Below are 1,037,938 nucleotides of genomic sequence, written 5' to 3'. Positions count from 1 at the left end.
ATCTATCGCACTCACTCTATGTATCGCCATCATTCTATCTATCTGTCTATCTATTGATCGCCCTCACTCTATCTATCTATCTATCTATCTATCTATCTATCTATCTATCTATCTATCTATCTATCTATCTATCTATCTATCTATCTATCTATCTGTCTATCTATCGTCCTCACTCTATCTATCGATCTATCTATCTATCTATCTATCTATCTATCTATCTATCTATCTATCTATCTATCTATCTATCTATCTATCTATCTATCTATCTATCTATCTATCTATCTATCTAATCTATCTATCTATCTATCGCCCTCACTCTATCTATCTATCGCCCTCTATCTATCTATCGCCATCCCTCTATCTATCTATCACCCTCTATCTATCTACTGCCCTCACTCTATCTATCTATCGCACTCATTCTATCTATCGCATCACCACAGCATCATTCAGCACCCCCACAGCATCACTAAGGGGCACCACAACATCACTATGCACTACCACAGCATCACTGAACACCACAGCATCACTCCTTGCCACCACAACATTACTCAGCGCCACCACAGCATCAATCTGTGCAACCATTCAACAACAACTGGTTCAAATATGTTCTCTCAATGTTTCAAGCTTTATTACAAATGTCACAAAAAGATGTTAATATTTCACTTCTGTTCTTGGATTTTTGTCACTATAAAATACACTGAACATAATCTTCACAAAAGTTATTTACAAAAGTTTAAGCTATTGCCATTATAAATTACAATAAGTTTTATTTAAGTATAATTTTATTAAAAAAATTAAAAGCCATTGTTATTTGTAATATCAATACATTTAAGTCACGTAAATACAACACATATTGCATTACAAATGCTATAGCTGTCACATTTGCGAAAGTTAAAACGATTGGCATTGTAAATAACAAAGCTATTAATTTCGCTATTTTCAAAACCAACACATAAATAAAAATGTGTCACTTACAATACCAATAGCTCAAACTTTCCTAATGCGAGACCTATTGCATTGCAAATGCTTGTTTTAAGTTTTTTAAAGAAGGAGGGCTGTGTGGCCCCCTTCTTTTACTAATATTCTTGGCCAAAAATTAGGAAGGGGGTCTTGTGGGCCCCCTCCCAAGGCCATAATCTGCCCCGTGGACCCCATTCCGCGGGGCATGGCCATTTTTTAAATTTCTTTTTGGAGGGGAGCTGCCTTGCCCCCCTCCTTAGGCCATTTATGGCCCCGGGGACCCCATCCCCGGAGACGGCGTTTGTTTTTATTCTTTATTTTTTTTATATTTGAGGAGGGGGGCCACGTGGCCCCCCTCCAAGGTTTCCCTGCTCTCTCTTTCAAAATCCAAACCAAGTAGCAAACTACAGTGACCTGGGGGTGGGCACCCCGGGACACTGCAGGAGCCCTGGGGTGGCGGTCCCCAGGGCCTTCAAGGTCTCCAGGAGGGGGGCCCCAGGGAGGAGGTGGTCCCCAGGGCTGGGGGGTCCCTCATGGACCCCCCTATTTTGAATACGTGGAGCCCCGGGGAGGTGGCGGTGCCCGGGGTGTGGGGGGAGCTCGAGCCCCCCACACAGGTTATTTCTTTTTTACGATTTTACCTAAAAACAAGCCCTGGGGGGTGGTGGTTCCCGGGGCTGCAGGTGCCATGAGCCCCCCGCATATATTGTGATAAAACCCAGGGGGTGGTGGTCCCTGGGCTTGGGGGAGCTATTTTCCCTTATGTCCCTTCCTTTACAAAAACAACCTGATTTCAACGCAGGCACCCATGCGGCATCGTGCAAGGGTGCTTATGTTGGTGTTAGGCAACATTTGTGCAACAGTGCAGTGTAAGAGGACAGGAATGTGCTGTTTCTAGATACGGTGCATTCCTGCCCTTTTCTTTCGAGGCAGGGCAGCGCAGCAAAGTGACGTGCAGCGCTGCCCTCAATGTGTCCTCTTTTGCTTGAATTAGTTGATGGAGGATTAGTAGTCTTTTCCAAATATGTAAGCAGGCTGAGAGGAATGTTCTTTGCTCGACCATACTTTTTTCCAGCCATATCTCATGAAAGCAAATCTTTTTTAAAAATGGGGGAAATTACTCGTGAGGACGCAGGTTACTGAAATTAACTTTAGATAATGTGGGGCAGATTTACAAGCCCCTTGCGACACTTTTGCTTCATTTTTAACATGGGAAAAGGGACGCAAAAGTAGCGCAAGGGGCTTGTAAATCTGACCCTGAGTTTATAGGAATTGAATTCCATTGTATAATAAAACATGTAGGTGACTGAAAGCGCTGATACCAAGCCTGATTATGATGAAGGCAGACATGCTGAGCTAGTATAACAAACAGAGAAAGAGGGGTCATAGGGAAAAAGAGACATTCTACTGGTTCACTTCCCCAGCTACATAGTATGATTAGCAATCAAGAACCTAGGAGGTCGATAAGCCAAATATATTAGCCTAACTGGCATGTATTGCACTATGTCAGTGGGTGCTATAGTCACCATGAAACAAATTCTAAGGAGCAAGAAAAAAGAGCAAGAGACACATGTGTAGGAAACACGAACTCTATTATCCAGAGCTCACTCAAACTGGTCAACAAAATCCAGAACAGCTTATTTATGGATAACCATCAAACAAAAAAAGTGATCAGTCCTATCATTCGGCCATCCACACTGTGACCTGGCAGGTCCTTAGATCATCTAGACCCCATGCCACACAGTAAGTTGTTAGTACTGGATCAGGTCCACAGTAAGCTATGAACCACCAATTGTTGGGCAGTTTATGATGGTTGAAGAAAAGTAGTGAAAACGCAGTGCAACCTAACAAAAAAGTGGTGAGTGTAAAATAGGGTGATATGTCTAAACAGACTCTTTAATGGGAATAAGGCACATCCCCTAGTTAAAAACACGAACAGCGCAAATTACAGTATGGAACAAATGAATGTCGCAATTAGGGCCAACATGTTTCTGCCTACCGGATAAAGCGTCCCTTGGCTTTCATCAGGGCCACTGCTCTTAGATAGTTGCTACTGTCATAAATGTGTGAAACCGATAATACACCAACCTAATAAGTGAAAAGAGTATATATAAAAGTTGTAGGGACGATACAACCTGTACCTACAGTTATGTACTCATCCTCCTTGTCAAATGGATACTCAACGTGATCTAAAGAAAATATATATATGTTACTCTTATTAGTGCAACAAATCTTACATGATTCTCAAACACACGTGCTCACATCATCTCTTATATACATTGAAATAATTAGAATTTTTTTGCTCACCCAGAATGACAGGGGACTGGACCTCACCTCACCTGGACCGTGCTCAGGTATACGAGGCCCCTCACTGTGGAACAAATGTATGCAAACAGGGGAAGGCATCAAAACTCAACTCTTTATGTAGAATCTAACGGTGTCTATCTACAATCCCTGCTGAATTTTTTATTTATTTATTTGTGGTATTTGTAGAGCGCGGCATTCATCCCAGGGGATATCAAGGCGCTGAATAAGAAAGGGCTGCTGAGGTTTGAGCAGGGGGGGTTAGTATTTGGGAAAAAGATGTGTTTTGAGTTTTTGCCGGAATGAAAGAAGGTTCACAGTGTGTCTCAGATCCATCGGTAGTTCATTCCATCGTTTGGCCGCCAGGTGCGAGAAGGCTCGTCCTCCTGTTCTTGTTTTGTAAATACGCTTGGGTTTTGCTAGGGCTAAGTTAATGGATCTTAAGTTCCTGTTTGGAATATAAAATTCAATTTTCCCTTGCAGGATTGTAGGGCCTGTTTTATGGAGGGCTTTGTGCGCATGACAAAGTAGTTTGAATGTGGCGCGCTGGCGCATCGGCAGCCAATGGAGTTGTTTTAGACATGCCGATGCAGAGTCTCGTTTGCCTTTGTTACATACCAGCTTGGCAGCCTGGTTTTGCAAAACCTGAAGGCGGGAGAACAACTGCTCGTTCATTCCTTCGAACAGAGCATTGCCATAGTCCAGGCGGCTGACTAGAAGGGCCTGGGTGATCGTACGACGACAGTCAAGTGGGATCCATGTGAAGATCTTAGCGAGGAGTTTCAGGATTGCAAATCCCTTACCCCAAAGTGTGCGCACGTGGTCCTTCATGGATAGTGCGTCGTCCATCATAATGCCCAGATTCCTGGCATATTGTTTCGGGGCGGGGGCTGTTCCCAGTGACGGTGGCCACCAAGAATCGTTCCACGAGAGTTTGGCTCCTCCGAACAATAGAATTTCGGATTTTCCGGCATTGAGCTTGAGACAGTGGTTACGCATCCAGTCCGCCATTTCGGAGAGGCAGCTGTGGAGTTTGTTTTTAGTTGTTTCTAATTTTTCCGATCTTTCATCCAAGGTCACCATCAGCTGCGTGTCGTCGGCATATGAGCAAATGCCGATGTCCCACTTTCTTCCGATGTCAGCCAGAGATGATACGTAGGCATTAAAGAGAGTGGGGCTTAGGGAAGCCCCTTGTGGGACTCCACAGCCAATGGGACGGGGTTCAGAATGGAATTGGCCCATATGCACTGCTTGGGTGCGGTTGCACAGGAAGGATTCAATCCATTGCAACGCTATGTCTTGTATTCCTTTGCTCCGGAGAATGTTCAGTAGACATTTGTGCGACACTGTGTCGAACGCTGCCGACAGGTCCAACAGTATCAGAGCCACCGAGCCCCCTTGGTCAGTGATGCATCTGACACTGTCCGACACTGCCAGCAGCGTAGCCTCAGTGCTATTGTTGGATCAGAATCCAGTTCGGGTGGGGTCCAGAAGCGAGTTGTCCTCGAGATATTTGGATAACTGTAAGTTAACCATTTTCTCCAATGCTTTGGAGAGATAAGGGAGTTGTGAAATTGGCCTATAGTTCTCTGGGTTGAGAATATCGGCCCCAGCTTTCTTCAGGAGGGGGGTTACAGATGCGTGTTTCCAGCAATCTGGAAAGGACGCGGAGGCAAGAGATTGATTAAAAAGTTTGGTGATGATTGGGCATAGAGTCGGTGCAATTTCAGAGAATACAAAGTGTGGGCAGGGATCTGCAGGGGAGCCGGATTTTATTGCTCTAAGGACTGTTAGTACTTCCTCTTCGGAGAGTGGTTGGAAGTTTGATAGGCGAGGGGAGTTGCCCAAGTCTAGGCGATCGTTGTCGTTGTCGGATGTAGATGGGCGTACGTCAAAGTTATCATAGGGGGAGACGGTATGGGAGGGGGTGAAGGTTGAATAAATTTTGTTGATTTTTTCAGAGAAGAAGGAGCTAATCCGTTCGCATGCTTCTGTTGAAGGGGTGAGGTTTTGCGAGGTGCAGGATGGGTTGCTGAGCTCTTTCACAATTTTAAATAACTCTTTTGCCGAGTTGTGATTTTCGTTGATTCGTTGCACGAAAAATGCCTTTTTTGCCTCTCGGATGGCAAGGATGTATTGTTTCCTTTTGGCAGTGTAGTTGGCTCTGGTTGTGGGGTTTTTCGCTTGTCTCCATTGGTGTTCTGTTTTTTGGCATTCCCTTTTAAGGCTCTTGAGGGAGGGGGTGTACCATTTTTCGTTAATGGTTGTTTTTTTTCTAACATCTCGCAAGGGTGCTATTTTGTCCAATGTTTGGCGGATGCTAGTTTCTAGCCGGATGACATTGTTACCAATAGGTTCCTTATCTGGTAGGGAGACATCTGTATCGTGAAAATGATTTTGAAAATTGGAGTCTTTGATTAGTTTCCAGGCTCTATTGGAGGTGAGGGGGGAGGATCTGATTTTCACGGGTTTGCCAGGAAGTTCAAGTGAGAATGAGAGCATGAAATGGTCAGACCATGACAGAGGGAGAGTTTCCTTGAGAGTGGTCGACTCGATGTTCGTAAAAAGGAGATCCAGGGTGTGCCCTGCTATATGCGTGGGGCCATCAACCAGTTGTTTCAGTTGGAGGATTTCCATGTCGTATTTGAGCTGAGCGACTCCAGGGGCATTGGGGTTTTCGTAATGGACATTAAAGTCTCCAATGATCATGTAGTTTTTGTGTTTTAGGCACAAAGGGAGTACTTGATTCAGGAGTTTCGCACTGAGGTTAATTTGTTGTCCAGGTGGGTTATAGACGACTGCGCCCGCTAGCATGACATGATTCTCAACGAGAATTCTAAATGGTAGTAGCTCATGTTCAGGCTCCGCTTTAGTTGTATCCATTAGGCAAGTTAAGTGGTCCCTAAAAATTACGGCGACTCCACCTCCTTTTTTCTTGCTTTGTCTGTTTTGTGTTATTATTTTATAATTGGGGGGGAGAGCGTTGGCTAGGTCCGGGGCACTGGCATCGGATAGCCACGTTTCGGTGACAAAAACCGAATCTGGCGTTTTGGAGGTTAAGGTGTCCCATATGTCGAGTGCATGCTTGGGTAGTGATCTGGCATTAAAATATAGACATTTTAGTTCATACTGGGGGTTGATAGGGATCGTTTGAGGATCCGTTGAGGATTGACCCAAGCTGGTCCAATGACAAGAATGGCATGAGATGGGGCCGTGGGATAGACCTGGGTCGGTTTGGGTGCAGTTTGTTGTTTCAGTAGGTTTACGCAGGGCTAGTAGATCGATACGATTATAGCGAATGATGACTGCCTCAGGTGTACTGGAGCCTGTAGGGGGTATGGCCCCTGGTCCCAGTCGGTCGCGGACGGGCGCAGACGGGCTTGCCTTAGGCGCGCCTTCGGCGCGCAATCGGCGCGCCCGCTGCGCTCGTCCGCTGCGCTTCCAGGGGAGGCACATACTTATAGTTGGTGGGTAGATGGTCGGTGGGCGTGGCCTCCGGTGTGGGCGTGGCCTGTCGATCGGCCGAGGCGCAGGCTAGCGTTCAGCCCGCTGGTTTCTAGGCAGCGGAGGTGCCGCTTAAGGTGCAAAGAGCTTGGGTGAGTGAGATATTTCAAATTTTAAAAGCACAAGAAGTAATGACAATTTTTAAAATCGGTGCGCTCTCCCGGCTTTCCGCCTCAGGAGCAGCGTTTTCTTAAGATGGAGAGGCTGTGAACAGCGTCTCTTTTAGGCTGTGGGCGGTGGGCGTGGCCTCCGGTGTGGGCGTGGCCTGTCGATCGGCCGAGGCGCAGGCTAGCGTTCAGCCCGCTGGTTTCTAGGCAGCGGAGGTGCCGCTTAAGGTGCTAAGAGCTTGGGTGAGTGAGATATTTCAAATTTTAAAAGCACAAGAAGTAATGACAATTTTTAAAATCGGTGCGCTCTCCCGGCTTTCCGCCTCAGGAGCAGCGTTTTCTTAAGATGGAGAGGCTGTGAACAGCGTCTCTTTTAGGCTGTGGGCGGTGGGCGTGGCCTCCGGTGTGGGCGTGGCCTGTCGATCGGCCGAGGCGCAGGCTAGCGTTCAGCCCGCTGGTTTCTAGGCAGCGGAGGTGCCGCTTAAGGTGCTAAGAGCTTGGGTGAGTGAGATATTTCAAATTTTAAAAGCACAAGAAGTAATGACAATTTTTAAAATCGGTGCGCTCTCCCGGCTTTCCGCCTCAGGAGCAGCGTTTTCTTAAGATGGAGAGGCTGTGAACAGCGTCTCTTTTAGGCTGTGGGCGGTGGGCGTGGCCTCCGGTGTGGGCGTGGCCTGTCGATCGGCCGAGGCGCAGGCTAGCGTTCAGCCCGCTGGTTTCTAGGCAGCGGAGGTGCCGCTTAAGGTGCTAAGAGCTTGGGTGAGTGAGATATTTCAAATTTTAAAAGCACAAGAAGTAATGACAATTTTTAAAATCGGTGCGCTCTCCCGGCTTTCCGCCTCAGGAGCAGCGTTTTCTTAAGATGGAGAGGCTGTGAACAGCGTCTCTTTTAGGCTGTGGGCGGTGGGCGTGGCCTCCGGTGTGGGCGTGGCCTGTCGATCGGCCGAGGCGCAGGCTAGCGTTCAGCCCGCTGGTTTCTAGGCAGCGGAGGTGCCGCTTAAGGTGCTAAGAGCTTGGGTGAGTGAGATATTTCAAATTTTAAAAGCACAAGAAGTAATGACAATTTTTAAAATCGGTGCGCTCTCCCGGCTTTCCGCCTCAGGAGCAGCGTTTTCTTAAGATGGAGAGGCTGTGAACAGCGTCTCTTTTAGGCTGTGGGCGGTGGGCGTGGCCTCCGGTGTGGGCGTGGCCTGTCGATCGGCCGAGGCGCAGGCTAGCGTTCAGCCCGCTGGTTTCTAGGTAGCGGAGGTGCCGCTTAAGGTGCTAAGAGCTTGGGTGAGTGAGATATTTCAAATTTTAAAAGCACAAGAAGTAATGACAATTTTTAAAATCGGTGCGCTCTCCCGGCTTTCCGCCTCAGGAGCAGCGTTTTCTTAAGATGGAGAGGCTGTGAACAGCGTCTCTTTTAGGCTGTGGGCGGTGGGCGTGGCCTCCGGTGTGGGCGTGGCCTGTCGATCGGCCGAGGCGCAGGCTAGCGTTCAGCCCGCTGGTTTCTAGGCAGCGGAGGTGCCGCTTAAGGTGCTAAGAGCTTGGGTGAGTGAGATATTTCAAATTTTAAAAGCACAAGAAAGTAATGACAATTTTTAAAATCGGTGCGCTCTCCCGGCTTTCCGCCTCAGGAGCAGCGTTTTCATATTTGTCCACAACTAGACTCAATGACAGAGCAAAACCCCCTCAATAACCTGGCTGCTACCCCCTAGACTGGCATTACAAAAACGCCTGTCATTCATCTCCACATCACACACTACGTCTGAGAACAACAAAGATGTCTCACTTAAAGGTAGTGAGCAATGCTTTTGTATTTACTCCTTTACTCTATAGTTGATCTATTCAATCCTAATCATCCCTTGCAATAATCAGAGTCAATTAACCACTGTATATAGCAATAAAATGACTAGCCAACTAGCCTACTCTCTCACCTCTCCGTCGGTGCCACCAAACTGTCCTGAGGTTTGGGGGAGGCACCGATGCGGAGAAGGTGTGCATATTAATCCTATTGCATCAAAGGGGACTACTTTTCTTTCGTGTATCACTGTCCCATAATGGCTTATTTCTTCAACTTCTTTTATTAGTTATTGTCTTCCGTCCTGCAATAACCCAAAAGACACATAACACCGGGTCTCATGGTTAGTTAGAAAAACGGGCGCACAGAACCTTCCGCGGAACTACAAAATGACGACATAGCGGCCATGTTTGTAGTTCCGGAGGCGCGCGCGCTCTAAAGGGTGCCAAAGTTTATGAAGTCGTTTAGGAACAGTGTCTATTATCCTGTTCATTTGTTTTACATTCAGAGCCGTATTATGTGTTACTACTCATGACCTCTGGCTCAAAAGTACAAGAAGATTAAAAGTAGGACTGGAACTACAAGATGACCACAAAGCGGACATCTTAGTAGTTCCAGTGGTAAGTGGTAATATTTAATAGATATTGTCTCTACTGCAAATATATTGTCAAACCCCCTGATGTGTTCAACACTAGCCCAAGTGGTAATGCTTAGTAGATGTTGTCTCTGCTAAAATTATATTGTCAACTCCCCATATGTGTTAAACACTAGCCCGATCACAACTGATCCACTCAAGAAATGTACCAAGCTGCCTATCAACCTCATTTCAGTAATTGTTAGAGATAGAGACAGGTACTTAGATAAAATCTCGAAATCTTTGTGGGTGTCATGGAGGCGGGGAAAGAAAGAGGGGAGGGGGGTACCTAAGTAAGAGCAACTTGATTATCTCAGGTAGATGTCTGCTTTACTCACACTACTGAGGCAACCACCATGAAATGTCCTAAAGAGTAAAACTCAGGATATAGTATCCTCAGGTCTATTCAGGTACTGATTACAGTAATGTCATGGGGGAGCTATAGAAAAGGAAAGCAGCCTGGTTACACTCAAGTGAACACAAGTATCAAAGTTAAACAGATAATAATCTTAGTTAAACAGAGTTTTACAATCGCGTGCACCAGGAAAACGGCCCTGCAAGCCTTTGAAAATACTAGAAAAAAGATCACCAGGCAATTGTCTGGGTGACCTGGTGCACTGCTCAAGTCACTTAAAAAGTGTACATAGAAAACATTAGTCAATGTGAACTAAATAATATACATTTGAAATGCATAATGAAAAACAATCAAAACTTTCAGATAGTAGGTAGCGTGAAGTCTTCAGGCTTTGTTCAAAAGTTTTTTTATTGAATTAGAGAGTTCATGGAAGTTGTTTCAAATTTCACAAAATCCAAGTTGTAGATATTCCATATAAACGTTAGGTTTTGAAAATTGAAAGTCCCAATGCATTTCGGGCAGTTACATTTGCCCTTCTTCAGGGGAATCTGTGAAAGAGCAATAATAAACAATTTGGAGTCTGTGTCTCTAGTGCAGCAAAGACAGATGCAATCTTACAATTGGGTGAGGATAAAATGATCTATCTGAATCAGAAATAGAAGGGTGAAGTAAAATAGATGAAATAAACACTGTCACCATAGTGAAAAGAGAACGGAGAGAGGTAATGGAGGCGGGGTGGCAGAAAACGCTAGATGTATCACCTGTGTGTAAAAGAAACAGGCGTTGTTGAAATGAGTGCAAAACCGAGTGAAGAAAGGTTGTGTTCATGCAAGTGGCTGGAGTGTCAAATAAAGTGTGTTAAGTTTAGTCTTACCAGTTCAGGTGGTGAACTCGACAAACCGGGAAAATTACGGTATCCACGCAGTAGCGCGTATTAAATAAAGTAGGTGCGGAGACTGCGATAGAGTAATTGAGAATAGCAGTCAGTCGATGGAAAATGAAAGTGGTGGCAGTGATCATGCAAAGTGTGAAATAACGGACTTATCGAACGTTAAAGCAAAAAATGGCTGGTTACGAAATGTGATGTGAAAACGAAGTCGTCCTAAAATAGAACCAATACATTTCTGTCTAAGTAAAAGCAAACACGGGAAAAGTGCTCAGTAGAAGAGGCAATGTTTGAAAGCCACTCAACACGAAAGAACGCTAACCGGAGTGCCAAAAATTCACCAAAAGTTACAGCAACCGTCAGGAGGTACGCAATGGTGTAAACTAACTGTGCGACAGCAAGTGAAAGTTATAGAAGTTGTTAGGGAAAACGGACTAGACCTAAACCATGTGAAAAATAGCGGCCATCTTAGAATGGTGAATTATAGAAAAGAGAAAGAGAGATACATAATGAATAAACGAAACAGGATGAGATAGATACATCAGGGATAATCCTGCAGTATATGTTGGGGAAAATACAACAATGTCAAATGGGAACTGGTGAATATAATACAATAAGGGGTCTAAAAAATTCACAAATGTTGGATACAAAGCGGGTAAATACAATTGAAAATACACAAGCGAACATGTAAAAGAGGTCAGTAATGGCATAATCATTACAATCATCTAGCCTGAATCTGATCAGAACAATATACAGAAAAACATATAAAGAGGCTGATAATGACAAGCAGATAACAATAATTAGATGTTCAGTGTTATAAAAAACATGCCAATTCGAATTTGTCATTAAGCCCTAGAGGGGTCAGTGATTGCATAAACCAGATCCAATGTGTCTCTCGCTGAGACAGAAATGTACTTGTATCCCGGTCGGGACGATGTTCAATAACCTCAAGTACCCCACATTTAAGTTGTGCGATATTGTGTCTGATTGTGCGCCAATGTTGGGCAATGGGGGAGCTAGCGGTGTTAGTTCTGATGCAACTTTTGTGTTCAGTTATATGAGTGCGCAGGGCCCTCTCAGTTTTCCCTACGTAAAACAAGTTGCAAGAACACTTGAGAAAGTACACTAGATGATGGCTGTTGCATGTGGCGTTGAATTTCAAGGGGATGGGTTTACCTGACCTAGGATGTTGTATAACTTTACCAGTGATAACATTGTTACAATTGGAGCAATTCATACAGGTCATCATACCTCTGAATGTAGTTGTGGGTTTAGGTGATTGATTTAAAATTTCTTTCAGATTAAGTGAGCGTTTGTAAGCAAACATGGGGGATTCCTTAAACATCCCTTTAAAATCAGGTTCTGATCGTAAGAGTGACCACCTTTCTAGAATTATGGACTTCATCATTTTTGATTGAATAGAGTACGTGGAGACAAAGACCTCTCTCTGAGGAGAATCATGCTTAATGGCTTTTTTAAGTAGATCTTCACGATTGAGGAGGGAAGCCCTGGTGGCTGCTTGTTCTATCACTGTGGTAGGGTAGCCTCTTTGTACATATTTCTGCTCGATGGTCTGCATGCCTATTAGCTGATTTGAGTTTATGCGTTTAATGCGCAGAAATTGTGAAAAAGGTAGGTGGCGCTTCAGTGACCATGGATGAAAGCTCTGGTAAGCCAGAGCGTTGTTGCGGTCTGTTTTTTTTACGTGTAGGGAAGTCTCTATGTTACCATCAAAGTGATTGACACATCTAAAAAAGGAATGTTAACTGCCTCGATTTGATGTGTGAATTGAATACGTGGATTGATGGTATTGAGATCATGTATGTTATTTTCAAGTTCAGTGCGTGATCCATGCCATATAATTAGGATGTCGTCTATATAGCGTTTGAATACTATTAGATGATCAGTCCATTGTGCTTGAGACAAAATGTTTTCGTCTTCATACTTCATCATGAAGATGTTGGCATAGCTGGGGGCTCCATAAAAGCCCATAGAGGTACCGTTCGATTGGAGGAAGAAGCGACCTTTCCATTGAAAATAGCTGTGAAACAAGCAAAAGTGTAAAATCTCCAATAAAAACACACGGTTTGCTTTCACATTTTCAGATCTTAATAAGGCCCGTTCTATGGCTTCAATTCCTTCAAGGTGAGGGATGGAAGTGTACAGTGAAACAACGTCCACTGTACATAGCCATACCTCATCGTCAGTGGGTATTTGAATATTACTCAAGATGTTCAATAAATGAGTGGTATCTTGGACATATGTAGAACTTGATTGAACAATCGGCTGAAGAAAAGTGTCTAGATAACGTCCAAGAGTGTCATGCAGAGAATCACATCCTGAAACAATGGGTCTCAGGGGAGGATCAGTGAGAGATTTATGTATTTTTGGCAACATATACAGACGTGGTCTGCGTGGGAATTTAGCGAACAAATATTCTTTAGCTTTCTTATTAATCCATTTCATCTCAATTGCCCTAGTTAAAATAGTATCTAGAACTTTTAGAAAATCATTGGTGGGGTCGTTGGGAATTGGAAGGTATGTAGAGGTGTCTTGCAACATGTCCTCAATTTTTTGATCATACTTCAATTGATCCATGACCAATAGAGCGCTGCCTTTATCAGCTCTTGTGAAGTGCAAAGAAGTGTTTGATTGCAAAGAGCGTAATGCGTCTCTTTCGCTTCTCGAGAGGTTGGAGGTTGAATGGGAAACTAAAGGTAATTTAGCGATGTCTTGTTTAACCAAAGTTTCAAAGAGGTCGATAGCCTTGTGTGAAATAGGCGGTAGAAAAGTGCTTTTTGGTTTAAACTCCTGGTATTCAGCTAACTCAGGAGTAGGTGTTGTCATCTCAATAGTTGAAAAGAAGTAACGTAATCGCAGTTTTCTTGTAAATCTAAAAAGCTCTACTTGGGAGTCTAAACTTCTTGCTTGATTTGTCGGGACAAAAGAGCAACCTTTACTAAACGCAGCCATTTGGGTCTGAGTCAGTTGTTTAGATGAGATGTTCACAACTAGTGTTTCTTTTTTCTGCTTCGTTTTCCCGTATCGGTGACCTCGGCGGGTTTGGTTATGGAGGTTTCTAATGGTGGTTGGTTGGCGGCTGGGCTTATGGCTAAAAAAGACTTCGATGTGGTGGGGCCGCCATTGGCAGTCTCGCTGACTACAATTGCTGATACTGGTGGACGAGTCATTTGGGTATCAGTGACTGAAACTACACTCTCTTCAGACGAGGTTGTGCCTGTTTTTTTCTGCCATGTTCTTTTTTGAGCGTATACTTCGGCCCAAGAGTAGACTTCGTCAAGCTTGTAGTCGATTGTGTCACAACGGAATTTTCGAATTTTACGTTCATGTAGGTCTTTAGCGTAAGAATCCAATCTAGTGTTAATGTCTTCTAGGGTAGTAGACCAAGACTCTGCTTCCATACGTTGAACTAAAGCAGACTGTAGATCTTTAATTTCAGACTCAAGGCCTATTAAAACCTGAGATAATTCTTCAACTATCAAGAGAATAAGATCGAGGGAGCATTTATTAAGGATGGCGTACCATCTCTCTATGAATTTTTTATTTATTTTAAATAACATGGGTTTGATAGCCAACCGTAACCCTCGTGGAATCCTACTGGCTTTATGGTATTGAATAAGCGTAGTGGCATGCAGACGCTGATTTATTTCATGCCACATTAAGTATTCTAATTGTTTAAGTTGCTGCTGGATCGGACCTGAGGTGACGTCAAACGTCCTCACTTCCTTTATAAGTTCGTAAATGTCTGCTGCCTCTGCAGCAGTGTAGACTTTGGTTTGTGCTTTGTTATCTGTAAGATGCGCTATATCTTCAAAAGATGCCATGATAAAAGTTAACAAGATGAATCTATAATGGTGCAGAAAATGACTGCGGAGCAGGATTATTTTGAAAATAGAAAAGGAAAGCAGCCTGGTTGCACTCAAGTGAACACAAGTATCAAAGTTAAACAGATAATAATCTTAGTTAAACAGAGTTTTACAATCGGGTGCACCAGGAAAAAGGCCCTGCAAGCCTTTGAAAATACTAGAAAAAAGATCACCAGGCAATTGTCTGGGTGACCTGGTGCACTGCTCAAGTCACTTAAAAAGTGTACATAGAAAACATTAGTCAATGTGAACTAAATAATATACATTTGAAATGCATAATGAAAAACTATCAAAACTTTCAGATAGTAGGTAGCGTGAAGTCTTCAAGCTTTGTTCAAAAGTTTTTTTATTGAATTAGAGAGTTCATGGAAGTTGTTTCAAATTTCACAAAATCCAAGTTGTAGATATTCCATATAAACGTTAGGTTTTGAAAATTAAAAGTGCCAACGCATTTCGGGCAGTTACATTTGCCCTTCTTCAGGGGAATTTGTGAAAGAGCAATAATAAACAATTTGGAGTCTGTGTCTCCACTGCAGCAAAGACAGATGCAATCTTACAATTGGGCGAGGAGAAAATGATCTATCTGAGTCATAAATAGAAGGGTGAAGTAAAATAGATGAAATAAACACTGTCACCATAGTGAAAAGAGAACGGAGAGGGGTAATGGAGGCGGGGTGGCAGACAATGCTAGATGTATCACCCGTGTGTAAAAGAAACAGGCGGTGTTGAAATGAGTGCAAAACCGAGTGAAGAAAGGTTGTGTTCATGCAAGTGGCTGGAGTGTCAAATAAAGTGTGTTTAAGTTTAGTCTTACCAGTTCAGGTGGTGAACTTGACAAACCGGGAAAATTACGGTATCCGCGCAGTAGCGCGTATTAAATAAAGTAGGTGCGGAGACTGCAATAGAGTAATTGAGAATAGCAGTCAGTCGATGGAAAATGAAAGTGGTGGCAGTGATCATGCAAAGTGTGAAATAACGGACTTACCGAACGGTAAAGCAAAAAATGGCTGGTTACGAAATGTGATGTGAAAACAAAGTCGTCCTAAAAAAGAACCAATGCATTTCTGTCTAAGTAAAAGCAAACACGGGAAAAGTGCTCAGTAGAAGAGGCAGTGTTTGAAAGCCACTCACCACGAAAGAACGCTAACCGGAGTGCCAAAAATTCACCAAAAGTTACAGCAACCGTCAGGAGGTACGCGATGGTGTAAACTAACCGTGCGACAGCAAGTGAAAGTTATAGAAGTTGTTAGGGAAAACGGACTAGACCAAAACCATGTGAAAAATAGCGGCCATCTTAGAATGGTGAATTATAGAAAAGAGAAAGAGAGATACATAATGAATAAACGAAACAGGATGAGATAGATACATCAGGGATAATCCAGCAGTATATGTTGGGGAAAATACAACAATGTCAAATGGGAACTGGTGAATATAATACAATAAGGGGTCTGAAAAATTCACAAATGTTGGATACAAAGCGGGTAAATACAATTGAAAATATACAAGCGAACATGTAAAAGAGGCCAGTAATGGCATAATCAGCCTGAATCTGATCAGAAAAATATAAAGAAAAACATATAAAGAGGCTGATAATGACAAACCGATAACAATAATTAGATGTTTAGTGTTATAAAAAACATGCCAATTCGAATTTGTCATTAAGCCCTAGAGGGGTCAGTGATTGCATAAACCAGATCCAATGTGTCTCTCGCTGAGACATAAATGTACTTGTATCCCGGTCGGGACGATGTTCGATAACCTCAAGTACCCCACATTTAAGTTGTGCGATATTGTGTCTCATTGTGCACTAATGTTGGGCAATGGGGGAGCTAGCGGTGTTAGTTCTGATGCGACTTTTGTGTTCAGTTATACGAGTGCGCGGGCCCTCTCAGTTTTCCCTACGTAAAACAAGTCGCAAGGACACTTGATAAAGTACACTAGATGATGGCTACTGCATGTGGCGTTGAATTTGAAGGGGATGGGTTTATAGAGCATTCCATGGTATCAGATCATTGAGTCCAGCTGTATCAGAGGAGAGCTTGTAAATCCATGTTTGCTCCCTCAAGAAAAGGTATCTGGAAACATTGTTCACATGGGACGGTATGAAAGGCTTCTCCAAAACCGTCCATTCGAAATCTGATTCCCCATGTTGTTTCTCAAAGGAAATGTCTGTTTAATCGCATCAAAGATTTCTTACAGCGAAACGAGCTCTTATGCTCCAGCATGCGCATTCGCACCTTACGGGTAGTCATTCCTACATACTGAGAAGAGCACGGGCAGGTCAACAAGTAAATAAGGTTGTCACTATTACAGTTAGTGAAGTGAGTTTGTGACCAAGGCCTGTCTGTGCCTATATTTATCTCAGTAGAGTGTTTGGTTTGTGGGCTGACTGAACAGTTACCACAAGGGTGGTGCCCAACTACAGGTGGTAAATCCCACAGGGTACCCAACATTCTCCTCGGTGTCTCTTTGGGGCGCGTATGTACTAGACGGTCCCTAATGCTATTTGATCTTTTGAAAGCAAATAGAGGTAATGCAATCTTATCGTTACCATGATTAAGGATACGCCAGTGCTTCCTGATGATTTTCTGCAGACTATTACTTCTTGTGTTAAAGGTACTCACAAAAGTTAGTCTTTCAGTGGGAATTTTGGGAACTGGCGGTTCGAGGAGCGCCTCCCGATTGTTGTTGTTCGCTCGCTTGAGAGACCGCTTAATAGGTGGTCGCGGGTAATGTCGCTCCACTAATTGTAAAGACAAGTTCCTGGCATGACTCCTGAAGTCCTCAACCCTAGAACAATTCCTCCGAACCCGGAGGAACTGGCCGTATGGTAAATTGTCCCGTAGGGATTTAGGGTGGTGACTCTCGTACAGAAGTAACGAGTTTCTCGCCATCGGCTTCTTATACAGTTCGCTACGCAGGCCTGTTGTTGTCACATAGATCGAAAGATCCAAAAAGGACAACCTCTCCCTGTGGGCCTCAAAGGTGAATCTGAGGAATTGGTTCCTACTACTCAACCAGAGATGGAATTCACTCACAGATTCAAGACTCCCTCTCCACACTACCAACACATCATCGATATAGCGTTTCCACCATTTTATCGATGATCGAAATGGGTTGGTAGGTGCGAGTACGTGCTGTTGCTCGAATTGGTGCACGTACAAGTTAGCTAGGCTCGGCGCAAAAAAGCTGCCCATGGTCGTTCCAGAGGTCTGTAGATATATTTTGTCCTCGAAACGAAAGTAGTTGTCTTTCATGGCCAGTGTAGCCAAAGCCATAATGAAGGCTATCGGTGTAATGGTTTCGCAGATATTCTCCCCCAGGATGGATGTAACAACTTCAAGAGTTTCATCCTGGGGGATGAAGGTATATAGTGACTCGACATCGAAAGAGAACAATAGATCTCTTTCAGGGTCAAGATCAATTTCCGGAAGTACCCTCAGCACATCCTTTGTGTCCTGGAGGTAGGTCAGCATCTTCTGCACAATGGGCCTTAGAAAAAAGTCCACATCAGTGGAGAGAGGTTCCAAAGCTGAACCTAGCCCGGAAATAATAGGTCTCCCTGGGGTGGGTCTCTGTGGCTTATGTACCTTTGGGAGAAGGTAAAAATAGGGCATAACGGGAAACTCTGTTATCAAAAAAGACCCCTCATTAGGAGTGATCCATCCTTCCACTAGGGCTTCTTCTACCAAACCTTTCATCCGTTTCATTAAACCCTCGGTGGGATCTTCCTGTAGGGGCAAATACGCATACCTGTCACCCAATTGTCTAAGGCATTCCGATCGATAATCAACAGTGTTTAAAATGACAATTGAACCGCCTTTGTCGGCAGGCTTTATTGTTATTAGCTGGTCATCCGACAAGCTTTTCAAAGCCTTCTGCTCTAGTACTGACAAGTTCTTACAGGACCTATCTTGTGTCTTCCATAGTCTTGAGACTTCGTCACCTACAGCTTTCTCAAAAGCTAAAACCTGTGGGGGAACTATGTGTACGGGTGGTTGGAATTTAGATTTCAACTTCAGCCCCGTGTTCACTTCATGAGCGCCCTCTAGACCATCAGATTTGTTCTTGAAAAAGTAGTGGAGTTTCAATTTCCTGTAAAATTGGCTCAATTCATATTGAAGTGTGAACGGGTCTCCGGTGTTAGTCATTACAAAGCCCAGCCCCTTATTGAGTACTAGTTCCTCAAGAGGGGTTAAGACCTTAGTAGAAAGATTCACTACGAGGGTAGATTTGCCGATGTCCCTGCTTTCTGGAGATTTTTGGCTGTCTGGCTCCGGGTCCCCGATGAAACTCTTGAAGTTGTTACATCCATCCTCAGGGAGAATATCGGCGAAACCATTACACCGATAGCCTTCATTATGGCTTTGGCTACACTGGCCATGAAAGACAACTACTTTCGTTTCGAGGACAAAATATATCTACAGACCTCTGGAACGACCGTGGGCAGCGTTTTTGCGCCGAGCCTAGATAACTTGTACATGCACCAATTTGAGCAACAGCACGTACTCGCACCTACCAACCCATTTCGATCATCAATAAAATGGTGGAAACGCTATATCGATGATGTGTTGGTAGTGTGGAGAGGGAGCCTTGAATCTGTGAGTGAATTCCATCTCTGGTTGAATAGTAGGAACCAATTCCTCAGATTCACCTTTGAGGCCCACAGGGAGAGGTTGCCCTTTTTGGATCTTTCGATCTACGTGACACTAACAGGCCTGCATAGCGAACTGTATAAGAAGCCGATGGTGAGAAACTCGTTACTTCTGTACGAGAGTCACCACCCTAAACCCCTACGGGACAATTTACCATACGGCCAGTTCCTCCGGGTTCGGAGGAATTGTTCTAGAGTTGAGGACTTCAGGAGTCATGCCAGGAACTCGTATTTACAATTAGTGGAGCGAAATTACCCGCGACCACTTATTAAGCGGTCTCTCAAGCGAGCGAACAACAACAATCGGGAGGCGCTCCTAGAACCGCCAGTTCCCAAAATTCCCACTGAAAGACTAACTTTTGTGAGTACCTTTAACACAAGAAGTAATAGTCTGCAGAAAATCATCAGGAAGCACTGGCGTATCCTTAATCATGGTAACGATAAGATTGCATTACCTCTATTTGCTTTCAATAGATGTAAATGTAAATGTAGCCGTACTTGTAAAGCGCACTGATACTCCTGAGTGTCCTGGCGCTGTACTCATACCGCTAGGGAACCCTTCCTGGTTTTTCCCCGTGAAATGTCCACTCCTGGGCATCCCCAGGGTGCAACCAGGCATCCCTAGCGCTGTAGGGGGCCGTTGTGGAGACTAAGCAAGCTATTGCCCAGAGTTGCAGCGTGGGACCCATGCTTAGAGTAGGCACCGTGGCGAGAAATCAGGTCCGAGGAATTATGAGCCCAAGATCCGCCGAGACAGCCAAGGCAGGAATTGAACCCTGGTCCCGGGCCAGACCTCTGCATCAGGGTCTGCCGCTCTAACCATTGAGCCACACTTCTCCACTAAAAAGATCAAATAGCATTAGGGACCGTCTAGTACATACTCGCCCCAAAGAGACACCGAGGAGAATGTTGGGTACCCTGTGGGATTTACCACCTGTAGTTGGGCACCACCTTTGTGGTAACTGTTCAGTCTGCCCACAAACCAAACACTCTACTGAGATAAATATAGGCACAGACAGGCCTTGGTCACAAACTCACTTCACTAACTGTAATAGTGACAACTTTATTTACTTGTTGACCTGCCCGTGCTCTTCTCAGTATGTAGGAATGACTACCCGTAAGGTGCGAATGCGCATGCTGGAGCATAAGAGCTCGTTTCGCTGTAAGAAATGTTTGACACGATTAACCAGACATTTCTTTGAGAAACAACATGGGGAATCAGATTTCGAATGGACGGTTTTGGAGAAGCCTTTCATACCGTCCCATGTGAACAATGTTTCCAGATACCTTTTCTTGAGGGAGCAAAAATGGATTTACACGCTCTCCTCTGATACAGCTGGACTCAATGATCTGATACCATGGAATGCTCTATAGTTCCCCCGTGACATTACGGTAAACAGTACCTGAATAGACCTGTGGATACTATATCCTGAGTTTTACTCTTTAAGACATCTCATGGTGGTTGCCTCAGTAGTGTGAGTAAAGCAGACATCTACCTGAGATAATCAAGTTGCTCTTACTTAGGTACCCCCCCTCCCCTCTTTCTTTCCCCGCCTCCATGACACCCACAAAGATTTCGAGATTTTATCTAAGTACCTGTCTCTATCTCTAACAATGACTGAAATGAGGTTGATAGGCAGCTTGGTACATGTCTTGAGTGGATCAGTTGTGATCGGGCTAGTGTTTAACACATCAGGGGAGTTGACAATATAATTGTCAATAATGATGCAGAGACAACATCTACTAAGCATTACCGCTTGGGCTAGTGTTGAACACATCAGGGGGTCTGACATTATATTTGCAGTAGAGACAATATCTATTCAATATTACCACTTACCACTGGAACTACTAAGATGTCCGCTTTGTGGTCATCTTGTAGTTCCAGTCCTACTTTTAATCTTCTTGTACTTTTGAGCCGGAGGTCATGAGTAGTAACACAAAATACGGCTCTGAATGTAAAACAAATGAACACAATAATAGACACTGTTCCTCCCAACTTCATAAACTTTGGCACCCTTTAGAGCGCGCATGCCTCCGGAACTACAAACATAGCCGCTATGTCGTCATTTTGTAGTTCCGTGGAAGGTTCTGTGCGCCCGTTTTTCGAGTACCGGTAGGTGCCACGGCGTTATGTAGTTAAATGAGGTTATCTAACTAACCAAGAGACCCAGTGTTGTGTGTCTTTTGTGTTATTGCAGGACGGAAGATAATAACTAATAAAAGAAGTTGAAGAAATAAGCCATTATGGGACAGTGATACACGAAAGAAAAGTAGTCCCCTTTGATGCAATAGGATTTATACGCACACCTTCTCCGCATCGGTGCCTCCCCCAAACCTCAGGACAGTTTGGTGGCACCGACGGAGAGGTGAGAGAGTAGGCTAGTTGGCTAGTCATTTTATTGCTGTATACAGTGGTTAATTGACTCAATTTATTGCAAGGGATGATTAGGATTGAATGGATAACTATAGAGTAAAGGAGTGAATACAAAAGCATTGCTCACTACCTTTAAGTGAGACAACTTTGTTGTTCTCAGAAGTAGTGTGTGATGTGGAGATGAATGACAGGCGTTTTTGTAATGCCAGTCTAGGAAGTAGCAGCCAGGTTATTGGGGGGGTTTTGCTCTGTCATTGAGTCTAGTTGTGGACAAATATGATGAATCCAGCAGGGATTGTAGATAGGCACCGGTAGATTCTACATAAAGAGTGGAGTTTTGATGCCTTCCCCTGTTTGCATACATTTGTTCCACAGTGTGGGGCCTCATATACCTGAGCACGGTCCAGGTGAGGTGAGGTCCAGTCCCCTGTCATTCTGGGTGAGCAAACAATTCTAATTATTTCAATGTATATAAGAGATGATGTGAGCACGTGTGTTTGTGAATCATGTAAGATTTGTTGCACTAATAAGAGTAACATATATATATTTTCTTTAGATCACGTTGAGTATCCATTTGACAAGGAGGATGAGTACATAACTGTAGGTACAGGTTGTATCGTCCCTACAACTTTTATATATACTCTTTTTATTTATTAGGTTGGTGTATTATCGGTTTCACACATTTATTACAGTAGCAACTATCTAAGAGCAGTGGCCCTGATGAAAGCCAAGGGACGCTTTGCTCGGTAGGCAGAAACATGTTGGCCCTAATTGGGACAGTCATTTGTTCCATACTGTCTTTTGCGCTGTTCCTGTTTTTTAACTAGGGGATGTGCCTTGTTCCCATTAAAGAGCCTGTGTAGACATATCACCCTATTTTACACTCACCACTTTTTTGTTAGGTTGCACTGCGTTTTCACTACTTTTCTTCAACTATCATAAACTGGCCAACAATTGGTGGTTCATAGCTTACTGTGGACCTGATCCAGTACTAACAACTTACTGTGTGGTATGGGGTCTAGATGATCTAAGGACCTGCCAGGTCACAGTGTGGACGGCCAAATGATAGGACTGATCACTTGGTTTGTTTGATGGTTATCCATAAATAAGCTGTTCTGGATTTTGTTGACCAGTTTGAGTGAGCTCTAGATAATAGAGTTTGTGTTTCCTACACAAGTGTCTCTTGCTCTTTTTTCTTGCTCCTTAGAATTTGTTTCATGGTGACTATAGCACCCACTGACATAGTGCAATACATGCCAGTTAGGCTAATATATTTGACTTATAGACCTCCTAGGTTCTTGTTTGTTATTCAGACATGCTGAGCTTACAGGACCTCTCAGGATATGAACAGTGCCCAAAAATACTATAGTCCTGCTATGTAAACCACAAGATATGTGCCGTTTTACACACACACTTTTGTTAAAAACTAAAGGTTTAACCTTGTATTGCTTGGTTTACATTGATCGTTTTCAGTTTGCTTATGGGTGACTTTTTGCCCCTTATTGGCATATGTCACGGCGGGGATTCTTTATACTTTGGTATCCAGATTCCATACGCAGCTGTTTGTATTGAATAAATATACATTGAAACTCACAGACATTTCTATTATATATAATTTGATTTACCAGTTCCGGTGGAGGATGTGAGGAAGTCGGATGGAGCTGAAGCCGAATCCTCCTTCATGGTGAGGGAGTCCGGTGATCCTGCAGTCACTGAAATGCAATGATAAACTAAGGGGGCCATAATTTTCTTTCCTGTCTGCTTGAGGGGTTCTCCTGACAGATCAGTGCTTCTGCGCTGTACCATAGTTTTACTGTTGCTCTGCGGGGTCAAAGTTATGAGCTTTTGAGGAAGTGCTGGAGTTGGAGGAACCACTATAGAACAAAGATTGACATTTGTGGTATGAAAGGTGTGTTAAGGAGGTTCAGTCATGCAGCAGCCCTGGTGCAGTCATGAGTCCCACCTAATTAAGACTGGCTTACACAGAGTGCAAGGGTATGTCTTGATGTAAGTATTTGTGCTTTTGTCTCATGCTTTCCCAGAATATGTAAAAACAACTAAAAATGCAGGGCAGATACGGTCTTTTGCCACCCTTCCTTAAATTTCAACCTTAATTTCCCTACCCTATTTCCACAGGATGAGCCCTGAGTGTAGAGGTCCTATTGTATCAATTAACAAGAGAGAGTGAGAGTGCCCAAGCTTTGTGAGTCTAACAACCAAAATGGTCACTTTCCCCTCAAATAAAGCTGGGAATGGCAACATGCTTATGGCTTAAGGAACTGCATACATGGGTGTAGAGAAATGCACAACTGCAGTTCCCATTAAAGAATATATTTCATTTGAAGAAGGTAGAATATCTGAGACTAGTATTAGGAGTAAAGTGTCAAAAAGGGTAGACCCCTTCACTGGTAAGCTTTCAATGAATGGGGTTCGGAAGCTAGGAGTCTTAGATTTATATCGGAAGTAAAAGGCCAGGTTAATAAGAAAATAGATAAGGTACAAGAGACCTTTTGGGGATATAAAATGGGAGAGACAAAGGAGGAAATATTGGAGGATGAGACAATTAAAGGTTATGGGTGTGTTTGCTTCTGTTCTTGACCGAAGTGCACCAGAGTGCGTTGAGGAGGAAAGAATTGATTTGTTACTGGAAGGCCAGGCCTCCCTCCATATAACGCTGTGGATACATCACAGGCGGTGGAACAAAAGGTTGAGAAAGGAGAGGGGGTACCAAGGGAATACCGATCTAGATCTGTTACAGGTCACAAGCAAGAACGTTGGTAACGGGGCTAAGTTAATTTGGTACTAAAGAGGGGAAATGCAGTAACAGGGGCGGGTCCTGTATGAGGGTGTTGGGAGCGGAGCCCCGCTAGTTTTGGAGAAAGGAGAAGGAGGAGATTGGAAGATGGTCTGAGGCATTCATACTGCCCAGCCCGTAAATAGCAGTGCACCACAGCAGCTTACAAACATACACTGCGCATGTGAGGTGGGCGACTTCAATATTGCCAAAATCCTGCATGCGCAATGTGTGTTTGTGAGGCACAGGTGAGGGCAGTCAGGCGCTGCTTAAAGCAGCAGTATTTTCAGGGCTTCGGTCGAGAAATCAGGTCGCCCAGATCTGCTAAGTAGGATATTGTCCTTCCAGTATCCCGCCTCCTCTTCTGACTGGCTGGCCCTTGATACTGTCAGCCTATGAGAATAGGAGGCAGGATTATGGTGGGGCAAAGTATTTCACTGGTGACTAAATTCTTATCTCTTGCTGAAACCTTATGCCTCCTGGTCACCCTTCAGCCTCTGTAGCCCTCTGTCTTCTCACTCTGGCCGGGCCATCGACTTTTGACTCACCTGCATCGAAGCTGGAAGCATTTTCTCCGTCTTCCTACACCAGCTGCAGCTGAGAGACACCTCTCAGAGCAACACCATTGCACCTGTTAGCCAAAAGCGTGAGTACTAGTATTTGCCTGCTCTGTCAAGCTGCCTTAGAGGCCCGAGTCTCTATCCGACGTCATCTGCTTTCAGGGTTTGCCATCGCTCCCAATTCCCCCCTCCGGCCACTTACATCTCTCTTTGGAACCCTTATCTGCTCTTATTTCCAGTACAACTCTCCACAGACACCATTGTCTTTAAATACGTGCGTGTCCGAGTACAATGCATCCATGCATGTGTGAATATTTGCAGTCGTGTACAGGCCTTTTGAATTGCTTATCTGATGGGAGCTAATAGTAGAGGAGAGTGTAAAACGCTTTCTTTTGACATTTAAAATAATGTATGTTAAAGGTAAAGCAACAAATTTTCTTATGAAGGAATAAAGCAATAAAAATCACATTTTAACGCAAATGTTTGTGTAAAAAAGTTCGCTGGGAGAAGCTTAAGGAAGCCAGCTTGGATAGTTATTTTTGGCTCTCCACTTTCGGAGTTCACCAGCATCAGGAGAAAAAGTTACCATTTAAGGTAACAATGAGAGGCAAACGGATATCAATTTAGTGGCTGATTTGTACAAAGTAAAACCATAAAAACTGGATTAATTGTGGCTACCCCACTCCAAAGTGTGTGATCTTAGGCAAATAATGTATTTTACTGATCTTTATTTTTCTTCACAATCGCACATGAAAGCAGCTTCAAATACTTAATTTAGAAAGCAAGCTGTACATAAACATATTGTGTTTCATTTACTAGACTATAATATTGCTCTATTAGAATCCGGGCCACATACAGGGATCAGATGCCTACTGTCTTGTCCCTTAGTTAAGGCACTGTCACCCCTGACCGGTTCGCTTCAATTGCTCGCTATAATTCATTTATTGCTCTTGCGCCTCACCATTTTCAAATTCCACCAGACGCCACTTTGCAGTAATAGATGATCTTAGAGGAATGTTACAATTTGCCTCTGGAATGGGCATGTGGAGCCTCTACGAGGACACTGGGGTACGGTCAAAGACATAAGCTACCTCACAAGAACACAATGACCTCAGAACAAAGAAATGGATGATAAGGAAATATTAAAGATGACCAAGAAAGAGTTGTGGGTAGCCATCGAGAAGGAACAATATTATGTCCTTGTATTTAGGAGCCAACAGAAGTTTGATCCCAGAATAGAGGAACTTAGGTTTTTGGCAGTAGAAAGGGATCTAAGTAGGTGGTGAGAAACAGATGTAGGGTTCAAAAGCGAACCAACAGCTTGGGGTGGGCTATTATTTATTGTGAGACATTCCTCCACCGGGAATGAAGAAACATTTTTATGTCCATGTGCCATGGCTAATACAAGACATTATGTTATTTACAACGTTTGTTCTGAGGTTACAGGAGGTACCATAGAAATGGAACCAGGATGTGCAGAAATTAGTGGCAATGTGTGGGTTGCTCTTTAAAGACTTTGATAATTTATTTAGCATTGTAGTGCTGAAGGACTCGTGGGTAGAGTGTAAAACAGACATAGGGTGACCCTCCTTGAAATATATTAGAACAGATGAAAATGAACCAAATGATGAGGTAGATGGGCTGTTGAAAAAAGTGCCAAAACATTTACAGAAGGTGCAGGTAGGGAAAAATGATTGGGCTAAGTTAGCACACACTGCACAAAATTAAGGGAAACCCGCTCATTCCTAGTATGAACATTTATTATAGGTGTACAGACAGAATGGTGGTATGAAGGACCAGACCAAAAGCAATATGTCAGCGTTCACCAACACTTTTGATCATGAATTGTGCAGCAAATTGAGTCCCATTCATTAAATGCCCTTTGATTTTTCACCTTTGACTATCTGATTTTTGGGACTTTAACTGTGAGCCAGTCTCACCACCTGAGTCTCACTCACTGTGAATTCACAGTAATTGGACTGAGCGTGTTAACTGCCAGTGTCTGTTTTTTCAAGATAGGATTGCTGCTGCACAGCTATGGTGGGTGACTTTGGGCTACCTGTAAGAACACATGTGCAGGCTGATTGATTGAAACTACCGGCTTGCACAACCGGGTATCTACACACAGGTATCCTGTCACAGACAGGACACTTCAGAGATTGTTACTGATCTGTGGTAGTAGGCCTGATAATGTGTTAGGGCATTCATAGTTCAGGTCTGTGCAGCTTACTGAAGATCTGTGGGGCTTACAAGGTATTACACATCATAAGCGGAATCTGCTATAACATACAGTTCCCTTCTACATGGTTCGGCAACGTACCAATCTGGGATAAATATGGACCTTGTATGTGAATTTACATACCTAACATCCCACATAAACACCTTATGGCACTGTAAGATTTGTCATATTTCCCTGGCTCAACTCAGAGTCCGATTCCAGCCCTTTGTCTCTTGTCCCTCCCTTCTGGGCCAAGTTAATTACTCTGCTTCCCAGTGGAGGGATAACAGGCCGCCCACACAATAGGACTATTAACAGTTCTTGACCCATTACCTGGGTAAGGAAGAAGGGGAGATAATTAGCATCTGTTATTAGCTATTCACATTGCACCTGGGCAGGTTTGGTTTGGGACAGCCCAGGCCTACTGCAGCAAAGGAGTGGGGCCAGAACTCTGGAGCTGACACAGGCAAGACTCACCTTTGAAGTTGATGTGGGAAGGAATCCGGATAGCTGTGCCTCTGGAGCAATGTTTTCCCCACTGGTTGCACTGTTCACTCCTGTGCCAGTGTCTGGGGGGATGTGGCACAACAGCCTCTTGTTCTCCCTGCCTGCCAGGATGTAGACAATATACAGATCCCCCCACCAGCTCTTCTGCTCCACAGGTGGGAGCAGAAGACCTTTTCCAGATGTGGAAGGAGCAGAAGAAGGAATACCACCTCAGGCACACAGCCCAGAAGGTAAATATGCTGGGGTTGGTAGAACCACAGGGGCCTTGGGACTCTTCCAGAGTCCCAAATGACCTCCAAGCCTGTTGGGGCCCCAGGTAGGACAGGACCACAATATGTGATAAAGAAACAATACTTGAGGCAGAATTCACCAAAGAGAACAGCTTTTGCCACTCATGAAATATGCATGGAGCCTGACCTGGGAGCATCCCATATTGGCCCCCAAAGGGGACAAACATTTGCATATTATTGACTGTTGTGGCCCCAAAATGGGCAGGGACACCAACGTTTTTCCAATGTGTTGTGGAGGCTGAAGAAAGTGCAGCCCCCAAGAAATGGTTATAACCCCTTTGCCACGGGGCTAATTCCCCCAAGGTGTGGGGGGTGGGGGGAGGGGGGGGTCTGCGGCGCCACGGTGTTCGTGACGAGCCCAGCTCGTCCTGAGTCACAGTGGAGCTGTGCTCATGACGAGCTGGGCTCGTCACAACCCCGCCCACTGATTAATTCTCCTGCACAGGTGGTGAATCAATCGCGCGTTGGCGGGCCGCAGCTGTTATGACAAGCCCAGCTCGTCATGGGCACAGCTCCACAACATGGAAGGAGTTCAAAACGAACCCAACATTTCCTACAGGATTGAAATCTTGCTGCTGGGAGGAGTTTAAGCACTCTTTGAGCAGGAGATTTTGCTCTTGGGCTCTGGAGTGAAGGGGTCACTTTTGGTGGTTCTTAAGACTTCCGTTGCAGTCTAATAAGTGCTAAAGAAAGACTCGGACACACATGCTTTGAATTTAAAGTGCTTTATTCATAATGCTGGTGATGAACACCACAATGTTTACCATTGTAATAAATGTATTGAATATTGCTACTGTCCCCATTAATTTTAGTGGTGTTACAAGGCTATATCCTGACATGTGGCTGCTTTCACTGATGTAATTACACCTTGACAAAGCAACCTTGTTTATAATGACATCCCTTGTATTCTTGCATATGGAATAGGTGGAGTGTGAAATGAGTCGTTGCCAAAGGTATTTCAGTTTACCTGATGTACTTATTTTAAAATGCACTTTTTAAAGAAAAAGCACTGACTGCACGATAATTTATATAGTGTGGTTGTTACGTACTGGACTGGGGTTACAAGCTACACCTTCTCCCACCAATAGGTTCTGGACTCCTCTGCTCCGCCATGCTATGAGAGAGTCAAATGCTACAATGGGGTACCGTGGTTCCCAGTAAAAAGACAGTTCACAGAATGAGTTTACTAATGACGCCTTCAATAGCAGTAACCACCTACATCTACTCAGTTAAATACATCCCATTAGATAGCCCAGGCTACCTCTGCCCATGCACCCCAGCCTTATGTCTCCATTGTACAGCCTGTTCCTCAGTCGCATGGCAATAGTTTTGACCAGTACTCCCCAAATAAGTACTCCCCACCATCACAGATCAGCTTTCAACCCTTAACACCACCATCAGCTCAAATCAACTACTAGGGCATCTGGACGGATGACAGCCTGTCTGCGCTGGTACTACTAGGTAATCAGAAAGGTACTCGTGTGAAAGGGAAGATATGGGTAAGGTGGTCCCCTTTCTGGTTGATGCAGGAGCTGCCATCTCCAATCACAGTCACATTAACAAATAGTGAAATAGTAAGGACCATCACGGATCCATTAACAGTTACTATATGTCTTTTGACAAACAACCACACTTTTTTTGCTTAGTGACAGTTGCCTAATAGATTTGTTGAAAGAGATCTTTTGTGCAAGTTACACTGTGTCATTTATTGTATTCCAGGGGGTATTTATTTACAAAGTAAAAGCATTGTCCCTGTCCTTCAAGCCCTGCAAATGAGTGCGGAACTGCTAGAAAAAACACAGATCACCATATTCCACCTAACTTATTGTGGATGGTCCAAGAGGAAGTATGGGCTGTCTGTGCCAATGAAATGGGCAGTATGCTAGCCATCCTGCCTAAATACATACCCTTGAGGAGAGGGGCCCACATGCCTAGAATACTGAGATAACTCGAGAGGATGAGGAAAGTATAACACCGTAGATATGATCTTCTCCGGCAGTGTGTACTCAAAGAAGTATCAGAGAGATCTTGTAATGCCTCTAGTTTCCCAGTCTGAAAAGAGGGCAAAGGTCCTGAGGGGATCAGATGCCTGGAAGTTCGTACTGGACCTGTGGTCTATTATGCACATTGTAGTGCCCCGTTTTCCAGTGGTTCCAACACCCTACAACAATATTGCCAGCTATACCTCCCACTGCTACCTACTTTATGATAATGGACTTATGCTCTCTATTTTTCTCGAAACCCCTGCACTGTGATAGTCATTACCTCTTTTCTTCCTAATTTTCAAATAGATCTCATTGTTGGACACATTTGCCCCTTTAAAATTTTCACAAGTTCTAATAAAGGGTTTGGATCTTTTGGAATTATCATGTCAGTGTCCTTGTGCAGTATGTCAATGTTATCCTCCTTACCCCCCCCCCCCCTTGGCTAAGGCTTGCAGGGAGGACATAAGTTTTCGGTTATAACATCGAAGGCATTCACCTAAGAAACTGCAGTATTGTGAAGAACAGATCACTTATTTGGGACACATATAAAGAAACGGCCGTTAGAAGTTGTCTCCTAGTATCAGGACAGCATAGTGGAAATTACGTAGTTTCTGGGAATAGCCGGCTACTGTAGACAGTGAGTGCCTAATTCCTCTTGGGACGATGATTGTCAGGCAGCAATTTTAGAATTGAAACAACCCTCTGTACAGTCCCTACTTTTGGTACCTACGACTATACAAAAAGATTTTCAGTAGTTCACATAGAGAGAATTATTTTCCCATGTAGTGTTAACACAAAAGCAAGGGTCTCATCCTTGTGCAGTAGCATATCATTCCTTATTTCTGGACCCTGTAGCCACTGCAATTCCATCTTGCTTTGGGTTGTTAGGGGAGTAGTGACCGCAGTGGAATAATTTTACAGCATAGTGTTGGAACACCGATTGACTCTTTTTGCACCCCATAGCATTGAAGTACTTTTAACAATGAGAAAGACACCACACTTGACAAATGCTAGGCTGACATGATAAATATATTAGTTTTGTTGTCAGCACCAAGCGCAAGCGCGACGCAGCTCCAGCAAGGCTCGGGGGTGCCCCATCTTCACAATGCTGCGTCAAGACCTACGCCTGCTTCAAGCAGGCGCAGGGTTTTGACGCAGCATTGTCCTGAAAGTGACTGAGTGAAATCTCATAGATTTCACTCAGCCACTTTTAGGAGGCGTTCCTGCGCAGGAACGCCCCCCCCTGCGCAGGAAAGCATCCTTATGGCGCAGGGCTTTACAACGTGACGCATCTCCTAGATGCGTCACGTTGTAAATAGGGCGCATTGTTTGTGCCGCCGTTGCGTCAAATAAAGTGACGCAATTGCGGCGCAAGGGCCTCATAAATCTGCCCCAAAGTGTGACTTCCAGAGGATCAGAGCTATAAACACTAACAAAGCACTCAAACTCCTTTCGCTCTGTGATTGCACTGTTGTGGCTCAGGAGGAAGAGGAGGAAGAGAGGAAGAGAGGGAGGGGGTGCTATTTCCTGGCCTCTCCGTGATTTGAGTGTGCAGTGTGGCATTGCATAATGTCCTTGCTATCTTTGACCTAATAAAAACACCCCAGTTGTAGTAGGTCCCTGGCTTCACCTCCTGGTGCAGGGTGGGCTGTATTTTATGGCAGGCATGGAGCGAAGGAGGGATGGTATTGGCTGCAGCTCCGGCTCGTACAGTGCCTCTGCTATTACTAGTGAGCGACAGGCGCTGAGGTGGTGGTATTGGTGGTACTGGTATTGGTATTGGTGGTGGTGGTATTGGTGTTTAGTGGTGGTGGCATTGGTGACGGTATTGGTATTGGTTGTAGTATTGATATTGGTGGTGGTGGTACTGGTATTGGTGGTGGTGGTATTGGTATTGGTGGTGGTATTGGTTTTGGTGGTGGTGGTATTGGTATTGTATGGGTGGTATTGGTGGTGGTGGTATTAGCGATGGTATTGTTGGTGGTGGTGGTGGTATTGGTGGTGGTGATATTGGTGGTGGTATTGGTGGTGGTATTGGTGGCAGTATTGGTATTAGTGGTGGTGATATTGGTGGTGGTGGTACTGGTATTGATGGTATTGGAGGTGATATTGGTATTGGTGGTGGTGGTATTGGTGGTATTATTGGTATCAGTGATATTGGTGGTATTGGTGGTGGTGGTATTGGAGGTGGCATTAGTGGTGGTGGTGGTATTGGCGGTGGTGGTGGTATTAGAATTGGTGGTGGTATTGGAAATGGTGGTGGTATTGGTATTTGTGGTGGTGGTATTGCTGGTGGTGGTATTGGTATTGTTGGTGGTGGTATTGGTGGTGGTATTGGTATTGCTGATGGTGGTACTGGTATTGGTGGTGGTATTGGTGTGGTGGTGGTATTGGTGGTTTCTTTGTTGTGATGGTGGTGATGGTGGTATTGGTGGTGGTGGTGCTATTGGTGGTGTTGGTATTGGTGGTATTGGTGCTGGTATTGGTATTAGTGGTGCTATTAGTGGTGTTGGTATTGGTGGTGGAGGTGGTATTGGTGTTACTGGTTTGGTGGTGGTGGCATTGGTGGTATTGGTGGTGGTGGCATTGGTGGTGGTGATATTGGTGGCAGTTTTGGTATTGGTGGTGGTGGTACTGGTATTGACATTTGTGGTATTGGTGGTGGTGGTATTAGTGGTATTATTGGCATTCATGGTATTGGTGGTGGTGGTATTGATTGTGATATTGATATTGGTGGTGGTGGTTTTGGTGGTGGTGGTATTGGCTCCCATATCACAGGAAGTGACTGCTCTAGGTCCCCTGTTAAGATCATAAGATCGTCAGCATACAGCCGAATTTTCTTTTGCCAGCCATTGCATCTAAAAGGGTGAATATTCTGACAAGCTCTTAATTTACATGCCAGTGGTTCAATGTACATGTTGAAAAGTAGGGCTGAAAGACGGCATCCCTGTCTAGTCCCCCTACCTTTTTTTTGGCCTTGTGAGATGTATTAGTGATCCTTCCACCTTGTCCAGTCGTTTAGGTAAAATCTGGGTATATATTTTTGGGTTACTGTTAAGAAGGGAAATAGGCCTGTAGGACACACTAGACCTCAGGTTCTTATTCGGCTTGAAGAGAATAGTTATGGTGGCTTCATCCCAGGATGAAGGGAGGTCTTGGGCAAATATAAAGGCAGAATTAAACATTGAAGCATAATTGGAGCTAGCTCTTCTTTTAAGATGGTATATATTTTGCTTGGGATGGAATCAGGACCAGCGGCTTTCCCTTTTATTTAGGGTGCTAATGATTTGAAGAATTTCCTCCAGGACAATGGGGCCACTCAAGTTGTCTTTTTCTGAGTTCAGCAGCGTGAGGAGTTCCAGATCTGCAAAAAAAGTCCATAAATTCTTCACTCACCGTTGTTGAGTCCTCTGAGTAAAGACCTTGGAAGAACTGGGCGAAGGCATCCTCAATCCCAATATCCTCAGTGATGATATTACCAGAGATTGAGCATCTGAGGTCTTTTATTATATTCCTGGACTGATCCGTCTTGGTTTTCCATGCAAGGAGTTTGCCACACCCCTCCCCATATTCATGGTTGAAAAACCTACTGACTTCCCACTTACTTTTAATTATTGCTTCAAGATAATCAGCGAGATCGTGTTTTGCCTCAGTTAGTTTTTGTGTAATATTTATGTTATTAGGTGTCTGTTTTAACGCAACCTGATTTATATACATTTCTGCTCTCACTTTCTTATTTTGAGCGATAGACAAGGAAGTTAAAATACCTCTTAGAAAAGCTTTATATGAATCCCATACAATATGAGGGTATGCTGAGTTTACGTTAAAAAGGAAAACTCATGTGTTGCTGCTTTCAAATTTTCAATTACTGATGGTTCCAAAAGTAACGTGCGATTTAGAGTCCATCTACGAGAAAGGGGTCTCTTCACAAGGATAATTTCCAAAACTACAGCAGAGTGGTCAGACAAATGTTCTGGAACTTGGCTGACCTTATCGTATTCTCACTAATGGAGAAATTTACCAGGAAGAAGTCAATCCTCGAACGGTGACCACACTTTTTATTGTGAAACATTAAGTTTTCCCCTGATGTCCCAGCTTTAAGTTCCATCACTCTCCAGATATCTAGAAGCCCCATGTCTGCCATCAGCTGTTTCAGGGCAGTTCTCATATTTTGAGTTGCTGCCACTGCTCTCTTAGATGTTGAGTCCTGCCCTGGGTCCAAAACTACTTTAAAGTCACCACCCACTATAATAGGGTCTTTAATATCAATTAATTTAAGAAATAAAGTATGTAGTGGCCCGGATCATCTAGGTTGGGGCCATAATAGCCCACAGAAGTGAGCCAGGAGCCATTAATTTTGGCCCTAGCGATTGCCCACCTTCCAAGTGGATCCACAGCACAATCTCCAAGTATTGCTTGGGTGTTTTTTTAAATATAAGAGCGGCCCCTTTTACTGAAAATGACTGCATAGTGCAAATACAATGTTCTATCCATTTCTGTTTTTTAAGTATCGCTGCCCACTACTCTTTACGTAGATGTGACTCTTGTACAAAAAAAACATCACTATCTGAAAGCCCCAGATATTCTAAAATGTTCCTTCTTCTGGAGGGGAACCTGAGGCCATGTACATTCCATGATAAAATGTTCAAAATGTTTGGCTTCTCAGGTCTACCTGGATCTGTCATAAAGATATAAGTAAATACGTAATGACCTGAGAAAACCTAATAATGATACACATAATTAAAGAGATAGCAGGTTGATATGAGCCAGTTTAGTATGTTTACATTTTATTCATAAATGAGGACAGTTTTTTTCTTTTTTCCCACATGCTACCCCACCCAGTGCACAAAAACAACACCTTTGGTTTTTGTATTTTATTTTTACTTGTGTCCCACCCACCCTTTTCTTCCAACCCCGACCCCCCCCACCACCCCAGGGAACCCTCCCACAACACTAGAGGTATACAGAGGTACCACCACTTCAGACTCTTTTCCTATCTAGTCAGAATTAAACCTTATCATTTGGATGTGCTTTTTTATCTGGTCAATCAGGGAACTAACTTCGGAGGGTCCCTAACATTATACATTTTATTGATCCACATAACCTTTAGAGAGGCGGGGAATCAGAGGTTTGCAGTAGCGCCCTGCCCCCTCAGATCTATATTTCCCTAATTCCCACTGCCTATCTTGTGTGGTGCGTGAAATGTCTGACCTAATGTGAAAGGACCAGTCTCCTTTGTTGTACGCACCTGCTTTGAGCCCCCCGGCAAGGATCTTTTCTTTAACTAAATACGTTTTAAAGTTAACTAGGATACTTCTCAGGTTTTTCTTCCCTGGTCTCTTGGAAAAAGGGTCTCAGTGGACTCTCTGAATGTCATCTTCTAGGGACTGTTTTTCTATGTCTAGATGAAGTTCTCCAAGAAGACTAATAAAAAAAAGACCTTATGTCCCCTTCCTCAAGGTCTTCTGGGACATTCAAATTCCTAATATTATTCCTTCTGGCTTTGTTCTCTAGAATTTCTAGTTTATCCCTCAGTTCTCTGACATTTTCTTTTAACCACATGATCTCCGATGTATTTTTGTCCACTTGTTTTGAGAGGTCTTCCAATGGCGTCTCTATCACTCAAACTCTTTCCATGATATCATTAATTTTTCCTTCCAATGTTTCACATGCCTCTTGGATCTTTTGCTGGTTACCTTCAGAGACTGCACGTTTTTCTCTGATTTGAGTTAGCAAGGTAGCTAGAAGGCCCTCTGTGGATGATTTCTCCCCCGTACTGGGCCCAATACCTGGTTCCCTCAACCCATCTCCCTGTCGTGGCAGCTGGGTCAAAGGGGTCTCAAGCCTAGGGTAATGCTGAGTATGGATGCTGTCCTCCTCTACCACTACCAGAGGGGTGAACCTGTTTTCAAGCGTCACAGTGTTATTTTCTGCTTCCATTCCCCCAACGTTTACCATACTGGGCTGCTTACAGGTATTCATAGGAGTAAGGCCAACACTCATGCCCATTGCTGAGGTAGAGGTAAAGGTAAAGGTACATTGAGTAGCCTGAATGAGCTGCGTGAGTTGGGTAGGCTGGGAAGACTGAGCTTGAAACTTAAAGTAAGACCAGAGTGAGGGCATGATTCGATATTGGCCAGTTTGCTTCTGGGCACTTTTTTACCCACAGTCGAAAGGGTCACTTTTTTGTTCTGTGGGGGGCAGAGGGCAGGTACGGGATTCTGGGGTTTTCTGGGAATTCATTTGTACTGCTGGCGGAGCAATTTCTCTAATCAGTACCTCAAAAGGGGGCTGACCTTGGCCCCAGATATCCCTATTTCTGAGGTTATACCTGTTTAGCCTATTAACCCCACCTGTATGTATCTCAGCCAGATCCTTTCTCCTTGTAGCCTGCTGATCTTTGACGCTAAACCCTTCCCCTCATTAGCTAAAGACCCCCATCCCCCTTCTTCCTCCTCCTTAACGGGGGCATTTGGGGGTACTGTGCCACATCGCCTGTTGTTATTCCAAATGCCGTTCTGCTGCTGCTGCTGTGGTGTGATTCATTCACCAAGATGTGGGCCAAAACGCACGGGGCTGCCACCAGTCTCCCGCTGCCCCGGAAGCCAACTCTTGCCCCGGCGCGCTGGCCTCTAGCAATCCGCACTGCAGCCTCCACCCACAGACTGCCCCGCTGCAGCCCCACCACCACCCCCGCCACCGTCACCTCCAAAAACTACAAACAAAGAAATCGGGAGAGCAAAGGAATCAGCCTGGCATAACCCTGACTCTGCTACCAAGGGTGCCAAGTCTGCCCCACATCCGGGTCTGCAGGTAAACTATGTTTATCTGCTGAGAATCGGGAGAGAGTCCGCGACCACTCTAGCTAGCAGACGCTATGTCCCCCGCACTCACGGTCTGTGCCCCACCAATGAGAAGGGTTTACCGGTGGTGGTGGTATTGGTGGTGGTGGTATTGGTGGTGGTATTGGTGGTGGTGGTATTGGTGAAGGTATAGGTGGTTGTGGTATTGGTGGTGGTATTGGTGATGGTGATGGTGGTGTGGTGTTGGTATTGGTGGTATTGGTAATGGTGGTGGTGGTATTGGTGGCGGTGGTGGTATTGTTGGTGGTGGTATTGATGGTGGTAGTATTGGTGGTGGTTGTGTTGGTGGTGTTGTTAGTAAAACAGGCTTTTGAAAACAACCCGTCAGGTGGCTTTTATAAAGATGACATGTAACACAGATGTGCTGTTGTCAGCTTCAGCCCATTAGCACAGGATTATATGCTACCTGAATTTCAAATGACTTAATATGCTAATCATTTCTTTTTTTTCATTAACAAAGCTTTAAAAAATATATCATACAGAAGCAATACCCTGAGTACATCAGGAATCAGACACAGAAGAATAATGACAGTATAGCAGTAACTGAGAGAGAACTACACCGTTTCCCTCTGACACCCCATTAGTCCCCCTCCCCAGCTCCCTGTAGTTTCGCCATGGTGCCCATACCTTTTCCCACTTCTTGGCACATCCCCAACTTTTATACACCGTCTCTTCTGCTCTCTGACACCAGTCAAGATCTCGCTTCCAATAATCCACCTGCAGGGGTGTAGGCGCCCCCAGCTCCTGGCTATGTTATATTTTAAATAAACAATGGAAGAGTAACTTCTGGAGGCTCAGGGGAGGGAGCATGGGAAGGGCACGCAGATCCCTTCAAGTCTGTATTAGAAGTGTATAAATCTCATTAGATTTATATAGAAGGCCCTCACTCACCAACCTGGTTGGTGACATGCTTCATCATAGGGCCCCACCGGGAGAGACCGAGTGCCTCCCCGGTGTGCTGCGACGCCAGGTTACTGCGGAGCTGGTTTTGTGTTTTGTGAGGAGTGATAACTGGTGTGGTTAAAAATGTCTGGATTGTGTCTTTCAAAAAATATTTTTATTAAGTGACCAATCAGACATATTAAAATCAATGTGTAGGAAACATGCCAACTAAATTGTTCGGCTATTTCCTTTAATGTGGTGGGGTCAATGTGACATTTTGTCACCCCCACAGACAGAGCCAGCCATATTTCCACGCGTCTGGACCAATCCACCTCACCCTATATCATTAATAGAAGCCATTTCGGGTCCAATGGGACCGTTTCTCCCACAAATTCAGTCATAGTGTCCATGACTCCCCGCCAGAACCTGCATGAACAAAACGTGCATGAAGGTACCGTCCTCCCCGCAGCCCCTTACACACTGCGCTGATAGTGCCCGCACCCATGAGTGCGTGGATAGTAGGAACGGTGAAGAATCTTGAGCTGCACTAGGCAGGATCTAGAGTGCATTGCAATTTCTCTAGGACTCTGGATAGCTTGCTGACACTCCTCGTCGTCTATGGTCCCCAGATCCGTAACCCAAGCCGCCCTGCGAGTAATCAGCGGAACAGGCATATTGTTTACCAGTTTACGATATATTGTGGAAGTTGGTTTCTCCGCGATGGGGTCCAGCAGAAGCCTATCCCCGCTAGAAGATCCCCACTACGTATGTGTGTGCGGAGAGCATGTATCAGATGTAGGTACAAGTACCTCTAAGATTTGTGTAAGTTATATTCTTTCTGGAGTTCCTTAAATGTAAGGGGTGAATCCCGTTTCCACACATCCCCCAAGTATTCTATACCGATCAATTTCCACCCTCTAAAGCCCGTCAGCGCTGCCACCTCGCTTAAAGGGTTACCCACCCAGCGGGTTTTTTCCTGTCAATTTACCCTCCCAACCCAGGAATTTATTGGCCTCCCACCAGCACCGGATGACCACTTTGGTGTGTACAGGCCAATCCGGGCGGGATCGTCGTGAGTACAGGAGAGGTTCACAACATCCTCCAGGTATTACTGCTCTATCCACGCAGTATGCGGGCTCCTCCCTGCGCACATAGCCTCAATCATTAATAACCTGCAACTGGGAGGCCCAGTAATATAACCTGATGTCTGGGACTGCTATACCACCATCATAGACCCCCCTTCTGCAACGTATGCAGTTGGGGAGACCGTAAATGAAGTGTTTTGCATGACATATAGTAGCTGTGGTAGCACCATCATTGTAAAAAGGGCCGCCCGTACCATGAGAGAGAGCAGAAGTGTGCGCCAATGACTCACGTCTGCCACCAGGCGATGCATCTGGGGGGGAAACAGCCATTACAACGAAACTTTTACAACAAAGTGCTATTACAACGCAACTTTTACAACGCAAACTATTACAACGCATTGCTGTAGGGGGCGCTCTAGGATAGGGAATAGGTTAATTTACTATCCAATAACCTTCCCTAGTGTCCACGGGGACTGGAGTTGGAATAGTAAATTAAACTATTCACTATCCAGCACCCAAAAGCATTATGCGTTGTAATGGCATGCGATGTAAAACCTGCGTTGTAACAGCATGCGTTGTAAAAGCATGCGTTGTAGTGTCATACATCCCATCTGGGGTCCTAGATTCTTCTCCAGAAACTCCTTCTGATCCCTTGTGACATGTATACCCAAGTACTTGAAGCCCTCCGGCAGCTAATCATTTCTAAAACTATTTTACTTGGGAGGGGTTGAAACAGACATGAGATAATGCCAGGTCATGGTGATTGAAATCGGGCATCCATGTTGCGGGGGGGGGGGGGGGGGGGGGGGGTGATGCTTAAAAAAACACAAGCGTTTTCAGCTGAAGCAGCGCATGTCAGGCCTGCAGTAAGAGAAACTCAATAAAGTAAATAGTGCTTACAGACTAAATAACAGGTCCCGTGTAACAACCAAAGTAAAGGGTCCAAATACACATTAGTTTAACTTGTATGACTACTTTAAAAAGGACCTTTTGAAAGTAGTCATACAAGTTAAACTAATGTGTATTATTTTGTGTATGCACTACCCTGGTAAACACTTCTAACACTGATTTGAAAAGAGTCCGGATAGCTCACCTTTCTTTTGCCTGAAAAATTCTCTTCTCTCTCACTAAGCTATCCTTTTTCTTCCACTGTGCTTCTGGTTCTGAGTACGGTACAGGATTGTGCCTTACGTTTATGTAATTATTGTTCATGTATTGTTATAAATTTCATGATTATTGTCAAAATAAACTCCCTGTCCGGATGGACACGGATAAATATATAGCAGCCTACCATGGTCTATATATCATCACTTCTTAATTTTGAGACTGCTTTGGACCTCTGTTTTCTTTAATTTGGTTAATGATAGAGCAGATAAAGAATAGAAAAATGCACCTCTATCATTCTGCAACAATTTCTTCCTTCCTACCACTGCTAACAAATGTTGAAGATGCCATCCGATCCAGTGCAATTGCACAGTATAGTGCTGCTAAAATAAAAAGAGAGATGGGGAAGGAAGGAATATATTCAGAATGAAAAAGGAGCATGGAGGAGCACAGGTAGTAAAGTAGTACTGGTAGATTGTTTGTTGTCTTTAAGGGCTTGATTGTTTCATACCCCATCACGCAAGAAGAGATGGCACGTTTAGATTATTTTTCCTATATTGGGACCTTGAGGGGTTTTGCAAAAAGGCTAACAGATTGTGCAAAACATCTACTGTGTGTGGATTATAATCGAGGCTAAGTGTAAGTAAAAGGACATCTCCGGTACAAGAACCTTTCCGTCCTTCTTGGGGACCGTTTCATCATTTGCTGATGGATGTTAAAGAAACATCCACTTCCATAATACAGATATGTGCTGCTAATGGTATATATGTTTTCCAAGTGAATGAAGGCATACCCCACTGAAGTGAATGATGGTAGCCAAATGTTTATTGAAAGAACTGATGACACTCTTTGGTAGGCCAAAAACTCTCTCTTCAGACTAGAGAACACACTTCATAGTTGTGTGGTTGACTCGATCTGCAATGGTTTGGGGTGGTGCAGAAAGTCCACTGCATGTACCACCCACAAGTATCAAAGGTCCACCTGAGAGAACACATAGTATGTTTAAAGCAAAATTATCTAGAATAAATGCCATCACAGACTTAACATGGGTAGATGCTTTACGCTTGCCATTAATGAGTATGAGGAACATGCTGGAGAAAGTGACAAAACTAATGACATCCTTATGGAGTCCCAAATGCCAATGCCTGTTCGCACTGCCACTATGACTAATTTTGAAATTACTGGGGTATTAACAGAGGAAAATTGTACCAAGCTCACTAATATTATTTATTGCATCTACTCCCCATGTCAAGTAGGCCCTGCCTATAGTTCCAGGTTATATATTGCAACCAGGTGAGTGGGTAAGTCTGAAAACCATCTGAATTGCCCAAATCCTTTCAAGCCCAAGTCCACATTCAATCCCACATTGCCTGCATATTGATACCTTTGAAACCCTTGTCATTAATGATTTCAAAAACTTGGCCAAGAAGAAACAGTGGTCCAATGATAATTTAAGCAAACAAGAGAGGCTTGCTGTTAAATCATTGGAATGTGATTCTTCAATTGTCATTCGCCAATCGGACAAGGGGGGGAATGTTGTTTTAATGAATGTGGAAGACTATATCGAAGAGGGTATGAAACAACTAAACATGAAAGATTGCTATGAAGTATCCTCGCTCCAGTTAATTGAAAAGAGCAATAGCAGTTACCATGAGATGTTAAACAATTGGCGGTCAGATGGCATTATTGAGTGGGATGAATACTCTTTTTTGTTAAATCGTCATCCTAAAATAGCAATTTTATATTTACTGCCCAAATTGCACAAGAACCCCATCAAGCCCCTGGCAGGCCAATAGTATCTTCGATTGGTTCTCTCTTAGAGAACACGTCAAGATACATCGATTTCTTTTTGAGACCCTTTGTTGAGAGTGTTCCTTCTTATCTTAAAGATAGTAGGGATTTCATTAGCAAACTGACAAACTTTGCATGGCATGATGATTACATCCTCATTTCACTTGACGTATGTAGTCTCTACACGTCGATTAGACATGAGGACGGCATGGAGGCGTGTCGGAAATTCCTGAGATCGAGATCAATTTCATATTTCTGTCATACGGAAAAGATCATGCAGATGATAAAATTTTGTTTGGAAAACAACTTTTTTGTTTTCAACGAGAAGCATTACCGACAAAGACAAGGTACGGCGATGGGAACTTGTTTTGCTCCCAGCTTTGCCAATCTTTTCATGGCAGGTTGGGAGCAGCAAGTAGAAAGGACACATCCGATGTATCGTGGCCATGTCAGATTATGGCTGCGATATATCGATGATTTGTTCATTATCTGGGAAGGGTCGCAGAGGCAGGCTGAGAGTTTCATTGAGGATTTGAACAAAAATGATTTGAATATCGTTTTGGATGGTCAGATCCATGCAGAAACTATGGTGTATCTGGATTTACTGGTGAAGGTACAGGAGGGTAAACTATCAACCAGTCTATACCGCAAAGAAACTGCCGGCAATACTCTTCTGCACGCAGAGAGTGCACACCCTAAAGCCCTAATAAAGAGTATTCCGTTTGGTGAGTTCCTCCGGGCTCGGAGGAACTGTAGTACAGATGACGATTTCAAGATGGAAAGTGACTGTATGAAGGAACGTTTCTTTGAAAGGGGATACCAATCCTCAGTCATAAAGACAGCACTGAATAAAGCGTGTAGTATCAGTCACTCCTCTTTGTTGATTGCCAAAGAAATTCCGAAATCCATTGTGAAAAATGAGGTGATTAGATTCATATCTACTTACCATACAAGATCTTGGCAGATACAAAGGAGTCTTAAACGTCACTGGAATGTCCTGAAAACTGAGCCTACTCTAACTGATGTTTTGGGTGATAATCCGAACATGACGTATAGGAAGGCTCATTCGCTGAAAGATAAACTGAGCAGGAATGACGTGAATACTATTCCAGTGAAAAGCATGGATATTCAGGGTTTTTAGACCTGTATGAAGTGCAAGGCGTGCAGGTACAGCAATAATATAAAGAAAGTCTTTTTCCCAGTAGAAGCTGTAGAGAAAACTATCAATAAACATCTTACTTGTCTGTCAGAGTATTGTGTGTACGTACTAATGTGTCCTTGCTCCAGGAAATATGTGGGTAGCACAATGTTCCCAGCGAAGAAACGTGTCCTGGAGCATATGAGATCAATTGGCAATAAAGATCAAACCTCCCCAGTTGCTCGTCATTTCGAGGAGCTCCATAAGAGCAACAGAAGCCTATTGAGGTTTTTTGTGATTGACAAACTTCCAGCTATGAAAAGAGGGGGGGATAACATTCGCAAACTCAGACAGATGGAGAATAGATACATACTCGAATTAGACACCCTGATGCCGAGAGGATTGAATTCGGAAGAAGAGATGAAATGGCATCTGGGGGAGTAATAATGTCGAGGGTGTGAATATGATGTAAGACCTGCCTATGTAACGTAATGCAAATTAACATTGGATTATCTTATGCATTTGATGGTACCTGAAATCGACTAAGTGCTTTTCTGCTGATTTTAATTTTAATTACTATTAACTGTTTCACTATTATATACACTAATTTTGAAGACCCATAACCCTGATAGGACCTATATGATGTTATATGAGAGATAAGAGCTCTGATTGGCCCACTTCTTTACATTTCAGGTATGGAAGCAGAATGAAAAGAAATGAAACCTCACTGGGGTGTTGAGCACTGAAGATCATGTGGACTTGTGACTATAATTTCTCACTTGAGATTTTTTCAAACAATGAACTGCACAAATAAGCACACATGTGTGGATTGAATATCTTAATTTCCTATATGGGAGGACACTATTTATAGACTAAGAAAATACCATACATTTGTATAGATTAGCTCACTTGAGTCTGCTAATTCTGTGAACATAAATTTATGTTTATTGTGGTGACAGTTCATGTATGTCGTTACAAGCCACATTTTTCACTTGATTAATATCACAAATAATATTCCTTCATGAAATGTTTATCTTAATACCTGATTTATATGACTGGATTGTCTTTAGTTATTAAGTTTTTGGATTGTATAAGCGGATGCGTGGGGTACAATGATGTTAATACTACACTCTAAGATGGCCGCGATATTAGGGTCTTGAGTCCTTTGTTTATTTTGGGCACATTTTCACGTGAAACTTTATTTATTGTTTGGAAGATTGACATTGCAATTACCCTTGTCCAAGGCGAAGTTGTCGCTGAAACGCGTTGGGTTTTTTCCGTGTTTATTTTCACGATGCTGCAACTAAAAGAATAAATACTTTTGAAATGCACACACAAGATTGGGACTGATTACCTTTTCGTTGTTGTCAAGGAGAGTGCATCTGCGTAGCTGTTGTGGCTACACGCTGTGAACCTGCAAGTCTGAAAACCATTGCATGTTTTCACTGTCCTAGGTCCCATTGGAAGGGGCCACACCTGGTCTGAAGTTCTGCTGGACTATCCTCCGGGATTCATGGTTCATACACAAAGGAATATGTTGTGAAGACAACACCTGCAACAAAGCTGTTATCGCCACTGCAAGCCTCGGTGCCAAAGCATACCTTCAGACTCAGAAAGCTTTCTGATACCGAACCGACAGTCATAGAGACCAGGATGAGTGTGTGTGAATGTACTGTATGGCTAAATTAAAGATAATCCAGAAGAGCCCCGTTTTCAGGTATAAGTGAATGTTTTCACTGTAAACATCATTTGACTACTAAGTATGAATATATAATGGCTTTGGGACAGTGAGTTTTCACAGCTGCTTGTGGGATGCTCAACTATGTTTAACATCCCTAATGGTGGAATTTGTACCAATATTTCAGGATGTTGAACAACTTTTTATCATTATGTAGGTTGCAATATTTGTTACATCACGTAATACACCACCAGTACCGCCAATCTGGGAACGAATCACAGGACTACCAGTGGCACATTATGAATGCACTGAAAAATAGTTTCCTAGCCATTTCACAATACAATGAAGGTTGAATCCTAGCCACTAAGAATGTCAATAATATCAAGCACCCATTTTTTTAGTTTATCATTCATTATGCAAGGATCATTATGCTTGACGAATAATGGTTTTATGTTTCTAAGCAATTCGGAAATTATAGTTACAAGTTTAGACACACCATGACAAATGCAACAAAACAATGTATGTGCTATTTAGGACTACATGGAAAAATAGTTTATTCATGGCATTCTGAAGACTAGGGTGGTTCTTGGTATTTACGTACACCCAGCTGAGTGACACACCTCTAGGGATCTCTGGGGAAAAAGGATCAAAAGAAATTGGCAGTGACCTGTCCACTTTCTTAAAAGCATGATACCACCAGCAGGAGTTGCATTGAACTTTGTGTAAATACATTTGGCTAGATTAGTGGAGCATGTAGCAAACACAACTGCCATATCAATAGGGGTATTGTCTTCATACATTTTAGCCCTTAGAGCAACAGCAATACAAAATAGTATGGTTCCAGGCTTAGTATTGGCAGCTAAAGGAGGAGTATGTGGATTAGTACGATCTGAATGGCGCACCTTTATCCTAGGCATTAGTGCCAATATTTCTTTTCTATTAGACAGTATGAAATAAAATGTACAACATATACATGAAATGGCCACCCCCAGGAAGTGATATTTGTGGATGTGGGATAGGGAGGAATTCACTGGGCTGCCTCTACTGAAAAACAGATTTCTTATTTTCATTCTGGGAAACTCTGTAATACTTTAAAATGGATATCAAGAACAGAAATCATAGGATTTGAATGGCATCTGCGAATGAAACCATGTAAAGAACAAGTTACATATATTCGCTAAAGATCTTTCTGGTGGATACTCTATTTAACTGCAGATGCTTCACCTATGTAATATTTTACCAGACATCGAACTAGATACGGAAATTCTATAGCAGTACACGTGCATGTTGTGATGCAGCTCCTTGCCAACATTGTTCAGCTCCAGAAGTGACAAGCTGAGCTGCATTTAAGCACCACCTATGTATGCTACAGTCAGGTAATTTCTTAGGCCATCTATGCTCTTAGTTGTAAAGCCTATTGGTAAATTGCCATGACTAGTGTGCAGGTTTTTAAATTCAAATCTTTTTCAATAGAAAAAGAGTAAATTTCTCAGAACGGGGAAGTGGAAGTTTCGGTGAGGAATCTGCAGTCAGATAGCGTATCCACCATGACGATCGTTACCGAAAGTAGGTAAATTGTGCTTCTGATGATCATTCTAACTTCAGATTCCTCATATTTAGATTTACCAAAGGAGCTCTACCAGTGATGGGTCTGCGAAATGATGCAGGCCAAAAGATCCTGCAGAACCGAGCGGCTACAAAGCCCCTCTCGACAGGTCTGACTGCCAAGGTAGTAGTGTTTCTTAAAGGTATGAACTGACACCCACATAGTTTCCTGATGAATGTCCCGGAGAGGTGCCCTACATGCTAGACCAGTGGCAACATCCTGAGCTTAAGTGGAATGAGCCTGTTACCCTTCTGGAGGTTGCTTCTTAACCAATGCATAGCAGATCTTAACGCAGAGAACAATCTATATGGATGTGGTCTGTTTTTGCATTTCCTTGCTCGTATCCCTTCAAGGTGAACCAAAAAAGTAAATTAATTAATCTGTGCTTAATCCTTGAAAGCTTGGCACAAAAAGCAGTCAGGCTTAATTTAGAGGCAAGGTGTAGGGTATTTATGCAGCACACAAACAGTAATAAAGTAAAAACACAAACAAGAAAATCCCAAAGCAATTTAGAATAGAGTACATTTGAATAAATTATTTGACACCAAAACGACAAAATCCAATCAGTAGAAACGGAGTTAAGAAATGTTAAAGTTTTTGGTAAAAACTAGTGCCAAAAGATCAAAGCACCAAACATGAACATTTAGCAATGAGAGACTGAGTCAAAGGTGAAAAATAATGCCGACCACGATGTAGCCTGGTTCAGATACAAGAAGTGGTTTGTGCCTAGTTAGCGCTTATCTTCGGACTTTCCGATAAAAATGTTCTGAGAACCTAAAATTCAGCAGGGCAAGACTGCATGAGGTGCCCAAGGAGGGAGCTTCACTGTTGGATAGCATTAAATTGAAGCTGCGGTGAAGGTTTGTACGTTCCCGAACTTAGGCCCAGATATATCAAGCCATTTAACATTTTTAATGGCCCAATCGCATTAAGGAATGCTAAATGGCCTTTTCAGATGTACAGAGGGCCAAACCGGTCCAAATTTGCAATTTCTACCCGGTAGAAATCGCAAATTGCGACAGTGATTTTGGAATCGCAAATAGGGATAATCTATTTGCGATTCCTAAAGCACATGTACGTAGCAGTTCCTAAATGTGAATCAGGAATTTAGGCAATGCTAATACCATTGAAATAAAAAAATGCATTTAAAAATGCATTTTTAATGTGACATGAAGAGCAAAACACTTACATATGGACTAGAAAATTCTGGATGCCTCCCAGGGGCCTTAACCTCAGAGGCACCCTTGGCTTTGCATTTCTTAAATTGCAATTTTCTATTAGGAAATCGCCATTTAGGAAATGCAAACCATTTCCCATTTTGCCCATAGGCAGTAATGCAATGCCATTTCCTATTTGCAATTCCATTACAGCGATTCCTACTTTAAATGAATTGCTACTAGAGAATTGCAAATTTAGTACATATCCTTTCGCATTTCTTAAATAGCGATTCTTATGGAGTCGCTATTTAAGAAATGCAAAGTGAAGCTTTGTACATCTCAGCCTTAGTCTCTGAAATGAAAGTTGAAAATCTCCTGCTGGAGAAGCCAGATGGCTGTAGCCGAAGAAAGTTCCATGAGTCCGAATACCCTTCTGGTGAAGAACCGCTAAAAAGGATTTGCTGCTGCAGACAAGAACACAGCGGGAGAAGCTGTGAAGTCAATCTGACCGGCGATGCAACTCGGGCGGATAGGCGAGTAGATTGGTCTCAGTCTCCTCCTCATTGTAGTGCATTTTTTGGCCAAAAAGTCCCCTGTTTTGAGATTTGACCATATGGGAATATTTAGCTGGGGTGGTGGGTGTAGCTCTGGGAAATTAGCTATCTAGTTGTCTGCTTACGTTGCAGCCAGTTGTTCATGTCTCCTCTCTGCTGCATGAGAAGTGCTGTGACCAGTGCAGCATGCAGCAAGAAATGCTGACTTTAAGCATAGTGGCATTTAGTGAGGGTAAAACCATACCAGTATGGGCTAGAGGGGCCTGCAGGGGAAGAGGAAAGTAAAATAGGGGATGGGTGTCACAGTAGGCATTGCAGCCAGGTATGTCTATTAGTAGTAGTCGGGTGGCTGGAAGGAGTCAAAGAGAGGGCATTGTGGAATGGATACCACCCCAGAGCATGGGTCTCCAGAGCATCCACAGGGTGGATATGTGGTTGGAGACAGGCACGACAGGCCCCTATCGAAGCAACGGGGTGTTGCCAAGAATGGTGGGTGTATACTGGTGAGAGATGGAAACTGGGTGCAAGGAGAAGTGACCCATCAACTAAGATGGACAGGGTGGCAGGGTCATCCCCAAGTACAGGGAGGCATAATGAACAAGCATTATAAGACATAAGAGATAAGATAGGAGGGCAATATCAGCAAACAGTACGGCGAATAAAACAACAATAGCACGTTTATGGGTGTCCGATACTCATCTATTCAGCTGCTCGCAATGTTGAAAGTATTTAAAAAAGGACAGTTCAGGTATCAATGGGTGACAAAGTCAAAGAGGGTGTCTTGACAGTAGCCACAAGCTTCAATGGGGAGCAAGATTTATCTTGTGGAAAGGCCTGACTGACCTCCACCATTTTAATCACCTTATCTAGATCAGATTTTCCCCAGGAGGAGTGTTTATTGGGCTTGCCACAGTGGCAATCTTTAGCTGAGTTGTGTAGCTTTGGTTGCTGTGGCAAGAGTGGATGTGCCATGCCCACAGTCGAGTTGTGAAGCTGACTATGGAGTCTACCAGGGCCTGGGGCCGTGTAATCTCTGGATTGTCCATTGATAGTTATCTACAATGTGGCAAGTTTTAGGAGGCTATACTTGAGATCCCATTTTTTAAATTGTGGACTGAGAGCCAGGAATGCTTTCCTTTTGGTCTTCCTGTCTGGCAAAAAGTACCCTACAGCATGGATCTTGTGTCCTTCCAGGTCATAGGGTCCATGATGGGGTGCCTCCATAAGAATCTGTCAGGCTTAGGGCATGGCAGAGGAAGCAGGGGATGATGTGCCTATAGTTATTGGCTTCCGGAGAGACGAGGAACAGACCTAATCCTATGGGCTCTTTGTACATCCAATGGTAGAGAAGGAAAGGACAATAACTTTCAGTGTGAGATGACTCTTGAGTTCTCCATTTTTGATTGAACACCAAATAGGCTGATGTTGTCTCGCATCGAGCAGTCCTCTGGGTCCCCAACTGAACTTCAGTGATAAATGCTTCCAGACTGCCTAGTGTGCTCTCAGCAGAGGTCAGCAGAAGGTCAAGACCATCAATTTTAGAGCGGAATGCCCCATGTCGGCTTTAATGGCTTTCGTGTCCTGTATAAGGTCGGTCATCGTTGAGTCCATGGTATGAAGCTTGGAGTCCATTGCTGTGAATTCCATAAGAATATCCTCCGGCTAAACTTCTGGCGTAGGGGTGGTGGTGAATGATGTTTGGATCCCCAGACTACCTCCTTGAAGAGGAGCTGATAGGAGGTTTTCCCTGTGGCCATCGTTAGTCCCCTGGGGCTAGTGGCCCAATCACAGGTCTGTGGTCAGAGAAGTATAATGATGGAGAGCTGGTGGGTGCACAGAAATTCCAGATATACAACACGTGAAAGAATTTGGGTCACCTGGACTTAGTCGTGCTGTTGAGTAAAGAAGCTGAATGGTTTAGGGCCCGGTGGAGGTGAAGATACCTTCATGGTCATGTCCCAGTAAGGAGAGTGCTCCGATCTTTGCCAACAGTCCGAAGGAGGAAAGAGTTACTTACACAAGAGGGCTCATTGTGGATTGTAGTTAGAAGATCCTACACCTGTTGTTACACTGTTGACAGGCAGGGTGAGAGCAGTATCCAGGTCTAGACCTCACCCTGGGCACATCTGGATGTCTCAGTGGGCCTCCCAAGAATCAGATGTCACTCAAGGTCACCTATACACAAAGTCCCTCCGCGACACTTGACAGCACTGAGTTGCTCAAGGCGTGGCAGAAAGAGATCAGGTCCAATGGTGGCAAGACTGCTGCAGATGGGTGGTGTGATAAGCAATGCTCTGTGTCTGGAGAGAGCTGAATCATTGACATAAAATATGTGTCACTCACAGAGGGGAGAAAAGGGCCAGCCCTCCTTTAGTCCTGATATCCCGTGAAGAAATTGTGCAATGGGCCTTTAGTGGAGCAGCTGGCTCTCCGAGCCATCAAATCCTCAGTAACCCTGGGTGTTAAAATCTGCTCCGCTCCTGGAGTTTGCAGATTTTTGGCAACTCCACGTTCTGTGTAGAATGCGGAATTACCAAAAATTCCCCACTCTGCAGCGGAGCGGAGTTTTTTCTTCTTCGCACTTTAAAAATGCTGTTTCCCGCACGCCGTAGCAACTTATCAGGATTTCTGCAATCACCGACGAGATTTCCTATCCATCCATTCTTGCGCCAAGAGATTTGGTAGCCAGCCGCACAGTCCTGCGAGAGTGTGCGATTGCGAACACGTCATTTGGACACGCCATCGGACATCCAGCGGAAGTTCCGTGAAGTTCGCGATGCCGAACACTCAGAATTTGCATAAAACTTTCTCGAAAATGATAATTTGGATGAAAAAAACTCCTTAGATTGACATTTGGCTGTACTTTTTTGTGCAAGGAGTCCTTTTTCTTTTTTTACTTTTTTGTTAAGAGGAAGGAAGTGCTCCAGAGTCTACAACTTCCTGTTCCTGTCCAGCAGGCTCCTCCTAGTGCTTTGTCCATGTCCTATTCCCTTTTCATTTGGATTTGGAGCTTGAAGGATCACTCTTTGTGCCTGCTGCATCAGATATCATCGGATTTGAAGACTTTTGGATTTGAGATTTTACAAATAAGTTGGAGAATTGGTATTGTTTGTTTGATTGGGGCACTGCACCTACATTTTTATGTATTTTTCATAGTTTTTTTTAATGTATTGTTTGGGTGGCCTGTAGTTTTGGTAGGGGCCTAGTTGTTTTTCTTTGTATGTAATTTTTGTACTACTTTTATTTTATAAAGGAAACATGTTGCAAAGTTCACTACATTTTCTCCACCTTTTACAATCAATTTGCAATATTTATTTAATTCACTAGCCCAGTAGTCTGGCCCAATAGGACTTTCAACCAGTAGACCCAGAGCTACTCATGGGTGCATGAAACAACTGCTTCTCTGGTGTCTGTTGAATTTAAACATTATATAGGGCATGAACGGCATTGGATTGAATTGCAGAATGTGTTTCTTTGGGGTATTTCACTTTTTTGGTGTGTGTTTTTTGCCTTTGTTGAATGTGTGTGTGTGGTGTGGTTGTTGTGTAACTTGCAAATCTTTTTTGCAATTTTGCATTAAAGCTGTGTTGTTTAACATGCCTCCGTTGTCTGGCTATATAGGCCTGCTTGAGTTCATTGTTTTCCAGTCCTCCTGCTGGTTGTGACTGTAAGTGATCATGTGGCTGGTGGCCATTTTGTGGTGGTAATTTAGTAGTGTGCTGCTTTTGCCATATAGGCCTCCATGTCTTTCCTTTGTTTCTCTTGGCTTATGCTTCTTTTTGTTGTGGCCTGGCCATGTGGCTGGTGGCCATTTTGTGAAACCAGGCAGTGTGCTTTTGCCATAAGCCTGCATGGTCTGTCTTTCCTTTCTTGTTATTGTGGTGGCCTGGCCATGTGGCTTATGGCCATTTTGTAAAGCCAGGCAGTGTGCTTTTGCCATATGCCTGCAAGCTTGTGGCCTAGTCTGGCAATAGGCCCTTCATCCAGTAGGCCCAGAGCTACTCATGGTTGCATGAAACAACTGTTTCTGTGGTGTCTGATGAATTTAAACATCATTCAGGGCATGGATGGCATTGGATTGAATTGCAAAATGTGTTTTTGTTGGGGGTATCTAACTTTTTTTGATGTGTGTTAAATAAATGCCTTTGTTGGATGTGTGTGTGGTGTGGTTTACTTGTGTTGTGTAACTTTGCAACCTTTTTTACCCCTGTGGATTTTCGTTTTTGCATTAAAGCTGTGTTGTTTAGCATGCCTCCTTTGTCTGACCATATTATAGGCCTGCATGAGTCCATGGTGTTCCAGGCCTCCTGCTTGTTGTGACTGGGAGTGGCCATGTGGATGGTGGCCATTTTGTGGTGGTAGTTTAGTAGTGTGCTGCTTTTGCCATATAGGCCTGCATATCTTTCCTTTGTTCCTCTTGGCTTACTGCTTCCATCCCCTTTGCCAGCTTCAGCTCCCAGAATTACTTGATGCGCACATTAATGCCATACATGTTCCACTTCCATTACATTTGTATTTTTGTTTTTGTTCTTCTTCTTTCCCATCCTTCCTGAGTGTACACAGTATACCATGAAAGCACTTGTTGTCAAAGTTTCACAAATGGCTACACTGTTGTTATGTTTTTTTACTAACTGAGTTAATAAAATGTAATAATATAACATCAACAAGGGTGACCACCACACACATAAGTCATATATTATACTTGTTTGTTTGTACCAGTAGTAATTGAACCACAACAACAAATGCCACATTTTACTGATGTTCTTCTGGCTTCTTTGCTTTTAGTTGCACAAAAGACTAAGGAGGAGGTGTCATCATCATCACCCGTTGTACTGCCAGACAGAAGTCCTGCTGCACACGACGTCACGTGACCTGTGACCACAGACATCTCTGCATCTTGTGCAACTGCGTTCTGCTGACCTCTGAAGAAGTTGGTCTTTAGTTGTCTTTCTGTATAATCACAAAAAATCAATCACCCCGTCTTCTCTTTTTATTGCCATATTGGAGTTGCAGCTGTGTGCATGCATTTATTAAAGAGGTCCACTCCTCTGAGTCCTGCTCCATCCTCCTGACTTGCCCTAAATCCATTTCCCTCAAGCCAGACATTTGATGGAGAATAGTACAAGAAATGTTGCCTCGTCTAGTCCCTCCAAAAGAAGTGGAACTATAGCTATCCTCCTTTCCGAGCTGAGAGGGACTGCCGCTTAACTTAAGATGAGAAGGAATAGGTAATGATGGCATGCAATGGACGCTGACTCTGAGTGATTGGTGTTTGTTGTTGTTGTTTTGCATACAATCGAAGTGTACTAGTATTTAATCTACAAACTAAAAGTGACTCAAGTCAATGTTTCCCTTCTTGTTGTTTAATAGCAAAATTGTACGTCTACTGCAGGCCGATCCATTGCATTTTTAATATGGAATCTGGACTCCCTCGGTACACTACGGACTGAGTTGGACATCACCATGATGATGACCACATAGTATCTTCGCAGTCAGTCAGTTGGATCGGAGATGATTGATGGAATAACTCAGGGTGTTTCAAATCAACAATAACCACAGCAGACCTACATGTCTGTGTAGTGGTGGAATCGAGTAGTCACAAGTGTAGTAGTGGTATTACTGACAACCTTGCATTGATTTAGTTACTTACTTTGAAAAATGCTATGTTGCTGTGTATGAGTGCTCTGTGGCTGTCTGGCTCAGTCAAAATCTAATCTAAGTGGAGGTATGGTGGGCACCGTGGGCCTGCTCTGTCCTGTTGCTCTTGTAGGTTAATGCTGGAAACAGACAACAGAGTAGACATAATTTAGCCATGCCGCCCCTGAAAGTGTTTGAACTCCTCAGTAATTCATGCTTTTTTCTCCTTGCTTTTTAAATATCCCTTTTGTTTTTCCATCTACACTTACTTTACCCTGTGCTAAACAGAGAACAACAACTCACACTCACCTACCAATCTGCATCCGTCAGACAGGCAGTGGCATCCAAGATTGACGGACGCAGCGTCCATGAAAGGGAGGACCAAGAGGAATGCCGAGATGCAACTCCCCACTTTGACCAGGATAACACACAATAACTTTAGTATCATTCATCATTTTTTAAATAATTTGATTTAATTTTTCTCTCTAATCATTACGACTGTGTGTTGTTGTTATTATGTTTGCTCTTTGCTTATAATTGATCCCTACAGCTATTGTTTAATTTTCTTTGCTAGCTTTAAAAGGAAGCCCGGTACAGCAGAACATAAAATGTATGTAATTTGGGTCTCTCTAAGGGCAGACAGGCAATGCAAATTGCATAATATTAATGATTAATACTATACTGCTGCCCTGTACTGTCTACTAGTCTAGTTAGTAAGTACTACTTATCATCATTAACCATCAAGTCATCATCATGCATGCATTTCCTTTTTCTCCCTTACCAGATGGTCGTCTGCAAAGATTGTGTGTGTGTTCATGTGTAGTGTTTGTCTTTGTCAAACCTTTCTCTCAAATACCCCTTCCCAAGCATTCATCAAACCCTAACCCTCTTCCCCCTGGCTGTGTGATTTATATTGAGGTATGACTAAATTAAATTTACACCAATAATTTATCACACACTTGCTGGGGAGGATGTGGTACAAGCAACACTAATTCAATTTCAAGGCAGGGCGAGGATCTTCTTCTGCCTGACCACCCATGCTCAGTATATTTGCAAGTCAATTTGTTTTCCAAAGGAACATAATCCATCATAATTAATTGCCAGCATCAATTGGATTCATCATCCTGGTCCTTACAGCACTTAAGGTTATGCTTGTGTCGAGTGACTTGAGTCAACTACAGTTTGTAACTTGTTGTACTAGGCTATCCTCACCACCATTACGTTTTATTTTACTTTAGCATTGATTTTTTTTTTTTTGTAAATATATTTTTATTGCAGGAATCATTCACAGTTACAATTTGGTCGCCCGTATATTGATCTGTAGTGTGATCACCAACATTGTATCAGTACTCATACACGGCCATTCAGCCCACAACCCGGAGGTCGGGCGGCGTTTACATCGAATTGGTGCATACGGGCCCAACGGACCATCAATGTTGAACAGGCGACAATGAAAGGTTCTCTTCTGCTTTTCTAAACAACCTGAAAAAAACCCCTTCCCTTCCCAAATAGACAAACCCCCCAGAGGATCAAGTCTCAAATCGTCCGTGCCATAAGTCTCCAATGGTGATGGGAGCTGGTGACGCTCCCCTTACCTCTATCCCCCTCCCTCCTCCCCCCCGCCATCGGTGATCTAGTATACGTTCAAAGAGCGTGTGGTAAGAGACATTGTCCTTTCTGATAGGAGCACCATGTCTGTGTTACTCTACAGGGGTGAAGGCTGGTCACCATCAACACTATCAGTGTCAGTGCGTGAGTCATGATCGCGCAGGGCCTGCACCAATGCCTCCCACGCCCGAGCCGCTTCCAGCGCCTGCTCATTCTGTTGCCGCCTCGCCAGCTGATATCGCAAGGTGCTCTCGGCCCCTGCCCATTTAAGAAGTTCATTGCGCCATTTAGTGCCTGTAGGACCAACCCGTGCCTTCCATTGTCTAGTTATTTCCCGCTTCGCCAGGAGCAGCCCCAAGTCAATAAACTTACTAGAAAGTTTATTTTTGGGGGTATGTGGGAACCAGTGCAGGATCCCCACCGCGGCATCAAACTGCAGGGACCTTTCAGTCACCCTGTTCAGTGTGTCCCCTATGAACGTCCAATATAATGTCAACGCGGAGCAGGACCATAACATGTGAATGAGGTCAGCCCCGAGCGTCCGGCATCTAGGGCAGGCTGCCGTGTCCGAGGCGAAGTATTTCTGTATTTTCTCTGGGGTTAAGTAGGCCCGATGCAGTATATAAAAGTGGACCAATTGGAATCAAGCATTCCGCGTGCTCTTCCAGGCCCGGCGTATTAGCTAGGCCCATGTGGTCTCCGGGATGGCCCTCCCTATGTCCACCTCCCATCTGGTCCTGAGCGTGTCCTGGGGGGATAGCCTCTCGTTGACCATCCTGGAATATAAGCACGTCACTGCTTTGCCGTTCCCGCCGTCATCATGACGTAGTGACACGCCGCTGATAACTGCGGTTCCTCAGGGCCAGTCTTCCAGTGAGCCTGGAGAGCCCTTGTGACCGCCGCGTGAAGCAGAAAGTCGCCCCGGGGGATGTCAAAGCGGTCCAAGAGCACCTGAAAAGACAGCAGCATTCCTTCCTCATAGAGGTCACCCATGAGCTGTATACCCGCAGCTTCCCAAACCCGCAGCTGCGACCAGTCGCCACCATGCGGTAGTGCAGTGAGCATCCCTAGCGGGATCTCTGGGGCATAAGGGCGTGCCACTCCCAACTTGCGGTGTACCCGGTTCCAGCACGATCGTATAGTGCGTTCTTCCTGAGTGAGGTCCCTCAAAGCTAGTCTTTGTTGCAGCACGATATAGGATAGAACGTGCCTGGGTATGCCACGCCCCACTGTCTCCTCCGGGCCGCGAAACTCCCGCGCTATCTCCTGAGTGTAAGTCTGCAGTTGGGCAGCCATATAATATGTTTCAAAGTCGGGCACGGCCAACCCCCCTTCCGTTTTCGGTCTCATCAGGGTCTTGAGCGCCACTCTGCGGCGGCCCGAACCCCAAAGAAACGCCACAATCAAGGAATCCAGGTTCCGAAAGACAGTCGGTGGAATCCAGACCGGGAGTGTCCTAAAGTAATATAATAGCCGAGGGAGCGCCACCATCTTCAACAGTGCAATCCGTCCTGCCACCGACAGTGGCAGGGTGGCCCAAAAGGTCATACTACCCTTCAACGCCCGGATGCATCTGGAAATGTTGCCTTCAAGGATGGCAGCAGGGCTATGATAGATGTACACCCCTAGATATTTGAAGCAGCTAGGCTCCCATCTGATCGCTCTGGGAGTGTCCGGCCGGGACTCTTCTCTGCGAACCGGGAACAGGCAAGTCTTCGCCCAATTCACTCTGAGGCCTGATATCTCGCCGAAAGCAGTAAGTACTGCATCGGCCCTGGTCAAGGCTGCGCCCGCATCCTCAAGGAAAAGCAATAGGTCATCAGCATAGAGGGAAATGTATTGCTGTCCCGCCGGAGTCCGCAATCCCCTGTAATAGGCCCCGGTGCGGACTGACAGCGCCAAAGGTTCCACCGCAAGGGCAAATAGCAACGGGGAGAGCGAGCATCCCTGTCTCGTGCCCCTTTCCACTGGGTAATGTTGGGAAATCAGCGGGCCCGACCGAACTCTAGCCACCGCCGAGGCGTATAACACCGTGGTCCATCGCAGGAATCCCTCCCCTAGGCCAAAACGGCCAAGCACTCCTCGGAGGTAGTCCCATTCTAAGCTGTCAAAGGCCTTCCCTAGATCAATCGAGAGGATCACAGGACAAGGGGCCTCAGCGTGGTCCTCTTCCAGCAGACGGAGCAAACGGCGGATATTCATCGTAGTATTACGCTTGGGGATGAAGCCCGCCTGGTCGCCATGTACCAAGGAGCTCATGTGACCCAGCAATCTCGAGGCTAAAATGCTGCTCAAAATCTTATAATCGACTGTAAGCATCGAGAGCGGCCTGTAAGACGCTGGTTCACCGCCCTCCTTATCGGGCTTGAGCAGGGGGATCACTAGGGCCTCACACATTGAGCCAGGCAGGGCGCCTCGCCTCCCTGTAAACCGCCAAGAGTCGTGGGGCCAGGAGATCTATGTAGGCGGAGTAAAACTCCACCGGGAGTCCATCTAGGCCTGGCGTCTTGTTTCGCGCCATCTTTTTTATGGCGCCGCGGATCTCCCCCAGTTCCACATCTCTCCCTAAGTCCTTCGCCTGTTCAGGCTCGAGGGCGGGGGATCGGCAAATCCTGTAGGAACGCGTCAAGAGGAGTAGTGTCTAGTGGCAATCTACTGCGGTATAGTGCCTCATAGTAGCGACGAAAGCAGCCAAGGATCTCGGGTTGGGTGTAAACCTCTGCGCCCTCCGCAGTTCGCATGGCCACCGTGGGCGAAGCACGCCTCGCCGGGTTGGCCAGCCAAGCTAGAAGCGCCCCCGATTTATCACCCTCAGCTAGTGACCTAGTCAGGTAAGCCTTGTGGTCAAAGCTTCGTAGCCGTTCAACTTCCACAGCTACCTCCTCCCTCGCCGCCGAGGTCTGTTGCTGGACAGCCGGGGCGGAGGAGCTCCATCTCACGGAGTTTCTGATCAGCCTTGGCCAGATCTTCTAGGAGGACCTGACGCACTCCCACCCTCTGTGTTATGTAATAGCCCCTAATCACCACTTTAAATGCATCCCATTCCATTTTTGGAATATTCCTTCCCAAAGTCACAATCCTCCCCTTATTCCGCCTCAACCTTGTCCCTCTTGGAAGTTTATTAGTATCAATTGTCGATCTCTCGCGAAACACAAGAGAGATATTTTCGACCTTTTGGAGACAGCTAGCCCAGCTGCCATGTTTGTCACCGAAACCTGGTTAAACGATAGCTCTGGCCCTGACATCGCCATGGCTCTCCCCAATGACTACACCTACATTGGGCGAAACCGGGTTCTTAAAGATGGTGGGGGAATCGCTATCATTTTCAAGAGAGAATTCTCCTGCAAATGGGAAGATCTCGATTTCCCAAACTGTGAGGCGGGTTTGTTTAAACTCCTACTCACTCCTCATTTTACCTTAACCGGCACGCTGATCTATCGCCCTCCGGGTTCGGCTACTAATTGGGCTTCCTCCCTCCCTGAACTTATTGCCCCATTCTTGGCGCAATCAACTAATTTTATCATCGTTGGTGATTTAAACATCCATTTTAACTCTACGTCGTGCGCTATTTCTACACGCCTCTTACAGGACCTTGCAGCCTTAGACCTTCACTTGCATAATTTTGACCCCACTCACAAAGCCGGTAATCTTTTGGACCCCATCATTTCCAACCTCACTGGCATTTCCTATCAATCTTCAACGCCGGTCATCTGGTCGGACCATTTCATTGTTAATTTTTCTATTAAAACAACAATGGCTATATCCTCAAACCCCGCTCCCCCTCACAAAGCCAGTAGGAACTGGAAACGTCTAGACATGGATACATTTAACTCCCTTCTTGCTAACTCAAAACCTACGTTTTCCAGTATAACTACTAATGAGCTACCTACTGTCAGACGATGGTTGACAACAGCTTTGGATTCTTGTCTCCCGACTCAAAAAAAAAAACCTCAAATCCATCATCCACCAGCACCATGGTTTACTGATGCCCTTCGCCTAGAAAAATCCAACTGTAAAAAATTGGAACGCATTTGGCGTTCCAATTATAATTCTGATCAGAAACTAAAATATAAGGTTGCCCTCAAAGCTTATCATTCGGCTTGTGACACTGCCAGAGCCAATTTTGCCAATACTACTATCCTTATGGCGCAAAATAGACCCAAGGCCCTGTTTAAAATCGTCAAAGAGCTTTCAGGTGCGTCTTCTGTACCCAATGACCCCTGCTTGGACACTGCCCAGTGTGAGATGTTAGCTAATTTCTTCGTTGAGAAGATTGATAAAATTTATGACACTTTTAATTCTACTTCCGTTGTGTCCACTAACTCTGATCCAACCATATGTAATCCCACTCCGGCCACTACTCTCTGTTCCACTTCCGTGACTCCCTCTCTACACGCTTGGGATCTCATCTCCCCTACACTTTTAAAAAAGTATCTGCGAGACATTAAATCTGGTTCCCCTCTTGATCCAATACCTCCACAAGTTCTGAGCTCCTTGGATCCAGCCTTACTGCATATCATTCTGAAGGTCCTGAACGCGTCTCTAACTGAAGCGATCGTTCCTAATGAATGGAAGCACGCTATGGTGGTTCCATTATTAAAAAAGGTCAACGCAGATCCCAATAGCCCATCTAATTTCCGCCCTATTTCTTTGCTTTCATGTTTTTCTAAAATCTTAGAGAAACACGTTAATTCTTTGCTTAACTCTCACGTTGAATCTTCTAATTTTCTTCATGGTTCTCAATCCGGGTTTAGGGCTGGCTTCTCCACTGAAACCACCCTCCTTGGTGTGTCGGAATCCATTAGACAAAAGGTGGACAATGGGGAGACAGTGGCGCTCATATTACTTGATTTGAGTGCCGCATTCGACACCGTCTCCCACTCCATCCTGTTGTCCACCTTGAAATCTGTGGGTGTCGGTGGTTCCGCCCTGGCTTGGATTGCTAATTTCCTTTCTGATCGCACGTTTCAAGTTTTTTCCTCTACTTCTGTTTCATCAATCTTTCCCTCTAAACACGGTGTTCCACAAGGGTCTATCCTTAGTCCCCTCTTTTTTAATTTGTATGTGAGACCTCTTGCTTTTCTGGCGGAACAGGCAGGTCTCACAATTTACTCATATGCCGATGACACTCAAGTCATCTATTCACTCTCCACCAACAAAAACTCTCCTTCTTCTTCTCTTCAAATGGGACTTCGACAAATATCTGCATGGATGCTTGAGCACAAATTAAAACTGAATGGGGACAAAACAGAACTGCTCCTATTTGGCTCTGACATCTCGCTATGGGGCCCACAACATTGGCCGCCAGAGATGAGTCCTCTTCCTACCCCAACTACGACTGCTCGTAATCTTGGGGTCCTCCTTGACAACCAACTGTCCTTCAAGCAACACGTCGTGAAAGTTTCCGCCACCTGTACTACCATCATCAGGTGGCTGAGGAAAATCACGTGGATGCTGCCTGCCGACACCCTTAGGACTGTAGTCCAGGCTCTTGTCATCTCACGCCTGGACTACGGGAACATCTTACTCTTGGGTGCCTGTAAGGAGGTAATTAGGAAGTACCAGGTGGTACAAAATATGGCTGTTCGCCTAATTTGTAACCTCCCTGCTAGAACATCGGCCACGTCTCATATGCGCAAATTGCACTGGCTGCGAATTGAGAATAGGGTCAAATTCAAGGCTTTATGTCTCATGCACAAAATCATGACTAGAAGAGCCCCGCACTACCTATCTGTCTTAGTGCAGCACTATGTCCCCTCTCGCACACTTAGATCATCCACCCAGAATAAATTTAAGATACCGCGTGTTAAGAGAGCAAAAATGGGAGGCCGTTCGTTCTCCCTGTTAGCACCTTCTCTTTGGAACTCCTTACCCTTACCTCTGCGCTCTGAAATGTGCTTCTTGACTTTCCGTAAAGGAATCAAGACTTGGCTCTTTAATATGTAGTTTGCTGGTCTGATGCTCCTCTCATCTTGTATGCCTTTCTGTCTGCCTTAGCGCCGGGAAACCTCCGGGTAGCTGCGCGCTTAACAAGTGTAATTATAATAATAATAACAACAGAACATCCCCAAAACATTCACCCCCCTCCTCCCCCCCCAGAACAGGTTCCAAATAGTACCATCTAGTCCCCATCCAAACTGTACCCACAGAAAAATCCCCCCAATCTAACCTGACGGTAGCCACCGCAGGTGCACCTTAAGGGCTAAGTGGGGGCCGAACGTCGATAGGGGGTCTCCGCACTTCGATGCTACCTAAGTGCGATCGAGCCCTAAATTACGAGGGCCGAAAAGGGTGCAACCGCAACCCACCACATAATCAGATACCCAGCAGTTCCCATATCAAGACCCCATCGCCTTCCCCCTCCCAACCAGAGCCGGCTCACCCGAAGTCATCATTGTCCATCAAGCAGGCCTTCCGCCGTCTCTGGAGTGATCGCAGGGAGTTTCACGCTGTCAGTCTCAGAGCCTTCTGTGTCCGAGTGGCCACCACTCTCGCCAGGCTCCGAAACATCAAGAATGGGTCCACCTTGGGAGCCAGATATAGTGGAGACCATCTCCAGCGCCCCCCGTCGCTCCGCCTCAGCCTCCATCGTCGCGGGTCGAGCAGACCTGCCTCTGCGGTTCCGAATCCTTTTAGACTTCCGTTGTAGGTTGGCCTCTGAAGTGGATTGGGAGGAGGCCCCAAAGCCATCCTTGCCATCTCTGTACAATTCAAGCCAATTGCATGCATCCTCTGGAGTATCAAAGAACTTAGTTGTACCGTCTAGGATGAGACGGAGCCGTGCTGGGAACAGCAAGGAATATTGGATGCCCTCACTCCGCAGTTCCCGCTTGATCGCCAAAAAAGAGGTCTGTCTCCCCTGAGTCTCATATGTGTAGTCCGGAAAAATGTTCACTCGACTGTTCGCCACTTGGTATGGCCCATTCTGTCTGGCGGCATTGAGGAGGAAATCCCTGTCGCGGAAATGAAGTAGCCGCGCTACCACCGGACGTGGGGGCCGGCCCTGCTGCGGCGGTCTGGCCGGCACCCTGTGTGCCCGCTCCAAGGTATAGAAGGAGGAGAGCCCCTCCGGCGCCACCACAGTTCGTAGCCAATCCTCCAGATACGCCACCATGTCCTCATCCTCAATTTTTTCCGGTAGGCCTACTACACGAATGTTATTCCTCCTATTGCGCCCTTTCGCATCTTCCGCCCGTCTCTCTAGTGCACCTATATGGGTCAGAGCGTCCTTCATGGTAGCGTCCAAAGTTTTTTGTGCGGGTTCCAAGAGTCCCACTGAGCTCTCCACCTCCTTGACTCTGTCCGAGAGCTTGCCGTGGTCCGCCCTGAGCAAGCCCAGGCTCGTCGCGACTTGAGCAATGTCCTGTTGAAGGGCCGACCGTGTATCAGTGATCGCCACTAGGATCTTGTCCAGCTGCTGTTGAAGGTGTGGGCTTCCCGGCCTCTCCGGATGTAAACGGTCGTCGTTATCAGGCGCCTCCACGTCCGAGGTAGTCTGAGTGCCTCCCTTAGCACCCCTCGGCTTCCCCATTGTGGTCGTGGCCTCCAACAGAGGTCTTGGCGCGCCCTCAGTCAGGGGAAGGGCAAGAGGGGTGCCCCCAAGCGTTGTTGATGGATCCGCGTGGATGCGGTATAGTTGTAGCCTATACCTCAGCTATCAGAACATCCACTGCGTAGAGACGGGGAGTCGCCCAATGAGGTCTGACCCTCCGTCGAAAATCCAGAGAGCCAAGGAGAGTGTCAGCGAGGTTTCGCCGGCTCGGCGAGGGCACCGGGGCCAGAACACAACGTCGGCTACCGCTGGCGCCACGTGGCGCGGGTATCCAGTGTGACCGCTCTCCCCACAGTTTGCAGAGGGAATAGGTCGGGCAGGAACCAGCAGCCTCTTAATCGGAGGTGAGGAAAGAGGGGGGTAAGGGCCTCTGCCAGGCAATAGTAGTATACCGCCGAGGTCGACTGTTCCACGAGGCACCGTCGCCTCCCCCACCAGTTGTAGGCCCCGCCGACTGTACGGCAGCCAGCCCGAGCTCCGCGCCGTCGCTCATGCTGCCTCTCCGATCTTGGGCGGGGCTCGGGCTCCTCTCAGTGTTGTGGGCTGAGGTCCGCTCGTCGCCGAAACCGGGGACCAAAACGGTGGCAGTCCGTGCGATTTCGAACAGCGAGACGTGAGCATCCGCCCCCCCTCTCTCACGAGGCTTCGTGACGGGGAGCGGCAGTCCCGGAGGGCGTTGCCCGGCGAGCTTCTAGGCGTCCTCGGCCCCTCAGGCAGCCGGCGGCGGCTCACTCCCCCAGGGGGGAAAGGAGAAAGTCAGTGACGCCGAAGGCGCCGACCTCTGCCAGGTCCTCGAGCCGCTTCAGGGCCCCGGGGACGAAGCGGGCGCCATCTTGAGCTCCACGTCGATTGCCTCGCGGGTGCTCGTTCACCCCGAGCGAACTTCGTTTCGGGCCCCAGCGTCGCCTCCTAGGTCAGGACCCACAGCGGTCACCTATATGGGGGTCGGGGCGCCCGTGGTGCCCGGAAAGCAGGATAAAAGGCGGCTCGATCGCGGAGCCGAGCGCTCAGGCGACCTCCGCCATTGGCGTTCAAGCCACGCCCCCTTACTTTAGCATTGATGATCATCATTATTATGGTTTCTTGTTTGACAGTCTTATTGTGTACTGTACTGTACTTCATTCAACTCCTCCTTCCAGAGTCTCGTTCAGGCGATTGACTGTCTCATTTTTTTTTTTTTTGCAAATGCTACTGCCAGTGTCTACTGTACTACCACCACAACCATGGCATTTAGGGAAACCAAACCTTTATCACCATGCAGCCAACGCTGTGCCTAAGTTTAAACATCAATCACAGGTAAAAGAAAAAGTTTGGGGAGGCATAATTAAAAATGGAAATTAATTCATTAATTCCCACACCCTTGAGTCCAGTAGCAGACAGCATAGACTACGAGGAGAGACTGACAGTACTAGTAGGACGAGTGACTCAGTGAGGATACTGCACCTATCTGTGCCTGTGTTAAAAAATCTGCAGAATATTTAAATCAAAAACTGGCTGTGGCCCTGAAGCAGCAAAGGAAGGAAACCGTGTGATGTAAAAGAGTAACCCTCCCACAAAACATTTACCTCTTACGTAAAGTTTAATTATAAATACAATTTAATCCCCTAACAAAATAAACTAATGCAAAAAATCACACAACACCTGGCCCACCCCTCTCCCTTACCCCAACCAATGTCCAAACAGATAAAGAAAGAGTCCAACCAATGTCCGTTAAATTCAAAAATAAAATTGTCCATTAATATATAAACCCCAACTTTTCTCCAACGTACGCTCAATGCCCACCCACCAAAAAAAGGAATACAAAATGGGCAATCCAACAGGATCTCTATCGGCTGGCTCAGAGTCGCCGGTTAATCATCAGGACCTCCTTTACCTGCTCCTCTAGGCGTGCCATTCGGAGGAGCATGCAGCGCTTAAAAGCTCGACAATTGCATCCACGGGGGGGGGGCAGCAGTGTTGGATGAAGTGCGACGGGCGGCTGCCAGACTGCAGTGCCGTACCCCTCAAGGGGCCTGGCTGGGACCCGGGGCATTAGAGGAGGGTGCAGCTGCTGCCGCCTCCTCCTCCTCCGCCAGAGCCACCAGCCGCCGATCTTCCCTGTGGATGGCTTCAAGATTCCGGCACCGTGCCATGGCTGCCAACTCCTTCCTGTCTGGTTTTGCTTTTGGTTGGGAAGGAGTAGCTATATCAACCAAGCATTTACAATGCAATGGTCTCGGCATTATTAAAGGTAGAGCTATTGGCATTGCTCATGAATTTTTTTTTTTTTAAATCATAAATAAATGGCATTGTCATTTACATTGCCAATAGCTTCATCGTTAAATAAATGTCATTGTCATTTACAATGCCAATAGTTTAATAGCTCGCAAATGCATGACCTATTGCATTTACACCCACACAGAGCCACAGACACACACACAGAGCCACTGACACACACACAGAGCCACACACACACACAGAGCCACACACACAGAGCCACACACACACTCACACACAGAGCCACACACACACAGCTACACTCTTACCCCTTCCCCATTATTTTCACACTAAGCATAATTTAACTTGCCTTAGTATTTGGTATGCAGATTTCAAATATCACAAACGCATGTAATTCTTTCTTTGTCAAACAGTACTTGTAATGCACCGCTCTCATCAAGAATGGAACCAGTAATGGCACAATTTCCCTGTTGCTCCACACATAAATACATATAAAGAACAAATCAGAACAGTTCCTTTATTTTTTCGAATTGCAAAACCTCTCTTCATTGGTTACTTTTCAACTTTCCATATAAACAGTTTAAAACTTTTTTTAAGAACACATACAGATGAGACGTTGAACGTTTTCTATCAACACACTTTCTACAACATTCTACAACACCTGCAGGTTAAAAGTTCATCATTTTTTCAAACCTGCTGATATTTTTTTGCAACATTTTATCCAACACTTAACGCACCTGCAGGTTAAAAGATCACCATTGTTTTAAGTTTGAACTGTGCCTTCCAAATGCAAATAGCAGGTGTGGTTGAACTGAGCAAATGTTATCACCCAATCAGTTATCGTTTTGTATGGGGAAAAAAAATCGTTCCCCATCTTCAAACATATCTCTTATTCTACAAATGGACTGCATGAGCTACAGACATCTATCTATATCTTCCAGCTATACCTTCAAAATGCTAGTGTGGATTTTAGGACATATCTATGCAGAACAGAGACGTATTAACTTAGAGCTAGGTTTACAAAATGTGCACATTAAATGGCTTGGACGAAGAGGATTAAATTGGCACCAATTACTCCCTTTGTTTAAAACCTGTTTGCATTTCCAACACCCTGACCTCATGATTGTGCACTCTAGTGGTAACGACCTAGGCACATTGACTGGCGTAGGTTTGGAAATGCTAATGAAGGACACCTTTCGACAATTGATGTTGCTTTTTCCTCAAACTGTCTTTGTATATTCCAATATATGCCAAAGACAGAAGTGGAAATGGTCAAACCAATTTTGTCCTCAGATTGAAACATCTAGAAAGAATGTCAAAAAAGCTGTGTCTGCATACCTGAGAGACCATAGAATGGGGTCGATCCACAACAACAACATACGTTTTGATATGGATGATATCTACAGAAGTGATGGAGTACACTTCACAGATCAGGGAAATTTAGTTTTTCTGAATAACTTGAAACTGTGCATCCGCACTTATATGTAGCTCCAAATAATAAAAAAAGGGCTCTTTGTAGAGCCGCCTTATATTCCCAATATCGGTTTTCAGAGTGGCAGCTGTGATCCGGCTAGCACAGGGAGACCTGCGGGCTGTCGGGCAAGCTCGCAGAGGAAGAGCTGCGTCCCGTCGACTCGGCTCACACAGAGAGAGCTCCGGGCCATCGGCTTGCAAATGCACAGCAGCGTGCTGGCTCGCAGAGGGAGAGCTCAAGTCTAACTTGCAAAGGGAGAGCAACGGGCCAACTGCCATGCTAGCAGAAACATACCTATGTCCTAACGGACTGGCTCGCACATGTACAGCTAGGGACACCACGGCTCGCAGGCGCAGACCTGCGAGCCCATGGACTGGTACTGTTTTATGCTTTAGGGTTGTGCAGTGGTGTTTGTGTACTGTACGGGATTGTACTTTGCGTACTGTTTTAGGATTTAGAGTAATGCAGTGTGTATGTGTAGTGTTTTGAGATTTGTGCTGAAAAAACAGTTTTACAGTTTAGAGTAGCGCAGTGGTGTTTATGTAGTGTAGGGGGTCACACTGGGAGTAGTAATTTAGGGTTTAGGGTAGTACAGTGGTGTATGCGTACTGTAAAGGGTCATGCTGGCAGTAGTCTTTTAAGATTTAAGATACTACAATGATGTTTATGTACTTTAGGGGTTGTGGTGGGGTTCACGGTACTGCAGTGGTGTTTGTGTAGTGCAGGAGGTCATGCTCGGGGTAGTCTTTTAGGATTTAGGGTAGTTCAGGGGTATTTGGGTAATGTAGGGGATCGTGCTCGGGTAGTGTTTTAGAGATTACGACAGTGCAGTGATGTTTCAGTAATCTTTGGGTACTGTAGGGGATCATACCGACAGACCAACTCACAGAGCTCCAAGCCAACGGACGACCTTCTAAAGGCATAGCCGCGACCTGGTGATGTGGGGAGAGGTAGCGTGAAAGGGGTATCTCACCCAGAAACAGATGCCAGTGTTGCCTTGCACTGGTAAAACTACTGACCCATTGGCTTGTTGAGGAAGCGATGCGAACAGACAGACCGAATCACAAAATGACTGCCAACACTTACTGGTTTCAACAGTTCACAGCCAATGAGCCGCAATCTCCTGCTCATAACCTGTCAGCCAATAACTTATCACAATCCTCAAATATTGATGTCATCAATTTCATATTTCTCAGAAACTACTGAACGAATTTACACCATTTAAGCAAAAGCATGCTTTCTGGACCATCACCTTTCTCCCTGCCAAATTTGGCGTAATTCCATTCAGCAGTTTCACCTGCAGTCTTCTGTAAAGTTTTGTATCGATATTGCATGGAGAAAACACGTTTTGGGACCCTCTTTTTTCTCAGTCCCTCCTTCACCATTCACCCCAAATCTTTCAATATAGGAGCTAATTAAAAAAAGCGAAACTGTTTTAATAATTTCATACTTAAAAAGGAAAGAGAGTACCCTTTGGACCCATAGGAACTGGGTAAAGTATGATCAAAGGAGAAAGTGTTCCCTGGGTTATGTCTTCTACTGGGGAATATTGTCACCACATTCACATTCTATTCCTATCTACACCTCAATCAGTCCGGTTATCATTCATACAGTGCTTATTAAGCGATAGTAGAACCACAAAGGCAAAATATATATAGAAAAAATCACAGTATAAGGCCCAGTTAAGCCAAGAGCGGGCTGAGTGCCTCAATTAGATGCTAATGATGATTAAAAAGCCATCCTGTATGACATGTGGCTCAAGGGGCAACACTCGCCGAGTAGTGCCATCCGTGAATGAATATGTACAGTGAAAAGATGTACAAAGGTGCGTCTTCGTGTTAACAGTGAACGGCGCATATATACAGTGATCGGCGCAAAAAAGTGCTATGTAAAATGACTTATATCTAAATAGGGATCGGCGCATCTATACAGTGATCGGCGCATATAAGTGCTATGTACAATTGTTAATAACTAAAAGGGCCGTGATAAGGATTACAAAGTGTCGCGTATCTATTTACAGGTGTGAGCAGTCATGCGACAAGGTGCGGACTGAGATAAGGTAATGTCCGAGTCTATGTGGTACAATTGATCAATGCAGCCCGTCGACCTCGCGCACTCAAGGGCCTAGATTACAGTGCGGGGTCGCTCGGTAGACAAACCCAGTCCTGTCTTACCTATGGATGGTTTCCAAGGATGGAGCTTCTCAGTGCTCGTGTCTGCTCCATGGATCGAGGAGCAAGACACCGGAGCGTCTGGGAGAAGGTTAAAAAGCCGGCCAGTGCGTGCGAGATGTGCGCGCTACTGGCGGAGTGTGTGTCATGGCTGGGAACTGCCCCGGGGGACTGAACTCATACCATGCCTGAGTGATCTAGTGGTGCCCGAACACCACGGGATTTCTTAGTTGGGCACTAATGCAGTTGGCAAAAGGTTGTGGCAATTTAATGCAGAACACAAAGATATTTATAAACAATGCTATGTCCAAAACAATATGTATATAGAACATGAGGTCGTTGCAATTTCACACAGACAACAAAACATATCTAAACAATGATATGTACAAAATATTATGTGTCACCTGTGACATTGTGAAAAAAGGAAAAATTATTACACCTTGATATACAAGTACGTCAGACAAGATAGTTGAAGGATACACACATTATGGACCCGATGGAGTTGATTAAGCAGTATACCACTAAAGAGAACTCATGTGTATCCTCCGCAGGCGCTAAAAGAGGTAGTGGTGGGATTACCCTATTCTCAGGTTCACGGCCTGTCTCGCAATCTCCTCATACTCGTTGAGGCCCTTATGTATGGTATCAAAGGTATGCATCCATTTGCATTCCCTGCGCCCCTGGGGTTGATGTGTACTTTCTCAATAACCCACCATTTGAGGTCAGTGGAGGAATGTCCAAACCTGATGAAATGTTCCACTAATGGTGCCCCCTGTGTTTTGCATCTGATTTTACTGCAATCTTGTAACACCCGGCATTTGACTTGCCCAGTCAACATGGCAGTACCAGACTGCACACAGGCTCTGCAATGGCAGACCTGAGACACACTTTTACAGGCTGCTTCTGTGGGTGACACATCCAGTGCTGCAGGCCCACCAGCAGCATTTGGTTTAGAAGCCCTGTGCTCACTCAGTGCACTGTACTAGGGTCTGACAAGTAAACCAAACCAGCCAATCATGGAGTCACTAATCCATACATCAATTTACCATAGGGAGAGCATATGCACTTTAGCACTGATTAGTGTCCTGAATCATAAAAACAGCCAACAACAGGTCAGGAAAAATACAGGAGGAAAGCAAAAAGTTCAGGGATGACCCATCAAAAAGGGCCAAGTCCAAAAGTTGTGCTCTGTAAGGTCTAATTTTATTATATATTATGTTGGAATGAGAAATGCTTGTGTGTAGCACGTAATATTCCATGAAGTATTGACTTTTACTCGATACTGGTAGCTGACTCCTGCAGTGAAAAAAAGCTAATTTACTTGTGAGCCGGTAGAACGGTTGATGCTGCTCTAGCTCCTCAAATTTTTCGAGAAGTTGAGAACTGTAGTTGCTTCGAAAAGTATTTTGTGGCCGTTGTTTAAAGCAGTGTCTTGTTGATGAAGGCCTTCAGGTCTTTATTTGTTGGTATTTCGGAAATATTAATTAGTAAAAAAATAATAAGCCGTGCACTCATAACTTAAGTATATAAAAAATAAACTGGCATCGATAAATTAAACATGGTCCAGGATGATAAATTGATTTTCGATTCAAGCAAACCACTTACCTCTGAAGTAAAAGATCTAGTAATATATATAACCATGGACTTCTAAACCAAGAGACCTTGATTGTAATCCTATATTGATGATGTTTAAATTGTGTAAATTTTGTGCACTATAAAAAAGTTTCAAACAAAAAAATAAAAAAATGGTGCCTATAGTATACCTTCCGACAGATGGGATGGTAATCACTTTTCACTTTCAATTTGATTTGCACATGATGCCATTTTGCTGCAGTCTTTAATTCTGGCTTTTGGTAATTTGGCTTGTGAATCTCCGCAGGCACCAATCTTTCTGTGGCAGACGTCTTGCAATAGCTTTTCTTCTCTGGTAGTTTGGGCCATCTGCCACTTTCTTTCTGTGGTAATTTTTGCAATACCTTCTCTTCTCTTGTAGGTGGCACTTTTTGCCTCTCTCGATACTCCACCCTGTCCATGAACTTGATGACAAGGATCCCCATAATGGTACCAGGTATGTGTCTTAACATCAGTTTTTCAGTCTTTTTTGGTCACCAAAAAAGCAAAGCTATCCACAAAGTTCCACACCAGAGAATTCATCTCCACACTTTTCCAAGCCGCACCAAATAATTCAGCAGCAACCCACATAATTCAACTCAACAACAGAATTACATAACAAACCACATACAGCCAGTCCACATCTCAGAATTCCACATCATGCCACAAAATCCAACAGCACAACACATAATTAAACCCCACTGCATACCACTCCACAACACAAAATATCATTCCACATAATTACACTCAATAACACAAAATACCACTCCACATAATTCCAATACACTGATGTACGTAAATCTGATTTACCGACTCTAGAATACCGAATTTGTTATTTACCATGACATAGTATGTCATGGTAAATAACGAAAATGAAGGGCCGGTGGCACTGTTTTCAGTGCCACCTACATCACAAATTTGCGATTCGGTAAATTTACCAATTCGGTAATTTACAGAATCGGTAAATTTACCGAATCTGTAAATATACCGAATCGGTAAATTTAAGGACCCCCACAGCTGAAACTCAAAATACCGGTCGGTAACGTCTGAAATCGGCCGTTACCGACCGGTATTTGGCCTCCCACATCTGGCCCTAAATGCCATATAATTACTATACACATAATTTCACTGCACACCATGTCACACAATTCCACTATACAAATTCCCTCCATACAATTCCAAGCCACATAATTCCACAAATAATTCCTATCCAAACCACATAATTCTACTACACACCACATACATACACTCCATAACACATGAATAAAGGACATTGACATTTACAATGCCAATAGCTCTAACTCAAGCAAATGCTTGTTGTAATTTGGTGTAAATCCCATTGGTAGTTTTGAAGTTATTTAAGAAAAACAAAATATATATATATATACTAAGCTTGTATCCTTATATTGATTTGTGGGAGCACTGAAAGTGCATAAAACACAATATAGTGTGGACGATGGATGACTGCAATTGAATTTATAAAAGCTCCAATCTTCATATAATTACATTGTTAGATTGGGGAATAAATAAAACATTTAATCATTTTATATTTATTTGATGAATGCTTGATCCTATTGTAAGAAGGAGGGGGACTCTAACATAACTGACGTTCCAGCCCATGCCACAAGAGAGGAAAGTGTTCCAGCCTACCCAGAGGACAGGGCGTGTGGATGGCCAAACACCCTTTTTGACTATAGGGAGGGCGATAAGGAGGAGGGACGCGCGGAATAAGGAGCATCCAAAGAAGGTTTCGATTTGGAAGCCAGAAACGAGGACAGAGAAGCTGACAGTAAAACAGAGGAGTTCTCTATGGCAGTTCCACCCAAATTGGAAACCCGGCTGAGGAAGCGTTAGAATTCCCTGAGAAGACCGGAGCAGGGGACCCCAAGGAGCAAGGAGGAGCTGACCTGCGGCCTCAGCTACGGTGCCAGTGAACGAAGGAGTGGAACCGACGCCGTAGTACCTACCACCACGACTCAGGAGATGGGTCTCGGTCCAAGGCAAGTACCCTCATCATAGACCGTGCTTTTGGTGCGGCTGGTGGGGCACCACACAATTAGGAACACTCCAGTAACAGGTGACATGCAGGAGTGATGCATGAGAGGTCGGGATAATTTGCTCACACCTTCCAACACGAATTCCATGTTGTGCACTACGTACCCTGCCTGATGATGGTGGCACATAGGTACAGCGCCCACTCACAAGTTGACCTATGTCAATTTATTTTGTTTCTAATTCTTTTTTTCTATTGTTTTTTTTACAACGACGTGCAAGGAGTGAAGCTTCCTGAAGGAAAAAGGGAGACCCCTCAATGCTCACTTATGGACAGAAGAAGCTACTTGGGACTTATTCTTACTTTGGTTTCTATTGACTGTTTGGTTTTCTCAATAAAAAAAGGAATAGTAATACCCACCTCAAAACCATATTGCTTGTGTCCCTGCCTTGTACACTACTTCGCCTATATTTTTGTGTATTGTTTTGCAGTTCAAATCATCGAATCCTGGTCATTTGGTCAACAGATTCCAATAATGACTCAGTGGAGGACCCCGGATTCCAATAATGATTCAGTAGGAGGCCCCGGATTCCAGTAATGTTTAAGTGGGGGTCCATAGCAGCCAAAAGGTTAAGAAACACTGCTTTAGCAGATACAAAAGAGTAACATGCTGTATGAGCCAAGTCTACCAATGTGTATTTGAGGAATATTGATTGTAAGAATGAGTAAGAATGAGGCAAACCCTTGGGTATCTCCTAATAATGAACGAATAAAATAGCTATTCTTGTGCTGAATCATACGTTGCTTAAACCATTTCCAAACGTGGAAATTAGAATAAATGATTGTCAAACATGAATCATATTAATGAACAATGTACAAATTTCTTCAATGATATTTATTAATAACTTACACTATTTTACTTCAAAGATAAATCTTTTTGCAAAGTATAATATGTTAAGGAGAAAACAGAACTAAATATACAAAGCACATCTCTAGATACATACAAATTTAAGTTTGTTAAATTACAGTGTACCTATTTACTGCCCTGGCATTTACAACGTTAAATATATGAACTATCCTTAAAATTGTATCGATGCACAGGTTGATTTATGGATAATTGACATACTATAACTGGCAAAAGCAGTAAAACTGGTTGTGGGTTGAATTTAATTTCTATATACATTGCATGGGTACTTGCCTTTAAATAAACTGTAGCAATCTTGATGACATATCCTCGTTTAGAACGTGATCAGTTGTGTAGAATTGGATCACATCTGCAGTTGGTTGAAGAGAAAGATGGGTGGGGGGTCTATGAATTTATAAACTATTCTAGTTAGCATATTTCTTCTCAGCATGGCTGTAAATTGTTCTGAATGTGAAATAAATTCTTTGGATTAACAATGAAATGTTTCTTGTGACATATAAAAAATATTCTGATAGGACAAGATCATTAGAACAGCAAAATATTGACGGTGGTGGCTGGTATGTTGGTGAAATGCCTCTATTTTTTACTGAAATCCTAGGCTCATGTCGTTTTAACCTATTGTCCTGCTGAGTCTGTTTCATCATTATCCTGTCATCAGAAAGGATTGAGACGTATTCCTGTTCCTAAAGGCGAGAAGGGGTTAACTTTTGCCCACATCAAAGCATCGTTCAATGATATGGCTGATTTCCCATCTTCCAGAAAGAATACTGGGCCCTGCAAAATTCCAAGAAAAAATTACTGTAAGACATCAAGCAAATAATGCAGAACATGAAAATATCGACTGCTTTTATATTTATACGCACACCCACAAACGCAAACACCCGCCAAAATCATCTTCATTTCTCAGATATATGGTAACACATGAGTAAGGTGGGTGCAAGGTCAGTACATTTGGTAACATTCTCTTTGGTTAAGGGTCTTCCTCAGCATAAACCCTTTTTGTTTGTTGTTAAGCTAGATTCATGTTTCTTTTCTACTCATTGTGGCATCAGTCGTGGGCCCTATATAGGCACCACTTGGCACTGATGACTTCAGTTCTGTCTTATGTGCAGTGACTCATAAAGGTAAGGTCATAAATAAAGTGGAAAAATAAAACAGAACATACAAGGATACTCGAAAGATCATTGCCAAACAATATAAAACATTTTCAGGGGAACTGGAAGGTTAGACGACTTTTCAGGATGTTCCATATTTAAGGGACCGAATGTTACAGAAGGTAAGTAACTGGGAGGCATATTTACAAGGACGGCGTTAAAATTATCGCCGCTTTAGCGGCAGGAAACTGCAGCTAAAGCGACGATAATGGCCTTGATAATAGGCTCTTGATAATTCCAGAGAATTCCAATAGAAGCCCATGTTCTGGTGTAAACCTGAGCTTCTATTGGAATTCTCTGGAATTCTCAAGAGCCTACTATCAAGCCCATTATCGCCACTTTAGCGGCAGTTTCCTGCCGCTAAAGCAGCGATAATTTTAAAGCCGTCCTTGTAAGTATGCCCCATGTTCTTCTAATTGATAGTCCTACTCAGATTCCTCTTCTTTAACCAGTCCCAAAGCAGGAGATGTGTTTACGCTATCTACTGAGCACGTTTTAGGAAACTTAGAAGGACCACATGGCCAAATACATACCTTTTCTTCCCGTCTTTTGTGAATTTCTGAATGTATGACAAAATTCTGCTTAAAAATACTGACAATAGGAGTGCAGACGTAACAGTCATTCCTCATCCCCCAAGTAAACTCTTAGGCTTATATGGGCTTCCATTTTGCTAAACGTCAACAATCTAAAGAGGTACAAGGCCCAGAAGTCGAAAGAGCCTGTAATTTGTTCATCCTTCTTGAAGAGGTGATGCACACTGGACAAACAGGCTACATAGTAAGATAATGAATATGGCGAGTGCTGCGGCTCAAATAAACATGCAATAAGAGATGTCAGTACCAATTCCAGATCCTAAGGTGGAACCACAGAGTGGAAAGGGTTCAAAATGCTTATGTCCTTAACATTTAAAAATGAATGCCAATTGAAAAAAGTTGACTCTAGAAGCAGGCACATTTAGAGTTGTCAGCAAGATATTGAGCCTTTTGTCTCCAGAACAACTGAAGAAGGGGTCACCTTCTTCTGTTGAACAACCCAAATGACTACATTCTCCAGCTCTGGAAGTTAACAGCCTTCAATGAAGGATGTCTGACTGCTAGGACAACCTCCAAAACATCTGACTGAAGAGAGAAATATAAGAGAACCCGACGTTCAGTTTCCAAGCGTATAAATTGAGGGGTTTTTCAGATCCATTCCAACTGTTTTGAAATAAGATTGTCCAGTGAAAGCTGCAACGAACGTTCTGAACAAAGTTCTAGTAAGACTGATTCCAAGGTCACTGTGCAGTGGGATGCAATGAGGATCACCTAGGCTGACTTAAAGCTGATCTTCTTACAAACTTCTTAAATGAGGAGAAATGCGAAAAGGCATAAATGCCAAATGCCATAAAGACACCCTAAAGAAACTGCTGCAAATGTTGTATATCAAACAAAAAGAAGCTGCACTTTTATTTGCAAGATATGACAAAAATATCGAGTTCTGCCATCCGGTAAAGATGCAAGGAATTCTTTTTCAGGTTCTCAACAACAAGTAAATGAGTAGCAGGCAGCCCAGTTCCTTATCTATTGTCCATTGCCAGTGGTTGGAGCCTCTGTAGAGCGATGTCTTGGTCTCACATTTCCCACTTTTTCACAGAACACATTCTGACTGGGTTGTCCTTCAGCCGCTGCAGCTGGTTTGATTTCACAATTGAAATTGAAGACTTCACAGTAGAAACTACTATTCTTAGCTCCATAAGATTTATTGCAATAAGTACTTTTATGTACCATAGACCATTTGCTTCCCTTCCCTTTAGATGGGGGTCTTCATCTCATTAGGGCGGCATTGTGTATTGACGGGTTGAGGTACAAATGGTTCTCTGGAAATTTACACTCAAAGACGAGACCACCAATGAAGCTGACAAATCAAACACCAGATATCTGAAATTTGTACCATAGACGATTGTAAAACCGGAAGCAATTGTCCCACAGGTGCCACTACAAAGTCTTCTTGTGAATACAGGCAAAAGGTAAAAAAAATGCATGAAGCCATAAGACCAAATAGTTTCAAAGTGGATACCCAAAACTGCTACACTGTGGTGAGTCAAAGGGAGGGAACAGTGCAGCGCCATACGTGCCTAGATATGGCTCTGCGTCTCACTCTCTCTCCAGTGGCAGACCTTCAGCTACATTGCATCACAGACACACTCCTGCACCAATATACAAGAGTGTGAACTTCATATCTAGCAGAGGTTTTGTTTTGGAAGAGTACCCTTCCAGTACAAAATAGTATGTTATGTGTATTACCATTTTTGTAAAGTGCACAGTTATGCACAAATCATGCTAGACTACCAATCCGGAGATATATTGTTAGAATATGTGAATTAGTCTGTAAGCAAATAGGTTATAAGTATCTTCTTGAAAATCAAGTGATTTCCAGTGAGGTGTAAATGGCAAAGTAGGGTGTTCAGCAAAGCTACTACACATGATTGCGATCATCCTCCTAATCTTAGTTTGCACATTTATTTTGGGAAGGAGGGTTAGATATAGGGGTGGCCATTAAACTGGCTATAGCTGAGTGCAGATGTCTTGAGGGCTATTCCATAAATCCTTTTATGACAGCTGCAGAGCGCCTTAAATGTAATTCTTTTTTGACCTGGAGGCCAGTGTAGATGACTGACATGCCATGTTTTGAATAATCTTATTTTTTTCATTCAAAATTTCAGAAGTGCCAGATTCGGTGTGTTCTTTTTTATTGAATATTTCGGAGTTGCCAGGTACAATGTATTACAGTAATATATGGCTTTATCCTATAATTGCTCAAATTACTGTAAATTTCCGTTCTTCTGGCATGAGAGGCAATAACTTTCTTAAAACACACAGATCTAAGAAGTAAGATGATGTAAGCTGTGGTGAACAGTTCAGCTTGCTGTCAAATATGTATAATCCTATATTGCGAACTGAGTCAAGTGGAGTAGGGTGGTCACCATACTCAGAAGACCGCCATGATTTAGGTCCACATCGATTGGGATCCTCCTTCATGGTTTTTCTGAGTTGAGCTTCAAGCAGTTTTGGTATAGCCATGTGTCTACTTTCGTCATACAGTCAATGAAATTAAACTGTGTTGGCGTGGACACACCATCAATGTACAGAAAAATTTGAGTATCAGCTGCTTAGGTATAAAATCCTGCCTAAATGATTGGATTAGCCTGGCAAGATGGGCCACATAGATATTGGACTGAGTAGGACTTAGTGATAAGCATAGCGAGACACCACACTCTGTTCTGTTGTAGTAGGATGCATCCGGAGGCCTTGTATCTGCCTGGTGACAATTGTTCAGCAAGGATGCAAGCCCACCAAAGTTGCATCCTTTATGCCTAAATCATCAAGCCAGGAAATGAGTATATCATGTGATACAGTGTAAAGGGGTGCTTATAGAGCCAGCAAGAGGAGATTTGCAAATCCACCCTTGTCTTGGATCATCCGCAACCTATCCATCACATCTCAAAGTACTAGTTCTGTTCTATGATGGACCTAGAATTCCAACTGCAAATCATCCAGGGCTGCATTCTCATAAATAAAGCCGGGGGCTTATAAGCTTCCGCCACTTTAAACATAAAGGGCATCAAAGAAATGTGCTGAAAGTTGCTAAGCATCACCAGATCGGTATTTTTTTTTTTTCAGTGAAGGCATGATAATTGTCATTTCATGTCTTTGGGGAACACTGTACTCCTAACTTACAGGCTGAATACTTAGTTAGGCATGTCCATTCCTAGATGATAGATTTTTACAGGACAATGATTTCACGGAGAGACAGATTTTACCTTTAGGACTACCTGTTCTATTTCTTTTACTGAAACTGAAAAATTCAGTTACATTCAAGCATGACCGTTGGAACGAGCTCTGGTGGCCAAAGAGTCTAGGCACTGCCCCTGTCCCTAAGCCAGTAGTGAGGAACCTAGGCATCTGGATGGATACTTCACTCAACTTTCAGACTCAAACTAAAAAGGTGGCGGGAACCTGCTTTGGTCTGTTAGGCAGACTTAAACCCATTCTGGGCTTCTTTGATGCTCCGAAGAGGCAGATCATTATACAGGCTCTGATCATGTCTAGACTCGATTATGCCAGCTCATTGTATCTGGGAGTCAACAAGTCAGAAACACAAAGGCTACAGAGGGTCCAGAATGAAGCTGCTAGAACCCTTTTTGGTCTGCGCAAACCTGCTCAGTGACAAGTGCCATTCACTGTCTCCACTGGTTGCCTGTGGCCAGGCGAATCGAGTTCAAGGCACTGTGTATAGCCTTCAAAATCCTGAAACTGGCATCCTCGCAAATATTAACTGACCTTCGCTTACCCTACACTCCCATGCGATTGCTTCGATCTATGGGACAATGCCTGGTAGTGATCCCCCGCGTGAGAAGGGTTTGTGCCGGAGGTCTTCCTTTCGGAACAGAGCTGCCATCCTCTGGAACTCCTTGCCGGCCCATATTCAAGGGCTCACTAACTACCTCGAATTCAGGAAAGCCATTACAACTTTTCTTTTCTCTTCATTGTAGGCCATCCAGTGCCTTTCCGTGCGTGGCCATTCTTCTGCAGTTCAGCGCCGGGACGCCCCTTAGCTGGGGCAGCTGTTGCGCTTTACAAAAGTTTAACATACCACATAACATAACATTTATGCATGCTGGTTTAGGATGCCTATTCGGGTCAGGTATCTGGTTAGTAGCTTGCAGCTTATTGAAAGATTCATAAAGTGTTTTAATTTTATTGGAAAAATACTGAACTAGTGACTCACATATATTAGGATGTGCTGTATCAGGGATCTGCAGCGACTATGAAAACATAGTTCCTTCACAATGTTAAAAACTTTACCTCAGTCACTTGCTGTGAAAATTCTATTTTCATAGAATATTGCCCTAGTTTCTTTAACAATACCATTTTCAAAAATATTTCCTCAGTCTTCCTACATAACTAACTCTACATTCTGCACTATGGTCCTTTCACCATTTCCACTTGAGCTCATTACACTTACGCTTAAGCGCTTCAAAGTTCTCATTGGTGTCTTTCAGAATAACTCTATGGGCTTGAGAAGGCCCAGGTATGTTACTGCATTTCCAAACCATTGATTTGTTTCATGAACTATGTTGTTTGTATCATCTGTTGTACCTATTGGGTTGTGCTTTTTAGGCTTAGCTTTGAGTCTTTCATGCACTATTATGACAATAGTCGCAAGTGGTTGATCGGATTGTCTCCAGTGTTTGTCAGAGCTTTAACAGTCAAATTTGAATTCAGCCAGTATCAATGACTGGTCAAGCTAATTGGTTTTATTTCACAAACCTTTATCTTAGAATTATTGTGATATGTGACCAATGCAATCTTTCACCCTTGTGTTAGTCAGAAGTGTGTTGGTAAGTCTACCCACTGTGAGAGCCCCAGAATAGCAAGGGTATCTAGGTAATTTCTAGCGTTATTTGAAACATTTAGGACTAAGATTTTTTCAGGCTTTAACACAACAAAGAAGTTACTTACCTTTGCTACCACACTCTTCTGGCCCAATCTGGAGCTACTATAATGACTTGGGCTATATCATTTGTGATGTTCTTCATAATTCAAGGCAGGAGAGAGGCAGCAGTGGGGAGGTGTACAGGAGTCCCACACTCCACTCTAGGTGTAATACAGCTCCAATAGAAAACCTTCTTGCGTACAAAAGTGCTGACACTGAATGTTTTTGTCAGTGGTGAAAAGATTGAGCCAGGGTTCACCCATTATTGGAAGATACCCTGCGCCAGCTCTGAGTGTAACTTCCACCTATGTGCCAGTAGGCCCTCCACATCTGTAACTGGCAGAATCATCAGGCCATTTCCCTTGTCATGCACCCCTGATGGGAACTCTAAACACCATTGAGGACCATGTCCCATTATGGATGGCAATAACTGCCCTGAAAACAACTGGTGTTAAGCGACAGAAGGCCTAGGCTCATTCAGCAAGACATTTGTTTCCTGGATGCCTCAGTTCCCTACGATTCTCTGGAGAGGAAATGAGTTAGGATTAACTTTGATGGTAGATGCCCAACCTACTAGACTCTCAGAAGATAGGGTGAAGTGTCAGGAAAACAGGATCACCTGGAGCAGACCTGTGGCATCAAACTACCTGTATATTCACAGGTGGGCAAGAGCAAAGCATAGCCCAAGTGCCTATCAGAATGTCAAACAGGGCTTTGTTGACCGGAAACAAGGGCTCAGACAAAACCTGAGTATGTATTAAAACTTCTATGAGGATATTGGTCTTTACTTCTATAGTATGTAACTGTAAGTCAGCTTGACTACAGCAAATGAGGTTGTCTCGTCAGTTCCATGGGTCTAAATACCAGGCTACATGTGACTGAGATGGTGCAGGGAATATTAAGATAGCCACAAGTACTTCAGCCATGTTAAATGAAGTAAGAACACCTCTTTTCTTATCTTTTCTATACTTATGGAATATTTAAAAGTCCACTGGGACTGCGAATGCAAGTTCTGGTTTACAAGAGTCAGTCAGCCAGGTCTGAGTATTAAATATCACATCCAATTTACTATCAAGTTAGCTTTTCTTATTTCCAATTTATGTTTGGGGAGAGCTCTTATGTTAATTAAGCCCAACTGGAAACTCATGTGCTTCGCTTTAATCTGATTTCCAACTGAGTGTGTAGTAGGTAACAAGTAGCTAATCTCAATATTGGAGGAAAAGGACATGGTCAACGAATTTTCTGTAAAATTGTAACTCATATCTCTTCCTTTCAGTATTTAATTCCTGGAGCATTATAGTCTGACCCCTCCTTGATCGTTTTGAAACAGCCAATGGAACTGGTTGTAGCGTCGTCTGGGTGCAAATGGGTTTGCCTTTGGCACGCCTGCTGCGCGTGCCCACGCAGCGAGTTTGTGAGATACTTTCCCACCAGTCTGCGAACGCTCAAAGGGAGCGCAAGACCAAGGGACTAGAATGCTGATTCTTTTTACCCGAATACGGCATCCGCTGGCTAAGACAAACTCCCTTCAAACCTAGTAACTTAGTGGAGAGCGTCTAACTGTTAGATGTCAGACCCCAAGCAATCTGCTACATGAAATCACATATATGAAATAAAGTTTTCTATTTTGTATGTGTCCTGTACAGTACAGCACACATGCTACCTTAGAAAGGTTTTGAGACGCCTGCCTCAAGGAGGTGTAATTTTTGGCGCAAATCCTACTGTACCTTTTTTAGTAGATAGGGATTTGCGTCAAAAACCATGAATGATTGCATGGCAAGCAATGCAAAGGTACCATTCAGAATACCGCCCCTTTACGCAAAGTAGTGCATAGCACTACTTCGCGATACTTTAGGGCAAATTACATTGCAAAACAAGTTTAGAGATAGAAAGTAAATATCAAAACAACAGTTTGCATTGGTTTGCAGCACTTCAGTTATGCAAACTGCTGCTAAGTACTAGTAAATCTGGGCTGAAGATTCTGCTGAATGGAAGTCATACTGAATTTCTGATTCCTCCAAAATTTGTTCAGAAAGTAAAGGTTAACACTAGTCGGGAGCTTGTCTCCTTTTTTTAATACAAAAAAGTGTTTGAAGTAGCACTCATTCCACTTCTTTTATAGAATCTATAAAGCATCCCATCAACATAATTTTTTGGTGGAGAGAGAGAGTGCCATGGCAAAAAGCGTTCAGACATTCTGCAAACTGGAAGAGAGTTCCCCAAATATTCTATCTTACACACTTTTTAGATTAGTGAAAGAAATCCCTCATCAGTCACAGAATTGCAGTACCAAAGCTGTTCCTGACAAAGAACCCAGACTTATTTTTGAGGGGTCTGAGCTTAGGAGGAGAATGAAGAGAAGTGGCATCTGAGACCTCATCATTTGCTTATGTGCATGGCTTAAAAAATGGTATTAGTCAGTTATACGGTTTATGAAATCCCTAAACCTCTGTACTGTTGTGGGAAATTTCTAGCCGGCCAAGTCCATCCGCATGAGCTGTAGCTACTTTCTTTGAAGCTCTCTAGATTTATTGCTGAAGAGGACCTTGCTCTCAAAGGACTTGTCAATCGCTCCGACCTGGACGTGCTTTGGAACACCAATGGGGCATATCCAGGAGTGATGATGCTAACCACCCCCAAACCTTTGCCGTAAGGCCCAATGCATTAACCATCTTTACCTCCTGATTCAGTGGCACTGAATGATAGGTGGTGAGAAAGAGCTTGTCTGATGACACATTTGGCGCTGGAGTGGTCTATACTAAGGCAGATGGATCTAGCTCAAGGGGGATGCTGTCCCTCTCACCACAAGGGGAAACAAAAAGAGGTTCTAAAAAGCTAACAGTGACATCAAAGTTGGCAGTGAAGGATGCAACTGGAATCAGAACTGAATGAAGGTTGACCAGATACAATAAAATCTTCAGTAGGTGCAGCAGGGTGGCGCTTTGCCACTGATAATGGATGACATGCTTCACCCTGCTCTGCCGGATCCCCAGAAAAAGGAGAGCTTTACTAGCAAGACAGTTTCTCAAGAAATGGGGCTGACTTAGAGGATGTGGACTCAGATCATTCGCCCCTCTTACTCATTCTGCGCTTAGAGTCATGAGAAGAGCAGGGCTCATGTACTTTTTATGTCATTTCCAGGCAGGTGGTATCAGTAATTGGTTTCGTCCTGGAAATCTGGATTTCGATTTAGATGACTCCGATGCAAAGTAATTAATAGTGCATAGATGTCACAACATACTACACCATGACTGGTGCACCAGAGACAGCAAATTCGCATCCGTAGAGGACAGCGGCCCTGGGCCTGCACCAGGAATAGGTCTTAAAGCTATTGAGGAGATACTGAAATAAAAGAAATGTTGAATGCGATAGGCTCCAAGTCCTAGGGTGTATGAGATGCAGAACAAAAACATCTAATTTTCACCTTTTATCTCTTGTTTGGTGCCTCAGAAACCCACAACTGATGCACCAACAGTGCCAGCAGGTGCCGGGGACAGAACAATGCTATAAAAAATCAACAGCCAGACTGATCAATCGGAGAAATTTTAAGAAGAGAAATCTACAAGAAGGTATATTCAATAGAAGAATTGCTTACCTATGTAAATATTTTGGTTCAGATTTACAAAGCTGCTGCGGCAAACTTTCATGAGGATCTTGCTTCTCGCCAGTGCCGGCTGCAGTTTCAAAATCGGTAGCATCTGGTTTTCTGATGGAATCTGCGGGGCAGAGAAGGGCTGAGCAGCCTTCAACGAGTGCCAAAGGCAGTGCACGGAGCTGCCCCTTCATGCAGAAGAACAGCCGCTGCTGCGTTATTGATAAGCCTCTCCGAGCCAGGTATGCATGGTAATGGGGCATGCGGATGTCAGCAGGGCCCTACCCCATGCCCATGTCTCCCATGGGCGCAACACTGATACGGACTGGCAATATCTCGTTTTGCCTCGTTTTGTGCCTTGTGCCCCTCTCTCCCCGTTTTCCTCTGTGCCCTGATCTTGTTTTTGCTTCGTTTTCTTTGCCCTGTGCCCCCCTCCCCTGCCTCCCTCCGCACCACCTTCTCCCGCCGCTGCTTCCCTGCGGCCCGGCCTCCTGCTGTCCCCATTCGCCACCCCGCTCCCGCCTCCCAGCTGCTCCTCCCTCCCACAGCCCTTCTTATGGAGGCCGTGCAGCGGCCGCACAACAGCTGCGCGCAGCAGGCGCGCCTAGACCATGCCCAGCGCCAGAACCCCTGTCCCCCGCCGCACCCAGAGCCCCCGAGTGAGATACGACACCGCTGCCCTCACCGCACTCAACACCGGACGAACACCCGCCTGCTACCGAGCCACCCCGAAGCGAACCCACGGACCCTTCACCTGCCAAGCCTGCAAATACACCTGCCTCCGAACCTGCAGACCGCCCACCGGACCTCGCAACAACAACAACCACCTCAAAAGCATCCTCCCCAACACACGGTCTATCCACAAGCACGCCGTCGAACTCTGGGACCTTTTCGACACAACAGCATCAGACGTCGCCTTCCTCACGGAAACCTGGATGAACGCCTCCTCGGCCCCCGACATCGCCATAGCCATCCCGGATGGCTACAAAGTCCCCCAGAAGGACCGCGTCAACCAAACCGGGGGAGGAATCGCCATCGTCTACAGGAACACCATCAACATCACAACCATCACCGAAGACTCACTCTCCGCCGCCGAACACCTACACTTCCAGATTCACACCGACCCCAAGACCACCCTTGGAGGAACACTCATCTACAGACCCCCGGGCCCACGCACGCAATTCAGTGAAACCATCGCCGACTTCATCAGCCGCATGCCCTAGCCTCACCAGAATACATACTCCTAGGAGACCTTAACTTCCACCTGGAGAAAAACAGCGACAACAACACCACCACCCTACTCGACAACCTCGCCAACCTCGGACTCAAAAAACTGGTGAACACCCCAACCCACATCGCTGGCCACACGCTCGACCCCATCTTCTCCGCCAGCAACCACGTCTCCTTCAGCCACTCCTCCGGACTACACTGGACCGACCACAAATGCATCCACTTCACCTTCAAAAAGAATACATCCCACCACCGCACGCAACAAATCCCGCACAGACACTGGAGCAAAATCACCACAGACCAGCAAGGAACTCTTCAACATCGTCAAAGAACTCTCCAACCCCAGCGCCAGCAACAACGACATCACACCATCACAAGAACTCTGCAACTCCCTCGCCACGTTCCTCCACCGAAATATTGCAGATATACACGCCAGCTTCGGACCCCAGACTCCGCCTCCAGTCACCGAACCAACGACCCCCACCACCACCCTCAGCGCCTGAACCCCCACCAGCACTGAAGAAACCACCAACGTCATGAACTCCATCCACTCCGGCTCCCCCTCGGACCCATGCCCCCATCATATCTTCAACAAAGCCGACACCATCATCGCACCCCATCTCCGGAACGTCATAAACATCTCGTTTGCGTCAGCCACCTTCCCCGAGAGCTGGAAGCACGCAGAAATTAACGCCCTTCTGAAGAAACCCACAGCAGACCCCAAAGACCTCAAGAACTTCCGCCCCATCTCTCTTCTTCCCTTTCTGGCCAAGGTCATTGAGAAGACCGTCAATAAACAGCTGACTGCTTTACTCAAGACAAACAACTCGCTCGACCCTTCCCAGTCCGGTTTTCGAGCCAACCACAGCACCGAGACCGCCCTCACCGCAGCCACCGATGACATCAGGACCCTGACGGACAACGGAGAAACAACGCCCTCATCCTCCTGGACCTCTCAGCAGCCTTCGACACCGTATGCCATCACACCCTAATAACACGCCTCTTCAACACTGGGATCCAAGAAAAGGCCCTGGACTGGATCACCTCGTTCCTCTCCGACAGAACCCAGAGAGTCCGCCTCCCTCCCTTCCGCTCAGAAGCCACCAAAATCATCTGCAGCGTACCCCAAAGATCCTGCTCAGCCCAACGTTCCTCAATATCTACATGAGCCCCCTCGCCGCCATCGCACGCATACACAACATCAACATCATCTCCTACGCCGACGACACCCAGCTGATACTCTCCCTCACCAAAGACCCAGCTATCGCCAAAACCAACCTACAGGAAGGAATGAAAGACGTCGCAGAATGGATGAAGCTCAGCCGCCTGAAGCTGAACTCAGACAAGACGGAGGTCCTCATCCTCGGACAATCCCCCTCCGCCTGGGACGACTCCTGGTGGCCCTCAGCACTGGGCTCCGCACCAACACCCTCGGACCACGCACGCAACCTGGGATTCATCCTGGACTCCACCCTCACGATGACCAAGCAAGTCAACGCCGTCTCGTCATCATGCTTCGAAAAATATTCCGGTGGATCCCCACCGAAACCAGAAAGATGGTCACCCAGGCCCTCGTCACTAGCCGACACGACTACGGAAACGCCCTATATGGAGGAACCACCGCCAAACTCCAGAAACGACTACAATGCATACAGAACGCCTCCGCACGACTCATCCTCGACATCCCTCGCCATAGCCACATATCCGCCCACCTGAGAGACCTGCACTGGCTCCCCGTCAACAAGAGGATCACATTCAGGCTCCTCACCCACGCACACAAAGCTCTCCACGACAGGGGCCCTGAATACCTCAACAACCGCCTCACGTTATACCCTCCCACCCGCCGACTCCGCTCCGCCAGCCTCGCCCTCGCCATCGTCCCACGGATCCACAGAGCCAAAGCCGGAGGAAGATCGTTCTCCTACCTGGCCGCCAAGACATGGAACTCCCTCCCCGCACACCTACGACTGATCCCGGACCATCTCACCTTCAGGAGGCACCTCAAGACCTAGCTATTCGAGCAGTAGCAGCACCCCCCCCCCCCTACCTTCAGCGCCTTGAGACCCTCACGGGTGAGTAGCGCGCTCTATAAATGTTTTGATTGATTGATATAGGGGCCTAAAACCGTAAATGATTAGATTTACTCCTCCACCTCCAATGTAAGGGTGGAAATGTAAATTCTGAATCCACTAGTATATTCAAGAAGTTTTAGAGCGTGTGGTCTACATTGGGCCGTGGCAGACCACTGCCTGTAATGTTCCTTCTCTGCTGCAGGCCTAAGCTAAGTCCTAACTTTAGTAGGGGAACAGTGCTGATTTAAATGGGATACACATGTGCTCCGAGCTTGACTTGAATGGAGATCACATGTGTCTTTGGTTTTGAGAGAGACACTCTCCAGTGCTTCTTAATCTCACCAATTCTCCCTGAAATATTTAAATCCAATTATTTTGGAATTGATTATAAAGCAAAACAATAAAGGGGCAGAAGCCCGATTGGCCCCCCCAAAGTAATGCATTATATGGCTAGGTGTGGGGGGCGGGGGGGCAGTCTCCAGGATGTCCAGATTTTGCTAATTGTATAAATCACTGGTGGACCAAATCCATCAGTCTACCATGATCTAGCCCTGCTACAGCCCTGCTACCCAAACAGCTCCACCTCCAACTTCTAAGGATCTTCAAAGGGGTAGTAACTTCTCAATTACTGTCGAAAGTTCATCTTGCCCTTTATGAACACTGACCATGTCCAGTTTCTGCCTGGTCTCCCCCTTTGCCCCTACTTTCTTTGGGTGCTGGACTACGTCTCCTTTGGGTGTTGCATAGTTTGTGATGCGTAGTCACCTAGGCTTGTTCTTGTGAAGTCTGCCAGCTTCGAGTGTAGCCACACTTAGGCCTTCCCATCTTGTTCTTGTTGCAAATACAGAAGTGTTTTGGGCTCTAAGAGCGACCGCATGGCTCTCTGTTTGCCTTTTCAGTGGAACATGGGGCGGGAAGCAAACTTCTGACCTGTATTGGGCAGAAGCCTCTGCGTTTTCTCAGGGTCACTGCAGACACATCATACAGCTTGATTTTAAGCCCACTGAAAATGATGTCTACTTTCATCCTCATTCATTATATATTATTTCTCCTCAAAGAAGTGCACCCGTTTAAAAAATGTCAGTGGGGAAGTCCTTTTGTTCTTTTGGTGAGTAGATCCTATGTGTGAAATCAAGCTTGATCTGGGATGCGTGTATGTGGTCTATGACAACATGTAGAAGGTCACAGACAAATCCCTATATGTCCTCCTTACCTGCTCTTCTGGGAACCCCGTAATTTGAATGGCGCTTTTACAGGTCTACTTGCTTGTTTGTATTTTGATGTTTTGTTCTTCTAAGGCAGTGACCTCTTCCATAGTTGCTGTTGTTCCTAGGATCTTTCATCAGTTACTCGTTCAAGTTCATCCACTCTCCTTCAGTTCTGTGATCTTGACTCAGTGGCATTTTGTCCCATTGTCCTGGTGGGGTCAACTGTGTTAGACCTCCCAGCTCCTTTCCTCTTTCATAGCAGGACATAGGGACCGCATGTTGACGACGGAATGCTCCTTCCAGGTTCTACCCTCTATTATTCAGACTCTGGAGCTAGCTTGAGCATTTAGAGGGTAACATGGAGGGTAAGGTCTTCTGTCGGCTTCGGATGGTGAGCGATAGCCAAGGGCCCCGTGGACCTTGATGGGTTGCTAGTGTCTCCTTCCCACTGACTCTTTAAGGGCACTTCATTCGAAGAGCAGTCCCCATGGAAACCCTAGAACATTCCTCTCCCGAGCCACAGAGCAGATGCTGGTGCCATAGTTCTAGTCTGGTCCCAGGCTCCAGCAAGGACAAAGTAGATTGCCAATGTTTAGATGTCCCTGAAGCATATTACCTTGGTTCTCCCTCTGCATTAGTTGGTGGAAAGGGGCAGGCCTGAAAGTCTTTGCTCCTCTTTTTATGAAAAACAAATCCCCTTCAGGCAACTCCCTGCACTCCTCCACCCACAATAAATGTCACTCGGTCAGTCTCATGGTCCAGGCCTTGTCTCTGTGTCGATTTTCAGTGCCCATTAGCACTTTTGGTTCTACTAGCTCACTGGATCCCTTCACCATCTCAAAGTTGAAGGGCGATCTTCTGTGAGGTCCACCACACCCTGGTATGTGCTTCAGGGAGGTCCAGGTTTGTGTTTTTTTTGTTTTTCGCTGGTGGCCCAGGACCTACTCAGCGTGCACATCTTAGTTGATCTCCCTGCCCAGGGCCTCTTGCGTGATCGATAAGCTCTCCTCAAAGTCCTCCACCCATGGCACCCTCCTTCTTGGCACTTGTTAGCATGGATGGCATCCCCGATATTATATTAAGGGGAGCCGCCCTCTCTGTGGCTTTCATCACCGGGGGGACTCCTTTCTGTCCAGGCAACAACCTCCAATCCCCTTAGGCTGCCCTCACTGTGTCTTCTCAGCCACCTTCCACACAGCCAATGGGATTCAAGATGGTGGCCACCGCCTGGGTAGGAGCACTGCCATGGGCTGTGCAGTCATCCTTCTCTAGTCGGGGGCTCCAGTTTGGAACTAGGGCTCCCAGAACCAATACTTGCCTTTAGCGTTAGGGGGACTGGCTGGATCTTCGTAGCTGATTGGTGCAAATATTCAGAGCTGAGGTGCAATGTAGCCCAGGACATGGAATCTTACTTCATGCTTGGTAAGGCCTAGGCCCTCCCCCCTCTTTGCACTCTTGAATTCGTTTTTTCACAAGAAAAGTCACATTTGAAAACAGCAGGCAGCCCTAATATTGTGGGTACTGCAAATATCCTTACAAAGACAGATTATATTGCTAACTATTTAAGACCTGATCCGGTAATCCTCTAGCTATAGGAGCAGAAAAAAAAATCTAGCATTTCTAAACATTTCATGGGGGCTAAGGGTTCCCTTAATATAGTAGAGATATACATTAAGCCTTGACATATGGGATCTTAAGCTACTAGCTGGTTTTGGTATTTGGTGTCAGGAGCAGATTTTTTTAAACTATAAATAAAAATATTTTTGCCAATTTGTTTTTATTTTCACAACCCTCCCATGTGGTCTGAACCCTAGATATTTAAAAAAAAAAAATGAAATAGGCTAATGAACCTAACTCATTTGGTTAAGGAATTTCTCAAAGTGTTTGTCAACAAAAAGTGTGAGGACAAACCCTGGGAGAGGAGTGGCATCTACAGTGAACTACTAACTGGCTGCATCAGAACAAGTGCTACAATGAGTACGCCAGATGACATGATCACTTGTGTGACAACCATCACGCCTACCTGAAACAAAATCCAGAAGATTATCAGGTAACATTGGTCGATACTGAAGTCAAGCTCTCTTAACATCCCTAGTCCAAGGACACAACAACTTACCCTCTGGGGTCTACCACCAGTAATGGGACACTACCCATGTGGAATGTGCACCGTGTGCCTATTCACTGCAGCCACTGAGGAGATCCACCTAGATGAATCAGACACTTGGACACAAAAGGGACACACCAACTGTAATGCCAGAAACTGTATATATTTAAACACAGGTACAACAAGACCAATAAAGTCCAGAATAATGGAACATTGCAGCAACGTGTGCTGCACTACCAAGATGTCTGTACACTTTTTCATTGTCAACCAAACCCCAGGTTTCATCAGGTAGACTGTCTTGGAAGCTAATGATCAATGGGAACAACGGTTGTTGTTCAACAGAGAACAACACTGGGTATTTCATTTGAAAACCCACATGTGTGGATTGAACAATGCCATTCCGTAGCATGAATGTAACAGATGATGCTGTGAATCAAATTACCCAGGATAACCTAAGATCACGAAACCCCTTGGACACGACAGTCCCATCCAATAATATGGGTAAATACCACAACATTACCCAATTCATATCTTTCTCACAGAGGTATTCTAGTTAATACCAAACCTGGAGGAGTCTATATGAATCCAACATGGGCAAACTCCACAACACGAGCTAATTGGTGTCTTCCCCACAGAGCCACTTTTATGAAGACCAGCGCTCTCCTCCTGAGAGGTATCCCAAAGGTATTCACTCAATAACTCTTATCCCCTCTTTATTAACTAACTTGTGAGCCATTACATTAATACAAATATCTTTCCAAGAGGGCCGCCATTCATCTCCCAAATTCCTGGGCAACACACTGGGTCTTCTGTGTGCTCTTCCAAAACATCACTCAGAAAAGCCATGGGGGAGGGAGCCAGGAATCCAAAATAGCCATGTTAATGATGTATGTGGCTCTCCCAAAACACACCAAGGACCAATTCGCCTGTCACACATACGGCTGGATTGGCCCATCTCTCGATGTTGTAACAACCTCTTTTACATATTTTTATGCCCACGCATCACAGTAATTTTTACTGAGCCATGATGGCTGCACGGGTTTGTCAATCCTGTGATCCATCACTCCGGGTACTCGCCCGAGGTGTCCAACCATTCCCCACTCTTTTTCTCTCTAGGAACAGCTACCATCCACTTGTATACAGATTCTGAATTCTAGTCTGACCCTTCAAACAAAAAGTGCAAACTAGATAGTTCTTCTTCCGTGGGAAACTCTCAAATTCCTAGCCCAAATACAGAAGTGGTTGTTGTCTTTTGTCTGGAAGGACCTAGCACCAAGAGCCTCTAAAACAACGATGCTGCATGGCACACTCAAGGAGGGAATGTGTCTTCCTAATATTAGGGCTTACATTCAGGCAGCCCAGATCCGACTTGTCCTTAATTGGAATTACAATCTCAATGGTAAGGGATGAGTCATGGTACAGCAAAGCTTCTCTCTGATTCCGATGTACTATGGTTGACAGACAACAGATACCATTGTGCAGGTCTCATCAATACTCTTGCAGTATTGACACAGGATCACAAGGAGATCTACGCCATTCCCTCACCCAATGGCCCTGATCATTTATAACTCAGATTTTATGCCTGGCATTACCAACCAGAGCCTCAAACACTGGAGAAATGGTGACTCTCCACTTCTATGAGACCTTTTCTTTAAAGGGGCCCAAAGACCTGAGAGGTAATACGAGAGGAGTTAGGGTTGGAGCAAGGAAATGATTTTAGACTTACACAACTCTTACATTGGGTAGGATCCCGTGGTATGGTGGGCATGGCTGGGAGCCAGAACTTTAAAAAATGTTTAATAACAAACAGATCCAGAAAGGAATATCATGGCTCTAGTGACACATCTCTTTACACTCTAAATTAAAGCCTAGGTATGCTTCTCAATGAGAGGAATACTTAGGGGTAGAGATACCAGAGGGTACCTGGGGCAAGATTCGGCATAGAATGAGTTCCCCAGCCTCATGGTGGCTTCACTGAAACTACTAATGTTTGGCATCAAACATCTCATATTAATAAACACGTACAGACTCCACTGAATCCAGTGATGATTTATTAACACATGTACCCAGAGGGCACCCTGAAAATCCACTAACTACTAGTGTGCTGACTGACTGGTCCTAGCCAGCCTGTCACCACAGAGGAGTTTCTGACCCGCAGGAGTGAGGGTCTTAGCTCTCAGGAGGTCAGGAACAAAGCCCACAAACGCTTCCTCCCACTGGATGACCTGCAAATGAGCATTCCAAGGCAGAGAAGTTCAAAAAGCCCACCGCCTTAGGTATGCAAATCTGGCTCCCCTCACAAGAGAGGATGCCAAACTACCTTGTCCAGGGCCCATTTGGTGCTTCGACAAGCAGGAACATTAGTAGTCACAGAGGTGTGTTCACCTTCAGGTTAGTACTACCCCTAAGGTAGGCTAGCGGAAGTGATTACAAAAATCAGAAGTCTGCCATCTTTGTGACTCTGGGATAGGGTTATGCCCACTTCCCACAGGAAGTGGTCCTATAGGGGGTGTAGTAACCCTAGGGGTAAGTAGCTCATTGGCTACTACTCTACACTCCCCTAACTCCCCAAAATATAGTGTTTAGAGGAGCGCCTGGCACCAGGTAATCAGATCCTGCTGACCTGAAAGAAGAAGGACTGAAGAGCCGCAAAAAGCAGGAACCGTGAAGGAGCAACTGACTAGGCACCAAGCCTGCCAGCCTCTGCGCTGTTCCCTATGATTGCACCAAAGTCGACTCACCCTGTAAGCTGTTGTGCCTTCAAAAGCCTGGGAGGATGACCAGCCCTTCTGCCAAGACTCAGGAACTCCAGTGGGGCTGCGGAGCTGCTTTCCTGCATGCTCCATATACCAATGAAAGAGCTGAGAGGACTCTGGACCTTGTAAACCCAACACCGGCCAGTATCACTGCACCTGTCGCTCCAAGAATGACTGGGAGTGGGCCAACGGTGCCTGTGTGGAGTCCCAGCCCTCCAGAGAAGAAGCTCATCTAGGGGTTGCCAGAATTGGACTCCCTAACGCCGCCTGCAACCTCTTTGTGCAGCCCCTCCTGACAACGAGTAACTAGTCTGTGAAAAACCTGGCGCCTCAAGACACCTCTGCACCTGGAGCACCTAGCCCGAGTGGAAGTGGACTGAATGTGTCCCCATGTCCCAGAGCATTGTGAGACCTGAGTACCCCTGTTGGTTCAGCCTGACTGGTTTCCCAGTCCAAGCCTGCAGCTTCTTTTCGACCGGACCAGTCCTCATAGGATAATATTGGGAACTCAACAATGAAAAGCACCTCTGCACCTAGCCGCCCCAGTGTCGCCTGAGGTGACCTCTTGGTGCTGGCTTGGACCTTGCCCCATACTTAACTTAAGTCCAGGAGATTGGTCTTGTAAGTCACATTGAAGTGCCCAAATGCAGTCCATACTGTCCTCATAGAATAAACACTGGACACCCGACGCTGAAAAGCAACTCTGCACCCTGCTATCTCATTGGCGCCGGAGCTGACCTGTTGGTGCTGCCTTGGACCTTGCCCCATACTTGTATGCAGTGTATGCCTTTCCTCCATAGGATAACATTACCGCTTCAGAAATTGTTTTGATTTTTCAAACCAGTAAAAATGAATAACTCAAAACGTACTTAACTGATTTTGATCTTGGTGCCAAAAGTTATATAACAATAAGAGTTATTTTGATACATTTGTGTGGATCTCCTTATTGAGTCGTGTGCATCATTTATTGACTGTGTGTGTTAATTGCAAATACTCCTCTCTGATAAGCCTAAAGCTGCTCAAGGACACTTCCCCCTGAAAGAGCACCTAGGAATTGCTAGAGCAAGCCCCTGGCCACTCATAATTGATACCTGGACTCTTTACACAGTATGCCTCTTTTTGGTATGCTATACAAAGCAGCATCCTACTACAACTGTTATGTTAAATTACATCTTCCTCTTCCAGTTCATCAGAGGTTGAGGACTAGTAAATGATACCCTACCCTTCTTATGATCAATAATCTGTGTATAACCAATGCATTCAAATATCAACCTCACTTAGATTTTTGTATGCTATGTAACCCCAACAAAGTGATTAGATTTACAGTGCTTGTCCCTATATCAGTGATGAAAAGTTATAAAGTGTTTAATAAAACATGATCAAATTGACATATTCCTAATTGGTACATTCAGTTTGCTTAAAAGTCCCTAGAATATCATACTACATCTACCTAGTACCTGTAAATTAAATGCTACTAGAAGGTTGCAGCATTCATAGTGCCCCCCCCCTTCTACCCACTAAAGTAGCACTATGCAACATGTGCGCCCAGACCTGCCCCTGCAGCCTGGGTATGGAGTTGGAAACTGCCATTTCAACCTGACAAAATAAACCTTTTGCCAGGCCTAAAGCCTCCTTTGTAATACCTATGTCACCCTTAATGTAGGATCACAAATGTAAACCTACACTTGCTTAACCCCTCCCATGCTCGTGCCGGAACCGCTCCGTCACGAGCCTTGGGTGGGCTGTACTGATGACGGAGCGGTTCCGTCATGGCCCGCTCGGCGTGCCTGCGCGGCGCTGATTACGCGCCCGTGCGGCGTGTTCTATTGAGCAGGCGGGGCCGTGACGGAACCGCTCCGTCACAAGCACAGCCCACCCGAGGCTCGTGACGGAGTAGTTCCGTCACAGGTATGCGAGTGCCGCGCGGCCACCCCTCCCCCCTAGCGATGCGGTAGAATTGCCGCCGCAGCGAAGGGGTTAAGTTTACTATTGTTTTTTTTTCACTATTTTCGACTGTACAGTTGGGTCGGAGAACTCTACATATAAAAAGATAGGCCAGGCCTATTGGTCTATTTTATTTTATACATTAGGAATTGCCTTAATTAAAGATGGACATCTAAAATACATTCCTTGAAACACATTTTCTATGAAAGGGAAAATTACCAGCAAATAAAGAGAAAACTGTGAATATTCACCTGTATCCTTAATCCTGTCAAACAGGAAATGTGAACGTCGGAATGGCTTGGAAGGTTTGATCCAGTCACGTAATCATGTCCAATCATCCCTTTAAGAGGCTCTTCTTTTATCTGACTTAACAAAGTTGCATACACCTTTCGCTGCAATTCTGATGGAGGGGTGTACGGCAGGTCTTCAGTAGATCTGTTTTCGAGAAATGTGATTAAAATGATTTATGTTTGTGTTAAAATGTAGTTAGTGCAAGATGCTCCACAAAAAACACTTGTCCTTAAACTTTTTGTGGTATCCTATTTCCGATCCTACCAAGATGCTTGGCTGTGCTATTCAATCTCTATTTGTTTTCTTTTTCAATTGTTCTGTCTTTTAGCTATCGCCTGCTTTAATTTCTTTTATCATACCATCAAAACTGCATCATTGGAACAATTCTAAACTATACAAAGGAGTTCAAGTTCAGGACATTTACTGGTTTGACATTAGATGAAGACATTGTGATATTCCCAGGATGTATTCTGTACATCTGACCTCGGTCTCTGTCCTACAGGGCTGTTTCTTAAAGGGGAAGGGTAAAACTAAGAAATGTCCTGCCGTAGAAATACGTGAACCTTTGTGACAAGCTCAGTTAGAGTATAGTTCTGATTTTAAATATATTCTTAAGTATTCCTGGCATACTCTTCGAAATATATGATATTCATATTTTACCGGTGTGCACATGAGTAAAAGTTATGCTTGTATGCCGATAAAAAATTCTGCACACGGAAGTCAAATGCAAATGTGTGTTTTTTTGTTTCTAGACCAGGGACTATTTTTTACAGATGGGCAGTTCCTTTCAAAAATACCCCATAAGATGGGTTCCCACTGCATTGCCATCTTGGATGCCCACTTACTATTACAATTGACTTGACCACGTTTTACAAACATTTCCAGGGTAGGACCTTACCATTGAGCAGTTATATATCAATAACCACAAATTTACTAGATCAAGGGTATTAAACAATTTTTACAATTAGAACCGCTCTGGAATGCGCTCAAACATTCCCCACCCATACATGTGCAAAAGTGGAAACTCCAACATAATGGGGGAATTTCTACATTCACAAATCGTCTCTGTGAGGGTAAAATTCCAGCAATACTGGATTTGTAAATCATATATTTATGTCTACATCTAACCTGAACTTAACATCATGTAGGTACATTCTCGCTCCCCACAAAGTATCATTCTGAACCGCGACAGCTCAGATTGAGGGATAGCTTGCTGACTCGGTTATAAGATCCACATTCTGTTCTGTGCACTTTTAGACCTGTTTCTCTTTTGCACGTTTTGACAGGTATCACCTGGTGAAGTGTACAAATAGAAAAGTTGTGGGGGTGAATAATTACTGCAATTCTCAGGATACCAGGATTGGGCCTGATTCGGGTATTGATCCAGTGCTCAGAATGAGAGCCCTATGGTTTTAACAGGCTAAAAATAGTTAAGATATTCCTTTTTTCTCTGTCACTTCATACCTCCTAGATCTTAAAACGAGAAAATTGTAACATTTTGCGTAACATTTGATGCCAAAAGGTTGAGTAAAACTCACAAAATGAGGTAACGGGTAAAAAAATGTCATGCATTCTTGTTGCGTTGCTCATTCCCTTTTCGGTTGGTTACCTTCTCGTGACCTTCTTTTCTTTGTTACAGCTTCCTTAGCCGCACATGTGTTTAAGAAATTAAAGGTCGATGGGGACCAAGATCGTATTGTAACTGCAAAGACTGGCACTAGTGGTGGTTGGTGACATGACCAGAGCTTTGCATTTCGCTCAACTTTTAGCCTGAAAGGTGATAACATGACTGCATAAAGGATTAGAGCATGGAGGTACGAACAGCTATAGGTTGGTCAATGCAAATATTAAAGGAATGATTTACCTATCTAAACGATACAGATATCTGTATCCCATGCCTGTTCAGTGAGTTATGAATGGTGAGAGACAACAGTTCGAGGGCCAGAAGAAAGAGCACACTCATTGATGTTTGCCTCAACTTATTGTGACTGGCCAAAACAAACACCTTCCATAATTGATTTGTTAAGTTGGAGCATTGTACAGCCAACATACCTGGAGGTGATATCCTAGCCAAGGCAAGCCAAGGCAAGAGTGGGAGGTTCGAGGCTGCTGCCCGCTTCTGCGCCTGCTGCCTGTTCCAACTGGGACCAGACTGCCTGCAACCACCGTAACCTTTCTCAGCCATTATTTTCTTAATTTTTCCCTGCTGTGCCACTGTTATTGTGCCCATCTGTGTCTTGCTCTAATTCCACCACTGTTTTAATTTTCTCGTGCCTGCCTGTTCCTTTCACCTTTTGCCGCTGCAGCCCCTCCCCCCTGGAATTCCCCTGGGAATTCCCCCCCCAGAATACCCCCGCTCCCGCTTCCCAGCCTCTCCCACCTCCCATACTTAATGGAGGCCGCACGCAGCTGGCTCGCCACCGGTCCGTGACCCAACTGCGGCCAGGGCCAGGAACCCTGGACCTCCCACTACCCATCGCTATGACACCAGCACCCTCCTCGCACACAAACCCTGGAAGTCTTAGAGAATGCCAACAGGCCTCTCCGAACACGACCCACGGCCAGTTCTCCTGCCTTCACTGCCACTAAACACTCACCGCCACCCCGGGCTCCAACACCGCCGATGCCAGCACCGTCGCCACCCTAAAATGAATCCTCCTCAATGTACACTCCGTACGCAAACACTCCATGGAAATCTGGAACCTGCTCTATTCTCTCTCTCCCGACGTCGCCTTCTTCACAGAGACCTGGACCAATGTATCCTTCGCCGCGACATCAGCACCGCCATCCCACACGGATTTAAGATTCAGTAAAAATACTGCCCCAACCACCCAGGAGGCTCACCATCGCCCACAAGAGCACCCTCCACCCCACCACCTCCAGCAAAACCTTCCCCTCCACCAAACCCTGCACTTCCAGATCCAGATCACCCCCAAAGCCACACTCCAAGGAACCCTCATCTTCAGACCCCCCGGCTCCCGAACACCCTTCGCCACCACCATCACCGACTTCATCGCACCCCACGCCATCGCCTCAACAAACTACATACTCATTGGAGACCTCAACTTCCACCTGGACAACCCCAGTGACCCCAACTCCACTATCCTTAATGACAACCTCGCCAGCATCGGACTTAAACAACTCGTCAACATACCCTCGACCCCATCTTCGCGGCAAGAAACAGCGTCCAATTCAGCCACACAACGCAGCTGGCATGGACCAACCACCACTGCGTACACTTCGCCATCAACAAACTCAAGCCACCCAAAGCAGTCCCACGCCCCCCACGAAGGAACTGGAGCAAGGATACCGATGAGCAACTTAACTCCACCCTCACCCGAGACAACCACACCTGGGCACCCGACGCAAACGACGCAGCCAGAGAACTCCACACCTGGATCTCTGACTGCGCAGACAAGTTCGCCCCGCTGCCAACACCCCAGGAAAGCTGCCTGGTTCACAATCGCTCTCCAAGAAGCTTGGCGCACATGCAGACGCCTGGAGAAGAACTGGAGACACACCAAGAAAACCCCAAACCACACCACCTATAAGGACGCCATGATGGACTACCACAACCAGATCAGAGCCACCAAGAGGAACTTCACCCACAATAAAATTCTTCTGGCCACCACAACCAACTCCAAGGAACTTTTCAGTGTCATTCAAGAATTCACCAACCCACACAGCGAAGCCACAGACATCGCCCCATCCCAAGACCTCTGCGACAAGATTAGAACATATTTCCACCTCAAGATCAAAAACCTCTACGACAACTTCATTGACCATCCACCAGGCACCACAGACGGCCCCCAGAAACACCAGCCATCCCATCATCTCCAACTGGACACCAATCACGGCCAAAGACACCACTTCAACCATGAAAAGCATCCACTCAGGGCCCACACCGACCCCTGCCCCACCACACATCTACCACAGAGCCGCGGCCGCCATCACACCCAAACTACAACGCACCATCAACACCACCTTCAAAACAGGCGCCTTCCCAGATGACTGGAAGCGCACAGAAGTCAGAACTCTGCTCAAGAAGCCCACAGCTGACCCCACCGACTTCAAGAACTATCGGCCCTTCTCGCTCCTCCCCTTCGCAGCCAAAGTTGGAGAGAAAACAGTCAACAGGAAATTGACACGATTCATTGAAGAGAACGCCGTCCTTGAACCATCCCAATCTGGATTCTGAAGCATTCACAGCACAGAGACTGCCCTACTCGCCGCCACAGGCGACATCCGCACCCTCCTTGACCAAGACCACTCCTCAGCCCTCATCCTACTCGACATTATTAGCGGCATTCATCACCGTCACCTAACGCACACCAGTCGTCAGACTACACGATGCAGGCCTACAAGGAACAGCCCTGGACTGGATACGATCATTCCTCACCAGAAGAAGCCAAAGGATCAGACTCCCACCCTTCCTCTCTGACCCTGCGAAAATCACCTGCAGAGTCCCACAGGGTTCATCCCTGAGCCCCACCCTCTTCAACATCTACATGGTCCCCCTCGCAGCCATCATCCGACAACATAGCCTCAACATCTTATCCTATGCCTATGACAACCCGGCTCAGCCTCTCCCTCACCAAAGACCCCACCACTCGGGGGGCGTGGCTAGCAGCCAACGATGGCGGCAGCGTAAAGGAGTAGCTCCGCGGTCGAGGCAGCCTCTCCAGTAATCCTGCACACCATCCGTGAAATATTTTACCCCAGGAGGAGACATCCTGAGCCCGGAACCGGGGGGTGCCGAAGGGTGCGAGTGCGGTGCCTGCCTGACGACCGAAAGCCGACCTACACCCTGGCGCCGGCTCGCGGGGTGAGTGCGGGCTGATCCGGGCTCGGAAACGGCCGGCAACACTGCGACGGAGCCTGGTGGGTGCAGCCTCACTCCTCCGTCTGCTGAGACCACCAGTGGGCGGCCGCCCTGATTGACTCGCGGCTGCTTGCCGCCATTTGGTGGAAAGCCGGCGCTGCTCTGCCGAGCCCGGCTGAGATCCGGACCTTACCCGCCACACCACAGGCGGCGGTAAACCCGCTCTCCGCCTCACCGCCATACCCACTTTCTGGACGGCAGGGAGCGTGTGCCCTATTCGCCGGAGGCCTGATTGGGCGGTCCTACCATCACCGGCACAACGTTTGGGGCGCTGTGTGCTCCTTTCCCACTGATTTGCCTGGGGCTGGAACTACCCCATAGGACAGCGGGGGGCTACTCTGACGGCGCCCGGCACTGCGGGACACGAAGCCCCACGAGGTACAGACGCGTCCTTCACCTGCGCCCAGTCGCTCATCTCTGCGACACCTGCTGAGCGGTGCCGGCGCCTGGGGGTGCCCCGGGAAACCGGCTCTCGCCCCCTTGTCTGCGGGCGCGAACTACAGCGACAGCACCTGCCGGAGACGCGGGACCTAGATCCCGTCCATCGTTCTCCTCTCCGCACTCCCGGCTGGGCATCGTGAGGCGGTGCGGCGGTCCCCCCCATCAGATGCGTCCCAGAACAGCTGCTACAACCCCAGCCTGCCACGGACTTAGCCTACATCATACGCCGCAGAAGGGGCAGGCGTGGTCCCCCGTCGCTGGCTTGCCCGGGGGCCGCGGATACTGGCGACATGGTGGGGAGAGGCCTGAAAAGTGGCCCTACGCAAACTCGGATAGACCGCTACGCCAGTGACAGGCTTGCAGTGTCCCCGATTGCACGGAAAGAGACGGCTGGTAAATCCGTGGAGGTGCAGGGGGCGAAAAAAGCGACCCTGGACGACGTGATGCAGGCCCTGGCGCATTTACAAACAACAGTGGGCACGATCTCCACGGACATTACGCTGATCAGGGCTGATTTCCACAAGATGACGGAAAAGGTCAACGCCATGGAAGTGGTAACGAAGTCCTTGGTGGAAGACGTCTCCGAACTCCAACTGGCGGTCGAAAAGCTAACTACGGACAATAAGGTGCTGCGTGAGAAGCTTGACGATCAAGAAGGGTGCTCCAGACGGAACAACATCCGCATACTCGGCGTGCCGGAGACAGAGGGGACGAGAGCCATGGATTTGTACGTGGAGGGCCTAATCACCAATGAACTGCGACCCAAGGGACTATCCACCTTCTTTTCGGTTGAAAGGGCGCACCGTGTGCCGGGGGGCCAACCGAAACCTGGAGCACCTCCGAGACCCATCGTTGCCCGGCTGTTCAATTTCAGGGACAGGGACGTCACTCTACAGGCAGCCCGAACATCCCCTCCGATAAAAATCCAGAACTCTACGGTGGCGTTCTTCCCTGACTACACGGCGGAGGTGGCCCGCAGGCGACGGACGTTCTTCGAGGTCAAGAAAGAACTCAGGGCGAGAGAGGTCCCTTACTCCATGCTCTTCCCCGCAAGACTGCGAGTGGTAGCTGAAAACAAGACCTGGTTCTTCGACAAACCGGAATCCGCAAGGGACTGGCTGGACGGCTGGAGAACGAACGCTCGCCCTCGACGGCCTCATCGGCAGCAGAAAGATCGCACGACCGACAGCCTCCCGGCTTCCCAGGCCTCGAGAGGTAACAGAGAGAGTGAGGGATCACCACACAGCGAGGCCGCGGATGCAGACCACAACGATGAACAATGATTACCGGCTTAGCAATGTTTTTGGACTTACTGTGCTGAGCACCTGAGGCGCGCTCATGGACACTGGGCGAGGGGCCTCCGGGGAGAAGATTGAGGGGCCGCTGGCCTCGGAGACTCCTTCACCCCAACGCGCAAGTACACTGGTTGGGTTTGGGGTAAAGCACTCTGCTAAGTTGGGGAGGCGGGCAGGTTCACGTCCGTATAGCAGGGAAGCAGGGAGGGGGGTAGTTGGGAGAGGGGGGGTGTTTATGTATGTAACCGGTTTGGTTCTACAGGTTCTTGGTTTGGCTCGGCACTATATGCCACTCTACGACAAGCGCAATACACGACACGCCTTGATCCGTTGGGTTACTCACACTGATGCCCTTGTTGTTGCCCATGTATACGACGGGACATGCACCCGGAAGTAATAGTGGGACGCAAACACACCTCACTGCCATGGCCGGACTAGATGATTCCGTTCTGATGGCCCCACTACACATTATGTCGTGGAACGTCAGAGGCTTGGGCGATAAAATCAAACGAGGCCTGGTTCTTCAGGGAATTAGGAGGGTGGGTCCTGCCCTGGTCTTGTTGCAGGAAACACACATGATGGGCGCTAACACACGGGCCATGGATAGACGAGGCTACCACATGGTTACACATGCGGAATTCACTCCGGGGTCACGTGGGACGGGCATACTAATGCACAAATCCTCGCGATACATCATCACATCCACCAAAACAGATGATCAGGGCCGCTTCGCAGCGGTGTCCGGCCAATGGGAGGGCAGAGCTCTGTCCGTGGAATCGGTATACATCCCTCCAGCGCTACACACTGTGGCACTGCCCGACCTTGGCAGGTTCCTCTTAGAACTCCCGGAAGGGGATTTGATTATTGGGGGGGATTTCAATGCGGCACTTCACGACACACGTGATAGACTCCCCGGGCGCTCGCACTCACCTGGCACCAATAAACTTAGCGGGTTTCTGGACGCACAGGGCCTAGTGGATGTCTGGCGCACACTACACCCTGATCAACTACAATATACGTACTACTCTGCAACACATAACAGTCTGTCCAGAATCGATTATTTCCTCACATTGGGGACCGGTTGCCTCACCATCGAAGACACACAAATAAAGCCACGGGGTGTCTCCGATCACTCGCCTATTACCCTGACACTGTCCAGCCATGCAGCCGCCCGCAGGAGGCTATACCCGATATATCCTGGCTACCTCAAGGTCCCGGCCATTCGTAAAGATCTGCAGAACACTACCAAACACTACTTTGTAGAAAATCAAGCTTCAGCGAGCTCGCCCTCCATACTCTGGGAGGCCTACAAGGCGGTTTTTAGGGGGCAGGCGATAGCAGCGATCTCACACTACAAGAAACGACAGGGAGAGGTGACGTCTGAGTTGGAACTGCAGCTCGACGAAGCCAACACAGCACATATGGCAGACCCCTCCTGTGCTAACCTCCATTCCCTACAGCTGCGTCAAAGACTTCTCACAGACCATGTGCGACGCCTGACCAAGGCGGACATTGCAGCCACTAAACACAGGGTGTATGATATCGGGGACAAAGCCAGTAAACTCCTAGCCTGGCTGGGTAAAAAACAGGGAGGCAACAGGAACATACTACAACTTAAGGATACACTCGGGAGGGTACACACTCGACCAGGGGACATAGTGGATGTCCTAGCCGATCACTTCAGTGCGGTGTACACACCGACGGTGACTGTCACGGAGGATGAGGCCCGAGTTGCCCTGAGCCGCGTGGCACTACCCAAATTGACTGACGACGCGATGAGGGACTTAGATTCTGACATCACTGCGGATGAAATTCAATTGGCAATTGGCGCTCTCCATCCGGGGAGGGCTCTGGGCCCCAACGGGATACCCATCGAATGGTTCAAAACAATGTCTGAATCTTTGAGTCCGCCCCTCTTACGGATGTACGCGGATAGTAGGGAAAGTGGCACGTTACCACCAGACCAGCGGATGGCGACTATTGTAGCCATACCGAAGCCGGGTAAACCGCTTGACGAATGCACGTCCTATAGGCCTATCTCACTACTGAACCCCGAGGCTAAAATTCTGGCGAAACTGCTGGCGACCAGACTCATGCCCCATTTAGGTCAGTTGATCCATCCGGATCAATCTGGATTCATGCCACGCAGAAGTACGGCCCTGAACCTACGTAGGGTGCAGGGAGTCATGACAAGAATTCCGCTGCTGACGGAACCGGCGGCCATCCTGTCATTAGATGCCAAGATGGCATTCGATATGGTGGAGTGGAACTACCTCTTCGCGGTCCTCTCCTCTATGGGGTTCGGTCCTAACTTTCTTGCCTGGATCCGGCTGCTCTATAAGGATCCGATTGCACGTGTAGTGGCGAATGGCCACATATCCCGAGAGGTACAACTGGGGCAGGGATGCCCTCTCTCACCTGTCCTGTTCGCGTTAGTCTTATGGCCTCTCGCGATCACTATACGGACTACGCCACTGCTGAAGGGCATTACGTGGGATTCGAGCTGGGAAGACAGGGTGTCGTTGTATGCTGACGACATGTTGATCTATCTTACTGACCTGGATGACGGCATCCCTAACCTTCTAGCCATTTGCACTTCCCATGGCCGAGTGTCAGGCTACACCATCAACTGGTCCAAATCTGTCATCTATACTCTCAGGGGTCCTCTCCCGATCCTACCAGACGCATGCACACTAGAAGTAGCTGTCACGTCCTTTAAATATCTGGGAATACACATTACCCGGGATGCGGCGGAATTCTCTGTTCGTAATCTACAGCCTCCTCTCCTCCGATTGCGAAATGATGTGCAACACTGGCAGTCGCTCCCGCTGACGCTATTGGGCAGAGCAGCTCTGTTCAAAATGATGGCGCTCCCCCGCTTTCTATACGTCCTCGAAAACGCTCCGACACTCATCCCCCCCCAGCTATTTTCAAAAGGTGACAGCACTGATGTCGAGTCTACTGTGGGGGACTCGGCCGGCGAGAATTGCACACGTAAAACTTAATAGGAGCTGGTATGATGGTGGAATTGCACTACCTAACGTGCTGTTGTACTACTGGGCGGCACAACTAAAAGTTCTCAATAGGTGGCTACACGCACCACAGGACGACCCAGCCTTTAAGGCGGATCGGGCCCAACTGGGTACCAACAGCATGTTGGCGCCTTTATACCACAAGGGCATTGCGACGAAACTGTTGGGGCCCACCAAACACACGGTGCAACTATGGTACAAGGCACAATCGAAACTCCGCTGGGCGGGGATAATTACAAAACTGACACCATTGTGGGACACTAAAGCACTGGGCCATCTGAGACGCACTAAGGGTTTCGACCAGTGGGATGCCATTGGAATTTCGACTGTGGGAGACATGTGGTCCAGGGAGGGGGTGGTCCCGTTCACTTCCCTCCAGCAACAATATGAATTAGGAGACACGGAACGATACAGATACATACAAATCAGACATGCCCTCCTAGCAGCGATTCCGCCGGGCACCACGCCTCCGGAGTCCTCCCCGCTGGAAGACCGCCTGCTCACGGACTGTGTGCTGGAGGGTGCGACCTCCCTGACCTACCGGAAATTGCTTAATCACATGCCTGAGCCACTGGGTAAACTTAAGGACAGGTGGATGGAAGACCTTGGGGATTTCGATGAATCCGAATGGAATGCAGCTCTGTCATCCCCACGAGAAGCCGGTATCTCGGCTAGGTTCCGTCTCATACAACTGAAGGTCCTCCATAGAATCTACTACACTCGAGTGACATTGCACAAATTGCAGAGGGCTGATGACCCGCTCTGTCTGCGAGGGTGTGGGGAGGAGGGCACGCTCCTGCATACTCTCTGGAGCTGCACATACATATTGAGCTATTGGCAGCGGGTGCTCCGTACCATCGCACAAACACTGAATTCCACCATACCTCAAGATCCCAGGGTGTGTCTGTTGAATGTCTGGGGTCCTACTGATCTAACACACTATGGCAAACTGTGGGTTACGATAGGCTGCATGGTGGCAAAACGCGACATTGCACAAAAATGGGGTGCGACTGAGCTCCCCACGCTGACACAGTGGCTCAGGAACATGGACATGCTCATGATAACGGAGAGGGCGGTATATAAGATGAGAGATAATCCTCGTAAGTGGAATGGAGTGTGGTTACCATGGAACTCATACAGAGGGGACATTTGTGATCCGTTGCCAGAGAATGAAAGTGAGAGCTCTGATGAGGACACTGATACGGACTAATTGAGGGGGGCGATTCCAGCTATAAGCGGGGGCCCCGCACAGGATGCATTGTGGTGCAGGCAATTGTAGGAGGGTGGATACATTACAGGGTGGTGGGGTGGGTTGCACACGGAATTGGCGTTTGCCACCAGCCTCTTACCTCGATATTCCATGATTGTGGATGTGCTGATAGATGTTGAGCCGTATGTTTAGTTCGTAGTTTTGTTATTTCAAAAAATACAAAATGCAAGCGGAAGTTATGTATGATACCAAATGGGTTCGAAAATGTTCCTAATGCCTCGTATATTGTACGTAACAAATGGTCAGTTTGGTTTTACGTTTATGGATGCTTTTCTCACTGTAATGATTAATATATCTGGCCTTTCCATTTGGACACACTTGAATGTACTGTGACCAAACGAGGTTAATAAAGTCTTGCTTTAATTAAAAAAAAAAAAAAAAAAAAAAAAGACCCCACCACTGCCAAACTCAACTTCCAGAAAGGAATGCAAGACGTCGCAGTCTGGATGACCAACAGCTGCGTGAAGCTCAACGCTGAGAAGACATACGTCCTCGTCCTCGGTACCACCCCTTCTGCATGGGACAGCACCTGGTGGCCGACCGCCCTCGGAAGCCCACCTACCCCCTCAGACCATGCCAAGAACCTCGGCATCGTACTCGACTCATCACTCACCATGAACCGACAGGTCAACACCGTCTCCTCTAGCTGCTTCAACGCCCTCCGCATCCACCGCAAGATCTTCAAGTGGATCCCCCTTGAGTCAAGGAAGACAGTCATCCACGCACTCATCACCAGCAGACTGGGCTATGGAAACGCATCAACAAGTCCCTACTCTGCAAACTCCAGACAATACAGAGCACCGCCGCCAGACTCGTCCACAGCATCCCGACACAAACACATCAGTCAACACCTACGAAGTCTCCACTGGCTCCCCCGTGGAGGAAAGAGTCACTTTCAAAATCCTCACTCACACCTACAAATGCCTACACAACAACAACAATATGCTGTGTACATATGTGTGGTTATGTTTATATTTCATGTATAAGTAACTTTTAATGGTTGTATAGCGCTCTGATATCCGTCAGGATCTTGTTCGCGCTCTATAAAAACTTTCAAAATAAATAAATAAATAAATACATAAACGGACCCAAATACCTCAACGACAGAATCAACTTCGACGTACCCAAAAGAAACTTCTGATCTTACAACCTCGCACAGGCCGAAACCCCACTCATCCACAGAGCCAGAGCAGGCAGAAGATCCTTCTCTCACATTGCAACACCAGGAACGAGCTACCGGCAGACATCAGACTAGCGCTTCCCCTGAACACCTTCAGGAAGACCCTGAAGACCTGGCTCTTCGGCTAAACAGATCTGCCCCCCCCCCTCAGCACCTTGAGACCATTACGGGTGAGTAGCATGCTTACAATTCCCTGATTAATTGAGAGTGTGGAGATAGTACACCCCTTCAACTCTAACACAGGACACACAAGCAGCAATAACACAAAGTGATGCCCTCTCCCAGCAGAATGTGGTGAGCAGCCCCTGAATCTCTCATATATCACACATACTTATTGGCTTTGGGCTGATGGGGGGGGGGCCTAAAGGGCTTTGGCCCCTGAAGGGTTGGGGGGGGGGGAGGGGTGTCTATTCCACTGGGGCATGCGAAACACCCCTGCAAACAAAAGGGTCTGGGCATTTCGTGTAATGCACCTTCATGCATAAAGTGGAGTGGTTTCAAAATATTTTTAAGTGTGGACAAATGTAATGGATAGCATATTAAACATTTAAATCTAAATATTTCGTATAAAAGGTTTTTGCATGTTTACTTATAAATAAGTCATTTAATTATATTTAATTATAACGAGTATTTAAGTATGTTACAGATTCAAACAAGGGTATTTGAATATACTGCAAAATACTTTCATGTATTGTTGGGTTACAGCAAAAATACATAACTATGGAGAGTTAAAAAACAAGCCTGCGTGGTTTTCGAACCACATTTCCCTAGCCTGTAAGGTGCTAAACGAGCTGTGCACCACATCTTTTCTCTTCCCATGTCTGTGGAACACTGTATCGGTAACCCACACAAGCCCATTATAAAGGAACTATAGCAGTGAAAATCTGTACAATTGTCCTGTTACTTTAACAGGAAACGAAAAATTATAGTGTTCCCAATTTAAAACACATTTTACAGGCTGATAAGTCTATATCTGTTTTCAAACTAGAAATGCAAGTACACCGAATAGGTTGGAACCTTTTCTGCTTATAAAACCTATGACAGGGCTTAAATTATTTTTTTACCTACATATTCAATATAATACAAAGGAAAGTTTATAATTTAAATGTATGCTTAATTTTGGTACAGAGAGGTAGGTTAGCTCACTACTTTAATTTTCACTGTCAAGTGTCAAAAGGATATGCCAATCCATAATATTTAACTAACAGAAAGGATTGTAATTGCATTTAAATATTGCGCTTACGATCCCTGACCAGGCATTGAAGCACATTGTAGCGAGTAGCAAGCTTTTGCAGAACCCAAGGTTAGATGCAAATAGGTAGCAGATTAGTAATATGCGCTTCCTTTTCCCTTGTAGGAATGGTTGTGGTAAGTTTGTTAAGTTTGTGTTCTGGTCATCTAGTTCATTTACTCTAGTGCTTTGAATAGATATGGATTAGTTTAGTAGATTAGTACCGGGAAAATGTTATATATATTATTGGGAGTAGTGGACATGTGCCTATCTGTTAGTTGGATAAACTAAATAGGATGGAAAAATGTTTGGAAGAATGTTTGTGAGGCTACAGCAGTAAGAAAGGTTAGGGATAAGTCAGTGCGTCTAATGGAATGGAATGGAACGAATACTTATATTGCGCAAAACTGCCACCCTACGGGTATCCTGGTGCTTGGATCAAAGAAGGGCCCTGGAAAAAACAGAATCAATTATCCATAGAGACAGACTAAGACACATTCCTTGGGAAGAGGCAAGTTTTCAAGCTCTTCCAGAAGCCGATCAGCGAGCTGGCCTGACTTAAGGTCAGGGGCAGTTCATTCCAGATGCGGGAGGGAGGAAAGTCAGAGGTGGAAGGGTTTAGATTTTTTTTTTAGTTACTAAAAAATGAATATATGCATATACACAGACATACCCCAGCATTTATGGCCCACATTTATGAAATGTGATGCATTGCTGCGAGAAAACAGCGATGCAACACTTTTCATTGCACCCTCCTTGAGACACCAATGATGCGTCATATTTACAGTATGACGCATCATGTCGGAAAGAGTTACAGATACGTCAGTATTTCTGATGTATCTGTAGGCGCAAAAATGACACATTGCTGGAGTGTGTCACAAAAGTGATGCAACTCCAGCAATGGGTCATTACACATGGGCAAGTCCCATGTTAAATGTGCCTGCGTCAGTCTTACGCCTGCCATGATGCAGGCGTATTATATTGATGTATTTGTGTCCTAGAAGTGGCACAGTGAATACTTATAGATTTCACTTTGTCAATTCTACAATCCTTTCTTGCATCGTAACGTCCCCTCCCCCTTCATACATTATACCTAGCGAAGGTATAATGTGGCGCAGGGGTTTATGAAGTGACCTAGATGCGTCACTTTGTAAATATGGCGCAACACAGCGCATTTTTACTCTACTTGTGCGTCACAAAAAGTGACTCACCGGAGGCACAAAAGTGACACAAGGGCCCATAAATAAGCCCCTAAATATCTACAAATATGCATCACTATATACATACATACACACATACAGCCATTATATTTAATAATATATCTGTACATGGCATAAATACATGTGCATACATGTCAGACATACACATACATCTATGTTGTGTATAAATCTATATAGATTTTTTTTGCTTTTGTATATCTTAAATACATTGTAATACCCTCACAGGTGCCTTCTCTATAAACATGTTTACCTTCTCTGACATAAATGTAATATCATACAAAGAAAAATAAAACCATATATGGACACCGAGCTAGATACTATAACATATATATGTATGTAAAGCATAAACATACGCTTATTGTCATATACATAATCATGTTTTTAAAATATATTTGATTTCACACATACATGATTATACACATTTTTCATATATACATATGTAATTGGGATTGTATTTATATAGCGCTTACTACCCCTGAAGTGGCGTTGAAGCACCTTACACTGAGCAGCACGCTGCTAAGGAACCCAAGGTTAGTGGTTAGTCCAGTGTTATTGGTTAATGTGTGTTACTGGAATTAATATTGTAATCTTAAGGAAACCATTCCATGTTTTTAGTTAAGTTTGTTTGTAGTAGATGGAATTATTGTGACTTGGCTGTAATCATTAGTAGTTGGTTTGTGAGTTCATGCCGATGGTTGATTAATAGGTGAGCTAGAGTGGATTGAGGGGTATTACTTAAAAAGTAGTTTATTATGGTCTTCGAAAGAAGGTGTGGACAATTTGCATAAATGCAATACGAGAGATGAAGGCAAACACAAATGACAGAGTAGGCTGTGTTCTGAGAGAGGAAGCTTGCAGGGATGTTAAGTAGGAGCATGTCATTAAAGGAAAAAAGAGAGGAGAAAATAAGGAGTTTTGAGAGAAGGTTGTCTTTCATGCATGGTTTTAGGAGTATAGGAGGCTATTGCAGATAGCATGCAATCTGAGGATGCAACACTTTAGAAAGAAACAACATTATTTGCATGTGATGTAGTGTTCTATTAGATACTTTTGACTGACACTAGATTCAAATGAACAGTACATTCACTGCTCAAATACCACTGCACCACCTCTTCAGCAAGTGCAGGGGTTGGAAGTGTAAAGTAATGATTGACTGAAAATATTAAGAAATATCGAGATATTTAGGCATCACCTGAAAAGTAGGAACCTCATGATTGTAACCATAATAACAAATAAAAGGGTAACTAAAGCAACCATTGAAAAGCGATTAAGCACATGCTGAAACAGATTTCTCTTAATGTTCACCAGTACAGTTTGGCTCACAGAATGATAGTGGATTCTTCTGGATGTTACTGGTGAGCATGGTATAAGATGAGGGAGAGAGAGGAGACTTCCCAGAGAATGGAAGTGTACTGCCGCATTCCTGTGGGTGGGAGGGGGTGATCAAGACATTAAAGTGAGAGGGGTGGAGACAGGACCACCGTTAGAAATTCATGGCACTTTATTAGAAAGGGGCAGCAGATGAGTTTTTTCTAGGCACTGTCCTTTGGTAGCCTTAGTGGTGAGGGAGGGGCTGTAGTTTCTGTTGTTCAAGAGGAGGTTGTTTCTGTGCTTTTTTTGTTTGTAAGTGAAAAATTGCTTTTTAGTCAGAGGAGTAATGTGTGTCAATGATATAATGTCTGTAATTTCTCTGCACCTCGCAGATATATGTATATCTACTGGTGGTCGCCAGTAGGTAGTTATAGTTAGGATCTAGTTTCCATAGGAAAAGCATTTTTTGTTTTGCCAATAACTTTAGCGGCATTTGAGGAATCCTCACATAATTTTCAATACTAGTTTGCCACTCACTCCAGCTGCTGTTATCAAAGTTTTTGGGGTGATCCGTCAAGTGGGGGATGAGAAAAAAGGGGGTCCCAAAACGCATTTTCCCCTAACAATTTCCCATGGGGATTTTATATACAGCTACAGCCCAAACCACTGAATGGAATTAAACCAAATTTGACAGAAAGGGAGATATTGGTCCAGAGATGTGCCATTTTCTGATTTGGTGTAAATCCGTTCAGTAGTTTTAGAGATATTAACTGAAATCCCAATTTGTATATATAGGGACGCAGATTGTCCGAGGATCTGACAGTCCCCGTGTCGAAATGTGATTGGCTGCCAACACTTCAACCAGGAAGTGGTAGCAGCCATCTTGGAGCTTGAGTCCACAAACAATAGTTTAAAAAAAGAAAAGGGGCAGGGTAGGAATACCCTGACCCCCTAGGCCTCTTAATGGGGGAGGGTGGTACTTCAGGGACACCGCGTGGGACAAAAAGCATTTAACAGAAAAAATATTTTGGCAGGAGTCATGCTGGCTCTGTGGCTACCACCGGAAAAAAAGCGTAATGTTTAGCCCCGAGTTGGGCCTGGTACCGGGGGCATGCGGGATTAAAAAACTATGCGGGGTGCCCGCACAGCACTGCCCACGTACTGGGGCCCTCCATCTCCACAAAGAAAATGGGGGGGAGAGTCACAGTCTCAGGGAACCCTCACCTCCCTGGGGCATTTTAAAATATGTGTGCAAGCTGACCCAATTGGCCTGCCTGCGCCCCGGGAACCGTCAACTCCCCAGGGCTTTAATAAATGAATGTAAGAGGTCCGTCGTGGGCCCTGGCCCTGGGTATTGCCACTTCCCCTGGGCTAAGTTCTACGATGGAAGGGAGACTGCGCCGCTTCCCTTGTGTGGCTATTTATGTCCCTGGGGTGCTACCTCCTGAAGTACCAACCTCGGGAAGTAGCTGTTTACTTTTTCTTGGTGGGTGCTGTCAGCTTCCGCCAAGCAAAAGCATACCTAACTCCGTTTTTTGTGAGCCGGAGCTACCAAACAGCTCTGGCTTGCAGAAAGCAAAGTCTTTAGCTGCTTCCCTGCATGCAAATATGTGTGCAGGGAAGCAGATGAAAATATTGCTTCCACAAGCAGGGAGCTCGTATTTAAAGCAGCTCTCTGCTTTCCGCAGCAACGCTGGCGCCCCGCAGGTGCCTTGAGGCTGCCCCCGCAGTCCTTTTGCACACTGGGTGCCTTGGGGGCACCTAGGTGACAAGGCCAGGCTCTGGGGATGGGGTCCTCAGGCTGAAATCAGCCAGGAAACGGGGGCCAGACATCCCCCTCCCAATAGTATAAGGGCCTAGCTCCGGGATGAGATCTCCAAATCCAAAACCGGGTCAGAGTGGGAGGCCACGTGGCCCCCCTCCCCCATTCAAATTAGGTCAAGCCCCGGGGGAGAGAGAAAAATGGGGAAAAGAAAAGATAAAGCAATAAAAAACGAGGTAAAAGAAGGACAAGGCACTCAGAAAAATGGGGGGGATGCCCTGTGGCTAAACCTCACTGAAGTGTGGGATTGTCAACCCCCTCTGCATTTAAAAAAAACCATACAAATTCACCAAAAAACTAATGTTACAGGGCCTTTATAGTTAGGAATTAGCATTTGAAAAACCTTTAAAATTCACAAAAAACCAAAAGTTACAGGGACATTATAGTTAGGGTCTGAATTTATACGCACAAAACCACATAAATTCAGCTGTCATAGTTAGAGTTATTACAAGTAACTATGACTCGTGCACTAAGGTAACTATAATTCGCGTCCTCACCATGCACAGCTAATTAGCCCACATATTACATCATTGATCTTCTATGGCATCATTGATATTTTCACTGCAACATTAACAATAAAATTATTGAGGTGAAAACTGTGCATGGTGGGCTTGAGAGTTATAGTTACATTAGTGCATGATTTATGGTTACTTTAGGGCAAAAGTTACATTTACTTGAGATGGCTATAACTGGTGAATTTCAGCGGTTTTATTAGTTTAAAACAGTATGTTGTAATTGACATTTGACCCTAACTAAAACGTCTGTTTAGCCTTAGTTTTTATCAATTAATTTCTAAGGTTTTTTAAATACTGCATGACATGAGGTTGGTCGCAGGGCCTGGGCATCCAAACCCCCTCTCCAGTGCACAAACTTGCATTGGTTGTAGAGCCTGACTTGTGGCCAAGCCAGGTGCCCAAGTCACCCACATTGCGTCCCCCCTGTATGGCTGGCTATGTCATATAATTATATAAAAGGTGTAATTTTTTGTAAAGCCGACCTACTGGCTTTGTGAGAGGCTAAAAAAACAAAATAATAGTGGCAGGGCCTATAAGCTTTATAAAGGGGTCAGCACATTAACATACAATAGGTAGAACTATTACTTGTGTCAAATAGTCACTAATAACCATAAACAAATATATATATTCATTAATTCACACATTGCAATGTTTAATCATAGTGATTGTGAGAAAATGTTTTCAAAAAAGCCTTTTTAAAATCGATTATAACTTGTTTGAGTTTTCTTGCATTTTTTAGGCCACAAAACAATAATACAAAACATAGCAAGTGGATATAGTGAGCAACAGGTCAGCATCACAGAGTTGCTGAATGTAAAGCATCTGGTCCGAAAGGTCATGGATGAATGAATGTGTTAGTGACTCTGTGAATGCATTGCAGACAATCCAGATCCTATGGTTTACAAGACTGCAAAGGTAATTACCTTAAGACATGGAGACCAGTATTGCAGAGGCCTCTGGGAGAGCAGCACTTTTAACCGCAAAAAGCTGTTTTTGGCTGTCTATAGCGGGGCTTACGATTTTCTTGCACTATTCAGATGGACCAATGAAAGGATATGATCTGTCTTCAAGAGGGCACAACTTGTGGTATCTGGACACATGGTCTTCATGTCCTCCAAGAAGTTAAATATAAATACCACAGAATTAGCGCCTGGAAGAAGTGCTAAACTCACCATTACAATCTGCTAAGGCAAAATCGACAAGAACGATGACCCTTACCAGCAGTAAGATTCCTGATCAATAAATAAATCATTGTACTGAAGAGGTAGAGTAAGCTCCCGGATGGAAATGCAGAAATGACAATTTGCAGAAATCTACCCAGATCTAATGTTTTTAAGCAAGAATGGGAGTCCCAAAGAGAAACGTAAGGATAACACTGCTTGGCTGAAGAAAATGTATTTCTAAGGAACCAAAGACCCAAAAAGCACCGAGCTGATAAGGATACAAAAATACACATAGAGGAATGCCAATAAAACAATGTAGTAATGAGGGCAATAAAGAAAAGAGTAGTGAGTGAAAGAAAAGAGTAGTGAGTGAAAGCAAATAAAACAAACATCTCGGCAATGTTTTAATTGGAGCTGGGTCAATTACTCCTTAAATGCCATGATTTGCATGCGTGGCAAAATGCCATGGACTGGTGTTCAAAGATGGAGGAGCCAGTGTACGCAGCCCATGGCTGCCCGCAGAAACATCGTAAAATAAGGGTATATTGTGGAACCATTTTGGGCTCATGGGAATGTGATGTGAATCCTTCTATTGTTCTATGATCGGGGTTCATCACTGTTCGCCTTTGTCTGCAGGTATGCCTTATATCTCTGAAAACACTTTATCAAAAGAAAACTTCAAAATTTGGCAAAGGTGGGTCAGAAATTCTGTTATGAGTTGGGTTTCTAGAGGAGAAAATCACAATAAGTCTAATTTTCTGTGGAAATGTTGCTGCAAAATCTTTTCTTGGGGCAAACGTCACATGGAGGCAAAGCAATGTAAAGTAGGCCCACTTCTCAAATTCAAAGATTGTAAAATTTGTGAACTTTACACAACTTTGCAACTGCGATTTGTATTTCACACTCCACTATATTAAAGGCTGAAATTAATAACCTGTATCTGCGTCAAGGATACTCACTACCAGCCGCGGGCCGTGGAGGGAGTTACGGTGGGGCAGGGAGGTGGGGAGGGGGAGGGGCAGGGTGGAGAGGGCTAAAAACTGGCATATGGATAATTACAGGTAAGTAAACAATTTAAATAATAAAACGAATTTCGTAGCGCGCACGGAAGGGGCATGAAAGGGGAGTCCCCTCCTAATTGCGATTTGAAATGGTATGTATCAAAGGTTTGCAGCCGCAACAGTGGTTTCAAATCATTGAACAAGTACCCAAATGGAAAACATTGCCTTTTTCTTAAGCAGCACGGTCTGGGAATGCAAAGATAGGGATGGTGGACTGCTGTTCCTTGCAAGCCATCACCCATGTGTCTTCAGCCAATCACAGGTGGTCGCAAATGGCTACATACCTAATTAATATTTATTAGGTAGATCGTTGAGCCACCCCCTGCGACTGGAGATTTTGTAATATGACCTAACTAATAGGCCGCATCTCAAAATATCACTGGGCATTTGCACCCATTTTTTATGACCAGTCGGTTAGTACATCAGGCCTTAGGTTCCATACAAATCAATTGTGGGCGGACGTCATAAAAATGTCTGAGACCTGTGTAACCTAAGATGTTCCATGTAACTCACATTTGGATTACCCCACAAATAATGCTGGACTCAAATAAATGTCTAGGTTTAACATTAGTCATGTATTAGCGGACTCGACAAACAATGTATACAACTCTGTAACTCTTGATTTATAGGAACAAAGTAACTTTCCATTTAAAAAAAAATTGGATTGATGCCAGCCCTGCTAAGCATCACGAATCAGGCGTTAAACTAACACATTTCGGTGCTGTTGTGCGCATCACCATGCATTAGTCACGTATAATTAGAGATTACCGGTCACTCCCTAATGTGCTGTCAAAAGGAGATGCAGCAGTGAGCTGTGCAATGGAAAGGGTGCATGCGTGGACTGTATCAGAAAATGAAATAAATACATGATGAACTCGGGTACCACTCAGCTTGGCGGATCAGTAATCAACACCACCTCCTAGGTTACCATGTGTGTCTTTAGCAGCTCATCATCGTCAACAGATTGCCCCATGTGGATCCGGGGGCGGTACCTTGCTTGTTGTTGTTTTCTGGCAACTGGCAAGGTGCCCTTCCCTGTGATCACGACACGCAGCGTGAATGGCCTCTTAGGCGACAAGACAGACAATTCACGAGACGGTGGCAGCTTTGTTTTTCCTAGTGCACCCAGCCACCTCAGGCAGAGAGGTGTTTTTTGTACACTTGCGACCTGGAGCTGGAATTGCACTCAAACTGGTGTTGAACAAGACTATGAGGTAGGGAGCCAGTTTTGGTTTTAATTTGTGCAGCCGCAGTCCGTGCAGGTCACAGCGTTGGGGCCCAGTAAGGGGGATTTAGAGGGACGATGCAAAGTGAAAAATAAATAAATATCGTCCCTCGAAATCCCCCGATACCCAGCCCCCCGATGTTACCTGCACGGACTGCGGCTGCACTCATGTATGTCCCGATAAAAGCAACAATCACCTGCCCAGCCTTCAAAATGCTGTTGGCGCAGGTGGAACACACATCCGCTGCCTCGCTGGTTCATTAACATCACCAGTCGATGTGTTGGATGACAAGGCACACTTGTTCGGTCCCGCTCATGAGTACTTGAAGAAGATCAGCAAAAATGGTCAGGCGATTTAGTCGATGTTTCTTAAATAATTTTGCCCGGCGTTAAACGCCTCTAATACCTTATGAAGATTATCAAATAAAGAGGCAGGCGCTGGAGACAGGAAGACAGGAAACACGTTTTATTCCGACGGAGCAGAACACATCAGATCGGACAACAAGGTATCGTCTCGAGGTGCTCTCTGACAGCCTCTCTGAGACCTGGTCTTTTATACACTGGTTTATGACATGTGACCGTTCTTTATTACAGTAAAGACATTGTGAAGTATGAGGATGACATCCCCGGCACCCCCCCAGTTCCGGCCCACTCCAACACATGACAACAGTAGAGGCCCTTACCCCCCATACAACAGGAGGGGGCTATCACGCAGCTGAGTGTTTCGCCGATTCCTTTGGAATGTGTGTGCCTGATCGAATCTCAAGGGGTGGGGAGGTCATGATCAATAGTAGCTCCTTTGAAAAGGGTCGAGTGCATGCAGTAGTGGGCAATAAACTGTACCCTCAGGCCAAGGGATGACCAGCGGTTCGTACAGACAATCGGGCTCAGAGGAAGGGGTCATCAAAGGAGAGGTATTCATGGAAGGAAAGGATCAGTGTGATCGGTGTGGATAATCGGAAGGAGGTGTTGGTCAGGCGCGGGGTGTGATTCCTAGAGACAGAGTCATGTGGAAGAGGAGGTCATGACTTGTGCATGTGAGAGCGGGGGCAGCCAGGGTGCATGGGGGAGGCTTGCAGGGTCGGGGAAGTGTGCTGAGGATCGATCGTGAACAGGGAGACCATGGTACCTAAAATGGCTGTCGTGTATGTTCATACGTGAGTCTGCAAGATGGCGCAGATGATGTTCAGTACACGAACTAAAATTCCACAGTCCTCCCTTTTAACATGTCTCGCCAGCTTGTCAATTCGGATCTATCCCCATAAGACCACGTATTTCTACCTCATAGAGGGGGCTCATGTGTTCAGTTCGAAAGTCCAAAGTCTTAGGGCACATACAGTTAGAAATGAGTGAACACAAAGGTGGCAAACATTGAATACCTAAGCAGCACCCACACAGTACTACAAATGGTATCAGTATAAATGTAAACAATCTCCATCCCCAGTCCTTCAAAGTATCCCAAAACCAGCCTCCAAGCGACCATCCTTCTTGCTCTTGGTGAACCTCTGAGGATAGTCTGTGGAGGTGTTCAATTGCTTTGTAGACTGAAGGCGAGTTATCTGGCACGTAGGTGCAACAGCTGGAGCCGATGATGCGGCATGCTCCTCCACGGTCGGCCAGAATCACATCTAGAACAAGGCGGTTTTGGAGAGCCACCAGGCGGACTGCCTGAAGCTCAGCCGTGTTGTTAGCAAGGATGCCAGCCGTGATGTTAATGGTTGTTTCTATTGCCTGAGTTAGGTGTCGGATAGCACGGCTGTTTGCCATTGGTCCCCACAGAGGAACAAGTCCCTTTGCTGCATCCAGGAACTGTGCTCCGGTGGAGTCGGCTTGTTCAATGTCTCCGTCGCGCTTTTGCCGGTGATGGTAGGCTGAGGCCACATACGTGGGAGGAAGAATGAAGGCGATGTAGCACGTACCCCTCCAACCTTTCGGGAGCCAGGTGTAAGCTTTGGTGCCACAAACAAAGTACATATTCGGAGAAGCAACAAAGGAAGGAGGATCAACTGAGACCAATGTTCTGGTGATGCGGCAGGAACTGTGTCCCACTAGCTGCGTTCCCTGGCCTTCGAGACACACAAGTCCTGTGACATTGATGACAGACAGAGCCACGGTCAGGGTGGCAGCTGTTTGCTTCCGCAGGTGGGAGAAGGTGGGTCTGGCTGGATTGTGGAGTACTTGCACTTCGACTCTTTCTTTGGCAGGGATGTTCATAAGGAAGGCGGAACCTGAGACCGCAGGACAAATGGGGGCAGACGTTCTTCCTGTTTTGTTCAGCCAGAACCCATAGTAGAAGTGTGACACTGTCTGACCAGAAGCGGCGTTGTCCTTGTTGCTCTCCTGCAAGAGGATCAACCAGGCGAGGCAGGAGCCGTGAACCGAGAAAGGAGAAGGGATGAAAGGTATAGAGTGTTCAGTGGCATGCAGGAGCAACCCGCAGATCCAGCAGTTCGTGGCATTTGTAGCAAGGTTGTGCTGGTGCAGCAGTTGCACGAAGGAATTGTTCCAGAACTCCCTACGCCTCTCTCGGAGCTGAGGCGAAAGGGGGATCAAGTGATGCTCTTTCATGGTGGTTGGCTGTACAGTGGCCAGCCATGTCTGGTGAGCGGGTGTGCTGTCTTCCAAGATCCAGAAGGAAGTCATGAGGAGGAGGCAAAAGAGGAAGACAATGAAGAAGGCGATTGTCTTTGATTTGTGCAAATTGTCAGTCTTTGGGTTCCTGTAGTGGGTATTTCCTGTTGCTTTCATTATCTTCTTATCTGGCGCTTCCATCATCTTCTGATCTGGCGCTTCCATCATCTTCATCTTCAAGGTGCTCGGTAGTGGGCAGAACCACAGACTTCGTTTAGCTTCTCTCCGGGTAACCCTTGGTTGGTTTTGGGTCACCGTTCTGAGATTTTAACTTAGTCAGTGGCCTACTTAGCCGAAGCTCCCCCCTTTCGACGCAGGAAATACCCTTCCTGGGATGGCACAGTGGGATCAGAGAATTTTGCAAGTTCAAGTGCCTCTGTATCAGGATAGCAGTTCAGTGATGGCCGGTCTTTGTTCAGGAGCTCTTCTTGGGTGTCGACGTTTTCTGTCGTGGCCAGGGTCGAGGAGACTTTCTTGCAATGATGGGCGTGCAGCCAGTGCTTCTTTCCTTCCACTCGAAGAGCCGTCCGAGTGGTGATCAGTACTTGCCAGGGGCCCGTCCACCGGGGTTCCAGACTCTTCGCTCGTTGAAAGTTCCGGACTAGGACGTAATCTCCCGGTTGGATATCGTGACCGGGGCCCCTGGAAGCATCGGGGATAGCCTGCTGCACCTGTTGATGAATGACAGTCAACGTTTTAGTTAATTTGCACAAATAATCTGACAACAGGACGTCGGGGACGTCGTGAATGGAGGTTGGTTTGGGGGCAGTCCAGAGGTTCATTGGTCGTCCAAACACCACCTCGTAGGGGGTCAAGTGGTGCTTAGTGGGAGTGGAGCGCATCAATAGCAATGCCAGTGGGAGGGCATCTGGCCACTTGAGTCCTGTGGTGGCCACTATTTTTGACAGTTTCAGCTTCAGTGTAGCATTGTGTCACTCAACTAGGCCAGCGGATTGGGGATGGAAGACCGCATGGAACCTTTGTTTTACTCCCAGCACCTTCAGGATTAGTTGGATAACTTCAGCTATGAAGTGGGGGCCATTGTCACTCCATAAAATTCAACAAAGGCCGTAGCAAGGGAAAAACTCTTTCAGTAGTACTTTGGCAGTAGTCATGGCAGTGTTATCACGGGTTGGATAGGCTTCCACCCATTTGCTGAAGGCGCATACAATGACTAGTACATACTTCAAGCCTTGGCATCTCTCCAGCTGGATGTAATCCATCTGAAGGACTTCGAAGGGGTGATCGGGGGTCCCAAACCCTCCCCGGGGTACCACAGTTCCTTTCCCGGGGTTGTGTTGTAGGCAGATAAGGCACTGCTGGACCAGGCGTTTAGCTGAGTCGGGGATTTTGTTGTTGTGCCAGACTTTGGAAATGAGTTCAATCATGGGGGCAGAACCTATGTGTGCAGGGGAGTGTGCCATTGTCAGTATGGGGATCAAGTATGAGTCAGGCAGCAACCATTTGTTTGTGTCTTTTGTCCGCCAGCAGCCTTCGTCGTCCTTTAAACCCACCCGTGCCCACTCAGTCAGTTTGTGAGGTGTGCTGGCCGACTGGATGTCCCTAATCGTTTCCCTAGCGTCAGTCCATTTTTCTGCTTGTGACCTGATCACATACATGCATGTCGTCGTCCTATTCTCAGCTGTGGTTCGGGCAGTGATGTCGGCCAGTGCGTTTCCCTGTCCAACTAAGTCCGTCACCTTCTTGTGTGCCTGGCATTTGATCACTGCTAATCGTTCGGGGAGGAGAACTGCTTCAATCAGGGCGGAGACTAGATCTCCGTGGAGAATGGGTGTGCCATGGGACGTCAGGAATCCCCTTTCCCTCCACAAGAGCCCAAAATGATGAACCACCCCGAAGGCATACTGGCTGTCCGTGTAAATGTTCGCTGTGGTTCCTGCCGCTATGATACATGCTCGTGTGAGGGCAATTAGCTCTGCCGCCTGTGCGGATCGTTGTGTGATGCGGGCGGTTTCAACTACTGTTCGGGCTGTCGTCACCGCATAGGCAGCTGAGCTGGTGCCGTCTGGGAGTTTGATACAAGAACCGTCTACCCATAGTTCTCCATCAGGGTCTGTAAAAGCAGTGTCTCTAAGGTCAATTCTACTTCTGGTCTGTTCGTCCGTGAGGGTCACACAGTCGTGTATAGGGGGCACTCCGGGGTCATTGTCAGGCAAGGGCAACAGTGTAGCAGGATTCAAAGTCGTGCATCTCTTAAGAGTGATATGGGGTGCAAGCAGAGTCAATTCGACCCCGTCAGTCGTGCACTAGTCAAGTGTTGAGTCTTGGTCTGGTTCAAGAGGGTGTCAACTGCGTGGGGTACTAACACCGTGAGAGAGTTCGAAAGTACAATTCCCTCACTCTGACGGATAGAGACAGCAGCAGCGGCTACTGCTCGAAGGCAGGCAGGTAAAGCTCTGGCGACTGGGTCAAGAGTGGCAGAGAAGTAGGCACAAGGGCGTTGTTTGGAGCCAATGGGCTGAGTTAGAACAGACAACGCGCATCCCTCCCTTTCGTGAGTGAAGAGAGAGAAGGGCTTGGAGTAATCTGGTGTTCCTAGGACGGGTGCCGAGCAGAGGGCATCTCGCAACTCCTTAAAGGACGCTTGGCATTCGGGGGTCCAAGGGAGTGGGAAAGGAACATCTTTGGCCAACAGGGAAAGTAGGGGTTTTATGATGAGACTGAAATTTGGTAACCACTGTCGGCAAAAAGAGGTAAGGCCCACCAATGAACGGACTTGCTTCTGCGTTTTTGGGATGGGGGTGTCTAGGATGGTCTGGATTCGGTCGGGTGTAAGTTTCCTCCCTTCTTTGGACAGGAGATGGCCTAGGTAGGTCACTTGAGGTTGACAGAACTGCAGTTTCTTTTTGGAGACTTTGTGGCCATTCTCCGCAAGAAAGTGCAATAGTTGGATAGTGGCTGCGATTGCAAGAGGAGTGGTGCCGGCCGCCAAAAGGATATCATCGACATATTGGATCAACACCACTCCATCTGGTAGCTGGACGGCGTCCAGCTGTCTTTTGAAGGCCTGGCTGTAAATGCTGGGACTTTCTGTGTAGCCCTGAGGAGCTCTACAAAATCGGTACGAACGGTTTTTTAAGGTGAAGCCAAAGAGATAACGGCTGTCTGGATGGATGGGGATAGAGAAAAATGCATTCTTGAGATCAATAACGGTGAAGGTGGTGGCAGTGGACGGGATGAGGGTCAGAATGGTGGTGATGTCTGAGACTACGGGGTACTGTGGTACTACCACTTTGTTGATTTCTCGCAGGTCGATGATGAAGCGGTACGCTTTCTCATCTCCCTCACCTTGCTTTTTAACAATGGGTAGGATAGGGCTGTTGCAGACATTACTAACCACTTCCTCTACCACTCCTGCATCGACCAGGGACTGAATAATCGCTACCAATGCCTTCTCGCCTTCGGGCGATATCCGGTACTGTGGGAGTTTCGGGAGTATTGCATCTGGTCGAACAGTTATGTGTACAGGATCGATCATCATTCGTCCTACATCCGAGTCGTTTCTGGCCCATAAGTACAGGGGTAGGGTATCGAGCAAGGATAGGTCAGCATCTGTTATGGTGTACATATGTCGTGCGGGGTAGGGTCTGGACATGCTCGGGTTGTCGTACAGGATGACTCGGACTCCATCTGGGGAACACCTAATAGTAGCTCGGAAATGTTTTAGTAGATCAATACCCATAATGGCGTCAGGGGAGTTGGAGGAGAGCAGAAATGTTGTGTCCGTGGGGTTGTTTCCTAGGTCAAAGGAGATAGGTACCGACAGGGGGTTAGTGGAGGGCGTTCCATCGAAACCTATCGATGTAAGGTGTGAGCCAGACAAGGGTGCCCTTGGAATCAGTCGTTTTGATAATACACTACGTGTCGCTCCAGTGTCTACCAAAAATGGAGACTTTGTACCCAGGACCATAGCGGTGACGTAAGGACCTTGCTGGTCAACACAGAGCTCGACTGGATCCCTCCCTCGCCCTTGGCAGTCCTATGCAAAGTCGTGAGCATTGTCGCAGCCGGACTGTTGGCACTGATTCTGTCGGGGGCGGTCAAATGTGTTCGGTCTGTCAGGTTGGTTACTGTTGGCGTCGTGGGTGTGTCCTCGTCCCTGTCCTCTTGTCCTGGGGCCATTTGCCATGTCCCTTGTCTCGTTATTCTTGATCGCTTCTCGGAGGACCGGGCATTGAGACTTCCAGTGGCCAAATCCTTTGCAAAACGCACACTGGTTCTCATCGAGGTCTGTTCGTGGAGCGCCAGGTGTGGGTGTGCGGTCTCTAGGGGGTGGATTTCTAGGGGCATTTGACCGGTGATTTCTCCTATACTGCTCCCTTCCTCGAGTCACTCCCTGTAATTGAGCAATCATCACTCGTTCTTTTAAATCCTTTTTCTTTCTCTCAGTTGCCCTCTCGTTTTTGTTCTTTTGGTGTTCGTAATACTGAGCCATCTGAAGGATAGCTGCAGGTTTTGAGGCCCCCCAACTACTCTCGCTTGTCTGTAACTTCTGGGAGACCTCCTGTAATAGCCCCTTTACGTAGTTTTGCACGAATAGGTGTTGTCCGGTTGCGGTGGTCATGTCTTGGCCACTGTAGTCGGAGAACACTGTCTCAAATCGGGAGAAATATTCTGATACGTCTTCCTGGGGTTTCTGACGGCAAGCCGTGACTATCGACCAGTCTACCTTTCTCTCTGGGATCAATGTTTTTAACTTCTGCACTATTTTGTCCGGGAGTTCCAGTATGTCTTTTACAGGTTTCTTACCGGGCTCTCGCTGCCTATCTAGTTCACCGAGTTGATTCCAGGTATGTCCAAACAGGTCTGTGTGGTTGGCCTTCCGGATTTGCTTCCACACGTCAGCCGGCAGACATAACCCAAAAAACAAATCAATGTCCGCTAGAGTCATTATGGTTGAGCCCAAGGCTGTACTTAGTTCGGTATAAAAGGCTGTCGGGTTCTTTCTTAAATCGGGCAGGGTTTGCCTAAAGGTTAAAATATCTTGTCGATCCCATGGTTGATAAACCCAGTTGTACACAACCCTCCCTTTTGCATCTGCGTGGTTAATATCGTCGTTTGTTCCCTGACCTCTTGGGGGAACCCAGTAGGGGGCGGCTTCTCTGATAGGCATCATAGTCTAATGGGGGCTCATCCGGGACTGAGACAGTGAGCTTAACCTCTGGTTTCTGTTCAGTGATGTGGCGGAAGACCTCAAGCGTTTGCATGAAGAGGTCCGTCACGTCATGCTCGGTCCCATCTCCAACATCGATCTTTCTATATAGAGTCGTCAGCTTAGCAGGACCCTTAGTTTGATACCTATCCTCATATGCGTTCAGAGTGTGGAAGCTGAATCGTAAAATAAAATGCCGTTTTTGGCTACCAGCATGTGAATTGCACATATCCGTCGCATATTCTTCGCTCTCTTTCCGTTCTACCAGTGTCTTTGCTATCTTATCAATCCCATCCCGCTCATCTTTGCTCAACCTATTCGGTCTTGCCGTTAGCTGCTTGCTAGTCTCGAGTTCATCTAATGTTGTTACCAATGTGGCCGGTGCGAAGGCCGTAAGGGCCGGGGCACTAGCGCTAGAGTCACCCTCGCCCGTGCTCAGGACTGGTAGGTGCTGTGCCTGTGGCTGGCAGGGGGCATAAGGAGGGGGCATGTAGATGATCGGAGGACCTAGCAGTAACTCGTCGTTTGCCCGTTGTTTGGAGGGCATCTCTGGGTAGAGCGTAGAGGGGGTCCTAACAGGGCATTGGCCTGTCGACCCTGATTCTTGCGTTAGTCTAACTTCCTCTCTCCTTTTTATCTCTTCATCTAGTTCCTTCGCGGCCAGGTGGGCTGCCTTTCGTAATTCTTTCCCTATTTTTGTTTCTTCTCTTTTTCTTTGTTGTTCTGCTACTTTGCGCCACATGCCGATACTATCAAGCATAGTGGGTGTTGCCTTATTTATTCTAACAGCTGCTTCTAGCGCTTTTATTTTATGATCATCAAAGGAACCTATCAGTGGCCACTGATTTTTGGGGTCCCTTTTCGTATATTTATGCCATAGCTTACTATAAGCTATGGCGACTAGTCCTTGTTTAGTGAACATGTCCTTATTAGGGGTGCCTTCCAATGGAGCTGGATGGTTCATCTCTAATAAGCGGTCCGGGTTGATCCAACTACTGACCAATGGGGAGAAGATAGGCATGACGGGTTACAACGGGGACAAAAGTCTGCACTACCTATCCTTCACTACTTCGCGAAGAATAGACAGAATATTTTTATTCTGCAGTATTTGCAAATAGGGAATACCCAAAGAGAGACCCAATATCGAACAATTAATGTTCGTTCAATCAAACAATCAGTGGCGAGAAAGAAATAGGCGCGACGGGTTACAACGGGGGCAAAAGCCTGCACTACCTATTCTTCACTATCCGCAAAGGAGGACAGAATACTTTTTACCCTTCCCCGTTTGTAGACAGAGAATTCTCGAGAAAAACAATCCTCGAACAAACACTGTTCGGGCAAACAATCAATCAGTGGGGGAGAAAAGATAGGCACGACGGATTACAACGGGGGCAAAAGCCTGCGTTACCTACCCTTCGCTGCATGCAAAGGAAGAGAGAATACTTTTATCCCTCTCAGTTTGCAGACAGAGAATCTCCAAGAGAACCAACAATTCGAAGAGTAATACTAGTATTTTCAATCAAACAATCAAAGTATTTCTTAGTTTGTCGTGTTACACGACCTTACCCGGACCGTATGGGCAGTTTCTTGTCTTCCGTTTCCAGCGCCCGATCGTCCTCTACTCTCTGCTGCTACCGTGGCACTCCTGATGGTTCCCAGTCAGGACCGAAGATCACTCGGGGAGAGGTCTGCTCGGAACCAGTGAAGTTCAGACGATCGGCTGTCAGACGAGGGTCTATTGGACAGGCGCTCTTCCGATCGTTGCAGTCGTTCACTCTGTCGTTGGGACCTCTCCCACCGGATCCACGTGTCGCTGATGGGCCCCACGTTGGGCGCCAATTGAAGAAGATCAGCAAAAATGGTCAGGCGATTTAGTCGATGTTTCTTAAATAATTTTGCCCGGCGTTAAACGCCTCTAATACCTTATGAAGATTATCAAATAAAGAGGCAGGCGCTGGAGACAGGAAGACAGGAAACACGTTTTATTCCGACGGAGCAGAACACATCAGATCGGACAACAAGGTATCGTCTCGAGGTGCTCTCTGACAGCCTCTCTGAGACCTGGTCTTTTATACACTGGTTTATGACATGTGACCGTTCTTTATTACAGTAAAGACATTGTGAAGTATGAGGATGACATCCCCGGCACCCCCCCAGTTCCGGCCCACTCCAACACATGACAACAGTAGAGGCCCTTACCCCCCATACAACAGGAGGGGGCTATCACGCAGCTGAGTGTTTCGCCGATTCCTTTGGAATGTGTGTGCCTGATCGAATCTCAAGGGGTGGGGAGGTCATGATCAATAGTAGCTCCTTTGAAAAGGGTCGAGTGCATGCAGTAGTGGGCAATAAACTGTACCCTCAGGCCAAGGGATGACCAGCGGTTCGTACAGACAATCGGGCTCAGAGGAAGGGGTCATCAAAGGAGAGGTATTCATGGAAGGAAAGGATCAGTGTGATCGGTGTGGATAATCGGAAGGAGGTGTTGGTCAGGCGCGGGGTGTGATTCCTAGAGACAGAGTCATGTGGAAGAGGAGGTCATGACTTGTGCATGTGAGAGCGGGGGCAGCCAGGGTGCATGGGGGAGGCTTGCAGGGTCGGGGAAGTGTGCTGAGGATCGATCGTGAACAGGGAGACCATGGTACCTAAAATGGCTGTCGTGTATGTTCATACGTGAGTCTGCAAGATGGCGCAGATGATGTTCAGTACACGAACTAAAATTCCACATACTATCTCTAAAAGACACCATTGTCTTCATCCTGTTAGTATCTGTCAGCACCAGGAGGCATCAATTACTTTACTACCATAGAAACTAAGAGACAAGCACAACACTGACAGTGTCTCAGCACAGAAATCCTGCGGCGCTGACCACAACAACACAGACCTCCCCTGAGCTCACCCAGGACCCACCCAAGGACTTTAGTGCTTCCCACTGGACTTGTCTCTTGGGGTGAACCAATGAAGTTGCATCACTTGAGTAAAGTCATCCAGTCACAGATGACTGACACGAATCTACTTGTAAAGGCTTTTACTCAGAAGTTAGTACAAATACAGAATGACGTAATGACAGTTCAAAGTACATCAAAGAACCATAGACAGTACCCATAAAATTGGGCATAGATTCACCTTCATAGAATGGGAAACGGTTCCCCTACGTTGCAGAAGATACTACACTCTTTTATAGCAAGTTAAACAAGGACTTCAACCAGTTCCTACCTTAGTGCGAGGTTCTCATGGTATAGTCAAATAGGGATTTCTTCACAGGAGAAACATCGAGACCTGTAGCAGTTCTGTCTTATGTCAGTGCCTGAGACGACTCTGGCACCTCCAGCATTTAGTTAGTGCTAGTGCCCTTCCGTTTCTGGTGCTTTAAAGCACTTTTAAGATCTTCTTAGAGTTTCTCGTTGCTCAAATGGGTGTACTTTCTTATATTTATGTTTGCCTCATCTTCGTTGCTTAATTTCGCACGTGATACAGCGTCCCTTATAGTTGTTGAAATGTCACTCATAATTACACCGAAATTATGAAAATGTCACACATAGCAATCTGAAACCTCGCAGCTACGTTGACCTAAAAAATACGAGCCTTAAGAACTGAGTAAACATCTCTGAGCGACCCCCATATACTTGTAAGGGCTGAATAATTCTACAGTTTCCACACAAATCATATCTGTGAGGACCTGAAAAATATTGAAAAATTGCAAGTCTGCATTACACAAAAACCAAAAACAGCACACAGAACCAGATTTAGTAAGATGATGACATCATCGTTGGCCCTTGCTCTCAGTTTTGCTGTTCTTCCCGATGTTCAATCACGTGGCGTCGCGCAAATGGAAACCAGCAGTCTTCAACCTAGGATATGTACATGAGGTACATCCTCCAATACAGATTTCTACATGTAGGCAACAGCAAGAGGGTGTCAGGTATGTAAAATGTATGATTTCGGCCTGGCACAAACATTTTTACACTTAGGTTAAAGAGTCAATATCCATCCTGCTTACACCTCATTGTCGTGGTGTTAGAATATAGCCAGTTTTGGCTTTGCGTCAAAACCCAAGGGCTTTGCACTTGTCAACCCCTGACACACCCCTTCCTTGCATAGTGTCACGATTCGCTCCCTGTGTTCTCTTGTCCCCCACCAGGGGGCTGAACTGTGGGACTCTCCAGTGTTCTAATATGCTACCTGACACTCCCCTGCATGCATATCCTGACTTGCAGCCATTTGGACACTATTTGGGAATTGACATCCATTCCCAATCCATGCCGGGTTTTGTGAAAGCCAGCCTGCTTAGACTTAAAGCCAGCCTACTCATGCCTGAAACTCCATTACCCAGAATTCCCTGCTCACTGCTTTATCTCCACCCCTGCAGGCCAAGGATGGGTGGAGGAATTCAGCTCACCTGTGGCTGGCTGCTGCTAGCATGCTCACACCAGCTGCATGTGATTACTGTGAGCTCTTTTAAGCCCCAGCTCCGTTCAGGCAAAGGTTGGTCATTGTAGCTGTTTACCGGTGAGACCAATCCTTGGTTCCAGCGTTCCCTGAGGTTTTATTATGCCTTGTTCCTGACCTGCTGTTGTTTTCCCTGTTCCTGAATTAGCACTGCCTGCTGTGCTACCCTGACCACATAGCCTTAGTATTCCTTGTTCCTGAACTGCAGCAGTTTCCCTTCTCCTGAATTAGCACTGCTTGCAGTGCTACCTTGTTTCCTGAGTTCCTGTGCTATAGCTATTCCCTGTACCTGAATTAGCACTGCCTGCAGTGCTACCTTGTTTCTTGAGTTCCTGAGCTATAGTTATTCTTTGTTCCTGGGCTTAGCTATCTCTTGTTCCTGATTTGCACTGCTTGCAGTGCTCTCTTGACTCCTTGTTTCCTGAGCTGTAGCTATGTCCTGTTTTTCTTGAACCAGTATTTCCTGCAGTGCTACCTTGACTCCTAAGCTCTAGTAATTTCCCTGTTCCTGAACTAGCACTGCCTGCAGTGCTACCTTGACTCCCGAAGCTTTGGTAGTTCCCTGTTCCTGAACCAGCACTGTCTGCAGTGCTGCCTTGACTCCTGAGCCTCAGCTCACTTCTTGTTCCTGCCCCAGCACTGCCTTCTCTGCTACTTTGTTTTCTTGATCCCTTAACCTGCACTATTCTAGTATACCCTTGTAGCCTCCCCTTCTGTATATCCCTTTACAGTCCCTGCCTTTCTTCCCAATTCCTTAGTTCCAGTTCCTAGTTTGCTGTCTTTCTATTCTGCTGTCTTACTTCTGTTGCCTTGTATGTTTGTTACCTGCTTTCTGCCAAGTGTGCCATGTGATTCCCATCTTTCCTGTTAAGCACTCCTCCTTGCTGGCTCCTTGTCTACTGTGCTTGTGTTTAGTTTTACCTCCTTGCTGTTACTGCCTTGTGAGTTCCTGTTTGATCACCAGGATCCGTGGGCTCAGCTGACTACCTAGGTGGTGTTTCTTGTTCACTGTGAGTATTGTCTTTGAGTTACATTTATAACATCACCATAGGTATACGCTCCCCAGACCCTGCTTTTGCATGCATATCCTACATGTGGATATTTGCAGTCAGTATCTGTAACAGCAATTAGGCGTAAGAAACTCACTGAGATTTAGTCTTACCATGTGGAGCTTTACCCTACACCCCACTTTATTGTTAATGTTGTTTCATATATATGTCTTGCACATCCGTCCTGGGTGTAGTTATTCTGAATGCTAAATTGCCTTGTGAGTGCCCTTCCTTTCTGAGACTTACCCATCTTGTTCACTTGTACAGGCTTCCCCTTTGGATTCCTTTTTCTCCTCTGACTCCCAGTATGATCCTGGGCAGCGCTGTACTCCCCTTCTATCCAGTTCCTAGTCCTTGCCCAAGTCCCTGACTGTGTTCACCACATTGTCCCGGACAGTCCCTGACACATAGGTTAACATGGCATTGGCGCAGAGGTTTAGGCATTGCAGGAGTGTCAACTTTCCATGCCAAATAGCTTTTGCACTTCAAAGTTGATCCATTGCTGCGGTCTGTGCTGCTTTGCAACTTACAAATGCAAAGCTGTAGCAAATCTGGGCCCAAGTGTTTTAACATGTAAATAACAGTTGACTGTAGATCACATATATATTTAGAGAACCAACTGCCCCTTCATGTTACACATTAACTGCATTGGGGGGAGCCACCCAAATACCTTCCGTGTCAACTGAGGTATGCTCTATGCTCCATGTCAATCTCAGTTTGGGGGAGTTGTCAAACACAAAAGCCAGATAAGGGAAATGATCATGGCTAAACATACTGAGAGTCTAGTGCTCCACCTACACTCATAATCAAATTCTTCAATCATATCGCTCTAGGTTCCATATTGTTTGCATATGGATGGATTTTTCTGAATCTCTCAAGAACCAATTGCATTTCTATGGTTCATTTAAGTCATATCCACGTGGACTAACAATTTACTCTCCCTCAGAACTCCCCATAGTTCTTGTACTCTGCATAGGAATGGAGTTTTCCAACACTGGACCATATGAATACAAACATGCTTCGCAGGAACTGAGTAACTCTTAATATTCAGATATTAAAATGGGCAGACTTTACAAATACCTTCCTAAGAACTAAATTACTTTCTATACTCCGAGGATGTACATTTCGTGTGGACTATAAGATATTGGTCCCACATACCAAATAACACTTTATTATTTCTGAATTTAACACAAGGGAGGACTTATTTTACACACCCTCTGTTAGTCTTGGTATCTGGACTTACTCGAAATACGGTAACTACACTCCTCACCTACTCTGACCCTACATGAAGACAGACCTTTTTCAAATGAAATTATTGACGCGAGTCAGTAATAATTCTATTCCATTTCTCAAAGATCTTTTGTACACCGCTCATCAAGAGCCCCATAGACACTATTCATAAAACTCAGACCACATGGGTACATATAACACAATTGAGTATTCATTCTATGAACAAATGAGAAGCTCATACACCAATTAAGAACACAATGAGGCAGTAACACTCTACTACTCAAAACTACACAGAGAAAAATCTGCAGAATATTATGCAAAATATTATTAATCCTTAATTGCATTATGCATAATTTATTCTGGGAATTATTACTCTTACTCATTCCATCTCTTCAGCGTTCTCAAGCCAGCCACATAAATATAACCAAGCTTTCACTGAATATTTGACACTATTTGCCACTGCTGTGACTCTGCTTATCACTCCTAAACATAAAACTGAGTGTCACTAGATGAAGACCCACTCTGATCATGAATTCGTTTCTGCTTTATTGTCTGCTACTACACTTATGTCATAAAGCATACAGTAAAAATCTGACCATCACTGTTTCTCTTAATCCTATATTCTCAGTTGCATTATCAATCTGCTTCCTTATCTGCTCTCCTGATACAGCCCTGCCGACTCTTCTTCAAATTCTGCCAATTGTTCTTTCAAAATCACTCTTTTGTGCTCTGCCTTTTCCACTGATGGTTCTATAAACTGCCTTGTCCTCAACTTTCTTGTACTCCCCCACAAATGGACAAACACTAATGCAGCTCCACCAGACTGGAGTCTTCTCTAATTTCTCATAATCTATTCTTTGAGTTTCTTCCATCTAACCTCCCTTCTCAATTTTCTCTACTGTAAGGTATCTTTCTAGAACTACTCTGGGATGCTGTTATTCTTCTTCTTTGGATCCTATTCAAAGTAAAAAAAATTAATCTCCCTTGTTCCTCCTCTCTAATCCCTTTCCACAGGTGAATTGAACCCACACTGCACGATTTCATGACTCTCTTTAAAACCTCTACCTCTTGTCATGCTAATTTGTGTTCTCTCCTTATCTTATTAGACTTGTCCCTTGCTTTTGATTCAATAGGTCATGTGATTCATGTTAACACTCTTTCTTGCTTTAGACTGTTTTGATACTGTGATCTCCAGATTCTCTTCTTAGTAATCCTATTGGCATTTGTTGGACTTGACCCTTCTGTCAGGTTCACCCCTAAACGTTTTGCTTTTAATTGTGACCTGGTGTTAGTTGTTTTTGGCTTCTGCGCACTTTCACTGTGTCCCAGTGTAAAATGCGTGCGCACTCTGAGTGCGTGTGGTAAGATCGGCCTGCCCTGCCGTAGGAATGCATGGGGAATGTATGTGTCCATGTTAGTTCCTGATGTGTGGGGAGGGCAGGGTCGAGTTTGGTATGTGCAGACTTGTGTGATTAAATGCTGCGCGATGATGTGTGCGGCTTTAATGTGTCTCGTGTGGAAGTGCCACTTCTAGAAGTTGGCCTGTCTGTGCAGTAAAGGTGAATTCATTCCCTGTCTGGCTTGGGATTAGCTGGAGCTGGCTGGTGTGCCTGGCTCCATGAATCAGGATGGGTCTGCCCCGGTGGTGAATAGAGAGATTAACAGCCAGATGGGTGGGAGGAGTGCACCTGGGACCTGAATAGGGCTGGGCTTTCCCTACACAATGCTGGCTCCGCCCCCTGTGGTGCGACTGATGACCCTAGCCTGTCCAGTGAATGGGAAGAGGGGCTGAGCACAACAGAGTGCTCCAAAACCAGCTGCAACTGGTTTTTCCCTTAACCCTGCAGCCTAGACAAAGGATTTAGGTGTATAAAAAGGGGATGTGACCCCTTGCAAAAGGTTCTCTTGTTCCTGACCTGAGAGGGGGCCTGCTGCTGCTGGGCGCCAGGAGAATACCGCCACTAGGGACTGCATCCCTACCTGGAGGGCCCTGTGAGCTGGCCACTGGGTCCAGCCTTTGCCTCCCCTGCCTTCCTAAGGACTTTTGGAAAACTTTCCTGGACTTCCTTTTGCCTATAGCACCTGGGAGCGCTTTGCTTTTCATCCTAGGAGGACTGCTGGGGGCCTGCAGGGCAGAGAGGCTGCCTGGGACCCCCCCCCTTTTCTTAATTTCAGAGCGCAGGTGCCCACCCTGCGTCTGCATTATTTACAATACACGGGTGCCTACCCCGTATTTTGCCGAGTTTTGAGGCGCGGGTGCCCACCCCGCACTGCCTGCCGCAGAAGTGCTGATTTTGGCGCGGATGCCTACCCCGCTTATTTGCCGATTTTTAGTACTATTGCGGGTGCCCACCCCGCTGCTGCAGTTGCTTTTGCCACGCTTATATTTTAACTTAAGAGGGAGCCTACCCCTCGTCTGCCTCAAGAAATTCACCACCGCGGCTCGGGTACCGGGGAGCGTGAGAAACCGGAAGTCAGACGTCCTTCCGCCTGGCGGCTTGCGGGAATTCCGGTTTGCGTGAGGAAGTCCCGCGCACGCCGCCATTGCCGGAGGAGAGCCCGTGTGAGGAGAACGGAGGCAGACGGGTGCCCACCCCGCCTGCGTGGCTGCTGCGGAGGGCTGCCAGAGAGGAGCGAGTGCGGGCCAGAGAGAAGAGCAGCCCGTGAGCGTCACGGGGTCTGGGGGTTGCTCCGGCGTGTTCATTTGAGCGGCCCCACTTGATAGCGGGCCGCTCCAGCGAGATACCGAGTGGTCCCACCAGTGAGCGGACCACTCCAACATCGGGGGCATTTATGCTTTAGAGCCCACGAGGCTCCAGGGGGCATTTGGCTATTTCGAGTCCCCCAAGCGGGACTCCAACAACGGTGGCATTGTTTATTTTTTTAGAGCCTGCCGGGCTCCAACGATCACTCGGGCATTTCTAGTGGTAGAGTGGCCCCAGCTGGCAGCGGGCCGCTCCCACAGTAGTGGCAGAATTTTCCTGGCACTACAGAGCCCCGTGGCTCCAACCTGGGGGCATTTGTTTATTTAGAGCCCACGAGGCTGATTTGGTCATAGAGCCTGCAAGGCTCCCACGTTGTTTTGGGCCCTATTGTTTATGTGAGATCCCAGAAGAAAGCCAGGAGGCACGCTGGTGCCAGGCACAGTTCCCAGCTGCCCAGCACTTAGTGGGCAGCTGCTCCGTTTAGGCCCTGAGAACTTTTGCGCATTCTTATTTGGCTGCCTGCGCAGCCGGCCCAGACATTCTGGACATTGGGCCGGTAAGCCCCTGAGAGGCCAGGTTGGCCTGGGGTCAGTTCTGTGTACTTTTTGGTGCAACTGTGATGACCTACCTAATGTGATTTCTGCATAATATGCAATGCCTTTTTGCCTATACCCCTAAATGTATTTTTATGCCTAGGAGGTTGTTTTACCTAGTATAGTTATACTAGGGAGTTCATGGTTCCCTGAGTGATATTTGCCTAAGGTGTTTAGGATTGCGTAGTGTGTACTTACCATTTACCAGTGGTTCCTGGTTGTGTGCTACATTTGCTATTTGGTGCTACAATTATTCTATGTTCTAAGTGCTAGTCCTACAAAGTGCTATTTCCAGAAAAGTGCTAGTTCTACCAAGTGCTATTCCTGACAGTGGCCCACATGGCCCTGTCCTGTATATATAATCCCCTGTAAATTCTGCCTGTGCCTGTGCCACCTTGTAAAGTGTCTGTTTATTATCTAATGTGTTTGGTATAATACAAAGGCAATTTGTATATATAACCTTGTGTGGAGTTTCCTTTGTGGTGGGCCTTGGGTGTTGTAGCTGGGTGCGCGCGCAAACACTTTACACATCGCCTCCGGGATAAGCCTGACTGCTTGTGCCAAGCTTCCAAGGGGTGAGCAGGGGTTATCTTTGGCGGGTGACTTCCTTGCCCTGACTAGAGTGGTGGTTTCTGCCTGGCTTTGGCGCAAGCCTTAGCCAACCGGAAATCCCCATTTTTAACAGCATTACTCTAAGTCATCTTACATTTCTCTATTTAAACCTGCCTTTCATCTACAATCCTGTCATAGTAATACCATTTCTATGAGAACAACCCATCAATTTTTATTTATTTATGCTCCTCTACCTCTCCACTTCAGAGCTCTATTTCTAACATTCTGTCCCCTCCTAGAGGTCTTTCTAGTCTCAACATCTTAATCATGTATAAAAAGCAACATTGTATTCTTCCAGGCTCACCATTGATGCTCTGCTGTATCTCCCAATACTCTCCGCTTCTAAACTACCCATTTTTCGAAGGAAATATCTGCATCATCTTTGGCTCCACCCTTATTTATCTCCCCATTATTTCTTGTGAAAAATATTTGCAAGTACAAAGACAGTATCTGTCACGCTGTTCATCTGGGGATAGTTTGGGCTCACAAGAAAGGCAACCAAGTTGTACAGAAATGAAAAGAATGAACAGTACCTCAGCTATTTTTTAGATGCACGAGAACGATGTGCTACACCACCAAAGATTTGTCCTTACAGAGGGATAGACTAGGTATGACAAAAGTACGCAGCACACATTTAAAATGGAGGGCAACATATGGAATGTGGCAACATGTGAAACAATATCAATGTGGGGATGACAGGATACAAACCTGATATGTTTGTTAATAAGTATTTTCAAGATGTTCCGAAGCAACACAGTATGCGTGCAGACCAGCGCTGCGCCTTGCCCCACTGCGTAAATGAAATATTTCTGAATATGTGGAGCTACAGTGAGCTCCATCTGCCTGTCGCACATCCAATGCAAAAAATCTTCAGCAAATTTCGTTATCAATGTAATCATCCATTTTTAATCCATGTAAATCCGTGTATTCATTCCATTTATTCAATTTCCCATTCCTTTCAAAAGTCATATAAAAGGCTGCTTATTTCCTCATTGGTTTCAAATGCTTTTTCTGATGGACACTATTTCTAGCGTTTAAAACAGCTGATCTCTTCCTTCTCACACCTCCATGCAAGTGCTCGACAAACAAACTGAAACCTCCCGTTTCCCATAAGCCCCACCTATCTACTGCCTTCCCTGTGCGGCCAACCCATTACCCCTGACTCAAAAATTAAGCCTGCTTGTAGCGTTTTGCAGAAAAATGTTTCAGTGGGACCTCGTGATGAAGGTATGCAGCCTTGTTAAGTCCTGGTAGGCTACAGCTTCCAGCCTTGACCCACTGGAGGTTGAAAACCCCCCAAAACACAAAAGGGACTAATTCAAAACTTACAATCTTGAACAGGGGTGAGGTGGCAAATTTACCACAGCAGCAAATCAACATCAGTGGCTACTACATCGTCCTTTGACCTGATTACAGCTTTTTGCACCAAAACTAATGGCTTAAGTGGGAGCCCAAAAAAAACATAAGTGACGTTGAGGGACCCTAGACAAATTAAGCACCCTACCTAGCCCCACTGGAGGACTTTGTATGTTCCATAGTAAAAACTTTGACCCATGTGACAGGCTTTGCTTACCCAAACTACGAGCGATCATGCTAAGCCTCACATTAAGCATAGGTCCCAGCTAACTGTGAAGTGTGACTTTAAATTAGAGATGTTCCTTTGCACTTTTTTACCCTAGAAACTTAAAAATATATATCGCAGGTAACCCTTATATGATTTTTATTGCTTTGATGTCTGTTTCCTAAGTGAATTGTGCTTGAGTTTCTAAATTAGTTTGGGAATTATGGTATTTTGTTCTTCACTTTAACAGGGTTCAGTGCTGCTTGAATTTAAAACACATTTCTCAGAGGAACTGCCTGCTGCTTGTGCTATTGCCTCTGTGGTGGAGCAGATATTCTATATGAAGTGTGCTATGAAATAACCAGATTGCATTTATACATTTGGGAGGAACACTCCTCTTCCATATTAATATCCATATCTATCTGAGACCATTTGTCACATAGTCATGAAAAAGTCAGAAAGGACAGAAACATTTACTGAGGACTACCTTTGCACCCGCTGAGTACCACTTTGATGTTTGGGGAATATTAGACCATTTCTATGGTAAACATCAAGTTATTAGTCTGCTAATACAAAGCTTTAGTTGAGTTAAATAGTACTCTAAATAAATAAATAAATAAAATTATTGTCCAGGCATTAATAACTTCTCACTTGGATTATGCCAACAGTCTGTACCTTGGCCTTGCTTCAGGCCTTTGCCATCGGTTACAGACAGTCCAGAATGCTGCAGTCCGGCTGGTCTGCGGCATCTCCCTTCGGGAGCATATTTCTCCTTATCGACGAAAGCTTCACTGGCTGCCAATTCAAAAAAGGGCAGAATTCAAAGCACTCACCCTGGCACACCGCGCAATCAAGGGAAAGGGCTCCGTATATCTTTCTTCCTGTCTCCGCCCCTACAGCAATGCGAGACATCTATGATCGAGCTCAAAAAATTTGCTGTGTACCCCGAGATTTAAAAAAGAACGTTATGGTGGAAAAACCTTTCAGGTTCGCGCTTCCCACCAATGGAACAAACTGCCTAATTCCATCAGGCAGATTCAGGAGTTGCCTTTTCGTAAGGCCTTGAAAACATTCCTTTTCTGTTAAAATTTCCTACGAGTGAGACTCAGCAAATACACAGAAGCGCCGGGACACCCCGTTGGGGTATCTGTGCGCTATATAAGATACACTAAATAAATACAAATAAATAATCAAAAATTTAACCACAACACAGTTTCCTATCCTAATGAGATGTTGATAAAAGGAATGAAAAGTACTGAACATTAGGAACAAATCGTATGGAATAAATAAATAGGCAAGAGTACTCTCAATATATGTAGTTCCTATGGCTTAAACTTTAAGTTGTGTATTTTCATATCTGATCATCTACATATTTGGAGTCTAAAGGAGTTGGACACATGAACAAAATTTGCTGTTGTGAACAGAAAATTCTGTAACTCGAGGTTCCATACATTTCCAGTAACATTAAGTATTGATTTTTGTAATGGCAAGTGTACATTACTTCTCTCTGTACTTCTTATAGAAACATATTCTTCGACATTCTGTTATTCATTCTAATTGACGTGCATAAACTGTCTAACAAAATCATGACATTCAACAGAAAGGTTTTACATCAATGTATTAAGTAGTTTACATAGTGTGCTAAAATGTGTTTTGCACTCACTTGTTCACTAACTGGGTGCAAGCCCTCCATGCATCCAGTTCAACAGACAGTTGCTCAATTTGCAGGGGTACTGACACCTCACGACGTTTCAAAAGCTGACTAGAAAGAAAGAAGAGGAGAATGTGTGATGTTTTAAATACAGAAAACAGTTCTTTATACATTTATTATACCATAAGCTGTAAAATATGTTTTGTTTTCATAACATAGAAATTATTACTGAAGTACAAGAAATTCATCATTTCTATAGAGCATTTTTGGGTAAAAAGAGACGCTGCTGGTAAACTGACTGTCCAAGATAAACGGTACGGTTGATGTCGCACTCACCTTTGAATTCACGAGATGTGTTGGTTTTCCTACTGGTGCGACAGGAAACGGCTTTTATAACTGATTCATCACAGATCTTTTTGTGTTAGTACCAAGTACACTTTCATACCTCATAGACCGCATCCCCTCCATCGCTGCATGTATGCTTGTGCTCTAGTTCAATTCAACTTGAACAAGCATTGGCATAGCCAATAGGTCTCGCTTTTGGGATCTTATAAGTATTTATTTATGCAGCACAATATCCTTTGTGCAACAACATCAACCGTTGCATGGCTAAACAGTTATAATGTCCCAAAGGCAAGCCCTATTGGCTATGCCAATGCTTGTATTCCTTAGATTTTGATCCGTAAAATGTGGAGACGTTACAGTATTTTGCGACACAAAATCACAACATTCTGAATCCCCTCTAGCTGATGCTGTGGTGGTGCTGTGTGATGCAGTGGTGGCCCTTAGTGATGCTGTGGTGGTGCTGAGTGATACTGTGGTGGTGCTGACTGATGCTGTGGTGTTGCTGAGTGATGCTCTGGTGGTGCTGAGTGATGCTGTGGTGGTGCTGACTGATGCTGTGGTGGACTTGAGTGATGCTGTGATGGTGCTGGGTGATGCTGTGGTGGTGCAGAATGATGCTGTGGTTGCACTGAGTGATATTGTTGTGGCCCTGAGTGATGCTGTGGTGGTGCTGAGTGAAGCTGTGGTGGTTCTGATTGATGCTGTGGTGGTTCTGAGTGATGCTGTGGTAGCCTCGAGTGATGCTGTGGTGGTGCTGAGTGATGCTGTGGTGGTGCTGACTGATGCTGTGGTTGCGCTGAGTGATGCTGTGGTGGTGTAGAGTGATGCTGTGTTGGCCCTGAGTGATCCTGTGGTGTTGCTGAGTGATGCTGTGGTGCTGCTGAGTGATGCTGCCGTGACACAGTGTTTTTGCTAGTTAGAGTGGGTAGAAGAGGGGTAGAGGGGTAGAAGAGGGGTAGAAGAGGGATAGACGAGGGGTAGAGGGTTAGAGGGATAGAATAGGTGTAGAATAGGGGTAGAAGAGGGATAGAGGGGTATAAGAGGGGTAGTAGAGGATAGAAGAGGGGTAGTAGTGGGGACTCCAGGATAATCTTCCTTTTTGACCATGGGTGGGCACACTGATTTTGCACAGGTACGTTTTGTCCAGAATAGGGCTCGGGTTGTTTCCAAAAGTGTGTTTTATTGCAGGGTGCCCATGTCTGTGAAAAATAAAGCATCACTGTCCTGGGAGGGCCACACAAGAGCCAAAATGCAGCTAACCCGAGACAGACTGAACCCTGGGTGCCTCGCGCTGAGACAGGGAACACCTGGAAGTGTATATATTAAATCAGTCCCAGAAGACCTTTGCTATAATGCCCTTATATGGCCATTTTTAGATTCAGGTGACATTAAGAAACCCAACACCATTAATCATGTCGCCAGACACCCTCCTTAATAGTGCCCACAGTCCTTTTTCGTAGCCGTTATTTCAGACAAGGTCATACAGTTTTCGCATAAAATGGCTGGTCACAAAATGTTGCTCTTCCGGTTCAAGGGGTGTCCGCTGGTAAACATAACATCCAATTAATGGGCTTCTTAGTTTGTTATTTCGTCATCGGCAGTGGGACATTGTTTATTTTTCGCAGTGGCAGACATCCTTTCTTTAGATTATTTTTGTATTGTCTCATGTCCACCTTCAGACTCTTGCAAGTGCGCTTGTGTCAGAAGTCTATCTTCAAGCTAGTCGACAAATACTAAAAGGCCACTTGGCATGACCTTCAAATGCTGTAAGGGCATTATACATCCCTGACTGACATCAAAGTGCTGTAACAAACTGGTACCGTTGTTCTTATACATCTGGCACCCAAGGGTTAAGCCGTCTTCCTCCCCTTACCACGCACATTCTGACAAAAATATATAAAGAAAACGCATCTTTACTTGCAACACACACAAAAATGTCACTGTAAACACAAAGCCAACTGGTAGCTTGATCCTGACCTTTTCAACTACTGAATACTACACGCAAATTGTTTGCTCTCTGGTTTAGTTGTGCTGGTGTGTTATAAAAGTTCTCAATATTTCCGGTTCATTCTGTCCTGGTATTTTCTTTGGATTGTGGGACTAGTAGTCCTGGATTTATAGTGAATTAAAAGGACAGCAAATCAATGTATGCAACAAAAAATACCTGGACTTGATAAACTACTCATGCAGGGAATAGGTAAACTTGAGTTCTATGTGGTAGGAGACAGTCAATGATTTTGTGGCCATGGAATTTTCCCCATAAATGTTGATTTGCCACATTTACCACATAATCCAATATCTGGGACATCATTTGCAACTTTTATTAAAAATTGTTTATAGCTCATACGGATAAAAATGTACAACAAATGGGGCTACATGTGTTGTCGTGCAGTAGAAGACACTACTCAAAGGTTGACTTGTTACCTTTAAGTTGCTTATTACTGTATTTGTGTGTTAAACTGGCACCAATGTGGTGAACTCTTTGCCCAAACAGTGGTTACATGTCTAAATATGTCGAGATAAAGAAATAACGCAAACACAAAATGTGTTACCTTACTCTGCATAATTTGCCTCCGAAGAAGGTCTGGTTTAACCAGACTTCTTCTGCTCCTCGTGGCGCTTCCCACGCAGCTATCCACCGCACCACCCCCGTGTCCAAAAAGAAACCTCAGCCGTACTCTTGTGCAGCAGGCCTCACCACAGGGCCCCCTGCGTCCTCATGAGAAAAAGCCACATCCAACGCCACATCCAGCTGTTGTGTTCATCTCTAATTTAGACTAACAGCAGACTGTCATAAGTGCCGGTGCTGAGCACCGGAAACCACTGGCTTAAATTAAGCACTGGAAAAAGAAACATGATCCTACAATTGTCTTCTTGCTCCAACCCCTTACATATTTTGTGTATAGATTCCAAAGCACCTTAGAAGCAGAAAGGTGATGGAGAATGTGAATATCACGTTATGTGGGTATAGGTTTTGCAGAACATAGTGCAGCCTGACTCACGCCATCGGAAAGCAGGGACTGTCTGCCCGATCACATGTTAACGTGATCGACGCTCCCCTGCCTTCCCGTGACCCCAGGACACCTCCAGAGCGAAACGTACAGGTACCGGAGCCATCTTCAGCTGTCAACATCACCCTCCCCGCAATCCTCTAGTTGATGCTGGATCGTCTACAATTTGGCTGTGTTCAAGGACTCTCCTGCTCGCGGACACCAGATACAACCTTGGTGAGTCGCGTCACCTAGCGCAACACCGTAACTTAACGAAGGTACTCTCACGCCCTTCACTACCTTCAGGATGGCTCCAGACCGACCTTCCACTCCCCCTCAAGTATTATCTACCCACCTGAAACCCCAAAGCCGTAACTCCTTCACCATCATCTTCCCCTCCCTCCTCTCTACTAAATCGAGAAGCTCTTTCAAACAGAAACTTATCCGTCAACATAGGGAAACCCTAATCACAGACATCTACCACTCGTCTGCAAATGGTCCGACTAAGATGGACCTTATATTCCATACTGAGAGACCTGATTACTGGATCTCCATGATCAGAACGCATCTGCTTATCGCCAAAACCACATCCACTCCCCATAGCTGCAAATTTACCACTATACTCCCTTTTAGATCGGTCGGTAGAGGCTACACTACGATGACCATCTACACCAACGGCACGGTCCTTATCCAGGCCAATAACGAGAACCTTGAAGCCTTCGACGTCCTTTTCCCCACATTAAGATCAACCTCCCCAACCCTACCTCACCACGCCGCAACCCCCTCTCCGCCCTCCCTCACTACTAACAGAGAAGACTATGATCCTCTCCTCCGTGATATCTTTCCTGCCTGCTATGCCCCCCCTGGCCCCGTTGTCTCACAACGGGCATTTACTACCAATCAGCCGCAACAGGAAACTCCAACCCCTCCTTCAATCCCCTCTTCCAACAGCCACACCTCCCCCAGTTACCGCCTCCCTCATCCCCCCACTGACAATACTTCCTCGCCTCCAGGAACTTCACGCCCCACGAACTTCATCCCAACTCACAGTCACTCAAAGCCTCCCCCTGTCCCTTCCCTTCCCCGTCCTCCGTCTTCAGTAACCCCCCTCCCCTCGAGTCTCATCCCTGCTCACAGTCACTCAAAGCCCTCCCCTGTCCCTTCCCCTCCCCTCCCCCCGCCTTCTCCCCTGATCCCTCAACCTGATCCCATCAACCGCACCCTGATCCCTCAACCTGATCCCATGAGCCTCATCCCAGCTCACAGTCATTCAAAGCCTCCCCCTGTCCCTTCCCCTCCCCTTCCTCCGCCTTCAGGAACCCCCCTCCCCTCGAGTCCCATCCCAGCTCACAGTCACTCAAAGTCCTCCCCTGCACCTTCCCCTCCCCTTCCCCCGTCCTCTCCCCGGACCCCTCAACACCCCAACCCGAACCGCAACACACCTGGCGCTACCCCAGATACCCCCATCCCCTCCCTCAACTCTGTGTCACAACGCCTCGCGGCTCTCGAAAACCAGATTGTCACAATCACCCAGGACCTACTGGAGATCCTTTCTAACACAGGTATAGCCCGCAGACCCTCCAAATGCCCCCCGCTGACGGCTCACTCCGGCAACGCTAACAGCTCTCCTAGGCCCACAGAAACCTCTAGTACCCAGCTTCACTATCCCCCCCTCAAGATCTCGGAATCCTGCTTACAGCAGACTGCAAAAACCGGAGACCCCTTCCCTAGGTCCAAGACTCATACTCCTTCCCACACTCCTCCAAACCCCCTATCAGACACCAAACACTTGACTTCAAGGCCTTTAACATCAGCAGCACCTATGTCACACAGCGAAGCAGCCCTACTAGCCGCCACATACAACACCCTCGCCTTAGACTCTCCCAAATCCAAAATCCAAGTAATCACAGGTCACCGGAAAGTCCCTCCCAGCACGAAACCTCAGAGATACCCGGTCCTCACCGCCATACCTAGGGAGATCAAAGATAAATCGGCCAGCAATCAGGAGCAATTCTCCAATTGCTTGCTAATCAACTGTAGATCGGCCTCACTGCACGCAACAGAACTAGCTGAAGCCATCCTCACTCACGGTATTGACATTGCGTTCCTCACAGAGACCTGGCTAAATAAGATATCCCCTTCCTGCCTTTACTTGCTGGTACCACCTGGCTTCTCCCTCATTACGAAAGACAGGATAGAGCATAGGGGAGGAGGGGTGGCTATCATCCACAAGGACAGCCTGGACATCTCGGAAACCACCTCTTTTGACTACGATACATTCGAATGCCTATCCACCATCATCAAGACCAATGACAAAGACTCTCTATGGTGTCACCTGCTCTACCACCCCCCACGTAAAAAAAAAACTTTTGGAGAACAACTTTCCGACCTGATTGCACAAGGCGCACTCCGCGACTCCAATAACCTAATTCTTGGGGATCTGAATCTTCGCTGGAATGAGACACACAATCCCCTAATCCAATCGTTATCCAGCCTCCTTCATGATAACAACCTGCAACAACATTGCACCGAGGAGACTCATTACAAAGGAGCCACACTGGATGCTATAATCTCACAAAAGAAATCAATCACGATAAACCACATCCTTCCCGTCGACTGGTCAGACCACCACATGATCCTCTTTCATATCAATCACCCCATTACCTCACATAAACCCCCCCAAGACCCTCCCAAATGGACAAGAAACCTCTCTCAAATACCCCTGGATATCCTGGATGATCAGTTAAGCTCTCTTCTTCCGGCCAATAAAGCGCACCTTTCCACCAATGAGCTCATCGACTGCTACAACTCCGAGCTAGTGTCCATACTCGACAAACTTGCGCCACTAAAGCTCAAAAGAAGCAGAGTTATCCCTTCCAGAACGTGGTTCAACGCTGACCTCAACGCAGAAAGGAGAACTCTAAGAGCCAAGGAAAGAAAGTGGAGAAACAACCCAACGGCCATCCTTCGTGATCAACTGAAAGCAGCCCGAAGGAAATACAACAACCACATCAAAAACAAAAAATCCAGCTTCTTCCGCGAGGCTCTGGACAAAGCCAAAAATAGACCGAAGGAACTTTACAGCATCATCAGGCAACAAACGTCCAAACCACTGTCTTCTTCTATGCTAGCGTCCAAAGATCTTTGCGACAATTTCGCCCACTTCTTCAACGAAAAGATCACAAAAATTGAACTTTCACTTGTCCCCAACAATTCACACCCTAAGAAGACCAGTTCGGCTGCTCCTCAGGCTCTCTCTCCCGGCTCTTTGAGCACCCCTTGGCTTAGCTTCTGCCCCGTCCCAGACGCAGAGATAATCTCGCTGATCTCGTCCTCCAAACCATCAGCTCATATCTCTGACCCCATTCCTCCCTCACTACTCATGAAAATGAAACACTCTCTTGCGCCTATATGGGGCAACATCATAAACAGCTCCCTAAAAAACGGAGTGGTCCCTGACTGCCTAAAAATTGGGCAAGTTACCCCCCTGCTGAAAAAAACAGGTCTTGACTCAACAGACCTGAACAACTTCAGACCAATATCTAACCTCCCTCTACTAGCCAAAACATTGGAACGCTGTGTACTCCTGCAACTGACTCATCATCTGGACAACATCAATCTCCTAGACCCCCTCCAGTCTGGCTTCAGACAAGGATGCAGCACAGAAACAGCGATGCTGAACATCATAGATGACAAATGCTGCCTCCTCATTCTCCTTGACCTTTCTGCAGCATTCGATACGGTGGATCACAAACTCCTCACCAAGGCTCTTCAAGAAAGAGCTGGCCTCGGCGAAGTAGTTCTCAATTGGTTCTCCTCATTCATACACAACCGAACACAAATAATAAAAATCAAGAATTTCACCTCCGAAATCCAACAGGTCAATAAGGGCGTCCCCCAAGGTTTGGTGCTCTCGCCTCAGCTCTTTAACATCTATATGGAACCACTCTCCAAGCTACTCAGAAAAGCCAACATCCGCTTTCACCTCTACGCGGACGATACACAAATCTATCTGGAAACTTCCTCTCTCACTGACATACATAGACTAAATGATGTCCTGAAAGATGTTCAACAATGGCTGACAAACAATCACTTGAAACTGAATCCAGACAAAACTGAGACACTCCTCATCTCGAACAAGGAAGACAACCCTCAAATCACCGAATGGCTAAAAGCTATCGATGCGCTTAAAGGAAATCTTACTCTAGCCGACTCTGTTAAATCTCTCGGCATCATCATAGACCCCAAACTAAACATGGTAAAACACATCAAGAATGCAGCCAAAAGTGCTTTCTTAACCTCAGACTGTTGAACAAGATCAAACCCTACATTCTTAACAAGGATCTCAAACTGGCCACTCAATCTCTGGTACTGTCAAGGCTAGACTATGGGAACGCAATCCTAACAGGCATCCCGAAATCGAACTTGGCACCGATCAAAATAACACTACATGCTGCAGCTAGAATGATTACCGGCATCAAAAAATCGGATGACATCTCCCCAGCACTCAAGGAACTGAAATGGCTCCCAGTAGGAATGCGTAGTAACTTCAGAACGGCCTGCCTAACACACAAAGCCCTCCATACCGGCAAACCCGAATACCTGGCAAATAAACTCAAAAAAGCAGGCCAAGCCAGGAATCTGAGAAGCTCTAACTCCTTCCTGCTCATCCTACCCAAAACCAGAAAGAAAAGAACAGCGGACTGCTCCTTCACTGGAAACGCCCCCAAAATCTGGAACTCCATACCCCCGCACATCAGAACTATTCCTTCTTTTGTGGAATTCAAAAGGCAACTCAAATCCTTGTTCCTGATCCGCTCCCTTGGTTGTGGATAACCGGGGTCAGCAGGCAACCCCTGAACTATGTGACTACAGTGAATCCCATAACCAAAGAAGCTCGGCAACTCACCCATGTTCCGCTTACAATGTCACTCATTGAATGCTTATACCTTACATATGTTATGTTCATGTTTAAGTTTATGTTATGTATATGTTTATACAGATTTTTGTCATTCTATTACTTTAAAGCGCTCTGCTACCTCCGTAGTCTTGACAGCGCTATAGAAAACTTCCTAAATAAAATAAATAAATTTTACATTGCAGAATATGTGTGGGTAATCCATGTAGCCGACCTGCATGCATCACTAATAACACACGCTTAGAGAATGTGACGGATGCTGCCTAGAGTGTAGCGGCGGCTGATACAGGATGTTGCCTGCTAGCAATGGTGGGGATAGCAGGCACCCTGGCTGATTGATTTGCCCCCAAATGTAGCAAATGGTTTGTCACACTATCACAGATACCTGATTTAGTCCGATAAAAGTGCAATGTGTGCTTCAAGCCCAAGTTTAGAAGAATCTTCTCAGCTTAGGAGAAAGGGGGACATATCGTAAACATGTCAAGAGAACAATTGTCTCATTCAAAATGAATAACAGTGGTTTCAAATGAAGGAAGACTGAGCCCAGAGACCAATCCAGTACCTAAGAGACACTGTCAAGGGCTCTGAAGCACAAAGGGCTTGTTGCTCGCTACACACTATACATCATAAAATGGCCACAAAAGACATTTTAGGTTTCAGGATGTCAAAGGTTTGTATATCCAAATCAAGTTCTCAGGGGATGGTGTAGGGTTCTGTACCAGAGGATAGAAATGTATCAAGCTTATCAGATGTCCCCTAATGTCCCCATTAGCAGTGGGAAATGATTGCTTAGATGAGTTTATGCTGCTCCTAAGGCCATAAGGTGGTCTATCTACTTGCAACTGTGACTCAACCAGCTTGCACAAAAAGACATTTCATTGCCAACTGAGCAAATAGGATGCTGATGTTCTTTGCTAATGCATATTGAAAGAACCACAGCCACGTTTACTGTTTTCTAGTGGAGCATACACTGGCAACCAACAACACATCCAGGTTATCGAACTAGAGGTGCAGGTGTTGAAAGGTCAACTCCTTAGAAACCAAGCGCTCAAGCCGAACAGTGGTAGGTATGGCTGGTACTCTTCGTTCCTCTATGGAAAACAAATCTCTATCCTTGGAAAGGGCTACATAGTCTCTCTTCAAATGGTGGTGTAGATCCAAGTAGCAAACCTGACAAGTGCAGGCCAGAACCAGCAGGACAACACTAAAGATTCCCAACTGATGTTGTGGCGAACTCCCAGAATAAGATGGGTCATGAGGAAGTATACAGAAATGCTCCTATTCAGTCCATTCTCAGGTTGCCCTTTAGGGAACCAGGTCCTCTGCTGCAGTTGCTGAGGAGAAAATATGTGTGCTACAGATCAAGTCTGCTCTTAGAAATGAACTTGAGGACTTCTTGGAAAAGTTGTTGCTTTTGTGATGAGTAGAGATGCCTGTTTTGGTTATCCACTGTGGCGCTATCATTATTCACTTTGTGTTGAGCTACTAATGCCAACTCTGACAGAGCAAAAGCCAGCTAACAGAGCTGTGGAAAGTTAGTGTCCTCATGCTTCCTGATGGAAAGGAGGTTAGGGGTATTGTATGTTTAGACCATCACTTCCTTGGATCTCAGCACTGGTGGAAAAGCCTTTGTAGTCATGATGACTGCATCAACTACAGCATGGCTATGTGCATGAAAATATCTGATTGTACAACAGGTACTGAGGAAGAGTTCTTGTTAATGTGTCCTACAGCCTTGCTCTAAGAGATTGGCATATCTCTTCATTGCCACCCTGGTTTCAGAGGAAGAGGACTTTCCAAGATGGGCTTCGGCTCAAGAGTACTCAAATCCTTCAAAAACTGGAAGGCCTTTGGCGGCTAGAAAAGACATGGAACCCGGACAGCTGTACGACACTTAAAAATTGAACTGGGACCATGGCTGTTTTGCACTATTAGAGGACCTCAAAGGTTGTGAGACAATCTGTTTCTTACCCTTAAAAGGGGGCTGATGGCTTTCTCCTGGGCTTTCAGCTTCAGGATGTTTACGTTGAGCTAGGCTGCATGTCCAGTGGTGGTGCCTGGTAGTCCTGGTGGCCTTACTGAGAAGGCACCTGAATATCACCAGTTTCTGGTTCACAGCTTTCTTGCCCAGGTTGAAAATCAACTGGCAATCTCATGGAAGTAGTCCAGGAGGAAGGAGGCATAGCAGTTGAACTAGTGCTTGAGTTAGAGGCTGTAAATGGCCATGCTGAGAATTGCATTAGTCTGATATAGGGAGAGACTACACAAATATTAAATTTTCCTATTTTTCACCATTCACCAGATATTTTTCTCATTATGGTAAAATGTTACTTTGACTTTCAGGAAGATGCCCTCACTATCACAGGGAGATTAAGTACATGAAAGACTATTCTGTCCTAGGGGAATTTACTTAGTGTCCAAATGACTTGTAAATGGCACTTAGTGTTCAATGACTTAGAAATGGCCCATTCCAAGATATACTTTCTCCATAACTTCAGAGCTTTCCTCAGAAGCTCGAGATTTATGGCAAAGGTTGGTTTTGGAGACAACAATAAAATTATTTGGTAGTCTTCCATTGGGAAAATGAAACTGTGTACGGGTCTCACTCCCTCTAACAAAAGACACTGCAACAGGGATAGCATCTACTCTATCAAACTAATAGGAAATACCTCTTGTTAAGTGCTCCTGTATTAGATCCCACCTAAGCAAGAAAATATTATTTATCTCTGGTGTGGAGGAGACCTTGTGATGAAGCATGGTTGGTGGGTGAGGGTCTTGGGTTCTTTAAACAAAACTGTCTATTGGTGGACTCCAATTTAATGTGAATAATTGAACGCTACATTTCATAATCACCTGTTGCGTCCAGTAGTACCATTTGTTGAGTAAGGCCTCTTGGATAGACAACTTGCTTTCCAAGAGAGGTTGAAGGATTGAATACTGTGTGCCTAGGAGATTCACATTCCACTCCTCCATCTCCAAAAAATTATGCATTTTAAGCTTGTCATTCGAATAGTGGAAGTGTTTACGGTGCCCCTCAACTAAGTGCCTGGAAGTGTGTGGTAGCTATGATGACCAGGTCCTAGTAGGGAATAAAGACATTTTCAGCTTAGACCACAGAAGCTGAAATGAGAGCACTGTGGACTTTGGAATAGTTCTCAACATTTAGCAGCACATTCCTGAGAAACATGAAGTTCAATCAGTTGTGCAAGACGCATCAATGCAATTGAGAGTGCAGCTGAGGACAGTGTGGCTCTGCTCCAAATCCTCTACAGCTGTACCAATGTGCACTCCCAGCACCTATGAAAGAATTGAGGGTGACAGGTTGCTGTAACAACCTGAGAGCCTCATATTTGCTTCGGCCTTACAGGCTACCTACTTGCCAGTATTTACGTTTTTTTGCAAGACACTCTCTTTGATATCTCACTGAGTTAATCTGAGCCTATCAAATCATCTTTAGACATCATTTGGAGAACACTACTTTGATTTGAACAGCTGTAAGGAAAAGTACCAATCGGGTAAACCCAGCAATACCATTTTTTTTTTTTGGTGTAAGAAGTTTATTGCACTTTCCAGAGAAAATAATACATGTGTTTCGCCTACAACCTCAACAGGCCGGCTGTCTTCTTGCACATCAGAGAGAAAGAATGTTAGTTGTACACAGCCCATCAGCCGACATCCAGCGGACCGGCGGCGTCATGATTGAAGACCTCAGGAACGCCGATCAGTGCTATACTCGCTTACAAATACGTTATTGTTCTTACTTGTTTTTCCCATTGTCTGCATAAGGTAACTAAACTTAACAATATACAACAGAAATTATAAGCTTCTTCAAGCTACAAGTGCTCTGTGTCACGGCATCCTCCCCCCTCAGTACCATTTTACCATACCTTGCTCCATTATATGTGTTAACCATCAGACCTAACTATTAACCATTATCTGATTCTGATTCTGTCTCGCCATGTTTCAGCAAATAGGCCCGTAAGAAACCCCAATAGTCTCTGGGCCGAGATCTGACCGGCAACTCTTCTTCGTATGTATTCAGTGTGTCTTGACAATACGTCATGTCTTCTAGCCAGTTTTTTACCTCCGGGCCTTTCCTGCTGTTCCAGTGGAGGGATACCCTTCGCTTTGCCAACAACAGTGCAACAGCACAAAATTTGCGCTTCAGCGCTTTCAATTGCAGAACGATACCCAATAGACAGACTTTCGCTTCACATAACACGGACGCCCCAAGCATTTCATTCAGTACTTGTATAACCTGTTCCCAGTATCCCGCTACCTTACGACAGTGCCAGGCCAGATGTATGAAGTCTGCATTCTCTTGTTCACACCTGGTACACTTTGAGTCCTCCCTCAAACCGTATTTGTATAGTCTCTGAGGCGTATAGTACACCTGATGTAGGTACTTATAATGTATGATTCTGAGGTTACCGTTTGGTGTCAACATGCTGGTAAGTGTACAAGAGGTAGCCCATTCTTCGTCGGACAGAGGTGCCTCCAAGCTCGCACTCCATTTGTCCTTAGCCTTGTCTGTGTTTCCACCCACAGCATCTTGTATACTTGTGTATAGTTTGGATACTAGGTGAGACGCTGTGGGCGTAGTGAGGAGTAGTTGTAATGGTGCAAGTGTCTTTGACTCCTCTGGGTGTGTAGGATAGTGTTCCTTAAGCGCCCTTTGCAACCTGTAGTAGTTAAAACTGAAAAGTAAGGACGGGTTGCTGATGTACTGTAGCTTGTCCAGGGTCTGAAAACCGCCATTGTTGTATACATCGCCTAGTGTGTCTATGCCAGCCCGCTTCAACAGTTCCATGCCAACCTGCTCTCGTGTAACCGAGATAGCTGGGTGGTGTTGAGGTAACGGGTTTTTAGGAACCCGTTTGGTGCCAGGGGATAACACCCGAAGACCTCTGAGTTCTCCCTGTTCCGGACCACAGAAACACGGAGTCTTCTAGTCGCAGTCAGAGATCAAGTTTTATTGGTAGCTACCAAGTAACAGGTGTCCTAGAAGCACGACAAACACGGGTCATGTGTTCTCAGGAGACTGTTCGTTTTTACAGAACCAGCCTTCTCCTTATATACAGAAATAATAGCTGCAAGCAAGAATTCTTGAGTTTATGATATGGCTATACACATATTTCTACAATAATACAAAAGAGCGAAGTCATGTAGGCAAGCCCGTATTTTAGATGTCCAAGTCGTGATAGATTACCTAGCCAGGCCCGGAACTCCCATCAGATATCGGTGAAACCCCAATAAAAGAAGGCACCTCCTAGTCATAAAACTGGCCATAAACAGGGAGCGTGGACAGGTGTGTATGTGTGTAGAAAACATGATCTGTACGCGGTGAATGGTTTGTGGTATGTTGTGCATTGATGCTATCGTGTTTGGCCACTGGGCGAGGAGCTGCCCAAACAGGTTCGGCTGGAGGCGATGGAGTCAGTTGGGACAGGTCAGGGGGGGAGTCAGGGAAGGTGGACGTGTCCTTTTAGATCAAGCTCGACCTTTAATTGACTTATCATGAGGGCAAGACACAAGATGGATACCGTTTACAAAATGGAGTCTGAGGGGTCGGGACGGAAACTACGATTCAGGGGTGTTAGCATGTCTCGATCATGACGCAAATGCATAGGAATGATGCCCTAATCATTATCGGTTCGTCGACACCAAATTCGTCATGGTACGTTGATGTTTCGGGACACGGGTATTGGACCTCGATACCGAGACAACAGTAGGGTCCAGAATTTTCAGAACCACAGACCCTCCTTTTGCCCTCATATAAGGCAATAATTCATGTTAATCCGAGTCTAAATCTGTATGAAGGAATTCGTGGAGATGCTGCTGTAGCATCATTCTGTTGCTCAGTTCGTCCCTTGACACAGGCTTCCGTACACATGAGGTAGCACAGAGGCCACATAGTGCAGGAGCGCACTGTACACACAGGCAGAACATAAACAGAAGTGCTAAGATTATCCCAATGAAGATCAGTGTTTTCCATCCCCAGGTAGCGATCAGTTCCCAGAACCACCCTAGTAAGGACCAGTCCCTTTTTTCTAAGTGAAGGGAACCAGATATCTCGTGTAGCTTAGAGATGGCCTGGTACACTGTCGGTGCGTTATCAGGGATGAAAATGCAACAACTGGATTGGATCACTCTACACACACCACCACGATCGGCGAGTATGATATCTAGGGCAACTCGGTTCTGAAGGGTCATAAGTCGATCCGACTGAAGTTCGGTCGTCAAATTGCCAAGGGCTCCGGCCGTTGTAATCACGGCGGATTCAACTATCCTCGATAACTGGCGAATATTCCTGCTGTTCACCATAGGCCCCCAAAATGGCAGGAAACCCTTTGCGAAGTCAGCGAATTCCTGACCCGCGGTGTCGTCTTTACTCACGACCCCTCTAGCTGTCCTTGTCCGATGGTAATCTGCTCTGGCCGTGTAGGTGGGAGGCAGCAGAAATGAGATAAAACATGTACCTGAAAAGTCAGGGGGCAACCAGGTGTAGGCTTGGTCATGGCAGACGAAATACGTGCCTTTGGCTGCTAATAGTATAGGGGAAGTTCGGGAAGCGAACACATAGGTTTCCGTGCAAATACTCTTTTCTAATTGTGCTTTGGGATCCCTGCCGATACCTTGTAAACATAAGTGACCTCGGTTGGGTACTATCCAAACTGGGCGGGATTTCTTTGCTGACTGGCTCTTACTCAGGTAAACCCCATATTTAGTTACGTTCCAACGAGTGTACGGAGTGAGTTCATCTTTGGGAATCGTAAGCTAGGTGTCGAACTCTCTACTCATATTTCTTATCCCTGCTACTAGTGCCTTGTTACTGGAATCACTTTCAGTAGAACGGGTCGGTGTGGTTCTAGGGCGAATAGGAACATGGTCTGGAAAGCCCACAGAGAACCATAATAACTGAATGGCAGGATGAAGTATGGGATACCCTTATCAGTCGTTAGCGGCATGAGTCCACATACCCAACAGTTCGATGTGTTCATTATGGACTGGTGTTGGTGTAGAAGTTGAATGAATGAGTTATTTACAAATTCGAGTCTTCTGGCAGACTCGTGTTCAGGTAGAGGGTGAAAGTAGTGTGGAGAGATAGTAGGAGGAGGCGGTGGCCGGGTGTCATTTGAAAAAGTAACTTGGAATACGAATAGAGTATAACCAGTCAAAACATCGTTATGCTACACAACATTAAAATACATGTTATCAAAAACCTTCTTTTGGCCAGTACAGTGCATAATTGTCTTTCAAAGTTCGTGAGTCTGGTAGGTCTCTTTACCCTAGGAAACTCCATCCTCTAGTTGCTGCCCGTGGTGGTAGGTTGGTTCTGCCAGGGAGTGCGCTCTGTTCAGTCCGGGGTAACTCCCTTGGACCAACCAGAACCGTTGACCTAGACGTCCCCAGTTGCACTCCCCAGACTTCAACCGCGACCCTAGCAGCAGAACCGGATGGCGGTTCGAAAATCAAAAAATGAGCAAGTTTCCTGAGAGTGAGAGAGCTGAAAAAATCAAAAAAATAGTTCTTGGGGGAAGGGAAATCACATTAATTTGCTTTTTTTTTTTATTAGTCTCTTTGTCTTGACCTTAGATTATATTGTTGTTTCCCAGGTATGGTGTGGTCTTCAAACAATGTCTCAGGTTCGGTAGTGTCCAACTGCATTGACGGTGGCACAAGTCCTTGTAAAATATGATCCCTCTCCTTTTCGGTACTAGTTTCTTTTAAACGTGCATCGCTGAAAGGGATGAAGCGAGGTATGGATTCTGTCTCGGAGTCGGCAATTCCTTCGTTGACCCACTGGTCGTATGGAAGGGGCAGAGGGACCCGTTTACAATGGGTCCCGTGCACCCAGTTCTTTTTGCCTTCGACCCGAAGAGCTGATCTCGTGGAAAGAAGTACCAGGTACGGTCCGGTCCACCTCGGCTGTCCGTTGTTTGTGCGCTGGAAATTCCGCACCAAGACCCACGTGCCGGGTTCGATGGAGTGACCTGGATCGTCAGAGGCTGGCGGAGAGGAACTGTGAACCTGTTGGTGTAAAACACGCAATTTAGTTGTTAATTCGCACAAATAGTCAAGCAGTACGGGGTGCTCTATTTCGCTGAGTTTCTTTGGCCTTGGCACGCCCCAGACGTTGGCTGGGCGGCCAAACACTATCTCATGGGGGCTAAGTCCTAATGGACGGTCATTCTGGTTGACAAGAGTGCTAGGGGCAAGGCGTCAGGCCATTTAAGACCTGTACAGGCTTGGATCTTGGCTAATTTGAGCTTTAAAGTGCCATTGTAGCACTCTACTAATCCAGCTGATTGGGGGTGATTCGCAGAGTGGAACTTTTGTTGTATGCCTAAACACTCACACACTCTCTTCATCACGCGTCCTACGAATTCACTTCCATTATCACTCCAGACGATTCTAGGCATGCCGAATCTCGGGAAGAACTCTTTGACAAGGGCTTTGGCAGTTGACAAGGCAGTATTGTCCTTAAGGGGGTATGCTTCCACCCACCTGGAGAAAGCGCAAACAACAACGAGCACATACTTCAGATTGTTGCATCTCTCCATGTGAATGAAATCGAGCTGCAAAACCTCGAACGGATACGTTGGAGGCGCAAAATGACCAGCTGGAGTTGGGGTTCCCCTACCGGGATTGTACTTCAAACACACCATACAGTTTCTGACCACATTCTCTGCATATTTCGGGATATTGCTATTTTGCCATACTGGGGCCAATACTTTACAGATTCCTCTCGAACTGATGTGCGCAAATCCATGAGCCATTGTTACTATTGCAAGTACATAGGTGTTAGGTAATAGCCATCGCTGGTGTTCTGACAATTCGACCCAACAACCATTCGCATCTAACCTACCCTTACTTTCTCTCCATTCATTCACCTCTTTCTCAGTTGCCTCGGCTTGTATAGATTTCACGCTTTCGATGGTGTCCTCACACATTCCCACATCAGTAATCCATCTAGCGGGACCTACAACATACATCCGACTCATTGTGTTCCTTGCAGTCTCTTTCGCAACCTCGTCTGCAAATGCATTCCCGCGGCCAACATCATCCTGAATCTTTTTGTGTGCACTGCATTTTACAATTGCAACTTGTAGTGGCAAGGTCAGTGACTCGAGGAGTTCATTAACTAACTGACCATGTTGTATCTTTGCACCATGTGACGTAAGAAACCCACGTTCACGCCACAATCTCCCAAAACTGTGAGCCACACCAAAGGCGTATTGGCTGTCAGTGTACACATTCACTCGCTTTCCTTTCGCTAACACACATGCTCTGGTAAGCGCAATTAGCTCTGCAGCTTGTGCAGAATTATGGGAAATGCGCGCGGTCTCTATAATGGTGTGTAATGTCGTTACGGCATATGCTGCAGTCGTATCACCATTCGGCAGCTTGAAACATGAACCATCAACCCATAAAGTATCGTTGCATTCAGGAAGGGGAGTGTCCTGTAAGTCTACTCTCCCTTTTGTCTCTTCTTCTGTCCTAAAACAGCAGTCATGGTTATCAATCTTGTCTGTTTCTGTCGGAATGGGTCATAACGTTGCGGGATTCAGTGCATCGCACCTCTTTATGTGGATGTGACTTGCTAGCAGTGTAAGTTCGTAGCTGGATAGTCGAGCGCTAGTAAGGTGTTGTGTCTTCGTCCTGTTTAGTAAAATGTCTACTGCATGCGGAACCATAACGATCAGAGTATTGTTCATGACTAATCCAGCGGATTGTCGGATGCAGACAGCTGCTGCGGCGGTAGCCTTCAGACAACTTGGTAGGGCTTTAGCCACAGGGTCTAGAGTTGCCGAAAAATACGCGCATGGGCGCTGTCTGTCCCCAAAATGTTGTGTTAAAACTGATAATGCACAACCTTCCTTCTCATGGACATATAATGTAAAAGGCTTACTGTAGTTGGGGTTTCCCAACACAGGAGCCGAACATAATGCATCACGCAACTCGTGGAAACTCGTCTGGCAATCTTCAGACCAAGGCATAGGATTTTGCGTGTCTTTGCAGAGTAGTGCCAGCAAGGGTTTAGCTAGTAGTGAGAAATTCGGTATCGATTGTCTACAGTACGATGTAATGCCCAAGAAGGCTCGAACCTCTCTCTGTGTCCTTGGGGCACTCAGTTCTGCAATTGCCTGTATTCTTTCTGGTGTCAGTCTCCTTCCCTCCTTCGACAAGATGTGACCTAAGTAGGTTACTTCTTGTCGGCAAAATTGTAGTTTGGAAAGAGAGACTTTGTGCTTCATGTCACATAAGTTACGTAATAATGATAACGTAGCTTTCTTGCAAATCTCTTCAGTGTCTGCAGCGATCAGCAGATCGTCTACGTACTGAATCAGTGTTGAACCATTCGGTAGAATAATCGTGTCTAGTTGTGTTTTCAGGGCCTGACTGAATATTGATGGGCTTTCGCAGTAGCCTTGAGGAGCGCACTTGAAGCGGAAGCTTCGTCCTCCTAAATTGAATCCAAAAATATCTCTACTCTCCTCGGCAATCGGGATGCTGAAGAAAGCGTTCTTCAGGTCGATCACCGAGAACCAATTTGCTGAAGCTGGAACCATCGTCAATAAAGCAGTAATGTCGGGGACAACTGGAAACTGTGGGATAACTATCTTGTTCACTTCTCTGAGGTCGATCACGAACCTGTACACAGGCGGTTGTAAAGGATCAGTACGCTTTAAGACGGGCAGAACTGGACTGTTACAAACATTTCCTGTTGTTTCTTCGATGACGTCTTTATCAATCAGGTCATAAACAATCGTCAATAATGCATTTTCGCATTCGCTAGATATTTTGTATTGGGGAATACGTGGCAACCTAACGTTGGCTTTCAATGTTATGACATACGGTGCTATCTCCAAACGACCTACATCATTAGAGCCATTAGCCCAAAGTATATCAGGAAGTGATGACAATTCAGTCGGAATATTGTCCTTTGACAAATACATTGGAGAAATGACTTTCTTACCTAAAGTAAGTTGTACTCCCAAGGGGGAACAGTACAAAGTCACATATAACCTTTTTAGCAAATCCAAACCTAACAAATTTTCACCGCAACCTGTTGTAAGAATGAGGGGTGCTTCTAATTCGCACGGGCCAATAGAAAGAGATATAGGACTGGAGATCGGGTTTCTAACAGGGGCGCCAGAGAAACCTACTGAAACATTCATTTCGCCAGACAAAGGTGCGCCAGGAAGTTTCGAGTGCATGATAGAACTTTTTGTAGCACCAGTATGCAGCAGAAATGGCTCTGACACTCCTGACGTAATTACCTTGACATAAGGTCCATTCTGATCTACTGGAACTGAAACAACTCCCTCTCTTTGTCCATGGCTGTCCTAGCAATCGTTACCCTCATTTTCGTGTTCGGTGTAATAGTCGTCAGCATAGTACTGAGCTGACCTGGACGACGCATTATTCTGTTGGTCAAAGCTGTTCATCGAATTCTGAGGCGGAAAAGAAGTTGTATTCTGGGTGAAATTTCCACGGCCCCTACCTCTAGGGGCATGTTGAACACCTCGTCCCCTTACACCTGAAGCACCGCTCAAACGTTGCGCAAGAGCCGGACAATTACCTTTAAAGTGACCCTCTTCCTTGCAATACGCACATTGATTCGGGCCATAAGCAATACGCTGATGGGAAAACTCGTTTCCTTGCGCGTTTCTCGAATACTGCTGTTGTTGTTGATAATTGGGCTGACTAGTCGTACGAGGCGGATAGGCTTGCTGGAGAAGAACTTTAGTTTTTAAATCTTTTGTCTTTTTGTCGACTTTATCTAGCTCGTCTTTGCGCCTATTTTCATAGTACTGGGCTGTAGCTAAAATTTGCGCCGACGTAGAGACAGCCCAAGCACTCTCTGAATCTTTTAGTTTATTACACAGTTCAGGCATTAAATTATGTACGAATTTGTCTACAAACAATCTTTGACCACCCTCGGTAGCCATATCCTGACCACTATGATCGGTGAAAGTCTCCTCAAATCTTGTGAAAAAGTCAGACACATTCTCATCTTTCTTCTGCTTGCACGCAGATAGCTTGTCCCAGTTTACGCGTACTTCAGGCATTATCGTCTTCATGTACGCGATAATTCTACCGGGAAGTTCAGCTATTAACGGCTCAGGTTTAGAACCACCAATTTGTCTAGCATCTATAGTGGCAATGTTCGCCCATGAGTCACCTAGTTCTTGGTCATGGTTCGTATGACGTATTTTGCTCCATAGAGGATGTGGAACAACGTTCCCAAACAACATGTCGATATCCGCTAAATTCATTATACATGAGCTTGCAGTTTGTGATAACTCCTTATAATACCCAGTCGGGTTTTTACGAGGATCAGTCAGTGTCTGCTTGAGTGCTAAGACATCGGATCTTTTCCAGAGGACATGTACCCATACACGCTGGAAATGAGGCAGAATTGGTGGATTCGCATTCGCATCACCTTCCCTCCAAACCGGAGGAACCTCTCTCATGGGGTACTGTCTTGCTCTTTTCCCACCTGGTGCATCGTCTTCGTGACATGATCTAGAGACGTTTCCCTTACTCCTATAGGAGAGCAATAACTCTATCGCTTTCTCAACATCTGCACCTATAATCATACCTTCATAGAACTTAAAGCGTGTACGCCATAGTTCGTTCATTGTGTATTTGGGATCATTTGTCTTCACATCTTCGCCCAGATATACACACATTTCTTCGAATACGTATCTCTGAGTGGGTGCATTCCATTGACGGAAAACTTCCATAACAGACTGAACATCATATCTAACAGTATCCGTAATCCATTTACGGGCTAGTTCATTCAGCACTTTTCTTTCCTCGTAATCAGGCAGTTGACTACGTAACTGTCTATCTTCTGTTTTAGGGGTCGTTTTAGGCGACCCGAAGAAAGGTGAAAGCAGACCAGTGACGGTACCTGTCACTCTTTGTCTAATAGAAGGAGAACCTTGCGGAGGAGCAAGTGCATCGGAAAAAACAGGCTGAGGCAAAGAAGAAGTAGAGGCGAAAGCAGAGGAAGTTGAAGTAGTAGCAGACGTAGTATCATAGACAATAGCTGGAGCTGTAGGCAAAGTCATAGAAGTAGATGGAGTAGGTAGCAAAGATGGCGGCCCTTGAGAGGGCTGCGCCGGAGAAGTAGAAACCAGCTGAAGAGGAGCTGGCGTTCGTGCAAGAGCTGGGTTACGTGCGCCGGGGCGCGGTATAGTAAAATGCTTTGGAGGTGTGGTAGCGTCTAACGCATACGGTGGAGGTGAGCTTAATAAGTGGGACATTAATGGATCTTTCTCGGATCTCTCCTCTTGACCTTGTCCCTTATTTGGTAACATCGGGTAGCATTTATCTACTGCTAGTTTCTTGCTCCTAAGTATTTGTTCGCTTTCTTGCTCTTCCTCGTTATCCCTGTATGCAACGGCAGCTTGCACCATTGACATACCTCTTTTATTCTTTTTTGCTAATTTTATTTCTTTCTGTTTGGCTTCTTTGCGCCATAAGCGGAAAGAGTCAAACATCGCCGGCCGGGCTTTTCTCTTAAATAATTTGACCTCTAGGTTATCTAATATTTCTGAGTCGAAACTACCATATTGGGGCCATTTTAAAACACCATCCTTGCGGGTGTATTTTATCCACTTCATTATATGTGATAGGACCTACGCCGTGCTTTACATAGAGCTCATATGTTGGAGTTCCAATCGGAGGAACCGGACAGGAATCCTCTAATCGGGAGTCCTTACTATAACCAAGACAAAACAAGTTTCCAAGTCTGCTAAAACCAGGCATCTTTGCTCACTAGTCTAGCTTCAAACTTCAAAGGATTATCTGTTACGATATTTCTCGTGAATACACAAGTCCTTCGGCTTTGGGGCTTGCAAGTACCAAATCAAAGCGTATCTCAAGGATACCAAAAACTAAGGACAAACTAAGGACTGGGAGACGCTCCACTTATACTTAACTGAAGTATTTGAAGATCGGTGACGTCGCTAGAAGACTCGTGACGTCGCTAGAAGACTCGTCTATCGTTTCGCTCTACCAAGGATCACTGGGTCCAAAACAAGGCGATAGTCAGGGCAGCAGTCCTTCGTAGCCGTCGGGACGCGGGGAACCTCGCAGCAAAGACCTTCGGAACCACGTCGACATACAGGGGTCGCTGAAGTGGCTGGCCGTCCTCTGGAATTTTCACACGAAGCTCCTCACGAACATCTGGCTTGGACCGTCGCCGCTTGATACCGCCCCGAGTTGGGCGCCAACTGAGGTAACGGGTTTTTAGGAACCCGTTTGGTGCCAGGGGATAACACCCGAAGACCTCTGAGTTCTCCCTTTTCCGGACCACAGAAACACGGAGTCTTCTAGTCGCAGTCAGAGATCAAGTTTTATTGGTAGCTACCAAGTAACAGGTGTCCTAGAAGCACGACAAACACGGGTCATGTGTTCTCAGGAGACTGTTCGTTTTTACAGAACCAGCCTTCTCCTTATATACAGAAATAATAGCTGCAAGCAAGAATTCTTGAGTTTATGATATGGCTATACACATATTTCTACAATAATACAAAAGAGCGAAGTCATGTAGGCAAGCCCGTATTTTAGATGTCCAAGTCGTGATAGATTACCTAGCCAGGCCCGGAACTCCCATCAGATATCGGTGAAACCCCAATAAAAGAAGGCACCTCCTAGTCATAAAACTGGCCATAAACAGGGAGCGTGGACAGGTGTGTATGTGTGTAGAAAACATGATCTGTACGCGGTGAATGGTTTGTGGTATGTTGTGCATTGATGCTATCGTGTTTGGCCACTGGGCGAGGAGCTGCCCAAACAGGTTCGGCTGGAGGCGATGGAGTCAGTTGGGACAGGTCAGGGGGGGAGTCAGGGAAGGTGGACGTGTCCTTTTAGATCAAGCTCGACCTTTAATTGACTTATCATGAGGGCAAGACACAAGATGGATACCGTTTACAAAATGGAGTCTGAGGGGTCGGGACGGAAACTACGATTCAGGGGTGTTAGCATGTCTCGATCATGACGCAAATGCATAGGAATGATGCCCTAATCATTATCGGTTCGTCAACACCAAATTCGTCATGGTACGTTGATGTTTCGGGACACGGGTATTAGACCTCGATACCGGGACAACAGTAGGGTCCAGAATTTTCAGAACCACAGTGTGCAAGTGGAAGTGCAGGTGCGTAGAGTGGTAGACTGTTCGCCGCCTTTCCCATCAATCTCCACGCCTCCGTGGTGGTGTTTACTGGATTAATGTCGTGATCGTGTAGCCTAGGGTGCCTATGCGGTAGTATGTTAGCCAGCGGGATCGGGTTGGTATCCCCCGCTTCTACTGCCACATGTGTTAAAAAGGGTATCTCGTGGTACCAGTAATGCGCGAACTGTGCCTGAGCGCTTAAATAGTAAAGATAGAAATCCGGAACCTTGAAACCACCCCTGGCATATGGCAGTGTCATGGTGTGTAGGTCCATCCTCGCCTGTTTTCCTGCCCAAAGCAGATTAAGCACCAGCGTATTTATATTGCGAAATACTGCAGCTGGAGGTTTTATCGGGATATTGTTGAACAAATATAGGAACTTGGGCAGAAGTACCATTTTGACAATCGCTGCTGTGTCCGCTAGGGATAGTGGAAGTCTATTCCATCGTCTAATTTTTTCTTCAAGGGACGTTATGGCTCTTCCATAATTAGTGCAGATGACCAATTCAGGATCCCTATGAAACCATATACCTAAATATTTCGTCGGTTCGTCCTGCCATTCCAGTGGGTAGTCTAATTGTGTTGGGTGTGTGCTATCTGTTAGTGATAAGATAAGAGATTTATCCCAGTTGATCTGTAACCCAGATTGTTGACCGTATTTTATGTATTCCCTTAGAAGCGGATTTAAGTGCAGTTCTGGATTTTTAACATATAGCACCATATCATCCGCGTATAGCGATATGTGTATGGGACGCATAGGCATTTGTAGGGCAGAACAGTGATGGTGTTGCCTGATTTTACAAGCCAGCGGTTCTAAGATTAATGCGAACAACATTGGTGAGAGCGGGCAACCCTGCCTGGTGCCACGGCATATCTGAATGGGTTCAGAAATATACTTGTTTATTTAATGCGTGCTGTCAAGTTAGTGTACAACATTGAGATCCATCCTAGAAAGATAGGGGGAAATCCCATACGTACCAAAACCGCTTGAATAAAGGACCAGTTAATAGTGTCGAATGCTTTAGCAGCATCTAGTAATACTGCCACTGCCTTCGTCTCAGGGGCCAGATAATGCGCCAATGCAAACAGTGTGCGTGTGTTATGGGTGGTGGCCCTATCTGGTATGAATCCGGATTGATCAGGTCTTATTAATAGGGGCATAAGCGGTTTCAGCCTATCAGCCAGCAAACTAGCTATGATCTTTGTATCTACATTTAATAGCGATAGTGGGCGATATGAATCACATTTATCCTCCTCTTTGCCTGGCTTTAAGAGCGCAATGAGTAAGGCTTCCCTCATAGATACTGGCAGGGTCTGGGCCTCATGTGCTGCCCCATACAGTCTCACTAGGTGTGGAGCGAGCACGTCTGCAAACATTTTATAGAATTCCGTCACGAAGCCATCAGGCCCTGGTGCTTTGCCGTTAGGCAATCGCTTAATGGTATCTGTGACCTCTTCCACTGTTACGGGACGCGCAAGGTATGCCCTGTGTCCATCTGCCAGCCATGCTATTTCAACATCTTCCATATATGCTAGTAAATCTGTCTGCGAGGGTGACGGGCGCGCTTCATACAGCGTACCGTAAGTTGCCATAAATTCTTTCATTATCCCTTTAATGTCACTTATCACCTCTCCTGTCGGAGTACAGATGGACGTCACATTTTGTGGCGTTTTCCCTGAGCATATTTTGTCTGCCAGTGCCTTGCCCGGCCTGCCCCCCTCCCCATATCGCCGAGCGGTCGCTCTCTTAGACACATAATTAAGTTCGTCAGCTGCAAATTTTCTATGTTCTACCAATAGGGCCTGAATTTCCCCCAGTACCTTGGTGTCTCCTGTCTGCGTGTATGTCTGTTCTAATTCTTGTATGGCCTTTTCTCGTGCGTGTAGCTGCTGTCTTATATCCTTTAGGATACCTGAGGTTGTACTAATACACACCCCTCTAATCGTGGCATTAAAGGCTTCCCAAAGTAGACCTGGGTCCTCAGTTGTTGGGCAGTTTACATCAAAATAATCTATTATTGCCGTATGTATGGCGGTGACATACAAGGGGTCTCGCAACGCGGCCGCGTTAAAACGCCAAGTGAAAGGTGGTGGCTCATATTGCGGGATGTCAACCTCCAGCATCACCGGATTGTGGTCGGACAGTGTTCTTGGCATGTGCTTGATACATTTAACCCATGTTAGTACTTGCGTGCCCAGCCAGTAGTCCAGTCTGGACCAACTATTATTTGCCGCATTAATGTGTGTTGCCGCTGCCTCCCCCGGGTTACCAACCCTCCACATATCCACCAGTTGCAAATCGTCCATGGCGTCCTGGAGCATTTTTCTAGCATTCCCATGTTGTTCCAACGTGTGTTTCGCCCTGTCTAAAGTGTTCTGCAGCGTCACGTTAAAATCGCCTCCCCATATTATGTGATCCGTCTGTACCTCAGCTATGCATTGCCACACATCCCTGAAGAACCCCGGGTCATCGATGTTTGGACCATAAGTGTTGACCAATACTATCCGCTGTCATCTAACCATACCTGCCACAACTACGCATCTTCCCTCAACCGCTGTGTGTGTGCGTGATCGCAAAGTGCGTCCCCTTCCTTATTAGAATGCTTACCCCCCTGGAATAGGATGAGTAGTTCGAGCTAGTTACAGATTCAGCCCATTTAGCGCCTAATGTGGATGTGCCTTTGTGTGCCATGTGCGTTTCCTGTAAGAAGACTATGTCAATATGTAATCGGTCAAAATATGCAAACATCTGCCTGATCTTTTTCGGGTTGCCCAGGCCTCGTACATTCCATGTGAGGAGTTTCAGCGTATTATTATTTCGCGACATGAGTATGTTTGTACATGGTTTCATTACTTGTAAGGTGTTGTCTTCGCATCTGATAATTTAGGTCTGCATGACCATGAGATACACAATTCAACAGCAACAATGGTTTGAAATGAAGCAAGTCACTATTTGCATGATATTTCACGACTAAGGAGTTTGCCATGCTTCTCAGACACAGAGGTTGTAACTTCTTAAAACCCTGATTCCCTACCCTCCCCCCACCCACTTTAGCTCCCAAACTTTGCCAAAGCCATCCCTCAACAACTGTTAACTTCATTAGAGAACATGTTTTGGGGCGCACCCGCCTGGGGGTGTCACCAGGTTCACACATCTCCATCCACTTAGTGGATGTGGACGGACGCATGTGTTATCGTCAATGTAGCGTTTATAGTAATCCTTCTCTCTTCCCCCATCCCGCCAAATAGAAGAAGTGGTGCCCAACAACTGCAAACATAGCTCTCCAGACCAACAACAGCCCAGTTACCTAGTACGGCAGTATATTGTACCCGTGTCACTCATATACCTGGCCCAGTTAAACAGCTAGTCCGACGACGTGTGCAACCAAATTGTCTTCTAGAGGTACACAGCTTACCTCCCGTGCCATGTGGCCTGTCTCTCCCTCTCCTATTTGTGCTTGCTCTCCGGGTACTCACTGTGTATATGTTCCTCCAGCGGCATAACTCTATCAAAGACAGTGTGCACAGTATGATAGTGAGTGCACCGCCATGACCATGACTATTTCAGTTGCATTTTCCGTAACGAACAGTAGTCACCGCACGTGTCCATAGCTACTTCGGGTCGATATCATTTTTGTCTGACCTGTAGAGTTGTCTATAATTTGTCATGAACAGGTTCGATCAGTCCACGTCGCTCGTTGGTTCATCACGATCTTGAGCCTTCCGCCGCTTTCCCTGGTTCTTGAGGTAGTCCTGTGCGGCCTGCACCGTCTGCAGAATAACAGGTTTTCCTACATTAGTGATTTTAAGTTTCGCCGGGTATAGCATGGCATACTCCAGACCAAGTTCGCGCAATTTCTTTTTTACCGGAGCGAATTCCTTCCGTGCTAGTTGCACCGCCATGGTGTGATCAGGATAGAACTCCAGTGTGTTTCCCTGATGGGTGACCTTACCCATTTCCCTGGCAAGTCGTAGGATCGTGTCTCTATCCCTATAATTTAGCACGCGGGCTATGATCATGCGCGGGGCAGCACCAGGTTTCGGCACAGGCGCCAGGGAGCGATGTGCACGTTCTATTAAGAACACCGAGGACAAATTTTCTGTGCCAAAGATCTCCTTCAGTAGTGTCTCAATGTAGGTTTCCATTCTCCCAGTGTTGGTGGACTCCGGCAGGCCCGAAATTCGGACGTTATTGCGCCTAGACCTGGCTTCCTGGTCCTCCACCTTAGCACGCAGGCTCTCCACCGTTTTTTCCAGACCACCGCAGACCTTCGATGTGGTTCTGTGGTCGTCTTCCACCTTGGATATCCGCTGTTCCGCCTCTACTATCCGCCCGTCGTGCTTTTCAATCTTCGCCGCCATATTGTCCACTCTCTGCATCACATTATCTAGCTTGCCATTCATCTCCTGCAGACTCTGCTGGATCGCTCGCAGTACCAATTCCATGCCGTTTCCCTCTGTCTGTTCTTGGTCGCCTGCTGCTTCTGGGTCAGGTGCGTTATTCTTAACCTGTTTCCTTGCTTCAAACGGAAGCTTGGTCTGCTGCCTGTCAGGTTTCCCCATGTCCCAGTGCTGCAGAGGCGAGTTGTGCCCGTTTGTCCTTGGACTGCCAGCCGTTGGAGTGCTGTTATGTGAGATGGTGCGATGCGCTGAGTTCGCGGTCCCCCTCTTCGCAGCGTGTCTAATTATCAGCCGATTTATCCGCGTGGTGTTACTGCTGGGCCCGTGTTTGTAGTGCGCTTTATTGTTTTACTGGTCGCCGCAACTCGGGGTCCTCCTGGTACATGCGTGTGTCATGGCGCGTTAACTCAGTGCCCACCTGACAAGAGAAATCTTCCGGGGAGCTGGGCGTGCGTGATGCTGAGATTGGGAACCCCCGCAGGGTGTCTGCGCTGACCCGCGTGCCGCTGGTAATCTGTTCACCACTCACCCCGCGAAGGTCGCTGTTCTCTCCTCTCGCGGTGTGCACAGTGCCCCAGGCGCGCTGCCCTAGGGATCTCAGTCCTGCCCTCTTGGCCACAGCTGTGGGGTGCGCTCGTTCCGCGATTGTCTTCAGAGCCCCTTCCGTCTGCCAAGTAAAGGAGAAGGTCTCCGCAGTTTCCGCTCCATTTTTCCGCTCCCCGGGCAGCCGTCGCCTCAGTTCAGATGCGTTCCAGCGTCGACGCCATCTTGTTGTCGCTGGAACGCACGGCGAAGTGCAGTGTTTCCTCGCTCAGTTGCAGGTCCCAGTCTCCGTACAGTCTCGCATATTTATGCGCTGCTTCCTTTCCGCTCGGTACCAGGAAGGCAATTGTCCGCACTTTCCTCCGCTCGTCTCTTAACAGCGATGTCGCCAATAGTCAGGCGCGGCCATTTTGTAACTTCTCCGGCATCGCTGCGCTTTCCGACCTTAAAGTCACTCCGTAGTCCTTATAGTGTCACATATATGCCATGGCTGTATCGGTCCCGTGTTCCGACACCGATTTCTTGCTGTGTCTTGGCATTAGCGGCGGTTTGGAAGGGTCAAAGGCCGCTAGAATTTCGCCCGTCCGGCGGAGGTGTCACACTAGCCAGCCATTCCGCAGTGCGCCCTCTAGCGCCCCCAACCCAGCAATACCTTGTTATAATTGGGGGTCTCTAGTTGGCACAGGTATGCACCTTTGTCCAAGTAGGGACCCTAGTCAGGATAAGGGAGTTGCACACTTTACATAACCACTGCTCACCCACTTGGTAGCTTGGCATGTAAATGTAAATGTACAGGAATTTATATAGCGCAAATCACCAAGCGGTTTCTAAGCGCTTGCTTAGGGAACCCGTCCTGGTATTCCCCTGTGAGATAACCCCGGCAGGGTATCCGCAAGGTGAAAGCCAGGCATCCCGCCGCGAGGGGCCGTTGTGGAGATTAAGCAAGCTATTGCCCAGAGTCGCAGAGTGTGAACCCGTGAATCGAGTAGGCACCGGAGCGAGAATTGTCGAGTCCATGGACATTTTAAGACTCAAGACCCCGCCGAGCCGGGAATTGAACCCTGGTCCCGGGCTGACCTCTGCTTCCAGGTCTGCCTCCTCTAACCAGTGAGCCACACTTCTCCACATAACAGACAGACTTATCCCAAAGGCAATGTGTAAAGTATTTGCACCCAGTCACACATTAAAACAGCGAAAACACTACAGATGGACACTACACCCGTTTGGAAAAATAAAGTATCTTTATCAAAACCAAACAAGACCAAAATTACAAAATTCAGCACACAAATTTAAAAATTTGACTTTTAAAAGAATTCAAGCAATTCTGTCCATTGGAAACTATGGATGTTTGACTTTTACACAAAGCACCTCAAATACGTCAAAATCCACAAGGCAAAACAGCCACAGAGAGGGGAAGCATAAAAAACACACAGCGATGCTTCAGTTCCTGAGTCCTTGGGGAGGGGATTCAGCAGTTCTACTGCACACAGGAGAAGTGATGCGTCGAATCAGGTCTGTAAGGGGGAAGTGATGCATTGATTCCAAGACGGTCGTGGTCTGCGGGTGCTGTAACCTGGCAGCACAGATGTGATGCATGGAAATCCAGGACACGCTGGAGGTCAATGCGGTGGCGGCAAACAGGCACTTCATCAATTTTGAGCAGAACCTGCATCGGAGATGGTGTGGTGATCTTGGACTTCGAAGGTCGGTGAACAGGACTCAATATGCAGCATATTTTTCAGCTACTGGAGGGTAGCAAACACAAGCCCTTAGATATTCTTCACAAGCAGGTTCACGGCAAAGTTCCAGTCTTTGTCCTCTCCTTGGCAGAAGCAGCAACTGCAGATCAACCCAGCAAAGCAGCACACGGCAACGGGTCAGTCTCCTCCTCACAGCTCTTTGGCTCTTCTTCCTTGGCAGAGGTTCCTCTCGATTCCAGAAGTAATCTAAAGTTCTGGGGTTTAAGGCCTAATATTTATTCCCTATTTTTTCTTTGTCCTCTTTATTCTAAGAGTCTCAGAACTCAGTAAGAAGCAGGTCTGTCCTCCCTGGTCCAGCTTCACTAGAGGAGGTGAAGAGAGGATTGTGCAGAGCAGACACAGCCTATTAAGGTGCTAGTGAAAAATCCTCCCACCACCATAAATGCAGAAAGGTCTATTCTGCCTGGCTATGAGTCACCCAGGAAAGACAGTACCCACTACAACCCCCGTTGTGACTGTCGAGAATGAATGGACAATCCCAGCTCCTGTCACTCCAAAAACCAGACAGTGAATACACAAACAGGCCGAGGCACACAGGATGGCTAAACAAGGAAATGCCCTCTTTCTGAAAGTGGCATTTTCAAAAACACAATTTAAAAAACACTTTTACTAAAAGGTGTGTTATTAAATTCCGAGTTCAGAGAGCCTAAACTCCATTTCTCTATCTTGTCCCAATGGAACGTTACACTTGTAAGATGTCTCAAGGCAGCTCCTATGTTAACCATAGGGACAGACAGCCTTTCAATAGTGAAAAACGGAATTGGCCGTTTTTCACTATCAGGACATTTAAAACAGACCAGCACATGTCCTTCCTTTCACATACACTGCACCCTGCCCATGGTGGTACCTTGGGCCTACCTGAGGTGTGCCTTACCAGTAAAAAGAGGGACTCATTTGAAAGGCTACTAGTGTGGGTGGCACAATCAGTGCTGTAGCATTTGATTTACAGGCCCTGGGCACACACCATACACATTATTAGGGACTTACCAGTAAATCAAATATGCCAATCATGGATAACCATCATAATCTCAATTTACACAGGGAGCACTTGCACTTTGGCACTGATCAGCAGTGGCAAAGGGCCCAGAGCACCTAAACCAGCAAAAACAAAATCCAGCACACAGTCCAAAAAATGCAGAAGGTAGAGGCAAAAGGTCAGGGAAAACCATGCCAAGGATGGCAAGTCTAACAAAGATCCAGTTACCATGCATTCTGCTTTAGTCACAGAAAACAACTTCTCAAGCTTAGAGATCTTTCTTCGCCTCAAGCAGCCTTTACTGATAGATCGCTCAAGTGATTGGGGGAAGCTTTCTCCTTTGTAAGTAAACTGAACTCCATAATCTTTCAAAGTTCTGCAGTAATATTTTCCACCAACCCAAATCTACATACACATGTTGTTGTTCATTTGTAGCCACAGAAGTGTTGGAACACAAAAACCCAGCCACTTCTAAAAGAGTGGTTTCTAAACACACAATGCTAAAATCACCTTCACAAAAAGATGTGTTATTAAATTGTGAGTTCAGGCACACTAAACTTCACCTCTCCATCTTAAGTCTATGGGGAGATAGGCTGGAAACGTATTACACAGCCTTCCCCATTCTCTCCTATGGGCAAGATGGCCTTGCAACAATGATAAACGAAATGGAGAGTATTTCACTGTCAGGACATGGTACACACCTTAGTACATGTCCTACCTTTCACATACATTGCATCCTGCCCAAGGGGGTACCTTAGACCTACCCTAGGGGTGCCTGATGTGCATAAAAAGGGAAGAGTAAGGCCTGGCAAGTAGGTGCACTTGTCAGGACAACATGGCAGTTTAAAAAACTGTGTGCTGGCACTGCAGTGGCAGGCCTGAGTTCTCTCTTTAGGGCTACTTGTGTGGGTGGCACAATTAGTGCTGCAGGCCCACTAGTAGCATTTGCATTGCTAGCCCTGGCACACATAGTGCACTTTACTAGGGACTTTACTAGTAAGGCAAACATACAAATCGTGGACAACCAATTACCATTACACTTTACACAGGGAGCACTTGCACTTTGACACTGATCAGCAGTGGCAAACTGCCCAAAGCATATAAGCCAGTAAAACAAAATCCATCACAGCATCAACAAGGATTGGCATAGCCTTTGGGACCTTATAAGTGTTTAGCCATGCAACAGTTGATGTTGTTGCACAAAGCATATTGTGCTGCATAACTAAATACTTATAAGGCCCCAAAGGCGAGACCTATTGGCTATGCCAATGCTTGTTTTCTCTGTGTTCGTCCAGTTCAACGGGAATAGCTCCCAGAATGCAGTGATTTGTTAAATGATAGTGCATGATTTGAAACAGGCTGTCACTGGGCATGGAATCATTTAACAAGTGCCGGCACGGCACTCCCACCAGAGCATTGTAAACCATTAAAGAAATTACTGCTAACAGAGCCTTCCATTCTCCACCACATTATTAGTCGATGCACTCTCTCCTTCATTTATCCATTCACTTACTCATCCCTTTACCAGCCATCATCCTTACACCCATCGGGTCATCTATTAATGCACTGAGTCACTCAGTGCACTTGTGTGCCCATGAATCCATCTATACACTCATTCATTAATTCATCCCTCAGTGCACTCAATCATTCATCCAAACATCGACTTTTTCACACATTCACCACTCACATGCTAATAGTGTTGTCAGGGAAGGAGAAAGACTTGTTTCCTAAAGATATTCTCATGACGTCACTGCTCATTTTTCAATCAAATTCAATGAAATCATAAATAGTGAAATGACTGGAATAACACCAATCGCCTCAAGTGCAATGAGGCTTTCCGCACAGAACCTACCACTGCTGCTAGATAGGTACAAGGGGTCTGGGGCTGCATTCATAGGAGGTGAGGGAGTTTGTATTCATGAGTGAAGTTCGAGGACTTCCGGTTCTGATGATGATGTCACGCCCCGAGTTGGGGATCGGGAGATGTCACAGCGAGGGGGGATCAGTGAGAAGGACTTGGAGGGAAGTCATGCCTGGAGGCTGTGAACTGAGGGGGATTTCGGGAGGTCCAGGAATCAATATATTAATGTGCCGGGATGGGCAGTGGGACGGGAAGCGCTTCTACTTGTCAAGAGTAGAATGGCTTTTTTAATCCTGTTACATTCCTGTATAACGGATTTGAAACGGTAGAAAGTGTAAATTGTAAGTATTCTTCGAGCAATTCATAAACTTGAAATAGGTCATTTCTCTGCAGTGTATAACAGCTGTCGTAACATAGGAAGGAGTGGATTACTGGACAGTACTCGAGAGGAGGAGCAGGGCAGACAGGGAGATTTTGTTGTTGCAGTTTTTGATAGCACTAACTCAACTCGGAGGTACCAGAGTGCTTTACTTGAGCACCAGTTATATGACAGAGGAACACATTCATTATTAAGGCATGGGGAGGTTTGCCCAAAATCACAAGACGTGTGAGCCTTAGACCCGAACCGCGTCCCCGAGCTTCAAGGTCGAGCGCTCTAGCCGTTAAAGCACATCCTCTCCCGTATTGGAGATGGTGATGTCGCCAGTGGTCGAAGTGGGGAAAAAAAAGTAGGGGAACTGTGGGTGGAGAATCAGGGGGCGGGAATAACCGAAGATTGGATCAGTGGGCGGAATCAGGGGTGTGGCTAGAAGTAGCAAAACATACCAATTTTGTGTACGTTTAGCATTTCACTGACCAGTTACAGCTTATAATGTTATTTAATCCAAACAATGGATAAACATGTGTATTTGAGGTTTAATTAAGGAAAAAGCAAACACTCATAGGGAATACAGGTTTATGTAAAGCGTGCAAAATATAAGCAGGAACAACATGTTACCTTAATGCCTTTACTCTCATTGTTCAGAAATCCATGAGTATTTTTTGTTTCAAACATTGAGGACATGAATACAGGGCTCCTCCTGTACACATGTATTAAGGAGGGCTCAGAAAAGAAAGGGACTCTTCAGGAGAATCTAGACTCAAGGAAACCCACAAAGGCTCCTTCATATTCATGTCAGCCAGCCAGCTGCTCAATCATAATATAGCAAAAAGAACAACTGGTAGATAGAATGCAGAATAATGTCATACATTTACACCAGTACAGAGATCTGGGCCTAAATCCATAGTTTTTTGCTCACCATGCCATTCCAGTTTGGACCCAGCCATATGCAAATCAGTCTTGATGCTGCACCCAATGGGAACAGTCCAGGCCGAACTGCCAGGCCAGGTCCTCCCTGGACTGGAAACAAGCATCCTAAGACCCGTTTTGGGCTTTCAGCCCTCAGCAGCCAGGATAGCTTGATTCCAGTGGCATGGAGAGCACAGGACCTGCGTCTGGGCATACCCGTCCCACTCGGGGTGACGAAAGCAAAAAGAACAACTGATGGACAGAATGTAGAACAATGTCATACATTCACCCCAGTACAGAGATCTGGGCCTAAATCCATTGTTTTTTTGCTCACCATGCCATTCCAGTTTCCTCTTCTGGCCCATCACTTCTCCTGCCCAGTTCCTTCTCCTGCCCCGTCCCTTCTCCTGCCCCATCACCTCTCCTGCCCGTCACTTCTCCTGCCCCGTCACCACTCCTGCCCCGTCACCACTCCTGCCCCGTCACCACTCCTGCCTGGTCACCTCTCCTGCCTAGTCACCTCTCCTGCCCGGTCACCTCTCCTTTCCTGTTGCCTCTCCTGGCCCGTCACTGCTCCTGGTCCGTCACTGCTCCTGCCCCGTCACTGCCCCTGCCCCATCACTTTTCCTGCCCCATCACCGCTCCTGCCTGTTCACCGCTCCTGCCCGTTCAGCACTCCTGCCCGATCACCGCTCCTGCCCCATCACTTCTCCTGTCTCATCACTTCTCCTGCCCCGTTCACTGCTTCTATGCGTTCACTGCCCCTATCCGTTCACTGCTCCTGCCCGGTTACCGCTCCTGCTCATGACTAATCACCGCTCCTACCCCGTCACTTCTCCTGCCCCGTAACCTCTCCTTTCCTGTCGCCTTTCCTGTCCCGTCACTGCTCTTGCCCAGTCACCGCTCCTGCCCAGTCAATTCTCCTGCCCCTTTACTTCTCCTGCCCCTTTACTTCTCCTGCCCCGTCACTTCTCCTGCCCCATCACTGCTCCTGCCCCATCACTGCTCCTGCCCCATCACTTCTCCTGCCTTGTCACTTCTCCTGCCGTTACTTCTCCTGCCCTGTCACTTCTCCTGCCCATTACTTCTCCTGCCCGGTCACCTCTCTTGCCCCATCACCTCTCCTTTCCTGTCGCCTCTTCTGTCCCGTCACTGCTCCTGCCCAGTTCACTCTGTGTAGAACATTGACAAATTACACAAGGGGGGCAAGTTCCCCACAGTACTCTGTTTGGGGAAAACTCCTCTGTTATGGCCTCCTCTTTCTTGAGCTCGCCCATGTGCTTCTCCCCATTATTTCCCCACAAGCGGCCTCCGTGTTGCTTTCCACCAATCCTTGAATTGATTTTTCTCCTTCCTTTCCACTCTTGCTTTTGTGTCCCCTTCAGCTCTCTCCATCTGTTGCTCCTGCGTCCCTACTGTCTTGCTGCGGTGCCTCCCACCCTCCCGTTCACTTACAAAAAAAACACACCTTTGCACATTCATTTTTTTATTTTAGTTACCTGGAACAACTTGTATCAGTAATAAAAAGGTTTTTAAAGCAACACGTAATTTTGTAGGGGCTCACATGTATGGTGCGTGCACCTATAAATATACACAGGTGGCCATGTTGAAGGCTTTCGTATTTTTATTTTTTTACTTTAGCCACCCTGCATTGAATCACTGATGCTGTGAAGCGTTGCTGAAAACCATTGCCATTTATAATGGCTCACACAGGCGAGACCTAACGGCTTTGTCTGGCACATGATATGCAAAAAGGCGGGCAGCGGGGCAGGCGCATTGTCATTCCAAAGGGGATAATCGGCCTCAATCGGAATCACAATGGGCCTGCCCACAGTCTGTGAGAGCTCAGGGAGGGGCTGCTGCAGCCTCTGGAGCTCAACAGAGAAGTGCGAGCCGCCCCAGGGCCACCACACAAGCTGAATGAAACAGTTATTGTTTTAATAAAGTACAACTATTCTTGCCGTCCCGGGATGCTTCTTTGAAAGAAAGAAGTAGGGGAACGGACTGAAATATTTTTTTTAAGTAGGGGCACGCCGTGCCCTTCCGTCCCCGCCCACTTCTACCATTGGATGTGGCCCAGTAAAAATCATTTCATTTGTACAATGAAGGAGCGCTGTTTGAGCAAGTTATGAGAATACTGCCTATGATAAAAAAGTTTCATTTATTTTAAATGAAGTCTGAGTAAAACCTACATTTTATATTGACTTGAAAGGCGCGTGCCTTCTCAGCGGCACCAGAAGCAGAATCCTGTGAATGGAACGCTTATGATGTAACATCACTGTGATGTCACAGGGCGCTGGGCAAAAGCAGGGGGGAGGCCATCCCCGCAGTAGAGAGGAAAGGAGAGACCACTGCTGAGGAAGGGTGTCGGGTAGGAGGGGATTGATAAAAGCTCTGAAGCAGGTAGAGTTGTAGAAGGAGCTTTATTAATGCAACCATCAACCAGGAAAGACAGCAACTGACTCTTCTGGAGAAAACATAACATTCTGACAATGATGTCAAGAAGGCGGAGCAAGTAAAGTTCCATTAAAGAGACAGTAACCAAAGAACAGTAACCACAACACATCCCCCTTCCAATAAATGAAATAGAAAAGAAATTGCATACATCTTAATAAGAATAAAAACAGGGAAAAGAATAAGGTTAGGTCATTACATAATCATTAAATTTCCGAGGAAGGTGAGTAGCCCTCTCAGAAACGGTTCTTTGATAACGAGGAGAAGAAGCAACACTAGGATTGCAAGAAGAACTGGAAGTGCTGTTGGGATAGAACTTAACAGCATCACATTTGGCCAATTTAGACATGTTCCAAGTGCAATTATTGTCTAAAGTGACAACATTCTTCTTGATGGAAACAATGGTGAAAGGACCAGTGAAGTTTGAAACACCCTTATGACTACACTTGGATTTCTTCACTAAAACACGATCACCCACATTCCACTTCCTGAGTTTGACATGCATCTTAGTATCATAACGTTGCTTATATCTCTGCTGGTAATTTGTCTACGCTTCCCTCCTTCTCACCTCTCTTTCCACACTGTCATCACAACCCTTCTCGGGAAGCCAGGTAGGATTAAGTTTGGAACAAGCTAACCTACCTCTCAAGGCTTCAAAAGGGGATCTCTGCATGACAGCATTGGGAGTCGTGCGATGCGCCCACCACGTCTCCCTTAAGACACTGCTAAAAGAAACTTTGGATTCCAAAGCCCTCTGTGCACAACTCTTCACAACTCTATTCATCCTCTCCGTGAGACCATTAGCTTGTGGAGAGTAAAGAGCTGTCTTCTGATGGATGATGCCAAGGCCTTTCAAGAAATCATCCATCTCCCTGGAGGTGAACTGCACCCCATTGTCAGTGAGCAGGAATTTAGGAACACCCTCTGACCCAAATACCTCCTTCAAAAACTCAATCACTGTTCTAGAATTGACAACACTCATACACTTGGAAACAACCCATTTGGAAGTAAAATCAACTAATAATACAACAAATCTTTCATGCGCAGGCATAAGTTCAAACGGACCCGCAATGTCCAGGCCTAATTTAGTCCACACAGCAACAGGAACATCAATCGGTGACAAAGGAGAATGACTAGTGGTGCGTGATTTGTCATTGACAGCACATAAATGACAATCCTTGACAACAGCCTCCACCATGCTATCCATACCGGGCCACCAGTACCTTTCCCTGGTACGAGCTTTCGTGAGATTCCTACCCAAATGCCCTTCATGAGCTATGTTAACGATTCTCTCTCTCAAATCACCTGGAGGTACCACTCTGTCACCCCTCATCAAGTTGTCCTGAATGAAAGTTAAATCATCCCTCACTGACCAAAAAGGCTTCAAAACACCCTCAAGAGTATCATAATTAGGCCAACCATCTCTAATCACACCCTTAAGTAGTTGAAAACTAGCATCATCAGCCACGCTCCGTGACCATTCCTCTTTGGAAATACTAGACTCCAAAACCCAATTCACACAAACACCTTCAGTGACACAATCCCTTACAATAGGAAGACGAGAAAGACAATCAGCAGGTTTATTGTTCGATCCAGGAATGTACTGTACCTTAAAGTTGAATTCTTGCAATCACTCCATCTTTTCAACCTAGGCGTCATATGATCACTTTGATGACATGAAAAGATTTGTACCAGAGGACGATGATCAGATTTCACAACGAAAGGAATTCCCCACAAGTAAAATTTAAAGTGAAGCACTGACCAAAACACCGCTAATGCTTCTCTCTCGATACAAGAATAATTAAGCTCAGCCTCTCTCAAGGCCCTTGAAGCGAAAGCAACGACAACCTCTTCACCATTCACCACTTGTGAAAGCACAGCACCCAAACCCTTAAGACTGGCGTCAGTTGTGAGAATAGTTTTGAGTTTCGAGTCAAAATGACCCAAAGTAGGCATTTTACCAATCTCTTTCTTCACCAACTCAAACGCCCTCTCACAATCAGCAGACCAAGAAAAATGTACACCTTTCTTTAAAAGAGATTTAATAGGTTCGACCAGACTGGCAAAACATTTGACAAACTTCGAATAAAATTCTGCCATCCCTAAAAATGACTTGACCTGATCTTTGTCCACAGGAGTCGGTGCTCCAACAATGCTCTCAGCTAACTCCAGTTTAGGCTGAATCTCATTCCCAGAAATGACATGTCCCAAATATGTAACCGACTTTAAACCAATGCGACACTTTTCCTTTTTCACAGTAAGTCCACTCTCTCCTAACTTTCTCAAAACAGACCTTAATACTTTGTCATGTTCACCCTCATCCACACCATACAGCAAGATATCGTCCTGAAAGAACATGACGTTTGAAAGACAACCCAAGACCATCTTCATTACTCTCTGAAAACACGCAGCAGCTGAAGCTAAACCGAATGGCATTCGTAGAAATTGGTAAGCACCCAATGGCGTGACAAAAGAAGTAAGATGCCTGCAATCTTTATGTAATACAACTTGATGGTAAGCTGAAGAGAGATCAAGTACACTAAATACCTTCGCACCCTTCAAAGTACTAATGCTCTCAGCTATATTGGGTAATGGTTGCCGATCCACCCAGATCCACTCATTCAAACCGCGTAAATCCACACACATCCTAATTGATTTTCCACCATCCTTGGGTGCTAGAACCACTGGACTCAACCATTCCGAAGATTCTATTTCTTCGATCACTCCTAAATTCAACAATCTCTCAATCTCACACTTAAGTGGCTCAAGCATCATGTTGGGTACCTTTCTCACCTTGTGCACACATGGCCTGGCAGATTTCTTGAGAATAATCCTATGCTCAAAACCTTTTAAACATCCCAGGGTATCTGCAAAGACTTTTGGATAATCAGTAAAGTATGTCTCAGAACTAGACACATAATCTACCTGAGGAGAAGTGGCAACATAAAAGTGTGCAGCAAGGAAATCTTCCTTCAACATAACTTGATTTTTTGGATCCTTTGCTCCAGGATCAAGGATAATCCCCAAATCATGCTGATGTCTCCATCCCAGAAGATTATCACCTCTGACAGCAACATACTCCTTACCAGAGATGCATCTTCCTCTGAAAGAAATGTTAGCTACGGTATAACCCAGTACCTCTATCCTTGACTTGTTGTAACTCAAAGGAGAGATATCAGAAGGTAAGAGTTTAACATTCCCTAACCCCACCTCCTCATCCCAAATTTTGTTCCCGATTAAGGTAAAAGGGGAACCTGAGTCAGCCATAAGTTTGAACACGAATTTGTCAATGGCAATATCACAAAATGGCATAAATATGTGTTCAACATCAACCATACCTTCACTAACACTAGAAACCACAACTGTACGTATAATATCAGAACTCGGTTCGTTACCCTCTTTCTTTTTACCAGACCTGCACACACGTGCATAGTGTCCCTTGATACCACAATTATTACAAATGCTGTCTTTAGCAAAACATTGAGGAAAATTCGAAGTGTGAAAGAAACTTCCACACCTAAAACAACGCATTTTTTGGCTAGTGAAGGAACGTTGTTGACGAGAATCTTGTTCCTTAGAGTTAGTCGATTCTCTAGAAGAAGAAGGGCGTGTTTCAGAAAAACTTTTGTGCAAAGATGGGTTCTTTTGAAAAGATTTACCCTTAGGTCCAGCACTAACTTTGGCAACATCCTGACATTCAGAGGAATCATCTTCTCCTAACATATGCACAGAGTCAGGAGTTTTCTTCTTATTATCGCTAACAGTTTGACTCTCATCCTCTTTATTTTTTCTTATTTCTTTGACCCATGTAGAAGTGTTTTCCATACCCTCTACAATGTCTACTGCATCGTTTAGTGTAGGATTTCTTGCCAATAATTTTTCTTGCACTCTAGAACTGTTCGTGCATCGAACAAGTTGATCTCTGACAAGAGATTCTGAAAGATCACCAAAATCACAAGTGCGTGAAAGAGTTTTTAAGGCAGCAACATAGGTTCCCACACGCTCACGAGCGCCTTGAACTCGAGTAAAAAATCTATGTCGCTCTAAAACAACGTTAATCCTTGGGCCAAAATACTGTTCCAACATAGTCATAGACATTTCGAAAACATCCGCAGTTTCACCATCAGCTCCCCCATGGGTATAGTGTCCATACTATCATATGTGTGTCTACCCTCAACACCCAACTTGTGCAATAAGATAGCTTGTTTTCTGAAGGCTGAAAACTTCTCTCCCCCAATAGCAACCAAATACGAGTCAAACAAGTTCCTCCATCTCTTCCAAGGAAGAATGGGTTCACCCTCCTCTGAAAGGAATGGAGGTGGCTGTGACATGCTAGATGTAGTAGCCATTATGAAAACAAACTAAATAATGAAAAGAAGTAAATATAACAAAGTATGACAACAGGTGAGAAAAATGTGCAATTTTTTAAAGTTTCCAGTAAAATACTCCTGCTTGATATATATTAATCAACTAATGTAATAACTGTCCAAACCTTGGGTGAAAAACAGTTAAAATCCTGTAGGAAATGCACATAAAGAATGACCAAATAAGAATGTTGTGCACATCAACGAAGAGAAAGATAGTTTTTTTTTTTAAATTGCGTTGGAGTCGTTGTGCGCATCAACGTGGTAGTCTGAAAATCACAAATGCGCTGCCGTGCACATCTGCGTTGTTGTCATGATAATCCAAGTGAATGAAGTGCGCTGCCGTGCGCATCGGCGTGGTTGCTAGGGAAACCTAAAATGGCCGCTGCGTGATGATGTCACGCGTAGGACATCAGTCGTCAGACGTCAGGAAGTCAGAGTGCAAATGGAGCTGTCGGCGCGTAGAAGAAGGGCGGCACTCGCACAATGGCACTCGTTCTTTTCAAGTGCCGGGGCGAGAAAGGGAACGAGGCGCACGCTCACTTGGAGCTGCTGGAGCGTGGAAGAGAACGAGGCACTCGCGCAATGGCAGGCGCAACGATGGCACACGCGAAGGCGATTCAAACAACAACAGGTAACGGTTGCCTCAAGGCATTACCAGTGACTGTACCTGTTTAGTGAGATTTCGCAAGTTTTCCATCAAATCGGGAAGGCACTGCACAGCCTGCCAATGTAAAATATAAGTAGAATGGCATCAGGTGTAGTCCAAAACGAAGAGAAGCCAGTCAGCCAATTTAGTGTACAGAGTCTCAGTAAACGATAAATCCAATCCAAGGAAGGGAATAAAGTCTGTAGATTAAAGATCCAGACGATAGAGACCAAATCCAAAACAGGTACACTGTAATCAATGTAGTCCAAAGGCAGAAAAAACGAAATTTTCGTAAAAAATTCCAAATCCAAGTTAAAAACGAAATTCCAAAGGTAGGGGAGTTGATGGTTGCAGGTGCTTGTCCCCAATCAAGCCTTGACCCTCGTCGCCAGTGATAAAAGCTCTGAAGCAGGTAGAGTTGTAGAAGGAGCTTTATTAATGCAACCATCAACCAGGAAAGACAGCAACTGACTCTTCTGGAGAAAACATAACATTCTGACAATGATGTCAAGAAGGCAGAGCAAGTAAAGTTCCATTAAAGAGACAGTAACCAAAGAACAGTAACCACAACAGGGATCTTCTTTCAGGTTCATCGCAGGAGCTTTTGTCATGAAATAGTTGGATTTACTTAACAAATTCTGCAATACCTTCCGAAGGTTGAAGTTAGAGTCAGTGGGACAATAATACGGTACTTACTTCAGGAGAACGGGGGCAGTGTGTGAAAGAGTGAGGGCCTCTGTTAGTCCCACGCCAGGCATCCCGTGAGCCCCCGCCAGGTACATGTAGCTATTTTTGGCTGTAAGTTAAGGTTCGCGTTTTCACATATTAAAGAGGGGGTCACCAGCCTCCCGGAGCCTACCCTCGTCCCCTGAGGACAGCGCCCACTCGCTCCTCGAACACACACTGCAGGGCAAATTTACAAGCCCCATGTGCCGCTTTTACGCCGCCGTTGCGTCATGTTTGTGACGCAGTGGTGGTGCAAAAGATGCGCCATGGTGCAGGGTATTTACAACGTGACGCATCTCCCAGATGTGTCACGTTGTAAAGCACTGCGCCAGAAGAGGCGTACCATCACAGGGGGAAGCGTTCCGGTGCAGGAACGCCTCCCAAAAGTGGCTGAGTGAAATCTACAAGATTTCACTCAGTCACTTTTGGGCCCATGCTGCGTCAAAACCCTGCGCCTGCTTGAAGCAGGCGTAAGGATTGACGCATCATTGTATAAGTACAAAGCTTTATTTCGATATAGAAATATCTTAAAAGCACATAAGGATAAAAATACAATTCATGTTGTTAATAAAAGCACTTAATAAATAATTAAAAAGACAAGATAAAACAATATTAAACCATTTACAGCTTTGAGTTTTTTAGGAAAAATAAGAAAAGTACAAGAAATTACCTAAAAAGAAGTTCATCACATAGCTTTAAATCTGATCACCCATGCCCAGCTAAGAAATTTGGCTACCCCACACGCCAATACTGTATTAGGGTTAGATTGTAAAATTCTTAGCGCTGCAGCATAGCCTCTGGTCCAAAGTAGGCGACAGACAGGTTTTAGCCATTTGGATCTGGGCTTTTCGTAAGCACTGCAAACAAAAAAGACATGTGGGATGGATTCCAGCTCAGTGCTGCAGTGCGGGCAGGTGGCAAGCGTTTGGTAGGGGAGTTTCCATTTCGAGGTGCGTTCACGGACTGGTAGGGTTCCCATTCTAAACTGAACATATAAGGCCCTATCTTTGGGTATTCTGATGAAGTCCATATAGGGTGCAAGCAGGGGTACGGTCTTATGCAGTCGAAACTCATCAGTAAGTCTACCCAAGTTATCCGCTCTAGATTCTTGGGCGTCGACCCACAGCCAGTAGGCCCGCTTGACTTCCAGTTTAGATATTGGAGCACCGGACTCCCACACGACCCATAAACCAATGGCCTTAAGGAGTTCCTTCATTTTAGAGAGCCAGACAATTTTGTGAGACCCCTGCAGGTTCATAACTTCTTTAAGGCCGCCTGCGTAGCACTCTAGCTCTGGTGTGCGCCACAGGCGGGCCCAATAAAGAAGCGGGCGCAGAATTATAAGATCTTTAATGGATCTGCGTCCAAGATCATATTGAATGGGCTTGCTAGGGGTACTCCTGGGGATAGACAACAGCTCCATGTAAAATTTATTTTCAGCCATTACGAGGGAGTCAACATTATTAAAACCCCAGAGCTCTGCCCCGTACAGTGCACTGCCTACTGCTTTAGCGGAATAGATCTCTAAGGCAGGAGCTATGGGTCTTGATACTGAAGATCTATGCTCCCTGCTTATGACGCCCACAACCCGTTTATGGTTTAGAGCCATTTTTTCGATGTGAGGATTCCACTTGAGTTGGTCGGATATCCTAATCCCAAGATAGTCAAACATTTTAACCCGTTCTAATGGCTCTTCATTAAGAGTGAGCGTGCGATTGGCTTTCCTACTGGGATTAAAATAGAGGAGCTTGGTTTTAGAAGTATTAATAACCAAGCCCCTTGAATTACAAAAGACACAAAACGGATCCAACAATTTTTGGAGCCCCATGGGTGTTTTAGAGACTAGCAGCGTGTCGTCAGCAAAGAGCATGGCGGGAACTTTTACACCAGCCAAACTTGGGGCATCAGCATCAATATCAGATAAAAAGGAAACCACCCCATTGACAAATAAGGAAAAGAGGGTCGGCGCCAAAACACATCCTTGGCGGACACCTCTGTTCACCGGGATTTTATCAGTTATCTGCTCCTTCGTGCCCCACTGAATGCGTGAATATGTTCCATCATGCATGCGGGCCAACAGGTGCAGGATGGGCAGAGGGAACCCCATCTCTTGAAGAACCGCCCACAGGTGCCCTCGGGGGACCAGGTCGAACGCGGTCTTCAGATCGATAAAGGCCAAGTACAGACCACCCTTGCTAATCGAGACTGTCTTCCAATGAAGTAGTAACAGCCTGAAAGCCTGATCTACAGTGCTAGTGCAGGCCCTGAAACCCGCCTGGAAGGGGGAGATAATATTATTCTCCTCTGCCCAAGAGAGGATTCTTTCCAGAAGGACTCTGCCAACCACCTTCTGACCAGCATCGATCAAGCTGATCGGACGATAGTTGGCAGGGTCACCCCTTGGCCCCTTCTTGTAAATAGGAATCACTTCTGCCCCCCTCCAAGAGTTTGGGACTGGGGACCCAAGGAGGAGGGCGTTAGTCAAGAGGGAGAAGAATTTAGCCCATTGCCTAGTGCTGGCACGGAACAGATCACCAGGGATGCCATCCTGGCCCGGTGCCTTACCTTGGACGATTTTACTAATCGCAGACTCTACCTCACTCTGCCCTATAGGATCGATGGATGGGAATGAGGGTCGGCGCCAAAACACATCCTTGACGCAGCATTGTGCACATAGGGCCCCCCTGATCATTGCTGGAGCTGCGTCGCGCTTGCAACGCAACTCCAGCAATGCGCCGCATTTACGGCACAGATGCGTTACGCATCTGTGCCGTTTGTGCCCCATGGTGCGCCGCATTGTAAATGCGGCGCATCAAGGGTGGCGGAGCAGCGGCGCACAATTACTGGCGCATCCCTGCCGATATGCAGGGATGCGCCAGTAATTGTAAATCTTCCCCTGCCTCTCTTTCCTTCTTTCATTTAGTTGTTTCCCTGTGAAATGGATCCAAAAAAATTTGCAGCGCATGTGCAGTGCGTAGGCGAGACTTAAAAATAGAGGAGGTACAGGCAAAAAGTCAGGGGTAAACACCCCAAGAAATGCCAGGTCTAACAGCAACATGCTCAGCAGCAACATGCTCAGCAGCGGTTCATATTTAGTTAACAAAAGGAATGGAAAAAGAAATAACTTTAAAAGGTAGGATAGAATAAGGGTGTGAACAAATGGGGTAGGTGAGAATTTGCCTAGAAGGAAGACTGTACTCCACTATAAGAGTTGGGAAGTCTACGATTTCACCATTGACAAAAAGGTCTCCCACTGTGGATAAACCTGCATTCTGCCAATGGTGCAACAATCCCGGTCATAGCCACCCCGTTTTAGTGGGAAGATGCAATAAAGGGGTGGCAGGTCCATAGGGTGCCAGTGTGTTTGTCATTTCTTCGTTCTGGCCAAGCAAGCCCAATCTGAGAGAAGTAGCCTTGTAGCATGTGGGTCTGAGTGAGTGGTGGACAATAAGGAGTGGTGTAATGTACCCTCCCATCATAAATCCAGATTTATAAAGGGAGTGCCCGATAAGCCAGAGAGTCAGCCATTGCAGTTGAGCAGCCAGGTAATAGTGCTCAAAATCCAGAAGGATCGCCCTACCTGCAGTTTGAGGGGGTTTTAGTGTGGAGAGGCCCACACAGCACTTTCCCGCCCCCAGATCAATGTTAAATACGATGAGTCCTTTTGTCGATAAAAGCAGAGTGGAACAAGCAATGGGAGATTAATAAAATAGTATAGGAAACGAGGAAGGACTATCATATTCACTGAGGCAATGTGACTCAACACTGACAGTGGGAGAGAAGACCAAAAGGATATCTGGGTGTGACTTCACATTGCCTTGCCTAAATTTCTATCACTTAAGTTCTCTGGGGAATGATAAATGTTGATCCCCAGATTTCGAAATGTAACCAGTTCATTCTGTACTCTGGGGTCCATATGCATTTAAAGGGGTATGTTGCTGGTTTGTTTAAAGGGAAAGTACAGGATTTTGCTAAGTTCACCTTAAGACCAGATATAGTCGCAATGTAGGCTGATGCCTGAGTAACTGAAGACAAACCCATGTAGGCAAATAGCATGTATAGGAGTAAATCATCATCACAAAAGGATATTGCTTAAGTCGTGCCTCAGAATTGGTATCCCCATTGCACTCCTAGGAGGCATAATTGAGTTTCCAGAGGCTCCAGGTTTTAAGTAATTGTCATAATTTAAAATGCAACTTCCAACATAATGTTTCAGAGACAATAATTATTCTGTCTTCTTGTTCCCCTAGTCACTTATATGGAACATGGGGTTCTAATGGGTGTAGGATTAGAAAGCCAGGTGGATTTGCATGAGTAAGTCCCAATGGAACCTCCAGCTTTCTTGTTAGATGTGTGCTGCACCGTGAAATTGTCCTCATAGAGTTTGCCCTGCCCAGTTGGCAAATTAGAGAGACCTTCAACGACTGTCAGGCACAAATATCTCAGAAAAACATATTACTGGGTACAGGCACTTAGAAATCATGGAAAGTCGTAAACCAAAGGAGAGATGGAAAGCTGCACATCCTACTGTACAGAGACCTGAAAGGGACCAGTGGTACTTAATTCAAGGCACTATGTGCGTAAACAGCATTGATAACAAGAGACAGTCCAGAAACTTGGTAAATGTTGGTGGAAAAATGATCAAATATGATGACTGAAAACACTGAGCAAAAGGTAGTGATTCACCTGGAACAGAACACACTTACTGAATTGTGGCGTGTTTGTTGGCATGTAAGGTTGTACAGTATGTAGGTCATGTCTCCTGGGTATAAAAATATTTAGACCGTAGCACGTAAGAGCTGCTGCAGGCCCTGGCATGCTGAAAGGGCTTCTGATAAGGCTGATGGAAGTGGCTGTACAAATGCATACCAAACTGTCCTCCTACACATTATATTTCCTTTGTCACCCAATCAAAAGCTCAATTACGTTTGTCACTTATAGCATCGAACTTGCAAAAACTGCCATGGGATATTAAACTTCTGATATTTGACTATTTCCTATATAACGGATTTCACTCATTTCCTAAAAATTGCAATATCAAAGAAACAGTTATAGCATTGCCAGGCTTCTAGATGACCGATTTACACTTTTCCCCAAAACTGAATCCTAAAATATGGTTCTTAATCACGAATTATTTAGTAAAATCTTGTGAAAAAGCATGAACAAGTGTAAACTGAAATCACATGACAATCAATACAGTTTAGTCAATAAACTTTGATGACAGTTTGGTGACAGTTTTTCTGCAGAAACATTGAGATCCAAAGTAAATCAAATGTCAATGCAATGATAAATTGTGGAATATTAGATTCTTTGCAGGTCAAAATGGCATCAAGCTCACTTTCATTAATCCTTTGCATTATTTTCCTTAAGCCCTTAGGTAGGACAATCCATTCAGAGTCAAATGTATAAGACAAAAAATTACTGAGACTTAATACGAAGTGCTACTACTCAAATCACTTCAGCCCCAAATTATCTCGATAATTTAAAGGAATCCTCCCCAAATACATACTATAAAATGAATTGGAGCAAGGCCAGCATTTTTATTTTTAGCCCCAGCATATTCAACTAGAGGCACTGTGTGAAGCTACGGTTGTGGATACTAAGGAGCAAGTAGCACATTTTGGGGCATTGTTACTTGGAATCTAGAGACAGCTGCAAATTACTAGGGGTGGGCGCAAATCACAGTTCTACTCAGCGGAATTCCTTGGAGTTTACAGCGGCAGAGCCATCCTAGGAAAGCTACATCAAAACAACTTCTGCTTCTAGCATATGAATCTGATTTGCTTACAATTTACAACAAACAGCCGGTCCAGGATCCTTGTCAGTGCAGCGCTTGGAGAAGACGCGTCTGTGGTCAAGGGGGAAGATGTTCAAGCTACCTATGTCGGCCGGCAGCTCCTCAGGTTGTAGATGCAGTAGTCGCACTGCACCAAATATCTCGGGGCATCAGGTTGGCCCTTTCTCACCGCTGGGTAGTAAGGAACCTAATGCCGCCCAATGGGCCACAGTGCACAAGTGAGGCAGCTCCAGGTTCCCGCTGGATCCCTGGGGTGCTCTAAGGCTCAGCTAGCAGTAGTCACATCTGCGCACTTGGCCTAGTCCAGGACACCTGGCTCTCTCAGCGCTACAACCCATTCCCACCAGCCAGCTCGTTGGGGTCTCCCCTGGCCTCGGGGGTGAATGGCCAGGGTTTGTTCCACCCCCTTCTTGTATACTCCGGACAGATTCTTGCTGGCACTGACGGGAAAGAGGCACAAAACAAGCCGTGCCCACAACAGAGGTTGACAGCCAGAGCAAAAACTCTGCTTGGCACCTGTAAACCCTGGTCTGCAATGTAAATGTGTTGTACTTGTAAAGCGCACGGCTGCCTCAGCAACGGGGCGTCCCGGCGCTGCACTCATACCACTGTGGAACCCTTCCTGGATTTTCCCTGTGAAATGTCCACTCCTGGGCACCCCCAAGGTGAAGCCAGGCATCCCTGCACTGTTGGGGCCGTTGTGGAGATTAAGCAAGCTATTGCCCAGAGTTGCGGCGTGGGACCCATGATTAGAATAGGCACCAATGCGAGAATTGTCAGGTCCGAGGAAATTGAGCCCAAGTCCTGCCGAGGCGGGAATTGAACCCTGGTCCCGGGCCAGACCTCTGCATCAGGGTCTGCCGCTCTAACCATTGAGCCACACTTCTCCACCTCCACCAATTGGTTGGCAGAGTCTTTTTTTCAAGAACGCCAAAATCTCTGAACTATGCCGGCAGAGTGGAGTTCACCGCCAATCACTACAAATGACCCCTTTTTAGCATCACAATACTTATTGCCCTTGGGGCAAGAAAGTAAAAGGCGATTGTAACCCACCAGCCCTAGGCGACATTGACTTTACCAAAGTCTTGGTATTCTTGTATTACTGATAAAAGCCTGGAAGCAACTTTCACCTAGAGGTATTACCCCTGTGGGACCTGTATATAAATTTGAACCTTTGGTGTTTCATGTATAGTATTTTGTTTTGGCACAAGATTAAATCTCTTTTCCTTTTTTAAAAAATCCTTTATTTTCCTTTTTTCTATAAGCATACTAGTATAACAATATATTCACATATTACCAGACAGGTAACAGGATGAATAAGGGGAGGGGCACAAGAGAGCCGGGCTGAAACATGGATGCACCTTGGTAGAGCTCTACCAGCTGCAACCTGTAATCGACACTTGCTGGAGTTATACCTGCCCAGGAAATCCTGCCTTTGCTTGAACAGCCAGGGCTCGTTGGGAGAGGATACTTCTGGCAAGTTCTGTGCCATGACTCAGCAGCCCATGCTACTGTGATTTCTGGACGCAAGGCCTGCTGTGCCAGTTGCGTAGCAGGCCTGCCTCAGGAGGCCCAGGTTCCGGAGTCAGGCAGTGGAGCGCAAATAGAGAGTGGTGGACAGGTGTGGCTCCTGTGTAGGGAAGGTGCCAGGACCTCGCCTGGTGACTACACTGGCTGTGAGGATTGCCATGGGGTGCTGATTGCATGCCAGCCTTGGAGTGCAAGGTGGGCAAAAGTTGAGGAGCGCCCACCTTCCCAGAGAGCTGGGGCCTGCTTGCGGGGAGGACTGAAACAGATTGATTTGAGGCCCAGTGACATGTGACTTTGCCTGAGTGGCTCTGTCTGCGACCCTGCAAGTATGGGGATTGGGAGCCTCCACTAAACTAAGAGGCCTGCTGTGTTTGAAAGGTGGGGTCAGGAGACTTGTGACTGCAGGGCCCAGCATTCACCTGGTGGTGGAGTCCTGGCACTCTTGCAGGTGTGAGACAATGAATGGTGAAATCGGATTACTGTACTGAGTACAGAGGGGAAGACCTCAGATTTGCTCATAACCCACTGCTCTGGGGGCTGGCAGGATCTGAACCTGACACATTCACATCTACGACATCGCTGAGTCGAGGATCTGCACGTGTGGGACACCGGGTTATACCCGTTTGCCCCCTGCAACAATGGGTAAGGTGGACCAGAAACAAACAAAGCTCCCATTTGCGAGCAAACAAACCACTCCCACAGCATAGGAGAACCGGGATCGCAAGTAGGCGTTTCACGTGCCCAGTCCTGAGGCACTCCATGACCAAGATATTTGGTAAAGCCCAAGTACACCAGTGGTAAAAAGCTTTCATAGATACAATTTAAATAAAATACCCCCTCCCCATTGCCCTGGGTCTCCTGAAAAAAAGGGTCCCACATTCACTCTTGGCAGCCTGGCATAGTATTTCTCAGAGAAAAAATGAAACAAATGAGTGGAAATGGATGAATTCCAGTGAGAACATCAATTAAACGACTTTTGTTCACTCAAATTAACTGGTACTGTGCTATCTTCTACTATCAAGCAAAACATACCCATTGATGGGAGTGAACTACAACATTGGGAAAGGAGGAATACATACTCGCAACCCCTTTTTAAGACTGTATACATGCACCTGGGATCAGGGCAAACAATCAGTAGCACTAAAGGTAGCGAGTGGTATGTCAGAGGCAGTAGTGTCCCTGTGTCAGCACATAAACTGTCCAATGACATACCACAATGAGGAAAGTACAGAAAGGATCAGAGGTAAAGAACAGAGAAGAGTAAGTAGAAGCTCAACTACAGCTGACAAGCAATGTATGGTGCCAGAAATCTGAAAACAGGGGCTAGTAGATACACACTCTCAGAAACACCTTGCAAGGTTTAAATGTCAGACAGCAGACTGCCATACGTCAATAAATAGTTCATAGCTCAGATTTAAAAGGTGGCAGCCAACCTAATTATTTTCCAGATTTATTTAGTTCTCTTGGGATGATTATGCAGGACAAACCCTTTGTCATAGATCAAAAGGCATGTGAAACTTTGCCACTCAACTACTGGATGGCTAAATATATGGCCCTCCTTTTAAGGTTACAAACATATTAAATTTGCTTGCTATCTAATTGCGATATCCATACTGTGCTGACGGGTCTGGAGATGCCTGCACAGGCCACATCCCTATCTAGTACCAGTGGATGTTCTGTCACATAACTTTTGTTTTACTGAATAGCCTAGAGTTCCCAAAATGCATGTCATCTCTATATGAGTGTATAAACCCTTTTTTGAATCATTAAGCTTATTATTCATAATATATTTACAATGTACTCAACATGTATCCTTTTTGTAAAAAAAATACTGTAAATATCAGTAATCGGGAAATAGTTAAAGAGACTGGTCAGTTCATTCAGAGAAGAGCATGGTTTTGTGTCTTTTCCTGAAGAGTAAGTGTGGCCGTCTTGATCCTTAAAGGTAGGGAATTCCATGACTTAGGAGCAAGTATTAAGAATGCTTTACACCAAATGAAGATTTGCAAAAGCCAGGAGCCTTTATAAGATGTTGATGAATTGATCACAGAGAAGGGTGGTGGCTGCTGATTTTTGACGTAAGAAAGCCAAGTGCCGAGCCAGTTAATCATCTGTGTACCAAGCAGTGTATTTTAGAATATATTCTCCCTCTGTTCAGGAGACAGTGCAGATGGGTTAGAATAGGTTTTCTTCATGAAGAATTAGGTGATAAGGTAATGAGCCTAGCAGCATGATTTTGAAAGGTATGGAGATTTGGTGATAATATTTTGTTTAACCCCAGATATATTGCATTGAGTAACTGAGCCTAGATCCGATCAGAACTGACATGGCATTCTTTTCCCTTCCATGGTCAGGTATTGAGGAATAGGCTTGAGCTTCTGTAGCTGGAAATGGCAAAACAAATATAAAGATGAGAACTGAGCATTGATTTTGAGATGAAAATCTATTTTTACTTCTAGGTTTTTGATGCAGGTGGAAGGGCAAGAAAATGGTCCACATGAAGTACACACAAATTGAGAGGACCAAGGGAAGAGCTTTTCTCCAATTATTAAACCTTCACTTTTTCATGTTGATTTTAAGCCAATTTTTCTCTGTCCACTGGTTAACTTTGCAGAGGCCCACTTTAAAAAGAGGACAGGAAGAGGGGTAACCCAGGTGACTGACACTTGAAAGAGCATGTGTTTCATCTGCATATGTAAAGAGGAGGATACCAAAAAGCTATGCCAAGGTGACTAATAGTTGTACATAAATGAGTGCACCACATGGACTGAGCTTAGAGAAATGCCTGTGGTTACTTCTTGAGTAGATGTGTTTAAGCATAGGGAAATTCTAGGGAAGCAGTCTTTCAGAAAGGAGAAAAGACTAAGACCTTACCAGCGGGATAACAGTGAGAAAGCCTGTTTATCAAGAAACTCTGGCAGACCAATCAAAGGCCGCAGACAGGTAAAGTAAGAAAGGCACTGATATCGTTTTGGTCAGTGGCAATATGAAGCTCCTCTGCCAACCCTGTGAAAGCTGTTACTGCAATTTTCTTTGGACTGAAGGTGGTTTGTGCATTGTCCAGATAATGGTTATTTAAATAGGTTGACAATTGTGAAGCAACATATCTTGCTAGGATTTTACTGTAGGTGAGAGTGTTTTGTTTGGCAATGGATCTAGAGGTAAGCTGGATTTGCATTTTGTAATCCAAGGCTCTGTATCTTCTGTTGAATCCATTTGGAAAGAATGGAACCAGGAGGTAATAGATGAAGCATGGTCTGAAATAACAAAAGCTTATGGATGCAAGGCTTGGGTTTACATCATGGGAGGGTGGTGATCCAGGGAGAGGCCAGGAGAGCAAAAAGCCCAGGGGGCAGATTTAGGGTAACGTTATTCCAGATATGTACATTTTTTACCAATGTGTTGCATAGTAGTTGGAGGGATGATTTGGAGAGAGTGGATAGCTGTATCTGTCAGCTTCTAACATGCAAAGGTTTATTTTTGTTTATTTCCGGCAGAGGGAGAACATTTGGAGAAGTACTGCTTTGGTGCAACAGTAATAGCAGCATAATAGCTTTTTTATAAAGAAGGAGTTTAGTTATATATAATATTTTGAGGTTCCAGTAATATGTCGTGCACCATTTCTGTTCCACTTGTCTGGGGAGGGAGCGAACCAAACAGAGCTTTCTATTTTCCTTCAATTACGTTTTTGAATCTGGGTCAATGGAATCTGTTTTAGCAGATGACAAATTGCAATAGACAGTGCAAATTTGTGATGGATATTTTATTTCAGATGGATTCTGAAAGGCACTGGAAGACCTTGAGTGGTGATCTTCGCCCATGTCTATGGGTAACTAATCTTATTATCAAGCTCCTCCTTCATCTAAAAAATAGGAGCGGTGTATGTTATTAAGCAGTAATTGGTGCAAGCTAGTGAAGTTACCTGTGGTGAATGGAAGAGCCCAGAAGGGGCCCACGAGTCATGTAGCAAGTGACTGGCTTGGTGTCTAGGGAGTTGCATCATTTCGAATATACCAGTCTTTTTAGTGCTGACAGAACACTGCCAGAGGGTCAATGGTTTAGGTGTTGGTTGATATGTCCTAAAATAACAGAGTATGTGTTATTTGCAGTAAATACGGAGATACATTTGATAATGTATTCTTTAAAAGTAGGTAGATATTAGTTGGACAGTGAATTAGTATTATAGGAACAGTGTGTTTAGGTGAGAGAATGTATTTATAGGTAGGGTATACTGTAGTATCCCCACTCTCGGCTCACACTCAGTGTGGAATGTGTCGGAGGCTGAGAAGAGAGCGCGGTGGGGCAAGCAGTGGCAGTTGAAGCCAGACCTTAATGAAGATGTGCTGGTCCTCCGATGCTGCATCGTAAATAAAAGACAAAATACTTTAACCACCTGATCTCCTTGTTACAGTGGTGATGAGCAGGCGAATGAGTGAAGACCAGCTGAGGCATTCTGTAAAGTGATGTGGGCATGTCCACATGAATCTTAAAGGAGAAGGGCCTCATTTATGAAAAGTGACGCATTTCTGCGTGAAAACAGCGATGCGTCACTTTTCACTGTGCTCTCCCTGCGACACTAACAATGCGTCATATTTACAGTATGACGCATCATGTCGCAAGGAGTTACAGATACGTCAGTATTTGTGACGTATCTGTAGGCGCAAAAGTGACGTATTGCTGGAGTGTGTCACAAAAGTGATGCAACTCCAGCAATGTGTACTTTCACATGGGCAAATCCCATGTTGTTAGTGCCTGCATCAGTCTTACGCCTGCCTTACGGCAGGCGTAAGATTTTGACGCATTAGCATCCAAGAAATGGCGCAGTGAAATCTTATAGATTTCACTGCGTCACTTCTATGACGCTTTCTTGCATCAAAACGCCCACCTTGCATACATTATACCTGGGTCAGGTATAATGTGGCGCAGGGGTTTACAAAGTGACGCATCTACCTAGACGCGTCACTTTGTAAATATGGTGCAACAAGGCACATTTTTTACTCCGCTGGTGCGTCACAAAAAGTGACGCACCAGCAGCGTAAAAGTGACGCAAGGGCTCATAAATGAGCCCCGAAGAGTCTTCAGCAGTAGCAGGGTGACGCGCACACCTTAAAGGGAACATCGTGCTGTTAGCCGATCCAACTATACTGATTGTTTTCAGAAAGCCAAAACACAGCAAGGTGAAGTGCACACCCTAAAGGAAACCCCCTTAAGCCCACAGTCTACCAACGGCCTGCAAGTTAGTGCCGATTGATTCATAAACCAAATAACAGCTGAGTGACTCATACACCTTTAAGGACAATTCCTCATGTTGCTTGCTTACCAAGATCTAATTTTGTGCATTAAACAGTACATTATCAAGTGACATGACGGCAGTGTCATTGGGTGGCATTCTCCAAGGCAGCTATCTGAAGAGTAAATGAAATTTGCTTTCATTACTTACCGTCAAGAAATTTTAAGCAGCATTTTATTTTTATTAAACATGGAAGGGGTAACTGTTCTCGCAGCCGCTTTCTGTAAAGACGACCCGGGTGAGGACGAGTGACACAACCTCTAGATCAGCGCTTGGAGCTCTGAGAGTATACCAAGTTTAATCAGGAGGCACACAATTTAAAATCACACCGGGGACCACATCGCAAAGGGAGGACAAATAACACCCTTTTTTTAAATAGCCATCAAATAGGGGTAAAAATTGCTGAATCTCCTCCCAGTCGCCATACATAACCTGGCGAGGTGAAGAAGACGATTCTCTATATAACGCAAGCAAAAGGAAAGCTATGAAATAGGGGTTAATTTGCTGTATCGCGTCTCAGTTGCCATACATAATCTTGCGAGGTGCAAAGGACAACTTTATATATAGCGTAAGCGAAAGGAGATAAAAATTATACAAAAAAAGAGCATGAAAGGAACATTTATGAACCAATGACCAATGGATTAAGAATACTAAGAATTAAAGAAACTATCCTGATAACCGAAAGTTGAAAAAATATGAGATGTGGAAGAAGTGCAATGCAAATGAATAATATGATTTAAGGATTCCTTTGAAAGTGGCAACCATCCAGTGCCCTTTGTAGGAGAGACGTATCAAATTTGTCTTGAAAAAGATGATCTATTATAACTAAAACCATCGAAACACGTCGACACCCAGATCTACACAATTAAGGGACAGAGCCTTTTCTGTAGACACGATAAATTGAGTGTGTCCAGGATCACCTTTTTAAAAAATTGGGTTCCCTGATGTGTTTACATATGACAAATAGAATTGTCTGTTGTTTGTCTCTCTTTTTGATTACATATTGTTTAGAAATATTTTTAGCATAATTTTTATTGTTGTCTTAATGAAGTATAGATACAAATGTGGTGCTAATGTACATGTTTTCAATGCAATCGTAATGTACTGTTTTTAAAATTTGTAATATTTAGCTACTGCTTTTAACCAAAAAATAAAAAGAAAACTATAGAATCTATTGATTGTGTATTATCTCATGCTAGTGATCACTTCTAATACATGGGCTAATATTGGTGTAAACGGCATATTAATCGATCAGTTCAAGCGATGCCATCAAGGGATCTCCCCCTTTTTAACTGTAACTGTTCCAACACGGTTTTTACAGTCACCAGGTCCAGCAAACTTAGAGTGGGGAATATGGAAAGAAGGTTTTTTTAGCTTATCTCAAAGCTATTGGAGGGGATATATATATATATATTTTTAATTATTTTTATTGGTATTTACATGTTACAGAATATAAAAAAGAACAGTGACATACTACAATTATATGTTTGTAGGTATTAACATTTGATCATACGGGTTTGGTGGTTGTTATGCTCATATCTGCCCCCATTTTTTCCGCATGTCCGACATTATTGAGCACGGGTTGGTGCAGTTGGTTGCTCCATCATTGAAACATTAAACGTAACATAGAACATAAACTTGACGGGTGGATGTTTGTTGTCAGGTCAACCGGACAATTTGGGGTCTGTTTTGGCTGGATTGGCTCTAGTTCTTTGGTCTTCATGGCGGTTTGTATGCATTTAGGTATATGTCTAGTTTCTCCCACATGTTCCTGTTTGGGTTCCTCCATGGTGTGTGTCTGAATGCGGTGTTGTCTGTTCCTCTGAGGAAGGTCACCCAATTCAGCCATCCCTTGAATGTTACTTTGGAAGTATCTTTCCATTTGGCTAAGACCGTTTTCCCTGCTGTAGTCAAGAGGAAGTCTAGGAGGAGTCTGTCCTGTTGAGTGGTAGCATCTGTTGTGATGTGGGCAGTAGTGGTTGTGGCAAAATTTCGGGCAAGAGTGCAGCCTACCGTTTTGTTAATGAATTTGGTTACCCTCCTCCAAAATTTGTAGATTTTGCTGCAATGATATATGAGGTGTGCGAGGTTGCCTACTTCTGTCTCGCAGTTCCAGCATCTATCATTCTCTTTGAGCCCTATCAATGCTAGTGTCCAGTATGCTTGGTGAAGTAGCCAGAATTTTGTTTGTGCTAGCACCGGCGATACCATGTTTTTTGATGGGGCTGCCCAAAAGGTTTCTAGTTATCTTTCTGTGAGTTTGGTACCTAGTTGCTCTTCCCAATAATTGGTGTTTTTGGCGTTGAGTTTGGTGGAGGTGGGGCAAAGAAGTTTGTACAGGTGTGACACCTGATGGCTGCTTGCATTTATTGTGTCCATGTAGTGGAAGATTGAAGGTCTGTGTTTGGCTAACTTTGGATAACTTATATTTTGTTATGGCTGTTTTGATGGCAAGAAAGTTATATAGTTCACTTTCTGGAAGTGTGTGCTGGGCTTTCAGGCTGTTGAAGGTGTGTGGGGATCCTTCTACCTCTATCTGTGCTGGGTACAAGAAGCCTAGCTCTTGCCATGATGTTATATCTCGGGGTTTCCCCTTGTATTTGATCTTGGAATTTGCCCAGAGCGCTTCCCAGTTTGAGTTTCTGATGCTGTGTTTGAGTTTTTGGTCTACTTTGAGCAGTGCTTGTCTTGTGATCTTAAAGATCGGGTTGACCAGTTGTGCATGCTTGTTAGCGGTGAGGAGAGTTAGGGGCTCGGTGTTGTTTAGGATACCCCTCTCAATATAGAGCCATGTTGGTTTATATGGTTGGCTAGGGAGGACTCAGTGCATTCCTTGTCTGGCTATAAAGGCTGTTTGGAAGGTTCTTAGGTCAGCCAGGTTGAGCCCTCCTAGCTTCTTCTCTAGTCTAAGTTTTTTTAGGGCTAATCTGGGTTTCTTGTCTCTCCATATGAATTTGTTTTGCACTTGATACATTTTTCTGTGGAATTCGTCGGTGAATGCCATGGGTAGCATTCCTGCCATATAGTTCGCAATGGGCGTGATCATCATTTTGACTGTCTACCCTGCCCCACCAGGTATTGAACTTGGGTGACCAAGCTTCTAGTAGACCTTTGATCTTGTCTAGTGTGGCTTTTTTGTTTAGTTCTAGAGTGGTTCTCAGGTTTTTTCCAAAATGGATGCCTAGATACTTTACAGATTTGGGTTGCCAGGCTAGCCCTGAGTTCCCTATTACTTCTTTGGTTGTGTGCACGTTGAGGGGCATGCATTCCGATTTGTCTCTATTGAGTTTGTATCCTGCGTGTCTGGCGTATGTTTCGATTGTGTGCATTAGTGCTGGAATGGACTGAGCTGGGTTTTCCATTACTATGAGCAGGTCATCTGCGTATGCTGCAAACTTAGCTGTAGTGTTGTTGATAGGTACTCCCCCTATGTTTCTATTGGCTAGAATGTCTTTAATCAAGGGTTCGAGTGCTAGCAGGAAGAGTAGCGGGGAAAGTGGGCACCCTTGTCTTGTACCTCTTTCGAGTTTAAAGTGGGGGGATGTAGTTCCATTGATAGCTATCTGTGCCTTTGGGTTTATGTACAGTGCCATGACCATATTCGTATAGCTGTCTCCTAGGTTGTACGCTTGCATACTCCTCTCTAGGAATCGCCAAGATACTCTATCGAATGCCTTTTCTGCATCTAGTGTGATTGTTACAGTTGGTTTGTGTGATTTAGAGGAGTGTTCTATTATCTGACAGAGGAGTCTGGTGTTGTCGTGGGACATGCGTGTTTTGAGTTAGCCCACTTGAGTGTTACCGATCAGTTGAGGGAGCACTTTGTTTAGTCTTGTGGCTAATACTTTGGCGTATAGTTTGCAGTCCAAGTTTATTAGTGAAATGGGTCGGTAGTTCTTGGGTAGTTGTGGGTCTTTGCCGTCCTTGGGTATTACCACTATGTTGGCTAGTGAGATGGATTCGGTTACTTCTCCTTATGTGGCGCAGTGGTTGAAGACTCTTGTCATGACCGGCAGTAGCTATGGCAATGGGAAGAGTTGCCTGAGTCCAGAGCTCCGCTACACCTTGGAGGGGTTATTTTCACAGAAAAAAGAAACTTAGCTCCTTTCAAACATTGCGTATCAAAAGAAAAAATTAGGTAGCTGAAAGCCTCAGATTTTTAATGCGAGCGCAATTGCTGGGAGAGTTTGATGATTACTTTGTAACAGTGTTGAGGTGATTAGCAGCAAGCTGTGGCACGTGCAGGTAAGAGCGGTTGGGAGGGGGGTTTGTGGGGGTATTTTCAACAGAAGACCTTGAGGGAAAATAATTCATTTATTTGATTTTCCCTTGTGGTCGTCTGTCGAAATCCCCCCCACACGGTCCTACCACCCCTCCGCTCTTACCTGCACAGGCCACGGCTGTGAGCATCTTCCAGTAATTACAGGACATTTCATGAAAAAATGCTGAGAGATAAGTTGGTACTCAAACTAGCTGACAAAGAACTCACAAGAAACATCTGATGGTAAAAGCTCATGGATTGGACAAGGCTGTGGAAATAGCCAAGAAATTGGAATATAGGTCGGAGGACTTTAAACTGTTAGATTTGAGTACAGATGAATGTGCGTCAATTCATGCAGTGAGAAACAAAGAGATAAGAAGAATGAACTGGAAATGACTGAAGAGCAGAACTAAAAAGGACAGTGAAGTCGGCCGAGCCAATTTAAGAATATGTTGGGAATGTGGCATAAAAGGTCATGTTGCCAATGACAGAATGTGTAAAGTATTAGGCCAGTATTCAGAAGGTGCACACAAAAAGGACATTATGCCAGGATGTGTAGGGGCGCTTACAAACACAATGCGACATAGAAAGATATATGAACACAATACAATCTGAGAAGGACTCATCGGATGCGTGATGTTAGCGGCGATCTGAAGTCTCTGTTTTTTAAAGTGGACATAAAAGGTAAATCAGTGAAAATTATGGCGGACTCAGGGCCAAGGCACACTATAGTAGGAGAAGATCAAACACGATTGTATCAGGATGAGACATTGGTGCCATCTGATATATGACTGGTGGCGTATGAAAATGTAAGTAATAAGTTGTTTTGAAGCGAATAAAAATTTCAAGGGCCACTCTACCCAGACAAAAGTATCTTGGGCTAAAGATGGAGGATGCTTGCTTGGTTGGCCGCAGAAAAGGGAGTTGGGAATTATACTAGATCCCAATCATAATGACCAAGTGTTAAGGGTGGAAATGAATGGTGATCTAGATGAAAAGGGACTGTGGAAAAGAAGGCATCTAGAAGTACTTTGTGGCAAAGTTGACTTGTTGAAAAATGTCAGACGTAAAATAAGATTGTGTGTGAATGCAAAACTGTCGGTGCATAAGTCTGAGTCCGGTGCCATTGGCTTGAGGGAGGAGATGAGGACATAACTTGAAAGGTTGTGTGTAATTGAGTCTATTGAGGCATCAGAATGGCTTGCTCATACTGTGCTGGCACATGAAACAGGAGGGGGTTGAGGATTTGCATGGATTTGGGAGATTTAATCAGAGCATTTGGATCAATCGCCATCCTCTTACTAATATAGAAGAGATGCTTAGTACCCTGGGTGGGGCGAAGGTATTTTCGTCCTTAAACCTGTCCTCAGAATATCATCAGATTGCCCTGGAGGATGAACCCAAAACATTGACCTTCTTTGTAAAACCTGAAGGACTGTACAGATTTTGTTACATGCTGTTTGGGCTTGCTTCAGCTTCAATGGTGTTCCAGAGAGCAATGCATATTTTATTAGGAAAGGTAGAGAATGTTACATGCTTTCAGGATGACATTCCTGTCTATGGAAGAATTTGGGTTGAGCACCATCACACTTTGAGGGTGGTGTTGAACATTCTAAAAAGTAATGGTCATACCAGCAAAGCACGTAAATGTCACATTGGCATGTCTAAGGTTAATTTTTTGGGTCACCACTAACCCTGGGCGGAGTTCGCAGAATAGCACTACGCGGAACTCCGCAAAGTGGCAAAAAAATCTGTTGCACTACGCAGAGCTCCACGAGGTGTGGAGTTCCATAGAAAAATGCCATTTGTGGTGATTGCACAGTGCCGGATGCTTGTCCGCACTGTGGAATCATTGCGAACGGCACCTTGCACAGCGCAAGCGGTCCCTTTGAAGAAAAAAAAAACTTCGTAGGGGTTCACTGATCCACCTGGTACTTAAAACCAACAAAGAAGAGATTGGCACAAAGCTGTAATATCAAGAAAACGTATTTATTAACCTCACATGAGGCATACTGCGTCATACAGTACCCTCAGATCACTGTAGGAGACAGTCTAAGGAGTATAGAGAACAGGACCCTTATATATGCATTTGTTACATAGTCAGCATAAAACAAAGGGGAGGTCCTGGCACATACAAGCATGGTTTTTGAATAATATGGGTATACAAAATCTGCTTGCTCCACAAAGTGGGAGGGGAGACTAAACTGAACACATCAGTAAGAATAGTCTGACAGTTATACACTAGCAGCAGGTGCATTCTACTAGCTAGGCCTTTCTGAGCATGTGCAAGGCTCTGGAAGAGGGAGAAAGCACATGGCGAGCACTATGCTAACTAAAATGGCTGCAAAGAACAAAATATCTTTCAGCTCATGCTAACATTCCTGCAATCTTTAACACCTTCTTTCCTTTTCTGCCGCTCAAGTCGATTTGTATTCGAGCGGCAGCTTTCTCAACGTGAACGGGCAGTTTCTCAATGCGAGCGGTCGCGAGCATACGCGACCACTCGCAATGAGAAATCTGACCATCCCCCCGCGTTGAGAAATCTCGCCGGGAGGTTTATTTTCCATGCTCACCCTTGCCAACTTTATGTTGACGATCGCGAATGAGGAAAAATCTCGCCGGGAGGTGGATTTTCCGCAAAGCAGAGTTTTTTGGGAACTCCACGAGCTCCACGTAACGCGGAGTGCGGAAAACTCTGCAAACTGTGCGAGCGGAGCGTAGTTCACCACCCAGGGTTAGTCAACACACTCATGGGAGTAGTATAAGACCAAAGAATAGTTTGATGAAAGCAACCCAGGATGCTTCGAGACCCAAAGACAAATAACAACTCCGATCATTTTTGGGAATGGTGGAGTATTTCAAAAAGTTTATTTCAAACTTCTCTGACAAAACTAATAACATGCAAAAGCTTTTGAGAAATAATGATAAATTTGAGTAGGGTGGATTGTGTGAAGATGAATTTGTCAAGTTAAAGGGAAATTTCAAATGCTCCAGGCTTTAATCCGTTTAATATTAGGTTGCCCACTATCATAATGAGAGATGCAAGCAATCAGGGTTTTGAGGCCATATTAAAGCTGAGGTTTAAAGGCAGAGATGTGATTGTAGCCTATACATATAAAATGTTAAGATAAGTTGAACAAAATTATTATCTGATAGAAAAGGAAACACTGGCGTGTTATTGGGTATTTCACATTTCAAGCAGTATGTGTGGGGAAGCAAATTTGTCCTGAAGTTGGATAACAAACCCTTGATAGATGTGGTTACAACTAAAAGAGTGGGAAGGGCCATTCCCCACATTGTTGTTGGTGGTATAGGTTTTGAAGTGCAGTATGTGCCTGGTATCAAGAATTCTGTGGCGGATTGTTTGTCACGCGTGGCAACTGTAGGAGAGGATATGAGTGAAACTGATGAAGAGTGTGTGGTCATTAGTGTGGCTTAGGTTGTAAGTTCAAGATATCCCATGAGTTTTGGGAGGAGGATACGAGGAGGTGCGATAGATACCTGGAGAAGGTCATGCAGTTTATAAAACAAGGGTGGGTCATAAAAGATACTTGGAGGATGAGTTAAAGCCCTATGAAGCTGTAAAGGATGAGTTATTTTTTTACAATGGGATTTTAAGGAGAGGCGATGTGTTGGTGGTGCCTGTGAAACGTAGAGAGGTTGGCTCGAGAAGGGCACATTGGGATGAGTGTGGTAAAAAGGAGGATCAGAAAGGATTTTGTTGTCAGCGTCTAGACCATCACACAAAAAACATGGTGAGACAATGCATGAGTTGTAGCTGGACTGACAAGTTGCAAATGACAATGTCATATTCTACTCAGGGGATTGACAAGAGTAAGGGACCTTGGGAATAATTACTGTGGATAAAATTAGGCCTTTTGCTACATTGGGCTCTGATGTCATATTTGCTATAGTGGCAACTGAATTGTTTTCACGTTGGCCAGAAGTAATGTTTGTGAAGCATATTGAGGTCAAGAATGTCATAGAGTGTTTGGAGAAAGTTTTTGTCAGGGAAGGTGTTTTGAAGGAAGTTGTCATCAACAACTGGGTTCAGTTGGTTTCAAAGCAGAAGACGCTATTCTTGAGAAATCTCAATATACGTCCTACAAGGATGTCGGTTTATCATCCTCAGGGAAATGCTGTGGTGGAGAGATGGAACAAGATGTTGAAAGAAAGCTTACAGCTAGCTCTGGGTGAGGGTAGAGATTGCAGAAGGGAAGTAAAAAATTTGGTTTGGGCCTATAGGACTATGGCCAACAGTGTTACTAGTAAGACACTGTACAAGTTGATGAGAGGTAGAGAATTTTGGACCGTATTGAGACCCGGATAGATGAATAGATTGAACAGTGGTGATGTTGGTGGTGGAATGGGTGAGAAGCATGAATAATGCAGGTTGCAGGGTGTGCAAGATAGTGATTGGGTTGGAGTAAAATTGGAACTTTATGTGAAAAAAGGATTGTTACAATTTTCATGTCCTTTGTGGGTGAAGCGAGTTGGAAGATTTGTTGAGGAACTGTCTGACAGTAGCGTATGGAATTTCTAAAATGTTGTACAATTACCTGAATACCTAATGATGTGAGGTAAAAATGACAAATGGAACAATAATGAAGGTCATGAGGTGAATCTGGGGAAGAAAACCTCTGGGAAGTTGTCTGAGCAAGGGAAAAATAGACACGAGTGGAGGAAGGATTACAAACTGTATTAATGGTAATAGTTCTGGAGTTTGTAGGGTTTATGCCTCCAAGTACTTTGCAACCTGTAATACTTAAGTAATTGCTGTGCTGGTGACTAACCTTTTTTTTTTCAGGGATGTTTTGGCTCAAATATATTTCCATGTTATTATGCTGTATGTTTTGGGGGGTCTGTAGTTTCTTGTACCTTTTATTGTTTTTATGTTATTCTGATGAAGAGGAAAGATGTGTGGTGTCCGCTCAATCGCCTCAAGCTCTGCGTGGAATGTGTTGGAGGCTGAGAAGAGAGCGCCAGGTGGGTGCAAGCAGAGGCGGCTGGAGATGGACATTGAGGAGGATGTGCCAGTCCTCTAATGCCAGATAGTAAATAAAATAATCTTTAATTAGCATATAGGGTTGAGAAGTGTGAAATGAGAAGGATTGGGACAGAAAATGGTTTTCTTAGGGTATTATTTCCAGCATACTTTTAGGTCAGACGTGAAAGTTCAGCAGTTGAAACATAATGCATAGGGTTGAGATGAGATGAGATGAGATGCGTGGAAGATGAAGGGTTGGGAGGGATGATGATTTTCTGTGGGTATTTATTAAGTGAAGATGGTTGTGTATTGCTGGTAAAGGCTTTAGTGGAGGGAGACCGAGGTAGTATCTTTAGAACATAAAGGTATAATATTCACTTGTCTTGACTGTTTAAATTGTGTTGAAGAGTTAGACAGAGTTGAGGCGCTTTATTTGATGGATGCTGGCTCTGACAGTGTAAACCTAACATAATCCCTGGCAGCTTATCTCATCTGGGCTGCATACGCTATGCAAACACATGGGCAGGTTGTTCATAAAGTGTTGAGACTGCATCAGCGAAATACATGATGGTGTAAAAGACCACCTCCTGGCTCATCCAATAAGAAGTCACATTTTATTAATTGTTTCAACTGATGTGCGATGGACATGTAGGTTTTAGGGTATAACTGAGGTGCCTTTAGGGGTGTGATTAGTTCATCTTCGGGGAGAGAAGCGAGCGTTAGGAGAGAGGGATGATGAATCCCTGTCCGTCGGTTTGCAGAGAGGCCTAGCTGTTTCCTGTCCTGCCCCATTCCTGGGTTCTGAAGTCTTTGTTCCCTGACTCTATTTTAGGGGACCCCTAATACCTCCTTGTCCAGGGGGGTGGTATTTCATTGATCTTTGGGTTAGTATATCCGTCTGACTCTTACTTTGCATAATTATTTGCAAATTTATTTTGGTCTCTGAAACTTATGCCTCTTCATCTATCCCCTCCATCATATGTATATCATTTCACATTATTTTGCTGAAACTAATGTCTCTTCTTCTAATTGATGATGAGTATGACACTGTTTGCATTTGCCGATGTTTTTCTCTCCCTCTTGTGAATTTCATTGTTTGCATTTGTAACCTGTATGCGATGAGCATTATTAATTCACAAATATTTGAGATAAACTTTATTAATCGTACGAGAGTTTGTGTTTATTTAGCTAACTGGATAGTTAGTTAGATAGTATTATCATTACCATCAACTACTCAACCAATTGGTCCATCAACCAGAGGAAAGAGAGTTAATATACAGGTTTAGTTATGTATTTAAAAATGTTAGACATGAACCTGTGAAGGAAACGAGATCTTTACTTCATTAAAACATGACCCCCAGCACATCAGGGATTTGGGTGAATGTTTATGGGCCTTTGTACGTGATGTTATCTAATATTGATCCCTGATTAGCAAGTAGCGCTGGATCAGTGTTAAGACTGCATCAGCGAAATACTAGAATAGTGGTTCTCAAAATGTATTCCGTGGAACCCCCGGGGTCCGCGACGCCTATTCAGGGGGACCACGAGTGTTTGGATCATTAAACATTATTGACAGATTAAGAAAGGAGAAATGCAAGGAAATGTGAAAATTTGAAGTTTTAAAATGCCCTCTAAATAGAAAAGGAATTTGAAATTGGAAGTCAAAAATTAAGTACACATCCTAATCTTGATTTGTGAGTCCAGCACTAGTATAGCAAACAGAATCTAGTATGGACCATTAGTGGGCCTCAACCAAAGCAACGCTGGTATGTGCTGACAAAAAGGGGGCATGCATTAAGAGCAAGATAGACAAAGTGACATGCTAGAACGTAGCATACCTCTTCATCTTTAAAAAAAAAAGTACATTTCGAAAAACTTTCCATTAAAATTTCCATTGTCACAAATTTTTGGTTTGTGAGTTCAATAAACTAATTCATAATTTGTGTATTTGTTTGATGTGTACTTGTTGCTGATATTTTGGGATAATGTTTTGAGGTTCAAGTTACAATAAAGCATGTAATGTTTCAGTGAGTGTCCACAGAAGTGAAAATGTTAAAACCTCCTGCACTAGAACACAGAATATAGATTAAAAAAAACAAATATGTATACATATACATATATACATGTATATATATATATATTACCTACTGGCGGTCGCCAGTAGGTATATATAGTTAGGATTTTTTCTCTATGGGTTTTTTGAAAATTCTATGTCTAATAACTTTGGCGTTTGTGGACGGAATTGGCTGAAATTTTCAGGAAAATGGCACATTTTGTTTCTGAGCAGCCCTTGAAAATTTGGGGGGGGTTCGTCAAGGGGGGGCTGAGAAAAAAGGGGGGTCCCAAAACGTGTTTTTAACATTGAGTTTTCCATAGGGCGGTTGGCCTCACTTTTAGCCCGAACGGCTGAATGGATTTGCACGAAACTTGGCAAAATTGTAGGGACTGGTAGCCCGATGTGCCTTTTGTAGGTCTCAATATATGTGCTCCAGTGGATTTTGAGAAATTAACGTTTAAAAAAAGATATATATCTGTAACAGCGGACCGGGCAGCGCTCCAGGACGCGTACTTTTCGCGCAACGGAGCTTTGTGAAGCGAAGCTGATTGGTTCTCCGGCGTCTGTCAACATTCCAAACAGTCCGTAGCGGCCGCCATCTTGTCTCTCGGTAGGATCGAGAGACAAGAGGAGGCCAAAGCGAAGGGGCAAATGACCATAAGGGGGAATAGTAGATCCTCGCTGACCCCCTACGTTTGATGTGGAGGTTTTAAAAGGGCCCCGCGGGGCAAAAAAAATAATAATAATAATAATCGAACGGCTGAATGGATTTGCACGAAACTTGGCAAAATATTAGGGACTGGTAGCCCGATGTGCCTTTGCTAGGTCTCAATATATGTGCTCCAGTGGATTTTGAGAAATTAACGTTCAAAAAAAGATATATATCTGTAACAGCGCTCCGCTTCGCGTACTTTCCGCGTTACGGAGCTTTGCGAAGCTGATTGGTTCTCCGGCGTCTGTCAACATTCCAAACAGTCCGTAGCGGCCGCCATCTTGTCTCTCGGTAGGATTGAGAGACAAGAGGAGGCCAAAGCGAAGGGGGAAATGACCATAAGGGGGCATAGTAGATCCTTCCTGACCTCTTAGGTTTGATGTACCATTTTGCCAAGTTTGGTGTAATTCCGTTCAGCCATTCAGGCTGTAGACGTATGTAAATGTCCTATGGAAAATTGCATGGGGAAAACACATTTGAAAGTGTTGAAATTTAGAACCAATTAAAATGTTACTTTGGTTTTGTATTTGTGTGTGATGAAAGTTAATTGGTTATGTATATATTTCAAATGAGAGGAAACCACAGCCATTTTGTGATACTACTGTCTGAGGTACATTTGTGAGGAATTTTTGGTGGTGAATTTCTGGTGTTTGATTTACACAGTACTAACACTTCTCCTACTTTTAAAAAGGTGAGTTGTTAATTTGTAAGGGGAACTATGTTGTACACTTGAAGATAATTTGAAAAATGTTTTCTGTTATTTATTTGCAGTCCTTCTGTTATACTAAATACTTGATAAAGTTAGTTTTATATTATGTATTACTAAAAACGATAAATGAAAGTGATTATTTTTTTCTGCAATTTACAGCAAGCAATTTCAAAATAAAATGGCTCACAATGAAGAGACCGTGGCAATTTCTTTTGAATTGTCCACTACATTGATTGAAATTGAGAGCACCAATAATGAAATATTGTCACAAGGAGGACATGACTTGTATGATTCCATTAGATTGATTGAAATGGACAGCACCAAGAATGAAATATTGTCACAAGGAGATGACTTGAATGATTCCACTACATTGATTGAAATTGAGAGCACCAATAATGAAATATTGTCACAAGGAGGAGATGACTTGTATGATTCCATTAGATTGATTGAAATGGACAGCACCAATAATGAAATATTGTCACAAGGAGGAGATGACTTGAATGATTCCACTACATTGATTGAAATTGAGAGCACCAATAATGAAATATTGTCACGAGGAGATGACTTGAATGATTCCACTACATTGATTGAAATTGACAGCACCAATAATGAAATATTGTCACAAGGAGGAGATGACTTGAATGATTTTTTTGATCAATCTCTTGATGGCGAATTTATCGAGTGTTTGGAGACCATAGAGTTACAAGAATCATCATTGGAGACTTTTCATGAGGACATTGCTGATGAGGACATGTTACTAGTTCTTTCAAATTTAGAAAATTCTGAAGAATAAATTTATATTTAGAAATCAAAAATTGTTTGAGACATTATTCATTTTTATTTTTAATTTATGAGGTTGTAGCGAAGTGATTGTAGTATAAAATGAGACTTATAGTATAGAGTGCAACATTTTTATGTTACATGGTAAGTTTACTCATATTTACTTCCCTTCTGCCACTATATTATCTCCAATGTGTATTTGACATCTCTTCTTCATCTCCGGCCTCCTTTCTCTCACTGTGTGTCTCCGATGCATCTTATCGCTGCTATTTTGTGTAATTACAGAAGAGAGTAAAATAAAATAGTTCGGAACGTGAAAAGGGGGCAAAGTAGAGTACTCCTCACCCCCTAGGCCTTTTTAGGCGGTCCCAAAAGGATCAGTTTCTGCTTTCCTGAGAGATTATGGTATGAGTTCCATATACCACAATAACTTGCATTACAACATGCAAGATATCTATCTCCTATTACCAACTTTTGGAGATATTCGCGCTAAGCGCGAATATCTCCAAAAAGTAACACCTGCCCTGAGCAGTTCTTAGCCATGTTATCCAATGGGAGGTGGATAACATGGCTAAGAGCATTAGCTCGGTAATGCATGAATATCGCTGAGTTTTTAGCGATATTCATGCATTGCGGCCGTTTATTATCGCATTTGCGATAAACCTTGATAATAGCAAGGTTTATCTTCGATAATTTCTGACGATGCTTAGTGGTAAAAAATTAGTTGGTAAGCATCGTTAGCGATAAATATCGCTTAACTTTGGTAATATGCCCCAACGTCTGTTAACGTTCGATTCGAAGGAAATGAGGAAGTGTTGAAAAACATTGTCTGCGCCATCTTGCCTTTTTTGAAATGCCACACTTTTGTCGTGCACGGCAGCCATTTTAGATGTCTTGACCAGACCCACTCTCTGCACGCTGTCGATTCGTAGCATGGCTCCTCACCCACGCACGCATCTTCCCCAGGCACTGGTCACCACCGCTCTCTGTCTTATGCATGGGCAATAAACCTCCCCCCATCTGCGCTGCTCTTCCCTGAGAATCACACTCTGTGCCCGCCCGACACCTCCCTTTCGCTCTATTCACTACCGCACCCTCTGACACTCCTCTTCCTCTGTGTCCGATTGTCCAGGCTATCAGCTAGCCCTGCAGATGTAGTTTATGGCCCCAGCTGTAAAGAATCACCCCTCTTCAAAGGAGTTATAGTAGATCAAGGCCCACACCCGATGAGATCCGTCACACCACACGTGTTCCTACTATCTGAAAACCATCCTGTATTGTGATTGGGGAGGGGACCGAGCCTGAAGCGGAAGATTCCAGGAATGACTCTTTGTACATCAAAGTTTTTACAATTATGTGTCACATTAAAAATATATAGCACTCCAACAAAGTAGTAGGAATATAAAACTTTAATAACATATAAATATATACAACAAAACAAAAACAGTAAAAACATTTAAACAACGAAGAGACCGTGGCAATTTCTTTTGAATTATCCAATAGATTTATTGAAATTGACAGCACCAATAATGAAATATTCTTGTCAGTAGCGGTCTGTTGTGCGAATAGTTCCAAGGCAGCAGAACGCGCTGAAATCTAGATGGCACGAAGGTGATGTCTAGTAAGTTGCCGCCCAGCAAATAACGGCGTGGGGCGCCGCGGGGGTGAGTGAGTCCAGTAGGCACCACAGCTATTCTTACCGGCATTGCAGAATTACTGCTGGGGACAATGCCTGTGCTGTAGCAGGGTCACAGCAGAAACAAAAAGGATTCTGTTGAAGATGTTGTTGGTTTTCAATTTGAAAACAGTTCTGGTGTCAACTGCTATGCTAATGTAGTGGTTAATGTTTTGTTTTCTCTAGAAAATGTAAAAGAGGGGGAGGCAGTCCAAAGTTCCGTTAAAAGGGCAAAGGAAAGGATTGGTGGTTTGAACTATCAGTCAAAAAGGGGAGGGGGGTGCAATAATTTTTCCTACCGGGTCACACTGTGCTTTCACCGGAAGTGAGGTCTGCAGGATTCTAGTAATTCAAAGTGAGGCTGTCGCCAGCATGGGAGCGCCGATGTCCCGCGGATACAGTTTCGTCACTCCACGGGCGATCATGGCAGTCATTCCCCATCGGGGGTCGGAGACTCCCGCGGCTCCTCTAGAATCTTCAAGGTCGTGGAGGACTACGGTGGTGGAGTCAACCAGTGACCGGGCCATTTCTTTATGCTGGGCCCGCTCTTGCCAGGTCGACCGCCATTTTGAGAGTTCGGCAGCTACCGGCGATCGCGGGGTCACATGAGCGGACGGGCTCCACCCTGCCGGGCGAGACGTTGCAGCATGGCCACAGTGGAAGAACCCTTTTCCGGGCGCCTGGAGCGCTGAGGGTGCAGCTGGGAAGCCTCCACCTGGGGAGGCGGGAGAGGCCTGTTCGCACCGTCTCTCCCTCCCAGTGCACCCCACGGCGTCTCGCTTGAGATTTGTTATGGCCGGACCAGGCGATGAGGACGAGGGGGGGGGGTCGGAGGCATGTGCAAGACATCCCCCCCCAGTGTTGTCGCAGCCATTATTCAAGAAAGAAGAAGTGTCCCGTCCGTCTTCGGGCCGGGCTTCCGGTAGATGTCGGCCGGACGCCCCTGGCTCTGGCCCCATGAACGGGTTTCTTGGTTTATCGGCTGCAGCCGGATCCCGTCGGCCTCGGCCCCCCGACCGTTGGTGGCCGGACCGGAAGAGCATGTGGCGGGACTACCTGCAACTCTCAAGGGCCACCGCGGCCGGACTGGGAGAGAGAGGGGAGGGTCGAGGAGACATTCCCCCCCCCTGCAACTGTTCAGCGTTGTAAAGGCAATCCCCTGGCCGGGTCCCGCTGGCCTCGGCCTCTCCTCCGGCTACACCCTACGTTAGGATCTCCTGGCCGAGGCGTGGCAGCAGGACCTGCCTTATATGGGCTGCTCCCGGCTGGGCGTAGTCGGAACCCTGCCCCACCTTGGAAGTTTCCAGAGTGGGGGCGGATGTTCTACTGACTTGCATTTTCCGTAGTCTATCGATTTTTTGGGCGTGGCAGGCGGTGGGACAGCGAGGGGTGATTTGGTTTCTCTTACTGTTTTTCTGGTCTCTCACCACTGGCATATTTTAACGTTTTCTTGTTTCTAGGACATTAATAGGTTTTATCATTACGTTATGTTATCGTTTCTTTGTTCGTTGTTTAATAAAAGTTCATGTTCATCAGTGGCCTACTGATTTTCGTTTTCCTATTCTTTTCTTTCCAGGTTGTTTCATGCTAAAGTTTCTGTTAACAGGATACAGTGATCACTTCGTTATTATTGCATATGTCCTTTTCACTAGGGGTGCTCTCTGGTCGGGCCAGATGACGTATCTCTAGTAAATGGTCCGGGTGAAACAGGTGCATCAATCAGTGGGGAGTAGATAGGCATGACAGATTACAACGGGGGAGAAAGGTCCGCATTACGTACCCTTTCACTACTTGCAAAGATTTTCCTACGTTTATTTGCAAACAGGGAATACCTCCAAAAAGAACTAATTCCCAAACAGTCAATGTTAGGACAATCAATCAATCAATGAGGAATGAAATAGGTACGACGTGTTAAAGGCTTGCGTTACCTACCCTTCACTATCTGCAAAGGGAGAGAGAATATTCCTATTCTTCCTAGTTTGCAGGCAGAGAAGATCCTTAAGAGAATTAACTTCGAACAATTCAATGCTCGATTCAAACAATCAACAAGGGGTACTGTGAACACAAATGAACGCCGCTTATGTACATACGCATTGCTATTTTCAACAGGTTGTTCCTAATGTTTCTATTTTAGCGAGGTCAAAAAGAGATCCCATTAGTGGCCTACTGATTTTGCTCGATTCCTTTTGTTTTTTTACACGATTTTTCGCTATCTGCAAAGACTAAACAGAGTATTGCGACTCTGTGCTTGTTTGTAAATAGAGAATGAACCAAAGAGAACAATCAATCAAATGGAGAGAGAAGCAGGCACGACGGATTACAAAGGGGGCAAAGGGCTGCGTTAACTACCCTTCACTATCTGCAAAGAGAGAGTACTCCTAATAGAAATGAGGGGTGGGGGGCAGCATTCAAAGCAGATCAGTGTGCATAAACACGAAAATGTTTTTACTTACCACGTACTTGACATTCGACAGCTTATGATATTTGCTATTAAAAAACCATTGAAATTCACTGAAAAAACCATAGGTTATAGACCATATATAGTTAGGAATTAGCATTTACAAAACCTTGAAAATTCACTGAAAAAACCATAGGTTATACACCATATATAGTTAGGAATTAGCATTTAAAAAACCTTATTTTACTCACACAAAACCATTGAAATTCCATATATAGTTAGTTGCACTAACTATATATCGCGCACCCGCAATCCACTGCTGATCATGTCACATATTACATCATTCATGACATGGTCAGTGACATCACTGATGACATCTCAAATGACATCACTGATGAGATCACTGATGACATCTCATTTGACATCAATGACCACATCACTGATGATATCATTCATGTGACAATACAATGCATCTCCTCACGTTTTAATATAACCTCTGTTTCACCCAGTGTTAAATACAGAGTATAATTTTTGAAACCATTGACACACCAATACTAGTTACTACATACGTACTCACTGATTCCTACGTCTACACACACATTCACTCATTCACCCATACAATCATTCATACATACAATCACTCATCTTTACAACACTATCATATGCACTCATACACCTATACAGACACTTACACTCTGCCACTCATCCATGGAGTTACTCACACACCTAGTCAGTCCTGTAAAGAATCAATCACACTTCCATTTTCTTGTCTATACAGTTAAACATAGAGCACCTTACATTTTCAAACATATACTAACACATACTTACTTTCTTATACAATCATTGATACAAGTACACATTGATCTGCACAGAGTCACACACCTCCCAGCCAGCCACACACACACTCAGTCTCCTATACAAATACTTGGAGAATCAATCAATAACCCATATAGTTAATCATATAGCTACTGATCAACACATGCAGCAGTTTACAGAACAACAGACATAATGATGCACAAATTAAGACAGTTTAGTAACTAACCCATGCACTCAGTGAGACACATTTAATCACTCACTCATACATTCAGTCATGCGCCTACTAAATCCTTCGTCCAGACACTTATACATCTACTCATTCTTCAATATGTAAAACATATTTAAACTTTACAGAAACACACAGTCACTGGATGATGTCATCAGTGATCTCATCAGTGATGTCATTTGAGATGTCATCAGTGATGTCACTGACCATGTCATGAATGATGTAATATGTGACATGATCAGCAGTGGATTGCGGGTGCGCGATATATAGTTAGTGCAACTAACTATATATGGAATTTCAATGGTTTTGTGTGAGTAAAATAAGGTTTTTTAAATGCTAATTCCTAACTATATATGGTGTATAACCTATGGTTTTTTCAGTGAATTTTCAAGGTTTTGTAAATGCTAATTCCTAACTATATATGGTCTATAACCTATGGTTTTTTCAGTGAATATATATATAGATATATATACACATGTTACACACAGATAACAAGGAGGAAGAAAAAGGAAAGTATAAAGAAGTAAAGGTGTAAGCATCAGACTGAAGCTTTTTAGACCAAGTACCATGCTGCTTAACTACCACGTGAGGAAAGAAAGCTGGAAAAGAAAATGTGAGTATTTAAAATACAGTTTCCCCAATAGCAGTTCAATATCGAGTTGCTTAACATGCACTGTGCAGAGCTTTCCTAGAAAAAACAAAACAATAATACATTATTTAGCACGGATTCAAATTAATTTTGTTATAGGTATGTATGTAGTGTTGGCATTTATGTATTGTTTTGTCAACAAACGTGAGAAATAGATGTGGGCGATGCTGTAACACAAATACATAAAATATCGTATACATTTACATCAGTGTTTCATCCTACTTTTAAAAAGAAAACCATATAATCTTACCTTGTGTACTCGTAAAGTGCAGGCACTATGCTTGTATACTGTCTTCTGATGGCTAGGAGAGCACCAGTATAACCACATAATATCAGGAGCTCATTACGAACTCTAGAAAATAATAGTATTAATTTGGTGTTACCAAAGGTAAAGGGGACTCAATATTTGCATTTTTATCAATGGATCAAGAAAAAAATACTTTATTTCAGCCTCAATATTCAATATGAAATATAAAATACACTGTTACCATGGTAAATATAAGTTGGCCAAACAGTGTCGGATATATTTATACTCTCAATATATGGGGACAGGCAACCAAATTGGAACAGCTAGGAGTTAAAAGCATAAGTATGATAGATTTCAAGTAAAGAGGTTACCAATAACAGGTTGAACAAATAGGGGTCCCCTATAGAAGTGACATCCTGAGACTAATGCTTGCATACTGCATACTACCGGTCCAGGTAAGACATGGCTTGGCAGTTCCGGCTGGACTGTTCCCATGAGGCACAGGGTCAAGACTGATTTGCATATGGCCATGTCTGAACTGGGGTGGCTTGGTGAGCAAAATAAAAATGGATTAAACCCAGATCTGTGACTGGGGGTGAATGTTTTGCTATTGTGCAACATTCCGTCCATCATCTTGTTTGTTTTGCTATTCACCCTATGTGGGAATGGTATGCCCAGACGTGGGTACCTTGCTCACTACGCCACTGGAGTCAAGCTATCCTGGCTGAAGACGGCTGATAGCCAGAAACCGGTCCTAGGATGCTTGATTCCGGTCCAGGAAAGACATGGCTTGGCATGTCGGGCTGGACTGTTCCCATGAGGCACAGGGTCAAAACTGATTTGCATATGGCCATGTCTGAACTGGGATGGCTTGGTGAGCAAAATAACAATGGATTAAATCCAGATCTGTGAGTGGGGGTGAATGTTTTGCCATTGTACAGCATTCCGTCCATCATCTTGTTTGTTTTGCTATTCGCCCTATGTGGGAAATGTATGCCCAGACGTGGGTCCCTTGCTCACTACGCCACTGGAGTCAAGCTATCCTGGCTGTAGACGGCTGATAGCCAGAAACCGGTCCTAGGATGCTTGATTCCGGTCCAGGAAAGACATGGCTTGGCAGTTCGGGCTGGACTGTTCCCATGAGGCACAGGGTAAAGACTGATTTGCATATGGCCATGTCTGAACTGGGGTGGCTTGGAGAGCAAAATAACAATGGATTAAACCCAGATCTGTGACTGTGAGTGAATGTTTTGCCATTGTGCAACATTCCGCCCATGATCTTGTTTGTTTTGCTATTCAGCCTATGTGGGAAGGGTATGCCCAGACATGGGTCCCTTGCTCACTACGCCACTGGAGTCAAGCTATCCTGGCTGAAGACGGCTGATAGCCAGAAACCGGTCCTAGGATGCTTGATTCCGGTCTAGGAAAGACATGGCTTGGCAGTTCGGGCTGGACTGTTCCCATGAGGCACAGGGTCAAGACTGATTTGCATATGGCCATGTCTGAAATGGGGTGGCTTGGTGAGCAAAATAACGATGGATTAAACCCAGATCTGTGACTGGGGGTGAATGTTTTGCCATTGTGCAACATTCCGTCCATCATCTTGTTTGTTTTTCTATTCACCCTATGTGGGAAGGGTATGCCCAGACGTGGGTCCCTTGCTCACTACGCCACTGGAGTCAAGCTATCCTGGCTGAAGACGGCTGATAGCCAGAAACCGGTCCTAGGATGCTTGATTCCGGTCTAGGAAAGACATGGCTTGGCAGTTCAGGCTGGACTGTTCCCATGAAGCACAGGGTCAAAACTGATTTGCATATGGCCATGACTGAACTGGGGTGGCTTGGTGAGCAAAATAACGATGGATTAAACCCAGATCTGTGAGTGGGGGTGAATGTTTTGCCATTGTACAACATTCCGTCTATCATCTTGTTTGTTTTGCTATTTACCCTATGTGGGAAGGGTATGCCCAGACGTGGGTCCCTTGCTCACTACGCCACTGGAGTCAAGCTATCCTGGCTGATGACGGCTGATAGCCAGAAACCGGTCCTAGGATGCTTGATTCCGGTCCAGGAAAGACATGGCTTGGCAGTTCGAGCTGGATTGTTCCCATGAGGCACAGGGTCAAGACTGATTTGCATATGGCCATGTCTGAACTGGGGTGGCTTGGTGAGCAAAATAACGATGGATTAAACCCAGATCTGTGACTGGTGTGAATGTTTTGCCTTTGTGCAGCATTCCGTCCATCATCTTGTTTGTTTTTCTATTCACCCTATGTGGGAAGGGTATGCCCAGACGTGGGTCCCTTGCTCACTACGCCACTGGAGTCAAGCTATCCTGGCTGAAGACGGCTGATAGCCAGAAACCGGTCCTAGGATGCTCGATTCCGGTCCAGGAAATACATGGCTTGGCAGTTCGGGCTGGACTGTTCCCATGAGGCACAGGGTCAAGACTGATTTGCATATGGCCATGTCTGAACTGGGGTGCCTTGGTGAGCAAAATAACAATGGATTAAACCCAGATATGGGACTGGGGGTGAATGTTTTGCCATTGTGCAACATTCCATCCATCATCTTGTTTGTTTTGTTATTCACCCTATGTGGGAAGGGTATGCCCAGACGTGGGTCCCTTGCTCACTACGCCACTGGAGTCAAGCTATCCTGGCTGAAGACGGCTGATAGCCAGAAACCGGTCCTAGGATGCTTGATTCCGGTCCAGGAAAGACATGGCTTGGCAGTTCGGGCTGGACTGTTTCCATGAGGCACAAGGTCAAGACTGATTTGCATATGGCCATGTCTGAACTGGGGTGGCTTGGTGAGCAAAATAACGATGGATTAAACCTTGATCTGTGACTGGGGGTGAATGTTTTGCCATTGTGCAACATTCCGTCCATCATCTTGTTTGTTTTGCTATTCACCCTATGTGGGAAGGGTATGCCCAGACGTGGGTCCCTTGCTCACTATGCCACTGGAGTCAAGCTATCCTGGCTGAATACGGCTGATAGCCAGAAACCGGCCCTAGGATGCTTGATTCCGGTCCAGGAAAGATATCGCTTGGCAATTCGGGCTGGACTGTTCCCATGAGGCACAGGGTCAAGACGGATTTGCATATGCCATGTCTGAACTGGGGTGGCTTGGTGAGCAAAATAACGATGGATTAAACCCAGATCTGTGACTGGGGGTGAATGTTTTGCCATTGTGCAACATTCCATCCATCATCTTGTTTGTTTTGCTATTGACCCTATGTGGGAAGGGTATGCCCAGACGTGGGTCCCTTGCTCACTACGCCACTGGAGTCAAGCTATCCTGGCTGAAGATGGCAGATAGCCAGAAACCGGTCCTAGGATGCTTGAGTCCGGTCCAGGAAAGACATGGCTTGGAAGTTCAGGCTGCACTGTTCCCATGAGGCACAGGGTCAAGACTGATTTGCATGTGGCCATGTCTGAATTGGGGTGGCTTGGTGAGCAAAATAACGATGGATTAAACCCAGATCTGTGACTGGGGGTGAATGTTTTGCCTTTGTGCAGCATTCCGTCCATCATCTTGTTTGTTTTTCTATTCACCCTATGTGGGAAGGGTATGCCCAGACGTGGATCCCTTGCTCACCACGCCACTGGAGTCAACCTATCCTGGCTGAAGACGGCTGATAGCCAGAAACCGGTCCTAGGATGCTTGATTCCGGTCCAGGAAAGACATGGGTTAGCAGTTCGGGCTGGACTGTTCCCATGAGGCACAGGGTCAAGACTGATTTGCATATGGCCATGTCTGAACTGGGGTGGCTTGGTGAGCAAAATAACGATGGATTAAACCCAGATCTGTGACTGGGGGTGAATGTTTTGCCATTGTGCAACATTCCGTCCATCATCTTTTTTTTTTGCATACTGCATGTGGCAGCGGCGGCCGGCAACATTACATTATAGTGAGGCATGATGCCCAAAACACTTGCCATATATGCTGGAAGAGCAGGCTCTGAATAAGGTCTCCTTCATCCCGGCGTCCTGCCACTCTCCTTGGACTTGGGAGGAAAGGGAGGGACTTCCTCATTTGTACAATGCGAAACCAACCAATCAGGATTGGTTAGAGTAGGTTAACTCAGTGCTAATTTTGAGGCTGGGGTCTGCGGCTGCAATCCCTCGGCTGTTTCTCAGCCCTGGGTTTACAGGCTCTGAACTGCGCAGGTCAGATTGGCTAGCTGTAGGCAGCCGGACAATATAACGTGCACCATAGCAGGGGCTGGAATAATAGTGGAATTTCAATAATCAGTCCCACCCCCTGCCCTCCTGCTGTACCAGCTTGAGCCTGGGACACATTAATAACATTGTATTTATTACCATTTCCTTAATGTGTGTGCCTGCGGCCTAGAGGGTAACGCTCCTCTACCATAACGGAGGAGCCGCCACTGCATGTCAGGTAGACACCCCAGTAATTTCCTTTATACCCACATGTCTGCCACAAACAAATGTTGCCATCTTAATCCTTAGGGAGCATCCAGGGCCCCCCCTTGGTGTTGATAATCCTGTATACCATACAAGAGACAGATTTAAGCAGCCATGATACAGAATTAGTTGTAAGCAGGAACAGGTTGCAGGGTTGGAGAATTACCAACTAAAGGAAAGTGCAACTGTTCTAGAAGAAAAGGCTACTTATATTATTTAAATGTTGATTCTGATACAGTTCCGACTGGCAGTAGTGGACACCGGGTGTTTTCCCTTTGGGCCCGAAGGCTGGGGGATGTTTTTGTTATTTCGGGCCAATTTTGCATCAGTTCTGCATAATCGACACCCTGTAACAAGAGCAACAGCAGTGTCTCCCACCAACCCCCCTTCCCCCCTCCTGGGTGGTAGGTCAGATTTTAAGGTTCATAAACCATTGTAGACAGTTTTAAAGAATCCAAAGAGGCAGAATAGCATCCATTACAAACAATGTTTGCAAAACTAAGTAACTTTTCCTTCTAATGGATGTGTGCATTGACGATTCTTTATCTTTGAAATATTTCCCCAGCAATACCTACCAAAATTGTAAGGAAGCTTTTGGAAATTTCTAAAAAAGATAATATATACTGACACTGATTTCCTAAACAAAGCTTCTAATGTAGCGCCTAAACTAATACAACAATGATTAGAGAAACTGTGTAGTGAGAAACAGGTATATGCTTTACAGAGACTGCCTTTTCAGTCCTTCAAGAACCAAACATAGCAGTCCTCATCACCTATCACAAGCTTTACATTCTCTTCATCACGGAAGTGATTAAGGGAAGAGTCCTTGCTATCATTCTTAAGTCCTCTTGGACTTGCACCAAAGGCAAGCTAGTGACACTAAGCTCCATGGAGATCCTAACATGCCACTTCTCACTGTCTGCAACTGAGACCACTACCTTCTATTCCATGCTTGTTTTTGCAGGGTTACATTACATCAAAAACGAACTGATACAATTACTTGCTTTCAAAGGATTCTTTTTTAAACACTAGACATTTTAAGAGCCGTAAAAATGAAATTCTAAATTAGCAAAGTAAGCAAAACACACATAATCAGAGAATAGGAAAGCATTCCAAAGAAAAATCACCATTATGAGGAGAGAAGACATTTGACGTCACTTACCTGGGTAAAAGATAGTCTGACCTCAGCCCCCACGGGCTGAATATTGCATGTGGCCGGGTCCCGACTCCTGTTCCGACGTGGTGATTGCAGCCCAGTTTATTTGACTATATTGTTTTTAAAGATGTCCTAGCTACCACCATAGACACACATTTTGCTGAAAATTCCAACACTGCTTCATCCCCGTTAATAGAATGGGAGGCGTTTGAAGTCGTAGTTAGGGGTGTGTCAATTACCACATTCATTGGGGCAAGGCCGAGTGTCCTACGAGACCGTACACATACAAAAACACAACTAGGGCTATTCGAGCATGAAACGTTGCATGATGATACATACGTAGACCGACTCCAGGACACCAGAATTAAATAGGCAGAGCTCTTGGAGTGTTTGCGAGTCCTAGGGCCCGATTCCGAGAACTAACTTAAGGCAAAATCCTAAACTTACTACCATTTTGGTATTCACAGAAGGCACTTACTCATTTTGGTATTCACAGAAGTTAGGAGTCCTAACTTTAGTACTCCTAAATGCCTTCTGTGAATACCGAAAGTCTTAAAGTTAGGATTTATCTCAAACAGAAGGCATTTAGGAGTCCTAAAGTTAGGAGTCCTAACTTTACTACTACTAAATTGAGAAAAGACCTAATTTTAAGACTTTCAGTATTCACAGAAGGCATTTAGGAGTCCTAAAGTTAAGAGTCCTAACTTTACTACTACTAAATTGAGAAAAATCCTAACTTTAAGACTTTCGGTATTCACAGAAGGCATTTAGGAGTCCTAAAGTTAGGACTCCTAACTTCTGTGAATACCGAAATGAGTAAGTGCCTTCTGTGAATACCAAAATGGTAGTAAGTTTAGGATTTTGTCTTAAGTTAGTTCTGTAAATCGGGCCCTTAAACTATATTGCCTATACTCAAAAATTACACATGCTCGGTGATAGAGCAGGTACACTCTGTATGATTAGGCCGAAATCGCCACCTACACCTGTTCTTTTAGTAGCCACATCCGCCTATGATTAATGCACCACCCAGTTAGACATTAAAACAGCTTTCGCAAATATTACGCTGGGCTCTATTACAGTCATTCCCACCAGTCCTTTGAAGACAATGAGGCTTTTATTGATACTTTACAGGTACTCTGGGTTTCGGATAACCTACGGGAAGGATTATGAGCACCTCTAACACCTGAGGAGCTCTGCCATGCTATCAATGAACTGGCACATGTTAAGTTGCCTGGGATGGATGGTTTATACATCAAATTGTATGCCACATTCTACCACCCATAACATGACAAACCCTGGTTACATCACTGCTCAAACCTGGCCGGGAATCCGAAAGACCTGTCCTCCCATAGTCCTCTGTCGCGTCTGAAAACAGAGTATAAGATATTAAGTAAGGTGTTAGCTAGACGATTGCTTACCTAGCTAACTGGGCTAATAAATATTGATCAATATGGATTTGCCCCACGGTGAAGCACTTTATTGAATATACAGTGTTTGTATCAGGTTATGGAAGTGGCGAAAAATCTTCAGGAGGCATTTGATACCATCCTCCCACTTTCATTTGCTGGGTCAGGTTCCTATATACTAGCCCTACTGTGAGAGCGAGAACTGGAGTACATATCTAATCCCTGTACTCAATATTTTGGGGAACCAGACAGGGGTGCCCACTATCACTTCTAGTATTCCTCTTAGTGATGGAACCTCTGGCACAAAACCGTAGGCAGCTGGTAGGAGACTGGGGCATCACACAGGGGCCTCAAATACATGCTGTCCCTATGTGCGCAAAGACATGATAGTGTAAGTTCCTGACCTCAAAATAGACTTAACACCCATATCTAATTTACTCCATTCATTCGGCACACTGTCTGGTCTATGGGTCAACCACGCTAAGTCTTATGCATTTTTGTTTAAAGGTCATATAGCTCAAGATACCCTGCTCTTAGGTGTCACGACCCCCTCCTGCAACCTCTGTGTAGTTGGTCCTGCATGCAGGCCCCGTGTTGCATTACTCTTGTGGAGTTTAATGGCTTGCTATGATACCATGACTGATATTCCCCAGAGCCCTACGTACCATTTCACTTGTCTCTGGCAAGCATTTCTCCAGAACAAGTGAACTAATAGAGTACCTCGCCCTCTGTTACTAGGGCCTTGGTGTTCTTTTCCATTGTCCATATTTGGTTAGAAGAGATACATTTGTTTCCTGGCTAATTGGTTTCATCCGTCCAGTTGCACCAACCCTTCCTTTAAGGTCAAACTATTAAACTAGCATGTGTTTCCTTCAGGGATCCTTGGGAGCCTTCCAGTTTTCCACATACCACAAGTTAGCCAGCTACATTTATTGGTCGTCCAACATGGTATACAAGCTGCAACCAAATCCAGATCGTGGCTTGGCCTTTATCCCTGCTTGAACACACTTCACCCATCCCACTCACCTGCTGAATCACCCAGAATCGAGCAGCACTCTAGTTTTCTTCATTCCATGCTGAACCGGTAGTCCCAGTAGTCCCAGGTCTGTCTGGTCTTCGTCATCTCCGTTTCCTGCACTGTGACTCCTGTTCCCCTGCAGCTCTCTGTGTCAAGGCCTCAAGATCTTCTTCGAACTGCTGGTAAACTGGACAGTAAGGCCAGGTACTTCATATCTGGTTAGTGCGCACTAATCCTTCTAATAGTGTTAGGCAAGACTGAGTGATCAGCACCTTCAAGACCGTAGACATTATCTCCAGGCCACCCCTTGATTTCTTCCAGTGCTTCAGGTGTTTTCACACTCTGGACAGTTCTTGAAAACTTGGTGCTTGTACTGTAATAGCGCAAGAACTAAAGACACTACGTTTGTGTTTCTCTGATGAACAGTTGTGACAAGAAGAAGCACACAAGGGCACTTGATATATGTGCAGGTTTGATACAGAGATCTGTATTTGAAGTTGATCCTTGGGAGCGCCAGAAACTCCACTCTGTGTTTTGTTTTACCCTTGGGAGTACCAGAAACTCCATTCTGAATTTTGGCCTAATTCTAGGGAGTACCAGAAACACCAATCTGTGAATTTGGTTATTCTGCTCTAGTGCCGTGTTTCTGATTGAAGCCTTTAAGTGTATGTTAATGAAGTCAAAATATGGTCATAGTATATTGAGGTTTGTTCACTCTGATGGTAACTGCCTTCTCTTGTTATTTCCACCATATTGCCCTTCATAAAACCCGAGGTCCTGGTCCAGTGCATAACTACGTCACAAATACCATAGGTCTCGGGAGTGCCAAGTCCTGCTATGCAGTGTTGCAAAGCCACTGAGCAGATTCAATATCACAAGTCTCTCATTCCTTATTTTATTCCAACGTTCCTTCCCCCTCTTCGGTAGTGCGTGATTTACAGAGTCTGGTACCTTGATCTAGTGCAGCCCGAGAGGGATAGGAGGTACAGCTTCAGCTCGAGTATTGTCTCCAGGGTTGGGACTAGGTGAGTGCATGACATTAGACACACAACATATATCAGTAGCACATCATATGTTTAAATAGCTTGGTATCCAAATTTATAGAACGAGCGCATAATTAATTGACAGGAACTTAATAACAGCATTATATAGCTGAAATCCCAAATACACTTCTGGATCACATTGCCTTTGTTAGTAGCAGCCCTGTTGGTATTGGCTAAGATGGTAATGTTGCCCCGTCTATTGTGCTATTTTGTCAATTTACCAGTTGTCATCCTGGCTGAAATTTTTTTAACTCTTGATTTGTTGCTGATAGAACTAATCTGGGGCAGTGGGAGGTGCAGGGTTGGCCTACTTAAGATGCAGTTACCAGCTGAAGAGGTCAGGATGAGTGCCCCAGACGTCAAGACTTATTGCTTTGCAGGACAACTACAATGGCTGTCATACTGGTTGGCGGATTTGCACTTAACTTGAAATGGGTATATCTTACATATGCTATGACTTGGCTCACTACATAGACTGTAATTACCGGGAGTGACATGGCCCCCTTACATACCCTTGCTGCTCATTAATGCATAAACATACTACAGATGTGCTCTCCAGTACACTAACTCACCCAGAATTATGCTCCTTATATATATCATTGAGAGACCTGCCCACTCATGTGGGTATGCTCACAGCAGCCAGGTTGAAGTCATGGGAGAACTGTGGGGTCACGATGGTGGGGGACCTCTTCTCCAAGGGTGCACTACTGCCCCATTCAGAATTTAAACATTTGCTTGGCTTGCCAGGCTCACTTCTCTTAAAGAACGCTAACCTTCTTCACTATGTCCGCACCCACTGGACACAAACAGGCAATTAACCTGAGACTCATATGCTCATACAAGCAGTCTATGAGATGGGTACCTGTAGATATCTAATTAAGAGGATGTACAGGGGTTTACATGCCCATTTATGTACCCCTTTGGCCCCTCTATGGGCTGAATGTGAATAGGACCTGATTCCAGTCTTACATGTTAAAGAATGACACTTCCTCCTCAAGTACCCAAACAGAGTCTCACGCAATACACATTTTAAATGTATTCAATTCTCACCCTTACATAAAGCATGTTTAACACCATTAAAACTTCATAAAATCTTCTTCACAGCCTTGCCTAATTGCCCTAGATGTCGGTAGACTCTGCAGATCCCGCTGCACATGTTATTGGCATGCCCTCTACTGACATCTTATTGATAGATATAAAGAGTGCGCTTTTGGTGCTTACAGAGGTCCCCCAGTGGGACAATGTAGAGCTCTGTTTATTGGACCTCTACCCTAGATCTAAAAAATCTGAAACCACAGCGCGATTGTGGACCTGCCACTTCTCCTGTCCAAGAAGCAGATTACCAGACAATTGAAACCCCTTAGAGCATCACTTGTATCTTGCTGGTGGGAAGAGGTCATTTGTTGGGTGACTTTCGAAGTTATGCATTGTAAAGGGCGTAATATCAAGGTTTATGTATAAAGCCTATTGCACTTGTCTGGGATGACCTGTTGGAGTCATTTGAATCTCAAAAAAGACTCTGACTGATTACCACTATCTAGATCACAGTGCCTCTATGTCAATGGCACCTGACTCTCACCAAGGCTACACATACATTTTGCCTCGACTTCCTTTAGACCTCCCAGAGAATGTGTGGTCTCACTCACTTTCTTATATGCTTTATTGAAACATGGATTCACAATGGCAATTTGGGATTAGGGTTGTGTGCAGGGGGTTTTACATTGTTTTATGGTTGTTTTTTTCTTTTATCGCTTTTTTTTTTTATAATTGCCAATAGAGGGCCACTATAATTCTTGGAATTTCTCCATTAAGTTACAGTTTTTTTATACAATTGCCCCCTAATGGCTGCTTGTTATGTTCTCTTGTGTCCGACCAACTCAATTGTATAGCTTTATTTGGACTGTATGTGATTTTTCCCCCTTCTTTTATTTAAGATAAAAATGCAATAACATTTGGTATTAAAAATTTTAAAAATGAGAAGAGAAGCCTTTTGAAAAAAATCCATACCATAAAAAAGACCAGAGCACGATAAAAAGTTTAAAAAACCTATCATAGACCATTTGAACATACATTTCAATGTCTTCATAAGAACTGGAAAATCTGTGTGGCTGCCCCTTTTCCCCCAGATTGGAGACATGTCAGGTCATTCTCCAACCCCTAACTGGATTTAATATATGTCTTGAAGGTTCTCCATGTTTTTTCAAATTTATGGATTTTGAATATATGTACCAGATATTCCCCACCATCTCCCCAGTGGGGTGATGTATTTTGCATTGGGCCAGAGTTAGTCTACCAGCTAAGAGGGAATGTGTGATATGGGTTTTCCCATATGGGCATATGTGGAATATAGTTTGTCCTTTACTGGGTAGTCCAACAATATTACAATGCGATCTAATGGCAATTCTATGCCTGCAATATTTTGACAATGAGCAATAGTGATCCTTAGTATGGTTGCCTAAAGGTTAAGACCACAAGACCTGTTTCATTATGCCTCCTGTTTGACAATATCTCCAGGACATATTAGAACTCTTGAACTTGGGCTTGACCCTGGATGATGTTTATAGGCCTTCTCTTTATATTTAGTACAGATTAAAATTGTTGCAGCTCTCAACCAAATGGCCTCCCCATCCTCCTTATCCAGACTCTGTTTGAGTTCTTTCATCTACTTCGTCATGTAACTCTGTCGAGTCTGAGTTGGGCTCATACCTAAACCCCTTTCCAAGTTGAAGCAAGCACAAAAATGGTTTCCACTGGGGTCAATTATGAACAATTCTAGACCCAGATATCACTGGTCCCAGTCCAGTTTAATACCTGTATTTGTTTAAATCTAATTCATGTGAAAATATAACTCTTCACACTAAATGTAACTTTCACACTTCTCCCTAGTTTTCAGGTTTTCATTGTTGAAGAAATCATGTATTCTTTATGAGCATATACTTTCTTCCTCCAAGTCAAGAAATGTGGGTCATGCAGCCATGATAGGAGGACTGGGTGAGTCAGTGGGAAAAGGGTGATGGGAATGTTGTTACCTAGTTGCTTTTAATCAAGTTGTTCCAATGGCCTAATAGTGAGTCAATGGTGTGTGATAGCATGCTATGTTTGCTCCTGTAACAGGTGGGAAGCCATAACAAATACTGAAGTATGAGCGAAATATTGGCACCCAAAGCTCTGTCTTATCAGACCTCATCCCCTTGAGTGCTAGCCGAATATGTGCAGAAAAAATGTAATGTGGGATATTTGCTGCTCTTTTGGTTAATTCAAGTCAACCCCATCGATATAGATACTTGAGTAGAGAATCAAGCAATGTTGGTATACTGCTATAGTTAGCAGGTATTTGAACTCCAGGATAATATAAGAGTACTCCCTTGTAGTTAAAACCTCCACTTTGTAAATATTGTGTACCCCTATGAGTAAGATGCACCACACCCATACCTGAAAATCAGTAGAGTTAACTATGACTGCCAATATCTTTGAAAAAGCTTCTGATTCCTTGACTGGAATGGAGGTTGCTGAAATTTCGTCGAAAAAAGGGAACATTTTGATATGTTATTTTTTTAGCAGTCCTTTCTGTTATTGATTAATAGTCATTGATGAGGGGCTCCATATCCAGAATTTTTTCAAGATTTCGATTTCATACAGATTAAGTAGAGTTAGGTGTGACGTGCATACTAACTGACAATAACATAATAACTGTTTACCAGCAGTATCCGTTACAATGTTTGGATGTACAGATAAAATAGAGGGTTTGATAGAATTTCTCCGTTAGACACTCAACGTTTTAAGGTGAGAGAGAAAGGTCCAAAAGACTCCAGTTTCCCAAATTATAATTAGGATGAAAGGAAGAGTCAGGCCATTCAAAGACCTACCCTTCAACTTTGAACTCATGGAAAATATGGGAGCAATGTTTCATGATGTAGGGTGTTGAAGGCAGCTGATGCGACAATAATCCTATCGATAGGCTCCCCTTGTGTTACTCCCATTCATCAGTTGTTCCCTTTTTGCCCCTCATCGCGGTGGACCAACAGCCCTTTCTACACCTTCCCCCTCCTGAAGATATCTTGGCGCCAGGTTGTAGCAAGAGGAATGCTTTCGAGACAGTTCGGAAGTGGGTCACGATACTGCGTGACTCTTTTATGTTTTGAGACCTGTGGGTGAACTTCCCGAGTGGCTGCTAAATTCCCCCTATTTATGTCTACCTCCTAATTGAAACTGCTATATTTTCCCACCTGCTTCCCGAGGACTCAGACTAAGTGTGACTTTGGTTGTGTATGTCCCAGTGTCCGGGAGGCAAGGTTGGTTATCTTCCAATCGGAGTATAAGACAATTGGGATGAACTAGAGGGTGGAGGGAAGCTGGGACTATGGAGTCTGCTGGGTGTGATCCATTGACCGGCTGGGTACAAGTGGCACTACATTAGCTTTGCCAGGTGTGAATGTGTGTGTAAGAGCGTGCTGTGCGGACTGGGTGAAACCTGTTGCACTGTGTAGTGGTGTTTTGTGAGTGTGTGTGTGTGTAAGTGGAAGTGATTGTGTGCAGACCGCCTGTGATTCATGTCACTGGCCAGCGTTGCTGTATTATACGTTGATTGTATGCCAAAAGCACAATACTTTTGACATTGGGTTTACGCGCATTGCTATGGGCCAGGTCATGCTAAAAAGTGTTCTATTTTTGTGTATGTGTATATATTTGATATCGTGCACTGCATAAGGGTGCTTTCTCTCAATTGGGGGAGAGAGGGTTAGATTAGGAATTGTACACAGTGTGCATACTCATAACAATACAAGTGGGCCCAGTACTGCTAGTGATATTTCCAAATGTGTTTTATGCCTAAAAGTATATGCGGTTCATGTTATTATGATTGAATATGTGTGTTGAATACAAACGCCTTTACATACATTCTGTGTGGTCTCTTTTGTGGCACTTAGTGTAATTATCGTGAGTGATTGCTGTGCCTTTGCTTTACACATTGCCTCTGATATAATCCTGGCTGCTCAGTGCCAAGCTACCCAAAGGTGAGCACTGGTTGTACAGTGAGAGTAATCACCTGCCCTTGACAGGAGTTGTAGGTTCTGCCTGGCTGGGGGCATCCCTTCAGCCAATCAGACACTGCCGGTTCCAACACCAACCTAAGTGTTGAGTGGAACGTTTGTTCTTCCATAAAGTATTGGCAATCTGTATGGATTTATATTGGTCTTTTTATCATTTTAGTCAGTTTTACTTGCCATTTTCTTAGTACTCTGAGAGGTATATTAGTAAACAGTAATGCATGGTGATCAAACTAGCCAGCTTTGATGTGGCATGTCATGATTAATGATCTTTGAGGGACAATTTAGGTCATGATTGTTACCTTATTTATGTTGTAGTGGTGAGGTGAGAGTGATCATATATACTGCAGATTTCTTTTAGGGGTTGCTGATGGTGGGTTTGTAGTGATTATCCAGGAGATATCACAATTTGATGAAACGTTGTTTGCTTTATGCTGGAGAAGGTACAGTTTATTGTATGAAGGCAGATGGTTTTGTTCTGAGTTAGGTTGATGGTTGTCAGCATAAGTATTGAAGAGAAAGATCATGTATCATTTGAGATACAGTTCCATTTGTTTTTATCAATGACTATAATGCAGTTTTTACCATGTTAACAATTGATCAATGCCATCAAAGTACCTGAGCCATTAGATAGAATGTTGCATATAGTTTTGAACTGAAGACATTGTTTAAAGCGTGATCAAACTTCATGTTGCCTAGGTATCATCAAACAGTTTAGCAGCTCATTGTGATCAAGTGAAAAAGTACTTTATACAATCTATGGCACTTGCGTTATGACTGGGGCACTAGGTAATGTGGAAATAGACGGTTATATTGTGCATTTAAATTGTCTCCATTTTATTTGTCTTTGTGAATGATAGCAAGGCTCTCTTTATTTCTGTCAGTTCTGTTTCTGCCTCAGATAATGAGCAAGTCTCCTATGTATCTAAGTCAGTCATCAAAAACGTGTTCTATATGATTTTTTATCTGCGGCTATCAGTTCAAGCTTTAGCAAGTTGACAGTGCCTAAATAATATCTAGACACAGGCATAGGAAGACTCAAAACACTAAAAAGTGCCTTAGTTGACAAAGCATTTTCCCAAGTGTACAACAAATTGTCAGAGGTCGAATAGGGCATCTTTTCCTAAAGTGACTCGAAAGGAGGGCTAGCAGCTGGGACATTGTAACTCCCATGCAGAACAGTAAACAATGTTAGCTGTATCTGATTCCGCCTATCAACTGGTGGTTTCTTTCACTTAATAATCGAAAGCAGGGTATCTGGGATGTTGCTTCTGTCTTACGTTCAAGAGAAATGGCAAGGTTCCTAATGGCACAGGTCACATAAGGTGCAGGCATTAGTTATGATCTGTCATATGAAATGCCCGCTGATCAAACAAGGCATCTGTCTGATTATTACATTAATGTAGCAAATATCATTATTTCACTTCTCAGGTGTGACTACTGTCAACAATTTGAACTTCTCAACATGTTGCAGAAATTAAACAGAGATAAAATATACATGGAAAATATAGCATGTTGATACACTATCATTGTGAAAGAACGGGATACATTTATCCCTAGCCTAAAGGTGTTCAAAGTCATTGCTCTAATTATGAATATGAATGAAGAACAGGATAGAATACTACATATTAAATTCAATTAAGTTTAAGAAAGATAAACATATATCTTTAGATTACCAATGGCCGAACTGCTATTTAAGAATATTTTTGTTGGAGTATACTGTTTCATCTCCAGATGTGTCATGCTCAGGAAAATGGCAATTGTTTCAACAGTGAAACAAATTGTTACCTAAAACTATATTTCAACCACTGCCAATCAAAATGTATGAAAAAAATAAGTTGTGTTTTTACATAGATTGTCCTGCACTTGGTGAACAGCTTTGGAAAAGAAACTGACATTAAAAAGTACAAAAATAGCAGTCTATACAATATTTACAGAAGTAACAGTGCAAAGTAACACATTGTATTCAGTTGTTGTTGGGAATTAAAAGAAAAGGCAACTGTGTGTTGATTTCTGCTCTCGTAATAATGTGTGAGGGGAACAGAGCAGACAGTACTGGCAGAACCTGCTAAACAACCCAAGCGCAACTGACACCAAATGGAGAAGAGATGGTGTTCCACAAAGAACCCTACCGACCAAGACACCCACAAACTAGCCCTCTGCATCTATCAGCACATCAAGGAAGCTAAGAAAGCAGCCATCACCACCAGGATCGACACAGCGGTCAACCGCACTAAGGCACTCTTCAAAATAGTCAAGGAATTCTCCAACCCGACAGCTACAGAGAACACTGCCTACCCCTCCCAAGAACTCTGCGACACACTCTCAGACTACTTCCACGGCAAGATTGCTGCTATGTACAACAACATCGACCCCAACCCAACAACCTCAACAACTACGACCTGCCAGCGAACACAACCCAAATTATCACTTACTGGTAGCCGCTCACCACCCAGTCCCCCACAGCCTTTATGTCTTCCATCCACTCAGGGGCGCCTACCATTTCCTGCCCCCAACACCTCTTCAACCTTGGAACCAACCCAATCAGCATGGAACTCACTAGTGTTCTCAACACCTCCAACAACACAGCAAAGTTCCTAGACAGATGGAAACACACAGAAGTTAGACCATTTCTTAAGATGCCTTACACCGACCCCAGCGATCTAAAAAATTATTGACCAATCTCCCTTTTTCCCTACCTGGCCAAAGTTGTTGAGAAACCCATCAACCAACAGCTTACTGCATTCCTGAACCACAACTACCTACTGGACGCCTCATAGGATTCCACGCCAACCACAGCACTGAGAATGCGCTAATTGCTGCCACAGGCGACATTAGAACTCCATTCAACCATGGAGAAGCCTTGGCCCAGATTCTCCTCGACCTCTCAGCGGTGTTCAACACCTTCTCTCACAACACCCTCATCAATAGACATTACAACTTAGGAATACAGCACAACACCCTTAAGTGGATCGCCTCCTTCCTTCTTTCAGGATGCCCATAGAGCATTTGGCGACCTCCCTTCACCTCCACACCCAAGAACATCATATGCAGCATACCCCAAAGATCATCACTCAGCCCCACCTTATTAAACACATATATGACCCCCCTTGCAGACATCGTCAGATCCAACAGCCTCAACATAGTCTCCTATGTGGACGACACTCAACTTATACTCTTTTGCAACTTACTTTTCTCAGGGCTCTCAAAACCGGGCTGTTTAACAACTAGCTCAGTATTGTCATCTATTTCTCTGTGCCACACTGTTGTCTGGCGTTTTTCTTTACTTTGGACCACCCTCTGGAAGTCAGCGCCTAGACACCCACGGGTAGTAGTGCGCTTTAGAAAACCTAATTTCATTTAATTTCATTTCTTGCTCACCGAGGACCCCAACAACGCCCAAACCAACTTTTCTAGCACCTTGACCAATGTAGCCAACTGAATGATTAAACTCTGACAAGACAGAGTACTTACCTTTGGGAACAAAACCTCCGCCTGGGAGCACAGTAGCCAACTGAACTCAGACCAACTACCTCACGAATAGACCATGTACACGACCTAGAGATCATCGTCAACTGATAATGAGATGACAAGTCTACAAAGTTGCATCCTCCTGCTTACACTCTCTTCACATGCTATGCAGAATCTTCAAATGGATCCATATCAACATCAGCAAAACCCTCACTCAGCCGCCTTGACTACGGCAATGCTCTCTACTCCAGCATCTCCACCCAGCTCCTCAGAAGACTCCAGATCATACAGAATGCAGAGGCCAGACTCATCCTGGACCTTCCTAAGTGGTCACAGATCACTCTCCACCTCAGAAACCTCCACTAGCTCCCCATCCAGAAGAGATGCTAGTTCAAGATCCTCATGCATGCCTTTAAAGCCCTACATGATCAAGGACCATCCTACATCAATCAGCGACTGAAAGTCCATCAACCCTCTAGACACCTGCGCTCCTCCTCACTCGCCTTAGCCCACTCCCATCCGTCAAAGCCGTAGTGGGGGCCACTCCTTCTCCTACATGTCCACCAAGACAGGCATGACCGCTCCTTCTCCCTCTGAACAGCACTCTCCTTGGAGGTCTTCAAAAAGAGACTCAAGTCCTGGCTTTTTAATGGAGACTCAGCATCCTTAGCACCCAGATACCCCTGGGGGTGGTTGTACCCCGCTTTACAAATGCTGATTGATTGATTTAACCAGTGCTAAAGTGTATGTGCTGTCCCCTCAAACATGATATGTTATGTTATGTTACCACAACTTGTAAAGCGCAACAGCTGCCCCCGCAAAGGGGCATCCCGGCGCTGACAGCAGAGCAACTGACACTTTCAGATGGAGCAGGTGCAAGGGCTACGCTGCAGGAAACAGGTGTGTTTTAATGGCCTTCCTGAATTCTAGGTAGTTGTTGAGGGTCCGGAAGTGATCAGGGAGCGAGCCCTACTGCGGAAGGAGCAGCTCTCCGTGTGCTGGGGACCACCACCAGGTGTTGACCTAGTGAGCGGAGATGGCGTGCGGGGTACAAAAGGCGAAAGCAGATTGGCCAGGATGCTAGGGGTGGTGAAAGCTTTGAAAGTGATGCAGAGCGCCTTGAATTCAATGCTCCTGGCCACCGGCAACCAATGCAGCCGATGAATGGCGTCTGATATACCTGTTTGGCATACTTAATTTATTTGTATATCCCTTGTAAAGCGATGTACCATATACCCAGGGCCTGTAAATGAAATGCTACTAGTGGGCTTGCAGCACTACTTGTGCCACCCACAGAAGTAGCCTTTCAAACCTGTCTCAGGTCTGCCATCGCAGGGCCAGTGTTTGTAGTTTTCTGCCATCCTGACTTGGTATTTAAAACTACTTGCAAGCTTTTAACTCCCCTTTTATTTCATATACGTCACCCCTAAGAAAGGCACTAGGTGGTCCGTTAGGTAGGGTGCTGTGCAAGTAAAAGGTACGACATGTGCCTTTATGGTTGGCATGTCCTGGTAGTGACGAAAAGCCTATTTTGTTTTTCAGTGCTGTGAGGCTTACTTCTCTCATTGGCTAGCATTGGGAATTCCCTTATATACTTTTGAGTGGTAATTCTTGACCAGAAAGGAGGAGTGACAAATCCTTCTTAATGGTGTGCTTGGATTTTACATTACTACAATTATAAATGCAACTGGATTCAAGCTAGCCTGGCTGATGAATCCAGATCCGTTGACTGGGTGAGAATGCTTGAATCATTCATCATTCCATCCATCATTGGTTGCAGTTACACATTTTGCCCTAAGTGGGATGGGTATGCCCAGACGTGGGTCCCCTGCCCAATGAGTCACTAGATTCAAGCTAACCTGGCTGATGAAGGATGACGTACCCCGCAACCGTTTCCAGGATACTTGTTTCCGGTCCAGGGAGAACCTGGCTTGGCAGTTCGGTCTGGACTGTTCCCATGAGGCACAGGGTAAAGACTGATTTACATATGGCTGGGTCCAAACTGGGGTGGTGTATTGGGAAAAGAACAATGGATTTAATTCAGATCTCTAGTCTGGGGGAGAATGTTTGAATCATTCAGCATTCCATCCAACATTTGTTGCAGTCACACTTTTTTAGAAAGCGGGGATTTCTTTGTGCTTATGACTCTTTGTGTTTTGGAGCCTATCTCTAATACCTTCTGGGCTAGGTGACAGCTACACTCTGTACATAATTTCTAGACAGCCACCACACAGGAAGGACTGAGTGTGATTGGGGATACATCTGCATTGATCTACATACTGATAGTCTTCCTGAGCTGGTAGTGGTGGTTCGTACTTAACATTTGTATAGGTTGTACCCGGACGTCACACAAAGGACTGATTTATCACAACTGATCATCTGGAGGCAGGACAGGGCTGAAAGGGATTGTTGAGAACTTCTAAGGGTTCCTTTGAAGTCACCCCTTTATCAAAGATATTTTTGAGTATGAGTACTGAGGCTCTGACAAAATTATTTTAGACACTGAATGGGGCTGCATCGGCTCAACAATCTGCACATTGCCAGAAGACTGCTGGGCTGCCAGGAGGAACCGCCATTTGGACTACATGCTTTGTTGTGTTGGCCTGCTGCCTACTGGAATGTGGGAGAGACTGCCACACTACAACTGGACTATATGTGTTGGCTTCTCAGCCTGTTGCTCCCTGTGTGCCCCAAGGGCTTGTTGGGTTGCCCCCAGTTCTTGCAATCTAAGGCTCATAGAAGATTGCCTCCCAGCACCTCTGCTGTGGGACTCTGCCTCTAGTGAGTCCAGCAGCCTTGTGCTGACTGCAGAGCCATGTTTGACTGCTTCCTGCAATGCTGTGTGAGGAGAGGAGTTCCCTGACAGAGAAGCCACCTTAAATGGACGATGCCTAGGTAAGAAGCGACCTTGGGGGTGGCCAGGCCAAACAATACTGTGCTGTTTTTCGGCCATCTTCATAGCACACTCATGGACAGCTGCATTTGGCATTCTGAATGCAGGGAACTGAACAAAGTCTCCCAGTTTGATTCCTCATTGTGTGCCTCCTCCCTTTTTTTCCTGTGGGAAGTATCATGGGGGCACCTGTTCTTCTATTAGCATTGCACGGTAAAACCTTGATAGAAGCCCCCAAGTGCGGCGTGCAACCGCTGTAAGGAAGACTTTGGATTACCGTATTGAAGGTAGTAGAAGCGCAGGTGCTTCTGTGCCCTATGTTTGGTGCCTGATTACCACATAAAGTTGAATAGCAGCGTAGGTGCACTGTGCTCTATGTCTTTATGGGTATATATTGTGATTCATGTAATTTTCCTTAACCTAACTTAAATTACATGCACTAATGGTATGATGTATATTGTTTTGGTCTTGCCATGATCAGGATGACAAGTACTGTCTGAATAATTACATAGTGTGAAAAGTATGTTTTCATAATCCTGTGTTAAGCCTGTTTTGTGGTGTATTCATTGTGTTACTGTAGAAGTGTGTTGCACAAACGCTTTACACATTGCCTCTGATGATAAGCCAGCCTTCTCTGCACCAAGCTACCAGAGGGTGAGCACGGGTTATCTTTGGCATTTAACTGACTTGCCCTGACTAGAGTGGTGGGTTCTGCATGGCTGAGGTGCATACCCTAGGCAACCAGAAATTCCATTTCTAACAATGCTTCATTGAAAAATTATATTTTAGAGACAACACCACTAACGTTTCTGTCCAATAAAATTAATTACCACATGAAAATAATAAAGAGGCAAAATATTACCAATCCAACAATCATTAAGAATACTCACTCACTACATTTATGCAGTACTAGTCTTTCAGTCCGAATATAGCTTAGAAGATCAAGAATTGGACAGATGGAGCCCAGAGTCCAGTCTGAACTGCTAATTTGTTCTGTTGAAAATGGAAAAGAAAAGCAGAGGTGAAAAAAGCCACCCACTGAATGATATATTTTGCGAATTACAAATGAAGTTTTAAGTTTTACCTTTAACAAACTGGATTCCAGTAGGAAGGGCCTTTTCTGGCTCTGTACTTAATAAGTAATATTTTATGGCCTGAAATATATCTCCATCTGTGTGAGCAGCTTCGGCTAATTGTGCACATTCTTCCAATCCTGGCAGATTACACTAGAAATAAATACTTTGTCAATACAGAAGGTAATTATCATGTTTAATATGCAATAAAATATGATATGACAACAAAACCTTTTTTGAGTTTTATTACTTGTTTTAAACATCTTTCGTAGCTTTCTACTAATGCAGTGAAATATTCTACAGACAGAACTTTTAAGTAAACTTTAAACAGATAATTAAAAAAAACAGTCAAACTCGCTTGATGGAGGCAATTTCAGTTACTTTCTAAAAGTATCCATTCAATATTCTGGATCAGTGTTTCCCAAACTGTAGGTCCCAGGCCAGATTTGAGAGGATCGTGAACGTCCATTCAATAAATATAGATGCCTTTAAATCCTGTATTTATCTTGTCATATTTGCTGCACTTCAAGGACAGAGGTCAATGTCAGGTATGTCTTCTGACAAATTGCTGCTACTTTTTAAAATGGGGATTGGTGTTTACAGACTCCTCTCAATTTGCAGTCAAAGAAAGAAAAGTAAAGTGAATTATGTGAAAATCTTGCAAGGTACAGAGTATGAAAGGAAAGTCGGTGGGATGTCATTTTTTCTAACACATAGCAAAATGTAAGTACCTGCAAATGAACTATACACATTCAACAATTAGGAAAGCAAAAATTAAGGAAAATGTTTTATAATTCTGAAGTGCGATGGAAACAACGATTTCAATAGGATCAAAATGAATCAAGACACTACTTGGTGATGCACAAATGATAGAAATTCCCTTACACCTGATCTACACACATAATAATTTGTGTGCAATATTGGTTAATTAGTGATCAGTAGTGGGAAGAACATGGCGGCGGCAAGCTAGCCTGCCGCGGTGCTCCGTGTGGATCACCCTGCAAGATCGTCTCCCGCGTTGTTGGGAAAGAGTGTCTGAGCTTGAGGATGTGAACGAACCTCTCGTGGATAACTGAGAGCGTTCCTTGTTGAATTCCTGGCTGCGGTTGCGGTAGAAATATATCGCCTGTATTCTATACCGCATTAATGGTGGGTTCTTTTCTGATCAGCCGGCGGAGCACGGGAGTCCTCTTTCTACCTCCATGGTGTCCCGGCCTCGGCCTCGGCAGAACTGAGAGCGGCGTTGGAGACCGAGACGGAGACGGTTAATGCTACGGAGGTAGCGGGTGGTGTGAGGGGTATCAAGCGGCCTTATTCGACGCAGGCATGTCAGACTTTGACAAGCTAAGCTCCGGGGTTTGCCTGATTCAGAGGGTTGGTGTAGCGGGGGGGTTGGAGTGTAAAAATAAAATGTACACCCGTTTCACTGTCCACCTAGTGAGCAGCTGCTCAGCCCCTTTCTCTCCCCCCCGAAAAAAAGCCCAGAGTTACCAACTATTCTAATATCTAGCACGAGGATTTCTGTAGCAGCGCTGGAGCTAAGGAAGGGCAAGAGATTGAGAAATCTGTTCTCTCCTCGAAGTGCTACAGAGTTGGAGACGCACACTAACGCTACTACAATCTTAATCTCTAAGGAAAGACTACAAGGTCAGTCCCAATATTTACAAGACTCCGCTACTTTTGCTGCAGTGGAGGGGTCTTTAGGCCATGAATTGGCCAGTAGAAGTCCTACAGACTTGTCATTGGTAGAAACCACTCCTACTACTGCGGATGAAAATTATAATTCCTTGTACACCAGTATTTCATCGGTCGTTGACTCAAGTGCTCCTCTAAAAAATCGCATCTTTAGAGGTAGAGATTCTGCTCCTTGGTTCAACGACGATCTCAAAACAGCTAAACTAGACTGTAAACAAACAGAGAGGAAATGGAGACGCGATTATAATGAATCCGCAAAAGAAATATGGAAAACTAAGATCCTTGTCTATAAAAATCTTATTAAAAAATCTAAAGCTGACTACTACTCCTCTTTGATATGTAATACCACCAATAATGCCAGGAGTATCTTTAACATCTTAAACAGTGTTACCAATCCGGACGCCTGCAAGAATGTGATTGTCCCTTCCCAAGACCTGTGTGACAATCTCGCCATATTCTTTAAAGGAAAAATCGATCTGATTCTTAAAGATTTGGACACTCCCCTTGACAGTGACTCCCCTCAGGAACCTGGCCCTGTCCCATCGGTTAACCTGGCACCCAACTCGGCTTTGGCTCTGGATAGATCTCTGCTCAAGTTCCTGCCGCTTACTTTTGAAAAATTCTCTAATATAGCGAGGGGGATTGTTTCTGGCTCGCCTTTGGACCCAGTCACCCCAAAAAAATGGAAGGAATTTGCAGACGAGCTTTTTCCGTCACTCCATCTCGTCTGCAATCAATCCCTGGTGACTGGCACCGTCCCTGCTCGTTGGAAACGGGCGTTAGTCTCCCCCCTGCTAAAAAAACCCTCGTTGGATCCTGAGTGTTCAAAAAACTACCGGCCCATCTCACTGCTGCCGTTTCCCGCCAAGATTGTTGAGCGGGTGGTTAGTAATACTCTTTCCGCCCACCTAGAACAACTTCTCCTTCTTGACGAGGATCAATTCGGATTTCGGCCGGCCCATGGGACCGAGACTGCTCTCATCACCGCCATGGATGAACTTCAAAGGCGTGCAGACAGAAATCAGGCTTCTTTTTTGATTCTGCTCGATATGTCTGCCGCCTTTGATACAGTTAATCATAAGATCTTGCTGAGGCGGTTGTTTGAGGCAGGGGTGAGAGACTCGGCTCTGAATTGGTTCCATTCTTTTCTGCAGGACAGGCAGCAGGCGGTTTCAATGCCTCCTTTTCAATCTCCTTTCTCCCCGGTCCAGCATGGTGTGCCTCAGGGCTCTGCCATCAGCCCCATTCTTTTTAATGTTTACCTTAGGCCACTAATCTTGCTTATTAAAGGATTCGGCATTCGAATTGTTAACTATGCCGATGACACGCAGATGATCCTCTCCTTGGAAGGAGAGGAATCTATCTCTGTGGAGGTCCTACATAACTGCTTAAGGACTACGGCAAGCTGGTTGAAGGCTAACTCGCTTCAGTTTAATGCCGGGAAAACTGAAGTGCTCTTTAGTGCTGGAACAAGGATCCCTCGTCCGTTTCCCAACAATTTCTGGCCCCCGGAATCCAGCTCCACCGTTCGGCCTGCGGACTCTGTCCGCAACCTAGGAGTTATGCTGAACCACGGGCTCAGTATGGACACTCACGTACAGAAAACATCGGCCGGCTGTTTTGCCATCCTTCGCTCACTCAGTAAGGTTTTGCCCCTCTTACCCCCCCCATGCCCGTGCACAAGTGGTTAGATGTACCATCTTGAGCAGGTTGGACTATTGTAACGCCCTCCTGCTCGGGTCCCCTGAGTATCTACTGGACAGACTCCAAAGGGTCCAATCTGCGGCGGATAAATTGGCATTGGGGCTGCCTAGGAGATCTCACGGACCTTTCGCCCTGGCACAATTACATTGGCTTCCTCTTAGACAAAGGATCCAATTTAAAGCCCTCTTTATAGTGTTCAGGGCTCTCCACGGATGCGGCCCAGCCCCTTTAAGGTCCAAGTTTGTCTGGTACACTCCCTCCAGACACCTCCGTTCATCGGATGCTAAACTGGTAGTCGTTCCTAGATTTAGGAAGGTCAGAGCTGGTGGTAGATCCTTTCAGGTGACTGCCGCCAGACTCTGGAACACTCTCCCCCTCGAGATTAGGGCCACTAATGAACTTCTGCAGTTTAGGAAAAAGGTAAAAACCTGGCTTTTCCCTGGCTAACCTCTCTCCATTGGTTTACCCTACTGCTTCGTTTTCTATCTGGGTTTGGATTCTATTAGCGCCAGGATGCCTGTAATGGTGACAGTCGCGCTCTACAAGTTCTTAAAATAATTAAAATAATAAATAATACTATACCTGACTCCTTTATCGATACTGTCGACATCGAGGAACATATACATACTCTCTCAAGCAAGAATATTTCAAGTATCCCTGGTGCATTTAATACTACAGGCAGCTTACTAAATACTCCCAAAGGTGAGCCTAAACGAGGTCGAGGCCGCGGGCGTAGAAAGAAAATAGGGCTAAACAAAGGTGGGGTTCCAGAAGGCGGAATAGAAGTTGTGAAAGGTGTTAATACATCATCCAAAACGAAATCATCCACTTTTTTTAACACTGAATTTAAGTCTAAAACCCCAATTGTGAAGAGTAAAACTAAGGGGAATTCCAAGGACTCTAAAATACTACATCCAGCAGGTTCAAAAATTACTCCTTCACTTCGCTCTTATTTTAAAGCCATTCCACAGATTTTACATCTACCTGAAGGCTTAGACGATCAAGATATGGCATCTACCTCTGAAAGCAACCCCTCATCTTCTTGCCAATATGCCATACTAGCGGATACGTCAGTATCTGGGGTGACAGACCAAGCTGAAAAGTGCCCTGCTCAAGTAACAGAAATGGCTCATACTACGGATTTAGTAGCAAATGCACAGGGATCACTAGACCCAGAATCAGAGCGACAGCTGGCGCTGTCCACGCAGCTCCTCCTGCCAGGACAATCTCAGCTTCAGTCTTCATTCATGCAGGAGTTGAGTTTACCTCAAAATCTTATTACAGTTTATACTGAAGAGGCTGAAGAATTAGACTCTACTGAATTGGGAGGTGCATCTGGGGGTCCAGATGAAGATGACTCTGTTAACCCTGTCCAACTTGACACTAACTCATTATCGGCCCCTTCCTCTTCCTTCTAAGCCCCGTTGACGGCAGCCTCTGTTCTGGAAATGTTTTCAGCTCTTATGTTGGAGATAAGGAAGGGATTTGCGGAGTCATCCACTAACCAACTAGAGTTCAAAAATTATTGTGAAACACTTGATAATAAAATCGAAGGTCTCACTATAAGAACTGGAGTGTTAGAAGAGACGGTTGGCATTCATTCAGTCCATTTGGATCAGGCGAAGGAGGATATTAAGAAACTTACAAAGGAAGATCTGGCCCTCAGTGAGAGGATGGAGTCCCTTGAGAACAAAGCGAGAAGGGGGAACATCCGTATTTTGAATGTTTCGGACGGATCTGAAGGACAGATATTAAACAGTATATCGTCTCTCTACTGAAGGAAGCACTGTCTCTAGAATACCCTCCTGCAGAACTGTCACTTGATATTCAGAGGGTACATAGAGATCCTTTTAAACTGAATCCACAGAGATCTAAACCACGCAAAATTTAAGTCAATTTTCACACCTATGTCCTAAAAGAACGTATATTAAATATGGCTTTAAAACAAAAGTCTTTGTCTGGAAAAGGCTTTACTTTTTTGATAAGATCGGACCTTTCCCGAATAACTCTTGAAAAGCAATAGGAATTTGGGAGGCGCTTGGATGCCTTTAGAAATTTGGGCGCAACAGCCCAGCTTATGTTCCCGGCAGCCCTTAAAGTAATGCACAACAATAAGATATATAACATTAGGTCTGTGCAAGCAGCTGATGAGCTATTAATGGATCTGGGCTCGCTAGGTTTAATATTAGACGCCCTCTCTTCAAAATTCTAGTTGCTTAATATAGGTCCTGCTATTTAATCCTTCATGTTCTCAATATGAAAATCATAAGGCAGATGTACCTATATATATATGCACTATTTATGCACTACACTACTTAAAAACCTCATAGATTCAATTAATTTTTTCTCTTTGCTTCAAATTTTTTATTCACTCGTTATTAGTCACTTGAATAGTTAGCGGTTAGACTTTCTTGCAGGTGGTCAACCGGTGGGGCACTATCTACTGGACATTGTTCCGGTTAGATAATGCAAGGGTTCTTCACGGGGGGAGGGACTCTCACCCTGAGGGGGTGAGTGCGAACGGGTAGCAAAAAAGTAAAAAAGTCCTCAATAACCTAAATAACCTGAATGGAAGCTTTTGGAATGGTAATTCATATTTCACACATAATTGCTGTACGCAAGTATTTAACATTACTATAAATATCTTTTTTGGTATAGTATTAATCACTGTGTTTTATTGGTTAGGAGATGAGTAATGTAGGTTTCCTTTCCTGGAACGTCAATGGCCTCCGCACCAAGTCCCGAGCCAGTAAGATTCTGCAATATCTGAAGGACTCGGATGCGCAGGTCATGGTGTTGCAGGAAACCCACCTTACACATTCTGAACTTTCGGCACTTATTAAGAAGAATAGATGGATTGATTTTTCGGTCTCTACCACCCAAACTTCTCATACAAGAGGCGTCGCGATTATCTTTAAAAGGGGAGTTAAAGCTAAGTTAATCTCACAGGCTGTAGATTCTTCTGGCAGATGGGCCATAGCCTCGGTTCTTGTGGCTGGCTTTTCAGTTACAATAGTCGGCTATTATGGTCTGAATAAAGATGACCCCTCTTCGTTGGAATCAATTTTCTTGTAGTTACTCTCCATTTCTGGACCTATAATTTTAGCCGGCGACTTTAATATTGTGTTGGACCCCATCTTGGACAAGTCCCCGAATAATAGATCTATGGTTTTGTCTAAAACTAGATCTTTTTTACTACATGCTATGAGACAGCACAGGTTTGTGGATGTCTGGCGACAAAGGTCGGGAAATCAACAGGGGGTTTCCTATAGGAATTTCAAATATCACCATAAGTCAAGGATTGACTGTATTCTGATTACTCAAAGATTGGTTGATTCTGTCAGTACAATAGAATATACTCCTTCGCATCTCTCAGACCATTCTGCGGTTAAATTGGTGTTAGGTCTCTGTAGTAAAAAAACCCCGACTACGTGGTCCTTCGATCGCTCTTTTCTCACCAATGAGGAGGATATCTTGTATCTAAAGTCAGAGACTCACAACTTCTTTTTGTCTAATAATGGTACTGCCTCTAATAGAACTATTTGGGACTCGTTTAAGGCAACGTTGAGAGGGCTGATTGTTGCTAAAGTTGCCTTTCGGAGGAAGAGTTATAACGAATCGATCTCCTCTTTAGAATCAGAAATGGCTCATGTTCAATATGAGATTGACCTTAACAGTATAGCCTCGAGGTCTATTTTAGATCCTCTTCACAATCAGCTGGTGGCTCTGAAGGGAAGTTTGGCTTCGATTCTAAATCTGAGGGTCCAACAGAGATGGGAGGCCAGTAAGCTGGCTCACTTCGAATATAGTGAAGGCGCTGGCAAATTACTGGCTTGGAAGACCAAAGTAGACCAGGTCCGGAACAACATTGCATCTATTAAAGTAGGAAACATCAAGCTCTCTTCAGATGATGAAATTAGGAAGGCATTTAGAGAATTCTTTCAGGAAATATATCAAGAGGACAGAGTAATATCGGCTGAATCTGCTAAAAGTTGGTTGAATAAAATTACTCTGCCCTCTTTCTCTCCTGAACAATCCCAATATTTGGATAAACCCATTACAGAGAGTGAGGTGATATCTGCTATTAAGAGATCTAAGAAGGGGAAGGCGTCTGACCCGATGGCCTGCCAGCTGAGTTATACAAGATTTTGGACTCAGAGATCACTCCTTTCCTCACTAGCCTGTTTAACCAAATACTTTTAGAAGGAATGTCCCCTCCATCATCTTGGGATAATGCCTCTATTACCCTCATTTTAAAACCGGGTAAGCCTAAGGAAGAGTGTGGGTCGTATAGGCCAATTTCCATTCTAAACGTGGACTACAAAATCTTTACCACAGTTCTATCTTCAAGACTGGCCGATATTGCACCTTCTGTCCTTCATTCGGATCAAAAGGGGTTCCTGAAAGGCAGACATTTATATGAATTGACTTATGATTTAATTGGAGCCATAGATATCGTAACATCCAATAATCTTCCATTGGCGGCCCTTACGCTAGACGCAACCAAGGCTTTCGACAGGGTTAATTGGGTGTACCTGTCGGAGGCCTTGGCCAAGTTTGGCGTCGGGGAGAGTGTCCGTAGGGCAATCAGCCTGTTGTACAGTAATCCCTCTGCATCTCTTCTCGTTAACGGTGATCTATCGAGCCCTTTTTCTATCACTAGGGGAACCCGACAGGGGTGTCCGCTATCCCCCTTGCTTTTCGACTTTTACATTGAGCCTTTTGCGCAATATCTAAGGGAGGAGGTTTCCATCAAACCTTTCTATTATCAAGGCTGGAAGAGGAAGGTGGCATTATATGCCGACAACGTGCTTATCCTAACATCAGAAGCCGCTATGGCTCTTCCGGCTATTGTGAAACTGGCTCATGCTTTTGGACAAGTGTCTGGTTATGAAATTAACACTGCCAAAACTGAAATGCTTGTTTGGAATGATGTGAACCCTCCAACAGAACTCCTACCGGGCATTTCAATGCGATATCTAGGTTTGACAATAGTTAAAGATATTAATAAAATAGTCCAAGTTAATTTGTCCACAGTATTTAAAGATTGCCGTAAGCTTCTCCAATCTTGGTCACACCTCCCTTTGTCATTAATAGGTAGGGTCAATCTTATCAAAATGTCTATTCTTCCAAAAATCTCGTTTCTATTTAATACCATTCCTTTATATTTCGATCCAAAAATCCTAGCCAAATTTCAATCAAATATCTCATCTTTTATCTGGAACAATCATCTTCCACGGATCGCCTGGAAAAAACTAAGACGGCGACGTGATAAGGGTGGTTTGACAGCACCGGATATAAAATTTTACGCTTGGGCCTTTCAATTATCCCACTCACGAATGCTATTGAAGGGTCTCGTAGCCTCGGGGGTGGGTCTTATGTATGCAGCTATGTTGGAGGGGGAAAAAAGTAACCATTTTAGTTTTCTTTTTAAGTTTGGAAATCCTAAGTTTTAAAAAAAAATTAAATTGAAGACTTTACAAGGTTTTGCTAGAACATGGGCTGAAATTATGAAATGTATAAAAGTAAATTACTTTTGTGAGAAAACTCCACTGTGGGACTTGCCAGAAAATCCTGCCTGGCTTGATGACACCTTAGCAATCCCTCTGAGAGAGGCAGGCTTGGAAGTATGGGGTGACCTCTTTTATGAGGGAGATCTATTTTCGTGGGAACATCTGCAAGCCAAGGTTGGCCCTAATTTCTCCCGCTTTAAATACATACAGATTCACAGTTGGACGGTAGCTTATAGAGCATCTCCTGCCAATAGGAATAAGTTTAATCTTGGAGGACACAGCCCATTTATTACTGACTTACTAAACAGAGGCCCAGCAAAGAAAGAAATATCTAAATGGTATAATTTTATTCTGGAGGAGTCAGATGGAGACTTTGTTACATGCCAGACTCATTATGGGGTTCGGTTATGACGGATTTGGATTTACAAAATCTTTGGAAGTCCTCTCTTGAGCTTTTGTGGAGTATTGTCAAGTCGCCCTGGCTTCGCAGAAATCATATTTTTACCCTGCATAGGGCGTATTATTCCCCTTTAAGACTTTCTAAATTCACAGCAGGCCAGTCAGTGTCTTGTACTAAATGTGGTTTGATTGCTGCCTCGGATACACATATGTTTTTTAAAAGTCCGGGATTAACTACATTCTGGCAGGATATCAGCAATTCCCTTACAGAATCTTTAGGAAGACCTGTCATAATGGATTTGTCTCTAATAATATTTGGAGTCTTAGAAGGTGTACAATATCCACTTAGGTGTTTAATTTTTTATTCCATCCTGCTCGCAAGAAGAGAGATCTGCAGGAAATAGAAAGACCCTCTACCTCCCTCCTTTAGAGATTGGCAAAACTCAGTACTGCAGTCCTCAGTCACTGATCTGGCTAGCTAGATCTGGCAATTACAGAAAAAGGGCCTTTTGGCATTTATTTTCATGGCTTCAGTGATTCACTCGGGGTTCCCCCCCCCCCCCACGAGTCCAATGATTGATTTCCTAAGGTGCTTCTATAATTTGTACCAATGGAACAGCCGATATCCGGTTCATGCCCGGCCCCCACTTGGCTGTTAAAATTACCCCAATGTTCGCCATAGATTGGCGAATTAAGGACTCAGTGCCTCTTTGGAATACGGTGGAAAGCTGAGGAAGTGGCGGCCCCCATAAGATTTATATCCCTTCCAATTGTTTGGTTAAACTGAGACAGCTACTTCCCGTTAATTCCTTTGGTACTTTGTCTATATGGACGTTATGAGGACAAAAAAAATAAAAAAATTAAAATATATTGTTTAATTAGTAAAACTTTATGTCTGCACAAATGTAGTGGTCATTACAATGATCAATGTGTGCCCTGTAAATGAAAATGCACAAGCACACGATGATTCATTAAAAAATTGCCTGCTTGGTGTCCAATAAAGGTAAGTGAGTCACGAAAGTCTGTCGTCCTAAAAAGTGAGTTGTGCTTCTAAAAAGTCTAGGAAGCACGGGCCTCACATTCTTTGTGTCAGCATACTTGGATCCCTGTTTACCAGGTTGTTTGCTTCGCTCTTTGCACCATGGGGCATGGTGCAAGAGCGACGCAAAGCTTAAGTCAGAGTTATGTAACCACGCAAGTCGACATTGTGTGGCCCTGAGCGGCTCAATAAATCTGGAGTAAGGCAATGCAGTGCCATGGGCAGGCCTTGAGTGGGTGTTTCCATGCAACTCCATTGGTTGTTGATGCGTTCTCAGATTTATCAGAACAGGTAAACCTGGGAATGCACCAAAAAGATACGCCTTTCCAGGAGAGGTGTAATTAAGAGAGAAGAATATCATTCTTTCTCCTTGTTACTTCCTCTTTCTACGTGTGCTGCATTCTGCAGCGCACATTGGTAGAGGAATATACCTATCAGGATATTTTTTGTGCAGAAAGGTGCAGCTCCCTACACAAAAAAATCCCGTATGCTACGCAGGGTTCCTTACACCATGGCGCAAGGCTGACTGCATTGGCTCTAGTCTGCCAAAAGGGCATCAGCAAAGAAGAAAAGGCAGAAGTTCCTGCCCTTTCCCTGTAACCCAGTGCAGCAAAGTGGCTTGCAGCAATACTCACTGCGTGACTATTTGATATACAGGACCCTTGGTTCTCTACAAGGAGTATGGAAAAGTATTCATCAGCTTTCCTGAACACAATTTTAGTTTAATTGCCATATTTTAGTTTTACCTTAGTTTGGTAAGCAGTGTGTATATGTTTTCGTGATCCTATTTTTGGTATCCAGTAATAAATCTACAAGTGTTTATCAGAAGTGGTGATCTTTTATTTATTTTTTAAAGGAGAGCTTGTTTTCAAGAGTGTTTAAATAAAACAAACATGACTGAAACTGAAAAAGAAACGGGTTGTACATAATCGGAATTGTAATACATACAAATGCACACACCTATTCTATTTTTGAGTTACATGTGTCACGTTGCTCCTTAATTGGTATGCAAATAGAGAAACGTTCTAAATGAACACTTTTTTCGTAAAAACAGCAGACCAAAAGGCACAGTTTTACAGCAACAAATAAACGTTATTCTATTCACAACTTCTTCCCTCGTCCGGAAATAGCTCACCAAAAATGATCATCTACCTCGTCATGAAAGGGTAGCAATGCTGTCTGTTAGTGAAATGTTCCCAAGTATTCTTGCCTAGAACTGTTGTCCAATTCTTGTTCCTCAATATGCAAAATTATTTGCATGTATGTGTCTAGTGGGTTTGCAATCGGATTGGTAGAAAGTTATTCATATTTTAGTATTTCACTGACCATCTTCTCAGATTTAATTTCTTCTTTTTCACTCCATCTGTAGAAGAATGTTCTCTTAAGCTCTTGTTTTTCTCCAGCTCTTCATGTTCTTTTGGTTCACTTTCAAATGCTTCTGCTCTTTCTACCTCTTTCTTCTCTTTTCCTTCTATCTTCTTCCCACTTTTAATCCTCGTCTTCCAGATTCTGCTGTTCAGTGTGAATTTGACCAATCACTGGTTTCTGATGCTAAGTGGCATTGGCTGGCAAGGTGGAGACGCCAGGGCCCCTATTGTCTTTCTTCACAGACGGATGCGATGAGTTACTTGTGAGCTCCTCCGAAGGCCTCTCAAGGATGATGAAAGAATCAGACTGTTCAAAGTCATCCCGATACAACATCTGTGACCACATTTTGGTCGCAAAAACTTAATACATACTATAAGAAATCGATAATTTGGAAGAGACTAAACACACGCCTTCCAAATTCAGATGTCTTATTGTTTCCTAATTCCCATTTAATAATTTGGAAAACCTTTTCCGAAATGTTAATTAATTTTAATACATTTCGAAAAGTGTTTTAGAGGTCTAAACCCCTTAGATGTACCAAATCTAAGAGTGTGTGACCTTTAAAACTCAATGTAAATGAGGCCCTTCATGCTTAACCTTTTTAGGCAAAGGTTGCGTTTATGTTTCTCACTGGAAATTTCTCTACACTTTTTTTTTCTTCATGCCGTTTTTCTGAAAGTGCACATTTTTACATCGATTGCTTGTCTGCTTTTCTATTTCTATATGCCTCACAATATTTTGTATTTCTTTCTAACCTTCCTTCGCATTAATCTCCTGATGCTGATGAATTATTTCAATTTTTAAAGACAACAAGGGTCCTCAGGAGATTCAAATAGACAAAAGCAATAAAAGTACAGACCACAATTGGTACTTTAATCAAGTTTCCGAACCCAGGGTGAGGAAATGTTTAATTTAGAATCAAAAAGGATTTGGTTGACCTGGAGAGGGTCGTATACAAACATTTAGATAAGGCACAATCCTGTACCTATCCTAAGAGTGGGAAAAAACATAGTAGAAGAGAGAGATAAGGAAAGAAAAGGGTTTTCTCAGGCAAGTGGTTTGGAGCCAAATGTCGCTTGTAAATTATTAATCAATTCAAACAAGTTACGACATACAGTTTTTACAGAATAAAATACAATTGAATTTCCTGTAATACTGTTCAAGTGTCAACGTTTCGATCCCCTGGCTCCTAATGAAATGGGATCATCATCAGGACTATTTTAATCATTGCCTGTTTTCACTACGAATGCCTGTAGGAGTAAAGGGGAAAAAATAAAGAAACAAGATAAGGCATCCGCCCAGAATAGGAACATAGGAGCGATTATCATAGCGAGGACCATGTGGGTGGTTCCGTGGCCATAACATGCATGTCATGGTGCAGGGTTATGCGGCCGGTCTGTGGCGCTAGCATGCAGGCGGGGGCGACCGCCAGGAAAAAGATGAATTGAACTCACCAGTGTCAGTGGTCCGCCGAGGTGCTTAGATTTATCGTGATCAGGCGGCGATGGTAATGGATTCAGTGAACTGCTGGGTGACTACGTAGTTATTAACCTGTTCAGGTGGTGCAATTGGTGGCCAATGCGTGGCACCAACAACGGAGATTTCGTTCGTGGTGTGCGTGCAACACAATAGTGAAAGGTGGTGCCCGTAAGTTTTATTTTAACCGGTTCCGACCCTAGACTTTTCCATAGTTGGCACAGTTGAATGAGAGAATTAATTGAATTGCATTAGTGGCCCTTGGGGGTGGGTGGCTAAATAGTGAGGCATTCAAGGGCAGCATGCACCCGCCAGGTCTTGGTCAAGGGCAGCACTAACCTGCCAAGCGACGTGCTTAGTCCTGGTCAGGCGCCGTTGTGGGTGAGCAAGGTACTGAGGGTGTACCAGTACCTAGAACAACGGAAATAGTGGGGGTCAGGTGCGGAGTAATTCCGGGTGTGAATCCTCGTCCGAGGGTGCCCGGGCTAATAATTACCTTCTCAAAGGCGAGGTTTGTTTTGCCCCGCTGTCGAGTAATCCAGAGTGGTGTTACTCAGGAGAGGAGAGTGTGTCCTTAGTTGTGGAGCCGTGTTATTTCGGCATCCAGGAAGCTGCAATTAAAGAGTTGGAACGTGGGGGTCAGTATCGTGAGCCCGTGGGGATGTGCTTGACCCACCATAAGGGCAACGGCTAGCGGTTACCTTCAATAGCCGTGTTCGTGGGTTGATGGTGGAGACTCGATGGTCTCTCTCCACATCGCTCTCAGCGCCGGTCCGCTGTTCGCGTGTGGGCTGGATCACCAATGCATGTAGCTAAGGGGAACCAGCGTCGAGGAAGGACTAGCCACGCGTTGTCCTTAGTTGTGGAGCCGTGTTATTTCGGCATCCAGGAAGCTGCAATTAAAGAGTTGGAACGTGGGGGTCAGTATCGTGAGCCCGTGGGGAGGTGCTTGACCCACCGTAAGGGCAACGGCTAGCGCTTACCTTCAATAGCCGTGTTCATGGGTTGATGGTGGAGACTCGATGGTCTCTCTCCACATCGCTCTCAGCGCCGGTCCGCTGTTCGCGTGTGGGCTGGATCACCAATGCATGTAGCTAAGGGGAACCAGAGTCGAGGAAGGACTAGCCCAGTGCGAAGGGAGAATTCCGGGACCATTTTGGAGTGGTCAGATCTGTGACCCGGGGCCAAAGTGTTGACGTGATAGTGATTAGGAGGTGTGAATGAGTCACTTAAAATGACGTGATAGTGGTTAAAATAGGTGACCAAGTGAGTGGGTTTGAAGAATACTACTTCCAAGTGATGAAAAGTGCTCCCAAAGTGTAGACGATCGTCCTGTGGACCCGAGCCTTTAAGCACAAATGGCTATTAGCACATGCCCAATTTTCAGTGCATTAAATATACTCAATATGAATTCAAAAAAGACTTACAGAAAAACATATACACTTATTAAGTGTGATAAAATCAATTGTTCATATTAGAGGTGGAGCCTCTAGCAGTTCATCCATATTTACAATATCCATATTACTGAGTGGGGACAGTGTTGCAGATTAGTAAAAGACTCAGAGGAGGGAGGTCCAGTCCTCTGTTCGATTTAGTCCATTACGGATCGAGTCCAGCAATATTATGCATTTCAGTTCTTCTTTATTAAGGAGACTCGCCATGCTGCCTCCTCTTTGAGGTAGTTTCAGTGCCTTTAGTACTGTTCAGCGGATGTCATCCTCGTCATGGTTTGCATCAGTGAAGTGTTCTACCAGCGGAGCGTTCGGTGTCTTGCATCTAATGCGGCTTCTATGCTGGCAAATACGCGTTTTGATTTTTTGCGACGTTTGACCCACATACACTTTTTTACACGGGCATTGAATGAGATAAACAACATTACTGGAGTTACAGTTTGTTAGAGTATTGCATCTAAACGTAATTTCGTTAAACTCTAGTGTTTTGCCTTCAATGGTCAGATTACATACAATGCACCCCCCACATTTCACATGTCCAACAATGGGGGACAGACCCCATGTAGCTTCAAGAGTAGAGGGTTGGTTAGGACAAGGTAGGGCTGCTCGGACCAAGTGGTCCTTTAGATTTTTACTTTTTTTGAAAGCAAAGAGAGGGCGCTCTATCTCAAGGATGCCTGCATTGATCACAGGCCAATGTTGTAGAATCATTTTCCTCAGTCTATTAGACAAGGGGGAGAAAGTTGTTACGCATGCTATCCTGTCCTGATCTTTCTTTGGGTTTGATACAAGTAGTGTTTCTCGGGGACGGTACCATGCCCTTTTCAGAGCGTTTTTTACAACTTTTCTAGGGTAACCCCTTTCTTTAAGTTTGTTGGCCAGGATGGCACTCTCTTTGAAATAGTCCTCCCTGTTTGAGCAATTTCTCCTAATTCGAAGGAATTGGGAGAAAGGTAGCGAATCCCTCAGGGCCCTGGGGTGATTGCTAGTGTATTCCAACAGCGTATTCCTCTCAGTGGGTTTTCTGAATAGGCGTGTTAGAAGTTCACCTTCATGATGGAAAATTGTTAGGTCCAAAAAGTTGATAGAAAACTTATCAGACGAGGATGTGAAGTTAAGCCCCGAACAGTTATTGTTCATCCAGTGCATAAAGTGGCGTAGAACATTGACTTTCCTTTCGCAAACTAATCAAGCCATACAACTTCACCTCATAACTCTTAATAAAGATCTAACATTTCCTGTCTAGATGTCTCTTTCTCAACTAGTCGGAATTTGGCAATCTAAATGTCTTTTAAAATAATATACCTTTTAGGACAGTCCTGCCTGGAGTTGCTGTTTAGTTGATTTCTTCTCAATACGTTACTAGTTTTTCTTCAAAAGATTAGAATTTTATGATACTTGGGATGAATGTCCGCAGCCTGTTCATTGATCAGGTGCAGTTTTTTAATTACTAGTTCTTTGGAAGGAGGTACATGAACCAGAATCTATCTTCTGTTATCTTTTTATTTCGTTAAGGCCAGATACTTGTATAAAGTAGATTTTTGTTGACTTTCATCAGATGCAGAAGATATCATATAGCAAAAGGCCACTTATTTTCCCACTCAAAGTCTGCATAGAAAACCAGGAGTGTGTATTAAATCCAATGTTACCCAGAGGATCAGCCATCAGGGTGTTTAATGGTCTGAGAAATTCAGAAGCAGGGATTTTCAGTTCATGGAACAGCAGGTCATTCAGCTGGATTTTACGAGTGTAGAAAAAACTGTCTGTTCTTAAAAAAATGCGGATATGTTTCCATAGTTCATCTTGGGACAAGACTTGTATTTTATCAGAAGACAGTGTGGTCTCTGTCAAGGGGATCTGCTGGTCACGTGAGAGAATGCAGTGATGGTCCCATGCTTAGCTTTACAAAAGTAGAGCTTTGCATCCTCAATTATCAGACAATGTTGAAGTAGGTAGATGTCTGCATTCAACGCTGCATATACTTGCTGTGCCTTTCCACAGGAGTAGAGAAGAACAAGTTACTTAGCTTTGGTAATATTATTCTGATGGATATAACGACTCCTGCAGGTTCCTTATTCAAGCCTGTTACCAGGCATTGGAGTGGTTACAGAAATTATTTCATAGCCATCCTTCATCACCAGCCTCACATAGCAATGCTTGGAGTTGACAATGGCGGCTCACGGCTCCCCCAGAAATGATGTTCTGACCTCCATGTAAGTAACTTGCCTTCTAATGGATGAAAACATCAGCAAATTTCTTTCTTACTTACTGGTTAAGTATATTTTCCTTGTAGAACCTGCAACACTGCCCTAACAAATTGAGACTATGCATTGCTTACCAGCTCAAGGCCATGATGTTTCGAGAAATGACCAAATAGTCACTCGACAATTTGACTTCACCGAACAACTCTGAGATGTAGCAATTCTGCAGCCATGCCTCTTGCAGAATAATCCCTTTACCTTTCTTGAGGGGACGTCCCAGCTAACCATTAACAGTTTTCATAATCAGAGAAATCCAACTGAAAATAATTTGCTTTTGAACAGTGCAACCCATCTTTAGCCTTGAAAGGTAACAAATAGGTTATCTTCCGTCTTAAAATCGCTGGATATACAAATATAGTAATGCAAACGCCTTCTGGGGTCTAGCCTAGGAAGAATTCTTTTATCTTTTGGGAGATAAGGTAGAGAAAAAAAATCTGGAAAAACATCTAACTCTGATACAACTTTTCAGAAAAAAGAAGGCTTAACTTGAAGGATCACTTTATCCCTATGGAGTACTGTAAAAGGATGAGAAGTGAACAGAGCTGAAGCTCTTCTAGCCAAAATAGCAGGGAGTAATGATGCTACTGTCTCACAAAGTAACTCTAGATCACAAGCCCACAGGGGTTTGAATGGAGACTCATCCGAAAGACAGTATCAAATTCCAATACCAACAAGGAGCATAAAAGGGACTCAAGATGGAACCTTTATTTAATACCTTAAGAAACCTGCTAACTAGATGCAACCCAAACAAAGTGCGCTCCTCAGCCAAAAACCAGCTAGTGCAGCAGCTAAAAAACATTTAACAGTACTGATATTAAGCTCCTTCTCTGCTAAAAGAACAGCATATTATAAAAATGCCTGCATCTGCTATAAGAAGTTAGATTATGCATTGAGGGGGAGTAAACCCTTCTCAAGCAACAACCACAATCCTTGTCAGGGTGAACCACAAAAATCAGCAAAGTAACCAGTGCTTTACCCTCTGGCATATTGGCACAAATGCAGTAAGGCTTAGCTTAGAGGAAATGGGTAAAGTATGTGTGCAGCAGACAGACAGTAATAAAGTGACAACATAACACAAGAAAAATCCCATAAAAAGGAAGAAAAATAGAGTACATTAAATGATACAAGAACAACAAAGAATCAGTAGAGCTGGAGATATACAATTTAAGTTGTCAGTAAAAATAGTGCCAAAGAACGCAAGTCTGACTGCGATGGCGCACAAGCCAGCCGTGGTCGGTAGTGGGAGTACCTGCCACGCGGTGACGTGGGGAGGGGGAGGGGCAGGGTAGTAGGGAGTAATCCATGGATTTCGGAGGTTTACAGGTAAGTAAACATATAACGAAAGAAAACGAACTTTGTTGAATGCACTGGATCTCCAAATGCGATGCAGTGTGCGCAACACAATTCGTTTTATTTATTTATGTTTAATTACCTGTAAACCTCCGTAATCCATAGATTACTACCCCCCACGCTGCCCCTCCACCTCCCCACGTCACCGTCCGGCAGGTACTCCCACTACCGACTGCGGCTGGCACAGGTCAGGTACATGACTGAGTTCAGCCTGCTGGAAAGTGTACCTGGATGTACTTGCGCTGAGATGTGAGGTCCTGTGCCGATAAGGTCGCTGATCAGGATTTGCAGGGGACTGTAATGAAAGGTCCTTCGCAGAGTCACATCGCTCTGCATCGGTTCCGATGGGGCATGTGATCAAGAGCTGCGAGTTGCTGTGATGCAAGGACCTGCATTACACTGTGTAGGTTTTTATGAGGCCATTGATCAGATAATGCAATGTGGTATGATAAGAGGTCCTGCGTCGAGTTGCATCATGCTGCCACCAATGAAGAGATTAGCGGTGCTGCGATACAAGTCCGTGTGTTGAGTAGCTTTGCACTGTGTCAGGTTTGAGGAAACCCTCAGTTGGACAAAGAGGAGTACACTTTGTTGCCTGCCAAGGTTCCAGAACCTTGAGGGGCACCTCTTGTGGATCAGAATTCACTCAAGCAGAGACCGGCAGCAGGGCAAAGGCAGGTCGAGTTGGGTCGGGTCTGGTCAGCTTGGCAGATGCAGGACAGGTCTCTGGGGCTTGTTATATCTCTGTAGGTCACACAGGAGGCCAGCCAGCTAGCCCTTGGAGTCACTCTAGAGGTCCTGGTTTCAAGGAGCAGGTCTAGGCTTCCATCGGTAGGCAGCAGGGCAGTCCATCAGCAGCTTGCCAGCAGAGTAATCCTTCTTATGAGTGTTCCACAGGAACAGAAGTTTTGTCAAGAGGTGGTTGAGGTGGTCCCATATTTCTACCTGATGCCAGCCTTTAAAGTAGGAGTGACATCCTTGCTACTCCCACATCTGATTCTGAAAAGTTCTCCCCTTCCCCGCCAAAGCTCTAAATTGTCTGAGGTGAAAAAGACTAGTGTTGAGTTCCTGTGCTGGAGGCAGCCCTTTGAAATATAAGTGGGGCAGGGAAAAGCTCCACCCCATCAATCCCAGCAGATTGACCCAACTTGCCAACTCCTAGTCCCCTTTGTCTCAGTGTCTGGGAGGAATACACATTCATGTGACCTAGGCAGCTGGCATCAAATGGTTAGGTCAAGAAAATGCAAACTTTCTAAAAGTGTCATTTTCAGAACTGTGACTTAAAATATGACTTTACCATTAAACATGTTTTTACATTGAAATTCATTTAGATCAAAACTTAAGTTAGTACCTATTAAATGTAAGCTAACCCAATGTTATCCAAGGGGATAGATAAGCCTTGCAGCAGTGAAAAACTCATTTAAGAGTTTTTCACTGCCAGGACACGTAGAACTTAAAAATACATGTCTTACTTTCTATATAGAATGAACCCTGCCATGTGGGCTGTTTAGGACCTACCTTAGAGGCGACATATGTAACATATGTATTAAAATGACACACTTAGTCTTAGTGTAGGATTTATTTTGCCAGGTCGAACTGGCAATTTTAAAACTGCACCACAGACTGCAATGATAGGCCAAAGACATGTTTAAAAGTGCTACTTAAGCAAATATCACAGTGAGTGCTGAAGGGCCACTATTACAGTAGCATTAATAAATGGGCCAATTAGATGCAAGCTAATTGTACCAGATTTTAGGGAGAGAGCACAAGCACATTATCACCTAGTTAGCAGTGGTAAAGTGCACAGCGCCCTAAAGCCAACAAAATCAAATTCAGCAAAACAAGTAAGATGAAGGTGGGGCAGGCAGGGTGGGGGGTAGTGGAGTCCGACATACGACAGACAGGAGTAAGGTAAGTAATTAAATAAATAAATCTATTTACCGTGCGCACGCTGCATTGCCAACTCGGCGATGGAGTGCGCGCAAGGTAAATTGTCCGTCATATGTCGGACTCCACTATCCCCCCACCCTGCCACTCCCCCGCCCGCCCCTCCGCCCTGCAGCACTTACTTGGCGAGCCGCCACTGGGCAGGTCTACCACCTGCAATGTATTAACAAAATGTTCAGAACACAAAGCTGCAAACACAGACCAGCTGCTTAAAAAACAACTCTGTTTGATGGTCTATGTGTAGCTAAAATGTCCAGAAAAAAGCACTAGGAAAAAAATGCTAACCTCTCAATTTCGAAGCTCAACAATTGGATATTCACACAGAGTCCCCTAATTGATACATCATTCAGTAATAGTACTAACAATACCTGCTGTCCCAGGTAGGAAAAACGTCTAAGTAAAATCCGACTACTATAATATCATATGAGATTGTCGTAGAAAGGCTGCTCAGAAAGTCTACTGTCCTGTTTTCCTTTCCCCCTAGAAGAGCTACTGTTAGGCCAGTCCCTCTGTCGTTAGATCTCTATCAGAGTTATGGAGATTCATTACACAGGGAACAAGAACCCACCCACCCTGCTTGTCCAAATACCACATTGCAGTGGTTTTGTCCACCTGCCATTGGACTTTTAAAGCCAACTTGATATATCCTGATCCAACATGTTTATCTACAACTTCCTATCATGCAGATGAGTGCCCCTCTCCTTAAAAAGAAGAATAATCACTACTATTATCTCTGGTAACTGGGGGTTACAACATTCTCAACTTCAAACATACTCTTCACTCTTCCACCACTGTAATTGCCTTAGCACTGCAGGAGGAGTAAGATTGTTGTCATTTAAGTCCCAGCAGAACTTGTTCCATTGAAGATGTAGATCCCACTTTTGCATCCTTAAATGGACTTCAGACATAAGGAAGATACACAAGGCCCACAGGCCTAACCCTTTTGCAGGTTAAACAGGGTTATTTGTGAATAATTGTACCATATCCTGAACCCTCTCTAAGGGTGGGAATGCTTGAATAAGTTGATTGCCTAGTACTGTTCCTATGTAACAAATTAAATGAATTATGATGAAGACCTTGGATCTCTGTTCTACCCGTTGTTCCTGCCGTTATTTTACCAACAGACCTAAGCCTAAGCCTCGCGGAACCCGCTTCGCGGGTCCCGCATCGCCCCGTGGATTGAGCGTCTGATTCCTGTGGTGCCTGAGGGGTGTGCGACAGGGCAGGGCTGCGAGCGTGGAAACTGGGACTCGCTTTCCCAGGAGTCCCGGTTTTTCCACTGGCCGAGTCACCTGGCCCGCTCTCCCTGACCGCCCCGCCCAACCTCCTTACGGCCCTTAACCTACATATACGTGAGAGCAACGCTGCGCGGGAGCCCCCGGGGCTAAGCCCGGGCAAAGGGCGGGCCGTCTGTGGCCGTCTAGGGCTGGATACGGCCGGGCTGGGCCTACCATCTAACATTGGAACTGGGGTAAGGAAAAGGTAATTGATTATCGTGCCTGCCATTGTGAGTCCCTGCCCAATCATCTAAAAAACATGGCAACAGACAACTTGAACTCGTCGCTTCCTACGTCTGTCACTACAAGTATACTGAGCCCCTTGGATAAATATTTTGCACGTGCCAAAAGGGACATAGACAAAGAAATAGAGATGGCAGAAAGGAGAGCAGAACGCCGCCTCTCTATAGAACTCTTAAAGCATAAACCTTTGATCCCCGTAAGAATTGAGCTAAAGACTCCACCTTCAAATAATAATGTCACATCTGTAGGAGAGTCTGATATGGACTTATTTAATATTAATGATATCCCCCGAATTTTTAAAGAAGGCCCCCTACAAACAAATGAAAAGGAGACCATTAACTTAAGCAACACGATACAGCCATCACTGGGTACTGAAGCCCTGATTGACCTTAATTCTCCCATCATTGTGGATCACGATTTGCCACATGTCCCTACTCACTCTTCCCCTGTACCTATTTGGACGGTGGAGGAGGGCTCTCAAGGTGAAGTACACTCACTCCAAACAGCCAAATCACTTGAAGGGAAAACACAAAAAAAGAGAAGCCTCAAAGTGTGCCGTTCGCCACCGAGGAAAAAAAGGAGGAATACAATGGGGAGAAAAAAGTCTCTTAACATAAAAACACCATGTCTAGTAAAGAACTCCCCGGTTAAAGTCAACAAACCTACTGCTAAAAAGGCAGCAAGTAAACCACAAGTGGACTCGAATATACCATTAGGAGATCACTCGTATAGAGGGATAATCGAGGACATTGAACGTCTCCTCAGATCCTACATGTTTCCCCTACTAGAAAGAGTTAAAAAGTTGGGAGAGACTATGGACCGCATTTTAGCGGAAAGGACAATAAATGAGGCCACAGGACAAAATATTTTTAAAGAAACTGAACAAGTACAGCTGCAACCAACAGCGACCCAAAGTAAAGCCCTCCTGGAAAAAACCCCCGTGAACAGTAATATAACGCCCGGCCTAGCGGACACACAAGTATCACATGGGGGAAAAACCAAGACTATGCCCACGAAGGTTCTCACAGCCACAGATGCAAGTAGAAGGAATGTACCACTAGATAAGCGGGTTAAAATAAAATATAAGGGTAATGTCGACCTCCCCCCAGAGTCAACAAACTACGTCATTATCCTGACTGGGGTCCCTAGGTTACAAACAGGTAGCATAGAGTCAGATTCCAGCCTAAAGAATAGGGTCATACACTGGCTAAGGATGAACAGACCATTGCCACCACACCTAAATGGGGACATAGTGTCTGTGAGAAGATGTGACTGGGTTGGTGTGAGACCAAAAGATATAGAAGGTGACGTAATTATTATAAATTTCAGGGACCACCGAGTTGTTACTCACATCTTAGATTGGTACTCAGGAAGAAAGGAGGGGAGTGTATCTACCCGCAATTTGACCTATTTTTATCCACAAACAATGATGAAGCCCCATGTACACTCCTTAAAAGAGGGGCACTCCAACTTCTACGCTTTTGGTAAACATAAACCATATTACACCGCAGTAAGGCAAAGCCTTAATGACCCCTTATTTCCCCCATTTCCCCCTATTCACCAATATTCTAACAGACATAACCCCCGTTTTGATTATAATCATTATCCCACCAACCCGAATCATTACTGGAATGTTCCACTACGCAACCTCCTTGACCCATTTTCGGGCATAGATCTAAATGACTGACTTGATGATTTCACAAGGAACACAAGCAGAAAGCCAGGGAGTATAAGGGAGTCTGTACCCAAGATATCTATAAGTGGACAGACATCAGGTAGTAGGTTAAACACAAACCGAGTTAATGAAAGAGGGAAGATTCAAAACAGTAAAACTGAAAATCAGATTAGGGAGGAGGAAATCACAAATATAACAGATGGGGTACCAAGGAGGGAGGTAAGGGGAAAAGTACCCCCGATAACAATTAAAGATGGAAATACTCTCAAGATAAAGAACTTAACCACAGAAGCATGCCAAATAAGCGTAGTAACCTGGAATGTATGTGGGATTGCTAGTAAGGTGTCAGAAACATCATGGGGAGAGCTTGTAAATGATATGGACATACTCTTTGTTTAGGAGACCTGGGCATCAAAGGAGGTGCACATAGATGGCTTTAAGACATTTCATGTCCCTGCAGTACCTTCCAGTCATGGTAGGCATAAAGGGGGTGTATGCGTCTATGTGTCTAACCGCCTAAATACTTCCACTAGTTCGGGTAGATCAATCTCACCTCACTTCCAAGTGGTTACCATTCATTTAAATTGTAGAAATGTGTTAATAGTGGTAAACTTCTATAACAACATTGAGAACGTCGCCTTTAGGGATGAACTATTGAAAATGTCAAAAGAAATGAGGGCGGTAAAACCTATACTAGGGAAGGACTTAATTTGGGTTTGGGTAGGGGATTTTAACGTAAATCTATGCACAATGGAAACATGCGGCTATCAAGATTATGGCATGGACGAGCACGGGGATTGCAGCCACTTTCAACATCATATGAAAGGGGAAATTTTAAATAACATCATGGCCAAGTTTGATCTTGGGTTTGCAAATAGGTTATGCCACCCTAAGGTAAAGTTCACCCCCACTTTTTTGGCAAGGGGATTACATTCTATCATAGATTTTATTATCCTGCCCAATAGATATGGTAGTCGGGTGATGAACTTCGAGACCCTTGTCTCTGGTCTGAGTGACCACCTACCAATAAAAATCCTTCTTAGTGTAACGGGAATAAACACCCCCTCACTAATTGAGACCCTGGCTTGGACGCAGAACTTAGCGGTTGCACGCCAAAACGGTATAGCCATAAAGTGGAGAATGCTAGATCCCGAAAGAACTTCACAAAAAATTGTGAAAGAGGCACTCCCATCATTACTCATATGCTTACAGGACAACCCTAGAAAAGGCGAGATCCTGGAGGCATTTAGCAATATCACTAGGAGTATACAGGGAGTGCTGACTAGGACGTGCTCCAGGAAGAATTTTGTCAACAAGGAATGGTTTGATAATCAATGTAGAAAGACACACAAAGCCCTTAAATTGGCATTAAAAGAAAAAGTAAAGGACCATGCCACGATCACAACACTTAGGAAGGCATATAATTTAGCAAGGGTCCAAAGAAAAAAGGCCATAAAGGAAAAAGCATGGCTAGATCTAACAAACGCGGCGGAGAATGGTGATTCTAAATTATTTTGGCAAGTAGTCAATTCACCATTCATTAATAATAAAGCGATGGCCAAAATGGAAATTGCCATTGATGAGAACTTATGGGTTGAGTTTTTCTCAAAAGTATACTGCAATGTCCAGGAGGAGCCCGAAGCTCAATGTAATTACTGCCCCATACCGCTAGAGTTTAATTTAGAGGAGGTCGTGACGGCCATAAAATCCACACAGAATAATAAAGCACCGGGGCCAGATGGGATCCCAAGTGATCTTTATAAATTAAATGTAGATCTGTGGGCTCCCGTCTGCCTACGTGTAATAGAGGCCTGTTGTGAAAAAGGATTTGTCAAAACATGGGCGGAGTCGTTAATCATCCCCATATATAAAAAGGGTGATAGGGATAGCCCATCAAATTACAGGCCAATATCACTCTTAGATTCACTATCGAAAATTGCAGGTAGAGTGGTGTTGACTAAGTTACAGGTTTGGGCAGAAGAGAAGAATATCCTTACGCCAGTGCAATATGGATTCCGCCCAGGGATGGGCACAGTAGAGCAAGTCTTGAACCTCGTCCTTTTGCAGGGGAAATACATTAGGGCAAAAAAGGGTTGTTTTTACGCGGTCTTCGTCGACCTTTCGTCGGCGTTTGACTGCGTGATACACAACAAATTATGGGAAACTCTAGAAGAGATGAAGGTAGACCCAGCAATTGTCCTTTTTTTGAGACAATTATATATGAATGCTACTGCTAAAGTAAGGTATGGGCTGAGCGGGGAATGTACTAGGTCTTTCCGCATACAGAAGGGGGTGAGGCAAGGATGTGTGCTGGCCCCATTCCTGTTCTCATTATATACCAACAGTCTGAAGAGGGAATTGGGAGCCAGCGGCATCGATTCCCCTAAGGTTGGGAATAGACAGATCTGCTCCCTACTGTATGCGGACGACGCTGTGCTGATGGCAAGAACTAAGGTTGGTGCCCAAAAAGCTCTAAAAAAATATGTTGACTACATGGGGGAGAGGGGCCTCATTCTTAATGCCAAAAAATCCTTTGTGATGGGATCCGGCAAAGGTGGGGCAAGATGCAAGCAACTTAGTGTGGCAGACTTTTACTTACAGGCTACAAAAACATTCCCATACTTAGGTGTCACATTTGAGGCAACGGGGGCGTGGGCCACTGAGGTGAAAAACCGATCCCTAGCATTTAAACGTTCGGTTGCGGCTGTAAAGCATTTCGCAAGTAAATTGGGGGAAAAAACAACCAGATATAATGCTTAGGATCTGTGTGGCTAAGTGTAGAAGTATCGCCCTGTACGGAGCGGGAATATGGGGATATCATGATGTAACAGTTCTCCAAATTATCGAAAATGATTTCTTCCGATACCTCCTGTCCCTTCCAAAAAGCATTTCAGTCTATAATTCCCATATGGAACTAGGAATGGCGCATCTGACAGACTTGATTAAAACGCAGCCAATTCTACTATGGAGGAGAATCTGGGTGACACCAGAATTGGCTCTGAATCGAGAAGTAATTAACGATGTCATGGCTCTGGACAATGTAAAAAGCATTAAATGGCTTGAGTACGTGAGGAAAGTCTTCGTGGATATTGAAAGGCCTGAATGGTACTATAAACCTGAGCTAATTGGGAAAATCCCCAAGAAATCTCTAAGAAATCTATGTATGGAGCACTTTAATAACTTGAGGTTTGCGACTGAAGTCAGTAAAAGAACTGTGATGGATCATCAATCGCTACTGACTTCTTATAATATTCAACCATACTTGACCATCACGACCTTGGGGTTTGAACGTTTTGTCTTATGCAGATTCAGGTTTAACATTTTTCACCACCTGGTCTCCTATCCGGATAAAAATGACTGGAACAGATCTATGGCCCCCTGCCCATGCGATAATGTATCTGTTCAGTCTACCTTCCATCTCGTACTACTATGTAAATTGTACAAGAAAGAGCGCGCTAGATGGTTGAAACACTATTTGAAAAGTGGGGCATGGCGACAATGTAGGGTAGCTTACTCGAACCTCCAACAATTAGGAAATCCTCTATGCATTAAGATTATGGCAATGTTTTTAAAAAGTGTGTTAAAACAACGGAATTCTCTATGTATCAAGGCCTAATCGATTGCTTACTTTTAACAATTTAATACTCTTTTTAAACTATTATGTGTACTTTGTAATTGTGAAATATGAAATGCTTTTATGATTTTTAAGTATGGAGAAAATCGAATAAAGCTTTGAAATTGAATTGATGAAGACCTTTTCATATTTATAGAGAACTATTAGGAAAGAGTAATGTTTACTGACAAACTTCTGCTCACACGAGCTGATAACTCATTATGATCAACCAGTTATCCAGATATGACTAGACAATGAAGCTAAACAACCTCCATGACCTGTAGGAAGACTCTCTGTGCAGAGGAGAGACAAAAAGCAATACACTGAACCTAGTTTGTGATTTGTTTATCAAAATGTGGAAGTACGCATCCTGAAAATCATGGGGTGTATCAAGTACTGCTTTTGCAAAACAGAGACACCTTGGTGTAAAGTTCATATCTTGAGCTTCTCCTTCCTCATTATTCTATTTAGGAACTGAAGATTCTAAATTGGACATTGTACGAAATTGGGATGTTGGTTGAATGGCGGGGTGACCCTTGTTCAAGCAACAGCCACAATCCCTCTCAAGGTAAACCGCAAAAGTCAATAAATGAACCTGTGCTAACCCCATTGGTAGCTTGGCACAAAAACAGTCAAGTTTAACTTAGAGGCAATGTGTAAAGTATTTATGCAGCACACAAACAGGAATAAAGAGTAAACTCAACACAACAAAAAATGAGTACATTTAAAAAAATAAAATGTCACCAAAATAAATTAAATCTATCAGTACAACTAGAATTTACAATCTTAGTGAAATCTAGCTCACAAAAGATCAAATCGGATATGGGGTAAGTTGTTCACTGTGGTGTGGTAAATCAAAGAGACCTGCCTGTGACCAATCACACCCATCCGTTGGTTATTTGTTGGTCTAGCATCCAAAGGGTTGAACTCAGGGGGCTCAGTCAAGCCAGAGACATAAGGAAGTAAAGCATGGTGAAGTTGGGGCTAACGGGCAAATTGCTGTTTGTACATATTTGTGCATGTTAAAGGAGACCTGCAAATGCTTAACCCCTGCGGGGCTGATGACGAGCTGAGCTCGTCATGGGCATAACCTGCGCTACGCGGATGACGAGCTGAGCTCGTCACGTAACGCGGGTTTTTTTAAAATACAGCGCGCAGCGGGAAATCCGCTAGCGCGCATGCGGTTAAGGGAGACCAGCTGTGCCCTCTGTTATATTCCCCCAGTGAGGATATGCCAATCCTGTTCAAAACTATAAAGCTTGCAAGTGTTTCAGTTTCACAGAGGGCGACAGCCACCCACAATGGGGTCTTTCTTGTAAGTTGCTTGTTCCAGTGCATGTCTCTGAGGATTTTTTCCTCATAGCTTCAGAACTCTCTTTGTCGCCAGAGGTATGGCTGATGGGAGGCATCCCCCATATAGATTATGAAAGACGTTGGTATCTCCCATGGGCCCTCTCACAATGGCGAAGGCTGTATCTGACCATTAAACTATACTTCCCAGTATTTTATTAAAGGAGACTGTGCAGTTCGGGCAGAGTTTGCTGCATGGTATAGTATATGGAAAATGTAAAAAACAAATTATCCTCAAAAATAGTATTAAAAATAGACCAAATGCTACAGCACCATTACATTAATTTTAAATTCAAACTATAATTAATGGAAATATATTAAAATAAATTCAATTTTTTTTTGAAGTTTAAATTAAAAAATAAGTTCTCATTAATAATGATTAAAAGTGTATAGATTTAATTAATATGAATGTAATTGTTTTAATAAAATGTAATGCTACATTATGTTTAAATTTAAAAATAGATTATAATTTATAATTGAGTAACAATTATGTACTATTTTTATATATTTTTAACATTAATTTACAATTATTTCTATTTCTTACTATTTTAAATAATCTAATTTATTTTAACATTATTTTCTTTTGGGGTTTTATTTCAATTCCATGCCTCGATTATTTTCTATGGGAGAGTTTGCAGTACCATGCACAGTGCTGGAGTTAGTACAAAGTTAAGTTACAACAAAAATGTAAGGGCCTAATTACGACTTTGGCGGTGCGGCAGCGGGCCTGCCATGCCACTGCCCTGCTGCCACACCACCAATGCTGCGTAAACACTGCCCGCTAGATTAGGAGTTTCCTCGTGAGTGGCGGGAGATGCTTTGGTGGTCCCACGGCAGTGCCTATTGAAAAGGCATTGCAAAGGGAGTGTCAAAGGCCATTCTTGCATGGCATGCACTCTGCAGTCCATGCCATGCAGGACAACGGGTGCATGCACACGGGCGCACAACATATGCCCCCCTGCATGCATTGAATAGCCCTGAGGGCACAGGGGGCCTTGTAGGGCCCGCTTTGTTTCCTCACTGCCCTTAGTTTTCATGGTGTGCTCACCGCCATGAAAACTGAGGGGATGAGTAAACTCAGAATATGCCTGGCGGTGTCGCAGCAGCAACACCAGCATATTCCTCGGCCAGACTGCCCTCCCACCGCCGAGGGATCACGGATCCCCGGTGGTTGCAGCGGTCTAGTGGAGGCGGGACCGCCACACTCAAAATGCAGCCGTCGGGCCACCAGTGTGGCAGTTCCAACTCCACCGCAAGTACGGCAGTCATATGGACCGCTGTACTCCTAATCAGGCCCTAAGTTACTACAAAAGAGCAGTTTTTGAATACCGAAAAGCAGAAAACATACTCAACAGTATAAATGTATTCAAAAGTGTAAGTTACCTTTGTGAAATAAGCACAGAGTCTTTTTGAATAAACATAAGTATTTTGTAAATCTCTGTGGTAAGTGTGAGTTCATTTATTTGGGTCCACAAACCCAAAAAAGTATTAAAGAAGACAAATTAACTTTTGAATGGCATTTTGACCCTACACTGGATTACTGAGAAATAGTTTTTTGGGAGAACAAAATGATTAACCTTGGATTTACAAGGAAGCCTTAAGGGTGTTTGTTAAGCCTATGGCATAGCATGTGGGAGCTGGTAAAACCATAACTTTTCCCACAGGTAAGAGAGAACTAAAGAATGACACATGCACATTAAGCTAAGGTGCAAATTACATCAGGTATAAGAGATTCAGTCAGGATACAATTTCAAAATGTTTATACTATAACAATGAAGCAGAATCCAATGCCTCTTATAACATCGACATCATTTTATCCCCAGATAGTAGAGAACTAAATAAAACATGCACATTAAGAGAAGGTGCAAATGATATCAGGCACAAGAGATCCAAACAGGATACAATTTAAAAATGTTTACACTGTAAAAATGAAGCAGAATACAATGCATCCATTAAAACCGACATAAGGTTTATAAAGGTTTCCACTTGAGTAAAAAAATATTTTTCTATTAAACCTACTTTAGTGTGTAGATCATTGATCTCCGCGGTTGAACCGGGATAGAAAGCACATAGCTTTACTAACAGCAGCTCGTTGTTTGGAATCATCAAGAGAAGGTCTGCAGCCAACTCCCTGTGTAAAATGAAATGAAATATGTCAGTGCATAGTACAGCAATACCTTAGAGCCTTTTCAAACTAAATGCTGAAAATTAGGGTCCTCAAAATTACCTGTTATGATTTATGACAAAAGAGTTCTCCCTTGGAAAGAATATCATACACTGTGTTCAGGTTAGCCCTATATACTTCTGATTCCTATTCTGCAAGTTGATTTTGACCCTCATTTAATGATTCTGGTCATATACTAATAAAGAAGCCTGGGAGGTTAGGATACATTCTTTTATATGAATTATTACTCTTTCTGAAGAAAATGAACTGTAAATGCATTTTGCATGGATTTACAGTTGCTTCACAATAGTGTGTGTGTATACTAGAATTTCTAGAATTTCTACGGCAAGCAGAAGGATGTTTGGTTTGATGATCTGTTATTTATCTAACATAACATGTGCTTGTAAACCATGTGTTTACACAGAAGGGTATCTTGGCACAGAATAACAGATGTTTATTGTTACCCAACTCAATGGTACTCATTTTATTGACCTCAGAGGGATAAAAGGCTGAGTGGACCCGCTGGGATTTGAACCTGTGACCATGAAGTCAAAGACAGGCCCCACCAGGTGACACATTACTCCACTAAGCCACCAGACCCATACTAGAAGTTCTGCTCCAAGATCCATGTCTGTAAGGCTTTTCCAAATCTGAAGTGCTGGAATATGTCCTAATGTCTTCTGGCCTGGAGTCCACGTGTACTTGACTTTAGATCCCTGGTATCGGTCATTGTCCATTCAATTGCAGCTAATTGGATACTATCTGGTGCTACTTGTAGCCATCGGATGCCCTTAAGAATTCAGATTATGAAGCCCTTCTATAGAAAAGGTCCAGTTCAAGGCATTGGTTGGTCGGACATTTGCACTCACTGAACCTTTCTGAGAAGCCCTCTATTGAGAGGTTCATGCTTCGTTGTTGGAATATTAACCTTCAGCATCCCTATTGATCCCCTGATGGGGAACGCAGCTGTATTTCATCTTTCATTAGGCTGCAATGTGTATTTATTATATTTGAATTATGTAGCCAGGCTAACATTGTATTGCCCTGATGATAATTATCCCATATATTTAGGGGATCGAAATGTTGTCAACTAATTCACTCGGACCCGCATAAATATGCAAAAGTTTTCCTTTGGGTGCAGTAGTGTTGGCTTTAACAAGTGTGACTTTTTATTCTATATATTTCTTGATATCACACACCTGTTCTTTTGCCTATTTGTTTGTGCAATACATGTTGTGGTGCGCCCTGTAGGGGTACATCTCCGTACAGAACCTATTTTAATTTTTATATAAATAAACAACTGATTGATCGAATTCTCACTGTGCATTATTATTGTACAATTAGAGTATTATTCCCTTCATGCTTGCTTAGGGCCCCTTGTTCCTTATAGCTCTAATACTACCCTTGGTCAATATGTATCCTTGGGATTTCCTTGTCTAATCGTAGCACTGTAAAAGTGGCATTTTCAGAAAGGTAATTCAAACTCTGACTTTACCATTGAAGAGGATTTTTAATTACAACTCTTTAGACATCAAACTCAACCTGTCTACCGTGTCCAAATTGGAAGTTTCAGCTTATTAATGTAATAAGGTAACTCCAATGTTATCTAAAGGGAGAGGTAGGCCTTGCATTTGTGAAAACAAATGTAACAGTTGTTCACTAACAGGTCAAGTAAAACTTAAAAGTCCAACGTTTTAAATGCACTGCATTCTGCCCTCTGGGCTGTCCAGCGCCATAGGGGTGACTTACATGTATTAAAAAGGAAGGTTTATTTGCCAGATCAAAAAGGCAGTTTGGAATTGCACACACAGGCTGCAAGGGCAGGACTGAGATATGTTTAAAGTGCTACTTAAGTGGGTGGCACAATCAGTGCTGCAGGTCCACTAGTAGCATTTATTTTACAGACCCTGGGCACAAGTAGTGCCACCTTACTAGGGACTTAAATGTACATTAAATATGTCAATTCGGTGTAAGCCAATGTTACCATGTTTTAAGGAGAGAGAACAAGAACGGTAGCACTGGTTAGAAGTGGTAAAGTGTGCAGAATCCTAAGGCCAACATAAACAAATTCACAAACAAATAGGAGGACTGAAGGCAAAAAGTTTGGGATTGACTCTGCAAAAAGAACCAAGTCCAACAAACCACGAGTTACATTTGTAAGTTTTGAATGTGCTTTCTAACACTTAAACAAAAATACATTAAGGCAGCTGCCACTGCAGAAAACATGATGTAGAACTTCCTGGCACATGACCCATTACCCCATGCTGCACTACTCGTTGCAGTACCATATGGATGTCCTGTTGTCGATGAGAAGGTGTGTCCTTTCCCCCCTGGTCGAAAGCAACATCTTAAGTGGCAAGCAAATCATTTGCACTCTTACAAGTTGATATAGACACGGGTCTTGACCTGTCTTAGATGACCTCGCCAAACTAACAACGATGCATCCGTCACAAACGTTGGTACTGGGTAGGGTCAGGAGAGGTGTCTGCCACCAATAGCGCACAAGCAGCCACCACAGCAGTCCCCTCCAACACCTGGATGGAATCTGAAAGGTTCCCATGGTGCTGTAGCTCTGAGATTTCAGAACCCACTGCAGAGCCAGCATGCATGTGCCACCTGGCATGGTCCACAAGCAGGATTCAGGAGACCAAGAAGCCTGAGACCCGCTGATACAGAGAACCATGTCAACGGGTGAAACATATGGATCATAGCCTGAATGTCCTGGACTCTTGAGGTAGAGGGAAGACTTGGAAGAGCACCATATTCAGGAAATTTGAAGGGAAGTAATTGTCAAAGAGTCAGGTGTCACTTCTGCATGTTGATAGAAAAGCCCTATTATGTCAACAAGTTGGATACTGTCTGGAGGTGGTTTATGTCTGTTTGAGGCAAGACTACCTTCAGCAAACAGTTGTTGAGGTATGGGAAGATTGGTATTCCCAACCTCCGAGATGCATTGCTAAGGACAAAGGGGACACTGAGAATATAAAGTGCTCTTGGCATGCTTGAAACTGCAGGTAACACCTGGGGTATGTGGAAAAGGGTACCTTACAGATCTAATGCCATGATCCAGACTTCTGCATCCAGGGCAGACAGAACTTTGGGCCAGGATTAAGATTTTGAACTTGTTCCTCTGAAGGAAGAACTTCCTTGGAAGATGATCTAGGAAGGGGTGAAGACACCAGGAAATATTTGGAATAACAGCCAGTCCCTATCTGTGATGCCAGCACCCTCTCTATAGCTCTCATGGCCAAGAGAGTCTGGACTTTACCTTTAAGTATGGACATGTGGTCCTCCAGAAGGTTTTGTGGTGTGAGTGGCTTATTCAGGGGATGTGACAGGAAGGTTAGAGAGTAACTGTATTCCACAAGTTGAAGCATCCATTGATCAGAGGGTAGGTGCAACTACACACCGGGTAATTGTGTGCTGCCGACATATGATGGTGACATAAAGTGGTTTCGCAGTAGCTGCAGTAGGAGGGGCTTGTGGTTTCGGTAGGTCACTGCCTCTGAGGGCCTGGGCGCTGGAAGCCTGCTCCACTTCCTCTAACTTGTAAATATTGGAAGTCCTGACCGGAATCAAGCTTCCCAGGACCGGTTTCTGGCATTACAGCCGTCTTTTGCCACTGGAGTTAAGCAAGCCCGGCTGAAGACGGCTGTAATGCCAGAAACCGGTCCTGGGAAGCTTGATTCCGGTCCAGGGAAGACATGGCTTGGCAGTTCGGGCTGGACTGTTTCCATGAGGCACAGGGTCAGACTGATTTGCATATGGCCATGTCTGAACTGGGATGGCGGAGTGAGCTAAAGAACGGTGATGGATTAAACCCAGATCAGTTGACTGGGGGTGAGTGTTTGTATTGTCAACGCTCCGTCCATCACCACCTTTGGTTTTTCTTTGTTCGCCCTAAGTTGGCAGGGTATGCTCAGACGTGAGTCCCTTGCTCACTTTGCCACTGGAGTCAAGCAAGCCCGGCTGAAGACGGCTGTAATGCCAGAAACCGGTCCTGGGAAGCTTGATTCCGGTCCAGGGAAGACATGGCTTGGCAGTTCGGGCTGGACTGTTCCCATGAGGCACAGGGTCAGACTGATTTGCATATGGCCATGTCTGAACTGGGGTGGCGGAGTGAGCTAAAGAACGGTGATGGATTAAACCCAGATCAGTTGACTGGGGGTGAGTGTTTGTATTGTCAACGCTCCGTCCATCACGACCTTTGGTTTTTCTTTGTTCGCCCTAAGTTGGCAGGGTATGCTCAGACGTGAGTCCCTTGCTCACTTTGCCACTGGAGTCAAGCAAGCCCGGCTGAAGACGGCTGTAATGCCAGAAACCGGTCCTGGGAAGCTTGATTCCAGTCCAGGGAAGACATGGCTTGGCAGTTCGGGCTGGACTGTTCCCATGAGGCACAGGGTCAGACTGATTTGCATATGGCCATGTCTGAACTGGGGTGGCGGAGTGAGCTAAAGAACGGTGATGGATTAAACCCAGATCAGTTGACTGGGGGTGAGTGTTTGTATTGTCAACGCTCCGTCCATCACCACCTTTGGTTTTTCTTTGTTCACCCTAAGGTGGCAGGGTATGCTCAGACGTGAGTCCCTTGCTCACTTTGCCACTGGAGTCAAGCAAGCCCGGCTGAAGACGGCTGTAATGCCAGAAACCGGTCCTGGGAAGCTTGATTCCGGTCCAGGGAAGATATGACTTGGCAGTTCGGGCTGGACTGTTCCCATGAGGCACAGGGTCAGACTGATTTGCATATGGCCATGTCTGAACTGGGGTGGCGGAGTGAGCTAAAGAACGGTGATGGATTACACCCAGATCAGTTGACTGGGGGTGAGTGTTTGTATTGTCAACGCTCCGTCCATCACCACCTTTGGTTTTTATAGTTGCCACAATGTCAAATCCAGCATGGGCGGACTGGGCACCACCTACCGGGAGCGAGGAAGTTGCTATGGAAATCTGGTGGATCCAGTTTGATGCCTGGGAAATTTCCCTAGGTGAGGAATCTGCAGTTGGCGTTTCTATCAGAAAGACCTGTTCCAGAGAGGTTGCCTGTGTATGTGACTGATGACTTATCTGAGATGATAGTGCCCACTTGCTTCATGAATCTGTACAGAGTGATGTGGGCTATACAGTTTGCCCTAATGAAGGGGTGCAATCTAGCAAATTGTGCAGGCAATTAGTCCCAAAATAACAGATACCTCAGGTTATTTTTGTGTTAAAACCTGAATAAAGTAATTTGATTGTTAAAAGTGCTATCCCAGATGGTTAAAATAACTATGATAGGAAGCTGAGTCTATTTGGTCTAGGAACACCAGGCTTTACAAAACTGGAAAAGGTATCAAGGTTGTTTTTATCTGGCTTAGTCTTTAGCTCTGTACTCATTAATTTAATATGACAAAACACATGACATAAAACGTAAAACCCAAACAGACTAGGAGATGCTAATTGGATGGGTCTGAACTTTACTCAAAAGGGTCACTCCATATCACATTTGTGCTGAAAACAAAAAGAAAACGGCAAAAACCATTATAAATGAAGAACAGTTTAGTGCCCGCTTACACCTAAAATGATGCACTAATTTTAGCTTTGTGTTTTATCATTTAATGTTAGTTGATTGTTAGTCAAAAGCATATTCTTTCTGCAAGATTTTCTAAAACGGTCTGTTAAAATATCAAAATACCTGTATCCCAGGGAAGGAAAGCTAAAAGAAAAATAAAAGCAATAATGAATGTCAAAGATAAGTCAGTGAGTTCTTATTCTCCCCAGTTTCTGAAGATTAGATAACACATTTTAACTCAAGTTAAAATATATTTCGAGGCTGAGCCACATTCTTGTCAGGAAAACCCAGCTTTTGTGTAATTTGAGATGTTCCAAATTCAATACACAGTATTTAACAGATTTGGTATATATTTTGCCAGCACGTGAGGTGGAATCGATTGATGTTACAATAAATTAATCAAAGACATTGATACACTTTTTCAAAAACATTAATTATAGATTCGCTTTTTAGCAATTTACCACCAAGTGGAAGCAGGTGGTAAATAGATGTAAACTATAAAAGGAAAGAAAGAATGCATTTTACTTTTCACAATGGTAGCCCTGAGAGTGAGCGTGAGGAGGATTTACCTTTGTGCAGCCTAATCATGAAGAAAGAAGACTATTTATTTTTCAATGTGTTAAACTTTTAGAACTATCCGAGAGGAAAACATTATGGAAATTATACATTCGGTAGGCATGTTTTAATGGATTTAATAGATGAATATAGATGATTTAAAAGCCATTTTAAATTTTAAAAAACTCAGCAAAGTCAAGCAATATCTGCCCACATACAGAAAATGTACTCAAAACATTTTCTGGCCTTGGGTAGCTTTTCGAGGATAATAGCTGTAACAATGGGATTTCTCAAAGTGCTCTTTCTTGTATTTTAACGGATTTTGTAGATGCTTTCTTACCCAAAATTCATATGTACATTTCTTATACAAACAACCCACATTATTTATTTATTGGCCGGAACTCTGTGGTTGGATTTTACAGAATAGCAACAAACCAGGATGCATTGATGAAACTCATGTATTAATATGTCTTCAATCAGACCGTATGGAACTGCAAAATTCAACAAATGTTAAAAATCCAAGTAGTTTGTAATTCTGAATGCCTGATCACAGACCCTGTTGCAACCTACTCAGGCAACCGTTATGATTCATTTATGTTACGCCATTGTAGTTTTCATGAACGTTTCAATCACACAAAAGGTGATGGAGGAAGGCTTGTCCACTGCGCCACTCTAGACAAAGACCTGCCTTACACAAATCAGAACTTAACCTGCTCCTCAAGGGAACAATCCAGCAGAACCTGCCAGATGAAACCCCCTCCAGAAGGGAACATAAGTAACCCCAGACTGATTTTGGCTTTCTTAGATGTCATCAGTCAAGGTATATCTTCAAACCTAAGGCATAGTAAGCAAAGGGACCCACGTCTGAGCATACGTTTGGCCACCAAGGTTTTAACATCCATCCCACAAGAGGTGATGGGAGGAATGCTTGCAAAAAGTCTAATCACTGGAAATCACTCGGGGTAGGATTCCAACCCATTGTTTTAGACCCACTGTGCCACTCTAGGCAAAGGCCCAAATTATGCAAATCGGTACTGATCCTGCTCCTCTTACGAAAAGTCCATCCCGAACTGCCAGTTGAGGCAAAATCCAGAATGGAAAATAAGCATCCTAACTGGTTTCGGTCTTGTTAGGCATTATCAGTGAGGTATAGATTGGATCGTATGGCACAGTGAACAAGGGGCCCACTTCTGGGCATACCTGTGGCTACTTAAGGCGTAATATCAATCACACAACAGATGAGTGGAAGAATTCTTGTAATAAATCTAACCACTGGAAATCCCTCGAATAGCATTTCAACTCATAATTTCTCACCCACTCTGCCATTCTAGGCAAAGAATCAGTATTGACCCTGCTCTTTATGGGAACAGTCAATCCTAACTGCAAGATGAGGCCACCCCGCAGAAGGGGACACTTGCAACCCCATACCGTTTTCGGTCTTATTAGTTCACGTCAGTGAGGTATAACATGGATCCTATGGCTTTGCCTCTTTAGAATCATAATCACTATTTTATTTGGGATAAAGAGGTGCATTTATTCCCTTGATGTAACAAATAATTAATTCTCAGTCTATGGACATATGCAAAGTGGCTTTGCTGGTTTTAAGGAGACTATTTTGAGTGCTCGACTTGATAACTAGCAGAGGGCTTGAATCACACTCCAGTCCAGGTTTTGAGTATACTATTTTGATGTGCGGCAGAACATTGCAATATAAGTAGCGTGTGTTAACCACATTGTATTGACCACAGGAATAGCTCTCAGTTGTACTGACTGGACACTACATAGAAAAGACAAATATAGGAGTTTTAGGTAAAAAATTCTGAGAAGTGAAAGAAATGTTTTGCATTTATTTTTAAATGTACGTGGTCATACGTATTTTATAGAAGCTGCTGCTAAATAGTTTTGTATGTTTTGTATATTCTCTTATGTTTTTTGTTTCTAAAGTTTAAATAGAGCTTCAAGATGGTGGGTTACAGATTGAGAAAGGCAGCTGTACTGCCGAAACCTGTCTCTGTGTCCCTGCGCCCGGGGCAACCTGAACCAATAAGCACGTTTGATTACCTTGACTTCGAGTGTTGGCTTTCATTCTATTATTGGAGTTTGAATTTTGTTTTGATACATTAGCGCTTGCAGTTGCATTGTATTTGAGAACCACCAGTGGGTAGGCAGCACACCAGCATTTCTGCATTTTCTGTATTTCTGCATTTTTGCAGCTCTGTGGCGCCTACTGGAGGTACCTGGTGGGCTTGTTGGCCCCCAGGGACCCTCAGGATTCAAGGGGAATTAATCCCCCAACTTAAAACCTGCCAGGAGGCACGTGTTTGCACAGTGGTGAAGGGTGGGGGCGGGACTGATGTGACATGTGTGTACTTATCCAATCCCTCCGCTAAACCCCAAGCACTTATAAATGCACCATGCAATCTCCTTGCAGTACTCTAATCATCCAGTCAGTACCCATGCACTCATGCAATGACCCATGCACTAACTCATGCACTACTACAATACACTGAGCACTACCCATGCAGTCCAGCCCATGCCCTGTCAGTACCCATACACTCCTTCAATCACCCAGCCAGCACCATGTACTTATCCAATCACTCCACCAAAACCCAAGAACTTATAAATTCCCCATGCACTCTCCTTGCAGTAGTCTAATCATCCAGTCAGTACCTATGTACTTATGCAATGACCCAGGTACTAACACATGCACTGCTACAATCCCCTGTGCAATACCCATGCAGACCTCTAACCACCCACGCAGTACTGATTCACTACTGCAATTACCCAGGTAGTACCCATGCACTCTAGCAATCCCTTTGTCACTACCCATGCACTCCTCCAATCACCCAGCCAGCACTATGTACTAACCCAATCACTCCGCCAAAACCCAAGCAGTTATGAAATCACCATGTACTGTCCTTTCAGCACTCTAATCATCCAGTCATTACCCATGTACTCATGCAATGACCCAGTCACTAACACAATGCAATCCATTGAAGACTACCTATGCAGTCCAGTAAACTTCCTGGTACTACCTATGCAGTCATCCAATCACCCAGCCAGTCCTGTGTCCTTATCCAATCACTGCGCCAAAACTCAAGCACTTATAAATTCACCATGCACTTTCCTCGCAGTACCATAATCATCCAGTCACTACCCATGTAGTCATGCAATGATCCAGGCACTAACACATGCACTGCTACAATCCCTGTGTACTACCCATGCAGTCCTCTAACCACCTACACACTTCTCATTCGCTCCTTCAATTCCCCTGGTAGTACCCATGCAGTCCAGCAATCACCCTGTCACTCCCCGTGCACTCCTCCAGTCACTCAGCCACTACTATGTACTAATCCAAACACTCAGCCAATACCCAAGCACTTATAAATTCCCCACGCACTCTCCTTGCAGTACTCTAATTATCCACTCAGGACCCATGTACTCATACAATGACCCAGACACTAACACATGCACTGCTGCAATACCTTGAGGACTACCTATGCAGTCCAGTAATCTCCCTGGTACTACCTATGCAGTCCTCCAATCACCCAGTCAATCCTATGTGCTTATCCAATCACTGCGCCAAAGCCCAAGCACTTATAAAATCACCATTCACTCTCCTTGTAGCACTCTAATCATCCAGTCACTACTCATGTACTCATGCAATGACCCAGGCATTAACTCATGGCAAATACAAAAGAGGTCATGCTAATCACAGGGGTACCCCAATGCATAGTGTTCCCTAGTGTATGTAGGTGTCTTCATTGTATTCTAAGTGTCTTGTAGCATAGCACTGGCTCTAGGCCTGGTTAATCAGAGTCAGTTAACACCAGTTGGGGCACAGGAGGACTTTCTGCTCCTCAGTTGGTTCTTTCTGCACATCTCTTCTTTTTCTTGCACTTTTCTTTGTCTTTCTGGACTTCTGTTGCCTCTTTCTGCATTTGTCTTGCTTCTTTTTTGCACTTTTCTTCCTCTTTCTTCAAATGTCCTACTTTTGTAGGCATAGTTAGAAATTAGCATTTAAAAAACCTTAGAAACCTTAGAAATGTCAAAATTAACATTTAAAAAACCTTTGAAATTCACTGAAAAAACCATAGGTTTTAGGGACGTTATAGTTAGAAACTAGCATTTAAAAAACCTTAGAAAATCACTGAAAAAACCATAGGTTTCAGGGATGTTATAGTTAGTTGGCGATTTCACTCGTACAAAACCATAGAAATTTGGCCGTTATAGTTAGTAGACCTAACTATAACTCGAGCTCCCACAATGCACTGCTGATGACATCACATATTACATCACTCATGACATACTCAATGACATCACTGATGACATCACTGATGACATCATCAATGTGATCATCTGATGCACTTCCTCATACACTAATAACACCTTTCATACACCCACTCTAAAATAAAGACCACCAATATAGAAAACATAGACAGAGCAATAGCAGTTAGTACATACCTGCTCAGTGATTCATATGTCTACACACACATCCACCCACTAACCCATACAGTCACTCATACACACATTTATCTATACAGCCACTAAGATATCCACTCATACACCAATATAGACACTCACACACTGCCACTCACCCAAAGAGTTACTAATACACCTGGTCAGTCATGCAAAGAAACTATCACACACCCATGTCCTTGCTTACACAGTTATACACACACCACAGCACTTATTTATACATATACTAACACATACTCTCTTAAACAATCACTCATAGAAACACACACGCATCCATACAGATACTCTTGCAATCACTCACTCTCATATATAGTCATTTATATACTCCAACACTCACATATACTGCTTTAAAACATATGTAGTTATTCAATCATGCACCACCAGGACATCTATTCACTCACCCACACACCCATCCACACACTCACCCACCCATACAGCTGTTTCCATATGCACTCTTGAACCCATACACCCAGTGAAACAACCACTCACATATCTATGCACAGAGTCACACACACACCCACCCACAAATACACTCAGGCGCCCATACAGATAGTCAGACAACCATTAAATAACCCATATAGACAGTCATGTAGCTACTCACCAAGCCATGCAGCGGCTTACACACCAATTAACAGACTAATAAAGACATTCACACAGTTTAGTCACTAACCCATGCATTCAGTAAGACACATTTAATCACTCACTTATACAGCCAGTCACACACCTACTAAAACATCTATTCAGACACTCATACACCCACTTCAATACACCTTGGCATATATATATATAACACATATTTATATACTTTACAGAAACACACATTCATTGAATGTTGTCAGCAGCGATGTCACTGAGCATGTCATGAGTGATGTAATATATGACATCATCAGCAGTGCATTGTGGGGGCATGAGTTATAGTTAGGTCTACTAACTATAACGGCTGAATTTCTATGGTTTTGTATGAGAAAAATGTCCAACTAACTATAACGTCCCTGAAACCTATGGTTTTTTCAGTGTATTTCTAAGGTTTTTTAAATGCTAATTTCCAACTATAACGTGCCTGAAACCTATGGTTTTTTTAATGAATATATATATATAATATATAATATATAATATATATTATCTGTACCAATCCTCCTGAATTAACAAGGAGAAGAACACCAACGAGACTCCAGGTATAACTGCAAATAAATCAATTTATTTTCGGCATTCATGCAGACGCGTTTCGTTTTATCCAAGCTCTTTCAATGCTGCCGAGGTTTTGACACAAGTGAGTCTCCCGCCCTTGTTTTAAGTCAGTGTTTCCCGTTGAGGTTTAATTGATGTGAAATGAACATCAGGATCTAATTCGAATCTAATTTTTTTAAGAAGAGCCCAAAGTTTTGTGAAAAATGTGTACTCATCTATGTTACTTTCTAATGGGGAATTAGTTAATATTTTATCATTGTGAAAATGTCTACTTCATATTATACACTACGCCTGCATAATGGCCTGCCCATGTATATATTTCTCTGCGCCACTCCTTGTCATTTGTTTCATTAGCTCAATGACTGTGTTTTTTTCGGAGTTATTTATTTGTTGTGAATTTGTCACAAATCCATATCGAATTATCGAGATACATATGTTCTGGCTTCACCGAAAAAGCCACAACGACTGCGTATTTTTGAAAAAGTGCAAAACTCATATATACACATATTGGGATTTATGTTTGCTAATAGCTGTTTACTAATATAGTGTTTAAGCCTCTATCTTTGTAATAATTTTTTATGTAAAGCACATGCCCGTCTTCGCGGCAATGCAGGTAGTTGCGATGACGTTGGTAGAGCAAAGTTCATGCAACCTAGAAACAAAGAGATATGAATGGATGTGCCCACCCATTTCTCTCTTCTTGTATCTTCTATTAATTTTTGGATCATTATTTGGAGCTGTCCTGTGCTTCTAGTAAGGAACTCTGGGTAGGGCTTTTTTGGTCATTTTTCATCATCTAAAATGGCAACCAGATGCAGTGACCAGCAGAGGAGCAGGGGGAACAACAGTATGACTTTGGTGATGATGGCCTGCACCGAAAAGGCAAAGAACTGCCTGCGATTTTTTTACAATCCAACTGGAGAATCCAAGACTGTAGCCAAGTTTGTTAAACACAGTTTGTGCAAGAAGACCCTCTCAACATAAGAACCAAACAAGAAATATTCCTGTGGTAAAACCTGTATGTTGTACCACTGAAAGACCTACCACAGGAATAGCTTGAAGAGGGCTTGGAAGAAGAGAGGGGCCATCTACATCTAGCGCTGCACCTTCTGCTCCTGGGGAGAAAGTGTCATCATCTTAAGTGGAGAGATGTCGTACACAAATTGTACTAGAATCTAGGTGTTTTGGTACACATTGCCTTGACTGTAGCACCACACTGACAGCTGGTGAGCAGTTTGGCAATGCCATCCTAGAAGTAGCAAGGTAACATACAATTTATTTTTTATTTATCCAAGTCTTTGCAATGTTTTTGTGTTTTTGTAACAATTTTGTTCCTCCTATTGCCTTTTTGTATGATAAAAGATTTTTTTTAAATGTGTCAGTGGCTGTATGGGTGAGTGAGTGACTGCATCAGTGGTGCAAAGGTGACTGAATGCATGAGTAAATGTATAGGTGATTGAGTGGCTGTGTGAGTAACTGTACGGGTGAGTGATTGGGTGTGTCAGTGTCTGTATGGGTGAGAGAGTAGGTGCGTGAGTGGTTGTATGGGTGTGTGAGAGGGTGTGTGGATGGCTGTATGAGTGAATGAGTGGGTATGCGAGCAGCTTCTCAATAGAGTGGTTGTGTGAGTGGTGTATGGGTGACTGAATGGTTGTGTGAGTGGCTGTATGGGTGAGGGAGTGGGTGTGTAAGTGGCTATATGAGTGAGCGACTGCATATGTGAGTGGCTATATAGGGAATGAGTACCTGTGTGAGTGGCTGTATGAGTGAGTTAGTGGCTTTGGACGTGGCTGTATGGGTGACTGAGTGGGTGTGTGAGTGACTGTGTGAGTGTTTATATGAGTGAGTGAGAGGAGCCTGGGTGGTTGTATGGGTGAGTTAGTGCCTGTGTGAGTGGCTGTTTGGGTGAGTGAGTGGGTGTGTGAGTGGCTGTATGGGAGAGTGAGTGATTGTTTGTTTGGCTGTATGGGTGAGTGAGTGCTAGTGTGAGTGGCTGTCTGGTTGAGTGAGTGCTAGTGTGAGTGGTTGTATGGGTGAGTGAGTGCTACTGTGAGTGATTGTATGGGTGAGTTAGCAGTTTTGTAAGTGGCTGTGTGAGTTTGTGAGTGGATATGTGAGTGGCTGAAATGGTCAGTAAATGGCTGTCGACTGTCTGCATTGGTGAGTGAGTGGGTGTGTCAGTGGCTGTATGGGTGAGTGAGTGAGTGTGATAGTGACTGTGTATGTGAGTGAGTGGCTGTGTGAGGGGCTGTATCAGTATCGAAAAGGGTGTGTGAGTGGATTATGAGTGAGCAAATGGGTGTGCCAGTGGCTGTGTTAGTAAATGAGTGGGGGTGTGATCTACTCCATGAGTGCAATGGTAGGTATGTGAGTGTCTCTCTGTCTGAGTGCATGGGTAAATGCTTGGTTGTGTGAGTGCCTGTATAAATAAGCCCCTGAATGATTAAGAGTAAGTTGTTGTGTGACTACCTCTAAATCTGCTGTATTACACTATGAATGAATGGATTATTTATTTATTGTTTCAATTAATTAAAATTGTTACAAAAAGATAATCACAACACAACACATTAAGGGCCAGATGTAGGAAGCCCAATACCGGTCGGTAACGGCCGAAAATCGGTATTTTCGGCCGTTACCGACCGGTATTGAGCTTTCGGGATGTAGGAAACCAAAAATAGCCCAAATCTGTAAATTTACCGAATCGGAAAAGTTACCGAATCGGTAAAATACCGAATCGCAAAAGTTACCGAATCGGTAATTTTACCGAATCGGAAAAGTTACCGAATCGGTAATTTTACCCAATCGCAACGGTTTGCGATTCGGAAAATTTACCGAATCGGTAAATTTACCGAATCGGTAAATTTACCGATTCGGTAAAATACCGAATCGGTAAATAAGAATTGGTAAAAATGGAAATTGAGATGTAGGGAAGCTCTTAAATACCGAATTTGCTTCAAATTCGGTATTTAAGAGTCGGTATTTACCATGGATTGAAATCAGGTGGTAACCAGGTGCAACCTATAAAAAAGGACCCAAAATGCAATTCTGTTTGCACAATGGCGGCATTTTATGTAATTGCAAGACGGCTACGGCTACAGGAGGAAGGAGAGAGGGAATGGCAGAGAGAGGAGCAGGTCTACAGGCAGAGGGTCACCTTGTTCATGCTCACAGAGGCAGAGATACTGCAGAGGTACAGGTTGGCCCCAGACACCATCTTGGAGCTCATCAGGGACCTCCAACCACTGTTGCAGCACACTACCCCAAGGGCACATGCAATTCCACCCCATGTGCAGGTGCTGTGCAGCCTCCACCTGCTTGCGTCTGGGAGCTACCAGAGCGTGGTTGCTGCGGTAGGTGGGGTGACACAGAGCTGCCTGTCAAGGTTTTTCCACAAATTCCTTGACGCCATGTTACACAGGATGGAGCATTACATTTATTTTCCTGCTACCCATGTTGAACTGGTGAAAACAAAATCTGACTTTTACCAGATGGCTCGATTTCCAAATATTATTGGCTGCATAGATGGCACACACATTCCCATTTGTCCCCCTGCTGACACAGAATATATCTACAGGAATAGGAAGTCAAGCCACACCATCAATGTGCAGGTGATTTGCAATGCAAAGTGCACCATGACTGACATTGTGGCAAAATTCCCTGGGAGTACCCACGACTCCTATATTTTTCAAAACAGCAGCATCTATGCACGGCTGACTGCAGGGGAATTTGGTGAAGGATACCTCCTAGGTAAGACACAATGTCTTACCCCCATAATTGCAGTAAGAAATAAATGTATGCATGGGACTAATGTATTACCTTTTCCTTTTAGGAGACAGTGCATATGCCCTTCGCTCTTTTATACTCACCCCCTACCTCAACCCCTCAACACCCAGCCAAAGGAGATATAACCGGGCCCACAAAAGCACACGGAATGTTGTTGAAAGGACCTTTGGTATCTGGAAAAGCAGATTCAGATGCTTGCACAAGAGTGGAGGTGCAAGGCAGTATACCCCCATCACCTGCTGAAAGATAATTGCTGCCTGTGCCATGTTGCACAACCTTGCTGTTAAGAAGGGTACTGAGGTGGAGTTGTCTGACTACGAGGATCATGACGACGACATTGCTGTGCCTGACACACCACCTGCTGGAGTGACAACACCAAGTGATGGCAGATACAGACGTGAGGAGATTACACGCAACTATTTCTGAGTAAGTAATGAGACACAGACAGGTTGTGAATGAGAAGAACGTCATTTAATGTTGCCACAACATTCATGCACTGAAGTGCAACAAATTAAAGAAAAGAAAGGTGGGGACTACATGTCCTGGGTTACATCACCCACACTGGCAAAGTCATTTGCGCCAGCGCTTCCCAGAGCCACTGGGATGTTGCTCACTGCTCCCCTCATGGCCTGCAGGCTCAGCTGGGCGCCTGCTGCTCCTACGTGGCTGAACCACAGCGCTTGCCAAGCTGCTGCGGCTACTGCTGTTGTCTCCCTCAGCCACATCCAGGGCAGGATCCAGTGCAGTGTTTGATATTATCATTGACTCGAGGGCACTGGTGATCCTGGCCATGCCCCTGGTGACCTCGGCCGTGTTCTGAGTGAGGCTTTCCTGCATGTTAATGCCTCTACGGCATAGCTGTGATGTGGCAGTGGCCAGACGGTTCATGGCCCTATTGTTCACACGGGCGTCCCCGCGCCTTGTGTGCTCCAGGCTGTCCAGTTTAGAGCACAGCTGGGTTATTGAAGTGCTCATTTGCTGCATTCCTGCAGCTAGGTCAGCATTGGTTTTGGATATCTCCCTGTTGCTTTCTACCATGTCTCTGATGCCCTTCCCCATTTCTCCAATGTGTTGGTTTAGGACACGAAATTGGCGGTGGCAGGCCTGTATTGATTTCCCCTGCATGCGTTGGATGCGCACCATGCTCCCCTCCAGCCCACGGAACACAGTGCCATCTCCAGGAACACCTGCACTGCTGGGCCTGCGTTGCCGTCTGCGCGAGGTCAAAGACTGTGTGTTGGGCTGCAGTGCAGCAGAACTCTCAGGTGCATTGGCTTGGGCCTCTCCCTCTACTGCCTCCATCACTGGCAGTGGGGCCACGACTCGCCTCCTGGCTGGTGAGGTTGCAGGTGCAGACTGTAACAGTGATGGTGAGGTCTCAGGAGAGAAAAGCAATGGAGGGGATTGTGAGAGGTGTGGGGAGTGGGGAAACTCGGGTGTCTGGACTGTCTCCTCTTCCTGGGAGATGATAGTTGTGTGTTCTTCCTCCTGCGAGGCATGGACATGGCTTGGCCCTGCCTCGTCACTCTCCTCCCTCGCTGGTGCAGTCCCTGCTGTTGCTGAAGCTTGACTGGCTGATGTTGCCCCATGGTATAAATAAGCGTATGTCAACTGAGTGCTACTGTGTCACAGTCACTAAAATAAATGCTTTACACATTTTACTGTCATTCTGCATTACTTTCACTGCCTTGCTGATGTCTGTGCAGTTACACATGGTCTTATATTAGCTGACTACATTTCCCATAATGCATTGCTCCTGTATAGTGCTAGCAGTACTGGACTGGGGTTGGCCTGTGCACAAAGGGTTAAGGGAAGCTGGTTGGTATGGGGTGTCATGCTGCGCATGCGTCTTACCTTTTCCTTTGGCTCTGGCTGAGCTGTCCACATCTCCCAGTCCCACAACACTGTCTGGCTCTATGGTTGACGCCACCAACTCCTCCAGGTCAGTCAGGGGGGGCGCTGGGTTCCTGCCTCCACCGGTGACACCAGCCTGCTTATGTAGCTCTGCCATCTTTTTCTTGGTGAGGCTCCTGATGTCGTAGAAGCGTTTCTTGAGGTCATCAATGCTCCTGCTTGTCACTCCCACAGCATTGACCCTTTCTCCTATATCAAGCCACAGCTTGCGTTTTGCTGACTCTGCTACAGTGAGGGAGTGCCTGCCAAACAGTTGTTTGTGGGCTCTCACCACCTTCCTAGTACTTGCAGCTCCATGCTGCTAAACTTTACTTTCCTTTTCCTCTCTGCCTTCTGACTCTCACTGCTGCTAGCCATTTTCAATGAGGTAAAGGCACAAAAATCACTCCCTGCTGCTCTGTGTCTCTGCTCAGCTCTGACTGCCTCTCCAGAACCTTCTAATGAGTTGCAGCTGCCTGGGTAGCCACTTCCTGGTAGGGAGGGGGGGGTGGTAGCACCTGATTGGCTGTTTTCATTGGTTTCACTTTTGCTTGCTTCCCGATTCGGAATTTACCGATTCGGTATTTACCGATTCGGTATTTACCGATTCGGTATTTTCAATGCATTCCTATGGGCCTTTAGGCCCTTAGGGATGAATGGGAAATACCGATTCGGTAAATACCGTATCGGTAAATACCGATTTGGTAAATTCCGAAAGTCCGATACCGACTTTTACCGAATCGGTAAAAAATACCGATTTTTTACCTACATCTCATTTACCGATTTTTGAATACCGAATCGGTAAAATTCGGTATTTAAGAATCGGTAAAATCTGATTACCTACATCTGGCCCCTAGAGACAAATACAATTAGATGTATATTCACTAATTTAAGCTCTGTTCGGCCTCTAGTCCTTGGCTGAGTCTTTGCTTATATGTTCTTTCAGCTGGTGTGCAAATTTCGTTAGTCTGGCCAGTTCCATTGGAATCTCCAAATTGAAGAGAAGTTTCATTGCATCTGTGCAGGTATGAGTGCCGTATTTTAAAAAGAGAGGTTTCAGTAAAGTGCGACGTGCATGATTCTGTCGGTGGCAGATGCAAACCAAGTGAGCCATAGATTCCTCGTACTGGTAACACAGTCTGCTGGAGGTGACCGCCTCTAATGTTTTCCAGTAAGTATTTATATCTTTTCTTGGTAGTACCATGAGTCTGACTAACAAAATTTGCTTTAAAATTGTTTTATTCAAGGCTGCCTCAGGGTATGGCTGTCTCAGTTTATCCCGGAAGGAACTAGCTAAGAGCCTGATGTTACTACTGGAGGACTCAATTACCTTCATGTCGTCTTCCTTAGATTATAGTCTAGCTTGTTTCCTTAAAATGGATTTTAAAATTCCGGGTTGGTTGATAAAATCCTGCCAGCTGGACAGGTAAAGGTGGAGTTTAGTGCAGGCCGTAAGAAGGCCGTTTGCCCAGGAATGTTTACCTTTCATGAAAATATCCTTTAAAATTGCTTTCATTGTATTTGGTGGTGCTGTGCAGGCCCCTCGATAGAACCGAACAATCGATGCCAAATGTTCGTAAGATTGTTTGTTTAACCAGAATTCCAGCCGTACCAAGGCGTTCCGGGCATTAGTGGGTATCTGAAAGATCTGTTTGAATGCTCGGCAGCTGGTAAGCCCCATGGTGTTCATTAATACCGTGAGAAATACTAGTTGGCCATCTGCGATTGGAGGAAGTAACTTGGCTCTTTTGACCTTTCGGATGGAGTCAGTTGTCGGGCTGCACAGCTTGGAGTTCAGTTTGCATAGGGGGTACATCACTGCCTTAACTTTTGATTCTATGGATGCGGTGTGTGCTGTGGGCTTCCCATTGGTCATGATCCAGATCCCCCAGGTATTTGTATTTGGTTGTTGTTGCTATTTTCAAATTGCCCATTCTCCATTGTTGTTTGAGTTTATTAGCATGCTTCCCAAAAATGACTACCTTTATTTTGCCTGCGTTTGCTGTTAAATCATTTTTGTTGTTATAGATGCTTAAGCATCCAGTACTCTTTGCATACCCGTCTTAGTATGGTCCATTAGCACTATGTCGTCTGCATACTGCATTAGAAACAGTCTAGTCGACTCAAATTTAGAAGCTGGCTTTTTATATTGTTTTGCCATGGTCTGCAGTGTATAAATTAAAAAGCAGGGGCGCCAGTACACAGTCTTGTTTCAGCCCCTAGCCATGTAGATTTTTTTTGTTGCTGTGTTCATGGATAATTTCACATGTACCCAGGTTCCGGTGTAGGGGACAATGATGGCTTTCAGCAGCATGCTCGGGATCCCCCAGTTTTGTAATTTCTGCCAAAGCAGATTCCTGTTAACACAGTCGAATGCTGCAGAATAGTCTATGAAGCATGCAAAAAGAGGGTGCTGTTTTTTCTGGGTAGACTGTTCTACCAGATATGCGAGGGCTAAGGTGTTATCGAGTGTTGCTGCTCCTGCCCTAAAGCCAGATTGATAAACTGATAGGATTTCATTGTAATTGGCCCCGTTTTGCAGATCTTGCAAGAGGAGGCTTGCGTATCCCTTTGCCTCAATATCAAGAAGGGCTATCAGCCTATAGTTGGTTGGTTCTCCGGTATCACCTTTTTCGGCAATTGGTTGTAACAGGGAACCTTTCCAGGTTTTGGGGATTGTTGAGTTAGCCATACAGAACTGGTATAGCAGGGTGAGTATAGTTTCCCAAAATTCACAGTCTTCTTCGAAAAGATATCCAGGTAGGCGGTTGGATCCCAGAGCCCCATCCCTTCTGATGTTCTTTAGTATTAATGCCACACGATTGCCCACATCAAAAGTTTCAGTTGTTTCTTCAGCGATTGTGTGATTGGCATTAAACATGCTAATGCTTGTAAAGGGTCGTTGGTGGTGTGGCAGGATATTATCAGAAGATCTGCAGTACAATGAGTTCACATGGTTAATCAATGTGATAATGTTGCTGATGTTATATTGCTGCGTATTCTTACATATATAGATAAGCCCCCTGATGGCCTTCCAAATACATTGAGCTTTTTTGCTGGCTGTTGGAATTCTGTAAAACCTGGAATGACCAATGGAGCAAGCAGCCACATTTCTTGGAGACACAGCAGGCCCCCAGTCTGTAAAAATTCAAATGCAACTCTGTTCTGTATCGTGGTTTTTAGTCCATACACATTCCATGAAATTACTTTTATGATCTTATTCATTCTGCTCACAGGCCAATTGCTTCTCTTTGTGCTAGGAGCAATTTGATTTTTGACCTGATCGAATCATTGCGACTCCTTCCTAGGGGAATGTGTGTTGATTGAGTTTTCCTCTTTCTGAGATTGTATGCCCTGTTCGTTAGAGTTAGGCAAAAGGTGTATTCTTAAATTCAGGAACGATGTTCGACAAGAAACTGGGTTTTTCCCTCTTAAAATGGACTTTATCTGCAACTGTGTCTTTCTGTTAAGAAGTGCACGTCCTGGCATGTATGGATATCTTTCTCTTCTGATTTGTATACACGGATCCCCCATTTTGGAAATTGGTCCTTTTCTTTCATGATCTTTTGGACTATTGTGTTGTTTTTCCATGTTCATATTTTCTACTCTCTTATTGTGTTGCTGCTCGGAACCTTGAATTGTACTTGAATTAGATCTTCAGTGTTGGTGGATGATAACTCTAGGATACGTTGGAAGATTTGTAGAATGTTAGCCCTGTTTGGAGTATCAGAACTTACCTGGGATGTATATTCAGGTGTAAAGATTGTGATGTTGTTCTCCAATTCCCTTTGCACATGAACCCTTTGTCTTGCGGTGAAGGAGTATGTTTCTGAGCAGTGGACGTTTGTTGTATTTGCTCTGTTGTCTTTACGGGCAACCTTGTTCCTCCATGTCCCAGCGCCATTTATTAAAGGGAGTAGCGTCCTTTCACTGTCCGTAGTGAGTGGCAGTGCATCTTGCTCTTGTCTTTTTGAGTGCGGTACTATATGGTAGCTTCCTCTGCTGTCTGTTGGTAGTGGAAATTTGATCCCCTGTGGGAGCAACTTCCTCTCTTCATTGACCTGGCCATCCCCACAGCTTGAAATTATAGTTAGTTGTGGTACTGGTGCTGTAATTAACTGGTCATTACCTGGCCTGACACCGAGCCTAAACTTTTGAAAAACTAGTTAAAGTTTCTGAGACTCCGGGCAGTTTTGTACTTGAACCTCCTTTGGATAAATTTTTTAACCCCGATTGCCGTCTACTGTAGCCAGGCGCAGCTGTAGTTCCTTTGCACAGCGCCGGTGTTTAATGTTTTTTGTTCTCCTAGATAGCGATTTGCAAGGTTCTGTGGCCTCTTCGAGATTATCTGCAGAGTCAGTCTTTCTGAGCAGAATGTTGCCAGTTGCTATCTCATCATGTTTATTTATATTTTGGCTCATCGCTAATGCCAGCTGCGAAGATATTGGAGGAGTATCTGGCCCTAAAGTATATTTACTAGCTTGAGTCTTGATATACATAGGGGACTTGGCTTGCTGTTCGCTGTGACAGAATGGGGGAGATTTCTGCTCCAGCTGTGGCATTACTTCCATTATTTCTTGCATAACTTAGAGCTCTTTCTGCTATACATTGGTTTAGATAATCTGGGGTCATTAGTTATCTTTGTTTAAGTTCTATGACTATCGATGTTAGAACTTCTGGGAGCGAACTGAGCTTCTCAACAATTGGGAGACAAGAGCACCTAACAGTTGGCCGCAACTTCAGAAATTCCAGATTTCCCTCTAGGTTGTCGATTTTAGCTTCTATATTGGTCATAGCTATTGCAATTTCCTGCATGGTATCCAATTGAATTTTGAGTTTTTGTGTTTGCCAAGTGAGGGCATTGATTGCGGTCGTTATTGTAGAGTTTACTGAAGATAGCAAGGAATTTTGATTGTAGCACCCACTTTGAGTTGTGCACTTTGTCTGAGCGGTTTAATGATGAGAGTTCTGTTCCCCTAGGGGGCTATCATCTCCCAGTCCTAGTCCCAGCAAAAGTGATCTTTGATTAAAAGTGAAGAGTTTAATTTCTGACAGGCTCCGTGACAGGAACAATTTGTGTTGAGAGCCTCTGCCTCCTGCCTGCGGGGTTGCCCTGTTTTTCCCTTGCATGTTTTGTGTGTCCTCTTTTGGGGAGTCCAGTGCTGATGATATTTCTAAGACTTCCTGATATCCGTGCCCTATCGCATCTTGCCGCGTTTCCTGAGATAAACAGTAATCTGCTCCGTTGTTCAAGGGGCGGATCAAATTCCCATTAACCGGTTTTTCATGGTGATGTAGATTTAGATTTAGTTCCTGGCTCGGGCTGTTGTTTGCTTGTTGCTTTGCCTGCTTTTATGCATTGCCACAAGACTCCTCTTTCCCCAGTGTTCTCAGTCCAGATGGCATTGGCATGAAGTATTTGCAGGTTGTCATAGCATTTGAATTTTATTGCTTATTTTACTCATTTTAATGCCTGGCCTCCTCTTTGTCATTTTCCTACCCTGTAACGCACAAGCTTGTTTTTGAGTACTTTGTGCGGCCCTACCCCCCAATTTATAAGGTAGTTTATAGACCAATTTGCAGCTATATGCCAAAAGTTTGCGTTCTTTATCTATGGTTGCTTCTCTCCTATTTGCTCTGTTTTCCGTACTTTCCTGGAAGTTATTTGATGTCATTTGGGGTAGTTGAGCTGGGCAACTTTCTTTAATTGTTTGTTATTCTAATTCCACGGATCTATTTGCTTTGGTTGCTCTCGCTGTCCCGCTGTATGACTTAAACCGGGATATTTTGGGGACTTAGTTGTCCACCCTGGAGCAGGGTGTTCTCCCCTTAGTTGGAGGTGGAGAGTGCTCCCACTCCCACTATGTCCTCCCTCTGCGTGCTACCTTTGTGACCGAGGGGGGCCACAGTGCTACAATAGCCATCGGGGGGAATGTACGCAATGTGTGCCATGTGCGGTTGGTGGACCTCTCCCCTCCCCCAGAGGTAAACCCTACCCTGGTATTTACCTTGGGGCCTTGAAGATTGCAGGTTGCGTCTGGCAGGACAGGGGCAACTCGATGGTGGCAAACCGGTGATGGCAGCAAAGCCGGCAGGCTCCTTATCAGAAAGTGGAGGCAGGATCTTAAGGGCCAACAGGGGTGGGGCCTGCAGAGCGGGCGCAGGCTGCACCCGGATCTAACCAGGCCGCCTCCGCGTCCGTCTGCGGCACACTCTCAGCAGCTACCGTCGGACGGCAGCTGAACTCGTTGGGCTTGCCGTGCCCCCTTCGCCCGCCGCAGTTCCAACAGTGGCAAGACCCGCCACAGCTACCACTTGCCGCCTGCTGCTCAGCCTAAGTTTCGTCTCGTCGGCACTGGTGTCTGGCGATGCTAGAGTGAATGCCAAATTCCAAATGCCTGATCTGTAGTCCTGAAGATTATGGGAGACTGAGGCCGGGGAGTAATACACTAAAAAATGTAATTACAAAATGGGCAAAATAAACTAATGGGAACCTATAGCAAGAGCACTTTATATTTAAAAACACTCTCCATTAATATCTCTAAGTAATATGTATGTAGTAGAAGAAGTGTTTTGAGACACCTAACAACAATGAACTGCAGCCGCTATTGAAAAAGAAAAAGTACATAAAGATATGTTAATATTTTATCTTCAAAATGACAGAAACATAACAATACATATTGCTTGTACTGTAACACTGTATTACAATGTAGTAAAAATATAATTTCATCATAAATGATGGTTTGTATGAAGCATCATCCTCAAAGAGTGGGGAAAAAACAATCAATGGATTGTTAAAAAAAAAAACCAAAGGTTCACAGTAGATCACTACAAATAGGAGATACTCTGCATTGCACTCAATACAATTCATTCATCAGTTGCTTTTTTGGACTTACGGCAGTAATCTAAACAAATGTATGTTAAAAATGTTCTTATATTATTATATCTGGTACAATATCATAAATAAATGTGAAACACTCTTCAATTTTAGGAGATTCTTTTGAAAACGTTACCCCAGGTACGCCAAATTATGTTTAAACTGCTGATGATCCATGTTGACAAAATCCCACACAGTAGTTCTTTTCCACAAATAGAATGTAGAAGGTTGGTTGGAGAAACAACATAGGGTCAAATTTTTAGTTTTGAAGGCTTTTTTTGGTTTTAACTAAAGGCTGTTGTAATTGGAGTATATTCATCCCGTTTCAGACTTTAATTAGATGTTATATTAACTCCTTTCTGGAACATCGTGTTGCAGGACATTGTAGTGACGATAGGGGCTTCACCATATTAATAAGGCCCCTTTCATGCTAAACCTAAACAGTGCACAGACAGGGTCTGCACTAGTAGGCCAGACCCATGTTTAAATGACCATTTTCCTGGATGGATGATGAGGTTGTGTCACTACTTGCCTACATATCTGAGTGAGTGTAGGAGTCTACCTGTAGTAACGCCATGAGATGTTTAAGTAAATGTGCCGGTATGTGAGCGTGTGTTGTAGTTCCTCCATGGCTCTCTAAATATGTATGTAAGTGGCTGAACAAGTACCTCAGAGCCAGTGTTACAGAATAGAGGGGTATGTAGGTGTGTCCGTAATGCCTTTGATACTTCTGGATACATAATTAGTTTCTGAGTAGGTGACTGAATGTATAAGTCTTTCTCTAGCTGTCTGACTGGGTGGGAGAGAGTATATTCCTTTGAGAACATGTATGTCGGTTGTTGTATGGGTGGCATACTCTGTATTACTTGGCATAGGAGCATGCAAGTGCATGATTAACTTATTGAACTCAAAAGGACATCTCTTATCTTTTAAGTACAGTGGTTTATGGCATACCTAGAGCCTAGGTTAGAGGTGAGTTATGTGTACTAAAAACATAGGTTTTAGACTTGAGAAACAGCTATTACATGTTAGGTGAAGCTGGTAGTGAGAGTGCACAAACAGGGTCTACACTAGTAGGTCTGACCCATGTTTAAAGGTCTATTTCACTCGCTGTATGATGAGGTTTTCTCACTGCTTGCATATATATCTGAGTGAGTGCAGGAGTCTACCTATAGAAGTACCATGATATACTGCATACAGAAGTTGTTTCTGAGTATGTGTCCTTCTCCAGCTGTGTGAACTGAGAGAGAGAGAGGGTCTATGCTTTTGTGAACATGTACGTCAGTTGCTTTAAGGGAGGCATACTCTACGTAGTACTTGGCAGAGGGGCCTTCAAGTATACTAGTAAGTTATTGAACTTAAAAGGACATCTCTTAACTTTTAAGGACAAGGCAAAACTTGACAAAGGCATTTCACAGGCCACGTCAAGTGGGCAGTGAGAGTAAACTAGCAGTGCACGAATGGGCCACACCCATGTTCAAAGGACTTTTTGTCTGGATGGATGACAAGTTTGTGTCAGTACTTTCCTACATATCTGAGTGAACGTAGGAGCCCACCACTAGCAGGTCTGCAAGTTCATGAGTAACTTACTAAAACGCAAAAGGAAATCTCTCCTCTTTTAAACACAAAGCACTGTGCTTTATATCATACTTACCTTGCCACTGGATTCAAGCAAGCCGGGCTGAAGACGGCTGGAATGCCAGAAACCGGTCCTCGGAAGCTTGTTTCCGGTCCAGGGAAGACATGGCTTGGCAGTTCGGGCTGGACTGTTCCCATGAGGCACAGGGTCAGACTGATTTGCATATGGCCATGTCTGAACTGGGGTGGCGGAGTGGGCTAAAGAACGGTGTTGGATTAAACCCAGATCTTTTGACTGGGTGTGAGTGTTTGATTGATTCAGATGCTCCGTCCATCACCACCCCCTTTTGTACCGCTTATATCATACTTACAGCATATCTCATAGGTGAGTTATGTGTACTAAAACATGGGTTTGAGGCTTGAAAGCAGCTTTTACATGCCAAGTGAAGATGGCAGGGAGAGTTCACAGACAGGTCAGAAGAGGTAGACCTGATCCACGTTTAAACACTGCATGATTAACTATGCCTACGACTCTCATACTACACATGTGACTCAGCATTAGTTTTAAGAGCATGTCTTACCAGCTAAGCACATATATACCTGCCCTATATTGTACCAACACGTACCCTAAAGGGTATCTAATACATAGCTGTAAAGTTTTACAGGTTCATGCATCTTCTACACATACAGTGTATGCTTTTTCTTTCTCTTGTAGTCTTGTAATGCCTCATTTAAAATAGAATATACAGGTCTACAAATCCCAGAATTAAAAAAATAACATTCTTTGTGAGCAGCACATCATGTATAGACATGTAAAACTTTCCACATCTTCGAATACTTTGTTAAGTATAAGTTTAACCCTTAGTGTGCAGTTTTTTTTCTAGCAATTAGAGCATGCAATAAAAGAACACATGCACAATATGAAGTTCTAGGGCAACACATTGCGAACCAACTTCTCACACACCTAGGGCCCACATGCATCAACGATAATTGCATTCGCAAACGGTGCAAATCGCAATTTTCGGCCGTTTGCGAATGCAATTATCAAAATTGCAATGCATCATGTATTTCGCAATTTTAGGAATCGCAATCATGTTGCGATTTCAAAAATTGAGATTGCATCAGAAATCGCAATATCAGATTTCTGAAATGTAATGCATGAACATTTTTAAATAGCGAATTTTCAATTTGGAAGGGGTAAATTAGCATGAGGTTGAACCTCGTGCTAATTTACCGAAAACCTTCAAACATGCAAAGAAAAGCATTTTTGAAAGTTGAATTTTACACACACACATGTCCTTGGGACATGTGTGTGTGTAAATTGCAGTTAAGTTTAATTTCAGGGGTGCAGGGAGGGGTTCTTTGGACCCCCCCCTGCACCCTTGAAATTGCATTTTCAATTTGCGATTCGCAAATTGAAAATCGCAATTTGTAAATGCCTTCCCATTGATTCCTACGAGCCTCTTGGCCCATATGAATCAATGGGAAGGGTTTTCCTTAATTGCGATTCGCAAATTGTGAATCGCAATTATGGAAAAATACTGAATCTCAAAAAAAAATGCGAAATAATCAAGCATTACCGTTTGCGAATCCTTAATTGCGATTCCTTAATTTTCGCAATTAAGGATTCGCAAACGGCAACATTGGTGAATGTGGCCGCTAGTCTGCACTTCCCACAAATTGTTACATATTCACACACTCATAAAGCATCTTACCTTTTAATAAATATATAAAACCACTCACACTACCACTCATAGATCTCATGTAGTTGCAATACGTGCTATATATTTCATACTGTCTTTTTTTTTTTTTATCAAATATATTTTTATTGAGTTCCACAAAGCGATATCTTACATACAACATATGAAGAAACCAAAGGCTACGCAGTGGCACCCGTCCCCCCCACTGCTGAGTACCCCACTGTGCGTCCAGGAAGTGAGGCGAGTCCGGGCGCCCGAGTATGTCCGCTTAGTGGGGGACACGCCCCCCCATTGACCACCAGAACTCTTTTCCACCAACCTCCCAAAAGGCCCACCCCCCCAACCTACCCCAACAGTGCCCTACCCCCTCCAACAACCCCCTACCCCCCCAGCCTCCCCCCTCCCGCCCGGTGTGTTCCTTGTAGCGCTTAAAGGTGGATGTTCGGGGGACCGGTTAGACTTTGTGCTCCACTCGAGCAGCATCCTCCCTAAACCCTTCCGCCAGTTTCAGGACTCTGAGATATCTCGGACATGTAAGCTCCGTAAATTCTTGGGAAAGTAGAGAGGTGAGTGGCTGCCAGGTTTCTCTGAAAGTTTTGGATGACTGAGTGAGCGAGGCCTGTATCCTCTCCATCCCCATGATGTACCATAACCTGTGTAACCACCCCGTGTGTGTGGGCTGCCTAGTGGACCCCCATAGCGACAGAATATGCTGAGTTGCCGCCCCCATTGCCAATCCCATCTGTTTACCCCGCATGGACTTGAGTGGGAACGTCAGGCTGTTCGGCAGGCCAAGGACAGCATAAGCCGGGAATCGCGGAATGTCGGTGTCAAAGTGAGTGTCTATGTCCTTAAGTACTTCCTCCCAATATTCCTGTACCGCGGTGCATTCCCACAGAATGTGTAGCATGGTCCCCGTGTGCCCGCAACCTCTCCAACATTTAGGGTCTCTGCTCGGGTTTCCCTGGTGTAGGCGTTCAGGGGTCAGGTGCCAGTAATAGGCGATCTTGACCGCCGCCTCCCTGCTGGCGGTATTCCTGGCCGTGTGGTGAGCTCGGTAGTATACTTCCCGCCATTCTTTTGCAGAAAGAGTGCGTCCCAGTTCCCTCTCCCAGCGCCTCTGCCCAGCATATTTCTCCGTAGAGGGGGGTGGGGACAACATCAGATATAAGTCAGTGATGGACCTTGTGTCCGACGTTTTGGTCACGATCCATCTCTCATAGGGGGTGAGGGGGCGGCCAGCCAAAGGCGCCACGTCAGTGTGCATCAGCCAGTGCCTGAGCTGGAAGTACTGGTAGCGGAGTGGCTTATCCAGTGTGTAGTTCGCTATCACTGCGTCCCAGGTCATAAAGCCCTCCGTGTCGAATAGGTGGCCTGCAGAGCGGCATTCGGATTGTCGCCATTGAGGGAACGAGCTTGGGGATCTGCCCGGGGGGAACGCCGGATTGTCCAGCAGAGGCGTCATGGGGGAGGGAAAGGTCGTCAGGCCTCTCGAAACCGCGGTTGCATCCCACACCTGCAAAAGAGTCCTGGTGATGGGGGATCTCTTGAGGTACGGCGGTCTGTCCGGCCGCGCCAGGAAGGGAACCCTCCAAAGGGGCATGCCCGCCATGGCCCTGTCCTGGAACAACCAATGCTTCCCCGAAGTCGGTCGGGACCACTCCAGAAGGAATCTAAGCTGGGCCGCTTGGAAGTAACGCCTCAGGTCCGGGACCCCCAAGCCCCCCTCCGCCGTCGTCCTTGTGGCCAGGTCTCGCCGCAGCCTGGATCTTTTATTCGCCCAAACATAGTGGTGCAGGGTGTCCTGCAGCTTCTTCAGCATCCCCAATGGGGGAGTGACGGGGATGGTCTGGAATACGTAGAGGATCTTGGGCAGCAGGGACATTTTTATGGCCGCCACCCTACCCAGCCACGAAAGCGGCTGTTGCTTCCACCTCGCAATGTCTCCCTGAACGCGCGACAGCAGCTTGGTGTAGTTAAGGTCGACCGTTTGGACTGTCGCCGGTGTCAAGTCTATCCCCAGGTACTGCACGGTGGTGCTGACCTCAAGCCCCCCCACCTGCAGCGATGCCCTGTTAGCTGGTCGGGTATTGCTACCCAGTGGCAGGACGACGGACTTCTGGACGTTCATTTTGAAGCCCGACACTGCTCCGAACGCGGTCATTTCCGACAGGAAGGCTGGCAAAGAGACCCGCGGGTTATCTACCGCCACCAGAATGTCGTCCGCGTAGAGGCTTATGGTTTGCTCCACTCCCCCGAACTTGATCCCGGCTATGGCCTTATTGTCGCGGACACGCTGGGCAAACGCGTGCCTCTCTGGATGTTGAACGGCTTAGAGCTAACCCCGTTGACTTTGATGGTCGCCTTCGGGGATGTGTAGCATCCCGCCACCCATGAGCGGAAGCGTGGACCCACGCCGAACTTAACCAGCGTCTGTTCCAGGAACCTCCAGTCTACCCTGTAGAACGCCTTCTCGGCATCTACCGAGAGCAGTGCTGTGTCCGAGGCGTTGGCGTGGGCTTTATCTATGACATGCATAATGCGCTTCGTATTATCTGCGCACTGCCGGGAGGGGACGAAGCCCGCTTGGTCAGGGTCGATAACGCCAGGAAGACATGGACCCAGTCGGGAGGCCAGAATGCCCGTGAAGAGCTTAAGGTCCACGTTGAGAAGCGAAATCGGCCTGTACGCAGCGCAGCACGAGGGGTCCTTACCGGGTTTCGGAAGGACTACGACTTCCGCCTCCAACATCTCCCTCGGGATTGAGCCCTGGCCCTCGAACGAGTTGAACAGCTTCGTGAGGACCGGTGCCAGGAGGGGGCAAAAGGTTTTGTAAAAGCCCGCGGAGAAGCCGTCCGGGCCCGGAGCTTTCAAGGGTTTGAGACGGGCGATGGCCGCTATGACTTCCTCCAGGCGGAAAGGGGCGTCTAACGCAGCGGAGTTCTCGTCGTTAAGAGCAGTGACCTCCATAGTCTCCAGGTAGGTCCTCCCCGCCTCCTCCCTCACAGTCCGATCGGCGGCATACAGCTGCTCATAAAAGGTTCGAAATGCCTCCGCTATGCTGTCATCCTCCCGGACCTCAACGCCACCGTCTCCGCGTATCACAGGGATCTGGGAGCGGACGGTTTTGGCCTTAAGTTTGCTAGCCAGCAAGCGGCCTGTCTTGTCTCCCCCTACGTAGTACGTGTGGCGGAGGCGGAGCGCCGCGTATTCTGCCCTGTCCAGGTCCAAACTCGCCAGTTGTGCCCTGACCGCCTTCAGCTTGCGCCAAATCCGGGGGGCTCCCGTCCGGCTGTGAACCCGCTCTAGTTCTAGCACCTGCGTCTCCAGGTCACGTCTCCGATCTTTCCGCTCCCTATTTTCTGCCGCGGCGATTGCCATGATTTCGCCCCTTATGACCGCCTTAAGCGCCCCCCACAATGTCGCCTGGGTTACCTCTCCCGTGTCATTGTGAGCCAAGTAGGTGGTAATGCTTTGGGACAGTTGCTGCACCACTCCCTCGCGGGAAAGTATACTTTCCCTGAGTCGCCACCTGCCCCTATGAGGAGGAATATGCGGGACAGTCAGTTGAAGGATCACCGCGTCGTGGTCCGAAAGTGCCGCTGGTGTAATGTCGATGTCCCGAACCAAGGGGAGTACGTCCGCTGAACCCAGGAAGTGGTCTATTCTAGCATATGTGTGGTGCACATGAGAATAAAAGGTGTATCCCGGGGCAGTAAGATGTTTGTCCCGCCAAATGTCAATCAGCCCCCTGTCCCCTAACCACCGCTTCCCGGTCGCCGACAACGCTCCGGTATCCCCAAATCTCTTCCCAGACCTATCCGTCTCGTTATCCATGACCAGGTTCAAGTCCCCTCCCACCAGCACCAGCCTCAGATCACCCGAAAGCGCTTCAGACAGCGCACCTTTCAAGAAGACCTCCTGTTTGGTGTTGGGTGCATAAATGGAGCCTAACGTGAAGGAAGAAGTACCTATGTGTATCGTGTGTGCTAGGAGCCTGCCCCTGATTTCCGCCACCTTGCCCCCGACCCGCCCTTTGAAGTGTCTGGCCACTAGTATTGCTACGCCCGCCTTCTTCTCGTTGGTCGCGGAATAGAATTGGTGGGGGAAGGCCCTTGCTTTCATACGGTGCCAATCTTTCGCCAACAGATGCGTTTCCTGCAACAGACATATTTCGGCCCCAGAACGCTCAAGGAAGGAGATGACTGCCCTCCTTTTGATGGGGTTATTGAGTCCCTTAACATTAAGAGAAAGGATATTTATGCTGTCAGCAGCCATGCGCGTGCGTGCGTCCCGTCTGCCGCGGCACCGACCCCCATCCAGCCCAACCCCGTGTACCAATTGCTAAACCATAGTGAGCACACCGAGCTCCCCCCCCTCCACCCTCCCAAGCCCCAACTCCCCCCCCAACATTCCCCCCAACCCCTCCCCCCCAACTGGTGAACATAGTCCCAGGCCAATCATGAGACAGTCTAGGCCTGTGGTAGATGAGTCAGTGAGTGGGTGTGTGGCAGTGGCGGCTCATGGCCCCCCGACCCCCCCAACCAAGAGCCAAAACTTAGCTGATGACGACCTTCACCAGAATCAACTCAAGAGGCTGCGCCGGTGTCTTTCGATACTTCGTGGATTGCTGCGGCCTGTTCCAGGGCCACCGTGTCCGGGTCGGGCCTGAGAGGTTTCTTCCGCTGCCTGTCTCGACGCACTGTCTGCCATCCGTCCCTCGACGTCCCAGGGGAGCCCGACGCGGCTCCGGAGGTCCGTCGGTCCGCCAAGTCATCCTGGGGCGGGTCCTCGTGGGGGATGCCCAACACTTCACACGTGTCTCGCAGGGAACGCAGCCGGTGGAGGACGCCATTCCACTTAAAGACCAGGCGAAAAGGGTGTCCCCAGGAATACGGGACCCCCTCCTTACGCAGGAAGGTTGTGGCTACCCTAAACGCCCTCCGCTTTTGTAAGGTGGTCGCATCCAAGTCCTGAAAGAGTTCCACATTGTGGTCTTGGAAGCGGAGGGGTTGCTTGTGACGTGCCTCCCTCAAGATGCGCTCCTTCAAAGGGTAGTCCGGCAGAAAGGCCAGTATGTCCGGCGGGGGGCCCTGGGACCGGCGGGCCGGGCCCACTCGGTGGGCTCTGTCGATACGAACCACAAAGTCATCTTCTTCCCCCAGCACCATTCGGAAGAGCGCTTGCAGGTACCCTGCCATGTCTTCCCCCTCCGCCTTGAGCGGCACATTCCGGACTCGAATGTTATTCCGCCTGGAGCGGTTCTCCAGGTCCTCCGTATGGGTCTGGAGGTCCAGTTGCTGGTCGTGAAGGCGGACGATCTCCTGCCGAAGGAGCTCAATTTCCTCACTTCTGGCCTGGCCCGAGAGCTCATTGGCCGCTACTCTCTCCCCCAGGTCGTCGACGTCCCGTCGGAGTTCCTTATACTCCCCTGTCATTTCCTGTCGGAAGGTTTGAATATCGTCTTTCAGGGAGGCGAAGAGGGTTTCCATAAATGCCTTGGTCGCCGGTGTCTCGCCTTCTGGGAGATCCTTCCCCTTGGGGGGGGGCCCTGGCGCTGGCTTGTCCGGGCTTTTGTCGGTCTTGGGGGGTCCCCTCACCAGCATCTCCGAGATGTTGCGGTTCCCCTTGCGGTTCGACATGGCAAACCCAGCTGTTGGCCTCAGCCCAGTCGGGGCTCTAGGTGCTTCCACAAGGTGCCTCAAAGTGCTCCGGCCGTGATTAGGGAAGGCCGATAACGTGTCCCCAGGGCCTCACTCCTAGGCCTCAATGCTGCCGCTCCTCCTCGCTCTTGGGTCAGAGCCTGGCACCCGTGTGGTACCAATCTCCTACTCCCCGGGCCTGCCGCCTCCACGGGCTGTCCCAGAGGTGTAGCTGTGCCTCAGCCTCGTGCCATGTAAGTCTCTGGGGGTCACCCGTAATCGCTCCCCAGCCGCCCCCTGAGCGCCGCTCACCTCCTTCTCGTGGACGCCGGGTCCCACCTCTGCCCGATGACTATAGGCTCCGCCGGGCCACAACACAGCAGGGCCGCGCTCCCTCCACTGGGCCCACGCCGGGGCCTCGCGTAGTTCCAAAGGCCGGCGGGCCCGGCACCGCCCTGTCCGCCGTCAGATGCTGCCGGACTGTGTCCGCTGTGCTGCGCGGGATCCCGTCCCGCCTCCTGGCAGCAGCGCGTGTCACCTCTACACTCGGTGGCAGCCAAGCGTCCCCGGTCCTCGGCACCCACTTCCACCAGGCCCATGCCGGGGCCTCGCGTTGCTCCGGGGGCCGGCGGGCCCGGCGCCGCGCAGTCCTCCTCCGGTCCGCCCGAGCCTCTGTCTGTAGGTGTCGGCGTTGCTCTCGGGTCTCCGGAGCCGCTGCAGGGGTCCCCGACTCCCCCTCACTCGAGTCACAGATGGTGCCGGGGGTCTCCCGGGGCCGCCTGGCACTAGCGCCCTGGTCACTGCTGCTCGCGCCGGCCTGCCGCAGGCCGGCCTCTCCGGTCCCCGGCGCTCTATGGTAGCCTCGAGCCTCGCCACCGGCTCCTCGTTAGCAGGGCCTCTCCCGGACCCTGTCCGCTGGTAATGGCCGGCTCGGTGAGGGCGAAGGTCCGCAAGGTTCCCTGGCGGGGGATCAGGCCTGGGGAGCCTTACCGAGCCGCCATCTTAGCCACGCCCCCCATACTGTCTTTTAACATTCTCACATACACATATGCTTTTTCAATAACTTTTTTTCCAAATTATGTGTAACTCACATACCTGAAAATTGAGTTTGTTGATCAAATATTTTGTTTTGCTGCTCTTATCCCATAGATTTAAAAGTCTCAGGAAATGTGAAACCTAGGCATGAAAGTGGCACACCACTCTCATACAAAGCAACCATAAATAGCAACCTTTTCAACTTTGCACTGTCTGATACTGTGTAAGGCAGCAAATATAAACATGCCTTTCATATTTCAGTCTTGAAAATCCACTTCTGAATGGTTAGTATGTAGTAACCCTTGCATGCACTTTCATAACGAAGCCCAATATGGTAGAGTGTCTGTGCATAGTTGTGACTTAATTTTGATCATCGCAACAAATTCGCAAAAAAAAATGAGTGTCCAAAACATAGTTAGCTTGGTAGTTTTATGACTTTAAAACTATGGTACACTTTATTAGCAAGCCCTCACTAGGAACTCAAACTCTTATTGTGCAACAATGTGTCTAAATGCCTCTATTTTCTAAAAACAGGCACCTCTCTCTTTAACATCCTTCCCTAATACAGCCTTAGCACACTCTCCAGGGCAACCCACTAGTACCAATAGGTCACAAGTTTGCACAACATTCTAGAAGGTTTACTGTACAGAATACAACGCACATCTAGGCCTGTATTACAATTTTTTTTATTTTACTAGAACCAATAATAGATCTTTTTACTGATCCTTTGAAGACACTACTAATTTTATTCACCTGTATATTCACAGCATGCAATGAAATATTTATTTTTTTAAACTTGGAGCACACCTCCATTTGCACTGCATTTCATTTTGAAAACTGCCTCAAGCTGCTCCAGCCTTCTCCTGTCTGTTACTGCTGCTTTACTTCAAAATCGTTAGAGTGTGGATTGTGGGCCACAGCTATGTCTTTTGGGTTACAGAGGCTGCTAGAAAGAGTAGTATTGACAGAGACTTTGGTTTGACTAATGTGGACATTACTTGGATTGGTCAGAGAGGGTTCAAGTGGCATCAATTGCTGCATTTGGTTAAAAGCATTGTGGATTCCCAACCCCCAGACCTCATGATTGTGCCTTATGATGGCAATGACCAAGGTACCCTGACTGTGGTAGGACTGGAAATCTCCATGAAGGATACCTTTGTACAATCTAGGACACTTTTCACTCACACTGTCTTGGTGTACTCCAACATATGCCAAAGGCAGGAATGGAAGCGGTCAAATCAATTCTATACATAGACTGACAAAACCAGGAAACATGTTAATAAAACTATTTATGCATTCCTAAGTGACCATACCATGGGTTCTATCTATAACAACAACCTGCATTTTGACATGCATGGAATCTATAGAAGTGATAGGGTTCAGTTAACAGACGAAGGCAACATAATGTTTGCATCCGGTCTTATGTGTAGTTGGCACATACTCACAATGAACACAACAACTGTTCTCAGAGACACCCTATTGCCCAGAATGTTAATTTTCAATATAAATATCTTTTTGTTCAGGTTTTGAAATATTCGTGACAACCTTGCATTATTCACGACGTAATCGAGAATACGCAAAACATAAGCAGACATTCAGTATACACCAGCACATTCAAAATTCATAACTATAAATAAGTAATTATGTGCATCACACTAGGTACATCACTATCTAAATAACTCTATAAAACATGTACAAGTCTCTGAGTGTCTATGAGTGTGTGTATGAGAGTTTGAGCGGGTCTGTCAGTGGGTGCATAACTGTCTCAGAAGCTCTTAGAGGGTTATGTTATGTTATGTTATAAAAAATGTATAAAGCGCACGTACACCAAGGTTTCATGGCGCTATTCTGAACTGGTCGCAGCCCAAAAAAAAAGTGTTAGTCGGGTGCTAGGGTGAGTGACAGTTTTACTAGGTGTGTGAGTGCATCAGTGAGTGAGTGCATGAGTCTCTAGGAGGGTTTGTGAGTGGGTACATGAGTGTCTGAGTGGGTCTTTGAATGGGCAATAGGCCTCTGATTAGGTCTGTGAGTGGGTGCATGAGTCTCTGAGTGGGTCAGTGAGTGAGTGTATGATTTTTTTAGTGGGTCTGGGAGTGGGTGCATGAGTCTCTGAGTGGGTGTGTGAGTGGGGTAAATGAGTGTCAGAGTGGGTCTATGAATGGGTGCATAGGCCTCTGAGTGGGTCTGTGAGTGGGTGCACGAGTCTTTGAGTGGGTCTGTGAGTGAGTGCATGATTTTCTGAATGGGTCTGGGAGTGAGTGCGTGAGTCTCTCAGTGGGTGTGTGAATTGGTGCATGGGTAACTGAGTGGGCCTCTGAGTGGGTGTATGAGTGTCTGAGTTGGTCTGTGAGTGGGTGCATGAGTCTCTGAGTGGGACTGTGTCTGCCTCTATTAGTCTCTGAGTGAGTCTGTGATTAGGTGTGTGACTGTCTGGGTGGGTCTGTGAGTGGGTGCATGAGTCTATGACTGGGTTTGTGAGTGGGTGCATGAGTTTCCGAGTAGGTCTGTGAGTGGCTGCATGAGTATCAGAGTGGGTCTGTGAGTGGGTGCATGGGTGACTGAGAGGGTCTGTGAACGGGTGCATGAGTCTCTAAGTGCATCTGTGAGAAGGTGCTTAAGTATCTGAGTAGGTCTGTGAGTGGATAGGTCTCTTAGTTGGACTGTGAGTGGTTGTATCAGTCTCTGAGAGAGGCTGTGAGTGGGTGCATAAGTCTTCGAGTGGGTGCACAGGTGACTGAGTTGGTCTGTGTCAGTGAGCATGTGCATGTGTCTCTGAGTGGGTGCATCATTGCTTGTGTGGGTCTGTGAATGGGTGCATGAGTATTTGAGTAGGTCTGTGAGTGAGTGGTTGACTCCAGAGTGGGTCTGTGAGTGAGTGCAAGAGTATCTGAGTGGGTCTGTGAGTTGGTGCGTGGGTGACTGAGTGGGTCTCTGAGTGGGTGCATGACTCTCTGAGTGGGTCTGTGAGTGGGTGCATCATTGTCTGAGTGTGTCTGTGAATGGGTGGATGAGTCTTTGAGTAGACCTGTGAGTGGGTGTGTCATTGCCTGAGTGGGTCTGTGAATGGGTGCATGGATCTCTGAGTGTGTCTGTGAGTGGGTGTATGAGTCTCTAAGTGGGTCTGTGAGTGTGTGTGAGTCTCTCAGTGGATCTGTGAATGGGTGCACAAGTGTCTGAGTAGATCTGTGAGTAGGTGCATGGGTCTCTGGTGGGTGCATAAGTCTCTGAGTAGGTCTATAAGTGGGTCCCTGAAACTCTGACTGGGTTCAGTAAGTGGCATCATGAGTCTCAGAGTATGTCTATGAGTGACTGAATGAGTCTCTGAGTATGTCTGTGACTGGGTGCATTAGTCTCTGAGAGGGAATGTGAGTGGGTGCCTACGTCTCTGAGTGGGTTTGTGAGAGGGTGAACATGTGACTGAGTTGGTATGTGAGTGGGTGCATGAGCTTCTGAGTGGGTCTGTGAATGGGTGCATTATTGTCTGAGTGGGTCTGTGAATGAGTGCATGAGTATCTGAGTGGGTCTGTGAGTGGTGCATCATTGTGCTGCCTGAGTGTGTCTGTGAATGTGTGCATGAGTCTTTGAGTGGACCTGTGAGTGGGTGCATCATTGTCTGAGTAGGTCTGTAAATGGGTGCATGAGTGTCTGAGCAGGTCTCTGACAGGGTGCATGGATCTATGAGCGTGCCTATGAGTGGGTGTATGAGTCTCTGAGTGGGTCTGTGAGTGAGTGTGTGAGTCTCTCAGTGGATTTATGAATGGGTGACCAAGTTTCTGAGTGGATCTGTGAGTTGGTGCATGGTTCTCTGGTGGGTGGATAAGTCCCTGAGTGGGTGTATGAGTAGGTTCATGAGACTCTGACTGGGTTCAGTAAGTGTCATCATGAGTTTCAGAGTGGGTCTATGAGTGATTGAATGAGTCTCTGAGAAGGTCTGTGACTGGGTGCAATAGTCGCTGAGTGGGTCTGTGAGTGGGAGCATGAGTGCCTAAATGGTCTATAAGTGGGTGGATGAGTCTCTGACTGGGTGCATCAGTCTGTGGGTCTATGAGTGGGTGCGTGGGTGACTGAGTGGGTCTCTGAGTGGGTGCAAGACTCTCTGAGTGAGTCTGTGAGTGGGTAAATGAGTCTCTGATTAGGTCTGTGAATGGGTGCGTGAGTGTCTGAGTGGGTATGTGAGTGGGTGCATGAGCCTGTGAGTGAGTATGTGAGTGGGTACATGAGTCTCTGAGAGGGACTGTAGATAGGTGTATGACTCTCTGAGTGAGTCAGTGACTGGGTGTATGAGTGTCTGAGTAGGATTGTGAGAGGTTGTGTGAGTGTCTAAATAGGTCTGTAAGTGGGTACGTGACTCTCTAAGTGGGTGTGTGAATAGGTACATGAGACTCTGACTAGGTCTGTGAGTGAGTACCTCACTCTCTGAGTGGGTCTGTGAGTGGGTACATCAGTCACCGAGGGGGTCTGAGAGTGGATGTATGAGTCTGAGTGACATTATGAGTAGGTGTGTGAGTCTTTGAGTGGGACCGTGAGTGAGCATATGAGTTTCTGCATTGTCTGTCACTGGATGTGTGAGTGTCTGTAAGTGGGTGTATGAGTGTTGAAGTGAAACTGAGGGTGGCTCTGTGAATATATAAATATTTAAAAAAATGGTTTGCCAATACTCCTAAATTTGTCACTATGATACACAGGGGCCATGTTAACGGTTGTGACGAATTTGCAAATATTCTGCAAGGAAAAATAAACCTGTTTCTCTACATATTTAACACATCACAGTTCCCTCAAACACCCCTTTATGCCAAACATGGCATCAGGGTACCTCTATCCTGACCCTTTATACCACTTTTGATTTTAATATCCAGCCCCAAGGACTGTTTTCCGTTACCTAAAATGGCGGCTGCAACTTTCTGCTCAGGTTTCAGCCAGCCAATCACAGAATTGCTGTTGGCACGCACATTCGTGAATTAGGCAAGATAATTACGAATTAGTCGCGAAAGATCTGTGGCCCTAGATATACAAATTAGATTTTCCTAAAACTCCTCGACAATTTCTTAAAAAAATAACAACAAAACCTAGCTTCATTCCAAGTCCGGTGTAATTCCGTCCAGCGTTTTGGGCAGTAGTCATGTTCAAAACTCCTATGGGGATAAATAAGGGAAATTCACTTTTTTGACTCCCTTTTTTTCTCGGCCCCCACTTAATGGATCACCTCAAAACTTTCCATGTGCAACAAGAATCATGACACATTTTTTGGAAAATTTCAGGAAGACTCATTAAACGACGTCAATTATAAAGGTAAGTCATCATTGTCTGAGTGTGTCTGTGAATGGGTGCATGAGTCTTTGAGTAGACCTGTGAGTGGGTGTGTCATTGTCTGAGTGGGTATGTGCATGGGTATGTGAGTGTCTGAGTGGGTCTCTGAATGGGTGCATGGATCTCTGGGGGTGTCTGTGAGTGGGTGTGTTAGTCTCTCAGTGGATCTGTGAATGGGTGCACAAGTGTCAGAGTAGATCTGTGAGCTGGTGCATGGGTCTCTGGTGGGTGCATAAATCTCTGAGTAGGTCTATGAGTGGGTGCATGAAACTCTGACTGGGTTCAGTAAGTAGCTTTTCCTATGGAAACATGATCCTAACTGTATCTAACTTCTGGCGACCGCCAGCAGTTAATACGTATGTATTTGAAACACTATGGAAGAGTCAACTTTAAATGTAGAATTATTTATTAGTTTGCATGTGTATATTTTGCTTTTAGGAATTGTTACTTATTGGGATAAATGGTGTGAAGACATAATTATTGCATTGGTGTGTGAGTTACAGTTAGCATGCCTGCTGTGTGAGTTATGGATTGTGGTCCCAAATATAACTTGTACATTTCTGTGTTTTTCTAGTTTTAATATGCAACCATAATTTTAGTTTAACTGTGTTTTTACTCCGTACATTTCTAAGAGATTAAGTTGAGGGGTGATAAACATAGCTTCCCACAGTGTCACTTTAACTTAGGTTTTTCAAAGAATTCTTTAAGCTTTTGATCATATACCATGTAGTTTCCTGTGCCCAAGTAACTATGGACAGTGAGCTTTTGGCATGCACAGTTGGAGTTGGCTAAAGGGCCTGGCTTGGGACCAGGTCCTGTGCCCATCCAACCATTGACATTTCAACCCAGATGTGCACCTTTAGCTATCTTCACTGGAGTTTGCTGCAAAGCATGGCCTTTGGTAAGACCTGGCACACAATCCTCAACTAGAGGGAAACCCCCACTGCAAACAAATTTCAACTGTGCACAGAGGTTTTGACTGCAGGCAGCCAGTTCATAAACCCAACCTGCAAGGAACGGCCAACCGCCTCTGGCTATGCACAGTAGCATTGACTGCAGGGTCAGATTCCTCCACAGTTGGCACAATCCCACTGCACATGGGCTTTGGCTAGGTGAAACAGAGGTTAGGAGCAGGGCAGGAATTGGACTGCGGCCAGGCCCTGCTCTATACACACCATGTGCGGCCAACCTCCATATGTAACCATTGGCCAAGCACAACCATAGAGAAATAAACACTTTTTTATTTTCTTTCATGCTTCTTGAGTCCTGTGCAAAATGTGTGATCTTGTGGACCCAGAAAGGATTCACAAATCTGATATGGAATTTACAAATCCTGAAATAAAAATCATAATTATTGAATTGCCAGGGGTCCCTTTGGGTAATGCTCTTTTTCGTTTATATTTTCCCAACACAGTGCTTGGTGCACTGTGTTTGGTAATTGTATCAGCAACAGAAACTTTTCTGTGATGGCCAGTCAACCAGAGCACAGCAGATTCATGATTCTGAAATGCACAACAGCATAAAAAGTTCTTCAGTCTAATGGTGTGCCTTTATTTTGTGAATTGTTTCCATAAAACCAAGGAAGATCCTCAAACTAACAGTCAACATACCCTAAAATGTAAACTCTTCGTGCCCTGACAGAGCATTTTTTAAAAACAAATTATTTGTTGTTGTAAAAGCTTTTATTCGACACTTTGTCATAAAGCCAACACACACATATAATACATACAACATAATCATCATTAAAAAAAAAATTGTTTAAAATTAATAATATATTAGCAACATTCATAATGTGCAAAATGCAATAAGTGCAAGTGCATAGGGTACAGGTCCAGTACCATCATTTCAAAAATTGTGAGGTGATTTTTTACTCATATATTTGTGAAAAATCTACAATCCGGCTATCTTGCAAGACCAAATATTAAGAACAATTAGATACAATTATAAATAATTAAAAATGCCAGCAATAAAAACAGTTATGTCCTAGAATAGCATTCCAAGTTTCTTTCTAGTTATACAAACACCATGGAGATACCTACTCAAACCAAATGTTATTAGCTTAATGGTTGAAGATCTAAGTATACGCTCTGCCTCTTTGAATGATCGTGTGCCCAAGTTTTTACAAAGGGGTATGATCCATTTCTTACGCAGTAATACATATAACGGGCAGAAAAAGAGGATATGTGCCTCATCTTCTTTAAGTTTTAGATCACATAGTTTACAATTTGGATCTTTGTTTGCCCCTCCCCACCGGCAAGTGTTTGCATTTATCTGCAAAACTCCATATCTAAATTGGAGGTAGACAGATTTAGCCAGGGGTGGCTCAATTTCGTCCATAAAATGTTCAAACGAGGGGTGATCCTTAAATTGCAAAAATGTATGCGTTAAAGTACCAGTAGCACGTTCATATACGTTAATGTTCACATAATTCCAGTAGGCAGATTTTACTTGTTCCTTACAAGTGTTAGGCGAGGTGATTGACATTGCTGGTGTTTCCCAGAAGTGTGATAGGCCTATTTTTATGAACCAATAGGATACATGTCTCAGCCACTTGATTGAATTAAAAGAATCCAGCTCCCTTACTTCCAATAATCCTGCTCTATAATCAGCAAGTTCCGGGGTAGACCATAATCTCACCCAATAAAGCAATGGCCTCAACAAACACAAATGATCTGTACGTTTTAGACTAATGTCTAAGTAGACCGGCACTAGAGGTGTTCTTACTGGCAGTCTTAATAGACGTCTAAAAAACATATTTTCATCGATATCAAATGATTTTTTTGTGTAAGGCCCCCAAATCTCGGCCCCATACAGGGCGGCAGATTGTGCTTTAGCTTTGAACACTACAATCGCAGGAGTTATAGCTTTTGATGTACTCCCACAATGAATTTTTAGAATAGGAAGGGAGTTCTGCTTTAGTATTAACCTGCTTTTTACTAATTGATTTGTCCAAGACATTCTGCTATCTAGCCTGATACCAAGATAATCAAAGGAGTCCACATAGTCAAGTTTAGTATTATTTAAGGCCAAGTTCTTCTTAAATGTTTTAGGAGGATTGATGGCCATGTACTTAGTTTTAGATGAGTTGATTTCTAACCCCTTTAACTCGCAATAGCTATTAAATTTATTTATTAGATTTTGCAAGCCTTTTGGTGTTTGGGATATTAGGATGGTGTCATCCGCAAATAACAGTGCTGTGACTGCCTCATTGCACAATTTGGGAGAATCGTGGTTACATTGTGCTAGGTAGTGGGGGATATCGTTTACAAATAAGGAAAAAAGGGTTGGGGCCAGTACACACCCTTGCCTTACCCCCCTTTTTACTGGGATGGCTCGGGTAAGTTCACCATTTCTTCCCCACCGTACTTTAGCAAAGTTATCAGTATGGAGTCTTATACGGTTGGAATAAGAAACACACAAGGAGAAGACCAGGTCCGAGATGGTGGGATGTCTAGGGTGGTGAACGTGGATCACATGGAAAAATGTGCGTAAAAGAAAAGTTTTTGAGTATTGACTGGGCCAAAAGAACCATCAGACCACCCATGTGGCGGTATATCATCATATGGAATATGTTTTTAGTGGTCGCCCCATATACCACCTGTGTCGTCGAATGACGGCGTAGGGGAAAGCAGTGCCACATTGCGGCCCAGTCACACTCAAAGGAATCTGGAAAGAGTGCAGTGCTGTGCCCTCTTTTTTCTTTACACATCAGAGCGGGGCCTCTATTTCCCGAGCGGTTGCCGGGTGAGGTGAGGTCTTCACCCACACAAAGCTGGGTGAGTATCACTAGGAGGAAATGCCTCCTTGTGATTTAGCTAATATGCTTAATTAATGTATAGAACGCAAATTGTTCTTACAAGGTGGTCTTTGTTTAGATGGTGTCTGTTGGGTTACGTGGTTTCCTGTGTGAAGATAAATACATTGTATTTTCTGGTTTTTTTGACAGGGAGAAGATCTTTTCCTGTCATCATTGGAAACTAAGGTTCCATATGTTGGGGTGATACTTGAGTTTCGATAATACACTGCAAGATTTTGATGTATTTCTTTCCTACTCATTGTTGTACAACCCCTTTCTTTGAGTTGCAGTAGCATGTTTCTTTACATAGGTCCTGATGAAAGCTAGAGGAAACACTCTATATAGCTGAAACTAGTCGACCGACCACTCTACACAGCGCAACCATGTAGTTTCACTTTTTTACTACAAGGCGTTCTTTTTAATCTTGACACCTACACATCCCCCTCAGTTTAGGTAGTCAATTTTAGCGAGCACATTCTCTATGAGCACTGCACTCTTTCCAGATTCCTTTGAGTGTGACTGGGCCGCAATGTGGCACTGCTTTCCCCTACGCCGTCATTCGACGACACAGGTGGTATATGGGGCGACCACTAAAAACATATTCCATATGATGATATACCGCCACATGGGTGGTCTGATGGTTCTTTTGGCCCAGTCAATACTCAAAAACTTTTCTTTTTCGCACATTTTTCCATGTGATCCACGTTCACCACCCTAGACATCCCACCATCTCGGACCTGGTCTTCTCCTTGTGTGTTTCTTATTGTCTCCAGGGGCATGGGTTGACAGGTCGTTAAATTATATCCCCTTTTGACCCTCTGCACATTTGTTTTTTCGTCTTATAAGGTTGACCAACAATTCATCCGGGACACCCATCTTCCATAAACATTCCCATAGTAAGTAGCGGGGAACTAAGATCGAACGCTGAGCGTAGGTCCATAAATGCAACATATATGCTACACTTCTTTATCTTAATGTATTTCCAGCATATACACATAAATCTATACACCTGATCTACAGTGCTTGTCTTGGTTCTGAATCCTGCTTGGAATTTAGAAAGGATTTCTGATTCCTCTATCCAATTTAAAAGCCGGTTTAAAATATGTCTGGCAAAGATTTTTTGTAAAATGTCAATTAAACTAATTGGTCTGTAATTACCCGGGTTGTAGCGATCCCCTTTTTTATAGATGGTTACTATTTCTGCCCCTTTCCATGTTTCTGGGATCGGGGTTCCCAACAAGATGGAATTACACAAAAAGTTTATATAGGGGCACCATACATCAATGTTATGGGTAAATAAATCACCAGGTAATTTGTCCGGGCCTGGAGCCTTACCTGCCTTTATTGCTTTTATTGCACACAAAGTTTCTTTAATGCTGAATTTCACTGTATTAGAGCACTGGGTAGAAAAGCCAGGATCATTGTGCTCGGAGGGTGACCCTGCCTGGTCATACAGAACCACAAAGTGATCAAACCAGACATTTTCATCCAAAAAGAAATCTCTATTGGAGCTGCCTGTTTTATTATTTTTGGCTATCAAGTTCCAGAAGGTGCATTGGTCGTGCATCCTAGTGGCACTCAAAAGATCTACCCAGATTAAGTCATCCCATTCCCTTTTTGCATTATGCAGAAGTCTTTTATATTCTTGCCTGCATTCTCTAACCCTCAACTGGTCTTTAGATTTCACTGCAGTGATTAAGTTAGTTTTAGCTAGATGACACTGTTTATTGTACCATGGTGTCTCTAGTTCCAATTGCCTCCTTGTGTTATCTTTTTTATTTTTACAACTTTTACTCAGAAGGGGAGTTAGTGATTCCACTAAATGATAATGCATTTTCAGGACCTCATGGGATCCCAACCTTAGATTTTCATATAAAGGGATAATATCTGTGAAGATGTTATAAATTCCCAAGAGCGTCTCCTCTTTTGCTAGAATATGAGGCCATTTAATTGCTTTCCTGTTGTTGGAAACAACAACGTCAGCCACCTCCCTCTCACTTTCCATCTTACTATCGTATGCCATAAAAGGATCCGATAATAGCCCTAATTGTAGTGGAAAGTGATCACTCTCCGGTCTGTTCACGACCTTAAGTGCCAACAATAAGTACCAGAGGTTAGTTGAAATCAACATAAAGTCGATCAGTGATTTAGACGACCCTTTGCTGAATGTGATGTTGGCTGGCTTATCCGGATCTAGTCGCCCATTGCATGCCCTCAAGCCATGGGATACAGTCAGTTCGTATATCTGCATAGCAGCCACTGTACATTTTACCGGCTTTGCATTATCTAGGGGGGGGATGTCAAGCGCTCTATCTTCATTTTCCAATAGATTTACGAGCCCCACTATGGGCTCAAACTGACAGTTGAAATCCCCGCCTATAAATATTTTGGAATCGGGCTCTAAATTACACAAATAAGAGCTAAGTTGTTCTATAACCAATGATTCCTTATTTTGCGGGAAAGGTCTATTATAGACATTTATCATGTAAACATCGCCCATGTTTTTCGTGGCTAACTTAACACCAAGTAAATCATTGGAAGCAAGATACAAGGGCGATACAACAACATCCAGGGATATACTTATCCAAATTATTAAACCCCCTGAGGGTCTACCTTTCACTGATGCAATTGCCCCACAATAAAATGCTTTATAACCAAGTCTGTGTATGATGTTAATGGCCCATGTTTCCTGCAGAAGTATAATGTCGTGCTCCTCCATAAAGGAGCTCCAATTTCCATCACAAAGGTTTCTAGACAACCCTGCGATGTTCCATGACATTATTTTTAAATCTCGATTAGGCTTACAATGAACTTTATAGGATGGGTGGCAATTACTTGTAATCGATATTTCCCCCTCGTTAAGTAACTCCATGGGTTCTTGTCCACACACCTGATCCTGGGATACTTTGTTAGACAGTGGTGATGAATCATGGGCCTGAGCGCTACTATCATCGATTAAGTTCGGCCCTTGATGGCCAACCAATTTCCTTCCGGGCAGTTTCCCTGCCTGCCTTGGCTTGATAATTCTTATTTCAGGGATCATTACCCCAGTACATATCGTTGGTGTTTTGCTTGATTCATGCTGGTGCGCACTAAACGTAAGGAAAGACAATCCATTAGGCTCATAGTCCTCATTTGTTTGTCAATGGCCCCACCATGACCAGTTATTATCCGATCCCAAGTTTGTCGGGTGTATTCTTTCAATTGGAGTTGGGAGATCAAAAAATGAATATCTATTGGCCATCGGACCTGGCTGTTGAGGGGCTCTGCTATCTTGCTTCCATTGCATTGGGTAAAAGTAGCTAAGATCGCAGGTTCCAATTCCTCGGTTACCTCTTTGTGGTTGTTGGCTATATACAAGTTGTGCTGCAGAGGGATCTTTAAAATTAACCAGAATACAATCCCCTTCAATATCTTTAGACCTAGTGCCCACTCTTCGGACTTGAATGACTTGACAATTGACAGAGTAGGGTAGGGGTCTATTTTCCCTTAGCCAGTGTAAGGTCTTATTTTTTAATTCGTCGTAAGACTCTCTTTTGTTGGGTTTCAATGGGGGAACCCCAGTGAGAACTACCACATATGGTTGGCACCCTGGTGGGAGGTGTGCATTTGGGACCTTCTTTAGCGCCTGTAATCCTATGCTGCAGTCAGATGTTTGAACATTAGAGTTATTGTTGTTGATTGTAGGTCCCATTCCAGTAGTTGGTTTTATGGGTACCGATGTTTGAAGAGTAATAGAATTTGGTAATTGTTTTGTTTTACGCGGTGCAGGCTTTGGGGGAGCAACCGGTTGTTTTCCGCCATTGGGCGGTAAATCTTCCGGGGGCTCTGAACTTAATCCTCCCAATACGGTGTTGGTCCTACTTAAATCTGCTGCCCTGTCATTCCTGGGTGGGCAAGATGGTTGCGCAAGTTTGGTGGTCATAGAGCTCTTCTCCATCCTTACAGTGTCTTGGCCGATCTTTGAATGAAGTTTAACTAGCGTTTTTAGGGCAAAGAAATTGTCCAAGGATGTTTGCTCGAATTTGTCCAAGCGGTCTGTTAGCCCTTTCAGTTTGTCAGTTACTGGCAGCAATAAGGATGTCATAAGGGATTGAATACGCTCCATCAGCAATTCTGATGCTGATAATTCTTCAGAATTGTTTGCTGGATCAATGGCCACAGCGGTACCAGAAAAAACATTTGATTGGTCGCACTCCGGAGGATCACTACATTCTATCACATTGTTCGTGAAGTCATTAACTACTGCTTTACAGTGCGTTCCCACATTCATGTAATTCTTGCGAATTCTTTTTAGGGCCTTTAGTCTATAAGCTTTACGTGGGGTAACTAATCTTTTCCGTTTTACGGCAGCCCTGCCTGTCTTCTGCGGAGGTGATTGAAGAATGTGTTCTGTGGGGATATCGTGTATCGTTATTAGGGGCAAGGCCGGAGGTGCGGGCACTACAAAATTTGTAACGTTTCTAGTTCCAGCGTTAGTTGATGTTTTGTTTAGAGGTACTGGGTCGGGTACAATTTCAAAAAGATCACTATCCGGTCTCAAATCGACGACACATGGTTGCTGGTCGCTAGGAATAGGGGGGGGGTATTTGGTTCCGCTTGAATGATGTTTGGGGGAGATATGGCCTGTGCAAGAGACCCCATAGAGGATCGCTTGTGCGCCAATTATTCACGTGATAGTCTACGTTCTGCTAAAATGATCTCCTTCTCTACGACAGAAACTGCACGGGTAATGAAATTATCCATGGTCCCCAGCGTAGCATTTCCCCCTCTCTGTGAGCATCTACCTGAGCGGGTGGCCATTGGGGAATATGTAGACATGTAAAAATGCTTAACAAAGTTAGTTGTGTTACTCTATACCCCTGCGCGATGGTCCTCAGGTTTACCTATGATGTTGGGGGGGTGGCCCGTCCCGGCCCCTGCTGGCCCCGGAAGGCCACAGACGGCCCGCCCTTTGCCCGGGCTTCGCCCGGCGTCCCGCTTGCGTCCCGCAAGACGGCCTCACCTCTGATGTAATAGGAAAGCAATAGGGGCGGGGCACGCAGGGGGGCGCTGACCGATGTCACGTGGTCATGCAGGGACTCCTGGGATAGTGAGTCCCTGCCGCGCTTACCCCGGCAGCCTCCTCAGGTGTTCGTCTCCCTCGGCAACCATGTAGGAGCAGACAGCGTTGGTGGGTTGATTGATCCTCCCACAGGCGAAGCGGCTCCCGCGCAGCGGGAGCGGCGAGCAGTCGTCAACAAGGCAAATGGACAGGCAAGCTCCCACGTCGTTCCCAAACGCGGCAAGAAAAGGGTCACACAGTTGGTTGTTCCAACTTCACTCTTAACGGTTTGCCGGTAGGGGCGGGGCACGCAGGGGGGCGCTGACCGATGTCACGTGGTCATGCAGGGACTCCTGGGATAGTGAGTCCCTGCCGCGCTTACCCCGGCAGCCTCCTCAGGTGTTCGTCTCCCTCGGCAACCAGGTAGGAGCAGACAGCGTTGGTGGGTTGATTGATCCTCCCACAGGCGAAGCGGCTCCCGCGCAGCGGGAGCGGCTAGCAGTCGTCAACAAGGCAAATGGACAGGCAAGCTCCCACGTCGTTCCCAAACGCGGCAAGAAAAGTGTCACACAGGTGGTTGTTCCTACTTCACTCTTAACGGTTTGCCGGTAGGGGCGGGGCACGCAGGGGGGCGCTGACCGATGTCACGTGGTCATGCAGGGACTCCTGGGATAGTGAGTCCCTGCCGCGCTTACCCCGGCAGCCTCCTCAGGTGTTCGTCTCCCTCGGCAACCAGGTAGGAGCAGACAGCGTTGGTGGGTTGATTGATCCTCCCACAGGCGAAGCGGCTCCCGCGCAGCGGGAGCGGCGAGCAGTCGTCAACAAGGCAAATGGACAGGCAAGCTCCCACGTCGTTCCCAAACGCGGCAAGAAAAGGGTCACAAATTATTTAAAAACCAATGAACAGAATAACATAGAACCAAGCTCAGGCATTTACTTTAGTAAAGCTCAGTTCACGGCCATGTTTGGTATGATTATCTATCTATCTATCTATCTATCTATCTATCTATCTATCTATCTATCTATCTATCTATCTATCTATCTATCTATCTATCTATCTATCTATCTATCTATCTATCTATCTATCTATCTATCTATCTATCTATCTATCTATCTATCTATCTATCTATCTATCTATCTATCTATCTATCTATCATCCATCTATCCATCTATCTATCTGTCTATCTTTAGGTGTGTGTGTGTGTATAGGAAGCTGGCTTTCTATATAGTGCACTATAATGAAGTACACTGTGCGTAGAAGCACTACCTTAGCCCTGATTGGAGGTTTTCTCACCATCTCAAGATGGTGGAATTTCAGGAGAGTGCTTCGCCTTGCCTACCCTGCCCTTGGAGTAGTGCAGGCTGAGGGGGGACCCTTCTCCTCATCTAACTAATTTTTCTGCCTTTCCTCCTGCCAAAAGTGGGAAAGAGGGCGTGGCCTCCCCCACTATCTGGAGGTTCCAGGGTTGGGTTTCAAACGCAGCATTTGCCTATTTGCCTTTTAAGCTCCAGCTCTGAAAGACCATCCTGGACTGGAGGAGGTGTGAAACACCCCAGTCCAGAGCAGTTATTGTTTCTGTCCTCTGAAAACGCTGGCTTTCACCCCATGAGGTCTGAAACATGTCTGGTAAAAACCAGCCAGAGCCCGCACTAGTGTTTGGTTAGGTTTCCGTGGACCCTCAAAAAAGGGTCTCATGTGTGGTTTTATTAATAAATCCAACACTGGCATTAGTGAGGGTTTATTAAGACAATATGTTTGGTACTAAACATCTCAGAAATCAGTAAAGCCATCATAGAGTGTGACAACAAGTATCCAGCCCATGTGCTTTTTATGGCTTCACTGTTCATTTGCAACATCCCAGAATAGACTGGATATTATAGGGGCATATCTGCTCACTGATATGACCACACAAGGGATGTATTGCACCATGCCTTAGGGCAGAAAGCCTGCAGTACAGATGACTTACCGATATCGTATGCAGTGCATGGGGAGGCATGGCACACAGGGCTGTGTGCCATGTCAACTCTTCGGTTTTTCCCGACCCAAGATATGCAGCCTGCAATGACAGAGTACATAGCCTTGGAGAGGGAGCCCTGGTGTGACCCAACAAGTGCTGTAGCCCCAGATGACTCTCTTCAGTACCCATGCCTTGGGTAACAGGGGTACCACTTACAAGGGACTCACAGGGGTAGCTGAAGTTGTGGCAATCATGGTGGAGTATTTTTGGGAAAGAGAAATGGCTATGGGAGCCTGATTGGCAGGGACCCAGTGCACTTACAGTTTGAAATCACATCATACATCAGGCAAAAAGTGGGTGATAACCATGCAAAAAGAGGCACTTTCCTACAGTGTGTGTGTTTGAGAGAATACATGACAGACACTCTATTCTTGGCACTTATAGTGTATCACTCTGGAAGACTGTATATTTGAGGCTGTATTTGAGTGTGAAAGTGTTCATGGACAAAACATTTGAGACTTTTAAGCCTATAAGAGTTCCACTGTACGTGTGTGTGATGGACTTCCTAAATGTTGAGACAATCATGACTGTTTGTGGCTGAAAGGCTCTCCTGCATTTTCATTGGTACTACCTGTTTTAGGACATCAGCCTATGTGTTCTCTGTGTGTACATGATTGTGTGTAACATTGTGAAACTCAATACCTAAGTGAGATTCTACATGTGCGTGAATATTTTTGTCAGCGGGTATGGGTTTTAGATTTTCTGGGAGTCTCTGCTTGTTTCAGACTCTCTGCCTCTGAGGTTTATTTTGTCTGTCAAATACACTGTCAGTGTGAGACTCTGTGTCTGTGTATTATTCTCTAACTCCCATGAGTCTCTGCAAGAATTGTGCATGTGCGTCCATGCATGCACATGTCTGACGGAAAGCTACTACGTGGAAAGAGATGAACTGCACCATTAACAAAGTAAGCTGTTAGAATATGCTGTTGCATAGATTAAGTGCTGTATATTGTGCATAAGGTTTTCTTTCCTCACCAAGCATAAATTACAAAGCATACAGTTCTCCATACCACAAGCATATGTATACCAGTAAAAAAGTAAACTGAAATAAAAGATTCTGGCTAAAGTCATACTTAAAGGGGATAATCATGCAACCCACTGCCTCCCAGCCAACTGAATGTACAGTTTCTAAAAAGTGAAAACAAAATGTATGTACAGCTGCAGGTGGTGTACAGCACACTGGGCCTGATGTATATACCAACAGGTAGTAGTTAGTGGATGCAATTGCATACCATCTTTTTGCAGCGTGCCTGATATTTTGTGAAGCAAGCTACGCACTAATAGATGGTGTAGTGTCTTGTTAATATGAATAGAAGGACCCTTCGGGTTCCTGATGACCTCATCAGAAAATTATGTAATCAGTTGGGTGTGTCTGGGTGTGGTTCTTAAAGTTTTACGCATTGCTTGCAGTTAACGGTTGCACTCTGACGAATAAAGAAGTGTACTACAGAGCTCCATGTGAGGCGTGGTCATGTGCATGCTGCTGGGCTTGGGAGGATGTGACAGATAGCGACGTGTAGGGAATACATGCCCCAAAGAATAAAGACTGCTCTCCTTGAGAGTATGCTGAGGTCCAGGAAAGGTCCAGCAAACTACATGTGCGTGCCACATGCACCTCAGTCAGAGTGAAGCAGTCTACAGATGGCGTATGTGAAGTCAAAGTGCCACTCCAGCCAGAGCAAGATTTTCGATAAAGGTGAAGGCCTTACGGAGAAGCCTATTCACAGTCTGCCAGGAACCTGCTGGTGAGGCTGAAAAAAGAGGTACTGCGCCACAACATACCAGGTAGCCATCATTTGTACAGAACGATAGCGCTTAAGGCAGCGACAGCCAGGTGTAAATGCTTGCCAAAAGCAGAGGTATTCAGGCTCAAAGTAATGCTAAAAGCAGTAACAAACAGGTGTGAAGAAAACTGTACTCGCTGGAAAGAACGAAGAAAGAATCGCCCAACATTGAGTCGAGCCCTGGTCAAAGAACAGTGCATGCCAAGTGGCAAGTAGCATCCACAACGATCCAAGTGAATGCACAGGCATTGTGTGTATGGAGCCTGTGGTATTTGAACCTCAACCACAGAGGTCACCAGTTGCGCTCAGCACAACCCCCAAAAAAGTATTCGAGAAACGACTGCCAAATATGGTGCCGCCGCCTGCCTGAAATCACCACATCCATTCAATAACGCCAAAAAGCAGAATATTGGTACCAGATGGACTGCATGGATCGAAGCATTCGATGATTTCATCAACGTGCTAGAAGAAGCACACAACAAAAATATCATCAAATACTTGCAGGTGATGAAGTGAAAGAAGTGATAAGGAAAATACCACAAGCTGATGAAATGTCTTACCATCAAATTAAGGTGGCATTAGACAAAAGTTCAATCCAAAGCCGAATGTCAACTATGAAAGGTAAATCTTCAACAAAGCAAGACAGGAAGCTGGAGAAACGATGGATGAGTTTCCTGAAAGACTTGAAACCCTCATTAAGCATTGTAAATTCAACTAATTGAATGATTGAGAAGCCGTACATCTCAGAGACATCAATTGTTGCCTGTCCGACTCGTTCAGACGATGTATGCTGAGAGAGACACTCATTCTAGAGAAGGTACTCATGGTTGTGAGTGGAGGAACGTGCCGATAGACCAGCAGCTTATATAGAAGCTGGAATAACTTAGAGCGAATCAGCATTGAACATGAAAGTAAACAGAGACAAAAGGTTGAGGGTCATAAAGTGATGTCTCAGAGGAAAAAAAAGTTGTGTTTCCAATATGGATTCTCCTTCCCACACGAAGGTAAATGTCCAGCCGTTGGACAAGGATGGAAAGGCTGCGGGAAAGAAAATCATTTCATAACAATTTGGAAAGCGAAAAAGAAATCAACTGCGTCGTGTCGAAAAGAGATAGGAGATGCAGGAAAATTCCAGTAGCACTCTAGCCAGGCTCACAAGGCCAAACAGAGACATCAATTGAGGCAAGTAGAAACTGTATGAAGTTGACCGTCATCAAAGCCATCTTCTAAAGGTTCTTCAACACCATTGGCGAAAGACAGTGGAGAAGATAAGATGGCTGTGTGATGATGATGTCAACCACTAAATGATGTGCACATGAAGGTTTGGCAGCATAAAGAGAAGAGCCCAAGTCCAAGTGAGATCACCACGTGAAACAACCAAATTTATCTAGGCAGTGCCCTAAGATCACAATAAGGGTGAATGGTGGCTTCATACCATTTATTATTGACAGTGGTGCATCGATAAACCTCATGGCAGAAGAAAAATACAACTAACTGTTCCAGTGACCCGTCTCACACCGTTGAAGACAAAGGTGCACATGTGGGCTGGCTCCATGAAATTGCAAAGTCAAAGCTCATTTGCAGCAACAATGTGACATAAGAAGACGAAAGTAAAAGGGCCAATTCATGTTCGTCAAGGTACTTTGTCAAGTGCAGTTTTCTCAGTTTCAGTACTGCTGTTGACATAGGGCTGATCTCTGTCAATTATAACCTGAATGAACATGCTGAAATAGTGAATCAGTTCCTATCATTGTTTCATGGACTAGGAAAGCTTAAGACATTGAAAGAGCAACTTCACATTAGTGAGGACATTCGTCACGTTGCTCAACGGCATCGTCAAATTGCTTTCCATCTACAGGAAGCTGTTGAAAAAAACCTCAAAATGCTCTTGAAGCATGATATTACTGAATGCTCTACTAGCTGACACCATGGTTTTTGCCTATAGTGGTAGTGCCAAAAAGGACAGTGGAGGTGCTGTGTGCATTTGTATTGATATGCACCAAGCTAACTAGGCAATTGAGAGTGAACGACATCCAGGTCCCCACATTGCAGACATGTTTACAATGCTGAATTGTGCCAAACTCTTTTCCCACTTTGATCGGAACAAAAGATAACATCAACTTGAACCAGAAGAACAACAAAGGAAGATAAACAGCACTCAAATATAAGTCCAAAGAAGTCAAAGTCAATAAAATAAGGATTCTTGTGAGGTAGATCCAAGTAGATGGTTTTATTGGGACATGGAGAGTTCCGTAATCCCCAGTGTATATGTAATAACAACAGCCTACATGTGTTTCACAGCCTACATGTGTTTCATCATGAGAGTGACTTTTTCAAGGCTGAACTAGTCAAAGAAAGCCCATGCAGGGGTTAACGGCTGACAGTGGTATGCATACCAAGATTTGGAGTAATATCAAGAACCCAAAAATAGCCAGCTCCACAAAATTTGCTGTGGTATAACTCCAACTAGTCTACTGGGGAATAACTCCACTTGCTTATTTGATAAATATAAAAAGGTTCATGAGTCATACATTATTAAAAATCATTTATTGAGATGATACTCTCATATTTTACATATAATGTTTATTTCGATAATTTCACAAAGGTTCATCGTACCACAAAATCCTTCATATCTTAAATGCCATAGCATCTCCCAATTGAATATGTCAAAGGGAGATGTAGAATTCAAAGTATTTCATATACAAACAATTTATGACAGGATCCCCATTATTTCACTCATGCTAAAATACCACACCAATTCTGACATCTGACATTCTACATACAATCTATCTCATTCATACCCAAACACATTAAAATATAACATAATATTCAACAGATTCATCGCATGAGATGCACATTGATGTGTCCAGTAGTTTAATGCATACTTATTTTTGAAACATTCATGCAATTGTAAACTCAAAATATTCTCTTTAGATCTAGATCCTGGTTTTAAATCCAGGTTAAAGTTTCCGCCAATGCACATTACAGATTGTGGCAACCTTCTTCAGGGTGCTGGACATGGGGCAGGAAAAATGGCAGCAGCCGGGTTTTATCAGGCTTTATATACGAGCAAACACACAGTAAATTCAGTACATACAGGGAGTATTTCAACACAGGTAGGCGTTGTTAAATACACATTAATCATTTATTGGAGACACAGTATTAAGAAAACAATATCCAGTTCCTTATATAACGTTTGATGTTTCTGTCATCTTAGTTGGTTTTTGACTTCCTAAATGGCTAAATGGGCATCTCGTTTATATCATAATAATAGGAGGTTATAACAGGCATCTCCTCTCGCATGGAGAATTTTTTCTACAATCATTTGGCCCTTACCTTGGACCATTACAAGATGGCTGACGTGATTTTTGACGATGTGGCCATCTCTTGGTCGGGACCGTGTAGGCTACACAGGTGCCTTTTATTGTCCTCATTAGGACAGGTATATATAGAGTTCACTTTAGCTTGTTTCTTACGGACCTCCGGAGGAGTCATCACGTTTCGGACGGAGGACCCTGCTTATTATGGATAGAACAGTCCTATCTAGACTGGTAAGAAGCCCCTATGTCCTAATTTTTCTTCTCTTGGATTGTGCCTATGGGGTTATTATACCCCTTGGTTCTTTCTCCTGAAGCTATGACTGGATTTTGTGCACTTACCTTTTAGGCTATGTGCCTCCAGGCCTGTGTTTCTATATTCTTGAAGTCTATGCTTAGTTCTATTGGCTGTGCCAGAAGTAGCACTTACTCTGTGCGACCCTACACAGTAGGATGATTTAAGTGGTCATGCATGTACTTATATTTCTCAATATATATTTATCATCTCCCTTGCAAGCAACCTTACTTTTATTAAAATGGATAGTCACTTACAAGCTAGTGTATAGATTTCTCATTATGCCTTTCTATTTTTATAGGGTTTTTGAATTACTTGATATATCGATTCAGCCCGTGGACTCTTTGGACCACCATGGACATGAAATAGACTGAGAAGGTAGTGATCCTAGATGTTTTTATTTTTATTATACATCTGCCATCGTTGTTTGAAGGATACTTAGCCTTCTTTGTTAAGACAGGGGTTTATCCACCATTACTGATCTTTGATCTTCTGCTATTCCAGAGATCTACATATATCGCTCTCTGAAATGAAATGAAATGAAATGAAAATGCGATTTATAAAGCGCGAAATAGTTGCCCGGAGGCGTCCAAGCGCTAAGACTGCTGGAAGTTTTAAACAGAGAATAAAAAACCAAATAAGACCAACAAACGAAAGAATTTATTTATTAAACAGAAAAGTTTTCAGGTGTTTCCTGAAAGAAGTCAGATCTGGGTTGGACCTTAGTTGAAGGGGTAAGCTGTTCCACAGCTTCGCAGCGTTCAAGGAAAAAGAGCGGCCTCCTGATCTAGCCCGGTTGACTTTGGGCACCGTAGCCAGGAAGGCACTAGCTGAGCGCAACTGTCTTCTAGGGAGATATGGAGTGATTAGGGAACGACTGATCAAAGGGCCAGTTGACCAAAATGACTGATGGGCAATACAAAGGGATTTAAAAGCAATCCTGTCTCTCACAGGAAGCCAGTGCAGTCTTGTCAATCCGGGTTTAGTGGAGGACCTACGAGGGATTTGGAGTAGAGTCCGGGCTGCACAATTTTGGATCACTTGTAGCTTCCGCAGTGTGAAGTCAGGGGCTCCCAAATAGAGAGCATTTCCAAAGTCCAGCCTAGAATGGATCAATCCCTGTACAACAGTCTGCCTAGCTTGGAAGGGTAACAGAGGAAGGATCTTCTTCAGAAGTCTAATAATACCAAAGCAGGTAGCGGACAGCTTCACAGCCTGGTGATCTAACGTTAAATCCTTGTCCAACCAGATGCCCAGGCTTTTGATGGTATCCTTTGGAACTGGGGGAGTGCCCAGGCTGGCCGGCCAGATGGAATTCAGCGAGGGAGGGGCTGAACGTCCCAGCATCATGACCTCTGTCTTGCTCCCATTAAGTTTGAGGCAAGACAGGGTCATCCAGCTGTGTACCTCGCTCAAACATCCGGCCAGGTCCACTGTGTCCGAGGAATTCTCAGCCCGCGTCAAAGAGACCACCAACTGGGTATCGTCCGCATAGGTAACGATCTTAATACCATATGGGCGGACGATACCTGCCAGCGGCCTCATATAGACATTGAACAATGTCGGGCTGAGCGAGGAGCCCTGCGGGACACCACAATCCAACGGTCTACTAGTGGAAATGATGTTACTCTCGAAAACCTGAAATGATCTGTTGGACAAGAATGACCTTAGCCACTTCAACGCTCCTCCTTGGATCCCAATGTCATGGAGGCGCTGCAACAAGATCTCATGGTTCACAGTGTCAAAGGCGGCACTCAGATCGAGGAGGATGACTGCCACCGATCCTCCCCGATCTAAGATGCCCCTTGTTTCCTCCAGAACTGACAACAAAGCCGATTCTGTCCCATGTTTGGGGCGAAAACCAGTTTGTGATGAATCGAGCAGTTGATGATTTTCCAAGAAATTGGTTAAAAGGCTGTTAATATATTTTTCCAATATCTTGCTGATCCAGGGGAGCAGAGAAATGGGACGGTAGTTGTTAAAGTCGTTCATGTTCATATTAGGTTTCTTTGCAAGGGCCCTCACCCTAGCCTGTTTCCATGCTGGTGGGACCGTATTGGTGGAAATTGAGGCATTCAGTACCTCCAAGATGATCGGGAGGATAATGTAATTAACTGTTTTTAAGGAGCTCGGGGGGGCAGGGTCACTAGGAGAGCCCGTTTTGACCTGTGCCATTAAAGTGGCCAGAAGGTCCAAATGTAATAAAGGGAACTTGTCCAAGACAGGTGGCGGATTGTCTGTTATCTCTTGCTTGGGATTTTCCTGAATGTTAGCTGAGGCTGAGGTATAGGGAGCAGTGGTTGGAGGTGATGGAAATGATGAATAAATGAGATCCACTTTTTTATAAAAGAAGTCAGCTAGCTCATTGCATCTGGCTTGTAAGTCATCACAGTTTATAGGGGGCTGAGGAAGTTTAGTGAGACATTTTACGATCCTATAGATCTCTTTAGAATTGGAGCTGGCTTCAGAGATCTTATGTGAGTAATACTGTGTTTGTGCCTTTTTTATTTCGGTCTTATAAACCCTAATTGATTCCCTATATAGATTTTTGTCATGGTCCGTATAGTCCAGGCGCCATTTCCTCTCTAGCCTTTTACATTTGCGTTTAGTGACCCTAAGCTCATCAGAATACCAGGGAGCGGAGGTCCTGGATCTCTTGGCCCGAGTAGTCTTAGTAGGGAGAATGGTGTTCAGTGATCTTGTTATCCAATTATTGAATTCCTCGTTGGCCAACAGAGGGTCTGCACTAATCGACGGTGTAGTAGCTTGTAGCTTGTCTGTCCACTTGTCTAATGGGAGTTTAGCCCAGTTTCTGGCGTCCCAAGATCCTGGCATCAAAACGGGGGGTTTGTGCATATGCCAGGTAAAAGGGACCAAGCAATGATCCGTCCATGGAAGTATAATAGGATGTTCTACCTCTAGATCAGCACAGTTACTGAATATGGGGTCCAGCAAGTGCCCTTTCATGTGTGTGGGAGATCGGACACGCTGCAGTAGCTGTAGAGAGGCCATGTCGGCGACAAGCTCTTGCGCCATGTGATCATTGAGGTCCTCAAGATGCAAGTTTAAGTCGCCCAATAATGTATAATTGGCGGAAATGGAAGCTAGGTCTGCAACAGCTGAGGATAACGAATGTACAAACTGTCTAGACGGCCCCGGAGGGCGATAGATCAGTGCACCAGCAAAATTAATGTTAGGCGAGAGTTCAATACTAAAAGACATGCTCTCACAGTCTAAGAAAGGACTGGGGAGACAGCGGCAAGAATAGGTTTCTTTGAACACTATTGCTAGGCCGCCTCCTTTACCCGGAACGCGATCCAACCTTGCTATTTGATATCCTTGAGGCAGAGCCTGTATTATATCTGGCTCTGATGACGAGGTAAGCCATGTCTCAGTAAGAAACACTATATCCGGGGTGTGCTCCTCAAGTAGCAAAGATAATTCTATTTGGTGCTTCGGTAATGATCTGCAATTGAGAAGGAGCATTTTAAAAGAGTGCTGAGGTTTTGCAGGGGGAGTGGTTTTAGGATAAGAGTAACAATGCGGACATTTAATGGGTAGCTTCAGCGGATGGAAGAAGTGATTGCAAGCTGTCTTAACAGGTGGTCTTAAGTTGAGCAAATCACTCGCACTGTAGCTCATTATATTTCCTAGTAAAGGGGCAGGGGTTGTGGCCCCTGGTCCCGTGCGGTCGCGGACGGGCGCAGACGGGCTTGCCTTTGGCGCGCCATCGGCGCGCCGCCGGCGCGCCGGCTGCGCCCGCCCGCTGCGCGGACGTGATGACATAGGACATTTATAGGATTTTGAGGAGGGTGGGAGGCGTCTGCAGCTAAACTGCAAATCTCTTACCCCTCTCAATGTGGCGGCTCTCTGTGGTGATAAGCCCTGTTTCTATGTCACAGCGCCAGCCCCTACTCGGCTGCGCTGAGATCGGTAAGGGAGTATTGCAGGATGACACAAATCAATTACGTGAGCTTTCAAGTAAGTAGTCTACTTGAAAGACTTGCGGCGATTTAAAAATACGTGACAATAGTGGTTTAAAAATAAAGGCAGCGAGATCGCTGAAAGGGCCCCCGGCTTCCGCCTCAGGGGTGGAAAACAGTATAATGCAGTCAATCAACAAGCTGTTGGAGAGGCGTGTTTTAAGTACTGCGGGAGGGCGGGAGGCGTCTGCAGCTAAACTGCAAATCTCTTACCCCTCTCAATGTGGCGGCTCTCTGTGGTGATAAGCCCTGTTTCTATGTCACAGCGCCAGCCCCTACTCGGCTGCGCTGAGATCGGTAAGGGAGTATTGCAGGATGACACAAATCAATTACGTGAGCTTTCAAGTAAGTAGTCTACTTGAAAGACTTGCGGCGATTTAAAAATACGTGACAATAGTGGTTTAAAAATAAAGGCAGCGAGATCGCTGAAAGGGCCCCCGGCTTCCGCCTCAGGGGTGGAAAACAGTATAATGCAGTCAATCCCAAGGAATTGTTGAAAACTGCCACCTTTTTTGCATCTAAAGACAAGGAAAATGCTTATAAAATATTATAATATTACATATAATATTATGTGCAGGAAGGGACACCATCCTGCACATATACAATCAATGGCATTTGGCTGTTTGCACAATGCAGCATACATGGAAATAGCAAACACGAAGAGAGATATTTGGAGAATTTAAACATTTCTTAAGACCATGTTTTCAGTGGTCTTAATTTTTGCGCTGGCTCTTATTTACGCCCCCCCTTGTAAATACGGGGCTGCGTCAAAATAAATGGGTGTTGCGGTGGAATGCCCACAGCAACATCCATTGCCCACCCCTTTCACTCTAAGTGTAGTGTGAAAAGGGGCCTTATTTACAAGGCAGCGTTAAGCCATGTTAAGTGGCTTAATGCTACCTTGTAAATAAGACAAATCCGTTATCGCCACTACAAGGTCCTGAAAAGTGACACTGTGGTGGCAATAGGTGCTTGTAAATATGCCCCTTCGTTTTGGGATGTGGTCAGCAGCAGAGCTTTTTCAGGATGTACTTCACTGCATAATACAGACTGTCACACATGCTTTTAATTACAGTGATGACACACTGGAATTTGGGGCCACTCGAAAGGAACATGACAAAGCCTTTACACAAGTATGCCATTTATTTGTTGATGCAAGTCTCAATTTGAATACAGAAAAGTATGAGTTTCACAAAACCAAACTCAAATTCTTCTGACATATTTTCTCTGAGAAGGGGAAGACAGCAAATCCTGCTAAAGTGCAAGCCTTATCATCCAATTGTACCCCACAGGAAATGCCATGCTGCAATCTTTCTTCGGCATGGTCAGTTACTGTTCCAGGTACATTCGTGACTTTGCTACAGTCTGTGCCCCATTGGAAGACTTTACAAAACAGAACTCTCTGTTCAGTGGTGACATAAATGTGATCAGAGCTTTAAGAAACTCTAACATGCAATTGAGAACATAACTTAAATGGCCTATTTTGATTCAAAATGACATACTGAGATTGTGGTAGATGCAAACCCGGTGGGGCTGGGTGCGATCCTTGCTCAGGACAATGGACACAATAATGCTCAGTGACACACTGTGACTTATGTGAGCAGGAGTCTGTCGCAGACCGAACATGCTTATTACCAACTTGAGAAAGAAAGCCGAGCTGTAGTGTCGGCTTGTGAACCCTTCAATGTGTATCTATAAGGAAACCACTTCACCTTTGTCACTGATCACCAGGCGTTGCTCACTATTTTCAGAAATCCGAAACCCAAGATGCCCCCTCGTATTAAAGGTGGGGGTTGCAACTGCAAGATTATAGTTAAACTATTGTGCTTAGCCCAGGGAAAGATCAAAATCCTGCTGACTAATTTTCATGAGTACCATTTCAGTGTCACAGTACAAAATATAAACCCACGTTCACAAGGCCCTCCATGACACCAGACCAGCATACCTGAACAGCCAACTCAAATTCCACGCACCCCAATGGACCCTACAATCAGCCCAGCTCTCCTACGCCGTGGTCACCCGCACCAGAAAGACCAGATCGGGAGGGTGTTCCTTCTCCTTCTGCGCGGCCAGAGCCTGGAACGACCTTCTGCTCCACCTCAGAGAGATAACATGGCTCCCGATCTTCGCAAGAAACCTCAAAACCTGGCTCTTTGACAAACCCCCTCCTTGATGGACTGGAACCTGCGACCCCCTCCACCCCCCAGTGCTATGAGACCCTTATGGGTGAGTAGTTGCGTTTAACAAACACCTGACTGATTGACTTGATTGTTGAGGCATATATTAAATTTATAGTCAAGTCAAGCAAGCCTACGGCTGAATCTGTGAAACAAATTTCTGACTGAGATATGCTTGCCCTCAAAGATATTTTTTCACAACAATCCTGAGGAAACATACTCGACCTCTTACTATCAAAAGTTCAAAAGATTGAGAGGAACTTTCTGTTACTCATAAAAGCATTTTATTACAAGTTTCAAGAATTGTCCTTCCCAAGAGTCTGACACAAGAAGTCATTGAACTAGCAAATGAGAATCATCATGGCAGTTTCGTCATTATTCCGAGACAGAGTTTAGTTTCTTTACCTTGATCAAAGAGTTCAAAGAGAATTAAAGGGTTCTCATTTGGGCAACTGCTTATCTCCCAAAAACACAGCATTCACTAGTTATGTATCTTCTGAAGCAAGTGTTGGAGAGGATTAAAGTTGATTTCTTGGGACCCCTCAACAATGGACATTATCTCGTGGTAGTCATTAATGACTACTCACGATTTCCCCTTGTGGAAGACCTATCATCAACCACACATGACAAAGCAATAGGGACATTAAATGACATTTTTGCAACATGGGGTGTTCCCTCCATTCTTAAGTCTGACAATGACCTTCCTTTCACTAACTGAGACTTTAAGGCAGTGCCGTAATGAAACTTGAGGGGAACACCCAGCAAAGTATCTGAAGGGGGGTCCCCCACACTCAAGACCCAGTAAGAAGCTCTCTTGCTAGGGGCCCGCTGCTAGTGCACTGGGCCAGAGGGGTCCCCATGAAGCTAAGGCCTATTGTTTCGTCACTGGTTTAAGGACTTTCTAACTAATATCAATGTTAAACATCAGAAAAGTACACCGTTCTGGCCACAGGCAAATGGTGTTGTTGAACAATTCATGGGCACCCTGTGCTAGAAGGAAGTGAGCTCAAATCAGCTTTATGTTCAAACCTTAGTGCTTACAGTTCAACTCCCCAGTCCACAACAGGTTAAAGCCCCGCCGCCTTGATGTTTGGGAGAGCCATGGGAAGAATATTGCCACAATGGACCACTAACAGGACAAGAGATGCTGATGAGATCCATACAACAGATTCCTGTCACAAGTCCAAAATGAAGGCCTATACTGACAAATACTGATGTACTCTGGACACAGTTTTCAAGGAAGGAGATTGGGTCCTGGTCAAACAAAAATGCAAAAGCAAGTCTGATGCTCCATTTGATGCTCTCCCACTGAACGTTGTGACAAGCAAAGGACATATGTTGTCTACTCACCATCCCGGAAAGTCCATTGCAAGAGACTTGTCACATTTCAAGCTCCTGAATCAATGGTCAACACAGGACACCATTTTTTAAAGTTTTGTGAGCATTTTAGCTCCATGAGGAGAACGTTTTTAAGTCCTATTTTAAAGAGGAGGGGTTTTGTGCAAGTTAGACCTGCATTATTATATTTGGAGTTGTTAAATAACCCCTGGGAGATGTTTAATGCAGCAAATTTCTTGATTGCAGCAGTTAGACATAGGAAGAAAGAGTGCTTGAAACCCTAAAATGTTGTTTGATTTAAATATTGATATAATATTTTTATTGCCTCATCAATGATTTATAAGACACTTTTTATCAGTATTTTTTATTGTTTGTATATGGAATATTCCATTGAACCCAAAATGTACTTATATGATTGTATGTATTTTTTGTATGATAATTGTTGTTTGTGGTCTACTTTTATGGCTTTTGTTAGCCGAATAAAGTGGTTTGACTGACTGACTGACAAGCAAAGGACATATAGTGACTGCTCACCATCCCCGAAAGTCCATCACAGGAGACTTGTCACATTTCAAGCAATTGCAACAATGTTCCTCGGCTCCATATGTTAGAAGTGAGACATGACCACATGAGAGTCTGGAGAGCCCAATTCATACACCTGCCTCTTCATCACCTGTACATGAGGTAGGCCTCTCTCTTTTGCCTCATCAACCTCACACGATGAGATCTGGAAGATTGGCTCAAGCACTTCGATGTCTCATTGAGGAACTTTAATGTATTGATGTAATATTTGTACATTTATTTAACAAAAGGGGAGATGAAGTATCTCCATAGGAGAATGACTTAATCTTTTAGGTGTGTCTGGGTGCGGTTAATAAAGTTTATGATGCAGTACTTGCAGTTAACGGTTGCACTATGAAGAACAAAAACGTGCACTACAGAACTCCATGAGTGGCTTCGTCATCTGTATGCTACCAGGCTGGGGAGAATGCGACAGATGGTATCATAAAATGCCAACAAGGAGAGGCCTATTGCTGCCCAAAATGCCCATTGTTTGAAAAACAAACTGCCTAATGGATATTAATAAGGTCACTATTTGCAATACCCTGTAATTGGCTACAAACACAGAGATGGTGGCCTGCAGAATACAACACACCTCCATCCTTGTGTTGATATTCTCATGTGGGTAACATTTAACTTAATTAAAGCATCCTCTATCCCATGTGAGCCTGCCCAACACGAATCCCAGAGTATCTGCTGTGAGGCAGCTTTCCTTGAGCAAATCAGATACTAACCCCAACTCATAATTTGATCAATGATTTGCAACTGCCACGGTGTCATAAACTATTGATAGATGTTATTGCACATCGCAAATAGGAAGCCTCTTCACACTGTTTCTTAATTGGGATTCAAAATGAGTTGCAGAACCCCTTTCACAAGTTGGGAAAACTTTTCCATCACCTTTCCATCACAAGAAAGTATTTTTTGCATTCACAAACCCTGAAGTTAGGCCAAATGCAAGCTTGACAACCTCCTTTAGCACCTGAGGCTCACTATTCGGAATACATGTTCATCAATAAAGCAAACTCATTAATTTAAACAATATCCTTTTAAATGGAGTATCTTACCATGTTGTCACAGTCATACATTTCCTTGCTAGTAATTCAAGTGCATAATATGTTGCTTGTGATGCACTCTCTCCTATGACTGTACCCACACAGACTGCCAACTCAAGTTCATTCCCACGAATAAGGTTGGCCATGGCGAGCTGCAGAAATAGAAAAATCATAGCTTCAGTTACACTGGTACTGCTCAGGAAATGTATGTGACATTTTGTATCAAAACAAAAAGATAACTCTCCAACAATGGATGTCATTTAGAGGTCACAAGGCATTATAACTGCTATCGCTGGCGTGCCTCTTGCAACCCCAGTGGCTTACACCTTGCAACCGTTGACCACACAGGATGGAAAGTGAGACTGATAGGGAATAAAGGAGCGAGTGGGTGAGAAACTGTAAGTAAGTCAGAGTAAGAGCAAGTGAATGTGAACACGTGAGTGTTAGTGCAAGACAGTGAGAATGCATAAGTGTAAGTGAGAATGAATGAGTGAGTGAGAATGAATGTGAGTGAGTGAATTTAAGTGAGCATGAGAGAGAATGGGGTGTTAGGCTTGAATGTGTGCCATTGGCCCTGGGATACTATGTAATTATTGTCTTACAGAGACACACATGACAAAAAACTAGAGTTGGCATACTAGCTGTTATTTTAAGTATGACAGGTACCTGTGACAAAATTCTGATAATGGCATACCAGTGATACTAGAGGTAATTAATGGCAAAATGGGGCAGTTGTGGAACACTGAGGGCACTGGCCCATTGGAGATAATTCTTGGCACAAGGGAGGACACTCGTGGTATTTTGGAGGGGCGCAACCATGAAAAAATGCTTGCCCTGACATAGTAGAGGCTAGTTTTGACATACATGTACAGGATTATTGGCAAAATTATTGTATATACTTTTTGGCAAAAGGAGTCACTCATGGCAAGTGGGGGTATCCATGAAAAAATGTTGTTCCCGGCACAATGGGGGTATTATTTGACATTTGGGGCACACATAGCATGTTTTGAATAAAATTAGGTAAACCTCTGTAGAGCCTCAGATTTTATTCACTTGGCTCACCATGAAAGGATTTGACTTTTTCAAAAGTACCCTTTCAGAGTCTACAGCTTTTTAGCTAATGTACGTGAAAATTATGCTTTAAAATGCATTATTATTAACCATGTTTTTTAAAAAACGTCTGATAGGAAGGAACCACCAGAACCATCCTAGAAGAAGTCTGGCTTGCTCGCTTTGCTCACAAGCTACAATTAAGGATTGTATTAAGCTACCCCAGTCTGAAAGATCATATCAGCAAACTAATGTAGACACTATCTCGAACTGAGGTTTGTCTGTAATTGGTTGTGATAGTAATAATGTACTTATGGAACTTCAGAGGTGTCAGTTATTGTCTATTCAACAGGGTAAATCTGATGTGAATTCACTGCCTGAAAAGATTCAGGGTCATAGGTCATAAAATGTCTTTGTGCGATGTCATTAAAGACAAAGGGTATATGATGTCACTACCGTCTCTTCTGGCTGTAAGACCTTTTGTCATTAGGGTGGTCTTCCCACTAACGTTTTGCCTTCTTACCTCCTCCTTTTGCTGTTGCATTATTGCATTATTTCAACAGTCGCTAGGAGTAGTGGAAAGAAGGGGCTCCTGAGTAGAGCGGCTGTTAAATCTGACCGCGTATTGTGGGAGAAGGAGCCATGAATGGGGTCCTTGCTCAAATGGGAGATGTATGGGGCTCCTGAGTAGAGCAGCAGTTAAATATGACCGCGCATTGTGGGGGAAGGAGCCATGAATGGGGTCCTTGCTCAAATGGGAGACGTATCGTCTCCCATTTGAGCAAGGTCCCCATTCATGGCTCCTTCCACCACAATACGCGGTCAGATTTAACTGCCGTTCTACTCAGGAGCCCCTTCTTCCCACTGCTCCTAGCGACTGTTGAAATAATGCAATGTTTACAGGCATGTATGCTAATGTCCTGAAGATGATCCCTTTATTCCCAGTTAGGGATCGAAACGCCTTTGACAAAATATACACTATATGCCTTTTGAATACGCTGTATAAAGTGTCGCAATAGTGTACAATCACCATATCAGTCTGCAATTACTCATTGTTCGCCGATTCTGTTTCCTTGCCTGAATCTTTTTCACTCCTGTGTGTAACTCCTTTTTGTGTATGCTGTACAAATGTGGTAGTAGGATGCAGGTTGTGTCCCACTTGAATTTGTATAGATATTGACTTCAAATCTACATCTCAATTATTAAATTCTGTCCAGCTGGACAAAGAATATAGAAACTATTGAGCCTATATTTATTTTTATACGTTCAACTTGACTGTCTAGGGACCACTGTCTTTAGAAATAGTATCTTTTTGTTGGTCTTAGGGCTCTGAGCACTTTTACCAGTGCTAACCAGTGCTAAATTGCAAGTGGTTCACCCCTAAACATAGTAAGTTTTGGTGTATACACAATTGGCATATTTTGTTTACTTATAAGTCCCTTGTAAAGTGGTATACCATATACCCAGGGGCTGTGATCTAAATTATACTAGTGGCCTGCAGCACCAGTTGTACCACCCACGCAAGTAGCCTTCCAAACCTGTGGCAGGCCAGCCATTGCAAGGCCTGTGTGTGCAGTTTACTACCACTTCGACTTGACATTTAAAATCACTTGCCAAGCATTAAACTGCCCTTTTATTACACATTAGTCACCCCTAAGGTAGGCCCTAGTTAGCCTTAAGGGCAGGGTGCTTTGTAACTAAAAGGTAGAACATGTACTTTTAAGTTGTACATGTCCTGGTATTGCCAAAAACTAAAATTCTTTTTTCAATACTGTGAGGCCCACTGGGAATTTCTTAGTAGATTTTGTGAGCTGTAATTCCTGAATAGAAAAGAGTAGCTGAATCATGTTTCATATCTTTGGAATGATAATTATGAAGCCTTTTTACTGGTAAAGTTAGATTTAACATTACTGTTTTAGAAATACCGCATTTAGAAAGTGGACATTTCTCTGCTCTTACTGCTCTGTGTGCTGCAGCCTGACTCCAATACACCTATGGGGTGGGTGACAGCTAAACTTTGTGCATCCCCTCTAGACAGCTACAAACACAGGAAGGGTGGGTGTGAAAGAGAACTCATTTGCATTCTAATAGGTCTACCTGGGCAGGGAGGGGTAGTTGACATACCTGAATAGGTAGTGTCCTTTTTCCCACACAAAGGGTTGGTTACCTCATACTGATAGTCTGGAGCTAGGGCTGGGAAGAAGGGGAAACCTGTGCACTTCAAGGGCTTGCTTTTAAGTCACTCCCACTTCAAATTCACAACTGGGTATAAGTATTGTGGTTCTCACCCTACCAACAGAGTACACTACTCGACCTGTGAGGAACTCTGCCTGGAGTAAAGACTGCTGTGCTAGAAGGATTGCCCCTCTCCTTAACTGCTGCTCTGCAAGAACTGCTTTCTGGCTTTGTTGTGGTGCTCTGCTGGCTGCAGATCTCTGCCCTGCTGAGGACAAGGACTGGACCCATCTCACTTGAATCCAGAGTGAACAAACAATTAACCAAATACATTGAAAACAGTAACCTCCTGGATCCTACCCAATTCGGATTTAGATATGGACACAGTACCGAGACAGCTCTCATTAAAGCCACAGAGGAGGTAAGAATCTCTGTAGATCAAAGAGGAAGAGAAGTACTCATCCTAATTGACTTATCAGTTGCTTTCTATGCGCTTAACCATAGGTTGTTGCTCAGTTGTTTTTCTTGGCTAGTAGATCTGCTCAGCTCCTTCCTCACAGGCCGTGAACAATCTCTAGCCCTAGGTGATTTTGTCTCACCTTCCATCTCTTATAAATGAGGGGTCCCTCAAAGATCATCGCTAAGTACAACTCTGTTTAATGTCTATGTCACATAACTCACCAATTTATTTAGGTCCTTTGGCTATTCCCTCACCTCTTATGCCAAAGACACTCGAATAATCATCTCCCTGGCCAGCAATGACACTAAAGCAGACAGACAGAGATTCCACGACTGCATGTTAGTAGTCAGTGGTTGTATGAGCAAAAGCTGTCTGAAACTGAACTCAGGGAAGATGCAGCGTCTTCCATTTGGTAATCAAACTCCTTTTGTCTCTGAACTGGTGGCCACAAGACCTGGGCCCACTCCTGGCCCCAGTCAGGAAAGTCAGCAACTTAGGGGTTATACCAGATAGCAAACTGTCATATATTGACCATGTAAACTACTCACTGATTTGCTCTGCATTTTATGTCCTAAAAACCATTAAAAAGTTCTCCTCTAGATTTCAGCTTACCATCAGAAAACAGTTGCTACTTTGCTTGTTCTTGTAAAACTTGACTAGTGTAACAACTTATACCGTAACATGCAACAACGACAATTGAATAAATAACAAACGGTACAGACGCAGCTGCTCGACTGCTCCCAAAATTCCCAATTTTCAGTCAGCATCCAAGGCACTCAAGAAATTGCACTGGCTCCCAGTCAAACAGAGAATCATCTTTAAAGCACTATTCATCACCAAAAAAGTGTTGAACAATCTGGGTCCAGCTCTTTAAAGAATTCTCTTAACTGGCATATCCCAAAAAGGACCATACGATCAGGTCTATGCGAAATTTTGGTTATCCCCAGATTTAACAAAACCTCCTGGGGTGGCCACAGCTTCGAGGTCAGAGCCACCAAAGCCTGAAAGTCCCTGCCTCTCAATTTAAAAACTTCACCAAATCTTGTTGCTTTTCAAAAAGCCTTAAAAACCAGGTTATTCAATTTGTAGAGTGTCCTCCATCTCAATGGACAACAGAGCGAGTGCCAAGACATCGATGGGTATTCGAGCGCTCTATAAGCATCTTTAGCATTAACATTTACGTTAACCCCAAGAGCTTTCTGGCTTGCCCCCTGTTCTGAAGTCTCAGATCCATGAAAGACTCCCTTCAACTCTGCAATAGCACCTGAACTGCATCTGTGAGTCCTGCCCTACCAAGTGGTGCCAATTGAGACCTGAGCTCTTGAAAAATGATTTATGCTGTCCGGAACCATCGAAAATGACTTTGCACCAATCAAAACCGCTGCATTGCCCTTCGATGGCGATACCAATCCTCAACTTTGCCTCAACGATGATGGACAGTGCAGATCGACGACAACACAGTTTCTGGATCGTAAAGGGGTTCATCCATGTAGCCTTCATCGCCCTTTTGTTAATCGGAATTAATGCATTAAGGAGCATATTTACTAGAAAATGTTGTGGCATGGAGCAGTGGTAACTTTGGCAGCGCTGCGCTCTGACAATTTCAAAATGCAGGGATGCACTGTATTTCCTACAATATGGTGCACCCCTGTGTTTTCCCTAGAACTGGCGCTAAAATTAGCTGCCTGGCGCCAACGCAGGCACCATAGTGCAAGAGTGCCTTTGTTTCAGGCAATGATTGTTTATTTGCAGGAAGTTGTTATTTGAATTCTGCATCACACTTAAAAGTAGCAAGTCGCCATTGTTTAATGATTGTTTATGTGGAGGAAGGGACACCTTTTTTTACAGAGGAGCATGGGGAGAAGCGGTGGGCATTCTGTAAGTGCGCATGACAGTTTGGTGGCTGAATTGGGCTGGCTAAAGAGTCATGGGCACTTAGCATGTTCTCCACTAGGCTGCATAACAGCCCAGTGGAGAACATGCACAGGCATAGTACTGAACCACGCCACTTAGACCAATCATGAAGCTGTTGACATCAGCGTTGTAATTGGCTTTGGGGAGCCTGTGTGCTTCACTGCTTCCTGCTTCAGTTCCGGTCGCAGAGAGACAACAGAGGGAAGACACGGTAGTAAGGTAAGTCCATTTTTATTTTTATTTTTCTAACGTCCCCGCCGCCACCTCCGATCTCTGCCAGCTGCCACTGGTGAGTTGTGTTAATCACATTTAAATGTGTAATTAAATGTGTTTCGATGACGGTTTAAAATAAATTTACCCAAAGTCACTAGTTTTGATCCATGGAAAAAGAAATCACAGAAAAAAGTGGTGATAAGATGACTACGAGATGGCTACAAAGGAGACAGGTCCCAAGAAGTGTAAAAAAATCTGTTAAAAATAAATAAAAATAAAAATCAATGATGAAAAACTATCATATTGCAAAAAGAATCTAGAATGTGTGACCACAGATTTAGATTTAGAAAAAAGCATCCTTTTCTTGAGTGCACAAGATTCAATGAATTCATAAACTTCATGTGCACAAAACAAAAGTCAATACTCACAGAAACAACTATTGTAGAAAAGATCAAGTTACCAACCCTCAATAATGCTCTTTCTGGTGGATACTCTATCTAACCGCAGATCCCATGTGCCACAATTTTTTCAGAGATCGTCAAAGAAAAGCTCCTGCTTTCTTGCTGCCAGACGTGCCACATGGTTTCGAGACAACCTCATATCTCCCCGGAAGTGACTGAGCAGAGCTCTATGAAGCCGCCACACCTGCAATTTCTGCATTGTTCTGTATCTGTACCTTTAGATCCACTGTGACAAACTGTAGGTGACACAACACATGAAAATGCTCATAGGCCAACACTGCAGCACTGCAGAATCTTCTTCTCTGGCTGAGAATAAGCAAATTCTGTGCCAGACAGGCTTCAACTAGCATAGGTCGCAATGTGTCTCTGAGCATTCGGATGACCATTATGTTGAGCAAGGATTGCGCCCCGCCCCACCAGGGCTTGCATCAACAGTGAATTTCTTATGCAACTTGGGGTCAAAATAGGCCAACTCAGTGACATTTTCAATTGTATGTTTTATTCTGTTGAAGCTTTGAACACATTCAGCAGACCACTGGAAAGGGATGTCTCGTTTTCTCAAGTTTCTCACTGGGGCACTTACAGAAGCAAAGTCACAAATTTACCTTGAGCAATAACTGGTCATGCCTACGAAGGATCACAGCATGGTGGCATCTTGTGGGTGGAAGGTAGCTGACAGTGCTCACACTTTATCTGGGTCAGAAGTCATTCCCCCATCAAAAAATTTGTGCCCAAAGAATTTGTGTTTGGTTTTGTGAAACTCACACTTTCTTGCATTTAGAGTGAGGCCTGCATCAGCAAGTAACTGGCACCCTTGCGTAAGAGCCTTGTCACGCTCTTTTTATGTTGTCCCAAACACCAGCATTTCATCACTGTAGTTAAAAGTATGTGTGACAGGTTGAATTATACGAGATATAACATCCTGAAATACTTTTGCAGCTGACAACACGTCAAGCTCAGCATTTTGTATCTGAACAAACCAACATGAGTTGAAAAAGTAGTGATGTACCTGCAGTTTTCTTCCAACTCAAGTTGATGGTATCCTTTGTTCGGGTCAAGATGGGAGAAGACTTTGCCACTGTTCAGTTGCATGATCATGTCTGCTTTGTGTGGACCATGATGTCTTTCTATCTCAATTGCTATGCTGGCCTGGTGCATATCAACACAGATGCCCACCACACCTCCACTGACCTTTCTTGACACCACCACTATGGGCGAAACCCATGGCATAGGACTGGTGGAGTGCTCAATGATGATATGCTTCAACAGCGTTTCTAGGGGGAAAACAAATTAATGGTCAACCTAGAGGCCCTAGGCACTCAGGTAAGTGTTTATTAAGAAAAACAATGTTTCCCTTGGGGAAGCTTGAGCATGTGGTACTTAGGTAAAAGAGGTACTCTTGGCCATAAGGTTGATTTAGAAAGGGCTTTCAATTTAAAGGATACCCATATATCCTGCTCTGAATAATCCTGTGCAGATTTTGCATATATACAATGTATATAACACAGTTATTCAAATACTTCACAAACATTCTGAATTATACGATGTAGGTGTTCTTAGAGCTTTGTTAAGAATTTGAGGATTGTGCAGAGCAGGATACATGGGTATCCATTAAATTGACGGTCTATTCCAAATCCATCTTATGACCATGAGTACCTCTTTTGTCTAGGAAGCACAGGCTCAAGCTTACCCCAGGGAAATCATTGTTATTGTTAACATCAAGAGCATTTCTAGTACTTTCTCAACTGCTTCTTACAAGTGGAAAGCAACTCTGTGGTAATGCTGGGCAACAGGGCAAATATTGGCATTGATGGGAAGATGCATTTAAGCTTCCCTGGCCATGAAAAATTGACGGAAACTGACTTCCAACTTTGGATTGAGTGTGGAAGTTGTAATTGAGATATACCAGTCCCATGTCAGCAGTGGTGGCAAAACTGAGTAGGTATGCACTGGACGAGGCTCCTTGAACATGAATTGATGATTACACTAATACCGTTTTGTATCTCATTGTCACCATAAAAGATCTGTGACTCTGCAATGGTTTAGAAACAGCCCACATATATACTTTAGTGTTTGACGGTTTGAGGCATGGCACAGGCTGTTGGACCGTTTGACTGGCATGATGTTAATGGATGCACCACTGTCCATGATAAAGGTAATGGGGCAACCGTTAACCTTTATTGTAATCTTCAGGTGTTAGAAATGGGGGTTTCTAGTTGGCAGAGGTAGGCACCTTTGCCAAGTAGGTACCCTTCCTACTAGTCAAGGTAAGGGGATTACACACTTCAGATAATCCCTGCTCATCCCCTTGGTAGCTTTGCACAAGCATACTGGCTTGTCCTGAAGGCAATGTGTAAAATATTGGTACTCCAAACACACAATAACACAGTGAAGATTCCACAAATTAACAGCACACCGGTTTAGAAAAATAAAGTATCTTTATCTAAACCACGAAGACCAAAATGACAAAAATCCAACATACATGTATCAAGATATCACTTTTAAAATGGTTACTTCAAAAATAGAACTGTAGAAACAAAATAGGTCCACCTGGGGCAATTACAATGTCGTGACAGGCACAAATCCAAAATATGGCACCAACCATGAGGTGGGCAAGTCGAGCACGGGGTCACACGGACCCTCCCAAACAACAGTACCTTGGAAACGAAGTCAACAGGCTATGCACGGCGTTGTGGAGCTTAGGCGTGGTGCCAAGAGAAGCCGGTTCATTTCTGCCATGGAAGAGGCAAGTTGTAGAGTTTGTGAGGAGGCAAGGTGTCTAATCCAGGACAGGAGAAGTTAGGTGGTGTTAGCGATGAGGCGTCAGTTCTGGTGAGGCGGTGCAACATCGAAGAGTTCGTGAAGCCTCTCCCATTGGTTATCTGCTCCGTGATGGCATTGGTGCAAGTGCTGGCGTCTGAGCTGCGATGTAGGTAGGGCGGTGCCTTGTGCACTTCACAAGAGGTACCCGACCTCGTTGCAGGTTGCAGCATCACTGGCGGCATTACTGAAGGCGTCAGAGTTGTACTTCTTGCTTTGCAGCACCAACCTCACCATTTTCACAGCCCAGGAACTGGAATTGATGCCCTTTTGAATACAAGAGTGCAAAGGGAAGTCCAGGTGCTGGTCAGTGGGTTGCAGGTGTTGTTTCTGTGGCAGTGAGACTTCAAAACGGGAGGCAAGCACACACAAGCCCTTAGAGATTCTTCTTCAAGCAGGTTCACAGCAAAGTATGCCCTCTCCTTGGCAAAAGCAGCAAACTGCAGGCCAACCCAGCAAAGCACACACAACAAAGGGGCAGTACTCCTCCTTACAGCTCACTAGCTCTTCTCCTTGGCAGAGGTTCATCTTGAGTTCAGGTATGATCCAATTCTCGGGGGTTTAAGGTCCAATACTCATAGCCTATTTTCTTTTTGGTCTTTTTGTGGCACGCGTCTCTGAGCCCAGTCCCAACCAGTTCTGTCCTCTCTGGCCCAGCCTCACTACATTAGCAAAGGAGACAGCCTTTTCGGGTGCTAGTGAAACTCCCCCCACTACTCTAAATGCAGACCAGATCTATTCAGCCCAACTATGAGCCACCCAGGAAAAGTAGGGAACACCTCCCCCCTTCCCCCCATGGGACTGTCTAGAGTGAATGCACATCCCCAGCTACTGTCACTCCAAAACCAAAAAATGAATACACAAACAGACAGGGGCACACAGAATGGTTAAAGAAGAAAATGGCTACTTTATAAAAGTGGCATTTTCAAACACACAATTTAAAACCCACCTTTACTGAAAGAAGTGTTACTAAATTCTGAGTTTCGAGAAACTAAATTCCATTTCTCAATCTTTTCCCAATGGGTAGTTACACTTGAAAGATGTTACAGTGCAGCTCCAATTTTAACCTATGGGACAGACAGCCTTTCAATAGTAAAAATGAAGTACACAGCATTTCACTACTAGAACACGTATAACATACCAGTAAATGTCCTACCTTTAACATAAAATACACTCTGCCCATGGGGGTAACTTGGGCCTACCTGAGGGGTGCCTTACATGTAAGAAAAGGGAAAGTTAGGGCCTGACAAGTGGGTGTACCTGCCAGGTCACATGGCAGTTTAAAACTGCGCGCACAGACACTAATGTGGTAGGTCTGAAACACATTTACAGGGCTATTCATGTGGATGGCAAAATCAGTGATGCCGGCTAACTAGTAGTATTTGACTTACGGGCCCTGGCACACTCAGTTCACTTTACTAGGGACTTACCAGTAAATCAAATATGCCAATCATAATTACATTTTACACACGGAGAACTTGCACTTTGACACTGATCAGCATTGGCTAAGTGCTCAAAGCATCTAGGCCAGCAAAAACTAAATCTATCACACAGTCCAAAATGCAGGAAGTAGAGGCAAAAAGTAGGGGGAAACCACGCCAAGAATGCTAAGGCTAACATTAGGCAATGTATAAATGAATTCCGTTGTTTCATGTGGTGGATCACCTTTATCTTTTGTTCTTCATTACAAGCAGACAAACCTACATGTACCTGTCGTTCTTTGCTGAATATCATTATCGCACACCCCTTTTCTTCAATGGCACTCAATAATGACGTTGACAAGCCTTTGTAGGATGAACTTGATGATGATTGACCTTGTCTGGTTTCTACTTGTCACAACTGATTTTGCTTTTTGGGCCTGTGTGCGTGGTGAGAATGTTTCTGGAACCTTCTGGCATCCATTTTCTCTTCTTCCTGTGATGTAGTTAGTTTCGCTCTGCAAATCGTTATGAAGTGGTTTTCTTTATCGCAACCTTTGCACATTTATCCTATAGCTGGACATTTGTCTTCAAGGGGAAATGATAACCCACATCGGAAACACCGCTTTTTCTTCTTTGGAGGTGTCAACTTGCACGCATCTACCTTGTACTTGTGGTTGCTTTTCATGACCAACACTGAATCATTTTTGATGTTTCAGCTTCAATATCAGTGGCATGTCGATCTGCTCTTTCCTCAGCACTTGCAGTCATTAGTACTTTCTCTAACCTGATTGTCTCTCTCAACATGCGTCTTTTGAAAGAGTCTGAAAGACAGTCATCAATAACTCGGAGACATATGGCTTTTTTATCATTACATTCACTAAACTTGCAGTGTTTGAAAAGCACATCAAGTCTCTGAACAAACTTGTCCATCGTCTCACCAGTCTTCTTCCTTGCACGATTGCATGATTGAAAATGTACCTTTTATAGTACACATTCGATCCATCGGATTGAACTTGACTTTAACACTTCCATGGTTTGAAGGTATGATACTGCATAAGCTTGTGATATTTCCTTTATCACTTCTTTCACTCATTCATAGGCAAGGTTCTTAAAAAATCTAGTGATTTCCTTGTCCTCTACTTCTCTCTTAGGGCATCTATGAAGTCACTGAACTTCTAGATACATGCAGTACATCTGGTGCCAATATTCTCTTCTTAGCGATGTCGAACGGCGGTAGTGGTTTCAGAAACACAGCTGCATCGTACTGTGTTCTTTTCCACTGATGTCGAAAGCATATGCTGCGCTGACGACGGCAGCTGTTCTTCTGGGCTAGTACCTTCTGTAAGCACTGGTCATGTGCTTGTACTTGGGTCATCACGCCCAATCGGAGGTTGTAAAGCACCATCTTTTTTCTTGATGTTAAGTAACAATTTCGCCTCCTGTGCTTGTTCCTCACTGCCTTTAGCTTTCTGCAAAATACATAGTGTGGCTGCCTTCAGCATTTTGCTTTATATTGATGATGTCTCTGTGTTAGGCTGTGGAGCAATATCTCTTATTTTGACCTTACCAGGGTTTCTATGGCAGGCTTCTCAAATGTGTTCCTTCACAGGGCATTCAACTTCTTCGAGGGCCATATATGGGCTGCAGCAGGGCTTCAACTCCACACACACTAATGTCAAACTGCTTCTCATCAACTTGAGCGCCTGGGTTGAGTCCGTCCAGAACCACAAAGGTCCTAGCGCACATAGTCTCACAACACTACAATGACTTCATGTTCAGCTCAGTACCCTTAGCTGGTAGCATAGAGCCTCTGAAGCCAGGCCAAGGTCCATTAAGCATTTATCTTTAAAAAATCTAGACAAAAGTTATAGCGGTTAGTTTGGAGTTTTCTGATGAAATATCTCATTGCTCTTTATTTATCCTGTTCCTGTCTTGGCTACAATGTCATGACATTTTTCCTAATGAGCAAAGTCAAAAGTAATGTACCACATACTTTCTCCCCCAAATGTCTGAACTCTGTTCCTGTATAGTCACAAAATAAGCTCTCCCTTTTTCCCGACACACAGGGACTGCTCGTGTCTGTAAAGTTAAAGGATAACAGCACATCGAGTGCTTTGTTTGGATTTGGGCTATTCCTTTTGCAATTTTATATATAGCCTGAACTCAACCCAAAGTTATTGGAGCTTTTTACCTAAGCACCCATTACATTACTCAATGTCACATTATTAGTTTTATTTTTGTGCTAGACACAAGGAGATTAAGCGATTTACCTAGAATCACAGGAAGTTGAGCAGACACAGGGACTCAAACTGTTTCCCCAGTTCCAAAGTCAGCAGCCCCGGCCATAGCGCCATATCATCTTCTTCTGGGTCAGCGCCTGAAAATAATCCTTTTCTCTGCAGTTTTTAGCATCTGAAATGTCAATTGCTACTGTCTATGTAATGGCAGATTATGGGGAATTTCTGATGTTCATATTGGGTTTTTTGAAGTGAGAGGTCTCAAGGTTACATATAATTTGCTAAACTGTAGCCATTACCCGGGCACACATGCATGTTGCTGCATTTGTCTGGAAATAAAAAGGACCAAGGGAGCTCCATTCATGGTAAAACCACAACACAGTCTGACTGCATGTTGGAAAGATTGCCAATTTTTTTTTTTTTATCAAAGTTTGTGCACGCAGAAGCGAAGAAAAAATAACGGAGCGGCACAGGGGCACTTAGCAGCTACTGGGCCTGTCAAAAGAACAAAAAAAACAATCATTGTCAGTTTCAAGAGGAGAAAGGAGCAAGCAGGAGCTGTATGACGGGTGCTGCCAGGCACTCGTAGTTGTAAGAGGACCCGACTCACAGAACTAACTTAAGACAAAATCCTAAACTTACTACCATTTTGGTATTCACAGAAGGCAATTACTCATTTTGGTATTCACAGAAGTTAGGAGTCCTAACTTTAGGACTCCTAAATGCCTTCTGTGAATACTGAAAAGTCTTAAAGTTAGGATTTTTCTCAGTTTAGGAGTCCTAAAGTTAGGAGTCCTAACTTTACTACTCCTAAACTGAGAAAAATCCTAACTTTAAGACTTTCGGTATTCACAGAAGACATTTAGGAGTCCTAAAATTAGGAGTCCTAACTTTACTACTCCTAAATTGAGAAAAAATCCTAATTTTAAGACTTTTGGTATTCACAGAAGGCACTTACTCATTTTGGTATTCACAGAAGTTAGGAGTCCTAACTTTAGGACTCCTAAATGCCTTCTGTGAATACTGAAAAGTCTTAAAGTTAGGATTTTTCTCAGTTTAGGAGTCCTAAAGTTAGGAGTCCTAACTTTACTACTCCTAAACTGAGAAAAATCCTAACTTTAAGACTTTCGGTATTCACAGAAGACATTTAGGAGTCCTAAAGTTAGGAGTCCTAACTTTACTACTCCTAAATTGAGACTCCTAACTTCTGTGAATACCTAAATGAGTAAGTGCCTTCTGTGAATATCAAAATGAGTAAGTAAGTGCCTTCTGTGAATACCAAAATGGTAGTAAATTTAGGATTTTGTCTTAAGTTAGTTTTGTGAATCGGGCCCAGAGTGCACAGTTGCAAATGGAAAAGCAAATCCATAGTTGCACTTGATCCAAGCCTGGAGGAGTCTTTTTTCCAAAAGGACCACTTACAGGCAATTTTCTATCCAGGTTAATCACATGCGTTCTTCTGTGATTTGGATTTTTTAACACTGCACACCAAACAGATTTGTTTTTTTCACACAGGATGTTCACATTTGTATAGTTCTGAGGAAGACCCGCTGTGATGTTTAACAATTAGCACATACCCACAGAGTTGGAAATTTGACGATAACATTGATGATCCATATTCACAGGCAACAAGCCTAGAAAATGTGCCAGTAATAACATAGGTTACATTGATTTGAGCTGTTGACAATTGGAAACGGACATTCTTCCACTGTATATTTTTGTTGTATACTACGTTTATGTCATTTATTATTTTTTGTTTTTAGACGCATGTGTCCAGACATTACAGATCATCCACAGATCATCCAGTGCCACCATACTCCTTCCCAGCTATTCCCCACACTACACCACCTTTATCAAGGATGAACTTAAGAAAATATTGACCTGTTCCATCTGATCCTCCTAATTTGTCTAGCCATTCAACACATGGAAAAAATCTCATGGATGGGCAATCAAACATGTTGGATGCTTTACAAAGGAAACTGCTTCAGGAAGTCTGGCCCTCTCCTGAAAAAAACCTTGGCGGATCCCACCTACATCAAGAAAGTCATTGAAAAAGCTGTCAACAGTCAACTCAAATCCTTTATTGAAGAAAACAACATCCTCGCCTGCTCCCAATCAAGTTTCAGGAAGAACCACAGCACTGAAACTGCCCTTCTTGCCGTGACTGATGACACCCGCTCCCTTCTCGACAGAGAAGAGACTGTAGCCCTCATTCTCCTGGACCTCTTCGCAGCCTTCAACACAGTGTTACACAGTCTTACAATGCACCCTAGCCCACAGACTCCACAACGCAGGAATCTAAACCAAAGCCCTCAACTTTATTTGCTCATTCCTCTCCAGCAAAAAGCAGTGAGTCAGACTCCCTCTCTTCCCCTCGGATCCCACAACAACCACCTGCGGAGTCCCCCAAGGATCCTCCATCAGCCCCTCCATCAGCCCCACCCTGTTCAATGTCTACATGGCCCCGCTCGCATCCATCGTCAGATCACACAGACTCAACATTGTAACGTAAGCAGACAACACCCAACTCATCCTCTCCCTATCCAATGAGGCACAACATCTCCAAACAACGACTTTTAAGAAGGAATGGAAGCAGTCACTAGGTGGATGAAAAACAGCTGCCTACAACTAAACACGGACAAAACCGAAGTACTCATCATGGGCCTACACACTGACACCTTGAACAACACCTGGTGGCCCCCTGCCCTCGGCAACCATCCCTCCCCGACTGACTACGCAGGCAACCTCGGAATCAACCTCGAGAGGAGTTGGCCTAACAGCTAGGGCGATCGACCTCGGACCTGGGGATCTGGGTTCGAGTCTCGGTAACGACGCCAAAACCTCCTGTGATTCTGGGCAAATCACTTAATCTCCCCGTGCCTAAAAATGAATGTGCGTCCCTCCTCATGTAACGTAACTGGTGCTATGTAAAGCGCTCTGATACCTGATTCGGTTCGGGTCTTGTTCGCGCTATATAAAACTCTGCAAAAAAAAAAAAAAATCATCCTGGACCCGAACTCAAAATGGACCACCAAATCAGCCCGCCTCTGCCAGACTAATTCTCTACCTACTGCGCCACTGCCGCATCACCCAACATCACCCAACACCTGCGGACACTACACTGGCTCCCCGTCGAGAAGAGATTCACCTTCAAACTTCTCACCCACACCCACAAAGCCCTCCACAATACATGAACTACTGCCTCTCGTTCCACGCACGCCAAATATCCCTCAGCTCAGCCCAGCTCTCCCTTGCAACAGTACTGCGCATCAAGAAGACCAGAACAGGAGGTCATTCCTTCTCCTTACTGGCCTCGAAACAATGGATGTAGTTGCTTGCTATATGGAGACTCAATTCTTCAAATATGTGTACAAGTTGGATGTATTATTGAGTATATACCAAGTAATCACAGTCTTTGGTGTGTTGTATTTAACCATTTATTGATTCTGAGCATGCCCGGTGTTGAGTGTCACAAACCAAGACTTGTAAATCTTTTTGCCCCTTTTGTTGGTCCTCATATATAGGTGTATTAATCAAGCACCAATATCATGCAAAGAAATTGCGTCTCTCAGCAGAATTCACTGTAGCTCTATAAAAAATATTCAACAGGTAAGGCACACTGGAGTTTAATCCACAATTCCTTTTTTTGATCCATCAATGCTTCTTTAAAGAGAAGGATGTCACCCAATACCTGCTTCCCTTGAGAAATCCCCGTAAACAGAAAAGAGTTCTGCTGCTGCTTGTATAGATCAATGCTCAATGTCTCCACCCAGCCCAGTCGGGATTTAGGGCCACATACTGAGACAGCCCTGGTTGAGATGTCAGAGGCTATTAGGGAATGCCTAGATTCAGGCAGCAGAGCGGCCCTGATTTTATTGGACCTCTCTGCCGCCTTCGAGACAGTGCTGCATTGTCAACTCTTGGCCCGTCTCTCAAATATTGGAATCTCCGGCTTGCTATTGGATTGGAATGAATCCTTTCTGGAAAACAGGACATAGCAGGTATGGCTGCCTCTGTTTTCTTCAGCATCAAGAAAGGTAACCACGGGAGTCCCCCAGGGCTCAACCTTGAGCCCCATTCTCTTCAATGTATACGTTACGCCACTTATCTATCTGGCTGAGGAGCTGGGTGCAAAGATCATAGCTTATGCAGATGACACCCAGCTCCTCTTCACGTGGAAGGAAAATCACCTGTCCCCTGTCTTGCAGCAGTTTTTAAATGGCTGGCGGGAGCTTAGCTCAAATGCAATGAGGACAAGTCTGAAGTCCTCCTCTATGGGTCTTTCACTCCGCACTTCAGGGATGACCTCTGGCCTACAGGTTACCCCATGCCTAAGTCAACGGGGAGCCCAGTGAACAATCTGGGGGTCTGGTTCAGTGAGGACCTCTGATTCTCACCACAGACAAAAAAATTGGCCGGTGTGTGCTTCGGCACACTGAAATCACTTAGGAAATTCCTGCCATTGAAGCCCAGATTAGCAAAAGAAATGGTGACTCGCGCTCTCATCCTGTCACGTGTAGACTATGCCAATGCCTTATGCATCGGCCTTCCTGGTTATCAGCTAAAAAAGCTACAGACCATCCAGAATGCAGCAGCAAGAGTGCTGTTGGCATTCCAGGTAGGTCTGGTACAAAGCAACATCTCCTGGAACTGCATTGGCTCCCAGTGGGACAGCGTGTTCTGTTCAAGGCTCTCACTCTTGCCCATGGTGCCTTATATAAATCTGGGCCCTGTTACCTCAGGAGACGATTTGATTTCTATGTGCCTCATAGACATCTACGCTCCGCAGGGAATGCCTCACCGTTATACCACGTTACCACCTTGCTAGAATGGGGGGAAGCTCCATTTCTTTCAAGGCGGCCAAAGTCTGGAATGCCCTTCCCTATGAACTGCAAAACACCCAAGACCTTAGGCTGTTTAAAAAGCAGCAAAAAACTTGCTCTTTAACTAACATCCACCCATGTTCCACACCCTTCTGTCTCCTTCAGACTGGCTTCTGCGCCGGGACACTCCTGAGTATCCGTGCGTGTTATAAATACATAATAACATAACATAACATAACATTGCAAAAGATACAAAATAAGCATATTTAACCACAGCTGACCCCACAGGTTTAGGTACCTCTATCTTGGTGATGTATACAACCCAATAGCATTAAAAGATAAATGACCAGATAGGTGTTAGCGACTGACGGGGGCAAAGAACACCCATCTTCATCAGTCCTTAGTGGGCTAGTTAAGCACATTAAGAAAATCAACTCATCAGAGTCAGACTCAAACATACACATTTTTCCTTGTAAAAGATGTTTCCCTTAACATTTATGAAATCCTGAGATGGTGATAACTCAATTTCTTTCACTTCAGTTTCACAAACTGCAGACTCTACTCTCCCAGAAGAGTGCTTAGGACGAATTCTTCTGCAGGAGCAAGGACTCTTCTTTGGAAGTCTATGCCAAAGCAAGTTTTGAAACCGGCAATTGAACAGACTGGGTATCGACTTCAAACCCATCAAGATGGGGATTCTGAAGAGCCAAGGTGAAGTTGTCACACGGCTGAAACAGCTGGAGTTGTAATTGCAAGAGGAGTGGTGCTTACTTTTATGTTTTTAATATCTTTGCCAAGGAGAGAGATTAAGAGCCAGATCTAGAGTCTGGCTCTTAATCTTAATCTGACAGTACTCCTGCCCACCTGGGTTAAAGGATATTATGTCTGTCTCCCTGCAGACTACCATCTACAAAATGAATTGGGCCAGTGGTGAGCTCTGTACCTTGATGGGAGCTTCCATCATGGCAGTTCCTGTCACTGTACAAAACTTTGGTGGTGACAGCTATTTGGTATTTCAAAGGTAAAATCTCAAATTCGGAGTTTGTTACCGAAAAATAAAAAAGAAATGACCTCCCCCTTACCAACTAAGTTTTTTCCCAGGTGTGAGGTTCTTTATTTTTTCTGTTATACTGTCATGTTTCATTTGGTTGTGAGGGCCAGAAAAAAAGATATTAGAACACCCAACCTAATTGGGGCAGGTGGTGCAAAGCCCTTCTTCCTATGGCTCCTATTCCATCAGGCCATTGAAGGAATCTAACAGCCCTCTAGCCCATAAATAGGGTGGGCAGTTTGCCAGTTTGGCGGATACGGTACTCTGTCGTGTTTGCATGCAACAGAGTACCCAGTCTGTCAAACTTGAAATCCCCCCCAAGCCTGATACCTGGTTCTGCTTTTACATGGAGGAGAGTTTGATTTTAAATGCAAGGAGGCCCTGTTGAGTTTGGTCCCTCAACCTTTTAGTGACTTAGGATCAATCTGTTGGCAAAAATCACGGGATGCAGGGTTGTGGCCATTGCCATGGCAATCATAAATAACATTTCCACCCCTGCACATGGCACCATATGTGGCAGTCAATATGTCACTTGCAGTAGAACCACTAGATGCAACCAATGATTCATAGACATTCTACCTGAAGCCGATCATGAGGAATAGTTATAAGAACATTCCAAACCCTGTTTGGTTCCTGGAAAGGGTTTCAAGTAAGGAATCTGCAGGAGTCATTATCACTAAGAAAGTAAAGTATAAGAGAGCATATCTGTAGTCACTGCTCTTGTCATTGTCTATGTAGAATGGCAATAACAATAACAAAGGCTCCATTCTGAAACTAGTACAAAAGGGGGTGGTGATGGACGGAGCATCTGAATCAATCAGTTCGGGCTGGACTGTTCCCTTGAGGCACAGGGTCAGACTGATTTGCATATGGCCATGTCTGAACTTGGGTGGCAGAGTGGGCTAAAGAACGGTGATGGATTAAACCCAGATCTTTTGACTGGGTGTGAGTGTTTGATTGGTTCAGATGCTCCGTCCATCACCACCCCCTTTTGTAGCGCTTTTGGCCGCCATAAGTGTGGCAGGGTATGCTCAGACGTGAGTCCCTTGCTCACTTTGCCACTGGATTCAAGCAAGCCGGGCTGAAGACGGCTGTAATGCCAGAAACCGTTCCTCGGAAGCTTGTTTCCAGTCCAGGGAAGGCATGGCTTGGCAGTTCGGGCTGGACTGTTCCCTTGAGGCACAGGGTCAGACTGATTTGCATATGGCCATGTCTGAACTGGGGTGGCAGAGTGGGCAAAAGAACGGTGATGGATTAAACCCAGATCTTTTGACTGGGTGTGAGTGTTTGATTGGTTCAGATGCTCCGTCCATCACCACCCCATTTTGTACCGCTTTTGGCCGCCATAAGTGTGGCAGGGTATGCTCAAACGTGAGTCCCTTGCTCACTTTGCCACTGGATTCAAGCAAGCCGGGCTGAAGACGGCTGGCATGCCAGAAACCGGTCCTCGGAAGCTTGTTTCCGGTCCAGGGAAGGCATGGCTTGGCAGTTCGGGCTGGACTGTTCCCTTGAGGCACAGGGTCAGACTGATTTGCATATGGCCATGTCTGAACTGGGGTGGCAGAGTGGGCTAAAGAACGGTGATGGATTAAACCCAGATCTTTTGACTGGGTGTGAGTGTTTGATTGGTTCAGATGCTCCGTCCATCACCACCCCCTTTTGTACCGCTTTTGGCTGCCATAAGTGTGGCAGGGTATGCTCAGACGTGAGTCCCTTGCTCACTTTGCCACTGGATTCAAGCAAGCCGGGCTGAAGACGGCTGTAATGCCAGAAACCGGTCCTCGGAAGCTTGTTTCCGGTCCAGGGAAGGCATGGCTTGGCAGTTCGGGCTGGACTGTTCCCTTAAGGCACAGGGTCAGACTGATTTGCATATGGCCATGTCTGAACTGGGGTGGCAGAGTGGGCTAAAGAACAGTGATGGATTAAACCCAGATCTTTTGACTGGGTGTGAGTGTTTGATTGGTTCAGATGCTCCGTCCATCACCACCCCCTTTTGTACCGCTTTTGGCCGCCATAAGTGTGGCAGGGTATGCTCAGACGTGAGTCCCTTGCTCACTTTGCCACTGAATTCAAGCAAGCCGGGCTGAAGACGGCTTTAATGTCAGAAACCGGTCCTCGGAAGCTTGTTTCCGGTCCAGGGAAGGCATGGCTTGGCAGTCGGGCTGGACTGTTCCCTTGAGGCACAGGGTCAGACTGATTTGCATATGGCCATGTCTGAACTGGGGTGGCAGAGTGGGCTAAAGAACGGTGATGGATTAAACCCAGATCTTTTGACTGGGTGTGAGTGTTTGATTGGTTCAGATGCTCCGTCCATCACCACCCCCTTTTGTACCGCCATTCTGAAACTAGACACAGAAAATACAAAATCAAGCCAAATAATCTAGCATTTGATATTGGAAAATTAACTTGCTTACATGAAAATGAAAGATACATGAGCAAAAATATTTTAGGCATAAGGCTGCTTCCCACGGTCTAAAAGTAAATCTATATGGAGTTGTATTTCATTGTACCTCTATATTATCCACAGCCAAGTGACAGCATGCTGCAAGTACTGCTCGACTGTCCTGGAAGTACCACTCTGCTAGTCCTTTACTGACCCGGTGGAGGAGTCTGGAAAAGATAAAAAGTAACAGGAAAACATTCAAGTAACTTTGCATGCACATGGTAGTCACTATTCCATCCACTTCATATTAGAAGGGCTTGGGGCAGATGATATTAAACTAAAACATATAGGGCCAGATGTAGGTAGGCATTTACCGGTCGGTAACGGCCGAATTCGGCCGTTACCGACCGGTAAATGCAATTTGAGATGTAGGGCCCTGTATTTTACGGACTCGGTAAATTTACCGATAGGTAAATTTACCGATTATGTAAAATACCGAGTCGGTATTTTTAAGGAATAGGGACAATTGATATGTAGGTGGGACTCTTCTGAGTCCCACAAGCATTAAAAAATCGGTATTTTACCATCAAATACTATTTGATGGTAAAATACCGATTCTGGTGTGCATGCACATGTGTGCATGCACACCTGTGCCATATGACAGGCAGACCTGCCCTTAGGGCAGGTATGCCTGCCACATGGCCCCCAAACCCGTTTTGGGGGTGCTAGAGGGTGTCAAAGTGACACCCCCTGCACCCTTGTGTAAATCGGTATTTACCGATGCGGTAAATACCGACCGGTAAATGCCCAATCATTCCTATGGGCTTCAAAGCCCATAGGAATGCATGGGCATTTACCGGTCGGTATTTACCGCATCGGTAAATACCGATTGTTTCCGAATCGGTAAATGCACATCTGCATTTACCTACATCTCGGTACTTTTATTTTACCACTTCTTAAATACCGAGTCGGTATGATGCGGTATTTAAGAGGTGGTAAAATAAAATTTACCTACATCTGGCCCATAATCCACTATAAGACTGGAAGAAAAAGAGTTCAAAACATTGCAGACACTTTCCCACTACGTTTCCAGATCAGCAATATTAACATGGAGCTCTTCACTAATTTCATTATGGCCCTAACCTTTTTCACTGGATTTCAAAAACAATTCTAGACTAAGGGCCTTATTATGAGTTTGGTGGTGCAGGAGTGGCACCGCCCCACTTCTGCACCGCCAAACCGATGTACAAACCGCCCACCAGATTAGGAGTTTTCTCCTGTCTGGTGGGCGGTTCTTTGGTGTTCCTAGGGTGGTGCTTATGAAATAAGCACCGCAATGGGAATGTCAAAGGCAGTACCTGCGTATCATGGACTGCTGCAGTCCATGCCGTGGAGGTACTGGTGTGCATGCTAGTCAGTTAATATCTGGATGTCGGATGTCGGATCACCAGCCGTAAGCCTGACACCTCGCTTCCTTGAAAAGGAAATTATCCACATCCTCTTGTTCCTATTTGTCTTCTTGGCAAGCTGCTATTTCATTTTATTTCGCTTTCCCTACCTACGTCCTCATGGGGCTAGCTCCGCCCCGAGCACGTAGGCAAACGGGAGGGGTATCATTGGAAAGGGGAGAATAGTGAATCCTTGCATTCCACAGAGGGCAACCACCAAGCAGGGATTCACCCACTAGACACCAGGGAGGGGGAACGGCCCCTTGGGAAAGGGCAGTTGCTCCCCCCATATAACTTTGGGCATGTTCAGTCTTTCTGCCCCTACCTTATCTCTCCCTTGGTAGGGGGGGGGGCAGAAAGCACACTAGACTCCAGGGAATCTTTTTTTTAAACATAGGGGTGGGGGCTGCCCTAAATGGCATTATAATGCCCCCCTCTCAAAAATGGACTCAGTCTTTTCGCCTCCCCCTACAGATGGTTGTTTTCTCTTTTTATAAAAGAGGGGTGAGGTTGCCCACAATGGGCATGCCAATGCCCCCACCTCTCAAAACAAAAGGGACAGTCTATCTACCCCCTCGGAAGGCAGATGGGGTTTATTACCCCCAATCTGCCGACGGGGGGCAAAAGCCCACTAGACACAAGGTTTTTTTTTCTTGTGAGAACTTAGGGGTGGGGCTGCCCTAAATAGACATTATAATGCTTGCACCCCTCCAAAAACTTGGCACAGTCTTTCTGCCCCCTTTGAAGTGCAGATGGGTGCAATAGCCCACTATCTGCCCCCCCCCCCGGGGGGTAGAAAGCGCACAAAGCACCAGGGATGTTTTTTTAATAAAAGTGGGGTCGGGGCTGCCCACAATGGGCAAGGCAATGTCCCGCCCCTCAACAAAAAAGGGACAGTCTTTTAGCCACCCCTAGTAGGCAGATGGGGGTTATTACGCTCGATCTTCTGCCTAGCCTGGGACCACAAATGCAGGTGCCCAACCTGCAAAACAAGCTTGTTTTGTGATACACCATTTCGATGGCTCCCCAACACGTTTTGGGCTCTTCCCTGTTGTGGGTACTTGGCCTCCCACAGAAGTAAGGTACCATTTATATTGGGAGACCTGGGTTAATGCTGGGTGGTTGGAAATATGTATAGGCCTGGTGATCCCACAACTGCCAATGTGCAACATTCCGTCCATCACCTTGTGTGTTTTGATCCCACAACTTTACCACACAGAAATGTGAGGAAAATGTGATATTTAAGCTAAATTTGAGGTTTGCAGCGGATTCCGGGTAAGAAATGATTGGGGGATTCACACAAGCTATACCTCCCTGGACTCCCCGGGTGTCTATTTTTCAGAAATGTTTGGGTTTGGAACATTTTCCCTAGATGGCCGTCGTGCCCGGGACCTAAAACATGGGTAACTCCCTTGCATATAGCTGTGTCTGAACTGGTGTGGCAAAGTGAGCTAAAGAACGATGATAGATTCAACCCAGATCTGTGACTGGGGGTGAGTGTTTGAAAAGTTTCAGCACTCTGTCCTTCATCTACTTGTGTTTGCGTTGACTCCCTTGCAAAACCATGTTGTTTCGTGATAAATAATTTTGATGTCTCCACAAAATGTTTTGGGACATTTCCTGTTGCAGGCACTAGGCCTACCTACACAAGTAAGGTACCATTTTTATTGGCAGTTTTGGGGGAATACTGGGTGGATGAAAGTTTGTGGCTCCCCTTAGATTCCTGAACTTTCCATCACAGAGATTTTAACAAAGTTTAAGGTTTGCTAGGGATTCTGGGAAACAGAACCTGGTGAGAGCCAAACAAGTTACCCCATGCTGGATTTCCCTCGGTGTCTAGATAAAAAAATGTTTTTACAGGTTTGCTAGGTTTTCCTAGGTGCCGACTGAGGTAGGGCACAAAATCCACAGCTAAGCACATTGCAAAAAAGTGTAAGTTTTCACTGGAAAATTCTGATGTGTCCATATTGTGCTTTGTGCAGTTTTGTGTTGCGGCCAATAGGCCTACCCACACAAGTAAGGTACCAATTTTATTGACAGACTTGGGGGAATGCTAGGTGGGTGGACATTTGTGGCTCCCCACAGATTCCAGAACTTTCCATCACAGAAATGTGAGGATTTTATTTTTTACAAAGTTTGAGGTTTGCAAGGGATTCTGGGTAACAGAACCTGGGAAGTTTGCTAGGTTTCCCTAGGTGCCAGCTGAGTTAGGGCCCAAAATCTACAGCTAGGCACATTGCTAAAACAGGGTCAGTTTTCATTTTAAAAATGTGATGAACATTGGACTTCGAAACAATTGATATATACAAGAGCCTGTATGAATATACTGTTTTTATTTTGGGAAGCCCTGAAGAAGTCTCTTTGGGAGACAAAGCGCATTGGCTATGATCTTCTGCCCTTGTGAAAATAAAGAAATAAAGAGAAATCCTTTAAGAAACTCACATCTTGGATCTGGATATCTTTCCATGTGTCCACTGTTTTGAATACTGATGTTGAATTGTTAAGTTTTGTTGTTTAGTGCTGGACCTTTTTGCTTAAATGTTGTTGTAGGATCTACCTGGAACCTTGTGACACTATTCTTTTGTCAGGTGCAGTTTCTAATAGCATCTACCCTCATTCCTCTGTATTTAAGGATGCATCAAAGTAAACACATGGGTTATTTCCACACTTACCTTTCCAAGTTGATCTTGGATTCAGAGTAAGAACTCATAGTTAATGGCAAGGAATTATCATGTTCTCGAACTAATTCCTCTGCCCTTAAGCTGACACTCCTCAAATCAGGTACGCTCAATATCTTGCAATATCTACATCTTAGTCTCAGAAGCTCAGCCTCACAACTATATCAGGTTGCAGTGGACTGACAAACCAATCCAGCACCAGGGGGTTCTATTATCAGGGTTTTACCTTGAAAAATGCATTTCTCAAAGAGGATGATTTTTATCTACTGATTTGATTTGAAGTTTTGTAAAGCACTCAAATGCCCGAAAGGCATCTTGGTGCTGATGTCCAGCAAATGCCAGATAACTACCGATGATAGAAGTATTGATTATTTAGTTGATAAAGAGCCAGGTTTTCAGAGATTTTCTAAAGGACCATATATTGAGGTTGTTCTTTATGTCTACAGGGAGGGTGTACCAAATTTTGACTGCTCCTAAAATAAAGCTCCTTCCATTCCAGTGCGCTTGCTTGGTTCTGGGGATCAGTAGGAGTTTACTGGAGAAGGACCGTACGTTTCTAGTGGGTGTGTACCAGATAGAACACTTCTTCAAGTATTGTGGGCCGGAGCCATGCAGTGCCTTGTAGGCTAGACACAGGGATTTAAATGTAATCCTTTTTATGGACTGAAAGCCAGTACAGTTTTTGCAGGCCTTGGGACACCGATTGATATTTTGGGATATCCAGCAGCAAGCGCACTGATGCATTTTGAAGCAGCTGTCGCTTTTGCAGATATCTATGGGAGATGTGTACACATAGGGCATACCATAATCCAATTTGGACAAGGCTAGTACTTTCACAGTGGCTTTTGTAGGTTAATCAATAAAAAGGGGTGGATCTTCCCAATCATCTTTAAGATAAAGAAGACTGTAGAAGAAAGGGTGCTAATCTGATCTTTGAAAGCCAGTCTATCATCAAAGATGAAACCTAAGTTTTTCACCTTTTTTCACAGGTGGTGGGAGGTTGGCCAAAGCTTCGGCCACCATCTAGGTGACCAGAAGGAGGTGTCCCTACCCAGGAGGAGAACCTCTGTTTCCCACCATTAAGTTTTAAGCAGTTGGATCTCATCCATTGATTTACCCGAGTCATGCATTTATTGAAGTGTTCTGTTGTTTCTTTAAGGTTGCTCGATACTGAAATCACAAGCTGGGTATCATCAGCATAGGAGACAACTGAGAGGCCGGAGTCTCTAATGATTCTGGCCAGTGAGGTAACGTGGAGATTAAAGAGGGTACGTGTTGGACCTGGCCCTTTTGGCAGTTTCACCCCGAAACTTTTTGATTTTTCCTAGCCTGTTTCTGTGACCTGGTGTTGGTGATTTTAGGCCTCTGCGCACTTTTTCACTGTGGTACAGTGTAAAGTGCGTGAGCTCTCTGTGTATGGGTGGTGAGTGACCTGCCCTCCCATAGGAATGAATGGGGAATATGTATGCCCATGGTAGTTCCTGATGTGCTGGGAGTGCAGGGTCGAGTGTGCTATGTACGAACTCGTGAGATGGAATGCTGCGCAATGGTATATGCGGCATGTTTGTGTCTAGTGTAGAAGTGCCACTTTTAGAAGTTGGCATATTTGTGTAATCTGTGCCTGGCATGTGATTGGCTGGAGCCTGGCTCCAGGAGTGAGCCTGGGTCTGCTTGTGGATTGACTGTCTGGTTTGAGGGTGACAGGGGCTGCAGAGCCCCCAGGAGGTTGTCTGAGTCAGCCCGTGGATGAAAGGCTGCATCTGCTGCCAGGGAAGTGGGAGAAGATAGCACCTGGGAGTGAATAGGGCTGTGCCTGCCTGACCACAATGCTGGCTCCACCTCCCGCTGGGCGACTGTTACCTCTGCCCTCACACTGAAAGGAGTTCCCTATTACCAGTTCTAGCTGGTTCTCACACTGCCTGCACCCTTTAGACAAAGGATTTTATAGTATAAAAAGGGGCTGTGTCCCCTTACAAAAAGTTCTTGTTTTTGGACTTGAATCCTGCCAGGGGCGTGCTGCTGCTTGGGCTCAGGGGAAGGCTTGCCTCCCTGAGCCCTGCCCAGCCCCTGGATTCCTGATGGATGCTGGAGGACTCTTCTTTGCAGGGAGCTGTTTTGCTCCACTTTTACTCCTCCAGGACTTTTGGGGACCCCTTTGCCTGGCTCTCCTGCCCCCTTCACTCATGGGGGCTGCTTTATTGCTCATAGCGCTGGGAGATAGCTTTATAGGGGCCCATAGCGCTTCAGAGCGCTTTTTGCTGTGGTGCGAGCGTGTCGCCGTCACGCATTTTGCGTGAGGATTGGCAGGTGCCTACCCTGCGACTTTGCACGCATTTTATTTAATTATTTAGCGAGTGCCCACCTCGCTTCTATGTTTATTTTGAACTTCGAGGGTGCCCACCCCTCCTTATTGCCTCCGTTAAAGACACCGCCGCAGCCCGGGGGAAAACGCTGGAAGGAGATGTCCGGCCCGCCGCCTGGTTGTGGGCCGGGCCGTGAGGACGTTGTTTCTGCTTCCCCCTGCCTGGGGGAAGCCATGGTGTGCCCGTCCGGTCTCCCGTGAGGAGAGGGAGACCGGAGATGCTGCGCCGAGGGAGAAGTGAGGCCAGGAGCAAGGAGGCGAAGTCCGCGTGGCTCCCGTGCTACGGTAGAGCCCCGCCTGCTGCCAAGTCCCGCCTGCGGGCAGGGAGGAAGAAGAAGGACGCCGCGGACTGCACCCGGTGAGTGGGGGCCCCGGGACTGTACTAGAGAGAGGGGGGGGCGTCAGGGCACATTGCCGGTGCCCGCCCCCATCCTTCCGCTGTGTGGCTAAGCCCACGAGGGCTTCAGGGCATTGAAGGCAGTTCTTGAGCCTGAGAGGCTCCGTTGGGGGCATAGTGGCATATTTCGAGTCCCCTGAGCGGGACTCCAACGAAGGCAGCATTTTCTTGTGAGCCCTGAGAGGGCTCGGCTGCATAGCATGTTTTTGAACCCAATAAAGGCTCCAACGACGGCCGCACCCGTGCAGAGAGTCCAGAGTGGCTCTAGGGGGCATTTCGTAATGTTGGAGCCCAGAGAGGCTCCAGGGCCCCATTGTTGTTTTTAGAGCCCCGTGGCTCCAACGTTGGACACCCTTGTTTAGAGAAGGGCCAGTGAGAACCCAGGCCGCATGTTTGTGGCCAGAGCCTGAGAGCTCCAACGTTCGGGGCACAGTTGTTTTCAGAGCCTGAGGGCTCCATGGGGCATGTTTGTTTTAGAGCCTGTGTGGCTCCAACGTTTGACTATGTGTAGAGTCAGAGCCTGTGTGGCTCCAATGTTCTGCGCAGGGTTGCCCAGAGCCTGTGTGGCTCCTACATTTTGGTGCAGTTCTGTCCTAGGGCCAGTGAGGGCCCTGTCGCAGTTTTGATGATTCCCAGCTGCCCAGCAATTAGTGGGCAGCTGCACCGTTTAGGCGCTTGGGATTGTTCACAGCTGCCCAGCAATTTGTGGGCAGCTGGAACATTTAGGACCCTGACATTTGGACACAGGGCGTCCTAGCCCCAACAAGGCCAGTTGGCCTAGGGACTGCCACAGGTGGTGGCTTATGTAAGTTTTTGCGCAATTGTGTGGTTTTTTCTTGCACCTCTGAATGTTTTAGGCATCATGTGTTTTTGCGCTATTGAGTTATGGTCTGGCACCTCTGAATGTTTTTATGCATCATGTGTTTTTCCTTCCCTGCACCTCTGAATGTGTTTTTGATGCATCATGTGCCTTGTTATTACACCGCTGAATGTATGTTTTATGCATCATGTGTTTTTCCTTCTCTACACCTCTGAATGTTGTGATGCATCATGTGTAATGTGTTCTTGCTTATACCCCTAAGTGTGTTTTATTCTTAGGTGGTTGTTCTTTCCAGTACAGGTGGTCCTAGTGAGGTCCTGGTCCCCTGCGTGACATTCTCCTGAGGTGGTTAGGGTTGCGTAGGTGGTACTTACCTGTTACCAGTAGTTACTGGTTGTGATTTATATTTGCTAATTTGTGCTACAGTGATTTTATATCCTTTTATTCTAATTTCTGACAGTATTTCTATTTCTAAAAGTGTTGATTCTGACAGTGGCCCATGTGACCCTGTCCTGTACATAATCCCTTGTGAATATTGCCCGTGCCAGTTGGCACAATGTACATGTGTGATTTCTATCTGATGTGATTTTGACAATACAGAAGTTATTTTCATATAACCTTGTGTGGAGTTCCTTTTGTGGTGTGCCTAGGATGTTGTTGCTGTTGTGTGCTGGCGCAAATGCTTTACACATTGCCTCCGAGTTTAGCCTTACTGCTCGTGCCAAGCTACCAAGGGGGTGAGCAGGGGTTATCTTGGCGTGTGACTCTCTTGCCCTGACTAGAATGGTGGCTTCTGCCTGGCTTTTGGCGTCAGCCTTAGCCTACCAGAAATAGCCAGTTCTAACATTGTTGGTCAGCGGTGCGGATTAGGACTTGTGTTTGCGCAGTACCACAGCAACAGCTGGCTACATTACAAAACTCTGCATTTTTTTAGATAGTCACATGTTTGGGATTATTGTTTGTGATTTTGTTTTTCCTCAAGAAGTGTCATTTTCAAATGGTGTTCCTGCGCTTTATGTTTAGTGGCAGATGAGAGAAAATGACAGGGCGGGACGCCAGTAGAGTGGGAGGTTCCCATAGATTAGGAATCCCTTGCTGGGTCCAGTGCCTAATCCCTGTTCCTGTCCCTGTGTGGGTAGATGGAAGAGAGGGAGTGTGGAGGCGAAATGGCTTGCTCGGGAGGGTGGTTATCCCCTGAGTGTAGTGGGTGTGTGTCTGGATTCCCCAGTATGGTAGGATCCAGTGGTGGCAGCTAAAATGTTTCCAGTGCGTGAAGTCCCATTCCCAGTTCCCAGAGTATGGTGCCTGGAGCTCAGTAAGAGGGGTACAGGGTGAGAGTTAGAGGCAGTGAGGAACTGTCTCGCCAGTCTGGAGGGGGAGTGTGTGGATGAGTGGTGTGTTGAACTGGAGGAGTTGGTGTGAGTTTTTTTTTAAGGAGCTTGCACAGGAGGTGTACCTCTGGTGGTGTGCAGGGGATCCTGCAAAGGCACTGGATGAGAAGGTGGACGTCTGGCGGTGTGCTAGATGCCCTGCAGAGGCATTAGGGAGTGATTCTAAAAGTAGTGGCTTGTGTATCTGATGATCCTGTGTAGGTGAAGAGGTTCATGTGTAGCCCAGCTAGGTCCCAGTAGGATGGAAGGGGTGTAGGGGCTCACGTCCTGTCTCAGTGGAGGCAGAGTGAGTGTGGGACAGTGTGTACCACGTTGGCCCGAAACCCTGTCTCAGGGCCTGGAGGGTTCCCTAAGGGAACGCCAGGTCAGGGGCCTAGGCTGTACTTACAGGTCATTTGAGGAGGATCTTCCTATGTCTAGAGGACGGGGAGTGTCTGTAACCAGAACTCCGGCGGTCCTGGTGTTTGGCTTCCAGGGGTACTGCTCCAAGGTGGGAGGGTGCAGAACTCTGGAAGGGGGTGCAGAGGGACGGTGTCCTTGTCTCTGACCCCAGTGCAACCTGAGGGTTTAGATCCTAGGTTGGGAGATTAGGAAACTTCTAGGTCAAGAAGGAATCTCTGCCAAAGTAGATCAGCTGAAGAGACTGAGGGGGCTGCCCTTGCTGTGTGATCTGGGGCCCACCTGCAGTTTGTTGTTTCCACTAAGGTAGAGGAAAGGGGACTTTGCTGTGTGCTGTGTCCCCCCACATGCTTGAAGAGGGACTGTGCTGTGTGCTTTGTACCTCAGAAGTGAAATAATTTCCAGGTGGTAGACCAGTGAGGGAGAGAGGTCCTGATCTGGTAGGAGAATTGTGTTCTGGTGGGTGCTTCCCTGTGAGGGTGCGGAAACCCAGAAGTAGAGGTAGGGTGGGGCATTCTTGCCCGTGACCTCTGGTCAACCTGAGGGTATGGTCCCTAGGTTGAAGGTTCAGTGGTAGTTGTAGCTACACTGAGAGGGAGAGTGGAGATTGGCTATTGTGTGCCAGGGGTTACTGCCCCCCACTCTGTGGATAGGTCAGGACCTGTGACATTTGGATGGCCTAGGGCCTGGTCCTGGCCATGGATGACTAAAGAGTACCAGTGGGGTATCCTAGTTGTGCCAGAGAGCTTTTGTTGAGAGAAATCCATGTGGGTTCAGATTGGCGAAAAACCGGAGGGTGTCCCTGCCGTGCGGGCCCGTGTCCGTGTTTTGTCGCCCAAAGCAGGGAAGCCCATCAGTGGAGTGATTGGTCTACCCTGCGTTTTGGCTGGAAGGGGGTTGTGTTGGACCTGGCCCTTTTGGCAGGTTCACCCCGAAACTTTTTGCTTTTTCCTAGCCTGTTTCTGTGACCTGGTGTCGGTGATTTTAGGCCTCTGCGCACTTTTTCACTGTGGTACAGTGTAAAGTGCGTGAGCTCTCTGTGTATGTGTGGTGAGTGACCTGTCCTCCCATAGGAATGAATGGGGAATAAGTATGCCCATGGTAGTTCCTGATGTGTGGGGAGTGCAGGGTCGAGTTTGGTATGTACGAACTCGTGAGATTGAATGCTGCGCAATGGTATATGCGGCATGATTGTGTCTAGTGTAGAAGTGCCACTTTTAGAAGTTGGCATATTTGTGTAATCTGTGCCTGGCGTGTGATTGGCTGGAGCCTGGCTCCAGGAGTGAGCCTGGGCCTGCTTGTGGATTGACTGTCTGGTTTGAGGGTGACAGGGACTGCAGAGCCCCCAGGAGGTTGTCTGAGTCAGCCCGTGGATGAAAGGCTGCATCTGCTGCCAGGGAAGTGGGAGGAGATAGCACCTGGGAGTGAATAGGGCTGTGCCTGCCTGACCACAATGCTGGCTTCACCTCCCGCTGGGCGACTGTCACTTCTGCCCTCACACTGAAAGGAGTTCCCTATAACCAGTTCAAGCTGGTTTTCACACTACCTGCACCCTTTAGACAAAGGATTTTATAGTATAAAAATGGGCTGTGTCCCCTTACAAAATGTTCTTGTTTTTGGACTTGAATCCTGCCAGGGGTGTGCTGCTGCTTGGGCTCAGGGGAAGGCTTGCCTCCCTGAGCCCTGCCCAGCCCCTGGATTCCTGATGGATGCTGGAGGACTCTTCTTTGCAGGGAGTTGTTTTGCTCCACTTTTACTCCTCCAGGACTTTTGGGGCCCCTTTGCCTGGCTCTCCTGCCCCCTTCACTCATGGGGGCTGCTTTATTGCTCATAGCGCTGGGAGATCGCTTTATTGGGTCCCATAGCGCTTCAGAGCGCTTTTTTGCTGTAGTGCAAGCGTGTCGCCGTCACGCATTTTGCGTGAGGATTGGCAGGTGCCTACCCTGCGACCTTGCCCGCATTTTATTTAATTATTTAGCGAGTGCCCACCTCGCTTCTATGGTTATTTTGAACTTCGAGGGTGCCCACCCCTCGTTATTACCTCCGTTAAAGACACCGCCGCAGCCCGGGGGAAAACGCCGGAAGGATATGTCCGGCCCGCAGCCTGGTTGTGGGCGGGGCCGGGAGGACGTTGTTTCCGCTTCCCCCTGCCTGGGGGAAGCCATGTTGTGCCCGTCCGGTCTCCCGTGAGGAGAGGGAGACCGGAGATGCTGCGCCGAGGGAGGGAGAGGTGAGGCCAGGAGCAAGGAGGCGAAGTCCGCGGGGCTCCCGTGCTACGGTAGAGCCCTGCCTGCTGCCAAGTCCCGCCTGCAGCCAGGGAGGAAGAAGAAGGACGCCGCGGACTGCACCCGTTGAGTGGGGGCCCTGGGGCTGTACAAGAGAGAAGGGGGCGTCGGGGCACATTGCCGGTACCCGCCCCCCTCGTGTGGCTAAGCCCACGAAGGTTTCAGGGCATTGAAGGCAGTTCTTGAGCCTGAGAGGCTTCGTTGGGGGCATAGTGGCATATTTCGAGTCCCCCGAGCGGGCCTCCAACGAAGGCAGCATTTTCTTGTGAGCCCTGAGAGGGCTCGACGGCATTGCGTGTTTTTGCGCCCAATAAAGGCTCCAAAGACGGCCGCACCCGTGCAGAGAGTCCAGAGTGGCTCTAGGGGGCATTTCATAATTTTGGAGCCCAGAGAGGCTCCAGGGCCCCATTGTTGTTTTTAGTGCCCCGTGGCTCCAACGTTGGACACCCTTGTTTAGAGAAGGGCCAGTGAGAACCCAGGCCGCATGTTTGTGGCCAGAGCCTGAGAGCTCCAACGTTCGGGGCACAGTTGTTTTCAGAGCCTGAGGGCTCCATGGGGCATATTTGTTTTAGAGCCTGTGTGGCTCCAACGTTTGACTATGTGTAGTGTCAGAGCCTGTGTGGCTCCTACATTTTGGTGCAGTTCTGTCCTATGGCCAGTGAGGGCCCTGTCGCAGTTTTGATGATTCCCAGCTGCCCAGCAATTAGTGGGCAGCTGCACAGTTTAGGCGCTTGGGATTGTTCACAGCTGCCCAGCAATTTGTGGGCAGTTGCAACGTTTAGGCCCCTGACATTTGGACACAGGGCGTCCTAGCCCCAACAAGGCCAGTTGGCCTAGGGACTGCCACAGGTGGTGGCTTATGTAAGTTTTTGCGCAAATCTGTGGTTTTTCCTTGAACCTCAATGTTTTAGGTATCATGTGTTTTTGCGCTATTGAGTTATGGTCTGGCACCTCTGAATGTTTTTATGCATCATGTGTTTTTCCTTCCCTGCACCTCTGAATGTGTTTTTGATGCATCATGTGCCTTTTTATTACACCGCTGAATGTATGTTTTATGCATCATGTGTTTTTCCTTCCCTACACCTCTGAATGTTGTGATGCATCATGTGTAATGTGTTCTTGCTTATACCCCTAAGTGTATTTTATTCTTAGGTGGTTGTTCTTTCCAGTGCAGGTGGTCCTAGTGAGGTCCTGGTCCCCTGCGTGACATTCTCCTAAGGTGGTTAGGGTTGCATAGGTGGTACTTACCTGTTACCAATAGTTACTGGTTGTGATTTATATTTGCTAATTTGTGCTACAGTGATTTTATATCCTTTTATTCTAATTTCTGACAGTATTTCTATTTCTAAAAGTGTTGATTCTGACAGTGGCCCATGTGACCCTGTCCTGTACATAATCCCTTGTGAATATTGCCCGTGCCAGTTGCCACAATGTACATGTGTGATTTCTATCTGATGTGATTTTGACAATACAGAAGTTATTTTCATATAACCTTGTGTGGAGTTCCTTTTGTGGTCTGCCTAGGATGTTGTTGCTGTTGTGTGCTGGCGCAAATGCTTTACACATTGCCTCCGAGTTTAGCCTTACTGCTCGTGCCAAGCTACCAAGGGGGTGAGCAGGGGTTATCTTGGCATGTGACTCTCTTGCCCTGACTAGAATGGTGGCTTCTGCCTGGCTTTTGGCATCAGCCTTAGCCTACCAGAAATAGCCAGTTCTAACAGTACGGCTCAGCGAACCTGGCTCTGAGGGGGTTTTAGGCCTGATAGACACAGTTTTTGCGGGAGCTAATGAATCAATGGCTGCTTTGATCCAAGATGTGTACAGAAGGGCTGCAGTGTTGACATCTGGGATGGGATTGGGCTTAGAGCTAAGTAGGAGTGATTTTAATTTAAGGGGATCTATGCCACAGCCTTTTGTTGCTTTGTGGAGGTTGTGAGGTCTCGAAAAAGGCTGAGTGGTGCTGATTGTGAACATTATTGTCTTGTGGTCTGACCAAAGGATAGTTAGTACTCCTTTGACCTTTCAGGTTGGGTTTGATGGAAAGATACCACCTAGAGTGTGACCCGCAACGTGGGTGGAGAACTAAACCAGTTGCCTCTAGTCAAAGTTAGCCATGGTATTTACCAGAAAAGGCTGTATAACTGTCTTCTGATTTTTCTAGATAAAAATTAAAACCCTCCAGTACTGAAAAGTTGTCCGAATCAATACTTGATTCAATAAAAAAGCTTATAGAGTTAACAAAGGTGTTTCTTGAGCCCGGTGGCCTGTATACCAAGAGGCCTCTAAAAGTATAGTTTTTACTCAGTTTGATTTGAAAAGATAGAATTTCACAGTCAGAGCCACTTCCAGCTGAGGAGCCAGAGACCAACAGGTTGTCGCTAGACACAATTGCCAATGCCCCTCCTCGCTTATCTACTCTATTGGCTCTAAGGATTGAGTAGCCCGCTGGAATTGCTAGAACCAAATCCGGATTGGATGTTTGGTCTGCCCACGTCTCGGTAATGAATGCCAGATCCAGCTTATGTGTGTATAACATCTCTGTGAATTCTAGTTTGTGTTGTATTAGTGATCGCGCATTAATGAGCATGCCATAAAATCCATTAAATGGTCCTGGTTGTGAAGGCTTAGTAATTTTCGCAGAGAAGATGCCTTTTATCCTGTCAGATTTCAAACACAGATTTGAAAGAAGCACATTGCATGGGCTCGCCCTGAGTGACTAGTAAAGCACAATTAATATTCTTACCTGTCATGTTCAATGTCATTAGTTCCTCCCTGGAGTATTAGTTGATAAAGAGCCATGTTTTCAGGGATTTTCTAAAGGACCATAAATTGGTGCTGTTTGTAATGTCTACAGGGATGTGTTCCAAATTTTGGCTGTTCCTAAAATAAAGCTCCTAGGGAAAAACAGCCAGGGGTTGTGGCACTAGATGCGATCCAGGCACGGAGGGGCGCAGACGGGCTTGGCTTTGGCATGCCTTCGTCACACTGATGTGCTGACATGCTTTTTAAATAGCCCGCTGAGTGATGGGGCATGACTGAGCTCTAAGGATTCCCAGCACGGAAAACACAGGTGGATCAAACAATAGTCAAACCCGACACAGTAAAGCCTATATCCTTCGATAGGCTCCTCCGCTGAATGAATCGTACTGGTAAAAATAATGAAAAGTTAAAATAAAGGTGGCAAAGCGAAACACGTAAAATCATTTTTAAAAGGGTATAAACCCTCTTAAGATGGCGCTGAACTTAGATGGAGCCAGGCAACTCAATAAATGGCACAAGTGTGCCCACAAGGAACAGAAAGTGCACTGGATGCTTCCGATGGTCAGAGCGAATCGGGCTTTGCTCTGAAGCTGCACGGACACGCCGACATGCTTTTTAAATAGCTCGCTGAGTGAAGGGACGTGGCTGAGCTCCGAGGATTCCAAGCAGGGAAAACACAGGTAGGTCAAACAAAAGTCAAACCGGGGTCCAGCAACCTCTTGATCTTTCTACAGGCTCCCAGGCTGAAACGATCGTACTGGTAAAATAATGACACGTTATAATAAAGGTGGCAAAGTGAAACACATAAAATCATTAAAAATAGGGTATTCACCCTCCCAAGATTGCGCCCAACCTAGACAGAGCAGGTCAACTCCAAAAACGGCACAAGTGTGCCTACAAGGAACAGAAAGTGGGCTGAAAGCTCCCGATCGTCAGAGTGAATCGGGCTTTGCTGTGAAGCTGCGTGGATATGCTCACATGCTTTTAAATAGCCCAATGAGTGAAGGGGCAGGGCTGTGCTCCGCAAATTTCCAGCAGGGAAAACACAGGTGGGTCAAACAATAGTCAAACCGGGGTCCAACAACCCCTTGATCCTTCGACAGGCTCCCCCGCTGAAAGGAACATCGTACTGGTAAAATAATGACAAGTTAAAATAAAGGTGGCAAAGTGAAACACATAAAATCATTAAAAATAGGATATAAACCCTCCCAAGATGGCACCCAATCAGATGGAGCAAGGCAACTCCAAAAACTGCACTAGTGTGCCTATAAGAAACAGAAACTGGGCTGGGTGCTCCTGATCGTCAGACTGAATTGGGCTTTGCTGTGAAGCTGTAGGATGCGCTGACATGCTTTTTAACCCCTTCGCTGCGGCGGCTATTCCGCCGCAGCGCCAAGGGGGAGACGGGGCCGCGCGGCGGTCCCGTGCTCGTGACGGAACCGCTCCGTCACGGCCCTCGGGTGAGCTGTACTTGTGATGGAACGGTTCTGTCACGGACCCGCCCGCCCGTTAGAAGGTCAGTGCTGGTGCGGAATTCGCGCCGCGCAGGCGCGGCGAGCGGGCCGTGACGGAACCGTTCCGTCACCAGCACAGCCCACCCGAGGCTCGTGACGGAACGGTTCCGTCACGAGCATAGGAGGGGTTAAAAAGCCCGCTGAGTGAAAGGGGCAGGGCTGTGCTCCGAGAATTCCCAACAGGGAAAACACAGGTCGGTCAAACAATAGTCAAACCGGGGTCCCCCAAACCCTTGATTTTTTAACAGGCTCCCCCGCTGAAAGGATCGTTGTACTGGTAAAATAATGACAAGTTGAAATAAAGGTGGCTAAGAGAAACACATTAAATCTTCAAAAATAGGGTATAAACCATCTCAAGATGGTGCCCAACCTAAAGGGAGCCAGGCAACTCCAAAAAAGGCACACGTGTGCCTACAAAGAATAGAAAGTGGGCTGGACACTCCTGATCGTCAGAGCAAATCGGGCTTTGTTGTCTACTTACCAGGGAGATCACTCCGTCTTGCGGTTTGGAGTGTTGTTAACGTGAGGGAGAGACCGCCTCTCCCAGTCACGTAGGGGGAGACTGGTTGGGACCCCTATACATGAGTGCAATGGACTGGGCTGACGTAGACAAGACCACTGTGAGAAAAATGTAGTAAAGAGCCGGGGTGCTGGGCGTGGTTTCAGTTGGTAGCTGGGCACTAATCTATACACTGTGTGCAGCTGATTATTAATTGCTTCCGTGAGGCCTATATATCTCTTGTGAAACACTACACTGACGACGAGGTGAATACGTCCCACCACGTACCCTGTCGTGCACCTGGTGTTCTCGGAGAAGCAACCGGCTGCAGCCGTCTTCCCTGCTGTGCCGCGATCACCCAACGGGAAGCCCCGGCACTGCGACATGACCGTGGCATCTCCGCCCACCACGCAGGACAAGACACAGGCACTCCACTGTGAGCGTCCCCACCTTCACGCCACCTCTACAAAGTGTGCTTGGTCCTTTAGCCCCGTACAGCAGCACCAGTGCTACACCCAGTCAGCAGCCTTCTGGGACACACCGAGCCTCCAAAAGCTATGGACACTCAGGCCTGTGCCCCTAGCACACTGCTGCAAGTAAAGGACACTGCATAGCCCTGCCACCTAACAGCATAAATAGTTGGCTGGCTCACAGAGCCCTGAACCCCTCAACCTGCTATGCCAAGTGCCCCCAGGCGATACATACCCCTGAGCATCCCACCAGAGCACCCCTGCAAGGTAGCGTAGGGTCACAGCCATCTCGCTGCACAGACAAGCCAGCACCACCACCTGTAAGTACGTCCAGAACTGCAACAGCTCAGCGCTACAACCAAGCACTCACCACAGCAGTCCCCACTCATCACCATGACATCAGTCTGACTGCTGGAGCTGTTCACCATCACAGGCCCCTCTGTCCCAAGCTGCGCACTGGAAGGTGTGGGTGGAACACCTAGAGACCTACTTCGAAAGCAGCAAAAATCCTGGTTCTGTGCAGGCGGCCCATGCTCCTTCACCTGGGAGGGGCTGACGTTCACAAGATCTCTATGACAGTGTGAGAGGCAGGCCCCCCGAGAAGTTATGCCACCATGCATGATGCCATCACTGCACATTTTGAACCCTACACTAACCCCGACTATGAACGGTTCCTCCTTCGCCAAGCACGACAGCTGCCAGATGAATTGGTAGACGTCTTCTACGGGCAGCTAAGAGAACAGGGGAGCACCTGCACCCTCCTGGATGAAGACAACAAAGTCCGGGTACAGTTCATTCAAGGTTGCACATTGTTCAAACTGCGCGAACAGGTACTGTAAGAGCATAACATGCCCATGAGGGACATTCTGATGATGGGGCGCTCCAAAGAACTGTCCAAGGAGAGAGCAGCCCCATGGACCCGAACTCCGCGACTCCGATCAAGGAAGAACTAATCAATGCCATACACACAGAGACACACAGGAACAGACCGAGGCCTACTCCGCTCCTCACTCGGCCAAGCGAAGCACTTAAGTCATCCATGTGGGTGGTGCGGAGGCCCATACCCCACGACGGGCTGTGCCCTGCAAGTGGCACAACCTGCAGTGCATGTGGTAAACAGAACCACTTCTCAAAAGTCTGCCGCTGATCACAGAGACGATGGCCCAAAGGGCCACAGAAGCAAGTGCGCGTAGTCGAACTACACCCGGAAGACTCTTCCAGCAGCGACATGGATGAAGATGACATAGCCACTGTCCATGTGGTGAGGATGTTGAATACGCTCTTGGACACTCAGCAGACCACGCCGATTTGCAAGGTTGGAGAGCAAGACCACTACATTGCCACGCTCACTGACACAGAAGCCACCATCAACCTCATGGCCTCTAGCATATACCATGGCCTACCCAATCCACCAACTCCGCAGCACCAATGTGCAAGTCTACACATTCAGCAACCGTTCTCTGCTGAAACTGTGTGGCGTCTTCCAAGCAGATCTCTTGCATGAGACAACCCACCAACGTGCAAAAGTCTGTGTCGGAGGAAGGGTCAGGTTTCTTACTGCAACCTCAACCTGATCCAGTTTTCATACGACATGCACACGCACAACTAAGACCGCCTACTGCAGGATTTCACACCATTGTTTAATGGTATCAGGTGTTTGAAGGGACCAGCCATCCAGTTGCATATCGACAAATCAGTGGCTCCTATAGCCCTCAGGCACCGCAGGATCGCATTACATCTCTGACCGAAAGTGGAAGGTGAGCTCTGACTCCTACAGAGAGTGGGCATCATCGAGCGAGTGCTAGGACCGACGCCGTGGGTATTGCCCATCGTCGTAGCCAAGAAGCCTAAACAGCCAGAAGCTGTATGCACCTGTGTGGACATGAGGGTCCCAAACTTAGCGATTAAGTGAGAACGTCATCTTACACTGACCGTGGTAAACATCTTTGGTGAGCTGGCAGGATCCATGTGGCTCTCCAAGATGGACCTCCGGTCTGGCTAACATCAACTACTTCTGCACCCAGACTCCCACCCCATCATCACTGCCTTCACTCACACAGGGCTTTGGAGGTACACAAGGCTTAATTTCGGGATTGCCAGCGCTGCTGAAGTCTTCCAGAATATTATCAAGAACGTCCTCCATGGGCTGAGTGGGGTGCTCAACATGAGCGATGATATTCTGGTGCACACTCCCATGCTGGTTGAACACCTCGTTCATCTCCAAGCTTTGTTCTCTCGCTTCAGAGAGAGTGAGCTTACCCTACACTGGGAGAAGTGAGAATTCCTGCGGAAGGATATCAGTTTCTTTGGCTATCAATTCTCTGGTAAAGGCATCGGCCCTAACTCTGATAAAGTAAAGGACATCCCAGAAGCACCACCCCAACGTCAGTTTCGGGAGTCAGCAGTTTAGTGGATATGGTAACCTACTGCAGACGGTTTATCAAGAACCGGGCAAACCTAACTGGCCCACTCAGAGACCTGACCAAAGTCACCAGCTCATGGACATGGGCGTCCGAGCAGGAAAAATCTGTCCAGCAAACCAAGGCAGCCCTACCAGCGGTCACCACACTGGTCTATTTCGATCAGAAAAGAGAGTCACAACTCGTAGTGGACGCCAGCCCCACTGGCCTAGGCGCAGTCCTAGCTCAGCGACAAGAATGCAGAGAATGGGCTCCGGTAGCCTATGCCAGCCTAACACTCACCCCAACGGAGCAGAGGTACTCCCAGATCGAAAGAGAGGCGATCGCAATTCTGTCGGGCTTTTTTCTATCTATATCTGTATGGTCATCCATTTGCTGTCGTCCCTGACCACAAGCCTTTGATCCCGCCATTTCAAGGCTCCTCATCATGCCCTACCCCGAGGTTCGAGAAATGGATTCTGCAACTGCAAAAATTTCAATTCACTGTTGATTACCGGCCTGGCACCAGAAATCCAGCAAGCTTTCGCTCAATGCACGCTCGACCTACCACACTCCCGGAAGCTGCAGAGGCAGCTGCCAATGAAGACTATGTAAGGATGATCGTAGAAAGATCATAACGCCTCCCAATGTCCTTGGAAGTAGTCCTAGAAGCCACAAAGAAAGACGATTGACTTCAAATCGCAATAAAAGCAGTTACCTCAGGTGATTGGAGAACACTGCAAAATCCAACCCCACTATGCACTGTGACAGCTCAGTCAATTTTGAAAGCCCTCTATCAGGTTCGCCAGGAGCTATCCATGACTACTGACGACTGCCTCCTTAAAGTCTCATGCCTCGTGCTACCCGAAGGCCTGACCCAGAAGGCAGCTCTCCTGGAGCACAGAGCCCACTAAGGGATTGTCAAATCAAAGAACTGACTTTGAAGCAAGCTCTGGTTCCCCATCCTAGACCAAAAGATAGAAACCGAAGTGAGGCACTGTCCCGTTTGCCTAACGACTAGTCTACCAGATAGACCCACGCCTGTCATTACAGAAGCAGCTCCGGGCAATCCGTGGGAGAGAGTAAGTGCAGATTTCAAAAGTTTCCCTGGAGGGAAACACATGCTAGTTGTAGTGGATGATTTTTCTCGGTACTCCGCGGTAGAAATCATATCCACAACGTCTGCAGCTGAAGTAATTCCAAAGCTCGAAAAGCTCATGGCAACACACGGACTCTTCAAAGAAAGTCGTACTGACAACGGCCTGCCATTTACCAGTGCCAAACTAATGGACTATCTAGTGTCCCACAATGTCAAACACTGCCGGATAATCCCACGGTGGCCCTAAGCCAATGGCGAAGTGGAACGCTTAATGAGAACCCTCAACAAGACAATTCAAATCGCCCTAGAAGGAAACCGCAACCTGGAACATGCTTTGTACCAATTCTTATGAGAATACCAGCTTCCCCCATACTGCACCACAGGCATCTCCCCGAGCAAGCTATGTTTTGGTCGAACTGTGACTGACCCTATCACACATCACCCTGTGTGGGAGGAAACACCCAACCCCCCCAAATTAGTCAGACACCAGAAGAGCCCAAAACAACGAAGGAGCCTCCTGGAAAAGACATGCTCGAGAACGTTTCAATCCTAGTGGGGGACCATGTATTGGTGCAAGACCGACACCCAGGAGGGAAATTCCGATTACCGTTTGAAATTGATCTGTGGACAGTAGTTGAAGTCAAAGGTATCAAAATAACCACTCAAAGAGGCCAAGAGAGTGTAACCCACAACATCTCTCTATTCAAGAAAGTCCCAGAAGACAATGCTGAGGAGTTTTCAGAGGCTAGTTCTCCACGAGATGATGTCACAACTAACCCCCCACGGCGCGGTGATGAAATGGGCGAATCCCCAAATGCAACAACAGAGGATCCAAATGCAAATCCCTCTCTCGGCACTTCTCAGGGCCCAGAGCGGGAAACCCCCACTGTCAAAGGAAGATGTGCCAGAACCGGAAGGAGCGATGATCCACCAGAGTCTTCGCCAACACCTTCACTGCAAAGCAGCCAAGGTCAATATGAACTGCTGTCCCATCCAAAGCCTCCCCTGTGGTACAAAGACTTTGTATCTTGCTGACCGGAGATGATTGCCAGCCAGTTGCTGTGGGTGTGTACCAGTGACCTGTAACCATATAAGAATGTTCAATGATTATTATGTTTAAAGGAGTTTATTCTGTGAATCTCTGAATGGACCTAAAATTTGTTGGTTAATGTTTATTTCCTGGTTAAGGAGGAATGTAGTGTCATAAAAATGAGGGAGAGATCACCTCTCCCAGTCATATAGAGGAAGACTGGTTGGGACCCCATGTACATGAGTGTGGTTGGGACCCCCTGTACATGAGTGTGATGGACTGGGCGGACATAGATAAGTCCAGTGTAAGTAAAATCGAATAAAGAGCTTGGGGCTCCAGGCGTGGTTTCAGTTGGTAGCTGGCCACTAATCTATACACTGTGTGCAGCTGATTATTGCGTGCTCCCAAGAGGCCTACATACGTCCAGTGAAACACTACACGGTTCATGACTTCTGTCTCATTGGGAGATCATATTCTGTTTACTCTGTTTTCTATGTCTGAGCAGAGTGGAGCATAGATCACACTCCTTTTTGGTAATCTCCTGAGAAGAAACCCTCTTGCGAGATTTACGGCCATATTGGATTGATATTTAAATCTATTTATGGATACTACAAGACACCTGGGGAATGCCTGCCGTTTGTTTACAGATGCGATCGGCCCGATTCACAGAATGAACTTAAGACTAAATCCTAAACTTACTACTATTTGGTATTCACAGAATGCACTTGCTACTTTCGGGATTCACAGAGTGAACTTACTACTTTCGGGATTCACAGAATAAACTTACTACTTTCGGTATTCACAGATTAGATTTAAGACTACTAACTCTAAGTCCGAAATCGGGGAGTAAATTCCGGCCCGGAGGCGGAGCTTCCGGCTTGGGGGCGGAGCTTGTGGCCCGGAGGCGGAGCTTCCGGCCTGGAGGCGGAGCTTCCGGCTCAGAGTCGGAGCTTGCGGCCTGGAGTTGGAGATTTCAGCATGGCAAAAATCCCCACCTCCGAGCCGGAAGCTCCGCCTCCAAGCCGCAAGCTCCGCCTCTGGGCCGCAAGCTCCGCCCCCATGCCGGAAGCTCCGCCTCCGGACCGGAATTTACTCCCCGATTTCGGACTTAGAGTTAGTAGTCTTAAATCTATTCTGTGAATACCGAAAGTAGTACGTTTATTCTGTGAATCCCGAAAGTAGTAAATTCACAGTGTGAATCCCGAAAGTAGTAAGTGCATTCTGTGAATACCAAATAGTAGTAAGTTTAGGATTTAGTCTTAAGTTCATTCTGTGAATCGGGCCCTTGGATTCTGTTAACTTCAGTTCTGAATTCTGTTCTTCGTCGTCACGTCTGGATCAACAAATTTCTTTTGGACATCTACTGTGATCTTCTAGCATCACCTCAGGGAACTCGGATGTAAACAGCAAAGCAAATCCTCGGATCTTCAGTTGGTAAATATCCAGGAAGGTATAGTGCAGTAACTTTACGTTCTATTGGGGCTGGACAGTTCAGAATGAAATCCCTTAACTGGATGTAGTGACTGAAACCTTGTGTGAGAACTGTTTCTATTTTCCGTAGTTATGTACATAAACTATTGCAATTTGTGGACCAAGGCACAAATAATCTAGAATATTTGAAACATTTTGTTTTCTGCTTTGTTTCTGGTAAACAAAGAGGAACAAACATTTTCAAATCAGGTTTTATGTTGGAACAGAATGATAGTAAATCCTATAACAAACAAAGTAAATAAAAAAAGTGATCATAACTTTTATATTGAATATTTGGAAGTCTCAAGAAGAATCACTTTGATCCGTATCTTTCTTTTTCCTTTGTTCTTTTTTGATTAGATCTTAACTTTCTTACCTTTTGAAGTGCAAGTCACAGTTTAGATTGTGTCATCAGTTATATGACTGGATGCATAAGTGCGTATTAAGCAAATGAATTGAGATGGAGATAAGAAACATAAGTATAAATTCTAAATTGGGGCTTATTTTTCTCAGCAGACTGACAAGGCCCTGACTGAGAAGTCAGTCATTATTGAGGGAAGAGACAAAGACAAAATTCACATCATGTGCTCTTTCTCTATAATTCCATTCCATTTAATTCCATTCCCCTTCCCAATGATTCCTTTGGACAAAAACAAACCTCTAATCAGGTCGGTGTTCTTATTGTGACATTGATCACAGCACTTCATGGTGGAAGTTCTTTCAATAATGTGGCTTCTTCACCCAAGGGCCTGAAATTTCACTTGCTTGCATCTGTACACAAAATTACGGATCACCTGTTATCCGTAAAAGGGATGGTTTCCATCAAGAACTTTGGGAGCATATAAGACTCTACTTAACCCCTTGGGCGCGGCTGCGATTCTGCGCCTGTGCGGCCGTTTTAATGAGTGGGCGGGTTCATGACGGCCCCCAGACGTCATCAGCACACGCCCACCGTGATGCATGATGGACGGGGGCCATCATCAGCATGGAATGGGTTAAAATTGTCTATCACATACCGAGAACCATGATTAAAAATACCTATTTGCAGATGCTGAAGCTATGTTCATTTTATGTTGTGTATGCTTCTCTTCATTTCTTCTGTGCCTCCTTGCCCCTGTGCAGCAGCAGAACAGGGTTTCATGAGGGAATTATGGAGAGCCTACTTCCTTGCCATACTCCCTCTCGTTTGTACTCTCCTCTCACATCATCAAGCATACTGCTTTATGTTCTAGCACCCTCCCCAAATTCTCTTGTGATGCTTCACCACAGCGCAAAGGACAGGTGTCCTTAAAATATCCCCACTCAAAAATGAAACATGCCAGCTATGGAAAAAGTAATCAGTAACTTTGAAAGTTTATGAGGGGCAATGAGGCTCACTGCTCTGACACTATCTTGACAGCACACGAGCGCTCACACTTCCTCCTCATTGGGGGCCATTGGGACTATGTTCTTGCGACACATACATGACTCAAAGTTGAAAAGAAGAACTACTGGATGAGTTGTGGTCTTGGATGGGCACACTAGGTTAATGCATTTAAGTGGATATTTGTTTTTGCTTTTGAGGGTAAGGGGAAGAGTGGTAGTGTAGGGAAAGGACGCAGTACTGTTCAGATATTTGGGGTCCACCTTACTAGTGATGTTGGATTTGTGTTGTTGTATATTCAACTCTCTAGGAAAATCACCAAAAATATTTCTGACAAAAGGAACACTCTCACTCCAATTAATCGATTTTCCTACCACATTATAGGGAAGGAGATGCCCTGATATCTACATTCAAGCAGTGTTACATTCATGCCACACTGTTGCAGTTGCAAATGGCTTTCAAATTTCAGTGATGCTGTTTCAATTTAAATGATTTGGCGGGAGTGAAGTTAATGTTTTGTAGGCCCTGCCGTACTTCGAGAGAGAACCACACTTCCTCTATCTGCCGCTTTGACAGCACTACATTGCTAGCACAGAATGATGCCCCTGCATTTGTAGTGAGGTACTGCATGGTACAGAGATAATACTTCATTTATCCTCTCTCCAACGTGCCACCTCGGTGTTAAAATTACCCTTTGTGCCTTGGCAGACCAGTATCTTGCATAATGGGGGCCGTAGACTGTAGCCTCTGGTATCAGACTCTGCAGAGAGAGTTCAAATTAAGATCCATGCTATTTGGATGCTGCAATCATTCTCTGAACCAAAACATTGATGACCTGCATTAAAAGCTTTGCAGTGTTTGCTTGAGGCATTTCAATACCAGAACGTAGTGCCACAGTATCACCGATGAGTCAGGATTGGGATTTCAAGTCCATCCTTGGTGGGTACAGACCCAGAAACTTCTTCTGTCAATCAAGATAATCTTTTGTAAAGGGGTTCAAGCTATAGCAAGAACAAAGATAAGTATTCACATTCATGAAATATTTCTGTTGTACTACAGTATACACATTACTTATTCTATTCTTACAGTTTGATGGAACATTAATAACAAACCACTTACCAATGGCCCCACTAAAGAGCGCATTGCAACAGGCTTACTCAAAATTATTCACTATCTATACCAACAAACATAAGAACAGTAACAATTTCATTCTGCTTTGTTGCACACTCACTCATTGTACTCTTCAGTGCTGTTTCCTTCCATGTTAGGAGATACAGCTGGTGTTGAAAACTGTTGCGTTTGCATATTTCCTTCACAAGCTGCCTGAAAATGAAGCAAACGGTCATCAAGATATCCTCTTGTGTGCTAGTCAAGTAAACAATTCATCAGCCTATTATATATATTTTTAGACCTGAAAATTATGAGATTGTGTAACTCCGTTAGCTTTGTGGGCTGCATTGTGCCGCATTTCACACCTCACCATTATCAACAATCATCTGTCTAACATTCAAGATTTAAGGTGTTGCTAGGAATGGGAAGAGCTACTCCGTGGCTTGTATTTGCCCATAACAAAATAAAACCAAGCATTGGCAAAGCCAATAGGTCTCGCCTAGAGGTTTTATTTCTGTTTTCTTTGTTCTACAGTAGTTATGTGGTGATAAAGTGCATTGTGTTTATGTTTGTGGTAATCCAATAGTTGATGCTTTGCTGATGATTTGATGTATGTTGTGAGTTTGTAAATAAAATGTGTTTTTAAAGGGCTGTTGTAATCAGATTAACTTTAGCATAGAGCTACTGGTCAAGATGGAGGTGCATCCGTAGAGTTGTGTGTGTGAGGGGGACCTGGTCTTAGCACTAGACTAGTAGGAGTGCTGATGGCCAAGATTGGGGTGCATCGTTGAAGAGTGGCTCTACCCCATCCGATTTGTCCAGCAGCGCTTAAAGTCATGTGTGGCTTTCTTGGACAGTGTTGCACATAGTTCTCAGTGTTGTAGCAAATACAGCTGAGTGCATATTTGTGAACACTTTGAAATACATCACTCTCTGCCCAGTCTAAAATATAGGGGACTATGATTAGATACAGATCCGCTGGCAAAGATATGTATTGATTCCAGCATCAGCATAGCAGACGTGTTCCGTGTTGAGATGATGGCAGATGAATAGAGCTAAGTGTTCGACCTGCTACAAAAGCAGCGAGGCTGCAAGTTATGGTGTAGGTCAAGGGTGGAGTACTTTGCAGGGCTGATTCAGGGGTTCAGTACATGTGCAATCGGATTGCTTAGGACAATAACATGTAATGTGAATGTCTGCAGGACTGTTGCATATAATAAGGGACGTGCCTTAAAGGATGCATGGTCTAAAAACTAGAAACAAATGGGGCTGTAGGACAGCATTGAAGCACACTCAGTGAGTTTTTTGTCGTCCCTCAACCATGCTATAAAACAGGAATGACGTACACTGAGAGGGCTCTGAAGTCTCCGATCTAAAATGGTTGGGGTGACTTCAGGCTAAGATTGAGGTGCATTGGCATTGCTTGAGAACTCTCTGAACTACAATCAATCAATTTGTAGAGCGCACTTGTCACCCTGAGGGGTATCCAGATGCTGCGTGAGGAGGACCTACTCAAACAGCCAGGGCTTGGGTCCACGCCTAAAATCAGTGAGTTAGTATGAGGCTCGGCAGTGGATGGGGAGGTTGTTCCAGGCTTTGGCTGCGAGGTGAGAGAAGGAGCGTTCTCTGGCTTGGGTATGATGGATGGAGTGGATGGTGGTGAGGGCCAGGGAGGCAGACTGCAGGTGTCTAGTGGGCAGGTGGAAGGTCAGGCGTGAGTTCAGGTATTTCGGGCCTGTGTTGTGGAGGGCTTTGTAGGCATCTCTTCCTGACGGGGAGGCAGTTCAGGCTACAGAGGTGGGAGGTGATGTGAGAACATCTGTGTAGGTCCAGGGTGATTCTAGCTGCTGTGTTCTGGATTGTTTAGAGGCGCTTGAGGAGGATGGTGGTTGTTCCAGCATAGAGAGTGTTCCTGTAGTCAAGTCCACTGGTGATAAGGGCATGAGTGATCGTTTTTCTGGTGTTGGTTGTCTGAAGATTTCGGAGAGCATTCTGAGGGTATTAAAGCAGTTGGAGGCCACCGAGTTGACTTGGTGTCTCATGTAGAGGTCACTGTTGATGATGATGTAGTGCTAGAGGCACTCCTATGGTTTGAAACCATGTGATGACCTTTGACTACCATCATTGTTTTATTTCACCCTAGCCTGAATGTACAACATTTTTCCCTGCATGTGCTTTGTTTTCCTTGAAGATTTCTTTTGTATCTCTCATAGTTTTAATGTGGGAGCTGTCACAGATTATAACAGCTTGCCAAGAAGAGAATGTGTGGGATGTGCATTTGAAAGCATGAAAGAGAGAGGTGTGGAATGTACTTTTTGGTCTCGAAGTGCAGTGTTATGAGCAGTGGTGCTCAAATGTGCATTGTGTTGTACATTGAGAGAGGAAGTATGTGATGCTATAGGCAGTGGTGCACAAATGTGCATTGTGTTGTACATTGGGACGTATTATGAAGTTCTTACTATAGGCTTTAACATGTCCTCATGTCATCTTGAATTCTGACTCTGTCTTGCTTGAGCTTTTTGCTCACAGAGGCTGGCCCCCAAATTACTCAAGTTGTTTTGGTTACTCACGTTCAAGGTTGATTTTTATTGCTGCATGTACTGCCAGAGACTTTAGTAAGCTTCGTCAAGATAAAGGATGGGACACATGAAAATGCAGAAGGAACGTGAGAACTCCTTTGCCTTGGAATGTTTGCATGGCAAGTGGCCAACTACAGTATTTCCCTTGGCGCAAGGGAAATCCTCTCGGAACCTTCTAGTGTGTTATGAGACTATAAAGCTGAGGCTTATTGACTTAGAAACCGGTATTTCGAGCCTGAACAGTGGACACATCGTCAGTGCAGGCATCTGGTTGCTGAGTCTCCTGACCCCGGCTAGGAATCTCCCAGTCTGAAGTGGGCCAGGATGAAGATTGCACCAGGTGACGTTTTGATTTATGAGTATTGTCATTGTAATGTATGGATGTTTGCGTGCACATTCAGTTTCCAGTGGCTATAACAGTCATTCTAATGGCTATAATCATCTCAGGTGTTTTCTTTGAATATTGATTTTGTGATGTGTGAGAGTCTGTGTGCACATCCAAGGTAATCATCTAATATATTTAGTGTATATATCATTCTGCATTTACCAAGTGTGTTGTTATTGCTTGAATATATATATCTCTATATAAATTTGAATGTACATTTGCCATCTGGAAAAGCCTTTCTGTTAGAGAGCAAAGCATAAATAAAACCCAAGCCTTATTCTGAGAACAGTCTTTGGTGAGCTTCATTTATAAAGTGAAATCCCTTTCCAGGGGGTGTTGTGTTTTGTGTATTGCTTTGTCGTATTTGAGCCACCGTGTGGGAGAGTGGTTTTCTGGATTATCTGGAAGTACGAAGCAAGACAGATGAGTTTTCAGGCGTAGATAGTGGTTGCTGATCTGAGGGTGGAGGGCCACCAGGAGTCGTCCCATGGTGAGGAGGAACTTTTGTTTTAGCGGTGTTGAGTCTAAACCAGTCAGCAATGGCAGTCATGGCGTTCTGGAAGTTTGCTCTGGTGGTGTCTGTGTCTTCAGTGAATTGAGAGTATGAGCTGTGTGTAGTCGGCGCCGGAGATGATGTTGAGACCATGGCTGCAAGCAATGGGTGCCAGAGGCGTCATGTGCATGTTGAACAATGTGGGGCTGAGTGAGGAGCCCTGGGGTACGCTGCAGATGATGCTCTTGGGGTCGGAGGTGTATGACGGGAGACGTATTCTCTTTAGTGTGTCCGGTGAGGAATGAGGATAGCAGCTTGGGTGGATTGCTATAGATGCCAATGTGGGGAAGTCTTTGGATGAGGAGGTGGTGGGAGACAGTGTCAAAGGCCGCTAACAGGTCGAGGAGGATCAGGGATGCTGGCTTACTGTGGTCAAGGATGGCTCTGGCATTGTCTGTGGTGGCTGAGAGGGTAGTTTCTTAGCTGTGGTTTGACCGGAAACCGGATTGGGAGGGTTCAAGCAGGCAGTTAGAATAAGGTAGTTGGTGAGTTGATGGTTTACGGCTATATCCAGTACCTTAACTGGGAAGGGGAGGAACAAGATGGGGTGGTAGTTTTTGAAGTCGGATGGGTCAGCTGTGGATTTGACTTCTGCGTGCTTCCAGGTTTCAGGGAAGGTGGAGGAACTGAACGCCGAATTGGTGATGCTGGTGGGAGCGGGGGTCAGATTTCTTTGTGTCTGAGATTGAAGAGGTGGTGGGGCAGGGGTCAGTTGGAGCGCTGAAGTGGACTGAGGACATGATGGATGTTTCGGTTTTGGTGCAGAGAGGTGTTCAGTTGGCCAGGATGTTGGGCGGGAGGTTGGTGGGAGGAGCGAGGAGGTCCGGCACCGGTGGTTGGGGTTCAAAGTTTTTGCAGTTGTTTGCAATGTTGTGAAAGAAGTCGGCATGTGCGTTGCAAAGGGACTGGGAGGGCTGAATGAAGTTTTTGGCGTCTGGGGAGAAGAGTTCTCTGAAGATGCGGAAAAGTTCCTTGGTGTGGTTGGTCAACTGAAGGCGCGTGGCGAATGTGACTTTCTTTGCTTTTCTCATGGCATGGTGGTAGGATTTAAGGGCTGTCTTGAAGGCTGTGTGGTTGAAAGGGTACCTGCTGGTGGGCCAGAGTCTCTCCAGAGGTTTGCATTAGCATTTCTTAGCTTCGGTTCATGGGTGAACCAGTTGGCGTGCTTGTTGGTTCTTTTGATGGGAGCGATCATGTCGGTGTTGGTGGTGATCCATTCAGATAGGTGGGGAGCGGCTTGATTGACGTTGTCTAGTGTGTGGAGCCTGTTGCTGTTGAGGGTGTTTGTCAATAGGGATTCAGTAAAGGTGTGCTAGTATGGGAGGCGGTGTTATGGTTGCCTGATGGGCAACAGCAATTGTGAAATGGATGATGTTGTGGTCCGCTCAGGTGAGCTCGGTTGTGTGGCTGAACTGGTTCTTGTCGCTGGACATGAAAATAGGGTCAAGGATGTGGCCGTCAATGTGTGTGGGCTCGGTGACTATCTGTTTGAGGACCAGGTTGTCCTTGGAGTCAAGCAGGATGGCTGAGTTGGTATCTGAGGGGATTTGAGCTGGAGGTTGAGGTCGCCGAGGAAGAGGTAATGTCTGGATTCCAAGGCGAGTGGGGTGATGATTTCAGAGATGGTTTTGCAGAATGGGGGTCGGGGTCCTGGTTGTCTGTAGGCGAGGGTACCTCTGACAGTTAAATTGAAGTTGGCATGCAGGTGGAAGTTGAGGTGTTCCATGTCGGGAGAGGGGTGGCTCGCTGGAGGTGGTGAGCCTGATTGTGTCCTTGTGGATGATGGCTATTCCTCCTCCAGGTCTGCCTAGCCGGTTCTTGTGTGCCAATTTGTAGCGAGTTGCAGTGGTGGTGGCTATGTTGGGGGTTGAGGGGTCCTGGAGCCAGGTCTCTAAGAGGAACACTACGTCTGGGCTAGTGGTGGTGATGGTGTCCCAGAGTTCAATGGCATGCTTGGTCAGGGAGCGGACATTGAGTAGCATGTATTGAAGTTCGGACTGATGGTCACTGGTCTATGTAGGGGTTTGTGGTTCCATCAAGTCGCAGGTGAAGTTGCAGTGGAGGCAGGTGAAATCTGCAGGTAACGGCAGAGTGTGCTGTGGCATCTAGGTCCATTCATTGGTGGACAGTCGGTCAACCAGAGGCTCTGGTACTGGGTGCGGTCGGGGCACGAACAGGTGCAGACACGCTTGCCTTTGGTGCGCCCGCACAACGGTTGGCATTAAGTTTATTGCCTTCAGATCGGGAGTGATGTACTTGTTTCTCTTAGATCCTGTGATGAGCCTTGCAGCAGAATTAAGGAATGCCATAAGAGAGCCACCTTGGATCTTGGCAGGCCACATAGGGCAGCACTCCCACAGCTGTTTTGGGGTCATCGAAGGGGAGGAAGGGTTTTGTTTTTCTTAGAACGTTCATTTGAAGGTTGGCTCCTTTGGTTGCTGAGCTTATGTGTTCCTGCATGATGAGATTCTTGTTAAGTGTTTATCCCACTGATCTTGTAGAATATATAACATGTGGAAGGCAATTGAAGGCTGTTAAATGTTTCATCCAATCTTTGATGTCGAGGGATCATTTTGTGAGACGAGTAAGAGGAATTCTGTTTTGAGCAAGTGGAGTTTAAGGTGGTTTCTGGGCAGCCAGTTTTGGGTTTTTTGCAAAGTTGTGTGGAGTAGACGATATCTTCAGGGGAGGAGATTTTTTGATACAGTTGGGTGTCATCAGTATACATGTGGTATTTGAGGTCAGAGAATTTCTGAATTTCGGCTAAAGGCTCAATGAACAGGTTGAAGAGTGCAGCTGATACGGTGGATCCCTGTGGGACTCCTAAAGTGACCAGAGTGGTATTGGACTGGGACTGGCTAAATTATATTTTTTTTAGTTCTATTATGTAGAAACAAGGCAAACCAGTTTAGACCCAAGATAAGTAAGTAAGTAAGAAAGACAAGTATGTCAAGTAGGCTGTCATGTTTGACCGTATCAAAGGATGAGGAGATGTCCAAGAGGATAAGGAGGCAAGATGCATTCTGATCTAGCATTTTAAGCATGTCGTCAACTATGTGTGTCAGGACTGTTTCCGTGCTGTGACCATGACGGAAACCGGATTGGAATTGGTCAATAACTGATTTATGTGATTGCATAGTTGGGTATGTATCCATTTCTCCAGGAAGCTTGAAGATTAGACCGAAGTTATTTGGGTTTGAGTGATCTACTGAGAGTTTTTTTTACAATGGGGATTAATTGCTCTGATTTTGGGTAGTCTGGTTTAGCCCCGTGAAGTAGTAAAGCATTCACTATCTTTTTTTTTTGTTAAGTTTGTTTATTAGTTTCAATCACAGCCATACATACATGATCAAACGACATTTTCAAGATAATCAACGTAATAACTGAGCAGACATTAATTCTCATTGCATATTGAACATTTCCCTCACTTCCCGTTTGTCTATGCATCTCCATTTCATCAGTAGGTGACACACATGGCTCCCCTCGATATGCATTCCAATGCGACCACTTCCTATCCCATTTCTTGGGGCACCCCGAGTCTTAAAAACCTCAGTCTCTGCCAGCATGCATCTATCCATTTCTTTAGCCCACAGGGTGATGAGTGGTGGGTTCTCTCCCCCCATCCTCTAGCCAGCTCTTATTTCACCAACGTGTATCCCAGTGTTGTAAATTGCTGTTCAACTTCCATGAGATCAGTCGCCTCCCATAAGCTCCACAGTTGTGGTTTTAATACTATGTCCTTTCCCAGGGCTGTTAGTATGTGTCCTGATGCTCCCTCCCATAGGGCACGTATCTTTGGGACACTCCACAAGATATGGTAAAATGTGGCCTGTTGTCCACACCCCTTCATACAAAGGTCGTCAGTTCTTGCCCCTATCCTCGCCAAAACTTTCCCTGTGATGTATGATCAGTGGAGTATCCTAAGCTGAATCAGCCTGAATCTCTGTGTGATGGCCGCTTCCCGAGGGGACATAAGAGCCGTTTGCTAGTCCTTGTCATCTATAGGACCTAAGTTGTCTTGCCACCGCTCCCTGAGCTTCAGAACGGTGTCTGGTAGGTTATTACTCAACGTCTTATGAGTTAGAGATATTGCCTTTGAACTGAGAGGTCCGTCTAGTAGACGGTCCTCCAGTGGTGTTGATTCTGGTATATCTTTGAGAGACAGGAACGCTGCCTGTATTGCATGTCTAATCTGTAAATACCTGTATATTTCTCCTGTGCCAGATGGTATTGCCTCTGGAGATCATCAAATGTGAAGTGCTCCCTTCTTAACCAGGTCTTTCACCGCTGAGACCCCAATGAGGTCCCACTTATCAAATCCGGGCTAATAGCACATCATGCCCAGCTTCTGGGTGAACCACAACGGTGTGGCCTGCGAGAGGACGCCTGTTCACCCCAGCCGGGAAGTAGCTATACGCCAAATTTAAAGTGTATGTTGGGTAGGTCCGAAGAACCTCTCCCTATTCTTCCTATCAGTAGAGTATAGGGCCCCCAGATATCTGGAGTGATCACTTTGGTAACAATCAGGAGCATATGCTGGGTCGTCCGGGGGGATGATGCATCCAGTAGTTAACAGTCACCAATTGAGCCGCCCAGTAATAACGCTGTAGGTCAGGGAGTGCTATGCCTCCGTCGTACCAGCCTTTTGTTAATTTCTGCAGTGCGTTCCTGGAGGCCCTCCCATCCCACAGCAGCGTACGAATCTCACCTTCAACTGCTATAAAATACGAGTCTGGGACTCTATGAGGACAGTTATGTAGTATATAAAGAAAGCGAGGGAGGGCCAGCATTTTAAAGAGTGCGGCCCGCCCCACCAGTGTTAAAGGCAGGGACCTCCAATACTTCACATCTACTCATAACCTAGCCAAAGCGGGGGCCAGATTGGAGCTGTAAAAACAAGCTGGGTCTGATGTGACACACATCCCCAAATAGCGAAACCCCTCCGTCGCCACCGGTATAGTGCAGTCTGCCGGAAGTGGGGGAACTTGGCCCCTCAATATAAACAGTACGGACTTGTGGCAGTTGATCGCATATTCCGAATACTTGCCAAAATTTGGGAATATGTCCAACACTACTCTGATCGATTTGTATGGGGATGCTAGATATAACAGTATGTCGTCCGCATAAAAGGATATATGATCCTCCACTTCAGCGGCCCGGCTCATCCCTCGCACCATCAAGTCCCTGCGCACCCAGGCTGCAAGAGGCTCAAGCATAAGAGAAAATATCAGCGGGGAGAGCGGGCATCCCTGCCGAGTACCCCTCCGTAACTCAAATGTCCGGGATGTATAGCTGTTAACTCTCACCTTTCCCAGCACTCCGGTATATAGAAGCTTTACCCAGGCTATGAATTTAGGGCCCAATCACACCTTTTCTAGGACCTCGAACAGATACGGCCATTCGATGGAGTCGAACGCCATTGAGGCGTCGAGAGATAGCACCGCCGCGTCCTCCTAAATATATTTCCTACGAGCCATCACATTGTGTAGACGCCATATATTAAGGGCCGTATTCCTGCCTGGCATAAATCCAGATTGGTCCGTGTGGACCAGTGATGTAATAACTGTCACCAATCTATTCGCCAGGACTTTTGCCAACACCTTTGCCTCCACGTTAATCAGCTAAATTGGCCTATAGGAGCCGCAATTATCTGCTGGTTTACCCTGCTAGTGGATGACCATAATGGTGGCTAGTCGCCGATCCACTGGTAGCCTACTCACTTCCAGGCTCTCCTCATACATGGCTATCAAGTGTGCACAGTCAGAGAGGCAGTGGCGTCCCAAAACTCTACTGGAATGCCGTTAGGACACATCACCTTTCCGGACTTAATCTGTACAAAAGCCTTGCGTATTTCTTCGTTTGAGAGGTCTGCCTCCAAGGTCCTCCGTTCCTTACGCGAGAGGCCGGGCACGTCACTGTCCTGGAGGAGCTGACAGGAGTCCTCAGCCGTGTAATGTGTAGCGGGAGAGTACACCTTTTCAAAATGATCAGCGAACTCCTTCGCTATTGCTTGTGGATGCATCACTGTTTCACCCCGGTGTTGTCAGTTTATGTACCCATCTGGATCCCTGCTCTCATCTTTCTAACCACGCCAATGTCCTGCCAGCCCTATCCCCTAGTTCATTGAGTCTGTGCTGGGTGGCACGATATTTAGCCACCATAAGTTCCCTGGTTTTTATCCTGTATTCATCTTGTTTCAGTAGGAGTCTATGACTCATGTCTGGTGAGGGATTTTGTACATGTTCCCTCTCCAGTTCGAGGAGGTCAGACTCCACCTGGACCAGGAGTTCACGCATTTTGGCGATATATCCCGGCTTCAGTGACAGAGCTTGCCCCTTAAGAACTACCTTGTATGCTTCCCAGATTATTTGTGTGGAGTCAACCAAGCCCACGTTTTCAGTAAAATAGTTCTCTGATTGTGTGCGGAGTTCCTCCCTAATACCCGGTATGTGTAGGAGCCATGGGTTAAGACCAATAATGGTGCGTGCCTGCCGTTCCCAGTGCGTATATTCCATCCAGACTGGGGAATGGTCCGATTTGCCTCTGGGTCAAACTTTGTACTGGGGGAAGTTACCTGTCGAGGAAAGGTGTGTGAGGAAGTAATCAATACGGGATAAACTACGGTGGACATTAGAGAAGTACGTGTAGTATTTACCAGCTGGTTGAAGCGCACGTCCTACGTCTGTCAAACCTCGTGCCTTCGCCAAATCAGCCATCAGGTCGTTAGATTTCTCTCTAGACTTCGGTGGATGGCGATCGACAGCGTCGTCTAATGTCATGCTATAGTCTCCCCCCATGATCAGTGTGCCCTCCCGGAGTCCCGTCAGCCTACTTCCCAGGTCCTCCAGTGCTGCCTTGCCCAGAGCGGGCGGTAAATATACTGAGAATACGTTGATGTCTCTTCAATCCCACTGGGCCTCTGCCCCTGCGAAGCGCCCCCGTATCTGCCCATTTCTTATGAACAATAAGGGGCGTACTTTTTTTTACCAATATGGCCGTCCCCCTCAAGCCTGTGGTGTAGTCCGCATGCACTAGAAGTTTGTATCCGCACCTAGTGAGGGCCTTGGATTTCTGGCCCAAGAGATGCATTTCTTGCAGCAAGACCACATCAGGTGAATGTCTTTTTAGGTACTGTTGCATAATCCCTCGTTTAATCTCATCACCTACACCATTGACATTCCAGGTCATTATAGAAAGCGTTCGGTACCTATCCCCCCATAGTTATGCATCACACAGTTCCCCAGTACTCGGATGATCGCAAATGGAGAAAAAACATGAACCCGCCCACTCAAAAGTTGCCGTCCAGTGTTCAATATGGCTACTTTGCGCTTTTGAATCACAGTATCACAGTGCCTACCAATAAAACAATCAAGAAAGAAACATCCACAATTTCCAGACCCACTGGTTCCCTCCCCCCACCCCACCGCCCTGGTCCATAAAACAATGTACTGTCAAACACCCCCCTTCCCCCAACACCTCAACCTCCGCCCCCCTCCCTGTCCCCCTGCCTCTGGATTTTGAACTACCCACTCCCGAACATGGCAGACTGCCTCTCTCCCCCCCGAAATGCTGAAAATGCACGGGTGTTCAACTCCCATACCCGCCTGCACACATCACAATTTAGCCATCCACAGTTTGTATTGTATAGTCCCGTTCAGAACACATCATTTGAACCCATCAAACTGAACCCTTGCACTAGGTCCCCAATTGTAAGTCGCGCATCGATGGGTATATCAACCCCTCACCCATTCCCCGCTACTTCGCTTTCAGTTGGGCACCGGCTCTCCATCAGTAAAGCCAAGGGTCATCACTCCTGCTCCTTCGACTGACTCTCTTCCTCCGCTGGGCCATTCTTTGCAGCGTCCACATGGATACCTCTGTGTTGGTTAGTCCTTCCAGAGCGATCACGTCTTTGGCTTCCCACCGTGCTCCAACCTTCCACCCAGTCCCAGACTGCCTCCGGCGAGTCAAAAAAAACACGAATTGCCATCCGACTCCACCCTCAGCCTTGCAGGAAAGAGCATTGCGTATTTCACCTCCCAGTCTCGCGGTTCCTTCTTCACCGCCTGAAAGATGTGACGTTGGGCCTGGACCTTGGCCGTGAAATCAGGAAAAAAGGCCACCTCGTAGTTATCTATTTTCAGCGGGGGATTGGATCTCCCTGTCTGCAGGATAATGTCGCTATCTCGATAATTGAACACTCGAGCAATTAGGGGCCTCAGGGGTGCTCCCGGTTTTGGTATACCTCCTGGTACTCTATGGGCTCTTTCAATGGAAAAGTATCTGCACAGAGTCTTAGGCTTTAGGTGTTTCGTGATGAGGTCTTCTACATATAAGTCTGCTGCCGGCAACCCCGTTCTTTCCGGAACCCCTAAGATACGGATGTTATTCCGCCGGGCCCGGCCTTTGTAATCATAGAGCTGCTGTGACATCCTCTCCTGCTTCTTCTGCATTTTGAGCATCTGCGTTTGAAGTTCCGACGTGTTCATCTGTAGGGCGCTAGTCACTATCTTGAGCTCCTTGACTTTCTCGTCCATCTTCCGGAAGTCCGCCCTAATTAGAGAGACCGAGTCCACTGAAGCACGCACTTCGTTAATAGCCGCCATGACATTGTGTAGGGTTGGCTCCGGTCCTTGTTTAGAGGCAGCCACCCCTCCATCTTTCTCCGACTGTGGCGAATCACCCTTTTCTCCCGCTTTGGACCATGCGAATTTGGCCAGCTGCTTTTGGGCATTTGCCTTAGGTCCCTTCCCTCCTGTCGCCATGGAAGTTCGTTAGTAAATAGGCCGACTAGGTGAGAACCCTGGGCAGCACTGGAAGAGCAGTCACAAGTCGTTGGTGAGAGTGACTAAGTTCGTGTGTATCACTTCTGAAGTTGCCGCCTGGTTACTGCGGCCCCAAAACACAGAGCATCCAGGTTGGACTTCCGCACTTGTCGCAACTTCCGTCGATATGGTGTAGTTGCCTGCACCAATTCTCCTCAGGAGGCGTCTCCGCACTCTTTTTGTGTCAATCTATTACAGTATCCCGCTTCGGGCTGGAGCTCTCTCCGACAGGTCAGCCTAGGTTCAGAATACAGCCTAGGTTCAGCCCCCGCAGCCCCAACCTGTCTGTGATCATTTTGGGAACGTTTCAGGAGTCACTGCGCCCCCCTTCAAAATCTACCATATCATATATGCGTTACCAGTACTGCGGCCTCACAGGAGATAGCAGTGACCCACTGCCCCAATGCAGTCCAGTTTCAGGGAGCCATTGGGGCCAATCACCTCCAGCCTCAAGCGCCCCTCGTTGCCATCATCTGCCACCTCTTGTCAAGGCTTTTACCCCCGGTGTAGGCCCGAAGTCACTTCTGTGTATCACTGTCGGCCTGAACCGTACATCGGGTCCCTTCTATAAGGCCAACTCCAGTCAGAATATCTGTTCAGAAGGCCATCCTGTCATGACCTCAACTGCATACTCAGGCCTAGGGATCAGCCACGGACGCCCATTTCCACCACTTCAGCCGGCCCTCAGGGCCTCGCGCGCAGCAGGGTTGCCGAACGGTGCACACTTAAGGTTGCCAGCCGATATTTCATCACCGGAGTCCACTCACCAGCCTTCTATGGGCGCCCTGTACCCACTAGCAGGACACTAGCCTCAACATTTAGCGCCCCTGCTCTGGCGCCAGTCTCTATGTATTTTTCTCATGTAGGCGGTAAGCCGGGGTCTCAATGTATCCCTCTGTGCCTAAACCAGCGCCTGGTGGGCCTCGGCGCTCTTTCCCCCCGGTGGACCTCCAACCTCGGTTGCGGCAGCCAAGGGCGTCTGAGGCACCCAGCTGGATCCTCACAACACCTCGGCACTCAACCGGGTCACCACACTTCTGTCGCTGCCAGGCCGCAGAGATGGTTGCAGCGCGGCAAGAGTTCCAGGCCCCGAAGGTCGTTTCCTTCCTCAGTCGCTATCAGAGGCACCACCAATCCACCCCCTGCGCAAGGGGCCTCCTTGGACTCCCACTGGATTGCACCGGGCCCGACCGACTTCCCGCCTCGGAGGCTGTCCCGTCTTCCGATCCACGCTAGGGAGCCGCCATTACTGCTCTGGATCACACAGGACGAAACGACCAGCCCACACTTCTCCAGGGGGGGCAGGAATGAGGCACAGTCGTCGTAGTACAGTTTACCACCGTCGATGGCACAGGATAGGGCAGGATAGACGTCGGGGAAATGGGAGCTAACTTGGGCGGCAGCCATTCTCGACGGCCGCTAGCCACGCCCCCCAGCATTCACTATCTTTGTCCAGAACGGGAATAAAGACGCTTTAATCTCCTTGAAGAAGTTAGATGGTAGTAGGTCGCATAAGTGGTTTGAAGGTTTAAGTGTTGTTAAGATATTAGGAATGGTATTTTCATCAAAGGTTTTGAATGTGTTCCACAACGTGTTGTTTTTGAGGGTGAGTCCTGGTAGGTCTGTGGGCTGTGCGATCAGAGGTGGGCGGGGGCTATTTGCAGGTATCATCTGTCGGTGCTCTATTGCTGTGAGGAGATACCTTTCAATCTTTTTTGTCTTTCCAAGGAAGAAGGAGGCAAATTCATTGCAGTTTGGCTGTGGATTAGAACCAATTGTGAAGGGGTTAGTTTTTTTTAATGGATTGGTGTTTGACAATTTAGAACAGTTTTTTGGGGCGATTTCTGCCCTTGTCTAGTTGAACTCTAAAGAAATTTGCTTTTGAGTTTCTGATGCGTTTGTTGTAGTTGCTCCTCAGTGATCTTAGGGTGTTCTAGGAACGGTGAAGATCTCCACACTTGTTTGCCCAGTCTTAGACCGAGTCTTTCTTCGTTTAGGCTCCCGTTGTACCATAGTTTGGAGTCTTTAGTGGACAGTCTTTTTTTAGCTGTAAGGGCGCAATTGTGTCAAGAAAGATGGTCATGGAGTTGTTCTAGTGGTTTATAAGGTCATGCACATCTGACATGACCACCGGAGGAGGCAAGATTTTATTGCTGAGAGATGTCAGACCATTGCGGTTTATGTCATGAGTGTTCCTTTTTCCAGTGCCTGGGTTCTTTAAGTTGAGGTTTAGGTGTCTTCACTGATTCAGTGGTGAGGAAGGTGATGCAGTGATGGTCCTTCCAGTCACATGCGACAATAGATTCAAGTTGAATGGAGTTTGTCCTAGCAATGACTAGATCCAAGGTTGCACCCAGGTTGTACGTAGGGCTGTTGGGGATTTGGTTTAGGTTGTGGTCCACTAGGAAGGTTTTTAGGCTGTTAACTGAGGGGTCATATGGGTCGTTCGTTAGGTTGAAATCTCGGAGGAAGATGTGGGTGTAGAGATGCCCTACTTTGACAGTGATGATTTCCATAATTTGTTCGATGAATGATAGGTTGCCACCTGGTGGGTGGTATATCAGATGCAGTGTGCATAGTGGTCTGTTGTTACTCGCAATTTTTAGGCATAGGTATTCACAAGAGGATAGCTCGGTGGTTAGTAACTGACTCACTGCAAGTTTACTGCAATGTATGCAGGCAGTGCCTCCACCCGGTATGATTGGGCTATCTGCTCTTATAATGTCATAGCAAGGTGGGACTTGTATGTCAAGGATTGGTGTGTAGGAATCAAATCTGCAAGTCGGCTGGCGAATCGCTAGTGACGTAGACTAAAGAAAATGGCGACCGGCGGGTTGCCTAGCATCTGGTCGTACTGGGCAGGAAGCTGCATGGCGATGGAGCCAGTAGCACCGATGAGGAGGGAGACTTGTCCAAGTCTGCAAGTCTCAGTCACGCAGGAAAGCAGGGTTAGGTCATCCCACAATAGTAGGGGTGCTGCAGTGTAGTATTGGGGAACATTGGTTGTCCTTTGTGTGGTCCCATGACAATGCTAGTGACACTAATAAAGTCTGTGAAATATTTTTCACCCAAGAAAACATGATCGAATGTGCTTGAATTTTAGATTAAATAATACATTAACTTTTATCTAGGAGCACACTTGGGTTGGAGGGTCTCCAGTTACGCAAACATGCATGCCAACATCTGGGATCCACTAAGAGGTGTATTAAAAAAAAAATCTTGACAAATACGTTTCGACAATAACCTGCAATGTAGCGAAGAAAGTTAGAGGAAAGAAAATATACTGTACCTGGACCAAGGCATCTTCTTCTGGTACACAATCAACAAGGTAATGAACATAATATATAGTGTTTCTGTTCAGGCTCTACTACGTTAGAATGTCAGTGCATATGTAAAATAACCTCTATCAAAGAGAACCACAGAATATGATAGCACTTCGTAACCAATCAAACAAGCAATGACGGGCGGAAGGTGGTGGAGGGATGGCATGGGGAGATTAAAGAAGATGCAATAAAATGCAAGCAGTGGCGTGAGGGTGGTGGGGGAATGGCATAGGGAGATTAAGTTATTTACTGAATATAATTAAAAATAAGTACCTCTGCAGGCACACAGGAGAGGAGGGCGGTTATCTGCCCAGAATCACAGGGTACCGAGCCTCTGGCTGAGACTTGAACTTGGTTCTGCTACATCAAGTCACTGTGATGAATTGAGCAACACACTGCAGCAGATGCTTGTGTAACCACTTTGGTGGTCAGCATGAAAGGGTTTATAAGCTCATGAAAGTTTGAGGCCTCGGCTTGGAAGAGGAAGTCGGAAGGAGTGAGGGGTAGTGGGCTCTGCAATCTGTACTGTGTGCATAATTGACAAAAGTAATACCACTTTGAAACCAGTGTTAAAAAGACAAATAATTGTATTTCTCCTTCAATTCCAAATTTGCATGTGTGCTGCACTGTACAGCACACATACAAAGTAGGAAATATTTTACAGTTTGTCTAGGCATAATATTTTCTACTGAAAGGGTACCCTTTCAGTAAAAAAGCTGTGCTAGACACACACAGACACCCTTGCTCTATGGTGCAAAGTTGTGTGCATGGCGCTCGCATGGACGTCTACGACCCCTGGCTTGCCCCTTGCTACCCCTGGCACTGTCTTTGTGACCCCTGACCTCAGAGTTGGTAAAATCAGTGCCTGGAACACAAGAGCAGCTCAACTTTTTTAGAGGTCGGTTGGAGCTCCATTTTCCAAGTTTCTGTCAATTTCTTTTTATTTATTACAAACATAGTGAATGATATATTCAGTATTAGAATAATAACAAATAGAGTATAATGAGCTGGAATATGACCCTATCTGACAGCTAAGATACGTAAAAAATGCTTCAAAATGTATTTTGTATGCATGCTTGGAGCTGAGTGTGTTTATCTAGACGGGAGTGTGTGAATGTGTGTGTATATGTAAGCATCTGTGTGTGAGTCAAAGTAAAGGTCAAATGTGAGTGATGTCCCTTGGCATTTTGGTGAATTGATGCCATGGGCGCTCAGCAGCCTGCTTGTGCGCCATCGCTAAGGAGAGGGGGAGAGAGTGCCATATTTATGTAAACATGGCACTTTCCTCCTCTCTCCCTGTCACACAGAGCACTGTAACAACTTTGGGAGCTGCACTGCGTTGTGTGACAGGGTCTTAAATATGACCCCTGATATCACCACCACCTTGTCAAATATATTCAAAAAGCAAAACATAACATTTTGCCACTCCCCCCAACACCCTCAGCCACATCTTTAAAAAAGCATATCCAGCATATGTCCACTCTCTTTCATCATTGAAGTTAATCACTTTTCCACACAAATATTTTGAAAAGTTGATATCTAGTTTGATTTCACCCTCCGTGACCACCCAAAGCAGTGCCCAGCCTACTCCAATTGTTTTAAACAATATGCCTGGCATCATGCTGCCTTCCCTCACTTTCCATGGCAATCAGCTCCCTCACCCAGTCTGATTAACATTTTATTATTACAATACCAGGAGTCCTGCTGCCCTCTTCATTAGCCTCTGAAGCTTATCTCCACAGCTTTTTGCCATGCTCTTCACTATAGAAAGCAGACAGCAGGGTCAGTGCTAACAGCAGCTAACAGTGAGCCATTACCGTTTATGTAAGTGATGAATCTTTAGGTGAGTGAATCTAAATGTACACCACTTGAGCTTAAATGTTAAATCTTCCTCCTTAATGGGGAGTGCTGGAGTTTATGCAAATGTCCAAAATAAAAGCTCCTCCAAGCATGTGGATTAAGTTTTCCCTGTAAGCAATGGATCCTGTGCAGACTTGCGGCTGGCAGGAGGTATAGAGGTTTGCAGTGTAATAGCACCACCCTCATGTCCCAGACCCTAGAGACGTGAGATGGGGCAGCCCATCATCTACAAATCAAACTTTTCATTTGGGCTTTTGGGGACTCAGGCAAGGGCACTTCTCTTGGTGACGTCACAACAGTGAAAAGCATCATCATCGGTTTTCAGTGCTGTGACAATAGAAGTAAACGACTGGTATTTATGCTGATGAGTACCTGTGGGCCACAATGTGTTAAATGGAGGTTCACTCTATTTAATACAAAACAGTGGGGCACATTTACAAGCCCCTGTCGCCACCACAATGTCACTTTTAGTGACGTTATGGTGGCGATAGGGGCTTCGTCTTATTAACATGGCTTTACGCTGCTTGTAAATAAGGCACCCTTTCACGCTGTACTTAGTGTGAAAGTAGAGGGCAATGGGTGTTCGCAGTGGGCATTTCACCCCAACACCCATTGATTTTGACTCTGGTCCCTATTTACAAGAGTGGCGTGAATAGGAGGCAGCGCCAAAATTAATATTAGGGAAAACCTGGTCTTAAACAGGCGAAATGAGGAGAAATGCTTTATTTCTCCTTGTTTTTGCTTTTTCCATGTGTGCTGCGTTCTGAAGTACATACAGAAACAGCAAATTGTCATTGATTGGTTATGTGCTGGAAGGTTACTCTTCCAGCACATAAACAATCGATAAAAAAATGACATTTTGCAACTTCTACGTGTGCCGCATTAAACGGCACACATAAAAGTTACAAAACGTCATTTAGAGATTGTTTATGTGCAGGAAGGGAGACCTTCCTGCACATAAACAATCTTCCCCTCAATGCAGTCACCATTGCACTATTGCGCAAGGGTGCATACGCTGACACTAGGCTGCTAAGCCAGGAAGGCTAACACCACTCTCCGTCACTTTATTGTGAATATGCCCCTGTGTTGCTTAAATCAGCAGTTCATGTAACTGTGGTAAGGAGTCAAACTGGAGATTAAAATAAATAACTAAAAAAGGATGCATCCATATTATTTTTAGTGATTCATACAAGTGCCAGTAAGGCAATGCTGATACAGGCATACAAATTGTTATAGTGTTTTTGAAGTTCATATTTTTATGCAACAAATGATATTGATTATCAATGTTTTTATGTTGAATCAAATATGCAAATAATACATTTATATGCAGTTGAAATGAGTTTAATAGGAGATTTAGAAGTGTGTTTATTAACATGACTTAATTTGCCACATTTTGGTGAAAACTCCATGATGCCTAAAATGGATGATGATGCTGTCTCTGTTTCCACTCCTGCATTTACTTCCACCAAACAGGTTCCCCGGTGAATCTTCTCTCCCCAAATGCTCTGTGAGCACAAAGACAGTGGTTGTAATGTTTTCGTAATAGTGATGAATACAAAGGTGTATTAATGAAACTTAAGTGTACTGGATTGGTTACAAAATTGAAGGTCCCTCCCGCTGTGTTCCAGTAGTTAAGCTTAGTCTTGCTCATTTCTGAATTGCCTTTGACCTTGTACCCAGAGAGAAACTCTGGGAAGTACTAAGTGACCTTAAGATTCCACAGTCCCTCCTCAATGTGCTAGTGGGGCTTCATTTAGGGAACTATGCCAAAGTAAGATGTGGAAAACACAGAGAACTTTCTGCACGTTTCCCCGTCAAAAAGGGGGTACGCAAGGGATGCGTTCTCGCCCCCACTCTATTTTGTCTTTCTATTAACGGCTCATAGACCACCTAAATAACATCAAGGATAATGACGCCCCCTAAGCTAGTTTCGGGGAAGGTACCCACTTTGATGTTTGCGGACGATACCCTGCTACTGTCCAAATCGCCAACAGGTATACAACGCACTCTTCATGGCTTTGCAGAGTTCTGTAACATGAGGGGCTTGGAGATCAACCTAACTAAGATCAAATATATGGTCTTCAATGCCCCCAAAACCACAAGTCCAAATCCTTCCCTAAATGGTACACTCCTGGAAAGGGTGAGGATATTTGAGATCTGGGTATTACTCTATCAGAGCACTTTGAGTGGGGTTTCCAGATGGCCAAGGCGAGACTTAGGTTAACTCAAACCGTGGGCGGGATTATGAAATTTCATTACAAGACCGGAGGCTACATTATGCATTATCCTTTAATAGCAACTCACAGCAGCCCCTCCCGTACTGTGAGAGGCGCTAGGGCCTGTAGTGCTTTCACAATGTTTCGTCTTTTTGGACCTCTTACCGTGAATAGAGGGGAGATCTTGGGAATCACCTGATCTCTTAGAGGACATGACTTCCTTCAGGGACGATACCATACAGGATTTAATCTCCTGTTGAAGGAATTTCTTAAGTGAATTGCCAATAGGCTCAGGTGAGCTTGAGGTAGCGTCATCCGAATCCATGTCGGACATGGTGTATTAAAGATCCCAGAGGGTAATAAGCGATTTAAATCAAGGAGATGAAACAATGTTAATAATAACGAATAAGTATTAAAACCTCTCCTCTCTGTACTCTCCTCTTTTTTTTTTTATATTTAAAATTTTAAAACTAATCTAAGAACTCCTTTTTTTTTTAATATATATGTAAGGTAGGTTCAGTAAGGAGTAAGAGCTGAGAATTAATATTCTCCTAACCTATTCTATTGTAAACTACTGATCAATTAAATCTATCTATTGTTGATGAGAAATTGGGGTTAATAATAAATCGGGATTTCTTTGTTTTGGCTAGAACTGACGAAAAAAAGGCAAAATCGCAAGGCAGAGGGTATCTCCGCCGGCTGAAGCAGAGCAACTGACAGGTTATGAAACGCTCGAGCTCAGCTGCCGGAGAAAGAGGAAAGTCGCTTTGGAAAGGATGCACGCAACGCGGGTGTTGTCAATGTCCTTTCCTTCAATTACAAGCGGACCTCTGTGATAAAAAACGGACAGTGTACTTCGGTGCAAAAACGAACAAAGGGTAAATATCGGAAAAGCAACAGCGCGATCGCGCGTTCGAGGAGGATAAAAAAGGGCTTATGCACAGGGTGAGAGGGGGGACGACCATAAATTGGAAGTCCATAGGGAGAGGGGGGGATGGAATGGAACCGCTTTACACAACAGCCAACAAAGGATGTATCCAGGAGATGATCTGCCTCTTTTAAAAGCGGCTCGCCCGCAGATAAGTCACTACTTCTTACTTCTCAATACTTTCATCCTTATTTTAGGCTTAAAGCTTAAATTTTATGTATTCATGCTAATTTAAAACATTTTCTTGTGTTTTCTACCTTTATCTTGCTGTTTTCTAGCGCTATTTATAGCCCTTTCGTCAAATTTTAGCACTAACATACTACATTATTGCCTTGTCTCTTACCATGGTTTCAAACCTTACCCTCTTTCCGTGGATGGCGCTGGTTTCCCCATCCCACCCCCCTCTCCCTATGGACTTCCAATTTATGGTTGTCCCCCCCCCCTGCCAAGCGCGCGTTCGCGCTCCTATTTTACCGGTATTCTCCGCTATCCATTTCGTCCGCCTCGCGTTGTTCCTTTGGTGATAGACGCTTCAAATTGAAGGAACGGGCATTAGCAACACCCGCGTTGCGTGCCTCGTCTCCTAAGCGTCTTTCCTCTTTCTCCGGCGGCTGAGCTCGAGCGATCATTCATAACTTGTCAGTTGCTCTGCTTCAGCCGCCGGAGATACTCTGTCTGCCTTTCGAGGTCCCGCTCTGCCTTCTTCGATATCCCACATTACCACTTCGATATCCCACATTACCATTTCCACAATTTGCAAAATTTTAACCTTCTTTACCATAAATCCCAATTTATTAGCAAAATAATAAGAATAATAACTTCCTATTCATAGTCCATAGACTTCTTGCCTTCCTTACCAAACCCCCCCTTTTCATAAATAAAATATAAAAAAAAATTAAAAAAAGTTTTTAGATTCTTAATTTAAATTAAAAAAAAAGAGAGAGAAGGAGTTTATAATATTTAAATTTTATTAATAACATTGTTTCATTATTCTTTGATTTATATCACACAATACCCTCTAAGACCTTCAAATACACCATGTCCGACATGGATTCAGATGACGCTACTGCTAGGTCACCTGTGCCTATTGGCCATTCACTTAAAAAATTCCTTCAACAGGAGATTAAATCCTGTATGATGTCGTCCCTGAAGGAAGTCATGTCCTCTAAGAGACCGTGTGATTCTCAAGATCTTCCCTCTATACACGGTAAGAGGTCCAAAAAGACAAAACATTGTGAAAGTACTACAGGCCCTAGCACCTCTCAGAGTACGGGAGGTCCTAGCACCTCAGTTTGGATGGGAGGCCACTGCGCCTCACTTCAACATGATGTCCCTCGGGACACTCCCTTGATCGGTGCCCACAAATATGAACGGTGTCCCTCGCGGCACGCTTTGGAGTAGTGCTAACCAAAATAAGAATATTGGTCTTGACTCCTCTTCCTCTTCTTATGATGGCGACTCCTCCAGAGATCCCTCCGACGAATTCGTCTTCGACCTAGATGAGGTCCAACATGACTTTAATTCTCAACCTGATCCAGAGCCAGCCTCTAAAAATACTATTCTTAACCCTATCGGAGAAGAGATGTTCTCTCCCCTAAATATCTCACGCCCTAATAGTTCGAAGTGGTTCCCACAGGAACATGTCTCCCAGTTTGTAACATGTTGGTTAAGGAACCTTCTAGATAGAGATTCGAGAAACACCATGAGATCTGAATCTCCAAGACCTACTATTGAGGACAAAGTCTGTCAGACTCCGAACCTAGATCCAGACCTTATCAAATTCCTATTCAAGTTAGGGCGAGATCCTAGGAAAGGCCTAGAAAGAGCTCTTAAAGGCTGTCAAGACCGCCTCTTAGATGTCTTAGGACCACTTGTTAGAATCTTGGACATGGCTGAACAGTCTCACCTCTCCTCTACCCCTTTAAATGTTGATCTCATTCTAGGTTGGAGCCGAAGAGCCGTCGTTCTCCTCGGCAACGCTAATTCTAGTTTAAACATTGAAAGAAGGAGATCCATCTTAAACAAAATGAACTCTAAATTAGGAGACATAGCAGAGAGGGAACCCTCCCAAAACCCTAAAGGCATTCTTTTCGGGCAAGATATAATCAAGGAGATTGGAAAATATGTGTCTACCTTCACTGCTCTTGACAGGGCACAACACAACCTAAGACGGGTGTTTAACACCAACCTTTTTGGTCAGGCCGGGAGAAGGGGTCTTCAGGGGAACTGGAAGAGGCTTCTACCCCCTAGACAACCCTTCTTCCCCCAAAGAGGAAGAGGTCCAAGAAACCGAGGTTCCAGAGGTCGTGGTACTCCCAACACCTCCAATTCTACAAGTATGTACTACTCCTTCTTCTTCTTTCCCTCCCATAGTAGGGGGCAGACTAAAACAGTTTTATCATGTTTGGGATTCAATCACCCAGGATCCATGGGTTCTAGAAACCGTTATGGGCTTCAAGATAGACTTTTTACAGGCCCCTTTCCAAACGCGTTTACCCCAACCCTTTGTCCTTTCAGAGGAACAAGAAAAGATCGTGGAGGAAGAAATTATTTCTATGCTCAAAAAGGGCGCAATACTGGAGGTTCCCTGGTCCGATGCAAGATTCATAAGCACACTGTTTCTTGTTCAGAAAAAAGACAAAGGGTGGAGACCCGTAATAAACCTTCGAGAAGTCAACAAATTTCTGGTTTATCGTCATTTCAAAATGGAATGTATCCACCTTCTAAGGGATCTTCTTCTCGAAGGAGACTGGCTAGTCAAGTTGGACTTGAAGGATGCCTACTTCACCATCCCTATGTACAGAGACCACCAAGCTTTACTTCAATTTGCTTGGAAGGAACGTCTATTCCAGTTTCAAGCTCTACCCTTCGGCCTCTCTTCTGCCCCTTGGTTTTTCACCAAGATCATGAAGTGTATTGTTACAATTGTAAGGGAAAGGGGTATCTGTCTCATCATCTACCTGGACCATATTCTTATCATGTCCCAATCCCATTCAGACCTCCTAAGAGATCTAAAAACTTCCATGAATTTAATAGAGAGTCTGGGATTTATCATCAACAGAGAGAAGTCCATTCTCTCTCCCTACAAGTCCTTAGATTTCCTTGGTTTCACTCTAGACACCGTGAAATGTCTTCTCCTTCTTCCTGCCATGAAGATTGCCAAAATCCGGAAGGAGATCAGGTCCGTCTTGAAACAAGAATCTTTATCCCTCCGCGAACTAGCCAGACTTTTTGGTCTTCTTTCTTCTTGCATCCAAGCCATCTTCCCTGGTCCTCTGAATTACCGCGCTCTTCAGAGAATAAAGAAGAAATCGCTCAATTCAGGTCTCCGGTATTGATATCTTGTCACTCTGGACCCAGATGCCAGAGCAGAGCTTTTTTGGTGGCTGGAGAACTTAGATGCCTGGAACGGGAAGGCTATCTTCGGTTCATCCCCGGATTTTATCCTAGAATCAGATGCCAGCCTTCATGGCTGGGGTGCACGTTTGCAAGACCAGAACACCGGCGGGTTTGGACCCTGACGGAATCTTCTCAACACATACATTTTCTGGAATTAACAGCTGGTCTATACGCTCTTATGAGCTTCAAACACTCCCTTCAAGGGAGGTCTGTTGTTCTGAAAATGGACAACATTTCTGCTGTGGCCTATATCAATCGTCTTGGAGGAACGAGATCTGCAGATCTCTCCAATCTTGCCAGGAAACTTTGGATGTTCTGTCTGGAACACAAAATTTCCCTCAGGGCGGAATATCTTCCTGGGAAATCAAACATTTCTGCAGATTGGAATTCGAGATTCCATCTAGACTTCTCAGACTGGAAACTCAGAACGTCTTCAATGCCCTCTTCCATTTTTGGAGTCCCATAGACGTGGACTTATTTGCCAGCAGGCTAACCTTCCAGTTACCCAACTACTTCAGTTGGATGCCAGACCCAGGCGCACTTGCTGTGAACGCCTTTCTCCAACCATGGTCTCACTTCCTTGGATATGCCTTCCCTCCTTTTGCCATGATTCAGAGGGTCCTTCAGAAAGTCAGGAGAGAAGAATGCCTTCTGATCCTAATAACTCCTTTTTGGCCGTCCCAAGCTTGGTTCCCGACAGCCCTGGAACTAGCATGCAACATTCCCTTTCTGATCCCAGCGTCTCCAGGCCTGGTCTCAAACGCAGACGGGGAAGATCATCATCTTATTCTCGAGGGGAATTGGAACCTTCTTGCCTGGAAAGTGTCAGGCAATCTAACGAGTTGTCTGGACTTTCGTCGACAGCTCTCTCTCTTCTCGGAGAATCTTGGGCACCCAGAACACACCTTAGATATAACAACATTTGGAAAAAATGGTTTCATTGGTGCCTGGAAAGGAGTCTGGATCCCGTTTAGACTCCTGTCGTCAATATCGTAAATTTTCTGGTCGAACAATTTGACAGAGGCCTATCCTATCGTACTATTAATTGCTTTAGATCCGCAATCTCCGCGGGCCATTCCCCTATCAACGGTAAATCGGTAGGTAAAAATGCTATAATTTGTAGAGTCCTCAAGAGTATAAGACTAAGGAGACCCCCTAGACCTAAGTATCAAACCCTTCGGGATGTCAAGTGTATTCTAGACCTTTTTTGTTCTTGGCCTGATAACTTTTCCCTTAATAGAAAATTTCTCTCCTTCAAACTCGCCACTCTCTTGTGTTTAATCTCCTGTAGGAGAGTATCTGACATCAGAAGCTTAGATATTTCGAATAGATGTTACGATATATTTGATGTTAAGTTTGAATTACTGAGAAGAACTAAAACCATGTCAGATTTTATCTTTTATCCTCGTTTTGACAATTTCCCTAAACTTTGTGTTGTCGCTTGTATGAAGGAGTATGACTCGAGGATGTCTCTCCTTCGTCCTAACGATGCAAATCAACTTTTAGTTTCTTTTGTTAAACCTTTTAAACCTGTTTCATCCACCTCCATAGCTAGATGGGTTAAGTCTACCATGAGTCTTGCTGGTATTGACCTCTCTAAGTTTCAAGCACATTCTATCAGAGGAGCTTTGGCCAGTAAATCCTTCTGGTCAGGTGGTAAGCTGGATGATATCCTGAAAGCTGCTGACTGGTCAAATGCTAACACCTTTGCTCGTCATTATTGTAAGCCTATCAAGCATATGTCTGATGTTGTCCTTCGGGGCTACGAACATGCATAATGTAGCCTCCGGTCTTGTAATGAAATTGCGATTCTCCTATTAACATGACCAGAGAATCTGGATTTCATTAAAGGCACGGAGGCTGACATTATCCCTCCCTCCTCCCTTTTACAACTTTTGATATGTCTTTTATGAACTTATTGATTACTTCAATTGTTGTTACTCTATTATTATGCCTATGCTTCTATTATCTTTATTGAATGTTATAAAGTCTTTTGGCTCTCTAGACTCTTCACTATGGATTTGGTTCTTAATCCTTTCTTTCTCCTTTCAGGTAATTCCGTTTAACCATCTGATCCTTTCCATTTGAGTTACTGAAGTTTATTCCATGATGTTTTTCAAGCTCTACTTGGATTTCTCCGTTTATGAAGTTCTTTCCTGCTGCGATTCTTTTAAAAGAGGCAGATCATCTCCTGGATACATCCTTTGTTGGCTGTTGTGTAAACTCTAGAGCTTTATCCTTTATGATGTAGTGCGGCTGCTGTGAGTTGCTATTAAAGGATAATGCATAATGTCAGCCTCCGTGTCTTTAATGAAATCCAGATTCTCTGGTCATGTTAATAGGAGAATCGCAATTGAACATAACTTCTACATTCAAGCCAGCTGCCCTGTGGTGGAAATATATAAAGCCCAAGCAAGGGGGGCCACTCTATATGGGGCGGAACTGTGGGGGCATTGTTCTTCCTCTAACCTTACGAAAGTGGAGAACAACTACATGAGGCAGTTACTGAGCCTTCCTTGTAGCACCCCCCTAGTTCCTCTCCGTATGGATTTGGGCATGAGGTCATGTGACGAAGAGATTGCCCTTGGGCCTATTACATTCTGGCGCCGGGTGTGGGTGACTCCAGAGTTGTCCTTCTACAAAGCCGAACTCAAGGAGATCCTGTCCATTCCAATTATGATGAAAATACCGCGGCTTTGCCACATAAGGGATCTCTTTGCTAGGCTAGGCAGGAAGGACCTCTGGAAAACCCCTGTGATATCATGCCCATCGATTTCCAGGCTGGATCTAGTGCAACTCTATAGGCAATCCAACTTAATGTCCCTACAGGAAAGCACCACTAGCGGTCGGATGACAGTAGAGTTCCTACAAGTAAAGGATGTATACAGTAAAGAACAATTCCTGGATGTGATCTATCCCCCACTGGCCAGGAAGTTGTATATACAATTTAGACATGGGAACCTTCCACTAATGAGCCACACTAGCAAATGGGCCACAGAGAACATGGGAGATTGTCCAGCGTGCAATTACAGGTTAGAGTCTGAAATCCATGTATTGTTTTTCTGCCCTGCATACCACCTGCCTCGCAAATGCTGGTTAATTCAAATATGTAGAAATCTAGGGTTTGGGCGTTGCTTAGAGGCCTAAAAAGTCTTGAAATACGATACCCACCCTCCAATCGTATTCGCTGTATCACGCTTTTTAAACACTATGTGCTCCATGTGGCAGGGCTTCCTAAAGCAACATTCTGGGATGTTTCATGTAATGAAACTGTAAAAGGTCACAACAGTGTTCAGCAAATAGAAACCTTGCCTCAGCCTTCCGTTTCACTCATTGTTTTTAATTGTGAATATTTTAGTCTGTCATTAACCCAATGGTAGCTTCTTAATGGATTTTAAGAGAAAGGGAGGATGTCTTTTTATAATCTGCGTGACTGTACATATAGGATTGTGAGTGTGCACACATTCTATTTTTTTAATGTCTACTGTATTATTGTAATGACGCACTTTCTATGGTCCTAGTGGCCGAAATAAAGTTATTGACTGACTGACTGATTGAATTGCCTTTGGTAAATGTTGCATATTTTGTTCAAAAGATCTCCGGATGACAATGACATGGAAAAGCAGGTTGGTTTCTTAGAAAGAGTATAGTGCTAACATATAATGCTGCAGACAAGAATTATTCTGATTTGCAAAATTATTGTTACATGGGATTATTCCATGCTGAATTTGTGGTGTTAGCTACTTTTCTGTGCAAGAATTGTGTATGAGGACCCCCATGACTTTGGGGGTGGACCAGTAAAGATGTTGAGCTTTCCTAGATGCTATTAGGTATGCAGGTCACTAATTTCTTGGTTTTACTGCTCACTGGGGACTTAGAATGATTTCAGATTGTTTTAATTACTATAATGTATTAACTAAGCATTCATGGCATTTATCCTGTGCTGTTTGATTTTTGGGGATTTTTTAAATAAAGCCCTTAAGCATTTTTCTGATCTATAACTCAGTTATTGAGTGGTCCCAGTTACTTATTTGGGAAACTCTGCTAAATTGATGTTGGGTGGGATGCTTTTTCGTGCATTTACTTCTAGTGGGAAAACAATATTAGGTACAATTTCGAGGTTTCAAAGTTTGGGGTATAATAAAATATTGGGGTACGGTTATGCTCCCACAAATCTCAGGAGGAATATTATTTAACTATAGCTCAACATCATGCTCATTCTATATAATTATCATCATGGAAGTCAAGAAGTCACTTAGGAAACTGAATACTGGGCTAAAGAATATTGCTGCATAGTTGGACGCTGACCCACAATCCAAATTTCTTAGATGAGACGACAGCGTGTCCTAAGTCGGCTACAAGAGAGAAAATTACGAGCATCAACTAGGAAAACATTTTTGCCTTGGAAAAGCTAGCTTGACCTAGACACTGAATAATCTACAAGTAGTGACCAAGTGACTGAATATTTGAAGTAGACTGCATACAAATAGAATTATTAGTCAAACTAAGCAACAGAGCACTTGGCAATAAGAATTTAAAAGCAACATCATACGGTACAAACTGGCGTACACATCATATCAGATGGAGGACTATTTTTATCATAACACTTACTGTCCCTGTCAACTAAACCTTCCAATTTCCTGTGTCCTGTATAATGTTATAAAATACACTAATTCTTTTTCACTTTGATAATAGAAAATACAAGCGATGTTGGCCACAACCAAACTAGATAAGTAGGGAAAGATAAGGTGTATGTTTATTCCACTTGAAGAGTGTCCATGATGTGCATTCTGATAGTAACAAGCTATGTTGTACATACAGGCTGGTACATCTTGACCGTTTAATGAGAAAAGGTGCAGCAGAGGTAATTAGAATGTGTGGACAGAAGAGATGGAGATGCAAGAGCTATTAACTCCACACACAAGAGAGTGGTTGAACTATAGAGAGAACCAACCTACTATTTAGGAACTAAACAATGACAATCTGAACAGTTCAATATTTATTGTCTCATATCAAAAATAATTCTTAGATCAACAGAGAAACAAACTACATGTTTTTTTTTAAAGGTGTCTTTGCTGTCTAAGTTATATCATTGTATGATCGCTGCACCTTAGAGGGAGAGCTACTCCACAAGGTTTTTACATACAATATCCACTAATTTGAGGATTAATTGTGCTGTCTCAGATGTAGGCTTGTGATATGTGTAAGTCTAAGGGAAAGCACTGCTAACAAAGGCTTGTCTTTCACAATACTTATTTTTAGTGATGTACAGGTGCGTAACACAGGGCCCCGCAGCCTAGGCGATGCTAGGGGCCCCCCTCAGCACAGTATTCAGGCCCAATAGCTCTGGAATAAATCCCCTTTGTGTACGTGTCAGGGGGGCCCCTTCAACTTTCATTAGACCACTGGTGATGTAGTTCACAATGTGCCTTATTATCATGTTTTAGATTATGAAGTGAGAATTAGAACCTTCAGTTACACAGATTCTCCACTGTAATTTGTCAGCATTTACCTCTGAGTGAGCATGTGGCCAGGGGCCAACCTAGCCCAGTGTGTCAGAGTTAGGGTTTTAGAAAAACAAATGTAAAATAGTCCTAACAACATCTATCTCCAGTCCCAGGTGGCATGAGCTGTGAGTGTAGGCAGGTTCATCACCCATGTCTGCAGATATATCAACCACCAAAGCTGCACTAGCACAGAAGTGTGTCTAGAGGGAATGGCCCAGAATTACTGGTAGCCATTACAGAAAAGTCTGGGAGATGTTACCAATACTTTTGCAAGGGATTGAAAGACAGAACAGAAAGACCAGATATGAGATTGCAGAAAACTTTTGTGGAGCTGGACTCTAGGGGTAGGATTGTTATGATATGAATGATTTGCAGTGCACACTGCCACTAAAGATTGCTGCCGCTAATAGCAGCAACCCCTTTGTGACAGAAACAAAAGGAAAGTTATTCGTGGAAGAGTAAAGCTTTTATCAGCTTTCTAAAAAGGGCGAGGGAGAGTTGAAAATGAGGATAGTGAAGAAGTGTTTTCCAAGCGTAGACCAAATAAATAAACTTGGGTATCAGGGTACACAAATCAATCAATCAATCATATCATTTGTAAAGCGCACTACTTGCCCGTGCAGGTCTCAAGGCGCTGGGGGTGGGGGGTGCTGCTACTGCTCGAAGAGCCAGATCTTGATGAGTCTTCTGAAGGTCAGCAGGTCTTCGGTCTGCTGTAGGTGGGTGAGGTGGGTGTTCCAGGTCTTGGCGGCGAGGTGGGAGAAAGATCTGCAGCCGGAGGTCGCTCTTTGGATGCGGGGGACTGCGTAGAGCGCAAGGCCGGCGGAGCGGAGCTGGCGGGTGGGTTGTAGAAGCTGAGTCGTCAGATGAGGTACGCTAGTCCGGTGTTGTGGAGTGCTTTGTGTGTGTGGCTGAGGAGTTTGAAGGTTATCCTCTTGTTGACGGGGAGCCAGTGCAGGTCTCTCGGGTGAGGTGTGATGTGGCTGCACTGGGGGATATCGAGGATCAGACGTTCGGAGGCGTTCTGGATGTGTTGCAGCCATCTCAGGAGTTTGTCCGAGGCTCCTGCGTAGAGTGCGTTTCCGTAGTTCAACCTGCTGCTGACGAGGGCCTGGATGACCGTTCTTCTCGTTGCGGTGGGGATCCACTTGTAGATCCTGTGGAGTTTGCAGAGGGTGTTGAAGGAGGAGGCGGAGACATCGTTGACCTGCTTAGTCATGGAGAGGATGGAGTCGAGGATGAGCCCAAGGTTGCGTGCGTGGTCGGTGGGTGTTGGAGCTGTTCCCAGTGTGGTCGGCCACCAGGAGTCGTCCCAGGCCAAAGGGGTTGAGCCGAGGATGAGGACCTCCGTCTTGTCTGAGTTCCGCTTCAGCCGGCTGTTCCTCATCCATTCGGCGATGGCCTTCATTCCTTTGTGTAGGTTGGTCTTGGCAGTGTGGGGGTCTTTGGTGAGGGAGAGGATCAGCAGGGTGTCATCGATTTAGGTGATGTTGTTGAGGTCGTGCTGTCGGTAGACGTGGGCGAGAGGTGCCATGTGGATGTTGAACAGCGTTGGGCTGAGGGATGAGCCCTGGGGTACGCTGCAGATGATCTCGGTGGCCTTGGAGTGGAAGGGGGGGAGGCGGAAGCTCTGTGTTCTGCTGGAGAGGAAGGAGGTGGTCCAGTCCAGGGCCTTCTCTTGGATACCGGCGTCGTGGAGGTGTGTTTGTAGTGTGTGGTGTCAGACAGTGTCGAAGGCGGCTGACAGGTCCAGGAGGATGAGGGCCACTGTTTCTCCTTTATCCAGCAGGGTCCTGATGTCATCGGTGGCGTCGATGAGGGCAGTTTTGGTGCTGTGGTTGCTGCGGAACCCGGACTGGGACGGGTCCAGGATGCTGTTTTCCTTTTTTTGACGGTTTTCTCGATGACCTTCGCCGGGAACGGGAGCAGGGAGATGGGCTGGAAATTCTTGAGGTCCTTGGGGTCTGCCTTGGGTTTCTTGAGTAAGGCGTTGATCTCGGCATGCTTCCAGCTCTCTGGGAAGGTTGCTGTCTCGAAGGAGATGTTGATTACTTTCCGGAGATGGGGTGCGATGGCTGTGCTGGCTTTGTTGAAAATGTGGTGTGGGCATGGGTCTGACGGTGATCAAGAGTGGATGGTGTTCATGTTCTTGCAGGTTTCGTCGTCGTTGATATTGGTCCAGGAGAGCAGGCGGTTGGTGCCGGTGGTGATCAAGGGGGTGGAGGTCTTGGTGGTTGTCGCGGTGGTTGTGGCGTTGAAGCTGTCATGGATGTCGGCGATCTTGCGGTGGAAGAAGGTGGCCAGCGAGTCGCACAGGTCTTGCGAGGGTGGGATGTTGTTGGTGTTGGAGCTGGGGTTGGAGAGTTCCTTCACGATGTGGAAGAGCTCTTTGCTGTTGTGTGCATGGCGGTCTTTGTATGAGGCCCTTTTGGCGGCTCAGATGAGGTGTTGGTGTCTGCGGGTGGTGTTTTTGTGGGCTGCATGGCTATCCGGTGTTCGTTCGTGGAGCTAATTCTTCTCCAGTTTTCCTCATGTTCATTTGAAGGCCTGGAGGTCTTCGGTGAACCAACTGGCTTTCTTGCTGGTGTGACTATTGGAGGGTTTCTTGAGCGGGGCGAGAGTGCTGGCGCAGTCATTGATCCATTGTCTGAGGTTACGGGCGGCGGTGTCGGGGTCGGTGGGGTCGGCAGGTGGGCTCTGGGCGAGGGTGGTGGTTAGCTGGTCATCTTGTAGCCTTCTGGGATGGCTATGGCGATGTCGAGTGCTGAGGTGAGGTTCAGCCAGGTCTGCGTTAGGAAGGCGACGTCCGGAGAGGTAGAGTCGAGTAGGTTCCAGAGTTCAACTGCGTGTTTGCGGGCTGAGCAGGTGTGGAGGAGGATGCACCTGAGGTAATTTGGTTCTTTCCTGGGCAGTAGTTTGGTGGGGCGGATGCTGGTGAAGCTGTAGGTTCGGCAGGTGAAGGGTCTTTGAGTGCACTTCGGAGTGGCCCGGTGGCAGGAGTGCTCTCGTCCGGGGTTGAGTGCGTGGAGGGTGCTGGCATCGTAGCCGAGTCGGTTGTCGCAATGTTCGTGGGGGCCAGGGGTTCTGGCACTGGGCGGGGTTCAGGGGCAGACAGGCGCAGACAGGCTTGCCTTAGGCGCACCTTCGGCCACCATAAGAAGGGGAGGTGGGAGGAAGGAGCAGATGGGCGGGGGAACGGACAAATGAGAGGGGGGACGGGAACCGCAGGGGACGCAGCGGCGGGAAGCGTGACCGCCGAATGGAACAGAAGTAAAACGGGCACAACACGCAGGGGGAGGAATGAAGGGAGGAACAATAACAAGGGCAGAAATACACAGTTTACAAAAGGCAATAACAGTCACAGGCAAAGCAAACGTAAGGCACAACATGCACGGGGAAGAACAAAGAGGAGGAACAATAACAAGCACAAAAATACACAAATTGCAAAAAGGCAATGACAGTCACAGGCAAAGCAAACCTAAGGCCTCGAACTCCCTCAGGAGCAGCGGCAGCTGGGCAGCGACACAGGCGCAGTCAGGTGGAGCTGCGCTGCGTGGGGAACGACCTGCCTGGAAGCAGGGTCAAGGGTCGCTCAAAGAAAGGTTGAGACATGAAATCTCCTAAGTCAGGGTGATGAGAAAGATGGGATCAGACCTTCTCAACACATCCTCCTCACTAGGGATTTTACTAAAAACAATGGATAACCTCATTCACTTCCAGTGGCATGCTTCCTAGTCTGGTACCTCCTCGCTAAATGTATTAGGTACTTATCGGGCTACCTTCATACCTATTAGCCGAGTTGAGCAGTTCAGGAAGAATATAGTTTGTACAATATCACAGTTATTTATTTACTCTGTTGGCGTGTAACGGGAAGAAAAACCTCTAATTAGAATTAGTTTAAATGTAGTAAGAGCCTTTTAAGGTTGAAATACAATTAATATGATCAACAGGTAATTGCTTTATTATTGGCCCCTTCCTCGGATGGATAAAGGCAATGTCCTAAAATGTTTTGCAATGCAAGCTCCAAGTGTATCCAAAATGCTCCTACCCTCCTTGAATACACAGAAATGGTCAGGGTCATCTGTCTCTTTCCATTCCACTGTCTATGTTCATCCTACATAGAGCAGTCTTATAAAATAACCTACCAAGGCACTGCAGGTGGAAAATAAGTGCACTTCAAAATATCAGTACAATAATCTGTTAAAAACAAAAGCTCAAATTACTTCATAGTTCCAGCATAGGGGCAATTACCCATTTTACCTAATGTATTCTCAATGTCCTCAAATGTGGACCATTCACTTATACTGATTCTCCCACATTTACTATTTTGGCATCTCACCTAATGCCCAAATAAACTATGCCAAAGGTACTGCTTAGGTATTAACAACCATAGAGTAGTGTTTTGCCATCTAACAAGACAGTAACTAACACAGTGCTGTAATGGAGAGCATTGTCAAGTTAGCTACTATCTAGCCCATGCAGTTCTCAGAAATAAAGGGTGCCTCCATAGTGTCTTACATTCACTGTTATCCCTGTTTCATGAATCAGTCCCTTGTAATTGATCGCGGGTCAGAGAGTCAATCTTTTAAGTCCATGATCTGTTCCCAGTTTTTACAGGATCTATGCACGACAACATGCATAAAGCCATGAAGTTATGCCAGCCAATATTATGTCTCCTCTAATTAGAGTAGATGCATTATCTAGATGTTCTGTTGTTGTGTCCATAGGAAAATATTAGGTTTATGGACCTAAATACCTTTAATAAAAGGGAAGGCATTTTAAATTGTTAGTGTATACTATCACCTTTCAGTGTAACATTTAAACTATACTGGACTATTCATGATCATGGCACGGGCATTCTAAATGGTTGGTGTGAAATTTTAGGTGTTCTGATCCCTGGGGCGTTAATGAATAGTATGTCACTCATCTCAAAGATAAAAAATATAACTTTTATCCCCAATCAAAGACATAATTCAGGCAGATAATATGTATCGACATTCTGAAAACCCATCTCTGTTCTTTGCAAAGAAGGTTCTGACTACCCTGCTCATTTGAGATGACTTTTTTTACGACTGTCCATGTATGATCAGAGTAGGTGAGGCCCAGAGTTTTATAATGGGTCAGCAATTTGTCTAGATATGTTTCGATGATGTTCATTGATTGTAGTGCAAATCTTTCCTGTTGTTATCCCAACTAGATGAACATGTGAATACACAGCCAAATTACTGTTATATTTAGTTTGTGTCAATTGTTTTTAGACTATGGCAAGGCCGGCATATAATTCTCTAGGGGTTTTGCTGAATTTGCATACTCCACAATTACCACATGGGTAATGTCCAACAACACCTGGGAGTGATCACAGAATAGTTCAAAGCTTGGTATCTTTGTTTCTGGAAATAGATTTACATGAAGGAGGGATCTGTAAAGAAACTGACTTGTGGACCTTAAAAAGCAGTACAAGATATACCACCTAAATCTGGAGGCCAGTCAGGACAAACTTCAGAGATTTGAAAACAATATGTTTCCTAAACCATTTGCCAATGAAGATGGTGTAAAGTAAGTGAGACATGGTCCTTGGTTTTGCAACCTGCGACTGTGACCAATCTGGCAGCTCTTTCAGTTATGCTGCATACAGGAATACGATTTTTCAAAAGATCCCAAGTAGACAATGTTTCCATGCTCTAGTATAGACTGAATTAAAGCATTAAACATAAACATATGCAATATGGAATTAAGAAGCTAAAATACACACAAGAAATTAAAATGATAGAAATAGGAGCTGGTTACTACAGCAACTTAAGATTCTAAGGGAATCTTACCACTCAGAATGAAGTACAAGTTACAGTTTGACTTGGCAGGTCATGGCCTGGGGGGGGGGGGGAATGGGTGGGACAGCCATTAATACAGGCCAGCTAATGGCATTCCAATTAGAAGAAGGGACATTCAGGAACATTTTGGCCTTGGAAGGATTACATCCTAGAAAACTCACAGACATCCACCATCGAACTGCAACTACACTGGAAGTAAGACAGGAGGAAGATGAATTCTTCTGTGTCAGGATAAACCGTAGCTGGATCATCAGCGTACAGATAAAACCTGACACCGAGTGAAAGCAACAATGAGGCAAGAGAAGGTGCAAACCGTGGTTGGCACTGCTTGGCAGATTACTGGAACACATTTGTGCAGCCCTGCTGCATCAGTCTTCACACACAGCAGAGATCAAGGAGGACTAAAAGGGGTAGTGATGAGGTTGCATTTACAGTGCAGAACACTGAGGGTTTTAACAGGCCTGTGGGTTTAAGTATGGTTGTGGGGAACATATTGGCAGTTTAGGGAGTTTGGATGAAAAAACTTCTGGGTCAGAAAGGAATCAATGCTAATCTAGTGATATGGAATCTAGCCAGAGAGACTTTTCCTCTGCAAGGAGAAAATCATGGAAATCCTCTATCTCATAGAAACAAAGAGTTCAAAAACATAGGTTTAATAGGACATTGAGATCATTTATAAAATAGGCACCAGTGTTGGCCAAGCAGAATTGTACACAGTATAACTTACTTAACAAGCAAAATATTTTGGGAGCTGCGGAAGAAGTTACACAGTCAGCATGAGACACTTAAACACGAGATGGTTTTGGCTAGAACTGTTCAACATATATATTTAAGATCTGGGAAACTACGAACCTTAATCCTATTTGTTGTTTGTTCTCAAAGGACACCAGTGGTGGAAATATTAAGGTAGATGGGAGCAAATCTAAGAAGAGGCTAAAGAAATGAACACCAAAATAGCTGTCGATAGCTGAGCTATGTGGACTGCAGTAACAGGCAGGCACAGGTAAGCCCCTCATTTATCTTTGCTTCACCCCACACACGCTGGAAGTGAGGCGTATTGCATGTTTTTATTGCAAAGAAACAGCTGTTCTCAGGGCCAAATTATGTCTGCTCAACTGCAGAGATTAGAAAGGGGACCAGGAATCATTTGGAAATCATACAGATAGCAGGAGGCTTATAAGTCACTGGGAAAACCATGGGTTATGCTTTAGACAAGAATTTTGGTCTGATTTACGGCATGTGCCCTGGATATAGAACAATTGATGATGATGTCTCTGAAACAGAAAACCAGTCCATATTTATAAAATATTTTTTTAGTTTTGAAGCTGAAAAGCAAGCACAGTAAAGAGCTTCTCATAAAGCTTAGGGTGTTGTGATAAACCTCCAGGATAAATAAATGTCTTGCATGATTGGACATAGCCTTCTATGCATCTCCAAATCTCACATCTGAGAAGAAGACAAGGTGACTAATTATACAGACATATATGAGTGAACCAGCACCCCTGCCTTTGATGGCTACCATATTTATGGTATTCTTAAATCTGATGCCAATAAGAAAGCAACATTTCTGAAAACGGAACCAAAACAAAATAGGGATAATTACCTGGGATCGGCATTAGCACAGTATTTTGACACATCTATGCATTTGTTACAACAATTTACTGTTGTACTCATCTTAGACTGTTTATTATTTCTATGCTCTGAAGCCTGAGTTTGTCACAGATTAGGCCACTCCCCGGATTCTGCGTGACTATTCTTTGTTGCCTCTTATCTTTTCCTTTAGATCGCTGTGCCAATTTCAGGCAGCAGTTTCTTGTTTTGCCATAAAGCTATGATAGTTCATACCTCTTGCAGGCAAGAGTTAAGTGCAAACAAGTCCCGTAAGTGTTCTTTATGATGGATACATTGCCTCCCACATATTTTTGTGTGAACCCTTTTCCCAGAAACCATAATGTATTGAGAATATTTTCCAACCTATTATGAGACACCTGTGCCAATTGCATAACTAGTCATTCGCGCAAGATAGCGGGTCCATGTAAGCTGGCACAGGTGCTGATAAACATTCTGCCAATTTTGTCAGCACCACAACAGAGTCTATTTATTTAAAAGTTATGTTCAACTGCACATCCCATATGGTAAACATGTTTAATAAAAATAAGTAATAAGAATTGCTAATAAATTATACTCATTATTATACGTGCTGGTAAGAAAAAGAGATAAAAATCAAAATTCCTAGGTTGTTTGATCAGTTATCCATACCAAGCAACATCAGATACATCAGGAACTGACCTCTAAAACTCTGATAGTACCTGTGCAACAAGAAGAGCCTCCTTAAGTTGACCTCTGGAAGTAAAAAATGCCACAAGCTTCTTTACATCACCAGTAGCTATACAGTATGGGATAACATCATCATTTTCTTCCTGAATTAATTGATCAGCTCTTCTAATTAAAAACAATAAAAATATATTTATTATTAATACACAGTACCAAAGGTGTAACATTATAAAAAAGATGCAGACATAAACATATCGTGTTTGTGTATTTGCCAAGCGCACATTCACCCAAGGGTATCTTGGCGCTGAGTAACACATGTTTATTGCTACTCAACAGTACTTTTTTTTTATCGACATCAGAAGGATGAAGGGCTGAGTGGACCCACCGGAATTTGAGCCTGTCACCATGAGGTCAAACACAGGTCCCTATAGTGGACGCCCTAGTCCACTAAGCCACCAGACCCGACTTAATAATTTTCAGTTTTGACATGTTTACAAGTTTTGACATGTTTATAATGCACAAAGAGATAAGGACTCTGATTCTCACAAAAGTAAGAAGTTTTTTTTAAATTTCAAATATTTTTTTCATTATTGATTTTATACATACATACATACATATAATCATGAAACGCTTCGTCGTTATAGGGGGAAGGTCCACCCTGGCTGTATCTTTCCAGGAATATAGTTACATAGTATATGGGTTTTGCTGTCCCCCCATCCCCGGCCCCGTTAGAGGAATAGAAATTGGTGAGAAGGGGAAAGGATAGAAAATGAGAGAGAGAGAGAGAGAAGAAGCCTTAGTGTGTCAGGGGTACGTATTCTTCAAGTTTCTGTTGTGGTCTCGTGGGAAAAGTAAGAAGTTTACTCCCATAGCTTTACTCAGACGTTTGGAGTACATGTTCTTATTTTTATAATTGACAGGTTAATCTAGGATCACAGTAGTAGGAAGCTGTGACAGTTACAACTTTCATGGCGTAAATTCAAACTTCTTTTGTGAATTTCAGGTTTTTCCCATATCAAGACCTTGTTATATATGAAAATGAAACAAACATACTTTTAAGCTTGTGCAAATAGTTCACTTTATTTAATTTTACATTAACTTTTTTCTTTTTGGTTGGTTCACTCCCAGTTCCATTCCTGGATACAGATATACTCCTGCCTTTGAAAATGGTAAATCTCCAAATGTGTCTAGGGTGGGAATGTACCATACAAATGTATGCTATTATTCACAGATTAGTGGGTGTTCAACTACTTCACAGGACCCACGCTTGAATTGAACATCCACACTTTGACATAGTGAGAAGATTTGCTCACTTCTAATATGACATAATGGTAGTGTGATATTACTTATACGTAAATCACTTTTGAAGTGCAAATTCATGTTTTGTGAGTACAAACAGTTAATTTAAGCATATAAAACATGCCATTTACTTACCAAGTCCAATTTAGGAATGCAATTAGCTTTGTGAATCAGGTTCACAGTCATTATTCATTCACATTTCTTTTTTATATGTGTATATTTAACAATTGCAAGGCAAGGATCTGCATATTTATCATATCCATATAAGTGAAGGTATGAAATGTAATACATAGTATATATTACAGACATACAACACATTATATATTATATATGCAGTCAATGCCATACTCTTTTCACAATACTGGCCATTTCTGGTCGATGTTTTAACACTGGAGCAGGTCATTAATGGCTAGTATAATCCGTTATGTCGGTCTACATGACTATATTAGAACATTGAAATCTTGAGAGCAGAGGGCCTATATCAGTTTATATAGGCAGCTACTGCTCCATTGTCTTCAATGGAGGTCGCAACAATCCAGTGTACTAATATAGCCCTATAGCACAACGTAGCGGGCTATACCTCCCTTTAAAGGCCTCCTCCAGCGTTAAAGACCCGAGTTGAAGGCATTGGACTTTAAGAAGGGTGCAGGACTTTAATGCCGATATACAACAGCTGTAAAGGACAACATTGGAATGTTGGAGTTCCGGTTTTCTACTGGCCATTAGAAACAGGGAGCACTCCATCATTTTCAATCGAGCTCCCAACATTTTAATGTTCTAATAAGTCTTAAACCATTGCTCTGTTAAACAAGTGGGAAATATCCAAATTTTTACATGATTTATAAGTGGTCTTCTTCCAATGCTACACCTTGGACACTTCAACCAAAATATAATGTATGTACTGTAATGAGAACTACACAAGAAAGTGTTAAAAAGAAAAATGAAACCCACCAGATCGTACTGACAGAACTCACAAATCTAGCAATCGGCCCATCCTGCCCCCACTGTGGGCAAAAAAAGCCTGAATGTACCCATGTTTATTGCTGTAGGGTCAGACTTTCCAACCTTCGTACACACAGAAATAATATCAAGTATCTATGTGGGAAAATCAGGGGATTAATGGAAGATCGAACGGATGAGATGGCCCTGATGAAAATCAAACTCATGGCTTGCAGTGAGTGCTTAACTCGCTGTGCCAGTATAGAATATGAATTTTGAGTCTCGTGCATGTGACAATACTTGCATTTTGGGATAAAGGTTGCTAGTACTACTGACTATTTGACCAATAAAAATAAGGAGTGACTATATATATGTGACTATGGTGCATTTGCACATCACTGATTAAAAAATTCAATAAACTGACATGTTGTGTTCATCTGACATGAAATTATAATCTTTAATGGGCCAACGTGGAAATCACCCTACTAAACCCAGTGGGTGTTGCTCATTTCTGACTGCCCACACATTTTGTCCAAATGTAATACTGATCCCCAAGTAGAGTCTGGTGCTATTTTGCAGAAGGACCGGAACCATGGATAAGACACCTTTCTATGGGCAAACCTTAATGATGTTTGGAACTATCCAAATTGAAGTGAAGGGAAAAGATCTGGGGAATGTGCAACCAAAGAAGAAGCAACAGAAAACCATATTCAACTGTCTTTTCTGCATCCAAGTGTCTTCCCGCAGTTTGAAAAATATAATATTTGCAGCACTAAGAAAGTCCATTATAACACTTTTTATTATATGATGTATTGATAATGTCCATGTTGAAAATTCTGTTATGTTTAATGATCTAGGTCCTTACCTTTGTGTTAACTTCTTCCAGTATTTCATAGAGACACCTGGTGCCACCGATAAAGCTTTGTCCCACTAAAATAGAGACAAAGATTAAGTCCACATTTGATTTTACAGAATAAATGCCTTCATCATTAGAAACATTTGCTTCTGATGCAACAATTATCTCTAGATATTAAAAGAGTAGTATATCTAGAAGTATATTAGGATTTATTTTAGAAATACTTAATTCCCACAATATGGCAGAGATTTCTAGAAGCCCACTGTGTATCTATATTGTTGTTTATATTTGCATAGTTCTGTAGAAAGCTGCCATGCTTAGAAAATTATATGTAGTTTGATTCCCACTTGTCTGTCATGTATGATGTTGGGTCTCAAAACATAATTCTATCTGCTACCCCCCAGGCGTTGCACACCTCTTAATTTTGTTTTGCTTAATTTTGTTTTTGGTCATTTTATATGTTCATGAGTTTCAACTGTATTGTTTCCATCTTCTTTTTCAATATAAACATCATATAAGAAAACAATGTTTTCTTGCATAATTCAGAGTTACCAAACCATTATTGTAATTGTTGATTCCTGGCACTTGCCAATTTTCTTTCTCTTTCAACAAATATATTTCTTCCAACAGTTCCATAATTTATTGTTGTCAGTCTACAATTTCCAGACAAGTCCCACATGTATCAATAGTTATCTCAAACAGAAAAGTGGACAACTGCCAAGGTTAGATGTGCCATCTCCTAATACTACTGTCCATGTCACCAGTCATAGGCACGGAAAATCATGTGTTCAGCAATGAAACTTAGTTGCTGGAACGTTTATGACAGTACTGAGTATGTTCAGGTTGGGAAGGAGTTGTAATAAAGCATGCTAACATGGTCTTATTTATTTGCTATGTGTGTGCATTTAGGCTGCACTTATGCAGCCTGAATACTGCCACAAAGGGCGAGGTGTAAAGGTAATGAGGTAAGAAAGGTAGAAACAGTGATAAAGTAGTATGTACTTCCGATTTCCTGATAGGGGAACCTTGAAAAAGCAGACACCTAGTTCTAAAATGATTGTGCTTATGCTAGTGGATGACCTGAAGGTTTGGGACATTGATCATCAGTATTTAATAGGTTTAGGGGCAGGTTGCATTATGGCGAGATATTGTGGCCAATGGCAGTGTAGAGCTTTATTGCTTAGATGATCCAGAAGTAAATTACTTGATTGGATGGCGGTCAGCATGGAGATTTTATTGTTCAAATGTTCTTACTGAATTTGAAAAATAGCCAAATAGACAGATACACGTGTCTACAACCAAACAACTAGCCAAGGTGCGATTAAGTAATTTCAAAATCCGCCCCTCAAACTATTCCAATTCCTTCCCCTACAAAACCAGCGCAGAGTGAGTTAAGTAACATTATATAAAGCCTTTCGTGATTCTGTTATAGACTGATTCCGCATGGACTGTACTCAGTGCTCATAGATTTTTTAGACATGTTAATTCTCTCATTCCAGAGAATAGAACATGTAAAATTGGTACCCAATGTGCCTCATAAAGCTTTATTCCTATGAGGGAGTTGGCAGTCCTCACCTTCCCTAAAATATGTCACAAGCGGAGTAACCAGTTTCTCATCTGGTGGCTTGTCCTTTCCCTATAAAGCAGTTATGGTTTGTTTGGCTTCCCAAAGCATTGGTGCCATCCATTCACATTTTTTAGAATGCAGTGGATAGGTGAGCGGATTAGTTACAACCAAAATAACGTATGCTGTGAATCTGGAGAGATGAATTGCAAAGGTAACATCCGTAGCCTCTAGCGTGTTTGACCAGTAGACCTGCACTTTCGGACATTTCCAAAGATGATGAACTAAGGTGCCATCTGCATTGTATCCTCTTCCACTACTTCTGGGGATTATGTTTGCCACATTCCCATTTTTATGGGGACTGAGAAACCAATATGAAGTCATTTTATACAGCACTTCCTGCTTGATAGCTGTCTTTGTTGACCTACAGGTTTGGATACAAACCTCACTCCATTACTTCTCAGACAGTTTTCTGCCTACCTCCTCTGTTTGTCTCTTTTCAGAGGAAATCCACAAAGTGATACTAATTTGTGGATGTCAACACATTGTTTATTACTTTGCTTTGAAGGTATTTACTGTTCAAATTTAATGAGTAGTCTGCTAGCCAGAGACCTCATGGTGTGGTGGAATACCTAAAGTCAACTATTGTTATAAGATCTCTTGTACAACTAGCTGTTTGCAATTAGATTTTCTTTTTTTTCACTTGCATGATATATTCAACATTGCATAAATCCTCTCATATTTTACAATATCATATTAAAACATGGAGCTAGTTCCATTTCATTTCATAAACTTTATTCGACAATTAAGTCATAAAAGTATACATAAAAGACAATTATTAGTTTAAAATCCATTAAAATTCATACAATAAATATTAAAAAAGAATTAAACTACAATGGACTATTGCCGAATATCAACTTACGTTATTTCAAAAATCTTAACATCAATCTCATCAAATACATTTGTTCCAGAGGAGTATTGCACAGAAGCTCACAAAAGCTACCCCTAATATTTGGTATGCAACGTTTACAACGACATTTTTACAACGCACTACCATTACAACGCAGGTATTACCACGCATACCATTACAACGCATTGCGCTGGGGGGCGCTCTAGGGTAAGTAATAAGTTTAATTTTCTATCCAACACCTTCCCTAGTGTCCACGGGGACTGGAGTTGGAATAGAAAATTATACTTACCACTATCCAGCACCTCTAAGCGCTATGCGTTGTAACGGTATTCGTTGTAAATACCGCGTTGTAAAGGTATGCGTGGTAAAAGTATGCGTTGTAACGTCATACATCCCCACCATTTATGGGTGTAAACAGCTTAATCTTCATATGTCTGTCGCTATTTGTTTTGTGCGGATTACCCAAGCCCATTTTAGGAACTTAGCCACAGCAACAGCAATTATAGACGTCGGGTCTGTACATAGAATTCTAAGAGCCTCTCCATGCCTATGTATCCCAAGCAGTTTGCATATAGGCTTGATCCACATCGATCTGGGGGCAATGTACAGGGGACAGAAGAAGAGGAAATGACTTAATGACTCTTGTTCCTCCCAACACTTAGGACATCTGTCGTTACCATTTTTTCCTGCCCAATTTGCTGTAAAAGACCTTACTGGGAGGGCGCCCACTCTGAGCTGAAAATAGAGCTTGCAATCCTGCTGTTTCCCAATAGTGTCCCAATAAGGTTCCAGAATCGGATGGGTTTAACATCCATGAAACGACCTGTTAAGTGCGAGGAGAAACCCTCTGACCTCTCTTCTGCGATCACCATATCGCAATACTTTTCTTTTAAAAAATCTTCGGAGGGGAATACAGCGTTTTCCGGGTCTTCCCACAGTTCCCTCATTCCCAATTTAAAAAGTAAAGACCGAATGGCCTTCAGCCAATGTATTTTTTGGGAGGAATCCTTAACCATTATCTCCCTCAGGCCCTTAACATAGTGCTGTAATTCTTCTGTGGTCCATAGGCGGCGCCAGTAAAGTAGTGGCCGCAAAAAGGCAAGGTCCTGCACCGCCTTTTTTCCAAGATCCCACTTTAGTGGTATTAACGGGGTACTTACGGGAACGCTAGTAGCTTTTGGCAGAAATTCGTTTTCTGCTAGCGTCAGCTTTCTTAGATCTTCAAATCCCCAAAGTTCGGCTCCATAAAGGGCCTAACTTAACACCTTCATCCCGTATACTTCTAATAATGGGCTAATGGGCTTTGTCAAGGAAGAGGTACATTTTTTCATAAGAATGCCTGCCTGCTGGCGGTGTTTTAGCACCACGCTGTCTAATTGTCTAGACCACCCCAGATCTCTCTGAAGGGTAACCCCCAGGTAAGTGAAGGCGTCTACCCGCTCCAGCGGGGAGCCATTCATATGTGTCATCCCTCTAAAAGGCCTGGCAGTCCCATGAGTTTTACAGCTAGTAAGGACCATAAACTTAGTTTTTGCTGTGTTTATTTCTAAGCCCCTATCCAGACAAAAATCTTCAAAGCGCTTCAGCGCTTGCTGGAGCCCACTAGGTGTCTTTGAAATGATGAGGGTGTCGTCCGCAAACATGAGGATCGGGACCCGCTCACCAGACATCGCAGGGGCATCGGTCGGGACCAGGGAGAGGGAGTCCGCAACCCCGTTCACAAAGAGCGAGAACAGGGTCGGTGCCATGATGCAACCCTGCCTCACTCCCCGTTCCACCGGGAAGGGTTCCGTAACCTCCCCCTGGCGACCCCATCGAACCCGAGCGAACGTACCCTCATGTAAGCGGACGATCAAGCTCAACAGTTCAGGTGCCATCCCCTGCCCCGCAAGGACTTTCCATAATGTGTTGCGTGGGACCAGGTCAAAAGCCGCCTTTAAATCAACAAAGACGGCATACAAAGTACCCTTTTCCAGGACCACGGTACGCCAGTATAACATTATAAACCGGAAGACCTGGTCTATGGTATCAAAATATTGTCATTATTCATCCAGGTCTGGATTCTGCCCAAAACCAGCCGTCCCATGCTTTTTTGTATGCAGTCAATTAAACTTATTGGCCTATAATTGGCTGCAAGCGACTTGTCCCCCTTTTTATACACTAGCACTATTTCTGCCCCTTTCCAAGATTTAGGGACTTCCATACCTTGGGCTATGGCGTTTGCCACATACAAAATATAGACCCGCCATCGCCCTCTATTGTTTAGAAATAAATCTGCGGGGACACAATCCATGCCGGTAGCACGACCCTCTGTGACTTGGTCCAAAGCCCTATCCACTTCCCCCACAGTAGAGGCTGCTTATAAAAGGTATAATCAAAAGCTCCTTCGCTGTTATCAGAAGCACTACTGGCGCATTGGGGCTTAAAATAGTCAACCCATGAATTTCGGTCAACATTATTATGGGGGCTCTCGCGATGCCCTCCCCTGTCCCATTTAAAAATGTCCCCAAAAAATTTGGGATTCTTTGCGTTACACGCCACTTTAAGATCCTGCCACATGCTCTCTTCCCATTCCCTTTTAGCTTTGTATTGCTTAAGCCTATAGTTCGCACGGGCCAGTCTTGTTATACCCATATCTTTGGATTTTAAGGCTTGACCCAGCTCAACCCTAGCTTGGCGGCAAGATCCGCCATACCAGCTCCCAGGTTTTTTGATTTGGGTTCTCCTTTTTCCTGAGCTAGGTTTACAGAAATATGTTTTTAGTTTGGTGAAAAGCCTATTGTGTGCCTCCAACAAAGAATTAAGGGGAGATCTGTTCAGGGTAACTTCCTCCATAACCTCTAGAGCCCCTGCCAGATCTTCCTCAAGATTGCCAATAATATCCTGTCGGTCTGCAACTTGACACCATTTAAGGTGGCGCTCATCGTTTGCCATGACTAAATCTGGAAGAGTATGACCCTCATAGGGATCATCCACTTTATGTATACCCAGGTTAAATATTGCGGTCAGGGGATTGTGGTCGCTCTCAATACGAGTCACTACCTCCATATCAAGGAGAGTAGACCACATCTTAAGGGGGACAAGTAGATAATCAATATTACTTGCCCTAGCGCCATTGTCGAAAGTTTCCTTTCCCATTTTATCTGACAATGTGCGCCCGTTGGCAGCTCGGAGCTCGTTTTCCATGCAGAGGCCCTTTAACTGTATTGCGGCCTCGGTCCATTTTCTTATGGGTTTAGTACCAAGCTGAGGAACTCCCCACCTGGCATCCTCGTCCTCTGTTAAATGTATATCATCCAAGCCTAGGGGTTCAAAAGTGGTGTTAAAGTCACCGGCAATCAGTGACAGTATGTTGGGGGGGGGTCGCCTGAAGTAATTTATCCAGCTCTGCTACAACTTCAAATTTCTTGCCACCTTGAAGCCCCCTAGCGTAAACATTATAAAGATCAATTTCTAAGTTGGCAGGGAAACTGAACCTAACACCAAGAATATCATTACTTACGACTGGGAGCAACTGGGTTTGACATTTTAGAGACTGCCTAACGAACATCGCTAAACCCCCCATAGGTCGGCCCTGACTTTTTTTGATAAAAGGAACAAAAAAGTTCAAATATCCCACTCTAAACATTGGTTCAACCGTCCACACCTCTTGAAACAAACAAATGTCAAAGCGGTCAATAAATTCTACCCAAGCCTGCGAGTTAAGTTTTGACCGCAGTCCCGCAACATTCCATGAGACCAACGAAGTCTGACATAGTGGTCCATCAGGTGTTGCGGGCAATTCGCCCTTAAGGGGCAGCCCCCTGTGCCAAGGTGTACATTATTCTGCCTGCCCAGGAACCGATCTACATTTGACACCTCAATAATGACATCACAAGTGTTACTTTGGCCAACCTCAACCTCCCCTTCTTCCCTACTGCTCATGGGGGACACTTGCCCTATCCCGGTCTCTGCCCCCTCCCTTGTAGCCCCAGCTCTACTACCCAGGATGGACCTTTGTGGCTCATACTGTCAGTCACAATCCCCCAACCCCGACAAGGCCTGGAATCTGTTGAACAGCCTTATGTTCCCTAATGGACAAAAGTTTGATAAAGCTCCCTGTGGGAACATGTCCCTCTCAAAGGAAACCGGAGTCGGGGGGCCATAAAAATAAGCTAAGGGTAGAACTTGTATCCCATTAGACTGATCATTTTGAGGCCAATTACAAATATAATTTACACATATCTGGTCTCTAAAATTATTAATGATACAGTCTCCTGCCACCGTCTTTCATCCCCTGCCTATCCAATTGACTCTCCTAACTCCTATGATATCAGCTCGCATATTTACTGGCAATGGGCGGTACTTGTTAAGCCAGAAAATACACTTATGCTTTAGGTCTAGGTATGATTCTCGTTTCCCCTGGACTACTGGTGGAACCCCTACCAAGACTACCACAAAGGGGGCTGATTGGGGAGGGAGATCAATATAGGGCAAAGGAGGCTCATTGTGAGCCCTGGGTAAAGCAGGTAAATTTTGCTGTCTAGCATCCAACTTAGTACCATCACCCTGAATTCTCTCTTTACTCAATGGAGTCACTCCCACCCCTATATGGTTGGGCACCGAGGGAACATCTTTCCGAACCAAAGAAATTTGTGGCGCCCCACTATCCTGCCGTGTATTTCCCACCCCTGTCGAAGAGGGGGGTTGAGAGTTAGTAGTGTGCACCTTGTCGGCAGCCAAGGTTGGCCTAACACCCTGTCCTGACCCGGCACCACTGTTGGGACCAATTGAACCATGGGCTACAGGTGTTTTTGCCCGAGCAATGTGACCGCTGTGCCTTGGTCCTGCCTGTTTCTGAGCTGTTACCAGCGAAAGTTCAAGGCACACTAATCTATTTTCAATAGAATCCAACCGCTCATGCAATGGGTGGCACATTTTCTTAAGAGTGCCCTTCAGTCTTTTCCAGAAAGAAGGTCCCAAGTCCAGATATGGATCCTCCCCCCTGGTGTCCAAATGGCTTTCCTGCCCCTTTTTATCGGCCATACCATGTTGTGCGGGGCTATTTGGTGTCGTCACTGCTGGGTCATCGGCAGGAACAGTATTTTTACATGACCTTGCTTTTTTCCCTCCAGCGTTAGTTTGCGGCCCAGGGCGCTTCCTTTTTGCTTGCACCCTCCCCTTGGGCTGGACCACAATTGATTTTACTTGGCCAGCCGATCGAGTTTTAATGTTAGAGGATGGTGCTCTGCCTACATCACTGGCATGAACTCTATCTCCTAAAGAATTTTCACTTATATTCAAGATAGTTACTGGCTGAGGCGAGAGGGTAATTGCCACTCCCGACGGAGGAAGCGTGCCCTGTGAGTCGGTTTGTAAGTGTATCGGAGATCTGGCTGCTGCCAGGGGGCCCAGGGAAGACCTTTTATGAAAGGATGTGTCCAAGGATAGTCTTTTTTCAGTAAGTTCAATATCCTTTGCGAGTACGGTTGATACCCTAATGAGAAAGTTATCTAGGGTTCCCAATAATGATCCACCCGTTGATTTCCTGCTACTTGGCCCAGCATCTGGTGGAGTAGCCATCCTTGCTTAGTCCTGGATGTTACTCAGTTCAAATAACAGTTAGTAAGTATCACAACCAATCTCTTGCAAAGCAACACTGACCTTTTTGGTACTGCGACAGATGTGAGAGGGGGGGCCCGTCCCGTCCTTGTCCGGTCTTGAACGTGCTTAAACGGGCCCGCCCTTGGCCCGGGCTTCGCCCGGCTGCTCCCGCGCGCGGGGTGAGAGGCGTTCCTCGCTTTTTAGGCGCCTTCGGGTGCAGTGATAGCGTCAGGGACGCGACCTGGCTGCCGGGGCACCTGGGGGTTGTAGTTCGGGCCCCCGCGGTGGTTGTAGGCTGTGTTGCGGCCTCTGGTGCAGCCGTTCCCCTCACGGCGCCTGCTGGAGCCCGCTGGTACAAAGAATAGTGAGCCTTTGCCCTCACGGCAGGATATGGGTAGGTCAGTGATTGTAGGAAGTGTCCCAATGAGCGCTCGGCGCCCCGCGCTTTTCAGGCACCTCTGGGAGAAGTGATAGGGTCAGGGACGCGACCTGGCCGCCGGGGCACCTGGGGGTTGTAGTTCGGGCCCCCGCGGTGGTTGTAGGCTGTGTTGCGGCCTCTGGTGCAGCCGTTCCCCTCACGGCGCCTGCTGGAGCCCGCTGGTACAAAGAATAGTGAGCCGTTGCCCTCACGGCAGGATATGGGTAGGTCAGTGATTGTAGGAAGTGTCTAGAGCTAGTTCCATCTTCTCTTTCCTAGCTACGATAAAGGCCTATACCTCAATTGATTGTACTATTCGATTCCATTCCATTTGTAAACCACGGGTACCACCAACGGTGGTGTCCTGGCGCTAAGTGGTGGAAAAAAATACCCAGCGGAGAAGAGAGAGAACAAGACGGGCTAAGGTAGATCAAATAGCCAAGTCTTCAAGGCCTTCCTAAATGCAGTTTCAGACCATACAGTATCATACAGTTACTAGACCATACAGTATCAGTAAATGGCCCTAGGGTGCCCAAACCCTGGGTAAGGAACTAACAATGGCATTTGTAGTACATGGCATTTGCTAGAAATGTATCTCTTTGAAACACATACTTCCTCTTTCCTCCATTTGTCATTATGATCTGATTCCACAACTTTTCTATTTCAAATCAAACACCTGCAATTTTTATAACGTAATGGAATGCTGACCAATTTGTTTTTGGGGGGGGGGGACCTCAGTAATTTGCTTACAATTACATTTCTAATCACTAGAACTATGCCTGGGTTGGTCCTCTGATTGCAGAGACTAAGATGGCTGCCACAAGAAGATGAATAGACTTTTCCTCTCACTTTCAAAGGCTTGTTAGTTTGTTTGTTCACATCTTCCAGTTTTTGCTTGTTACCTTTCCAGATGAACACAATTTCCACCCTTTAGAAGTAGAAAGAGATGATGTTCATGTCTACCATACCCAAACCATTCTGTTACCAAGATGGCCATCACCGACAGATGCATGGTAGCTTTCACCCATCATCATCTTTTACACATCCTTTACTACAGTTTTTAAAGGGGTTTCTATTCGTATCTTGACAGTGTACCAGACTGTATTTCAGGACTACTGTATACTCATATGACCGTAGCCATGACTGACCAGAGAGCAGGGTTCTTCATTTGATTGGCTCTATTTGGGGTGAACGTTTTTTTCTCTAACTACATTATGAGCCTAAGAGTTATTTTAACATAATATTCTCTTACCAAAATTTAGCACCGATTGTTTCTAGTGACTAAAATACTAAAGATATCACAGATCGTATCGCTTTTTGACTTTTAGTATGCTGCCCTTGAAAAAACAACACTCTCTGACTTTCAATAGAAACACAGTGTCGCCCAGTATAATTAGTCGGTTTTTGAATTTTTTTCTGATTAAGATAATTACACTTCCACTACTACTATATATAATCCATAGCGACTCACCAGTTTCTTTTACTGTAATCTCTCCTTAAAACCACTCCTGCTTATGACTGAAAAGCAACAGTCCCTCCCATAGGGAACCTGTCCTTTCCATCAAAACAATGCTTTACATGTTATGTGTGTTTCAATACTGCTTTAAAGGCTCCCTTATAATGCTACCCCCAGTCTATTCCTCCTAAATCTCATAATGTATCCAGCCCATGGTAATGATCTTATCATTTACCATACTTTCGGTTATACTTTGCATCTTTGGCGTGGTTTCCCCTTACTTTTTGCCTCTGCCTCCGGTATTTTTTTTTTTTGCTGCGCTGGATTTCGTTCTTGCTGGCTTAGATGCTTTGGGCACTTTGCCACTGCTGATCAGTGTCAAAGTGCATGTGCTCCCTGTAAAAATTACTAATGTGATTGGTTATCCATGATTGGCATATTTGTTTACTGGTACGCCCCTAGTAAAGTGCACTGAGGGTGCCAGGGCCTGAAATCAAATGCTACTTGTGGGCCTGCAGCACTGATTGGGCCACCCACATAAGTAGCCCTGAAAAGGTATCTCAGACCTGCCACTGCAGAGTCTGTGTGCAGTTTTGAACTGCTATGTCGACCTGGCAAGTGCCCACAATTGGCAAGCCCCAACCTTCCCTTTTCTTACATGTAAGGCACCCCGCAAGTAGGCCCAAGGTACCCTCATGGACAGGATGTAGGGTCTGTGAAAGATAGGACATATAGGGGTGTGTGTGACATATCGTGATAGTGAAATACTGTCATTTTCGTTTTTCACTATTGAAAGGCTCTCTGCCCCACAGGCAAACATGGTGGATACTTTGTGACACCTTACAAGTAAAACTTTCCATTGGGAACAGATAGAAACATTTAGTTTAGGCTCTCTGAACTCAGAATTTAATAACACATCTTTTAGTTGGTTGGATTTTTAAATTGTGTGTTTCAAAATTGCACTTTTAGAAAGTAGGCATTTTCTTGTTTAACCATTCTGTGTGCTTTTGCCTGTTTGTGGATTGACTGTTTGGTTTAGAAGTGACAGGAGCTGAGGATGTGCATTCACTGCAGACAGCCACTTGGGGGTTGAGGTATGCCTGGCCCTTCCTGGATGACTCAGAGGTGAGCTGAATAGATCTTGGATGTTTTTAGAGTAGGGGGAGGGGAGTTTTCCTTGCACCTGAATAGGGTCTGTCTCCCTTGCACAATGCTGTCTCAACCCCCTGTAGTCATACTGGACCAGTGAGGACAGAACTTGTTTGGACTGGGCTCAGAGACCCTTGCACAAAAAAGAACAAAGACAACATGGGGTATAAGTAGTGGACCTTAAACCCCAAAACTTTAGATCACTTCTAGACTCAGGAGGAACCTTTGCCAAGGAGAAGAGCTGGAGAGCTGTGAGGAGGAGCACTGCCCCTTTGCTGTGTGCAGTTGGCCTACAGTTGCTTATTCTGCCAAGGAAAGGACAAAGACTGGAAGTTTGCTGAGAAAACTGAATAAAAAAACATCTCCAAGGTTTTGTGTCTGCTGGCCTCCTGTTCTGAAGTCTCAGGGACACCACCAGCTCCCCTGAACTCCATTGCTGGGAATTCTGACATGCCAGGAGGTGCCTGTTCCAGTTTTGGGCCTCTGAAGGTTGTTCCTGCTGTTTTGAACTGGAAGAAACCTAAGAGAAGCAAGAGAAACAATCCGCACAGTGACGCTGCGACCTGCACCGAGGCCAGGGGCTCTGCTCATGAAGTGCAAGACACACTACCCTGCCTGCACTGCAGCTCAGATGCCTGCTGACGCCTGCAGTTATCAGCCTTCCGAAAGCCAGCACTCGCACCGACATCGTCACTGCCAGCATCGGGTTATCATGTCGCCTATAATCGCTGAGGGTGACTCCACGAACTCACCGACTTCACATTGTCTCACCGGAAACCTGCGCCTCACCACCAATGCAACCGACTTCCCCTGTCCTGGATTCGATACAACGCCTCCTTGCAGACATAAAGTTTGCCTTCCCTGTGGGAGCCAGGGAGCTGGCACTAACCTTGGCACCGATGGCTCACCTCTACGATGCCGTGCATCGTCATAGACTTCATTTTCCAAGGTACTGTTTGTTTGGGGGTCTGGGTCGGCGCTGTACTTTGGATTTATTGCTGTCATGACATCGTAATAGCCTCAGGTGGAGCTTTTTGTTTTCTACCGTTCTATTTTGGAAATAACTGCTTTAAGTGCTATTTTTATTACATGTATGTTGGATTTTTGTCGTTTTGATCTTGTTGAGTTTAGATAAAGATACTTTATCTTTCTAAACTGCTGTGGTGTCCATTTGTGGTATTTTCACTATATTACTACGTGCTTTGAGTACAAATACTTTACACAATGCCTTTGGGATAAGCCTGTCTGCTCATGCCAAGCTACCAATGGGGTGAGCAGGGGCTATATAGAGTGTGTATCCCCTTTACCCTGACTAGAAGCAAGTGCCCCACCTTGGACAAAGGTGTATACCTTTGCCAATTAGAGAGCCCGAGTTCTAACACTTTCTTTATATACTATAGCAAACTATGGTGCCATATCATTAGAAACGGCTTGTGCCTGTGCAACCCTCTACATATCAATGGTGCTCACTATGTAAGTAACTATATTTTGTACATTGGCTCCTTCCTGGGCTACCCCTCTGAGTCTGCTTTCAGCCATGCTTATGAATTATGCACCTTTCCAAAGACTGTTCCTAAGACCCCATCATGTACCATATCTTTCTCAGAAACTATGCCCATTAGGGAAGCTTTGCTATTAGAAATGGTCCAAAACTGTGCTACCCTCAAAATATCCACTTTGTTCCCCATCTTACCCCTCAGACTCTCCTACAGGAACTTGTTAATAGAATTAAAATGCTGCTACACAATAGATATCTTAAAATATTATGTCTTATTTCAAGTGTGTTGCCACTAAAACCACGAATGCGTCGCTGGTGAACTGATATATATTTTCCCAACACCAAAGGAGTCGTAAACATAGAAGGCATACACATCATAACAATATATAAAAAAGGGCATGTATATTCATGACATCTTTAGGAAAGCATGTATGTTCGCATATCTTTACTTTAAGTACCAAAAACATCTGTAAACTCATCTACATGCTACCATAAAGGCAAAGGTGAAACAATTAAATACACAAAGGCAATTTGTGAATAGTGTTTATAACAGGCAAGGGCATCCAAACAGCACAAACATCTTATTAAAAAAGCCGGAAATCAGCAATCAAACATAACTGTGTCATCAAAGTTAAGTTATCAAAAAAGAGTGGCTCACTTAGTAAAGTAAAGTAAACATCATGACACACCTGTAGTCTAACAAAAGGACTACTTGATGCTCCATCCCTAAACAGTGGCGGCACCTCTGCTAAGGCAGAGGCGTGTCGCTCCACTTTTATTTCAGCAGTGTCTTAAAAAAAAGGGATAATAACAGCACTTTATTAGCATTTTATTTTTCTATGAGGCACTTGGAGTTGGGGAATGGTGAGGCTCTGTGACACCAGAGCAGAGTGAGGACTGGTTTTCACTCCTCTAAGTGCGCATGATAGCTTGGCTGTGCATCATCGTGATTGGCTAGGAGAGTCCAGAAGGCTGGGTGTTTCTGAAGAGGTTGGAGGAGAGGCATGTGGCAGCAGTACAACTCTGTGTCATGCATTCCTTGTGTTCAGTGCCTAAAGAGCAGCCATCAAGCTCCACTAACAGGAAAGGGTGAGGAAGGGTGAGAGAGAGAATACAATAAAGGAGGTTGAAAATGAAGGAGAAAGAGACAAAAGCAGAGACACAGGATTGGTGTGAGAAAGAAGAGAAAAGAACAATATCGGGAGGCAAGTGAGAAAGTGATAGGAAACATGTGTGAGGAAAGCCTGAGAAATGTAAATTGATGATGCTAAGGGAAGGGGAGGAAGTTGGCAGGAATATGACAAAAAGGTAAAGAGAGTGGGGGTATATTTTGAGAGACGTAGGAATGAATGGGTGAGGGGGACAGAATGTGAGAGAGAGAAAGTGAGAGAAGAATGCGCAACAGAAAGGGCAGAAAGGTAAAGAAAGTGTCCGAGTATATTTTGAGGGACATAAGAATATAGTCAGTGAGGGAGACAGACTGTGAGGGAGGGAAAGTGAGAGGCGCATGATTGAGGTAAAGAGACAGAAGCCAGAGGAAGATAGCAAGAGATAGAGAGAAACAAGCATGAAAGAGAGGGAGAACGTGTAAGATTCAAAGTTAGAAAAACTGTTTATAAGAGAGGAATAGGACAAACAAAAGTGATAGAGAGAGGGAGATAGCAGCAGATAAGCGATATAGAGAGAAAGATAGAAAAAGAAAAGTGAGAGTGAATAGAGAAAGGGGGGCGCAGACACAGCGAAACAGGGGAAGAGGAAGATAGAGAGAAATAGGGGTGAAGGAATGTAGTGAACTGAGTTTTACCCAAGATAAACAATAGGTTTTTACTTTTGGACCTCTGGCGTTTGACTTCTGCTGTGGCATGAGGCCCACAAATGGAGCCTCACCCTATGCTCTGTGGAAACTGAGCATGAGCTAAAACCTCTAGAGTTCACCTTTTAATATACGGTCAGGAGCCTGTGGATATCTGCGGTAAGGGACTCGCAGCAGGCTGCGCGTGATACGTATGTGTGAAAACACAATTGCAAGAACAGTCTGAGGGAGGAAGACCCTTTGTAGCACTGTCACAAATGTGGACTCAATCTAAATTGCTATAATAGAGTTGCGTAGTGAAAAGAATCTCACAATTCTTTTTGGGTTAATTTTTGATCTGGTGTATTTACACATTTTTGCACTTTATCTTTATGTATTAGATTGTAACTTTGGGTTGGTTCAAGTTACAAGGACTAGAGTCACAGCTTTGCTTATAATTTCCTGGGTGCAGAATCTAAATCTAAGGTTATTTTCACTATAGCTGGATTCTATAGTGAGCCAGTTACTAATTGAATTTGCCCTTTAAACTGCCTGACTGAGTGGAGCTAATTAATGTGTCCACATCTGGCATGTCAAAGGCCCAGTGATCAGTTCAGTGAGAATAAATGTACCCTGCTGGAGAAAGGGGGCAGGTATGTAAGATGCAGTTACTTAGGGTAGGTGAATAGCACGACCTGAATAATTTGGAGAGGGCAGACTTCTGTCACTGGTGTCCAGGAGGCAACCACCCCTGAAGATTTTAGACAGAAGTAGATTGGGTCTACAGGCCAAGGCAGCTGGCATGCTGGCATGCCCTGATGTTAAAGGAATGTATCTTGAATTATTTTCAGCCTGCTTTGTAGGGGTTGGACAGCCATTGGCTGGTTCCTTTGGTTTCAGACAGAGATGGAAGGATGATGTGGCATCTCTACATTGGATGGATGTTCCAATAGGTGTAGAATTACCTCTATTAAAACAACAGCATGCACAGGCAGGGAGAGCTGTGAACATGCCTGGAATAGGAGGAAGGGCCAGCCCAACTGTAAACCTCTGTCAGAAAACCTCAGGGGTGCATCCACACCTGCAACAGACTCTCTTGCAATGACTCAGAGGTCTGGTGACAACAACTGATCCCTGGTTCTCTCCCAGGCCTAGTAGACAGTTACGTGATAGAGTGCCCTGAAGGAGAACAGACCATGACCTCTGTCGACACTGAGCCTGCTATAGTGCCTGGAGAAGTGGGCACTCATCCTGCAAGAAGCTGTGAACCTGGCCGGCTAGGAAGTGCAAGGGTAGAGTGTTGTCTGTCTCAGAAGATCTATGGCAGTTAAGGAGAACACCAGGGGTAAGTAGGAGGGAATGTACAGAGCCCTTATATTGAAGCTGCTGTTGCTTGGAGGCAGTACCAGTTGAATAAAAAAGGCTCAGAAGGGCAGACTACCCTCTAAACATGTGAACCTGAGGGTTAGTAGAAGTGTTTACCTTAAGCTGGGTAAGCCCCCTTCATTCAAAGAGCAGGAAGGCCATAACTGCTGGTACTGGTGACTGTTGAGTATTCCTTGAGGCAATGGACTTAAACTTCTGATAAAACCATGATTTGATGTTGTTTAGTAAGAGTCCTTTAAAGTGGGCCAAGTGTTCAAAATCCTCCTACTAATTGAGGGTACAGCCCTGTCCAAATTCAGCAGCGGTGAGCGGTACCAAAAGGGGTGTTTCCTCTGCCCAAGGCTACCCCAGCCCTCCCCACCGCAGTCCTACCAGCGAGGGTTTTTCCAGGGCCCCAGAATCATTGCCAACACTCCCTTTCCAATCTCAGAAGTTACAGTGGCAGGTGGGAGGTGGAACGGCGGCAGTGAAAATGGACCCAATATAGAAAGGGAGAAGGAGCAGTCCTGAAAATGAAAAGAATAAAAGATTCCTGAGAAGAAATATTAAAATGATGGAGAGCAGCAAATGATGCCTGTCAGTAAAGTCCTCTTCACTTAGTGGTCATTCATTTGAAAATGTGAAATGCTGAGCCAAGAGACATGTTTTAATTGAGCTTCCCGAAGCTTGATCAGATAGTATGATCACTTTGTGACCTGCCCACAACTGACATCACTTGCTGATCGGTGGGACCACAGTCATAAGAGATATAATAACATAAAACAGAGAAGGTAATACCAGAACCCAGCTTGCCAAATTTCTTAGTAGCCTTATCAAATTACCCAAAGATAATTTGAATGTAGATTTTTTTCCTTGCCATAGTTCTAGAAATGTTTGTTACTAAGATTCTCCCAATTTCATTCCCTTCCAATCAAGCTATCTATTTCACCGTGATATAATGGAGACCAGGAGGAACCTACCCATTATTGGCGAAAATCTTAATAAGATCTATGTGTTGTTTGACATTTGCACAGCCACTGTTACACGGCCAACAAACAATAGATCTGAACCACTGGAAGCTGGTGGTCCGTTGTAGCTGAGCCAGGAAAAAGAAGATATGTAGCTACGTTTGGAGTGGGTTGGGGTCTGAGAGTTGTGTGAGTGAATGACGCTATATGTTTGTGTTACAGACCACTCATAATGCCTCTTTAGTAATACAACTAACTGCAATATCCAGTTTGTGATACATCTCAGTTTAGGGACACATCAAATTTAGCATGTTAGTGGCAAACAGTTGTCGATTGATTAGTGACGTATTACTTTCATTAGACCCTGTAACATCTAGAAAGATCTCCACGTATTAGAACGTCATAATAGCTATGAATAAGTGATAACAAAAAACATTTCAACTAGCTGTAAGAAGGACATTACTTTCAACAAAATATTGGACACCGTTTTCGGAAATAACACGACTGTCCCTTCAGATGCATTCTGACATCTTCACAAAACATTCAGCATAGCGAACGCTTTTTTTTTTTAATGTACTTCACCTCTCCAAGCTCCACCAGCAGCTCGCAGTATCTCTGGATTTGTCCCAGACGTAAATGTATCTCAGCTGCCTCTTTGAGCCTCTCCTCCTTGCTTGGTGCACCAATGCCACCACCAAACTTGGACATCTTTACGGTTGTTAGTTCTTGTGCTTTAGACTGTTCAACACAAAATCATAAAATGTTAAGCGCCTGTATGAATAAATATACAATGCAATACAGAGTCAGACAGACACAACCTACTGCAAATTCAGTAAATAGGGGGACTTGTATGTTTCCAAATGACTGAGTATATATGTACTTCTAGGGTGGCGCAATAGCTGGGACTATCACAAGAGGAGCAAATCAATATTTGAATACGTTTTGGAAAGCATGTAGCTTCAAAATGTAAGATGATGAAGTAAATAAAGGGGCTGAAACAGTAGAAGTATAATTAATCTGTAATTAAAAAGAAAGTACGAGAAAGTGGAACACACGGGATGTCTTTGATGAGGTTGTTGAAACTGAAACATTTTATATACCATTTGAGCCCCATTTGTAATCAGCCCAGCCTCTAAAAAATGCTGTAGCATCCAATACACTTACCTCAATACTGATAAGATTCTATTGACTATCCATAAACACTTGCACCATAAACAATTAGGGCAGTAAAGAGATAGACCATGTAAACACTAATAATTAAACCACCACCCAATATGCCACAATTCTCAGCATCTTCTGCAATTTGAAATACGCTGAGGTCTTGAAGATCCCTTTAACTTTTATAAACAAAAATATAAAAACTGCAAAAGGATATAACTATTAACCCTGTGAGATAATCATAACAGTCTGTGATCCCACCTATTTTACAAACCTATAAGAAGCAGTTGGCTGAAGTAGATCACATGATGTGGTGAATGAGTAAAACCTTCTCAGCCAGACTAACAGCAGCCTCTACTGTAAACCCAGCTTCTTTCCTCCCTTTTCTGTTACTTACGCTATCCCGACAAAATATATGTCATCCTATTACCCAACCAGGTGACCCTCAGGAATCCATATTTGTCCTATATACTAATATCTATTCCCTCGCTAACAATATTACTTGGGATCCCACTTGAACGCTCTTGGTACGTTCTTTTGTACAACTTGTATTAATCATGACAGTGCTCGGAGGTAACTGTAAAGTCACATAGTTGTACTACAGAAAATTCAATACATAATGTTTTCTTTAGACTGGGAACACAAGACAAGTTGAGGTGATTGCAAGGAGGAAGACAGGTCCGAGATACAGAAGATGCAAGGAGCAGCTACACATTAACTTGAAGGGGTGCATATGAGGAATGAACGTCTGAACCATTGTGGCAACAGAAACGATTTTGAATGGAACATGTGTCAAACATTCAATAAACTGCATCACAAGTGACTTAAGTAAGAATGGTTGGTCCAGTAAAAGTAAAAAGGCCAAAATGGTTGACAAATAACCTTTAATAGTGCCCACTGAAAGACCTTGCTTGGCAGAAACCAAAAAAGAATAAAAGATTTGACAGTTTGGCTTCCAGAGAGTGTGTTTTGTGACTCCACACCAGGCCACAAACTTGTTCCTAATTCACAACATTAAACTGACTCTCTAGATGGGTACTTGGCAGCAAATATGAGATCCACAACTATTCTCAATGGCACCAAAACACCCATCCAGGGCTCTCCCCACTGTAAGAAGATGCCCTGTGCCACCTCAGGGTGTAACTGCATTTTTGATCAATCAGGCATTGCCAACTGAGCTCATCCACCCCAGTGTTTGAAGATCCTATCAGGTGGTTCACAGTCAAGGAAGTGCCCTGATGTTGCAGGCAAACTCAGAGATGCAGAAACGCTTGCTACAGGACCTAGGATTCCACTCCCCCTTGCTGGTTGTAGTACCACATGGAGGGGGTGTTTTCCGTGAGATTCTACATTGGCATTCCCCTGATGGGCAGCACTAAGGGCTTCAACATCAGGTGGAAGACCTGAAGCCTCAATCATTTATTTCTGCCAGACAACAGAGCCCTTGGCTCAGTTCTCCACCTCTCCCAGATAGCTTTCCTAACCTAGTAGTGAGACATCTGTCACCACCATTAGCTTTAGGTGGAGAAAGGAGAGGGATCAGCTGTTGGTCTGGTTGCTGTCCAGCAGCAACCACTGCAGGTCTTTTGCAATGTCCCCCAAAACAGGGATGATGTCTATCAGGTTCCCTTGGTGCTGAACAGACCTAGACTTCAGATCCCACTGCAGTGCCAGAATATGTGAGCTGGCAAAGTGGACAAGCAGGATGCATTAGGCCAACAGGCCAAGAAGCCTCAGTGCTGCTTTCCTTGAGATCCAGGACCCAGGCTGAAACATCAGAATCAGAATCTGAATGTCCTGGACTTGTTGTGATAGAGAAAATATCCTGAACTGAACATTTCAAGAAAAGCTCCTATTTTACAGACCTATAAGAATCAGTTGACTGAAGTAAATAACATGATGTGGCGAATGAGTAAAACCTTCTCAGCCAGACTAACAGTAGCCTCTACTGTAAACCCAGCATCTTTCCTCCTTTTCCTGTTACTTATGCTACCCAACAAAACTATATGTCACCCTATTAGCCGACCAGTTGACCCTCAGGAATCTATGTTTGTCCTATATCCTAATATCTATTCCCTTGCTAGCACTATGACTTGGGATCCCACTTGAACACTCTTAATACGTTCTTTTGTACAACTTTTATTAATCATGAAAGTGGTCTAAGGTAACTGTAAAGGCACAGTGTTTCACTACAGAAAATTAAAAAAATAATGCTCTTAAAAATCTGTATATTGTAGAGTTATTGGTGGACTGGGAACACATTTTTGGAGCAGTTAATACTAAAGGAGGTGACTCCTTGGCTACGAAGCCTCAGTGCTGCTTTCCTTGAGATCCAGGAACCAGGCCGAAACATCAGGATCATGACCTGAATGCCCTGGACTCGTTGCAATAGAGAAAAGATCCTGAAATGAACATTTCAAGAAAAGCTCCTATTGAAAGAAGCTAATGGGAAGGAGTCTGATATGATTTAGGCTTGTTGATCAAGAACCCTAATAATGTCAGAAGGTTCACAGATGTCTGTAGGTGGGCTAAGCCTGATTGTGGCAAGCCTGCCTTCAACAGCCAGTTGTTGAGGTATGGGAAGACAGGTATCCACAACTTCAGAAGATGGACGTTGACCACCACCATCCCTTTCGTGAAACTCCCAAGGGCACTGGTAAGCTCAAAGGGGAGCATGGAAAACTGTATCCTGGTAGACTTTGAAATACAGGAAACGTATATATGACTACAGGACAGGTACATACAACTTTACATCCTGTAGGTTCATTACTACTCACCAGTCACTCAGCCCCAGGGCAGACAGGACCTGTACTATTTTACCAAACAGATACTGCATAGTAACCTTAGTAGCCATATAGCACCTAATCCCACAACACACTGCCCACACAACTCATTGGTCTAGTGAAATTGACCAAGTAACACACAGGGTTGCTCCATTTTCTTTGTATCAGACAGGACTTGGGCCAGTAAACATTTTTAGTTTGTCCTTCTACAGGAAGGCATTCAGAGGGAGAAGATCTAAAATAGAACAAATGCCTCCATCCTTCTTAGGCGCAAGGAAATATCAGGAGCAACAAGGTTGTCTGAGATTGGCCCATCCCGATTGCTGCTTGGGCAGTACCACTTGCAGTAAAATGGGTAGGGGTTCCTTTGAGAGCCACTCTGATCTAGCCAGAAGCCGTGGTGCGTTAGAAGGAAATTGAACAGCATAGCCCTGCTGGTTATTCTAGAGGATCCATTTGTTGGATGTGATAGACAGCCACACCCTGTGAGAAAATGTTGAGTCCTGCCTCCCACAGGTTGGTTGTGTGCCACTAAGGGCAGAATAAAGTGCCATGGAGGCTGACCTGACTTCTCTTTAGCTAGAAAGTGGAGGAATGGGGTCCAGTCCTGCTACACCATCTGCTGTTTCTGCTTCAACTTGGATTTGGACTTACAAGATGAGCTCAGCCACGAAGAGGACCTGTCGTGGAATCAGCCTCAAGAGGTGACATGGATCAGTTCTTTCAAGTCACAGCAGGAGTGGGCTTGCCTGGCGGCTTTCGATGATCTGTGATGTACAGCTTCACTTCATGATCTCAAAGCGCCTTTGGGTGTATGAGGGCACATTCCCCACATGACTTGGCAGGACTTGCTGCTGATGCAGGGAATAAGTGCTCTGCCCTTCCAATATCTTTAGTCATGTGGATGGTATTTGCAAATAGCAATTACCATCCAAATTTCTTTTCAAAACAATGCCCTGGCTGCTTGACATTCACAACCCTAACATGTTAGACAGCTAAGCAATTTTAAGAGGCACATGCGCTAGTGTGCATGTGGCTGTATTCATGGATTGTTCGTTTTTTATCTGAAGCAGCCTAAGTGCTGAATTTGGACCACCCACTAATAATGTGCAGCAGTGTCATATTTTAAAAGAGTGCTGTGCATATGGAGCATCTTTCTGGTACTTTCAGGGAACACTTGGCAATCACTCCAGGCTTTGTGTATGAATCTTCCTCATTACCCGTACCTTTCCCACATCATCACAGGTCATGGAGGAGTCAGCAAGTATGGCTGTTCTTGCATGAGAGAGGATCAGTCCTTCAGCATGTGATGTTGGCTGCTCATGTCGCTTGAAGGACATGAATAGCTAACATGAGTCGTCAGTATATATGAGAGCGCCTTGAAACACAACAGCTTATGATGTGTGCTGTACAAAATAAATTCCTTTTTAATACAGTGCTTAGCCTGAGCTCATGTATTTCAAGGTGCTTTCATATGTACAACGGTTCTACAATCACTAGTCATATTGAAACTGGACTGTGGTAGTTCGACCTTACTGGGATTGCCAAAATCCTGAACAGCTCCATTCAGGGTGACTCTAAGTACAGCAGCAAGACTGATAAAAGGAATGAGACGGTTTGACCACATCACACCTTCCCATGAGCCTCTCCCGACGAAAATAATGTGCTTGAAGCACAAAGCCCTGAGCATGATGAACTCAGTTACCTTCCAAATAAGCTTACGATTTCATGAGGCAGCCACTCCCTACAGAAACAAGTGCAAAAACAACAGTTGATGGACAGAATGCAGAACAATGTCATACATTCACCCCAGATCTGGGCCTAAATCCATCGTTTTTTTGATAACCATGCCATTCCAGTTTGAACACAACCATATGCAAATCAACCTTGACCCTGTGCCCCATGGGAATAGTCCAGCCCGAACTGCCAAGCCAGGTCCTCCCTGGACAGGACTGGAAACAAGCATCCTAGGACCGGTTTCGGGCTTTCAGTCCTAATCAGCCCAAATAGCTTGATACCAGTGGCATGGAGAGCACGGGCCTTACGTCTGAGCATACCCGTCCCACTCGGGAAGACAAATGCAAAAACAACAGTTGATGGACAGAATGCAGAACAATGACATACATTCACCCGAGTACAGAGATCTGGGCCTAAATCCATAGTTTTTTTGCGCACCATGCCATTCCAGTTTGAACCCAGCCATATGCAAATCAGCCTTGACCCTGTGCCCCATTGGAACAGTCCAGCCCGAACTGCCAAGCCAGGTCCTCCCTGGACTGGAAACAAGCATCCTAGGACCGGTTTCAGGCTTTCAGCCCTCATCAGCCAGAATAGCTCGATTCCAGTGGCATGGAGAGCATGGGACTCACGTCTGAGCATACCCGTCCCACTCGCGGTGACAAATGCAAAAACAACAGTTGATAGACAGAATGCAGAACAATGTCATACATTTACCCCAGTACAGCCATCTGGGCCTAAATCCATCGTTTTTTTGTTCAGCATGCCATTCCAGTTTGAACCCAGCCATATGCAAATCAGCCTTGACCCTGTTCCCCAAGGGAACAGTCCAGCCCGAACTGCGAAGCCAGGTCCTCCCTGGACTGTAAACAAGCATCCTAGGACCGGTTTCGGGCTTTCAGCCCTCATTAGCCAGGATAGCTTGAGTCCAGTGGCATGGAGAGCACGGGACTCACGTCTGAGTATACCCGTTCCACTCAAGGTAACAAATGCAAAAACAACAGTTGATGGACAGAATGCAGAACGATGTCATACATTCAACCCTGGATTCAAGCTAGCCTGGCTGATGATGGCTGATTAGCCAGAAACCGGTCCCAGGATGCTTGTTTCTGGTCCAGGGAAGACACGGCTTGGCAGTTCGGGCTGGACTGTTCCCATGAGGCACAGGGTCAGACTGATTTGCATATGGCCATGTCTGAACTGGGGTGGCGGAGTGAGCTAAAGAATGATGATAGATTAAAACCAGATCAGTTGACTGGGGGTGAGTGCTTGCATTGTTCAACACTCCGTCCATCATCCCCTTTGGTTTTGCTTTGTACTCCCTACAGAAAACCAGCTCCCTCCAGCTAAAGCCTCTGAGATTCATAAAATGAAAATCTACGCCTACACTTTCAACCACATCTGTCCCGAGTATATGAAACTCTCACCTGGTGGAGATTCAGTCTAATCGAGCGTCCACCACTTTCAACAAGCATTGGCATTGCCAATAGGTCTCACTTTTGGGACCTTATAAGTATTTAGTTATGCAGCACAACATCCTTGGTGCAACAACACCAACTGTTGCATGGCTAAACACTTATAAGGTCCCAAAGGCAAGAACTATTGGCTATGGCAATGCTTGTTAAATTGAGCCATATTAAGCAGGGAACTATGAGAAACCTATGCAAATGTAGAGATAAAATCAGAGAATGACTCCGGTCTAGAAACTGCTCCTAGGTATGTGGAAAAGACAAGACATTACACGAGTAAAAAACCTGGAAGAAAGAACTGATGGAAATGCAACGGAAATATTGTTTGACTTTTTCACAAATATGTAATATAAATACACAACAACTTTAGATTTTAATGGAAATAATACATTTGTTTGATGTAAAGCTTTCTCTTGGAGTGCTGGGCCTATGATGGGTTTGTAGGCAGGATTTTGTGTGAGCACTTATTTTTATTTGTGTTTTTTTTTATGAGCGTAGGTGTATCGATTACAGGCATCAGAATACAGTAAAAAGTACAGTCAATACAATAGCATAACAATCAAGGGCGAGAACGATGTAGGTGATGTATTAAAAAACAAACAGTTCCGTTTGAAGGCTCTAATCTGCAGTCCTTTTGTTGTGCTAAGGAAAAGGGGACTATTGTCTTTACAGCTAAAGGCATGGCGACAATTTTCAGAATGGCTGTGATCTGATGCTGCAACAAAACTGGCAAATCTACACATACTGTTTTTCCAAGTCTACTCCAGCTACACCAAAAGTGATTTGTCTACATGACAAATTTAGTAAATGCTAATATTATTAGCACGTTGAGAAACGTTATTACAGAAGTGGGGTACAGTCCTACTGAGAGGTAACCCAGGTTGTTGCATGGGTACATCTACAGCGCCTTTGAAGAAGAAAGGCTGTACATGAGCCAAGGGCTCCAACAGAATTATGTCTGCCTAGGTACTGCTAGGGAGACCTCATTTGCCTGGAGGCAATACTAATGATGATGGAGAAACACTGGATCGACCATTTTCCACTTTTATTCTGAGGGGACTCACTAAGGTGCAATGATGAGTCATGCAAGGTACACTCAGGGTGTACCTTTGTACAAGATGACTTTTTAGAAAGGAGACCCCATCTGCTGCAGGAATGAAGCCCTCCGTCTCTACGAGCTGAACTAGGGCAGCATTGCACTACATTATTCCCTGCTGTTTTGCCCCTGTGCGCTTACCTATCCTTGCACGTTCTTCTTGTTTACAAATACAAGCACATTTGTTTGATGTATTGCTTCCTCTTGGGGTGCTGGGATGTAGTTGAACACGGAAAACATGCAAATAAAATCCCTTTTATCCGGATCATAAAACGTGACTTTTTCTTCATTTATCGACCTTCTCCCCGAGTCAGATGCAGGGAATAACAAGTGCTGAGCTTTTAACAAGCATCATTTAATTCTGGGAATTGTAGTTTTGAATCTAGCACTACAAATACCGCTGGCGTTAGGAAACGTGTAGCTTTGTTGCAAATGAAATAGAGATGATCTGACAACAACCACTTTAAGGAGTTCTGGTTTAAATATACATGCCATATTTAGCACAACTTACACTGTTATTTTGGTGAGTTATAAACATGTTAGTGCAACATTGACTATACAGCGCGTTTGAAGTCTGGGCTTGTGTTTTGGTTTTTTGTTTATGTTTATGTTTATGTTTTTTAGATTTGTATGGCGCGCAAATACCCGGAGGTGTCTCGGCGCCTAGGATTAACAAAGGACATGCAGTACACTGAAGGAGGTCATTGGTCAAAGAGCCAGGTCTTCAATTGTTTTCGAAAAATGATAAGCGTAGGGCTGGTCTTGATGGAGAAAGGGAGGGTGTTCCAGAGTCTCGCCGTGGCCACTTGAAAACGTCTGTCTCCCCAGGAAGCTGTCCTGGTGCGAGGAACTGGTAGGAGACAGGTCAGAGATGAGCGGAGGGGTCTGTTGGGGGTGTAGGTTGCAAATGCTTTCCTCAAGTAATGTGGTCCTTAGTTGTGCATTGCCTTATAGGCGGTGCAAAGCGCCTTAAATTTGATACGGCATCTGACGCGCAGCCAGTGCAATTGCCGGATTCCTGCGGCAATTGAGTGAGAATTGACTGCTCTCAGGACACCCCCGTGCCGCACGGCCACCAGCTGTGTGTGTGCCCCTCGCCCCTCGCTGCTGCTCGCAGCCTCGCTGTGCGTTCCCTGCAGTTCCGCCGTATTGTCACTGTAAATTGTGGTATTTCTGTATCTCTTTCCCCTATTGTAAGTATTGTTGTATTTCTTTAGCCTTATTGTAGAAACGTGGTTGTTTTCCCCGTGTGCCTTGCCCGCCCCGCTCCCAGCTTCCCGCCGCCGTTCACGCAGCCACGCCCCCTTTTGTTCTGTGCCCTCCCCGCTCCCGCCTCCCAGCTGCTCCTCCCTCCCACTTGTCCTTAAATGGCGACCGCGCGGCGCAGGTGAGTGTGACCTGTTCTCAGGACACCCCCGCGCCGCACGGCCACCAGCTGTGTGTGTGCCCCTCGCTGCTGCTCGCAGCCTCGCTGTGCGCTCCCTGCAGTTCCGCCGTATTGTCACTGTAAATTGAGGTATTTCTGTATCTCTTTCCCCTATTGTAAGTATTGTTGTATTTCTTTAGCCTTATTGTAGAAACGTGGTTGTTTTCCCCCTGTGCCTTGCCCGCCCCGCTCCCCGCTTCCCGCCGCCGTTCACGCGGCCACGCCCCCTTTTGTTCTGTGCCCTCCCCGCTCCCGCCTCCCAGCTGCTCCTCCCACCCACTTGTCCTTAAATGGCGACCGCGCGGCGCAGGTGAGTGTGACCTGTTCTCAGGACACCCCCGCGCCGCACGGCCACCAGCTGTGTGTGTGCCCCTCGCCCCTCGCTGCTGCTCACAGCCTCGCTGTGCGCTCCCTGCAGTTCCGCCGTATTGTCACTGTAAATTGTGGTATTTCTGTATCTCTTTCCCCTATTGTAAGTATTGTTGTATTTCTTTAGCCTTATTGTAGAAACGTGGTTGTTTTCCCCCTGTGCCTTGCCCGCCCCGCTCCCCGCTTCCCGCTGCCGTTCACGCGGCCACGCCCCCTATTGTTCTGTGCCCTCCCCACTCCCACCTCCCAGCTGCTCCTACCTCCCACTTAGCCTTAAATGGCGACCGCGCGGCCGCGCCGATTGTGCGCCGAAGGCGCGCCGAAGGCAAGCCCGTCTGCGCCCGTCCACGCCTGGACCGCGCCCATTGCCAGGACCCCTGGTCCCCACCGCTGCAAGATGACCCGACAGACCTACGACACCGCCGCCCTCAACGCACTCAATGCCGGCCGTAACCCCGCCTGCTGCCGGGCCGCCCCGAAACGCATCCACGGACCCTTCACCTGCAGAACCTGCAAGTTCACCTGCCTCCGAACCTGCACCGCACCCGCCAAGCCAAGCACCAGCAGCAACCTCGAGTGCATCCTGCTCAACACCCGCTCCATCCACAGACACGCCGTGGAACTCTGGAACCTCCTCGACACAACATCACCAGACATCGCCTTCCTCACGGAAACCTGGATAAACGCCTCCTCAGCCCCCGACATCGCCATCGCCATCCCGGACGGGTACAAGATCATCAGGAGGGACGGCGTCAACCAGACCGGAGGAGGCATCGCCATCGTCCACAAGAACACCATCCGCATCACGACCGACTCCAACGACACCTTCGCCGCCGCCGAGCACCTCCACTTCCAGATTCACACCGACCCAAAGACAACCCTCAGAGGCACCCTCATCTACAGACCCCCGGGACCACGCACACAATTCAGCGAAGACATCACAGACTTCATCAGCCCACACGCCCTCCCCTCTGCCAACTACATCCTCCTAGGGGACCTCAACTTCCATCTGGAGAACAACAAGGACCGCAACACCGCCACCTTGCTGGACAACCTCGCCAACCTTGGACTCAAGCAACTGGTCAACACCCCCACCCACTACGCCGGCCACACGCTTGATCCCGTCTTCTCTTCCAGCAAGCACATCACCTTCAGCCACTCCACCGAACTCCACTGGACCGACCACAGCTGCGTCCACTTCAGCTTCAGAAGAACCACAATCCACCACCACCCGCAACAGGTTCTTCACAGAAGTTGGAGCAAGATCACCGCCGACCAGCTCACCACCTCCCTCAGCCAGAACCCACCCGCCAGCACGACGGACCCCAACGAAGCAGCCCACAACTTCACGCAGTGGCTTACCGCCTGCGCCGACGACCTCGCACCACTGAAGAACCCTCCCAGCAGACCTAGAAGCAAGAAGGCCTCCTGGTTCACCGACGAACTCAAGGAATCCAGGAAGACCTGCCGCACCCTCGAGAAAGCCTGGCTCCTCGACCAGACCACTGACAACATGACCGCCCTCAAACACGCCACCCGCAAGCACCACCAGCTCATCCGCACCACCAAGAAGAAATCACTGAAGGAACGACTGGACATCAACGCCCACGACAGCAAGGAACTCTTCACCATCGTCAAGGAGTTCTCCAACCCCAGCAGCGGCAACAACGACATCACTCCCTCGCAAGATCTCTGCGACTCTCTCGCCTCGTTCTTCCACCGCAAGATTGCTGACATCCACAACAGTTTCGGCGCACCATCCACGCACCCAACCGTCGAACCAACGCCCCCCACCGCCACCCTCCGCACCGGGACCACGGTGACCACCGAAGACACAGCCCGCACGATGAACACCATCCACTCCGCATCTCCGACCGACCCCTGCCCCCACCACGTCTTCAACAAGGCCCACTCCACCATCGCACCCCAACTCCGGGACGTCATCAACACCTCCCTCAACACTGCCACCTTCCTGGAGAGCTGGAAGCATGCCGAGCTCAGCGCGCTACTGAAGAAACCAACAGCGGACCCCACCGACCTCAAAAACTTCCGCCTCATCTCGCTCCTCCCTTTTCCCGCCAAAGTCATCGAGAAGATCGTCAACAGACAGCTTGCCGCCTTCCTCGAGACGAACGGATCCCTCGACCCCTCGCAGTCCGGTTTCAGAGCCAACCACAGCACAGAGACCGCCCTCATCGCAGCCACCGACGACATCCGAGCCCTGCTCGACAACGGGGAAACAGCAGCACTCATCCTCCTGGACCTCTCTGCAGCGTTCGACACTGTCTGCCACCGCACCCTAGTTCAATGCCTCAGCAACATCGGCATCCAAGAGAAGGCACTGGAGTGGATCATCTCGTTCCTCGCCGGTAGAACATAGAGAGTCCGCCTCCTCCCATTTCGATCGGAGGCCACTGAAGTCATCTGCGGCGTTCCGCAAGGATCATCTCTCAGCCCCACCCTCTTCAACGTCTACATGAGACCTCTTGCTGCCATCGCACGCCAACACAACCTCAACATCATCTCCTACGCCGACGACACCCAGCTGATCCTCTCCCTCACCAGAGACCCCGACACCGCCAGAACCAGCCTGCACGAAGGGATGAAAGACGTCGCCGAGTGGATGAAGAACAGCCGCCTGAAACTGAACTCAGACAAGACGGAAGTCCTCATCTTGGGACCATCGCCCTCCGCCTGGGACGACTCCTGGTGGCCCCCAGCCCTGGGCACCGCTCCCAAGCCAACAGACCACGCACGCAACCTAGGCTTCATCCTGGACTCCTCCCTCTCGATGACCAGACAAGTCAACGCCGTCTCCTCATCATGCTTTCACACCCTACGCATGCTTCGCAAGATCTTCCGATGGATCCCGACCGAAACCAGGAAGACGGTCACCCAGGCCCTCGTCACCAGCCGACTGGACTACGGAAACACCCTCTACGCCGGAACCACAGCCAAGCTACAGAAAAGACTCCAATGCACCCAGAACGCCTCCGCCCGACTCATCCTGGACATCCCCCGACGCAGCCACATCTCCGGCCACCTGAGGGACCTGCACTGGCTCCCTGTCAACAAGAGGATCACGTTCAGGCTCCTCACTCACGCACACAAGTCTCTCCATGACCTGGGCCCCAAGTACCTCAACGACCGCCTGACCTTCTACACGCCCACCCGCCAGCTACGGTCTACTAGCCTCGCCTTCGCCGCCGTACCACACATCCGAAGAGCCACCGCCGGAGGCAGATCCTTCTCCTACCTGGCGGCCAAGACATGGAACTCCCTCCCCATCCACCTTCGGCTGACCCAGGACCACCTCGCCTTCAGGAGACACCTCAAGACCTGGCTGTTCGAGCAGTAGCGGACCCCTTCCCACCAAGCGCCTTGAGACCCTTCCGGGTGAGTAGTGCGCTATACAAGTGTTTTGATTGATTGATTGATTGATGCTTGGGGGTGGAAAGTAAAACCCTGGCTGCATCATTTTGGATGGACTGTAGTTTATTTAGGACCTGTTCCTGGGCGTTAAGCAGGAGAGAGTTATAGTAATCCAATTTGGAAAAGACCAGAGTGGAAATAAGCGTTTTGCCTGCATCTGCTGGTAGGTATGGAAGAAGCTTTTTGATTTTTCTTAGAACCAGGAAGGAAGAGGAGACCACTGTATTGACGCGGTGGTGGAATATCAATTTATCGTCAAATATGACTCCAAGGTTTCTGACCTTGGTGACTGGTTCTGGAGGGGGGCCCATATCGTTTGGCCACCAGTTGTCAGACCATCCCGGGGAGATGTTGCCAAAGATCATGACCTCGGTCTTATCCGAGTTTAATTTTAGGCAGTTCCTCGACATCCAGTGGCTGATGGCTCGCATGCCGTCCTGGAATCTCGAGGCGACCGCTACCCCATCCTTGTGCATGGACAACACCAGTTGGGTGTCATCTGCATAGGTGGTTAAACTCAGGCCATGAGATTTTATGACCCTCGCCAAGTCCGACACATAGATGTTAAATAGTGTCGGACTTAGCGATGATCCCTGGGGTACTCCGCACGGCAAGGTGAAGGTAGGTGAGTAGAATGTACCCAGTTTAACCGATTGTGTGCGGTTGGCTAAGAAGGAGGCTAAAAGATCCTTGGCTCAGTGGTTGACCCCCCAAGGCGGAGACACGGTCGATCAAGATGGAGTGATCGACCGTGTCAAATGCGGCAGATAGGTCCAACAGTATGAGGACCGCCGCCCCGCCTTGGTCTAATATTGTCCTGATTTCATCGGCTGCTTTTATTAGTGCCGTTTCGGTAGCGTGGCCCTGCCTGAACCCAAACTGGGTGTCGTCCAGTAAATGGTGTTGGTTGACATATTCCGAGAGCTGATGGTTCATAAGGAATTCAAAGATCTTAGCAGGAAAAGGGAGGCAAGCTATAGGTCTATAGTTTGCTAACTGCGAGGGGTCCAAAGATGGCTTTTTTAGTTGGGGTTTAATCACTGCTCTTTTCCATATCTCCGGATAGACCCCTGTGTGGAACATGGAGTTGCAGATGTCTTTAAGAGGTAAAGTAATGGCATCAGGGAGGCGATTTAATACCGAGAGTGGGCAGGGATCTAGAGGGGAGCCTGATCGGATAGTAGACACATATCTGCTAATGGTTTCCGCCGTGGCGGGGAGAAAGAGGTGAAAGGATGGCGTGGACCGACGGGAAGGTCCTTCTGTTTGGGATAAAGAGGAAAAAGACGAGAATATATTAGTGACCTTGGTGGCAAAGTAGTCAGCTAAGGAGTCGCATAGCTCTTGAGATGTCTCTATTGAGGGGGCTACTGGAGGCGTTGAGAGGGTAGTAACTACTTGAAACAACTTTTTGGCGGAGTTTTGGGCAGACTCGATTTGAGATCGAAAAAACGCGCTTTTATGAGAGATTATAGAACGCTTATAAATGGCTAAGGCATCTTTATAGCATTGTCTGTCCTGAATACTGTAAGGTTTGCGCCAAAGTCGCTCGAGGTTTCTGCAGTGCTGTCTCAGCAGTCCTCCGAGAACCATGGAGCCGAAGGAGTGTAGAGATTGGGAAAAATAGATTTAGTGGGGACTACTACACTGAGAGCATCCAGGAGCCATTTTTGATAGCTGTTAGAGGCTAGGGTGGGATTGGAGGATGCCTCATAAGGGGATAAGGTAAGGGTGTGGGTGAGGAAAGGGGTGTCTAGATGTTTCCAATCTCGGATCATTTGAGGGATTTGTGCTTTGGGATGTGGCGGATTAGGGTCATGAGCCTTAAGACTGAAGATAACTGCAGCGTGGTCTGACCAGGGTAGGGGGAGCACTTCAAGCAGCGATATGTCGGTGTTGTTGGTAAACAGGCCATCCAGGGTGTGGCCTGCTTGGTACGTTGAACCTAATACTAGCTGGTGTAGGCCAACCGCTAGCAGATCAGTGATAAGTTGAGCAGTGTCTTTATCGGTGTAGGATTCTAGGTAGAAATTAAAGTCTCCTAGAATAGTGTAGTTCGAAGGTCCAATCAGAGGTTCTGTGATCTTATCTAAGGCTGTAAGAAAGCGTTTGCGGAGACCTGGGGGTCGGTAGAGGAGTGTACCTTTGAATACTTAATTATTGTTGAGGGAAATATATAAGTGCCTCGCAGTTCCGGCTGAGAATAGGTTCAGTTTTAATAGGGTATAGGGCTTTATGGATTATGGCAAGTCCTCCGCCTTTACCTGATGGTCTGTCCAGTCTGGTTACACAGTAGCCCTCCGGTAGCGCTGCGCAGAAATCCGGACCTGACGATATGTCACCCCAAGTTTCTGTTATAAACAGAATGTCCAGCTGTTGATTCGTGATCAGCTCCAAAATTTCCAAGTTATGTTTGGGTAAGGAGCCCGCGTTTATGAGAGCTGCGCTGTTGAAATTGGCATTGTATATACACATAAGCGGCGTTCATTTGTGTTCACTGTACCCCTTGTTGTAAGCAGAACGGATATCGCTAAAGCACTGACTGTGTTATCCCGCTAGCATAGACCCATGCACACACGTACACGACAGCCATTTTAGGTATCATGGTCTCCCAGTTTGCGATCGATCACCAGCGCCCCTTCCCTGACCCTGCAAGCTTCCCCCATGTACCCTGACTGCCCCCGCTCTCACACGCACAAGTCATGAGCCCTCCCCTCCCGCATGACTCTGTCTCTGAGAAATCGCACCCCGCGCCTGACCAAACCCCTCCTGTCCCTCCATGAATACCCCTCCTTTGATGACCTCTTCCTCTGAACCTAATTGTCTACATGGACCGCTGGTCATCCCTTAGCCTGAGGATACAGTTCATTGCCCACTACTGTATGCACTCGCCTCTCTTGAAAGGAGCCACTATTGATCATGACCACCCCACCCCCTGAGATTCGATCAGGAGCACACATTCCAACGGAATCAACAGCACACTCAGCTGCATGACAGCCCCCTCCTATTGTATGGAGGATAAGGGCCCCTACTGTAGCCACGTGTTGGAATATCTTCGTACTTTACAATGTCTTGATTGTAATGAAGGATGTGTGTGTGTCATAAACCTGTGTATAAAAGACGAAGCCTCAGAGAAACTTGTTAGAGCACCTCCCGAAGACACTATGCGAGTGTCCCAAATGACATGCTCTCCTCATGAGAAATAAACCTTTTTCCTTGTCTTCCTGCTTCCAGTGCCCGTCTCTTCATTTGGTAATTATTCAAGATGGAAACGAAGAGTCGCCCTGCACCAGCAGCCTGAGCATCGGGTGCGATATGGGCTGACTTTTCTACAATTGGCGCCCAACGTGGGGCCCATCAGCGACATAAGGTCCGGTAAGAGAGGTCCAGACGATGGGGTGAACATCTAAATGATTGGAGTATACCTGCCTTGAGATGGCCCTCGTCCGGCTGCCGATTGAATGAACTTCACCGATTCCGAACGGACCTCTCTCAAGTGACCTATTGTCCTGACTGGAATCCCACAGGAATGCTGCGGTAAAAACATGGAGAAAGAGAACGATCGGGCGCTGGAAAAGGGAAGGCGAAGAACTGTCCACATGGTCCGGTCCGGGTAAGGTCGTGACACACGACAAATTGCAAAATTGATTGATTGATTGTTTGAAAATACTAGTATTACTTATTGATTGTTTCTGAGAGATTCTCTATTTGCAAACAAGCACAGAGTCGCCATACTCTGTTTAGTCTTTGCAGATAGTGAAGGATAGGTAATGCAGACTTTTGTCCCCATTGTAATCCGTCATACCTATTTTTCTCCCCATTGATTGATTGATTGAATCGAGCATTGAATTGTTCGAAGTTGGTTCTCTTAAGGATCTTCTCTGTCTGCAAACGGGGAAGAATAGGAATATTCTCTCTCCCTTTGCAGATAGTGAAGGGTAGGTAACGCAAACCTTTAACACGTCGTACCTATTTCATTCCTCATTGATTGAATGTTTGCCCGAACATTGACTGTTTGGAATTGGTTCTTTTTGGAGGTATTCTCTATTTACAAACAAGCACAGAGTCGCCATACTCTGTCTAGTCTTTGCAAGTAGTGAAGGGTAGGTAATGCGGACCTTTGTCCCCCATTGTAATATGTCATGCCTATCTACTCCCCATTGATTGATGCACCAGTCTCACCCGGACCATTTACTAGAGATAGGTCACCTGGCCCGACCAGAGAGCACCCCTAGTGAAAAGGACATATGCAATAATAACGAAGTGATCACTGTATCCTGTTAACAGAAACTTTAGCATGAAACAACCTGGAAAGAAAGGAATAGGAAAACGAAAATCAGTAGGCCACTGATGAACTTTTTATTAAATAACGAACGAGGAAACGATAACAATACTTAATGATAAAACCTATTAGTGTCCTAGAAACAAGAAACGTTAGAAATAAGCCCGTAATAAGAAACCGGAAAACAGTAAGAGAAACCAAGCGTGGCATTGCAACGGCCACAAGGCAACGATGCTCATCGCCCCTCACTGCCCCAAACGTGTCTGTCCCACCGCCTGCCACGCCCAAATAACGGCAAACTGGGAAAGATACAAGTCAGCAGACATCCGCCCCCATTCTGGAAATTTCCAAAGTGCAACAGGTTTGCGGCTACGCCCAGCCGGAAGCTACACATATAGGGCGGGTCCTGCTGCCAACAGTCGGCCGGAGATCATCACGTAAAGTGTAGCCGGAGGAGAGGCCGAGGCCGAGGCCGAAGGGACCCGGCCAAGGGGACTGCTACGACAACCCTGGAGAGTTGCAAGGGGGGGAATGTCTATGTCCTCGACCCTCCCCTCTCTCCCCGTCATGGCAAGGAGCGTCCGGCCGCCATCAACCAGAGGCCCGGCCCAAAGACGGACGGGGCATTTCTTTTTTCTTCCATAATGGCTGCAACAACACTGGGGGGGGGGATGTCTTGCACATGCCTCCGACCCCCCCCTCGTCCTCATCGCCTGGTCCGGCCATAACAAATGTCAAGCGAGACGCCGTGGAGTGCACTGGGAGGGAGAGGCGGTGCGAACAAGCCTCTCCCGCCTCCCCAGGTGGAGGCTTCCCAGCTGCACCCTCAGCGCTCCAGGCGCCCGGAAAAGGGTTCTTCCACTGTGGCGATGCTGCAACGCCTCGCCCGGCAGGGTGGAGCCCGTCCGCTCATTTGACCCCGCGATCGCCGGTAGCTGCCGAACTTTCAAAATGGCGATCGACCTGGCAAGAGCGGGCCCAGCATGAAGGAATGGCCCGGTCACTTATTGACTCCACCACCATAGTTCTCCACAACCTTGAAGATTCTAGAGGAGCCGCAGGAGTCCCCGACCCCCGCAGATACCCCCGATAGGGAATGACTGCCATGATTGCCCACGGAACAATGGAAATGTAGCCGCAGGACGTCGACGCTTCCATGCTGTCGCCAGCCTCAGTTTGAATGACTAGAATCCTGCAGACTACAGTTCGGATCAGTTCCGGTGAAAGCACAGTATGACCCGGTAGGAACATTGTTGCCTCCCTCCCCTTTTGATTGATGGTTCAGACCACCGATCCTTTCTTTTGCCCTTTAACGGAACTTTTGGACTGCCGAAAGAAGCTCTGGGCCAACCACGAGTTAGTAGACATTTAGACTATGCCTGGTCTGCCTGACTGCACCCAAAATGGCGCCGATGCAAATGAAACTTTCAACTCCTTGTTGTACCCCGATTGTTCAGCCCTGGTGTCATGAGATATGTATGGAGGTTTTTTTTTTTAACCACATGAATTGATATAGGATGTGTACTGATTACATGTTCGGACAATTAATGGATTCAGGATGTGTACTGTCAGTTCGGGAAATGAATTGATATGGGATGGGTACTGGTTATAGGTTCGGACAATGAATTGATATTGGATGGGTACTGATTATGTGTTCAGACGGTAAATTGACATCAGATGGGTATTAATTGAACATTCGGACAATGAATTGTTGTTTAAGTTTTGCACATCATGATTATTGAAAGTTGGAAGCCCAACACTTATGACACTCGCTCATACTGAAGTCTCGACATGATTTTATTGCACTTTTCGCACTTTTATTATGAAATAAACGACCACTGACTCCGCTAAAGTTTTTACTAATAAAGTATCCCCGCATCTACAGTTCCAGCCTGCTCCGTGGCCGGCCCACGGGGTTGTAGGCCCATATTTATGCACCGACATTCTTATTAAAGATTTTTGGAAAAAGCAAACATAGTTGTCACGTGTGAATTGGTAATTTTCGAATAAATTACCACTGTTTAAAGGATTAAAAAGTATAGTACGTAGAAATATTGCAAAAATGAAGGGTCCAAGTTTTCGTTGTGTGCGTTTTTCCTTTTTAGACAGCCAAAAAGCCACCGCTAAAGATCCTGGTGTTTAGCCTATACTTTATGTGCTACCTGTATAAAAGAGTCACACTAACGGTCCACCGGGGCTTGAACGCCCAGTTGGCAGGGACTGCATCCCGTGGAGATAGGCCGAGTATGCAGTAAGTAAAAGCCTTTCTGGGTTTATGCACGCTAATGTGTCTATCAATATAGCCCCTGCCCCCCCTTCTTTTTCCCTCTCTCTGCAGGTCACATCGGAATATCGATCAGTGTATGAAAACGGTGATCTAGCGGACGAAGAGACGGGAAAAAAGGGTTTGATTATGGTACCTAACCGCAACTAGCAAACCATGACTATTTTCACTCCCTGAACTTAGCACCTGGGAGGGCAGCCTGAAGGGAAAACCACAAAATATAACTTCGCTTGGCACCCCGAATAGTACAACTAAAATGACGTGCGCTAATGAATAAGCATCCTACAATTAATTAAATAGGGAAAGTTTAAGGAATATTTTGAGGTGAGGTACATTTAAAATCTTCTGCATCCTTCTTCGCACCCTCCTAGACATGTAACTTCAAGCTGCCCCATTGTTCTCCAACTGACACCAACCGTTGTCTCAGCCTGGAAACGCATTTGCTAAAAATGACTCGAATAAACCACCGTGAGCATTAGCCCGACCAGGTTAGTTCATGACCAATTGCCAAAGGCGTAAGTGTGTACAATCAAAGCCACCAGTAAGGGCAGCCGACGGTTAAAAGAGAAGAAAAAGGTAAAAAGAGCTTAGGATGCTAAGAATGCACAGCATACAGAAAAAGATCATTTTTGGCCAATAACTGTTCTATGTTTTGTCTTGGATTTTTGTATATAATACATGTATTGTCTCCCCCGTCTGAGTTTGTGTGTACGTGATGCATGAATCTGCGTCATCCCTCTGCTTGTGTTTCCGTGTTACTTAACCCCTGTTGTTCTGTGTTGTGCGCGCACTGAATGGTCCATTATTGTACACGTCTCTCTCTCTCTCTCTCTCTCTCTCTTTCTCTCCCCATGTCATACGTGTACCGAATGGACCATTTAGGGTGCGGGCTCTCTCTCTCTCTCTCTCTCTCTCTCTCTCTCTCTCTCTCTCTCTCTCTCTCTCTATCTCTCTCTCTCTCTCTCTCTCTCTCTCTCTCTCTTTTTCTTTCTTTCTCTCTCTCTCTCTCTCTCTTTCTCTTTCCAAAAGCCCCGTTTCCTCTTTTCGTGTGTGATGACGTTGTGCTCTCCGGCACAAAACATTATTGGATTTTCCTCGAACGCAAAGGTGTTCAGCAAAATTGACCAAAACCAAAACAATTGTGACTTGCCATATTACTACCTCTCCTTTCTGCAAAACGATAGAACCCGAGTTGGTAAATGAAGGAAAGGACAGGTAAGACGACGGATGTCCCCTAATCTGGCTTTTCCTAAGGGAACTATAACGTCAATGGTCTTCTGTTTCTCAGCTCGTTAGAAATACGATCCCCAATGCCCCGATTGTCCCACCCCCCTGCACTTAAATGTGGATGTCCAGAATACCCCACTTCTCCCGATCGACCCCAGCTCCCTGTCCAAAACGTCCCCTTTCCCCCGATTAACCCCATCTTCATGTCATTTACCCTCGAAAGCGAAATTGATGACTTTGATTAACGTTCACTCCCCAAGAAGAGCATGTTTTACGTCCACCCCCTCCCCCTTCTTCATGACGATAACGTCCCACTTACAAGAGTTAGCCGACCCCGAAGGGAAATGTAAGAGTGTCGATACTTGGGTTAAAGGGAAGGGCGAGTCTCTACATAAGGACTCGATTTTGAGTTTGATATAATACACTGCGTATAAAGGTCCAATTTCTCTCCACGTACGTCACGAATGAGCACCGAACAGAGTTATGAATTCCATAGCAATGCCCTCCTACAGACTCCATAAATGACGACTTCTGACTGTGACCGATGAACTTATTCCTCACCTACATAGGATTGGGGACGGAATTGAGAGGTATAAATGTCTTCTCCTGCCAGTTTTTCTAAAACTTGTTTTCTACCCATTCAAAGATCCAATTACCGGAGGAGAGGAGCTGGACGTGACGCACAGCCTGGCCACAGATCATGGAACACGTGTGACCGCAACCAAAGGTGGAGCCGCAGAGCAATGAGACGCGGGACGAGGCATAGCGTTCAAACTCAGCAGATGGAGGAATGAAGGGCTGCCTTGAAGCCCTCGACTCGCTGACCCACTCGTGCCTGAAGTCCCCCGTCCCCTTTTGAGTCCGACTGTTGGGCTCGCCTGCTCGCTGTCCTTTGCTCCCTTGGTCCCTTGGTATGTTCAAAGATCTGGCCCCACTCCGCCCTCTCTTCCCTCGATTATTCAACAAACTTTTTTTTATAAACTTTGACTATGGACTGGGATTTTGCCACGGAAGAAGAAAGACACGCAGGTGCCCAGCATGAGGCACCCCTAAGAAAATGGGTTAGGAAACAGGACTGTGATCTAACAGCAGAGGACTGATCGCACCCTGCAACGCGTAAGGATGATTCCGAGCTGGACTTATAGCTCCACCGCCGGTGCTCAAAAGCGCCAACGAAAAGAAAAACGGACTAACAGAGTCTACCAGTGGTGGCTCGTCGTTGAAAAAGAGATTTTCACTAAGACCCCCTTCCTGAACTTTCTCCCTCAATTCTTGTTGCTTTCAAAAATGTTTTTGGTCACTTAAGTCCAAAAGTCTCATATAGCACTTTTTACTATATGTTGATGTCATTGAAAAGAAAGTCAGAACCTGAGTCTACAATATGTCGGAACGTTTTTCCTGATTGCCCTCGACTACGTGTTATGCCGATCTATGAATAACGCAGCGAATGTAAATTCATATGTACCGTATTCCGCCAATTGTATCGACTGCATATGGCTACACACAATTTGCTAGCATTCGACGAACGTTATTTCATTGGCCACACATGACTATATGTACACTCCATCAGTTGGGGTAAACACAAATGTACTAGCTATGTTTAAAAGCGGCGACTGTTGAAATTGGCATTGTATATACACATAAGCGGCGTTCATTTGTGTTCACTGTACCCCTTGTTGTAAGCAGAACGGATATCGCTAAAGCACTGACTGTGTTATCCCGCTAGCATAGACCCATGCACACACGTACACGACAGCCATTTTAGGTATCATGGTCTCCCAGTTTGCGATCGATCACCAGCGCCCCTTCCCTGACCCTGCAAGCTTCCCCCATGTACCCCGACTGCCCCCGCTCTCACACGCACAAGTCATGAGCCCTCCCCTCCCGCATGACTCTGTCTCTGAGAAATCGCACCCCGCGCCTGACCAAACCCCTCCTGTCCCTCCATGAATACCCCTCCTTTGATGACCTCTTCCTCTGAACCTAATTGTCTACATGGACCGCTGGTCATCCCTTAGCCTGAGGATACAGTTCATTGCCCACTACTGTATGCACTCGCCTCTCTTGAAAGGAGCCACTATTGATCATGACCACCCCACCCCCTGAGATTCGATCAGGAGCACACATTCCAACGGAATCAACAGCACACTCAGCTGCATGACAGCCCCCTCCTATTGTATGGAGGATAAGGGCCCCTACTGTAGCCACGTGTTGGAATATCTTCGTACTTTACAATGTCTTGATTGTAATGAAGGATGTGTGTGTGTCATAAACCTGTGTATAAAAGACGAAGCCTCAGAGAAACTTGTTAGAGCACCTCCCGAAGACACTATGCGAGTGTCCCAAATGACATGCTCTCCTCATGAGAAATAAACCTTTTTCCTTGTCTTCCTGCTTCCAGTGCCCGTCTCTTCATTTGGTAATTATTCAAGATGGAAACGAAGAGTCGCCCTGCACCAGCAGCCTGGGCATCGGGTGCGATATGGGCTGACTTTTCTACAGCGCGATAGGGGGCGCGCGTCTTAGGTAGAGGGTGGTGAATGAAGGAATGATGTGCAGGGAATGTGAAGGTACATGATGGGCAAAGTGTGGGTAAGACAGGGTAGCCGGATGCAAGAGGCAGCGGCCCGCAGCAAGATGTTGGTACTGATGTGTTGATCTCCTTAAGTTGCTCTGAAGTGTAACTGATGCGAGCGCCTAGGTGGTGGGTGGTAAATTGCACAGGGGGAGAGGCCCTGGGCCCGGTCCTGGCGCGGACGGGCGCAGATGGGCTTGCCTTAGGCGTGCCTTTGGCGCGCCAGCAGCGTGCCCGCTGCGCCCGCCCTCTGCGCGACCGGGAAGGCATGTGGTTTAAGTAGCTGTGGAGGCGAGCAGCTAGACTGCTAACCTCTGTAAACCGGAAATGAGTGAGTATTGCACTTCCTGCTATGGCGGTCTATCCCTCCACATCAATCAGAATCATTCAGTGGTGGGACGGGGATCGCGCCTGAGCAAACAGTACACACAAAGTAAATTAGCAATCAAAATACAGTAGTGCATAAATGTTGTGCTTAAATGATAGTGCAGAACGAAATAAAATTATTTTTAAAATCCGCTAGGAGCCCTGCTTAGTGAGCCTCCGTCGGCGTAATTGTTAAAAAAACTGTCTGCTGCCATGAGTCGCGTTAGTACAGAGAGGCACAGAGTCGTGCCTTCAGCATATGGTGTCCCAAGAAATCCAGGGAGCGAGCTTGATCAGGGGTTTAAGTAGCTGTGGAGGCGAGCAGCTAGACTGCTAACCTCTGTAAACCGGTAGTGAGTGAGTATCGCACTCCCTGCTATGGCGGTCTATCCCTCCACATCAATCTGAATCATTCAGTGGTGGACCGGGGATCGCGCCTGAGCAAACAGTACATAGTACTTCAGCATATGGTGTCCCAAGAAACCTGCCCAGTCTGCTGGCCCATGAACACTCAGTCTGGCTTGTCCACCTCTAGTGCATACCACGGTGACCTCCCGCATGTCCACTACTTACACGGACTTCCCGTGAATTCAGCCTCATGCCCGGTCGTCTCCATTTGCTGATCTTTCAACAGTTATGTTCCGTGCTTCAGCGCTTCCTGGTCGCATACTAGGCGTAGTCAAGGCTCTTCTGCTACAATGTAAGGTGATCTAGGATTGGAGCACTAAAGGCTTCCCAGCCAATCCTACAGCGCCATACAGAATTCCCAAGTGCTGATTGGCAGTAGAGTCCGCACATGTCTTTGTACGATCCGATCTTTCCTCTCACAGTCACAAGTCCCGCCCATCTTGAAGGGATTTGGGTAAGAGTTTAGGATCTGGATTGGGTTGGTGCCAGGGTACGAACCGACCCCTGACAATATTTTGGCAAGTCATTAACATTTGATTTAACAAGCGCAGCTGCAATTTAACCCCGACGGCTCTTCATGGTTCCCTGTTGCCGTCTCTTCTGGCATTTCCGAAGTCCCGGGCCACGCCCTCTTTTAGACAGCAACAAAGCCTGCTCGGGTGCGCGCGCGAGCGGGCTGATGTAAGAACCAGCGTGGTAGGCTGTACCTTTTTCTATTCTTTCCAGGAAGAGCAGCTTGTGAGGTGATGCGGCGGAGCAAGTAGCAGCGGAAAGAGCCCGTGAGTGGGGGGGGAGGGTGTGTGTGCGTGTGTGCGCGCGTGTGTGTATGTGTGTATGTGTGCGCGTGTGTCTGTGTGTGTGTTTGCGTGTGTGTGCGCGCGCGTGTCTGTGCACACGTCCTGATACAATTCCGGCATGCTGTTCACAGGAGCAATGGGTGCGCAACCTGATCCGATTCCTGAGGCTGCGCGTGCCCATCTCCTGTCTCCTGGGAAGCAGAGCCGGTGACTATAGGTCTCGCAGGCGATACAGCGCTTTCACGCTGTATTCGCCAGGTGCGAGACCTAAAAAGCACAATCAATCAACATCACTGTATTCACATTTTTGTGAATGCATAAAAGTAGTTAAAAATAACACAGTGCAAAATTTAAAAGAAAGTAGAAATGTAGGCAAATTGATTGAATGTTAAAACAAGCATTGGCATAGCCAATAGGTCTCGCCATTAGGACCTTGTTAATAAAAACAAAAACTGAAGTGTAAGACTTCACGTTTACATTTACTACATCCTGAATACGAAGTAAATATAAATGTGGTCTTATACTTCAGTTGTTTTTTTTACTTACAAGGTCCTAAGGGGAGACCTATTGGCTAGGCCACTGCTTGTTTATTTTGAAGAGGAGAGTACCGGCACTTCTCGAGAGAAATGCAATACCTTTAATTGGAGAGTACCTGCACTTCTCAGAAACAAGCATGTACTCTGCTACAGAGTACCTGCACTTTTATTTTTACATTTCAAGCACTGGTCATATGGTATCCTGGTCTGCACAGTACTACACATACCAAGTGCCCAGTTTGTGGGGCCGACTTCCCATTAACGTTACTGTATGATGTACATCAGGTATAAAGACCGCTTCCTACATGCAACAACACATACAGTGGTGTAAGTCACGTGCAATAGTGAACTGCACAGCACTCGGTGCATACACCAGGCAGCACTGGCCACAGTAACAGCGTTTTCTGTTAAAGTGCAATGTGCTGTGCAGCTGAGTAAGCCCTAAGTACAGCACTGCGTGCGTGCATGCACCACACTTAAAACCAATTATAACAATTGTAGTTCTTGGATACAACCATGACTTTTTTTTATAGAGTTTAATATAGCACGATCTTGACCTGAATCGGGTATCAGAGCGCTTTACATAGCACCAGTTGCATTACATGAGGACACGTTCAATTGTGTTAGGCACATACATACATACATACAGGCATTTGACAAATGTGCAGATGTTCGATTTTTAATCTTAATTTTTCTTATTCCGTTTTGCTACAGAATATACGTGAAAATATTTTTGTTTTCATCAGTCGTGTGCCTGTTGCACAAATGTACCACTAACCTTAATAAGAGGTGGATGAAGGTAGGGTAAGGAGGCACTCAGCTCAGTTTTGCAGGAAGATCATGATAGCTGTCGGACTTGGACAGAATCTAGGCCCAAACACCAAAATAATAGTGGCCACCAATAACCCACATACTTGTGAAGCACGCTGCTTCGGTGTTTTGCAAGGCGTGAGGCGCTGCATGCAATGTTTGTGGTTGCATCAGGTAAATCAACAGCAAAAACCGGTCCAACAGGCCATAAAACCGGCTCACAGACAGCCGAAAACCCGTCCACAGACAGGTCGTGTCAACTAGCCATTCTGGCACTGCCTGAGTACCCTAGTGTATTCCAATCAGACCCAGGTTGCGGAATTAACAGGAAAAGCATGTGCCCGTTTCTTTTCATTATGGAAAGCAATGCGGGTAGATAAATATAGTGGATAATGCTGCTCCTTGCGTGTGCGTCTTTGGGCAGCACGAGGAATACGAATACAAAAGCAATGACAAAACCAGTAGGCCTGGTTTTAACATGGAACGCAGGCATGTACCAATACGCACAGGTGCATGGCTGCATTTCCATCTATTAGCCCATTACAGCCAGACACATTGGCTTTGCCAGTGCTTGTTGTTGGTGTTGCTAATTCACTAAATGAAATTAGGCAAACTGACTAAAGGGGGAGGGCGGAAACAAAAGGAAGCCGGTGGGGGGTAAGGGAGTGAGTGGTAACAAAAGGATGCCAGAGTTACACATAAGGAAGGAAGGAAGCTGACACATGGGGAGAGATCACAAAGGAGAAACCAGGACACAAAGATAAATAGGAAAGCTCACATGGGGTGGAAAGAGGGTTCAGCGGTGGAGGCAGAACCCACAGTAAGGCAGAATAAAGCTCAAAAAGTGAGACAGGGAACAGACATACGGGGCGAGGGGTCACAGAAACGAGGGAGGATGGGGTTAAAGGGCAAACAAACGGGGAGAGGGAAAGACAGACACACTTAAGACCAAGTCAGAGACAAGAATTGATGGAGAGTAAAACAATTGAAGTATAAAGACAGGGATTACCTACACGTAAAGCATATTTATTTTCATTTCCTTGTATCACTTACAGAAAGAAAGCAGCATCAAGATAATAATAAAATAGGTATTACGCTCAGTCAACTACAATCATATGCTACAAAGCACCTAGAAGTCATCATTGAGGCGTGGAAATAGAACTGCCACTCGATGAGTTTAAGAGTGTGCCAGCACCACCTAGTGTGCATTCAAGGCAATTAGAAAAATTAACAAGCATTGGTCGCGCGGCATTAAAGCCGCGCGGCAGTGAAAGTGGCAGCAGGGGGAGGGGCATGGGCGATTTCCTTTCAGGAGCGTGTGACCATATCGCGCCACCATATGGCTGCGGGTTCCCAAAAGGAAATCGCCAAGATGTGCACACGTTGCATTGCAAGCAATGCAACGCGTACACTTCTTTGCTGAAAAAGCTCTGCCGATGGCATTAGGTCCCCTCCCATGCAACGCATGCGCGTTGCGTAGGACGAGACCTAAAACCGAGGTACCAAAACCTATAAACACATTAAAAGCCGAAGGAGCACGTTAGACAGGGTATTAAAATCCCTATAACAAAATATTATCAAAGATTAAAAGTACATGAGCAAGTTTTTAAAACAGCAACGGAGGCGCAGAGTTAAACCAGGTGACTTTCATACTTGTGCACAGGTGACTTTCCTACTTGTGCAAATTGTGCGAGTCGCAGAATTAAACCACAATGACTTTCATACTTGTGCCCATTGTGCGAGTCGCACCATTTAAACAATGGTGACTCTTTTATACTTGTGCACATTGTGAGAGTCGCAGAATTAAATCATGGTGACTTTTTTTTATACTTGTGCATATTGTGCGAGTCGCTGAATTAAACCATGGTGCATTTCTATACTTGTGCTCATTGTGCGAGTCGCAGAATTAAACCATGGTGACTTTTTTTTATACTTGTGCACATTGTGCGGGTCACATCATTAAACCACGGTGCCATTTTATGGTTATACACACTGTCTGAGCCGCATAGTTAAACTAGGTGACTTTCATACTTGTGCACACTCACCGCAGGTCCAGACACACAGGGCTTGCACAGAAAAAGATGCGAGGTTGGTTGCACAGCTCGTGTGCACATCCATGGTCCACTTTTAGAGCTCTCGGAACACTGCACTGCTGGCCGTTCACTAGCAGCGTCTCACGAGCCACAGGTGCGTAGATTTATTGATAAAGGATGTAACTATAAAATACTACATCTGGGGCGTGTCCTAGTGAACCGCAGCACCAAGGGCAGGCCGAGCTCTCTGTGAGATGCGCGCTCCACTGGTGCAGCGCGAAAGCACGGGCTCCCCTTAGACATTAAAGTGGTCAGTGGCACGAGGCACTGCACAGCACTGTACATAACGATGGCATCTGCAGCACTGCGGCACGTATACAAATAAAATGTATTGTGCAAAAACACGACGTGCTGTGCCTCCGTAGGCACATACATGCTATATGACACATGACGGTTCTTTGCACAACACGAAGAGCACAGGCTGGTCTGCACTGGCCGCATTACGTGAACCGTGTACACACACCAACACGTGCACTGTAGAGATGCAGCAGAGCACCCATGAAGCGCTTTAACCTATACTGAGCAGGTGGGCATGCAAAGCGCTATATTCATAGTAAATGGAGCGCTCGATAAAGCTGTGCTGTTTGCTTCACCCCATGTGCACAACCATAGATACATACATTTGACGAATGTGCAATTTCGGTGGCGGAAGGGAGATTTTTTTTCCCTACTCCACTTTTGCCACAGAAGATGGATGCAAGAGAATTGATTGTTTCAGTGGGAACCACTGGGCTAACCATGGTGTGCACATTTTTTGAGTCTGCCGTTAATGTGTCTGCCTGAATCGTTTTTGTCGTCCTGCAAATCTGGATTAATGGTTGTTAATTTCTATTTACCCATGTTTGTAATATTATTGGGGACCTGTGCTCTAGGGGGTGGAGGGGGGGGGGGGGGGGTTTAGAGTGTGTAAAAATAAAAAAAAAAGTCTGAATAAAGATGTAAAAAAAAAAAAAGAAGATGGATGCAAGTAATCTGCCTTGCCAAATGTGGATTTTCTTTTCTAGCAGGTTTGCAAGTCAGTTTGTTTCTTAGAGGTCCCAGGCTGGGGGAGGGGGAGGGCCGCAGGGCCGGGTCTAGGACGGTGCGAACGGTGCCACCGCACCGGGTGCTGACTATGAATGAGCGCGCCTGTTTGCTAGTTTATATTGTGCCTAAGAGTTCCTGGCCTCCAGCAATTGCTAGGCTACAATTAATATGTCAAGAAAACTCGGTGATTAATGTTCTTCTAGGCCAGATTGGAGATTTGTCTAGTAGAAGCTTTGATTCATCGTAAGGTAGTGCAGAGGGTTAATATGACTGCTATAAAGAACATGTACCATGTAGATCACCAAGTGAATGGAATGTAAACAGGTCAGTGGGTTACTGCTTTTGTCAGAGACTTCCTTTTGTTAGTTGCAGTTTACAGTGAACTATTAACAGTCAAAGAACTGTGTGCAGACTTCATGGTATAGATAAGAGCATATGGATTTTTTTCCCCAGCTTTCATTATTCTAATGTTGCAAAAGGGGTTAATTTGGGTACAAATCAGTTCTTGATGTTAAAGAGACATTTTAAATTCAGAGTTTGTGCTTCTCCAGACCAAGTACTCTTCAACTATACTGCCTACCTTCATGGATATGTGTATTCACCCCTTGTTGTCCTCTGCCTAATGTAACATTTCCTATACACTGATTTACTCACCTATGATTGATAGTCTCTGTGTAATGTGTGTGTTATGTAAAGTGCTCTGATACCCTTCACTTTTCTGAGTGATGATATAAAATTGATTTAATGTGTCTGAGAGAGAGTGTTTATGGAAACTGTTAAAGGGTGGTAGGAAGGGAATCCATGGTGGAGGTGGTTATTGGGGGTGCCAAAAAACATTGTTGCACTGGGTGCCACCAGTGCTAAAGCCGGCCCAGGGGAGGGGGAGGAGAGGCCATCAGCGGAGAAACATTTCACCCGGAATTCATGAGAGGTCCCGGGTAAATAATGACAGTTGTAAACATTCGTCCGACAAAAGTGGCAGGCGGTTTTAATAATTTCCCAAAGGTTTCTTGGCACTATGTAAAAAAAAGAAAAAAAAGCAACTGCAGCTGAGTATAAGGAAAAATATAACATTTAGAATTGAAAAGCTTTGAGTAATGTCAAAAGGCATGAATATTCCCGCAAAGGAATTCGAGGGGCGGAGGCAGGGAGCAAGCGAGAGGAAAGACAGATGGAGCTGAAGGCACGCTCGCGTGAATGCAAGTTTGTCGCCAGCCAGCAGCACTTTGAAAACTCACCTACTAAAGTCTCTCAGAGCAGCGCATGGGCGTTGACTCCGCGAGACCTAAAAAGGAGGTCAAAATAATTTTACCAAACAGATTCTTAACATTAGAATAGAGATCATGAAACACTATGTCTTGGTTTGACAGCTGAGGTGTCACTTGTCAAAATACAATTATAACTAGTCACATCTACTGTTCAGCCTGGAGAGCAAACAATGACAATAAACTATATGCTTTTATTCCTGCTCTCTGTTTTATAGGTATTTTATGTTACTTTTTTTTCTCAATGTGCAGCGCTCAGATACCTGTTGGGTCATGTTTGCACTATACAAAACTGTGTAAATAACTATAGAAATATGTGCTAATGACAGATATAGGCTATTCATGACATAAACACCCAAAGTCAGCCATTAGCACATTTCAGAGCACATTAGCAGACATATATAGCGCACATGCAGAGCTCATGTATTTTAAGACTCTTGTATCTGCATATTACGGATGTTGTGCTTCGAAATGCAAGAGTGCAAGTTGTCACATGAATAGTCAATGTCAATTAAACCAATGAGCTACAATCTATTTCTTTTTTCCATCGCAAAAGTTGTGTTGGAAAATGCTCCATTTTCACAAAATGTTAAATATTTTTTGATGAGGGTGGGAGGGGATCTTTCGAAATTTGATGAAGAGTAGATTGTCAGGGAATTAAAACACCAGACAACACAGTGGCACATCTTGCCCTTATAACGTTTGGACTATTCCGAACTTCTATATAGACAAGCCCAACGGGTCTTTTTGCACTCCTGTTGCAGTTTCCAATAATGCAGACTTAAATTGAATGGGACTTGATAAGGGCACGGCGTCTACTTGGAGGCATACTTTCCACCACAACTGCAAGCTAGACAAGAGTGGTAACCCCAGAGCATCCAACCTCAGGCCTGGTACTTGTAAATGATCACACTACACACTGAACTTGGTAGTGCACGTCTTTATTCATCAGTATGTAACCTTCAACTGAACATTCCATATCATGAATTTGATTACCCACCCATTGCACTTACGTCACTGTTCTATGAAGTCTGTCAAAAACCAAAAGTCTCCAGTCATCTTTAAGTCACAAGACACTACATCTCCCCCTATGTTAAATAAATAGTACCAATAATATATATGTACATTACAACTCTTCAGTATGTTGTTTTGCCGCTCCCAAAAAATTGCCCATATCTGGTCCTATGAGGCTGTGGAGATACCATAGAAGGGTCCATGACTGGCATTGGTAACAGAGATATCGGTACAGTCATTGGGCTCTCTGGACTCTCAGGTTGATAAGGCTCACCCCTGACATCTGTAGTTTGAGAAGGGCAAGGCAGGTGCTTGAAATGCAAAGAATCTCACATAATAGTCTTTCCAGGATGGCAAACAGTCACCATGTGTCCTTTACTGGTCACAACTCTCAGTGGCTCAGCATCAAAAGTAGCATCAGACTTGTGTTTTTGTTTCTGCCTGAGGATCACTTGGTCTCCTGCGTTATACAAGCACATTGGCATAATCTGCATAGGTCTTCATTTTGCGAAGGTGATAAGAATCAATGGTTTGAAGTTTATTAATGTCAATAGGGGAAACATCCTAAACAACGAAGTTTAAACAACGGCTTACCTTAACAACGAAGGCTTAACAACGAAGATTCACATTCCACGAAGTCCTGAACCACGAAGTCCTGAACCACGACTTTTCAATGAAGTCCTTCACAACAAAGAATCATACTTCCGGGAAGTATGTGAAGTCCGTCACTTCTTACCGCCCCCCTACCCCTCATCTACACTTTGATTGGGCAGTGTTGGAGTGTTACGTTACTCATCTCCGCCCAAAGCTACCTACGCACGACTTTCAGTCAAAAGGAAGTAATCTCAGTGTTGAAAAGGAAGGAAGGACACTGTAGAAACATACAGACACAATTACTAATCGTATAAGACTGACTCATTCGCTCTGTGCAGCGGCCTGTTTACCGGAAAAGTCAACAAAGGCAAGTAACCTTCATTGCTCCCTGAAGTGCGAGAAATACGCCGTGAAGGGAAAGAAATATTTTCTTCAAACGGACTCCTGTCTTCACTTTTAAACTTTGCAAAAACTTGCTTTAAAACCATCAGGCAGACGAGATTAAAAGGCTCTGCATGAGGAAATCTGTTTTGAAGAATTTTGGGCTGTCACCTTGGAAGTTTTCAGACTGAAGGGCAGAAGCTGTGACCCCTAGCTCCGCGGTTTAATCAGCAGCTCAAAACATGTTGTGGTTAGACCACCCGCCCCCTGCCTCCTCCTTAACTCTAAACACATGATTATGGAACATTGTCGATGCTGGTGAGTTTTAGACCATTGCAGGTGCATATTACAATTTAAAACTTCCCCAAATCCATATTTTCTGATTTACTGTGTCTCCATACTTGCTAGAGTTATAAATAAGTGACCAGATCTTTCTTTGAAAACCAGAAAAAGCCCTGGCATAAAAATGAAAAACTACTCCACCATTGTGTAGGACCAACTCTTTTCTAGCATAGTACGGCTCGACCCCAACACCAGGAATGCCACTCGCCTGAGGGCTATTTTCATTAATCAGCACCCAGCCCAGCATTAACACGTTGTGAACAAGGATGAAATAAGCAGAGGTGTCACAAATCCCATGTGAAGGCCTGCAGCTGAGAATAATTTGGAGTTCATGAGGTTTAAAAAAAAAAAGACTAAATATTAAAATATACGAAGAATAAATTATCAAAGAAATGGGTAATGAGCAATTAGAATATTTTGTGAAAGTATTGTTATTACAATACTGCCATCTATTGGCCAGTCACAGGTGATTCGTTTCGTGGTTTAGAACGTCGTTGAAAAAGAAAGTAGTGGTTTAGGATAGCTAGTTGAAAAGCTTTCGTGGTTCAGGAAGTCGTGGTTTAGGCAGTAGTTGTTTAGACATATAACCGTCAATAGATCTCTCATTGGTCCATTGTGGCACTTTGGGGCCCATGGCTCTCCCAAAACCTAAGGTAGAGAGGCTTTCTCCTGTGGTAGAGTGCAGAGTTGACTGAAGAACTGATTTCTTTCAAGCTTTTCCAGTGCAGCGCACTGACCGATCTTCTTGAGGGTACTCATAAGTCTCTCGACCACACCACTCACCTGTGGTCAGAGAGGTCTGTTTTTCTGATGTTTGATATTTAAATGAGTGAGAAACTCTTGCAATTCCCAACTACTGAAATGGAAGCCATTGTCAGATTTCAAATTCGACTAAACACCTCAAGCTGCAAAAATACTTTCTAGTTTCTCAATGACTCTGTGATTAGTGGTTGACGAAAGATCTTCCACCAGAGGAAATCGGGCATATTTATCAACAATTACTAGTAGACGATGTCCATTATTTAGGGGGTTCAAAGAACTCAATTGCAATCTTCTCCCAGGCATGCTTTGGGAGATAAGACATGTTTAGCGGATGTGGGGTTGCCTTAGACAGTTGCACAAATGACAGGCCTTTAACTCTTTTTCAATTCTTTCATTAAGACGAGGAAACCTCACTCTGTCCCATAAAGCTCGTTTCATAGCAACTAACCGCACAGTATCCCTCATGGGCCATTTCAATAAATTGTTGTCTCAGACACTCGCATATGACAAATCTCGACCCTTGTAAGATGTTGCCTTCAGGAGTAACTTTAAATTCTTCCTGCACTTTTTGAATTTCTAGTCTTCAAGGTTATCGTGGAGAGGTCAAGGATGCATTCAACACAATTAGTGTAATGATCTCTGAGTATCAGCAAATCTCTATCAGTACTCGTGGCAGCAATGATTTGTACTACTGATATGGCAGCAGAGGTACTGGTTTTCACAATTAAATTAACATAGGCATCATCCACTTTAGAGGTAGTGCCATGACACTCTAGCGACATCGTGAGATGTAGTCAGCAAGATTTTGATCTTTTCCTGGGTGATAAACAATCGTATAATCATACTCTTGCAATTGTAACAACCACCTCTCAATGCAAGGGTGCATCTTGGCTTTAGGATTGCTGAAAATGGTCAGCAATGCTTGGTGGTCAGTGACAACTGTGAAATATTTTCCATATAGCCCAGACTACAGAGAGGCTTTCTCTTTCTGGCTGCGAATAAGCACGTTCTGTCTTTGACAAATGATCCAGCATTCAGGAAAACCCTGCTCCATCACAAACTTCGGCTATCATAAGCTACAATGTGTATTGGGGCATGACAATGTCCTGTGTGCTAGGCAAGGATGGTGCCTAACCCCACTGGGGTCACATTAACAACAACCTCCAACTGCAATTTCGAATCAAAGTATGTAATTTCAGTTGCCTTCTCAATTGAATGCTTGATTTTCTTGAAGTTTTGTTCAAATTCACTGGACAATTTGAATGATATATTTCATTTAGTTAAGTCTCTCAATGAGGCGCTTACAGTGGCAAAGTCACGTATATATCTTGAACAATAACCGACCATACGAAGGAAGAATCTTAGCATAGTTACAACTTGTGAATATAAAGTGGATGACACCGTTTGTACTTTGTTCGGTTCTGGAGTCATTTACCCGTCAGTAAAGACAAGGCAAATGAACTTCAGTTTGGTTTGAGGAAACTCACACTTTGTTGCGTTTAAAGTGAGACCCGCATTAGCAAATATATGACACACTTGTGTTAGAGCTTTATCATTTTCTTTTTGTGTGGCCCTAAAAATGAGTATGTCATTACTGTAATTGAAAGCATTTCTGACTGGCTGTATTATGCGACAAATTACATCCTGAAAATGTTTGTCTGCTGACGACACACTAAAACTTACCCTTTTATATCGAAACAAACCAACATGAGTCAAAAAGGTAGTATTGTACCTGCAATTCTATTCTAATTCCAGCTGGTGGTACCCTTTTTTCAAATCAAGGCAAGAAAATACTTTAGCTCCATTCAGCTACGTAATCATGTTGGCAATAAGCAGACCTAGTTGCTTTCTCTTTCAATCGCCTCGTTTGCTTGGCGCATATTAGCGCAGATGTGCACAGCTCCTCCACTATCCTTTTTCGGCACTACCACTATGGGTAATACACATGGCGGTGGACCAGTGGATCGCTCAATGATGTCATGCTTTAATAAAGGATCAAGTTCTTTCTCATCAGCCTCTTGTAAATGGAATGCAATTCGACGATGCCGCTGAGCGACAGGACGAATGTCCTCATTTATGTGAACTTGCATGTTCATGGTCTTAAGCCTTCCTAATCCATGAAACAAAGACGGAAACTGATTCAGTATCTCATGATAGGCATCGACATTGTAGTTTACAGAAATCAGCTCCATGTCAGCAGACCTACTGAAACTGAGTAAGTATGCGCTTGATGAAGTGCCTGGTAAGACATGAATTTATTTTTGTACATTTGTATCTTCATGCTGTCCAGTGGCTATGAACGAACCTTGACTTTGCAGTGGTGTTGACGTAGCCGATGTATACACTTTGTTTTTTGACTGAGTAAAATGGAGCACTGGAGACAATTCATTGTACTTCTTCACCCGCATAAAGTTTATCGGTGCACCACTGTCTAAGATAAAAGGTATGGAGCCCCCATTCACTTTCAGCATGATATTGGGACAGTGTCCAAATTAATTTTGCACTTTCACTTGTCGGCCTAGCTTTGACCGGCATTCTTCCTTTGCACAAATCTAATCCTACTTGTGCACGTCATCTGGCAGTCAATCAATTAATCAATATGACTTTATTCAATCATAAAAGTGCAAAAATACATTGTTCACATATTACATTTATGATACATCACCATCAGATTTCAATAAAAACACAGAGTAAAAAACAGATAGGAACCATGTTAAAACATTAGCCAAAACATTGATTAAAACATGGGAAGTTCATTCAATAACTTGTAAAGTGCTTAGTGCAATACAGAGGCAAGTTAATTTGCAAACAATGGGCCGCTTTTCCTGCCATCTACTTCTTCCAGGTAAGAGAAGATTGTATCAGCCAAAATAGGGGTGGACATCCCTTAGGCGCGGCCTCATTTCACAAAAGAGTGTAGAGTGCTAAACAGTGCCGCATACCGTAAAGTACAAGCTATCGACTAAGTAATCTTCTTTTTGATAAAGCCACATATAGGTATGATGCAACATAGAAGTTTACAAAAGGGTTAGGGAGCATTTGGCGAAAAATCAAGGCTGGGCGACACTGTGCAAACTTATATGTTAAGAACAATGGGCGAATATACTTTTTTCGTGCAAAGGAATAAGATTTACAGAAAAATATAAAGTGAAGTTAGATTGAATAGATATGCCATAACAGGGGCAAACAGGGGCAAACTGATAGTTCGTTAATTGAGTATTTCCCTGATGGAAAGGCCAGCATGCATGGAATAAGATTTAATCTAAATAAATCTCAGAAGTACAAATTGATGTCGAGCATTTGTCACGGATGTCAGATAGGAATTCGCTTCAGCATGTCAGATATAAACTTGCCCCTCATCTGGCAGTCAACATTAACATAACACACCCATCTTCCACATTGCCACTCATCAATGAAGGTGAAAAACCTTTAGACGAAGAATTTGACAACAATCGGCATCGTTCAATTTCTACTTGCCTCAACAGATGGTGGCGCCTGGCCTTGTGAGCGTACGTAGAATGTTGCACCTGGAACTTTCTGGCATCCATTTTGTTATCTTGAACTGACGCATTTGATCTTTCCTCCATTTTGTTTTCTTGACGTGACGCACTTCATCTTTCCCTCCCTTGGCAGACTGTTACAAAATGGTTCTTTTTCCTGCAGCCTTTGCATACCTGTCCAATGGCGGGACATCTACCCTCATGTGGTAAGGAAACCAGAAACACAATTTCTTTTTCTTAGGAGACATTACTTTATGGCTTTCTGCCTTGTCTTTCGACTTACTTTTCACACTCAGAGCTGACTAATTCTGGGACATTTCAGTCTCCATGTTAGCTGCCAGTCTGTCAGCTCTCTCCTCCGCTCCGGCAGCCATGAGTACTTGCTCTAAGCTGAGTGTATCTTTCAGCGTTTGTCATCTGAAGAAATCAGACAGGCAACCATCTACGACTCTGCGATACATAGCCTCTTCATTGTTAAACTCACTGAACTTGCAATGCTTTATGAGCAAAATCAAGTCTTTCTAAAAACATATCCATCGTTTCGCCAGTGTCTCTGCCTTTCATGACTGAAAATGTTACTATCATAGTCGATATTTGGCATTGGAATAAACTTGGTGTTTAACACTTCTTTGATATGAAGGTATGTCACTTCATCACCTGATGGTAGTTTCTTTATCACTTCGTTAACCCCTAATTCTTTAGGTATTTAATTATCTTTTTGCCATTTGCTACTTCCACTGCATCAATGAAATAATCAAAAGTTTTGATGAAGGCAGTCCATATATCACCAATAATTTGCCTTTTGGCTGTATCGAAAGATGGTAGTGGCTTTAAGAAAACAGCTGTTATGTGATTCAGTTAGACCTGGGAAGAAACACTGCCAATTTAACAAGTACACGTTCCTTAAGTTGCGTTCTCTTCACACAATGACTTTTGACACACAATTGCTTGTGTAACAGTGCAGAATTAGTTTCTCTGACACCACATTGCTTACAAAACCACTTTGTAAGTACACTATCATGACACCTTGAACATTTAGTGCAAGGCCTTGACACACATTGTGCAAATGTTGTTATTTGTTATTTCATCCATAAAGATTGCAATCAAAGAGATAATAAACAATGTCACCTCAGCTGGATCTTTGACATAGAAGCATGAACACTGCTGTTATAAATACACATGTATTTCCATGCTCAGATCATAGGAGCACTCAGCTGTCACTTGCAAGGTCGTCGCTGTGTCGGAGTTTCAGCTCTACTGGTTCCTGTTTATCCCTCTGCAAAGAGGGATGTCCAAAAAGTGACCAAGACTGGGTCCTACATATCTTGCCTTCATGTAATGGGTATTTAAATAATCTAATAGGGGATTCTTGGCAGAACGCACCCCCTAGGCAACTAGGTTCGGGAACACATAGTAGGAGTACACTATACTCAGTACTTATGTGTCAGCATGCACACACTGTTTTAGCACGATGGTAGAACAATTTTTTATGTTCACTGCCCCTATATTGTTAATCACTTTTATCTGCTTTTGTCTATTGATTATTGCAGTGCATATACTTTTTTTTTCTTCAAAAACCTTTATTGGGTCACCATACAATACACAGCTCTTTGCCCACAACCCGGAGGCTGGCAGCAAATGTATATTAGTTAAGAACACAGCTATTTGGCCAACAACCTCGGGGGCAGGCAGCGTAGTAATCAAATGTATGAACGTAGGCAGTATTGCAGTCGTAATCATCATATTGCAACATGTAACATCGGGAAGCTCAACGCCGATAGCTTCCAACTTCATCTCTTAAAATTACAAATGGCAGCATTGTGCATACGATTCTATTCTCTCACATCGCATATTCCGCCAGTGTGTCTCAATGTAGATGTACGTCGTGTCTCTTACACGTACCCTCTACAGTGTGGCCCTAGCCACTTGATGATCTGCTGAGTGTGAGCTATTCTGTCTGGAGGTCTGCATCTCTCATTCTCAGTCAGTCCGCAAACGGGGACCATATATCCGTAGGTCTAGAGTTCCCCGGCATCTGTTCCCAATACCCCTCAAGCTGGTCTTTACAGTATATGACCTCCTTTAGCCAGGCCGCTACTGCCGGCGGTTGCCTCTTCCGCCAGTGGATGGCCACCTGTCTCTTAGCCATCAGCAACAGCATTGCCGCGAGTTTACGTTGCTTCACTGGGATACCTCCCACATATCCCAGTAGCGCCAGGCTAATCGTCTTCTCAACAGTGGTGCCTATTATGTGCTCAATATGTGTGAGGACCTCCTCCCAGTAACATGAGACTTCAGGACATCCCCAAGCCATGTGTGTGAAGTTGGCATTGTGTACATTGCATCTCCAGCACCTGTCATCATCACACAGCCCCATACGGCGCATCTGAGTAGGTGTGCGATATAGACGATGCAGGTAGTTAAAGTGAATGAGCCTGAGCCGATAGTTGGGTAACAGATTCTTCAGCTGGGTACAGCAGTAGGTCCACTGTTCTCTGTAATGTCTAAAGCTGCCTCAGCGTTCCAGGCCTCTCGTGACTTGGTGCTCGTGAGTGGGTTTTCCTTTTGTGTGATACTATATATGCGTGTGACCAGCTTGCAGGGCGAGGCGTTAGCTAGGACGTTCTCTAGTGCTGGTAGCGAAGGTGGCTCATTGGGAAAGTCGCCATAAGTGTCTCTGCATGCAGCCCTCAGCTGGTAGTAAAGCAAGGTGTCAGATGCCGTGGGGGCCTCTGTGCTGCATAGTTCCTGTAACGTCAGAAATGTCCCCGCCGGGTACAGGTCCCCCCCTTTGTGTAAGTTGTGCGACTGCACTCTTTTCGCAATCGCCTCGTCCATCAGCGGTGTCAGCAATGGATTCCCACTCAAGGGCATCGACGGGGCATATAGTTTATTAATGTGTGCTCTCTTTGCAATCATCCCCCAAGCCCACCGTACAGTTTCGACTGTGTCGACATCTTGTTGAGGGTGTTTGTAAGGTTGAAAGACTGCCGTGTGTAAGGGGGTAGGGGAGGCTCTATCAATTTCAATCGCTACGTGAGGCTGATAGGGAACCCGATGCTGCCAGTAATGTAAGTACTGTGCTTGCGCACTGTAAGTATAGAGTTCGAAGTCCGGAGCCCCCAAGCCACCCTGTGTAAAGGGTAAAGTCAATACTTGCCAGGAAACTCGAGGCTGTTTATCCGCCCATATCAGAACCAGCACCACAGTGTGTAAGCGTTTGAAAAAATGCGAGTTCAATGGAATGGGCAGATTTACAAAAAGATATAGCAGCTTGGGGAGAATTATCATCTTTGCAATGGCTATGCGCCCCGTCAGAGACAACAGTAGGTTTTTCCACCGCGTCACATTGCCCTCTATCCAGTCTATTGCTCTGCCATAGTTCAGCGTCCACAGTTCTTGTAGTGAGCGGCTCAGCTGAATGCCCAGATAGCGCACATCCTCAATCGCCCACATTATAGGAAATTCTGAAGTAATCGGAGCTGTGTCATCAGTCAGTGGGAACATAGTGGATTTGGCCCAGTTAATCTGTATGCCTGTCAGGCCACCGTATATGATGAACTCGCTCATTATCGTGTCAAAGTTGTCACAAGGGTTATTGAGATAGACTGTGATGTCATCTGCGTATAGGGAGATGAGGATTCCACGCGTAGTGAAACCTATACTTTTATGGGCATGTTGCTGTCTTAATTTGGCCGCTAGGGGTTCCGTCGCGATAGAAAATAGCAGGGGAGACAGTGGGCATCCCTGCCTTGTGCCTCTGGTTATGCTGATGGGCGCAGACGTGCGACCATTCACTCGAATCCTGGCAGAGGGTTCAGTGTACAGTAGCTGAATTTGTTTTAGGAATAGAGGGCTGAAACCCACCCGCTGCAGCAGGGTAAACAAGAAATTCCACTCCAGGGAATCAGGCCCCTTTGTGGCGTCCAGCAGAGCAGCTGTTGCCTGCACGTGAGGGGCCAAATAGTGGAGCATACCAAAAAAGGTTCTCAGGTTATGCGCTGTGGATCTTCCCGAGACAAATCCTGACTGATCTGTCAGTGCGATTTGCGGTACCATTGGTGTCAATCTATCCGCGAGCAATTTAGCATAAATCTTAGCATCCAGATTAATGAGGGACAGCGGACGATATGAGTCCGTCTTAGTGGGGTCTTTATCTGGCTTCAGAATCATGATGATTATGGCTTCTCGGACAGTGGGTGGCAGTTTACCGGCCTCTAGTGCCTCTTGATACATGCGTTGCAGCCAGGGAACCAGTACTTCAGCATATTCCTTATAAAAGGCAGCCGTGAGCCCATCTGCTACGGGAGCCTTGTCCCCTGGCATAGCACTTATTACCTTTCTTATATCTTCTACCGTGAACGGTAGTTCCATGTATTGCTGTGCACCATCATTGAACCACGCAAGGCATATCTCATCTAGATAGTTAGTCAGATCAGTCTGCGACGGGGATACTTTAGACGTGTATAGTTCTGAGTAGTAATCAGTAAATTCGTTCAGTATGTCCGGTGGCGCACGCACTTTCGCACCATCCGACTTCTGGATCTCTGCTACATAAGAGTTGCCTCTGGGTGCCCGGAGTAAGTTTGCAAGAGTCCTGCCAGGTCAGTCACTTTCGCCATATCTCCTTGCTTGTGCGTGTTTATGTATGTACACCACCTCCCTTTCTGCCTCAGTTTGAAATTCAGTGAGTTTGGATCTAATGTGTGCTAGAGTGTCCTGTGATGGCCTATCTGCTTGCCGTCTCTCAAGCAAGATCTTGTATTTCTCGCTCCAGCCTCTGTAAGGTGTTTCTTATGTGTCGCAGTACTCCAGTCTTCAGGGCTATGCAGTCTTCTCCCCTCACAACAGCCTTAAAGGCCTCCCATAACATCCCAGGGGATTCCACCGAGCCCTCATTTAGAGTGAAATATTCGTCAATTTTGGCTCTAAGACCCTCACAGAAGACCTGGTCTCGCAAGGCTTCGGACGGGAACCTCCATGTAAAAGGCTGGGTGTACGCCGGGGGGACCCCTATGTTTATCTGTACAGGGGCGTGATCCGACAGAGTGCGAGCGAGGTGTGAGGTCTCAGTCACCCAAGCATGTAAATCTCTAGTAAGCAACCAGTAGTCTATTCGTGACCAAGCATGCCTGTGGTGTGTTATACAGGTGCCCTCTCTGCGCGTCGGGTGTGCTACTCTCCACGCATCTATCAGAAGGAGATCATCTATTATTTCATGTAGTAAGTCTGCTGCTTTGGGATGATGTGCTCGTGAGGCCCCTTGTCTGTCCAGTTCAGCAGATAGGGGAATATTAAAGTCGCCTCCCCAAAGGATCGCCATAGGGCCCAGCTTCTGAAGTTCATGCCATATTGTGCTATAAACATCAGGGCTGTCAGTATTAGGTCCATATATGTTCACTAGGGCGATAGATGTATTATAAAGTGTTCCCACCAGTATTATGTATCTGCCATCCCTGTCTGCAATTGTGTTATGTGTTCGCCAGTGTAGGCCCTTTCTTATCATTATCGCTACCCCCCTGGAGTAGCTAGAGAACCCAGCCGCGGCAATCACCTCCCATCTCCTGTTCCTTAAAGTGGTTGTGTCAGTTCCGAGTAAGTGCGTTTCCTGTAAGAAACAGATATCAATACCATGCCTTGTTAAGTACGAGTGTGTAAGCCTGATTTATTTTTCGTCGGTCGTTAAGGCCTCTAACATTCCACGTGAGACATTTCAATGTGTTCATAGAAAGTGCTTTCGTGTTGTCTTCCATCACTCAGGCCATGAAAAATCATCTGCAGGCGGCATCCGCCAATACTTCAATTGTCGTGCGGACCTGCCAAGTGGCATTTCAAGAGTTTCACACTCAGCAGACGGCAAACATATAGCATATATCGTAAAACCAGACAGTCTCAGCGTTCCATCTTATTGGCATGCTTGGTGACCCAGTAAATAACGATAGTGCAAAGAAAAACAGCAGAAGTCCCATCCCCCCACCTCCCACACAACCCCCCAACTAGGTTGTGCATCATTTCCCTCCCCGTCCCATGGCACGTCCCAACTTGCAGTGAAAGAACAATCACCAGGGATCAGTTCAACTAGTGTAGTAACAGCGTGAATCATCCCAGAGGGTACGTAGGGTGACTACCTTCTTGCCCCGTACTTGTGACAGGGTGACCAAGCGCAGCTAAGAACGCTGCCTCTCCAGGACCCCCCGAACCATACCGTACATCATGTCAGGCGATTTGTCCAGCCCTCTCCTCCTCACGGTCAAGTCTCTTTCCACTCCGTTGTGTCATGACATCAGCCATCTACTACAGTATGTCAGTGCAGGGAGCGTAGTTATCATTCAACATCACTCAGCCGGCCCAGAGTACCTTGCTCCCCCTGATTAGGCCTTTGTTTCTGCTCTTTCGCCAGGTGCTTGGCATATTGAAGTGCGGCTTTCGCATCAACGAAAAACGTTGGCTTCCCGGGACCCTGTACTCTGAGCTTCGCCGGGTAGATTAATGCATATTTCGTGCCCGTCTGTTGAAATATCTTCTTTGCAGGTATGAATTCCCTGTGGGCTGCTTGCACTTGGAGAGTGAAGTCCGGATATATTTCTATGTTATTGCCTTTATATTGTATCTTGCCTTTTTCTCTGGACAGTCTCAATATCGCGTCCCTGTCTCTGTAGTTCAGGATCCGGGCCAAAATCGGCCTTGGCGGGGCTCCCGGTTTGGGCTTAGGTCCCAGTGATCTGTGTGCCCTCTCTACTAAGAACATTGGGGACAGACCGTCGTCGAAGAGGTCCTTCAGCATGGTCTCCATATATCGCTCCATGTTCGGTATATCTGTGGATTCCGCCACGCCCGTGATGCGATGCGTATGTTATTTCGGCGCGATTTCGCTTCCAAATCCTCATTCTTTTGTTGAATTACTTCCAGCATCTTATCCATGCCTCTTACTTTCTTTTCCAGTTCTCTCTGGCCCTCCTCCGTTTCGGTCACCCGCGTTTCCTGCACGCTCACTCTGCCTTCCTGCTTGTCCATGCGCCTCGTGATGCCATCCATTCGGGCGGCCAGGCTGTCCATCTTAGCATCGATGGCCTGCAGGCTTGTTTTCAAGTCCTAGAACATGTGGCGAATGTCCTCGGCTGGGTACTGTTGTGCACTCTCACCTCCAGTGTCCGGCTCAGCCTGGTCCTGATTGGCAGCTTTCTGCTTCGTTTTATCAAATGTGATTTTCGGTTGTCTCGTGTCCGGCTTCCCCATGTTGTCTCAGGCGACAGAACCAGGCGTCAGCCAGACCCCGTCCAGGTATGCCTCTCTCAGCTGCTCACTCCACTCAGTTAACAGGCCTGGCTAAGTCTGCTTCACGCGTGCAAACAACGTGCCGCAGCTGCCAAGGCGTCTCCGCTCAGTAGATTCGCCACCAGGATCACGCTATTCACAAGGTCAGTACCCACCGCATCACAGGGATAAATTCAGGCTATAGGCGTCTCTCTCGCAGTACCGTCGTGCAGTCCCCCTGTCTGCATATGGATTTTGCCGTTGCACGTGTGGTATCAGGGCCCAAGTCTTGGTCCAAGTCCTGGCCTGCTCAATCTCTCTCTCCCTCAAGGTGCTGCTCGTCTCGAGTCGTTATGCCACCGTTCCAATTTGTCCAGCTAGCAGTAACCGGGTTTCCCTGGCCGGGCTCGGGGATATTCTCGCTCCCGCCACTAGCCACCAGCAGGTATGTTTCAGCCTGGCAGAGCGGGCCGATCCGTTCCAAGATGGCGGCCCAAGTGCAGCGCTTCTCGCAGGAGAGATAGCCGCGGTGATTCCTGCCTCGCGATCCTGCACTGCAATGGTGCAGTTACTGGGCGTCGTGGCAGATCAACGCGAGCCCGGATTGTCGTTACTCCGCTTGCACAGTCTCTCACTCAGCCCCAGTCCCATGCGGTTGGGCCCGGCGGGGGCGCCGCACGTCCCTCTGCCTCTCCGCGCTGTGGCCGCTCTGCCCCCGGCCTCCTTCGGTGCCCCGGTCTCTAAGGCGTCAGCGGCAGCACTCACCCCGTCTTGCGGCAGCTGTGGGTGGCCACGCTCCGGCCGGTAGCTATGTCCGCGCCTCAGGCGCCAGCGATGCTCCCTGCCCGGTTCTATCGCAACTGCGGGTCCGCTCTCTTCTCCCTTAGGCTGGGCGAAAATCCAGGTCCCGGCTCGGCACCTCACACAGGCCGCACCTCCTCAGCCAGGCACCGGGCAACGTGGCTGTTTTCTCACGTTCCGTGGCACTGGATCCGCTGGATTATCGACCGGAGGATCGTATAGGTAGGCAGGCTCTTTGGGGGTCCGAGATGCAGCGTCAGTTGGCAGGATATATGTCGGATTTATAGCTTGGTCTGCGGAGCTGCCGGGTTAAGCAGCCATTCCGCTCGGCAGTCAGGCCACGCCCCCCTGCAGTGCATATACTTTATACAAGATGGTCCAATAAATATTGAAAACACCCCTTTGCATATTTCTTTCATATCTCTCTGACAGAGCAAAAGTGACTCAGCGAAAAGGTTCTATATCTGTTACCATGATTCCTGGGGGGATCAATGTTGTCAAGTTCTGAGGCTGCCCAAACCATTTGCTACCTTGATAAGTTATGGGGTACTTGTGGTGGCACTGTGATCTAGCTCTTCTATAGTCCAACATATCCTGAGGGAGTGCATAGAATCAGTCTGGTCCCATCCCAACATATATGTTGTACAACAAACGAAGAGTTCCTACTGAAAAGTGGAAACTGTACAACACAGTGGCTTTATAACCAGTTATGGACCTTACTGACAAGAGTATGTGTGTTCACCTGGACCGGCACCATTAATACCATCTATAAAACCTTGCAATATGCTGGCTTCAGGATTGTTATGGCCAATCTGAATTGGTGTTGCTTCTAACCGCATTGCCGTTGGAGCAGTTCAATTTCTGAAGGACTTTTGAATTGTGCGGAACGCACCCGACACCGTCTGTGGTGTCCGGTTCAGGGATCACAGGCTCCATATTCACAACCCATGGCCAAAAGCTGTGGTATGATGACTCACTTTACTTAAGTTGAGGTAAGTGTGCATGTATTCTATTTATGTTTGATTGTCGCTGCTCACTAGACTTTCTGCACCTAGTTGTCACTGCCTTTACCATTCCTTGATCTCAGAAATGTCTCTGCTTCCAGTGCTTCCTTGCCCTCGGCTAGCACAGCCTCTAGCTGTACCTGGGGTTGCTGCCTTTACGGTCGTTGCTGCCTTTAGGATTGTATTGTATGAATGATGGATCTGTGTCTCGTTGTGGCACAGTACCTCTTGTTTTGAGTTTGTAAGCAAATTTGTAGCCGACAACAAACACACTTTCTTTCAGGACTTCACTTTCTTCACAGGCCTATCACTGGCTAGAGTGTCACTTTGACTCCACATACACCAACCAGCGATTTTCACTTCAACTGAGGCACACATGGCATGCACAAGCAGTTTGCCAGACCATGGCACACTCTCCGGGAAAGCACTTTCTATTCTTCGAGTTGCAGGGTTTACGTAATCCCCTATTTTGATGCCAGTTGTAGCGTCCTACCCCAGCTCGAGTATTTATGAATGATCACCCCACAAATGGAGCTTTGTATTACACATCTTTATTCATCAGCATTGAACCGCGACCTGAAAATTCCATCATGAATTCGATTACCCACCCCACGCACTTACAACACTCTTCTATGGAGTCCATCAGGAACCAAAAGGGTCCTGTCATCTCTAACTCACAAGATACTGCAACTACCACTTCCAAAGGTTTTATTACAGAATAAATTGCCAACAGGGTGTAGGTTTTCTGACACGGGCGCATCTGAGGAAGTAAGTACTAGGATGTGGAAGAGCAAAAGGAGGTAATTTGCAGTTTTAGTTAGAATATGTAAAACAAGGCCACCAGCCTGCCCGTATAAAAATAAGCATAAAGATTTAGGGCTTGATTTACGTTTGGCGGGCAGGGTACTCTTTCAAAATGTAATGGATATCCAGGTCACCTTATTACACGTATATGACGATATAATGCACTTAATGTTTGTCGAAGGGTAACCTATCCGCCAAACTCTAAACCAGGCCCTTAGTTCTGACTGAAGTGTGCCAGGTGAACATACAGAAGTCTAAAATGGTCGCAGTGACATTTGTACTTACAGTTTTAAATCTAACCAGGTGTTTCATGTGCATGATCCCCTTACAGTAGTTCTGTGGAAGCAAACTGTCATCTTGTCCTTGTAATACGGCAACAAGGTCCCACAAATTCTTGCTTCCTCCAGGGGGCTGAACACAATAATGAAACACATACTTGAATAAGGACATTTAACCAAAGTGCATGTTTATTCATTATCACAATTCTTTTCAAAGACAATTTGTGTACAGACTTAAATGTACTGCATTCGTTTCCTTTCTTAACTTTGATAAATTTGACATGAAAAGTGCTGCCAAACATTACTAGTTAATTAAATTATGTGGCTTCGGTCCACTGAACAACACCAAATAATAATTAGCTGGAGATATAAACATAGCTGCTTTTATCATTCTCAAGCCATCACTGTTATTTTTTGTCCATGTGGAGCTTGAGGTGTGATGAAAGGGGTATGTGAATGTAGTGAGTAGATTGGAGGAAATGTGCAATAAAAATAACTATAGGAGCCAAAAAACAATGTAATCGCTGGGTTCCTATGTTATGTTTAAAAACATAGATCCGGGCGAGCGACGGATGTAATGGTCCACTCTAGCACATTATAGATAAGGATGTGGGTCGTCATGTTTCGAACATTTTATTGTCCGAGCGATCATGGCATTTCTTCAGGACCAAATATCCTTATCTACTCAAAAAGGGGTGGTCAGTGCAAGTGTCTAGTACCATACATAACAAAAGTCACACAGATATATAGTATACCTTCTGGGTAAAACCTATAGAAAAAGGGATGGGGAATATACAGAGAAACAAAATATTCAAATATACCATCATCAAGCTGTATCATTGGTTTTGAAAGTAAAAGGCAGAGGTAAGCAGGTATTCACCACCATCAGTCCATCATGGGCGAAGTACCCTGCTAGAGTTAAACATCACAACATAAGGCAGAATACACACACATGCAAGTCATTGTTAACGTTTGTGACATAATCGGTGTGGGGAGTTCGTCCCTGTGATTCACACACACAAATGTGTTGGCCTGTCCAAAATCACCTGTAGCGTTTGCCTCGCTGATAAAGAGGCATATGATTTAGGCAATAGGCTTCGAATTCCTTCGTGCTAGACTTACCCACATTATAAATGTATTGAGACCCCAGTCGCACAAACCCGAATGAACGCTTACTTGTGTGCCATTATTCCTATTGAGAAGGGTCAGAAATGAAAACGAAGTTAGCAAGATGTGACTACAATAGTCCGAGTGTGTAGAGAGCATCCGATGGGCGGCCACGCTATGAAGAAAGGGAGCATAGAGTTACTCACGGTTGTCGGTGATCGCATCTAGCTGCCGACCTACCGTGTGTTCTGCAGTTGCCGGAGTGTTGTCCCTGTGGCGTGCATGTATTTTAATGGACCCGCGTGGGGGATCCAGAATCTCCATCTCCTATTGCGGGTGAGCATGGAGAAATCAAAACTCATGTGTGTTCCGTTTTACCTGACATCCCATGAATATACATGTTGGGTATTGCGCCTCCCGGTTAAGAGGCTCATCATTGACCTCTGAAGGTTGAGTTGTGCACCAGGGGTGAAGCGGATGTCTTGTTTAATAGTAGAGGAGTCACGTCCAGTGTTAAAAGTCCTTTCGGGGATACAAGGGTGCTTAGACCCAAGGGGTGAGGTTGGTATCTCAACCCTTAAACACCTAGGTCATTTAACAGGTGAACAGCGATGTAAAGGGGTGAATGGTGAATCCGGTGAAGGAGTTAAGTATGTGTCTGGTGTTAGATGCAGGGGAATTTCTGCTCCAGTATAGGGATTAAGACGGGCCCCGTGTCAAGGTGACTCAGTGAGATGAAGTACTAGACATGATTCCCAGGTTATGGGAGGTGTGCAGTTGTTAGTGGTATTGAATGTGCACTGTCCCATCTCATGTCTCGATGTAAACAGCCCTCTAGTAGAAGATATCTCACAAACAAAAAGGAGAAAACAGGGATATTTCTCTCTCGATATATCTAATAGTATGTTTGGGTTTTGCAGTTTTTTCCTATTTCTGGAGGGGAAGAGGTAAACTCTAGCTAGTCCTAAGACGACAGATAAACCTTTTTATTTCTTCATGAAAAATAAGAACATGAATCCCAAGAACCACAGGTGGATGTAATCATAAATACTAAACTCCCAAACACCCAGCCACATTCCCACCTGGCCACTCATCTACATAACTGGAAAGTTGATTGTTCATCACTTTTCCAGGACCAAAGAGGATCCAAACAGAGGGATCAAATAAGGGTCGGTCAGCCCCAGGCCTCGCAGGGTTTGCAGGAACATTCTGCCCCTGTACTCCTTGTTCAAATAGGAAGGGACAGGATTCCATAGTTTAGAGAAGAGTTGAGGTTTATCTTGTGGGTCTTACTCTATTTTCTCACGCCCTAGTAAGTGCCAACATTTTTGCAACCAAAACTCATACACTGACTTATTAGTCTCCACAGAGGGAGTTGGTAGTGTGTTTTGCCTTCAGAAGAAGGCGGGAGATCTTCTTACCAGCAGCAGAGTAGGTATATTCTCTTTGACAGTCTGTGTGCAAGGCCAGTTAAGGAAGCTTATCTAAGTCTTGACCTTGGATTTGTGAGATGGCGGAGAAAATCTTATCCCAAAAGTCTCAGAGCGCAGGGCAGGACCACAGGGTATGCAATAGGTAGCCTTTCCCCCCACAGTAGTTTGGAGTCAGGCAGGGGTAAGGTGCCTGTGGAATAGTATTTTGTGGAGGATCTCCCTGCCTCATGAATGGTGGGAAAAGTTGTTGGTACAAAGCAATATCTTGTGCAATTGTTTGATGTCAAGCGTTACATTAAGGTCTTTATCCACTGCAATTGAAAAGAGGATTTGCATGTGGTCACTGGGAAATTAAGAATGTTGTAGATTTTAGAAAGTGGTTTTGGGTGATGTAAGGCATTGGAGGAATTTTTCAAACAATGCAAGTGCCATGGTGGTGCTTGCTTTGATACGGCTCTGCATGGCCTAATGTCGGCACTGGAGGTAGTGAACACGCTAGGTCTTAGGGATTCCATATTCATGTTTGATCCAATGACTTCAGACTATCCTCTGTGTAAAAGAAGCAGAAGGGGAAAGCAACCCTTCGATCTTCAAATCTGGGAGTCACAGTTCGTAAAACCCGTGCTGTCTATTATGGGCGTGAGAGGGGAGGGAAAAGAAGTAAGGAAAGAAGTAAGACTCCCTTGTTCGTGCAACGGAATCCCAGCTGACAAGAGTCACTCTAGTAACTGAGGAAATATATTAGAGCTGGCCTCTTATGCTTTTAGTGACCCATGGTACTTCCTCCAATGGTCCGGCCATCTGGTTTTGGTCAACACAGCACCATCGTTTCTCTGTCTCTCCTCTCAGCCACTCAATCATGTAGCCTAGCCAAGGAGCTTGATAGTAGTGTATAAAATGTAGGACACCCCAGCCCGCCTTCCTTGTGGTTCTTCATGCAGGTCTTTGCAGCAAGTCTTAACTGTCATCTCTCCCAAACATAATTTAGGCGAACTGTCTGCAGGCATGAAATCACCATGCTCTTTTTACTGTAAAACATGCTCAGTTGCGTAGTATCAGTGGTGAGAAGGATGCTTAAAGGATCATGGTATCTCTTGAGAGAGGGATTCCTGCAAAAGTCAGGCAAGTTCTGGTACCCTTTCCAAAATGTACCAAGGTGAGAATCTTCATAAATGATTTCTCAGATTCACCTGATTCACAAAGGCTTCTGTATTCTGGATCTAGTAGCACCACTTTTATGTCAGAAAAATGGCCCAAGTCAAAAATACCTTTGCAACTTAGGAAACACTGTCACCTACCCCTGAGGACATAGCAACAATTGTATCTTAGTTTTGTACTTTATACCAGTCAGCTGCAACTTGGACTTTCATTCCCTCATCTTTATTGTGGCTCTTCCCACTGCTATGAAGGGTCCCTCATTTGCTTCCTTATGAATTCCTCTTACAACAGCCTCCACTTTGATGTTTGGGGTGTCATGGTAGTAGACTTCCCTTGCAGGGGTCTGACAAGTGAAAGGCCTTTGTTTGTTTATAAAGGCCCGTGTCTGCATATCATCCTAGTGTTATTGGTGCTAGTAAATTCATATGTCTTCAAGGAGATTAACTGTTGTTCTTTTGTCCCTGATGAATAACCCATTGTTTCCCTGATGTTTTTGGTCTAATAGCTGCTTTCACTATGGTGACAAGGTTTAGTGAATGTTTAGGATTTGCATCAAGCCTCCTACAAAAAAAAGACACCTTTTATAATACTTTGAAAAGGTCAAGTCAACTAGAAACACCATAAACTTTGTTGTTAATTATGAGGACATACACACCTCTAAACATTAAACTGTGCTACTAGAAAGCAAACAGACTATTTCTGGGTAAACCCAGATATAATTCTACATTTGGTAAGACAGCTACTACTTCACTCTTGGGGAATTGTTCACTGAAATTTGAGAGAAAGACACTTGGAGATACATTTGCCGTACACTACAGCCTGGAAAACAACCACAGGACAGAAACAAAAGTTGGTTAGGTATTACTGTGTTACATGTTTGAGCATTTCACATCTTTGTTTCTGATTCCCTGTATTCCTCTGACTTGCTGCCATCCTTGCAGGAGCATAAACCCGAGATTACATTCTATGTTAAATGACACAAACTTCACAATGGGGAAGGAGTTTTATTTGCTTGCAATCCTAGAGCTCTATCATAAAAGGGTGAGTCATGCTCCTACTATGCTGCTTACCGAAAGGCACTCCGAAAACCACCTTAGTTTCTTTCCTCTGTGGTTGCAGGTCAGTTTATCGACTTCCTGTTTAATGTCCCTTGATACTTTGCCACAAAGGAGCGGTGGAGCGCCAGGTTCCATAGCCCGATCTATAAAAGAAAGATATGTATTAGAAGTAAAGCATCAAGCACTCCACAAGTAACCTTCTCATCTCAAGAGACAAGCTACTGGACAAAATGATCCTCTCATTCAGTTCCATGCAGTCTGTAATCCTGTATTTTTTATTTTAGGTCATTTCACATACTAATCCCATGTGCCTGTATTGACCGAGGCACGTTTGTTTGACATTGATAGGTTTGGAACAGGCCCTGAACCAGGAGGGGCACAACAAGCACTCCCACATAGTGACAGGGGACTAGCATCCCTGTCAAGGGTTTCTAGCGAGGAGTGCAGTGGTGGCAGCATACCATGGTTGGTGAATTAAATTGACTGGCTTTTTACCTGTGTTGCTACGAATGTGCGCTTACAGGCCCATTCATATATAGTTCCATTGATCACAGTGAACCCAGTATGCTGAACTTGACATCTCGTGGGCTGTAAGGGCAAGACCAGAGTACATGATGGAGGAGGAGAGGTTGCTTTCTCCAGACAGCATATATGTATTGCTCGCATCTTCTAGATGGCGGGGAAACACCAGATGGTATGGTAAAGAAAGATTAGACAGACTTCCTTGGAAGTATCAGGGCCCTTCCTGATTCAGTGGGTAAGAAATGACCCATGCAGCAGCTGCCTTTAGGTATATGCGTGGAATACAGGGTGAGGTCCATAGTATCTGTTGTTAGGAAAATGAGCCTGTTAAAGGGGACAGTTTTTGTCTCTTTTCCTGATCTCTGTAAGGAGGGAACGAAAATAGCTGGGTGGAGCTTGCTCTCACCTCTGAACTACTGTGATGATTACTGCACCAGGACCAAGCCTGGAAGGTGTCCTGGTGAGGACACATGAAAGGGGAACAGACCCAACTGGTTCCAAACTGGTTCCAAGGAAGCACACCTGCTATCTCTGAAATCGGAATAAAGATGGAAGCTCAAAATCCATTGTTCTTAGTTGTGTTCTCTTCTACAGGGCAGGGTGTACTCCACTGAGTTTTCAGGGTCTACTATGCATCCAAGGGTTAATGTCGCAGCTCTCCAGAGGTGAGGGGACCACGATGTCAATTCCGAAGAACAATCACCTCACCTTCTGTAATGACTTATATGATAGAGACTCTATTTAGCCTCACATTCCTTATCTCTGAATATTGCAAGGCATCAGACTGGACCCGGAAGGTTTCTTAACAGGACCCCTGCGCACATGTAGGTGGTATTGGTCACCTCTGTGTCGTCTTCGCTGGAAGTGATGTGGGCAGTACCTATATAGTTGGAATATCACACTTTACCCCACACGCATTTACAACTCATGCCATTACCCCGCATTTTTTTACATTGCTGGGCTTGACAACGCAATCCATTACAACGCATTGTCAATTACAAAGCAATTTACTATTCTAACTCTACCGGGGCGTTGTAATGAGGAATGCGTTGTAATGCTTTGCGGTGTAAAGCCCTTCGTTGTAAAAGATTTTGCGGAGTAAAAAATGCAGAGTAATGACATGCGTTTCTAACACAGTCGTTTTAAAGGATGTTTACCATATAGGTGCCATCCTGGCGCACTGATGTCAGTTACTTTCATGACTTTCCTCACCTTGAGAGCTGAGCTACTGATGCGGAAAAAACTAAGGACCTGAGAAGGGTGTCCCTTTTACTCCATTTGGCTTTCAGAGCGGGGAGGGTAGATAGAGTCTCTACCAGATACCAAACATAACTTGTTCATCTGATAGAGGCTTCTAGCCACAAATTCCTTACCTGAGAATAGATACCCAAACAATGCCTTCTTAGGAGATGGGTATGCAAAGCCAATTCTAAATCAAAAAGTCCTGTAGGACTGAACAGGTGAAGTGCCCATCGGGACAGACCTAACTACCCAGGCAGTAGTGTTCGACAAACATGTGCAAGGAAGCTTACGTTGCTATCTGACAGATATTTAGAGGATCGCCAGTGATGCAGGTGATGGGTATTCAGACTCCCACTAGATGTCCGTGTTCCAAACTAGAGGAGGGGAAACTAAAGGGGTTTGAAGGCTGCAGCAGCTGGGGGAGGAGGTGGACTTGCCTGACCTCTAGCCTCCTATCTCATGTGGTTTATGGGACTGCGTCCTGGCCACAAAGGGCTGAGACGCCTATTGGCTGTGAAGGTGGGAGGGTATGGACATGGTTGGCAACCTCTTCCATGGCCACAAAAGGTACAGATGGTGGCCTGAGGGTGACGAGGGGCCATAGACAAGCCTAAGGACCTGGCTGTAGCTCTGCTTTTCTTATGTTATGTTATGTTATGTTATGTTAAATGAGTCTTTTATAGCGCGCGGCTACTCTATGGAGTGTCCCGGCGCTTTTATTGTAAACCTGTAGCAGATAACACAACACGGAAAATAAGAGACCCTGACAACAGAAAAAAAGCGCACTAAAGAGCAAAAAGCCAAGTTTTAAGGCCCTTCCTAAAAGTCAACAGATTAGAAGTGCTACGCAGTGCCAAGGGCAGAGTATTCCAAAGCTGTGGCACCAACAGCCTGAAAGACCGGCCTCCAATGCGGGCCCTTTTTACTCGAGGGACCGCGGCAAGGAACAACGACTCAGATCTCAGAGATCGGGCAGGATGGTAGAAGGCTAGCCTCCTTTGGAGATATTTTGCTCCAGACGCGTGGAGAGCCTTGTGGGCCAAGGTCAAGGCCTTAAAAACTATCCGCCTCCGGATAGGCAGCCAATGAAGCGACTGCAGGAGGCCGGAAGATCTAGCTCGCTTGTAAAGGCCGAAAATGGCCCGTGCAGCCGAGTTCTGGACCACCTGCAACCGTTGCAGGAGGTACTCCGGCAGGCCGAGATACAGGACATTGGAATAGTCCAATCTCGAACCAATTAAGGCCTGCACCGTAGTCTTCCTATGATCTTCTGAGAGCAAAGGAAGAAACTTACGGAGCATCCTGAGGAGGCCAAAGCATGTTCCCGTTAGACCCAGGATCTGTGATCTCAACGTCAGGCCATTATCGATCTTAATCCCCCGATTCTTGGCTAGCTGGGAAGAGCCCGCTGGAGGAAACATATTGATAGGCCACCATTCCTGCCAGTCTGGGTCAGATCGGCAGCCGAAGAAGAGTACCTCCGATTTGTCTGAGTTGCACTTGAGGCTGTTAAGCTGGAACCATTTAAAAACAGCCCCAAGGCACCCGCGGATACTCTCTCCATCAAAATCTGCTCCTTTCCCGCACGTAAAGAGGAGCTGGGTATCATCGGCATAAGATACGATCTGGGCCCCGAAGGACTCCGCCAATGCCGCCAGAGGGGTCATAAAGATGTTAAAGAGAGTCGGGCTTAACACTGAGCCCTGCGGGACTCCGACTCCCAAAGGCGGCATCACGGCAGAGCTAGGGGAGGCCCAGACCGTTTGTCGGCGGCCAGCCAAAAACGATCTAAACCAGCTGAGCACCGTCCCCCTCAGACCGATCTCATGAAGTCTGGCGAGGAGACCCTCATGGGGGACGGTGTCAAAAGCCACCGACAGATCAAGCATCACAAGCATAGCTTTGCCTCCTGAATCCAGAGCCTCTTTAATAGCTTCCGACACCTCCAAAAGCACCGTCTCGGTGCTTAAGTTAGGGCAGAAGCCAGATTGGGTGGAGTGCAGCAGATTGTGAGATTCCAGAAAATTGGAGAGCACAATATGAACATGCTTCTCCAAGACCTTAGCAAGCGCAGGAAGGAGAGAAATGGGCCTATAATTGGCCAAAGCCTCAGGATCTAAACCAGGCTTCTTGAGAAGGGGAATGACCATCGCCTGCTTCCAAGCCTGCGGGACCACCCTCCCACTCAAGGAAAGATTCAGAATAGGGTTCACCAACGGATTTACGACTTTCGCCATTGTCGCCAAAATTTTGGCCGGGCAAGGGTCAAGAGGCGACCCAGATTTGAGGTTGGTCATAAGTGCCAACGACGAAGGAACTGAGACTGGCGGAAAGTCTGCCAAGACTGAATCTGAATGGGCCGTTAGAACTGAACCATCATCAGTGTTGGGAAATACTTCAGCCACCCTCAAGGGAAAAGAGTCCTGGATCAGTTTTATCTTGGTGGTGAAAAAGTTGGCAAGGGCATTTACCCACGGCTCAGAACGAGCACCCTGGGTTGAATTAGATCGTCGGGCCGTAAATTCCCTAACGATAGTAAAAATCTCTTTGCACGAGTTAGAGGCGGCCTCGATCCTCTTTGCAAAATAACCCTTTTTTCCAAGGAAAATGAAGAATTAGCATCTGGTATGATTTTGATAGTGTCTCAGCTATCCTCCTGGAGGACATGTATGTCTAATTTGAGGCTATCACATTTTGTGCACAGGACTTGTCGCCCAACTCCCTCAAGAGCAGTGCTCTGCCTCTGCATGAGGTCTTTCAGGAGGCTTGGAGTGGGTGTTAGAGACAACCATACTTCTGACTCTGGTGGAGGTCTTCATTCGAGAGACACTAGTCTTGAAGAATGGTGAAGCCTCATCTTTGTCCTCTGGGTTGGAGCCTCTGGAAGAGATGACCTTTGGGCTGGGAGTCAGCTGATGGAGCGAGATGGCTGAATGGCCAGTGTCCTCACCATTTTCAGTGCAAAGGGTGTTTTGTTCGTTGAAGGTATTGGGCATGTCGGCAGCAGATTGCTGGTGCATTCTTTGATGAGCTAACACTGTAGAGTTTCCTTTTTTACCCAGAAGGTGACACAAGCTTCACACATGGTGTTGTCATGGTTAGGGTTAGGCAGTACCAGAAGGGCATTTGGGCACTTGATCTCTGGACATTGATCTTGAGATAGTGTAGTTGAAAGGAAAACGCTTATGATTATGTTTTTCCCAACTCTGGGTGTCAAACATTCACCATGTGGGACTGAAAGAACATGGAGAACATGTTGAGTCGTGGAGCCCTGTGGGTGCACATCTAAACCCAAAGCGGTAAAAACACAATCTAACGTGCATTTGGTGATCATGCACATTGCTCACTCAGGGAGGAGTCAAAATGCTAACTGTGATTCCAACGCCTTTCTTTAAAGAAAAACAAGTTGAAATGTCCTAGCCTAACCCTGATGCTAGGAGTATGCAGAACTAGTGTTTCTACTGCAAAATATGCTACAAACATGTATTTATGTAGCACAAATCAAGCCAGAAATAGCTGAGTGCTGTACCAGGTGAAGGAGGGCTTGGTGATACTATATTGAGATCGATGATATCAACGTACAATACTTTTGTAACCACCACATCACCTACCACTACATTATCAAAGAAAATATATAAATATTATTATTTATTTATTTATTTATTTATTAAAAGTTTTCTATAGCGCAAACAAGACCCTTAGGTATCAGAGCGCTTAACAAGACAGGTCACGACAATGACAATAGAAATAAAGAATAGAAATAAAAAGTTTTATACATATCTTTCAAACGTGTTCACTACGTATATTACAATAATCTGAGGTAGGATAGGGGTTTTGCGATCTTAATTAGCTGATTTACAGTTGTCTTCTGAGTATTTGCAGTCCAAAGTCAGTAAAGTGACAACTTCTGATATCGTCTAAGAGTGGAATGAGATCATACAAACTTCCCATAGTTATAAAATGTTTGTATCCTTTAAGTCCGGTTGATGTGTTGTCTTGCCTATGAGAGGAATTTACTCATAAGAAAGATCTTAGATTCTCTCTTGAATCTTGCCATATTTGTAATGTTCCTAATGTTCGGAGGGAGAGAGTTCCAGATTCTGGGGGCCGCTCCAGAAAACGCTCTATCGTAAGTTCTTTTCTTTTTGAAAATTGGTGGTCTCAGCAACAGATCATTGGCACTCCTTACAGGTCTGTTTCCTCCCGATAATTCAATTTTCTGGGCGAGGTATGTAGGTGTGTTGTGATGAATAGCTTTGTGGGTGATACATGCCATTTTTAGTTGTATTCTGGCTTCGTACGGTAGCCAGTTTAACGCCTTCAGATGTGGGGAGATACGGTCAAATTTCCTTGTACCAGTGATAAGTCTTGCTGCTGCATTAAGGCATGCTTTCAGTGGAGCTATTGAAATTTTCGGTAAACCTGTTAACGTTGTGCATCCATATTCGATTCTCGAAATGACCAGTGATTGAACAGCTAGTTTTAGATCTGACTCCGTTAAAAACGATTTCATTTTTCTTAAGTAGTGTAGGTGAAAACGAGCGTTTTTTGTCATTGCCTTGATGTTGGCTTTCATGTCTAGGTTCTCGTCCAGTGTGATTCCGAGTGATTTTGCCGAATTCACTAGCGTTGGGGTGCAGTTTAACGCAGTGATCATTTTAGACCATTTGTTCACTTCTGTTTGGTTCTTTAGAGGCAAACTAAGTAAGAATTCAGTTTTATGTGCATTTAGCTTCAGATGATTGGTAGATAACCATTTTAACGTCATTTTGAGGGCTTCAATCATTAGCATGATGTCTTCCAAGGACGCGATCTTGATGTATATCTGCGTGTCATCCGCATACATGTGGTAGGATATTTTGGAATTTCGCAGTATTTTTGTAAGGGGTTCGATGTACAGATTAAACAATGCTGGAGATAGTGTCGATCCTTGAGGAACTCCTATTTCATTTGGGCAAGATGGTGAGAGTGATTGGTTGACCAGGAATCTTTGACTTCTGTTGTGTAGGAAGAATTCAAACCATTTTAGTACTGTGCCGGATAATCCCATCCTGTCCTGGAGTCTGTTCAGTAATTTTCATGGTTGACTGTATCAAATGCCGATGATAGGTCTAGAAGGATGAGTAGGCAAGATCGGTTTTGATCTAGTGCTTGTAGAGCATCATCGACAATGTGAAGGATTGCCGTTTCCGTGCTGAGTCCTGTTCTGAATCCCGATTGGCAGTCATCTAGAAGCGAGAAGTTGTTGATGTGTTGGTTCAGCTGTTTCTGAACACATTTCTCAATTAATTTGGCAAGGAGTGGAATGTTGGTCACTGGGCGATAGTTATTTGGATCAGCTGGGTCTACTGTAGGTTTTTTGATGACCGGTATTACTTGACCTGTTTTTAGGCATTCTGGGAGGATCCCCTGGGCGAGAGAGGCGTTTACTATTACCTCCATCTCAACATAACTAGACTTCACTTAACCAGCAAAGTAGTACTTAAGTCGATGTAGCCAATGCAATATTACTGTCAAGTGATACAACACTTTTGATATATTAGGGGCATACCTGAAGAAGAGCTGCTTAATTTATTCTGGAGTGGTAATAATCTTTGAATTCCTCCGTGAATTGGAAGGGGTTTGGGGTAGTTATCATGTTGAAAGGTATGTTGTGCTACATCACGAGAGCCTTAATCTTTCTTCTTTTCTTTTTCACAGATTTTTGTCTCCAGTCTGGCAAATGTCCTGGCTCCAGATGAGGTGCAGTCCACCAGATGCTAATCCCTTTTCTACCAAATAGGCAGAAACAGATGGTCATGTTGGTGATTCAACTAACCCTAAAGATGTTACAGGAGCGAAGGAAGAGTCAGCAAAGTTCCATAAGCAGTACTGAAACCTTTTTCAGCGAACAGAGACTTCACATTTTTATCAGGGAAAGATGTTACCATGCCACATTCATTTTCTTTGTCATGTATTCCTTGAAAAAAGTTGGCTCTGACCTTGAAGACAAGTAGTTTAGCATTGGCTGTAAGTTGGGGCTTGAAGCCAACCTTGGGTAGCCATATTGGAATGTGTTGCCTATTATTTTTGTTGAAAGGGAAGAATTTAGTTTTGGATGGGTTGAGCTACAGGTAGGTGCTATAACCCAGGACTGGATAAGTTTATGGTATTCTAAGTTGTGAATACCAACAGCTGATGAGACCACCAGACAGAGTTCTAGTGATAGATGTATTAGTGAATTCTGATGTTTCAATCAAAGATTCGATTTCGATGGGTGTTCTATGAATATACTGAAGCTGATAGGTTCTGATTAGACTTTTGGGCACTCTGTATAATATGAAGCACTTCTGGAATCCTGAGTTACCAATGTGAAAGAGCAGGTGCTACTCACAGAAGGATTTGGAGAGTCCATCTAGGACAGTGTTGGAGATACCCATTTGTGATGATATAATAGAAGGAGCTTGGGGTCAGAGTCTGTGTCAAATGCATTAAAGAGGTCTGGGAGTACCGAGGAGGCAGGGATTAAAGGAGGGTACAGGAGGAGGGTACAATCCACTACTTGTACAGTGCTGCAGAATGATACTAACTGCTACATGTCGATTTAATGATTGATGTTGCTATTGTCTTGGAGTTGTATTTATATATTCATTTTTCAATGGTTTTAATACTAAATGGTAGATGGGAAGATAGCTGCACTCAAATGTAGTCAGTAACAAAAGTGATTTATAAATATCTTCTTCTTTATTCAAAGGTTATTCATGTAGCAAAGGCACAGCCAACGCGTTTCGTTCCCATTTGCCTTGAGGAACTTCGTCAGGGCTGTAAAAATTACAAACATATATATACACATGAAAATACAGAAAGTATATTACATGTAAACAAAAATGCTCACGACACTAAACTGAATTAGACTAACCCAACAAACAACACATCACAAAAAATGTATAATACAACAGTCAATATGACCCATTTGAGAAGAAACGTCCAAATACATGTCTTTCACTGATGCTATAGTGATGATCCTAATGGTTTAGGAAGATGGAATTAAATAATTGTATTTACAAGTGCTTGTGGCCTGGATTATCTTTTCTTAATCGCACTTACAAAGTTTCCTGTGATCTTAAATAACTCATTTCCTTTTTTCCTCCCTTTTTTTCTTATTTGGTGTGTGTTTTTTTAATTGTTTTTTTCATTTTCTTGAGAAGTCCGGTTCTAGCTATATGTCTTTTGTCTCAACTTATCCTTTACTTGTTGCTTTGTGATCAGTGTGGAACATACTTGGATACGGACATTGGTCAGTCCTCTTTTTATGTTGTAAATAGAACAGCCTGGAACAGTCCTCTCCAGGCCACAAGCACTTGTAAATACAATTATTTAATTCCATCTTCCTAAACCATTAGGATCATCACTATAGCATCAGTGAAAGACATGTATTTGGACGTTTCTTCTCAAATGGGTCATATTGACTGTTGTATTATACATTTTTTGTGATGTGTTGTTTGTTGGGTTAGTCTAATTCAGTTTAGTGTCGTGAGCATTTTTGTTTACATGTAATATACTTTCTGTATTTTCATGTGTATATATATGTTTGTAATTTTTACACCCCTGACGAAGTTCCTCAAGGCAAATGGGAACGAAACGCGTTGGCTGTGCCTTTGCTACATGAATAACCTTTGAATAAAGAAGAAGATATTTATAAATCACTTTTGTTACTGACTTCATTTGAGTGCACCTTCCATTCTGTTTCTTTGCATTGTGGTAGATAATACATCCTATAGCAGCGGGTGTTGGGAGAGATTGCACCACACTAACCTCTGAGAACTTTAAGATCCGTTGTGCTTGACCTTGTCTGCTGCTTTTGGTCTTTTGGTTATATGGGAAAATAGCTGTCAAGGTCATCGGGCCAGGGTATGTTTCTTCAGTAGGGGAAGTGCCTGACTGGTCTTCAGGGCTACTGGGAAGATGCTTTGGGATATGGCAGTATTACTGTTGAGAAGGGGCAGAGGTGTGTCCTTGGGGAGGGTCTTTATGAAGGATGAGGATGTTCGTAAGATGTGACTTTGAAGCTGTTGATAACGTTGGTGAAATCTATTACAGATAAGATTGAAGAATGACTACTAGGGGATGTTGCTCAGAGGGACAGAATATTTCCTCTGATAAATATGTAGTAGTTTGGAGCTGCCATATAATGGATGTGCAGCAGTCAGGGGCTGCAACCTATCCTAATCTGTGCTCACCTTCCATTAGCAGCAATGCAGAGAAAGCAGCCACAGTCTTGAAGCAATGTCACAAGCAGCACTGAGCCAAGTCCACTGCTGCTACAACTTTAGACTCATCAACATCACAAAAGGGCAGCCTCAAACACATTGCCACACTTTAAATAGCTCATTAGTGAGGCAGCAGCTACGAAAACAAGCAGCCATATTGTGATGATATAGATTGTCCTGAGCACACCATGTGTATCACGAAATCAAAGTCCAATCAATCTTCCTTATCCACAATGATTTTATTCTTGATGTTTGATAAAATCTTCTCCAGAAACATATAGCCAACACGTGTTTCATCAGTTCTGATGCCTCTGCATCTCTGACTTCATCAGGGTTATAAACAAATTGACAACATATGTCTGAGTCAAACTAGAGGTATTTACACAAGATCACCTCCACCACAACACCCGTGTGCTCATTGGTGAACAAAAATTGGATAATAAGTGCTCAAATCAATTATTGATTGGACTTTGATTTCATGATGTCATGATACACATGGTATTGTGCTCAAGACAATCTATTTCTCTTGCTATTGGACTGGTTTACTAGTCCTTTTCTGGGGGTATGAGTGGCTGTCCCCGTCCTTGGAGCACACAATACAAATAGTATGTACCGGATTAAGGGGAACACTTGAAAACTCTTTGCGTATGATAAGCCTTGCCACTAATCATCCTGTTTTTCCCATATTGTGATGATGGCACCCAAAGGACCACCTTTGGCATTACAACAAGGTGAGGGCTTTGTGGGTAGTTCATGTTACCAGACATGTGCTTTCTGTCAACACTTGAGTTCAAAGATTTTGCTCATGAAGGAGGAACAATCAGGCCCTTCTAACTAAAGTGCAACTTCAACAATCACCCCCCCCCCCTCCTCCCCCCCAAAATGTCCAGTTCTAGCGGTTCTGTATTGTTTCTGGTCGGTGTTTTAGGTAGATAACAAGAGAATGTTTTCAACATATTTTATAAATATATAATCAAATTGAGAAACATATACCTGTATTTCCAATGATCTCTTCCCAAGGTCGATCTGCCAGGATATTGATTTGAAGTGGAGTTATTAAAGGAGTCAATGACCAAAGTCTGACTGTGGAGTCACGAGAGCACGATGCCATAGTAAATGGCCGACTTGGATGACAAGTCAAACCTGTAAAAAAAAATAAATTTGACATGATCCAGAACAAATAGGTAGATCGTGTTATTTAGAGCATTGGCACTCACAAACATTTTCTCAGGATCCACAAAATGTGGTCAGTGAGGCGACAGAGGGCTGATTTATACCAGCAGGTTGACTGTCAGGGGTTGGTGGTAAGGTGGGAATGAAGGAAGTGAGGCATACACATCTAGTGTCTGAATTGCACAATGTGAAACCAAAAACCTGGGATGAAACCCGGCTTCTCGCCTTAACTAAAATGCGTGATCCTAGGCAGTTGTATTGTTTCATTTTCCCTCTTTTTTCTTAGTTATCACAAATGAGGACCACGAATTACATGTCTTCAGGTTGTGTGCTGTACAAAACCTTCTCTTGTGTTTGATTTAATAAACTATATCTTGTTCATGTATAATGGAAACCCCGGCCCCCAGCGAGTGCATATAACAATTGATTTGCCTCTTAGTACACAATTGCCATTGTTGTCAGGGTTTCACAATTCATGATTGAAAACTTTCACTTTAAAAATAAAAATACTATTCAATGCACTGATGATCTGATGTACTAAAGTGAAACGGTTCAGCATGTTAATGAAATACACTATGTGAACTATTAACAGAGTGTATCAGACTTTTACACTTTTGCTGCAAGACGTCTTTAAAAAATAAAGGTGTTCCTAAATGTTAAGTGCAGCCGGACACCCTAGTTACTTCTTGGTGTAATTTCAATAAGCCTATGAATAAAAGCTTGACCGTTTATTTAACATCTTTCTCAATGTTAGTGCTGAGTCTAGTAAACAGCAGCCCAGTGCTGCTCTTTACCAAGGGGCTGCATGTAAAGGACACGAGGGCCGCATGTGGCCCCTGGGCCGTACTTTGACCATCACTGATTTATAGCAACTAAACAATAATGTGCTTCTTTTAACAAAGAAGCAAGGACTGCATCATCTTCAGATGTGTTGTCTACCACTATAATGGGTGTTCCTCATGATGCATGATTTCTGGTTACTAGTTACCTTACCAGATCCCAAACCAAGTCGACTGAATCGTTGGTACCTGTCATTGAGTAAAAGGTAATCTAACAATAAGTCAATCAATTTAAGAACTTACACCACTCTAAATGACCACTGACCAAATTTAAGTTTCAAAGATTTAATATAAAGTCAGAGATAACTGAAGATACAAACTTCTCAAAATGAGATTCAGAAGATAAATTGGTATCACTATGAACATGAACTTTTTGAATAGTCTGAGTCTGAAAAACAGAATAATGAGTACAATTTCAAAAAGCATGAGCGTTGCCAAAATGGATACAAGTTGCAACCTCAACGTCATTACAGAAAAGAAAATTAAGGTTAGTCTGTCCCTACACTATACTAAGTGACATCCCTACTTAACAAGATCTTTACCCCTCTAGGTGTCAGCCGTGGTGACTTCCTAAGAAGATCACGCACTTCTCTTTGTCTCTTCTCTGATAATGGGTCTCTCCTGATCAGCCTATCTGCCTACCCATCCGCTTCCTTAGGCTCCCAAAATCATCTGCTCTACTCTCCTCCCGGGTCGCTTTCCCTAATACCAAATCACATTTCCAATAGAAACGCCCTTTGGGACGCCCCTCACGTGGTACATCTTTGCGCGGTAAACTCCATGATGGTACTCTTCAAGACCCTCGTTAAAGTTGACCTTGGTTCCCAGGCTTCTTCTCCAGTGCGCCGATACCCCCTGAAATTCCTGGAAACTCCTACAGGCCTGCGCCAAGCGCCACTGAACAAAGCCCCTTTCATTCTAGCTGATTAAGACCCTCGCACCTGCATACAGTCCGTCCTGCAGTGGGCCTCAAATTCCAGACTCCACCATATCTATAGGTCATAAAGCACACTCGAAGCTCCGTGCTGGACACCTCTCGACTTCTCCTCTAACGAGCACATGGCACATCAAAGGAGATGACATTATCAGTACAGGCCTCCTTGATTTACATGAAGCGAGTCCCTGCACTCTAAAACATTAACTTGATTTAAACAACATTCTTAACTAGCATACGTTTCTAAAACAACACATCTATAAAACATATATTTCAAACTTAATTCGATAATACATTTGTGGAAGAACCAGGTTAACCCCATCTCACATTATTTTAGCAGCACGTTTAGATTTGCTGTGAATTGCCCTAAGGCCTACACAATATACTGGATTTTCAGAGTTCTATTCAACTCTAACATGATTCCTTTAACATGAGAACATGAGGTTTTCATTTTCATTCCAACATTTCTACATTAATCTCACACAGTTATGATTATTGTTACTCTACTTAAACATTCTATGCATTTCACCACTGAATATAAGACACTCTGTGTATTTCACTTCTAAATATAAAACACTCGTGTTCAGTGCATGTATAAACTAACTACGTGCTTGTAAATATGGTGCACTCATACATTTATCAGACTTGTGCTCTCTCAATCCCCCCTTTGATGACCTTCAGGGGTCATCACCATCAGGACACCATCACACAATGTAGAACCTTTCAAAGTGAAGTCGTGGCAGTGCCACCTCTTTTCATTGTCTCTAATGCCTTTAGACTCCTGTATTGAGTGTCCTGCATCGCTGTCAACTTTTCCTCCTGTTTCCTCATAGTTCTCTGTAACCTATTTGCTCTATACCACTGATACAAACGCACCAATCCCCACAAAGTGATTACGCAAATCACAATTATGATGATGGGTTTCAATATGTACCAAACGATACCCTTTCCTAAGTTGGCAAACCAACCTCCAACTTTACCCATTCCATGACCTACTTTTTCCCACACGTTTATCTTTGTCAGATCCTCAATTTCGTAGTGTATGGCAGTGATGTTTCGTATATACTTCTCTAGAGGTTTTGAATTGTCTGGAATGTAAGTGCAACATTCCTGGACCTTCAAAGCCTTACAGACTCCTCCCTCTTTGGCTAACATAACATCTAAAGCAAGTCGGTTCTGAAGAACCATTGCCCTAATCGATTGCATCTCACCTTCCACCAGCATCAATGATCTAGCAGTACTGGCAGATAGCCTATCTACGACTGTAGCTAACCTCCTGATCTTAATGTCATTCAATATCACTCCTAGGATAGGGAATGCAGCACCGAATACATCTCCAATTACTTCTGCTGCACCCAGCCCTCTCTTCCCTCTAGTTGGTATTTCTTTCTTCGTCGTTTCTAAATTCTCAACATGATATATTTTAGGGAAGACAATAGCCAGATAGCATGATCCGTACCAATTATCTGGTAGCTTCACATAGGCATTTCTTCCACATACAAAATATACATTTGGAATTGCTTGCATCTCTTTCAGAAAATCCTTAGAGTAATACTCCAGTTGAAAGGCATGTTCACAATTGACTTGACCTACATACAAATTCTCATAATAGGAGTAACTCCTGTGAATGCACAGTTTCCCCCATTTCTCCTTGTCTAAAGCAATTGGACCAAAGCTACCCTTTCTCTGATGTATCCTTTCCTCTTTGGTCCAATCTGTTTCCCATTGTCCTGAGGCCTTTAGAATCTTCTGCCTCCTGTATCTAGTATCTACTTGCCCTATAAACTTTTTCTCAATTTCTGACACTTGACAAGTCAGATTGTTTCTTCGAGCATGTGAAGTATCTAACGTTTTCCATGGAATAAACCATTTATGTAATCTGTCTTTGCTTTTATAATAATCCCACTTATTCAAATGCTTGTAATTTGGGACCTCTGGCAATGTCGAGTCGAAATTCGAGAAATAATACTCAAATCCTTCTCGTCCATAAAATATGCTCAACAACAAACTGCATGTGATTCCATATGTCAATGGAAGATGATGGTATCTGATACCCTCCTCTACCGAAGCTGGTAATTGCATACAAACGTAGCAATTCTTCGCCTCCATGACATCAATGTACTCATAAAGCAATTTAGCATAAGCATTTGACCTGAAATTTCCCTGTGACTCATCTGTGTGTAACCTTTTTATTTCTGCATCTAACAACGCTTTGTCTTTATCATTGATGTTTCCCTTATCATTAACAATAGTGGTTCTCGGTGTTGACACTCCCTTGACCTCCTTGACTGCAGTTGCATCTCTCTCGTGTCCCACTATGTATGAGACAGTAACCACTAAAATTATCAGGGAAATCACCACTCCCAACAATGTGCCAACTATACATTTTGCCCTGCGGTTCGGGTTGCCAGCCTCCATGTTCTCAAACAGTGTAGTTCTTCAAAAAGTCTTTCTTTCTCGCAATGTCTCTCTTTTGAACACTTGGAAGCTTGACAATTTATTTCCGCAAAACAGTTCAAAGTTCGGTAGAAACAGACAACCCTAGCCCTTCTCCGTCCTCTAAAAGGAAACCCCTACCACTTTTCTTCTTCCACTCGGCGCTAGGTTATCTTGTAGTAATTTTACAAAGTCTTTTCAAGAGTCTTATATCCGTCTGAAGTTATGTATGGCTCAAGGAGTGACACTACGTCTTCATAAATGTCCATCCGAAGAAACATTCCCTCAAGTTCTGGGCAATTCTTGCAACAACATGGAAAGTCAACTGTTTCTAGGATTATTCTCCGTATTTTGCTCTGGACAAGTGGACGGACGAAATTGAGAGTTAACGTTTTTTCAATTTCTACTCCTGGTACTATCAGTTCTACATCCACGGTTACAAAGAGGTCCGTTCTAATCAGGATCACTTTCTTCACCTTTCCAGTTCTGCGCCCCTTTGAAGACATTCGCAATGTGGTGTTAGTCCAACACAATGAGCATTCCAAGAGCTTCCACTACTCGCTCAAGCATTTCTAACCGAAGGAGAGTTCCCTCCAACACTGGATATCGTGAACAGCAAACTGGAAATTCAACTGTTTCTAAAATCAATTTTCTTATTCCGCTTAGGAGAGGAGGATAGACGATGTTGAGTGTCAGCAACCTTTCAGTCTCCGCCCCCGGTAGCAGGAACAGAATTTGTACAGTGATGATTGGGTCAGTTCTGATCAGGTTCACTTCCCTGACCCTCCCGGTTCTGTGCCCCACCGACATCTGCAACGAGGTAGGTCCAATCAGGAGTAGAGTATCTTCTACTAGGCACTCGCACCCTCCTTGATCTTCTAGGGCCCTCCTCGTTTCCCTCCTGAGTGTATTCTTCCTGATCCGAGTCTTCGGATATAGGAACAAGTGTTTCTTCCTGGGCCGACCTCAAACTTAGCCTCCTGTCTCTTCCCGGCCAAGTGGCAGCCTCACACCTTGTTCTCCTATATCTCGTCCTCACACTCGGTTCTTGATCACTCTGGTACTGATCTGTGTCTGTTTCGTATTCACTGCTGCTCTCTCCTTCAGTTACGTCCTCAGTCTCACTGCCGTCCTGCCTTCGCTCTTCTTCTGAATCCGATGCGTTCCCAACTTCTTCCGACACCCCCTCAGCTGCTTCAATCCCTTCTTGCGACTCTTCTTCCACTTCCGGGCTTTCGTCTGGGATAGGAGCTGTTTCTTCTAGAGGTGCTGGAACTCTTCGAGTATGGGATGCATGGATCCAATTTGGCAGCCCCCCGCACTTCACCGCGGTGTTCGTGATCAGGATTACCTGAAAGGGCCCACGCCAGCGAACATCTAGGCAGTTCTTCCGGACGTGTTTTTTAACCAACACCCAGTCCCCTGGGTTCAGGTCATGACACAGGTTCCTCGATGCTGGAACTTCAGCCGCATGCACCTGAAGGGACACAGAATGGATGGCGTCAGACAATCCTTTACAATAATCCAAGATCAGATCATCTGTAATATTCAATAGGGCAGCAGTTGGAACTGTGGGAAGTCTCATGGCCCTCCCCATCAGAATCTCGTGTGGAGAGAGACCTGTCCTCCTGTCAGGGGTGCTGCGCATGCTCATGAGCACTAAAGGAAGAGCATCTGGCCAACTCAAAGATGTGGATGCCACTACTTTAGCCAATCTATTCTTCAAAGTGCCATTCACTTGTTCCACAATTCCTGAAGCTTCTGGTCGATAACTACAATGCAGCTTTTGATCGATATTCAGTGTGGAGCATAACATCTTCACTATTTCGCTGTTAAAATGTTTTCCTCTGTCCGATTCCAGAGAGGCAGGCACCCCGAAGCGCGGTATCAACTCCCTGAGCAACAATTTAGCCACTGTGAGTGTATCGCACCTACGTGTAGGGTACGCTTCAACCCATCTGGAAAATACGCATACAATCACCAACACATACCGAAGGCGATTAACTCTTGGCATTTCGATGAAATCTAGTTGCATTCTATTGAAAGGCCCCCCCGACCTCCCAATGTGACTCAGTGTGACTGGTGTTCGTTTGCCTACGTTCAGTTGTTGGCAGGTAACACATCGCTTACATACTGATTCTGCTGCTATTCTAAATTTAGGGCAATACCAAGTTTGCCTAAACACTCTCATCATAGCATCCCTTCCTAGATGTACTGGACCATGTATTTCTCTCGCCATGGGATTAGCTAATTCTTCAGGTAGCACAGCCCTCCCATCTGCTGAAACCCAAAAATCCATTTCACTTCGCACGCAACCTGCTATTTCCCATGCCTTTTTCTCTGTTTCAGGTGCGTTCTCCTGCATCATTCTTAAATCCTCCCAAGTGTCTACAGTTTCTAACATCATACTTAATTCTGTCTTTTCTTCAGCACCATCTATTTCCACTTTTGAAAAAGAATAATCTTGTTCCGCACAATAACGTGCGACCTCATCAGCGTATCTGTTGCCTTGTGACACAAAATCTGTATTTTTAGTATGTGCTACACACTTTACTATTGCGATGTCAACTGGACCTTGTAATGCTTCTAACAACAATCTCACAAATTCTCCATTTCGAATGGGCGAACCAGAGGAGGTCATGTAACCTCTCTGAGACCACAACTGCCCGAAATCATGAACCACACCGAAACCATATTGGCTGTCAGTGTATATGGTGACTCTCTTTCCGTTTCCTGCTATGCAGGCATGAGTTAGGGCAATAATTTCTGCTACCTGTGCGGAATGTACTCCTTCCAGGCAAGCGGCTTCCACAACTCCAGTAATGGTACAAACAGCATAAGCTGCTCTCAACCGACCAGTATCGTCTCTTAAACATGAGCCATCAACAAAATAAATTTCATCGGGGTCAGACAACGGCTCATCCACAATATCTGGTCTGGGTTTCGTGCATAGTTCAGTCACATCAAGGCAATCGTGGTCTTCACATCCTTCGCCTTCTATTACAGTAGGTAATGGCATTAAAGTAGCAGGATTCAAGACAGAGCATCTCCTGAGGGTCACGTTCTCCGCGGCAAGAATAACTTGCTCGTAGCGCGTGAGCCTACTATTAGTCAGATGCTGCGTCTTCGTCCTGGTCATTAGCAATTCAACTGAATGTGGTACATACACCACCACTGGATGTCCCATCACAATACTCTCGCTCCTTTCAATGCTGACACCCGTTGCAGCAACGGATTTGAGACATCCGGGCAACGCTGCGGCTACTGGATCTAATGTAGCCGAAAAATATGCAACTGGTCTACGGGAATTTCCGTGGGTCTGTGCCAAGACTGACAAAGCACATCCCTCTCTCTCACAGCAATAGAGTGAAAATGATTTCTCATAATCGGGCATTCCCAGAGCCGGAGCACGACATAAATCGTCCCTCAGCTGCAAGAACGCCACCAAGCATTCTTCGTCCCATGGTACCGGATCACTCACCTCCTTGTGCGTCAGTTTCTGTAAGGGCTTTGCTTTCAGTGAAAAGTTAACTATCCACTGTCGGCAGTAACCCACCATTCCTAGGAACATTCTAACTTCCCTCTGTGTTGTAGGCGCATTCATCTTCATTATCGCCTCAATCCTCTCTGGGGACACCTTACGTTTCCCTTTTTCTAACCGGTGCCCTAAATACTGTACTTCTGTCAGACAATACTGCAACTTGCTCGGAGATACCTTATGTCCATTTTCGGCTAAATGGTTCAGTAAGGCAATTGAGTCTATTTTACAGGCTTCCTCTGTCTCTGACGCCACAAGTAGGTCATCTATGTACTGGACCAGAACCGAATTCTGCGGCAGTACTAGATTTTCGAGATTCTTCTTCAACAACTGGTTGAAGATGGATGGACTGTCTGTGAATCCTTGTGGGATTCGACACCATGTTAAAACGCGATCTTCCATTTTAAAAGCAAAAAGATATCTGCTCTCTTCATCCAATGGGATGGAAAAGAAAGCCTCATGTTCTCATGTTAAAGGAATCATGTTAGAGTTGAATAGAACTCTGAAAATCCAGTATATTGTGTAGGCCTTAGGGCAATTCACAGCAAATCTAAACGTGCTGCTAAAATAATGTGAGATGGGGTTAACCTGGTTCTTCCACAAATGTATTATCGAATTAAGTTTGAAATATATGTTTTATAGATGTGTTGTTTTAGAAACGTATGCTAGTTAAGAATGTTGTTTAAATCAAGTTAATGTTTTAGAGTGCAGGGACTCGCTTCATGTAAATCAAGGAGGCCTGTACTGATAATGTCATCTCCTTTGATGTGCCATGTGCTCGTTAGAGGAGAAGTCGAGAGGTGTCCAGCACGGAGCTTCGAGTGTGCTTTATGACCTATAGATATGGTGGAGTCTGGAATTTGAGGCCCACTGCAGGACGGACTGTATGCAGGTGCGAGGGTCTTAATCAGCTAGAATGAAAGGGGCTTTGTTCAGTGGCGCTTGGCGCAGGCCTGTAGGAGTTTCCAGGAATTTCAGGGGGTATCGGCGCACTGGAGAAGAAGCCTGGGAACCAAGGTCAACTTTAACGAGGGTCTTGAAGAGTACCATCATGGAGTTTACCGCGCAAAGATGTACCACGTGAGGGGCGTCCCAAAGGGCGTTTCTATTGGAAATGTGATTTGGTATTAGGGAAAGCGACCCGGGAGGAGAGTAGAGCAGATGATTTTGGGAGCCTAAGGAAGCGGATGGGTAGGCAGATAGGCTGATCAGGAGAGACCCATTATCAGAGAAGAGACAAAGAGAAGTGCGTGATCTTCTTAGGAAGTCACCACGGCTGACACCTAGAGGGGTAAAGATCTTGTTAAGTAGGGATGTCACTTAGTATAGTGTAGGGACAGACTAACCTTAAATTTCTTTTCTGTAATGACGTTGAGGTTGCAACTTGTATCCATTTTGGCAACGCTCATGCTTTTTGAAATTGTACTCATTATTCTGTTTTTCAGACTCAGACTATTCAAAAAGTTCATGTTCATAGTGATACCAATTTATCTTCTGAATCTCATTTTGAGAAGTTTGTATCTTCAGTTATCTCTGACTTTATATTAAATCTTTGAAACTTAAATTTAGTCAGTGGTCATTTAGAGTGGTGTAAGTTCTTAAATTGATTGACTTATTGTTAGATTACCTTTTACTCAATGACAGGTACCAACGATTCAGTCGACTTGGTTTGGGATCTGGTAAGGTAACTAGTAACCAGAAATCCCGCGTTAGCACTATTGTTCAGAATAGTTTGCAAGGTAAATTAGATTTCACAATAGTTAAGTTGGAAATTTGAAGATGACCAAAAAAATCAATCGAGTAACATCACTATTCCCTTATACAAGCGTGAGTGAGGGAACGCAGTGCCACAGCACAGATGGGCTATAATCATACAATCTTGCACGCAGTGCTGTTCTGCATACAGCAGACCCTGTTTCAGCGCTAATTCCAGGTGCAATTCCGCGAATTGTTAACGTTTGCACTATGCAGAGAAGTGGTCTTCTTTAGTTATCACTCCAATCACATTCGTCTTTAAAAAAATTATCAAATTACGTTTTTTTAAACTATGAATTGACTTTTAAAAACTAACCTTTAGTCTTTCGGTCACTTTGAGTTTTGGACGTTGGTCCACCTTTCTGTGGTTTCACATGAGCTTCTCTGCCCGTTACATTATTTATTCATAAACCTTCGAATCTGCTCTGTGCTGCTCTGCAAATGGGGAAGGTGCAGATTATTTCCTCTACATTTCAGCGATATTTTAGATTTTACTATATCAAGCTTCAAAGTTTCTTTTTGGCTACTAGCAAACTCCCGTGTTTATTGTTTATATTAGTTGTTGTCCCCTGTTTGCCCTTCCTACAATATTATAGTTTGTGTACACTTTTGAATGTGAGACATGCTGGGCGCACCTTGGTTGATTCTTGAGTGTATTATTACCTTTTGGGGCTTCAGGAATGTCTCAGTATATGCATCCACAGTTTTCCTTCCTATTGTCCTGTTCATTTATTGGGTAAACACTTTTCACTAATTCAGTTTGCAGGTAACAGTTGTGCAAACATTTATTTCAAGAAATACCCCAGAACACTAATAAATACATTACGTCGTAAAATTTGTTACAAACATCAAAAATTCAACAGTAGATGGCAAAAAGCACGAGTCACTTAATGAGTCTATGTGGATTTCTTTCCTCAAGAAGTGCATTTACAGAAAACCTGCCAGCGTAATCGAATTTCCACAATCACAAAGGCAGAAGAGGTTTACTACAGTTGCATTTTATAACACTTGATAACCCTGAAGAGGTGCGGAAGCAAATTTGCAGGATGAGTGTCACCTTACTCCCTGTCAGTGCTCTGGATGAAAGCATGGAGGTGTGTGTCTGTCATGCTGCCAGTATGCATTTTTTTTTTTTAATAAACTTTTTTTTAATTTAAAAAAATAGCAGCAATAAGACAGTGTATGGGTCCACAATATACATATGTATGTTTCAGAGCGAGTGATATGTGGAAATTGCAGTTTACATCATTGCATACAGTCACATTGGTACTATCAGACATGACCACTGGTTGATGCACAACACTATGTCACAATTGCAATGCAGACATTTACAGCACCAGGTATACAATATACAGGTGCTCATGTTATTCATCTCCATGCCGGGTCATATCATTGACATCAGCTATGACTCCCAGTTTGAGTCGACCACGACGCAGTTCGATTGTAGGGGATATGCAGATATGCAGATGCCTCCTCTGTACCTATTACACCATGCCCATTTACGGTCCCATTTTTTGGGACAGCCCCTGTTTTTAAAGACATCTTCTTCGGCTAGCATTGCTCTGTCCATGGTGTCATGTCGCCTTGCCTGACCCTGATGTTGGTACAAGGCAGGTGGAGGCGGAAGGGGAGAAGCAGGAAGTAGGGGGGCAGAAGTTAGTATGGCGATGGCACTCGGAAAATAAAGAGGCTGACATCAAGAGCTCCTGAGTGCGAGTCTTCCTTGGGGGGGTTAGTGGGCATTACACTGGCGGCGAGGGTGGGATTCTGTCAACCCACTGCTGCTACCCCCTCGCTGCAAGCGTGCAGCCGAAGTCCAGCCCGATTCAGAGCGCCGATGCAAATGGGCGCGAAACGCGACTGAAATCGCGTGGAGAACCACGCGCTGCCCGAGCGCCGAGCCAAAAAGTTTGGAGCCACAAAAAGGGTGACTCTAAAGCGGCGACTTATGAAAAGCAGCAGCAAAGAAACTGAAACCTACCTCGTGTCCTCACCGGCGGCCATCTTTGAGTCAGGCACCGGGCATAGCATTACGCTGGCTCCTACCCCGGTGGCCATTTTGAAGTCAGGCAACTCCCTAAAAACCTCAAAAACACTGTGAATCCCGGCAAATAAGGCCTTGCCGGCCGGGAGAGCCTGCATCTCTGCTCAGAATGTCAGTAGAAGCTGACACCTCAGGTACAGCTGCCATGGGGTCGGCCTTGCAAACTCAGCAACCACATCCAATGCTACTTGGAGTGTCATATCTGCGCCCGCCAGAACCTCTAGAGCTGATGTCAGGGAACAGCATGGGGCCCAAATGGAAGAGTTGGGCCTGTAGATTTCGAGGATTTTATGACGGGGTCTCAATTACAAGACTCCAAGCAGAAACTGATAGCGCTGCGAAACTTGATAGGGAAAGATATTGCACAGATCATCAAAGAATTGCCTGCTGCCAGCGCCGCCTCATACGAAGATGTGAAAAGAGCACTAGATCGGAAGTTTCTGCACAAACGAAACTTAGACTACGAGCGGTACACGTTGAACCTTGCGTCGCAAGAAAAGGACGACCTGATGTGTGACTTCATTGCCCGCATTCGGCGCCTAGCCCGATATTGTGAATTCGATACATTCAATACAGAAGACGCGTTGCGATTGGGCATTATCGAAGGGTGCCAGTCAGAATCACTACGCCGCCGATTGTTAAAGAAACACTATACGCTTGAAGAAATAGAAGAACTGACCCGCATCAATGATCAAGCAGAAGACCACGCCAAGAAGATGGAAACCAGCAAGTCTGAAAAGAAGGAGCAAGCGTTTCGAATGCAGTCTCACGTGGACTCAAAGCGCCGTTCCGACTGCCGCAAGTCAGGAAGACCGACACAGACCTTCCAGGCGACGTCTTCGCGAAAAGAAACTAGAAGCAGTCGGACAAGCAGACCAGCCTCAAAATCTTACAGATGCGGACAAGATTACCCCCACTCAGGACAGTGTCCTGCCATAGGACAACAGTGTCACCGTTGTGGAAGAGAAAATCACTTCGAAGTAGCCTGTCAAACACGACGGTCGGAGATAAAGTCGGCCAAGTCAAGCTCAGAAACCCGCCACCATGCAAGAGCAGTCAAGGGAAGGAAAAGCCGCTCATCCAGTTCATCGAGGTCGAGCGTCCAGTCAGCTAGCACATACAGATCCCAGAGGTCGACGTCCGGGAATCATCGTCCCCCTCCCTTTTTTTATCACAAGACAGCGATGAATATGTGTGCATGACGTCAGACCCCGACAGACTAAAAAAATACCCAAAACTGGACATTCAAATAGGGAGTCATCCCGCCAAGTTTGTACTAGACTCAGGAGCGTCTCTGAACTACATATGTGCCCTGGAATACCCAAGCATGAAGCACCGGCCAAAACTGGAGTCAGCCGCCATCCGAGTCTACACCTGGATGTCCAGGAAACCACTACCATGCCGGAGACAATTCAGCACGACCCTGACCCATAAGGACCGACAGATCCAAGCCCATATCCACGTGATCGAAGGTCCTGACGCAGGGGACTGCCTTCTTAGTCTACCGACAGCAGAGCGCCTCCAACGTTTATACACAGTAGATGACTCCCCGGACATTGTCAACAAGTTCCCAAACCTCTTCAAGGGTCTTGGGAAACTCAACCAGTTCAAAGTCAAACTACATATCAACGAGCAAATATCGCTGATAGCGCAACACCACAGGAAGGTGCCGTTTCATCTGCAACAAGCAGTAGATGATGAGCTACAGGACTTGCTGAGGACGGATATCATTGAACGGTCCACAGGGCCCACTCCCTGGGTATCACCACTAGTGGTAGTGCCCAAGAAAGGTCAAGACAACAAGGTACGCTTGTGTGTGGACATTCGTGCTCCGAACATGGCTATTGAAAGGGAACAACATCCTGGACCTCATATCAGTGATATGATTGCTCGCCTCAATGGGGCAACGGTTTTCTCGAAGCTAGATCTCAACACGGGATATCACCAGCTGGAACTGCATGAGAAATCCCGCTACATTACCACCTTTACCACCCATCAAGGCCTGTTCCGCTATAAACGCTTAAACTTTGGAATATCCTCAGCTGCTGAGATATTTTAGGAAGCCATCCGGCGGGTAATCCAAGGCATCCCAAATGCTTTTAATAACAGTGACGATATCCTAGTATTTGGGGAAAACCAAACGGAGCATGACAAAGCCTTAGACCGAGTGTGCCATGCCTTACTCAACGCTAACCTCACACTGAACCCGGATAAATGTGAATTCCACAAGTCCACACTAAAGTTCTATGGACATATCTTTTCTAAAGATGGCATGAAACCAGATCCTAAGAAAGTGTCTGCCCTTGCGGACACGCCACAGCCACAGGACATTAGTGACCTCCGCTCGTTCCTGGGGATGGCGAGCTATTGTGCTCGTTACATCAAAGACTATGCTACCATCAGCTACCCGCTCAGAGAACTCACCCGCCAGGGTCAACAATTCCTGTGGTCACCTGCGTGTGAACATGCATTCAATAAAATCAAGAAAGCTGTGAGCACTGCCATCAACTTAGCATACTTTGACACTAAGAGAAAGACTGAGATCATGGTGGATGCCATCCCTGTCGGTCTAGGTGCCATCCTGGCACAATACAACAACGAAGCAGACCAACAGCATGTGGTTGCCTATGCCAGCAGCAGTCTCACTGACATGGAAAAGGCTTACTCACAGTCTGAGAAGGAGAGCCTCGCAGTTGTATGGGCCTGTGAACACTTCCACCTGTTTGTACATGGGAAACATTTTACTCTCATCACAGACCACCAGGCACTTATCACCATATTTGGCAACTCACCAGCGAAGATGCCCCCAAGAATAGAAAGATGGGGTTTACGTTTGCAAGATTACATTTACACCATCATTCATAAGCCTGGAAAAGCAGAAAACCCTGCGGACTACATGTCACGGCACCCACAGTCTCACACCTTGGAACAATGCTCTGTAGCAGAAGAGTACATTCACTTCGTCATTGACAATGCATGCCCACTAGAAGCTATTCGCAAAGCATCTATTCAAGATCCCACGATTCAAGACATCATGGTTCGAATACGTACCAACTCATGGAGACAACAACCACCAAGATACAGCTGCTGATACCCAAGAACTCGTGGCGTTCAGACACGTCCAAGAAGAACTGTCAATCAGCACGGATGGTTTGCTGCTGAGAGGAGGGAGGATAGCCATTCCTCAGCGACTGCGACACGGGATCGTCAACTTAGCTCACGAAGGGCACAGAGGAGTAGTAGCCACCATGAAAGCACTCCGGGAACGTGTCTGGTTTCCCCTACTTGACTAAATGGTGGAAGCCACACTTAAGGACTGTGCCTCATGTCAGTTAGTGAGTCGAGACAAACCGCCAGCCCCCCTGCAGATGTCTGAACTACCAGATGGGGTGTGGCAACAAGTAACCATTGACTTTTTTGGTCCGTTGAAATCAGGCAGATATGTCATCGTCATTATGGATGAATATTCTCGCTTTCCCATCGTGCATCAAGTGTCTTCCACCAAAGCGACAGCTGTTATCCCCGTTATTGATGAGACATTTGCGGCATAGGGAATCCCCACAAGGGTAAAGACAGATAACGAACCGCCGTTCAATGGTCATGAATTCGCTGAATTTGCAAAACATCTCAACTTTAAACATCGGAAGATCACCCAATTATGGCCTCAAGCGAACGGCATGGTTGAACGGTTCATGGGGACCCTCAAGAAGACACTCCAGCAAGCAGAGCTTGCTCCCCGCGACATACAGCAAACATTGAATGAAGTGCTGCGAGCATACCGAACCACGCCGCACAGTACCAAAAACCAATGCCCTGCCACCCTGATGTTTGTTCGAGTTCCCCGCACGCGGTTGCCCGCTTCACACATTGTCATGCAATCTCGAACGGTGACCACTGATCATGATACCTTGGTGAAACTGGATCAGGAAAAGAAATCAAAGATGAAGGACTATGCCGATCAACGCAGACATGCGAAACTGATGGACATCCAGGAAGGAGATTGGGTGATGGTTAAGCGCGACCGCAGAACAAAGGCAGACAGTCGATACCTCACACACCCCCTGCGAGTCTCCAATCGGAAAGGGACCATGGTCACAGCCGAGTCCGAGGGTAAACGGATAACCCGACATGTATCCTACTTCAAAAGATGCAATCCCTCTGCTCACACTCGAGTCCAGGATCGGGACTCCAGCAACGACTCGTCGAGCCAAGGAGAAAACAGTGATGGAGCGCGTCCCAGCCTGACAAGGCCTGAAGATGTCAGGGACCACCATACTCCTGAACAGGTGCAGTCTAGCCATCCGTGACGAACAGCCAAACGATCTGTTTGACTTATTGAAGAACTCTGAAAGACAGTAAGCATTATTGTACAAAGGGGGAGGTGTCATGTCGCCTTGCCTGACCCTGATGTTGGTACAGGGCAGGCGGAGGCAGAAGGGGAGAAGCAGGAAGTAGGGGGGAAGAAGTTAGTATGGCGATGGCACTCGGAAAATAAAGAGGCTGTCATCAAGAGCTCCAGAGTGCGAGTCTTCCTTGGGGGGGTTAGTGGGCATTACACATGTTGACTGCCCAGTCACGCACAGTCGGGACCACCACCACCCACTATTTTTGTGCAATATTGCGCTTTGCAATAGCCTTCCCAATGAGGATAACAGTAGAAAGTTATGTGATGCACACCTTGTGTTCTCTGAAATCATCTTAATATTCGTCTTAATGCTTTGAATTCATAAAGGCATGCAAGCATGGTCCGCGCCCTGTCCCATTGCGCATACAATGTAACTAAACACAGAGGAACCGTATTCTGGGAACCCTTCCGGCTGCACACCCAGATCCTGGACTATTATGAGTCCAATAAATCAACTATCGAATTCTTCTTCTTTGTACTCCTATTTATTTCATATGTAAAATGTAGTATACTTGTAAAGCGCACAGCTGCCCCAGCAACGGGGCGTCCCGGCGCTGTATAACTCTGGGGAACCCGTCCTGGCTTTCCCTGTGGGATGGTCCCTTGCTGGGAGTCCCCAAGGTGGAGCCAGGCATCCCCGGAATTGGTGGGGCCGTTGTGGAGATTAGGCAAGCTAATGCCCAGAGTTGCCGAGTGGAACTCCTGATTATAGTAAGCACCGAAGCGAGAATTATCGAGTCCGCTGACCAAGGTCCACGACCCTGCCGCGTCAGGAATTGAACCCTGGTCCCGGGCTGACTTCTGCTCTCAGGCCTGCCGCCTCTAACCAGTGAGCCACACTACTCCACTGTTTAAACCGCTTCTTCCATTTTCTAATCAATTTATTTAACTCATTTGTCTTGTAATGTTAAATGTTATGTTAAAAAATATTTATTGAGCGCACTGCCACCGATTGGTTTCCTGGCGCTGAGATAGACAGAGAGTCTTCTCTGTATATCTCCACTTCGAATTATTCCCAGGTGGTCAATTACAAAAGTAACTGTGTAACCTAAACTCTGGCACGGATTCCGTGTCTATTACGCATTAAGCCTTTATGCGTGCCCGTATATGCAAACTGCATGTCCCAGCATGCCTCTCAATGTGATCGTACTAGCACCGATCAACTCATGCTCTAACCCACTGGTGGAAATGCTAACCCCCGTTCCTAATTTGAATTGAGTGTTCTTCCTGCTGAACATGTGCAACCGTGAGTTACCTTATACTATTACAAAATAATGTATTCAACATTTTGGCATTGGCAGATTCGTTATTCAGCGCTAAAGCACAAAAACAATCAATAAGTCAAGTAGTTAAAAAAAGTCTTTACATTTTTGGAGTAAATCAATTGTAATCCCCTGTTTATAATGCGCTGTTCATGTGAAAAAAGTCACTCCAGAGTTCTTAATCGTGTTTCCAGACGTTACCATTTCCGTTATCAACCTTCATTCATAAATCTGCTTATTCGTTTAGGCGGGTGCTATCACAACGTGGGACAAGAGTCAATTGTGAATAACAGTAGAAAGTTATGTGCTGCACACCATGCGTTCTCTGAAAACATCTTAATATTCGTCTTGTTTAATGCTTGGAATTCATAAAGGCGTGCAAGCACGGTCCGCACCCTGTCCCATCGCGAATACAATGTAACTAAACACAGAGGAACCGCATTCTGGGAACCCTTCCGGCTGCACAGCCAGATCCTGGACTTTTATGAGTCCAATAAATCAAGTGTCCAATTCTTCTTCTTTGTACTCTTATTTATTTCATATGCTTTAACCGCTTCTTCCCTTTTTTTCCTATCAATTTATTTTACTCATTCGTCTGTTGTATTAAAAAAGATGACACAAACAAGGAAGGAGTGTACGTTTCCACATGTCCAGATTTTATTGGCAACACCCGATGCATATCGGTAATCTCTATTCCGTTCGTCAGGGGTATCTACAAAGCAAGAAAGCAAACGCCACCATCAGTATACGTGATAGTACTGCTTACTTCTGTAAAAAGCTGCATTTACGAATTTTAACTGCAAACAGTTAACTAATTTAAATTAACATGCACATTGACATGAAATTAAACATCACCCATTTCTTCATTTTACTCGAGTGTCAACAAAATGTCCCTACGTTGGTGCCCATTCCATTCAGCCCCCACTGTAATGGCAATATTTTACTCCACGCACCGTGACATGTGTTTAATTTAAAATCCCAGCTGCTCAAAAACCTTGCATCATGTCTGTAAACACTCTTGCTTCCAACATCCTGCTAAATATCAACAGGGTGCCGAAGCACACTGCTCTGTTACTGCGCAACCAGAGCAGTTGATGATGCAGAGTGGAGTAAAATATTGCCATTACAGTGGGGATGTTGAATTAAGGGTTAACATCTCCAAATGAGGTTATAAAAAGACGGGATTAAGGAAGGTTTGTTGAGCTGCAGCTATGTGGGGGTTGAATAGAATGTATGTATGTATGTATGTTTGGATTTATATAGCGCTTATAACCCAGGGGTCTCTAAGCGCTTTGCCTTGGGAACCCGTCCTGGCTTTTCCCTGTGAGATAGCCCCTACAGGGCATCCCCAAGGTGAAAGCCAGGCATCCCGCCGCGGGGGGCCGTTGTGGAGATTAAGCAAGCTTAATGCCCAGAGTTGCAGAGTGTGAACCCATGATTAGGTCAGGCACCGAAGCGAGAATTATCGAGTCCGTGGTCATTTGAGCTCGAGACCCTGCCGCGTCGGGAATTGAACCCTGGTCCCGGGTCGGACCTCTGCTTCAGGGTCTGCCTGCTCTAACCAGTGAGCCACCCAATGGGCACCAATGGGTAATGTTTTAATTCATGTCAATCTGCATGTTAATTTAAATTAGTTAACTGTTTGCAGTTAAAATTCGTAAATGCAGCTTTTTACAGAAGTAACCAGTACTATCACGTATACTGATGGTGACGTTTGCTTTCTTGCTTGGTAGATACCCCGGACGAAGGGAATAGATATTCCCGAAATGCATTGGGTGTTGCCAATAAAATCGTGACATGTGGAAACGTACACTCCTTCCTTCTTTGTGTCATCTTGTGGAATATAACAGACAAATTAGTAAAATAAATTGATTAGAAAATGGAAGAAGTGGTTAAAGTATATGAAATAAATAAGAGTACAAAGAAGAAGAATTGGATACTTGATTTATTGGACTCATAAAAGTCCAGGATCTGGCTGTGCTGCCGGAGGGTTCCCAGAATGCGGTTTCTCTGTGTTTAGTTACATTGTATGCGCGATGGGACAGGGCGCAGACCGTGCTCGCACGTCTTTATGAATTCAAAAAAGGGGGTGGTGATGAACAGAGTGCCTGAATTAAGCAGACCACTCTTACCCAGTCCAAAGATCAGGGCTTGATCCATCACCGTTTTTTAGCTCACTGCACCATCCCAGCTCAGAACTTGGCTATATGCAAATTAGTCTGTTCCTGTCCCAGTGCATGATGGGAACAGGGCAAACCAAACTACCAAGCCAATTCTTGTACTGGGAAGGAAACAAGCTTCCGGGGACCGGTTTCTGCCATTTCAGGCGTCGTCGGCCCGGCTTGCTTGAATCCTGATGGTGCAATGAGCAAGGGACTCACATCTGAGTATACCCTTCCACGCTTATGGTGGACAAAATGATTCAGAAAAGGGGGTGGTGATGAACAGAGTGCCTGAATTAAGCAGACCATTCTTACCCAGTCCAAAGATCAGGGCTTGATCCATCACCGTTTTTTAGCTCACTGCACCATCCCAGCTCAGAACTTGGCTATATGCAAATTAGTCTGTTCCTGTCCCAGTGCATGATGGGAACAGGGCAAACCAAACTACCAAGCCAATTCTTGTACTGGGAAGGAAACAAGCTTCCGGGGACCGGTTTCTGCCATTTCAGGCGTCGTCGGCCCGGCTTGCTTGAATCCTGATGGTGCAATGAGCAAGGGACTCACATCTGAGTATACCCTTCCACGCTTATGGTGGACAAAATGATTCAGAAAAGGGGGTGGTGATGAACAGAGTGCCTGAATTAAGCAGACCACTCTTACCCAGTCCAAAGATCAGGGCTTGATCCATCACCGTTTTTTAGCTCACTGCACCATCCCAGCTCAGAACTTGGCTATATGCAAATTAGTCTGTTCCTGTCCCAGTGCATGATGGGAACAGGGCAAACCAAACTACCAAGCCAATTCTTGTACTGGGAAGGAAACAAGCTTCCGGGGACCGGTTTCTGCCATTTCAGGCGTCGTCGGCCCGGCTTGCTTGAATCCTGATGGTGCAATGAGCAAGGGACTCACATCTGAGTATACCCTTCCACGCTTATGGTGGACAAAATGATTCAGAAAAGGGGGTGGTGATGAACAGAGTGCCTGAATTAAGCAGACCACTCTTACCCAGTCCAAAGATCAGGGCTTGATCCATCACCGTTTTTTAGCTCACTGCACCATCCCAGCTCAGAACTTGGCTATATGCAAATTAGTCTGTTCCTGTCCCAGTGCATGATGGGAACAGGGCAAACCAAACTACCAAGCCAATTCTTGTACTGGGAAGGAAACAAGCTTCCGGGGACCGGTTTCTGCCATTTCAGGCGTCGTCGGCCGGCTTGCTTGAATCCTGATGGTGCAATGAGCAAGGGACTCACATCTGAGTATACCCTTCCACGCTTATGGTGGACAAAATGATTCAGAAAAGGGGGTGGTGATGAACAGAGTGCCTGAATTAAGCAGACCACTCTTACCCAGTCCAAAGATCAGGGCTTGATCCATCACCGTTTTTTAGCTCACTGCACCATCCCAGCTCAGAACTTGGCTATATGCAAATTAGTCTGTTCCTGTCCCAGTGCATGATGGGAACAGGGCAAACCAAACTACCAAGCCAATTCTTGTACTGGGAAGGAAACAAGCTTCCGGGGACCGGTTTCTGCCATTTCAGGCGTCGTCGGCCCGGCTTGCTTGAATCCTGATGGTGCAATGAGCAAGGGACTCACATCTGAGTATACCCTTCCACGCTTATGGTGGACAAAATGATTCAGAAAAGGGGGTGGTGATGAACAGAGTGCCTGAATTAAGCAGACCACTCTTACCCAGTCCAAAGATCAGGGCTTGATCCATCACCGTTTTTTAGCTCACTGCACCATCCCAGCTCAGAACTTGGCTATATGCAAATTAGTCTGTTCCTGTCCCAGTGCATGATGGGAACAGGGCAAACCAAACTACCAAGCCAATTCTTGTACTGGGAAGGAAACAAGCTTCCGGGGACCGGTTTCTGCCATTGCAGGCGTCATCGGCCCGGCTTGCTTGAATCCTGATGGTGCAATGAGCAAGGGACTCACATCTGAGTATACCCTTCCACGCTTATAGTGAACAAAATGATTCAGAAAAGGGGGTGGTGATGAACAGAGTGCCTGAATTAAGCAGACCACACTTACCCAGTCCAAAGATCAGGGCTTGATCCATCACCGTTTTTTAGCTCACTGCACCATCCCAGCTCAGAACTTGGCTATATGCAAATTAGTCTGTTCCTGTCCCAGTGCATGATGGAAACAGGGCAAACCAAACTACCAAGCCAATTCTGAGCTGGGATGGGGCAGTGAGCTAAATAACGGTGATGGATCAAGCTCTGATCTTTGGACTGGGTAAGAGTGGTCTGCTTAATTCAGACACTCTGTTCATCACCACCCCCTTTTCTGAATCATTTTGTCCACCATAAGCGTGGAAGGGTATACTCAGACATGAGTCCCTTGCTCACTGCTCCATCAGGATTCAAGCAAGCCGGGCCGACGACGCCTGAAATGGCAGAAACCGGTCCCCGGAAGCTTGTCTCCTTTCTGGTAAAGAATTGGCTTGGTAGTTTGGTCTGCCCTGTTCCCATGATGCACTGGGCCAGGGACAGACTAATTTGCATATAGCCAGGTTCTGAGCTGGGATGGGGCAGTGAGCTAAATAACGGTGATGGATCAAGCCCTGATCTTTGGACTGGGTAAGAGTGGTCTGCTTAATTCAGACACTATGTTCATCACCACCCCCTTTTCTGAATCATTTTGTCCACCATAAGCGTGGAAGGGTATACTCAGACATGAGTCCCTTGCTCACTGCTCCATCAGGATTCAAGCAAGCCGGGCCGACGACGCCTGAAATGGCAGAAACCGGTCCCCTGAAGCTTGTCTCCTTTCTGGTGAAGAATTGGCTTGGTAGTTTGGTCTGCCCTGTTCCCATGATGCACTGGGCCAAGGACAGACTAATTTGCATATAGCCAGGTTCTGAGCTGGGATGGGGCAGTGAGCTAAATAACGGTGATGGATCAAGCCCTGATCTTTGGACTGGGTAAGAGTGGTCTGCTTAATTCAGACACTCTGTTCATCACCACCCCCTTTTCTGAATCATTTTGTCCACCATAAGCGTGGAAGGGTATACTCAGACATGAGTCCCTTGCTCACTGCTCCATCAGGATTCAAGCAAGCCGGGCCGACGACGCCTGAAATGGCAGAAACCGGTCCCCGGAAGCTTGTCTCCTTTCTGGTGAAGGATTGGCTTGGTAGTTTGATCTGCCCTGTTCCCATGATGCACTGGGCCAGGGACAGACTAATTTGCATATAGCCAGGTTCTGAGCTGGGATAGGGCAGTGAGCTAAATAACGGGGATGGATCAAGCCCTGATCTTTGGACTGGGTAAGAGTGGTCTGCTTAATTCAGACACTCTGTTCATCACCACCCCCTTTTCTGAATCATTTTGTCCACCATAAGCGTGGAAGGGTATACTCAGACATGAGTCCCTTGCTCACTGCTCCATCAGGATTCAAGCAAGCCGGGCCGACGACGCCTGAAATGGCAGAAACCGGTCCCCGGAAGCTTGTCTCCTTTCTGGTGAAGAATTGGCTTAGTAGTTTGGTCTGCCCTGTTCCCATGATGCACTGGGCCAGGGACAGACTAATTTGCATATAGCCAGGTTCTGAGCTGGGATGGGGCAGTGAGCTAAATAACGGTGATGGATCAAGCCCTGATCTTTGGACTGGGTAAGAGTGGTCTGCTTAATTCAGACACTCTGTTCATCACCACCCCCTTTTCTGAATCATTTTGTCCACCATAAGCGTGGAAGGGTATACTCAGACATGAGTCCCTTGCTCACTGCTCCATCAGGATTCAAGCAAGCCGGGCCGACGACGCCTGAAATGGCAGAAACCGGTCCCCGGAAGCTTGTCTCCTTTCTGGTGAAGAATTGGCTTGGTAGTTTGGTCTGCCCTGTTCCCATGATGCACTGGGCCAGGGACAGACTAATTTGCATATAGCCAGGTTCTGAGCTGGGATGGGGCAGTGAGCTAAATAACGGTGATGGATCAAGCCCTGATCTTTGGACTGGGTAAGAGTGGTCTGCTTAATTCAGACACTCTGTTCATCACCACCCCCTTTTCTGAATCTTTATGAATTCAAAGCATTAAATAAGACGAATATTAAGATGATTTCAGAGAACACAAGGTGTGCATCACATAACTTTCTACTGTTATTCACAATTGACTCTTGTCCCACGTTGTGATAGCAACCGCCAAAACGGATAAGCAGATTTATGAAAGAAGGTTGAGAACAGAAATGGTAACATTTGGAAACACGATTAAGAACTCTGGAGTGACGTTTTTCACATGAACAGCACGTAATAAACAGGGGATTACAATTGACTTACTCCAAAAATTGAAAGATTTTTCTAGCTACTTGACTTATTGATTGATTTTGTGCTTTAGCGCTGAATAACGAATCTGCCAATGCCAAAATGTTTAATACATTATTTTGTAATAGCATAAGGTAACTCACGGTTGCACGTGTTCAGCAGGAAGAACACTCGCTTCAAATTAGGAACGGGGGGGTGGGGGTCAGCATTTCCACCAGTGGGTTAGAGCATGAGTTGATCGGTGCTAGTAAGATCACATTGAGAGGCATGCTGGGACATCCAGTTTGCATATACAGGGACGCATAAAGGGTGAATGAGTATGTCACGGGGCCACCACTGAGCTGGGACGGGGTGAGGACTTTAACATTTATTCCTTTCCACCCCGTCCACAGGATGACTGCGGGCCCTTTAATGCGGCCTGGGCTTCCCCTGAGGCGGAGCCCTTCATCATGACGTCACCCCTTGTCGACCTATCAAGCGGTTGGAAGGCGGATAAGGAAGCCTTCCCGGAACCTGTCAGCGCGAAAGCCGGTGTTGGTGAGGAGGATACACTTGAGGAGGCGAGGACGGAGGAGTGCAGAGGACGGGAGGCGAGGACGGAGGAGTGCAGAGGACGGGAGGCGAGGACGGAGGAGTGCAGAGGACGGGAGGCGAGGACGGAGGAGTGCAGAGGACAGGAGGCGAGGACGGAGGAGTGCAGAGGGCGGGAGGCGAGGACGGAGGAGTGCAGAGGACTGGAGGCGAGGACGGAGGAGAGCGGAGGAAGGACGGTGCGTGTCGGAAGCGGAGGGGACGAAGATACCAAGGAGCCAGGAGGCCAACGAAACCGCGAATCGCCCGGCCACGCTTCAAGGGAAGTGTGGCTAGAAAAGGTACGGGCTCGTATACGGAACGCTTGGTCACGGGGAGGGACGGGGTAAAACTACGGGGAGGTCACAGGACTGTGCTGGTGGTGTTTTTTTCTTTCTTTGTGCACCTTTCTGATCTATACACCCCCCGGGGTTTTTCACCCGAGGTCCAGTACCGGTTTAGGTGACCCCTCACACCCGTTCCCTAAGTAGATAATCGGTCCGTTAACCATACCCTAAAAAGCCTCTTTTTCTTTTCTTTTGGTTGTTGCCATTTTTCCTGTCCGGCTGGAGGGAAGAGGAGAGGAACGCCCGAGAAGGACATCGGGGTCAAGAGGCCAAGGCTGCTGTCTTCATGCTTGTAATGGAGTATCTCCTTATCCAGCAGCAATATCAATAAATATTTCGAACAAACCTGTGTCTCCAGTCGATACCTTAGTGGCCCCGTGGTGCAGTCTCACAGAGTAATAGACACGGAATCCGTGCCAGAGTTTAGGTTACACAGTTACTTTTGTGATTGACCACCTAGGAATAATTGGAAGTGGAGATATATAGAGAAGCTAAGCTAGAGCAGTTGATGATGGTAGCGCAGTAACAGAGCAGTGAGCTTCGGCGCCCTGTTGATATTTAGCAAGATGTTGAAAGCAAGGGGCTTTAGGAACATGATGCAAGGTTTTTGAGCAGCCAGGATTTTAAATTAAACACATGTCACGGTGAGTGGAGTAAAATATTGCCATTACAGTGGAGATGTTGAATTAAGGGTTAACATCTCAGAATGAGGTTATAAAAAGACGGTATTAAGGAAGATTTGTTGAGCTGCAGCTATGTAGGGGTTGAATAGAATGGGCACCAACAAGAATGTAGGGACGTTTTGTTGAGACTCGAGTAATATGAAGAAATGGGTAATGTTTAAATTCATGTCAATGTGCATGTTAATTTAAATGAGTTCACTTTTTGCAGTTAAAATTCGTAAATGCAGCTTTTTACAGAAGTAAACAGTACTATCACATTTACTGATGGTAGCGTTTGATTTCTTGCTTTGTAGATACCCCGGACGAAGGGAATAGATAATCCCGAAATGCATTTGGTGTTGCCAATAAAATCGCGACATGTGGAAAAATACACTCCTTCCTTGTTTGTGCCATCTTTTGGAATACTACAGACAAATGAGTAAAATAAATTGATTAGAAGATGGAAGAAGCGGTTAAAGCACATGAAATAAATAAAAGTACAAAGAAGAAGAAATAGATACTTGATTTATTGAACTCATAATAGTCCAGGATCTGGCTGTGCAGCCGGAAGGGTTCCCAGAATGCGGTTCCTCTGTGTTTAGTTCCATCCCAATGAGGCCCATGTTTTCTCGGTTTGCGTTAGGTCAGTGGCTTTCCAGATATTTATGAGGCATAGTTGGGGAGAGGCATTCAGAGTCTTTCCACCTGCTCTTTCCATCTGTTTCGTGAATGCATCATATTTTGATAATGTCTTTGAAGACCAAAGGCATGCTCTTATCACGCTTTGCTGCACCCACGTTGGAATTTGAAATAAAAAAGGAGTGAGAGATAGGACTTGTAAGCCTTTTCGATAGTATACAGAAAGTTAAAAAGTGTTTTGAGCGTGAGTGTAGAGTGCCCATGTGAAAGTGTTTTTTGTGTTGTGTGTGGGAAATAAGCTGCTCAAACCATGTCTTAGCAAGTGTGTAGCAGCATCTACATATGGGTGTAGGAGAAATGTGTGAGATAGGATTAAGTTGTGCGGATATCAACCTGTTTTAGATTGCTCTGAATCATACAACTTAAACGACACTGAATGCAGGCCTAAAAAGTACCCAGAGGTAAAAGTCAAAGGCAGAGGAGAGAGCCACTCAACAAGCCAGAGAGCAACCAAGTAAGACCTGAGAAGGAAGCAGGTGGACCCCAGAGAACGCCCTGGTCCCTAGCGCAGAGAGCAGCGAGCCAGGGAGCAAGAGGGGGTCGCCACAAGCATTGGTGGGTCCCCCCTATCCTCAGAACCAGGCTCAGGTTGATTTACAAAGATGCGAACAAGAAACTTGAATCTTCTACAACATCAAGAGAAGCCTCGTCCTCACAAGGCAGCAAGATGTCAAAAGGAAAAAATGCTTTATCCTTCTGTTAGAGGGTCCTTAAACATGGGGGCATGTCATACAGACGTACCTGTGGAGGTGGAGGCGGAGGCGGAGGTAGAGGTGAAAGGGATCAAAAAGGAGATCTACCTCCAATCCCACCATGGGCGTCAAAGCCTAAGCCCCAACAAGGACAGGACGCAATCCCATTAGCGCCAATGCCTAATAAGTGCTCAACTACCAGCAGTAAACGGAAAATATCACCCAACATTGACAGCAACAGAGACATAAGAGACTACTTGCGCAACACAACGCCGAATTCCGTGCGCAAGGAGACATGTCAAGAGAACGTCATACCTAGCCCGAATACAGCTGCCTCGATTACATCATCAGGAACCAACTTCCTTAGGAGCCCGGCTATCCCATTATCACCTAAAATATTAATGGTGACGGGGGGGCTTAATAGCTCAAGTAACAACGACACCAAATTTGCTGAGCAATAACACCTGTGAAAACAGCCCACCCAACTTAGCAACCCAACAGTTACGGGACACGCAAACGGATGCTCCGGTCGAAGAAGAGATTGAAGAACCTAGGGCAATGGGGCCGACTAACACCAAAGGGACTAGTATAATTAGCGCCCCAGCACTTAGTGCATATGCAGAACCATTTGTAACAACAGCAACCTACTGTTCGAACCTAGGCAGCACCGTACCTGACAACATAAGCGCAAGACTCAGCCCACAAGAACGGGGGTTGGAAAATTCCACGGAACAGCAATCGGCCACACTGGACCACCATCTTGTGCTAATTAATGATGTCCTGTCCTCAATGGTAAATGCTGCAATAATGCATGCCGACAAATTGGACGTGCAGACAAGTCTTCTTCACACAGTCGCTGGTCTGATCTCAGGCATAGACTCCAAACTAGAGGACTTGAATTCCTTGATCAAACGAGCTCAAGCAAACACAACAGTCACACTGAAACCGCAGGATTGCGGATGCGGCCCTGTGCTGCGTAACTTTGAAAAACTCCCTGAGATTATGAACACACTAATCGAAGATCTAAAAACAGAAACCAGCAGGCACCGGAACGCTGCACTTCCTCAGCCGAATGACAAGGATCACACTTTACTTGGAACTCTGCAGATCCCCCCCCCCAATGGCAATGCACCTCAGCAAGACCCCACTAGGACGGCGGTAGAGCACCCAGCCAGGGTGCCGCAGACAACAACAGACACGTGCAGAACTCCAGCTAAAGACCAAGAAACTTTAAACACCACGCACGCATCAACCCTAGACACCGGTCATCTCTCCCGGAAAAACAAGAAAAAATTAAAAAAATTGAATAAACAAAGAAAAAACAACTCCAACCGAAATGGCTTAATTAGGCAGTGGTTACTACTGGAAATTAAAGAGCATGCGACTCCCAGCAACTACGACTTTAAAGCCAACTCCCCTCTAAAGCTGCATATTTTAGATGAAAACGCCACCAGGTCATTGGCCTCAAATAAAACTAACCTGGACCCAACTCTTGGGGGCAACATGGATGTGTGCACAGGCCAACGGTCCAAAGCTAGGGATACAAGCGGTGTAAAAGTCGGTGGGTGCTCGAACAATGAACACGATCTGATACCTCGGGGCGGCAGGCACGTCCCGCTAGCATCCCAGGAACATTTAGGGAGCCCCTCGTGGACGAAAAGGGTTAACGAAGCCTCTTGCAGCACGATTAGCTCCATAACAAAAGCAATCAACCAGCCTTCGGGCAGAAGGGGCTTCCAAGACCCCGCCAAGATCGCAGCACACGGAACGAGGAAAGTAATGCCCTCTCCAGTAAATCCGGATAATATAGATCAGCTAATCCAAGCCAGTACAAATCACGCAGAGGGCAATGCCGAAGCCTTGGCTTTGAAATTCTTAAACGACCCAAATGATACAGAATCGCAGACAGCCATAACACATGAGAATCTGACCCCCTCCACACAGGATGACCTGAAATTATATCTTCAACCGGAATACGTCTCTTAGGGTAAGTGGGACATTCTAAATCGCAGCAACATAATAAAACTTTGCGCCAACATTCCAGATCTGGAAACTATAAAATCATCAGACATCGAAAGTGTGTCCTTTCTTATTCAAGGACCAGGCGACAGCAACGAAACCACAGTATTACTCTTCTCCAACCCAGATATGGCTCGCGCATTAAAAAGAAATAAGAATCAACTGGAAGATTGGGGTATAAAGATCACGAGCCGGGCGGCGGTAAAATACCCCATGCCACTGAAACATTGCCATTTGAAGCAATGAAACGCCTCTCGGATCCCGGACATACAAAGGAAGTCCCCATTGTTGGAGCTATGTCAGCCTCTTCCAAAAATGTTGTCCATTCTTCATGAAACCAATAGTGGCACAAACACAAGACCAACAAGTGAAGGTATAATCAAAGTCACGACAAACCTGGGCAAAGGCACCCGGCGCTGTTCAATACAAAACACTCCTAGTGATGACTGGTCTTGGGTGCCAAGGGCCTTTAATCACAACTCCTAATTCCTGCTCCTTCACAATCAAGTACTGTTCACTGCATCGGCAAGTGGAGAAACCTGCCACAAACAAAATTGAGAAAATCGGCAGTCAGAGCGCGATCATTATGTCCTGGAACGTAGCAGGGATCGTAAAATTACTACAAGACCCGGCGACACCCCCGTTCCATGAAGGAGTGGACATAATTTGCATTCAAGAAACGTGGGCTATTAAACCAGTTTCAATAAGGGGATTCGCGGACTACCACTTACCAGCTGTTAAGGAGAATTTGTTTGGCAGACTGTCAGGAGGCATCTCAATATATATCAGACTCTCTCGGAAAATACAATTTAGTGAAATAAAAACATCATCGAACATGTATATGGCAGGCATCTTGAAAGGCTTTTCTTCAACTAAGGGCCCACTAACAGTCCTGTTAATCAACGTTTATTATAACCCGCACGGACTGAGAGCCAAGGATAAACTCTCCCACCTAATAGATGACATAGAAAATCTTCTCTTACAATTTGCTCATATGGAAGCAATAATTCTCGGGGACTTTAATACTCACAACATTGGGGTTAGGTCAACCGAAAGCAATAACTCCTTAGCTACAGAAGCCTTTAATACACTTATGCTTTCTTATTAGCTGTCATCAGCCCACTCCTTACTTTTAAGGGATACTCCGGGAACTCTCTGCCCGCCCACGTATAACAATCGCACCACTATTGACTACATTCTAGTAAGCAGTCAGCTACAGAGGCTAATGACAGACTACAAAGTCGAACAACATAAGGAAAGTGACCATGCTGCATTAATAATCAACTTAAAATTTACAGCAGATAATAATTTCACGTTAAAACAGGTAGGGTCACCAAACGGCGCTGAACTGTTTACCCTGACGAGGAGGATTAAATGGGGCACGGTGCCTACTAATAAGTTCGAGGAATGGAAAAAAGTATGGGCTGATGGGCCATTAAACGAAACAAAAAGGGGCACAGTAGAAGAATGGGATCAGTTGGCTCATAATCTAGTATTACACCTACAAGGAGGAATAACACACAAAACCCATACACACTCTGTGTATAATTTCGGCCATATCCCCGCAATCAAAGAAAGCGAGACAACTAAGAACTAAACGTAGGGCTTACCTAAAAACTGGCTCAGCTCTGGACAAAAAACAACTTCAAGAAATAGTAAAATTACACTTGAAGCAAGTTAGGGCCGCAAAACGGGGCTACATCGAGGTGAAATGGCTAAAGATTTTCGGTCTACTGAGCCCCAACAAATCGCAAGAGTTCTGGCAATACCTGGCAATACCTTAACACCATAAACCAAGGAGGTATCCAGAGGGAGAACTCAATTGACTCTGACACCTGGGTAGCCCACATGAAAACATTGTATAATGAGGAAAGCAGCACAACTCAATTAAATATAGATCTGGACATTATGACTCAACTAACTAACTTCACTAATCCTACAAAAAATGCGATGCAGCTGACTCTATCTGATAAAAACACAGTTAAAACAATCTTTAAAAAAATCAGACTCAATGGGGCGCCAGGACTCAATGGCCTGCCAGGCTCTCTCTTCAGCCAGGATATTGACTTCTAGACTGACAATCTGACCAGGCTATACGCTGAATGTCGACTGGTGGGGAACGTCCCCGACTCTTGGAGAGGGTCATACTCCTCCCATTTACAATAAAGGGTCGAAATCTTACCCTCAAAACTACCGTTTGATCGCCCTACTTGACATCGAAGGAAAGGCCTACGCAAGCACCTTATTACTGGACCTCTCAAAGTGGGTTAGTAAGGAGGGCCTCCTGCCCTTTTACCAAACAGGGTTCAGACCAGGAACCTCAACAGTGGACAACATTATAGTGCTCTCATATCTATCACAAAAGACCGTGGCGCGAAAAACCCTCCCGATCTTTGCTTGCTTCATCGACTACACGGCAGCCTTTGATGGCGTTGACTACTCGATTCTCTGGCAGAAACTGGAAAACTGGAATATCGACCCCCTATTACTAAAAGCCATTCAATCATTATATTCAAGAACCTGGGTTAGAATCAAACTTTCAAATACGGCAGCCTCGGAGAAAATTGACACAGACCGCGGATTGAAGCAAGGCTGCGTGCTAGCTCCGATGCTGTTTAACTTATACGAATCACTGACAGAAAATCGAAATCAAAAATATCGAAATACAAAATATCGACAGCCTATCTTCAAACAGGTAAGTACCAAAATATCGACTCCAAAATATCGACTTACAAAAATATAGACAGTAAAAATATCGATTTTTTTAAATGTCTTAAAATTAAGTTAAAAATAATATATATAAATATATTTAATATAAACTTACAAATAATTATTAAATAAATGTAATATTAATAAATAATTAATATAAATAAAAAAATTATATCACCAAAAATAATACATATATATATATATATATATATATATATATATATATATATATATATAAAACATATTATTAAATAAACATATTAATATAATATAATTTAATTTAATTTAATTTCATTAAATTAATTTAATTTTACTTTATTTTTACACTGTACCCCTGTACCCCAAAAACCCAAAACTGACCCTGAACCCAAAAAATACCCCTTTACCCAAAAACTAAAAACTGACCCTGAACCCTAAAAATACCCCTTTACCCAAAAACTAAAAACTGACCCTGAACCCTAAAAATACCCCTTTACCCAAAAACTAAAAACTGACCCTGAACCCAAAAAATACCCCTTTACCCAAAAACCCAAAACTGACCCTGAACCCAAAAAATACCCCTTTACCCAAAAACCCAAAACTGACCCTGAACCCTAAAAATACCCCTTTACCCAAAAACCCAAAACTGACCCTGAACCCTAAAAATACCCCTTTACCCAAAAACTAAAAACTGACCCTGAACCCTAAAAATACCCCTTTACCTAAAAACCAAAAACTGACCCTGAACCCTAAAAATACCCCTTTACCCAAAAACTAAAAACTGACCCTGAACCCAAAAAATACCCTTTTACCCAAAAACCCAAAACTGACCCTGAACCCTAAAAATACCCCTTTACCCAAAAACCCAAAACTTAAATTTAATTTCCAAAACCAATTACTTTTATTTACTAAGTAAATTTTATTTAATGGTCAATTATTAATTAATTAACAAATTTAATTAATTAACATATTTAATTAGTTATTATTAAATTACTCCCCACCCTATCCCCCTATAAACTCACAACCCACTACAGAAAATAATTTACTAATTATTATTTATTTATTCTTTAAATATTTATAATTACCAATTATATTTTAATTATTTACCAAATAATAATTAATTAACAATTATTATTAATTTACATATGTAATTAATTAAATTTAAATTACTTCCCACCCTATTCCCCTATAAACCCACAACCCGCTAAAAAAAATAATATAGTAAAAAGTAATGATTTATCAATTATTCAATTATTATTAATTACCAATTATAATTTAATTAATTAACAATTATTAATTAATTAACAATTACTATTATATTACATATTTATATAATTATATTTAAATTACTTCCCACCCTATTCCCCTATAAACCCACAACCCGCTAAAAAAAAATAGTAAAAAGTAATGATTTATCAATTATTCAATTATTATTAATTACCAATTATAATTAAATTAATTAACAATTATTAATTAATTAACAATTACTATTATATTACATATTTATATAATTATATTTAAATTACTTCCCACCCTATTCCCCTATAAACCCACAACCAGCTAAAAAAAAAAAATATAGTAAAAAGTAATGATTTATCAATTATTCAATTATTATTAATTACCAATTATAATGTAATTAATTAACAATTATTAATTAATTAACAATTACTATTATATTACATATTTATATAATTATATTTAAATTACTTCCCACCCTATTCCCCTATAAACCCACAACCCGCTACAGATTTATATTACACAATTATTACAAATTATAAAACACCTAATTTGACATATTTTTGTTGTCTATATTCTATCTACTCGATATTATGTCTAGTCTATATTTTTGAATCGATATTTTTGCTATTAATATCGATAGTAATCGATATTTTTGTAGTCGATATTATGTCTGGTCGATATTTTGTCTAGTCTATATTTTTGACTCGATATTTGTGTATGTCGATATTTGTGAGGTCGAAATTATGTCTGTGTACCAACTTATACACCGCAGACCTGGGCAAAGCTCTGGCTGGAGTATCATTAGCAACACCTCGGCTCGGCCACATGAAGATCCAACTATTGCAATACGCCGATGATTTGGTGCTCTTAGACCACACAAAAATCAGCCTACAAAAAGCACTAACGTCCCTGGACAATTATAACGCCAAAAACAAACTGACTGTAAATCCATCCAAATCAAAAATAATAATCTTTGGGCCCTACCCAAAAAAAAACCTGAAAAAATGGAGTATAGGAAAGTTGTCTTTGGACTGCACACATCATTATAACTATTTGGGAGTCTTGCTTAGCAAGACAGGGCGCCCAGGAGTACACCTTGACAAAATACGGGCAAAAGGGAAAAGCATTACATATGCCCTCGGTAAGCTGCATGCCACCTTACATAGCCCTACAACAACAGCAATTCAAAGAGTACTAAGGGCGAAGCTAATACCATCATTGAATTACGCACAACAGGCTTTCCCTGGTAAATTACCAAGCACACTAGAAAAAATTCACTGCTCAGCATATAAAAAAGTATTCCACCTACCCGCCTGCACCAGAAACAACTTAGTGCGGCTGGAGTTTGATTTGACCCCACAAAAATATGAAGAATTGGTCTTAATGAGCAAATACTTTTTCCTTACCACTGCGGCAAGAGAAAACACTCTGAAATTTTCCATAAAAAGCATTATTCTGGAACCAGATAACCCGTGGTCAAATAGCCTCTGCGCCGCCAAAGAAAATCTGTAGCTCGTAGTGGAAAACTGGGACCCTGAGTCAATTAAGTACGCCGCCATCAAAAGTGCGATAAAAAAACAGGTACGTCTTTGCTCACGCACCTCGGACCTGGAATCTTTGGAATCAAGAGGCTTTCACGAGTCCTTAAAACTCCCTCACACAGTACGGAATTACAAACTCCACCTTACCCAGGCGGTGGGGAAACAAGCGTTAAATAGAATTTTAGCACTTAGATTACATCCTCTCCCCCTTAAAGAACTTTACCCCTCGAGGTCACCCCGGGTAAAGCACTCAGAGTGCCGGCTATGTAAATACATACACGAGAGCTTTACACACATCTTATTTTGCTGCCCGGCGCTGTCCTCTGAGCGCAACCTTTATCTAAAACCCAATCCTACTCAAACACGGGATCAGATCCATAAAGGATGCCGTTTATCACCTATTCACAATGGAAACAGTGAAAGATATGGCTATGTTCAGCAAATTCATCCAACAGTCACTCCGGAAATTGATGGACTGGACCGTGAACACTTATACCATCGAGACTAACTAGCCACAAATGGTCTAATGAACTTTAGATTTTAACTATCTCCACGTCGCATCCATTTTAAGTTTCTTTTTAATTACCAATAATGTTCATTTGTAGATTCTTGTCTTATTTTAATGGTTTTGAGTAACCACAAAAACATTTTTATTCATTCATTCATTCATTCATTCATTCATTCATTCATTCACTCCAGATGATAGAGGAGCAACCCAGATGAATTAGCATTACTAAATAGACACGGTGTGTGCTCTGAAGGGTCCATTCAGGGGCAGCAGGGAATAATCCATAGGAATGGACAGTGTACAACCAGCCACAATATATGGTTAGATGGGTCCACCATGAAACGAGAGAAGCAACCATTTTATGAGCAGCCAAAGTGTATGCCTGGAGAATCCACTCAGGTGTGGCAGGGAGAAAACTATAAGAATGGACATTATACAGTAAACAACTGTGTACAGCCTGATGAGTCCCCTTAAAGTATCAAAGAGGTAACCTTTATGCAAGCAGCCATAGCATATGTGCCTGTGGAGTCCCCTCAGTTGTGGGAGGGAGAAACCATAGGAATGGACACAACCAGCCACTGTGCTTGCTCTGAGGAGGCACACAGAAACCACTGTGCAGCCAGTCATAAGAAGTACTCTTTGGAGAAGGGGGAGGGATTGTTAGTGTTTTTGGGTGAAGCCTCCTGCTGGGGAAGGTGAACATTAAAAGGCTCTTAGATGTTTAACTTTTCATTACTGCTTAAAGGTGGTATCCCATCCAGGATATACATTCCAAATCTGCTCCTGACAAAAGTCAGGTATAATTGCCTCTTCAGAGTAGACAATGAGAGGGAGCAAATACATAACAGATCAAAAAGGTAATTCAGGAATAGTAACATCATAAGATCAATAATACTATGAATATCAACATCATAAAATCAGTAACCCACCATGGTACAAGCAATTTCATGCTCTCAAAATATAAGATTATGCCAAAAATCCAATACAAATTTGAGAAATTATTAAAGAGTTAAAACCTCAGGCAAAAAACATTTTATTTGAAGTAGGAAATAATGGCTAACTAGCATTGGCTATCGTTCAAGATTGGTTTTTTTTTTAGGATTGGGGTCTGATAGACGTGCGACGATGTAGTAAAAACGAGTGACAAGTAAATAACACCTATTTCAATCACTCGCCAATGGTAAAATCAAATTCCTAGTCTAAAAATTTTAAATTACATAAGAAATTCAAATCAGCTTGAAAAAACATTTTAATGAGTTAAAAACTCAAACACAAAACATTTTGTTAGAAGAAAATAATAGTTATATAGCATCATCTGTCATTTGAACTTGATATTTTAAAACAAGTCTCATAAAATTGCGTCAATATAATAGGCCGGGTTTTGCCGATCACGAACTGCAGGATTGCCAAGAGCTGAGTGAGAGAGTTTGAGTGCCGGGAGGAGGACGCCGCACTGCACCGCTCTGCTCTCTCCTTTCGCTTTCGCTCAGCTTTGCCCCGCTTTGCCTCCACAGGGACATGTCGGGCGTCGCTTGGACTTGTTCGCTCCCAGGGTGTCCGAAAACCCTTGCGGCTGGCAGAGTGGGCTTGGTGGTGCTCACTGGAGGGAGTGTGGACTGCGAGAGAGCGGGAGAGCAAGGCCAACCGAGGCAGCTCTGTGTGCAGCTCTGTGTGCGGTGAGCAGCTGCAGGAGCGGAGCAAGTGGTGAGCAGGCGGAGGCCAGGACCGGCGAGATTGGCGACGGTCATCGGCAGCCATAGGTGTTTGGAGGTGCAGGGGTCTGGGCAGCCCTAGTGCGCTGGGGTGAGTTGGGCAGAGCGGGAGTGGGCTGGATATGCAGCTGGCAGCTGTCTCAATTCCCTGTCCCTGTGGCACCTCGATCCGCCTCCTTCTCCTCCTCCTCAACGAGTCATCCCCCTGGCCTTCACAGCTTTGCCACAGTATCTGCCACTCTCTTCCGCCCCAAGCACCCGCTTCCTTGTGGTATGAGGGGGGATTAAAGTGCAGCACCGGACACTAGACACTAGAACAAACCAGACCAGACCACAGGTATCGGAGCGCAGAGCACTGAGTGGGTATCGGAGCCCGGGGGGCACACGGGGGGCACACGGGGGCCACACTGAGCTCCGTTACAACAGCAGTACCGGCACCAGCACCAGTACCAGCACCAGTACCGGTACCAGCACCAGCACCAGCACCAGCACCAGCACCAGCACCAACACCAGCACCAGACTTTTCCACCTCGGGCTGGGTTGTTTCTTCAGCGCTCTCAGCGCCTTCATTTCATCACCTCGCTTGGGCCATTAGGCTTGGGCCACTAGGCCTGCATCAGGTGGCGTTGACAAAGAAAGCACCAAAACCAAATAGTTAAAAAAGAGCAAAAGACAGCAAAACAGCATATACAGCTAGACAGAGCTATAGTTCACGGCTCCTCTTTGTGGTAGCCCCTACAGCAAATACGGGGATACAAGGAAAGAAGGAAAGAAGTAGAAAGGAAGGAGGCAAAGGGGGCAAGGAGCGATCGCTACCATCATTAGCAGGTGGCGGCAGAGTGGGTGCCCGTCGGTCCCATAGAAGCAGCCTAACTAGGTTGGGCACAGCTCCCGGAGGCCGACTCTGATCCCTGCTCGCATCCCCCCCCATTCCTTTTTCTCTGGGACTGTACAACATAAGGTCTTGTAACATCAGCAGAACAGGCCACTGTTGCCACTGAAGCCATTCTAGCCAACAGCTTCTAGGAGGTCAGGACGTCAGAAGTAGCTATTCTAGCCAATAGCCTCCAGGAGGTCAGGACGCCATGAGTACCAAACATATAAGGGCATCTCAAGGCTATCCTAAGGCTATCAAAATGAATCAAAAACAAAGGAGATCTCAGGAGACTTAAAGAGACTTAAGGAGTATAAAATAAATGAGATCAGGGAAAGAGAGGTGGTCAGTTACATCTATACTCAGCAAGAGGAAAAGGAAGAGCAAAGGCCTCAGCGAGATCTCCAGCAACGAGAAACAGGCTATGGTGGAGAAGGCATCACATTTCAGTCTGGTAGCACTAGACGATAAACAAACGCAGAACCATGCAATGTGTAGGGGCGGCTGTCAGCCCAAAATCTACTCAAAATTCTCATTCCTAGAGGACGCAGGGGCAGTGTTAACTCTCAATAATGAAAGTTTGAGTGACCTCCCTTCTCCCCTCTGCCCAGAGTCTGCACCTTATTCAAACCAACAGCAAATAGGAAAAAAAGACGACGAAGAGGGCAAGGGGGAGCGTAAGAAAGGTGAAAGAGCAGCCCCGAGCCTGGAGGGCACCCAAGAAGAAAGGCCAGATTTAAATACACTACAGGCAGCCTCACTCAACAAAGTCCCTTGGACTCCCATAAAAATCATAGAGAGAGGTACACTGATTAGCTTAAACCAAGCTGCGCCAAGAGTCTCTGGCGCGCCATCTGAAGTAAGAACAGGCCAACCACTTGAACCCTTAGTCACAGTAGCGATAGGGAGAGAAGATTTAAACTCAAAGCACTTGCGAAATTCCTACGGTCGTTTCCGCACATTATGAAACGAGAGGAACAATTATCAATGGTGGACGAGCTTCACTCCTAACAAGGGGTACAGGGAACCGTAGACCACACCTCCCCTACACTGGAGCCTTATCTAGTTGCCCTGTGCTTTTCAAGTACTCCAGGAGGAAAGGAGGAAGAATGAGATGAGGCAAATAAAGGAATACAGCACTGCGGGTTAGATGCTAAAAGCAAAACTACAATGACATCCTCAGTCAGTATGAACAACAAATCTCCCGAAAACTGAACATGAACCATCATGACCCATGACTGGGGTGAACCAGATCTGCCACACTCGGAGCCTGATAGCAGCAGGCCCGACATGGGGCCAGAACAGGAGCACCATGACATACTATTCACCTCTTTCACAAGGTACCCAGAGTCCCAAAGTGGGTACCGAATCCGTCCCACGGAAACGGACAGCCTAGACACAGGCAGGCTGTGGTCGTCCCTACTGGATACTATGCAGCTGTCCATCAAGGCAATGATATTTAATTCGGACAAAATGGATATACAACTAACTATCCTTAATTTAGTTGCCAATCATGTTGCTGACATTGACCACAGACTTACAAACATGGCTGAAATGATACACAGGGTGCAGGACGGAACACAATTGACGCAAGCGCACTGTACCAGTTACACCATAGTCGACAAACTATCCACACTGCCTGCAGCAATGGGGGATCTGGTGTGCGACATTAGGAACTTAACGGACACCGCCAGGACAAACTCCCAAGAAACCCTCAAAAATATGTTATGTAGGCAATTGTCAGTAGAGAACTAGCCCCTGAGGAAAAGGGCAGGGATAAATCCCCCTCAAAGGCCCACACCAAGGAGGATAGATTCAATATCCGCTCAAGTCCTCGCTGGCTTAAAACATCAGATGTCGCAGAGGGCCAGCAAACAGAGCCAAAGGCGGAAAGGTGAACCAGTAAGGGGAACAATGTAACAGAAGCGAGCAGCAACATAGAGCAACATAAACACATGCAGGAGTCAGAAGGGGAACCGTTGATAGCTCAAGCCCCTAACATCCAAGGCGTGGAAAATGGGCAAATCAAGGAGCAGCGGACCCAAATTCGCTAGGAAAAGTGGAACGGGAGAAACAGGAAGAAGAACATAACAGATTACTTCCCTCTTAATAGACCAGATTTTGGAACAGCAAGCTTGGTCAACACCGCTACTTCTGAACTCTGCTCGCTAAAGACAGATAGCAAAGCGGGCCTTTTAATCACAAAGGCCTCCCAGGAGACGTCCCCCGAGGTATTTAGGGAGACGCCCGAACGAGAGGAGAAAGCGCCCGCAGTTGAACGACTTAAGCAAAATTGCCGCACAGGATGCAAAAATACATTGACCAGTAAAAACAGTAACCTGGTCTGGACGACCAACAGTACTGCACATACGCACGCCGGTCACAAACAGACCTACGAGATATCACAGCAAACCCCAGAACCGGAGGTGGTAGTTCTCGGAGTATTACAGCCCACGCAAGACCACTCTGCGGGGAGAGAATGCACGCCAATTGACAGCAACGGCAACCTGAACGGCATAACTAACAACACTCTTGCACACCCGCCAGCCGTACAAAACATGCCGTTGGGGGGGGGGGGGGGGAACAGCCAGTGGCAACAATCGCGCCCCACTAAAAGGCCAGTTAAATCAGACCAAGCATCTCACCATTAACACCACGAACCAGAAGAGCTGACAAACCTTAGTCATCCCTGACTTCAAATAGAGAAGCCAGTGGGACACCCTTAATAGAGGGAACATCTTGCGTCTGATTCAATCAATCAGGAGCTTGGCAGACATCAACTCAGCTGATCTTGAAGGAATTAAGTTCAAAACCAATGAAGAGCTGTCAAAAAGAGGGATGACCAAGGCAACTTGGGCCTCAGAGAAAACGGCAAGTAGGATCCTAGCGGAGGATGCCCAATTAAAAGCCTGGGGAATCAAAATTCTTTTATACCACCAACCGGGCTATCCTGATCCTCTTATACCTAACAGACCAGTTGACTCAGACTATTCACATACCAGGACCCCACAATCAGTCCTTAGAGGGGCGTGGAGCACTGATGTGCATCCATCAGAAGGTAAAAGACAGGTTGACGAACCCCAACAGGATGACTGGACTTGGCTAGTTAGAACAATAAACTCACAAGGAGAGGGCACCTGACTTGGGGCCATATGTATCATGGACAAATGCGTTCTCAGAATTTCGGCGTTTGCGAACGCATTTTCGCAAAATGGTATGTATCACAGAAATCTGCATGCAAAATAAGGAATAGCAAAATTTGCGATTCCTTATTTTGCAATTGCATTTAAGGAATCGCAAATTTTGCTATTCCTTAAATGCAATGTAAGAAGCCAAAAAAATTTGCTCAATGGCCTTAAGGAATTGCAAATTACCACCAACTTCTAGTTGTAGGTAAGATGCGAATTCCTTTAAAAATGCACATTTTTGCATTTTTTAAGGTGTCATGTGACGCACATACATGCCCTTAGGGCATGTATGTGCACCACATGTGCACCTATGCTTATTTCAGGGGTGCAACAGGGTGTCCTTTGGACACCCCTGCACCCTTGAAATTATTCTCAATTTGCGATTAGCAAATTGCGAATCGCAAATTGCGAAAAAATTCCTATTCCTTTCTATGGGCCTCCTGGGCCATAGAAATGAATGGGAAAGTATTCCTTAATTGCGAATTCGCAATTTGCAAATTCGCAATTAAGGAATATCAAGAAATCGCTAAAAAATTGCGATTTTCTTGATACATACCAATTTGCGATTCTGAAATAGCGATTTCTTAAAAATCGCTATTACAGAATCGCAAATTGGTTCCTCGACACATATGGCCCTTAGTTCCATCACAGAACGCGAGGGCGGCCCGAACCTTCGAATATGCTCATGGAATGTGAATGGTCTAGGAAACAAGGTATTGGACATAGAATTTCTCTCCTATATCCAAGGCTTTGACTTAATCCTAATGCAGGAGACGTGGCAGGAAGAACTTCAGCACCTATTTGGCTATAAAAACCCATCATCTCCCAGCAACCAAAGGAGCCACAGTTGGCAACCTAAAGGGCGGCCTTTCTATTTACTCCTCAATTAGCACCATAAGGGGGACAAGAGAAGTTGACTCCACTCTAACCCCAACAAATGGGCTCCAAATTCCTGCACTGGACATAGAGGAGAGCAACGCTAAACAACAAATTATTGTACTCAATGTTTACATTCACCCACAAGATAAAGCCAGAGTTGTTAAAATGCTGGGTATGGAAATAACAAACTTACTCCCGGAAAAGTCAACAACCAACCTTGTACTGGCCAGGGATTTCAATATGCATTTGATAGGACCACAATCGCGGGAAACTGAGGTGGAGGAACAACTTACAACAGGTACAGGGCAAATGGATAAAGCTGACAGCCCAGTCTAGGAACTTTATACAGGGCATGGAGCACTTACGCCTTGTGGTACTAAATGGTCACTTTCTGGGAGACTAACCCCCGCGGCAACTTATCACTAAGACTTGGTAAGCTCTACAATAAATTACACGCTGCTTACTCTACAATTGTTTAGCAGGATTTCTAGCTTTAGGACCGGAACAAAAGAGCATAGCGACCTTCAGCCCCACGAAATTTCACTGTGTATAAAGGAGAGGCCCTCGTTCTTCCCAGTGGAGTATCCACCAACTATTTATACCATGAATCTAAGAAGGCTCAACTGCAAAACTAGCCAACCTGACAAACTCCTAACCATAGCCAAGTCAATCTGGGAAAAGCAAGCTGAGACACATAGTATGTCGAAAGCCCGTTGGGAAACAGTGACAAAACAACTAGGGGAATAACATGCAAAAAGATCAGAGGGCCATGTGCCAGACAGACGATCGCCCAATACACAGATTGTAAGATCTCCATCTGGAAACCAACTCAACCACTTACCAATCTTGTGTTTACCAAATCTGAGGGGCATCAATAAAGATATAAATACAACTTTACGAACGTTAAGACAAAGGGGAAACAAAACTACTCTACAAAAAACCATTGCGCAGTTAAAAGCAACAAAGAAGAAAATGATCTGGCAAGCAAAAAGGGAAGCAGAAGAAACTTTGTGGGCTAAGCTCCTGTTTGATGCAAAGACAAATCAAAGTGCAAAATTCTGGGGAACAATAAATAACTTAGGTAAAACCCACGTGCAGGGCATCAATTCCCACCTAACAGAGGACATTTTGGCAGGCCACCTCCACAAGCACTTTAACCCAAGAGGGGAAAGCTCCGTTACAGCACAACAAGGGTCAGGACATCCTGACAAGCTGAGCACCCATGGAAACATCAACAGGAGGTCAAGAGAACTGCACTTCACGATTTTGCAGATTAAAAACCGAGTAGCCAAAGGTAGGCCAGAGGGGGCACCTGGCCCCAATGGTATCCCTCCAATATTGTTTCAAACTGACCCGAACTACTGGGCGGCTGCATTATTACCAGTGTTCAACTCTATAAAAGAAGGGGCTGGTATCCCAGACTCCTGGAAAGGCTCCATAATATCTCCAATCTATAAGAAGGGAGATAAGAATAAACATCCTACCTACAGACTTGTAGCCCTAATTGATGTCGAGGCGAAATACTATGCCGGTCTCTTTTTGAACGAACTAACAGCATGGGCAAATGAAAAATCCCTCATCCCCATCAATCAGACAGGCTTCTCCAAAGGCACAGGGACCATCACAAATCGCTAATGATGGACGCCGCCAAAGCAGCAAATCTCCCCCTATTTTTCTGCTTCATCGATTATTCGGCTGCTTTCGACAGTATAAACAGGCACAAACTGTGGGCTAAACTAGCAAAGATGGATATTGCAGCAGCACTATTAAACAGATAATCCAACTACACACTAATACTTGGGTTCCAATAAATCGAGGAACCGGAGAATATCTGTCAAGGAGAATACCAACATCAAGCGGATTGAAGCAGGGGTGCGTGCTGGCCCCCACACTTTTTAACCTGTTTATGGAAGACCTTTCTACAGAATTAAACAATAGCACCTCTCACGCACCGAAGTTAGGCGGGCTGTCACTCTCTAAATTACTGTATGCTGAGGACGTAGTCTTAACAAGTCAAACTTCAATGGGGCTTCAGCCATTGCTAAATACAACTGCCAATCATGCTGCATCTAACGGTTTAACCATCAACCTAGATAAGTCAAAAATCATGCGGTTCAAGCCAAAAAAGAACACAACCGGGTTTTACTGGAACCTGACAGGTGCACCTATGGAAGTCGTGTCAGAATACAACTACCTAGGGGTGATACTTGATGAGAAAGGCACTTTCAAGCTACAAAAAGAAGCCATAAAACGGAGAGAAAATTCCATAGCGGTAGCTCTAAAATCTCTGAAGCATAAAACTGCCGGGCCAAGCTTTTACCCCTTACTACGAATACTACAAGCAAAGTTAATTCCAGCTATTACATACGGAAGCAAATGCCTCAGGGGAAAAGATGAAGAGACTTTGGAACAAACTGTTCCCTGAGTTCCCTGATGATTAGGAGAAACAAGGTGATAAGGGAGAAGAACGAAGAGCATCTCCTGAAGGTTAAATTAAAAGAACAGGAGCTTCAAAAGGCATCGGTAGAGCAGTCAGACATAAGACCTCGCTTACGAAAAGAGCTGGATACCTTACGGGCAGAATATCAAGCAAATATAGATAAGTTATTAAAAGACAGATGGGATGCCAGCAAGCTCCAAAATTTCTCTTATGGGGAGAAATGCGGCCGCCTACTCGCATGGAAATCTCGAGCAGATAAAACCAGGAATCAGATTAATAGCCTATTTCTTTCTAGCTCAGGCAATACCACCTCTGATGACGATCTAATCAGAGCAGAGGCTAAGTCCTACATGCAAAATCTGTATAAAGCCAACTCGGTAGATTGTATGCAGCGTGCGGAGAATTGGCTAAATAAGATACAGCTCCCGACTCTATCCGAGGTTGATAGAACATTTCTAGCTTCTGAGATTAGAGAGGGCGAGGTGAGAACCCAGGTCCTGAAAATGGCTAAAGGAAAAGCTGCCGGGCCCGATGGGCTTCCCGTGGAGCTATATAGGATAGTCCGAGATCAAATAATTTCTGCTTTAACAACACTGTTTCAATGAAATGCTTTTGAGGGGAGAGCAGGCCCCAAACTCATGGTCGGAAGCCACTGTTACGTTAATATTAAAACCAAATAAGGACCCGGTAAAGATAGAATCATATAGACCGATTTCTTTACTGAATTCGAACTATAAGATTTTCGCGGGAGTATTGGCGGCTAGACTGGCTAGGGTAGTAAAAACCATCATCCATTGTGATCAGAGGGGCTTTATCCCTGATAGACAACTCAATGAGTTAACCTTCCAAGTAGTAGCTGCAATCGATATAGCAACTGAAAAAAAACTGCCCCTGACTTTGGTAGCGGTCGATGCCGCCAAGGCATTTGACCAAGTAGATTGGTCATATCTATGGATAGCACTGGGGGGTTTTGGAATTCCAAACAATTTTACGACTGCTATAAGGTCTCTCTACTGTGCTCCGAGTATTAAGATCTTAGTTAATGGGTCTCTTACAGATAGGATACCCATTGCTCGCGGAACTAGACAGAGCTGTCCTCTGTCGCCTCTTTTGTTTAATTTATATATAGAGCCTTTTATTTGTTTGCCTAGGTCTGATCCATTACTTAAGCCTTTTATGATTTCTAATTTGGAATTAAAATTTGCGTTATACGCGGATGATCTAGTGATGTACACTTCAAATCCGTCAGAAGCACTGCCAAGATTAATAGATTTAGCAGAAAGGTTTGGTGAGATCTCAGGGTACACGATCAATAAAGATAAGACTGAGATTATGGAGTGGAACCAAGAAGTAGTGACTCCAGGGTTAAAGACTAGGATGAGATACCTAGGGGTACACTTGACCAAAAAGATTGAAGATATACCAAAAATCAATCTGGATAGAGTCTCTAAGGATGTCCTCCCCTGCCGGTCTACCTCGCTGCCGCCGCGTGACCACGCCCCCTGCCTCCGAGCGGCGTGGTCCGTGATAGCCTGACCTGACCCTGTGGTTTTTTGCTTTTTATAATTGTTTTGTCTAACTGTATTGCCTGTTTTTCTTAAAGTCTTGTAATTTCCTTCCTGCTTTTCCTGTTGTACTGCTGCCCTTTGTCCTCCCTCCCCGCTTCCCGCCACCGCCGCTAACCCCGCCCCTTTTTTCCTTCTGTACCCTCCCCGCTCCCGCCTCCCAGCTGCTCCGCCCCCCGCGCACTTGGCCATATATGGCGACCGTGCGACGCAGGTGAGTGTGACCTAGTTCTAGGACACCCCCGCGCCGCACGGCCACCAGCTGCTGCGAGTGCCCCCCCTGCCGGTCTACCTCGCTGCCGCCGCGTGACCACGCCCCCTGCCTCCGAGCGGCGTGGTCCGTGATAGCCTGACCTGACACTGTGGTTTTTTGCTTTTTATAATTGTTTTGTCTAACTGTATTGCCTGTTTTTCTTAAAGTCTTGTAATTTCCTTCCTGCTTTTCCTGTTGTACTGCTGCCCTTCGTCCTCCCTCCCCGCTTCCCGCCACCGCCGCTAACCCCGCCCCTTTTTTCCTTCTGTACCCTCCCCGCTCCCGCCTCCCAGCTGCTCCGCCCCCCCGCGCACTTGGCCATATATGGCGACCGTGCGATGCAGGTGAGTGTGACCTAGTTCTAGGACACCCCCGCGCCGCACGGCCACCAGCTGCTGCGAGTGCCCCCCCTGCCGGTCTACCTCGCTGCCGCCGCGTGACCACGCCCCCTGCTTCCGAGCGGCGTGGTCCGTGATAGCCTGACCTGACCCTGTGGTTTTTTGCTTTTTATAATTGTTTTGTCTAACTGTATTGCCTGTTTTTCTTAAAGTCTTGTAATTTCCTTCCTGCTTTTCCTGTTGTACTGCTGCCCTTCGTCCTCCCTCCCCGCTTCCCGCCACCGCCGCTAACCCCGCCCCTTTTTTCCTTCTGTACCCTCCCCGCTCCCGCCTCCCAGCTGCTCCGCCCCCCCGCGCACTTGGCCATATATGGCGACCGTGCGACGCAGGTGAGTGTGACCTAGTTCTAGGACACCCCCGCGCCGCACGGCCACCAGCTGCTGCGAGTGCCCCCCCTGCCGGTCTACCTCGCTGCTGCCGCGTGACCACGCCCCCTGCCTCCGAGCGGCGTGGTCCGTGATAGCCTGACCTGACCCTGTGGTTTTTTGCTTTTTATAATTGTTTTGTCTAACTGTATTGCCTGTTTTTCTTAAAGTCTTGTAATTTCCTTCCTGCTTTTCCTGTTGTACTGCAGCCCTTCGTCCTCCCTCCCCGCTTCCCGCCACCGCCGCTAACCCCGCCCCTTTTTTCCTTCTGTACCCTCCCCGCTCCCGCCTCCCAGCTGCTCCGCCCCCCGCGCACTTGGCCATATATGGCGACCGTGCGACGCAGGTGAGTGTGACCTAGTTCTAGGACACCCCCGCGCCGCACAGCCACCAGCTGCTGCGAGTGCCCCCCCTGCCGGTCTACCTCGCTGCCGCCGCGTGACCACGCCCCCTGCCTCCGAGCGGCGTGGTCCGTGATAGCCTGACCTGACCCTGTGGTTTTTTGCTTTTTATAATTGTTTTGTCTAACTGTATTGCCTGTTTTTCTTAAAGTCTTGTAATTTCCTTCCTGCTTTTCCTGTTGTACTGCTGCCCTTCGTCCTCCCTCCCCGCTTCCCGCCACCGCCGCTAACCCCGCCCCTTTTTTCCTTCTGTACCCTCCCCGCTCCCGCCTCCCAGCTGCTCCGCCCCCCCGCGCACTTGGCCATATATGGCGACCGTGCGACGCAGGTGAGTGTGACCTAGTTCTAGGACACCCCCACGCCGCACGGCCACCAGCTGCTGCGAGTGCCCCCCCTGCCGGTCTACCTCGCTGCCGCCGCGTGACCACGCCCCCTGCCTCCGAGCGGCGTGGTCCGTGATAGCCTGACCTGACCCTGTGGTTTTTTGCTTTTTATAATTGTTTTGTCTAACTGTATTGCCTGTTTTTCTTAAAGTCTTGTAATTTCCTTCCTGCTTTTCCTGTTGTACTGCTGCCCTTCGTCCTCCCTCCCCGCTTCCCGCCACCGCCGCTAACCCCGCCCCTTTTTTCCTTCTGTACCCTCCCCGCTCCCGCCTCCCAGCTGCTCCGCCCCCCGCGCACTTGGCCATATATGGCGACCGTGCGACGCAGGTGAGTGTGACCTAGTTCTAGGACACCCCCGCGCCGCACGGCCACCAGCTGCTGCGAGTGCCCCCCCTGCCGGTCTACCTCGCTGCCGCCGCGTGACCACGCCCCCTGCCTCCGAGCGGCGTGGTCCGTGATAGCCTGACCTGACCCTGTGGTTTTTTGCTTTTTATAATTGTTTTGTCTAACTGTATTGCCTGTTTTTCTTAAAGTCTTGTAATTTCCTTCCTGCTTTTCCTGTTGTACTGCTGCCCTTCGTCCTCCCTCCCCGCTTCCCGCCACCGCCGCTAACCCCGCCCCTTTTTTCCTTCTGTACCCTCCCCGCTCCCGCCTCCCAGCTGCTCCGCCCCCCCGCGCACTTCGCCATATATGGCGACCGTGCGAACGCGCAGCGTTGACGCGCAGCGGGCGCGCCGATTGTGCACCGAAGGCGCGCCAAAGGTAAGCCCGTCTGCGCCCGTCCGCGCCTGGACCGCGCCCAGGGCCAGGACCCCTGGCCCCCACCGACGGAAGCCGACCCGACGAATCTACAACGCCGCGGAACTCCACGCACTCAACACCGGCGGCATCCCGGGATGTCACCGAGCCACCCCGAAGCACACCCACGGACCCTTCAGCTGCCACGCCTGCAAGTTCACCTGCATCCGGACCTACCCTGCACCAGCACCCGCCAAGCCGAACACCAGCAGCAACCACCTCAAGGGCATCCTGCTCAACACCCGCTCCGTCCACAGACACGCCATCGAACTCTGGAACCTCCTCGACACCACAGCCCCTGACATCGCCTTCCTCACGGAGACCTGGATGAACGCCTCCTCAGCGCCCGACATCGCCATCGCCATCCCAGAGGGCTACAAGATCACCCGGAGGGACCGCACCGCCAACCAGATGGGAGGAGGCATCGCCATCATCCACAGAGACAACATCCGCATCACGACCAACACCGACGACACCCTAACCACCGCCGAACACCTGCACTTCCAGATCCACACCGACCCGAGGACCACCCTCAGAGGCACCTTGATCTACCGACCCCCGGGACCACGCACACAATTCAGCGAGGACATCGCCGACTTCATCAGCCCGCACGCCCTCCCCTCCGCCGACTACATCCTCCTGGGGGACCTCAACTTCCACCTGGAGAACAACAGCGACCGCAACACCACCACCCTGCTCGACAACCTCGCCAACCTCGGACTCAAGCAGCTGGTGTCCATCCCCACCCACCTCGCCGGACACACACTCGACGCCGTCTTCTCATCCAGCAAAGACATCGCCTTCAGTCACGCAACAGAACTCCACTGGACGGACCACAGCTGCGTCCACTTCACCTTCAAAAGAACGACGATCCACCACCACCAGCAACAGGTTGCCCGAAGAAGCTGGAACAAGATCACAGCCGACCAGCTCACCGCCTCCCTGAACCAGCACCCTTCTGCCAGCTCAGCGAACCCCAGCCAGGCCGCCGACAACCTCACGAAGTGGATCAGCAACTGCGCGGACGAACTCGCCCCTCTGAGGGCCCCGCCCAGCAGACCCGGCAGCAGAAAAACCCCTTGGTTCACCGACGAACTCAAGAGCTCCAAGAAGAACTGCCAAGCCCTCGAGAAAGTATGGAGAAGGGAACCAACAATGGACAACATGACCACCCTCAAGCTCGCCACCCGGAAACACCACCAACTGATCCGCGCCACCAAGAAAAATGCATACAAGGACCGGCTGGACAACAACGCACACAACTGCAAGGAACTCTTCAACATCGTGAAAGAGCTCTCCAACCCCAACGCCGGAAACAACGACATCACCCCGTCGCAAGACCTCTGCAACTCCCTCGCCTCCTACTTCCACAACAAGATCGCGGACATACACAACAGCTTCAGCATCCAACCGACGCACGCCACAACCGCAGCAACGCCACCCACCACCACCCTCCGCGCCTGGACTCCGATCAGCACCGAAGACACCATCCGCACAATGAACTCCGTCCACTCCGGATCTCCGACCAACCCCTGCCCTCACCACGTCTTCAACAAGGCCGACGTTGTCATCGCACCCCACCTGCGGGACATTATCAACACCTCCTTCGACACCGCCACCTTCCCGGAGAGCTGGAAGCACGCAGAACTCAGCGCTCTACTCAAGAAACCTACAGCGGACCCAACCGAACTCAAGAATTACCGTCCCATCTCGCTCCTCCCGTTCCCGGCCAAAGTCATCGAAAAGACCGTCAACAAGCAGCTGGCCGCCTTCCTCGAGACGAATGGATCCCTCGACCCCTCACAGTCCGGCTTCCGAGCCAACCTCAGCACCGAGACCGCCCTCATCGCCGCCACCGATGACATCCGAACCCTGATGGACAACGGAGAAACAGCGGCCCTCATCCTCCTGGACCTCTCCGCGGCATTCGACACTGTCTGCCACCGCACCCTAGTGCAGCGCCTCAGCAACATCGGAATCCAGGAGAAGGCACTGGAATGGATCACCTCCTTCCTCGACGGAAGAACACAGAGAGTCCGCCTACCACCGTACAAATCAGAGGCCACCGAAGTCATCTGCGGCGTCCCTCAAGGATCCTCGTTGAGTCCCACCCTCTTCAACGTCTACATGAGCCCCCTCGCGGCCATCGCACGCCAACACAACCTCAACATAATCTCCTACGCCGACGACACCCAGCTGATCCTCTCCCTGACCAACGACCCCGCCGCCGCCAGAGCCAACCTGCACGAAGGGATGAGAGATGTAGCCGAGTGGATGACGACCAGCCACCTGAAACTGAACTCAGACAAGACGGAGGTCCTCATCCTGGGCTCCTCGCCCTCCGCCTGGGACGACTCCTGGTGGCCCCCCGCCCTGGGCACCGCACCCAAACCGACGGACCACGCACGCAACCTGGGCTTCATCCTGGACTCCTCCCTCTCCATGACCAGACAAGTCAACGCCGTCTCCTCGTCATGCTTCAACATCCTACGCATGCTACGGAAGATCTTCTGGTGGATCCCCACCGAGACCAGGAAGACTGTCACCCAGGCCCTCGTCACCAGCCGACTGGACTACGGCAACGCCCTCTACGCCGGAACCACCGCCAAGCTCCAGAAGAGACTCCAGCGGATCCAGAACGCCTCAGCCAGACTCATCCTCGACATCCCACGAAACAGCCACATCTCCGGACATCTGAGAGACCTGCACTGGCTCCCCGTCAACAAAAGAATCACCTTCCGTCTCCTCACCCACGCACACAAAGCCCTACACGACCAAGGCCCAAGCTACCTCAACAACCGAATCAACTTCTACGCTCCCAAGCGCCACCTCAGATCATCCAGCCACGCCCTCGCTGCCGTCCCACGCATCCGAAGAGCGACAACAGGAGGAAGGTCCTTCTCCTACCTGGCCGCCAAGACCTGGAACTCCCTCCCGACCGACCTGCGCCTGACCCAAGACCACCTCTCCTTCAGAAAGAAGCTCAAGACCTGGCTGTTCGAGCAGTAACGGCACCCCCCCCTCCTAGCGCCTTGAGACCCTACGGGTGAGTAGTGCGCTCTATAAATGTATTGATTGATTGATTGATTGATTGATGTCTGTACCCTTCTTCAGAGATGGTCATCTCTCCCTTTAAAGTTCTTTGGGAGAGTTAATCTAATAAAGATGATCATTCTGCCAAAAATAACGTTCCTGTTTAATTCCATCCCACTATCCTTCCACACACCTGCCATAAAAAAACTACAAGGAAACTAGGATCCTTTATTTGGAACTCAAAATCTCCTCGAATATCATGGAAGAAGCTCAGGAGAAGCCTAGGAACAGGAGGGTTGGCTCTCCCCGACTTATTCGTGTATTGCCATGCATTTCATTTTTAAAACTTCAGATTATTAGCCGGTAAAATTGATCTATCCTCTCAAGGCATACTTTTTTCAGCATTATTGCAAGACATCCCGCAGGGACAAGATTTTTTTCTTTTTAAATTTGGGGACCCCAAGTTTTATAAGAAGGTGAGGCTCAAGATTCTGGGGGCAGCCCTAAAAAATTGGGTATTCATCAGGAAAAGGCTTGATATCCCATATTACGCATCACAGGCCCCGATCTGGGACTCCCCTGGGACTCCTGTCTGTCTGGATGATCAACTGTCCCGACCCCTGAGGTTAGCAGAACTGGAATGTTGGGGTGATTTACAGGATGGTGCACAGCTTTTAAGCTGGGAGGCTCTTTCTAACTTGACTGGGGGAACTCTCACCAGATTTAAATATTACCAGCTATCTGGATGGTGGTCGACTAGAACATGGGACTCTAACGATCCAAACCCGAAATTTGATTCAGTATCTAGGTCTGGAAGGTGGAAAAATCAAATCTCATTTTGGTACTCAGCTATGCTTGACCTTGAAATCGTTAATGAACCAGAGATACAAAAACTTTGGGGTAATGTCTTAAACCCGAATAGTGGAAATATTAAAGATCTATCGTCTGATTCTTTTGTCATCTTGCAGGCAGTAATAAAGCCTGCTACATTAAAAAGAAATCACCTGTACACTATGTATAGGGTCTACATTACCCCTAAAAAATTGGCTAAATTCTCTAACTTGGAGTACCACTGTCCAAGATGTAGATATCCTGCCGCGGACGATGTCCATATGTTCGTAGACTGCCTAGAGATTAGAGAGTACTGGATCAAGATTCGGGAATTTTTGGAAGAAGTCCTTCGGGCATCCCTGGAACTTAACACCAGAACTATCCTTTCTGGGCTGTGCATGGACTATAAGGTAAATGAACTTCGTACGAGATTTGTTTTTTATGTTATGCTTTTGGCAAGGCGCGAAATCTGTAGAGCCAGGAAGGATCCAATTTCCCCTACCTTTTCAAGTTGCTTAAAACACATTATTTCTACAAGTAAATCTGACATGGCATGTGACCCCACAAGTTTTGTCAAGATCTGGGCGGCCCTAGTGGCATGGCAGGACAAGTGAATGGTTTCCCTATGATTTAAATGTTTTTTTTTCTTCTTTTTCTCGTCTTTTTTTTTTTTTTCTATGATTTAAATGGAGCCCTGATGGTTTCCTTGCCTTCAAAGTAACACAGGGCCCCAAATCACGGTGTGAAATGGAGTTGAACTGGGAAAGCAGTGGCTACTTGAGGGATCAGGCCTGCTATCTTACCAGTGGTCAACGAAATTAGGGCCGGACCAGGACGACTAACTGTATAGAGGCGGCCAGTTTCACATCAAGACTTCCAATAATGGAATATGAGGAAAAGAAAAAAAAATTTTTTTTTAAAAAGGAACAAACTGTGCTAAGAGCAGCAAGAATAATCTTTAGCCTACCAAATTATGTCTCTCCCGCGCAAATCAGGCTGGAGCTTGGCCTACAGTCACAAAAAATAGCCTGCAACGCTGCTTATGTGAAATGCTGGTTTAAGATCAGAAGCTAAAAATAAGTGCTCTCTGAATTTCCACTTTTGGAAAGAGATAATTTCAAGCAGAGCTTGCACCCCAAAGGATTACCTGACCGTATCCATAAACCACCTAGGCCTGAAGGAACTCTGGGCAGCTATGTGAATGCAGAACAGATTTAAGTCTTTGGTAAATAAGACAGTAAGAAAGCTATCAGTACTCGAAGACAAAGAAATGCTCAGGAGAAGGTCCCATGGTTGGTGCGTGTTGCAGAGTTATACAACACCTGGCCCTCAAGATTACCTGCGTGCGGGCTTCAGTAGGAGGCTAAAAGAGAAATACCTCGGGTTTCAATTGGGAATTCTTCCTGTCCTCCCGCATCTACCACCATGGAAGCGAATCGCAGAAAAAATCAGTGCCGCGTCTGCGGGGAAGCAGAAGAGAGCATCATGCATCTACTTTGCATATGCTACGGTCTGGACCTAGAACAACGCTTGTTTCTGAAATCTATCCTTAACACCAAGGGGATAAGAACCTGCAGGCAAGCAGTGAAGGCTTGCTTTGGTGGAGGAGACTTAAAGCTGGCATGCCGGTTTGTGCAATTTATGGTGGCGGCAGAGGAGAAAATGAAGAGATCTGGCTCACCATAAAACAGCTCTAAATTAAGGGCTTACCCTGGCTGGTCCCGAGTTTGGCCTCTTCTTTTTTTACACCGGGGAAACGCCTGACACAATAAAACTTTTTTTTCATTGCCTTGAACACTATTAGGCTTTGGAAAGGCCAAGGACAAGAAGGACTAGTGGTATCTATATCATAAAAATTTAAACAATCCTAAATGCAACTATTAATTATGTGTCTTTTAAATATAAATGCAATTCGTAAATTCTTTTAATCTATGTTTTTATATCACAACCTTTGGACTAAGGATTGACTAAAGCACACTTGTTGATATAGACATTCTGTCGGAGGAAGGCTCATCCAATCTGAAAAGGAAAAACTGGGCCAAATCCTCCCATAGCTCTTTCATTTGCAAACGTGATGAAATTTTAGTGCATTATTTTTATGAATTTGTTTTGAGTTGAGCAATCTTCTTTTTGTAAAGGCTTTTATTAAATTGTACAATAAATATTTACTTACTTACTTACTCAATATATTAAGAAGGTGAGACAAATAAATAACGTGTTTCAAATCTTGGACACCATTATTGCAAAAATTGCATATACTAGATGATTTATACCATTTAGAAGTTAAAACTTTAAAGGGTAACATATTTAGCGTAGTAGTGTAAAAATAAATGCCTGGGACAGTGATCCATGTTTCAAGTCAAATATTGTTGCATTTTTTCAAGAATTTCATACCATTCCAAATTTTTCTTTTTTACGACTAACCCTGGTGTCCAGATGAAAATTAAGAAAGAAGAGGTCAGGTCAAGATGCGCTTTTAACTGGGTTACAGACATAAAACAATGTTAAACAAGCGTAAAGCATATGAAAATTTCCTAAAAATATGTGGATATTTTCTTTTTCATTGAAAACATCTCTTTACACATATAACTCTTAATGAGTTAGAATTGCTTCTCAATACATGATGACCCCAATGAACCACTCCCACCTGACCTAGCACAAATAAACTTTTTAACCCAAATTCAAGTCTTGAGGGTACAACTGCACCCAGGGTATTAATTGCGTATAAGTGCCTCAGAATTTGCCCTTCAATTTTTTCTTGGATACCACATTTCCGAACATCAAGTAATTCCACTGCAACAAATAAGGTAGCAAGGATTTTGTATTTAAATATAGTAAGTAGGTGGGAAAAAAGTACCTGGCCCATTCCTCTGTAAAACAAAACCTTACCCTGGGATTTAGCCTTACAGATCAAGGTACCAGGAGTAATTTGAGTAGTTACGCAGACTTTTGCCCCAAAAACATAAGACTTTGCTTTTAGCAATGTTAATTTTCAGAAAGTGAAACCCTGTGTACTGCTGTAGGGCAGCGAGGTGGCTTTTTAACCCATTAGGCATAAGATCAAGACCTCGTATATCATCCGCGTATAACAGACAGGACACTGAGCGACCCCAATACATAGAGAATATCATGAGCCATTAACCAGTGCAGCTGGTAAATCGCATATATAAAGGGAAAGTAGCAGCAGGGACAACAAGCAGCTCTGTTTAAAACGATTTTTGTTGGGAACACGGCAGATAGGCCCCCCATCTCCTCCCAGCAGGCCCTAACACTAGGTAGAACAGTGCAAGCCAATAATTAAACATAATAAGGTCTCAGGCATATCTAGTTCATGCAGCTTTTTCCATAAGGTAGGACGATCAACTTTATTTAAGGCTGTAGAAAAGTTGATAAAAGCAGCATAAACTGGGGGACCTCTGTCTAAAACATATTTTTCTATAATAATTCGCGGGACTGTAATATTGTCCATGGTGCTATGATTTGTCTGACTGCTCTAATGGTATAATGGATTCCTAACCAACCCATAACTGATGATGATCCAGTAGGAAGACCTTACCCATGTCATCAAACAAAGGAATTTGTCGATAATTATTGGGTGGACTACAGTTTCCCTTTTTATAAAGTGGAATAATTACACTCCCTGCAGAAGATAAAGTCATCGTATGTTTGTAATATTAATATTCAAAGACTGGAGATAAAATGGTTGCCCAAACATTGGCTTCACTTTTTAAAACCAAGATCGGGATCTCATCTGGTCGCATCGCTCCGGAAGTTCTCAAAGAATAGATTGAGATCACGATCTCATCTCTAGGGGGCAGACAATAAGGCAGACCATAAGTCACTGCCTCCCTCTCATGGCCAGGGGGATGGTCACCCAAAAATACATCTTCCGAGTTGGTTGTATATACCTCGGATAAAGCTACTCCATAGATCTTCCCTAATGGGCGAGGAGTGGGATATAACCCTTGCCCACAACAGTCCGCAATAATCCCCTAGACTTTTATCGAATTCTTTGAGCAAACAGCATCTCTAAGTCAATCTATTTACAATCTGATACGCGTCTTTTTGTCCAGCTTTCAGTCATCTTCTTCTCATTTTCAAAAGTGCTATTAATTTAACTCTATCAAGTGAGAAGGAGATTAATTGAATCCTAAACAGCCTATTTATTTCTTTATTGAAGCTATGGATAGGTAATTGTGAAAGGTTTCGAGATGAGCTAGTGTAAGCCATGGAAGACCTAGTATGAGGGTTTTGAGATGTCAGTTGAGGTAGGCTGGGCAAGACCAGTCAGCTAGCACACTAGCTACTGGTAGGTTTTTCAGGGGGCACCTCTAAGGTGCCCTTTGGGTGCATATCATAATCAATCTAGTACTGGCAACAGTTCAGAGTTATTAAGACAAGGTGTTTGATACCAAACACAATACGTTTCAGTAAAGCCATTATGTAGCAGGGGAACTCGTAATGTTCAGTCCCTAATACATATATTAAAGATGGCTTCCCAGTTCACTTGTACCATCTAGTAATTGAACTAGACAGCACAGGGACATACCTGCTCATTCAGATATGCCTTCACATGTAATATACTGCGCTCTGCCTTAGGCTACATGATCTGCTGTAGGGGCGACCAGCATATATTACATGGCATGGGACACAGTGAGTGTGCTAAGTCATGTTTTCAGAATGGTTTGCAATATTTCACACAGTCTGCATCGGCACTCTGCATGTAATTTGTGTGTGGGTCCATTAGGGGTACCATTCACTAGGGGCTTATAGGGGTGCTAAAGTCCTTTCCAATTGGTTATAATTAGACACATTGGCACTGAGGTATGGGTAGCAGGCCTCAGTGCACTGCCAGAGTTGAAAACCATCATCTAGTAGTCAAACATCGGGGGGAAAGTGGAGGGAACAAAATTCCAGTTTCCTATCCCCCACCCCAGACAACAGCCCAAGAGACTCAGTCTCAACTGAGAGAGTTTTCCTAGACTGTCAGGTGAGGAGGAGAGTAAGGAAACATGCTGTATTGTTGCAGGGACTACTCTGCCTTACATCCTCCTGTCAATGTCACTGCCCCTGGGCAATTAACCCATCTCAACAGCAATAGGACCCAATTTGAACTGTGCTGCCACTGCAGGGTTCTCAGTCTCTTTCTCCCCCTTTTAGCTTTGGTAGTGAGGTGCCCACCTCTGCTATCCCTAACTTTGCTAGTAACCTCTTACTTGCCCACAGGGGTTAGCCAACACTTGAGTAACCCCACAATGACAAGCAGGGTCTGGGCACCTACATTGCTTTTGGCCATGGGGTCTGCTTTCCAGGCCAAGCACAGTGCTGCCATGAAAGGCCAAAAAAAAATTTGCAAAAAACACAGTTGATGGACAGAATGTAGAACAATGCCATACATTCACCCCAGTACAAGGATCTGGACCTAAATCCATCATTTTTTTGCACTCCACACCACCCTGGGTTAGACACTGGCTATATGCAAATCAGCTCTGACCCTGTGCCTCATGGGAACAGTCCAGTCCGAACTACCAAGCCATGTCTTTCTCATCCTGGGCTCCTCGCCCTCCGCCTGGGACGACTCCTGGTGGCCCCCCGCCCTGGGCACCGCACCCAAACCGACGGACCACGCACGCAACCTGGGCTTCATCCTGGACTCCTCCCTCTCCATGACCAGACAAGTCAACGCCGTCTCCTCGTCATGCTTCAACATCCTACGCATGCTACGGAAGATCTTCTGGTGGATCCCCACCGAGACCAGGAAGACTGTCACCCAGGCCCTCGTCACCAGCCGACTGGACTACGGCAACGCCCTCTACGCCGGAACCACCGCCAAGCTCCAGAAGAGACTCCAGCGGATCCAGAACGCCTCAGCCAGACTCATCCTCGACATCCCACGAAACAGCCACATCTCCGGACATCTGAGAGACCTGCACTGGCTCCCCGTCAACAAAAGAATCACCTTCCGTCTCCTCACCCACGCACACAAAGCCCTACACGACCAAGGCCCGAGCTACCTCAACAACCGAATCAACTTCTACGCTCCCAAGCGCCACCTCAGATCATCCAGCCACGCCCTCGCCGCCGTCCCACGCATCCGAAGAGCGACAACAGGAGGAAGGTCCTTCTCCTACCTGGCCGCCAAGACCTGGAACTCCCTCCCGACCGACCTGCGCCTGACCCAAGACCACCTCTCCTTCAGGAAGAAGCTCAAGACCTGGCTGTTCGAGCAGTAACGGCACCCCCCCTCCTAGCGCCTTGAGACCCTACGGGTGAGTAGTGCGCTCTATAAATGTATTGATTGATTGATTGATTGATTGATGTCTGTACCCTTCTTCAGAGATGGTCATCTCTCCCTTTAAAGTTCTTTGGGAGAGTTAATCTAATAAAGATGATCATTCTGCCAAAAATAACGTTCCTGTTTAATTCCATCCCACTATCCTTCCACACACCTGCCATAAAAAAACTACAAGGAAACTAGGATCCTTTATTTGGAACTCAAAATCTCCTCGAATATCATGGAAGAAGCTCAGGAGAAGCCTAGGAACAGGAGGGTTGGCTCTCCCCGACTTATTCGTGTATTGCCATGCATTTCATTTTTAAAACTTCAGATTATTAGCCGGTAAAATTGATCTATCCTCTCAAGGCATACTTTTTTCAGCATTATTGCAAGACATCCCGCAGGGACAAGATTTTTTTCTTTTTAAATTTGGGGACCCCAAGTTTTATAAGAAGGTGAGGCTCAAGATTCTGGGGGCAGCCCTAAAAAATTGGGTATTCATCAGGAAAAGGCTTGATATCCCATATTACGCATCACAGGCCCCGATCTGGGACTCCCCTGGGACTCCTGTCTGTCTGGATGATCAACTGTCCCGACCCCTGAGGTTAGCAGAACTGGAATGTTGGGGTGATTTACAGGATGGTGCACAGCTTTTAAGCTGGGAGGCTCTTTCTAACTTGACTGGGGGAACTCTCACCAGATTTAAATATTACCAGCTATCTGGATGGTGGTCGACTAGAACATGGGACTCTAACGATCCAAACCCGAAATTTGATTCAGTATCTAGGTCTGGAAGGTGGAAAAATCAAATCTCATTTTGGTACTCAGCTATGCTTGACCTTGAAATCGTTAATGAACCAGAGATACAAAAACTTTGGGGTAATGTCTTAAACCCGAATAGTGGAAATATTAAAGATCTATCGTCTGATTCTTTTGTCATCTTGCAGGCAGTAATAAAGCCTGCTACATTAAAAAGAAATCACCTGTACACTATGTATAGGGTCTACATTACCCCTAAAAAATTGGCTAAATTCTCTAACTTGGAGTACCACTGTCCAAGATGTAGATATCCTGCCGCGGACGATGTCCATATGTTCGTAGACTGCCTAGAGATTAGAGAGTACTGGATCAAGATTCGGGAATTTTTGGAAGAAGTCCTTCGGGCATCCCTGGAACTTAACACCAGAACTATCCTTTCTGGGCTGTGCATGGACTATAAGGTAAATGAACTTCGTACGAGATTTGTTTTTTATGTTATGCTTTTGGCAAGGCGCGAAATCTGTGGAGCCAGGAAGGATCCAATTTCCTCTACCTTTTCAAGTTGCTTAAAACACATTATTTCTACAAGTAAATCTGACATGGCATGTGACCCCACAAGTTTTGTCAAGATCTGGGCGGCCCTAGTGGCATGGCAGGACAAGTGAATGGTTTCCCTATGATTTAAATGTTTTTTTTTCTTCTTTTTCTCGTCTTTTTTTTTTTCTATGATTTAAATGGAGCCCTGATGGTTTCCTTGCCTTCAAAGTAACACAGGGCCCCAAATCACGGTGTGAAATGGAGTTGAACTGGGAAAGCAGTGGCTACTTGAGGGATCAGGCCTGCTATCTTACCAGTGGTCAACGAAATTAGGGCCGGACCAGGACGACTAACTGTATAGAGGCGGCCAGTTTCACATCAAGACTTCCAATAATGGAATATGAGGAAAAGAAAAAAAAAATTTTTTTTTAAAAAGGAACAAACTGTGCTAAGAGCAGCAAGAATAATCTTTAGCCTACCAAATTATGTCTCTCCTGCGCAAATCAGGCTGGAGCTTGGCCTACAGTCACAAAAAATAGCCTGCAACGCTGCTTATGTGAAATGCTGGTTTAAGATCAGAAGCTAAAAATAAGTGCTCTCTGAATTTCCACTTTTGGAAAGAGATAATTTCAAGCAGAGCTTGCACCCCAAAGGATTACCTGACCGTATCCATAAACCACCTAGGCCTGAAGGAACTCTGGGCAGCTATGTGAATGCAGAACAGATTTAAGTCTTTGGTAAATAAGACAGTAAGAAAGCTATCAGTACTCGAAGACAAAGAAATGCTCAGGAGAAGGTCCCATGGTTGGTGCGTGTTGCAGAGTTATACAACACCTGGCCCTCAAGATTACCTGCGTGCGGGCTTCAGTAGGAGGCTAAAAGAGAAATACCTCGGGTTTCAATTGGGAATTCTTCCTGTCCTCCCGCATCTACCACCATGGAAGCGAATCGCAGAAAAAACTCAGTGCCGCGTCTGCGGGGAAGCAGAAGAGAGCATCATGCATCTACTTTGCATATGCTACGGTCTGGACCTAGAACAACGCTTGTTTCTGAAATCTATCCTTAACACCAAGGGGATAAGAACCTGCAGGCAAGCAGTGAAGGCTTGCTTTGGTGGAGGAGACTTAAAGCTGGCATGCCGGTTTGTGCAATTTATTGTGGCGGCAGAGGAGAAAATGAAGAGATCTGGCTCACCATAAAACAGCTCTAAATTAAGGGCTTACCCTGGCTGGTCCCGAGTTTGGCCTCTTCTTTTTTTACACCGGGGAAATGCCTGACACAATAAAACTTTTTTTTCATTGCCTTGAACACTATTAGGCTTTGGAAAGGCCAAGGACAAGAAGGACTAGTGGTATCTATATCATAAAATTTTAAACAATCCTAAATGCAACTATTAATTATGTGTCTTTTAAATATAAATGCAATTCGTAAATTCTTTTAATCTATGTTTTTATATCACAACCTTTGGACTAAGGATTGACTAAAGCACACTTGTTGATATAGACATTCTGTCGGAGGAAGGCTCATCCAATCTGAAAAGGAAAAACTGGGCCAAATCCTCCCATAGCTCTTTCATTTGCAAACGTGATGAAATTTTAGTGCATTATTTTTATGAATTTGTTTTGAGTTGAGCAATCTTCTTTTTGTAAAGGCTTTTATTAAATTGTACAATAAATATTTACTTACTTACTTACTCAATATATTAAGAAGGTGAGACAAATAAATAACGTGTTTCAAATGTTGGACACCATTATTGCAAAAATTGCATATACTAGATGATTTATACCATTTAGAAGTTAAAACTTTAAAGGGTAACATATTTAGCGTAGTAGTGTAAAAATAAATGCCTGGGACAGTGATCCATGTTTCAAGTCAAATATTGTTGCATTTTTTCAAGAATTTCATACCATTCCAAATTTTTCTTTTTTACGACTAACCCTGGTGTCCAGATGAAAATTAAGAAAGAAGAGGTCAGGTCAAGATGCGCTTTTAACTGGGTTACAGACATAAAACAATGTTAAACAAGCGTAAAGCATATGAAAATTTCCTAAAAATATGTGGATATTTTCTTTTTCATTGAAAACATCTCTTTACACATATAACTCTTAATGAGTTAGAATTGCTTCTCAATACATGATGACCCCAATGAACCACTCCCACCTGACCTAGCACAAATAAACTTTTTAACCCAAATTCAAGTCTTGAGGGTACAACTGCACCCAGGGTATTAATTGCGTATAAGTGCCTCAGAATTTGCCCTTCAATTTTTTCTTGGATACCACATTTCCGAACATCAAGTAATTCCACTGCAACAAATAAGGTAGCAAGGATTTTGTATTTAAATATAGTAAGTAGGTGGGAAAAAAGTATCTGGCCCATTCCTCTGTAAAACAAAACCTTACCCTGGGATTTAGCCTTACAGATCAAGGTACCAGGAGTAATTTGAGTAGTTACGCAGACTTTTGCCCCAAAAACATAAGACTTTGCTTTTAGCAATGTTAATTTTCAGAAAGTGAAACCCTGTGTACTGCTGTAGGGCAGCGAGGTGGCTTTTTAACCCATTAGGCATAAGATCAAGACCTCGTATATCATCCGCGTATAACAGACAGGACACTGAGCGACCCCAATACATAGAGAATATCATGAGCCATTAACCAGTGCAGCTGGTAAATCGCATATATAAAGGGAAAGTAGCAGCAGGGACAACAAGCAGCTCTGTTTAAAACGATTTTTGTTGGGAACACGGCAGATAGGCCCCCCATCTCCTCCCAGCAGGCCCTAACACTAGGTAGAACAGTGCAAGCCAATAATTAAACATAATAAGGTCTCAGGCATATCTAGTTCATGCAGCTTTTTCCATAAGGTAGGACGATCAACTTTATCTAACGCTGTAGAAAAGTTGATAAAAGCAGCATAAACTGGGGGACCTCTGTCTAAAACATATTTTTCTATAATAATTCGCGGGACTGTAATATTGTCCATGGTGCTATGATTTGTCTGACTGCTCTAATGGTATAATGGATTCCTAACCAACCCATAACTGATGATGATCCAGTAGGAAGACCTTACCCATGTCATCAAACAAAGGAATTTGTCGATAATTATTAGGTGGACTACAGTTTCCCTTTTTATAAAGTGGAATAATTACACTCCCTGCAGAAGATAAAGTCATCGTATGTTTGTAATATTAATATTCAAAGACTGGAGATAAAATGGTTGCCCAAACATTGGCTTCACTTTTTAAAACCAAGATCGGGATCTCATCTGGTCGCATCGCTCCGGAAGTTCTCAAAGAATAGATTGAGATCACGATCTCATCTCTAGGGGGCAGACAATAAGGCAGACCATAAGTCACTGCCTCCCTCTCATGGCCAGGGGGATGGTCACCCAAAAATACATCTTCCGAGTTGGTTGTATATACCTCGGATAAAGCTACTCCATAGATCTTCCCTAATGGGCGAGGAGTGGGATATAACCCTTGCCCACAACAGTCCGCAATAATCCCCTAGACTTTTATCGAATTCTTTGAGCAAACAGCATCTCTAAGTCAATCTATTTACAATCTGATACGCGTCTTTTTGTCCAGCTTTCAGTCATCTTCTTCTCATTTTCAAAAGTGCTATTAATTTAACTCTATCAAGTGAGAAGGAGATTAATTGAATCCTAAACAGCCTATTTATTTCTTTATTGAAGCTATGGATAGGTAATTGTGAAAGGTTTCGAGATGAGCTAGTGTAAGCCATGGAAGACCTAGTATGAGGGTTTTGAGATGTCAGTTGAGGTAGGCTGGGCAAGACCAGTCAGCTAGCACACTAGCTACTGGTAGGTTTTTCAGGGGGCACCTCTAAGGTGCCCTTTGGGTGCATATCATAATCAATCTAGTACTGGCAACAGTTCAGAGTTATTAAGACAAGGTGTTTGATACCAAACACAATACGTTTCAGTAAAGCCATTATGTAGCAGGGGAACTCGTAATGTTCAGTGCCTAATACATATATTAAAGATGGCTTCCCAGTTCACTTGTACCATCTAGTAATTGAACTAGACAGCACAGGGACATACCTGCTCATTCAGATATGCCTTCACATGTAATATACTGCGCTCTGCCTTAGGCTACATGATCTGCTGTAGGGGCGACCAGCATATATTACATGGCATGGCACACAGTGAGTGTGCTAAGTCATGTTTTCAGAATGGTTTGCAATATTTCACACAGTCTGCATCGGCAGTCTGCATGTAATTTGTGTGTGGGTCCATTAGGGGTACCATTCACTAGGGGCTTATAGGGGTGCTAAAGTCCTTTCCAATTGGTTATAATTAGACACATTGGCACTGAGGTATGGGTAGCAGGCCTCAGTGCACTGCCAGAGTTGAAAACCATCATCTAGTAGTCAAACATCGGGGAGAAAGTGGAGGGAACAAAATTCCAGTTTCCTATCCCCCACCCCAGACAACAGCCCAAGAGACTCAGTCTCAACTGAGAGAGTTTTCCTAGACTGTCAGGTGAGGAGGAGAGTAAGGAAACATGCTGTATTGTTGCAGGGCCTACTCTGCCTTACATCCTCCTGTCAATGTCACTGCCCCTGGGCAATTAACCCATCTCAACAGCAATAGGACCCAATTTGAACTGTGCTGCCACTGCAGGGTTCTCAGTCTCTTTCTTCCCCTTTTAGCTTTGGTAGTGAGGTGCCCACCTCTGCTATCCCTAACTTTGCTAGTAACCTCTTACTTGCCCACAGGGGTTAGCCAACACTTGAGTAACCCCACAATGACAAGCAGGGTCTGGGCACCTACATTGCTTTTGGCCATGGGGTCTGCTTTCCAGGCCAAGCACAGTGCTGCCATGAAAGGCCCAAAAAAATTGCAAAAAACACAGTTGATGGACAGAATGTAGAACAATGCCATACATTCACCCCAGTACAAGGATCTGGGCCTAAATCCATCATTTTTTTGCACTCCACACGACCCTGGGTTAGACACTGGCTATATGCAGATCAGCTCTGACCCTGTGCCTCATGGGAACAGTCCAGTCCGAACTACCAAGCCATGTCTTTCCCAGACCGGAATCAAGCATCCAAGGACCGGTTTCTGGCTATCAGCCTTCATCAGCCTGGATAGCTTGGCTCCAGTGGTGTGGAGAGCCTGGGACTCACGTCTGAGCATACCCAGCCCACTCGGGGTGAAAATTGCAAAAAACACAGTTGATGGACAGAATGTAGAACAATGTCATACATTCACCCCAGTACAAGGATCTGGGCCTAAATCCATCATTTTTTTGCACTCCACACCACCCTGGGTTAGACACTGGCTATATGCAAATCAGCTCTGACCCTGTGCCTCATGGGAACAGTCCAGTCCGAACTACCAAGCCATGTCTTTCCCAGACCGGAATCAAGCATCCAAGGACCGGTTTCTGGCTATCAGCCTTCATCAGCCTGGATAGCTTGACTCCAGTTGCGTGGAGAGCCTGGGACTCACGTCTGAGCATACCCAGCCCACTCGAGGTGAAAATTGCAAAAAACACAATTGATGGACAGAATGTAGAACAATGTCATACATTCACCCCAGTACAAGGATCTGGGCCTAAATCCATCATTTTTTTGCACTCCACACCACCCTGGGTTAGACACTGGCTATATGCAAATCAGCTCTGACCCTGTGCCTCATGGGAACAGTCCAGTCCGAACTACCAAGCCATGTCTTTCCCAGACCGGAATCAAGCATCCAAGGACCGGTTTCTGGCTATCAGCCTTCATCAGCCTGGATAGCTTGACTCCAGTGGTGTGGAGAGCCTGGGACTCACGTCTGAGCATACCCAGCCTACTCGGGGTGAAAATTGCAAAAAACACAGTTGATGGACAGAATGTAGAACAATGTCATAAATTCACCCCAGTACAAGGATCTGGGCCTAAATCCATCATTTTTTTGCACTCCACACCACCCTGGGTTAGACACTGGCTATATGCAAATCAGCTCTGACCCTGTTCCTCATGGGAACAGTCCAGTCCGAACTACCAAGCCATGTCTTTCCCAGACCGGAATCAAGCATCCAAGGACCGGTTTCTGGCTATCAGCCTTCATCAGCCTGGATAGCTTGACTCCAGTGGTGTGGAGAGCCTGGGACTCACGTCTGAGCATACCCAGCCCACTCGGGGTGAAAATTGCAAAAAACACAGTTGATGGACAGAATGTAGAACAATGTCATACATTCACCCCAGTACATGGATCTGGGCCTAAATCCATCATTTTTTTGCACTCCACACCACCCTGGGTTAGACACTGGCTATGTGCAAATCAGCTCTGACCCTGTGCCTCATGGGAACAGTCCAGTCCGAACTACCAAGCCATGTCTTTCCCAGACCGGAATCAAGCATTCAAGGACCGGTTTCTGGCTATCAGCCTTCATCAGCCTGGATAGCTTGACTCCAGTGGTGTGGAGAGCCTGGGACTCACGTCTGAGCATACCCAGCCCACTCGGGGTGAAAATTGCAAAAAACACAGTTGATGGACAGAATGTAGAACAATGTCATACATTCACCCCAGTACAAGGATCTGGGCCTAAATCCATCATTTTTTTGCACTCCACACCACCCTGGGTTAGACACTGGCTATATGCAAATCAGCTCTGACCCTGTGCCTCATGGGAACAGTCCAGTCCGAACTACCAAGCCATGTCTTTCCCAGACCGGAATCAAGCATCCAAGGACCGGTTTCTGGCTATCAGCCTTCATCAGCCTGGATAGCTTGACTCCAGTGGTGTGGAGAGCCTGGGACTCACGTCTGAGCATACCCAGCCCACTCGGGGTGAAAATTGCAAAAAACACAGATGATGGACAGAATGTAGAACAATGTCATACATTCACCCCAGTACAAGGATCTGGGCCTAAATCCATCATTTTTTTGCACTCCACACCACCCTGGGTTAGACACTGGCTATATGCAAATCAGCTCTGACCCTGTGCCTCATGGGAACAGTCCAGTCCGAACTACCAAGCCATGTCTTTCCCAGACCGGAATCAAGCATCCAAGGACCGGTTTCTGGCTATCAGCCTTCATCAGCCTGGATAGCTTGACTCCAGTGGTGTGGAGAGCCTGGGACTCACGTCTGAGCATACCCAGCCCACTCGGGGTGAAAATTGCAAAAAACACAGTTGATGGACAGAATGTAGAACAATGTCATACATTCACCCCAGTACAAGGATCTGGGCCTAAATCCATCATTGTTTTGCACTCCACACCACCCTGGGTTAGACACTGGCTATATGCAAATCAGCTCTGACCCTGTGCCTCATGGGAACAGTCCAGTCCGAACTACCAAGCCATGTCTTTCCCAGACTGGAATCAAGCATCCAAGGACCGGTTTCTGGCTATCAGCCTTCATCAGCCTGGATAGCTTGACTCCAGTGGTGTGGAGAGCCTGGGACTCACGTCTGAGCATACCCAGCCCACTCGGGGTGAAAATTGCAAAAAACACAGTTGATGGACAGAATGTAGAACAATGTCATACATTCACCCCAGTACAAGGATCTGGGCCTAAATCCATCATTTTTTTGCACTCCACACCACCCTGGGTTAGACACTGGCTATATATGCAAATCAGCTCTGACCCTGTGCCTCATGGGAACAGTCCAGTCCGAACTACCAAGCCATGTCTTTCCCAGACTGGAATCAAGCATCCAAGGACCGGTTTCTGGCTATCAGCCTTCATCAGCCTGGATAGCTTGACTCCAGTGGTGTGGAGAGCCTGGGACTCACGTCTGAGCATACCCAGCCCACTCGGGGTGAAAATTGCAAAAAACACAGTTGATGGACAGAATGTAGAACAATGTCATACATTCACCCCAGTACAAGGATCTGGGCCTAAATCCATCATTTTTTTGCACTCCACACCACCCTGGGTTAGACACTGGCTATATATGCAAATCAGCTCTGACCCTGTGCCTCATGGGAACAGTCCAGTCCGAACTACCAAGCCATGTCTTTCCCAGACCGGAATCAAGCATCCAAGGACCGGTTTCTGGCTATCAGCCTTCATCAGCCTGGATAGCTTGACTCCAGTGGTGTGGAGAGCCTGGGACTCACGTCTGAGCATACCCAGCCCACTCGGGGTGAAAATTGCAAAAAACACAGTTGATGGACAGAATGTAGAACAATGTCATACATTCACCCCAGTACAAGGATCTGGGCCTAAATCCATCATTGTGTTGCACTCCACACCACCCTGGGTTAGACACTGGCTATATGCAAATCAGCTCTGACCCTGTGCCTCATGGGAACAGTCCAGTCCGAACTACCAAGCCATGTCTTTCCCAGACTGGAATCAAGCATCCAAGGACCGGTTTCTGGCTATCAGCCTTCATCAGCCTGGATAGCTTGACTCCAGTGGTGTGGAGAGCCTGGGACTCACGTCTGAGCATACCCAGCCCACTCGGGGTGAAAATTGCAAAAAACACAGTTGATGGACAGAATGTAGAACAATGTCATACATTCACCCCAGTACAAGGATCTGGGCCTAAATCCATCATTTTTTTGCACTCCACACCACCCTGGGTTAGACACTGGCTATATATGCAAATCAGCTCTGACCCTGTGCCTCATGGGAACAGTCCAGTCCGAACTACCAAGCCATGTCTTCCCCAGACCGGAATCAAGCATCCAAGGACCGGTTTCTGGCTATCAGCCTGGATAGCTTGACTCCAGTGGTGTGGAGAGCCTGGGACTCACGTCTGAGCATACCCAGCCCACTCGGGGTGAAAATTGCAAAAAACACAGTTGATGGACAGAATGTAGAACAATGTCATACATTCACCCCAGTACAAGGATCTGGGCCTAAATCCATCATTGTTTTGCACTCCACACCACCCTGGGTTAGACACTGGCTATATGCAAATCAGCTCTGACCCTGTGCCTCATGGGAACAGTCCAGTCCGAACTACCAAGCCATGTCTTTCCCAGACCGGAATCAAGCATCCAAGGACCGGTTTCTGGCTATCAGCCTTCATCAGCCTGGATAGCTTGACTCCAGTGGTGTGGAGAGCCTGGGACTCACGTCTGAGCATACCCAGCCCACTTGGGGTGAAAATTGCAAAAAACACAGTTAATGGACAGAATGTAGAACAATGTCATACATTCACCCCAGTACAAGGATCTGGGCCTAAATCCATCATTTTTTTGCACTCCACACCACCCTGGGTTAGACACTGGCTATATGCAAATCAGCTCTGACCCTGTGCCTCATGGGAACAGTCCAGTCCGAACTACCAAGCCATGTCTTTCCCAGACCGGAATCAAGCATCCAAGGACCGGTTTCTGGCTATCAGCCTTCATCAGCCTGGATAGCTTGACTCCAGTGGTGTGGAGAGCCTGGGACTCACGTCTGAGCATACCCAGCCCACTTGGGGTGAAAATTGCAAAAAACACAGTTGATGGACAGAATGTAGAACAATGTCATACATTCACCCCAGTTCAAGGATCTGGGCCTAAATCCATCATTTTTTTGCACTCCACACCACCCTGGGTTAGACACTGGCTATATGCAAATCAGCTCTGACCCTGTGCCTCATGGGAACAGTCCAGTCCGAACTACCAAGCCATGTCTTTCCCAGACCGGAATCAAGCATCCAAGGACCGGTTTCTGGCTATCAGCCTTCATCAGCCTGGATAACTTGACTCCAGTGGTGTGGAGAGCCTGGGACTCACGTCTGAGCATACCCAGCCCACTCTGGGTGAAAATTGCAAAAAACACAGTTGATGGACAGAATGTAGAACAATGTCATACATTCACCCCATGAAAGGCCATCACTCAGCAGAGAGCTACTGAGAGCTGTCAGACTCCAGAACCAGACCATACGCTCTTCACTAACAGGTGGTTGAGCTGCTTTAGGGGTAACTGTGGGTTCTTGGAACCACTCTTGCTGCTTTGAGTAGGGGGCTACCACATCCTGTGGCAGACACCCTTCTTCTACTCTCCCTTCAGTCAGTGCAGGGGGAACTCTGCAGCAGTGTTCTACCCTTCCTCTTCTTTTTCCCTTTTCTCTCAGACCCTAGTTTTCCAACTACAGGGAGTAACTCCTCTCGATCCTTGGGCTGGGAGGTGCCCTGGGCAAGCACCCCATCTGGGAGTAGACCAACCTCTGGGAGGTCATTGCCCAGGATACCATCTAAGGGGATGTCAGAACTGACAATCACCGTATGCAGGATAAGAGTACCCTTCCTCTCTAGGGGAACTATGGCTACAGGATTGGTTGTGACCTCACCTGAGACTACCCTTATCTTCACTGTCTCTTCTGGTAGGGATCCCATCCATTCAGCTGCATGGGTGCAAGTGCCTATTCCCATCCTCAGGGACCCCTAACTTCCCATCTGGACCTTTCTTCCAGCAAAATGCTAATAAGGCGTCCTCATAAGAGGAGTCTTCCCATGTTGTTACACTGGCCAGCCCAGTGATAATCCCCTTCTTGGAACAGGCTGCTTCACCCCTGAAGTTACCTGACTGCTGGCAGTCAAAACAGACCCTGTAGTCCAAGTGCTTTTGTAATTCTGGGTCCCCCTGCCTCTGCTGACCAGAGTTGGGGTTGGTGCTACTCTCCTATTTTTTAGGGATCTGGGGTACGGAGATTCTTTGGTGGGCTGACCACCTCCCTCCTGCTGTTTTTGTGGGCCTGATCCCCCTTCTTGAAGTGACCCTTCTGGTACTTTTTGGGCACCCTTGTCCTTACCCACTCATCAGCTTTCTTAGCTAGTTCCCTGGGACTAGAAAGTAATGTATCTACCAGATGTAAGTGTAACTTGCCTGATGTACAGTTGGCTAATATGTGCTTCTTCATTATCACATTATAGACCCCTTCATAGTCCTGCACCTTGTTTCCTTTTATCCTGCCACCTAGTGGTTTGAGTGAGAAGTTAACAAAACCTACCCAGATCTGACTCGAGGTTTGTTTTGTGAATCTCCCTCAACTTAATTCTGTACTCTTCAGTGGCGAGCCCAAAGCCCTCAATTATGGTATCCTTCATGAGGCCAAAGGACTCGGCATTTACCTCATTGAGTGTCAGGAGTCTACCCCTGCACTTTGACACTAGCTCCCACATTAGAGAGCCCAAGTGTCACTGATGTAACCTTCTTATTCTACAAGCCCTCTCAAAGTCTGTAGGCCGTTTAGTTATATCATCATCTTCAATGTATTTGGGGACAATCCCTTTGAGGATTGTAAGGTCAAAGGTTTCCTCTCTCTCACCCTATTTGTTTAGTTGCTGCTACCATTCATGGGTGCTAGACCCGTGTCTGCCCTTTCTTTCTCTTTACCATGAAACTGGCTTCAAGGGTGACTCTTTTGGCTGGTCTCTCCAGATCTAGGTCTAGGTCCACTAGTGCTTCTTTGTACCTTGGTTGGCTTTCCCTCAGGGTCACACTTAGGATAGAGGTTCCTCCTCCTCCCTGGTTAGGAAAGGGGGACTGCTCCCTTGAGAACAGATAACAGCCTGATCACCATCTACCTTCTCTTCAGGAATGTCAGGATTCTTTTTTAATTTAGCTGAATCCAACTCTGCAAGCAGCTCCTGGATCTGTAACTTGGTACAAGTGGAGCCAGTTTTTATCTTGTGGGCCTTACAGTGGTTACTTAAGTGCCTCATACTAAGATGCAAGTAAGGGGTCAGGTTGAGCTCCTGAACACAATTTTTCCGCCAGACATTTTTAGTACAGCTGGGACCTTTTTAGATAATTATCAAAGAATTCTAAATAGACTTTTAAGGCTTAACTGACTAGAAATCCTTTTTAAATTTACAATTAAAACACAAGGCTCTAACAGTTCAGATTGGAAAAAGTTTAGAAAAAAAATCACAAATTTGGAATAATATTTTTGATTAAAGTCAATTGTGGATTCCTTAGTGGAATCACTTATTAACAGAATGGTACAGCAAATACAAAGTCTTGTATCTTACCGCTGAACCACCATTGTAGGAAGCTGGCTCGCTATATAGTGAACCAAAATGAGCTGCACTTTGTAGAGAGTATATGCATCACTAAATAATGTACAGGGGTTTGATTAAACAATCCCAAGTTGCTTTATTTGAGGTAGTGTGGTTGAGCAGCCGTAGGCGTATGAGAGGGGAGTGTTAGGCATTTGTTGCAGACACAGAGTCAATAAATCAGACACACACTCAATAAGGAAATCCGACACCGATTTATAAAAAATAATACAGATTTTTATATTGATTTAGACACCAAGTTCATATAGATTAGGTAAGTACTTTTCAAGCTTATGATTTTCACAAACATAGAAATACAGCACTCAGATTTGAGGCATGAGCCTCGAGCGCGCTAATGTCATCCGATGGGAGAAACATACACCGTTATAGTGTCACTTCCCAACAACCTATAGGACTGTTCTTTTGGACTTAATGTAAGTAGGTGCCAAGGTCCAAGAAAACACCAAGAGTTCAAGGTTACCTGCCCTGGGGTGCCCTGGTGCAGAGGTGCTTTCAGCGGTGGGAGCCGCGAAAGTTATACTTTAAAGCCAATGATGAACAGCACTAGCAAAGAAAGGCTTCAAGTGGAGACTGGGAGAATAGTCAGGAAGAACCAAAAAGGGGGGCTCGGCACTTGTGGGTCTCAAGACCACAGAGACACGTCCTGTTTCAATGGACTGGGACTGGGGAGCTCAGGTGCATAGGCGTTTTGTCTGGCGGGTTATAGAGGTTGAGGCTCTTACAGTTCTTAGTGCACCTGCAGCAGAGGGAGAAGAACATAGGAAGACGACTTGCCTCTGTTAAAGTCCCCCAATGTGCAGGTTGGCTTTGGTGGCAGTGGTGTTCGGACTGAACCCAAACAAACCTTGGTACTTTCAACAGGATCCGGTACCCTAGCTATTGGTGCAGGGATCCTTCGGTGTGGATCAGCATTTCAAAGACTGGATGGATTGATGAGGCTGCCCTTCTGGACGCTCAGTGACCTGCTCCTGGGCTGCTGCTGCACCGATGGACCCAGTGGTCAACAGATCGGTGAACCAGATTGTGTGGTTGGTGCCTTTAGGCTGCAAGGCAGTGGCTCCTCCACTTCAAGGAAGATGCTGGCTGGTTGACGAAGTGCTGGCAGCCCTCTGAGGCATTTGGAGGCTGCACAACTGCAGGACGAGTCGGGTGTTTTCAATTCTCGGGAAAAGAGCAGGCAGGGTTTGGTGCCAAGTCCACAGCTAGTCCACAGTTCTTGCATTCTTCAACAGGGGGCCACCTAAATACTGAATTTAGGGGTGTTAAAGGGAGTGAGCTGTAGTAGCCAATGGGCTACTTACTCTTGGGGTCACTCCATCCCCTACATAACCACTTCCTGTGGGGAGTGGTCATAACCCTGTCCCAGCGGTCTTAATTCCACCAAAAACAAATTGGTGGAATCCTTCTTTCATGGAGTACATCAGGCTGCACGCCTCAGGGGTGTGAATAGCTCTGTGGTGCAACACGCCTACTTGCATACCTAATGTCCTATCTATCTTAGTGCCAAATGGGCCTAAGGGCAGGGAATTGCATCTCCCAGGTCTGGGGAAGCCGGGGTCGCTTATCAAAGGCAGAAGAGGCTTTGAAGACCTTGGTTCTGATATGCTAAATCACCTGTAGGAGGTGTGAAAACTTTCCTCTGGAGCAAGCATTGTATCTAATCTCAGAGTCGGTGGGCTCTCACCTGCAGGGGGTCAGAAACTTGTCTGTGGTGGCAGGCTGGACAAGACCAGTCAGACAGCACACTAGATACTGGTAGGTTTCTCAGGAGGCACCTCTCAGGTACCCTCTGGGTGCATGTGGAGTAGTGTGGCTCACTGGTTAGAGGCGGCAGGCCCGAGAGCAGAAGTCGGCCCGGGACCAGGGTTCAATTCCCGACGCGGCAGGGTCGTGGACCTTGGTCAGCGGACTCGATAATTCTCGCTTTGGTGCTTACTCTAATCAGGGGTTCCACTCGACAACTCTGGGCATTAGCTTGCCTAATCTCCACAACGGCCCCACCAATTCCGGGGATGCCTGGCTCCACCTTGGGGACTCCCAGCAAGGGACCATCCCACAAGGAAAGCCAGGACGGGTTCCCCAGAGTTATACAGCACCAGGAGACCTATGGACGGGTAGCAGTGCGCTTTACAAGCTCAAAAACATTTACATTTACATTTACATGTCATAATACATCTAGTACTGGCAACAGTACAGGTTTATTAAGACAAGGTCCGTGATACCGAACACCATCGGTTTCAGTAAAGCCATCATGTAGCTGGGAAAGTCGTAATGAGCAATGCCCAGTACATGTTCTTAAGATGGCTTCCCTGTTCACTTGTTCCATCTAATAAATGAACTAGGCAACACAAGGGCATACCTCCTCATGCAGATATGCCTTCACATGTAATATAATTCATCCTGCCTTAGCGCTATAAGGCCTGCTGTAGGGTTGACATACATATATTTCATGCATTGACTTTGGCATGGCACACAGTGAGTGTGCCATGTCATGTTTTCAGAATGGTTTGCACTATTTCACATAGCCTGCAATTACATTCTGCATGAAATATGTGTGTGGGTCTCCAAGGGTGGCATAAGACATGCCCTAGGCACCACATGTACCATTTATTAGGGACTTATAGGGGTGCTAAAGTCCTTGCCAATTGGGTTACAATTAGACGTTAACTTGTTTTAGGGGAAAGAGCACTGGCACTGAGGTCCGGTTAGCAGGTCTAAGTGCCCTATTAGAGTTGGAAAAGAGCATCTATAGTCAAAAATGGGGCAAAAAGTGGAGGGACAACTGCCCCAAAATTTCAGTTTCCTACAGACAGGTACTAATTAAGAAAATGAGCTTGATAAATGCAAAATTATATACCTCAACTTTCATTCTTTTGCTCACCTCTATTGTTAAAAAAAATATTACATTTCAATCACCCATGGACAGCCTAAAATAGCTATTTAGTAAATTTCTGATCATTACAAAAAAACTACGAAAAGTGTATATACATTTTAGTTTTAAATATACCTAATGTTAAAAGCAAAAATAACAATACCGTAGACATCAGCACCATGATCATACACAGTATCCAAGCAGGTGCCGTCTCTCGTGTCCCAAACTCGAATGGTGTAGTCCCAGCTACCAGATATTAAAAGATAGGGGATTTCAGTATTCCACATCAATCCACGCACAGGCGCTGTGTGTCCACTAAGAACATTTATACAGGCATCCTGCGTATAATCCCATATTCGTACAGTCCTGAAAATGAATACAAAATACAGTATTAGACTAGTCACAAAATACATTTCTGCCTTATCTTGGCATTTAAGAGTTTTTGTAGGCGTTAGTTATTGGTGTACACGTCTAGCTAAGGCCCATTTCCTGGTACGCACATTTGCAATAAAAGATCACATATTTTCTCCTCAGTTGTGTGCTTTCTAAATTCAGGATACACGTTTTGCAAATAAGGACTGACACCGTAGGTGCTTTTCAGGTGAAAAAGTAGGATGTACCAATGATGAGGAGGGAGACTTTGGAGATGTGCTACATACGTACCCGTCATCAGAGCCGCTGCAAAGGATTCCTTCCCTCAGGGGAGACCACCGAACATGAAACACTTTGGCCGTGTGCCCAGTGAAAACTTTCAGCGGCTGATCAGAGCTTGTGGCTAAGTAATAAACGCGGACATTTTTATCCTCGCAGCCCGTTGCAATCATATCCCTGATTAAAAAAAAAAACACACACTCAGTTGAACGACGAAAACAACACGCCAAAGGCAACTAACTACAAATCAGCGTTTCTCCCTGCTAAGGTCAGACAAAATCTAAAAGTGTGTAACTTTTCAAGAGTTGGTGGAGGCTACAGAAATGAGAGAGTCACGGAAAGTTAGACAGGCGTGGGACAGAACAGAGACTGAGGAGATAGAGAGAGGCCAGTGAGAGAATGGAGAGAGGGGAGAGACAGGACAGAGCGGGGCATACACGTGACAAATGACCAAAGTAAGGGGAAAGGGCTACACGGAACATGAGGGAATAGAGTAGAGAGGCTCAGAAGAAAACAGGCAGGGGAGAGAGACGCAGTGTAGCTTTGACAAATAGGGGGCTAAGCCCTAATGAAGGGATGGACTGTGGAAAGGTGGAACAGGGAGAGTTTCTGTGGGAGGAGAGGGACGGAGGATGGAGAGGGACAGGGAGGGTAGCGAAATCGAGATGAGACGCGTGGTAAGACAGAGAAAAGGCCCAACCAGAGGAGAGAAATGCTGAAAGAGAGAAAAAACAAAGACAGGCAAGACTAAGGAGACATCAACAAAGGGAGAGGAATGCTGTCTAGCTCTCTTGCAAGAGCACTGGCCATCCTACATAATACAATAATTAAATACTGCTATATATTCCCTTGGCACAACATAACGGACATGCATTCTCTTTGATAACATGGTGGGTATGTTATATGTGACAATATTAATGTGTACATGTTCTGTGGCAAACTATGTTATGGAGTGGATCATTGGATGGCAGTTACTGACAACCCAAAGAATCATGTGAAGGTCTATAGTTCAATGTGACAGGAATTATCAGTTTCTGCTCAACCCATTGCACCATTATTGATAATAATTTAAAATAAATAATGGTAAAGCCAGCAGGTCATGCTTATTAGTGAAACTGCCTCTTCAGTGACTGATGAGTTTAGGCACTCAATAAGTCATCATCATACATGCACTCTATAATCATTCCTACACTCATGCATCTATTCATCCACCCACTGACTCACTCTTGGATTTGCCCATTTACCCATTCATAAAAAACACATTCAAACCCAATAAGCATATGTAAGTTAATTTAAAAGAATATAAGTAGAAAAACAAAAACATGCTGCCACCTATACATAGCGGGAATACTCTTGTAATAAAAAAATAAATTTTACATAGCAGCAGGAGGCTATCCTGCAAAGGTATTGTACATAGTCTATCATTGTTTTAACGTTGCAACATGGAAGCCACGTGTTGAAGCAATGTATTGGCCACCTTGGAGCAGTAATAAATGATTCACTATGCACAATACCAATCCAAGAATATCAGTCAGAAGATATCACTCCGAGTAGTCATTTTGGAATAATATTTTGCCAAGTGTCTCATTATATACATGCAAAATGGTTGACATAAAGTTTAAAAATGTGGCCGCTATCTTGTCAAAAAATTACACATTGTGGGCAATGCAATTCAAATTGGGTGCCTTGTTTAGAAGCGATGGACACTCAGGATGTTAAAACTGAAGGGCTAGCCTACCATCTATGGCACTGAAGCAGGCTCACTTTCAGGCAGATGTGCACATGCAAACACAATTCTTTTAACAATCTCTGCTGCCATTCCAGTAAGAAGAATCATCAATGATTCCTTAACTACCAGAATATTTCCAGAAGAACTCAAAAAGTCATACATATGCCCTTTACTGAAGAAAACAAACTTGGACCCGCTGAATCCTTACAACTACAGACCCATTACAAATGGACCTTTCCTGGGCAACCTGATAGAAAAGCAGCGATCGCCCAGATGTCACAATTCATTGAAGAGAATGACATACTTTCAGACTTCCAAACAGGTTTCTGTCCGGGAACAGGCACAGAATCTGCCCTACTTGCCGTGTGGGATGACCTGAAGAACACAGTGGACTGCAACAGGGTTGCTGCACTTCTCCTCTTGGACCTGTTGGCTGCCTTTAACACGGTTGACCATGACACTCTGAAACAAAGACTCTATGAAGCCGGCATAGAGAGGACTGCTCTTGACTGGATCATGTACTACCTTCGAAACAGAACAAATGTCATCCATACCCCCACCTTTCTCATCCAAACCATAGTCCACAAAAGCAGGAGTCCCTCAAGGCTCAATCATCTCGCCCATGCTTTTCAACATCTACATGAAGTCATTACCGATACTGATCAATCAATTTCACCTCACATTCTATAACCAAGCAGATGACACACAAACACTCTTTCAACTGGAATGCCCCAAAGACATTGGAAACTCCCCAATTTTCAGTCTCAGAGCCATGGATCAGTGGATGACTTGAAGTCACCTCAAATTGAATGCTTCCAAAACGGAAATACTCACGTGTGGTGATTGGAAACATTATGACCTGCTTACCGCCTGGCCTGATGAACTGGGATCACCACCTAAGGTATTGAAGGAAGTAAGGAACCTCAGAATGACCAATGAATCCGAGCTATCGATGAATGCCTAAGTGGACAAACTAGCAAGATCGAGCTTTGTCACTATAAAAACGTTGCAACTAATTTTCCCTCATTTGGGATTTCCACACAAGGTCCAAGCCACCATCTCCCTTGTTCTGTCCAAACTCGATTACGCCAATAGCCTCTACCATGGACGCCTTTAACAACCATGAAAAGACTACAACGGATTCAGAACACGGCTGCCAGACTACTCTTGCATATCAAACCGTGAGACCATATCTCACCTGCCTGGAAAGCTCTGCATTGGTTACCGGTTGCCAGAAGATCCACGTTCAAGCTACTTTGTATCACCCACAAAGCAATACATGGATTGGAACTGCTCTTCATCAGGAATAAAATCACCAAACACATTCAACAAAGGAACCTCTGCTCTAAAATGGCACCTTGCCTCAAAATCCCAAGATACAAGAAAAAAAACATGGGTGGCACATCCTTCTCTGTTCAAGCAGCCAAACTATGGAACTCTTTATCCCCTACATAAGATCCATGGACAGCCACCTTATCTTCAGAAAACTACTCAAGAATTGGCTCTTCCCCACATAAGCACCATATGCAAACAGAAATTTACAGCATATCCCTCTGTATATAATCATTTATTTTACTATAGATATGTACCTATCTTTGTGTACTGATTTGTTTGAGCATGTAGAATAATTATGGTAAAAAAACAATTGAAGTACAATAACACTTGAAAACCGGAGTCTATCTGGTGCATCTTTGGTCTAAATGTACTTCTTCCATTGTGCATCTATGTACCTTCCATGTATTTGTATCTGTGTGCTTGTTAATCTCCTCCTGAAAAGCATATCCAATGTACTACCCTATTTCTCATCCTGTAACTTTATCAATATCTTTAATCTACATATACCTACCTCCATTATGCATCTATTTACTTTCAATGTACTTATAGATCTATACATTTATCAATTTCTTCTAATTGAGATTATCCAATACACTACCCTATTTCTCACCCTATACTTCTCTCAATATATCTTCTGACCCAACTTTCTGACTCATCTCAAACGTCTTTCTACTACTCTTTCCAATGCACTACCCTATTTCTCACCCTATACATCTATCAATATATCCTCTACACCCACGCTCTCATTTATCCCAACCCCCATTCCACCACTATGATCCCCCAAATAACCCTTTCTAGACTCTCCCTTACTCTACCCCTCCTTTTATCATATGACACCTCTTTTACTATACTCATCTCAAAACAAACTTTCTCAACTGTTCCCTCTGACTCTTCCCCTCCACAACCCCTTTTTACTCATCCAAAAGCCTGCTCCTACTGCTATGACCTCCAAACAAAAATAAAATCAAAATACTTCACTCTCCTATCCCTCCACTATCCTTTTCAATCAAAATAACAGACTAACATGTTCACTTCTCAAATTTCATATTCCACTATACTAAGTCACCACTAAGGCTTTATGGGTCCCAGAGAAGCATGGTACCTGCCAACAAAGTGCCCCAACACCTCATCAGATGTAAGCAAAGCATTATATAAATGCAAACCATTTTTCCTCTTCTATCCCTCCGCTACCTTTCTCTATCCAACTGAATAACACATCTACCAATCAACCAACTTTCACATTTCACTAAACTAATTTTCAGCATTAATCCTTTACGGGTTCCGGAGTAGCATGCTACTCGCCAATAAAGCGCTTCAACACCCCATCAGGGTTACAAGCGCTTTATAAATGCAAACCTTTTCCCTTTTCTACCCGTCCCCAACCCTTCTCAATCCAAATAACTGACTAACATATCCACCACTCAAATTACTTTCATATTTCACTATACGAATTCAAAACTAATCCTTATGGGTTCCAGAGTAGCGTGCTACTCACCAAAAAAAGCGCTTTAAACCCCCATCAGGGCTAGCAAGCACTATATAAATACAAACCTCTTTTCCTCTTCTATCCTGCCGCTACTCTTCTCTATCCAAATAACTGAAAAACATATCCACCACTCAAATTACTTCAGATTTCACTATACTAATTTTTAACACTAATCCTTTATGGATTCCGGAGTAGCGTGCTTCTCACCAGAAAAACACTTCAACACCCCTTCAGGGTTAACAAGCGCTATATGAATGCAAACTTTTCTCCCCCTTCTATCCCTCCGCTATCCCTCTCACTCCAAATAACGGACTAATATCCACCACTCAAATTACTTTCATATTTCATCACTTTTATTCACCATTAATCCTTTATGGGTTTCTGGAGTAGCGTGCTACTGCCCCAAAAAAATAAAAAGGCACATCTACACCCCATCAGGGGTAACACGTGCTATATACATACACAGCTTTTTTCCTCTTCTATCCTTCCGCATCCAGATAACTGACTAACCAATCCACCACTTTAATTACTTTCATAATTCCCTATACTAATTCAGCACTAATCCTTTATGGGTCCCGGAGTAGCGTGCTACTCGTCAAAAAAGCGCTTCAACGCCTTGTCGGGTAGTAAGCACTATATAAATGCAATTACAATACAATACGATACGTGATCAGGTGAAATGCGGTTATTTGCAGCAGAAGAAAACCAGTGACTGAGGTGGGCTGACCCAATACCTCATGCTGTATAATGTCAAGGAAAGAGCAGAATGTGAATATGTACATATATGAATGTAAATGTACATATAGGTATACAGTTGGTATGACTTTTTTATTACTGGCAGACAACTACCATTATAAGGCCATTCTATGAAGGCCTGGCAAGAATTATCAAAGCAAATGAGTCCGCACTAGCGTTTATCAAAGCGGGTAATCAACAGTAAGACCCTTGCATACTGAGGTAATTTGTAAAATTCCATGTAACAAAATACCTGTCTACAGGCTTCAACAAAGTGTACTAACAAGCAACCCTCAAAGGCTAATGGTGTTATCATATTTTTATTTTAAAACTAAGCAAGTCATGGCTAAAGCATTTGTTGTAATTCACAAAATATGGATAAAATATATCGTATCTGACATAGCTCTTCGCAATGAAACAGTCATACAGCCTTTAAAGCTGGCTTGTCATCATAAGAGCCCAAGCCTGCTTTATTGAGCATAGGCTTTACCACAAGGCCTCTAACAGTGCAACTCTTCTATCTTAAGGGTTTGTCAGAAGGAGTAACATGCACTCAAATCCCTGTCTACTAAGGCCAGCTGTGAGATTACATGCAACATAATATCTGTCTATAGACTGTACAAGAGTGTTACTACCACCCCCCTTCAAGGCCTACTGGCTACAACATATCAGTTTCACATAAATATGTCAGGCCTACCATCTGTTTCATAACTTTTCATATTAAGCATATTAGATTTGAGGCATCTGCCATAATGTTTCACAATGATTAAATCAGGCCTATAGCCTTTACTGTTGTCTTGTCACTATGAAAAACTCGGGCCCACTGTTTTGTGATTAGGCTCACCAACAAGGCAACCACCAGGCATCCTGTCATATAACTGGAAATGTGTACAAATTCAGATTTAGCAAAACATTTTACAACCTCTCCTAAAAGGGATTAACAAGGATAATCAAAATATAAATCTTCTACCTCCGATGATTTGGCAGAGGGGGCGACCAACATAAAAGCCCTTGTCTTCTACAGCAATCTGAAATTCCAACTAACACAAAACCTGTTTGCAGGCTTTTTAAAAAAGTGTAATAACAGTTAACTCTTATTTTGCCTATTGATTTTAACCCCTTCCCTGCTGGTGCTGCGAACGTCCAATGGCCGACGCGGCCCGCCCACTCCGCGGAACCACCGCACTGCCGCGAAATAACGGCCGCGGCTAAGGTGTTAACATATAACTGGTTAATAACAAATTATTAACTTCTCCGTGTATCGCCATTCTAACACCTGATATTCCATGGCGTTCGTTTTTGGCTCTGCCTCAGCCTTGCAGATTTGGGGCAGCGTCAAAAAGCAATAGGTTTTGTGGTGGAACGCCTAAAGCCTAGAGCAACACTCATTGCATGTCCCTTTGCCACAGAGGACTGCGGCGGAAAGGGGCATATTTACAAGTGGATGTTAAACCACGATAAGTGGTTTAGTGGCACCTAGTAAATATGGAAAATGGAGCTTTGCCACTGAACGGTCAAAATTATTGATGCTCCAGTTGGGATTGGGGCTTGTAAATATGCCCCTTACATTCTCCTAAAGCTTTCCCACAAGACACCCACCAAGCATACAGTCATAGAATTGCACATATATACATAATTGGAGTTGGCTAAACAATACTCAGCCCCCTGGGTTTGTCTCACACCGAAACACATGTCTACAACAGCAATTTACCAGATTTTATATACCACAACAGCTGCCTGCACATATGCGTTTCACAATAAATATGTCAGGCGTTCTATTTTGTCGTAACGTTTCATAAAAAAACAGTTCAGGCCAACAGCAATGATAATTGCTTGTCACCATGATCAACTCAGTCCTAGTGTATTTAGCATAGGCTTTCCACAAGACAAAAACTGCAAAACAAACACTTTTTTTCAGTGGACGTACACAACTTCAGCCCAATTAAATGCTGTATTGAAGGTGATCAACATGTGAGTGAAGCCAAACCCTCCCTCATAGTGGTATTTCTTAAAGCTCTTTTCTGTTGAGCACTTGAGGGCATATTTATGACAGGCTTCCGCTCACGTTGTGCCACTAATTCTGACATGATGGCGGCGCAAGCAGTACTCCATATCTACAAGATGACACATGTGGTCAAATGCATCTGTTTTGGAACTCCTGAATCAGAAAAGACGATGCTCCTAAACCAGCGGAGGCATGCAGACAGTAAAATATGCAAATATGTCATTCCCCTGTAAATCACACGTAAGACTAACACAGTGATATTTATGGTTGCTCTCTACTGATAAAGGAATTAATCAGAAACACGTGTCTAGTGTTACACAGCACAGGCTGCACTATAAAGGGTGTAAAATTAAAGACTACTACTGAAGTAAATGTTATCATATGATTCATTTACCATGGTGCGTTGGGGCAAATTGAGTGCTGGGATGTGAGGCAGTGTGCTCCCATCCTCCTTCTGTTTGAAAAGACTTCCTCGAGCTACTAAGCAGACAAGCTTGTGTTGATGCACCTGTTAATATTCAAAAGGTCGAAGTCTATGTACGCAATGATACATGTATTTACAAAAATAAAATCTAATCACTGTTGTTGAAATCACCTGATATGACCATTCCATCAATCCCGAGTCAGAAATACGTGGTAAGGCAGGCCCTGTGACCTAGGCCAGAGGCAACTGATTGACAGATCATAGGTGGGGTGGCACGTTACCAGCAGCGCAAACAGGAAAACCCTAGATCAATCTCACAGATAGGCAGTGATACCGCAATGGTCTGTGGAGATTGGTCCTAATAAAGCACAAATGGCTGGAGGGGCGGGGTTTCAAAAACACCATAAAGTTAGATGCCACATAAAGTTAGGAACATTCAGCCAATCAGAACACACTACACACAGCACACACAGTGAACATGCGCTCCCCATGCCAGACATCAGGACATGTTACCCACTGGCCCTGATTGTGTCCACGTAATATATAACAAATATCTAACAGCTTTTTTGATATGTTTAATTGTGCACTGCAGATTAAATTTTAATTCTTCATGTTTGCAAGCATGCTCTCTCTTTCATGTGAAAGATCTATGTACAAGTGATTTGTGGGAAAGGTGATGGTGTGACCATATATTAGAAGGAATAAATTATACCCGGCCATCCATGTTAAGTACATTGCAAGCCACCTCAGTGTTCTCTAACCTTATAAAGGAACTTGTGTAGTGTAGTTCCTATATTCCCAATAGGCTCTGCGCATTGGAATAATATACACTATAGATTTGACATAGGACTGAGGTCAGTATGTCTCTATCGAGTACATTAAACTTAATTGTGTGTGTGCCATCTAACTCAGAGGTCACTAGAAACTTTCTCAAATAAACAAGAAGGGATTAGTCTCTGACAACCGCATAAACATAACATCTTTGTTTCCCCCAGAACCAGAACAATATCTTCAGAGTCGTGGAAACAATAGATAACTATTTCACTCAGTCAATTGTGCATGCTTCGCTTCTACAGAGTTGCATAGAAATAGAGAGACGGGCGTTTCAATAAAAAGGGGTTTATTGAACAGTCTTATTTCTCATGCAAGAGATATGAACTGCTACAATCGTTAGACAGAATGCGAAGTATAATGCGTACAGCGCGAACAGTATTATAAAATAATACTGTAATATCATTGTCTGGCTAAAATCCTCAACTGGTGCTTCTAAAATACTCCTACCCAGTGTACCTAACCTAGGTCTACTACCAGGAAAGAAGGAGGTGCTGTTTATAGTTTTAGTTCTGCCAAGACTTGCCAATGGTTTCTCTAGGTTCTAATCCGCTCCATACCTTAGAGTCTGGTTTTCCAAGAAATCGTTGTAATGTAGATGAACGGATGGAAGTAGCCATGCCTGTATTTTGGTAGCATGGGCTATGCCTAAATAAGGACTGGCTTTCTATGCCTATATAAGGGCAATGTGAATTATACCTATATAAGGGCATGAATCGGGAAAATGCATACAGAATCTAAATCGATACACAACACTTGGCCTTCTGCCTCATTCCTCTATATGGTCATTGACTTGCAGTATCCTTGTTATGTACCGTAGGGGCTACATTATCACGTATATAATACTTGGGAGCATATAATCCTGTATGAAAACCCATCTCTAATTCCCTTAATACAGGTAACTTGTGATGTCTCTAGTTGCCTGTAATATAGAAAAGACATAGCCGTTCAACTGTCATAACTTAATATTCCTAATTTCTGACATCTCAATGCTTGTTGCCAAAGCCAGCAGCCAATAGAATTGGAAGTTCAAACCCAAATAAAGCTGCACTTTAAAAACCAAAACGGGAAACGGGGCTAGATGAGCACAGATGAGCAGAACAGAGATATTTATGGCAACATTTTAATTTTTTCCACGTTCTCCTAGCCTCCTGGAGTTTTGTGACAGAAAAAAGTATATTCCTTTCTAGAAAACCCAGAATTTACTCCTGGCTTGACAGAAATTTATATACAGCTTGGCATAAAGTGAATTGTATAAAATTGGAGACGTATCTGTCAAGCAGGAATGTAAGCCCTGCGATAAGGGCAAACAAGATTTCTTATTTTTTTAACTGGAAAGCTATAGGTATGGGGGAATGTGCCACTGGGCCATGCCCCATCTGGTGAGAGAAGCGCTGACCTGCTAGCTTTCAAAATGTGCAAAAAACGACTCCACAGTGTGTTAGAGCATTCACACTTTATAGCAAAATGTTCCAAAATTACTGAGAAGGACCGACTAAGAGAGGTGTCAGACAGAATTGGGTTAACAATTTACTGCTAAGCAATGGGAAAATATGCACACCGATAACTTAAAGGGGATTCCACAGGTTCACAGGTGTAAAGCAGTAAACAAAATTCTCCTAAGATGGCACTGGACAGTGCGGAACCGTCATGCAATGTATAGGCTCATGGTTGAGGGTTGTTAGATGCTATCATTTGAGTTATACCTCCCACTTGCTTTGAGGGGCCCTGAATAGAGGTTCTTGAAACTACAAACGTGTCACGGGTTTAGATATTTCAAAAACTCTACAGAGTATACTTCTAGGCTGGATGGGTGAAGTGAAGTGTGGCTGCATGAACTCATTACCTTAAAAGCTGGATGTTGTGGTCAAGCTGGCCATTGGCCCTCCTGGCCAGGTGTAGAAAAATACTATCCTTCATTTGCATGAATGGTACCATAAGCTTTAGTATATACTAGGGATGGAAAAAGCATCACCCACGCCTTTCAGAAAATAAAGGTGGTATTTTCTTACCTGTAGGGGCAACTCCTTAACTAGTTTTTGAAGGACTACAGAGTATCTACATGCTGGAAAAATTGCAAGCACTACAGGTTATGCATTCCGGCTAACAGTATGAAATTGCAGGGAAGTAGATGAGAAAGAAAGAGACCAAATCAAAAACGGAAACTGGCAATATAATGCATACATTTACACATGATTGTTGTGGGGAGGAAAAGGACTGTGATATTCTTTTCTTGACTATTTGTATTGCGTAACAATTGCTAATGAAAATCAATAAAAACATATTGATCCTAAACACTTTGAGGTCCATTTACTTTTGGGAGATAGACAGTCAGGTTTGCGACTAAGGTGTGGAAAAGAGCCCACACTGCTGGTAAAAGTAACCGTTGTTAAAGGAGACAGACAAAGACTCTGCCACCGCTCCTGGAACTATCTTCAAAAGCAATGATCATAAAAGGACTGTTGACGACATGACTAAAGTCAGCTGGTCACCAACGTTTAATTTGGTTGGTTCAAGGACTTTTTTTTAATAGAATGACTTAAGGTGCTAAACCAGCTGACCTTACAGGCTTTAGGGTTCTTTTAGAACCTGATATCATTCAACATCTACATGCAACCTTGGCATGACCTTCTAGACAAGCTGGTTGAGGTTTTCACGAGAATGCCATGGCTACTTTGATGATACACTGCTGTTTTGGTGCCCTTGTTGCCATCTATTGCACAGTATTGGAGAAATTAAATAGATGGATCTGCTAATCCAAGCATGGTTGACAGTAATTTGTTAAAACTTAATATGGCCCAAATTGAATTGATGATAATTGGTTCTAATCTTCAAATCGGCCAACTCAGTTCAGACTATCAGTGATTCAAGGTGAAGGGAGTAACAATTCCAACTTCAAAAAGGGTAAACACACTGCACTTTCTATATGGTGCCCAGCTGTCTTTGGAGAAAGAGACAGTAATCTTTATAATCTTTTAATAAGCAAGACAAACCCTTTCCTTGTACCATAACTGCTTGTGCTCAAGGATTGACTTTAGTGGTTAGTTCTGCTAGCCCCAATTAAACTAATGAACAGCTTTCAGAAAGTCCAGTATTACACAGTGCCTACAGTCTTGGGTACCGCTATTTTAAGTACCATTTCTCCAATGTCGTGATATTTTCATTTGCTACAAACCAAAGCCAGATTTTAACATTAAGAGCGTGAACCCATGCAACAATTTATTCATGGACTATGGCTAGCTTATTGGAACAACTCTTTTGGCTGGCTCACTCCATGGAAAGGCGATAGCTGGCTGCCACCAGAAGCTCCAGGTGCAAACTGCTGGAGGTACAGCTTGTCTGTAATGTGTCCAGACCCCTGGAACAGGTTTCCAACAACGTTACAGAGAAATCTTAGCTCGGAACCGCTTACAAAATGCTTAAAAGCTCACCTGTTTCCTATGCTGTGGAGCTATTTGATATGTAGCTGAAATCTGGATAGCAAAGTGTTTTAGTGTTTTATAGATCATTTTCCTATTTCTGTTTCATAATTGGATAAATCCTGTGTGTGAGTAAAGCAGAATGACTAGAATATGTTTGAAATATGATGTAGGTTATTGTAGGGTAAACTATTTCACACTTACACCATGAAACCAGCCATCTTTTTATTTAATGAAAAAAGGGAGAATATCATTGGATGGACTCATCTTGAGAATTTGTGGTTCTCACTGCAGAGAGGTTTAAATGGTGATTTCCAAAAGTGCAACTTTAATTGAAAAACACAATCTGTAATACTTACATGTTGAGTGACGTGGACATCATTGCTATCCTGATACATGTCAACCACTTATTCCACAGTATGGCGAAATTTCAGTGGAATGGAAATGAAGCAAGTTAATTAGCCAGCCTATGATCACTAATAGGACAGTCTTTCCTAGTGAGGGGAGACACTACAATGAAGCCTAAGGAAATACTTTCACAAAAACAAGCATTGCAACTACAGGAAATAATTGTACAGGTTTGCATGTGACAAGTTCACTTGAAAACAGCATGTGGCAGGTTGGTAAATCTTTACATACTTGTTTTTTATTTGGTCTACCAGAAACCTATTTATATCAAATTGATGGTTCGTAGCCGAAACATCACGCATCCGTAGAGTCAGAACAGGAGGAAGATCCTTCTCCTACATCGTGTCCAGGACCTGGAACGAGCCCCCAATCGACATCAGACGCGCCCTCTCCCTAAACATCTTCAGAAAGTCACTCAAGACCTGGGGGTTCGACTGAACGGAGCTGCTCACCCCCTTCCCCACTTCCCCCTCCACCAGTGCCTTGAAACTCTCGCAGGTGAGTAGTGCACTTACTATTGATTGATTGATTGATTGATTGATTGATTGATTAGTAGCCCCGGAGTCCGTCAACAGTGAATCATTGTCTCACCAAAAAGTAATTATGGTAATCTTTTTTTCTGCAAGTAAAGTTTCTTTTTCAAGCACAAAACACCTTGGCTCCTGCCTTTTTGTGCATCTTCTACCAAACTAAACGATTGATTGTGAGTGTTGAGTAATTGAAACTTAATTAATTGAAATAATCATGTGTTCAATGTTCTTCAAACAGCTTTTTTGAGAGATGTGGGGCTGTTACCTTCTTTATAATGCATGCTCCTGTATCAGTATATTGCAAAGAACTGACATCCAGTAAACAGATGACACTTGCCTTATGATCTGTAGTTATTACATATCTGGGATTTAACACATTTATTTTTTTATGATCACTTAATAAAGTCACAGCCAGCATTGTCCTTTTAGCATTGCCACAAGTGTTTGACTACATTTTAGTGCTAGTAATCTACGGTCGTAAATTGTGCATTCTGCCAAGGCAAAAGCCAATAATTGATAGTCGTTCAGAAAAACTACTATGTGGGAGTATACATGCCAGCAAACATATCATTGTTTGAATGCAAATGGGGCATGGCACAAAGTGTCTCATTAAATATTCAACATGCCCATGCTGGTGTTGACCTCATTTCCCACTCATCTTATATCACTGATATTGAGCAGGTTGCATGATACATAAAAATCTAACATGGAAAATATTTCGGCATCAACTTTAATAGTCTTGGCTTTTAGCCTTCGGCGGTAATAGCATTGTATTGAATCATCATGTACTTAAAGTACAACAAACATGAATGTTCCAACAAAACAATTAGATCCTAGCCCCAGTTTTCTGAAATAACTTTTTCATTGCTTTACGCTTTTTGAGAGTCAACACATAAAAGCATCCATGTGGAACATATGCATCTGGGCTGACATCTACTGTGCAACGATAGTGGTGATGTGCCAGCAATTGCTTTGTACCTTCTTAGAAAACATTTGCAAACTTCTTATGAGCTTTGGGCAACCCTTCACATGAATCTTAAGTCTGCTGAACAAACATGTTAGGAGCTAGACATAAAGATCTTCACAGGATGGACAACAATGGCCTCAACATGCTTTGCCAAAGCCTCACCAATGCTAATAGTAAGGGCTGCAGAAAGAAACAGGAGAGGTGATAGAGCACTATTAGCATGCATTTGTTTTAGACCAACACAGAAAGGAGATATTGCTACTCCTTCCCTTACCCTACTTCATATCATCTGCACTTTATAAATTCACATCACACTCTTTTCTTTTTCTTTTTTTTTATTTTGTGGCAGAGGCATAAAACATACAAGGACAAAGCAATGTCTAATCAACAGCAGTCATTCACATAGTTTCTGTTACATTATTGTCATAGAAAAAAAAAAAAAGAAATATAGAATATGAGATATATCTTTACATATACAATTGTTATTAGATTCAGATCCAATTGTCAATAGGGGACCATAACTTCCGAGCAAAGGCCTTCTTTTTCCGTCCCTTCAGTTTATAAACTGCTTTGTCCATTCTATAGATGTTTAGCAACTTTCCCAGCCACTGTTCAAATGTTGGTGGATCTATATCCAACCATCTAGAAGTAATACAAAAACGATATACAGACATTGCGATAAACAAAAAGTATTCTTGATCAACAGATAAGTTTTCAGGAGGAAAATAAATACCAAAAATAATCACAGAAGGACAAAGCTTAATGTTGACATTGAGCAAGTTAGTCAAAAAATTTTCAATCTTATCTATATATAACGCCAATTTGAGACAGCTGTAAAACATATGACATGTGTCCGCTGCTAGGATTCCACAGCGACTACAGTTAATACCTTTCATGGCCTTCCATTTGGCTAGTTTGGCAGGTGTGTAGTAGAGGTCCAGAGTAGACAAATCTGTTATATAATGATGCTATGGAGACTATTGATATTTTAGAGAGCTGTAGGAAGAATAGCCGTATTGGCACGATTTATCAATTAATGGTTAACAGGATGCATGATGACCTTGATCAGCAGGCCCAGAAATGGCAAAGAAAACTGAGTATAGAAGGAATAGACTTGGTAAGGGCTTTTGAGATGAGTAATAAAGTACTAGTTAATAGCTCTCTTAAAAGTCACACTCTTTTCTGAAGTAAAAAAATTCAAACTAGCCCTGAATCTCTTTCATGATCTGGATTTCATGTGCATATAAGATGTGCTGCAAGCATAGACCTTGATAATGAGGCCATTTATTATATTTATTTTAAACCATATGCAGGTTCTGACCAGATGCTGGGCTTTGTAAAGGAAGAGAGATCAGTACTGATTACTGTATAAATCACCCTGAACAATTGTAATAACATAATTGAACATTGCACTATTATGTTAGGCTGCAGATATTGCTTTTCATTAAATTTCTTTGCACACCGTGATACGTTTCATTTTATAATTCAATGATTGAATCAGTCCTGCACTTTTTATGAGTCAAAACCGGGATACCTGGGCATCTAATATCAAGCATTGGCAAACCAATAGGTCTGGACTTGACAAGCTGGTGTAAAGCTATTTAAAAAAATATATTTATCTTGCGAGCCTATGCCCGAAAAATAAATAGAAAGAAAACAGAAAACCAACTTCTGCCTAAATGTAGCAATATTAATTGGCAATAAAAGAAAAAAAGTATTGCTTATATTTTAATAGAAACGTGAAGGTGATTCCTAGCAGTCAGGACTAGTTAGAATAGGTATACAAACCATGCTAATATTTAATGCACAACACAGGAAAATGTAATACTGACTGGAGCAGAGAAAATGTACAACCTGCTCTGAATTACTGTAACCAGCAGATATGGTTTAATCAAATCAGGATGATTAAAAACAAAAAAGGATAAAGAATGTAGAGATTTCTTTTTAATTTAAAGTATTAGCCCACCAGACCTGGCACTGAAGTTTGCCTCATCTTCTTTATTGGTGGATGTGCACATCTATTCAGGCAAAACGGCATCACTCACAGTGCAAGAGAGACAACGGGTAAGGTGGGCTGACTCATTGTTCTATGCAGAATGCTGTGATAGGGCAAGGAAATGTGAATGATGAATGAAGATGAATTGCCCAAAGACCCTCCATATATGTATTTTTCACTTGTGAATTTCTTTGCTTAAAAGTGTGTCTAGGCCAGGCATACAAAAGCACCGTAAAGAACTTTTTTGAGAAGGACCGAGCTAGCCCATGAGCAACATTACAGTACTCAAACCTCATTAACATACAGAAATAAAAAGATATAAATTATTATATGCCTTGTACTGAAAAAACACACATATCTCTGCTGGCTTTATTGCTTCCCAACCAATCACAGTAATTTGTATAAAACAATGGCAAAATATACCTCTTTCGTAAATTAGAGGTTTATTAGTCATCTATGCTGCTACTAATGTTAAATGCCTCCACAAACTAATTTAAAAAAATGAGTCCTCCCACTCGCATTTCAGCTGTGGAACATTTGTTCACATTCCCAAACACATAGTCATTAGAAATATTGACACAGACAAGACAGCTGTGCCGGTTGCACTTGCCAAGGCGTGAGAGGAGCGTTATTTCCGTCAGAACGTGTACTGACCTGTACATGTTTTTATTGTATTTCTATGTTTAGCTTTTTGTATTTTCTAATTGGTGCAAGACTGTCAGAATACTAACCCAAACTAGAAGTAACTTTAAAGAAAGATTAATGGCACCTTCTTTCACTTGGGGAAAATTATTATTAAAGAGAACGTCAAAGACAAAAAGATTTCTTTTTATTTAGACGTTATTTTTTAAGATATTGCAGCGCATATAATTTAGGAGTGTTAGGTAATATAACATCTGCTTTAAATAGAGAGAAAGTGAGGAATTCATGGCGAATCCCAGTTAGCATCAAAGGCCCAGATTAAATTAAAATTGCACAATGCCACGCTGTGTGGAAATCAGGAGTGCTAGAAGGGGTAAAAATATTGCGCAGCGCGTTAGCTACAAATTGTTGTGCAGAGATGATGTGACTGCGAATGATCATATAATAAAAATATGTTTTGTGTGATTTTAAGTGATGCGTTGTGTTGCGCCATGGCGCAAAGTCGACTGTGTGGTTTCTTATATGAGATTTGCACTCGAGGGACAACTGCTAGTACAACTTCCTACCCGCGGATCAATCACATAGTGTATATAATGTCACCATTTGACACTTATTACACATTGAACAATCACATTCTTTTACTTTTGCTCATTGTTTGGCACAGTGTTAACAGCTTTTGTAGCCTTAGAAATGGGTGCATTCCAAGAGTGTGTTGTAGGTTTGCGATTACCGCCCCCTTTGCACTAGAGGCGCACACACATGGTCTAACCACGAATAATATCTTAGTAAGAAACATGAATTTATTAGCATGCATGGAACAGTTGAATTAGACTATTGCACCAGATTATATCAACAGTGCTAAGGGAGTTATTTCATACTCCTGGAAGATGTCCTTGCTTTACAGGTCAATCTATCTGTGTACTTTGTAGTACTGTGTCTGAAATGCCTCTGATTTCTTTTGGACTATTACGGTTTCACCATATCTGAGACCCTCTCGTAGCAATTCCTGATTTTACCAATTAGCCAATGAGGAGTCATTCCCTGTTTTGTAAGAGGATGGTTGAGATGCTGCCTACTGACACAGAGTGTAAACAGTGGTAATTTACTTGCTTTTTACCTAAATTTGCCTCAATCTCCATTGATCTAGACCTGATCGACTGTCGTGGTCTTGCTTGATCCGTCTACTTTCCAACAAGAACTGCTCTACTCAAAGATAACAGTCAGGAGCTGCTCTAATTGCCGACTGCAGGCGCATGCAAACAGGTTGACTCTTTTTGGGATAGAAGTTGCACCTTTAGTTACACGGGGATTAGCCAAGGGGGTACAAAGAAAAAAGGGGTGTCTCAGAACAGGTTTAGAACCCAATGCATTTTACATAGAATTTTGGATGTAGTAGCACAACAGCAGAACGGATTGACATCAAAATTGGCAGGGCTAGATATTATGGTGCACAGATAATCCTTTTGGGTAATACAGGTAAGTATGGTATGTATTTTGTAAGTTATAAGGTATTTTAGCTTAGTCATTTCTGTGTCGCAGTTTTTCACAGTATTTAGTGGAAGAACCGCAGTACATAGTGATGACAAGTCATTAGGGGGATATGTATCATCCTTTTTTTTTATTCGCAAACGCTGCAATTCGCAAAAAAGCTGCGTTTGCGACAAAAAATTCGGAAAATGCGATGTATGATTGAAATGGCATCGCAAAATTAAGGAATCGCAAAATTTGCGATTCCTTAATTTTGCCTCAGCATTTAAGGAATCGCAAATTGCGATTCCTTTAATGCTATGTATGAAGCACCCAAGTTGTGCAATTTCTCATTAAGCAATCGCAAATTACCACCAACTTACCCCTTAGGGCATGTATGTGCGCCATATGCTCACACATGTAAATTTCAGGGGTGCATCAGGGTGTCCTTATGACACCCTTGCACCTTTGAAATTATTCTCAATTTGCAATTCTCAAATTGCGAATCGCAAATCGATAATAACTTCCCATTCATTCCTATGGGCCTCGTGGCCCATAGAAATGAATGGGAAAGTATTCCTTAATTATGATTCGCAATTTGCTAATCGCAATTAAGGAATATTAAGAAATCGCTAAAAGATCGCTATTTGAGAATCGCAAATGAGGGTGTTGATACATATGGCCCAAAGTGACTGCCTGCTGACTGCCTTTGCAAAAGTTAAAGGCAGCCATGTTCTTTTAAGTGCAGTTTGGTTGTGTTCTGTATTATGCTTTCAGATCTAGGTAAGTATTAGGTTCAGTATTTCTCCCTTAGCTGTTATCACTTTAGTAAAGTGGTAATAGGTAGGGAAAATATTTATAAGTATCTATATATTTTTTTAAAAATGTACAGAGTACCACAGTACTATCTTGAGAGCACAGCTGTACTTAAAAAAACCATAATCAAAACATAAATAGTTAACTAATTTAAAATACAATGTACAACACTATATTTTACAAATATAGGGGCAGATTTACAAGCCCCTTGTGCCACGTTTACGCCGCTGTTGCGTCACGCAAGGCGGCGTAAACGTGGCGCATCCCTACGAGGCATTTACAACGTGACGCATCTATGGAGATGCGTCACGGTGTAAGGCCCTGCGCCACATGAAACCTGCATCAGGTTTCATGTAGGCGTTCCGGTGCAGGGGGGGAGCGTTCCGTCGCAGGAACGCCCCTGAAAAGTGACTCAGTGAAATCTACAAGATTTCACTGAGTCACTTTCCCAACGCTTATGCGTCAAAACCCTGCGCCTGCTTGAAGCAGGCGTAAGGCTTGACGCACCACGTTAAAGATAGGGCAAGTTGGAAAAGTGCTGGAGTTGCGTGCCGCACGCAACACAACTGCAGCATTGCGCCAACTTTATGCCCAAGATGCGACATGCATCTGTTCATTCCGGCGCCATGGTGCGCCGCATTGTAAATGTGGCGCATCATGGGTGGCATGAAGACGGTAGGTACTGGCGTAGGCGCACTGCTAGGTTCCGTTGTTGAAGTTAATGTGTGGTTATAATTCAAAGTTCAAGTGTTTAAAGGTGCTCCAGTAGGTGACGTAACTGTCCAGGTACGTCATGAAATTGTTAATGGGTTGAGTGCGTTACGGGAGATATAGACGCATCCCTACAATTGGGCACACTTAATTGGTTCGTTGTAATGTACAACAGACTCCAATAGGTTCTTGAGGACAATATCTTTTTAATTCAAAGATTAATCGATTGGTTCAATATGATACAGTTTGAAAATCAAAGTTCATGGTGTTCATAATTTTCAACATTGTTTTTTGCACGTTGTTAAACAAAAGGTGCTCCGATGCATTTCGGGCCGGAGAGGCCCTTTGTCAAGGAGCGCTGTGAAAGAATACAGAATAACGCTCTTGTCAATGTGTGTAAAAAATAGACCACGATTCATCATAACATCAGGTAAATACATTCATATGTTTAGTGTTAAAAAATGTGGTAAGTAATCATGCGTCTAAAAAAACAAGTTGTGTGTTTCATAAAGGTACAAGGAGTGCCTAGATGGGTTCAAACGTGTGAAGTGCTCGTGAAGGGTACGGAGACGGAGTGGTTGTGAGCGGAGGTTTTATGGGTGAAACGGTCGCCTGGGAGTAGTAAAACTATGAGGATGCTGGACGTGTGGTGAGGGGAAGCTGAGAAGGCGGTGATTCGCAATAAAAGTCATGCGACGGTTAAAGCATGCAGCTCGTAGTGAGCGAGACTTACGTGAAAGAGCATTGACCACGTAGCTAACAGCCTGTCAAAAAACAAGCCGAGGGGTAATGTTAATGACCAAAACGTCGTCAGGTTAGCGTTCTCAATAAGGTTAAAAGGAGCTTGAACACTTACTTAGAGATCTGACGTGCAGTGATTGTGAACGGTCCTGGGGCATGACGGTGTGCATGCAGGGTACGCGAACCTCGCAAGGATAGGATGCGTTACATACGGGAGGTTCTGGGATCACGTGGTGCGTTCCCAAAGGCAAAAGTGGTGATTAAAGAAGGACTGTAATGTCGGGGGTGAAACGATCGGCCATCTTGGAAAGTGGTTGGGGATAGTCAAAAGAGTGTGATGTACTCAAGCATAAATGACAAAGCAGGTTACAATGTGTGTCATAAGTACCCGCAGGGTACTACAAGTAGCAACTTAGTTCTAAACGGTCGTTGAGGCCGTGTGGCTTCATCGATTGAAGCTGGTAAATCCATGAGGTTTCTCTCTGTAGGAGTGTCTTATTGGTGTCTCTTCCTTCAATTTTAGGTACAATTTCAAGTACACGAAATTTAAGTTGTGCTACACTGTGATTGGCTTCGGTGAAGTGAATGGCAACATTGGATTTGGCATTTTTAGTTCTGATGTTTGATTTGTGCTCATTCAGCCGGGTTTTAATCTTCCTGGTGGTTTTTCCAACGTATATCATGCCACACGGGCATTTCAACAAGTAAATTAGATTAGATGAGTCACATGTTGCATCTACACTCAGTTTTATTGTGAAACCTCTCATAGGATGGTTGATAGTGTTCCCTTTAATGATGTTGTTGCAATTATTGCAGTGATGACATGGGCGTGTGCCCGTGTGTGTTTGATGATCAGTGGTCGTTCGTGATAAGATCTCTTTAATGTTCTCTGTGCGCGTGTAGGCAAAAATGGGCGTTTCTTTGAATAACTCACCAAAGTCTGGTTCAGAGGATACGATACGCCAGTGTTTCATAATGATATTTTGAAATGGTTTACTCGAGGTGGAGTATCTAGAAACTAGTACAGTTCTTTTGCTTTCTTTCTTGGGTGACCCCTTAAGTGCTTCTGATCGTGAGATAGTAGCTACTCTCTTCATGGCTTCGTCAAGGGTTTCCGTGGGATATCCTCTATCTAGAAATCTTTTTGTCATATTTTGCATTTGAAGTGCACTAGTTTCAGGGTCGGATACAATCCTTTTAATCCTCAACATCTGGCTGAAAGGTAAGTGTTGTTTTAGGGAGTTTTGATGGAAGCTTGTATGGTGTAGAATATTATTGCGGTCGGTAACTTTTCGGAAGAGATCTGTTTGTAGACCATTTTTTGTCAGCTTTATGAGAACATCAAGAAAGGTCATTTCCTGACTGCTAATGTTCCAGGTGAGCTCAATGCGGCTGTCTTTAGAGTTAAGGTCTGTCAAGGCCATTTCCAAATTTTCTTGAGAGTCTTTCCAAACGATGAGTAGGTCGTCAGTGTATCGAACATAAAGTTTGAGGTTGTTGGTCCAAACGCTGTTGGTGTAAATATGATTAGACTCAAACTCGCCCATGTAGATGTTTGCATAGGTCGGTGCTGCACAGTTGCCCATAGCCATGCCAGACATTTGTAAGTACCATTGTTCCTCATGGGTGAAGTAACTATGATAAAGGGTAAAAATCATGAGTTCCAAGATGAATGTTTGGAGCGGATCCGCAATGTTGCTGTGTAGTAATGCTTTTTCTACTGCTTCAATTCCTCCGCCATTGGGGATAGAGGTGTAGAGACTTTTGACGTCTGCAGTACATAGTATGATCTGTTCATCTTCATTGATGGTAATTTGAGAAAGTTGTTGAGAAATTCTGTGGTGTCTTTAATGTAACTCTTGAGGTTAGTGACCACTGTTTGTAAATATCGATCAATACATTTCCCTATGGGTTCGTGTGGTGACCCTCTCGTCGAGACAATGGGTCGAAAAGGTGGATCCCTCAAGTTTTTGTGGATCTTGGGTAACATGGTAATCGTGGGACTCCTGGGATGTTCTACTATGAGGAATCTTTTGGTTCTGTCATCGATGATTTCATCATTTATAGCCTTATTGATTAGTTCAATCAATTCCGCTTTGTATTGACTAGTGGGATTCCCACTCAATGGTAGGTAGGTGTCCGGATCCAAGATGTGTTCCATGATTTGTTCGTTGTACAAGCTGGTATTGAGGATTACTAAAGCGTCACCCTTATCAGCTTTCAGGCATTTGATCGATGTGTTGTTACCAATTTTTCTGAGAGTATCTCTGTCTTTAGTGGTCATGTTTTGGCTGGTTTTCTTACTGAAATTAATTTTTGAAATATCTTGCCTGACCAAAGTCTCAAAAGTGTCTATACTTTTGTGGCTGCATGGTGGCATGTAAGTACTAGACGGTCTTAAGCCTAGTAGTAGGTCGGGTTTAGTTTCAGTCGAGGGTTCCAATACTTTCTCAAAGAAATGTCTCGAACGTAATTTGCGAGTGAGTTTGAAGGTGCTCACTTCCAGCTCTAATAGGTTGGTTCTGCACGTGGGGATGAATGACATTCCCTTTTGAAGTATTTTTTCTTCGTGGTTGGTGAGTTGCGTGTCTGAGATGTTAATTACTAACGATTCTTCTTCCCTTTTTGTCTGGGTTTCACTGGTCGTTGGGCGCCTTCTGATTCCCTTTCCTGCTCTTTTTCCCCGTCTGGGTCGTCGGTTAGATCTGGGCCTATCTCTAAAAAAGGTTCCGCTGTGGGAAGGTTTCCAGTAGTGGGTGTTTGTGCTGATTTTTGACCTTGTGAATCTCCAGAAGTGGTAGGTTCCGTTGTTGATTTTCTAGGCGGGCGATTTGTGTTGTCACTCCCTGAAGAGGAGGTGTCAGTGTTAGGGTTGTAAGGTTTATTTCGTCGGCGTTGGGCGTAGACATCCGCCCAGGTATACACCTCCCCTAATTGATAGTCCAAAGTATCTCGGCGCAATTTACGAATCTTGCGTTCATTGATTTCTTTGGTGTGTTTATCAAGTTGTTTGTTGATGTCTTCTAAGATAGATGCAAGTTCTTCAGGCTTGATCGCTTCTTCTAATTCCTGTTCAATATCGGTAATTTCTTTTGAAAGTTCAGTTAGTATTCCTGATAACTCTTCCACAATTAGGAGAATTAGGTCCAGACTGCACTTGTTTAAGATGGCATTCCATCTTTCTTGGAATGCCTTGGAGTTTTTACAGAGTGAAGGTTTCAAGGCGATCCGTAGACCTCGCGGTATGCGCAGTGCTTTGTGGTACTTAATTAATGTGTTGGCGTGTAGCTTTTGGTTAATCCTACGTTTGGAGAGATATAGGAGTTGTTTTACACATTGTTCCTTTGTCCTGCTTGAAGTGGTTTGGATGAGATCTTCATTGATAAGAGCGTAAATTCTTTCGGTTTCTTCTGTTCCGAAAGCTAGTAAACTGGATCGAGCTTCGGTTGATTTTGATATTTCTTCGTACTGCATTTTGGAAATTGTGAGCGGGCGTGCTGCCTGCCAATTGGGCACTTAATGTGGATTGAAGACGGTAGCTACAGGCTCCTCCTTGTACCTTTATGAAACCCACAACTTGTTTTTTTAGACGCATGATTACTTACCACATTTTTTAACACTAAACATATGAATGTATTTACCTGATGTTATGATGAATTGTGTTCTATTTTTTACACACATTGACAAGAGCGTTATTCTGTATTCTTTCACAGCTCTCCTTGACAAAGGGCCTCTCCGGCCCGAAATGCATCGGAGCACCTTTTGTTTAACAACGTGCAAAAAACAATGTTGAAAATTATGAACACCATGAACTTTGATTTACAAACTGTATCATATTGAACCAATCGATGAATCTTTGAATTAAAAAGATATTGTCCACAAGAACCTATTGGAGTCTGTTGTACATTACAACGAACCAATTAAGTGTGCCCAATTGTAGGGATGCGTCTACATCTCCCGTAACGCACTTAACCCATTAACAATTTCATGACGTACCTGGACAGTTACGTCACCTACTGGAGCACCTTTAAACACTTGAACTTTGAATTATAACCACACATTAACTTCAACAACGGAACCTAGCAGTGCGCCTACGCCAGTACCTACCGTCTTCAATCCACATTAACTGCCCAATTGGCAGGCAGCACGCCCGCTCACAATTTCCAAAATGCAGTACGAAGAAATATCAAAATCAACCGAAGCTCGAGCCAGTTTACTAGCTTTCGGAACAGAAGAAACCAAAAGAATTTACGCTCTTATCAATGAGGATCTCACCCAAACCACTTCAAGCAGGACAAAGGAACAATGTGTAAAACAACTCCTATATCTCTCCAAACGTAGGATTAACCAAAAGCTACACGCCACCACATTAATTAAGTACCACAAAGCACTGCGCATACCGCGAGGTCTACGGATCGCCTTGAAACCTTCACTCTGTAAAAACTCCAAGGCATTCCAAGAAAAATGGAATGCCATCTTAAACAAGTGCAGTCTGGACCTAATTCTCCTAATTGTGGAAGAGTTATCAGGAATACTAACTGAACTTTCAAAAGAAATTACCGATATTGAACAGGAATTAGAAGAAGCGATCAAGCCTGAAGAACTTGCATCTATCTTAGAAGACATCAACAAACAACTTGATAAACACACCAAAGAAATCAATGAACGCAAGGTTCGTAAATTTCGCCGAGATACTTTGGACTATCAATTAGGGGAGGTGTATACCTGGGCGGAGTCTACGCCCAACACCGACGAAATAAACCTTACAACCCTAACACTGACACCTCCTCTTCAGGGAGTGACAACACAAATCGCCCGCCTAGAAAATCAACAACGGAACCTACCACTTCTGGAGATTCACGAGGTCAAAAATCAGCACAAACACCCACTACTGGAAACCTTCCCACAGCGGAACCTTTTTTAGAGATAGGCCCAGATCTAACCGACGACCCAGACGGGGAAAAAGAGCAGGAAAGGGAATCAGAAGGCGCCCAACGACCAGTGAAACCCAGACAAAAAGGGAAGAAGAATCGTTAGTAATTAAAATTTCGGACACGCAACTCACCAACCACGAAGAAAAAATACTTCAAAAGGGAATGTCATTCATCCCCACGTGCAGAACCAACCTATTAGAGCTGGAAGTGAGCACCTTCAAACTCACTCGCAAATTACGTTTGAGACATTTCTTTGAGAAAGTATTGGAACCCTCGACTGAAACTAAACCCGACCTACTACTAGGCTTAAGACCGTCTAGTACTTACATGCCACCATGCAGCCACAAAAGTATAGACACTTTTGAGACTTTGGTCAAGCAAGATATTTCAAAAATTAATTTCAGTAAGAAAACCAGCCAAAACATGACCACTAAAGACAGAGATACTCTCAGAAAAATTGGTAACAACACATCGATCAAATGCCTGAAAGCTGATAAGGGTGGCGCTTTAGTAATCCTCAATACCAGCTTGTACAACGAACAAATCATGGAACACATCTTGGATCCGGACACCTACCTACCATTGAGTGGGAATCCCACTAGTCAATACAAAGCGGAATTGATTGAACTAATCAATAAGGCTATAAATGATGAAATCATCGATGACAGAACCAAAAGATTCCTCATAGTAGAACATCCCAGGAGTCCCACGATTACCATGTTACCCAAGATCCACAAAAACTTGAGGGATCCACCTTTTCGACCCATTGTCTCGACGAGAGGGTCACTACACGAACCCATAGGGAAATTTATTGATCGATATTTACAACCAGTGGTCACTAACCTCAAGAGTTACATTAAAGACACCACAGAATTTCTCAACAAACTTTCTCAAATTACCATCAATGAAGATGAACAGATCATACTATGTACTGCAGACGTCAAAAGTCTCTACACCTCTATCCCCCATGGCGGAGGAATTGAAGCAGTAGAAAAAGCATTACTACACAGCAACATTGCGGATCCGCTCCAAACATTCATCTTGGAACTCATGATTTTTACCCTTTATCATAGTTACTTCACCCATGAGGAACAATGGTACTTACAAATGTCTGGCATGGCTATGGGCAACTGTGCAGCACCGACCTATGCAAACATCTACATGGGTGAGTTTGAGTCTAATCATATTTACACCAACAGCGTTTGGACCAACAACCTCAAACTTTATGTTCAATACAATGACGACCTATTCATCGTTTGGAAAGACTCTCAAGAAAATTAGGAAATGGCCTTGACAGACCTTAACTCTAAAGACAGCCGCATTGAGCTCACCTGGAACATTAGCAGTCAGGAAATGACCTTTCTTGATGTTCTCATAAAGCTGACAAAAAATGGTCTACAAACAGATCTCTTCCGAAAAGTTACCGACCGCAATAATATTCTACACCATACAAGCTTCCATCAAAACTCCCTAAAACGACACTTACCTTTCAGCCAGATGTTGAGGATTAAAAGGATTGTATCCGACCCTGAAACCAGTGCACTTCAAATGCAAAATATGACAAAAAGATTTCTAGATAGAGGATATCCCACGGAAACCATTGACGAAGCCATGAAGAGACTAGCTACTATCTCACGATCAGAAGCACTTAAGGGGTCACCCAAGAAAGAAAGCAAAAGAACTGTACTAGTTTCTAGATACTCCACCTCGAGTAAACCATTTCAAAATATCATTATGAAACACTGGCGTATCTTATCCTCTGAACCAGACTTTGGCGAGTTATTCAAAGAAACGCCCATTTTTGCCTACACGCGCACAGAGAACATTAAAGAGATCTTATCACGAAGACCACTGACCATCAAACACACACGGGCACACGCCCATGTCATCATTGCAATAATTGCAACAACATCATTAAAGGGAACACTATCAACCATCCTATGAGAGGTTTCACAATAAAACTGAGTGTAGATGCAACATGTGACTCATCTAATCTAATTTACTTGTTGAAATGCCCGTGTGGCATGATATACGTTGGAAAAACCACCAGGAAGATTAAAACCCGGCTGAATGAGCACAAATCAAACATCAGAAGTAAAAATGCCAAATGCAATGTTGCCATTCACTTCACCGAAGCCAATCACAGTGTAGCACAACTTAAATTTCTTGTACTTGAAATTTTACCTAAAATCGAAGGAAGAGACACCAATAAGACACTCCTACAGAGAGAAACCTCATGGATTTTCCGGCTTCAATCGATGAAGCCACACGGCCTCAACGACCGTTTAGAACTAAGTTGCTACTTGTAGTACCCTGCGGGTACTTATGACACACATTGTAACCTGCTTTGTCATTTATACTTGAGTACATCACACTCCTTTGACTATCCCCAACCACTTTCCAAGATGGCCGATCGTTTCACCCCCGACATTACAGTCCTTCTTAAATCACCACTTTTGCCTTTGGGAACGCACCACGTGATCCCAGAACCTCCCGTATGTAACGCATCCTATCCTTGCGAGGTTCGCGTACCCTGCATGCACACCGTCATGCCCCAGGACCGTTCACAATCATTGCACGTCAGATCTCTAAGTAAGTGTTCAAGCTCCTTTTAACCTTATTGAGAACGCTAACCTGACGACGTTTTGGTCATTAACATTACCCCTCGGCTTGTTTTTTGACAGGCTGTTAGCTACGTGATCAATGCTCTTTCACGTAAGTCGCGCTCACTACGAGCTGCATGCTTTAACCGTCGCATGACTTTTATCGCGAATCACCGCCTTCTCAGCTTCCCCTCACCACACGTCCAGCATCCTCATAGTTTTTCTACTCCCAGGCGACCGTTTCACCCTTAAAACCTCCGCTCACAACCACTCCGTCTCCGTACCCTTCACGAGCACTTCACACGTTTGAACCCATCTAGGCACTCCTTGTACCTTTATGAAACACACAACTTGTTTTTTTAGACGCATGATTACTTACCACATTTTTTAACACTAAACACATGAATGTATTTACCTGATGTTATGATGAATCGTGGTCTATTTTTTACACACATTGACAAGAGCGTTATTCTGTATTCTTTCACAGCGCTCCTTGACAAAGGGCCTCTCCGGCCCGAAATGCATCGGAGCACCTTTTGTTTAACAACGTGCAAAAAACAATGTTGAAAATTATGGACACCATGAACTTTGATTTACAAACTGTATCATATTGAACCAATCGATGAATCTTTGAATTAAAAAGATATTGTCCACAAGAACCTACTGGAGTCTGTTGTGCATCATGGGTGGCGCAAGGATGAACTTGCGTGCCGTATCTTTCCTGGCGCATCTCTGCCAATTTGCAGAGATGCGTCAGGCAACGTAAATCTGCCTCATAGTGTACTACAATGTCATTTCTAGTTTTAACATATTTAAATATGCACAAAAACGTCGACAGAGTAGCGTGGTAATGCCTACAAATTATCGTGCTACTTAAAATATTGTGCAGTTCTTCCTAAACTGCTAAAAATATATATAAAAAATTTGATATAAATGTCTGTATCTATTACCACTTTAAAATAGTGATAATAGATAGTGAACAATAATGAAAACTACTACTTACCTACAGGTAAGACCCTAAATTAGAATGCAGCAAAACGCAGACCATACAATACATCAAAACTATGATAACTCTAAAAGAGTGAAACACATGTCAGGAGCTATTTTTATTTATTCTAGTTTGGCTTGGATGGTATGTTACTAGGCCTAGAGCTGTAAAAGGCTTTTGTCATGTTTCAGCTCGGCGTGGATGGCACTAGATAATTTTATGCTTAACGACTTTGCTGCAAAAATGGAAAAATATTTTGTCACTTTTCTAGTTTGACGTGGATGGGAACTATGGTAATCCTATGCTTAAAACCCCTGCTAGAAATACAGCCACTTGTGGTGATCAGTTTGGAAGTGTTGGTGGTGTTGAAGAGTGATCCATATAAAGGAGCAGGTCTCCACTTAAAACTTGGGAACTACATAGAGCTCCCTACTTCCTTTTTTGTATAATTTATGCTCCACTCAAAGCCTGAAACTATATAGCTTTGATGCTTATATATATCTATCTATCTATCTATATATGTATATATATATATATTCACTGAAAAAACCATAGGTTATAGACCATATATAGTTAGGAATTAGCATTTAAAAAACCTTATTTTACTCACACAAAACCATTGAAATTCCATATATAGTTAGTTGCACTAACTATATATCGCGCACCCGCAATCCACTGCTGATCATGTCACATATTACATCATTCATGACATGGTCAGTGACATCACTGATGACATCTCAAATGACATCACTGATGACATCACTGATGACAACATCCAGTGACTGTATGTTTCTGTAAAGTTAAAATATGTCTTACATATTGAAGAATGAGTGGATGTATAAGTGTCTGGATGAAGGATTTAGTAGGTGCGTGACTGACTGTATGAGTGAGTGATTAAATGTGTCTCACTGAATGCATGGGTTAGTGACTAAACTGTCTTAATTTGTGCATCATTATGTCTGTTGTTCTGTAAACTGCTGCATGTGTTGATCATTAGCTATACGAGAGGCTATATGTGTTATTAATTGGTTGCCCAAGTATTTCTATGGGAGATTGAGTTTGTGTGGGGGTGGCTGGAAGGTGTGTGACTCTATGCATAGATGTGTGAGCAGTTTATTCACTAGGTGTATGAGTTCAAGAGTGCATGTGGAAACAGCTACATGGGCAGTTGACTGTGTGCATGAGTGTATTGATGAGTGAATGGATATCTCAATGCTACATGTCATAGTAAGTACATATGTAAAACACAGTACATGTGAGAGTTGGCATATATAAATAACTGTGCATGAGAGCCACTGAATGAGTGAGTGGTTGTATCGATCATTGTGAACTTGTATCAGGGATTGTATAAGAGAGTAAATATGTGTTAGTATATGTTTCAATAAGTAAGGTGTGTTTAACTGTATAGTTGAAGAAATGGAGGTGAGATTGTTTCTTTGCATGACTGACTGGGTGTGTGAGTAACTCCATGGATGAGTGGCAGTGTGTGAGTGTCTGTATACACTGAGTGTATCTAAGGTTATATTAGAGTCTGAAGAGGTTTATTGTATTAGCACAAGAATGATGTCAAATGAGATGTCATCAGTGATGTCATCAGTGATGTCATTTGAGATGTCATCAGTGATGTCATCAGTGATGTCACTGACCATGTCATGAATGATGTAATATGTGACATGATCAGCAGTGGATTGCGGGTGCGCGATATATAGTTAGTGCAACTAACTATATATGGAATTTCAATGGTTTTGTGTGAGTAAAATAAGGTTTTTTAAATGCTAATTCCTAACTATATATGGTCTATAACCTATGGTTTTTTCAGTGAATTTTCAAGGTTTTGTAAATGCTAATTCCTAACTATATATGGTCTATAACCTATGGTTTTTTCAGTGAATTTCAATGGTTTTTTAATAGCAAATATCATAAGCTGTCGAATGTCAAGTACGTGGTAAGTGAAAACATTTTCGTGTTTATGCACACTGATCTGCTTTGAATGGTGCCCTCACCCCCTCATTTCTATTAGGAGTACTCTCTCTTTGCAGATAGTGAAAGGTAGTTAACGCAGGCCTTTGCCCCCGTTGTAATCCGTCGTGCCTGCTTCTCTCTCCATTTGATTGATTGTTATCCAAGTATTTACTGTTTTAGAATTAGTTCTCTTTGGTTCATTCTCTATTTACAAACAAACACAGAGTCGCAATACTCTGTTTAGTCTTTGCAGATAACGAAAAATCGTGTAAAAAAAAGAAAAGGAATCGAGCAAAATCAGTAGGCCACTAATGGGATCTCTTTTTGACCTCGCTAAAATAGAAACATTAGGAACAACCCCTCATGACAAATACAAAACTAGTGAGATGAACTGAACTCCACACAATGATGGCTGCAAAACAGCTCGGCTCCGCCACCCACCCCGCCCAAAATAACGATAAAGAACGGCTGCCATGATTGGTTGCGGAATGACCACGACGGAGCTACGAAATGGTGCTGCTCTCATGCTAACCCCAGCTTCAGTCTGAAACATCCAGAAACACTGTAGACTACCAATTCGATCAGTTCCGGTAGCGCCTCAATGTAACCCGGTAGAGAAGAACTAGCCCTCCCCTCTTTGACTGATGGTTCTTGTTGCCTGTCCCTTCTGTTGTCATTTAACAGAACTATTTAGCCTGCTGAAAGGGGTTGTGTTCCGACCGCTGGTTGGTGGAGACATTTTGACTATATTCTGTACCTGCGTTGTCGCGTAATGCGTCATATGACGCGCCGCGTTAGCGCATCCGGAAGTCATCCGGGGCGCGCAGCGCGTAACGTAAGCATAACAAGTCATGTGACTTGTTAATAAAACTTTTCATTGGTTCATTTTACTTTTCTTATTGTAATGATGAAAGGCTTGGTCATATGACCTAAAAATTACGCTTTTCCGAACATTATTTTTTCTTAAATATATGTTATAATGTTCCAGGCTAATGTACTTTCCCGGAAATTTTACAACTGTCCTGCAAGTAAAATATATTCTTTTTTCGAGAAAAAGAGCGTTTCTTCGTCCCATGACGGAGCCGTTGAGCAAAAGAGGGTCGACCTGCTGTCTTAGTCGCCGATACGCCTCAATATGAGATTCTTATCGATCACTTTATGTTGCAGAAATAGAAAACACAACAACCCTTGACCATTTATCTTTACTGCGTTCCTTCGTATTATACCTTTTACCCTTCATGTAATTGGTCTGCTTTATTTCACTTGCCTTTTAATGATTCTAAAACAGTCACTATTATTAAAAACTTTACCAATGTATATACTACTACCATGTTTTCTTTTAAAAACCTTTATTGTGAAAATTTCATTATACAAATACGAGCCTATAACCACGTGGGCCTGCCACAGAGCAAACTGTAATCGTATATGATGAATAGACATTTACACTGTAGAGGAACGTAACGGGCGGGCCATTAGGTTGCAAGAACTAAGGTGTCTAACAGTTACGGAATCGGTGGACGTACATTTTATAATTAAAATACGACAGGGCCAGTTACAATAAAATTATCTAGATATACATTTGCGGGCAAGTACCATGGGTGACGTTAATTCGAACTTTCAACAGTACAGTAATCAATAACACATCAGAACTTAATATCAATAGGGATGTCGAAATATTCAATCAATTCTCGTCCCCGCCCGCCATGTGCTTCAAAACTGCATACGTATCTCGTGATTTCAAGGTTCTGCAACCAGTACACAACAAGGAGTTACGAGTCCCATTTATTCCGGCGCCATTTTGGGCGAGGACGGGCAGGTCCAGGATATAGTCAAAATGTCTCTACCAACCATCGACTATGATGATGTTCATATGCTGTATTTATTAGAGTAACACTCATCTGTCCACATGAAATTAATTTGCCACAATCTAAACATGTCATTTTAATCTTTCCAAAGTTCTTCTAAATATTTGGGACCGTTTCCCTTGCCTCTGAAGCTCTCAGTGCCACTTCTTTGATGAATGTACTAGCAGGTCAGGGGTTCTCCTCCAAATCTCTCTTTTATGCAGCACTATAATTAATTGGTGCCACCTCTCCATATGACGATGCATGGTATAGTTACCACAACTATATTTTTTTTCGGTTCCTCTGGAGAGTTCATCGTGGCAGATGAAGCGTGTAACGTACCGGGCATTTACCTTTTTTTGCATGTACAGGAAAGGAAAAAAAAATCGAGCGTCCGAGTTCTAAGGTGTCCCAGGGCCATTTTAGTGGACCAGGCCCAAATCCAAAGAACAGGCCGCCATTTTGAGAGTCCTCTTGCAGCCGCCTGTCGCTGTAGCATCAAGAGCAGCCGAAACTCAGCTGAATGGCAACTGAAACGGTAAAGGGGCGCCCCACTACAGCAGACGAGCCTCCACCTAGGAAGGCCCATTCACGCCGGCTCCCCCCCCCTTCGGGCACCCCCGCCGTTATTCGGAGCAGTATTGTAGGATGGCCACACCAGTGCGGCAACTTGCTAGACATCACCTCGGTGGTAACCGAATCTCAACGCCTTGCGGTGTCTTCTATTCAAAAAACATTGTTATGCTGCCTTCGACCTATTCGCCGCAAGTGCGCACACAACTCAACTGCATAGCTTGCTAGACACCACCTCGGTGCCATCCGGATCTTGGAATGTCAGCACCTTTTGGTGTCTTCTCTTCAGAAAATATTGTTGCGCTGCCTTTGGCCCCATTCGCACATCAGTCCGCTACTGACGCCATCTCACAGGCTAATGGGGCGCCCCACGCCGACTTTCAGCATTGCAGAATGACCACACCAGTACAGCAACTTGCTAGACATCACCTCGGTGCCATCCGGATCTCGGCGCCCCACTGCAGATGAAGTGCCTCTCAACTATGAAACCACCACGGTGACATCCGGATCTTGGCGCGTTGTGCTGCCTTCGGTCTATTCGCACATCGGTCCGCTACTGACGCCATCTCACAGGCTAATGGGGCGACCCACGCCGAGTTTCAGCATTGTAGGATGACCACACCAGTACAGCAACTTGCTAGACATCACCTCGGTGCCATCCGAATCTTGGCATCTCAACGCCTAGTGGTATCTTCCATACAAAAAATATTGTTACGCTGCCTTTGGCCCCATTCGCACATCAGTCCGCAACTTAGACATCACCTCGGTGCCATCCGGATCTTGGCATCTCAGCGCCTTGTGGTGTCAGTCAGAAAATATTGTTGCGCTGCCTTTGGCCCCATTCGCACATCGGTCCGCTACTGACGCCATCTCACAGGGCAACGGGATGCCCCACGCTGACTTTCAACATTGTAGGATGGCCACAGAAGTGCGACAACTTACTAGACACCACCTCGGTGCCATCCGGATCTTGGCGCGTTGTGCTGCCTTCGGCCTATTCGCACATCGGTCCGCTACTGATGCAAACTCACAGGCCAACGGGGCGCCCCACGCCGACTTTCAGCATTGTAGGATGGCCACACCAGTGCACCTTACTAGACACCACCTCGGTGCCATCCGGATCTTGGCGCGTTGTGCTGCCTTCGGCCTATTCGCACATCGGTCCGCTACTGACGCCATCTCACAGGCCAACGGGGCGCCCCACGCCGACTTTCAGCATTGTTGGATGGCCACACCAGTGCGGCAACTTACTAGACACCACCTCGGTGCCATCCGGATCTTGGCGCGTTGTGCTGCCTTCGGCCTATTCGCACATCGGTCCGCTACTGACGCAAACTCACAGGCCAACGGGGCGCCCCACGCCGACTTTCAGCATTGTAGGATGGCCACACCAGTGCTGCAACTTGCTGGACACCACCTCGGTGCCATCCGGATCTTGGCGCGTTGTATTGCCTTCGGCCTATTCGCACATCGGTCCGCTACTGACGCCGCCTCACGTGCCAACGTATTTTCTCCGCATTTTATACCCTATGCCGCATAACAGGTCATGTGACTTGTTTATAAAACTTTTCATTGGTTCATTTTACTTTTGGTTTCCTAATGATGGAAGGCTTGATCATATGACCTAAAAACAACACTTTTCATTGGATGAAAACTTTTTTTTTTTCCCAAACGATGAAAGCCCCACCTTGTTTCTGGATGTTTCAGACTAAACTGGCGTCAGCATGAGAGCACCACCATCTCGTAGCTCCGTCGTGGTCATTCCGCGAGCAATCATGGCAGCCGCTCCCCACCAGAAGCCTGCAGGAGTCGGGGCCCCCAAAACTTTTGATGAATTCTCAAGGCGGAGGGGACGCTTTCGAGAATGGGGTCCAAGACCTAGCAGACAAGCGTCCGATTTCCAAGGTGTCCCAGGGCCATTTCAGTGGACCAGGCCCAAAAAGGAAAGAGCCTGCCGCCATTTTGAGAGTCCTGTGACAGCCGCCTATCGCTGCACCGCAAGAGTGGGCGCAACTCAGCTGAATTGCGACTTTTGACACAGTGGACCAAAAACGGACGGAATGGCAACTGAAACGGTAAAGGGGCGCCCCACTACAACAGATGACACTCCACCTGGAGAGGCCCGTTCACGCCGCCTCCCCCGGGGCGCCCCACGCCGTTATTCGGAGCAGCATTGTAGGATACCAAAACCAGTGCGGCAACTTACTGGACATCACCTTGGTGCCATCGTTCTGCTGCCTTGGAACTATTCGCACAACAGTTTGCTACTGATGACCCACCCCCCGCGACGCCCCACGCCGTTATTTGCTGGGTGGCAACTTACTAGACATCACTTTCGTGTCATCTAGATTTCGGCGCGTTCTGCTGCCTTGGAACTATTCGCACAACAGTTTGCTACTGATGACCCACCCCCCGCGACGCCCCACGCCGGAAATCTGGACGTTGTGCTGCGTTGGGACTATTCGCACAGCCGACCGCTACTTCGTTGTTTTTCCCTAAAAATGTTTATATGTTATTACTATTTTTGTTTTCTTGTATATATTTATAAATTATTAAAGTTTTATAATCTTACTACTTTGTCGGAGTGCTATATATTTTTAATGTGACACATAATTGTAAAAACTTTGATGTACAAAGAGTCATCCCTGGAATCTTCCGCTTCACGCTCGGTCCCCTCCCCAATCACAATACAGGATGGTTTTCAGATAATAGCAACGCTTCTGCTGTGACGGATCTCATCGAGTGTGGGCCTTGATCTACTATAACTCCTTTGAAGAGGGGTGATTCTTTACAGCTGTGGCCATAAACTACATCTGCAGGGCTAGCTGATAGCCTAGGACCGGCCTGGACAATCGGACACAGAGGAAAAGGAGTGTCAGAGGGTGCGGTAGTGAATAGGGCGAAAGGGAGGTGTCGGGCGGGCACAGGGTGTGATTCTCAGGGAAGAGCAGCGCAGATGGGGGGAGGTTTATTACCCATGCATAAGACAGAGAGCGGGGGTGACCACTGCCTGGGTGAGATGCTTGCGAGGGTGGGGAGCCATGCTAAGGATCGACAGCGTGCACAGAGTGGGTCTGGTCAAGGCATCTAAAATGGCTGCCGTGCACGACAAAAGTGTGGCATTTGAAAAAAGACAAGATGGCGCAGACAATGTTTTTCAACACTTCCTGATTTCCTTAGAATCGAACGTTAACAGACGTTGGGGCATATTACCAAAGTTAAGCGATATTTATCCCTAACGATGCATTGCAAAGATTTTTTTACCGTCAGAAATTATCGCAGATAAACCTTGCTATTATCAAGGTTTATCGCAAATACGATAAAAAACGACCGCAATGCATTAATATCGCTGAAAACTCAGCGATATTCATGCATTACCGAGCTAATGCTCTTAGCCATGTTATCCACCTCCCATTGGATAACATGGCTAAGAACTGCTCAGGGCAGCTGTTACTTTTTGGAGATATTCGCGCTTATCTCGAATATTTCCAAAAGTTGATAATAGGAGATAGCGATGTTAGCGACTGTTTCCAGTCGCTAACATCTTGGCATGCCCACTTTGCATGTCATTAGTGATAAATATCACTCACATGCAAAGTGGGGCCCAAGATGGTCGCTATCTCCTACTAGCCGTCGCTAACTGGTGTTAGCAACAGCTAGGTAATACAGATATAATTTTATCTCCGCGAAGCGGAGCGCTGTTACAGATATATATCTTGTTTTTGAACGTTAATTTCTCAAAATGCACTGAAGCACATATATTGAGACCTAGCAAAGGCACATCGGGCTACCAGTCCCTAATATTTTACCAAGTTTCGTGCAAATCCATTCAGCCGTTCAATTATTATTATTATTTTTTTTTTTTGCCCCGCGGGGCCCTTTTAAAACCTCCACATCAAACCTAGGGGGTCAGCGAGGATCTACTATGCCCCCTTATGGTCATTTGCCCCTTCGCTTTGGCCTCCTCTTGTCTCTCGATCCTACCGAGAGACAAGATGGCGGCCGCTACGTACTGTTTGGAATGTTTACAGACACCGGAGAGCCAATCAGCTTCGCTTCGCAAAGCTCCGTAACGCGAAAAGTACGCGAAGCGGTGCGCTGTTACAGATATATATCTTTTTTTGAACGTTAATTTCTCAAAATCCACTGAAGCACATATATTGAGACCTAGCAAAGGCACATCGGGCTACCAGTCCCTACAATTTTGCCAAGTTTCGTGCAAATCCATTCAGCCGTTCGATTATTATTATTATTTTTTTTTTTTGCCCCGCGGGGCCCTTTTAAAACCTCCACATCAAACCTAGGGGGTCAGCGAGGATCTACTATTCCCCCTTATGGTCATTTGCCCCTTCGCTTTGGCCTCCTCTTGTCTCTCGATCCTACCGAGAGACAAGATGGCGGCCGCTACGGACTGTTTGGAATGTTGACAGACGCCGGAGAACCAATCAGCTTCGCTTCACAAAGCTCCGTTGCGCGAAAAGTACGCGTCCTGGAGCGCTGCCCGGTCCGCTGTTACAGATATATATCTTTTTTTAAACGTTAATTTCTCAAAATCCACTGTAGCACATATATTGAGACCTACAAAAGGCACATCGGGCTACCAGTCCCTACAATTTTGCCAAGTTTCGTGCAAATCCATTCAGCCGTTCGGGCTAAAAGTGAGGCCAACCGCCCTATGGAAAACTCAATGTTAAAAACACGTTTTGGGACCCCCCTTTTTTCTCGACCCCCCCTGGACGAACCCCCCCCCAATTTTCAGGGGCTGCTCAGAAACAAAATGTGCCATTTTCCTGAAAATTTCAGCCAATTCCGTCCACAAACGCCAAAGTTATTAGACATAGAATTTTCAAAAAACCCATAGAGAAAAAATCCTAACTATATATACCTACTGGCGACCGCCAGTAGGTTATATATATATATATATATATATATATATATATATATATATATATATATATATATATACATATATAGATAGATAGATATATATACATATCTATCTATCTATATATCTATATATATATATATATATATATATATTACCTACTGGCGGTCGCCAGTAGGTATATATAGTTAGGATTTTTTCCCTATGGGATTTTTGAAAATTCTATGTCGAATAACTTTGGCGTTTGAGGACAGAATTGGCTGAAATTTTCAGGAAAATGGAACATTTTGTTTCTGAGCAGCCCCTGGAAATTTGGGGGGGGTTCGTCAAGGGGGGGGGCCGAGAAAAAAGGGGGGTCCCAAAACGTGTTTTTAACATTGAGTTTTCCATAGGGCGGTTGGCCTCACTTTTAGCCCGAACGGCTGAATGGATTTGCACGAAACTTGGCAAAATTGTAGGGACTGGTAGCCCGATGTGCCTTTGCTAGGTCTCAATATATGTGCTTCAGTGGATTTTGAGAAATTAACGTTTAAAAAAAGATATATATCTGTAAGTGCGCTCCGGGCAGCGCTCCGGTTCGCGGACTTTACGCGTACCGAAACTTCGCGTAGCGAAGCTGATTGGCTCTCCGGTGCCTGTCAACATTCTAAACAGTCCGGAGCGGCCGCCATCTTGTCTCTCGGTAGGATCGAGAGACAAGAGGAGGCCAAAACAAAGGGGGAAATGACCATAAGGGGGCATAGTATATCCTCCCTGACCCCCTAGGTTTAATGTGGAGGCTTTAAAAGGGCCCCGCGGGGCAAAAAAAATAAATTTTTTTTGTTTTTTTTTGCGTGGCTAGCGCCCGGTTCGCGAACCGGGAAGCGTTCTGGGCAGCGTACTATAATGAAAAATGAATGATAGACTTTTCAAATACTGTATGTTAATTGATTGTTGGTTTTGTTGATTATTTTATAATTTTTTTATTTTTTAAGCAATTATTTATTATTGTGATTGTGTTTCAAAATTTAATAACATTTCTAACATTTAACTAGTTTATGAATTACATATAAAAATGATTAAAGACTCAAACAATTTTTTAATATTACATACAATTTTATTTTTCGGATTGTTTTTCAAAATTTAATAGAACGTCTAGCATTTGACTGTCCGATATGTCCTCTTGTTGAGTGAACATAAGTTCCCACATTTGACCGTCATCATAATGGAGTAAATGATCGACAGATTCTACACATTGAAGTAATTCATAGTCCCGTGACTCATCCATGAATTCTAAGTCATCAATGGGTTCCATAACTTGTTCATTGTTGCTGTCCAGAACAATTTCGAAGGAAACATTCTGCTCACCTTCCATTTTATTGCTGTAATTTGCATAAAAAAATAAATATATCAGTAGAGATAGGGCACTGTTGGGTTTAAGTTCAGACAGGTACTTGTGAGTTTATAACAGAGAAGTAATCTATGGGCACTGTATGGTTTCAGGCGTGAAGTAGTACTATTAAAAAGTGCCTGTGAAGAAGCCTAAGTAAATTCATAATTATACCACAGAAACCTAAATCAATCCATAATTATAATAAAGAAGCCTTTCTCAATGTCTAACTCTTACAGAGGGATAGTATATAACTATCTGAAAATGTTTTCAAATTTATAAAATAATATCTCACCTTCTAAAAACAAGATTAAGTTGTGAGTGAAAATGATCTTGCAATGTAGTTCAGGAAGTAGTAGTCAAAATGGCTGTGTTTCTCTCTCTTTCTTTATATATATTCAGGTACATAACCAATCAAATGTCAGGTAAAAAAAGTAGAAAATTAAAGTAACATTTTAATTGGTTGTCAATTCCAACACTTCAGATGTGTTTTGAGAAGTAATTTACCTCAGGGTATTTAGAGAGGTCTACAGGCTAAATGGCTAAATGGAATTCCAATCAAATTTGTGAAAATGGTAGGGATTGGTATGTAGTATGAGCTAATCTATATTTGGTGAAATTGTCTCCAGTCGCTTTTCTGTAAACTACTTTCCCACCTTTTTTGATGGTGCGCTTCCCAGGGAGCGACCCAGTACGCGAACTGGTGAGCGCCCCGGTTCGCGAACCTTAAGCGTTACGGGAGTCCACCATTTTGTGTTTCGGTCGAATTAAGATACAAGATGGAGGGCAAATAATGTTCAGAATGGGTAGAAGGGGGCACGGTAGACTTATTTTGACCCCCTAGGTTTTCTGAGGGTGGCTGAGGAGGCTTATATGTGCGAAAAAAAAAAAAATTTTTTAAAAATTTCGCGAGGTTAGCTCCCGGTTCGCGTACCGGGAAGCGCCCCAGGGAGCGTACTTTGTTGAAAATTAGTGAAAAATGTTAGAGTAAAATAATAATTGTGAGTGATCAGATGTAGGGTAGCTCTGAGAAGAGCTTTTGGGTTTATGGTACATTTAGGTACTTATAAGTAGGTACCAATGCACAGTCTTAAATTCAGAATGAAAATTCTGTTGCCCTCATCTGAGAAGTGAACTCCATCTCCTCTGTAGATATCTTGCATGTAGTAACGCAAGTTATTGTTGTACAGGGAGCCCATTCCATGGTCTCTCATGTAAGCTGAAACAGATTTGTTTACATGCTTCCTCGACTTCTCAATTTGTGGACAAAATTGGTTTGACCACCTCCATTTCTGTCTTTGGCATATATTTGAATATACCAAGGCAGTTTGAGGAAAAAGTGCCATCAATTGCTCAAAGGTGTCCTTTAAAAGCATTTCCAGACCTACCCCAGTCAAAGTGCCCAAATCATTACCTCCACAGTGCACAATTAACAGGTCAGGTTTTGGCAAATGCATAAAGGTTTTCACCAATGGTATCAATTGGTGACATTTTAATCCTCTGTGGCCAAACCACTTAATTTCCACATCTTGTAAATTGAGGTTAGGTAAATTCCTGTTCTCAGCATACCTCTGAGCCCAATAGATGTAACTATGTCCAACAATCCAGACAGAAAACATGGTGAGAGAAGGTTCTCCTGCAGTCAGATGAAGTGTGGCAATGAAATGGCAGTTGAAAAAATAAGAGTTTAAAATTAAAAAAACTGTGGAGTTTCTGTGTTAATGAAGCAGTAACAGTGATTGGTGGATTTTGATTGCTGAAAACAGAAAGTTAGGGTGCATGGATGAGTTGTTTGAAAGATGTATTTTGAGTGGTCAAGAAAAAATCATTAAATGAAAGAATGCACTGGATATGAGGTGCACTGAGAGTCCAGAGTTCAATTGCAACATTGTTGTGTGAACTTGCAAACACCAGAAGTCTTCCAAGAGGTGGTTGCCATGCAGAAAAGGCATGAAATGGCAGAGGGGGGAAGGGTTTTCATTTGAAAAAAAGTGAGGGAAGAGTTTTGATTGGGTGACATGAGAGATATGTGTGAAGAATTACAGCATTTCTGTGCTTTTGATAGCTGCAGACTCTGGAGTGCATACCTTTTGCTCTGCTGAAGACAAATTGGTGTGTTTCTGAGACTGTTTTGAAACTCAAAGTATTTGCTAAGGTGAGAAAATATTTCTTTAATTTAGATAGAGAATAGTGTGCTTTAAGGAGAAAATTATGAAGAAAGTTGTGTTTTTCAAATGTTGCTTTGTCTCAAGTGTTTTACAAATAGATTTTGTTTCTTTGAGAAAATGTAATTGGAGAAAATGTGAAGTATTAGTACTGACAGGGTGTTTTTCTGCATAGGAGCTGTGGAGTTTTTTCAAATTATGACTTGAAAATCGTTTTTGAGGAAAATGAATGGTTATAATATTTCTGACAAGGACATAATGGTGTATGCTTCTTTATAAGGCAATTGACTGTCTCTGATGTTATTTTTCCCATTTTAATGTAAGACCTTTCTCTGTGGCGCAAATTGCTTGTAAATATGCTCCCACCTGTGCATGGCAAATTTAGATTTTGAATGTTTGTGTTACATAGCCATGTTAAAAGTGATACAAACATGCTGCAAAGGCAATCAAAAAACGCTTTTATGTGTCTTAAGGACATTTTAAGTCATTTTCCCATGTGCAGTGTTTTGAAATTATGATTTGAAAATCGTTTTTGGGGAAAAGGAATTGTTTTTAAATTTATGACAAGGACATAATGGTGTATGCTTCTTTATAAGGCAATTGACTGTCTCTGATGTTATTTTTCCCATTTTAATGTAAGACCTTTCTCTGTGGCGCAAATTGCTTGTAAATATGCTCCCACCGTGCATGGCAAATTTAGATTTTGAATGTTTGTGTTACATAGCCATGTTAAAAGTGACCCAACCATGCTGGAAAGGCAATCAAAAAACACTTTCATGTGTCTTAAGGACATTTTAAGTCATTTCCTCATGTGCATTGTTTTCAAATTATGATTTGAAAATCGTTTTTGGGGAAAAGGAATGGTTTGTAAATTTATGACAAGGATATAATGGTGTATGCTTCTTTATAAGGCATTTCAGTGTCTCTGATGTCATTTTTCCCATATTACATTAAAAGACCTTTCTCCGTGGGGCACATTCCTTGTAAATATGGTCACACTTGTGCATGGTAAATTTAGATTTTGACTGTTTGAGTCACATAACCATGTTAAAAGTGACCCAAAAAAATTGCAAAGGCTTTCAAAAAACACTTTCATGTGTCTTAAGGACATTTTAAGTCATTTCCCTGTGGGCAGTGTTTTCAAATTATGACTTGAAAATCGTTTTTGAGGTAAAGGAATGTTGTTAAAATTTATGTGCGCCATATGCCCCCAAATTTCTTTTTCAGGGGTGCAGCAGGGTGTTCTTGAGACACCCCTGCACCTTTGGAAAAATTCGTAATTTGTGATGAGCTAATTGCTAATCGCAAATTGCACCTTCATTCCTATGGGCATCCTGGCCCATGGAAATGAATGGGTAATTTGCAATTAGCAATTTGCTCATCGCAAATTAGGAATGGTAAAGAATCGCTATTTATTCCTTAAAATTCGCTATTTTGGAAATGCAAAATAGTTTGATGATACATATGGCGGTTGATCTCTAACAAGATAAGAAGCTTAGGGATACATTTATGATGACTGGCGCAATGAAGTGGACATCACTTACTTCATTGGTAGAGCTTTACATGTATTATCTCCTCTGTATTCTTCATCAAGCGTAACTTTAATCTGCAATCCTGAGTAGGCCTCACCTTAAACAAACCTCTGGATAGGCCACACCTTATCGTCATCATGAATTAATCATTTAAAATGCTAGGGACAGATTTATGATAGGTGTATGCCTCTTTTGCGCCACTTACAAAACACTGCCCACGGGGAAATGACTTAAAATGTCCTTAAGACACATGAAAGCGTTTTTTTAAAGCCTTTGCAATTTTTTTGGGTCACTTTTAACATGGCTATGTGACTCAAACAGTCAAAATCTAAATTTACCATGCACAGGTGGGAGCATATTTACAAGGAATGTGCTCCATGGGGAAAGGTCTTATAATGTAATATGGGAAAAATGACATCAGAGACACTGAAATGCCTTATAAAGAAGCATACACCATTATGTCCTTGTCATAAATTTACAAACCATTCCTTTTCCCTAAAAACGATTTTCAAATCATAATTTGAAAACACTGCACATGTGGAAATGACTTAAAATGTCCTTAATTCAAAATTTGCTATTCCTTATTTTGCGATTGCACTGAAGGATTTGCAAATTTTGCGATTCCTTAAATGCAATGTATCAAACAAAAAATATGTAAAAAATGACATTAAGGATTTGGAAACTACCACCAACTTCTAGTTTGTGGTAATTTGCGAATTCTTTTCAAAAAGCTTTTTTTCCAAAAAACAAAAGGTGCCATATGACGCCAATACATGCCCTTAGGGCATGTATGTGCGCCATATGCCCCCAAATTTCTTTTTCAGGGGTGCAGCAGGGTGTTCTTGAGACACCCCTGCACCCTTGAAAAAATTCCTAATTTGCGATGAGCTAATTGCTAATCGCAAATTGCACCTTCATTCCTATGAGCCTCCTAGCCCATGGAAATGAATGGGTAATTTGCAATTAGCAATTTGCTCATTGCAAATTAGGAATGGTAAAGAATTGCTATTTATTCCTTAAAATTCGCTATTTAGGAAATGCAAAATAGTTTGATGATACATATGGCGGTTCATCTGTAACAAGATAAGAAGCTTAGGGATACATTTATGATGACTGGCGCAATAAAGTGGACATTACTTACTTCATTGGTAGGCCTTTACATGTATTATCTCCTCTGTATTCTTCATCAAGCGTAACTTTAATCTGCAATCCTGAGTAGGCCTCACCTTAAACAAACCTCTGGATAGGCCACACCTTATCGTCATCCTGGATTAATTATTTAAAATGCTAGGGACAGATTTATGATAGGTGTATGCCTCTTTTGCGCCACTGTGCGTCACTTTTGTGATGCAGCGGCGGTGCAAAAGATTTGCTATGAGGCGACAAAATTACAAATTGATGCATTTAGGCAGATGTGTCATGGTGTAAAAAAAACGTGCCAAATGAAACCGATGCAGCAGTGATGCAAAAGATGCACCATGTTGCAAGACAGGCCTCACTTGGGGCCATATGTATCAAGCTAATTAGCATTCGCAAAGATCAAAATTCTGCGAATTTCGGCCTTTGCGAATGCTAATTAGACAAATGGTATGTATCAAACAAGTTTGATGCAAAATAAGGAATAGCAAAATTTGCTATTCCTTATTTTGCGATTGCACTGAAGGATTTGCAAATTTTGCGATTCCTTAAATGCAATGTATCAAACAAAAAATATGTAAAAAATGACATTAAGGATTTGGAAACTACCACCAACTTTTAGTTGGTGGTAATTTGCGAATTCTTTTCAAAAAGCTTTTTTTCCAAAAAACAAAAGGTGCCATATGACGCCAATACATGCCCTTAGGGCATGTATGTGCTCCATATGCCCCCAAATTTCTTTTTCAGGGGTGCAGCAGGGTGTTCTTGAGACACCCCTGCACCCTTGGAAAAATTCCTAATTTGCGATGAGCTAATTGCTAATCGCAAATTGCACCTTTATTCCTATGAGCCTCCTAGCCCATGGAAATGAATGGGTAATTTGCAATTAGCAATTTGCTCATTGCAAATTAGGAATGGTAAAGAATTGCTATTTATTCCTTAAAATTCGCTATTTAGGAAATGCAAAATAGTTTGATGATACATATGGCGGTTCATCTGTAACAAGATAAGAAGCTTAGGGATAGATTTATGATGACTGGCGCATCACCAGGGATGTGCCAGTCATCCTGCGCCGCTGTTCCGCCACCCATGGTGTGCTGCATTTACAATGCGGCGCAGCATGGGGCAAAAATGGCACAGATGCGTGACGTATCTGTGCTGTAAAGGTGGCGCATTGCTGGAGTTGTATCGCAAGTGCGATGCAGCTCCAGCAAGGCTCAGGGGTGCCCCATCTCCACAATGTTGCGTCAAGACCTATGCCTGCTTAAAGCAGGCGCAGGGTTTTGACGCAGCTTTCTCCTATCTGATTGTAAATGCGGCACACCATGGGTGGCAGAGCAGCGGTGCACGTTAACTGGTGCATGCCTGGGGATGTGCCATTTAACATAAATCTGCCCCTTTACATTTAAGTATGTGCAGGGGACACAGAGTCGGTGAGGCTTATCCAAGGTTAAGAAGAGATGAGTCCTGTTCACTGAAAAATTAGACATAGGCTTCACCTGCTCAGCATCGCTGGACATGGCTAAATAATAGCTGCAAAATGTTACTCTTGTTAAACAATTTTACTATTATAATCTCTGAGATTTGTCTCTTACTCTGCAACATCTCATTGTTGTTATCTTTCTTTAAAGATAAAGACAACATCAACATGAGCGACAATCAGCAATCAGTTGATTTTGACCTCATCATTGAACTTGTAATTGAAACATCAGTGGATGTTGATCCCTTGGATGATTTAAATCCTGAGGATGAAGAAGAACGTGATGAGGATGCAGATTTGTCCGAATTATATGACATAGGTTGGGAAGCTGACCTGCTTGATCCTATGGAACTATAAACATTTATTTTTAAAATTTATAATAAATAAAAAGTAAAAATGTAAACCGTTTAATTTAAAAATAAAGACACCTTCAAAAACAGGTTATGTGTAGTGTCTTCAATAAAATATTAAAATATGCTCATAAAATTAGATCAGATTCACATATAAGATAGCACAGGTAACATGAATATAAATTCCATTTCTTTTCTGCTATTTCTGTATTCTAAAATTGCCATGCACTAAAAAATCTTATATGTAAAAATGTAAAGTAGTGTTTTAAGTTTTTGATTACTGTTATTGATGTACTGTTGGGTAATAGTGGTTAATAACATTTTTTAATATATTTTACCACAGATTCAACTGCAGATCATTTCAACATTTCACCATGCCAACGAAAGAAAGACTGAGAAAGGCTGCAAAACGTCAAAGACAAAGCAGCAGTCCTCTAACAAAAAGATTTGTCAAGTCAACAAGAAAGCACCGGGTAAGAGTACAAAAACATTCATAAGAAATATTTGTAGTAAAAAAAATATTACTACAGAAAATGTTTCAGTCCAGAAAAAGAGAAGCAATTCAAATGGAAAGGAAAGGCCAATCAAAAATGTTACTGCTAGAGCAAGAGATAACTCTGTGCATGATAGTAGAAGGAAACAACAGTTTAGGGACATTCGTAAACGAATGTTCCGCAACAGGATAATTGGCAATTTGTTAAAAAATATTAAGAAAGGTCAACAGAAAGTGGTTTTTTATAAGAGAAAAAAAAAAGTTGAGAAAGTTATTGATCAGGCATTTGAAATTAAACGTAAGTTATTTATTTTGATAATCAATAGAATTAGGAAGCTAAACAAGGCAATTTATGATTTCAAAAGAAATAGTAGATGGAAGAGAATAGTTAATCGTAGTAATTTTTGTGAAGTTTTTTCTGGAGAATGGATGCATAGTTCAAGCTGTGAGGCATTTTTTAATGAGGAGAGTTATTTCCAGGATAATGATTTGGTGCATGCAGTTGACACCAGTGGTCGTGCTTATGAAGTGAAAGATGGTTGTCCAGTTGAAAAAGAAAAACTTGTGACAACAGAGGCAGAAGAGGTGTTAGGTAATGAGGTTTTAGGAAGACGTGCTAAGGGTCCTGTGTACACCTGGAAGTGTAGTAGTATTTGCAGTGTGCGACAGGATTCCATCAATTTGCTTTGTGATTTTGTACGGTCATTTAATAAGAAAAGTTTGAAGCAGAAAATAAGGTTGTTGCAAGAATTAGATCCTTGCAGAGTGAGAGAAGTGACAGGTTTGCATGGTCATTCACTGGCTTGTCTTTCCAGGAGAGTATGCCAGAGTGTTTTTCATCATTTCAGGATGCTAGCAGTGCATCATAATAAAGTGAGGAAATTAGTTAGAATGTTGTATTATGCTAAGAGTCCAGCAATTATGCTTAAAAAATTATGTGCTGCTCTTTTGCATGGTTCTGAAATAGATGTGAAGAATATATGTGAAGAAATTGAGTTTTGTTACTTTGGAAATAAAGAGGAGAATGTTGAAATTGACCAAGAAGAAGCGGGTGATGTGGAAGATAGTGTACAGGTTTCCAGTACAGATAATTTCCAGAGGGAAATTGCCACGTTTCAGGTCAAATCAAGTGAGAGGCCAAATTTCACTTGTGTGTGTTGTCGATGCACTTATTATAAGAATCAGACTAAGTTAGTGGATTTATATGCAAAAAGTGAAAGGGAAAATAATAGTGAATGGAAGGATTTCGCAACATACTTGATGGTAGAAAATTGTTTTGATTTGGGATTGGATCAACGTGTGTGTACTTATTGTTGTTGCAAATTAAATCAAAACTAGATGCCTGCTAGAGCAGTTCATAATAATCTGGAATTGGTTGAGATTCCTTCTGAATTGAAGGATTTAAATACTTATGAATCTATTTTGATTCAAAGTATCCATCCCTTTCAGGCTATTGTAAGAATGGAGCCAAAGACAGGGAAATTGCCTCCATCAGATTTACAGAGAGGATTAAAGGGAAGAGTTGTTTATTTGCCTCTAGATTTGAAGAAAAACATTAACACAATTGGAGTAGAAAAAGTGGACGAGGAACCTCTGGTTATCTTAGTTAATGGGGTTCCGACAAAGAATAAGAAAATATGGCAAGATTTAGTAGATGTTAGGAAAGTTAAAAAGGCAACATTGTATTTGAAAAAAAATAATAAATACTATAAGAATGTATATGTTGCAGAAGAGGAAGTAAGTGAGGAAGAGGATAGCGATTTGTGTGCTGGTCAAATTGAGAAAGTAGAAACTTCTACTAGTGAAGAAATATATGAACATTATAGTGTTCATCCTTTGCATTCCAAGGAAGTCATGGGGAATGCTATTGAGTTGTTTCAAATGAAACAAGCCAAAGGGAGTCCCATTAGTGTTTGGGAGGAAAGTTTGGAAGCTCGGTGTTTCCCACAGCTTTTTCCAACAGGTCAGGGAGGAAGATATGATGAGCGACCTCATCAAATTCCTGCTTCTGAATACTGGACTTTGCGATTGTATGCAGGAGATGCTAGGTTTCGACAATGCATTCCTTATTTGTTTCATCTCCTGTTTGAAAGCGATCTGTCTGGACTGTCATATGCAGTGAACCACATCTTGAAAAGTGGTATACACATGCAAAACATCTCGGCAAGTGACTTTATGGATAAAGTCAATGTCCAAGACAGTATTTTGGATTCTCACCTGATTAATCTCATGGCCTGTCAGCGTGGTACTAATGAGTACTGGTACCGTCGTCATGGTGATTTAAAATGTATGCTGAGGAACTTAGGTACTCCCACATGGTTCCTCACTCTGAGCTGTGCCGAGTATGGCTGGGAAGACTTACTTGAATTTCTACGAGAGGCAAATGCTAACGTAGAAAACATCGAATTCAAGACACCCGGAGAACTGTGCTCTTTGGATCCAGTCAATGTATGTAGGTACTTCAATCATAGATTTGAAGCTATGATGTCTTTCATCATGAATAAGAAGAATCCACCTCTTGGAGAGGTGTTGGATTTCTTCTGGAGAAAGGAGTACCAAGCAAGAGGTGCTCCTCATATACATATGTTGCTGTGGATCAAGGATGCACCTAAATTTGGAACGGATCCAGAAGACTCAGTGATGAGTTTTATACAACAGTATTCTACGTGTGCTGTTCCAAACGCAAAGGAGAAGAAAAGCCTAAGAGAAAAAGTTCTGCGTTTCCAAAGCCATCGATGTGGAAAGTACTGTCGTCGTAAATTCCGAAACAAGGACAAGTTCTACACCAAATGTCGTTTCGGCTTTCCACGACCGGTGATTTCTAAAGGAAGAGTAAACAGTTTGATGTCTTCGCTGCAACATAATGTGATGAAGAAATCACCTAAAAACACATACAATTTGAAGAGGAACGAAGAGTCCAAGTACATCAACGACTACAACCCGGTGATTTTGTCCATATGGAATGCTAACATGGATATACAGTTTGTGGCTGATAACTGTATGGCTGTGGCTCGGTATGTGACGTCTTACATCACCAAAAAAGAGAAGACAGAATTGAAGGATATGTGGGAGGACATTTCCCATGAAAAGAGCCTCAGCAAGAAGTTGTACAGTTTCAGTCTGAAGATGTTGTCGCATCGAGAAATCGGAGCGTACGAATGTTCTGACCGGTTGTCTTCAGCAAGTCTCTATGCCAAGTCCAGGAGTATCATTTGGGCGAGTCTTGGTCTTGCTGCAACGCGTAATCGAGTTCTCAAACCTGTGCGGGAAATTGAGTATTTGGCGGAAAAGGAGCCAAACAGTACCGACATTTTGAAGACCAACATGTTGGATACATATTATCCAAATCGAAGCATTCACCTCGAGAATGTTTGTCTGTATGAGGTTCTTCAAAATTACATATTCAAGAGGAACATCAAAGAAGATACTGAGAAAGGAGTGTATGCTGTAATAGGAAGTGAGGGATGTCTGGTCAAGCAAAGAAAATGCCACTTGGTAAACCATCGAAAATTGAGTGGCGAATCTCCTGAAAAAAAGGAGTTTTTCTATTTAGCACTTTTGCAACTTTTCAAGCCTTGGCGTGCAGAAGAGGAACTGCTTGGAGATTTTCTCTGTTACGAAGACTCTTTCAATGCCGCCAAGGAGACCATAGAATGTCCTGCTTTTCCCAAATATGTACAAATGTTGAATGCGGAAATTGAGCAGGAAGCAATGATTGCAGCCGAGATTGCCAGAGACAGTTCTCAGGACAGTCAGAGTTCTGCTTCATTGAGTCAGGATCCACTAGGAGGACCTGTTATCGAAAATGAAGCTGCCACTGCTATGAATGAAGTGGAAAGAGCCATGGCACATGCTCAGGAGGATGCGGTTAACTTAGAAGAGTTGGAAAGACAACTCAACGTTGAGCAGAGGAAAATATATGACGAAGTTACCATGCAAATTGATCATGGATTAAGTCATGACAAGAAAGAGTGCTCATGTACGTCGTTGAAGCCTGTCCGACTGTACGTGAGTGGAGAAGCGGGAACTGGAAAAAGTTTCCTCATTAAAGCAATTTCATGCTATTTGCAGGAAAGGACAGAGTCATCGCTGTCTTGTGTTGTCACCGCTCCAACTGGACTGGCAGCACATAACATTAAAGGGATTACTTTACATCGTTTACTGATGCTGCCAGTGGAGCATGACAACAAATTACAATATCACAAGCTATCTGGAGATGCTTGTTTTGAAGTTTCAAGAATCTTGAGGAAAATGAAACTTCTTATCATTGACGAAGTAAGCATGGTTTCCAATGTCATGCTTGCCTTTGTGCATTTGAGAATGCAAGAAGTTCTCAAAACAGAGTATGATGTGTTATTTGGTGGCAAACACATCATTGTTTTCGGAGATCTTCTGCAGCTGACACCAGTGAAAGGGCAACCTGTGTTCAAAATGCTCACGCATGAAGATACCAGGAAGTGCCTAGGCAGCATTGGCAACGTCAATATATGGTTAAACTTCAATTATGCTGAACTGCATGAAAATATGCGTCAGGCGAAGGATGAAGTTTACAAGACTTTTCTACAAGATGTTAGAATTGGAAAAGTGACCGAGCATGGGAAAGAAGCTTTACATGCACGATTACTGTCAAATTTATATCCAGAACAAGATTTTGTGCCTGAGAATATTTTTCAGAAAATTACTGAGAAGAAATCTGGAATATGTTTGATGCCAACTCTTGCAGAATGTGCCAAATTCAACAACAAAATGTTGCATTTAGAAAAGCAAGAGATTGTGAAACTGGAAGCTATTGACAGAGTAGAGCATATGGGATCAACAATTATTTTGTCTGAGAATCTGAAAACAAAATTGGATTCATTAGAGAAGAGTATATCTAAAACTGCAGGTTTTGAAAAGACTCTGAATGTGTGCTTGAACTGCCGTATAATTTTAAGAAGGAATTTACATGTTGAAAGAGGTCTGGTAAATGGATCAATCGGTAATGTTGTTGATTTTGTAAAATACAGAAATAGAGATGGAATTGAATTTTTAAAAATTAAATTTGATGGCATTGAGGAAGTACAGCTAATTGGTCGTTGTTCTGCTAGATTTTTGCTTGTAAAAGACTTATATGTTCGCCGTAAGCAGTTTCCTGTTTGCTTGGCATATGCGGTGACAATCCATAAATCGCAAGGTTTAAGTGTAGACAGTGCATTGGTGAATATTGGCAGTTCTGTGTTCAAGGAGGGTATGGCATATGTGGCATTGTCACGAGTTAGAACTTTATCGGGATTGTACTTGATTGAGTGTGATGTCACAAGCATTTGTGCGGATCTAGATTGTGTTAAGGAATACAATAGGTTAAGAAGAGAGTATGCGCCACATTTGCCTCAATATCCTTTGTTTGAGAAACGTGTGGTAGGCCGGAAACGAAGAAATGTGACCAATACTGGGGAGGTTGTAGCAAAAAGACGAAAAGTCAATGAACCTGAAATTATAAGCAGAAACAAAAAGGATTCTGTTGAAGATGTTGTTGGTTTTCAATTTGAAAACAGTTCTGGTGTCAACTGCTATGCTAATGTAGTGGTTAATGTTTTGTTTTCTCTAGAAAATGTAAAAGAAGAGATTGTGGTCAATTCTGATCAAAGATTTTGCAGTTTGTTAAATTCTGTGTTAGAGAAATGTAGCACTGATAGAACAAACATAGAAAGTGTGTCTGAAATTCGAAATCTGTTAGACAGATGTTCAGGCCAAACACAATTCTCTCAAAATATTCAGCAAGATTGTCAGGAGTTTTTAATGTACATGCTTGATGTATTGCATGCTGAAGGTGTAGATGTAGATCAGCTGTTTGGGCTTTCTTATCAATGGCTAAAGACAAAAATGGTTCTGTCGGGTGAATAAATTGCTTTTGCGTGAAGGCTAGGTTAGCTCATAACAAAATATAACCAATAAAAATGAGAGGACCTCTCTGACAACAAATATAGTTCAAAACTTTTATATGAAAAAGCAAAGTCACATTAAAACACCGGAATTACTTCATTCCATTTCAGTTTCAATTATAAGTGAAAGGTGACTATTAGTGAGCAAAGTGAATAGTGCAACAAATTTAGTGACACATATTTACAAATATATACAAAGTTTATACAAGGAAGAGTGGGCGGGGGGAAAGATTTTTGGCGGTCAGAGTTCTAAGTTAGTACTCCAAGGAGACAGATGGTGACTGTGCCCGTTCCCGGAGGGTTCTTGACCAGTATTGTGCGTCGACGTTTCGATCCTGATGTGCCCCTTTTGGTGGTCACGCGGATCTTTATCAAGACAGGGGGGGGGAGGAGTGGGGTCTGGAAAGAGAGGTAAGTTTTGTGTCAGAGAGGTAAGAAACAATTATTTGTACTGAAGCAGTCTGGTGAGTGCATTATACTCACACGAGGGAGGGGGGTGGGGTTGTGTTGATTTTCGGATACACAGGAGGCAATTGTCACACACTGTGAGAAGGCCAATAGGTCAATCTAGGGAAAGAATAACTGGAATCAGTCCATTTTCAATAACTGCCAAGTCAGGCGCTATGTAGAGACATGCAATGATTACATGCAGGGAGTGCTCACACCAGGAATCAAGCGATGTCCTGACCCTTAAAGTGTTGTATCAATACAAGGGGCGGCACTAGAATTACCATTAAACATAACCAGCACTCAGGGCACGCTGTAGGTGTAGCAACGTATACAGCCACCCGGCATGCAAGGTGAATAATTTACTAGCGCTCAGGGTTTAGGTCACAAGTCCTGTCGCGCATAAGACACCAGTGACACTTGGGCAGGATTAGTGATTTCACCAGGGCCACAAACGAGTACACCTCAAGTTTGTGTTCCATTGCGAACACTCCTCGTGCGATTTTGGTAGCTTACCTAACGTGGAGGAACACTTTCCAAAGGAGCAGGGTACCGGCTTTCATTGCTCGCGGTCGCTCAATCAAGCGAGATACTGGGCGCGAGGACGTTAAGCACGTCGATCGCCTAGCAACGCCGTGACGTCAGCATGGCGCGTCATGGAGCCGGCGATGTGCTAAGCCATGATTGGGTAAGGGTGGCGGGCCCCTGGGTGACTAGGCAACGCAAATGCTGTAAGCTATCGCGTTAAGAAATGTGTCAAGAGACGGTGTGCGATCAGGAAATGATCGTATGGTTTGGGGAAGAGATCTTAATAATTCCATGATTCAGCGTGTAATTAAGCAGACATTCAGTAATAATTCAATACATCACTGTGTGATTGAAACCACATTATAAACACATTGCAAGTGAACATAGTACGCACAATGTTGCATTTGATTGAAACTGGAGATGAAAAACACACGAATTATACAAGAAATAGGACCACATGCAGGTTTGTTTTAGCATATCATAAAAGAGCAAAAAGTTCAAGGTTGGTGAATAAGCTCATACTCATAATAGTCCCATTTGTTTTGAAATCTCCTCATGTTCGTTTAATCCCTGGCTTACAGAATTCAGAATATGGATCCATTTACACTCCTTTCTATTGAGGGCTGAGGTAATGGAACCACCGCGTGGGTTCACATTGATTTTTTCAAGTATACGCCAGCGTATGCTGTCTGGGTCATGATTCTGGCTAACAAAGTGATCGACCATGGGGGCCCCCTGGACTTTACAGCGAATTCTACTCATATGCTGCAATATGCGAGTCTTAACCTTCTGTGTTGTTTGGCCCACATACGGCTTGTTACATGGACATAGAACGATGTAAATAACGTTCGAGGTATTGCAATTTGTCAAGGCGGGCAATGTGTATGTTTTGTTCTGGTGTGAAAAAGATGGTCCATCAATGCATAGCGGACATGCTTTGCATGTGCTGCATTTGAAGTGTCCTTTCACTGCAGGCAAGCCCAGTTGATCCCTCAAGGTTACCGGTTTTGGGGGTGCCAGAAATGCTTTTACCACGTTGTCCTTTATGTTCCGGCCTCTTTTGAAGGCAAACAACGGGTCTTCATTGGTATTGATCTCTGATGCAACCAGATTCCAGTATTTCTTTATTGTTTTTTTCATGATGTTACTCCTGGAATGGAATGTAGTGACACAGACTAGATTGGGGGAGGCGACTTTCTTCTCTTTTGGGGCAAGCAACTCTTCTCTCGGATAGTACCATGCTCTTTTTTTGGCACGTTTGAGAAGTCCCAATGGGTAGCCTCTTTCGCGTAGGCGGTTGGTAAGTGTCTCACACTCTTTGAAGAAGTCTGTTCTTTTTGTACAGTTACGTCTCATACGTAAGTATTGCCCAAAGGGCAGCTTGTCACGTAGATTACGTGGGTGGTTAGAGTCATACTTCAACTGGGTGTTTCTCTCTGTAGGCTTTCTGTATAGGTCACAAATGATCAATCCATCCTCGACCTTAAACAGGAGATCCAGAAAGGCAATGTTCTTTTTATTGTAGTTCATCGTGAACTGGATATCGTTACATCTGGTGTTCAGCCAGGTGAAGAAGTCTTTTAAATCAGCTTCAGTGCCAGTCCATATCATGATCACGTCATCAATATATCTTTTCCATATTGATATTCAGTTGACGTATGGATTCCACCAGGAGACAAACCTACAGGTGGTAACTCAAATCAGAGAAGAAACTACCACCAATACACTGATGGGTCATACGAAAGATTTCTCCACCAAAAAATTAACCTTCATATGATGACTCAAACCAGAGAAGAATATACTACCAACATATTGATGGTAGAAACACCGGCTGGGGAAATAGATGCTGTGAATACTTCAGAGGAAATCATAACAACAATTAGAGGAGAACCAACACTAACGGTTGTTGAACAGCACGTTGTGGTGCAAGACTCTGTCCAACCCAATGCTCCCCCTACAGATCCCATCATTAACTTGTCCAACCACTGTATCTCTGAGGCTGAAAGAAGTGTTCTGAGTAAGGGACTATCATTTGTTCCTACCAGCAGACCAGATGCATTTACAACTAAATTGGAACTACAAAAATTCTTTCGAAAGATTAGGCTCAAATACCACTTTGCCAAGAATGACTATACTCCAAAAACAGCAGCCACTCCATTCAAACCACAGTCTACCTTCACGCCTGGCGCCCACTGTATGAGCCAACGAATACTGGCCTTTGAACAAATAGTCATGCAAGAAGTGATGATGAGTCTCGAGGAAAGGCATTACATTAAATACAATATCACGAAGGATGAAAACCTTGCATTGAAAGGCCTCAGCAGCAATACCTCTATCATCATCAAGGCTGCGGACAAGGGAGGAGCGGTGGTACTACAAAACACCAATGATTATGTGGCCGAAATCAAACGTCAACTCGACGTAAAAGAAAGCTACCAACCAACCAAGAGAGATCCAACATCAAGTATCAGAATTTTGATTGAGACCTTGGTGGACGATGGTGTCAGAAAAGGCTTCTTGAGTCAGCCTGAAAGAGACTTCCTAATGAAAAAGGAACCCCGCATTCCTACCATCTACACCTTGCCAAAGGTACACAAAAGGATGGATAATCCACCAGGGAGACCGATCATCTCCGGCTGTGGATCCGTTTTGGAACCTGTGAATCAATTTATAGATCATTTTCTCCAACCATTGGTAGCGGAAACCAAGTCTTATGTAAGAGACTCAATGCATATCATCCAATTGCTGGAAGGCCAACCCTATGATGAAGCCACCCAACTCATGGTGACATTGGATGTTGCCTCATTATATACATCCATACCCCAGAATGAGGCAATCAATACCATACGTGATGCCCTGGATAAACGGCCGTCGCCGCACTGGATACCAACGGATTTCCTTACCAATCTCTTGGAAATTGCGATGAAACGCAATTATTTTGTTTTCCAGCAGCAATTCTATATTCAATGCAAGGGAGTGGCTATGGGCGCGACCTATGCACCCAGCCTAGCGAATCTATTTATGGACCAATATGAGGAGCAACATCTGTACACAGCAAGGAATCCATACGTCAACTCAATATCAATATGGAAAAGATATATTGATGACGTGATCATGATATGGACTGGCACTGAAGCTGATTTAAAAGACTTCTTCACCTGGCTGAACACCAGATGTAACGATATCCAGTTCACGATGAACTACAATAAAAAGAACATTGCCTTTCTGGATCTCCTGTTTAAGGTCGAGGATGGATTGATCATTTGTGACCTATACAGAAAGCCTACAGAGAGAAACACCCTGTTGAAGAATGACTCTAACCACCCACGTAATCTACGTGACAACCTGCCCTTTGGGCAATACTTACGTATGAGACGTAACTGTACAAAAAGAACAGACTTCTTCAAAGAGTGTGAGACACTTACCAACCGCCTACGCGAAAGAGGCTACCCATTGGGACTTCTCAAACGTGCCAAAAAAAGAGCATGGTACTATCCGAGAGAAGAGTTGCTTGCCCCAAAAGAGAAGAAAGTCGCCTCCCCAATCTAGTCTGTGTCACTACATTCCATTCCAGGAGTAACATCATGAAAAAAACAATAAAGAAATACTGGAATCTGGTTGCATCAGAGATCAATACCAATGAAGACCCGTTGTTTGCCTTCAAAAGAGGCCGGAACATAAAGGACAACGTGGTAAAAGCATTTCTGGCACCCCCAAAACCGGTAACCTTGAGGGATCAACTGGGCTTGCCTGCAGTGAAAGGACACTTCAAATGCAGCACATGCAAAGCATGTCCGCTATGCATTGATGGACCATCTTTTTCACACCAGAACAAAACATACATATTGCCCGCCTTGACAAATTGCAATACCTCGAACGTTATTTACATCGTTCTATGTCCATGTAACAAGCCGTATGTGGGCCAAACAACACAGAAGGTTAAGACTCGCATATTGCAGCATATGAGTAGAATTCGCTGTAAAGTCCAGGGGGCCCCCATGGTCGATCACTTTGTTAGCCAGAATCATGACCCAGACAGCATACGCTGGCGTATACTTGAAAAAATCAATGTGAACCCACGCGGTGGTTCCATTACCTCAGCCCTCAATAGAAAGGAGTGTAAATGGATCCATATTCTGAATTCTGTAAGCCAGGGATTAAACGAACATGAGGAGATTTCAAAACAAATGGGACTATTATGAGTATGAGCTTATTCACCAACCTTGAACTTTTTGCTCTTTTATGATATGCTAAAACAAACCTGCATGTGGTCCTATTTCTTGTATAATTCGTGTGTTTTTCATCTCCAGTTTCAATCAAATGCAACATTGTGCGTACTATGTTCACTTGCAATGTGTTTATAATGTGGTTTCAATCACACAGTGATGTATTGAATTATTACTGAATGTCTGCTTAATTACACGCTGAATCATGGAATTATTAAGATCTCTTCCCCAAACCATACGATCATTTCCTGATCGCACACCGTCTCTTGACACATTTCTTAACGCGATAGCTTACAGCATTCGCGTTGCCTAGTCACCCAGGGGCCCGCCACCCTTACCCAATCATGGCTTAGCACATCGCCGGCTCCATGACGCGCCATGCTGACGTCACGGCGTTGCTAGGCGATCGACGTGCTTAACGTCCTCGCGCCCAGTATCTCGCTTGATTGAGCGACCGCGAGCAATGAAAGCCGGTACCCTGCTCCTTTGGAAAGTGTTCCTCCACGTTAGGTAAGCTACCAAAATCGCACGAGGAGTGTTCGCAATGGAACACAAACTTGAGGTGTACTCGTTTGTGGCCCTGGTGAAATCACTAATCCTGCCCAAGTGTCACTGGTGTCTTATGCGCGACAGGACTTGTGACCTAAACCCTGAGCGCTAGTAAATTATTCACCTTGCATGCCGGGTGGCTGTATACGTTGCTACACCTACAGCGTGCCCTGAGTGCTGGTTATGTTTAATGGTAATTCTAGTGCCGCCCCTTGTATTGATACAACACTTTAAGGGTCAGGACATCGCTTGATTCCTGGTGTGAGCACTCCCTGCATGTAATCATTGCATGTCTCTACATAGCGCCTGACTTGGCAGTTATTGAAAATGGACTGATTCCAGTTATTCTTTCCCTAGATTGACCTATTGGCCTTCTCACAGTGTGTGACAATTGCCTCCTGTGTATCCGAAAATCAACACAACCCCGCCCCCCCCCCCCTCGTGTGAGTATAATGCACTCACCAGACTGCTTCAGTACAAATAATTGTTTCTTACCTCTCTGACACAAAACTTACCTCTCTTTCCAGACCCCCCTCCCCCCCCCCCTGTCTTGATAAAGATCCGCGTGACCACCAAAAGGGGCACATCAGGATCGAAACGTCGACGCACAATACTGGTCAAGAACCCTCCGGGAACGGGCACAGTCACCATCTGTCTCCTTGGAGTACTAACTTAGAACTCTGACCGCCAAAAATCTTTCCCCCCGCCCACTCTTCCTTGTATAAACTTTGTATATATTTGTAAATATGTGTCACTAACTTTGTTGCACTATTCACTTTGCTCACTAATAGTCACCTTTCACTTATAATTGAAACTGAAATGGAATGAAGTAATTCCGGTGTTTTAATGTGACTTTGCTTTTTCATATAAAAGTTTTGAACTATATTTGTTGTCAGAGAGGTCCTCTCATTTTTATTGGTTATATTTTGTTATGAGCTAACCTAGCCTTCACGCAAAAGCAATTTATTCACCCGACAGAACCATTTTTGTCTTTAACCATACATACCCAGGTTCTGAGGGACACAGGGTTACCCCTTCTTGGTAAAAACATTCTTTTGCAAGTGCTGACTTGCGAGGGTTATTTGTTGTTCATTTGTTGTTTACTCAATTGTTTCGTGTAAAAATTTCTCAATGTACAAATACCTAAGATTGTATAATGTCTGACAAAGAAACTCTTGCATACAGTGAGGAATACATAGCGAAGTTAATACAAGAGCAAAGTTCCTCTAGCTTCCTCCTAGGTTCAGATAGATCAACCACTGATGTAACACTAAATGAAAAATTGTTGAAAATAGAAAGATTAGAAAAGAAATTGATCCGTTCTCGCCTGCATGGGCACGTCCTCACCAAGTATCTGGCATCCAATATAATTCCCAAGGGCTTACAAGTCAGAAACGAGCCTGGCATCTTCATCGACGTGCCAAAATTCAGGGAAGGATTCAGTTTTGTGGCCAATAACTGCTCCAGGCACTGGATGGTGCTAGGGGGGGAGACAGCCATCGACTACGTGAAAAAACTAACACAAGAAATTGCGGATCTAAAGAAAGAGATACTTGAAGACGGGGCCCTCACAAACGCCAAAGAGGCATTGGAAAAAGCTGAAAAAACTCTGGCTGAGTTTAACACTGTGACATTAAACAGAAAATTGGATAAACTCACAAAGGATATCCGTAATTACGACAAAAAAATTACCTATCCCTACCTAGCCGACGAATACTACCAGCAAGACGACCAAGGTTTCTTCACGAATAGAAACAGACAAGGACCCAGAAGGTTTGCAACTTTCTCTAACTCGTCAGCAGGGAGTGGCTCGGAATCCGAACAAGAGGGAGCTTCCACGAGTAGGCAACCACCTCAGGCCCCAGAGCATTTTTTAGACCAAGGCTACCGCCAATCCAACCGAGGCGGCACTGCCCATCAAGGTTGGACGCCGAGAAGACCATGGAACAAACCAAGAGGAGCGGCGAGAGGGAACACGAGAGTACGGTTCTACCAACCGGAAGTACATGGCGAAATTTCCACCAGGAGACAAACCTACAGGTGGTAACTCAAATCAGAGAAGAAACTACCACCAATACACTGATGGGTCATACGCCGACTGGGGAAAGATTTCTCCACCAAAAAATGAACCTTCATATGATGACTCAAACCAGAGAAGAATATACTACCAACATATTGATGGTAGAAACACCGGCTGGGGAAATAGATGCTGTGAATACTTCAGAGGAAATCATAACAACAATTAGAGGAGAACCAACACTAACGGTTGTTGAACAGCACGTTGTGGTGCAAGACTCTGTCCAACCCAATGCTCCCCCTACAGATCCCATCATTAACTTGTCCAACCACTGTATCTCTGAGGCTGAAAGAAGTGTTCTGAGTAAGGGACTATCATTTGTTCCTACCAGCAGACCAGATGCATTTACAACTAAATTGGAACTACAAAAATTCTTTCGAAAGATTAGGCTCAAATACCACTTTGCCAAGAATGACTATACTCCAAAAACAGCAGCCACTCCATTCAAACCACAGTCTACCTTCACGCCTGGCGCCCACTGTATGAGCCAACGAATACTGGCCTTTGAACAAATAGTCATGCAAGAAGTGATGATGAGTCTCGAGGAAAGGCATTACATTAAATACAATATCACGAAGGATGAAAACCTTGCATTGAAAGGCCTCAGCAGCAATACCTCTATCATCATCAAGGCTGCGGACAAGGGAGGAGCGGTGGTACTACAAAACACCAATGATTATGTGGCCGAAATCAAACGTCAACTCGACGTAAAAGAAAGCTACCAACCAACCAAGAGAGATCCAACATCAAGTATCAGAATTTTGATTGAGACCTTGGTGGACGATGGTGTCAGAAAAGGCTTCTTGAGTCAGCCTGAAAGAGACTTCCTAATGAAAAAGGAACCCCGCATTCCTACCATCTACACCTTGCCAAAGGTACACAAAAGGATGGATAATCCACCAGGGAGACCGATCATCTCCGGCTGTGGATCCGTTTTGGAACCTGTGAATCAATTTATAGATCATTTTCTCCAACCATTGGTAGCGGAAACCAAGTCTTATGTAAGAGACTCAATGCATATCATCCAATTGCTGGAAGGCCAACCCTATGATGAAGCCACCCAACTCATGGTGACATTGGATGTTGCCTCATTATATACATCCATACCCCAGAATGAGGCAATCAATACCATACGTGATGCCCTGGATAAACGGCCGTCGCCGCACTGGATACCAACGGATTTCCTTACCAATCTCTTGGAAATTGCGATGAAACGCAATTATTTTGTTTTCCAGCAGCAATTCTATATTCAATGCAAGGGAGTGGCTATGGGCGCGACCTATGCACCCAGCCTAGCGAATCTATTTATGGACCAATATGAGGAGCAACATCTGTACACAGCAAGGAATCCATACGTCAACTCAATATCAATATGGAAAAGATATATTGAGGACGTGATCATGATATGGACTGGCACTGAAGCTGATTTAAAAGACTTCTTCACCTGGCTGAACACCAGATGTAACGATATCCAGTTCACGATGAACTACAATAAAAAGAACATTGCCTTTCTGGATCTCCTGTTTAAGGTCGAGGATGGATTGATCATTTGTGACCTATACAGAAAGCCTACAGAGAGAAACACCCTGTTGAAGTATGACTCTAACCACCCACGTAATCTACGTGACAACCTGCCCTTTGGGCAATACTTACGTATGAGACGTAACTGTACAAAAAGAACAGACTTCTTCAAAGAGTGTGAGACACTTACCAACCGCCTACGCGAAAGAGGCTACCCATTGGGACTTCTCAAACGTGCCAAAAAAAGAGCATGGTACTATCCGAGAGAAGAGTTGCTTGCCCCAAAAGAGAAGAAAGTCGCCTCCCCAATCTAGTCTGTGTCACTACATTCCATTCCAGGAGTAACATCATGAAAAAAACAATAAAGAAATACTGGAATCTGGTTGCATCAGAGATCAATACCAATGAAGACCCGTTGTTTGCCTTCAAAAGAGGCCGGAACATAAAGGACAACGTGGTAAAAGCATTTCTGGCACCCCCAAAACCGGTAACCTTGAGGGATCAACTGGGCTTGCCTGCAGTGAAAGGACACTTCAAATGCAGCACATGCAAAGCATGTCCGCTATGCATTGATGGACCATCTTTTTCACACCAGAACAAAACATACACATTGCCCGCCTTGACAAATTGCAATACCTCGAACGTTATTTACATCGTTCTATGTCCATGTAACAAGCCGTATGTGGGCCAAACAACACAGAAGGTTAAGACTCGCATATTGCAGCATATGAGTAGAATTCGCTGTAAAGTCCAGGGGGCCCCCATGGTCGATCACTTTGTTAGCCAGAATCATGACCCAGACAGCATACGCTGGCGTATACTTGAAAAAATCAATGTGAACCCACGCGGTGGTTCCATTACCTCAGCCCTCAATAGAAAGGAGTGTAAATGGATCCATATTCTGAATTCTGTAAGCCAGGGATTAAACGAACATGAGGAGATTTCAAAACAAATGGGACTATTATGAGTATGAGCTTATTCACCAACCTTGAACTTTTTGCTCTTTTATGATATGCTAAAACAAACCTGCATGTGGTCCTATTTCTTGTATAATTCGTGTGTTTTTCATCTCCAGTTTCAATCAAATGCAACATTGTGCGTACTATGTTCACTTGCAATGTGTTTATAATGTGGTTTCAATCACACAGTGATGTATTGAATTATTACTGAATGTCTGCTTAATTACACGCTGAATCATGGAATTATTAAGATCTCTTCCCCAAACCATACGATCATTTCCTGATCGCACACCGTCTCTTGACACATTTCTTAACGCGATAGCTTACAGCATTCGCGTTGCCTAGTCACCCAGGGGCCCGCCACCCTTACCCAATCATGGCTTAGCACATCGCCGGCTCCATGACGCGCCATGCTGACGTCACGGCGTTGCTAGGCGATCGACGTGCTTAACGTCCTCGCGCCCAGTATCTCGCTTGATTGAGCGACCGCGAGCAATGAAAGCCGGTACCCTGCTCCTTTGGAAAGTGTTCCTCCACGTTAGGTAAGCTACCAAAATCGCACGAGGAGTGTTCGCAATGGAACACAAACTTGAGGTGTACTCGTTTGTGGCCCTGGTGAAATCACTAATCCTGCCCAAGTGTCACTGGTGTCTTATGCGCGACAGGACTTGTGACCTAAACCCTGAGCGCTAGTAAATTATTCACCTTGCATGCCGGGTGGCTGTATACGTTGCTACACCTACAGCGTGCCCTGAGTGCTGGTTATGTTTAATGGTAATTCTAGTGCCGCCCCTTGTATTGATACAACACTTTAAGGGTCAGGCCATCGCTTGATTCCTGGTGTGAGCACTCCCTGCATGTAATCATTGCATGTCTCTACATAGCGCCTGACTTGGCAGTTATTGAAAATGGACTGATTCCAGTTATTCTTTCCCTAGATTGACCTATTGGCCTTCTCACAGTGTGTGACAATTGCCTCCTGTGTATCCGAAAATCAACACAACCCCGCCCCCTCCCCCTCGTGTGAGTATAATGCACTCACCAGACTGCTTCAGTACAAATAATTGTTTCTTACCTCTCTGACACAAAACTTACCTCTCTTTCCAGACCCCCCTCCTCCCCCCCCCCTGTCTTGATAAAGATCCGCGTGACCACCAAAAGGGGCACATCAGGATCAAAACGTCGACGCACAATACTGGTCAAGAACCCTCCGGGAACGGGCACAGTCACCATCTGTCTCCTTGGAGTACTAACTTAGAACTCTGACCGCCAAAAATCTTTCCCCCCGCCCACTCTTCCTTGTATAAACTTTGTATATATTTGTAAATATGTGTCACTAAATTTGTTGCACTATTCACTTTGCTCACTAATAGTCACCTTTCACTTATAATTGAAACTGAAATGGAATTAAGTAATTCCGGTGTTTTAATGTGACTTTGCTTTTTCATATAAAAGTTTTGAACTATATTTGTTGTCAGAGAGGTCCTCTCATTTTTATTGGTTATATTTTGTTATGAGCTAACCTAGCCTTCACGCAAAAGCAATTTATTCACCCGACAGAACCATTTTTGTCTTTAACCATACATACCCAGGTTCTGAGGGACACAGGGTTACCCCTTCTTGGTAAAAACATTCTTTTGCAAGTGCTGACTTACGAGGGTTATTTGTTGTTCATTTGTTGTTTACTCAATTGTTTCGTGTAAAAATTTCTCAATGTACAAATACCTAAGATTGTATAATGTCTGACAAAGAAACTCTTGCATACAGTGAGGAATACATAGCGAAGTTAATACAAGAGCAAAGTTCCTCTAGCTTCCTCCTAGGTTCAGATAGATCAACCACTGATGTAACACTAAATGAAAAATTGTTGAAAATAGAAAGATTAGAAAAGAAATTGATCCGTTCTCGCCTGCATGGGCACGTCCTCACCAAGTATCTGGCATCCAATATAATTCCCAAGGGCTTACAAGTGAGAAACGAGCCTGGCATCTTCATCGACGTGCCAAAATTCAGGGAAGGATTCAGTTTTGTGGCCAATAACTGCTCCAGGCACTGGATGGTGCTAGGGGTGGAGACAGCCATCGACTACCTGAAAAAACTAACACAAGAAATTGCGGATCTAAAGAAAGAGATACTTGGAGACGGGGCCCTCACAAACGCCAAAGAGGCATTGGAAAAAGCTGAAAAAACTCTGGCTGAGTTTAACACTGTGGCATTAAACAGAAAATTGGATAAACTCACAAAGGATATCCGTAATTACGACAAAAAAATTACCTATCCCTACCTAGCCGACGAATACTACCAGCAAGACGACCAAGGTTTCTTCACGAATAGAAACAGACAAGGACCCAGAAGGTTTGCAACTTTCTCTAACTCGTCAGCAGGGAGTGGCTCGGAATCCGAACAAGAGGGAGCTTCCACGAGTAGGCAACCACCTCAGGCCCCAGAGCATTTTTTAGACCAAGGCTACCGCCAATCCAACCGAGGCGGCACTGCCCATCAAGGTTGGACGCCGAGAAGACCATGGAACAAACCAAGAGGAGCGGCGAGAGGGAACACGAGAGTACGGTTCTACCAACCGGAAGTACATGGCGAAATTTCCACCAGGAGACAAACCTACAGGTGGTAACTCAAATCAGAGAAGAAACTACCACCAATACACTGATGGGTCATACGCCGACTGGGGAAAGATTTCTCCACCAAAAAATGAACCTTCATATGATGACTCAAACCAGAGAAGAATATACTACCAACATATTGATGGTAGAAACACCGGCTGGGGAAATAGATGCTGTGAATACTTCAGAGGAAATCATAACAACAATTAGAGGAGAACCAACACTAACGGTTGTTGAACAGCACGTTGTGGTGCAAGACTCTGTCCAACCCAATGCTCCCCCTACAGATCCCATCATTAACTTGTCCAACCACTGTATCTCTGAGGCTGAAAGAAGTGTTCTGAGTAAGGGACTATCATTTGTTCCTACCAGCAGACCAGATGCATTTACAACTAAATTGGAACTACAAAAATTATTTCGAAAGATTAGGCTCAAATACCACTTTGCCAAGAATGACTATACTCCAAAAACAGCAGCCACTCCATTCAAACCACAGTCTACCTTCACGCCTGGCGCCCACTGTATGAGCCAACGAATACTGGCCTTTGAACAAATAGTCATGCAAGAAGTGATGATGAGTCTCGAGGAAAGGCATTACATTAAATACAATATCACGAAGGATGAAAACCTTGCATTGAAAGGCCTCAGCAGCAATACCTCTATCATCATCAAGGCTGCGGACAAGGGAGGAGCGGTGGTACTACAAAACACCAATGATTATGTGGCCGAAATCAAACGTCAACTCGACGTAAAAGAAAGCTACCAACCAACCAAGAGAGATCCAACATCAAGTATCAGAATTTTGATTGAGACCTTGGTGGACGATGGTGTCAGAAAAGGCTTCTTGAGTCAGCCTGAAAGAGACTTCCTAATGAAAAAGGAACCCCGCATTCCTACCATCTACACCTTGCCAAAGGTACACAAAAGGATGGATAATCCACCAGGGAGACCGATCATCTCCGGCTGTGGATCCGTTTTGGAACCTGTGAATCAATTTATAGATCATTTTCTCCAACCATTGGTAGCGGAAACCAAGTCTTATGTAAGAGACTCAATGCATATCATCCAATTGCTGGAAGGCCAACCCTATGATGAAGCCACCCAACTCATGGTGACATTGGATGTTGCCTCATTATATACATCCATACCCCAGAATGAGGCAATCAATACCATACGTGATGCCCTGGAGAAACGGCCGTCGCCGCACTGGATACCAACGGATTTCCTTACCAATCTCTTGGAAATTGCGATGAAACGCAATTATTTTGTTTTCCAGCAGCAATTCTATATTCAATGCAAGGGAGTGGCTATGGGGGCGACCTATGCACCCAGCCTAGCGAATCTATTTATGGACCAATATGAGGAGCAACATCTGTACACAGCAAGGAATCCATACGTCAACTCAATATCAATATGGAAAAGATATATTGATGACGTGATCATGATATGGACTGGCACTGAAGCTGATTTAAAAGACTTCTTTGGGCAATACTTACGTATGAGACGTAACTGTACAAAAAGAACAGACTTCTTCAAAGAGTGTGAGACACTTACCAACCGCCTACGCGAAAGAGGCTACCCATTGGGACTTCTCAAACGTGCCAAAAAAAGAGCATGGTACTATCCGAGAGAAGAGTTGCTTGCCCCAAAAGAGAAGAAAGTCGCCTCCCCCAATCTAGTCTGTGTCACTACATTCCATTCCAGGAGTAACATCATGAAAAAAACAATAAAGAAATACTGGAATCTGGTTGCATCAGAGATCAATACCAATGAAGACCCGTTGTTTGCCTTCAAAAGAGGCCGGAACATAAAGGACAACGTGGTAAAAGCATTTCTGGCACCCCCAAAACCGGTAACCTTGAGGGATCAACTGGGCTTGCCTGCAGTGAAAGGACACTTCAAATGCAGCACATGCAAAGCATGTCCGCTATGCATTGATGGACCATCTTTTTCACACCAGAACAAAACATACACATTGCCCGCCTTGACAAATTGCAATACCTCGAACGTTATTTACATCGTTCTATGTCCATGTAACAAGCCGTATGTGGGCCAAACAACACAGACGGTTAAGACTCGCATATTGCAGCATATGAGTAGAATTCGCTGTAAAGTCCAGGGGGCCCCCATGGTCGATCACTTTGTTAGCCAGAATCATGACCCAGACAGCATACGCTGGCGTATACTTGAAAAAATCAATGTGAACCCACGCGGTGGTTCCATTACCTCAGCCCTCAATAGAAAGGAGTGTAAATGGATCCATATTCTGAATTCTGTAAGCCAGGGATTAAACGAACATGAGGAGATTTCAAAACAAATGGGACTATTATGAGTATGAGCTTATTCACCAACCTTGAACTTTTTGCTCTTTTATGATATGCTAAAACAAACCTGCATGTGGTCCTATTTCTTGTATAATTCGTGTGTTTTTCATCTCCAGTTTCAATCAAATGCAACATTGTGCGTACTATGTTCACTTGCAATGTGTTTATAATGTGGTTTCAATCACACAGTGATGTATTGAATTATTACTGAATGTCTGCTTAATTACACGCTGAATCATGGAATTATTAAGATCTCTTCCCCAAACCATACGATCATTTCCTGATCGCACACCGTCTCTTGACACATTTCTTAACGCGATAGCTTACAGCATTCGCGTTGCCTAGTCACCCAGGGGCCCGCCACCCTTACCCAATCATGGCTTAGCACATCGCCGGCTCCATGACGCGCCATGCTGACGTCACGGCGTTGCTAGGCGATCGACGTGCTTAACGTCCTCGCGCCCAGTATCTCGCTTGATTGAGCGACCGCGAGCAATGAAAGCCGGTACCCTGCTCCTTTGGAAAGTGTTCCTCCACGTTAGGTAAGCTACCAAAATCGCACGAGGAGTGTTCGCAATGGAACACAAACTTGAGGTGTACTCGTTTGTGGCCCTGGTGAAATCACTAATCCTGCCCAAGTGTCACTGGTGTCTTATGCGCGACAGGACTTGTGACCTAAACCCTGAGCGCTAGTAAATTATTCACCTTGCATGCCGGGTGGCTGTATACGTTGCTACACCTACAGCGTGCCCTGAGTGCTGGTTATGTTTAATGGTAATTCTAGTGCCGCCCCTTGTATTGATACAACACTTTAAGGGTCAGGACATCGCTTGATTCCTGGTGTGAGCACTCCCTGCATGTAATCATTGCATGTCTTTACATAGCGCCTGACTTGGCAGTTATTGAAAATGGACTGAGTCCAGTTATTCTTTCCCTAGATTGACCTATTGGCCTTCTCACAGTGTGTGACAATTGCCTCCTGTGTATCCGAAAATCAACACAACCCCGCCCCCCCCCCCTCGTGTGAGTATAATGCACTCACCAGACTGCTTCAGTACAAATAATTGTTTCTTACCTCTCTGACACAAAACTTACCTCTCTTTCCAGACCCCCGTCCTCCCCCCCCTGTCTTGATAAAGATCCGCGTGACCACCAAAAGGGGCACATCAGGATCGAAACGTCGACGCACAATACTGGTCAAGAACCCTCCGGGAACGGGCACAGTCACCATCTGTCTCCTTGGAGTACTAACTTAGAACTCTGACCGCCAAAAATCTTTCCCCCGCCCACTCTTCCTTGTATAAACTTTGTATATATTTGTAAATATGTGTCACTAAATTTGTTGCACTATTCACTTTGCTCACTAATAGTCACCTTTCACTTATAATTGAAACTGAAATGGAATGAAGTAATTCCGGTGTTTTAATGTGACTTTGCTTTTTCATATAAAAGTTTTGAACTATATTTGTTGTCAGAGAGGTCCTCTCATTTTTATTGGTTATATTTTGTTATGAGCTAACCTAGCCTTCACGCAAAAGCAATTTATTCACCCGACAGAACCATTTTTGTCTTTAACCATACATACCCAGGTTCTGAGGGACACAGGGTTACCCCTTCTTGGTAAAAACATTCTTTTGCAAGTGCTGACTTGCGAGGGTTATTTGTTGTTCATTTGTTGTTTACTCAATTGTTTCGTGTAAAAATTTCTCAATGTACAAATACCTAAGATTGTATAATGTCTGACAAAGAAACTCTTGCATACAGTGAGGAATACATAGCGAAGTTAATACAAGAGCAAAGTTCCTCTAGCTTCCTCCTAGGTTCAGATAGATCAACCACTGATGTAACACTAAATGAAAAATTGTTGAAAATAGAAAGATTAGAAAAGAAATTGATCCGTTCTCGCCTGCATGGGCACGTCCTCACCAAGTATCTGGCATCCAATATAATTCCCAAGGGCTTACAAGTCAGAAACGAGCCTGGCATCTTCATCGACGTGCCAAAATTCAGGGAAGGATTCAGTTTTGTGGCCAATAACTGCTCCAGGCACTGGATGGTGCTAGGGGTGGAGACAGCCATCGACTACGTTAAAAAACTAACACAAGAAATTGCGGATCTAAAGAAAGAGATACTTGGAGACGGGGCCCTCACAAACGCCAAAGAGGCATTGGAAAAAGCTGAAAAAACTCTGGCTGAGTTTAACACTGTGGCATTAAACAGAAAATTGGATAAACTCACAAAGGATATCCGTAATTACGACAAAAAAATTACCTATCCCTACCTAGCCGACGAATACTACCAGCAAGACGACCAAGGTTTCTTCACGAATAGAAACAGACAAGGACCCAGAAGGTTTGCAACTTTCTCTAACTCGTCAGCAGGGAGTGGCTCGGAATCCGAACAAGAGGGAGCTTCCACGAGTAGGCAACCACCTCAGGCCCCAGAGCATTTTTTAGACCAAGGCTACCGCCAATCCAACCGAGGCGGCACTGCCCATCAAGGTTGGACGCCGAGAAGACCATGGAACAAACCAAGAGGAGCGGCGAGAGGGAACACGAGAGTACGGTTCTACCAACCGGAAGTACATGGCGAAATTTCCACCAGGAGACAAACCTACAGGTGGTAACTCAAATCAGAGAAGAAACTACCACCAATACACTGATGGGTCATACGCCGACTGGGGAAAGATTTCTCCACCAAAAAATGAACCTTCATATGATGACTCAAACCAGAGAAGAATATACTACCAACATATTGATGGTAGAAACACCGGCTGGGGAAATAGATGCTGTGAATACTTCAGAGGAAATCATAACAACAATTAGAGGAGAACCAACACTAACGGTTGTTGAACAGCACGTTGTGGTGCAAGACTCTGTCCAACCCAATGCTCCCCCTACAGATCCCATCATTAACTTGTCCAACCACTGTATCTCTGAGGCTGAAAGAAGTGTTCTGAGTAAGGGACTATCATTTGTTCCTACCAGCAGACCAGATGCATTTACAACTAAATTGGAACTACAAAAATTCTTTCGAAAGATTAGGCTCAAATACCACTTTGCCAAGAATGACTATACTCCAAAAACAGCAGCCACTCCATTCAAACCACAGTCTACCTTCACGCCTGGCGCCCACTGTATGAGCCAACGAATACTGGCCTTTGAACAAATAGTCATGCAAGAAGTGATGATGAGTCTCGAGGAAAGGCATTACATTAAATACAATATCACGAAGGATGAAAACCTTGCATTGAAAGGCCTCAGCAGCAATACCTCTATCATCATCAAGGCTGCGGACAAGGGAGGAGCGGTGGTACTACAAAACACCAATGATTATGTGGCCGAAATCAAACGTCAACTCGACGTAAAAGAAAGCTACCAACCAACCAAGAGAGATCCAACATCAAGTATCAGAATTTTGATTGAGACCTTGGTGGACGATGGTGTCAGAAAAGGCTTCTTGAGTCAGCCTGAAAGAGACTTCCTAATGAAAAAGGAACCCCGCATTCCTACCATCTACACCTTGCCAAAGGTACACAAAAGGATGGATAATCCACCAGGGAGACCGATCATCTCCGGCTGTGGATCCGTTTTGGAACCTGTGAATCAATTTATAGATCATTTTCTCCAACCATTGGTAGCGGAAACCAAGTCTTATGTAAGAGACTCAATGCATATCATCCAATTGCTGGAAGGCCAACCCTATGATGAAGCCACCCAACTCATGGTGACATTGGATGTTGCCTCATTATATACATCCATACCCCAGAATGAGGCAATCAATACCATACGTGATGCCCTGGAGAAACGGCCGTCGCCGCACTGGATACCAACGGATTTCCTTACCAATCTCTTGGAAATTGCGATGAAACGCAATTATTTTGTTTTCCAGCAGCAATTCTATATTCAATGCAAGGGAGTGGCTATGGGCGCGACCTATGCACCCAGCCTAGCGAATCTATTTATGGACCAATATGAGGAGCAACATCTGTACACAGCAAGGAATCCATACGTCAACTCAATATCAATATGGAAAAGATATATTGATGACGTGATCATGATATGGACTGGCACTGAAGCTGATTTAAAAGACTTCTTTGGGCAATACTTACGTATGAGACGTAACTGTACAAAAAGAACAGACTTCTTCAAAGAGTGTGAGACACTTACCAACCGCCTACGCGAAAGAGGCTACCCATTGGGACTTCTCAAACGTGCCAAAAAAAGAGCATGGTACTATCCGAGAGAAGAGTTGCTTGCCCCAAAAGAGAAGAAAGTCGCCTCCCCCAATCTAGTCTGTGTCACTACATTCCATTCCAGGAGTAACATCATGAAAAAAACAATAAAGAAATACTGGAATCTGGTTGCATCAGAGATCAATACCAATGAAGACCCGTTGTTTGCCTTCAAAAGAGGCCGGAACATAAAGGACAACGTGGTAAAAGCATTTCTGGCACCCCCAAAACCGGTAACCTTGAGGGATCAACTGGGCTTGCCTGCAGTGAAAGGACACTTCAAATGCAGCACATGCAAAGCATGTCCGCTATGCATTGATGGACCATCTTTTTCACACCAGAACAAAACATACACATTGCCCGCCTTGACAAATTGCAATACCTCGAACGTTATTTACATCGTTCTATGTCCATGTAACAAGCCGTATGTGGGCCAAACAACACAGAAGGTTAAGACTCGCATATTGCAGCATATGAGTAGAATTCGCTGTAAAGTCCAGGGGGCCCCCATGGTCGATCACTTTGTTAGCCAGAATCATGACCCAGACAGCATACGCTGGCGTATACTTGAAAAAATCAATGTGAACCCACGCGGTGGTTCCATTACCTCAGCCCTCAATAGAAAGGAGTGTAAATGGATCCATATTCTGAATTCTGTAAGCCAGGGATTAAACGAACATGAGGAGATTTCAAAACAAATGGGACTATTATGAGTATGAGCTTATTCACCAACCTTGAACTTTTTGCTCTTTTATGATATGCTAAAACAAACCTGCATGTGGTCCTATTTCTTGTATAATTCGTGTGTTTTTCATCTCCAGTTTCAATCAAATGCAACATTGTGCGTACTATGTTTACTTGCAATGTGTTTATAATGTGGTTTCAATCACACAGTGATGTATTGAATTATTACTGAATGTCTGCTTAATTACACGCTGAATCATGGAATTATTAAGATCTCTTCCCCAAACCATACGATCATTTCCTGATCGCACACCGTCTCTTGACACATTTCTTAACGCGATAGCTTACAGCATTCGCGTTGCCTAGTCACCCAGGGGCCCGCCACCCTTACCCAATCATGGCTTAGCACATCGCCGGCTCCATGACGCGCCATGCTGACGTCACGGCGTTGCTAGGCGATCGACGTGCTTAACGTCCTCGCGCCCAGTATCTCGCTTGATTGAGCGACCGCGAGCAATGAAAGCCGGTACCCTGCTCCTTTGGAAAGTGTTCCTCCACGTTAGGTAAGCTACCAAAATCGCACGAGGAGTGTTCGCAATGGAACACAAACTTGAGGTGTACTCGTTTGTGGCCCTGGTGAAATCACTAATCCTGCCCAAGTGTCACTGGTGTCTTATGCGCGACAGGACTTGTGACCTAAACCCTGAGCGCTAGTAAATTATTCACCTTGCATGCCGGGTGGCTGTATACGTTGCTACACCTACAGCGTGCCCTGAGTGCTGGTTATGTTTAATGGTAATTCTAGTGCCGCCCCTTGTATTGATACAACACTTTAAGGGTCAGGACATCGCTTGATTCCTGGTGTGAGCACTCCCTGCATGTAATCATTGCATGTCTCTACATAGCGCCTGACTTGGCAGTTATTGAAAATGGACTGATTCCAGTTATTCTTTCCCTAGATTGACCTATTGGCCTTCTCACAGTGTGTGACAATTGCCTCCTGTGTATCCGAAAATCAACAAAACCCCCCCCACCCCCCTCGTGTGAGTATAATGCACTCACCAGACTGCTTCAGTACAAATAATTGTTTCTTACCTCTCTGACACAAAACTTACCTCTCTTTCCAGACCCCCGTCCTCCCCCCCCTGTCTTGATAAAGATCCGCGTGACCACCAAAAGGGGCACATCAGGATCGAAACGTCGACGCACAATACTGGTCAAGAACCCTCCGGGAACGGGCACAGTCACCATCTGTCTCCTTGGAGTACTAACTTAGAACTCTGACCGCCAAAAATCTTTCCCCCCGCCCACTCTTCCTTGTATAAACTTTGTATATATTTGTAAATATGTGTCACTAAATTTGTTGCACTATTCACTTTGCTCACTAATAGTCACCTTTCACTTATAATTGAAACTGAAATGGAATGAAGTAATTCCGGTGTTTTAATGTGACTTTGCTTTTTCATATAAAAGTTTTGAACTATATTTGTTGTCAGAGAGGTCCTCTCATTTTTATTGGTTATATTTTGTTATGAGCTAACCTAGCCTTCACGCAAAAGCAATTTATTCACCCGACAGAACCATTTTTGTCTTTAACCATACATACCCAGGTTCTGAGGGACACAGGGTTACCCCTTCTTGGTAAAAACATTCTTTTGCAAGTGCTGACTTGCGAGGGTTATTTGTTGTTCATTTGTTGTTTACTCAATTGTTTCGTGTAAAAATTTCTCAATGTACAAATACCTAAGATTGTATAATGTCTGACAAAGAAACTCTTGCATACAGTGAGGAATACATAGCGAAGTTAATACAAGAGCAAAGTTCCTCTAGCTTCCTCCTAGGTTCAGATAGATCAACCACTGATGTAACACTAAATGAAAAATTGTTGAAAATAGAAAGATTAGAAAAGAAATTGATCCGTTCTCGCCTGCATGGGCACGTCCTCACCAAGTATCTGGCATCCAATATAATTCCCAAGGGCTTACAAGTCAGAAACGAGCCTGGCATCTTCATCGACGTGCCAAAATTCAGGGAAGGATTCAGTTTTGTGGCCAATAACTGCTCCAGGCACTGGATGGTGCTAGGGGTGGAGACAGCCATCGACTACGTTAAAAAACTAACACAAGAAATTGCGGATCTAAAGAAAGAGATACTTGAAGACGGGGCCCTCACAAACGCCAAAGAGGCATTGGAAAAAGCTGAAAAAACTCTGGCTGAGTTTAACACTGTGACATTAAACAGAAAATTGGATAAACTCACAAAGGATATCCGTAATTACGACAAAAAAATTACCTATCCCTACCTAGCCGACGAATACTACCAGCAAGACGACCAAGGTTTCTTCACGAATAGAAACAGACAAGGACCCAGAAGGTTTGCAACTTTCTCTAACTCGTCAGCAGGGAGTGGCTCGGAATCCGAACAAGAGGGAGCTTCCACGAGTAGGCAACCACCTCAGGCCCCAGAGCATTTTTTAGACCAAGGCTACCGCCAATCCAACCGAGGCGGCACTGCCCATCAAGGTTGGACGCCGAGAAGACCATGGAACAAACCAAGAGGAACGGCGAGAGGGAACACGAGAGTACGGTTCTACCAACCGGAAGTACATGGCGAAATTTCCACCAGGAGACAAACCTACAGGTGGTAACTCAAATCCGAGAAGAAACTACCACCAATACACTGATGGGTCATACGCCGACTGGGGAAAGATTTCTCCACCAAAAAATGAACCTTCATATGATGACTCAAACCAGAGAAGAATATACTACCAACATATTGATGGTAGAAACACCGGCTGGGGAAATAGATGCTGTGAATACTTCAGAGGAAATCATAACAACAATTAGAGGAGAACCAACACTAACGGTTGTTGAACAGCATGTTGTGGTGCAAGACTCTGTCCAACCCAATGCTCCCCCTACAGATCCCATCATTAACTAGTCCAACCACTGTATCTCTGAGGCTGAAAGAAGTGTTCTGAGTAAGGGACTATCATTTGTTCCTACCAGCAGACCAGATGCATTTACAACTAAATTGGAACTACAAAAATTCTTTCGAAAGATTAGGCTCAAATACCACTTTGCCAAGAATGACTATACTCCAAAAACAGCAGCCACTCCATTCAAACCACAGTCTACCTTCACGCCTGGCGCCCACTGTATGAGCCAACGAATACTGGCCTTTGAACAAATAGTCATGCAAGAAGTGATGATGAGTCTCGAGGAAAGGCATTACATTAAATACAATATCACGAAGGATGAAAACCTTGCATTGAAAGGCCTCAGCAGCAATACCTCTATCATCATCAAGGCTGCGGACAAGGGAGGAGCGGTGGTACTACAAAACACCAATGATTATGTGGCCGAAATCAAACGTCAACTCGACGTAAAAGAAAGCTACCAACCAACCAAGAGAGATCCAACATCAAGTATCAGAATTTTGATTGAGACCTTGGTGGACGATGGTGTCAGAAAAGGCTTCTTGAGTCAGCCTGAAAGAGACTTCCTAATGAAAAAGGAACCCCGCATTCCTACCATCTACACCTTGCCAAAGGTACACAAAAGGATGGATAATCCACCAGAGAGACCGATCATCTCCGGCTGTGGATCCGTTTTGGAACCTGTGAATCAATTTATAGATCATTTTCTCCAACCATTGGTAGCGGAAACCAAGTCTTATGTAAGAGATTCAATGCATATCATCCAATTGCTGGAAGGCCAACCCTATGATGAAGCCACCCAACTCATGGTGACATTGGATGTTGCCTCATTATATACATCCATACCCCAGAATGAGGCAATCAATACCATACGTGATGCCCTGGATAAACGGCCGTCGCCGCACTGGATACCAACGGATTTCCTTACCAATCTCTTGGAAATTGCGATGAAACGCAATTATTTTGTTTTCCAGCAGCAATTCTATATTCAATGCAAGGGAGTGGCAAGGGGCGCCACCTATGCACCCAGCCTAGCGAATCTATTTATGGACCAATATGAGGAGCAACATCTGTACACAGCAAGGAATCCATACGTCAACTCAATATCAATATGGAAAAGATATATTGATGACGTGATCATGATATGGACTGGCACTGAAGCTGATTTAAAAGACTTCTTCACCTGGCTGAACACCAGATGTAACGATATCCAGTTCACGATGAACTACAATAAAAAGAACATTGCCTTTCTGGATCTCCTGTTTAAGGTCGAGGATGGATTGATCATTTGTGACCTATACAGAAAGCCTACAGAGAGAAACACCCTGTTGAAGTATGACTCTAACCACCCACGTAATCTACGTGACAACCTGCCCTTTGGGCAATACTTACGTATGAGACGTAACTGTACAAAAAGAACAGACTTCTTCAAAGAGTGTGAGACACTTACCAACCGCCTACGCGAAAGAGGCTACCCATTGGGACTTCTCAAACGTGCCAAAAAAAGAGCATGGTACTATCCGAGAGAAGAGTTGCTTGCCCCAAAAGAGAAGAAAGTCGCCTCCCCCAATCTAGTCTGTGTCACTACATTCCATTCCTGGAGTAACATCATGAAAAAAACAATAAAGAAATACTGGAATCTGGTTGCATCAGAGATCAATACCAATGAAGACCCGTTGTTTGCCTTCAAAAGAGGCCGGAACATAAAGGACAACGTGGTAAAAGCATTTCTGGCACCCCCAAAACCGGTAACCTTGAGGGATCAACTGGGCTTGCCTGCAGTGAAAGGACACTTCAAATGCAGCACATGCAAAGCATGTCCGCTATGCATTGATGGACCATCTTTTTCACACCAGAACAAAACATACACATTGCCCGCCTTGACAAATTGCAATACCTCGAACGTTATTTACATCGTTCTATGTCCATGTAACAAGCCGTATGTGGGCCAAACAACACAGAAGGTTAAGACTCGCATATTGCAGCATATGAGTAGAATTCGCTGTAAAGTCCAGGGGGCCCCCATGGTCGATCACTTTGTTAGCCAGAATCATGACCCACACAGCATACGCTGGCGTATACTTGAAAAAATCAATGTGAACCCACGCGGTGGTTCCATTACCTCAGCCCTCAATAGAAAGGAGTGTAAATTGATCCATATTCTGAATTCTGTAAGCTAGGGATTAAACGAACATGAGGAGATTTCAAAACAAATGGGACTATTATGAGTATGAGCTTATTCACCAACCTTGAACTTTTTGCTCTTTTATAATATGCTAAAACAAACCTGCATGTGGTCCTATTTCTTGTATAATTCGTGTGTTTTTCATCTCCAGTTTCAATCAAATGCAACATTGTGCGTACTATGTTCACTTGCAATGTGTTTATAATGTGGTTTCAATCACACAGTGATGTATTGAATTATTACTGAATGTCTGCTTAATTACACGCTGAATCATGGAATTATTAAGATCTCTTCCCCAAACCATACGATCATTTCCTGATCGCACACCGTCTCTTGACACATTTCTTAACGCGATAGCTTACAGCATTCGCGTTGCCTAGTCACCCAGGGGCCCGCCACCCTTACCCAATCATGGCTTAGCACATCGCCGGCTCCATGACGCGCCATGCTGACGTCACGGCGTTGCTAGGCGATCGACGTGCTTAACGTCCTCGCGCCCAGTATCTCGCTTGATTGAGCGACCGCGAGCAATGAAAGCCGGTACCCTGCTCCTTTGGAAAGTGTTCCTCCACGTTAGGTAAGCTACCAAAATCGCACGAGGAGTGTTCGCAATGGAACACAAACTTGAGGTGTACTCGTTTGTGGCCCTGGTGAAATCACTAATCCTGCCCAAGTGTCACTGGTGTCTTATGCGCGACAGGACTTGTGACCTAAACCCTGAGCGCTAGTAAATTATTCACCTTGCATGCCGGGTGGCTGTATACGTTGCTACACCTACAGCGTGCCCTGAGTGCTGGTTATGTTTAATGGTAATTCTAGTGCCGCCCCTTGTATTGATACAACACTTTAAGGGTCAGGACATCGCTTGATTCCTGGTGTGAGCACTCCCTGCATGTAATCATTGCATGTCTCTACATAGCGCCTGACTTGGCAGTTATTGAAAATGGACTGATTCCAGTTATTCTTTCCCTAGATTGACCTATTGGCCTTCTCACAGTGTGTGACAATTGCCTCCTGTGTATCCGAAAATCAACACAACCCCGCCCCCCCCCCTCGTGTGAGTATAATGCACTCACCAGACTGCTTCAGTACAAATAATTGTTTCTTACCTCTCTGACACAAAACTTACCTCTCTTTCCAGACCCCCCTCCACCCCCCCTGTCTTGAATAAAGATCCGCGTGACCACCAAAAGGGGCACATCAGGATCGAAACGTCGACGCACAATACTGGTCAAGAACCCTCCGGGAACGGGCACAGTCACCATCTGTCTCCTTGGAGTACTAACTTAGAACTCTGACCGCCAAAAATCTTTCCCCCCGCCCACTCTTCCTTGTATAAACTTTGTATATATTTGTAAATATGTGTCACTAAATTTGTTGCACTATTCACTTTGCTCACTAATAGTCACCTTTCACTTATAATTGAAACTGAAATGGAATGAAGTAATTCCGGTGTTTTAATGTGACTTTGCTTTTTCATATAAAAGTTTTGAACTATATTTGTTGTCAGAGAGGTCCTCTCATTTTTATTGGTTATATTTTGTTATGAGCTAACCTAGCCTTCACGCAAAAGCAATTTATTCACCCGACAGAACCATTTTTGTCTTTAACCATACATACCCAGGTTCTGAGGGACACAGGGTTACCCCTTCTTGGTAAAAACATTCTTATCAATGGCAGCATGACTGCGAGAACTGTATGGTATCAAGTACTACTAGTGTAGACTCAGAAAGATTTATATATTTAACTTTGCCAGACAGTAAATCAGTCTCCTTTAATAAGCTAGTAAAAGCAGCTGATCACAACATGGAGTGTAGCCAATGTAAATCTGAAATGATGTCCACATTATTTATTCGAACATATGGCCAGTATGTCATTGTAATGTTCCAACGATGTAGGCCTGATGGAACAAAATTGACAACTTTAATTAAAAATTTTGTGGCTTCGCAGTTGTCAATATCAGGAAGGACTTTTGTAACTGCAGCAATTATATATCATGACGATCCTTCAATAACATCAGGACATTACACAGCTTATTTAAAGTCTAGAAATGGCTGGTCATTCTGCAATGATTCTGTTTTAATTTTCAAAAAAAAATTGCCGTATGACCTTAAAAACTCTTACCTGGTGTTTTTAAAACCAAAATTTTAGGGAAAGAATCTCGGGATGTGCTCTGTGGAATTTCAAGAAGTTCTAATGGCTCCTACACGATTTGGCCTTGAGGATAAGTGTAGTTCAGAGACATAACTTCTAACCATAAGACTGGACGTCATGGAGAAATAAGTGCACTTTGAATGAGTTCAGAAAAACTATTTCTTTTTATAAGCTAATTGAAGCAGCCAATCAAAACATAGAGTAGAGGGAATGTAAGTCTGCAATGCTGTCTACTGTTTTACATTGCTTTGTGATTAAAAGTGATGTAGAGAATTAAATAATTGTAGTAGTCATAGAGGTAGTGTAAGTCTGCTTCATAGTAAGCAGTATCAGTGTCATAGGAAATGTAGAACATGACTGAGCAAGAAGGGGAAGATATTACTATTCCAGGATTGTGAAAATGATCTTCAACATTTTAATTCTGAAAGTTACAGAAATGCCAAATGACGGGATTGGCTTACAAGAAATCCAAGAGTTATAAATGGCTCTGACAAGATTTGGCCTTGTGGAAACTTGTGGTAGAGAGCAAGAAGTCATTTATTGCATGTAACATGTTTTTAAAAACGATGGAGGTTTTCTTTCAGAAAGTGGCGGGCTGAAAGTAATAACAGCACAACAGAGTGTAAGCTGTTCATAGGACATCCTTTGACGTCATGGAAAGTAAGTTAACTTTAAGGAGTTCTGAATTCTGATTTGTTATGTTGTATGGGTTTTTTAAACACAATCATTTTGATTGTGTTTTTTTTTCCCCGCTGTTATATGATGAATACCTTCAAGTCACTGTTTTTAGTGAATTTTGATACATTCTGAGAACAGCAAAAATAAACCATTTAACATGTATAATTAATTCTGTACTGTTTGCATTTATGATGTATATGTAGAACTGTGTAGGAGGCATGGAGAAGGTGAGGCTTCTGTAAGTGTCAAAGTTGTTGCATGCAGTGCTGCACTTCTGCGTACTCTTTCATATGCTGGACTACATCTGCACAATGAGATACCTAAGCAAAGGAAACACAAGTGATGTGATTGTGAAATGAGCAAAAGAAATTGCACGTATTTCAATTACATCACCTGTGTTTCCTATCATTACGAATCACATTGTGCAGATCAAGTTTAGGTCTGTCCAGGGAAACAGAGGAGGTTTGACCTTTGTTCAAGAGTGCAGTGGACATGACTCACTTCATTGGTAGGCCTGCAAATGTATTATCTTCTCTGTACTCTTCAACAACTCTAAATTTCATCTGCAACCCTGAGTAGGCCTCACCTCAAACAAACCTCTGGATAGGACACATCTTATTGGCATCCTGAAGCAATCATTTAAAATGTTAGTGTCTTGCGACACTTTTCTGAGACAACAGCAATGCAAAAGATGCACCATGTTTTAAGATAGGCCTCACTTCATCTGCAACAAGATACTGTTAGTTTAAAATGTATATCTTTAGGACTGTGTAGGGGGCCTGGAGAAGCAGAAGCTTCTGTAAGTGTCAAAGTTGTTGAAAAACTGTTTGTCCTTCAATCTTTTCCCTTGTCTTTTGTAATTTTTAAATACATGTTTTAATATTTTTCAAATGTTTGTTCTCTCTTTCACAGATTGAAAGTATAAAAACAAAAAGTGAGTAATTTAACGACAATTATAAGGTAAATGTTTTGTACTCTTTTCGTTACATTTCTATCACATTTAACTTCTATTAGTTCGACTGCTTCATTTCTTTAACCCTCAGTTTCCTGCCTTTGCTACTTCCCTCATTCCTTTCTCTATTACCTACTTACTCAGCTCCTTCCACTCTTTTTCTCAGTCCCTCTCTTCTCATAGTTCCTCACTCTTGTTCACTCACTCCGTCTCTATTACTCTTAGTGTCTTTGACTGATCACTCTATCACTACTTGTTCATAATGCTTTCTCTGTGTAGTTGAAGCACACTAAGGGGCATATAATGCACACAGCCAATAAAATTATTGCTGTTTTTATTGGCAGAAAACTGGTGCAAAAGTGGTTTTAGCGGCAGTTTTCTGCCGCAAAAGCGGCTTTGGCGACACATTTCTGCCGATAAAAGCTGCAAAACTTTTATTGCCTATGTTGATGATATGGCTCTATGTTACTTACATTTCTTTGCTGTTTCAATTAATCTTTTTCTGTTATTTTTTGTTTTCTGTTTTCTATTTTTTCTCTCTGTTATTTCCCATGTTTTAATCTTATTTTGAACATTCACTCACATTCTCCAAGAAACTCTTCTTTGTTATTGTTCTACTCTCTTTTTTTTTCTTTCACTTCCTTATCTATTTTGTTTTTCACAATTATACCCTCTTCCGTCTTTTCTTCGGTAAATAGATCTATTAAACAGTATCTCTTCTTTACTCCCTATAGCTGTCTTTCTTTTAACATCACTCTCTGTTTACTTTCCTTATACTTACTCTTTTTTTTTTTTTTTGGTTAGCTCCCGGTCCGCGTACCGGGAAGCTAACCGGGAAGCGAACCAAAAGAAATAGAGCTTGCCAGAGTGCTAAACATTCTAGCAATTTTTTTTGAAAGGGGAGGTAGTTCTGAAAAGAACTTTTTTTTAAATGTTTTTGTTGTTTTATATATTTTTTTATTTTTTGAACATTTTTTGTTTTTTTTGTATTTTTTGAACGATTTTATATTTTTTTTGTTTTTTTTGGGGGGGGAAACAACAAAAAACAGGCATTGAAAAGGGCTCAACAGGAGCAAAAAAAAATTACTGGGGGCGGTTAGGGCAATTATGATTGTTGTAAGCTAGGTTTATTGAATTGATACTCATGTTGCCACATGCTATCAACGCACCACAGTGCATACAAGTATGTTTCATGTGGCTAAAATTCTCTTGGATGTTTGGCACAGTTTCCCGTGCCTCTGCTGGTGTCAATGATATTGACGATCTTGACCTGGCCACAGGAGTTGATGTTGGATTTTCTTCCATATCCCGTATTTCCGCCCGGCTGTAATTGAGTGGATGCCTCCTGGTCATGTGCCTATGCATGGTATAGTTCCCATAACTATACTTTTTATCAGTCCCTCTTGATAATTTATCTTTGCAGATGAGGCAGGTGACATACCTCGCATTCACTTTCTTTTGCCCTGGAGGGATTGAATAAAACTGCCAGATGAAACTGGCTTTCCTATGGGAAACCCGGGGCATCTCTTCCAAGAACTGTGGTTCTTCTCTCTCCTCTTCCTCTATTTCTTCTTCTTCCTCCTCTGTGTTGGTCATGACCTGGGGAGGTGGTCCTCTCTTCCCATGAGGAGGTGGAGGTGGTGGTGGGGGTGCACCAGCTGAAGCAACTACTGAAGCCATTTCTCAAGTATTAATAAAGGTCTTCCTCTCACAATGATGAAAGTCAGAGTGAGGAAAGAAGGAGGGGTTTTCATCATTTGAGAAAAACAATAGTTCTCAACCAATGAAAAGTGTTATTTTTAGGTCACCTGACCTAGCCTTACATGATTATGAAACCAAAAGTGAAATGAACCAATGAAAAGTGTTATTAACAAGTCACATGACCTGTTACGCGCTCCGGTCCGCGCCCCGGATAGCTTCCGGGTCGCTGCGCTTCGCGCCTCGGTCCGCGCCCCGGGGCACTTCCGGGTGCGCTAACGCGGTACGTCATAAGACGCATTACGCGGCAACGCGATACGTCGCGCTTTCGCGACGCGCCGCGGATCGCTTCCGGGGAGCTGCGTTTCGCGCCTCGGTCGCGCCCCGGGGCACTTCCGGGTGCGCTAACGCGGTACGTCATAAGACGCATTATGCGGCAACGCGATACGTCGCGCTTTCGCGACGCGTCACGATGTTGATTTCTAAAGAGGAGTTGCGCAAACGGAACGTTTACCGGTTCGCGGACCGGGTCGCGGCATCAATTTAAGCTAACGGAAAGCTTTCCGGTTCGCGGACCGGGAGCGAAACAAAAAAAATATTTTAAAAAAAATTATTAATAAACATATAAAATATATCTTTGGATTTAAAGAAGAATACATTTTACAGCTATAGATATTAGCTTTTAAAAAACCAATGAAATTCACTGAAACAACCATAGGTTATAGACCATATATAGTTAGGAATTAGCATTTACAAAACCTTGAAAATTCACTGAAAAAACCATAGGTTATACACCATATATAGTTAGGAATTAGCATTTAAAAAACCTTATTTTACTCACACAAAACCATTGAAATTCCATATATAGTTAGTTGTACTAACTATATATCGCGCACCCGCAATCCACTGCTGATCATGTCACATATTACATCATTCATGACATGGTCAGTGACATCACTGATGACATCACTGATGACATCTCAAATGACATCACTGATGACATCACTGATGACATCTCATTTGACATTACTGATCACATCACTGATGACATCATTCATGTGATAATACGATGAAGCTCTTCAGACTCTAATATAACCTTAGATACACTCAGTGTAAACAGACACTCACAGACTGTCACTCATCCATGGAGTTACTCACACACCTAGTCAGTCATGCAAAGAATCAATCACACCTCCATTTCCTCAACTATACAGTTATACACACCTTACTTATTCAAACATATACTAACACATATTTACTCTCTTATACAATCCCTGATACAAGTTCACAATGATCCATACAGCCACTCACACATTCACTGGCTCTTTTGCACAGTTATTTATATATGTCAACTCTCACATGTACTGTGTTTTACATATGTACTTACTTTGACATGTAGCACTGAGATATCCATTCACTCACCAATACACTGATGCACACAGTCAACCGCCCATACAGCTGTTTCCACATGCACTTTTGAACCCATACATCTAGTGAATCAACTGCTCACACATCTATGCACAGAGTCATACACCTCCCAGCCACCCACACACACACTCAGTCTCCCATACAAATACTTGGGCAACCAATCAATAACCCATATAGTTACTCATATAGCTACTGAACAACACATGCAGCAGTTTTCAGAACAACAGACATAATGATGCACAAATTAAGACAGTTTAGTCACTAACCCATGCACTCAGTGAGACACATTTAATCACTCATTCATACAGTCAGTCATGCACCTACTAAATCCTTCATCCAGACACTTATACATCCACTCATTCTTAAATATGTAAGACATATTTTAACTTTACAGAAAAATACAGTCACTGGATGTTGTCATCAGTGATGTCATTTGAGATGTCATCAGTGATGTCATCAGTGATGTCATTTGAGATGTCATCAGTGATGTCATCAGTGATGTCACTGACCATGTCATGAATGATGTAATATGTGACATGATCAGCAGTGGATTGTGGGTGCGTGATATATAGTTAGTACAACTAACTATATATGGAATTTCAATGGTTTTGTGTGAGTAAAATAAGGTTTTTTAAATGCTAATTCCTAACTATATATGGTGTATAACCTATGGTTTTTTCAGTGAATATATATATATATATATATATATATATATATATATATATATATATATATATATATAGTAATGTATACCATTATCAGTTTGCTGTATATCTTCTGTTTGTTGCACAAATCATATAAGTTGAAACACATAGATACTTGTTTCTCTTACATTGTTTATAGAGATCCTAATGAAGGATGCACAATTATAATAGGTTATTTTTTAAATTGCACTTCAAAGGGCAACCCTACCATTTCTAAATGATGATAATAACAAGTGTTACTGTTGCTAAACATGTTCTCTTCAATACAGCTAGTGATAACAAATAGTCATATTGATATGCTTTAGCAAAGCTTCTTAGTTGACATTTTAAGTTATATGGCTATCCATCTGTAGTCAAACCTGCAGGGTCTCAGACAGTCTCTTTCATTTCAGAAGATTCTGGTGGATATTAATGTAAAGCACAAGAACCGCAGCCTAATTTAAGTGTTCAACTCAAACGTCTTAAAAAACTCAGTAGTCAAATGGGCACTTGAAGGAAAAACATGGTTTAGTTAAACCTTTTGCCAAGTAGCCACATGAAGGCAAAACATATTGCCTTACATTTTTTGTCAATTACATGGGATAATGTACTGAGAATCTCCGAGAGCAAAATTAATAAATTAATTTGTTGCACTGCAATATAATAATGCACTCTATTCAAGTGAAATCCTACTTTGTCTATACAATGTGAATATAATTTAAATTTACAGGTGTACAAACCTATACACCTTCAGTACTTTACCTCTTTCAGGATTTAGGGCTCAAACTTTTATTCTGTGACACTAACTAATACCACTTAAAGAAAATAATCTAGTGCCCTCTCTAGCCCTTCGGACATCACAGAAATGGTTGAAATGGTCCGTGGGTGCTAAATGGATATCCCTCAGTCAGCAATGAGAAAACTGAAAGGCATTTAAGCATTACCCTGCTTCACTCCATGAGTAAGGCTGTATGTTTGCTGCCAGCCCATTTCATTGTCTTGTGCTTCTGAATATTTCAGAGGATCTGAGGATATCCAAGCCATGTGATAGCCCTCTTTGCCAACATCAGGGATATTTCCAAAAATCTGCTCTAGGCATTCCACGACCAAGGGCGTTTGAAGAACATTGCTAACACCTCGGGGGGCTACATGGCAGTCCCACACCATGGGACAAAACCATGCAATCTCATTCCAAGTCCCACATGTAGAGCATTTGGCCAGGGTATGATACATATTATGTTAATTCCATTTGGGGTCAGACAAGTCCTATGTAAGTAACTGAATTAAGTATATTTAAAAAATAAATTCATGGTGACACTATGCACATATTCAATCACTTTCTAAAATTCTCAATTCTCCAAACCCATCTCTAGGTCTGCCTGCCATTAATTTTTCAGGGGTGCCAGGATGGTCATAGATATTACAAGAAATGACTCATATACCTAAGCAACAGATGTCCATTCATTCCCTATCGCAAACATTGAGTGCACCCCCTCTTGTGTCTTAGGCTTCCTGGTTTGTGGGCCCCACAACACTTGTACATAGCACTTGATGGCATCACAGAGCATGACCTTTCACAAAGGGATTTCATCATTATTTATCATGTCACCTAGAATCGTTAATTCCCTCACTGAGTAGTAGTCTCCCAGTGATGTGAGCCCCACCTCCTTTTAAGCCGTCAAACAACTTGCCCTAAAGAATCCCCAGGCTCTTGTTAAACTTAGCAATAGTATTACTTGGACTTTTGTTTCATCAATTTAGTCCTATGGTTTGCATCTCCCCTAGCATCTTAATGCAATATGTAATGAGTGAGTGTCCTTGGTTTGCTCCTTTTAAAGAGAATAGCCAATGTGTCATCTTCCAATCTTTCTTCCTCGTTTTATTTCTCATAAATTGATGCCACCCAACCATCTGCGTATTACATTTTTTAAACAGCACACAATTCATAATCTGTACACCCAAGACCCCTATGGATACTGCTAGTTTTAATTTTGAGAGTGCTACCAGACGTCTGCCTTTACCCCTAATCAAGTCTATCCACAGAACCTCTAGTTCTCCTAAATAGGGGCCCCAGGGCCCATCATGGTAGATTCATGAAAAAACGAAACATTCGAAGGAGGAGTATCATTTTAATCTGTGCTATCTTGCCCATAGCAGACAGGCAGGGGCAGAGTTTTAAAAAAAGTATGCGTTCCCTCTTGCTGTACACTTGCAGTATATCAATTCACTCTTGGACCACTCTAATTGTACCCCAAGATATTTGAAAGTAAGTGGATCCCCGGAAATGCCAAGTTAAAGCTACCCCAGGCATACATCTATTACCAGTGTATAAATGTGGGGACAAACAAGTTTTAGACAAATTTACCTTTAAGTCCTGCACCTTTTCAAACTCAACAGCATTTCCATCAGTGGCTTGTGATCAAATAGACTATCCCTTAAATATAGCAGGATCTCATCTGCATATAGTGAAATAACATGCATATCAGTATGCCATTCACCTTACCCTCTGTTTTCATCATTCTAACCAATGGTTCTATTGCAAGTGCAAATAGATTGGCAATAGTGGACATTCCTGTCTTATACCATTAGATGCAAGCCAGAGATCATTTTTCCAGTCTGTACCCCATGCGTTAGTCCTGGCACTGGCAGACAAGTACAAACAATTACATTTACATCTGCTGTCTATGGACCTGTAAAGTATATAATGTATGGCACAAATGGCACCATATAACCATCTCTGACCATGCCCCTCTGACACTGAAGATGCCTTACACAACTATTGTTCTTTCAAAGGAGAGTTAAACGTAGATTTAACTCAGCTTCTCTTTAAGATCAGATGCTCCAGAAGTGGGAGGTGGGAGCCCATCTGTACCACTGACAGTGCCACAAGATGAAGCTGTTTTACAGTTTTAGGGTAATAGTTTGGGACACCAATCTGATCCAAGAGTGCGGGAGACAGCAGCTTTAACAATGTAGGCAATAGAACCAGAGTTCAAGGAAATGACTGTCATTACTCATGTAACTTGCACACCTCAGCATATACTCACGTCTTCTTTAAAGTGCTCTGCTGCCATTTGAGCTAGGTTGCACTATTTAAATGCTCCCAATCAAATAAACAGTAGATAAAATAAGGTTCAGCGAGAACTACGCTCTTGATACAGGTAATGACAAGTAATAAAACAAGTTGAAGAACATGATATTTCATACTCTGCTGAATTTTATAAGTGGATGGTATTCGTCTGCAAATTAATCATTGTTGAACATGACGTGGAGAAACATGCAACGATTCACATTTTTGATACCTAATTGTGCATAGTCAGTAGATGATAACACTTTTTCTGTGGTTTCAATGCCATTTTAAATAGAAGAGTTAAATAAAAGTACAGAACTGACAAAAACGGATAAACTTTTATTTTAGATAAGTTAATTAACAGAGAATCCAGCTTAGTATGTATATGGTGTTACTGTGAAAAGAGGGTTTAACAAACATGCGTGATTAAGCCCAGTATAGCAATTCCACCGTCGGTTTGCCCAGTAACTCGACAGCTTGACCGAGAGTCAAACAGTGGGTACCAAGTCGTCTTCAATACTTGTTCAAGATTACTGTGATGTATTGTTATTATGACCAAACTCAATATGTATGTCAAGACTTACATAACCTACAATATGTGATTATAGTGTGTAAACCCCAAATGTCTACATAGCATCTATGTGATCAAATCAAATCCTACACAGCCTTCTCTTCTCCCCATCTTTGTATCCCTATTCCAAGAATGTTATTAATTTTGCAACTGTACTTTATGCATATGTACTGTGTATTCTGTACTTTAGAAAATTTCATTAAAAGGATTTGAATTAAAAAACATGTATGAAATAAAAGTCAAGATAATACATTTTAAAAAGATTATTTATTGAAATGTCTGATTTCTAAAACCTCTTAGGAAGACTCGCATTGAAAGACCGTCTGCACAATACACAGATTTTCTAAGTGTTCCTTACTCACTTGTTATTCTGGCTCCAGTCACATCCAAATACCGCAGCAGGATGTTTGTACTTGTGAAGAACTTTGCCATCAATCGTTCGTATTATGCTGAAATAAAATTACAACTCATTAGGTACTTGTTGGGAGGAGACTGTTGAGCGTGCCTGATTAATCAGGAATGGCAAATTACAACTTAAATATTTATGACTATATTGAGCAAGCCTGAAGAAATATCAGCCTCCATCTTAGAATGATATGGACATCTGTACAATTTAGGGATTCATATTCTACATTGGCTAGTTGTGTACTCTCTCATGGGTTCTCAAGTGACCATACACCGTGACACTTCCATGACCTGAGATAAGTATTAGTGATTTTTAGGTCAAGCTAGACAGCAAATGCGCTGTCTCTTCGAGACCTGATGTAATCAGTCTATGGGCTTAAAGTCCATACCCCTTCTTGCTGTTGCTTTTCATTTGTCTATGTCAGTGTCATTTAAGTGGTCAGTCCTGCCTCTTTGTCCCTCCTTTCTCTTTTCTGTTCCTCCCACTGAGCAGGGACTTAGTACTGTCTCATTCAGCTATGGTTCTTTATCTGTTCTTTGGGGTCATATTTTTTCTTGGTTTTCTGCTCTGTTAGTGTTTGTCTGTGTTCAGCTTCAGCACCCTACTGTTTACATTTAAATATACCATTCTTCCTCCCACCTCCTCTGAATGCTACAGTTGTGTTAATGCTGCCTCCCCTGCCATGCCTCCCTTTGCTTGTATTTTTTTAGGCTTTGCACTTTTTGATGTTCATCGTCGGTTGGGATTTTTCTGTTAGGATATTCTTATGGTTTGGGCTTCCTTTTAAGGGCGGTTGAGCTTGCTTTTAGGTTCCCCTGCAAGGGGTTTACATCCCGACCCCTCTCTTTCCTGGCTTTTCATTGGTTCACTTACATTTCATCCAGTTCTATTGGCTGCAGCATAGTTTCCTGCATTTACCAATGCTTGTTTATTTTGTCAAAGGCAATTGCAGAATAATATTCTCTCCTCCACCATTGCAAAAACATTCTTATTCAATTTTAACCCCTCTGCTTTTTTATTTTAACTGATTATTCTCTATTTCTCCGGAATCACCTTGTAGAAGGTGCGTGTAAAAATGCTGTAAAATGTAAGATTAAAGACGGATGCGGTTTCCAACAGTGATTACTTAGTGTTGCGGGCCAGCTAGCGATCGTGAGGGGCATGTAAGGCCATTGAAAAAGAGCTGTATGTGGTAAGTTTTACACTATTTGTTATTTCATTCAGTGTTTTACCATTTACATGTTTCTTGTGATGTAACATAGAATTGTTCCTATATCATTTGGAGCTCAGTGATGTGGGTGGAATTTTATGATGTAATTGTGATTGTTTTACTGGGAGAGAAGCAGTTGGAGTTTACTGGAGCAGGACATCCTTTATTATTATTATTATGTTTCTTATATAGCGCCTGAATCGACCCCCGAAGGGGTATCTCCGCGCTTGCCTTGGGAACCCGTCCTGGCTTTTCCCTGTGAGATAGCCCCTACAGGGCATCCCCAAGGTGAAAGCCAGGCATCCCGCCGCAGGGGGGCCGTTGTGGAGATTAAGCAAGCTTAATGCCCAGAGTTGCAGAGTGTGAACCCATGATTAGGTCAGGCACCGAAGCGAGAATTATCGAGTCCATGGACATTTGAGCTCAAGACCCTGCCGCGTCGGGAATTGAACCCTGGTCCCGGGTCTGACCTCTGCTTCAGGGTCTGCCTGCTCTAACCAGTAAGCCACACTTCTCCACACCTTTACTATTGCACCTGTGGGTCTGTAATTTGGCACTAAACTAAATGACCTTATTTTAATACTCCACGACTCCCTCACTTCTTAACAATGGTGACGAGTTGTTAGTGCTGACCCACTGTGCTTGTAATTTGTTCCAGAGGAAAAAAATTACAAAAAAAGGAAGAAAAAGCTGAGAGTCTTGTACTTGGTACTTGTATCTTTGTGATAAATATCATATCACCTGTTGGAGTATTTTATATTAACTCTTGTCAAGTAGGCCTCAATATGTGGCCCTTCGCCTTCATTTTCCAAATGGATGTCCCATCCTGTACATTTCCCTGTTCTTTATTTTTGCAGCACACAGTCAAGCAGAGTCATATTTGTTTATTTCCAATGATGTTCTAGCTGTTCTTGATTAATAAAAAATCACTGTTTGATCACAATAATGTTACATTTCCATGGAATTGCAGCTACCTCAATGTGCCCTATTCATTTGCAATAGTTTTTCTGTTATTTATGTAACTAGTTTGTCCTCTCATCTCCGGATGACATAAGACTAGAGAGGGCAGAATCAATATTCATGTAGTAGGGAAACTGCTTAGGTGCTAAAGCAATATGACTTGTAATAAAACTGTTCTCTAATTTGATGAGAATGTAACACTTTTGATCATACAATGATGATTTTGCAGTTTTATTGATTTGTTATGCAGAAATAGTGCATATAAACCATAGTGCATCAGAGTAAAACTTACATTAGTGTGTGCCAAAAACCAGTGAAATCCATCACAAAGATTCATTACAATTCACATTTGGAAACCAGTAATACAGTTCCACCTCCAATAAGGAGCAGTACCCACCCAAGTTTTTTACTTATCCCAAGGATGCATTGGCATGAGTCCTAGGGTTAGAAGGAGTGTCTTTTGAAAAACTCCAACGGAAATCAATTGGGGCCAGGGGTTTCACCCGAGGGCATCTATGTTATAGCTTATTGTATCACCATTGAGGGTAGAAGGAGGTCTAGTTAAACCCTCTTCTCAAGTGGAAGAGTTTGTACACAAAGGTCGCATATGATGGGATTATCCTTTTCTGGGGAGGGAGAAGGGCGTCAAGCATACAGAGCATTTTAGTATCGGGGAATGGTCTGAGAGCCACCTCAGGAGTATGTGTGTGTGAAGAATATCACCAATATCTCTGGAGGGAGTAAAGAAGTGGTCAATAAGTAAATACGGGAGGATGTGCTATGTGAGGGTGACTAATAAGATTATTGCCTGTCACCACGGTAGTGTAGCCGCCAAACATTGACAAGCCCCAGTGCCCTAGCCCATGTATAAGGGCACGGTGATCTGGTGGTCACGAACAGGAATCTGTGTCCTAATCAGTATTCATTAAAGCATAGAAATCTCCTCCATTGTGAGTCATACCTCCAGCATGAGGTCTAGTAACTGAGGTCTAGTAACGGAGTACCATCCATGTATGACCCTCTAGGTTTGCAGATACCATGACACAGCGACCCAAGAGATCCATGGATACTTTATGCACAAAAAGGGGGAGGTTAACCTTAAGATGATAGCCACACCTTGGGAACCTTGGGTGTACCCCAAGTGGTACACTCTGAAGTAACCATGCCTGCCCAAGAAGGAGCATTTTGTTCCCAGTATGTGGGTCTTGTGAAACATCAACACAGTGGGCTGAAATCTTTTAACACACAAGATGACCGCTCCCCTTCTGAATTTATCATTGAGTCCGTTGACATTCCAGGATAGTATACTGTAGCCATTGGGGGTCCACAGGCTGAGTCTAGGGTGGATATAGATCAGGCGATACCTTACAGAGAAGCTCCCACCACCCTGCCACTGTCACTTGAAAACAGAGGACCAACAAATAGAGTAAAAAGAGTAACAGAAACCAAATCCCATAATATGCAGGAACTGAACTTCCATCCCTCTCCCCACCCTACACTTCTGCCCATAAAGCATCTTTCGCCCTAAATGCAAAATATAACACAAAAGACCCAATAGAGCTAAGTGGATGGTGCCAACTGTGCAGAAGGTGAGAACCACCTGTTGATGTGAAAAGTGTGTGAGCTACAGCAGCTGGTGAGAATGACAGTATGAGGAAAGTCAAGGGGAACTGCTGCCACTCAAGTCTCTTCTGTTATGGCCCCTGGGGACCCTCCCCAACGACACGGATTAGGGATGTTTAGGGCTTTGAGAAGACCAATGTCTCCTGTTATTTCGCCTTGTATATGGGGAAATTGCCACCATATACAGACTTCCTTTCCCCTTGTTGGCGAGTCAGAAGTGGAAGTTTGGCTGTGGCCAAAGTCAAGACCTTCCTCCACTCAGGACTAGGTGCTCTTGGGTATACTGAATAACAGAGATGTGTCTTTATAACCAACTTTGAGGCATGCTGGGAACTGTAGCATGTACTGGTGTTGCATTGCCCCCAGCTTCTCCTTCACAGCCAAAAATTAGCGGTGTTGTTGCTGCACTTTAAGTGTACAGCAGTGACGAGGGCTGAGCCACAGAGAAGCTTACTTATTTTGTGTGCATCAGGTAGGATAATATTTCAGTCCACGTAGTGTAGTGAGGGCTGGGCCTTATTTGCGCATATTGCTATGTTAGCAAAGGCTTATTATAAGTTTCAACACCATTTTACCTTTTTGCTGCTTTTGCACACGCCACTATATGTAACTGTTGTTGTAAGTTAGCCTGCGTGAATTGCTTCACATGAGAATGGCTTGTTTTCAGCTTCCCTAGACTTACAGCTCAACCCTAGTCTGCACAGTGAGTGCTGAACCCTCCAAGGTTAACAAAACAATGTTCGGTGTTGTTTGGGCCGATCGTCTCATGCACTAGACATAACAGGCACGCAGCTGCAGCTAACTGAAATCCTGGCGTCTTTAATATCACACTGCATGCATGATTTAGACACTCTGAAAGGAAGCCCGTTTCCAGTGAGACAGAGAGCTATTGCAGATCCTGATGTGATTCACTTCTGCTGATCTTGAAGGTATGGGGTCCCGTATTCAAGCCTAAGAGACCTTCTATATTTTATAAAACATAGGGGCAGATTTATGAGGCACTTGCGCCACGTTTACGCCGCTGTTGCGTCACGCAAGGCGGCGTAAACGTGGCGCATCCCTACGAACGATTTACAACGTGACGCATCTAGGCAGATGCGTCACGCTGTAAAGCCCTGCGCCGCTTGTGGGCGTTCCGGCGCAGGGTGGGCGTTCCGGGGCAGGTGCGCCTCGCAAAAGTGGCTGAGTGAAATCTATAAGATTTCACTCAGTCACTTTCAGGCCAATGCTGCGTCAAAAGCCTGCGCCTGCTTGAAGCAGGCGTAGGTCTTGACGCAGCATTGTGGAGATGGGGCACCCCCGAGCCTTGCTGGAGCTGCGTCGCGCTTGCGACGCAACTCCAGCAATGCGTCACCTTTACGGCACAGATGCGTCACGCATCTGTGCCGTTTTTGCCCCATGGTGCGCCGCATCATAAATGCGGCGCACCATGGGTGGCGGAGCTGTGGCGCACTGTGGCGCATGTTAACTGGCGCATCCCTGGGGATGCGCCAGTTAACATAAATCTGCCCCATAGTTCCTAGCTAGGGAGGGTGGCATACTAGGTGCTATATAACCTGTTCCCACCATCATTATAATATGATTCCTCCTTTTGTGTTTTATGGAGTTGTAACAATGCTGATCGTAATATTTTTAACCATATGTCTGCTTATGCTCGCAATAATACTGCATCTTAGAGCACAGCGTTAAAATAAACATTTTAAACTTTATCGTGTCTCTTTCTTTACCCATGTTGTGGACTCGTATGAGAATATAACCAAAGAGTGTTCTTGATTCCCACCATTCCTGAGAGTAACCTAAGTCGCATGGTCTGTGTTGTATAATCATTGGTACCTTTGCTATAGGACGGAGAGCTAATGTGGCACTGATGCTAGTTGGTTAAGGGTTTTAGGTACTGAGGTGAGTTTTTTGGTCCACCACAATTCACTGATGTCCTGGGTCTCTGTGCACAGTTCTGTGTGTGAGCAGAATCCGGCAACATGGCGCAACTAACGTAGTGGTCTCATTTTTGAGAAACTCGAGAAGTGCTTATATCAGTCCACGACACCATCGCTATTGTTTCTGGTTGACAGTGGTAACGGTTTAACCTACCTATAGTTAAATAGGTTCTTTCAAGCTTGATCATTTAAAAATGTTCTTCTTGAATTACTACCGTTAGTGCTACATTTATTTTGCATTGTACTTTGTATCTCCTGTGTCGCTACGGCTGACGTTGAGATTCCCCAACACAGTAGTATGGCTGTCCGCACTCATTTGCAGACGTATGGCGTCACTGTGGATGGTATGGCATTAGTTTCCGTGGTGAGTGCTGAGGCGGCATACCTGTTTGAGATTTTCTACTCATGGGTGACCTTTCCTGTGGTAAATGCAGATTCTGTTCTCTTTCACACTTATACTAACACACCTGTACCTTTGAACTACGCCCCATATAGGACACTGGAGATTGCTATTTCTGCATGGCAGCATCGCATTTGGTTTAGTGGTGCCCTTCCCTAATCGGTGATGGCGGTTCGGTTGGGCCCTTTGTCCATTCCAGGGGCCAGGTGGCTGGTCTTGGCCGGTTACACGCCGCATCCGCTGCAAATCAAGTCACTATAGATGATTTGCGTGTGCTCTATGCTTCTTTGGTTACAGTGCACCGGGCTCTAGTGCAATACGTTTCACGCCACGTCCAGGCAGGGCCGCCTGGCGCTGCAGGGCAACCAGCTGGACCGGCCGGGATGAAAATGAATCCCGTCATGGTTAATTCGGTTATGGGCAAGTGGCCCCAAAAAAAGGATGATTTACCTTTTTGGCTTGCTGTGAAATTTGACCAGCTGGAAGCAGTTTTTCCTAATATGTCTCCTGCTGAGAAACACAGGATTCTGACAATTAGTTTGCAGAAAGACTTAATACCAGAGGTTGCTGATTGTGAGACCTGGGGTAAGATATTTGAACTGTCTATACTAAGTGCTTCGGCCCTTTGTCCATGGCTGTCCTACTCTCCATCATTAAGCGTGTCCAAGTTAAACACAGGGCGGAGGCGGCTGTTGAATTGGGAATGAGACTCATTGGAGCATTTGAGGTTGTTTCTGATCTTGTCCTTGCTAATGTTAAGGGAGAGGCTGTGAGCTTCCAGGTGTCTAGTGCTTTACGCACAGTCCCTGATGCCGATAAGCCCCTGCAGTTACCGAAAATCATTGCTGATGCTTATAAAACCATTGGCCGCAATAGTTTGGGTGTTAAGCCTTTTGCTAAAACAGCAGCGCAGAAGCAAACGAAGGTAGCGTCTTCTGATAGAGATGAGTGCCCCTCTTTCCAAAGCAGAATTGGAATAAGAACAAAAAACAGGAAAAAAAGCAACAGAAACAGGGGTCACGTCCTGCATCACCAATACCTGAGTATACTGAGCGTACATATGATTTGCGCGACTGCGCTAGTATTAAGTCACCTGATCGCTTTCAGGTTCCTGATCAACGTTCTCCTCGCTCTTTGGAGGGTACATTGGTCCCACCCACCAGTGGAGAAGACTGCGGCAAAGGTCGGGGTGCCCAGCAAAGCAGAGAGCAGCTGCGCAAGACCGACGGTAAAGGCAAACGAGACGACTCACCGCATCAAAGACACCGGTTTCAGAAGAAGAAAGCTGCAGCTTTAACAGCGAGGTATGCCACAGATAGTGAGAACACAGCTTCGGAACCTGACATGGGCGCTGACACTGTTAGACAGCGCAGCAGAAACGACAGTAGTGCGGGAAGCATTGCGTCCATTTCTAAAGGTGACAGCAACTGACACGTTTGTTACTGCTGAGACAGCTGACACTAGAGTGGCTCCCCTTGAAAGACTTTATGAAATAGTCCTTTTAAATGAAGGTGACATACAACGTACTATAAAAGGGTATTTTGGGAAAATCTGACTACTACCTATGATATTTTGTTAGCGGAGGCTGATTGGCCCCCACCCTTCATTCTGTCCACTTCGCAAGGCGAGGAGGTAATCCTCTCTGCTTTCGCGGACACAGTGCCGAAGGAACAAGCCCTGAATTTTGCAGAAGAATGGGCTAAGGGGCTTGCACTGGCATTGTACTATACTCAGTGTAGATGGGACAAATTTTCCCCCAGACATGAAATACCATTGCGGTCGATGCCAAAGCCTCAACCACAATAACCCATACGACGTGAAGCGAAAGCTCCCGTGACAGAAATCCTTGAACAATTGGAATATCAAGGTGTGATTGAAAAGTGTGTGTCTCTAATGAATAATCCTATTTTTACTGTGACTAAGCCTGATGGCTGGTATCGTTTGGTTTTGGATTACTGGCATTGTCGGACCTGCGCGGTACAAAATACTCACAGTTCTGCCCTTGTGGATAGTCTTGTGTGTAAGCGTTTTAAAACCACACTTGACATATCCTATGGCTTTTTTAGCCATAACCTGTCCTCTCCTAGTAGTCAATGGACAGCGTTCACCTGTGGCGGTAATGAAAAACAGTTCAGAAGATTAGCTATGGGCTATAAAAACAGTCCAGGCATCTTTGCTGCCCGCATTGTCTATCTTTTAGACAGACTCGACCCTGATGCATGTTCGTATGTTGATGACATTTATCTCACAGACGACACAATTTATGGCTGCATCTGTGTCGCGTTGACCGCATCATTTGTATGTTTGCGGACTTCGGTTACAAAGTTCTTGGGCTATGAGCTCAACAATGAAGGTCGAGGTTTAGCGCCTCACTTCCTGGAGAAATGCGCACTACTGCACTCTCCGACAACTCCAATCTATGCTGTTTTTTTTAAATTTCGGGCATACCTACATTCCCGATTATGCCCAGCGTATCAAGCCGATTTATGCCTTGGTACAACCTACTTTTACCAAATCTTGATGGCTGCCTGAACATTCTGCAATTTTGCGATCTTTGCAGTCTGATCTTCTTGAATCTTAATCCTTTGGCTCGTGACAACCATACAAACCTGGTGAGAAGAATCGTGTCAGGCGCAGTGGGTTTCACGTACCTGACTTTTAATGAGGGTAACACAGTCCCTATAGCTTAAAGTCTCACTTGTACACTTCGGCTGAAATGCGGTTTTCAACTGTGGAAAAAGTTTTGACTGCAGTGCAGATGACGATTCTGAAAGAACGGGCACTGTCGCAGGGGAAACGCATGTTGGTTGTTACACTTTATCCTGCCTTGAAGGCAGTGACGAAAGCAAGTGTACCGAATTCTAAAGCTTTGCACCCGAGGTGGATACAATGGGCCACGTCCTTGACATCTCCGGATGCATGTCACGTTCATCTTTGACTCCTCTTTGCAAACTCAAGAGTACTTGCAGTATGAGTTTGTTCATCCTGGTCCACTAACCATGCGCCCGCTGGAGGACTTCCATTGTATCATATACACTGACGGATCGGCACAGCGGTCGACGGATTCAAAACATGCTTATTCTGCGGCCTGCGCAATAGTAGTTGGTACTATGGTGAATGGAGAGTTCAAGTCCGATGTTGTGCATACACAGAAATGAGGGGACTGTACCGCCCATTTGGCAGAGCTACGTGCTCTGGTGCTTGCACTGGAGTATGCAGACCCTTGTGTGACTACTCTTATAGTGAGTGACTCTTACTACTGTGTTCAGTCTTACAATGACAATCTGTTTTTTTTAAACTCAGAATGACTATCGCGATTCCAAAGGTAGCACGATTAAACACAAAATGCTATGGGTCAGAGTGGCTGAGCTTAAACAAAAGCTCCCACTCGCATTTGTAATTCATATTCTTGGTCACCAACGCGTGCGGGTACACGCTGTTGCTAACTGTCTTGCTGATGAAGCAGCGAAGACCGCAGTAGCGACATACTTAATAGCAGCAGTTACACGCTCCAAAAGTAAGATTGATGGTGACATCTTGGCAGCTATTGCCGCAATAGAGAAGGGAGGTAATTACACTAGAGGTTTCCCTTCTAAATACTTTTATCTTTTAAGTCCTGATAATGGTTCCCTATGTGAGAATGAACGACGTTGGTGACAGATTGATTCCCAACGCGGAACACAGGCAAGCCTTGATAACAACAGCTCGCAAGAGTATGGCCTCGGCTCACGCCGGCTTGTCAGCTATTGTATCTTTCCTTCAACAGTGTTACTGGGGGTGTGGATTGTACAAACAGACGCATGATTATGTCCTTCATTGTGACATATGCCAGCAGATTAAACCTTCAAATGCTGCGTGCCCGCCCCAGACACAGCTGTCTAATAAACCGCTTGGGTGTGTTTATTTAGATCACTACGGTCCTTTCTCCTCTGATACTGCGTATAAGTACATCTTAGTTTCAGTTGATTCGTGCACACGCTTTGTTTGGGTTTGGCCACAAAGGAGTACTGATGCCCGCACTGTCATCAGGGATTTGCGTGTCTTTGTGGGAATTTTTGCATGTGGTACCTTACATTCGGACCAGGGTCCAGCGTTCGCCTCTAAGGCGTACAAGGATGCCATGCGTTCATTGGGGGGTCCAAGCCAAATGTCCGTCTCCATACAGGCCTGAGGGCAATAGAGTTGTGGAGCGAATGAACCGTGACTTAAAGCAATCCTTGACAGCTAAGTTTTTAGGTACGGGCCACTGACTAATCCATCTCTATAGCATGCAGCGTGCACTTAATAATCTCCCTAGAAGGTCTCTGGGTGGGCGGACCCCATACGAAATGCTCTTTGGCATCAAAATGTTTGTTCCGGACCTTGAGGGTCTAGACATGGCGGTGTTGGCCACATCCTTAGACATAGATGAACATTGTACTGTGTTACAGGACCTAGAAAAGACCAGAGACAGTCTTGCAAAGGAACATTTGCCCTCCACATCTGATGCTGCTCTTCAGATTCCGGTAGTTGGCTGACTACCCCGAGTAGGAGATCTGGTCTGAAAGAAGGTGGAGAACAAGAAGGAGTCCGGCCCCTCATATCTTGGACAAGTTCCTGTGCTTGGAGTGCAGGGTACAAGAACAGTCATTTTACCACCACTTCCTGATCGCAAAGAAAACAGGTACATCTCCATTGACCATGTCAAATTACAGCGAGTGGCCGATTCTTCTTAGTATGACTACAGCGGTCTCTTGTCCAGCGATGCTCGGAAATTCTGTTTTGGCTCCGGCCAGTTCCACCAGGCCTGACATGGCCATCGAGATGCCTATAGTTACTGATCCTTTATTGAATACACCGGCTGGTGATCCCCTTGATGAGACAGAGTATACCTACCTGACAGACTTGTTGATGCCTGATTTGCAAACATCTGCAGTTAACCAGTCACGCTTTTCATTTGACACTGACTCTGTTGCATCGAAGTCCCCGTCGAAAATGTTGATTTTTTCTGTTTGGTTTAAGAAACACTTTTTAATACCCCTTGGACGTACATTTGGCTGGTGCTTTTTTCAATTTTATTGTTCATGTCGATTGGATTTGTGGTGTATTTTTTTCGCTTGGTGAATGGACACTATGTTAAAGAAAGAACTTCAATTTGGTTGATTGATGGAACTTTGGCACCCCACTCCTCCTCTCACATTATGAAGAGGGACCAGACTTTTGTTAATTTCACTGCTTGGCCCGTTTTAGATGGGATTGTTTGGGGTGCTGTAAGATTTCAAATCCATGGTCCCACAGAGGTTATTAATGTTCCCAATGTACTACGTGTTTCAATGGGGGATGTGGTTAAACAAAATATACACCCTGATGATTGGGATGTCCAGACCATAGAGGCTCTGTTTTCTGATTTGAAATATTATGCTGCTTTTGATGCTGAAGATTTATATTTGGACTCAGCAAATTATGCTGAATTATTTTATTTTGTTACCAACACTATGGCAACCATTTTCTGCACAAAGCTAACACATTTAGAAATGTGGTTAATCATACGCAATGGGAACATTGTCCAGCTCCCGTTGAGGGCAGCTCAAAAACTCTTTTGAAAATATTTACATATTTTACTGATTTTAATCAATCAAATCCTGAAGCATTTTATTTTAAGATGACAGGCGAGTCCTCTTCCAAAGTTAGACTTACCCACACAAAATTATTATATTCTAAGTCCTTTCTTGGCCAATTAGCAGTTGGGAGCTATGATCTGTGGAAATATACTATTGATCCTAGATCTGTTTGGGGTTCTAAAGACTGGCAGGTAAAGGCACTGAGGATTTGCATCGTGCATGTCTCATCCCGAACCATATGTTGTTTTTTAATTCAACAATTTCACTGACAACCTGCTTTGGATTGGCTACCTCTAAAAAATTGAATGCTCCCTCTCTTCCTGGCCTAGGAGAATACCCGACATGGTACAATCATACAGATTTCTCCCTTAGTGAATTACAGTCTCTGTTGCTGAATTCGTCTTTTAACATTTCCAGTTTTGATTCCCGAGGTTGGTTATTATGGCAAAAAAGTTCTGATTTATGCCAACATCGTTTTCTGGGTCTGACCCCTGCCTATATACAGGTGAGTGTAGATCCCCGTTTTCAAAGTGATCATTCTGTTACTACCTATTCGGTAGGCAAGTTATATCAGAACTGGCTCAAACATTCCACCTTGGCGTCAGTTAAACTACATCTGTCCAAATTATCTGAAGATGTTGATCTGAATGGGCCCGATTCACAGAACTAACTTAAGACAAAATCCTGAACTTACTACCATTTTGGTATTCACAGAAGGCACTTACTCATTTTGGTATTCACAGAAGTTCGGAGTCCTAACTTTAGGACTCCTAAATGCCTTCTGTGAATATCGAAAGTCTTAAAATAAGGATTTTTCTCAGTTTAGGAGGAGTACATTAGGACTCCTAATTTTAGGACTCCTAAATGCCTTTTGTGAATACAGAAAGTCTTAAAATTAGGATTTTTCGCAGTTTAGGAGTAGTAAAGTTAGGACTCCTAACTTTAGGACTCCTAAATGCCTTCTGTGAATACCGAAAGTCTTAAAATTAAGATTTTTTTCAATTTAGGAGTAGTAAAGTTAGGATCCTAACTTTAGGACTTCTAAATGCCTTGTGTGAATACAGAAAGTCTTAAAATTAGGATATTTCCCAGTTTAGTAGTAGTAAAGTTAGGACTCCTAAATGCCTTCTGTGAATACCGAAAGTCTTAAAATTAGGATTTTCTTAGTTTAGGTGTTATAAAGTTAGGATTCCTAACTTTACTACTCTTAAACTGAGAAAAATCCTAACTTTACGACTATAGGTATTCGCAGAAGGCTTTTAGGAATCCTAAAGTTAGGAGTCCTAACTTTACTACTACTAAACTGAGAAAAATCCTAATTTTAAGACTTTCGGTATTCACAGAAGGCATGTAGGAGTCCTAAACTTTACTACTACTAAACTGAGAAAAATCCCAATTTTAAGACTTTTGGTATTCCCAGATGCATTTAGGAGTCCTAAAGTTAGGACTCCTAACTTCTGTGAATACTGAAATGAGTAAGTGCCTTCTGTGAATACCAAAATGAGTAAGTGCCGTCTGTGAATACCAAAATGGTAGTAAGTTTAGGATTTTGTCTTAAGTTAGTTCTGTGAATCGGGCCCAATGACTTTGTTAAGGGCCCTGTGGGAGGCCGAACATAACGATGGGTATATGCTGTTTACAATGAGGTTTGGAAACTCTCAAATTGAAGCGGCTTTTTGATTGCGTGAAATAGACCAAGCGAATTTAGAAAAAGTGCTTGCAGTTGTTGATAACAGCATTTAACACCCTTTCTTCCTGAATTTACACATTGGACAATATCGTTTCTTCTGTTGTTGATATCGTCCAGGATGAAGTGTCTGTTTTGTATCATGGTCAAAATCAGTTACGTTCCATCATGCAATTTGCTTGGACATTACAAACTTTGAAGGCCTGTAAAGTGCCTTTAGACTACATGAATACTTCTTCTCTATTTTTACCATTTAATTTGACTGTAAAGCAACAATTCAAGTCTATGAAGGATGCTGCATATTCACTTTTGCATATTGAAAAGTTAGAACCATTGCCCTTTTCTGTTGCCAAATCTAATTCAGCTGTATGGCTTATTCATGGGTTAATAACATTGCCTTTTCCGCTATTTAAATTTGATTCATGTATGAAGTACTATGCCTTAGGCAGATATGAACCTTTGGGTAGCGCTTACCTCCATGAAGCTTGGTCTCTGCCATTTACCTATAGATGCCTCAGGGTGGGTAAAGAAGTTTATTTGAAAGGTGAAGATTTCACTTCCACACCTGATCACTCATTAGCCTGCAAGAATATCCAATTGCACGGCTCTTGTCATTCAAAAGCCCCGAATTTAGCATGCATTTTAAAAGGAAATCCTTTCCCAGCAATAACCCAGACTTTCACGTTGCTAGCAAACAATAGTTATTTGCTTTTAAATAATAAAAACTGCTGTGGTATGCTGGCAGGAATACCGTACATTGTGACTGTTTCCCAACGTGTAGTCTGCTACAAAAATGTGCAGTTTCCTCCTCCACATGGGAAGCTCGAAGTATCCATCTGGCCTTCCATTCCGGCCTTGAAAGCAGAGTTCAACAAGATGAGTCGAATAAGGGCTCTTTTGTCTCAAAAAGATGTCGCCCTTACATCTTCGCGCGAAACATTCGTCCTTCACGTGGCAAACACTCGCACAGAGGTACATGCCCTTTTGAAAACTGATCTCCCCCTGCATTTCGGGACTTTGATTCACACAATCTTTAATGCCTCATCGACCCCAGGCGTGGCGCACTTATTTAAAATTGTAAGTTCTGGACTTGTAACTTCGTTCCAAACTAATTTGGTGTGATACCGGCATGTTTTCATTCTATTTTTTCCAGCCTCTTCGGCGGATTACCATTACTTCTCGCCTTGGCTGCTGGTATACTGCTGTTCATTTGCATGCTCAAAAATGGCTGCACAATCTGTGCCCCACTACAACATGCCCCGGCTGCTCCAGCTTTGTAACTGGATGCTTGATTACTATGTAGCACTCCTGCTGGCTATATTAAGTGTAGCGTATGGCTTATCTTTACGGTTCTCGTATTTTACATGCATGCAGCCTGTCTTCCATTGCCTGGATTTCAGTTTTGAATGGGCTCTGGATTTGTGTCTCTGCAACACGTTGTCTCCTAACCCGGATTATGATCTACTAATGAGTCCCTTAGTTGCTCATGAGTTAGACTGTTGGAATAATGGCCTGCACAGCGGCACATGGAGTCCTAGGTAATTGGAACATATAGTTTGCAGCCCATGATTTTCTGGCACGCAGTTATCTCGAAGAACACCCGAGTTGTCCTCTGATGGTGCTAGAGGCTCCAGCTGTCGAAGAGCATGTGTGTTCTTTCCCTTTATTGAATCGGATGGCTGAAATGTTTTCGGATGAGGACAATGACTTCCTCTTGGAAGCAATTGCAACGTACTGTGCTTATACTCTTTTGGACTGAAGTGATTTCATCTTCAAACGCATTTTGGTACTCATGATTATTTGTCTATTTTTTTTGCTCAATTCACATTCTGCGCCTCGAACACTATAAAGCCCCTGCATCGTGTAGACTGAAAACATTTTTTTTATTGCTTATTCAGAATACTACTCCCAATTCTCCTGTTTGGGGAAATTTGAACTTGGTTCTGTCTCATTCGAACTTGAACTCTGCATTTCAATTTCCCCCCTGTTCTGTGCGTGTTCCAATCAAGGCAGGGTGTAGTGAGGGCTGGGCCTTATTTACGCACATTTGCTACGTTAGCCTAGGCTTATTACAAGTTTAAACGCCATTTTACCTTTTTGCTGCTTTTGCACGCGACACTATATGTAACTGTTGTTGTAAGTTAGGCTGCGTGAATTGCTTCACATGCAAATGGCTTGTTTTCAGCTTCCCTAGACTTACAGCTTGACCTTAGTCTGCACAGTGAGTGCTGAAGCCTCCAAGGTTATAAAAACAATGTTCGGTGTTGTTCGGGTTTATCGTCTCATGCACTAGACATAACACACACGCAGCTGCAGCTAACTGAAATCCTGGCGTCTTTAATATCACACTGCATGCATGATTTAGACACTATGAAAGGGAGCCCATTTCCAGAAAGACAGAGAGCTATTGCAGATCCTGATGTGATTCACTTCTGCTGATCTTGGAGGTATGGGGTCCCCTATTTAAGCCTAAGAGAACTTCTATATTTTATAAAACATAGTTCCTAGCTAAGGAGGGTGGCATACTAGGTGCTATATAACCTGTTCCTACCATCATTATATTATGATTTGTCCTTTTGTGCTTTATGGAGTTGTAACAATGCTGATCGTATCATTTTTAATCATATGTCTGCTTATGCTCGCAAAAATACTGCATCTTAGAGCACAGCATTAAAATGTTAAACTTTATTGTGTCTCTTTCTTTACCCATGTTGTGGACTGGTATGAGAATATAACCAAAGCGTGTTCTTTATTCCCACCATTCCTGAGAGTAACCTAAGTTGCATGTTCTGGGTTGTCTAATCATTGGTACCTTTGCTATAGGACGAAGAGCTAATGTGACACTGATGCTAATCGGTTAGGGGTTCTAGGTACTGAGGTGAGCATTTTGGTACACCACAATTCACTGATGTCCTGGGTCTCTGTGCACAGTTCTGTGTGTGAGCAGAATCCCTGCAACAGTAGTTCAGGAGCCTAGCAATCATTGGTCTCAGGGGGCAACGGTTGCATACCAGCCATGAGCAATCTATGTGCCCTCTCGAAAATGAAACAGGATGACAGTTCCTCCATCGGGAGCCACGATTTCAGCCGTCTCGATTATTAAGTGTTTTGAGTGGGCCCCTCACCCTTCTTCGGGAATCCTTCAATCCAGATTTTGTTCCTTTTGGACCTGCCCTATGCATCTTAGGTCCTTGCCTCCACATCTCTAACCCTGCACTGAAGAGCTGGCACAGTAGTCTGAAGTGTGCAAGTAGAGTCTTCTACTACAGATAGTTGGCCCTCTGCCTCAGTTACCCCATCAATCACTTTCCAGATATCCTGGCTGAACAAAGACAGGTTGAAGCTCAACTCACCGATCTTTCCCACAAAGGAGGTTCTCGAGTCCTGACTGGCTTGCAGTATGGGGGCTGTGGAGGCTGGTGGGGCACTGACCGCAGGGGCCCCCACATCACAGCACTCCTGTTTGTCAATGGGGGAAGAGTGCCTGGAAAATGTGTCTATCTTACCCTGCACGAGTAGACTGAATGGCTTGGCTATGCCCAAGCTCAGTGCACGGTGGCCAACACAGCAAAGAAATGGGCCAAAGGAGGAAATATTGTGCCAACAAGTAAGTGCAATATGCGTCTAGTAAAGGCAAGGCAGGCCACACCCCACCCAGAGCGGGTGGGTGTAGATGACCACAGCGTTTCCCTCAAGGAAGGCAAGCAAAGTCTCAGCTTCAGCATACAGCCACGGCACGCCGTGTCCAATCACATGGGCAATATCTTAGCACCACCATAGTGGCCACCTGCACCATCTCAACACCAGCGATCCTCCTCCTATTCGCGGACAGCGGGAATGAAGCAGCAGGTGGGCCTGGAGCACATACAGCACCCAGAGATGTGTGGTGGTGTGGAGTTCACCACGGGTTCAAAACAGCTACAGATGGGGCCCAGGGCCCATGCCTCAGGGCCCCACCCTGTCCCACCACAAATCCAACAATTCCATAGGATGTAATGAAGAGTACCCTTGAAATAATGTTTGCAAAGCTCCTTGTTAACCAAAACACTACTGGCCGGAACACCGATCCTGTGCTCTTCATAGCACTTCTCATTGATGCTCTATATATCAGACAGGAATGTTATTAGATCACTTTCATTGAGCCTGGACTGAGTGGTTGAGATTGCCTCACAGTCAACTTGCAATTATCCAGTGGGGGTCACTCGCCCGAGGCGTCCTGCGGCTCACATTTACAACTCCTAGTCATCTGTGGTCCTGGAGTGGGTCTCTTCATCTTCCAGTACCAGGGGCTCCACCAAGCCTCCTAATAGCTTGGGGCAGTAGGCCTTCTTCTCCTCAGCACATGAAATGCCTGCCTTGGTGATGGGCAAGGAGCTCCATCCGGTCAGCAGTCCGATTACTCCTCATGTCTCCAGTAAACTTATTACTAGTAAACTTTCTGCTAGAAAAGTTACTACTAATAAAAGTACTAGTAGTAATGTTAATATGAGTAACTTACTTTTGGGAATACCCAAAAGTAGTAAAGTTAGACTTTTTGTTTAAGTTAGACTTTTGGTCTAACATTACCTTTATGGATCAGGGCCTTCCTATTTTTTTTTTGAGGGGGGGAGGAGCCTTCTCACCAAGGGATGCAATGGCGTCCAAAGTTTTCTCCTAGAGTAGAGGCTGTCATGAGTGCAGTGGAGTGGTCCACCGGACACGGGACACACCTTCCTTACAATGCAAAGCTTTAAACAAGCATATTACTCACCTCTGGCCCGACACACATGTAAACTATTATAAAGAGATGAATGCAAGTATTATATCTACCTGGCAACAGCTTTTCTTCTTCCTCTCTATATGATGAAGTTGACTTCCATATGGTTTGAGTATTTCATTGTTGTTTTTGTGCACTAGAAATACGTAGCCCACTGTTCTGAGGAATTGGAACCATTGATTTAATACTTTAAGATAATTTCACTTTTTCTCACTATAGTATATTCTAACTGATGCATTTTTAATTTCTGTCAAGGTCAAATCAAAAGCAAGAATGACAGTTTATGTGAAAATGTTGAGCTAATAGTTTGTCACATTTAAAAGAGAGGATGTGAAGACTTATTATGGACTACCTAACAATGAACAATCTATATAGTTTATATAATTAGTGTTTTCCTTAATGGTTTATAGCATCATTTCCAGGGTAATGAGAAATGTAGTTTCAAAATATTTGATTTCTTGGTTCTGTTTGAAGTGCTGGAGTTGGAAATAAAAATATATGCATAATCCTCTCCTATGAATTCCTAATAGAATTGAAAGTTTCTGTTAAAAAAGCAACATTTTACAGCATTGAATATACAATGTTCAATTTGAAATATATGGATGCTGCATTCAAAACGTATAAAACTGAATTCCATTGATTTTTGATCTGAGATTTTGGCACAAATTATTTTTTTTGTACGGTACCTAACATACTAAATATCAATTAAATGGATTGGAACTTATACGTAGCCAGGGGGGTTGGCTTTAAACACAGTACAGACAAATTTGTTGTACAAATGTAAACTACAAACAAATGATAAATAAAGCGCTTGACTGTGAATCACTTTAGTAGACAATAAGGTGATCTGAGATACAAGTCCTTAAAATTTACATCAAAAGTACATGAACTAATAAGACTGTGACAAGATGGTAGAACAAGCAATAGAGGCAACAGAAAACCATCACTTCTCTGTCTAACTTCAGGTTTTTGAGTCAAGTAATAGTGCATCATTACTGTCTGACCTGGCACCATTGGCTTGGGTCTCCTTTCCATTTTTTTGCTTTTGCCTCCTGTGTTTTTGCTGTATGTCAGACTCCGCTTTGCTGGTCTAGATGCTTTGGGCACTTTGCCACTGCTGTTCAGTGAGGAAGTGCAAGTGCTCCTTTTGTAAATTACTGTTATGGATTGGTGTTTCCATGATTGGCTATTTGATTTACTAGTCAGTTACTAGTACAGTGCACCGTGTGTGCCCGGGGCCTGTAAATCAAATGCTGCCGGTGAGCTTGCAGCACTGTGGTGCCACCCACAGAAGCAGCCTGTAAATGTAACTCTGGCCTGCCATTGCAAAGCCTGTGTGCAGTCTACTACTGTCATGTCGACTTGGCAAGTGCACCCACTTGCCAGGTCCTACCCTTCCCTTTTCTTACATGTCAGACACCCTAAGGTAGGCCCAAGGTACCCCTGTGGGCAGGGTGCAGTGAATGTGACAGGTAGGACATGCCTGATGTGTGTGGCAGGTCCTGATAGTGAATTACTGCCAATTTCGTTTTTCACTATTGCAAGGCTGCCTGTTCCCATAGGACAGAATGGAGAGTTTGTTTATAGCATCTTATGAACATAACTGGACCTGGGAACAAGGTAGGAAAATAAAGTTTAGCATGCCTGAACTCAGAATGATAAAGTGCATCTTTTAGTGAGGGGGATTTTTACATTTTGTGTTTGAAAATACCACTTTTAGAAAGTAGGTATTTTCTTGACTAACCATCCAGTGTGCCTCTGCTAGGTTTGTGTATTGCATGTCTGGCTTTTGGATGACAGGGGCTGGAGAGGGGAAGTGACTCCAGCAGTCTGATGAGTCAGGGCTGGGCTGAATAGACCTGGGCTGCATTTAGAGAAGGGGGAGGAGATTTCCTTTCACCTGAATGGGCCTGGTCTGCCTTCAACAATGCTGTCTTCACCTCCTGCCAGGAAGCTGCACCAGTGAGGACAGAACTGGGTTTGGTTGGGTACAGACAATCTCTGCCTTCAGAGAAGAAATGCTTTTTGTGTATAAAAAGAGGGGCCCAGACCCCAGACTTTTAGATCACTTCTGGTAATCAAGAGGAACCTTTGCCAAGGAGAAGAGCCGGAGAAGCTGAGGAGGAATACTGCCCCTGTGCTGTTTGCTGTCTGTGGTTGGCCTGCAGTGGCTGCTTGCTGCCAAGGAAAGGAGAAAAAAGACTTTGCTGTTTGCTTTGTCACCTGCTTGAAAGAAGATTTCCACGGGCTTGAACCTGAGCTTGCCTCCTGTTCTGAAGTCACAGGGACACAAAGACTTCACCACCAGCTCCCCTGAATTTCCTTGCTGGGAATTCAGGCCTGCAAAGAGGCGCTTGCTGCTGTTCTGCGTGAAACAACAAAGGGTTTGGCTAAAGCGCAGTAAGGCCGCGCCGTGTATGATTCTCAACAAAACAGGATGCCAGTACTGCTATCTGATTTAACACATTTAAATGCACAATGACTTAAACAATTGTAGCATTACCACACAACAAATTGTGACTGTATTAATCTTTTTATTTTTTGAATATTCTCAATTATTCCAAAACAGCATTATTTCAAAAATTCTAAAGAGATTTTATAAAGGAGAGGAAATATTTAAAATCTATAGTCCATTTGGATGTGAAAAAGTGGGTATTTTTTTGAACACATAAAGAGGAGAAATTTATTTAGAAGTGTTGGGGCTACAATCACACATCACATTCATCATCTCTCATTAAGTCAATACAACTGTCCTGTGTATTCATCTCGCAATCAAGGGAAGTGTGCTTCAAGAAATGAAAAGGAAAAAGAAGAAAGAAAAACGTGAATAGCCTCACCAGGGTTCAAACGAACCGCTTATTAGTAAATGCGGTGGGGTGCTATTTTAATTTTATATTTCTAATGAAAACATCATATATCAGGCCATCAACACTTTTTACAATCTCGATATTTCACAATAATATTGTCACAAGATTGGCCTGGAAAAAGAAAGAAGGTCGACGCGTTTCGAAACCCCTAAATCATGGGGATTCTCTTCAGGACCTTGAGGGATCAGTCCTGTAAAAGAATAAAACAACAATTCTTACTAACCTAACTCCTAAGTAGAACCTTCAACTTTAAAACAGACAAGCTTCCTCAGCTGAATTACCTTGTCTTCTTAACAATCCTGCGTAACTCTTTGTTCCAATGCACTACGTCAGCTATCCAAATTTCAAGATTATTATCGTGGCCAAATTCCACACGCACAATCAATTGTCAAAAAGTTACCGTCGTGGTCTACGAAGCAAGGCGAAAACCATGTGATGTTGTATTATACACAAACAATAAAAAGGACTACATATGACTGGCAACTCGCAGATAATTACCTTCACAAAGGGGGAGAATCTTCCTGAAGTAATACAGGCGCTGACTCATGCAGTTCTTATTTCATCACCCGATTCCTATATGGGATGTAGGAAAATAAAGTGGAGTCGGTTTTATGTTGAAGATTAAAACGCGTTACATCTTCCTTCAAGAATTAAATCTATGGACATCCGTATTTGTCCTGTTCCCAAGGAGACCTGATGCTATGTGTCTCAGTTGAATCATTGCACGAGATTCAAACAGTTCCTGCTCGTGATTACACCAAAGCGAAGACAGTTTCCTAGCTCATGCGGTTTAAAGGATGCCTTTTACTCTTGAGTGGTGTTTCTCATTCAGATTTCTGAGACATACCTTGTTTTTTTAAACGGATCTCCTCTCGACCAGCACAGCGTCTCACAGTCCGTGGCTGCACTCTGGGTCTGTCGCTTCCTCGGCTCCGTTAGATTATGTTCATGTGCTGCATGGCATTGTGGGGAATGTAGTTATTTCTGCAAGTTGGTGCGACCGCTTTTGCAAAAACTGCAATTTTCATTTCAATTTCTATTCCGTGATTCCTTTTAATGGTGAATCACTCTTCAAGGAAGTTTGTGACATTGTTGTTGTATCCTGGCAATGGTCCTTAATGAACGGATTCATCGTGGTTCCCCAAAAGGGGAGTACATTGTTTTGTAGCCTTGGTCAAGTTGGATCTTGGGCAATGTAGTATGATAGTTTTGAATGTGCATGCTTAGATGTCTTTGTAGAAATCCTTTGATCCACGAAACTTTGTTAATTGGTGGGTGTAGTGGTGCATTAAAGATGATATGACTCTAACCTCTTGGGCAATGTAGTTTGATGGTTTTTTAACATGCTTAGATGTCCTTATAGAAATCCTTTGATCCACGGAGCTTATGGTAAATCCCATTGTGGGTGTAGTAGTGCATTAGAGATGGTATAACTCTGACATTTCATTTAGTCCTGTGACTGCAGAGTTGTATTTTAAAATTAGAGTCGCTTCTCGCGAAGACAATTTTTCTTCCAGGTCACCCCCTCTCGGGTCGGGTTCCACCTTGGAGATCACGGTCCATTTCAGATCATTTTCTGAGTGCGAATATTCAGTCTAGTGTTGTACGAGTGGTGCGGTGAGGATGTTTCTTTTGATTCGCGATTTATGCTGATTTATTCGCTGTCTCACCTCTTGGCTGGTTTTCCCTATGTACAGTCTGTTACAAGGGCATAAAATGCCATAAATTACAAACTTAGTTTTACAGTGTTTGAATTTTGAGTGCCTCCATGAAATGCCATTATGTTGAAACAAGTCTCTCTCCATTGTAAGCGGAGAACACACGCATGTTCCACATTGATGGTGGCCTGTGATAGGCGGTAAATTCATGTATTCCCTGAGTGATGGGGGCTTTTTCATTGGCATAGCTGTTCTGACTATGTGGTTTGCCACACTCTTATCTTTGTTGAACGCAAAAAGCGGCGTTTCATTTAAGTGTTCATCCAAATCATTGACAAGGTGCCAATTTTGACAAATCTGTCTTTTAAGCCAATTCGACGTGGGGCAGAAAGTTGATACACATACTATTCTGTTTTGATCATTTCTTGTCTTTTTTGTCAGGAAACTGTCTCTTGGTGTCCACCAAGCTCTTTTGAGCGCACGCTTCAAACGTTTACTTGGGTATCCGCGAAGTAGTAGTCTCTGTTTTAGGGCATTAGCATGAAACATATATTCGTCTTTGAATGTACAATTTCTCCGGACACGTAAAAAATGGCCCAGCGGTAAATTTTCTTGGAGACTTCTTGGATGATAGCTTGTAAAGTGTAAAGCTTTGTTGCGGTCTGTCTCCTTTTTATACAGAGTGGTGACCAGATTTCCATCCGTACAGTACACTTCTACATCCAGGAATGGTAATCTATGCTTTGAATGTTGTATGCAGAATTTTATGTGTTCAGTCCGATTATTTAGCCACTGGTGGAAAGACAATAATTGTTCCTCAGTCCCTGACCAGGTGAAAAAAATATCATCTATGTATCGGAGCCACCCTCCGATCCATTGTAGGTAAGGGTTATTCTCGTAGATGAATTTGTCCTCAAATTGACTCATAAACAGCACTGCCAGTTCTGGGGCAAAAGGACACCCCATTGCTACACCACGGGTCTGGAAGAAGAAATCATCTTTGAATTTGAAGAAATTTCGTTTCAAAGCTAATCTTGCCAGATCCACGATAAATTCAGTTGGCACCTTCATAGGTCTTTCTCTTGTGTTCAGAAATAACCTTAGTACTTCCAGCCCCTCTTCCTAGGGGATCTGGGTGTATAGAGATGTAATGTCCATGCTTACTAAGTAGTCTTTGTTCTCTTCAAAAGATAAGTCAGTCAGTTTGTTAATGAAGTCAGTCGTATCCTGCAAGAAAGACTTGACTTTAGTCATGAAAGGTTTTAAGAAAAAATCAATAAACTTTGAAACAGGTTCAAAGAGGGAGTCACAGACAGACACTATTGGTCTTCCAGGTGGTTGTTTTTCATCCTTGTGGATTTTTGGTAATGCGTAAAACAAGGGAATATGCGGATGTTTGTTCTGCAAATACTCTAATTCCTTTTTTCCGAGGAAACCTTGTTCAAAACCCTGGTTGATAATCGCGAATAGTTCTCTCTGTAGTTCTTGGGTGGGGTCCTTGTCTAGTTTTTTGTAACAGCCTTTATCCAATAATTGTTTATTAATCTCTGCCGTGTATGCTTCCACTACCCAGATGACTATGGAACCACCTTATCGGCTTGTTTGATTATAACTTCTTTATCATTGGCAAGAGTTTGTAGAGCGTCCCTTTGATCTCTTGATAGATTAGGTTTGATAAAACCTGCTTTTTTCTTCTCCTGTGATGAAATTGCCGGGAGAATTGATTTTTCGAAGGTCAGAACCGCTTTTGGTACCTTGCTTGCGGGGGGACAAAATTTAGATTTCTTCCTAAGACCTGTTGTTTCTGTACTCTGTGGCGGAGTTTTATCCGCAAAAAATGTAGTCAACCTTATTTTCCTGCAGAATTCGATAAATTCTGACTTAAGCGGGATGAAATCTGTGTTCCGAGTGGGCACAAATCATAATCCTTTTTCCAAGAGGCTACTTTCTTTTGTTGTTAGAACCTTGTCAGAAAGGTTATAAATTGGTGATTTTAGTTTTTGTAATTGCTGTAGTTCTGCCTCCATGTTGACATTTCCCATGGTTGGACAAATCTGGTTTTCACGCGTGATTTTGGTTGTCCGCGTCCTAAAAAAGGTTGTTGTTGTTGTCCTCCTTGTTGGTAATTTTGTTGTTGGAAATTGGGTTGAAGAGAGCCTCTTCTTGCGTAACCTGGTCTATAATTTGTGTTGTCCGCTTCACTACTACTAGATGAGGATGTGTCCGAAAAAGTGATGAAATTGTTTCGGGACCTTCCCTGATTTTCTGGGAGGAAACGTCGTGCTTCTGGTCTAGTGTAGAAATCTTGTTGCAAGTAAGGGTATGCTTTCTCCAGTGAGAAATTCCTCTTATCTCTTTCAAAGTTACTTTCTTTCTGGCTGATTGTATAATCCTTAAACTCGATGATATCTTTGTCTACTTTATCCAGCAGAGCTTTTGAATCCGTTATGTGTTGATTATTTTTGATTTCTGTTTCCAAAGCTTCTATTTCTTCTAATTGGACTTTAGATAGACGTAATGCTGTTTCCACTGTTAATACCATCAAGTCTCTGCTACATTTGGTCTCTATTAGGCTGTATTTTATTTTATAAATAGGATCTTCTGTGAATACTACTGGAATGTCCGAGATCACCGCACCGAGTTCGATGCAATGTGACGCATCGTCCCGGATCGTCACATTGCATCGAGGCACCAAGTCTGTTGCATCCTTTGGGGACACAGTAAGAAGCAGACGCATCACCTCCCCACGCAGTAAGAAACCTATGCATCACCTCCTCTTCAGTAAGGAATCAACGCATCACCCCCTCCTTCGTTGCAGTAAAGAACTGATTTGTCACCTCCCCCAAAGCAAAGAACCAACTCATAACCTTCCCTGAGTGTATAGAACTGACGCGTCACCGTCCCTATGACCCAGGTACTTTATGAGAAAAGTGTTGCATCTGCAATTTGCTGGAACTGAACTATTTGTACCATCTGAAAGTCATATTTTTATTACTGTAATGTGGATTTTTGTTGTTTGGTCTTGTTTTGATTTAGATAAAGATTACTTATTTTTCTAAACTTGTGTGGTGTCCATTTGTAGTGTTTTCACTGTGTTACTGTATTTGTTCACAAATGCTTTGCACACTGCCTCTGAGATAAGCCTGTCTGCTCATGCAAAGCTACCAAGGGGGTAAGCAGGTGTTATTTTAGGAGTGTATCTCCCTTACCTTGACTAGAAGCAAGGGTCCCTACTTGGACAAAGGTACCTACCTCTGCCAACTAGAGACCCCCATTTGTAACATGTACTCACTGGCGAGTTTGAATAACGTTTAATGGAAGGATGAGTGTTGGAGTATGACAATAGGAAAATGGAAGAGAGGTGGGAAATGAGTGCATGGGGGATTAGTGAGTAAATGGGTTGGTGGATGTGTGGATTACCTGTGTATGGATGGATGGAGGCATACATTGGTGTTTGACTTCATGGGCAGATGGTTAAATGAATAGATGAGTGCACAAATAGATAAATAAGCGAGTGCATGGATTGCTGCAAGAGTGGATGCGTGAATGGGAAGTATATTGATGCATTCATGGGAATTGTTGTTAGGAATGGTTACACAACTTGGGGTGGGGGCTTCACATCAAAAGAGTAAGTTACACCGGGCCTCTGTTCCTCAATGTATAGTATTATTTAACCGCATGCGTGCGGGCGGAATTCCGCCCGTACGCTGGGATTTTAAAAAGCGCACTTTACATGACGAGCTGGGCTCGTCATGAGCGTGCGAGGAGGCTACGCCATGACGAGCCCAGCTCGTCATGAGCGTCGAAGGGGTTAAACCCACCTTCCTCAACTTTATTTGGATGTAATTCGAAGTACATGAAAATGGATGCCCACAATATGCCAAGAATTACCAACATGAACCAAGGGCCAGCATTATAGCAAAATATTGTACCATCACGCCATGTATACCAGGGCCTGGATTACGAGAGGCGTGAGTGCCCTGATTCCAAGAATTACCACAATTATGCCAGCATTACAGTGAAATGAGGATGTATCTTCATGACAAGGACACCCACAGATGCTCACATTTTGGCTAACAACTAACACATTTATGGCGGGAAATGGATCAATAAGGCCATGGATACCCACAATACATAGAAGGGATGTATACACTTAGTCTCAGTCCAGTGCTCAACATAGCTCTTCTCTCTCCTGATTCCAGATGCTGATGACCTTGTGAATGCCTATCTGATCTTGCTCTCTTGCACCTTTCACAAAATCTATTCAGATGTATTGTATGAAAAGGATGTGGTAGAGAAAGCTCCCTCTCACTCGGTGTGGATAATGTGTGGGACAAAAATATGGCAGCAGAGGCCATGTCTGATCCCATTCTGCACCGGGGTCTGTGACGTTTTTTTCAGTGAAACTGTGCTTGGAGAGTCTATGTGCCCGCAGCAGGGGATGTGTTGACAGGCTCTCTTTCACAGCCCCCCAGTCCTCAACCAGCTAAAGTTACCAGAGCCTGATTACTGCTGCCATGAACTATCAGAGAAAGTCAGGATATAGGACAAACCTAGAACCATCATAGTTTATTGAGTGATACAAAGTTAGAAACAGTCACCATAAGTATTTGAAATCATGCCTTTAATGAGCCAATTAGCTGTAACAGACCAACAGGCTGTAATGAAGACTGATCAAAAATGGGAATAATATTCAATGTTTACATTAAAGCAAGTGGGGCTGACCAAATGCCACCCTATCAGTGAACTGTGTTGATTGTCTAAGCTCTTTAAAACATTCATTTCTGCCTTCAGCCTGATATAAAAATATTTCTTCAAACAAATATGAACACAGTTTAAAATGAGAGGATTTGTTTTTCACCTACATTCGGAGGACCTCATACTGTTGTTAGAGATACCTGTGAGTAATAAGCTTTGAAATTTCTTATATAGCATGCTATACAATACACTACTTACCAGAAACCATCACCGCTGCATGTAGCAATTCTTTTAGAATCCTTGTGGCTCCACGCAATGCAAAATATCCCATTCTTGCCGTGCTTAAAGATATGGAAAATATGCATTCAAAGTGAGACATTTTTCTTATTTTGGATATTTGAAGCGAAAAAGAGGTACATGAAAAACAGAAAAATGTGAACTTAAATTACAAAAAAAGAAATTGTGCAGCAGGACAAATTTACATTCCCATCTTAAAGTAGTCTCCGTACTTATACTTCTTCATTTTACCTACAGAATTTCTATTTATTAAAAAAAACTAAAATACATTCATCACTGTTTGCCACAATGCTTGAAATAACTGTTGAATGCCCAATAATGTTATGCAGAAGTCTTTCTGAATACTTGGTGCCCCTTTTTAAAGTACCTGAAAAAAGTGATATGTGTGGAACTGAACTGTTGTCACTTGATGAGCCATTTGATTTTGAGTTCTGTATTGTGAGCACCATACTGTTTTAAAAATGTGTTAATATTGAATCACAGGAGAGAAATAACATCACAAAAATGTGGTGACACAAATTCATGTAGGAAAAGTCAGCTGCATGGTATTTCAGAAAGTTGAACAAGTTAAATACCTTAGTTAACACACTTCCTGGTTCCTATTCTAACAGCGGGGTTCTGGCCACATGTATCAGACTGGATCTGAATCTTTGTCTAGCAATTTGCTCTTAAACGCCGATAGGTGGTCCCAATGCGCTATACCTGTGCGCTGATCACTTTTCCTTTTAAACTCTTCCATGCCTTCGGACGTGTATCCACAGGACCAGATTAAAAGCATCACAATGTTCAATATTGAACTTGGGTCCTTTTTAGAACACTGAAAGTCTACTCAGCATAATGGAGTGGGTACACTATGAGAAAAATGCCCTTTCCACCGGGAAGGGTCAAACCTGTAGGCACTCAAAAGCGAGCCTTTCGCTTTTAAACAAATAATTCATATAGATTCTTAAAATTCAAATCAGTATTTATTTCATCATGTGTTCCTTTGTAGGTATCCAATGTATTCATCACCACATCAAGGTAATATTATATATAGCTTTTCCAAACATTCAGATGCATATAGAGGCATGTATATGTTCTGTTTGTGCTTCACAGAATTACAACTTAGCCCCAATCAGACCCTCCAGTGCTACCTTAACTGATTGTAAGTGAGCATTGTTGTGGTTCATTGGTTTGCCAAATATCATCTGATCATATGGTGAAGCTGCCTTTTCAATCTTAATTACTTGATTTGTTAATGGTTTATATGCGTCATGGTTACTGTGGGACTCCCTTCTAGTACTTTGTGTTCTATAAGGTGGGCTGACCTTCTGTTTCACCGGGTCAGAGTGGTTCTGTTCTGAGTTCTAATGAGTGAAAAGAATGTGTTTGTGTGTTCAAACGAGTTTGTGACTTTTTTGGGGGTATTTTCCAGAGTCCTGCTGATTTGCTTGTGTTCAGAGGGTTGGATTGCCTTTTGCATTCCACATGAATGGTGGGTTCTTTATCTATTCCGTAGGTTGGGGTGATCTCCATAGGGTTGGGCTGTTTTATTCATGATGCCAATCTGGTCACTCTTGTATGTTTATGCAGTCCATTGAGTTATTTTGTCTAATGTGTGCATTACACAGCGTTGAGTATCTTTGTTAGATAATTTTAGGAGGTGGTGGGTTAGGCTGGTATTTTGGTGTTGTGCCAGAGGGTGCCTGGTTAGTTGGCACATGGCCGGGTTAATTTTGATGGTTTACTCCAGGTCAGCTGGGTTTGCTCAGAGTTATTTATGGTTAGGCTTGTCTGTGTGTTCTCAGTTATATCAGGTTTCCTCCTCCTTAGTGTCCAAAGGGTTGGCCAAGTTTGTTCATGCATTACATTAGGTCGGGTTGGTTTACTTGTTCTTTACACAGTGTCTGCCCTCTTGTCTTAGTAGACGTTCTTAGGTTTGTTTGAGCAGTTGTGTTCAATTTTGTTTTGGTCTGCAGTCATTTTACCTGCTCGAAAGGGAGATGATGTGGCGTAACAACCAGAGTTGTTGACATTGAAACTGAGGATCCAGGTTTGAGTCTTGGCGTCGGCTCAATATCCTTTGATTTTGGACAAATCACTTAACGTCCCCCTCCCTCTCGGCACAGCGCCTGGATACCCTCACGGGTAATCAGCTGCGCTCTAAAATTCCAATTTGTTTTTTTTTTATTCATGTATTTGTGCTTTGCTGACTTGTTACCCAGTTTCTTTTCTTTTTAGATCTGTTTTTGCTGTTCTCGTCACAACCCTTCAGAACAGCTCAAGGTAGATCTAGTCTTTGCTCTCTTTCTCCTCTGCACACCACAGTTTCACCTCTGCCTCTTTTTCGTCTATGTCCCCTCTACCCCACTCACTCCGGTGTTAGTTCACCACTCTGCTACTTTATTTAATCTGCCTTGCGCTTCCCACCCACCAGCCTTCCTCTCACACCCTACTTTGTTTCTTGCGACCTCCCTCAACACATTTAAATATAAAAGCCACGCATGCAGGCCTTGCATGGCTGTTGCAGATCTCTGGTGTTTTCTGTGTAAAAAAAGTCAGGGGAGCTCATCCAGTCCAGGGTGTGCTCTGGACGCTGGTACCTGTGGTCCTGATTTTATCCTTGAATAAACAGGACTCCATGCCACAGGATGTAAAGCAGTGACTCGGTGGCTATCAGTAATTTCCGAGAAAAGCAAAAAATGGGTTCCTACCTTGGCCAAGAAGAGGGGGGCATTTATGTGTACACACCCTTTGGGTCACCACTGCTTAATAGAAATATCGTTCCTGGGCAGAGATAACCTGTGTATTTAATTATTCTGCAGTTAAACTAGGGGATACCAGGGATTGTGTGCTAAATTCTGTATATTAGCTTGTTACAAATTGAGGCAAACGTGAGAGGATTTTTTACAAATATTCTTTCCTTCTGCAAATCAGGAAGTTAGCTTTAGGATGTGGGAAGAAGAAACCAGAATCATTTCGAGCTTTAAAATAAATGGGCAGAGGTACGATTTCAAAAGGTTTGCATACTAACAAAGTCAGTTATTTTTCTCACAGTGGACCTTCTCGGACCTATTCAATGGGCCATGGCCTGTCCACGAAAGTGGTGTCCAGCTGCCCTCAGACTCTCAGGGGAGAAAAGCGTTAAGGATGTGCCAAACACCGGTCCCGCAATGTGTCAAAAGGTGTGATAACTGCTACCAACCTATACTAAAGCAAATAGAGAATTGCATTTCCAAGGGATAACAGCCTTCACCTGTGGGCTGCTTCCTCTGTTCAATATTCCAGGTTGCCTATTGAAAGTGGAATACTCTGCTAAAACAGTTTCCATTGATTTAAGGCTGAAAATGAATGATTATGAGTAATATAAAGTGCCGCAAAAATTGTGCTAAATTTCGATATTTGTGCTGCTAAATTTCCATATTTGTGCCGCTAAATTTGCGAATCCATGCCGCTATATCCTGGGGGGTCTGAATGCATTTCGGGACCAGCCCTTCCTCAGGGGGTGTTCCCTAAACAAAAGTAAAATGTGTATCAAGTTCAAGAACAATCATGAACGCGTAGGAAATAATTTGCCTATATATTTGAACTAAGTGAGTTTAGTTCTAGAAGTTGAATAAGAAAAAAGGAGGAAAGCATTCTCATCGGTGTCCGGGCGATAATGTCGGTAAGCTGTGTGCTGTGTAACCCCAAGAAAACCGAAAATCCAAAAAGATTGCTGGTGTGAAATTGCGCAGTTAGTTATCATACAGAAAATTAAGAAATTTAAATTAAAAAGGATACACGGTGGTACAAGTAGTGTTTACCAGGTATCTTCGGTGCGTAAAGCCATAGGTGCTCTATTACTTCTAAACAAGTGTGAGTCCCGACGAGAAGCGTTGCGGTGTATTATACTTCAGTGGTTTTAGTGCCTAAATAACGATCACCGACTTGCCTGCTTGCATAACAAGCATTTACAATGCAATGGTCTCGGCATTATTAACCCCTTCAGCGCTGATGACAAAGCCAGCTCGTCATGGGCGTTACCTGCGCTACGCGCATGACGAGCTGGCTTTGTCACGTTACGCGCGATTTTCAAATTTCAGCGCACAGCGGGAAAACCCGCTAGCGCGGTAGAGGTTAAAGGTAGAGCTATTGGCATTGCTCATGACTTTTTTTTTTAAATCATAAATAAATGGCATTGTCATTTACATTGCCAATAGCTTAATCGTTAAATAAATGGCATTGTCAATGTCATTTACAATGCCAATAGCTTAATCGCTCGCAAATGCATGACCTATTGCATTTACACCCACACAGAGCCACACAAACAAAGCCACCCACACACACATACAGAGCCACCCACACAGTCATTCACATAGAGCCACCCTCACACAGACAGAGCCACCCATACATAGAGCCACCTACAAAAAAAGCTATCCACACAGAGCCACACACACACACACAGAGCCACACAGCCACACACACAGAGCCCCCCCACAAACACAAAGAGCCCCCCCCACACACACATAGCCCCACACACACACACACAGAGGCCCCCCCACACACACAGAGCCCCCCCCACACAAACACACACACAGGGTTCAGAGTGGGGAAAGAGGTGGCGTTTTTTTGCTGCGCTAGAGATGGGATCAGCCCCGGGATTCTTGAGGGGGTACCGAATTGCAGAGACAGTGGAATTTCAACAAAGTCAGAGTGGGAGAGGCATTTAGAAACAGAAATCTGTTCATACCTGGAAAGGCAGATAAGGGAGGAAGCTAAGAAGCAAAAGGCGAAACGCCGGGACGAAAAAGAATCCAAATAGTGAGATGAAGAGACATGATGCGTAAGGTGGTGGGAGAAAGAGGTGAACTAGGACTTGGAAGCCCTGGCATTCGGCACCCAGAGCTTTGTATTGCAGGACGGGGGGTTCTAAGAAAAACCTTGAGCCCTGCACTTAATACCATTTATGTGTACAAATTAAGCCCTGTGAAATACTAACTATCCGCCTCCCAAAAGCAGATTATAGGGCAGTAGCCCCACTCCTCTACAGGCATGGTACACTAGAGGTTCACTCTCTGTTCAGCAGAGTGCAGTACTCTACTTGGGACTTGAAGGTGGGTTCGGAGATGTCAAGGCTACAAAATTAAAAAGGTGGACAAAAAAATCTACAGAATAGCACATGTAAAAACTCTGCACTTGGAAGTCATTTTGGGGCCTCAATCGTTTCACTGTACAACTTCTTCTGGCTGGTGTTTTTCTGGCCCTACATTATTGAACTAATGAAAACTCCTAAAAACCTTCCTTATCACAGAAAACATTTTAGTTTCTAAACTTGCAAATACCGAAAAACAGTAAGTTCACAGCCCTTGATACAATAGAAAATATACTGTTGGTGACTGAACAGAAAACATCTTTTAAAACCTCAACTGGCTGAAATAACAATAAGAAACCTATTGACAGTAGTGTAAAAAATCAAAACTCAACTGGGAAGAAACAAAGGTGAAGTGGAAACAACACATTTCAACTAAAGTTGGCATTTCACCAAACAACCGCATTCCATCTGATCTTTGCTAGTACAAAGACGAAGCAAGAAAAAGCATGCAGCCGGTAGGGTTTATGACCATTTTTTGTGGGAAAGGATGAAGAGAGCGTACCTCAAGTGTATGTTAATAACTTAGAACTGAGTGACAAGTACAAACTCAAGTTACATGACAGATGCTTGAAAAAGCCTCCCACACATGATGAGCAACATGAATAGTGTATTCAACTGTATCGCTATTGCTGCTATTATTATATGGTGCTTGTTTAGCGGACCAGCTACCATTATAATGACACTACAGAACTTTTCGAAACTCGGGGGCAGATTCATTCACAGTGGTTCGGATATTTCCATCACAGGCTACAGACTCATCCGATTTGTGGAGATGTGTGGTCAGGATCTGTTCGTTTGGAACACAAAAGGGGGTGTTAATGTAGTGATATTTTCTACAACTGATAATGGTCCAGTTTTGGAACCGTATATCATATTGCTTTCACTCTCACGTCAGAACACATAACCCAGGTCAGCATCGAAAGTGAAAAAGGACTGCTTGTTTACATAATTCGATAACATAATACTCTGTTTAATATAAGGTATTAATGTCACAGGTGGTGTGCTCACGTATCCGTTCTTGCCTTGCTCATGACAACCAATGGCTGGCTGTGTAAAAGAAGCACGAGATGACAAGCCTGCAGGCTGCTCAGCAAAGAAGCATTAGTAAAGAAAATAGGTATCGCTATTTCACGAGTGAAAGATGTTTTATTGATTGGCTAGTGCGTGTGCGATTGATTGGCCAGGGTAATGAATGGAAGGGGGGGAGAGCGACGAAGGAGAGCTGCGGGCAGAGGGAGGGGGGGAGCGGGACGAAGGAGAGCTGCGGGCGGAGGGCGGAGCGGGACGAAGGAGAGCTGCGGTCGGAGGGAGGGGAGGGAGGGGGGGAGTGGGACGAAGGATAGCTGCGGGCGGAGGGAGGGGTGGAGCGGGATGAAGGAGAGCTGCGGGCGGAGGGAGGGGGGAGCGGGACAAAGGAGAGCTGCGGGCGGAGGGAGGGGGGAGCGGGACGAAGGAGAGCTGCGGGCGGAGGGAGCGGGACGAAGGAGAGCTGCGGGTGGAGGGAGGGGGGAGCGGGACAAAGGAGAGCTGCGGGCGGAGGGAGCGGGACGAAGGAGAGCTGCGGGCGGAGCAAGGGGGGGAGCGGTACGAAGGAGAGCTGCGGGCGGAGCAAGGGGGGGGAGCGGGACGAAGGAGAGCTGAGGGCAGAGGGAAGGGGGGACGAGCAGAGCAGCTCTGGAAACCACCACCGTCTTTCTCCGAGGCAAAGCAGAAATGCCTCAGAGAAAGCATGGTAATTTTCGCATTCGGGGGCGTGTGTTTTTAGGTTTGAGTGACGGATGACGTCACAGGTAGAAAGAACCTAAAAATACACGCCCCCAAATCCGAAAGAGACGGGGCTTGGCAGGAGTGACGCCCTTCTCCTCCAATGGCTGGCCTCCGTTTAGGAAGCCAGCCAATGGAGGAGAGAGGTGGGATAAACGACCCTACTAAGAAACATAAGATCTCCTCCCGGAAGCTGGCAAGCCAGCATTTCCGGTCCGAGACCTAAAAACGTGTGCAGCGCGTGTCCATACCTGTTAGGGCCGTATGATTGTGTGTCGCTAGTAGGTATCTTTCCGTGTAATGCAGGAGCAGAGCTGCCCCGGATATATAGTTGGCGTGACCCGGAAGAACACGCCCGAATCGGCAGAACGTTTGAATGCGTTGTCTGGGTAACCTTGACGCAGAAGTTCCTGTAGTGTGTACCCGTGCGAGGGGACGTTAGATAGCGTGCGGAAAGGTTAGAACCTCCTAAATAAGGGACAAAGGAATGAGAATAGTAATGTAAAGTTAAAGATTTTGGTACTGAAAAGGAATGCGAGTCAAAATGGCAGCGATGCCTAAATGTGAAATGGCTTTACTCGTGTAAAAGAGGCTACGAACAAAAGAGTGGGGAAAGTGGGCAAAGCAGAAAATCATAATATAGCTCACCAAGTAATCATGAGACCATTGACAAGTTACGTTCGGTAGCGACAAAAGAACTGAAAAGTTTGAGGAACAAGAAGAAGACAATGAAACATAATATAGCTAACAAAGGTAGGCATTGAATAACCTGAAGAAAGACTCTGGAATAACTTTAAAACTTTGGACAATATGGGGACATGGTGGTGATGGACAGCAAAGACTACAAGGCGGAAGCCTTAAGACAGCTACCGGATTCGGGATTTTCTAAGTTAATTGAAAAGACTACTTATGTAAAAGCAAATATAAAATATCTTTATTTTCTCACTGAGTTGTAGTACAAATGAATGCTTAAATACAAGGAGGTAACGTTTCTAAAAAGTGATTCTACCCAGGTTCCTACTTTCTACCACTTACCTCATAAATGTTTTGTGGCACCCCAAGGAGCTCGATAGTTTAATCTAAAAAAATCCCTTTAGAGAATATATATATATATATATATATACCACAACCTCTTCATCATGTTGAATTCCTGAAGTCCAATGTGATGGACACAAAGGATTACAAAAAGTAAATTAGAATATATAAACTGGGAGGAGGACTACTACTTCTACATTACTACACTTAACATCAGTAGTCTTTAACATCAGTAGTCTTTATACCACCATCAGGCACAACAAAGCTTCCTTAGCATGCAAATAGTTTTGGTAGACAAGATCTCTAGTATACTATGAGTACACCCTGATGCTACTCATCATTTAGAATTCTGTCTAACAGAGAACATCTTTACATTTGATTACAGGTATTAGACAAAAACATGGGACTGCGTTGGGCACTTGCTTCGCCTCGAGTTATGCAAATCTCCCTGTTGGGAAGAGTAGGTGGCATGGGTGGACAATATGTGCTAGTGGACAGACTAGTTGGTGATTTGGTACCGCTACTATGACAACCTTTTCCTTATATGGAAGGAGATGGAGAATAAAGCTAGATCATTTGTGGAACCATTGCATTTATTGCAGATGGCTAGTATAAACAACAAAGAGATAGCCTACTTGTATTTTACCATCACAGCTATAGACAGAGAGTAGTGACTAAACTGTACACAAAGCAGGAAGCTTGAAATGGTATACTGCACACAATGAGTAGAAGCTCCAGGAACCTTAAATGAAACAATTGGGAGCTCCTAAGAGCTAGGACAAACTGTACATTGGATAGTGACTATGAGAAAGCTAAACATGATATGCTGAGACAGTTTACCAATAGAGAGTACCCACAAAATATTCTAGATGCATCATTCAATAAAGTATCTAAGTTCCAACAAACTGATACCCTGAAAGAGAAGAATGTTACACGCTTGATCCCCAAGGCAATGATGCACCATTATTCATTACAAATTTCAATGTAAAAGCTTCTAGGATTAGACAGATTCTTAAAGAGAGTTTCCAAATAATAAAGACTGATCCTGTCTACATAACTATAGGAAGTTTGCTTTGTATATCGTGTACTAAAAAGAAGTACACTATGCATAGAGTCCAAAGAATCCCCAAGTGGAACACAGAGGTAAAAGCAAATCATTCTATGCTCTTTTTGTGGAGAGCAGTTAGGCTTATCAAAGGGTAGTGCTAAGCATTTGTTGTACTAACTAACAGAGGCAGTAAATGAGACACACACTCAAGAATAAATCCGAGACCAATTTCTAAAAAATGTTAATTATTTTGTATGACCCAGAACACAGTTCTAAGGTAATTACTTTCAGAGTTACGATTTTTCAAAGTTTGGAAAATATATCACTTTTGACACAGGAAACCAATGCCCAGGATACCAGATCCACAAAGGTAAAACACCAATGGAAACAATGGGGAGAAATATGCATATAAAATCAGGCATTGCTTTCGCGAATTTCACATTCTCATTTTAGGTCAATGTTGGGGCCAAGTCCCAAATTCCAGCGAGAGAAGTTGGGGAGCATCCCTGATCAGGAGGGAGCAGAGTGCTCAGGGTTTTATAAACTGGTGCACAAAGACGAAGGGGGCAACTTGAAAATGCACGAACAGGTGGACTTACAAGTTAGACCGTGGGTCTCCTTGGAGGGAGAAGGTCACAAAGACATAGGAACCATGGTAGCAGAGCTGGTTGGTCAGTGCTGAGGCTGGTAGGGTGAACAGGTCAGCCAGGCGTTGTGCGTCTTCAGGGTCCTAGAGGTCAGGAGCAGGCAACTTGGAGAGGCGATTTCGGCACTTCTAAGCCACTCAGGAAGTGGGTCTTGGGTGTCTTGATGTCCCTTCATGGTTGCTCTCTTCTGGTGCTTTGGGAGTCCAGTGTGGACTCTTCTTCTTGGGTTTTACCATTGGGGGTCTGGTATCCTGGATATTGGTACGCTGTGGCTCCTGTAGGTCCTGGTAGTGCATCTAAACTTGGTGGAGATGCAGATCTAACTCTCAGAAGCTGTTGTACCTCTTCTTTCTTCGGTGATGCATCAAGGTCATCGGGGTGCAGCAAGTCGACAAACCGGACTTCCTGGGATCAGGGTCTGCGGTGTGCAGGGGATTTATACCTTCACTCCAAGGGAGCTCCTTGGTGATTTCTCGAAGGCTGGAAGTGCTATGGGGTCTGGGAGTCAGGGTTCAGGACGACACAGCAGCAGCGATTGTTGAGTCCTTCTTGCAGCTGGCAGGGTTTGGCGCTTTTTCTTTCTGCAGCAAGGCTTCTGTTCATGTGTAGCTGAGTATTCTTTATCCTGGACTTCTTTGGTCTGATGAACCTGATGTTCAGGTAACACCAATACACATCCATCTCTCGCCCTCCGTTCCGCCCCGCCTCGCCACGCATTCTGCGACTTTCTCGCCCATCGCACTCACAAGCGCCCGTTCCCTCCTCCCCTTCCTTCCCTTACCCGTCTCCTTTCCTCCCTGTACAGCACCGTAATTACTCACAACCCGGTCCTGAAGATGATCCTGATTGATAGGATCAAAACGTCGTCGACCCCTCAGCGCAACTGATGGCGCATCTCCTACTGTGGCTCTGCTAAAATTGTTCTCAAAACTTTATATCTTACATTGTAAATCACTGTTTTGAGCCACATTGTTCTCTAAATACACGGTATATATTCATGCACATCTGCACCACGCACCGTTTTCGCTGATTACACAATTTTCACTTGCGTCGCCACCTTATGTGTCACGTACACATTTAGAGCACCAAGTCCAATTCGGGTTGTTTTCGTATTTATTCATCTACAGTGCTGCTACAACTGTACATTTGTTAATTTTGATCAAAATTATATGATGCCACTGTACTATATGCTACTGCACTCTATGCTACTTCACTTTACTCTGCACAATTCTACTCTAGGCTTTTGCACTCTACGCCACTTAACTCTATGCCACGTTTCTCTACTCTGCATCACTCTACACCACTGCACTCTACAGTAATCTACACTACACTGCACCACTCTCTTTTGCATCACTGCAGTCTAAACCACTGGAATCTACGCCACTCTACACCACTCTACTTTTCGCTACTGCATGCTATGACACTCCACTCTACGCCACTGCCCTCTACTCTGCACCACTGCAATCTGCAACATTGGACTCTATGCCACTCTACTCTATGCCACTCTAATCTATGACACTGTACTCCACAATACTCTATGCCACAGCCCTCAATGCCACTCTACTTTGCACCACTGCACCCTATGCCACTCTACTCTACACCACTCTATGCCACTGCACTCTACCTCAGTCTACTCTGTACCACCCTATTCTATGCCACTGTACTCAACTCAACACCACTGCACTCTATGACACTGCACTCTACTCTGCACCACTGTACTCTACTCTACTTCACTCTATGGCCCTCTTCTCTGACCATCCCATTCAATGTGCCAGATGTAGGTTGCAAAAAACACAGTTGATGGACAGAATGTAGAACAATATCATACATTCACCCCAGTACAAGGATCTGGGCCTAAATCCATCGTTTTTTTGCACTCCACACCACCCTGGGTTATACACTGGCTATATGCAAATCAGCTCTGACCCTGTGCCTCATGGGAACAGTCCAGTCCGAACTACCAAGCCATGTCTTTCCCAGACCGGAATCAAGCATCCAAGGACCGGTTTCTGGCTATCAGCCTTCATCAGCCTGGATAGCTTGACTCCAGTGGTGTGGAGAGCCTGGGACTCACGTCTGAGCATACCCAGCCCACTCGGGGTGAAAATTGCAAAAAACACAGTTGATGGACAGAATGTAGAACAATATCATACATTCACCCCAGTACAAGGATCTGGGCCTAAATCCATCGTTTTTTTGCACTCCACACCACCCTGGGTTAGACACTGGCTATATGCAAATCAGCTCTGACCCTGTGCCTCATGGGAATAGTCCAGTCCGAACTACCAAGCCATGTCTTTCCCAGACCGGAATCAAGCATCCAAGGACCGGTTTCTGGCTATCAGCCTTCATCAGCCTGGATAGCTTGACTCCAGTGGTGTGGAGAGCCTGGGACTCACGTCTGAGCATACCCAGCCCACTCGGGGTGAAAATTGCAAAAAACACAGTTGATGGACAGAATGTAGAACAATATCATACATTCACCCCAGTACAAGGATCTGGGCCTAAATCCATCGTTTTTTTGCACTCCACACCACCCTGGGTTAGACACTGGCTATATGCAAATCAGCTCTGACCCTGTGCCTCATGGGAACAGTCCAGTCCGAACTACCAAGCCATGTCTTTCCCAGACCGGAATCAAGCATCCAAGGACCGGTTTCTGGCTATCAGCCTTCATCAGCCTGGATAGCTTGACTCCAGTGGTGTGGAGAGCCTGGGACTCACGTCTGAGCATACCCAGCCCACTCGGGGTGAAAATTGCAAAAAACACAGTTGATGGACAGAATGTAGAACAATATCATACATTCACCCCAATACAAGGATCTGGGCCTAAATCCATCGTTTTTTTGCACTCCACACCACCCTGGGTTAGACACTGGCTATATGCAAATCAGCTCTGACCCTGTGCCTCATGGGAACAGTCCAGTCCGAACTACCAAGCCATGTCTTTCCCATCCAGACAGAATGTAGAACAATATCATACATTCACCCCAGTACAAGGATCTGGGCCTAAATCCATCTTTTTTTGCACTCCACACCACCCTGGGTTAGACACTGGCTATATGCAAATCAGCTCTGACCCTGTGCCTCATGGGAACAGTCCAGTCCGAACTACCAAGCCATGTCTTTCCCAGACCGGAATCAAGCATCCAAGGACCGGTTTCTGGCTATCAGCCTTCATCAGCCTGGATAGCTTGACTCCAGTGGTGTGGAGAGCCTGGGACTCACGTCTGAGCATACCCAGCCCACTCGGGGTGAAAATTGCAAAAAACACAGTTGATGGACAGAATGTAGAACAATATCATACATTCACCCCAGTACAAGGATCTGGGCCTAAATCCATCGTTTTTTTGCACTCCACACCACCCTGGGTTAGACACTGGCTATATGCAAATCAGCTCTGACCCTGTGCCTCATGGGAACAGTCCAGTCCGAACTACCAAGCCATGTCTTTCCCAGACCGGAATCAAGCATCCAAGGACCGGTTTCTGGCTATCAGCCTTCATCAGCCTGGATAGCTTGACTCCAGTGGTGTGGAGAGCCTGGGACTCACGTCTGAGCATACCCAGCCCACTCGGGGTGAAAATTGCAAAAAACACAGTTGATGGACAGAATGTAGAACAATATTATACATTCACCCCAGTACAAGGATCTGGGCCTAAATCAATCATTTTTTTGCACTCCACACCACCCTGGGTTAGACACTGGCTATATGCAAATCAGCTCTGACCCTGTGCCTCATGGGAACAGTCCAGTCCGAACTACCAAGCCATGTCTTTCCCAGACCGGAATCAAGCATCCAAGGACCAGTTTCTGGCTATCAGCCTTCATCAGCCTGGATAGCTTGACTCCAGTGGTGTGGAGAGCCTGGGACTCACGTCTGAGCATACCCAGCCCACTCGGGGTGAAAATTGCAAAAAACACAGTTGATGGACAGAATGTAGAACAGTATCATACATTCACCCCAGTACAAGGATCTGGGCCTAAATCCATTGTTTTTTTGCACTCCACACCACCCTGGGTTAGACACTGGCTATATGCAAATCAGCTCTGACCCTGTGCCTCATGGGAACAGTCCAGTCCGAACTACCAAGCCATGTCTTTCCCAGACCGGAATCAAGCATCCAAGGACCGGTTTCTGGCTATCAGCCTTCATCAGCCTGGATAGCTTGACTCCAGTGGTGTGGAGAGCCTGGGACTCACGTCTGAGCAAACCCAGCCCACTCGGGGTGGAAATTGCAAAAAACACAGTTGATGGACAGAATGTAGAACAATATCATACATTCACCCCAGTACAAGGATCTAGGCCTAAATCCATCGTTTTTTTGCACTCCACACCACCCTGGGTTAGACACTGGCTATATGCAAATCAGCTCTGACCCTGTGCCTCATGGGAACAGTCCAGTCCGAACTACCAAGCCATGTCTTTCCCAGACCGGAATCAAGCATCCAAGGACCGGTTTCTGGCTATCAGCCTTCATCAGCCTGGATAGCTTGACTCCAGTGGTGTGGAGAGCCTGGGACTCACGTCTGAGCATACCCAGCCTACTCGGGGTGAAAATTGCAAAAAACACAGTTGATGGACAGAATGTAGAACAATATCATACATTCACCCCAGTACAAGCATCTGGGCCTAAATCCATCGTTTTTTTGCACTCCACACCACCCTGGGTTAGACACTGGCTATATGCAAATCAGCTCTGACCCTGTGCCTCATGGGAACAGTCCAGTCCGAACTACCAAGCCATGTCTTTCCCAGACCGGAATCAAGCATCCAAGGACCGGTTTCTGGCTATCAGCCTTCATCAGCCTGGATAGCTTGACTCCAGTGGTGTGGAGAGCCTGGGACTCACGTCGGAGCATACCCAGCCCACTCGGGGTGAAAATTGCTAAAAACACAGTTGATGGACAGAATGTAGAACAATATCATACATTCACCCCAGCACAAGGATCTGGGCCTGAATCCATCGTTTTTTTGCACTCCACACCACCCTGGGTTAGACACTGGCTATATGCAAATCAGCTCTGACCCTGTGCCTCATCGGAACAGTCCAGTCCGAACTACCAAGCCATGTTTTTCCCAGACCGGAATCAAGCATCCAAGGACCGGTTTCTGGCTATCAGCCTTCATCAGCCTGGATAGCTTGACTCCAGTGGTGTGGAGAGCCTGGGACTCACGTCTGAGCATACCCAGCCCACTCGGGGTGAACATTGCAAAAAACACAGTTGATGGACAGAATGTAGAACAATATCATACATTCACCCCAGTACAAGGATCTGGGCCTAAATCCATCGTTTTTTTGCACTCCACACCACCCTGGGTTAGACACTGGCTATATGCAAATCAGCTCTGACCCTGTGCCTCATGGGAACAGTCCAGTCCGAACTACCAAGCCATGTCTTTCCCAGACCAGAATCAAGCATCCAAGGACCGGTTTCTGGCTATCAGCCTTCATCAGCCTGGATAGCTTGACTCCAGTGGTGTGGAGAGCCTGGGACTCACGTCTGAGCATACCCAGCCCACTCGGGGTGAAAATTGCAAAAAACACAATTGATGGACAGAATGTAGAACAATATCATACATTCACCCCAGCACAAGGATCTGGGCCTAAATCCATCGTTTTTTTTGCACTCCACACCACCCTGGGTTAGACACTGGCTATATGCAAATCAGCTCTGACCCTGTGCCTCATCGGAACAGTCCAGTCGGAACTACCAAGCCATGTTTTTCCCAGACCGGAATCAAGCATCCAAGGACCGGTTTCTGGCTATCAGCCTTCATCAGCCTGGATAGCTTGACTCCAGTGGTGTGGAGAGCCTGGGACTCACGTCTGAGCATACCCAGCCCACTCGGGGTGAACATTGCAAAAAACACAGTTGATGGACAGAATGTAGAACAATATCATACATTCACCCCAGTACAAGGATCTGGGCCTAAATCCATCGTTTTTTTGCACTCCACACCACCCTGGGTTAGACACTGGCTATATGCAAATCAGCTCTGACCCTGTGCCTCATGGGAACAGTCCAGTCCGAACTACCAAGCCATGTCTTTCCCAGACCAGAATCAAGCATCCAAGGACCGGTTTCTGGCTATCAGCCTTCATCAGCCTGGATAGCTTGACTCCAGTGGTGTGGAGAGCCTGGGACTCACGTCTGAGCATACCCAGCCCACTCGGGGTGAAAATTGTAAAAAACACAATTGATGGACAGAATGTAGAACAATATCATACATTCACCCCATTCCACGCATCTGGGCCTAAATCCATCGTTTTTTTGCACTCCACACCACCCTGGGTTAGACACTGGCTATATGCAAATCAGCTCTGACCCTGTGCCTCATGGGAACAGTCCAGTCCGAACTACCAAGCCATGTCTTTCCCAGACCGGAATCAAGCATCCAAGGACCGGTTTCTGGCTATCAGCCTTCATCAGCCTGGATAGCTTGACTCCAGTGGTGTGGAGAGCCTGGGACTCACGTCTGAGCATACCCAGCCCACTCGGGGTGAAAATTGCAAAAAACACAGTTGATGGACAGAATGTAGAACAATACCATACATTCACCCCAGTACAAGGATCTGGGCCTAAATCCATCGTGTTTTTGCACTCCACACCACCCTGGGTTAGACACTGGCTATATGCAAATCAGCTCTGACCCTGTGCCTCATGGGAACAGTCCAGTCCGAACTACCAAGCCATGTCTTTCCCAGACCGGAATCAAGCATCCAAGGACCGGTTTCTGGCTATCAGCCTTCATCAGCCTGGATAGCTTGACTCCAGTGGTGTGGAGAGCCTGGGACTCACGTCTGAGCATACCCAGCCCACTCGGGGTGAAAATTGCAAAAAACACAGTTGATGGACAGAATGTAGAACAATATCATACATTCACCCCAGTACAAGGATCTGGGCCTAAATCCATCGTTTTTTTGCACTCCACACCACCCTGGGTTAGACACTGGCTATATGCAAATCAGCTCTGACCCTGTGCCTCATGGGAACAGTCCAGTCCGAACTACCAAGCCATGTCTTTCCCAGACCGGAATCAAGCATCCAAGGACCGGTTTCTGGCTATCAGCCTTCATCAGCCTGGATAGCTTGACTCCAGTGGTGTGGAGAGCCTGGGACTCACGTCTGAGCATACCCAGCCCACTCGGGGTGAAAATTGCAAAAAACACAGTTGATGGACAGAATGTAGAACAATATCATACATTCACCCCAGTACAAGGATCTGGGCCTAAATCCATCGTTCTTTTGCACTCCACACCACCCTGGGTTAGACACTGGCTATATGCAAATCAGCTCTGACCCTGTGCCTCATGGGAACAGTCCAGTCCGAACTACCAAGCCAAGTCTTTCCCAGACCGGAATCAAGCATCCAAGGACCGGTTTCTGGCTATCAGCCTTCATCAGCCTGGATAGCTTGACTCCAGTGGTGTGGAGAGCCTGGGACTCACGTCTGAGCATACCCAGCCCACTCGGGGTGAAAATTGCAAAAAACACAGTTGATGGACAGAATGTAGAACAATATCATACATTCACCCCAGTACAAGGACCTGGGCCTAAATCCATCGTTTTTTTGCACTCCACACCACCCTGGGTTAGACACTGGCTATATGCAAATCAGCTCTGACCCTGTGCCTCATGGGAACAGTCCAGTCCGAACTACCAAGCCATGTCTTTCCCAGACCGGAATCAAGCATCCAAGGACCGGTTTCTGGCTATCAGCCTTCATCAGCCTGGATAGCTTGACTCCAGTGGTGTGGAGAGCCTGGGACTCACGTCTGAGCATACCCAGCCCACTCGGGGTGAAAATTGCAAAAAACACAGTTGATGGACAGAATGTAGAACAATATCATACATTCACCCCAGTACAAGGATCTGGGCCTAAATCCATCGTTTTTTTGCACTCCACACCACCCTGGGTTAGACACTGGCTATATGCAAATCAGCTCTGACCCTGTGCCTCATGGGAACAGTCCAGTCCGAACAACCAAGCCATGTCTTTCCCAGACCGGAATCAAGCATCCAAGGACCGGTTTCTGGCTATCAGCCTTCATCAGCCTGAATAGCTTGACTCCAGTGGTGTGGAGAGCCTGGGACTCACGTCTGAGCATACCCAGCCCACTCGGGGTGAAAATTGCAAAAAACACAGTTGATGGACAGAATGTAGAACAATATCATACATTCACCCCAGTACAAGGATCTGGGCCTAAAGCCATCGTTTTTTTGCACTCCACACCACCCTGGGTTAGACACTGGCTATATGCAAATCAGCTCTGACCCTGTGCCTCATGGGAACAGTCCAGTCCGAACTACCAAGCCATGTCTTTCCCAGACCGGAATCAAGCATCCAAGGACCGGTTTCTGGCTATCAGCCTTCATCAGCCTGGATAGCTTGACTCCAGTGGTGTGGAGAGCCTGGGACTCACGTCTGAGCATACCCAGCCCACTCGGGGTGAAAATTGCAAAAAACACAGTTGATGGACAGAATGTAGAACAATATCATACATTCACCCCAGTACAAGGATCTGGGCCTAAATCCATCATTTTTTTGCACTCCACACCACCCTGGGTTAGACACTGGCTATATGCAAATCAGCTCTGACCCTGTGCCTCATGGGAACAGTCCAGTCCGAACTACCAAGCCATGTCTTTCCCAGACCGGAATCAAGCATCCAAGGACCGGTTTCTGGCTATCAGCCTTCATCAGCCTGGATAGCTTGACTCCAGTGGTGTGGAGAGCCTGGGACTCACGTCTGAGCATACCCAGCCCACTCGGGGTGAAAATTGCAAAAAACACAGTTGATGGACAGAATGTAGAACAATATCATACATTCACCCCAGTACAAGGATCTGGGCCTAAATCCATCGTTTTTTTGCACTCCACACCACCCTGGGTTAGACACTGGCTATATGCAAATCAGCTCTGACCCTGTGCCTCATGGGAACAGTCCAGTCCGAACTACCAAGCCATGTCTTTCCCAGACCGGAATCAAGCATCCAAGGACCGGTTTCTGGCTATCAGCCTTCATCAGCCTGGATAGCTTGACTCCAGTGGTGTGGAGAGCCTGGGACTCACGTCTGAGCATACCCAGCCCACTCGGGGTGAAAATTGCAAAAAACACAGTTGATGGACAGAATGTAGAACAATATCATACATTCACCCCAGTACAAGGATCTGGGCCTAAATCCATCGTTTTTTTGCACTCCACACCACCCTGGGTTAGACACTGGCTATATGCAAATCAGCTCTGACCCTGTGCCTCATGGGAACAGTCCAGTCCGAACTACCAAGCCATGTCTTTCCCAGACCGGAATCAAGCATCCAAGGACCGGTTTCTGGCTATCAGCCTTCATCAGCCTGGATAGCTTGACTCCAGTGGTGTGGAGAGCCTGGGACTCACGTCTGAGCATACCCAGCCCACTCGGGGTGAAAATTGCAAAAAACACAGTTGATGGACAGAATGTAGAACAATATCATACCTTCACCCCAGTACAAGGATCTGGGCCTAAATCCATCGTTTTTTTGCACTCCACACCACCCTGGGTTAGACACTGGCTATATGCAAATCAGCTCTGACCCTGTGCCTCATGGGAACAGTCCAGTCCGAACTACCAAGCCATGTCTTTCCCAGACCGGAATCAAGCATCCAAGGACCGGTTTCTGGCTATCAGCCTTCATCAGCCTGGATAGCTTGACTCCAGTGGTGTGGAGAGCCTGGGACTCACGTTTGAGCATACCCAGCCCACTCGGGGTGAAAATTGCAAAAAACACAGTTGATGGACAGAATGTAGAACAATATCATACATTCACCCCAATACAAGGATCTGGGCCTAAATCCATCGTTTTTTTGCACTCCACACCACCCTGGGTTAGACACTGGCTATATGCAAATCAGCTCTGACCCTGTGCCTCATGGGAACAGTCCAGTCCGAACTACCAAGCCATGTCTTTCCCAGACCGGAATCAAGCATCCAAGGACCGGTTTCTGGCTATCAGCCTTCATCAGCCTGGATAGCTTGACTCCAGTGGTGTGGAGAGCCTGGGACTCACGTCTGAGCATACCCAGCCCACTCGGGGTGAAAATTGCAAAAAACACAGTTGATGGACAGAATGTAGAACAATATCATACATTCACCCCAGTACAAGGATCTGGGCCTAAATCCATTGTTTTTTTGCACTCCACACCACCCTGGGTTAGACACTGGCTATATGCAAATCAGCTCTGACCCTGTGCCTCATGGGAACAGTCCAGTCCGAACTACCAAGCCATGTCTTTCCCAGACCGGAATCAAGCATCCAAGGACCGGTTTCTGGCTATCAGCCTTCATCAGCCTGGATAGCTTGACTCCAGTGGTGTGGAGAGCCTGGGACTCACGTCTGAGCATACCCAGCCCACTCGGGGTGAAAATTGCAAAAAACACAGTTGATGGACAGAATGTAGAACAATATCATACATTCACCCCAGTACAAGTATCTGGGCCTAAATCCATCGTTTTTTTGCACTCCACACCACCCTGGGTTAGACACTGGCTATATGCAAATCAGCTCTGACCCTGTGCCTCATGGGAACAGTCCAGTCCGAACTACCAAGCCATGTCTTTCCCAGACCGGAATCAAGCATCCAAGGACCGGTTTCTGGCTATCAGCCTTCATCAGCCTGGATAGCTTGACTCCAGTGGTGTGGAGAGCCTGGGACTCACGTCTGAGCATACCCAGCCCACTCGGGGTGAAAATTGCAAAAAACACAGTTGATGGACAGAATGTAGAACAATATCATACATTCACCCCAGTACAAGGATCTGGGCCTAAATCCATCGTTTTTTTGCACTCCACACCACCCTGGGTTAGACACTGGCTATATGCAAATCAGCTCTGCCCCTGTGCCTCATGGGAACAGTCCAGTCCGAACTACCAAGCCATGTCTTTCCCAGACCGGAATCAAGCATCCAATGACCGGTTTCTGGCTATCAGCCTTCATCAGCCTGGATAGCTTGACTCCAGTGGTGTGGAGAGCCTGGGACTCACGTCTGAGCATACCCAGCCCACTCGGGGTGAAAATTGCAAAAAACACAGTTGATGGACAGAATGTAGAACACTATCATACATTCACCCCAGTACAAGGATCTGGGCCTAAATCCATCGTTTTTTTGCACTCCACACCACCCTGGGTTAGACACTGGCTATATGCAAATCAGCTCTGACCCTGTGCCTCATGGGAACAGTCCAGTCCGAACTACCAAGCCATGTCTTTCCCAGACCGGAATCAAGCATCCAAGGACCGGTTTCTGGCTATCAGCCTTCATCAGCCTGGATAGCTTGACTCCAGTGGTGTGGAGAGCCTGGGACTCACGTCTGAGCATACCCAGCCCACTCGGGGTGGAAATTGCAAAAAACACAGTTGATGGACAGAATGTAGAACAATATCATACATGCACCCCCGTACAAGGATCTGGGCCTAAATCCATCGTTTTTTTGCACTCCACACCACCCTGGGTTAGACACTGGCTATATGCAAATCAGCTCTGACCCTGTGCCTCATGGGAACAGTCCAGTCCGAACTACCAAGCCATGTCTTTCCCAGACCGGAATCAAGCATCCAAGGACCGGTTTCTGGCTATCAGCCTTCATCAGCCTGGATAGCTTGACTCCAGTGGTGTGGAGAGCCTGGGACTCACGTCTGAGCATACCCAGCCCACTCGGGGTGAAAATTGCAAAAAACACAGTTGATGGGCAGAATGTAGAACAATATCATACATTCACCCCAGTACAAGGATCTGGGCCTAAATCCATCGTTTTTTTGCACTCCACACCACCCTGGGTTAGACACTGGCTATATGCAAATCAGCTCTGACCCTGTGCCTCATGGGAACAGTCCAGTCCGAACTACCAAGCTATGTCTTTCCCAGACCGGAATCAAGCATCCAAGGACCGGTTTCTGGCTATCAGCCTTCATCAGCCTGGATAGCTTGACTCCAGTGGTGTGGAGAGCCTGGGACTCACGTCGGAGCATACCCAGCCCACTCGGGGTGAAAATTGCAAAAAACACAGTTGATGGACAGAATGTAGAACAATATCATACATTCACCCCAGTACAAGGATCTGGGCCTAAATCCATCGTTTTTTTGCACTCCACACCACCCTGGGTTAGACACTGGCTATATGCAAATCAGCTCTGACCCTGTGCCTCATCGGAACAGTCCAGTCCGAACTACCAAGCCATGTTTTTCCCACACCGGAATCAAGCATCCAAGGACCGGTTTCTGGCTATCAGCCTTCATCAGCCTGGATAGCTTGACTCCAGTGGTGTGGAGAGCCTGGGACTCACGTCTGAGCATACCCAGCCCACTCGGGGTGAACATTGCAAAAAACACAGTTGATGGACAGAATGTAGAACAATATCATACATTCACCCCAGTACAAGGATCTGGGCCTAAATCCATCGTTTTTTTGCACTCCACACCACCCTGGGTTAGACACTGGCTATATGCAAATCAGCTCTGACCCTGTGCCTCATGGGAACAGTCCAGTCCGAACTACCAAGCCATGTCTTTCCCAGACCGGAATCAAGCATCCAAGGACCGGTTTCTGGCTATCAGCCTTCATCAGCCTGGATAGCTTGACTCCAGTGGTGTGGAGAGCCTGGGACTCACGTCTGAGCATACCCAGCCCACTCGGGGTGAAAATTGCAAAAAACACAGTTGATGGACAGAATGTAGAACAATATCATACATTCACCCCATTCCACGCATCTGGGCCTAAATCCATTGTTTTTTTGCACTCCACATCACCCTGGGTTAGACACTGGCTATATGCAAATCAGCTCTGACCCTGTGCCTCATGGGAACATTCCAGTCCGAACTACCAAGCCATGTCTTTCCCAGACCGGAATCAAGCATCCAAGGACCGGTTTCTGGCTATCAGCCTTCATCAGCCTGGATAGCTTGACTCCAGTGGTGTGGAGAGCCTGGGACTCACGTCTGAGCATACCCAGCCCACTCGGGGTGAAAATTGCAAAAAACACAGTTGATGGACAGAATGTAGAACAATATCATACATTCACCCCAGTACAAGGATCTGGGCCTAAATCCATCGTTTTTTTGCACTCCACACCACCCTGGGTTAGACATTGGCTATATGCAAATCAGCTCTGACCCTGTGCCTCATGGGAACAGTCCAGTCCGAACTACCAAGCCATGTCTTTCCCAGACCGGAATCAAGCATCCAAGGACCGGTTTCTGGCTATCAGCCTTCATCAGCCTGGATAGCGTGACTCCAGTGGTGTGGAGAGCCTGGGACTCACGTCTGAGCATACCCAGCCCACTCGGGGTGAAAATTGCAAAAAACACAGTTGATGGACAGAATGTAGAACAATATCATACATTCACCCCAGTACAAGGATCTGGGCCTAAATCCATCGTTTTTTTGCACTCCACACCACCCTGGGTTAGACACTGGCTATATGCAAATCAGCTCTGACCCTGTGCCTCATGGGAACAGTCCAGTCAGAACTACCAAGCCATGTCTTTCCCAGACCGGAATCAAGCATCCAAGGACCGGTTTCTGGCTATAAGCCTTCATCAGCCTGGATAGCTTGACTCCAGTGGTGTGGAGAGCCTGGGACTCACGTCTGAGCATACCCAGCCCACTCGGGGTGAAAATTGCAAAAAACACAGTTGATGGACAGAATGTAGAACAATATCATACATTCACCCCAGTACAAGGATCTGGGCCTAAATCCATCGTTTTTTTGCACTCCACACCACCCTGGGTTAGACACTGGCTATATGCAAATCAGCTCTGACCCTGTGCCTCATGGGAACAGTCCAGTCCGAACTACCAAGCCAAGTCTTTCCCAGACCGGAATCAAGCATCCAAGGACCGGTTTCTGGCTATCAGCCTTCATCAGCCTGGATAGCTTGACTCCAGTGGTGTGGAGAGCCTGGGACTCACGTCTGAGCATACCGAGCCCACTCGGGGTGAAAATTGCAAAAAACACAGTTGATGGACAGAATGTAGAACAATATCATACATTCACCCCAGTACAAGGACCTGGGCCTAAATCCATCGTTTTTTTGCACTCCACACCACCCTGGGTTAGACACTGGCTATATGCAAATCAGCTCTGACCCTGTGCCTCATGGGAACAGTCCAGTCCGAACTACCAAGCCATGTCTTTCCCAGACCGGAATCAAGCATCCAAGGACCGGTTTCTGGCTATCAGCCTTCATCAGCCTGGATAGCTTGACTCCAGTGGTGTGGAGAGCCTGGGACTCACGTCTGAGCATACCCAGCCCACTCGGGGTGAAAATTGCAAAAAACACAGTTGATGGACAGAATGTAGAACAATATCATACATTCACCCCAGTACAAGGATCTGGGCCTAAATCCATCGTTTTTTTGCACTCCACACCACCCTGGGTTAGACACTGGCTATATGCAAATCAGCTCTGACCCTGTGCATCATGGGAACAGTCCAGTCCGAACAACCAAGCCATGTCTTTCCCAGACCGGAATCAAGCATCCAAGGACCGGTTTCTGGCTATCAGCCTTCATCAGCCTGGATAGCTTGACTCCAGTGGTGTGGAGAGCCTGGGACTCACGTCTGAGCATACCCAGCCCAATCGGGGTGAAAATTGCAAAAAACACAGTTGATGGACAGAATGTAGAACAATATCATACATTCACCCCAGTACAAGGATCTGGGCCTAAAGCCATCGTTTTTTTGCACTCCACACCACCCTGGGTTAGACACTGGCTATATGCAAATCAGCTCTGACCCTGTGCCTCATGGGAACAGTCCAGTCCGAACTACCAAGCCATGTCTTTCCCAGACCGGAATCAAGCATCCAAGGACCGGTTTCTGGCTATCAGCCTTCATCAGCCTGGATAGCTTGACTCCAGTGGTGTGGAGAGCCTGGGACTCACGTCTGAGCATACCCAGCCCACTCGGGGTGAAAATTGCAAAAAACACAGTTGATGGACAGAATGTAGAACAATATCATACATTCACCCCAGTACAAGGATCTGGGCCTAAATCCATCGTTTTTTTGCACTCCACACCACCCTGGGTTAGACACTGGCTATATGCAAATCAGCTCTGACCCTGTGCCTCATGGGAACAGTCCAGTCCGAACTACCAAGCCATGTCTTTCCCAGACCGGAATCAAGCATCCAAGGACCGGTTTCTGGCTATCAGCCTTCATCAGCCTGGATAGCTTGACTCCAGTGGTGTGGAGAGCCTGGGACTCACGTCTGAGCATACCCAGCCCACTCGGGGTGAAAATTGCAAAAAACACAGTTGATGGACAGAATGTAGAACAATATCATACATTCACCCCAGTACAAGAATCTGGGCCTAAATCCATCGTTTTTTTGCACTCCACACCACCCTGGGTTAGACACTGGCTATATGCAAATTAGCTCTGACCCTGTGCCTCATGGGAACAGTCCAGTCCGAACTACCAAGCCATGTCTTTCCCAGACCGGAATCAAGCATCCAAGGACCGGTTTCTGGCTATCAGCCTTCATCAGCCTGGATAGCTTGACTCCAGTGGTGTGGAGAGCCTGGGACTCACGTCTGAGCATACCCAGCCCACTCGGGGTGAAAATTGCAAAAAACACAGTTGATGGACAGAATGTAGAACAATATCATACATTCACCCCAGTACAAGGATCTGGGCCTAAATCCATCGTTTTTTTGCACTCCACACCACCCTGGGTTAGACACTGGCTATATGCAAATCAGCTCTGACCCTGTGCCTCATGGGAACAGTCCAGTCCGAACTACCAAGCCATGTCTTTCCCAGACCGGAATCAAGCATCCAAGGACCGGTTTCTGGCTATCAGCCTTCATCAGCCTGGATAGCTTGACTCCAGTGGTGTGGAGAGCCTGGGACTCACGTCTGAGCATACCCAGCCCACTCGGGGTGAAAATTGCAAAAAACACAGTTGATGGACAGGATGTAGAACAATATCATACATTCACCCCAGTACAAGGATCTGGGCCTAAATCCATCGTTTTTTTGCACTCCACACCACCCTGGGTTAGACACTGGCTATATGCAAATCAGCTCTGACCCTGTGCCTCATGGGAACAGTCCAGTCCGAACTACCAAGCCATGTCTTTCCCAGACCGGAATCAAGCATCCAAGGACCGGTTTCTGGCTATCAGCTTTCATCAGCCTGGATAGCTTGACTCCAGTGGTGTGGAGAGCCTGGGACTCACGTCTGAGCATACCCAGCCCACTCGGGGTGAAAATTGCAAAAAACACAGTTGATGGACAGAATGTAGAACAATATCATATATTCACCCCAGTACAAGGATCTGGGCCTAAATCCATCGTTTTTTTGCACTCCACACCACCCTGGGTTAGACACTGGCTATATGCAAATCAGCTCTGACCCTGTGCCTCATGGGAACAGTCCAGTCCGAACTACCAAGCCATGTCTTTCCCAGACCGGAATCAAGCATCCAAGGACCGGTTTCTGGCTATCAGCCTTCATCAGCCTGGATAGCTTGACTCCAGTGGTGTGGAGAGCCTGGGACTCACGTCTGAGCATACCCAGCCCACTCGGGGTGAAAATTGCAAAAAACACAGTTGATGGACAGAATGTAGAACAATATCATACATTCACCCCAGTACAAGGATCTGGGCCTAAATCCATCGTTTTTTTGCACTCCACACCACCCTGGGTTAGACACTGGCTATATGCAAATCAGCTCTGACCCTGTGCCTCATGGGAACAGTCCAGTCCGAACTACCAAGCCATGTCTTTCCCAGACCGGAATCAAGCATCCAAGGACCGGTTTCTGGCTATCAGCCTTCATCAGCCTGGATAGCTTGACTCCAGTGGTGTGGAGAGCCTGGGACTCACGTCTGAGCATACCCAGCCCACTCGGGGTGAAAATTGCAAAAAACACAGTTGATGGACAGAATGTAGAACAATATCATACATTCACCCCAGTACAAGGATCTGGGCCTAAATCCATCGTTTTTTTGCACTCCACACCACCCTGGGTTAGACATTGGCTATATGCAAATCAGCTCTGACCCTGTGCCTCATGGGAACAGTCCAGTCCGAACTACCAAGCCATGTCTTTCCCAGACTGGAATCAAGCATCCAAGGACCAGTTTCTGGCTATCAGCCTGTAGTGTAGTTCCTATTATCCCAATAGGCTCTGCGCATTGGAATAATACCTTCAATAGTATAGGCCTAGACCAGACGTTAACTAGGTCTACTACTGTCGATATTAGACTTAAAGTTTTGGGTTTGCCAGCTAGCTCAGAGTTCACTAGAAACTTTCTCGAATAGGCAAGGAGGAGTTGAACCTCCCTGGATAGACAAGAAGGGATTTAGTTTCTGACAACCATAGAACATGACAACTTTGCTCTCCCCTAATCAAGAGTGTATCTCTAGAGTCGTGTGAAAACAAAAGACGACTTATTTTACTCAGTCAGTACATGCATTCTTAGTCTCACCAGATTGTAGAGAAAAGGAAGAGACGGGCGTGTTCAATAAAAGATGTTATTTATTGATCAGTCTCTTTTCTCATACAAGAGAAATGGATCGATATTATTGCAATACTTATGGTTAAGTAAAGTGCATACATTAAAAGCAGAAGTATAAAATAATACTGTAAAAACATTGATATGGTTTCTAAGCCATATGATGGTTTAAAATGGATAAAAATAGATACATACACATATACATTTGACTAATCGTACTCAACTGGTGTTTCTAACTACGCCTACCCCAGATGTACCTGACCTAAGCCTAATACGTGGGCGGGAATAGAAAGTAGCAGTTTAAGTTAAGTTTGTTTTTGCCAAGTGACTGACTAAAGAATTCTCTGCAAGGGGTTATTCAGTTCTGTACCTGGAATCTAGGATGAATGAGGGATGGTATCTCTCGTCTCTGGTCTCGATATTCCAGGCTGCCTGCGAGGGCTACCCGGAAGCGCCGGAGCTGGATTTCTCGGCAGGAGAAAGCAGCGTCTCGTTCTCAGCGCGTCAGGAAGGCGGGGCTGTGCCAGCGGGGTCTGCTCTGCTCTGGGCTTCGGCAAGTCTGGCTGCTCCGATCTCGTCACCACCGCGTGTGTTTGCATAGGGCAATATCGGTAATATTTATACCTTTAAGGTGCCGAGATTGACGTAAGGATGGACATAGATACGTCAATAAGGATGTCATACGACCTGGTCGTTAGCACATTCCTTTGCTGAAGTTCTCGGTGAAATCAAAACAATGGCCGCAGGGTTTTTCCCAGGTTGTCATAGGTTTGATTTGTTTTGAGAACTCCGTATGCCTTATCAGGGGCTGGAGGAATATCGCTTGTCTAATTAGATGGCAAGCGTTATGACCTAATCAGATAACACGTTCCTGTGCCGTAGTGTGGCTTAATCAGATAACGGTTCCTGCATCATGGGGGTTTTCTGCCTCATGGGATGGCTGCTAGTTAACTTGTTAACCAGAATAGGGTCAGGAATAGGGGGATCAATACAGAACCTATAGGAATACATCACACCCACTCCACGCTAACTATGGACATATTTACGAATCTATGCATAGTAAAACATACTGTAGAGTATCATGTATACCTTACCACCCCAAAATACACAAAATGCATTTTGAAATTATCAAATATACGGAAAAAACAGTCACATGTAATATATGCACTCAAGCTGTAGAATAATGCTAAAGTAATCACGCATATCTATACATCATCACTAATTTGTATATGAGAATTTACACATGAAATGGCTCTTAATACAGAAAAAAGGTTCGAGACCATTCCATCACAGAATAAAATAATTATGAACATACCAGCGGGCAGCTAATGTCTATAATGTATCTAAAAATAGAAATTTTAGTTCTTTAAGAATAGTTCTTACTTTAAGCAGAAGATAAGTGTCCCAAAAAATATGTAGAAATATTTTGGGGCTGCTGAAAAAAATTGCTGTCCGTGAACTGGAGGGAAAATTGTTCATGGTATTTTGCTATTCTAGTTGAAGGCCAAATTCAGGGAACGCCGTGTGCGAGCTTGCTCAAAAGTCTCTATTTCTGCTCTGGTGAGAACATCATATCATTTAGACTGTCGAAAAAGCTGTCAACAGCTTCCTGGGAGAGTTCCACTAACTCGGAAAAAGGTGTAACCATGCATTCGTGCGCATGATTGTCTCCATTGACGTTTTGATTAGAATTGCTGACAGAGGGTCGTACCTGATCAATGCTGCTTTCATCTTGAACTTCACTACCCCTTAATCGTAGTGGTGAAGCTTCCACGAATGCCGTCATCAGGATTGGTAGCCGTTGAGGGCAGCACAAAGCATGAGCCTTTATTGGACTCAACAATGTTTCTGCATCCATTGGCGCATCCGATTGTAGCGTCAGACAGGTGTCCAACACGCATTCTTCTCCGCATAGCAAGCACCTTAATACAGGTAAAACACATCGTTGCCACATTGGTCGAAATGAAAGAAACCAAGTCATGTTCAGGTCTCTAAGCCGGGATAGTCCCAGGATTTTTGATATCCGGTCCCGGTATCCAATGGCTAGGATTGTTTCTTCCCTTGTCGCAGGTGTTTTGTCTGTGACATGGTTTGCCATAACGAAATATAAGGACTAGGAATAGGATTCCTGCAATTAGTCCCAAAATGAGGGGAAGTCCGCCAAAAATCGAATGGACGAAATCTGGAAAAATACCCAGTATGGCTTTGAATGGTGTTAATGCCATCGAAAATACTGTCTTAAATACTTTTGAGACTCCACTGGTATCAGAAATATTTAAGATTTCATTCAGGATTTCTGCGAAATGTATGGGGGAATTAGTTGATAACAATGAGTGAATCTCTGCAGTCGTCCTTGCGACTAGGAGATCATACGTTTCTTTTGATGACGTGAGCCTGGTCGGCGTCTGAAGAAGCACTGTTTTCATTCTGCTTAAAGTATCTATTCGAATAGAAGTAATTTTCAAGTTGGGCCATGCCCTTGCCTCCCTGTCTGGAAGGGAGCTGGGGAACAATAAGCGTCCACAGCACTTGACCTTCGCAGTCGTAGTTACGAGATAAGGTGTCCCGGGCATAAGACTACAACATCTGCGGTCCACAATTAGAACGTAACTCCCATTATAGAGTCTTTGAAAGAATGGTTCTATCTCTGTTGCAGGTGCGCCTAGCTGGTGACATGAAAGGTTATTTGAGTTCCCTTCACAGGCTCCATGCAAACTAATTCCATTACACAGAAGTGTACCGCTCAGTGACATCGCACAATTATTGCTACTAAGAAACACTTTCTGTCCTTTATTACTGACACATGCATGTGAATAGGGCAAGTTCCATGTTGTTTTAATGTACCCTTTTCCCAATTTTTCGTACATGCCAGCCTGTATATATTTTTGGCAGTATTGAAACCTGAAGGTAGATATTGGAATATTAATTATCCCATGTATTATCCATTCACTGACAGGTCGCTCTGACATTGTCACTGGTAATCTCTCGAGTTTCTCAATGCTCAGGATTGTATAATCAGCACCCTTTTGTGCCATACTGATTTGTTTATCAGTGAGGTTAAAGATATTGAATAGTGACGTTGTGTTGATTAAACGCCAAGGCACATAGCCTGAACGCAGATTTTGTAACGTCCAGCCAAGCTGTACAATAGAACGCAATTGGGACTGACCGTGTTGTAACAACAGTAAGTCTTGCGATAATATGTCGATTGCTGAAGACACAATGCTGTCCAGAGAAAAAATTCTGGAGGACAGAGTCATTAACCCATTGTCCACTACAGAAAGTGATTTTTCCAAATTAATACGGTCAATTTCCCGTATACTTTCTGCTGTCTCAATTTGAGTCACCTTCCAGGCCTCGTTGTATGCTGCATATACAGAGGCTGCTATGAAACGTTTCTGACGCTGTTTGCGCGGTCCCATAATGAAATCACGCAAGTCAGCACCATCAGTAAGTAAAGTTAGGTGTTGCTTAATTTCTGCCAGTGTGGAAGTTTGTAGCCACTGAAGGCATAATTTGCCCACACTGTAGGTGGTTATTATCCCTGGGTGTTGTCTTTGGGAATATCTAGGGTCTGGCCTGGTCATTTTGAACCCCTGTGTTTTGTTCAGGAATCTGTCTTGACAGTTATTAGTATCTGTGGGCCAGATCAACCACTTTTTCCAATCAGGATGTGTTCTGTTTTGGTTTAATACATAATTTATGTCTATCTCTTCATCTGTAGAGCTATTGCTGTTCATTGTTGGTTTTGGAATAGACGGTTTATTTAAGTCTTTGATTTTGGCTAGGCCGAGACAGGTAGTTTGTTGAACAGTGTCATTTAAAAATATAATTTGTTCTGGGATCATGCAGGCTCTAAACAAAGATTCTATACCCTGTACCTGCCATTCTTTTGTACCCCAAACACTCTTTACTTCAACATTTTTGTCCCAATAATCAAAACCAAAAGTATTCATTTGTTCAAAGAATGAGTCTGAATATATCAATTTCGTGTTTGTTATCATGGTCTTTGTCCCTGTCTTATTTGACAATTTGAAATAAAATGTTTCAGCATTACTTGTGTTAAAACCTGAAAAGTATGAATATTTGTCATAAACGGTTCTTGAGCTTCCTTTTGGAGGGGTTGCACAATGTTCCCATTGATTATAATTTAAAACATTTCTAGGTTGTGCAGATCTATGTAGAAAATGGTTACCATAGTGGTTATAACAGTACATACTATCATAATTTGTCGAACCCTGCAAATAATCATGTTTTGTAAATTTAGCAGACATCACTAAGTCAGACATCATATTATTTATACTTTCAAAGTCCCAATCATCAGCAAATGAGCTTGCTTTTACAAAGTCACTCAACGAGATCTTAATTTGGTGTGGATATTTCAGGATTTCAACCGGACCATAAATTTCGTAGTCAGTGTTGTCCCATGCTACCCCACCCGGTATAGGATTGGCTGTGAAGTTGACTGAAGAAAGTTCTCTTTTCTCGACGTGTGAAGATGTGTGTGGTTTGAGGATCAAGTTGATTTTCTGACTTGCTGTGTCCATTTTAGCATATTTTCCTTCAATGAAGCGTCCCAAAGTTAGTACCATGATGAGCCAAAGTATGAGGGTAAATGCACCAAAACCCACCCAAAATTCAATCCATGGAGAAATCAGATATGTTTCTTTCAGTTGTTTCAAAAGTACTTTAACTTTATCTTTAAAGGTTTTTGTTGATGGCTGTGTTTTTGATTCAGTGAAGCCTTCAGAGGAATCATCGAAGTTTATGAAGTTGCCGGATGCAGTTCTGTCAATTGTTCCAATTGCTTCAGGATTACTTTTTCTTGCATAGTCGTTTGTTACTTCATTATAGATTGGTGTGTCTCTGCTAAATGTTTTTATTTGGGTTTTCAGAGGTCTAAGTTCCATTGCATTGTTGCATAGTCCTTGTTGTAGTTGTGTAGGCGTTTCGAATGTGATTAGCCTCTTAGATTGAACCTCTGTGTTTGTAGCAAATCTTGGTGTTCTACTACTTATCGGGAGTCCACTTGGCCTACTATTTGTTATCGGCCACATGATTGTGGTTTTACCAGGTCGATGGATACACCTCGGTTCTCCTTATTACCAGCAAGCGGCGGTAGTACAACTGATCTTGTCCCGTTGATAGACAAGACAGGAACTGCTTTTCTGTAAGAAGGCCCAAATTCCTTCTTTACCGCGAACTTTTCTCTGACTAGATCCCCGACTTTTGGAATCCAGACAGGTCTTGCTGGGACAGGTGGTGGTTCTTCAGTGGTTGTTGGCTGCTGTTTCAACTTTATGGTACTCAGGTCTTTTCTTGTTTCGTTTAAGTCCTGCAAAATAGCCAAACGATCTTTGATATCAAAGCTTTTTTCCTTCACCACTGAAGTCTGACTGTCGAGGTCTAAGACTAACATCCTAGTTCCAAACAATAATTCGTACGGACTGAATCCCTTCAGAGAATTTCTTGGCAGGTTATTTAGACTACGTTGGACACTTATTAGATGTTTGACCCACCCAGCTCCCGAACCTAATATCCTTTCTGTTATAGATAGCTTTATGCCTTGGTTTTTTCTTTACACCATCCCGTATCCCTCAGGAAGGAAGTGAGAAGAGTCCCGCTGTGCTATGCTCATTTGGCCATGTTTCCCCTCAGGCTGGAGGGCTAGAGTGAAAACAATGGTCAAACGTAGCATGCTTCTAGCGTATATGCCATTTAGACTCGCAAATCTTTGTATAACAGTCCAGACGTCAGCCGAGTGCTGGTGATCTACATTATAAGTGGAAACTAGCCTGTATATGTTAATCGGACGCTTTGCTTTTTACGGTTGATCTTTTCTGGAGTGAAACGACACGGTATTACACCGTTTCTCTCACCACTGCGATTTCTGTTACAGTTTGGGCAGTTCTTTACAAACATGGTATGATGCAGGCTCATGCCTGGCCACCAGTACCTTGATTGTAATTCTTCCAGAGAATCTTTTAGTTTGAGGTGTCTGAGACCCTCGCCCATATGTGCGTCTGCTATTAACAAGGTTCTCCTGCCCATGTTTGGAATCACTCTATCCCCCACTCCAGGGATTCGAGCAAAAGGGACGGAGTTTGCATCGATTATGTATGTATAATTGAGTGGATAGTTGATCGGTAGCGCTGAGCAGTCGCCTTTTGATGACGTTTTCACCGCCAGCACTGTTTCACCGTCAATATACTTCACTGTACGCTTTTTTCGAGCTACGGAAGCCGATTTAGTTGCTACCGCTGTGGCTGTCTCAGCCAATGAATTCCCTGCAACGTGAACGCCATCACGCTGATGACTCAGTGTATGTATCACGTGAGTCTTTGGTAGTTCTTTTTGTAACAGAACTATTTGTTCCCAAAGCAGTTTTTGCTTTATTGTTGCACCTGTGTCATCTTTGTAACCGTTTTGAATCCATGTCTGCAAATCGTTGTTATATGATTTGACGCAGTAATATGAATCGGACACTATAAGTGTCGGGAATTCGCGATCCGCATTATCTAGCGCCATTTTCAATGCTATTATTTCAGTCTGTTGTTCTGAATTAGTTTCTACTGAGTGTGTGTTTGTTAATAGAGGTCTTAGATTACCTCTGCGCCACACTTCTTTTGTAATCTCACATGTGGGGTTGTATGCTTGTTCTCCCCAAACGGAGGGTTGAGCATGTCCGTCTGTATAGATTACACAAGCGTATTGTCGTAAGGGCAGAATGTCGATTGGCAGAGGGAATGTTCTTTCATATTCTAGATTTTTCAATTCCTTTAGTTCTGGATCAAAGTAGTAGTATACTTTGTCCGTTGTAATTGAATTCACCCATTGTATCCATTCCGGATTCAATGTTGTTGTTGGTAAATTACACGGTGTTGTTAATGCCTCAAAGGCTGATTCTGCTGTTCTGACTGTGATGTGTCTACCGTCCGCTTGATCTTTTTCTCTAGCTATTGCGGTTTGAACTGCATGAACAATGTTTTCTTTAATGCTGAATTTCTTTTCAGCTTCTGTGTACAAGTGTGATTTGAATGCAATTGGTACCTTTTCTCCCTCATTAGAGGTCAGGTATGTGAATCCGCATCTTCCTGGGATGACTCGAATCACAAGATTGCGTGTGTTATCACGTGTTTCTAATTTTGTTTTAATTAACATGTCTGTTTGTAAGGATCTCAGAATTTCTGTGTGTATTTGAGTCCAATTGGTTCTTTTAAAATCTGGTTTTATTAGATCATAAAGGGGTTTGACCCTTTCTGCGTAATTTGCAATGTATGTTCTTCCGAAATTTAGGAAGCCTAGAATTGACTTTAGGTTTTTTAGTGTTCTAGGTGCTTGGAGTACGGCACATTTCTCTAGGAAATTGTCAGCCAGGCTTTTGCCTTCACTTGATAATTCATATCCTAAGAACAGGACTGTTAGATGGGCAATTCTCGATTTTTTAAAGTTGAATTTGTAACCCTCTGCTGCGCACCCAAGTATTATGGTGTTCACTCTCTTCAAGTGAGTATCCAAGTCATCATCTGTTAGGTATATGTCATCGACATAAGATAATGCTTCGTCATCATATGTTTGTAGTAACTCTGTTACTCTCGCTGAGAATACCCCTGGGCTATTCTTGTACCCCTGGGCTAACCGACAGAATTGTTTTTGAGTGCCATTTATTGAGAACGCAGACAAATATCTGCTCTCTGGTGCTATGTTTTGACAAAAGAATCCATTACAGATGTCTAATGTTGTTTTGTATTTATTGCGCACTATGTTATTCATTAGTGCAGCACTATGCGAATTTTGCACTGCAAAAGTTTTGCAACATGAGTTAAGGTGTCTGTAATCCAAAACTAGACAATATGAATTGTCTGGTTTGGAGACAGGAAACAAAGGGTTGTTCATTTGTGAGGTGCAAGTTTCAATCACCCCCTGGTATTCTAATTGATCTAGAATTTCTTTTACCTGTTTTTTAGCTTCTTGCTTGATTGGATACTGCCTTTGTGCAGTAGGTTTTTTGTGTAGATGGAAGCAAAGACTGTACCCCAAGTGTCACAGTCCTCCACGTGTGGTGCGATTCCCATTGGAAGACAGATAGTCAGAATCCTGTGTTTTTCTAACGGGGTGGTGTCTGGAAACACCGCCTCTATTTGGGTGATTTTTTGTGCTAACCAGAATGGTATTTGTTCCCGTTTAGCTGGTACCTTACCTAGGCAGGATTGTATGTTCTGTGGTGTAATTTTATTTGTGTTCCCCTGATGAGGGGTCAGCTGTGGAATTTTAATTGCTGGTTGAATTGTTGAAGTCCGCATCACATATTGGACTAATTGTCTATGTAATTTTATTAATTGTTTTAGCTGTGTTAAAAGCTCTGCTGCAGACATCCCATCGATGTCTGGATGTGGTGTGTATCCGGCTAGAACCGGCCACGTTGCTCCTGGTCTACCTAATGGACCGAGCCTGGTGATGTGATTATTATGTTTTAGGGCGCCATTAAATAAGAGCAGATGCTCTTGAAATTTAAGTGGTACTTCCACCTCCTCGAAAGGAGTGTACTCATTAGGAGGTTCCTCTGTTTTGTAATAGTGGAAGACCTTTGTTACAGCATTAGCTGCTGGAAAGTTTATCCATGTGTAGAATACCTCTGTCTGCCGATATTCGTGTGCCTCAATTACGAATATGACTGTGCCACCTCTAGGTGTCAGTCCATTTTCTATAAGTTTTAAAGTTATAGATTTTCTTGTGTTGACCGGGATGATTATTATACCCGGGTCTGCTTCTTGCATAGCAGTATCAGCTGCTGCGAGTTCAGTTGCTATTCTAACTGCCTCTCTTTCTCCTTCACTGTCTGACATTGTACTGTCCAGAAGGTTATTTTGTTTGTTTGCAGATCAGGTTCTTATGGAAACAAAGATTAGATGCACAATATTTTGGAACAGTGTATCCTTCAACGTTGACTAAACCAAGGACCATACATAGGAGTTTCCTCCTGCGAGGTCTGGCGGATATTACCTTTCACCCACTCCAGATGTCTTTGGAGTATTATGGGAAAAAAGGGGTCTGAGTGAAAAAGCACGACTGAGTTACTCTAAATGTCTTACGTTAGTTTTATCGCCTATCCAAACACGTTGGGCGCCATGTAGTGTAGTTCCTATTATCCCAATAGGCTCTGCGCATTGGAATAATACCTTCAATAGTATAGGCCTAGACCAGACGTTAACTAGGTCTACTACTGTCGATATTAGACTTAAAGTTTTGGGTTTGCCAGCTAGCTCAGAGTTCACTAGAAACTTTCTCGAATAGGCAAGGAGGAGTTGAACCTCCCTGGATAGACAAGAAGGGATTTAGTTTCTGACAACCATAGAACATGACAACTTTGCTCTCCCCTAATCAAGAGTGTATCTCTAGAGTCGTGTGAAAACAAAAGACGACTTATTTTACTCAGTCAGTACGTGCATTCTTAGTCTCACCAGATTGTAGAGAAAAGGAAGAGACGGGCGTGTTCAATAAAAGATGTTATTTATTGATCAGTCTCTTTTCTCATACAAGAGAAATGGATCGATATTATTGCAATACTTATGGTTAAGTAAAGTGCATACATTAAAAGCAGAAGTATAAAATAATACTGTAAAAACATTGATATGGTTTCTAAGCCATATGATGGTTTAAAATGGATAAAAATAGATACATACACATATACATTTGACTAATCGTACTCAACTGGTGTTTCTAACTACGCCGACCCCAGATGTACCTGACCTAAGCCTAATACGTGGCCGGGAATAGAAAGTAGCAGTTTAAGTTAAGTTTGTTTTTGCCAAGTGACTGACTAAAGAATTCTCTGCAAGGGGTTATTCAGTTCTGTACCTGGAATCTAGGATGAATGAGGGATGGTATCTCTCGTCTCTGGTCTCGATATTCCAGGCTGCCTGCGAGGGCTACCCGGAAGCGCCGGAGCTGGATTTCTCGGCAGGAGAAAGCAGCGTCTCGTTCTCAGCGCGTCAGGAAGGCGGGGCTGCGCCAGCGGGGTCTGCTCTGCTCTGGGCTTCGGCAAGTCTGGCTGCTCCGATCTCGTCACCACCGCGTGTGTTTGCATAGGGCAATATCGGTAATATTTATACCTTTAAGGTGCCGAGATTGACGTAAGGATGGACATAGATACGTCAATAAGGATGTCATACGACCTGGTCGTTAGCACATTCCTTTGCTGAAGTTCTCGGTGAAATCAAAACAATGGCCGCAGGGTTTTTCCCAGGTTGTCATAGGTTTGATTTGTTTTGAGAACTCTGTATGCCTTATCAGGGGCTGGAGGAATATCGCTTGTCTAATTAGATTGCAAGCGTTATGACCTAATCAGATAACACGTTCCTGTGCCGTAGTGTGGCTTAATCAGATAACGGTTCCTGCATCATGGGGGTTTTCTGCCTCATGGGATGGCTGCTAGTTAACTTGTTAACCAGAATAGGGTCAGGAATAGGGGGATCGATACAGAACCTATAGGAATACATCACAAGCCTTCATCAGCCTGGATAGCTTGACTCCAGTGGTGTGGAGAGCCTGGGACTCACGTCTGAGCATACCCAGCCCACTCGGGGTGAAAATTGCAAAAAACACAGTTGATGGACAGAATGTAGAACAATATCATACATTCACCCCAGTACAAGGATCTGGGCCTAAATCCATCGTTTTTTTGCACTCCACACCACCCTGGGTTAGACACTGGCTATATGCAAATCAGCTCTGACCCTGTGCCTCATGGGAACAGTCCAGTCCGAACTACCAAGCCATGTAGGTAGCATGCATTTTGTGACTCGCAAATTGCGTCGCTTTGCGACTCACAATTTGCAAGTCGCAAAATGCAATGTACAACAGTGTCTCAGACACTGTTTGCGATTCCCACTGGGGAAATTGCATGCCTCCTCAATATTCATGAGGCAACCGCAATTTGCGTCCCCACTGGGAATGGCTAGCACTAACAGGGATGGTGGCCTGCTGGGGACTGCTTTTTCAATAAAGCAGTTTTTTTCTATAAATGCATCCCGTTTTCCTTAAAGGAAAATGGGATGCATTTAAAAAAGAAAAATGAAAGTTTTCAGTTTCATTTAAAAAAAAATGTTTTGCGACCGCAAATGCGGTTGTAAAACAATGGTACATGCCATTTGCACTTGCTATTAGGAAGAGACACCCTTGGCACGCCCCTTCCTAATAGCGAGACGCAAACTATATTTTGCGAGTCGCTAATAGGTTAGTGAGTCTCAAAATATGGTTCGTACAAGGGGCTAACCTTTTTTTGCAGTCGCAGACGTGCCAAATTCCCATTTGGGCCGCAAAAGATCTGCCCCAATATGTAAATCTAGCTTCATATCAATGCACACATCAAAAGAAAATTTTGTTTTTGAAATATGGGAGTTTAAAGCATTGATATTGTCTTCGGCAAATTAAATTATGCTGATGGCTGTCCTGTGCTTGCCTAACTCTGGCAGAAAGGTATGTAGAATGTATGTCTATAATCCCCTGTTGTGCTGAACAGACTAGTGAGGATCTAGGGTTTGGAAAGACTTCCCTCCTCAAGAAGATGCCCTTCATCGTTTATATTTTTTTCCAAATGTCCTTTGTGGGACTCTGATAACCTGAAAGTAATCCTGAAAGGATGTCAGTAACATCATATGCTGAAAATAGGGAGTGGAGAGTTTAGAAACTAGAGTGGGAAAGAGTTAACTGGCACTACTTATTTGATACTAACATTTTTCTTTAGGAACTCCTAAGCTCTTGGCTTCCACCGAGGTCTAGATTTGAGGAAAAGTAACACAAATTGATAGTCTCAGTTACTCTTCTGGAGAAAATGCTTGTCTGGACCTTAAACCCAAACTTTGTTTACCTGCTAAAAATAAATTGAAGATGATTTTGAGTTTTGCAAAGTGGGAGGACTCTCATAAATCGGAGGTGCTTTTGCCCTGTAAAACTCCAGTTTCCTCTACTCTAAGTAGATAAGGGAGAAAAGCTGCGTTTCCAAAAGTGGAGCCTATGCTGTTTGAAACCTCTGACCTGACAGCCCATCAGCCTCTGGGCCTTCATGGCTAACAGCAGCTCTTCCCACCCACTAGATTTGTCTGTCTGGGACTAATAGGCCAGAGAGAAAACAACCTGCACGTCGGGGTACTGATTTTTTTCAATTTCAAAAATAAAGTTCTGCTTTGGGAGTTATTTCACCAACAACAAGAAACTGTGCAGGCAGCAACCCTGATTATTAGGAATTATTGACTTGTGCTCATGCTGTGCATTATACAGCAGGATCCCTTTTGAAATGGCTTATTAATCCCAAAAAATGGGAATCTTTGATTCTAGAGCTTGACTCTGCTGCAGGTGAAGTGTTATATAATAAAGCTGCTAATAATGCACGTTTCTGTGAATATTATGCTCATCTATATGCCCCAGCTCCTAGAACACCACCTCAGGATATTGAGGATTTTTTTATCAATAAACCAACTGCGGGTCTTCTCGCGTGGGGATGCAAATGATTTGGGGGGATATAACTGTACAAGAATTTTGAGTTGCCATAAAAAACATGACGCATGGTAAGGTACCTGGAGCAGAAGGCTTACCTGGTGAGTTCTTTGTTACATACAAGAATGAATTGGCTCCTAGATTGGTGGAAATGTTGTCTACTGTTTGGAAGACAGTAGATCTGCAGGTGTCTACATGTGAGGGGCTGGCCATTCCTCTTTTGAAACCTGGATGCACTTCATTAGATGATAGATCCTGCAGGCCATTGTCTATGCTCAAAGTAGATTATACAATTTTGAGGCATGTTCAGGTGAGCAGACTCTTATCACATAACTTTTTTAATTCATACTGATCAAGCGGGCTTTTTTTCTGGGCGCAATACGGCATATAATATTCAGAGGCTCATCTCTCTCTTAAATTATGATTTTGTAGATAAGGAGAGGGCAGCTGTCATGGTAATAGACATTGAAAAGGCATTTGACAGTTTAAACTGAGAATCCTTATATTTTGTAATGGCTCAAATGGGTTTGGCTGCAAGATTTATTTACTGGATCAAACTTCTCTATACAGGTCCTAAGGCGCATGTGCATAATGGCAGAGTGGTATCTGAACTCTATGACGCGGGATGTGGGACTAGACAATGGTGTCAAATGTCCCCCTTATTATTTGCATTCGCAATGGAGCCTCTGGCCAGTTGTGCCTGGACCAGGAACTTTTATCATGGGATGGAGGTCTGTGGGCAAACCCATTTTACAGCCTTATATGCTGATGATATGCTGCTGTTTCTGGGAGATGTTGGGATGGCTTTGCCTGGTAGTAAAGACTTATTAAACTACTTTTCTATAGTATCTGGGCTACATATCACCTGGCCAAAATCTCACTTGTTTCCACTTTGTAGAGGTGTTGCACAGGCACTGAATTTACATGGGCTCCATTGGAGTAAATATTTAAGTGTAAAATTATATGATACCCAGCAAGATTTATTACATGGGAATATTGGAGCAGCTGTTAGAACACTTAGAACTAGTATTCATTTTTGGACAAGCTTACCATTATCTATAACTGCCAGAATAGCAGTAGCTAAGATGGTGACGCTTACCACGATTGCTCTATTTCTTCAACAAGTAGCCATTGGTGGTGCCTCGCCAATTATTTAGGGAATTGCAATCGCTTCTTCTGAAATTGTTTTGGGGAACAGGTAGGCGCAGAGTAGCTCTAACAAAACTACAGCACCCTGCAACGGATGGAGGTTTGGCCGCTGCTGATTTTGAATCTTATTATCAACTGCAATGGTTAAATAGGTGGGTGAAATGTCAAATGAACCCCGGGGAGGGTGTTATTGGCTTCTTGCTTCCTCAGTGGAGACTGCCTGCAATTTCTCAAGAGCTGCTAGGGATACAGCAGTCCTGGTGACATTGCCCGCAGACAACTCGATCCCAGGTACCCTATTTGCATGATATACCATTAAAATGGATGAAGATAGTGGCCCTGGTAGGAACATTAGCAGGGATTGAAAGATGGAATACTTTTGGGGTTAACCGTGTTGGAGACCTATATCAGGATGGAGTACTGCTTAGGTTTGAAGACTATTATACCTAGAGGAAAACTTGTAGCACACAGGGCATTGGTTGGAACAGTAAGGAACTATTGGGGAAATGGAGATGCTGAAACTGTCACACGTCTGGTATGTCAAGAGCTCTGTACAATAACAGGGTGTGTAAGAGCTGTCTCATATCTCTATAGTGCGATTCGGGCAAATATTCTTTCTCCTCTTGCTGAGTTGAAAATAAAATTGGAGAGAGACTTTGAGCTCCAAATTAATGATTTGGACTGGGATAGGATTGTAGCGCATTTACCAGCTGTTTCTAGGCATGCTAGGTTCAAATTAATTCATTTTTATATCCTTCATAGTGCTTATCTTACCCCTGGCAGGATTACCAAGTTCTATGCGACTGCTGCTGAAACATGCCCTACATCTGGAGAGTATGGGACAGAAATATTCCACATGGTACGGTCCTTCCCTCAGCGGGGTTCTGGGAGGAAGCAATAGAATATATTAATGGAATGACCTTGCAGAATATCCCTTGTGCACACTTGGTTTGCATTCTATGGGTATACCCTCGTCCTAAAAATAAGAAAACTACTACTAGATTTACAGACTTAGGGTTGATTTTGGCAAAACGAGAATTGACTATTAACTGTAAATCAACACATGGTCCTCAAATTACTAGATGGTGTAAAGAAATGATTAAATGGTCAAGTTTGGAGAGTGCTGTGTTGTTTCGTGAGATTAAAATAGGACGAGGACATTTTTTAAAGATTAAAGTGTGGGAATACCTGGTGGATAGTTTATTGGTCTCAGAAGCAGACACAGATTCTTTGAATAGCTCTCTGAATCCTTGACGGTAAGGGAAGAGAAATCTAGTTTAATGCGGCTAAATTGGGTGATATAGAGTGAAATAGTTGTGCATGTGGAATACATTGACACTTTATTTCTGACTGCTTTTCTTGACAAGGGGTAAATGTGGATGGGGAGATTGATGTTATAGGTTTATTGCACTCATTTTAGTAGACTTAAGATATGTATGAAATATACAGTAGTTGGAATATGGTTGAATGCTTCTGGATGCATGTCATATGAGAAAAATTGAAATCACTTTTGATCTGTAACCTATAGATATATGGGTATTTCTTCTTTTTAACCTATATTTTATTCTATTTATTATTATTATTGGGTACCTTTTTACAGCAAATTACTGAATATTTTGTGCACATCATTTACAATCTCTATTATATGCCTGGCAATAATGCACTATGTAATGAAACTTATAAAAAAGTATTTAAACCAAACCAATTAAATGTAGACAAATCCCCACATGCCAGGGGCCTCAAAGTGTAGCAGGGGTTCTTCTGATGGGAACAGGGAGGCAATGATCTCCAACAACTGTGCAGCCTAACACACTGTTAACCATGCTGTAAATGACTTCCTTGCTTTTGGGTTGTAATATGTCTACATCCTGACTTAGTTTCCAGGGGCACAAAGTTCTGAGTCCGCTGGGGACAGGCTGATTTGCATGTAAGTGTATTTATCTCCTAAGAAGTGTGGGAGTGCTTGTAGTGAAAATATCCTGAAACCAGAGGGAGGCTTCTGAACATTGGTAGCTTTTGAGAGAGCGCAAGTTAAGAAAAACTGTAGAAGTACACCATATTTACAAGCACGTCATATTAGTCTAGTAAACATGTTGTAAGAGTGTCGATTTAAGAGAGTGAAAATACATAAGAGTGTTTAACTAAATGGAGAATGCATATATCTGTGTGAGAACTAATGTAGAATTGTGTAGAAATACTAAGATGATGTTGGAATCCTACGTTATGTGGCTGTGGAAGGGGAAAATGTAATTCTGCTAAACGTAGAAATGTGTAGGCCACATGGCAGTTCACATGAAGTACAGGAAGCTGTTACTCTTTCTTGTGAGGTAGTGGATTTCAATGTTATTGTAATTCAAAGTAGTATTGATCATGGAACTGAAATATATTTTATAGAAGTGTTTTCCATATAATCATTGTGTGTAATAAGTTAGAATATTGTTTAAACTAAAGAAATTAAATGTTTTACAGAGTGCATAGGCCCGTCTCATGGAGTCCTGTCAGGCCTGAATAGATAAAGTCATTTCTTTTGATCTGTATGTGCTCGTTAGAGAAAAGTCGTGCTAGACACTAACTGTGAATCCTGTTACATGGTTTACGACTTAGAGATATGGTGGAGGCCGGAATTTGGGGCCCACAGAGAAAGTGTCTTTTGCAGGTGCGAGGGGGTTTAATCAGGAAAGTGATGAATAGACTTTTGTTCAAGAGAGCCTGGCACAGGCCTGGAGGAGTCTTCAGGAATTTCCTGGGGGTACCGTCTTGCCGGAGAGGAGCCTGGGAAGCAAGGTCAACGCTAACGATGGGCCTAGAAGGAGTACCAGCATGGAAGTTGCCGCCAGAACCAACACCACGTGAGGGGCGTCTCTAGGGGCGTTTCTAATGTAAATGTGATTTTGTATTAGGGACAGCACCCCTGGGTGGAGTGGAGGCAGATGATCTGAGGAACCTAAGAGAGCGGATGGGTAGGCAGATAGGGAACTGCGAGACTTCGACTTTGAAACAAAGACTAAGGGAAGTGTGTGATCTTCTTTGGAAGTCACCACTGCTGACACCTTTTTAGGTTAAGATCTTGCTAAGTAGGGATGTCACTTAGTCTAGAGTAGGGACTGTCTAATCTGATTTCTTCTTTTCTGTAAATGACTCATAAGCTACAGCTTGTGTTTATCCTCGTAACTTTGATAATTCTAGAATTTGTTTTGGTGGTATTCTTCTGCCGACTAAGAGCATTTAGAAAATTCATGTTTGTATTGATACCCGTATATCTTTTGAATCTTATTTTGAGATGTTTGTATCTCCAGTTAAGTTTGGCTTTGTAATAAACTTTTAAAACTTTTAAGCTTCAGTGGTTCTTTAGAGTGGAGTAAGTCTTTAACTGATTAACCTAGTAGTGGATTGCCTTTTACTCAATGACAGGTACCAACGGTTCAGTCGACCTGAGTTGGGATCTAGATCTATAACCATAGACTAGAAATTCCGCGTTAACAGTTGGTAGCAGAGTAGCATGGTTACCTTCTTGAGGAAGGTGATCTAGACTAGGTTAGTTTACCCCAAGGTCCCTAGAGCTTGAGAGGTGGCCTGCCGAAGAAGGTGCTGACGGCGCGAGGGAAAAGCAGCAGTATCGGACGAGAGTGAGTATAACAAGGGTCATGCGTGGACAGATTGCGGTGTTTTGTGTTGTATTTGTATTGTAATGTCATGCGGAGTTGAATGCCTGTAGTGTGATTGTGAGAAGGTTGTGAGTGCGCGCAACCTGGTAAAATCTTAAGTTCGGGGTAGAGCTTAAGTGGTTCGGGTGTATCGAACATCCAGAGTAATTGTCGACCAGAGTAAGGAGGTCATGAGGTACCATTGACCCCCGCAGGACCGAGATAGGGGGAATGCAAGAGTGCGTGTGTGGGTAACGGACGCAGGTCGTAAGTTATCGTGTACAAGTAACCTATCAGAGAAGGCGATTGTCTGGACGTACAATAAAAGACATTTTGTCGGGTAAGGTGACAATTACAGTTAGACTGTGGACGTACAGTCAGAGAAAAGTGATCGCTTGGTCGGAAGTAATCATTTTTTTTTCAGAGTATGAATGGGACGCATGCATGACCGGGAGACGAGCGGAGAAAGGAGGGGAACTGCTGAAAAGGGGGACGAGTGACGTCAGCGAGAGCCGCGCTGAGATAGGTCGGTCAGTGTGAAGCCGCGCTGGAACGAGAGACGTCAGCGAGAGCCGCGCAGTGATAGGGCAGTTGGTGTGACGTCAGCGAAGAGCCGCGCTGTGATAGGCCAGTTAGCGAAAACCGCACGGAGATTGGTGGATTGTCATCGGGAAGTAAACGAACGCTGAGAACATAGAAATTCGTAGATTTTGAACATGAAGTGTTTTAAATGTTTGAGAGGGATTTTTAAGAGAAAGAGAAGAGAATCCTATTGTGGAGAAGAGGCACCGCCAGAGGGTACACCAGCTCACTATATGGCAACGAATGTTGGGTTGCATACTATACTGTGGCTTGGGACTTGGAGTAAGATTACAGAAGGGAATGAGGAATTGACCTTTCCGAAATACGGAACGTTTAGACTAGAGGTGTTGCATCAGTTGAAAGCAGTCATGTCCTCACTGAGACCTTTGCCTAGACCAACACAGTTTGAGGCCCTTAATGCGTGGATTAGGGCGGCGCACGACAGGAGTCAGAACAGACGCCAAGAAAGGGTAAGGCAATCAGTAAGGGCAGTCCAAGATGCTAAATGAGATGAGGAAGCCAAGAAATGGAGGGTACGGACGATTGAAGTAGACAAGTTGTACCCCTTGAGAGAGGTTACAGGTGAAAAGAAACCCATGGAAGAGGATGATGAGAGTGAGTCGGAGGACGGACTCATAAATAGGTTGTTGATAGATAGACCACCTCCAGACAATAGGGAGACAGAAGGTACGGGGCTCCCAAAAGAAGACAGGGTTGGCATAGAAGGGTATAGGCCACTCCCTATAGCGGATTGGGTACCTACCAAAGGTGAGGAGACACCTCAACATAGTCCTGTACAGAGAGTAGTCGGAAGGTTTGTGGTGCAGAAGACGCCAGCAACAGAGAGGGCTGAGTCTCATGGATTGCCAGAGGCTCTTCAAGTACCTGTTACCATAGGTCCTATACGGTCGATTTATAGCCCAGAGAAAGCGAGAGAGGAAAAACAGGTACAGCTAGACAGAGAAAGAGTTGAGATGGAAGGAAGGAATAACACGACCAATGCCTGGAGGCAATTACCAGGACCAGTAACTTGGAGCACCCCATTGGATTCAGCAGTGGGTCCCGTAGTAGAACAGGGGGGTCAGAGAGGACCGATGGACCTGAGGGGACCACGGCCGAATTCTTACAAAGAGCTGAGGGCTGACTTGCGAGAATGGGATGCGTCGATAGAAGCACAGAGCAACAGGCCAAGAGCAGAAGCAGAATGGGGAAGTCGAGGCAATGGAACATTGTCTCACTGCGGGGCTAGCGCAAGCAGTCAGGAGTGGGACGGTAAAAGTCAGGAGAGTAGAGGAGTTATACGTCATATTGACGGTGGAAATGGGCAGGAGAGAAGTGAGAGAAGTACAGGATGTGGAGAGATGTATCGCCTCATTCAAAGTGAGGGAGACCGAAGGACACAAGAATACAGGGATAGGTTTAGGTGCACTCACCATGCACCTAATGATAATGTACAGCATTGGAGTCGGGGGAGCATAGGGAGCAGCGAAGGATCTTGCCATGAGTCGAGAGATCAGAGACCACCGGCAAATGCTGAAGAAATGGGGAATAACGGAATGTCTTACCCTGCACCTAGTGAAACCATGCAGGATGGGAATTGTGGGACTATGAGAAATGGGAAAGTGTTTCACCATACACCCAGGGAGGATGGAACTGCATGGGACCTGGAGAGATGGGAACATGGCAGGACTCCCCACAACTCGCCTGAGCCTAGACGTAGGACTCAGAGCTGTGATGGGAGAGATGTAAATAGACTCTCTAGAGATGGCGTACTAAAAGCTGTGATAAAAGCCAAAAGACTTGATGTGTCCAGTTTAAGATCTGACCTGGAAGATATAATAGATGGTACATTGGCTTTAGAAAGGATTGAGATGTACGAGCAGGATGAGTTGTTGTTTATAGCAAAGGACATCACCCGAAAGGCTAGAGCAACTCATGAGAAACTGTCTGAACTGGCAGACAAGTATATGGTAGATTTGTCCAGAACCAAGTCATTACAGGGTAACCACAGGTTGCAGTATTCAGATCAGGACTTAGATGAGAGGAGGACAACTGGATTAAAAACACACATAAGGGAACTGATCACAGGAATAAGAGCATGGAGAGATCTGGACAAATGGGAAGAGAGGTGGTCCAAAAAGGGAACTGTTAGGCGGAGTACGAATGTGATGTCTCCAGAGGGAAGGCTAATGCAGATGGAGGCATTCCCTTTGCGGGAAATATCGAATGGGAATTATGTACATGTGCCCTGGAGTAGGGGAGATTTGGCTGCATTTACCAACTCATTTCCGAAATTAAGGGAGAACCCGGTCGAGTGGTACAAGCAGGTAGAGAGGTTTGTGAAGATCTCGAAAGTATTGTGGATTGATTTGAACACCTTGTTTGACATTGTGGTCCCAGGAGACTTGTGGATGACATGCAAGGTTAGTGTCGAGTGGCCAAATGCAGAACCAGAAGGAATCCCCGTACTAATGGACCGTCAGAAACAGTAATGTTAAAATACGATAGGGTAATGACATTGCTGAAGGAAAAGGTGCCACCACAAGACATAGATTGGGTAAAAATAGACCGAACAAGACAGGAACCAAAGGAGACAGTCCATGAGTATTATGAGCGATTGCTGAAAGCATTCAAACAATATAGTGGACTAGATGTAATGGACCCCAAGGATATAGGACAGTTTGTATCAAAGTTTGTTTTGGGGTTGAGACCTGATATTTGTCTGATGATCCAGCAGCATTTAATTTGTTGGCAAAACAAACCCTTGGATGAGATTTTGCGATACGCAAGATACTGTAGTGATGAGATAGAGTCCAAAGCAAAGAAATTAAAGGAAAAATTGATGGTAGTGCAGATGCAGTCAGCTGGAAAGGGTGGACAGCACCAACAGGGAACAGGGACAATGGGACGAAAACCAAACGGACAGAATAGAGACAGCGAGGAAAACCCGAGACCTAGAATAGACCTTGCTACGTTGAAGAAAACGACAAAGTGTCATCAGTGTCACCAGGTGGGACATTGCTATTATTATTATTATTATTATTAAAAATTTTTATAGAGCGCGTAGTCACCCGTGGGTATCCCAGCGCTAAAGATCCAAGCACCTGAGCGTAAGAACGGGGGGCGGGCGGGGGGGGGGAGGGGGGGAAGAAAGGGGGGAGTCAGAGTTTAGGGAAAAAGATGGGTTTTAAGCCGCTTCCTGAAACCTAGGTAGTTTGATTCTGTTCTCAGGTTGCGGGGAAGAGCGTTCCAGAGGCGTGCGGTGTGGACCGAGAAGCGCCTTCCGCCCGAACGTGCCTTCTTGACTCTGGGGATGATAATGAGGCACTCGTGATCAGATCGGAGGGATCTTGGGGCTTTGTACGGTCTGATAAATTTTCTTAGGATAGGGGGGCCTTTGTTTTGAAGTAGTCTGTGGGCCAGGCAGAGGGTTTTGAACTTCACTCGCTCCCTCACCGGGAGCCAGTGGAGAAGCTTCAAGGCTGGTTTGGCCGAACTTCTGGCAGGGGTATTGGTGAGGATTCGGGCAGCTGAGTTTTGGATTCTTTGTAGTTTATTCAAAGTTGCTTCAGGGGCACCTAGGTAGATGGAGTTGCTGTAGTCTAGCCTGGATAGTATTAGGCCTTGGATTAAGAGTTTTTGAGAGGTGGGAGGAAGTAGGGGCAGAATCTTCCTCATTGATTTGAGAAGGCCAAAGCAGGTCCCGTCTACTTTTTTTGCTTGTGTGGTAAAAGTTAAGTCGGTTTCGAGCCATACACCCAAGCTTTTTACCTCGGGTTTCGGGTCTGGGGGGGGGCCCAGGCAGGTTGGCCAGATGTCCTGTGGGAGGGAGAGCCCTTTCCGACCAGGGAGAAGAATGTCAGTTTTTGAGCCATTTAGTTTTAAAGCTGAGCTATTCATCCAACCTTGTATCTGCGTCAGACAGTTGTATAAGTCCGCAGGTTGTTGGCTTGGGTGAGATAAGGCCACCACTAATTGGGTGTCATCAGCATAGCTGACGATACTCACTCTGAAAGGTTTAACGACCTACTCCAATGGGGACATATAGATATTGAATAAAGTAGGGCTCAGAGAGGAGCCCTGAGGTACGCCACATTGGAGGGGTGTTTCGGAGGAGCAGGCATTATTCTCCCAGATCTGGAAGGAGCGTTGGCCCAGGAAAGACGAAAGCCAAGACAGTGCGGTGCCTTCCACACCGACCCTCCTAAGCCGATGGATAAGGATCTGGTGGTTGACGGTGTCGAAGGCCGCACTAAGGTCGAGGAGGATCACTGCCACTGATCCCCCTGCGTCCAAAATTGCTCTGGCCTCCTCCACCGCCGCAAGGAGGGCGATGTCCGTGCCCTGCCCTGGGCGGAAACCTGTCTGTGAACTTTTTAGTCGGTCATTGGTTTCTAGAAATTGTGATAGTTTCCTATTCACAAGTTTTTCGGCGATCTTACTCGTCCCAGGCAGGAGAGAGATTGGCCTGTAGTTGGCTAGATCCAGGGGATCCAAAGATGGTTTCTTCAATAGGACCTTAACGACTGCCGCTTTCCAACTGGATGGAATGACTCCCTGCTGAAATGAGGCGTTGATGAGATGGGTAAGGGGGGGAACGATAGTTGGTGCTACTTTCTTGAGGATACGTAGCGGGGCAGGGTCCCTGGGCGATCCGCTTTTGATGGTATTTAGCGTGCTTTCGACTTCTTCAATGGTCACTTGCCCCCAGGAGGATAAACAGGGGGAGGTGGGAGTGTGGAGGATCTCTTTTTCCTTACTCGAGTTTGTGATTGGGATTGAGTCGAGGATTTTCTGGATCTTCTCTTTGAAAAAGTTAGCTAGCTGATGGCATTTTTTTCCATCTGCTTTGGGGTCTGGTGGGTTTCTTGGTCCAGGGTCTGGTACCTTAAGGAGTTCCTTTAGGATAACATATGATTCTTTGCTGGAGCAGGCAGAATTTTCTATTCTAACTTGAAAGAAAGAGCTTTTTGTTTTGCGTAGGGCAGTCTTATAAGTTTGTAAAGAAGTGAGGTAGACGTCCTTCTTTACCTTAGACTTAGTCGTATCCCTCCTCCATGAACGTTCTGTTCTCTTGCAGTCTTGTCGCAGAGACTTCAACTCTGGGGTATACCAGGGAGCGGGGGTCACTCTTTTGGGATGTCTGAGAGTGGTGGTTTTAGGGAGGAGTTTGTTTAGGGACGATGTTACCCAGGAGTTGAACTGTTCATCGGCAGTGATAGGATCGGTGGAGAGGGCAGGGATAGAGTCTGAAAGAGTGGTGGCCCATTCATCTGGTACAAGCTTGTGCCAGCGCCTGTCGGTGACCTTAATTTTGGTGGTTTGAAGGGGTACTGTGGGTACATCCCAGGAGATCGGGATTAAAAAGTGATCTGTCCATGGAAGGTAAAGGGGGGGACAGGTGGTGATACCCGAGATGTTAGTAAGGACGGGGTCCAATAGGTGTCCCTTATCGTGGGTGGGCTCCTTGTTGACCAACCGGATGTTGAATGATTTACGGTCCAGGAGGAGGTCGGATACTGTCGGGTCTGTGGGGTCTGTCAGGTGCAGATTAAGATCGCCCACGATGAGAAAATTAGGGGCGGAGGAGGCTGATTGTGACACCATGTCCGTAAAGGCATTAAGGAATCTCCCTGGTGTGCCAGGAGGGCGGTAGATCAGCAGTCCCGATAGGGAATGTACCGGGGAGGCCTGAATGGAAAATGACAGCTTTCGCAGTCTGCAATGTTGGCATTGCTGATTCTACAGACGAGGTGTTCTTTGTAGATTATAGCCAGACCCCCTCCTCTCCCTCTGGGTCTATTTAGTGTTTGAATAAGATAGCCTGGGGGGCGAGCGGTGACAATGTCAGGATCTGAGCTCGCCGAGAGCCAGGTTTCTGAAAGGAACAGAACGTCCAGAACCTGATCCTGTATCAGCAGGTTGATTTCATGCGCATGCCTAGGGAGGGACCGGCAGTTAAGAAGGCCTATCTGAAGTCCAGGCTTGCCCTGGGACTGACTGGCTGGGTTGCAGCGTGTACAGTTGAGAAAGGGTTTACCTTCACCGAGGATGTAGCGGCATTCCGGATTTTTTTCCGGGTGCAAACCCTGAAGCATGTCCCTCGTGTACACCAAACGGTTATGATGTGAAACCGGCAGCGTCCCTGGGCCTGGGTCCGGCCGGGCCCGGACGGGCCCAGACGGGCTTGCCCTAGGCGCGCCTTCGGCGCGCAGACAGCGCGCCCGCTGCGCCCGTCCGCTGCGCGTACGGTGTAGGCACATATTTTTATGAAGGAGAAGGAAGGGGGGGCGTGGCCTATCGGCACGCCGGCAATGGCGCTATGGTATCTGGGCGTTTACCTGATGGCGCGAGGGCGGCTGTGCTAAGGGTTTTGGACCGGGTCCTGTGCAAATAACAAAGTGAGTAGTGCTTTTAAAATCAGCAAGCTATACACAGATTAGTACAAACAGTTTTTAAAATCAAAGAGTTGCAATATTGTCTCGCTCCCGGCTTTCCGCCTCAGGAGTGCAAAGGTTCTGGTAGGCGGCGCTTCAGAGCAGTGTTTAAGTACCTGCTCTGAGGGAGGAGGGGGGGCTCTGAGGGGGGGGGCGTGGCCTATCGGCACGCCGGCAATGGCGCTATGGTATCTGGGCGTTTACCTGATGGCGCAAGGGCGGCTGTGCTAAGGGTTTTGGACCGGGTCCTGTGCAAATAACAAAGTGAGTAGTGCTTTTAAAATCAGCAAGCTATACACAGATTAGTACAAACAGTTTTTAAAATCAAAGAGTTGCAATATTGTCTCGCTCCCGGCTTTCCGCCTCAGGAGTGCAAAGGTTCTGGAGACGCGAGTGTCCCTATAACCCTGAAAATGGAGAGATAGAAGTAGAGGAGGAAGTTCAGGAAGTTCCAGTTCAAAGGGTGACAGTGACAAGAAGTAATGTGGCCAAAGGGGGGACTTCGGCTCCACGAGCTCAGTTCCCTCAGCCACCAAAGATTACGACTGGAGGAAAGGTCTATAGACAAATGCCTTTGTTCACAGGTAAAGAAGAGTGTTACTACGTTGATCCATTGACGGTACGACGTGTAAGTAGAGAGGAGGACTGTACCCTCGGGCAGTTCTAGAAGTGGATCAAAGAGGACCGTTTGTTGAGGCTGAAGTGGCAGGGTGTCCTACAACATTCTTGGTGGATACTGGAGCTACTCGATCAACTTTGAGATCGGCAGTGGTTCCAGGTCTACCAATGTCGGGGGAAACGATCCAGGTGGTAGGAGTTGCAAATAAGAGAATGAATAGCCCTTTGACGGAACCAGTGTCAGTGAAAATAGGAAACTACTCGGATGAACATCAATTTGTGGTATGTGATTCTAGTCCTGTGTGTCTGTTAGGAAGGGACTTATTGTGCAAACTGAACTGCACCATATACTGCACACCTCAGGGAGTAGAGGTAGAGACGACCGATGATGACGCTACCTTTAAAGTTGTAAATTCGAGAACATGCATAGAACTGTACCCTACCCTGACAGTGGAGGAGCTCCCGGGGGATTTACGAGGTGCAGTGTCATCCGAGGTATGGGATTTTACTGGGGAAGAGATAGGACTGATCAAAGGAGTAGAGCCAGTGAAGATTATGGTTAAACCAAATGCTGAATATCCAAGAACGCCCCAATACAAACTGACCCCGGAGACGATTGCAGGAATAAAACCCGTAATCGACTCTATGATTCAACAGGGAATACTGAAGGAAATCGTGGGAAGTCCATGCAACTCCCCGATTATGGGTTTGCAGAAACCTAGTGGGAAATTTAGAATAGTGCAGGATCTTCGAAAAATGAACAACATAGTTGTTTCGTGTTGTCCAGTGGTACCGAATCCATCAGTGATATTGTTTCAGATACCATTCCAAGCTGAGTGGTTCACAGTGATAGATCTTTGTGAGGCTTTCTTTTCAATCCCATTGGATGAAGAGAGCCAGTACCTTTTCGCATTTAAAATGGAAAATCGCGTTTTAACATGGTGTCGAATCCCCCAAGGGTTTACAGATAGCCCATCAATTTTCAACCAGTTGTTGAAGAAAAATCTTGAAAGTCTGGTACTGCCCCAGAACTCGGTTCTGGTCCAGTACATAGACGACCTACTTGTTGCGTCAGAAACAGAAGAGGCTTGTAAGACAGATACCATTGCCTTGCTGAACCATTTAGCTGAAAATGGACACAAGGTATCTCCGAGCAAATTGCAGTACTGTCTGACAGAAGTACAGTACTTGGGGCACCGGATAGAAAAAGGAAAGCGCAAGGTGTCACCAGATAGGATAGAGGCGATAATGAAAATGAACGCGCCTACGACGCAGAGAGAAGTCAGGATGTTTCTAGGAATGGTTGGTTACTGCCGACAGTGGATAGCTAACTTTTCACTGAAAGCAAAACTCTTACAAAAACTGACGCACAAGGAGGTGAGTGATCCGGTACCATGGGACAATGATTGTTTGATGGCGTTCCTCCAGCTGAGAGAAGACTTGTGTCGTGCTCCGGCTTTGGGAATGCCAGATTATGAGAAACCATTTGCACTTTTCTGCTGTGAGAGGGAGGGTTGTGCTTTATCAGTTTTAGTGCAAATTCATGGAAATGCCCGTAGACCAGTTGCTTACTTTTCGGCTACCTTAGATCCAGTAGCCGCAGCATTGCCCGGATGTCTCAAATCCGTTGCTGCAACAGGTGTCAGCATTGAGCAGTGTGAAAATATAGTAATGGGACACCAGTTAGTGGTGTATGTACCGCATTCTGTGGAATTGTTGATGACCAGGACCAAGACACAGCACATGACCAACAGTAGGCTCACGCGCTACGAGCAAGTGATTCTTGCTGCGGAGAACGTGACCCTTAAGAGGTGCTCTGTTTTGAATCCTGCTACTCTGATGCCACTTCCTAACGATATAGAAGGCGAGGAATGTGAAGATCACGATTGCCTTGATGTGACTGAACTATGCACGAAGCCAAGACCAGATATCGTGGATGAGCCATTGATCGACCCTGATGAAATTTTCTTTGTTGATGGCTCATGTTTAAGGGACGATACCGGTCGGTTGAGAGCAGCTTATGCTGTTTCTACCATTACTGGAGTTGTGGAAGCCGCTTGCCTGGAAGGAGTACACTCCGCTCAGGTAGCAGAAGTCATTGCATTGACACGTGCCTGTATAGCAGGAAACAAAATTAGAGTCACCATCTATACGGATAGCCAATATGGTTTCGGTGTAGTTCATGATTTTGGGCAGTTGTGGTCTCAGAGAGGTTACATGACCTCCTCTGGTTCGCCTATTCGAAATGGAGAATTTGTGCGATTACTGTTAGAAGCATTACAAGGTCCAGCTGAAATCGCAATCGTTAAATGTGTAGCCCACACTAAGAATACTGATTTTGTGTCACAAGGTAATAGATATGCAGATGAAGTTGCCCGCTATTGTGCGGAGCAAGGATATTCTTTCACGGAGGTGGAAGTAGGTGGAGTTCAGGAAAAGACCGAATTAAACATGATGTTAGAAACAGTAGATACTTGGGAGGATTTGAAAAACATGCAAGAGAACGCACCTGATTCTGAGAAAAAGGCATGGGAAACAGCAGGTTGTGTGAAAAGTAAAAAAGGATTTCTGGGTGTCAGCAGATGGAAGAGCAGTGTTACCTGAGGAATTAGTGAGTCCAATGGCACGACAGATACATGGTCCAGTACACCTAGGAAGAGATGCCATGCTGAGGGTATTCAGGCAGACTTGGTATTGCCCTAAGTTTAGGATTGCAGCAGAAGCAGTGTGTAGGAGATGTGTCACATGTCAGCAACTGAACGCAGGGAAAAGAACACCAGTTACAATGAGTCACATTGGGAGGTCTGGGGGGCCTTTCAACAGAATGCAATTAGATTTTATTGAAATGCCAAAAAGCAACCACCTCAGGTATGTTCTGGTGGTTGTATGCATATTTTCCAGATGGGTCGAAGCATACCCTACACGCAGGTGCAACACACTCACAGTAGCAAAGTTGTTGCTTAGAGTTGATCCCGCGCTACGGGGTGCCAAACTCCCTGGAATCAGATCGAGGAACTCATTTTAACAGTGAAATTGTGAAAATGCTTTGCTCTGCATTGAACATTGATCAGAAGTTGCACTGTAGCTATCGACCAGAGGCTTCAGGTATCGTGGAGCAGATCAACGGCACGCTGAAATCCCGAATAGCCAAAGTATGTTCATCGACTTCCTTAAGTTGGCCTGATGCTCTGCCTTTGGTACTCATGAGTATGCGTAGCACACCAGACAGGAGGACAGGTCTCTCTCCGCACGAGATCCTGACGGGGAGGGCAATGAGACTTCCAACTGTCCCAACCACTGCTTTTAAAATATTACAGATGACCTGATCCTGGATTACTGCAAGGGACTGTCTGACGCCATTCATTCTGTGTCCCTCCAGGTGAAGGCTGCTGAGGTTCCATCTTCCAGAGACTTGTGTCATGATCTGTGCCCAGGGGATTGGGTCTTGCTGAAAAAACATGTCCGGAAGAACTGCCTAGACGTGCGCTGGAAGGGGCCCTACCAGGTCATCCTCACCACGAATACCGCTGTGAAGTGCGGAGGGCTGCCAAACTGGATTCATGCTTCCCATACACGAAGGGTTCCAGCACCCCTAGAAGAAACAGCTCCTCTCGCAGATGAAGATTCAGCTGTGGACGGTGAGCCACTAGAGGGGATCAGTCAAGTTGTGGGGGTGTCTGAAGAAGTTGGGAGCGCTACAGAACCAGAAGAAGAAGGACAGAACGGCAGTGAAACTGAAGTTGCCACAGAAGGAGACAGCTGCTGTGAAAACAACTCAGACACAGAACAAGTCCAGAGTGATCAAGAACAGAGTGAGAGGACAAGAAATAGGAGAACCAGGTGTGGAGCAGCTACTTGGCCTGAAAGAAAAAAAAGGTCAAGCTTGAAGCCAGCTCGAGAGGAAACTCTTGCTCCTATATCCAAAGACTCGGACCTGGACGAAGGTGTACGAGAGCAGGAACAGGAGGGTCCAAGGAGATCAAGGAGGGTGCGAGTGCCTTGCAGAAGATACTCTACTCCTGAGTGGACCTACCTTGCTACAGATGTCCGAAGCACGCAGAACTGGGAGGGTGAGGCAAGTGACCCTGACCAGAACTGACCCCATCATAACAGTGGAAATAGAATTACTGATACCAGGATTGGAGGTCGAAGGCTTGCTGACTCTCAATATTGTTTATCCTCCTCTCCTGAGTGGAATAAGAGACTTGGTCTTAAACACAGTAGAATTTCCGGTTTGTTGTTCAAGGAGTCCAATACTCGAGGAGCTCCTTCTTCGTTTAGAAATATTAGAAGGGGTGATGAGAGTCGTTGGAACCCGTATAATTCCAGATTGCTAAAGACTTTGTAGATAAATTAATGAAGAGATAACCTGGCGCCGAGTGGAAGAAGAAACTAGGGACTTCCAATTAGTGGACGGAGAAGGGCTAGGGTTGTCTGTTGCTAAAGAACACAAAGACTGATCTTGCGGAGAAGATTATCAGCTTCCAGGGGTGGTTCGGAAAAAGACATTGTGCTGTGAAAGGAACTTGGAACTACGCTGTTTGAGGTCATGGAGGCTGGCAACCCGAACCGCAGGGCCAAATGTATAATAGGCACACTTTTAGTGGGAGTGATTTTCCTTATAGCTTTAGTAGTTACTATATCATATGTAGTGGGACATGAAAACGAAGAGAAAGCAACAACAAAACCAAAGATTACATCGACACAGAAACCTAATATTGCTAGTAAAAAGGGGGATAATACAGAGAAAGACAAAGCTTTACTAGCAGCTGAGACTCGTAGGTTACATGTAGATGAATCACAGGGGAACTTTAAATCGAATGCATATGCTAAATTGTTATATGAATATGTTGATGCTATGGAGGCCAAAAATTGTTACGTCTGTATGAGACTGCCAGCCTCTGTAGACGAAGGTATCAGATACCATCATCTTCCATTGACTTATGGAATCACATGTAGTTTGCTGCTGAGCATATTTTATGAAAGGGATGGGTTCGAATACTATTTTTCGAACTTTGACTCAGTGTTACCAGAAGTTCCAAATTCCAAACATTTAAATAAATGGGATTATTATAAGAGTGAGGACAGATTACAGAAATTTTTCCTTCCATGGAAAACTTTAGATACTTCACATGCCCGAAGAAATATTTTGACTTGTAAAGTGTCAGAAATTGAGAAAAGGTTTGTAGGGCAGGTGGATGATCGATACAGGTGACAAAAGATTTTAAAATCTTCAGGTCAATGGAAAACAGATTGGACTGAAGAAGAAAGGGCACATCAAAGAAAGGGTAGCAATGGTCCAATAGCTCTAGATAGAGAGAAAAGGGGGAAACTGTGCATACACAGAAGTGAAACTTATTATGAGAATGTGTTTGTGGGAAAGGTGAGTTGTGAACATGCTTTCCAATTAGAATACTATTCGAAAGATTTCTTGAAGGAAATGCAGGTGATCCCAAATGTATATTTTGTCTGTGGGAGAAATGCATACGTGAAACTACCAGATAATTGGTATGGATCATGTTATTTGGCAATTGTCTTTCCCAAAATATACCATGCTGAGGATTTGAAAATCATAGAGGGAGGAACACCAGCTAGAGGAAGAAGGGATGTAAGCGCTGAGGAGGTAGTTGGAGACGTATTTGGTGCTATGTTTCCTATTTTAGGGATAGCACTAAATGATGTCAAGATTAGAAGATTGGCAACAGTTGTAGATAGGTTGTCCGCCAGTACTGCTAGATCACTAATGCTGGTGGAAGGAGAGATGCAATCGATAAGGGCAATGGTTCTTCAGAACCGACTTGCTCTAGATGTTCTGTTAGCAAAAGAGGGAGGAGTCTGTAAGGCTTTGAAGGTCCAGGAATGTTGCACTTACATTCCAGACAATTCAAAACCGTTGGAGAAGTACATTCGAAATATTACTGAAATACATCATGAGATAGAGGATTTGACAAAGGTAACAGTGTGGGAAAAAGTAGGTCAAGGAATGGGTAAAGTTGGAGGTTGGTTTGCCAACCTAGGAAAGAATATCATTTGGTACATACTGAAACCTATTATCATAATAGTGATTTGTATAATCACCTTGTGGGGATTGGTGCGGCTGTATCAATGGTATAGATCAAACAAGTTGCAAAGAACCATGAGAAGGCAAGAGAGGAGATTGACTGCAATGCAGGATAATCAGTACCGGAGTCTAAAGGCTCTAGAGACGATGAAACGAGGGGGAACTGAAACGACTTCAGTCTGACTCAGTCCATACCTCAGGGATGGTGTTTTGAGGGTGATGACTACTGAAAGTCATCAAAGGGGGGATTGAGAGAGCGCAAGTTAAGAAAAACTGTAGAAGTACACCATATTTACAAGCACGTCATATTAGTCTAGTAAACATGTTATAAGAGTGTTGATTTAAGAGAGTGAAAATACATAAGAGTGTTTAACTAAATGGAGAATGCATATATCTGTGTGAGAACTAATGTAGAATTGTGTAGAAATACTAAGATGATGTTGGAATCCTACGTTATGTGGCTGTGGAATGGGAAAATGTAATTCTGCTAAACGTAGAAATGTGTAGGCCACATGGCAGTTCACATGAAGTACAGGATGCTGTTACACTTTCTTGTGAGGTAGTGGATTTCAATGTTATTGTAATTCAAAGTAGTATTGATCATGGAACTGAAATATATTTTATAGAAGTGTTTTCCATATAATCATTGTGTGTAATAAGTTAGAATATTGTTTAAACTCAAGAAATTAAATGTTTTACAGAGTGCATAGGCCCGTCTCATGGAGTCCTGTCAGGCCTGAATAGATAAAGTCATTTCTTTTGATCTGTATGTGCTCGTTAGAGAAAAGTCGTGCTAGACACTAACTGTGAATCCTGTTACATGGTTTACGACTTAGAGATATGGTGGAGGCCGGAATTTGGGGCCCACAGAGAAAGTGTCTTTTGCAGGTGCGAGGGGGTTTAATCAGGAAAGTGATTAATAGACTTTTGTTCAAGAGAGCCTGGCACAGGCCTGGAGGAGTCTTCAGGAAATTCCTGGGGGTACCGTCTTGCCGGAGAGGAGCCTGGGAAGCAAGGTCAACGCTAATGATGGGCCTAGAAGGAGTACCAGCATGGAAGTTGCCGCCAGAACCAACACCACGTGAGGGGCGTCTCTAGGGGCGTTTCTAATGTAAATGTGATTTTGTATTAGGGACAGCACCCCTGGGTGGAGTGGAGGCAGATGATCTGAGGAACCTAAGAGAGCGGCTGGGTAGGCAGATAGGGAACTGCGAGACTTCGACTTTGAAACAAAGACTAAGGGAAGTGTGTGATCTTCTTTGGAAGTCACCACTGCTGACGCCTTTTTAGGTTAAGATCTTGCTAAGTAGGGATGTCACTTAGTCTAGAGTAGGGACAGTCTAATCTGATTTCTTCTTTTCTGTAAATGACTCATAAGCTACAGCTTGTGTTTATCCTCGTAACCTTGATAATTCTAGAATTTGTTTTGGTGGTATTCTTCTGCCGACTAAGAGCATTTAGAAAATTCATGTTTGTATTGATACCCGTATATCTTTTGAATCTTATTTTGAGATGTTTGTATCTCCAGTTAAGTTTGGCTTTGTAATAAACTTTTAAAACTTTTAAGCTTCAGTGGTTTTTTAGAGGGGAGTAAGTCTTTAACTGATTAACCTAGTAGTGGATTGCCTTTTACTCAATGACAGGTACCAACGGTTCAGTCGACCTGAGTTGGGATCTAGATCTATAACCATAGACTAGAAATTCCGCGTTAACACTTTCCTGTAGAATGAAGGTACTGAGCGGACCTGTACTAACTGTGTCGGAAGAAATACTCTGGTATGGACTGTCGGGTACTCATATGAAACATATCTGATGAATTCTTGTAAAATTGGAAGGTCCTGCAAGGCAGGAAGCTTATGGTCTCTGGGATGATACACAATTAACTTTTATGCTCAAATAATTTTGTAGACTACGTTCCAGTAGAGGGAACCACATAAACAACTTTAAACAAGAGGGCTATTTCACTTAGAACCAATCCCAGTGATTCTAAAGCTAAACAGTTGAGAGTTCCAGCTTACATGACTAAAAGCCAGAAACAACACCACAGAGAGGAAACCAGTTGGATCCAGGTACTGACTTAACTGCAGCCTTACTTGCCTATGTGAACACCATGGGAGGATCTCTTATGAATATTTTAAGGTATAGCAAACATCTTGTGGCAATATATGTTTCTGAGGTGGAATATTTTATATTTTCTCTTTGCCTGATAAAGATCTTTACCCTAAGAATGGGTCTTGAATTATTGTTTTAGCATATTGTTTTTTTTCTCCTAATTAAGCAGGTTGTATCCTAATGGGCTTAAGGATGTATATTTGCATATCACCAGGAACATTTGAATGCATTTTCCCATTTATTATGTTCCATAATTTTGGCTGGAACTCAAAAGTAGTCTATATTTGGCAAGAGATGAGAACATAATCTATTTTTTTAATAAAATATGAGGCTGTCTGTGGAATTTTCAGATTTTTGTTGGAAAAAGAATCATACCAGGTTTTTCCAAAATAACTTGACATTTTGGAATCTCAAATTAACGGCTCCAACTGCTAAAGGTAATTCTGATGACACAAACAGACAAAGCAGACAGTGTTGAATGAGGGACAACTTTTGTAAGAGTTATTGCTTGAGGGAGTGAAAACCTTAATTAAGCAACAACAATTCTTGTCAGGGTGAACCACATAAGTCACTTTATTAACCTGTTCCCAACCCTCTGGTAGCTTGTCACAAAAGCAGTAAGACTGAACTTAGAGGAAATGAGAAAAGTATTTATGCAGCACACAAAAGGTAATAAACTGACACCACAACACAAGAAAAATATCAAACACATTTAGAAAAATAGAGAACATTTTAACAAATAAAATTACACTAAAATTAATTCAATCTGATTAGTAGAACTGAAATTATGAATGTAATTTATTTTTTCAGTGAAGTCTAGAGCCTAAAAGATCAAAGTGCTAACCGCAATTATCTGGCTGGACAAATTGAAAAGATAAGGTCAACCACGTTGGAGCGCGTGTCAGATACACAAGGTGGATTGGACCCAGTTTTGACTTACCTTCAGACTTAGAAAAAATCTGGAACAAGTTTATGAGAAGGCTGAGTTCAGTGGGGCAAGGCAGCAGGCTGATCAGAGGATGAGTTGTTGTTGCCAGCGAATGCTGAATGAAGTCCAAGTGAGGCCATCGATGATGGCAAGAAAAAGCTCAGAGCGGGAGAAGCCAGATTTCCAGGATAAAGAGGTCATTGATTGGTAGCTTGTCACTCGAGTCTGGTCAAGATTTTTACCTTTGGGCGTAAGCAATTTTTGGAAATCTGAAAAACTGCAGCTGGACGAAGGTGCAAGCCATGGCCATAGAGGGCTTCACGAGACTGGATGTTGTCACTCTGAAGTCCAGCTGAACAGGATTTGCTACTACAGAGGTGAATATAGCGAGGACTACAGCACAGTCAGGCCAATAGGCGATGCGCATCAGGCAAATTGGCTGGCAGGTAACTCCTGGTCTTCTGTTTGTTCTTCTGGTACTACTTGGTGAAAATTCACAATTTTTAAGGTTAGGCAGGAGCAGCACCTCTAACACCACTTCAAAGAGTCCAGCACCTGAAGGGCTAACTTGGGACTTACTTCAGTAGAGATCATGTGCAGGGTGCAAGGTCTTTGGAGTTTGTTATGTCCTGGTAGCTGACAGAGGAGGCCAGACAACTGGCCCTTGGAGTCATTCTGGTCGTCCTGGGACCAGGCACCGAGAAAGGCCTCTAGCAGGAGGGCAGTCCTCTGGAGAGCAAGGCAAGCCTCACTCAGCACGACAGTCCTCTTGCTGCAGCAGGGCAGTCCTCTGGAGAACAAGGCAGGCCTTAAGCAGCAGTACAGTCCTCTCGGAGTCCAGGCAGTAATGTAATGTAATGTAATGCAATGCAATATGGTTTTGTAGAGCACTGCTTGTCACTGTGAGGGTATTAAGGCGCCGTGCAGGTGGTTGTGTAGGAGTATAGTGATGCTAGGCATGAATAAAGTCACTCTGGATGGTCCTGCATGAAGATTAATTGAACAGCCAGGTCTTTAGCTTGAATTTAGGAAGAGAGAAGGAGGGCCTGATTTGTTGGGGAAGGTTAATCCAGGATTTGGTGGATTGGTAGGAGAATGATCGTCTTACCGTTCAGCTCCGATGGATGCGTGTGTGTGCGAGTGAGAGTGATGCTGAGCGAAGTTGTCTGGTGGGTTGATAGAAAAGAAGCTGGTGATGGAGGTATGCAGGTCCCGTGTTGGCTAGTGACTTACATGTGTGTATGAGAAGCTTGAACTGGGAATGCTTCTGAATGGGGATCCGTGCAAATCTCTGAGGACAGGTGTGGTGTGGGTCTGGCAACAGTGTTTTGAATGGTTTTAAGGCTGCGAAGATGTGTTGGGATGCCAGCATAGAGTGTGGCCATAGTCTAATCTGCTTGTGATTAGGACCTGCGTGATTTGATTGAAAGTTTTTAAAGCATTGCATATGCTCAAGGGCATCTTGGTGCTGCCTATTGTATGAAGGAGGGAACTGCCTAAAAGGATTCTACAGGGGAAGAGTAAACAACCAGGTTTTAAGTGGTTTTCTGAAAGCAAGGAAGTTAGATTGAATCCTCAGATGCCCTGGCATTTGATTCCAGAGACAGGAGGTAGCATATGAAAAGCTTCTAACACCCCAAGAGGCTTTGTGAATAGAAGGGATAAGCAGTTTCTTAGCTGTGGCTGAGCTAAGCGATCTATTTGGAGTGTACCAAGAGAATTTGTTTTTAAGGAAATCGTGACCGTGGTGATAACGTGATTTTTTAGCTATGCAGAGCGCCTTAAAAGCAACCCTCTTTTTGATACGTAGCCAATATAGTTCTTCCCTGGCTTTGAAGATCAGATCAAACTTATTCATATTTTTGAGTACCTGGACTGCTGCATTTTGCAGTCTCTGAAGTCTTTTCAAGATACCCTGCTGGGCTCCAACATAGAGGGCACTGCAGCAGTCTAGCATTGATAAAGCAAGGGAGGTGACCACTGTTTTCTGCAAGTCGAACGGTAGGAAAGGGAGAATTTAACTCAGAGTTTTTAGAACGAGGAACCACGAGGAGGTAAGTTGATTAGTCTGATCTCTAAAAGAGAGACTGGAATCAAACATGATTCCCAAGTTCCGTGCTTTGGCTACCGGGCTGGGAAGAGAGTCAAGGGATTGCAGCCACCTAGCTTTATTCCAAAAGGCGGCATCTCATCCAAAAAAGAGGAGAACCTGTGTCTTTTCGGAATTTAATTTAAGACAGTGGAACGCATCCAGTTGACTATTGCACTCATTCATTTGTTAAATCGTGAATGTTATTGCAAGGCTCAACAGAAGGTGAGACCACCGAAGATTTGAATGAAAATACTACCAGTGGAAATTAGGAATAATGCAGAAGTTATCAACATCACTGAGTGTTCAGCTAGCAAAAACAGTGACTTATTTTCACTTCAGAGTGTGAGGTCCTATGTTTAATATACCTGAGGACAGAGTAAAACATCTCTTTGGGGCCCAGAATGTAATAGGCGGAATGGAAGCTCACTCAAACAATGAGTGATGGCGAGTTAAGAAAGTTGTGTCTCAGCAATCGCCTACCACAATGCTATTGCTGTGGCTGTGACGATGGCTACCTGCAGCAGGGACCCATGTGCATTGCTTTATGTCCCAAGCAAAAGCTTAATGGCTCACCCTCTAATGCAGTCCTCCAACAACATACATAACTGGCATATTCCCCATCTTGATAGAGTTAATAATAGAAAGCACACACATTGGAAGTCGTTCAGCCTCTTGTATCATCCTCATTTTTATAGAGAAATACTTTTATTGGTATAAGGGATCAAGAAGGGCAGGGGACTTTTTGAACTCTCTAGTGAAAACAGGTACAGCCACCGTTGAGTGAGTAATATATTCTGCTACATGGACCTTTATGTCCAGTAGTATGTCAGCTGTATTTCTTTTTGCCTTTCAAATATGATTTTGCAAGAAAAATATGATTTTGTGTGGGTGGAATTGTCATATATGAGGTTAACCTGTCAAAGCACATAGGCTTGTCTGCATTTAAATTTCAAGAGCAAAAGCTGTGTCTTTTAGGAATTTTATCTTAGGGGGAACCAAAGGCAGGTGTGTTTTTTATACACTTGTATAAAGTAAGAAGTACTGTGGTATCACTAGCTGGGGTAAGTGGAGATGATATTATTCTTAAACTTGGAAGCATTCAAGGTCATCCTTGCTGAATGCATTTCAGGGATCTGCAAGAAAGGATACATTTGCTTGAAGGGAAATCTTAAAATGATGCAATGGATCAAAATGTGCAAGAGGTCCCCTATTTTACCAAGTAAACCAACCATCTACAATTGAAGGTGCACTCTTCATTATTTAATAACCCATTTCAATGTCTTTTAACATGACACACAATGTTGAATAGCATTCTGGTTATTATTACTGTCCATAGGTCATTACCAAAAAATACCACAATAATAAATTAAATAACTTTCATTAACAGTAAAGCCACTTTAAGCATATTCCTTACCTCGTTAAATCGAGTTATCATTTTGCCTTTTTTTACATCCCAGATAAAACCACCATTTCTTGAAGTTGCACCTGCTATGCAGTTGAGGTCTCCTTCAAAATGAATATTTAAGAGTTATAAGTTAAATTTAATAGACACAAATTGTCATATCAGTTGGATGATCATACTTCATACAAAAAATATATACATAATGTTTACTACTCTTCTTTCAAAAGGTTACTAAGAGTATACTAAAAAAGAAGACAATTACTTTTAGTAGACAAATATTCAGTGCAAAATATGAAGAACCTGTCTTTTCCAGTGATTCAGCTTTATATGGAATTCCAAACATTCAAGTGATTTATGCTGGTGGTTCCAGGGGAGTGCAGTGCTGTGGCTATATTTACTTTTAATGCTGTAGCAACAATTATTACAGCAGTACATTATGATTATAAGTCCTCATCAATGTACCACAAAATCTACTAGATAATGAAAAGTTGCTCATCTTCTCTAGAGTAATGGCAAGATAAAATATGCAGTGTATAAAAGTTTTCAATAAAACAATGGATGACAATCCTGACAAGAATTTTAAAAAATACTTCAATGTTCAAGTCCCATAAGTGGGATGTTGATTTTGAAAAGAGTTCATTGGGGGACACAATCATCCAAGATTTATAGGTCTTCAAATGTAAGCAGTACTAACTTTACATTCTTGTCACATCCATAAATGAATATCCACCCTCTCATTCCAGCTGAAATTAATTGGCGGTCTGCTTAGAAGTATTAATTATAAGTGCTTCTTCCCATTTTTCAGGTCTGCATTGATCTTTTACTGATCTTCAGGTCTGCTCACAGCTCCCAAAAATCTAGACATTGAAACCATCAAATCACCTTATTTAACTTTATTATAAGTCGACTGTTTGTAACCAGCTGCAAGCTTTCAACAATGTTCAGTTTGCTGATTAGGAACTATGCAGAAACACAATTTTAGCAGCAGTTAGTTAAGACAGTACAATGAAACCATTTTGTTTCACACGTAATTTTTATTATATATGTTGCATGGTGACTTTTAAAGAAATTGTAACATTTCTGCTTTTAAGTTGGACAGTCTATGCTTGTGGCTTCATCCGCTTGCTGTGTCACAGACTCCCTGAGGCTCGCAAGTAACTGGGACGATTCACAGCTCCTTCTCCTGCAAAGGAGTGGAAACATGGTCTTCCTGTCACATCTGCCAGATGATGAAAAATCATAGCACTTCTTTGAAAGAAAGGGGTCTCATAGACATAGATGACAACCTTACAACATGGGTGGAAGCAGAAGTACCAAGGGATATTTCTCTTATCTCCTGGGAGCTGGGTTTGTCTGGCTTTGAAAGAAGTTTGGTAAAGCTGGGAAGGAAACATCAGCAGTAATGTATCATTCTGGAATGATGTTGCTTAAAGGTCTTTAGTCAGAAAGTGCATTGCTGACACATGAATTGTTCTAAAGGAAGGTAAAACCAAGGTGGGTAGAATGTGAAAGCTTATACCTCATTTTGGAGGGGTAATTGAGAATCACAGCTGAGGCACCAATTTGAAAAGCAATCGGAAGAAGTACAATTTGACTTATGGAAGACTGAGGAGAGGAGCCTTCTGTCTTAAATTGGAAATCTGCTTGGAGGGCTAGAGAAGCTAGCCCTTTGCTGATCCGAAAGGGGAAGAGTGTTCAGGTCTTGGTTGTGAGAGGTCTGCCTACTGTTGATCTTCTTTCATGAGACTAGGAAAGTGTGGCAGATCTCAAGAACCGTGATAGCAGGATCTGCCTGGAAGAAAAATAGCAAGTGGTGGCTGTATATTTGGCTGTGGTCCTAATTAAAAATTGGGAAAATCCTTTCTTCCTACTTAAATCTATGGCTTGGTATCTACGAATCCTTTTGGGAGCATTTAAAATACCAGGAAAGAAGTTAAAGAACTCTTGAGAAAAGTTAAGATTTTGAAATATTTCAGCTCTGGAAGCAGACTACGAAGAGCCAATCCTATGTGACAAAGATGCAACCTCTGTGGCTATAATGCCCCGGCCTTTCCTGCTCTGAGTTTTCCACCATCACAGAACTGCCACCAAATGTAGAGAACCCCGCCAGGTAAAGACCACTGTGCCTTCAGAGGAACCACCAGTGCACCACTGAACTTTGTAAAACGGGCACCATGTTTGTTGTACTGACTTAGCAATTTATTTTCAAGAAACACATTTCCAAATTGGAAGTTCCTTCTTAAAAACAAAAAAAATGGTGACGTTTTATCCCTGCATATGGGGGAAATTGTGCCTGGCTAGAGAAAACAAGTGCCGGTTGTGGGTCATTGCCTCCGTGACTTGGTGGCTCAGTGGCAGACAGGCTACCTGGTGAGTGGTTTTAGCTAAATGTATTCAAAGCTTCCCACACTTCTAACTGGGCAGGTCCAATGTAGATTTACGGTGGTGCTCCCACTCAGCCAAACTCCAAATGACCTCCTAAGGCTCCAGTGGAGGAGTCAAAGTGACATATTCTACCTGATGACGCTCTGTTTGACCACATCATAGCCCAGCCCAACTGAGAACTTTTGACTTAAAAAATGAACAAAATATGGAGGTAAATCTTTGACCAGGATAAACCGTTAACCATTGCAAAATGTTGCTCCATCACCCATCAAATGCAAAAGCTGTCTATGTCTATTTTAATCAATAAATTTTACTATTTTTTTATATACACATTTGTTTGGCTATTTAAAATTATTACTTTCTCTATTGTAATACAGTTGAACTCCTATTGTTAAATTGAGTAATGTAAACAATGAGAACTAACTGCATTTTTGACCTACTAATTAACACATGATGTTCAATCAGAAGCATGTTGTATAAATTCACAACAACAATAGGAGAGGTAGGGAAAATCAAAGACACTCTCTCGATCCCCAGTTAGATGCAAATAAACAAAAACAGAGAGGTCAGATCAATTTCTGAAAACCACAAAAACGGAGTCATATAAAGTTCACACACCCACTTTGGGTGGGAAAGAAAGCCCTCACACACCGACCTAGTCAGTGTCATGCTTCATCATCGGGCCCCACCAAAGAGGCCGAGTGCCTCTTTGGTGTGCTACGACGCCAGAAAGACTGCGGAGCTGGTTGTGTGAGAAGGGCGTGCTGTGAGGTAATAATTATAAAAGTGCCTAAAAAAGGTATCAAAAAGTAAATTTTAATAAGTGATCCCTAAGGCACAGAACACAGAGTATTATGTGTCTGAATTTTGCTGCCAAGGTATTAGGATTGGTAAAATTCAGAAATACTTATATTAGTTATATCAGTCAACATGTTTCTGCCATATGGGTGGTTTAAATTTACCAAGGCTTTCGTCAGGACTAAACCCCGGCGGTATGGACTCTCTAATCGTCCACCCTGACCTGGGGACGTGAAAGTGAAAATTAAAAAAGGTGAAAAAGTGCTTAAAAGAAGAGCGGGTTGCTCATTCAAAAATACTCCCAATTGTGGAGTGTATCAGCACCTGTAACGTGAAAGACATAGACAAACAGAAGACAAAACATACATCTTATTAATTTCATCCTTACTGTTTGAACACAGTGCTCCATGAGAGTGGTTTTTCCCAAAGTAAACTCTAATTTTTAACACCATCCAACTAGCCCTGAGGGGATGATATCGAATAACTCTGGGAGGTGAAGTGCTAAAGGTGTCTATTAAAAGAATAAATGTGGAAAGGGTTAAAAACATGATAAGTGTACTCCTTATGAAGGGATCAATGGACCAAAGGGTCTGTGACCCATCAAGGTGGTATCTCTAGCTAATATCTCACTTTAAAACAGGGCGCTACTTGCACCATGGGTCTCAGGAGGGGGGTTAGAGCGAACCTGGCACATCCTGTAAGGAAAAGAGGCATGGTTTGAAATACCATGAACACGAGTGAACACTTAGCTTGTTAATGAAGGATTTCAGCGATCTTCACAGCGCGGTATACTCACGCCCTCAGCGCTCTCAACCCGCTGAAAACCTAGCTGCTCCCTCGATACCAGACCCCGAAGATGAAAAACGGGGCCGGTAGCTCAGTGTTTAAAGGTTTCTTCGCCGCGCGTCCTGCTCTTCCGGGTGGGCGTGTCCCGCCAGGCCGAGGCTAGGAACACGCCCGCCCCAACTACGGAGGCGCGGCCGGAATCCAGGACGAGGCTTGAATATCATGACCAATCGGCTCAGCTTGTGTGCCGGTAGGGCGTGGTGGAATGCCGAATAGGTCATCGTACATTAAATGTGCATCGGTGTCTGAAATTATTTCTAGATAGCCCGTGATCCAAGTGAGGTGATGAGTGCCAGTGCACATGGTATTTACTACTCACAGGGGAATCTCGAAATTTGGGTAATTCCAAGTTCAAAGGAAGGGGATACTTCAGTTAAAATAGACACCATGGGAAATATATGCACAGAGTCAAACGAAATAATTTCTAGATGGCCCGTGATCCAAGTGGTGTAAAGAGTGCCAGAACACACATTATACATGTCACAGGGGGGGCTGGAGAGCCAATCTGGATTTGGTAATGGTTAATTCAAAGTGCAGGGGAAGAGGGATACTTCAGTTGAAGTAGTTACTGTTGGAAACATATGTTCAGAATCACATGGGTTATGGTCAAGTTGCTATAAGAGAATATGAATGCACCAAAATTATTAGGTCCTCAAATGGGTACAAAGGGGTGTGAGAGAAGCTCAAGATAGTACTGTATTCCACGGGATGTCATCGTTCAGGCCATTAGTATTGGTGCCCAAGCGATACACCCAGCGTTGCTCCTTTTCAAAGAGTCTGCTGGTTGTGTTGGTAGTGCCACTTACCACTTCAATTATTGTCCATCTCATGTCATTTGGAGTATGGTTACTGTCCAAAAAATGACGGCTCAGTTTGGTAGTCACTTTTTTGCATCTAACATTGCTCCGATGTTCGCAGATACGTTGTTTAATCTTACGTGTGGTCATGCCAACATAACGAAGCTGGCAGGGACAGGTAATCAGGTAGACGACATTCATTGTATTACAATTAGTGTGTTCTCTCTGTGTCCAAACCTTTCCTGCTTCAAGCGACAGTGTTTTAGTTGCTTCAGTTAGGTGGCAAACACTGCAGTCTGAGCACGGGTAGTGCCCGATGACTCTCGGCATACCCCATGCAGCGGTGATAGTGGGTGTGACATGAGGTGGCTTTTCCTTGGGGCGAGTGTGCACCAAGGCATCTCTAAGGCTCCGTCCTTTTTTGAAAGAGAAGAGGGGCTTCTCCCAGTCCTCTTTACACGATGTCAATATATTCCAATGTTTATTGATTTATTTTTTCATCAGATTGGAGAGACTGTTATACGTGGTTACACATGTGAGGGGTATTGAATCAGAGTTGTTGATCTTTTCTTCTAACAGTGCTTCTCTTGGTTGATTTCTTGCTCTCTTAAATCCCTTAGTTAGGATAGGCGCTGGATAGCCTCTGTCTTTCAGTTTTTCCGTAAGACTCAAGGACTGTTCTTTGAAGTCAGAGAGAGAACTACAGTTTCTCCTCAGTCTAAGGTATTGCCCATAAGGAAGATTCTCTTTCAGAGGGCGAGGATGGAAACTGCTAAACTCCAGAAGGTTGTTTCTAGCTGTGGGCTTATGGTAAGTTTTGGTTGAAAGTCCAGTTCCATTGACAGAGATTACAATATCGAGGAAGACAATCTCTCATCTGCTTTTGGTGTTGGTGAACCTCAAGTTGTGGTCTAGAGTGTTAATCCATATCAGAAACAATTCAAGGTCAGTATCATTGCCTGACCAAAGGAGCAAGATGTCGTCTATATAGCGCTTCCATAAGAGCATTGATGACGAGAAGACTGAAGTAGGTGGCAGGATGTGTTTGGCTTCGAAATCAGCTACATACAGCCCCGCCACACTAGGAGCGAAAAAACCACCCATATGGCAGAAACATGTTGACTGATATAACTAATGTAAGTATTTCTGAATTTTACCAATCCTAATACCTTGGCAGCAAAATTCAGACACATAATACTCTGTGTTCTGTGCCTTAGGGATCACTTATTAAAATTTACTTTTTGATACCTTTTTTAGGCACTTTTATAATTATTACCTCACAGCACGCCCTTCTCACACAACCAGCTCCGCAGTCTTTCTGGCGTCGTAGCACACCAAAGAGGCACTCGGCCTCTTTGGTGGGGCCCGATGATGAAGCATGACACTGACTAGGTCGGTGTGTGAGGGCTTTCTTTCCCACCCAAAGTGGGTGTGTGAACTTTATATGACTCAGTTTTTGTGGTTTTCAGAAATTGTTGTATAAATTCGTCAGAGCAAAGGTTAGGGTGAAAGGCAAGTCAGAAAGCATCATCAGAGCACAATCAGAGCTCCAGTTTAAACAACAAAAATTAAAACTGACTTTACTTCTTCTGATCTACTTTTCTCAATGAACGTTGATCACCAGATATTTATTTCAACGTGGTTATTTTTGCGCATGCTCTCAGTAATTTCCAGAAAGATAGAATCTCTCTACATGTTTATTCGGCGCTACAGCATTTATTTAATCTGTCATACATTAAATTGATTCTCATACATGTTTACCACAAATTAATAACTGCATTTTGGTGTGTTTAATTGTGCACTGCAGATAGGCTCTTATTCTTCTTTTCTGCAGGCTAGTGATGAATTGCACTACATGAAAGGGAGTCACAACCTTAGGCAAGAAGGCCACCAGAGTCCTCAACACCGACTTGTCTGGTGGGGTATATTGGTTGCACTGAAAGTGCCTGGAGTTTATTTATGGGATGAGATGACATATTCATAATGAGGATAGTCTTCAAAGTCAAACCACGCAGCAACCAACCATGCATCTGCTTAAAAGGCATGCGCATTAGAAATGTGCAAGACTAAATGCCAGCCCCACTGTTGCATCGCAAACGGCTTGGGAGGGAACATGTGCATTCAATTGTTGTATCACATTGTTTCACAAAAACTGATTTAAACAAGGAGGGTTGGTCCAGTAAATGAAACGGCAAAAAAGGCTGAAAGGGCCAACAAATAACCTTTAGCAGTGCCCAAAGCAAGGCCTTCTTGGACTAAAAAGAAAACAAACCAAATGAAGTTGATAACTTAGCTTATAAGGGGTCAATCTCACAAGCCCTACAGCAGGCCACATATTTGCCCCATCACATATCGTAAATGTGTTTCATGGTAGGGTGCCTGGCAGCAACGATGACATCCAAAAGTCTCAAGCGGCAGCTCAGACACAGTCAGTTTACACCACTCAATTTCTATGCATGTAGGTATAGATTGTTGCAGTAATGGAAGATCCTCCCGAAGTGGTAGCCTGATTGGAGTACAGAAGCTCATGCACAGAAGATCCAGGTACTACCCTCTCCTTTCCCAATACCGACCTACTAGTATGATATGGGCACAAACGTTCTTGATCTTTTGCAGAATCGGAGACATGAGAGGTAGGGGTGCGAAGGCCTTTCAGGAGTCCCTTGTTCCCTTATAACTGAATGCATCTTCTAATGAGTGTTTTTGCAGAAACTCCAGTGCACAAAATGCTTGACATTACACATTCTCGATGATGGAAAAAAGATATAGCCAGGGTTCCTCCCACTTTTGGAAGATGGCCTCAGGATGCAGATGCAACTCATGAGTTGCTGTCTGCTCGGTTGATCTGCTCTGACATTCAGCGACCCTGCCAGGTGGTTCGTGACCTGGGAAATTCCCACGCACCAAATACAGAGGTATAGAGCCTTCTGCCATAGGACCAAGCACCCAACTCCGCCATGATTGTTGCAATAACACATGGCGGTGGTGTTGTTCATGTTAACCTGCACCAGCCTCCACTTGATGGACATCTATTAATATATTATGAGTGAGCCCTCTATTCCTAGGAACTTGGTAACTTAATAGTATACAAAACAATGGTCCCTTGGAGGAAGTATTGCACCTAAACCTGCTTGGCTTCCAAGATTTAGATAACATCCATAAATTGACTATTATGATTATTCATTGTATAGTCTTATTACTGGTATGAAAAAAAAAAATATTTCATATTTTAGGTGCTCTAACAAAATGGCGCAGGTACAGTGTGTAGTGACATGAGTGAATAAAAGTGTGCTGCTGCTACATATAAGGCAAAATATACACTGCAGACTGGTAAATGATACAACAGAGATTTAAACAGGGTAATTGTCAGGGCAATGGTGGTATCAACCAACAGCAAGTGATGGCCTGGTTTGAAAAAGTCTACATCATGTCGGTACCTCAAAGTCAGGACACCTTTTCAACCATGCCATCAGTTACTATTGGTTATTACCACCATGTTCCTGATGATGACATTGGTTCAAAGGTTCAAAATAAGCTTTATTCGATATTTAAACAAATATCATATAAGCATACATTGTTATACAGATTAGTAAAACATTATTAAAAATGAATAAAAGACAACAGTTAAAAACAAAAACTGGTTGTGTTCTCCGATATCAGTCTAAAGTATTCCTGAATTTTATCAATAATTTTAAACACTGCTCCATTTTTGTTATCACCTCCCTGTCTTCGAGTTCTTGTAAACGCTCAAAGGCAAGTTTGCACGACCTGAGATTCCATCTTTTGAGCAGAGGTAATAAAAGAGCTTTTCTCAATAACCCATAGTATTTACAAAAAAGAATGGTATGGATATTAGTTTGTTGAGATATGTTGTCGCAGGGGCAAGAACAAAGAGTCCGAGACCAGTCATTACATAATGGGAATGTTACATAGCAGAAAAAAGAACCCAGTCTAAATCTGGTGAGCAGCATCCTTGAATAACACGAATAGTCTGTTGAAAGATAAAGCTGAAGGCCTTTGTGTGGTGTCACCCTTTGATATGCCAGAATAGTGTCACAGTGCTTCCATTTGTTCCATCTGGCTGTTTCCAGGTGGGCCATTAGCATCTTTCTTAGGCCTTTCCGTGAGATATTTTCTAATGAAGAAGGATCAGTAAACCATTCTTGGCGCCCAATTGCCAGAAAAAACTTTTTCACGTAGGCCAACCATTTTGGTAGAGAATGTTTAGCCCCTTCCAATTTTAAAATGTCTTGTATCACCTCTCTATTAAAATCAGTCTCGGGCGTGGTCCATATTTTGTGCCAAAGAAGGGGAGGTTCAGATTTTATAACATCTGATATATACGGTAGATCCAATTCGATGTGCATCTGATACACCGAAGTTGCCTTTGAGGAGGCCAGGAGATACCTAATGAAATTATTTTCCACAATTTGTATTGGTGAGAGGTTTTTGTCAATTCCCCAGAGGCCTGCCCCATATGTAGCAGTGCTAACACATTTTGCTTTATATACCATTAATAATTGTTTCACCGGTCTTCCCCCTATTTTACTTGTGAAATCACGGAGCCCGCCAATTGCACTCACGAAAGTAAGTTTCCTCTTGTGTATAGCCGCCTTCCAGGATAGCTTTCTATGAAGGCAGATACCCAAGTAAGTGAATACCTCCACTGTTTCCAATTTTTGGCCCTCGATGTAGATAGGGCAGGGGATTTTTTTGTGGCCTTTATTGCTTAGCATGGAGTAAGATTTACCTATATTCACTTTGAGACCCTTGATCTTCATGAAAACCGTAAACTCTGAGACTGCCTTTTGTAGGCCCATTCTAGTCTGGGAGAGGATTGCGGCATCGTCTGCATATAGCAGGATTGGAATCGGTTGTCCTCCTATTTTTGGGAAATCGCACTCGATGTTTTTGAGATGCTCGCCAATCGCATTTATATAGAGAGAGAAGAGCAGAGGTGCCAAAATGCACCCCTGTCTGACCCCTCTATTGATATTAAAACGTGGCGTGCACTCTCCCCTCAGACCAAATCTAACTCTAGCTCCAGCTTCTCTGTACAGAGCCTTAATGAATAGTAGGATTGATGGATCGATCCCAATTTGATGTAATGTGTCCCATAGTAGGTCATGCTGGACGCAGTCAAATGCTGACGTAAGGTCTATGTACGTTATGTACAGACTGCGTTTTTTAATATCGATGTATTTGGATTTAGTTAGATGTAGATTGAGGACCTGTTCAATCGTCCCTCTGCCTGTCCGAAAGCCATATTGTAATTGTGACAATACGTTTTTCTCCTCCAGCCAGATGGTGAGTCTTTTCAGAATTATTCGTCCAGCAATTTTCATCAGGGTATCGAGGAGAGATATAGGCCGATAACAAGATGGCGAGTGTCTGTCTCCTTTTTTAAAAATTGGAATTACAATTGCCTCTCCCCATGTTGGAAGGAGATCGACAATATTTATCGAGTTTAGAACAGAGGTCAGAAGAGGTACCCAAAATTCCATTTCCGCCTTGTAGACGTCTGCAGGAATTGCATCCGGTCCAGGTGCCTTCCCTGCAGGACTTTCTGCAATCGCCAGTTCCACCTCCTCAAGTGAAAAAGGGGTTAACCGGGGACTTTCTTGCTGTGGGTTTGACTTTGATAAGGGGAGGCATTCTGATTCCAGAGTATTCAGACATGTGGGATTCGAGTATAATTTCTGGAAGTGTTCCACCCACGTCTCTCCACTTATTGCCATATCCAAGTTTCTTTCAGGTATTTTCACCCATGGTGAGGGGGAATTTATAAGTCTCCAGAAGGCTGACATATCACCCATTTCTGATGTTGTAACCAAGTTCTGCCATGCTTCCTGTTTTAGTATCCTTTTCCTATTTTTTATGGCTAAACGGTATTGAGTCCTTGCCAAACGTATTTCTGTTTGGGGTTTGGGTATGACATGCAGCAAGTTTTTTAGATATTTCAAAGCCTTTGAACAATTTGCATCAAACCATCCTTTATATTCAAAGGGACCTGGTTTAAACTGTCTAGTCAAAAGTTCTTTCAGGGTATCCTGAATTTTAATGAAGGCTTTACAGATGTCATCAGGGTTGTTATTAATAGTAAGACAGGTATAGATCTCCTCCTTCCTCTTATCGACTAAGTTTTTAAGAAGGTTGTTTGGATTGATTTTGGACCATTTAACACAATATCCATTTGTAGCTCCCATTTTAATAGGTTGTTGATAGTTAACCTTGTGTAGGCTTTGATTTTTTATAAAACCCGGTAGCTCGATGGACATGGACAGAGGATAGTGGTCACTGTATAAGTGGTCGAGGGTGTTCCAGTTTTGTATTAACGTTGCGTATGTTTTTGAGAATAGAATAAAATCTATGGTGGTATTCAAACCTCTGCCATGAAAGGTTGATTTATGAGGTCGTGGGGTTTGAAGAAGCTCATTTGCAAAACGTAAGTTGAATGAGGTCACAAAATTATTGAAAAGATCCCCAGATATTGTGTGCAAAAAATGGTTAAAAGTAGCGTTGCCAGAGTCTGAATCATATGTCACGAAGATGTCACAGTCATCTCTTACAATGTGTGGGCAAATGTGACAGTTTAGATCGCCCAAAAAGGCTATTGCACACTCTCCGTCAAATGAGTCTTTAATATTTTGCAACGCTTGATGAAGATCTTCCAAGTCAGCCCCCAGTTTTTCTGCCGTGAGATTGTTGTAGAAGTTGACAATTAACAGTGACAGTGACGGAGCAATGTCCATTACAATTACCTGGAAGGAGTCTCTCAGTATTGTTTTCCTGATCCTATGACCGACTGCTACGCTGATATAAGAGCATAGCCCCCCCTTTATGTCTGCCCTGTTTACTCATGGCAGCCGGGGAGTGAAATGTCTGAAAACCTTGGAGATGAATGGGAGAAATTGCCCAGGTTTCCTGAAAACACAAGATGGAATACTGGTTAACAACCTGTAGCCAATCCGGTATTGTAGTTTTTGAAAAAAGGCCTGCCAAATTCCATGAAAGGAATTGGAGGTTGAGCATATTGTCTCGGTCTACCTTGTAGGTGGAAATTAGGTTGTCAGATGTATTTAAGGAGAGAGAGGATAGACTTCTGGGATTGCCCCTTTCTGGAATTATTACTCTATTTCTAGCCTCTTTTTCTGTAAGGTTTATAATGGGACCATCTACTAGATCATCCTGTAAGACATCGGTATGAGTAATTTTATGATCCCGACTCCCCCTATCATGATTTACTTCCTTGTCTTGATTGAGTCATTCTACGTCGTCCAGCCCGTAGAGTGTCTCATAGTAGTTATGGCAAGGTAAGTTCCATGTTGGATTAACAAACGGGGGGGGTTGAAGGAACCCCTCTGGATAATGCCGTGGAGTCGGCAAATGCGTGTAGTCAATCAGAGGAAGAAATGGCTGTTCTCTTAATCTATTCCTTCGATTGTAATTCCTGTAATGCACAGACATGGAATTATCGTAGTAAGGTTTTAGTTGGTGTAATTTAGGGTGCATTAGCGCCTCAGGATAAAAATAGGCTAGGGGTTTTGGTGAAATTGGACCCCTATTAAAACCCGAAAACCAGTCTATAATGTGCGTGATGGCCCTCGGATCTTTGAAGGTAACAATTACTACGTCCCCTTCAATATCTTTGGGGCGGATCCCAATCCACTGGGTTCTTTTGACCATTTTTATGTCGCCATTTATGTGAGGGGGTAGGGGCCTATTTTCTCTAAGCCAAAAAATCACCTTATTTTTTAGGCTGTGATGGTTTTCATAGCCTCCTGTAGGAGGTAATGGTAACACTCCCGTCAGAACGATAACGTTCTGTGCTGCGGCAGGGGGTAAGTCAACATATCTTTTGGGTGGACGTTTTTCCTGTGGGGCTGCGGACTGCGTTTTTTCAGGAGTGGTTTGTGCCTTGCCCATTTTTACTGAGGCTGTGAGGGAGTTAATTTGTGTTGAATAAGTATCAGAAGACACTTTTGGTGGGGGAACAGGGTTATGAGTAGTTCCTGTCTTTTTTATTGGGACTGGGGGGTGAGTTTGTTGCTGATTTGAGGCCGTAGATTGCTTGTTAGATTTCTGTGCTTTGGACATATTTTCTATTTTTGAATTAGTTCCCCCATCAGCCGATGTAATGGGTTTTATATTTGGAGTGTTAAGTTCTGGATCATGAGTAGGTTTGTTACCAGCTGTTAAATTTGAGACAGCATTTGCGACCCCCTTAATTGGTTGTTTTTGAGTCAGAGATTCTGAGAGAGTGTCAAGTTGGGTGGCTATTCTTTTGACTCTCTCATGTATGGGTATTAGCAATGCCTTAACAAGGTGTTCCATGGCGTCCACAAAATCTTTAATCGTGGGGGGTACGCAGGAAGTAAAGATTTCCCTGGGTGGTCTGGATGTTCCTTCTACAATTTGTAGAAGTTGTTTGTTTAATAATGCTTTAGCCGATGTTGGGGTTTTAGGAATACTTTTCATGGCGACTTTCTTGCGTCGTTTTTTGGGTGGAGATCTAATAGTAACCTGTTTTTTGTTCGGTTGATTTTTAGAAGGTGGGGGTTTATCTAATTTTAAAACAAGTGGGAAAGGTTGAAACATGGTTACTTTTTGGGTGACCAAAGAGGAAGGAATTTCGAATATTTCGGGAGGGACGAACTCTGCAATCTTTGGCAAATTTGGAGTAACCAAATCAATGAGATCAGGGGGTGCAGAGGTAATGTTGTGAGCGGATTTTGATGGAGATGGAAAAGAAGGTCCATTTTTTGGTGAAAAAAAAGATCGGAACACTGAGGGAACATTGTCCGTATTCATTAGATCTTCATCTATATTATTTAGGGTCGAGTTAAGAGGAAGGGGCTCAGGAGTAAAAGTCGGATCTGGTAGTTGAGTGATATTTTTTAATAGCTCTATGGATTGACGCCGTGCAATACGACGCTCTGCCAGGGCCAAGTCTCTGTCAATTTCACCTGTTGCTTTGAAGAAAAATTTATCAAGGGGTCAGAGGATAGGGGTCTCTACTGCAGGCAATAAAACGTCAGATCCTGATGTAGACATGATCCTAACTGCTAAGAAATGTGGCCCGGACCGGCCTTATCTGGCCTTTGAGGGCCGTAGAGGGCCCGCCCTTTGCCCGGGCTTAGCCCCGGGCCACGACCCGCGCGCGTCCCGCGATGCGCGTTGTAGCCCTTGCTTATGAGTGGGTGAGGAGAGGGCGGGGCACTGGAAGGGGGCGCGGCACCCTCGGGAAGAGGAAACAGCTGATGTCAGTAGCGCTGTACCTCGCAGTCCCGGGGCCGCGCCTCTCGCCTCCTCTGCGGCCTCGCGGTGTTTACTCCTTCCTCGGCGGCACAATGGACTTTGGCAGAAGGTCTGCTACTCCGGTAGCAAGTGGCAGGTAGGCAGGAAAATGCTGGCAATACCTCTGTATGCGAGCGGCTCCCGCGGAGCGGGGGCCGCGAGAGGTTATGTATGCCTTGGGGGCGGGGCACTGGGAGGGGGCGCGGCACCCTCGGGAAGAGGAAACAGCTGATGTCAGTAGCGCTGTACCTCGCAGTCCCGGGGCCGCGCCTCTCGCCTCCTCTGCGGCCTCGCGGTGTTTACTCCTTCCTCGGCGGCACAATGGACTTTGGCAGAAGGTCTGCTACTCCGGTAGCAAGTGGCAGGTAGGCAGGAAAATGCTGGCAATACCTCTGTATGCGATGATGATGACACTGTATAAATCACTGTTGGGGTTGAAATGTTAACAGTTTTACTTGTAGACGGATTTTTTAGGAATGATGAACACACGTTTATTATCAACTTGGCGAGCTTGAGGGCCTCCAGAGCCAGGCAGATGGCCCGCAACTTTAACAGTCTGATGGGGAGCCGGACTTCCATAAAAGACCAGAGTCCTTTGATCTCCATCTCCGCCAGATAACCTTCCCAGTGTAGCAGGGATACATCCGTCACCACCATCAGCTTCTTATGGGGAAGCTAAAGGGGCCCGCTGCTGGAAGAACTGCGCCACCACTGTGGATCAGCAACTGTCCGAGATCTGTATGGTATCCAATAGATTTCCTTGATGATGAGCCATTTGGAACTTCCCATACTGTTACAGAGTCTGCATGTGCCACCTGGTGTTGATAACAAAGAGAATGCAGTAGGCTAGGAGGCATAGAAGCCTCATGGCCACTCTCATGATCTAGGACTGAGGCTGAAACATCAGGATCTTAGCCCAAATGTCGTAGACTAATTGTGGCAGAGGGAATGACTAACTGCACTGTGTCCAGGGCACTCCAATGAATGAAAGCTTATGCGAAGCAATCAGGTGAGACTTAAGCTTGTTTGATAGTGAACCCCAACAATATGATAAGTGTTGCTGTCATATGAAGGTGGTCTATAACTGACTGTGGCAAGCATGCCTTTAACAGCCAGTTGTTTAAGTAGGAGAACACTGATATCTCCAAATATCCCTGACCTCCTAAGGCAGACAATCACTACAGCCATCACTTGAACACCAAAGTGGTGCTGATGAGGCTGAAGAAGAGTATAGCAAACTGAACAAGCTCCTGACTCACCTTAAACAGTAGCAGACAAGATCTGGGCCAACATGAACATTATGAATTTCTTCTTTTGCAGGTACACATTCAGAGGCCCAAAATAGGCAAGAGACCCGTGCCTTTTTTCAGCACAAGGAGTTAGTGAGTGTAAGAACCCTCTGCTCTTTCTGAGCTTAGTGCCCTCTCGATAGTGCCCTTAAAGAGCAACTTTCGTACCTCCTACGGAAGAATGAAAAGGGTTCTTGTGAAATTCTCTCTGAAGAGGGAGGAATGTTTGGTCACAGCAAAAAGAAAGGGTAGGGCATAGTCATACTGTACAATTTGTGAAGGACCACCACCCTGAGGGCAAGTGTGAAATTATGGCCTCCACTGGGTGAGCATGCTCCCCTAATTGCCTACGAAAGTGGTTTGGTGGACATTGTCACAGGGATGGGGGAATGGGATGACGGATGCCCCTGCTGGTCCTTTCCAAGCCCACAGCCTTGAAAGGAGTGGGAAGACTGCAGTCCTGATTGTGGAAATTGGTCTGGAATAGCTCCTGTACTTTTGAATTGATGTGGAGACTGCTTAGCAGCAGCCAACAGGCCCAAGGAGAGCACCCTGGCTCTGATATCCTTAAACGCCCCAACACTGAGTTTGCATTCTCACTGAAAAGGCACAAGCCACCAAAAGATATATTCATGTCTTGTATATCACTGAAAAATCCAGTGAAGGACATCAATGCATGTCGGTAAAGCGCCATGCTGGTGCTGACATCCCCGGAAGCTTGTTTCCTTCCCAGTGTAAGAATTGGCTTTTGTAGTCTGGTCTGCCCTGTTCCCATGATGCACTGGGCCAGGGACAGACTAATTTGCATACAGCCAGGTTCTGAAACTGGGATGGTGCAATGAGCTAAAAAACGGTGTTGGATCTAGCCCTGATCTCTTGACTGGGTGAGAGTACTCTGCTTAATTCAGAGACTCTGTCCATCACCACCCCTTGTTGTAAATAATTTTGTCCACCCTAAGCGTGGAAGGGTATACTCAGATGTGAGTCCCTTGCTCATTGCACCATCAGGATTCAAGCAAGCCGGGCCGAAGACGGCTGAAATGCCAGAAACCGGTCCCCGGAAGCTTGTTTCCTTCCCAGTGTAAGAATTGGCTTTTGTAGTCTGGTCTGCCCTGTTCCCATGATGCACTGGGCCAGGGACAGACTAATTTGCATACAGCCAGGTTCTGAAACTGGGATGGTGCAATGAGCTAAAAAACGGTGTTGGATCTAGCCCTGATCTCTTGACTGGGTGAGAGTACTCTGCTTAATTCAGAGACTCTGTCCATCACCACCCCTTGTTGTAAATAATTTTGTCCACCCTAAGCGTGGAAGGGTATACTCAGATGTGAGTCCCTTGCTCATTGCACCATCAGGATTCAAGCAAGCCGGGCCGAAGACGGCTGAAATGCCAGAAACCGGTCCCCGGAAGCTTGTTTCCTTCCCAGTGTAAGAATTGGCTTTTGTAGTCTGGTCTGCCCTGTTCCCATGATGCACTGGGCCAGGGACAGACTAATTTGCATACAGCCAGGTTCTGAAACTGGGATGGTGCAATGAGCTAAAAAACGGTGTTGGATCTAGCCCTGATCTCTTGACTGGGTGAGAGTACTCTGCTTAATTCAGAGACTCTGTCCATCACCACCCCTTGTTGTAAATAATTTTGTCCACCCTAAGCGTGGAAGGGTATACTCAGATGTGAGTCCCTTGCTCATTGCACCATCAGGATTCAAGCAAGCCGGGCCGAAGACGGCTGAAATGCCAGAAACCGGTCCCCGGAAGCTTGTTTCCTTCCCAGTGTAAGAATTGGCTTTTGTAGTCTGGTCTGCCCTGTTCCCATGATGCACTGGGCCAGGGACAGACTAATTTGCATACAGCCAGGTTCTGAAACTGGGATGGTGCAATGAGCTAAAAAACGGTGTTGGATCTAGCCCTGATCTCTTGACTGGGTGAGAGTACTCTGCTTAATTCAGAGACTCTGTCCATCACCACCCCTTGTTGTAAATAATTTCGTCCACCCTAAGCGTGGAAGGGTATACTCAGATGTGAGTCCCTTGCTCATTGCACCATCAGGATTCAAGCAAGCCGGGCCGAAGACGGCTGAAATGCCAGAAACCGGTCCCCGGAAGCTTGTTTCCTTCCCAGTGTAAGAATTGGCTTTTGTAGTCTGGTCTGCCCTGTTCCCATGATGCACTGGGCCAGGGACAGACTAATTTGCATACAGCCAGGTTCTGAAACTGGGATGGTGCAATGAGCTAAAAAACGGTGTTGGATCTAGCCCTGATCTCTTGACTGGGTGAGAGTACTCTGCTTAATTCAGAGACTCTGTCCATCACCACCCCTTGTTGTAAATGACATCCCTCTACAGGCAATCAGTAGTATTGAGGCCAGTGCATATCACATATTTAGCCGCGTCATGAATTGTCTGAGCCAGGAAGACACTAACATATTCCAGGACCACAGCCAAGATCTTGTTTGCCATATCACACAGGGCGTACGCGCAGCGACCCAAAATGCATAAAGCACTAAAAGAGTCCAGCGCTAGACTGGCGGAGGAACACATACGCTTGCCAAAAGCCTTAATCCCTTTGAACTCCCCATCTCGAGGAGTCATGGTGAATGAACTGAGATTCTATGTCAGGACTGGATACGAGGATTATGCTTTAACTTTCTACGATTTTATTTTCTAGCAGCCTGAAACTACCTTTCCCCGTAACACTGGCACAAATAACATCAGCCAATCAAAACACACAACATCAGTCACCACTTTCTTCACTGCTCGCCACAGATAAGTCTACTCTGTTTTTCTATTTATTGGGCAAATTGTTTTATCCATTAAAGAGTCTGTACTGTTGAGATGGCCTCTTAGCGCTTTGACACGTTTGGGTTTAGTGCCCCCATAATTTCTTATCATTGTATGTTGAAAATTTGGCAGATGTTATACTGATTGTAATTGTTTTCTACTTATTGTGTGCATTGCTCCGGTAGGTGGGGTAAACAGAAATGCTCTCCATGCTCCTTACACAGCCCCTGCAATTTTCTGTTGGCACTCTCTCTGTGCTTCAGCATCTGCTCAATGGAGATAGAGCATCTGACTGTGGAGCTGCTTGAGCCCTGCCTTTGCCATCTGAGCTTAGAGTCTGACGTATGAGGGCACCTGTTATCCCACAATCTTACTCTGATATTACTTCTTTAAGGGACACCAACTCAGGCATTTTTCATTCATATAATCCTTGAAAAATTAGTGTGTTCTGTGTCCCTGGGATCTGCGACCCTCGCTATGGAGCCCTCAGTGGTCTCCCATATTCAGCTGGTGTCCCAGCAACTACAGGCCCTTAAGAAATGCAGCAATCTGATGCCTCCTATATGGTAGAGATGTTTGGTCTCATTCCTTCCTTGGGATAAATACCTTTCTGAAGCGTCTATTTATTGGGTGGTCACTGCAGCCATGTCACCCCTTGAGCGGAAAATCTTGCAACTGGTGTACAGTTGCCCTCCCTTTTGGTGAAAACCTTAACAAGACATCTATCCCTACAACCTCAAGAACTCTCTAATGGGACAGTGGCTAAGGCAAGGCAAAGGAGGATATGCTAAAAAGCTTTTTTGTCCCATATTCTCAATCCCATCAGAGTCATTCCCTTGGGTTAACAGTCACTGGAAGGTGTCCTCCCCACACCAAGAGAGATGCAGACCACAGACCCTTTACATAAAGACGACTCTCAGCCTGATTCTGATGGTAAAAAGTGCCCCTATAGACCGTGGCACACTTGCCCAACCTTAGGCCATAGGTAATGACACAAACTAAACTGATAGTCAGGCCACAAATGTATCTGCCATGCTTAACCCAGAGGATGTTCTGCATCCCACATCATCAGAGTAGACCCTACTGATAAAGGGGCAAAGTGTGTGGTAGCTCACTGCAAGAAACCTGTGAACAAAGAACTCTGAGTGTCGCCACCCAAGCTAGAGAATAAGGTTGTTATTACTGGTAAAAAAGACACAAAGATGGCCACTTTCCTTTTCAAATATGTACGTGACCCCTAAAAAGGGTATCGCTGAGGAGCTCAAGAGGAGGTTTCCGAGGAAATAATGCTGCAGGAGAATTTGACACTGAGTGTTATACCTTTGTCCCAATTAAAGGTACAGGGCAGACTGGAATAGTTCGTACACAACTGGCATGCTCTCACAGTGGACGCTTTGGTTATTCAGGCTGTCATTGGTTACCACATTCAGTTCTATGGGTCCCCATACCATGGAAACCACCGGCTCCTGCTGACTTCTTCTCCGCAAGATTGCCAGCTTATAAGCATTGAAATTTCAGGCTTCCTTCATAAGAATGCAATAGTGGAAACAGCTATCCAAGCCAGAAGGTTTGCGAGAAACCGTTTCCTGGCAGAGAAGAGGGATGCGGACAATTAACCAGTCATAAACCTCAAGGAGATCAACAAACGGCTGAAAGTTCACCTTTTCAAGAAGGATGAAATTCACCTTCTAAAGTGCATCCTTAAGGAATAGGAATGGATTGTAAGATTGAGCCTAAAAGGATGCCTATCTCACAGTTCCCATTTTTCCTCTTCACCTCAGATTCCCTCAGTTTATTTTTGAATGCCATGTCAATGAGTTCACAATGCTCCCATTCAGCCTCTCGCTGGCACCATGGTGTTTCCCAAAAATACTTAAGCCTGTGATGTAATATTTGAGATCCAGGAGCATGTACATCATAGTCTATTCCAAGGACATCCTGATCATAAATTAATGTACAAGAACTCTGACAATAAAGCTACACCCGGAAAGTGGCGAAGTTACGACACAAACTCTACAACACACTGACTAAGTCACAAACATCCTGCATGAGATCACTTGCCTGTTGGGTGTTCTGTGTTCTTCCATCAAGGCCATATTCCCCAGCTCTCTTTACTCCAGAGAGCACTTCAGAGGCTCATAGTCTTCCATTTCCGGAGGACACCAGCTTACTAGGAATTGGTGCCCCTATCCCCAGATGCACAGGAAGAAATTCAATGGGAGCTCTCTCACATGGAAGCATGGGACATGTGCGATAGTCAGATCCAATTCGGATCTCATTACAGATTCAGATGCCAGCAGAAGTGTCTGGGGCGCCTGGTGTGGGGCCTCTTTCACAGATGGAAAATGGTAATCTCAAGAACTTCTACTACACATCAATTGCCTAGAACTGTTGGTGGGTTCCTTTGCAGTTCAGTGCTGGACCAAAGATTAGGAGAAAGGCTGTGTTTGCTGAAGATGGACAACTTCTCAGCAGCCCGATATAGCGACAACTTTTGAGAAACGAGATTAAAGGCCCTGGTGGACATGTCCGAAAGCTTTAGGCAAATCTGCCTCGGCAACAACATCTCACTGATGGCGGAGTAACTCCTGAGCACAGCAAACAATGTGGCAGATTGGCAATTCAGATATCTTCAGGTCAACAGCTTTTGGAACCTGAAGAATAAGGTATTCAATGAAACCTTGGCCAGGCCAAGACCCTTAGTAGTTGACCTCTTTCTATCACAACTGGACTTTCAGCTTCGCTCATACTTCAATTGGAGGTCAGACCGGGGATATCAGAGACATATGCATTCCTACCGAGCTGGAATGAGGAGAATGGATATGTGTTCCCGCCATTCACGATGATAAAAAGATTGTCGACACAAGTGAGGAGGCAAAAGGCGGATATTGTTCTAGTAATTGTTTTTTGGAGGTTTCAAGTCTGGTTTCCAGTTCTGATGGAACTTTCCTAGGATTCGCCAATACACCTTCCCCCGCTTCCAGATACTGTGCTCGATTTGAAAGGGAGCTATCATTCCCTTGTATTGGAAGATATAGTGCATCCCATGACATGGAGGATTACAAGGTGCATTGGAAAATCCTTGGATTATTGGAACAGGCTGAACACATCATCAGGAAGGCATGGACAGGTTGCACTGTCAAACAATACAGATCAGCTTGGACAAGATGGATGAGTTAGTGTTTGCAGAGGTACCTGGATCCGGCGGAATCCAAATTGTACATATTCTAAATTTCTTATCATTGCTTGCTTCCACAGGAATGGCTTACAAGCCGGTAAACACTTTTCATTCTGCTATATTCATGGGACATACAAGACTGATGGATGCTGAGTTGGGGAGAAACCCTCACTTCGGAAACGTTTATGGGGAGGAATAAGGTTTTGAACTTGTTTTGAAATTGGTAAAGCAACAAGCAATTATTTAGAAAAGAACTCTCTGGTAAGTTAGATATGCTCCTATGTCTTATCTCATGCAGAAGAGTGTCAGATGGAAGTAATAGGTTGAGTATTTACTCCTGAGGGAGTTACTTTCCAAATTTCTGAACACACAAAGCCTAACTCTAGGTTAGTATCTTGCCCAGCATTTGAAGACAATCCAAAGCTATGTGTAGTGCATTGTATCTTGGCATATGAGGCCATGACAGGGGAAACTCATCCTCCAGTGGGAGAGACAACTATTGATTTTCATCAGGGGAAAAAAGAAACCCCATACGGCATTCTCTTCACCCATCATTGCTAGATGGGTAAGGTGGGTCATGATGGAAGCAGGTATCAAAGTAAACCAGTTTGGGGCATATTCAATCTGCCGGGGGACCTACTATAAGCATTTTCCTTTGGTGCAGGTCTTGAAGATATTTTGAATGCAGTGGATTGGTCCTCTGATTTCACCTTCAAGTGGTTCTGTGTTAAATTAATCATGGACATGTCCACATCAGTGGCAACTAAGCTTTAACCTAGCATAATTCTTGCCTCTGGGCCTGACATAGAACTAGAAATTTCCTTTTAAGTTCAATCAATACCCTGACGAGGGGCATTACATGATATGTTGATTCCCTTTGGGAGGTCTGGATTGCCTACATACAGGATAAGTTATTACATATGTTTCTTACTCATTCCAACAGTTTTTTCTAACTATTGGTCAGAAAGTCAAATGTCATGGCTGTTGCTTTTATAGGAATGTCATCTACCTATGAATTTCAAGGATGGATTGCAGGTTCTACTAAATTATGGTTTTAAGAATCTATAAGGGACTTTGTAAGAAAAACCCTTTTCTTTTGTTTCACAGTTAACACTAACACCAAACAGGATTAAATGGTCAAATTAAGTATCTTTGGTTGCACAAAGAAAGAGGAGGACCAGGATATGACACCACAAGAAAGCGACTCAGCTTGCGGCCTCTGTTTGGCTGATGTTATTTGTTCCTTTTTTGTGGTATTGCTGGGAAAGGTAGTTTCTGTGTTAAGGTTTGTTGTTTATCAGGCTGCTGGAGAATAACATTGAAGAAAGGTAAAACATAATGGCCACCTCTGTGCCCTTATTAGAATTGAAAAATGCCTTCACAATAGTTAGGGCATTTTTCATTCATCTTTCACATAGGAGCTTGAACCACAAGGCCCTCTGGAGTAGGATATTAAGGGCCAGATGTAGGAGAGCAAATACCGGTCGGTAACGGTCGAACCGGTATTTGGGTTTTCAGATGTAGGGGCCATTATTTTACAGATTCGGTAAATTTACCGAATCGGTAAATTTACCGAATCTGTAAAATACCGAATCGGTAATTTTACCGATTTGGTAAATCCAAGATGTAGGTAGCACTATTTACAGTGCTACAGGCCTTCAGAATTCGGTATTTTACCACACAATCCTATTGTGTGGTAAAATACCGAATTCAGGTGTGCATGCACATCTGTGCATGCACACCTATGCCAGGTGACAGACAGACATGCCCTTAGGGTATGTCTGTGTGCCACATGGCGCACATGCCTGTATTTGGGGTGCTAGAGGGTGTCAAAGTGACACCCCCTGCACCCTTGCTGGAATCGGTATTTACCGAATCGGTAAATACCGATTCGGTAATGCCCATTGATTCCTATGGGCTTCAATGCCCATAGGAATCAATGGGCATTACCGAATCGGTATTTACAGAATCGGTAAATACCGAATCTTAACGATTCGGTATTTACCGATTCAGAAAATACCTACACCCCCCCCCCCCTTTTTTTACCACTTCTTAAATACTGATTCGGTAAAATTCGGTATTTAAGAAGTGGTAAAATAGAATTACCTACATCTAGCCCATAGTGAGGAAACCAAGCTTGACAGCAACTGGTCTGTGATGCCTGACCACCTGCTTGTTTACCAGTGGACATGTTTAGAGCTTTGACGATTAAGCTATCATGGTTTCAGTGAGGGCCTAGTTAAAAGGGAGCAAGGGGCTCAGACTTGGCTGGCCGGAGTTGTACAATTTCAGCAAGAGCATTCGATTTGGTCCTGAATGAGGGCAGCTGTACATCAAGGACCTCAGCTGTCTATTGCAAAGGGGCACTTTCTTCCATTGGTGGCCACAGAGTTCAGTCAAATCTTAGCTGAGTGGAAGAGTCAAGCCTACTAGCCTCTTGCAAGTCCATGTAAATGTTATCATTGATGTAATGAGGGAGGAGAAAACCATCTCCATTCCCATCATCATCGTCCCCATCCTGGGATGCCCCTTTACGAGAGTCAGTGCCAAAATTATAATGAAGCCTCTGCTGACATGTCCACCTTGGTAGAGGCAATGAGTTCGAGTTAGGAGGGATGACAATCGTTTCAATTTTGCAATTTCATAGCGTGACACTAGCAGAGATTGGGCTGAAGTAGTTCAGTGTCCAGCATTGGAATCAGCTGATCCTCTTCTGTTGGCGTCAGTACCAATATCGATGAGGAAAGGCCCAGAACAGGTAATGAAGCCAGAGTGGAAGTCCGTGCAGGTGCCAAACCCTGTCCCAATGGGTCTGATGACACAGAGGAATGATCCATCAGTGATAACCTAACTGGGGACTCCAGTAATTTTTTAGGCTCCCAACACATGCCAGAGGGATCCAGATTTGTGTCATAAATCTGGAGTAGTGACTTCTAAAGGCCTCAATCTGGTGTGATGTCGCTGATCAATCAATTATTCAGGGATCTATGAAGCCCACTACTCACCAGTGAGGGTCTCAAGGCGCTGGTGAGACGGAGGAGGTTGGGGGGGTTTCGCGAAGCTTCGTCTCATCCGAAGAGCCAGGTCTTGAGGCTCTTCCTGAAAGCTTGCAGTGTGGGGGTTTGCCTGATGATGAGAGGGAGTTCATTCCAGGTTTTGCCTGCGATGTAGGAGAATGCTCGTTCCCCCTGCTCAGGCTCTGCGGATGCATGGGATTTTGGCTAGGGCAAGGTCGGCAGGTCGGAGTCTTCTCTTGGGTGCGTAGAAGGAGATTCTTTTGTTGAGGTATTGGGGCCTGACATTGTGGAGAGATTTGTAGGTGTGAGTGAGGAGCTTGAAGGTCACTCTCTTTTCTACGGGGAGCCAGTGGAGTTCTTGTAGCTGTTGGGTGATGTAGTGTTGTTGTGGTATGCCAAGGACAAGTCTAGCTGTGGTGTTCTGGATTGTCTGGAGTTTGAGGAGTAGAGATTTGTTTATTCCGTTGTAGAGGGTGTTTCCATAGTCCAGTCTGCTGGTTATGAGTGCGTGGGTGACGATCCTTCTGGATTCAGGGGGATCCATTTGAAGGTATTGCATAGGATGCGGAGGATGTTGAAGCAAGTGGAGGATACAGCATTGATCTGTCAGTGCATGGTAAGGGAGGAGTGGAGTATGATGCTGAGGTTACGAGTGTGGTCTGTGGGAGGTTCGCTGAGGGTGGTGAATCTGAGGACGAGGACTTCTGTTTTCTCTGAGTTGAGCTTTAGGCAGCTTACTCATCCAGGAGGCAATATTTTTCATACCTTCCTGGAAGCCGTGTATTGTGATGTCAGGTTATTTAGTTAGGGAGAGGGTGAGCTGGGTGTCGTTGGGGTAGGATACTATGCTGAGTATGTGTTTTCTGCCGATGGCGGCGAGAGGGGGCATGTAGCCTGGAGCTGAGTGAGGATCCTTGATCTCTGTGTGTTCGGAGAGGGAGTATGATTCTTTGAGGTCAGCCCGTGAGGAAGGAGCGGATCCAGTTGAGGGCGGTTCCCCGGATGCTGGCGTTGTGGAGTCTGGTGGTTAGTGTGCAGTGGGAGACGGTGTCCAAGGCTGCTGATAGGTCTAGTAGGATGAGGGTTTCCGTGTGGCCCTGGTCAAGGAGGGTGCGGATGTCATCCGTGGCGGCTAGCTTGGCAGTCTAGGTGCTGTGGTTGCTGTGGAATCCGGATTGGGGAGAGTCAAGGATCAGGTTGGCTTCTAAGAATTGATAGTGGTGAGAGGGGGTCCAGGCGCTGATGGTAGGCTGGGTTGCGTTGTTAGTTGGAGGTGTAGGGTAAGTATCTAAGTTCTGCTGTCAACGTTGCTGTAGAGTTCTGATCTTGAGATGACAGAAGGAGCTGAGTTTGTTGCTGAGGTCCTGAGAGGGAGGGATGTTGGAGAATTCGCTGGGGGGTTTAGTGAATTCTTGTAGGATGCTCAATAGTTCCTTGGGGTTGCAGGAGTTAGTGAGTATCCTGTCCTGGATAAAATTCTTCTTCATGGTTCTGATTAGTTTGTGGTGTTCTGTCATGGCGGTCTTGTAGGCGGAGCATGCTTCGGGGGTTTCGCTGTTCCTCCAAGCTTTCTCCAGTTGTCGCACAGGCGCCTGGATTCTCGGAGGTCGTTGGTGAACCAGGTGGATTTCGCGGAGCGTTGTCTATCGGAGTTCCGGAAGTGGGCAAGAGTGTCTGCACAGTCGGGGATCCATCTGTGGACTGCATTGGCTGCGAAGTTGGTGTCGGATGAGGCGGGAGAGGAGCGTGGTTGAGGGTGGAGTTGAGGTGGTCCTCTGTGATCTTGCTCCAGTTCCTGTGCAGGGGGCAAGGAGTGAGCCTATGTGCAGTGGCCTTGGAGAAGGAGAAGTGGACGCAGTAGTGGTCTGTCCAGATGGGTTGCATGGTGTTACTGAAGTGTATGTTGTGTCCTTCAGTGAAAATGGGGTCCACAGTATGTCCTGCCTTGTGGGTGGGGGTGGTGACAAGCTGTCTCAGTACGATGTTGGCGAGGTTGTCAAGGAGGGTGGAGGTGTTGGGGTCACTGGGGTTGTCAAGGTGAAAGTTTAAGTGTCTGAGGAATACATAGTCTGTGGATGCGATAGCGTGGGATGCGATGAGGTTTACAATGGTAGTGGTGAACGTGGTGCGCAGTCCGGGGGGTCTGTAGGCGAGGGGGCCATGTAGAGTTGTTCCGGGGTTGATCTGGATCTGGAAATGCAGGTGTTCCATGGGGGAAGTGGAGTCGTTCGGGCTGGATGTGGTGAGTCGGATGGAGTTTATGTGTACAAAGGCGATTCCGCCTTCAGGGTGGTTGGGGCAGTCCTTCCTCTTGTATCTGTTGGGGACGGTAGTTGCGCTGATGGGTGCCGAGCTGGCATTGGGCCATTTTTCTGTGAGGAAGGCGATGTCGGGAGAGAGGGCGCTGAGGAGGTCCCAGATTTCTACTGCGTGTCTGTGCAGGGAGCGAACGTTGAGGAGGATGCAGCTCAGGGGTTAGGGTATGCTGGCATTTGTGGGTTGGTGGTGGCGGTGGGCGTCCAGAGGTGGGTGAAGGTGCAGCTGCAGTGTCAGCAGGAGAACTGGCCTTGAGTGGAATTCAGTGTTGACAGCTGGCAGTTGTTCTTTCTTCCAGGGTTGAGTGCGTGGAATGTTGCTGAATCGTAGCACTGGCAGATCAGAGGGTTCCTGGCACTGGTTGCGGGTGGGTCGCAGACAGGTGCAGGTGGTCTTGCCTTTAGGGCGCCAGCGGCACGCCAATGACAAAGCCGCACAGTGGATGCCAATAAGTAGGGGTTGGGGGAGGGCAGGAACAGCTGGGAGGCTAGGGCGGGAAGCGGGAAAAAACAAGGGCAAAGCTGCAAGAGCAGCTTTAAAAAGGCACAAAGATGAGTCAAAATAAAGTAAAGACACAATCAGAAACAAAATAAATAAGCAAAACACAATAAGTCACAATACAATCAAAATGAGAAAGCAAAAAAAGGAGAGTCCTGGGGACTTGAACCGTGTAAATGTAAATTGATACTTGTATAACGCACTACTCACCCGCAAGGCCAGGCATCCTTAGCGTTGTGGGGGCCGTTGTGGAGATTAAGCAAGCTATTGCCCAGAGTTGCAGAGCGGGACTCCATGATTGGAATAGGCACCGAGGCAAGAATTATTAGGTCCGTGGAATTTTGAGCCCAAGACCCGCCGAGGCGGGGAATTGAACCCTGGTCCCGGGCTAGACCTCTGCATCAGGGTCTGCCGCTCTAACCATTGAGCCACACTTCTCCACTCAACCGTGCTCTGCTGTGCTGGAGGCAGGGGCATTGGCGGACAGAGCTGAGTCAGAGCTGAGTGCTGGGAGAGCAGAGCTGATGGCTCAGGGAACACAGGATGCATCTGGGCCAGCTGAGGGATGGGATAAGTGACTGGAGGGGGAAATACTCACATCATGACACCCTTGTGCCTTTTCTATGGGTTCAGAAGAGTGGGATGGGGCCAAGTTATGCTCCCATTTCTTATGCTTTTATTTAGATTTCAAGTTGGACTTACCAGAGGACTTTGAGCATGAAGCTGGCTTGTGGGAGGGCCTTGGTGGAGAAGCGTGGCTCAGTGGTTAGAGGCGGCAGACCCGGAAGCTGAGATCGACCGTGGACCAGGGTTCGATTCCCCGCCTCGGCGGGTCTCGGGCTCAAAAATTCCACGGACTCGACAATTCTCGCTCCGGTGCCTACTCGAATCACGGGGTCGCACTCTGCAACTCTGGGCAATAGCTTGCTTAATCTCCACTACGGCCCCTCGCGGTGGGATGCCTGGCTTTCACCTTGTGGACACCCTGCTGGGGTTTCTCACAGGGGAATACCAGGACGGGTTCCCTAAGCAAGCGCCAGGATGCCCTTTGGGTGACAGGTTTGCGCTATATAAGTACACCTACATTTACATTTGGGAGCAGGACCAAGTTCACGACTTGCAGCGGGATTTAGGTGAAGTCCACAACGTTTTCTTCTTGGGTTCAGGAACATATAGTTTAACCTCCCGGTTGTGGATCACCTTTCGGTGCATGAGGATACACTTACTGCACGACTTTAAATGTAAATGTAAATGTAAATTGATATTTGTATAGTGCACTACTCACCCGCAAGGGTCTCAAGGCGCTTGTACGAATACCGCTGTGGAACCCATCCTGGCTTTCCCTGTGAGGTGTCCACTACTGGGGACCCCCAAGGTGGAGGCCAGGCATCCTTAGCGTTGTGGGGGCCGTTGTGGAGATTAAGCAAGCTATTGCCCAGAGTTGCAGAGTGGGACTCCATGATTGGAATAGGCACCGAGGCGAGAATTATCAGGTCCGTGGAATTTTTGAACCCAAGACCCGCTGAGGCGGGGAATTGAACCCTGGTCCCGGACTAGACCTCTGCATCAGGGTCTGCCACTCTAACCATTGAGCCACACTTCTTCTTTGACTCATGGCCCGAGCCCAGGCACCAGAGATATATACCTTTTGCAGGTCAGTTGCAGTCATTTGTTTCGTTCAGTTGTGACATGGTTTGAAACCTATAGTTGTAGGAAGGGGCATTTTTCCTTAGCACACATATTCTAATTTTACGAGAAGTCTGAAAACCAAGAAGTTTGCGAGCAGAGCTTTGGATCTACTTCAAAAGGAGTAGAAAGAAACACATTGTTATCATTGGGAAGGGGTGGTGGATATGTGCAGCATACTCTGTCACTTCCACAACGGTATGGAGCCAACATGAAGATGCACAAAGTCACCTAACCGCAAAGGGGAGTAGTGCTGGTAAAAGTTTTCGGATCGAGTCTAAAACCTCAGTAAGATTCTAAAGTGAGGAATTTGTATCCATCAGAATAGGTGTTTTTTCTGGTTTGGTGTAAAACTGTTTAGTTGTTTTTGAAAAATGATTGCTTTAAAAATGTGTTGGTACACTTCAAAATGGTAATTTTCATAAATGACCGCTAGAATGGTGTTTTTGATTTGCTTATAATTTCAGTGATGTTAGCAAATTATGCATACATTTGACGGACTTGTAACATCTTTCGCTTACTGCTGGTATGCATTTTGTTTTGCAGCAATTATTTTTATTGGCAGAAATAAAGCACAAGAAAACAACAAAAGATACAAGGGCATGAAAGTCAACACAGAGATGGGTGGACCTAATGGCAGGCTGAAGGTCGTAGAAGGAAGAGATCAATAGCCAGGGTCAAGGTCATGGCGAGTCATGGGATTCAGCTTGCAAAAAGGAGGACGATGTGAGAAGGAAAATGTCAGTCTTGTCTATCAAATTGTAAATGATGCAGCCTTGTACATCACTGTGAGCCATTCCCCATGTGACGGCAGTTATGTGGAGCGCCAGTGTCACAGAATACAAATCTTGGCAGGCGTTAGGGCGGTAACGAGCAGGGGCGGGCACAGCGGGTCAGATGAGAAAGGTCAGCCAGGTAATGGAGGAGAACCGGGGAGCCCGGGAGCTGCGAGGGCAGGTCCATAGATTTCCAGAGTGTCAATCCCACTGCCAACCAATAGGTGCGGATGGCGGGGCAGTCCAGTAGTATTGAAGGATGCATGATCACATCTACAGCAGGCAGAATGAAGGAGCAACCCGGCAGCCTGAATCTGTGCCAGGAACTAAAGCCAGACTTGAAGAATCTTAAAAAGAGTGAGATTCATTTGTGTCTCCTGGACACCTCGATCCAGGCTCTCCAGGAGTTCCGCTCAGTACTCCTCTTCATACTCCACTTGCAGGTTGGCCTGTCAGGTCGTCCTGAGGCTGGCCAGTTGCTGCAGTGAGTAGAGGTGACCGACCAGGAGGCTGTAGAATCCCGGCATCATGTTCTTATACTTACCCCAAGTATTAAGGTATGAGAACACCGGAGAATAGAAGATGGTCCAGGGCAGGGGACCCAGTCTGTTCAGCAGGCAGTGACGCAGTTGCATATAACGCCATTGGTGGGAAGACCTCAAGGACTTTAGTTCACCAGGTGGTCAAAGTGTAGGACCCCACCCCTGCACCAGGGGGTTATGTCAAATTTCATGCAGATTCAGTAAGTGGTGGGGCAGAGTTAAGGGGGGCAAAATTGTACTTCTAATAATATTGTTTATGCCATCAGTCAGACACAGATCTGCATGGAAGGTGGTAAGAGTTAATCATGTTTAGCTTCCTATATAGATGTTGGTTGTGCAGATCTGTCAAGGGGAGGGAAATTTAAAAGGGTATGTTTTTATTTTCCAATACCTTTGGCATTGCTTGATGTATTTACATGAAATCTGGCAGAGAGTTAGGCCTGGTGCACATCCAACTTTTCTTTCAGTTCATAGTCTCTCTTTTGAATGTACAGATCATAAAAGACATTCACAATATTATATGAAGTAGAAAAGAAGATAACCATTTAAAAAAAAGCATTTATTAAGGCCTCAACACTTGTCCTTGTACAATAGCATAAAAGATGGTTTCCATGCAAGATCATGAGAAATATAAAAGTTTACCAATAAAAAGGTTACCCATGAGACCTTTGTATTCTTAGTTTTCTTGTAATACAGTTGAAATTACTGGTAAATTAGTTTTATATAAAATACTGCGCTAATAAAATAAAAAGAATTACTCCAACAATTGGAATGAGGGGAGGAATACATATGTAAGTCTATATGACCATAACATTCAAGTACATGAATTGCTAGACAGGACTAAAACACTGGTTTTAACCATTGCTACGGCCAATCTATTTGTGTTTACGACTTGGTGTGGGGTCAATTTTTACGAAGCATTTGTCTCTGGCTTGTCGAAACAGTGGCAGCTTCTTCTTACTGAGTGTTACTATCTATCGTTGTTACCAACATCTTTAGGGATTTGGCGCGTATTCGTCACATTCAACTTAAAAATTTGGCGATGGATATCATACAGAGCTCGTAGGTATTTGTCTTCAGTATTCTTAGCGCTGTAGCACTTGACCTTGTGCCCAAATTAGAACATAAGGGTTCTAGCCATTTGTCCAGAGAAGCCTTATAGGCAGTACATTCAAAAAGGATGTGTGGGACTGTCTCCTCATGCTCTATACATAGATGGCATTTGCTATCTGTGGTGTTGTGCCATTTGTGGGTATAGGTTTTGACCGGAAGCAAGACAACCCGGAATAGGAAGAATAGTCTCCTATCATTGGGCTTGGTTATAATGTCCCAGAAAGTTTAATACATAGCACTTGGCTCATACTCCATAAAGATACCAGTCAGTGTAGAATTCTCAGTGGTACATATGCTGTTTGTGTTAAGAGTAGACCAATAAAGCTCCTTTAGTTCTTTTTTTGAAGGGAACCAATGACCTGCAGCATCTTCCCAAAGATGGCTCAGGACCATATTAACCGATGTGCTCTTCACCTTTTGAAGCCAAGTTATCTTACGAGAAGTGTCGGCTTCTCTGACATTCTTTAGCGCATTAGCATAGTGTGATAACTCCGGGGTGGACCATAATCTGCACCAAAAAGCTATAAGTCTAAACCTTTCTGCATCGTCCAATCAGTTGCATCCCAGGTCGGCTTTAGTGGGATGTTTTGCGGGAGACCAGTGAGGCCTCTCACAAATTTATTCTGGGCTAAGACTAGAGGTGTCAAATTGTCAAAGCCCCAGAATTCAGCACCATATGGTGCCGAGGCCATAACTTGGGTGTTGTAGACCTTTAATGCTGGGCCTATCGGCACGGTTTGGGAAGACTTGTGTTCTTTCAGCAGAGCTCCTGCCAACTGGCGATGTTTGAGAGCCATGATTTCAATCTGGGGTTTCCAGTTTAACTCTCTTCCAAGGCTGATCCCTAGATAATTGAAGACATCAGTTTATTTGTGTTGTTCCTTGTTTAAGTATACCCTACCCTTTTTTGCTCTGTGTTTGTGAAGGACCATTCATTTTGTTTGGTTTGCATTTATCACAAGACCATGGTCCTTGCAGAAATCTTCAAAGCGCATCAGCGCTCTCTGCAACCCACTTTGTGTTATTGAGATGACAAGCGGGTCATCCGCAAACATAAGTATCGATACTTTAGTACCTGCAAGTGAGGGAGCATCTGTCAGGTAGGAAGAAAAATACTTAACGATCCAATTTAAAAATAATTAGAATAGTGTTGGGGCCATACCACACCCAGACCCCTTTGGACACGGGGAACCGATCTGTGATGTTGTACCATGTACCCTAGTGCACTTGGGCATAATTGGCCTTGTGTAGTCTCACTTCTACTGATAGTAGGTCAAGTGGCATCCCTAAATCCTTTAAAACCGCACACAGTTTGTTATGTGGGACCATGTTGAATGCGGACTTAAGGGCAAATCCAACTAAGAGAAGGGAAATGTTAAAGGAGGATGTAAAAAAAGCTTTGATTGGCTAACAACGTCAGTTTTGCTTTTTTTAGATCTATATTAAGGTTCATTTACCTGAACTGGGCTTAAGTTGCTAACGGCAATTGACCTTGCAAAAGGCTAAGTCCTGTGTGCAACCCCTGCAGTGCATGGCCGAAGACAGTAAGTAGCAGGGGTTGTCCATATTGTGGTACGGGTGCAGGGTCTTTCTACAAACCAGGTGCTACTGTCACCCCCTAGATCTGTGTAGTAAATGAACCATAGTACAATACAGAGAAAAAAGCAAGAACTCTCCACCTTTCACTCCAAGCAATGGGATGGTGAATCTTTTGATAAGGCAGCCTGTTTCTCAGAAAGGCTAACTTGGTACCATAATATTGGGATTTAATATTTTACATGGTTCTTACATGATATGATGATGGCTACAGAAAGGTCGGTTAGTTGACCAATGTGGTGGCACTGGAGTAGACACCGATTTTGGAGACCCTGTTCTGGATCGGAGGTTGAAAGGAACCACTATTGTGTTGGATTGAGAGTTAGGCAGACAACAGATGTCCAGGGTTGTACAGTGTTTAGGCACTCTCTAAGATGCAGAATTTGCTTAATCAATACACATTGAAACAAAGGTTAATGATGTTGTAGGAGAACTCCCAGGTGTCAATACAAGGAATGAATATCATAAATGTTGTCTACGATCCTGCAGGACTATAGTTGTTGCTGACAGGAGGAAGGGAGAAGACTATAGGTATTCATTTGCACAAATTGATGTTTGGTTGACAGAAACGAGGATAATACATAGTGCTGTGTGGATGGTGCCAATCTGAGAGTTGAGTGTAGCCAGGAGGGACAAGTGGTTTAGTGCATTGCGGTTACTGGCAGCTCAAGGATAGGAGAAGTGATAGGCAAAGATCTTATATTTTTCATTATTATGGTGCTGTAGGGGGCTGTAAGGGACATATTTGCTTAGTACAGGGGTCCTTTCTCCGACGGTTCAACACAAGAATTTGAACATACTGGAAGTTACATTTAGGTCCCTGAAAAAAAACACAGGCTACTGTAACTAAGCATTGCCATTTACAATGCTAACAACAATTACATATAGAAAAAAGGCATTGTATGCATTTTTAAAAGCCTTCAAAAAGAACTAAGGAAATACCCTTTTTTATGTCAGATATACAATCTTACCTGGGGCCCAAGAAAGTGAATAAATAACTCCTTCAATGCCAGGCGATGTGTAGACTGCTGTCAATGTGTTAATATCCCAGACTTTTATTGTTCCATCAAATGATGCTGTAGCGAGAAGGTTGGGATCATCCGGTTTAAATTTGCAATCAAAGATGGTTTCAACATGACCCTGAAATTAGAGCATCATAATAATTTCCTGTTAGAGTGTATTTTACAATACTCATTTTACTATTCTAATAACAACACATCTAATCAAACTCCTTATCAATGTAATGCAATTGGACAGTTCGCCTCCATCATATTAGCTTACTGTGCTGCTCCACAGATGTTTACAATGGTAAAATACAAAACCAGTAATGAAAACGTACAGGGACCACACCTTAGTTGCTCTTGTACTTCCAGGCATATCAACCACAATCTTCCTTCAGACTCGAAACATGTCCCAAGTTGTGTGGTCAGGTACCAGACCATAGCAAATTCATGTACAAATTACAATTTTGGGAGTCAGATGCGGGAGAACCATAGTCTCTGCTCCATTATGCACACAGTTATCTCTTTGTATACATTAAGGAGAGAGGTAGTTAGGACCCCTTTAAGAATCATGAATGTGTTTTCTCTGCAGGACATACTACCTTGCACTATTACCCATTTCAACAGGGGCAACCAGTAAAACCATCTGGTTAAATCACACATTTTTCAACTGCCCAAAGCAGTGGAATAAATGCAAATTATGTACATGATAAAGGGCCCAGAATCAGGGAACTGCTTGTGGTGAGGCATGCAGCAATTATAAATTTTGCAGGTTATCCCCAATTCAGGGACCATTAACTCATAACTCGGGTGGAAGTACTAGCCAGAAAAAACCCTTCCAATTAGTAGCCACCTTGTATTTGGGCCCAGAGTGTTGCAGTGAAAACCACACTGCAAATCAAAGTTGGTGTTGGCCCTAGAACTGGCTACCAGGTGGGACCTCCAGGACTCCACTTGTAGCTTTGACCTAATTAGGTGGAAAACACACAAAAGTATATGGCCCAACACAAAGGAAACCAAAACAATATCCATCACAAAGGCCAAGTGACAAAACATTAACCACTTACAGTGGGCATTGTAGATATTTTGCAGAACAGATTTTGAGTTAGCATCAAAAGTGCCAAAAGGCAATCCATCATTTAGCCTCCCAAACAGCACTGTGAGAGGCCACCTAGGAGACTTGCAGTTGCCGAACCTCCTCATAAACAAGATGCTGATTAGTGATTTATTGGTATGAATCTTTCTGAGGAGCAGTACACGGAAAATGAAAACAGTAGTAGTAGAAGTGAAGAAGGAAATACGTCTCATGCTGGAGTACAGCTGCATGCTCAGATTTGTGGTTGGGTGAGATTGTGTTAGTGTGTTAAGGGGCAAAATTATAGTGGTGGCAGGAAGGCCGAGGTGAAGGATGCTGTTAAGTAGTTTTTTTCTGTCTTGGAAGAGCTCAACTTGAGCAAATAAGGGTCAACAATGTCTAATAGGAATGAGACAGTCAGGTGGGATGAGAAAGGAAAGAAATTTAGCTTGCCATCAGAAGAATGACCATCAGATAATTTAAAGGAGGAGGCTTTTAAGGAAAAGTAGAGTGGCCACATCAAAGACTTGGAAGGAGCACCAGGAGGCAAGAAAGTAGAAATTGCTGAGGTATCAATTACCAATGAAGGCATGAGTAGATAATGGTGCAAAAGTTGCTCAAAGGTCATAGGGATACAAAACGAAGAGAGGTGGTTATACTGTTGATATGGGTGAGAGAGGTTGCAGATTGCAGTGAAGTGGAGTTGACAGATTCCAGATTATAGAATGTTCAATGGATTTAGGGAGTAAAGGTAGAAGATTAGCTAGACATTTTAGCATTTTAAAGAAAACAATGAGTGGATAAACAGACATGATTCGCATGAGAATGAGCAGCCATTGAGCTCAAGTTTGCTGGATGGGGGAAGTCCCACTACTTCCATATATGACACCCACATGAATGCCTCAGGGGGTGCCTCAAAAAGTGCCCCAGTAGCATTAGCTTGCATCAGGCTATCATCCTATTTAGACCAGCAGAGACATCTCAACATGCCTGCGGGGTATATTAAAGAGCAAGGCCATCCGCTTACTACAATAATACACTGAATCTAATGAATTGAATGAATTTATTATAGGAGAATGAACATGTTTCCTACTTGACCGGGGCAAGGAAACCAAAAATGCTAACATCAAAGAATAGTCGCTCTTCTTTTTAAAAGATGACACAATGGAAATTGTACTTGAACGTTCTGTGACATATTACACAGGAGACCACAACATCTTCCTTGAATATCAAATCACTGTAAATAGGGTAGTATGAGAACTGTGCTATTCGTTACTTTCTAGCTTTAGTCAACAAATGAACACGAGAACATCATCACAATCTCAGAAATCCCGTGTATAAAGGGATCCTTGAAGCTTTGTTCATCTCTGCTTTTTTTAAAAACATTTCTTTATTCAAATAATCAAAAATGTACACAGGCAGCACCTGCCAGTATCCCATAACTTGTACATATATTAAAGAGAGCATGACAGAAGTCGTTGGGAAAAGCAGCAGTTCACACAAGGAAGAGATAAAAACCAAAGATATGATTACAGGAGCATATACAGCATCAACAATAAACAAATTGGGTACCTCACTAAGCAGCATGCCCAGCACAGTCGAGCTAAGGAGGACTATCAACCAACCAGTGCCGTCCTATCCTCCTGTCGTCACAGCCACACCGAGTCTGACGTCAACCATGCCTCCATAGATCCTGGCACCACTATTGATCCGTCCCACCCACAACTGACCCACCCCACCACCTCATCCGGCAGGGCCAGCCACATAAGGCCCCCCTAACAGAATCAATCCAGTGACCCATGTCGGGCGGCCCACACCTTCCTACACTGGCACCCCGTGAGTGAAGATCACGAGGCTCAGAAGTCAGGGTAAATCAATGGGATGAGTACCCCCAGTAGTACAACAAATAGAGCCCCTCCAGATGAAAGAAGGGACCCACACCTCCTAAAATATATGTAAGTGGTCCTGAAGTTTATGGAACCTCAGCTCATAGGTTGCCAACTGATACAGCTCTATGAACCATTCCGGTGGAGTGGGTAACTGTGGAGAATGCCAATGGCGGAGGATACATATTATGGCCACCATGAGGGCTGTCGAGAGCCACCTGTGGCACTGGAAGGACACATCATCTACAGCTTTAAAATCATGTATTAGAGCCACCTTGGCAGAGTTCCGAAAGGGGGTGTAGCTGATGGAGTGAAGGGTCTGCCACACAGAGCACCAGTAAGGGATCAGAGCAGGACATTCATTTTATTTTTAAAGTTTTATATAGCGCAAACTAGATCTGAAGATATTGGGCATCAGACCACTTTATATGAGCACCAGTTTCGTTACACAGGGGCACATTCATTTTTTTGTTAGGCATGGGGAGATTAAGTGATTTGCCCAGAATCACATGATGTTGAGTTTCTTTGCCGAGACTCGAACCCGAATCCCTATCTTCGAGGTCGACCACTCTAGCCGTAAGGCTACATCCTCACCCCGACTATAATACATGAAACAAGCCACACACTGCAGAGAAGCAATGCTAACAGGCATCCGTCAGCAGTAGTCGGCCCCTGTACAGTTTGTATTGTGTCCAGTACAGTTATGGAGAACCTTGAAATAGAAGAATTTCAAGTGTACCTCCCTGAGAGAATGGTCATGGTGGTCCAAGGCCTCCCTCCTGTCCTTGTTTGTATATTCTGTGCCCAGTCGTTCCTGCCAGTGACCCCGAGATGTGGTGTGAGTGTCCTGGGAGTAGACACTGTCACTGAGAATTTGATGCAGATTAGAGAGGGTCCTCTGTTAGACCTGCAATCCTTAGGGTGGTATTCCCCAAACATTTTGCCTGCCTACCTCCACTTTTTGCTGTATCTTTTTGTTGGCATTCAGACTCTGAGCACTTTACCACTGCTAACCAGTGCTAAAGTGCATGTACTTCTCCCCTAAACATGGCGACATTGGTGTATAACTGATTGGCATATTTAGCTTACTTATAAGTCTCTTGTAAAGTTGTATACCATATACCTAGGGCCTGTAATCTAAACAACACTAGTGGGCCTACAGCACTAGTTGTGCCACCCACACAGGTATCCTTTCAAACCTGTCTCAGGCATGGCAGGACTGTGTCTGCAGTTTACTGCCACTTCAACGTGGCATTTAAAACTAATTGGCAAGCCTTTTTATTACACATAAGTCACCCCCATGGTATGCCCTAGGTAGCACTAAGGACAGTGTGCTGTGTAAGTAAAAGGTAGGATATGTACTTTTAAGTTTTACATGTCCTAGTGGTGACATACAGATAATTTTGTTTACCACTACTGCGAGGCCTACTCCTCTCATAGACTAGCATTGGGAATTCCTTAAACACTTTTAAGCTCTAATTCCTGATTAGAAAGGAGTAGCTGCAGAATTTTTCATATCCTTGGAATGGTAATGATAAATCCTCTTTACTGGTAAAGCTGGATTTAACATTACTATTTTGGAAATGCCACTTTCAGAAAGTGGATATTTCTCAGCTCTTACTGCTCTATGTGCCTTGCAGCCAGTCTCCGAGAAGAGTCTGAAGTGGAAGAAAGCTACACCTTGTGCATTCCCTCTAGGCAGACACAAATACAAGAAGGGTGGGTGTGACATAGAAATCATCAGCATTCATCTACATTTTGAAAGCTCTTCCTGGGCAGGAAGAGGGATCTGACACGTACACCTGAATAGGCCACAAGGATTGCCACTTTGCCTGACTGCTGCTATGAAGGAACTGCTTTCTGCTTTGCTGAGCTGCCTTTCTGCCTTCTGATCTTTGCCCTACTGAGGACAAGGACTGGACCCATCTCACTTGAACCCAGAGTGACTCCAAGGACTTGCTGGTTTGCCCCTTGTTTCTGAAGTCTCAGGGCCATTGAAGACTTCCTACAACCCTGCTAAACTCTGTCTAACTGTGAGTCCTACCCTGCCTGAGGTGCCAATCCGGTCCTGGGCCTTAGAAGTGGGTTCTGTAGCAGTTTTGCTTCAAAATAGATGCAACAATGGATTAGAGCTGATCGGAACTGATGCAGTCCCCTTCGAAGCTGATACAGTTTTGATAAGAGGTCATCTCTGCGCAGCTCGACAACGACGCGGTACCAGACTGCAAGGTTCAACAATGATGCAGCGCCTGTATCGTAAGGGGTGCGAAGCAGACTTGGGACCCAACGGCAAGGCTCGATGAGGACGGTTCTACCAGACTGCGTGAATCGGAACCAATGCATCAAGTATTCAATGCCGATGCTTGCTTCATCCAAGATTGCGGGCCCTGCGTGGGTCCTGTAGCCAGCCTGCCCTCCATTACGGTTGGCCTGAACTTTTGATTTAGCTTGGTCCAGCGTGACCTCTGGTAATCCCTAAGCACTACATGACTCTAAGTACTACTTTTTGATTTATTCGTATTTATTATTTAAACTCTGGTTCTACTTTTGAGATTTTTGTTGTTTAGCCTTGCTTTACTCATACATTTAGTGTCTAGTTTTCTAAACCTGTGTGGAGTCTTTTTGTGTTGTTTTTATTGTGTTACTAAGTATGTGTTGCACAAATACTTAACACATTGCCTCATTAGATAAGCCTTACTGCTCTGTGCCAAGCTACCAGAGGGTGTGCACAGGTTATCTTTTAGTATGTACCTAGCATACACTGACTAGGAATGTGGTCTCTACTTGGACAGGGTGCATACCTCTGCCAATTAAAGCCCCAACTTCTAACACACTCCTTGTTAGTTTCCACAACCTGAGGTAGTCCAATATCAGGGAGATGGGTAGGGTACTGCGCCAAAAGTCCCCTAAGGCAGTGTCTTAGTGGGCAGTAACACCTGAGCTGCTATTGGGGTAGTAGGAACTTAGAGTTGAGGTCTGAAACGAACAAAAGGAGTAGTCCTTCAAGAGGTCTCCAACCGTCTAAATCTCTTGTTCCTCTCAGAGGGCCCAGGTAAATGGGCACTGAGCAATAGTCATGCCTTCTTTGGACCACATCGATGCCCCCTTGTGGACTACATGATGAATTCCGAATGATCCATGTGCCTCCCTCCACATCACCCAGGTAGCCCTCAGAATCAGGGGCAGTGAGGAGATCATGAAGCCTGGGCATTTTACAGGACAATCTCTACTTTTTATAAACATTAGATGAAACTGTTTACTCATGTATTTAACCATATAGTTTGTGCTGCTTCCAAATGAATGCAGATGACATGGAAATTCACCAGTAACTAAACACACCCTAAGGCCAAAAATTCACATAACAACCTGCCTAAAACTCATCCACGAATGGACGAAGAAAAGCTTTTTTCACTAGAGCAGAACAAGACTGAAATCATGATGCTGGTAGCAATCTCTCCAATAATCTCTTGGATGCGTGACCAAGGTAACTAGAAGCTGCCCCATCCTCAGTCCAATAAGTAAAATGTTCTTATGGTATGGTTTGAGGAAGATGTCTAATTTGCACCTCATATTCCCAGAAATTGGTACAAGCATTGATCAACTATGATGCCTAAAAGGATATTTCCCCTCCTCCAGTTAAAACAGCAGATTAGACTTATTAGGACTCTGGTACTAATGCAGAGCTTCATTACTGAAACACAATTCACACAGGAGTGTGTAAGAATGTACCAAGGAGACATAAATGATAAGTCTAAGAGAGACTTTATTGAACAACCCCATCCACCATCAGGCTGGGCAAACTGGCAAACATAGAATCATGCGATGCCATAATTCCACACTGGAACATAGCGCGTGAAGAGAGACTATGTCACACTTCTTCCTTCTTATATTTGAAATACATTTAACAAAGAGATAACTTCAAAAAACAACCCATACACCTTTCTCCCACCAAAATAATCAAATAAAGAAAAAAAACTGTGTAAAAACTTTCAAAACCCAGAGTGTACATCAGTTTCTCACAAAATCATCTAAATAACTTGGGCTTTTACTGATTCTGGCAATCTTGCGAGTAGACTCACATTCTAAAGAAGGAGAGACTCTATCACCAGACTCTGATTCATTAGTGTTGTTGCTATTAGGCCTAAAATGAACAACAGAACTGGGGTTCCAGATACAACCATCATTGGTTTTTACTGCATTTTTCAAAAAGTTTAACCACCCTCTTTACAGGAGTGAACTTTGACCAATTCTGACAACAGGAGCTTTGACTTTAACTTTATCTCAATTATTAAACTTAACAACCTTACAAGATTTACGAGCATCAAAATAAATCTTCCTTTTCCTTTGTAGCGTTAGTTCTTTGTCCCTCCATTCACCAACACTATTGTCCTTTAGACCTTTATCGAGAGCCATCCACCCTGTACACAAAATAGTATTTTGAGATCCTCCTTTGAATAATTCAAAAGTTGTCTTCCCAGTTGAAGAGTGAGCTGTGAATCTGTATGCAGATATACGATTTTGTAATTCATCTCTCCAGTTCAAGCTGTTGACTCTCCCCAGTTGAATGCTTTCCTTTAAGGATTTGTTCAACCTTTCAATAGCTCCATTAGATTCTGGATGATATAATGAAATTTTCCTGTGTTCTATGCCACATCTCACCAAATAATCCTCCATCTCATGAGAACAAAATTGTGGACCATTGTCCAACAGCAGTGCACTAGGAAAGCTTTCACGCTTGAAGATGGAATCCAAAAACGTGATTATACATTGTGTCGTGATGTCTCTCACTGAACTCACCTCAACCCAGCGAGAATACAGATCTAACAACACAATCAAGTAAGGTGTTTGGTGCGCGCCATGGAGAGGACATACGATGTCTATTGCTACTTCATCCCAAGGACACATAGGTCGTCTCCTACAAACCATGGGAGGTTGTCTTGGTTTAAGAATTTTGTCAGTTACAGAGCAGGGAACACAATCACGCACCGCTCGTTCCACCATGAGATCTAAACCAGGCCACCTGAAATCTTGTCTAATACGTTCTTTAGTTTTAGAAATACCCATGTGTCCTTCATGTGCTATCTGGACAATGTTGTTTCTCAAACTCTATGGTGGAACAAGCCTAGTACCTCTAGTCAACATGAAATCAACAACAGCTGGTTCATTAGACACAAGTGACCGTGGTTTCACAAGTTTTTTTTCCTTGTCTTGAGACAACAACTCCATTACTCCTAGTATTTCAGCATCATTCTTTAATTCCTCCTTCCATTCTTTTTCTTTTATCACTCCTAAAGTGACATCACACACACGTACATCAAACTCATCCTCTATTCCCTCCTCACAGGAGAGATCCTTAGACTCCATGGTGTTCACTAAATGTGAAAGCCAGTCTGCAGACACATTTGACCTCCCAGGAATATATTCAAATACAAAATTATACTCCTGCAACAATATGACCCACCTCCTAATTCTAGAGGAAATTGAGTCAAGACCGTTTTTCTCAAAAATGTACTTGAGTGGCTCATGATCTGACCTGACGATAAAGGAAGTACCCCAAACAAATTTTTTGAGTGCCCAAAAAAAGGCAAGAGCCTCTTTTTCTATGACTGAGTAATTCAGCTCAGCCCCCTCCAGACATCTGGAAGCACACGCAACCAATTGCTCACGCCCATCTCTCACTTGTAACAAAATAGCACCCAGTCTTTTTTTACTTGCATCAGTTATGATAAATGTCACATCACCTGGTTTAAAAGCTTGTAAGTTTGGAGCATACCTTAAATACATTTTACACCTAAAAACTTTTTTTTACACACCTCATCCTACACAAACTCCACGTTCTTGTGCAGTAAACTCCTGAGATGTACCGTTTTATCAGCAACATTTCTTATAAATTTACTATAAAACTCAGCCATCCCCAAGAAAGAGTATAGCTCTTCCTTTGGACAAGGTTCCTTCAAATTCTCTATGGTGTCTACCAACTCCTTCTTGGGTGACACACCACTTTCAGAAATATGGTGTCCTAGATAGTCAACCTCAGTTACACCAAACGTACACTTATCGCGACGTAAAGTCAGACCAGCCTTAAGTAATCTTTCAAGTACTTTATCTACTCTACAATCTTGTTCTTCAATGTTTCCCCCATATATTAACATATCATCTTGGTAACATCTGACACCTGGAATCCCTTTAATAACATCATTCATAATTCTCTGAAAAACAGAGGCGGCTGAAGGTAAGCCAAAAGGCATTCTTAAGAACTTAAATGCCCCCATGGGAGTTATAAATGCAGTCAATTCTTGTGAACTCTTACAGAGTGGCACCTGGTGTTATGCTGATGCCAAGTCTAAAGTACTAAAGTAACAAGCGCCCTCTAAGGTCGAAATCCTTTCCTCAATATTTGGAAGAGGAAACTTGTCCACAACAACCTCTTTATTAAGTGCGCGAAGATCCAGACAGAGACAAATCTCATTATTGGCCTTCCGTCTTACAACTATTGGAGTCAACCACTCTGTAGCCTCCACAGGCTCTATCACACCACTAACCAGTAATTTATCAATGTCTTTTTAAACTGCTTCCTGCACACTGATGGGAATTCTCCTCACTTTTGCTGCAACAGGTTCTGCACCACGTTTTAATTTAATCCGATGGTTATAACCTTTTAGGCAACCTAAAGAGTCATTGAACAAGCCCTCAAATTTTTCTACAAACCTGTTGTCTACATTTTCAATAGACTGCACTTCCACAGGATGCTTTCCATTAGGATTGAGAATAACACCCAAACGTGCTTGGTGAGTCCAACTCAGTAAATTGTCTCCTTTCTCACCACATAATAATCTTCCATTGCATTCTACACAACTCATAAAATAACCTAACATTTTAATGGGAGTTCCACCATACCAGTAGGCCTTACACCAGATTTTAACAATTTAATCTTACTCATGACATTTTTTTTAAACTCCTCCTTGGATATGAACATGAGATGGGAGCACGAGTCAAATTTCATTTGAACTTTTACAACTCCCACCTTCACCCACTCCGAAGGATGTTCCACTCCACACTCATTTACTTGTAAAGAAACTTCTCTCACCTTAGTTCTACTATCAATCTTGCTATGAAAACGACAATTCTTTGTGAAATTACATCTTCTCCCACATGAACTACAAACTATGTTCAGTGCTGGACACTCTCTTGCATTCGCTTTGTGCCCAACCTTACCACAGTGATAACATGTTCCTTGAAATATTTTTTCATAATCAGTACTCACAATTTTGTTTTCTACCTCTCTACTATTGCTGATTTTTGATTTTTGTATGGCCTGACATATTACCTCTTCCACTTTCTCTGGTGGACTAGGTGTTTTCCCCACCTTACTCAATTCACTTACACATTTGAGCATATGTTCCACACTTTTCCCGAATTAACAACACCTCATCTAAAGGTGGTTCATCCTTTAACCAAAGCTCTTCTCTTATCTTATCACTACTACACCTTAAAACAAATTGGTCACGTATTCTCTCTTCCACCAATTCCTCAAATTTGAAGCTGGAAGCTAACTTCTGTAGAGCTGTCACAAATCCTCCACAGTTTCTTCTTTTCCTTGTTCTCTCAACCCAAAGTAATACCGTTCCATGATGGTGCTTACCTTGGGCAAGTAATGCAAATCTAATTGTTTGATGCAAATCTCATATTCGTTCAACCCCCTTTGTACTGCTGGGCTCAACTGTGGTAGATTCTCAAGAACCTCTTGCCCTTCTCCTCCTTGACAGTGCAGTAATAATGCTTGTTTCCTCTCTGCGCTTAGATTAACCCCACAAAATCTTGCATAGTTTTCAAATGTTTTCTTCCATTTTTTCCATTTAACTGGGGGTTCCCCTGGATTTGACAGAAAAAACTGAGGTGCAGTAACATTCTGCATTTTATACTTTTAAACTAACTGCTTTTCAACTCACCAAGACTAAATTCACCCTTTTTTTTACAATACATTTTTTTTAAAAGACAGCAAATATTCACCAACACACATAATTGCTCTATACTTTCTTTTCACAAATTACTGCTGAAGTAATGATACAACTATGCTTATTGATTTATCAAGACTTCCCCTTTCTTTATACCACTTTTCACAGATTCTTTCTCTTAATACACCTATTCTAAAAAAAACAAAAATAGGTGTGCCAGTCACCGTGACGACAGGCTCAAATCTCCACTCTTTAAATTCCTTTAAAAAGTTGTATTGCATTGGATAATTGCAAAACGATAACTTTTCCGATTTTTTTTTTATGTTCAAAATGGTCGCCGACGTGTAAACGTTGTGGCCTTTTTCTAAAGTTGGTGGAGCTTGTTTCATGGAAGTACACAGAAACAAACTTCGGGCTTGTTTCTACAGGAAATAGAGGACATCTTGTGGTTACGTCACACTTGTGAACCGCAGGCGGGCCCCAGCGTTTCGCCAAACAGCGCTACGTGTCAGGTCTGCAGTGGCTACAACTTACAATGTGAGCACAAGAGTAAAGGAAAACCCATATTTAAAAGAAAAGGCTAGATCCCCGCGATGGAGAAGGAAACACATTGTTTCTTTATTATTTCTAAAACAATGCTTGTCAGTGTTGAGGAACCTCTGGGTGTTAAATGGCGGAGCTGGTTTGACACGGCTGAGGTCAGGTTGCCGTTCTAGCGTCTCTGGGCACGAGAGCGGCAGAGCTAACGTGGTGCGCGCTCTACAGGTGAACCGCGCACTTCAACTGTAACCGTTTCCGAGTGAAGGAGTGTCTTCTCTTCACGCTCGGAACTCTGAGAAATTATTGTGCTGTTGTGTTCATTGAAGACATCGGAGAATTGTGGGAAAAAGAAATAACGCATGCGCAACAAGGGATGTTACAATCGACTTAGAGGTAGAAAAGTCGTGTCCGAGTGAAGGCAACTTGGAAGGTGTTTTGTCGACATTCAACGGTAGGAAGCCGGAATGCAGAACCTGTGAGAAGCAAATTTAATTCGCTCAATGCATTGAGCAGAACTTTTGTTATTAAGACTATTACCGTTCTCAGTTCAAGTTTACTCATAGCAAGGGTCAATTCATAATAGGGGTGATATCTTAAAACTCCACAGTACCCAGAGATTTCAGTTGAAGCAAAACAAGTCAGTTTATATAACAGTATCAGGCAATAAGAAAAACATTAGAGGATCAGTGGGAGCTCAATTTTGGTTATAGAGTTTACTGACTGTCATTGTGTTTTATGCAGGAACTGTTATATGACTACTAACTTCCAATTGAGAGAGGAGCTATAGCCTAGGTCTTATGGGTAAGAACATTTTAGTATATTCAAGAACAGGCATTAGGTACATTGTGTAAATTTGGTTGCATGTTATATTATGCCTTCTTTTTAGGTGCGAATTCCAGAGAACCCTAAAGGACCATTGATGAGGAAGCAGCTACACTTCTGAACAGAGGCTGTCTCTCTTTCTCTTCACTCCCCCTTTCCCCCCTACTTTAGCCTGCCTGCTCCCAAACGCGTCTCTGCCGCTCCGCGCCGCCTTCCTTGACCTCTTGACACCAAACACTGGTCAAGTAAGATGATGCCTCGTCTTCTCCTGCCGCTTCAGAAATCCTTACTTCTTCTTCTTCAAAGCATAATAATGATGTTGGGGTTGATTAGTTGTTCTCCTTGTCCCTCAGTACGCGATCGTCGCCAGTGTAAGAATGTACCAAGGAGACATAAATGATAAGTCTAAGAGAGACTTTATTGAACAACCCTATCCATCGTCAGGCTGGGCAAACTGGCAAACATAGAATCATGCGATGCCATAGTTCCACACTGGAAAATAGCACGTGAAGAGAGACTATGTCACAGAGTGCACAAGGACAACCTCTAAATAAAGTACATATAAGATGAAGCAGAGCGACTTTGCCTAAGTCTGAAGAGTTCTGATCATATCAGTCCAGCTTCCAAGGATCTTAACTATCTCCCAATGGCCCCAAAATTACGTTCAAACTTCTTTGAATGATTTTCAAATTATCGGGTTAAGGAAGCGGATGCCGGGCCCAAAGTAACTACAAAAGTTAACACCACCACCTAGTCTCAGCCCCGACCTCATATCTAGCAAAGTAAATCATACTTATTAATCAAGCTCACACCCGAGGCACAAAACTTTGGAGCTCGACAAGGAAAGAAAATTTTATTTGATTCAAAAGAAACCTTTAAACACGCTTTTCAGAGAGGCACTCTATGCCTTCCCAGTTGTCACCGGGAGCACCATGGATTCCTAATAGGAGATAGAGCCCTATGAAGGACAAGACTTTGCCTCTGCAGCTTGGCAAACCCCTGAAAGTTCTGTTGATTGACTCTTAAAAGGACTATTTCTTGGAAATGAAATCCTTTACTTCTGACAGATCTTGTGCTATGAACTTGGCTATGTGGTACAGTGCTTTACAAATATATCAAATAAATATACATCTGGATGCACCTCATTTGCGAATCATGGACTGTCCCACTGAATTTGCTGAAGAAGGTAAGTCAATACCAGGCCTGCTAGTCATAGGCTGCAAGAGTGCCTTTGGACTAGAACAGTTTCTTAGCCTGATTGTCACTGGAAAGAGTAATTTTTGGCAACTTGTGGTCCAAAAGACTCATCCATGATGTTCATGAGGCAATGTGCAGAAAGATCAGGTTTCCTGGTGAGTGGTACTATGAAAATAAATAACCACTCACCTGGTACTGCTGGTTTCGCTTCCAAATCCAATTTAGAAATTCAAGAACGTTCAGAGGGCATGAACTCCAAAAGTAGAAGGCCAGTGATGAAGCAGATTTAAACATGTCCTTTTGGAGAGAGTCATGTAATTTTCAGTCAGGTCAGGGATGCTCAATTCGAGGCACTGTATGGAACAAAACGTTTGTCTCAGAAGTAAAGAAGGGGAATCACACAACCTGAACCAATTGAAATTGATCATCACTGTCTTCAGTGTTGCAGATGGAGGCAGGAGAGGGTGGAAACTGGAGAGCGCACCCAAAGGACAGTGAACCAAGTTAAAGTGAAGTAACACAGAGTTGTGAAGCCACATCAGATACCAAGCAGGAGAAAAGGAATGGTGTAGGAGGTAAGAGACAAGTGAGGCAACAGAGCCTGTGGAAGATATGTTTCAAGGTCTAAAATTATAACTCTTACTGAGCAAGTAATGTGGCATTCCAGTGCCTCATCCTGACACTCAAGCGACACTCTACAAGTCTGAAGAAAAGGTTGATGGGACCTCAGTACAAAACATTTTTACAGCACCCCCCCCCCCCACCCAACAATAGACAGGAAATGTCTGATAACATTGCAAGGCACTGCAAGGCAGTGCAAGGCATATTAGTCAAACAGTATAAATGAGGAACAAAATACGAAATTCAAAGCCAAGCACAAAATATTGAATTTTGTGTTCTAAATAATGTATATGCACACATTTAAGAAAAGTGATCACACATATGAGTCGAAATGAGCTGAAACTTTTTAAGTGCATAAGTATAGAATGTTCTTGCATCAGCATACATATTAGTATATAGGTTTTGGGCATTAATAGGCATATGAGGCTATGTGCTGAAAAACATTCACGATGAAAAGTTCTGGCACAGTTTTATGAACGAAATATGGTCAATTAAAACTCAATGTCCAAAGGTGGCATATAAGGAAATGTGCTGTATTTTATCTGTAACTGAAGATTAGGACATTTCGGACAAACATTAAAAAAGATTCAAAATGATACTCAAAGAAAATCACAGACAAATGCAATGGACTAGGCAAAAGTTTAGGATGTACAAGTCCATCTACTCAGCATTGATTGCTAAATGCCCAAAACAAGTTATAAAAATATATTCATGCACACCAGATTACATATGTAATTAAACTGCCAGGTTAATGATGCTAAGACTGAAATGTTACAGTAAAGTTTGAATGAGGTGAGGAATATAGGAAAGGTGGTGCTGGGTTATTTATGTATTGAGTCCATATTTGTGGTGAGCTCAATATAAACAAGATACAAACTTACCAGATCCCTCAAAAAATCCCACTTTTTGGCTCCCATATCATAAAGCCCCACGCCCCCATCCATGAAACAGCAGACAGCGTGGCCAGGGGGAAGCGAGAAGGCCTGGTTCTGAGTTAGCGTTGGAGGTGGAACAGCCTCACTAGTAGAAGATGTGTGATGGTTTTTGGTTGGAGAGTGTGCTGAAAAAGCTTTATATAAAAATATAAAACATATTATTGGTAAATGTGTAATATATTATAGCATAAACTAAATTTCAAAGGTCTTCGACCATTTTACAGTTTTAAAAAGCTGAAACCACTACAAATATTGAAATGAAAAATGTTATATAAAGAAAAATGAAAACACAACACAGTACAATTATAACTTTACAGAACATACTAAAAACCATTTTGCATGAATTTGTTTGCTGTAGTGCATACTTTTGAGGACGATATGAATGCAAATATTGTTACTTATAATACATAACAAATCATGTTACCAATTTTAGAAACTATGCTTTGAAAATGAAATCTCAACACGTGAGCAGCATTATTACCAATTCCATACAGAAAATAAGCTTCTTTTTATGGAAAGTGGCACTGTTTTGCTATAAAACATAGGCTTCTGCCAAAGAGACAAAATGTGACAGGTGACAGACGGATAAAGTAGCACAGCTATTGATGGTCAGCGTATTTTACTTGTCAAGTTGGGTTATGATATGTTATTTTGGTAGCCATTCTACACATTAGAAGAAAACATACTCCCGGAAATCTATGACTGATACAGACATCCAGGAATAATCCCAGCAAATTCTGTGAAGTCCCAAAAATCAACGAGAAACCAAATGGAGATTATTTTCAACTTTTTCAAGCAGGCCTTGGTGAGCCAGTCTAAACGCATTCATCAGAGCAGAGGGCTTATACAAATCTTCGAAAACTCCTTTTGACTTGTATGCAGACTTTTCACAACCATAGCCTGCTTGAAGTGAAATGAGATATCAAATCAGAAACAGAAAAAGCCAGAGTAAACATACTGCATCCTTTTTACCTATTTGAAAAATACCCATTTTGCTTTAAGGCATATGCTAATCTTAATGGACAGGAGAGGTTCTCCCACTTCTTTCCCCACCCATGATCCTATTGAAATGTAAATACTAAACACATGCTTGGATACAGGAACAAACATTAGTAAAGCCAATAGGTCTAGACAGTTTTCAGGGCGGGTACTATTTGTTATAATGGCCAGATGTTGCTGGGTGTTGCATTCGGAAGCACAATGCCTGAGACTGAAACCATAGTGCTATGGAAGCAGGGGTGGGTTGAACTCGCAGAATTCACTCTGCTGAATTCTGCAGAGATACGTAAAAACTCCGTGGAATTAAGCCAAGTTCTGTTATTGGAGGGAAAAAATGAAAATGCATGTTGTACTGCTTGCTCTGTGATTTAGCATTAGTAGCATGTTCTGTGCTGAAAAATCTGCGTGAACGTGGTGCGCAAGAGAGCACAACCCTTCGAGTTGATTTTGCTGCCGCTCAAGTAGAATATCTGCTCCAGAGGCAGCCCTCTGACTGCGACCGCCCTGCGACCACTTGTGTTAGAAAATAGACCCAAAAGGCTTCCTAGCGATTGGAAATCGTGCATGGGGATGTCAAATCTCGCTCATTCTCTGCAGCTCCTTTGCTGGAGACTCACGTTGTCCTGTTGTCCTTGTGTTGCTTGAAAAAGAAAACATTTTACCATGTGACGATTGGCGGGATTTGGCCGAAACTCCATGTTAAAAAAGTAACACAGAATTGGCAAATTCCTCCAATTTTGGGAGCGGAATCAAAAATTCCGCCAGGGTTTAGTCTGAAGATAGTGTCTTTCAGGCATTTGACAACAGGTTCTATGACTTACGGAACGTCACAAAGTAAGGAAATACACAGTCTTGCTCAAAATATTTTCTATACATCTTATTTGCAGCATGAACGTCGCATTATTCAAGTGCTTGTTCATAATGTGCACCTGTGTGTGCTCCTTTTTTATGGACTCATTTTTAGATTGAACATTTAGCATATTCACCACTAGGACACATATTAATATTTTTGGTTGATAATTATGGATCTGCGTTATTAAATCATTTTCTAGACTTACACGTACATGTACTCGTTATTATTAAAGCATGCAAATTGCAATGCTTGCTGCTTAAAATGCATAGCCTGAAATAAAAAAAATGAAGTCATGTCGAAGAAAAAGAATGATGTATTCATAAAATTGCATGCATGTACTTTTTTTTAAGAATAATAAACAAGCATTTACAATGGAATAGGTCTCGCATTTGCGAGAGTTTGAGCTATTGGCATTGTAAATGACAGTGCATTTTATTTATTCATTATTGATGGAGGAATAGAGAAGTGGACAGAAGAGTAAAAATATCAATGGCGGGAAGAGTAAAAGGATGACAGATCTACATGTGAAGTGAATGTTCGATGGATGGACGCACGGAAAAGCAAGAAGGTGGATGGATGGGTAACATGATTGATCAATATGTGAACAGATGGATGGGTGTAATTTTAGTAGCTGGCTAAAATAATGAAACTATGGATGGGAATGTGAAAGGATGATGGATGGGTGGACAGGTGGCAGGGTGGATGGACAAATGAGTAGATGCAAGGGAGAAGGATACTATCATAGGAAGGCTTACTTTCTTTGCACACTCAGAGGTTTGTTTCAAAGTGGGGGGCATTTTAATTTGCTGGCTACTCAATTGCTCACCAGAAACACAGAAAAAACTGTGTGACAAAAGCACGAGATGCAAGGGCTAGTTACGTGTTGCCTTAGCCTATCTGTGAATTCCTGTTGATGCATTCATTGCCCAACTGTCTGTGTATTTAATACCTCGGTACTGGTGAGGACCTGTCCCTGCACGCCTTCTCTCAGTGTCTGTGTGTTTATTTCTGCAGCATTGCCCAAAATTCGACTGGATGCTGTAGAGTGCCACTCGGGCGCTACTATAATTTGTATCAGTCTGTTCATGCATCCACACACCCCTCGGGACGGGCCCGCACCGAGGGGATAAATAAACCCGTGGGAGACCGTGGGAGACCGCTCGGGGTCTTCCCGCCAGAGAACTATACACGAGTGTCGAGTGATCATTGGTGCAATTACATGAAGGCCTGCCCGTGCCACGGCAGACCTTACACTGCCGACCAGGCCGGTACCACTCCACGTGTGCCTGCCCTTATCTGCAGCGCGCGGTGCCCACCCGAGACTGCCATGCTCCGGTGCGAGCGACGTGTGGCGGAGGCGTGCGAGCCCCAGCGCGGCCCAAGACGACCTGCCGCTGCTCGCTGACCGGTTGAGCCTTCCCACGCGTTTCCCACAACGGGGATCGCCTTCAGCTGGTGGGCTCCCGGCATCATCGCTAAAGATAGGGGTGAGAGCGACGCGCGATCCCCTCCCCCGCACCGGGACCGTTGTGCGCCCCCCCCCCTCGCTGAAGCTCACCTGCTCCTCGAGCGTCCTCGGCAACACTGCCCCTGAGACGCGCTGCAGAGGCCTGCTAGGCTGCGAGCGGCCACTGACGACGACGCACAACGCGTCAAAGACCCCTGCTGACGCTGCCCTACACGGTCTCTAAAGGTTGCACCCCCATAGATATGGGGTGTGTGTCCCGGGCTCCAATGAGTCCTTCTATTAGAGAAGGTTACTTCAAGATAATCAATGATATAGAACTCCAACGTCATAGAGGCTTCCATGAATAAGCTGCGCGACTCAAACACAGAAACATCCCCTGGAAGAAGGCATGTTTATTGCCGAAATGCATTGGGAATGTATAAACGTTTAATCATGAAACACAGAAAATAATTATGAATTTGACATCTTTGTGATGACAACAAGATGCAATAAACATTACAAGTTTCAACAAGGAAAAGACTCCAATCTATATCATTGATTGATATTTAGAGTTATTTGATACACTTTTCATCGGAGAGTGATACCTCGGAGCACCATACAACCATTACAAACTACCAACAAATAGTAGTGCGCCCACACAAACCCCTTCTACTGCTGCCCTACACGGTGCCTGCACCCTCTCCCGGCGACGCCGATCACGGCTCCCACGTGCTGGACCTGAGCGCTGGAGGCGCGAAAAGTATCGGGACCACACCGGGTGCACACGCACGCCCGCGTCACCTGTTTGAAGAAAACAACAGGACAAAAAAACCCAAAAAACTGAGCATTGGCAAAACCACCTGGAACCATAGAGGTGGGGCAATCAAACGGAATTTCAGTGGGAAACAAGGCAACGGGCCAAGAGCGGGACCACTATCGCAATCGCACGCAGCGGTGCACAGGGCCCGGCGTGACCGTGAGGCACCACCTACATGTGCAGGAGAACACAAAGGCCTGCACCACACAGTGGGTGAGCGGCGACAGAAGAGGAAAAGCCAGCCGCGGACACAAGCCACCCTAGGGCGACGGTCTATCGAATCACAGCGCCGCCATGAGCGTCCAAGCGCCGGCAGCAACGGCAGCGGCGCCAGCAGCGTCAGCGGCGGCACCCACTCAGCAGGGAGTGGGAGGGGACCAAGGAGCGGCACAAAGGCTCCCACCACCGACGAACACCCACACAGCAGTGGCTCCCCTGCCCCCCTTCAGCGAATCTGCCGACCCGGCGACTGCGGCCCCCAGATGGAAGGCCTGGGTGGGGAGACTCAACCACTATTTCAAAGGGACACGTGAAACGGACGGAACAGTAAAGAGGTCGCTTCTCATCTACTATGGGGGAGAGGAAATCTACGATCTCTTTGAATCTCTTCCAAACACCGGAGAAGACGACGACTATGACGCAGCGGTCAATGCGCTAAACGCCCATTTTGATCCACAACTCAACAACGACTTCAAAAAATTCAAATTCAGGAGGGCCTGGCAGACGGAATCAGAGTCCGTAGACATGTTCTACGCCAGGCTCCGCCGGCTGGCTAGCACGCGCCCTTTCAGAGAGCCAAGAGAAGAGATCAGAAACCAGATCATGGTGGGATGCCGATCCAAGTTACTGAGAAAATTGATACTACGTCAGACGGGCATTCCCCTCGACGAAATCCTAGTCCTGGCCCGGTCCCACGAACTGTCTGAGGCCCGGGTGGAAGTGATGGAAGCAGCCCTACTACCCCGCCGACTACCAGACTCCTGCCGATCAAGGAAGAAAAAGTGGACGCCATCCAGAGGAGGCCCTAGCCACCGCGCCAAGCACCTAGACCCGCGCAAAGGAGCCAATGTGGATACTGCGGTGAAAACCACCACGCGGACGGCACGTGCGGAGCTAAAGGAAAGATATGCTCCCGCTGCGGGCGACCAAATCATTACGCCAAAGTATGCCGGGGAGGACGATTTCGAGCAACAGCACCCAGGGCCAGAAGCATGTCGCAGCGAGTCCGTCAATTATCGCTCGATGAACATGTGCCACCACCAGATGATCAAGCACAAGGAAGACGCCCTATGTATGAAGATGACGATGACGAGGAGGTGTTTGTCATTTCATATGTCAACAGGGCTGGCACCAAGAGACGTCCCCCACCAATGTGCTCAGTTACCATAGATAGCACCAACATCCAGGCGCTAATAGACACAGGAGCATCGGTAAATGTAATGAACTCGGAACAGTACGAAATGCTCTCGCCAAAACCTGCACTTGCACCCTCTAGTGCAAGAATCTACACGTAATGAGGCACTGACCCCCGGCCGCTGCGAGGGGTCATCCAAACAACTATCGTGAGCGGGAAGAACTCCACAAAGGCAAAATTCCACGTGACGGAAGGCAAAAAGGGGACCCTGCTCAGTTGCCACACAGCAGAAGATCTAGAACTCGTCTTCTTTGCAAACCAAGTCCACGAGTCACACGCAGAGGCTCTGCTGAATGACTTTCTGGAGCTCTTCCAAGGATTGGGAAGACTAAAAGGGAAGAAGTTCCGACTACATATCGACACATCAGTACGGCCTATAGCCCTTCGGCACCGGCGAGTGCCCTTCAATCTCAGACCGCAGGTGGAGGAGGAACTACGAAAATTGGAAGAGCTAGGAGTGATAGAGAAGGTGTCCGGGCCCACCCCGTGGGTGTCTCCTTTAGTCGTTGCCCCTAGGCCCAAGCAACCCGGAGCGATTCGACTCTGTGTCGACATGCGGTTGCCTAATACGGCAGTAAAGCGGGAGCGGCATATCACCCCGACCATGGACGACATAGTAGCTGACCTAAATGGCGCAAAGTGGTTCTCCAAGCTCGATCTGAATGCAGGCTACCACCAGCTAGAGTTGGAACCGGAGAGTCGATATATAACCACCTTCTTGACCCATGTGGGGCTACGCCGCTACCGACGACTCAGCTTCGGGGTGTCCTCCGCGGATGAGGTTTTCCAGAACGCAATTCGTGAGGTGCTGTCGGGGCTAAGCGGCGTCATCAACCTCAGTGACGACATTCTGGGGTACTCAAACACCCTCGAGGAGCATCATGCACATCTGAGAGTGACGCTGCAGTGGCTAGAGGACAGCGATCTGACCTTACATAAATCCAAATGCTCCTTCTATCAAGAAAGCATAGACTTCTTCGGGTACATATTCACGCGAGAAGGACTCAAGGTAGATCCAAAGAAGGCTGAGGCGATGCAGGCAGCGAGCACCCCACGGAACCCCACCGAGGTGAGGAGCTTCCTGGGCATGGCCACCTACTGTGGCCGATTCATCCCGAATGATGATATATTCAGCCATGTTTTAATGTATAAATATCTTTACAATAAGCCTTCGCATAGATCCCACTTCAAGCAACACCATTAAGAAATATGTATAGGATCTGACTATATAAGTCTGTATATGTAGATAATAAGTCACATATATAATGAAGGCATGCACATAATAACCATGTACATCCAAATGACAATTGTGCTTTTTACCATAATGTATATTTAATAAAATAATTTTGTATCATGCTTTTTGTCTAACTATAGTTTGTGCTGTCACTAGTCCGTCTCTGTCCATTGCTTCTAACATTAGTTCCTAATTGCTTTTTTTCAAACACATCAACCTCAGTGACGACATTCTGGGGTACTCAAACACCCTCGAGGAGCATCATGCACATCTGAGAGTGACGCTGCAGTGGCTAGAGGACAGCGATCTGACCTTACATAAATCCAAATGCTCCTTCTATCAAGAAAGCATAGACTTCTTCGGGTACATATTCACGCGAGAAGGACTCAAGGTAGATCCAAAGAAGGCTGAGGCGATGCAGGCAGCGAGCACCCCACGGAACCCCACCGAGGTGAGGAGCTTCCTGGGCATGGCCACCTACTGTGGCCGATTCATCCCGAATCTGGCGGCCATGTCCGAGCCCCTGAGAGCCCTCACGCGCCAAGACAGGAAGTGGAAATGGTCGGTGCTGCGAATAAAGCATTCAAGAACATCAAGGCCAGCCTGCTCGACAAGACGGTGATGGCCTACTTCCAGCCCCAACGCAAAACGGAACTGATCGTCGACGCAAGTCCGGTCGGACTAGGAGCAGTGCTCCTACAAGAACATGGGGCTGAGGTGTGGAAGCCGGTTGCGTACGCCAGCAAGGCACTGACCGACACCGAGACGCGCTATGCACAGATTGAGCGCGAGGCGCTGGCTATCAAATGGGCGTGTTTGCACTTCCACCTGTACCTGTGCGGCCAAGAATTCACTGTGGTCACCGACCATAAGCCGCTGATACCCTTATTCGCAGGTTCCACCAGGCTGGCTCCCCCGCGCATCGAACGATGGGCGGTGCAACTGCAAGGCTACCACTTCAAAGTCGTGTTTCGCCCAGGGGCCCATCTCTCCCGTCATCCGGAATCAAGTAGCTCCAGACATGTACCAGATGCCGCTCAAGGCATTGAGGCTTTCGTCCACATGACCTCGCAGTCCGCCTGTCCCAAAAGCAATGACATTGGCTGAGATAGGTCAAGCCACGTTAGAAGACGACACCCTGTCCAGGGTCAAGGAAGCTTTGCAGGAAAACAGCTGGGCGCACTTCATGGATGGGGCCCGTACACTCCGGCTGGAAGTCAATCATGCGCGACAGCAACTATGGCAAGTGAGGCATGAGTTGAGCGTGGGGGACGATGGCGTTGTCCTGAGAGGTCACCTAATCGTGGTGCCTGAAGGCCTGCAGAAGAGAATTCTCGAGTTGGCCCACGTGGGACATCAAGGGACAGCCAAGACCAAAGCGAGGCTGAGATACAAGGTCTGGTTTCCAGCCATGGACTCAATGGTCGATGAGATGGTGAGGTCATGCCATGCCTGCACCATCACCGGTGGAGACCCTGCGCCCGCACCCATGATCACGGAAGAGCCATGCACGGCCCCATGGACACACCTGAGCGTGGACTTCGGAAGCTTTCCGAATGGCCGTCACATGATGGTAGTCGTTGACTCGTACTCCAAATTCCCGATTGTGGAAGTCCTAACGTCAACAGCCTTTCCACAAGTGAAAATAGCCCTGGACTGGATCTTTGCGCTGATGGGTCTCCCTGCTGAGGTCAAGTCGGATAATGGACCACCCTTTCAGGGCAGGGAGTTTCAGGAATATCTAGAAAATCTCGCCATCCGACACCGAAAGATCACCCATCTGTGGCCCCAGGCCAATGGGGAGGTGGAGAGACTTATGAGGACTCTGAACCTCGCATTGCGCATTGCCGTGGACAATGGAGAAAAGCTCGAAACTGCCCTGGACCAGTTTTTGGGGGCATATCGGCAAAGGCCACATAGCACCATGAAGTGTGCACCAGCTCATCTATTATTCAAACGAGCCCCAAGAGACGTCATACCGGCAGGCCCGGAGTGGGCCCCGGAACCGAGGAATGATGAAGCAGTTCAGGCGAGAAGGACAACAACTAATCGGAAGGCGAGTGAGGCGCGCCGTGCGACAGTACCAACGCTTGCTGTCGGCGACTCGGTGGTGATCAAAGACAGACACCCTGGGTGGAAGTTCCGGACGCCCTACGAGCCTGAGGTCTGGACTGTTGAGAAGGTCAATGGAACGATGGTGACGGCCCGAAGAGGAAATCAACTGGTCACTCGGAATGTCTCCAGCTTCAAGAGAGCTTCTGAGCCAGAAGCCAATGTCGAGAGTGAGGTCTACCACCCTGGAACACCACCGAGAGACTCTGCAGGGTCATCTCCAGTCGGGAGTCCGGCTACGGAAGGGCACGGGCCGGAGAGCCCCGAGGCTAGAGAACAACCTGGAGCCCCCTATACGCCCCAGGACCGCAGAGATGTTGCGGGGCGTCCACCTGAAGTCACAATGTCCCCATGCGGCTGCAACCAACGGTACTATCTACGGCCTAATCCCGGCCCCAGTCAGAGACTCAGAGACTTTGTCTGTGCATCCCCATAATAAAGACTGTGATCCTGATGTCAGCTAAAATAAAGGAGGGATGTAGAGTGCCACTCGGGTGCTACTATAATTTGTATCAGTATGTTCATGCATCCACACACCCCTCGGGGCGGGCCCGCGCCGAGGGGATAAATAAACCCGTAGGAGACCGCTCGGGGTCTTCCCGCCAGAGAACTATACACGAGTTTCGAGTGATCATTGGCGCAATTACATGAAGGCCTGCCCGTGCCACGGCAGACCTTACAGATGCATCTCCCCTATTGCGGGTTTGCAGTGCTTGCGTCAGATTTCTCTCTCCAAGGAAGCCTGAGGCAGCAGTTTGCAGTGTACAGTGTGAACAATAGCGTTGCAGTAACCTTAGTGTACATGAAAGCGCAAATTGTTGGGTATGCCGCGGTGTGATGGCAAAGCGAGGTTAGGACAATCTATTATTCTGTACAATATTGGCCCTTGTGGTGAGGAGGGGAACAAAACGTCTGTGGCATTGGAGGTTCCATGTCGTAGCTTGGTGAGTGGAGAGCATGTGCAGCAGTGTGTGAGTCATATCTCAGAGAGTCAGCTCACCCATTTATCATTGAGAGGTCGATAATAGTTGAGTTGCTTTTCTAGTAATACCTGTCACTTAAAGTCAAAAAGAGTATTAGCTTTGTGCGAGTGTGTCTCATTGAATGTGTCATTGCTGCATTGTTAATGACCATATATACCTTTTGAATACTTAACAGTTTGCTCCTTGGTTTTCCATTGTTTGATGGCGAGAGAAAAAGCTCGATTTTTCACTGTATCCAGTGGGTTGGCCTACATTTGTTTTCAACTTACAATTTATCTTTTCTGTTTATTTTCACTCTTTTTAGCTTTGCCTTTATGAATACCGAGGTTCCCGCATGAAATCTCATTTTGGAGAAGGAAGAAATGGGGCCTTGAACGTATTATCCATAATTGTCAGAATTGTGATTTGCCGAGCACAGGGTGAAATAACTTTCATAATTTAGGTTTGGAGTTTAGTTTTCTTACCGTAATAAAGTAGCATTTGATAATTTTATTAGTGGTCCTGTCAAATAATGCCGTCTTCACACAATGCAGGGCACGTAGGCATTTTATGAAACGGCTAATGTATTTAATTGAGTTTGCCTCGCAGAGCCTGACGGTAGCAGGAATTCCTCATTTCCAGTCGCAGGCAAATTGGTATTGTGTGGGACCCGTATTTGCTATACAATATAAATAAATGCAGTGGAATGCAGTACTTGTTAGCACTGCATACAAAATGAAAACAAAATAGTACATCATTTTGCAAAAAGTCAAAACATGTCCAATCCTACGAAAACCACAAAGTAAAAGCATATAGTTTATTGTTTTATATTTTCCAACCATGTGTTTGAGTTTGAGTTAAACTAGTAGTTTCACTTGGGGCCACGAGGACTCGTTTTTGTGGACCTCATCAGACTTTGATCCGGAGCAAAAAAGAGAGAAACATAAAGCCTTGCTGCTTGGCCGCCCCTCTTAAAGTGACGTATTCTGGCCTCTGTGCAGTTGGGCTTGCAGGCTGTAGCTGCCTAGAAGCCCCTTAATGGAAGATACGGTGTGCAGGGCACACTGCAGCTTAGTGTGGCACCAGGCACTTCTCAAGAAACATGAATTCAGTTTTTTATTAGCAGGCCAGGGCTCGAGTCGGGGTACCACGTGGGTGGACGGCGTCCCCGAACTTACTTTACCGGGTGGACGCCCTCCCCCCTGCCGGTCCCGTTAAGAAGTGCAGCCTTGTGAGCGGGTTGGAGTAATCAAGAAGTAACAGATGCAGTTAATGTTAAATGTCGCGCAACTGCGTTCAAATCCTGTAATGGATCCCAAAGTGCCTGGCAGTGAAAGCCCTTACTTTCGGAGCCGTACAGACGGTAACAATGCTACATAAAGAGCGTGGAGGACAAAAATACAATATGGGTTGGTACATATGGACTCAATTCTCGTATCTTTCAATGTTTTAACAGCTTGAAAACTCGACAAGGAACGCCTATCAGGACATAGTTCAACCCCTCTGTAAATTGCAAAATTCTGATAGAATGATGCATGCTGCTCTTGTGAATGTGTTGCCTGTGCTGCAGTGGCCCCCCAAGTGAAGCGAGTCTCCCTGTAATAAGAGGGGACTATCTTTCGTGACGTCACTTCCTGTCGTGACTTCACTTCCTGCGACACCATCTAACTTGGAGCGTCCCCCCACTTCTTTTTTAGGACTTGTGCCCTGATTGTTAATGCAAACCACACAAGATGATGGACGGAATATTGCACAATGGCAAAACATTCACCCCCAGTCACAGATCTGGGTTTAATCCATCGTTATTTTGCTCACCAAGCCACCCCAGTTCAGACATGGCCATATGCAAATCAGTCTTGACACTGTGCCTCATGGGAACATTCCAGCCCGAACTGCCAAGCCATGTCTTCCTTGGACCGGAACCAAGCATCCTAGGACCGGTTTCTGGCTATCAGCCGTCTTCAGCCAGGATAGCTTGACTCCAGTGGATTAGTGAGCAAGGGACCCTATGTGGAAGGGTATGCCCAGACGTGGGTCACCTAGAGTGAGGAAACAATTAAAATAAAATAAGCGGGCACCGTGCTCCCGTGCATATTTAATGTATGTGCATGGTGATGCACCACTATGGTGAAACTGGGCGCGAGGCAGGAAACAATCAAAGCACGCGTCGTGCTACATTTCAAGAGCAGGGCCAGGAAGAAAACAATTAAAATTTAAAAAAGTGGGCACCGCACGGCCATCCATATTTAATGTATGTGCATGGTGATGCACCACCATGGTGAAACTGGGTGTCGTGGTGCCACAATGCAAAATGAAAGTAGTCCCTAAACAGAACAAATAAAAGCCTACAGCGTAGCAAAACTGTAGAAATACCCGAAGAAGATTATAGAAAGAGCCAAAAAAAGAGCACTTAACACTCCTAGGGAAGCTCTACTAGAGACCCACAAGAAAACCCAACCAGATCAACTCATCTGTGTTACCACCTATAACTCCTCGTCCAATGATGTGAAAAAATAATCAACAAAACATGGTCTATACTGACATCTAACAAACTGCCTCATGAAAAAACACTGTTTTCCTTCAAAAGAAACACAATCTTGAGAGATACACTGGTTCAAACGGACACAGTCAAAACAAAAACCGTCAGTCAGCTGACACTATGGAACACTCCATCAGTCATAGGGCATTATCCATGTGGGTCATGTGTAGCGTACCCTTTCACAGAACATGCCAAAAGCCTTAGCCTGGGCCTACAATCGCCTTGAGAACAAAGAACACAAACTAACTGTTTTTCTGAATCAGTAGTTTATTTGATTAAATGTCCATGCAATCTATCCTATATACGTAAGACAAGCCATAAAGTGAAAGTTCGCATCAGCGAACACAAAAGCACAATACGACATGCGACAACAGCAACAAAACTCACAGCACATTACAAAGAGTAACAACAATAAGACACAGAGATTAGGTGGACAAACATTGAGAAAGTGAATGGCACCAGTAATCTTAACCGTGGGTATACCGTTTAAAAACACATGAAAATGGCTTGAACAACTCCATACCATGGAGTCAACTGAAAAAATTATTTACTTACACACCACTATGTACAAATGTAAGTGTGTGCAAGAGATTCGCATTACAAATAGCATCTTGCCTGTAGATACGCAACATTGATGTATATTGGGAGGGCCAGGTCACGGACATTCGCCTAGCCATTGTCGGTCCCTTCCTTCTATATTCCACCACTTGAACGGCCAGCACTACTTTTCATCTACTGCACACTCCCTGCGCGTCTATATGCTATTTTAAGCACTACACCAAAGGGCATTTTCATGGTCCTTTACGGCCCGTCCTTCTATAATTCATCATTTGAATTGCCAGCATTACCTTGATTAACTGCAAACTCCCTGCGTGCTAAGGTGACACTTTAATACCACACCATAAGGAAAGGAACTTATAAATGTCATATATGCGCCAAAAACGTTATTGATACAGAACAGCACATACCTAGATAGGAACAGTCTCTATCATAGCACCATTCCTAACTTGACAAACTACATTTCCCAGAAATCATAGCCTGTATCGCGACGTCAGGACGACGCTCTCACTTGACAACAGTTCCCGCTCCGTACGGGTGTACTTATACACCGGCACCCGGCACAACTTTGCAAAAGCCGGGGAATGGACCCAAATAGGTGATCGGGCGATTCAGGACCCTTGACGGAGTGAGTACTGAGTATATCAGCATAGCATAACAGATTTTTTTACGGATCACTTTACCGTCGAACTGAGGTAAAAAACGTTCTCTTGGTCATTTAACCTCAAGCATCCCCTGAGATACAATATCTCTCCAAAGTTTGGTTAAGAGAGTGTGTTTTTTATGATTGCATGGCAATACGTTTATCACTAACATGAGCGCATTGATAAAAAAAGTTTTTAATCAAACCTCACGTTGAAAGATGACAGGTCTGTTTGAAGGGATTGTCACGCTGTATTTTATACTTTGACATGTACATGCACTGGCATGCAGTTAATGACAGTTTGCGAGCAAATTCTCCACAACACATATACCTGCCACGTAGAATTTGTGTGTTACAGAGACAGTCACGGCCGGCAGTGGGAGTACCTGCAGGGCGGTGACGTGGGGAGGGGGAGGGGCAGGGTTGGGGGTTCTAGTAATGTATGGATTACTGAGCTTCCCAGGTAAATAAACATTTAAATAAATACAACGAATTTCGTTGAGTGCACTGCATCCCCAAATGCGATGCAGTGCGCGCAACAAAATTAATTTTATTTATTTAAATGTTTACTTACCTTTAAAACTCCGTAATCCATACATTACTACCCCCGACCCTGCCCCTCCCCCTCCCCACGTCACCGCCCTGCAGGTACTCCCACTGCCTGTCGTGGCTGTACAGAGAAGGATGTGAGTGGCACACGTTGGAAGAGATCCTAGATATGTTAGTGCACTACCGCTTGGCATGCTTTGGTCTCAACCTATGCACTGAATTGGGAAGTAACATGAAGGAAACTCCGTTACATGCTCATATAATGTTGTGTGTTGTCTGTCTTTCTTCTTTCCACAGATGGATAACCACGCATGACAGATTAATTGTCTGTCACACACAAAAGGAGCAGCTACTCTATCCTTCAAAATACTGATAGGTTAGGGAACTCCCCCTCCTGCCCCCCCAGGGTGGTTCACCTATGCCCTGAAGAAAGTCCAGGACCTTTACGACCCTGACAGACCCAAGAATAAAGTGAAACCGAGGATCTGTCAGAGGTATTTTATCTTTAAATCCCCCTGGTCTTCACCTATCGTAAAGAGCTCCCAACACTGTGGTTGAGCCCACCCCAACTTGTAGTCATCGGGGTGACCCGATGATGAAGCATGACACCACTAGGGTGTGTCAGGGTAACTAAACAAAAAGGAATTGCCTCCTTTCCTCACTTTTGGGTGAAGTTAGACATCCATCCTCACACCTAACACTAAGTAATTTTTGTGGTTTAATGTTTTGACATGGGAGGTTTGACTCCGACTTAGGATCTTCTCAACCCTCCAGGTACTGGAGATAACCCTGGTTTTCTCTAGAGCCTCATTTTGTATACCCAGGGAGAACACAATTAAAATTTTAAAAAGTGGGCGCCGCGCGTCTTTCCATATTTAATGTATGTGCATGGTGATGCACCACCATGGTGAAACTGGGTGCCATGGTGCCACAATTTAAAATAAAAGTTGTCCCTAAACAGAACAAATAAAAGCCTATAGCGTAACAAAACTGTAATTGGTCGGTGTTCCCTGCATACAATGGAAGTGATGTATGGGGAGCACCAACCAATAAGAAGCCAGCAAAGAAGACTGAAGCAGAAGTTAGCCTATGGTAAGCAGCAGGCGGGACTTCACACAGTATACTGACTACAACATGTCTTGCAGGCAGCGCATGCGCGCTGATGCTCTACCTAAAACGGACCCCTATGCTGAATAGAATCATTAGAAGTGATAAGCTATCCATTCAAAGAAGAGTGCCCTAAATAGCAATCAGAAGATGAAGTTTTCATTGTAAGTGGTGATCTTAAAAGTCATACTCTGTAAAATATTACATAGTTGATACTTTTGACAAAGGATCAGTGTTTTCGTTGCAGCATTAAGAAAGCCTATGAGTGTGTATATGTTTGCGGACAAAATACATGTAATTCCAACATGTCATGAAAGCAAAGTAAGGTAAATGAATATGCAAGGGTGTAAATCACTAATTCAAATCATGCGTCAGCAAAGCAAATACATCAAGGAAAACAACCTGGCTATCCCTACTTGATACAAATTATGTCACATATACAGTTTCATAAAAGGACTGTTTAATCCCCCCTAAGCTAAACCTAATGGGAACACAAACAAGACCATGTAACCATCTACGACATACAATAGCCTTTGATGGACAACCATCCAATGCTAAACACACATTTTGTGACATTTCTGAAGTTGGCGGATAAGAAACTAAATTCCGGAACATTTGAGCATCTAACTATGCCTGTGAATTTGAGTTACTTTGGACTACTCTTTTTAAACTTGTCATACTCTTTTGAGGTGCTTTGATTTTTTATTAGGCTCAAAACAACTTATAATACACTGTTGTACAGCTATTTTAATGTTTTGTATCTGAAATTGCAAATATTTTAAGTATTTAAGCATGAGTAAAAGGAAATCCATCGATACAGTAGCAAACCAAGAACAACTGGAGTAAAGCAGATGGAAGAAGGGGTCTAACCCAGAGCCCACCCTCCTTCTGTACTTCGTTTTGTGCTTTTGTACTTTTAAAGAATTGTAGCTCACCCTACAGAATATCACATGCCTGAAACACTGTTAGATACAATAGAAATTGGGTTCTGGTGGCACAAATTGATACTGCATCCACTCCAGGGTTCTGTGTTTGATTCCAAAGTCACAGGTTACAATTGTAGCGGGTTCGCTCAGCCTTTCATACTTTTGATATTGATTAAATGAGTATCCGGGAGTTGGGTAACATTAAACATCTGTTATCTGTCAATAGTGCCAAGCAAACATCTTAGGGTCTCTTGTGTTTTTCAAATGCACCTATTATGCTATCAATCTATCTGCCAGGACTATAATTAAATGTATTCATACAGTGTTTATGCTGAATAAAATATGCAACTGTATAATCAAACAATATAACACTGATATTTCTACTCACGATTTCACCAAGCGCGTAGTGAAATGAAACATCATATTGGAATAAGGAATTTTTCACAATGCTCATTTCAGCATCACAAAACTCATTAATGTAACACTAGGAAAAGCATTTGTCCTTGTAACCTAAACCAATCAATCACTCACCATCTCTTGAAAAAAGCCCACTGACAAACCCAAAGTACTTGCCACAAACAGCCATTCTCAACCTTCCTGCTAGTGAAAAAAAAACTAGGAAAATCAATCAATAGAAAAAAGTATGAAGCATGTGAGAAATGGGGCCTCTAGTTGGCAGTGGTTTTCACGCTGTACAAGTAGGGACCCTCACTCTGGTCAGGGTAAGTGAGTAACACAGCTAAGATAATCCCTGCTCACCCCCTTGGTAGCTTCGTACGAGCAGTCTGGCTTATTATAGAGGCAATGTGTAAAGTATTTGCACAAACACAGTAAAATAATGAAAATACTACAAAAGGAATCCATACCAGTTTAGAAAATACCCAATATTTAACTGAATAAAACAAGACATAAAAAATCCAACATACACAAGTCAAGATTTATCTTTTAAAAGATTAAGCAAGTTTAGTCCATAGAAATCAATCGATGCATTATTTTTAGCACAAAGTACTATGGATGCGTCACAAAATCTAAGACGGTGCAAGGCGCAGGGGAGATGAGGCGCCGGAAAAGCAAAGCGAAGCATCGGTTCCTTATTGCCAGGAGGGGTAATGCGTTGGTTTCTTACTGCTAGGCAGGTGAGGTGATGTGTCAGTTCCTTACTGAAAGGGGAGGAGATACGTTGGTTTCCGGACAAGGGCCTCGGTTCCATATTGTGATGCAGCATCGATAAAGAATCAGTGTTGATAGACAATGCGTCAAAAATCTACACATGCTGCGTCGGTGCAGCAGCGATGAAGCAGGCTCACAGCCGGCAACTAGGTGCTGGACTGTAGTCAGAGTAGCTGTCACAAACACCAGTGAAACAGTGCTGGGGACTCATGCTGCTGCAATTTTTCTGATGCATTGTTAGGGCAAGTTGGGGCCTGTGGTGAAAGCCATGGTCGAAGTGGCAATCGGGAACCATGCTTCGGTGCAGGCAGCAGTGATGCATTGATCTTGTGCAGGGATGCGTCGACAAAACAGTTGCTAGAGGTTGATGAGTGGATTTTCTCTTTATATGACCAGGTGTCACTTCCAAGGGCCCAGGAATTGGATTTGTCACTACTTGCGAAGTCAGGCCTCTCAATAGTAGAGCCCATTCACTATTAGGTGAAGTCTTCGATGGCCCTGAGACTTCTTAACTGTTTGAAAGCACACACAATCTCTTAGAGAACTTTGGAAGCAGGATGTAGAAAGCAAATGCCAGTCCTTTCACTCCGAGGACAAAAGCAGCAAGCAGCAGGCCAGCAAAGTAAAGCAACAGGCAGAGTGCCAGAACCTCCTACAACATCCAGATCTTCTTCATGGCAGAAACACATTTTGATTTTGGGGTGTCAGAGGTCCAATACTTAGGCAAACTTCAAAGTAAAGTCTTGTAGTGTACAACTCCCTGCCTTTCCCAGTCCCGGCTCCAGACACACTACAGAGGGGTGGAGACAGCTTTGTGTGAGAACAGGCACAACACTATTCAGTATCGGTAACTACTCCTCCCACTAATCTAGCCCAGGAAGTCCCATCAGCCTGGTCATGGGCTGTCAGGATATGCAAGGCACACTTCAACTCCCTTAGAATGACTGTCTAGAGTGAATGCACAAGAGCCCAGGCAGTTCTGGTACTGGTACAATCAACACTGGTTTTTGTAAATGGAAACTGACTAAGGTTACAAGGATACTTCCTACATTGATTGCAGAGACCACTAAATGCAGCAGTTCTAGACTCGTTTGGTCCTAAGAGATATGTATTTATAGCTCAGCCCACAAAACACTGCACTATCTACCTACTAGGAAGCAAAATAATCTTAAAACAATATTCATAGGTTCACTATTCACTGTACAGGAAGGTCTCAGGAGTTTTTTAACAAAAGGGAGCAGGCTTAAACACCATCAAGGTTGTTTTGCTCAGAGAACCCAAACTAGGTAGCAAAACGTAAATTGAGGTAGGCCACACTTGGGGGGGGGCTGCCTTCCTTCAAACCAAGCAGTTGATGTGTGTAATGGATTTCTGCTGGACTTTAGGAGAAAAAAGTAGGATATTAAAAAAAAACTGAAAACCTTTAGTCGGTAATAGATTAGGCCGCCTAATCAAACATCTGTGGCAGTATATATCATGACATTCTGTTTACAGAGACAGAAAGTACATTTTACACAGCTCAGAAGTGTATTCTTTCACTTGGGATGCTAATTTCTATTTTTTTTTTGGCCAATCCATTTAGTTAACTCCTTCAGCGATTTGAAAAGAAATGTGACTGAGATTGCATCATATCGGGTATAAGACACTGGCCAGAAATCCTTCCAGGGCTGTTGATTCCAGAATCAAACCTAAAGGAACAACCTGTGAAGTTTTCCGACACTTACATCTATTGTCATTGCTCTTGGCTAGGTACATACGTTGGTTGGCCAACATTAATAAAAAACTTTTCAGAATGTATATGAAGAATTCTTATACTAGGCTCTGGAATAAGAAATTCTGAAAAACAAAAATCAACAGAAGACCTCAACCTACCTTATGCATGTCTAACATAAGCAAACACTGCCTGTGTTCCATGGCTTACTGTTTACATGGTCCACTTTCAAAACCAAAAACTCCATGGCTCAAAGTCACCAAGATACAGTAGGACATCTGTCTACCTATATGCTGTACCATCCAAAGTTTCCCCTCTTTACTGGTAGTTGTGCCTAACCTCCTAGATCTGGTTTTCCTCAGTCACAACCTTCAAATGAGTCAGATATAGGTGAGGTACTAACTAGTATTTTTACAGTTCATTAAGAATAATCCACCATCCATCATGCAGTCTCAAAAGAATGCACCAACTGCTGTAGTCCTTATGAAAAAATATATTTACTTATATGTTATATTTAACAAACATCAAGCTACAGATATTAACAGCTTGATAATGTAGTAAAAGACTTGCAACTCCTTTCCAGAACAGGGCATGCCCTAGGGCTAATAAATGCCCAAGATTCCAATTATGAGTTGAAGATGTCTGTGAATTTGCAAGAGGTAGTGAGGTCATCAAGGAGTGTTGTGGTTCGATTAAACCTACAACAAGTTTGACTGAAACGGTGCAAATTCAGAAGTTTCAGTGAACTTTCCAACCCCACTCTTTTGTTCCACCAAATATAGTGAAAAACACAGCCTGTATTCAGCTTCATATGTCAATAAATGCCACACAGTATGGGGTGGCCATGGTCAAAACTCTTGCGCTATTTCACCATGTTTACTTAAATAACAGTTATGATAGCCTGCACATGAAAACAGTTACAACTGGTCTGAAAAAGAGAAGCCAGATTGGGATCGGACCTAAAATGGTTTGAGCCCATCAGACTTTATGCGTACTATGGAGTGAAGAGTTGTTTCAAGGCTGTTATGCAAGACACATAAGCTTTGCGGGTCTCGTGGACCTAAATAACTCACTCGCTATTACGAACTCACTTGCAATCTGGGATTACATCAGGTGCTGAAGGCAAAATCACACCAGCAGTTTACAGGCAATAATGTTACAGGGACTTCACATACCTGGGACTGGGGCATGAAACAACCTGCCCTAATGCTGAGACAACAGAAAACAAAATATTCTAAAAATTCAACCCGCTGAGAAACATATTCATAACCCAACCTGTGCTGACATGATATGTTTGTTTATCCTTCCACATTCTCTAATTGTGACTCCAAATTGGTAATTCGAAAATGCTTTAATTAAACATTTAGGGACCAAGATAAAAATAGTTCAGATTTATATACACCTGCTACTGATCAAAGTCTAAGCATCCTCCATATCTGTGGGATCCCAGTATCTGTAGGGGAGTTAGGGCCCATGCAAGGCACACTTTTGCAATGCCCAAAGAAAGGTGCCACAACGCAAGCATTGCACAGAGGCGAGACCTCAGGTACGCGAGACCAGAGGTAGGTTCATCAAACTGGGCTATTCAGGACAAGCCATCTGGAAAGCCACTGCATGTGCAAAATATTCTTAATAAGACTGAGTTAGGCTTCCCTGTTGAGACCAAACAACGAGGCAAACTGAAGCTGCTGTTTTGTACAGAAATTCCCCCACTCAGAATCATGGCCTTATTAGCATATTCTGAAGCACTGCCCACTCAAGTAAGTTGTTTCTGAGAGGGAGATCAACTTCATGTCTGTGTACATTGAGAAGACGTGGGATGAATGTAGTGTTATAGGGATATGGTTTTCCTTGACAATATTGTCCGCAGGAACGGCATGCCTCCCTGCACTGCTTTCTCTTTTTTTACAGGAGGTGCCACAGGAATGGTATTAGATCTATCCTCTTGGGTGCTATGAATATGACCTCTGTTAGACCTGGCACCATTGGCGTGGGTCTTCCTTCCATTTTTGCTGTGGCCTCAGGTGTTTTTGCTGGTGTTAGATGCTTTGGGCACTGTGCCACTGCTGTCCAGTGCCACAGTGTGAGTGCTCCCTACTGTAAATTGATATATTGATTAGTGGTTCCATTATTGGATATTTGGTTTACTTGTCAGACCCTAGTACAGTGCACTGAGTGTGCCCAGGGCGTGTAAATCCAACTGCTGCTAGTGGGCTTGCAGCACTGGTTGTGCCACCCACAGAAGCGGCCTTGTAAAAGGTGTCTAAGGTCTTCCATTGCAGAGCCTGCGTGCAGTCTGGTACTGTCATGCTGACTGGGCAAGTGCACCTACTTGCCACACCCTAAACCTTCCCTTGTCTTCATATTAGTCACCCCTATGGTAGGCCCAAGGGCAGGGTGCATTGTAAGTATAAGGTAGAACATGCCCTGATGTGTGTGGCATGTCCTGATAGTGAATTACAGCCATTTTCGTTTTTCACTATTACAAGGCTACCTGTTCTCCATAGGCCAGAATGGGCTACTAGATTATTACATATTTATAATCTTAACAGACTCAGAGAACATGGTAGAAATTCGAGTTTAGTATGCCTGGACTCAGAATAATACAATACATCTTTTAGTGGAGTTTATTTTAATATTCTGTGCTTGCAAATACCACTTTTAGAAAGTAGGTATTTGCTTGCCTAACTAGCTGAGCCTGCCTCTGCGAGGTTGTGTATTCCTTCGTCTGTTTTTTTTGAGTGACAGGGCTGGGGGATTCCAGGAGACAGAATGAGTCAGCCCAGTGGTGAATAGAGAGATCTGCATCTAGATGGGAGAGAGGAGTTGCACCTGGGACTTGAATAGGACTGTGCCCGCCCCCCACAGTGCTGGCTCCACCCCCTGTGGTGCGTCTGAAGTCTCTGCCCTGCACACTGAAAGAAGAGAAGAAAGACTGTGAACAAAGTGCTCCAGGACTTTACTTGCCTTCCACAATGTTGGCTCCACCTCCTGTGGGGTGTCTGACGTGCCTGCCCTGCACTGTGAAAGGAAAGGAGAAGTCTGATAAACAGAGTGCTTCAGAACTGGCTTGAACTGGGCACAGGCCCCTCTTCCCTCAGAGAACAAAGGATTTGGGGGTATAAGTATTGGGACCCTGATCCTATGAAATTAGATCACTTCTGGACTTACATGACAAAACCTCTGCTGAGGAGAAGGAACCTGAAGAAACTGAGGAGAGACTATTCCCAAGCTGAAGTGCTGCTTGGGGGATTGGCCTGCAGTGGTTGCCTGACTGCCGAAGAGAGGAGAAAGAACTTTGTGGACTTTACTTTCAATTTGTGCAAAAGATCTCCAAGGGCTTGGAAGAGAGCTTGCCCCCTGACCGAAGTCCCAGGACCAGTGGACTTCACCAGCCTTTGTGAATTGCTGATGAAAACGTTGTTTCAGTGGCTACAGAGGCAGGGAGCTGTGAACGACTCTCACGACCGGCCCGGTGTCCTGTATGCACCGCATCAAGCAACGTCCGCCTCGAACAACGCAAGCTCTGAGCTCACTGACTCCATCCTGACGCCGTCACTGAGCTGTAGCCTGCACCGCGACTGGTGGACACCGCGATGTTCTAGGCCACGCTACACTGACTCATACTGGTCTGACAGAAGCGGTCCCTGCTGTTGACTCCGAGTCCTGTGACCACACCAGAGTTGGGCACCGCCTCGCACGTTTCGCGATGCGCCGCCCTACTCGCACCTCTGTCTGGACTGATTGACGCCAGCTCCCGGACTCCGGCTCTGTCGTCGCACCGCAAGCTGCTAGCACCGCATCGAAGTACCGTCTCACCCTGCAACGCAAGCCTTGGATCCACCGACTCTGTCAATGGGCCGCTGCCTGCACCGCATCGAGGGACAATGCGTCCTGCAACGCTTCCTTTCTGCACAGCGACGAACACCGGAACCGGCCAGCACATCCGTGCCGGCCACCTCAAGTAAAAGGTACTGTAACTGAGTCTGTTGACATTTGAGTGGGCCCGTACCGTTGCGGTCCGCTGGATTTGCCAGACTCTGTGTTATTTTCAACAAGGCGAGCCGGACCAGGCTACCGACTCGCACAGAACCTTGAATTAAGCCTTTTAACCATAACTCTTGAAATCTAATAGTACTGTGGATTCCTTTTTGTCGTTTATAGGTCTTACAGTAACTCTATATAAAATATACTAATTTTTTATACAAAACCTTGTGTGGTGTCCATTTGTAGTGTTGTCACTGAGTTACTGTATGTGGTCACAAATGCTTAACTTACGCCTCTGAGATAAAGCCTTGCTGCTCGTGCCAAGCTACCAAGGGGGTGAGCAGGGGTTATTTTAGGAGTGTAATCCCCCTTACTCTGACTAGAGGAGAGGGTTCCTATTTGTCACAAGTACCTACCTGTGCCAACTAGAGACCCCCAATTCTAACAACCTCTGTTAGAAGCGGCTGTCTCTAGTTGGCAGAGGTATACACTTCTGACAAATAGGGACACACCTTTTCTAGTCAGGGCAAGGGGATCACACACTTAGATAACCCCTGCTCACCCCCTTGGTAGCTTGGCAAAGCAGACAGGCTTATCTCAGAGGCAGTGCGTTAAGCATTTATGACCACATACAGTAATAAAGTGAATACACTACAAATGGACACAACACAGTAGTATTATAAAAATAAGGATTTTTATATAAGGCTTAGCACAAGACCAAATAACGACAAAAATATACCACAATCTTAATAAATACTCTTGGAAGGAAAAATAATAGTTCAAGCGTAGTTTCTTCTTAGCACACAGTCTTTAGTATCAAAAGCAACTCTTCTTCTTTAAAACACAGTTCTTGGCAACAATGTAACCCACACGGGAGTCACACGACGTCGAGGCAAAGTTAATCCAAAGGTTCGGCGTCGACCGCGAGGAGCGCTACGTCGAGCCCGGAGTCGCACAGACCCCAACAACACAGTACCTTGGAAAAGTGAAGCACTCGATGATCAGCGGCGTCGAGATGCCCGGCGTCGCGTCTTCGGCGTCGATCGGGCCTCGGAGGCGGGGCGATCTGCAGCGGCGTCGACCGAAGTTAGGCGGGAGCAGCGCTCACGAGATGAAGCAGGATACGGCGTCGTTGATGTCGATGTTGCAAGAGTGAGCAGCGCTCACGGCGTCGAGAGGGCTCGAAGTCGATGCGATCAGCAGCGGTGCAGACACGAGGTCACTTGGAGCTGGAGCCGAACTCACTACTCACTGGCGTTGTTGCTGGCGTCGATCGGGCCCGGCGGCCGGCGTCGAGGAAGCGGGACACTGGAGCCGTTACTCACGATGTCGAGCTGGATTCGGCGGCGTCCGTCGGCGTCGAGATTGCTGGATTCTTTCAGAGGGGCTGGATTCACAAGTTCCAGCAAACAGCACTTTAAGCAGATGAAGTCCTTTAGCCCTGTGACTTCAACAGGAGACTGGCACTCTTCCAGCCCTTGGAGATTTTCTTAGCAAAGATTGAGAGTACACACACAGTTCCTCTCTCCTGGTTCCTTGGCAAAAATAAAGAAGCAATGCAGGATTCCCCCAACAAACAGCACTCTGGCAGAAGGGGTAGGCAGTCCTTAGATCAGCAGGCTTCTTGTCCTTGGTTCAGGTTTCCTTGTCAGAAGTGATCTAAATTCTTGGTTCAGGGGTCCTTCTCTTATACCCCTTTTTGGCTTTGATCCCTTTGTCCATGCAGGGGAATTTCCCCCCATCTTGGGTTTGTTGTGGGTGTTGCCAGGCCGAAGCACCTGGCCTATTCACTGTGCAGGGCAGAGTCTTCAGCCGCCCAGCAGGAGCGGAGCCAGCATTGTCACTGGCAGGGGCAGGGCCATCAGTTGCCCGGCAGGAGGTGGGCCAGGAAAGTCCCTGGCAGGCACAGAGTCATCAGTCGCCCGGCAGGGGGGCGGAGCCAGCATTGTATCAGGCAGGGCAGGCTATCAGGAGCTACTCTTCCCCTACTCTCAATGCAAATGCCCCACTCATCCCACACTGACTTATTCAGACCTCTGGAGCCACCCAGCTCCTGTCACACGCACACCAGAACCAGCAGAGACCGGTAGACAGTTAGACAAGAAAATAGCTACTTTCTAAAAGTGCTATTTTCAAACACAGAGTCCAAAAACCATCCACCCAAACGGATGCGTTATTAAACCCTGAGTTCAGGGATACCAAACTCGACATTGCACCATGCTCCCCGAGCCCGCTAGGATTATAGCATTAATAATCCTGGCAGCCCATTCTAACTGATGGAGAGCAGGTAACCTTACAATAGTGAAAAACGAATATGGCTGTAATTCACTATTAGGACAGGCCAACCTTGTCAGGCTTGTCCTACCTTATGCTTACAATGCACCCTGCCCTTGGGCCTACCATAGGGGTGACTAACATGAAGTTAAGGGAAGGTTTAGGGACTGGCAAGTAGGTGTACTTGCGCAGTCTGCGTGACAGTACCAGACTGCACGTAGGTCTAGCAATGGCAGACCTTTAGACATACTTTTACTAGGCCGCTTTTGTGGGTGGCACAACACGTGCTGCAAGCCCACTAGCAGCATTTGTATTTACAAGCCCTGGCACTCCTGGTGCACGCTACTAGGGACTGACAGTAAACCAAATAAGCCAAACATGGAATTCCATCAATACAGCAATTTCACATAGGGAGCACTTGCACTGTGGCACTGATCAGCAGTGGCACAGTGCCCAAAGCAATATACCAGCAAAAACATCGTAAACAGAGGAGGCAAACAGAAAAAATGGAGGAGAGACTCATGCCAATGATGCCAGGTCTAACAACCTCCATGTGCAAATTATGCCCATGCACCCACACTGGGGGAGTTCTATATGATAGCACTAGAGAGATTTTCCCTGCAAGCCCTCAACTGCAGAAAAAGAGATTTCCATGGTCAGGTGACAGCATGCACATAGTTCTGACATCATGGAATGTTTTCCCTTGTGTTTGCCTCCCTGTTTTCCAAGTGGCACGCTGAGCATGACAGGGTATGAGTTTTGGTGGGAATTGTGAGTTTCATACTATACCTGGTGAATTATGGGGCTTTGTTTGTTTTGTGTTGATGAACTATAACTGTTAGAAATTGGGTTTGTATCGGGGAGCGGAGGGGTAAGGCATTCTGCACCAAGAAGTTGGCATTGTCTGTAGCAGCACTATCAGTGTCGCAGGTGTACAGGGAAGCATAGTAGGAGCGGAAAATCTCAAAAATTGTCCAGGGGATGTGTGTGAGGAGTGCCATCTGCATGGAGGATAGATGGCATCATGCGCGAAGCTTCCTGCTGACGGGCTTGTAAAGCTAAAAGACGGCCTCCTTATTCCCCCTTTCATAGTAACACTGTTTAAAGCGGAAAATGACTTTTTTGTAAAGGGAGTTAAGGTCGTACTTAGCCAGCATGATAGCTTTCAGTGTTGGCAAGGTAGGTGTGGATGAGCTTGGGACAGTGAGTGTACATACCTCAAACTTGAGTGCTGTTCATGGTTTAAGGGCTTTCCACTTTGCCGAGGGCATTTCCTTCATTATGTTGCACCTAACTGTCACCTTCCCAGCTGCCCAAAGAACCCGCGAGACACTGTCTCCCAGTTGTGGTACAGATCAGTTTGAAGGTGACCCCAGATTTGTCATTTATCATCCAGGCGTTTGTATCAGTAAAGATTTAGCCACCACTGAACTGGTGTTGGGGGGTATCAGTCCCAGATGAAGCCACACCTGTACTGTGTCATGATCGGACACTCCAGAGGGGGATGTGGATGTCTGTCAGTCAGATGAGCCAACATGGATGGGGCAAAGAGGAAGTAATCTATCCATGTACAAGTGTCAGGTACACAGGAAGTGGTGGTCAGCCTTGAAGAATCCACCAAGGAAAAGTTGGAGATCAGATCTAGAAGGAGGCCATGGTCTGAGGAGGCAGAGTGTAATGGGCTGTCGGACTTGGGTTGAGAACCAAATTCCAGGTGCTGCAGAGTATGGATTTAGTGCGGAAATGCTGGTGTAAAATACAGGCTATGTCATTGAAAGTGTCCCTTTTGACATGGGTCGGGCATAGATAAAACCAATCAAGAAGGTCTGTCCTGAAAAGGACAACTTGAGAAAGATATATTGAAAATGTGGGTCCCACCATATCTTGGTCCAAACATGAGGTGTAGCTGGGTCACAGCCCTTTTGGCCTCCGCGAATCCATGAGCAAGGAGCAGCAAGCAGGAGTGCAAGTGGGCAGACCAGAAAAACAGCAGTGCAAGGCAACAGGGCTAGAGGCATTCGACCCCCATGGCCTAGCGTGCGCTAGTCTGACTGGAGGCGGGATGGAAGGACAGCATCCGCGGGAGGTTCCAGGGAGGTAGAAAGAGTCTTGCAGGCAGGCTGGCAATGACAGAATCATGCATGGGAGTGAACAGCTGGCAACGGGCATTGCTGGACAGGAGAGCCAGTGACTGCAACCTGCGAGTTCTCGCAGTGTGGTAGGTCCTCAAAGCGCAGTGCTCCGGCAAGGGTAGGATTAGCCAAATGTTGTAAACGGGAAGCAGCTGCTAGCATGCTATAGATCATGCCCAAGAGTTTAATGGCAGCAGGGGCAGACATCGTCCATGGTTAGGGGCATATGTGTGGCAGCACAAGCTGGGAGCTGCTGCCTCAGGGCGTAAAATATCCCACAATGCCAGGTGTCCTCAATCACAGGTAGGGCTGGGGTCTCATTGCGGGCTGCAAGCCACACTGGTGCCACCTTCTCCCGCATAATAAACGTACGGTGGATCAAATTACCCCATCCGCCCCACTGAACAAGTCCCAGGGAGGTGGTGGCATGTGGTGAATGAAGAGGCCAACCCTCCGTGCGGGAGGGCATAAGTGCAACCAGCTGCTTCCATGGCAACCACAATGTCAAAGTCCAAATGTCACCCCGCAGTCACTAGGTAACCCGGGAGACGACCTTTACAATGCCGTCGTTACATCGCTGTATGTTTACAACACGGGTTTTACAATGCAAGTCGTTTTACCAACTTGCGCTGGAGGGCGCTGTAAGCTAAGGAATAGTACGATTTACTATCCAACACCTTCCCTACTGTATGTAGACTGGTGTTGGACGAGTAAATCGTACTGTCCCAAGGTCCAGCGCCCTCCAGCACAAGTCGTTGAAATGACTTGCTTTGTAAAACCCGCCTCGTAAGATACCGCGATCAACATGATCGCGTAGTATCATCATACATTCGGTAACCTATGCCTTGCACCTGGACCACAAATGTAGCCCCTTTTGTCACATTCTGAAGCAGAGAAAAAGGTAAAAGCCCAGGTTTGAAAGCCACTGATAGTGCTTCTGCATGTAGTAGGGGCAAGCCTCCGTAGTCCCTTAGTTGTGGGGAGGGGCAGTGCAGGCCACTTCCTCCAATGAGCCAGCGGATAGTTAAAAATGCCTCAGACACCCCTCAGCCACAGGGTCAATGCTGGAAGAAGCCAGGAGCGAGGTGGCAAAGTGCAGCTGTAGTGCACTTAATATTTTTTTTCCATTTGTTTACAGTTTTTGTGAATCCTGTGCTAGATTTGCAAATTCTGGGCCCAAGTATGTCCGCAGGAACCAAGGATGTTGGGTACATATAGGTGTTATTGGCGGGGTTAGATAACCGCAGAGGGTTGGACACAAGGCCTGACCTCTCTGTGTCCCTGCAACATATGGCCAAAATCTGTGCAGTGCAGATGCTGGCAACCTGGAGAGAGTTGGGTGCAGTGCCAGGCCAGAGGACAGGTCCTGCAACAAACTGTGCAGCGCAGGGCCGAAGGCTGTGGGTAGTGAGGGGATGGCCACCAACGTAGTGTTGGGCGCAGGGCCACTGATGCTTTTGGCAGCACAAAAAGAAATGGGTGCAGGACCTGGTACTGTCAAAGGTCACCACGAGACACTGCAGCCATACCCCCAGATGGCTGGTCAACTATGCAGGATTGGATGCTGGACCTGAACGGAGTCAAGGCCCTGCGGTCAACCACCAGCTGTGCACTATTAAAGGCATTGTGCATGGAGGGTTTCGCTGCCATAGGAGGGATGGGCGCCGAGACCTCTTGGATGTGGTATATGACCAAAACCCCTTCCGAATTCACTGAAAAATTCAATGGTTAACATTAAAAAATAGACAGATTTGCCATAACACCCCGACATGTATCAAATCCTCGGAAATTCACTGAAAGAACCGTAGTTAAAGTTCAGTTATGGTTATGAATTAAAACCAAAAAACGACTACATTGTGCAAGTTATGTTTAGGAGCACAATTCATGCCTCACACACCAGCCATGCAAAGCATAACTCGAACACCCAAGATCTTGCCAGGAGGAACGTTGTTAAATAAGCACTTCTTAAAAAACAATGAAATGCACACAAAAAAACAATTACAACTGGTTCTGGTCCAACGCTCTGGTTCAAATTATCCAGACACAGCAGCCCCCATTTCCTCTACCCCATCACAAATAAAAGAATTTCACAAAACATACACTAATACATGAATTATTGAGGGTAGAAATGGATGCTATATTACGTTTTAACAAATGACATGATTTGCAAAAAATAAGGAATACAACACAGTGCTGGGTTATGCCTATAATTTACCTAGTTGTCTATATTAGTTTAAATTTTCAAAGGAATCTCGTATATTTGTTGATTTTTTGCAGTAATAGGTTCAATCTGGAACTGCTATAATCTGCACATCATGAATGTTTGAAAAACGATCTGTCATGTGGGAGCCTACATCAGACGTTTCGCATTTAAATTCCACTAAGGCGTGGAAAATGTTGTAAGAACCGGCTTTTAGAGTGCTGGGGCAGAAGGATTAGGACATTGAGTGCTAGGGCAGATTTCGTTTTGTTTTATTTCATTTTAAGATTTTTATGAAATGACTCAGATACTGAACTGTATCTGCAGGTCGGTACTTGCTAAGCAGACCACAATGTCGGGAATCGGATAACAATATAAAAAACATAACTCTGTCCACTACTCACATTTTTTCTTTGGAGGTGAATTCAATACGTGTAAAGCATGGAATCCTGTTTTCTTCAGTTTAAAGTTATCTATCGGCGTTGTTCTTGAAACATTCCACACACGTAATACACCAACTTGAGAATCTGTGAAATGTACAAAAAGTTGTCATTCTTTGTTCGAAGATGAGAATTTAGAGTATGGACAACAAGTATCACCATGAAGCGTGTGTATATAAGGGTATGTATGGGCCAACACAATTACAGGTTGTTTCAGTCAAGACCTCTGCAGGCAGTAGCCAATCTAAAGCATGTAGGCCATTACTGGACATACATGCCTAATATCACCTGCAAGCGAGGGCGTTGAGTAAATACAGAACGCAATGAAAATAAGGAACAATCATACCTATGGATATTACTTACGGGTAGCTAGTTGTTGCAGCTGCTCTTTGGTACTCTTCATCCTGCCATTACTATCCCTTACTATCCCTAGACTCAGTCATGAAGGCAGTAGCAAGAGATGAAACAAACAGGACTCTAAGTGCCTGGGTTACTTTCTGTAGTTAGCACTTTTCGCCTTCCTCTTGTTTCTTAGCGGAAAATACGAAGCCGTAGGCTCTGAAAGTAGGGCTGCTGGGAGTGCTGCAGCACCCCCAAAACAACCATGCTGTAGTTTAGAAGGTGAATGAGCAATAGTGAAGCCTTTGCATTGTGTTCAAATACAGGCGTGAAATGTCAGGATGTCTACTGACGTTTTACTGCTTATCCTTTTAAAAATTATACCGGTGTTAATTTTTCTTTTGCTGAATTAGAAGTGAGAGGAGTTTGTTTAGTGAACTATGACACTCTTGCTGAGGTAGAAGGAGTATGATAGTAACGTTTTTTTATGAACAAACAACACAATTTAAATACCTGCAAATTAAATGTACAAATATTTCAAAATGTATCAGCATAAAGATGGGTCGTATGCCAGGTGGTTCCGAAGAAGTTGCAAGGCTTAAGATGCGGAGTCCTGCACTGTCGTCGAGTATGCAATAGACAAGGGCCTTGCGATGTGAAGGCCTGTGTTGAGATGGTGTTTCGCAGTGGCGGTTCCGAGAAGATTGCGGGCTGTGATGAGAAGTTCAGCATTGGGGATGTGTTGCTCAGTGGCGGTTCTGAAGGGGAGCTGTGAGAAGATCCATTGCGCTCCGTCGATTTTGCCCACAGGGCCACAGTTGAGCTGGTAGAGCATCTTCCGGTCTATTTTGAAGGGTCCAGGACTGGGGAAGCACAACTTTAGTGGCAAGACTCACAGGAGACTGAATCCAGGTGCTGGGTTCCAGATGGTTGGGACCTGTTCTACCCCTGAGGCTTCTAATTAGGAGGCCAGCCAATTGGCCCTCAGAGTCAAACTGGTTGATCTTGTGTTCAATGTGCTTAACCAGTTCTTCATTCAGGTAGCAGTCCTTCTGGCAGTGCAGCACACCATTCCTTTCGAGTCTTCCACAAGGTCCAGAGGTGTACTGAAGAGTTGGACCTCAGCACCCAATATTTATAACTGTTGCCCACTTTGAAGTAGAAGAAGGTTCTGGAGGGTTCACCCCCCAGAGGTGTTAGGAATTTTCTTCCTCCCTGCCCTGACCCCAGCTTGCCTGAGGTCACAATAGACTAGTGTCAAACTCTTTGTTGGTGTGCTCAGGAAGAGCCTTTGTGATGTGCAAGTGTGGTAGGTGAAAGCTCTTCCCCCTCCTCAAGTCAGAAACAGCCTATCCTGGAAACACCTGTGCTCCTTTGTCTCTCTTTCTGGGAGCAATTCACAAAAACCAACTGCCAGCTACACCTAGTCGTGTGACCCACGATAGAGGCAACAGACACCATATGATTAGGACAAGAAAATGCCAACTTTCTTAAAAGTGGCATTTCCAGAAAAGTGATAAAAAATCTGACTTTATCTTTAAAGAGGGATTTAAATTACAACACCTTGGACACCAAACTTGACATTCCTACCTGCTCCCAATTCAAAGTTTATTACAAAGAACAAAGGTCCTAGGCTCATTTGAGAATTTTCTGAGAACACTAATGTTATATAGACCACAATGAGTACTATATATGTTTTCCAGTGCCCAGCCGGACAGAGGATTTTAATTCAATTGGTTTTCAAGAATAAGTTCCAGGAATACAAGTACACACAATTATACAAGGGCACAGTCCTGTACCCCACAGGAGGAAGAAGGTGGGAGGAGTAGACAATAGACTAGTGCACATAACAAAATTAGAATTAGTCAGGCAAACACTTTGGAGCAAAAATAGGCTTGCCTATAGAATGCAGTAATACAGGCTCTACAAAACAATAATCCACATCAATATCATTCAATGGTTAATATGTGGTATTGTTTCAAAACAGTCGATGTTTCGATCCCTAGCTCCTAGGTGAGTGGGATCATCATCAGGACTAATTTAAATAACAATTGCCTGGTTATTCACGTTGATGCCTAGAATCCGGCGTAGGAATTTGTTGGCGGGTCTTCCACGAGGGAGATCCCGCAACGGTCGGGGTTATCTGTTCCTCACTAACAGTGCAGTGGACCGTGGAGGGGTTCCAAGTAATACTTAACTGAAGGCTGGTGAAACGGTTTTCCGGGAGCCAAAAGTATTCAGACGGTCCCGCTGGGTAGCGGGTGTGTGGCCGTGTTGGAGCTCAAATGAGTCTCCTTGATACGCGATCGATACGATGTCCTCAGCACGATGGCAGGAACATGTTATCACGTATTACATGTAATAAGTTAACCCAATGTTATCCTATGGCAGAAGTAGGCTTTGCAGTAAGGAAAAACAAATGTAGTCGTTTTTCACTACCAGTACATGAAAAATATAAAGATACACATCCAACTTTTTAAATACAAGTCCCCTGCCCTATGATCTGTTTAGGGCCCAGCCTAGGGGTTACTTATATGTTTTAAAGAGGTTTAGGCCTGGAAAAAGGTTTATTTTGGCAGTTTAAACAGCATACAGACGCTGCAATGGCCCGCTGCTTCTTGGAATTTCCCGCCGCTGCCTCCCTGCGGCCCGCCCCCCTGTGATTCCATTCGCCGCCCCGCTCCCGCCACCCAGCTGCTCCTCCCTCCCGGCTCCTTACTTAAGGGGATCGTAGGGGACCACAGAGTGTGACCGCTCAGCCCTCCACAGGGCTTGGTCGCCCCACTCACTGCTGCCGCTCCTGCCTGCCTTGCCGCCTCCTGCCTGCAGATTCCTTCGCTCGCTGCCCGCTGCTCCTGGGAATTTCCCGCTGCTCCTGGGAATTTCCCGCTGCTCCTGGGAATTTCCCGCTGCCCGCTGCTTCTTGGAATTTCCCGCCGCTGCCTCCCTGCGGCCCCGCCCCCCTGTGATTCCATTCGCCGCCCCGCTCCCGCCACCCAGCTGCTCCTCCCTCCCGGCTCCTTACTTATGACGCCCCCAGAGCGACCGCGCAGCGGGAGCACCGATTGAGCGCCGAAGGTGCGCCAAAGGAAAGCCCCTCTGCGCCCGTCCGCGCCTGGCCTGCGCCCAGCGCCAGGACCCCTGGCCCTCCCCGCCGAGGCAAGACGACCCGACTGACCTACGACGCCGCCACTCTCAACGCACTCAATGCCGGCCGGACCCACGCCTGCTGCCGAGCCACCCCGAGACGCACCCACGGACCCTTCACCTGCTGCACCTGCAAGTTCACCTGCCTCCGAACCTGCCCCGCACCCGCCAAGACAAACGCCAGCAGCAACCACCTCAAGTGCATCCTGATCAACACCCGCTCCGTCCACAGACATGCCGTGGAACTCTGGAACCTCCTCGACGCTACATCACCGGACGTCGCCTTTCTCACGGAAACCTGGATGAATGCCTCCTCTGCACCCGACATCGCCATCGCCATCCCGGACGGGTACAAGATCATCAGGAGGGACCGCATCAACCAGACCGGAGGTGGCATCGCCATCGTCCACAGGAACACCATCCGCATTACGACCGACGCCAACGACTCCTTCGCCGCAGCCGAACATCTCCACTTCCAGATTCACACCGACCCTAAGACGACCCTCAGAGGCACCCTCGTCTACAGACCCCCGGGACCACGCACACAATTCAGCGAAGACATCACAGACTTCATCAGCCCGCACGCCCTCCCCTCCACCGACTACATCCTCCTCGGGGACCTCAACTTCCACCTGGAGAACAACAAGGACCGCAACACCACCGCCCTGCTGGAAAACCTCGCCAACCTCGGACTCAAGCAACTGGTCAACACCCCCACCCACTACGCCGGCCACACGCTTGATCCCGTCTTCTCTTCCAGCAAGTACATCACCTTCAGCCACGCCACCGGACTCCACTGGACCGACCACAGCTGCGTCCACTTCAGCTTCAAAAGATCCACGACCCACCACCACCCGCAACAGGTACCTCACAGGAATTGGAGCAAGATCACCGCAGACCAGCTCACCACCTCCCTCAGCCAGAGCCCACCCGCCAACACAACGGACCCCAACGAAGCAGCCCGCAACTTCACACAGTGGCTGACCGCCTGCGCCGACGACCTCGCGCCACTAAAGAACCCTCCCAGCAGACCCAGAAGCAAGAAGGCATCCTGGTTCACCGACGACCTCAAGGACTCCAAGAAGACCTGCCGCACCCTCGAGAAAGCCTGGCTCCTCGACCGGACCACCGACAACATGACCGCCCTCAAACACGCTACCCGCAAGCACCACCAGCTCATCTGCACCACCAAGAAGAAATCCCTGAAGGAACGACTGGACAACAACGCCCACGACAGCAAAGAGCTCTTCACTATTGTCAAGGAGTTCTCCAACCCCAGCACCGGCACCAACGACATCACTCCGTCACAAGACCTCTGCGACTCCCTCGCCTCGTTCTTCCACCGCAAGATCGCCGACATCCACAACAGCTTTGGCGCCCCACCCACGCACCCAACCGTCGAACCAACGCCCCCCACCGCCACCCTTCGCACCTGGACCACGGTGACCACCGAAGACACAGCCCGCACGATGAACACCATCCACTCCGGATCACCGACCGACCCCTGCCGACACCACGTCTTCAACAAGGCCGACTCCACCATCGCACCCCAACTCCGGAACATCATCAACGCCTCCTTCAACACCGCCACCTTCCCGGAGAGCTCGAAGCACGCCGAGATCAGCGCCCTCCTGAAGAAACCTACAGCGGACCCCACCGATCTCAAAAACTTCCGCCCCATCTCGCTCCTCCCTTTTCCTGCTAAAGTCATCGAGAAGATCGTCAACAGACAGCTGACCGCCTTCCTCGAGACGAACGGATCCCTCGACCCCTCGCAGTCCGGCTTCAGAGCCAACCACAGCACCGAGACTGCCCTCATCGCAGCCACCGACGACATCCGGACCCTGCTCGACAAGGGGGAAACAGTGGCCCTCATCCTCCTGGACCTCTCCGCTGCGTTCGACACGGTCTGCCACCGCACCCTAGTCCAGCGCCTCAGCAACATCGGTATCCAAGAGAAGGCACTGGAGTGGATCATCTCGTTCCTCGCCGGAAGAATACAAAGAGTCCGCCTCCCCCCGTTTCGCTCCGAGGCCACCGAAGTCATCTGCGGCGTCCCGCAAGGATCTTCACTCAGCCCCACCCTCTTCAACATCTACATGAAACCTCTCGCAGCCATCGCATGCCAGCACAACCTCAACATCATCTCTTACGCCGACGACACCCAACTGATCCTCTCCCTCACCAGAGACCCCGACACCGCCAGAACCTGCCTACACGAAGGGATGAAAGACGTCGCCGAGTGGATGTAGGACAGCCGCCTGAAACTGAAATCGGACAAGACGGAAGTCCTCATCCTGGGATCTTCGCCCTCCGCCTGGGACGACTCCTGGTGGCCCCCAGCCCTGGGCACCGCACCCAAGCCAACCGACCACGCACGCAACCTGGGCTTCATCCTGGACCCCTCCCTCTCGATGACCAGACAAGTCAACGCCGTCTCCTCATCGTGCTTCAACACCCTGCGTATGTTTCGCAAGATCTTCTGCTGGATCCCGACCGAGACCAGGAAGACTGTCACCCAGGCACTCGTCACCAGCCGACTGGACTACGGAAACGCCCTCTACGCCGGAACCACAGCCAAGCTACAGAAAAGACTCCAGCGCATCCAGAACGCCTCCACCCGACTCATCCTGGATGTCCCCCGACGCAGCCACATCTCCAGCCACCTGAGGAACCTGCACTGGCTCCCCGTCGACAAGAGGATCACGTTCCGGCTCCTCACCCACGCACACAAGTCTCTCCACGACCTGGGCCCCGAATACCTCAACGACCGCCTGACCTTCTACACGCCCACCCGCCAGCTACGGTCCACCAGCCTCCCCCTTGCAGCCGTACCACCCATCCGAAGAGCCACCGCCGGAGGACGATCCTTCTCTTACCTGGCTGCCAAGACTTGGAACTCCCTCCCCATCCACCTTCGGCTGACCCAGGACCATCTCGCCTTCAGGAAACAACTCAAGACCTGGCTGTTCGAGCAGTAGCATACCCCTCCCCCCAAGCGCCTTGAGACCCTCCCGGGTGAGTAGTGCGCTATACAAATGGCATGATTGATTGATTGATTGATGGCAGGTCTGGGACATGTTCAAAAGGCTAAGGGCCTTATTATGAGTTTGGAGGTGCAGAAGCGGGTTCAGCACCGCCCTGCCAAACCCGAAAGTTGCCTGCCAACCAGAATACGATACAAATCGTTGTCTGGGGGGCAGGCAGTGTGGCGTCCCACGGCGGGGCAGTAAAAAGGCTCAATGAGCCTTTAATATTGCCCGCCATGGTATTGCAACAGTGCGTTCCAGCATGGCATGGACTGTTAAGTCCATGCCATGCTGGAACTCTGGGTGTGCTTTCACATAGGGGAGCACAACATGTGCCCCTCACATGCACCTACCTACATGGAGTAAGGGGGGCCCTGTATGTCCCCTTTGTTTCCCCACTGCCAGCTTTTACATGGAGGTGCTGACAGCCATGTAAGGCGGACGGTCAGGTTACTCAAAATATGCATGGCAGTACTGCAGCAGTACCGCCAGCTTGTTCTCAGCCCCTGACCGTCGTGCCACCACCAAGGAATGCAGTTACCTGGCAGTGGTCAAATAGTAGTCCGACCACCTAACTTATAATACTGCCACCGCCGAGTCCCTGGCAGTCCATGGACCGCCAGACTCTTATTAAGGCCCTCAGAAAGTGGGTGCCACAATCAATTCTGCAGGCCCACTGGTAGCATTTAATTTACAGGCTCCAGATACATGTAGTACCAGCTTACTGGGGACTAACAAGCAAATTAAATGTGCCAACTATGTGTAAGCCAATTTTACCATGTCTAAAGGAGAAAGCACAGCCACTTTATCACTGGCTAGCAGAAGTAAAGTGAGCTGGGTCCAAAAAGCCAACAAAAACGTGTTCTGAAAACAGGTAGGTGAAGGCAAAATGTTTGGGGATGACCCTGCGAAAACAGCCAAGTGCCACAAAAACCCTGTTTGATCTAAATATAACAGTGACCTGATTGAAGCAGCGACTGGGTTAGGGATGATGTAGATGGAGAAGAAGCACAGGTTACTTACCTTTATTCCCAGTGCTCTTCCACTGTGCTACTGAAAAATATACTCAATGGAATTAAACCAAACTTGGCAGGTAACTAAAACTTTACTCCAGGAAGTGCCATTAGTTTCTCTGGAGTAAACCAGTTCACCACTTTTGAAGAAACTTGTGTTAGAAAAAGTGTCAGGAGAGTTTGAAATGGTATAACGTTAGAAATTTGTACACTGTTACTCTGCAAGCTATCCTGCAACTGGGGATGAGGACCCAAATAAAATGTTAGCAAGTATAGGCTCAGCAGCACTGTGTTTTTTACACTTAATAGTTGGGTTAGACCCTGGGTTGTGTAGGGACTAACACCGGAGCGTTTCTATACCCACCCAGATACAGGTACTTTGCTGTCTACACTTTTTACCCTCAAGAAGATATCAAGGGGTGGTTGCCATGGAAGGAGGGGTTTCACAAAGTGAACTTTTACGTTTCATTCACAATTTGTTTGGTGCAATGCTGATAAACACTCATTGATACATTTTTCTCCAGCTCGCAACTTGCAAATCAAGTTTGATTTTTTTGTCTGACACATTTCCAACAGGTCTTAGGCTGTGTTGATTGGATATGTCTCCCTCGTAGTTCTAGAGAGCTTTTGTTTAGAATTCAGAAAGGCCAGTACTTCTTAAACATTCAAACAGTTTGCAGAGCTGGCTCTTTAATTATTGACCTTGTGGCTAAATGTCCTTGTTCCGTCAATGACTTCTATATATTTCAGCAATGTGCCCTATACAACTGGCTAGCAAGAGGAGACCTTGGTGATGATTTTTTTTTAGGTATTTCTACATATTTATTTATATATAATCATACCATATTATATAGTTGGGGTTTTAATTTCATTTATCATTTGACCTAGATGAAAGTGCTTGTGCACCACATACATGGATTTTGACGCTATATCTCAATGCAACTACAGGAAGTGAACGCTTGTATAATATTGGCTATAATTCTACAAAAACAATTCCTAGGTAACTACTATTCTATGCAACAATGTCAATAATAATTACAAAAAAATACTCAAAAAAGTCTAAGTGTACAAATAAACATGACTCATAAAAAGATTTTATTCTTACAAAATATATTTATAAATTTTTTTTTGATAAACAGTGTCTAAGTAGTTTATAAGATACGTTAAAAACAACATTTTCATATTCAAATTGCCTCTCATGATAATAATGGCAGCTTATTAAAAAAAGATGCATAATATTATGTCAATAAATCACTTAATAGTATTTGATACTTTGAATACACTAATTACAATTATGTACCCAATCAAAAAGTGAAGAACTGGGATTTCAAGTACCCAGCGGCGCCAGGGACACGCCCAAAGTCCTCTGGGTTCCCTTGCCTTGGTATACAGAGACACGGAATACTTCTAGGTGGCGTCAGAGATCAAATGTATTAGCTGCAGCTAGTAGCAGAAATCCCAGTAACACAACACGGTGTACAACTCAAGAAACTGCTCAATTTTACTAAGGCGAGACATCCCTATTTATACACAAAAAGGTACATTTAAAATGCACGCCCCTGCACCAAAGTTCAACCAATAGAAAATACATGACATCACACAGCATCATATAGTAAAGCTCATTTTACAGTGTCCCAACCCACAAGTTAATATTTAGGCATATCTAAATTCACTGAAAAAACCATAGGTTATAGACCATATATAGTTAGGAATTAGCATTTACAAAACCTTGAAAATTCACTGAAAAAACCATAGGTTATAGACCATATATAGTTAGGAATTAGCATTTAGAAAACCTTATTTTACTCACACAAAACCATTGAAATTCCATATATAGTTAGTTGCACTAACTATATATCGCGCACCCGCAATCCACTGCTGATGATGTCACATATTACATCATTCATGACATGGTCAGTGACATCACTGATGACATCACTGATGACATCTCAAATGACATCACTGATGACATCACTGATAACAACATCCAGTGATTTTATGTTTCTGTAAAGTTTAAATATGTCTTACATATTGAAGAATGAGTGGATGTATAAGTGTCTGGACGAAGGATTTAGTAGGTGCATGACTGACTGTATGAGTGAGTGATTAAATGTGTCTCACTGAGTGCATGGGTTAGTGACTAAACTGTCTTAATTTGTGCATCATTATGTCTGTTGTTCTGTAAACTGTTGCATGTGTTGATCAATAGCTATATGAGTAACTATATGGGTTATTGATTGATTGTCCAAGTATTTGTATGGGAGACTGAGTGTGTGTGTGGCTGGCTGGGAGGTGTGTGACTCTGTGCAGATCAATGTGTACTTATATCAATGATTGTATAACAAGGTAAGTATGTGTTAGTATATGTTTGAAAATATAAGGTGCTCTATGTTTAACTATATAGACAAGAAAATGGAAGTGTGATTGATTCTTTACAGGACTGACTAGGTGTGTGAGTAACTCCATGGATGAGTGGCAGAGTGTGAGTGTCTGTATAGGTGTATGAGTGCATATGATAGTGTTGTAAAGATGAGTGATTGTATGTATGAATGATTGTATGGGTGAATGAGTGAATGTGTGTGTAGACGTAGGAATCAGTGAGTACATATGTAGTAACTAGTATTGGTGTGTCAATGGTTTCAAAAATTATACTCTGTATTTAACACTGGGTGAAACAGAGGTTATATTAAAATATGAGGAGATGCATTGTATTGTCACATGAATGATATCATCAGTGATGTGGTCATTGATGTCAAATGAGATGTCATCAGTGATGTCATCAGTGATGTCATTTGAGATGTCATCAGTGATGTCATCAGTGATGTCACTGACCATGTCATGAATGATGTAATATGTGACATCATCAGCAGTGGATTGCGGGTGCGCGATATATAGTTAGTGCAACTAACTATATATGGAATTTCAATGGTTTTGTGTGAGTAAAATAAGGTTTTCTAAATGCTAATTCCTCACTATATATGGTCTATAACCTATGGTTTTTTCAGTGAATTTTCAAGGTTTTGTAAATGCTAATTCCTAACTATATATGGTCTATAACCTATGGTTTTTTCAGTGAATTTCATTGGTTTTTTAACAGCTAATATCTGTAGCTGTAAAATGTATTCTTCTTTAAATCCAAAAAGATATTTTATATGTTTATTAATAATTTTTTTTTAAATATTTTTTTTTCTTCGTTCCCGCTTCGCGAATCGGGAAGCTTCCCGTTAGCTGACCTTGATGCCGCGAAATAGACCGCGAGCCGGTAAACGTTTCTTTACCGCAACTGCCGCGTTAGAAAACAACATTGTGACGCCTCCCGTCCGCATGACGTTTCGCGTTGTCGCGTGATACGTCATATGACGTGCTACGTTAGCGAACTGGTACGCTTACCGAGTCGCAAAGCACAGGTTTCTGGAAGCAAACCGGGAGGCCCTGCAAAGCGCTTAACGTAAACACAGCAGGTCATATGACTTGGTAATAACACTTTTCATTGGTTCATTTCACTTTTGGTTTCCTAATGATGTAAGACTAGGTCATATAATCTAAAATGAACACTTTTCATTGGTTGAGAACTATTGTTTTTCCCAAATGATGAAAATCCCTCGTTCTTTCCTCACTCTGACTTTCATCATTGTGAGAGAAAGACCCTTTGTTACCAGTGAGCAATGGCTTCTTTAGTAGCTTCAGCTGGTGCTTCCCCACCACCTCCACCACATCCAAGGAAGAGTGGACCACCTGCTCAAGTTATAATTCAGCAAGAAGAGGAAGAAGAGGAACAGGACGACGAGCACGAAGAGAGGCACTTTTTGCCTGAGGAGCCCAGGACGTCTCACCGGAAAGAAAACTTCATTTGGCAATTTTTTAAAATTCCCAAAGGTCAGAAAAAAGTAAATGCAAGATACGTAACTTGCCTTATATGTCAAGATAGACTGTCCAGAGGGACCGACAAAAAATACAGTTTCGGAAACTACACAATGCATCGCCATATGACTAGGTGGCATCCTAACAACTACAGTGCTGCACAGTTTCGTAACGACCTAGATAATCTCCCTATTATGGCCAGAAGATCTGTTGTACCGGAAGTAACGGGACCAGAGGGCAGGGAGATGGTGCCAAATATTCAAACGAGATTTCATGAAGTAAAACACGTCTGCGTACATTGCAATGGATTCATTTGCTACGGAGAAAGAAGCATCACTCTGATCAACAGAGCTATTGACTATCATATGCAAGTTTGTACGAAACGCCCCAAATAATAAATACTTTTTTTTTGTTTTGTTGCTCCTGTTGAGCCCTTTACAATGAATCGTTTTCATTGCCCCCTGCAAGAAAAACCCAAAAAAATATAAAACTGTTCAGAAAAATTCAAAAAAAGTAAAAAATGTTCAGAAAAATAATAAAAAAAATATAAAACAACAAAAACAATTAAAAAAAAGTTCTTTTCAGAACTACCTCCCCGTTATTAAAAAATTGGTACAATATTTGGAACTGTGCCAACCTCTATTTCTCGTAGTTCGCTTCCCAGTTCGCTCGCCGGTACGCGAACCGGAAGTGAACCCAAAATTTTTTTTTTAAAAAAAGAACAGTAAGTATAAGGGAAGGAAACAGACACTTATGTTAAACGAAAGACAGCTATAGGGGAGTAAACTAGAGATACTATTACCCGTAATCCACTGCTGATGATGTCACATATTACATCATTCATGACATGCTCAGTGACATCATCAGCAGAGGATTGCGGGTTTTTTGGCAACGTGCCTTATCCACGGTTTAATAACGCTGCCTTTTGCTTTATATAAGTTTTCAAATTGTATGAAATATATACCAATAGGTCGTTATGAACCTTTAGGTAGTGCTTTTCTTCATGAGGTCTGGTCGCTTCCATACACATACAGATGTTTCAAAGATGATCAAGAAGTTTATCTGAATGGAGAGGAATGCACTGAGACGCCAGATCATTCACTAATGTGTAGGCACATACAGTTACACGGTTCATGCAACAAACACCGACCAAATATGGCTTGCGTGTTGCAAGGCACGCCAGTTCCTGCTATCATCCCCACGTTCAAGTTGTTGGAAAATGGTAGTTATTTGATGCTCAATAATGAAGATTGTTCTGGGTTAATTAAAAGTATTCCTTTTATCGTAACAGTAAGTGAACGGGTTATTTGCTGCAGAAATGTTCTATTTCCTCCCACACATGAACATAGGGAGTTTTCAATCTGGCCACAAATACCAACCTTGGGAGCACATTTCAACGGCATGGCAAGAATAAGAGCTCTTTTGTCTCAGAGAGAGGTGGCCTTGAGTTCGGCCCGTGAAACTTTCGTGCTTCACATAGCGAACACCCGTACAGAGGTGCAGACCCTTTTAAATACTGATTCGCCTTTGCATTTCAGCGACATGGTTCGGACTATCTTTAACGCGTCCTCCACAAAGGCCCTGGCGCACTTTTTTAAAGTTGTTACCAGTGGTCTCGTGACTTCATTTGAGAAAATCTTTGGAGTCATCCCTGCTTTCTTTCATTCTATTTTTTCCATCTGCTTCGTGGATTCCCATTTTTACTTGCATTACCAGCGGACGCTCTTGTGCTTTTTTACATTTTTAAATATGGATGTCCCTCCTGTGCAAGCTCCCGCCCTGCAGCTGCTGACACTGTTTCGCAATCGCATGCTAGAATATTATGGCACAATGCCGTTGGCGATATTATGTAAGTGTAAACAATTCCCAACAGGTATCAATAGGAAGACAGTTCAAAGGGTGTATGCAATATGCATTACAAATGAAAAGAAAAGGAGTCACTGTAAACTTGAGAACAAACGGGTATTATTCACCATTTAGAAAGCTTGGCAGGTCTTTTTGCAAAATCATACAGTTAAACAGCACTGTATACAATAAATGGGGTGACAACCCGGAGGCACTTGGTGCAAGTGGTATATACATGAATATGTACAGTGAATAGTGACGGTGGTGCAAGTGCAGGGGTGAAAACAGCGTGGTCGGCGCGAAGTGACAGTGAAAAATATACAGAGTAATGGCTCCAGGGATTTAAGTAATAATCACTTAAAACAAGATTCAATTCCAGGAGTACAAAACAGGTAAAGCGCCATAAAATTAGGCTGTATTGTCGACGGCGTTTCGATCCTCATCACTCGGGATCATCATCAGGACGGGGTTGTCGGGGGAAGACAGTGAGATCCGCTGCTGTCAAGGTCGTGCAGTCGGAGGGGCTGGAAGTTAAGGTCCGGAGCTGAATGCAGGGGAGACTTGAGTAGACGGTGGAAATCTGCGTCTGAATGAATCAGAGGTATGCCGGGTGGGTTATTCCAGGGTGTAGCTTCAAGCAATGAATGCGGGAGCAATTGGGAATTGTTTACACTTACAGTCTACACCCATCCCAACGTGGTCTATGGGTTCCCTCCTGTTTATCCTATACATGTTGGCGATATTAAGCACGGCATATGGATTATCTTTTCGATTCTCCTACTTCACCTGTGTCCAGCCTGTATTTCACTGCCTGACCTGTGATTTCGATTGGGCCATTGATTTGTGTCTCTGCGGACCGGTTTCTCCTGACGTCGACTTTAATCAGCTGATGACTCCTATCATTACTCACGAGTTGGTTTCTCCTGGCGAAAGGATTATGGCTGTGGCATTGATGCATGGACTAATTGGTCCCTGGAATTTACTGGCGGCAACACAGTCTTTCTTGGAACAGAGCTTTCTTGAAAACCCACCGAGCTGTCCTCTGATGGTGATAGAGGATCCGGTGCTGGGAGAGCACGTATGTTCTTTTCCGCTTTTAAATTGGATGGCTGTACTCTTTTCGGATGAAGACGGTGACTTCCTATTGGAGGCTGTTGCAGCTTATTTTGCATACACAGTTATGTCATAGACCTTTTTCATGTTTGATATGCTGAGTACTAGCATTTCATTGACAATTCATTGACTTATTTGTCAAGTTTTTATTATTTAGCTTGCCTATTGGCTTAAGACTCGATAAAGTACTTGGCTGTTTTATTTTTCTTTAGCATTAAATTTTCCTAGTTTTTAATGTTTTACCTTGCGGACCGTCCACATATAAAGTTGCAATCTGCTCTCATGAGATGGCACTTCTATTATCTTATTCAGTTCGTTTCCGGATCATGGGGAGGTGTCATCTAGGTCCTGGATATCTTTACACCGTGTTAAGTTAGCATGGGCTCATTACCGGTTTAAACGCCATTTTTCCTTTTTTGCAACTTCTGCACACGACACTTAGTTGTTGCTTTAGCTTTCAACCTAGTAGTTCATCGTGGTTTACATGAGAATAATATGTTATTGCTCTACTATCTGCTTTGCTTGTTAAACTATATCTGTACAGCGAGTGCTGAAGTTTCAAGAACAACACGATACAGAATTGTTATGAGGTCTGATCTCCACGACTTCATACTCATAACATAAGTGCAGCTTCTGCCAATTCTGGGCATGAGGCGGGTTTTATATTGCTTTGCCGAACACACATACACAACAGTTGATGCGGTTCACATGAAGAGAGAGCTGGTGTATGCTGATGTGATTCCTTCAAATCTAAGACACTAAAGTATGGGCACGCCCTAAACCAACACAAACAGACCTTCTTAGCAAATAATATAATATGTGTATTAGGGAGGGTGAGATATAAGCAGCCGCGGGCCGTGGAGGGAGTTACGGTGGGGCAGGGAGGCGGGGAGGGGGAGGGGCAGGGTGGAGCCCTCTCCACCCTGCCCCTCCCCCTCCCCGCCTCCCTGCCCCACCGTAACTCCCTCCACGGCCCGTGGCTGCTTATAAATGTTGCTAACTCTTATTCATTTACAGCATGTTAACATACTGTCACCATTCGTTTTCTATGTACTAGTAACTATGCTGGTAATTTTGCTACTGATAATATGTGTACTTGTATTATCTAAGATACTACGCCTGAGAAGACGGCATTAGTAAATAAACATTTCAAATACACATGTGTTCTTCTTAACTCCATGTTCTGGTTTCTAAGAAATATATAACGACCGACTGTTCATGAGTTCCACGTATCCTGAGGTACTATAAGTTCATATTCTGGATTGTCTAAACATTGAGAGTTTGTTATATCCAATGTGACACTGTACCTAGCTTGCTAAGGGGTTTTTGATTACTAAGGTGAGTTTTGGGGCACCCTAATTCGCCGAGGTTCCAATCCTCTGTCCACAGTTCTGTGTGAGAACAGAAACCCTGCGACAGAGGCACCCCCGACCCTTGCTGGAGCTTCATCACACTTGCGATACAACTCCAGCAATGCGCCACCTTTACGGCACAGATACATCACGCATCTGTGCTGTTTTTGCCCCATGATGCGCCGCATTGTAAATGCAGCACACCATAGGTGACGGAACAGCGGCACAGAATGACTAACACATCCCTGGTGATGCGCCAGTCATCATAAATCTATCCCTATGCTTCTTATCTTGTTAGAGATGAACCGCCATATGTATCATCAAAGTTTTTTGCATTTCCTAAATAGCGAACTTTAAGGAATAAATAGCGATTCTTTACCATTCCTAGTTTGCGATGAGCTATTTGCTAATTACAAATTACCCATTCATTTTCTTCATTTCCATAGGGCGGTTGGACTCACTTTTAGCTCGAACGGCTGAATGGATTTCCACGAAACTTGGCAAAATTGTAGGGACTGGTAGCCCGATGTGCCTTTGCTATGTCTCAAGATATATGCTCCAGTGGTTTTTACGAAAATTAACTTTGAAAAATATATATTGGGCTACATTGGCCTATATATATGTTGGAGCCCAAATGTAGCCCAATGTAGCCCAATGAAGCCCAATGAAGCCCAATGTAGCCCAATGTAGCCCAAAGATGGCCGCCAGAGACAAAAAAAACAAATGTAGCCCAAATATCAGCCAGATGTAGCCCAACTATAGCCCAGTGACAGAATGACCAATCAGCTTCGCAAACCTCCGTTACGCGAAGCGGAGCGCTGTTACAGATATATATCTTTTTTTGAACGTTAATTTCTCAAAATCCACTGGAGCACATATATTGAGACCTAGCAAAGGCACATCGGGCTACCAGTCCCTAATATTTTACCAAGTTTCGTGCAAATCCATTCAGCCGTTCGATTATTATTATTATTTTTTTTTTTGCCCCGCGGGGCCCTTTTAAAACCTCCACATCACACCTAGGGGGTCAGCGAGGATCTACTATGCCCCCTTATGGTCATTTGCCCCTTCGCTTTGGCCTCCTCTTGTCTCTCGATCCTACCGAGAGACAAGATGGCGGCCGCTACGGACTGTTTGGAATGTTTACAGACGCCGGAGAACCAATCAGCTTCGCTTCACAAAGCTCCGTTGCGCGAAAAGTACGCGTACTGGAGCGCTGCCCGGTCCGCTGTTACAGATATATATCTTTTTTTAAACGTTAATTTCTCAAAATCCACTGTAGCACATATATTGAGACCTACAAAAGGCACATCGGGCTACCAGTCCCTACAATTTTGCCAAGTTTCGTGCAAATCCATTCAGCCGTTCGGGCTAAAAGTGAGGCCAACCGCCCTATGGAAAACTCAATGTTAAAAACACGTTTTGGGACCCCCCTTTTTTCTTGACCCCCCCTGGACGAACCCCCCCCCAATTTTCAGGGGCTGCTCAGAAACAAAATGTGCCATTTTCCTGAAAATTTCAGCCAATTCCGTCCACAAACGCCAAAGTTATTTGACATAGAATTTTCAAAAATCCCATAGAGAAAAAATCCTAACTATATATACCTACTGGCGACCGCCAGTAGGTAATAATAATCTGGAAGGCCCGGACAAACCCTTAATTGAATGCGTAACCCATGAAATGAAGAAACAGTAAAGAAAAGTAGTTTCAGATAATGTGCAAGATAACAGAAACGTAAAGAAACTTAAAAGTTAACAAATGTCTTGAATGTTGATTGGGAAAGTGGATAACGATCTTGCAAGGAAATTGGCTTGGCAGAGTCAATTCCAGGTGAAAGGCCAGCTTCTGAAATTAACTCCAGCGCACGAAGGAAACCATAGTTAATGTACACATGACCCACAAAAGGTCAGACTGCTTTGCTCGCATACTAACTTCTGAGGCCTACGTAAAAGGCAACACCAGATGGCAGTCACGACGCATGGCAAAAACCCATCTTTAGAAAAGAAAGTCGTGCACTTTAAAAGCACGCAAAATCACAGAACCTCAGACCCTCCTTTTGCCATTACGTAGGCAATAACCTAAACTCATGTCAATCTGAATCCAGGTCTATATCTATTCTCATCAGGTCATCAAGGTGTTGCTGTAACATCATCTTATTATTCTTTACTTCTCTCGGGACTGGTCTTCTCACACAGATCGTAGCACAAAGACTACAAATGGCGGGACCACACTGGATGCATAAACAACACGAGAAAAGGATAGCTAACGCCATACCAAGGAACATCAGAATCTTCCATCCCCATTTGGACAACAATTCCCATAACCATCCAATCAACGAACAGTCTCCTTCGTCCACATGAATAGACTCCGAGATCTTATGTAGTCTAGAGATGGCTTGGTACACTGTCGGGGCATTATCTGGTATGAAAACGCAGAAACTAGATCTAATCAATTTGCATACCACACCTCTATCTGCAAGTATAATATCTAGAACAAAGCGGTTCTGTAATGTCATAAGGCGATCCGCTTGAAGCTCAGCTGTAATATTGCTAAGGGCACCTGCAGTCTCATTAATAGTGGCCTCAACCACTCTCGTAAGCTGACGAATATTCCTACTATTAGCCATAGGACCCCAAAAGGGTAGGAAACCCTTAAAGAAGTCTCCAGCTTCTTGTGCGACAGTATCTTTCGCATCGATTACACCTCTACCATATCTCGTCTTATGGTAATCGGAAACAGCAGTGTATGTAGGGGGAAGCAAAAATGCCACGTAACATGTGCCGGAAAAATCAGATGGCAACCACGTTTATGCTCTATCGTGACAAACAAAATATGTGCCTTTAGCTGGTACGAACGGAGGAGATTTCTGGGACGTATAAACGTATGTGTGAACACACACACTCTTACCAAGCTGAGCTCTCAGATTCTGACCATTACCTTGCAAACAAAGATGACCTTGGTGGGGTATAATCCAAATAGGAGGAGACCTTCGCTGCCTTTCTTTCTCCATCAAGCTAACACTATATGTCGTCTTATTCCAACCGACATATGCTCGTACCTCATCTCTAGGGATAGCGTTATACGCATCGATATCTCTAATCATATCGACTATTCCCCGTATCAAAGCATTCTTGCTCACGTTATCGTTAACAAAACGCACTGGAGAGGCTTCGTTCGCATAGATAAACATCGATTTGAGCGCCCAAACTGACCCATTAGGGGAAAAAGGCAAAACCAAATATGGCATTCCTTTATCTGTAGTATGTGGCATAAGACCACACACCCAACAATTCGTGGTATTTATGACTAGCTGATGCTGATGCAACATCTGTATAAACGAATTATTCACAAATTCTGATCTTCGTGTCTGTTCATGTTCAGGTAACGTATGAAACTCATGTGGAGAAACAGTAGAAAAAGAAAGAGTAGGTTGGGAGGTAGATGTAAGCGGCAATTGTGTGACATAGAAAATCCAACCCACACAAGCTAACGTAATATTCACAAGCATAAGGAAACACATTATTAAAAAAACATTTGCTACAAACCAATATACATATTCGGACTTTAGAATCCACTTTCCTAACACATTTTTCAGACTCAAGAAACCCCATCCTCTAACGTGCTGCTCAGGGAAATTTTCCTTCTTCACTTAAGTGTGCGCCAAGATCGCACTAACGACCCTGAACCACAGACCTTGTGTCCATACGTGGCTCACCCCTTAAGAACTTCCTACCGTGACCCTGCAACTGAGTCCGGATGGTGACTCGAAAAAGGAAAAAGCAAAAAAAAAAAAGTCTCTTGATCTGACGAGGTGTAATTCACTATATAAAAAATTCCAGTTTCAACTTTATTTGTCCATATGTACAGTCTTTCGCGGTCTTAGATCGTAGCGTTCTTTATTAGGTACAGTTGGATCCTTAAATAAAACTTCCGGATTGGTGGTGTCAATCTTTAGATGAGGAGGCACAGCAGCTTGCAGAACATCATCATCCTCGCGTTCTGACCGTGTCCATGTCAAATGAGCATCACTAAATGGAACAAATCTAAGAGTTTTTTCACGTTCAGAATCGGCTATACCTCCCCTCACCCACTTGTCATATGGTAAGGGCAATGGAACTTTTTTACAGTGGGTGGCATGCACCCAGTTCTTCTTGCCAGCTACTCTAACAGCAGTTCGAGTCACTAACAAAACTAAATGCGGTCCAGTCCACCTCGGCTCCAAATTTTTTGTTTGTTGAAAATTCTTTGTGAGAATATAATCGCCGGGTTGAATTGTGTGTCCTGGATCCGCAGTTGCTGTCGGTAGACTGTCATAGACCTGTTGGTGGAGAACACGTAATTTAGCAGTCAAGTCATGTAAGTAATCCACCAACATAGGGTACTCAATACTGCTGTATTCTTTAGGACGAGGCACACCCCAAACATTCGCAGGACGACCAAACACAATTTCATACGGACTAAGTCCCACTCGAGAATGCACAGTCGTCCTTGATGACAAAAGAGCCAACGGCAAGGCATCCGGCCATGTAAGACCAGTGCTCGCTTGTACCTTAGCTAATTTCAGCTTCAAGGTACCATTGTAACATTCAACAAGTCCAGCAGACTGGGGGTGATTCGCTGCATGGAACTTTTGATTTATTCCCAATCCAGCACACACTTTCTTCATGATTTGACCCACAAATTCACTCCCATTGTCCGACCATACAATTCCTGGCAAACCATACCTAGGGAAGTACTCTTTGAGCAAAACCTTGGCTGTAGACAAGGCAGTATTATCCTTTAGGGGGTAGGCCTCTATCCATCTGGAAAAGGCGCAAACAACCACAAGAACATACTTCAAATTATTACATCTCTCCATGTGAATGAAGTCTAACTGTATCACTTAAAACGGATACGTTGGAGGAGGAAAATGACCAACTGGAGTTGGAGTTCCCTTACCAGGATTATACTTCAGACAAATCAAACAATGTTTCACCACGTTCTCTGCACATTTCGGAATCCCAGAATTCTGCCAAACTGGAGCCAACAACTTGCATATTCCCTTCGAACTTATGTGAGCCATTCCATGAGCCATTGTAACCACTACGCATCAGGCAACAACCATCGCTGGTGTTCTGACAACTCAACCCAACAACCTGTTGAATCCAACATACCCGTAGTCTCTCTCCAAACACTCACTTCTTTCTCAGTCGCTTCAGCCTGAATTATTTTCACACTTTCTATTGTGTCTTCGCACATTCCACCAGCCATAACCCAATTAGCTGGGCCTGCAACATACATACGGCTCATCATGTCTTTCGCCTTTTCCTTCGCAACTTCATCTGCAAACGCATTCCCTCGACCAACATCGTCCACAACTTTCTTATGCGCACTACACTTCATAATTGCAATCTGCTTTGGGAGAGTGAGAGATTTCAAAGGTTCATTCACCAACTGCCCATGCTGTATTTTTGTCCCATGCGAAGTAAGGAACCCACGCTCTCTCCAGAAACGCCCAAAACTATGGGCCACACCAAATACTGGCTATCGGTGTAAACATTCACTCGCTTTCCTTCTGACAACACGCACGCTCTCGTCAATGCAATCAACTCTGCTGCTTGTGCAGAATTCTATGGCATGCGTGCTGTCTCAACAACTGTATGTAAAGTTGTAATAGCATACGCTGCAGTCGTTTCACCATTCGGAAGCTTAAAACACAAACCATCTACCCATAGGGTACCATTAACATCCGTAAGGGGAGTATCCCTCAGGTCAACTCTAGCCTTCGTTTCTTCCTCTGTACGAAGAAAACAATCATGCTGTTCCTGAGGATCCGTCTCCGTAGAGATCGGTAACAACGTAGCTGGATTCAGCACATTACATCTTCTAATGTGAACATGGCTAGCCAACAATGTCAACTCGTAACCTGACAGACGTGCACTAGTAAGGTGCTGTGTCTTAGTCCTGTTCAATAAGGTATCCACTGCATGTGGGACCATCACAATCAACGTATTGTCAAATACCAAACCAGCAGACTGTCGGATAGAAACAGCCGCTGCAGCTGTAGCTCTCAGACAACTCGGCAACGCCTTAGCAACTGGGTCTAACGTTGCTGAAAAATACGCGCATGGACGCTGCTTGTCCCCAAATGGTTGTGTCAACACTGACAACGCACAACCTTCTCTCTCGTGCACGTACAACGTGAAAGGCTTACTATAGTCTGGAGTACCCAACACAGGAGCCGAACACAATGCATCGCGTAGTTCAGAAAAACTTTTCTGACATTCGTCAGACCAAGGAAGAGGATGCGGAGTATCTTTCAGAGTCAATGCCAACAGAGGTTTCGCTAGCAAGGAAAAATTGGGAATCTACTGTCTACAATACGATGTAATACCTAAAAAGGCACGCACTTCTCTCTGCGTGGATGGCACATTCATTTGTGCAATCGCTTGAATTCGTTCTGGGGTCAATCTCCTTCCCTCCTTCGACAAGAGATGATCTAAGTAGGTCACTTCTTGGCGACAATATTGCAACTTTGAAGGTGACACTTTATGATGAAGGTCAGACAAATACCGCAACAAAGAAAGAGTAGCCTCTTTACAAATCTTTTCATCATCAGCAGTAATCAACAAATCATCAACGTACTGAATAAGAGTAGCACCAACAGGTAACACAAAACCGTCAAGCTGAGTTTTCAACGCCTGACTATAAATGGAGGGACTTTCACAATAACCTTGGGGAGCTCTCTTAAACCGGAAGCTTCGGCCTCCTAATGAGAAGCCAAAAATATCCCTGCTCTCCTCAGCAATAGGAATACTGAAGAAAGCATTCTTCAAATCGATGACAGAAAACCAAGCTACCGAAGCAGGAATCAAAGTCAACAAGGCAGTGATATCAGGTACCACAGGAAACTGTGGCACGACTATCTTATTGACCTCTCGAAGGTCGATCACAAACCTGTACACAGGTGGCTGAGAAGCATCAGTACGTTTAAGAACAGGCAAAACAGGACTGTTACACACATTACCTCTCGTTTCCTCAACTACACCCTTCTCAACCAGATCATAGACAATCGCTAAAAGAGCTCTCTCACCATCACTCGAGATCTTGTATAGGGGAATACGAGGCAGCCTAGCATTCGACTTAAGAGTAACAACATACGGAGGAATCTGCAAAAGACCAACATCATTTGGACCTGTGGCCCAAAGTGTATCAGGAAGCGAACGCAATTCCAGTGGCAAACAATCCTTAGACAAATACATTGGAGAAATCACTTTCTTACCAAGGGTAAGTTGTACTCCTGAAGGAGAACAATGCAATGTCGCATACAATCTTTTCAGCAAGTCCAAACCTAACAGATTCTCACCACAGCCAGTCGTTAAAATAAGTGGAGCTTCCAATTCACAAGGGCCAATGGAAAGGGACAAAGGACTAGAAACCGGATTACGAACTGGGGTGCCTGAAAATCCTACTGAAACAGTGGTCAAGCCAGGCAAAGGTGCGCCAGGAAGTTTAGAGTGCATAATAGAACTCTTCATCGCACCAGTATCCAAAAGAAAAGGTTCTACCACACCTGATGTAATCACTTCAACATAAGGTCCACTCTGATCTACTGGAACTGACACTACTCCCTAACTTTGTCCTTGGCTGTCCTAGTTATCATTATAACCAGAACTCTTACCTTCGACATAGTAATCCTCAACATAATACTGGGCAGACTGACCACTCGGAACATTCTGTCTGTCAAAATAATTCGCAGAATTCTGTAGGGAAGAGGAACGCTCATTCTGGGGAAACACACCACGTCCCCTACCCCTAGGAGCTTGCTGAAAACTACCACGACCTCTCTGACCAGATACACCATTCGCACGCTGTAACAAAGCCGGGCAACTACTCTTGTAATGACCTTCCTCTCTGCAATAAGCACACTGATTAGGGCCAGGAAAGAATCGCTGAACATAAGGCTCAGGCTTCTGTAACAATCTCTGAAATTGTTGAGGCTGCTGAAAGTGAGGCTGATTCTGACGAGGCGGATAAGCTTGCTGCAAAAGAACTTTCGTCTTTAACTCTTTAGTTTTCTTTTCCACTTTATCCTTCTCATCTTTATCCCTATTCTCGTAATATTGTGCAGTAGCCAATATCTGGGCCGACGAAGAGACAGCCCATGTACTCTCAGAGTCCTTTAACTTATTAGAAAGTTCGGGAAGCAAATTAAAGACAAATTTATCCACGACAACCTTTGACCACCCTCCGTACTCATATCCTGACCACCATGATCAATAAACGTCTCTTCAAACCTAGTGAAGAAATCAGATACACTCTCGTCTTTCTTCTGCTTACATGCTGCTAACTTATCCCAATTTACTCGTAAAGCAGGCATCATCGTTTTCACCAGATTAATAATTCTACCTGGTAATTCTGAAACTAGAGGTTCAGGTTTAGCACCTCCCTCCTGTCTACCATCTGCAGCAACAATATTCGCCCAGGTATCACCTAATTCAGCAGCATGATTCTCATGACGAATCTTTGCCCACAAAGGTTGAGGGACTACATTACCCATCAACATATCGATGTCAGCTAAATTCATAATACACGCTTCAACTGTCTGGGACAACTCCTTGTAATAACCAGCAGGATTCTTACGAGGGTCAGGTAAGGTCTGCTTAAGAGCCAAGACCTCTGCTCTCTTCCAAGGGCCATGTACCCATACTCGCTGAAAATGAGCCAGAGCGGCCTGAATACCCTGATTTACATTAGCCTGAACTGCTTCTTTCCATACAGGAGGAACTTCTCTCATAGGATACTGTTTCACTTTCCTCCTAACAGAGGAATCAGGTTCATACAATGTCTGAGGCGAAAGCCTAGATCTGAAAGCAAGTATCGTCTCTACGGCATCTGTAACATCAGATTCCACTATCATCCCTTTAGCAAAATCTGACTGAACATCGAGCACATCCTGCGGAATCGGACCCAACTCATTATCTTCCCATTCCTGACGCAGAAAAGTACACATTACATCAAAAACATACCTTTGCTTATGCGGTTCCCACTGAAAGAAAACATCCATAACTGCTGGCAAATCATACCTCGGAGCATTTAAAATCCACCTACGAGCCAACAAATCCAACACTGTCCGTTCTTCAGAACTAGGAAGCTGACTACGACTCTGCTTACATTCCGAAACAGGGTTCATATTCAGTGACCCAAACAATGGTGACAAAAGACTAGCAACAGTCTCAGTCATACGTTTTCGAGCAGAAGTCGAAGAAGCAGACATAAGAACAGGAGAATAAGTATTTTGAGGCAAAGAAGGTGTAGGGACAAGAACAGTAGAAATCAAAGATGCAGAAGCAGAAGGCAAAGGAGTTTGAGGCAAAGCTGGTAGCAAAGCTGCCGACCCTAGAATGGGTTGCGCAGGAGGAGGCAAAACCAACTGTGGAGCACCGGGTGGCTGAACAACAGCAGGAGGTTGAACAACAAAGGGTGGAACAACCGGGGGTAATAGAGGCGCAGTAGCACCCTGCACATAGGGAGGAGGCAATCTCAGTAAATGAGAGATCAAAGGATCTTTTTCAGGGTCTTCCATCACTTTCGAAGGTGAAGACGGCAAGGCCGGATAACATTTATCTATGGCCATGCAACGCTGTCTATCTAAAACTTCACTCACACGCTCTTCTCCATCTTCCTTAAACTGTCTAGCAGCTTGTAGTACTGACATATTCTTATCTTTCCTATCTCTCTTTGCTTGTTTAATTTCTCTCTGTTTGGCTTCCTTACGCCAAAGGCGGAAAGAGTCAAACATTGCCGGCCGGGCTTTCTTCTTAAATAGCTTAACTTCTAAATTGTCTAAAATCTCTGTTTCAAAACTACCATGTGGGGGCCATTGCAAAACACCATCCTTTTTAGTGTAGTGGACCCATACTTCATTATAAGTAATGGGACCCACTCCGTGTTTAGAATAGAGCTCATAAGTCGGAGTTCCAACCAGAGGTATCGGACATGAATCCTCCAATCGGGAATCCCTGTTACTACCACAAACAAACCAATTACCAAATTTACCAAGACCAGGCATCTTGCTCACTAGTCTGGTTTCAAACTTCAAAGGGAATCTAAAAATGACACACTCGTAAATATACAAGCCCTTCGGCTTTGGGTACTGCAGCAACCAAATCAAAACCAAGGAACCAGACAAAGTCGTGGGAGGGACCCACTTATACTTAACCAAATATCTGTCACGCCACCAGAAGGCCGTCTATCGTCTCGCTTTACAAACATCAATTGGAGGGTCCAAGACACGGCGACAGTCAGGGCAGCAGTCCTTCGTAGCCGTTAGAAAGCGGGAAGCCTCGCAGAAAAGACCTTTGGTCCACGTCGACATGCAGGGGTCGATGAAGTGGGGGCCCTCCTCCAGAGTTTCCTCACGTGGCTCCTCGCAATCTTCGGGCTTGGACCGGTACCACTGAAGTCGCCCCGCGTTGGGCGCCAACTGAAGAACTGGGATTTCAAGTACCCAGCAGCGCCAGGGACACGCCCAAAGTCCTCTGGGTTCCCTTGCCTTGGTATACAGAGACACGGAATACTTCTAGGTGGCGTCAGAGATCAAATTTATTAGCTGCAGCTAGTAGCAGAAATCCCAGTAACACAACACGGTGTACAACTCAAGAAACTGCTCAATTTTACTAAGGCGAGACATCCCTATTTATACACAAAAAGGTACATTTAAAATGCACGCCCCTGCACCAAAATTCAACCAATAGAAAATACATGACATCACACAGCATCATATAGTAAAGCTCATTTTACAGTGTCCCAACCCACAAGTTAATATTTAGGCATATCTAAATAATAATCTGGAAGGCCCAGACAAACCCTTAATTGAAAGCGTAACCCATGAAATGAAGGAACAGTAAAGAAAAGTAGTTTCAGATAATGTGCAAGATAACAGAAACGTAAAGAAACTTAAAAGTTAACAAATGTCTTGAATGATGATTGGGAAAGTGGATAACGATCTTGCAGGGAAATTGGCTTGGCAGAGTCAATTCCAGGTGAAAGGCCAGGTTCTGAAATTAACTCCAGCGCACGAAGGAAACCTTTGTTAATGTACACATGACCCCCAAAAGGTCAGACTGCTTTGCTCGCAGACTAACTTCTGAGGCCTACGTAAAAGGCAACACCAGATGGCAGTCACGACGCATGGCAAAAACCCATGTTTAGAAAAGAAAGTCGTGCACTTTAAAAGCACGCAAAATCACAGAACCTCAAAAGTCACAACTGTATCAAAATGAATACCCACATGATTCATAAAGTTGGTTATTTTATTCTTTAGTGAACAAAGAAAGCAACAACAATGATTTCTTCTTAGAATGTATCCAAGTAGAGACGCACACAAAGAGGCATGGCTTCAATGATGGATAGATCTTCATGGAATTGAGTCTACGCATGTTTCGGTGACCCAAGTGCCTTCGTCAGGAAAGCCACAATTACGAATGACCAACTGTATGGTACCTAGAGGTGGAGATGTCAACTAGAAGCACAGTCTGATTTTATAACTGGACCAACAGAATGATTAAAACGTTTTTTATGATGTAATTTCCCTCCCTTGGAACTGACATATACATTGATAATATTGGCTATAAACAGAGAAGAGCAGTTGTGGGGCATACCTTTAGGCTTTGTAAGGCAAGGTTTCACTGACTTCATATGAGTGAGGGGGCCCTTCAGTATTTACCTCCAGTGGCATGTAGGATGGTGACACTTTGTGCTATGCAGCACAATATACAGACACATAAAGGACTTCCAATGCAGCCTGTGGAGGACAGCTCTGATGAGGAGGAAGACCACCCTCCACCAAACATTTCCCAAGATGCCAGAAGAGAAGCAGATGGAAGGGAGAGATTCAGTTACATTAACATCAATTATGTCCAAGGTAACTGTAGTTCCACTAAACTATGCCATGTATAATGATGTAGTAAGAGTCAGAATGCAGAAATGTCATTTTTATTACCATGGTTTTTCACAGGAAATATAAAGAGTCACAATAGGGACTCCATGAATCTTTTGTTTTTCACAAGATGATTCAATGAACATTACTGTTAACATAAAAAATTATATATCACTAAAGGTTTACAGAACATATTCGAACCCTCTTTCTTTTTTGCTGAGGGTGTAAATTGATACTTGTATAGCGCACTACTCACCCGCAAGGTTCTCAAGGCGCTTGTACGAATACCGCTGTGGAACCCATCCTGGCTTTCCCTGTGAGGTGTCCACTCCTGGGCACCCCCAAGGTGGAGGCCAGGCATCCTTAGTGTTGTGGGGGCCGTTGTGGAGATTAAGCAAGGTATTGCCCAGAGTTGCAGAGTGGGACTCCATGACTGACATGACATGACATGACTGGTGGCCTCAAGATCTTGGCCCGGCTCCAGAACCCAAGCAGGTGGTGAAAAACCTTGGCGTCCGACTTGATCAGGAGCTTTCATTAAAACATCATAGCAATCAAGTGGTGGGCTCCTGCTTTCATATCATCGGGATGCTAAGAAAGGTCTTCCCTCTACTACCTGACTCTACTAGGAGAACCTTGGTGCAGGCCCTAGTATTGAATCGTTTGGACTACTGCAATGGGTTGTTGTTGTCAACAAATGAAGCGGTAATCTCTAGACTCCAGGTAGTCCAGAATACTGCTGCCCGTCTGGTCCTGAACAAGCCTCCTCGTACCCCCTCTAAACCCCTTTTGGAGAAGTTGCATTGGTTACCCATCAAACAGAGGGTGAAGTTTAAGATCTGCTGCACAATGCATAAGTGTCTACAGGGAAATGGTCCAGCATATCTGATTAATAAATTCTCCTGGTATACACCGACACGTTCTTTGAGATCCAGTGAGCAGGCATTGTTACAGGTTCCAAAATTTAGCAAAGTGAGACAAGGGGGAAGATCTCTTACGGTTGCTGGTCCAACTTTGTGGAACAGCCTCCCACTGTATTTGAGACAGTGCAAGGATCACCTTCCTTTTAGGAAGCAATTAAAGACATTCCTTTTCCAAAATTGACTTATGTTTATGGTTAGGGTCCGCTAGTTGCTTTTTGGCTGCCAAAGGCGCGGAGATACTCCTTCGGGAAGTGATCCTAGCGCGGTACAAACACGCAAATAAATAAATAAATAAATGATTGGAATAGGCACCAAGGAGAGAATTATCAGGTCCGTGGAATTTTGAGCCCAAGACCCGCCGAGGCGGGGAATTGAACCCTGGTCCCGGGCTAGACCTCTGCATCAGGGTCTGCCGATCTAACCATTGAGCCACACTGGGTCTCTCTAGGTTAGTAACCAACATATCCCCTTCTAAATCAGCAGCCTGACTGTGGGTGCACCTAGATCTTACAGCATCAGAGACAGATCTACTACGTCTAGAAGCTAGCTTGTATGTGTGTATGTATTTGAGCTTGTAAAGCGCACTGCTACCCGTCCGTAGGTTTCCTGGCGCTATATAACTCTGGGGAACCCGTCCTGGCTTTCCCTGTGGGATGGTCCCTGCTGGGAGTCCCCAAGGTGGAGCCAGGCATCCCTGGAATTGATGGGGCCGTTGTGGAGATTAGACAAGCTAATGCCCAGAGTTGCTGAGTGGAACCCCTGATTAGAGTAAGCACCGAAGCGAGAATTATCGAGTCCACTGACCCAAGTCCACGACCCTGCCGCATCGGGAATTGAACCCTGGTCCCGGGCCGACTTCTGCTCCCGGGTCTGCCGCCTCTAACCAGTGAGCCACACTACTCCACTAGCTTCCACACTCTTTATAGCAAGGGTACTCGTACTACTAGAATGTGTTTTCTTTTATCTGAAGAAATTCAAGACATGATGTAATCTCTTATCTACACCTATGTAACAGAGTGAAATTTCTTGCTAGATATGTATGCCACGGCTACTGAGTATCCGTGTTGCAGTGTGTACATTTTGTACACTTTTTCAGAAATATTGCATTTTAAATACACTGTGTTGCTGTTTCCATAACAATATAATACCTTAGTTACTTCATTGTTATATTTAAATTGTCAATGCAACTAATCATAGCAGGGATGCCTTCTTGCAAGCGTGTTGCTTTTATCACATTGTTTTGTTTGAATGTCTAACATTGCTTTTTCCATTTTCCAAAAAAATGATCTAGATGGTGTGGTGCCTGTATCAGCAGGTCTGGTTGGAATCCATGGCCAGCGTGGTAAGAATCTTTGATTCCTAAGTCTTTATATAAACAAGTTTGATCCACGTTGTTTAGTTTCCCTGAGATTTTTCCTAGATCTAGGCATGTCTCTTCTTGTAGGCAAAGTTGTATCTGAAAATATTGGTGTTAGTGGGATCTCCACTGCTTCAACCATATAATTGTTGTTAGACTCATGATCAGCTACATCTAACACATTGTGACCATCATGTTCTTCTGTAATATTGCTCTCTATCTCTGTCATATAAGTGAAACTAATATGTATGTAATTTAGAATGACACATAACAGCCTATGCTGAAGGGTAAGCCTCTACAGTCTATGATGCACTAATTAATTTTCTTCCATATTCATGGTACAAGTCTTTTCTGCTATTATTTGCATTTACATAAACACACTGTACAATATTATAAAATAATATTTACATTTGTATTATTTTGTCTTCTTTTGAACTGCTAAAACCTCTACCACTGTAATTGATCTACATATCCCATAATGCGATTTATTGAACATGACAAATGTAAATGGATTGAAAAGTTGCATGAACCAAAAACAAATGTTTTCTGTTGCTATATTTTGGAGTTATATTTAAAAAAAAATGTTAAGCCCCAACATTTGCTTTGTGTTAATTAAACAACATAGTAACCGGTGTGCTGCTGAGGAAGTTCATAGTTATCAATATTAGTAAGGTCATATTTAGCTTCTGTAATGAGGGTGCTTCTGATGGCTTCTTTAATTGCTATTGGTGATGGTTGGGTAGAAGTTCCACCTCCAGTGCCAGCAGCTTCCTTCGTCCTACTAACGAGCTTCTCCTTCGTGCATGTGCGAAATTCTTACCACCCCTTACGAATTTAAAGAACACTGCGAGTTGCTACACCCACAGCATTGATCCTTTCTTGGATAGAACTCCAGATGTGCTTCTTTGTTGCTTCAGGCTCACTTAGGAAGGAGTTTCCAAAACGTCAGTCTGTGTTAGCTCCACATGCTCCACCAGTATAGCTATCTCATTATCTCATCATCTCAGAACTTGTATTTCCACTTTTTTGAGGTGTCCCATGTCTGCCCTTCATGCGTTGCAATATTTCTTAAAAACAATTAGCTAGGAGTCCAAACACGTCCTCATTGCAAGGTATTGCTTTTCAGAATGGCAGTGCAACAATATACCTCCTGATTGTGATATCATCAGGATGTGTTTGGGCCCCGTTCGCAATTTGTAAACCTGTATAAATTGCTTTCAGTGACTCAGTATTTTTAGTAAGTGAATTCTAAGTAAAGGCAAATAGGAACTTGTACACAATAGAATATTTCATTTACCAAATCGCAAAATGCGATATCTTAAGAATCGTAATTACGACTCAGTAATACAGACAATACCACATCTGGTCCCTTGTCTGTGTGTCCTCCTAAAAAATAAAAAAAGGCTTCATGATAATGAAGGGGGGGGGGCACACCCTGACTCCCCTGGCATAAGCGGTACATTTGAAAAGAGCCACCACCAAAGTTCAGATTTTAAAACAATGTATTTGTGTCAGGGTTTTGCAATTTCCTCTTGGGGTTTGTGTATGCTGACAAGCAGCCGTGGCCGGTAGTGGGAGTACCGGCCGGGCGGTGACGTGGGGAGGGGGAGGGGCAGGGTGGGGGGTAGTAATGTATGGATTACGGACTTTAACAGGTTAGTAAACATATAAATACATAAAATGAATTTCGTTGCGCGCACTGCATCACATTTGGTGATGCAGTGCATGCAACAAAATTAGTTTTATTTATTCATATGTTTACTTACTTGTTAAAGTACGTAATCCATATATTACTACCCCCCACCCTGCCCCTCCCCCTCCCCACATCACAGCACAGCCAGTACTCCCACTACCGGCCGCGGCTGCTGACAAGCACTGTCCCCCTATATTTGCGGTTCATATTCCACTGTTCGAAACCTGGAACTATGAAACTCACAGACTGCTGTTAGGTCCTTTCCCATAGTTCACAATTTCAATATTAAGATCAATTGGCATTATTTTAGGTGTGTCAAGTAAGCTTTCTTGAAAAATAGGCCACGGAGATCATTTAAAATGTAAAAACTAAACGTTGTGCCTTTATGTTATGTTATGTTATATTATAAGCACTTTTATAGCGCACAGCTGCCCCAGCAAAGGGGCGTCCAGGCGCTTTGGACAGGCAAAAAGACATAACACAGAAAACATCAGAGAGTCAGATAGTGGACGGGCAGAAGGAAATAAATGGGTTTTAATGGCCCTCCTGAAATCCAACAAGTCGTCCAATGCACGAATTTGGAATGGAAGTGAATTCCATAGCTTAGCAGCCAAAACTCCCCCTGCCCGGCAGAGCTTAAACCGCGGGACCACAACCAGGTTTTGACCCTGAGACCTCAATGAACGAGATGGTACATAAGGAATAAGAAGGTTCTCAAGGATCTGAGGGGAGGACAGTTTAAGGATCTTAAAAGACAGACATAAAGTCTTAAAATCAATCCGTTGTGCCATAGGCAGCCAATGAAGTGTCCGGATAGTTTCTTTTGCGGAACAAAACCTCGGTAGACCCACCAAGGCTCTAGCAGCAGCGTTTTGAACACACTGCAGCCGCGTGACTTCCGCCTGATTGGCCCCCAACAGGAGCGAGCTGGCGTAATCGAGCCGTGATAAAATAGTAGCCTGCAAAATCAGCTGCCTGGTAGGGGCATCAAAAAATTTCAAGATGGGCCTGAGCCCTCGCAATATTCCGAAACAAGTAGCTGCCACTTTTTTTGTGTGACTGCAAAAACTAAGGGCAGAGTCTAGCCAGACACCCAGATTTTTAACCTCCGAAACCGAGGTTGGAGTAACACCTAGCTCTGGAGGCCACCACTCGTCGCCCCATAGGCTACTCTGCCCACGATCAAAACCTCTGTCTTCTTGGCATTGAGCTGAAGACAGTTGGCTGTCATCCAGCCCGCTACTGCCAAGAGGCCGTCCCGGAACCTGGGGGCCTCAAGGTCGGACCTCCCACTCAGTGTCACCGCCAGCTGCGTATCGTCAGCACAGGAGACCATATTCGAATCCCAAAGCTTGGCGACCGCAGCCAGCGGCTGCACATACAGATTAAACAAAGTGGGACTCAGTGCCGACCCCTGAGGCACTCCCAGTTCGAGCAGATAGGATTTAGACTCAAAGGGCGGGATTGCTACCCTAAATGACCGATCACCTAAAAATGACCGAAACCAGTCCAGTGCTGTACCAGGGACACCGGCCTGCTCCAGACGTTGCAGCAGAATCGAGTGTGAAACCGTGTCAAACGCGGCACACTGAGGTCAAGTAACACCAGTGCCGCGGTCTGACCAGAATCAAGCACGGACCGCAGATGTTCCGTCATCGAGAGCAGAGCTTTCTCGGTACTGTGACCGGCACGGAAGCCATTCTGGGAGGGATCCAGAATTTTAGCCCTCTGTAGGTGTTCCGACAACAAACCATTAACATGGGCCTCTGCCACCTTCGCAACCCAAAGAAGCAAGGAGATAGGTCGATAATTCTCCAATTTAAGGGGGTCTAACGTAGGTTTCTTTAAGATCGGGGTAACAAAAGCCTGTTTCCATTTAGTTGGCACAATGCCTGAGGAGAAGGACAGGTTAATAAGCTGGCGCACAGGAGGGAGACAGAGAATGGATGGTTCCCTAAACTGCGCTGGTCTAAGAGGGTCTACATGAGACCCTGATTTTACTTTAGTGGCCAACCTGTTAAACACCTCCTCCAACAGGCAAGGAAAAGTCGATAGAACCGCATTCGTAGGAGAGTTGGCTCTCTGAACCTCGCTCGAAGGGATAGAGCAAGGAAAAGAACGATAAATAGCCTGAACCTTTTCAAAGAAAAAGGCTGCTAGATCTTCACAATGAGACTCAGAACAGATTTCCGCTGTAGGAGCTCTTTTCACAGTCAGGTCCTTAAGGACTTTGAAGATCAATTTCGAGGCATTAGAGCTGTTTTTAAACTCCTTAGAATAGTAGGCCGCGCAGGCCCTACATATGGCTCTATGATAGCTTTTAACTTTAGTGAGATATACGGTCTTTTTCCCAGTTTCATAAGTTTTCCGCAAATCCCGTTCTGCTTGTTTACATGCTTTTTTCAGCAGTGTAAAGGCACTATCGTACCATGGACTTGGTTCAAAGGAGCGGCATTTGCTCCACGTGGCGGGAATCAAAGCATCTAGGGCCCGGCTAATCCAGGCACAGAAAAGATCATAGCCAGATTCTACCTCGTTGAAGGAACCAAGCGGATTTTCAACAGGAAAGTGGTGGAAATCATCAAGCTTTAATTTTTTCCAAGGACGTTTAAAGATGACTCTATCTGACGGTTTAAATGGAAGGTCACCAATCGTGAAATGCAGTTTCACTAGAAAGTGGTCAGACCAGGCAACCGGGCTTGGCTGCGGCACCTTAGCACCCAACAGATTCGAAAATATGGGGTCCAATATGTGTCCACCCACGTGTGTAGGGTGAGTGACCAACTGGCTTAACTGTAGTGCCTCTAGATCTGCAATAGTACTGCTAATCGATGGAATAAGGTGGCGATCAAAATGGAGATTAAGATCGCCAAGGATACTAAAGTTAGCAGAGCCCATTGCAAGGGAGCTAACCATTTCAGGAAGAGCTTTCCTGAAGGCAGTATCATTGCCGGGCAGGCGGTAGACCAGAAGTCCGGAAAAAGTGAAGTGGTGGCTGACCGTGACATTAAAGTGTGCACTCTCGCAGCCAACCAGGTTCAATACCTTCCAGACGCAAGGATAGCAAGACTTGACTACCATGGCAATGCCCCCGCCTCTAGAATTACGATAATGGGTATAGATGGAATACCCCTGCGGAAGTGCCAGATTCACTACTGCTGTAGCCTCCTCCTGTAGCCACGTTTCAGTCATGAGGAGGACGTCTGGGGCCTCCTCCATAATAAGATCATAGATCGCGGCATGATTTTTAACCATCGATCTTACATTAAGATGTAAAATAATAAGTTCTCGGGGGGTCATTGGCCCTATATGTGGTAGATCAGCGATGGTGAGCTTAGTGGCAGCTGAAACAGGGATTGGAGACTTAAGAGAAAAGTTGCCACAAGCGCAACTGAAAGGACCACACAGCGGGTCATAAGGCCCGAAGGCACAACATGGGGACCGCTGTCTGACAATCAACAACTCCTCCCTCGAATACAAACCTCCTATAATCGGAGGGGTAAAGTCCCTTGCGCCTTGCGCTTCCTTAGCTCTGACGGGCGCAGACGGGCATGACTCTGGCTCGACTCTGGCGCGACAATGGTGCGCCCGCTGCGCGTAACCGCTGCGCGTAACCGCTGCGCGTTTCCATGGCAGGTTTAAGTAGAGGTCCGTGAGTATGCCTGGAACACTAGAGCGCTAACCAAAATGGCACCCGTCCAATGTCCCAGCCTACCCCCAAAATGGCTGCAGATTCGCCGTGTGGAGCACCTAGGGACCCGCTCAAACAGTGGTGAAGAAACCGATTATAGTGCAGGTGAGCGCTAATGGGGCAGATTAAAAGCAGGGGATAATAACGAAAATTATAAATTATAAAATAGACAGAAGGGAATGTTTTAAAACAAAGCGCACGCTTTCGCGAGTGAAACGCTGAAGCGCAGCAAACGCCGAGTAGCTAAAATGCAGCGTTATAGAACGATTACCTTGTCCAAGGCCGACTCACCTCTAGTGACCGTCTTAAGTAGAGGTCCATGAGTATGTCTGGAACACTAGAGCGCTAACCAAAATGGCGCCCGTTCAATGTCCCAGCCTACCCCCAAAATGGCTGCAGATTCGCCGTGTGGAGCACCTAGGGACCCGCTCAAACAGCGGTGAAGAAACCGATTATAGTGCAGGTGAGCGCTAATGGGGCAGATTAAAAGCAGGGGATAATAACGAAAATTATAAATTATAAAATAGACAGAAGGGAATGTTTTAAAATAAAGCGCTAGCTTCCGCGAGTGAAACGCTGAAGCGCAGTAAACGCCGAGTAGCTAAAATGCAGCGTTATAGAACGATTACCTTGTCCAAGGCCGACTCACCTCTAGTGACCATCTTAAGTAGAGGTCCGTGAGTATGCCTGGAACACTAGAGCGCTAACCAAAATGGCGCCCGTCCAATGTCTCAGCCTACCCCCAAAATGGCTGCAGATTCGCCGTGTGGAGCACCTAGGGACCCGCTCAAACAGCGGTGAAGAAACCGATTATAGTGCAGGTGAGCGCTAATGGGGCAGATTAAAAGCAGGGGATAATAACGGAAATTATAAATTATAAAATAGACAGAAGGGAATGTTTTAAAACAAAGCGCTCGCTTCCGCGAGTGAAACGCTGAAGCGCAGTAAACGCCGAGTAGCTAAAATGCAGCGTTATAAAACGATACCTTTACATGTTACAACTATAAGACACCTCAATTTAAACAATGAGAGAGAGTATCCGAGGTACAAAAGGGAGAAACTGACTGCTGAAGCAGAGAACATTGTAACTCCACAAAGCAATTCTGTGCAGGCACTGCATCAAGTTGAGCCTGAAAGCAATCCCCACGTCAAACTCGTCACAATGTACTTCATGAAGCATAAAACAAAGATATGGTGCAGATAGCAAAACCCGATTATTTGGACAGAAAAGGAGGAGCATTATAAACAATTCATCAGTGAAAAAAGTTATGAGTGGCTCTTTGCAACAACAATTATAAAAAACATGTAAAAGTACAAAATTGTATTGTAAATACTAGATAAGAATGTTAATGTTGTGTTTATGGATTGCAATAAATATGGCCAGAGAGTTGGTATGCTCTCTAATGCAAGAACGGCGTTAGCTGTCTCTGTATGTTAGTAGTGCTGTAGCCTTTTTTCTTTTGTTCCATATTTGCAATACATTTATACAATTATTTTATAATATATTTAACATGAAATTATTTTAATAACTTTTTCCAAGTTGAAAACACTTTATTTGTTTCCTGCATTCTTTTCCATACATAAGTCTCTGCCATAACTGCAGAGTCTCCCTATGGTAAAGTTTAGAGAAAAACTTTATTTAACTGGAATAAAAATAATAAAAACATTTTATGGTAAATAATATTGTGAAATACTTTTGTACATTTATTTTAAATGCATAGCAAATGAGAAAATTCTACAGCACTATTTACTCAATATTAAATTAAATCTATAATTATTTTTAATCTATTAAATTCAATAAAATTATTTTTCAGAAGTTTAAATTACAAAATAAATTCCCACCTAAATAATACTATGCATTAATGTTTATTATAAGTAATGCATATAATTAAATTCAAGTAATGTCATTTTATTTTACTAAATGTAATCCAACAATATTCTTTAAAAAAAATTATGATATTTTATAAGCAAAAAATAAATATGTTTTATGTTTATATAGTTATTTTAACATTTAACTAGATTTATTTATATGTTTCACTAGTTTAAATAATTTTCCCCTAAGTTAACATTATTTCCTATGGTGTTTTATTTTAAGTCCCCACCTCTATTATTTTCTTGCAGTACTTCTGGTCGGCCATGTGTGAAGCTGGACATACTTCAGCATTGTTTGGATCCCTTTCTGGCTGTAGTAATTTTAGAAGTGCAGTCTGTGAATATCAATAAGTTTACTTTGCTGCACTTTCCTTCCTAACCCTCCGCTATCTTTCTCACTCCAAATAACTGACTAATATCCACCACTGAAATTACTTTCATATTTCACCATATTAATTCACCACTAATCCTTTATGGGCTTTTTGAATAGCATGTTTCAACACCCCATCAGGGGTAACAAGCGCTATATAAATAAAAACCTTTTTTCCTCCTCGATCCTTATGCTATCATTCCAAATCCAAATAACTGACCTATCCACCACTTAAAAGGGACTTGCATGTTTCACTATACTAATTCAACACTAATCCTCTATGGGTCCCGGGGTAGCGTGCTACCCGCCGAAAAAGCGCTTTGAACCCTCGCCAGGGGTAGTAAGCGCTATATAAATGCAATTACAATACAATACAATACTAAAGTGTATACTTACTTGGGGAGAGACTCCACCGTCATGTGGAGATTTCCGCACAGAAATAAATAGGAGAGTTGGAAGCAGAATCTCCATGCGTAAGTTTGTGTATAATATTTCGAAGTACTATTGTTTTACAATAAACTATACTACAAAATGCACAATAACAGTTGTTGACTCCCCTTCTAGTCTTAAGAGACTTTGAGTGAAAAAGAAAAAGCAGAACGGGTGAACTCAGTGCTCCGAGATACTGTTTACACAAGGTCGGACAAAAGAGCTGAGTTAATTGGCAAGGGCAGTGGCTAATGGAACAGTGCTGGTGTGTGCTTCCTTAAAGTGACAATGTCAGTTTTCCAGCCTTTGGGCTCGGTAGCAAGTTTCTTTACATTGCCTTCCTTTTCCGGTGTTTTTCCTTTTATAAACGTTTTGTGAAAGATGATTCATTGTTACTATCCCAACAGGCTGCAACAGTGTTTATTTCCTTTCTGAAATTGGCTTCTCTACTCAACTGAAAAGCTGTCTGCACAGCCGATTGCTGGGGATTGGCTGGCTGCCATGGTTTGGGCACGGATTCTGGATGAAGGCCAAGACCTGCAACCAATCCCCACAGTCAACAGGTGAAGGCAGTGCACAATGGGGGAATGGAATAATTTCAAGAGAGGTTGGATATAGTATATCATTAAAAAAAACATTGGGTGTGTGAATTATGGCTTGCTTGGTTGATGTGTGAAATAGGATTTGTGGTGCTAGCCATAATTGACAGATTTCAGTAGCAGTTGGTTTTAATTTGTAAATATAAATGAACTTTAACTGTGGTTTTAAGTGAAAAATAGAGAGAAAAAGTGCTCCAGGATTCCATTTGTTTATGTCACAATTCAGTGCTTATGAATGTTAATGAAGATTCACTAAAAGACCACAACCTGTCAACTACAACATTGGTATATATTTTAGAATCTGAATATTTGAGTGATATTGTTCTAATGTTTATGATATTTCCAAAATGTGGTGATTACAGTTTCACTTCGAGCCACAGAGGCTAACTTTATGCCTTGTCTATTTAATGTAAACTCAGCTGGAAGTATCAAGAACTTTAAAGGTAATAAATAACATGTCACAAAACAGAACATCATAAAGCATCAAATTAAGGGAACACTACGAAAGATGTTGCCTTTTTCACGCTGTTCGTACAGAAGACATATACTATCAGCAGCTTTGGAGTGTTTACAGACCTCTTCCTGAATCAAACGCTTTAGTTCAGTTTTGCAGTTTATGTCGCCTTTCAGTTTGCTTTTGAGACGATTAATTAATATGACGTGTTTAAGTTATTTACTGAGTTTTATGCATGTTTTTATGATAGTATGTATTGAAATAAACTATTATAATGATGATACTAATCTTTTCTAAATATCTTTATGAGCGAGTTTAAAAATCCTGGGGGTTTCATTGTATCTGCTTCCTGAAATGCTGTACTCCAGTTACCTCTGATTTTAGGGTCAAGCCTGAGAGACCATGTGCTAGTGCATGCCTCTCTCTTGCGAGACACTATTGTTCACCATTTGTTGGATTCAGTGCCCCTCTTCCTCTCAGCCTCCTTAATTGGTCAGTGCTAGTTAAATGTCACTTCTGATCCTTTCTTTTTTTATTTATTTTTTATTTTATTGAAGGTTACGGTGCAGTAAAAGAACATAGCAATTAATTTAGCACAAACAATTGACACAGGAATACTCTTACAAAGAGATAACACTCAAATATAAATACATAAAAGCACAATTCATGATGTGGGGATACAATACATTTTGTCTACAAATAAATAAATTATCCATACAGTGCAGATCTAGTTTCAGATTCTATCATCCCTCCACTTCTTAACAGGGGCCCAAAAACGTCTGCCCATCTCCCGTTTTTTAGCACCTTTAAATTAATATAAACAAGACTCTATATTGTGTATACCTAAAAATCTCGAAAGCCACATCTTATAAGAGGGGGCTGTAGCATCCTTCCAACCAGCAGAAATCAGGATTCTTAGTACAGCAACCGACATAAAAACCAAGGCTGCCTCATCCTCTGTCAGAGCCAATTTGGAGTCTGTACCCATTAACATCAGTGTTGGGGATAGATCAATCCTGTGACCAAGCAGCCCCTCCCACAATTTCATAATCGCATCCGTAACTGGGCCCAGCCGGTCACAGGTAGCAAACATATGTACTAAGTCTGCTTGACCGGTATTACATCTAGGGCAGGGATCGTCATTCCTAACACCCCTTGCAAATAGTTTGGCCGGCGAATGGTACAGATTAAAAACGGTTTTAAAATGCTGAGCCCGTAGATTAGGGGCTCGAAAGAGCTTTTTATTTAAACAAAGTGCGAGATCCACATCAACATCCGGATTTCCCACTTTGGTTGCCCAGTCGCTTTCAACCTTCCCTACATCGTCCTGAATCCTCGAGACTTTAATCTTCCTGCAACCTCTAGCCAGGGCCTCAGCCACAGGGAAATCGACCATAGGCTTCAGTTTAGGTCTGAGGGCCATTAATGTACGGGAGATTTGACCATAAATAAGCCACTGATTAGCAGGGAAACCATATCTCCTTTGCATATCCTCAAACCCTATTATCTTATCCCCTTCCATTAGATCTCCAATGGTCTTAACCCCCAATCCCTTCCACACCTGTAAGTTCCTATCCGCTCTTAACTGAGGAAAAAGACTTGAATTTTGTAAGTAAAGATAGGGATTAATTTTAGGGGCATTAACATTTTTTAGAATAGCTTTCCATACCTGCCAAGCCCCATATAAAGTCTTAAAGCGGGCCTTCTTATAAAACCTGTATTCCACTTCGGTCAGCAACAAGCCGGTTGCTTTCTCTCCAACAGCATCTTAAAAATTGGGGGGAGACCCTGAATGTCCGGGTTTGCGTTTTCTCCCGCAGAACCAGTGTCAGAATGGAAAAAGATAGACATTTGAATCAAGAGGCAAGACCAGTGATACAGTCTAAGGTTTGGAAGTGCCATCCTGCCCCTTTCCCTCGGTAATGGCATAAGACTCGTAGAGCGTCTAACCTTGCCATACTGCCATATAAACCTAATAAATATAGACTCAAGATGTTTCATAGTTTTTTCCTCGATAAATAGGGGTATGGCTCTAAACAAGTACAACACTCTGGGGAACATTAACATCTTCAGAGCGTTAACCCTCCCTACCAAAGAAAGATGCAGCACATCCAACCTTTTTGATTCAGCCTCTATAGACTTAATTGGGGGGGTAGTTCTCTTCCACTATTCTGCCCATTGAAGCATTAAACTTTACCCCTAAGTAGACAGCAGAGTCCACAAATCTTGAATCAGATTTCGGGATATTTTTTGTACAAATTATCTGTGTTTTGGATTCGTTGAGGAGGTACCCAGAACCTTGACCAAAAACCTTCGCCATCTGTACCAAAACCGGAAGTGCTTGCTGGGGATTTGTCGTGATAAATCGTCAGCATATGCTAATATCTTATTGACATGACCGTTAAAAATCACTAGGGAAATACTGGGGCACTCTAATATTCTCTCAATAAAGGGGTCAATATACAGAGAGAAAAGGATAGGAGAACAGGGACAGCCCTGGTGCGTCCCTCCCCGTATCTTGAACTTATCAGACTTTTCACCCATGACTGTAATTCTTGCAACTGGGTCCATGTACATAGCCTTAATAGCTCTGATGACTTTCTGCCCAAAACCCCTCCCCACCAGTATACCCCAGAGAAAGCTCCAACCAACTCGATCAAAGGCCTTCTCTGCGTCGAGCAGGATCATGGCCATCCCACCACCCCCCGTGGCTTCCTGGGCGTCAAACAAAGTTATAGCTCTACATATATGATCTGTGGTGCCACGCCCGGGAACGAACCCATGCTGCCACAGGGAGACGAGACCGCCAATGATCCTGCCCAACCTCTTTGCCCAGATCTTTGAGTAGAGTTTCGTATCGGCATTGATTAGGGATATTGGCCGGTACGACCCTGGTTTCTCCGCTGGTTTCCCCTTCTTATGAAAGATTATGATATTGGTTTCTTTCCACGAGTCCGGAACCACCCCTGTATACAAAATCCCATTATATAGATCAACCAACAAAGGAACAATCTCCCTCCCGTTCCATAGCTTTGTATACCTCCAGGGGGATCCCGTCAGGGCCAGAGGCTTTCCCAGACGCTAGCTCCCGCAATGTATGTATGTATAGGCGTTCTTATAAAGCGCTGAACTGTCACCCACCGGGCATCCTGGCGCTTAGACTGTTCTGACACAGAGCGAGATTTTTACCACCTTCTGAACTTTCTACATTATGCTGGGGAACAGGAAGGTCTTTAACTCTTTTTTGAAGATGGAAAGTACTTCCAGGCTCCTAAGACCCAGTGGTAGGGAGTTCCACAGTCGTGCCGCGGCAGTTCTAAAGGAGCGTCCGCCCATCCGGGTCCTCCGAAACTTGGGTACCACCACCAGGTAAGCCGATGCTGACCTGAGTGTTCTTAGGGGAATGTACCAAGAGAAAAGATCCTGTAAAGGGGCCGGGCCTTGATTGTGTAGGGCTTTAAAGACAATACACAAAGCCTTGAAATTCACCCGTTGAGAAATTGGGAGCCAGTGAAGATCCCTGAGCGCCTTAGTGGAAGAGTCTGAGCGACGTCGCGAAAGTGCCAGTTTAGCGGCACAATTCTGAATCCGCTGGAGTTTTCCAAGCACGGTAGTTGGAGCCCCCAGTAGCAGTGCGTTGCAATAGTCGAGACGACTAAGAATTATGCTCCGCACTACTTCTGGTCTTGCCTGTGCCGGAAGCAGAGGTAGAATCTTTCTCAGGGATCCAAGTAAAGCCATACACGTAGACACTGTCTTATTTACTGAGGTGTCCAGTTGTAAATCGGAACTAAACATGACCCCTAGATTCCGAACTGATTCAGCCGGCAGATTAGAGCCTAGAAAGTCAAGAGGCCAAAAACCCTGGGGGAGGGGTCTGGGGATCCGGTCCAGAGAGCAGTGTAATAACTCTGTTTTCAAGCTGTTAAATTGGAGGGAATTTTTCCCTAACCATTCTGCCGTGGCCCTCATACATTGGTGAAACATCTCCTGTGACACCCCACCCTTACCCTCAAACGAGAAGATAAGCTGGGTGTCGTCAGCATAATTAATAACTGTTATGCCAAACAACCTGATCAGTGTGATCAGGGGACAGAGGTACAAGTTGAAGAGGATAGGGCTGATGGCCGAGCCCTGGGAAACTCCCTGTCCCACCCTCTTGATGTTAGATTGGTAGGGCGGTAGTGCAACTACCTGATGTCTATGCCCAAGATAAGACACCAACCATTCAAGGGCCAAACCTGACACCCCGGCCTCCGTCAGTCTCCTGATCAGAGTAGCATGGTTGACCGTGTCGAACGCGGCCGACATGTCAAGCAGCACTAGAAAGGTTGCCTGACCCATGTCGGCCCGCGTCCGAAGATCATCAAGAACAGTCACCAAAGCTGACTCTGTCCCGTGTGCCGGTCGAAACCCAAACTGAGCCACATCCAAACAATCGTTCTTCTCAAGAAAGTTGGATAGATGTTTTGTGGCCAGTTTCTCTAGGATCTTGATGGGAAATGGCAGGAGGGAGATGGGCCTAAAAATTGCCGGGCATGTGGGGTCCAGATTTTCCTTTTTAAGCAGTGGGGACACCACCGCCAGTTTCCAGCAGTCTGGCACCCGTGCCGAGGTGAGAGACTGACAGCAGGTGGAAAACAGTGGTGGAAACAGCTCTTCACGACAGAGTTTCCAGAATCTGGGTGGTAGAGGGTCAAGAGGTGAGCCAGAGGACACCCCATCAGCCATAGAGCAGAAATCCTCAAAGGAAGGTAGAGGGAACGTGCTTAACTCCACTGGTTTATTGCACTCCTTCCCAATTACTGGCAAGATGGAATGGTGTATGATACTGCCAGTTGAGGGGGGGAGGTTATTCAGGATGTTGGTGATTTTGTCCTCAAAGGCTTGTGCTAACAGATCACAGAGAGCTTGTGAAGCCGGAATGGCATTTTTGGTACAGCCGGGGTGGGCCAGGTCCTTTACGATCTTAAATAGGGCCTGGGATTTGTTAACCGCTGCCAGCAAAGATTCTTCTAGAAATCTGGCTTTAGCCGATTTGATCTGGGTCTTATAAAGTACCAGTGCTTGTCTGAAGAGGACCCTATGCGATTCCAGGTACTGTTTCCTCCAGGTTCGCTCAGCCCGTTTGCATTGTAGCTTGAGCTGCCGAAGTTCTTCCGAGTACCATGGCATGGCAAGGTTGGTCCTATCTTTGATTTTCCGCACCGGGGCCACAAAGTCCAGAGCAGTGGAGATTTTCTGACAGAGAGTCTCATAGCTCTCGTCCACGCTCCCTCCCAGTGCAAAGCCATCCGGCAACAGAGAAGGCAGAGTGGCTTGTCTTAGGAGTCTGGACCACAGTCTCCCCGTTCTAGTGCCCACTGCACTCCCTTTCTTCAAAGAGGTGCTAGAACACGAAAGGGAGAACTGGACCAGAGCATGGTCCGTCCAACACTGCGGCAGAATGTCAAGAATTGAGGTACTTCTAGCATCAGCAAAGAGTAGATCGAGTATATGACCCTTTGCATGGGTTTTAGAAAGTACTAGTTGTTCTAGCTCAATATTAAGACAAGCTTGTACCAGTTCTTCGTAGGCCGACTTAGTTGAACCCTCTGCGCACAGATTGAAATCCCCCAACACCAACATCTTTGTGTGGGAGTGGGAGAGGTCGTATACCAAATCAATGAGCTCCGGAACGGCCGCAAGCGGGCAGGCTGGAGGTCTGTAGCATAATAGACCTGTAGGTAGCACACTTCCCGGGTCCTTAATGGAGAAGGCCAATATTTCGCATCCAGCAATAGCCTTGACATTATGCTGAACGAGATGTAGGGTCTGTCTGAAGATTATGCCAATTCCCCCTCCTCTACCTCCCGCTCTAGGAGTATGCATTATTTTAAAGCCCGGGGGGCACGCTGACCCCAATTCCACGGAGCTAGTAGATGTTGTCCACGTCTCTGTCATAAAGAGTACGTCGATATGCAGAGACTCTATAAGTAACGCAATCTCGTCGCAGTGTTTGACGAGTGAGCGCACATTCAGCAGCCCACAGGACACCGCCACTGGGTGCTTGCTGGAGGAGTTGTCCTTTGGATTGTTGACCGGACCAGAGTTGAAACTCAGAAGCTCTTCGCGAGAGTACGAGTGGGGGGGAGCACCTGAGTTCCCAGAGGCAGTCCGTCCGGCCGCCGGCGCGTCCCGTGCGCGAACGGGCGCAAACGGGCTTACCTCTGGCGCACCTCCGGCACTCCGCCTGCGCTCCCGCTGCGCGCCCATGCTGCGCGCCCATGCTGCGCGCCCGTGGGATAGCCATCTTATATAGCCGTAGACACTACAGTCCTGTAGTGCCGGCACTAGACCACCCAACCAAGATGGCGCCAGCAATTTGGCACTCCTTGGCTTCCCTAACTCACCCAAGATGGCGGCTGCAAGCACAACAGCGCGATGTCTCCAGGAGCCCTCGGTTCCCTGAGCTGGTCAATTTCCCGCTAAATGCGGAATGAGGACACGATTTAAGGTGCAAGTAAGAGGGGAGAAATAACAGCAAAGCGCTTAAGGTGAAAGAGCGCCAGAGTCAACAGCGCGCACGCGCTATACAGTAAATAGGTTTTATTTTAAAATGGTTAAAAAAGCAGCAGCAATGCAGAGCTAGATGCAGCAGCGCTCAGTGATCAAGTAAGTCTGCCGATAGAACCTCGGTATACGAAATATCTTTATCTAGGTCCGCTCTTGTTGTTGCATCATCCAATCTAGGGCCCCTATCAGAGCACCCCTCCACTTGGTTGCTGTCCGAATCCCCCTCTTCATACAATTTTTGATAGAAGTTTTTAAACACCATCAAAACATCCTTAACATCCGTAAATATATTCCCATCCTCCTCTATACAGGTGATCACATTCTTAGATTTTTCCTGTCTTAACCGAAGGGCAAGAACTCTACCAGCTTGCTCCCCTGTTTCATACCTCTTAGCCCTTGAAGATTGAAAATCCCTGATCGCCTTCTGTGTAACCTCTTTCTGCAATGCCGCTTTAACCGCCAGCAACACGCTCTGGCTATCCTCACCATCCCCACCTGCTGCTATATCCCTTATTTGTTGTTCCTCTGCTATGACAAGCTTACCCATTAATTTCTCTACCTCCCCCCTATCTTCTCTTCTAAGCCTAGCAGAACAACTGATCGTCTCCCCCCTTAAGGCAGCTTTAAAAGCCTCCCACAATCCGTTCCGGGACGTACTATATCTATTTGCCGTAAAAAATTCTGCAACCCAATTATTCATATGACCTACAAACCTACTATCGGTCAGCAGTCTTCTTTCAAACGTCCAGCTAACTTTTGACCTTTCCAGCCTTCCCAGATCGTATTTTAACACCAGGAGGTTGTGGTCTGAAATTACCCTTGGGAGTTAGAAAATCTCGACTTTTTCAATTTCCGACGCAGAAATAAAGAAATAATCTAATTTTGAGTACTTTTAAGCCGGATTTGAGAAGTATGTATAGCCCGCGTTCAGAAGCTCCTTAACTCGCCATACATCATGCAGCCCATGCGAGCTGAACAATGCCTGAACTGCCTTAAAGACTTAGTGTTTCCTCCCCTGGTATGATATTCCATTACCCCATTCGGATGAAATATTTAAATCACCAGTAAATACTACGGGGGTGGGCCAATTGGCTAGCTCAACTTCTACAAAATCAAAGATTTCAGGGTCATCATCATTAGAACCATATACGCCACCGATAGTGAAGCCGAGCTCCATTTCAGCTATCAACCATCTTCCATTGTTATCGGTTTTCACTCTCCTAGCCTTCCCTAAAGCGGTTCTTTCTAAGATAGCAACCCCCCTAATATTTGATGATTGTGTCGTACAAGCCAGCAACTCGAAACCATTAATGAAAAGCAGATTTCTCTTTGACCATGGGAGATGGGTCTGCTGAAGGCAGAGAAGAGCTATCCTGTTATGCTTCACCACATATGCTAACTTCTGTCTTTTCCTCCAGTCATTCAGACCCCCCACATTCAATGTGCAAATGCTAATGTTCGCCATCCAATTGAGTGAGACAACCTATAACAAAAACCTACTCAAAAATCTTTATCCTTGTTAACACTTTTTGTCCATGACCGATAAAGCACCATTCCCTTCTTTTTTCAGTTTTCACCCCCAACCCAACACCCCCTCCCTCTCCCTCACCCACCCCAGAACCCCCACACTCGCTACCACCCTTACCCCAAACCCCCTTCAACCCCCCGCCCTCCCTACTCTGTGAGGCGCTCAGACCTAGTCTGTGCGTGTGATGGAGCATGGTGTGTGTGGTGATGGCTAGCTTAAATCAAAACACCCAACAACCTATAGAGTCTTGGAGCCCAACAAATCCCAAATCACCCGAACAGTCAAACAAGATAGTCAAACTATATAGTCCGAAATCAGCCCATAGTCATTAGCCCAGTCCAGCAACAGTTTATCCTAGCTTCCTATGGAATCCAGATATTCCTTCGCTTTAATCTCAGAAGAGAAGAAGAATGTCTTCCCGTCATTATTAATTTTCAGCTGCGCTGGATTTATTAGATATACCTGCAGCTTTTTGTCCTGAAAAGGCTTAATCAAACATCTTAACCGCCAGCGTCTCTCCACCGTCGTGTGTCAGAAATCCGGCCACACGGAAATGAATACCCATCACAGTCCCTTTTAGCATTAGGTCTTGCTAAGTCCGAAATAGTTTGTCGCAGAATGAAATTTCCTAGAAAAATCAAAATCGCCCTAGGCTTGTCCCCTTCCTTCTTATACCTGCTAGCTTTAAAGGGAGTACGGTGAGCTCTCTGCAGCTCTGAGGCCCAGTTCCAGCTGGCGAGCTCTGGGAATGCCTTTTCAAAAAGCTTAATAGTAAATGTCCTAATGTCGGACCCCTCTGCTCCCTCCGGAATTCCCAGGACTCTCAAGTTGTTCCGGCGGAGCTTGTTCTCCAGCTCCTCTAGCTTCCATTGTATATCAACTACCTGGGAGCATTGTGCTTCCACCTTGGCTACTGCCACCCCCACCTCCGCCTCGGTAGAGACAATTCTGTCCTCAAGGTTTGAGACTCTGTCCCCGGTGTTCACGCAGGCCTTGGACAGCTTCCTAACGACGCCCCTCATTTTACGCATCGCTGCCTGCGATTTACGATTTTCCTGTCGTGTCTCCTCCCTATGGGAAATGATTCCCTGGTGAATTGTTTCCAATAAAGTCATTTGTGCCATCTCTATATCCGGGCTGCTACGTGAGGGTGTCGGGACGGACTGATCCCACTGCAATTCACATTGAGGGACACCCTGACCTTTTACCACAGCGACGGGTGCTTTCAATGCAGTAGCCGGTTTCTCCAACTCCAATTCGCACTCTGAGTCTCCAAAGGAGCTACAGTCTCCCTCCTCATCCTCAGACCACTCCAGACCATCAGAGGCTGAAAAGAAGACTTCGCTCTGAGCCCCTTCCCCAGCACCGCCGGCCTCACCACCCTGTTCCAAAAGGGCTATCTGCTCCCTTCCGCCAATATCAATCCCTCCTTGAGCCTGTAATTTTATCTGAGGATCGATAAAGGACCCATCAATCTCCCGCAGAGATGCTACAGAGTCTCGAGAAGAAGTTCCGTCAGCTGGCAGCTCCACCTTGCCCTGTGCAGCACCCTCCATCAAGGGGGTCTCGGATGCTGGGGGAATAGCCCCATCACCATCAGTAGCGACCTGGGAAAATTGCTGTGTCTCAGTCTCAATTTCACTTTCTTCTAAAATCCCGGGTGTACCCCCTACTACTGTACTAGGTGCTGTCTCCACTGCCTTCACTGCCTTTTCCTTACCGGTCTTAATGAACATGTCAGCAATCGAGGTGGTTTCTTGCCTGGTCCGGGCCACCGTCTGCTGCTTTACTTTAAGATTCACCCGCGTCGGTGAAAGCTCTCCTGTGGTTTTAACTACGCCTCTTCTTGCAGGTTTTTCTTTTTTCCCGCAGCTTTGGACGCTTGATTTAGTTTTGGCGCCATCCTCACCCGCTGGGGTCCCTTCTGCAGATCAAGCGCACTCGAGCGCTCAGATAGTTTGGCGCCACACACTCCGTCCCCCATTCAAAGCTCGTGCGTCGCTGCTGCGTTCGAACACGACTCCGCCCTCTGGAAAACCTACGACGCTGCAGGCTGGGAGAGAGAGCCGCTACCACGGCTGTTAACTCTCGCAGCAGTCGGGAAGCTGAGCCGCGGCAGGATAGCGCTGTTATCATGCCTTAAGATGACCCTGCTTTCACCGCTCCGCTCCAGAATCCACGATACGGTATGTGGCACTCAGATAAGGCTGCATTACCGTTTGGGCTCCTCACTATTGCCGGCCCTCACCACACCGCCGCAACAGCCACAGCTAAGCGGCCGCCATCTTGCCTCCTGCTCCCGTCACTTCTGATCCTTTCAGTGGAGCAGGGACCAAGCACAGATTGATTCAACTTAATCAGTGCCCGTCCTACTCCCATGATTCAGGTACTGAATCTTCTACCTTACCCCTCCCTCTTCCATTGTCCCTGGCGACTGCTCCCTCAATAGTGCTTTTCTTTCTTGTTTTTATTCAGATGGGAGCAAGGTGAGAACGTCTGCTTTAAGGTTCTACAAATTTGACTTAGTGTGCTTTTTTAAATGAACAGTGACTTCCACTCGTAGTAGTTATTGTGTTTTATGTCTACTGAACGAGCTGCAGCCATTCCCATGTGTACTGCAGTTTGACACTAATGTAAACAAACTGCTCAGCCATACTTCAGTTGTACATGCAATACTAAACATTGAGTTTTTTGTAGTACAGTGATTTAGATCAACAATATAGGCCTTATATTTTGGTCGATGTAGACGGTCCTCGAATGAGCCTCGCAGCTGCTCTATTGGTTTTGAAAACATTTAGCACTAACTTAAGGTCTCATAACATGCAATGTTTTGGGCTTTCCTTGAATACTTAAACAGAAAATTACACCACGATCTTAATAATGGGTGAGTGGGCTCACAAATAATTTTCTTATGCACACATAGTATTGTGGAGGTCCTCGACCTGAATACTTATGTAATCATGTCAAGGAGTATATAGACAAAATAATTATGATCTGAAATGGCACGTGTGACCCCCTTAGGTTCTTTATCAAATGGCCTAACCATGGATCTCAAGACATATAGTTTACCTTGATTTATAGAAAAGATCAGATCAAGTGTCAGGACATTACAGTCAAACACCATGAAAATATGATTCACATACTAACCAAGCCTACATAACTACAAAACGCATCAGGTTTCTGTTTTTAGGTTGAGCCTAGCATGTATGTGCTGTCTGCATGACCTGCTGTATTCCATAAATGACTATGCTTCCGCCTGCTGCTTGCCATTGGTTCAGATCAGTGTCACTCTTCTTTGCTGCCTCTTAACTCGTTCAGGCAGTGATATGTCACTTCAGTTTTTGGCCGAGCAGCACTGACCAAGTACAGTTTACTTGTGCATGCATTCCTTTTCAGTTGCTTAGGGAGAACTCATTGTTATGAACCAGAAAGATGGCGGATTGTGTATTACTTATTTGGGGCTTGTTCTAAAATGCACGTTCACAAATGTTAGTGGTCACAGCCGCGGGTGGTTTTGCCATGCAGCGGGGTCCTCCTTCCATAAAGCCACCATGCAGCCAGAGTGATTTGCCCAGATTCACATGATGATGAGCCCACGCCGGGACTCAAGCCTTTATGTCTGTCGCTGCTGACAGAAGCGGGTGGTTTCGCCTGTAGCTGGCCCCTTCCATAAAAATACACAGGATGTATTGCCTATGCCAAGACTCAAACCTCCATGTATGCGACCGACAAAAGCGGGTGGTTTTGCCTGCAGTGGGGGCCCTTTCCATAAAGTCATCATGCTCCATGCTTCTTCAGTGATTTGCCCAAATTCACAGGATGTTGAGCCACGCAGAGACTCAATTTTCATGTCCGCCGAACTTTGTTTTTTCCCCCCACCTACCCTGTGTTGCGTATGCTAGTGGTAACAGAGGAGGGTGGTTTTGCAATGCATCACTGGCCTCCTTCCAGGAAGCCACCATACTTCCCGAGTGGTCTGCCCACAATCACAGGATGTTGAGCCATGTTGGGACTCAAACTTTCAGGTCCGCAGCCACACTTTGTTTTTCTTCCTCCACCTAACCCGCGTTGAGCTGTTTGTTTACTCAACAGGCTCACAAGCACCTCCCATTATTGCGTCTGCTTCATCTTTCAGCCTTGCAGCTGTTTTGGGCTGAATAATTAACATATTACAAGGTTCCAAAGAGGTATTTGCCAGCATTTATTTCACATAACCTAATCAAGTTATCACTTCTGTTTTCAGCCTATCCTAGTTTAGTTTACTAGTGTTTTCGGCTGATCCCAATTAGTTGCTTGCAAATTAACGAGGCTCTGCTGAAAACACAAGTCTTTCCAAACTTAGGGGCCGATTAGGATGGTGGACGGATCGCCACCGCCATGCAGGCGGTGGCGAATACGCCCTGCGTATTCAAAATACAACATGGCAGGCACCGCGCGGTGCCTGTCATGTTGTGCTTTGAAACGCACAACATGCATTTTCAGCACCGCCCGCCGCAATGTTAAAAATGCGGGATGCACCCGCCACTGTGGTGGGTGCATCCTAATTCAAGGCACGGGACCTCCGCCCCTGTGGCGGACGGTCCTGTCCTCCGACAGGATGGCGGACGGACTTTGTCCATCCGCCATCCTAATTGACCCCTAAACGAGTATCAGCTGGAAACACAAGTGCTTTCAGCTAGTGTTTTCAGCCTTGCCTCTTCAATTCTTCCCCCTCTCCTGGTTTAGGTTTTCAGCAAGCACTCGTGTTTTCTCAGCCAAACCTCGCCCCCTTCCGCCCCTCTCTCCTGCTGATAGGCAACCCTGCAGATACATGTGCTTAAGACATAAGGACACCAGCGCTTGTCTGCTCTCTGCAGATTTACTTACTTCAGAGCCGAGGACACTACCGGCTGCCTGCTCCACAGACCCCCTGCAACTGACCAGCGGCAGGTGCGAGCAATTAACTGGACCATACTCATTTATTTACATTCTGTGTCTTGTAGCTTTTATTCCTGACTTAAATCCAGGACATTGAGGACTGTGCCCTCTGCTGACATCGCACAATGCATGGTGGCACTCAGAGATATGTTCTGTCTAAGGTACACTAAGTTTGTCTTGCACTTAAGCTGCTTTTGTAGGTACTAGAGGTTCTTGTGTTTGCCAGTAACTAACACTGCAAATGAACCTTTGCCATTCCAAGATTCTTGTCCGGTTAGTGGCTGCTAATAATTGCGCTGGAGTCTTGTTCTATTTCTCGTTCCATGCTCTATTGTGGGCACTCGCTGTGGCCTGGGAACTATGGGTGGAACATCAGCTCCATCCAGCCGCAGCCTCTCTATCTTAGCAACATGTATTTCTGCACTGCGGACAACTGCAACCAGACTGACAACGCCAAGGTAGGTGACCCTGGTTATTTCTGTTTTAACACTCTATTAGAGAGGGGGGGCGTGGTCTCGCGCCGCAGGATGATGGCGCCTTTCCCGTGAGCTCTGTGTGACCGCAGAGCTTCTCAGTGGATTTCAGCCTGTATATCGTCCGGAACAGGTCTTAAATTGTTGGGCGCATTTGTTTGAAGGTGCGGAGAATCGTTTGAGCTGCTTCTTCGCCTCCAACTGCTACCGGAGACCAAAACGCCAACGAAGGAGATTTCGCCACAAAATATGTGAGCGGCGGCCACCATCTTACGTCGGCCGCTCGGCTTGCTCAGTTCTAAGGTAACCGGCATTTGCATTATTAACGCACTGCAACGTGTAATTTTGCTTTTTTGCTTTTTTCTCTCTCTTTCAAAATAACTGCTTCACATCGCAAATTACTGAGTATATTGCCCCAACAATGCTTCAGTCAGCGCATACAGTCAAGAATGATGTTTCTATTATATGCCATCAATACTTTTTGCTCCAAATCTGTTTTCAACCATAATTCTTTCTTCAGCCTATAAATGAAAGAAGTTTTCCTCAATTCTCACTACTTTTATGGAGCTTATGGCATTTTTGTTCCACATTTGGTCGCACCCCTTAGCCTCATGTACAAGTGGCTTGTGATTTAATACTTGCCCTATCGCCTGTGGTATATCCCTTACATAGCGAATATCTGAGTGCTGGTAGGTGGTTGACGTTATCCTTTTGAACTATTTTTCACAAGAGCCCTATACATTTCTGAAGCATTTTTTATTGGGCTTATGGGCAGATTGAAAACTTTATTGAAAATTACCTCTCGCTCACCTCACCATTTCAAGATGGAAAGTGAAACCTCAAACTCGGCAAGAGCCTCTTCAACAGGTACCAAGCCCAAGAGAGCCAAAAATGACCCTCCTACTCCGATTCTATCATCTCAAAACCCTGTACTTGATATTATCTTGGATGAAGTTAGAGGTCTTAAGTCTTTTATGTCCACGACCAACAAGAAGCTTCAACAAATAGAGGATAGATGGATTAGTTTGAAAGCAAAGGTCTTAGATATGGAACAACGTATCAGTGACTTACACGATGTTCCTACTAAAATTCAGTTTTTTGGAGCAGGAAATTCAACTCTTAAAGCTTCATACAGAGGACCTTGAAAACCGAAATAGATGCAATAATTTACGCCTTTATGGTTTGCCAGAAAATCTCGAGGGTCCAGATATGCTTCTTTTTCTGAAGAAATTCTTGTCAGAACTTTTGGACCTTCCATCAGAACCTCCATTTAATATCCAACGTGCCCATAGACTTGGCAGACTTCAACCTCATGCTTCCAAACCTAGAGGAATAATTATGTTGTTTTTGGAATTTACTGACTTAATGCGTGTCCTCTCTGCAGCTAAAGCAAAACGTCATCTTAAATGGTCTGGTCATAAAATTTTTATTTCTCAAGATTTATCCAATCCAACGCCACTAATGCTCATAGAAAGGAGATTTTGGCTCTACGTCCCGAGATGAGACAGTTGAATATTAGATATGATATTCTGCATCCTTGTTTGTGTAAAATTACTCACAATGGTTTCACACGTACGTTTGACGATCCTCTTAAATTGCGGACCTTTCTTCAAAGTATTTCTACAAACTCCACAGCTGGCTCTTCTAATCGTCCTTAATGTTCCAGTTGTTTTTTCTGCTTATCTTATCTACTATGGCTGTGTGTTCTTCTAGTACTTGTATCTTTTTCTCTGTCGTTCCATCTCTTGTCACTGCAGCTGTGTCCCATGCATTTTTTGCTTTTACTTCTGTATAGATCTGGATTTCTTTCCTTGATCTATCTTCTCTTTTCTCTGTTCTTATTCTTGTTCTTTGTCTTGTCTTCCTCCTGGTTCCTCTATATCTGTCTAGTGGTGGTTTTTAACTCATTGCATGTGTACATCAGTAATGTTTATTTCTCTGTAGCATTTGCCATATATGCATCTAATTTGGGGTGTGCTTCCTTTTTTAGCTGTATCCCAGACGTGTATCAGTTCTGTACGTGTATCATCCCCCTGCTGTCCCTCCATCATGTGTAAGTTTGTCACGTGGAATGTTCGTGGTTCTGGAAATCCCGTCAAAAGACTAAAGGTATTATCTCACTTATCCAAACTAAGTCACCTAGCAAACGGACCTGCGTCCGTCCGCCACCCCCAAGGTGGAGGGACCGTCCGCAGGGGCAGAAGCGGTCCCTCCGTGCGAATTAGGATGTGACCGCCACCCTGGCGGTCACATCCCGTATATTTTACATTGCGCCGGGTGCTGCTTTAAGCAGCACCCGCCGCAATGTAAAATATGCATGTGTAGCCTTGGCATGCACTACTTGGCAGGCACCGCGTGGTGCCTGCCACCCTGTGCATGCCAAAGCAGGGGGGTACCATAGGTACCCCCCATGTGCACCCCCCAACACCCTGGGGGCTCGCAACGGTCCCCCAAACACGAAAGACCACATGCTTTTCCACGGCGGAAAAGCCGCCGCGGAAAAGCATGTTTTCTGCCCCATCCTATAATGGCTGGCGGTGTCTGATAGACACCGCCACCATATTAGACCTTTTCCGCCACAATCGTAAGGCGACCGCAGCGGAAAAGCGGCGGATGGTCTTCCCGTCCGCGAAGACCCCCCAGCCATCCTAATCTGGCGGGGGGTCTTTGAAGGCACCGCAGCGGTGAATCCGCATCCTCTGGGCCGGCGGTGGCTTCCGCCGGCCCGGAGGTTGCGGATTCACCACAATCCTAATCAGCCCCTAAATTCTCAGGTTTCTTTTCTGCAGGAAACACATTGTACTGAAGCAGAATCACTTAAATTGAGAAGACAATGGGTGGGTCAGAATGTTTATTCTCCTGTATCTAACAAGAAAGGGGGTGTTGCTATATTGTTTCATAAGTCATTATCTGTACAAATTGTGTCTACACAAAATGATGATGATGGGCGTTGGGTAATGGCAAAGGTTGTTATACAAAACTAAACTCTGGTCTTACTAAATATTTATGGCCCTGTTAAGCCGGATACAAAGTTTTGGTATGACATTAAGATTTTATTCTCTTCCATTGATTGTCCTAACATTATTATAGCCGGTGACTTTAATCAATGGATTGACCACTTTTCTGTTAGATTATCTAAATGTAAATTCAACCCTGATAAATCCCATAAAGCGTTTCAATTAGCCATTGCCTCTCGTTCATTATATGATGTGTGGAAGACTTGTAACCCCGACTCACTTGAATATACTTTTTTTTCCAATGTTCATCAAACACGTTCTAGGATTGATTACATTTTGGTTAGTAAATCCTTCCTTCCTTCCAATCAATCATCGGAAATTGGATCCATTTTTGTTTCTGACCATGCACCTGTTCATGCTATATTGGACCTTTCACTTACCTCACAACAATTCAGTCGCTGGAAACTTAATAACTTTTTATTATCTGATACTGTTTACTTCAAAGCGGCCACTACGTTCATTACTGAATTTTTCAACTTCAATAATCCACTGGACACCTCTGTTCCCAATAATTGGGATGCCTTTAAGACCTCGTTTTGTGCCTTTACTATTTCTTATGTCTCAAGACAAAAGAAAGATACATGGGAAAAATATACTGCTCAACTACAACAACTTAAATATTTGGAACATACCTACTTTACTTCCAAATCATCCTCGACTCTACATGCATTGATTAAGGCCAAAACTGAACTTAACAAACTTGCTACAATTGAAGCCTGTAATATTCTTCTTAAAATTAAATGTAAGTATCATGGTGGTCAAACTAAAGCGGGTAAGATGTTAGCTAAATATTAAAAAATTAAATCTGAGCGTAAAAATATTTGGCCCACCTTGAATGAAATCACTAAAACTATGGTGTCGTCGGATGAAGTTGTTGCTGAAGTTTTTCATGATTATTATCAGTCTCTTTATTCTGATGATGATACAAATCCCTCTAATCAAAACCTAGATACTTTTTGTTTGGGCCTTCCATCTCCCCCGTCTTTATCAGATGAATTTAGCGCATTAGAGAAAGAGGTCACAGCTCAAGAAATAATTAATGCTATTAAATCCTTTAATAAATCAAAGCACCAGGTCCTGATGGTCTATAGGTTGAATTTTATGCCACCTTTACCTCTATTTTTGTACCCCAACTTCTAGCACTCTTTAACTCCTTTATAGATGATACTAAGGCATCCAGTTCTTTTATGGACGCATTATTCTCAATCCCAAACCTGACAAAGATCATTGTTTTTGCAAACATTATCGCCCTATATCTTTAATAAATTATGATTGCAAAATATTTGCCAAGATTCTTGTATCCCGTCTTGAAAATATTATTCCTTTATTGGTTAAAACTGAACAAGTTGGGTTTGTGAAGGGCAGGTTAGCATCGGATAATGCTCAAATGTTTGCAAATATTATTTTATATGGGAAAAAAAAGATTTTCCCCTTGCTGCTCTATCTTTGGAATGCCGAAAAGGCTTTTGATCATATCAATTGGCAATTCATGTTCAGAACTCTCCACTGGTTTGGTTTTGGACCTACATTTATTTCAAATATTAAATTATTGTATTCTTGCCCACGAGCCAGCATTTTTGTAAACTATAATTTTTCTAAATTATTTTCTTTATCTAGAGGTACACGCCAAGGATGCCCCCTTTCTCCTCTCTTATTTGTTTTAAGCCTTGAACCATTCCTTGAGCGCATCTGTGTTATTTCACATATTTCTGGTTTTACTTATATTTCCATAGAAACCAAAATATCAGCTTATGCAGATGATATATAAATTTACATGTCAAATCCCCCTACCTCCCTTCAGCCTTTTATGGATGAGGTTCGGTTATACTCTAGTATTTCTGGTTATAAATCAAACCTCTCTAAGACTGAAGTTTACCTCTAAAGTCCTTATGCTACCAATTTATGTTTAATGATACTAATTTTGCATGGTGTCCCACAAAAAAATAAATACCTTGGTATTTGGTTCTCTGCTTCCATGTCTACCACAGTTAAACATACATTTGCTGCATTAATCACTAAAATCCAATCGCTCCTTTTCACTTGGACCCCTCTTTATCTCTTCTGGTTGGGGTAGGTTAGATACCATCAAAATGATGATTGTGCCACATGTCCTTTATACAATCTCTATGTTACCCATCCATATCCCCATCTCTTATTTTTCTCAAATGTACTCCATAGGTATAACATTTTTATGGAACAAGAAACATCTACAAATTGCCCTTACAAAAGTTCTTTGTCCTAAAACTGAAGGTGGAGTACGTTTTTCAAATTTTAAAGATTATCATTCGGCCTTTTTGATCAAATAATCCTTTGCTTTATCCTATGATTTTGCTGATATCCCTATTCACAGAAGGACTGTTTTTGAACGTTCATTACTAAAAGACTTTTCTTTTCAGAACGTAATTGATATGTCCAATAGTCCAATAGTACTTTCATGTCCACTAACCCCATTTTAAAGTATTCTCAGAGTTTACTGTACAATACATTTTCCAATGCTCTAACTCCATTTCAGTGTTTTCTATCCTCTACAATTTGGTATAATAAATCTCTCTAATATAAAGGTAAATCATTTTACTACAAATACGGGAAGGAAAAGGGAATTATTTTTGTACACCAATTAATTCACCATAATTCTGTTATACCTTTACTTGACCTACAAGCACAATTTCAGTTACCTGATTCTTGCATTAATGAATATACCGTAATTTCAAATGCCTTACAAATGCAATTAGTTTCTTTTGACCTTCCAACTGATACACCTTCTCTTACTCCATTATATAGTTTATTTCCGACGCACAGACCTAAAGCTGCTCTTGTATATTAAGTTATTGATATCAAATGTTACTGAAAGACCCAAATCTCCTATTGAAATTGCATGGGAAAATGACTTGTCCGTTTCTCTTTCTATTACGATTTGGGATAAATTGTGGTCTAAGTTATTTAAAGTTTCTGCTGCTGCATGCATAACCCAATCTCTGTATTTTATTTATAACAGGGCTGTTATCACTCCAGTTTCTATTTCCAAGTTTTCCCCATCTTCTTCTCCATTATGTTGGTCTTGCTCTAATGATTTCGGTACTTTGAGACACATGCTTTATGATTGTTCAAATGTATTAGCATTTTGGAAATCTGTTATGAATATTTGCATGACATTTGTTTAATGTGACCTAACATTTTCGATACAAAACGTTTTTCTAGGTTCTTCTTCACCTGATGTTGATGACTTCTCCTCTATCTCCATGTTATTTGACGTTTTTATTTCAGTAGCTTTTAAAGTTATTTTATCATCCTGGAAAGATAACTCTAAACTATCTTCATTATTTTGGTGGAATTTCTTTTGTGATGAACATAGAATTGCTAATGTGTCTACTATCTCTCTCTCTCTCCAAAAATTAAATCTGATCTTCTTTGGATACCTTTCACAACATATCTCTCTTCACATGCTACCTTACACTAGTTCTTTTTTCCCAGACTCTTCTTATATATAATTTCCTTTTCTCTTCTGTCTTTCTCTTCTTTCTCTCCCTCTCTTTCTTTACTCCTCTTTCTACTGTTCTGCTCATACTAAATTTGTATATTTATTTGCTTAATTACAATTTGTAATATGTTTTACACATTTATGAATGCTTCTCCCTTTTGTTATTGTTTCTTTTTTTGTCTTTTTTTGTTCTTGAAAATTCAATAAAAAATTCTTAAATAAAAAAAAACACTCCATTAGAGAGAGCTGTGCTTTTACAAGCATAGCAGTGGTTTATGATTGAATTTGAAAATAATGCTTCTTTCACGAGGCATGTTTATGTTGTTTATTAACTCCTTCACTGTTGCCGTCGGCCGTTGGACGTCGCGCGAGCTACCTCCCTGGTGCTGCGCACGTCCAACGACCGACGCGGCCGAACCCGTTTCTTCGAACGTTCAGCACTGGCGCTGAACGTTCGAAGCAGCAAACGGGTTAACTTTCATTTCTCTACAGTCCTTATTTCAGCCCTGACATTGCTGCTTTGTCGCCTTGTGTTGGTTCCCTTTATCCCCCATCCCCCCGGCTCCTCCCAGCTGTTTCTGCTTGCTTTCCCACCTCCTGCCACACTACCCCACCCTCTGTCCTACTTTAATTGCCACCAACATCCCTCCCTCCTCCCTGGTGTTTCTTGTTTACTATTTTGTCAAGGACAGTAGAAAATGATTGCCAGCTCGGTCTCAGACATAAAGGGAGCATACACATTCAAGTTCAGCATTCTTCTCTTTCTGTTTACCTTCTTTTTTATGCCTAATTAAGACAGTCGGAGCGCAGCTAACGAAAGTAGATATGAACAGTACAGTGTTGCTGGCCATAACCAGGCAAGCTCAAAAAGACCCCCCAGTTTAACACCTCCCTGCGAAACTCCGGGTGTCTGCAAGGAGCCCCATTGTCTGCCATTTGCTGTTTATGTTTTTAGGTCTTGCGACCTGCGTTGCACTGCGCAGCAGTGCACGCGCAGGTAGTGAGACCGTTAGTAAGTGAAAAACGGGTAAATCAAGCTGAGCTAGGAATCGCACAAGCTTGTGCGTGTGCGTTTCCTTTTCAGCTCCTCCATTGACCTTTGTGTGCATCTTATTCTAAAAGACTGCAAGCAATAGGCCCGAGGCACGCGCATAGCTCCTCCCATGGCCTATTGATGTCTATTACGCGCATCGAGCGCGTAATAGACACCAATAGGCTGTGGGAGGAGCTATGATCGTGCCCAGTGACGTGCGCGCCACTTGTTTTTCTTTACTTTTGGTATAAGCACGGCACCCGCTCTTTACTTTTGATGTTATAAGTAAAGTGCGAGTGCCGCAATTATACCAAAGGAAAAGAAATAGAAAGAAACATCTATTTCTTTACTTTTGATATAATTGCGGCACCCGCGCTTTACTTATAACATTAAAAGTAAAGCGCGGGTGCCGCAATTATACCAAAGGTAAAGTAATAGATTATTTTTTTTGCTATTTCTTTACTTTTGGTATAATCGCGGCACCCACGCTTTACTTTTAATCTCATAAGTAAAGCGTGTGTGCCGTGATTATACCAAAAGTAAAGGAATAGAAAAAACATCTATTTCTTTACTTTTGGCATAATCGCGGCACCCAAGCTTTACTAATAACATTCAAAGTAAAGCGCGGGTGCCGTGATTATACCAAAGGTAAAGAAATGATTTTTTTACGTGCTCTCAGCCTGCATGTGGGATACTTTCATAAAAATAATTTTCACCATAAAAGCATATTCTCATCAACTCCACAACACACAATTACATCATTAACATTAACAATTCAACCCACATAATTCCACTCCATTCCACTTCAAACTAAAACACATTGGTAAAATACATTGTCATTTGCAAAACCAATAGCTCTTACTCTCACAAATGTGAGACCGATTGCATTGCAAATGCTTGTTGTATTTACTGGCACTTATATTTTCATTTTGTTTAATGTCAGTCTGGGTTTTACAGCTTTTTCAAGAAGACACTGCTAACTCCCACAGCGTGTACATTCTAAGCAGTGTTTTTAACCGTAGTGAGCCTGTGTTCTTGCCATGCAGCCTTTAATTTTTGTTTGGATAGGCACAAGGCAAGCACGTCTGCTTTGTAGTTCTAATAATTTGATTCAAAAGCAGGGCTTTAAGTGGGCTGGGTCCCTCTGAGTCTCAGACTTTTCAGTAATCTAACATGGACATCGAAATCGGTCCCTTTTGGGCACTGTAGTCATGTTTTAAACTGTTGATGCAAACACACTGATCGAGTTGTGAACAATTAATGTAAAGAACGTTAAAGTAATTCGTTCCTTGTTATGTGTTACAATTTTTACTTCATCTTGCATTATGGTTGAGTGTTTGCCTTTTACAGGATGTGTTATGTCTTGTTTTCAGGAAGCTTATTACTCTAGTCTAATGCATAATTTTAATTGAGTCACATCCAAGTCAGGTGTTTATAACGGGACACAATTGCGTTGTGGCTGAAGGCAGTGCAATTTTCTCTCAGTGCCTGCCAGGGGCAAAAAGAATATGTGGTCATCCAATCCTTGGCCTCTCTGCAAAGTGCACAGATCACTGGTCACATATGCCACCTACAGTTGTGATTCTATGAAACTCTATGCAAGTATGTATGTTTAAATCACAACCTTAATTGCATAGGCCCCGCCCCTTTCATGGTCCCCCCACTATTTTCCTTCCACTTAAAGCCCTGCTTAATCATGTTTATAGGTCAACGACTACCAGACAGCGCAGCTCTCAGGTTTGCTACAGACTTCTTGGGGACATTCTGAAAGTTGACCAAACAATGCATTATGCCCATTGCTTACCATTGGCTTTGTCGTCTGTACCTCACATAGACTGTACCGCTTGAGTTCGTCCTTCACGTGGAACGTAGCCTATTTACTGTATTTTTCCACGTGCTTGCTTGCTGTAAACAGTCCTTTAAATCTTGTTCTTATCTTGTCACGTTAGCTGTGCATTCAAAGTCAAAGGTCAAATATCTGGCTCGGTCTTCCAAGGGGTCCTGAAGTTTTCCTTTCTTTCTCTGACTTCAAAGTGAGAGGATTTATGTGACAATCTTGATGTGAAAGAAATACTTTTTTCTAGCACACAACTAAATGTAAATGCCAGTAAATGAACTGGGCGGATATTCGGGAACATATCAGAATTAGGAAAGCACAAATGAAGCAAATTGTTTTGTAATTGTGAAGTGTGGTGAAACAAATGTTTTACTATGATAAGAACAAATCAATACACTAGGTGATGAAATTTCCATGCATTATTATTTTTTCTCGGTATATGTTTACCAGTAAAACTGTATAGCGGTGCAAATGTAATGGCCATTTCAACCGTGTTAGACCTGGCATCTTTGGCGTGGTTTCCCCTGTCTTTTTGCCTCTGCCTCCTGTATTTTTGACGCTGTGCTGGATTTTGTTTTTGCTGGTATAGATGCTTTGAGCACTTTGCCACTGTGTCAAAAGGCAAGTGCTCCCTGTGTAAATTGTTATTGTAATTGGTTATCCATGATTGGCATATTTGTATCACCAAGAAGTCCCTTGTAAAGTTCACTGAGTGTGCCCGGGCTGGTGATACCAATGCTACTAGTGGGCCTGCAGCACTGATTGTGCCACCCACATGAGTAGCCCTAAAATGGTGTCTCAGGCCTGCCACCACAGTGCCTGGGTGCAGTCTGTGAACTGCCATGTCCACCTGGCCAGTTTCCCCACTGACCAGACCCAACCCTTCCCTTTCTGTACACATTGGTCACCCCTATGGAAGGCCCAAGGTACCCCCTTGGGCAGGGTGCAGTGTATGTGAAAGGTAGAACATGTACTAGTGCAGGTGACATGCTCTGGTAGTGAATGAAAGCCATTTTCGTTTTTCACTATTGTAAGGCTACCTTGCTCATAGGCTATCATGGGGAATGCTGGCTGCAGTGGCTACCAGCATATCTTCCCATAGGAGCAAGGTAGGACATAAAAGTCTGGCATCCCTGAACTCAGAATTTAACAACACATCTTTTAGGAAAGGTTGCTTTTGAATCCTGTGTTTGAGAGCAGCACTTTTAGAAAGTTGCTGTTCTCTTGTCTGACCTTTCTGTGTGCCTTGGCCTGTTTGTGAATTGACTGTCTGGTTTGTGAGTGACAGGGGCTGGGTGGCTCCCAGAGGCTGAGTGGGCTATCCCTGGGCTGACTAGCTCCATCTGCATCTAGAGTGGTGGGAGGGGGTAGCACCTGGGCCTGAATAGGGCTGTGCCTGCCTTCCACAATGCTGGCTCCACCTCCTGCTGGGCGGCTGACAACCCTGCCCCTCTCTCTAAAAGGAAAGAAAGGCCAGGAAAACAAAGTGCTCAAGGAACACCCAGAACTGATTCAGACCGGGCTCAGAGCCCTCCTGCACAAAGGGAACAAAGACTTTTAGGGGTGTAAGTACAGGACCCCAGACTTCAGAAAATTAGATCATCCTGGAATCAAGAAGGAACCTCTGCCAAGGAGAAAGCTGGAAGACTGAAAAAGGAAGACTGTCCTGCTGTTGCTTTGCTGGACTGACCTGCAGTTGATATGCTGCCAAGGAGAGGGGAAGGATTTTGCTTTGTGCTGTGTCCCCTTGATTGAAGGAATCTCCAAGGGCCTGAGAAGAGCTGGCTCCCTGTTAAGAAGTCCCAGGAAAAAAAGGACTTCACCCCCATCTTCCCTGAACTCTACTGAGAGAGTTCTGTCCTTCCTCGAGTGCTTGATCCAGTCCCTGGGCCTCTGGAAGTTGTACCTGTGTTGGGAAGCTGGAAACCAAGATTTAAAGACCTTTCTGCAAAGTTTACAGCATTGCTCGCTTGCGGAGCGCATCCCCGTCAGTGCGAGGAAATTACCGCCGCTACGAAGATCAAGATCGTCGCTGCGCCTGTTGCCGCTGCCAGAGTCGTCGCATCCTTCGTTTGCAGGACGCACCAGTCCGGTGAGGGAAGATTACCATCGCTGCGAGTATCGTCGCAGAGCCTGTCATCACTGGGTGGGCCTTCCAGCACTCACTTTTAGGTTTTGCCTGCACAGCATTTGCGCTTTGCTTGTGTAATCTATTGTTAATATAAGTCTTAAAAGGGACTTACATCCCGCTCTTTCTTTTCATTGGTTAGTGTGCTTGCCACTTAATTTCCATTTGTTTCTTTTGGTTGTAGCATTCCATTTCCTGTTGCTGTGTGTTCTTCTTATTAGTATCCCAGGGCTCAAGCACTCCTTTTCATCTACGTTGAAATTATTCATGAGCAAGTTTGTCAGCACCGTGCTTGCCCCTTCCCACCCGGACCTATTCCCCAGGTGGAGCAGCTTGACCTCTCATGGGGATCCTGCCTCGGATTATTATTGTTTCATAAGTAATGCTATTTGTGTAGCGTGATCCCTATCGGAGCGCTTAACATGAGCACCACAGGCAAACAGCAACCTATTTGAGCAGTGCATTTCACAAATCATCTTATTAAACAAATATGGTGCTGGCCCTTCTGCTTTAGTTATTCTCCTCATTTCAAGAAGTCTTTATTCGATAATTAAATCATAAAAGACATGTATACAAAAACACTTTTCTAAAAATACATGTACATCTCATAAAACAGATAGTGTAGGTATAAAAGCAATAAGAAGTTATTAAATCATTTGATATTAGACAACTTTGAAATGCATAAAAAGATACTTTACAATAAATCCTGAGACAAGTGGCCTTAGCAATAGTCGTAGAGCAGTTAAAAAAGAATCCATGGTTGCGCAAGAACAACAATTCTAAAGGCTTAAAAATGGCACCTATAACAGATTAATAAATCTGGCTCTAAGGATCCAAGCCCACCCAATATATTTAGCAACTCCTATTACTATTAGGGGTGACAGGTCAGACTTTAATATCCTTCTAGCATTTGTTGCTGAGCGAGTTCCCAGATTCCTACAAACTGGGCTTAGCCATTTTACTCTAGGAGCAACATACAACGGACAGACAAAGAGAAAATGATCGATATTCTCTTCCTGACCATAACAGCTTGGGCAGTAACCCGAACCTCCCTTACCCCATTTTTTAGTAAATACCCTTAAGGGCAAGGAACCGCACCTAAATTGATGGAAGAGTTTGCGGTCCAGGGGTTTAGTTATAATTTCCCAATAGTTTTCGAAACTGGGAACGTCTTTCATAGCGAAAAAACTGTCAGTAAGGTTATTGTGTAATAAACCAGAATATCTTTTGGTTGCCACCCATTCCCAGTAGTGCGACCTTAAATCCTTTTTTGAGGGAATGGTTGTATTGGCTGGATTTAACCAAAGATCCCCGTAACCCATATCGAATAGAGTGGTTTTTAGAGTCTTGAACCAACCGATGTTAAAAGTGCCTGGGAGATTTTTAACCTCCAAACATGCTCTGGCATACAACTGAAGCTCGGGCGTAGTCCATAGGCGCCGCCAGAACGCCAGTGGACGCAGTCTAGCCATGTCCTCCACCGGCTGACACCCAAGGTCAAACAGGAGCGGAAACCGCGGGGATGACTGCGGGAGGCCGGTGGCTAACCTTAAAAATTTGTTTTGGGCAACCTTCAGAGGTTCAAGGTTACTATAGCCCCAAAGCTCGGCTCCATAGAGAACTGATGGTAGTACTTTCATGCCGTAAATTTTAATTAGGGGTAACATGGGCCTAGAAAGGGAGCTTTTATGTTCTTTAAGCAGTGCTCCTCCTATCTGCGAATGCTTCTGTGCCAATAAATCAACTTGATGGGTCCAGCCGAGGGTCTCACTAAAGGTAACCCCAAGGTAGGTAAAGAACTTGGTCTGTTCCAGAGGTATACCTCCCATAGAGACCCTGGCTGTAATCGGGGAATGTCCTCTTAAAACCATAAATTTAGTTTTGGTCACGTTGACCTCTAGCTCATGTTCGCGACAGAATAGATCAAACCTAGACAGGGCGTGTTGAAGGCCCTGTCTGGTCTTAGATATTAAAAGAGTATCGTCTGCGAACATGAGCAGTGGGATTTTCAGTCCAGCCAGGATCGGGGCAACGGTGGGCTGATTAGTAAAATACTGCATAACCCCGTTTATATACAAAGAAAACAGGGTGGGTGCGAGAACGCACCCTTGCCTTACACCTTTAGCAACTGAAAATTTGTCTGTTACCTCACCTGGTTTACCCCAGCGCACTTGAGCAAATGTATGGGCATGTAGATTAACCAGAAGGCGTAAAAGGGAGGATGGCATATCCATCTTTGCAAGGCAATCCCACAGCTTGGCCCTCGGGACAAGGTCAAAAGCTGACCTTAAGTCCACAAAGGCTGCATAGAGATTGCCTTTACCTAGGGTAACAATCTTCCAATGTAGAAGAGTAAATCGAAGGGCCTGATCTAGGGTGCTCACATGTGCCCGAAAGCCCACCTGAAGGGGTGTAAGGGCATCAGACTCATCAATCCATTCTTGACTCCTGCCAAGAACAAGACGGGCAATGATTTTTTGCACCGCGTCTATTAAGCTGATCGGCCGGTAATTTGAGGGAACCGACCGATCGCCTTTCTTGTATATTGGCAGGATTTCAGCCCCAAACCATGATTCGGGGACCTTAGCACCTGAAGCTAAAGCATTTGCCAAGTGCACTAGATACGGGACCCAAAGGTCCTGATCCTGTTGGAAAAGGTCAGCAGGAATGCAGTCCGGGCCTGGGGCCTTACCACTTGAAATAGACTGCAGGGTACGCTTAACTTCAATACATGTGAATTTAAGAGGGGGACAGGAAATAAGACAAGGGATATCAACCTGTATGTTGCTACTGTTCTTAAATTGGTCTTCGAAATATCGTACCCACTGGTGTTGACCAACCGAGGCAGGGCTTGGGCGGTCTTCCTGAGATTTGCCCCATTTTAACAGGTGCCAAAACTGACACATGTTACGAGGATTACAAACTTCTGTTAACATTGCCCAACGTTCATCATCCCAGTTGGACTTAGCTTTATCCCTAGCTATTTTATAAGCCTTCCTACATTCCTTAATTACACTATGATTTTTAAGTTTTAATGAATTAAACAGATCCCCATGGGTTCGCCGGCAATCTTCATTAAACCAAGATAAGGTTTTCTGTTTTCCCCTCCTACACTGCTTAACTATGCTTTTAACAAAGAGTTTTTTTAATTCTAAAAACAGGTTATTGTGGATGTCAGTGATAATCACTATAATATCATCTTGGGACTCACAACCCACAATTTCTTCCAAAGAGCTTGAAACCAAGCTCCTAATCTCCTTACGCGCCTCGACATCAACTGAGACTTTTGGCCACCGAACCCTTCTCGTGTCGTTGCTAAGCACAACTTCATTCTCTACAATATGCAAGCGATTACTATCTAACCCCTGAAAGCTATGTTCCCTTAGTTCCATCACCAATGGATCGTGATCGCTTTCAGCTCGGGTTGTAACCACCATATCTTTCACAATGGCCCACATCTTAACATCAACCAAGATATAGTCAATCCTACTACTGGATCTGCCATTGGAAAACGTATGTTTACCTATCCTATCGGACCGTACCCTACCGTTGAGTGCTCTCAGTCCCTTGTCCAGGCAAAGCCCTTTAATAAATATGGCAGATTGAGTCCATTTACTAACCGGGGCCAACTCAAGCTGGGGGATCCCCCATGTCATATCCTCAGCCTCAGTAAGTAAATCATCGCCTATACTAAGTGGTTCAAAACAGGAATTAAGGTCCCCCATTATAACCGTGAAGCCTTTTACATTAGTACCAGAGATAAATTTGTCCAAAATATAAAGGCTGGAGGCAACCCTTCCACCCTGAGAACTCCTGGCATAAATATTTATCAGCAAGATGTCTAGGCCTTTTGTGGATCTTATTCTAACTATCAGTATGTCGGGGCTGTCAATTTGCACCTCCTCAACTCTTACACCCTCATACTGTCGGACCCAAATGGTCAGCCCTCCCTTTGCACGTCCTCTATGCCCTTTAATTGTGGACTTGCTAAAATTTAGGTAGCCAACAAGGAACACAGCTGGGAGTGACCAAGTTTCCTGGAATAACCAGACATCGCTTTGATTAATAAAATCCATCCATACCGTGTTATGCAGACGGGACTCAAGCCCAGCAATGTTCCAAGAGCCAAACTTGGTCCCGCTTAAGACAACCCCTGGAGAGCTGTACACCTTCACTATGTCATCAGCCATAACACCCGTATAGTTTGATCTGTCCATTGGGGGCACTTTATTTCTACTCTTATTCAAATCGACCCCTCCATCTACTCCCAACTCTAACAAGCAGACCCCATTACATAACCCGCCGTCATTTTCAATCACCACATCATCAGCCTCAACTGTTGGTACTATCTGTGTTACCCTCTCTATATCCAGGTTCCTACCCCATGCCCCACCGGGAGTGACTTGCCTCTCCTTGCCACAGTAGGTGTGTATCTGGCTGGAAATATCTCCAGAGAGACTAGCAGGTTCTGGGATAATAAGAATAGGAGTACCTGGGAGGTCTAAAAAGTCCCTATCAACTTGAAAAGGAGAATCAAGTCAATCATTTAGGTCCATCCCAGTCAGAGGTTCATAGAGATTTTTCAGTGGGATGTTCCAATGCTCGTTGGGCCAGTTTGAAGTAGAATGATTATTTAATGTGGGGAGATATTTGGGAGGGTAGGAACGAGAGTTGGAGGGATATGGAAAGTTAAAATTATTATTAGGATACAAAAAGGGCGGGAAGGGTTTTGGGGTGTTCAAAAAGGGAGTATAGCCACTAGCACCGCGATAAGCCTGAGATCTAAACAAAGGCTCTGGGTAGAAATAACTCAGGTTTCTTGTGGAAACACCACCCTTGTTATTCCCGGGAAACCAATCGCTTATATGGGAGACCACTCTGTGATCTTTGAAATTAATAATCACGATGTCACCCTCTAGATCTTTTGGGCGGAGACCCACCCAGTTACACCTTCTTACTGAGATAATATCTCCGTTTAGATGGGCTGGTAGGGGTCTATATTTACTCAGCCAATAGATGACTTTGTTTTTCAAGTTTGCATTGGCCTCACGGTTACCATTACTAATCGGAGGAACTCCGGTTAAAATGATCACGAAATGTGATGATTCAGGGGGTAGGTCCACTATATTTTTACGATTTGGAAGAAGTTTTTGGGATAAAGATTTGGCTTTAGCTGCCCCCGATAGTTGAGTCTGACTATTGGCAATAGATGTTTGATTGGTAACCAACGCGGGGTTCTCATTAGCTGGTTTGGATACTAATGACGGTTTGGGTGTAGGGGTGACTACAGTTTTTTCACTAGCTGAGTTAGCAAGGGTTTTGAGTCATGTGCTTTGAATCGATGTAGGGATGGGTGGAATCACCTTCAATTGGGGGTGATTCATAGGTAACTTTGGGTGAGGTTTTTTAGCAGAATCAGCAATTGATAAGAAATTATCCATTTTCTCCCCCAAAATCCTAATCCTCTCCATAAAACGGAGCATATAGGATTTTAACAATTGATCAAGGAGAACTATGGTCTCTTTTTTTGATATATGTAAGGAATCATCAATAACGGGTGGAGTGGATTGGGAAAAAGAACCAGGCGAAAGCACCCTCACTAGCGGTACACTTTTTTTAATCTTAGGTGTTCCTCCCCATGGGGAAGAGGGGGCCTGTATGACAGAACTTTTCCTTTTAACACCCCCTTTTTTCCTCCTTTTTCTAGGCGGGGAATGATAAACCCTACGATGATTAGTGGGTTTGGCTCCAGTAACATTTTTAGAATTAGAGGACGTTGTTTTATTTTGTATTGGCTTAGTTGGGGTTACACTATCAATCGATTGATTGATTAAAGGAGAATGTAGTTGTGGATCTAAGGATTGTGCTATAGGTGTGTTGAGGTCTATAAGACTAATTAAGTCGGTAGTCAAACTACTGCAATTGTCAGCATTATTATTACCAGAGTTTATAACAGAAGTATTGAGGTCCCGAAAGATGGTAGGTAAATGGTCAGTACAAAAAAGATCAGCATCCCTGTCCGACCCACATGTGCTTCCCAAGTCCTGTGTGACACTTCTATTCGTAATGGGGGGTAGTGGATTCTGTTTCAAGTGTTCAATGGACCTGCATCGCTCAGCACGTTTCTCTTATAGAAGAAGTTGTTTGTCTATCTCCCTGTTAGCTTTTTCGAAGTATTTGTCGAGGGGCCCTAAAATTGAGACTCCAACACAAGATGGAAGGGAGTTAGACATGTCTGTGACAGGTTATGCAATATTGAACTATATGGCATCAAAATAACCCAAGTGCAATGGAAGCAGAGTATATAACCTTAGGGACCGGGCCCAGCCCGGCCTCCCTCGGCCCCTGACGGCCACAGACGGCCCCGCCCTTGTCCCGGGCTTCTCCCGGGACGCTCCCACGCAGCGGGGATTACGTGCGCTGTTTATAGGGGGAGTGATAAAGGTGGTCGTGTCTGAGCAGGGAGAGCTGCCCAGGTGACTCGGGCAGGACAGCAACCGCCGGGACTCCTGTGAAACGGAGTCCAGTTGCCAGCACGCTCGCAGCCCTGCTCAAATTGCGCCCACAGCAGTCTTTGGAGGCTCTAACACCCACTAGAGTCCAGCGCCTCGAAGCGGGACCCGCAAAGCGGGTCCGGCGAGAGGTGGTGCTTTCAGGGTAAAAGGCACTCGGGGTTTCACAGCGCCAGTGCGCTACAGCAGCCACAAAGGTCCGGTCTCAAGCACAGAAGAAGGACAAATCCCCTCTCCTCTTTCAACCATTGAAATCTGGTTTACTGGCTTTTTTTTAACTCATTTCGTTTGTTGTCGTGCATTAGCTAGCAGGTTTGAGTACAAACTATAAATTCTCTGAATAACCAATAGAGGGAAGAGTTGCTTTATAAATGATATAATCTTCGCCATACAAAGCGGCCCAGCTAAGACGCATATGACTAGTTTGTCACATTTGGAGTTTAATGATACAAACTGGGATAATGCTAACTTTATGTTTACTGAAGTAACTGTAAATAACAGGTTGAATTGCAAAACATGTCTCTCAGCTAACGGTTTGCATAAAGCAACATAAAATGTAGTAAATACAGAATGCAGCAGCAATCCACCATTAAAATCCTATCCCTTTCCTGTGTGACGCATGGGTGCTTGTGTGAGGCACAGACACACAGTTTGTTTGAACCGTTCAAGCCATTCATAATGCATAAAAATAAACAATGATTGTAGGCCCGAGGGCAATTAGGGGAAATAGGAGAGCGCTCACCTTGGACATATTAGACAGCGTACTGACTTGGATAAAAAAGTAGAGTCTAGGTTTATTTGACACAGGTTTGTTTTCTTACGTTTCAGAGACATGGACATTGAGAAAAATCCTAGTTTTAAGACTTTCGGTATTCACAGAAGGCATTTAGGAGTCCGAAAGTTAGGAGTCCTAACTTTACTACTACTAAATTGAAAAAAATGCTAACTTTAAGACTTTCGGTATTCACAGAAGGCATTTAGGAGTCCTAAAGTTAGGACTCCTAACTTCGGTGAATACCGAAATGAGTAAGTGCCTTCTGTGAATACCAAAATGAGTAAGTGCCTTCTGTGAATACAAAAATGGTAGTAAGTTTAGGATTTTGTCTTAAGTTAGTTCTGTGAATCGGGCCCACTGAATGTATCTAGCCCATTCAACCTTGTGTTCACGAATATTTGATGACCCTTATTGTTTGAATCTGAGACTAACCGTGCCATTTTTATCTCATTGGTTTCAAAATGCCAATAAAGATATATAAAAAAATATAAATAATAAACAATTATATTTTCATTAGGTCACAGTGAAAGAGTTACTATAGCTTAATAGCCTAGCCAAGTAGGTGCAGCACACAGATCTGTGATACTCTCTTGAGGAGCGATTTTGAGACACTTGTGTTTTCCTTTTTTAAACGTTGCCTGCACAGCGCTTTTGATGTGCCTATTAGGTTTTGCTTGCACTGTGCTCGTTAGGTTTCGCCTGCGCTGTGCTAGTGAAATCTATTGTATTTAATATTAATCTTAAAAAGGGTTTCAGTAGTGTATATTGCACACCTGCTCGACAAGCTACAACAAAATACTGCTTATTATTAATCACATAGGCAAAACCTTTTGCATTTACCAATGCTTGTCGGAGACAGTTGCTTATTTTCCTTGACAAACTTTTTTTTCTAGCAAACCCATTCATTTCTGATCGGAATCTAGTTTGTCATAGAAGACACTTGAGCAGGTACGTTAGGCGCCAAAATGCCACCATTTCCATTGTATTAAGTATCATATTTTGATTAACCATTCGTTCGAATATTGTGCAGTGCAATCACTTGACTCACAACCATTGTTCTAAAGACATGTTATTTGAAACGAAAAAGTATGTCACTTCAACATGAATAAAAATCATGAATAAAAATAGCAAACAGGTTAATGTGTATCTTGGAATAATACTAACAATTTTAGCATTCAAATCAAGTTATAAATAAAATGAATGTGCATACCTCCAGTGATGAACATTCCTGGTGCACTAGGAACCCATGCCAAACACTGCACCGATGCAGCAGCACTTGGGAAACTGAACGTCGTGATGCATGAGAGAGATTCCGAATCTACTAATCGAATCCCATTGTGTAAATTAGCAACCAGAAGGTAGTCCGTGGAGAGTGGATCCCATTCCAAGGCTGTGACTGGATCCTCCTCATCGGTGCCTTCCAGAGACTCTGGTCTTAAAACATGTTTTTGACTTTTGGAACCTTCAAAAGTAACATAGATATGTTTACATTGTCTGGTTCTATTCGGCAGTCAAATGCAGACTACTGTGTCTATGGACAAAACGCCATTTAGAATATAAAGTGAACGTTCCAACATGCGGCTCACATAACTACACACATAAGAAAGCAAAGCTTGGCAACTTTATCATTTCCAAGTCATTACAAAGAAGAACATATTTTACACATGTAACTTTGGTTTATTTTACTTGTAGTGCATGCAGGATACTGTCCTTTGAGTCGCACACAACTGATAGGACACTAGCACAAGTGTTGGCAATCGACAATCAACACAGCATACTTGAATTGAATACATAACATGAAAAGGGCCTAAGCAACTTTTGATTTCTCGTTTTATTGTCCTCTTTGCAGATGGCTGTATTTGTCATTCCTCTATGTAAAAGTGAGCTCATCCTTGAATAATAAGAAACATAGGCCCAGATGCATTAAGCTAAAATCTGCTCGCAAAGGGGCAGATTCTGAGAATCTGCCCCTTTGCGACCGGTATTTTTGCATTTGGGATGCATCATCCCAAATGCAAAAATCGCAATTTAAGAATTCGCAAATTTGCAATTACTTAAGCCCAGATGCATCTAGCTAAATTCCGCTCGCAAAGGGGCAGATTCTCAGAATCTGCCCCTTTGCGACCGGTATTTTTGCATTTTGGATGCATCATCCCAAATGCAAAAATCGCAATTGAAAAAAATCGCAAAATTGCGATTACTTAAATTGCTATTGCATTTAAGGAATCTCAAATTGAGATTCCTTAAATGCAATGCATTAAAGTAAAAAAATTGCGATTTTGCTAATAGGGGGCACAAATTACCATGAAGTTGAACTTGATGGTAATTTGCCAAAACTTTGAAAAATGCACTAAGTGCATTTTTCAAAGTGCCATTTTACACACAGACATGCCCTTAGGGCATGTGTGTGTGCAAGATGTACCCATATGCAGATTTCTGGGGTGCAACAGGGTGTCCTTTTGACACCCTGGCACCCTTGAAATTGCAATCTCAATTTGCGATTCTCTAATTGAGAATCGCAAATTGAGATTGTCTTCCCATTCATTCCTTTAGGCCTCTAGGCCCATAGGAATGAATGGGGAGGTATTCCTTAATTGCGACTCGCAATTTGCGAGTCGCAATTAAGGAATTTTAAGAAATCGCTATTTTTTAAGAGAGTTCTTCATGCATGCCATTTTGTAATTCCTTATTAGCGAATCTTTATTTTACGCTAATAAGGAATCGTTAGTACAATTCAATGTCTAGTCTCTGCAATCCACTTCCACTACCACCTCTAGTATGTTCTTCAATTGCAGCAATTCTCTGCAGGGGAGGATTAAAGGGCAAAATGGTAATAGGTTTAGGCAGCTTGCACATCCCCTTCGCCATATCATGTGTATCAGCTTCTTCTTTTGAATTCACGCAATAGAATAGAAAATAGAAGATCTCCCTTCTGAAAGGATACCTCTTAGAATGTCAAAATTAGCCATCACTGGAGTCAATGTACACAAAATAGTACTTCTGAAGTACTACTGTATCAGTGTGCATGTGATTACCTACACTGGTCTCCACAATGCTGCACAATCCTGGAATTCTCATAGAAAAGTAGGATCTGCAGCATGTAAATGCTAATTACATCGGAATATACAATCTATGCGGCATTTACCTACCTATGACATATTCACACGCACAGATATCGACACAAAACATTCTTCAATGCATTGGAAAACATGGAAATGTTCAAGGAAAGCATACACATTCAGCAACAACATATAAAATGAAATTCAACACCATATACGCATTTTGCACAAAAAGTATGTTTTATTGTATTCTGACGACCTAGCTATTTTATAAAATCTGTCTACTGGCGGAGATCTAACAAGAAAAACCTATATGGAGTACACATTTAGTCAAGTGTTGTTTACGTGAATGTTCCATTAAGAGAAACAGAAATCTCCACAAAAAGATTGAAAGTTACAAACAGCTACTTTATACTCGCAAACTCTGTCGACATTTGAGGGGATGGAAATTCCCCTCAAATAAGGGGGAATATTGGTGGAAATCTCTATTTGAAAATGGTTAATAGTACAAACATATTGGAGAGCTGCACCTAGGTGTAGGAGGAGTAGATCTTCATGTGAGTGCATATTTACATGCAACCTTGTGAATCAGGCACATTGTTTCCCTGGAGTCATGGTATTCTCAGCTTAATTTTAAGTCCAGATGCCAAAGTACTATGTACAGAGTTCACTTTGTATGATGTTAAACTATTAACCGCTAGACAGAGCTTTTCATAACATGGTGGATATCCCATCCATCAAACTGTAAATAAGGGGCCCTATTTCTTAAGGTTACAGTAATTCAAAGACCACAGTATGTTTTCTTTGCAGCAACACAGATCATGTTTTACCTGTGAAATGCATTAACAATATAAATTGTTTCTATACCACTCAGTGAAATTTGTAAATGAAAGAGTGCCGATGCTCAAAGTTCTGCTCTTAAACAAGCAATTCATTGTGTGCGTACAGAATACCAAGGCTGCTGGTCCTACATCCAGCTCAGGTCTCTACAATCCACTAAAGAGACACTCCCCGCCCCTTCAGCTCACTCTTTCAGGTTCCAGTTTTCTCCCTTTGTGACAGTTTTCCATATTTCTCTTCCTTCGTGTTAGAACTGGGGGTCTCTAGTTGGCAATGGTGTACACCTTTGACCAAATAAAGACCCTTGCTTCTAAGTCAGGGAAAGGGGATTACACTACTGGATAACACCTGCTCACCCCCTTGGTAGCTTGGCACGAGCAGACAGGCTTATCGCAGAGGCAGTGTGTTAAGCATTTGTGAAGATACACAGTAATACAGCACAAACACTGCAGATGGACACCACACAGGTTTTATAAAAATAAGTATTCTTTATATAGACTTAACACAAGACCACAAACGACAAAAATCTACAATACTGTACTTAAAATAGACTTAAAGATGGTAGAAGTTACTTAATTCAAGTTGATGATGAATGCAACAAAGTTCTCACAAAAGTACCTGGATGCGGAACGCAAAACAAACAAAAGGTTTGCAGGAAGGGAGATGCGTTGTTTCCTTGCTTCGGGGAGATGATGCGTTGCGCCTCAAAGCTTGCGCAGAGTAGGGGATGCGTATTGATCCTTACCGGAGAGGAGGTGATGCGTAGATTCTCGTGATGCGTTCCGGTTGCGATGCGACAAGATGGCGCCTCGATGCGATGCGACGATCCGGTGCGATGCGATAAGATGGCGCCCTTGATGTGATGATGTGAAGATGATGCGTACACGCCCATTGGGCATGCGGCAAACTCTGTAGCTTTGGAGATGCAACAGGCCCTGCAACACGCTTCTCCGGTGATGCGACAGCGTCCTTGCGGCGGCGACACGCTTCTCCAGTGATGCGTTGGGTGACAGCTTTGACGAAGGTACGCTTCTCTGGTGATGCGGCGGCAATCTCTGCAGCGGCGACACACTTCTTCGGCGATGCGACGGCTGGTGGTGAAGTCTTTTATCCCTGAGACTTCAGTAGGAGGCAAGCACAAGTTCAAGCCCTTGGAGAAATATTCTTCAAGATGATGAAACTTTTTTTACAGCTCCTTCTCCTTTCCTTGGCAATAATGAAACCACTGCAGGCCAACCCAGAAAACAACACACTGGCAGAGAGGCAGTCCAAACTCCTGCAGCTTCCTTGGTTCATCTCCTTGGCAAAAGGTTTGTCTTGTTCCCAGAAGTGATCTCAAGTCTTGGGTTCTGGGTCCCCATATTTATACTACTATTCTCTTTGTTCTCTGAAGGCAGAGAGGCATTTGCTTAGTCCAAACCAGTTCCAGTCAGTCCTGGAGCACTTTGTTGACAAGACTCCTTCTTTCCTTTCACAGTGTAGGCCAGGGACATCAGACACACCACTTCGCTAAAATATGTATTCTATCATTCTGAGTTCAGGCATACTAAACTCGAAGTTCCCTGAGTCACTTAGGATTATAAGATGTAATAATCAAACTGCCCCTTTTGGCCTATGGGGAACAGGGCGCCGTGCAGTAGTGAAAAACGAAAATGGCTGTAATTCACTATGAGGACATGCCACACACACACCAGGGCATGTCCTTACAATGCACCCTGCCATTGGGCCTTCCATAGGGGTGCCTGATATGAAGAAAAGGGAAAGTTTAGGGACTGGTAAGTGGGTGCACTCGCCAAGTCGACATGGCAGACACAGACTGCACACAGGCCCTGCAATGGCAGGCCAGAGGCACATGTTACAAGCTGCTTCTGTGGGTGGCACAACCAATGCTGCAAGCCCACTAGCAGGATTTGATTTACAAGCCCTGGGCACACATGGTGCACTGTACTAGGGTCTGACAAGTAAATCAAATAACCCAATCATGGAGTCACTAATCAATACATCAATTTAACGTAGGGAGCTCCTGCACTGTGGCACTGAATAGCAGTTACACAGTGCCCAAAGCATCTAACCAGCAAAACATATCAAAAACAGGAGGTAATCAGTAAATCAATGGAAGGGAGACTCACGCCAATGGTACCAGGTCTAACACATCGTCTTTCCTGTTAGTGTGTTTTTCTCTCTAATGCTCTCGGCAAATGTCTGATGCAGAAACATAAGAGCTGGTCCCTGAAAATAAGTGCTGGTGCCACCCCGGCCTCCCCCCCACACACACTGGCAACCACTGGTTCAAATTAGGTGCTGCTACCAGTTCTTTTGAGGCATATTCGTACACTAGAAAATAACAAAGGGAAGCATTGCAGTACTTTGCCCTGACCATACTTGTTTATAGAGGGAATGCTGGAAGTATGTAGGAATACAGCAGTGGTGAACATTTATCAAGTCTCCGGACGGACTATTGGGTTGCCCTATTCTGTGGAACCAAATGAGCCCACATCATCAGCAGTATCCTAAAGGGTTTTATGCTTCCCTTCATGCGGTGTGGACACCTCTTGCTGCTGAACAATTAATCTGACAGAAAGTACATTGGACTCAGACCAAAGGCAGGAACTTGACCATCAGTTGAAGTGAGAGAAATTCAGGAAGCAATCAAGGGGCTGAATAGTGGTAACCATCTGCACCCAACAGGTATTATTCAGACTTTTTAAAGAAATGTTCATGTATACTAGCTCCTCATTTATTATGAATGTATAGGGAAGCCACAGACACAGGCCAGTCCTGCCTGACCTTCAAGGTGCTCTGATCACGACTATTTTAAAGCAGAGAAAGGACCGTGATGACTGCTTCTCATATAGACCAATGTTGCTTATAAACTCGAATGTGAAAATCTTGTCCCGCACATTGGTGATGAGATTGATGTGTGCGTGGTGTTCTCTGATTCATTATGCTCAGCAGGGTACATGACATTGTTTAAGATGACTCCAAATGGTTCTCTTGGAGGCTTTAAAAGGAGCTGCTGCAGTGGTTTGGTAAACTTCAAAAAAGCATTAAATTCCGTGAATTTGCCCTTCAAGTTTCAGATTCTAAAGCAGATGAATTTAGGCCCAGGGTTTCTTGGTTGTTTCGGAACCTTGCACCGGGATTCCTGTGCCCTTGTGAGCGCCACTGGTGTCCTTTTCCATCCATTACTAATAGAGAGGGTAGGCGGCAGGGCTGTACCCTCTCACCATTTCTTTTTACACTTGTAGGGGAGCGATTAACTTAGTGGATCTTACGAAACACAGACCTTTGGGGCATCAGATTTCAGTCAGGTCAGAGTGTCAAGCCTCCTTATGGGTCTTATAAGAAGAAACTCATTCCTATAAGACCTCTTGTGTAGGCCACTATTGCTGCTAAATGTACGTTTAGTGAATCATGAATTAGTTTGCAGCCTAGTAGGTGTGTGGGATAATTAAGGACTGTTGGGTACTTAGTATTGTCCTGTAATGGCCCCATCTTTTGGCATCACTTTGAGTATTTTTCACATTTGGCTATGTAGCACTTCTTGTTGTTGGCCTTCTTGCTTCTCTGAGAATGACTATTATGTTTTCTGGTAGACCTCAGTGGCCAAATTCTATGTCCTCGGGAGCCATGTTATTAAAATATAACTTTCTGGTTCCGAGTGAAGAACTCTGCCCCTTTTTATTGACAGCAGGCCCTGTTGGCTTGGTAATCTCTGTATGTTGCCCATCACAAATTCTATTAGGTCCGAGTACCAAGGTTGTCTCGCCCATTGAGGGGCAATGAGTATTAGCATTGGAATGTTTGCATTTGTTGATTACTCTGTGTAACATTGATGTCTGGGAAAAAGTGTAAGAAAATATTCCTGACCAGTTTATTGACAGAGCATTTCCTAGGTATTGGTAGTGTGGATGTCTGAAAGCAAATTATTGGGATTTTGTGTTTTCTGGCGTTGGGAATAGATCTATTTCTTGTGTTGCCCATTGTTTGAATATCTGTTTGGGTGCTGCTTGATTGAGTTCCAGCTCGTGGGAGGATGTTGCTTTCCTGCTCAGCGTGTCTGCTTCGATATTGTCATTCCCTGGAAGAATAATCTCTGATTGGCCCACTTCCAGATTTCCTGAGCTAGTACTGATAGAACAAGGGATTGTGTTCCTCCCTGCTTGTTGAGATAAAACATTATTGTTGCATTGTCTGTTTTAACGAATAGAGATTTTATCCACATCTCTGAAAGGATTTTAAAGCTAATAACACTGTCTTCAGCTCCAGAACATTGATATGCTGTACTCCTTTCTATTACATGCATATACCTTTGACTTTGAGTGTGTCCATTTGAGCTCCACCAACCCATATGTGAGGAGTCTGTACTAATGATTACTGTAGGAGTTGGTTGTATAAATGACCTTCCCACTTTTAAATGTGATCTGTTCCACCACGCTATATTCTTCTGTACTTTTTGCTTGACAACCACTAGATCTTCCCAGCTCCCTATAGTTTCTGACCATTGGTTTTGTACACAATCTTGAACTGGTCTTATATGTAGCCTTGCCTATGGTATGAGAGGGATGCATGAGGCCATCTTCCCCAGTATTTTCCTCACAGTCCATGTTGTTAGAGACTGCCCCTTTTTGTAAAGGTGAGTTTCTTGAAGTATCGATGCTATGCTTTTCTCGCAATTATAAGCCTTTGTCTCTGTTGAGATGATTCTTGCTCCAAGAAAGATTTGTTTTTTGTTCTGGTTTTGGAGATGACTTTTGTGTGTTTATTGAAAACCCCAGACTGAAAAGTGTTGTTATTACCGCTGTATTTCTGTTGGCATTTGCTTAAAAAGTTTACTCTTATTAGGCAGTTGTCTAAGTAAGGATATACATATATCCCTTGTTTCCTTAACTGCGCTGCCACTGCCCTAAGAAATTTTGTAAACCTCTTTGATGCAGACTTTATACCGAAGGTTAGCACTTCGAACTGATAGTGTGTCTTGTTCAATACAAAACTCAAATATCTCTTATTTCTGTGATTCATTGGGATGTGCAAGTAAGCATCTTTTATGTCTATAGTTGCCATGCTATCTCCTTTTTAACACTTTAGTATGACTTCTTGCAGTGTCATCATCTTGAATTTTGGGGTCCAAATGAAATTGTTTTTAAAATGGAGGTCCAGTATCGGACGGAGAATTCTGTCCTGTTTTGAAATTAGGAAATATGTAGAGTAATTTCCCTGTTTGATTTCTTTCTTGGGCACCCTTTCTAATGCCTTTTTTTCCAGCAATTCCTCTATTTCTTTGAGCAGACAGGATGTTTGCTCTTTTGAGTTGACCACTTCCGTTGGCCCCCTAGCTGATGGTGGCATTGTAAGTGTTATGCAGTACCCAAATTGTATGATGTTTAATATACAAGTGTCCAATTGTCACCTTCCTCCGCTCCTGAAGGAAGTCCCTTATTCTGCCTCACACCGGTGGTGTGTGTGATCGGGATTGATGGATTGATAAATCACTTGCTGGAGGAGGTTGCTCCCACTCTGTGAGGCTGTGCTCTTCCTCGTGCATGTCCCCAAAAGGGCTGGCGTCCTGGTGTCTGATACTGCCAATTTTGTGATTGTGTCTGTGCTTGGCTTATGTCCTGGAAACCTTGATGTGAATTTGCACTAGAGCACAACTTCCTTTTCCTGTCAGTTTTGGGACCAGTGTTGTTCCTCTCCACAGGTTTCCTCTGAATTGCAATGTTCCCTTGACTTTGCTTTTTTTCAGTCGTTGAAGGGTTTCATCTATAGTGCTACCGAACACTTGTTCCCATTGAACAGTTCATTGATGATGTTTGCCTGTATCTCTGACCTGAAACCAGAGAACCTTAACCATGCATGGTGTCTCAGTGCTGTGGCAGTTTCAGCAGCATCTAGTGTCAAATAGAGGCATATATTAGAAATGTTTTTCCCCTCCACTGCCAGGGAAGCTGCACTCTTATGATACTTTTTGGGCAAGTGCTTCATAAGCACTGCCATCTCACCCCAGTGCTGGTATGCGTATCTATTTAGGAGAACATTCGAGATGGATATTCTCTATTGAGTTGCATCACCTCTCTCAAATTTCCTGCCACCATATCCATCTTTTTACTTTATCTGGTGGGGGTCCCAATGCTGTAGGGATCTTTGCCCTTGTCCTGGCTGTAGCTGCAATGATGGAGTCAGCTAGGACTGTTCCTTTCATGTATAGACGATACTTTGACAAATTTTTGTGTTTCTTCTTTGCCCTCAGTGTAACAGCCCTGCCGTTGCAGGCTCCATGAAAACTTCTCTCCCTTAATCCAGAATGCAGGGCAGAATTCGTAGGAATTGGTTTCTGGTTTATGAAGGCAGCAATGTCTCTAGGAGGAAGCAGGATTGTGTTTTCTCCTCCTCTAATGGCACTTCATATTTATCAGCTGCTCTTTTTTTTTTTTTTTTTGAAGACCTTTATTGTACATGCACAGAGATACACAATGTAGGGCCCACAACCCCAGGGCTGGCCGCAGCGATAAAACAAGCAATTCGGAATATACTGAGCACACAGCCTTAAAGCCGACAACCCAGGGGGTCCGGCGGCGGACGGAAACATCGTGATGCATGATGGTAAGAAAGTAAATCCCACAGTGAGAAGCCCGCTAAACAGTCGTGCGGGGTCTATCAAGGCAAAAGGAGTTCCATGCTAGCTTATGCAAACCGTAGATCATACCTGTGAATCCGAAAGACACTCATCCGGTTCAACTCGTGGTGGCTCACATATGTCTCCCCTAAATTGGTTCCAGGCCCCCCAGATTTGCCCCCATTTTTCGGGGCATCCCCGGTGGACAAACACTGCTTTTTCAGCCACCATCGCTTCATCCATGTCCTTACACCAGTCTCGCAAAGTAGGCAGTGCGGTGGATCCCCACAGCTTGGCAATATTCCGCTTTGCCACCAACATCCCTAGTATGGCCCAATCTTGTTGACGGTGAGTCAAATCCTCCGCACACCAGATGTTTAACAGCCAGCGACGCGGGTCGGGCGTTAACGAAATGGTTGTGGATTGAGAAATCGTTTGCATCACCCCTGCCCAGTACGTGGCCACCCGGCTACAGTCCCAAATGGTGTGAAAGAATGTCCCTCTCTCCCCACATCCACGGAGGCAGTATTCGTGGGAGGCCCTCCCCATTTTGTAAAGGACCGTTCTGGTGTAGTACGTGCGATGCAGTATTTTAAACTGAACTAGCTTAAGTCGGGATGGGATCGCAGATTCTCGTGGTGACGAGAGTGCCTCCTGCCATTCCGAGTCATCAAGGTCGCCAATTTCTCCCACCCAAGACAGGCGCAGTTTAGATAACATGTCAGGTAGGTTGTTGATCAGCTTCCTATATGTGTAGGACGTCGCTTTTTGGGACATATGGTCTGTTAGTAGCCTATCTTCCAACGGAGTGGACTCTGGCAGTTGTGTACCAACCGGGATGACCGACAGAAGTGAGTGACGGATCTGCATATATCTATAATACTCAGACTGGGCCATTTCGTTTTTGGCTTGTAGATAAGTGAAGTCTACTATGTTGTTTTTCCTCCAGAGATCTCCCACCACCGAAATGCCTATGGCATCCCATGCCCGGAATCCCTTGCTATTGCCCATGAAGCCCAGTCTGTGTGAGTCCCAGAGGGGTGTCATTTGTGTGATAGTGTCTGCGCACTGAAGGCGTCTATGCGCCCTATACCAGAGTTGGACCGTGTGACGGGTCGGACCGACGAGGTCGGACGGAACGTGGCGACTATAAAGGGTTCTTAGTAGTCCCCTGGACTCGGTATTCTGCCTGTCCGACATAAAGGCAGGCTCGGTCTGCGGGGCGTGTAACCAGAAATTAATCTGCTTGAGGTGGGCAGCCCAGTAATATAGTTCGATATCAGGGAGGGATATGCCCCCATCATACCAATCACGTACTAGTTTGCATTGTGCAATTCGTGCCGGTTTCCCGTCCCATAACAAAGTAGAAACCGCAGTTGCGATGGCTCTGAAGTAGGAAGAGGGGATCCGGAACGGAGTGTTCTCGAGTAGGTAGAGAAAACGAGGCAATGCCATCATTTTAAACAGTGCGGCCTTGCCAAGGAGGGTGAGGGGGAGGGAACGCCACACCTTGACATCCCGCGTAAACCTTTCCAGTGGGGGTCTCAAGTTCAGGGCGTGGAATTCGTCTTGGTTGGAAGACACCTGGATTCCCAAATATTTAAAAGGAGTGTTCGTATAACGCAGCGGACAGTCCGCTGGGAGGGAAGGCGGGCTGCCGGCGAGGACGTACAGGACTGATTTGGTCCAATTAATTCTATATCCCGAAACCCTCCCAAACTTTTCACAAACATTCAGAATTTCCAGGATTGACTTTTTGGGGGAGGTGAGGTAAAGAAGGACATCATCCGCATAGAGCGATATCCTATCTTCCCAGGACGGCGACCACCTGATACCTTTAATGGAAGGTTCCCACCGAATCCAGATTGCTAGTGGCTCAAGGATCAGCGTGAACAGCAAGGGGGACAACGGGCAGCCCTGCCGCGTCCCACGGCCAAGCGGAAAATCCCTGGAGACGTGGCCATTTACTGCTACCTGGGCCAGGGGCCCGGCATAGAGCAGGCTGACCCACGCACAGAACTTGGGGCCAAAGCCCATGTGACGGAGCACGGCAAATAGATAAGGCCATTCCACAGTGTCAAACGCCATAGTGGCGTCTAGGGAGAGAAGCACTGCCGGCTCGTGTATGTCTTCCCGGCGGGCCAGAACCCCCTGTAGACGGCGCATATTATGAGAGGTGTTACGCATCGGCATAAAGCCCGATTGATCCGGGTGTACCAGAGTATCAAGGTGGGGAGCCAAGCGCTGTGAGAGCAGTTTGGCAAGGATCTTAGGTTCAGCGTTAAGTAAGGAAATGGGACGGTAGGAGCTGCATACTGCCGGGTCTTTACCAGGTTTGTGGATCGGGACAATCGTGGCTAGGCGCTGATCTTTAGGCAGCATACCCGTTTGCAGGCTATCTTCGAACATTTTAAGCAGATGTGGGGCAGTTATGGAACCAGTGTGTTTGTACAGTTCTACTGGGAGACCGTTGGGACCCAGAGCCTTGCCGGACGCCAGTGCGTTAGTCGCCTCCCCTACCTCCTCCACAGTGATGTCTTTATCCAGCAGGAGTGCCGCCTCAGGCGAGAGGCAAGGGATTGTCAGATCTTTAATATAGTCGTAAGCCTCCTCGGTCGTGTAAGTCGCTTGGGGGGTATATATCGCTTCAAAGTGGTCAGCTAGCAAGTCGGCAATGGCTCCCGGGTCCGAGGTCAGACCGCCCTCGGGCGAGATCAATTGTGCAATGACCCTGCCCGCCCTATCCTTTTTATCGAGCCAGGCCAGCATCTTTCCAGCCTTATCGCCTAATTCGTATATCCTATGACGGGTGGCCTGAATTGTAGTCTGCACCGTTTCCCTCCGGTAGGACATCCACTCAACCTGTCGCAGCCGGACTGTATGAGCGGCTCCCGGGGACAGGTGGATCTCCTGGTCGGCAATGGCCTCCTCAAGAGCCCCTTCAAGGGTGCTAAGTTCTTGATCCCGGGTCCGCCTGTGGGCGACAATGGAAGCAATTGCCTGCCCGCGTATGACCGTTTTATACGCTTCCCATAGGGTACCATGGGAGCGCACGGAGCCTGAGTTCTCCTGAAAGTAGTGTTTAGCAGTTTTGGAAAGGGTTTTTCTAAAAGGAGAGCTCTGCAGGTAACCCGCATGAATGGGAAAGATGCGATTCCTATGGGAGCAGTGGTTTGTGTATGTAAGTTGGAGAGGAGAGTGGTCAGATATGCCCCTGGGGCGGATGTCGACTTCCTTGACGCCATGAAGGCCATCACCTGATATTAAAATGTAGTCTATACGCGAGAGACAGTGGTGCGTCGCCGAGTAGTAAGTGTATTGCCTATCGTGGGGGTGCCTGTAGCGCCAACAGTCCGTCAGTCCCAAAGCGTCCAGCAATCCCGCGAGCCGCCCACCTCCCCGCACCGTTGTGTTATGTGGGTGTCTGTCCATCTCATGGTCTAGGACATCATTGAGGTCTCCTCCTATAACTAGTGTCGCTGTCGGCAAAGACAGGAGAAAGGTAGCAAGGGCCGTGTGTGCTGCGGCGTGCAGGCCGGGAGGGACATACACAGAGACAAAGTTATACAAGCGGCCCTCCCACTGTATCGTCGCAGCAGCAAAACGTCCCTGATCATCAATTTTTGTCTGTTGACATACCATTGGAAAACTTTTCCGAATAAGTATCCCTGTCCCTCTAGAGCCGGAGGAGAAGTCAGCATGTGCAAGATCAGCTGCTCTTTTAATGAGTTGCCCATGAATTGTAATTTCATATGGAGGAAATGAGTCAATTCCCTCTTCCACATACTCCAACCCTACAGAGTCCTAAAACATGCCCATGCCCAAGGGAATCAGGATCATCTTCGATGAGGAAGAATTATTGTGCTTTTTTCTACTCCTGTGGCTCTGGTGTCACACGGAGGTCCAGTTCTTCAAAGTCTTTCTCAATTTGTTCTTTTGGTGTTGGAGTCCTTTGAAGGATTTGGAATTCCTAAAGGGATGCATCAAAATCCATTTTTTCTGAAGAATTGCAGCCATGTATGCCTTGAGGCATTTTTCCCTTCGCTCATTTTTGGTGGATTGAGCTTTGGGTTTGAGCATCACCTTTGATTTTCTTTTCGATGTCAAGGTTTCCTTTGACGTTGACGCTGTTACGCTCATCGCCTTTTTTGGCATCTCCTGATTTCTCTTTTCTCTCGACATCAAAACCTCTTGACTTTGATCATCTTTTGATGTTGTTGTCTCTTCGAGTGTTCGGCCACCTGAGGTGTCCTTGTTGTGGGACCTGAGGGGTTCTTTATGTGCTTGACTGCCTTTGGTTAGTGATTTTTTTCGACATAAAGGCCGCTCTCTATGTTTTTGAGTTTGGTGTTCTACACTCTCCCCCTGAATGTGTCTTGTGTTACATGGGCTCTTCTATCTTTGGGCTTGTGATGTTCCCTCTTAATGGTGATGATTCTAATCTCGACGTTTGAACCTTCCCCTTCTGCACCTTCAGCGATATTATCCTCATTTTCATAGACAAACCCATGTCTTTAAGTGACGGAGTCAGCTCCTGACCCAGCATGGCGTAGAGTGCCTGCCTCGGTTTGTCCCTTGTCCTCTGCGTCTTCAGCTTGAAATCTACACAGACCACGCAGTCGTCACTCTTGTGGTCGAGTGGGAGGAAAAGGTTACACACCTGATGGTTGTCCTTCTGGCTGAGTTTGTGTTAGGACTTTGGGCAGAACTGGAAAGGTGTCTTCTCCATATCTTGTGGAACAGGAAGCCCCCTATCTGGGCATTCTCCAATATGGTCTTGACGTATACGATCAAACTAATCTTTTCTGGTATCTCTTTTTGATGGTCTTCTTTGGTGGTCAGTTGATGAAACCTCATCCAAACTTCTTATTTTTGCAAATTGGAGAGCGCTTCCAGAACCAACTGCAAAAAAAAGGAACCTGAAGATGGCAACCATGCGTGGGAGTTTCCGGGGAGGGCATATGACGTCAGGAAAAGCTGACTGAAACACCAAATAGTGGTACTGTCGATGCACAAAAAAAAAGAGAAGGACTACTGGTATACTGGAGAATTCTGGACCCAACCACAAGATGGCGGAATAATGCACAGCCTGTGAATCCAGAAAAGATTCACTAGGCAAACAACTGTTGTTGGCTGATTGCAAGGCTAAGCTGGCTGAACGAATGAATGAGGTAGCATTTGTAAAGCGCCTAGTTACCCGAGGGCATCCCAGTGCTAATTGTAGCGCCTATACCGGTTCCAAACATATCAAGGGAAAAGGAGAGTTTTCAGTTGCTTTTGAAAATTCAGGTAGTTTGATTGTGAACGGATATAGAGGGGGAGGCGATTCCATGTTTTAGCAACATTGTATGAGAAAAGACGGCCTCCACTTCTGACCCGTTATATTTTTGGGACTGTCACCAGACGTTTACTTTCGGATCGCAAAGCTCTATTGGGCTGAGATGGGTGGATCATAGGACGGATCATTGTGGATCAAGCTATCCTGGCTGATGAGGCTGATGAGGGCCGAAACCAGTCCTAGGGTGCTTGTTAAAAGTCCAGGGAGGACCTGGCCTGGCAGTTCGGGCAGGACTGTTCCCATGCAGTACAGGGTCAAGACTGATTTGCATATGGCTGGGTCCAAACTGGAATGGCATTGTGAGCAAAAATTGATGGATTTAGGCCCAGAGCTCTGTACTGGGATGAGTGTATGACATTGTTCTGCATTCTGTTCATCAATTGCTCTTTTTGCATTTGTCACCCCGAGTGGGATGGGTATGCCCAGACGTGGGTCCCGTGCTCTCCATGCCACTGGAGTCAAGCTATCCTGGCTGATGAGGGCTGAAAGCACAAAACCGGTCCTAGGATGCTTGTTCCCAGTCCAGGGAGGACCTGGCCTGGCAGTTCGGGCTCGACTTTTCCCATGGGGCACAGGGTCAAGACTGATTTGCATATGGCTGGGTCCAAACTGGAATGGCATGGTGAGCAAAAAAACCATGGATTTAGGCCCAGATCTCTGTACTGGGATGAATGTATGTAATTGTTCTGCATCCTGTCCATCAATTGTTCTTCTTTTTCCATTTGACACCCTGAGTGGGATGGGTATGCCCAGACGTGGGTCCCGTGCTCTCCATGCCACTGGAGTCAAGCTATCCTGGCTGATGAGGGCTGAAAGTCCGAAACCGGTCCTAGGATGCTTTTTTCCAGTCCGGGGAGGACCTGGCCTGGCAGTTCGGGCTGGACTTTTCCCATGGGACACAGGGTCAAGACTGATTTGCAAATGGCTAGGTCCAAATTGGAATGGCATGGTGAGCAAAAATCGATGGATTTAGGCCCAGATCTCTGTACTGGGATGATTGTATGACATTGTTCTGCATTCTGTTCATCAATTGCTCTTTTTGCATTTGTCACCCCGAGTGGGATAGGTATGCCCAGACGTGAGTCCCGTGCTCTCCATGCCACTGGAGTCAAGCTATCCTGGCTGATGAGGGCTGAAAGCCCGAAACCGGTCCTAGGATGCTTGTTTCCAGTCCAGGGAGGACCTGGCCTGGCAGTTCGGGCTGGACTGTTCCCATGGGGCACAGGGTCAAGAGTGATTTGCATATGCTGGGTCCAAACTGGAAAGGCATGGTGAGCAAAAATCGATGGATTTAGGCCCAGATCTCTGTACTGGGATGAATGTATGACATTGGTCTGCTTTCTGTCCATCAATTGTTCTTTTTGCATTTGTCACCACGAGACGTGGGTCCTGTGCTCTCCATTCCACTGGAGTCAAGCTATCCTGGCTGATGAGGGCTGAAAGCCCGAAACCGGTCCAAGGATGTTTGTTTCCAGTCCAGGGAGGACCTGGCCTGACAGTTCAGGCTGGACTGTTCCAATGGGGCACAGGGTCAAGACTGATTTGCATATGGCTAGTTCCAACCTGGAATGGCATGGTGAGCAAAATAAACAATGGATTTAGGCCCAGATCTCTGTACTGGGATGAATGTATAACATTGTTCTGCATTCTGTCCATCAATTGTTCTTTTTGCATTTGTCACCCCGAGAAGGATGGGTATGCCCAGACGTGGGTCCCGTGCTCTCCATGCCACTGGAGTCAATCTATCTTGGCTGATGAGGGCTGAAGCTCGAAACCGGTCCTAGGATGCTTGTTTCCAGTCCAGGGAGGACCTGGCCTGGCAGTTCGGGCTGGACTGTTCCCATGGGGCACAGGGTCAAGACTGATTTGCATATGGCTGGGTCCAAACTGGAATGGCATGGTGAGCAAAAAAACAATGGATTTAGGCCCAGATCTCTGTACTGGGATGAATGTATGTAATTGTTCTGCATCCTGTCCATCAATTGTGCTTCTTTTTGCATTTGACACCCTGAGTGGGACGGGTATGCCCAGACGTGGGTCCCGTGCTCTCCATGCCACTGGAATCAAGCTATCCTGGCTGATGAGGGCTGAAAGTCCGAAACCGGTCCTAGGATGCTTTTTTCTAGTCCGGGGAGGACCTGGCCTGGCAGTTCGGGCTGGACTTTTCCCATGGGGCACAGGGTTAAGACTGATTTGCAAATGGCTAGGTCCAAACTGGAATGGCACGCTTCCCGGCGTAGCTCCTGCAGTAGCGCCATCTTGGAAGTAGATGGTGCCGATTTTTGGCGCGAGCAGGTAGGCTTGACGCTCTAGTCGTCGTTAGGACGCTAGGCGTGTACTTAAGCGAGGAAAACGGTTGGCTCTCCCTCCTAGCTGCTATTAGACCTGTGTCTGCGCTTTGTGCGCTTCAGAACCTGAGCTTCTGCTCATTTTAATACTCACTTCGTTTTTACTTTATTTGCGCCTTTTATCATTTTGTTTGTTTTTTAAATGAGCGCCTGGCCCTCACTCACACTTTAACTTGGTGAATACACACCGCTGTTGGGCGGGTCCGCTTCCCGGCGTAGCTCCTGCAGTAGCGCCATCTTGGAAGTAGATGGTGCTGCTTTTTGGCGCGAGCAGGTAGGCTTGACGCTCTAGTCGTCGTTAGGACGCTAGGCGTGTACTTAAGCGAGTCATGCTGACGCGCAGCGGCCACGCGCAGCGGGGACGCCTGACTGACGCCGGAGTTACGCCAGAGTTCAGCCCGTCTGCGCCCGTCCGCGCTGAGGACGTGCTGCGGGGCGGGCTGGACTCTGGAACTCCCGCTGTGTCCGTTCCCCCTCTTGGGGGCGATTTGTTGTGCGATCTGCTCTTACTTAGACCCTCTGTACATCAGTGCCATCATCGGCTCTCTCCAGAGGCCTTTTGTCAGGCGCGGGTTTGTCCGTTGTGTAAGTCCTCCCTTAATTTTTCTACTCAGGCCCTTAGGAATTCTGCTGTCCCTCTACCTGGTCGGCCCTTCTCTCAATCCAAACAGGGCTACCTGATTAATGCACGGTCTCTTATTAAGCATGGCATAGAATTCCATGACTTCGTAAGCATGAGGCAACCCGCCTGGGTCTTTGTTACTGAGACATGGGCCTCGGACTCCTCTGGCCATGACCTTCTGTTGGCGGTACCGGACGGATACGCACTCCAGAGGTTGGATAGAGTGCGATGCAGAGGTGGTGGACTGGCCATCTTTTTCAAGTCCACACTCTCTTGCACTGTAAAATCTCTACCCACTCCTTCGGACCCTTTTGAGGCCCTATACTTTTGTATTGCGAGTGCCTCGTCGAGTTCCTTTTCAGGAATCCTTCTATACAGGCCTCCTGGTCTCAGAACAAATTTTGGTACTGAGCTTTTTAGAATTCTTGAACCATACTTTGGTAGATCACACTTCACCATTCTGGGTGATATGAACTTTCACCTGGAAGATATGGTGTCTAAAGACACATCCTCCTTGGTTAATTCCCTGGAGGCGTGTGACTTTGTCCAAAAGGTACTCCATTCGACCCATAAAGCTGGGCATACCTTGGATGGGATTTTTTCCAACGACCCTAGATTAACTGTCTCTATGCCTGTACCGATAATTTGGTCCGACCATCTAGCAGTCCCTTTCTCCCTGGACATTCCTGGTACGAAGGGTAATGCGGGTACTAATAAGAATTGTTTCAAAAGAAGTTTTAGAAATCTTACGAGTGCGGCTCTGGCCCCTTTCATTCAAAATATTAATATCACCTCCCAGCGGATGGTAGATGAGGCGGCTCAAGAACTCACTGACTCTATTATCAACGCAGTAGATGAGCTAGCCCCTCCACATTCAAGTCCGTGACGCGACTTAAGCCTACAGTTCCTTGGTTCACGGATGAACTGAGACTTTTTAGACAAAAATGCAGAAAGAAGGAACGGGGATGGCGCAAATCGTGGGATCCTAAAGATCGAGAAGCTTATAAGGGCCTGTTACGAGAATATAAAAGCAGAGTTATCAAGGAGAAACAGGCCTATTTTACACACTTAACCTGTTCTCTTACATCATCTAAAGAGCTCTTCAAGATCGTAGACTCTTTATGCTCTCTCCAGGCCCCCGATCCCGTTGTTGTTTCTCAGGAGCTATGTAGTAATATCTCAGATTTCTTCTATAAAAAAATAGATGATATCTATCTAGCTCTACAATCACAGAGGATCTCTCTGAGTGAGGTGAACTCCTCTAGAATTAAACTTCTTGAATCCTGGGAGATTGTTGCCCCTCAGACCCTTAATCGGTTCCCTGCACTCTCCCTGGAGGGACTCAATCTCCTCCTAGATAAAACAAAATCAGCTTCTCCTCTGGACCCGGTTCCTTTGAAAATACTCAAGGAATGTAGGGATATCATTCTTCCTCCGATGTTGGAAATAATGAATGGAGCCATGGAACAGGGTAGTTTCCCTGCAGCATGGAAGAGAGCTGCAGTAAAACCCCTCCTCAAAAAGCCCACATTGGATCCGGGTGTACTGAAGAACTTCAGGCCAATATCCCTTCTGCCGGCCCCTGCTAAGATGTTGGAGGCCCACCTGAATTTCCATCTTTCCAACTTCCTTGACTCCTCAGGGTTCTTGGATGGGTCCCAACATGGCTTTAGAAAGCTTCACAGCACGGAGTCTGCTTTGACCAAGGTCACGGATAACATCCGCCGGAAGGTGGATCTGGGTCAATCCACCGTGCTAGTCCTGCTGGATCTTACAGCAGCTTTTGATACCCTGTCTCCCTCTACTTTAACATCTAGGTTAAGGGAGGCAGGGGTAGCAGGACCGGCCCTCAGTCTCCTGAGCTCTTTCCTTCATCAACGAGAGCAGCGTGTAACGCTTGGAGACTTCCTCTCCCCTGCAAAGTCTTTGCAATGTGGGGTGCCACAAGGGTCGGCCCTGAGCCCGACACTGTTTAATATCTATGTGGCCCCCCTTGCAAGACTAGTAAGATCTCAGGGGATGGAAGTAGTGTCGTATGCTGACGACACGCAGATTATGGTGTCCCTGACCCACCCTGTGAATGTCGCCGCGTCCAACTTTAGGTCCTGCATGCAACTTGTTGCAGAGTGGATGATTCTCAACTCCCTAAAGTTGAACGGCGACAAGACAGAAGTCCTGGTCTTTGGTAAAGACCCGGGCCTGTGGTCAGGTGAGTGGTGGCCTTCATCCTTGGGCACCTGCCCCACTCCGACACAATCTGCTAGGAATCTTGGCGTCATTTTTGACACCCGGCTCTCCATGGAACTCCAGGTCAATAGGACCGTGGCCACCTGTTGGGGTGTCATTAGGACTCTTAAAAGAATCGTCCACTATCTTTCCCCTCAGGCACGTAAGCAGGTTGTTACCGCCCTTGTTGGTTCACGGCTCGATTATTGCAATTCACTCTACGCCGGGATCAACAAGGGCCTCCTGCAGCGCCTGCAGGTCGTACAGAATGCGGCGGCGCGTTTTGTACTGGCCCTGCCCTGGCTGTCATCTATGACCTTGGCCAGGAAGAGTCTCCACTGGCTCCCTATTCCTTCCAGAGTTTCGTTCAAACTTCTTTGCCTCACGTACCGGGCCTTGATGGCAGGTCCGACTGATGCTCTGGGATCCTTGCTCACGAGGTACGTCCCGAACAGATGCCTACGTTCCCTAGAGCTAAACCAACTGGTAGTTCCACGCACTAAGAAGGTTAGATGGGGGAGCAAGGCCTTCTCCATTCTTGCACCCCAGTTATGGAACACTCTTCCCCTGGAGATCAAATTACAGCCTTCCCTTGATCTCTTCAGGAAAGCGTTGAAAACCTGGTATTTCATTAAAGCATATCAGTAAGCTCTTGTTCCTGACTGCACGTGCTAGGTTTCTGAGTTAGGCGCCTTGACGCCCACTGGGCATAGCTGCGCATTATAAAAGCCATTTCATTCATTCATGGTGAACAAAAAACGATGGATTTAGGCCCAGATCTCGGTACTGGGATGAATTATGACATTGTTCTGCATTCTGTCCATCAATTGTTCTTTTTGCATTTGTCACCCCGAGTGGGACAGGTATGCCCAGACGTGGGTCCCGTGCTCTACATGTCACTGGAGTCAAGCTATCCTGGCTGATGAGGGCTGAAAGCCCGAAACCGGTCCTAGGATGCTTGTTTCCAGTCCAGGGAGGACCTAACCTGGTAGTTCGGGTTGGACTGTTCCCATGGGGCACAGGGTCAAGACTGATTTGCATATGGCTAGGTCCAAACTGGAATGGCATGGTGAGCAAAAAACTATGGATTTAGGCCCAGATCTCGGTACTGGGATGAATTATGACATTGTTCTGCATTCTGTACATCAATTGTTCTTTTTGCATTTCTCAGCAATTTTACTCATGCCCGGCAACAGAAATATGGGTCGATAATTAGCCCATTTTTCCGGGTCCAATCTGTTTTTGTTTTTTAAAAGAGCTTTGACAGTCTCCTGTTTCCAAAGCAGGGGGACAATTTCCATCAGAAAAGAGGCATTAATCAAGTCCAGTATGACCGGAGATATGGTCTCAACAATCTTGTTTAAGATAGCAGGGGAGCTGAATCTGTTGGAGAGCCAGATTTATGTGATTCAGAATCTTTTGCAAGGAGACTTGGTCTAAGGGGGGAAATTACTCCAACAGGTCCTGTTCCTTCTCTGAGTCTGTTGGTGGTACCATTTGTAAGTCTGTTTCCTGAGGAAGAGACATATAGATAGTTTGCATCTGGCAGAGATAACGTCTGCTATCTGGTTACACCAAAGTTGGGCATTATCTGAGGTCGGTGGGGGGCAGGGGGGTCAGGAGAGTTTTTGCAATATGGAAAATTTCACTAGGGGAGTTTGCAGCCGAAGTGACTCTAATAGCAACCTTGGGCGAGTTTTATTTCAAATTTGTAGAGTTTTATGGCATCCTTATGTATGGCTGTATTAGCGGCTGAGAAGTCCTTTCTCCATCTTCTTTCCATTATTTTACATGTTTGTTTAAGTTTCCGAAGTTTGTGAGAGTACCAGGGATTTCTATTGGTTCCTGTTTTCATGTGTCTCTTTTTGCCGAGAACAGTGTTAAGTGAGGACTCCAGCCATCTGTTGAAGTTATAATTTGTGATAATAGGAGTGAGGAGAAAAATACATTTCCTGAATGCCTGAATCCTTTTGTCCAAGGCTTTGTCCATATGCCATTAAAGTCAGCGCCTCATTAAAGGCAAACATGAGTTCAGAAGAAGCCGGAACCAATTGCAGAACATCTTCAAAGACATTAATTTTGACCACCACAGAGGGGAGCTGCAGGTCCAAGACTCTGCAGCACATCCTATGACCACAGTGAAGTAAGCACTTTATTCTGTTGGAAGTCCATGGGAGAAATTAAACCAGTATCAGTGGATGAATCAAGCCTAATGACCTCCTGAAAGTCCATATAGAAAGTGTCCTCATCGCAGTGTGGGGGTAATACATCCCATCAGCACTGTTATCTTCAAATGGTAAGAGACTCTGGTCAAAGTGTGAGCCAAGAGGTTGGTGGGGCAACGGATGGTGACTCAGCATTATAGTCACAATCAGACTGAAGGCGGCATGGCAATGTAGATTCAAGATGTGACCTTGGTCAAGGCAGAGGCTAATTCGACTCAGAGTCAGATGCTGAAATTATTATAGGGTTTTCTTCCGGTGGTAGTGGCGGTACCAGTATTGATATCAACGGGCCTGGTGCAGATTTAGTGCCACAGCGAAACTCAGCACCAATGCTGCTGCTGAACCTGAAGTGGGTTCAAGGAGCATACACAGTGATTAGGATGGATTCATCAATGATAACCCAACTGGGTGCCCCCGCAGAAACCTGAGGCCCAAAGGCACGCCAGAGAGAACGGGGAGATTACTAAAGATCGCAACATGGCCTCCCGAAAGGCCTAGATCTGTTGCGACGTTGCATATGAAGCTTGGAATTCATGCATTGGGATCAATTGCTGAATTAGTGGATCAGTAGTGAGACTAAGTAGCACGTTGACACCTTTGTGACTTGGAGATAGAGACAGGGGGATGGGAACAAGCCCTTCTTCACTGCTTTTTATTTCCTTGTTGATTTCAATTTGGACTTACCCAAAGACTCCGACTGCAAACAGCACATGTTACAGGACTGTCCTTGAGACTGTGAGTGGGTCCATGCTCTCAACTTTGAAAAGGAACCGGGCTTGCGCTGTTTCTTCCATTCACATGTCATATCCATAAGGCCTTCTGCACAGATGGAGGTGTATTCCTCACATGACTTGGAGTTATATTTTGAACCCAAAACCCAAAAACATACCTGGTAGAGTCTGTCACTCACATCTGTTTGTGACAGTTCCTGCATGGTTTAAATCCTGTAGTCTACGTAGTGGGCATAGTTTGCTTACATACTGTTTTTAATTTGAAAGAGAAAGTGCTGCAAAAAATGAATTGTCGTCAATGCACGGGGTGGCTCCGATATTGGTTCTACTCTATCACTTCCAGAGTGGAAAGAAGTCAACGTGGAGCTGCACAATGCCATGTACTGGCATGCAAGAGCATTGCTGTGACACCTAGGGATTATTATAAAAGTGAGGAATAGCGGTTAGACATATCCATCAGAAATCAGGCTACTTAACAACTATTCGCTCCAAACACTTTGTATAGTGATGATGAATAGCAAATTGATTAGGGTCATAATGGAGTCTCCAAATTAGGCTTTATTACATATGAGAACACGACATGGCTTACAAGCATGCAACAAATAATTTTGCAACAAGTATGATGTCTTACCTGGCTGGAAAATCGAAAGACTTCCATCGGTATGCCCAAACACTACTTTCCCCTTTTTCCGTGGATGCCATCGGAAAAGACAAATATCTGACAAAAAACTATGAGCTTCCTTATGCACTGCTACTCCACTATCTGGTCCAGAGATAGTCCAAATATACAAAGGTCCTCTGTGAGAGACAAATGCAGCAGCATCTCCTGCGTTCCAGCACCAGCTAAGAGAAGCAGGGATCCCTGAATATGAAAGAATAGATATTGTAAATGAAGCAGCCTGGAATTTTAAATATAATAATTTTCATTTTTTAATTCACTTACAACTATAAATTGTAATACAGATGTAGGATACATTTTACCATTTAATCCAAAGAAAATAGGTCTGAGGCCTTTAGGGAAGGAATGGTGAGGGATGCTCAATACAAGTTCACAAGCTTACACTTTCTCACACCTTAACCAAATTAGGAGGAAGAACTGGCAATTACGGACAAAAGTTGTGAGTCTTGTCTTCATATATGTAACATCTGAAACACAGGTAGACAAGAAGGCTTGTACCACGTAAAACATCACATATCTCTGCGAGGTCCATCCTTTTCCATAACTACAACGAAGGTCATTTTTTTTGGGGGGGGGGGGTTAAATCAAAGTACACTCTATGAAAACCTACTGACAATGAACAAAAACTGTAAATCATTACTAGGTTGACTTGGAACACAGTGAATTAATAAAAGAAAAGTAAAGGTTACATTTAACTTTTTCCTTTACTTAAACAGAAATATACACGAGGGTCGACTTTTCCAAGTGTTCTATTACAACGTGATGCAGGAAGCTGAGGAAAATGTGAAATATTCCTTTCAGTATGTTTTGGAGGCTATACTGATATCCACCATAGACACTTGAGAACTCATTACAAGAGCTGTGTAATTCAGATACATCCGGAAATGGTGTTTCTGAACATTTCCAATATATATTTATTGAAGTTTTACAGTTTTTCAATTATTTCCAAAACGTTTGAAGCAATGATTTGTGTAAAGTATATGATACATTACAAATATTCTGTTTGCAAACGTATACAACCTATAACATAAACATTGAGTCAATAAAACACACAAAAAAGACGACCTTCGACATGACATGCAGCAATTATTTGGTGTGGATACATCAGTTCCCGCTTTTAATCCCTATTATCCAGGGTCAATTCTGTGATACTTTAGCCAGGCACCTACATACTTTGCAATCAGGAACCTTGGTAACATAAACTAGTCTGAATATATGAAGGCAGTTAGTCTTCACCTGAAACACCAAAATATACAATTTCCTAAGCAGCTAGAGACTCCCTGCTCTTGGTTAAAAAATATGGTTTATAATTCCTCCGAAAATGCCGACATAAAGAAAGACTATGAACCAGCCATCTACAAAAGGCTTACTTTGGGAAAACTTTCACAAAGTAAATATGGTCAGAGCTCAGAAAGCCATTGCACATACCTTAGCTGGTAGGCTATAAACAGAAGAACGTTTACCTCTCTCAATAAACGTCATCTTAAACATTGGCAACCAACAGCAAACTGAGGATGACAACATAGTAGGTACATGACTGCTAAAGCAAGAACCACAAAGTGCTAGTCCAGAAAACTTAACTGCTACAATGTGTGATGTATGGAGCACAAGTAAGGCCAAACGATAACGCTGTCCAGGAACAGAAAATGATCGACATAAAAAAAAAATCGTAAGGAACATTACGTGCATCCGCAGTCACACCCAAAACATTAAATAGAATGTTGGAGTGATATTGAGATTTGTACAAAAATAACTGGTTTTCTTTGTTTAATATTTGAATCCTAGTTAGGTCCATTTTACAACTATTTTACTCAACTAATGTAAGTATTGATGAGAATTGTTTAATTGGCTAGAGAGTCATAAGAAGGGGGCGTGGCTTGAAAGCCAGTGAGGAAGGACACCTGAATACTACGATCCGCGCCCTATCAAATATCCTACGCCATCGAAGGCAGGAGGGGATGTCAGGCCCTAATGATTAGAAGGGCACTGCTGGAGGCCTACCCTGGCCGGGAGATGCATCTCAAAAAGACGACAGATGCGGAGGGGACTGAGCGGAGGCGGCGCGGACTCAACATGGCAGCTGGTGTGCCAGGTTGCCTGTGGTGGTGACTTCCCGGGACCCGGCTGAGACTGTGGGAGAGAGCTGAGGTCCCTCCTGTGGGTCACCCAAGGTCGAGTGAAACCCTGAGGGCTGTTGGGGCTGGCAGAGGGTGTTCGGGACCCAGATTGGGGTACAGAGAAGCTGAAGATGATGGAGACCTCAACGAGGCGTGGGCTTCCTGTGGCCTGGTGCTGCTTCTGGGGAAGTGTGTGTGCTGAACCCAGGAGAGTTGTCCACCCGGTCTGGAGCTTAAGTGAAAATGTCCTGGCTGCGTGTCCTGCCTAGCGGAAGCTGCAGGGGGTGAGGTGTGGTGCCTTGCCCGTGATCGTGTCATCCTGCCTGTGCGGTACCCATTAGGAGGAGGAAGTTGGGAATGGGAGGCCCAGGTGACTGCTACATAACGGGGGCTGCGGACGGTGAGGTGTGCTGCATTGCCATCTGTTGTATTTTCTTCCCAAAGCCAATGGTGGTTGCCTCCTGCCATGCTCCAGGATGGGGAAGCTCAGGTCCTAGCAGGGGGCCCAGCGGCCGGACCTGGAAGGATCATCAACGCACCCGCCTGAGCAGGCGGTAGAAGAAGAGTTGGTGGACGATTCGATCCGCTCTCACATGGACAGGGTGCTGGCAGCAATAGCGGACACTAAGGCCACACTGCAGCAGGACATAGGGGCAGTTTTCTGGGACTGGGGTTGCTGCAAGCAGAACATCGGAAGATGTCGGGCCGGGTTGGGCCGGGTTGAAACCACGGAACAGACACTGGGGGAAAGCTGTGCATTGTAAAGTTGAAGACTTGACAGCTAGATGATCACATTAGAGCGGAGAGCAAAAGATGCAGAAGTGAGGAATTGCCATAGCAATACCTGCCTGATTGGCTTGCCCGAGGGAGTTGAGGGAACAGATATGGTCACTTACCTGGAGGATTGGCTTTCTTCAACGGTAGCAGCTGAATAATTCACAAAATTCTTTGCATTGGAGAGGGCATACTGGGTGCCTGCGCAGCCCCACACACTGGTCAGACCTCCTTGCCCAATGATAGCGAAACTGTTGCACTATCGGGATCGGGATATAATCGTACAGTGTGACCACTCACATGACACTTATGAAATCGGGAACAGTAGAGTCCTTAACTTCACGGATTTCACTGCTAAAGTGCAACAACAAGCCTCCTTTGATGAGGCCACGAAGGCGATTCGGGCAGAGGGTGTACAGTAATCTTTGATGTTCCCGGCCCACCCCCGTGTCATGCTCGATGGCAAAACACATGTCTGCGACTACCTGGAGGCAGAATGGGCCTGGATTAATACTTACAAAGCAGGCGCCCCCTAAGTGGGAGTGTTGGGGCAACTGGTCCCTGCTCGGCGCAGAGCAGGAAAGAAGGACAAGAGGAACCTCCAGGGCATGACTTCAAGGCCCCACCTTGTCCCAGGCCAAAGAAGAACGCAGAGCAGGTTGTGGCGATGAGTGACTCCTCCCAGAAATCTGTAAGAGACATAAATACATCCTCTGACCACCGCTTGATAGCCTCAGACTCTGGGGGCTCGGTGTTGGAGAGAGAGGAAATGCCTGTTATTACACCTCGACTGCAGATCCTCCGATGACAATATTAAATTGATGACTTGGAATGTTCGGAGCATGGGCTCGGCCTCTAAGAGGCATACTATCCATCGCTATCTATGCCGCAGAGGTGTACAAATTGTTATGCTGCAGGAGACCCACCTCACAGCACTGGAAATCCACTGTCTACGCCATAGATGGCGTGTCAGATATTTGCCACTTCTTACTTTGCCTACTCTCACGAGGTATTACTATGGGTGAGAGCAGGGACCCCCCTGTGAGGTGAGTCACTCAAGTATAGACCCTGAGGGTAGATATGTGCTTGTTAGAAGTAGGCTCCTGGGTGGAGAGGTCACCCTAAGTAGTGTTATGTACCAAACTAAGAACAGGTCCCCTTCTTTCAGGAGCTGTCAGTACTGTTGTCTTCCCTTGTTGCCAACGATTTGTTATTAGGTGGTGATTTTAATTGTGTGGCTGATGTACTGATGGATAGATCCACACCCCCTCTTCCTGTGGCAGCTGTCCACAGGCTGTCCAGGGGCTTTAGTGATTGGGTAGCCCATTGGAGACTGGTAGACATTTGGAGGGTCAGCACTGCCTGGAGTGTGATTATTCATATTATTCACCCCTCTACAAAGTGCATACACGATTGGAAGTGTTCGTATGTTCCCCTGACCTCTGCCCACTCATTACCCACACAGAATATTTAGGTCGGGTGTTGTCCGATTATTCTCCCTTGCTGTTATCTCTTCGCCCCTGCAGTGATCCCCCAGTGGTGACGGTCTGGTGCCTTAGTCCGTCGCTCCTGGAGGAAACTGGCTTCAGGGATATCCTGCAATTTTCCATTACAGAATACTTTCGTTTCATTCAGGACTCCACTAGCAGCCCCCTTGTCGATTGGGATGCCTTTAAGATGATGGTGAGGGGACAATGTATGGGACTGACGGTTGGGGCCCAGAGGGAGCTCTGGTAACAGCTCACAGATCTTGAGCAGCGCATCCACAGTCTGGGCAATAGGGTGGGCTCTGAGGCACTAGTGGAGATGAAAAGAAGTTATAATATTGCCATGGAAAAACTCAGTTGTCTAGACCTGAGATGTTATCAGGAGCGAATGCATGAAGAGGGGGGCCAATCAAGCAGGCTGCTGGTTTGGCTGGTCTGCCCAGAGTCCAGGGGCTCTCCCATCACAGAGATTACCATTGGAGGACACCTACCATTATATGACCCTAGGGCCATTAATACGGCCTTCCATGACTATTACAAAAGCCTTTATTCTAGCCCGGCACCACCCGAACAGGGGGAGGTGGAGGACTTCCTCCGGTCTCTGCCTCTGCGTACAATAGATCCACAAGCATGCAAAATTTTGGGTAGTCCAGTTACCACCCAGGAAATTCATCAAGCCAGCCAAGGGATGGCAACTGGGAGGACCCCAAGCCCTGACGGCCTCCCTGCGGAATTCTATTTGGTGTTTGCCCCCTAGCCTTTCCCCCAGGCTTACAGCCATCTCTGCAGAGTGCCGGGGTCTCTTCTGGCCTCCTCCAGAGAAGTGATGGTGGTTCCTCTTCCTAAGTCCAAAACAGCAGACACGTTGAGATTCCTGCCACTTTCAATGGTACATGTGGACTTCCAAATCTCAGCAAGATTCTGTCAACGCGGTTGCTTTCTTATATGACGGGCCTGGTTAATGGGGATAAAAACGGGTTGGTCCCGACACAGTTCACCTCGGAGAAACTACGCAGGTTGTTTTATATCATGATGAAGTGGCTGCCTATCCGAATGCTTTGATCATGTCCATTGATCTGGAAAAACCCTCTGATTCTCTAGAGTGGACCTTCCTTTATGCTACCATGAGGCGGATGGGGTTAGGTGAAGACTGGGCACAATGGGTGTGCCCGTTATATACTAACTCCACAGCACGAGTGAGGACTGGGGGTGTGGTGTCGGTGGCATATGGAGTCTATAGGAGAACTAGGCAGGGGTACCCCTTATCTTCCCTCCTGTTTGCCCTGGCTATTGAACCGCTGGCAGAGCTTTTCCGACAGAGGGGACAGGACTGGGGCTTGCAGATAAGGGTAGGACACATATCATTTCATTATATGCAGATGATTTACTGTTCTATCTAAGAGATGGCCCAGACAGGGTGGACACATTCGCGCAACTCTCGGGCCTCCGGGATAACAGATCCATGGCGCATCGATTTCGCATCAGAGCGGATATGGAGTGTCCGGTTGGGATGCCGGGCACCGTGATGTGGTCACATTTATCTTTTCGGTATCTCAGAGTGCTGGTGTTCTGGGACCTGGAGGACCTGAGGGAGGGTAATCTGGGGTGAAAACATGACCTTACAATGCATGCAATTACAAAGCATGCTCTTACAACGCAGTCTTTACATCGCAACTAGCATTACATTGCATGATTTTACAACTCATGCCATTACAATGCATTTTTTAAAACTACCATTACAATGCATTCCATTACAACGCATACCATTAAAACGCTTAATACTTTTAGGGCAACAGTAGTGTAAGTGTTGGATAGTGTAGGGGTAAAAAATTACTATTCCCACTCCAGTGAGTGCAACAGTAGGGTAAGTGTTGGTTAGTGTAAGGGTAAAAATGACAAAGTATTGGATAGTGTAGGGGTAAAAATTACTTTTCCCACTCCAGTGAGTGCAACAGTAGGGAAAGTGTTGGATTATGTAGTAGTAAATATTACAAAGTGTTGGATAGTGTTGGGGTAAAAATTACTTTCCCCACTCCACTGAGTGCAAAAATAGGGAAAGTGTTGGATAGTGTAGGGGTAAAAAATACTATTCCCATGTACGCCACACCCACCCTAATACTAAAAAAAAAAAACATTACTTACCTTATAATGTGTTGTAATGGCATGCATTGTAATGGCATGCGATGTAAAGGCAGTTACGTTGTAGAGGTAGGTCGTTGTAATCACTGCATTGTAATGGATGTTTCCCTCTGGTGCCTGTGTGCAGAGCCCTTAAGACCAATATACAGTTTTGGCGCTCAATGAAGCTCCCGGTGATGACCCGCATCCCCCTCACGAAAATGATTATGCTCCCTAGACGGCTATATTATTTTGTGAACCTCCCTTTCCTTCTCACACAACCCTGGTTCAATGACTTGGATTCAATGCTGCGCAACCTTATTAGGGATGATGGGTGGCACAGAGTCTCCCTGCCTGTGCTGCGGAGGGCTCCCGGCAAGGGGTGGTTGGGTGCGACAGATTTTGAACTATATTATTTAACTGCCCAGCTATAGCGGCTTGTCCAGTGGCTGGATGGTAGGGATGCTGAACTGGTTTGCCCGGTTGGATGGTGAAACACCAGGGTCTCCTGCTGGCTAAGCTTCTTAACCCAATGATGCCTATCCTGCACAGGGGTTACTATTGAAGGTGGCAGTACAGTGCTGGCAGAGATGCTTAAGGCGCACACATAGGTCACCTTTGTATGCACCGGACCTCCCATTAGTGGGGATACTACATGGGATTCCCCCACGGCCGTTCACCATTGCACAAATGGCTGACTGGATGGCAGCTGGTCTAGTGACAGTGAGTGATTCATTTCACCTTGGAGAATTACTACCGCTGAATGATCTCTTGGAACAATCTGACTTTCCCCCCGGCCAATTCCTAACATGTCACGCCCTGGTTGGGATGTTTAGGAGTATGTGGTTAGGACGAGGAGGGCTACCGGACCCCCACGAGGTGTTGCAGGCACTGGTAACACTGGGTTCAGCGAGACACTTGGCCAAGTGGCTTTATACAGCACAGCTGACTATGGTTACATCACCACTGACTGGAAAGCGAGAGAGGTGGGACCAGCAGGTGGGCAGTGAGCTGACCGATATAGAATGGACAAGGTCTACGGAGAGCCATGGGAGAGCCTCCAGGAATGCTGGCTTCAAATGTGTCCAGTTTAATTACCTACAGATGACCTACCTGACTCCCCAAAGACTATTTATTTATTTAATTTCTTATATCGCGCCAGAATCGACCCTGTCGGGGTATCTCCGCGCTTTGCACGCCAGGTTGGTAAGGAATGTAGCTATGTGGATGGGCTAGGGTCTCAAATAGATGAGCTAAGACCGTTATCCTTCCAGAAATAGGTTTGTTTTGAGCATCTTCCTGAACAATAAGTGGTTAGTGTTCTGTCTGAGACCGAAGGGCAAGTTATTCCACAAGGTCGGCCCCACAAGGGAGAGGGCGCGGCCACCTTGTCTGGTCTTCTTAATGAGTGGGGGTTTTAGTAACAGTTGGTTACTTGATCGAAGAGAGCGATCTGGTTTATAGAGTTGGAATTTTTAGGCTAGGTATTTGGGTCCATCTCCAAAAAGGCATTTATGAATGGTACAACAGATTTTGAACTTGATACGTTGCCGTATCGGTAGCCAGTGAAGTTCCCTCAGTAGGGGCTTGGAGGGAGTTCTTGAAGGAGCGTCCAGTATCAGTCTTGCCGCCGTATTCTGGACCACCTGTAGCCGGTTTAAGGCATCCTCGTTAGCTAGTATCAGGAGCCCATTACAATAATCTAACCGGCTTATCACCAGGGCCTGTACAAGAGTCTTTCTATATGTATCAGGCAGGAGAGGGAAAACTCGCCTTAACAGGCCAATGGTGCGGAAGCATGCTCCGGAGATTACATTCGCGTGCTCCTTTAAGGTTAAGTTTTGGTCTAACTTCACACCCAGGTTTTTAACGGTCAGCTTTGGGGAGGGCACTGGTCCCAGATCCATAGGCCACCAATCGGGGGACCAGAGTATAGTAGCTTTCCCAAAGAGCATTACCTCCGTCTTCCCGACATTACACTGGAGGCAGTTGGAAGCCATCCAATTTGATACTGCCCTCATACCCTCAGCAAAATTTTCCCTGACATTAGAGTTCAGAGAGTGGAAAGGGTAGAGAAGTTGGGTGTCGTCGGCGTAGGACACTGGAGTGAATCCATACTTCCTCACAATCTCAGCAAGGGGGGCCACATACACATTAAACAATGTGGGGCTTAGACATGAGCCCTGTGGCACTCCCTTCGTGAGCACCCTTGAGGTGGAACGATAGGGGCCCAAGCTGACAGATTGTGAACGCCCGGAAAGGAAACTCTCCAACCAGGACAAAGCTTGTCCTCCAATGCCCACTCCCTGCAAACGGCCCAAAAGTATTTGGTGAGACACAGTATCAAAAGCGGCCGACAGGTCTAACAGCACCAGAATCATTGAGCCTCCTCTATCCTGTGACATCTTGATGTTGTCGGTCACGGAGAGGAGTGCTGATTCGGTGCTGTAGTTGGGCCTGAACCCAGATTGAGAATGGTCCAGGCCCCCTGTCGCCTCTATAAAACTGGAAACATGGGTGTTGACATGTTTCTCAGCCAGTTTGCTCAGGAGGGGCAGAAGAGAGATGGGACGGAGGTTAGAGAGTTCCTTCCAAGGTGAAGCTGAGTTTTTCCGTATGGGATTCACTACTGCCTCTTTCCATTGCTGAGGGAGTTGCCCTTCTTTGAAGGAAAGGTTCAAGATTTTATAAATGATTGGGCCTAATGTTCTGCTCAAAGTGGTCACCAGTCTAGCAGGGAGCAGATCAAGAGGGGAGCCTGTTTTCATGTTATTTAATAGTGATATAATGTCGCTCTCAGTAGCTTCAGGAATGTCAAGAAAGGTGTCTCTTTGAGTCTCCATGCGAGGGGTACTAAGGACGTCGATGTCCATGGAGTGTTTGGCCAAGGTGATTTTATTGTAAATAGTTTCAATTTTATCCTCAAAGAATTGAGAGATATTATTACACAACTCTTGGGAGAACTACAAGTTATTTACAGACGGGAACCCCTGGTTTGCCCAAGATGTGATGAGCTGGATGCAGGTTTCAAGCACATGACGTTGGAATGCCCGGTATTACAAACCTTTTTGACAGCCGTTATTTCTGTACTTAACACTGTTTTGGGATGTTCCCTCTCTTGTGTGGCACCAGTGAGCTATTGGCGGAGGTACTTCAGGCATAGGGTGCCCGTCACATCACCTACTGCGTCGATGGAGGATATATCCCTGCTGATGGATTGAGGGACCATTCTTGACAGGGTGCGAGCTACCCCTGATGATCCTCCGGGGGTGGCCATTGCATTGAATGAGGTTCGCCCTGTCTGCACCCCCCCCATCCCTTCTTCGTCTCTTCTGGATTGTTGTGTAGTCGGCACCGGATTTCCGGTGCTGTTTCTTCCACTTTCTTACTTACAAAACAACTGGGTGTCCTGCTTGTTTGTTAGTTGCTATTTTGAGGCATCATTAATCACATGATTTGCTATGTACAAATAAGTAGGGATCATTTGGCTTGAACTAACATACTTACTACATGAGGGCTTGCAACCCTGACTTTAGTGTATCTGAAGCATTAGGGAGCTATGTGAGGTGTGAGTGCTTGCCTGTGGGGAGATAGAAGCCTTGCAACAATCTGGGGACTATTTTTCTTACTCTGCTGCTCATTTATTCACACATGCCCGGTTGTAAGTTTTCTAGTATATATGTGAATTGGATACCTTTGCAATGTCATGGTTGTCCTATGACCCATTATGCTGTATGCTACACAACCTCTGCTCGCAATGTACATATTTGCATTGTATTATGTAAATGCCAATAAAAAGCTGTTTTAAAAAAAAGAGATTTGTATGAAAATACTACATTTATTAAGACATTGTTAGAAATTGGGTCCCTAGTTGGCAGAGGTTTCCACCATTTTCAAGGAAAGACCACAATACTAGACAGTGTAAGTCAGATACACAACCTAAATTATCCAGTGCTCACCGTCTGGTAGCTAGGCACACAGCCGTCAGGCTTAACTTAAGTGGAAATGTGGGAAAGTATTTGTGCAACACTTTTACAGTAACACAGTGAAAACACCACAAAAGGATTCCATACCAGTTTAGAAGAAACAGAATATTTTTATGAGCAAAACAAGACCACAATTACACAAATCCAATATGTAGAACTCCAGATATTAAACTGATACATAGTGCTTAACAGCACAAAGTGCCAAGCAGAGACATCTGGTCATGCTTGATCAGGGTAAATCAAAAAGATAATACGACCACAATGAAGTGTGGAACGGATACAGGAGCGTCGCAGGCCCTGCTGAAAACAGTACATTTCCGTAGGAGGCATCGAAGATGAGAATCAAGGTGTGTTGATTCCGAGTCACGTATTCGGGAGATTTGTTGCTGCCAAACCTTTTGTGCTGAAGACAATGCATTGCCGTTGAGCCGCACAGTCACGAGCTGCATCATCATCAAACCTCTTGGGGTGCATGCGATGAGTCATCGCCGAACCTTGTAGTTTGGTTATGTGTCATCTTTGAGTTGCGCAGTCGACGTAGTCGGCGCTATGATGTCCTTGAAGCAGGGCTGCCTCATCATTGCAGGGAGATGTGTAGTTTCTGACCAGCGTAAAGGAAACACTGCATGAGTTTTGGAGAGAAGCAGCTGCAGAACCAACTTCCCATGCATAGGATTGGATTGGCAGATGGCAGAGTCCAGCAGCTGAAGAAAGGTTGCTGAAAGTCTTTGATGCCCCTATGACTTCAGAACTGGAGGGAAGCCAGCAAGCCCTTGTAGTCACTTAAGGTCTTTGAGGATGTAGCAATGCAGGTCTAGTCCTTCTCACTGCCAGGCGAAAGACAGCAGGCCAACACACCAAAGCAGCTCAGCAGAGTGGTAGTTTCTCCTGGCAGCACAGCAGTCCTTCTTACTGGCAGAATGTCCGCAGAACCAGAAATGTACTGAAGTCATGGTGTCAGAGGTCCAGTACCTGTACCCATTCGAGCTATTTGAATGAGGGAGATTTCAAAGAGAGACCTTTGAAGTGGACAAACTCCCTTTCTTACCTGCCCTGGCTCCGGTCCAACTACAGGGGTGGTACTGTCACTGAATTTTCAGAGTCTCCTAAATGGTGACTGTTTCAGTTTTGCATTTTCTCCTGGGTCTTGTGTGGATCAATAAATAGGTTTAGAACTGTATTGGAAAGTTTACTAGCAAATAATGCTATTTCCAAGTTGGGGTTTCCAGTGTTCAACATGTGCCATGTTTCTATGTATGATTGAGCGGCTCAGTTGTTATTTCTGGTGCATTTGTTTGCATTCTGGATGATATTCAAAGGGTATTGTTTTACTGTGAGTTTCTTTGATAGGTCTTCTGCCTAATTTTCATAGTCTTTCATTCTGTTGCAATTGTCCATATGGTAACTTCTTAGAGACCTAGGATGATGACCATCATAACTCAATGGATATGCAGAAATTAAAACAGAATGGAATGTACATGCGTCCCCACACAGTGAGCATTTGGAGAAGACTTCCCTTCATAAGCAAGATGCATGTGCAACATTGTGAACTGGATGGAGGCAGCGGATTCACCAGCAGGCAGGATCACAATAGTGAGCATTTACCAAAAAGCATATACTGACGCATATACTGAAGACTGCCATACTCACATTTTAGATAAACCAGAATAGTGCAGCACAGACACTATGGACCATGGTTATCACTCACACAGATAGAAGGGCGGCAGCTCTGCGGAAGCCGAGCAGCAATCAAAACAATTCACAACATGAGCACAGCTAGAGGAGAGGCAGTGAGCACACCACATTGTCTCAGCCACCTGTTCACTACAACATCCAACCCCCCAACAGTCCGCTCATTATGCTGCCTTGTCATAACATTTGGATATAGCGGCAATCTTAGTAGGAAATGCCCAACTCATTGGGTCACATTGTGTGTACTTCTGCTGGCATATGGGACATGACATGCTATTGCTGTTTTTGTCAGTGGTGACTGTCACTGCAGCTATTGGAGTCTGGTGGTACACCGCAGAGGCCCTTGGTACAGATTGACAGTGCTTGCATTTTCAGAGGCAGGGGGCATTAATAATGCACCCTCCTTGCAGTTCATGTGGGAAAGTGGGAACTGGTTGTGTGGGTTGGGTCCCCGTGCAACCAGATTGAGAAACTTTCAATCTCTTACCTCAGGAGCCCTGTGGCCACCTTAGTGTTGGGCCCAAACTGAGTACCATGTAAATCCCTTTAGCTTTTTAACCATGGATCATAAGGTTAACAAGGCAGAGCTGTCCAAGGTCTAACAAGGAGCTGGTGTGTGTAAGGAACTCACTCCACAGCATACAATACTGCTAAAAAAACAATGTCCAGCCGTGCTTTTAATGTTACAACAAAAAAATATTAATTCACAACTAAATGTTCAAGATTAAATAACAATTGTGAACAATAAAAATCAGACATCTTTAGCTCTTCCTGTACTGTGTGTAAGAAGGAGACTCCTTTTCCATTGCTATTATGGTTTGTACTTACTAGTCATATGCCAGCCTTCTGCTTTACTCAATCGAGAAAATTCTACTTCCACATCCTAGTAAGATAAATATATATATGCAATTCTGACTTTCTTTATCAAGGCTTTTCCCCCTTTGATACAAGCAGAGACTTCTGCTGTTGATTCACTTCTGTAGCATCTTAGGTGACTACCCATATGGCATACACTATGATTCTATATCCTACTGTCTCCCTCAGCCAGAAGTCTGAGACCACATCTCATGGCTTGAATGCTTTATGAAAACTATAAATACATTATTAAAAATAATGTTGTATGCAAAAGGTAAAAGCAAAGCTACTATTGAGTTTATGGAACTATGATTATATTCAAATGAGTCAGATGGTTCAATAGAGAAATCTAAAACAATGCAGGCCAAATTATGTATAAGTGTGTACTCAGCACATGTGCCAAACGTGATTCCTGTAAGTAAAGTTACTGACCAAAGAAAAATTATTTGTATATGAATATATCAGTAAACTACAACAAGTAAATTCCCATAAACCCAGTTGAGACCTGAGACCTGGGTGTCTAGTAATGTCACATAGAACAACGTCTCAACATGTAATAATTAAGGACATTTTTCTCAATTATGCTAATAAATTGCAAAGGGAGGGAAGCAGGGAGATGTCACTGACTCTTTAATTTGGTAGAGAGCAAAAATGTATTTGCGAAGAAAGTAAAAAAAGGGGGGAAGGAAGAACAGGAATCAATATCAACACTAAAAACATTGAATGAAGGTGTAACCCACAGGAACTTGTGCACAACAGTGCTTGTGCAATTGCGAGAATGGGGCAAGGGACAAGTGAGGTAAGAACACAGTGGGAAGATGGTGCAAAAGGAAAGATTTTGAACACTTTTTTAAACGGTTGTGAATATACAGAAATGGTCCTATATGATTATGAGGGACATTTATCATCATCAACAAATTTAAAGATCAGAAAAGCACCAGAAGTTGCACTGGGTAGTCAACGATGCTTCAACACATGATAAATCTAGGTCATCGTCAGGACCTGGTTACAACAGTATTGATCAGTGCTGTATGATAGCTGTCCAGGAATAGAAATGAAGGTGGTCAGGATAACTTCCACAGTGCCGTAAGGAGTTGGTTCAGGATGACAATGCCGAAGACATGTGTCTCGGGGTATGAGTGGCGCACTCCTACACAACATCAGGTATCAGCACATGAACACTGTGGGTTCTCAACCACAAACATGTGCGCTACATATGTTCACTCATACCCCACACCGTAGATGCAGGCAGGCTTTACTTATCCAAAGAGATAGCCCAGGAAAAAAAAATGTCTCATTCATCTGCACCGACGTAGGATTAGGGCCAAGATTGAACCCAATGGAACCCCGTAAAGCAGTAGTAAACATCACCCGGATATGAGACTAACCCCATGGCACTGTACCTTTTTACCTAACCTAGCGACATTCAAACAGAACTAGACAGGATGTGCAGAAGTGAGCAATTTAGGGTAGGACACTGTTTGGCCATAGGACTTCATAGAAAAGAGGTTTCTGGAGGTAGCAAGACCACTGAGCCGCTGCACAAATATGAACACTCACGCCTTTGTCTGCAGTCCCAGAGTGGCCCTATATATATAGGCCACTTTTCTTTAATGACAAGTGGACCTCGGATATGGACTTCCAGTGCAGGTTCACTCACCTTGACCACGCTAGGGGAAATGAGTCCCATGGGAGGGGGTATAACACCATCATAGACACCACATGCCAGGAAAATCTGGGATACCGACATTAATAGATACACATAGTTGGAGGGAAAGGGGCAACCCCTAATTGTATGAAAACTTACACTGTATTCTTTATGTTTCAGAGGCAAAGGAACCATAACGCCTGGTTCAATGAGAAGTGGGAAGTAATACTGCATATACCGGACCTGCAATGGGGCACCTTCACGTTGATGGATATGGATTGGCAATGCAGTGAGCTTGCCTACACACAGCTCATCCCCGGATGGCGGGGCCTCCGCACCCCTGTGACCATACACACCCCAACACTTGTCATCCCTGGTGAAAATATCTGAGTTGTGCTAACATCAGCTACAGAACAAAATAACTCAATTGCATCAGACCTCGAAGAAGAAGTACTGCTGAGTATTTTGGTTGCACTCGATACAAGGACTCTCCAGAAAAATGTAGACTGTTTTCTGAAAACTCAAGTAAATACAGGATAGTCGATACCCTTCTTCACCTTGCAAACAAAGGCAAATGCCTGCTGGTTACAAATAACTAGGTGGAAATGTTGAAGATGATCAACGACACTGAGCTTTGCCTAAATGCTATCAAGGAAGAACTGAGAGCCATCTGCCTTATGGTGATGCAACATGTTGGGCTTGATGACCGCGATGGAAGGTGGGGTGTGTGTGAAGACTGGTACTTTTATTCCTGGAAGTGATCTGGAAAACGGAACTCTCGCTCTTGCCATTCAAGCACTGCATCATCTACAAGCTGACATGAAGAAGGGGGGAGGTGCCCCTGAGCAGGACTGGTTTCATATATTTTTCTTGCATCCCCCTATGGATGTCCAAACTTTTCATGTCATTACTTCCAGTTTTCATTTTTGTCCTACTGTTTTGTGGTTTCCTACAAATGGGGATTTCCTGCTGTATAAAATGCAATCCTCAAATTAGGTAGTATCCAGAAATCTAGGGAAAGAATAGAAAAACCTACAGCAACACACACAGTATCAATAATGTGAATGTCATGACATATGATGAAAATGATGTAGCTGAAAATTCAACTAGAGGGGGGAATGTTAATATTGGTGAATGCAATGCCAATGTACACCATGATATATGTAGACACAATAGCAGCAATACCTATAAATGCAATGTCAATGTACGCCATAAACCATGCATGTATAACAATGCCACAGCTAATAACAGCAATGTCGATGTACACTGTGACAAATGTAACCACAATAATGAGAATTTTGGTAAATATGATATCAATGACCGCCATGTTCTATGTACAGGCAATAGCGAACTCGATCGTTGCTGTTGGATTCACCCAAGATGACCTTCCGATCAACCCAGAGTCAGAGATTCATGGTCAGACAAGCCCTGTTACCCAAACCCAGACCTACTGATTGATAGATCGCAGGTGGGGTTACCCTCAGCCCAAGTCAAACACTCAACCAGGGAAAACCCTGATCCATCCCACAGATAGGCAGCTAAACCACAAACAGGTCCAAGGAAATAGGCCCCAATAAAACACGTTTGGCCAAAAGCTCACTATTACAACGTTAACCGAAGAAGAACAGCAGGAGGCTCCTTGAGGAAAATTATATTTATTTTGGCAAGTGCAGGATTATGGGCAGCCACTCAGAAGCACTTCAACATCTCCCCCAGCTCACAGGCACCCGTCATCACCACAGTCCGCAGAGCATAAAACCCACAAAACGTGCCCACAGATGAGATCACCACGAGCAGGCTGTCCACGAGCCCCCTACCCTCGCTGAAGAAGAGTCAGACACAAAACACCTCCCCCTTTTACAATACAACAAAAAGAAAAACAATAACAGTCCCCCCACAAAACGTTATCATACTAAACACCTGAAGAACAAAAAGTACAGAGCATTTTAAGACAATACAATAATCAAAAATAACAAAGCATGTTAAAACATTACAAAATCCTTGTAACTACCAGGAACTTTGCACACCTGTCTGTTGAACATAGGAGATGACAGAATAGGGCAATTGATCAAGGTTTCCCCGTACACTGTCTCAAACCCCTTTACTTTGACAACTCTGGCACAATTCCACCACTCGCCATTTTGCAACTTCACAGCACACCCCTTCCCTTGCTCAATTCTTCCACACAATGTGCAGGACCATTTCTCAATTTATCCTTGAACCTCCTTGCCTCTGGTAGTTTCAACTGCATATAATCACCCTTCTCCAAAACTACCCTCTTCGTCTCTTTTATGACATAATAGCGTTCCTTACTCTTGATCTGACTATTCTTGTTTCTGTTCCTCACCACGTCAATGTCATGTGCCCACGTTCAACATATTTTACTTTAGGTAAGTTGTTCAACCAGGCATGCCTCAACAAATCCTGAGAGCTCCTGCCTCTCAACGCAGTAAAAGGTGAAATCCCAGTCACACTATGGGGGTATTATTATGTGAACAAAGCATGACTCTCACCGCATCACCCACAACAACACCTCCAAGTACAGTGCCTCTCACACAATCTGAAATCATTCTATTAGCTCTCTCAACTTCACCATTTCCCTGGGGAAGGTAAAGACTGCACCTTTTGCGTTTGATCCTGATACCCTTCCAAATATTCCACCATTTCTGAGGAAACAAACTGTAGTCCATTGTCAGACAACAACTCTGACGGGAACCCTTCCCTTGCAAAAACATCAGTGAGAAAACTGATGACATTCTTAGTATTTGGCACACCAATAAACTTTACTTCCAGCCATTTAGACAAATGATCAATCAATACTATGGCAAACCTTTGAGCTGGTGGGAGGATTTGAAACGGTCAAAGAAAATCAATACTCACTCTCTCCCACACCTTCCGAGGAACCTCAGGAATGCTCATAAGCGGAGTGACCTATCTTAGCCCTTTGTCATTTTTCACATAATTGAAGCATTTTCCAACTCTTTCTTCCACATATTGGTCCATCCTGGGTCACCAGAAGGTCTCTCTTAACCTCTTCTTTGTCATTGGCATACCCAAATGACCTTCATGGCTAATGTAAATAAGCTTTTCTCTGACAACACATGGAGGTACCAATTTATCCATTCTGAACAGCAACCGATCTTCCAAAGATAGTTTAGATTGAACCTTACTAAAAGGTTGAAGATCAACAGTCAGGCAACTTTATCTTGGCCACCCATTTTTGGTGTACTCCAGAACTCTCCCCAATACCAAGTATTGATCCAAGGCAGATCTCCCCACTCTCTCACCAACACCCTTAACTTGCAAAGAAAACACTTTGGCCACTTAACACTCAACATCTTCTTGATCTTCCAGCACTTCTTCCTCTCTTGGAATAGGCAGCCCAGATAAACAGTCTGCTTTCATATTCTTACCTCCCAGAATGTATTCCATCAAGAAATTGTACTCCAACAGCTTGAATCTCAACCTCCCAACCTAGCAGTAGCCTTTGAAGAGTGAACATTCGTAACACTTAAAATGGGAATCAACGGTTTGTGATCCAATCTTAATTTAAATCTAGTGCCCCAAACGTAGGCTTAAAATGCTCAATTGCCCAGACACAAGCAAGCATTTCACGCTCCATGACAGAGTACTGCCTTTCTGTGGGTTTGAGCGTACGAAAAGCAAAAGCCACAGTACAGGCACAATCACCCACACCCTGAGATAGCACAGCCCTGTGGCCAACCAAACTTGCATCAACAGTTATAGTTAGAATTTCTCCAGGACTAAATGGACTCAACAAAGGAGCATTGGCTAAACTTTCGTTGATCTTGTTAAAGGCAAACAGCTGTGATTCACTTCACATCAATTTGACATTTTTCTTTAGCATAGCCAACAGAGGTTCACCAATGGTTGAACAATGTTGAACAAACTTTGAATCGTACTCAAACATTCCTAAAAATGCTCTCAACTGTTCCTTATCCATGGGAACAGGTACCTTTCCTTAGCTTCTAACACTCCTAGCCTGGGACCAATACCTTTGCCCAATATCACAAGACCCAAATATTCTACCTGACTCACACCAAACACACATGTATTCTTCTTAACTTTAAGACCTCTTACATACATAGCATTTAATACGGCATTCAGCCTCTTGAGGTATTCACATTGTCCTAAATATTAGCACACCATCCAACTCCTTCACAACTTCAGTCATGACCCTTTAAAAATCTGCAGAAGCAAGACTGAAAGGCATCATGCAGAATTGGTACATACCATGGGGTGTTATGAAAGCAGTAATATGTCTTTACTGTTCAGCCATAACAACCTGATGGTAGGCAAGCTTTGAAAACACATTGGCTACTGACAATGTACACATAATTTCTTCTATTTTGGGTATGGGGTACCCATCCACCCAATTGGCTTGGTTTAGGTTCCTCAAATCAACACACATTCTGATCTCGTGTTTCTTCTTTCTCACTACCACAATGGGCGAAAGCCATAAGGAAGACTCAATCGGCTCAATGATGCCGTACCTGTTTAAATTGTCAAGCACACTCTTCAAATCATTCCTTGCACTCAAAGGCACGCCTCTCAGTTTGTGCTTCACAGGAATAAACCCCTCTTTTACCTGATGACATGCTCAAATTCTTTCAACATACACAACTGTTCATTAAATATCTTGCTTTGAATCTCAAGCAAATTGTGTATGTTGTCTCCATGTCCATTTGACTCATCATCAGTAATCAACAAAACTTGATGCACACCTCCCAACTTTAGAACAATACCCAAACAGGCTTGATGAAGCACCCAAGAATATCTGGTCCGGTGTATGACACATAGACCTTCCCCTGAACCTCTCGGCCTTTGAAATGAATGACTGGCTCACAAAACCAAGAAGATTAATCCTGGTGTCATCATACCCTTGAGGAAACACATCAGGTGGCAATAATGTTTCTTCCACATTATACTTAGTAACGGTGTCTGTGGATATGATAGTGATCTTAGAACCTGAATATGTAAGCAAAGGTATCATCAAGCTTCCCACTTTAAATATCTCAAGAGGTTCTTTGGACAGCGAAAGTCATTTTCATGAACTCTAGCCCACTGAATCCTCTCATAACATGTTTCGTTGCAGGCCCCAGGTTCATCAGCTGACACTGTACTGGTTTTACCACCCTCAACTTGCTCATGCATTGACACATACAGTAATAAATTATTCATATCATTGGTTAGTCTTTGGTCACAGTCTTCTATAACCACATTCACTTCTCCTCTTGTAGCTCTGCACATTTATCCAAAGTGAGCAGTAATACCACACGTGTTGCACTCTCTAGAAATTCAGTCAGTCAAAAGAACTTTATTCGAATGTTCATAGTAACATCCATAAAAGTACATTCCGGTAAATTTACAATTAACACATAAAATTCATATACTACTAGAGAACACTTAAAGTGAAAAGATCACAGACAGAATATACAGTAAAAGTTTATAAATATATATGATGAATTGGTATAAAAATAATTCTCGTACCACAACACAATTACCCCTCCATACTTTCCCTAAATTTGATTGCATGTTTTAAAAAGCTACATACAAATAAAATGCACTCTCGGCTTAGTAATTGAAGGTAATAAAGAGCTGGGCGGATTTGTGCAAAATTCAATTGTTTGAGGATTGGTTTTAAATATAATTTCCTTGGTACAAGGTAAAATGGGCAGATAAATAGAAAGTGTGCCAGATCTTGCGGAGACTTTTCGTCGCAGCCGCAAGGTGGCAACACTTGGCCTCGATGGGCCCCCCTCGGTATGGCCAGTAAAAGATGGAATAGATCAAAACGGAACCTCGAAAGCAAAAAGCGATCGTAGCCTGACAGCGGCCATGATAGGTACGGTTCCATTTGTAAACAGGTTTTTAATAACACATGTTTCCGGACGCTGTCTTTTTGTAGTTCGGCCTCCTCCCGGGCTAAAGACCTAGAAGCTATGAAGGTCTTCTTCACAAAAATAACATCAGATTTGGTTATGAGCTCTGGGGTTGCAAAAAGATCGGGACGTCCTAGTTCAGATAAACATTTGCTGATATATCTGAGCCAGGGAACTTTGAGGCCATATTCCCATGTTAGTGCTTCTTTCAGGATTTGTTGAGTGAGGGGTATTTCTGTATTTGTCCAACAGTTCAGCCAACAAAGTATGGGATTTACGGCTATTCTGTCGCTCAAATAGGGCATGCCTTGTTCTTCGTGAACAGAAAAGTTACCTGTGCCCCTTGAAGACACTCCTCTAAATCATTAATGTACAGGTTAAAAAAGAATGGGGCTAGGATACACCCTTGGCGAACACCCCGGTGTATTCCAAAATCCTTTGTTACTTTTAGGTCTTGTGTATATCTGACATTTCCTCTTGTGTCAGAGTGCATGTCAGCTAAGAGGTTAATTAAATTTTGTTCTATACCCATTTAGGCCATGACATCCCATAGCCTACCTCGGTCCACACAGTCGAAAGCCGACGATAGATCCATGAATGCCATGTGAATTGTACCTTCCCTGGCCATGGTATATTTCCCTATAATCATGTACAGGTTCAGACACTGGGTAATTGTTGAGTGACCAGGCCTGAATCCGTATTGAATTGGGGAAATTACATTATTTTCGTCTGCCCAAGCTGTTAATCTGTTTAAAATTACACCCCCTACTACTTTATCTACAGAGTTAATTAAAGATATAGGCCTGTAGCAAGGTGGGCTATTACGGTCTCCTTTTTTAAAAACGGGAACTATAGTAGAAGTTCCCCACGATTTGGGGCAACCAGAAACTGCCGCAGCATTAATTACTGCGGAAAGGACTGGGGCCCATAGTGTTGGACATGACTTAAAGAGATCTGTGGGGAGGCCGTCAGGCCCGTGAGCCCTATTGCAGGTTAGGCCTTGAATGCCCTTTTCTACCTCTTTTATTGAAAAATGCAAAAATAATAGAGTTATACACTGCCTGTGGCTCATCACTTTTAAAAATAGTGCTAAAATGAGTGACCCATTCTTCCTCTGGGATATTTGTGCCAAGGACCATGTTACCTGGGTCATCAAACCGAGGTTTATTGATTATTTCCCAAAACCTTGCGCTATTACCCAGGGTGTTGGGATCTAAAAGGGACTCCCAGGTGTTTACCTTTACCTCTTTTTTCCGTAATGCGATAACTTTTTTATATTGTACTCTCATAGCCTTAATACAGATCGGGTCTCTGGGTCTAGCTTTTAGGGCCATCTTAAGATCTCTATTAGCTTTGGTGCAAGAGTGATCGAACCATTTTGGGTTCTTTCCAGCATGCCCATTTGCTGGTACCATCAGCAAAGACACTACTTTATCTGCAATCCCCTCAAAGGCAGACAGAGTTTGACCGGGAGATGATGTAGGTGACACACAAATTAAAAGATCAGAACTGCAAAGGTTATTTATCGAGTTAAATAAATTATCACAGTCCACCATTGTCCATTTTAGTCGGCGTTTTCCATTTATGCACCTCATGGTTCCACGGCCTTTGCTGCGTTTTCGCAGGTCAAAGATGTCACCACCCAAGACGATGGAAATCGGGTTATGATCACTGTGGGCATTTAGTTGAATGCAAAAATCCGAGGCAAAGTTAACAAGATCCATAGATAACAGAATATGGTCTATGTATGAACCATTTGTACTGCCTTTATATGTGGGAACTTGAAAGAGTGTATGCTCCGCCGTCACGGACATAGCTGTAGTTAAATTGTTTTTGTCCATCAAGTTGTTAAGCTGAGTTCCGCGCCTAGAGTGGTCAAAGTGAAAACCATTTAAGCTGTTGCACCCTAGTTGACCCATGGGTGTCTCTCCTGGGTTCCCACAGGGATGGGTATTAAAGTCACCAGAAATCAGCAGTTTACTAGACAAGGACCTCTTGTTATCTGTCAAAAAGTCACTCAGCTGCAGCAAGTTGCATTCTCCAGACTGGTTTACTGCGTTATAAAAATTGATCAAGGTTAAGGTATGTTTACCCCTTTTCAAATCAAGAACTTGAATGTTCCTATTGCCTGTATGGCGGATGTTTTTATGGTAGGTGAGAGACAAACTTATATAGATTACCAGGCCCCCTCTTGGTCTTCCACTACTAGAGGGTTCAGCTGAGATAAAAAAGCTTTGGTATCCCTCGATGTGAGCGATATTGTTATTTACCAGCCATGTTTCTTGCAGGCATATCGCTTGAAATTGCTGGACACTGTTTGTAGGAAGCTAAGTGGAATTTGGATCCCCAGGGATAATAAACATTGCCACCAGTTAGTATCCTGTTCTACTCCATCATTTTAGGTTTATCAACTGTCTTGTTTACTGAAGACTTGGTGCCCTTTACTATCAGTACTGTATGATCAGTTTTATTTAGTTCTTTAACCAAATGCTTTGAATCCTGGATAACATTGGCAATTTCTACAGCCTGTCCATGTCTTGCATGTGAGAAATCTTTCCTGGATCTTTTTTTTAAGCACTTGGTAACTCGTTGGTCTCTGATTAATTGATCTGTAAAATTATCAAACTCACATTTGGCTGTTAGTACAAGTAAAGAGGCAACATAGGTATGGACAGCTTCAGTGGACCTCTGCTCTCTATAAAAAAAGATGTTGCCTTCTTACTAGTAAGTTTGGTGGTTTTGAAAACTGCTTCTCCAATCATTTAACAGCTTCTCCATATTCATCTAATTCTTCATCATCCTGAGGTGTGTAGACAGGCGAATGTGTGAATATTTCCTAACCTTCCATACCTGGTGAATGTTCTAACATCCACCCCCTCCTTTCAGGTTTAGACTTGAACCCATCAATTGCCCCCAGAAATGTGTTACATGCTCAAAACCACCCCTTCCAATGCACAGTGGGATATCCAGGTGACTGTAGAAAGGGTGGAAGAGGATTAACATTCTGGTTGATGCACTTAAATTAATATACCATGATGAAATACACCCAAATATTGTGAGATTAGCCTAGACAACTGATGTGGGTGTGACTGTAACATAAGCAGATGCCTTGCTCATATTAATGACAGACTGAATAATATGGTGTGGGTGTCCCTGTCACTGTAAATATCTTCACTGGTCAATAATAGGTTAAATAATGGGATGTCCCTGTTACCGTAGAAATTGTGGCATCACATGAGGTAACACGTAAAGTAAAACAGGCCAATGTTAATGACAGGCTGACTAATATTGGTGTGGGGCTGCCTGTCAACATAAAATATCCTCACTGGTCAATAACAGGCTGAATAATAGGGTCTGCCTGTCACCGTAGAAATGTTGGTATCACTTGAGCTAACATGTAATTTAAACAGGCCAATAACAATTAAAATGCCCGCTGGAGCAAAGCACTCTATTTCCAGGGGAGGTAGGGCTTGTAGTAAATGCCTGACATTGTCATACGATTCCAGGCACAGAAAGATGGCCGCAGCGTATGCACGCAGTAACTAATTTCTGATTGGTAACTAATTCGCAGTAAGGACGCCCACAGAGATATAACCGCGCCCATAACTAGGTTCAGCTTGTACTCCTAACCTGTAAGGCTGGACAATCACCTTTGACTGGACTGCCCCCTGCTGTTGATCACTGCTGACTGGAATGCCTCCTGCCATTGATATGACACCTTCTCGACAATCACGCTGCAGACGCTGGCTGACCAGTCATCACCAATATTACAATGTTAAACCGAAAAAGAAGAGCAGGCGGCTTCTTGAGGTAAGTGATACTTATTTTGGCAAGTACCGGATTACGGGCAGTGGTCAAAAGTACTTCAATATCTCCCCCGGCTCACAGGCACCCGCCGTCACCACACTCCGCAGAGCAAAGAACCCACACCGCTTGCCCGCAGATAAGAGCACCATGAGACGGCTGTCCGCAGGCCCCCCACCCTTGCTGAAGACGATTCTGACACTCATGTACCCATAATATGACAAATGTAGATGCCACATGTAGTCAGGAACACGAAGGCAGTCAGGACGCAGCATGCACACCACACATAGTGATTACACGTCCCCCATGCTGGACATCTTGGCACATACACACTGGCCCGCACTAGCTCTCCCCGAGGATGATAGCAGCCTGTGTCCCCGTTATCAGATGGTTGTACTTATAATTTATTACTAAGGATGGACCCACGTGCTCTCTAAGAATGTGAAATTGGTTTATTGTACCTCAAAACTGTATATATGATTGGCCAAAACTTATGTACATTGAGATTGTTTTCAGATGCTACTCTGCCGATGTTCTCACGGCCGCTGCGTTTAATTAAACCAATGTGTTCCTGTTTTGTCAAAGGCCTCGTCTTTTCATTTTTTCAAGGTAAACTCATATCGGAGCCGCATAAACAATCTACTTGATTCAGTGTCTTGCCTTCCTGGGAGTAGAGAAGGTTTTTTGTAATCCCTCTCCACCAAGCCGCTGGACATAATTTCTTCCGTGATGAAGCAAAGAATATTTAAAAATTAAAACATTTTAGCATCAATACTCTATTTTACACAAGAATTCAGTATTTGAAACCAGCCCCTTCCATTACCTTTAGTACTATCCAACCTTGCAACAACTTTTTGTTCCGACACATTCCAAATGATGACAAGATTATCAGCACTGGCACTTGCAAACATATCGGGGTTGTGTGGGCACCACGAAATCGCTGTGATCGTCTTCTTATGCTCCGACATTATTGCACGAAGTTTGAATTCATTGTAACGGTGGTCCAGCTTTAAAAGAAAAAGATGTTTTGTGAAAACCAGCACACCACATAAGAAGAAGAACTATCATAGATTGTCGACCCAAGGTACAGCAAATGTCCCAGTGCTTAGCAGGATGACCTGTAAAGCTATGTTTTCAATATAAGCAGTACCATTAAATAAAGGAAGAGGCTATTTTCTTGGCTACCGACCAAATAGCACATATCTCTGCTATTTACCTGGTGGCTAGGAAAATAGTACATTTTCTCTGTTTAGCGGTCCACAGGCTAAATAGTGGAGATGATGTAAACTTTTTCTGGTGACCAGATACATAGTATGAAGAGGTCTTTATTTAGCTGGCTGGCAAGAAAAAAGGGACAAGTAATGGGGATGCAACATGTGTTAAACATTTGAATGTAAGTTCACATACAAATGTACAATTAATTGTACAAAGGGAAGAGCATGAATTAAGCAAATCTGTTTACAGATAAAATACAGAAGTATGAATTTATGTTATTTTAGTATTCAGAGACGAAATGTAGGAATCAAACTTCTATTTTAGGAGCTTCAAGATATGGCACTCGGATATTTCGCACTGTATTCTAGGACTGTTTGACTGCCTGCAAAGTATAATGAGTATGGTTTTAAAGCATGTTACATAAATATTGTATGCACTCATGAGAATACATTGTTTTTCAGTGTGCATCATCTTCCTTTAAATGATTTTTGAGGACTGGGTCCTTTTTGGACTTCTTATGGAATGCCTTGTGCCAGCTTTAGGCTTCTTTTTAAGGGGTTTTGGCTTGCTTAGTATTTCAAACGTGGCAACACTGTAGCAGTCGACACGCAGCAGCAAACAGGAAATGCAGACAGATAGGTGGGCTATTGGTGTTTTGGGCCACAGTGCTTTGGGAAACTTGCAGGAGGTAAATGGAATGAGACACAGTGATAGGGCTTCTGTGGAAATGGGAAGTGAAAGCAGGAGATAGGTAGGTAAAACATTTGGATAATTCGCAGGAGTTCAGTCTGCCTCCTGTGAATAAAAACACTTGTTCATAGTATTCCCCCTTCAGAGTGGTATTCAGGCATAGATGTCTATCGGTCCCATTCAGCCACACTGCACAATGTATCTTGGGAATTATAGTTTTGATTTTTAACATGATAAGCATTGTTTTAAGTAGGCAAGGTCCTGTCTCTACTGAAACTTCATTTCTGTCCTTGACAAAGATATCTCAGTAAAAGACATCTTTAAGGCAAAAAAGGCAGCTCTAGGTGACAGGACTAGAGGTTGTACCTGACTAAAGTTATTGCATAGGGGGTCTGGGTACGAAGCACTAGGATCAGTAGAAGGAAGATGATGACAACTAGGAGAGGAGAACAGTGGACTACCAGGAGGGCTAGCATGACCTGAGCCACGAAGACCAAGACAGGAAAAGCCAGGCCCAGGGATACTTAATCTACGAGGACCAGTGTTACCAATGACAGAGGGAACCAGGAACAAGAAGATGATAAGGAACAGGACAAGGATAACCAGAACTAGGGGTATCAGGGCCAGGGAGAGAAGGATTAGGCGGGCCAGGAGATGTGCAACAGGGGAATCTTGGCCTAGTAGATAAGGGTACGAAGGAACAGGGGTAAAGGAATGGCAGGGTCTGGACTATAATGATGAGGAGGGTCTGAGAACACAAATCAGGACCAGAGGAACAAGGACAACCAGGGCCAGGAGTAGCAGATTCAGGTGAACAGATCAAAGAGGACTAGTTTCAGGAGACCAATGGAAAGAAGGACCAGAGACAGGACAGCCAAGACCACAGAGATCAGAACAAGGAGAAGTTAGGGGCCCGAAACAAATAGACAAGAACCTGGAAGACCAGAACCAGAAACGACCTGGGCTAACATGACCTGGAAACCCTAGATTAGAATCACCAGGGTTGTATAAAAGACCATGAAGTCCAGACTCAATGGGACCAGGATCAGAAAGTCGATGAGGGTCAGACTAAGGAGGATCCTAAAATAGCGTGACAAGGACTATATGAACCTGGGTGCCCGTAACTTGGGAAATAGGAGGACCACTGCCAGGGGGATAAGTTAGAACAGACACATGAGGACCATTACTAGAAGTAACTATGTTTTAGGGGACCACAGTCAGATTGACCAGAACAAGGTGGAACAGACAAGACAGGAGGACAAGAAGGACTAGGATGGGACAGGAGGACAGGGGGACTGAGAGGGCTAGGCAAACCAAGATCAGTGAGGCCAGTACCAGAAGACCCGATGTATGAGGAGCAAACAAAGAAGTATGAGAACTAAGACAAGGACTACATGACCAGGAGAACCATGAGCAGAAGGACTAGGGACAGGCAAACCAGGGGAATGGAAAAACCAGGGGAGCAGAACCGAGAGGACTGATTAGTGAGAATTAGGATGCAGGGTTAAACGGTCGAGGGTCGGGAGCCAGTGAAACAGGAGACCCAGGATACAAAGGACAAGGTGCAGAAGCACATTGGAATGATAACCAGACAGTCCAAGAAGTACAGGGTCAGTAAGTTCTACGGCTAGCATGAAGAACTACGAGGATCAGGACCTGGAGGACTAGGGCAGTAGTAAAAGAAAACAAGGATGAGCAGGACACTGAATGGAAAGACCAAGGGTATGAGTGCCAAGGGCACACAAAAGACCAGAGCAAAAAGGACTAGGTAAACTGAAAGGATCATGACCATGCCAGGGCTAAAAAGATAAAATTGAAGGCCTAGGGGACTAGAGCTCAAGCAAACAAGTGGGAAGAGCAGGCGGACTGGACAGTGGAGGCCAGGACCATAATGACCGGGCCCAGGAGGACTTAAACAAGGCAAACCTGAATTAAAAGGGCGAAGATTAATGGACACAGTATCAGTAGGACTGAAAGGAAAAGGACAATTTCCAGGAGGACCAAGACTACTCAAACCAAGAGGACAAAGACTAAGAGGGGCAGGACACAAGAGGTAATGTGGATAGGGAACTGGGGTGCCCTGGTTTGCATGTTAAGGGTGAGAAGAACCATGACAAAGTGACCAGAACCAACAGGACCAGAGAGGAACAGAGCTAGATGAGCCAAGACTGTGGGAACCAAGAAGGGCCAGGGTGGCCAAAAGGCTAGGTTTATGATACCAAGCACAGTAGGCCAAGATGGATGAGGACCAAGGAGACCAAGGCTGTGATGTTTGGTGAGCCAGATCCATGAGAACTGAGCCCAGATAGAACCAAACTATAAGCCCCAAGACCAAGAGGATGAGGACCAATGGGCAAATGATCTCGAAAAGGGCAAGGACTAGGAAAAATAAGAATAGTACAGCCATGGACAGAAGAGCCAAGGAGGTGAGACCAGTGACACAGGCAATCAGAGCTAGAAGTAAAAGTTCTAAGAGGATTGGGAAACAAAGGGCTGGGGGTTGAGGAAGACTAGGGCCAAGAGGATCGGGACCTTGAGTACCAGGAGGACAACAGTGTGGTGGAAAGGGATAATCAGGACCTGTGAGATCAGGACCGGGATGACCACACCCTGGAGGTTCCCACCACATGGCTAGAAAAAAGATGGCAAAAAAAATGAAGATCAGGATGGCCAGTACCAAGATAATCAGTGGAGAACCATGAACAGTTGGTGTAGAACATGAGGACAAAGAGCAAGAGGATCAGGACCAGATCCTGGAAGGCTCGGATTATTAGGAGCATGAGGATTATGGCCAATAGGAGCAAGAATAAGAAAGGAAGACAAGGGGCCCGTACCAAGAATACCAGCATGACCAGAGCAAGGAGAGTTAGAATGATGAGTACTAAGAGGACCAAGAACAGACCTAGTATTGCCAGGAGAACCATGGCCGTAGGACTAGGGCCCAGACTAGCACACAGGACCTGGGGGTAGTAGGACCAGGGTAAGGAAGATCAGGTGGATCGGAACAGTGAGACCAAGGAAGACCGAGTGGACTGGACACTGATATCCAGAAGAACAAGGACCATAATGATGACGCTCAAAGGTACCCAAAAAAGGAGAACCAGGACCAACATATCCCAGATCTTTGGGTGTAGTGCCAAAAGGCTCATGAGAACAAGGAACAGGGTCAGGCGGGCAAGGTTTATCCAAACCAGGAAGACAAGAGCTAAGAGGGAAAGGCCTAAGAAGATCAGGACTCAAGAGGTGAGGTAGAGAGAAGGGACAGGCAGGGCCAGGAACTGATGTACTGGGAATCAGATTAGCAGGGTGAGAAAGAGCAGAATGACCAGGTCAAATTGGCGAGGCTCAAGAGAATTATGAACGAAAAGGAAGAGCTAGGAGAAGGGGGTCTGAAAGGACCAGGATGGCCAGGAGGACCAGAACCAAGAGGATTAGGTATGCAAAGGCACACACAAGTAGGACAAGCCACAAAATGATCAAGTCTAGTGGACACAAAACCAGGAAGACAAAACAGACTGTGAGAACCAGGGATATGAAAACCATTGCTAGGCAAACCGGACTGAGAGTGGGGAAGACTAGGGGAACAGGACCTGAAGAATCATGAGAAAATAGCTAGGCAACCAGAACCAGCACCACAAGAGCTAAAAGGGCCAGAGTGAGGAGGATAAGAGGGATCCCAACCAAGCTCAACTCACAAAGGCCTAGGAGTATCAAGAGTGGAATACCAGGACAAGCAGGACGAATGTTGGAAGGCACAGGGGGAACTGGAAGAGAAGGAAAAAGTCCGGGAACAGGACAACACAAATATGAGGCAAGGGCATTGCTTTTGTAAATGGTCCGTATTCGTGCATCTCATGCTGCCAACCCCTATAACTGCTACCTCTTCAGCCCACGTGTAGAACTTGTAAGTATTTATTGAGAAATCAGAGCATGCACAGTGAATAGAAAGTCTGGACTGCAACACTGAGTGATATAAGACACTCTCTGATGCTGGCACAGTAGTCTGAGGGTACACCTGAAGGCATAGGGACTAGAACTTGGCAGAGAAGTTTAAAGGTGGATGGGTAAGATTAGTGTGGTCTGTGAAAGATGGCAGAAAGGGTTTGAGAGGGTGCATAGAGTCAGTCTGGCACCATCCTAGCGGTTATGCTTCCCCCAAATGCACAGTTCCTCCCATAGGGTGGAAACTACACGATAGCATGACCATCGCTCAAACAGTGAAAACTCTCTACTAAGTAGTCAGTGGCCAGGTAAATAGTGTTTTTCTGCTATTTGCAAGGCCATCAGCCAAACAGTGCAGAATCTCTACTATTTTGCCAGCGGCCGGGTGAATATCAATGCTTTTCTGCTATTCTCAAGGCCACCAGCCAAAAAGTAAATCATTTCTACTATTTAGCCAGTGGGCGAGTAAATAGCAGAGAAAATTCTCTATTGAGTAGGGTGCCAGGTAAGTAGCTGCTACATCTATAGCGTTCGTAGTGATAATACATATACATGCTATATATCGGCATGTGTCACATTGTGTGTGTGTGGAATTGGAAATGTAATCTTCTTGATGTCTTTGAAATATGTATGCGCATATCTGTCTTTGCCTTATATAGGTGGCTGCATCAATATCTTTTCAACATGCTAAAATGAATGTTAGAGGAAGGGGATTTCATTACAGAACACCTTGTATTTTGGTGCCTACCAACACAGCATGTGGCAACATGGAAAACAAGTTATTTAAATGCTTGATGGTCCATTAGACGCTTTGGCGCAGAAGCATTTTGGTTTTCTTGTTTTCATGAAACCTAACTTAGGTAAATAAATCATATACCATAGTGAATCAATGTAACACTATAAAAAATATTTTGCGGAACATATAGTTGAGCATCTATTGAAAACAACATGTACTCAGCTGCAGCCTAAAACACTCCCCTGTGGAACTTTGGTAGATAATGCAAAAGGAAAAGGATTCCGAAAGGGTTCATTCTTTGCTGTTGTATTTCTTCAAACAATATAGGCAGATTACACAACTATCGCAATAATGAAAAGAACTCCCTCGTGACCTTCAAACTGTTATTTCAGGGTACAACCTCTGATTGTTAGGGCAACAACACATCACAATATTTTTACTTTTTCATTATTTTTTATTTGAATTGTTTTTTCTTTCATTTGATTTCTTTTTTTTACTATTACGCAGTTAAAAAAAAAATGTTTTCCATTTCAAAATCATTTGTTTTCATCTAGGCTCATATTACAAAGCACAATTCATCAATAACAATGTTTTTTTTAACTTATGTTCCAGGAAGAGAACACCCTAATCACAAACATTCACTCACACTCATCCCCATTGACAACTTCATTTACTCATAATCATAAAACAGTCTGATTTCCTTCTTTATCTGTTGTCCGACAAGAACCCCAGTGGGTAAGATTTTACAAGGATTTGGCCAACGCGTTTCGGTGGAAAATAACAGCAATGAAGACCACCTTCATCAGGACCCGCCAGATAAATCAACAAATGTTCTCTACAACCTGGAGTATTAATCTGAAAAGTATATATAAAGACATGTTACTCTTATGCCCTACACTTCTATAACATTTAAAAACAGATATTGAAAGGACCGACATAGTACCTCACACACTTACCAACATACATTCTACACCATCTTTAGTTCACCTTATATCCCATGAATGTGAGTAAATTCCATCTTCCGAGGTAGAAAATAGACAGAGAATGTATAGCAATTTTAGTTTTCTATTTCACGACATATGCTTTCACTAATAATGTCCGTTATTTAAAATTTAGTTGCAATGGACCTTCCTCTTGCGATTCTCACTTATTGTAGTTGAAAAATCTATCTCCACTTACAACTTGTGCTGCCTTCAGCCTTTTTTATAAAAATTCTAGAGAAAGGATATAAGAGCGTACCACAATCTTGCTTCTTATTTCATCTAAAAGAAATGGAACAATACTATCAAAAGCTGCTATCAAAGTGGATTTGCTAGATCATAGACTGTGAGCTTAGTTTTTATTACCTTTCGTATCTCCATACACACTTGTGGAGACTTCTATTTCAATAACTCCTACGTGGAGACTTCTATTTTGATAAATCCCGCGTGGTTGGCTTCACACTATGAACTTGAATATTATGAGGGTGTCAATCTCTTCGCCTCACATCTGACCGTTGTGTACCAACGTATCATCAAATAAGTATTCTGAGCCCAGATGTACAAGAAGAATGAATTTAGAAACTGATTTGGGGACTAATTTCAGGGACATTTACAACCGTCACATATTTTGTCAGTTGTACACATAATTTAGTTGCCTGCGCTTCTCTTAATTCTGTCGTTCTGGATTTTCTGAAGCACCACGGTTGTCAACCTTAATCCTGGCTTCAAAGTTGCTGTCCGAGAGTAAGAGAAAAAAGATTCAGATATCCTGACCATATGTATCGTTTTGATGTACAGATATATGTCCCTTTGTTTTATTGTTCACGATTTCAATGCACCATCCTGCATTTGTCATAATGTTACTTCTTGAGGCGGTAGCTGGGAGTACTCCACAATTATGAAGTTGGTCCCGGCACCATGCATAAGAGCATATTAATCTCCTTTTAGTTCCCTAACTTCACCACAACAGCACTGTGCTCCTTTTAGAGATCACCGGAATTCTGTTTGATGATTACACCCGTGTTTTAGGTTTCCAACCAATGGGCTCAGCACCCGTTTAAATTAATTGCAAAAGCTAGTGTCGGCAATACATGTCAGGGAAATTTCTCGATGAGGCACATCAAAACTTTTTATGTGCGATACACATTCCGACTTATTAAAATCATGTTTGCTTTTGAAGAAACCTACGGAGCACTCTCTAGCAGGACTCATGATGTTATACTCGATTTTCACAAATCGATCCGGTTTAACCTGGTATTTCGATTTTTAACTACAGAGATCAGGGTCACATTTTACAAACCTCCGGGGAATTCTCTAGCGGGACTTATGATGTAATGCTAGATTTTCACAAATCGGTCCGGTTTAACCCGGTATTTGGATTTGTTAAGTACATAGATCTAAGTGCATTTAACAATTAATAACCACCCTCTACACAGTATTTACCTCTGATTTTGTCGAGTTATCCCCCTTCGATTTTCTACTCCGTTGTCCAAGGCATCATAGCTTCCACCACCAAAGGTGTTAAGGCACGAATCGCCTTCATTTTATATATCGGCGTGCGCGCCAAAAGATATTGCAAATAGAAACACCTGAGTTTATTTGTTACACGCGCCCATTTCCTCCTACATCGGGCCGATTTCCTGACAGTTTATCAACATTAAGGACTTCCAGACATTGAAAACAGACTGAATTTGTATATGCCATGTTAAAGAGGTGTAAATACAGATCTTTTGTTTTCAAACATAACATTGATTATATTTTATCTCACATGTCTAAAACCGATCAGGTATCAGCTCCCAGTTTCTAAAGGATTAACTTTTATTACCACACAGTTTTTACTGGACAATTAACCAATTTTAAGAAAACATAAAAGTTTGCAATTTCTATCTCTAAGTACGACATGGCATATTTAATTTTTTTCATGTCTACAAAAGACCCCAAGTCAATTTCTAATTCTGAATTTTACAACTTTGTTCAAAACACAAAGTTTTACTTACAGTTGGCTCTACGGGTATTCATAATTAGGCAAAGTTCTTTCCTAATGAGTGGAAACTGAAAACGGACTAAAATTGTGCGCACAGTTTCAAAAAAGCAGCGATTATACATACTTGCTCAATATGTGTCACTGTATGATCTTATGGACAATGAAATTACTGGGTTCCAATTTGGATAGTCATTCAAAGACCCTACAGATTTAATTAGTTCTTCGTGATCCTACCAGGGATTAGTAATGTTCCACTGTATTTCCTCATTTAATCCCTGTTTTACAGTGTCAAGAAAAAATATCTAGAAGCACTCTCGTCTTTTGCGGACAATATCCGTGGGGGCCCCTATTATGCCCTTCACCTTTTCCAAGATGCGCCATCTTGTACCTTTTTCCGAATGGTGGTTAATTTCAAAATGCTGTACAAGTGGTGCTCCCTCTCTGCCATTACGTATTGCTGATTTATGTGCGCTATAGCGAACTCTAAACTTGCGTGATGTTTCCCCAATATAGGCCATGTTGCATGGGCATGTAATACAATAGATAATGTTTTTGCTTCTACAATTAGTTAAATCTTTCAACTTGACATGTTTTCCCTTGTAGTCTATGGTGTCCGTGACCTCAGCCGAGTTACAGGCGTGGCACATCCCACACTTGTGGTTACCCATCATCATTGGCAATCCTGTGATGGTTGTTTGTCTCAGCCTATCCGACACGTTAGGCCTCTTATGCACCAACATGTCGCGTAGGTTGCGATTTCTACGAAATGCCACCAAGGGTTGTTGCATGTCTTCATCCACTGTATTTAAGATTTTCCCATTTTTCTGAATGATGTTTTTCAGTTTAAAATTATAAGGGGAATGATTTACAACACATACAACTTGATCTTTGGGGGTGCGCTGTGTTGCTCCTAAAAGGGCTTCCAGGTTATAATATTTTGCCCTTTTATACGAATGGCGTACTAACCTTTTTGGATAGCCTCTCACAAGCAATCTTGCTTTCAGAGCATCTCCATGTTTATGAAATTCCGTCATGTTTTTACAATTTCTTCTAATACGAAGAAATTCCCCAAAGGGGATTGCACCTTTCTGGGCATTAGGATGGTAGCTTTGATACTGAACAATAGTATTCTTTGCAGTGGGCTTGCGAAACAAACTTACCTCCAGCACTGAGTTTATACCCGTGATCATAATGTCTAAAAACTCTACACTACGGGTACTACTGTTGGAAGTAAAGGTCAGATTTGGGTCACTTGCATTTAACCACAAGACATACTCTTCCAGGGAGTCACTGTCTCCTCTCCAAATGAAGAAAATGTTGTCAATGAAGCGCCTCCATGTGACAACATTGTCAAAGAATGGAGCCGCCTCACTGAAGACATTTTTCCTGTCCCATTCTCCCATGTAAATGTTCGCGACACTGGGGGCACAAGAGGCCCCCATACTGGTGCCCTTGATCTGTTGATATAATGCTCCATTAAACTCGAAAAAATTATTAAAAATAACTATTTCCAGACACTCCAGTACAAATCCATCCGGTCTGTCTCCTGGGGTCTGTTGCAGGAGATCTGTCACTGCCTGTAATGCTTGACACTGAGGGATATTCGTGTATAGAGCCTCAATGTCAAGCGTTACCAGAATTTCAGTCTGTTGGTTAAATTGCATTCCTTCCAATTTCGAGATAATATCACCTGTGTCGCGAATGAAAGAAGTATAAGTTCGGGTGAGTGGGCATAAATATGAGTCGACAAATTTCGACAATGGCTCAGTACTTGAGCCTATTGTAGAAATTATGGGACGCATAGGTGGATCGTCCACATTTTTGTGGGTTTTGGGAAGACCATACAGGGCTGGAGTGACTGGGCAGGGTTTGTTAAGAAAATCATATTCCTGCTGACAAATGTCACCTTGTTGTAATGCCCTTGTTGTCATTTCCTCAATGGTCTGTTTCAGTTTAGTCAATTCCCTTGGATGAGCTTGTCTGGAATGATGAGTCACTGCCAACATTTTGGATATTTTCTCATCATATTCAAGTTTGTTCATAACGGCTATACCTCCACCCTTATCGCAGGGTTTTACGATTAGATCTTTATTAGATTTCATATTTTGTAGTGCTTTATTTTCTACAGATGATAAGTTGTTCGGCACCGAGGGGTGGTGTTTCACTAACCTTGCCACTTCTTTGAGAACATTGTGTTAAAAAATCTGAACTTCTGGGCCAACCATTTCTAGTGTGGGGGTAAATTGCGAGGGGGGTTTACACATAGAGCGGTTGATCACATCCGTGGTAATTGGCCGTTCCTGAAGAAACTTTTTGAGACACACTTTTCTGAAAAAAGAAAACAAATCTTGGTGTTATTTAAAAAGATTTGGGCATGTACTCGGGACAAAAGATAGTCCCCTACTAAGCAACAGACATTCATCTTTGTTCAAATTTAGTGATGACAAATTGAAGATTGGTAGACTATCCAATCTCCCGTCACCAGTTCTTTCAACAGTGTCTATTGCCGGTATTGGTGATGTCTCGTTTTTAGATACAGCTGCCGATGTTGAGGGGCCATCTGTTGCGGCTCCATTCTTTCCGGGTCCCATCGCTTGACCCTCCCCCGAAATTGACCTCTCGATAAAAAAGGAGAGGATTGTCCTCCGAAGGATTGTTGTCCCATTGTCTGCCACCATAGGGACCGCCATCAAACTGTTGGTCATCCATTTCTTGGACAGCATCGTTCTCAGAGTCTGATGAGAAGGTTTCTGAAAAGTTCAAAACTTTTCTCCGGTACCGATTAGTATTACCTTGTTGTACTTGGTTATAGTTTGATTCCCTATAGTAAATGGAATGTAGGTATGGATATGCCTTCTCATGAGTGTACCACCTTATATCTTTTTTTAACTTGTCTGTTTTTTTGTTGGTCAAATACACTTCAAAGTCTTTCATGTCAGTGTTAATTCTGTCTAGTCTTGCTTTAGCTTCTTCTAAAGCTGTAGAAGCATTTAATTTTTCCTCTAGCGACATGATTTCTTTATTTAGTGCTTCCATCATGTCCCTGGTCGTTTCTATTATCAGCATCATCCAGTCCCTGGAGCAGCGGTTAGCAATAAGTGACCACCACTCCAGGAACTTACGGACTTCCACAAACAAAGCCGGGACAATTCTAACTCATAAACCGGATGGAACAACCCCCGATCTCTAGTATTGAAGCATGTAATGCGCATGTGATTCCATATGCTTCAACTTTTTCCTCATATTAAGTAGATTATTCCATTCCCCATTATCACTTTGTTGTAGGGGGACTGTACTGTCATTCGTCAGAGCTCTGCCTACTAATGCAGTGAAATCTTCATCAGTAAACCCAAATGTTTTGATACCTTCCATAGTAGCCATAAATCTCGCTGTGTTAATACACTTAAGACAACCTACACCTCAGATAACACTACACAACAAGGGGAGTAAAGGAGAACCACCAAGTGTCTATACAATAAATAACTATGTGTCCCACAACATACACTACACATAAATGCACTTAGATCTATGTACTTAACAAATCCAAATAACGGGTTAAACCGGACCGATTTGTGAAAATCTAGCATTACATCATAAGTCCCACTAGAGAGTGCCCCGGAGGTTTGTAAAATGCGACCCTGATCTCTGTAGCTAAAAATCGAAATACCGGGTTTAACCGGATCGATTTGTGAAAATCGAGTATAACATCATGAGTCCTGCTAGAGAGTGCTCCGTAGGTTTCTTCAAAAGCAAACATGATTTTAATAAGTCGGAATGTGCATCGCGTATAAAAAGTTTTGATGTGCCTCATCGAGAAATTTCCCTGACATGTATTGCCGACACTAGCTTTTGCAATCAATTTAAATGGGTGCTGAGCCCATTGGTTGGAAACCTAAAACACAGGTGTAATCATCAAACAGAATTCCGGTTACCTCTAAAATGAGCACAGTGCTGCTGCGGTGAAGTTAGGGAACTAAAAGGAGATTAATATGCTCCTATGCATGGTGCCGTGACCGACTTCATAATTGTGGAGTACTCCCAGCTACCGCCTCAAGAAGTAACATTATGACAAATGCAGGATGGTACATTGAAATCGTGCACAGTAAAACAAAGGGGCATATATATGTACATCAAAACGATATATATGGTCAGGATATCTGAATCTTTTTTCACTTACTCTCTGACAGCAACTTTGAAGCCAGTATTAAGGTTGACAACCGTGGTGGTTCAGAAAATCCAGAACGACAGAATTAAGAGAAGCGCAGGTAACTAAATTATGTGTACAACTGACGAAATATGTGACGGTTGTAAATGTCCCTGGAATTAATCCCCAAATCAGTTTCTAAATTAATTCTTCTTGTACATCTAGGCTCAGAATACTTATTTGATGATACGTTGGTACACAACGGTCAGATGTGAGGCGAAGAGATTGACACCCTCATAATATCCAAGTTCATAGTGTGAAGCCAACCACGCGGGATTTATCAAAATAGAAGTCTCCACGTAGGAGTTATCGAAATAGAAGTCTCCCTACGTGTGTATGGGGATACGAGAGGTAATAAAAACCAAGCTCACAGTCTATGATCTAGCAAATCCACTTTGATAGCAGCTTTTGATAGTACTGTTCCTTTTCTTTTAGATGAAATAAGAAGCAAGATTGTGGTACGCTCCTATATCCTGTCTCCAGAATTTTTATAAAAAAGGCTGAAGGCAGCACAAGTTGTAAGTGGAGATAGATTTTTCAACTACAATAAGTGAGAATCGCAAGGGGAAGGTCCATTGCAACTACATTTTAAATAACGGACATTATTAGTGAAAGCATATGTCATGTGAAATAGAAAACTAAAATTGCTATACATTCTCTGTCTTTTTTCTACCTCGGAAGATGGAATTTACTCACATTCATGGGATATAAAGTGAACTAAAGTTGGTGTAGAATGTATGTTGGTAAGAGTGTGAGGTGCTATGTCGGTCCTTTCAATATCTGTTTTTAAATGTTATAGAAGTGTAGGGCATAAGAGTAACATGTCTTTATATATATTTTTCAGATTAATACTCCAGGTTGTGGAAAACATTTGTTGATTTATCTGGAGGGTCCTGATGAAGGTGGTCTTCATTGCTGTTATTTTCCGCCGAAACGCGTTGGCCAAATCCTTGTAAAATCTTACCCACTGGGGTTCATGTCCGACAACAGATAAAGAAGGAAATCAGACTGTTTTATGATTATGAGTAAATGAAGTTGTGTATGGGGATGAGTGTGAGTGAATGTTTGTGATTAGGGTGTTCTCTTCCTGGAACATAAGGTAAAAAAAACATTGTTATTGATGAATTGTGTTTTGTAATATGAACCTAGATGAAAACAAATTATTTTGAAATGGATTTTTTTTTAACTGTGGAATAGTAAAAAAAAAGAAATCAAATGAAAGAAAAAACAATTCAAATAAATAATAATGAAAAAGTAAAAATATTGTGATGTGTTGTTGCCAATCAGAGGTTGTACCCTGAAATAACAGTTTGAAGGTCACGAGGGAGTTCTTTTCATTATTGCATTTGTTGTTTTTTTCCCCTCTTCTCCCTGACCTAAAAGTAAATCTTATAGGGGATCCCCCAAAATAGCTACTAGATTACTCAACTATCAACATATTATATACTGTTGTGGGCATGTCACAGTTAAGTGAAAACTTGGACAGAAAGAGCCTGTCTTTACAATGTACACATGCAAATATACATACATTCAATTACACAGGTGGCATGGTGTGCAAAATAACAATTGATTGGGATGCAAACCGGAGTAATTACCAGAAGCTGAGATTGATTCAAGCATTCCATCCATTACTTTTGTGTATACTTTAATATAAACCATGTAGCATGAAACACATTGGGAATAACATGTCATCACACTAAACATTATCCAAAAGCTGTTTTCATTGTGTAGGTATAGCAGAATTTTCCAGGAACTGGAATGCATTTGATTAGAGCCATTAATTACAATCCCAACCTGGAAAAATACTAGAGCAATGATCAAAAGTCATTTTTCACTACATTTTAAAAATCACTCATACTGCATTTTGTACTGCCTGGGAGAAAACCAGTTGAGAAATAGTGTAGCTCAAGTCCCTCGCCAAAAGACCTACTACACATCTTTGTCAGGGTGCTGAAAACCCTGCTCCTGTAGGTTAATGGCTTGGACTCTGGACCTAGTCACTCAGGAGGTTTTAGCAATCTGGGAGAGGGTGACTTTAACTCTTCTTCCTTTGATTTGGAGTCTCCATATGGGGTGGTATTGAAATGCTAACATTCTTTCCAATGCACTTCCAGAGTGTCTGATTCAAGCCCCTACAGGAGGGAAAAACAGTTCTGGTCCTGATAGAAGGCAAACCACCACCGCCTCAGAAGATTCCTGGGAAGGAAACATTGTGCAGAAGACTCATATTGACTGTTGGAAGAATCATTGTCTCCTGTTGGCACTCAGGGAGTGGAACTGCTCCTCTCTAAGGGTGTAGTGGTTGCCCCCTGACAGCTGCTATAGGGATGTAAGAATCACAAGGACTCTTGACTCTAAAACGTCCCAGCATATCAGACCACTGAAGACTGGACCACAGAGGAGCACAGGCTAGAAAAAGACTACCAGAAATCTGAGGAAGAGACTGGCTAACATTACGTAGAGGAATTGCACAAGCGTTGGTGTGAGTACACAAACAGCTCAAGAGAAGAGACAAGTTAGACCATATATCCCAAGTGCACTCCCACATATCAGGAGAATGGGCTGTAAGTAGTCTTGAAGCAGTGGAAAACAAGCCAATGAATGTTAAATTCAAGAACTAGAATGCTAACTCTTTGATATACTCACCTCTGGATTAGGTCAAACAATTTCAGGGCAATGTAAGCTGTGACAGAATTTAGGCATGACGTCAGTATGCAAAAGTTGCTGGCAACTTTCCTCTGTGCTGTATGGCTTTTCTAATAAGCAAGTTCAACGCAGTATTATGATTGACTCACCTTTCTTGTTTGTCACTTTTCTTGGTTCCTTCGTGTTATCAGGGCTAGGCAGGATTCTTGTTATTTTGCTTGCTTGCTCTGTTTGTTCCTCCTTTGATTTTGGAAATACTGGCTTTCCTGGCGTCCAAGGGGTCCATGCCTGTGTCCTGGTCAATGTTGAGCTCAATGCAATGCAATCCGCCAAAGACTTTCCTAGGGAGGATGTACTCTTGGTGGGCTGGAAAACAGATCAGTCCAGCACTGAGCTTTTTGCTGTGCTGAAAACTGGTTCAGTAGGACCTCACCATAAAGGTATTATACCTTGTGAACTCCTGCACAACTTCAACTTGCAGTCCTGTCCTTATGGTGGATTTTGAGAACCTAAAAAGTGACTAAGCATGAACGTAAAACCATCGATCCGGGAAAGGTGGCAAATATGCCGTAGTGGTGACTTGACCTTGGCAGCTACAGAATCCTGAGCTGTTCTGAGCTTTTGTCCTGCTCTGAGCTTTTTTAGGTCAAAACCATGGCTTCAGCATGAGGTCGATGATGACCTATCCGACTTTGATGGTCCCTTGTCGACTTTAACCTTGAAAGTTGCTCTTTGGAAAACCTTGGTTGCACAAGAGAACACTAAGTCCTAAGATTTAAAAAATGTGACCTGCATTACCCACTTGGTGTAGCCAACCGCTAAGTGACTCTTTACATTGGAGCTTCACGTTTTCTAGACACTTCATATCTCTGGTTCCCATCATATTTTGAAAATGTTGTGGTGTCCTTTATCTCGATTTTATCAGTTGGTTTAGGAATTTGATTGCGTTTCTTTTTAATGAATTTAACATTTTTGGAACTGCTTAAACACATAAAGCTTTTTTTGTGGGGAATAGCCTGCTGATTGTATCATAGCTACCAGGAATTGAGCAGATAGTCACTAAGTACTGTTTTAGCCCAACAGATTATTTATTAAGTTGGCATGGGAACCACACTTCCATTTTAATAACCTAATTTCTGACTCCGTGTTTTCAAATTCCCAACGGCAATTGTTTGTTCTATGGCACTATTCACTACTGTCATGGGTCAAATGAATAAAAATCCTTCATACATTATCCCCTATTAGTCCGCAGGGGATTCAGCAACAAAACATGAGTCACTCATCTTGGGACATTTAAGCAAACTGCTCCTTTGAGATTCCTCATCTTTCCTTGCAAAATCTGCATAGCGGAGCCTCTTACCTGAGAATGATTATGTGTGTTTTCATTTTACCAGACAGCGTGAAGCATAGTAAGAGTTGAAGAAACCTCATATGCAAGGAACATGGGAATGTGTGTTCTACTGCAACACGTGTTTCCAAAGAACTCGTCTTACCTGGTATACATATATAGCAAGCGTAGCACAGTAGGCAAATCTGTCTCCACTAGCAGCACACACATCTTTGTTCCACGGCTGACATCCAGCGGCCAACAGACCTACTTGCTTGACCTGTGACATTTTAGCCTGAAACAATAAAAGTTCAAGAAATTAGACTATGGAATACTGTCACTAAAGGCTCACAAGAAACGTCATCCCAAACAGATACTTTCTTTGATATAAACACATTTGATGTGAGATATATTGGTTTCTATGTGATTGAAATCAATTATAAGTGTGGTTTAGACTGTATTTTAGATTGTATTAAATATTAACACGTTTTAATATTTTCTGAAATTGTTGTAACTCTGAATCTTAATAAGATAAAATGAAACAGGCAGAAGCAGTAGCGACTCATCCGCTAAGGCGGAGGAGCGTCTCACCTCAAGAAAAATAAAATGATAATATCAATGTTATTATCATTTTATTTTTCATTATTGGCTATGTAAATAAAGCCAGTATGGGTGTGGCAGGGATGCATTTCCCGCAGAGCAGGGGAGTGGTGGCACTCTCCTAAGTGCACATGAGGGTTTGGCCGGCCGTCTCGGGCCGGCCAAACCATCATGCGCACTGACATGTTCTCCACCGGGCTGTGTTGTACTGCCCGATGGAGAACATGCCCAGCCTCCCATTTCCTGGCTGAGCGCCGAACATTCGCACTCAGACCAATCACATTGCAGCATTGTGATTGGTCAGGGGAGTCGGGATACTAGGTGCTTCCTGGCTCGTTGACCTGAAGAGGACGGAGGAAAGCGGCCATCAGGAAGGTAAGTGTTTTGTTTTTCTTTTCTTTTTTTTAACCCCCTCCCGCACCACTACTACTGTCCTGTAGCAGCCGCTACTGAGCAGAAGGTTCCCATATCACAAAAAATACATGCCTAAGGGCCTTATATACAGTTTCGTTGAAGGGATACTCCCTCACAAACACGGTAGATGTACTGTTCACCGTATTACTAGTGGATTATACCCCTTGACACTTGGAAGGAGGCAGAAAGAATAACAAGCATATTTTGAAGGAGCATACTATCCACCAAATTATAAACAAGGCCCTAAATCATCTACTACAGTGAACACTAAGTAGCAAAGAATTGGCGTATTCATATGTGATAGATTCAAACCTATGTGAGAAGTTCTCAAAACGACAAAAATTCTGTTGAGGTAAGTTTCTTTTCTGAACACATAAGTGCAGCTTAAGTGTGCAAAACACACAACCGTAGGCAGAAACTCCCTGATAGAGTGTCCAAAACAAGCAGGCATTTCAGGCAGCATACAGGATTTACTTTGCCAAACAATCTGCCTGCTAGTTTTGCAGATTGTCCTTTGGATAAATCACCGGTCAATGGTGGAACAGAATGCGATTCTGGAGGGTGCTTTGAAAAATACTGGGGAAAACCCCAAAACATGTATGCTTGTAGGTATTTCAAAACATTTTACAGAAATTCAATATCATAAAAGGAGGTAGAAAGTCCTTTCCATGGGAAAGGAATGGATACATCTATAGAGCACATTGTGCTGTACTCATTCGAGATTATTTAAGAGCTACATTAACACAGACCTGCTTAGATGTTGCTGTGGTCCTTCCTGAAGGTGGAGCTGGTGCTGCTCATTTCCTCAAATCAAAAAGTAAACTTGATGGAACCAATTCACAAAGGTAAACTGAGATGAAAGTCTAACTTTACCACTTTTGTTATTCACAAAGGCATTTACGAGTAGCAAGTTAGACTTTGGTCTCAGTTTAACTTACATTTTGGTCTTTAGTGTAATTGAGACCAAAACGTAAGATAAACTGAGACAAAAGTCTAACTTTACTACTCGTAAGTACCCTGTGTGAATATCAAAAGTCGTAAAGTTAGACTTTCATCTCAGTTTACCTTTGTGAATTTGGCCCGCTGAGACAAAAGTCTAACTGTACTACTCGTAAATGCTCTGTGTGAATACAGAAAGTCGTAAAGTTAGACATTCATTTCAGTTTACCTTTGTAAATTGGGCCAAGAGTTCTGCTGAGGTTCTGCTTGCCTGCCTTGTTGCTGACCCTGCTTTTATGGAAACCTCAGGCCTGCATGTGGAGTACAGAGAAATTAACACAGAGCACCAATAAGTTGTCTCAACTCTTCAGTAGGAACATAATGAGGGATGTCTAGAACCATTCATCTACAAGTGCAGGTAAGATGAGTGATAACTCTTTCTAGCGTGCACACTCTCTATGTTTGCCTATATGTGCTTGTTTTTTTTTGTTTATCTATGTGGTGACCACCATTATTCTTTAAGAGAAACCACTAGCCTCTGTCCGGTTTGGAGTTACAGGAGGCACAATCCCAATCTACATAGCCAGATGAAGTTACACCGAGACACATTTAGGGGACCAAAGCCCTGTCTATGTGTTCAGAGGTCCAGAAATCATTTTGTGATCCCTTCTCATGGAAGTGGTAACCTTGAACATGTAATGCATGGGCACAATTTGGATCCTTGTGCCCATAAATGGCCTCCCCAAATGCCCCTTTATATTATACTGCTGAGATTCCGATCAGTACCTAAGTGGGCATTTTGCCACAATATTGACGTTAAAGCTACACTCTGGGAACATTCAGTCATGCCAACAACAATAGATTAACAACGAGATTTCTCAATCAAACCCTGCTGCTTGCAAAGCACACCATTACACAAGAGAACTGGAAGGCTGCAGTGTGTCTTCTTTGAGCTAATTGTTGATAACTTTGGCTGAGGCAGACAGCAAAGCACTAAAAAGAGAGGAGACTTGAGGTCGCAGGAAGCACTCTCTGTCACAGTGATCAGTTTCCATTCCTAAGCCAAGGATGATACTCTATTGCCCTCAATGCAATCACAATTATAAAGGGACTGTATTTGCTGGTTAATGTGTCATACAGTGCCTCTGGTCTAATTACATTCAAGCTCAAATGCAACCTCACCTCTATGCACCCCATCAGGGCAATCCTAACACTTTTGCTAGTTACAGCCTGGCCGCTAGCCTTCACAAGGTGTACTATGTTGACTCTGGATGCAATATACAGTGAGGCAAGCTTCTTCAGATGTCTTCAAGGTTGATTGCTCCTCAAACTCGCCAATACCTAATGCCTGTCAAGTTTACTGTGTAATGATTGTATTTCTTTATATACGCATACTATACAGACTAATGAAGAGTGTTTTTATTATATTTGTTTTATACAGCTTAATACTAAGTTTCAAACCACAATAGCACCTCATACTATTATAATGTCCCAAATTATACTATCTAACTACACTCAGTTTATTTTTGTTTACTATGTAATGTTATCTACAAAAGTTAACAATAGTAAATCTATTTATCTGTGTATGCTTACCTTGATGTTACAGTGGCAAACGATAAAGATAAAGAAGATACAATACATTTGTAGGTCAACATTTCGACCAAGATAGGTCATACAACCGCCAATAGCGATCCTCCAGTGCAGTGGCGGCTGGCAGGGAACGGGGGTGGCAAGGGGGTTCTGAAAAAACAAAACACTTACCTCTTTACACCACTGTTTCTCCTCCGCTGTTGCTTCTCTTCCTGACGAGTCCAGGAACCACTCAGGCTCCTCTAAGCCAATCACGACACTGCTGTCACCATGACAGCAGTGTTGTGATTGGTCTGAGCGCCGTGGTTCGGCGCTCAGACGAGGACTGTGAGCCTGTGCATGTTCTCCAACCAGGCTGTGTATTACCGCCCGGTGGAGAATATGCTGAGTCTGCATGACTGTTTGGCCAGTTCAAGACGGCTTGGCCAAACCACCATGGCCCCACCCTGCCCTAACCTAGTCCCATAGCCCGTATGAAAAATAAAATCATATTAACGATGTTATTATCATTCTATTTGTCCTTTTTCGACTGCTCTCAGAGCAGTAGGGCGATACTTCTCTGCCTTAGCGGTGGAGCCGCCCCTGCAACGCAGTCACCCTTGCAACATGACGCAATGGTGCCTGTGCTGGCGCATGGCAGCCGATTGTGTGCCAGCACACGGATGCATCATATTGTGTTAATGCAACACATCCCAGTGCTTCTCAAAATGATGCAGCCCAGCGCTGTAAAATGGCTTGTAAATGAGGCCCAGAATGTGGAGGGCAGAGAACCCATCTACTCTGTACAAGGATTTTGCAGTGGTCATATCCTTGGTTACAAAAATGTGCTGAGGCGCCTCATTTCGCTGTTCAATAGCTGACCTGCTGGAGATGGCTTGATTCCAGGAAAGAGAGTGGCTCCACATGACCCTCCCTGTGCCAGTGTGCATCCAAAAACAGTCACATACACTTTGGCACATGAATGTGTGGGAAAGAGACAAGTGTAGGGGGCTTTGCATGAAATAGAAGGAAGTAGACTTGTGCTTAGAACTAAACCTAAACTATTTAGCACCTTACAACCATTGCGGCTAATTACATAGCGGAGGCCACAGACTGGAGTCTCCCACTGCTTATGTGTCGAGGCACCACCTCGCACACTTCTCAAACTCAGGATGAATTAAGGGGGTCCACTAATGAAAGACTACACAGAATTAAACAAGAAGTACCATTGAACAACCCTCCAACTCAAGTTTTATTTGACAAATACTAAGATGAAGAACGTATCTTTCAGTCATATATCTAAACAATATGATTAGCAACTTATGTATGTGCACTAGGATAGGAGTGTTCAATCCAGGTCCAAGAGGGACCAATTAATGTCATAATTTGTGGATGATCACTATTTAAACGAATTCCATTTTACATGGATATCATGAAACTCTGGCCCACCTGAGCGTACATGAGATATTCCTGCGGTAGACCACCCGGCACAAGAAAGTGTAGAAAGCATACGTTTAACAAATTAGGCTACAGTCACATGCCAACGGGCTGCAGAAAGCAGGCCAGATCACCCATGGATATGGTGTTAAAGACCTCTTACAGAGGATGCACGTAAAAAATTCATTGTGAAAAATGCTCTATTGACGATCATCTTGCAACAATAAAACCCGTGCTAAATGTACAAGATACAATATATATCTCTGACCTGAATAATACACTGTATCTACTCGGCATCTTTCTTTTTACAAATGCATGAGTTTGGATGATTTTCTGGAAAATTCTATTCCCAGTACTTATTCTCATCATAAATGTACGAGCCCTAGGGTTTGCTGAATTCTTTCTAAAATGGATACTTTTAGAATACATTTAAACCAACCAATCTTCACATTAGTACAGGATGTCACTGAAAACATTATCCATCTGCTTTCACGGAAAGCAGTGTTTGCTTTCAGTCGAATGATGGCTTCTGAAACAACACAGAGCTTCCGTGCGCCAGTAATCCACTCAGGCGCTGCGAAATGAACTCTATATAAATATCACAAGAGTTCCCTCCCTAAGGGATATCGGAATAAAAATATAAATAGAAATACAATGACGCAAAATGAGTCACTCGAGGTGCATCGAGGACGAGACAAACACAATTCTGAGTCAAATAAAACACCTTTAAATCGTTCTGCACAAAACATCGGAGAGACCGATTGAAGGGGGGTGCCGGGTACCATAGAGAAGACGAAGATAAATCCCATTTATTCATTTATTTTATGGCGCTGAAAACACCCCAAAATAAGCAGTTTCGTACAGAGGCTAATTAGGCGATAAGAAATATGCTAAAAAATACCTACTGGTACACAAACGGACATAGGGGATATATAAAGTAGAGAGAATTTGATAGCACCGTAAAAAGTGCGGTATTACATACAAGACAGCAACAGTTTTTTTGGGCGAATTTCCAAAATGCTGGTGTCAGAAGATTCTTTAACATTTGCCCAACCGTCAGATATGAAGCGAAAACGGAAGAGACAATCTGACAGGCTCTATGCATATTAATGGATAGTATGCCTTTGAGGAGTTTGCTGTTCGTGAGATCCCAGCGTTGCTGAATTTCCGCCTGTTTGGAGCTCAATCCTTGCCGCACACGCTGTGCGGGTGCCGCTTCGTCCGTGTGGGCCAGAGGAGGTGACTTTGTCAACTAAGGGGGAGCATGCGAAGGCGGAGTGGACTGTGCGGGGACTCAGTGTCCCAGGAGCCCCCGCACGCATACACACCTGGGCTGATTTCATCGCCCGGCCAAGCCCTCCCGCACTTGCAACCCTGAAAAGACCCTTGAACACTTATTCAACGGGAACCTGCCTTTGAGGAGTTTGCTGTTCGTGAGATCCCAGCGTTGCTGAATTTCCGCCTGTTTGGACACCAATCCTTGCCGCACCCGCTGCGCGGGTGCCGCTTCGTCCGTGTGGGCCAGAGGAGGTGACTTTGTCAACTAAGGGGGAGTGTGCGAAGGCGGAGTGGACTGTGCGGGTACTCAGTGTCCCAGGAGCCCCTGCACGCATACACACCTGGGCTGATTTCATCGCCCGGCCACGCCCTCCCGCACTTGCAACCCTGAAAAGACCCTTGAACACTTATTCAGCGGGAACCTGCCTTTGAGGAGTTTGCTGTTCGTGAGATCCCAGCGTTGCTGAATTTCCGCCTGTTTGGAGCCAATCCTTGCCGCACCCGCTGCGCGGGTGCCGCTTCGTCCGTGTGGGCCAGAGGAGGTGACTTTGTCAACTAAGGGGGAGCGTGCGAAGGCGGAGTGGACTGTGCGGGGACTCAGTGTCCCAGGAGCCCCCGCACGCATACACACCTGGGTTGATTTCATCGCCCGGCCCTGCCCTCCCGCACTTGCAACCCTGAAAAGACCCTTGAACACTTATTCAGCAGGAACCTGCCTTTGAGGAGTTTGCTGTTCGTGAGATCCCAGCGTTGCTGAATTTTCGCCTGTTTGGACACCAATCCTTGCCGCACCCGCTGCACGGGTGCCGCTTCGTCCGTGTGGGCCAGAGGAGGTGACTTTGTCAACTAAGGGGGAGCGTGCGAAGGCGGAGTGGACTGTGCGGGGACTCAGTGTCCCAGGAGCCCCTGCACGCATACACACCTGGGCTGATTTCATCGCCCGGCCACGCCCTCCTGCACTTGCAACCCTGAAAAGACCCTTGAACACTTATTCAGCGGGAACCTGCCTTTAAGGAGTTTGCTGTTCGTGAGATCCCAGCGTTGCTGAATTTCCGCCTGTTTGGAGCCCAATCCTTGCCGCACCCGCTGCGCGGGTGCCGCTTCGTCCGTGTGGGCCAGAGGAGGTGACTTTGTCAACTAAGGGGGAGCGTGCGAAGGCGGAGTGGACTGTGCGGGGACTCAGTGTCCCAGGAGCCCCCGCACGCATACACACCTGGGTTGATTTCATCGCCCGGCCCCGCCCTCCCGCACTTGCAACCCTGAAGAGACCCTTGAACACTTATTCAGCGGGAACCTGCCTTTGAGGAGTTTGCTGTTCGTGAGATCCCAGCGTTGCTGAATTTCCGCCTGTTTGGAGCCCAATCCTTGCCGCACCCGCTGCGCGGGTGCCGCTTCGTCCGTGTGGGCCAGAGGAGGTGACTTTGTCAACTAAGGGGGAGCGTGCGAAGGCGGAGTGGACTGTGCGGGGACTCAGTTTTCCAGGAGCCCCCGCACGCATACACACCTGGGCTGATTTCATCGCCCGGCCACGCCCTCCCGCTCCGCCAGAGTACCTAACAGATCTGACCACGCTGCGCGGGAGCACGCGGGAGTGCCCAGGGCTAAGCCCGGGCAAAGGGCGGGCCCTCTGTGGTCCTCAGAGGCCTGAGGAATCTGGTCTGGGCCACGACCCCATGCTAAATACCCAGGTTATTGTTTCCCATTTACGTGTGCTAAGTCTGTTGGGCGTACTGCCACTGATAAAGATCTTGTTTAGGGTACAGGCGACGCCTTATTTGATACTCGATCTGGGATAAGCATTTTGTTTCTGCATATTTCATAGAGCATGTCCAAATCGAAGGCTGACAAAACTTCATCGGGGGGGCCACTATGGACAACTACTTGGTAAAAATTGTCAACAAAATAAATAATGAGCGGAGAGTCTCTCTAGGAAGAGACAGCCCTGTGGTAATAGATTTTCCTATCTCTCCTTCTCTTTCTCCTCCCTCTATCGCCCCACCGCTGGTAACTCCTGTGGTGACACCATCTGTTACTTGCAACTCTATAGCTATTGTGGAAGGGGCCCAAGATGGCAGTGCACCTGTTGTGGTAGACAAAACTCTTGGCCCAGTAAGTGTATCTGCAGGGAGTTCCTCTTCTGCTGGAGCTCGTGCCCCCTTTACCTTGGCTGTAGATACAGAGAACCTACAGGTGCAACCAGAGGCAGTAGTAAAACTAAGAGTATGAGGGCTGTCCATTAAAAGGAAAAGAGCTGTTAGTTTTGTAGGGGGTGGGAGTATAAAATCCACCAAGAAGGCTAAAAAACGGAGGGAAAGCCATAGAGCAGGGGGTGGGGTAAAGGATGTGGCAGTTGGTGCAGTTAATATCCAAACACATCATATGCCGGTAACTCTGGCTACTGTAAGTCCTAGTGATGTAATCCCCCCTGGTTCCTCTACTCTTGAGCCTAACTCGATTTATTTAGAGAAACTCATGAAATCCCTGTTATTACCTATTATTGAGAGTCTGGTCTGTCTAAAGGGAAGGGTTGATAGGCTCGAACAAACCTCCCTGGACAATTTCCAGTCTTTAAAAACTTTAATAAAATTCGAGGCTGAAAACAGGGAGCTGGCTAATTCATCTGATAACAACTCGAGGGGAGCACTTGAGCCAGCAACCCAAGATTGGGGGAGTGCTGGCGAGGGGCCCTCGGCAGGCAAAGCCTTATTTAAGGCTTCCAATGATTTAGCCAAAAGTAGATGTCCCAAAAATTTAGCATCACACACAGGAGGGAGTAAATCTCAGGACTTGGGTACAGACATTATACCCAAATCTAACGTGGGTTCCAACTCAAATGGCACCAGTAGTAGGCCCTTGGCCCCTAATTGTCCCTCATCAGTTGCCCCTGAGGATCCCACAGCTGAGGCAACCACGGGCTTAGTACATCTTAGTTTGCCCCCAGCATGCCTCCCCTATGTAGTGGTCCTAACAGGGGTCCCTAAACTTAAGGAGGGTAAATATGAATCGTACCAGGAATTGAAAAATAAAACCATGCTCTGGCTAAATACAAATAGGCCCATTCTAAAACACCATGATGGGAAAATCTTAAATGTAAGAAGAGCACGTTGGGTGGGCGACCGTAAGAAGGATATAAGTGGCGATTGTATTTTGGTTAATTTTGGTGATCCTAGGGCAGTTAGCCACATATGTAACCAGCAACCCAAACATGGAAGCACGGGGATTGGTACCTTCGACTTGAGCTATTTCCATCCGCAAATTTTGCCCCCCTACTTTGTGGGTTATGAACTTAGGGGAACTGAGCCTGGAGGGCCTTATCATCCACCGACTTTTCCTTACAGCCCCTGCTATCCCCCATCTAGAGGCTGGGGTGTCCCAGGATGGCCCAGTGGCTATTGATATAATGAGGCTTTAGGGCTAGCACTGGGATTGCATGCTCCAGTAACACCAAATTGTGACAGTAGACCAAGCATTCCTGACTTAGGAGAACTGTTTTCGCACCCACCAAGTATTGACATTGTGTATGTACCACCTGTTCTTCCTCTTTTACCCCCCAGTCCTGCTACTGGATGTGATCTCCCCGAGTTGGCTGCCCCGGTTCCCCCACCAGACCGGCAGAATCTCAAAATTATTAGCTGGAATTTGGCCGGGATTGGTAGGAAGCTCGATCTTCCAGATTGGAACTCAATTATTGGGTTATATAATATATGTATTTTCCAAGAAACTTGGAGTCTTGTTCCATGCCACAAAGTAGGTTACTCGACTTATCATGTTCCAGCAGTTGTTTCCTGTTCAGGGCGGGGCCGCCCAGCAGGAGGACTACTCATCTGGGTGGATATTGCCCTAGGGCTCCGTGTTGTCCAAATTGAAACTAATTCCCCTTATTTACAAAAAGTGATTCTGTATGGACCTAGGAGAGGGGAATCGTTAACTATCTATAATATCTACGCCAGGGGGTCGAGGGGCAGTTTACCGTCGCCCACTGTCACCAAGCTTGAGGAGGAGCTTAGGAATCAGACGCAAGGCTCACTAGTCTTGGTGGCGGGCGATCTGAACTGTACCTTCGAGCCTCTTGCGTCTGAAGTCTTTCTTAACATTATGGAAGAGGATGGCAGGAGTGTATTCCGCAGCTGTCAATTCTCTCTGTTAAAAGGTGGTCTTCCAGAGTAGTCCAACTTAATGCTTTGGCACTGGAATTTGATTTAGGAGCAGTTAATGGAAGAACAGTTTCGGACATGGTGGGGGCGGATACCTACAATAGAGTTGGCCATTCGTCGCGCATAGATTATATCCTCCTGGACTTCCAGTTATGGAAGTGTGTGGAGGATATGATGGTTGTATCCACTGTTCTTAGTGACCATAACCCGCTTTCCCTGACACTGCATAGTCTATGGATGAGCTCTCTACCGACTACGGCCCCCCTCGAATATCTCACGTCGTCAGAGGTGTGCCCTTCAAATTGTGGCAGACGCCTTAATTGGCCCGGAGTTCTGCTTGATGAGGGGAAGGTCCAGCTTATTGGCTCTATTTTGGCTTCCCACCAAAGCAAAGTAGAACCTGATGGCTTAAATCCGGCTATTATTTCAACTACATTTTGTGGCACAATTAAAGCTTTAGGAGATTTGTTCCTGACTAAAGGTAATAATAATTCCAAGGGGAGACAGAAACGTAGAGACCAACCAGGTTGGTACTCCAAGAACTGTAGAGTAAATAAATCGTTACTCATCCAGGCAATTAAGGGTAAGCAGTCGTCTTTGATTAAAGTAGCAAGACACAATTATAACTTGGCCATTAAGAAAGCAAAGAGGGACTGGGACGATAAGTTTTGGCATGACCTCAAGAAGGCCAGTGCGGGGAAGAACGCACGAGGTTTCTGGGATCTAGTAAGATCAAGGAATAGACCGGATAGTTCCCTGGTTACCTGTAACATCACTGGTGACAGTTGGTTTGCCCACTTTTCTTCCCTGTACACAGTTGACTTCCTCGGCGAACAAGCTCAGCCCTTGGATAGCCCTGAGCTGTCCGAAGAGGAGGTCATCGGATTTATGGCAAAAGAGGTTGAAGCGATTATTTGCTCCCTGGTTCCGCGTAAAGCAGCAGGCCCCGATGGGGTTCCAGGAGACCTGTTGCGCCTAAACTATTCAGAGTGGGGGAGGATCTTGGCAGGTCTCCTTAATGCCATCATGAAGGGTGCGCCAATCCCGGAGTCATGGAGAGGGGCAGAGGTGGTCCCTATATTTAAGAAGGGCTCGAGGGACGACCCCGCAAACTACCGCCCTATTAGCCTAATAGATTCCACGCAAAAGGTTATAGGGAAGGCAGTATTAGGCAGAATCCTCCAGTGGGTCGAAGACAACAAAATCCTGTCCGACCTACAGGCAGACTTCCGTCCCGGAACGGGAACAATTGAGCAAGCCTTCCGACTACATCTGTTATACTGGAAGACAGTTGTCCTGGGCGGAGGCAGTCTTTACTTGGCCTTTATAGACCTGAAGACTGCCTTCGATCTAGTGCCGAGGCAGAGTTTATGGGGGGTTCTGCAGGACCTGGGTATGCCTACATACATTTTGAGTACCCTAATCAAGCTTCACGAGGGTAACTTCGCTCAGGTGAGGTGGGGTAGCCAGGGCCAAAAAACATCTAGAATAGCTGTGAGTAGGGGCGTCCGCCAGGGTTATGTGTTAGCCCCCACTCTATTTTCACTTTATGTTAATGGAGTGGTGGAGCATCTGCTAAGAACACCTGCAGATGCTCCCTCCCTGGCGGGCAAACGTATCCCGACCCTGCTATTCGCGGACGACACCCTCCTCATCTCGAAGTCCCCAGTTGGCTTGCAGAAGTTACTTGATAGTTTCTATGTGTTTTGTACACTTAGGGGACTGGTAATTAATACTAGTAAAACCAAATATCTAGTATTAAATCCGGCAAAAAAATGGGAATTCCGCCAAACCTGAACGGCGTGCAGCTGGATAGGGTGGCGGAATTAGATTACTTGGGCATCAGACTCTCCGATCGAATGCATTGGGGCCCTCATATTAATAAAATGGTCCTCTCTCTTAAAAGGGTAACAGGCACACTTCTTAAAGAACAGCGTAGTTCTTCAACAAAACCTATTTCCCCCATTGTAGAGATCTACAACGCAAGAGCAGTTAGTGGGTCCCTGTATGGGGCTGAACTATGGGGTGCCTGTAATAGTGTCCAGCTTACCCAGGCAGAGAATACATTTTTTAGGTCATTGTTGTCCCTTCCCCAAAGTACACCTATGATTCTGGTACTGTATGATTTGGGGAACTGCCCAATAAAGGACCAGGCCCAGCTCCGCCCACTGTTACTTTGGTCACGCCTATGGCGAGTCCCGGAACTTGCTCATTATGCGGAAGAGCTGGCAGAAATTCTGTCTATGTCTGGCTGGACAAAAATTAGTTGGCTGCGTAATGTAAAATCCCTACTTGTTGAGCTTGGGTTGGGGGAGGCTTGGACAACTCAATCTGCTGTGCCAAAATCCCAATTGAAGCAGATTTACTGGAGCTGGGTGTATAACAAAAAATATTCAAATCCAAAAAATGGCAGGATCATCTCTAACTATCTTCTTTTAAAGGATGTACCCTCGTTAGAGCCCTATTTTGATTTTATTACTAAACCGAGGGATCGCATGCTGTATTTTAAATTTAGGATTGGCACCCTTCCTCTTGGCGAGTTTACAGCACGCTGGAGCATGTCCCCAAGTACCCTTAGCTCATGCCCCTTCTGTCCGCTGATCTTGGAAACAGTGCCCCATATCTTTTTTGAATGCACTGCATATAAACGTCCGAGATCCAGGTGGCTGAAACCAGTGTGCAGGAATATGGGTACTAGGTCTCACTCTATGGCTTTACGAATCCTCATGTCAGATACTCGGCTAATATACGTTTGTGCCATCTCCAAATTTCTTAGCTGGGTATGGATTATTAGAGCAAGAAGGCTTAAAGATAAATGATAATAATGTTTAATCAATTCTTAATTCTAAAGTGCTATCAATTTTTATTATTGGATGGTATACTGTGTATGATCATTCCTTAATTGTTTTATCTTGTGGAATTTGTATCGTGAGATTGTTCTTATTGTGATGCTTTTTAAGATGAAATTTTATCGAAATAAAGCCTTCTACAAACAAACAAACAAATACCGAAAATGTAAAGTTGAAATACTTCAGTTTTCAAAATAGGTTATATCGTTTTGTACAGAAACTGAAAGACCAACTGCTTTTGGTATTCAGTCATGCCATATGTGAAATAAAAAATACAAAACAATATTACCGACATGTAAAGGTGAAATAATTCAGTTCTGAAATATTGTGCGTTTAAAACATAAGTACTCTTATTTTTACAGAACTGTAAATAGAAACTCGCATTAAGTTTAGATTGTGGATTTAAGGCAGTATTAGTCATGACGAGGGGGTTAAATTCCGATCCCTATGCAAACAGGCATTTCGAGTTAAGCAATAACAACCTCGCCCCCATTCTTTCCCCTAACAGAGACTTCCAGATAAACCTGGCAAAATATTATCAGAGTGGAACTCCGGTTAGATCGGCAAATATTGGAGCGATACATTTCAAATCCCCCTGTTAATGGATAGAGAATCCACCAGAAAGAGAATTATCAAAGGTAACTTGTTTTTGTGGTGGATAGATCTAACTGCAGTATCCTCAAAGTTAGAGTAGACACCACCCAAAGGTGAACGGTCTGTGGAGTGGACTCTGGCTAAAAGGTTTCGTAGGACTCAGTGGGCAATATGCCCTTCTCATTGGACCTGGTAATCAAGGCAGTAGTTCTTCGTGAATATGTGCAGGCACTCCGCATGCTAACACAATTGTTGCAGTCTTAGCCCTGGTGTAATGGGCTCTCAGTCCCTCAGGAGGGTAATATTTGGCCAGTGCGCACAGCAGCATGTCTTAAGGCAAAGGGATATCCACTTGAACAGAGTCCTCTTCTGCCCAGCATTCCCTTTCCTCATCCCGGAGAATCCCACAAAATGCTGATCATCGACTCCAAGGACCTTGTTTGATGTAAAAGCTCATAGCTTTTTTGCGATCAAACTGATGGAGTGTCTATTACTCTCTCTCCTGGCCCAAACCGGATTCACAAAGAGGGTGTGGGTCTGGTCAATCCTGATTTTTTTCAGAACTAGTGGCAGGAAAGGCAGTGGCAGGACGGCACAGTGTCTTGTGTTTCATGTCAGCCAGAAATCATCTCCTAGTGAGTGTTTTCACAGAAACTCAAGCACATAAAAACATTGACACTGTGCCTTCTCAACGGTGGTGAAAATAATTTGCCAGGGTTCTCCCCACTGCTGGAAGATGCTCAGTGCCACTTCTGGATATATATGGCATTCGTGGTCCCTCAGACACTGCTGGCTGAGCTTGTACACAATGGCATTCAGGGATCATGTCAGGTGGTTCATGATTAGGAAAATGCCCTAATGCTACACTGAACTCTAGAGGCGAAGAGACTCTTGGAACAGAGCTCAGGAACCCATTCCATCCTGCTTAATGAAATACCAAATGGCAGTGATGTTGTCAATGAGAATCTGCATCAGCCTCCCCTTGATGGATGACAGGATGGCTTCAGTGTCAAACATATGGCCTGCAACTCCAACATACTGATATGGAGCCGGGCTTCAGCATGAGAACAGACTCTCTTGATCTCCAACTGCCCCAGATGATCTACCCAACTCAGAAGGATGCATCCTTCATAACAGTTAACTCTGGGTGGGGAAGAGAGAAGGGCCTGATGCTGGATCAATGGCAGAATTACATCAGACAAGTTTCCTTGGTGCTGCTCCCATTGGAAATTCATGTTCCACTGCAGAGCCCACATATGTCACCTGTCATTGTTGGCAAGGCCAAAAAGGTTAAGAAGGCTCAGGCCTACTCTTAGCAAGATCCAGGACCGAGGCTGCAACATTGGAATCATAGCCTGAATGGCCTGGACTTGTTGCAATGGAGGGGAGGGCCTGAACTGAAACATATCCAGGACAGCTCTAATGAAAGGAAGATTCTGCGAAGAAGTCACATGCAATTTTGACTCCTTATATGTGAACTCCAATGATGTCAAGACATTCGCCATCATCTGTAGGTAGTCTAACTGACTCTCAAGAGCCCACCTTCAACAGCTAGCCTTTGAGGTAAGAGAAAACTGGTATCCCCATTTTTCGAAGATGGGCAGCGATCACCAACATCACTTTTGTGAACACCCAGGAGAACTGGTGAGGCTAAAGGGGAGCATTAACAATGAAAATGCCCTGGTATATCTTGAACTCCAGTTAATGTCTGCGGTAGTGCAGGACAGGTATATTGAAAATATGCATCTTGCAGGTCGAAGGAGCCCATCCACTCGTTCAGGTCCAAGGCAGACAGAATGCATGCCATCATGACAGTTTTAAAGAAAGCATTATGAGGATGAAAGTTTAAGATGGGCTGAAGGCCCCCATCCTTCTTTACCATGAGGAAACAGCAAGACTAGCAACCGTCCCCTACTTGTGAGCCTGTAACCCTCTTGATGGCTCCTATGAAGAGTAAAACTCACACCTCTTGCTACATAATGGAGAGGTGCACCTCTAAGATTCACTTTGATGTTGGGAGAAGATTCAGCAGAGCAGAAAGAAAGCCAAGGGCACAGCCATGCTGAACAATCTGAAGGGCCCATCTGTTGGACATGATGGATCTCGACCCTGAGAGAAAGTGTTGGATCCTGCCTCCAACAGAGTGGCTGTGCACCACTAATGGTAAGCTAAAGCAGGTTATTACTGTTGCCGTAGTGGAAGGGTGGGTGTCCTTGATGGTCTGCATGTTGACCCTCTGATCCACATCCCTTGCCTCTTAAGGGCTTGAGTGATTGCTGCAGAGGCTGAGAAAAGTGACATTGCATATACACCGGCTCCCTAAAGTAGCTCTGGAATTTCCAAAATTGGTGTGAAAACGGTTTGGCAGGAGTCAAAAGGCACAGAGAATGTGCTGCAGCCCTACTCTTTGTTGAACGTTGCAAGGCAGAATTGTCTTTTTTTTGTTTCAGAAGAGGCATAAGTCATCGAAAGACATATCCATCACAGAAGCATGTACTTCTCCAGAGAATCTTGTGTGGCCAATCCATGCATATAGCACAGGGAACCACATATAGTGCCATCCACCTTCCAAGACAATCCGTAGAATCAAGTCCAGCACAAATCACATTTTTGGCTGCATCTTGACCATACCGAATGGTTTGACACAGTGAGACCCTGTAGTCTTCTGGGACCACTAGCACGGTCTCACTGGCCAAGTCCCAGAAAGTGTGTGTATATCTGCTCAACAAGCAAACTGCACTGATTGACCTCAATGCTGGTCTAGCTGAATGGAGCATTTGTTTTTCAGACACTTCAATCTTCAGCCAGACTCTTAGAAGTATGATGGTTAGTGAGGAAATCATGTTTGCCAGTCCCCGTTCTGTGATAATGGAGGCTTGCTTTTTAACTTGTAGGTAGGAACAGGGTTTTAACTAGATGCTCATAAAGTTGTCAGAGGGAGCCTTAGTGAACAGGAGCAATGGCTTAGATGTGGTTAGACCTGACATCTTTTATCCGGTCTTCCCCCAAACCTTTTGCCTTCATCCCTACTTTTTACTGAATTTTGTTGGCTGTTAGACTTGGCTTTTTTAACTGGTTCACCCCAGACTTTTTGCTTTTTGGCCTACTGTTTTTAACCTTGTCTTTATTGGTTTTAGGACTCTGGACACTTTACTACTGTTATTCAGTGCTAAAGTGCTTTTGCTCTCCATGTAAATTGTGTTAATGTGTTGCTGTTTCCATAATTGGCATATTTAATGTACTACTAAGTCCATAGTACAGTCTACAGTGTGTGCCCAGGGCCTGTACACCAAATACATCTAGTGGGCCTGCAGCATTGGTTGTGCCAACCACACAAGTAGATTTTCAAAGCTGTCTCAGACCTGCCACTACAGTGTCTGTGCACAGTTTTTACCCTAAGGTAGGCCCAAGGTAACCCCATGGGCACAGCGCTTTGCATTTAAAAGGTAGAACAGGTACTGGTGTGTTGTACATGTTCTGATAGTGAAATACTGAGCATTTTGTTTTCACTACTGAAAGGCTATTTCTCCCATTGACCCTTGGTTAATATGGAGGCTGCTTTGTGAACAATTTTACAAAGGTTGCTGACCAAGGGGAGCTGATAGAAAATTGGACTTTAGTATGCCTGAAATCAGGATTTAAAAATACATATTTTAAAAAGGATAATTTTTATATTGTGTGTTTGGAAATACCAATTTTAGAAAGTGGGTATTTCCTTGTCTAACCATCCATGTGCCTGTACCTGTTTTGTGTATTACTGTGTGGGCTTTAGAGTGACAGGAGCAGGGGATGTGAATTCACAGTAGGCAGACACAGGGGGGGGGTGAGGGTGTTCTGCCTCTTCTGAGTGACTCCTAGCCCAGCTGGGTAGACTTGACTGCATTTAGAGTAGTGGGAAAAGTTGTTGCTTGCACCTGAATGGACTGTGTCTGTCTTCCACAATGCTGCCTCTGCCCCCTGGAGTGAGCAGTGGAACTTGGCATATACCAGCTTATTTTATTTTTATTTATTTATTCGTACAGTTTTACATAGAGCGAACTTGACCCAAGAGGGTATCAGAGCGCTTTACATTTAGGATTGTTACGATAAAAGTTACATTAGTTACAAGAGCATAGAAGGGTATAGTACACAAAAATAATGTGGAGTCAATAGCGGGCAGACGAGGAGGAACTGTGCCCAATGTCCGCCTGGGTAGTTGACGGTCAGGGGGAAACCAGGCCCCATCTTCTCAATAGCTGTCTAGCAGCTCCACAGGGCATTAGCCATGTTGCTCAGGTCTCAGCATTCAGGATTAAAATAGCTTAGACCCGAAAGTATCAAAGCGCTTTACATGATATCTTTATTGTTCCAAGATTTCATCAGTTATAGGTTACATTGGTTGCAGGGAGAGCATATAGAGATCTTTGAGGACGAGGTCAGAGGAAACGTAGAGGGGTAAGGGGTGGGGTAAAAGGGTAGGGGGAGATATGACAAAAAGACGAAGGGATAAATCTTCCCAAAGTATATCCCTCTTACTTTTCAATTAATGATAAAATAGCCAAGACAAAAATGATGACATTGTCTTGAGGAGCTGTTATTTGAAAGGTAGGTGGGTGTTAGGGTTATGAGATTTATGTAACGCTGGCTAGACCTAAAGGTATCAGAGCGCTGTACATGAGGTTCCAAAAAGGTTACAAAATTGACATCAATGAAAAAAATTACATCAGTTACTAATAAAACAATTAAAGAAAATAGAAGAATCACATATTTATTGTCATGATGGGTGATCCGAGTGGGGGAGGATGGTGAGAGAGCATCCCTAGCCTCGCTGGTGTGAGCTCGCAAAGCCAGTCCAAGTAGTCCGATGTGGTTGGAGAGGGTTCTCTCTTTGCTGCAGTCCTGTGGAGGGAGAATGGGGTGGGTGGAGGCCAATTTCGTGGTGGTCGATTGCAGGTAGGTCTGCCATATTAAGGTCAGGCATCCGAGGCAGGACTGAGGTTGATGAGGAGAAGGGGCTTGATAGGATTAGACAATGAGGATAATTATGGACTGTACACGGGGCCCCACAGAGGAGTTTTCGATTTTAATTACGATGAGGTGAGGGCCGCCATCTTGGGGTGAGGCACATTCCGGCACAGAGTCACCCGGTGTCAATCTCCCGCTCTAACGGCCTTCGGACCGTGTCCCCAGGGGTCCGCTCCTCCGCACTCCCTCCTGGCCGGCCAACTGATGACTCTACCTGTCTGGAGTGTTGGGAGGCTACATGCGAAGACCAATTGCTTGGGTTCCCGCTCCTCGCTGCATCTCATCAAGCTCCTGCAGTGTCAGAAAGAGCTCACAGTTTCGTGAGTACCTCATTCCCGGGATCACAGAGGAGGGTAGTGACAGCGGTAATTGAATCGCCTCTCACAGTGGGACAGACAGCGCTCAGTAGTCTCCCCGCGTTCCCAGCTCGGCAGCCGCCATTTTGTAAAGTTTCGGAGCTGGCAGTCTTGAGCTCCAGAGGAGGTCAGGCTTGCATGTTTTCAGCCCCGCAGGGATCTCGTGAGCTCGCCAGCAGATCCGAAGCAGATATCTTGCTTCAGGAGCAAATTCTGCAAAATCTGTGCGTATTTAGGGGCTCGAGACCACAGCCTGATCCGAGAGCAGAGAGGATTCACGTCCGCTCTGCCCCTGATATCCGGGTCCAGATCAGGCATAAAGTAGATACTGGTGAGGCGGTTATGTTGAGTAAGGATGAAGAAGAACTATGAGTACAATAGACACTACAGTAACCATTACGTCAAGTCCCTATATATATTTTTTTTTCATTGTATTAATTACCTGGCGGTGTCCTGGAGCTATACAGAAGACCCAAAGAAACTGAGTAAGAAAATCTAATGCATGAGTAACACATTATTAAGATTCTTTTGGAACAAGAACAAATTACTTTGGTTGTGAAAATGATATAGATGAGAGTTCTATGTAATAGCCCTTAGATAGGGAAAGGATTTCCCAACCAATCGAGCTTTCCTTACCCTGTAAACTTTGAGAAGGTAGGTTGAAGATGATTGCAAGGGTCTGGAAAGAAAATACTATGTAACTGTTTGAGGGATGCTGGACATCATTGTAATTCATACTCATGAGAAAACTGAACATAGTTAGTGACAATAAAGGAAAGGCAGCCTACAGACTAGGAAGAAGTCTCAGTCTTCAATAAACCTTGATTAATCTGAGCATTTGGTCAAGAGCTCATAGCAAACGCATGTATTCATCAACTGTGTAGAGCTGCTAACAAAGCAACAAGAGCGTGTTTTTCTGAAAACTCACAAAAGCCATTTTGGTCACTATACAAGAATGTGACATGCCTTTGGGAGGAAGAAGACATTCAGTGAATAATATTCCATGATACATGATATAACTGAACAAGCTGTGGTTTCCTTTTCAGCATGTTTTCCTGGATAAAGAATTCCATTGGTCACATAAAGCCTGGAAAAACAGTGAATTCATTTTTTTATGAAACAGTTAAAAGAAAAGGCCCTTGTAGAGGATAGTTAAGCCTCCGATGCAAAGATCCAGAGTAATATGAACATTTCAGCAAATTTTAGAAAAGAATGAAGGATGTGACCACAAAGTCACCGGTGACGTGAATATAGTGTGGGGTTATGAAGAAGATAGGCTGTTTTTCCAGCAATGTGCAATACTGAGATGTTAGACTTTGGTTTGTTGGTTGAATTGGATGTGAGCCCTGATCAAGCAGCAACCACAATCCTAATGTGGTAAGGCGCAAGAAAACCCCAAATTAAATTGTGCTCAACCCCTTGGTATCTTGCCACAGATCAGTCAGGCTTAATTTAGAGGCAATGTGTAAAGTGTTTGTTCAAAACTTCAAATAGTAACACAGTGAAAACACACCATAAAATGAGCCCAAAACAGATTAAAAAAAATCGAGTCAATTTTAATAAATGAAACAAGGCCATAATGGCAAAAATCCAATTAGTATAACTGAGGAAATCGAATTTTAAAGTTTATAGTGACAATAGAACAAAGAACTACTGGATCTATCTGATCACACTAGATCGGGACAAAGTCAAAAGTTCAGGTAGACCACGATGGAGCATGGGCTGGCTACAGGGAACCAGTTAGGCTTGCTTACCAGAGTACTTTAAATCCTGGTTGTGGAGGATTGAGTGGATCCACGCAGAAGATGCGCATGGCATCCAAAGTGATACGTTGGTTCTCAGGGGCAACGAGGCTGCAGTGCGAGGTCCTGTTGTGTCATCATCAAGGGTCCCGCCAACAGGGCTTGCGATGCAGAGTTTGACATCAGGGAAGCGGAGTGGCTGGCGAAGCATCAGCTAAGAGGAGCTGCGAAGCTGTGACGGGAAGACCGTCGCCATCATCAAGGCTGCCTTCGGCAAGAGATTCAAGGACCTGGGTTTTGGATGCACCACACCGTCAGACTTGCAGGGTTACAATACGAGTCTTTCGCGATGGGTCCAAATCACCCAGCAGCGGTGATGTGTCAGTTCTGCTCGGGATGCACTGCTCAGCCAAGGCAATGCACTGCTGATGACATCACACATTACATCACTCATAACATGGTCAGTGACATCCCTGATGACATCTCAAATGATATCACTGATGACATCATCTGATGTCTGTGAGTGTTTCTAAAAAGTTTAAGAATGATATATATATATATATATAAGGTGTATTGAAGAATGAATGGGTGTACGTGTGTTTGTATGGATGATTTAGAGGGTGCATGACTGTCTGTATAAGTGAGTGATTACACGAGTCTCAGTAAATGTATAGGTGGGTGACTAATGTATGTGAATGTCTGTATCAGTCTGTCAGTTGGTGTGTAAGTGGCTGCATGGGTTGGTGAGTAGCTACATGAGTGTCTATATGGGTTATTGATTGGTTGTCTGGGTACCTGTTTGGGTGCCTGAGTGTCTTTGTGGGTGGATGGGGGTTGTGTGTGACCTTCTGCATGGATGTGTGAGTGGGTGATTCACTGGGTATATGTGTCTGGAATGGGGCTGTATGGGTGAGTAAGTGTGTGTATGGCTGTGTCGGTGAGTGAATAAATGGCTCAGTGGTATATGAGTTAGTAACTGCATATGTGAAAGGCAGTATGTTAGAAATGAGGGTCTCTAGTTGGCAGAGGTAGGTACCTTTGTCCAAATAGGGACCCTTGCTTCTAGTCAGGGTGAGTTGGATACACTTCTAAAATAACCCCTGCTCACACCCTTTGTAGCTTGGCACAAGCTGACAGGCGTATCTCAGAGGCAGTGTGTAAAGCATTTGTGAACACATACAGTAATACAGTGAAAGAACTACAAATGGACACCACACCAGGTTAGAAAAATAAGTCATCTTTATCTAAACCAAACGACAAAATTCCACAATAGAGTAATACAAATATGACTTTCAAATGGTAGAGATAGTTCAGTTCAAAGCAATTTGCAGATGTGATACTTTTCACACAAAGTACCTTGGATGTGTCGCATACACAAACAAAAAAGGTCACAGGGAAGGCGAAGAGTGGGTTACTTACACTCAGGGACGGTGATGCATCGGTTCCTTGCTACGAGGGAGGTGTTGTGTCGGTTCCTTACTGCTGCGCAGGGGAGGTGATGCTTTGGTTCCTCACTGGAGAGGAGGTGATGTGTTGGTTTCTTACTGCATCTTCCAATGATGTGACAGGCATTGTGCCTTGATGCGTTGCGACGATCCGGGATGATGCATGGGTTCTTTCAGCCACACAGCAGGGCTTGCGGTGGAATTGATGCAGTGATCTTGGACTTCGGAGACCGATGCACTTGATAAGGCGTGCAGTGATTTCTCGAGTCGCAGGCAGCCGCTGCGATGATTTCTTTGGCGATGCATCGGAAACAGATGCGGATGTGTCATGCTTCTCAAGGTTGCATTACTTTCCAGCTAACAGCGGCAATCAGCATCCAGAGGTCAAAAACAACAGCAGGAACCCCTTAGCAGGTCAGAACTCCCAGCAAGGAAGTTCACGGGAGCTGGTGGTAAAGTCTTGGTGTCCCTGAGACTTCAAAACAGGAGGCAAGCTCAGTTTCAAGCCCTTGGACATCTTCCTCAAGCAGGGGACACAGCAAACAGCAAAGTCCTTTTCCCTTTCCTTGGCAGAAACTAGCCACTGAAGGCCAATCCCAGACAGCAAACAACACAGGGGCAGTACTCCTCCTCAGTTTCTCCAGGTATTCTCCTTGGCAAAGTTTCCTCTTAATTTCCGAGAAGTGATCTAAAAGTCTGGGGTATGGGCCCCTTTTTTATACAGTAACTCTCTTTGTACTGTTCTCGCCCAGGGCTCTGAGCCCAGTCCAAATCAGTTCTGGGGGGCACTCCCTTGTCAGTGTGAGCCCTGGCTCCAGACACACCACAGGGGTCATGTGGAAGGCAGGTGCAGCCCTATTCAGGGGCAGGTGCTACTTCTCCCAACACTCCAAATGCAGACCAGGCCTATTCATCCTAGCGCTGACTCACCCAGACTCTCTGGAGCCACTGAAAATCCCCAGCCCCTGTCACTCCAAAGCCAGACAGTCAATACACATCCTAGCAGAGGCACAAAGGATGGCTAAGCAAGAAAATACCTACTTTCTAAAAGTGGTATTTTCAAACAAAGAATGTAAAATTCACCCTCACTAAAAGATGCATTTTAACATTTTGAGTTCAGGCACACTAAACTTTATTTTCCTATCTGGTTCCCAGGGGCAGGTATGCTTATAAGACGTTATAATCAAACTCCCCATTCTATCTTAAGGGAACAGATAGCCTTACAATTGTGAAAAAACAAAATTGGCATTATTCCACTACCAGGACATGCCAGACACATCAGAGAATGTCTTACCTTTCACATACAGTGCACCCTGCCACAGGGGTACCTTGGGCTACATTAGGGGTGGCTAACGTGGAAGAAAAGGGAAGATTAAGGCCTGTTAAGTGGGTGCACTTGCCAAGTTGACATAGCAGTACTAGACTGCTATGGCAGGCCTGAGTTCCATTTACAGGCTGCTTATGTGGGTGGCAAAATCAGTGCTGCAGGCCCACTAGCAGCATTTGTTTTACAGGTTCTGGTCACACACACTGCACTGTACTACGGACTGACTAGTAAATCAAATCAGCCAATTATGGAAACATCAATCCATACATACAATTTACGGGGAGAGCATATGCACTTTCACACTGATCAGCAGTGGTAAAGTGCCAAGAGTCCAACAAAAACAGGTCAGAAACAGAAGGCCACAAAGCAAAAAATCTGGGGATAAAGGCGCTGTAAAAGCCAGGTCTAACACAGTATATGTGAGTGTTGGAGTATATAAGTGACTGTATTTGAGAGTCAGTGACTGTGAGAGTGGCTGTATGGATGAGTGTTTGCTTTTGTCAGTGATTGTATCAGAGAGTATCTGCTAGTATCTGTATGAATAAATGAGGTGGTGTGTGAATAACTGTATAGGTAAGTAACTGGCAGTGTGATTGACTCCTTAAGTGACTGACTAGATGTGTGAGTAACTATGTGTGAGTGACAGTGTGTGAGTGTCTGCATGGGTATATGAGTGCATATATCAGTTGCTGTATTGGTGAGTGACTGGGTATATGGGTGGCTGTATGGGTGAGTGAGTGGATATGTGTGTAGACCTATGAATGAGTGAGTGGGTATGTGCATACTGGTAGTGGTGTGTCTATAGTTTCGAGAATGGTGGTCTGAAATTTGGAGTGGGTATATGAAATATTATATTGCGGTGTGAGTAGGTCCATCTGAAATTTTGTGGATGATGTTATCAGTGATGTCATCAGTTATGTAACTGACCATGTCATGCATAATGTAATATGTGACGTCATCAGCAGTGCATTGCGAGGGTGCGAGTTATAGTTAGCTCAGCTAACTATAACGACTGAATTTCTCTGGTTTTTCCCGTGAATATCTAAGGATTTTTACATGCTAATTTCTAACTATAACGTCCCTGAAACCTGTGCTTTTTCACTGAATTTCTAAGATTTTTTAACTAGCAGTCATGTTTGTAGAGTGGTGGAGAAAAGGTTCTGGGCATCCGACCAGCTCTCAGGAATTCCGTTGCCTAGGACTTACAGGAGGACCCAGGGGGCTTCTTGGCCCTCAAGGTCCCTCTGGAGAAAAGTGGGCTTCATCCTCCAACCGGTAGTGCACCAGGAGATGCGTTTGCAAAGGGGTGGACAAAGGGGGCGTGGCCTCTGAAGACCTCTTAGCAATCCCTGTGGGACTTACTGAGGTAACTTGTAATTTGTGCCCTGGGGAGGTGGTGGTCTCAGGAGCTAAGTGGGTGGGCTTGCCCCCCGTACTTTACTTTTAACAATAGCCCTGGGGAGTGGCAGTCCCCGGGGATGCGGGGGGCTACATGACCCCAGTATTGAAGATAATTAGCCCCGGAGAGGTGAGGTGGCAGTCCCCGGGCCTGCATGGGAGGGGGGGTTGGCAGGAACCCCCTATGCATTTTCTTAAACATTTAGCACCGGGGAGGTGGCGGTCCCCCGCATCTTATTTGTCATTGCCCCTGGGACCTGGCCCACCCGGGGGCTTAAAGAAAATGAAACGTGGGGCACCGCGCTTTGTTTTTTTCTTGTTTTAAAAATTAACGGAATTCGAAAACTCAACGCAACTCCCGCCAAAATAGTTTTTTTAAATGCTTGAGCAGGCCTAGGGGGTCAGGGTGTTTCTACCCTGCCTCCTTTTCCTGATTTGTAACCTTTTTTCATCTTTTTTCCTGTGACTCGGTTCAACCGAGTTAATGTCGAGATCTGGCCAACCTAGTACACGTACACCTATCAAAATGTTAATCTGATGCTCCTAGTGGAGGTGCCTGGTGAATAATATGCAGCGTTTTTATCAAAGTGGTACTTAACAGTGTTTTCACCAAAATGGTCATACGAAAAATCTAAAATGCAATCACCTAAGTGGTAATGAGTAAGATGGTGCATGGTTGTTGCAATTATTGCCACCCAAATTAGGTGGGGTGCCAGAGCTCATACATGCATTGTACATATGGCAATAGCAGTTGTATATATAATACATGACAATAACAATCACCTTGGTGGTAATACAGGGATAATAGGATCAGGTAACCCGAGTCAAGGTCAGATATTGCAATGCAAGAAAGCGCAAAATGAAAACAAAGAGGCAACAGAATAGTAATATTATGTGGGAGGACTACTGCTTCCTCAAGAGAGACTATTTTAAACTGCCCATCATGTATCTCTTGCCCAATATCCATAAAGACCCGCAAGACCTATTGTATCCTCTATTGGTAGCATACTTGAGAATGTATCCAAGTATGTTGATCATTTTCTCAGTGAATATACCACCTCTCTCCCCTCACTTGTTAGGGGCACTAAGGATTTCCTTTCTAAACTAGAAGGTATATTACGGGAGGACTGTTTCTTGATGGTTACCCTACACATCAATTCCTTATTTACGATGATTCACTCACAAGGTATTAAGCATGTTTCCATTACCTCAAAAACAGGCCTATTGGGTCCTTTGAGCATACCAACATGTTACTCGATATGATGAGCCTGTGTCTCAAGAAGAACATCTTCATGGTTAATGATACCATATATATAAACAGATACTAGGCACTGCCATGGGAACATGCTTGGCACCCAGCTTTGCCAATCTGCTTTTAGGCCTCTGGGAAGAAGAAATCAGGGCTGAAAGCACCCTCAAATCCGATTTCTCTAAGGTGAAACTATGGCTGCACTACATTGACGATCTTTTCATAATTTGGGATGGCACTGAAGAAGCCACCAGATTCATAAGTAAACTCGGGGACAACAACCTTAACATCAATTTGTCCCTTAACATGAATAGACAGCATATTGAATTTCTTGCTATCATGGTTACTGCGCACCGGGGCACCTTGAACATCAAACTTTTTCGTAAGATAACTGCAGGCAAAACCCTCCTTCTTGCTCTCAGCAGTCACCCTGACAATCTTAAGTGGAGCATTCCCTATGGTGAACTGCTGAGAGCAAGAAGGAACTGCAGTACAGAAGCAGCATTCATAGCTGAACAGGATAACATGCTCAAGAGATTCCTGCGTAGAGGATACCGGGTCTGGGTGTTAGAACAAGCACTTGCAAAGGTTAGCAAAGTTAGTAGATCACATACTCTTGAGGTACCCAATACTGTGACTGAGGACACCACACCCCTGACTAAGAAGTCACCAGAGATATCATGATATGCAATAGGAACTCTCAACAAATACAGAAGATCCTATCACATAATTAAAACATCCTGACCAGTGACTCCATCATTGGTCATACCCTTCCAACAAGACCCAGAATTACTTACAAGAAAGGCCGTACTTTGCGAGATGTTCTGGTGCACAATGACATCACACAAGCATGTACACAAGGGGATCATAACCTTGAAGGTTTTTTCCCCATATTGACATTGCAAGGCATGATGCAAAAGTCATATGACAAAGGAGTTCTCGATACCTGGGTGGACCAGTAAGAAACCTATAACCCAGTTTCCTACTTGTAGCACTCAGTTTGTCATATATGTATTGGATTGTCCCTGCAGACTCAGATATGTGGGTAGTACCACACTCATGGAAAAAAGAGGGTATTGAAACACATGCGTGCCATCAACAACAGGGACATCCATTACCCTGGAGCTAGGCATTTTCAGGAATTCCATCTATCTTGAGTTTCTTCATTGTGGAGCAACTACACACTGGCCTGAGAGGTGGCAATAGGGCTCTCAAGCTTCGCAAACGCAAATCAAAATGGATACTAAACCTTGAGGCCAAGTACCCCGGGGGCATAATTTGGATGCGGAGTTGAGTACACACTTACATGAAGGCTGAACCAACATGCACTGTCATTTATCTAGCCTGTGTTCTGTTTTCATTTTCATGTTGTGTTCTTAATATTTTAAATGTACATGATACTATGTGTGTTTTTCTTGTGATAGTATTATGGGTTCATTTTAAACCTCACACTCCTTAGTTTTTCACAGGAGGAAAGGAAGGGACCTACCGTCTTTGGACTGACACTTCCTGCACTGGTTCCCTACCCTTTTCTTCCCTATTCCTGGGCACACATCACTTAGATAAGATTTTCCTTGTTTTGTTAATTTATAATTTGCACTGTTTTCTCCAGTATGCTTACGTGTTGCATACAAACTATTGCGCTATTCCTATATATATTTGAAATTTTTGTTTACCTATTGCACTTTCTTGTATTGCAATATCTGACCTTGACTTGGATTACCTGATCTTATTATCCTTGTATTACCACCAAAGTGATTGCTATTGTCATGTATTATATATACAACTGCTATTGTTGGGGAAACCACTGCTTAACATTGACCAGGCACCTCCACTAGGTGCATCGGATTCACTTTTTGATAGGTATACATGTACTAGGCCAGATCTCGACATTAACGTGGCACAATCTGCATTTTTTAGACGAGTTAACCTGGGCTCGTAATACACTATGATACGCTCTAACAATGAACTCGCATTTGCATATTTACTCCAAATATTTTCAGTATACACGTAGAGGATGCTACTGCACCCATTTGACGGCTTCTTAGTAAGATGTATATAAATCTAGGTTGATTTGCATCCTATACACATGTATACATAGGGTCCTCGTTTGTTGGCTCAACATTGCATAATTATGGTTCAGAAATATTTTAGCAATTTGTATATGCTATGTACCTTAACGCATATTGATTTAAAGTAATCAGACCCCCTGTCATTGTAAGGGTCGCTCTCAACTTATGCTTCTGCTTTTATTTTTACTCTTTTAAAATGGCTCCCATGTTAATCTTCAACTTTCACATCATGCAATGTGAACTCCTTTTTAGGTCTCGCCTACGCAGGGCGCATGCGCTGCAGCATAGGAAAGAGACCTTTAGCTGTCAGTTCCCTTTTTCGCACAAAAACGTGTACGCGTTCCATTGCCTTCAATGGCAATGCGTGCACGTTTGGGGATTCCCTTGCGGGAGCGAGCAGCTGGCGCGCCATATGTTATTAATGTTAATGTTGCACGCTCCCGCAAGGGAATCGCGCAGGCCCCCTCCTAACTCCCCCTGCTGCCGCACGAGCCGGGTGCGCTTGTTTTTTTTTTCTTTTCGCGTGCTTGTTGTCAACACACTCCCGTGTCTGCCCGCAGGCCATGCGCATTATCATGGGAGGTGTCGGGTGTTGCTCTTTAATGCCACGGAGCCCCGTGTTACAATCTGCAGGTTCAAGCTGGAATTCTCATGTCATAGCATTAAAGGTCAACGTGCACTCGTGTCTTTTTTCTTTTCTTTTCGCGTGTTTGTTAGTTATTCCTGCTTTCGTAACTGTTTGCCTAAGTTCAGCGTCCGTGGCCACAGCTGCTACTGTTTTATGATCTTCCAGCTAATAGTGGCATTGGCAGTGTTTTACAGAAAACATGAAAATCCTTGCTTTAAAATGACAGCGCTGTTCGAGTGCGGTAGACACAGCGTGCTGTGCTCGTCTCCGTGGAGATTTCAATTTGGCGTGCTTTTGTTAAGATCAGTGCTTTCATCGTACCACACACTCACCAGTTCCCCAGGGCAAAAGCAGGGACTGACTCCAGTGCCCCGATCGAGAGGTTGGCACGCACTTGAGGGCTCCCTTTCAGTTGAACTCAGACGGTCCATAAAGTGGGCTTAAATGAAGAACAGGGGATGATAATGCTGCATGTCGGGCGTGGGTGTATATCTCTATCACGTTCTAGTTGCTAAGCCGTTTACTTTGCTCTGACAATCCGTTCAATAGCTGGCTATTTGAGTGACCATACTAATACCAAGAATCCGTCTCGATGCACAAAGGGTGTATTTCCCTTTACAGAAGAAGTTTACTGAAAATTACCCTAACAATGCACCGTTGTTAGGGTCAGGTTGGGAGCTGGATTCGGTGTAGCCCCAGTCATTCCCGTTCCCTAAAGCTACTTTTGTAGCACTTCACAGGTGGCACTCCATCTTGGTCTCTCTTCAGAGGAGCAGTCCCAGTGTATCCCAAGTTAGGGACTACATTAGTTTGGATGAGAACACGTGTTGCGGGGGAAAAAAGTCTTACTATAGATGTTTGCCTTTAATTCTTGTCAGCGCATGTCCCATCACACTGTGCGCACTGTAAAAAGGGTGCAGGTGTCTTTGTTGAGTTCAGAGAGCTTGGAATCTAATATTGCTGTGCAGGTGAAAAGTTCTGACTGCTGCATAGAGCTCCGAGGGCAGCAACGGCTGTCACTTTTTTACCTGGGCAGTTATTAATCCAGCTGCTTTTAGGAATTGAGGTGGTGGGGGAGGGGAGCAGAAATTAACTTGTTATAATTTCCCTGTTGGTACATTCCTTCGCACCCCACTTCCACTGTCCCTTTTGGTTCCATCTCAGAACCCCGAGGTGAAGGCTGCCTTGGAATGTTGAGAGGCAGTGCTTCTGACAGAGGTAGCCTCGTAAAGGCAAGCTGAAGTTACAGAGATTTAGACTTGGAAATAAAGAACTTTCTTCTTACCTCCTGCCTTGGTAATTACTTCATTTTGGCGACGAGATAAGGGAAGCTGTGACAGGGACAGCTCTGTACCGTCCCCTGTTGATGTTCGTCTTGCCGGTTGCCTGGAAGGTCGTTTTAAGGTCTGGTTCCGGATTACTTTGTGTGCCACTCAGGACCTTTCAGACTGTCTTTCTTGCTCCTCTGGGTGGTGAGTTTACATTCAGCATTGTTGCACTGGCGTCTGTGAACTGGATGAGCTGTCTCTCTGCCGGAGGTGACTTTGTATTTGGGGGTTTGCTGTGTGGTTCAGATTTAATAAGACATTGAGGCTTTTGGTCCCCTCATCGCAGCTTCAGGCAGCCGAATTGTACTGTTTCCGTTTCCATTGCCACTGTAGCTGTTAAGGGCGATTCTTTGAAACCTGTCGGGGGACCCCCTCATTGAACTTCCAATGGCCCTGTCGATTCATCATCCACATCGATGCCAGGGGGTTTTCTAAGGCGAGCATTTCTCAGCGGAATTCTGTGGAGGTGGATTGGAGCCACTACCTTGGTGTTTATGTTCACAGGGAGCTGCACACATCTGTAACCTCAGCCCTGTTGTTGAAGGGCACCAGCATTAAAGGCAGTCAGTGGCACTTCAGAATCCCTTCATGGCGGCATTTATCCTCACTGGTGGTGTGCGCTCGCTAAGGGAGCAGTTATATTCCACCAACAGAGGGCTTATGGTTTTCCGTCAGTCTGCAGTTCTGGTCGAATCTCCTCACGGCGGATTTCATTCACAGCGGGGGTGCGCTTGTAGAGGGAGCAGTTCAATTTCTTCAAAAAGCGGCAGGAACCAGCGGCATTTCACAGTGACTCTGAGATCCTAGGGAATTTTTTTCTGGACATGGTCGGTCTTTGAGAGGCATTCAGCGCGAGGAGATTGTCTTTGATTTCCTCACAGGAAGTCCCGCCTTCAGTACAAGTCTTCCTATGCACTAGAGAGGCGTTCCACTACCATAAAAAGAGGACTAAAATCTTCTGTTTGAAGCTGTATTGCAACATTTCTTTGTTACATTCATTTGGGACAGACATATTCAATTATATTAATGTTTTTAATGGTTGTTTTAGTTAAAAAAAATAAACAGGTCAACATTACATATTTATGAATTAAGTATTCTAACCTTTTCCATTTTTGCAGGATCTCTATTGTCCTGGGGTACTCATTTTAGGGTACATTTTCTTTACTTGGTCTCAGTACAATCCATTGGGCAGCCATGGCAGGTGCTGGCATGAGTCAGCCACCCCCCTTTTTAAATGAGGTAGGAGAGCCAGACATACCTTGGAGGAGGTAGGAAGGTATTTTCAAATCATACCTCATTGCTATTGGAGGTGGTAATTTTTCAAGCTTAAGAAAGCAACATATGCTGCTGCACAATCTAGGTGTTCAGGGGAAGAAAGTTTTTGAGGATATCACAGGAAGGCTAGTTGATGAGGAACCCACGGAGGAGGAAGCAGGGGTGGATGTTTGTGAATACACTTTGAGGAAATTAGAGTCACACTTCAAGGTAAAAATAAATCTGGTCCAAATTCTTCAATAGGGGTCAAAGGAAAGATGAGAAAGTCTCCTCACATGTGGCAGTATTAAGGGGCATGTCAGCCACTTGTGAGTTTGGTGCTCTTACGGATTCCCTTATCAGAGATCAACTAGCTAGATGCACAAATGATATGAAGGAAGAGGAAGAATTGCTTACCAGGAATCCCGACCTTGAAGAAGCAATTAGTATAGCCAAGGGCTTAGAACACGCAGAACTGTGTATGAAGGAGATAAAGATTTCAGAAGGGTTGAATAAAGAGAAGGGTGATACTTGAGGTTACGTAGTTTTCGGCCCCGCTTCGCTATAGCCGCCATTTTGTGTTTAGTCGCCATTTTATGTTGCCTCACTCAGGCAGCACGGCTAACGTGGTAAAATGGTCTTTCTGCCGTTTTCAGCTGCTCCATGTTTTTCTCGCTAAAGAACAACCTTTGTCCTTGTGTGCGATACCGATGTCAGGGTCTGGCTGAGTTCGCAAAGCCATGTCTAGACTGATTAATCCATGACTTACTCCACTGTTTGGGTCCCACCATTCTTCTCTACCTTATCTTATTTAACTGGCCTTCACTATTCTCTTCGTGTGTTCTCTTGTTACATAGCCCTTCTTTTGAAGCATTTTACACATGTTTTGCCACCTGCAAATTGAATTACGGGCACTAGTGTTGATTAACCTGAGGGGAGGAGAGCACACGGGGTCTGAAAGGAGGGTGTGTTTTAGACATCCGATAGCTTGTTTTCGAACTATTCCTATTAGTCAGTTTTGTGTATATTGGGAGTTGTCATTGTAAACTTGTGTTGTATAATAGACTGTGCGCCACGGATTGAAGTGGCAGTCTCTTGAGAACCTACCTGTGTGGTACTTCTTAGATAACTGTGCTTAGCTGCAGCTAATAAAACTACTTTTCTACGCCTAACAGAGTGCCTCGTGTCTCTGTCGGTTGAGGCAGGTAAACTCGGAGATCTTAGGCGTGCCCTGCGCCGCCTGGCCCATAAGGCCAGGTTCTCCAATTGGCGGCCCAACGTGTGGGCGACTTCAGCGGTAGTAGTTTTGTCCGAGAGTCGTGAGGAGCTTCGCAAGAAAATTCCGGAGGATTTCGCGAACCATGTGAGCGACCCCTGCATGTTGAAGTGGACCGAAGGTCTTTTGAAGCGTGGCTACTCCTTCCCAACGGCTGCTGATGACTGCTGCCCTGACTGTCGCCCTGCCTTGGCCCTTTGGTGATGATTGGTATCGCGAGACGTTAGACGGACATCTGTTGGCGTGAGAAAAGCATTTAGTTAAGTATTTGTGGGTAGCGCCCACTCTCTTTGTTTTTGTATTTTTTTATTCGATTAGCGCGCTAACCGAAGCCAAGGGGTAAGTACGCTTGTGCTGTGACTCTATTGTCTGAAAATCCCTTGACGTTTGTAAGGAAGTCCAGTTTGTTACGAAATGCCTGGATTTAGTAAGTTTAAGAAATTTTGTTGTTTTGGTTGTTCTAGAGATTCCCGACTGGAGGATTCTTGTCCGATTCCTCCAGTTGGAACTCCTACCTACGAACTGTATTCGAAACATGATCTGGGTCCTATTGTTTTTAACGAAACATGGATCCGATACACCAGGAAGGATGGTGTTTTGCAATGGCCACAGAATGGTTCTTTTGAGCCCGATATATTAGATAATTTGGAAACGATTCTATTCAAGAGGAAAGCCCGGCCGGCAATGTTTGACTCCTTTCGCCTATGGCGTAAGGAAGCCAAACAGAAAGAAATTAAGCAAATGAAGAAAGATAAGAAAGAGCAGAGTATGTCGATTCTACAGGCTGCCCAACAATTTAAAAATGACGAAGCTGATCAGGTGATTGAGGTGTCAGAAAGACAACATCGTATGGCAATAGATAGATGCTATCCTGTATTACCTACTGTATCAAAGAGTAAAACCCCTGATGATGATTCTTTTATGTCCCATTTGTTGACATTACCTCCACCTTATGTGTTAGGTGCTAATTCACCGCCATTGCAGCCTGCTGTTAATCCAGCTGCTTTAGTTCCTGCACAGTTGCCTATTCCCGTGATTCTACCTCCGCCCCCTTTGCCAGCGACATCTGTACCCCAATCTCCTGTGCCTCAGCCTTCTCCATCTGTCGTTTCCTTTGCTACAGATGCTTCGCCTATTTTACAGAATACGTTGTCTCCTGTTTTGGTGTCAGATTCCCCTACAGCCCGACAACGTTTAGTCGATACTGTTTCAGGTATTTTGTCGCCTTTTCTTGGGCCTCTTTACTTTTCTCCTGCGTCGTCTAGGAGACAATCCCGTAGTCAGTTTCCGGATTTGGAAGAACAGACTAAATTAGATTCCCTTGCTCATAATTGGATCATGAGTCGTGTACAGTATAGTATACGTGATATTTTAGATACTTTCCTTCAATGGAACGCGCCCACACAGAGATACGTATTTAATGTTATGTGCAATACTCTGATTAAAGAATGGGGAGACGAGGATCTAGGCTCACCTCCTCAGGATTTATTGGAAATACAGGATCAATTTGATAAGGGACTTATTGTGGGTCCTGCTGTAGAGCGTGCTGTTCAGAAGCTTGTTACTTTTCGATCTACCTTTTTCTCTCAAAGTTCTCTTGAGCCTGATCCCGCGGTGTGTCGTAAGACGGCACAATATCCTATGCGAGAAGTTCCTCTGATATGGAGAGATGAGGTTCCTCAAGCAGGTGCTAATCCAGGTGTTCCTGCTCATTTTCAGCGTATATGGGTACATGACCCTTGGAAAAGGTCAGAAGTATTGGCACGTAAACAGTCTTTACCGGACCCCCGTAAGAATCCTGCTGGGTATTATAAAGAGCTGTCTCAGACTGTTGACGCTTGTATTATGAATTTGGCAGATATTGACTTACTTATGGGAAATATAGTCCCACAAGCAATATGGACCAAGATTCATAGGCAGGATCATGCTGCAGCCTTAGGTGGTGATTGGGCTGCCATTACAGCTGCGGATGCAGGACAAGTAGGTGGTGCCAAACCGGATGTCTTGATTACGGAATTACCTGGAAGAATAATAGATTTGATGAAAACAATGATGCCTGCGGTGCGCGTTAACTGGGATAAGTTAGCGGCGTGTAAGCAAAAGACGGATGAAAGTGTCTCCGACTTCTTTACTCGTTTCGAGGAGACTTTCATCGACCAAAGTGGGCAAGACATGAGTACTGAAGGTGGACAGCGATTATTCGTAGACAAATTTGTTTTTAATTTACTTCCTGAATTATCGCATAAATTAAAACAATCGGAGAGTTCGTGGGCTGTCTCTTCCACTGCTCAGATATTGGCTACTGCTCAATATTATGAGAATCGCGATAAGGAAGATAAGGAGAAAGCGGAGAAAAAGACTAAAGACTTAAAAACGAAGGTCCTTCTGCAACAGGCTTATCCCCCTCGTTCTGCTCAGCCCCAATTTCCAAAGCCCCCACAGTTTCAGAGGTTGTTACAGAAGCCGGTACCCTCAGTTCCACGAGTTCCATTGGGCCCTAATCAATGTGCCTATTGTAAGGAAGATGGTCATTTTAAGAGTACTTGTCCAATTTTATTACAGCGGTATGGTGGACCATTAGCGCCACGGGGTCTTGGTGATTCTCGATCCATATCCAGAAGTAGGGGTCGTGGTGCGTCGATGCAGGAACGACGTCCCTCTCCCCCTCAGGATTCTACAAATTATTTTGATCAGCAGAATTCTCAATCTGCACAATACTACAATGATGACTATTGTTTCGATAATGAGGACGTTGATTGTCATACTAGCTAGGACAGCCATAGGCAAAGTAAGAGAGTCCTATCAGTTCCAGTAGATCAGGAAGGACCTTATGTTAATGTTATGACATTGGGTGTTACAGAACCATTTCTCTTGGATACTGGTGCTATGAGAAGTTCCATAATGCATTCTAAACTCCCTGGGGCACCATTGTCTGGCTTAACAAATGTTTCTGTGGGATTCTCTGGCGCCCCAGTTTCAAATCCTATTTCTTGCCCTTTGCCCATTTCCATTGGTCCATACGATTTGGAAGCTCCACTCCTTTTAACAACAGGATGCGGAGAGAATTTATTGGGTTTGGACTTATTGAAACGTCTACATGCTACACTGTATTGTTCACCCTCTGGCGTGCACCTCACTTTGGGTGATAAACTAACTTCTCCGATGTATGTATCTAAAGAACAGCTACCACCCGAGTTGCGTTCACTTCCTGTTACACTTTGGGCTGTGGGTCCGAATGATGTTGGCTTATTGCAAATTCCACCATAAGTGATTACTGTTAAAGACAATGTTAAGATGCCACGTGTTCCTCAATATAAAATATCTAGTGATGGTGAGAGAGCTTTGTTGGCCATTGTTCATGATTTGGTTCAGAAGGGTGTGGTTGAAGAGACTAGAGGGAATGTTTGCAATAGCCCTGTTTTACCTATTCTCAAACGTACTGATCCCTCTCAGCCACCGTGTACCGTTTTGTAATTGATCTTCGAGAGGTCAACAAAATAGTTGTCCCTCAGTTCCCTGTTGTGCCAGATATAACAGCTTTGCTTACTATGATTCCTGCTTCAGCAATCTGGTTCTCGGTTATTTATCTTAAGAATGCTTTCTTTAGCATTCCTATTGCTGAAGAAAGTAGGGATTTCTTTGGCTTCTCCCTCGGAGGCCGAAGCTTCCGGTTTCAGCGTGCACCTCATGGCTATTGTGAAAGTCCTTCTATATATAGTCAAGCTTTAAAGTCTCAGCTTGACACCTTTTCTTTACCCTCCGGTGCCACTCTTATCCAATATGTGGATGATTTGTTGATCGCTGCTGATTCGGAAAATGTTTGTAAAACTACAACTGTATCACTCTTACGACATTTGTCTGATTTACATCATAAAGTATCGTCTTCCAAATTACAATATTGCCGACAAGAAGTTACCTACTTAGGTCATCTCTTGTCGAAGGAGGGAAGGCGATTGACTCCAGAACGTATTCATGCAATTGCACAAATGCCAGTGCCATCCACACAAAGAGAAGTGCGTGCTTTCTTAGGCATTACCTCTTACTGTAGACAGTGGATTCCAAATTTTTCCCTACTTGCTAAAGCTCTGTTGGCACTTACACTTAAAGATACGCCCCAGCCTCTGCCTTTGACTGATGAATGTCAAAAGAGTTTTACAGATGTTCGTACTGCCTTGTGTTCCGCTCCTGTGTTGGGTACTCCAAATTACAGTAAACGTTTCACGCTCTATGTCCATGAAAGGGAAGGTTTCGCATTATCAGTATTGACGCAACAATTCGGCGACAAACAAAGGCCGTGTGCCTATTTTTCTGCAACATTAGATCCAGTAGCTAAGGCATTACCTAGTTGCCTTAGAGCAACAGCAGCAGCGGCAATTTCTATTCGTCAATCTGCTGGACTAGTGCTAGATCATACTCTTAATGTTATGGTGCCACATGCAGTAGATACTCTTCTTAACAGGACGAAAACTCAGCACTTAATGAGTGCTCGCTTGTCTGGATATGAGTTGACACTTCTAGCTAGCCATATACACATAAAAAGATGTAATGTTCTGAATCCAGCAACATTGTTGCCTATTTTGGATGCGAACCATGTACAAGATCAGCATGATTGTTTTCTTCGCACTGAAGAAGAAACAAAGGGTCGAATAGATCTGAAGGATACACCACTTGTGGATCCGGATGGGATCCTATGGGTAGATGGGTCTTGTTTCAAGCTTCCTAATGGCGAAACCACAGCTGCTTATGCAGTAACGACTTTGTACACAGTGGTAGAAACTGCACGCATTTCGCATAACTCAGCGCAAGCTGCAGAATTGATTGTGTTGACAAGAGCATGTGTGTTGGCGAAAGGGAAAAGAGTGACTGTCTATACTGACAGTCAGTATGCATTTGGCGTTGCCCATAGTTTTGGTCGTTTGTGGAGGGAAAGAGGATTCTTTACCTCCCACGGCACCAAGATACAGCATGGTCAGTTGGTAACTGACCTTCTTGAATCACTTGCTTTGCCTACTCAAATAGCGATTGTAAAGTGCAGTGCACCTACAAAGATTACTGATGACGTCGGTCAAGGAAATGCATTTGCAGATGAAATAGCGAAGGAGACAGCGAGGAATGTTGAAAGTCGCATGTATTTTGCGGGCCCTGCTAGATGGGTCGCAGAAGCTGGTATGTGTGAAGACACAGTGGAAAGTGTGAAAGCGATTCAGAAGGAGGCCACTGAGAAAGAATTAAGTACGTGGAGAGAGAGTACGGGAATGTTGGATAGTATGGGATGTTGGACGGAATTGTCAGAACATCAACGATGGTTGCTACCAGATGCGTATGTACTCCCTGTGGTTAATATGGCCAATGGACCAGCCCATATTAATGCACGGGGTATATGTAAGCTTTTAGCTCCAGTATGGCAGAATGAGGGTATTCCTAAATGTGCAGAAAATGTGGTGAAACATTACATTGTTTGTTTGATGCACAACCCAGGAAAGGGAACTCCAACTCCAGCAGGTCACTTTGCACCCCCTACGTACCCATTCAAGGTACTGCAAATAGACTATATCCATATGGAACGCTTCAATAATCTCAAGTACGTCCTGGTGGTGGTTTGTGCCTTTTCCAGATGGATAGAGGCCTACCCCCTAAAGGACAACACTGCCCTGTCCACTGCAAAAATACTTTTGAAAGAATTCTTCCCGAGATTTGGTTTGCCGCGCATTGTCTGGAGTGACAATGGAAGTGAATTTGTAGGTCAAATTATGCAAAAGGTGTGTGTGGGTCTAGGCATTAGACAGAAATTCCATGCGGCAAACCATGCTCAGTCAGCAGGTCTGGTAGAGTGCTATAATGGCACTCTCAAACTTAAGTTAGCAAAGATTCAGGCCAGCACGGGCCTTTCTTGGCCTGATGCCTTGCCTTTGGCACTCCTTTCTACTAGAGCAACTGTTCATTCTCGTTTGGGGCTTAGCCCATACGAGATTGTGTTCAGACACCCAGCTAATGTCTGGGGAGTCCCCAGACCCAAAAAGTACTCAGATATTCCATACCCGCTGTTGGTTGACTATTTGCATTATCTCACCACTAAATTGCATGTTATTCGTCAACAGGTCCAAAACGCTTTACCAGAGGCCTCCTCAGATCCCGGACACTCCATCCAGCCTGGGGATTGGGTGTGTCTGAAGAATTTCCAGAGGAAAAAGAACTTGGAACCTCGCTGGGGGCCGCCGAGACAAGTGTTACTCACAACTCGTACAGCTGTCAAGGTCCTGGGAAAGAAAAACTGGATCCACGGCGTGCATTGCAAAAGGGTACCATTGCCTTTACCTTATGACCAGTGGGTCCGAGAAGGTATCGGTGATAGTGGGTGCGAGAAGGTACCCAGTTTCGTACCATTCAGCAGTGCACGCCTGGATTGGACTAGTTCAGAGAAGGAGGACGATGACGTCTTACAAGAAGCTGTACCTGTGCACCTGAAACTTAACACTACAGATCCTGAACATTTATTCAAGGACCAAACAACCCCTGGAAAGAGACGATACAATTTGAGAAACAGATTGCCGACAAACAATTAATTTTGATTTCCTTTAATTCTGTTTATAAAGAATTTTTTTTTTCCCTTATCCATCAAGTTGCAGGGTCACGGTAGGAGTCTGGAGCTGTGACCTGAATAGTGACTAGGTCAACAGGACTTGCAGTGTCATAGGGCGGCTAACAATCACAGCCAAGTGATTAAGGAAGATTATCGTGAGCAACGCCTTTAGAGTAATGGATAGTACAGGGAAAGGAAGTGATATTAAAATGATAAAGAGAGCTCATTATAAGAAATTATTATGCGGTCGTTGTGGCGTAGCACTATGTGTTTTAGTATGTTTGTGTAGTTTATTAGCATGCATAGGATGGCTTATTCACGTCCTACAGTTGGTACCTGTTCCCGCTTCTGCCCCTCTCACTCCCTCTACTACTGTTTCTCCGCATACATTTTACTCACTCCCAGACCACGAGCAAATGAGAAGAATGGAATATCTTAATAATTCGTTCATTCAACTGTTACACCAGCATCAATTGATAGTAAATGTCACTGATTGTTGGGTCTGTGGTCTCATACCACATAATACACAAAGAGGGATGCCGTATTTAGTCCTCCCCTTTTCATACGAAGGTTCTGCTTGGGCCTATCTGGCTATGTTTTCCAATGCATACCAGAACTTACTTCGATACCCTTCTGGTGGATCCTATAATGGTGGAGTGGATTTCAGTCACAGTTCTTTGATAAAGGGTATTGTAACGATGGCAAAGATTGCTGACATCATCAAGATTCCCAAAGACTAAAAGAGAGCATACGACGGGTGGAATATAACTCGTTATACTCTCAGCCTCACTGACAAGCTGAAGCAACAGAGTTCTACGCCAATTCGGGTATTACCCCAAAGAGGTCGTTTGTGCTTGCAAATAAATGGCCAGAATACCAAAACTAAGCAAGAGAGGAGCAATTGCTCCCATACTTATGTCTATACTCCTTCTACCCCCGCACCATTGGTGGCATCGCAAGGTACATATTTTATCTGTCATGACAAAGCTTATACATGGCTTCCCCAATACTTCTCGGGGACGTGGTATATAGCTTTTCTCCTCCCTCCTACATATACTGCTCCTGCTGATTATCATAAAAAGAGAGTTGCTAGAGGAGTTGTAGATTCGGAAGATACAGCAGGGCAAGAAGCAGGGGATTTTCTGAAAGGATTTCTTCCCTTTTGGGGTCCGATGGCCAATAGCAAAAATATCAGACAGTTGGTCCGCCTGGTCGATGCCACAATCAATGTAACTTCTGGAGCATTAAAGAATTTGACTGCTGAGCTTCAGGCGGATCGACTTATGACTTTACAGAATAGAATGGTTTTAGACATAATCCTTGCAGATAAAGGAGGAGTCTGTAAACTGATTGGGTCTAGTTGTTGCATTTATATTCCTGACAATGCCCCTACAGTATACCAAGCCATCTCTAAGCTACATGTCATCTCTGAGTCTATTCACCAAGATACTGGAGATTGGTCTGTGATGGGATGGTTTTGGGGACTACTGTCCACTTGGGGATGGAAAGTGCTAACTTTCCTTGGAATGATTTTAGCACTTGTCTTTTCTTGTTGTCTTTGTCTACAGTGTGGTCCAGCTATTTGTGGACTCTGTGCCACGATCTGTGTCTCCAAACCAGTAGCACAGCAGACAGAACACATTAGGATGATGGTGCAACAACATCTCAGTGACCTCATGACCATTGATATTGACTCAGACTAACATGGGTTCCTTTGTGCATTGCCTGAGTATGGCAAAAGGAGGGTCTGAGGTTATGTAGTTTTCGGCCCCGCTTCGCTATAGCCGTCATTTTGTGTTTAGTCGCCATTTTATGTTGCCTCACTCAGGCAGCACGGCTAACGCGGTAAAATGGTCTTTCTGCCGTTTTCAGCTGCTCCATGTTTTTCTCGCTAAAGAACAAGCTTTGTCCTTGTGTGCGTTACCGATGTCAGGGTCTGGCCGAGTTCGCAAAGCCATGTCTAGACTGATTAATCCATGACTTACTCCACTGTTTGGGTCCCACCATTCTTCTCTACCTTATCTTATTTAACTGGCCTTCACTATTCTCTTCGTGTGTTCTCTTGTTACATAGCCCTTCTTTTGAAGCATTCTACACATGTTTTGCCACCTGCAAATTGAATTACGGGCACTAGTGTTGATTAACCTGAGGGGAGGAGAGCACACGGGGTCTGAAAGGAGGGTGTGTTTTAGACATCCGATAGCTTGTTTTCGAACTATTCCTATTTGTCAGTTTTGTGTATATTGGGAGTTGTCATTGTAAACTTATGTTGTATAATAGACTGTGCGCCACGGATTGAAGTGGCAGTCTCTTGAGAACCTACCTGTGTGGTACTTCTTAGATAACTGTGCTTAGCTGCAGCTAATAAAACTACTTTTCTACGCCTAACAGAGCGTCTCGTGTCTCTGTCGGTCGAGGCAGGTGAACTTGGAGATCTTAGGCGTGCCCTGCGCCGCCTGGCCCATAAGGCCAGGTTCTCCAAACTAAGGTCTCTCCTAGTGGGGAAGCGGTGTGTACAGTAGGCGAAAAGAATAAAGAAGTTCCCTGCAATGAATCAGAGGGTTTCCAGTGTTTTAGATGTGGTAGTCTCAACCACTTGGTGAACAATTGGAAATGCCCTGCTAGGAATATAATTTGCAGGAAGTGTAATAAGAGGGGGCATGGGGGCGTGGCCACGAGGCGGATGAGAGCGGTCACGTGAGTACAGAGCTCCGCGCCGACCCCGTCTATTATTCTGTAAAGGGACATACTACAAAGCCCCCTAACACAGAGGGCGAAGATAGCGGGAGCCTAGAGCCATCGGCCGACTGAAGGGGTGCCGAGTTGCGGACCCAAAATAGCAATGGGTGAGCACCGGGACCATGACGGCCGAGAGGGCAGTTCGAGCGGCAGGAACTGACAAGGATAGACAGCAGGGGGGGCACCACCTGCGTGGATCAGGGGCGGCTGCTGCTGTGGACGACTTGGGACCCCAGCCCTTTAAAAGCCTGGCACACAGATGAATCCAGCCGCTGCGCAGAGGCAAAATGGCGGAGTGAGGGCTCATTTGAAACCCGCAGCTGCAGAGAGTTGAAGCCGTGAGCGGAACTTGGGCTCAGCAGGACAGCTGTGAGCCTCGTAATCCTGACGGGACTGTGGATGAAGATTATCCCGCGGCACAACGCGGGATCTACGTGGTGGCTGGCGGTTTCCCTCCCCCCTGCCCCCCGCCGTGGGCGGAATCAGCGGCCCCACGGAGGGATAGAGGTGAGCGGGGAGATTTCTGAGGGAGGATCGCTCCCGCTAGTGACTAGATTGCAGCGTGGGAGCCGCTGCTGCCACGCACGTGGCAGGTACGACCTGTGGCGGCCCTGGGAGTGAGGTGGACACCGGGTTTGAGTGTGGCTGCCTGGAGCCGTTGGCTGGAGCTTTTGGTGGGGAAGACTGCCGAAGAAGCTGGTGGGGGCGACCTGCTGGTTGTGCAGGGGGAGCGGCCTGGACGTTGCTGGGGCCATAAGAATATAAAGAAGCCGGGGAGGAAGACATTAAGGAGGACTGAGGCAGTGCAATAGCCCTTGAGGGGAACTGCTCTTGTACTACCAGCCCCATAGTGGAGAAAGTGAGGTGGCACATTACCTGCTTTTGCAGCTTGATTGTGGGGCTGAGGAACCCCTGAAGCTGGCAAGGGCATAGCAGGGCGAGCCCACGTGACTGGAGGGATCTGGCAACTGGGGGAAGTCGGAAGAACATATTGGTCTCACCCCTCCACCCCTCCCATCGAGGGGTCAACTGCTGACAAAGCTGCATCTGATGGACGAAGGAAGGGTGGACCCCTGGCTAGCTGGTGAGGCCTGGTGGGGCACAGAGAACGCGAGTGGACGAGGGCAAGGACGCAAGGAATAACCAGTGGGTGACACCTAGCGAGTGATGAGCGGGGTGGTGTCACTGGAAGTGTGGCCGGGCCGGCGGGAGAGGCACACGGAACATCTGCGCAGAGGGAGCAAACAAGTGGAGGTGCTGTGGGCATGGCGTGAGTAGGCTCCGAAGTGGAGAAGTAGCAGGGTTTGGCCGACCCCTGAAGTGGGGGGAAATTAATGACTACAGAGGTGACACAGCCGATGACCGATGGCAAGGAGTGGGTCCTGAGGCTGGAAGAGAGCTGTTGATGCCCTGCTGGAGAGAGGGACACCAGGGGAGCTGAGACTGTGGTGTGGCAGGGCCTGAATGGGCATCAAGGATGCGCCTGACAAGTTGTGTGCCTCTGAGGAAGAGTGAAGAGCGATACAGCGTGTGCAGACAAGCTACCAGAAGCGAGGAAGAACGGAGGAGAACCGCTAAGAAGGGGTGATTACTGGACCGCAATCCGATAGTGTGGTAGGTCTCAGGATCAGAAGAAGTATGGGGAAGCTGAGAGGGAAGCAAGTGGGAGCACCAGCAGAGCAGGGGGAAGACACGGCTGTCATGGAGGTGCGAGAGGGGAAACAGCAGTGCCCGGAGGGGATGCTCCAGCAACAGGTCGACCAAACCAACCAGGGAGGCATTGCAATGGGACATTGCGCACATGACACAGGGCCTGGGACTGCTCAGAGCGGACCACGCCAAACTGGCCGACAGGGTGAAGACAACGGAGATGGCCATAGAGGTCATGGAGCCGGCTCAGAAGTCGATGGTGGCACAGATGACAGACTTTCAAAACAGGCTGCAGACCCTGGAGCGGCGCACAGAGGATGCCGAAGGAAGGAATCGAAGAAACAACATCCTGGTGGTGGGTCTACCTGAAGGGGTGGAAGGACCCAGCATGATGGACTATTTGGAGGAGTGGCTAAAAGGGACTGCAGCACCGGAAGGGCTTTCATCCTTCTTCACTCTGGAGAGAGCCCACAGAGTGCCGGGCAGGCCATTGGCCCCTGGGAGACCACCAAGACCAGTGGTATCCAGGCTGCTCAACTACAAAGATAGCGATCTCCTGTTGAACAAAGCTAGGACGGCAGGCCCATACACAGTGTACAACAGCAAGGTGACACTGTTCCCGGGTTATACACTGGAGGTACAGCGCCGCAGGGTGTTGTTTGTGGCAGTCAAGAGGGCACTGCAATGCAGAAGAGAACCACACCCAGAGAAATGGGCCTCTTCTTCAAACCCCTACGCTAGCCTTGCGTACGCCGAGCCAGCCCACTACCCTAAACATTTAGTGGGGGAGGCACGTACGCGCTACCATTCCGTAATCTTCCCTACTGACTGTACTATCATGGTTCGGTCCACTGTCCACTTCACTCAAAAGACCATCATTGTATGTTGACATGTACATGTCTGTGCTCTGCATACTCAACTCTGTCCGGCACATCCCCACAAGACTATGCATTATATACTTTTATATTCGATAATTACTTACCACCTTCGCACATATTTTGCTCCCATTTCTCCCTGCATTCTGCATTGTGAGGCAGAGGTTCCATGCCATGTTTAGTTTGTGTACATGGCTAGCCTGGTTTCCCACAGTATATAGTGTTGTTGTGTCTGCTAGGTGCACATGTTGTTTGTCATGTTGTATGTGATTATATAAGGTAGCACATTTACTCATGAGCAGTGGTTTCTCCCATTTACCTATTGCTGTCTTAAAGAGCATACAGAAGTGTTTCTCACAGGTGAAAAGTGCAACCACAATTTCAGTCATTCATTACTATCCAAGAATGTCCAACTACACGGTGCTTCTAAGCTCACAGCCCCCCAACCTTTGCGTCCTTTCTTAAAAGAACGCCAACTCCCCCAATCAGACTAACATTCACACAGATTTCTACTGGCAGTTATCTGCTTCTCAACAACATACACTGCTAAGGAATGTGAGCTGGCACACCACATGTCCTTACTGTTTCAAACACAGTAACTTCCTGTGGCAATGTCTATTCCCAACCACACAAACTAACTCCCAAACTTCAACTTGGCCTTCAATTCTTCATTTGAAAACAGATTTCAAGAAACAAACCAAAATAAGAGTGCTTTTGTTCAGAACAGAACTATCCTTCACTTCTGCAAAAGAAATTTATCGACTGCAGATACCACGAACTTCAAGTAAAATACACTCCCTATTAAATATGAACCACCAATTACGCTATGTGAATTGTTACACAATTTTCAACACATGTCACACTCAAGGTCTGGCACACTTTTTTAACACAGTCTCCTACGGCCTTCTAACACGCTTTCAAACTTTTCTTCTTTTAATTCCAGACTACATTCATTCGATCATCTCTGGAATAACAGGAACAGTGCCCAAAATTCTCACTCTCTTTGTGGTCATCCTACTACTAATTCTACTTCTAAAAATGGCTACGCTCTCAGTGGAAATAACTATGTCCGACAGAATACGCCTCTACGCCAAGCTACATCAATATTGTAAAAAAACGGAAAAACTTTTCGGCTACCTGCCTCAATCTATTATCGGAGCTAGCTACAACATAACATTTATCTACACTTATGCAATATGCGTACAACCATTGTTTGATTGCAAAACTTGCCCATTTGACTGGCGAATGGATGTATGCCTTGCCAGCATCCCAACAATTGCTCCCGATATCCAGCGGTAATGCATTATCTTGAAAACCATGAACGTGATTTTTCTGGCAGTGGAGCAATGGCGAATGCAATGCAAAAAGGAATCGCAGTGAAATGGGATTACTGTGAAGCCGCGAAAGATCTCCTGCAACGTGCAACCTTTCACAACATTGCAGATTGCCTCCCAATTCAAATTGCCGCTCCAACATTCGAGGAACATTACTGTTCCTTCGAGGATATGAATTGGATTGCTTTGCTTTTCTCAGATGATGGCAACAATAGCCTCTTAGAACATTACGCATCTCAAGCCGCTGAATAACTTCTGTACTGGAATCTCCAAAACTTGTAAGAAACTCACGTTATTTTTTAATGGATATTTTTCCATCTTTTTCACTTTTTCCTTTACATTTTTTAAAATAGACTTCAATCCTACTACTTTCATATAACAACTTTTAAGTATACTCAGACATTTAAACTCTATCTTCATTATTGCCCCTTAGGTCTCCACTTTAACCAGGGATCGGTGATGTATGGCCTATGCAAATACGCTATTTACTTCCTAAATTAGCCTTAACCCGACACCCATTTAGAAACCACGTTTATTCTTTGTGCACACGCATCTCTGCCTCGCTGTTATCCACAAAGCCCTTTCACACAAATTTACTCAAAGTCAACCTCTGCTCAGAACCTCACAATAAAAAGGAAAAAAGATGACCTTGTTTAGGAACTGGTTGGCACAGTGTAGTAATTGTAAACTACCTTTATTTTCATTATACAATGTATTCATTCATGTCTAATAGCTATTTTGTAGGTCACATAGAACTGTAACACACAATGTGCAATTCACCAATGCAGGAGCTTCGATTTGACTACAGCAGAAGCAGCTGGAGTTTGTCTCAGCTCGATGGCTTAGCGCTCTACACAAGAATGTTTTTTTGAAACAGCTGAAAACAATAATGTATGGTTTTACTACAAAGGTACCGAATGTGCTTCTCAGAAGCGCAATGTTTGTATTCATCCTCAAAGTTCCAATTTGAGTAGAACTAGTACCAATTCCGATATGCACGCCATTGAATCTACTGTACAACAGATTGCTAACTATTCTACTGTTGATAATTTTCTGTTACAAAAAAGGCACTGCCAAGGTACCTAAAAAGTTTAATGATTAAATTTTTGCAATTTCTTTTTTATTTAATTCTTTTCTTAAAGCATACATATGGGAATCGTATCCTACCATTATTTTCCTTATTGAATGTAGAGTCATTCAAGTGTAATAGCTATTGCTTATGTCACATGCAACTGTAACATGTAATATGCAATTCACTGATGCAGGAGCTTACGTTTGAATACAGCAGAACTGGTTCAACTTTGCATCAGCTGAATGCCCTAGCTCTTGCACCAGTGGGGCCAATTATAGCACTTAAATAAAGACACTTTCTATATAATTTTCAAACTCCATGCCTTTATAATACACAGCCACTTTCTTAGACACACCTCATTTCACCATTTTTCTTCTGTGGCATTGCAACATTCTGCATTATATTCTTCACAATTATTTCCTTATTCCTGCTTCCTAAAACACTTCATTCGAGTCTGCAGACCGGTAGGGGTGAGTAGTTTGCTTCCCACTCCCTGTATAGTATAAATGCACACTAACACTACCTACACAGGTATGCTACAGTGCCCAGTATCCTATAGTACCCACAGCACATCACTTTACAGCAATAAACTCACGAATTACACTCACACTTTCACCCCCGAGTCCTCAGACCGGTACCAGTGAGTACTTTGCTTCCCACTCCCGCTATACTCTAAACGCATACTAACGCCACCTGCACACATATGCTACAACAGTCAGTATGCTACACTGCGCAGAGCACATCAGTTTACAGCACTCAGCTCACAGTTTAGGCGCATGGTTTCATCCCCGAGTTTAGCGGTACTTCACCTCGGCACCATCTCACTCTAGACAAAACATCACTTTCACACTGGTAAGGGTAAATACTTTAGTTCTGCCAGTATGATACAGACCACTCAGCTCACAGTTTAGGTATACGCTTTCATCCCCAGGTGTACCGGCACCTCACCTCACCACCATCTCACAGTGGGCAAAAACAGCACTTTCACACCGGTAGGAGTAAATACTTCACTTCGGCCAGTATGCTACAGAGCCCACAGCACATCAGTTTACAGCACTCAGCTCACAGTTTAAGCACACGCTTTGCAGCCCCGACTTTACCAATACCTCACCTCAACACCATCTCACTCTAGGCAAAACAGCACTTTCACACCGGTAAGGATAAATACTTTGCTTCTGCCAGGATGCTATAGAGCACTCAGCTCACTGTTTAGGTACACGCTTTCATTGCCGAGTTCACCGAGCCATCACCTCTGCACCATCTCACAGTGGGCAAAACAGCCCTTTTACTCTGGTAGGGGTAAATACTTTGCTTTGGCCAGTCTGCTACAGCCCCCGGAGCACATCAGTTTACAGCACTCAGCTCACGGTTTACACACACGCTTTCATCCCAGAGTGTACCGACACCTCACCTCAGCACTATCTCACTGTGGGCAAAACAGCACTTTCACACTTTTAGGGGTAAATACTTCGCTTCACACTCCCTCTACAGCACACCCTAACCACCCTACACACCTAACAGCGCTCCTACCCTCCTTTTTCCCACTTTTTTCTGCCCTTTTTCCCCTTACTCACTTTAACGAAATCACAACACTTCCTAGTTGCAACCGCTCGCAGCGTTCGCAGCCAATCAGCAGCAAGCTCATGCTCGTAACGCCTCAGCCAATTAGATGACAGGATTCTCAAATATCGATATCTGTAAATGTCGTTATTTCTCAAAAACTACTGAACGGATTTACACCAAATAAACAGAAGCGTGCTTTCTAGACCAAGACCCTGCTAAATTTGGGGTAATTCCTTTCACCCGTTCGACCTGGAACCTTGTCTAAAGTTTCCTATGGAAATGAACATGGAGAAAACACGTTTAATGACCTCATTTTTTTCTCGCCCCTCCTTTGAAGAATCACCCCTAAACTTTTCAACATAGGAGCTGATATCAACAAAGATTTTTTTTTTAAATGTTGTGAAGATTCGTCAATCGGCGCCAAAGTTACTGTGAACAGAATGTTGCCATTTTCCTATGGTAACTAGGTCCTGACTATAACTACCTACTGGCAAATCCCAGTAGGTAATATATATACACATACACACACACATATGTGGTCAGAGACACCACACCACAACGGCGGAATCCCACATGAACAGCGGGATGCTTTTAATCCTTTATTTTGTGCAACAACAACAAACACCAGGAGGCCGATGTGTTCCAGCTTAGACTTTCAACTGGCCAACACCCAGTACTGCAACATACATGATTTTAAAGCTGGCCTTCGTTCACTGCACTTCCATCTTTAAAAAAAATCTAGACCGTTGTATATTTTCATCCGTGACCCAGGATGGCCGCCATGACGTTGCAAATGTTGGCCAGTACATGAATTCATAGCTTTAACAGCCTGTTTTTCACATTAATCCAATCATAATTATATTTTATGTTACAATCTCATTAAAATATATACAGTAATGCAATAGATGCTATACTTAGTATATGCAAATACGCTAAGGTTCAATTTCTTAGAAAGAGTTGTTTGTAGCTATGTCATATAATGGTAATAGATGACCAAACTCTATATTCTGTTTATATTTACAGAGCTGTGCAAACTTAGCAATAAAGTACATACATCTTTAAGTATTCTAAATTGCAATCATTCATATGAGATTAGATTTAATCTGGCGATCTTTGGTATTACATCTCACAAGTACTGATAAGTACATCTAGTATTTCTTCTTGTGCAAATATTCTAAAATGCAATGAAAAATCCAAATAAATGGTCATATTTTCTTATCAATTTATACTCAAACCTCCTTAAATATCAGGTTGGCATGTGCAAATTATGCATAAGGTGCAAGGAGATCTATTCATGAAACACATATTTTTTCTCTGAATGGTTTCTCTTCTAGCTAATCTTTTCACAGAATGCACTAGAACTCATGTGACTCAGATAAGATATTTAAGGGTACCCCAGCGTATTGTTACTTCCCTTGCTCAGTATTTATGTACTATGTATGGTCACAAATTACTTTCAGAGTATGGTATTTCATCATCCGTGTTCTCACAATTATCATGGCTGTTATCAAAACCAGTCATGATAGGGTCATGTACAATACACAGCTGTGTAGTCAGTCAATTAAAGTGCATGATATATAGATCTATATATTACCCAGTGACTGTCACCACTTGGAAGTTACAGTTAGGATCATGCTTCCATAGAAAATGCATTTTTTTTGTATTGCTAATACCCATGTCACTGTTTAACGAAACTCCTGGAAAATTTCCAAAAAAGTACTCTTTTTGCCATGTTTGCGCATGGAAGTTTCAGGTTGATCCATCAAGCGGGAGCTGAAGAGAATGAGGGGGGTCCCAAAACCTGTTTTCTCTTTTAATATTCCCACAGAAACTTTACACAAAGCTACAGCCTAAACCGCTGAACGGATTTACACCAAATGTGGCAAAAAGCTTGATCTAGTTCCAGAAAGAGTCATTTTTGTGTTTTGGTGAAAATCCGTTCAGTAGTTTTTGAACAATTAATGCTCAAACACTTTGTATATCTAGGGACGCAGAACATCCATGGATCCCAACAGAACTCAAACTAAGATCTGACTGACTGTCGCCACCTCAACAAGGAAGTGTTGGCAGCCATCTAAGGACTTGTGGCAAACTTTTGCCACAAATTTGCAGAGAAGCTGTGAATCCACGGCAAAAAAAAAAAAACAAGTGTGGTCTCCTATGTTTGTTTTAAAGATCCTGGGTGGGCGAGGTCCCAGAAGGAAACTAATATGATTAGGTTTCCCCCCTCCCCACGCTGATTTCGACCCCGGGGCCCAGTGCTACTTTATTAGTTATGGGGCATGCAGCTCCCACTCCCCTGGCTGATTTCAGCCTCGGGTACCTCATTCCAAGGGCCCGGATGCATTAGTATAGGGGAGGGGGCATGTGACCTCTCTCCGAGGGTCTTTGGGCTCCCCCGCAGCCCTCAACCATAGACTGACCCTTTGTTGACTGGGCCGCAGGGCAAGTGGTCCATGGGGCTAAAATGTGCCTGGGGAGTGGGGCTGCATGCCTCTTTCCCTGTGAATATTGTGCCAGGCTCCGGGGATGGGGACCTTGGCCCCAGAATTTGCATGTGGAGGGGGCCAAGTGCCCCGCCACCAAAATATGCACTGGGGATAGGCTCCTTGGGGCCAAAAGCTACCAAGGGATGGGGCCACAAGCCCCCCCCAAAAAAAATACCAGGATCGCTGGAACCGAAATCAGCCCAGGGAAGGGGCCCGCATGCCCCCTCCCCTCAATTTAAATTAGTGGCCCTGCGGGATGGGGTCCCCAGGTCCTATCAGGGGTCAGGGAGGGGTGTGTGACCCCTTTCCCTTTATTTTTAAAAACAGCTCTGGTGATGGGGTCCCCAGGACCTTACAAAATTCAGGGAGGTGGTATGGGCACCCCTCTCCCCTTTAATTTTAATAGTGGCCTGGTGGATGGAGTCCCCAGGGCCTAACAAGACTCGGGGAAGGGGACCATACAGCCCCATTCCCTTTCAATTTTAATAGTGGCCCTGGGGGATGGTGTCCATAGGGTCTAAGGAATCTCTGGGAGAGGGGACACATGCCCCTCTCCTCTTTAAATCATATATGGCTCTGGGGTTGGGGTACCCAGTGCCATAAAAGGTTCAGGGGGCTCCTCCTCTTTAAAACAAAAAGGTCCTAGGGTCCCCAAGGCCAGGTTTTGTGGCCACTGTAGGGTTGGCTTCTTTTGCGGGGTTTGCCATAGGGCTTGGACATAGGTCGGGCCTTGTGGCCAAACACCCACTGTGTGGGTTGGCTGCATACAGGAGATTGGCCCCTATGCGAACTGTCGGGTTGGCTGCATGTGACCGTTGGATAAACATATGATAATTAAATATTACTTTATGTAAAAGAAAACTAGAAATTCACTGAAAAAACAAAGATTCAAGTAACATTATAGTTAGGTGAAATGTTTGGTTTTAAACTCTAAAAACAACTGAAATTCACCAGTTATAGTTAAAGTTATCTCAAGTAGCTATAACACATGCCCTAAATTAACTTTAACTCGTGCCGTCGCCATACACTGCCAATTACCCTACTTATTACTTCACTCGTGACATCTTCGTTGATAGCATTTATAATATCACTGTGCACGGGGGTGAGTTATAGTTACTTTAGGGCAATTTATAAGGTCATGGAATTCTGAGTGATGCGCAATATCCTTAAAATGTATGGCTGGGGTAGTTGGTAATACATGGCCACACCATAAATCACTTAAATTCTTCTCTTTCATTTTAAAGAGATAGCATAGCTGCAGACAGAACAAATAAAAGCGGATTGTAATTTGGAAAATGAAACACAACATAACAGGCAAAAATCAAAATGTGTAGAAACAAACACAGAGTTTCTGTCTTTCCTATAAGGATGTGTAGTGCAAAAAATAAATAGCTCCTTTTTGCTGATCACTGTTCATTTTAGAAAATCAGATCAGAAAAAGGGAAAGTCAGTTCTCATTTATGTTGTTTAAAATACAGCTGTAAATATGCTCTATGACAACATGCCTTTCGCCTTGATTGCTGGCTCTTCCAGGAGGCATTGTGAAGTAACAATTTAACTCTAATAATGTATTACAGTTGAACAGCTATGTCATTTCCTTATTAAAGGTGACTAGAGACATCACAACATGTGCGTAATTTATTGGATAAAATACCCCTGCCGTAGATTATAAGGATATTGCAAGTCAAAGTGGAGTTCCATGGTCATTTAGAAAAATGAGGCTGAAGGCTGCGTTCCTTTTTAAGATTATGAAACTGTGAGGTGACTGCAATATCTTTATCCTGTATGGCAGTGGGTACTTTATTCCCTATGATAAATGGTCACACCATCACATTTCACACAAGCTACTTACATCATATGAAAGAAAGAGCATGTTTCTAAACACGAAGAATAAAAATGTAATCTGTAGGGCAAAATTAAAACATGCCAAAAAGCTGTTAGATAGTTGTTGTAAAAAGCTATTAGAATCAGTTTAACATGTCATTTTTTTAAAGGGTGCAGCTGAAACATGCAGAAAGATGCTAACTTTTCTATAATATATATACGTTTTGCTTGTCACTGTACAACTAGAAAAACAGAGAAGAAGAAAGAAAAGCAACGTTTTGGAACAACAGAGCTTTAATTACACTCCGTGGTCTGCCATGCCTTTCCCCTCGCTGCTGGCTCTGGCAGCAGGCATTGTGATATCAGAACTCAACTGTAATACCTTATTATAATAGGCGACTTGTGATCACCTAGTTGTCTATTAAAAAGAAATGACATCAGAACCCAAATGTAATTAATTATTACTGTTGAGTTTTGACATCATATTTTTACAATAGGCGACTGGATGGTCACAAGTCACCTATTGTAAAGATATCAGAAGTGGGTTTTTATACAGGGATTGCAGACTCCCATGCATTATAAAGGCAGTAAAGATAGGTTTTCATACAGGAACTGTGGAATCCCTTGTATTATATTGAAATTACAGACAGGCTTGTACACACGGATTGCAGGCTCCTATGTATTATATGTAAAAAAAACACAGTATCCAGTGACGGGGGCACTCCAAAGTAGATACTGACTGGGTGGAGTTTGACCCTGCACCTTCGCTCTTTTCCTCTGATTCCACCCGGTCAGCAACTGCCTGGGAGTGTCCTGTCCTTTGATAATAAATAGACTTCTGTATTGAACACATTGAACAATTCCCGGAATTACATCCAATTCTCTCACAAAACAATTCTGTGGCATTTGCCGCTGATATTTTTTTCTAGAAATTAATTGGTTTCATGTGTAAAATGATTTGAGCACGTCTGTTCTTCCTTACTCTTAACCACTAGGCTGAAACTCCTTCACATATTCACCAGGCAGTCACACACTAATTGACTATGTGTGTTTACAGGCGTTTGGGTTGGAACTTTATATCACAATGTTGCTAATCCTCAACTCCCAGTATGTTTTGACTTTGCAGTGTATTGTTTGAATTTCCTCAGAAAAACACTCAGGGCCATATGTATCAACACATTTTTCCCATAGACACAGAATGGGTAAAACCCTTCTAGTATTGCGGATTTCTATAAACCTAGGCAGAAAACTAAAGGGTTGATGGAATAGTCACTTAAAAAGTGAACTCTGTCATTTATGTACCAGATAAGAATCCTTTAAAATACAGAAAATATTTCAAACTTATCAAAATCCACTAAATAATGTGAAAGTGATTGTTACTTGTGGAGCACCTGCTTTTCTTAAATTGTTATTATTCTGAGGACATTTTTTTATTGCTGGCATTGACTCTTTAATTTGTGTGCAGTACTCTGTTATAGCTTCCCGGCATTTCCATTAATGAATTTGTGTAAATCATCATTAAACTAAGTAAAATTAAATAATCTGCAATCTCTTCTTTAAAATTATTATGAAGCACCAATATCACAGGTGTAACACAATCCCACTTTACAAACCTTTCTATGCAGACTCAAAGGGGGTGCTAAAAGTAACCTGTACTGAAAGGTACAGAGAGGACCCTAATGTAAAACAAATCTATATTTCTGCTCCAATAAATATTTGAAATGCTCACTCAAGCAAGATTTTTTTGGCAGAGTATTCCATTAAAGCAAGTTAAATCTCATTAGGAGCAGTCTGTTGCGCCACTTGTCACTCCCCTCCATCCAAACAAGATCAGGCTGATTTCCTCCAGACATTTCAGCTCTAATTTAAACTAAGTGCGAGCCAGGAAGATGCATTCATCACATCCACAGGCCCGACAAGATGGCAGCAAATTACATACAAACATTCATTGTAAACATACACACGGGAAAGAGGAGCTACATAGGGACTTCAGCCGAGCACTGCTTTGGCGTAGCTCCTCCGCACATAACATGCATTAGGCTGCAGCGAGCAGATTTTGACGTAATTCTCACACAGCTACCGGTTCAATATTTTAATACAATCCACACTCGACTGACCACAAATATGAAGACAGTGCAACGGGAGGCAGCTCACAGCCAGGGAAGGCCAGTCCCTATGGAGACGGATTAAGCAGGGAGGCAGGCATACCGTATTCTTTGTTGGCAGAAGGCTCGGCGGCATTCCGAGCTCTTCCTGGTTGCTAAATATAGCAATCCAGGTTCGTGTGGCAGTCTTCTGAGGGAGGGCAGGCATCTGACAGGGGCGAGCTTAAGCGTGCAGTGCATGGGTCGCGCGACGGCTGCATAGCTTCCCGGCCGGCGCCCCTACCTTGGCGTACGAGTCATTTCTGGTGAACCACTTCAGGATCTCCATGTCCGCGCCAGGCCCTCGCCGCCTCCCCTAAACTGAGATCGCAGGTGCCGAGGCTCCCAACTGCACGTGACGGAAGAGGGGGTTAAAATCCCACCCGTTGGCCGGCCGATGCGAGGACGCCACACCGGAGCCCCAGCATTGTGTCTCACCGCATCCACGCGCGCACATGCAGCACGGCACAGCAGCCAGCGCGTAGCTTGGCAACTGCAGCTCTTTAATAGGTAGCGTTTAAAAAAAAAAGATCCCGGTCCTCTTCCAGCTCTTCCATATTCGTACGAGTACTTCACAACACTATCACGGACTGAGCTGCACTCGCGAACAATGCAGACATCGAAGAATATGTTATACAGCAACAACATGGATACTATTAGTCTGCACTCTAAACTAATAAAAACGTGTCCCTGAACGAACATATTTCTGAAGGTTACTGTACTGTACGAAAGTCCTGAACTGTTTGAAATAGATCTCTGGCCGCAGGATCTTTCGCTAATATAAATATCAACAATTAATGTCATTTCGGTACCAGTTTACCAATGGTTCGGTCATTTTATTAATCTTAATTGCTTACTGCCGGGGAACGGCATTGTTACATCAGTCCTCTGCAGCTTGGCGGCTCATTAAGCACAACAAGGTAATGAAACTGTTTTTAATTGGATATTTTCCTGCAACACATCCTCCCAGCTCCTTTGTGGCCCTTGTTCCAGAGAAGAGAAATGTATAAAAGCAGCGAAGGGCACTGGAATACACACTGTCCAATACAATGCGCACTTAGAAATATTGTACATGCATACAGAACATGTAAAGCTTGAAAACATACATTCTGTTGAGTCCTTCATGGCAGTAACCAGTAAAGGGATTTGTCACTGAACGCAGTACGCTTGATTAAAATATTGTTTAAAATACTGTTGTTTATTTCTTATGTTTCTGCTAAAGATTGTTGCATATTGGCTAAATGATTTATTTTCACACAATAAATGAAAAACATTTTATTTGGGGGGGTTCACTTGCCACCACAAGTTTTGGTCTCCATCCTTGCAGTGAGTGGCAGGAAGAGTGCCACATTATGGTTACTCTAGACAAATGCCTTACACCGTTAATATATATATATATATATAGCAACAAGAGGGAAACAATCAAACAAATAACTTGTTGTTAGAGGGAAGGCAGCACCAGTGTGATTTTGGAGGGTGCAAAGAATTCTCTTGCCCCGGAGCTGCTGAAAGACGTAAGTCTTAAGTTCCTAAAAGCAGTGCCTTCTTTAGTGTTGGTAACACCCGCAGCGACAATCTTTGCTGGCATTCCCCTACAAAGACCTCCTTGTTCACGGATTCCCTACCTACCACCCTCCAATTTTGCTCCTATTCCCTGCTTAACAGTAAACACCTCTCACACATTTATTTATTTTATAGCACTACTCATCGCAATGTAGGCTGTCAGAGCGCTTTACATCGCAAGCATACTATATAGATACAAATGACGCATTCAAGTGTGTTAGTCAATGTATAGGAGATGTTACATGAGACCATGAGGACTATAAGGTGTATTTTATCCATAGTGGTAGGTATTACGGGTTAAGAGAGGTTGGTCTGGAGAAACGAAGAGGCAGATTTTGTTTTTATGGTGAGCAGTAACCACAATGCTGAGCTGCATTGCATGAAAAGGAGAGAGCACAAAAGCACACTATCTGCTAAGATATGGTGCTGTTATTCTCTCTCTCCTAGTACTGGTGTACCTTAGGTTGCGTTTTGTCAATGCACACACAGATGCACCATGGTGCAAGAGTGTTTGTGTGAACTCAAGCTTTAGTTTTACACTGGAAAGGCACCCTTCAAGCACCAAATTCTATGTTTTGACAAAGTTTAACAATTTACCACTTTGTATGTGAGCTGCAAGGTGCAACACACATGCAAAGGTGAAGAGGTTTAGAGAAAAGAAATCCATTCTCCAACTTTATGCCTGCCTTAACTAGGTTAAATTTTGTCTTAGATTGTGTCACCTAAGCAACTAAATAGAGCCAAGGTAACAAACATGTGTAATATAAAAGAATACCTAAAAACAGCAGCATTGGCATCAGATAAACATTTTATACACTCCCTTCCCTGGACCACAGTCTGCGAGAGAAGAGTGGAGGCATAGAACCAGGGAGGAAAATGGGGGCGTGGGGTGCAGCAGAGTCTCCCCGTGCACGGGGTGGGCAATGGGTTCAAGATATAAGGGGGTCCCAGGATATCCAGAGTCCAGCCCAAGGCGGATGCCCCACGTCCTCCCATCGGCTAAGTATGTCTCTCTTACGTAAAGTAGTGCATAGTGCTCTGTTGTGTTACTTTAGGGCTACTGTCCAATGCAATTCAGGATTTGCACTGATAAATAAGCACCTAAACAAAACTTTGTACTAGGTCTGCTCACGGCCGGACTGGGAACTAAAACCATCCATGGTAATCAGCTCGACCGGCCCGGGGGTTGAGGGGGGAGGGAGTGGGAAGCACCACTCCCGCAGCTGCTTTTGTTACAGGTCGATATTGCAGCACTGCTGCAAAACTGGCCACCTGTAACAAAAACAGCCCTTACCCTTCCAGCCCACTGGGGAAACGCCCGGTGCCCGCTATGGTCAGTCCAGTCCTGGGTATGCTTCATTTTTGTGATGTAAACCAGGAACAAAGTGTTAGTAATTCTGCCCCATAAGCATAAAACAATGATTGGGGTGTCATATTAATACAATTGCATTGCTATCCAAAGAAATCCTTTTTAGCAACCCAAGGATAATGAAAGGGGGGAAAATATTAAGGCTTTAAATCTATGAGTTTCAATTTACATGCATCTTTCTGTTGCCAGTTCATAGCTCAATGTGCTATATAAGAAGGATTGTTACTTTACCATAGATGGAGTTCCCATATCTATTTTAAATGTTTATGCCCCAGTTACTGGCGATGTACTCTTTTGGTCTTCCTTAGTACCACATGTTACACAACATTACACTGACAACTTCATTCTAGCTGGCGACTGTAATGAGGTTTTCGATCCATTCATGGATAGACAATCCTCTACCGCATACATTCCCCATAAATCGCATAAATCCTTCACACAGCTCGTTCACCAATTTAAACTACTTGATGCCTGGAGGTTGTGTCACCCTATCCTACGTGAATATTCTTTTTTTTCCCCACCGCATCATACTCAATCAAGATTGGATTACTTTTTTATCTCGCATCATTTGTCTCAATCCCTCATTTCCTCTGAAATTGGCTCTATTCTGATTTCTGATCATGCTCCAGTTTCGATGTCATTAGATGTTCTTTGCAAGCCCAACTCTACTAAGAAATGGCGTTTTAATAATTCCCTTCTCCTCGATCCTGTCTTTGTTTCATCCTTTACCTCTTTTTTTCATGATTTCTTCTTGTTGAATCAATCTGACGAGATTCAATTCCCGGTCGTTTGGGATGCTTTTAAAGCATCGGCCAGGGACTTTATAATTCAATTTGTTTCGCGCAAGCGCAAGACAGCACAACAATCTACCAAAGATCTTTTTTCCAAAATTAAACGTCTTGAGCATTCCTATTACACTTCCAAATCCAAAGACTGTTTGAATGAACTTATTGCTACCAAGCTTACATTTAACCAGGATACCACCAATAGTGCCTCTAACTATTTACTAAAATCCAGCGCAAAGTTTTATGGGGGCCAAAATAGAGCAGGTAAATTGTTGACTAATTATTTAAAAGCCAAACAAAATAGGGTTAATATAGATACTATTCATAGTCAGGACGGTTCCCTTAAGCATAAAGATAATGAAATCTTACAGGAATTTCAAAATTTTTATGAATCTCTTTATTCTTCTGAATCTACCTCATCTGCAGAATCTATCTCCCACTATCTCTCTCTAATTCACTCCCCTTTTGTTTCGCCCCCCGATCTTTCTTCACTGGAATCTGATATAACACAGGCGGAACTCTTGCGAGCTCTGCAGTCTTTGAAACACGGGAAGGCGCCGGGACCTGATGGGTTCACTGTTGAATTCTTTTCTCACTTTTTGCAATTGCTTATCCCCAAATTGCATTCTTTAATCTCTACCTTTCTTGAGTCTGAATCTGCTTTAGGTACTTTTGCAGACGCTCTCATTTGCATTCTCCCCAAACCAGGTAAAGACCCGCAGTATTGTAAAAATTATCGGCCAATTTCATTGGTGAATATTGATTATAAGATTTTCTCAAAAGCACTGGCCATGCGGTTGGAATCTCACTTGCCCGATCTTCTGGGAAACGAACAATCTGGCTTCGTCAAGGGTAGATACCTTGCAGACAATACCAGGTTAATCTTCGACATCATTTCTAAATCTTCTCGCTCATCTCAGTCTCTCGCAGCCATTGCTCTTGATGCTGAGAAAGCTTTTGATAGAGTTGAATGGAAGTACCTTTTTCACACCTTGAAGTGGTTTGGTTTCGGTCCAAAAATATCTACATTGATTTCACTCTTATACTCTAGCCCTAGGGCGGCAATTTCGGCGAATGGATGTTTCTCTTCTTATTTTTCTCTTAAGAGAGGAGTACGTCAGGGCTGCCCTCTTTCCCCTTTTTTGTTCGATCTCGCCCTAGAACCTTTCCTATTAAGAATTCGCCAACATTCTGATATCCATGGATTCACTTTCCAGAAGTCTCATATTAAGATGGCAGCGTATGCGGATGATGTCCTTTTATTTCTCTCACAACCTAGCTCCTCCCTTCCCGCGTTCCTGACTGAGGTAGAATATTTTTCTTTTGTCTCCGGATATAAATTAAATAGGGACAAGTGTGAAATATTGCCCTTAATGAAATTTACTTTTAAAAATGACTTTACTGCTTCAGGCTTCACCTGGAATTCTTATTCCATTAAATATTTGGGGCTTAATTTTACAGCATCCCTTAAAGACACAGTTGTTCGCTGTTTAGAGGATTGTATTCAAAAGATACTCACCCTTACTTCTAAATGGCATCCTCTTTATTTATCCTGGTGGGGGAGGCTAGATACGATTAAGATGATGCTATCCCCTATTATACTTTTTACCGTTTCCAACATTCCTTTGTCCATCCCTTCCAAATATTTTAAGAAAATTAATTCTATCCTTTCGGCCTTCCTGTGGGGGCACAAAAAATCTCATATGTCCTTGAACAAACTATCTCGACCCAAATCTGAGGGGGGGGGGTGAACTTCCCCAACTTCTCTTTGTACCATAAATCTTTTTTGTTACACCACATCTCCAGGTGGCTTTTGGATATTAATGCTTCCTCTCCTCTTTGGTTAGATCTAGAGGAATCTTTCATCTCTCCCTTTCTTTTTCGAGAGTATCTTATGTTCTCTCGCAAACCACACGGTGTAGTTACTCCTATTGTCAAACATACATCTAAACTTCTTCCTACTCTCCCTATCACATCCTTTTTTGATCAACCCATTTGGCATAATGGTTCTATCTTGATAAATAAGAAGCCCATTTTTTGGAAGGCATGGAGATCTCGCGGTCTTATATGGGTTCACCAATTATATAACCACGGTCGGCCCCTTTCCTTCTCTTCGGCTACTTCTTTGTTCCATTTTCCTTCTTCCTTCCGAACCAAATATTCCTTGTTAATTTCTGCTTTTCAAGAGGCTCACAATACCTATCTCACTTCTCCTTCTCCTGTTTATCCAATACCCTCCAGTATGCCTTCTTTGCACTCTTTACTCCTCAAACGTGCCAAGGCTTCCAAAATTTATGCTGCTCTTTTATCCTCCCCCTCACCTAGGCTTAAAACAAAAACGGAGGAGACTTGGGAAAGAGAGTTACAAGTTTCTTGGACCACTGCTATCTGGGATAAAATTTGGCTTAAACTACGCACATCTTCTAGAGCCGCCAGCGCAACTCAGACGTTATTTTTTATTTATAATCGCCTATTATTTTCCCCTCTCACTCTCAGCAAGCAATTTCTAGCTGTCATGGACTCATGCTGGTCGTGTGCTAAGCCCGGAGCAGATCTTTTTCACATGCTTTTTGAATGCTCCTTAGTGCGCACCTTTTGGACGCAAGTATGGTCCCAGATTAACAACATTTTTCTCTCCACACACCCCTTTTCCGTCTCGCACATTTTCCTGGGGAGTGTCTCTCCTATTTGGAAACACTGCAATATGGATACCAGAATTATAGATCTATTGTTAGCAGTTGCTTTTCAACAAATTACCAAAAATTGGAAAGACTTTACCAAAATATCTTATCAGGCATGGTGGTATGCAGTCTGTTATAATCACAGATTAGATACGACTTATGTTTATCCATTGTCCATGGCGACGAAACGAAAAATGTTATGGGAACCTGTTACCACCTTGTTTGATGATAGTGCCAGACATTCTTTGCCTATTTCTCCTCTGCAACAAGAAGTTTCTAAGCCTCCGTGAGGATGCCTTGATGTTCCATATTGTTTAAATTTAATACATGTTGTTACTTTATCATTGCATTTCTGAATTACATCTGTTTTCATTGTGAGTGTTATGTATAGTATATACCTTTTCAGCTGTACTTTGTTATAGTTATTAGTCGTGCTTATAGCATATTGCATTTTTCTTTTACTGTCCTTCTCTCTTTTCTTTTTCTCTTCCTTTTCTCTCTTCTTTATACCTTCATTCTTTTCTCTTTTGCGATGCTTTATACCTATTTCTTTTCTTTAGAATATTTGAATTCATTTTTATGTAACATGTGTTTCTGATATGTTATGCTTATCTTATCTGAACTTCTTTTAATAAAAAAAAAATTTTGAACTAAAAAAGAAGGATTGTTACTTATGAACTCAAAATAATAAAATGATCTCTGTGACAAAAGCAACAACCCACTGAGCTATCAGCATGACATACTAATCTGTCATGTGCATGTCACATGTTATGCTCTGCAGCAGGAACCCTTACACTGTATGTTACTATATCAAGAGGCAAAACTTGACTAAATAAATCACAGATCTTTACCTCAAGTATATGAACCAACCTAGTTATCATGCATGTGTCATACACACTGAAAAATGCAGCACACATAAAGAACTCTGCAGACTGTTCTTATCTCAGCTCAGCTGGTCCTCGACCTTGGAACCCAGTGAGACAGCACCAGTCACACCACCCTAAAGCCAGCCCTGATTAAAAGTGTATATGAGTGACAGCTTTATAGGTGTCCTTTAACTGGCTACCAAACAATAGGTCATTGTGAAATATGCTTTATCTCGAAGAAAAGTGACACTGCATACAGGCAGAGTTGGTTTATCCAGCGGCATAAACCCCTCACTCAGGAGCACCATACATGCCACATAATACACATTTTAAATAATAATAATCCACATTTGTAAAGCTCACAATCACCCGTAAGGGTCTCTAGGCTCTGGGGGCCGTCGGGAAGATTAAGCAAGCTATTGCCCAGAGTCACATAGTGCTGGGCTAATCTGCCGCCGGTGCCAGGGATTGAACGTTGATCCACAGATTCCAGAGTCAGTCTCCCTAGCCGCGGCGCCACACTTTTTCCATCCCCAGTAGCTTTAAAATACAACGGTGAGGTTTTCAGATATGTATTTTCTATGCATTTTGTTTTACAAAAATGAAGATATCGGTTGTAGAGATTAGACTGACACTAAAGGAGAGTCAATCCAAACTTCAGACTCTATGATGTCTGTGTCACTCTTTGCCTGCTTCTTTTTTGTGCCCCAGCTTGTCAATCTTGTGTTTATCCCTTGCATGGAGCACTGACTTTTTGCAATCTCTTTGATTGGTTGGCCTCACTGCTTCCGCTGCTTGCTTTTTAAACATTACTTTTTTCTTTTGTGTGAAACACTCCATTAGAGTGATTGTGTTTTTGAGAGGTCTACGTTGTATACTTTTCTGTACCTGGTACTACATACTGCTCTCTATTGGCCAATTGCTTCTCCACGCCCTTTCCCTCTTGAGCTTGCCTGTGTGCTTTTTCCCATTGCTTCCTCCAACTGTGCCCTCCATGGTGCTTTGCCCCAATCTCAGTGTTGTTTTTGAACCCACCCTCACCCCGGTGCTTTCCCATTCCCTCACGTGAAAATCCTCCCCTGTTGCGAATGGCCCCTCTTGTTGCTTTGCAGTTTTCCCATCACTCTTTCCCATGCTGCTTTGTCATTTCCGTCACCCTTCCCTATCTTACTTTGTTGTTTTCCTCACCCTTCCCTGTGTTGCTTCCACACTTTTACCCATTTGATTTTTTTTTATGGTTACAGTACCGCCTAAGATTGGTAACTAGAAAGGGGAAAAAAAGATGGGTGGGGCGTGCACACATACAAAATGATGCAGGCAGAGGCGTGGCCTCTTAACTTCGCCAATGTTTGTGTTTAAAAGGATCCCAAAGAGAAAACATGCCTATGTGCAACACATTTGTTTTGTTTAAAGCCAATTAGAATAACAATGTAAAATTAGGAAATACATTTGGCTGAACATTCCACCTTCAGTATTCCCCAGTTCAAAGCAGGAGATGGTGCACGCAGACGTCAACCTAAAGGTTGCTGTCAATTTAGCTTTATGGAATCCAGAAGTTCATGTTCGACTATGGATGTTGGAAATGGGCCATTTTGCAGGGTTATCCTCAAACATTTTGCTTCTTTCTCCTATTTTTCCTGACCTGTTTTTGTTGGCTTTAGGACTCTGGGCACTTTACTACTGCTAATCAATGCTAAAGTGCATATGCTCTCTGTGAAAATTATGATTATAATTGTTTATCCATGATTGGAATATTGGATTTAGATGAAAGTCCCTAGTAAAGTGCACTAAGCGTACCAGTGCCTGTAAATTAAATGTTACTAGTGGGCTTCCAGCACTGATTGTGCAACTCACAGGAGTAGCCCTATAAATGTATATCAGACCTACCACTGTAGCAACTGTGCAAGCAGTTTTAAACTACCATGTCGACTTGGCAAATGCACCCACTCGTCAGGCCCCAACCTTCCCATTTCTTATATGTAAGGCACCCCTCAGGTAGGCCCAAGGTACCCCTATGGGGAGGGTGCAGTATATGTAAAAGGCAGGACATGTGCTGGTGTGTTTTACATGTACTAATAGTGAAATACTACCAATTTCGCTTTTCTCTATTGAAAGGCTATCTGTCCCATAGGCTAACATGGGAGTTGTTTTGTAGCATCTTACAGTATATCTTTCCAGTGGGACAAGATGGAGAAATGGGGTTTAGGCTCTTTGAACTCAGAATTTAATAACACATCTTTTTAGGGGGATGTTTTTTAAATCCTGTGTTTGAAAATTGCACTTTTATAAAGTAGGCATTTTCTTAGTTAACCATTCTGGTGTTTGTGTATTGACTGTCTGGTTTTGGACTGACAGGAGCTGGGGTTGTGCATTCACTGTAGACAGCAACAAGGGGGTTAAGGTGTGTCCTGCCTTTTCTGGGTGGCTCATTGCTGGCCTGAATAGACCTTAGCTATAGTGGCATAACTAGGAACGCAGCATCCGAATTTAAGAGCCGGGGTGCCTAGCAATTCCTGAGGTCGCCACCCACAACATCTGCAGGTAAGAGCGGGGGTGTCGGCTGCCACCCCCAAACTCAGACCCCCCACTCCTTCCTTGCTACACCACTGCTTGACTGCATTTAGAGTGGTGGGAGGAGTTTTACTTGCACCTGAATAGGCTGTGTTTCCTGTGCACAATGCTGTCTCCACCTCCAGTGGTTATGCTGCACCAGAGAGGACAGAACTAGTTTGGACTGGGCTCAGAGACCCTTACCACAAAGAGAACATGGGGTATAAGTATTGGACGTTAAACTCCAGAGAATTAGATCAGTTCTGGACTTAAGAGGAAACTCTGCCAAGGAGAAGAGCTGGAGAGCTGTAAGGATGAGTACTGCTTCTTTGCTGTGTGTGCTTTGCTGGGTTGGCCTGTAGTTGCTGCTTCTGCCAAGGAGAGGACAAAGACCTAAACTATGCTGTGAAACTGCTGGAATAAGAGTCTCCAAGGGCCTGTTTGGGGGGCCTCCTGTTCTGATGTCTCAGGGACACAAAAATTCACCTGCAACCCACTGACCAGCACCTGGAAAGTGTGCCAATTCTGATTCCTGGGCTTTGAGAATTATGTGGTTGGTGCTGCAAGAAAAGCAAATCCAACATCGTCAGCGACACCATCAGTGATGCCGAAACCTGCACAGAGGCCAGTGGCATCGCTCATAAAGCGCACAACACACCACCTCACCTGCACTGCAGCACCTATGCCCTTCGACGCCTGCAGTTATTGGCCTTCCCAATGCCAGCCCTCGCACTGAGCCACTACCTGCACCTGCATCCCGTTATCGCGGAGTCGACAATGAGGGTGACTCCATGAACTCTTCGACATCGATTTGCAACAAATCATCAGAATCAACGCCTCACCGCCGACTCTGCCTAACATCCTCTGTCCTGCATTGGACACTTGATCTCCTCACAGACTCGATGTCTCGCCTCCCCCGTGGCAACTGGGAACCGCCTTCACCTCAGCACTGACACCTCACCTCCACAATGCTGTGCATCATCTGTTGACTTTGTTTCCAAGATACTGTTGTTTGGGGGCAGTCTGTGTGACTTCATGGCCAGCCCGTTCACATCGCGGAGGGCACCGTACTTTGGATTTGTGCCTGTCACAATGTCCTAATAGACCCAGGAGGATCTATTTTGTTTCTAAAGTGCTATTTTTGGAGTAACTATTCTAAGAATCATATTCTTGATACATGTATGTGGATTCTTGTCGTTTTGGTCCTGTTTGGTTTAGATAAGGATACATTAGTTTTCTAAACTGGTGTGGTGTCCATTTGTGTTTTTGTCACTGTGTTACTGTGTGTTTGAGTACACATACTTTACACATTGCCTTTGGGATTAGCCTGTCTGTTCATGCCAAGCTACCAAGGGTGTGAGCAGGGGTTATCTAAAGTGTGTAATCCCCTTATCATGACTAGAAGCAAGGGTCCCTACTTGGCCAAAGGTGCATACCTCTCCCAACTAGAGAACCACATTTCTAACAATGAATGAGAAAACATTACCACGTGGTCAATACCTTCTCACTTCTGTTCAGTATCCTTTCTTCGCTCGCTCCCTAACTGAAAAAAGCACTGGCAATGTCAACAGGTTGCACCCCCGTGTGCACCATTTTGTGTGCCAATGACTGTTTTTTTTTTAATGCTTTTCCTAATTTTTATAATGAAAACAGTAAAAAAAGAATATTAACCTGTGTTTACATACAGGATCCTATCACCAGGTGGATGTGTTTTAATATTGATGTAGAATATGTTACTCACCTTCTGTAATTCTCTATCTGACACAGACCAAATCTATATAACCACAAATTCCTCACTTTTTGAATACTCCCCCAGAGGTCAGATGGGATCCTAAAAATATTGGTACCTATTTATGCCCGTGCACATCTCATCCGGTGCGGAACAATGTTGACATGGAGCATAGGCGTATTGCTGAATATTTTCCAGATCTA

General features: G+C 44.7%; 1 protein-coding gene across 2 annotated transcripts; it reads right to left on the bottom strand.

Annotated features, from left to right (window-relative positions):
- Positions 1–72,809: 72,809 nt before the first annotated feature.
- On the bottom strand, positions 72,810–1,026,649 carry WDR17 (WD repeat domain 17). Of its 2 annotated transcripts, none has more exons than XM_078677682.1 (30): positions 1,026,437–1,026,649; positions 971,176–971,304; positions 954,109–954,292; positions 928,854–929,084; positions 905,428–905,679; positions 832,922–833,044; positions 802,830–803,017; positions 787,823–787,991; positions 753,951–754,042; positions 689,262–689,344; positions 661,564–661,650; positions 572,212–572,376; positions 571,712–571,914; positions 497,207–497,356; positions 486,213–486,343; positions 481,452–481,577; positions 434,154–434,309; positions 416,878–416,942; positions 413,810–413,942; positions 376,219–376,310; positions 350,731–350,830; positions 329,608–329,747; positions 270,314–270,334; positions 264,498–264,609; positions 234,129–234,270; positions 233,935–234,037; positions 212,584–212,685; positions 137,989–138,087; positions 94,635–94,818; positions 72,810–73,622 (listed from the first exon to the last, which is right to left on the bottom strand). In XM_078677682.1, exons 1-30 carry the CDS (start codon positions 1,026,479–1,026,481, stop codon positions 73,503–73,505), a joined length of 3,927 nt encoding a protein of 1,308 aa, XP_078533808.1. In that variant the 5' UTR covers positions 1,026,482–1,026,649; the 3' UTR covers positions 72,810–73,502. The 2 variants fall into 2 exon arrangements, with proteins under 2 accessions (XP_078533808.1, XP_078533809.1); XM_078677683.1 differs by lacking the exon at positions 1,026,437–1,026,649 and adding an exon at positions 1,026,166–1,026,283.
- Between the last annotated feature and the right edge of the window lie 11,289 nt (positions 1,026,650–1,037,938).

Source organism: Lissotriton helveticus, chromosome 2_1 (genome assembly GCF_964261635.1).
Source record: "Lissotriton helveticus chromosome 2_1, aLisHel1.1, whole genome shotgun sequence".
Taxonomy (NCBI): domain Eukaryota; kingdom Metazoa; phylum Chordata; class Amphibia; order Caudata; family Salamandridae; genus Lissotriton; species Lissotriton helveticus.
The sequence above is the reverse complement of the archived record's forward strand: the minus strand, read 5'-3'. Positions and strand labels throughout refer to the sequence as shown.

Bases quoted from the DNA above. Each gene is read 5' to 3' on its own strand.
- WDR17 (XM_078677682.1), bottom strand. From the start codon at position 1,026,481: ATGGAGATCCTGAAGTGGTTCACCAGAAATGACTCGTACGCCAAG. The intron at 413,943-416,877 runs GTAAGGACCTAG...GTTTTTAATTAG, and splicing joins TGGAAGAAGTTAACACAAAG to AAGAGCTGATCAATTAATTC. The intron at 350,831-376,218 runs GTGAGTGTGCAA...TATCTTTTCCAG, and splicing joins AGCACTGAAGAGTACAATGA to ACTCCTCCACCGGGTCAGTA.